The 1,133,263-nt window shown below is 41.1% G+C and overlaps 1 protein-coding gene across 3 annotated transcripts; it reads right to left on the reverse strand.

Moving 5' to 3' along the window:
• Nucleotides 1–249,117: 249,117 nt before the first annotated feature.
• Nucleotides 249,118–918,463, reverse strand: KHDRBS2 (KH RNA binding domain containing, signal transduction associated 2). 3 transcript variants are annotated; one of them, XR_003999511.1, is made up of 13 exons: nt 918,129–918,463; nt 788,461–788,588; nt 673,485–673,601; nt 600,260–600,406; nt 513,332–513,459; nt 506,775–506,970; nt 348,028–348,110; nt 327,956–328,014; nt 301,784–301,957; nt 299,803–299,854; nt 273,500–273,604; nt 254,286–254,428; nt 249,118–250,712 (listed from the first exon to the last, which is right to left on the reverse strand). XR_003999511.1 is itself a non-coding variant. In XM_030555661.1 (9 exons), the coding sequence occupies exons 1-9, from the start codon at nt 918,217–918,219 to the stop codon at nt 301,860–301,862; spliced, it is 1,047 nt and encodes a 348-aa protein (XP_030411521.1). In that variant the 5' UTR covers nt 918,220–918,463; the 3' UTR covers nt 301,065–301,859. The 3 variants fall into 3 exon arrangements, 1 of the variants encoding a protein (XP_030411521.1); XR_003999512.1 differs by lacking the exon at nt 600,260–600,406; XM_030555661.1 differs by lacking the exons at nt 249,118–250,712; nt 254,286–254,428; nt 273,500–273,604; nt 299,803–299,854 and having other exon boundaries at nt 301,065–301,957.
• Nucleotides 918,464–1,133,263: the final 214,800 nt, after the last annotated feature.

Below are 1,133,263 nucleotides of genomic sequence, written 5' to 3' on the forward strand. Positions count from 1 at the left end.
TTTCCATATTTTTATGCAAGCTGATGGCACCTAGTTAACTGCACTGTCAGTGTGACAGTATGGAAGCTGAATGCCACCTCCCATCACTTGGGAAGATAAATTACAATAACATTTGACACTTTCTATACAGACACCTCTAATGGCTGCCCTGTAAACATCTCATTATACTGTGGTGGGTAAGGAATAAAGTAATCTCTTTGTCTTGAGATAGTGGAGCTTTCCCTCCTCTAGCTCAGCCTGCTGGGAATTCTAGAAACAAGGTGGCTGAGGTCATATCTTTTATAATCTCACCCACTTTGTCTCTCTAATATCTAGAGACCAACACAGCTACAACAACACTGCAAACAAAGTCTTGTAACTCTAATCACTCCTGTTCTTCTAGCCTCATGATAGCAAAACTTTTCCTATTAAATAGCTAACATTCGCCAAGTTTCAACAAAATGGTGTCTGCCTCCTTCTCATACCAGAGGATAAACCCCTCTTATTTGATTAGGAAATAATGTGACACCTCAACTACCATTGTGTGATAACTATTGGTAAGCATTGACTTTTCAGTGGTGCTCACTGTAAAGAAATTGGCATATATTGCTCATTTATTCAATGAAGTTTGTGGTGTTTTCTTCAGTTGCCAAGGAAACACTGCAATGTGATAGTTAGTATACGTGAGAAATGAAGCTCTAGTACAAACACAAATGTTAACAGTAACAGATACACATATTTTACATTGGTAGTGAGAAAGTAGCCATCTTACATCCCACCCCCTGTGTTCAATGGATGACTTCAGAGGGCCAGATTATGCCACCCATATACTGATTTCAGTGGCACTGCTCACAGAGTAAGGCACTACTCAATGTTACTTAAGGGTGACAGAACTGACCATAAAATCATTTAGCTTATGAAACTATTAATTAATTTTACATCTTTAAGGGAGCTATTCTCTATTCAAGAGAGGGTGAATTTTGAATTATCTTTGGGATTTATTTACATTTAGTATTCAAATAAAACAGCATGTTTGCAATGATCTGTTTATTTTTTTAAAATACCATGGGAGCACCAATCTACAATCTGGCAGACAAAACAACCAATTTAATATAAGCAGAATACTGTGAATAAAGGGGAGGAGAAATTAATACAGCATTTTAGCAGCTTCTAAAATGAAATTAAATAAAATTTTAAGGAGCTGGTAGCTAATTGTAATGGAATGCTAAACAATTATCCTGTTCATCCACTAGGTGGAACTATGTATAAAATACCTTATTTAAATAAACTTCAGCCATAGCTGGCAGAATATTAAAGGATCTTAAGATGAATACTTTTAGTGTAGGAGCAACCTCTGTAGCCAGTCCATATCTTGTACTGAAGAACATGACATGGTGTGAACAGTGGGATTAAGAACAGACACAGAAGGAAAACAGCAACAAAAGTTGCAGACAGAAGGAACAAAGCAACAAAGGTTGCAGAATCTTGACATGCCACTCTTCAATGCCCCAGAGAACTTTAGCTTTGACAAACCTTCAGAATAGACAGACTGGAAACAATATTTTGCAAGATTTCTTATTTCTACGAAGCTGTACAAAAAAATTGTAGACATGCCAGTAGAGTCTTTAATTTAAAATGTGGGGAAGAAAGCAGAGCATATATTTTAATCCTTTGACTTTACTGAAGACAGTCACAAAGATGACTATAAAAGGGTTCTCGCTATGTTTGATGTATACTTTATACCTCAGATAAATGTGTTTTATGAAAAGGCATGTTTTTGCCAGAGAATTCAAGAACCAGTGCAAAATGTGAAATGTTTTATGACAGCTCTGCATACTTTGGCTGAAAACTATGATTTTTGGGGGGAATGCAAAATATGAAAATAACTAGCCTGTCTCTGATATTGGGTTAACAGATAAAAAACTCATAGCAACTACAATTGAAGGGTTAACTCTAGCCCCAGGCACAGGCACCAGCTTCCTCTGGGCCCCAGGGGTGCTCAACCCCCTGCTCTTTCCACAGAGTCGGTGCCTATGGCTACAGTATACACATAGTAAACTTGTCAGAATTAGTCAAAACCGAACAAAAGGCAGGAGCAACTTGAAAAACCAGAAATGAGTTTAGAAGCTGTGAACAGACACTTGAGTGTTCAAAAGTTATTACTATAAAACCCCAGAGGCAAGCGGAGAGAACTCCCAGGCTAGGAGGGACACATTCCAGATACATGCACAAGGTGTGGAAAATGTTATATCCCAAGAGATGATGCATGTCAAGCCAGAGGTGCACGGTATAATGATTGCATGAAATATGGGCTTTTTGCAGCTGTTTGCCTTACTAAAACAGTCAGGGAGTTGGCTCATATTATAGTCAATCAAGTCCCTGGTATCTATCACTTGTGATGGCATAGAGCCTATTTGGAGAGTGAAACTGAATATTCATGGCAAGACTATTGACTAGAATTGACTCAGGAGCTGATGTCATAGTCATCTCAGAAAGGATTTAGAGTAACCTTCAACTCCTCCCAGAGATGAAGTCACCTGATACAGTCCTGGAGGTATTCTGAACAGCATGGCCCAGTTCATCACAGAAACAGCATACAAAGGCAAAAGCTATGGAGTCAGAGTGCATGTGATCAAAGATTAACAATGTTTTCAGCGTGATGGGCCTTGTGAGAAAGGTGTAAGAATTTGATGGAGGATTTGATGATATTGGACTTTTGAAGACATCTACTACTACTACTACATCTACTACTAATCAATTTAAGAGACAATGCTGAATTATATAGTGTACAAACACCGCTATCAGAGAGAACTTGGAAGAGACTACCTACAGATTGATGCATCATTACCTGTTCATCATGGACTATTTTTCCAGGTATATGGAAATAATGTACTTGAAAGATATAACATGTTGCAGTGCTATTGCAAAACTGAAGTGCACTTTTGCTCACTTTGATATTCGAACACAACTAATGATGGACAACAGACCACAATTCACTGCAGCAGAATTTAAAGTAATTCCAAATTAAATGTAAGCAGAGTCAGGATGAGCGCTACCCTGACATCTGGTAGTGAATTGTAGAGAGTGCGGAAAGAATTTCAAGAATTTGCATTCACCCCCCCCCCCACTTAGCATAACCCCACAGCAGCTTGGGATGGTTATTTTAACAGCTCTGGGATCCCCAATTTCTTTGTTATTGGGGCAGGAGGAAAAAAAAGTTTGTCACCCTGATTGTGTGAATGTGGAGCTGTGGGACTGCTTTGTGACAGAAATGACTCAACCTCAGTTGGGTGGTACTTGCTAAATATGGGACATGGGTTCCAAAACCCCATGAATTGAGAGAGATTGGGGACTGGTGTGTGTACCTAATGGTATGGGCCCCTTTTGAGGGCCTGGAACACCAATTGCACATCCTCCTCTCTCCAATATTAAAGATCAGAGGGGTAGCCGTGTTAGTCTGGATCTGTAAAAGCAGCAAAGAATCCTGTGGCACCTTATAGACTAACAGACGTTTTGGAGCATGAGCTTTCGTGTCTGAATACCCGCTTTGTCAGATGCATGTCATGCTACGAGTAGAGCTAAATTTTGATTCTATTAGGAGTCCATCTAGAGACTGCTGAGCTGAATTCATGTTGGGCCAATGGTGCACTAGCATCAGGGCTCCCCTACTAAGAGCTAAAATCACTGAAAGAGCTGAATTGAGATCACGGAGTGCTGTGTTAACGAGTGGGGGAGCCTGAAGACCTATCGTTAAGCAGCTGGCAGAACAGAGCAGTTTGCAGCGTGTTGGAGCAGCCCATGGAACAGTGAGTGGAGTGAAGCAGTTTGCAGGGACAGCTGGAGGAGTGGCACAGCTGGTGTGGTGGAGCTGGTCGTGGTGAAGGCTGCAGCAGAACTCCACGGAGAGGTGGAGCAGTTGGCCCTGGCCCATGTAAGGTGCCCCTTAACACCCTGTGTGGACTTCCCCCCCATTTCCACCCAGACTGGAGGGGGGTAAAACTCTGCAGATAAACTCTTGAATTCTGGGGTGGCACTGACGAGAGACTTTTGGGTTGTTGGACTTTAGGGTGATTGGACTTAAGACCCTAAGGGGAAAAGGACATTGCCAAACGTACCTGGGGGTGGGTTTTTTTGTTGTCTGTGGTTTGTGTTATAATCCTGTTTGTGGTGTTTCTCCAATGGGATGCCACATTGGTTCCTTCCTTTATTAAAAAGATTTTGCTACACTCAGACTCCGTGCTTGTGAGAGGGGAAGTATTGCCTCCTAGAGGCGCCCGGGGGGGGTGTGATATATAAGTGTCCCAGGTCACTGGGTGGGGGCTCGAGCCGGTTATGTATGGTGTTATTGAAACGGAACCCCTGGATACTGAACCCGGCCCTTGTTGCTGTCAATTCAGAGGGGCAGAAGGGTTACAGAAATATGATTTTGCTCCTATTACTAGCAGCCCACATTACCCACAAGCAAATGGGGAGGCTGAGAGAGCTGAACAGCCAGCCAAGAAAATCCTACAGCAAGAAGATCCATTCCTTGTTCTTCTGAATTACAGATCAACACCAATAGGAGGTATTGGATACAGTTCAGCATAACTGTTGATCGGAAAACAACTCAGAACTACTGTTCCAACTTTGGAAAAAGAAACTAACTCTGAAGTGGCCAGGCATGAAGAAAATAGCCAACTTTGATAAAAGAATTATGAAAACTTTTACAACAGAGGTCACTATGGGTCTAGAACCTGGTGACCATGTTCATGTCAAATTGGATGGAGAAAAAGGAAGGACAATTCTAGCTGTTGTAAAGAAAAAGAATTCAGCGCCCAGAGCATATGTGATTGAGATGGACATTGGAGATTTCAACAGAAATCAGCAACATCTACAGTTTGTTCCTCAGAAAGAAAAATCAACAGAGCAAACTCTACAGGTGGCAGATGCAGAACAAGAAAAAGAAGTCTCATGGATTTCAAATGGTCAGCCAGTCATTGCAACTAGTGGACAGCCAGACAGAGGCATTGACTTTTTGGTTCCCCCGGGAGTACCCCCCACTCCACCCTAAGCCGTGTCCCAACTCCACCCCTTCCTCTATGGCCCCATCATGCCCCACCTCTTCCCATCCTATTCTGTCCCCCTTCCCCAAACATAGCCCGCCCTCACTCCCAGGGCCGGTGCAACCATTTAGGCAACTGCACTGGGATTTGGGGGTGCCATTTTCTTCGGCAACGACCGTGATGGCTGGATCTTCGGCCACCCTGGTCACTGCTGGCATTTAGGCAGCGAGAGCTGGGGCAGGGGACCGCGAGGAGGCTGCCTGCAGCAAGTTAGGGGGGTGGGGGGGCAGCATGCAGAGGAACTCCCCACCCCAGCTCACCCCTGCCCCGCCTCAGCTTAGGCACCGCAAGCCTGGGAGGTGGGAGAAGTGAAGCAGCCATGGCATGCTCGGGTGGAGGCGGAGCAGGGGTGAGCTGGGGCGGGGGGGGGTGCCTCAGGGCGGAGGGTGGGGGGTGGGAACTGCCACAAGGGGGGCGCCTCAGAGCTGAGGGGGGGAGCTGTCATGGGGGGGGTGCCTCAGGGTAGGGGCGCAGGTGGGGGGAGGGTGCAAGGTGGAAGTTTTGCCTACGGCGTGAAACATCCTTGCACCGGCCCTGCTCACTCCACCTCTTCCTGTCTTTGCTCCTCCCCCTCCTGTTCCTCCCGGCATCTCCTGCACGCTGCTGAACAGCTGAATGCCACCTGGCGGGAGGTGCTTGGGGGGAGGGGAAGGAGCTGATCAGTGGGGCTGCTAGTGGGGACTGAGCACTCATTATTTTTTTTTTGGAGCACCCATGGAGTCGGTGCCTGTGCAGCCAGAGGATCAAGTTGTTGGGCATCCAGATCATGTAACTAGAAAACCAGTTTGATTCAGAGGCACTCAACAAATGTACTGAACTTCAAAGACAATGTGATAATGTACGTATTATAAATGGTAGGAATGTAGAAATTAAAGGGGGAGATGTAATGGAATGCTAAACTGTAATTATACTTTTCAACCACTAGGTGGCACCTTATTTAAATGAACCTCAACCATACCTGGCAGTGTATGAAAATATCTTATGCGCTCATCAGAAGCAAGCTCTGTAGCCAGTCCATATCCGGTACAGAAGAACACGATACTAATAAAATTTAAATTACTCACCTGAAATTAATATTCTGTTAAGGGAAATAAAGTAATTTAAGAGACCAGATCATTTCTGATCATATTAATAGTGTGACATAGTCATGGACTGTTCCCTTATCTAATATAGTAACATTCTTTTACCACAGAACACATATGCCTTTTTAATTACTTATCTGTTTAAAAAAAACTACACTTTTAGTCCCAGTGGATGGTTAAAAATTTGTGATTTATGCTTTGCTTCATTAAAATTAGGTAAACATGACCTTGAAATAGTTCTTGCAGTCTCCTCAAATGCACTCGTGGAAAAAGATAGGAGTTAAACAACCGTGACCTGCTATGTGAATTCTCCAAAGTCTCCAGGAAGCTCATGAGAGGGAAATGAATTTTTTTTCCCCTCTGCAGCTACTACTGTCAGTTTTTAATTCTCTCGCTTTTATTTCATATGTAGCAATTTCAGTACTTGTGAACGCTAAAGGAAAAGAGATCAGGAAAAGAAGCAAAGTACATTATCAAGGCTCAAACCTCATTTCTCTTGTTAAAGAGAAAGATGAACATGGGAGAGTCTTTGAAAACTTCTGCATGATTACAATTATAAATTGTACCAACTGGCAAAATAAAAGCCCAAATGGTTCAGGATTGTTTGGCATATGACAGTCTATAAATCCATGCCCCTAGCAATTTGAATGACAGCAGGAAAAATAGCAGTGTTCCCATTGACAAGAGGAGTTTATATACCTGGAAGGATCCAGTATACGTAATTAGGCATTTTAAAATGCCATTAGTTGATGATGTGCTGCTCTCAGTCTCAAAGGTGCTTTTAAATATTAGCTCAGAGTAAACCAAAACTAAGCTCAATTAGATCATCACTTCAAATGCCAGCACAGCAAATGATATGTGAAAGTGCACATTATACACTTCCTAACTAAAAGAGTATCATCACTGCAACATATAAGGTAGTATGGAGAAATAACCTTTTCAAGATGCATAATGTATCATCTTTTTTTAAAATGAACACCACGATGTGGAGATTTATTTTGATGTCTATTTTTTTTCCTGTATCATTCTGAGCAAGGACTTTCCTTTTTAAAGAGGTTCTGAACGTGAAACAAAGTGTTGCACAATTTCCAGATGTCCTATCTGTTGGGTGAATGTGTACTGCCTGCATGCCCAATAGGTGATTTAATGCTTAATGAGTTATTGGGAATAACTAGGCTTGGCAGAATTTGATTTGTATTTTTCCTAATTTTGACAATCAATATGAATTTTTATTTGTGAGGATTTTTTCCCTATTTTTATCAACTTTTTGTGATTTTTAACTTTTTATTTTTACAGTTGCTAGAAATTAAGGCTGGCAGGAGGTTGGGGTTAGGGCTGTGTTGACAGTGGGGGCTGCCGGGGGCTCCCAGGACTGACAGTGAGGTTGCAGGGAGTTCTCTGCATGGCTCAGGGACCCAAGACACCCTTATGCAAAATGGAAGGGAAGCTACTGTCCTGGCCCAGCAGAGCAGAGATCCCCAGCTGCAAAGAGCTGCAAGGAGGTTGCGAGGAGGAGGACCAGCTGCAAAGAGCTGCAAAGAGCTGCTACACAGTTGCTGCCTAGGGATGGCTCCCACACTCATGGCTAATGAATGAATGGGATAGAGCCTGATGGTGGAGCCACAGAGGGCTGCCTGTGCTGCTGCAGGATGAGTGACACCTGATCCCTGAAAGTGCCAGGTATGGAGAAGGCTGTGGCCTTGGTGGGTGGGGCCGGTGCAACCCGTTAGGTGACCTAGGAGATCGCCTAGGGCGCTAACATTTTGGGGGCGGTCGCTGTCCCGGTTGTTGGCTGCCTCTGTCAGGGACGCCATTTCAGGAGCGGGACCTTCCACCACCTAGGGTGCCAAAAAAAGCTGGCGGCTTTGTCACTTTGTCACTTTTGTTAACTTTCTGGCAACATGAAAAAGCCATATACTTAAATCTGGTAGTCTTCTTAATGGCCTTTTATGATATTTGTTCTGTTCTGAACAAGACGGGGAAGGATAGTAGGTTTTTTTTTGTCCAAATACATTAGAAGCCTCATGGTGTTAAGTAATGACTCCTCAAGCACAGATGAATGAGGAAATCCAATTACTTTGAAACTCAAGGTGTGTAGAAAAAATGTTGTTTTTCCTTTTCTCACTAACAGATGCATCCATCCTACTCTGACAAAGACCCAGTTCTTCTTGATCCTCCCTAGGCTCACACTACAGGATATGCACACAGATGGAAGAATTAAGATTATATTAAAATTACTACTAGGACATAAATGTTGACCATGTCAAAAGAGTACTTGGGAAAGCATGTAAGAACTTAAATTGTCATATGCTTTTCTGATTCAGGAAAGCTCTTCCATGTACTTTTCTGAAGAGTGATGCTTTCCCAAACTGAGGCCATACATTGTACAGAGCAGGGACTGCTGTGACTTTGTATGCGTTTGTACAACTAACAGAATAGGACTCTGATATATATTGCAGTCCCCGTGTGCTACTTCAGTACATATATGTAGTAATATATAATAGCAGATGATCTGTGTTCTGTGTCATTTTGAGTGACGAGCTAAAATTCCATAGCATTCCATTCAGAATTTGGAACTATTAAAAGGCTTTCTGAATTCTAATTAATAGGTGTAGGAATAGGAGTTGTCTTGTTTAAAAAAAAAGATGCAGGCAGGAAAGATTCTATCATCTGAGCTTTGATAAAGTCAAACACTATAAAATAAAATACAGGTCAAAAGCAACCTAATTGAGGGTTAAGGAAGCCAGTCTTGAATGAGAAATATCTAGAAAATATGAATTCAGGACAGCCAAACTATTAGAGACAAAGTGCTCCAGATCCCCTGTAGGCAACATAATAATTTGCACATATACAGATGGGAAAACAAATTCAGAGAGGCTAAGGTCACCATTTAAAGTACAGCACCTAAATTCATATGTAGGCCCACAAATAAGTGGTTTAATTTTCAGAGTACATGCAGACTCCCATAATATCTCATGACTTCTATTCACACCTTAACCACAAATGCATCTTTCCTCCCCTTGAAGGACAGTGGGAATTTTACCTGTTTTAAGACTGCAGGATCAAACTCTACAAAAGGAGTCTTGGGACATAAAATTTCACTGAAATCTTTGAAATACTGCAGAAAATCCTTGCATACAGGGATCTTTCCAAATATCAGATCTATGATGGCCTATTACATTTCTAAACTGGAAATCTCTTGGTCCATTTATATGCTTAAATGGTTCATGATTTCCTTTTGGGAACTTGGAAAGATAATAAAAAAAGGATAGATAACCGATAATACTTAGTAATCCAGTAACAATCCTTTTTTTGGTATAATACTGAGTAAATACTATCGCTGCATTTAGCAGAGTCATCTGTTGCTGTTAAAAAGGTTGCGTGCCTTAGCTGGAAGGTGTTTTTCCCTTTTTGCTAACGAGCCAATAAATTGCCAGCTTTTAATGGATTTAGAGTGAAATTAGGCTTTTGAGCATGAACACCGTGAAGCCAGCCAAAGGGAAGGTCAGGCAACATGTTGATAAGGAAATAATCCTAAATCTCCTTTTTGCATTATTTCATTAGAAAAGGTTACTCTTGCAACAAGGTCAAATTTAAATTTGACTCACCATCTCCTCTCAGCATTAGGAAGTTCTGTTCTGATGTAGAGCAGCAGCTTCATAGCTCTGCCTCCTTCCAGTTATTGATTTCTAGCAGAGCTCCAAATGAGCATTGTCTCTGCCTGTACCTCTCAGATATGAAGCTTGCCATATTCATTTACACCTTTGTTACCAGTAGGCATGACTATCACAACAAGCTTGTCCTGGATTAAATGTGAAATCCACTCTGAAATTCTATCTTGGACAGCATGGCCTGTCTTGTGAGAGTGCATCATATCTATGCTTCTCTCTGTACCACTGGATTAAATTCCTAGTGAAGTTCAAATCACTGTCTACAAAGTCATGGCTCAAAGTCTCCACTGTGATGCAGCTGCTTTGCTCTGCAACCACGGTCCAAATAGCCATGGGAAGATCATCCCAGTGATGCAGGGGATCCTCCAGTGGCATAGCACTGGCTTGCCACTGACCATGAACTATAACATTGTGACAGGTTTCAGAGGGGTAGCCATGTTAGTCTGCATCAGTACAAACAACAAGGAGTCCTTGTGGCACCTTAGAAGACTAAAAAATTTATTTAGGAATAAGCTTTCGTGGGATATAACCCAACTCATCAGATGCATGGAGTGAAAAATACAATTAGCAGGTATAAATATACAGCACATGAAAAGATGGGAGTCGCCTTACCAGGTGTGTGGGGGGGGGAGGGGTGTCAGTGGCCCATTTCCAACAGTTGACAAGAAGATGTATCAACAGAGATAAAATTATTTTTTGTTGTGACCCAGCGACTCCCAGTCTTTATTCAGGCCTAATTCTAGTTCTGCAGTTTCTTGTTGAAGTCTGTTTTGAAAGATTTTTGCTGACAAATGGCGACTTTTCAATCTGTTATTGAGTTTCCAGGGAGATTGAAGTGCTCTCCTACTGGTTTTTTAATGTTACAATTCTAGATGTCTGATTTGTTTCCATTTATTCTTTTGCATAGAAACTGTCCAGTTTGGTCAATATACATGGCAGAGGGGCATTGCAGGCACGTGATGGCATATATCACATTGGTAGATGTGCAGGTGAATGAGCCCTTGATGGTGTGACTGATGTGGTTAGGTCCTATGATGGCGTCCCTTGAATATATATGTGGACAGAGTGGACAACGGGGTTTGTTGCAGGGGTTGGTTCCTGGGTTAGTGTTTCTGTTGTATGGTGTGTAGTTGCTGGTGAGTATTTGCTTCAGGTTGGGGGGCTGTCTGTAAGTGAGGACTGGCCTGTCTCCTAAGGTCTGTGAGAGCGAGGGATTGTCCTTCAGGATAGTTTGTAGAGCCTTGATGATGCGCTGGAGAGATTTTAGTTGGGGGCTGAACGTGATGGCTAGTGACGTTCTGTTACTTTCTTGTTGGGCCTGTCCTGTAGTAGGTGACTTCTGGGTACCCTTCTGGCTCTGTCAATCTGTTTCTTTACTTCCCCAGGTGAGTATTTTAGTTTTAAGAATGCCTGATAGAAATCTGGTAGGTGTTTGTCACTGTCTGAGGGATTGGAGCAAATGTGGTTGTATCTGAGGGCTTGGCTGTAGACAATGGATCGTGTGATGTGGTCTGGATGAAAGCTGGAGGCATGTAAGTAAGTATAGCGGTCAGTAGGTTTCTGATATAGTGCGATGTTTATGTGACCATCACTTATTTGTACTGTAGTGTCCAGGAAGTGGATCTCTTGTGTGGACTACATTGATGACATCTTCATAATCTGGACCCATGGGAAGGGATCTTGAGGAATTCCACCTGGATTTCAACAGTTTCCACCCTACCGTCAATCTCAGCCTGGACCAGTCCACACAAGAGATCCATGTCCTGGAAACCTAAAGGACTCCTTGTTGTTATAACATTGTGGGAACTTTGCTGACTGGCAGTTTCCTCTCTTTAAAGCTATGGGCTAAAGAAAGAGGTGGGAACTTTCTCCTTTATCTGGGAAGGTTAATCTCATTGATTTCAGACAGTTTTCGCAAGAGTAGGGATTCTGACTAATCCACGTGCTTTCTGAACTGGGTAACCACATTTTTCCTACTGTATCTAGCATTCCTCCTGTATTTTAGTAGACTGTTATCCTTCACTTGCTATTATAAAATGTTGTACAGTATTGTGCACTGTTCAACAGTACATAAGAACATAAGAATGGCCATACTGGCTGTAAGAATTGGCCATACAGTAGCCAATGCCAGGTGCCCCAGAGGGAATGAACAGAACAGGTAATCATCATGTGATCCATCCCCTGTTGCCATTCCCAGCTTCTGGAAAACTGAGGCTAGGGACACCATCTCTTCCCATTATGGCTGATAATGGGAAGCCACTGATGGACCTATCCTCCAGGAATTTAGTAGCTACTTTTCTTGGCAGAGCTGGCTGCTTTCTGTGGTGACTGAAATGATACCAGTGTGTAAATGGTATTTACATTTCGTAGGTGCTTTGGGATTCTTTGGAATGAAATGTTTTATGTAATGTAAGATATTATCTATGCACCAACTCCACAGACAAACTGACCACTTGAGGGATTTAGAACATCATCTAGAATGGAACTATAAACAAATGAGAAATATTTTCTAGATCAGATTTTGTTAGGAAAATTAATTGTTCACTACTCACTCAAGGTCAGATATGTAACAGAAGAGGTAGATAACTGTGTGAACACAGTTGTGAACCTAAAGATAGGAAAAAGTGGCAACCTATAAGTGGTAGGAGAGTGAAAGTGATGTCAGGCAGATGTCTACTGTAGACCACCCACAAGTAGTATTAAATGTCTTTTTTGTTTCAGTTTTCACCAAAAACGCTAGCAATGATTAGACAACTAACATAGTGAACATCAGTGTAAATTGGGTAGGATCTTAGACAATGTGGGAAGGATGAGTTAAGAACTACTTAGACAAGTCAGATATCTTCAGATTGGCACAGCCTGATGAAATTCAGCCTTAAGGAACTTAGAGAGACAAGGTGGATGAGGTAATATCTTTATTGGACCAACTTCTGTTGGTGAGAGAGACAAGCTTTCAAGCTTACACAGAGCTCTTCTTCAGGTCCATGTAAGCTCAAAAGTTTATCTGTCCCACTAACAGAAGTTGGTCCAATAAAAGATATTACTTACCCACCTTTTCTCACTAATATCCTGGGACGAACACAGCTACAACAAACACTGCATACTTAAGGAACTGGCTAAAGAGACCACTGAGCAATTAATGATTATCTTTGAGAACTTGTGGAGGATGGGGGTTCCCAAAGGACTAGAAAAGTGCAAATATAGTACCTAACTATAAAAAAGGGGAATAAGGACAACCCAGGGAATAATAGACCAGTCAGTCTAACTTCAGTACCCAGAAAGATAATGGAGCAAATAAACAAACAATCAATTTGTAAACACCTAGAATATAAGTTGATAAGTACCAGTTAACATTGAATAGATTGGTGAGCCATGATTTCCCTTTACAAAAGCCATGTTGACTCTTCCCCAATGTTGACTCTTCCTCATGTTCATCTATGTATCCGATACGTCTGTTCTTTGCTATAGTTTCAACCAATTTGCCTGGAACTGAAGTTAGGGTTACAGGTCTGTAATTGCCAGGTCACTGCTAGAGCCTTAAAAAAAACAAAAACAAAACTGCGGCATTATATTAGCTATCTTCTAGACATCTGTTACAGAGGCTGATTTTAGTAATAGGTTATATACAACAGTTAGTAGTTCTGCAGTTTCATATTTTAATTCTATCAGAACATCTGCTCCGGGTGACATATTACTGTTTACATGATCAATTTGCTTCTTTGTTGACACCTCAGTCTAGGATCGTTTTCAGATTCGTCACCTAAAAACAATGGCTCAGGTGTGGGAATCTCCCTCACATCCTCTGCAATGAAGATTGATACAAATAATTTCTTTAGCTTCACCACAATGGCTTTGTCTTCCTTAAGTGTTCTTTAATACCTCAATTGTCCAGTGGCCCCACTGGCTGTTTCATAAGCTTCCCGTATGTGATGTACTTAATTTTGTTTTTGTTGTTGTTGTTTTCATGTGTTTAGCTAGTTGTTCTTCAGTTTCTTTCTGGGCCTGCCTTATTATCCTTGCACACTTGACTTGCCAGAGCTGATGCTCCTATCTATTTTCCTCACTAGGATCTGACTTCCAATTTTGAAAGGAGGTCTTTTTGTCTTTAATGGACTCCATTACTCTGCTGTTAAGGCATGGCAGCATTTTTTTGGTCCTATAACTGTTTTTTTTTTTAACTTTCCTTTTCAGTCCCCATACAAATTCACACACATGCAAAATATAGAGGAAATATATTTCCTCTCTATGGGAGAGATGCTCTTGTCCATTCCAGATCCTGGACAGTGGGCAAAAGGGCCCAAGTGGTGGAATGGGGCTCCAAAAGCCATGAGTTTGGCTGGGGGGATAATTGGCTAGGGGTTGCTACTGAAGAAGGCAGTTGTAAGTCTGCCTTTTAAGGACCCCTTTGCAATCTCTGACTCCAGGGGCATGTCATTGCTGGGTCTGCAGCACCCAGAACTTCTGCAATGATTTCAGCCCATATCACGGCCTGGAGATTGTGTTGTAACTTAGACAGGCCTCCTGGGTTGCTTAAATTATGCTGGAGGCCTCAGAGCAGCACAGGATCAGGTAGGGTGACCAGATGTACTGATTTTATAGGGACAGTCCTGATTTTTGGGTCTTTTTCTTATATTGGCTCCTATTACCCTCCACCCCCATCCCGATTTTTCACACTTGCTGTCTGGTCACCCTAGGATCAGGCCACCTTAAATCCCCTTCCCCTGTGTCTGTTAGAAGCACAGTACGGAATTTCACCACTGATTCCACTTATAACTTTATAAAATCCTAGCAAATATAAAAGAACAAACAGATGATTTATATCTTTTTGTAAATGTTAACGTAATTATTTACCAGATCGGGGTTGTTTCAAGGTATTCTACTGGGTTTGTGCATGTTGATGATCATGCCAGTTAGATGTAAGTACTAATATAATACCTTTCACCATCGCACAGGAGAGTGCTGCACAGAGCAGAATTTGAACTTTAGCTTCTGACCTTTCACTGTCAGAGACTGACCTTTCAGTTTCACTAATCAAAATTCAATTTTTACTATATTTTGAGAGAAGATATTTTCCTTTTTCTCTCTCTGTTTATGAAAGTTTTGAAACAGAACCAGGAAATTGATTTGTTTTGGATCCAGCAAAAGATTAACTTCGCTGGCATTTCTAATTTTTTTTTATGAAGTACTAGTTGAAAACAAGATGCATGGATGGGGGGAGGGAAAAAACACAATTTTATTTTGTATTTTGGCAATTTGAAAACATATAGGTATAGGCCTGAACCAGAATCCTAGCCCCCAACACTTTTAAATTCTGTGTCAGCTGGGGTCCGGAGTCAGACATGAACACTTGCTCCTATTTCTATAAAGCTTTGAATCAGAACCAGAGTTCTGAACACACTTGAGTTTTGAGAAGTTCAACTCTGGGTTCAATGTTTGTCATCTGACCATTTAGAAGGGAATACGTGGCAATCCTAAGAGGCAATTTTTAAAATTATTACTCTTATGTACCAAATGCATCCCAGGGATCATTCCAGTGATTTCAGTGGAGTTATGCCAGGGATAATTTTGACCCATTTATTCCATTAAAAGATTTCAGATATTGATTCATAAAATGTCATTAGAAGCATTTCTTATTGTTTAGCTTCTGCCTTTGTGCTGAGAAGTCAGATCACATGTGCACAATAATCAAAGCTGAGTCACATGGTGGAAAAAAATTCAGTTAGGAAGAAACAGTCCCCTCTCCTTTTGTTTTCTTTTCTGTATAAAAGGATTTGCAGAGATTTTGCAGATGAAAGCTGAAATGTGAGACAGGAGCTGCTCCTTTGAGCTTCAACCTTGCTTTCAGCCAAAATCACTCAGCAGTTTTTGTTACATACAAAGGAGAAAAAAAGGTAACCATAGACAGTCATGGTAAATAGCACTAAATTTTGTTTCCCATTAAGGAATAGTAAATTCAATTAAACAGCACTGTGGAGAGACACTGTAAAGGGATGACTGGAGCTGTAACATGAAAAAAGAGGCCTTGATTGGTTGCACAGTTCTCACTGGCTTAATTGGATAGTCCATCATATGTTGCTATCAATTTTTGTTATTTATGGTGTGTTTCTTTTCTGTTGCAGTTTATGAGTCCTCACTGAAAATAAAGCATTGGCTGTCCCTTGTACATCTTTAGAGAAAATAAATTACTTGGATTTGGGGAATTTTATCAATTATCCTTATCCTCAGAAGTATTCAATACTGTAAAACAAAAATCTGTACATAATATTCTGTTTCCATTGTTCCCCAACAAGCCTCCATTGTAGTGGACCCATTACAATTTTACTGTAGTATGTCATCATGAAATCACTCTCAAACACTTGCAGCTTGAATTATTTTTGTTCATGCAAAGAGCCATACGCTCTACATTATTATAGCTGCTAGCTATTAAATTAGCTCAACATAGTTTAACTACAGTTTTCATAGATTCAATTATTAATGAATATTTCATTCTATAGACTGGTTACTTTGCATAATGGAACTGCTGGGAAGTTAATTACTTTGCAGTTTTTTACATTGCAAATGAAAGAAATTTCTTTTACAGCAAAATTCTCTTGCAGAGTCTGTGTGTCATTACACTGTAATACCAATAGTTTAGTTTGAGGAACAAGCAAAGCAGGTCACAGTTGTTTCTTATTGTTAGGAGAGCTGATAAAATATTCATAAAGCTAAATTCTGGAAGAGTGTGAAACCTGCAACATTTTAAATTCAGGCTGCATTCAGTTACTTTCTTGGTAGACTTTCACAGTCTTGGAAGTGGTGAGAATTTGTTTATGTTTATATTTTGACCCACCAAACTCCTAACATTTAGCTGACAATAAGTGCTTTCCAAAAATCAAGGTACTCCAGGCAGCACAAAGCTGAATGGGACTAGGTGATCTGGTCCCTGGAGCACTTCAACAGCTACAGTATGTGGTCAGCTGCTTTTTGTGAAACAATCAGTATGTGATATTATTTCAGATGTGTCTTTGTGGGATTAGGGTTGACTTTAAGTCTAGTCAAATATAAAACATATTTTGTGGCCATTAAAAATAACAAAGGTTTTGTTTTAGATTGTAAAGCAGAATGGTACATTAATAGTCCGCCAGTATTATTACAGGGCCTTGCTTCCCCTGCACAATAGCATGCTGGGTTATATAAACCCCACAGTGGGCAACGCAGGATTAATGAGCTAGCATGGGTTCAGATGGCCCCTCCATGCAGCACTTGTGAGAGATGTCAGACCAGGAGGGAAGAGCTTAAAAGGGGGAAAGCCAGCACAGTTGGTGGCAGACCAGAGAGGAGAGCAGGCCTTCAGGCTTCAGCACCTGGCGAGAGGGCTGACTGAAGGCCAAGAGCTCCTTGGATGACCACTACCAGGCAACTCCTCCCTGAAGGGAGAGTGGGGGCTGATGCTGATCTATCTTTTGAGCTGACTATTTCTCCATATTAGCCTGTGAGCCAATTGGAGGCCAGAGCTTAACAGGGAGTACTCTGAAGACAGAACTGTAACACACTCCTGGGACAATTCATTTATGTTTGTGTTTGTCAACAACCCCACAAGGTGTGGACTGCCTGGGGCTTAGCCAGAGGGCTGAGTTCTTATGACTGGGCTGTCCAGGTGTAACCACTGGACAGCAAAGAGCAGAGGCCCAGGCAAGTGCAGAAGCCCCGCCAAGGGCCTGGGGGGTAACACGAAGAAGGAACTCAATGACAATGTGGTGGAATATGTGGTCGTGATCTTCCACATCCGGAGAAGGGGAAGGCTGGAATGACCCAGGCTGTCAAACACTCTAGGCTGAAGGACATGGGTTGGTAAGATGGAGACAGGGTGGATCTGGAATGTCTTCTAAAATGGATGATCAAGAATCAGTTGCAGCTTCTGTAGCAGATGGCTGCTCAGCAGTAACAGCTGGTCCAGGATTTAGGGGGCCAACATTGGCCTTGATGCAGCCTCAGGGACACCAGGGACATTTCACCCAGAGGTGGTTTCACCACAGCTGTGGTGACTGTGGCCATGCCAGTGAGTCTCGCAAAAATGGATTCTGTGGATGACTTGGAGGATTTCTTTGTTATGCTTGAGAGAGTGGCAATGGCAGACTCATGGTCAGCTGAGCAGTGGGCCTTTTTGTTAGCACCTGACCTAATGGACTACCTTGATATCATGGAGAAGACTTTTTGTCAGTGATTCCTTGAGGAGAAATACCCCCAGGGAGCCTGGCCCTACACAGTGGCCCAGGAACTGAGGGACTTTTGTTTATGAAGGCTTAAGCCAGAGGCTCAGCCTGGAGTTCAGGTAGCTGAACTTGTCTTGGTGGAGCAGTTTGCCCAACTACTCCCCGATGGGGGTAGGGATGGTGTGCTCAAATGTGGGGCAGAGACCCTAGATGATGTATTCTGACTTATGGAGAACTATCTGGCTTCTGAAATGGCTTTGAAGACATTGTGTGAGAGGACAACATGTGGCAAAGGGGATCTCTTGAGTTGAAAGAGAACCTGCCTGGGAGGATCAGTGCCCTGATGGCCTGATTCCAGTCCCAGGGGCACCAGCTTCTACGGGTGACAGCAATCCATAGGTTCCTAGGCTGGTTCCCACTAGAAACCCCAGATGCCTTAGGTTCAGGCCTGGACAAAGGACTCTGGGCCCTGCAGTCTCCTTACCAGGAAAACCAGGGAGTAGGCCATACAGGGCAAGTCTACTTTGAACATTAGGCTCAGGGCCAGAGCCCACCCAGCATTTAGGCACAGTTTGCTTTTCATGTGTCACTCAGGACATCTGTATCTGGAATGCGTCAGTATGGAATGTAGTTATGGACAGGTGTTGACTGCAGAAAGCCAATCCCGTAAGATAACCCTGGCTAAACCAACTGTCTGCATATGGATAGATGGGACAGAGGTGACAGGCCTGGTGGATTCTGGGTGTGAGGAAATTATTTTCTTACAATGCTTTCCCTGGGACATTAAACCCTACCCAAGTGTGCAGATGCAATTGACTGTAGGGGAACACATGAGGTCTCTGGGTCTGACCTCAACTCTGGCCTACTTTGTTATAATGGCACCAGGTACTTGATGGAATTAAAATGGTCCAAAAGCCTCCAGAGGGCCTAACTTAGGAGTCCATGGGAGGTAGGGCTCAAACCCCTGGCCACTGGCAGGTGTGGATAAGGAGCTGGACTCTGGAAAGGGGGAGTCTGGCCAAGGCGAAGATCCCCCAGAAGTTCCACCTAATGATGAAATGATGCTGGCACTCTTTGAGGAAGCGGACATCTTAACTAGAGGGACCAACTTTGCAGAGCTCAGAGGGAGGATGAAACCCTGAGCTGGGTCTATGACCAGCTTTCAGTGGTCAATGGAGTGGTGATACATGCATATCAAACAAAACAGTATGCTTGATTTGAACTAAGGGCAGAGCAAACGTAGTGGCAGGCAAGAGACCGACAGACAGATGAAATTTGATCACCGCTGCTTATTATCTGGTCTCACTGTGTAGCAAAGGGGTGTGGTTTCCCTCAGAGATTAGACAGAACCAAGCAAGCCATGGCTGCCATGCCAGAAGCAGAGGGGCAGGACAGAAACAAGAAGTATAAAAGGTGGGCCATGTAGCTCAGTTGAACTGAAGCTCTGAGGGAGGCAGATGCTTACACCCTGCCAAGCCTGCTGGAGCCAGAGCCTGCTGAGGACTCATCCGAGCTACCAGACACACCCATCCTGAGGAGTGGTTGGGATTACTGCAGTGTACCAAGGGGAGATGGAAGACAACCCCGAGATCCAGGTACACCTGAGGGAAGGGGAGAAGTGGCCCAGGGACAGCTGACTATGGTCTGGCTGGGTTGATGCCTGAGTCCAGTTTAGCTGCTGACCCAGTGACAGACCACTCTGCCACTGCTAAGGCCCTGGGATGGGATGCACTGCAGTCTCGCCTGAGGTGCCAGCTTCCCCACCTTCAGCCAAGAGGCCTTTGTGAGTGTACCATCCACTTAGCTAGGACGCTAGACTGTGTTAGGCGCTCACCCCTTGCCAGAGCCCCCTAGACTTTGGTGGGGTGCCCATCATTGCCTGAGGGCTGGAGTCCCCAGGTAATTCACTGCTCTACACTGCCTGGCGGGTGGGGCCCTAGATGGTGCTTGATATCCCACCCTGTCTGAGGGCCTGGGTTCCCAGACTTCGCCTGGATCTACCTTGTCTGAGGGTATGCTTTAGATTGCTTGGTAACCTGCCCTGCTGGAGGCCTTGGCACCCTGAACCACTCACTACTTTACCCCACTGGAGGGATCAATCCCTGAAACTGTTAACTTCCCCCTTGTGTTACTGTTACTACAAGGACGTGACAGCAAAGAGGTGTGGCCTCCCTCAGAGATTGACAGTGAGGGAGGGCCACTCACGTCTACACACTAGCACAAAGTCATGTGATTGGCTCATGCTGTCCCCTCTGCAGGCCACCTTGGCCACGAGAAGACACCAGCTCAGATTCTGGACTGCTTCTACTAGCCTGGGATTTATTTCTACAACTCCTGTCATAAGTGCCAACTTGTTGGCCATAAAAGGGTGGCTAAAGCCCATCTATTCCCCCTTCCTTGGTGGGCATTCCATTTGACTGCTTCTTAATGCATCCCCTCTTTCCACAAGCCACCTGGGTCACTAAGAAATTTTTTCTCAGCCTCACCTGAATGGAACACAAACAGTTAGATGAAGTCAGGAGCTCTTTGTCTAGCATTGCTGGCCAACAGATCTGAATGGGAAGTTCTTTTGGGCTACGGTAGGAATGGAGATAGTGGGAATAGCGTAGTTACTCCCTCTTCTATATGCCAACTCACAGAGAAACTGCTGCTGACTGGCTTCAGAACAGATGGAGACAAAGTCAGCAGGGAGAAGAAACTGAGCAGTGGGTTGTGTTGAGTAATTAGCTTCTTGGCCATTGCTCTGACTGTGCTACCTCCTGATAACCCTTTCCCGTGGAGGACTTCCATCATTATCCATCATTGAATCTACAATCCCTTAGATCCCATGTGTCCCTTCTCACTCCAACAGCAGATCCATAGATCCTTGGATCCTGCATTAATTCATCTCTGAGAGTTGGGTAGTAGCTGTCTTACATGACATGCCCTAAGGGGAAATGGCCCTGATTTTCTTAGTGACTTGCTGCATAGATTAATCTGTTTCTGTATTTGTTTTCAAAGCTTAGCAGAAGTGGCTAGAGAGCAAAAGTTTGGAGGGGCAGCCAATTGCATGTAAAATAAGCAATATCATCATGATTCAGTTTTTCCATTTCCTCTTAGTATTGGATACACACAGTATAGCTGAACAGTCCTTGCATGAAGGTAGAGTGTGGATAGGGTGGAGATTTATTAACACTGTATCAACTAGCTATGGGAATAAAGGGAAACAAGAAGACTTTTTATCAATACATTAGAAGCAAGAGGAAGACCAAGGACAGGGTAGGCCCACTGCTCAGTGAGGAGAGAGAAACAGTAACAGGAAACTTGGAAATGGCAGAGATGCTTAACGACTTCTTTGTTTCGGTCTTCACTGAGAAGTTTGAAGGAATGTCTAATATAGTGAATGCTTATGGGAAGGGGGTAGGTTTAGAAGATAAAATGAAAAAAGAGCAAGTTAAAAATCACTTAGAAAAGTTAGATGCCTGCAAGTCACCAGGGCCTGATGAAATGCATCCTAGAATATTCAAGAAGTTAATAGAGGAGGTATTTGAGCCTCCAGCTATTATCTTTGGAAAGTCATGGGAGACGGGAGAGATTCCAGAAGACTGGAAAAGGGAAAATATAGTGCCCATCTATAAAAAGGGAAATAAAAACAACCCGGGAAACTACAGACCAGTTAGTTTAACTTCTGTGCCAGGGAAGATAATGGAGCAAGTAATTAAAGAAATCATCTGCAAACACTTGGAAGGTGGTAAGGTGATAGGGAATAGCCAGCATGGATTTGTAAAGAACAAATCATGTCAAACCAATCTGATAGCTTTCTTTGATAGGATAACGAGTCATGTGGATAAGGGAGAAGTGGTGTATGCGGTATACCTAGACTTTAGTAAGGCATTTGATACGGTCTCGCATGATATCCTTATCGATAAACTAGGCAAATACAATTTAGATGGGGCTACTATAAGGTGAGTGCATAACTGGCTGGATGACCGTACTCAGAGAGTAATTATTAATAGCTCCCAATCCTGCTGGAAAGGTATAACAAGTGGGGTTCCGCAGGGGTCTGTTTTGGGACCGGCTCTGTTCAATATCTTCATCAACGACTTAGATGTTGGCATAGAAAGTACGCTTATTAAGTTTGCAGACGATACCAAACTGGGAGGGATTGCAACTGCTTTGGAGGACAGGGTCAAAATTCAAAATGATCTGGACAAATTGGAGAAATGCTCTGAGGTAAACCGGATGAAATTCAATAAAGACAAATGCAAAGTGCTCCACTTAGGAAGGAACAATCAGTTTCACACATACAGAATGGGAAGAGACTGTCTAGGAAGGAGTATGGCAGAAAGAGATCTAGGAGTCATAGTGGACCACAAGCTAAATATGAGTCAACAGTGTGATACTGTTGCAAAAAAAGCAAAGGTGATTTTGGGATGCATTAACAGATGTGTTGTAAACAAGACACGAGAAGTCATTCTTCCGCTCTACTCTGTGCTGGTTAGGCCTCAACTGGAGTATTGTGTCCAGTTCTGGGCACCGCATTTCAAGAAAGATGTGGAGAAATTGGAGAGAGGCCAGAGAAGAGCAACAAGAATGATTAAAGGTCTTGAGAACATGACCTATGAAAGAAGGCTGAAAGAATTGGGTTTGTTTAGTTTGGAAAAGAGAAGACTGAGAGGGGATATGATAGCAGTTTTCAGGTATCTAAAAGGGTGTCATCAGGAGAAGGGAGAAAACTTGTTCACCTTAGCCTCTAATGATAGAACAAGAAGCAATGGGCTTAAACTGCAGCAAGGGAGATTTAGGTTGGACATTAGGAAAAAGTTCCTGTCAGGGTAGTTAAACACTGGAATAAATTGCCTAGGGAGGTTGTGGAATCTCCATCTCTGGAGATATTTAAGAGTAGGTTAGATAAATGTCTATCAGGGATGGTCTAGACAGTATTTGGTCCTGCCATGAGGGCAGGGGACTGGACTCGATGACCTCTCGAGGTCCCTTCCAGTCCTAGAGTCTATGAATCTATGAATAAACTTCAAAATGAAGCTGATACGAACTCATGTTTTCTAGATGATCATTCAATTTGCCTGATTCCTTATATTACAAACAGGGCAGCCAGTGGCATTTAATAAAAGTCCTGAAATGGAATAGCTTTTGAAAAATACTCAGATAATCCCTGCTGAGCTGCCCTTGGGCCTGCTCATCTGAGGTGATTATCAGTACTGAGTATCTGCCATTTCCACTGAGTGAATTAATTCTGGTACCCAAGCAAAACTGGTAGAATTTTTTCAGCTAAGAGATAAGATCAGCACCACAAATATGAAAGTCAAATATGTTCACTTCAACTTTCCTTCCATTTAAAAGACCTCTTCATTAATGACATGGAGACCTGAATATGTGTTTTATTTTAATGGGTAGCTTGCAAAAAAGAAAATAAGCTTAATGTCTTGAATTGAAAGGTGCATCCCAGTAAAACCAGAAATACCAGAGGCCAGATTCTCTATTGTATTACAGACCCTTTATGCCAGCAAAAGAGGCTGTACACCAAGAGGATATGGCCAGCAGAGAAGTCTCTCAGTATACAGAACATCCTGAGGGGTGTAGAGATGGAATAAAGGCTGTTCACCACTCACACCTTGCAGCTATTGGTGTAGGAGGTGTGATGCAGAGGCCCATTGGTGGTTCATTTGTCAGCAACTTATCAGGCTTGACATTCATTACGTCTCACACAGTGGTGTTGTGATATATATTTAAAAGGTGAAATGTGATATATTGTTTGAAACCTAACAACACACTCCTCATTAATATCACTGAGAAATGTTTGTAACTACGCTGTAGGTAAAATTGGTTGTTGTGGGTGATTGTAAAGAGACAAAGATGACAAAGAGGTTTCATCTGTATGAAGGGGAAAGATAATATGGCTGCCTTGTCCAGGAAAGGGAGCTCTGACCTGCTGCCTCCAGGCCCGCCAGTGGTTAACCTTCCTGCAGCTTTGTAAGCAGGAAGGTAAGAGCATCCCAGTGCCAGAGGGCAAGGGGCTTGCTGGTACCAGGTAAGGAGTTTCAGCTGGCCTGACCAATTCAGTGTACCCCAACTCACTATAATTATAATCTGTACTTAAGAGATATGTCACATGTCTTAGGAAAAAATAACTCACTGATCATTAATATTCTTGTCTGATGTATGTATACATTTTGTATTAACTATATATGGTTCTGTGATGAAATTATGACTAAAGTGTGTTTAAACCAGGTATGTCAGAGGGAGTTGGTAAACAGGTTTGCCCTAGGCAAAGGAATGTGTGTGTTTCTCTGACCAGTTTGGTTGTCTGGCAGAGACAATGAAGGGCCATTTACATATTAGGTAAACAAAGCCATCAAGCTAACAAGTAGGGGAGGAGGCAGCTTGACTACACCACAGCAGGGAAGATAGACTTTATCTGGACTATAAAGAGAGTGGGGTCTTACCCTCATGTGACAAGCAATTGAATGAATTGACTGTATACAGTATTACTGTATTTTAAAAGTATAAAATGTGAGGTGTTTTATTAAAACCTATGACACACTGATAATTAATATTGTGAATTATATGTATTAACACTACATAAGGAATTCATTAATATTATGCCTCACCACATGTGACCAAAAAATGGAAACTCCATTTACATTCAGATGAGCAGGCAGATGGGAAGACCACAGTAAGGGAAGAACAGCATCAGGTCATCCTGTTTCTTGAGACCAGGTCATTTAATTTTGATAGATATAAACAGAGATAGAAAGTCATTTTGACATCTGTCACTAGACTAATATAAGAGGCTGGAGCTCATGCAAGCAGAGAAGGATGGGTCTTTCAACCAAGGAGGGAACTGAGTATAGGTGAGAAACCAACATACATATAGATCTTTCACTTGTAAATCAAGGTAAGCCAACACCTTGTACTTCTGTGGAGGATCCGACTGAGGGAAAGTCAGCCATGGCTGGGAAGAGGGAAGATTGGTTAGAAAAAAGTCTTGAACAAAGCCTGCAACTATTAGATTAAGTTTTAGACTTTTAGAGGATTGTTTTCATTTTTATTTGCTTGTAATCATCTCTATTTTTATTTCTTTTACTTGGCATCAATTAACCTATGTCCTGTTGTTAATAAAGTTGTTTTAAATTTACTATAAATCAACTCAGTGCTGTGGTTGAAGGGAAGGGTATATTTACCCCAGTTAAATTACAGGCTGTAATGTGCTTTTGTCTCTGTATAGGAGCAAACAAACCTATTATTTCTCTGAGTGGTCCAGGAGAGGGCTGGACATTTCAGGGAACAGGGCATTGAGAAAACTTAGGACTAGGGCTGTGTTGGGGTCACCATGCAAGTAGTAACCCAGGCTGGTGGAAGCCAGGGTGCGGCTGTTGTGCTGGAGTCAAGAGTTGCTGATCCAGGGATGTACAGACATAAACACTCAGGGTGAGACCTGCTTGTCTGTTGGCTGCTGGCATCCAGGTTGTGAGCTACAGCTGCAAGGCATTTCAGGCACCTAGGGTTACAGAGTATGTGGTGTCACAACCTCTCACTGGTCTGAATTGCACCCCAGAACCTGAGAGAAGTCTATAAGAGGGCATGACTGGATCATCTTTAAGTTATGCTTTGGCTATTCCTGGCTGCCAATGGCCTCTTGTGGTTATAGGGATCAGGAATCAAGTTGCTGTCTGCAGCTGCTCTAGTTTATGCTGGAGTGTGACACAAGAACAGGGTGAAAACAATCTCCCCTCTAATCCTGTTTCTATGCTGTGCATAGCTCACCTGGAACAGAGAATCAAGCCAAAGGTGTTCCAAAGGTGAGAATAATGACAGAGTATAATGACAGGATTTAAATGTACTTAACCAACATTGCTCTTCATCATGAATCAAGCATCAATGTCAGTCCTAAATCAGAAATTATGTGCCTTCAGTCTAGACTATGAAGAGCTAATAGACCCTTCTAATGATCTCAGATAAATGCTTGGCTCAGACTGGGACAGAATCACAGATAAATGTCTTCAGTTGTGCACTCCATTATAACTTTTCCATTCATCTTTAACCTCTTGGTGCAGGCATCCATTGCTCACATTTGATTGCAGTGTGGAGTTTTGTGCTGATAAATCCTGTTTCCTGCTGTAAAGAAGTTAAATATAATTAGACAGTGGGGGCAGCCAACAACCCAAATCCATTTCAGATATTGGAACTTACACATCACTACTGGTAAACTTTTTTTATATAAAAGGTAGGAACAATTTCTTACATTTTTGAAAGTAGCTTATTATCAGCCTTTTACTGGTGAGCCTTAGTTCTATCTCACTAAATCCTTGTCTAATTATATCAAACATTTAAGTCTCCATTCTGAATTCTAAAAAGATAAACAATTATGAAAAAGAGATATGAAGAAAAATCAATTGAGAACATTTACTGATTACTCTTCACACCTCCTCCCTGTGTTCTGGTTGCATCCAGGGCCGGTGCTACCATTTAGGCAGCCTAGGCAATCGCCTAGGGCACCAAAATAATTGGTGGGCGCCGTTTTGCCAGAGGAGGCGGCAGGCGGCTCCGGTGGAGCTGCCGCAGTGGTGCCTGCAGAGGGTCCGATGCTCCGCAGCTCCATTGGAGCTGCTGCAGTCCTGCCTGCGGACGGTCGGCTGCTCGCACGGCTCCGGTGGGCCACCCACAGGCATGAGTGCGGCAGCTCAACCGGAGCCGCAGAGCACCAGACCCTCCGCAGGCACCACTGCGGCAGCTCCACTGGAGCCCTGGGACCAGCGCGTGGGGTGGCGAAATTGCCGTCCGCCTAGGGCGCTCAAACACCTAGCGCCGGTCCTGGTTGCATCACATGGAGACAGAGAAAGTACTGCTATGTTAGAGCAATGCCAATAAGATTTTCAAATTATTAATAAAGGCTTGCAATCTTTTCCATTGTTTTAAAATATGGATTCTATCAGCAGTTGGTCCCCATATACTGACAGATCTGTAATGATCTATTTTAGTGATTACAGCAGTAAGATTTTCACCAGACTGAGGCATGGGCAGCTTTAGTTATATGTAGTTACCATAACTTAAGTATCCCTCCCTGTGACGAAGTGGGGAATTTTCTTGCATTTTCCTTGTTTTTCCATTGGTTTGCATGCAGAGGGAGTAGGACTCAGTGTCCCTGGTTTAACGAGGTGATGGGAGAGGGAGTTTGTTATTACAGAGGACTGGAGAGGGAACTTGGGACCCCAGCTATTGGCCTGGAGGATGGATACCCCAGTGACTGGTGACCTGATGATCTGGACACCCAGCTCAGGAGTCGCAGCTGGTTCTGGCCAGAGGGAGAACAATGGGCTGTAAAAGACCCCATGACCTAATCAGCCGGTTCCAGCCAGAGAGGGCCAGAGGGCAGAAGAGAGGAGAGGAGTCCCAGGTGACCTGGTTTACAACCCTGTTTCCCTGGAGAGAAGACAATGGACAGAGGCAGAGATGGGGGCTGGTGATATCAAATGCCCAGCTGGGAAGCAGGAGGGCTCTGGGCTGGAGGGAGGGAGTAGGCAGAGCCCACCTGGATGCAGGGGTGACTGGGATGTGCTGTGTTGAGGGAGGCCAGGCCTGAGGCCCTGGGAGTTTCGTGTGCTGTGTTCAATGCTCAATAAACTCTCCTGTTTTACGCTGGCTGAGTGTCACTCCAGTCTAGAGAACAGGGTTGTATCATCCCCTTTGGGGGATGGAGGCCCTGGGGGTCCAGAGCGAGTGGACTCCCTGAGGGGGCCCATGGCGAGAGACAGGCATGCTAAGACTCAGAGAGGTGCGGCTTCAGGAGGTGGAGGGGCCTAACCCCAAGAGAGAGTGGACCCCTGAGAAGGGCTGTCTCACTGAAAGGGGCACCTCCCCATGGACTGCACGGGGCCAAGAGTGAGCACAATCTGTAGGTCCATGACACCCCCGCATATTTTTGGTCGATGCTCCAAATAGATAGAGCAGATCTCCAACTATCCTGAAACTTGTCAAATGGTCCCAGTTCTCAAAGTTTTGTCCTGCCTCCTGCAAGCCCAATTGAAGATTCCCAAAATGTTTCTGGCATTGTGTTTTGGCTGTAGGTGATAGCTCTGTTTGGGTGCCATTTTCTGTATTGGGTGCAGGTGGTAAATTATGTGCAGTTCTTCTACTCTCTCTTTTTCAGCATTTCATCTTACGTCTTTGCTGAAACATACACCAGAATTTTAGCTTTCCAGAACTTTTCAGAAAGCATTACGCAGAGTTAAATCCCAGGGCTAGTGTATGTAAAGCTTTGAATGAAGGTGTTAGGATATGTCTATGTGGGGAAGTTATTCTGGAATAAGGTAGGGCTTATTCTGCAATAACTAGTCTAGTCCGTTTCTCTGTGTAGACTATCCCTTAGTAACAGCTCCATGTGAGCCTCAAAATGAGAGTACCCCCCAGTAATTAGTAAGCAAACATTTAATACAAAACATTGTAAAAATAGGATGTGGAGTACTTATGAGTAACTTTTAAACATAAACTATTTGGAATTACACCTATCGGTGTTCTTTATTGAGACGTTTACCACTTTGCTGCTCTTAGATTACAATTACACTTGGAGCTGGGGGTGTGATTCCCAGATCACATAGATGGACCTGTATTAGCTATTACTGAGCTAGCATGCTAAAAACAGCAGTGTAACTGGGATAGCGTGGGTGAGGGCTTGGGCTAGCCATCGGAGTACAACCCAGCAGGTCTGGGCAGGTACACACTTGGGTGAGGTAGAGCCACTGTTTACGCTACCCCAGTTTCACTGCCATTTTTACCATGCTAGCTCTGCTTGAGCTAGTGCATGTATATCTACATGAGCTGGGAATCACACTTCCCAGCTCAAATGTAGATGCATCCTTACATATACATATATTTCAATGTAAGTTTTCAGCATAACATGGGCACTTCTACACTTTAGTAGGCACACATAAACACATTCCCCTCTGATGATCTTTCAGAGAGGGTTTCTCAATCTCAATAGTGTGTCCAGAGATGTAGTATATGTCACCTGAAGTCTTCAGAGCTCGAGAAGAACAACATCTTTTCAGTTTCTTCCCAAACTCTTCAGAACCTTGTCAGCAGACAAAAGTCTGAGGTTCCTGATAGCCAGCAGCATTCCTTGACTGATCTCAATTTCTGGTGAAAAAGGAAATCTGCAGACTGTGACCCAAAGTGGTACAGACATTGGGACCAGCATATAAAAAATCCATTCCCTGGTTCTCTCTTGGGTTTTGTCTCTCCCCCTCCCCCTCCCCCTCCCCTGCCTGCAAACTCAGTCAAGTCAGTTAATGATTTACAAAATCTCACCTCATTGAGCTCTGCCCCTTCTCTCTCTAACTGAGACAGAATCCCAATTTAAAGCACTTACTAGTAGTTAAATGTCGTTTCTAAAGGCTCTATAGCCTCTAAGGGTGATAAACCCTCCCATCCCAGCTCACCCTCTTGATCTATAAAACACATCACAGTGGGCCATACATTAGTTTAACTGAGGGCTTCCATGAGATATCACTTACCTGTGTCCAAAATGTACAGGTATTAGGATCTAGCTCTCACAGCAGGCACATCTCTTGGTCCTGTGTTGATCAGCTGCTGAGTCTACAGGGATACATTTAACTCCTGTATTTATAACCTCTTCCTCTCTGAGCTCTGATTGGCTCTGCTCTCAAATGGTGATTATGTGTGGGGCTGCAAATCTGCTTGCCCTTAATGGACATTTTCTATAGAACTTCAGAAACAGCTATTGAGCATGTCTAGTATTTGCCACACCCTACTTCTGGATGTGTCTGGGTCCTTCTAGCTGAGTTGGTCTGCCCTGCATTCTGCATGTCTGCAAATACTTAGATAATTCAAAGAAAAAACATATCTCATCCCCACTGCTTCTCTCCCTTTGTTTGACTTAAAACGCTCAAATGCTGCAGTATAAAGCACGTGGGTTATATCTTCACATTGTGACATTGCATCACAAATGGCTGGATCCTCAGCTCAACACACAGCCCATGCAGCTGGGCTAGGTAGTGGGCTGATCCACAGGGAGAAGGAACCTTCCTCCCACCAAGTCTGAGATAAGCTTTTGGAGTCTTCTTGGATGTCTCTTCAACTCAGTGGCTCCAGCATGGGGCTGTGTCTTTGTGCCACAGTTTAGACTAAAAGGAACATTGTACATACACCTTGAATACATACCTACAAGGGAGCTGAAAGCATGACTACATCCACAGATCAGGAGATCGCATCCTTGCTGGGCTGCGGGGCATTGTTAAGATTGTTAACTGGACCCCTCTCCTAGCTCTCAAGTGTGCAGGAGGGTAAGTTTCTCTGTTGCTGTGGAAGTGCCCTGAAAGATGCTTCTGTACCGGTGAACCCATGCAATATGCAACAGGATGTGTGGCATGTCCATGTAGAAAATGAAGAAAAATTCATCATGCCATTGAGATGGCTTAAGGTTCAGTGTGTTAACTGTTCATACAACTGAGTACAAGAAGGGTATAGAGACATTTTCACCCTAAAAAAATTGCAACATGAAATTGCTCCCTAAAGCAATCTTTGCTTTTTTGTTTTGTTTTTTAACTTTTGCAACACACTGGAATAACAGGAGAAAAAACTTGACTTCAGAGTAAAATTGTAGCAATAAATCTATCAAAGTTACCTAAGTTATTTTGAAGCTAATTATGACTGTGTGCAAAGCAAATGAAGTGAGAACTGAATTAATGACGACCAGCTACCTCCCACAAGCTAATGAGGCATGCTTTATACCAATAGCTCTTCAAATTGAAAAATTAAACTACACTGCAGCCAAAAAGAAAAAAAATAGTGCTAGAAGTTTGTTAAGAACATCATAGAAGCTAGGAGAATCTGATACTATAGGATTTGTACTACCTGGGATTTTAATGCCTCTGCATGGGATATCTGCTTTTCTTCAATACGCTTTTCTGAGAATTTGATTACCTTTCATTTTTTCTCCCTCCTTTGTTAAGTACTTTTAGTGCCACAAGGCTAAAGGAAAAAACAAAACCCTGTGGCTGATGGCTTGTTTTACGGAAGTCTTCCTTGGATATTTTCCCATTGAAGAGACAGCCTTGTATATGCTGCACATTTTCAAGTCTCAGGTACTGTGTCTGATTTTGTGCATTCAGACATTCAGCTTAGTTTGCAGCCGTTAATTCCATTCCTCCTAGTGTGACATGTAAGGGTTATTTTCAGCTGGCTCTCCGTTGTCCATTCCACATGCTCTCTTTCTCACTCCCCATTAACCTTTATTTTCCCCCTTTTGTAATCTTTTACTTTCATTTTCTCTGTCTGTTTCACTCTTTTACTTTCATAAATCAAAATCCCTGTCTTACAGTTAGTGAGCCTAGTTGGTTTTCCTTATCACTGTACATTCACTGCCATGTTTTCTCCTATATAAAAGCCCTCTTTGTGTCTTACTAAGGGGGTTACAAATTAAATTTTGCTTGTTTAATGGAAATATCACGTCTGTTTGTTAGGAATTTATAAATTAAGGGGATGTCATTTCATTATCTGTTGTTTAGCTCAAAAAGCTGTTTCTTCATAACATTGTATTAGCATTGCAAAATGTAATTTCAAAAGCGATACCAATATTACATAATCTCACTTTGGCATTGTCACAATTTAAACTTGGAATACTTCCTGGAAACATAATGTGTCAACAAGGAAGTGCACAGTAATGTTTTTTGGCCACATAGTGCCTAGAAAGATGCTTGAGCTGCCAAAATCCCTTCATTTTGTACATGTTTAGTAGCTAATGGAGATTTGCTTAGTAAAGACTTTCTTAGCAACAGGAATTTTATTCCACCTCTGGTAATCAACTACACAAATTATAACTCAAGGTCCAGTGATATTGGTTATTTTACCACTTTCATCCAATAGCTGCTGGAAATGAGGAAAAGCCAATGGGCAAAATACTCTTGTCAGCACCTTGTGTGGGCAAAGCCTCATTGGTGTGTTGATCTCTGCATATGGATAGGACAGTAGATCTCAGTTTGAATCCCTATCTATCAAGCAATAAGGACTGTGAAGGGGTGAGGATGGGGAGGAGAGGGATTTGAAGTTCTTCTCATCATAAAGATAGGGTCAATGAAAAACCAACAATTAGTTCTATGTCTGAGCCTAGATTTGGTATATGGTGCTGATATAATGCACTATGTTTTGGCTGCTGATGCAAACAGATCTCTTTTCTTAGTTTCCTCAGTTTCCCTCTACATTTGGGCTTTCACATGATGACTTCTCATTACAATAGACCTACAGCAAGGATGGTCGGAGACCCTCCTATAATTATGTCCCTCCCTCTCCTGCCATTATTTTATTTATTGGTGATATGAACAGCCATAGATATAATGGGTAGGTCTGGTTATGGCTTGGTTGAGGAACTGCCTATTACAGCAGAAAGCAAGATAGGCAAAGATAGTCTTGCAGGCTGGGGTGGATTGCTGCTGCCGTTAGTAGATATGAAGCATAGGCAACACTAGGCTTTGTGCCTGTGAAAGGCTGGATAGGGTTGCCTCTTCAGTTGCCTCTTTAACTGTAAATTGTTATATGTTTGTTAACATAATAGTAGCCAAGCATGCCAGTGTATCAGAAAGCAGTACTTGCAGCCAGGCTTCCCATGACACCTTGGGCATGTATGTGGTATACCTGTGCACCCTGAGCAGAATGTATGTGGACAGTTTAGAACTTTAATACAAATGTGATTTTGTACATTCCTTGTGATTCATTCCTCCAGATTCTGTTCAGTAGAGGTTCTGGACAGTTGTTTGCCTTGGCCTCTTAATATTAGTATTTATATGTATTAGGATACATATAACCATCCATCCCTCTAAGGGCTTTTTATCAATAGAAGTGGTTGTATATCAGGTATTCTGGAATGAATATCTTTTGTGCTTGAACAGGCATTCCACAAAGAAGGCTCCTGAAATAGGGGTGCATTGGGGTGAAACCTAAAGATATGTTTATTGGTTCAGATAAAGTAAGAATTGCCCCCTCCTGCCTTAGGCCTTCACTCAAAACTCTGTGTAAACCTGATTCAGATCTGAAATAGCTCAGTTAGTTTGTTTTACGTATTATTTTAATTGTTTCCATTCTCCTGCATGCCTGTGTCCACCATCAGCTATTCTTGTGATATTGGTCACCCAATCAAAACCACAAAGTGTTTACTTACATGGGAAAGCTTGGTCAGCATTTCACCTAGTTTTGCAGTTCCAACATTTTGGATACTCTGAATAAGCATCTAAATTGGCATCCAACGAAGTGGGTATTCACCCACGAAAGATCATGTTCCAATACGACTCTTAGTCTATAAGGTGCCACAGACTCTCTGCTGCTTCATCTAAATTTGGAACAGCTGATCTGAAATGAACAACCTTTTGGAATTATTTCACTGACAAATAATGCCTATTTTTGGCCTGACCGTGTTTCCTTTAGTGATCCACAAGTAAAAAACTATTTGGGTGAACGAGGACTTGAAGAAACATTTCTGCTTTGCAGGTGAGTTGAACCTTCATTTGTGTCACTTCTCCAGACACACAAACTGGATTAAAGTGGAGGATTTTGTTTATTTTACATTTCTTTTGATTTATATCAACAAAAGTTTTGCTCCAAACGTTTGATTTTTGTTGTAATTGTCACAATTTAGGCTCTCCCACCAAAGGAAAAAACAAACACTGAGTTGTAAATTACTTGGAATACATTGCTGACAGTTATGGGAATAGTTTAAGTACAAAAATAGTTACCTATGCAGTTCTTGTCTGTTTCAATTTTACCCTTTCAAAAACATTTTATGCCCTTAAAGAATTAAGGTCTTCTTGAGACATCAATGCAAAGATTTAATTCATCCATTAAAAGGTGTGCGAATGACTGTACTGTTTGTGTTCCAGATGTTTGTGAGAGATGAATGCTTGTAATTGAATCATGTCATTGCATGGGCCATGATTACATTACTTCTGCTGAATCCATGCATAATGACATTACTTTCAATATAGTGCACAACTAACATTTCTTTCATCCCCCCATTTCATCCCCTTTGGAATATTTCATACCAGGCTACAATGACATCTATTGTGAAGAAAAGGCTATAGCTGGCTAATCTCTCTGGCCTTTCTGACAGCAGCTTTGCTGGTTTTGCCTCTGACTCCAAAATAGGTCTGTATTAGCCTGGATGAAATAAAGTATATTTGTTTCTTTCCATGTTCAAGTTGTTCATGCTGTCAGTTTGAGAGATTTCTCTTTTGGTAACCTTAGCTCAGCAGAAAGACATTGACCTAATCTATTATCTCTAGTGCTGAGAAAATCAGTGTTGGATTAAGACAACATGATTGAGAGAAAAAGGAATGGCTATACACAAATGACTGTGAAATTAATTAAAGTGAGGCTGTATGTCCCTCCATAATAGTGATGGTTCTGGCTGTGCAATTTCTTACCAAATTCTTAAGACACAAATCCTACAGTATAAATGCACATGCAGAACTTCAAAATGAATTTAAAAGTCAGCATGACACTTTCAGATGCATGGCTTTTCATAAGAAAGAGCAAAACAGTTATTTTTAATAGTCAGTACAGAGTAGTCTTCAAATTATACCTGAATAATGTACATATTTACTTACTGTAAGAATGATCTTATTCTGCTTTCTCATCACTAATTGCAAAGCTATTGTATATGGGTGTACAACGTGTGTTTGTGTATATGTGTGTGCATGTATATATATAATATATATATTAATATATATATTAAAATTCAATTAGATCTTTCCTGAACTCTTCCCCTAGATGACAAATAGTTTGAAAATATTCTGTCACCGTGACGGATAAGTGTGATCCAACATATCCAGTCACTGGGATCTGTTTCATTTTCCCATCTGCTTTAAATGTCTTTTACAGTATTTCAAAAGTAGGGTCTTGTAAACACTGGAATTTCAGTTGCCAGTTTGACTTTGAATGTAGACAGGATTTATACTTTTTAAAAACTATTTTTGATCATCTAACTGATTGACAGTTGTCCCTCCTCCTCTAAGAAGGAAGATTTCCCTTATTTCTCTCCTCTTTGGGCATTTGGTCCTATACTTCTGCTCCAGGGAAAGAAGTAATAATGGGCTCAAGGATCGCTCTGAAAATATTTCAAGTGATTAGGGCTCTCCCTGCCCTCAGAAAGGCTGGGCTTGCTGTCTCTCAGTGAGCTTTGAGGTCTCTCAAAGAGTGAGCTGGAATTTGAAAATAGACATTCTAGAAGTCAGATGTCCTGGACCGACTTACCCAGATCAGGAGAGGCTATAGCTCTATCTGTTTCTATCACACACAGTTCATATGGGCCAAACAGCTGGCAACCCCTGAGAAGCCTTCTCTGAAGCTGACTGGCAGAGCGGGGAGGGGAATGAGAGAAGGACTAGTGCATGGAGCCCCTTACTGCACTTGGCATCTGCACAGTCTATGTTGTGTCTGAAGCCTAGGTGTGTTCCAAGAGCAGGAATAGAGGGAGGAGGAATTGGTTGAGCTCTGTTGTCTATTGTGGGCACTGAGCACTTAGGTGTGACATTTCATTATTGTCACTTTTCTGCCATCACTCCTGTCATGGAGAATGAGGGCGAGCAGCCAATTACCACTGGAACTATTTTTTCCAATCCTACCTTCCTCCATTTCTGCTCAGAGTAGGGGGTCCAAGGACACCTGCCCAGACTTCCTGTTGAGATGGTGACCTGTATCTTGCCCATTAAAGCTGACCTGTCTAACCCTGGCACCTCAGAGAGAGCAGCAGAGCTGAGGGGAAAAAACTCCCAAAGAGGCAGCTGTAACCTTTGGATACAGCTGATACTTAGATGGCCACGTTTTTGAGTCAAAGTGTTAGTCAGAAGTTTGAAATAGGGTTTATTGTGTTAATTTTGATGTAATAAGTGGGCCCAGAGAGTCAAAGGTATTAACATGACCTTGTTACTGCACACCATTAAACAGCTAATGACAGTTCAGGGATTTGAGTACAGAGACCTTGGCCTGCTTAGTTCCATGGCAAACATGTTAGAAAAGTCATGCCAGAATTTGGACGTTCATTGAGTAGGCTATACAGATGAAAAAGAATGCAAAACAAAACAGTTTGAAATGGAAACTGAGTGGTTGTACAAAAGTTTCTCTTTTGAGAGGACGGATATTGGTTAGAGTCTCTTGTTTTATCATACAGTCCTTAGTGGGGAAGAAAGGCTCAGCTCTTTTGTTGGATCTTTAACTCAGCTGTGAGTTTTATGGTTACTCTTGCTTTTGACAAAACCAACAGACACTAAAGGATGGGAGAGAGATGCGCTAGTAAAAGGTGGAGGAAATGTGGCTTTTTGTTGAAGTTTTCAGGACTTGAGGTGACTGGTTAGTTACAGACAGAAACTCTAGGTTGGTAGATTGACCTCAAGAACCCTTGCTCTGGAAGCTGGGCTTGTTTCACTCACATGGAATGTCATCTGGCTAGTCTTGGAAGGTCCATCTGTCTCACCAGAGCTGGGTGGTTGGTCTCTTTTCATTCTACTGGTGCCATGTGATGCAGTTGTTCTCTGATCAGATCGAAAAATGAGAAAGATAGAAGGAAGATAGCGGGGGATGGAAAGGAACACACAAGGAAAGGGAAGACAAGCAAGATCCCATATTTTATAAACCTGGGGTTCTTGCTGATTCAGTGATAATGGCCATATATCCTCACTAGTATTTTATGGTCTGGGAATCTCCAGTAATCCTCAAGTATTGTTTTCCTTAGATCTAAGGGCCTCAGCTTCAAAAGGCAGAAAGGCATCCACAGTACCTGTTTTAATATGGTGTAGATGGAAAATTTCTGAGAACTTCTTATTCCTCTGTCACATGTCAGAGCCCATTTCATAAGAATATTTCCAATCTAATGGGCAGAGAAGTCACATGTCTCTGTAGGCCATTTACAAGGAGGTCACATGGCCATTAATAAATAAATTCACCAAATTCTACAAATTGGCAATCCAATCACAATTTTTGGGAGAGATCTTTTCCATATTATAGTGCCCCAGTAAAGAGAAGATGAAGTGGCTGTGTATATGGTTTATCTCATCTTTGGATTCTTGTAGTTAAAAAACATTCCTGGAATTTTACTGTTGTGAAATGGCTTGTCATAAATCCAAGGATCTTTGCACAATGAAAGCTAGGAATATTTATCTGAACTTACCTGAATATTTCCTTTCTTGAAGTGACAAGGTCCACAGATGCAGTCCACCCTGGAAACTAAAGGATTATCAAGATTGAGAAAGAGATGAAAACTAAACATCCAAAACTTTGTGTTGATTTCATTTGGGGAAATTATCTTCATGTTCAGCAGTAGGAAAGACTGTTTATGTTTTTCAAAGTATAGTTAATACAATCTCTAAACTGTGAAAGTAGGATGGAATTATATTGGCTATGAAAGTTGTCTCTTCTTTCAGGAACTTCAGGGAGTGGGGAATTCCCCAGCTGCCAATGATTAAACGTTCTGGTTCTGTTCCCAAGGAGTAGTGCCCCCGTAACAGATCACTAGACCTTGTTATTTGAACAAAAAAAAATTCAGATGAGTTCATAGTGTTTCCCATGTTTACTTTGGTTGAACAGCGTTTAAAGTAATATTTATTCTTGCTTGTATTTTCACCTTAATATACCTGTAGTTCTCTAATTTTGGAAGGCCAGCTCCCTGAAGAAAGCTCAATATTGATAGCTATTGTAAAATTTATCTATATCTTGTGTCTCAAAAAAACCTCCTTCCAAGGTCCAGACTCACACTGGGGTAAATTTGGAGTTACCCCACTGAAATTGAGAGCAAAGTCTGAGTTCTATACTTTTATTTTGTTATTTGTTTACATTTATTGCAGCATTTTTAGACTTTTGATAACTGAACTGTCTCATTCCAAGGTCAATCACTTTAAAACTTTCACTTTCAAACTAGTTTGGGGCAGTGGCTCCAGGGGCTTGAAACACCTAGGTTCCAGAGTGGCGTCTGTCAATTTCTTGGTGCCTTTTTAATTTTTATTCACCCGGCAGCACTCTGGGTCTTCAGTGGCACTTTGGCGGTGGGCCCTCACTCGCTCCGGGTGTCTTCGACAGCACTGAAGGACCCACCAGCGAAATGCTGCCGAAGACCCGCGGAGCAAGTCAAGCTCCCGCCGCCATGGTGAGTAAAAGCACCGCCCCATCAGTAAAACCGTCGCAGAGGGTGGTGCCTTTTTTTTTTGATCGCTCCCCCTGTTCTCTTCACCTGGCTACACCACTGGGCAGAAGTTTGGATTCCCCTTCACTGCAGTCCTAGTCACCACGAGGGGTTGCTCACTGAGTCACAAGGATTCAGTAGTTGCATTGGTGGTTGGTGCCTTTTAGGGCTGCAATTTCTTTATTTATAAAAAAATATGTTAATTCAAGTAGTATATATCTGATTATATCTGTTTTCCAGCACTTGGTACATCACTTGTGTTCTTAGACCCCAGTCCTCTAAGCCATTACACATATACATAAGACGGAGGCGAGCCAGGTGCTCCTAGCCGTGAAGCTCACACTAGACTGCTTCCAACCAGTTTTTCCTAGCATGTGGTCTTCTCTTAAAGGCACAGCACATACTCCGCACTCTCCCGTCTCCAGCAAAAGCAACCCCAAACAATTTAACAATTTAATATATGCTAATTGTTTCTCTACAAATACCATGTAACCATAGCACCCCCCCTGTGGCCAGGATGGAGTCTGCTCTGGGCAAGAAAAGGCACTGGCAGGAATGAAAGAAATTTCCTTCCAGGTCAGGGGCACTGTTCCAAACTCCCTGCCCCAGAAAGCACACACACACACACACAAAATAGTACAACAAATATAGGAAAGGGAAATATGTATTTACAGAGAGTTGAATGGAGAAAAAGGGGGATAAGATAGGATGAGGGCTAGAACAGGATTACACCCAACACAAGGACCCACAGACCCCATGATACCACAATATAAAAAACAGAGACACTGAGCACTGCATCTACTCTCCAAATTCAGGAATCCCAGACAGAGTTCCAATCCGGCAGTGAGTTCTTGAGTGCTCCTGCTCGTCTTCAGCACCAGTACATTTTTCCCAACCAACCTCTCCAGTGCCCTCTTCTGCCACTCTCTGCAAACCCACATAGAGTGACAACCTCCCCTCTTGGCTAGCTACAACCTCCCTCCTTATTCCCAGTGTGAAGTCACAAGCCCCAGTAGCCACAGCCCCGTACAGCTCTGGGTGATGGCGATACTGGGTACAGCTCTGGTTTTCCTTTTCAGGACATTCCTTCCTGGCATGGTGCTCCTGCTGACTGCCATCATTGGACATCCCTGGTCATCTGCTTTGTCCCTCCTGGACTGTGGGCTGGTTCTCAGTTTCACTAGTGGAGAGCCTGTTCATTGTAGGCCCTCTTGTTGGGAGCTATGGACACACATGCCCTGTCACTTTCCTACCTCGATGACTCCTCCGCTGGAACAAGCATTTCCTCTGCCTTCGGATGAGGTTTTAAAGGGGCCATGAGCTCTAACTCCAAGAGTACAACCATAACATACTCACCTTTATTAGCCCAATGAGTCTTTCAGGGGCCCTGAACAGTCTATTAGATTTTTGAGTGATCACTTCAGTCCTTGCACAAGCTGAATCAGGAGACTGCTCTGCTTGCTGATCTGAAGGATCCTCAGAGGTATTCTCAGGGCTTTGTCAGTGAAGTATCTGCCTCTTTATCACCTTCTTCTTCAGGAAGATGTTTCAGATATCTCCTATTCCTCCAAAATGTATGTCTTTCAGGAATCTGTACTTTATCAGATCGTGAGGTGACCTCATGAGTCACTACTACCCTCTATTCCCAGCAAGTACTATCATGAATCCACATTGCAGCTCTAGGCATCAAAGGCTCTAACACACTGGACCCTCTGTCATAATACATATTTTGTTTACACATACGTTGCTTATACACATCTAAGTCAATATTGCCATTAGGGTTTACTACTATGTTAGGGAGTCTTGTTCTCAACTACCTGCAAAACAATACCTCTGTAGGTGACAGTCAGTGGTACATTGGTGCTGCTCTATATTCATAATAGCCAAATATGGACCTGTACCTGTGTCAGTGGCCTTTTTCAAAAAAGTCTTTTAACAATTTTCACACCATTATCTACAAAACCATTGGATTGAGGATATTTGGGACCTGAAGTTACATGATTAAAACCATACTCTCTAGCAATTTTTTTTAATTCATGTCCTTCAGACTGCAGACCATTATCAGACATGAGCTTTAGGAATTCCATGTCTGGAAAATATGGATTTCATTTGCCTTATTACATGTTTTGACATGGTGTATTCTAATAAAGCAACCTTTGGATAATAATAACAATCCCAAATCAAAGCAGTCTTTTTCTGCATATATAAATAAATCCACACCAACTTTAGACCATGCCCTTAACTGTTCATTGTTTATCAACATAAGCTCTTTTTCTGTTTAGTTTGGTATTTTTGACACGCTTCACACATTTTAACAGTTTTCTCTATCTCATTATTTATTCGTGGCCAATACAGTGTCTCTCTGGCTCTTCATTTATCTTTCTCCATGCCCAAGAATCCTTCATGTATTCTTGTGAGCATGTCGTCTTGTAACATCTCAGGCACTACTCTTCCGTTTTCTCTAAACAATACATCATCAATAAAAGATAGTTCTGTTTTTAACTGGAACTATGGACATGGTATATAATGTCCTGGCAACCTGGTATGAATAGCAGTAATTACCCTGAGTACAGTCTTATTAGCTGTAATCTCAGAAAATTCATCCACTTCCTTTTTGAGACAGGACAATTCTTTTTTATCAGGTTAGCATGCACTATGTCTTACTTCACCTCTGTTTCTATTACAGTTTTATCATATGCTCTGGACAACGTGTCCACCAGCACTAACTCTTTTCTTGGTTTATGTACTATTGTTAAATCATTCAACTGGAGCTGAAAAATAGTTGTTATATTCTGGGTGGAGTGTCAATTTGCCCCTTCTTTGCAATTGATATCAAGGGCTTATGGTCTGTTTCTGCAACAACCGGTCTTCCATAAATGAATATGTAATTTTTTACAACTACACACAAGAGCTAAAACTTCCTTTTCTAACTGGGAATAGTGGCATTCTATTTTTATAAAAGTCCTGGATGTATACACCACCGATTTCTGTAGCAATATTGCCCCTATACCTTTTTTGGAGGCATCAGTGGAAAATTTGGTCTGTCTCCTGCTGTCAAAATATATTAGGACAGGGACTTTCTGAATCAATTGTTTTAAGATACCAAACTCTTTGTCCAGGTTTGCATCACATGTCCATTGACTATTCTTTTATATGAATGCATAGTTTTGCAGTCAAATTAGGTATAAATTTACCAACAAAATTAATTATTGCTATGACCCTCGGTACTCCCTCCTTATTTTCTGGGTGTGGCAAATTTGCTATAGCTTGTGTTCTGCTAGGATCAATACATATCCCATGTTCAGTTAACTTGTCTCCTAAAGTGTTAATGTTTCTGAGTCTGAATTTACATTGTTATCCATTTCGCTTCAGGCCTATTTTTCTAGCCCACTTCAATGCTCTCTTTAACCTGTAATTATGTTCCTCTGTTGTGCTGCCCCAGTTGAGAATGTCATCTATATATATTTCTGTACCTTTGGTTCCCACAAATATTTGCTGCATAGGCCTACAAAAGACTTCTGGAGCAGATTTTAGACCAAACAGTAACCTGAAAAAGCAATACCTTCCATATGGTATAACAAAAGTACATAATTTGGAGCTCCTCTCGTCTAAGAGAATCTGCCAGAATCAAAGAAGGCATCTAAAGTAGTGAACTTTGCACAAGTCATATCCCCCCCAAGTGTCTTTGAAAGTGTGTTCCCCTTTGAGATATTTATTAAGCTCCTTAGGATATAGACATAATCTTAGTGTTCCATCCTTTTTTCCCCTACTCTTACTAATGAGTGCACCCATTCTGTAGGATCTTCTATTCTTCTGATTCATATCTGTTGTTACTAAACGATGTAAGTATTTCTATGGGTATGTATGATAGTTCAATTTGGTCTGTTAGTTCAATTTGATATCCAGTTGCTAGTTTTTGTAGGTCCTCAGAAACACCCTGATACTGTCCCTTTATGCCAGTGTCCCTTATCACCTCTACCGTATGCACACTGTGTTTTAGCCCAAGGGCTTGGCTTGTTTTTAAACCCATTAGGTGCTTTATTTCCTTTAACTATCACAAAATTTATCAGATCTATTCAATCTTTTATCTTCCCTTGTAGTACACATGTACTTCTAGTAGGAATGAGTTTTTCCCAACAAGCTTTCAGTGTAACCTGTTTGCTCACCATGATCCCAGGCTTTTTCCCCAACCTTTTAACACTAATATCAGAAACAACATTTATCTGTGTCCAATTCGTAGGATCTATGAGTCCCTTTAGTCTCTAAAGAAATTGTCCATTCATTTGTTCTTTCCTCTTCAGATACAGCTCATAGACCGGGGTGGGCAAACTTTTTGGCCTGAGAGCCACATCGGGGAATAGAAATTGTATGGTGGGCCATGAATACTCACAAGATTGGGGTTGAGGTGTGGGAGGGGATGTGGGCTCTGAGGTGGACCTGGGGATGAAGAGTTTGGGGTGTAGGAGAGTGCTCTGGGCTGGGACTGAGGGGTTTGGAGGGCAGAAGGGGGATCAGAGCTGGGGCAGGGGTCCGGGAAGCAGTGCAAGTTCTGGCTGGGGGTGCAGGCTCTGGGGTAGGGCTGGGGGTAAGAGATTGGGGGTGCAGGAGGATGCTCTGGGCTGGGATCAAGGGGTTTGAAGTACAAGAGAGAGATCAGGGATAGGGGAAGCAAAAGTGGATGGGAATCTGGAAGGCAGTGACCATGAGATGGTTGAGTTCAGGATCCTGACACAAGGAAGAAAGGAGAGTAGCAGAATATGGACCCTGGACTTCAGAAAAGCAGACTTTCCCTCCCTCAGGGAACTGATGGCCAGGATCCCCTGGGAAAATAACATGAGGGGGAAAGGAGTCCAGGAGAGCTGGCTGTATTTTAAAGAATCCTTATTGAGGTTGCAGGAAAAAAAAATCCCGATGTGTAGAAAGAATAGTAAATATGGCAGACAACAAGCTTGGTTTAAAAGTGAAATCCTTGCTGATCTTAAACGCAAAAAAGAAGCTTACAAGAAGTGGAAGATTGGACAAATGACCAGGGAGGAGTCTAAAATATTGTTCAGGTATGCAGGAGTGAAATCAGGAAGGACAAATCACACTTGGAGTTGCAGCTAGCAAGAGATGTTTAGAGTAACAAGAAGGGTTTCTTCAGGTATATTAGCAACAAGAAGAAGGTCAAGGAAAGTGTGAGCCCCTTATTGAATGAGGGAGGCAACCTAGTAACGGAGGATGTGGAAAAAAGCTAATGTACTCAATGACTTTTTTGCCTCTGTCTTCACGAACAAGGTCAGTTCCCAGACTGCTGCACTGGGCAGCGCAGTATGGGGAGAAGGTGACCAGCCTTTTGTGGAGAAAGAAGTGGTTCAGGACTATTTAGAAAAAGTGAACAAGCACAAGTCCATGGGGCCGGATGCGCTGCATCCGAGGGTGCTAAAGGAGTTGCTGGATGTGATTGCAGAGCCATTGGCCATTATCTTTGAAAACTCATGGTGAACGGGGGAGGTCTCGGGTGACTGGAAAAAGGCTACTGTAGTGCCCATCTTTAAAAAAGGGAAGGAGGAGGATCTGGGGAACTACAGGCCAGTCAGCCTCACGTCAGTCCCTGGAAAAATCATGGAGCAGGTCCTCAAGGAATCAATTCTGAAGCACTTAGAGGAGAGGAAAGTGATCAGGAACAGTCAGCATGGATTCACCAAGGGCAAGTCATGCCTGATTAAGCCAGTTGCCTTCTATGAGGAGATAACTGGCTCTGTGAATGAGGGGAAAGCAGTGGATGTGTTGTTCCTTGACTTTAGCAAAGCTTTTGATATGGTCTCCCACAGTATTCTTGCCAGCAAGCTAAAGAAGTATGCGCTGGATGAATGGACTATAAGGTGGATAGAAAGCTGGCTAGATCGTCGGGCTCAACGGGTAGTGATCAATGGCTCCATGTCTAATTGGCAGCCAGTTTTAAGCGGAGTGCCCCAAGGGTCAGTCCTGGGGCCAGTTTTGTTCAATATCTTCTTTAATGATAGGGAGGATGGTGTGGACTGCACTCTCAGCAAGTTTGCAGATGACACTAAACTGGGAGGAGAGTAGATATGCTAGAGGGTAGGGATAGGATACAGAGGGACCTAGACAAATTAGAGGATTGGGCCAAAAGAAACCTGATGAGGTTCAACAAGGACAAGTGCAGAGTCTTGCACTTAGGACAGAAGAATCCCATGCATTCCTACAGACTAGGGACCAAGTGGCTAGACAGCAGTTCTGCAGAAAAGGACCTAGAGGTTACAGTGGACGAGAAGCTGGATATGAGTCAACAGTGTGCCCTTGTTGCCAAGAAGGCTAACAGCATTTTGGGCTGTATAAGTAGGGGCATTGCCAGCAGATCGAGGGACATGATCATTCCCCTCGACATTGGTGAGGCCTCATCTGGAGTACTGTGTCCAGTTTTGGGCCCCACACTGCAAGAAGGATGTTGAAAAATTGGAAAAAGTCCAGCGGAGGGCAACAAAAATGATTAGGGGACTGGAGCACATGACTTATGAGGAGAGGCAGAGGGAACTAGGATTGTTTAGTCTGCAGAAGAGAAGAATGAGGGGGGATTTGATAGCTGCTTTCAACTACCTGAAAAGGGATTCCAAAGAGGATGCATCTAAACTGTTCTCAGTGGTACCTGATGACAGAACAAGGAGTAATGGTCTCAAGTTGCAGTGGGGGAGGTTTAGGTTGGATATTAGGAAAAACTTTTTCACTCAGAGAGTGGTGAAGCACTGGAATGGGTTACCTAGGAAGGTGGTGGAATCTCCTTCCTTAGATGTTTTTAAGGTCAGGCTTGACAAAGCTCTGGCTGGGATGATTTAGTTGGGAATTGGTCCTGCTTTGAGCAGGGGGTTGAACTAGATGACCTCCTGAGGTCCCTTCCAACCCTGATATTCTATGATTCTATGATCAGGTGAGGGCATGGGGAGAGACTCAGGGGGTGCAGGCTGCAAGTGGCGCTTACATCAGCTGGCTCCCAGAAGCAGTGGCATGTCCCTTCTCTGGCTTCTATGTGGACACATGATCAGGCAGCTCTGCATGCTGCCCCATTCGCTGGCACTGCCTCAGCAGCTGGCACTGGGCATTGTTGAGGTTTGTGTTTGTGTCCACATCTTGTGCAATCTTTGAAGTTGACCCTTGTGTTTTGCTTTTTTCATGCTTTTCCGAGTTTTTTGTTCTGTATCATCTTATTGCTTGCCAGTTATTTTTCTGTTTTGTCACTCTATCCAGAGTTGTAGTGTCCTATTTTCCTTCCATTATTTTTATTCTGTTCAGAATGATTTCTGCTGCCTGACACAGTCTTACTACTTTATCCAAAGTGAGATCTACATGTTCCAGTAGTCTTTTGTGAAGCTTTGGATCTCTGATTCCAATTACAATTCGATTCCTTATAACTGAATCTTTTAACTGTCTGTAGTTGCATGTTTGGCTGATCAGCTTCATCTCTGTTAGGAATTTTTCAAAGGACTCTCCTTCCTTTTGTCTTCTAAGGCAAAACTTACACTTTTCAAGTGTTTCACTCTTTTTCAGGTATGCAGTCCTGTTCAAATTTCTGCAAAACTGTGTCATAACTTGCTTTCTCTGCCTGACTTAGTTGTATGATCTTAATGACATCCACTGCCTCAGGTCCTGCAGTGCTTGCTATTTTCTGCTGGTTTTCTTTCTCACCAAAGCCTGCTGCTTGCATATATATGTCAAAACTCTGAATCTCTTCCAGGAGTCTCCTGCATTACCTGAGAGTTTCAAATCCTTGGGGCTTTTAGTTGCTCTACCTCCAAGATGACTCTCTTACTTCTTCAGCACAGTCCTCTTTTCTACCTCACTCTGGTAACATGTGTTGTCTTGTGGACTCATAAGAAGGAGGCACAATATGGGCTCTTAGAAATAAGGCTTTATCAGAATTAAAACACAGTTACATAAGACAAAGGAGAACCATTTGCTCCTAGCAGTGTATCTGGTGAAACTGTCACTAGACTGTTTCCAACTGGTTCTTCCTAGCATGTGGTAGTACATACTCCTAATCTTCTGCTACAATCACTAGGCATAACTGCCCATATTCCAGTCATATGACACTGGGATCTTCTAAATGTGACTATGACCCTGACTTAGAATCATAGAATCATAGAATATCAGGGTTGGAAGGGACCTCAGGAGGTCATCTAGTCCAATCCCCTGCTCAGAGCAGGACCAATCCCCAACTAAATCATCCCAGCCAGGGCTTTGTCAAGCCTGACCTTAAAAACCTCTAAGGACCTTAAAAACCATGCTGTATGGTCATGGGCAAGTCACTAACCTGTTTATGTCTCAGTTTCCCCACCTATAAAATGGGGATAGTAGTACTTACCTACCTCTCAGACTTGTTATGAGAATTCATTTGTTGAAGTTTTTAAAGCACTTAAAATATGTAAATTACAGCAAGTGCTAACCTTACATAATTGTTCTGGTGGGACAAGTGCAAATCTTGTATCTATGTATAATCTTACTTTTTCTTTTTAGGTAATTGTTCAGTACAATCCATTAGTGTAGATTTCTGTGTTATCCCACAGAGGTCAAGGGGACTTGGCATGTGTACAGGGGTCCATGCTTATGGATTTTGTTCTAGAAACAAGGGCTTATTTTCTATATTAGGAAATAAGGCCTTTATACTGCAACATAGTCTGCTATAACTATTTGTATAAATAAACAGGTTAAAATTTAGAATTTGTAGGGTTTGTTGAATAGATAAGTTAGCAGGTTTGTACAGATTTTCACTGGCATCTAGATACAAGTTGGACACTGCCAGTAAAAAAAAAATCATGCAATATGAAATTATTGGAAAATGTGATCTTTAAGGGTATGACTAGATGCAACTGGCTAACTGTAACAATTTAGCAAGGGAACACAGAGATGCCCTAGAGAAAGATGGAATTATGGTAGTTTAGGCCAAGACAAAAAAGAGCTAACTATATATTAATGAACTAACATCAGGAAAAGAGAAAATCTTTCTTTATGTGAAGGAAAGGTAACTAATTATTTATGTGACTTCAAAGGAGCCCTGGTATTAAAATTGCACCAGAGAAATGGAAAGAGAATATGGGCCAGACTCTCAGCTGGTGAAAAATACATAACTCAATCAACTTCAGAGGACCTACGTTGATATACACCAACTCAGGATCTTGCTCTGTTGCACTTACCAGCCACCGGATCTCACCAAGCAGAATTCAGTTTAGGACTCCATGGCTATTGAGTTAATATTGCCAGTTCATTTTTGTACCACATTACAGTGGATTGAAGGGCATATATGACAAGCTTCATTTCTACTTCAGGAGAGGCAAGGAGTCAATACCAGGAGGAATCTGTGGTAGAGATTGATACCAAGAAGGTGGAGCTAGGAAATGCAAAGGGAATCCCTCAGATGGGGTCATTTGTTTTCTGATTTGTCTTGTCTGTAAATTGAAGAGCTGTAATTTGATAAGGCTAGGGAGTCTTAGACCTACATATGTTTTTTGGTACAATTTTTTAAATTAATTTTCTCTCCATTTTCTAATAGAACATTAGTTTATTAAGACATTGCAGTCTACACCAAGAAGAGTGAAAGGCTCTTTCAGCCCTGAGTGAATGCAAAAGTGAATGTTTATGTCTAAGTCCAGTGCTGATTCTCAGCTCAATGAATGGACCATATTATTTGGTAATTGAGGCAGTGGCTGTGGCAGACCCAAAGCACTGGAAAAGTTTGAACACCACAAGGGAAAAAAGAGAAATTTGAGGGATCCTGTGACACCTCATGAGTGCCTCCTGTCAGCTGGGTCTGATGTTGCAGTCTCTTTTCCCCCACTCCTGACACCCCCAGTACATTGATGACCTCACTAGGTGGGTCTTCAGTGGCTTAGTCCTCTGGCTCAGTCACACAATTAATAAATGAATGCATGAACCCGTTCCGGGGTAACAAAGTTCAACAAATGGTTGGTGCTCTGCAGTCTTCAGCCTCATCTCTGGGCCTGTGTAAATTCCATTCCTTTCTCAGGCTTAGTAAAGAGTCTTACTCCTTTTTCAGGACTCAGGCCACTTCCCCACTAGTCCGGGTCCCACCCCAGGGACCCTGTAAACAGCTTCATTCCCTGGGCTGCTTCCCACTTAGTCCCATCACCTTCACCCAGTACCTTAGGGTTATAGTCCTTCAGTTTTCTGTGTCTTATTCCTGCTTGAGCAGGGTTTCTCCCAGGCCTCCTTGCCTGGAATGTTTCTCTGTTTTCCAGCCCTTCTTGACCCTTCTGATCCCAGCCCCCAGTTGATCTGCTCAACCCCTGCAGCATCTTTTACCTAAACCTGCCGTTTCCTTGCCATCCTTAGGCAGGCCCGAAGGGCCCACCTTAACTGCTTCTTTCCTGGGAGGACTTTGAGGCCTCTAGAAGGGGGCCTAAGGGGGCCTGGTATATCCCATCACAGAACCAAAGTGATGCTGAGCAAATTGATTTTTAAATTTGTATGATAAAAAGAGGGGAACGTGAGCAATGCAAAATTAGTGTTTTATACTATAGGATTAATGACATATTTGTGAAGTACAGCTATCATCTGACATCACAGGCACCGAGGAAGGGAATATAGTCTAAGAACCAGGAGTTCTGGCTCGGACACTAATGCATGGTGTTACTGTGGCTTAACCTCTATTTGCCTCTGTTTTCACATCTCAGGAATAAGGGTAATAATGTGTATCAACTGTTATCGTTGTAGTATATAAGCCAGTGGTGTGCAACCTGCAGCCTGTGGGCCACACATGGCCAGTCAGGGTAATCCACTGGTGGACTGCAGGACTGTTTTTCACTGGGAGCTGCGGGTGACTGTGTCTGCGGACAGGCAATGTAAACAAACTGTCTCGTGGCCTTCCATTGGATTACCCTGATGGGTTGCATGCGGCCCACAGGCCACCTGCAGGCCACAGGTTGCCCACCACTGATATAAGCACTTCTTTGAACATCTCAGATGAAAGATGGCTGCAGGATTCCCTTGTTGTCCCACTCTCTCAACAGCTTGTAGAGAGCTGCAGGTTGATTATTGCTGTCTCACTGGTGGCTCACTAGTCTCCACTCTGAATGTAACGGAAGTAGTGATAGTCCTTTGGGAAAGGGAGTTACGGTTTGGATGCAAAGAGGCATAAAGAAAGGAACCATGGGAGCACCCAAACCTATGAAGAAAGTTAGGTGTTCATGAGCAGTTATTTTGGAGCTGCCTTTTTGTTAATAAGGCCAGATCCAAGGAGGGGTGAATTTTTTTTGCAATATCTTTTATTTGGAGCTGGGTGGGGCCATAACTGGTGCTACTAGTCACAACCTGCAGCTTTTTGCTGTTCAAGTTCATGGTTTTATGGGAAGCAGGGGTGGGTGAATGTGTTGTACAGAGATATGTTGTGTTGATTTGAATGGATGATGAATGGAGTTGGATGTGTTGATTTGCGTGACAGGAGTTATGCTTGGGGGTAATTTATTGTGTGTGTATTGTGCTGGAAGTTTTGTACTGATTTGTGAGGTTGGCAAATGAAGGGTGTGTACTTCAGTGAGGGGGTCTATGTATTTGTCGTTATTCATAGATTCCAAGACCAGAAGGGATCATTGTGATCATCTAGGCTGACCTCCTGTAAAACACAGGACATAGAACTTCCCCAAAATAATGCCTACAGCATATCTTTTAGAAGAAACATCCAGTCTTGATTTTAAAATTGTCAATGATGGAGAATCTACCAAGATTCTTAGTAAGTTGTTCCAATTGTTAATTATTCTCAATGTTAAAAATACACCTCTATCTCGATATAAAGTGACCCGATATAACATGAATTCAGATATAATACGGTAAAGCAGTGCTCTGGGGGAAGAGGGGGGGTGAGGCTGCACATTCCAGTGGATCAAAGCAAGTTGGATATAACGTGGTTTCATCTATAATGTGGTAAGTTTTTTGGCTCCCAAGGACAGCATTATATCTAGGTAGAGGTGTATATGCTTTATTTACTGTCTGAATTGGCCTAGCTTCAACTTTCAGCCATTGGATCTTGTTATGCCTTTCTCTGCTAGACGGAAGAGCCTATTATTAAATATTTTTCTCCATGTAGGTACTTATAAATTGTAATCAAGTCATCCCTTAACTTTGTTTTTGTGAAGCTAACTAGATTGAGCTTCTTGAGTCTATCACTGTAAGGCATGTCATCTAATCATTCTCTTGTCTGAACCCTGTCCGATTTATCAACACCTTCTTGAACTGTGGATACCAGAATTGGACACAGTACATGGTCTCACCAGTACCAAATAAGAGGTAAAATAACCTCGCTACTCCTACTTGAGTAGAGTGTGCTATTTGTGTGTGCTGTTTCTGATGATGTGTGGATGGTTTTGAAGAATTGTGGCAGTTGGGTCAAGTAATCCATCATCTCTGCAGTCTCCCTCAGACAACCAATGATATAGTTGCATGCAAATAAGCTGTAGATTAAGAGTGTGACTGGTTGAGTTACCTCTGATATTATAATGGTATAGGATTCTTGGCATGGCAAAGATACATATCACGTGGGTGTCATTCAAATTGGCTGAGAATTTACAAATTAGATAGTAATGGACTGTCAATACCACTCATGACTGAACCTGGTGATATTCTGAACAAAAAGCTGGAAGTACTTCCATGGCTAAAAGTCCAGTTTTATTTTCATCTGGTACAGATTTGGTTTTATTGGGAACAATGGGCATTATATAGATAAACACAAAGGCAGGTAAAATGGTTTCACATTCTCTGCAGTTATAAAGCCTGCATCAGATTATCCAGCCACAAAGAATTGCTGTCATGTTTATGCTACAGCATATACTAATATTTGCCACAAAATTATCTTACCTTAGCAACAAACACTGGTATTGAAAGACAGTATAATTTTAGGGACTCAAAATGTAACAAAAATCATTGACAGTAATGAGGGCACAGAAGTAAAACAATTATTAACACTGGAACAATTTATTTTGTATCATTCTGAAGATTGTCTACCATAGTTTTCTGCATAGCAATGTCTCCATCTCAGCCCTGCATCATTTGAGAATGTACTTGACAGCTGGTGAACTGTTAATTTGCTAGGAACAATGAAAAACCATGTGACAAAAAACGAAAGTAGTTCAAGGATGATAGTCTCCAGTCTTGAATTATATCCAAAACTCAGGTTATTTTCTACCCTATTATTTTGAATGTGGCTGACTATAAACTGCTGTTTTTAAACATCAGTGAGCAACTATGAATGTATTTTATAAGAGTCTAAAGGTTAATTCAAACCTATCATCTGAGAGATGCTGTCAGTTTGTATCTAACACAAGATTATCTGGCAGCTTTCCCTAGTTTCTGTGCTTGTCAAATTATTCCCTCCACCTGCTAAACATTCCGTCAAATGCACATGCCCAAATGAATGAGGGCAAAAATCTTGTTTTATTAGTGAATCCTGGAGAGTTGTATCTTTTGTTATTCTTACCAGTAAAAGCCAAACCATAAAAGATTCCAAATTTGTCATCAGTTCAGATCCACAGTGTGGGATGGAACCTAGAAGCAGTGTGGCCCAGAGGACGGAGTGCTACCTGGGTTCTGTTGACCTATTGAGTGACCTTGGGCAAATCACTCCACCGCTCCATGCCTCAGTTTCCCCATTTGTAAAATGCTTTGAGATCTACTGATGCAAAGCACTAGATAAGAGCTATGAAAGTATTATTAAACTTAAAGATGTGGGGATAGGAGAGGGGAACTATCTGTTGGAATATTTTAGAGTTTTGGTCTTACTGAGCCCCTGTGCAAACAGGCATTGATTCCAAGAGCAATTGCAACACATTATGCCAGTTCTGGATTTTGCTGAGTTTGCTTCTGTAAAAGGGTGAAGGTTTCAGGATCTATTTTTTTCCCAGGTTGTTTAACCCACACGCAATTTCCCTGCTGGAACATAATTTTGCTGTAAATATCTGCAAGAGACTGGAGGTACACAGTAGTGGGTTCTCTCTGAGAGTCAAATTCATAGACTCAGAACAAGGCCCATATACTACTCAAATCCTACTTGAGCCCTTCAAATAGGGTGTAAGGCGATGAGCAGCCACTGTGTGTGCGTTCTGCACAGAAGTGAGTTTCACTTGAAGAACATAAGATAATGCTGCAGGTTTTTGAATAATGGTATTTTTACTGATGGTTATGTATTTATATTGCTGTCGTGTCTAGAGGCCTTAGTCAGGGATTGGAACCTCATTCCATATGGTGTTAGGCACCTGTCAAGGTCTTATTCCGACTTTGAACTTTAGCATCCAGAAAGTGGGGACCTGCATGTACCCCTTTAAACTTAATTCCTAGTTTAGATCTGATAACGCAGCCACCAACCAAAGTATAGTGTTTGGTATACTTTGTCCCCCAAAAACCTTCCCTGGGGAACCCAAGACCCAAATCCCTTGGGTCTTAAAACAAAGAGGAATAAACCATTCCCCCTCCTTCCTTTCCCCCCACCTAGCCCTGGTGAGTTTACTGTGATTCAAACTCCTTGAATCTTAAAACAGAAAGGAATTCACCTTCCCCCCTACTCCTTTCCCCCCACCAATCCCTGGTGAGTTCAGACCCAGTCCCCTTGGGTCTTACAGAAGGAAAAAATCAATCAGGTTCTTAAAAAAAAAAGCTTTTAATTAAAGAAAGAAAAAGTAAAAATTATCTCTGTAAAATCAAGATAGAAAATGTTTACATGGTCTCAGCTTTACATAGACCAGAGGAAATCCCTCCCCTCTAGCCTAAGTATAAGTTACAGCAAACAGAGGTAAAATATCCTTCCAGCAAAATACACATTTGCAAATAAAAAAACAAAACAAAAAGACTATTCCGCCTTCTAGCTATTACTTACTATGTTGAACATGAGAGACTGTTTCAGAAAGATTGGAGAAAACTGGTTGCACGTCTGGCTCCTCTTAATCCCAAGAGAGAACAAACAACAACCGAAAAAGCACGAAGAAAGACTTCCCTCCACCAAAATTTAAAAATATCTTGTCCCCCGATTGGTCCTTTGGTCAGGTGTCAGCCAGGTTCACTGAGCTTGTTAACCCTTTACAGGTAAAAGAGACATTAACCCTTAACTATCTGTTTATGACAGCACCATATACACACATACTGGAAAAAACAAAGTGTCTTCCCCAAAGAGTTTGTGATCTATTTACAATAGTTCAATGAGAGGGAGGATTGTCCAGTGGTTAAGACCCTAATGTGGGAGATCTGGATTGCATTCCATACTCCTCCACAGATGTGCTGTGTGCCCTTGGCCAAGTCACTTAGGGCAGTGTTTCTCAATGATCAATCTGTGGACTGGCACCGGTGCTTGAGACAGTTTAGGAAGGCAGCAAGCTAGTCCCTGGTATCAAAAAGGTTGAGAAATAGTAATTTTGGTTATGTCTGGAGGGCAGTCACTGGTTGCAGCTCAAGGCTCCATACCTGAGCTAGCTTTAATCTAGCTAGCTCAGGTCCTGGAACACTAAAACCACAGAAGTGTGAGTTAGCTCTACAAGTAATTACCCAGGGTTCCAAGTGGTTTGGTACAGCCTGTGATGAAGCTCCCACTGCTGCAGCTTCACTGATCCAGGACCTGAGCTAGCAAGATTAAAATTAGCCCTGGCATGTTGGTTCAAGCTGCAGTCACACCCAGTGACTGTAGTCTAGACATATCCTTAGTGTCACTAGGTAGGTCTACATTGCAATGAAAGACTTCATATTAGACTGCTGGGACTGTACTAGGGTGATTCTGGTTTATGGCAGTGGGACTTTTTTGGTAATAAATTAAGTCTGTAAACAGGGCTATTTATGTATTCTGAAGGCTGTAATGAGCTTATCTGAGGAATTGAGAACAACTTGCAGGGTTGCCTTGAGGCTACTAGGGGGTGCCAAGGAGGAGGCCACGTGTTTAGAAGTTTCTTGCACCTGACAGTCTTCTTAATAGAAGCTCTTCCATCAAGTTTCTGCCAAGAAAAACTCCCACATGAACAAATTCCCTTTATCCTAAGGCAAATGCTTACCATTTTCATGAATAGCCATGTTATAACCTTAGTCCCAGATTTGGACCTTAGCGTCCAAAATATGGGGGTTAGCATGAAAACCTCCAAGCTTAGTTACCAGCTTGGACCTGGTACTTGCTGCCACCACCCAAAAAATTAGAGTGTTTTGGGGCACTCTGGTCCCCCTGAAAAACCTTCCCTGGGGACCCCAAGACCCAAATCCCTTGAGTCTCACAACAAAGGGAAATAATCCTTTTTCCCTTCCCCCCTCCAGGTGCTCCTGGAGAGATACACAGACACAAGTTCTGTGAATCCAAACAGAGTGACTTGCCCTCTCCGTTTCCAGTCCTGGAAACAAAAGCACTTTCCTCTTCACCCAGAGGGAATGCAAAATTAGGCTAGCCAATTCAACACACACACAGATCTCTCCGATCTCTTCCTCCCACCAATTCCCTGGTGAGTACAGACTTAATTTCCCTGAAGTAAAGAAAAACTCCAACAGGTCTTAAAAGAAAGCTTTATATAAAAAAGAAGGAAAAAATACAAATGTTCTCTCTGTATTAAGGTGATACAATACAGGGCAATTGCTTAAAAGAATATTGAATAAACAGCCTTATTCAAAAAGAATACAAATCAAAGCACTCCAGCACTTATATTCATGCAAATACCAAAGAAAAGAAACCATATAACTTACTATCTGATCTCTTTGTCCTTACACTTAGAAACAGAAGATTAGAAAACAGAACTACTTCTCCAAAGCTCAGAGAAAGCAGGCAGCCAGAAAACAAAGAACTCAGACACACAATTCCCTCCACCCAAAGTTGAAAAAATCCGGTTTCCTGATTGGTTCTCTGGTCAGGTGTTTCAGGTGAAAGAGACATTAACCCTTAGCTATCTGTTTATGACAGGCCCCCCAAATTGCAGACAGTGGGGAAGCTCACTGGCGGCAATTTCCTTCTAGAACTTGAAAATAAACAGATTAATACAACACATGCACCTTTACATATACCCCTAAGTATATAACTAACAGACTTCTACATTTTAAGAACACTTTTTAACTACTGAATTCTGGGAAACTCTCACGGGAGAGTGCATCAGCAACTTTGTTAGAAGCTCCTGTGATGTGTTGAATTTCAAAATCAAAATCTTGGAGAGCTAAACTCCAACGAAGAAGTTTTTTGTTGTTCCCCTTGGCAGTATGAAGCCACTTTAGTGCAGCATGGTCAGTTTGTAGTTGGAACCGCCGTCCCCAAACATATGGGCGTAGCTTTTCCAGGGCGTACACAATGGCATAGCATTCCTTTTCACTGACTGACCAGTGACTTTCCCTCTCAGACAGTTTCTTGCTGAGAAACACGACAGGATGGAAGTTGTGATCTGTTGCTTCCTGCATGAGCACTGCTCCTATACCACGCTCAGATGCATCCGTGGTTACTAGGAATGGCTTGTCAAAGTCCGGGGCCCTGAGCACAGGGTCAGACATGAGCGTTGCCTTAAGTTGGGTAAAGGCCTTTTGACACTCATCAGTCCACTTAACTGCATTTGGCTGGGTCTTTTTGGTCCGGTCGGTCAGTGGGGCAGCGATTTGGCTGTAGTGTGGTACAAATCGCCTGTAGTATCCGGCCAAGCCTAAGAAGGATTGGACCTGTTTCTTTGACCTTGGGACAGGCCACTTTTGGATAGCATCCACCTTGGCCTGTAGGGGGTTTATGGTTCCTCGACCCACCTGGTGCCCCAGGTAAGTTACTCTGTTTTGGCCTATTTGACACTTTTTGGCCTTAACAGTTAGTCCTGCCTGCCTGATGCGCTCAAAGACCTTTTCCAGGTGTAGTAGGTGTTCGGGCCAGGAGTCTGAAAAAATGGCCACATCATCGAGGTAGGCAACTGCAAATTTTCCCAGTCCAGCTAATAGACCATCTACCAGCCTCTGGAAGGTGGCGGGTGCATTTCGAAGGCCGAAAGGAAGGACATTGAATTCATACACCCCCGCATGGGTGACGAATGCTGACCTCTCCTTGGCAGGTTCATCTAGCGGTACTTGCCAGTACCCCTTGGTTAAGTCTATTGTAGAGATGAACTGGGCACGTCCCAACTTTTCCAATAGCTCATCAGTGCGTGGCATTGGATAGTTGTCCGGACGAGTTACCGCATTTAGCTTACGGTAGTCCACGCAAAAGCGTATTTCCCCATCTGGTTTGGGTACCAGAACCACTGGAGATGCCCATGCACTGGTAGATGAGCAGATTATACCCATCTGTAGCATGTTCTGGATCTCCCGGTCTATAGCAGCTTGGGCATGAGACACTCGGTAGGGTGGGGTTCTGATTGGGTGAGCATTACCTGTATCAATGGAGTGGTATGCCCGTTCAGTCCGTCCTGGGGTGGCTGAGAACAATGGGGCGAAGCTAGTGCACAGCTCCTTAATTTGTTGCCGCTGCAGACGTTCCAGGGTGGTTGAGAGGTTCACCTCTTCCACGCCACCGTCTTTTTTCCCGTCATAGTAGACACCGTCAGGCCACTCAGCATCATCTCCCTGGACTGTAAACTGACAAACCTGTAAGTCTCTGGAATAGAAAGGCTTGAGAGAATTAACATGGTACACTTTAGGCTTTAGTGAGGAATTGGGAAATGCTATGAGGTAGTTTACAGCTCCCAGGCGCTCTTGGACCGTGAATGGCCCTTCCCATGATGCTTCCATCTTATGGGCCTGTTGCGCCTTCAAGACCATAACCTGGTCTCCTACCTTGAAGGAACGTTCTCTGGCATGTCTGTCATACCAGGCCTTTTGCTCTTCTTGAGCATCCTTTAGGTTTTCTTTAGCAAGGGCTAAAGAGTGTTGGAGGGTGCTTTGTAGGTTGCTTACAAAGTCCAGAATGTTAGTTCCTGGAGAAGGCGTAAACCCCTCCCATTGCTGCTTCACCAACTGTAATGGCCCCTTAACCTCGTGACCATACACAAGTTCAAATGGTGAAAACCCTAAACTGGGATGTGGTACAGCCCTGTAGGCAAACAGCAACTGCTGCAACACTAGGTCCCAATTATTGGAGAATTCGTTGATGAATTTTTGTATCATGGCCCCCAAAGTTCCATTGAACCTTTCCACCAGGCCATTGGTTTGATGGTGGTACGGGGTGGCAACCAAGTGATTCACCCCATGAGTTTCCCACAGTTTTTCCATGGTCCCTGCCAGGAAATTAGACCCTGAATCTGTAAGGATGTCGGAGGGCCAACCTACCCTGGCAAAGATGTCTGTTAGGGCCAGGCACACAGTGTTAGCCCTGGTGTTGCCTAGAGCTACTGCTTCTGGCCATCGGGTAGCAAAGTCCACGAAAGTCAGTACATACTGCTTTCCTCTGGGCGTCTTTTTTGGGAAAGGGCCCAGAATATCCACAGCTACTCGCTGAAATGGGACCTCAATTATGGGGAGTGGCTGGAGAGGAGCCTTGACCTGGTCTTGAGGCTTACCCACTCTTTGGCATACCTCACAAGACCGGACATACTTGGCAACATCCTTGCCCATCCCCTCCCAGTGGAAGGACTTCCCCAACCAGTCCTTGGTTCGGTTCACCCCAGCATGGCCACTGGGATGATCATGGGCTAAGCTTAAGAGCTTCCCCCGGTACTTAGTTGGAACCACCAACTGTTTTTGCGGCTGCCATTCTTCCCGGTGTCCACCAGAAAGAATTTCCTTGTATAAAAGTCCTTGGTCTATAACAAACCGGGATCGATTAGAAGAGCTGAGAGGCGGTTGGGTGCTCCGTGCCGCTGCCCACGCTTTCTGAAGGCTGTCATCTGCTTCCTGCTCAGTCTGGAACTGTTCCCTTGAGGCTGGGGTCACCAGTTCTTCCTCAGACTGTGGACTTGGGCTTGGTCCCTCTGGAAGCGATGTAGGTGATGGGGTTGTTTCCGTTGCTGGTGAACCGCTCTCCGCTGGTGCACCTGAGGGTATTTCAGGCTCTGGCTGAGCCTTTTGGGTATGGCTGTCTGTTGCTTCTGCCAGTTCTGGCTCGCTGGCGCCCTCTGGTGTTGAGTTTGAAGATGTGGTTGCACTTGCTGGTGCTGGTTGCTGTTCCAGTTCCGGGCCTGGGACTGGAGATGCTGTGGCTGTTTCAGTGATAGGCATGGAATCCGGGTCCACTACCTCTGTCTGGGTCTCTGGTAACACAGATGGGGCCTCTGTGGACGGCTCAGGAACAGGAATGGGTCTGGAAGCTTGCCTGGTTTGGCTACGGGTAACCATTCCCACTCTCTTGGCCCGCCTCACCTGGTTGGCCAAGTCTTCCCCCAGTAGCATGGGGATAGGATAATTGTCATAGACTGCAAAAGTCCACATTCCTGACCAGCCTTTGTACTGGACAGGCAGTTCAGCTGTAGGCAAGTCTACAGCTTGTGACATGAAGGGGTAAATTGTAACTTTGGCCTTTGGGTTGATGAATTTGGGGTCAACGAAGGATTGGTGGATAGCTGACACTTGTGCCCCCGTGTCTCTCCACGAAGTAACCGTCTTTCCGCCCACTCTCAAATTTTCCCTTCGCTCCAAGGGTATTTGAGAGGCATCCGGGCCTGGGGATCTTTGGTGTGATGGTGGTGTAATGAATTGCACTCGCATGGTGTTCTTGGGACAGTTGGCCTTGATATGTCTCGGTTCATTACACTTAAAGCATCTTCCATCTGATGGGTCACTGGGCCGAGGTGAGTTACTGGAGACTGGTGAGGTTGAAGGGTAGGGTATCTGTGGCTTTACTTGGGTGGTATGTGGGGTCTTTGGCTGTCCTCGGTTGTAGGGTTTATGGTCTGTGTGCCCCCTGTGGTAATCATTCCCCTTGACAGTAGCTTTCTTGCTTTCTGCCAGTTCCATCCATTTGGCTCCAATCTCCCCCGCCTCAGCGATATCTTTGGGTTTTCCATCTTGTATGTACCGTGTGATGTCTTCAGGAACACCATCCAAGAACTGCTCCATTTGTATGAGGAGGTTCAGTTCTTCCAAGGTTTGAATGTTGTTTCCTGTTAGTCAGGCCTCATAGTTTTTTGCAATGTAGTAGGCGTGTTTGGGAAATGACACCTCTGGTTTCCACTTTTGGGTTCTGAAGCGCCGACGGGCATGATCTGGGGTTATCCCCATCCTGTATCTGGCCTTGGTTTGAAAAAGTTTATAGTCATTCATTTGCTGCTTAGGCATTTCAGCTGCCACCTCTGCTAAAGGTCCACTGAGTTGTGGCCTTAATTCTACCATGTACTGGTCTTCGGGGATGCTGTACCCAAGACAGGCTCTTTCAAAATTTTCCAAGAAGGCCTCGGTGTCATCACCTGCCTTGTAGGTGGGAAATTTCCTGTGCTGTGGAGCAATAATGGGCGATGGGTTGTTAGGATTGGCTGGAGTCTGTTGCTTAGCCTTTTCTAATTCCATGGCCTGTTGGTGGGCTTCCCTCTGGAGTTCTATCTGTCTTCTGTGGGCTGCCTCTTCTTCTTCGTGCTTCCTTCTGTGGGCCAACTCTTCTTCTGCTTGTTTCCTTCGGTGGGCCAACTCTTCTTCTTCTAGTTTTCTTTTGTGTGCTGCCTCTTTGATTTGTTCTTCTCTTTCTTTCATCTCCATTTGTCGCCTGTGTTCAGTTTCTTTGAATTGCTCTTCTGCCTTAATTTTTGCCTTAGAAGTCATGATTCCTGTTTTCTTGTGTTGGGGTGCCCTCCAGTGTTTATCTTCTGAACTGCAGGTTCTCTGTTGCCTCCTGAAGTCTGCCTAGCAACAGTGCCTTTAGCTAATCTTCCATGTCAAGTAAACCTGAAAAACCACTTTATTTGCATTCATATAGTGCTGGTATGACTCTCAATGGGAGTGCTATTGTGTGACAAAAGACTGTTAATAGTCCTTAACGACTTCTGCTTAACATGCAAGCCACAAACTGCCAGAGAGAGCAGAAAAAAAAAATTTCTCTCTGGTTCCCTTTTAAAACCAAACTGTTTCTCTCTGCTAAAAAGCCCTTAGCAGAGAAAAGAAAAATATAATATTCCTACTGGCTTCTGGATTCTATCTATATCCCACCGCTGCCACCATGTTATAACCTTAGTCCCAGATTTGGACCTTAGCGTCCAAAATATGGGGGTTAGCATGAAAACCTCCAAGCTTAGTTACCAGCTTGGACCTGGTACTTGCTGCCACCACCCAAAAAATTAGAGTGTTTTGGGGCACTCTGGTCCCCCTGAAAAACCTTCCCTGGGGACCCCAAGACCCAAATCCCTTGAGTCTCACAACAAAGGGAAATAATCCTTTTTCCCTTCCCCCCTCCAGGTGCTCCTGGAGAGATACACAGACACAAGCTCTGTGAATCCAAACAGAGTGACTTGCCCTCTCCGTTTCCAATCCTGGAAACAAAAGCACTTTCCTCTTCACCCAGAGGGAATGCAAAATTAGGCTAGCCAATTCAACACACACACAGATCTCCCCGATCTCTTCCTCCCACCAATTCCCTGGTGAGTACAGACTTAATTTCCCTGAAGTAAAGAAAAACTCCAACAGGTCTTAAAAGAAAGCTTTATATAAAAAAGAAGGAAAAAATACAAATGTTCTCTCTGTATTAAGGTGATACAATACAGGGCAAATTGCTTAAAAGAATATTGAATAAACAGCCTTATTCAAAAAGAATACAAATCAAAGCACTCCAGCACTTATATTCATGCAAATACCAAAGAAAAGAAACCATATAACTTACTATCTGATCTCTTTGTCCTTACACTTAGAAACAGAAGATTAGAAAACAGAATTACTTCTCCAAAGCTCAGAGAAAGCAGGCAGCCAGAAAACAAAGAACTCAGACACACAATTCCCTCCACCCAAAGTTGAAAAAATCCGGTTTCCTGATTGGTTCTCTGGTCAGGTGTTTCAGGTGAAAGAGACATTAACCCTTAGCTATCTGTTTATGACAAGCCACTAATATGGAGGAAGAGAAAGACTCTTATCTTTATATAATTATTCTCATTTTCTTTCATCCTACAAAATTCTCTCCTTGGCCTCATTTTCAGATCAGCCTTCATTCCTGCATTGTAGTTATTTTCCAGTGCCATTCATATCAGCTTAATATTACCAGATATGCAGGTGAATCTGGTATTTAAATGTCTAGGGTTTCATCCAGGCTTTTGTTTATTAGAATGAATTTAGAATCCTTATTCCACGCTAACTTAAAGAGCATTAGAGAGGCAATTCTCAATAAGAGTGTTTTTATTCAGCTCCTGCCAGTAATCTTGCGACTCTCAAGTTTCTTATTCTAATTTGGCTCTCCTTCTCTTCTAAATGTTACTCTCTGCTTTATTTCCTTTAATCAGTTTTGCTGACGCAGATGGGATAGTTAGGGGAAATGATGTATGGCTGCTACATGCCTCTTTCTTACAGCTCAGTCTACTGCTTTGCTGTAGCATTCACCAGACCTCTAATGTCATTTCAAGACATTACAAGAGTCCCACCCAGGGCTATAGCATTTAGATGCTGAACTTTAAATTATATCACTAGCTCCTAGTCACCTTCAAAGAGAGTTTTGGTATATAAGTAAATACAGAGAAAGACACAATTATCTGATCTGATGAAGTGGGCTGTAGCCCACGAAAGCTTATGCTAAAATGAATTTGTTAGTCTCTAAGGTGCCACAAGTACTCCTGTTCTTTTTACAATTATATCAGCATTTTAAACATTCTTAGACACATTTTAAACAAAATCTATAAGTAGTTAAGCTGTCTGTAAGGACCCACGGAAACTCTTCTTGCTGCCTATATATTCAGATTCCTGGGATAAAAGTATAAATTATAACAAGAATACAACAGCTAAGCTTTCAGCAAAATATTTGTCCTTCTTGATTTCAGCATCTCACACATCCTGTGATCATCTTCAGAGACCATCTGCAACCTAAGATGAAGCAGATATGTATGTCATCTGAGTTCTTCCGTTGTCTATGTAGAATTGGAATTAGCACTTATTTTTTAGCACTTATTTCATTTTTAAATGCCTCTGCTTAAGCAGTAACAAATAAAAAGTCAGATCCTGAACCTTGCTATGATTGCTCTGCATTGCTTTGTGGCATAAAGCATCCATAATGCTATTTTAGATGGCTGGTGGAATATTCCCTTGCTGTGGAGGAAGCCTCACATAATATAGGGCTGCTGAAGATGGTGGTATACAAACCACTACTTGTATAAAGCACCGTGGGTATGGCCAAGTAAAAGGGGATGTGGTTGGGAAGAGCTATACTGTGGCAAATCCCAGCTGTTGGGACAACCTTTTAGGGTGACTGCAACTGTGTAAAAGTTCAAGCAAACCAGCTCTAACTTATTTTGGGAACCAGACCATTCCTTGACCAATATTAATATTGGGGGAGTGCATAAGTGGTTTAAATCCAATTTGTGGAGTCCCGCAGGATTCAGTTCTCTCTAAGGTACTATTCAACCCATGCAGCCACTAGGTCGACAGGTCAGATGCCATGGACTCAAGTGCCAGCAACATGTAGATAACACACAGCTCTATCTATCCTTCACCACATGCTACTACCATCAAGATGACCTGGTACTTGGATGAAAACAGCTCATGAAGGAAGAACAGCTGGTGGAACAAAATAGAAGTGATGCTGTGTAGCCCATAGGGCTCGCTTAGCTTTTATTATATTCAGTTGTAATGCAAGGAACCTGCAGGCCTGTATCCTGTATGATATGAACTTAAGCAAGTTAGCATAAGTTAGTATGAGTATAGTCAAGTATAGAAGGCCTGTAGCTTTGGCGCAGATAAATGGTCTGATGGTTCTGGGGAACTCAGATGAGCTTGCTCAATGGTAGGAATTGGAACTTAACAGTAAATGTAAACAGTAAAAGCAGGAACACTGCAAGAACATGGAAGTTAACTATAAATAGGCTTATCAATATAATAATAAGTAAGATAATAAGCTAAATGGCATTGATATGTATTATATGTTAACCTATAGAATAAATACACCTCAATATTATGTGAGTGAGGAAGTTAGATTTGGGCATGGAAGGTGGAGTATTAGCATGAGTATTCATTACAGTGCTCATGCCTTATAACAGAGCAAACCACCATGTGGAGTTAGCCCAGCTAAGCTATGCTTTCTCAATCATTTGACCCTTCAGCTCTACTATCAGTCATGGACATTGAGGAACCTGGACCATCAGACCCACTGGCATGCCAGAGGCAGGGCAGTCCTTTGTTTCTTACTACCAGGTCCTCAAGGAAGGGTGTTAGTATGCAAATCTAAGAGCTTATGCAAAGAATGACACCACAGGTATCCTCAATTCTGTATTATTCCTATCTTTTCATGTGGCTTGCAGCTTTTCTGGCTTTATTCATTATTTTAATGAAGATCTATAAGGCTTTATTTTGTCCTCAGTGTAAGTTTCCTTGTCATACCCCGAGGCTCCCGACAAGATATTGAAATAATTGGTTTTAATTCTGTGCAGCTGTGATGCTGTATGATTGAAATATAACCATTTATATCATTAATATTGCCACTGTTAGACAGTTGTAACAAATCTTTTACAAAGTATGTCATGTAAGATATCAATGGAAAAGTTACAATCTACTGAACATGATTATTCTGTTTGTATGCACGTATCATCTTTGTGTCCGAAGTTATGACTAATGTTTATGTACAGGTATTTCAAATGCATTTCTCCTGGGGTAACACCCACAAAGTAATTTACATTCAGATTAGCCAGTCCATTGTGAATGGACCATTCAAGTTGATGGCCCATTAAATTATACAATAGGCCACAGAAGAAGTTTGTCCCTGACTGGTGAGCCTTTCTGTTGATGCTTTAGCCAAAATATGGGTAATGGCTGCTCCTATGAGTCAGCAAAGCATGTATGTGATTTGCTCATGTGACTATAGACTCCATCTTGTGCCTGTAATTTTCCACCAAGACTGAAAGCAGTCTCTCCACATAGGAAAATGTATAAAAGACCCTGGACACATCTCCATTTTGCCTCTTTCCTGCTCTGATGTTTGGACTTTGGACTTACTCTAAAAGGAGCATTCCAACCAATGGACTGAGGACTTTCCAATATTTGGGAAGTTACCAGAGACTTTACAAGCCAGCAGTTTATTCCATCATAAGCTACAAACCTGATACAATAACTCTGCAATGAGTATATGATTTCCTTAACCACTATAACTCTCTCCTTATTCTTTTCTCTTATAAATAGATACTAGATATTAGATATTAAAGGATCAGCAACAGCATAATTGTTGGGTAAGATTTAAGTTACATATTGACCTGGCTACTGACTGATATCTTGAGATTAGAAGGACCCTTTGTTTGATTAAACTGGTTTTAAATAACCATTCATCATAAAGTCTAGTGTCTGGGTGATTGTAGCAATGTGGTACTCACCCCTGCAGCACCCCCCACGGGTCATCTCAGGGAATTATCTCTTCCAGTCTCCAGAGTGCCCTCTGCAGGCCAATGTTCCACTGCCTCTAGCCCCCATGTCCCTCCCAGACCCCACTGCCCTTTTATCTGGGGTACTGCCCCCAGGCAATACCCCCACACTCTACCTCTGGGTCACCCCTCTCTGGGGAACCCCCAACCCTCTAATCCCCACATTGCCTCAGTCTGGGCTACTGCCAGTCATCATCAAGCCCCTGCTCCCTGGGGCAGACTGCAGTGTAAAAGCTACTCATCACAGACAAGGGGGTTCAGACCTGCTCCCTCCCTCTGCCTCCCAATACTTCTGTGGGCCTAGGACCAGGCCCTGCAGCCTGGGGAGTTGTTCGCCTGGAGCTCCCCTGGCCTGTCCCCAGCCCTGCTTCACTCCAGTACCCTTTAGCACTCAGGCAGCTAGATACATCTCCCTCCTCAGCTAGAGGAAGACTCTACCAGCTCCTGGCTCTCTGGCCTTTTATAGGGCCAGCTGTGGCTGCTTCCCCAATCAGCCTATTAGCTGCTTTCCCTGCCACAGCCCTGTCGCAGGGCTGTTTTAAACCCTTCAGAGGAGGAGTGGGTGATCACCCTGCTACAGTGATGAAAAAAGGGTTAGGATGTCTAAGGAGACTGCAGTTTGGGCTTCTTGTTAACCAGTATGGTGAGACAGAAGTTGACTTTTGTTTCTTGCTTGATATATCTAATAATAGAATAACCACCAGTTTGGGGTGAGCATACCCTATTTCTCAGCAGTTTGTCCTGAATCTGGTATGCTCAGCTGTGACCCACTGACGTGAGGTGACAGCAGCCTGATTCTGGGACAAGAACCTTATCACAGTAAGATCAGTACAAATATTATTAACCTTTAAAAGGGTCAGGCAACAGCTGGTGGGCAATGGAAAGAATTTTGAAAAGTTTTCAGCCACAGTGCAGTCTTCTTTGTTGAAGGTACGCAGCCACAGCTGGCCAATTCAATGCTTAGCTTAAGAGTGTTCCTGGATTCCTCATTAATGCTAAACTTTCTTATATAGCAGCTTCCATACATAACATCTTTTGTCATCTCTGTTTGGCTAGGAGAATCCATCCCATCCTGGCAGATGATGACTGGCCTCAGTTATTCATGCTTTCATCACCTCTCTGCTGGACTACAATAATAAGATATATCTGGACATGAAACCTTCAATGCTTAGGAAACTCCAATTTCTACAGAAGCTGCAGACCATCTCTTCAGCAACAATGGCTATTCTGAGCACATCATACCTTCCCTCCACATCTGACACCTGTTTTATGTACTATATTGAATCAAGTTCAAAATCTCTGTCCTTGTCTTCAAGATATTCAGTAGCACGGGGCCAAGGCATTTAAAAGAATGACTAAAGCTCTGGATTGATGATTATCAGGACTGGGCTGTGGGCAGCATGTGTGTCCCAGTTATCATGTTGCAGTCAGGAGATGCATAGCAGTGTGGGGGCAGATACCAGGTAGTAGGGGTCAGGTATTAGGTTACAGACAGGAGGCAAGTAGCTGAGTCAGGAACGACAAAGATTCAGAAGTCAGAGTCTAGTGTCCACAGCAAGGCACAGTCTGGTGTGGAAGCAAGCAAATGTCTATGTCATTGCTGAGACATCTCCCCATGCTGGCCTGCTGCTTAACACAGCATCATGAGCCAATCAGTGGTCTGCAGGGGACCCCCATTCAGGTTCTGCTGGGTGATGCATTCTGCAGTGTCTAGTTTCACAGAGTCCTCCAGCAGAAACCCAGCCTAAATTTCCAATGGTGATGTGAGTGTGTTGTCAGCACAGAGTCCCAGGTTTTAGTCCCCCAGTCTCTTGCAATGAGGGTTGTTGACAGCATTGCTCCTCTGGCAAAATGGAGTCTTCTACAATAAGGGTAAAGTTTTTGTGTGCATGAGACAAAACTTTCTCAGGGGCTGGCCCAAGACTTTGAAATGAACTCCCTCAGAAACTACAGACCATCACAAATGTCACCACCTTCCATTGCAAGTACAAGGTGCTTTTCTTTCACCTTGTCTTCTCTAATATAAACATATAGCTGTGTGTTTGTGTATGTGTGTGTGATGGTACCTTGCAATATGTTATGACTGGTATGTTCTCCATAACACCCATAAGCATGACTGTGATTGGTTTTATCCCCCACTTCCAGTATGACATGACTTTGAAAGTTCTTTGTTTTAGCCATATTCTCAGTTACACATACCTGATTAAAAACCAATCATGTTTAAAAAAAGGACAGGTTGAATTGTTGAAGAATGTACTGTTGTCATAATTACCCTCACTTGTTCTTGTTCTTCTTCAAAGATCTATCCTGAAGCAAAACTACCAGGATTGCTTGGGATCCAGGCACTTGACAACCATCAACATTATTTCATGGAGTATGTTATTAAATCATTCAGTGAAACTTGTTCTTTGTCATCTTTCCTATTTTCATAGGTGTGCAAAAAGTGCTCAAGGTAAATATTAAAAAGCTTGTCATATGGTTCAAGAACAGGTTATCCTTGTCATAATATTTACTCTGCTAAAGTCAGTGTCTGGATGGAATAAACCTATTTCCTCTATTATATGAGTGTCCAGGCTGAGTGATGAGTAACTCACCTAGAATCACCTAGATGAATATTAATTTTGTTATACTACAGTCCTGGAGCATCACATCATTAAAAAAAAAAGGGGGGATCTTATGTGAAAACCACTCTGATAAAGAACATCAGAACTTTGTGAAGAGAGATCAGGAAGGGCTCTTCCAGTAAGTATGTAACACACACTAGAGTCTGTCATTCTTGTTACTGTACACCAGCAGTACAGATTGATCCTGCCAATCCATGTGTGCAGCAGGAAGTATAAAACTGTTGTACTCCAGCACAAGCATAAGCTGAGGCTAGATATAGGAGCAAGTATGATTAAGTGCTAGGAATTGTCCTCTATTCTGAAGGGTAGGTGGTAATTACTCTACCACTCATTTGCCTGCTTTCTTACTCTCAAGAGCACAGACTATACAGGGTGCGTGCCAGAGAATGGGGGTGACGGAGAAGAAATGGGCTTAATGATACTCATCATGTGAGCAAGCTGCTTGCCTCTGCCCCCCTCTTTTAGGCTTTACTCCTGTTACTAGGCAGAGATAATTTGGGATCCATGCAACAGCAATCGTATTAATACAGGATCAGATAATGCTGCACTTCTTGTCCTTCTCCTCACTTTTCACAGCACTCACATCTGTGTTGAGACAGCACTGAATCAATGCACTAGCGTGGTTCCGAGATTATCTGTCTCATCAGTGCCACAGCACTGAATCAATACCCTGATAAATTTCAGTTTGCATAGTATCTTAAACAGAGACCCTTATCATTTGTGATCATTAAAGTTCCCCAGAAAATATTTTCAAGAAACGTGATGTTAGACTTGTTTTGTGGTAGGATTCCAACTTCGGTAATTACATTCAGTCTGCTTAGGAATCCTTCTCTAGTTTCAAGTGGAGAAGTTTATTATTGTTTTCTGCTCTAAACTGTTTGTGCAATTGCTAGTGAAAATGGATGCCATGTTTCATCCCAGCAAGAAATGGATTTAGATGATGGATCCTTACATGGATTGAAAAGCTCTTTGACATCCTTCAAGATAAACATACCTGTATAAAGATGAAATTATCATTATTGATTTCCTGTTTATCTCAAGTATGTCAACAAATGAAGCAGATTTCTTGGAAGCATAATTTCTTACTCTTTAAACTTACTATAGTAGGTCTTAGTTCAGTAAGGTTTAAACATGTATATAGTCCCATTAACTTCAAAGTTACAAAGGTAACTTGAATTCTAGCCAAGTATATTGTGGGAAGTTATTCTATCTCCTTTCTCTGAAGCAGCGGTTTTCAAACTGGGATAAATGTACGCAGGGTGACCACCTGTGCCAAATTGGGTAGGACAGTCCTGAAATGCACAGTTCAAGTCCCAGTCCCGGGTTGAATGACTGAAGGACAGTATTTGTCCTGGATTACCTGAGGTGCTGCTCTGCATTTGCCTGAAGCTCGGGGCAGCTCAAGCCTTTTCCCACAGGGATGGTTGAGGTGGGCCTTAGATCCCTCTTGTTATGAGGTCCCACCACTGGTCCTCCTCTTCCCTCCTAAGGCCCTGCCCCCTGGCAAGCCAGAAGCTGCAGGAGGGCTGTGGTAAGAGCTACCTAGAGAGTCTTGGCCTCTGTGGGGAGCTCTGAACCCTCCACCTGCCCTGGGCAGCAACTGCCAGGGGTGAGGACCTCATAACTGGGGGCTACTCTTGGGCACCACGCCCAGAGCAGGTGGAAGGTCCTGGACTCCCCCAGTGACCTGGGATCCCTGGGTGACTCTTACCATGAGCTGGTTTTGGCTTCTGGCCTGACCAGGGGAAGAAGAGAGGCAGGGGCAGGGTCACAGAGAGGGTAGGGCTCCTGCCTGTGCCTTTTGAAAGGTGGTCATCCTACGTGTACATCTGGGGGGATATGAGCTCTCGTCAGAGGGAATGTGAAAAAAATCCTGTAATGGTGGGCAACATATTTTATTTGGTAAGACTTGGCAATGTAATCATGGGATCATTATATACCTATCTCAGAAGGAGCTATGCGGTAGACTAGATTATTTGGAAAGGGTTACACAGCCTAAAAAATTTGAAAACCACTGCTCTGTAGAATGGCCACGGCTAGAGATGGGAAACTGGGAGGGTGGGCCAGGGCTCTGAGGTGGCATCAATCATGCTCTCTCTCTCTCAAGTAGTCACTTCCCAGGATTATCTGGGTATTTCTTACTTAATCATTTCTCTGCCATGTGAGGGGCCTCAAGAACTGGTGCACTTTGGTCCTTCCTGTTCTCTGCCTGTGGCACATAATAGGGTAGTCTTCTGTGGGCTGTAATACTTTGGTCTCATTTCTGTTGTTAGGTTTAATGTGCAGGTGCACGGTGGTATTGGTGCCTGTGATATACAGGAGGTCAGAGTAGATATTTTGTCGTCACTTCTAGCCATATGCTCTATGCTTCTATGTGCTTAAGTACTTTTCAGAATTGGGACCACAGCGGAATTTGGACAATCATATTTCATGTATAAGGAGTGGTATCTTTAAATATTTACTTTATATAAAACTAATACAACTAATTATTGTAATTGATTATTAAATATTAGGTTAAATAAAAGGAGCTGGCCAGAATCCTCACCCAAAATGTGAACCAAAAGGACAACAAATATCTGGAGTTCAAAAAGTTTCTGATAATTTTCCTCCTATTAATTTTTCATTTTGAAAATGCCTGTGAATTTCCTGGTTATTGTCAGGATTGGAAGCAGAAATGCCACAGTGCTGTGAGAATGGCTAGTTTGAAGGAAAGATTTCAGATCCAGTTTGTCAGACACAAGAGGTTCAGGTAGTTTTTATCCAGTTTTGGATGTTACAATTTATGGATTTCCTCAACTTTAATTGTTAAGCTTAACATTTTACTTCTGAAATACAAACAAGGCCCCATTCCTGCAAATGGATCTGCAGAGATGTAAGGATTAGCTAACCAAGTCTACCTGAAGAATCAAAACATAATTCTAAACCTTGGCTGTTCTGGCACTGATACATAAACACACATTTCTAAACATTCAAATGGCTTGGTCTGGATAGATTGTACCGCTACAGTTAAGATTATTCTGTTAATATATTTTATTGATTACTAAATTTTACATGAATTTTATGGATTGGGAAATATTTTTGAACTGGGAACAGTTACCAGAATTGAGAAATAATTAACCTTAGCCCTGGAATTTGAAGTTCTGTGCTGGGATCAGCCTATTCTTAGCATAGCTTGTGCGAAAAACTTTCTCGTGCTCTATGCTTCATTATATGTACAATAATATATCAGCTGACCATTTTAAATATTGCTGTAGGTGAATTCACTACATCTTTGTAAGCTATCACAACTTTAAATTAGGCCTTAAAGACCTAATAGTGCTTATTACTTTAAATAAAGCTGATAGGATCAGGCTATTTCCAGTGTAATTTTATTTTAAGTGCATTTAGGCAGTTATCCACAGCTGACAAGGACAAACGAGCTCTGCTCATGGCACTCTTTCATCTGCATTGATCCATGCTAAAAAGACTAATATAACTTCTGTTGTGGATCTGAAAAACAATGAGCGAATTTAAGAAAAGTAGGTTAGCTGGGAACTGTAGTCATTGTTATTGTTTAAACTTTTTGTAAAAAAAAGCATCAGCAAGAAACAAACAAACAAATACTAAAATAACTAATGCTGTATCTGGTAGAATTACTATAATTTTCTGCACTAAGAGAGATTTTGTAGCACAGGGTTTTGAAATGCCAGTAGCCAGTTTGGAGGAGAGATAACAAGCAAACAACCCAAATTAATTTAACTTCCTTAGGTCTAGCAGGAAAAGGGAGAAACATTAGGAATAATTGATAGTGACGGGATGAGAAAGATAAAGAGATGGACTGGGAAGTATTTAATGACTCTTTGTGGTATTACATCTGTCATGCTTTTTGTGCTACATTAAAGTTTCATTATTTTCATATTTCTTGTTTTCATATTTTCCCATCCCCTTCTTTCTGCTAAATTTACCAAGTAATATAATGTGGATAATGTAGAGCTATTGCTGAAAATGTCATTGAATCAGTTATTGGAACTGAATAAAGCATCTCAGCCATGCATTCCCTTTCATAATACATTTTCAATTAGTGACTTAGGAATTGTATACAATATAGACTCACTTTCTTTTTTTTAAATCATCATGTAGAGAGCAGTGCATCCCAAGAAGAAATAGTGAACCTTTCTTTATACAACTATTAATAGCTTAGATCCATTTAATTTCATCAAAGAAAATGATTGCAGAAGTGAGTTTACTGAAGAGATCTATTCTTCTAAGGGCTTGTAGTCTTCAGGCTGTTAAAAAAATAGATTAATTTTGTTCTTCTGAGACAACTATAGTAAGCTTCTCCCTAGACATACATTGTAGGATTCAAGGCTCCAGCCTTCTGGTCTCCAAGTCATCTATTTGTATTTATTTGTATATTGGTGGTCTCTGGGGACCCAACCAGAGATCAGGAACCTGGTATCCTAGGCTCTGTACAAATCCATCACTAAAAGGCTATCTTTCCCCCAAAGATCTTATGATTTTCCATTTTTTTACTGCAGCCTAGCAGTACATATTCTATAATTTTGAGGTAGTAACTCTTGGGTCACTGGATCAGTGATATAAATGTACTGCTCACGCTCTCCTGGCTCCCTCTGCTTTCACGTAGAGTCAATTGAAAGATGTTCAAAGAAATCCCTCCTTGCTTTGTATCAGACATTGCAGCCTTTACTTACTATAGGGAGTGAAAAGACATGAGGACATTGGAGCTGTTGGGCCTTCTTCCCTTTCCCCCACCTTCTGAGTGGAAGAGAAATGATCCTAATCACAGAAACACCATAAACAAGTTTCTCATACTTCCCACAATCTATATTGCTTTTTCCCTGTTGCCACCAATTTTGTAACTGGAAAAGAGTAGGAAACAGTGAGCTCCTAGAGCTGGCAGGGTGAGAAAGCACACATCAGGTCATTTCTGGTTCAGTTTCATCCAGTTTTGCTTTTTGAGTGAGCTGCAGTCTACAACTGGTGAGTCCGAGCTTCATGGCTGTATAAGATTGTTTTTTTTGTTTTTTTTGTTTTTTTTTAATGAGCAAGGCTGTATTGGGCTCCTCACCTGGCAGATACGATCACCTCCCAATGCAAAGGCAAAGTGGCAATTTCCCTCAAATTAGATCTTAGATCCTTGCTCAAGAAACCCTCTCTTGATGTTGTCACACAGTCTTGCCAACTATTACAGTCTCCAAGTTAATTCAAAAAGGCAACTGAAAAAATTGGGACAAGGAGTCTTTGGTGCTCTCTGGAATCTTGTTTCTTTATTGTTTTCATTATGGATTTTGGCCTGGTGGTAGCACAGAGACTGCACTTGTTTCATTATTTTATTACCTTTTATGGGTGGCAGGTGTCTAGGCTGATTCTTTTAGCCTTGTCAGCAGCCTTCAATCCGGTTGGTCATTAGAGATTGGTGACCCATCTCTATACTGCAATAGTTGGGATTATGCTTTCATCACTCTGTTGCTTTCTGCTGAAGAAGTCCCAGGAGATGGTTTTAGACATTTGTTCATTCATTGAAAGAGCTCTCTAGTGAAGAGTATAGCAATGCTTCAGTCTGCCATTCTCCTGTTTAATGTGTAACTACATCCGAAGCCATCATTATGCTAATTACATTTAGCTCTTGGTATATATAGTCTGTCTGTGTTCCATTATCTGGCTGGGCTTGAGCTGTGGACGCAGAGCTGGCTCCAGGCACCAGCTTATCAAGCAGGTGGTTGGGGCGGCAACTCTGGAGCGGGGCGGCACTTTCAGGTATTCGGTGGCAATTCGGCAGAGGGTCTCTCACTCCCGCTGGGAGCGAAGGCCCCTTCGCTGAATTGCCGCAGATCGCGATTGCGGCTTTTTTTTTTTTTTTGGCTGCTTGGGGCGGCAAAACCTCTGGAGCCGGCCCTGTGTGGATGAGAGTCTGTTAGAACATAACAATGGCCATACTGGGTCAGAACAATGGTCCATCTAGCTCAGTATCCTGTCTCCAACAGTGGCCAGTATCACAGTTTCAGGAGGAGTGTATAGAACAAGGTTGACTGAAGTTATGTCCAGATGAGGCTTTGATGATACTGGTGGGTAGAAGGAAGCACCTGGGAATGGCTTTGCCTTTGGTATTGAGGGATTTTCCTACCCTTTTGATATTGAGTGTAAATTCCAGCTTGAGGAGATGTACCTGCACTAGCTCTGAGCAAGTTAGTGCACTAAAAATGGAATGTAGCCAAGGCAGCATGAGTGGCAGGAGGGTCTAGCTTCCCCGAGTATGTATATAATGTCTTGGAGGGTATGTACTCAGGGCAGCTACCTCTCATTGCTCATGTCACCATGGCTATTCCCTATTTTTAGTGTGTTAGCTTCATCAGAGCTAGCATGGATATATCTTCTTGAGCTGGAATGTACACTTCTAGCTTGAAGTGTAGACACACCCTTACACAGATAAGATTGGGGGTTTTCTCACCCACAGGCCTTAGATAAGGAGTATGAATTAATCCTCAACTTTGCTTATTCGCTAGTCTAATCTATTTTATATGGGTTTTTATACCATCTTCTTCATCACAATATCTGAGTGCCTTCAATGATGGTGTTGATTTTAAGCAACCTTTTCCTTCAGCTTTTAACCAGTAATTTGGGGAAATTTCCTCTTAGATGCTTATATTGCCACAGTTATCCATGTCTTTGCAATCATTTAAGTACAGCAAATTGTTCTATATGGGCCAATTCAAAGCAGCAGTTACTACAGAAAGTGGCTGTTCACTTCCTTGGCTGTGCTAGCTTTGTGGTGCATATTAATGCAATTCTCAGAAGTCATAGGTAAGTATACTAGAATTCATCTCTACTCTCTTACAGGGATTCAAAGATTTCTAAGGCCAGAAAATACCACTGTAATCTTCTAGTATGATCTTCAGGCATAACACAGGCAATTGAATTCATGTCTGTTTGAACTAGAACATATCTTTCAGAAAAAATGTTCAGTTTTGATTTTAAAACTGCCAGTGATGGAGAATCCATCACAAACCTTGGTAAATTAGTCCAAAGGTTAATTACTTCACTATTAAAATTTTGCACACTGAATTTGTCTAGCTTCAACTTCCAGCCATTTGATCTTGTTATACCCTTTTCTGCTAGATTGAAGGGCCCTCTATTATCAAATTTATGTTTCCCGTGTAGGTACTTATAGACTGATCAAGTCACCCTTCAACCTTCCCTTTGACAAGCTAAAGAGCTTGACCTCCTTGTGGTCAATTCATTCATTGTAAGGCAAGTTTTTTAAAATCCCTTAATCATTCTCATGGTTCTTCTCTGAATTCTCTTCAATTTATCAACATCCTTCTTGAAGTTTGCAGAATGGAACACAATATATTCCAGTAGCAGGTACCAATGCCAAATACAAAGGTAATATAAACTTACTATTTGATAATCCCCTGTTTACACATCTAAGGATTTCATTAAGGCTTTTTAGCATTGCACAAGAAGTTCATGTTTAACTGGATATCCACCATGACCACCAAGTCTTTTTCAGTCACTGCTTCCCAGTTCTTGATCCCTTATATAACACCTCTTTCCTTGTGTAGTTTCATGGCAATTGAGACCTTTTGATAACATTCCCTAAAATTGAACTCTGGAGGTTGTAGACAGGGTGTTATCAGTGAAGGATCCTTGGCTGTGGATCTCACATCTATTGGTTTGACAAAAATAATAAAATAAATAATAATTGGAAATATACCTATTTCCTAGAACTGGAAGGGACCTTGAAAGGTCATTGAGTCCAGCCCCCTGCCTTCAGTAGCAGGACCAATTACTGATTTTGCCCTAGATCCCTAAGTGGCCCCCTCAAGGATTGAACTCACAACCCTGAATTTAGCAGGCCAATGTGCTCAAACCACTGAGCTGTCCCTCCCAGGAGGGACAGGGCCTACATTTGTGGATCATCAGGCCACGATGTAAGGCTGACTTTCTCACTAAGGATTTTGCCTCAGGGGTAATTGAAAAGGATTTACTGAGGCTGTGCTATGGGCAAAGTGTTCTGGTTAACATTTCTCAGTACCTCAAGTTTCATTTTGTGTGTTGTAGATGTGCCCAGGGATTTAATGATGGGCACTCTTTCATAAAACATAAAATAAATAAGACATAGCTTTTATCTGAGGCAGCAGCTGATGAGACGCATGGATCCTTGTTACTGTTCATTATATTCTCCTCTTAGACTGTACACTTTTATGAGTAGCATTAGCCAAAGTGCACTCTGGGACTTTCAGTGCGTTGTAGCAATGTTCACATGGGCTGTTACTGCACAGCAAGCTAGTGTGCTGTAGATTCACACCCCTGTCTTGCCATGCAATAACTTCCATTGTAGATAAGCCGTTAGATTTTAAACTCCTTGGGCAACAGGTTATGTCTTTCTTGTATTTTTGTTCCACATCTATCACAACAGAATCCTGATCTTGGTTACGGCCTCTAGACACTACAGTAATACTATTCACAGTAAGAATTAATTATTGTATGCCTTCAGATGGGAAAGCAACTATTTGACTTGTAAAATTAACAACTTTATGTGTGAATTATTGTTACAGCAACATTTGAAGTTGAGCTGGAATGTGTGTAAAATACGTGTTAGAAAAATTAATGAAACTTAATACCCCACCAGCAACTCTATCAAAAATAACCCAGCCTTGCAGGAACCTGTCCTGATGAAGAAATGTTGTCAACTTAGGTGCTTTACAAGCCTCAGATCCTTCCCACAATGTACAGGCAATGCAAGCATGCTGAACATCACCAAAAACAAATGATCCTTTCATATTTATAAACGGATTTGAACTAGGAATTGTCTGTGATGAATGCAGGGCTTCTTTCTAAAAACTCTCTCCAGGTAAAGAGAAAGGGAGCAAGGGATGTTGTTAAAATGAGTTTCCGTACTTACTATCTTATATTTCAAATGCTTTAACTGTTTTCTTCTTTCTCTGTATCTTTAATAAAAGGTTAAAAGGTATTTAATGGTATTTGCCATGCTACTAAGCAGGCTGCGATTTCTGCATACAAAACCCTGAACCTTGTATAACACTGTTTAAACATTGTACAGTGACTGGGTCAAGTTAACATTTTTGACCCTTTGGGTCCCTATATTCCATCTAAGACATCTAATAAACAGGACCCAATGGGAGCCCCAGTGATGGAATAATAACTCTTAACAACTGGGAAGCCAAAGCAGACTGTATATGTGAATGCAACACATGGTTACAGCAAGAGACAAAAAGATGTGTGAACAAACTGTTTTTTGAATGCTGATGCTGAGAACACAGGAGTCTCTCTCTCACACACACACACATACACACTCAGACTGGGAGCCAAGATGGACTTGGAAGAGTGTGGCAACTTGGGGCCATGGCTCCTTCTAATATGGACTCTGACTTGAGTGAGGTTTACCATGCTAACCTAAGGACTTTCTCATGCTGTGACCAAGCAATGCCTTGTTTTGAAGAGGTTGTCCAGTATTACTGAAAATACTTACTGGAAGGTCAAGTCTCTCTCAGGAGTCTGAATTCAGTTGGAATTGCTTCACAGAGCCCTGGTGAGAAATAGGAGCGCTGTCTCAGTCTCAGAGTTGTGGGCTTGTGTGACTCACCACAGAAAAGGTGTGGACCTTTGGGGCTTGACACACTAATAGGGTTACTCCCAGGTGGGGTGCCACCTATGAGGACATCTTGACCATTTCATGCAAAGTAAGAAATAATAAATGAGGTGAGGCAGCATCTGTTGCCCCTGGGCATTATGGTGGGTTTGGAAGCTGCCACCTTCCCACTTTATCCTCCTCATCTCCACCAGGTTGTGGCCTCAGACATTGCCAGAAGGAGCCGCTCATCCCCCCTGTCATAAACAGATAGCTAAGGGTTAATGTCTCTTTCACCTAAAAAAAAAAGTAACCGGAAGCACCTGACCAGAGGACCAATCAGGAAACCAGACTTTTTCAGGTCTGGGTGGAGGGAAATTTGTGTCTGAGTCCTTTGTCTTGAAGCTATCTCTCTCGGCTATGGGAGGATTTCTGTTTCCTGCTTTCTAATCTTCTGTTTCCAAGTTGTAAGTACAATATAGTAAGAAGTAAGGTTTCTATTGTTTTTCTTTTTTGTATTTACATGTCTATAGTTGCTGGAGTGCTTTGAATTGTATTCTTTTTGAATAAGGCTGTTTATTCATATTTCTTTTAAGCAATTGACTCTGTATTTGTCATCTTAATACAGAGAGACCATTTTTATGTATTTTTCTTTCTTTTTATATAAAGCTTTCTTTTAAGTCCTGTTGGAGTTTTTCTTTAGTGGGGAACTCCAGGGAATTGAGTCTGCAGCTCACCAGGGAACTGCTGGGAGGAAGAAGTCAGGGGGAAATCTGTGTGTGTTAGATTTACTAGCCTGACTTTGCATTCCCTCTGGGTGAAGGGGGAAGTGCTTGTGTTTCCAGGACTGGAAATAGAGAGGGTGGACTCCCTCTGTTTAGATTCACAGAGTTTGCTTCTGTGTATCTCTCCAGGAACACCTGGAAGGGGGAAGGGAAAAGGTTTATTTCCCTTTGTTGTGAGACTCAAGGGATTTGGGTCTTGGGGTCCCCAGGGAAGGTTTTTGGGGGGACCAGAGTGCCCCAAAACACTCTAATTTTTTGGGTGGTGGCAGCTTTACCAGGTCCAAGCTGGTAACTAAGCTTGGAGGTTTTCATGCTAACCCCCATATTTTGGATGCTAAGGTCCAAATCTGGGACTAGGTTATGATATGAGTGGCAGTGGTGAGATAGATAGAATCCAGAAGCCAGTAGGAATATTATATTTTTCTTTTCTCTGCTAGGGGCTTTTAAGCAGAGAGAAACAGTTTGGTTTTTAAAGGGAACCAGAGAGAATTTTTTTTCTCTGCTCTCTCTTGCAGTTTCTGGCTTGCATATTAAGCAAGGAACCATTAAGAGACTATTAAGGGTCTTTTGTCAACAATAGCACTCCCATTAGGAGGCAAATACCAGCACTATACACATGCAAATAAAGTGGTTTTTCTGGTTTACTTTACATTGAAAAGATTAGCTAGAGGAAGAAAGGGAAAAAGGCACTGTTGCTAGACAGACCCCAGGAGGCAACAGAGAACCTGCAGTTCAGACAACAAGCACTGGAGGGCACCCCAACACAAGAAAACAGGAACCATGACTTCTAAGGCAAAAATAGGGGCCGAGGGACAAATAAAAGACGCAGACCACAAGCGAGATATGGAAAAAAAATACAGGAACTAGAAATAAAACAAAAAGAGATGGAGCTAAGAGAAAGAGAAAGAGAAAGAGAGGCGGCCCACAGAAGAGAACAAGAAGACAGGCAGCTTACAAAAGAGAGCAACAGCCAAAGATGCAGACCACCAGAAACAGCTGGAACTCCAGAGGGAAGCCCACCGGCAGGCCCTGGAATTAGAAAAGGCTAAACAAAACACAGCCAACCCTAACAACCCTGCACCAATGATTGTTCCACAGCACAGGAAATTTCCCACCTACAAGGCAGGTGATGACACCGAGGCCTTCTTGGAAAATTTTGAAAGAGCCTGTCTTGGGTACAGCATCCCTGAAGACCAGTACATGGTAGAATTTAGGCAACAGCTCAGTGGACCTTTAGCAGAGGTGGCAGCTGAAATGCCTAAGGAGAACATGAACGACTATAAACTTTTTCAAACTAAGGCCAGATACAGAATGGGGATAACCCTGGATCATGCCCGTCGGCATTTCAGAACCCAAAAGTGGAAACCAGATGTGTCATTGGGGAGGGAGGGAGGGAGGGATAGCTCAGTAGCTTGAGCATTGGCCTGTTAAACCCAGGGTTGTGAGTTCAATCCTTGAGAGGGCCATTTGGGGATTGGTCCTGCTTTGAGCAGGGGGTTGGACTAGATGATCTCTTGAGGTCCCTTCCAACCCTAATAATCTATGATTTCCCAAACACGCCTACTACGTTGGGAAAAATTATGAGGCCTGGATATCAGGACACAATGTTAAATCCTTGGAAGAACTGCACCTCCTCATACAAATGGAGCAGTTCTTGGATGGTGTTCTTGAGGACATAACACGGTACATACAAGATGGAAAACCCAAAAATCTCACCGAGGTGGGGGAGATTGGAGCCAGATAGATGGAAGTGGCAGAAAGCAAGAAAGCTACTGTCAAGGGGAACGAATACCCCAGAGGGCACACCGACCATAAGCCCTACAACCGAGGGCAGCCAAAAACCCCACCTACAACCCAAGTAAAGCCACAGACACACTATTCTTCCACCTCACCAGTCTCCAGTAACTCACCTCGACCCAGTGACCCATCAGATGGAAGATGCTTTAAGTGTAATGAACTGGGACATATCAAGGCCAACTGTCCAAAGAACGCCATCCGAGTGCAATTCATTACACCACTATCACCCAAAAGATCCCCAGGCCCAGATGCCTCTCAAATACCCTTGGAGCAAAGGGAAAATTTGAGAGTGGGCGGAAAGAAGGTTATTGCGTGGAGAGACACGGGGGCACAAGTGTCAGCTATCCACCAATCCTTCGTTGACCCCAAATTCATCAACCCAAAGGCCAAAGTTACAATTTACCCCTTCACGTCACAAGCTGTAGACTTGCCTACAGCTGAACTGCCTGTCCAGTACAAAGGCTGGTCAGGAATGTGGACTTTTGCAGTCTATGACAATTATCCTATCCCCATGCTACTGGGGGAAGACTTGGCCAACCAGGTGAAGCGGGCCAAGAGAGTGGGAATGGTTACACGTAGCCAAACCAGGCAAGCTTCCAGACCCATTCCTGTTCCTGAGCCATCCACAGACGCCCCGTCTGTGTTACCAGAGACCCAGACAGAGGTAGTGGACCCGGATTCCATGCCAACCACTGAAACAGCCACAGCGCCTCCAGTCCCAGGCCCGGAACTGGAACAGCAACCAACACCAGCAAGTGCAACCACATCTTCAAACTCAACGCCAGAGGGCGCCAGCGAGCCAGAACTGGCAGAAGCAACAGACAGCCATACCCAAAAGGCTCAGCCAGAGCCTGAAATACCCTCAGGTGCACCAGCGGAGAGCGGTTCACCAGCAACGGAAACAACCCATCACCTACATTGCTTCCAGAGGGACCAAGTCCAAGTCCACAGTCTGAGGAAGAACTGGTGACCCCAGCCTCAAGGGAACAGTTCCAGACTGAGCAGGAAGCAGATGACAGCCTTCAGAAAGCATGGGCGGCGGCACAGAGCACCCCACCGCCTCTCAGCTCTTCTAATCGATCCCGGTTTGTTATAGACCAAGGACTTTTATACAAGGAGATTCTTTCTGGGGGACACCGGGAAGAATGGCAGCCGCAAAAACAGTTGGTGGTTCCAACTAAGTACCGGGGGAAGCTCTTAAGCTTAGCCCATGATCATCCCAGTGGCCATGCTGGGGTGAACAGAACCAAGGACCGGTTAGGGAAGTCCTTCCACTGGGAGGGGACGGGCAAGGACGTTGCCAAGTATGTCCAGTCTTGTGAAGTATGCCAAAGAGTGGGAAAGCCTCAAGACCAGGTCAAGGCCCCTCTCCAGCCACTCCCCATAATTGAGGTCCCATTTCAGTGGGTAGCTGTGGATATTCTGGGTCCTTTCCCAAAAAAGATGCCCAGAGGAAAGCAGTACGTACTGACTTTCGTGGACTTTGCTACCCGATGGCCGGAAGCAGTAGCTCTAGGCAACACCAGGGCTAACACTGTGTGCCTGGCCCTAACAGACATTTTTGCCAGGGTACGTTGGCCCTCCGACATCCTTACTGATTCAGGATCTAATTTCCTGGCAAGGACCATGCAAAAACTGTGGGAAACGCATGGGGTGAACCACTTGGTTGCCACCCCGTACCACCAACAAACCAATGGCCTGGTGGAAAGGTTCAATGGAACTTTGGGGGCCATGATACGTAAATTCATCAACGAACACTCCAATAATTGGGACCTAGTGTTGCAGCAGTTGCTGTTTGCCTACAGGGCTGTACCACATCCCAGTTTAGGGTTTTCACCGTTTGAACTTGTGTATGGTCACGAGGTTAAGGGGCCATTACAGTTGGTGAAGCAGCAATGGGAGGGGTTTACGCCTTCTCCAGGAACTAACATTCTGGACTTTGTAAGCAACCTACAAAGCACCCTCCGACACTCTTTAGCCCTTGCTAAAGAAAACCTAAAGGATGCTCAGGAAGAGCAAAAGGCCTGGTATGACAGACATACCAGAGAACGTTCCTTCAAAGTAGGAGACCAGGTTATGGTCTTGAAGGCGCAAAAGGCCCATAAGATGGAAGCATCATGGGAAGGGCCATTCACGGTCCAAGAGCGCCTGAGAACTGTGAACTACCTCATAGCATTTCCCAATTCCTCACTAAAGCCCAGAGTGTACCATGTTAATTCTCTCAAGCCTTTCTATTCCAGAGACTTACAGGTTTGTCAGTTTACATTCCAGGGAGATGATGCTGAGTGGCCTGACGGTGTCTACTACGATGGGAAAAAAGACGGTGGCGTGGAAGAGGTGAACCTCTCAACCACCCTGGAGCGTCTGCAGCGGCAACAAATCAAGGAGCTGTGCACTAGCTTCGCCCCATTGTTCTCAGCCACCCCAGGATGGACTGAACGGGCATACCACTCCATTGACACAGGTAATGCTCACCAATTAGAACCCCACCCTACTGGGTGTCTCCTCATGCCCATGCTGCTATAGAACAGGAAATCCAGAACATGCTACAGATGGGTATAATCCGCTCATCTACCAGTGCATGGGCATCTCCAGTGGTTCTGGTACCCAAACCAGATGGAGAAATACGCTTTTGTGTGGACTACCGTAAGCTAAATGCGGTAACTCGTCCGGACAACTATCCAATGCCACGCACTGATGAGCTATTGGAGAAGTTGGGACGTGCCCAGTTCATCTCTACAATAGACTTAACCAAGGGGTACTGGCAAGTACCGCTAGATGAACCTGCCAAAGAGAGGTCTGCATTCATCACCCATGCTGGGGTGTATGAATTTAATGTCCTTCCTTTCGGCCTTCGAAATGCACCCGCCACCTTCCAGAGGCTGGTAGATGGTCTACTAGCAGGACTGGGAGAATATGCAGTTGCCTACCTTGATGATGTGGCCATTTTTTCAGACTCCTGGTTCGAACACCTACTACACCTGGAAAAGGTCCTTGAGCGCATCAGGCAGGCCGGACTAACTGTTAAGGCCAAAAAGTGTCAAATAGGCCAAAACAGAGTGACTTACCTGGGGCACCAGGTGGGTCGAGGAACCATAAACCCCCTACAGGCCAAGATGGATGCTATCCAAAAGTGGCCTGTCCCAAGGTCAAAGAAACAGGTCCAATCCTTCTTAGGATTGGCCGGATACTACAGGCGATTTGTACCACACTACAGCCAAATCGCTGCCCCACTGACCGACCTGACCAAAAAGACCCAGCCAAATGCAGTTAACTGGACTGATGAGTGTCAAAAGGCCTTTACCTGGCTTAAGGCAACGCTCATGTCTGACCCTGTACTCAGGGCCCCGGATTTTGACAAGCCATTCCTAGTAACCACAGATGCATCTGAGCGTGGTATAGGAGCAGTTCTCATGCAGGAAGCAACAGATCACAACTTCCATCCTGTCGTGTTTCTCAGCAAGAAACTGTCTGAGAGGGAACGTCACTGGTCAGTCAGTGAAAAGGAATGCTATGCCATTGTGTACGCCCTGGAAAAGCTACGCCCATATGTTTGGGGACGGCAGTTCCAGCTACAAACTGACCATGCTGCACTAAAGTGGCTTCATACTGCCAAGGGGAACAACAAGAAACTTCTTCGTTGGAGTTTAGCTCTCCAAGATTTTGATTTTGAAATTCAGCACATCTCAGGAGCTTCTAACAAAGTAGCGGATGCACTCTCCCATGAGAGTTTCCCAGAATCCAGTAGTTAAAAAGTGTTCTTAAACTGTAGAAGTTTGTTAGTTATATACTTAGTGGTATATGTAACGCTGCATGTGTTGTATTAATCTGTTTAGTTTAAAGTTCTAGGAGGAAATCGCCGCCAGTGAGCTTCCCCACTGTCTGCAATTTGGGGGGCGTGTCATAAACAAATAGCTAAGGGTTAATGTCTCTTTCACCTAAAAAAAAAAAAGTAACCTGAAGCACCTGACCAGAGGACCAATCAGGAAACCAGACTTTTTCAGGTCTGGGTGGAGGGAAGTTTGTGTCTGAGTCCTTTGTCTTGAATCTATCTCTCTTGGCTATGGGAGGATTTCTGTTTCCTGCTTTCTAATCTTCTGTTTCCAAGTTGTAAGTACAATATAGTAAGGCAGTAAGGTTTCTATTGTTTTTCTTTTTGTATTTACATGTCCATAGTTGCTGGAGTGCTTTGAATTGTATTCTTTTTGAATAAGGCTTTTTATTCATATTTCTTTTAAGCAATTGACCCTGTATTTGTCACCTTAATACAGAGAGACCATTTTTATGTATTTTTCTTTCTTTTTATATAAAGCTTTCTTTTAAGTCCTGTTGGAGTTTTTCTTTAGTGGGGAACTCCAGGGAATTGAGTCTGCAGCTCACCAGGGAACTGCTGGGAGGAAGGAGTCAGGGGGAAATCTGTGTGTGTTAGATTTACTAGCCTGACTTTGCATTCCCTCTGGGTGAAGGGGGAAGTGCTTGTGTTTCCAGGACTGGAAATAGAGAGGGTGGACTCCCTCTGTTTAGATTCACGGAGTTTGCTTCTGTGTATCTCTCTAGGAACACCTGGAGGGGGGAAGGGAAAAGGTTTATTTCCCTTTGTTGTGAGACTCAAGGGAGTTGGGTCTTGGGGTCCCCAGGGAAGGTTTTTGGGGGGACCAGAGTGCCCCAAAACACTCTAATTTTTTGGGTGGTGGCAGCTTTACCAGGTCCAAGCTGGTAACTAAGCTTGGAGGTTTTCATGCTAACCCCCATATTTTGGACGCTAAGGTCCAAATCTGAGACTAGGTTATGATACCCCCACACAGAGATCTGGCTGGGTGCCACGTAGGAAGAAGTTGCATGGCAGTTGCAAGACTGTCAAGCCAGAAATGGGGGAGGAGTTTTGGACAGAAAAGACCCCACAGCAACAGGTCTCCTCCCTCCTCCCACTCTGCAGCAGATTCCCTTCTCCTGCCCTCCTGAGGCATCAATGCTGCCCCAAGCTGGAAGTCCCCTGTCCCTTTTTCTCCGATGGCTCTGCTTACCTGGCTCTGGCAGTGGGCCTGTGAGCCTGGCCATTGTGCTATTGCTGCCAGCTTGTTGCTTCTCAAAGTGGCCTCAGGCAGGGGTGAGCTGGAGCCAGTTGGCAGTGGTTAGCAGGAACTGCTTGTTAAATTTAGAAGCGGTTTTAGAACCACTTGTTAACTGGCTTCTCTGCCAGGGAAGCTTTGATGGGCTCTGGCCGGGAAGCATGTAATTCCTCCTCCCAGACGCCAGGGGGCGCTGCGCTGCAGGAGCCATGTGGGCTGCCTCCTGGCCCTGTTGCTGCTGCTGCTCCTTGGACCTCTGGCCCTGGGGCTCCTGCTGCTGCCTGGTGGGTTTCCGGCTGCGTCCTGGTGCTCGGGCTGCTCCCAGCCACTGTCCCCGTGTGAGTACCTGCACTAACTGCCCACAGCCACCCCCTGCCCCCTGCCACACCCCCTGCCACCCCATACCTGCAGCCACAGCCCCTGCCCCCTGCCACAGGTGCTGGGGTGCCTCGGCAGAGCAGGAGTACAGAGGAGCCTGGCTTCCGCTGTGGCAGTTCAGCCCCCTCCTCTCCATCTATGTTGTTAGAGGCCTGGAAGGTCCCCAGTGGGGGCAGCAGAGCATGGAGAGCCTCATACAGCAGCAGTGGTGGTGGAATGATGTGGGCGACCCGGACAGACACACACATAGCAGAGCCGGTAAGGTGACCACAAGGGGCTGGCTCAGCGAGAGGGACATGAGAGTTCAGGGCTGGGGCCAGCAAGAGTGAAAAAGAGCCTCAAAAGATGCCTGCCCTGGGTGAGCACGAGCAACAAGCTGATTATGGAACTGACAAAAACTGGGAATTTTGATGTTTTGGGAAGATGTACAGATTTCCTGGGACAGCTGCCTCCAAAAAGGAATGATCCTGAAAAAGCTGTATAAAGGCCAAGGCATAGCACAGACCCTCTAACTCTGTGACACTGTCCATCCTGTCATAGTCCCAATTAAGGTACAGTCATGCTGTGTTCAGTCATTAGAGATACTAATACAGGCTTCTGGTTTCTCTCTCTTGAGACTAGCTAGGGCAATGGGTTTTTTTTTACTACATTTCAGTCTAGCCAATTAACGAACAATGAACAATGGATACGAGCATAATGATGTTAACAAATAGTGCTTTGGGCTGGGTTCGCAATAACAAACTTGTAAGGCTGGAAAAGGCTCCGTGAGCTGTGCTGTATGCATCCTGTCCTACTTCCAGCTTTAAGAAACTAGACTCTGGATATGCAAAATGAGTCAAGAGAATGGGGTTAAACTATGCAACAGATTTGAAGGCGAAATACAGGGTTTTTATAAACCTTGGTTTTGCAAACTTCTTTAAATCAAAGGACATTTCATTTGAAAATAAAACAATATTCAAACCAATGAGCCAGATGCAATGAAATATCCAGCTTTGCCTATGCGGATGGGAATTTTGGCCTTTCTTTGCTGTTCAAGCCTTTCAGTTCCCCTCTTCTCCCTCCCTTCTTCACTCAGCTGAAACAAGGGAAAGGGTGACTTAGAAAACAGCTTTAAAGGCAGAACATCTAGAGTGAGCTTCACCTGGATGATGCTTTTTGCTGTCTGTGCCCCATAATAAAATGTAAAAAGCCTCTTTTCTCTTGGTAATGATGAATCACTTTTTAGCCCGTCACAGTCTGCCATGTATCTCAATATTTAACCAGAAGAGGCTGTGGAACATGCAAAATGATACACAAATGCCTGTAAGAGAGAGAGGTCATAGAAAACACCCAGGCTTTTCAACTTTACTTCTGGTTTTTAAGGATCTTTCTGCTTTTCCTAAAAGTGGCTTTTATTTTTTGTCTACAACATGTGGCTATTGACCACTTTTACATTTTAGCTTTTTTTTCTTGACTCCATCATTAATGGACTATGTCACTTTACTATTAATCCTGTATGTATCATTATCCAAAATTTTTCTCTTCGTCATTACCTCAGTGCCACGCTCCAAATAAAGCACTGTTGATATGCTACAGTCCTGAAGTTTCACCTTACACTCTTTACTCACATGACTGGTCCAGCTCCTGAAGTCATGTTGAAAAGGTTGCAAGAGCGAGTCCATTCTTAAAATTCTGAATTTAAAATGTCCTACCTTGGGTGACTTAACCACTGAAGCTGCTATGGTGTGTGAATGTTTGTGTATCTGTGTGACAGTGGAGGTGGGAGTGTGTGTGAGAGAGATCCCTTCAGCAAGAGAGGGTGAATTTTAAAGCTCCAGATTGTACTCTATCTGATTGACACCATTTGAAATAAAAACTGGGTTGTAATATGGATACATTAACTTTTTTGGTTTTTACTAATCTTATGTAAATATGATAGGTGTGTTCATTTGATATTCCCAGATACTTGTGCCTGAGAATACCAGCATACTTGTTGAGATGTTGTACTGAGGACTGTTTCTTTTGGAAATCCCAATTTCTAGATGGTGTGTTTCTGAGAATAAGGGAAAGAAATAAAGTGTGATGTCTGTGATTTAGTGAAGGCGTGAGTATCAAAAACACCAGTGGTCAGTAGGGATATCTGTGTTGAGTATCTCTGATTTGTAACTTCAGGAATCCATATTTTCTTTTTGTGTGTGGCTTCTTTGATTTTATTCTTTTGTTTTGTGTGTGTGTATGTATACAGTTGGGTTTTTTTTAGGTGACACAGCTTGAGGCTTACAAGTGCAGAGAAATAAATTTGAAACACATTTTAATACAGTTGGCAATGGAGGAAAAAAAGTATGTTTCCTTAAATTCACATAAATATAAGTAATGTATAAATAGTTTGCTCATCCTTATTTAATTTCTCATAAAAAGTTAACCTGACACATTTCTGTCTCTATGGTTCACCTATGCTCTGGCTGAAGATTAAAATCTAGAAGGCTTTCAATACCCGCAATTCTCAAAGTGATTATAATTTCATTCTCACAGTAATCACTTTTTTAACCACTCCAGCCTATTTATAACAACTATAGATGGAAATAAAATGGATCTGAAGAACAGACATTCATTAGCAAATAAGTATATGGGGAGTGGAAAAGTCTGTCTGACTCACAAAGCAGAAATGGTATTTAGTATCCAAATCCCCTTCCAGATAAAATTAACAAAGGCCGCAGTGAAGTAAAGCCTGCTGGTTGCAAAATTGGAAATTGGTTTCCTGGGGCTCTTTGTAAACTCTTCATTACTTTACTCAATCATGGTTCATTAGCAAGTTAACAGACAGAAGACCAGTGCACGTTGGGGTATGTTTAGAGCCAGCCCTTTCATCACCTTGAACATCACTTAAAACCTGAATGTCACAGAAGATTAGACATGGTGTCAAACTGCATCTTCTTGTCAGGATGCAGCACGGATAGCTCACAGATCATAGCCACTTAACCTCTTGAAATTGTGAGGTGCTTTTTATTATGCATTTCAGGAGGTAACACAAAGTGACTCTGATGGAACAAACAAGCGATCTCAAAAGGCATCTGAGAAAGAAACAAGTTGAAGAAACCCAGTTACTAGATTAATCTAAAATGGATTTAATGTCTCCCATTAACTTAAACCTAATTTACTGGAAGAAAACATCCATAGGTGACATTAAAGCTGTTAACCATTAAGCTAAAAATAGTTGTTAGTCTGTCGGAATTGTTCACATCTCAGCTACAATATAATTTTAAATTACAGCCAAATACAATTATCCAGGTCCCAGTCCAACTATGTGAATCTCCCTTTCTTATGACCTTCCAGTGTGCCTGGCTTGCTGATTCCTGATTTTACTGAAAACCATTTGCTGTCGCCCAAGCAGTTCAAATATCTGAGATTTTGTTGTACACAGATATACTGAAGGAACAAGGTATTGTGTAGAGTAGATATTCAGGCATGTTCTTCATTTTGGAATTTTTATGACTTCTGAAAGGAAATGGTAAGTTGGATATTATTAGAGACAAATTGCTTGAAACTAGATATAGGCTATCGACTCCCCTTAATGTGAGAAACTTGTAACTTCCAGAGCTAACTGGGATAACTGATGGCCGAATATTCTTACTTTAGTTCCAGCACAAAGGATTCATATAATCACTGTGTGCACTACACATTACTGAAGCTTGGATCCGAACCATATCTTTAGTGGTGTGTAGATAGGAGCTCTATCAAGTGGACCTAAAGGTCCAAGCAGGAGTCAGAAGCTTCTCTTAACTGGAGGTTACTGTTTGTGTAGCTTCCATTTTCCTCTCCTTCTGGAATTGCACATTAGAACTGGGCCCTGCCTTGTTATCTGTTAAGTTTGCTGACTGATTTCCAGAGTTAGATCATGCAGTTTGTGGAGTCTCAAACTGGTGGCTGGGCTTGCTGTTGTGGTGTTTAGATTTTGCTTCTGATTATTAGAACTAAGAGCATTGGCTGTTGGGAGTCTGAAAGGACAGGAAACAGGAAGGAGGGGGAGGAGTTGAGGAGCCTGAGTGAGACTTACAGAGGGTGCAGCAGCATCTTGGTAAAGAGGTTTCCACTTTAAAAATAAAGTCCTGTTGAAGTTTGTTAGTACCTTGCCTGGTTGATACAACATTTTGGTGACGAGGATGGGATCTTCTGCCTCTGAACCCACCTATTTCTGCACCCTTTCCGCAAAGCCCAGGTGAGCTTCCAATTGCTTTTACTGCCTGGATCCATATGTTTGAGACTTACCTGCTTGCAATCGGTGCCCCAGAGATTTCTGAAGTAAGAAAGCATGCTCTGCTAATCCACTGCCTTGGAGCAGAAGGTCAGCGTATATTTTACACTTTTCCCCTTGCAGATAATAAATATGAGACTACACTCACTGCATTAAAGAACTTTTTTGTGCCAAAAGTGACTGTAGTAGCTAATCACTGCAGATTTTGCCAGCCTGAGTGGAAGCTGGGGGAGACTATAATGCAGTATATTGCTTCCCCAACGAGTCTGATTGTAACTTGTGACTTGGGAATATGGCAGATTAGATGATTAGAGACCAGCTCATTGAGAAAACAGCCATGCTTCGTGTAAGAGAACGCTTACTTCTAGAACCACAACTTACACTAGAAAAAGCACTAACCATTGCTACTCTGATTGAGTCAGCTACAGCTAAAGATAAAATAAGGAGCCAGGATACAGGAGGCACACTCTGGGCTGTGACTCCTTTGCAGAAAAGTTCACTATCGCTGCAGACAAACAATTGCAGGAGGAAAACTAATGAAAAGCCACTGAATCAGCAAATTCAAAATACAGTAAAAGCATGCTTTCACTGTGGATTCCCACAACACCTTGCAAACTACACAGGATGTCCAGCAAAAGTAGCTCAGTGCAAGCATTGCAAAAAGATTGGGCATTTTGCTAAAGTATGTCACAGTAGCCAGTTCAATCAACAGGTGCATGCAGTTACAGTACCAGATGTTGCTGTGCTGAGCGTGGACAAAACCACTACTGCACATATTCCAGAATAGATAAAGTGCACTGTTAACATTTCCTCCATACCCTCAGGCAAATCACACTCTATTCAGCTAATGTTGGACACTGGCTCAGCAGTATCTATACTACCTGATTCCATCTATTTGCATTACTTTAAAGATGTGTCTGTTACTGAACCCAAACTTCAGTTGGTGTGCTGTTTGAAAAACCATATTCCAATACATGGCTGCCTGCCAGCAATAATTACTTTTGGTGATTGCTGTGTAACTGCAGAGTTCTACATTGTCCACAAAGGCACTCCTATCCTTGGCAGAGATTTATTGGCTGCTTTAAATCTCAGGGTAGTTAATGGACGAATTGATTTTCTTCAGCAAAGCACTCTTGCAGTACACACACCAGTTTCAGCTGGGACTCAACACCAGGTTGAGGAGAAACTCGGCTGTGCTTATGGGTTTCTGTGTAAAGTTAAAATGCGGAATAATGTGATGCCTGTACAACAGAAATTATGGCGCTTGCCATTTTCAGTCAGAGAAGCTGTTTCAGAGGAACTTAGAAAACTTGTTCAAAAGGACATTATTGAAGAGATTAACTCCTTGGAATGGGTTTCACCTATAATAGTGACACAGAAGAAGGGTGGAGGCATTTGCTTTTGGGTGGACTTAAGGGAGACAAATAAAGCTATTGTGATTGACAGCCATCCTCTTCCTCACATAGAAGAAGTATTTGCAGAACTCCGTGGAGCAAAGATGTTTTCTACTCTTGATTTGCAAAGCGCATGAAGAAAGCAGAGACCTCACAGCATTTATTACACATGAGGGACTATTTCGCTTTAAACGTGTTCCATACGATCTCACATCAGCCGAAAGTGCCTTCCAAAAAATGAAGTCATTGATTCTGAAGAATCGACATGGAGTTCAGTGCTATTTGGATGATATTATCATGTTTGGAAATACTACTGAGGAGCATGACAATAACCTGCAGTCTGTACTAAACTGCATCAGCAAAGCAGGCCTCAAGCTCAATAAGTCCAAATGCAAAGTTAGACAAACTGAACTCTCCTTTCTGGGGCATACAATTTCACAGGCTGGACTAAAATGTGATCCAGATCATATCCTGGCAATTTCACATGCTCCTCCTCCAACAGATTTGTTCCTTCATGGGTCTTACCTCCTGGTATGCAAAATTCATTCCAAATTATGCTTCTATCATTGAACCGTTATGAGAATTACTACAGAGAAGTTCAAACTTAGTGTGGGCAACGGATGCACAAGCTTGTTTCGAAACAGTGAAAGACTCGATTGTACATAGTCCAGGACTTGCACTATTCAGTCCTGCATTGCCCACAATTGTAACTACCGATGCTTCTGATTATGGACTTGTGGCTGTCCTCACACATCTTCATGAGGACAACACAGAGAGGACTGTTGCATTTGCTTGAAGGGCACTGAGTAATGCTGAGAGAAAATATTCTACAGTCGAAAAAGAAGCACTTGCTTGTGTCTGGGCTACTGAAAAATGGAGAACTTACCTGTGGGGTCGCACATTCACAGACCACAGTCCTTTGATGACATTGCTCACCACAAAAGGACTGGGAAGAGCAGGATATCGTATTGCTAGATGGTCTGCAAGACTACTCTCTTTCAGTTATGAACTGGAATATAAGCCTGGAAACAAAAATGTGGTAGCTGATTGCCTTTCTCGCCTGTCTTTGACTTCACCAGATGGTCCACAAGAGGATGAGGATGTAGTTGTCATAAACAGATAGTTGAGGGTTAATGTCTCTTTCACCTGTAAAGGGTTAACAAACAGTGAACCTGGAACACCTGACCAGAGGACCAATCAGGAGACAAGATACTTTAAAATCTTGGTGGAGGGAAGTCTTTGTTTGTATGTTTTCTTTGTCCGTTGTTCTCTCTGGGTTCTGAGAGGGTACCTAGACGTACCTACAAGGCTCTCTAATTTTCTAGTTCAAATAATGAGTATAAGTACCAAAGGCGGTTTAGTCTTTTTGATTGTTTTCTTTATTTGCAAGTGTGTATTTTGCTGGAAGGATTTTAATGTGTATTTGTGCTGGGGGGAGGGCTCCTCTCTAGTGTCTATAAGCTAAAGACCCTGTAACATTTACCATCTAAATTACAGGGACAACTTTTACTTTTTTTTCTTTCTTTTATTAAAAGTTTTTCTTTTTAAGACCTGATTGATTTTTTCCTCCTTGTTAAGGCTCAAGGGAATTGAGTCTGTACTCACCAGGGAATTGGTGGGAGACAGGAAGAGAGAAGGGAGGGGGGAAAGGTGGAATCCCTTTGTTTTAGATTCACGGAGCTTGAATCTGGATTACTTCTTGGGGAGGGGGAAGATAGGAGGGGGCAAGGTGCATTCCTCTCTGTTTTAAGATTCAAGGAGTTTGAATCACAGTGATCTTCCAGGGTAACCCAGAGAGGGAAAACCTGGGAGAGGCAATGGTGAGGGAAAGGGTTTACTTTCCTTGTGTAAGATCCAGGGGGTCTGGGTCTTGGGGTCCTCTGAGAAGGTTTTGGGGGGACCAGAGTTTACCAGGCACTGCAAGTCCTGGTTGGTGGCAGCACTACAAGATCTAAGCTGGTAATTAAGCTTAGGGGGATTCATGCTGGTACCCCATCTTTTGGACGCTAAGGTTCAGAGTGGGGATTTATGCCATGATGCCATGACAGTAGTAGTTGCACTTATTACAAGCACTCTTATTAGAGTTACAAGAGAACAATTTCAAGCTGCTTGTTCAGCATGTCCAATTAAACAAAAACTTCAGGAATTTCTGACAAAGAGATGGCCCAGTAACCCTAAAAACCTTGATTCAGTTTTGCTGCCTTATTTTAGAGTTTGGGATGAACTTTCTTTGCTCAATGGCTATGTGCTACGAGGTACACACCGGCTACTTGTGCCAGAAGAATTATAGTCAAAAGTCATACACCTGGCACACGGTACTCATCAAGGAATTCTCAGAATCAAACAACGACTATGGGATCTGTATTGGTGGCCAGAGATGGACTCTCAAACTGAAGCACTCATAAAATCCTGTGTCGCTTGCCAAATGCATGATAAGACAGCAGTGACATGTACCCCCCCTACATTACAGCTTGTTCCTCTTCCTGAATCTGCATGGGGAAAAGTGGTGATTGACATTGTAGGACCCTTTGATAGTGCTCCAATTGACTGTTGTTATGCCATCACTTTAATAGACTATTTCAGTAAATGGCCTGAGGTGGCGTTTACATCACAAATCTCTTCTACTACAGTAATTAAGTTCCTCTCTTCAGCTTTTAGCAGGGAAGGTAACCCCAAAGAACTGTTTTCCGCTAATGGTAGTCAATTTACTTCCCTGGAGTTTGAAACCTTTGTAGCAGAGAGGAACATTTTACACAGAAGGTCATCCCTATATTACCCTCAAGCCAATGGGGAAATCAAATGGTTTAACAGAAGTTTGAAAGAGAGTTTGCAAATGGCTAAACTGGAAGGGCGATTGTGGATACTTTCACTACTGATTTCTTGCAAGCATACCAGGCTACATGACATGCCACAATGCAAAGGTCACCCGGAGAGTTACTGCATGGGAAACAGATGAATACTAAATTGAACATTGCTGGATTATTAAAGGCACAACCTGAGGCCCCAACCGAGGATGATGTGAGAAAAACAGTTGAACAGAACCAAGCAAAGTATAAGGCTTTCACAGACAAGCGGCAGGGTGCTAAGGAACCAAAGTTTGAGTGTGGTTCCTTTGTTAGAATACGAAAACCTGGAATTTTATGCAAATGGAACCATAAATTCACAGCTCTTCTTAAGTCATAGAGAAGAAGGGACCTTACACCTATCGACTTTCTGATGGGCGAGTATGGAATGCTTCTTATCTTTTACCTGCCTATGCACCAAGAGGAGATTATGCCAGCACCCAGTCTGCATTGGATGACTTCACTGTAGTATCAACACAACAAGACATTGCACTTGTCATAAACAGATAAGTAAGAGTTAATAGAACAGAAGTACTTCATATCCCTTTTGCCTGTAAAGGGTTAACAAGATCTGTGAGCCTGGCTGTCACCTGGCCAGAGGACCAATCAGGGGACAGGATACTTTCAAATCTTGAGGGAGGGAAGTTTTTGTTTGTGCTGTTAGTGTTTGGTTGTTGTTCACTCTGGGGGCTCAAAGGGACCGGACGTGCAACCAGGTTTCTCTCCAATCTCTCCAATAAAGGCTCTTATAAGTTTTTTAAATAGTGAGTACTGGATAGATAAGGCGAGCTAAGCTTATGTTTGTTTTCTTTATTTGCAAATATGTATTTGGCTGGGAGGAGTTTAAATGTGTATTTGGTTGGAAGGAGTTCAAATGTGTATTTGGCTGAAAGGATTTTAATTTGGTACTTGTATACTTAGGCTGGGAGGGTATTCCCAGTGTCTATAGCTGAAACACCCTGTGCCTATTTCATCTTAAATTTACAAAGATAATTTTTACCTTTGTTCTTTCTTTAATTAAAAGCTTTTCTTGTTTAAGAACGTGATTTTTTTTTTTAATTCTGGTGAGACCCCAGAGGACTGGGTCTGGATTCCCCAGGGACTGGGTGGGGAGAAAGGAGGGAAGGGGGAGAGAAAGGTTAATGTGTTAGGATTATTTTCTATCTCAGGGAGAGTCTGGGAGGGGGAGAGAGAAGGATGGGGGAAGGTGCATTTTCCTCTCTGTTTAAGATTAAAGGAGTTTGAATCACAGTGATCTTCCAGGGTAACCCAGGGAGGGGAAGCCTGGGAGAGGCAACGGTGAGGGAATGGGTTTACTTTCCTTTTGTTAAGATCCAGAGGGTCTGGGTCTTGGGGGTTCCCGGGCAAGGTTTTGGGGGGACCAGAGTGTACCAGGCACTGGAATTCCTGGTTGGTGGCAGCGCTACAAGTTCTAAGCTGGTAATTAAGATGCTAAGATTCAGAGTGGGGAATTATACCATGACAGCACTGGAACCCCGGCTTGAGAGATGGCCTGTCAGACCTAGACGACCATCTGTCTGGACTAGAGACTATGTTATGTAGTATCTACAGTGTTTTCAGTGTAATATTTCTGCCAATAGTATAGTGTCTTGTTTCCTATTTGTTCCTGTGTTAGAACAACAATGTTTATTTTTATTGGGAGAGTTTCTTAAGAGAGGAGGGAATATGGTGTTTAGATGTTGCTTCTGATTATTAGAACTGGAAGCACTGGCTGTTGGGAGTCTGAAAGGACAGGAAACAGGAAGGAGGGGGGAGGAGTTGAGGAGGCTGAGTGAGACTTACAGAGCGTGCAGCAGCATCTTGGTAAAGAGGTTTCCATTTTAAAAATAAAGTCCTGTTGAAGTTTGTTAGTACCTTGCCTGGTTGATACAACAGCTGTGTCTGCTTTCTGCTCATTACCATAAAGGGGACTTTAAGTGAGCTCCTGGTAAAGTGAACTTTTCTGAGTAAAGTGAACCTCCATGTAGGTATAGGAAGAGGCTTTGGATAATTAAGGCCTGGACCAGAACCATATCTGAGCTCTGAAAAGGTCTAGTCATGGCCTCGTCCTATTGTCCTTACATCTCCAGAATGAAGTGTTATTTATTTATTTATTTATTTATTTAGTTTTGCCTTTAAAAATGTTGTGCACAGCTCTGCATTTCCTGATTTAATCTGTGTCCAGAAACAGAAATTAAATACCACAGCAACTGAAGTACTATGATTTACAGGTCAAAGACATTAAGATAAATGTAGATAAGCATCCAAAACATTTGGATATTGATACAAACTGAACAGAACATCTGAATCATTCACTGTATAATGGTGGGACTAATTTTATTTCAGCTCAGTGATTCCTTGTGTATATTAGAGGATTAATATGTCTCTATAGCATCTCTCCAGAGGAGTCACAGACCACTTTGGTTTACTATACATGTTTCGTTTAGTTGTTTTAGATGCATGTTATAAAACCTCAGTAATATTTACCCTTTCTTGACAGTAGTGACAGAATTGTTGCCATCTTGGACAATTGCAAAAAAAAAAAAAGTACAAAGACAAATTTCTGACAGAGACACAATTCTAATGACCACATAATATATACATTACCTATTTACTAATACTCAAATACACACATATAGGCACACCCTAGGATAACTAGAAATTAAAAAAAAATCAACTAGACCTATAAACAACTCAATTAAACAAAGTTAACTACATAAAATAATTTCCAAACAATAAGGAAATGGAGGAAGAGTCCCACTTGATAAAGATAAAATTCACTATTGATAGTATCATTTTCTCTTCAGGAGTTTTCATTACTATTCAGTTGGAGAAGTTTGTTAGAGTGCTGTTGAAAAAGCTATCCTTCCAAACTGTATTGTAAGCATGTACTGTGATCAGTCCTTCACATAATCCCGACTGTTTCTATTAATTCACTCCCATAACCTTTGTAGTCCCTGAGCTCATGTTCACTTCTTCAGATAAAAGTTGAAATTCAATCATCTTTCTCTATTTTTAAAAAAAATATATGACAGAATCTTGTCTGTATTTCACCTCTGGCCAAAGCATCTCAATTCCTTACGTAATTTCTTTTCCTTCTTTTTCTTAGGTATATTGTGATCTTATCACTGCTAGTAAATGCACTGAACTTTTATGACCAACAGCGTACCATTTCTGGATGACAGTTAGTTGTTATCTCCCAAATTCAATAAAGTTTGTTGAAATGCAGTTACTGGTCTATGGTTCAGAAAAATCTGACCTTCCAGGTCTACCTGCTGCCTAAAGGAACAATATTCTCATACCATTGATCATATGATTTTGACATAATGAATTTCTCAGAGTACCTGTTTGCTTGTATATTTGCAGGTTTCTGGCCCTGATTTGATGGATTATGGCCTAATTTATTCTAAAGACAGCTAACCTGCTGAGGGTGGTGCTATTGTTATATAACATAATAAAACCAATTAATCACTCTCTAAATCATTATCAGAACATTAAGTTAACAAATTTGAAGTAAAGAAGGTTATAGTAATGCACCCCAGAAATTAGAAGAATGACGAGATAATTTCCAAATCATAGAATCATAGAATATCAGGGTTGGAAGGGACCTCAGGTGGTCATCTAGTCCAACCTCCCTGCTCAAAGCAGGACCAATTCCCAACTAAATCATCCCAGCAAGGGCTTTGTCAAGCCTGACCTTAAAAACCTCTAAGGAAGGAGATTCCACCACCTTCCTAGGTAACCCATTCCAGTGCTTCACCACTCTCTGAGTGAAAAAGTTTTTCCTAATATCCAACCTAAACCTCCCCTCATTGCAACTTGAAACCATTACTCCTTGTTCTGTCATCAGGTACCACTGAGAACAGTCTAGATCCATCCTTTTTGGAACCCCCTTTCACGTAGTTGAAAGCAGCTATCAAATCCCCCCTCATTCTTCTCTTCTGCAGACTAAACAATCCCAGTTCCCTCAGCCTCTCCTCATAAGTCATGTGCTCCAGCCCCCTAATCATTTTTGTTGCCCTCTGCTGGACTCTTTCCAATTTTTCAACATCTTTGTAGTATGGGTCCCAAAACTGGACACAGTACTCCAGATGAGAGCTTACCAATGTCAAATAGAGGGGAATGATCACATCCTTTGATCTGCTGGCAGTGCCCCTACTTATACAGCCCAAAATGTCGTTAGCCTTCTTGGCAACAAGGGCATACTGTTGACTCATATCCAGCTTCTCGTCCACTGTAACCTCTAAGTCCTTTTCTGCAGAACTGCTTCCTAGCCATTCAGTCCCTAATCTGTAACAGTGCATGGGATTCTTCCGTCCTAAGTGCAGGACTCTGCACTTGTCCTTGTTGAACCTCATCAGGTTTCTTTTGGCTCAGTCCTCTAATTTGTCTAGGTCCCTCTGTATCCTATTCCTACCCTCCAGCGTATCTACCACTCCTCCCAGTTTAGTGTCATCTGCAAATCGTTCAAAGAGATGTCATTTTGTTCTGTGGGAATCATCATATGGTTAAAAGCCCAGCAGAATGCTATGAAAATGCACTCCACAGTCTTGCCAAGTACAATAGCTATTATTTATAAGGTTCATTTTCAGCATGTTAAGTGAAGACTTAGATGTATGACTTCTATTATGATAAATGATTTTTATGTAGCTAAATCCCATGCAATATACTGAAAATGTACTTCTAGGCACATTTCAAATGTGAACACAAAAATTAGATTTTCAATGTGCAATTCAGAATATCATAGATTTTTGTCTCTTTCTCTTGAAATTTGATTCCTTCACTACCACTTATATTGATTCTGGTGGTACAGTACTACACTATTACTTTAAAAAATATGGCATCTGCAGCTAATTGTTAATTTTCCTAAATTAGGATGAAAACTCATCCACCAGGGAATCCACATTTAGAAGATGTTATTATATTGGAGTAGATGTAGTCATTTCTTTTAGTTTTTTCCCTTGAAACACTATGTGAGCATTTATCAGTGCCCCTCCTATCAACTTTAAAGGGAGTCAAACAATTATAATCCCATGTGCCATTTGAAAATATAATAGTTAAGCAGGAATCATGAAACCCATGGTACACTGTAATGACTACAACAGCTTGGTCTTCCAGAAGGAAGACTAAATTATCACTAAGAATTTAAAACTATATTTCATTGGTAAATATTGTTGATATTGTAATATGTCTGTCCCCATAAAATTCTACGCAGTGTAGTTGTAGCCATGTTGATCCCAGGATATTAGAGAGACAAGGTGAGTGAGGTAATATCTTTTATTCTGTTGGTGAAGAAGAGCTCTGTGTGGCTCAAAATTTTTTCTCTCTTGCCAACAGAAGTTGGTCCAATAAAAAATATTACCTCACCCAACTGGGGAGGCACAGGTAATAGGGTAAATTTCTGACAGTGTTGTACAGTACTGTACCTTACGTCAGTTGCAGTGATTCTCACATTCTGTTTCTTGAAGATATTGATGGGTCACGGAACCCTTTTATGTGAGCCCCAAAATTTACTAGCTGATAACCAAGCAATGGGGGATTGGAATGTTGCTAGGGGAGGTGACTCCCTGACAATGTGTGTATTGTGTCTCCCTGAATGGGCTGATCTGCAAAAAGGAGAACCGAATATGTTTTGCTACCCAAAGTTATTCCTACTGATGAAGTGGAAGCAGTCTGTGCTGTGAATTGAAAAGTTGTGGGTTCAATCTTTGCTAATTACTTTAGGGGTGTGTGGGGAGCGAGAGGGAAGGATATAGGTGCAAAATTTAGTGCAATGACACCTCTGGTGGTGGAATGATTTTACAATGCAAAACATTGTCCTTAGAAGTGAGTGTAGATGATATGTTAATATGTGTTTTACTGTTGCATTTTTTAGTGTTTGTAATTATTTAATGACAGTAGACTTTCAGGTTCAAAAAGTCAAAGCTTTATAACTGTTACAACACAAATTGATTTAAGGCTGTTAACTTTGTATATTTTGACAAACTCCAATAAGTTCTCAAGAAGAATTTTTCTTACTTTGCCTAGATGGAAATTTTGAGTTGTCACAGAGGAATTAACCTACTCTGGGAGACTGTTCCTATCTGCCAAAAAGGCAAACAGAATTGGGCAGAGTTTTGCAAATTGAGACACTGTGCTTTTCAAATTGCAGAATGCTACTTTTTACTCCTGAATTTTATAAAAGCAAATATAATTATTTTAAGGTCCCTATTTGCAGTTTCAATAATGAAACAATTTCTCAAAAATGTCCCTTTCCCAATTCTGTAGATGAGGCCACTGAACAGTATATATATAGATGACCTTGCTATACTTTAATACAGGAAATGTCAACACTATTTTTCAGAATCCAAAGAGATTTTCATTGCCTAGAATATCATATGTTATCAAGGAATGTGATCAGAATGCTCGTAAAATTTGGAAACAGAGAGGAAACAGCCAACCAATACCTCAAACATTGTACCACTGATGGTTATTTAGGGATTTAAAAGCCACATAGTTATAGGAATGAATTTATGTTAAAGCCACATAAAATGTTTGCCAAAAATTCTCTCCAAAAAAGAAACCACAATTTATGTATACAACAGGCAAAAGTTGGTTAGAAGAGTTTACGCACGTTTCTGAAGGCTGCCTCAGATTATTTCCATAATAGGATACTCTCATTGCTAATGCTATTGTTTGTTCATTGTTCACAAATACATGCTTGACCACAGATAAATGCACGTAGATGAGTGGAAAACATTAATTTTATTTTTGAATCACAATGCAGACTAAGTGCAGAGGCAATCCCTGCCTTGATCTAACAGGCAATTAATCTCAATAGTACACACCTTTATTCTGGAAGACTAAGGAGGGTGAAGTGGTGGGAATGCAGACTTTATTTAACAGAAGGTATCTCAGGGGCTTTATGCAATAACTCTTTTGATGAGGAAGGGAGTGGAAGAAGTTGAGGATATCTTGGTTACAGGCGTGTTCAGTAGGGGGAGGGATTATTCAATGGTAGCAGAGAATGGAAGGAATGGAAAGGGTTTTGGAGGAAAGACCAGGAATTTTAAGTTCTAAATTATATCTTCCTCTGCCTGGGTGTGCTATCGTGGAAAGGACACAATGAACTCCTGAGCTGTTCCTAGGCAGGCCCATGTCTCCGCATCCCAGTGCATTGCCATAGCAGTGGTGGGGAGACTGGCAGTTACATCTATTCCTTCCAAAGGCATAATGCTTCCTTGCACAAGTGCTTTGGTAATGTACCTCTTCTTCCCTCCCACCTTGACTCAGCCACAAGAGATACACAAAGGAGTCCTCTAGTGTTTGAGTTTAATTTTCTTTCTGTGGCTACTGGGGAACTTTTATGTGTGTGTGTGTGTGTGTGTGTGTGTGTGTGTGTGTGTGTGTGTGTGTGTGTGCGTGCACGCACGTGCTCGCAGGGTGGGCAGGTTATGAGAGGGTTTAAGGGCAGAAAAAGAAAGACAACTCCACTGCCCTCAGTTCTGATGCCACTGTAGTTCTTGGATGGCTGAAAAGAATTGCAGGAAAAAAACATGTTCAGCCCTCAATCACTGCTGAATGCATGAGAGATTGTGCAGTTAGAGTTGGAACTGGGAATCTAATAGCTAATCCTATGCACCCATTTGCATTTTTTTATTTCATATATATATACAGTTTCAGGTCCCACCTAGACATTGCACAGGCTCCATAGTTGGAAAGAGCCTGGTTTGACAGATGCTACAAAATTAACCAGTTACTTGAGGTTTACTGGGAAGGAAGTATGCTATTCACTCCATATATATTATTCCTAAATGAGTCTTGTGATTTGGTGACCCCTCTACCAATAAATATGATGATTGGTTGTAGCCACCACTTAGGGCAGTGATTTAACAGATACACTTACTTGTCACCATGAAAAAGAGCATGAGCTACTCTACAATGATGCCAGCTTCTAAAAACCTTGTTGGAAACTGGCTTATGGATCTGTGTCATGAGAACTTCTAATGCTACTATCAGACCACTGGAATAATGTCTGAGTATCCTATATGTTAAAGATAGCCTAGAATTCTGTTTTCTAACGTGAACTTTCTATAAAGAACTTTTTGTATAATTTAATATGGAGTTCTGTTTTATCAGCCCTGATTCTGAACAATTGGATATATTTTTGTTTTCCAGTGGACAGTCTGCACTGAAGTATGTAGTTTGTCTGGAATTAAGTGTGCAGTTGTCAATGGAAATAACCCAAATGATTTGTCTAAATGCCTACCTGCGATGCTACAATGCACCCCATTTGGTCTTGCACCTCATTGTAGGAATGATTATCTCCTACTGAGTACTTTAACCTGTGCCCAATTTCTTTTCTTTTATGGAGGAGAAGTTGTAAATACATCACGTATGTACAAAAAAGATATATGCTGAACCTAAGACACATGAAAAATGTTCTCAATGTCAATTTTTCTATGAGTAAACATCCAGCAATAAATCCATTTTCTCTCAGATAATTAGGGAAAACAAGCTTTCCTTGAATTTTGCAATCTAAACTGATTAGTCTATATTTATAATGATTAATATCAAGTTGACATTTGAAGGTTGGGTCCTTTGTTGAAGTATGTACTGAAAAGAATGTCTGATTTTTACAGGGGTTAGAATGCTTTCAATGCAATCAAAAACCTCTCCTGACTCTTCCTTAAGTGGATTTTATATCCTGACTAAGGGCATGGACAAATTGATAACGACATATGAACATTTTAAAAACTGAATTACATAGGCAAGTAGCTCCAGCTTTCTTGAGGGAAGAGTTAATTAGAAAACAATGTTTTGGACTGTATTAGAGTTATAAAAGAATTGCTATTTATAAATTATAAAGCAATAACAAGTATTGTACTGAATTGGTATCCAAATGTTGATAAGTGTTCTAATGTTTGTCAGTAGCAAAGGAAGAGAAAGAATTAAGAAACTTAATTTCTAAAAAATACTGTAGTTTGTATGTTAAGTGAAATCCTCTCTCTTGGTCTCAGCTGTCCAATAACACAAGAGACTATAAATATGAAGTGAGAAGCAAGAAGGTGCTGGACTGCTGAATATAACTTCAGACTCAATTATTATTCCTGCAGAACAGCTTCCTCCTGAGTATGAAATATCTATCCTCATGGTCACCATAATCAGTTGTTCTTTATGTCAATCATAATGCTAAAAAAGATCCCTGTCTGGACTTTTTGCTTTTTCTATTCAGAGAAATAGATTATCTTTCTGTTTAGATACTGGGAGCTCAGATGAAAATCAAGCTGAAAGAACAAAGGCTTTAACAATCTTATTCTCAGAATTGGATTTGCTGTCTAAAGGAGTTGAAAGGATGGCATTGCACCAATCAGATCCTGCTCTTGCCATTGTTAGCAATGGAAAGGCATTGAGGTGAAATCACCAGATAAAAGCATTCACAAAAATACTCAAGTTTCATCAGCTAACATTAAGAATGAGTTCACTGGGGACTATCATTAGGACCTGAAAGGAGATCAATTTATGACCAGATAAGAATAAATCTGAGTAGGAGTCATTTTAAAGAGCAATGAATATGTAATTACTAGACCTATGGGATAGTGAATGCTCAATAACTAGTAAAACTAGTGGGAACAAAGTCTGAAATTCAATGCCTGATTCAGTGAAGTCAGGAATCTAACTGAATCCTGAATAATTTACAAGGAAGAAGTTGCATTAGATGAACTCAGACTTGGATGGAACATTACTGCTGTCTGAAGTTAAGGAGTCATATATCCAGACATAAGCCAACAATAAGTCTATTTCTACAACCCACCCATTCGATCTGGAGGATAAAGCTGCAGGGTAGCCAAAACCTCTGATTATAATCATGTTTCAGTTATGTCAAGGCAATCAACACCTTTGTCAGTAGCAAAGTTATGATGAGACAGGGCTTTGCTGGCTACTAGACTGGCATACTATAAGAAGCAATTAGTAGTAGAATAATAGCTGGAGGTGGTAGACAAGACATATATTGATTAGACTTTTGCTGTTTCTGTTCCAGTGCCACAGCCGGAGATTTATATGTTTAACATCGTTTTTGGTCACTGTAATTCTAATGGAATATTGTCTCTTCAATGAAGCGGCTTCATTAGGAAGGTTTGAGCCTTGTTTTCAAACTAGTGGTGTTTAACTGTGAGTCTAGACTGGAACTCTGCTTGCCCCTGCTAAGACCAGGCAGCGCTAGTGGAGAGCCAGTAGTAGGGTTGTTTCTCATACTGGCTGTCACACACTTGAGGACTACAGAGCTGAGCCAATGGATTGGATATACTGGGAATCCTCCTAACAGCCAGGAATGATGGCAGAGGTGGGAGAGAGAACAGAAAACACCCTTCATTACTGTCCTCCCTACAACCAGGAGTAGGAGCAATGCATATTTTTAAAACTAGCCATAGCTGCTAATTTTTATTACCTTCTCTCAAGAGTCTGTTTCTTCTCTTCTATATTTTTTCTGACTTTTAAAAATTGCTGCTAATTTATGTGTAACTCTGCTTTCCAGACTCATCTGATTATTATTATAGTGTATAATATACAATATTATATGGTGTCCCGCAATTCTCTTTTTACCCTCAATTGTTTCTTTCCCTCTTTCCTTCACTGTTTTTCCAATTCATTATTTTACTTTAGCTCTTTTAATTTTTTTAAATCCTTTTTCATTTCTTTCCTTTCTTCTATTCTTCTGTGTGCTTTTTCCTACTGTGCAATTCCCATCTATTATTTTCCCCAAATGCTTTCTTTTCCCATCTCACAAACCCTCTATGTTCCATCTGTAGGGAACAGAGTGCGTAGGGAACATCTGCTCAGCAGACTCTCCTCCTGTGACAGGTACCCAGCAGCTGTTTAGGTGCTGGACTGAGCAGCAATCTCACTCACTGCAGTTTCCTGACAGACTATTGTGTCCGCTGTAGTTAGCCTCTGCACATCTTTTCTCAGCTCCCTGACTATTCCCATTCTGCTTCCTCCTAATTCAGGGCCTGTCTACACACACAACTTGCACTGGTAAAGGATTATCGGTAAAGTGCAATTGAAAAAAATATTTCATTTGGAATCAGGGAGTGGGAGAGAGACAGGTGTCTGACTGAGTAGGAAGGGAGCTGAGGAAGAGTCACAGTCATGGTCCTCTAAACCAGCAGTAGCTGGAGCTGGAGCTTCTTCTCCCTAGAAGCAGGGCCAGCTGTAGGTTTTTTGCCACCCAAAGTCCTAAGCTCTGAGAGCGTAACTGCCCAAGCAAAAAAAAAAAAAAAAAAAGGATGCACAGAATGCCACCCCTGGAATTGTGCTGCCCCAAGCACATGTTTGTTTTGCTGGTGCCTAGAGCCGGTCCTGCATAGAAGACAACATGTATCTGGGGGAGGAACCTTAGTGAGACACAAGGTGGAAAGCAGCCTTGGTGGAGTGAGGAGGGAAAAGGAGCTTTGAGGTTGGCAGGGGAGATTAGAACCTTGTAAGAAGCAGGAAATAATCTTGTTGGAAAGGGGAACCTGGAGGAAGAATATAGGCAACATGGTGTGGAGATGGGGGGAAAAAAGGTGGAATTGGGCAGCAGGGGCAGGGGGGGAATCTGGGAGAGTGCAACGTGGGGTTTGGGGCAGGGATGGGGGGACTTGTCTGCAACGGTTGCCAGCTCTCATAATAATGTTTTTCTTTCCTTAAAACCCCAGAGTCTGGATTCATGTGATTATCTGAAAAACCTCAACTGGAAAAAATGTTTAGCTTTGTGGTTGTACAGAAAAGCTGGGAAATGTGAACCGTGATAGCTCAACCACCAGAAACAAATAACTGCCTGCCAACATACATGTTATTTTATAAAATCTTATTTGGATTTTTATTCCAATGCCATGCTTTTTTATTGAACAATCAGGGTTGACAGTATTGCTACAAGTCCAGGGTGAGTTTAGGAGGCAGGAGTATAGCTTGGTGAAGGAGGAGAGCAGGTACCTTGGAGGGGGGAGAAAACCTGGGTGGAGCACCAGTGGGAGAACCTTTCGGACTGAGAAGGTAGGAGCAGGGAAGAGATAAGGATAGACCTATTTGGAAGAGGTATAGGGGGATTTGGGAACCTTGGAGAGACAGAGCAAGGAAGTGGGGGCTGGGGCTGTAGGAAAGGAGGAGAGAGAAGAAGGGTGAAGATGGTGAAGCAGGATGAATGGGAGGGGGTTTCTATGAGCGGCAGAGGGGAAGAAGGAGGATGTTGAGTTGGAGAGAGCTTTATAAATGGTGTCATGAGAGGTCAGAGTGAAGGGAGTTGTTATGAGTTTCAGTTTCTGAGACACCTTAGGTACAAAAATCTATTAGAAAAGACAAAGGTGAGCAGGGGCACCATGGAGGGGCAAATATTTAGGGAGAAATGATGGAAGACTTTCAGGGAAAGGAGGTGAAATTTGATTTCAGAGAGCAGGAAGAGAATCAGAGGTCTGGAGGAACAAGGGAAGAGAGAGAGCAAATCATACCCACTCCAACTTAATGCTCTGAAAGGCTGCATGGTGAAAATGTATATGGATATTCATATCATAAAAAAGCAACTAGACAAGGACTATGAGTACATATATCTTTGTGCAGTCATCCAACTTGCTTTATGTAGGTCTCCAGCTACATGGAGGCAGTATCAGCTCAATGATGAGATTTTACAAACATGTTTTTATAGTCAAAATCCTTTTGGGTGGAGTTCCAAGGAGAGAATGTGCAAGGATGCAGGGTGAAAAAAGTCTGGCCAGATAACATTGGGAATGTGTTAATTAATAATAATAAAAAGAAAAACAACTTGCGCCCAAAAGAACATGCACTTGAAAGCTCTGTTTTGTTCTCTTGTAGCTGGATAGAAATTGCTCAAACAGGCAAAGTTTAATGCAAATGTATATTTCCTCTCTGCCTTTTGGCTAAGATAAAGTCATTAGTTTAATATCAGATATCTCCCCTGTCAGAGGAATGTATCCTTCATTTGAAGGGGGACAGACTCGTCAGTATAATAAGATTTTCCGCTTTCTAGCTAAAATAATTCTCTCTTTATATTTCTATAAACTTTACTCCAGCAAATTCACCTAATTAAAAATAATCAACTTAGATTTGATATTATCAGTGGCTTTACATTTTTTAAGCTGAAATTCGACGTGGTTCCTTGTCATTGACTTACAGACCTGCATCAGTTTCATGCTCTCTGCCATTATCAGATATATAGGTAACAAACTATTCTATTCTGGGCTTTATAGCATACCCATCACTGTGGTATTTGGAATGCCTGTTCAAAAGATTCAGTCTACTGTAGTATAGAGCTGAAAACTGTGTGTGAATGTTTTAAATATTATTGTTTTCTGAAGTTGTGGTATCAATGTGTTGTGCATTCTGCATCTGTCTTGTGTTCTGGAACACCCTTGGCTAGTGCACTGGAGTTGAGAGTGCATTGGAGTTGAGAGTGTCGTGCAGTGCACTCATAAGGGAACATTTTGGGATAGCTCCTGGAGGCCAATAACGTTGAATTGCGTCCACAACACATTTAACCTGGGATTGCGATCTTGATTTAAGTGCTACTCCACTTGCCAAGGTGGATTACAGAAATTATCTTTGTCTTTTGTCTTTGGCAGTGGGCTCACATGAATACTGGGTAACCCTGTTGTTGGATGGCAAACCTATACGCATGGAACTGGACACCAGTGCAAAGACGTATACAGGAAAAGCTGTGCCCACGTTAGGCACTATTGATGTTAAGGTGGAGCTCAATGGACAGGCTGCTAAATTGCCACTGTTTGTGGTGAGAGGTAACTACCCAGCCTTAATGGGTAGGTCTTGGCTAGGGAAGATTCAGCTGAACTGGGCAGAAGTGCACCGGATGACTAAAGAAGAAACCAGTCTAACCCCTATACTAAGGAAACATGCTGCTGTTTTTGGAGAGGATTTGGGAAGTATGAAGGGAATCACTGTGACATTGAACATTAAACTTGACAGTCCACCAAAATATCTGAAAGCCCAAACTGTGCCATATGCCATCAGGCCAAAAGTTGAAGCAGACCTGGAGCGCCTGGTCACCAACGGAGTCTTAATACCAGTTACCCATAGCCCATGGGCCACTCCTATCGTTCCAATAGTGAAGAAAGATGGCTCTCTCCAGATTTGCAGTGATTTTAAAGTCACTGTCAACCCAGTGTTGTGTGCAGAGCAATACCCGCTTCCCCGCATCGATGACCTCTTCGCAGGCCTGGCTAGGGGACAAAAGTTCAGTAAGATTGATCTGAGTCAAGATATTTACAGATGCACATCTATGAAAAGTCCCAAGAGCTGTTGACTATTGTGACTTATAAGGGGCTTTATCGATACTGTCGCCTACCCTTCGGAATAACCTCTGCTCCTGCCCTGTTCCAGAGGGATATGGACAAGATCTTGTGTGGCTTGTCAGGAGTTCAGTGCTATCTGGATGATATCCTGGTCACTGAAAGGAATGAAGAGGATCACTTAAAGAATTTAGAGGCTACCCTACAAAGACTGGAAGAGTATGGCCTACGAGTTCGCAAAGACAAGTGTGAATTCTTCACGCCCTCTGTTGAATATTTGGGACACATCATTGATTCTGCAGGTCTTCATAAGGCCCCTGCAAAAGTTAAAGCTATTGTAGAGGCTCCCCCACCTCGAAATGTAAGCCAATTGTGCTCGTTTCTAGGACTACTGAGCTATTATGGAAAGTTCATCTCACAGGTAGCCACACTGCTAAAACCACTTCATGAGCTCCTTGGGCAGAACAAGGTCTGGAAGTGGACTGAAGCCTGTGATGTTGCATTTAACAAAGCTAAGGATCCATTGCTAAATTCTGAAGTTCTAATGCACTTGGATCCATCCTTACCCCTACAATTGGCCTGTGATGCCTCCTCTTTGCTGGTCAAACATCAAGATAGTGCCCAAAAGGAAATCTTCTACTTTTGAACAAGTAGAGAATACACCCATCACTGCTACTCAGATAAAGAAGGCAACTTGCTTTGACCCAGTATTGTCCCAAGTTATGGACCTGGTGATGCATGGAAAATCTCGACAAACCTCTCCGGTCTCACCCGACCTTGTTACCTACATGTCCAGGAGGACGGAGTTATCGGTCCAATCTGGTTGTTTGTTATGGGGGAGACGTGTCATTATTCCACCACCAGTGAGATCACAGATGTTAGAACAGCTACATTCTGGTCACTGTGGAATAGTGCGCATGAAGGAAATTGCACAAAGCTATTTTTGGTGGCCTGGATTGGAGAGTGCTATTGAAGAGAAGGCAAAAGCTTGTATGTCATGTCAGAGTGTGAGGAATGCACCCCAGTGGGCATCCCTACACCTATGGGACTGGCCTGAAAACCCATGGCAACGTATTCACATTGACTTCACTGGCCCCCTTGAAGGAAGCACGTTCTTGGTGACAGTAGATGCCCATTCTAAATGGCCAAAAGTCTCTATAATGCAGTCCACTACCGCAGAGAGTACTATCCAAAAACTACGGGGACTCTTTAGTCTTTTTGGGCTGCCAGAACAACTTGTGAGTGACAACGGACCGCAATTTGTCTCTCAGGAGTTTCAAAATTTTATGAAAGCAAATGGGATACACCACATCATGTCAGCACCATATCATCCATCCACCAACGGATTAGCTGAAAGATTTGGGCAGACAATGAAACACGCTTTGAAATCAGCAAGGGAACAACACTCCATTCAAAAGCGTCTGGATACCTTCTTACTTTCCTACAGAAACACACCTCATGCTACGACCCAGGCATCCCTGGCCTTTCTAATGATGGGACAACAGCTGTGCACTTGCTTTAATCTGCTGAAACCTTCTGAACCCTGACAAATTGTGCAACTTCAGCAGCAATATCAAGTCATCAGACGGGCACCCAGAGCAAAAGACTGAACTTTTAGCCCGGAACAGCCAGTTTTTCTCGGAATTATATTTCCAGAGCTAAATGGGTCCCTGCCACGATCATCACTCAAACAGGACCTGTTTCCTACACAGTCTGGACTGCAGAGAATCTTACCTGGCGGTGACATGTAGATCAGCTGTTGCCAGGTCATGCCAGTCCTCAGGACACATCTGCAGTTGAGTGGTCTGACTTCACCTCTTCTGGTGAGACACCGAATCATGAATCACCTGTTCCTGACTGTTCTCTTCCAGTACTGCCGGCGGCTGAGATACCACTTTGCCCAGCACGAGCTGATACCACCTCCTCACCTGTTCATGCTGCGGACCCTGAGCCCATGGTACTTTTGGGTGCAACAATGCCAGAAGTTCACCGTAATCCACCTAGAGACAGAAGGCCTCCTCATCGGCTGGATCTTTAGCTAGGGCGAACCCACAGTTATGGGGCAAAATAATCCCCAGGGTTTAGCCAGGGATGGAGGCAGTCTACCCTCCTTCTCTAGTCTAGCGTGTGTTTTATTTACGGAATGTTCTTATTGGGGGGGAGGAATATGTTGTGTATTTGGTTGTCATGGTTTTTGTTCCTATGGCAACTGAGTTAGATTATTAGGGGATAGTCCAGCCAGCTTCGGCCGGTTAGGTGAGCTCTGTGTCTGTAAATAAATGGTAGTTTTGTTAGCTGTCTGCTGTCTGGCCTCAAGTGATTTCTTCCTAAGCTGGCTGCCCCCAAGGATATAACACCGTTAGAGAAAGTAAGGGCAATAATAACAGCCTGCATTACATGGGAAGTCTTTTCATTTTGACTTTTTTAGGGGAGAATTGTCAGGAATCAGGGCCTGCAGCAGAGCCAGTCTGGAAGCAAGACCTGCAGCAGAGCCAGTGTCTGGGCAACCTAATGAGCACAGCTGGCCTAATGAGCACAGCTGCCTGATTGGCTGTGCTGCCTGATTGGTGGGAAGAATCGAAAGACTGGTTCTTAACACCACCAATAGCAATAATTTGTTAACTGGACTGGCCCGTCCCAGACTGGACTGGACTGGACTAGGGGGGAGGGGTGGCTGGACTGGAGGGAGTTGGAGGATTTTCTGACCCCAGATGAAATCACTCTGGAACTGAAAAAGAGTCTGTTAGAGAGGGAGAATGACTATCAAGTAGGAAAAAAAAGACAAGAGGAGAAGCAGATGATAATGATATCAGCAAAAAAACAAAGTTGAAGAAGAAAATAAATCAAAATGTTATAATTGTAAGATCCCTAGCCAAAGATATAAGATTAGGTGACAATAACCTTGTGAAAGTAGCTTGCTGGATTAAAAAAAGCATAGGGGATATTGTAAGAGCCAAGAGCATGTGAGATGGTGATCTTTTACTAGAATGTAAAAACAAAGAGTGAGCTGATAAACTGCTAAAAACTAAAATGTTAGGGAAAGTCAAAATAAGTTGCCAGCTTCCAAAGTATTTGACTGAAATGAGGAGGATAATGCATGGAGTGTCATTACAGCTGACCAATGATGAGATAACCAAAAGCAGAAGAGGAGATAAAGTATTCGTAAGTAAGTGACTAATTAGTAAATGAAGAGGAGAAAGCAAGAGATCAATAGTTGTACTGGTTATATTTAAGGGAAGGACTCTGCCTGAGAAAGTAACACAGGGCTTTAGATATTCAGAACTGAGCCATATATCCCCCCTCCCCTAAGGTGTTATAAGGGCCAGTGGCATGGACAAGTAGCAACCATTTGTAAAAGGAAATAAGTGGTATATGTGGGGAAGAGCATTCCTATGAAAATTGAAATGAAAACGAAAATTGACAGAGATCTAAAGTAGTAACTGCGATGGTAATCACAGTCCAGCATATAGAGGGTGTATTTTGTCAAGACAAGCTAAAGAGATACAAAAGACAAAAATGGTTAATTAACATATCTTATGAGGAAGCTGTAAGGAGACTCTCAAAGCATCAGAAGGAGAAGGAAGAGACAAGCACACACACACGGTTTTGTTCAATATCTTCATTAATGATCTGGAGGATGGCATGGATTGCACCTTCAGCAAGTTTGCAGATGACGCTAAACTGGGAAGAGTGGTAGATACGCTGAAGGGTAAGGATAGGATACAGAGGGACCTAGACAAATTAGAGGATTAGACCAAAAGAAAGCTGATAAGGTTCAACAAGGACATGTGCAGAGTCCTGCACTTAGGACAGAAGAATCCCATGGACTGCTACAGACTAGGGACCGAATGGCTAGGCAGCAGTTCTGGAGAAAAGGACCTAGGGGTTACAGTGGATGAGAAGCTGGATGTGAGTCAACAGTGTGCCCTTGTTGCTAAGAAGGCTTACGGCATTTTGGGCTGTATAAGTAGGAGCATTGCCAGCAGATCGAGGGAGGTGATCATTCCCCTCTATTTGGCATTGGTGAGGCCTCACCTGGAGTACTGTGTCCACACTACAAGAAGGATGTTGAAAAATTAGAAAGAGTCCAGCGGAGGGCAACAAAAATGATTAGGGGGCTGGAGCACATGACTTATAAGGAGAGGCTGAGGGAACTGGGATGATTTAGTCTGCAGAAGAGAAGAATGAGGGGGTATTTGATAGCTGCTTTCAACTATCTGAAAGGGGGTTCCAAAGAGGATGGATCTAGACTGTTCTCAATGGTAGCAGATGACAGAACAAGGAGTAATGATCTCAAGTTGCAGTGGGGGAGGTTTAGGTTGAATATTAGGAAAAGCTTTCTCAGTTGGAGGGTGGCGAAGTGCTGGAATGGATTACTAGGGGGTAGTAAACTCTCCTTCCTTAGATGCTTTTAAGGTCAGGCTTGACAAAGCTCTGGCTGGGATGATTTAGTTGGGGATTGGTCCTGCTTTGAGCAGGGGATTGGACTACATGTCCTCCTGAGGTCCCGTCCAACCCTGATATTCTATGAAAAAGGGAACTCCAGACACAGCCTTATTCTAGAAAGAATATGATAAACGCAGTGGAAGAAATAGGTGATGATGTGCTAGTAGTGAAAACAGGCTTACTGCATTTTATAGAATCATAGAATATTTCTGTGATAGAAATGATAAATTGTACATCACAAACTGGGGAAAAATCAGAAAAAAATGAAAATTATAGCAAGGACAGCAGAAAAATACTTGTAAGTTAGCAATCTGTCAGTGGACTCTATTGATGCAATTTTGAATGAGGTCAATGGTGAAATATGACTAGGATGGGGGGGGGGGGTCTTAATCTTTTGTTGGAATGTGCACAGTCTGATAGCACATGGTCAAGAACTGAAACAAAATCTCTTGGAAATGAAAGCTAAACCAGCTCTCATATGTATCCAGGAAATATGGTTGGTTGAAAAGCTTGCTTTCAAAATTCCAGGGTACATTGCCTTTAGGAAGAGGAGGAGGTGACTATACTTTCATACGGGAAAGATTAAACTACATAGCAGTAGAGAACAAAGAAGTAAGCCAATGCTGTTGTGATCCCAATGGAGAAGAGACGTATTTCTTTAAGGCTTTATAATATCTATAACCCATCTAGGAAATTAAAAGTTCAGTATTATAAGAAATAATGAAGAATACATCTATTATGTACTGTGGCCTAAATAGTCATAATAAATTTTAGGTAAGTAAAACAACTGATGAAAATGATGCATGCTTAGAAAAGTTCATTGATGAATAATCTACAGGTTTTAAATGATAGCTCCACACCTAGATTTAATGCAGCAGATGGTAGTTTTTCCTGCTTAGATGTTGGAATTATAATAGCAGATATTGCAAGTAAATGCAACTGGGAAATATATAAGGAAGAAGAAATAGGGAGTGATCATTTCCCTATGTTTCTTACTTTTTAAGGGCAAGGTAAGGGTTAGGGTTAGGGTTAAGTAGTTGAAAAGTACCCACCTGGCATTTTAAGAAAGGTAACGGAGAGCTTTTCACAAGTAAATTTAAAAATAATCATGTGTGAGAGATGACAGAGAATTTCATTGCTAATGCAATAAAGGGGTTAAAACAGCAGCTACTGTAACCATATGTAGGATATTGAAGTGACCCAAAACTAAAAACTCACTTCCATGGTGGAATGAGGAGTGCAAAATGGCAAAAAGAATTATAAATAAAAATCAAAGAAAGAGAGTTGGAGGAAGTAGTATGTGCTGATAAATAGAGCTTCCAAGGCATCAGAAATATACAGGCAAATTAGAAGAATGAATGGAATTCAGAGTCAGAATAGTCACTCCCAGGTGTTACTATGACTGGCAACATAAAAATTCTGATAATGAGACAACGTAAGTATTAGCAGAAAGTTTCTGACAGGTGAGTAATGATGAAACTGAAAGTGAAGTTTTCCACCAGATTAAAAGATAATTAATTGAAGAGAGTCTTTATCTATTATCTAGTTGAGGGAACATGTTAAGATATTATATTGAATGAATGGTTTTGTATGTTGGACCTGAGAAAACTATTGAAATCAGCAAGAATATATTCCCAGGTAAAGATAATGTATGTAACATAATGTTTAAATATCTCTCTGAAAGCAGTCTGAGGGTTCTCTTGGAATTATATAACACTACATGGGGAAAAGGAGTAATACCGGTAGGGTTGAAACATGCAGTAGTAATTCCAATACAAAAACCAGGCAAACTATCCTAAAAGTGGATGCCGATATACCAATTGCCTTTACATCCTGTATGGGTAAAATTATAGAGAGAATGGTGAAGGAAAGATTGGTTTCCTATTTGGAAAACAATGACATTATAGAAAAGGCATGGAGTGGTTTTAGGAGAGGAAGATATACGATTGATCTCATTGTTTAATTAGAAACTGAAATACAAAAAAGAATGAAGCATAAGAGTTTGATGATAGCTTTCTTTCTAGACACCAAAAAGACATATGAGACGCTATGAAGGGAAGGCTTGTTGTACAAAACAGATGCAGTAGGGATAAAGGGAAGAATGTACAAGATGGACTAGAGAATTTTTGAGTAAAAGGACCAGCCAAGTCAGAGTTGGGAAAGTTATATTGAGTATATAAAATATTAAAAATGATAACACTTCACTGTCCTGTATCACCTTATTTCATATTATGATAAATGATCTGCCAAAACAGATAAGTTCCACTCTATTCACAGATGCTTGTGATCTATGGGATAGTTGCAGAAATATTAAGGGGGCAGAAGAGAGAATCAACAAAGTATTATGAGAGACCTCTGACTGGGGAAGTGCATGGGATTTCAAGTTCTCCGTTGCTAAAACCACATGTTTGATCTTTACAAAAATGAAAGTTACAAAGGAATGTAAATTGTATCTGGGTGGAGAACAAATAGATATAGTTAATAGGTTTAAATTCTTAGGGGTAATATTTGATATTAAATTACTTTGGAAAGCTCATAAACAACAAACAACAAAAAACAACAAAGAGTCCTGGGGCACCTTATAGACTAGCAGAAGTATTGGCGTTTAGCAGGGTGGTTACCCTGCTCCTGCGCTAAAGGGCTTAAAGCAGCCCTGGGAGGGGGCTGTGGCTGGAGAAAGCAGCTCTAAAAGGCTAGGCTGATTGGGGGAAGTGGCTGCAGCTGGGGCTATGCCCCAAACAGACTCAGCTGGTCCTATAGAGTCTGGGAGCCAGGAGCTCAACAGTCTCCCTCTGCCTGTAAGAGGGAAGGGCCTGGCTGCAGGGAGCTAGAGACAGGGTACCTGAGTGAAGCAGGGCTGGGGAAAGGCTGAGGAGCTGGGGAGGCTTCAGCCTGGAAAGCCCCAGGCTGCGGCCTAGCACAAGGCCAACAGGTACTGGGGGTTGCAGAGGGCAGCCCGGGGTAGGCCAAGGCAGCAGGTCCAAACTCAACCTTTCCAGTGATGAGTAGGCTGATTCTGCAGTCTGCCCCAGGGATGGGGGCTAGACAATGACTGGCAGTAGCCGTATACTGAGGCAAGGTGGGAATAGTGGGTGGGGGTTCCCCAGGGAGGGGAGACCCTAAGACTGAGGGGATTACTGCTAGGGGCCAGCTCCCCAGATAAAGGGACACTGGGTCCTGGGAGGGACACGGAGGCTACAGGACAGGTGGATCACCTGCCAGCAGTGGGCGCTCCGGAGTTGGAATGAGCTAATTCCCTGAGAGACCAGCAGGAGGCGCCGCAGGGGTGAGTCTGCTCGTCTACATGGAGCTTAAGCTTTCATGGGTGAATACCTGAATGCATGCATCTAACAAAGTGGGTATTCATCCACGAAAGCTTATGCTCCAATACTTCTGTTAATCTATAAGGTGCCACAGGACTCGCTGTCACTTTTTACAGATCCAGACTAATGTGGCTACCCCTCTGATACATATAAACTCTGTTAAAGATAAATTTACTGCTTAAAAGTCTTGCTGTGATTAGTTGGGGAGCAGGTAAGAAAACATTGCTAATGGCATACAGAGTCTTAATCAGACCACTGATCGACTATGGCCGCCAAGTTTTTGGTCAACTTCAAAATAAGAACGGTAAACATCTAGACTTAATGCAAGCCAAGGCACTACAGATTGCGTGTGGTGCATTACAACACCTCTATGCATGCTACAGATAGCTTCAAGTAAAAATGCCGGGTACACTAATGAAACTACAGGCCCTAACTTTCTGGGCCAAACAAATACATGAGGATTGTTGGGAATTTAACAGATGAAATATAGCACACAGTGTTAGAACTCCACATGCTATTTGAGTTAAAGTATGGATTCAGGAGTTGAAACAGGAAGAGTTGGGATGGTATATTGCATACCAAATTTGGGAATTAATACATCTAAAAGAATATCTGATTATATAGCTGTCATGACAGCTGAACTAGTAGCAATAATGCTAGCATTAAATTGAATCTGGGATATATGCCCAGCAGCAGTGGTCATTTTTTTTATTCAATCTCAAGCCTTATAAAAAGGAGTGTTTCTGTGTGTAGATGTGATTTAATCAACAAAATTATATTTCTAAATAGCAAGAAAGTACAGATGGGGATACACACAGTATTAATTTGGATGTTAGTGTGTATTGGGATAATAGGGAATGAAATGGTGGACAAAACAGCTAGAAATGCTGCAAGAAATGAAAGGATTGACATAGAAATACCCTTTTACAAAAAGGAATTGAAAAGCCTAGTATAGAAAAATTTAAAAGGGAAATGGCAAAAAAAAAACCCTGGATTATTGAAAAAAAGATGAAGATTTTTTTGAATTGTGCCCTAGAGTTGAGAATAATTACATATTTCAGGGCATGGATAGGACTAATGAAGTGCTTTTTTTAGAGTACTAACTGGCCATTATGGCTTCAACAAAAATCTTTTTTGAATAAATAGATACCAAGATGGCCTATGTGTGCTCTGTAAGGTGGAAGAAATACTTGATCACCCTTTATGGGTATGTAAGGGCTGTGATAAAGAAAGGGCAAAGCTTTCTGAGGAATTCAAATGTTCTGAAATTAAAAAAAATACATTCTGTTATTTAGTAAAAACATCGAGGAAATGGAATATAATAAAAAGGCATTGTTACATTACCTGAAAGACACAGGGCACAGCAGGAGAATATGAGCCTTTAATTATTGAGGAAATATAGTTGATGTTGGCTATAATCTATTCAGTCAGGTCTGCTTGGCCATAGAGAGAGAGAGAGAAGAATTAAGTGGCTGCTTAAAGCTGTTGCCAACCGCTGTGTTAGTTCCTGTGCCTGTTTGTTCCTAGTCCTTCTCCTGCCTTGTCTCAGTCCTACTTCTTCGCTGGACCTAGTCTTGCCCTGCCTTGCCTTAGTCTAGCTAACCAGACTCTGACCCTCGGCTCCAATTCCGGACTTCTGACTTTGGCTCTGGCCTCTCACCCTGGCCACCGACTCCTGCTCTAATCACTGTGCATGACCACATGTTCCAGCCTCTAACAGGAATGAGGCTGGAGGCAGAACCAAAGTGGAAATATTATTTCTTCTTTGCATTGCAGCAGTGCCTAGGAACCTCAATCATGAATCAGGACTCCATTGTTCTAGGTGCTGTACAAACACAAAACAAAATTATAGCCCCTGTTCCAGATAGCTTTCAATGCTAGTATAAGAAAAGAGAAAGCAGGGAAAAGAGAGATGGAGGAGGACACGGAAACAATTATGCAAAATTCGTCACACCAGCTGCCTCACCCTTGGCAAATTTCTTGTAGGCATCATAGAAAAAATGAGTTTCAAGGAAGGATTTGAAGGAGGAAAATGAGGATGTTTTGTGGATGGGGAGCTTCTGTTATGTGTGAGGGGTATAGGAGAAAACACAAAGGTGCTTGTTAAAATATGTACAGGTGGGTGATGGAGGCTGATGTCACTGGCAGAGTGGAGGTTGGAGTAGACATCTCCATAGGACATGAGAGATGATGGGTAGGGTGGCGCTAGGTTGTAAAGGGTCTTGAAAGCAAAGACAAGTAGTTTGTATTTGATACAGTGAAGAAAAGGGAGTCAGGGGAAGGGTGCAAAGAAAGAGGCGACATGGTTAAAGAAATGCGCTAGAAAAGTGATCCTTGCAGAGCATTTTCAAATAAAAGCAAAAGAAAGGCAAAGTTATTCCCCCTCAGAAAAGGGTTGAACTATAAAAAGTGACTCAGCTGCAGAGCTGAAGGCATGTGGTGAAGAGTCTCCAGGGAGGAAGTCCTGGAGAAGACATGCCAAACCCATGAGAAAAAAACCACAGAAATTGGGCTTATTTTTGGCTTAATTGGCTTGTGAGTTGCTTGTTGGTTAGTTTTTGGCTTGTAGCTTGTTGTAGATTTTAGCTTTTTTTTTATCAGCTCCTGGCAAGCAGTGGGGAGGGGGACAAGCAGGGCAAGTGAGGGGAGAGAGTCAGGGGTGCACAGCAGGCCCACTACAGTCTCATGGAGGATATAGTCACATAGAGTGTTGGGGTTCTTAGGGACTGGCTTGTTTTGGCCTTTTTTTGAAATGGGATTAGCTTGATTTTTGGCTTATTGTGAAACTTGGGGTGCTTATTTAATGCGTGAAAGTTGGCAACTGTGTCCTGGAGGTACTGCTCCATATCAGAGCAAAGGACAATACCTGAGTGAGCCCAGGAGGGGCTAAGAACACTGTGAAGGCTAGCTCAGGAGGGGCAATAACCAGGGTACTGTGATCGCCCATGTTGGACTAGAACTTTGGTCAAGGGGGGCTGCATGTGGAGAACAATGGAGGGTACTGAGATAGGCCCTGGTGGACCCTGGTAGGGATCTGTTTTGTGTGTGTTTCACATATGGACTGTGTGTGTGACTTGGCTGGAGGGCTGAGTTGTTGGAAAACCCAACTGAGAAGTTAACTGCCAATAGGGGTCACTGCAAGCAGCAATGCAGAGGGAGTGCAGGTGCACACATATACCCGGCCAACAGAGGCATTCGTGAGAGGTGAGTCGGCCCCATCACACTCAGTCTTAACACTTTTAGTTCTCTCTGTCATTGTAAAGAGTCCTGGGAATACGGGAAGGTAATTGTACAGAAGCCATTGTGGCTATGTAGTTTTTTAAGAAAAAAATAGAAAAAGCATTTACCATTCTTGAACATGGAATATCACTTTGTGCAGAATTTTAAAATAATAAATCTATCAGATGCATGAGAGTAATTTTGTATATGCTCAAGCTCTTCCAATGTTGAAGAAAATAAAATAGTCAAATGAATATGGACCCAATATGGGACTTGTCAGCAAACGTAAATTAGACTTCAGCTAGTTCCACCATGAAAAAACATTATGTATATAGCTATACTCTACACTTAAGATTCAATTACTGAACACATTAATTTAGATCGGGGTCAGCAACCTTTCAGAAGTAGTGTTCCGAGTTTTCATTTATTCACTCTAATTTAAGGTTTCGTTTGCCAGTAATACATTTTAACCTTTTTAGAAAGTCTCTTTCTATAAGTCTGTAATAAATAACTAAACTATTGTTGTATGTAGAGTAAATAAAGTTTCAAAATGTTTAAGAAGCTTCATTTGAAATTAAATTAAAATGCAGAGGCCCCTGGACCAGTGGCCAGGACCCGGGCAGTGTGAGTGCCACTGAAAATCGGCTTGCGTGCCGCCTTTGGCACGCATGCCGTAGGTTGCCTACCCCTGATTTAGATTTTGATAAATAGCAGCATTATGATAATTACTTTCATGGGAGATCTGCAGAGATTTGGAACACATGGACCTGGTTGTGTAGATTTTATGATATTTAACATTTAGTGTGAGAGAAGTTTCTGTAACCTGTGTTTTCACTTCCTCTACTTGTTAGATCCAAATTTGATTATTGGGGTTTGTTTTACTTAAAACATCTGCATATTCATATTCAGCTCTTTAATCGTTATTTATTTTTAAAAATCAAAGGGCAAGTATAGAGCTATTTAATATACTAGAACACCAATTCAATGCTTTAGTTTCTTCTGTTTGAATGCACTGGACATCTGCTGTCTGGTACTAAGTGTTCATGTAGGGGATTCAAATATAGGACAAAACCACAGTGCATTTTCAGGTCTGTAACACCGGCAGTGTCAGCCATGGTTATGAGTGATTGTGAGGGCAACAGGTCACCAGGGAGGAGAGAAGAAGTAGAACATGAATAATTCCTCTATGGTAGAGGAATCGTATATGTCCAGTACAGTGGTCTAATGGAGTGTTCTTCTGGGGTTATTTTTTTTCATGCAGTGTAAGTTACACTTCTGTGTTACTCTGTATTTGCTAACAGGAGGTAGGTCAGTTTTTATGGCTCTATGGGGCAAAGGATAGTCTTGTGGCTAATGTACAGGAATAGGGGTCAGAAAATCTGAGTTCTGTTCCAAGCTATGGACAGAACTGCAGCGAGTTGTTATAGTGCCTGAACAGAAGAGCTCTGCATTCTGAGAGAGCATGAGTGGACAGAGATGCTGCCAATAATTGTTCTGTGTTTTAGGAACCCATCCTTGGAGGGTGGAAAGGAAGAGATACAGACAATAGGTGCTCAAGAGATGGATTCCCAGAAGCATGGTGCTTGCCTATATCTCTCCCTTTCTACTGTAGAAACAAGAGTCCCCATCTTCATCAACACAAAAGAGCTATTTAACACAATGTGTATCATAGGGCCTCCTACCTAGAGGCACAGGGAGGGCCCAAAGGTTTTTTCTAAGTCCTTCAAGTAGGAGGTGCTTGTCAGCAGCCTGAGAACTGAGACACTAACATAAACATTCATCTCTACAGGGAAGAAGTCAGATCATTAAGTAAATTTCTCTGTGTACTTTTGTGCTTAGCTTGTTATACAAATAATTGCTATTAACTAATAGGTTTATTCTTTCTAGTGAAAATCTAGTTTGGTAGTTGAATATTTTGGAGCCTGGAGTCTCTGCTAACTTGTATTAGAGCATCTATTAACTGCAAGGCTTTCAAGTCTGATGTCTGAGTACTTTAATTGTCACTGTAATTGATTTTACCTATGACTTGCCATGGTGATTGCTTTGTAATTTGCTGATAATTAATGGCTGTCCTCTGGTTATCTCTGCTTCGCTAGTCCTGAGGCAGAGATCAACCACCTGGTTTTTCTTGACTCTGACTTCTCCTATACGCCTTCAAAAACTATTTAGATCAAATTTACAAAGGGGTGAGGGGAAGAAAGACACTGCACATTCAACACATCCTTAACTCTTGAACTTGCAGAAGGACAGGGCTGGCCCTAGGATCCGCAAGGCCCTTTGTGAAGTCATATGTGTGGGGCCTCAGGCAGATTTCTGGACCCTGCTCGTCTAGAGAGGAGTTTTACTGCTGGCTGGGTAAATAAGCATCACATTTATACTTTCTCAATGGGGATTCACATTTCCCACATTACTTTTCTTGTTCTTTCACTGCCCTCAGATCTGCTTGTGTGGTATCTCCCCATGACTCCAGAAGGCCCTGGTGGACAGCTTAGCAGATTTAGGCTCTGTCTACACTACAGCTTATGTCAGCAGAACTTAAGTTGCTTAGGGGTATGAATGAACTACCCCCAGAGTGACATAAGTTAACCTGACATAAGCACAGGTGCAGCGCTATGTCTGCAGGAGAGCTTCTGCTTCCAGCATAGCTTCTGCTGCTTGCGGTGGTGGTTTTATTATGCCGACGGGAGAGCTCTCTCCCATCAGCATAGAGTGACTTCATCAGTTGTGCTGAAGCAGTGTAGCTGCCTTGATGCAGCTGTGCTGCTGCGGTGCTGTTTGTGTAGACATGCCCCCGAGTCTGTGCTCTAACTCTCTAAGCAGGAGTCAGTCCTCCCTGTGATAAGTGGTTTGTCCCCAGGCAGAAGGAGTCAGGTGCCTTTCACAGGCAGAAACTTTCTGTAATACACTCAGATTGGGGGAAGCACTTACAAACAGAGCTCTGCTACCTGTCCTGAGTGAGCCAAACTGGAATCATGGTAGGTGAGGGGGCTATCCACATCCATCTGAGCACACAGCTGTGCCTGTCTGTCTGGGGAAATGAGGACAGAGAAAATCAGAACACTTTTGAACCAGCCAGATGGCGAAGACTAGTTCCATCTCTACCTCTTATTTGCCCCAAGAGATGATCTTCTAGAGTGCGTTGCCTTCCAAGTGTGTGGCCCTTGTTAGCTACACACTCTACACTTGCCTAAGTCCTGGGTCAAAGTTAAGGAACACTGACAAATTTCTTCTTGTGTATAGAAAGGTGCAATCAAATTCTTAGAATTTAAAGACCTTAATTAAGGCTATGATCACGTTGAGGCACAGAGGTCTATTCAGTAATTTACTTTCAGAAATGGGAAGAGTTACGCAGTTGGCAAAAGATTTTGAGTGATGATCACTGTGACAGAGTGACTTCATCTCACGAGACTTTTTTCTTCTATCATATACTCATTATAACTGGTGTCTCTTGGTCTAAGATGACAGTCCAGTGAAGTCATTGCAGGTCTTCATCACCATCATGAATATTTATTAGTTTATAGTGTTATAATATAGATGCACTTCAAAGGAAAAGACTTGGATTACATATGAATAACAATTTAGGCAAAAGCATCTCTTGGAGATTCTGGTCCCACAGCCCAAGATTCTCGATGAGACAGTCTATTTCCAAGTGGCCCAGAAAGCAGGCCAGGTAAGAGGTAGGAGCCCTCATTTTTCCTGCTCCAGAGAACTATAAATACCCCAAGGGAGGAGCTAGCACTTCCTATGCTTCTGCAAGAAACTTACATGTGTCACCAGATGTCACAATTTCAGATTTTCTTCCTTCTCGCTGTAGTTCATTCTGGGGCTGGGGCAGAAGTGGTCTATAGCATCTTACTCTTTGTCCTATTTCCTTTCTGCAATTTCAAGTCAGGTAGAATGGGCAGTAGAGATGCCTGTGACTGCAGTTGTCAAAGAAGTAAATGACCTGAGAGAGACCCTATCCACTACAGAATGGAGTACTGGAATAGTTACCTAAAACTGGACTGGCTTAATCTAAATCAGAGCACTTGCCAGTTTTATTAAGATACAAATGATATACCATTGGAATGTTCATACAATAGTATGTGCAGTAGGTTTTCTTCCTGTCTTTCTTTTGGCAGAATGGACTGGATGCCTAATAGTAACTTAAACAGTAAGTGTGAATGGCTTCCAGCGTTCCACCACACTGAATATGTAATTGGATTTTGCACTTTGCAACTTGGCTTGTATGCTGTTCTTTCTCTCCCTCTTTTGCTCTCTCAAGCATAGAGAGGCATAGGCAAGCATAGTGCAGGTGCCTTTGGATTTATTTGGAAGCAATCCCAAGTGTTTTTTGTCAGCTTGGCATAGTGAGGCCTTGAAAATAAAATCCCATCAGAGTCAGACATTGAAAAAACAAGAAATCACCAGGAAAAATATTTATTATTCAGTTAAAGCCTTTGATCTGACTCATTCTAAATATGACCCCCACATTACGTTTTAGGCACTGACTAAACACAAATAAGAACACAGATGGGTTTTTATTCCTAAACTATTTGGGGGTAGGGGGAGAAGGAACAATTCTGTAGCACAAATATTTACCAAGTACAAACATCATTTACAACCTCCTCCCCCCCAAAAAGATAACAGAACTTTAAATATGTACTTCCACAATAATGTTTTGGTGTGTATTTTCCTGAGCAGCCTCTACTTAAAGCAAAATTCTAAATCAAAGAAATTTTGGCATAAGTAATCTATGCTTTCTGTGATGGTTTAGAAGCATATTCTGAACCACACAATTTATCTACCATGTGCAAAAGGTGGTGTGAAAGCCAGCATTTTGATAAACACAAGGCACTAGGGTGACCAGATAGCAAATGTGAAAAATTGGAACAGAGGGTAGGGGGTGATAGGAGCCTATATAAGAAAAAGACCCCAAAATTGAGTCATAGAGTAAAACACCACTTTGTGTAGGGAAGACTGGCAGAACTGGGCCTTAAACCAGATATAGAGCTTCTCTTATAATTGTCTGAGGTAGTCAAAAAATAGTGGAGGGGGGAAAAAAAGAACCACTAGACATAAATCGATCTAATTTTCAGTTCCTTTGCACTTTCATATCTAAGAGAACTTCAAAAAGTCTTTGAGGAAGTCCCTCACAGGAGGTTTTTAGAGTAATCCAATTCTAGTAGGATAGGAGGAAACGTTCTGTTGTGAATTAGAAATGAGATAAGAGAGCCAAGGTAAAGAAAAAGGAAGTAATTTACCTTATGGTAAATGGAGTCGTTCAATATGTGTCATCCCTATTTGGATTTCATGCCTGTGCCTCATGTACCTGAGTCCAATGAATTATTCCAAGCAGTGTCTATTGATACATGCTTATGCCTCTGCTTTCCTTGTGCTTCGTACCAAGGTTATAAGAGGTGAAACAGACTGCCTCTCCAGTTCCTCCTTTACCATGAATACAGTCGTGATCCAAAGCAGAGAGGAAGGAGGGTGGATAATGGAATACATATAGGAAGCGCACATCTCAAAGAACTCCAGTTACAACAAGGTAAGTAACTTTCCTTTTCTTCAAGTGCTGTTCCCTATGTGTATTCCATAGTAAGTGCCTGACAAGTGATACTGAGAGAGTAGGAGGATATGAGGAAGCAGGTATGATAACTGCTTATTGGAATGATTGCCCCAAAGGGTGTGCCAGTAGAGGAGTCCTCATGAATGGAACTCCATCTAGCTGCCCTGTAAATGTCAAACAAGGCTACCTTTTCAAGTGATGCCACTGTAGCCCCTTGTGGAGAACCCTTACCCTGTGCAGGGGAGGAACCTTTGCAAACTAGTAGGGTAGGATATAGCAGATATCCACCGAGAAGACACATCAGAACAAATCTAAGGTCAAGTTATTGCAATAAACAGTCTAGGTGACTTTCTGATCAGTTTCATTCTCTGCAGGTAGAATGATAATGCTCATTGCAGGTCATCTGTCCACTGGAACACAAACCCTCTCCCTGACTGAGTCTAAGGTTGCTCCTATAAATTCTGTATTCTGCAGGATAGACTTTTCCAAATTCACACCGACTTCTTTGGGATGATGGAAGCTGAAGCAGCAAAGAAGTTGATGCAAGGGCTTCTAGATGTGTCCTGCCAATGAGAAGTCAGTCATCTAAATACAGGAAGACAATGTAGCTGCTTCATCTGAACCATGCTGCTACGACTAGAAACACTTGGGAGAAGATCTTGGGTGGGGTTGCTAAGCCAAATGGAAGCACCTTTTGATAGTGGTCAAGATCCACCATAAACCTGAGGAATATTTTGTGGAAGGAGTGAATGTCTACATGAAAGTATGCATCTTTCATATCAAGAGCTGTGAACCATGTGTTCTTTTCCATGGATGATATTATCAAAACCTGTGTAACCGTATGAAATTTGTGACTAAAAACACCAAGTTGATACAGATCAAGAATGGATCTCCACCCTCCCTTCTTTTTGAGAACTAGGAAATACTTGAAATTTAACCTGACTGGTATTCTTTGTATTTACAGTTCTTGGTCTTTCGACTTCGGTAGTATTGCTGGTGATGATGACATTGGTGTGGAGTCTGATACTAATGGAGCTCTGCTCATTAGCCTTTTTATCATGGCCTGGGGACTTAGGACAAACTGTCTTTGGGAGCTGGATGCAAAGGCCTGTCTGACTTGGACGGGGTTGGATCCGTCCTCTTTAGAGTTGCAGCCATGTTAGTCTGTATCCGCAAAAAGAACAAGAGTACTTGCGGCACCTTAGAGACTAACAAATTTATTTCACCATAAACTATCCAAAGAAGTGAGCTGTAGCCCACAAAAGCTTATGCTGAAATAAATTTGTTAGTCTGTAAGGTGCCACAAGTACTCCTGTTCTTTTTGTCCTCTTTAGAGTGGACTTAGAGGGGGATCTCCTGTTGCGAGCACATTCTATGTCTGGGACCATGAACTTTTCCAATGAGAAATAAAATGTAGGTGCCTGACACCTAACTCCATACTTATGGCCTGATTTTTGTAGACATTGAGCATTCTTAGCTCCCATCTCAGTGCTAATCAAATATAAACTGGAGCACTTCATGGTAGTAACTTGTTTGCAAAGGGCTTGAAATGTGCTTTTATTGCCTGCTTGTGTTGCAGATGTTAGCAAAATTACCCAGGGTACAAATAGATACATTGGGCCTGATTTTCTTCTTGCTTACAATAGTGTAAATCAGAAATAGCTCTGATAAAGTCAATTGACTGGTGTAAAACTTTGGATTTACACTGTTATAAAACCTCTGAATGGAGAATCAGGACATTCAGTGAGTAAATTAGATTTTTTGAAAATTAATTCTACTAATCAAGTGTCCCCTTGTGAAATAAGAAAATTCTAGCACTGTCATAAACAGATAGCTAAGGGTTAATGTCTCTTTCACCTATAAAAGAGTTAACAAACAGTGACCTGAAACACCTGACCAGAGGACCAATCAGGAAACAAGACTTTTTCAAATCTGGGTGGAGGGAAGTTTTGGGTGTGAGTCCTTTGTTCTTGGTCTGTTCTCTTTCTGGGCTCTGAGAGTGACCACAGGAATCTCCAGGCTTTCTAATCTTCTGTTTCCAAGTTGTAAGTACAAGGATAGTAAGACAATAGGTTTATATTGTTTTTTTTTGGTATTTACATGTGTGTAGTTGCTGGAATGTTTTAAATTGTATTCTTTTTGGATAAGGCTGTTTATTCATTTTTTCTTTTAAGCAATTGACCCTGTATACTGTCACCTTGATACAGAGACCATTTTATGTCTTTTTCTTCCTTTTTATATAAAGCTTTCTTTTTAAGACCTGTGGATTTTTTTTTTTAGTGGGGGCTCAAGGGGATTGTGTCTGCAGCTCACCAGGGAATTGGTGGGAGGAAGAAGACAGGGGGGAAGAGAGAATCTCTTTGTTTTAGATTTACTAAGCCTGACTTTGCATACCCTCTGGGTGAGGGGAGAGAGAGATTGATCTCTCGGTACTTGTGTTTCAAGGACTTGAAGCAGGGAATATACTAGAGGTCCCAGGGCGGGGAAATCAGGGAGGAGGTAAAGAGGGGGAAGGGAAGTGGCTTATTTCCTTTTGTGGTGAGACTCAGGGCATCTGAGTCTTGGGGTTCCCCAGGGAAGGTTTTGGGGAGACCAGAGTGAGCCAGACACTGGAATTCTGGCTGGTGACAGCGATATCAGATCCAAGCTGGTAATTAAGTTTGGAGGTTTCATGCTAGCTTCTCATGTTCTGAACTCTAAGGTTCAGATCTGAGTAGGAAAGTTATAACAAGCACATATTAAAAACCATATGTTTTTGCTTGTATATTATCTACCCTGAGATCATTAGTATCTCAGAATATCAACATACATGGTAAATTTCAAGATTCTATTGGAAAACTAGGGGATATTTACTTTTCAAATGACAATCTTAAATTCTTAATAGATTAGCAGGAATTCAAGGCTGACTGATAATCCTTCAGGATGCTAAATTCTGTATGTGATGCTGGTTTGTATTTCTTTTTAAATAATCAAAACAAATTTTTGAAACTAAACTCAAATCCTTTTTAATACCATGATTTGGAGAGGTCAAAAGCCTTCGTTGGTAGAGGCAAGATAAATGTTTGATGAAAATATTTTATTTCTCTGCCCAGCACACCCAACTTCATCAGCTGTATCTTTAAGGGTAGAATTAGGTGAGGCTGCAATAAAGTCCAAGATTAAACTTTAACAAAATGATTTATTGGGCAAAAAGAGTCCGGGTGGATTAAATCTCTCAGTTAAATACCACCACAAAACTGTGCAATCTTTTTTGAATGTGGACTTGTATAGCTGGTTTCCAAATACCAGGAGTCTGCTTTTTAAAAATAGCTTGAGACATTTATGGTTTCAGCAGAATCAGACTCCTTTAAAAGCTGTTATATTTCTTTGTACATGTCTCCCATAAATAAGCTTATAAAATGAGCATGCAGCTATTCACTGTGATAAGAGCTTTTCTTGGTTTTATCACCTGAAAGCATCTTTAGGCCCAGAAATGTACTTGTTAAATTAGGATACCGACATTTTTAGATTGACCAACCCTAAGGCTTATGCTCCAGAAAATAGCTATTCAAGAATCAAATAAAAGATCAAAAACCTTCAGCAGTGGATCTCACATGTGTATATGAAATAAATATAAAAGTAAAAAAAGCGAATATTTATGTTGTAATTACTACTTTTTTTAAAAAATCTTTCAAAGGCAAGTGACTAATCCCAAAATGATGAGTTTATTTTAACATGGATAATTATTAAATTAGTCAACACAAATTCTGCTCAAGACCCAGCCCTAACTCTCCTTATTTACCATCCTGAAATGATTTTTCTTAAAGTTAAGAAAGTTTAGTCAAATAGTAAATGCAAGTGGCTTTTACTGTTTTAAAATTGAAATTTACCCTATTTTTAATTTTATATTGTGTTTTAATATTTAATAATAATGTTTGGTTTTCCCTTGGAGACTCACAAAGGCCTCTATTGTTCCTCCCATGCACTCACAAGGGGGTACTCTCATAGAAGAACTTGCTGAATTGGAGCCAAAAAAAAAAAGTTTTACTACTCTCCCTACATTACTGTCTTCCCCAACCCCCCAAGAATTATTACAGACTGTAGGGTAAGTTTGCTAATGATGTGGTTCTGGATGCACTGTGAGAAGCTGGACATACCAATACAGGGAAGAGCTGGATAAGTCTGAAGAAAATTGATTCAGTCATAGTGTTTTTCGGTGTATCTGAGAAACAGTTTTTTTTAACACCCAGCCAACCATAACTCATGTCCACTTTGATTATACTAGATGCACAGTGTCAGCCTGCACATTTTGGGGAGGGTTAGTAAGATGATTCTAACTAAAACTGCTGCCCAGCTACTGGTGCTAGGAAGGAGCAATTGTCCAAGTAATCTGGAGGCTCCACAAGTTTTTGTGGATGCTAGTGAATTGTAACAATTTTCAAACACTTAACCCCGTGGAAACAAAGATGGAAAGGTTAAATGATTTGAGCGTAGTCTCTTTTCTGATAGTAGCTCAAGCCTCCTTCCTGGGGTTTCTGACTTGTAATGGTTTTTCTCCTCCCCTCACATAGGTTGGAACCTGGTTTATTTTTTGTGACACTTGGTGCCTCCACTCCTCACTGTGTTCAAGGTACAAAGGGTATTGCCTCTTGGGAAAGAGAATAATGCTACCACTTCTGGCAGGAGTATAAAACCCAGTACACAAGAAACAAAGTACATCAACACAATCCTCATCAAAGAAATGACACACCCCAGTATAACAAAGTGGGACTTTATTGGGAGCAGGAAAATAGGATCCAGAGAAGGAAAGGGTGATTAACTAATAAGTACTAAAAAATACCAAATCAAATTCCCTACCTCCCAACACTCATTATCCCAACCTCCTGCTCCCTCCCTGGCACCTTCCCAGGCCAATGGTGCACAGAGGATGAGTCTGGAAATGCATGCTGCAGCACTGAGAATGCTGGCTGGCTTAAACAAGAGCAACAAAAGGTCCCCTGACATCTTCCCCCTTGTTTGGTGGAAGGTCCTCTCCTGTCTGGCTGGTTCAGAGTCCCATGGAAGACTAGGCTGGCTCTCAATAGATGGTGCTACATCTGATTTCTGCCATTCTGAGTGCTGATCGCTGCAGGCTTGGAACTACCTGGCCCATGCACTAGATTCCACAGCAATGCAAAGACTCCTTGTGTGAGGAGGAAGATTTCATCAGAGACTCCCTGAACTGTTCCACTTCCTTCCCAGTGAGTCCCAACTCAAAGCTCAAAACTGAAACTAGTCTCTTAGTCAGGCTGGCCCATTCCACTGAGGGACTCAGCACTCCCAGCTCATTACCAGTTCAGCAAACTGCTTGTCCATATCGACTCATGCAGAAGCCTCCCTATTGGGCTCAGCAGGAATTTCTAGTCTATTCTGCCCCCACCCCTGGCTCCAGGCATGCAGGTAAAATTGTATCAGAGGGCTCTGGTAGCCATTATTAGTATAGTCCAAAGGGTAGGACTTCCTAAAGTCCAGAGTTCCAGGAGCTGAACAGAAAGAGTTAATATCAGAGCTCATATCACAGTGGATTGGTGCCTTGATCTAAGTCCCATTTAATTAACTCAAGGACTCATAGACTCGGGGAGAAAGATTACTTGGTACAGAGGGCCAGATAATTCATTCCAGGCATAGGGGAGAAAATCGTGGTACTGGAAGAAAGACGAAAAAACAGTGTAAAGGGAAACAAAATTGAAAGCATGCAGGGCCCAACTGGGGTAACAATGGGGTATTGGAAGGCTATGAGAGCCAAGATTTGTGTTAATATTTGTTATTTATATAGCACCAACAAAGTGCTTGGGGCTTTTGTAGGCTGGGGCAGAGCTGTATAAAACTTTGATAATAAGAACAGGCATCTGAATTTGGTGCAGAAGGAGATATGAAGCCAGACCACATGAGATATAAATGGAATAGCTAGTTCAGAGCCAGGCAGAGAGATTTCCAGAGCTGGTGTTGGCATTATTAGTATAGACTGATTCTTGTGTAGCTTCTGTTTAAATCATTCAGCCCAGTTGCATACTTTGTGTTCTTCTTCGAGTGATTGCTCATATGCATTCCAGTTAGGTGTGTGCGCGCCGCGTGCACGTTTGTCGAAGAAACTTTTACCCTAGCAACACTCGGTGGGTCGGCTGGGCGCCCCCTGGAGTGGCGTCGTTATGGCGCCTAATATATACCCCGGCCGACCCGGCCACCCTTCAGTTCCTTCTTACCTCCCGTGTCGGTCGTTGGAACAGTGGAGTGCGGCTTTGCTGACCTCCACCTTCCCTAGCTACTTGTAGTCTCTTCTAGTTATATTCGTAGTATAGTTTACTGTTATTGTATATATATAGTTCATAGTTATAGTTGTTAATTAGTAAGTGTTGCGGGGTTCGGGGGTTAGCCCCTTCCCCGCACCCGGTGCCGGAGCTCATGCCTGGCTCACCGGGTTTCAAGCAGTGCTCGGCCTGTCATAGGCCGATGCCGACAGGAGATCCCCACGACTCCTGTTTGAAGTGCCTAGGGGAATCGCACTTATCGGCTAAGTGCCCAATTTGCAAGGCTTTTAAGCCAAGGACAAAAAAGGAGCGGGACATTAGATTGAAGCAGCTCCTGATGGAAGCGGCCCTGACACCATCGCCCTCGGCACCGAGCACGAGCCAGTCTGTGAGCAAAGGCCCCCCTATGGCACCGGGTGTCGCCGGTACGCCTAAGGATTCCCGGCATCGACCACCGCCGGCACCGAAATCGACCCCACGCCGCTCCCTCTCCCCAAGGTCGAAGACGGCGAAGGGTCAGACGACAACGCCAGTGTTGCAGCCACAGACTGCACCTAAGGCTGACCGCCTGGCACCGATAACTGCCAGGGCACAGCCAAAACCGGTGCCGTCGACTCCAGCTCCATGAGGGCAGTTGAGTCCGGCCCCCGACAGCTCCCCGGCATCGGCCGTGGTAGAGCTCACCTTACCATCGACTCCGGAGACTTTCTCCACGGCGAGGGACTTGATTGCCATCACTGAAGCGGCACCGCCCCTATCCCCGGCACGGCCGGTGCAGGTACTGCAGTCCCTGGGCAAGCCGACCCTAACCAGACTGCCGTCGATCAGCGTAGGGGACCGGCACTGATCAAGATCACGGTCCCACCGCCGCTCTGAGTCGAGACGTCGCTCCCAATCTCGACATCACTCTCGGTCTCGGCACCGATCCTCGCCACGGCACCGATCGGGCTCTCGGCACCAGTCGGGCTCTCGGCACCAGTCAGTCTCTCGATCACCAACACGCTACTTGCGGTACCGCTCCAGCTCCCGGCACCGTACCAAGCACCGTACCTCCCAGAGCAGATCAGGGTGTAGAGACTCAAGATCCCGGTCGACCTCCCGGCACCGGGCCGGTCGCAGGTCCCTGTCTCGCTCTCGGTACCGCTATGAGTACCGGCACCCGTCCCCACGATCAAGAGGTGCAAGATCGGTCGGGACTTCGGCTCCAGGTTTTTCTGCTCCACCTTGGCCATCCAGACACACATCCGCATCCTCCCAGGCGGACAGCTACTATGACCGGGACTGGGATACAGAGGTACCGGTGGGGGTGTTCCAGGACTCTCGGCTGCAGGACATGGGACCTCAGCAGTGGTCCTTCTTGACACCTTGGGCGTACCACCAAGCCCAGGGTGCTCCTCTGGTCTAGACCCGCTCTGCTGCCTCAGAACATCGGGCACCAGAGGCCACCATTCCCCCCCCCCCCCCCCGCGGTTGAGTCAGAAGAGCAAGTCACACATCTTCCGGACTCCCCGGGGCATCTGGAGCAGGAACCGTCCCAGGAGCAGGAGGCCGCCCAAGACCCCCTCATTCCCAGGGTATCTTCCTCTTCCTCACCGGATGAGGCTGTGGAAGGGACCTCATCATCAGGGCCCCCACCAATAGACCTCAGGGCCCATCAGGACCTCCTGCGCAGAGCGGCCCTCAACATCAACCTCCCAGTGGAGGAGGTCCCAGAAGTCGAGGACCCCGTGGTGAGCATCCTCACCGCTGATGCTTCCACCCGGGTCGCGCTGCCGTTCATCAAGACCATCCAGGCCACAGCCGACACCCTCTGACAGTCTCCAGGCTCCATTCCACCGACGGCAAAGGGAATTGAGAGAAAGTACATGGTACCCTCTCGGGGGTACAAGTACTTCTACGTCCATCCTCCTCCCTCCTCCTTAGTTGTCCAGTCGGTCAACGAAAGGAACAACATGGCAAGCAGGCACTGGCCCCGAAGTCTAAAGAGGCCAGACGAATGGATCTCCTGGGTCGTAAGGTGTACTCAGCGGGGGCCCTACAGCTCCGTGTGGCCAACCAACAGGCTCTACTGAGCCGATATAACTATAACACTTGGGCTGAAGTGGGTAGGTTCTCCGAGCTGCTACCCCCGGACTCACGCCAGGAGTTCAATGCGTTCCTGGAGGAGGGCAAGAAAGTGGCCAGGACCTCTCTCCAGGCCTCCCTGGATGCGGCCGACTCGGCAGCCAGAACCTTGGCCTCGAGGATTACCATGAGGCGCATCTCCTGGCTCCAGGTTTCTAATCTGCCTCCGGAACTACAGTACACCATCCAGGACTTACCCTTTGATGGCAAGGATTTGTTCTCGGAGAAGACTGATCCCAGGCTGCAGAGCCTGAAGTATAACAGAGTCATCGTGTGCTCGCTGGGGATGCATACCCCCGTAACCCAGCGTAGACCCTTCAGGCCCCAAACTCACCGCCCGTATTTTCCACCTCGCCAGAGGCAGGACCTCAATAGAAGGTACTGGCGGGGAGGCCACAGACGCCAGTCTGGTTCCTAAGGAGGCCAAAACCAGGGACCTTCTAAGGCACCACCGGGCCCCAAGGCCAACTTTTGAAGGTGCGCCCGGGGATGGCGTACCAGCCTCAGAACAGGATCCTCTCCCTCCCTTCTCCAACCGCCTCTCCCACTTCCTCCCGGCGTGGTCCCAATTAACATCAGACCTTTGGGTTCTGTGCACAGTGAAGCAGGGATACCACCTCCAATTTGCTTCATCACCGCCCTCCCATCCCCCATCCCAGTCCCTCTTCAGGGACCCCTCTCACGAGCAAGCCCTCCTACAGGAGGTCCAATCTCTCCTCGCTGCAGGAGCTATAGAGGAGGTACCTTTAGACGAGAGAGGAAAGGGGTTTTATTCCCAATATTTTCTGATCCCCAAATCCAAGGGAGGCCTCAGACCTATCCTAGACCTGCGCGGACTCAACAAATGGATGCTCAAGCTGAAGTTCCGCATGGTCTCCCTGGGAACGATTATCCCATCACTGGATCCTGGAGACTGGTATGCCGCCCTCGACATGAAGGATGCGTACTTCCATATTGCCATCTTTCCACCGCTCAGGAAGTACCTTCGCTTTATGGCCAACCACCAGCACTTCCAATTCACAGTCCTCCCCTTCGGCCTCTCAGCGGCCCCGAGGGTGTTTACGAAGTGCATGGCCGTTGTTGCCGCTCACCTGTGCCGGCAACAGATACATGTGTTCCTGTATCTGGACGACTGGCTCCTCAAGGGGTCCTCTCAGTCTCAGGTACGGCAACACGTCAATGTAGTTACGGACCTATTCTCCCGGTTGGGGCTACTCCTCAACACCGAGAAGTCCACCCTGGTCCCCACGCAGAGGCTGGACTTCATAGGGGCAACACTGGACTCCACTCAAGCTAGGGCCTACTTGCCTCAGCCCCGCTTCCAAGCGATCGTATCGATCATACAGAGCTTACAGGCCTCCCCAATCACCTCAGCTCACACCTGTCTTGGACTCCTGGGGCATATGGCCGCATGTACTTATGTGATAAAGTATGCCAGGCTCCGCATGAGACCCTTCCAAACGTGGCTCCATTCGGTCTTCCACCCGGGCAGGGACCCTATAGACGTCCTGGTGACAGTTCCCCCCAGCCCCCTCCACTCCCTCGATTGGTGGCTAACTCCTTCCCTTGTATGCGCAGGGATGCCGTTCCATCCACAGCTGCCATCGATGACCTTAACGACGGATGCGTCATCCCTCGGTTGGGTGGCCCACCTAGGTCACCTGCGTACCCAGGGCCTTTGGTCGTCCCAGGAGCTGACACTCCATATAAACGTCCGCGAGTTGAGGGCAGTCCGCCTTACCTGCCAGGTGTTTCAACAACGCCTGCACGGCCATTGTGTTTCGGTGTTCACGGACAACACAACGGCCATGTACTACATCAACAAGCAAGGAGAGACCCGCTCGTCTCTCCTGTGTCAGGAGGCCATTCGACTCTGGGACTTCTGTATAGCCCAGTCGATAGATCTAGTGGCGTCCTTCCTTCCAGGGGTCCGGAACGCTTTGGCGGATCGGCTCAGCCGGTCCTTTCTATATCACGAGTGGTCAATAAGACTGGACATCATCCATTCACTCTTCTGGAGGTGGGGATTTCCCCGCATAGACCTGTCCGCCTCCCGCTCGAACAGGAAGTGCCAGGAGTTCTGCTCTTTTCAGGGTCTCTCCCCGGGGTCGATCACGGACGCATTCCTCCTGTTGTGGAGGCACCACCTGTTGTATGCCTTCCCTCCGTTTCCCCTGGTTCACAAGGTCCTGTTGAAGCTCCGCAGGGACAAAGTGCATCTGATCCTGATCGCACCTGCGTGGCCCAGACAGCACTGGTTCACCACCCTGCTAGATCTGTCTGTAGACGCCCCAGTTCCCCTCCCTCTCCTCCCGGACCTGATCACACAGGACCACGGCAGGCTTCGTCACCCAGACCTGCGAGCTCTCCACCTCACGGCATGGCTCCTGCGTGGCTAAACGCAGCAGAGTTGAGCTGTTCCGCGCTGGTTCAGCATGTTCTCCTCAGCAGCAGGAAGCCTTCCACCCGCTTCACGTACTTGGCAAAGTGGAAACGCTTCTCTTGCTGGTGTGCAACTCAGGGCATTACTCCTTCAGATGCCTCGATCCCCACAGTCCTAGACTACCTCTGGTACCTTAAGCAGCAGGGCCTAGCGACATCCTCTCTAAAGGTGCACTTAGCGGCCATATCCACTTTCCAGCCAGGCGAGGGCGGCCACTCCGTGTTCTCCCACCCCTTGGTTTCTCGGTTCATTAAGGTCCTAGAGTGTCTCTATCCCTCCGTACATCACCCTGCCCCTACCTGAGATCTTAACTTGGTCCTAACCAGGCTCATGCTCCCGCCATTTGAGCCGCTAGCAACTTGCTTGCTCCTGTACCTATCTTGTAAAACAGTGTTCCTGGTGGCCATTACATCGGCCAGGCGCGTCTCCGAACTAAGAGCTCTCATGGTGGACCCCTCATACACTGTTTTCCATAAAGACAAGGTACAGCTGCGTCCTCATCCGGCGTTCCTCCCTAAGGTTGTGTCTGCCTTCCACACCAACCAGGGCATCTTCCTCCCAGTCTTCTTTCCAAAGCCCCACTCTTCTCAGCAGGAGCAGCAGCTACACTCCTTAGATGTACGCAGGGCACTCACCTTCTACATTGAGCATACAAAGCCATTCCGAAAGTCTCCCCAACTGTTTGTGGCAGTCGCGGAACGGATGAAAGGCCTGCCAGTCTCTTCCCAGAGGATCTCCTCCTGGGTGACTGCATGCATCCGCGCATGCTATGACCTAGCTCATGTCCCTTCGGGCCACCTTACGGCGCACTCTACTAGAGTTCAAGCGTCATCAACCGCCTTCCTGGCGCGCGTGCCTATCCAGGAGATTTGCCGTGCAGCGAACTGGTCATCGGTCCACACCTTCACCTCGCACTACGCGCTGGTCCAGCAATCTAGAGATGATGCAGCCTTTGGCGCAGCGGTTCTGCATACCGCCACATCTCACTCCGACCCCTCCGCCTAGGTAAGGCTTGGGAATTACCTAACTGGAATGCGTATGAGCAATCACTCGAAGAAGAAAAGACGGTTACTCACCTTTGTAACTGTTGTTCTTCGAGATGTGTTGCTCATATCCATTCCAAACCCACCCTCCTTCCCCACTGTCGGAGTAGCTGGCAAGAAGGAATTGAAGGGTGGCCGGGTCGGCCGGGGTATATATTAGGCGCCATAGCTGCACCACTCCAGGGGGTGCCCAGCCGACCCGCCAAGTGTTGCTATGGTAAAAGTTTCTCTGACAAACGTGCACGCGGCGTGCACACACCTAACTGGAATGGATATGAGCAACACATCTCGAAGAACAACAGTTACAAAGGTGAGTAACCGTCTTTTACTCTAGCACAGCAAAAGGGACTTAAAAATGCCCTGTGTGGACGCCTGAAAATTCTTCTGGTGTTAGGGAATTCCTGAGTTGTGTAATGCCAGTGTAGCTAGATTGACCCATCCTGTCCTGGCCCTGCATGGTATGGGGTGGGGGGTTGGAGGGAGGGGAGAGATGCCAGGGCATAAAAGACATTGTCTGGAGTGTGCTGCACTCTGGCAATCCTCACTGGTATAAAGATCCCTAAGGGGTATACAAGATGAACCTCTACTGCTCTGAATGTCAGGTGCGGATATCAGTAATCTGCCTAGGGAGGCTGGTCCATAGGGACCTGAGGAATGAGGCTGTGACACTGAGCCAGTGAGGGTTAAACAACCAGCAGGCTAAGTGACCCAAAATCAACCTTTGAGGACATACTAGAAAAGTATTGAAATAATAATCAGGGCCATTCCTTGTAGATAGTTATCAAGCCATATTAAATGGATGAGTGTTCTGTACTGTTAGAGAATTAAACATAAATACTAATTGTATTTGTCTGTGTTTACCTATATCTTGTTAGAAGATTAACAATGTGAGCTAATTAGTAGATGCTAATACAAGTACAGTAGTGCAATCTCTTTATTGTGAAAATGCAACTTACAAATGTACATTTTTTTGTTACATAACTGCACTCAAAAACAAAACAGTGTAAAACTTTAGAGCCTTCAAGTCCACTCAGTCCTACTTCTTGTTCAGCCAATCACTGAGACAAACAAGTTTGTTTGCATTTATAGGAGATAATACTGCACTCTTCTTCAGGGGTGGCCATGTATTTCATATTATAGCAGTCTCAGATGATGACCCAGCACATGTTTATGTTAAGAACACTTTCAGTGCAGATTTGACAAAACGCAAAGAAGGTACCAATGTGAGATTTCTAAAGATAGCTACAGTGCTCAACCCAAGGTTTAAGAATCTGAAGTGCCTTCCAAAATCTGAGAGAGAGGAGGTGTGGCGCATGCTTTCAGATGTCTTAAAAGAGAAACACTCCCATGTAGAAATTACAGAACCCAAAACAACAACCTTCTGCTGGAGACATCTGACTCATATAGTGAAAATGAACATGCATTGGTCCACACTGTTTTGGATTGTTATTGAGCAGAACCCGTCATCAGCATGGACACATGTCCCCTGGAGGAGTGGTTGAAGCATGAAAGGACATATGAATCTTTAGCGCATCTGGCACGTATATATCTTGGAACGCTGGCTATAACATTGCCATGAGAATGCCTGTTCTCACTTCCAGATAACACTGTAAACAATAAGCAGGCAGCATTATCTCCTGCAAATGTTAACATACTTGTTTGAGCGATTGGCTGAATAAGGAGTAGGACTGAATGGACTTGCAGGCTCTAAAGTTTTACATTGCTTTATTTTTGAATGCAGCTATTTTTTGTACACAATTCTACATTTGTAAGTTCAACTTTTGTGATAGAGATTGCACTACGTTACTTGTATTAGAAGAATTGAAAAATAAAAAATCTTTTTCTTTTACAGTGCAAATACTTGTAATCAAAAATAAATATAAAGTGAGCACTTTACACTTTGTATTCTGTGTAGTAATTGAAATCAATATATTTGAAAATGTAGAAAACATCCAAAAATTTAAATAAATGGTATTCTATTATGTTTAACAGTGCGATTAATCGAACAATTAATCACAATTAATTTTTTTAATCACATGATTAATCACGATTAATTTTTTAATCACTTGACAGCCCTAGTGATTACATTTGAGTAATTCATTATTCTACATATTTAGAAACCATTTTAGATGTAGAAACATATGCAGTGCCTTCTTATTCTTTTTTTAGCTGAGAGCTGCCAAAATGATTCAGCTAACCACGAAAACTATGAAAGGAAAAAAATCATTTTTTGTCATATGAAAAAAAGATTATTTACATAGTAAAATAAGAGGCTTTATAGACAGGGTCACCCATCAACTGGAGATAAAGGAAGGAAGGAAGGTTTAAGATGTGATTTAAATAGGAGCGGGGAAAATGAAATAGATGGGACAGAACAAACAAAAGCACAAGCCCTTTGTGAATTGTGGGGAGTGGACAGAAATGAATCAGACTGAAGTAATTGGGAGATTAGATGGATCTGAGGTGACTGGAGAGAACCATAGAAAATTCTGAAAATTAGCAGTAGGACAGCTTTGAATTGGACATTGAAATAGATCAAAAGCTGCTAAATAGTGGTGGGGAATGGAGATAAATAAAAAACATTTAGGCCTGGTCTACACTGAAAGTTATTCCAGTATAACTATTAGTTAGAAGTGTGATTATTTCTTTTTTTTTTTACTGATACTGTTAATCAATACAAGCCATAGTCTGGATGCAGTTATGCTAGTATAAAAGTGACTTCCTCATGGGGATAATTATATCAGAATAAAAGACCATTATAACTGTTTCCAGACTAGGGAGAATATCCCACTTTAACTGGAAGTACAACTTTCTAGTGTAGACAAAGCTTTAGACAAGGCAAATAATTATTTTGAAAGAGACTGTTGCATATATAAGTATAGTTACAGGATTTTATCAGTAAGAATTAGCAAACTAACAACATTTTAACTTGAGAACTTCCTTAACTAAGATCTCTCCCTTTCTCTGAAGGGCATCCATCATAATATATAAACACTAATGTTTGAGAGCATTTTGCAGACTAGCAGTTTGCAAACCATTGGTCTAATACAAAAAGCTTTGCCAGTTGTAGCAATGGAGGAAGTGCTTGTCATAAACAGATAGCTAAGGGTTAATGTTCTTTTACCTGGAAAGGAGTAACCTGAAACACCTGACCAGAGGACCAATCAGGAAACAAGACTTTTTCAAATCTGGGTGGAGGGAAGTTTGTGTGTGAGTCCTTTGTTTTTGGTCTTCTGCCTGTACTCTCTTGGCTATGGGAGGATTTTTCTGCCTCCTGTTTTTCTAATCTTCTGTTTCCCAGCTGTAAGTACAAAAGATAAGATAGTGATTTATATGGTTTTTATTTTGTATTTACATGTGTATAGTTGCTGGAATGTGTTAAATTGTATTCTTTGTGGATAAGGCTGTTTATTCATATTTCTTTTAAGCAATTGACCCTGTATTTGTCACCTTAATACAGAGAGACCATTTTTATGTATTTTTTCTTTCTTTTTATGTAAAGCTTTCTTTTTTAAGACCTGTTGGAGTTTTTCTTTAGTGGGGAACTCCAGGGAATTGATTCTGTGCTCACCAGGGAATTGGTGGAAGGAAGAAGTCAGGGGGAAATCTGTGTGTGTTAGATTTACTAGCCTGACTTTGCATTCCCTCTGGGTGAGGGGGGAAGAGAGATTAGCTCTCAGTACTTCTGTTTTCCAGGACTGGAAATAGGGAGGGTGGAATCCCTCTGTTTAGATTCACGAAGCTTGCTTCTGTATATCTCTCCAGAAACTCAGGGAGGGAACACCTGGAGGGGGGGAAGGGAAATGGTTTATTCCCCTTTGTTGTAAAACTCAAGGAATTTGGGTCTTGGGGTCCCCAGGGACGCTAAGGTCCAAATCTGGGAATAGGTTATGACAGTGCTATTGTAGACTGAAAGAACAGGAGTACTTGTGGTACCTTAGAGACTGACCATCACATTTTTAACACTCTTTGGCCTGCTCAAGTTTCAGTTGACATGTTAGTAAAAATGTCCATGCCATGTACACAATAGTGCTATCACCAGTCGTTCTGCAGCCGTGCTGGATCAATGGTGGGAGAAGGGCTGAAAAGTCCAGTGTAGACGAACTCTAGGAATATTTTTGTTAGGCTGTCAGCAGATTCTTTGGTGCTACTTAAAAATGCTGGAAGTAGAGCTCTTTTCCTGCAGCTCATAAATATCATATGTGACACACGTAAACAACAGATGAAGGAATTGTACTAATCCAGCTGCTTCTTAACACTGATTAGGTCTGTGAAACAATGACACAAACTCCTTCCTTCACAGACAGCTTCAGTTGGTACATTTTGAAAACTGAATTTGCCACCAAATGTAGATTGTGTTTATAATCAGTTTTTTGAACGCCATGCAAAATTGTTTCTGCAAATCAAAATTAACCAGGAAAAGAGACGTGTGACCTTTCACAAACAATAGCTTTCACAGTTCAATACATCCAACTATTGAACCCTCGCCTCCCCCATGTGTGGATTAAAGCACTTGTATTCTCTTGGGAGATAGTATTTATCACCTCTGATGGGCATCTACAATCACTCGGAAAGCAGCAGAGAGCACTCACAACAGGAATGATAATGAGGAGCTTTTGTAGCCTAACAAAAGCCAGTACCATGCAATTTACTCCAGTCGCGTACTGCTCATGGCTTTTGATGTCTGTAAACCACAGTAGACCTGCCTTTAATCTCTACACATGTAGCTTTAGCTGCACTTCTTAGAGGAACATAAATTGAAAGGGCAGAAATGCAATACGGGAAAAGAAAATTCAATCCATGGTTTACAGGGTCTCAGGAGTCCAGGGGTACTAAATAGATTATTTTACATGAAGAAACTGACCATGGAAGTGGAGATCCCATTAAGGGGAGTTTCAAGATAAGAATTACAACATGGGCATAAACTTGCTCTCTTAGCATGGTAAAGTGATACTGTCAAGACATTACAGAAGGAGACACAATCACTTTCAGTTATTGCATATGCCATCTACTATGTCAAAAACTTGAGTGCACAATCCACATATGACTATTCAAAATCTATTCAGAATCCTGACCACATTTCTGTTCAATCTTGTGGTAGCAAGTAGATTGGTCTTTAGTTTGTATGTGCAGAGCAAAGGGTTCCTTTCAGTACCAATGAGATTCAGCAGTCTAGTTATAGTATAACAGGAAAATGGGAAGTTAGCATCGGCTAGAGCTAAGCAAAAACTGGAATTTCTGTACCATGGGAATCTGATTTTTCAACTCTGATGGTTTTTTTGGCCTGAATCAGGACAAAAGATTGAAATATATAATTTTTTTTGCAGCATAAGAAATGATGACATTTTTCAGTTAAAATGATGAAACTGTTTGTTTTGTGTCAGTTCAACAAATTGAAATGAAACATTTTATTCATGAATGTGAAGATGTTTTGTTTTGATCAAAATGCCAAACCAAAATATTTCAGCATTTCAAAATCTAAATTTTACTTCAAAATTTCATTCTACAAAATATTTTAGTGTTTCCGCTTGTTGGCCTGATTTAGGTCAAAAACAATGTTGAAAAATCAGATATTTCAGCACTATGGAAATTCTAGTTTTCCCTCATGTCTAACTGCATTTCCTTATGGTGCTATATGGCCTTATGGGAGATGTAGTTTGGGTGTCTGATGTCTCCATTCTCCCCTAATAACTGGGTTGTCTGGCCAGACTACATCTCTCACGATGCACTTGCAGGCACAATGTACCAAGTGGCTGTGAAATACCCAGGGTACAATTTGGACTGATGAACAGTTGTCAGCTCTCTAACCTGGGGTGCCTTTTACACTGCTTTCCTGTGAGAGCTACCACTCCTGGTCTGCTCTCAGACAGCACCCAGTATGTAATAATATAACTCTCAGTTATATTGTGTGAGTGTTGCAGCCAGCCACTCTTTAATTGCACTACAGAGCAACACCAGCAAACTCCCAGTCCCAGACTTTCCCCAGAAATTTACATTCTGTACTGCCCAGCTCTCTTCTGGACAATGCAAGCTCATATACAGTCTGTCATTTTATTAACGAAAAATGATTTACACAAATCCTGTTATTCCAGATTGAATTTCCCAAACATTTCAGTTCTAACACACTGGTTTAGATAAAACAATACAACACGTTTATGAACTACAAAACGATAGGTTTTAAGTGAATATAAGTAATGAAGCATAAAAGTCAGAATTGGTTACAAAAAAACCAAAAGTAAAACACAACTATTGCGTAAGTTAACAAAGTAGAATTGTAGGATATGAATTCAAACAAGGTCTCTCTCACCACGTGTTTCAGCAGTCCTACTGGCTGAACTTTTTTCAGCCAGGTTCCAGCCATTTCCCAGTCACTGATGCTATGAATCAATGCAGCATCCTAGGGAAATGCTGCCTAATATTGAACTGACTTGAACCAAAACATTTTGGATGAGTTTAATAAACTGAAATGTTATGATTTGGGTCAATGTGACCCAAAATTAAATATTTCATTTTGGTTTTTCTGATAGAAAATTAAAAAATTCTGGCAAAACTGAGTTTTCCAGTGGAAAACTTTTGATTTTTGTGGAAACTGCATTTTCTGCTGAAAAATCCTTCTGATGGAAAATGCCTGACCACCTCCCTCACCCCAGAACTTGTGCTTTGGCTATTCTCAACAAGATGATATGAGGTCTAGGATCTATGCTAGTCGCCTGCAGTATGTGTTGCTTTTCTTGTTCTATCAACAACCATAAAAATAAAGACAACTTCTCAGTCCAAAATTAAAATATACTTATCTGAAAATTGGTAATTAACCCTGAAATGTTTAGAGGTCTGTGGTCCAGCTGAATATTTTCCCCATTCAGCTGAGTCAGAAACAATGAATGCCAACTTTTTGATACTATCCCCAAGTGATACTTGTTGCAAGTACATCACAGCAATAGGTTATGTTGTTCAGCTGATATTGTGATATCATTCATGGGAGTACTGGGACAGATACTTTTTTTCAGTAGAGGTATAAATCTGGAATAACTGAAATTAATAGAGTAAACTGATTTATGCAGCTGCGAGCAGAATTTAGCCCTGTGTCTTATAGAGCAATACTTGCAGCAATGATGTAAATGTATGGTAGTCTGCAGTAGTGCAAAGTGCCTATTGGGAGGGTAAATACAGTGAAAACTATTCTAAATAAACCTGTCAGAACATTTTAATGAATATTTTTTTCTTAAAAAGAAATAGAAATGCATTTTTTGGAAAATGTTCATGGCATTCTTCTCTGTTCTCTGAGCAGCTCTATTCTGTGCAATCACCCAAGAGACCAACAGTAAAATCATCTGTTAGCAGCGGCCTTTAGTACATAATTGAACAAAATTATAAGGGAAACTGGGCTTGTATATTAGAGATTGTTAGTGGTGGGGGTTTTACTTTTATGAAGGGTAGCTGAGGGCTCAGTGGACATTGCTTTCAAACTGGCTGTGCCAATTTACACCATCTGAGAATCTGACCTTATGCTTTTCCAATTTAGTGGATCTCATCTATCATGGTTTAGAACAAGATAACAAGCATTTTGACATACGTTGTTCTAAACTGTGTAAAATATCAGTTAATAGCTTTTCAGTTACCTGATACCTTTTCAGTCCAGATTGTGTGGATCACTCCAACTGTTGGTTTAGGATACATGGGTCTGATCCTTCCTTCACTCACACCACTGTAAATCAAGAGTAATTCCAGTGATGTACATGGTGGACAGATGCACGAGTGTAAAACTAGTGTAAATGAAGAGAGACTCAAGCCCTACCATTCTTCCTAGGAGGAAGGAAAAAAATTTCAGTAATAATCTTGATCTTTGTGACCACTGTATTATACATGGCTATTAACATACATTGTTTGGAAAGTTGTAGGATATATATTTTCCCTACTAAAATATCAGTCACACTCCAAATAGAAAGTTTAGGAGACACCTTGCTTTTATTCTATTTGCTTTGCATTCTATTCTGGATATTTCAGCGTGTCACTTTGGCAAATCAGCAGATTATTAAAAGAATAGTTAATTACATTGGCTGTTATACAGGTAATTCATTTTACTTCAAAACAGAATTGATTTTCAAAAGAGTTGTTGTTTGGAATCATATATTTTAATTTATTCAAATAGCATTGGTAGAGTGTTTGCATTAGAAAATTCCCAGATGTTATCTACCAATCAGATTTCAGAGTAGCTCATACTACAGTAAACGATTGTATAGTGTGGGTGTTTAGTTGCAAAGATGTAAATGCTTCTGGGGATTATTTATTTCCCTGGAGGAGAGGTTTGACTGCATTATTATGCTATCAGCAATATAGGTCTGAATGCTAAATTTGATATTTCTGTATTTTCAAGTAGCTGCAAATATCTGCATAATTTTTTCTTGCAACTGAAGACTCAGTAAGAGATTTTTAGTTAAAAAGCGTTACTTTAATGCTTCATTCTGGTCATCTTAATCTGAAGGAGAAACTACACTAGATTTATTCTTAAGAAAAATCCCCTTTAAAGAAATCTTTGTGTTTATTGATACTATTAATGTTTCTTATTGGTATACAGGACCAAAAAACAAACTAAAAAAAACCCCCAAACCACTCAGCTAAAAGGATGAAAATAATCAAAATAATATTGAAAACTATATTCAGAAAACATGAAATTCCATGGTGCAAAATGAAAAAGCTCTGATGGCTACATTTTGGCTACTCTTTTTTCAGATTGTTGAAAGGCCAAATCCTAAGAGGTGCCTAAAACCTGAAAATCAATGAGAGATGCAGCTGTTCCGTAGTATTCAGCAAGTCTTCAAACCAGAAATCTCACATGGTCTTTAAACCTGTTTTAAAACTCTTAGGCCAAACACTATCAGGAGTAGAACACCTGTTAGGTAGGTTGCATTAGGAGTTGCAGCTGCTCAGCATCTGACCGTCTTTGATTTAATGGAGAATATCATCTGTATTTTAAAAATGATTTTAACCCACTGTTCTCCTCAGTCATATTAATCCATTCTCCAGTAATGTAATCTTGGCATGAAAGAAAGGAGTGGGTATGAGGGGTCTGAGCTCCCTCGCCAGCTTTGTTAAATAACAAACTTTATTCCCAGAGCTGGGCTCATTCCTATTGACTAATACAATCAGTGATGCGGTCGGACCAACAAATAAGTAAACAAATGGAAAAACTTAAGGTTAATTTTTCAGTCTGCTGTTAGATGGACCTCTGTTTTCATAGTCACAAATCCATTGCCATTGCAATTTTACACCCGTGTGTATTTGAGTTCACAAATGAGGTCCATATCTAAAAAGTCCCTTTGTCAGAGCAGTACTAGAAACATTGCAATACACAAAGTTTTTGTCAAATGGAAAAAGGAAAATCAACTTTGTAAACTCATTCCATAGTCAAATTTCTAAGAGGGAATTACAAGCAATGATCCTGAGATGTAGTGAGCATGCATGCTCACTGTCGTTTCAGTGGGAAATGCAGATGCACAGCACATATAATGATTAAGATGAATGGAGAGTGTGCGTTATATATGTAGACTCCAAAAAACTGTGGGTCTGATTCTGCAAGTCTGAGCCTTGAAGGCCTATCTGTTTATGTTAGGTATTTCTATGACTTCCATCTATGTAGTATCTGAACATCTCATGATTTAAATTGCAGCGAGGGCGGTTTAGGTTGGACATTAGGAAAAACGTCCTGTCAGAGTGGTTAGGCACTGGAATAAATTGCCTAGGGAGGTGGTAGAATCTCCATCATTGGGGATTTTTAAGAGCAGGTTAGACAAACACCTGTCAGGGATTGTCTAGATAATACTTAGTCCTGTCTTGAGTGCAGGGGACTGGTCTAGATGACCTCTCAAGGTCCCTTCCAGTTCTATGATTCTATGATCTTTAATGTGTTTATTCTTTACAATGTTCCTGTTAAGTCAGAAAGTTCTATGTATTCTGATTTGATAGAGGAAAATGAGACACAGAGGATTAAGTGACTTGCTCAAGGTCATAAAGGAAGTCTGTGGAGGAGCAGGGACTTCTGAGGTTAATGGATACTTAAAGTGCTCCATTACTCACAAGAAGTGGTCAGCATATTTCAGGACTGGAAACTTTATTTTTTCTCCATATTTGATTGATCTCCAACTGATGATGTCATACCAAATATAGCACACTAATACATGGATATGACATCACCGAAAAGACCTCCAGCCAATCAAATCATTTTTCAGAAATCAGTGGCAAGCCAAATAAAGTCTCAAATTCCATTAATAAAGTAAACACAGTGAAGAAAGAGATGAGATATTGGTGATGTAGGCACTTATAACTAGGCTGCTGACTAGCATTCCTTTGATGATTGCCTGATTAGCACTAGTGTAATGCTGTGCAAGTAACTGAGTTTTCAGTACACTAGCAGAGTCAAGAAGTAAAAAAAAAATTTAATTTTGGGTCAACCCAAAAGGAATGTTTAGAAAAAAATTCAGTAAACTGAAAAGTAAAAAAAAAAAAATGTTTTGGATCAAACACACCACCAACAAATAAAGGTTTCATTTCAATTTTGAGCTTTTTAAAATACTTTTAAAAATGAAGGAAATTTCAGAAGAAAGGTTTTTTTAATAAAAAATCAAAGCATTTAATTTAGAATGTAGTTGTTTTTTTTTAAAATTCCTCCCAGCCAAATCATTTTGTCAAAATCTACACTCATTTGCAAAATGTTTGTGTTGCAAAAAAAAAAAAATTTTTTTTGCCTACAAAAGGTTTCTCAATAGTCTCTAATTGAGATTTTCCATGCAGTATTAGCATTTTCTTTGTGTGCTTAATGAAATTCCCAGTAGACAAGTCCACTTCATGCTTTCTGCATCTCTGGAAGAGTAGCATGCAACTAGTTTCCAACTAACCCATTCCCATCTGCTTGACATGGAATTTTTCATTGCAGCACCAGAACCTGTGTGCAGAGTTGCTCAGCCTGGTATATTGCTTTCAGTCAATGTTGATTTGAATCTGTATGTGTTGATGGAATGGTTTAGAATGGAATGGTTTATAATGCTTGGGTACAAAGCCTTACCTCTGTGTCAAAGAAGCAGGCACAAAATCTGAAGTTTTGGCTCATGGCAGGGAAATTACTTTTACGGATGAAACAATGAAACATTGATCAGTATGGATAGATCCTTTTTAGCGATTATGCCAATATTGTCGAATAAACTGGAATAATTTTCCTTTTTTTCCCCAGGGCAGTTTTGTCAGAGTTCTACAATGAAAACAAGAACTAATGCAAGGCAAAAGGATAAAAATCATGAAAGGGCAGGACTTTCACCTATGCCTATACAGGGGAGGTGGGGCTGCAGCATCATTATCCAGAGCAAACTGTGCTGAGCTGCTGCTCCCCACTGCAAGCATCTGGGCATGGAATGGATGGAGCCAAAGCTCCATCTCTGCTTCCCCTCTGTGCTGACAGCTGTGCTGGCTAGAGCTTTGGGGTGGGTTAATCTGCTACTGATATAGAAAAATTCCAAATTATTTGCTTCTAGAGCAAAGAGGGAAACCAAGGGAGGACTGTGTGCATCTGTATTACAATTCCTTCTCAGAACTACTCCAGGAGGGATGAAGCTATGCCCTGCCCCCTTACTTGAGGGAGATTGAAAAAATACAATCTAGTCCAAAGTGAAGAATAATTTTGGCTTGCAGAAGCTTTCTTGGAACTGCATTTGTTTCTGCTGTGTCTCCAACTCTAAGCCTTCCAGGACATTTCCGTAACAGCAATTTAAAGGAAAGTTTAAGAAACTGATTTTGTCAGGAGGGGACAGCAATTGGCAGGTGCATTGACATACTCTGCTCTGCGTGCTGACCTCTGCCTTGTGGTGCTCTGAGTTCTAATCTCAGTAGGAAATTTGAATTCATTATGAAATAGATTTCTCTTTCCAGAACTTGCTGCCATATGTCCTACTCAGTGATAAGGCTGACATTTACATTCAGGGAAAATAGATAAATCAAGTAGTTCTTCTGCTAATGCTCAAGGGAGGCACTTACAGCTTTCTTAAACTCAAACACTGACAGGTAGTATCCACAGGGATCATGAAGGTTTTCACATTTGCTCCCTCCAGAAGGTGTAATTGTAAAGCAAACCCGCTATGGAATTTTGAAAGGGTGTATCTATCAAAAGGGCAAAGGAAACTGCAGTAGCTGCTTTATTTTTCCCTTTGTCCTAATTGTTCATAAAACTATCCAGTGGCCAGGACTCCATGTGTCACTTTGCATTGTTGCTTATTCACATGTAGTGAAATTTTATTGTAAAAATCAGTATTCTGTTCTTGCTCTATTCTTAGCCTCAGAATCTGAATATCAAGTTGAATCAATGGAAAGTTGGAGAGAAATCATGCATGAATAGCCCAAGGTCTTCAATGTTCACTCAGTCCTACTGATGCTACCTATTATAACATTATATTAGATTCATGTAGAACCGCCAGGAAAAAATGGGGAGAATGAGTCACACACAATAGGTGCCTGGTAGTCTGTTAACTCAGATGCAATTGTTTAAACGCTAACAATAATTTCACTTAGTGTGTGGTACTTAATAAATGGATAGTCATTAAAACACTAAGTACATATTTTGGATATTTTAGAGTCACAGTGTTTGGTGTTAACTAGTACAATTAGCATCTTACTTTCATGAATTCTAAATTGGTCAACAAAATTATAGAGAAAAGAGTCATTACTGTGTCCATCATCCAACTGATGTTTATACATCATACTAGCTGATTTCGGAGAGAAAAACTTAAATGTCTAAGGAGGAGAATATATATACTATAATTGAAAGTTGTACCAAACATTTGGATACTTTCATCTTTTTATATTTATTAGAAATATGGCCAAATTATGCACTTACATGTATCAGTGCAAGTCTTTCACTTCATTCAGGTTGCATTGGTGTAAATGAGAGAAGATTTTGCCCAGGTTCTCTCTTCTTGTGTTCTATGATTCAATGCTTCTTCCTAAGGCACTTCTGGAAATTCTATTCATTATCTAAGTCCTATTTTCAAGAATGACTTTAGGCATGGAGGTCCAGATCCTCAAAGATATTTAGGCACCTAACTCTCATTGATTTCAATGGGGTTTGGTGCCTAAATACCTTTGAGGGTTAGAGTCTAAGTCTCATTGAAAGTCAATAGGACTGAGGCTTCTAAGTAGTGTAGGTGCTTTTGAAATTTTACTCAACGTGTTCATCAGATGCGTATACATGTCTTGGTGCTTATGTAAATGCTGCTTCTATATTACTCATTGGTAGATAAATTGAAGAGGAGTTCATACAGAGACCTTTGAAGTCATACTTTGTACATTTAGAGAGAGTGGACTAGAGAGATGGATAAAGAAAACTGAAAGGCAGCCAAGAGACCATAAGGAAACCCAGACTCAGGCTACAGGATATAGTCTGTGATACCAAAAAGCCACATCAAGAGAAGCCTTGGGGAAACAGTCCTCCAACACTCTCTCTCTTAGAGGGGATGGATGGGAGGCTTGCAGCTGCCTCTTGTTTCCTTGGTGAACCACTCAGCAGAGTTCCTGCTCTGCATGGTGACTGTGATGGGAGAGGAGCCACAAATCATGTTGAGTGGCTGGCTAGGAGAAGGTGAGGAGTCCTAGCTGGCCCAGAAGCACCAAATGAAAATGCTATGACACAATTAAAAAAAACATATGACACCCAGAGCATCAGAGGTACAGTCAAACTGCAGCATGTGAGGCTCCAAAGACTTTCCTTATCTTCAGAAGAGGGCCTAGGCGCCGACTCCATGCATGCTCCAGGGTTGGAGCACCCAAGGGGAAAAATTAGTGGGTGCTCTCCATCCACTGGCAACCAAGCTCCTCTCCCTCCCACCCCACCTCTTCCTCCCCCCAAGTGCACCACATCCCCACTTCTCCACCTACCTCCCAGCACTTGCCGCTGCCAAACAGCTGTAGCAAGTTCCGGGAGGTGGGGCCAGGACGGGGATTTGGGGAAGGAGTAGGAATAGGGACAGAGTTAGGGCAGGGATGGGAGGGGGAGGTGCAGCGGCAGGGCCTCGTGGAAGAGGTGGAGTTGGGGCAGGGCCAGGGGCAGAGGTGAGTCGAGCACCCACTGGCAGGAGCAGAAGTCAGGGCCTATGGAAGAGGGATGAGCTTATAGGGCCGTCACACATGCCACAAATCTCAGATTGTCCTTACAGCCTTTTACTGCCCTTTTTCCTAATGACATTGAGTCTGGCTTCTACAGCAGTACCACTGAAAGCACCTGCAGGGCTTGCATTCAGGCTCCAGGGACACCTGGCACACTCACCTGTTTTCAAAAACCTATGATGTACCATAAAATTCATTTGGATGCAAAATGAGTGGTGAGTAGCAATGACAATAAAATCAGTGCCATATTTATTTATATAAGACCTCTGACATAAGTCTATTTGCTTACTGCCAAGCATCTCATAGGTCAAGAGACTAGTTTTCAGACATGAGTGCTACATTGTCCCTTTTAAAGTTCCTAAAGTTGGGCAGTCATTGCCACATTTATGCAGTCAGAAGGCCATTAGACTTTGGGAGCCTAAATTGAGTACAAGAGTACTTAAATGATAATCTGAGCACCCAGATATGGAATTAGTGTTGACGGTACCCTGGCATGAAATTAGACCAACAGTGTTCCTATTATAAGGTGTGAATCCTATATAAAGCTAAAGCGGACTGACCAGAAAATGAAGCATGAGTGAATGTTTCTGAATGTAACAGCTCCTTATAAAAGAAAATAAGAATAGGCTGCATATTATGTAACAGGATGTGAATATATTTGTCAGAAGAAATGCTTCACAATCTGTACTTATAATGCAGTAATAAATGGGGAAAAATGTCCCTTAAACATAGTCATTACTTTCCCCTTCAGAGAGAACGGAAAGAAACCTGTTTGACATGCTTTGTGAAATGCTTTAATGCAGCAGCAGAACATGATTGTTGATAGGAGCTGGGGCCACAGGGAATTCCATAATGTATAAGCTGCATTCAATGAGATGAACAAAGGCATTCAGTTAGACAGATAAAACAGTAGTCATTTGAAACAGCATTGACCTGCTCTGATCAGGTTTGGAAATTTGCAATCAGAGCTTTACTCATTATCCAGCCAAGCTCCATAGCCACATGAGACGCTGTGTGAGCAGGGAGACTTCTTAGAAACATCCTCATCACTTTAGCTGTCTTGACTTCTTGCCAGTCCTCACTGTCTTCCTGTCTAGTCTTATAAAGGATTTCTTGCTGTTCCTTGACATCTCATACTCCTTCCAGTTTACTGTAATCTCTGAGAGGGCAAATTTGTTCTACAGACAAGGAAATGTTGAAAGCCAGCTGTGTCCACAATGTTTCCTTTCTCTCCCCCTTAAACCAAATTAATGACCTTAATGTTTATTTTCTATTTACAGAGTAACACTTCCCTTGGTTGCAGTGTTTCCACCTATCTAAGATACTTGTGAAGTTTAATCAGCACTTCAGTACAGATATTACAAGCTCTGCCCAATTAAAAATAGAGGCTATTAGCATTGAGCCTACTACATTGTTAAACTACTTCCTTGATTGTACACAAGTTATTTCCATGTTCAGTTGTAACAAAGGTGAAGGGAACATTTGATAAGCTTTGTGCACTCTGTAGAAGAATTCCAGCCTTCCAGTCTCATAGATTTTAGTGTGATGAAGGTGATATAAGGCCCCATACCTACAAACTTCCATGTGAATAATGATATGTATGTGAGTAACCCCCATCCCCCACACCCCGTTCATAGTTTGCCTGTGCATACAAAGGGTTCTATTAACACAGTACCAGTTTTACAGAGATTATAAAGAAGCTGTGAACAATCAGTAGAATTTGTTGAAATTATTTGTTTAAAATAAAGCTTTGTTAAAAGTTTATGAATGAAAAAGTATATCAAATATTTTTAAATATGGTTTTAGGAACAACTATGGACCGAAAGAACCAGAAATGACACTAACAGAAAGAGCATTAGAACAAGAAATCGATAGTTTGACATTCTGCTGCATCTTGTTTTTAACTACATAAGCCTAATGGTACACAGTATCTCAAGAAATCCCTTTTCTGATGCTACTTATGGAAATGGCTTTGTAGGTGACACCTTGCTAAAGTCTAAATTAAAATTGGATTATTATTATTAAATACAAGACAAGGCTGCAGATCAGGATACCCATATTATATTAGTATTTCACCTAATCAGCTAATAATTCTACCCATTCTCCCCACCACAAAAGTATATAACATGCTATTTGCTTAGTAGCAAAGTCTCTTAATCCAAGCCATTTAGCTCAAAAAATGCAAATGAGTTTTTAAAAATTTCATGTTATATGATTGGCAACAATACTTAAAGAAAATGATAATTCCAAAGTATTTCATATACTTCTGAATGGGATTTTTACTTTGTTAAAAAAACAAGCCTATGTGACTTAAAGAAAAAAGACTTTCTGCACAGTCCATGTATTTAAATGCTTTTCAACTGTACAATAAATGAGTAACATTTTGGAGTAAATATGAATGATTATGAATGTTCACTATTAAATTAGATTTTTGGAAACAAAACTTCACACAAATTTGATTAAATACGGACATATTCCCACTCAGATTTTTATTTAAGAATGTCATGACAACACTATTTAGAAACGGTCTGTGTGCCTTTAGCTTTAGACTCAGAGTTTTACATTCAAACAATTGTTTTCCTTGATCTGGAAACCCGTTCAGCCCAAAGCATAATTTTAAGCATGCTAGGGGCTGCTCTAAATTACACCAGCCAGAACAGCCACCATTTACGGGCATCTCCACTAGCCAGAGATTACTAGTGTGCAGTGCACTCTGGCCAGACCACTTCTGCTCCCAACCTGTCCTGGAAACCATCCCCCCACATACTGGAGAGAGGAGGAACAGGTGGCATAGAGATGTCTATACTACTTTTAATTCAAATGGGGATTCCTTTGCATGAGGGGTTCCCAAACTTGGTTCGTGGCTTGTGCAGGGTAAGTCCCCGGTGGGCCGTGAGACACTTTGTTTACCTGAGCATCCACAAGTATAGCTGCTTACAGCTCCCAGTGGCCACTGTTACCATTCCCGGCCACTGGGAGCTGCGAGCGGCCGTACTTGTGGACACAGGTAAGCAAAGCGTCTCGCGGCCTGCCAGGGGCTTATGCTGAACAAGCCGTGAACCAAGTTTGGGAACTGCTGCTCTACATCAATGGAATCCTGCTATCTCTATGTTTGGACTGCTCGAGTGATGCAAGAGGATGAAGCTGAGGGCTAGGATTTGGGTCAGTATTGTAATGCTTCATCCCCCTTCTAAGTGTGTAGGTGGGTGTGGCTCTCCCTCACTGTCAGTATCTGAGGAAGGCCATGCCCCTTTGCTGCAATGCTCCTGAAACAACAGTCTGAATAAAGGGGGAAATTAGTGGTCTCTGGCTCCAACTCTTAGGTAGGGTAGAGCTGCAAACAGTTCAGGGACCCAGGGCCTCGGCCAGGGTAGGGCACCAGTCTATTGGGCATCGGCAGGGGTTAGGCACCCAGCAAACAGTCATCCTGGCTCTGGTGGGGCCAGAGACAAATGCAAGCCTCTTGGCTTAAGAAGGGGGAGTACTGCCACCGCAGGGGTGAGGTGGCAGCAGTAGGGGGATGCAGCCCCACTTGACTCCATTGCATCCCAGCCCAAGGCCCTAACAGTGGCAGCGTGGACTGCCACTGGGTCAGTGGGGAATCCAGCTGCAACACACTGATTGTGTTTAAGTGACACTGCAACCAGACTACAGGCTGCTATCCCTGGGCTCCTTCCGCCCCTCCCCTCAGGGTGTCCTGAACCCCAGGGTCATCCTCCAACTCCCCGGCATATATTGCCAGTGGCAATCCCAGGAGTGCCTCTGCATTGAGTGTAACTGGTAGTCCTGGCACCTGGGAAGTGTCCTCAGGATAGCAGAAGTCTTCTACAAGTTCCAGCAGCAGGCTGGAAGTGTCTGCCTCCCTCAGTGGTTCCTGCCTAACTGAGCTGCAGGACCTGCCTCTTATACTTCCTGTTACTTCCTAGGCCTTCCAAGTTCTGCCCACCAGGGGGCATCTGGCTCACCCTTGCTGTTAGTCTCTGTGGAGGCCACACCCCATTGCTACACCCACCTTTACTTCCCCTTTGAAAATATCTTCTGACTCCAATACCAGTCTAGTGTCTGATGTCACAGGTATTGCCTTCGTCACAGGTATAAAGCTACAGAGATGTGGACCTCCCATTTCTGTTATTCTCTGTTAAGAGAATGGAGCTTTCCAGGTATTATGCTTCAGGATGTCTTAAGCAGAATTGTATAATGTGTAGGAGCAGCTGCAAGCCATTTCTGCTGACTCCATGAGTTGATTTATCCTAGGGACTTTTGAATAGCACATTGTGGGCCAAATATTTACAGGGATCTTGACCTGGCCTGTAAATTTGAGCCCCCAATTATTTTTCATGTGAGTATTTTTTCACAGTTGAAAGTGGGCATTTTCATATGCACGCAACACTGTATGTGAAAAGTGAGAAACTTAGTGCCCAACTATTGATTTGATACACAGAAATGTCAAGTTTTACACACGGAAAAACTCCTGAGCACAGAGACTGCCTTTGAAATCTGGCCCCCGTATGTCACCACAAGAGGCTTGTCTACGCAGTGCATTAGTTGACAATAGAGGAATATAAATTCTAGAGCACACTAGAGTGTTGTGCATTAACTGGCCTGTTTGAATTCTGTTGGCGTGCACTAAATGTTCTCTAGTGCTCGTTAGGGTAATACTGTTTGAAATGGGAGTGCATTAACACATATTGGGAGACTTTTATTGTGTTTCAGCAGGATCTACATAGACCAGTTAGTGCACAACAATCTAGTGTGTACTAGAACGTACACTTCTCTAGTGTGTAATAACGGATTGCGTAGACAAGCCCAAAGTGTATTACTCTCCTGTCATTATGCACGTGCAGTGCCACTGACATTCACAGAAGTTATACTGATGGTATCCCTCATAAAAAATTACAATATTTTTCTGTAAATGTTCAAAACACTGAAATAAACCATTTTTAGGTCATTATTTTCTAATATTATATTTTTTACGGGATGGACCCAAGAGTCTTCCCAGGAAAAATGGCATCTCCTTATAATTGGTTTATGTTCTTAAAATGTAGCAAAAGACATACAATATTACAAATCCTCTGTTTCAACATACCAATTTTAAGTTATTTTGTCCTTGTAAACAGATTGGCTCCATGTGATGTACAGTAGTTAACTGCTTTGTTTACAACTTTCATAGCAAGTCTCAGAGACTTTCTCTCTCTTCTTTGGTGTCTTAGAACATATGATATAGATTCAAAAATATATGCAATCTGTAGTACTCCTAATGTGTGTTTTATGATTCCTCTTTCAAAGATATCATAGCTAAGCCTGTTTAAAGTAAGCTGACACTTGGGATGTAGGTGATGTGATAAAGCAAGACAAATTGAACTACTTAGTATGTGCATTTCATGCTTATAAAATTTTTATTTATTAGGTGATACTTAAATGTACTATGCTTCTGAATACTGTAATATCAGTGTGTACTATAACACAGGGCAGTATATATGCTATACATATTTTATGTGTAATATTTTGTGCTGATAAGGCCTCAACTGAAGTTCTGTGTCCAGATCTGGGTGTCACATTTCAGGAAAGATGTGGACAAAGTGGAAAAATTCGAGAGGAAAACAACAAAATGATTAAAGATCTAGAAAGCATGACCTATGAGGAAAGATTGAAAAGACTGGGTTTGTTTAGTCTTGGGAAGAGACGACTGAGGGGGCACATGAAGATTGAGGAAGGTGAAAATTTGTTCTCACTAATCTCTGAGAATGGGACAAAAAACAATGGGCTTAAATTGCAGCAAGAAAGGTTTAAGTTGGACATGAGGAAGGGCTTCCTGTCAGGGTGGTTATGCCCTCAAACCAATTGCCTAGGGATGTTGTGGAATCTCTGTCAGTGGAGGTTTTTAAGGTTAGACAAACACCTGTCTGGAATGGTTTAGTTATTACTTAGTCCAGCCTTGAGTGTAGAGGACTGGACTAGATGACCTGCTGAGGTACTGTCCAGTCCTACATTTTTATGATTCTATGAGCTTGATGTTAGGTTCTATGGTCCGTGTTATGCAATGGATCAACTTGATGGTCACAATGGTCTTTTCTGGCCTTAAACTTTATATGGATTTATGAAAATCTATGAATCTGGTCATAGATTTTCCTCATAGAAAGACCTTTTTTTTCTGAAAATTTTTAAGTAAGATTGAAATTATGCTAGGGTAGATGGAGTTTACTCACTTAATTATGCATATGTGCACTTTTAATAAAATAATTCTGTAGCAATTTGGGGAGATTTGTTTAGTTGAGTAGTTGTCCTAACAGAACTAGTTTAAATGAAGTATGCTTATCAAATGTGTTAGCTAATGTAGTACTTAGCACATTATAAACACCACTTAATACATAGTCTAGATAAAGACAGTGGTATTTAAAACCATGACTCTAGTAGGTTTGACTGGGATCAGGTAAAACATATTAACACCACTAGCTTTGTCTTTGCTAGATGATAAATGGTGTTAAAAACATGTAATTAATGTGTGTCAACCAAGACATTTACTAAACACACCTTATTTTCCTAGTCTTAGGGCAGGTCTACACTTAAAAAGCTGCATCATTGCAGCTGTGCTGCTGTAGCTCTTAAGTAAAGATGCTCCCACGCCAACTGAAAAACTCCCGTTGATATAGTTAATCCACCTTCACGAGAGGTGGCAGGTATGCAGACAGAGAACTTCTGCCAATATAGCAGTGTCTACACCAGGGGTTGGGTCAATATAACTAGGTCACTGAGAGGTGTGGATTTTGCACACCTCTGAGATGTAGCCATACCAAAGTAAATTCCTATGTAGACCAGACCTTAGAGAGGCCAATGTATATTTGCCTAGTCACCTTAGGTGTACTCTACACACAATCAATAGTTTTTGTATTACTATAATTAAGTCCGTTACCGGTGTGATTTTTCTTTTTCTTTTTTTCTTTACTGATATGGCTGTACCAGTACAAGTCCTAGTATGGTCACAATTATTCTACTATAAAGTGCCTTATACCAGTACACCTCATTCTGCTTCTCATATGGGAATAGCTGTACCAGTATAAAGCCCCTTTATACTAATATAACTCTGGCAACAGAAGGGGGTAGTATACTGCTTTAACTACAATGGTGGTACAATTTTCTAGTGTAGGCTGCACTTTTTATAGGTCTAATTTTAATTACTGTTCCACCTATTAGAGCACATGATAGAGTAGTCTGTTGGTAAGCTTCTTCTCTAGCATATGTGCAATGTGCCTCGGGTGACATGCGACTAGGATTCATCACTGAATTTGGTCCACTGGTTGGATCATTAGCCTCCCGGGCCTGGGCTGAGTACTGATGGGGACTGCGACATGAACACTGATCCATGTCCCCTGTTGTTAAGCATAAAAGGCATTATTATAGGCACTTCAAGAGCAACAATAAACAGGACTTTTGTAAGGACCAAACTAATCTCTGATTTTGTGCATGTGTGGCTAGTTTCCAGTATGGTGCAAAATCCTTGGTGTTACAATACAAATGAAGCCTAATGATCTTGGAAACTTGCTGAACAAAAGAGTTATTCTACTCATGGCATTGCAGTTGTGTATATGGAGAGAAAGATACTTTGTGGAAATTTCTCATTAAGGCAGTGGAGAAGACCAGTACTCACAGAAGACCGTGTCCATTAAATTCCTACAAAACAAACAGTATGACTTCTCTGTATGTTTTTTCTGCAGAGAATCTGACTCACTTCAGAGGGATAATGGAAAAGTCCAAACTAACTGAACAAGTCTAGTAATAAAACTCAAAAGAAACAAAACAGACTCTCCCAGAGTTCTCCTCCTAGGTGCTTCTGCTGGGGTCTCAGACATTCCCCAGAGGCCTGCTAGCTAAAGTAAATAGGCAGAATTCTCGCAGCAATTCTGACTCCCTCCACAGTCCCCTCTGTTATGATGGAGGAGGCTGCTTGCATCCTTCCAGTATGCTTTGTTGCAGAAAACCACCAATTCCAGCTACCCCAGACTACATTTTCCATGATGCCTTCTGGCTGAAAGAAGAGTGGACATTTAACCAGCCTATCCTTTAAGCCTCTAGTGCCAAGCCTTGGGCATATTCAACCACCCAAATTTCTCTCCCATAGCACAGACTGTCAGCCCAGGGCCACTTGGTCTCTCTGTGGTTTAATTGTTTGTTCCAGAGACTTCCCGCTTCTCTCTTACAAGACCATAATTACAGGCATAATGAGACAGTCTGTAGCTCCCAGATTTAACAGCCATTTTATCCAAGGCACACATTACTCACTGTGGATACTGAGAATGAAAGTCAGTACACTAACCATGTTTTTCTGCAACTGATCTCTTGAATGAAGCACTCACAGGCTGACTAATATCCTTCTGTGATCTTAAGAAAACTCATGACCTTGAAGTCTAAGGAAGCAATCATTTTAACCACAATGTACAATGGGCAGCATTTTTTATTGGTCTAATTCCTTCTTTGGCTGTATAAAAAGTTCTGGATTTGCTGGATGAAAACATACTGGCACACTGTAATAAAGCAACACCTAAAAGTTCAATCATACATTTATTACATATTTATTAGATGCCCAACAATTATGAATGAGCTTGTGTAGCCACATTTCCATTTGGACAAAGCATTTTAAGGGCATGTTGCTTACCATGGTATTCAGTTACTATTTGATAGGGAACATAACCCGCTCCCCCCCGTCTTGTTAGATAAGCTTTGCCATTGTTTTATAGTTAGAGGAGCTTTGAAATTATTTTTACAGGCCCCTATATGCAGGCCTCAGGCTTTAACTAAACTAATTCTAAATAAGAACAATTTGTTTATCAGCATACTGAGCACTGGGGCATGAAGAAACTGGGGTGTGAAGAAACTAGGTATGAAGAAACGGAGTATGAAACGTTGACAAAAGAGGAACTGGGAGGAGGACAAGGGGTCCCTTGGATGCCAGCTCAGCTTTAGGCAAGTATAGTGTGGCAAATATTGCTTACTTAAGGTAACCGCAAGGAGGGGTTACAAAATGACCAGCGCAACAACTGCCAAAACACATGAAACATGTTGAAATAGCTTGCTGATTTGCAATATTTTATGCCAGATATGGTAAAATATTAATCTTAAATTGCAGTGTTAGCAGTATCACCCAAATATGGGTATGTTATGTGTGACGTTTTGCGGTTTTAACCTTTATAAGCATGGCAAAATTTGTAAAAAGCAGAGCAGCCTGCCTCTTGCGTGGGGTCTATGCTGTCTCTCCCTGCATATATGCTTGTATGAAATAAAGGTGCCTCGGGCTGTCTGATCTAAAATCAGCCATGTGGTCGATTTTCCACAACATATTGAATCCTCTTTATAAACAGACAAATGCATTAACAAATGTTGGTGAACATCTACCATGTGAAATTCTAGCTTTGTATTTGTGTTGTGCAGCAATATTTTCCACCCAAATGTGAACAATTAGGTTAATGGATAAGCAATATTATTAGAGTGATATTCAAGTGGAGAGTGTAATTTATAAAGTGTTTCTGTGCTAATATAGCCATTATTCATAAGAACATAAAGACGGCCATACTGGGTCAGACCAAAGATCCATCTAGTCCAGTAACCTGTCTTCCAAGAATGGCCAATGCCAGGTTCCCCAGAGGGAATGAACAGAACAGGTAATCAGCAAGTGATCCATCCCCTGTCGCCCATTCCCAGCTTCTGGCGAATAGAGGCTAGGGACACCATCCCTGCCCATCCTGGCTAATAGCCCTTGATGGACCTATCCTCCATGAATTTATCTAGTTATTTTTTGAACCCTGTTATAATCTTGACCTTCACAACATCCTCTGGCAAAGAGTTCCACTGGTTGACTTGTTGTATGAAAAAAAAATCCTTTTGTTTGTTTTAAATTTGCTGCCTATTAATTTCATTTCATTCACTATTCATCAACAGTACACAGTATTATCATGTTATCTTTGCCTTACAGAACAGAAATCTGTGTGTAAGTGTATTGTATGAACTGTATAATTTATTTTTCTCTTCTTTGTCAATCTAATTACAAATATGAAAACCTCAAAATAGAATTCTCTTGTAATACTTTCTTTCCAGATGAATAAGAAAACACAGCTGGAATCTATGACTGACACTATATTTATATCCTTGTGACACCTGTAACTGTGGTGTTCCTGTCACCAATAGGTCTTGTCCCAGAGTAGTACAAATAGCTGTCATGAGAGACACTATCTTTGTCCAAAGTATAAAGGCCTAGTTGAACCATGTTACTAAATGACTTCTAATAATAGTTAATTCCCTGTGGACTGCTGCCACAGCAAACTAATGAGAGACAGAGGAGATACACATCATCTGAAGAAAGAGAGCCATAAACACAGAGGTGAATTGAAACTAATTAATCTAGGATAAAAATTACTACTGTCTTTAACAGTGAAACGGAAAAAGGGCACAAGACTTTTCCAAAAAATACACAAGTAATAGAACATGGTCACAACTGACTAGTGTAACACAAATACATGACTAGAGCTGGAGAGAAATGTACAAGGAGGATGAGATAACTAACAATATCCACCTATTGCTATTCTTTTTCAAATCTTGTTTTACTTAGTCAGTTTATCTGTTTGCAGGTTATGGTCAAATGCCTTGAGACCAGCAAAAGAAAGGGTCATTCTTCATTTCTTATGGTAATAGTTACCAGAGGCTTTAATCTTTTTGATTTTTGCTGATAGAAGAAGACAGTTGGAAACTGAACAGTTAGGAAACAATAACAATATTAGACTCAACCAGACTGACACCCCAGAGATCATGTGACCATAAGTGATGCTGGTTTTTAAATCTTGTATGGTAGTGAGGGAGCTGTTGTACAGCTCACATGCAGATGTGTGAGTGTTCAGGGCAATTCCATACAAGTTTGTTAGTCACACGCAAGCCCTGCTGTGTGCTCTAGGGGAATACGTTTAGCAAGTGGACAGGTCCAGCACACATTTGAGGATCTGAATGCCAAGCCTCTCCATGAGATAAGTTCACGGAGGATAGGTCAACCAATGGCTATTAGGCAAAATGATCAGGGACACAGCCCCATGCTCTGGAGGTCTCTAAGCTTCTGACTGCCAGATGCTGGGACTGGATGACAGGGATGGATCCCTTGATAGTTTCCCTGTTCTATTCATTCCCTCTGAAAAGCATCTGGCATTGGCCATTGCTGGAAGATAGGATACTGGGCTAGATGGACCATTGCTCTGATCGAATATGGTCATTTTTATGTTATGTTGACTGTCCACTTGCTGCAATCCAAATGTGGGATGCAGTGCATGATACCGTCCTCAAAAAGTAGGCAGACAAGAAGCCTAAAGTTCTGTGCTGCAATTCAATTTCATGATTCTCTATTTGTAATGTGAACATTTTTTCAGCTATTAAAGTAAGAGGATACCTCTTTTTGTGACATTTCTGTGACTATAATGAGCATGGGACATTTCAGATTGTGCTGGCTGCTCAGCTGAGACTTTCAGAAATGTTCATAGCCCTCCCATGAGCCTTAGTGATCTGCTGCTTGGTTTGTCACAAAAGACTGCCAAGGTAGCCCTTTGTCTGGAGTACATTCCTCTTCTGCAACAATTCTCCTGAGTCCTGCTTAAGGGATATTAAGCATGGAGAAAGGGTTTTTCCACACCCATCTGTGCATTTTATCTGGCTATTGCTTTCAACCAGTTTGGGTTCTTACTGAGTGCTGTGAACCTGGAGCAGCGTACTGAGGTCACTTGAGCACATGTGACAGGTGGCTTCTTAAAGTCCCAGTGGCTAGGCTTGCTGCTGGAACTAGAGTCCAAGGCAGCCTGTCTACCCAGAAAGACAGCTGAATATTCAAACTTCTGTTACTAATCATCCTCAGCTTTGAAAATTCCAAAAGTTTCAAGATCATCAAATAATGAGTGTTTGAGCATCCTACTGTGCATTCCAGAACCCCCTTTGAAAATTCTTCTGCATGTATGCTGCTTTACATTGCGACTTTAAATAAAGCAATGGTAAAATAATTGCCAGCAAGTCACTATTTCTTTTGTAGTATAAGGTGCTTCCTAGCAACAGCTCAGGGTGACTATTATACATCTTTACTTGTGGCCTTGAGGAGTTAACCTTCATGGCATTTGGACAAGTAGTTTTACATACGGTTGTTATGCTGAAGTAATCCGACCATAGGGAGAGCTCCTGCTTTTCCATAGTCTTGGTTACTTCTATGATAGAACAAGATTTATGTAGGAAAATAATTCTGGGGCAAATCGTGAGGTCTTTAGTCAGTCTTTACTCAGGCAAATCTACCAGTGGTTTTAGATAGGGTTGCCAACTTTCTAATCAAACAAAACTGAACACCCTAACCCCTTCCCTGCCTCAAGGCCTTGCCTGCTACTTACTACATTCCCTGTCCCTCAGTCCTCGCTCTCCCCCATTCTCACTCACTTTCATTGGGCTGGGGCAAAGGGTGTGGATCTTCTGAGCACTGTAGTTATACTGATGTAAGTTTGTAGTGTAGATCTGGCCTGAGGCTCTTCTCTTCTTTCTACTCAGGCATTCTCCCACTGTTTCATTTCTCACACAATCTCCTGCTGAATTTGAGGCTCTCAACAATGTCATAATCCCTCAATCAGTCAAGACAAAATATTTTCAGGACGCCTTTCAAAGAAAACACTATAACTCAGCTGAGAGGGTCAAGCTCTACACCACTAACTGCAAAAACAGACTGTAAAATGAACACAAAAATAAGGAGCTTAGGGAGCAAAAATACAAGATACTACACACATAAATAAAAAAAAAGTCAAACACATTCCAAAGAAATACAATAGGGAGTTTGGCTTCTGCAGATATTTTTTTGGATTAGCCATCAGTCTTTTTAGCATGACGGTATCCGTGACATTTCTCTTCATCTGGCCAACCACAGGGTCTGGGCTTTCAATCAAACTGCATTTTAAGAAGTTGTGTTCATTCCATTTTCTTTATACTGAAGCTATAGAAGGACACGAAGGTAATAAAAGAGGAGCAAAAATACCAATTTAGAAGCAGCATGGGAAAGTGAGAAACGAGTTTAGGAGTGAATCTTGGATTGATTGATTCAGGTTTAGGAATATTGGACATGTGGAATTTCAAGCAGGGCCTCTGGGTGACAGTTGTGCCACTGGCAGTAAAGCGAATGCTGACTATAGTTATCTTGTGAAAGCAGAGTTTGTGGATGTCTATGTAGCCGTGTCATACCTGCTCACATCTCTGTTCCTGTATGCATTGGAGTACTTTGGTTTATGTGGGTGATTCACTACATTCTTGTGGGCCTTCCGTGATCACCTTGACTGAACCTATGCTGAGCATGGTGTAGGAACCATGGGGAAACAATGTTCCTATCCTGTTTGAGGCTGACAGGGGCCAATTTGCCCCTGTTCTCCAACTCAGGATAGCACAGCCCATTGGACAAGATAGATCTGAAGTTTTCATCATGCTTTGAAGTCTCTGACATTTCAGTGGGACTGATAACTTTCCCACTTATGCCAAGATAAAGAAATATGTAGCACCTGTTGTAGCAGCAACCAGCACAAGCCTAATTTCTGGTGACAATTCCACCTTAATGCAAATCCAGTGACCCACTCCCTATTATGCCATCTCCTCAAACATCTTTGGATTCCTTCCTCATGCTATACAGTGGGTGGTGCTATCACAAAGTTAATCCTCCTGTACTTCTTCTGGTATCATGGCTAGCCTAGTGGTGCATGACTACTATACAGCACATGCTTGGTTCACTGTCACTTGATCATTCTGCCCTTGTTCCTGGCCCCTGTCTGTCTCCTACCTTTCTTGTGTCTTGACAAAAGATGGTAACTCTTAATATAACGCATAGTAACTCATTATATTTATTTAATTTTCTTTCTTGATATAGGCATTAGATACAGTGCTCCTGTCAGACATTTCTAAGTTACCTGCAAAAAATTAGAGTTTTCAGTTGCCTAAGTAGCCCCTGGAATCATGGTTAAAGTTGTGCCCCCCTCAATATGAAATGGTGCCCCTGTGGGCAGGCATGGAATTTGTGTCTCGTCCCATGCATGGCCCTATTGTCCTAACTGGAGCTGCCCCCTACAATATAGAAGTGAAACTACACCTATGCAAACAAGTATCCTAGAGTTCAGGGAATATTATTTCTGTATAAGGTACAGGACACCCCAAAGGGGCCAAGAAGAGGTAGGGAGAAAGTAGGGCCTGGCTAGGTATGGAAATGTAAGAATGGACTGTTCCTCCCACATACAAGAACTCAGGGAGGAATGGTGCGGTGAACTACTGGTGGAAAACCACTTTCCAAATACAATCTAATTTTGATAGAATCAGCTAGTGAACCTTTCATAAAACTTAAACAAGACTTGGAAATAGATCTAAATCTGGAGAAGTCTGGTGAGAAATGGACTGAAGAGTGCAAGTATATTTTGAAGTATTAAGCAATGTTAAATATAGATTGCTATAGTAAAATACTCTCCACCATAAGTATCTAGTCCCCAGAGGGTTAACTTAGTTTAGTTAAGGTTATTTTTTTTTTGATTGTCCAAAATGTAAAAAAAAAACAAACCCAATATGACTCAATGTTTTGAACTTTTCCTAAACCTTGAATGTATTTGTCTCAAGTGATTCACACCACAAGTAGAATAGCTAATGTGAAAATTCCTTTATGTCCCAGTTTTTGTTCGCATAAATGAAAGTACCAGACTAGACAAATACAAAGGGACTTTTGTACAAATAACTTTATTAATTGCCAAAAAGCAAATAAACTCGAGAGTAGAATTCCCTGTACAAAAGCATTAGAAGTCTCAAAGGCATTTTTTCATTTGAAAAAGCAGCATGTAACTCCTGGAAACTATCAGAACTTTGACCGGACGTAGTTTCTTATCCAGTAGTGTGTTTATTGAGCACTGAGTAGATTCTGATCTGTAATATATGCTAAAATAATCCATTTTGTGATAGTCTATAATTCTACTTTCCTTCTGCTGTTTTTCCCTTGAGTTCTAGTTAAGCCTTCTTGGTGTCTCAGGAATAGTCATAGAATCAAAGACTTTAAGGTCAGAAGGGGCCATTATGATTGTCTAGTCTGACATCCTGCACAATGCAGGCCAAAGAATTGCACCCACCCACTCCTGTATAAAACCCCTAACCTAGGTCTGAGCCACTGAAGTCCACAAATCATAGTGCAGAGAATCCTCCAGCAACTGACCCATGCCCTATGCTGCAGAGGAAGGTGAAAACCCCCCAGGGCCTCTGCCAGTTTGCCCTGGAGGAAAATTCCTTCCCGACCCCAAATATGGCGATCAGCTAAACCCTGAGCATGTGGGAAAAACTCACCAGCCAGAAACTCAGGAAAGAATTATCTGTAATAACTCAGATCCCACCCCATCTGACATCCCATCACAGGCCATTGGGCATATTTACCACTAATAGTCAGAGACCAATTAATTGCCAAAATTAGGCTATCCCATCATACCACCCCCTCCATAAACTTATCAAGCTTAGTCTTGAAGCTAGATATGTCTTTTGCCCCCACAGCTCCCCTTGGAAGGCTGAACTTCACTCCTCTGATGGTTAGAAACCTTCGTCTAATTTCAAGTCTAAACTTCTTGATGGCCAGTTTATATCCATTTGTTCTTGTGTCCACATTGGTACTGAGCTTAAATAATTCCTCTCCCTCCCTGGTATTTATTCCTCCAATATATTTTTAGAGAACAATCATATCTCCCCTCAACCTTCTTTTGGTTAAGGTAAACGAGCCAAGCTCTTTGAGTCTCCTTTCACAAGGCAGGTTTTCTATTCCTTGGATCATCCTAGTAGCCCTTCTCTGTATCTGTTCCAGTTTGAATTCATCCTTCTTAAACATGGGAGACCAGAACTGCACACAGTATTTCAGATGAGGTCTCACCAGTGCCTTGTATAATGGTACTAACACCTCCTTATCTCTACTGGAAATACCTTGCCTGATGCATCCCAAGACCGCATTAGCTTTTTTCACCGCCATATCACATTGGCGGCTCATAGTCATCCTGTGATCAACCAATACTCCAACATCCTTCTCCTCCTCTGTTACTTCCAACTGATGCGTCCCCAGTTTATAACAAAAATTATTAATCCCTAAATGCTTGACCTTGCATTTTTCACTGTTAAATTTCATCCTATTACTATTACTCCAGTTTACAAGGTCATCCAGATCTTCCTGTGTGATATCCTGGTCCTTCTCTGTATTAGCAATACCTCCTAGCTTTGTGTATCCGCAAACTTTATTAGCATATTCCCACTTTTTGTGCCAAAGTCAGTAATAAAAAGATGAAATAAGATTGGTCCCAAAACCGATCCCTGAGGTATTCCACTAGTAACCACCCTCCAGCCTGACAGTTTGCCTTTCTGTACGACCCGTTGTAGTCTTCCATTTAACCAGTTCCTTATCCACCTTTCAATTTTCATATTGATCCCCATCTTTTCCAATTTAGCTAATGATTCCTCATGTGGAACCGTATCAAATGCCTTACTGAAATCGAGGTAAATTAGATCCACTGCATTTCCTTTGTCTAAAAATTCTGTTACCTTCACAAGGAAGGCGATCAGGTTGGTTTGGCATGATCTACCTTTTGTAAACCCATGTTATATTTTGTCCCAATTACCACTGACCTCAATGTCCTTAACTACCTTCTTCAAAATTTTTTCCAAGACCTTGCATGCTACAGATGTCAAACTAACAGGCTTGTAGTTACCCAGATCACCTTTCCCCCCCATTCTTAAAAATAGGAACTACATTAGTAATTCTCCAGTCATACGGTACAACCCCTGGGTTTACAGATTCACTAAAATTCTTGCTAATGGGCTTGCAATTTCATGTGCCGGTTCCTTTAATATTCTTGGATGACAATTATCTGGGCCCCCCGATTTAGTCCCATTAAGCTGTTTGAGTTTGGCTTCTACTTTGGATGTGGTAATATCTACCCTCATATCCTCATTCCCATTTGTCATCCTACCATTATCCCTAAGCTCCTCATTAGCCTCATTAAAGACTGAGGCAAAGTATTTGTTTAGATATTGGGCCATGCCTAGTTTATCCTTAACCTCCACTCCATCCTCAGTGTTTAGCTGACTCACTTCTTTCTTTGTTTTCTTCTTATTTATATGGCTATAGAACCTTTTACTATTGGTTTTAATTCCCTTTGCAAGGTCTCTACATGGCTTTTGGCCTTTCTCACTTTATCCCTACATGTTCTGACCTCAATAAGGTAGCTTTCCTTGCTGATCACTCCCATCTTCCACTCCTTGTATACTTTCTGCTTTTTCTTAATCACCTCTTTGAGATGCTTGGTAATCCATCTTGGTCTACAATTTCTGTCTATGAATTTTTTCCCCTTTCTTGGGATGCAGGCTTCTGATAGTTTCTGCAACTTTGACTTGAAGTAATTCCAGGCCTCCTCTGCCTTTAGATCCACAAATTCTTCAGTCCAATCCACTTCCCTAACAAATTTCCTTAATTTTTTAAAGTTAGCCCTTTTGAAATAAAAAACCCTAGTAACTGAAGTATTTTTGTTTATCCTTCCATTTAGTTTAAACCGAATTAGCTCATGATTGCTCAAACCAAGATTGTCCCCTACAACCATTTCTTCTATGAGGTCCTCAGTACTCACCAAAACCAAATCTAAAAAGGCATCCTCTCTTATTGGTTCAGCAACTACTTGGTGAAGGAATCCATCAGCTATCACATCCAGGAAAATCTGAGCCCTATTATTATTACTAGCACTTGTCCTCTAGTCTCTATCTGGGAAGTTAAAGTCTCCCATGATCACACAATTCCTGTTAGTATTTACTTCATTAAAAATATTAAAGAGGTCTCTATCCATATCCAATTCAGATCATGGTGGTCTATAGCACCCCCCAAACCCTATCCCAGGGGAAGATCTAGTACCTTTCTTCCCCAGTGTGATTTTTGCCCAGACAGACTCTGGCTTATCCATTCCATCACTTCTTATTTCTTTACCGTCTACCTCATCATTGCTATACAATGCTACTCCACCATCTTTGCCTTTATTTCTGTCTTTCCTAAACAGCACATACTCTTCAATACCTGTACTCCAACCATGACTACTATTCCACCATGTTTCTGTTATCCCTATAATATCTGGTTTCACTTCCTGCACCAGTAACTCTAGTTCCTCCATTTTGTTACCTAGGCTCCTTGCATTGGTGTACATCTTAATTTTTGCTGTTTGGCTTTGCTCACATTCTTTATCTGATTAGGCCCAGACATTCTACTGCCAGTGTCACCTATTAGACTGGTATCTACATTACCCTTCCTCCTTATGTCCATTCTCCAACCAATGGCTGTATTCTTTCTTACTTTGTTTTCTTCCCTCTCAATGTTAAAATCTGGCGTGGAGATTACCTGAACCTCTCCCAACCATCTCCCTCCAATTCCTAGTTTAAAGCTCTCTTAATCAATTGTTGCAGCCTCCATCCTAGAAGTCTATTTCCCTCCCTACTCAGGTGAAGTCCATCCCAAGAGAACGGTCCACTGCTGCCTCTATATCTGTCATAGGCTTCCCACCTAAATGCTGTAAATCCAGGAAACACAAACCAAACCACACCACCACCACCCACAGCAAAACAAACCCCCAATGAGCACCAAAACACTGCCAGAACACTGCACACTCCCTTCACTAGCCTCTCTGTTAGTCTGCCTGCCTCTTAGGGTATGTCTACAAGACGGGATTATTCCGATTTTATATAAACCGGTTTTGTAAAACAGATTGTATAAAGTCGAGTGCACGCGGCCACACTAAGCACAGTAATTCAGCTCTGTGTGTCCATGTACCGAGGCTAGCGTCGATTTCCGGAGCGTTGCACTGTGGGTAGCTATCTCGTAGCTATCCCATAGTTCCCACAATATCCCCTGCCCCTTGGAATTCTGGGTTGAGATCCCAGTGTCTGATGGGGCAAAAAACATTGTCGTTGGTGCTTCTGGGTTCAGCCTCACCCGTCCCTCCATGAAAGCAGCAGACAATCGTTTCACGCCTTTTTTCCTGGGTGAACTGTGCAAATGCCATAGCACAGCAAGCATGGACCCTGCTCAGATCAAGACCGCAATCGTGGACGTTGTAAACACCTCGTGCATTCTCGTGCAGTCTATGCTGAACCAGGACCTGCAAAGCCAGGTGAGGAGGAGGCAGCTACGGCAGCGCGGCAACGAGAGTGATGAGGACATGGACACAGAATTCTCTCTAACCGCTGGCCCCTGCACTTTGGAGAGCCTGCTGGTAATGGGGCAGGTTCTAGCTATTGAGCACCGATTTTGGGCCAGGGAAACAAGCACAGACTGGTGGAACCGCATAGTTTTGCAGGTTTGGGACAATTCCCAGTGGCTGCGAAACTTTCGCATGCGTAAGGGCACTTTCATGGAACTTTGTGACTTGCTTTCCCCTGCCCTGAAATGCCAGAATACTGAGAACAGCCCTCACAGTTGAAAAGCGAGTGGTGATAGCCCTGTGGAAGCTTGCAATGCCAGACAGCTACCGGTCAGTCGGAAATCAATTTGGAGTAGGCAAATCTACTGTGGGGGCTGCTGTGATGCAAGTAGCCAAAGCAATCATTAAGCTGCTGCTACGAAAGGTTGTGACTCTGGGAAACGTGCAGGTCATAATGGATGGCTTTGCTGCAATGGGATTCCCTAACTGTGGTGGGGCGATAGATGGAACCCATATCCCTATCTTGGCACCGGAGCACCAGGGCACCCAGTATGTAAACCGCAAGGGGTACTTTTCAATGGTGCTGCAAGCACTGGTGGATCACAAGGGACATTTCACCAACATCCACGTGGGATGGCCGGGAAGGGTTCATGACGCTTGCATCTTCAGGAACACTACTCTGTTTAAATGGCTGCAGCAAGGGAATTACTTCCCAGACCAGAAAATAACAGTTGGGGATGTTGAAATGCCTGTAGTTATCCTGGGGGACCCAGCCTACCCTTTGATGCCACGGCTTATGAAGCCATACACAGGCAGCCTGGACAGTAGTCAGGAGTTGTTCAGCTACAGGCTGAGCAAGTGCAGAATGGTGGTAGAATGTCCATTTGGCCACTTAAAGGTGCGCTGGCGCACATTACTGACTCGCTAAGACATCAGCCAAACCAATGTCCCCATTGTTATTGCTGCTTGCTGTGTGCACCACAGTCTCTGTGAGAGTAAGGGGGAGACCTTTATGGTGGGGTGGGAGGCTGAGGCAAATCACATGGCCGATGATTACGCGCAGCCAGACACCATTGCGATAAGAAGAGCACACCAGGAAGCGGTGAGCATCAGAGAAGCTTTGAAAATGAGTTTCATCACGGGCCAGGGTACGGTGTGACTGCTGTGTTTGTTTCCCCTTAATGAACCGCCCCCCTTGATTGACTCATTCCCTGCAAGCAACCCAGCCTCCCACTTCGATTACAGCTTGCTTAAGGAAATAAAGTCACTATCGTTTAAAAATCACGTATTCTTTATTAAGTCATTAAAAAAAGAGGGAGAGAACTGACAAGGTAGCTCGGGTGTGGTTTGGGAGGAGGATAGGAGGGAAGGAAAAGGACACTAAAAAAATTTCAAAGTAATTACAGCCTTTTGGTTGGGCTGTCAACGTGGGTGGGTGCACGAAGCCTTCCCCCATGCGTTCTTACACATCTGGGTGAGGAAGATATGGAACACAGGGGTTGTTACACAGGGGCTGCAGTACTCTGTGACTATGCTGCTGTTCCTGAAGCTCTACCAAATGTTGGAGGATGTCAGTTTGATCACGCAGCGGCCCCAGCCTTGCATCCCGCCATCGCTGATCTTCCTGCCTACACCTCTTCCTGCCGCCACCTCTCATCTCGAGCGTCTCTGCTCTCCTCACGTTGGTCCCTCCTGTCCTCGCGTTCACTGGCATCTTTTCTGTAATTTGATACCATGTCCTTCCACTCATTCAGATGAGTTCTTTCATTTCAGGTCACTTCCATGATTTCCGAGAACATTTCGTCTTGCTTCTTTTTTTTCCGCTGCCTTATCTGAGATAGCCTTCGGGATGGAGTAAGGAGGCTTGAAAAATTTGCAGCTGCATGAGGGAGGGAAAAAAGGGAGAGAAGTATTTAAAAAGATACATTTTTACAGAACAATGGTTATATTCTTTCACGCTGAACAACACTATTCACCTTCCATAGCACATGTGATTTCACTGCTGGGTCGCATTTTGCATCTTAATATTGAGCACCTGCGGCTCTGGTGTTAGAGATCTCACAGACGCAGGTCCGGGCAGCAGAATTCAGCTTGCATGGGTCCATAGTAAGCCATTGTCTTTCGGCTTCTGCAGCCTTCATATACACAGTGCCCTCCTTTCCCAAATACCAAGCAAATCCTGTTCAGTGCTGCTTCTTTCCTGTTAACATGCAGCAGCAGAAACCACGCCCCTATCCAATTCTCTGGGATGATCACTTTACACCTCCCCCACCGCATGGCTGGTATCATGGAAGATCACTACTAAACACCTCCCTTCCCCCCCTCACCGTGTGGCTGGTAGCAGGGAAGATTCCTGTTAGCCAAACGTGAAAAAACTCAGCACCATTCCCCTCCCGCCCTGCTTGGCTCCCTGCAGGGAAGGATTTCTTTTAAGCCACAGGCAAACAGCCCAGTAGGAATGGTCATCTCTGTCCCCTTATTTAAATTCCTGAATTTCAACCAGGTTACCACGAACGATATCAGTCTCCTGAGGATAACACAGCGAGATAAAGAACGGATGTTGCTTGAATGCCAGCAATCACCGGGACCATACACAGCTAGGCTTTGTCATGCAGTGATACCAGATTACTTGCTGCATGCATGGCGTGGTCAAGTGTCCTACCATGGAGGACGGAATAAAGCTGCCCTGCCCAGAAACCTCTGCAAAGGCTTTTGGAGTACCTCCAGGAGAGCTTCATGGAGATGTCCCTGGAGGATTTCTGCTTCATCCCCAGACATGTTAACAGACTTTTCCAATAACTGTACTGGCCGTGAATGCATCCCAAGTCCTCAGGGCAAATTAATCATTAAAAAAATGCTTGCTTTTAAACCAGGTTTTATATTTACAAAGGTACACTCACCAGAGGTTGCTTCCATGGCTTCATTGTCTGGGCTAGGGGCTTGGGAGGGCTGGGAGGGTAATTCTGTCAGGGTGAGAAAAAGCTCCTGGCTGTTAGGGAGAACGAAGTGCTGTGTGCTCTCTGCAGGCTTGTCCTCCTTATCTTCCCTGTCCACAGAATCCTCAGCCATGGCTGAGATTACCACCACCACCTCGGAATCCACGGACAGGAGGGGAACTGGTGGTGGACCCCCTAGAATTGCATGCAGCTCAGCGTAGAAGCGGCATGTTTTCAGCCCTGCCCCGGACCTTCCGTTTGCTTCTTTGGTTTTCTGGCAGGCTTGTCTGAGCTCCTTAACTTTCACACGGCACTGCACTGAGTCCCTGGTGTTTCCTTTCTCCATCATGGCCTTGGAAATTTTTTCAAATGTTTTTTCATTTCATCTTTTGGAATGGAGTTCTGTTAGCATGGAATCCTCTCCCCATATAGTGATCAGATCCAGTACCTCCTATGCAGTCCATGCTGGAGCTCTTTTTCGATTCTCAAGAGACTGCATTGTTACCTGTGCTGATGAGCTCTGCGTGGTCACCTGTGCTGGTGAGCTCTCCATGCTGGCCAAACAGGAAATGAAATTCAAAAGTTTGCGGGGCTTTTCCTGTCTACCTGGCCAGTGCATCTGAGTTCAGATTGCTTTCCAGAGTGGTCACAGTGGTGCACTTTGGGATACCGCCCGGAGGCCAATACCGTTGATTTGGGTCCACACTAAACCTAATCCGACATGGCAATACTGATTTCAGCGCTACTCCTCTCGTCGGGAAGGAGTACAGAAACCAGTTTAAAGAACCCTTTATATCAATATAAAGGGCCTCGTTGTGTGGACGGGTGCAGGGTTAAATCGGTTTAATGTTGCTAAATTCGGTTTAAACGCGTAGTGTAGACCAGGCCTGAGTCTTCCCCCCAAACTCCCCTTGCAAACTCTCACTCAAAGTCCCCTGTTTACAGCTCTGTTTACCGGCTTCTGTGCAGCTGCCTGACTGGCTGGCTACTTTTATAGGACCCCTAGTCAGAGAAGCACCGCCCACTAGTCGGGGCTCAGCTTCTCTCCCAGCACACTGCCCCTACCAGCCTCTCCTTCTCCAGCAGAAGTCCCACTCAAACTCCCCTGTCTGCAGCTCTGTTTGCTGGCTCCTGTGCCACTGCAGCTTTCTGTGTCACACTCCTGTTTCTCCATGAATTTCAATATGCATGTCCATAGTTCTCTTTGTTTTTACAGGTTGCAAAATCCTCCTTGAAGAAGATAAATTAGTTGATAGTAAAGTTAGTTAAATAAATAAATAAATAAAGGGGCGGTAGATGAACTTTTAATGAAACAATTCCTCTTTTTTTAAATAAAAGTCAAAATGTCAGTAAAAAACTTAATTGAAATTTCAAAACATTTCATGCTGTCTTATCTGACTTTTTTTAAAATATGAGCCCACCTATCGAATTGTGTTACTGGAGCAGCTAGTTTATTTGGCTACTTCACCAGAGCCATCTCCTGAGAAGATCTTTCAAAAGTAAAGAAGGAAGGAAACCGTTTTGTCAGTGCTCCTATTTTATTGCCATCATCACCAGCTAGATTGAAGCCGTACATTTTTCACAGAAAATAAATGCCCAACCGTTTCAAAGAACAGTCCTTAAATGGGCCATCTAGTCTTTTTTTGTGGCCACTAATGTGCCTTGAGAAATGTACATGCTGAACATGGAGAAGTCTTTTGTTGACTTTCTATTTTTATTTCCTCCATAAGTTGTCTGATTACATGAAACTCAGCTGCTTGCATAGCCGTGTTTAGCGTGCATGGAAATGAAACTTTTTCCTATCTTGAACAGACACTGATTGGTACAGATGGCTCATAGTATCAGTTTAGAAATTTAAGCCTGAGGTATTTGCTTCATGAGTTTCAAATACAGGTTTTCGATTCCACATAGGGCATGCACTAAGAGTGTCTTCGGCAAAGTACCTTCTTCAGGAAAATAAGGCCCTAGTCCTGCAACTGGCTGTGCTCACAAACCCATTGAAGTCCATGCAGTAGTGTGAAAATGTAGGGTTCTTTGTATGTAGAACCAGTTGCAGTCCAAGGGCTTTAATCTATATATTAAGGACCTGATGCAGCATTCTCTGCACACCTAAAATTTCAGGTGAAGTAAATGGGAGCTACATATACTGAGTTCTACTCATGAGTTTTATCATATATAGATGATAAAATTTCATTAACAATGTAAGAGGGACCAATTAAGGGATTACAGCTAGGGTTCAGACTTGATAATTTACAAGTAAAGCAGAAGCCTGACCAATTGCCGTACAAAATAGCTAAGTTATAAGTATGAACCAGACTCTGAAATCCTTGCTCATGATGAGTAGTAGTTCACTCACTGAGTAGTCCCACTGATTTCAGAAGGACTGCTTGTAGAGTAAGGCAGTACTCAGAATGAATAAGGGTTTCAGAATCTGACCCTATAGTCTACTCCACCTTCCATTTGTTAATTAGGAGCTATGTAGTCTATTATATGATTATGAAACCTGCCCTTTGTTGTTATTGGAGCTAGTTCTGGAAAAAATGGATGCTAGGAATTATTAGTGATGAACTATTTTTAAAACTATTTTCTGTTTTGCCAATTTTATTCAAAATGTGCCTGGAGTAAAGAGGAATTATTTTGAAAATGTTGAAAAAATCTGTAAGTAGATTACTACTGTCTCAAAAATGTATGTGGTCTCTTATACTTACAAGATATTGTGCAATCCAGAAAGTGCCATCAACTTCTACTTTCACATTTAAAAGGGTTCTTCCACCAATATTGTTCACCAGATCTGAAGTGTTAAAAATGTATGTCAATTAAAACAAACTCCAGTGGACTGTTGAAAAGTTAAAAGCCAAATAGAGTTTCTCATACAGGGTTTATGTGTTGCCACTGACTGTAACGCTCCAAGAGCTTTATATGTAGTGAAAATATTTTCCATAATCTCTGTAAATCTGATACCAAATACCTGATTTTACTTAAGCTAGTCTCTGAGGAGTAACAAAATCCTGGGGAAATTCTAAATAAACCTTGCAATTTTTAGTATGATCCAAAATATTTCACATGGCCAAAAAAGCAGAGCTAAACAAATTATCAAAGTCATAACAACATGAAAAATCAGCTGTTTGGATTCAAGACATAGGGCCAGATCAGCTCCAGGAAAACTCATGTGAGGAAGCTAAAGAGGGACAAGGTCTCCACAGGGTTCTCCTCAGGGAGATTTCTCCTCAAATCATTCCATGTGCCCCTCTGTAGAACAGGCTAGAGAACAAGCTTTCAACTCCCTAGTCCAGGAGATCAGCACATGGTCTCCATGCTGGCTTTGGGTCCAGTGATGCCATAGTGACAAGGAACTATGGAGGAGCCAGTTGTAGATGTTTTATGGGAATTTCTTCTAGCATATCCTTGAAATATTTCTCTCTCTTTCCCCACTTTATCTTCTATTTCACTTTTTCAGACAGCACATCATGTTTTCCTTGTTCAAGATCTTTTTTAAAATTCAGCCACTCACAGAAATGCCAGATCCCCAGCAATTTGCCATTCCTTTGGCACACTAGCCTTTCGTGCTTCATTGCTGACCACTTTCTCCTTTGTCAGTGTTGTAGCTATCTGACTCCATAACAGCTCCTTGACCTACTTCTTTCTATTATGTTGTGTAACCTACCCAATGCGTTTCATTCTCTTCCTTTCTCTCATGCCTTAATCACATAAATCTCTTTGTCTCCGTGTGGAAATGTCCTGTCTTTCACTCCCTCCTTCTCTCCCTTTAGCACTGAACTACCTTTATCTCTATCTCCATCATATTAATTATCTTCCTTTATACTTTATCCTTCAACTTTGTTCTCTGTCTCAGTCTCTTACTTTTTTCTTCCCCCATTACACCTATCCCTTTCACTCAATCTCTTTGTTTTACTAATATCATGTCATCTAACCTTTATTTCTCCTTACTGCAGCCCAGGTTTTTTTCCTCAGTACATTGTCCTTTTATTTTTTTGCTATCCCTCCCCCTCTGCATGCATTTTTGCACTGCCCTTTATCTGCCTTTTTCTGTCACATCATCCTGCTTCTACTTCCCCTTTCTCTCTGGAGTGTCATTTTGGTATAAAAGAAATTGTATCTCACATTATTTATTCCCTTCAATTTTTGGTAAATGGACCTTCTGTTATATATAGACACATTTACACACAGAATCCTTCAATTACCTTTAAATTGTCACTGTAATTTCAAGTGTACATGATGTTTATAGTAGTTGAATTCTCCTGTGGTTAATGCAGTATAAATCACTCACTCTTATTTATTCATACTCTATCATAAAGAGGTAGGTTTAGAATCTTCTATTTCTCATGTGTATTCTTTTAATGTTACAGTACCTGAATGTGTGTGGCTAGAGGCACACACAGATGTGTATGTTGCGGGGGCAGCTCCCTGAATGCTGGTACTGGAAGAGTGCTAGATTAGGGATACTAGTACAGGGTGAGGTACAGTTGGGGTCACTGCCCTTCTGCATAGGCTGGCAAACTGCAGCTGGCACAGAGGAAGTGTGTGCCATGCTTCCAAAAGGTAGTGTAGGAGCTACCTCTGAGCTCACTCGCCCACCGTACCTGGAGACGTTCTGCCTACCTTATGCTCTACAGACTAGGCACAATCATTGTCCCTAATTTTAGGGGAGTACAAGGGCTACACCCTTCTTGTGTCCCAGAGGGTACACATTTACTGAAAGAGAATGGGTAGTTGGTCAGGCTGTGGCCCTGCCCCTGACCCCCACTTCCATATCAGCTGCAAAGCAGGGCATGCGTAATGGAGTGGGAGAGCAGACTACAAGAGGGTAGTGCATTCTGCCCCCTTCTCTTTGTTTAGACTACTTGGAAAGGGATTGTGCATACAATCCATTGTATCTCTAGGTGATGCAGCTCTTAATCAATCCTAATCACAGGGGTTAAATGGCACAGTTTGGTCCCATGGAATTACATGGGAGTTGAGCCCGGGGGTTCAAGTTTCGTCTGAGTTGCCTTGATGTTTTAACAAAACAATCTGCATTGCAACGCACAAAAGACACACTGTGAATAGTGCAATCCCTTTCTGTTGGTATCTTAGACATTTTTGGCTCTTTACTTGGAGTTCTATAAAAATGTGTGAATGGAGTTTTAGGAAATGTTACACCATATGTAGTGGATTTGTAGCCAGCCTAACAGCTTGGATGAAAGCGCATTATGCTGCAATGTTAGAAAGAGTGTGGAGCAATTTCAGACTCTATTGCCTATGCCTTGCAATTCCATGAAGGTGATCCTCATAAGGTTTTATTCCCAGACACTTGCATTATGCAGTCATAGCTTCATTTTTACTTGATTTCTCCCTAATAGAGAAGAGGTAAGTTAGCTTGGATGTAAAATGCAAGATCGTTTGAAATAAATAAACTAGGGAAATGCAACCTAGATGGAGCTACTATAAGGCGGGTGCAAAACTGGTTGGAAAACCATTCCCAGAGAGTAGTTATCAGTGGTTCACAGTTATGCTGGAAGGGCATAATGAGTGGGATGCCACAGGGACCAGTTCTGAGTCTGGTTCTGTTCAATATCTTCATCAATGATTTAGATAATGGCATAGAGAGTACACTTATAAAGTTTGTAGATGATTCCAAGCTGGGAGGCATTGCAAGTGCATTGAAGTATAGTATTAAAATTCAAAATTATCTGGACAGACTGGAGAAATGGTCTGAAGTAAACAGGATGAACTTCAATAAGGACAAATGCAAAGTACTCCATTTAAGAAGGAACAATCACACATATACAAAATGGGAAATGATTGCCTAGGAAGAAGTACTGTGGAAAGGGATCTGGGGGTCACAGTGGACCCGAAGCTAAATGCGAGTCAACAGTGTAACATTGTTGCAAAAAAAAGCAAACATCATTCTGGGATGTATTAGTAGGAGTGTTGTAAACAAGACACAAGAAGTAATTCTTCCATTCTACTCCACACTGATTAGGCCTCAAATGGAGTATTGTGTCCAGTTCTGGGCACCACATTTCAGTTAAGATGTGACAAATTAGAGAAAGTCACGAGGAGAACAACAAAAATGATTAAAGGTCTAGAAAACATTGCCTATAAGAGAAAAAATGGGTTTGTTTAGTCTGGAAAAGAGAAGACAGAGGGGACATGATAACCATTTTCAAGTACATAAAAAGTTGCTACAAGGAGGAGGGAGAAGAATTATTCTTCTTAACTACTGAGGATAGGAGAAGAATCAATGGGCTTAAATTGCAGCAAGGAAGGTTTAGGTTGGACATTAGGAAAAACTTCTTACTGTCAGAGTAGTTAAGCACTGGAATAAATTGCCTCAAGAGGTTGTGAATTCTCCATCATTGGAGATTTTTAAGATTGGGTTAGACATGCTCCTGTCAGGAATGGTCTAAATAATACTTAGCCCTTCCATGAGTGCAGAGGACTGGACTAGATGACCTTACAAGATCCCTTCCAGTCCTATGATTCTATGTGACACCTAAATTGAGGTTTAATTGAATTAATTTTGTATTGTGGATTTGAAATAAGGAGGAAAGAATTGAGATATGTTCCTGATGCTATAAAGAAATGGCTAAATTCTGTACTGCATCTTCGGAGAGATGCAGATCAGAGAGTGTAGCCTAAGATGATGAGTGAGGGCAAAAGTGGCGTTACACCACCTTTGTGCCACCCAGATCCTCGGCTGTTGCAGGGAACAAAATTGCTCTAAGTATAAGTTGGCACAGTTGCTGCGGCTGCCCTAACTTACTGCAGACTTACCTTGGTGGCTATGGGCTGCTCTACAGTCCAGTATCATCATAGCACTGACAACTGCAATCTTCTCCTTTCGGCCACCACCTTTGGCATAACACCTGGGAGAGGACCTATCAAGAGAGTGCAGTACAGAGTGCTTAAATCATTAGCCCTATGCTTCTGTGTCTTGGGGAAATTCTCTCCAGGCCTTTTGTGGTTTTTTTGGCTTATATATGCTACTTGAATGGAAGCATATGGTAATGCAACAGACTAAACACTATATGGGAAATTATTCCATCCTAGAGTTCCTCACATTTGTGGCTGGTTATAGATCTCTATCTGTAATTATGGAAGCTTTGCTTTTACCACTATTTTTCCTTCCACAAAGACACATTCCCCCCCTAGTGTGGGGATCTGGCCTGGAGAATTGTTTTCTAAACCACATATCAGAAACACCCATTCCTGGTTCAACCTAGGGCTATATTTAAACCTTCTGTTAAGCCTTACTCTGGTTCCTTCCAGAATTTGTCAATTTAGATCGTATGCTCTTTAGGACAGGGATTTGCATGTTCTTTCTTTGTGTTAGGAAAATGCCTGGTGTGTTTGTACTAAAAAACAATACGACACCTCTAGTTTGTGGCATATGCCAGGCCTAAAACAGAGCTATAAAATGCTTTTCAGTTCAATGTCATGTGAGCCACACAGCCCACAATGTTGCCTACAACTCTTCCTCCCTAATTCACTTTTTGGGTAAGCAGTTATTTTCTTTTGTACTCTCATGTGTTGCTCTCACATATAGTTTGAAGAAAACTCTCATCTCTAAAATCTGATGCTTCAAAACTTGGTGAAAAAAGATATTTAATGCACAATAGGAATTTATTCCAGAGGAGAACATAGATTCCATTGTCATGTGTGCATATTTGTATTCAAGTTACCAAGTAGCAATTACACCAAGTTTGGTTTGCAGTTACACTAGGCTGGTGACACGATCTTGTGCTGAACTGTGAATGTATTTTTTATTGGAGGTGGGGTAATAGAATTCTAAATGGAGAAAAGCAGAGGTGGAAGAAGGTGGCAGGTGTAATTTAGCTAAATCTACTTTGTCTATACCCTCTTTGGTATCTGTTTGCTTGGAAGATATGAAAGAACCCCCTTGCAGATATGTTGCAGATGCTCAAAAGTCTGGAACTTTCAAAGCAAAATGAGACCATATAGGGTACATTTTAAAGGACCATATAAAAGTGCTACGTGCAATCACATAAAAGTGTTAAAACAGCAAAGAGTCCTGTGGCATCTTATAGACTAACAGACATATTGGAGCATGAGCTTTTGTCGGTGAATACCCACTCTGTTGGATGCATGCACCGATGAAGTGGGTATTCACCCACGAACGCTCATGCTCCAATACATCTGTTAGTCTACAAGGTGCCACAGGACTCTTTGCTGCTTTTACAGATCCAGTTTAACACGGCTACCCCTCTGATACATAAAAGTGTTAATGTACTCACATCCCCTTCTATAATCCCAGGATTTTTCATGTACATAGACTCATAGACTCTAGGACTGGAAGGAACCTCGAGAGGTCATCGAGTCCAGTCCCCTGCCCTCATGGCAGGACCAAATACTGTCTAGACCATCCCTGATAGACATTTATCTAACCTACTCTTAAATATTTCCAGTGATGGAGATTCCACAACTTCCCTAGGCAATCTATTCCAGTGTTTAACTACCCTGACAGTTAGGAACTTTTTCCTAATGTCCAACCTAAATCTCCCTTGCTGCAGTTTAAGCCCATTGCTTCTTGTTCTATCATTGGAGGCTAAGGTGAACAAGTTTTCTCCCTCCTCCTGATGACACCCTTTTAGATACCTGAAAACTGCTATTAGGTCCCCTCTCAGTCTTCTCTTTTCCAAACTAAACAAACCCAGTTCCTTCAGCCTTCCTTCATAGGTCATGTTCTCAAGACCTTTAATCATTCTTGTTGCTCTTCTCTGGACCCTCTCCAATTTCTCCACATCTTTCTTGAAATGCGGTGCCCAGAACTGGACACAATACTCCAGTTGAGGCCTAACCAGCGCAGAGTAAAGCGGAAGAATGACTTCTCATGTCTTGTTTACAACACACCTGTTAATGCATCCCAGAATCATGTTTGCTTTTTTTGCAACAGTATCACACTGTTCACTCATATTAAGCTTGTGGTCCACTATGACCCCTAGATCTCTTTCTGCCATACTCCTTCCTAGACAGTCTCTTCCCATTCTGTATGTGTGAAACTGATTGTTCCTTCCTAAGTGGAGCACTTTGCATTTATCTTTATTGAACTTCATCCTGTTTACCTCAGACCATTTCTCCAATTTGTCCAGATCATTTTGAATTTTGACCCTGTCCTCCAGAGCAGTTGCAATCCCTCCCAGTTTGGTATCATCCGCAAACTTAATAAGCGTACTTTCTATGCCAACATCTAAATCGTTGATGAAGATATTGAACAGAACCGGTCCCAAAACAGACCCCTGCGGAACCCCACTTGTTATACCTTTCCAGCAGGATTGGGAGCCATTAACAACTACTCTCTGAGTATGGTTATCCAGCCAGTTATGCACCCACCTTATAGTAGCCCCATCTAAATTGTACTTTCCTAGCTTATCTATAAGAATATCATGCGAAACTGTATCAAATGCCTTACTAAAGTCTAGGTATATCACATCCACCGCTTCTCCCTTATCCACAAGGCTCGTTATCCTATCAAAGAACGCTATCAGATTAGTTTGACATGATTTGTTCTTTACAAATCCATGCTGGCTATTCCCTATCACCTTACCACCTTCCAAGTGTTTGCAGATGATTTCTTTGATTACCTGCTCCATTATCTTCCCTGGCACAGAAGTTAAACTAACTGGTCTGTAGTTTCCTGGGTTGTTTTTATTTCCCTTTTTATAGATGGGCACTATATTTCCCCCCTTCCAGTCTTCTGGAATCTCCCCCGTCTCCCATGATTTCCCAAAGATAATAGCTAGAGGCTCAGATACCTCCTCTATTAACTCCGTGAGTATTCTAGGATGCATTTCATCAGGCCCTGGTGACTTGCAGGCATCTAACTTTTCTAAGTGATTTTTTACTTGCTCTTTCCTTATTTTCTCTTCTAAACCTACCCTCTTCCCGTAAGCATTCACTATACTAGACATTCCTTCAGACTTCTCAGTGAAGACCGAAACAAAGAAGTCATTAAGCATCTCTGCCATTTCCAAGTCTCCCGTTACTGTTACCCCCTCCTCACTGAGCAGTGGGCCTACCCTGTCCTTAGTCTTCCTCTTGCTTCTAATGTATTGATAAAAAGTCTTCTTGTTTCCCTTTATTCCCATAGCTAGTTTGAGTTCATTTTGTGCCTTTGCTTTTCTAATCTTGCCTCTGCATTCCTGTGTTATTTGCCTATATTCATCCTTCATGATCTGACCTAGTTTCCATTTTTATATGACGCCTTTTTATTTTGTAGGTCACGCAAGATCTCAAGGGTAAGCCAAGGTGGTCTTTTGCCACATTTTCTATCTTTCCTAACCATCGGAATAACTTGCTTTTGGGCCCTTAATAGCGTCCCTTTGAAAAACTGCCAACTTTCCTCAGTTGTTTTTCCCCTCAGTCTTAATTCCCATGGGACCTTGCCTATCAGCTCTCTGAGCTTACCAAAATCCGCCTTCCTGAAATCCATTGTCTCTATTCTGCTGTACTCCTTTCTACCCTTCCTTAGAATTGCAAATTCTATGATTTCATGATCACTTTCACCCAAGCTTCCTTCTACTTTTAAATTCTCAACAAGTTCCTCCCTATTGGTTAAAATCAAGTCTAGAACAGCTTCCCCCCTAGTAGCTTTTACAACTTTCTGAAATAAAAAGTTGTCTGCAATGCAGTCCAGGAACTTATTGGATAGTCTGTGCCCTGCGGTGTTATTTTCCCAACATATATCTGGATAGTTGAAGTCCCCCATCACCACCAAATCTTGGGCTTTGGATGATTTTGTTAGTTGTTTGAAAAAAGCCTCATCCACCTCTTCCGCCTGATACTACATGAGGTAGTATATGTTCATTTCTTTATTTTTATATGGTTTCATATTTTATTAGACTCATAAAACCTTCTATTTTCTGATTTCTACCCTTGACAATGTTTTTTATTCTTTTTAAAAGATATAATAAATAGAAACTCTGGACTACTTATATTAGCAATTTATGACAGATTCGATATGTAATGAGACTCAGAAATAGTCTTCAGTCTCTGAATCTCAAAAGACTTGATCACTTTATTTATAATACTACTACCTACTTTACCACCACAAACAGGAACAAATCCCAAGACCCTCACACAGTGTTTACTCAAGTTTTAGCCATTCCTTACTCAGACAAACTTGTACTGATTCGGCAGCATGAGTGCTATGTGATAATGGACTCAAACCCACCATCCAGTACCAGGCTCGCAGCATATTGTCTCTAGTGGCACAGGATCCAGGTCAGCATGCTACAGTGTATGTGATTATGAAACCTCAGAATTTGTAACCTGAAATATTCTTTGATTTAAAAGTCAGGAACATAGTTATGTAACATCTGAAATGGGTAACTCACAATATTGTGCCAACAGTGTCTATGAAGAGCTAAATACAAAGCAATCTACTGTATATTAAATATATTTAACCAAAATACATCTTACATTAGACAGTTGCAAGTTTGAATTATTTGCCCAATTGATCCGCAGAAAATGACAAAGCTCAGTAGTCTGAATATTTTCTTTTCTTTTTTTTTAAAAGGTGAGCAAAATTGAACTACAGCCCTTTAAATTAAAACTTTCAGGAGTCTGAGTTGCTTGTACATGTACAGCGGCTCCAAGGAGGATTGAAAGATCATAATCTGTCTGGAGAAACAATGATTTGTGTGGAATTTTTTGTTTGCTTGTTTTACCAATTCCTGATCTAATCATCATATAGGATTCATCCTGAGCCATTTTGTTGTCATAGCATGAAGCTATTTTTATGATTCTGCATTAATTCATGTTACTTTCTGCTTTCATTTGTTGACTCTGTGTCTTTGTCACAATAAGGAGGGTGAGACCATTCAATGAGAATATATCACATATGAAAATGTGGTGATAACCTATTGTGATAAAGCTTGCAGCAGGAACAGGAAAATGTCACTCAGTCCAGACCCATGAAGATCTCAGGGTTTCAAAACAAGCAAATACCTTTCCCTCTCTGCAACCACCCCTAGACCATTTATAGCTTTTCTTGTCAGTGACTGTAAGGATAGTGGGAAATAGTACAAAAATAGCCAATTCTTGTAACATTCTTAGGAGTATAATTTCATGCCCCTTTTTGGAAGCCTTGTTGCCCTATTCATACTCAATAAATGAAATTCATGTTCACCCTTTCAAACTTTCAATCTAATTCCAACATTTCTTGGCCCTTGCCAGTGAACTTGGAATTTTAAATGTATCATGTATAGCTTCTTTCATGCATGTTTTCCTAAAAGAAGCAGAATTTCCTGCTGCACTACTCTGTGAGGATAGGGACTACAGGTGCCACTTTCATTTTTCCAGGTGAGTGCTCCACGCCACTCCAGCCCTTTCCCCAAGGGCTCACCCTCATTCTGACTCTTCTCGCTCCTGCTCTGCCCCCTCCCTTGACCTCGCCATTCCTCATACCGCCTCGTCCCATCTCTGCTTCATCCCTCTCTCTAGCGCCTCTTGACCGCTGCTGAATGGCTGATCAGCTGGTGGCTGGTGGGTGCTGAGCACTCATTATTTTTTTTTCTGTGGGTGCTCCAGCCCCAGAGCACCCATGGAGTCGGTGCCTTTTGTTCAGTATTTGCTAGAATTCTGTGAGATTTTACAGGGTTTTTTCTAAACATATTCTTGTTTGGTTTGTTTAAAAGTAGTTGCTCCTGGAGTGATAGCAGTACTTGTTGTCTTTGTTACTGTGTTTGCATTCTTCCCACCTTGGTTTTGATAAACTATTATATTTCAAAAACCTCACCTGGGCTGTTCTATAGCATTCTAAAATGAGAAAATCCTGAAAGGGATATCAAGACTATGTTGCCTTTAGTGCCCAACATAGTTTTTGAGTTATTTTCTGTGTCTTCTCTACTAGCCTAGAGTGTTAAATGGATATTTGGTATAAGATGAAAAGTATAGACTAGACTGTGGCAAATATCCCTTGCATAGTTGCACAATTAGGAGGAGGGTCCATTGAGTCTGAGAGCCCTTGTACCCCAGATAGTCGCCATCTGTAGTGCCTGTGCTTCTCCTATCCTTTGTCTGTTGGAGCTTATAAATACCAATGTTATACAAATAATTGACAAGTGCTCTCCTGAAAACAAGCACTGCTTCCTGGTAGTGCTCCATTGTACTCCATTGGAGTACCTCTTACTCCAAAGCACTTGGACTCTAAGGCCCTAATTGAGGAAAGGTCTTAAGACAGTTCCCATTGCTTTCAGCTTAAGTAAGTGCTTCCAGAAGAAGGAATGCTTTTCCTGAATGGGGGTAGATAAACAGAGTAGCCACTGGATACAAAGTACAAGAAAAATAGTCCATGTCTTCTCAGTTCCTTTTTTCTGGTCCCAAGACAAGCAACATACAGAGAAATAGTAAAAATATAGACAACTTTGATATATCTTTGTAATATATAAATAATATAGTACAGTAACTCCTCACTTAACATTGTAGTTATGTTTCTGAAAAATGCAACTTTAAGTGAAACAATGCCAAACTAATCCAATTTCCCATAAGATGTAATGTAAATGGGGGGGTTAGGTTCCAGGGAAAATTTTTTCACCAGACAAAAAACTATATTACATATATTATTACAGTCTAAGTTTTAAACAAACAGTTTAATACTGTACCCAGCAATGATGATTGTGAAGCTTGTTTGAGGTGGTGAAGTTAGAGGGTGGAAGAGGGTGAGGTATTTCCCAGGGAACGCCTTGCTGCTAACTGATGAACTAGCATTCGGCTGAGCTGTCAAGGGATAACACATTTTTGTTAATGTAGCCTTAGACTCTACAAGGCAGCACAAGTGGAGGGAGGGGAGACAGCATGGCAGACAAAGACAAAGACACACACCGTGGGTGTGTGGGGGAGAGAGAGAGAGATGCACGTTGCCCCTTTAAGTATGCTGATGCCACGCTCTAAGTACATAAAAAATACTTGAAAAAGATCAGGAAGTTGAGACAGCAGCTGCATCCAGCTCTCTCCATCCTGAGCCCTGTTGTGTCTCTCCCCTGCTCTATATGGAGAAGGGGTAAGTCGGAGGGGGCAGGAGTAGGGGGGAGGGGGACACCCTGACATTAGCCTCCCTCTTCCCCCTTCCCCTGCACAGCAAGCAGGAGGCTCCTGGGAGCAGCTCCAAGCAGAGGGCAGGACCAGCACATGACAGTAGGGGGAGGGACAGCTGAACTGCCGGCAATTGCTAGCCTGCTGAGCAGCTACTGCACAGGGAACTTAGGGGAGTGGGGAGCTGATAGGGGGACTGCCAATCCACCGTGGTTCCAAGCCCCCACCAGCTAGCTGCAATGGGCCGCTCTTCCTGCAAGCAGTGAACAAAGCAGGCGGCTGCCAAACAACCTTATAAGGGAGCATTGCACAACTTTAAACGAGCATGTTCTCTAATTGATCAGCCACGTAACAATGAAACAACGTTAACTGGGACAACTTTAAGTGAGGAGCTACTGTATTTTTGCCACTGACTTCAAAAGGGCCAGGATTCACCCACTGTATATACAATAAATACCTTTTATTTGGAGCTGATATAGTGATTGATGATCTAATGAACAACGCTTAACCTGTGATTGACAAATAACTTCTTCCAAAAAGTCATAAACATTTCTAAAAACAGAAAACAGTTTTTTAAAGTCACACAGAGATTTTGAATCCATCATATTTCTGTGTTGTTTGCAGGCAGTTTCCTTACCAACAACTGGAAGCCATTTTCTATTCAGAAAAAAAAAAGTTTAGTTTTTTCGAATAATATTTAATTTCCTTATCTAATTGTTTTGGCATAAACAAAATGCAGAGGCTTTTGCTTTCTAAAAAACTCCTAACAATTTCAGTTTTACATCAATTTTAGTAGCTTTGAAAGGAAATAATGCATCTGCAGATGGTGCTGAATTGCATGAAATTAATTACTACATTGCAAGTTCTCAGTAATTAATTCCACTGAGGCCTGTAAAATCCATTGCAAGTTGAATTACATGGCTTTTAGTCTTTTCTTTTCTCCATGAAAATTGCTTTATCATATTTTAAGCAAGTTAAAGTGACAAGGAAAATATTCAAAGGTCATCCTGGAAAATGCATTAGGTTTCTTTGTCGTGCCCATGGGATAAAGAAATCAAGCTCTTATTATGGTGAGTTATTGCAGTGACCACAGACTTCTCAATTTTGTTCTGAAAAATCATTATCTGCTGTTGAGGTAGTGAGAGAGTTAAGGCTGGAAGAGGCAGAGTTCTTTCTTCGTACAGGTTATAATATATTAACTGCAATGCTGTTGTCTTTTTGTTTAATCAGTCTTTTGTCTCATGGGTGTGCATTACCTTTCTTATGTTCTTCACATTTAGCCTTCTCACTATCATCCCTGTTCTTGACTGATGAGTCCAAACTAAGCAACTGGATTTGTAAAGCCCGTGTTTGGGTGAATTATGGATATGGCATGAGAAATGGGGGAAAAATGAGAGTTGCATTGGGAAGATGCTGTTAGGCATATGTACTGTTAAAAAAGTACTTTGGGCCAAATTCTGTTACTAAGATCAGGGACCTTAAACCAGCTCTAACGGGTTGATGCAGAATTGCCCAGTGCAGGGGAATTTGGAGAGTTGGCTTTAAGCCAGCTAACTCTCAGCATAGAAGGCATGTTGGGTCTGACAGGAAAGGGGATTTCTAGGAGTGGAATGTAATGGAGAACAGAGGGGATGAGGCCAGAACATGATCCCTGGCTGGTGAAATGGGCAGGTTTTAATAATTTGCATGAAGGGCCCCAAAGGGAATATAGGCAGCTTCAAGCTACCTTTGCCTTCCCATTTCTGAGCTGACTATGATCTCAGTGCACCTGGAAATTGTACCCACTAAGTGACCAATGACTTTACAACATCTAAGCTAAAGACAATTATAGAATGATACATTCATTATTGTGGTCACCATATATTTTGGCTGCATGGCCTGAACCTAGTGAGCCACATTCTGCTCTGATTTGCATTCCTTGCAACATGCAGGTTGCTGCTGGGGCTGCGGAAGAAAAGGGATAATTTGGTTTATCTTGTTCATTGTGTATTGAATCTGTATATTATTGTTTTCACATCTATTGAAAAATCGCATATTTCTAATGTCTTTACAAATATCAAAATATTGTACTCATGCCAACTGTGTATAAAGTAGACAATACTGAATGTAGGAACAGTGTGGCACTCTTATTCACAAGTACATAATGTTAAGGGCAGTGAAACAAATCTTTTCACGGTAGTTGGATAAGTTTGGAGACTGTACAGTGTGTAGTTTTATAGCAAACTTGCTCATCCTGGGCCACATCCTGAAGACTTGATGTATTTTCTCGCAACCGTTACTTTGGATAATCTCTCAGGAAGTCATGAGACTTAAACTCAGTTTCTGCTGAAGAAAAATCCAATCACTTCAAGTGTCAGAGGGGTAGCTGTGTTAGTCTGGATCTGTAAAAGCAGCAAAGAATCCTGTGGCACCTTATAGACTAACATACGTTTTGGAGCATGAGCTTTTGTGGGTGAATACCCACTTCATCAGATGCCAATCACTTCAGTGAGACTTCTGGCTGAGTAGAGAGAGACTAAGGATTGTGCATGGATCCTGTGGTGTGATGTGTGGAAAAATAATGCAGTAGCCCTAACTGAAGACCTGCTTCGTGGTCATGCCTTTGAGTGCCATCAAGATAATTGCCAGGTTCTCTTAACAGCTGCAACTTATTGTGATTTGAAAAAGTAAAACATCTGTCTATTTCAAAAGACTATCAAAATGGTTGGTACTGTTTAGATGTCAAGAACTGAAATAAGTTGTACATTTGTAACTGTGAAAGTAATTAACCATTAGGGTAGTTCATGAAGGAGTAAATTCTCTAGCAATTGGAGTCTTTCAATGAAACCTGGGTGTTTTTCTAAAATATATGCTCTAGTTCCACCACAAGTTATTGAGCTAGGTGCAGGAATGAGTAGGTGACATTCTCTAGCCTGTGGTATGCAGGAGTTCAGATTAGACCAGTTGACCCCAAACTATGGAGTGGCCCCCTTCAGGGGTCACAGAGGAAAAATGTGGGGAGGGGAGGAGGCTGGCAGAACCCAGGCCAGCCCCTACAGAGGGCAGGTAGGGAGCACCACCCAGACCTGCTCTGACCCCAGCTCCACTCTGGCCCTGCCCTAGCCCTAACCACAGCCCTACTCCCTGCCACTGCCCCTGACCATGGTGCCTGTGGGGGAGTGGACCAGGTAAGAGGAGTAAGGGTGGGCATTGACAAAGTTTGGGGACCACTGAATTAGATGAACACAATGGTCCCTTCTAGTCTTAAAATGCAAGAATTTATGGAAATAAATGGCTGATGCCTTTAATGTTATAAATCAGAGATTTGCAAATATACAAATGAAAGTGAGGCCTGAAGAACTGCTGGACACATCACGACCAATCATATTGAAACTAAAGATGGGTGAATTGATTTAGCTAAAATAAGAACCAATCCAAAATGTTATGCAAAGTTTTAGATTTGCAAAAGTTCTGAAACCTTTATTTTTAAAATGTATTTTTCATTTTTGTGACAATTCTGCTCTTCATGCTTCTGGATAGAATGAGGATTGCTGTAATTCTGTGGAAAAGGCTAGTTGTAGCTGAGCTTGAAATAAGATGCAATCAGGGAGCTCCCAAACATCATATAAAAATGCTTCCAAAATAAGGGCAATCAGTTTCTAGCATAAAGATTAGATTATGCATTGGAGGCACAGAACATCATTGGGGATGATGAAGAACCTCTGTAAATGAAAGAGGTTGCCCAATCCCTCCCAGAGCTATAAAGAGAGCAAAGGACATGAGCTGGACCATCCCTTAGGACGGTGCAGCAGGGTCTCCTCCCAGAGGCCACTGCCAGCCCACTCTGAAGAGGATGTGGGCCCATGTCCCTACCCCTTCCTTAGCCCCTTCTCTTTATTTAAAGTACAAAGCACCCCTGGGGGGGGCTAGGAGGGAGCAGCTCCAAATTGGGAGAGGGGGCACAGATGGCATGCAAGAATATAGACTGTGACTGGGGCCACAAAGGGGAGAAAAATCCCCCTCCCCCAGCACCTGCACAAAGGTCAGTCACAATCCACCTCTCATTCTGTAACCTCAGGAAGTTAGAATAGTTTGGGTTAAACAAGGATCTGGTCACAATATGCACCACATTCTGCAGTCCATATGCAAGACCTGTTGAAGTCAGTGGGAGCTTTGGTTGTATAAGGATGACTAGGCAGGCTGTATGTTTGGATTAAGTTCTATACAAACTTTCTGGTACTTATTTGGACCAAACCCATCCTTTGAGCCTTTTGAGATTCACCCCCCCCCCAATTAAAATAGGAGATTTGTGTAGGGTGTGATAAAAATAAAATAAGGACACTGACAAAAACCTATTGCTAATTGAGCAATGCTGTTTACAGCACATTTGTTAGGTGCTTATTGTGCTGTTTAATGATGGAATTTCCTGTAAATCAGAACATTTGAGATCAATATGTGGCAAAAGAATGGATGGCATTATTGGAAAACCACTAGCCTAAACAATTGTCCTCTTTAACAGCTTTATTTGAATCCAAGACCTCATCTCAGCCCACGCTCCTTTTCATATTTATACAAATCAGCTGGTACTGGGTCCTAGTCTTCCAGGTGGCACTTCTGGTGTGCGCAGTAGATGAGAAGTAATAAAAGAAGGATCCAGAGACTTCTGTCTTCATATGCTGTCTGCAGTACTGCACTTAAGCATGTTACAATGAAGTCTCCCTGCTCACTATTACAGGTTGATACCTTAAGTCCAGCATTCTGACAGAACAGTATAGATGGAAAGTAACTAGAAGAAGAAGAGAACAGCATTTTTTGTGCCTCAGGCACCCAAGATATGTGACTCACTGGCCTTTCTACTTTTGCAGAGGTAGGCTATATGTGCTTTTTTTTACCCTTTCATACCAGACAGCCACTGGATAAATGCCAAGGAAAGCATGATCTGGTTTCTAATCAGTGGACAGGCTAGTTCATGAACTCGGTCAGCCAAACAGAGAAAGCAATTTTTACTTCTATATTCCCAGAGTTGTGCTTATGACAACAGACAGTATATTGATTCAAGTCTGAGATTTTCTCTGTACATCAAGTACATATACTGCTTGATTCACATTTAGCCTTTGTTGATGGAATTAGAAAGTAAATAGTGATGTGGTTAATGTAGATTAGAATCATTTTATAAGCCTCACCTAGTGTTTTAATAATCTATCATGGAATACAGTTTAGATAGTTGGAGGTCATAGGAGCTTTCAGCTCTGAATTCTCAACCTAGCTGATATAGGGTGAGTTTTCTCATAAAATACAGAGGCAAGTGCATTGGGGTTTCTTTACACTAAGCACATATACTTTGAAAATATTCTTTCTGAGCATCATGCAGCATTGTGAAAATGTTCTGTTGTTTCCACATATACTATATGTACATTTTCAAGTGTTTAAAGGGTTAAATCAAGATTTCCCAGTTAATTATTAAAATATTCTTAACAATAAATATAAATTGCAAGGAATTTTTTGGAAGGTCTGGCAAGCTTTCTGAGTCAGTGAGTCAGATTAGTTACACCTTGGAAGAAAGAAGGGTCTAGTACAGGGATTGGCAACCTTTGTCATGAGGCCCAACAAGGAAATCCGCTGATGGGCTGGGACAGTTTGTTTTCCTGCAGGTTCGGCCGATTGCAGCTCCCACTGGCTCTGGTTTGCTGCTCCAGGCCAATGGGGGCTGCGGGAAGAGTGGTCAGCACATCCTTCAGCCTATGCCACTTCCTGCAGCCCCCATTGGCCTGGAGTGGCGAACCACAGCCAGTGGGAGCTGCGATCACCGAACCTGCAGATGCTCATAGACTCATAGACTCTAGGACTGGAAGGGACCTCGAGAGGTCATCGAGTCCAGTCCCCTGCCCTCATGGCAGGACCAAATACTGTCTAGACCATCCCTAATAGACATTTATCTAACCTACTCTTAAATATCTCCAGAGATGGAGATTCCACAACTTCTCTAGGCAAGTAAACAATCCGTCCCTGCCTGCCAACAGATTTCTCTGATGGGCTGTGTGCCAAAGGTTGCTGATCTCTGGTCTCGTAGTTAAAGTACAGGATAGACAGTTAAGAGATCTGAGTTTTATTTGTGGGTCTGCTGTTTCTTGCTGTATGACCTTGGGCCAGTCATTTAACCTTCCTGTGCTTCAGTTTTCCCATTTGTAAAATGTTTACAGTGGTATTTACCTTGCAGGCTTATTTGACTTAATTAATTCATGTTTGAAGAGTGCTTTGAGATCCACAGATGAAAGCTGTGATAGTATTTTGCACTGCTGTCTGCTGTTATCTATCTAATCTGTTTTAGCAGAATCACAAAGATGCAAGAGAGAGATGGATGCAGATACATGTCTGTGTAACAACCACTCTGCTCTCTTGGGAGCAAGTTGACATTCTTTCCTGAGAGGACTGATCTGCTCATAGATTAGATAATCAAACACAGATACACATTATGCTGGCAAGGTGTTTTAAAGGAGAACCTTGACTAAAAATAAAGATACATCTTGGTCAGCCAGCAAACATCAGGCTGGCATGTGGAGGGACTGATAAAATTGAGGATTAAAAGTAATAGCATTTTTTAGATTAGTAAGAGGGAAAATACAATGGGGCACATTCTGATCTTAGTTCCACTGGTGTAATTGCACTGAGAACAAGATTGTTAGCACAGAAGGACCTTTAGCTTTCACAAATAGATTATTTGATTTACACCACTGGACCTGAGATCAGACCCCTGCCATTACAGAGCAGCCACTTGGATTGTGTCCTTGAAAGACTGTTAAAGCTTTCCATAATGGTGCAATGATAAGGCCACAGCTATTCTTTTCCCTACAGTTATAGTTTTCTGTGGGTGAAAGCTGGCAGTATAGACAAACACCCAAACCAAACATTTTAAAATATGCTCATAAAACCACCTTCATCCATTTCCTTACATCATCCTATTTCTGTAGTATTCCTAATGTAGCTGTCATAGTGAGAGAGGCTGAAATTCTCCGATGCTTCAGTGTGTGTTCTATTGTGCCAATCACTGTGGTATCTGAGCCTGTCTAAAATAAAAATAACGAGATCCTTAGTCCCTGATGTGGACAAACTGTTTTCTGTGTTTTCTTCATATCACGCTGAGCTGAAGAGTTATTTCTTTCTAAAGAGAAGCTTCAGTGCACATGTGGCAATTCCTATTTGCTCCCAAGGTGTTTGGTTCTGTATTCTTTTTGAGGAACATCTCCCACTGAAGCCAGTGGACGTTTTGCCTGAGTAAACACCGTAGGAGCAGAGCCAAAGTTGTTAATGCAGGCCTGGAGCTGTCCTGACTTCAAGGTGCTTCAATAGCATGGTGATGCTATTCTGTCTTTGCTCTCTACAAAACATTAAGAATGTGAAGAAACTACACATAGATTCAGGTGAGTTCCAAGTAACCATGTTTACTAACAATATAAGGACATACAAGGCCATGAAGCATATATACATCACTGCTCCATTAGGGTCCGATGGCTTCTGCAAAAGAAGACAGGAAGGACCAATAGAAGGCTCCCAAACTATTTAAAAGGATATTACTGAATTCCTATACACAACAGGAGCCAAAATAAGAATGTAAAAAAAAAAATACAGGCCAGTTGTATCATGCCCTTATTGCACAGCAGTGAAACGTGCTTTAGGTTGGAAGCCAAGGGCCCTGTGCTAATCTTCTGACTGTTTGAACATATAGAGTATCACACACGTATCTGCACACAGTTGTTTACTCTTTATGTTATAGTAGTGTTTAGAGGCCTGATTCCTAGTGTGCAATACAGCCTAGGTCTACATCAATAGTTGGATGTTTAATGTGCCTAGTGCTCTCCATTTCAGCTCCTGAAATAATCTTACAGGGTGCAATCAAGACCTGAACCCTGCTCAGAGGAGCAAGTTGTGTGTCACCATGCTGGTGCAGGGGGGGTAAGTGAGAAGTTTCCCTGCTGCCTCCCCCTACTTGTAAGCTTGTGCAAGGGATGCACCCAAAAGCAGTGTCAGCTCTCTCTATGCTCTGGGAAGTGCAGGGATTGTGTGAGCTTCTCATAGAGTTGCTACTACAGGGGCTGTTTTTAGAGAAGACCATTTGTCCATGTCTCCACCCTCAACTTGCCCAGGCTCCATATGTCATGTCACATGCCAAATATTGGATCTGTGCAAGTCAAATATTCCTAGTGTCCTTATGACGGCCCAACATTCTAACGGATGACATCTTTTTGGCTTTCAATTGGCAATAGTCTGTGTTGGGGAATGGCTTTGAGATGACTGGATAGGAGCTTTGAAGAGGAGTGTGTGGGAGAGGAAATCTATTAGTTCTGCTTTCCCAGAGGTAGGTACTGTTGGGAGAGGGACAGATACCTCTTATTGGGAAGACTGGACCCAAAGCGTGAGAAGAAAGAGAGCGTGGGGATAATGGGAGACACAGTGATCTGAGAGGGGACACAGTGCAGGGGGGATGACAGAGCACATGGACAACAGGGGGCCAAAGAACAGTGGGAGAGAACACATGGAATGCTACATGTACGAGTGCATGAACTGGCCTCGCCACGCACACACACATGGAGATGCATAACCATGTAGACACCAGTGTTGCCATTAAGTACTGATAAAAAAGATGTAAGTGTAAGTAGTAAGTACACCATTACAGGACTGCTTATATAAGCAAAACGATAACTATGTTGTAGAAATATTACTTATGTACTTATAAGTAAAAGAGCAAGTGGAAGTACGGTACTTTCAACTCCCTTTTCTTTGCAGTTGTTTAGTCAATATATGGACAACTAACTAAACAATATCCATAAGCATATAGGGGAAGAGAAAGAAAAAGAGCAACAATGGCATTATATTCATATACACACTTAACCATAAAAACCTCTTATAAATATAAATAAATTTATACATTTCATTTCCATTATATATATGTATAACAATATTACGTACAGACAGCATATCATTCCCTGAGATGGGCATTTATTTTAATAACAGCATCATCTTCACCATATCGTCCTGAAGATTGTTCCCTCTTGGTAGAGGCTCCCAGCTGCTGCTGGGCTCGGGAGTGAGCCTCTCCAGGGCTGTTTGCAGTGACCAATCAGAAGTGAAGGGGATGGGGGGTCACCTTCCTCCCTTAATAGGGCAACAGCAGGGCCAAGAGAAAAAAAATCCTTGGTAGCCAGAACTGAGGGTTTGAAGCTCCCAAGGTAGGACAGTGGGTTCTGGGGCCAGCCAAAACCTGGGATGGACGGGAGAGATGTGGTTGTTTCAAAAAAACTATTTTGAAAAAGTACTTTCAGATGAAAAGCAATACATATACTTTAAGTATCTTTAAAATATACTTAAATATAAGTAAAAAGTACATAATATTTATAAGACTTAAGTAACAGTATGTAGAGTGATTTAAAATGCTTGTATACTAGTATAAATGTACTTATGTAAATGGGAACATTGGCAGACACCAGTGATATAATTGAGCTCCTTGTCCCCCACACTTTTTCAATTAAAAAAATAATAAAGAAGAGAACCTACACTTTGTTCATCTATAGCCTCATCCCCACCTCTGCTCTCTCAGCTGTGGAGTGGCACTGGTGCACCAAGAGGAGCAATCTGATTTCCATTTACTTAACGGATCAGGGCCTCTTTGTGCAAGAAACAGCATCAATGATAAATGTACCTCTTCTCCAAGACACATTTCTCCTGCAGTCTGTCCAGTGCTAATACTGGGGCATGTGGCTCCACATCATCCCATATACTGATTTATCTCTTAAAAACCACAATCTAGCTCTCCCTATAAGAAAAGAAATGCAACTATTTAATGAGGAGAAATTACTACTTTTCCTCTTGTTCCAAACACTTAGAAGCAACTTAAAGTAAATCTGCCACTTCACAGGAGGTCAGTGTAAAGAAGGCAGGAATGATATACTAAGTGCATGTTTGCATTACAAAGTCAGTTTCTTTTCTAATCATTGACACATGCTTACGATAAAAACATATTATTCTAAGTATAGGAAAAACTCTGGGGAATGCAGATATCATTGTGGTAGCTGTGGAAATTGTTGACTTTTCCTTGGTAACTACTAGAGCTGAGCTGGAAATGGTTTTCCATCCATGAGTATTTTTGAGATTTTGAAAAATTTTCCCAACTCAAATCAGGACAAAGAGTCCAAATCTTGAAAAAAATTACACATTGAAAATGCCCCCTGAAAAAATAAATCAAATTGGGGGAAGAAAACATTTTCTTTTGATAATTTTGAAATGGTTTATTTTGATTTTGATCTTTCTAATTTTTAACTATTGTTTTTTACTATAAATTAACTTACATTTCTCAGTGAAAAATCATTTTGTCTTGAAAATTGGAAATTTTTCATTCAGAAAATGTCAAATCTCACTTTTTCATCAATTTAAAAACTTTTTTCCCCAGTTTTTCTTTGGAAATTTGCTGATACCAACCCTTTCCTGGGAACTATTGCAGTTTCAATGAACTGGCATTTTGTGATGGAAAAAAAAAAAAGGTTTCCTCTAAAATTTTCCTATCAGCTCTAGTCACTACTGTAGCTAATAGTTTAATAATATTTGAATGGTGCCATTTTCAAATTGGCACTGGTCATCCTCAATTATATTAGGTAATTACTTAAATCCTGTCTCACATACAGCAGTAGCCTTCTTTATACAATGTCTAACAAATCAAAACAAATCACCCTCAATCAGTTTTAATCCCCTTCCACTAATTGATAAGAGGCTTCCACTAAATCATAACTTTGTACAAACATAGCTGTCATTCTGTGGCTCTGGCTGTTGGAGGGAATAATAGATATAAACTTCAGGACCACACACCCAACCTGGCACACAGTTGGTGCAAGGGTGATGATGTTAGCGATGGCATTTTAGGTTTGGCTTCCCCAAGCGTGAGAAGGCATAGAGCCAGCTCCTACCTCACTGTCCCTTCACTCCTCAGCACAGGGCAGGCTTATCAAAGATGGGAGGTGTGTTTTTGGATGTGAAGGGCATTTTGAACATGTGGGGAGGAGGGAAGCAGATATGATCCAAGCCTGCTGTGCGCATGTTATATTCACTTGGCAGATGGAGCTGTTGGGACTGTTTCTGGCTGACACATCTCAGAGCAGCCCTCTGGATGTTCTAATTTTCACCCAGGACCAGGGCCATGCACAGAATTAGGGAAACCTAGCTAGTCCCTGACAGACTTCCATAAGAATAGCCATACAGGGTCAGATCAATGGTTCAGCCAGCCAAATAGCTTATATTTTGACAGTGGCCAATGCCAGATGCTTCAAAGGGAATAAATCTCTGCTGTAACCTGCAAAACTGGGAAGCTGGAGAGAATATGGTCCAGAATGTTCAGCCAACATCTTTCCCTGTATCTGGGGCTAGATTTAAAGGTTTGTATTTGTTCTGCATTAAAAAAAAAGTATCTTGAGTCATTTTCAAGGTGCCTGCACAGATAATGCCACAAAACAGTCTTAGGTATTACATCTGGGAATCAGGAGCAGCTGAATATCAGAAAGGGGATTCCCCTGTGTGCAAACATCACTAACAAAAGATGGGCATGTCCCTCTCAAAGAAGGGAAAAGATAATTGTTGTCATGTTCACTGGATATTTCCTCTCCAATCTCCCACCATCACTTCCACCAGATCTAGATTGAGTTTCAGTCTGTTTGTTCCTCTCAAAGTCTTTTTTTTGTCCTGAAAGTAAATACATGGCTTCACTGTGGTTTGAGGATAGGGTGACACAGGGATGAGTCTCTTCAGTATATTTTTGACACTGCAATTCAGTACCTCTCATCTCTTCCCATCCCCATCCATCATCCTTGCATATATGTGAACAGAAGGAATGTTAGATGAGAACTTACCAGAACCGTTTCAACAGAGGACAACTGTTCAAAATCACGGTCTGCAAGTTCTCTGAGAGAAAATGACAATTTGACCATTTTAGAGTGATTTTTTTTGTCCATCCCGCCAAGTTCTGCAGATGCAGTAATTCAACAATACTCCAGTATTACTCCAGCCGTAACTCCACCGTACCATCATTATGCATGCAGTGATTTAGAAATCAGCCCCTGTGGCCATGTTTGACATTCAGTGGCTGAACTATGGCACTCACTTTCATTACTCACAGCAGGTTGTTTTGGAAATATGTCCTATCAAGCTGTAAATTATATTACCGCTGTTTTAAATATATGAAACAACAATGCAGGAAGTTTTCAATTAAAATAAGTTATATTCTCTTTAGATAAATTAAAATATGAATGAGTTTCATTGCATCACAGTCTTTGATTGACTGAAAGATTAAAATGGAAAAACACTATTATATAGTATATGGAACAACTGTATGATTCAGAGTCCATATGCAACTGTCACTTTGACAGATGCATTTCCCCAGCCTATTTTAATGATAATTTCATTGTGAAAGTAAAGATCCCAGATTTAGCCCCTTGTGAGTTATCCAGTTCCTCTGGTGTGACTTATGGGTTTTGTTTTTTGCAAGACGGAATTTTGAGCAATGTTCCCTGTGTGCACAGTTCTGGGATCCTAGTCTTAAAACTTGTGATGGAGATTTTGGCCAACATTTTCTCAAGTCTCTTTTATCAGCTTGCCAATTTATGCTCAATAGCCCCTGACATTTCCATTTACCATAATGATTATAAATATGTCTGCTAGATGTGTATGCAGAGCATTCTTTGCTCACAAACTTTATTGACAAAACTCTCCCAGAAACAAGAAGTGTATCTCATCAGGCTATCCCTGCAAGTTAAATTTAAAGTGAAATAAATGCATAAATAACTAAATAAAAATAAACTGCCCATGTTTCCAGAGTTGTTGCTTTTCACAGGGTTCTGAGATTCTACTTGCTCTTTTGCTTCTCATTTCCTTCCTTCCAGGAATAAGTGTTGGCACAATCAAATTCCTCAAAGACGTGACCAAAGGCCTCCAGTCACTGATGCTAGTCAATTGTGCCAGGCAGCTAAACAGACAATCTGAACACATGATGGTCACTGAGGGCTTGTCTACACTAGCACTTTACAGTGCTTCAACTTTCTCGCTCAGAAACAGTTCCCTGAGCTCAGCAAGTTTCAATGCTATAAAGCACCAGTGTAGACAGTGCACCAGCACTGGGAGGTGGAGATGGCTCTTTCCCAGCGCTCTGCTGCAACTGCACAAGCTACATTAAAGCCCTGTACTTGTAATTCACTGGTATTTCATTCACTCATGTCTAGTGTATCTTGCTTCACTATCAATCTCTAATTCAGTCTGCTGTTTGGAAATAGCATTACTCTATATAATAGTATGTTTCTTCACAGGGTCCCCTATCATAGCTCATGACTTGTTTCAAATGAGTAAGTCTGGGGAAAACTGAGAAATCTAACTGTGCATGATGAACTGGAAGGACGTCATAAAACCCATGAATTTGGAAGCAAGCTATGGCATTCTCCAACACAACAGAATTAGGGCACAAGAGTTAACATTCTTCTGCAAAAGAAGGGTCTAAAGAACAGTTGGTCAATGTGACATCAAAGGAACGCTTTGCTGGAAATAAGGGAGGGGACAACCAAGAAAGGGAGTTAGTTATGACTTTCAGGCAGAAGATGATATCAGCAGAAAATCAGAATCAGAATGATTTACTGGTAGTCAATGGGGAAGAGGGAATGAGAAAGGGTTTTACACATTTAACAAGGGGCAAAGAAACACTAATATGCTCCTTAATACACCCAGGAGGGAGATGAAATCAGTGAGCTATAAATTGTCTTTTTAATGTGGGTCTTTAACAAGAAAAATAAAGAAAGGGGCATAATTACAGCTGAACAGTACCTGTAGGGTTTAGGTTGTATGGGTTACGTGACCAGACATGAATTTGAGTCTTCCAATGGAATCCCACCATCCTGCACTTAGCCTCCTACTCCTGCTGCCTGAACACTCCATACTTCATTTTGGTTGTCTCCTGGCAGCCTAACTACATACTAGATGGGATGCCCCATAGCCCCTAGTACTGTATATCATTGGTACTAGCTACTGTGAAAAAATATATACTCCTGCTTTTGAGTAAGAGCCTTTTCCAGTAATAGTGTGGGTATTTTCCCCACTTATGCAGTTCTAGAAGCTGGAAGCAAGTCAGGCAGCTTCCTCCTGTGAAAGTCTCTCAGAGACTTGAGGAGCTATTGTCCCTAAGGCATGTAAATATGACAATGATGGGCACCAATATAAGAACCTAGACAGACAGACACAGAAGAAGATGCTCCAGAAGGTGGGAAGAGCTGCCATTTGATGAACTGTGAGTATGGGGCAACTCAGCTGCAGGAGGTAGCTGAAAGGAGAATCAGGCCCGATTTGTCCTCCGAGACATGCAAGATAACGTTGGAGGTTGCTGCTAGCTTGGCTTCTCTTCAGGATGCTTTGATTATCTCTTTCTATAGGGGAGTCAGACTTCATAAGGTTTTACCAACTAGTGGAATGGACCTTTCCCAGTGCAAAAATGGTGCAATTTCTCCCTTTTGTTGTGCCTCTGCATTAGCAGGACCAGCGATACTATTACCATGATGTCAGCTATGTCGGAAATGCCTGATCCTGCAAGATGGTGAGTGCCCTGAATTCCCATTGAGAAGTAAAGATGCTCAACATCTCACTAAGCCTTAAGGGCATGATTTTCTAAACTATTCATGTGCCTACTAGAGTGGGATTTTCAAAAGTACCTAGGTTTCAAACTCCTATTGAAATCAGTGGGAGCTAGGTGCCTAAATACCTTTGAGGACCTGGGCCTAGATTCCTATGTAAATCCCAGTAGTTATTTATATGCATCATTAGGAATCTAAATACATTTTTAAAATCTGCCCTTAGTACCTTGTGCAATCTGGCATACAACAGAGCATTTCACTGATCTGCCATCATAAGGAGAGGTATAGGTGGCTAAAACTATATCAAGTGAAATACATAGCTTTTCAAACAAAGCACCTGTGACAGATATATTAAGAGGCAATAAAGTCCACAGAACTTACTTATCCTGCATGGGGTGTGAGTAGAATAGTGATCGCATTAGAATATTTGAGGCTCCTTGTGAACTTATTTTTGAGGTCTTCAGCCACCTAATCTCGCTTCCATCAATCTCTTTTCTTAAATCTTTCCCATACTTTCACTATAGCAGAGAAGCTTGTGTATGGGGTGTGTCTCCTCTCTTTCTTGGCCCCAGTAGTACAGGAAACTGTCCACTGTTCTTCACCCTGCTAGCTCAGCAGATTCTACAATAAATTCATCTGTCAAGGGCTTTAAATAAGTCAACTCCATATCCACACACTGTTACTTTCACAGGTTTCAAAAGAGCACATTGGTAAGGAATAATTTTGATGAGGAGTATTAAATCAAGGAAGGTGAATTGAACTGACTTAACATTCATTCAAGGATACCTGCTCCTGACTCTTTATTACAAATGTACTGAAAAGTCAATATAACATTCTTTCTGGGTTGTTTTTATTTGTTTTACACAGAATGCCTGCTGACCTAAAATAGTTGCCTTTTCCATTGTAATAAAATAATGTGCATTTTTTCATTAGGACCTGCTTTTCTTATTTGTTTTACTGTTTTCTAGAGGATAGATTCCCAACGGTCTCTGAATGCAGAGGTAAATGAATCTTAACAAAGGCCACAGGCAAAATGCCTGTGGCACTCATTTTAATACCAACTTTCTGCAGCACTGCACAGTGTGTTTAATGATCCTTGAAAATTTCACTATTCTGTCTAATTAGCGTCTCTCCTGGGAGGAAGTGGTGGCACTGGGGAAAAATTGTACATCTTGTAGATCTTGTACATCTTTGGTTGTACCATTGATTAAGCAAGTCATTGCAGTAACAGAAAACAGGACTGACAGGAAAAAAGATTTTTTTTCTTAAAGAATGGAAGGTCAATTGATATTAAATTTGTTTCCACTAACCTTCTTTCCCCCTTCCCCCATTTTACTAACAAGTTGCAATGTTGTTCTCACAATTAATAGAAAGGATTCCTTTCTTTAACTAACAGAGGCTGGTTCTCCCCTAGAGTGATAATATTTTCCTTTAAAAAAAAATAAAAAGCTTATCACCATGTCCGTGTATTTCATGACTCTGTAGTTGCCATGAAAATCTAGGCAATTGTGCTTTTGAGAATGAATGTTACCATGCTATCTGCAATACAGCATTTATTGTACTTAGTAGGAGAAATTGCACAGATGTATCCTTGTAACTGTTACTGTTACCCAGGGTTCTTTCAACCCAAAGCTCTTGGTAACTTTTACTCTGTGCGAGGTGGTGTCGGGAAATAAATCAGGGGAGGCATGTCCGTCCAACCAATAGATGGCTGACACAAACAGGACAATGCAAGAGTGCTTTCACTTAAAGCTAAACTTTACTTAGTCCGCAACAAGATTAGTAAAACACCCCCAAAGCTTGATAATTACCAAAGCTGAGTGTGGCTCTCGAGTGACACAGCGGCAGGCTTCCGGTGACCAAATCTTCTGTCTGCCGGTGGGGACCGCAAAGTGTATCCAGAGGACAAGTCCAAAAACAGTCCAACTATCTCAAACCTTTTCCACTTATTATACATCAGTAATAGACTGACATGTCCCTTAGAGAAAACTTGTAAAGTAAGCAGTTTCAATGGTCAAGCAAGAGGCTCCTTCTGATTATTGATTAACTAGATGTGGGTTTTTCCAGAGTTTGCAGCCTTGAGACCCCAATAGACATTCCTGGGGTATAGCCTGCTCTTTTAAAATGCATGTATCAGCAACTTCAACACAATTCTTATCAGGAAGGACATGGAGTCAAGCTGCCCTTTCGGTGGCACCCCAAAATTCCCCCCCCCCCCCGCTTGGTCAAGCTGAGACTGCTGAATGGCCAATTTACAGCTTGCTGGCTAGGCTTCCTTTAACAATAAGCCATAGTGGTTTCAGGCACTTTACTGGTTTGCCAAAGTCTCTCTGTACATTACCAGGCTTATGTTGGGGCAATTCCACACTGTTGAAGTCAAGGGTAGTTTTCTCATTGATTTTAATGGGAGTAGGTGCAGGTCCTTTAGGAGGGAAGTAGTTTTACTGATAACCACTTGAGGATGCAGTACTTTGCTGCTAGCATATAAGCAGTTATTGAAGTAGATTGAAACAGGATAGGAAGTTCTTTCTGAACAAGCCCAGGAGGAAGGAGGGGAGCTGCCGGGGAGAACTGCTTACCTAAGCCAGGGAGAGGAACTGCCCACTGTTTCTAGCAGAGGAGGAGGAGGAGCTGTGCTCCTCTCCCCATTCATCTAGCCTGGGGATCGGAAGCCTTTGGCATGCAGCCTGCTCCAGGCCAATGGGGACATAGGTGAACCATGGCCAGTGGGAGTTGCGATCGGCTGAACCTGCAGACGTGACAGATAAACAGACCGGTCCGGCCCACAAAGGTGCTTACCCTGGCAGGTCGCGTGCCAAAGATTGCCGATCCCTGATCTAGCCCTTTCGTTCAAGGGAATACATTATAACACTCTTTGTACTATTCCTTTCTAATCTCAAAGCCTAATTTCTGCATACTGATAAATATTACACATTAGGCTTGCCTGCATTTTTGCAAAAATTATCATCTCAATTTGCTTTTGGAAGGTGAGTGGACACCATATGCCTGGAAGGAGCATCCTAGTCAAAGCAATGATGTTCCATCTCTTCTGTTGCATTCTGTGAAATCGTCGTGTGGAATTTTATCTTTCAAATGACATTCAGATATCTGCAGCCAGGCTTTCTGGAACAATTTGTATAGTGATGGTGCTAATAGCCACTGAACCAAACTGTAAATCCTGTATATGATGGAAACCACTTCAAGCCAGAGGGTTCCAGCATCTATGTCTGCAGCAAATGTTTCTGTTTTCTAGAAATGCAAAATAATGGAGTGGAAGAGGCAATGAACCACGTGGTTTGAAGAACATAATGTTTCTTACAAATCATAACAACACATTCTCATTCATGCAAACTTTTAAGCCAATCCAATTTTTCTTGCATTTGGAACACTATTGGTTCCTTCCAAAATACCTACAGCAGCTAGAAAAATTCTCTTTTTATGTTCTGATTTCCATTTTGAAATATCTTTCTTAGGAGAAGACTGTTTATGAAGCTGGTGGAAGAAACTCAGTAGTATTATCATCTGGTTATCCAAGTCTAGTAGCAGCAGCAGCATTATGAGGCCTGTTCCCATCCATTCCACTATTGCCACTAAACAAATGGTCTGTCTAGAATCAAAGTCACCAGGGTTTCTTAGGGAAAGAGAATCAATTGATCACACTATATTGCTCTTGGAACTCAATCAGAAATGGACAATTTGCTTCTGATTATGCAGAACAATAGGCAATGAAACTGTAACTGTAGGCAATGAAATGCATAAGTTTCAACTAACTCATGGTAGACAGTAGACTGGACCAAGGCAATACTCCCTGATGAGATTTGTTTTTGAAAAAATGGAGAGAAAACTGACTGTTAATCTAGAAGCTCCTTTTCAACATCAAAGTAAATCAGACTGGAAACAACGAGTACATTTTTAACAGTGAGAATAATTAACCATTGGAATAACTTATGAAGAGATGTGGTGGATTCTGCATCATTAACAATTTTTAAATCCTGGGATAATTTTCTAAAAGATATGACCTTTGCGGAAGTTCTCTGGCCTTTGTTACACAGGAGATCAGACTAGATGATCAGGCTGTTTCCCTCTGGCCTTGGATCCTCTGAATCTATTGTTGCAATATACTGATTAGATATCAGGTTGTATCAATTATTCCTTAAACCAGTCTGAGGTAGTGAAATACTAATGATGCATAGGAAACAAAGACTGACAATGACCTCAAGCTAAAATTAGATAGTACTAGATCCAGAAAGACTTCAGTCTCCTTTGCATACTGAGTAAATAACACTGTATACTTAACACCATATAACAGCTGAAGAAAATACTCATGTATACCCTTGTGAATAAATGCTGTACACTAACTACTTGTGGACCTGCCAATCCACACTACACCATAATGCACAGTATATCTAATACTTGTGTTTAACATTCTTGCACCACATACCACTAAAGAGGCTCAGATGAAATTGCTTTTGTTGGTGCACTTGCAGAAGACCCAATGAACTCCAGTGGAAATTCCAGTCCCCTCTGCCATGGCATTCATAGCGTAAAGGCCCAGCTTTATGTTTATCTGTGCATATTCTTATGAAGAATACTTCTTCAACATGTAGCTGTGTCCTTATCTGGCAATGCTGTTCCCTAGATTCATCTAGTTTAGAAGTAATTAACATAACCCAAGATTATATAATTGGATTCTTATTTTAAAAGTCATTATCATTGTAAATAGCAATGTCAGCATGGGCCATGGGGAGTCAGTAAGCTCAGTTTGGCTTGTTGGCAGCTGTAGCGTTACAGCTGGGAAACAGAAGAAACCAGCCATGGGAGAAGTAGTTCCCTCCTTAGGTCTGAGGAGGAGCGTTTCCCAATTCACTGCACCTATACACATTCCAGGACATGTCCTAAGGAAGAAAGCTCAACTACTGCACATCTGCAGGCCTTGAGGGAGAGGACAGAACAAAATCTGAAAGAAAGAAATCAAGGGGTGGGGGTTCCTGTCATACTGTGGGCCCAGGGAGGACAACAGAAGGGAAGAACCCACAAATGTTTGGGTTCTCTTCACTATCCGTTACCCTTGGGATCAAGAGGAAATAATCACCTCTGAATTTTACAAGGCTCATTGGGGCAAACCTTGAACTTTATCAGGCTTGCTAGCCCTGGTGAGTTTGTGCTGACGTATCCAATGCTGACTAGCCTGTTTGGAGTTGCAAGGATTGTGTAGAACCAATTCTGGGTCATTGGTGGCCAAGGATCCAGTGTGGTCCTTTAGGGATCCAGGAGTTTATGTAGGTTTGTTTGGCGCTGGGGACCCTACTTAGACTGAGGGTATCATTAAGTCTGTGTAGTTCCTCAATGAGCCTCCCTCCCTAAGGCTTGTTTTGAGACTGGGGAAGCTACATAGGAGAGTATTCTGTGCTCAGGCTGACTAGGAACTGTAGCTTTTGTAGCTCCCCAAAAAGCCTCTCAAACCTTCCAAGTGGACGTATCAGGAAGACAAAGGAGTAAGGATGGGAGCACTGATGGGGCAGAGTTAAGGTAGTTTTGTTCTGGTTACATTAACTGCGAACTACCAAACTTGGAAACATTACAATTTCTTGTAAGGCTCAAACTTCTGACTTTGTAAGGTGATTTTTTTATATCTAGAATTTTTGGGCAAGGACTTTTACCCTTCAGTTATTGGTATATTCTTTCACCATTAAATACAGCTAGATGAAGCTTTTTGTCTGGGATATCAAACACTATGCCTAAAAATTCCATAACTGCTTGTGTAATTTGTCTGTTTACTTACTTATAAAACATAGATAAACAGTAAAGAAATAAAAGTTAAATACAAGTTAGGGCTTAAGCCCATAGCAAAGCACATTTGGTTTATGCATGGACTTTAATGATGGTTTGCCTATTACAGTTGAGGTAACTTGGCTACTTAAGTATTTTCAGCAGTTTTAAACTATAATATCTGGTTGTCCAAGAGAACAACACAAAGTCACATGTGATAATCTGAAACAGGGAAAAATGCAGTAATTGTTAAACTACCTCAGACAGACTTAATGATACATCTGCTGTTTCACTGGGAACACTTTTGTTACTGACAAAGGACACAATTGAGAGACTTAGGAACTCATGTCTAACTGACAGCAGTTGTGAGATTTTTTCAATGAGATCTCAGGAACACAGATTTAAATAGAATCTCCCAGCTCTTAAATTAAGGAAATTATCACTTGTTATTTCCTATCTTTGATAGTGCTGTAATTGTAATTCAATGACTCAAATGTTATTTTAGCCAGTTTTATTTTAAGCTATATCTTACTAATAACACTTATGTTATACCTTGTACGAACGAAGTTAATTACTCTAAAAGCCTGATTGAGGCCATGGCTACACTAGAGAGTTGCAGTGCTGGTGAGGGGGTTACAGCGCTGCAACTTAGGATGTGGCCACACTTGCAAAGCACGGCCAGCTCTGCAACTCCCTGGTTGCAGCGCTGGCTGTACACTCGGTCGAGCCTCGGGTGTAGCGATTCCAGTGCTGGTGGTCCAGCGCTGGTCAGCAAGTGTGGACCCCACCAGCACTTTTATTGACCTCTGGGGTATAAGGAGGTATCCCAGCATACCCTTTAAGTCTCTCTAGTAATCCTGCATACTCCACTGCCCTGGGCTCAACTGACCCCACCTTAAAATGCCCTGGGAATTTTAAAAATCCCCTTTCTGTTTGCTCAGCCAGGTGTGGAGTGCAATCAATCAATCAATCAGCGACCATGCCTCCACGCCCCAGACGAGCCACAGCATGGAACAGTTCCAAGCTGCAGGACCTCATCAGTGTTTGGGGTGAGGAAGCTGTGCAAGCACAGCTGCGCTCCAGCCAGAGCAGATATCACAGTCCTTGCTGATAAGGGGCCATGAACAGGACGCGTTGCAGTGCAGGGTAAAAATTAAGGAGCTGCGCAGTGCTTACTGCAAAGCCCGTGAGGGAAATCGCCACTCAGGAGCTGCCCCCCATGACCTGCCATTTTTACAAAGAGCTGGATGCCATACTTGGGTGTGACCCCACTGCCAATCCTAGGAGCACGATGGAGAGTTCAGAGCAGGGAGAAGTGGGGGAGGGTGTAGAGGAAGTCGAGAGTCAGGCTACTGGGGTGGAGGGAGACACCCTGGAGTCCCAGGAGGCATGCAGCCAGGAGCTCTTCTCAAGCCAGGAGGAGGCTAGCCAGTTGCAGCTGCGGGAAGTTGCTGGTGAAGAAGAAGCAGAGGAGCATGCTCGGGGTAAGCAGATTTTATGTTTAGGGAGAGGAGGGTTTGGGTTATGGCTGCCTGCATGCATGCCTAAACGTGGAATAGCCCATTGATTTGCTCTATCACGTCTCTGTAATCGGCCTCTGTAATCTCTTGAAAAGTTGCAGCCAGAGCATGGGCAATGTGCTTTCGCAATTTTATAGGGAGAGCCACCGTGGTCCTTGTCCCGGTCAGGCTAACTCATCTGATCCACTGTGCAGCGAGGGGTGGGGGTACCATGGCTGCACACAGGCAAGCTGCATAGGGGCCAGGGTGGAATCCACATTGCTGTAGAAGACCCTCCCTCAATTTCCAGGTAACACGCAGCAGTGATATATCTGGCAGTAGGAAACCCTGTTGAGAATTTAGGGATACTTCAGTGCAGGGCGCCAGGTTCGCGGTCCCTCCCCCCCCCCCCCCGCCAGCAGGTCGCGAGCACCGCATTGCGTTCCGGTCTCCCCACCCCCTTCCAGCAGGCAGTCAGCACCGCGGTGCGTTCTGGTCTCCCCCCCCCCGCTTCCAGCAGGCAGTCAGCACCGCGGTGCATTCTGGTCTCCCCACCCCCTTCCAGCAGGCAGCCAGCACCGCGGTATGTTCCGGTCTCCCCACCCCCTTCCAGCAGGTAGCCACAGACCGCCCCCCCCCCCGCCAGCAGCTCGACAGCTTCATGTTCCCTACTGTCCCCTGTGCAGGCCACCAGCTACCTCCTCTACCCAGTGCAGATAAACCCCAGTGAGCCATCAGTCAGTTCCCCCTCCCAGGTGAAGTCGGGGCAGAAACACTCACCCCATTGCTCGCCATGCCTTCGCTTCCCTGGCCTCTCTGTGTTTTGTTAGGTATGTATTACATGTTTCTATCTATGTTTTTTTTAGTGACCTTGACTAATGCAGCTGGATCACTGGCCTCACGTCGCTTGCAGAACTTGAGAAAAAATCCGCGAAAATCAAAAGAAGAATTGATCAAAGCAGTTATGAATCACTACAACAGAGAAAGTAGGAAGACGCAGGAATGGAGAGAGAAAATGTATGAGTGGAGGCAAACACAAAGCAGGAGAAAGGAGTTGGCTACCAAAAAAAGCTCAAAGCACATGATAAGCCTCCTGGCTCGCCAAACTGACTCTTTCGAGTCTCTCGTAGCCATGCAGGCAGATCTGTACCCTGGTAACCCACAACCCTCCCAAAGCTCTCTTTCTTGTTCCCCAGTATTTGCACAAAACACCTTTCTCCAGCAGCCAGTTTCTTATTACCCCCAGCTGCCCCCAACACCTGTACGATCACCTACCAGCCCTGATAACTACAATCCTTGCCCTGTGCACTCCACCCCCATTACTCTGCAGCATAGTAATCCTGAAGTGCAGCAGACATTGAATAGCAATCCAAACAGGACATATTCAAACCTCTGAATGTACAGTCCACCACCCTAACCCCTCTGGCCTTTTATGTACTGTACTTTGAATAAAGGATTTTATGGCTTTTACAATAGTTTTTATTATTGCAGAAAGTGGTAAATACTGTACCCCAAGGTACAAAGGAGCACAGCAAAGGCACCAAACATTACTATTAGCTCTCAGCATCAAATTGCTCCCTTAAGGCATCCCTAATCCTTGAAGCCCTTTCCTGGGCCTCTCTAGTAGCCCTGCTCTCTGGCTGCAAATTCATCCTCTAGGCGTCGAACCTCGGAGGTCCATTCCTCACTGAATCTTTCACCCTTCCCTTCACAAATATTATGGAGGGTACAGCACGCGGATATAACAGTGGAGATGCTGCTTTTCCCCAAATCTAGCTTCCCATAAAGACACCTCCAGCGGGCTTTCAAACGGCCAAAAGCACACTCCACAGTCATTCTGCACCGGCTCAGCCTTGCTCCTGTCAAGCTTCCCTGTATACGGTTTCATGAGCCAAGGCATTAAGGGGTAAGTGGCATCTCCAAGGATCACAGTGGGCATTTTGACGTCCCCTACTGTGATCTTGCGGTCTGGGAAAAAAGTCCCGGCTCTCAGCTTCCTGAACAGGGCACTGTTCCGAAAGATGTGTGCATCATGCACCTTTCCGGGCCATCCTGAGTAAATGTCAGTGAAATGCCCACGGTGATCCACAAGCGCTTGCAGAACCACGGAGAAATACCCCTTGCGATTAATGTACTCTGATGCCAGGTGGGGTGGTGACAGAATAGGAATATGCGTCCCATCTATTGCCCCTCCACAGTTAGGGAAACCCATTTGTGCAAAGCCATCCACAATGTCCTGCACGTTCCCCAGAGTCACAGTTCTTCTTAGCAGGGTGCGATTAATGGCTGTGCAAACTTGCATCAGCACCATTCCAACAGTGGACTTTCCCACTCCAAACTGGTTCACCACCGATTGGTAGCTGTCTGGAGTTGCCAGCTTCCAGATTGCAATAGCCACCCGCTTCTCCACTGGCAGGGCAGCTCTCAATCTCGTGTCCCTGCGCCGCAGGGTAGGGGCGAGCTCAGCACACAGTCCCATGAAAGTGGCTTTTCTCATCCGAAAGTTCTGCAGCCACCACTCATCATCCCAGGCTTACAGGACGATGTGATCCCACCACTCATTGCTGGTTTCCCGAGCCCAAAGGCGCCGTTCCACGGTGCTGAGCACGTCTGTTACTGCCACAAGCAATTGAGTGTCTTGAGCGTCAGATGTTTCAATATCATCGTCTGACTCCTCACTGTCACTTTGCAGCTGAAGGAATAGCTCCACTGCCATGCGTGATGTGCTGGCAACATTCATCAGCAAGGTCCTCAGCAGCTCAGGCTCCATTCGTAACAGAAATCTCAGAAATCGCGCTGCAGACTCACAATGCTGCCAAACTGCTCAGAATGTGTAGCAAAGCACCACGGGGCACTGGAACAGGAAGCGGAAAGACCCGCACACTTCCTTCCCCTTCCCACAAGCCACAGTGCCAAAATGGGACGAGGTGCTCTGTGGGATAGCTGCCCACAATGCACCACTCCCAACAGTGCTGCAAGTGCTGCAAATGTGGCCACACTGCAGCGCTGGTAGCTGTCAGTGTGGCCACACTGCAGCGCTGGCCCTACACAGCTGTACGAACACAGCTGTAACTACCAGCGCTGCAGAACTGTAAGTGTAGCCATGGCCTCAGTTCTTATTGGGAGTGTTGTCACTAAAGAGGATTTGATACTCAGGGTGAAATTCGGGCAGAACTCCCATTGACTCAAAGAGGGCCAAGATTTCACCCCGACAACATAGCCAGTTTTCTCTGATCCAGGAAGGATTTAGGATTTTGTTCTTTTAAGGAATATTTACAGTATACGGCGGGCCCTATTCACTTGTAAACAATGCATAATTTCATTTTAGAAAGGGGTTACCAGGAGACCTAAATGATCTAACAGGTTAAACCCAAATTCCTATTCACATTCAGATCCACATATGTTACATTTCAGGATTATCTTTATTGTCTGCTGTAATGTAAGTCTCCATGCTGCCTTCTAGGATATGTTCCCTTTCTGAGTATGCAAACAACATTATCCTGTTTGTCAGAAGAATGAAGTAAACTCGATTAGATTTGTTCTCCATCTGGGAGCCGGAAATTAAGTCTGAAAATGATTTAAATCTCTAGCCTGGGAAGGGACTCTTGCCACTCTGAGTTCAATAGTTCAATCTGACAGAGCCCTCTGTCAGATTTCTAATGCATAATGTTAGGTGAAAGGGATGAAAATGAGGTAGACACTTTAGATTAGATTAGTTGAATTCCTGTACTGAGCTCATCTCTTGTCTTTTTACAGTTCTATCAGACAGAATGATGGGCTGGCTAAACTAGAAGGGCTGGAGTGGAGCTGGGGCAAATGCGTAGTCTACCTTCCTTCCACTACTCTGCTCTGCATAGGGGTGGAGACACTCAAAGTCTGTGTGCACCTGGAGTTCAAGGGCTTTTGTAAGATAGCACTATAGGTGCCATTAGCCTCTTTTGGTGCTAGCAAGGCTGGAGGTGTCAGGAACTATGGGCCTGAATTCCCTCAGTTGAGCCTGAGGCTTGCCAACTCAACCCTATCATAAACCTAGTCCCAGATTTGGACCTTAGCGTCCAAAATATGGGGGCTAGCATGAAAACCTCCAAGTTTAGTTACCAGCTTGGACCTGGTAAAGCTGCCACCACCCAAAAATTAGAGTGTTTTGGGGCACTCTGGTCCCCCCAAAAACCTTCCCTGGGGACCCCAAGGGATCCTGAGCCTTTTGGGTATAGCTGTCTGTTGTTTCTGTCAGTTCTGGCTCGCTGGCGCCCTCTGGCGTTGAGTTTTAAGATGTGGTTGCACTTGCTGGTGCTGGTTGCTGTTCTAGTTCTGGGCCTGGGACTGGAGGTGCTGTGGCGGTTTCAGTGATTAGCATGGTATCCGAGTCCACTACCTCTGTCTGGGTCTCTGGTAACACAGATGGGGTGTCTGTGGACGGCTCAGGAACAGGAATGGGTCTGGAAGCTTGCCTGGTTTGGCTACGTGTAACCATTCCCACTCTCTTGGCCCACTTCACCTGGTTGGCCAAGTCTTCCCCCAGTAGCATGGGGATAGGATAATTGTCACAGACTGCAAAAGTCCACATTCCTGACCAGCCTTTGTACTGGACAGGCAGTTCAGCTGTAGGCAAGTCTACAGCTTGTGACATGAAGGGGTAAATTGTAACTTTGGCCTTTGGGTTGATGAATTTGGGGTCAATGAAGGATTGGTGGATAGCTGACACTTGTGCCCCCGTGTCTCTCCACGCAGTAACCTTCTTTCCGCCCACTCTCAAATTTTCCCTTCGCTCCAAGGGTATTTGAGAGGCATCTGGGCCTGGGGATCTTTTGTGTGATGGTGGTGTAATGAACTGCACTCGGATGGCGTTCTTTGGACAGTTGGCCTTGATATGTCCCAGTTCATTACACTTAAAGCATCTTCCATCTGATGGGTCACTGGGCCGAGGTGAGTTACTGGAGACTGGTGAGGTGGAAGAATAGGGCGTCTGTGGCTTGACTTGGGTTGTATGTGGGGTCTTTGGCTGTCCTCGGTTGTAGGGTTTATGGTCGGTGTGCCCCCTGGGGTATTCGTTCCCCTTGACCATAGCTTTCTTGCGTTCTGCCACTTCCATCCATCTGGCTCCAATCTCCCCTGCCTCAGCGAGATTTTTGGGTTTTCCATCTTGTATGTACCATGTTATGTCCTCAGGAACACCATCCAAGAACTGCTCCATTTGTACGAGGAGGTGCAGTTCTTCCAAGGATTTAACATTGTGTCCTGATATCCAGGCCTCATAATTTTTCCCAGCGTAGTAGGCGTGTTTGGGAAATGACACATCTGGTTTCCACTTTGGGGTTCTGAAACGCCGACGAGCATGATCCGGGGTTATCCCCATTCTGTATCTGGCCTTGGTTTGAAAACGTTTATAGTCGTTCATGTTCTCCTTAGGCATTTCAGCTGCCACCTCTGCTAAAGGTCCACTGAGCTGTGGCCTCAATTCAACCATGTACTGGTCTTCAGGGATGCCGTACCCAAGACAGGTTCTTTCAAAATTTTCCAAGAAGGCCTCGGTGTCATCACCTGCCTTGTAGGTGGGAAATTTCCTGTGATGTGGAACCATAATTGGCGAAGGATTGTTAGGATTGGCTGGCGCATGCAGCCCAGCTTGCGCTAAGTCCAGTTCATGTTTTCTCTGTTTTTCCTTCTCTTCACTTTCTTTTTGTTGTTTTTCCATTTCTCGGCGGTGGGCCATGTCTTCTTCTTGTTTCCTTCTGTGGGCCACCTCTTCTTCTTCTAGTTTTCTTTTGTGGGCTGCCTCTTTGGCTGCTTGTTCTCTTTTGTAGGCTGCCAGTTTGATGCTTTCTTCCTTTTCTTTCAGCTCCACCTCTTTTTGTCTTTTTTCCAGTTGTCGCCTGTGTTCAGCTTCTTTGATTTGTTCTTCGGCCTCCATTTTTGTATTGGAAGGCATGGTTCCTGTTTTCTTGTGTTGGGGTGCCCTCCGGTGTTTATTGTCTGAACTGCAGGCTCTGTTGCCTCCTGGGGTCTGCCTAGCAACAGTGCCTTTTTCCCTTTCTTCCTCTAGCTAATGTTTTCAATGTAAAGTAAACCAGAAAAACCACTTTATTTGCATGTATATAGTGCTGGTATTTGCCTCCTAATGGGAGTGCTATTGTGTCACAAAAGACTCTTTTGTCACAGCTTAATGGTTCCTTGCTTAATATGCAAGCCAGAAACTTGCCATAGAGAGCAGAAAAAAAAATTCTCTCTGGTTCCCTTTTAAAACCAAACTGTTTCTCTCTGCTAAAAAGCCCCTAGCAGAGAAAAGAAAAATATAATATTCCTACTGGCTTCTGGATTCTATCTTTCCCATAAACGCTGCCACCATGTCACAACCTAGTCCCAGATTTGGACCTTAGCGTCCAAAATATGGGGGCTAGCATGAAAACCTCCAAGCTTAGTTACCAGCTTGGACCTGGTAAAGCTGCCACCACCCAAAAATTAGAGTGTTTTGGGGCACTCTGGTCCCCCCAAAAACCTTCCCTGGGGACCCCAAGACCCAAATCCCTTGAGTCTCACAACAAAGGGAAATAAACCTTTTCCCTTCCCCCCTCCAGGTGTTCCTGGAGAGATACACAGTAGCAAACTCCGTGAATCTAAACAGAGGGAGTCCACCCTCTCTATTTTCAGTCCTGGAAACACAAGCACTTCCCTCTTCACCCAGAGGGAATGCAAAGTCAGGCTAGTAAATCTAACACACACAGATTTCCCCCTGACTTCTTCCTCCCACCAATTCCCTGGTGAGCACAGACTCAATTCCCTGGAGTCCCCCACTAAAGAAAAACTCCAACAGGTCTTAAACAGAAAGCTTTATATAAAAAGAAAGAAAAAGTACATAAAATGGTCTCTCTGTATCAAGGTGACAAATACAGGGTCATTTGCTTAAAAGAATATTGAATAAACAGCCTTATTCAAAAAGAATACAATTCAAAGCACTCCAGCAACTATAGACATGTAAATACATGATCTCTGTACTCACAACTTGGAAACAGAAGATTAGAGAGCAGGAAATAGAAATCACTCCTCATAGCTGAGAGAAAAGCAGGCAGACAGACAAAGACTCAGACACAAACTTCCCTCCACCCAGAGTTGAAAAAAAATCCTGTTTCCTGATTGGTCCTCTGGTCAGGTTGATTGGTCCTCTGGTCAGGTGCTTCAGGTGAAAGAGACATTAACCTTTAGCTATCTGTTTATGACAAACCCTCAGGCCAGTTAATTAACCCAGCTGATCTGCGACAGAACCTGATTGGCTGACCCACTGGACTGACTGCAAGGAGCCTCGGTATGCATTTATATTCAGTAGCAGCACCAGGTGGCTGGCTACTAAACCTTATGTCCCCAGCTGTAATCAGGTCTGTAACTATTGCTGCTGTAGGCAGCCTTGGTCCTATCCAGTTCTAGTCTGCTCCAGCCCTCTGCCTGTGTTTGGTGCCTTACTCTGTCTCTGAACCGTGACTCTGACTCCCAATTCCTGACTCTGGCTCTGGCCCTTGTCTCTGATGCCTGGTTCCCTTTCCTGACTTTACCCACTAGAACAGGCTCCAGCTCTAACCACTTGGTCCAACTGCTCACACCCTGGCCCCTGACAGCAGGACATTATTTCATCCCACCCTTCACCATCAGATCTGAATCAGCATGAGAAAACGGGAGTGCATGTGTGATGCTAGCAGATCAGATGCCAACTCTTGCCAAGGCTTTCCGACTCAGTCAAGCAGTGACAGATTAATCGCTGGAAACTCGTCTGTTTCACCTGTGTGTTAGTATGGTTAAGATGGTTATTAGAATTGTAAAAATGTGTTTAGACTTTTATGAAATGCTTGTAAGTTGCTGCATGCACTAACTCAGTGTTTCTCAAACTTTTTTATTGGTGACTCCTTTCACACAGCAAACCTAGGAGTGTGACCCCCTTTATGAATTAAAAACACTTTTTTTTAATTTAACACTATTATAAATGCTGGAGGCAAAGTGGGATTTGGGGGTGGAGGCTGACAGCTTGCAAGCCCCCATGTAATAACTCTGTGACCCTCTGAGAGGGTCACAACCCACAGTTTGAGAACCCCTGCACTAACTTATAATATCACCACATGCTATACGGTAATATTTAATTTGTTTGCTTTGTAATTGTAAAAAATGTTTGTTCTGAAACTGTGAATCTAGTGAAGAAGGATTGTCTTCTGCCCATCAAGAAGGCCAATTAAAACTAAATGGGCTATCCTGGGACATCATAATACAAAGACTTTGTTAATTGCCCCCTCATACCCATGAAGAGGCTACATACAAAAGGACTCCTCCCATCCACTTGAATTATGAAAGAAGGAAATAAAAACAACTGACAAGAACATTTTGGATATTTCTATTTGGACTCTCACAGGGCTGGAGCTATGAAACAGAAGCAGAAATTCCCAGAGTCAACATGGGTTAGCACTAAAAGACATTCAGAACTGACAGATTATTACAAATCTGTCACCTTTTAAAATCATAGACTGTAACTCATTTGTGTATATATGTTTGCCTGCTTTAATCTTGTAATAACTGTCTCATTTCTTTTCTTAGTTAACAAATCCGTAGATAGTTTATTATAGGATTGAGTGCAAGCATTGTCTTTGGTGTGAGATCTAAGGTACAGATTTGACCTGGGATAAGTGACCAGTCTCTTGAGATTGGGAGCACCCTGAATATTTTGTGATCTTTGATGTATAGCAACCATCTATCACTAATTCCATCTTGTCTGTGTGGCATCCCCAAAGGGACTGTCTGTGACTCCATGGTAAGACTGTTATAGTGCTTTAAGAGTTTACACTTGTCACTGGGTAGGTGCAATCTAATTCAGAACACAACAAGTTTGGGTCTGTGCTAGGGTTGCCAACTGTCTAATCGCACAAACCGAAACACCATTACCCCCCAAGGCCCCACCCCCACTCACTCCTGCCTCCTCCCTCCCTCCCTTCATCACTTGCGCTCCCCATCCTCACTCACACCAAGCTGGGGCAGGGGACTGGGGTGTGGGAGGGGGTGCAGGCTATGGGCTTGGGGGTTGGTGATGAGAGGTTTGGAGTGTGGAAGGGGGCTCTGGACTGAGCCTGGGGCAGGAGGTTGGGGTGCACGAGGGGGTGCAGGCTCTGGGAGGGAGTTTGGATGTGGGGTGTGGGCTCTGGGCTGGGGCAAGGAATTGGGGTGCAGGAGGTGTTGCATGTTTTGGGCTGGGGGGTGAAGCAGAGGGGTTCAGAGTGTGAGAGGGGGCTCTGGGCTGAACCTGGGGTAGAGGGTTGGGGTCCGGGGTGGGTGCAGGCTCTGGGAGGGAGTTTGAGTGCAGGTGTGGGCTCAGGGCTGGGGCAGGGGTTGGGGTGCATTTAGAGGGTGGGTGGTGCTTACGTCAGGCAGCTCCCAAAAGTGACCGTCACATCCCTCCAGCAGTGGCTCTTGGCAGAGGGCCAGGCGTCTCTGTGAGCTGCCTCTGCCTGCTGGCACCACCCCCGCAGCTCCCACTGGCCGCAGTTCCTAGCCAATGGGAGCTGCAGAGCTGGTGCTGGGTGTGAGGGCAGCACACAGGGGCCACAGGATGTGCTGGCTGCTTCTGGGAGCAGCCCAGGGCCAGGGCAGGCAGGGAGCCTGTCTTATCTCCACTGCGCTGCTGGACTTTTAGCACCTAAAATCTCCTGGTTTGATGTCAGTAGCCTCTGGGAGATAGGGCGTGATCCCAGGAGCATCCCAGCGAAACAAGGAGGGCAAGTCTAGTCTCTGCCCTGCTTCCTGACAGTCTGCTCTGAGGTTGGCACTCTCTGTTGTGAGTCACTCCAGACAGCGTGACAGCATGCTATTGCATGCTCTATGTGCATGCTCTATGTCTGTATTAGAATGCGTCATCAACTGGAATTCATTTTCTGTGAGAAATCAGAAAATTACCAAAAAAAAATTGTCCCAAAAGGGAATGTAAAAATGGTACATCCCCATTGAATGGAAATGCCAAAGTTTTGTTTTAAAAAGTTGACACAACATTTTGTTTTGACCTTTTGAAAACATTTACAAAGTTCCCAATGATGCCCAGAACCTCAGCAACCTGCCAAGCAGGGAGCCTGGGCTCCCAGAGATTGTGGGCTTTCAAGAAGCTGAGACCTTGGAAGCCCTTGGAGGTCAGGTTGCCAAAGAGCTGTGAGCTTAAGCTACCAAAACATTCAGGATCTTGCCTCCCCAGGAGCCTGCCAGAGCTGCCATAGAGCTGAGCAGGAAAGCTGGCAGGAAACATAAAAATGACCATAGTGAGTCAGACCAAAGGTCCGTCTGGCCCAATATCCTGTCTTCCGACCGTGGCCACTGCCAGGTGCCCCTGAAGGAGTGAACAGGTAATCATTAAGTGATCCATCCCCTGGTGCTCATTCCCAGCTTCTGGCAAATAAAGGCTAGGGACACCATCCCTGCCCATCCTGGCTAATTTCTGTTGGAATTGTGTTGAAGTGGCCATGTTCCCACAGAACCTTTCAATTTTGACATATCAATCTTTTGACCAGATCTAGTCTGTATATGTGGAAATAGATGAGGTGCCGGTAAATAGTGCTCAAGAAGATATAGCATAATTCCTGGGATTTTCAGGACCAGTAAAACTTGTAATTGTGTATGACAAATGGATTCCTTTGCGCAGTCTTTTACCACAGCTTTTAACATGGTGTCAGAAGTAAACCATTTTTACTATAGCAATTTTTCATTTTGGCTGACCATATGTACTGTGTCACTTCAATAATGGCCACGAACTGGCTTTACTCAGTGTGGTATTCAGTATAGCCACTCAGACTGCTATGCTTTCTTTGTCCAGTCTTATAATTTATCCATGAAGTCCCGAAGAAGCTCTAGTTTTCACATATATCTCCATGTATTTGCATTTCTTAGCATTTATAGCTAATAAAGGCAAGATGTAACTAAAATCTTAGATGCTTTATAAAACTATTTTATGCGTAAAAAATGTAATATATGAGAGAGATTTTCAACATCAGAGAAAACTAAAACAAACTATAGACCATTATGCAACCAGGCTGTACCAGTTAACATCATCATGCAATATGGCGCACTTACTAACTTGTTAGAGATCACCTAGTTTTAGACACCAAAGATGATGAAGTCAGCTGTAGAGGGAAAGATACAGAACACATTAAACATCAGTGACAGCAAGCCAAATACTACTGTCACAGAGGTAATAAAAAGCTCCATAAACCCCAGATAGGAGAACCAGTAACAGTACAACCAGCATCTAACAAGACAGACAAAACAGGGATAGCAGGGACATGTAGGCACAGAGAAGAACTAAACTCAGACATGAGACATTTAAGGACAACTCTGCCATCAGTTTCTAAGAGCAGCAAAGAAGCAATTGTCCTCAAGGGATGATCCAGTTGAAGGCCTCCCATGTGGCTGTAGATGCAGGGAGATGAGTCGTGACTGTGAGGGGGATTTCACCAAGTGGTGACCCTCAGGAGTCTGTAAAATCAATGTCAGAAAATTGACTGGCACTGATATCTCCTGAGACCAAAATGGAGTAGGAGGAAGAGACTCAAAGTGGAACCACATGAAGTGGAAGAGCTGTGAAGTTACCTGGTCATTTGAAGGACTGTGTAGTTAATTGAAATTATTCTGTTTCCATGATGAGAGATGTTACAAGAATGCTTTACCTCTGCATAGATGTAAATAGTTATTAAATAATGTGCCAGTACATAGTGCTCAAGACTAAGTAGTATAATTCCTGGGCTCTCTAGGAACACTGAAACAGCTAGCTGGACACAGAAAATCACTTTTTTCTGTGCCACTTTGAACACTTTTCACCCCATAAGGACATCTTTTCTGGAGTAATTGCTCACCACAGTCACAATGACAATGGATTTGATCTGATTCACACCAGGTGAGAATCTCTCCTTACATGGCTAATATTATTATGCAACGCAAATTATGCTGTAAATCAGGGATGGCTCACAAACACTTTAAAGGGTAGGATTGACATACAGTATCAACTTGGAGAAATGAAGCTGAAATAATTAAAATGAGGTTCAGAGAGGAGACTGAATAAATAATGATGCCCCTGACCGGGTCATCTGAGGAGAGCTCACTGGATACGCAGTAGTTTGAAAGAGAAGGATCTTGAATTATAGTCGATTTTAAATATGCAAAAAATGCATGAAAAATAGACCGGGTTGGACACACAGGAGTATTACAGGTATAAGGACTCTAAGATGTAAGGTCCTGCTCTTGCAAAGAGAACTACATAGGCACTGGGATCCCCTGGCACTCTTCTAATTGCATGATCAGAGCCTGAGTGAGATCTTTTTTCTCCTCCAATGGGTTAGGTCCCTATTTAGGTGCAGTGACATGGTGATGGTTCATTCCACATCACCATGTCACCAATGTGAAATCACTGTTTTGTAAAACAGGATATAAGGTAAAAGACTGAGGGAACATCTACACTGCAATAAGACCTCCCGTGTCAGTGAATCTCAGAGGCTGGGTCAACTGACTCAGGCTCTTGGGGCTCACACTAAATAGCAGTGTAGATGGTCCTGCTAGGGCTGCAATTCTGGGCTCTGAGACCCTCCCCACATCATTTAGGGATAAGAAAATCCCTCTTGTCTCGATACAGCACGATGGACCAGATGACTAGTTAGATGCTCCTTTCAATCTAAGTGATTCCTTGTTCTCTGCTAACAGAGAACTTCCTTTCTCCAACATTTCTCTTTAACGACAGAAGTTTCATTTTGAAATGAAAACCTCTTTGTTCAAGTTAGTTCAAATCATGTATTCAACAATATCTTTCATTAATCCCTCTCACACCTTCAATCTGTCCTTTTTATTTTCATTCCTAATCACTTGAGGCACCTATTAAATATTTACTTTCCACAGTGAATTTTGAATAAAACAAAACTACTTCAGATAATGTCATGTTAAGTTAAGGTAACTAACAATATTTTCTAAATTTGTGGGCTGAACTTTAATATCCACAAGATCCTATAGATCTTCTGAGACTGTCTGGTAATAGAGATGGGCCAGAACCAAAACCTTGATATGAAAATACCTGAACTTTGAGGAAATTTAGATCTAAAACCAAAATTTCTTTTTGCTTGTATCTCTAGTTAACTCTAGATTTTATGCAGCATCAAAATTATGTTTATGGCATTAAGGTAATTCTGTTATTATCAATTGTGGATTTTTTTTTAAACTGATCGACTTGATTTTGTTATCTTCTGCTAGAGTTATTGATTGTTTGATTTAGAAATCTAAGTTTTTGAAAAAAACATTGTATATACCAGAATCTTTTTGCTAAATTAGGAATGATTTAAGACTTTGCAACAATAAATTATTTAAAGTGCTCTGGGAGAATTGCACTGAAGGGCATTATAGTGATTGACTTCATCATTTTATCAATCAAAGGACTGACAGGAAGAAGGTTGTTGGAGAAAGGCATTTGAAGATGATGTCATCAGTATTACAACAGTTAAAAGATGCAATGGCAGTATCTTACTGACCTTCTGCACTGAAAACACCGGGGACTGATTTGCTTGTTTCAACAGGCTAAGGTAGAGGGGAAAGTTTGTGTGTGTGTGCTCAATGATTAAGTGAATATTCACATGCCACACAAGCACACCAATGATTAAGTGAACACAGAGAGAGAGCACAAATGACTTGGAGAATCAAGAAGAGACTTTTATGCTCAAGAGGAAATTTAAGACTCTGCCCTGAAGTTTGGACTGCAAGAGTGTGAACAGCAGTGCACACCAAATGGATGCTGTTCATATCATATGAATGCTGCAGGGGTGAAAAAAAGGTTCCTGGATTGCATGAATGTAGTCATCTTCAACTACCTTAATGAAAACTAAGAACCTTTGTGTTTGCCTGTGAAATCCACATGGAGGGTGAGGGCGGGGAAGGGAGGAAGATACAGCACAGCATGGTGGTACACACTGCTATTCTTTTGTAGCCCAAACTGCAGGGCAATGTAGACGTGTCCTGAGTTTCAGAAGTCAAGAATAAAAACACTTTTTTCTACTCTCTGGGACATGTGCTCTCAAGATTAGTCTCAATATTATTTTGCAAATAATATATTTTAAAAAATGTGAATTAAAATCTATCTCAGCTCTTTTGCTGGTCCCCCACTATTACCATAGTGTTTGAGCACTCCACAAGACTTCTGTGGATAGAAAAGTACTAGTATCCCCATTTTACAGATGGGGAACTGAGGCACTACGTGACTTGCCCACAGCCACAAAGGAAGTGTGGTAAAGCAGGAAATTGAACTCCTGTGTTTCAACGCCTAGGCTAGTGCCCGACATACTGGACCAGCCTTTCTCTCTTATTCATATCTTCTGAAGGGGAATCCATAGCAGCTCTGCAACCATACCTTTGAGCTGTGATGCACAGGGCGTTCAAATATGGTAGTGCTGATGATGACTGTGTTCTGTCCCTTCATACTGACTAATGCAATTGATGGGCTTTTCCACCAGGCCTACATTTCATGAGGTCTCACATCAAGTAAGAGGTTACAGTGTGTAGGAGTGCAGGTGATTTGGAGGGACTATTGAGTAATAAACATGAGAATGCTTCAACAATCAACCTCAGCCTGATCTCTTTAAACCCAGAAATGTTCCCATAAATCTAAGGTGCCTGGTACTTTCCTTCAAATACCGAACACCAGAAATCACTCATCGCACAGTTATTTCTTGCTTTATTTCATTAGCCCCTTCCTCACTTTGCCTGCGTATGGTTTACATGATCATTACTGTGCTGCATATTTATTGCTTATTAATTGTTTTTAAATCTTTATATTTTATTTTGCACATTTAAAAATAAAATATATTTTGCAATGGACAAATCCCATCATTTTAGATTTTCTAGCTCCATGAATTGCTTCTGATGCAGGAAGCATGGGTTATACACAGAATGCCTAGGTTATACAGAAGCAGTGATGCTCTTGTACCACTAATAGGAATGTGGATGTGAGTTACACATTTTCACATTTAAAAATTTAATATCCAAGCAGAGAAGCAGAAGGGCAAAAGATTTGGAAGCACAAACCATATAAATTGTGTTGTTTTTTCCAGAGGAAATATGGAGGATAATCAAAATCTTCAGTTCACATCAGGAAAAAGAGAAAATGGATGATTCCCCACCCCCCCATTCATGTGACTTGTATAGGATACTGCTATATTGCTACTTCACAGAAAGCAGATCTACATGCTTATGTGTGTGCACACAAACTCACAGAGGAATGGCACTGAATATGTTGGCTTTTGCTTAAAAGAAGGAATTTTAACCAAATGTACAGACTGGGAGGAGGGGAAAATATTAAAGACATGCTAGGGGAATAATCACTTTACAGCTGACTTGAGTCTTGAATATTTACTAGCAGCTCCCTTTGGGTCACTTGTTTACCAAGCCTGTTGAATTTATATGCCCTGACAGGGCATGGCTGAAAGAGCTGTATGCAGAACATCAAATATGGCTGGAATATTTGCAACGGGGATTGTCAAACTTCATCCCATTAAAGAGGCATCTTCCTTAACAGAGATGACTTTGAGGTACCTTTTCTGATGAAATTATGTAGCACAGATATTTCAAAAGATAGACACAGGAGGATAAAAGAGACTTAACATATTGATGGAAAGGTTGACCCTTGCTCTCCAGATCACATAGGGGTTTGTTTCTGAACCAATTTCACTAAGCAGGGCTGCCATACTGACACCCTGTCAGACCTCTTGCCATATTCTGTCATTTTTCCTATTAATTTAGGCACAATAATAAAAAAGCAGCCTGTTGGCTTTGAGGAGTATTTCAAAAGTAGTTTTGTGTCCGTCATAATATAACTGACTGCTAAGGGAAGGCAATATTTTACATGACTTCTTTTCCACGTAGATTTCCAAAACACCCAATACAAATGATTCCATTTGTTCTATTTCACGATTAATTGTACATGCAATCATTTGTGGTTACACTTGATTTGAACTGAACTGAGACATGTAATATCTTTGTTGTCTCAAAAGATATACATAGACAGTTTCTCAAAACTACTCAGCACCCACTGGACAATGGGAGCTGCTCATACTTAGCACTTTAGGTATCTGGCTCTGGGACCCAGTCCTGCAAGATGCTGACTGCCTCTCATGAGGGTATAATATTTAATAGTGCCTAAATCTCAGATCCTTAAAGGTATGTAGTGCATCTAAATACTGCTGAAGATCTGGGACTAAGCAACTTAGGAGCCTAAATCTCATTGACTTTCAATGTGATCTAAGAGCCTCAGTTACTTCGTGCTTTTGAAAATTTTCCCTGAGTGCCCTCAATACACTGGGAGTTGAGTACTTCTCTGGTTTGAGCTCTTCAGTGCTACAGCAGCACAGTAAGGTGACTAAAGAAAGAGTGTTATCAGCATCAGTATTTATGATTGGTTAACACTCTTCATACCACCAATGGATTGATTGTGCCTGGACTTCCCAGGTATATGAGGGCATAAGGGGAAGTAAGAACCTCCATGCAGAGTGTGGGTTACTTCAGTCTCAGCAGGCACTGAGCAATCACTGCTCCCCTGCGCTGGAGCAGGTGGTCAGGGAGTGAATGGAATTGTGGCTCTGGCCACAAAATGCCAGCTGGCAGAATTGAGGGGAAGTTACTGAAGCAACTTATTGCCCACTAGAAAAAGTGTGTGTCCGTGGGGGAGGGAAATCAGGAAGGGAATTGGTTTCATTAGCCATAGTTCTTTCCCTGGGATACTCCTGCTGCAACACAGCTACGCATTATTCATTACTATAGCCTGTTTCCTTGTGGCAAAGTCCAGATCCAGAATGAGTTATTCCATTCAAGAGGATAGCTGATGTACAAATATACTATTTGAGCAGTAGACTTTGATTCTGACTCGGGACCTGCACAGGGGCATAAGGGGCAGTAAGAACCCCTCTATGGGGTACACACACCTTTACTTCAGATGTACAAGGCTTAATAGGGAGTGTGCACCTGCTTGCTCTCCCTTGAAGAGGGTGGGTAGGGATGGTCACGGAATGGGAGTGAGGAGTGTAATAGTTGGCAACTGGTTTAGATCAGCAATAAATTATTACTCTCCTAGAGCAAGGAGGGGAACAGGGAGGGAGTTGTAGCTCCTCGGGGCACAATTCTTTCCCTGGCGTGCTCCTGGAATAATACAGAAGTGTGCCTCCATTTGCTATGAGCTTGTGATACAGGAAACAGCTACATGTTGAGCTAAGTGTACTGGCTAACACACTAAACAGAGAAGTGTAGCTGCAAGTGATCAGTCAGGCTAGCCATTCAAGTATGTACCTGGGGTCCTGGACAGGATCACACTCAGCTGGGTAGACACTTCTGCCACTTGCACAGTCACAGCGATACTTATATTTTTAGCACTCTCGCAAAAGCAGAGCTAGTGTAGGTATGTCTACCAGAGCTGGAAATTACACATCTAGCTTGAAGTGCAGACATACCCACAGTCTAGCCCAAGGTGGGTACGGTGGCAGAATCAGGCCCTAAGTAAAGTACATTACAGTATGTAATTTTACTAAGGAATAACAGATATTGATTGACAAAATATTGCTTGTTCCCCCTGTTTTCATATAGCCCTTCCAAGGCATGTATGATTTTTTTAATGCATTCTTTAACGAAAGTGCCCTGTCATTCAAGATTTGTATGCTTTTGCTGCCAATTCAGCCAGCCCTTCAACTGAAATGAATGACAAATGCCCTATTATAACACACAATTTTTCAAGGTTCTAAAAACTCCTGGTGCAATAATGAGATTTTAGAGACCCTTTATTTTTATGACACTTTTTAAAAAACTAAATCTGACTCAAAAAGTAATGCTGTCAGCATACTGGGAAGCAGCAGACATGGTCCCAGTCTTAGAGAAAGACTGCACTCACAAATAGGAAATAATGCATTGTCTCACTGTGTACTTGGAAGTCTGCACATTTCACTTCTGATTCACCAAGATAGCTCAGTATCCAAGGATCTGATACACTAGGATTCAGGCTGGTCTAACCTTACTATACTAGAAATACATATGCACAGGAGAAAAAAAGATGGACCATGAAAAGATTGCAAGCATTGTTAAAAATGATCCGTAACAAAGAATAGTTATCCAGTGCTGATACGACATGAAAGTCTTGTGGTATTAGCATTTTTCCATCATGCTTTATTTATGTCACATCACATTTAAATTCTACTAAGCATAGTAAGTAAAGTAGTTTATATCCAATATGAATTCAGACTGACACATTTAAAGGATCAAGCTGGAAAAGAAAATCACCCTGAGATACAGTACGTTAGCTATATGGAGTGCTGTGCACTTCTCTGATTATCCTGACAATTGAATGTCACTATTGCTCTGCTCACATATGGCTGAGAATGCATCTGTGTGACAATAAAATTGTAATGCTTCCAGAAGGCACTTTGGAAATAACTGTTTAGATCATTCTGTGTTGTTGTAGCTATGTTGGTCCCAGCATATGAGAGAGACAAGGTAGGTAAGATAATTTCTTTTATTGGACTAACTTTGGTTGGTAAAAGAGTCAAGCTTTCAAGCTCCACAGAGTGACCTGAAGAAGAGTTCTGTGGAGCTTGCAAACTTTTCTCTTTCACCACCAAAGTTAGTCCAATAAAAGATATTACTTCACTCACATTGTCTCTCTAGATAGTTCAATATATTTTTAACTTAAACTGCTCCACTCACACTCCTATATTATGTTTTTACAAGGGTCCAAATATAAACAGAGGAGAAAAAAGAAGGAATAGAAGACAAAAGTGTATGGATTACTTCATGCACTAGTGTAGAGATGCAAACAGGAAATGGTATGCTTTTTATCCTTAATGCTTGAACAGGGTTTCACAATTTCAGGGATAGATGTGTGAAAGGTATATGCTATTTCAGATTCTCCACATGGTAATGTACATTAATGGCAACAAAATGTCTGATCTTGGCTTCAATGAAAACTCAAAGACATCACTGTTACTGAGGAGCAGGAACAAAATCTTAGTGTTATCTGTTATTAAGTATAATTATTGTTGTTTTATTATATTATTATTATTATTATTATTATTATTATTATTTGTATTACTCTAGTGCATAGGGGCCGTAGTCAAGGCTCAAGACCCCATTGTGCTTGTTGTTGTACAAACATAGAACACAAAGACAGTCCCGATGTGATGTGGTTATTAGGCCCTTTGAGGCCCCTGCTGTAGACCTCACAATCCTATCACACCCTGCCACAGGAAAGAGCAGTAGAGGTGGGTCCTCCAGGATGTCTAGAGATGCTGCAGAGAAGCAGCCAAACAGAGCCCAGCAGGCTCATATAAAAGGAGCTGCTGGACAAAGCAGACCAGTTGCTGGTTGGAGGGGCAAGGATGGTACTCCTGGCTGATGACTGGGACTCAAGCAAGACTTCAGCCCTGACATAAGCATGATTCTGAAGCTAGAAGAGCTGGAGCTAATGAGGGAAGTGACCCAGGGAAATGCAGAAGCAAGTAGTTAAAGGGAAACAGCTGCCACAGGTCCCCTGCCACAGGTGGAAAGGTCTAAGCCCAGAGGAGGGAGCTTAACCAAGCCCAGAGAAGGGGGGAGAAGGCTCTGAAGAGGTTTAATTGAATGTGGTAATGCTAGAAGGGGATTGAATTGACCTAATGACTCAGCTGAAGAGCTGGGGTCAGGAAGATTCACTACAGACATAAAGAGTCACCAGGGAGAGCAGGTACCATTGGAAGCTAGTCCTGGAAGGGCTGAGGTTAATCAGGTTACTGTGGTAGGCCCTGTGAGACTGACTGAGAATCAAGCCTGCAAACAGGGCTACAAACTGAAAAGTTACAGGGGGCACCATGAAAGGCCCTGTTGGACCTGTACCCCAGGGTCTATTTTGTTTGTACATCTGCAAACTGTGCGTGTGACTCAGTCAGAGGACCAAGTCACTGAAAACCTGCTCAAGAAGTTTATTTATTTACAGGGGTCACCACAAGGAGAGAAAAGCTGAGAGCAGAGGTGCAGGTGCAGACACACCAGGCCAGCGGGGGACTTATGTCAGGTCATACCATGCCTCAAAGAGCTTGCAATCCAAGCACAAGACAAGAGACAACAGATGGATGCAGACAGATTGATGGGAGTACAAATAATGAGTATGGCTGGCTGGAAAAGAGCATTTCCATTTAACAAAAAATCTTGAGATTTTGGAATTTGTTTTTGTCATAAACAGATAGCTAAGGGTTAATGTTCTTTTACCTGTAAAGGGGTAACACCAGTAACCTGAAACACCTGACCAGAGGACCAATCAGGAAACAAGACTTTTTCAAATCTGGGTGGAGGGAAGTTTGTGTGTGAGTTCTTTGTTCTTTGTCTTGTCTGACCCTCTCGGCTCTGAGAGTGATCTTTCTGTCTCTTGGCTTTCTAATCTTCTGTTTCCAAGTTGTAAGTACAATGATAGTAAGACAATAGGTTTATATTGTTTTTCTTTTGTATTTATATGTGTGTAGTTGCTGGAATGTTTAAATTGTATTCTTTTTGGATAAGGCTGGTTATTCATTTTTTTCTTTTAAGCAAATGACCCTGTATTTGTCACCTTAATACAGAGAGACCATTTTTATGTCCTTTTCTTTCTTTGTATATAAAGCTTTCTTTTTAAGACCTGTTGGAGTTTTTCTTTAGTGGGGACTCCAGGGAATTGAGTCTGCAGCTCACCAGGGAATTGGTGGGAGGAAGAAGTCAGGGGGAAAATCTCTTTGTGTTAGATTTACTAAGGCTGACTTTGCATACCCTCTGGGTGAGGGGGTAAGAGAGATTAGCTCTCTTGGTACTTGTGTTTCCAGGACTGGAAACAGGGAGGATGGAATCCCTCTGTTTAGATTCACGGAGCTTGCTTCTGTATATCTCTCCAGGAACCCAGGGAGGGAACACCTGGAGGGGAGGAGGGGAAAGGGAAATAGTTTATTCCCTTTTGTTGTGAGACTCAAAGAATCTGAGTCTTGGGGTCCCCCAGGGAAGGTTTTGGGGAGACCACAGTAAGCTAGGCATTGTATAAATCCCTGGCTGGTGGCAGCTTTACCAGGTCCAAGCTGGTAACTAAGCTTGGAGGTTTTCATACTAACACCCATATTTTGGACGCTAAGGTCCAAATCTGGGAAAAAATGTTATGAGAGTTTTCATTCCAATGAAGAATGAAAATGAGAACTGTCAATATTTTTTTCACAAAAAATGAGAGAGGCCCATTCCAGAATAGGCAAAAGCCTGGTGATTTAGGTACTCACTGGGGATGTGTTCTAACCCCTGCTTTGAATCAGACAGAACAGGGACTTGAAGCTGTATCCAGCCCAGATGTGTACCCTGACACATGGCTGCTGTAGGGAGTCTCACTGAGAAACCTGTTGAATCTGACAAGCTCTAACAATGACAGTATCAGTCAGCATGATAGACGGGGGTCTATGATACAATACTTTAGTTGTCATATATTGTATTTACTTGCATAGAGTTAGATATTGCACAATGTGATCTAACTCCCCTAAAATATAAAGGGGAAGGGTCTGCATAGTTAAGTGGATTTGGTAATGAGCTATAGGATCTGTCACTGAACTTTGGTTTATAAACAGAGGGAGTTGTAAGTAGTCAATTTATTTTACCATCTGGTTGCTTGCTGCCCTACATTAAATAAATAGATGGTCTCAGTGCAATTCATAATGGACAGATATCTACATCTCAAAAACCACCATCAGAAGTGGTACCCTGATAGATGGTTTTTGCTCAGATCCCCAGTATTAAATAAGCAAAGAACCTGAACTACCCTTTCACCACTGTGATGATCCTTCAAGGTCAGGCTGAAGCACATTATCACGACAGGGAGGGGCAGCTTGTGTTATCTCTTGCCCTTAGGGTAGCTGGTTGGAGGACTTCATTCTCTAAGACCAGCACCCCAGCACAAATACTAAATTCACTTAATTACTCCACCACACACACGTGCCACCCCATCTCTCTCTCTCTCTCTCTTTCACAGACACACCCCTAAAATAATATCACAGCTGCTACCATTACAACCAGAAGTGTGCTACTCTGGTCAAGATTTAGCTCTTACCAAAAAACAGAATTGCATAATATTTTACCAACTACAGCAGCAGCAGTAGAAGACAGGCAGAAAATATGTAATGGTTATGGTTTCTACAATATGATCATTGTAGATGCAAAACCATTCTGGATTATATATACCGACTACAGAGGCAAACTCCTGTATGATCTTTAGAGAAAACAAGGCAGGGACTTGCTCATTGCTGAACCATGAGGCTTGAATGCGATGCTTGTTTTCTCTCTCATTCTAGAATGTCATGCTTGTTTTCTCTCTCATTCTAAATCTCAGAAGTAAAGGAAACTCCCCAATTTATTACTGAAGTTTACAAGTGTTTGTTTAAATAAAAAAGTGATACTTCATAAACATGTGCTGAGGTTTCCCAAGTTAATTGAGGTTCTGTTGATTACAGAATATGTGCTGGCTTTGGGGATAAAGCACATCATGTGCTGTCTACACAGCTATTTATCACTCAAATACAATCTCAAAAGATTAGAGTTCTTTGGAGCAACAAATCACATTTTTAAAAGTGTGCTTATGTTATAGGAATAATCTGCTTTTCAAGGAGTCTTAAATATAAAATGATGTATAACAGAGTGGATCTGACTGGCTTAGTACTTACGTCTGCAAATATTATTGTGGATTGGATTTTTTTTTAATACGTTTCTTTTATATATCCTCTTCCTTAAGCTGTGTCAGTAGCTATTTACAGTTTATTTTCAAGGGGTTATTAGATGACCTATTGAGGTAAAACTTGGCAAAGCTAATTCTCAATCTAAATTAAAAAAAATCAGTTCAGTATTTTAATGTAGAAAAAAACAACAAAGGTTCATCAATTTCGGATACTTTTTAAATTTAAACTACAGGACAAAATTTTCAAAATAGGTGCCTAAATTTAGACATTCAAGTCCACTTAAGTGGTCAGATTTTCAAAGCTGCTGAGCATGCAGTACATCCAATAATTTATGTGGGAGTTGTGGTAGTTCAGGAATCATAATATTGGTGAGGAAACTACTACACAATGAATGTGATTTTTTCATAAACGTGTTGCAGAGCCAGGAATAGAAACCAGATGTCCTGGCTCCCAGTCCTGTGCATTATCACTAGGGAAAGTAAGAAGGTGTAAATAATTCCATGATATCAAGGGGTGGTTGTAAACATTTTAAACTGTTTTTGATGAAAAATTAATTTTTCAATTAAACAACATTTTTCATGAAAAGCATTTGTTTATTCCAGGAAAAACTTTCTTTTTTCTTACTCTTTCAACCAAAAATAAATAAATAAATAAATAAATAAAATAAAATTAAATAAAAAAATCTTAAAAACCAAAATATATTGATTTGGATATGCTGCCGTGTTGTCTCATGGGAACTATAGTTCAGTTGCCTCATGCCACCATTCTCTTTATGATTGGGGCTCTCCAGGCAGACAGACAATATCCCATGATGCATTGTGGCTGTGGAACGCCTACTATGCACCACCTCCTCTTCCCAAGCAACTGTGGCTCGGGGAGGTGGTCTATAGTAGAGAATTGGAGCGTGAGGCACCAGAGCAGCATGCTGGAATCAAAATATTTCAAATTTTGATTTTTCATCAAACATTTATTTAAATGTATGTGTATATATAAACTAAACCAAAGCATGGCTGTTTTAAAGCACATACCATTCAAGTTCTGAACGGGAAGACACTAGTTCATTTTTTTTCCAATGGGAAAATAACTTCAAATCAATATGTATCACACAAGGTGTGAGGTATACTGCATGGAGTCTCTCAAAGACTCCATTCTGTATTGTGTATGGTGCATTACCTGTCCTAGACACAGTGTGATTAAGTTGGATTGCTATAACTGTGACAATCCTGTCTTTTGTATATTTGTCAAACCCCTAAAATTACTGGATTGTATTTTCTTTTGTAGTTTAAATAACAGGTCTCGGAACATAGTAGAGAATTCCTGATGATTTTTTAATTGCGTGCTATTCCAAACCAGGAAAAGTCACGGTTTTATGGAGAATCATTGGAAGACAGCAGAAGACCTTAAAAAGCAGGTTCCCTTTCAATCAGAGTGAGGTATCTTCTAAAAGGAAATGCTTAAGCTATGATCACTCATATTTTAAATTCATCTGGATCAAACAAACTCCAAGATGCTGTATGGAACAATCCTGTACTATCAGAATGCAAAAAGTGAATGAACTGGTGTTTTTCCATTTTAAAATCTTTGAAGCTTTGATTTCTATGTAACATCTGCGGAAGTCAAAATGAACCATAGAACTATGCACGTCTGAGTTCACATGCAGAGATATGAGAGCAATCAGCTGGGTAAAAATCCAATCTGTGACAGACATTATGAAAAAAATAACTATAAAACCCCAGAGTATTAGTAAGGAAAGTAGCAGTAATTCTATATCACAAGGGTGTTGGAGCGCATCAAGGCTTTCTGTTCTCTTTGGTGGTTGGTGCATATACAGAAAACATCTAGAGAGTGGCATTGTGATGCATGCTTTTTGCAGATAATGTTCTGCTCATGAGGGAAAGCAAAGAGGAAGTGGAGGAAGATTTACAGACAGTGGTGCACACCTGAAAGAAATGCATGAAAATCAGCAATGAAACTGTGTATATGGTCTGTAGATTCAATGATACCTTGCAGGACCACCAGACTGGAGATCTGGGAAGGAGGGCAACTACTACAAAAGGTGCAAATACCTACATAGGATAGTACAAGATAATTGCAAACTCAATGATGAACTTATAAGCAGAACAGGAAAGACATCACAGGAGAATACCATCTTACTGATCTTTCTTTTCAGATTGACAGGCAATTAGGCCTATACTTTTGTATGGCTCCAAAAGCTGGGCATTGACGAAGAGTCAGGAGTCGATCTCGAAGACAGTAGAAATACAAATGTTAAGACTGATGCTTAGAATTACGAGGATGGATGATGTTCAGAATGAATTAATTAGGGGAAATGTGAAGATGATACCTGTTATAGAAAAGCTTAGATGATTTGGGTATGTGAAAAAAGGTTGAAAGAATATAAAGGAAACAAGGTGTTACCCCCCACTTCTAAAATCAATTGAACGGTTGGAAGACTCAAAACTAGATGGGTGGATGTTATACAAAGGATTTGATTAATTGTGAAGTTTACAAGGAACTACTTCAAGACCAGTTGGAATGGAGAAGGACTTGTAGAGCCAACCCAAAGCTAGAAGATGGAGACAGGGGTGATGTGAAGATAAATATGTTAAAGATTGCAAGGCACTCGTATACTCCAATAATGGGGGCTGTGTAAGTATTAAAAATAGAACATCACAAGCAGATGATACAGTGGAATGAAGAGCAGTGGACAATTAATGTGTCAGGGACTGACAGCTAACAAGATAGAGAAACAAATTGGAGACCTGTGTAGAAAATACTTATGTTTGCACTGCAATATGGATGCTTGTTTACATGAGGCTGAAGTCTTTGTGTGAGGGAAATCCTGGTCCCTCACACAAAACCAGAACAGACCTATGCATGAGGGACTAACATGAGTTATGGGGTGGAGTTCTTCCCTTGAGCCAGAGCTAGGGGATGGTGAGTAGCACAGCAGGTTCACTGTTGCTACAACCTATGGCATCCAGGACTCTCCGTATCCAGGGCCACATACAAGTCAAAAATCTATTCACCTCATAGACTCATAGACTCCAGGACTGGAAGGGACCTCGAGAGGTCATCGAGTCCAGTCCCCTGCCCTCATGGCAGGACCAAATACTGTCTAGATCATCCCCAATAGACATTTATCTAACCTACTCTTAAATATCTCCAGAGATGGAGATTCCACAACTTCCCTAGGCAATCTATTCCAGTGTTTAACTACCCTGACAGTTGGGAACTTTTTCCTAATGTCCAACCTAAATCTCCCTTGCTGCAATTTAAGCCCATTGCTTCTTGTTCTATCATTGGAGGCTAAGGTGAACAAGTTTTCTCCCTCCTCCTGATGACACCCTTTAAGATACCTGAAAACTGCTATCATGTCCCCTCTCAGTCTTCTCTTTTCCAAACTAAACAAACCCAATTCCTTCAGCCTTCCTTCATAGGTCATGTTCTCAAGACCTTTAATCATTCTTGTTGCTATTCTATGGACCCTCTCCAATTTCTCCACATCTTTCTTGAAATGCGGTGCCCAAAACTGGACACAATACTCTAGTTGAGGCCTAACCAGCTCAGAGTAAAGCGGAAGAATGACTTCTCGTGTCTTGTTTACAACATACCTGTTAATGCATCCCAGAATCATGTTTGCTTTTTTTGCAACAGTATCACACTGTTGACTCATATTAAGCTTGTGGTCTACTATGACCCCTAGATCTCTTTCTTCTATACTCCTTCCTATGGAGTCTCTTCCCATTTTGTATGTGTGAAACTGATTGTTCCTTCCTAGGTGGAGCACTTTGCATTTATCTTTATTGAATTTCATCCCGTTTACCTCAGACCTTTTCTCCAATTTGTCCAGATCATTTTGAATTTTGACCCTGTCCTCCAAAGCAGTTGCAATCCCTCCCAGTTTGGTATCGTCTGCAAACTTAATAAGCGTACTTTCTATGCCAACATCTAAATCGTTGATGAAGATATTGAACAGAACCGGTCCCAAAACAGACCCCTGCGGAACCCCACTTGTTATACCTTTCCAGCAGGATTGGGAGCCATTAACAACTACTCTCTGAGTACGGTTATCCAGCCAGTTATGCACCCACCTTATAGTAGCCCCATCTAAATTGTACTTTCCTAGTTTATCTATAATAATATCATGCGAGACTGTATCAAATGCCTTACTAAAGTCTAGGTATATCACATCCACCGCTTCTCCCTTATCCACAAGGCTCGTTATCCTATCAAAGAACGCTATCAGATTAGTTTGACATGATTTGTTCTTTACAAATCCATGCTGGCTATTCCCTATCACCTTACCACCTTCCAAGTGTTTGCAGATGATTTCTTTGATTACCTGCTCCATTATCTTCCCTGGCACAGAAGTTAAACTAACTGGTCTGTAGTTTCCTGGGTTGTTTTTATTTCCCTTTTTATAGATGGGCACTATATTTGCCCCCTTCCAGTCTTCTGGAATCTCCCCCGTCTCCCATGATTTCCCAAAGATAATAGCTAGAGGCTCAGATACCTCTTCTATTAACTCCTTGAGTATTCTAGGATGCATTTCATCAGGCCCTGGTGACTTGCAGGCATCTAACTTTTCTAAGTGATTTTTTACTTGCTCTTTTCTTATTTTCTCTTCTAAACCTACCCTCTTCTCATAAGCATTCACTATACTAGACATTCCTTCAGACTTCTCAGTGAAGACTGAAACAAAGAAGTCATTAAGCATCTCTGCCATTTCCAAGTCTCCCGTTACTGTTTCCCCCTCCTCATTGAGCAGTGGACCTACCCTGTCCTTGGTCTTCCTCTTGCTTCTAATGTATTGATAAAAAGTCTTCTTGTTTCCCTTTATTCCCATAGCTAGTTTGAGTTCATTTTGTGCTTTTGCTTTTCTAATCTTGCCTCTGCATTCCTGTGTTATTTGCCTATATTCATCCTTTGTGATCTGACCTAGTTTCCATTTTCTATATGACGCCTTTTTATTTTGTAGGTCACGCAAGATCTCAAGGGTAAGCCAAGGTGGTCTTTTGCCACATTTTCTATCTTTTCTAACTATCGGAATAACTTGCTTTTGGGCCCTTAATAGTGTCCCTTTGAAAAACTGCCAACTTTCCTCAGTTGTTTTTCCCCTCAGTCTTAATTCCCATGGGACCTTACCTATCAGCTCTCTGAGCTTACCAAAATCCGCCTTCCTGAAATCCATTGTGTCTATTCTGCTGTACTCCCTTCTACCCTTCCTTAGAATTGCAAATTATATGATTTCATGATCACTTTCACCCAAGCTTCCTTCTACTTTCAAATTCTCAACAAGTTCCTCCCTATTTGTTAAAATCAAGTCTAGAACAGCTTCCCCCCTAGTAGCTTTTTCAACTTTCTGAAATAAAAAGTTGTCTGCAATGCAGTCCAGGAACTTATTGGATAGTCTGTGCCCTGCGGTGTTATTTTCCCAACATATATCTGGATAGTTGAAGTCCCCCATCACCACCAAATCTTGGGCTTTGGATGATTTTGTTAGTTGTTTGAAAAAAGCCTCATCCACTTCTTCCACCTGATTAGGTGGTCTGTAGTAGACTCCCAGCACGACGTCACCTGTGTTTTTTACCCCTTTTAGCCTAACCCAGAGACTCTCCACACTTCCGTCTCCTATGTCCATCTCCACCTCAGTCCAAGTGTGTACATTTTTAATATATGAGGCAACACCTCCTCCCTTTTTCCCCTGTCTATCCTTCCTGAGCAAACTATATCCATCCACACCAACATTCCAGTCGTGTGTATTATCCCACCAAGTTTCAGTAATGCCAATAATGTCATAGTTGTATTTATTTATTAGCACTTCCAGTTCTTCCTGCTTATTACCCATACTTCTTGCATTTGTATATAGGCATCTAAGATACTGGTTTGATCTTGCCTCCCAGCTTTGCCCTGAACCTCCTTCCTCTCTGCCATTATAGCCCGTGCTCCCTCCTGTTTCCAACCCATCTCCCAGGTCTTGTTCCCCACTTACCTGTGAGCTTTGCTCATCTGTCCCTGTCGAACCTAGTTTAAAGCCCTCCTTACTAGGTTAGCCAGTCTGTGCACCAATAAGGCCTTTCCCCTCTTTGAAAGGTGAACACCATCTGTTCCTAGCAGTCCTTCCTCGAATAGCATCCCGTGGTCGAGGAAGCCAAAGCCCTCCTGGTGACACCATCTTCGCACCCAGGCATTCACCTCCAGATTCACCTCCGGGCATCTGTCTCTGCCCGGACCCCTACCTTCAATGGAAGAATCGAAGAGAATACCACCTGCGCTCCAAACTCCTTAACCCGTACTCCCAGGGCCCTCTAGTCATTCTTGATCTGCTCAGTGTCACACCTCGCAGTATCATTTGTGCCCACATGGATGAGTAGCATGGGGTAGTAGTCAGAAGGCCGGATAATCCTCGACAATGCCTCTGTAACATCTCGGATACGGGCCCCTGGCGGGCAGCATACCTCCCGGGGTGAACGGTCAGGGCGACAGATGGGTGTCTCCGTCCCCCTCAGCAGAGAGTCTCCAACCACCACTACCCTACGTTTCTTATCAGTGGTGGCAGCAGACCTCCCAGCCTTAGGGGTACGAGGCTTCATCTCCTTAACTGTTGGGGGTGATTCCTTCTCTCCTGTATCAAGAAGAGCATAACGGTTATATTTTACCACAGCAGGAGGGTTCACAGCAGCGGTGGAGCACTGCCTGCTGCTAGAAGTAACCAGCTGGCTGTGTCCACCCTGAGCCTCCTCCTCCACTGGTGTGTCAGATACACCAGTGGAGGAGGAGATGCCTCAGGGTGTGTCGGTAGTCCTGTCAACTGGGACAGCACTGTCAGCTGTCTCCACATGGATACTGTCCAGGAATTGCTCATGGATATGGATGTTCCTCAGCCTAGCCACCTCCTCTTGTAACTCTCCCACCTGCTGCCTGAGAGACTCCACCAGTAGGCACCTTTCACATTGGATGCCACCCCCAGCCTGGATATCAGTAAGTGGAAATTACAAATTACAGTCTTTGCAAGCCCACACCAGAATCTGGGTAAAAGCATCCATGCTTTGGTGCTCTGTCTGGCTACAGGCGCAGGTGGAGGAGACAGAAGCAGTGCTGGCACAGGTGTTGCGGGTCCTCCTCACCATTGTAAGCCTCCCTCTGTCAAACTCTCTCACATTCCCATCTACAGCTACCTGTCCGCTCTGCTCTGCTGTAAACAGAAAGGTTTTGGATGTGGCTCAGTTTATAGGTTCAGGGGACCAATGGGTCACAGATGAGACCGACAGGGGACCCCCCTCCCTTCCTACTCCCCTTCCAAACTCCCTTGCAAAACTCCCTATTAGCAGCTCCTGGTCGCTTGTGCGCAGCTTTATAAAGCCCTGGCCTGAGTGAATGCCCCGCCCACTGGTTAAGGCTCAGCCAATTACCAGAGGCTTCTAGCTTTCAAACCTTCCTAGTAGCTCCACCTCCAACTGCCAGCTACAGTACACGGTCCTTCAAACAAACAAACCAAACAGACTGACAAACACAAGCTCAGCACACAGCAAGTAACCCCCAAACACAAACACTGCAGACAGTCACCCCACAGATGCTGTATGTGCTCCTCCTTCACCTCAATACCATTATTCATGGAGTGGGCTGCTATGCTGTCTTGTCTGGTTTCTCAACATGCAGGGAGATGCGGTACCCCTTTGTATGGTTCCTTCAACATTCTTGGTGGTTGCAGTGAATTATGGATCATCCATCTTCCAGAGGGAAACATTCCTTCCCCTTCTCCCGCATCACCCTGACAGAGTGGTGCAGTGAAGAGCATGGTTATACTGTGGAAGGGTATCTGGAACAATTTCTTGCTGCTTTTTACTAAGGTAGAATGCAGCAGCTATCGGAATAAATAATGACATTAGGCAAGTTAGACTCCAGGTTTTAGAAAAATAAATTCCATTTCAAATAATACTTTACTGTCTGTGTTGCTTGACATCTCTAGCATCTTTCACTGAGATGCTTTAGTCAGAAGAGGATTACATAAATCATGTGGTAAGTGGCTTGCTATTTAATACTTAAAAAGGAATTGTTTTGTTTAATGTTCAAGATCACCAGATTGTCTTAGTGACTTTTCTTTTGTTAATATAATGAAAGCAAATTTAGCCATTTTTTTGGAGTGTTGTAATAGAATTTTACCGATCCATGAAAAATCAAACTTTGGAGAATACGGATTCTGCTGGACACAGCATTAGTCATGTATTTTACCTGGATTCACCGCTAAGATTAAAAAAAATTGTAATTCTATTTGATACCACAGGGGTCAGCAACCTGTGGCATGCATGCCAAAGGCAGCACGTGGGCTGATTTTTAGTGGCACGCTGCTGCCAGCTGGGGTCCTGGCCACTGGCCCCACTCAGCCCGCTGCTGGCCTGGATTATGGAACCCCAGACCAGCAGCGGGATGAGCCGCTCAGCCTGCTGCTGGTCTGGGGTTTCAGCTGCCGGCTCCTTGCCAGCCGGGGTCCCAGTTGCTGGCCCCACTCAGCCCTACCGCCGGCCTGGATGGATGGAACCCAGGCCGGCAGCAGTCTGAGTAGGGCCAGTGGCCGGAACCCCAGCTGGCAGGGGCCAGCGGATGGAACCCCAGACTGGCAGCAGGATGAGCAGCTCATCCCACTGCTGGTCTGGCAAGTGAAACTTTTTACTGGAACACGAAACCTTAAATTAATGAAGACTTGGCACACTACTTCTTAAAGGTTGCCAACCACTGTGATACCACAAGGTGCTGGTTAGAATGCCACTGAGGAATGTGTGCAGAGGCCTGTTGAATTGTGTCGGGTGTGATGGTCTGGGGTTCACTCAGCCACCACCTCCAATCCCAACAGCAAAATCCAATGTTTATGTTGAAAAATGAAAACACTTAGGCCAGGTCTATATTACCATGTATGTCAGCAAAACTATATTGCCCAGGGAAAAAAGCACACACACCTCTGAGCGACATATATTTTGCTGGTATATGTGGTAGTGTTCACAATGCTGTGTTGGCAAGAGAACTTCTTCCAATGACATACAGCTACCACTGCTCGTTGGGGGTGGTTTAATTATGTCAATGGGACAGCCTTCTCCTGTGGGAATAGAACAGCTGTGCCACTGTAACCTCTCTAGTGTAGATAGAGTCTTAGATCATGGTCTCAATAAAATGTTAATGGTGAATTCTTGAAACCAGTGACCAGCCCGCATGTGAAAACCTAAAGAAATGCCACAAAAAAAATGGGACCTTTAAATGTTTGGGATTAAGAGCAGAAGGAAAATATCTGTGCTATGAAAGCCAAGAGCAGATAACAGACCTTAATAAAGCCCTTTTCTGCTTGAGTGCCAAATTGAAAAGGAACTTTTCTGCTTGAGTGCCAGATTGAAAAGGGGCTGGAAGTGCAGCATGCCCTGTCAGGGGCCCTCCGTTCTGTAGTGCTGTAGTGCACCCCACCCTCTCATTTTATTATGAGGAGCAAGAAATGAAGATTCAGAATGAAAATTTCAGAAATGGCTAAGTCTCATTGATTGTCAGTGGGCTTTAGGCTCCTAAGTCAGTTATGCACTTTAGAAAATATTGCCTTAATTGAAAGTAAAATACATAATAATTAGGTAAATATGATTAGTGAAGTGTCCCGATTCTGTGATCCTTCGCGCAAAACGGTGTAGAACATTTTAATGTATTATTCGGTAAGTGTGTCTGGCTCAAAAGTTGATGGTGGTCACAAAGCCCTTACCTTACTGTTACAATAGCTAACAGTGACGTATAGTCTGTAGCTTCCATGAAGTTCTGTTTGGTTTACTCCCATTGCAAACAGCCACCGAAAATACATTTTAGTTGTTTATTTACCACTCATAAACGAAGAAAAAATAGTTAAAGCATTTGAAATTTAAAAAGTAAAACTTCATGTTAACAGTTCCTTTATTTCTTTTAGCCTACAAAGTCTGTTAAATTCTTTCCAGACGGCCCTTTAGAGGGTATTTTCAATGGTATTGAGAATGCCTTTGTTGGGAGGAATAAGAGAGCCATTTCAGGTGGTAGCTCTTCAGTCTGATTCTGTTTCATAAGATGTACACACAGGAAGAAAGACCAGCAACTGACAGAAACCTCACTTCTCTCGCTGATGCTTTCTCATTTGCAGTCTAGCTGCTAAAAAAAGTCACAGGTGCAGCACATGGGACATGCCCTTATTAGCGCTTCTAAGCCCAGGCAAACCTTTACTAAAATCAAACTAACTCATTGCTCTTAGCTTGCTTTTCCTAGCAGTGTTGCAAGTTTAGATTTGTTATAGCTGTCTCTAAGCTGGATGACTTCTTCTTTTAGACAGAAGGCCAATAAATAAATAAATAAAAGACTGGGAAGAGGTAAACAAGGAGGGGAGGGGAGGAAATAAAAACTCTAGGCAGGAGACTAGAGTAGACACCTCCACTTCACATCTCAGATATTGTTCAGTTCAGATTCAGCCAACTCAAGAGATATAGTGATGTCATGTGGCTTCCTCTGCTCATCTGATCAGGTGAAGACATCTTTAAGAGCCACCCCTAGGAGCTATACCCCACAATGCTGCTGCAGCCAGTGAGGGTTCTGTCACTCATTTCAAAGGGAGCAAAACTCATCCTTCATACTATTATATCTCTCTGTCTCTTTCAGTTCTACTTAACAAGAAGTCTCTTTTAGTTAAAGGTTAGAAGAAATTGGTCAGTGTATATTTCTCTCTCACACACACAGTCTCTGTCTCTCAATTAGACTAGAGAGAAAACATTTAACAATCTCCCATGCTCCTCTCTCCCCACCACCCCTCCCCCCATTAGGCTAACAGTTCTTTTTCCAGGATGGCTTGGGGAACACAGTATATCACCTGTTGCTTTTTATTAACACTGAAGATAGAAAAAGAGTATAGGCTGGTCTCAATTTACATGTACGGTGTAAATTTAAAAAAAATCAGTTCAAGCCATTGGGGTTACATTGGTATAAAAGCGATGGAAGTGGCTCAGAATCTAGCCCCATGTATTTTTCAAGCCTTTGAAATTGTACATGTAATCTCACAATCTCTAATGAGAGGTGAGCTTCAGATATAATACTGGAAGAACATAATCATCAGACTCATTAGAATTTTTTCAGCCCTTTATGATTTATAGTTGCCCTTTCAACACTCTTTTCTGTCTTTTTTTAAACTTACATTTCTCATTTTCTTATATACAAACATCATCATGTTCTTCAAGTTCAGAAGTTTTGGCTTTCAACACAGAGAAGCAGAACTTCCCTGGTTTTCTCAAGTCTACATTTCATTCCAAATGTAGAAATAACAAGCATCAGTAACCTCTCTGTGCTCTAGCTGCTGAGGATAATTGCACTCAAATTTAACACCTATTTTAGTTCCTTTTATTATTTTTTTTAAATCCTAAAGTCAGACCTGGTTGATCCGTGTTGCATTTATCTGTAGGTCTAGATATCTTTAAAAGTTAGGTGATAATTTGAATACGAGCAGTCTAGATTTCTGTATTCCAAAGGAAAATTAATTTTAAACACTGATTTGGACTATCTGAGGTTGTATAGAAATGGGAAAATGGGTAAAATATGTTAGCTAATTTAACTAAAGTAGAAACAGGTAAAACAGTTACTGCCTAAAAGTCTATTAGTAGTAAGCATATGGCACTTAGTTAGGTGAGTTTAAGTTCACCTAACTAAGAAACCAGCAATTTCATATATTGTAACAATACAGTCCTTTGAACTTTCATGTTGTGTCCATCAAAGGATTTTAAAGCAGTAGGAAATCATTCTCACAATGAATCTGAGTTAGACAAATTATATGGCATTATATGTTAAAGAAAGCAGAGTCAAATAAAGTAAAAAATCTGACACGTAACAAACTGTACCATCGAATTTCTATGGCTAGAATTTCTATGCTTGATTAAAGAGTATAGTAGTAGGGATATACTGCTCACCTGACCAGGATGGTGACAGTGGTTGTGAAATGCTAAGGGAGGTTAGAGAGGCTACAAAAGTAGAAAATCAGTGGGTGATTTAAACTACCCTACACTGACTGGGTAAATGTAATCCCAGGTTGTGATACAGAGACAGAATTTCTAGACACCATTAATAACTTGGAGCAGCTAATCCTGGAACCCACAAGGCGAGAGACAATTCCTGATTTAGTCCTAAGTGGCAAAGAGGACCTGGTCCAAGAGTTAACTACAGCTGAACCGTAGGGTAATATGATCGTAATGTAATTAAATTTAACATCCTTGGGGGTGGAGGGGGATAATAACAAAAAAAAAACCATGACAGTAACATTTAACTTTAAAAGGGGGAAATATAAAAAAATGATGATACTTGTTAGCAATTAAAAGGAGCTGCACAAGGGTCAAATGCCTGAAAGTAGCACAGGGATTATTTAAAAACATCAGACCAAACGTACATGGCAACTGAGAAAAGACAATAAGAGGATCAAAACATGCCATATGGCTAAATAGCAGAGTAATGGAGGCCACTAGAGGCAAAAAGGTATTTTTTAAAAATTGCGAGTCAAATCCCAATGAGAATAATATGAAGGTGCATAAACTCCGGCAGGTTGAGTGTAAAAAGCCAGGCCAAGAAATAATTTGAGAACTAACAGTTAGAATTTTTTTAAGTACAGCAGAAACAAACGGGCAGTGGGACAAGCAAGGTGGAGAAGCAAGGTGTCAAGGAACATTCCAGGAAGACAAGGCCACTACAGAAAAGTGAAATGAATTCTTTGCATCCATCATCATTGCAGCGGATGTGAGGGAGATATCCACTTCACAGCTACCCTGGTGCGCGAGAGAAATCTGAAGTACTGTCCCATGTTGATGTGTCTATAGAAGAGGTTTTAGAACAAATCAATGAACAGTAATAAGTCACCAGGACCAGGTGGAATTCACCCAAGAAGGAACTTAGATATGAAACTGAAGAGATACTAGTTGTAGTATACAATCTATCACTGACACACACTTCTGTACCAAGCAACTGGAAGGTAGCTAATATAACTAACTTCAGCAGTGGGCAAACTGGTAGAAATTATAGTAAACAACAGAGTTATCAGCTCCATAGATAAACATAGTTTGTTGGGGGAAGTGTCAACACAGCTTTTGTAAAGGGAAATCATGCCTCACCAATCTATGGACAAAGCTGATGCAGTGGCTTACAGTGTACTTGGACTTTCAGAAAACCTTTGACAAGGCCCTTCGCCAAAGGCTCTTAAGGAACCTAAGTAGTCATGGGTTTCCAGGAAAGGTTCGCTCATGGTTAAAAGACAGGAAACAATGGGTTAGGGATAAATGGTCAGTTTTCACAATGGAGAGAGAATGAAACAGCAGGGTCAACATATTCATGAATGAGCTGGAAAAGGACATGAGAGGTGAAGTACCAAAGTTTGCAGATAATACAAAAATTATTCAAGGTAGTTAAGAACAAAGCTGACTGTGAAGTGTTACAGAGGACTCTCACAAAACTGAGTGATGGGGCAACAAAATGAGAGATGAAGTTCAACCTTGATAAATACAAAATAATGCACACTGGAAAAAAATAATCCTGACTGCACATATAGAATGATGGGTTTTAAATTAGCTGTTACCCTTCATGAAAGAGATCTTGGCATCAGCATGGCTAGGGCTCTGAAAATTTAAGCAGCATAAAAAAGGATAAGAGAATGTAAGGAATGCTTAAGAAAGGGCTAGAAAATACGGAAAATATAATGCCTCTATAAAAAGCCATGGTCTGCCCACTCCATGAATACTGTGTGCAGTTCTGGTAATATAGGGGAACTGGTAAAGATTCGGACAGGGACAACAGAAATCAAAGGTATGGCACGGCTTCCATATGAGGACAGACTATAAAGCTTAGGACTGGTCAGTTTAGAAAAGAGATGACTAGGATGGACATGAGAGAGGGCTATCAAATCATGAATGGGGTGGAAAAGGTAATAAGTGTGATTTACCCTTTTCTACAATACAAAAACTGGATGTGTAAGGATGTCACCTGGTGAAATTAATAGGCAGCAGATTTAATACAGATGGGAGGAAGTATTTATTCACACAATGCACAGTTAAACTGTGGACCTTATTGCTATAGGATGTTATAATGGCCAAAAGTATAACTGCGTTTTAAAAAAAGAACTAGTTAAATTCATGGTAGATAGGTCCAGCAGTAGCTATTAGCTACGGTTATCAGGGATGCAACCCCATGCAGAGGGCAACCCTAACACTCTGACTGCCAGAAGCCAGGAGAAGGCGAGCGGGTGGATCACGCCACCTGCCATGTGCCATAACCTCGCCCCTGAAACTCTGGTACTGGCTACTATTAGTGCCAGGATACTGGGCTAGATACATTGGTCTGTTCCAGTATGGCAGTTTGTAAACTTTTGCTTGCTAAAAGCCACTCACCAAGCCACATCAGGAGGCAAGTTGAGGCAAGAACTTGACTTCACTTTTCTAACCACTAGAAAACATCCACTCTATTGACAAATAGGCCTTGTTTACACTTGCAATGGCATGTAGGGCATGTGCCACAGGGAAAAGCAGGCTGCGTTCACACTCACTGTGATGTATAGTGACGTATCAGTGAAAGACTCCAGCAGCGGGACAGTACAATACTAAAAATAGCAGTGTAGATGCAAGAGACACTGCTTGGGTGTATAGCGCGCGTGTATGGTCTAAGATTCTGGCATGGCTGTACTCGGCTCACCTTAGCAGTGCCTTACCATCTACACTGCTAGTTGAACCCATGTTAGCTGGGCAGGTAGTGTCTGTACTCTACATGACAGCATAAGTGCAGACATATCTACAGTTTGAAAAAAAAAAGAGCAACGCATAGATAATAACTCTGTAGAGAATTGGTTTAAAATGGAGTTTTTCCTTGCCTGCACAAGAAGTTGCCGTTTACCCCCATTACCATCTTACACAAAATGTTGTTTAAAGAAATCCTCTCTTTTAATAGCTAAACCTGTCTTGTGCTCATGTTCTTCAGGAACAAATGAATGACAGCAACTATATAGCATTGTGGATTTTATTTATATCTTGTGCTTGCACAGTTTCAGTTGTGTTATGGTTTAAATCTACAAGACATGTCTATCTAATCTGAATTTATTAGTGTGCAGAATAGTGATGTGGAGGGTACGATGTAGCTCACTGTAGTGCTCATGAAAGGTGATAGATTGTTAGACCAGGAGAGGGAAATCTTCTATGCAGATATAACATGGACAGTCACAGTGTGAACTGTCTTACATCAGACCTGTCAAATCCACAGGTTGGACTATGTCTTTTCAGACCTAGTTGTGAAAGAAGACCCCTCTTATTGGCTGTATTCCATAATATCCAGCCTCCTGGGGAAGGCAGCCAATCAGAGCTGCTGTATTGTGGTTAGGGCCAGTGTAGTTCCTCAGCATGTGCACCAGGCCATTCTCATTCCCCCTTCTGCCCCCCTGCCAGTGTAGAGCTGGGAGCTGAGTCTGCAACTCCAGCTGTTGGTCTCCCATTCCAGGCTTTGTCTGGGGACGTGGGAAGAAAACCTTCAGGCCAAAGAGACTTGAAAGAGGGTAAGGATATGAATGGAGATAGTACCCCTCCATCTCATCTGCTGGCAGAGGAACTAATAACCTCCTCCTATTTCCACAGATCAGAGTGAGAGGAATTGGTGACGGTCTTGGGCTTTTTTCCAGGCATCCCAATGAGAGCAGTGGGAGAGGCTAGCATGCACTCTGCACAACGTTGCCCACACCAAGGGAGAGGAGCTGGCAGCCCTACACTGTCACCATGTCTTCTAATTCACCCATCATTCATTTATGCAAAGTTAAATCTACTGGCTTTTTGTTGACCAGTGTTGGCAGGTAAGCTATAGTGTCCCAAGAAGGTGCCTAAACTGTCATGTGACATACAAGGCAAGTAAAAAGACAGTGGGTCCAATCCTATACCAGTTGAAATATATTGCTGAACTGCCACTCAGTGAGAAGGATTGGGCCAGATTCTCTCTCTTCAGTGGAGCTTGCAATTCAGTCTCCATGCTCATTCAGTCACTGGCCTCTCTGCTGAGAATATCAACAAATGTGCCAGTTAGTACCAGTCGGGGTGGCGATTTCTGTGACATTGACACCTATCCACTGTGAACTGGACTGTGACCACCACTGTATTTTCCATAGGATGCTGAACAGCTGTCAGGTGGTAGTAATGGTGAAAGATATATTAACTGCTGTGTGCACACTGGTAAATCAGACAGAATATACTGTCTCTAAAAATGCCTTCCATGTCAAATTATGTTTACCTCTCTTTAATAATGCAACTGCTTTCCTTTCATGGCTCGTTAGTGTATTTTCCGGTTTATAGTTTATTTATACATAAAATACTAATGGGTTGTGTGAGACAAAAATACAAAACAAATGCACATACATCCAAAGCTAGATTTTGAGCTGTCAGCACTATTCCCTGGAGATACTTGCATTTGTTTTTTATTTTTGTTATATACACATTGTGGGAGCACCCACTTTGTCAGGCTTCAGCTATGTGCCCCTATGGTCTGTTGAACCTACAAAATATGCCATGAACCCAACTGCACATGCAAATCCACATTTGTGCACACAAACAGAGCCGGCACTACCATTTAGGCAGCCAAGGCAATCGCCTAGGGTGCCAGAATAAATGGTGGGGGCCCTTTTTCCGGAGGGGGCGGCAGGCAGCTTCGGTGGAGCTGCCACAGTGGTGCCTGCGGATGGTCGGCTGCTCGCGCGGCTCCGTTGGACCTCCCGCAGGCATGACTGCGGCAGCTCCACCGGAGCCGCGGAGCACCGGACCCTCTGCAGGCACCACTGCGGCAGCTCCACCGGAGCTGCGGGACCAGCGCACGGGGCGGCGAAATTGCCGTCTGCCTAGGGCGCTCAAACCCCTAGCGCCGGTCCTGCACACAAAGGAGTACATTTTCAGTGAGGCCCAATATGCAGCCTCCACTTGTCTGAGTTTGAAAAACAGTCTATTGTAAATTGGGCCATTTATTTCAAGAATCCATTAAAAAGAAACCCTCCTTGTTCTTAAACAGCTCAATGGGTTTGCTCCATCATGGACCTTATCCTTTTCTGCTCCTTTACCAAACACCTTCCACTCACATATCACTTTCCTCTTTCTTCTCCTCTACCTCAATCTTGTTCCTATTTTAACAATAGACTCTTCCTCACCCCTCATCTCTTTTCATTTATGTATAAGTAAGCAGTTCTGCTCATAGGAAATCATGTGATCCTGTTCCTCCTGAGGTCCCTTCCAACCCTGATAGTCTATGATTCTATGATTTGCATCTCTGGTGTACATGTGACTATTCTGAGTGTTTTCAAAACATAAATTACCCTTTATAACTTCTAATTTGCATGTGGTAATTAAACAATGATGCCTCTGGTAGTCATAGTATTTCCTAGGAATGTCCTGTGCTAATCATAGCGAACTTTGGGTAATGTTACAAATGACAACAGTAACAACCTAATCACAAAGGCAAAACTGAAAAGAGTATAACCACCACCAAAAAGTTACTTGATGTTCCATTCTGGTTTCATTACAAATATGGCAGTCTACTGTGTGACTATACAAATACATAGTTTTTAAAATGCACAGTATGAAAAATGTAAGCACAGTGTCCTATCAAATGCTGAAATTCTTCATCTAATCAAAGGTATTAATGTTGTTTTGTCTATATCTAGGAAAAAAGGTATACAACAGGGACCAGCCACCTTTGGCACGTGGCCCGCTAGGCCTGCGCCGCTTCCTGCAGCCCCCATTGGCCTGGGATGGTGAACTGCGGCCAGTGAGAGCTGCAATTGGCCGAACCTGTGGATGTGGCAGATAAACAAACTGGTCCAGCCCAGCCTGGCCCACCAGGATGGTTACTCTGGCGAGCTGTGTGCCAAAGGTTGCCGATCCCTGGTATACATTGAAATCTATGATGATTTCTTAGCAGGATGTTTGTATGCAATTAGATATATTAATATAAATTTCAAATGCAAGGAGGATGTTAATGGATTTGTGTTATAAAGATTTAATAACTTCACAAACAAGGTGTCACACCATTTACTGTTTCGTATTGTCTGTATACCTGCATCCTCATATTAACAGTAGGCGCATTATTACAGAGGAGAGTTCAGTACAGCAATTTTAGTTTCATAACTAACAAATCATGTTAAGTTACAAAGAACCAGACATAATACATTAAACTGCAGTTTACGGAATTTTTCTAGACACTAAGAAAACATTAATTTCTATAGATACTTATGAAATGAACAACCATTAAGGATTTTTTATGTGTAGTTTTGCAAAATCTTTGAAGTTTCAAAATATGTTGCAGATTGTGAGTACATTGAAAAACTATTCTACCTTGTAGCTGAAAACAAAAGATGACATATGCATCTGCAGTCTCTAGTGGAAAAGGAAATCAAAAAGGAAAACTAAAAAAAACAAACACTTTTTGTACTCAAGGCCTGGAAAAAATTTTTGGATCAAGTCACCTGATCTCCCCCCTTCCTTATCACTGAACTATGGCAGGGCAATCAAAGAGGACAAAGTAATGTGCATGACTAGGGTGAAGGTCAAGTACCAGAGAGCGGTTGTTCACTTAAAACCAAAACATGGGAAACCAAAAATCTTCTGGTGCTGTCATGTCCAAGCCACCAAAGCTAAATAGCTTTCCTCAGCAAGATGCTGACTTGAAAGTATCATGAAGATGGAATTTCTTCAGGCTTATTTCTCTGGAAAATACATATATGAACATCACTTTGTCTTCTCTTAATTTCTACCTGACAGATCTTGAGCAGGATCCACCCATACCAATAGCACTAACAATATTTAAAAGCTGGTTATGGTTTGAAAGAATTTAATGTTTCTGCGTAACAGATTTTAACATTGCTAACACCTAAACTGTAATTCTACACATTGTATCAAAGTCCTCAAATATCAAGCTGGATAAGCAGAGGGGTTTTTAGCTAGTAAACAAGAGCTCTGCTTTTCACGTGTCTACCTTTAATTTTAATTACATCATTTGCTCAATAATTAGAAATAGTCTTGGTCACAGGAACCTTAAAGGTATGTTTAGGTGTTGAAAAATGTAACATTTCTCTTATAGCTTAGCTTTTGTTTCCTCAGACCTGAAGTCCTAGAGGAAGAGTCTTCACGTGTGTAATGACTAAACTCGACAGATCAGATCATGACAGTTTCAGATGTTTAGTAGTTTGTTACTAAGCTACTGGATACATTGTAAATTCCTTTGCCTTAAAATGTCTCCATAACTTGAGAAAGGAACTAATGTAAAACAGAGATGCAGTGCATCAGCTAAAATGGGCATGTGTGATTTCAGAAGGCAAATGTTGAATTCTAAAAGATATCCACTGTATATAGTTATAGATACTGATGAAATGCATAATATAGGTTTGAACTCTTTGGTATAGTTTAGGTCTTTGACATATAAGTAGGATCCACACTTGGAAGATTACAACAGGAAGAGATTTATTTCACAGCCTTGTTATAATCTTTGTCACAAGAAAGAAATAAAGTTGTTCCATTTTCAGCTCTTGATTAAAATCTTTTTCATTGGAAAATAGTGCCATGGTATTACAGTCTTATATTCTTGGGATAATAAGGATGTAATGTCCCATTTTGACCTTTCAAAATGCTGTGTTTTGATTTGCTTGTCATTACATTTCTGCCAACTTTCCAGTCTTATTAGCCTGTGAAAAGAGAATGGAATGAGAAGCAGTTAAGATACAGAATACTGGGGAAGATCAAAGTAGTACAACACACTTGTGTAGTTCAAAGCACATAGCATACATTAATATTTTTGTTATTTTAACATTATTGCATCAGAACCTAACAAGAATGGTACCTATTTAACTTATCATCATGACAATTCAGAGACTGTAATCTGCATATTTTCAGAGCTTTTTTCTGCCTGAAGGTGTAGCTATTGCAATCTGAAAGGCTACATATTTCCAGTGTCTTTAGAAATATTTTAGAAAAGGAGGAATTAAAGCATTATATCACAATCCTCAAAATAGATATTTCAATAAAAGTTATAGTGTATATGACTGAGGGTCAGATTCTATCAGCCTTACAAAATTTCATAGATTCTTAGACCGGTCTACATTAGAAAATTAGGTCTGTTTAACTACATCAATCAAGGGTGTGAAATATCCACACCTGAGTGCCATTGTCAAGCCAGAGTAAGTCCCCAGATAGATAGTGCTAGGTCAACAGAAGACCTATCTACCGCCTCTCGGGGAGGTAGATTACTTATGCTGATGGTAGAATCCCTTCCATCCGTGTAGGTAATGTCTACACAGAAGTGCTACAGCAGCCCAGCTGCAGTGGCCCAGCTGAGCTGCTGTTGCATTTTAAGTGTAGACAAATCCTTAGATTCATAGATTTTAGACCAGAAGTGACCATTAATTATCATCAGTCTGACTTCCTGCATAACATAAACAGAAGACTTCTTGATAATTTCTGCATCAAGCCCATAACTTGTATTTGAGCTATGGCACCTCTTTTAGATACACTAAACAGACTGAGCTTCTTTAGTTTCTCCTGATAAGGCATGTTTTCCATGTAGCTCTTTCCTGAAGCCCCTCCAATTTTTCTACATCCTGTTTGAATTGTGGGCACGAGAACTGGAGATTGTATTCAGTAATGGTCTTACTACTGCCATATATGGAATACCATCGCCCTATTCCTACTCAATATTCCCCTGCTTATACTTCCAAGAATTACATTTATCCTCTTAGCTAAAGCATTGCACTTGGACCACATGTTCAATTTGTTATCTACCATGATCTCTCAGTCCTTTTCAGAGTCACTGGTTTCTAGGATACCATTGAAGAAAGTGGGACTACTCACTAAGAAAGATACTACTCAACATGAATAAAGTGGCAGAATGTGGCACTTTTATAATGCTTTCACCTCACCTGACACTTTCTTAGTATAAATAAAAATGTCAGCATTCTTCCCAATGTCAGTGTGATACCAATTAAAGTTACACCGTGATAAAAACTTTTATGAGGACAATATTATCTACTTTAGATAAACAGCTTGTAACTTTCAATATGTCTTGCTTGTTTGCCTTAGCTGCTTTGTCTTGCAATCTATGAATATGTGTACGTTTCCTAACAGATGGGAAAACTAAACACTTTAAGTTGAAGTGCTCATCCTTTTTATTGAATTGCAAGCATAGTAGCAAAATATGCTTTCAAGTACTCGCTGACCTACAGAACCCACCATCTCTGGGACTGACAATATACAATTAAATGTCAATTCAATAACGCAATGCCCAGTTCAGCAATGGTCCTCTTGTGAGCAAAAGCTACATCAGTGTCAATTTTAAGGATGATTGCTAAGAGCTTGTGGTGACTATTGGGCCAATTTGTTGTGGAGCTCTTAGTTTACAATTGTTTTGAAAGGTTACATTCACCAGCACAATGAAAAATGAACACTGAAAACAAAGCAGCATGAAATATCTAATGTGTGAGTTATTAACATTCATGCATTACTTCACGTTACAGAGTTGTTTGAATACTTCCTACCTTTGGAAAATGTAGTTTGAGTGTCAAAATGTCCATTTAAAAATTCTCATGATTTGTACTTATTGATGGAAATATATTTTTACTGATTCTGCAGCAACAAAGATAACAGGCCAGCAGTCGACATTCCAAGACCCAGCGTTAACACTTTCTCTCATATATGATAAATGTCTATCAGGGATGGTCTAGACAGTATTTGGTCCTGCCATGAGGGCAGGGGACTGGACTCGATGACCTCTCGAGGCCCTTCCAGTCCTAGAATCTATGAATGACTTACTACCATTCACAGTTTTGTAGGTCAGTAAGGCTTAATTCACAAAAGGAGTAAGGTACCTAACTGTAACTTTTGGCATCTAAATCAGGTCCCACTGGGGATTTACAAAACCCTTGTTCAGTTTCTGCAGAACACTGTATGCACATAAACTTACTCAGCAATGATTTTGGGGGGGGTAAAAGTTCCCTTGGCACCTGTGTTTCTATCTTTGGGCATGCACACTGCAGCCCCATGCCTGATGCCCAGATGCCTGTGCCCCAGATAGATGCATGAACAAGGGGAAATCGGAATTCTTCTGCCTAACTCACCTACATGGCCCAATCCAGTAACTATGCTCACACTTTGCCTTCCAGACTGGCCCCTCCCATAGGTGAACTTACACAATATGGCCAGAGCAGGAGTTAGGGTACTCACCTGGGATGTGGACAACACCCCCAGTCCACCAGTGGGGGAAGAAGGGATTTTGATCTGGGCTAAGCCACTGCACATGAGAATACTCTAACTTTTCAGCTAAGAGATTTTTCTGATGTGGAGCGTCCTCAATCTCGCCTGTTGAAGCAGCAGGAGAGACTGAGAAGCCCCAGTTCTGATTATCCATAACCCAATGATTAGAGCACTCACCTGAGGGATGACAGATTCCAATTAAAATCTTTTCTCTGAGGTGACTTGAACTGGAGGTCTCCCAGGTCGCAAGTGAGTATCCTAACCACTGGATTAAAAATTATGAGGGAGCCCCCAATCTCTGCCAAAATGGAATAGGCACCTAATGCCAAGAGTGGGTCTGCAGCTGAAACTCCTGAACAGAGGGAGGCTCCTATTTCCAAGAGAGGGAAGGGCTTAGTACACACATCTCAGCTCAGCATCTCCAATTGGTTAGCTTAACTGATGTACCACCTAGAATTCTGGGTTCCATTCTGAGGCACCTATCTCCCTCCATTCCATATAAGGAGCCCTGGTGAATAACAGTGATTTTCCAAGTGCCTAAAAGTTAGGTATGGCAATATTGAATGTCACAACACCTAAGTATCTTTGCGAACCTAGCTTAAAGTGTTTTAAAAGCATACAGTAAGAATCTTTTTAATTACCTCTTATCAAACCTAGAGGTACAACAGGAAGCAGTATATTGATATAACACCATCTACAAAACAGCTGTGGACAATGAAAGAGGCAATTAATTTATTTCATGTGATTTGCATCATATCCACAAGTAGCAAAGGATGGACACAAGAATACAGTAATAGGCAAGAACTCTTGGATTCATCTTTAGACAAAGGATTAGGATCATAATGAAAATCAGTGACTACAAGTTTTATGCAGAGTCCCTCTCAGATACATTCTCCTCTAGATGTACACATGTAGCTCCCGCTCCTAATGTAGCTTCAACCCTAATGCTATGTCTTCGGTGGTGGGAAGTCTAAGCACTCTACAGACATGATCTAAAGTAACCTCAGTCTTACCTCATTTTGCTCTTCAGACTGAATAGTGAAACTCTCCTGGCGCAACCAGCACTGTCTATATAGATTCCTTGTATGAAAAAAATCCAGCTGATTTCTTTCTTCTCTTTTCACCTTGATCAACTGGAATCCTCCTTATGTGTCTCCTATAAGGAGATAAAGTGGAAAAGATTGAAACTATGAAGCCATATGTCTGCACTGCTATTTTTGCCCATCTACATAACTAATTTGCACAGACTTAAAGATCACAAGTGTTTTGTTCTGAGCTACCATAAAAACCAGCCAGTCACATAATGGAGCCATATGGCTCTTCTTCTGATCGGAATGAGATTGCTGTCACTTAGTACAACTTCAAAGTGCTATATGGGGAGTTGCGTGCACAAATTCTATTAACAACTGGGCAAATCATTTTGCCTAATTTCAAACCCACTCAAACTTCAGAATTATTAGTTTTATGTTCTATTTAGCAGGGACTAAAACAAATATATACACACTGATTCAAAAAAGAAAGATGAGGCAGAATAAAATCTAATACAAAATAATATGAACAGTATATGAACACTAGTTACCTGGCACTCATTAATGCCAGTTTACCTTTTTGGACGTGATAGTCTGCCCCTAAAACATAGTACAAGTTTCCTGTGAGCTAAAAAAACAATTTTCTTCTATGTTCCTTGAAAAAGAACATGGATTTAAATGACTAGAAAAAAGTTATTAATTTTGATTAGTTTTGTGAATATCAAAATATTTTGATCAATTCACAAAATCCCAAACTGCACTCAATTTGTACATTTCAACATATCAACAACAGTTGTGAGGCCAACGATGCTGAGTTAAATGTTGAAACAGGAAGGGTAGTATACATACAATACTGAGCATGTAAAACCTATTTTCTATTTAGATCCTCTCTCTACACACACACACACACACACACACACACACACACACACAAATCCCCTTCCCTTGAAATATTTTAAATGAGTCTGGCAAAGCATTTGAGAATATGCAATATAGGGAATGATTCTACATTGCAAGGGACTAAAACAGGTCTTTCCCATATCAGCTTTTTCTGATTGGATGATAAATGTCAAGGAGGTTTCTCCAGAAGTGATTGTTCTAAATACCGCTTAATGCTTGTCATCAAATAAATTATTTTTCACTAGTCACTGAAGTCTAGTGGATAGTTTTATTCCATGCAAATTTCCTTTTTATTTTTGTTTTGTTTTGGGTAAGCAATAAAGTAGAACAATCCCAGAGAGAGAGAGAGAGAGAACGAGAGAGAGCCTTTCAATCCCTGCAGGATATTGCTTAACCTACTTACATCCATCAAAGTAGTCTCTATGTATTTTCAAACAGATGAAATTGTACAACAATGACTAGGTAAACTTGGATGACTTTAAATATCTGAAGTAGATTAATTAATCTAATCATACTCTTTACTCTGTGTCTCTTTCCTTTCATAGATGCAGTCTTCATTTAATAATCACAATTTGCAATAAGTAAAAAGGAAAGCAGCCAATCCCTAAAAGACTTCTAAAGTTTATCTTAACAACAACAGTGGCCAGGATTATCCATTGCTTAGATTTCAAAAGAATAGAAAGTCCTATGGAAAAAAGCAAGCACTATTATTATACCATATACAACCAAATACAGGTTTGTGAACAGTCTTTGCTCTTGCATCTACAGACACATGACTATGAAGCCTAATTCAGTTGTTATTCTGTGACAACCTCTATTCCATTGTTTATTTTCACTTACCCCACTCACCACTTACATTAACGGAGCTCTTGCCATTCAGACTGCAAGACTCTTGGAACATGCTTAAGAAATCTGTCTTCATCTTAATGAGAGAATGGGGTCTTACATAATTTATGGAATGTCAGTCAGCAAGGTTGATGGCTGAACATATTGAGGTATTTGTTGCTGAGATCTACTTCTTCTATGTAAAATAAATATACAAAATAGTTGACTGGGTTGAATACTCATTTCTTATTAAAAAAATCCAGGCAGAACATCAGAGTCCAGACACCCCAAGTGGAGAAAAAGATGTCTAAACCCCAAAGCATAAGCAACTGAATCGGCTGTATACAATGTTATTGTGTATAAGTATGTCAATAAGGTCTTTAATGGAAACTTGTAATGGTCTGAACTTGAGGTCATTAGGAGATCTGGATTCATGTTATAGTTAGGAATATATGTATATCTGTAGAACAGGGATCGGCAACCTTTGGCAAGCAACTCATCAGGGAAATCCTCTGACTGGCCAGGATGGTTTGTTTCCTGCAGCATCCACAGGTTCAGCCGAACGCAGCTCCCACTGGCTGCGGTTTGCCGTTTCAGGCCAATGGGGGCTGCCGAAAGTGGCATGGGCCGAGGGATGTGCTGGCCGCAGCTTCCCGCAGCCCCCATTGGCCTGGAATGGTGAAATGCAACCAGTGGGAGCTGCGATCAGCTGAACCTGTGGATGCTGCAGGTAAACAAATCGTCCCAGCCCAACAGTGGATTTCCCTGATGGGCCCCATGCCAAAGGTTGCTGATCCCTGGTGTAGAACATTGTAATTGTAACTAGGATGCAACTGCAGCATCACCTCACAATAGGGGGTGAAGTAATCAGGCAAGGAGAGACACCACTCCAGCTGGTTGTTTACACAAAATTAATTGCAAGCACCTAACATTGTAAAATCTAGGGAAAGACAATGCTGCACAATTAAAGTTAAAGGAAAGATATTGAAACTGAAAAAAAAATCCCAGTCTTGGGAAAACTAAGGAAGGAGGGAGTTTCCCGTGCTTTGTGTAATCACGAATAACCATAGTCTGAGAGAGAGGGAAAAAGCACCTCTAACGTCTGTTAAATGGGAAAAGGTGAAGTGAAGGTTGTCCTGAAATTGAGGGCCAGCATTTAAGAAGGGTGCTGTCTGTGAAACAATGGATCCCCTCTAGGACACAGGACATGCTGGGAAACTATGCAGAGACAATAGGTAATTTGTAGTAGATAAGGAAATTTAGCTAATATGGAAATGTAAAGCCTTAGATTGCATCTTTGTGTTTATTTTCTGTGTAACTTGTATGTGTTTGGTTTTCCTTACTATTTCATCTGTGAATCTATAATTTTCCTATTAAATAAACTTTGTCTCTGTTGTGCAAACTGTGTGAAGTGTGTGTCACTAGGAAAACTGATAATTGGGGGCAAGTTTACTCCTTGAAGAGTGACAAACCAGAGGGGAAAAGTTCAAGTGGCTGGTAGTTAAGAACTCAGGGAGATGAATCTGGGGGGACTTGGACCAGAAGGGCTAGTGGGGTGAACCTGCAAGGAGTAACCTGGTGTATGGAAGCCAGGGTTGAGACCTTTAAGCTTGTAAGTTGGCTACAGCTGTCAGAGCCATAGCAGCATAGTCATGGGCGGTGGGTGAACCACGGGCTCAGGGAGACTAGCCCAGCCAGACCCCTTCCAACTGAGGCCCTGCAACTCCTGCTCCCCTTACCCCTCGAAGCCCAGAGCTTCCCCCCCCGACTCCCTCCCTGCCAAACAGTCACCAGCCCTCTCGGCCCTGGGTCTCCTGAGCACCTCCAACCCCATAGTGGTGGTGCACAGTTCCCCCCTCCCCCAACCCTGGAGCACTGGGTAGTGTGGCCCCATCATCATAAGCCCTCCCAGTGCTAGGCAGCCCTAGCTGCCCCAGCCTCAGCCAGATTCCCTTCTTAGAAGAGGAGCAGCCTGCTTGGGCTAGGGCCAACTAGCAGCAGGAGGAAGCCTGGGGCATTGGGGCCATACGGGGCTGTTTGGGGAGGCACTGCCTTCCCCAGTCTATTACATGCGCCACCCAGGAGCATAGCATTAATGTACCCAAAGTTACAGTGACAGAATCCCTGACTGGTCTGGTTGATACCAAAACATTACAGAGTGGCCTGCTAGAACCTCCAGGAAGGGAAGAAACTTGTCTCTAGCACTCATCAGGGTTGGGGATGAGGGTGGAGAGTTAAAATCAGGAGCTCTTTCCTCCTGCCTGTTCTTAGCTATGTTTTTAACATATTCCTTCCTGCTTATGAAACTGAAGCCCATGGTAACCATGCTCTGCACCGAAAGGCAAATGATGAACTCCAGTGTAAGGGAGAGAGTAACTCCTGTTGCTGTGCAGCTAAGCTGCAGAGACTGGATGGTCCATGGAAATGGGAGTACTAAAGCATGGGTTTCGATAGGCTCACTTACAGTCGCTTTCCTCCTCACCTGAACAACACACCACAACCTTGTGGCTATATTCTGGAAGACAGGATCATTAGTGACATTTTCTAAATTCTGAAATCACTTGCCCTAGGACTTCAATAGTTTCTCTGTCTGTATCATGTCATTTTGTTAAATCTTAATATGCCACATCCAATTAATAAGGACTATATTAATCAGTGATGGACACAACCAACCTGTGTCTAGGACCACAGAGGCTGGAGTCAGGTAATTATGCAAGAATTTCTGCTTTCATTAAAAACCAAAAAGGGTAAGCCCTCACGATGGTGATAAAAAGCTTGAAAACATGGAGGTAAGGTAACTCATGCAGTGAAGTCTGTCTGCATCTGCAGAAAGCCTGAAACAATAGCTCAGAGACAGACAAACTACCCCATGGAGCTAAATGAGGTGTTAACCCCAAGATATGCTGCTAATGGGAGCCCTGTCAATTCTGCCCTAGGAAATGAACAAGGATTCTGTATGTGAGGAGGAAAAAAGAGCTGCAGGCCTTGCTTACACACAGGCAGAAAAATCCTCTCTGCTAAGTCAATGATGGGGCCGTCTCTGCTTCTCCAGAATGAGGGAAGCAGGGATCCCTGCTCAACACTGATGCTCTTCAGGGGATGGGGAATCCTGCTACTATCATTTGAAATGCAGATGAGCCTTTGGCCCTAGGGCAGGGCCACAGTGGCAGAGCCATGAGGGATCCTTTGTTGTGATGCCTGTTGAGCCCTGGCTTGCCTTAATTTGGCCCTGATAACTATGCAAAGACATAACGGGCTTTATTTTCAGAAATGCTGAAATACTTGCAGTCAAGGGCAGTTGTGGAAGCTGACCAACTCTGAAAATCAGAACCTAAATATATGAAAAAAAATAATTTCAACTTATATCACAGTATTTATTTAATGATCTTTGCTAAGATAAAGACTTCATCTCTAAAACGCATTGAAAAGGAAAACTTTGTCATGCAAAAATGTATTCCGTTTCCCATTTGCCACAACACAATTCAATGTGTAGTGATGGTATATATATATATACACTGCCAACTACTTTTACATCATTTTCAGAGATACATTTTAAGAAGTTGAGCGTTTTTTATTTCTTCATGCAATGGGGACAAAGTAACTCACCATGACAAAAATCAGGCCTCACATGAAATATTTGGAAGTGTAATCATACAATTGAGGGTCAAAATGTACTATATTAGAAACTATAAATACAAAAGCAGTGAACCAAGTCTGTTCTAGCCTCAAGGTTTGATTCATGATGAAATATGTTTTGTTATTATTTCCTAACATCTTATAGGTTTGAATAAAGGTACACAAAAAAACTCCCTGAATTTCTCCGGAATGATAACAGTGTATGGATTACTTCAAATTATAAACATCAAAAACCATAACCACTGGAAATAGCTTTTTTCAGTGTTGAAAGCACCACATACATGCTGAACAGATGAAATTTACACAGCTCATTATTTAACAATAGCAATAGCCATTTTGCTTTATTGCTGGGTTAAGCGGATGTCACATAAAATTGCACTGAATTTTGAAAACGGAAAGTGGTGACTTTTAATGCTAGAATAGAAGGTATTTTTCATGCTGTATAGGATTTCAGATTTCTTGGCCAGGAACAGAAGAGAAAAGGGCCAAAAATATATAGATTTTTGCACAGGCCAAATGTAATCAGTGTTATAATTTGGGAACAATGTGGCTGTCCTAGAGACTTAACATTCCCCTCATCTTGGTAGGTGTACTCCACTGAATAACAGGAGTAACATAAAGGACTCTTCCTTTCAATGGCATAGCAAGAATAGTTCCAGGACTCTATTTGTGCTTATGAATTGACGGAAGATGGAAATTAAAGTGTGAACAGGGTTTATGAACACAATTAGCACATCAGTGTTCAGGTTTGCACTGCTTGATTTTTATTTTTTTTAATTTTCAATTTTTTTTTAATTTTGAAACTTGATTTTTAGGGTTAATTTGCTGCACGTGGACAAATCCACCTCTTGCTTATACCCATGCAACCCAACAGAAACCTATGTTTTGTCCTGGGCACATTCACTGTATTAGAATAGCATGTAAGCAGCTTATAGCACCAGAATGCATGGACTGATAGATTTATACTACATAACTAGTGTATGGTATCATGTCTAACAGCAGCTGTGAGTTTGGAGGACAGTAATTTCAGGTCTCTGGGAAAAAAAGATATGACAAAGTACTAAAGCCTGTTTGTCATAGTATGTGAGTAGTCCCATTGACTTTACTGAGACTACTCACAGTTATACATGTGCTTAAGCACTTGACTGGATCAGGGCAAGATATATATATTAAAAAGAAAAACCCTTTTCTTTATGGAAAATACCGCAATACTTCTTAATTTTTGCTAATTAATGATTTTTCGGTTCTCATCTGCATCATTACTGCATGCTATTTGATAGCTATTCACATGCAACTATTCCCAAAAATACTATGCCTGGTAGTTTGCAGATTCAGGACCCTAGAGCCTGATCTCAAACCCTTTGAAGTCCATAGGAATCTTTCCATTGACTTCAATGAGCTCTGGATCAGGCTCTGGGGTCCTGAATCTGCAAACTACCAGGCATAGTACTGACTCTTGCAAATAGCAGCATTGACTTTCAGTACAGTATAAAGAACATGAGCCCTGCAAATAATGTCAAAACTGAGAAAATATGAACATAACAAGGCCATATGGGCTCAGATCAATGGTCCATCAATATTCTCTGTTTTTAAGTTTAACACAATGGAATTTTAGAGACTAATTTTACAATGCTTGCTGCTGCGAGCATTCCCATTGAAGCAGTAGTCAGGTGAGGAAAGGTCTGCCTAATTTTTTAAAAACGCACTTTATTTTATCATTCACATACATGAACTTTCAAAACAAGTTTAAGCAAATCTTATCATAATCTGTATTTGTTACCTTTAAGGACCCTGTTGTGTTTCGTCAGCCTCTTATTATCTGTGATTTTTAGTTTGTTCAAATTCCAAGAACGGTAACCATATATTATAAAATGTACTTGATCCTGGTACAAGGCTCCTTACCATATTTTTTTCAAAGGATTTCTCATACTTCATTTCTTCATGCCATTATTATGTCGGGGTCGGGAACCTGTCCTTTTCCAAAGACAAGCTTCCACTCTTGGGGTTTGCATAACTGAGCTTTTATTGAACACTGTGCCACCCATAAACACTATCAGAAAGACTCATTGAAGTGGCAGAAATTGTAGAGAAGAAGGTTCTTGTACCAGCAGTTCTGACTATAAAGGAATAGTCAGGGCTAGCCCTAGGTGTTTTGCTGCCCAGGGCAGAAAATAGTTTTGGTGCTCATGCCCCACCCCCCAAAATCTCCACAAATGGCTGACCAAAAAGACACAACAAAACACAACCGAGTGGCTGAGAGATGTGCCCTATGTCCACGACAATGATTTGGCATCCCCCAGAAATTGGTGACCAGGGCGACTCTTGCCTCTGGGAACAGTAAGGCTGCCAGTATTAGTTGAGGCAGTAGAGATGTTGATATGCTATCTAGAAAATATTAGTCCCTTGCAGTAAATTGAACATTGACATTTCTTTCTGCATTTTTAAAACATTTCTTGTTGTCACTGTTTCGAAACAGAGGGGGTGTGTTGTCTGCAGGCCTCTTGACCAATTCAATCTTCCTGGGAAGACTCAACAAAAATAATACTGACCAAAATTTTGTAGTGGTGAAGTAGTGTAATTTTTTTTTGTAGTGCTCCCAGAAGGAAAAGTACTCTTCAGTACAGGATGGTGCCGTAATGATATTCGTAATACAGCTGGTCAGACAAGTTGTAGAAGGACTAGAAAAACTAGTTGACAGGGGCATATTATATACATCGCCTTGAGTTCACCTGTGGCATTCTGCATCACTGACAGCAGGGTTTTCAAGGTCTCATTTTACAATGATTGCTCTTTCTCTGACATTTGAATGGAGCAAGATTCAACCTCAAGTCAGCTCTTGTTCTGTTCACAAGACTTTCTGAAGCTCATCAGAGAGAATTCACCACTCTATCTGGTAGTTTTGTGTGGCCACCTTTAACAAATCTGCATGTACAAGCAAGTACTGACAGGGGCCTCTTAAGTCCTACAGTTATTCCTCTCAGTATAGGGAACTCTGAGCCATCTGAGCTACCATGTGAGATAACTGTTAGTAAATACTGACAATTCAATGACATCCACTGAGACTTAAGGATAAATTGATCCTTTTTGTTTCAATACATTGTTTAAATCAGTTCATTTTTTATTTGGATGAGTTCCCTTGTTTATGACATGTATCATGTTGAATCTTCACTGACTTCAGTGAGGATCCTTGAAGACTTCAATGAATATGTATGGACGTATACTACTGCTGCATTCTGAGCACGCAACCCTATCTTAACATGTGTTCTCCTCTCTGTGCATCTGCACCTTATGAAATGGTGCCCGATCTTCTATAGAGGGAATCATTCACTCCAGCACTGTCACACTAGAGTTGGGTGATACATGATTACATTCTGCCCAAAAGTTTGGGGTTCCAGATCGATGGGAATGCTGCAAACGTAAGCAATGTTTTAAAACATAAATCATTTCTGTGGCAGAGAGGGACAAAAACTGTGGAAAAGACCAAGAGCATAGGAACAAAGGATGTGATATACCATTTATCCGGCTAGTCCAGGATCCTCTCTCTCAAATGGTCATTATCTGATGCTTTCAAGGAAGTTGAAAACTCCCATAATGTTCCCAGCCAATTGTGCAGTGCTGTGTGGGGAAGTGGGATAACCATGTGAAGGAGGAAGGATTGCTTCCTGATCTCTGTGGGTAATCAACACCTGACTTGAAAAGTGAACTTTGCATGGTACCGAGTCGTTAAACATTCAGCTAGTGGTTAAACAGCCAGTCATCTATGAAACAATTTGCTGTCCTCTGTCCTTACTGAAATAGGCAACTGTGCAGTACAATGGTAGCTGAAACTCTGTTTTGACAAATAGTGAATAATGTACATTGATAGGATTAATAATCATGTACAATACTGGGTTCTAAATTCACTGTAACCTCTCATGGCAAGTACTTAAGGGGGATCATTGTGAATACCAATGGAAACATCTGCTCGATGCACAACAGAGGTTCAAGACACAAACATAATATTAAGTAAATATAATTAGATAGTATTATAATATTTTCTATTTTATTGATCAATGGTCTGCCCTCAGCTTGTTAGCAGTATCTGTAAAAAACTTCCACTGACCTCTAAGGAAGCAGTTATATCATTGCTGAGAGCTTTGAAAAGCCTACTCCTCATCTCAAAACATACATAGCAAAAGCAGAAGGTAGTCTGTGACAGGCAACAAAAAACATAAATATAATAGAATCTCACTGTCTGGGACACCCTATCATGTACTCTGGGGAATTATAGAATTAATCATAGCCCACTACCTTGACAGTTCTTGTACTCAAGGCATGAAGCTGTACTCCATTCAAGGAGTGTTAATCCTCCCACCACTACCTTTGGATGGGCTTGTTATGTTAGTTTTGTACATTAACCCTTCATGATTGCAGTACTGAGGTATGTTTTACATTTCTCATCTGCATAAGGGGCTACTATGGGTAACCAGTTTGTTCTCTGTTGGTTTTCTGAAGAAAGATTTGGATATTCTACCAGCGCCTTGGTTGTTTTTAACTTCTCCAACTAGGCCATGTTCAGAGGCCCTAGCACCTGATTCTCCCTAGGCGTACATAATATAAAGTGGAAGCATATTTTAAATTGGCACCCAGTGCCTTTATGACTTGTCTGCAAGTAGTATTCATTAAGAATAGCCTTATCTGTCACTGCCACTGCCACTTGTCTGCCTTTACTTCTTCTCTTGAAGTGCCTTCCAATCTTAGGATTTGGAAAACTCTTTGACATCTGCAGAGTCTTTAAATAGATATGCAAGTTCTGCTATTCCAGGGTGATGCATGTTGTTTACTTGTCCATCCTTATTTCCTGATTAGGTCCTGATATTGGCATTCTCAGGAACAATAGGAAAATGTCACTATTTCACTGTCATGCTCTGGTCTGATCTAGCATCAATAGAGGTTCCTGATTTGACAGCATTTTCTCCTGGGTGATTCCTATCTCAATACAATGTTAAGGCTGACTCACGACTGCTAGTTTTTGCAAGAGGTTCATCTGGTCTTAAAGGCTATGAGTCTGCCCAGGTTTCAACTCATCAAATATTCCAGGGTTTTCACTGTGTGATAACTATTACTCCTACAGCTTCTATCTGAGGGATTATGTGAGAGTGGCTGCCACAGCATCTGGGAAAGTCAAAGCCAGCTTCCAAATACTGAGCTGAAGTTGCTGCCTCCTGTATTGCTTCCCTCTAGCACTGCAGCTTTCCATTAATCCTTGATCCCCTCCCCTGCTAGTCATTGCTCACTTGGAACTGGCAGTAAGCTTTGAAGGATAGAACCACAAGGAATGTAGGTGGTGCAGATAAGCTGCCCAAAGACTGTATAACTGAGAGTCCCAAGTGAGGCATGAGCAGACATTGTGTGGTAAAGAATGAGTGTTCAGTGGGTGAAAGGAAAGATGCACGGAAAATGGAAAAGGCCCTTCTAAGATGGAGGAAAGGTGACAATTTTAATTGTGGGGGGCCCATCCACATAAATTTAAACTCTTCTGTGAAGAAATACCAAATGCAGTGCCCATTTCTCACTGGCCAGCTCCCACACTCTGGCCATCATCCCCAGAAAAAAGTATAATTTCACAAGCCTCCCTTTATGAAATGTTGGTGTCTTGAGCTTTTTGAACATGACTGATGGAGCTCAAAGACTTTCAGAGGACACGTAATACTTCAAGAAGTTTATGCAGGTAGATGGTTTCTAGAAGCAGTAATGGAGTCCTTTTCTTCCTCTGTTTTCAAATGGTCCCATTGGTTTATCAGCACTGCCCACGTTCCTCTCTGGTCTTTATGTGTACAATTTTTTCACAGATGCAGTGTCAGCGCATAGTACAGTTCAAAACACAGATTCAGCACACAATGGAGAAGGGCCTGCTAAAGATGATGGACAAGAGAGGGACAGGAACCTCAGAAGGAAAGGGACAAAAGAGTGAAGGGGACTGCTGGAGGGGCAGGCACCCTCTCAAGAAGGGGATGGACTCAGCTGAACTGGGAAGTAGAAAGGAAGAGCTGATGAAGATGGACGCCTCTTGACAGTGAGCCACAAATGGAACAGTGGGGAAGGTATACATGACACTTTTCTAATGGGTGAGGCGAGAGAGGCTTCAGGATTGGGAGGTTGCTTGCCAGTATGGATGGAGCAGCATCACCACTGTCAAGCTGTTTGATTGCATCATGGCACTAATAGAGTGCCTCTGTACACTGCTGCTCCTGTCACCACCAGCAAGGAGCCTGATATTCATGCAACCATTCCCTCCTACCCTCCCTCAGATGTCACTGAAAGATTCCTCCAGGCATTTCCATTGGTGCTTCTCATGCTCTCATTATTTATCCACTTTGGTAACATCTTACAGCTCCTGAGCACATCCTTCTCCTGATTCACTCAAAGAAGCATCTCAAGGCTACTGAATTTCTCTCAGCCTATTAACAGCTACTGACAAAGGTGCAGTTTTCACAGCTCATTGTAATACTCTCCTATTCACAGCTTCAGCATAATTAAAATTTTCTATCTGTAAGTGGGGGAATTGATCCCGCCATTGTGGGGAACTTCTTGACTTCTATATTACCCCGGTGGAATCGGATAGCAAAAGGATCTGAGTCCTCGCTCCAAAACCCTTTACCCAGATGCCTGCCTGACTTCAAAGACTCCTCTTCCACTTTCCAATCCAGCAGACTCCTTGTAACCCTGATAAGGCTGGGTCCAGGATTCCTCTTAACCGCCCATCTCAGCATGGGTTGATCAGGACAGAGGCTAGAGTGTCCCCACTCCGGGGTACACTTTCCTCATACACTTTCCTCCCTGGTCATTTCCCTGAACCAGTGATCTCTACATTGAGTTTAAATCAAACTTAATTTATTAAACAGCAATGATAATGACATAACGGAAAAATGGAAAAGGTTAAAAGATCCAGGAACCCTGCCTTAAGGACACACGGACACCATATACAATAGTCTCTGGAACTTAAGAAACCTTCACAGTCTATTCCTCACACCTCCCTGGCTTCCCTCCCAGGCCCTGGCTATGCTGTAGTGATACCATGGGTAAGACCCCTGTTCTGGTCCTGGCAACATGTCCCCAGGCTCTAGGTGACAGGACCCTTCTCCCTAGTATCAGCCCCCTCCCCCACTGGGTTTACACCCCCACCCTGAGTCTAGCCTTCAAAGGCCCTGTCTGTCGATGTTTCCCCCTCACTCTACCCAGCTGCTCACTGTACTCAGTTCCAGTATTACTTGCAGCATGGCAGGTTTCCACTATGCCAGCTCTGGTTCCATGGCTCCCCACTGTATCTCAGCCCTGGCTCACCGTTGGTGTGGTTGGTTTCTGCTGCTCTGGCTCCGCGCTTCTGCTCTGGCTCTCCCTTATTTGGCCTTGGCAGCCACAGCTCACATGGATGACAGTGCCTGGGCGCTTGACTCTCTCATTGGCCTGCCTACCCAGTCCATCTGTCTGATTTGGAGTGCTGGCCTCTCTCCACTGGCCCTGGAGATTGCCAGTCTCAGGACCCTGACTCCTCTTTAGCCCTTCCTCTTTCTTCTGATATTGGGAGGGTGGCAACCAAAAAACCCACTAAGTTTTATTAAATGGCCAACAGCCCCTTACACATCATTCAGACCTGTTATATGTTGGACTTTACCTAAACATTAGACAGATGGGGCTGTATGTACCTGAAAGTATCAGCAGTTCTCCAGGCTGCAGAGACTGCCTATGCAGGAGCCTGGCCTATCCAGGAGAACAGCCAACCACCATTATAAGGTCAAAGAGGAAAAGCAAAAGCTCCACAGCAGGGATTTGCATAACATCCTGGAGAGAGAGGACAGCTCACATTTTAATGCCCCTTATACATCACAATACTCTTCTCAAGGTTCTGTTCTCTGCTTCTATCTGGGACAGTAGAGACACAGCCCAAAGGTAGATATAACTCTCCTGCATGGTGAGGAGGATGCTGGATAATTTCATAGGAGTCAGGACTGAAGAGTATACATGAAAGGGAAAGCCTGGCCTCACCTTGGCATTCTAGTGCGGCTGTGTCTACTGACACTGAGAATTCCTTAGTTGGTTTGAGATCTCTCTCACTGAAGGATTCTGACAGGGAACCCCATGCAAGGAAGTGTCCCCTCTTCCTAACCTGGTTACTAATATTTGTAGAGAGAAGGTGTGGATAGAAATTGTGTCTGCATAGACCTTCTGCATATCCCTGATGGATTCTGTTGTTTCTGAGCTGTAAGACAGAGATAAATTCTTTAGCCTTTGAGGCCTTTTCAAATTACACAGATAATGATAGGGAAGAACCCACCCTGATAGTGTTCCCTGAGGTTGGTATACAACAGAACCTTCATCTTGCCATCAAGTGTATAATATATCTGTACTGTATTGCCTATTTCATATGAGATAGCACAGACCATGGAGGATAGGTCCATCAACGACTATTAGCTAGGATGGGAAGTGATGGTGTCGCTAGCTTCTGTTTGCCAGAAGCTGGGAATGGGCGACAGGGGGTGGATCACTTGATGATTACCGGTTCTGTTCATTCCCTCTGAAGCACCTGACATTGACCACTGTTGGAAGACAGGATACTGGGCTAGATGGACCTTTGGTCTGACCCAGTATGGCCATTCTTATTTTCTTATGATTTATATTCTATATGAAATGGTCAGTACAACACAAAATAATAATAAATACTAATATGTAAGAATTAGGGGATGTGGGGATCATGCTCAGCATGTCTCCTGATGTTATTCTCAACTGGCAGCTGGGCTGGAGGAGTTAGTATTGGTGTCATGCTTTTGCAAGTAGTATCCACTAATAACATGATGTAGCCCCTTCAGTTGTGTAGCTGAAGTTTCTGCAGGCCATGGAGTTTCTGTAGGTCATCAGCCATGAAGGCTCTTATAATCTAAGAAAAGCCCTTTTGGATGTAATAGTGATTTTTTACTGTAAAATTCTCCTGCTAAAACACTTAAATTGCAGCTATATTTAGAAAAGGGGTTTATTTAAAAATTCATCATCTTATTCAAAAGTTCATATTTGATTTTTTAAATATTAGTGAGATCCACAGTGGATTTTGGGGAGCATTCTGCCCTTTGTTCTTCCTCAAGTGAATCAGAATTGAATTAAACTCACTCTCTCTTAGTTGTATTGCTTTGTGTTCCTGATAGAGTAATGTTACCCGAAATTGGGCCAGATAGTAAGCTCAGGGAGGACTAATGACCCACCAGAGTTTGGCAGAAAGCAGCATGCTTATTATACTGATAGCTAAGCTCAAAAGAAGGCGGCGAGGGGAGGGGGTGTCACACTCACACTCACATACTCATGCTCCAAGGACAGGCATGGCATTGGAGATGTCAGGATCCTTCAAGGTAAATCTCCCACAGCACAGTGATGGATGGTGCGATGCAGGTAAGTCTTCCTGAGGCACAATGGAATGCAATGCGGTGAACTGCTGACCAGGTGGTCTGGGCAAAGGGCCTTCACGGGAGGTACAATCTTGTGAATGCCCTCCTGAGCACATTGCCCCTTCCCCCTTTAAGGATCCGCTCCTCATGGCCTGTGACTAGAGATGACTTGACTGCGTCTGGTTGGTCACAGTCCACATCGGGCAGTATCCATGCATTGGGTGTGTGATCGCTGCCTAATCAGAGTGTCATGACCTGCAACTAGAGATGACTTGGCTACGTCTGGTTGGTCACAGTCCACATAGGGCAGTGTTCACGCTGGGTGTGTGATCGCTGCTAATCAGAGTGCCAGACACCTTGTCTACCTGGAAGCTCTTCTGAACTTCCAGCTGCTCAAGCAGCCCATTCATCCCACAGGCATTCCAGGAGGGAGGGGGAGGAGAAAAGTCACTTCACAGGTATTCAAAGAGGGAGAGGAGACAAAAGGGGTGGAGGGAGGTACCACAGACCTTTTGCGCATACAGGTTATACATGGCATACAGATCACTGCTGTTCCTACAACACTCCACCCCTTGCACTACTCAGCCATCACAGCCAAGAGACAGCAAGCTGGATTCTATTTTGGCTGACCTGGGGAAAAGCAAAGGGCAGAATATTCCTGGAAGATCATTGTAGAGCTCACTATGCAGATGTATGGATTTGGATGCTATGGGCTAGGTTCCACCTCTCAGACTATATCTACACTATAGCAGCACAGCTGAAGCATTGCAATTGTGCTGCTGTACCACTGTGGTTAACACATTCTACAGCAAGGGTTTTCTGTTGCTGTTCGTATTCCACCCCCAGTGAGGCAGTAGCTAGGTGAACATAAGAATTCATCTGTTGACCTAGTGGGGTTTAGGTCAGTTTAGCTATATCTCAGGAGAGTGAACTTTGTCATAACTAGATTGACCTAAGTATTAGGTGTAGACCAGGTGAGAGACACAACTCATACTAAGGGTTGGGGAGTAGCTGTCATCCCAGTAGCATCGCAGGGAAAGAATTGTGATTCCTTCCTTGTTTCGTGGGTAGTACTTTGCTGCTGGCTTATAGCAGCAGCAAATTATTATTCTCCACCATCCAGCTGTGGTTCAGTGCTGTTGGCCATTCCCTTACTTAATCTTCCCACTTGCGTCACAGGAGAAGCAAGCAGGAGTGCAGCACCCAGTAACCCCTCCATGCCCCTATACAACAAGGTCTAGGTAAACTGGTAGGGGTGCAAGGATTTGGTTCCTTTTCTCCCTTTTAGGGCATATCTTTGCTAGAAGCACTACGGCACAGCTATACTTCTGTGGAGCTCTAGATGTTCACTACAGAGACAGAAACAGTTCTTCTGTCACTCTAGTAAATCTACCTTTCCAAGAGGCAGTAGCTAGGTCGATGGAAGAATTCTTCCATCGACCTAGCAGTGTCTACAATGGGGCTTAGGTTAGCTTAATTACTTCGCATAGGGCATGAATTTTTTCACAGCCCTGAGTGATGTAGGTAAACTGACCTAACTGTGTAGTTCTGATCAAGTACTAGACTACATGCCTGTGCAGAGGAGTAAGTCATAATCCATTCCTGGGGGTACTATGTAAAACCCTAATACACAGAGATACATAGATCATCAATAGAAGTGTCAACTCCATACTAGTTGCACATCCAAATTCTGCCATCAGAGGACCCGTGCAATTTACTGAAGAGGTGTAATCAAGGGCATAGGTGTAACTGAGGGCAAAATATGAAGGGGATGGGACTGCACAAGTGTAAGGGAAAGTATTTGCTGGCCTGCAGAAGCATCAGTATTGGTGTTGAGACATAAGCCACAAAGAACAGTTTGATTTTCAGATTTCAGGTAGAAGTTACAGGGCTGGCAATTAGAAAACCAGCTTTTCATTTCTAAATGGATTAAAACTGATTTGGAGACTCTGAGAGAAAATAAACCTGATGCCTTTTTTAGAGTCACTTTTCACAGTAGAACTGTACTCAAATAGAACATATTGCTACTTTATAACACCACCATGTGGGAGAAATCATTGTATATCTTAGTAGTTTTGTATATTAAGAAGTCCTTGAATATACAAAAACAGGAATATTTATCCTTAATTATTATGATGGGAAGAGAAGGTTTTTTGTTTATTTGTTTTGTTGCTTTGAACATCAAGTGACCTACGAAGCTTGGATAAATGCCACTGTTCATTCACTAGAAGGCTTATAAACATCTGTGTTTGCTTCTGTAGGAGCGATAACTGCCTGGAGATAACAAATCTGATGATTATTTCAGACATAGAGGACAAACAATACTCAAGATGATGCCTCTTAAGTGCCTGGCACACATTTACAAAAGATGCAAAAGTTACCAGGCTGTATCATATTCACTGTATAACCACAACGTAAATTCCACTGGAAGAACACAGAGAATGGGGAGCAACTGAGAAAAACGGGGGAATAATTTCCTTTCTGAATCAGATTAAGTCCACTGTATCGCGGTGCGAAGCATGAAGCCTTGTTAAATGGCATGTGACTATTTTATAGAGTTTCCCCTCCCTCTTTCTCATGTGTATATTTAGAAATATTTACCTCTGTGGTTAGCAGTAAAATCATCCAGCAGTGCACAATCTTATTCATTTATCTAGTCGGTTCATTAAAAAGTCAGATAATTATAGGGGGCATAGATTTGTCTTGCATCATTGCCATCAACATTTAGGGAAGGTATAGTGTGGTGTCCATAGAATGGAAAATACACTCATGAAATATTGTATCCATTCACTGAAGATTAATAACAATAAAATCAGTTTAGTCTCCATGTTTTAATTAATGCAGCATAATGTTAGGTTTTACTGCACAAGTTATTTTGAAATGCTTGTACATGAATATATATTTTAGTACATTTAGTCCTTCATCTGATATTCACTGATCTCCAGCATCTGCATGTTCTGATACCAAAAAGAAAAAAAAATACCGTTATTTCCTCAGCTGAGTCATTTTCAGGATGTTTCGAGGATGTCTAATAGATAGAGACATTACTTAATTATATGAATATGAATCTCTGAGACTTATCTCCTACTTCGAGTGACAACAAAAACTGCTCAAGTGTCTCTTATACTAAAAAGATTTCAAATCAAGTATTTTAAACAGAGTAAGATTAATACCAAACTGTACATAGAGCTACCACATTAGTATAGTATAATATTGGTGAATAACAACAGTAACATACATAAAAGGAAGAAATTACATTTATGGTGCTGTGTATTGTCTTAAAGACAGTGCCACTTTATCAAATCTTATCACAACTTATTCACAATGCTACAAGATGACATTAATATATTCGAAAACTCAGGTTGGAACTATCTGCTTTTTTAGCTGATGACAAATCACATACGACGTGTGGGAGAATACCCTGAGACAGATTTTCATGCTAAAATTTTCTGCAATTTAGCAACTTATTTATAAAATAAGATGACAATTGTTTACAAAACAACAACATAGATTGAGTCCATTTGTGCAATGCCAAATCAGTGTCTATAGTCTGCATGAATATTTAACAGAGGTGACATATATGTCCAGTTAGTCTAGTAATATAGTGCCTGTTTCTGTTGCCCTAACTCAGTTTGGACTGAATTCTCTGCTGATTTAAATTGGTGCTGTTCCATTGACATTAATTCTATAGTGCCAATTTATATCAGTAGGGAATTTGGCCCATTGAGCAGTATTTTAGTCCACTGGAAGTCTCATCAAATTTAATGTATGAGTAAGAAGTTGACAAGATTGGGTGAACAGTAAAATTCATATGTTTAATGCCTATTATTTATATAAGGGAAAGAATGATCTCACCCCATATAAACTGCAGACCTGAGGCATACTGTAAGTGTCATGTTATACAATGAACAGCTCTTTTATTCAATCATATTCCATCATTGTTTAGAGCAAGTGTGCTATTGTGTTTATTTGGTTATAAATTAGAAGACACAGTCACACAAGAACTAGGGTTCTGGCAACCCAGCACACTGCCAAGATGAGTATAGGCACTCTGGTCATGGAGTGGGAAAATGCAACTATGCAAGTGACTTGACATCTCCTAAAAGCAAGATGTTGATTTGATACCGCACAGGCTATAAACAATGGCTCTTAACTTGAGGTTTCAGTAAATACATATGTATGACAGCAGCCTTCCTTTAAAACCAGTCAATCACTAACATTCCTGGTGAACTATGACATTTCTTAGGAGTTGCTTCCTCAATTATTAATGTATCCGCTGCTAATTTTATCATGCAGAGTAGGAATTTGTCCCATCACTAAATATATGCCAAGTTTAGAAGAAATATAGAAGTTGTCAGCACATGAGAGTCAACACATTATTGCTATACCTCAGCCATTTATAACAAAACTAAAATGAGCACTCACTTGTTTGGCATTAATTTAATGTCCCACTTAGTTCCTATCAGATGCAAATAGCTGCTTCATCTGTTTAAGCATTTCTGTTCGTGCACATAATGAAGTGCTCTGTACCTGTCAAGTAAGCAGAATTCATAACTTAAATAAGAAATGGATGAGGAAATTCAGTGTCCTTGTTAAAAAATATTAAGCCTCCAAAGGAACAGTGTCAGATTTATTCCAGCCATTGGTTTCCTTTTATGAGGTTTACCTACCCACCACCTCCCCTCTGCCCCGCACAGAGCTTTCCAAAACATGGCATGCCAAAGACATTGCTGAAAAGGATATCAATTCAATGCATGGCTAAGTTAACAACAGTGTAGTTGTCAAACATACTCAAAACAAAATAAATTAACCAGCCAGCCTCCTGTATTTAAGTGTTTTTTATATTCTGTGTTTTAGAAAAACAGTTTAATTTTAAACAGTATTCTAGTTATGATCAGCCTCTCTTGAGGAAGTTTTTTATGAGAATGAATGGAGATAATGACTACCATTAGTCTTTGCCATTAGCATAAAATATGAGGAACTCTACAAAATTTATAACAGGCTATGACATGACAGTATAAATATGACTTTCTAACACTTGCATATGCTTTTGACTACAGCTGATTGCTATTTGGTGAAGTTAAAACTAGTAATAGTATATTTGATAGCATGTTCATCATTGGGTCTAATTGTTTCCACCACAGGATGTGAAGCTTTATGTCCTCTATCAACCAAGAACAAACAGTCATACTGCTTAATGGCTGTTCAATTAATGTTTATGGTGCTACTTTTATACTCTGAGTTATCTGACAAATAAACTCCAAGAAGCAATTTAAGAACTTCTGAAGCTTAATGGGACCCCAACCACTATTAAATATTACTACAAATTCCTATACAATCCCACACTTGCAGATGTGAAATGGGAGACATTTATCAGCATTAGACATCTTCTCAAGGACAGCAGGATTAATTGTGATAGGGAAAGGAAATCAGAACTGTAGAGACAGAAGGTCTGTGTAACTAGTTTGGTTAGCTTGAAATTGCTGATCGGACCTGGGCTAAAATAGAGAAGACCTGGTCAGATAAAAGTCAGCCTCAGTTCATCACATTGCAGAGGCTAATCCTCTAATGCTGATTTGCCCTCTATAATCTGGATGCTCTCCACCTATTCAGAACTCTGCCTCCTTTGTACAAGAAGCTGGATTGATTAAAAAGAAAAGAATAGTTCAATGACGGGTTTCCCTCTGCTGCTTTAGTGCATATTAATTCATCTCCCTCCCTTTTGTACAAAGCCTGTAGAGAGCAGTGTAAAATTACCGTAAATATGTTTTCACTGGAGAGCTGCCATTGTTCTAAATTATGAAAGTAAATATTACTGCTCTATACAATTAACAGCACAAGCCAGAAATCATATTCATTCAGCGCTTCCCATTTTAATTCAGGCTCCCTGATCTCTGGCTTCTAATGATGTATTACAAGCCCGTACTTCTCTGACACCTAGGTAATTAATCATTAATATTTCTCAGTCCCCCACAGTAGCTGGACACAATTAGACAAGAAAGAACAGATTTGAAGGGTGGTGAAAATTTCTTTTCAGAAATCACACATATTTTCACACCATAAACATTGCTCAACATCCACTGCTGCAAATGTATTTTAATAGAACTGCTGTTACTGTGGCTCCCCTCCTAACCTCCCAGTAGTTTTAATAGAGCAACATGAGGTTCATAAACAGGGAAAATGCAAGTTTAAAGGCTGTCAAGCCTTCTTGACAACTTCCCACCAGGAACGCAGCTGAGAAATGACAAACTTATCACCTGACTAGCTGATGTTTAAAGCTCACTGCTTTTTATTAAGAAGCAATAAGCCTTCCAGTCTGGAGTTCATTTTCCATTTCATAAGCACCTCTTCACCAAAAATTATGCAGTTGATCTGATTAGTTTAACACTACAGTTTTACTATTTGTAATAAATAAAGGCAGCTTTTATGGTGTTATTGCACATTAAGAAATATTTTAGAAAGGTGACAGACTTGTTTTTATTTCTCATGTATTATTGCTTGACACTTTTAAAAAACAATACTGATATATTTTAACAATGTTGCTTGTATTTTACTTGCACAGTTGTTATGTGTAACTATATATGTATTAATATTCTGGTTCATCTCTGCTCTGGTGTGAGGACTAAGCAGTAAGCAATAGATCCACTTAAGGGTACAATGTTGTGACTCTGACAGGTGGGTTGACCTCATTGCTAGGAAGAAAGTCCATGGTAAGCTTAGTAGCCAAGTTCTTTAATGGAAAACCCCTGTAAATTGTATCATGTGGACTTTGTGAAGGATTCTTTCAACGACTTGCCCTGTAAAAGTGCAGCCACCCCAAGGGGCTGCAAGAAGCACTGCATTACTATTTCAATACCATCTGACTTTGCAAGAGCAAATTCAAATACTCAGGGAAGCCCGATGCACTTTATCTCTTGACATTCTCTCAGTTTTGTGTCTTCTTATTTAAAATATAGCCTCCATTGATCTGCATTGCAGGCTTTAGTGGCAAAAAGACATTTCATGTCTTTGGGCCACAATTTTCTTTGATTGGACAGTTTAGAGATAGTTGAGAGGAATTGCACTTAATCAGAAATAAATTTTGGGTGGTGTCAGACTGCTTATAAAAGTGATGCACTCTCTCTATAAAGGTTAACAATCGCATAGGGCGAACATGCACATTCAGGACTCTGACCTGAATGAGAGTGGAGTGCACAGTCCAAAGGCCAAATATGATCTTTACTACACTTATATGAATACCTTAAACCTCTTTTATAAGCAGGAGTGTCTGCCCATCCAAATCTACATGATGTTACTGAGCTGCATACGCTCTGGAGTCCATCCCCCTTCGAGCGGCCCTCCTCTGGACAGGCGGATGGTAAGAAGTTTCAGAGTCTCGAGTTGAGGAGGTTGTGCCTTCTGGAGCATCCCTTTCTGGAACAGCGGAGATACCTGGGTAGAGCCCTACCAAATTAATGGCTGTGAAAAACACGTCATGGACTGTGAAATCTGGTGCACCATCAGAGGCTCCTACCCTGCATAGGGTTCCAGCTGCTAATCATGTCTGGGAATTGGGAGGGATGAGACTCTCTCTTCCCCTGCAGGTGCTGCTCCTGGGTTGGGTCAGACCCACCTCTGGGATCTCCTCCAGGTGCAGGAAGCTCCACGGCTTCAGCTGTTAACTCCCCACAGGGGGAGGCTGCAGCTCCAGCTATCAGCCCCCACTCAGGTAGAAGACTACTGCTGCACTGCTGCTGATGGTGGCACTGGCTTTAGAGCTGGGCACCCGGCTAGAGGCCTTCCTCTCCAGCTTCCCGGCTCTGAAGGCAGCACCTCTGCCAGCAGCTGGGCAGAGTTAAGAGTGGCAATCCCACGTCTCCGCTACCCCACAATAGTCTTGCACCTCTCTCATTCTGACCATTTTTTGGGTCGGGACCCCCATAGTTATACCACCATGAAATTTCAGATGTTTTTGCTAATTTAAAAAAAAAATCCTGGCAGTAAAATTGACCAAAATAGACCGTGAATTTGGTAGGGCCCTATACATTGGGAATTCTGTGTAATGACTAATGTGAAAATATTTCTCTCATTGTTTTACATCCATCTATCTGTCTGCTTCCATGGCCACCATAATCTTGTACGTGACAGCAGAAGCACATACCAGTAGATTTAGAGAAATCAAGAAAGTTCATTTTAGCTGTAATTAAAAATATTAATGGAATATTTTAGGTACTTCAATATATCTTAGGTACTGGCCCCCACTACCACAGCTTCTGAGTGCCTCACAATCTTTAATAGATTTTTCCTCTCAACAGGAAATATAACAGGTAGGGAAATATAATTACATGGGAGAGGAATTTCAAAAATAGGTGCCTGAATTTAGGCTCTCAGGCACCTAAATAAATGGCCAGATTTTCAAAAGTGCTGAGGACCCAGTTGAACTCAGTAGAAGCTGCTGGTTGCTGAGCACTTTTGAAAATCAAGCCACTTATTTAAATGCCTATATATGACCTAGGAATCTAACTTCAGACACCAGATTTTGGAAAATTTTGGATACACTCAACAAAAAGAACTGTATCAGAGGAAGGGGGAGACAAACACCAATATGATTGTGGCATATAAACAAACGTGCATATGGAAAACTTTTATAATTCCAGTATAATTTTTGAGTGGTATAGATGAAGGTCATAGATGGTAAGTTCTTCAGGCTAGTGACTGCATCTTCCTATGTATTTCTACAGCACCTAACACATGTAATGGTCCTAGTCACGGTCAACAGTAATAGTGATAGTAATTTCACTAAAATAGTGATAGTAATTTCTACCATTTCATTTGTTTATCTATACTTTGCAAAGTAGAGACATGCTGTGCTATGGCAGTGAGCCTTAAAAACTGCCAACTGTTTTAGGTAACTAGGTGCTAGCATGTGCATGTATAATCTGTCTTTTGTATGGGGTGGAGTACAGTTTCTGTTATAATTCCACCCCTATACCCACTTTGCTCCTGAATGGTTAGTAATTTGTCCTCTACGTTGGCTGTGGGTGATGACAACTACACACCCCTCTATTTCCAATCTTTAACAACTGGCTCCAGGAGTGGAACGCAAGGCATGCAACACCTGATTACCCCAACATGCCTGGATCCAAGGTCTGGGGTGAACACAAGAGCCTCCATTTTAGGTCTTAGTCCCCTATCTGCTTCTGCACAGCAGCATAGGCTGGACAATGACCTGGGCCCTAAATAAATATCTGCAGTTAATTAACCTCAGTATTTGCAATAATCATTACAGTTCCTCCAGTAAGAGTAAAGCACTCATCTCCTTGCAGACTGGAATCCTACATTTCTGACCTAGTAAAGAACTCTAAACATGTATATGTTTAGATTTTATCAGGCAGATTATTTTTAATTTCACTATTTTCAAGCAACATAATTTGAAATTCTATTAACTGAAAATTCTAGTTACAAACGGTCCAGTGACTGAGGTGCTGAACACTCAATTTCCAGCACTTTACAACCAAATTTTATTTATTTTGCCACCACAGCTTTTAGGAAATATGTACTAAAACAACAAGAAAAATGTGCTTTTGCAACTTCAGAAAATAATGCCAGGTCTGCCTTGAAGCAGTAGTAAATTGTCCCGCTGTGTGGCAGTGCTTAGCAACATTATCTAATGATGGCAGAAAATCACAGAGAAACTAGCTCTGGGTTAGAAAAAGTTTTCTGGAAAGCTGATTAGAAAGAAATGTTTATATTGGCAAGTTCTGTATTGTAACATACTGTACATGTTTTAACTAAGTACTATGGGGCTAGATCCTGGAAACCTCACCCCATAGAACAGTACATTGCCTTTTTAGAGAACTTGGTATGTTCATATCACTGTACATACATTGACTCACAATGCACCCCTGAGTTAGGTAGGTCAGTAGTATCATCCCAATTTTACTGATGGACAAATGAAAACAGAAAGACAAAATGACATGTGCAAAGACACATAGCCAGTTGGAGAGGCAGAATTAAAACTCATGGCCTCCTGACTCCCAGCCACATGCTGATTTCCCCAAATGATAATGCATCACAAGACTAGTCCAACTGAACTGAAAGAGACCACTTGCAACAATAAAGAGTACCTATGTGAGCAAAAATTGCAGGTTTGGGCTATTTCTCTCTGTTCTAGGTTTGGCTGAACACCATAGCAAAAATTAAGGGCTAGATTATGATACCCTTACACACATTTAGTATTTTATCTGATAGAACGTGCCATTGATTTCAGTGGTCCCGCTTATGGTGTAAATATTCACTGTAAGTAAGGGTATCGCATCCTAGCTTGTAAAATGTTTATAATGGGCCTAATCTTAGCCCAAAGTATGCCTGTAGCAGAAAGCCTAGAGGAGCTAGGTGGGCTGCTTGTGCTTTGTGATCATTCAGCTCCTACATGGCTGCTCAGTTCTACCCCAGTGATGGAGTCAGGAATGACTCAGCCCTGCGAATTGCCATAGAAGGCAAGTGGGGTGCTGGGGATTACAATTTGGGGGGGGGGGAGAGAAAGAGAGAAGAGCATTTTTGAGTCCTGGGTAAAGACAGGAAATACAGAGGTAAATGAATGTAAAAATAACTTTCTTCAGGATGTCATACCTGAGATGACTTCATAGGGCCAAACACTGCCCTTGTATAGGCCACTTGACTCTGAATGTAGAATTTGGCCCAAATGTTGAGAAAACTAAAGGCCAGAACATTGTCCCTCAACTGCAGAGAACAAACCCAGAAACACAGTGACAACACAGTGTTTACACTGTACGTGAGAGCCAAGACACAGAAAGCCCATGGAGAGAGACTCTACACAGTCCTGTATCCTAGGAATGGAGCGCCATGTCAATTTTCTATGCATGGACACAAGGGAAAGATCTGTGGTTAGACTAGGGGAGTGGAGAGGGTATGGACAACAATTTCATGTACAGGAGCACATAAGGGTATTTGTGCTTGTCATAAACAGATAGCTAAGGGTTAATGTCTCTTTCACCTGGAGCACCTGACCAGAGGACCAATCAGGAAACCGGATTTTTTCAACTCTGGGTGGAGGGAAGTTTGTGTCTGAGTCTTTGTTTTCTGGCTGCCTGCTTTCTCTGAGCTTTGGAGAAGTAGTTCTGTTTTCTAATCTTCTGTTTCTAAGGCCACGTCCAGACTAGGAATTAAAATTGATTTTAGATACGCAACTTCAGCTACGAGAATAACGTAGCTGAAGTCGAATTTCTAAAATCGAGGTACTCACCAGTCTGGACGGCGCTGCATCGATGTCCGCGGCTCTCCGTGTCGATTCCGGAACTCCGTTCGGATTGATGGAGTTCCGGAATCGATGTAAGCGCGCTCGGGGATCGATACACCGCGTCCAGACTAGACGCGATATATCGATCCCCGAGCAATCGATTTTAACCCGCCGATGCCGCGGGTTAGTCTGGACGAGGGCTCAGTGTAAGGACAAAGAGATCAGATAGTAAGTTATATGGTTTCTTTTCTTTGGTATTTGCATGAATATAAGTGCTGGAGTGCTTTGATTTGTATTCTTTTTGAATAAGGCTGTTTATTCAATATTCTTTTAAGCAATCGACCCTGTGTTGTGTCACCTTAATACAGAGAGACCATTTGTATGTATTTTTTCTTTCTTTTTATATAAAGCTTTCTTTTAAGACCTGTTGGAGTTTTTTTTTACTTCAGGGAAATTGAGTCTGTACTCACCAGGGAATTGGTGGGAGGAAGAAATCAGGGGAAATCTGTGTGCGTTGGATTTGCTAGCCTGATTTTGCATTCCCTCTGGGGAATAGGAAATTCCTTTTTGTTTCCAGGACTGGGAACGGAGAGGGGGAGTCACTCTGTTTGGATTCACAGAGCTTGTGTCTGTGTATCTCTCCAGGAGCACCTGGAGGGGGGAAGGGAAAAAGGATTATTTCCCTTTGTTGTGAGACTCAAGGGATTTGGGTCTTGGGGTCCCCAGGGAAGGTTTTTCAGGGGGACCAGAGTGCCCCAAAACACTCTAATTTTTTGGGTGGTGGCAGCAAGTACCAGGTCCAAGCTGGTAACTAAGCTTGGAGGTTTTCATGCTAACCCCCATATTTTGGATGCTAAGGTCCAAATCTGGGACTAAGGTTATAACATGGTGTAGCAGCGGTTGGGAGATAGACAGAATCCAGAAGCCAGTAGGAATATTATATTTTTCTTTTCTCTGCTAAGGGCTTTTTAGCAGAGAGAAAAAGTTTGGTTTTAAAAGGGAACCAGAGAGAATTTTTTTTCTGCTCTCTCTGGCAGTTTGTAGCTTGCATCTTAAGCAAGAAATCATTAAGGTACTATTAAGAGTCTTTTGTCACACAATAGCACTCCCATTGAGAGTCATTACCAGCACTATATAAATGCAAATAAAGTGGTTTTTCAGGTTTACTTAACATTGAAGATTAGCTAAAGGCACTGTTGCTAGGCAGACTTCAGGAGGCAACAGAGAGCCTGCAGTTCAGAAGATAAACACCGGAGGGCACCCCAACACAAGAAAACAAGAACCATGTCTACCAAGACAAAAATGGAGGCTGAAGAATCCAATCAGAGAAGCTGAACACAGGCGACAGCTGGAAATAAAACAAAAAGACATGGAGATGAAAGAAAGAGAAGAACAAATCAAAGAGGCAGCACACAAAAGAAAACTAGAAGAAGAAGAGGTGGCCTACCGAAGGAAACAAGCAGAAGAAGAGTTGGCCCCACCGCCGAGACATGGAAAAACACCAAAAAGAAATGGAAGAGAAGGAAAAACAGAGAAAACATGAACTGGAGTTGGCAAAAGCTGGGCTGCATGTGCCAGCCAACCCTAACAACCCGGCGCCAATTATTGCTCCACAGCACAGGAAATTTCCGACCTACAAGGCAGGTGATGACACCGAGGCCTTCTTGGAAAATTTTGAAAGAGCCTGTCTTGGGTACAACATCCCCGAACACCAGTACATGGTAGAATTAAGGCCACAGCTCAGTGGACCTTTAGCAGAGGTGGCAGCTGAAATGCCTAAGCAGCAAATGAATGACTATAAACTTTTTCAAACCAAGGCCAGATACAGAATGGGGATAACCCCAGATCATGCCCGTCGGCGCTTCAGAACCCAAAAGTGGAAACCAGAGGTGTCATTTCCCAAACACGCCTACTACATTGCAAAAAACTATGAGGCCTGGATAACAGGAAACAACGTTCAAACCTTGGAAGAACTGCACCTCCTCATACAAATGGAGCAGTTCTTGGATGGTGTTCCTGAAGACATCACACGGTACATACAAGATGGAAAACCCAAAGATCTCGCTGAGGCGGGGGAGATTGGAGCCAAATGGATGGAACTGGCAGAAAGCAAGAAAGCTACTGTCAAGGGGAACGATTACCCCAGGGGGCACACAGACCATAAACCCTACAACCGAGGACAGCCAAAGACCCCACATACAACCCAAGTAAAGCCACAGACGCCCTACTCTTCCACCTCACCAGTCTCCAGTAACGCACCTCGGCCCAGTGACCCATCAGATGGAAGATGCTTTAAGTGTAATGAACTGGGACATATCAAGGCCAACTGTCCAAAGAACACCATGCGAGTGCAATTCATTACACCACCATCACACCAAAGATCCCCAGGCCCGGATGCCTCTCAAATACCCTTGGAGCGAAGGGAAAATTTGAGAGTGGGCAGAAAGAAGGTTACTGCGTGGAGAGACAGGGGGGCACAAATGTCAGCTATCCACCAATCCTTCGTTGACCCCAAATTCATCAACCCAAAGGCCAAAGTTACAATTTACCCCTTCATGTCACAAGCTGTAGACTTGCCTACAGCTCAACTGCCTGTCCAGTACAAAGGCTGGTCAGGAATGTGGACTTTTGCAGTCTATGACAATTATCCTATCCCCATGCTCCTGGGGGAAGACTTGGCCAACCAGGTGAGGCGGGCCAAGAAAGTGGGAATGGTTACCCGTAGCCAAACCAGGCAAGCTTCCAGACCCATTCCTGTTCCTGAGCCGTCCACAGAGGCCCCGTCTGTGTTACCAGAGACCCAGACAGAGGTAGTGGACCCGGATTCCATGCCTACCACTGAAACAGCCACAGCATCTCCAGTCCCAGGCCCGGAACTGGAACAGCAACCAGCACCAGCGATTGCAACCCCATCTTCAAACTCAACGCCAGTGGGCGCCAGCGAGCCACAACTGGCAGAAGCAACAGACAGCCATACCCAAAAGGCTCAGCCAGAGCCTGAAATACCCTCAGGTGCACCAGCGGAGAGCGGTTCACCAGCAACGGAAACAACCCCATCACCTACATCGCTTCCAAAGGGACCAAGCCCAAGTCCACAGTCTGAGGAAGAACTGGTGACCCCAGCCTCAAGGGAACAGTTCCAGACTGAGCAGGAAGCAGATGACAGCCTTCAGAAAGCTTGGGCGGCGGCACGGAGCACCCCACCGCCTCTCAGCTCTTCTAATCGATCCCGGTTTGTTATAGACCAAGGACTTTTATACAAGGAAATTCTTTCTGGTGGACACCGGGAAGAATGGCAGCCGCAAAAACAGTTGGTGGTTCCAACTAAGTACCGGGGGAAGCTCTTAAGCTTAGCCCATGATCATCCCAGTGGCCATGCTGGGGTGAACAGAACCAAGGACCGGTTGGGGAAGTCCTTCCACTGGGAGGGGATGGGCAAGGATGTTGCCAAGTATGTCCGGTCTTGTGAGGTATGCCAAAGAGTGGGTAAGCCTCAAGACCAGGTCAAGGCCCCTCTCCAGCCACTCCCCATAATTGAGGTCCCATTTCAGCGAGTAGCTGTGGATATTCTGGGCCCTTTCCCAAAAAAGACGCCCAGAGGAAAGCAGTATGTACTGACTTTCGTGGACTTTGCTACCCGATGGCCAGAAGCAGTAGCTCTAGGCAACACCAGGGCTAACACTGTGTGTCTGGCCCTAACAGACATCTTTGCCAGGGTAGGTTGGCCCTCCGACATCCTTACAGATTCAGGGTCTAATTTCCTGGCAGGGACCATGGAAAAACTGTGGGAAACTCATGGGGTGAATCACTTGGTTGCCACCCCATACCACCATCAAACCAATGGCCTGGTGGAAAGGTTCAATGGAACTTTGGGGGCCATGATACGAAAATTCATCAACGAATTCTCCAATAATTGGGACCTAGTGTTGCAGCAGTTGCTGTTTGCCTACAGGGCTGTACCACATCCCAGTTTAGGGTTTTCACCATTTGAACTTGTGTATGGTCACGAGGTTAAGGGGCCATTACAGTTGGTGAAGCAGCGTAAAGACAGGAAATACAGAGGTAAATGAATGTAAAAATAACTTTCTTCAGGATGTCATACCTGAGATGACTTCATAGGGCCAAACACTGCCCTTGTATAGGCCACTTGACTCTGAATGTAGAATTTGGCCCAAATGTTGAGAAAACTAAAGGCCAGATCATTGTCCCTCAACTGCAGAGAACAAACCCAGAAACACAGTGACAACACAGTGTTTACACTGTACGTGAGAGCCAAGACACAGAAAGCCCATGGAGAGAGACTCTACACAGTCCTGTATCCTAGGAATGGAGCGCCATGTCAATTTTCTATGCATGGACACAAGGGAAAGATCTGTGGTTAGACTAGGGGAGTGGAGAGGGTATGGACAACAATTTCATGTACAGGAGCACATAAGGGTATTTGTGCTACTTCCATCTTTGTCCAACAACAGAAGCTGAAGAGTTGCTACATGCTAGTTGCTGTCAGTTGAAGTTGAAAATGCTGTTCTTTGGCTCCACATGCAATTCCCTGAGTGCACAGTCTGTTTCCTCTGAGGGTTTGGTCCTAAATGATTACAAATTCAAGTCTCAGTATGCCTTCCAGCCCTACCTTTTAACGATTCTATGAAAACCTTAGCACCTACATATTTATACCACATATGATGGTAGATATGCATATTACATAGAAAAGATCTACAAGCTGAAAGGTCAAATGCTGGGAAGTTAGGAAATACTAGATTTAAGGTTGCCAGGACAACTTTGAGTGTATCCCCTTGTGTGTATGCATTATGATACACTCTTTAGTTACAGGATCACTTATTTTTTCCACAAGATCCAACTCATCCAAATACCTGAATGATTTAGAGGTTCAATATTGCTTTTTGTCCCCATCATTCAATGTGTGACTCCAAGTCTTATTTATTGTATTCCATGTAAACCCTGTACAGATTATGGCATAGGCACCAGTGTCCACTTTTCCCAAGGGTTGTTCAACCCCCTCTAAGCCCCATGCCCTGCCCCCACTCCACCCCTTCCCCTAAGGCCCCACCTCTGCCTTGCCCTTTCCCACCCCCCCACTGTCTTCTCCACCTCTTTCTGCCCCCTCTCCTGAATGCACCCCATCCCCACTCCTCCCCCTCCCTCCCAGCACGAGCGGGAGGTGCTTGGAGGGAGGTGGAAGAGTTGAGAGGCAGGGCCACTGGGGGGCAGAATGGAGCTTGGCTGCTGGTGCGTGCTAAGTACCAGCGAATATTTTTCCTTGGGTACTCCAGCCCTGAAGCACCCATGGAGTCAGTGCCTATGGAATATGAAATTATTCACCTCCTCTTGTGTTTTTCTATAGTCCATTGCTGTAGTAGCAGACCTCTCAGATGTTAATAAATATATTTTCACGATACCCTGGTGAAGTAAGAAGTTGTTTTTTGTTTTTTTGTTTTTACAGATGAGGAACTGGAGTATTCTTTTTACTTCTTTATCCTCCTGCACCATCAGGTGGACTGGGCACCAGTTTGTTATTTATTTTGGTCTCGTGCTGGCCTGTTCAGGCTTCTGTGTGTCATATTAGCGGATCCAACCTCTTTCTCTATTGTTCTACATAACATTTGTCTAGGGTGCCCTTTTCTTCTCTTTGCAAATGGCATCCATGTTATCATGTGGCATGGAAGTCATGTTGGTAGCATCCTTAATGTGTGTCCTAAATATGCCATTTGTCATCTTCTTATCATATTTGATACTGTAGATTGGGTTGCTCTATTTAGAATTTTTGATGCTGCAAAAATCTTTTTCTAGTGATCTCTGAAGATCTTCTGCAGGCATTTACTTTGGAATAAACTGATCTTCTTATCATTTTCTGCTGTAGATTTCCATGACTCTGCTCCATAAAGGACAGAAGTGATGCTGGTGCGGAAAATTTGTATTTTTGTGGCTGTGCCAGTCATGCTACTTTTCCAAATCTTATCAATTTTAAATTTGTTTGCTGCTTTTGGTATCCGTTGCTTGACATCTAACATGCTGTCATCACCATTGCACATCTCACTCCCTAGATAAATAAAATGACTTACTTATTCTTGTGTTTCCTCATCCACTCTAATGGTTACTTTTGCGACAGTGATAGACATATTTTTTTTCCCCTTGTGGATGAACAAATTAGCTTTATTTTGCTGTATCTGCCAAAAGGTGGGTCTTTTCTTTCATTAAGTGATATATTGAACAAGATGATGTCATCAGGAAAAACAAAGTCATCCAATTATGCTTTATCGTGTAACCATAAAATTCCGCTGTTGTCTTCTGTGATTACTCTCCTCATGACATACTTGATGACCTGTGCAAACAATAGTGGGGACATAATACATCTTTGCCTTACTCTAATTTTCATTGCAAATCATTGGCTAATGTCATAATCTCTGACTGCACATTTGGTATTACATACAGATTCTTGGTGATTCTAACTATTTTTGCTGATATTACATAGTATGCCATAATTTTCCAAAGACTGTCTCTGTGTATGCTGTCAAAAGACTTCTTATGAGATTACAATCAACATTTGCAAAATTCTCCACTAATTTTGGATATCTCAGAGTGATATCCTTCAATGGGGGCTTGGTTTTTGAGTACTCCAGCATTTTGAATAGCACCTGGTGTATTCAAAACACTGTATAGATGCAATGTAATTAATTTTCACCACACTTCTATGAGTGGTGAGTATTATTATCTCCATGGACTGCAGAAACTGAAAGATAAATAACTTGCCCAAGACCACACAATGAGTCAATGGTACTGCCAGGATTAAAACTTTTCAAGTCCCAAGCCTGTGGTCGTTGCTCCAGACCACACTGCCTTACTTCCAAAGGTGCTGATCGTTCACAGCTCACACTTCAGATGCAGAAGTGAGTGCTCAAAAATTCTGAAAATCAGGCCACAAGTGTTTCAAGTTGGACCCGCAGCAAATGACCACACAATTAGTGGCCCCACATGAACATTTTGGTTTAAATGTCTCATCCAGCATCACTTCAAAGCTTATGATAGAGACAGGACTAGAACTCAGTTCTCTTTTGGGGGAATACAACTGTATGAATCATAAGACTATCCTTTTTCTTCCTGCAGTTCCTTGATTTATCCTCTACACACCTTCCAAATTCCGTAACAAATGAGGTAAGGAACCACAGACTACAACCTAATTACTACACAACTCTGTCTCATTCCCTGTGCACTAGCCATCCCGTGCACTGAATGATATAGTGGTTCTGTGGAAAAATGGTAAGTGATCATGTAATTAAAGTCTGTATCAAAATGAATATGTACAAGAGAGCAAAATTAGGGTTACACAAACAATTTTAATTTTGGTATTTCCTGATTTTGGGTGTCTGACTTTGCAACCTCAGTAATATTCTTTTAGCATCACATTTTAATGTAATTTCTCAGGTTTAAAAAAACAGCACAGTCTATTATGTGATATTTTAATACCTTCCCCTCCATCCACAATCAGGCAAGATTTTAGGCCTTTAACACTGCACACAGACCTCTACTGTTTGAGATAAAGGATTAAGTGTAATAGCTAGCAGTAGGAGTAGGCAATTAGCTTCTGTGGAATACCCAGTTGTGCAGGATGCATCACACTGAAACAGTGAGTTACGTAACCACGAGTATCCTCAGTTTATAGACAAGACAGCTCAATACTTACATTTAGCAGATTTATTCTGAAGACGGTATGGTTAAGTGGTTGAGTTAAAGATTGGGTTGTAGTCTCAACTTGTGTAACCTTTCAGTACGATGTGATACCTTTCATAAGGGTTGCAAAGGGCTCACTCTTATTTATATCAGTCAGTACAAGTAGTGAGACGTGAACTCATGGTCTCCTGCATCCTAACCTAGTGCTCCCTTCCATAGGTCAAATGGAATTTTTATTGATGTGTGTGGTGTTCACAAGTTGAGGAGGGTGGCAAAGAAGGAAGCAGACGCAAAGAAGATGTCTGGACAGTATTGATGACATATTGAGGCATTTTAGAAGCGAACTACTAATGGTAATGGTGAGTTTTGACAGCCAATAATTTCCCCAAACCTGAACAGAGTTTCATGAAAAATGTGAAGGTCACATCTATGACACCAGGGGCATCACCCTGAAAAACTGAAAGTTTCTGCTGCAAACCAGAGAGGTGTTAAAGATTTGCTTATAAAAGTGGTTGGAAAACTTTATAATGGATTGTGTTAGGCAAACTAAATATAAATATCACACACACAAAACTAAGTTACAAGAACATTATGAAGATTGCAAAGTCAAGCATTCACAAGTTAGGATATGTCACAATTAAGGTTGCCCATGCAACCTTAATTTTTTAACCTATATTTTTTTAAATTATGTGATTCCAGACTATTTTTTCCATAGGACCCTTGCCTCATTCAATGCACAAGATGGACAGTTACTTAGCAGCTATTCAATGTTTTGTTTTATTCTTATTGTTTAGTGTGTGGCAGTAGGCTTTATTTACTGCATACTATTCAAACCCCACTCTGAAGACATAATTATTATTGTCCTTTTCTATGAAGCTCACTCACAAGAGGATCTGAGTGCTTCACAACCATTAATTAATTTATCTTTACGAAACTCCTCAGAGGTGAGGGGTTGGTGGTAGCCTCGTTTTGCAGATGAGGAGCTGAGGAAGAGAGAAATTGAGGTTAAATATCCACTAATTTTGGGTTCTCAATCTGAGACAACTGTTTTTCAGACTATTTAGCATTATAGAACACTTTGTATAATATGTACAGCACTTTACACAGCTCCTGCTGACTTCAGTTGCCATTGTGAATGCTCAGCATTTCTGCACATCAGGATCTCAAGTTAGGCATCCAGAAAATGAGGAACATACTATTAGTGACTGCCAGTGAAAAGTGTGATTTAAGTGACTTGGTTAGCACCACACAGGAACTCGGTAGTAGAAGCAAGGATAGACTTCAGTTTGTCAGGGCAGCAGTCAACCGCCTTAACTGGGGACAGTCCTTTCTCTTCCTGCAACCCCTTGCCTTCTTCACTACATCTGCTTTCATCCCCTAGAAAACTGCCCAAATTTGAGCGCTATAAGTCTTTGAAAAATTTCAGTTCGCAATCAGTGAATGCTTTGATTTTAACATCTAAAATTTCTGAAGATTCCAACTTCTGCAACTAACTTTTGAGTGCTTGACTTTGCAACCTTAATAACGTGCTTTTGAACAGTTTTTGGGTGTATGATTTTCTAGATGTTTTAAAAAGCCAACTGAAAAAACAGAAAGTCTTTCACTTGGCATAATGTTGACACCTATATGGGTCATCAGCAGGGTTGGAACCTTTAGATCCATAGCACAGACCTTTGCCACTTGAGTTAATGGAGTAACTGATAACAGTAGTAGGTTGTCAGCTCTATGTGCACCAGCCATTATCAGACTGGCTTCACAGATATTTGCTGACAGCAGAAGAATGGTGAGTCTTGGGTTCCATTCCATGATCTAAAGGAGAGTGTTCTCTAGTGGGCACAGACTCCACCTGTTTTCCTCGAGCTTGACCCTTTCTGTCCCATCCCTTCCAAAGTGTCTTGGGCCCAGTCTTATGTCTTCTCATCCCTGGGTCCTTTTTGCCAGTCTCATTATCCTTGCTGACCCAGTCCAAGTCTCCACTCCTCAGGCTTCACATCCCAGCTCCATCCTGCCCAGCCAGTTTCAGTCCCTTCCTTTTCCCTAACTCTTTAACTCCAATCTCACTGCCCAGCCAATCCCAGGTCACATGTGTGGCTCCTTATGTGCGTTGCCTATGATGGACCCCCCCCTTTGAAAATATTCCAGGCTGTGATGACCCCCCCCCAAAGTGATGACCCCTGGCATACCATGCCACCCTTACTTCTGGCTGCTTCTGGGAGCAGTGGCAGCTCTACCTTCAGAGTTGGGTGCCTGGCCAGCAGCTGCTGCTGCTCAGCTCTGAAGACAGTGCTAGGGTGACCAGATTTCCTGACTGTATAGGGACAGTCCTGATATTTGCGGCTTTTGTCTTACATAGGCGCCTATCATCCCCTACCTCTTGTCCTGATTTTTCACACTTGCTGTCTGATCACCCTAGGCAGTGCAGAAGTAAGGGTGGCAATACTGTGATCCCACTATTACAGCCTGGTGACCCCCTTTTGGGTCAGGACTCCCAGTTTGAGAAACCCTGCGATAGAGCATTTTTCTTGCTTGTTTACAGCTTTACATCATGCACTCTAACACAGACATAAAAGATGTGTTACGTTCAAAATGCCACACAGAATAAGCAATAAGCTATCCATTTAAAACACTATTACCATACTCTGTCTAGGTCTCTATTTTATCAGCACTTCATTTGAATGAGAATATTCTTAATTATCTTTTGTACCTGCTGTAGGTATACAAAGGAATATGATCTTTTGGGAAGCACAACAAAGACAGGTCTGCATGTGACAGACCTTTCAACTGGATTTGACTGATAGCAGTACAAAATTGTTAGGAGAAATATAATGAATTACTGGTTGGGCATTCAATACAAAATAGTAAGTGAATCCAGTGAACTCTGATACAAAATGTTTTGTCTTTACATTTTGACCTGTTTACTCTGCAGAAATAAAGAAATACTAAGAAATACTAAGAAAACCAAAACGCATAGCTCAGCTGTTTTGCTTTCAAAGTCTCTGATTGCTGTTGAGATACAACGTGAAATCCCTGAAATGTAAAGCAGAGTAACAAATATAGCTGCTGTTCTCCAGTAAATAAGCCATCTATCATCAGCTAGCACATTCAGAACAGCATGCCAGATATGATACAGTCAAGTAAACTCATAGTTGTAGGTTGTCTCCATTATTTGTCCTTAATAATAACAAAATGTACTTTGATTAAGGTAGGAGTACTGTATAATGGTAATAGAATAATATATATAGCACTAATTTCAAAATAAAATTTGCTCTCATCAAGACATTAAAACACTTTGGAGATTTTATTTGCATCATTGTCAATTTAAATATTCTAAAAGAAATCAAAACATTCTGACAGTGCCTATACAGCATCTTGGCAAACACTTCATGAATAAACAAGACTTTGTTTGTTTAATTACCTTTTGCAGAGTCTTTACCTTCATTTTTTCATGTTAATACATCAATACCTGCCTCATCCAAAGATAGCTTGAGTCTGAAATTGACCTTTGTTCTATAAACATGAGTGCTGATTTACAGATTGAAATATGAAAGCCTGAAATTTCTTTCATGCTTATTTAATCTTAAGAATGTTGGTTTTCTTTGATACAATCAAATTGATATTCAAAAGGTGATTCAGTTGTTCCAGAAAAGAAAGCATTTATGTTTTTTGGTAAGTACTGAGTATACCCATTTACTAATATTTATATAATCAAAATGATCCTTTAAATAGTGATATATTCTAAATGGAGGTTAAAATAATTATTGTTTCTCAATTTTAAATTCACATAGTCTCTTTATATTTCAGACCTTTGTTCCACCACATAGATGTTTTTAATAGATTTAGGGTAATACAAGACACATATTTCCTTGCTTTGGAAACTTTTAATAAAATTATAGTAAATCAGTTAGGCAGATAGTGATCATCGAAGGTTTAGAAAAAATTAATAAAATTGTAACTATATCACTATGGATATCCTCAGTTCATCTATGCATTCCTGCCTTTATCAACCAGTTACTCTACAGAGTAGGTCTTCATTACAAAATATAAATACATTAAGAAACCAAACTATGCAAAGTACTACTAATCATTATTGTAATTTCTTCTGGACAGAAGCCCTGACTTGTTTAATTTCTTTTGTGGTGCCAAGCAAAACATTGGCATTTAACATACAGGGCCAGATCAACCTATAGAAGAAAATGGAAAGACTTCCATTGATTTCAAGAGGCTTTGGATCAGTTCCAAATGGTTCTAAGAATGAAATGAGATAATAGATCAGTGAATGGTAGTTTTGGTGCCTATCTGTAAAGCCCAAACTGGTCTGAGATAGTTACCTGAGCAACTTTTCTAAATCCGTGGCCCAAACTATTAAGATTGGCTGGGATGCTCTTGCTCACTGTTCTTAGTTTCTAATTTCCTATGGCAAATTGCAGGGCAGTCTCAGATTTTCAATGAGCAGAGCAAACTTCAGAACACAATGTCCATCTCATCTTTCTATTTAGCATTCAGGTGATTGTCTTCGGGTTTTATTTTGGTTTGGCTTGTTACAGGGGGCTGAGATGTTCTTTGTCTACTGTTGCTGGTGACAGTTTTGATAATGTGGATCTTTATTTTATGACAGCTTTTATGGCATATGTAATTTATATGTTTCTAATTTTTGTAATAAGTGTACCTAGTTGCTATGGCACTAGGCACTAAAACAAATTAATAAACAAAGTGCCCTATTCCAAAAACAAATATTTGCACATCAAGAAACTTCAGATTTATGTTTTGATATCATGAAAAAGATACTACTAAAAATTACTGACCTGCCACCCACCATCTTATTACCCACCATAAAATGAATTTACCAAACCCTATCTCAGAATTTGTCCAAATCATTTCAACCTATTCCAATCTGGAACCCACAATTGTATCTCTACATCCTCTTTAAAGAGATCAGGTGACATGTATGAAAAAGTCATATAGACCTTACTATCCTTTTATAGAATTATTGAACAACAGAGAATTCTATTGTAGGGATATAATTCTCTGTTCCTTCCATGGAATGGTTTAAAAGAACTATAGAAAGAATATAATTATCTATTAAACTCTATAGGGTGGTTAAACTTCTATAGAACTCTGATGCCTTTATCCTTCTTACACTTTTTATGGGATTTTTCCAGAACAGTAGTGATGCTGGCAGGCAGTGCACTGCACAAAAAGCCTAACCCTGGAATCCGTGTTTATATTTCACATAATTGTGACTTTACTGACACACACATTTTTTCTTCCACAGCACAATCCAGATGGAAATACTTTCCAGAACTTCTGTGCCCTTTTGATTTTGTAGTAGTAGAATTTTATGTTTGTATTTTGGATAATTTAGAATAAAGGATATAATAATGTAGCATGTATTAAATGTATTGATGTATGATTTGACCATATCCTGCAGCCACCCTTTCTGAACAGCAAAAAGGAATGGCCCAAGGGGCCATTTGTAAAAATGCATCAGACAGGCAGCCTGTGTCTGAACTGATGTTAAGGCAGGAACAGACCAGAACAGTCCTTATGGCTGATTATGTTCACCTTTTGTGTTAGGATAAGTTTTCATTACAGTAGGACCTGTGGGGTGGGCCGTCGCAACGTGTGGCTCATGAGACACCTAATGGTCTCGGACACTATTCGATGGTCTAGAGACATTTACATAGAGCACGTCACTGGCCACCGCCAATACCAAGAGTGAGCCGGCGTGACTGTGCACCCACAAGGGGGAAAAGACCTGTAAACCTCCTGTGTTGGACTTTATCCTGTGAGCCCTGAACCCACCGAACTGAACTGAACTCCACCATGTGAGGGTCATCCTATCCCCATTACCCGGCCTGCTTATTTATACCAATGACTGTCTGTAACTTTCTGTATGAGTGATGTACCCTCACTGCTTGCTGACTGTATCTTGATCTCACCCACTGTATACCCCCCACATTGGGTACATTGCAGACTGTATATGTTATGTGCTGTCCAATACCAAAATACTAGCATCCCCCTATACTCTGTATGTTACCCCTGATGACCAATAACTGACATTTCAAACTCTCTGTATCATCAATTTTTAAACATTTTCTAATAAACTTTTAAATTTGCTACAAGGCCTGGTTTCTTATCTGCATGGCAAAGTTGTGTAAGGTTCTTTTGTAATCCCTTTAGTAACTATATAACTGTAATCTTGGCTGAAATTCTCTGTTAAATTGTTTGGTGTGAGTAAAGAATGTGTGGATAGTTAAGGATGAGTGTGAAAGCCATCACAAAAGTCCAGATGGTCAAGAAGAAGTAAGAGACTTGAAAAGACAGCAGGAAATGATCAGAAAACATCCACTGTATCTGATGCTAAACGAGTTAGCAGCATTGACAACCTCAGAGGTACGGCAAACACCCATGAAGGTAAGACAACAAATAAGAGATAACGGCAGAAAACCCCAAGATTAACACCATTAAGAACTAACGATTACAGAATAACATTGTAAAATTCATACACTAAAGTGGGAATTTATAATCATAAAGCTGGGGTGTTCTGCCATAGAACTCTGGATTCAATTCTACAAAGCCTCGGAGCATCAGATTGCAACCGACAGAACCCAGCTCTTCACCCATGCCCAGTCTAACCGGCCATTAGATTGACTCAAACTACGACAGACTGGTAACTATAAGGCCATCTGCAGGACATGTGTGTGTATGTGAGAGAGAGATTGAGTGCATACGCTGTTATATTTTCAATAAACGTGGCATATTGCCTTTTCCCCTGAAAAGATCCCATGTGCCTTTTATAAGCATAACATTTTACATCCCTTTTACATTTTACATTCCCTTTTCAGATCTCAACAAAACGTTTTCTCTACCGTGCTTTTACCTCTAAATTTTAGTCTCATACCCTGCCTTTATTTTTTAACTTTGCAATTGTATTTATCAGGTCTTCCAAGCCTTTTGAATACTGTCTATTAGCAAGAACATGCAAAAGAAAATGATTCCATTATTGTACATCATTGGTCCCTAGAAGCAAACTTCACTCACATGGCCCAAATTAATTTTTTCCATTGAATAAAACAAAACACTTCTTTAATTGTTCTTAACCTTAACATTTATTTGGACTATAATTCTGAAAGTTAGTTAATGTGCTTATGCTAAAATATCAAGTGTAATTGATCTTCAATTATGGTAACTAAGTCGCTGTATTAAATCCCAGATCCTCAGCCCCGTGCCCAGCCTAGGTACTGGCTGGCTGGGCTTCGGGTTGCTGGATGGCTTTTGGAAGGGAAGGAATCTTTCGGCTCATGTTGCCAAGTCACTATGTAGTAGCTACTGCAGCTTCAAGGCAGCAACAGTCACTACGACTCTGACATGGCCTCTCTGCAGACAGAAAATTTGTACAGTAGCAAATTCACAAGTCCAATCCTACTTCAGATGCTATGGAGCACAGTGGGGCATGAACCTGCTGTGTTGACCCCTGGTCCTATGATCTTCAACTTGATGGATACAAACTTGTCGCATTGCCAGGACACACATTGCATTGGGTTGAGGGTGGGGGTTATTTGTACTCAAGAGATAAGGTGAAGTGGTTTGGGCAAGATGTGTGGGTGGACTTGGTATGAGGAGTTCATTTTATATGCAAGCCGCTCATTTTTGCTAGTTTCAACATTGCTGTACTAGCTTATATTCAAGTATATGGGGTAATTGTCACCACATTATGGAAAGAATGTGATACAAACAGTGAGAAATATCTGATAGTGTAAATGAAAGACCTGCTGATAGCATTATGGGTATACTGTAATATTGTTTTCAATGAAGCCTGGGAGCCCTCAGAAACTAGCAGGAGGCACTGAGGTTCTTGAAGGTTCAAGCCCTATATACCATATTTCCTGAGTTTCTGAATATATTAATATGAAGATCTAAAATCTTTTCATTCTATTTCAGAATATAATGATACAAGATGAGCTCTGATGGAAAAGCTATTATAACATGAGCTTTGCTGATTTTCCACATTAAAACTGTTGTTATTCTAGGGACATGGACCAATTTATCCCTTCAGCTACAACAGCACAAGTCTGCAGAACCCAGGATCTTGAATGCTCAGCCACAGAAATTTCATCAAAAAGGAGGGCACAGGAATGTAACTTTCCTGCAACCTTTACTCTTCCAAAAACCTGTAGATGGTGGTGCAACCCTGAAAGTGGGGAGGTCCTGCCTTGGCAAGCCAGAAGATACTCTGATTCATCCCAGAGAGCTTTTGCTGGCAGTGATCAGATTGTGCCCTGGACTGATTTTTAAAGCTACCTCCCACCTTTGGAATAATGCACCCTTCAAGGTCATCTGCTTCTGAAAGAATAAGGCGTGCAGACTGCATCAGAACATGTGAATCTCCCACTGTAGTCTTTAAAATTCTGCGTGTAACACTTCTAGTAATCACAGTTTTGCACCAACCCCACTGAACATGTTGAAAGCAATTAATACTTCGAATACATCTTGCTTATGTTTACATTACAATGGTCTACCCAAGGAGTCCCTAATTAGAGTGACCAGACAGTCTCAATATTTGGAGGTTTTTCTTAAATAGGTTCCTATTACCTCCCACCCTCTATCCTGATTTTTCACACTTGCTGTCTAGTCACCCTATCCCTAATCGACACAACAAAGGTTTTTAACCAGGAAAACATGTACTGGCTACTGAAAATCATGAAAGAAGAGGATATTTTTTACAAAGAAACCACTCTACATTAAAAGAGAACACTATTAAAAAACAATATTCAACTTTATTTCATTTTGGGAATATTTTTGCATAATTTGTAAAATAACAGTCTAGAATGACAAGGCATTTTTACTTTAACTAGTCAGAATAAAAATGTTTCATCTTTTAAAGATGAAACAATTTTGCACAATAACTCAACTTTGACAAATAGCCTTCTAATGATTTTAATGAAAATTCCAATTTTCAGCTCTTGCTTCTCTTCCTGTGTATTAAACATGCTTAGTTTAGATAAGCAAAATTAGCTTTTTTGATATTATGAAGAAAACTAATCAGGGTTTGAATCCTACTAACTAAAACTTGCCTATTTGCTGACAAGCACTTCACAATCGATAAAACTGAACAGCAAAGCATCTACATATTTTGTGATGATGGCTGTTGATTTCAGAGCTGTAGAATCATGGCTGACCCTAATGTACACTGGGTGTTTAATATGGAATGCAGAGTAGCTTGTCACATAAGCTTTCAAGATGGATGACAATTAGACTGAACATAGCCCCATGTAGTGGTTTCATAAATTAGTTATAGGATGGATTCCTTATTAAAAAGATAAAGTTTGCTGGCTGTAAAACACATTGGCAATGTAAGAAATAGTCTGTGAAAATGATGAGTAAGAATGGTATGTAAACCTGTGATCTCAAGGTACTTTTTCATATTTTCTTTTAAAGAAATAAACAACTATTTGCAAAAATATTTACACACACTGACTTATGCTATTTCCTTCCAAATAATACACTGATTTTTTTTAAGCAAGTAGAATATTTTACAACAGATCGTTGTCCTAAGGGCTTGATTCTGCAACTCTTTTACTCAACACAAATAATGATTGCAAAACTGGCCCCTCAGACAGTAGTTTAGATGACACTATGCTCGTGTCATACTCAGGGCCAGTTCCAGGGTTTTTGCCACCCCAAGCAGCAAAAAAAAAAAAAAGCTGCGATTATGAACTGCAGCTCTACCGCCACCGCTTCAGTCTTCGGTGGCAATTCAGTGGCTGGTCCTTTGCTCCGAGAGGGACCCGCTGCCGAATTGCTGCCAAAGACCGGGACGTGTCACCCCTCACTGTTGACCAGGACGTGCCCCTCACTGTTGGCCGCCCCAAACAGCTGCTTGCTGGGCTGGTGTCTGGAGCCAGCCCTGACTATACTGTATGTATTGGGCCACATACTCAAAGGAGCTACTCCAGTATGCCCCATATAAGGATCTGACCCATTGCTGAGAAATTTAATTTACGCTATTTGGGCCTGAATCTATACACAGTTTATACACAGTCATTAAGGCCTGATCTACACAGTTTTTGTATCGGTATAATTATTTTGGTGAGGAGTTTGATTTTTTTACCATAATAGTTATGTGGTACACACACAGTATACATGCAGTTGTACCATATAAAGATGCTTTATACCAGGGGTAGGCAACCTACAGCATGCATACCACAGGCAGCACGCAAGCTGATTTTCAGTGGCACCCACACTGTCCAGGTCCTGGCCACTGACCCGAGAGGCTCTGCATTTTAATTTAATATTAAATGACACTTCTTAAACATTTTAAAAACCTTATTTACTTTACATACAATAGTTTAGTTATATATTATAGACTTGTAGAAACAGACCTAAAAAAAATTAAAATGTATTATTGGCAGGCAAAACCTTAGAGTGTATGAATGAAGACTCGGCACACCATTTCTGAATGGTTACTGACCCCTGCTTTATACCAATATAGCTAATTCCCCTTCTGGTAGGAGAATAAACTAAACTGGAATAAGCACCTTTATACCAGTCTATCTCCCTACACACCAAGGGGTTTGTAGTGCTTTAACTATAAAAGATAATTACAGCAATACAACTTTTGTATATAGAAATGCCCTAAGGTTGTGTTACCACCACTCTGACACCAATAAAGAGGCCTTAAAATGGATGTAACTCTATTTCATGCCAACTTCTAAAGGTAAATAAGTGTATCTAAGAATGAGGCACTTTATTTATTATTATAGGAAACAATCCATGTGATGTATAATCTGGTAAAAAAAAGGCCAAATTTTGATTGATTTACTTGCCTAAATATTGAATATACTGAATACATTGAAATCAATGAGACAACTCATGTGGTTTAAAGTGAGACGGATTTAGCCCTAAGTGCGGAGCCATTTTACAAACAAGTTTAAACAAAAGTTTACCACTATTACACATATTATGTTCAAAGGTGTTTGATGGGCACCTATTTTTTCTGTATTTTGTGTGTGATGAGGTTGAAAGTATCGGGTAGTCTGACAAAATCAGACCTAATGCAGAATTTATCTGATGTCTCCAACACAGAGATATTTTTCTTTAAGTGTAAACACTAAACAAAAATCTGAAACCCATCTAACAATATTACTGAAAGTACTTATTTGCCTTTAAAAACATATTGAGCAGAAAAGACAGAGAAAACCAGGCATAACAGAGAAATTGATGAATGACATTTCAAGTTACTAACATCAGCCATTATAAAGCATGACACTTAAATAACTCCTAAGTAAAAGAACTAATAAACAAACTTCATATTTTTCTGCGCACTTCTTACTTTATCCTAGAGGATAACTTTGCATATTTTGAAAAGCAATTTATAAGCCAGGACCGTATCTTTTCACACGGTAGTGCAGACCAGATGACTTGTTTACTTCCAAAATTTACATATGTTTTTCATAAAGATGAGCTCCTATCTTTAAAAGAATAAATCACAAAGTGTATCATGATTATTTTAAAAACATTAGGTTATGGAAATGTCTTTTGCAGATAACCCATAAGCTGCCACTCATTTTTCCAGCAATCAAATAATTCTCTCATCATACAGAAAGCATCACACAAAACAACAGCAACTTCCTTGGTTGAAATTATACCATCACCAGCCTTTTATTTAAGTGAACACAGTTAGAAAGAGTTATTTATGTTAAGCCTTTAAAATGTTAATGAAAAGAAATACAGAAAAATACGCAAAATTATTGTCACAGAGTAAGAGACTCAATTAAAAACAATCAGGTCTGGCATAGCTTACCTGAACACTTCTCAGTACATCTGCAGCTTAGCTGTCCATTGCCTGTGTGTCCCTGAAACAGCGAGACAGAACAAACTCAATGTAATCAATAAGTAACCTACTGAATCCACTTTAACAACATTTCAGATTCAAATGACAGGACATATGTTTCACAAACTATTCAAAAAGTTAGCATGCAACTCCAGCTGCAAGAGATTTTGTTCACAAACCGAACAGCAAAAGGCCTGTCTTTGTTCTCATCAAAAAAGTAAACCAATCACATTGACAAAAAGCCACCGTAAACAAAAAAACTGTATTTAACGGATTAACAGTTTTGGAATCCCTACCATCAAGTCTTCAGGTTTTTTTTCATCAAAATTTAGGTTATATATTTGTTGTTAGCAAGAGTTGCATTACTATTATTGTTAATTTTAGTTCTGTTTATTACCTTCAGGGTTATGTCTTGTAAAATAATTTTGTTGCCACTAGTTAATGTTAATTAGTTGTTTTAATAGCCTATATGCCTATTTGTTATGGTTTGGTAGGTTTACTTTTTTAACTATCAGTAACTTAATAACTGAGAATATTTAACATTACTCTTGCATACTCAAAATTACAGAGTTACTATTAGTGTTACCTGTTTAACGTTTAGTCATCCTTTGAGTCCTGCGACATATTTCCTTAATAATCATCAGCCATCAAGTCTGATAGTCTCAAAAGAAATATCAGCCCTCTAAACTGCCTTCAAGGGCGGTGATATTTAGCACTGAAAATTACAAATAAAGTTTTTGAAGTTGAATAGCAATAACTGGGCAGTGACACTGATGATTTGTTTGTCAAGACAGATTGTTATATACTATGCAAATGCAGTCAACGCACTCCTCTGAGTGAAAACAAGTATGTGAATCTATGCAATGCTCACATGTTGAATGGGATATTTAATGTGCGGGGAAACTCAAAGGTTGAAGAACTAGCATTTAGACAGTCTAATAGTGGTAAGTGGTAATCTTACCTCTTTAAACTCCATTACACTCTCACGAGAGACATGCTAATACAAACAAGTCAATCAGAGTTTGTGTTTAGCAAGATCAAGCTTAGAGGATAGTTTAAAATCCATTTATTGTTCTAAAGCAATTTTTTCCATTAACATGTTATACATTAGTGTTTACTAACCATGATTCATGTAACAGTTTAGTTTGTTAACTTTTAAATTATTTAACAACCATAAGTTATTAATACAACTTTTAAAGTCTTACACAAAATTCTTAAAACAAGCTTGGGTTCATTTTTGTAGTTTTTATATATAAAACATTTTAGGCATCTCTTGAAAAAGAAATAAAGCAGGCATTTAAAGCTAGAAAACAAGTAATTCCAAATTTAGTTTGTTACAAAAGGTTTCAGCTTTATTGACAAATTATGGCAAACATATTTGACAAAATTATGGTTTCCTATTTAGAGAAGCTTACACATGGAACTTTATGTGATTTTTTTTTAACAAATACAGGTTAAAACACTGAACAAATTCAGTTAGCTACATACATAAAGTAGCTGCTTGTTTTCAACCCCATTAAAACAGCATTTAAAATTAAATTTACAAACTTAATATCGAACATCTTAATCTAACTAACATATATTAAAAAAGACAGGTTAAAACATCTTATCTATATCTTGATTACTGTTTGGTTCAAAATAAAAAAATCATATTACAGTCTTCTAGCAACCCTAAACAAAACTCAACCTTAGCTAGTATGTAGAGAGACTCAAGATCTGTAACAGCATCATGCTTTCTTTTTTCTTAAGTTACACACAACAATGAACAACAATCAAGAGAACATCATCCTTCAAATGGTTTATAGACAATGCTTGCCAAAGTTATTTTTTTAAGTCCGTGTTATAAAATAATACTAATGTTAATGTCACTCCAATGTTATAGGAAATACAAGTAGTACACAGGGTAATCATGAGCAGTAATCCCTAGGATAGAAAAGAAATGGACTATTACTTGTCTTGTTGCTGTTTATGTGGAGACCACAGGCTATTAATTGTCTTTGAGTTGAGGTCACAGATGAGGAGGACCTTCAATATCTACCATAGGGGTGTTCCCTGTAACCCCCTCGGGCTGACCTTGGAGGTGGTGCCTTTAGGCTGGAACGGGTTGTGGCCCATTCTTCTTGTGCTAAAAACAGAAGAAGAGAACATTTTTTGTAAAAGACTAAATCTGAAAGTGCAAAAAGATATCAGTGACAGTGATTGTCAAAGATCCAAAGGATCCTGGTTGTGTGTTTAGCAAACACAAACTGACGGTGGCTTTATCATCCATTGCTTAGTCCTTCCTAAAATCTTAAGAAGGTTTGACTGTCTGCTTACAGAATTTGCAGTAAAGATTAGCATATCTCATTCCTTCACTTTCAGCAGAGTGTGAATATCCAGTTTACTGGTAATGCAGTCAGCTTTGGAAAAAACACAGCATTAGTGTACCAGTTCAGAACGTATTCTATACAGAGCTTCTAACATCCCAAGCTAAAGCACCAAAGGGAATAATATTTTATGCCGCTGCTATGTTAACAAGATTAGGAGTTGAATCATAATTGAAATACATTTGATTTTCCACTTCCATTTTGGACCGAAAAGAGGGAAATGAAATAACGGAAGGAACAATATCCGGAAATGAGGCAAGTGCATTAAGTGAAGAAGTATTACTGTGGGTGGCAGCATTCCCATCAACTTCTGAATGAATTTTGTTTTCATGACAGAAGCACTCAGAAAGAACTAAGTTAATATGCTTAATGCTGGCAGACTGGTATGTGGATTGTGTTGGTCTATTATTATAAATCAGATGTGTACGGAAGTTAGCTCTCCTAAGGCAGCAGATATGAAAATGAGAGCACAAGAGGATAGAAAGGAGGTGTGTTCCAATGATTAAAGAACTAACCTAGGACTCAAAACCAGGAGCTCTAATCCCAAATCTCACACTCAGCAATTCAGCTAAGTTAAATGCTGGCACCTCCATGTGGTGGATGTCAAGAGCAGGTACTGCATAGGGCATGGGTATGGTAAAACGGACTGGCAAATGATTTCAAGGTGGCATTCTTTAAAGGAGTGGAGAAATGGGGTTCAGGGCTCCCTTGACTGGTCAACCCTCCTCCAGTATACCTTCCCCTTAGCCCACAAACAGGGGGAAGTAGTGAGGTCTAAGCAGCGGATTGCCTGGGACCTCAATGGGAAAGGAGGAGGGCTGACAGAACCCTTGACTATATGGAAATGATGACGGAATTACCTGAACTGTAAAATTTTGTCTGCCGAGTATTCCCAGATATTTAAGGATGAGGTTGTGGCCTTCCACATCCTTAAAACCACATCCAGTGCCTCCTATATTTCTTCCGATACAGCTGGTCAAAAGAGGGCTTTTTGCTGGCACAGCGTTAGGTATAAATACCCACCTTGCTCTTTCCGTTACCTGTGGCAGAGGGGATAAGTCTTCCCTCCAACCGAGTTTGGCTGAACTGCTTCCTGCCTCTTCCTTGAAGCAAATTCCCTCTCTGGGGAGGAAGGGGTCTTAAAGGGAGTAACAACCCCTTTTCTTCTAATCTGCTGGCCATGCCACCGTTGCAATTCCCCTTTTCTGTCAAGCTGGACAAAGGGTTCCACCAGCTCTAAAACCTTAACATTTACAACACTGTGCTATCTGAGATACAAAAGTTGTGGTTTGTAAGGAAATATAGCAGTATCCTGGAAACCACAGGGTGGCTAATGTAGATTTTTTTACTTATGATCATTGTGCTGATATTACATATACATTGTGAAGATTAATATTTGTACTATTATAAGTGCTAGGAATTCTTGTGTTTGTTTAGGGGGGAAATTTGATTTTTTAACTTGAATAAGAAAAAGGACACCTGGAAAGAAAAGGCTGGGAAGAAGTTTGAAAGGAGAGTTTACAGTGGTTGAAAGGAAGCCAAAGGAAAAGATGGGTTGAGATAACCAAGAAAAAGCTTTGAGAGCACAATAAAAAGCAGGGGGAAATGGTAAATTGAAAAGAGTGGTGAAGTCTGGTATAGTTGTCTTAAAATTATTAATTGAGTGGTAACTCAAAATATATGCCCTTTACCCTAGCCTAAAGTGAGAGTACCTTTCTCCACTTACAAGACGGGCAATGTAATGGTACAAATTGGACTATTCAATTTCATAAATTTTGACAGGGACCTGAAAATTATTTAATCTGCTTAGATTTAAAATTTAACTACTTCCATCTTTACAAATGTACATGCTTTATTTTTCATGTATTCAGTATTATGCAAAATGCGTCTCCCTAAGAAGGCAGCCATTTAAAATGGATTTCCCTGGTCAAGACTGACAGTGCACAAACTAATAGGATGATTCCCTGATTCTTCAGTTGACCTGTCCTGTTAGGTGGATTGGAGACATGTAGAGCACTGCCGAGTTCTCCAGACTCAGTGTGGCAGGTGATGCTCACCTTCCCAGGATATAAGTGAGGTGTGAATGGCCCCTTTAGGCACATATATCTAGTGTGTGGTGCTGAGCAATACTAAGAGGGGGACCCTAGCGCCAGCAAAGCCTGGAGGGAAGGTGTGGGCTGGTGTTTCCTTTATTTTGTTAACTTGTTAAAAAAAATAACACCAAGAAGGGGGTGAGTTGTGAAGCAACACACATTTGTTAGCTGTTTTGTATCAGGGTGGAACAATATGTACATAATTGTACTCTGTTGTGTAATATTCTAATTTAATTCCTAACAAGCTCAGTGGATCCATTCTTAAACTTTGTGGGACCCAAAAGGCAGCGGTGAGGGGAATCTAACAATTTCTTTTTTACTCTCTTTCCTCCACTTCTAGAAGGGGGAGATCGGGATATGAGATGTCAAGTCAGTGCCTGGCCACAGGACTCACCAAACATGAGTTGGCATGTATTCTTTGTGCCTTAAGCCTGCCCTGAGCATTAAAGAATATGTAGTCATTTTGTTTCTTTTTTTTTAAAAATCACCAAAACATGAGACTAAAACTTTCTATAGAAAGGAAGATACATACATACATTCTATAGAAAGGAAGATAACATTATAAAGGAAGATTAAAAAATCAAGAGGATATTAATAATAATTTTCCGGAAAGATAGCCATATTGCCTGAAATTTAGCCTGCTGTTTGATTTATGGAATGATACTCTGAATTAAATGTAAAGTAAAACTTTAAAATCTTCACTTCCATTTAGAAATGTCACAACTTTTCTTTTTTTAAACCAGGTTGGTTAGAGCGGAAGGGAAAGCACCTTCTAGAACAGTTGGAGAGTTGAGGTAATGGTCCCATACTTCAACTGGCTTCAGGGGCTGTGGACACTTGCTGAAGCTGTCTCCTCCATTCTTTCCTTTGATAGTTTACTTATGCATTTTATTTACGAAGAAGATAAAGTGACAAAGAATCGAGTGAAACTAACATGTACAGAGAGTTCCATTCTGCCCTATGTCTTAAAAAATCCTGCATCAATTAAAAAAAATTTGGGAAAAGTAGTTGTGTCTTTGCCTGCTCCCAGGCCAGCAACATTTATACTGTAAAACGCTCTTTTTCTTTGAAAAATCTTTTTTGCACATCTGGTGAGTCCAAGGTACAAATAGGTGCTTTCAGCAGATATGCTCAGTGTGTCAACCATACATAAAACCATATATAGGATAAGCTCGAGTGTGATTATGTCTACTTTTCACAGCACAGTACCTCCTTCTGTCTGCTGAATCCATAATATGCTTTCTATTCATTTCTTTACATTGCATAACATAGAGTGGCACAGTAATCAGAGTGAGGGAGGAGCGAGAAATAAGTAATTTTGAACTGAAACTCTGTGGTATAAAAGGCTTAGTCAACATGTGTATGATGTGTGTGTTCATGTTGCTAAACTGTGACTTGGCCACCACTCCTACACAGGTGAATAAGGGCCTATTTTACATCTCTAGATCCTTGGGCATGGGAGTGCAAGACAAGAGGGATGGTACATGCCCACTTACTCCGTAGTCAATGGGAAGGGGCTGAATCTTGGCTTCATCCTCCTAATGAATTGGACAGAGTTGTGAGTATTGTAATTTACTGCTGATTAGAGCTCTGCAGGAACCAAAAGGACCATTTTGTAGGAAATTCTGCAATTTTGAAATATGTTTTCATTTTGAACTGTAACAAAAACATGGAATTTTGAAACTGCCTGGAAATGAATCAAAATATTTTGTTCCAATAAAATTGAAACACTTTGTTCCAGTTTCAATTTGAATATAAAACACAATAAAATTCTAAAATACCATTTAGAACCCAAAATTAAAACATTCCATTCTGGTAAAGTCAAACCAAAACATTTTATGGAATGCTTCATTTCAATTTGCTTTTGAAAATTGAATTTTATTGAAATTGACGAATTGATGTGGAAAGTTTTGATTTTGATGAGACAGCATTTTCCGACAGAATAACATTCAACCAACTCTACTGTTGGGCAGGCCAGCAGCACATTACAACCCTACTGGTAAAAGGAGAAAGCAGAGAAGGAATTGTGCCTCAAAGGGGTGTGTATGAATCAAAATGCCTCCTGGGACTACTCCTTGGTTGGTGCTTGAAGTCACAGTCTAGTTAGCATGATTTTAAAATGTGTCTGAAACCAACAGAGCTACTTGCATGATTTGGCCCCACATTGTCCCACTTTGTATGTGGATGAGAGCAGTATCAAGACCTACAAGTTCATTCTGCCTGAAAACTATATCAGCTATAGAAAATTAGGAAAGTCTAAAAAGAAAAGTGTCATACAAAGTTTCTTTTTTAACAAGAACACATATGGGATGACATTATAAAAGGGAAGAATGATAATTATTTCTGTTAAGTGTTTGATATTTTCAGTATTAACAAGTCAACATATTAACTGCTTTTTCATGTAAAGTAAAATGCAACTGTCTGAAGAGGGCAACTCCACTGAAGTCAAGTGGATTGTCCCACTTTCACCAGGGATGATTTTGGCCCTGCGATAATAGAATGTAGATGTGGAAAAATCTAATAGATCTTCAACTTCACTCCTCTGCAAGGGCGGCTTACAGCCCTTTGGATAAGGAAATCTATTCCTGTTTTAAAGATCACCTTGTATAAAAAAAGATCAGCTTTAGGAAATGTACACGATCTAATACTCATGTAAATGAACTACTACATATCTTCTAGACTATAAATTGTCCTAACTTCTGTTTTAAAAAGAAAAACAATTCCTGAAGTTCAGAAAAGAATGCTTTGTAGTCATCTGTCTTTGAAGTTTGACATGCAGAGCCTATTGTTGCGATCACTTGCTTTCTTTTTAAAATTCCAAAAATATAAAAATGATATTTCATAAAATATTCCACTCAAAACATATGTGACAACTATTGTTGTGCTTTTATTTTGCTAGGGACCACAAGCATTTCTGAAACATGAATCCAGTCTCTCATAAAAAGTCAGGTTACTCATCATTTTCACAGCTCATTAATCGGAACATCTAATCATGGCAGAGATACTGCAATCACAAAGGTAAATTATATTTCAAAGTACCCAGAAGGAGCAATAATATGTAAAACTCTTTAGCTTGTCCTAACTAAGCGATCATGTTTTTATTTTTAAAACATCATTGATGTATGTGGTTAGTAAGTGAATAATTGGATAGCTCTAGAGTAAATATGTAGGCAACACAATTTGTAATGAAAATACAAACACAAAAGGTATGGAAACAAAAGTGAAGATATAAAAGATGCCTTCTTATGAAAAAGAAATAAAAAAAATACAGTACTAACGTATATCACATAGTCTACTATTCTTTCAGAAGGAATGGCTTAGACTTCTGTTGCACTTCCCATCCCTTCCTCCCCCTGAAATGTTCAGAAAGTTCTTTTGTGGATTATCAAGGTTTTTATGGTCGCACAAAACCAAAGTTTACTGTGGAAAGCTATCACCTGGAAGCCCGAGGAAGTGGCAGACAATATGATATAAACCTAAATCCTCAGGTCTCTTACACCCGGATGGGAATAGTTTCCCATATACTGAATTTTAAAGTACAGACTCTACAGTTTGTTTGATTATACCCTTTGAAAATGGTATTTTGCTCTAAATGTGCTGCAGCTTCAATTACCCTTTGCTGAAGTGTGAGTGCATTTCCAGGGAACCCATGGGGAGATGTAAGATTTAGATGAAAAAAAGGAGAAGCAATTTATTTATATAAATAAAAATGACTAAAATAACAACAGGCACAGTAAGTGCTCAACACAAAGACAAAATAATAACATTCGCCCACATCAGGCTCTCTCCAATACCCTCATATAGAAGAGAAATCTACAGTCCTTCAGCCAGAGTTCACATAGTATAAATATGACATTGCATCACTCAGCTTATTTTTACTGGCAAACATTGTTCCTAGAGTAATGCTCTGCTGCTTTCTGTACCCACATCTGATTTTGGGAAAAGAGGAAGTCCTAATTTGCAGCCTGTGGCTCCCTGCTCCATCCCAGGTCACATCTTCTCACGGCAATCAAGAGTTAGTTCTTTGCCTTCTACCTCCTTAAGGGAATATAGCTGATTTTTACCAGCCCACATGGAGGGGGAAGTCATCCTCATCCTAAAATACAGGAGGAGCTCAGCTAGGGCCTATATATCTTTAAAAAGTATGATGCCCATTTTTCTTGCCCAAAATAATGAAATGCGCTGAGCGCATCTTAGTTGTACCCTATTGACAGCAATACCCAGTAGCAAGCTCAGAGTTGTATGTGTTAAGAGAGCATGTCCTTGGGAAAAAGTAGCTAGCAACTGCTCTTGGTATGCCACCAGAGGCTTCCCAGTTGGACCGATATTATCAGATTGTAGCCATTCCTGATGCTACAGACAACATTTCTATGCAAATCACACAAGGGATCTGGAAGTAGAAGCCTAAACCTTCACCTTGGAAATCACTTGAGCTCCAGTAGCTGTTAGTAGTTTCTTTCTTGTGGAAAGAGGCAGACATTAGGGGGCAACATTACACACATTTTCTGATCCACATTATGCCCATACATTTCAAAATGACATTCTCAGCCACTAGTAGAGCTTCAGCAGCAATACCAACAGCCATCTTGGAGACAAACAAAGGAATGAACCTCTCAGTTTAACTCTGGACCTGAAAACCTAGAGGGGGAGAAGAACAGGCAAACCATCTAATCAATAGTCTTGCCGGTGCAGCACTGTTCTCTGTTGTATATTGTAAGGTCTGTGAGGCAAGGACTGTCATTTTCCAAATAGTTGTGCAGCACGCAGCATAATGGAGCTCCTCTCTGGTTGGCCTCTGTGCGCTATTATAATAAAAATGAAATAAATTTACCAGTGTTTTGTGCATTGGGAGATTATTTTGCAGGTGCCTACATCTGAGGATCAGAAAGAGTTTCCCAATGTGCAGCCTAAATTTTCCCTTTGTTAATTTCATCCATAACTCCAAGCTTTACCATTTTTTACTTTCCACAGGACTACTCACACTAGAAAGGAGTATGTGTGGTAATATCCCTAAGATGGAACCAAAACAGACTCCTATTTATTTATATATTTTCACCATCGGTGAGAACCACCCTAAGTGATTTGTTCCTCTATATCAGAGGTGGGCAACCTGTGGCCCGCAGGCCACATGCTGCCTGTTGGGTAATCTGCTGTCGGGCTGCAAGACAGCTTGTTTACACTGACTGTTCACAGGCATGGCTGCTCGCAGTTCCCACGGGCCATGGCTGACTGTTCTCTGTTCGCCGTTCTCTCTTTCACTGTCTCGCGACCTGCCAGTGGATTATCCTGACGGGCCGCATGCGGACCCCGGGCCACAGGTTGCCCACCACTGCTCTATATGAACATGTGTCCTTCCCCTCCATACCTCATTCTAGGGTTTTTTTTCCTCTCTCCCCTCTTTCAGTCCAATCCAAATGCCTTTCTTTTTTCTGTCCTTCAGAGACACAACAGGTAAATCCCACTGCAGGGAGAGCAGCACCTTTTCTCTCAATCAAGTTAATCCACCTAACACCCCATGAGATATGATTTATCTCCAGTTTACAGATGGGGAATAGGAAACAGAGAGGTGCTATGCCTTGCTGTAAATCAAACAGTGAGTTAGGAGGAGATTTAGCATTAAAACTCACTCATTCCTGACTCCTGTTTCTGAGCTCATTTCACTAGACGATAGTTCCTCTTGCAGTGTTTCCCAAGTGTTGTACTAAATGCTGAATACATTTTAATATCACACCTACATGAGCACTAAATGTGTTTCAGCATCAGAGTTAATGCAATGAGGTTTCTTTATCATAGGTCACTGTGATTGTCTCATTTAATGGCTAGCAAATCAAGAGCTTTGTGTTTGTCACTGTCATAAATGGATAGTTAAGAGTTAATAGAACAGAAGTACTTCATATCTCTTTTGCTTGTAAAGGGTTAACAAGATCAGTGAGCCTGCCTGTCACCTGACCAGAGGACCAATCAGGGGACAGGATACTTTCAAATCTTGAGAGAGGGAAGTTTTTGTGTGTGCTGTTAGGATTTGGTTGTTCTCTCTGGGTTCTGAGAGTGACAGTCTCTTATATGTCCAGAATAGTAAGTACTAGGTAGATAAAGCGAGTTAGGCTTATGTTTGTTTTCTTTATTTGCAAATGTGTATTTGGCTGGAAGGAGTTCAAATTTATATTTTGCTGAAAGGATTTTAATTTGTACTTGTATACTTAGGCTGGGAGGGTATTCTCAGTGTCTATAGCTGAAAGACCCTGTACCTATTCCATTTTAAATTTACAAAGATAATTTTTACTGTTTTTCTCTCTTTAATTAAAAGTTTCTTGTTTAAGAACTTGATTGTTTTTTTATTCTGGTGTGAGACCCAGGGGACTGGGTCTGGATCCACCAGGGAATTGGTGGGGAGCAAGGAGGGAAAGGGGAGAGAGAGGCTAATTTCTCTCTGTGTTAGGATTACTGTCTCTCTCAGGGAGAGTCTGGGAGGGGGAGAGAGAAGGAGGAGGGAAGGTGGATTTTCCTCTCTGTTTAAGATTCAAGGAGTTTGAATCACAGTGATCTTTCAGGGTAACTCAGGGAGGGGAAGCCTGGGAGAGGCAACGGTGGGGGAAAGGGTTTACTTTCCTTGTGTTAAGATCCAGAGGGTCTGGGTCTTGGGGTTCTCCGGGCAAGGTGTTGGAGGGACCAGAGTGTACCAGGCACTGGAATTCCTGGTTGGTGGCAGCGCTACAGGTTCTAAGCTGGTAATTAAGCTTAGAGGAATTCATGCTGGTATCCCATCTTTTGGACGCTAAGGTTCAGAGTGAGGAATTATACCATGACAGTCACCTAGGAAGGCAATAGGCATAAGAACTTGTGTCAGTAAAATAGATTGTGATCAGCAATCTGAGGATGTGAAACACACACACAATTATGACAGAGCAATGAGACAAAGGTACTAGCTCAGTCTCAAATGAATCAAACCTAATCTAATTTCTGTGATCTAATTTCAGTGCCTGCTCCAAGAAACTGGCAACCAGCCAAAGGTGGAAACACCAGTTAGTCAACAAGCAAGTGTGCAGTGGTCTTTCATGTGGGTCAGTGGCAAAATAACAAACACGGCATGTTCTGTATGAAAAGCACAGCATACTGTGCAGGTCACCTATAAAGGAAAGAGGGCACAAAATAGATCAGTTATCTTCTATCTACACTAAGCTTCATACAGCATTTCAGTTAGGCTGAGTCCATAGTATTTCACCAGTTGCATAATGTAAGTTTTGCCTTTCTTTCCCTCTTGGTTTGCACTCAGCCCTATGCTCAATGTCCTACATTTCCATGACATTCCTTCTGGCCAAGAAACCACTGCTCTCAAATTAGATAGGGGCCTCTTCCTTTCAGCTCGGGTCTCTGCAGTACTAACACTTTTCATTTTATTTTACTGTAGTTTTTCTTTTAAATCCACGTAAAAGGAAGTTATTAACAACCGAGGTTCACACTACAGTTACATCTATGTTTTGAGGAGTGTGAAACTGCTCTGTTCAAGGTACTATAGAGCAATTCTATATCATGGAGCAATTCCCATCCACCCTCCTTTATGACAGTAAGTGATTTTAAAGCAACAAAATATTTCTGAGTGTTAAGAAAAACAAGCTGACCCACCATGTTGCCATTTTTCAAGGTCCCACAAGGAACCTCAAATTTAAATTATTGATTTCACTATCAAAAATAAAAATAATGCCTGTGAAATGCCAGAAAAATCTGCATATTTCCATGTACTAGTAGCTTGAAATATTTGAGCAATTTTGGTAAAATATTCTACTTTGATTACATTGATTCATCCAGACCCAGGAAGGGGCAAAGATTTTCTTCTGATGGGCTCCACACCAAGCATTGTTGTTTTCTGTACATGATACTACATCACTTCCTGCACAGAACTGCACAGCTTCCTGAACCCCAGCAGACAGATTCTGTAACTGACAACAGCCTGGCGTTAGGTAGCTCAGGTAGGGATTGTGCCTCAAAAGACACAGTGTGCTGGGGGAGAATGCACAATGTCTCTCTGAATGGTGCAGCCAACTCTGTGGACCCTAACTAGCTCTGCTGGCCATGGCATTGCCATGGTCTCTCACCCACCATGTCTCATTTAGGGTAGATCAGGCACTAAGGCATCAGTTCCTACATTTCCTGGGGAATAGGAATTGTGATTGTTCCTGTATTGGCATGGTTGGATGCATTTGAGGGAAATGCTTTTGCATTCCTGCCAACTCTGTGCATTTGCACAAGGGCCAGAGTGCACCTAACCCCACTGTGGAGATCCCCTGAACAGGGCTGGCTCCAGGCACCAGCTGACCAAGCATGTGCTTGGGGCGGCACCTTGGGGTGGGGAGGTGCTCGTTTTGGTTTTTTTTGGTTCAGCAGGGCAGGGCTGAAGGGTTGGTTTTTTTTGTGTTTCCGCCGGGCAGTGCTCGCAGGGAGGAGCATGTTTCAGCGGCACAGTGCTTGGGGGCGTGGGGGCGAGAGCTTGGGCGGCGGCTTCAGGCAGTGTGGCGCTCAGGGAAGCGGGGGTTTGGGTGGCGCAGCACTCGGGGGCTTGGGCGGCGCGGCACTGTGGGGACTTCAGCAGTGTGGCGCTCGGGGGGGGCGGGGGTTTGGGTGATGTGGCGCTCGGGGATGGCGGCTTCGGGCAGTGCGGCACTGGGGTGGGGGTTCGCAGCGCTCCCAGGGGTGTGTGTCTTATGGCGGGGCAGTGCTCTCTTTTTTTGCTTGGGGCAGCAAAAAAGTTAGAGCCGGCCCTGATTTTGAATGGATCATTCTGATTCATAAAGGTCAGTTTTTATTATTACAATTGCATGGTAGTACAACTGAAAATGAGACCCTTTTTGTGATTTCCTTACTGTAATAAAAAGGCATTTTCTAACAACAATAATGGTTTTATCTAATTAATTTTGTGTTCAGATTTATTAAAAAAAGAATGCTAAAAATAATACTTTATGGAACAGGGAGCTCAGAAGCAGAATACTGAAATGACTTATTTCTCCCACAGCTTTCACATACTCACCTGCCTAGCTGCATCCCTGATCTGTTCTCTTTTTAATATCTTCTTTTCTATGGGAGCCCAGAAATGCTGCTACTTCTGGGAAGGAACAAGTTGCAGTTACCACTACAGAACATGAAAGCTGGATCTGAAGCCAGATCTACTGGAATCGAGGGTTTTGATTCCAGCCCTTTCACATGTGTTCTGGTACATAGTAAATTCCAAAGTGAGGGGTAATTTGACTTGAAGGCCATATAGCACTCAGCAGAGAGGCTAGCATGATCTCCATGACAGAATCACAAAGATAGGTGTCTGAAAAGGTAATGTGAGACAGGGGAGGCAGAAAACTTGGGGACATGTTTTGAGGATCACAAGGAGAGATATGCTATTGAAGGACAGTGTGGAAGTATATACTGGAGGGGGTGAATAGAAAACTTACAGAGTTGAGGTTATGGAACAGAAGAATAGAGCTAGTCAGAGATGTTGCAGTGGGAGGGAAGGGACAGGAGAAGAGAAGAGTGAGCCTGAAATCTTTCTACAGTACAGATAAACTATGGAGAGGTATCTAAACTTCTGAGTGCTCATGTGATCCTTACACATGGGTGCTCTAAATTTTTTGAGGTTTGCACATCAACAAACTGCCTAAAAACAGAGAGAGTTTGCATGGCAAGATATTATTACTTTCCAAATGTATCACTTGTCACTTGTGATAAAGATGGAGGTGTCAGTTGTAACGCTACAGTTAAGGTTGCTTAGAGATTTGCAGCTAAAACAGAATTTTCATTTGCTACCCTGCAGTGAATTTTCCAATGTTAACACCCGTACAAAGGAGATTATAACTGAATTTGTGATAAACGTTTCATGCAGTGTGGAGGAAGAATCCGCCCATTCAGAATATTTAAAGTCCATCATTTTTTAAATCTAATGTTTCTTTCAGTCTCTAGAACATAACAAGTGTGATACTGTAAATGAACTGAGGCTGAGGCACACAAGGTTACCAAACTGCTTCCATTGTTTGATGCTGCTCCCTCTGTATCCTGTGCCCAGCCTTCCCTTTGCACGGACATACTAATCCTCATGGTCTGTCTGCCTCCTTGGTTACCTAGCTACAGCCTGCTAGCCCCCATCCTTAACTACCTCTGTGCCTTGCCTTCTTCATGGCTCACCACTCCAGCCTTCCTGAGACAAGTTAAGCTACAGCAGTGTGAATCCTAGTCTGATGGACCTGGTAAGATTTGTTGGACCAGGCCTCCCACCTGGTGGATTGAAGGAGAATTGGTCTGGATAGCAGAGTAACAAGATTCATTTTTCAGGTGACTTTGCCTGGAAGCCTTCCCTATTCCCTGCCCGGGTGAAGAGCTGGGAAAGGCTGAGAGATTAGAGAAACAGGGGAAGCCTTCTGGGCAATATTTCCTGACAAGGGAAGCTTGTCGCTAAGCTACAAGGGCATCTTCTCCATTTGAGGAACCTCAAGGTTCACCAGAGGACAGCCTTGCTCCAACACATCGTAAAAGTTCAATCAAAGACGAACTTCTGCTGCTACAGGTTTGGATGTCCAAGGGAGGCTGGGGCAGAGGGAAGAGCATAGATAAAAGGAAACACAGAAAAAGGATAAGGGTCTGGCAAGAGCTATAGCCAGAGAACCAAAAAGGCAGGCAGGGGAGCATGGCTAGGGACACGCACAGGCTGAAGAGCTGAACAGTGGGGCCAGACTATTAGCAGGGAGTCCTGGGCAGCCCTTGTTCCCCCTGGTTGCTGGCAACTCCTGCCCATCCTGATTCCATAACTTCCTGCACCATTGCCCAGCCTTTCTCCTCAGTCCCACCACTCAAGTCAGTTCCTCCCTCCTTGTCCCCAAATCTCCATCCTGTTCTAATTTTCAGCTGCGATAATATCAATGCCACTAAAAGTCAGTTTTTAAAAGTTGAATGGAGGAAAGGAGACAGAGAGCATAAATGGAAGACATTGATAGGTCCAGGAGAAAGGGGCATGGAAGAGGGGTTGCAGAAGACAGAGGGAATGGAGACCACAAAGGCAACAAAAGAATGGGATGGGAGCTTGAGGGGTTTGGAAAGGGTCAAAGGAGGAAGCATAGAGGAGAATGCAGGATTTAAGGGATAAGGCTGTGGGCTACAGAAGATGAACAGGATTTCAGAATTGGGGGAGAGGGCACATGCTACAGGGATAAGAGGGAAATACATTTCATTTTACTGATTTATGAAAAAAAATAAGGAAATTCCCCAACATACGACTTTCTTAACTGAGAATTGAGGTTGCTGAAGGAATTTCTTATTAATAAAATTTCTAAAAATCACCAGATGAGATCATCTTAATAGCCACACCTCTCAACTCACATACATTACCAACCACACATCCCAATATACAACAAGATTCTTCACCCCTACACAATCCCCTTTGCACTTCATGTCTATAATAGGTCATTACTACCTAGAGGAAAATCTGAGGTGAAGTGAGAATTAAGGTTGTGTATCTGATTGTGTGTGGTTTTCAGAAACTGAATATGCATACTGTGGGTAGCACGATAGAAATGTAAGAGAGTCTGCTATCATGCGGAGGAGTCTGAGTGTATTTTGGCATGTGTATTGCATGTGTATTGCATTGGATGTGACTATTAATGTTATCTTAACTTGTGATTTTCTTGATTTTTAGTGATTACATTGATAGGAAATGCATTTGATCAATTATATGAATGAGTTAATGATGTTTTCCTGTGGGAATGTGTATGAATTCATGAGCAGAGCCCTTTAAATTAAACTGGATACTTCTTTCAGTTTGCTGTAAATTTAGTGTGAATCAATATTTGGACCCCACTATTAATGGGAAACTCAAGTTAATTGTCATTATTGCTAGCTGCCAGCATCCTTGGTTTGTGATCAATTGACAATTAAGTATTAGTATTTCAGTACTGTTAGTGAAAATTCACATTGCCTCTTACCCATTATGTTCACTGGTTTTTGAATAAACTTCCTGTATCTACTAGAGACATTGTTTCATTTATATATCAGCTCAGACACATGGTTAGGGATGATTTTGTGGTGAGTTGCAAGTATACTAGGCAGGAGAGGTATATTTTAGATCTATTGTTTCATTGCATGACTTATATTCAGAAATTTGATTTTAGTCTTGCTGGACAGTACACCTGAAAATAAGCCTTAGGTTCTTTAAATTAACCCTTATTATTTTGTGACTCAGGCTCCTATTATTAGCTGCTAAAATGCAATCCTCAAATGTATCTATGTGTCTAAGTACCTCTGAGGATCTCAGGCTAAGTATGTACTCCCATAGCAAAGGGAAAATTATTTAAATAAAATTGTTGTTTTTATTTTGCTAAATAGTACCAAAGCAAGCTTAGATGCATAGGACTTGCCATAGTAAATCAGGTATGTGGTCCATCTAGTCCAGTATCCAGAAGGTTCAGGGTCTTAGATATTTGTTGTAAGTCTTTACTACTGTACATATTGGAGGTGCTTTTCACTCAACATTTCAAAACTTTGTAATGGAATTTTCCAGCATCCGCAAACGCAAATGGTCAACAATAAAAGAAACATGTATTAACTGCATCTAATTTGCATATAGAGATGTTATTTTCTAATTAAAATTACAATTCTATTCATTGCTAATTACCAGCAATAATGGAGACATGAGCTGGTAATTTATTTAACTTCTCAATATTGCTGGCACAGTTTTCTATACTGTTTTATTCTTCCAGGGTCAATTTCTGCAAGACAGGTGGCCAGGAACAGATAAAATTGAGCTCTGGTGTTTAGACAGTTAAAAAGTATATGATAGTAATTAAGATCATGGTTTAATTTGATTGCATGTAGTACTATTGTAGCCATGTTGATCCCAGGATATTAGAATGACATAGCAGGTGAGATAATATCTTGTACTGGACAAATTTCTGCTAATGAGAGAGACAAGCTTTTGAGCTTACACAGAGCTCCAAATACCCCAAGAAAACCTGCTTCAATACAGAAATAAAACTCATTCTGACTAAACACCCCTAGATGTTCCCTCTCACCCCACATTTGAACCCATATGGGGCATCATGAAACAACTACAGCTCATACTCAATGCGGTCTCATCCTGAAAGAAATCTTTCCTGAACCCCATCTTCTGGCCTTCCAACAGCCCTCCAGTCTCTCCAACTTCATCATCAGAAGCAAGATCCCCACAGACCAGGACACACCAACTCAAAGCAGCCCCAGACTCTGCCAGAACAGATGCAAACGTTGCAGACACATCTCCACTGCTACAATGACGAACACCCCCACAACACACCTTTCAAGCTCCGAGGGTTCTGTACATGCCTATAACAACATGTGGTGTACCTCGTAGTAGGAAACATTATTCATCACCATTTTTGACAATCCTAGTCAAACCACCCAAACCAAGAAATATTTTTGTCAAAATCAAAGTTTTTCTGTGGATAATTTGCAAACAGAGAAAACAGTGAAATACATCAAATAAATTAGTCTCTGCAAATACTTTGCCCAATTCCAATATGGAACAGTGAAAACACTGAGAAAAGGCTGGATTTGGGTGATGTTATATGCATCGAGCCGCCAGTTTTTATCCATAAGTGATAGAACTTTCTTTGTTGCATTAAAACTGCTTTAGTAACTATACAGATGCTGTTACATAACTATGGTTTATTAAAACATAAAATTAGATTAGTTTGTCATATATAACTTGTAAAGGTTTCAGACCTTTATAAATAGGAGGAAATCTGTCATTAACAATGTGACACATCTGTTAAACTAAACTAAAATGTGTTGAGCTGAGATTTAATTGTAGCATCTTGTTACCATAGTTTAATTACAATAATCATAATTTTCCTACAGTATGCTACAATGATAAGACAAGCCATTAGCTGTGTTATTGTGAGATAAGTATGGACACAACAGCATGGGAGTGATTTTCTCTTCACCTTTATTTCCAGAAGAAATAAGCTTTCTCTTAATGTGAGCTGGTACAATGTGATATGTTCAGTGACACTGTTGTCATGCCTGAAATAGTGCAGATGTGTTATCACTATATACACCATCGTACTAGAGGGATATTTTTTCTTAGTTTCGCAAAATATACATTTCCTAGAATGACGCCAGTAAAATACTTGGTGTGAAATACTACGTATGATAAGAATAGTTGGCATGATTAACTTATTCTTCTACTGTCATATAAAAATGATGTCTAATTCAGGAATAATAGGAGAAACAGAACGAGCCTCTATATATAAAAAATATTTTTTTCTTGTGATACATATTTTTATGCTGTACTAGCATAATATACGTAAGTGCAAGTGGTTTTGGATATACACGAAGTTCAAAGACTATGACAGGTTTAAACACAGAACTTTCCAAAGAATTATAACTTAATTAAAACAGGGATTTCACAAAATGACACTAACTTTAATGTCATCCTCGCAGAAGGCATCATATCTGAATTTAAAATGCTCTCACATTTCTTACAGAGTTTAAAAATCATAACCGTAGAAGATATCATAAATCTCATCTGGAAGGCATATTTGCACTGGAGACAGTTAAGGTGACGCCACGAATGAAAAGATTTGAGGGAAAGCTGGAGAAAATCAAGGAAATTTTCATTAGAGTATACTGCATAATGGGTTTTATAATACAGAGGAGAAAAGATATTATGGTGATTGGTAGAGTATAAAATCCTGAACAGAGTAGAAACGAATAGAGGAAAGTAACTTTTGTTTGCTACCTCTACTATACATATGCAACATAAATCTAGAAAAAATGCTATATTGAACTTGAGGGAGAGACATAGAAACAGCCATAGTGGAGTGGACTCAAGGTCTATCTAATCTGATATCCTCTCTCTGCCAGGGGCTATTACCATAAGCTTCAGAGGAAGGTAGAGAAAAGTTGGATAACTTGACCCGTACATTAGGTCTCATCCTGGTCTCTAATATTTAAAGATTGGTTTAAGCCTGAGGCATGCAGTTTAGTATCCATTTGAAAACATTTATCATTAAATAATTCTGGATAGTCTTGATTTCCATATCAATGTTCGATCACATTTTGAATCTTGCCAAGTCCTTGGCCTCAATGACTTCCTATGACAATGAGTCCCCCACACTCTACTTACATGCAGTTGAAAAAATATTTCTTCTTACTGTTTTTTAATTTTCTACCTTTAAGTCCAATTGAATTTCTCATGTTATGAACCAGAGAAAACAGAAGTTGCTGACCTACCTTCTCTAAATCATTCATTATTTTGTGTTCTTTTATCATGGCCCCTCTTATTCATCCCCTTTCCAAACACAGCTTAATGGTCTGCACAGGAGATTGGGAGCCAGGAAATCCTGCATTTTCATCCTAACTCTAATACTGACATAGTCTGTCATCTTACACATGTCACTTAACCTCTCTTTCTCAGTTTCTAGACAGCCATCAAGGGAGTTCAAGAAACAGAGCACCCAGGAGTCTTAAGGCTTGTCTATATAACAAATTAGTGCGTGGCAAGGTGGGGGCCTGGAGATCTCCAGCATGCAGCACACTAAATGGCTGTGCAGACTCTGCTGCTGTGCACTAAAAGTTCACTGGTGCACTTTCTGTACAGCTGTTTCAAAGATCAGTATGTAAAAGGTCATTAGAGAATCTTTAGCACACAGCCGTAGGGGGGCCACGTGGACAGCAAGTGTGCCGCATGCTGAAGCTCTGTAGATTTATGCCCCAGCTTGCTGCACACTAACTTGTCCTATAGACATGCCCTGAGTGGGAATTAGGTACTGAACACTAAATCTATTAGCAGAAGTGGCGGTTAATTAACAGTCTATAGCATATTCAAAAATATTGACCTGCAAGTGTATAGGAAATTGCAAACGGGGAGTTCTTGTGATATCAGGGTTTCTTAACCATAGTATGCTCCAGATAAAGAAATCCCATAGAAAGAAGCAAAAACTGATACAAAGAATGGCTTTTCAATGTGCAAATTTCCCCCCAGAGCAGAGGGCTTGCACAAGAGTAAACAGCCCACATATTTTCAAGGTAGGGTGCATGGCCATGGCACGACCCTCTCTACTGGGCTGAACATCACCATGTAAGAACAAAGCACTATAAATTAAGATTTAATTGTGATCCTATACTGGCTTGTGTAAGTGTAGGCAGAGGCTGGCTGGCATACAAGGCCTGTTTTAAGTATGCTCAGTTAACCAGGAGAGTCCCAAGAACTCAAAATCAAATGAAAATGTTTTCTACGGCTGTTTGCCATTCCAAAGATAATAAATTATTTAAGTGATGTTCAGTTTGTAAACTAGACAATATTCTAAAGATTGAGGGCAAGATACTAGTGAAAATCAGCACAGCTCTATTGACTCCAAGAGAGCTACGCTGAATTACATCAACTGAGTATCTTGCTTTTAGTCACTGTCGAAGTTACAGCAATGAAGGGAACGGTCCCTGTGATCCAACTACTTGCATTATCATATCTGCAATTTTCTAAAAAAATTATCACTTTAGTTCACTTGATTTCCTGCCTTCGAACACTAAACGAAGATAGACTGGAAAAACACAGTGGCAAAACCCTCAGCAACACAAGCTAATTGAATTTCAGGATCAATGAATGGCAATATCTGCATTATTGTTGGACTTGACTACGATTATTAGAACAAACTCATCATCTTTACAAAACAAATGCTAACAAATGCTAACAATTGATATATTTTTTCAAAATTTACAAAATATTTGTCTCTGTGCCGTGAAACATGAGGTCAGTATGATTTCTATGTGGCTTCATTTTACTTTGATAATGCAATAGATTAATCAATTGTGGGCTTTATTTTCACACTGGGATAGTAATCACTCAAGCATTTCAATGCAAATGGGAATGCTCATGTTCTCTAACGGAGTTGAAGTGAGATATCCAAAGAGCCTGATTTAAGGTACAGAATTCCTATTTTTCTTTATCCCATACATACTTTCTTTTCACCTCATATTTCAGATCTACATATTCATTTTTTACTCTTCCTCATTCAGCCCAAGTTGTCTACTTTACTTCAAATAAAGAATGAACATGTAATTAACTGTTCCTGTATCCTGCAAGTGCGGATTTGGTATATAAACAATGAGTTTGCATGGGAATAGAATATTGCTGTCCATTTTAGCTGTCAGCCATACAAACATTTGGTTACACAGTGTTGCCTCTACAGAACTTTGCTTAGCCAAACTAATCACTTTAAAGCTCTCTTAATGAATTATTGGCTGGGTAATCTTTACAAAAATAGACAATCAAATCATCTTGGCAGTATTCTGGAACTTTGATGTCTTACATCCAAAAGAATTATATCAAGCATTTACATTCCCATTGTTTAATTAAAAATGGAATAATCCAAAAATTAAACAACCAATTCTTTACGCGTGAACACTTAAAGCTAAATTGCAGTGGAAACAAAGCGGGATTATATGGCAACTTGAGCAAATGTGCACACACAAAAATACAAATATCCTGAATAATGTTATTGTAATGAATACCTAAGTAGTTTTCATTTACTCTAATGTGTTCCTATGCCAAGAAAGCGTGAGCCCAAGTGACAAAGATGTTAAGGACTAGGTAGCGAGCAGCTCTGTGCAGATGTGTAGCAGCATGGATGGGGCAGCAACACACTTCTCCCTTACTCCCCAGTACTCCCACAAAGAGGGCAATCACCATTATAATGTCCTGTTTCTTTCCAGATTCCTGTCCACGACTGTCAAACAATTGAAGATTAAACTACCCCCAGAGAATGCACCCCAGTTTTCTGATGAGTCCAGCTAGAGGGACAGGATTCTGTGCTATAAATCAGTGCTTATGGAGTTTGGACATGGTCAGTAAGGTTTACAGGTATAGGATGTACCTCCATATCATGTCTCAGTGCTTTGATTGATTTAAGTGGCTACCCTTTAGGGCAAAATAACAAGAATCGCAAAGGGAGAGAAAGTAGGAGCACAGGCTGCAGTAGTGGCTTTTCCCAGTACATTATGACTATCTCTGCTATAGTTATTCTGATTATGCTACTTCATTTTAAGCCATACATTTTACTTTACTCTGCTTATAATAAAACAAGTCATTAATTTCATGTTTTTGCCAGACACCTTCCTGAAGGGCAACAGCACTAGAGGGGAAAATGCAAAATTATGTAAATGGTAAACAATGGGTACACATGGAAATAGCATTTACTCATAAATTAATCCGCTTGCATGAAGTTCATTATAAAATATGAGCATCTGTATAAAGTTAAAAAAACACTGTCACCCTGGCTTATGCTCCCAAATCTAGGATTCAATCCTGCAAGTGCTGAGCACCTCCAGCTGGGTGGAAGTTATGGCAGTTAATGGGAGGTGAAAGCACTCAGCATCTTGTGAAATGCATTCAGTAATTTGAGGGACTGATCCCTTAGTTCCCCCCAAATCTTTGATTGTTAGTCTTATGGAAAGGCCCAATATATTTAAGTCAAAGGATTTCATCAGCATCAACTCCACAGTCAATCCAAAGAGAGGAAGGGAAGCTCCCGAGAGAGAGAGAGTGAGAGAGTGAGAGAGAGAGACCGGGGCCAAGAGAGAGAGTGAGAGAGAGAGAGAGAGAGAGAGACTAACAGCGGGAAAAGTTCTTCTTACATCACCTTTGGAATTCAATGGGATAATATATCCTTGCTATCACTTTATAGAGGATGGTAAAAAAAACCCCAACAACCTAAACTAAGGCTATCATCATCTATTCAAGTCTATAGTTTAAAGTGATTTCTGTAAAACCTGATTGTTCTATTCCTGTTCAGATCCACAGGACTTTTCCACGCAGGCACATACTCTTTTCTATTTCAGTAGTTTGCTTAAACATGCTCCCTTAATGCTTGCAACCCAAACAGGGAGTGCTGAATAAATTGAAAGAAGGAGCAACGTCCAGCCTCCACCATAGGCTCTTCTAGAGGGCATAGGAGAACCTATATTAGCCTACTCCAGGAGGATGAAAAGGGTCCTGCTGCCCAGGAGCTCAACTAGAAAGTTAAGAATTCAATGCTGAGAGCTCTTATCGGGGTGACAAAGTGGTGCTGTAACGTTTTTAAAGCACTTTGAAAATCTAGAGTCCCTATACTACATATAAGAGCCTTATATTACATATAAGTGCAATATAGTAATATTGTTATTATTTGCTGGAATTTACACAGTGAGACTGAAGAATGAGAGGATTCTCATTGTGAGGCTCAACAGCCATCCCCTGGAAAATTGACTAGAAAATGAGATTGTAAAATGCTATGTGGGAGGAAGTATAGCGTGGAGGAAAGGTATAGAGGCTGAGAGGTAAAACTTAAGAAATCAAGGAATCACATGGCAAGGATGGGTAATCCAGGGGAAAAGACGTCTTCATGATGTTTACAAGGGATGACAAGGAAAGTGGGATGGGCTGTGAAGGGGCAAGGAAATGGAGATTTTTCTAGGGGTTTTGAAGGAAGAAAAGGAATTAGGCATTACGGCTGCTGATCACGATTTGTCTATGTGGTGGTCTTAATCATGGTAGTGGTGAAATTTAGTGTTACAGAAGAGTGGGCTAGAGGGTTAGTGGCGAATGAAATAGATATATTTTTGGAGGCACAAGAAGACATGAAGCTATTACTAGTTACTGAGCTGGGGTGAGAGAGAAATAGTCTTGACTTGTGTGAGGTGTTGGAAATACAGGGGAGGCTGAATTCACACAGTATTGGGGATTAGGAAGTTTCATGGCAGATTACACAAACAGGAGTACAGAATTGAGCTTTACTGGACAATGAAGGGTAGAAGTTATGTAAGGATAGAATGGAGCCTGACTGCTTGTGGATGGTGTGGGAAGTGTTTGAAATAACTGGGTGAGGAGAAGAGCTATAGTCTGTTCACCAGAGAACAATAATAAAAAAGATAAATGCAGAATACACATACGTTGAGATTAACAGTCATTTTAAATCTTTGTTTCTTTAGGAAGAAGAAAAAAGTGTGCACACATAAGCTAACAGAGTGGTGCGTGAGCAATATTATGAACATGCTAGTGCATGTGAACCAGCAGGATATAGATTAAAATGCTCTCCATTTTTAGGGGAAAAAAGTTGAAAAATGATTTCTCTGTTTTAAGTTTCTAGCATGTTGTTAGCGAAACAGGTATAATAAGTAAAAGAGACTGGAGCAGGATTAGGAGCAGGGCAGCAGTGAGAGCAAGACTGGAGCAGGGCTAGGAACAGGGCTGGAGCAAGAGCAAGACTGGAGCAGGGCTAGGAACAGGGCTGGAGCAAGAGCAAGGCTGCAGCAGGGCTAGGAACAGGGCTGGAGCAAGAGCAAGGCTGGAGCAGGGCTAGGAACAGGGCTGGAGCAGGCTAAGGCATGAGGAGTCTATTGCCATCATTTGGCAGGAGAGAGTTCCAAGTCCTGGAGTGACATTGAGCACACTGAACAGCTGTTCCTCCTGTGACGCTTATATACCTGGTCTGGGAGTCAAACAACTTGCTCTTGGTTTGGGGGTTAGCTGGAGTCTAGCACAAGAGTGACTCATAATCTCACAAAAGTGATCTTATACGAGCAAGTTATAAACCTTAACTAATTAGCCTTTTCGACACCTTGTATAGCAAAACAAGTACACTTCTACCCCGATATAATGCTGTCCTCGGGAGCCAAAAAATCTTACCGCATTATAGGTGAAACTGCATTACATCAAACTTGCTTTGAACCGCCGGAGTACGCAGTCCCCCCCTCCCGCCCTGGAGCACTGTTTTACCACGTTATATCCGAATTCGTGTTATATCGGGTCACGTTATATCGGGGTGTACTATCATCCTCATTTTACAGACCAAGGAATGGCAGTAGAGTGGTGTAAATCACTTGCCCAAATCTACAGAAAGAGTCAGTTTCAGGAACAGGTTAAGAACTCAGGAGTAGCTGGCTCTCAAACCTGGGCTCACATCATGTTTCAATCTTTTAGCAGAGTGGTACCCAAACTTTTCCTGTTGTGCCCCCACACCACTCCATTACTGCACATTTGGCTCAGCAGGGGAGCTAGGGCTGAATGTGGAGTTGGGGGCAAAACTGGGGAGTGAGGAGGAGCTTGGACTAGAGGCAGAGCTGGCCTGGAGACAGAGAGGGATTGAGGGCAGAGCTGGGCTGGGAGCAAAGCAGGGAGTGGAGTGGGGCTGGGGATGGGGCTAGGGCCAGAGCTGGGCTGAGGGAGAAGCAGGAGGCAGAGCAGAGCTGTAGCTGGGGCTGTAGCTGGGCTAGGGGCAGAGGGGCTGAGTGGCACTTCCTCCCTGCCCACCCTGAGGGCTAGCCTGGCTACACACCCTCCCGAACATTCCTCTTGCCCCCCATAGTTAGGCGACCACTGCTTTTGCAGCATTTTTGGAAGAGATTATATTCTGTTTTACTCAAGATAACAGCAAATAAATACACAAAAGAAACAAAACCAAGGGTAACTGAAGCGCACACATACATATGAATACACTAATATTATTATTTGTTTAGCACTGAAAATGTACTTGACTGCACATTGTATAAAGCACATGTATCACGAATACTGATTACATACAAAAAATAAGTTATTTCTGATTATGCAATGCAATTATTTTGACAATGTCCCTTAAGAAACCATGATTTCAGTACAAATACAAAGGAAACTGCAACTTTGCATTGCCCTGAAATTTGCTTCACAGCTGCACGAATAAAATTATCATTCACTTGGAATTTTCATTTCCAGCATCATTCTCTTGTCTTGTTGTGTGTTTTGGAAAACACCAAACACATTATGACAGTTAATAACTAATAATACATCAAATGTTATACTTTGAACATATTGGGACACACCCTCAATTGGTGAGAATCAGCATGGCTCTGTTGACTTAATTCAAATTATGCTGATAGACACCGTCTGAAATCAGGCTCAGATCTTCCAACTGATTGTAAAAAACTACTACAAAACATTCAAGAGAAATAGAAGGAATGGATTTCAATGCACCATCTAAAGTAATATTTTAATGCCTGATTCTGGACCAGGAACACAGCCCAAGTAAATGGGCCATGCACTGTGGAGTTCAGTGGGCAAGGTGGGAATGAATCCTTCTTCTCGGTCACAATGCTGCAGCAAAGCTGCTGTGGCACTGCTACTGTAGTCTGAGAGGGGATGCAGCAAGCCCTGTGGCTGTCCCCTATCCATCTCTCTGGGGAGTGTCATAAATATAAAGAAAAGGGTAGCATAAAATCCCTCCTTGGCAGCTGTACTGAATCACTTTACCTGTAAGGGGTTAAGTAGCTCAAATCACTTAGTTGGCACCTGACCAGATGGACCAATGAGGAAAGAAGATACTGTCAAATCGGGGGGAGGGGGGATTTGTTTGTGGCTCTCTTTCTTTGTTCCCTCTCTGGACTGAGGGAGAGACCAAGCAGGTACAACATCTCCTGAAAACATACCTGGAATGATACATCTAAAATTACAGAAATTGTAAGTAAGGCAAGGAAATGCATTAGGTTATCTGTTGTTTTGGCTTGTGAATTTTCCTGTGCTACAAAGTGTAGTTTTATTCTTGTTTTTGTAACTGTAAAGCTGAGCCCGGTGGGGAATCCTCTGTGTTTTAAATCTTTTTATTACCCGGTAGAGTTACCTTCCTTCCTGATTTTGCAGATGTGATTCTTTTACCTTTTTCTTTATAATAAAGTTCTTCTTTTAAGAGCCTGATTGATTCTAGTGTCCTCAAGCAAAAGGGTCTGATCCATACTCACACTGCTAACCGACTAGTTGGTACATTATTCTCAGCCTCCCCAGGAAAAAGGGGGCGTATTTTGGAGGGGATAAGGATTCCAAGTGACCCTCCCCTGAATTTTTGTGTAAATCATTTTGTGGTGGCAGTAATAGTGTCCAAGGACAAGGAAAGGAATTTGTGCCTTGCGGAAGTTTTTAACCTAAGCTGGTAGAATATAAACTTAGGGGGTCTTTCATGAGGGTCCTCACATCTGTACCCCAGAGTTCAGGGTGTGGAAGGGAACCTTGACAGGGAGCTTTTCTCATGGAGCCATCAGAACTACCATTAACTTTCCAGGTGCACTGGGGAAGAGGGAACCCTTTTGGAGCAAAGCTGTCCTTTCTCCGCATATCCTCTTCCCCCATGCAGTGGAACCAGTTCCAGCGTGTTCAGGCATTCCATGATTGTGAACTTTGGAGCAAGATTTGATCCATAGAAAATTAAAAATTACATGGCATTTTGCAGTAAACTATTTTAGAACTCTGGATTTTAATTGGAGTTGTTGGTACTATCATTCCAAGAATAAAAAAATCTTTTTGACTACGTTATACTTGTTGCTTGAGATAATGGATATGACAGCAGAAGAGACAACAGTATTGTTGTCACATCAATAAGAGTGACAACTGACACTGTGAAATATAATCAGCATGCTCCCTGTTGCTGTTAAAACTGATCTATGTGATTAATTGCCTTTGAAATTTTGATCAAAATTGATCTGTCCGATTTTCTGGCCCTAGTTCCGTAAGTCAAATCTCACCCTAGAATAACACAAATCAATTTAGTCTGGGCTTCTGTAGAAGCAGAGCAAAAAAGAAGGTAGAAGTAATTTTGGAGCTGTCAGTGACTGATTGGTTTTTTGATTTCACACTTTTACTAAAGATAGAGCAGGCCTTACCGTAGCTGTCATAAGCATCTTCACTTGTTCCATGACCATAATCATAATATTCAGGCACACTGAAATAGATTCAGACAGCAAGAAATGTTACTATAATCAGAAGGAATCAACACAAAAGCTTAGATAGTAAATAAAAGTTAAAATGTTATTACCTTTATTTGTAAACATAACACAGTCAAATGACACTAGAATCAGTGCAAACACATGATATTTTTTATTTTCATGTATTATCTACTAATTTAAAAATAAGATCATTCCAAAAATGTGTAAACATAGGAATTATTTTTCAAAGATGTAGCAGAAGGTTAGGGATAGAAATTCAATTCACAAGAACAAGGTGCAGTCTTATAAAATCCTGCCCTAGGGTTTCCCTGTGGTTACAAGTTCATCAGAGCTTCATCTCAGAACAAGTACACAGTCTTCTAAGACCTCAGTTGGCCTTGTCCTTTTAATCCTTCCCTAAAGATTGAGGCCCTCCATTAACCAGGAGTCTTGTTTGTTTGCTAGATCAAAAATGGAGCCTTCGGTTAGAATAAACTCCAGATTTTTAATAAAAAGTCTTTTCTTTGTTCCCTGGAAAATCCAGTTTGAACTAGTATATGCATGTCTCTCCAAGGCTAATAACTGAGGAAGTTTATTAGCACCCCTCCTCTTTAATAAAGAAGTACGTATAATGCCACAACACCACATACACAACTGCATGTTTAATACACTGTACCTAAAAGGTGTTAACTTAATTCAGTAATGCTTAACTTAACTCAGTAAAGCTTATCTTAATTCTGTAAGGTTTGTTCAGGATATTACAAGATATTGTCAGTTTGTTGCAGCCTTTTGTACTGAACCTTAAGATGCTTGCATTTACTGAGGACTTTGGCAGTTTGTTCCACTTTTCAATTACACTTCCTCCAAGGTTGGCCTGCCTACATTCCTCACAAAGTGAAGGCCTGATTATCCACAGCCTTATGGGTTTCTATGACTTTCTGTGACCTCCGTGAATTTTGCAGCCCTGGGACCCTAGGACCACCCCAGCAGCTGGGGAGGACCCGGGGCCAGTTGCACTGGCCACTGCTCTGGCATTCCCAGGCAACTGATCCCTGGTGCTGCCCTGGAGCAGTGGTCTGGGACCAGCGGTAGTGGCAGTGGGGCCCCGGGCCGCCCCCTGCCCAGAGCATCAGTGGTGGCCGGCTCTGGGATGTCCCCCGCCTGGATCAGCAGTGGCGGCAACAAGGCCCTGGGTCATCTCCTGCCTGGACCTGTGGTGGCAGTGGGAGGGGCCCGGACTGCCCTTGCCTCAGCAGGCTGCTCACCCTCCAGCAGTAGTGACCCCAGGCCACTTCCCTCCCAGCAGAAGTGTTGCCCCGCGCTACCCTCCCCAGCAGCAGTGTTCAGGAGCATACCCCTCCCAGCAGGTAAGATTTAATCACAGGTATTTTTAGACTTTTTGTTTACTGCCTGTGACCTGTCCATGACTGTTACCAAAAATACCCATAACTAAAACGTAGCCTTAATGTTAGGCAGTGATTTGTACCAGTCCAAAGCAAGTGTAAAATGTTAATAAATGAATAGTAGATTTTTTCCCCTTGTTTGCACAGATGTAAATGAATATACAAAGTGCAAGGAAGTGGAAAATCAGAGCTAGTTTCAAAACTACTGCTTGCCAGTTATTTGTTTGTTGGTCAACAGTGATCATGTATGGTCATAACAATAGGTTATCAAAAAATGAAGAGGCCATTTTAGATTATTGTTGCATGCTGCTAATTAATGATCTGCAGTTATTGTCTTTAATGGGCACCAGCATATCTGTGAAGCAAAGGTGGTGAGCAATGTTAACATGGAGATTGAATTAGTCACATTTTAGCTTTACTATTATTATTATTTATAATTTGTTTTCCAGTAACACCCTGCGTGCCCCAAACTCAGGACCAAATTCCCAGTTTGTTAGGCACTGCACACATAAAATAATAAAAGGCAGCCAGGCACTACCAAGGAAAGCTTACAATTTATCTATATTACTGAATTGTATTTCCCCCACCCTCGGCGAAATAAATAAAAAATATAATATGTTTCCTGTTAATTTTTTGGTATGTTTGTGTTTTATTTGACCTTTTTCATTAAAGGCTCCACCTGACGGTCTTTCACAAAGATACCAAAATCTCCATGGTCACCTCAACATTGCATTATTACTTTGGCTATTTTCCAGGAGATTTAAAAAAAAAATTGGTTAACATTTGAAGCAGAGACATATTTAACACTGCAGAAAAAAAAATCTTATAAATATAATAGAGTTGGGCAAATAATTTGTAACAATTATTTGCTTAGACACAATTTTACCATTGCTGTAGACAAAAATCGGATTTTGAATTTCTTGAATGCAATTCTTATTCATAATTCTTCCTGGAATAAATCCTAAGAAAAAATCATGTACTATAGCTCTCTTGAGAACATTCATTGCAAGCATTTGATATTTGACATTGAAGCTGTTTCGAATAAACATGTTTTTTCCCTGATTGGCTAGGTAAAATTTTTTATAATCAGCTTTCCAATGCAAATACTAATGATTTTTTTAAAATTAAAAGTACATTTTCCATAAATATTCTGTAATATTTCCTAAAAAGTCACTGTTTCAGCAAGCAGTTTTTCAAGTGCTCAAATACCGCATTGACATGGCCATATAAGTACTTGGGGCTGATGCTAAATATTCTAGAGCTGACCAGGCACAATATATCTAATATTCTATTGAACATACTAGCCATGCTGTATGTTTCTAGTGATTTCATTGGAAAGTTAAATGGAAACATGAGAGCATAACGAGTGCAATAAAGCAGGGGGTTAAATAATCAGTCTTATCATATTCAGACTTCCTACAGGTTAGACCTAAAATATGCTCAAAACAGAGAGCTGACATGTCAGATATGACAAATAGTATGAAAAAGCACATGCAATGTGATTTAAACAGCATAATTTTGACCTATTGACTGCATTTCTGGGGAAGAGGATGGGAATGCTGATGGAGTAGCAGAGTTAGGAAAAAACAAAACAAACAAAACCAAAAGCATCACCTCTTGCAATCTCCAGCCAATTGAAATAAATCACTTCCCCCCAATTCATTGTATAAAGCAAGTGACTCTAATCCATACACTTTGGAAATTTTGTTACAAGGCAGACCACGTTGATGCAAATTACTTAGGTATTGGAAGCATAAATAGAGTTAGCTAGAAAGGCTTGTATATAATAAAATGGGCTGATATTGCTGACACATATGGAAAAGGTGAGCTGATGTTGCCTGAATCCATGTGGACTGAATAACCTATTGTTATACATGATTTGGAACTTTCCTTGCTTTCTTGGGTAAGTCCATTTCTAGAACAACACGTTGCCTGACCTGGGACCAGTCTCCTGATGTGCTCCACTTACTTTTTCTTCTCCCCTTGTTTCTAATTGTCTCCATAAGATTGTAAGTATGCACAATGTAAGACTGCAAGTATGAACAGTACAGGAAACCACTCTACTGTATTTATCTTATTCTTATACTTATGTATCTTGATTCTTCTATTATTTCAATTATATTTGTTTGAATTAACAAAAGTTTATGAAGTTGGTGTGTGTGCTTCACCAGTTTTATCATCTTGATTAACTCCAACTAGTCACCTGAGGAATGACCTTGTATTTGTGACAAGTGAATGTTGCATCCCAATACAAAAAATTGTAATTCTAATACTTGATCAGGCTACAACATACATTTGTAAAAAGTCATTCTCTAGTAACAATATTGAGAAAACCTGGACTGTAAAAAACTGGCTTTATATACTGAGGGCTTTTAAAAGACATTATCATACTACAGATAAATATAATTCAACCATATTATGTTGATCGGTAGCAGATCTCAGTAAATAATCAGCAAATGAATTCAGCATAAACAAAACTTGGTTATTTAATTTTAGAGTTCTGTGACATCCCATAATTTGGAAACTACAGTGCTCATGAGTTCTAGAAACACCACATTTTCTTGGTGGTGTTAATTGGAAACAACACACCATTATCTGTGATTAGCATTCATTACTCTTCAAGCAACACAAGGTGTAATTTTCTTAAGTACATGCACCTACCTGAAAGCAGGAAGTAATCATATCTGTTTTAGAAAATATATTAACTCATTACCAATCTTTCACATCAAACTCCTACATTTGTAAACACTGCACAGTATTTTAGCCACAGGCAGGGGCGGTTCTCGACATTTTGCCACCCCAAGCATGGCAGCACGCCGCGGGGGGAGCTCTGCCGGTTACCAGTCCCGCGGCTCCGGTGGACCTCCCGCAGGCGTGCCTGCGGAGGTCCGCTGGTCTCGCGGCTCCACTGAAGCCGTGGGACCAGCGGACCCTCCACAGGCAAGCTACTGAAGGCAGCCTGCCTGCCGTCCTCCCGGCAACCAGCAGAGCGCTCTCCACGGCATGCCGCCCTAAGCACGCGCTTGGCGTGCTGGGGCCTGGAGCCACCCGTGGCCACAGGTCTTCCAGATCACAAGGGGCTTGATTTTCCAACCCTTAGATGTTAACTTCAATGGTCCTACTTGTGAGAGAAATAGAAAATATGGGGATACAGACCTTCATTAAGATTTCATTATTTTTAATTTCTTAAATGGGTTCTCATCTTAGGAGGTTTTAAAGTAATTTTTCTCTATCAAGATGAAAATTTTCAAAGATAAGCTTTTTGGCGTATGGCCTAGTTCCTAAATATAAAAATGCCTAAATTGTCTTGTTTGTAAGAAGTATGTTGACATCTGATTATAAGATGTTCACATTTATTTTTAATTTTCTGATGGATGACTATTGAGGGTCTGGCTGTCACAAAATCTTTTCAAGCAGTTATCTTTATAGGGTCAAACTTTCTTTACAATGATGACATAATGTCACCTCAGGACCTTTTCAATAAAGTGAAGCTGTGTCACCTTCCTCAAAACTGGCCTCATGTTCTGTATTTTTGATATTTTCAGGGATCATAAACTTAGTCTCTGTGGTATGCAAACACTGATATTTTTTAAGCTTCTGAGTTAAGTTGGCCTTTTCCAAGTAAATTTGAGCTAAAGATGATTTAATCCTAACCTGATTGAATCAAATTGCATGGCTCCAAGGTAGTCCTCACATTTGATTTGTCTGAAGGCCTAAACTGCTAAATGAAAGTTATCCAACTTCAGCATATCAGAGTGTTCTATTAAGGCCTGCACTATAATATCTTTGCTGGAAGTGGGAAAGGAAAGGGTTAGCCACAACTCAAGAACTGAAATCTAAGGAGGAAGCTTTTAATTGGCTCTGAGGTTGTGGTTCAGACATTAAATAATAATCTTGTTTCAATAACAATACATTAAACTAGTTCCAAGTTACTGTTTTGATTGACTTGGGTGATCTTTAGTTGGGATTCATAACCAAACAGACAGATACCTCTTTAGATCCCTTTTTAACATTTAATAACAGGGTTGATTATTTGTTGTATTAATCTGATGTTTTAACTAAACTGGTAATTTAATTTCAATCCAGCACTTAGACTAATTTGTTGCTTTGACTCTTTTGCTCTTAATTTGATGGCTGTATTGTTTTAGTTTCTCGTGAATCCATACTCTATTGCTAATATGGGTCAGCCACTCCAAGACGGAATTTACGACATGCTCGATCAGCTAAGCAGCATGGCCATTGTTTAGCTTACAGGCTGCACTTCGTACCTCCTCCACAGTGACATCCTCTCCATTGTAGGGAAGTGTGGTCACTGGACTCTTTGCATCCTCCTGGTGCTGCAGTTAAAAAGGTCCTGAAAGTGTTATTTCCATCTTCTCGGACATCCTGCCTTGTTCAGCATGCTACCACTTTCTAGTGCTTTGTGGGTTCACTCATCATTCTCATATCAAGTCCATGCATGTATGTTTTTCCTTTGAAACCAGAGTCAGAAACATAGAGTCTGGTTGCAGCACAAAGCTCGAGCAGTTGCTCACCATTATTGTTTGTGGTCGCATCCATAAAAAATGCCCAAAACTTTCCAGCCAAGCTGTTTGAGCATCCCAGTGTGGCAGTGGCATTGGATAACAACAATAATGTCATGAGTGGATACTCTGCTGATGATGTCATACATGGCTTGTGCATATTGTTCCTTGTTCTCCTTGTTGGTAAGATTAATCAGTGCATAAGCATGATGATGATGATGATGATGTTGCCATGTCTAATGAGAAAGTCCTGCCACCACAATACATCTGAAGATGGGAGTGAAGCTTTTGAGGGCTTTACAAGCATTCCTTGACAAGGCAAAGGCAACATCACCAAGGCAAATGTGGCCACTGCCCTCACCATTAGGGCCTGACCATAGGATAATGATGGCCAATAATTACTGGCTCATCCCTGACACTTCAATGGGTCTTGCAGAGTCCTACTATGAAATGTTGTATTGCTTCTATCCAAATGACAAAGTGGTAGGAGACCCAGTGGTTTTCAGGGTATGTTCCAAACAGATAAGCCACCTTGGATCAGCAATGTTATAGGAGTGTTTCTGAAATCTGGGCTATCACAGAGGTGCAGATGCACCGGATGGATGCTTTCAACATGAAACAGCAACAATCTATTGAAGGCATATGGTAGTTTCATCATGTTACGAACAAGGATGTCAGGCGTCAGACCAACCAGCCTCCAATATCTTCTGAAGTGACTCAACAGCAGCTCAGGTGGCTTGACTATCCCGCTCTCTATGGTGGAGTCCATACCACTCCCCCAGGTTTATGTCTTCAACCCAACAAAATCTGGATGGAGAAGACCTCACAGACAGCCTAGCACATGCTGGAAGGATGTCATAGCTTTTTACCTTGCCTGCTCCAGGCTTACTATAGAGCAAGCCACAACATTGGCAGGAGACTGGACTATCTGGGAATGGGTGATAAGAAATATGCACTTTATGCTCCACAAGAAGGAGAATTAATGATGAATGAATGAATGAATGATTGATTTAGTCCAAATTTAGTTTAAGAATATTAATGATAACTTAGCTTTCGTGACATACTTTCTTGATTTTATTTTTGTTTTTTTAATAGTTTTAATAAAGGCGCTGAAGTTCAGAGCCTGTTTTAGAATTTCTTCACTTCCTCTCTCAGAAATAACAAAGTAAATCTCCCCTTGCTTATCATTTTGATTAAATTATCTTAGGTATAGTTTCAGTGGAATATGGTATTCTTCAGTTCCAGTTTGCAATCAGTATGTGGGTACCTTTCATGGATGGATGAAGTCTAGATATAGACTGAGTTCAGGCCAATGAGAGACATGTCACAGGCATATACTTTTAAAAGTTTTCCATGTGTAATTTAAATACTTAATTGTGAATTCATAAAACTTACATTTAAACTTTAAAGTAAATAGTAAAATGTAAGAGTGACCATGGGTAATCTTTAACACCCATATGGCACAGTGTTTTAACCTAGAAAATGAAAGGTAGCTGAGTGCATTTCAAAGTAATTCTTCAACATTCTGCTGAGAATATAAAAACATAATATGACTTTTGTTCTGGAGACATAACATGGGGCAGAAACGTGGTGTAAAATGACATGGTTCCAATGACTTCAACTGAGCTACACCGACTACATGAGTTGAGGATCTGGTCCATACTGTACAATAGTACTTTCACTTGCCTAGCACCTTCCATCAGGGGACTTCAAAATGTTTTACAAAGGTGGGTAAGGGAAAAATACATAATAAGTCTGTTTCTCTGAAGATATTGCCAAATTCTTGCTTCTGGTTTTCATGCCACTTGTGTGGGAGAGTTATGCAGAAAACTCTCCCAGCTCTTAAGGTTTTTGAACTAATGAAGCACTTGTAGGCTAACTTGAGGGTACTATCCTACTGAGCTTGTTCCAACATCAGATAACCTAGTGGCCCAGAACAATCTATTCATATCCTTTGCAACCATGATCAGGGAAGGAGCTATCCAATGGCTCCAATTCAAGCAGCTTCAGCTTCTAATGCTGCTGTCTCTATTAGGGATTGGGTATCATTAGGGGTATGTGTACATTTCAGTTGCGGGGGACAATTTCCAGCTCAAGTAGATGTATCCATGCTAGATTTGATTGAGCTGGCCTGCTAAAGATATCAGTGTAGCTATGGCTGCACAGGTGGTGGCATGGGCCTACTGTTCTAGTACGTATCCACGGGGTTAGATAGGATTGTATTTGGGCAGCTAGCCCATGTATCTGTGGCCCCACTACTATTTTTAGCATTCTAGCTTGATCAAAGCTAGTGCAAGTATGCCTAGCTGAGCAGTAAATTACTTTCCTGACTGCAGTGTAGATGTACCATGTCTGTTAATGTCCCCTGACTTCCAGTGAGTGTCTCTTTTGATTTCCTAAACCCAAAATGCTTAATTTCTTAATTTCTGCATGTCTCTTAAAACTATTAGTATTTGTTTCTGGTCTTTCCATGGGTTGTTTCATTTACAGAGATAACACAGCATCAATTTTATGTTTGCCAGCCTCCGACACAATCAAAGAAGAAAAGGAAGAGTCCCTGGCCCACAACAGTTAACTAACACTGAGACACACTTGGATTCTTCCTGCTTCCTGGTATGGCTAGGTAAGAACCTTTGGTATAACTGCATTGGCATCTCCTATGGCTCATTGCCACCATTCCAGTACCATCAAGAGGTTTGGTATATCAGTGCTTCCAGCTAGTCAGGAAAGAGGGTTAAATCTCAGTGGCTTTTGAGGCTTTACCCTCTTATCGAGGCTCAGTGTAATGACTCATTGAATGTATCAGCAGCTTAGCACCTGGGAATCCCAAAGATTTGCACATTGACAAAAAGAAACAAACCCTCAACATGACATGTTTAGTGCTGGTAGAACATTTGCTGTATGGAAATGCTCCTTAAACCCCTTCACATTCAGAGTAAAGATGCTCACCAAATTGTTTGGTGTCTGTAGTCTCCCATTTGCTCCCTAAGACTTGAATCATCAGCACTGATGTTTGTTATTACACTGTCTATTATGACATCCCTTGAACTATTTACTCTCCATTGGCAAGACTTGAAGTTCCTTTATAATTCTACTTTTATATAAATATCATTATGTAGGACTTTCATCTTCACCCACCAACCTCAGCTCAGCGTTGGTGCTAAATATGATTTTGGGATAAAAATGAAGAGGTGATAAAATTTGAATTTACCTTTTGGAGTCTCGTTTCTCCAGTGTCCACTTTCTTTTCTGGGACAGCTGACCCTCTTTTACATTTAGTGAGGGAGAAAAGAGATTTTTTTGTATATCTACATAATAAGAAGTATGAAAATGATAATGATTTCTCCCCCCCCCAAAAAAAAACAAAAATATGTGCTTTCCACAAGTTTTGAGAATGAGCAACTTCTCATGAAGATATATTTTTTAAAAATGTTTGCTTTAGACTTTTGGGGGGGAGGTTGTTGTTTCTTTCTCCTTTCCCTCCTTTTCTCTTTTTCATTTTTCCATTTTACCACTGAAAAGAGTGAAAAAAGGTAAAACAAAGAAGTAAGGAGAGAAGGAAAAAATTGAAAGCCAATAAACTAAATTAATTTTCAATTTTTTTTGCAAAATAATATTTGAAAGTATTTTTGTGAAAACTTCAATAAAAAGTTTTCATCTGAAAATTTCAAAAGTGATCTGAGAGAACATGCTGGGGGCATTGATGTACATTAATTAGAGCATGCTTAGTGGGGCAGAAATCTTGAGTCAGCTTACAGGTGCATAAGAATATCAAAAATCTTAAAATATAGGAGAATTTCCAATAGGACTCAGGCTGGAAGCATGAGATTCAGGAGTGATTCTTGATTTAAAGTATCATCAGAGTAGGATTATTGCTAGAGCAGAAGGAATAATTTACTTGACAAATCTAACCTCTTTTTCTGTTCCTGGAGTATCTCCCCTGGATTATTTCTTTGAATATAGTTGTTATTCAAATGTATTTTATTATTATTTGTTTTGAAGTTCCAACCAAAGGCTCCAGTCAGGATCAGGGCCCCAAGGTGCTAGGAAATGTACTATGTTTTTATACTATAAATTAATTGCAAATGTTTCAGTCTGAACAGTGAGTGAAGTATTGAGTATTAATAATTTGAAGTGTGCTGCTTAATTGTGAGTGTTCCAATTAATCACTTAGCTCCAATCCTGCAAACTTGCTTAAAGTTAAACATGTGAGTAGTCTCAATATAACAAAATGTCAATGAATTATTCACATGTTTAAAGGTAAGCATGTGCTTATGTGTTTGCTGGACGTGGGCCATCATATCATTCTGTTCACTGACTGGATGAGTGTACATGAATCTAATGTTTGGTATCTAATACAACTTTGTTCCTAACTACTCCCAGAAAATGAACACAAAATGACCATGGACTAAGAACATACAAAAAAAAATCAAGCAAATATCTGTGGAAATTTTTTTTGTCATTCATCTAGCTCTTGTTATTACTCTATTTTATAGAATGGAAAACAGAGGATCTGATTCTGAGAACTTCAGTTTTGATAGTGTTCACAAATATAACAAGGAGAAATAAATTCTCTCCACTGTAGAAATCAGTGGATAAAATTCTACACCTGTAGTATGTCTGAAGAGTACGCAAGATAATCACAGTGGTCCATTCTGGCCCTCAAATCTACTAAACTCTGATCTTACGCTAACATAAATCAGTGGACTTAATGGAATTAACCAGTGTACAAGTGGATGAGCTATAGAATTAGGTCCCAAGGTAACACAATGAATCAGTGGCATAGTCTGGAACAGAAACCTGTCTCTCATTTATATGCTTTGACCACTGACACACTAAATACTGCTGCATCTCCCAAATATGCTCTCTCTCACATGCACACACACAAAACATGAGAGAAAATTATCATCAAGTTCTCTGGAGTTTTGTAGAAAATGATGGATTCTAAAGACACAATTTACCAGACAAATGGTCCATGATCCCTATTCAATGATACAGACAAAAGAGAGAGAGAGAGAGAGAGTTTCTAGAACTGTGCAATCTACTCCAGAAATGTTATTCGTGGGACATCAGACATAAGAGTGGAGATCTATGAAGAAAAAACTCTTCCAAGAATTTTAGAGGATACAAGTGATTTAGAAGACAAACTTTTCTCTACTTCAGAGCAACTCAATTTGATTCAGTTTTGCTCATTGAATCAAATAAATGAGAAGTGGCATTTGAAAATAGTTTCTGATGATGAATGCTGTAAATGGATTGCAGTGAAGATACATAAAATGTCATCTTTTAGGCTTGCTGCTGTGATTGATTTCAATGGTTTGAAAATAAAATGCAGGGAAATCTTTATTTATGAACAGGTGGATATAAGCACAAAACCAAAATGAAATACAGCATAGTATAAATACAATGCAGGCTGGTTAAAATGGGGAGAGAGTACAAGAGAGAAAAATTATACAGTATATATATTTTACCAAGAACCATGCAGCCACTCTCCCAGCTGTTGCCTGGTAGAGCTAGCTATATATTTTCTTATATTGTAATATTCAGAGATGGTGAGACAAAAGTGATAGGCATATCTATGCGTCTGTAGGGGATATAAGAAAGAAGGACTCTGTTGCAGAAATTAGAACCAGAACTAATACCTTTACTCATGGGTACCTTAATTTAAAACTAGTATGAAAGAGTACTTTATACTATGCAGCTAGTCACACTGAAAACACTGGGGCTAATTACAGAGTAAGGCACTATTCCACATAAGTAAGGGTATCAGATTTTGGCATTATGGATTTATTTCTATACACCTATCTATACCTATCTATCAGTTTACTGCTGAATGTAATCAGGACATATACATCTGAATGCAATTTACTGAGGATCTACAGTATGCACGGGAGCGTTAGCACATGCAAATAATACTGAAAGTGTTTTGACAACAACTCTGTATCTTTGTCTTTTATGTCTTTTGAAAATATTTGTTCATCAATAATTTGGTAGGAAATTAAATCAGTTTGTGCTCTATTTCATTTCTATACTTAGCATGTCTTCTGCTTTAAGAATAAAGAACTTGTACAGAAACAAAACCAAGCCCAAGTTTTTCTTTTGTGGTCATTGTGTCCAGTACAGGTAAAACTGCTGGTTAATTGTATTAAATGAAGGGAGATTTCTCTCCTTAAGTGGGAGGGAGGATCCAGTGATGGAGTTTCTCAGTTCTGCTGTGTGGAGGTTGCCCTCAGAGTATTGCATCGGAGGATTGGAGAGGAAAAGGAAGAAGATATTTGGTCATGGAGCGGAAAAGGATGTTTGGCCAAGGGAGTAAACATCTGATCACACCTGAAGAGGACACTGCAACACCAGAACACATAGCAGCCTGCCAGGCTTCCCGCACAAGATCATGTAAGTAGGTAAACAGGGAGTCAGGCGATGGTTTTCTGTTAAAATATCAGGGCCAGGGGAATGGATTAGTGATGAGCTATGAGAAGACTTCCCCTCTATAGTAGACATAATTAAAAAGTCAAAATTTGCCAATAGCTACCTCCCAATGATACTTGTACTGTACTTTTCATAGAGAAATACTGAGATATCTCAGCTACTACTGTGTCCTGTGGTCTGCACTGGCTCCAAATCCATTTTTAGGTGTTGAAATTGTAAATTTTTGGGAGCAGGGATGGTCTTTTTGTTCTACATGTACAGCACCTAGCACAGTGGGGTCCTGATCCATGACTAGGGTTCCTAGCCATTGTGGTAACACGGTTGTAATCACCTACAAATACATGGGTGGCCTGTGACCTGGGTATTTATCACATAGATTTTCTCTACTGTTGTGGAAGTTGCAATCAGCTGAATAGTCTTGGTGCTGCTCCATGGGATTCAGCTCCTGAGGAAGAACAGGAGGGGATTCTGACTGGGGCACTCTTGCTTCTGACATTCATTCCCTCTTGCAGTCTGCCAGAGCCTTGGCTTAGTGATGTGATGCAAGACACATTTTTTCACTCTGTCCTTTTTGTCATTTTGGAGTACCTACTTCGTCCATGAACATGGATGCCAGAGGCAAGACTGACAACAGTTTTCATATTAATTTTTGTAATATGCACTCAGACATTACAATGAAGGTCACAGGATATTGTTTATAACTAAAAATAAAGCAATACTGATGAGTGTATTTCTTTAAGAAGCTGCTGTGTCGCTAGAACATAGTCTAAGTCCCCTGTGATGTGGCAGTTGCTATGTTTCTTCCTGTTTTTTATGATTAGTAGAATAAGTGGACATGTGTAATTGTGTCTTTGTTCTCTAGACTCTCTGTTAAGTATTTTGTTTCTAATTTGGTTTGTATTTTTAGCTAATTCTGCTTCATTGCTATATACATGAGAAGAGAGCTATAAGAAAAAGTTAATTTTATGCAGTATTGTGTAAAATTATAATCTGAAGGATATGCACACATTTCGCTGCCTGTATTAAAATATCTGAAAGAATAAGAGTTGATATCATTTCTATTATAAACTGTCCTGAAGGTACAGATTTGGATCACTTAATATGATTTGATCACAATACGCAAAATGTATGCAAACCAGCTGCTCGGTCCATTAATGATACATTCAAGAACATTCATTCTTCTAGTGCTGGAAATATCAGATTCACTTGTAAATGTTCCTAATCAGGAGCAAGGAGAGCAGGGTGTGAAAAACCAGCCTGGTACACTAGCTCTACACTCACTGGGAAGATGTAACTAGTTTCTAGCCACTTCAAACTGTTGGAGCAGGCCGAAGAATCTGATCCAGTATTTTTTTTAATTTAATATTTCTTTAAAATTTCTTTGAAAACTACTCCAGCAAAAACAGATATTGGGCCAGATTCTTCTCCCACTTATACCAGTGTTAATTGGGGTAATTCCTCAAAAGCCAATGGGGCTGAGTGGTCCAAAAAGGTGGAAAGCAGCTGGATTTGTCCAGCAGAGAACTCTTTGGTGTGTGGTAGCTCTCAACAGGTGCACAGGTAGTACAGCTGACTCGTGTGATGCCCCCTCCGCTCAGCTGTGGTGCACGGTCATGGCCATAGTGACCCTTCAAGCCTTCCTTACTAAAAATTAGTAACTAACTGCAGGATTATAGAATCATACACCTCTGCCCCGATATAACGCTGTCCTCAGGAGCCAAAAAATCTTACTGCATTATAGGTGAAACCATGTTATATCGAACTTGCTTTGATTCGCCGGAGTGCACAACCCCGCCCCTGGAGTACTGCTTTATCGTGTTATATCCGAATTCGTGTTATATTGGGTTGTGTTATAGCGGGCTAGACGTGTATTTGTATCTAGTGCCCAATTTTTCCATGGAGGGTTATAATTAATCTGTATCTATGCTACCAGCATATGAAGCCACATTCTGCAGTTCTCATATGAATAGCAACACTGAAGTCAAGGCTGGAGGACTGGGACTAGAATGTAAGGCAACCCCCCCCCCAAAAAAAAAAAACCAGTGAAGATCCGATTCTACATAATTTAAATCAATGAAAGTTTTGCCATGACTTCACTTCAGCAAGTTTGCGCCCTATATGTATAGACTACAGAGTAAGAGACAGATTTCTGTTCTAATGGGTACATCTAAAAATGCTCTTTTGGGGTGACCACATGCAATACATATGGATAGGTGGCATGAACATAATTACATGAAAAGAATAACTAGGAAAAATTCCCCCCTCAAATTCAATAATGTTGTAAATTTAATCTGTGTGGCTGGATGCAGTCTTTAGATTTACAATAGGCCTGAGTAATTAAATGAATGTCAGTCAGTTTTGCAAAAGCAGCAAAGAATCCTGTGGCACCTTATAGACTAACAGATGTCTGTTAGTCTATAAGGTGCCACAGGATTCTTTGCTGCTTTTACAGATCCAGACTAACACGGCTACCCCTCTGATACTAGTCAGTTTTGCAGAAACTATTGCTGCTTGAATGAATAGTGCAAGCTATTAATATAGTTATTAATATTGTATTATTATAACATTAGTGTGGAACTAGAAGACACTTGCATCTTCATGGCCGTATACTTAATGCCACTGCAGGAGAACAGTCATGGATATATAATTGCTGAAAACACATCAATTTCTGCGTTATATTTTTGTTATGAGTATTGCTCTACAGAAGCCCAATGTGACTAGTCACATGAGACTACTGATAATTAAACTGCTGATATTAGGCAGAATTCAGTTAGATGAAAACTACAGCTGTCAATCTGAAGTTCTCTGATACTATACTTTTCATAGATACATTCATATAAGCAATAATCCTACTGGAATTTATGTAGGTTATCAGGTCTCTCGAAAAGTTTACAATTAATTTCAGGTACTTTCTGATCATTATTCTTCAAGGTATGGATTAATTTTTGCCACCCTTACATTGAGCAGTGGCTCACACTGCTAGTGGTTCCACTGAAGTCAGTGGGACTGTATGTGGCATACAGGGAACTTCGATTCCTGACACCTTTAGCTCTTCAGGGCAGCCTCTTGGCTTACAATTTTTCAAGTGGTGGCCGTGAGAGGTAAGGATGGCTATATGTGGCCATATATTACATACAAACCAGAAACAAACAAACATTTTATTTATTGCTTAGGCACATAATATGTATTATGAATCCTTTGCTTCTAGTTCACATTTGTGAAAAATATCTGCTAAACCTATGTTAGTAAATATTAGTTTGGTTAACATAGTTATTTTGATTCCTTTTAAAGTCTTCTTTTTGATACAAAACATCTCTAGCATTTGTAGCTTGAATATAATGTGTTTTTTTCTCATTAGTTTAATGGACATGTTTAATTGCTTAGGACTATGATATACAAAGGAACTACAAGTTAATGTCGTGACATAGAAAATTATCTCAGCATAGTGATTTCTAACTAATTATTATTTCCAAACCAAAGACCATTTCTCCTGTGACAATGAGCTATTGTAGCTAGAGATGGACTTTTCAAAAAAGTTGGAGTACATTTGAGAAGAGGGAGTGTCGGGCCCAGGGGCTCCTCTAGGCACCAGCAAAGCAAGCACCTGCTTGGGGCAGCCCATTTGCAGGGGCGCATGGGAGCTAAGAACTAACAGGGGGCTCTGGGAGCTGTAGTTCCTTGGTTAGCTCTCTGCCTATAGAGCCAGCCCTGGGGCAGGGAAAGAACTACATTTCCCAGCATTCCCTTGGCCACCACCAACTGGAAAGGAAGGAGGGGGACCTCACGCGGCAGCGTGCTGTGAAAGGTAGGGATACCATATTTTAACATTCAAAAAACAGGACAGTCCACGGGGAAGGAAGCCCCATCCAGCCACCATCCACTCCTTCCAACTGCCCCCCACTGAAACCCCAACCTATCCAACCCCCCCGCTCCCTGTCCCCGATCACCCCCTCCCGGGACCCCTGCCCCTAACTGCCCCCCAGGACCCCATCCCCTATCTAGGTGCTGCTGCTCCTTATCCCCTGATTGCCCCCTCCCAAGACCCCTGCCTCTAACTGCCCCCCGGGACCCCGCCCCCTATGTAAGCCTCCCTTCTCCTTCTGATCACCCCCTCCCGGGACCCCTGCCCCTAACTGCCCCTTGGGACCACACTCCCTATCTAAGCCTCCCTTCTCCTTGTCCCCAGCTGACCCCTCCTGAAACCCCTCCCCTAACTTCCCCCCTAGGACCCCACCCACTACCTGTCCCCTGACAAACCCCTGGGACTCCCATGCCTATCCAACCACTGCCTGTTCCCTGACTGCCCCCCCTGAACCCCTGACCCATCTAACCCCCCTGCTCCTGTCCCTTCACTGCCCCCGCCCGGAACCTGTTACCCCTTCTCCAACCCTCCAGCCCCCTTACCGTGCCACTAAGACCAGCATATCTGGCTCTGCGCAGCGCCAGACACGCTGCTGCATACATGCTGCCATGCTCCCCCGCAGAGCCCACAGCCCCCTCCCCCGCCATCCTGCACCTGCCTTCTAGATTTGAACACCTCAATATTCAGGAGTGCTCAAGCTCAGTTTGGGCAGCTGTTACTTCATTTCTCCCAAATCAAATATACTGATCCATTGTAACCTGCTGTAGAAAAAGTAGGATAAAATTGAGCAAGAAATGCTTCCTAGTGGTTATTAGGACTGGAATTGCTATTTTCAACAGCCATTGCCTTTTGTTTGTTTGTTTGTTTAAAAGGAAGACAGTGATATTGCACTGGCAAATTCCCCATAGAAAGAAAGAGTGGAACAAAAGAATAACAAAGGCATTTCAACTTTTCCTCATGTATGGAAGACAGTCTGATAATATGCATCCAGATATCCTCCAATCACACAAGCTGAAAATTGTTACACTTTACTGCAGCTCTGTAACCATATGGGAACCAATCCTGTCTGTGTTTTGTGCACATCCAAAGTTCCTGCTGAATGACCTGCCCTGGGAGCAAGTTACCAGTGACCCAGGGCTGCGGTAGAAGGAGGGTGCAGGTGGTGATGGGGGAGAGCCCAGGGCCGGGGAGGCAGGGAGGTCGGGGGAGGGCACTAGTGGGGGGAAAGAGGGAAGCCCAGTGCTGGGGCGGGGAAGAGCCCAGGGCTGGGGCAGCAGGGGGGTGTGGGGGGGAGCCCAGGGCTGGGACAGGGACAGCCAAAATTTTTTTTGCTTGTGGCGGCAAAAAACCTAGAGCCCACTGACAGCAATTCCAGGCCCCTGGGCTGTCCTTAGAGGGGTGTGGGGCCTGGGGCGGAAGTAAGGAATCCATCACTTCCGGGACCAACCATGCTGGCTACCTGTGACAGCCCGCGGGGCACTCCAGAGGTCTAAGAGCCCTGTGGCTCACCCGGGCGATTTAAAAGGGCCTGGGGGCCTTGGAAATTTGCCCCCCCCAACATGTTGGTGAGCCTAAGGGGTGTATTTGCCTATGAACATGCAGCAACTAATATACCACTACTTCTGAAGTGTGGCTAACATGAAAGGGTAAACATTCACATGTTACAAAGCCCTTTAACATCTTCACTGGTTCTACAACAAATACTTAACAAAGGCATCACCTTCTTATTCATCTCAATTACCACTACAGCAGTTCTAGAGCTGAAGATGGTTCTGATGGGCATCTTTATCAGTGAAGTACTCAGCAGTGAACATGTTAATTTTAGGACCTGCAGTCTCTGAAGTGCATAACTCTCTACAGGAAAATTTGTTTTTTTGGTTGTTTGCTGGGAATCCCACTAATTCAGTAAGCGATTTTATCTTTCTCTTTTTACACCTTCATTTGTCATTCTGTAATCTGACCTCTTTCCTTCACTGCCACTGATGGTGTCCTCTGAATGGCCCTTTCAAGAATAGTTTTTTGACATGCAGTTTAAGAGAAAATAAGATGACAAGCAATATTCACAGAATATGCCTGACACCATATAGAGGATTAGGAATGTATCTGCAATTAAATAGTAAATGGTTGCCCTTTATTAGCTACATTAGTAATGAAAGATGATTTCACCACTAGCCCATGAAGATTATTGTCATTAGCCCCACAGAGTAAAGACATAACCAGCATTTTCAAACTTGGGTGCCTTCATTGTCCTTTATGCTAAAGCAATGGTCCCCAAACTGTGGAGCGTGCCCCCCTAGAGGGGCATGGAGTAGTGTTCTGGGGGGTGAGGTAGGGCCTGGACCAGTCCCCACAGGGGGTGGAGAGGGAGCGCCACGCAGTCCCGCTCCGGCCCCTGCTCCCAGCCACGGCCCCTGCTCCCAGCTACAGCTCCTAGCCACGGCTCCAACTCCAGGTGTGGCCCCACCCTCAGCCCCCGGCTCCTGGTCTGGCCATGGCTTGAGCCCCAGCCCTCACCCCGCAAGAGCTGCAGCCTTGTTCATGGCTCTGGTTCCTAACCACAGCTTGGGTATTAGCCCACAACAAAGCTTATGCTCAAATACATTTGTTAGTTTCTAAGGTGCCACAAGTACTCCTGTTCTTTTTGCGGATACAGACTAACACGGCTGCTACTCTGAAACCTGTCATTAATTGGGTAACTGATTCACTAGGAGGTAGTCTGATGTGAATTACAATTACTGAAATAACTGACGGACTGGTGTGTGGTTTGTTTTTTTTCCCCTTCCTTCAACTGGAGAATGGTTCAATAAAGTAACAGTGGCTGGTTTTACCACTATAAATCATCCCTAGCTATCAAAATAGAGCCTTTTATTAAAGGACCACCAATGCTCAGTGTGTTTCCAGATCACAGAACAGTTGTTTAAAGCTAAATAATCTTTTTGAATAAACTTCTCAATCAAATTTGGATTAGGTTCATCTTTCCTGGACAATGGAAGCTGTGGGAAGTGGTGGCCCAGCCCATGCCATTTCCTGCAGCTCCCATTGGTGGGGAATGGCAAACTGCAGCCACTGAGAGCTGTGTGGCCGTACCTGAGGACACTCAGGTAAACAAAGCGTCTCACACCCTGCCAGGGGCTTACCCTGAACAAGCTGCAAATCAAGTTTGGGAACACCTGGGACAGAGGAGCAGAAGAGACCTGCTGGGTCACTGAGTCTAGTTCCCTGCTATCACAACCAACTGCATCATATAATCCTGTTAATAAATTTATCAAACTGTCTTAAAAATAGATAGGTTGTTTGCCCCCAAACCTGAGGTTACAGATATAAAGTCCTGCAGTTCTCTTTGTTAGTATATGTTGACTAATCACAAGTGTTTACCACCATCATTGCTATTTATTACTTGTTTCTGGTAGAGCTCATGATGTGCTATGAACTGTATGAACAGGAAGGAAAGTATGATATCTGGCTTGAAGACTTTACAATCTAGAAAGAAAACCTCAGAGAGATGCGAGGTAGAGGAAAGGGATAATCACTTGGATTTGTTTTTAAAAATAGGCTAAAATTTGAAAGGATTCTAGAGATGTATTTTTTTCTGCATTCTTTCCTTAATTCTGGTAATCTTGTATGTTAACTCTGGTAGCCTTTTTTGATTACACTTGATTAAAAGTATTTCAGAAAATTATTCAGATGTTTTGAAGAAATGTTTGCTGTCAGAAAGTAAAATTTGAAATTCACATTATACAAAATGCATAGGAGAACAAAGGCTAGGTCTAGTAGTTCATTTGAAAAAAACAATTTATAATTATGATTGCTTACCTCTGTGTTTGGGTGGCATAACTGTTGTCATATGCTTCGTAGCTTGGGTCATCATATTCACCCCCATATCCATCATCATATCCCTGTGGGAAAAATAATACACCCTATTTAGTAATTGATAAATAAGGAAGTATATTAGGCTGCAAAAATTATGTATTAATATATAGATGGTATATTTGCATACAGGATTGTTTTCATTATTATGCAGTCTATTAGACCAGAATTATACACCTAAACGTGCTAGCAATAAGCACATATGATGAAAGAGTAAAGAAATAAATTATTAATTTGAGAACTTAGTTTATCCATTGATATAACATAGTGCACTGTTGAAGGAACAGCTTCTCAACCAGGTTCATTTTGAACAATGACGGATGCTAATGAAGACAATTGTTTTCTTAGGAATTCGATATTACAAAAGTTTTTGTAATTATTTCTGGGTGAATAATAACCACTGAAATGAACAAATAGTGAAAAAATATATTGATCTTAAAACACTGTTAAGAATGTTGTTATTGAGTATAAAACCATAGCATTTGGTCCTTTTTAAAAAAAAATGTGTCTAGGTCTGGGAAAGAAGCCACGATAATGATCATTCTAAATAACCTTTACAACAAACACCTTTAGCTTTATTGAACATTCCAGGCTTTTTCAGTGTTGACAATATGATTTTCTATTACAAGTTCAATTACCAAGTATGTTCAGTGAAGAAAGAAAGAAAGAAAGAAAGAAAGAAAGAAAGAAAGAAAGAAAGAAAGAAAGAAAGAAAGAAAGAAAGAAAAAGATAGGTTACTTAGTAATAACAGTGGACATTCACCCTTATGGGAAGCATCCACAAGAGCTATTGGGCTTCAGAAACCTTCCAGAAAAACAGTGCATCCTGGGACTGCACAAGCTTCACCCCCACAAAGCATCAAATGTTCAGAACCAAGGTTCTAATAGGCTGTGTGGTCCCCGAACATTTCAGTTCCTTCTGCTAAAGCTTAGAATCCTATAAGAGCAGAATTCCAAAGGAAAGAGAGGAAGATGGACAGGTATTGTGACTATATGGAAGTAACACTTTCAAACAACTACATTTACTAGGAATTGACTGTATATTCTTTTTCTTATGTGGGATTCTAGCTATCAGTACAACACCTTGACTCCAGGAATGTGGGCTGATGAGTTGTAATTAATTTAGAACTGCACTCTCAAATTGATTGTCAGATGTAGATATCAAGTAAAGAGAGGGCGAGCCCTGATGGAGGTGTATATAGAGCACTAGATAGTAACCATGCAGATTTCCATAATGGCAACTTTATTGGGGATAAACCATCTAAGACACCTTAGTTTTAGTAGAATGAGCCCTAAAACCTTCCAGTATGAGTAGGCTAGCCAAAGTGTTATGTGTTTCAGTATGTATAATTCATTTTGAATGGCTCTGTATGGAAATAGTATTTCATTTACTTTGATCTCTAATAGAGACAAAAAGTTTTGGTGACTTCCTAAATATCTTAGTATTATTCAAATAAAAAGAGAACTCTGCACTTCAAGTGCAAGACACACTTTTTTTGACCTGCCTTTTCTAATATAAATGCAGAGCAACATGTATATTTAAATGCCCCCTTCAAAAAATATATATATACATGAAAACCGATCAAAACAAAACATGACATTGCACCCACAATTCTCCCTTTGAGAAGAGGATGAGAGAAAGAATGAACCACATGTGACAGACATTAGTCACATTGCTTAATGCATTACTGAAGACTGAAATGTAGGGATCGGTCCTGGCTGGCAAGCCACCAGAAACCACCCCCTGCAAACCCCATCTTGCCACAGAATGCAGACTCCGCACTATCATAGATTAGATAAGTACAGCACGCTCTGCCTACATGCAAGCGGGTGAGGGGAAAAGGGGAAGAAAGAGTCCTCCACCAATGCGAAACAAGTAAACAAGGCTGTAAGTTATGCATGACACTGTAACTGAAAGAATAAAAAAGGCTGCCACGCCTGACAACGAGGCGCCTTCCTGAGCAAACAAGCTGTCTGTGTCTGGTTCCTTCCCGCACTGAAATACTACAGTGATGAGGGCAGTATAAGAACCTATATAAAATAGAATAGATAAAGGAAAGCATGGCAGTGCACTTGCCCACTGTATTAGAGGAAAGGTAAGGGAACAAATTATCTTACACTAATGCCTCAGGTGGATCAATGCTCAGCACCAGTAGAACAAAGAACAGTTATTAATACTTGACACTTCTGTAAGTACAAGTTACAGATTTGAACAGTCTCCCTAAAGGCTCAGAGTATATCAATATGGTGCAGGTTGTTCAAATAGAACTGAAAAATAAAATGTGTAAAGCTCAAACAATTCAAAAATATTATATCTGGTTCAAGATTCTCTCTTTAACTCATGCTATTTTTTGGAAGTGAATTCTCACTTATTACCACATGTGTAACACATTATAAGCACCATTTCAAATAATTAAGTATAATGTAATAATTATAAGCCTGCATTATTAGGGCAATAGAGTAAATGACTCAGCGGATTTCCAAAGCCCATTGAAGTCAGCAGAAAGATTCCCTTTGATTTTGTAGCAACCTGCATGTATCTTGGAGGCAGGAACACAGGTTGCAGGAGAGAACAGATTGAAGAAAGCACCAGAAAGCCAGTGTAGATGTACCTTGTTGGGATGTTAGCTACACTTGCAACATCTCTGTAAATAAAGTTCTCTTAATAAAGAGCTAGTTTAGTTTTACAAGCATGGAGTCCTTTCATGTGATTACCCACTACATGGTACATGAAACGAATTTCAGTGGAATTTGGATCAGATACTTAATTTGTTTTATCTAGAATATATATAAATCTATTGATTTCAGAAAAAAACCTTTCACACTTGTGTTACCTATATAAGGTCTCACAAACTACTTTAATTGATGTGTGTGATTGTCAGGTGGAATACTTCCCATTCAAGGAGACACTGAGCCAGATCAGGGGTAGGTCAATTTATACTATCTGAACATTTATCCTCTGGTATAATCACAAAGTATTAAAACATCTGTATGATATCTATAAACTGATAGTGTCAAACTGCATGGCTTCTGTAAAGCAAAAAAGTCATTCCCTAAACCAGTAGAATTTTTTGAAAATGTTAATGAAATTGCAGATAAGGAGGACCCAAGAGACATAGTTTTCTTAGAATTCCAAAACGCTTTTGATTAGGTTTGATTTTCAAGGATCTCCATGGGACTAGTTCTGGTTGCCTGAGAAACCATCCCTCCCCCACCCTCCATGATCAGGCTCTCGTATTCCACTGGAAAGATGATGCTATCATATGGTAGGGGTAGGTTTGTGACTGTGGGAAAAATAACTTTCACATGAACTGGACCACAGCTAAGGAACTGACAGAACCAGCAGGAATAAACATGACCACAAACTTCACCATATTCAGAGCCAACTATAGTAGCCACCTCTTCGCCCCGGCTTCCCTACAATAGTACCCTCATTCTCACAGATTCACTCATTAAGTCTAAGCTTGTTTTTTGGAGACAGGGAAGAGAGAACATTTTCATTTGTTAAAATACTAGGATGTGCTCTGACACTACAGTGATCAGGAATATATAGACTCATATGGATACGTATGCAAAGATGAGAACAGAAATACACTTCTGGGATTGTATTGGGACTAGCAATTTTATTTGTAGTAATTAATGACTTTGAAGAGGAAGTGGATCATGAGTCGATATAATTCAGAGATTTAAATAAAAATTTGCTGCATTTAGTGAATTCTAAGGAGGATGAGAAAATGCAGATGAATCAAAAGAATCAGAGTAATAACAACATTTTACTTACCAAACCTTTCCCCATCTCTAAACACACACACAAATGTCTTTGAAGATTCTCAGTACAACACATGAATATAGTAACTGGGAATAATCAAACTTAACAACTAAGTATAGTGGATCTATACCCATAAGTACTTTAAAAACAGTAAAGATAATAAGTATACAATATGGATACACATAAAAATGGGAAGACCATGTAAGAATTGCAAAATCAGAGTAATAACTTGTGGCCTTCATATCACCTTTAAAGAATATTTCTAAGAGTTGGAGTCCCTGGCACTTAGATAACCATAAGTACGGGCTACCACCCAAAGACATATTGTCCTATTAACAGAATCTTCATTGTACTAGGTTTTCGTTGATCCACCATACTACTGAGAAGAGTATGTCCAAATATTGGGAGAAAACAAAACCTCAATAAGGGCTAAAATTGAAATTGCAAACTGGTGTACCAGAATGTAGTTTGCTATAAAACGTGTACTGAACTCAAATATAAAAAAGGGGGAGATGAATGACGAGACATCTTTGGAAGAATGTAAGAACTTTCAATACATTTTGGAGTCAACACTCTGGCAAAGGAAGCTGTTGTCATTCATGAGTAAGAAGAGGTTTGCATGCTGTTTTTAAAAGAACAGTATGTGAAGGGTATGGAAAGACAGTTTAGAAAACTTGAACTCTTAGTAAGACATGCTTCCGGATTAAAAAAGAATCAGCTATTTTTGCTGTATCTTACAGCATTTTAAGCACTTTTAACAAGTCCCTTCCTACTACTTTCATTTCCAGTCTAAAATTTCAATCTCTCTTTTTAAAATGTAAACTCCTGCTATGAATTTCTTTGCACTTTTATAATCTTTGAGTTGTGTGTGTGAGTGTGCACAATCTATCACACACAATTTTTGGTGATTTTTTTTCTAGCTGTGGCAACCAAAACAGTACATAGGTTAAACTGTACCACTAGTCTATAATACTACTACTACTACTAATAACAACAATATATGCAATCTTTAATATTTGCTGTTGGTTTAATCTCCAGTTACATATATTTTAACCACTAGCTTTTTTAATTGCTGCTATACATGGGCAGGCCTCTTCCCAGTTATATCCATGGCTCTCATAAGTCTTTCCTTCAGAGAGTCCTACAAGTTCAGAGCCTCAACTACTGTATAGGGTGAATTAAGAATGTGCTTGCCGATGCACATTATTTTGAATTTAGCCAAGGTATATTTAATCTGCCTTAATTCTACAATCAGTAATGTAGCATAGAGTGCTACAAGCAACGTTTGATTTAAATGTACTTTTGGATTTTCTAGAGCAATCAGCTAAGTTCTTTCATAGTATCTTAAGCACATTTATGAACTGTGACATGGGCAATCTTTTAATATTAATGCCCCATTTTCAGTGTTTGGAAGTGTCATAAACAGATAGCTAAGGGTTAATGTCTCTTTCACCTGAAGCACCTGACCAGAGGACCAATCAGAAAACCGGATTTTTTTCAACTTTGGGTGGAGGGAATTTTGTGTCTGAGTCTTTGTCTGTCTGCCTGCTTTCTCTGAGCTTTGGAGAAGTAATTTCTGCTTTCTAATCTTCTGTTTCTAAGTGTAAGGACAAAGAGATCAGATAGTAAGTTATATGGTTTCTTTTCTTTGGTATTTGCATGAATATAAGTGCTGGAGTGCTTTGATTTGTATTCTTTTTGAATAAGGCTGTTTATTCATATTTCTTTTAAGCAATTGACCCTGTATGTGTCACCTTAATACAGAGAGACCATTTGTATGTATTTTTTCTTTCTTTTTTATATAAAGCTTTCTTTTTAAGACCTGTTGGAGTTTTCTTTTCTGGGAAATTTCAGGGAAATTGAGTCTGTACTAACCAGGGAATTGATGGGAGGAAGAAATCGGGGGAGATCTGTGTGTGTTGGATTTGCTAGCCTGATTTTGCATTCCCTCTGGGTGAAGAGGAAAGTGCTTTTGTTTCCAGGACTGGGAACGGAGAGGGGGAGTCACTCTGTTTGGATTCACAGAGCTTGTGTCTGTGTATCTCTCCAGGAGCACCTGGAGGGGGGAAGGGAAAAAGGATTATTTCCCTTTGTTGTGAGACTCAAGGGATTTGGGTCTTGGGGTCCCCAGGGAAGGTTTTCCAGGGGGACCAGAGTGCCCCAAAACACTCTAATTTTTTGGGTGGTGGCAGCAAGTACCAGGTCCAAGCTGGTAACTAAGCTTGGAGGTTTTCATGCTAACCCTCATATTTTGGACGCTCAGGTCCAAATCTGGGACTAACGTTATGACAGGAAGGTAAAAAGACGAGTTCCTAGAAGCCAAATAAGTGTCATTTTTCGAGGCCCAGGACTCCCTTCCCTCTCATGTTATTCTCCCAGGTGATTCTGCCCATCAGGACTGTTGGGTGGATCCATTCTCTCCTGGCTAAACATTCCAAGAATATGGTATGGGGCGCTTGTTTATATTCCTTTAGGGGTACTCTCCAGTGGAAATTTCACTTGCTAGATTATTACAAAGCTTTAGTTAAGGCTGAAGTGGTTAATTTTTCAGTATCAGAGGGTAGCCGTGTTAGTCTGGATCTGTAAAAGCAGCAAAGAATCCTGTGGCACCTTATAGACTAACAGACGTTTTGGAGCATGAGCTTTCGTGGGTGAATACCCACTTCCTCAGATGCATGCATCTGAGGAAGTGGGTATTCACCCACGAAAGCTCATGCTCCAAAACGTCTGTTAGTCTATAAGGTGCCACAGGATTCTTTGCTAATTTTTCAGTGATTGTTACTACAGTGAAGAGCTGTCCTGCAATTCTGTAACATCAACAATAAATTGCTAAACCCAGATAGATCAGTTGTCAGTCTTTTAAAATCCTCAGAAGACATTTGTAAGGATTTTTCTATCTACGGTATGAATAATCTGTCTACTCCATGGACAGATTTTGTGTCAGCTCAATCTGTTGATCATACAGTTCCTGTTATGGAAACATCAGATGCCCAACAACTTCACTATCTACCATTTTTGGAGGCGGATATATAAGATATGATAGGGATTAAAACCAACAACGTACATTAGAGATAGTCCTCATTTTGCTGTTGAAGGAATGCTTGCTAGCTGTAGTTATTTCCATTCACAGAAAAAGTAAATCTGTTGTTTTATTTAAATGCCAGTTTTTTGCTGTTGCATCACCAAAGCTACTTGGTACCAGTATCATGTTATTCGGTAGCAGTGTAGAGCCATACCAGATACCAGTAAAAACAATCTCTCTTCCAAGGATCTTGCATCCTAAAAGTTAGACACAGATAACATGAGATGGGGAAATGTAGAGGGAAGATAATTTTGAATATTTTCTTCCTCTGACTTTCTTTATTGCATCCTCTTAATAATGTTGAGGCAGATAAAATGCAATACATAGGCTGTGTGTAAGGCCTTGAGGACATGGATGAGATGTTTAAATTTGATCCTATGGGAAATGTATCACTGATGGACAGGATTTGAAAAGTGAAATGGTCTGGTGAGGGGGTGAAGAATATAATTCTACCAGCAAGTTAAGTGTCAGCAAGCTATCCTCCTACGAATAGTGAAAAAAAAAACAAATCTAGTACCAACTTTTGTTTCAAACGTTCATCTAGTTTTTATGCTCTTTTTTTAATCAAGTGGAAGAAGACGTGCTCAAAATGTGATTGACAGCATCATGCACACTTGTTTTGTGTTTAACTGAAAACTTTCAATCAAGTTTTCAGAATCTTTGTAGAATGGAGCCTACATTACTGAAAGTACATAAGTCTAACTCCAGTTATTGATATTCTCTATCATTCTTAAGTGTTGTTAGACCACTCAATACTGTTTAAGTCAATGATCACTGACATTCTTGAGCATTTCTCCTTTATGTTATCTGCTTTGGGCAGAATCTTATATCTGTAATTATATTGAAATATCAGCATTATTGCTGTTGATATGCAAATCATATCCAGCTATGAATTACTTGACTGAGATACTAAGATGTTCCTTACTGTTCATATACCTGCTTATACAACATACCAACATTCCTTATGTAAAATCTAATCTCTTAAATCTTAAGACTGATTTTTTTTCTTTTGAAGGAGGTTTCAAAGCACTTTTTAGAATAAGATGTTGCAAAAAGAGAGGTTTCTTGCTTTACTACTGTTCTGGAATCAGCAGATATGTAGTATCTTTCGTGTTATTTTCAAATACATGCAATAGGAGCAGTTTATTGAAACAACATATGTATAACAGATGAAACCATATAAAAACTGTGTTTTATCCAGAACCATGTTATGAGAGGTTCAATTTGAAAATCTACCAAGAAAACACATGCAAATGCAAGGGTTTCTTCTGTCAAAGCTGCAAATGAATTTAGTGTTCTTGAACATGAGGAGCTAACGGCATTGGCTTGATCTAGGTACTGTGTGTGCTGGTGATGTGCAGTCTATCACACCCAGTTCAGCCAGCTTCCATACTTCAGCCCTTCCAGCTCTAGGTCACAGTTGAGCAGAAATTATCAAGCATGCTGAATTATGGCAAAATGTATGGCTGTATTTGCAAAGTGAAAAATGGAGACTATCATGAGATGATTAAACATTTTCACTCAGAACATAAACTGGATATTAGCCCTGATTCAGCCAAATACTTAAGTAGGTGAATAACTTTAAACATGTAAGTTGTTCCATTGAAGCCCACTGGACTACTCAAATTTTTAAAATTACTCATGGTGCCCAGCTACCTGGCTGAACCATAAGGCAGATATCTGAAGATGAAAGATTTGTGCACTAACACAGTGCTATTGCCATTAAATTCTAGTTATTATTTTCCTAAGCTTTCATTTTTTATCTTGAAATGTCTCCAAAACATCTCCAAAGTAAGGCCCCCATCTTAACTCATGTGAGGTCCCACTGAAATGAGTTGAGCTATGCATGGGTGCAGGACTCTGCCCAGGTGGATCCAACTGCAGGATTTGGAATGAAGAGGTATTTTCAAACCCTGTGTAAGGAAATCAGACCTAATGAGGTCCAAGAGATTTTCTTAACAAGTTCCAAAATAGTAAACAAATATTCCTATTATATATGGCTCATATAGTAGTTGTTTGTTAAGTTATTTGACATAAATCATATTTTATAGTAACTACCAATGTAGTGCTTAAGCAGTAATCCAACTAGTATTTTCTTCCAAGACACTGGTTCAGTATATAGCACATTGTTGTTTGCTGCTAATCACAGATGAGTAAAGCGGAACCACAAAATTCTAAATTGCGCTATCTACTGTACAAGAATAAAGAAGAAAGCATGCATATATTACATCCCAATGGACACAGACAATAGATTATTAGAAAATAGTTTCTAGTATGATATTCTCTGCTTCTGTACTCAAGCAATAGATCCAGTGTAGAAATTTATTCTTAATTTCAAAAGCTGTGTGAAAGGATTTAACGTAACAAAAAAAGATTATTTTCATTCTTTTAGAAGAATAACTGCTTAAAAGTCAGATCTAATTAAAAATAAACTATTTGTAATTATGATTGTAATGGAGTGACAAGCAAAATAGTAAAAATAATGAAATTTTATTTATTGAAAGTCATGATAGATAGCCTTGAAATTGATATTATTGCCTATAATTGTTTTATTTAGAGCATACAATCACAAATATTAGAGATGGAAGAGAATTAGATTGCATATTCCAATCCTTTGCAAGGGTAAGGTTGTTTCTTCCAGCCTATTTTCCAGGACTTTGTTTAATCTAGTTTTAAATATTTCAAGCAGTAGGGATTCTACCATTTCACTATTCAACAGCCTAATAGATCTTGCTGTCAGGCTACCTTTCTTAATTTCACCCTCTACTGCTAAATATGTCCCTTTGTGTCACCCTCAGGCCTTTACTTCCTTGATGTTTACACCTTTCCAATACTTATTATTTATTCATTAAGATTTACAAAAATATTAAAATGAGGCACCTATTCAAAACCCTTGGACCCTGGGCACAAACAAAAATATTAAGAAGCAGCTAACCTCATAACAGCCAAAAAAATTCAACCCTCTACAGAAGTCTCATTTCAAACTCCTCACTTCTACACAGACTGAACCCGGTCAAATCCCTCCCTTTTCATCAGGGTGAGTAAACAGATGAACCTAGCATCATGCTCTGAAGGTTATTAACTACAAGCTATTTTGGACTGAGTTGGGGAAACGCTACTCCCAGACCCTTAAATCAAGGGAGGTCCAGCACAAGTGCTTCCACTGAAGTATGGCACAAGGAAGGATGACGATTTAAAGTGTCTTTTAGAGCTTTATTGGTCACAACCAACACATTAAACTCCACCTGGAAAGCACCAGGAAGCCTGTACAGATCACAGATGTTTCACATGATGTTGGCAAGATACTCTGCTTACAAAGTGAACCACTGAAGTCTGCATAAGATTTAATTTTTGAATGTCTTTAAGGTACTGCCTTAAGGTGACAAAATTATGGCTCACGGCAGCCAGTTCAGCATTCAGAAAAAACCATCAGAATCTTGTAACTGGGAGTGGAGGTCCGAAATTTTCATGATCCTATAGCAGCAGTAGAGGATCCTTCATAACCCCCCAGAGGTAGTCAATAGGCGGACCGCGGGCCAAATCTGGATGGCCTGACACTTTTGAATGGACCCAATATCTTTTTATTTACTTATCATCAACATCATTGGGTTTTTTTATTATTATTTTCTTCTCTGGAGTCTGGGTCTTGACTATACCTTGACCAAGACATTTGGACCTTGACAAAAAATAATTGACTACCCCTTCCCCAGATTGTGACAAGCCACAAATGGGAGATGCAAACATTCAATTAAAGGTGGAGAAATCATCCTTGCCGTATCTTCCCTTTGCTTTCACAGCTGACCAGCATCACCTCGGTTTTATTTAGATTTAGCTTCAGCCCCAGCTAGCTCTTATCTATTCCCCAAAATCTACCAGACACTGGACCAGGTGTTCAGCTGCATTAGCTGAGTTAATTGCAATGGAAGTATGGAATTTTGTGAAAATACTGTGGGCCATGCTTCCATATTAACTCTCCTAATGCCCTCTAATGAGCAGGAAGGGGGGGGAGATGAAATTTTTCAGACTACCATTGGAGAGTACCCATAAGGGAATATAAACAAGTGCCCCATACCACATTCTTGGAATGTTTAGCCAGAAGAGAATGGACCCATCCAACAGGCCTGATGGGCAGGATCCGCTGGGAGAATAACATGAGGGGGAAAGGAGTCCAGGAGAGCTGACTGTATTTTAAAGAATCCTTATTGAGGTTGCAGGAACAAACCATCCCGACTTATAGAAAGAATAGTAAATATGGCAGGTGACCAGCGTGGCTTAACAGTGATCTTGCTGATCTTAAACACAATAAAGAAACTTACAAGAAGTGGAAGATTGGACAAATGACCAGGGAGGAGCATAAAAATATTGCTTAGGCATGCAGGAGTGAAATCAGGAAGGCCAAATCACACTTGGAGTTGCAGCTAGCAAGAGATGTTAAGAGTAACAAGAAGGGTTTCTTCAGGCATGTTAGCAACAAGAAGATGGTCAAGGAAAGTGTAGGCCCCTTACTGAATGAGGGAGGCAACCTAGTGACAGAGGATGTGGAAAAAGCTGATGTTCTCAATGCTGTTTTTGCTTCTGTCTTCATGAACAAGGTCAGTTCCCAGACTGCTGCACCGGGCAGCACAGCATGGGGAGGAAGTGACCAGCCCTCTGTGGAGAAAGAAATGGTTCAGGACTATTTAGAAAATCTGGACAAGCACAAGTCCATGGGGCCAGATGTGCTGCATCCGACGGTGCTAAAGGAGTTGGTGGATGTGATCGCAGAGCCATTGGCCATTATCTTTGAAAACTCATGGCAATTGGGGGAGGTCCCGGATGACTGGAAAAAAGGCTAATGTAGTGCCCATCTTTAAAAAAGGGAAGGAGGAGGAGCCGGGGGACTACATCCTCACATCAGTCCCTGGAAAAATCATGGAGCAGGTCCTCAAGAAATCAATTCTGAAACACTTAGAGGAGAGGAAAGTGATCAGGAACAGTCAGCATGGATTCACCCAGGGCAAGTCATGCCTGACTAACCTAACTGCCTTCTATGACAAGATAACTAGCTCTGTGGATGAAGGGAAAGGAGTGGACATGTTATTCCTTGACTTTAGCAAAGCTTTTGATACGGTCTCCCACAGTATTCTTGCTGGCAAGTTAAAGAAATATGGACTGGATGAATGGACTATAAGGTGGATAGAAAGCTGGCTAGATCGTCGGGCTCAACAGGTAGTGATCAATGGCTCCATGTCTAGTTGGCAGCCGGTATCAAGCAGAGTGCCCCAACAGTCAGTCCTGGTGCCGGTTTTATTCAATGTTTTCCTTAATGATCTGGAGGATGGTGTGGACTGCATCCTCAGCAAGTTTGACACTAGGCTGGGAGGAGGGGTAGAGATGCTAGAGGGTAGGGATAGGATACAGAGGGACCTAGACAAATTAGAGGATTGGGTCAAAAGAAATCTGATGAGGTTCAAAAAGGACAAGTGAAGAGTCCTGCACTTAGGATGGAAGAATCCCATGCACTGCTACAGATTAGGGACCGAATGGCTAGGCAGTAGTTCTGCAAAAAAGGACGAAGGGGTTACAGTGGACGAAAAACTGGATATGAGTCGACAATGTGCCCTTGTTGCCAAGAAGGCTAACTTCATTTTGAGACAGTCAAGAGGCAGGGGTGAAAATAAAATACAGGTCTTACCGGTACAGTACCACTCTGGCCCCTTCTCCTCCCCCACCTCCCAGAAGGGGCAGGGCTTCAGACGGAAGGGGAGGGGCCAGGGTGGAATTAAGATAGCATTGATAAAATGTGGAAGAGGAAATAGATGCTTGTCAGTAATTAACCAGATTGTCCGGGTCAAGGGCTACTTACATAAGTTGCCAATAATACACAGCAGCTTTTTGTAGATATTTATTATGTCACATATTGTACAAGAACATAGAGGAGTTAAATATAGAGAGCTGAGGAGTTTTTTCAGACTAATAGCTTATTTGTTGAAAAATGCAGTTTATTTGATCCAGAACTGTTCATGATATATATATACAGAGAGAGAGAGAGAGAGAGAGAGAACTGTATTTGAATATAACAAATCTAAGCACAGCTCTGCCTATCACAGTAATCATACAGCTGATTTATTTGAAAGCACGGCTTCCACTGTAGAAAATTAATCAAATTCTTATAATAAACAAGTTTCTGACTTTCCTGCATTGTATGTAGTAGATTAATATATGTTTTGAACACCTTCATAACTTACTCTAATCGCAAAGCTTTTATCCTCGTAGCTTACTCGTACAGTATGCGTACAGAAGGTTTTAAGGCTGTTGTTAATGACAATGGATTCGACAAAGGATGGAAGCCAGAAAGTGATGTTCATCACAATTCAAATCTCTGGTAAGACATTCTTTCAAGCTCTTCTTTTTAACAATCATATTAGATAAACTGTGTCAAATGCGACAGCCTGACTACTGTCTAAATGGAAATGATGTTCAAAAAGATTGTTCTTCAGCGATGGATGCTGAAGCACAATTTAGACTGCGGCGATCATTCTTTTACTGATGCACTTGCAATGTCTTGTTTTTATTTGAATGAGTTTTGCTGTCATTCCTCAGACCTCACTAATCCCAGAACTCTTTTAGCTGTATACTTGATATTGAAAATGATTTTATGTGATTTCAGTCTTCAACAGTTTAATTTGTGAAGCATGCATGGTAAGTCAATCCCCATTAATTGTTCAAGGGAAAAACATGCACACGCACACCCATGAGCAGAAACTTGTAACATCATAAATTCCTAGACAAAACACATTTCTGTTGTCTCTCTTAGCTAGTTGGAAAAATATTCTTTCATAAGAAGTCTTCTACTCTATCATCCAGGATGTACCTCCTGGTACTTTCGGTTATTATTTTTCTTTGTATGCGATGAAAGATTTTTAACTTTAGCCTTTGGTTATTTTCTGTTGATACAATTTTCAGCCCTTCCTTTGTACAAGGGGCTATTTTTACACAAGGCAGCAATATGTTTCAGCTAAATCCACTTAAGAAAAGAAAACAAAGCTAATGGAGCTGAAAGAACAAAAGTGGTTTGCTAATGATTATTTTTTTCTAAACCCTATTTCAACATTTTACATTTGTTTACTTTACATTACCATTGCTGGTTACTATTTGTTTAGCTCCAACAATGTGCTTAGCACTGTATGAGACATAAAAATATAACTAGTGCCTACCCTTCAGACCTGGCCTCCAAAGCCCTCCAAGACAAGCACAAAGAAGATACTATGTATGATTTGGGGTGATGTGTATGTGAAGGGGGCACATTGAACTTGGAAATGGTTCCTGATTTTGATTGTATTTTTTGAACTTGGAAATGGTTCCTGATTTTGATTGTATTTTTTGTGTTTTATATTATTGAAGATCGCCTCATCCAGGGGGCAGAAAAGAATGGCTTCAGCTTTGGTCACACCCCCCGCAACCGTGAATGAAATTAACAAGGATGCCAGAAATAGCCCCAAATCCCGTGGTTCAGACCACAGAGTGAACAGCTAAGTTTAAACTGTTCCTATGCAGGCAGCAGGCTACCTGGGGAGGCTTCTCCCTCAGCCAGTCTCCCTGCTCTCTGCTACAAGCTAGAGGGGAGCCCCTGCAGCCCCTGCTGAGTGCAGGGGTTGGGGGAAAGGCAACCTGGCTGGAGGAGGAGGAGGAGGAGGAGGGAGGACAAAGAGAAAAATGTGACAGTGAGTTTTCAGTTTTTGAGGCTTATTCCAATAGCAAAATTTTATTACAGTCAGTACTGGTAGTAGTAATAGTAGCTTTATTTTCTATATCTAAGTCATGCAATGGGAGGGATACATGAAGTGTGTAGGAGAGGTGGGTTGCTTGTGTTTGGACTGTACAGGTAAGGAATGTAACTTACTTCCACCCTGGCCCCTCCCTTTCCGTCTGAAGCTCTGCCCCTTCCGGGGGGTGGGAAGGAGAAGGGGCCAGAGTGGTACCCGTACCGGTAAGACCTGTATTTTATTTTCACCCCTGCATCTTGACTGTCTCGATTTGAAGGGAGGAACTAAAGATGACCCCCTGGTTGCAAGCTTGAGTGGCAGAGGTTAAGGACACCACTAGAATTTTTAAAGGTTCCAAAGTGAACACTTTTAAAAGAGGTAGTTCTTTATTGCCAACTTCTTAGAAATAGCAACCAATGAATTTTACATGAGACTCAGAGATACTGGCAGCTTACAGTAGAATCAAACTCTTAGAGAGACTCAGTGGGAGTCTTTCTATTTATTTCAGCAGGTATCAGATCAGTCCTAAAATCTGAATACTGCATTTTTTTGTAAATTCCATGCCAAAAATGATAAAGAGGCAGAAGGAAACTTGCATATGAAAATGTATTGGCTGTCTCCAACAACCAGGCTACTTACTGGGATGTGAGCTGAAAGGCAATTGATGGTTTCATTCGTTCCAACCAAAGCAGCCTTGAGGCTAGTGATTCTGTTTTAAAATTTTATGTAAGTTTAAGAGAAACTGAATCCTACTGGGCTCATGATATCATTTGTCACCATTCAGCTCCTATCAAGCTGAGTCTATTGTCCTACAAAGGGGCTGTTGTATCTTTATTTGCAAAATCTTGATCTGTTAATGCATCCAAGAAGGGAAAGGAAGAATGTTTAATTGTGATGAAATGAGTTTTGTATGTTTTCCTTTCCCATTAAAGATGGCAGGGTTAAGATTCCATCTATAGTTCCCAGATTTCTAGATTCACTTCCTTACCCAGAAACTAACTATCAAGGAAGATTTTTAACATGTTGCATGCATACTGAGCTGCATGTATACCATCAACATGTCTAAAGAAAAGATTCTGTACTCCCTGGACTATCATAGCAGCGGGAGGCTGCGCTCCTCTCCCCACCACCCTTTAATGTCCTGCCTGGACTATTGTAGCAGCCAGAGGCTGCCTCCCCCTCATTTTATCTCACTAAAAAGTCAGTGTTTCTTATTACTGCATTCTTTATTACTTCATCACACAAATGGGGGGACACTGCCACGGTAGCCCAGGAGGGTTGGGGGAGGAGGGAAGCAATGGGGGGGCTGTTGCAGGGGCACCCCCTAGAATGGCATGCTGCTCATCATTTCTGCAGGATCTCTGGGGCTCTGACATGGAGTGGCTGTGCTCTCTGGTTCTCTAGTACACTTGCCCCATATTTTAGGCAGGACTATTTTTAGACAAAACATAAAGAAGGGAATGACCCGGGGAGTCATTCCCATTTTTGTCCATGCACCCCCAGCCGACCTCAGCAAGGCCAGCCAGGAGCACCCATGACAGCAGCAGATGGTACAAAAGGATTGATAACCGTCATCGCCAATTTCCAATTGCAAACGGTGCAAAATGACTGATAACCATCATCTCATCGCCAATGTACAATGGCAGAGGGTGCAATAGGGATGGTAACCATCTCTGCTACCTTGCAAAGGCAAATGAATGCTGCTGTGTAGCACTGCAGTACCACCTCTGTCAGGAGCATCCAGTACACATACGGTGACAGTGACAAAAGGCAAAACGGGCTCCATGGTTGCCAAGCTATGGCATCTGCCAGGGCAATCCAGGGGAAAAAGGGTGCGAAATGATTGTGTGCCGTTGCTTTCATGGAGGAAGGATTGAGTGACAACATTTACCCAGAATCACCCACAACCCGCAACAACATGCATTGGGATCTCAACCCAGAATTCTAATGGGCGGGGGAGACTGCAGGAACTATGGGATAGCTACCCACAGTGCAATGCTCCAGAAATTGACGTTAGCCTTGGTACATGGACGACACCACCGAATTAATGTGCTTAGTGTGGCTGCGTGCACTCAACTTTATACAATCTGTTTTAAAAAAACGGTTTCTGTAAAATCGGAATAATCCCGTAGTGTAGACATACCCTGAGAACACTGAGCTCCATCCTTTTTGGAACTCCCCTTCAGGTAATTGAAGGCTGCTCTCAAATCCCCCCTCACTCTTCTCTTCTGCAGACTAAACAAGACCAGTTCCCTCAGCCTCTCCTCGTAAGTTATGTGTCTCCTGCTCTGTTTTATATGTATTCTGCCATATATTTCATGTTATAGCAGTCTCCGATGATGTTCCAGCACATGTAGTTCATGTTAAGAACACTTTCACTGCAGATTTGACAAAACACAAAGAAGGTACCAATGTGAGATTTCTAAAGATAGCTACAGCACTCGACTCAAGGTTTAAGAATCTGAGGTGCCTTCTAAAATCTGAGAGGGATGAGGTATGTGGAACATGCTTTCAGAAGTCTTAAAAGAGCAACACTCTGATGTGAAAACTACAGAACCTGAACAACCAAAAGAAAATCAACCTTCTGCTGGTTGCATCTGACTCAGATGATGAAAGTGAACATGCATCAGTCTGCACTGCTTTGGATTGTTATCAAGCAGAACCCTTCATTAGCATGGACATGTCCTCTAGAATGGTGTTTGAAGCATGAAGGGACATATGAATCTTTAATGGATCTGACAGATAAACATATTGCGATGCCAACTACAACAGTGCCATGTGAACACATGTTCTTGCTTTCCAGTCACATTGTAAATAAGAAGACAGCAGCATTATGCCCTGTAAAAGTAAAAAAACTTGTTTGTCTGAATGACTGACTGAACAAGAAGTAGGACTGAGAGGACATGCAGGCTCTAAAGTTTTGTACTGTTTTATTATTTAATGCAGTTATTTTTTGTACATAATTCTACATTTGTAAGTTCAACTTTCATGATAAAGAGATTGTACTACAGTACTTGTATTAGGTGAATTGAAAAATACTATTTATTTTGTTTTTATAGCACTAATATTTGTAATAAAAAATATAAAGTGAGCACTGTACACTTTGTGTTCTGTGTTATATTTGAAATCAATATATTTGAAAATGTAGAAAACACTCAAAAATATTTAAATAAATGGTATTTTATTATTAACAGTGTAATTAATTGTGATTAATTTTTTTAATCGCTTGACAGCCCTCATGATAACTGGAAGTCTGAGCTCATTTGCTCATGTTTATTAGGAGTTTGCAAACATTGTAACAAGGGCAAGTATCATGGGAAAGGACAAGGGGGCTTGAGAAAAGACTTTAGAGGGAATAGTTTGTAGGATAGGCTCGAAAGAAATTATTATTAACTAAGATAACATCTGTTGGAACAAAAGAAGAAAAGATTTCTCTGAAAAAGAACATCTGGAAATAAAATACAATTTAAAATGCATACTTTGGGAAGTCAAAGAGCTTTCCATCCTCTGTTCATATTTTTATACATATACTGGGCCTTATGCCAGATCCAGACTTAGTAATAAGTGCAGGACTGATCTGCTAGTACTTTTTATTTTAGTTAACTACAATAATCTGACAAGACACAGTAGTGGTTTCTGATATTTCCTGAAGCACAGCCATACACCTGAATAAAAAAAGAAGTTGGAAACACTCTGGTCTCATACCATAACAAGGAAGTGGGAGTTATTAAGCTTTCTGCCCTTTTGGTAGATTGCTGTTTTTATGTTGTCTTAGTTTTCTGATAAAACCTAAACCCCTAAATATCTTTGCAATTGAAAGGATTAAAATCACAATGCCTGAGACTGTAAGAGCAAAAGAGGAAGAGGCAACTTTATATGTCCTGGATGGGGTTTCCCTCAGTGTTTTAGAAGTTTAAGATAGTTTTTATTTTAATATTTTATAAAATGTTCCCTCAGATGTTGCAGTATAATGTTGTCTCCCTTCAGCTGTTTCTTTCCAACATAAAAGGCTCCTGAAGAACAAAGCCATATTATTACAAGCTCTTAGAGATCTGCAAAATTGATCATATATAATAATTAGCAAGAAGTTGCCTCAGCTTTGCAATAGAATTTTAGAGGCATTCAAATTAAAGTATTTTATACTTCTGTTATTAATTACTGAAAATGGCTATACTTTAACATGTCATAAAGGATCTCCTGCCTGGAAAAAAGCTGTTCAAGCCAAAAGAATGGAAGTTAAATGCTTAAGCACACAGTATTTGTATGAAGGGTTCATTCACCTTTCCAACTTTTCCTCTATTGTTTTGCTAAATCTGAGTGTGGAATTGTTTTAAGTTAAAGAGACAACAGTCTTTCTCCACCATCCATTATTTTGCTTTCAACTTTTATTTTTTCTCTTCTCTGTCTGATATTGTTCTTTGCTCATGGACTGGTATTCATAAAGCAAACAATGCCACATTGGAAAGTAACAAGAGATTTTTCTCTTTTAAAAATATCGTTTCCATCACCCTCAAACCAGATGCTATATATTCATTTGTTCCTGATGTGACAGAGTTAGGCCAGATGGCTAGGGGACAGTAGTGAAAGGTAGATACATTAGCCCCACATTAAGCAGGTCCCTTTTCCCTGGGTAAAATAACAGGGAGTATTCCAGAACAATCAGGAACCTGTTAGAACCAATTAAGGCAAGCGGGCTAATTAGGACACCTGGAACCAATTAAGAAGCTATTAGAACCAATTAAGGCAGGTAGGCTAATCAGGGCACCTAGTTAAAAAGAAAACCTCCCATCAGTTAGGGAGAGAAACATAAGGAGCTGGGAGTGAGAGGACTTGTTGCTGGAGGACTGAGGAATACAAATGGCATCAGGAAGAAGGTCCTGTGGTGAGGACAAAGAAGGTGCTGGGGAGGGTCATGGGGAAGTGGCCCAGGGAGTTGTAGTTGTCACACAGCTGTTACAGTAGACATTGTTGATAACTGCAATCTGCAGGGCCCTGGGCTGGAATCCAGAGTAGAGGGCAGGCCCGAGTTCCCCTCATTCCCCCAACTCCCTATTTGACACAAGAGGAGTTGGCCTGTGTCATAAACAGATAGCTAAGGATTAACGTCTCTTTTACCTGGAAAGAAGTAATCTGAACCACCTGACCAGAGGACCAATCAGGAAACAGGATTTTTTTCAACTGTGGGTGGAGGGAATTGTGTGTCTGAGTTCTTTGTCTGTCTGCCTGTATGCTCTCTCGGATGAGGAATGATTTCTATTTTCTGCTTTTTAATCTTTTGTTTCCCAGTTGTAAGTACAAAAAGATCAGATAGGATTTATATGTTTTTTTTTAATTTACATGAATATAGTTGCTGGAGTGTTTTAAATTGTATTCTGTTTGAATAAGGCTGTTTATTCAATATTCTTTTAAGCAATTGACCCTGTATTTGTCACCTTAATACAGAGAGACCATTTTTATGTATTTTTTTTTCTTTTTATATAAAGCTTTTTTTTTAAAGACCTGTTGGAGTTTTTCTTTAGTGGGAAATTCCAGGGAATTGAGTCTGTACTCACCAGGGAATTGGTGGGAGGAAAAAGTCAGAGGGAACTCTGTGTGTGTTAGATTTACTAACTTGATTTTGCATTCCCTTTGGGTGAAGAGGGAGGTAATTCTGTTCTCCAGGACTGGGAACGGGGAGGGTGGAGTCCCTCTGCTTAGATTCACGGAGGTTGCTTCTGTGTATCTCTCCAGGAGCACCTGGAGGGGGGAAGGGAAAAGATTTCTTTCCCTTTGTTGTGAGACTCAAGGGTTTGGGTCTTGGGGTCCCCAGGGAAGGTTTTCGGGGGGACCAGAGTGCCCCAAAACACTCTAATTTTTGGGTGGTGGCAGCAGTACCAGGTCCAAGCTGGTAACTAAGCTTGGAGGTTTTCATGCTAACCCCCATATTTTGGACGCTAAGGTCCAAATCTGGGACTAGGTTATGACATGGTGGCAGAGGTGGGATAGATAGAATCCAGAAGCCAGTAGGACTATTATATTTTTCTTTTCTCTGCTAGGGGCTTTTTAGCAGAGAGAAACAGTTGGTTTAAAAAGGGAACCAGAGAGAATTTTTTTTTCTGCTCTCTCTGGCAGTTTTTGGCTTGCATATTAAGCAAGGAACCATTAAGCTGTGACAAACAGGTCTTTTGTGACAATAGCACTCCCATTGAGAGTCATTACCAGCACTATATACATGCAAATAAAGTGGTTTTTCTGGTTTACTTTACATTGAAAACAATTAGCTAGGAAGAAAGGGAAAAAGGCACTGTTGCTAGGCAGACCCCAGGAGGCAACAGAGCCTGCAGTTCAGAAGATAAACACCAGAGGGGACCCCAACACAAGAAAATGGAACCATGCCTACCAAGGGAAAAACTGAGGCCGAAAAACAATTCAAAAAAGCTAAACACAGGCGACAACTGAAAATAAAACAAAAAGAGATGGAACTAACAGAAAAAAAAAAGGCAGCCCACCAAAGAGAACAAGCAGCCAGAGAGGCAGCCTACAAAAGAGAACAAGAAGACAGAGAGGCAGCCTATAAAAGAGAGCAAGCAGCCAAAGATGCAGACCACCAAAAACAGCTGGAACTCCAGAGGGAAGCCCACCGACAGGCCATGGAATTAAAAAAGGCTAAGCAAAACACAGCCAACCCTAACAACCCTGCGCCAATGATTGTTCCACAGCACAGGAAATTTCCCACCTACAAGGCAGGTGATGACACCGAGGCCTTCTTGGAAAATTTTGAAAGAGCCTGTCTTGGGTACAGCATCCCTGAAGACCAGTACATGGTAGAATTAAGGCCACAGCTCAGTGGACCTTTAGCAGAGGTGGCAGCTGAAATGCCTAAGCAGAACATGAACGACTATAAACTTTTTCAAACCAAGGCCAGATACAGAATGGGGATAACCCCAGATCATGCCCGTCGGCGTTTCAGAACCCAAAAGTGGAAACCAGATGAGTCATTTCCCAAACACGCCTACTACGTTGGGAAAAATTATGAGGCCTGAATATCAGGACACAATGTTAAAACCTTGGAAGAACTGCACCTCCTCATACAAATGAAGCAGTTCTTGAATGGTGTTCCTAAAGACATAACACGGTACATACAAGATGGAAAACCCAAAAATCTCGCTGAGGTGGGGGAGATTGGAGCCAGATGGATGGAAGTGGCAGAAAGCAAGAAAGCTACTGTCAAGGGGAACAAATACCCCAAGGGGCACACCGACCATAAACCCTACAACCGAGGACAGCCAAAGACCCCACATACAACCCAAGTAAAGCCACAGAACGCCCTATTCTTCCACCTAACCAGTCTCCAGTAACTCACCTCGGCCCAGTGACCCATCAGATGGAAGATGCTTTAAGTGTAATGAACTGGGACATATCAGGGCCAACTGTCCAAAGAAAGCCATCCAAGTGCAGTTCATTACACCACCATCACCCAAAAAATTCCCAGGCCCAGATGCCTCTCAAATACCCTTGGAGCGAAGGGAAGATTTGAGAGTGGGCGGAAAGAAGGTTACTGCGTGGAGAGACACGGGGGCACAAGTGTCAGCTATCCACCAATCCTTCGTAGACCCCAAATTCATCAACCCAAAGGCCAAAGTGACAATTTACCCCTTCATGTCACAAGCTGTAGACTTGCCTACAGCTGAACTGCCTGTCCAGTACAAAGGCTGGTCAGGAATGTGGACTTTTGCAGTCTATGACAATTATCCTATCCCCATGCTACTGGGGGAAGACTTGGCCAACCAGGTGAAGCGGGTCAAGAGAGTGGGAATGGTTACACGTAGCCAAACCAGGCAAGCTTCCAGACCCATTCCTGTTCCTGAGCCGTCCACAGGCGCCCCGTCTGTGTTACCAGAGACCCAGACAGAAGTAATGGACCCGGATTCCATGCCAAACACTGAAACAGCCACAGCACCTCCAGTCCCAGGCCCAGAACTGGAACAGCAACCAGCACCAGCAATTGCAACCACATCTTCAAACTCAACGCCAGAGGGCACCAACGAGCCAGAACTGGCAGAAGCAACAGACAGCCATACCCAAAAGGCTCAGCCAGAGCCTGAAAAAACCTCAGGTGCACCAGCAACGGAAACAACCCCATCACCTACATCGCTTCCAGAGGGACCAAGCCCAAATCCACAGTCTGAGGAAGAACTGGTGACCCCAGCCTCAAGGGAACAGTTCCAGACTGAGCAGGAAGCAGATGACAGCCTTCAGAAAGCTTGGGCGGCGGCACGGAGCACCCCACCGCCTCTCAGCTCTTCTAATCGATCCCGGTTTGTTATAGACTGGGGACTTTTATACAAGGAATTTCTTTCTGGTGGACACCGGGAAGAATGGCAGCCGCAAAAACAGTTGGTGGTTCCAACTAAGTACCGGGGGAAGCTCTTAAGCTTAGCCCATGATCATCCCAGTGGCCATGCTGGGGTGAACAGAACCAAGGACCGGTTGGGGAAGTCCTTCCACTGGGAGGGGATGGGCAAGGACGTTGCCAAGTATGTCCGGTCTTGTGAGGTATGCCAAAGAGTGGGAAAACACCAAGACCAGGTCAAGGCCCCTCTCCAGCCACTCCCCATAATTGAGGTCCCATTTCAGCTAGTAGCTGTGGATATTCTGGGTCCTTTCCCACAAAAGACACCCAGAGGAAAGCAGTACGTACTGACTTTCGTGGACTTTGCTACCCGATGGCCAGAAGCAGTAGCTCTAGGCAACACCAGGGCTAACACTGTGTGCCTGGCCCTAACAGACATTTTTGCCAGAGTAGGTTGGCCCTCCAACATCCTTACTGATTCAGGATCTAATTTCCTGGCAGGGACTATGCAAAAACTGTGGGAAACTCATGAGGTGAATCACTTGGTTGCCAGCCCGTACCACCATCAAACCAATGGCCTGGTGGAAAGGTTTAATGGAACTTTGGGGGCCATGATACGTAAATTCGTCAACGAATTCTCCAATAATTGGGACCTAGTGTTGCAGCAGTTGCTGTTTGCCTACAGGGCTGTACCACATCCCAGTTTAGGGTTTTCACCGTTTGAACTTGTGTATGGTCACGAGGTTAAGGGGCCGTTACAGTTGGTGAAGCAGCAATGGGAGGGGTTTACGCCTTCTCTAGGAACTAACATTCTGAACTTTGTAAGCAACCTACAAAACACCCTCCAACACTCCTTAGCCCTTGCTAGAGAAAACCTAAAGGATGCTCAGGAAAAGCAAAAGGCCTGGTATGACAGACATGCCAAAGAATGTTCCTTCAAGGTCGGAGACCAGGTTATGGTCTTGAAGGCGCAACAGGCCCATAAGATGGAAGCATCATGGAAAGGGCCATTCACGGTCCAAGAGCGCCTGGGAACTGTGAACTACCTCATAGCATTTCCCAATTCCTCACTAAAGACCAGAGTATACCATGTTAATTCTCTCAAGCCTTTCTATTCCAGAGACTTACAGGTTTGTCAGTTTTCAGTCCAGGGAGATGATGCTGATTGGCCTGACGGTGTCTACTACGACGGGAAAAAAGACGGTGTCGTGGAAGAGGTGAACCTCTCAACCACCCTGGAACATCTGCAGTGGCGACAAATCTAGGAGCTGTGCACTAGCTTCGCCCCATTGTTCTCAGCCACCCCAGGATGGACTGAACGGGCATACCACTCCATTGACACAGGTAAAGCTCACCCCATTAGAACCCCACCCTACCAGGTGTCTCCTCATGCCCAAGCTGCTATAGAACGGGAGATCCAGAACATGCTACAGATGGGTATAATCCGCACATCTACCAGTGCATGGGCATCTCCAGTGGTTCTAGTACCCAAACCAGATGGGGAACTACGCTTTTGCGTGGACTACCGTAAGCTAAATGCGGTAACTCGTCCAGACAACTATCCAATGCCACGCACCGATGAGCTATTGGAGAAGTTGGGACGTGCCCAGTTCATCTCTACAATAGACTTAACCAAGGGGTACTGGCAAGTACCGCTAGATGAACCTGCCAAGGAGAGGTCAGCATTCATCACCCATGTGGGGGTGTATGAATTCAATGTCCTTCCTTTCGGCCTTCGAAATGCACCCGCCACCTTCCAGAGGCTGGTAGATGGTCTACTAGCAGGACTGGGAGAATTTGCAGTTGCCTACCTCGATGATGTGGCCATTTTTTTGGACTCCTGGCCCGAACACCTACTACACCTGGAAAAGGTCTTTGAGCGCATCAGGCAGGCCGGACTAACTGTTAAGGCCAAAAAGTGTCAAATAGACCAAAACAGAGTAACTTACCTGGGGCACCAGGTGGGTCGAGGAACCATAAACCCCCTACAGGCCAAAGTGGATGCTATCCAAAAGTGGCCTGTCCCAAGGTCCAAGAAGCAGGTCCAATCCTTCTTAGGCTTGGCCGGGTACTACAGGCGATTTGTACCACACTACAGCCAAATCGCTGCCCCACTGACCGACCTGACCAAAAAGACCCAGCCAAATGCAGTTAAGTGGACTGATGAGTGTCAAAAGGCCTTTACCCAACTTAAGGCAACGCTCATGTCTGACCCTGTGCTCAGGGCCCCGGACTTTGACAAGCCATTCCTAGTAACCACAGATGCATCTGAGCATGGTATAGGAGCAGTGCTTGTGCAGGAAGCAACAGATCACAACTTCCATCCTGTCGTGTTTCTCAGCAAGAAACTGTCTGAGAGGAAAAGTCACTGGTCAGTCAGTGAAAAGGAATGCTACGCCATTGTGTACGCCCTGAAAAAGCTACGCCCATATGTTTGGGGACGGCGGTTCCAGCTACAAACTGACCATGCTGCACTAAAGTGGCTTCATACTGCCAAGGGGAACAACAAGAAACTTCTTCGTTGGAGTTTAGCTCTCCAAAATTTTGATTTTAATATTCAGCACATCTCAGGAGCTTCTAACAAAGTAGCTGATGCACTCTCCCATGAGAGTTTCCCAGAATTCAGTAGTTAAAAAGTCTTCTTAAAATGTAGAAGTCTGTTAGTTATATACTTAGTGGTATATGTAAAGGTGCATGTGTTGTATTAATCTGTTTATTTTCAAAGTTCTAGAAGGAAATCGCCGCCAGTGAGCTTCCCCACTGTCTGCAATTTGGGGGGCGTGTCATAAACAGATAGCTAAGGGTTAACATCTCTTTCACCTGGAAAGAAGTAATCTGAACCACCTGACCAGAGGACCAATCAGGAAACAGGATTTTTTTCAACTGTGCGTGGAGGGAATTGTGTGTCTGAGTTCTTTGTCTGTCTGCCTGTATGCTCTCTCAGATGAGGAGTGATTTCTATTTCCTGCTTTCTAATCTTCTGTTTCCCAGTTGTAAGTACAAAAAGATCAGATAGGATTTATGTTTTTTTTTATTTACATGAATATAGTTGCTGGAGTGTTTTAAATTGTATTCTGTTTGAATAAAGCTGTTTATTCAATATTCTTTTAAGCAATTGACCCTGTATTTGTCACCTTAATACAGAGAGACCATTTTTATGTATTTTTTTTTCTTTTTATATAAAGCTTTCTTTTTAAGACGTGTTGGAGTTTTTCTTTAGTGGGAAATTCCAGGGAATTGAGTCTGTACTCACCAGGGAATTGGTGGGAGGAAAAAGTCAGAGGGAACTCTGTGTGTGTTAGATTTACTAGCTTGATTTTGCATTCCCTCTGGGTGAAGAGGGAGGTAATTCTGTTCTCCAGGACTGGGAACGGGGAGGGTGGAGTCCCTCTGCTTAGATTCACAGAGGTTGCTTCTGTGTATCTCTCCAGGAGCACCTGGAGGGGGGAAGGGAAAAGATTTCTTTCCCTTTGTTGTGAGACTCAAGGGTTTGGGTCTTGGGGTCCCCAGGGAAGGTTTTCGGGGGGACCAGAGTGCCCCAAAACACTCTAATTTTTGGGTGGTGGCAGCAGTACCAGGTCCAAGCTGGTAACTAAGCTTGGAGGTTTTCATGCTAACCCCCATATTTTGGTCGCTAAGGTCCAAATCTGGGACTAGGTTATGACAGCCTGTAATGTGAGTCATATCAGAGGGGAAGGTCTCTGGCCTGTCCCCGACTCACTAGGTGGAACAACAGAGACTGCAGGGATTGTTCTCCTTCCTTTCCCCCATGCTGGCCAGTGATGAGGTTAGCTGCATGAATGGCAGGTTTGAGTCAGTGGCAAAAGTGGCCAAACTGCTGTGAGCCTCTGTGGCAAGCAAATCCACCAGAAAGTACAGGACCCACCAAGGTACACGAGGAATTTTGTCACAGTGAGTATATTTTCCCCATTTTCAGAAATTACTACTGATTTTGTCCTTTTGATCTCTTTGAGGGTTGTTCTATCCTTACTAGTATGTCAGAGAGCTGGATGTATGAAAAGAGAGAGCAGTTTTCTACACGGCTCATATCTCTCTCTCCTGGATTATTCATACCATGAAATGAACATACCAGTGATATCATAATCTCTATATTTTTGTAATGTTAAAAGGAAACAACAAATAATGACATATTGGGCCCAATCCTGCTCCCACTGAAATCAATGGCAAACTAAGGAATTGTAGAATCGTTGGAGTGGAAGGGACCTTGAGAGGTCATCTAGTGTGGTCCCCTGCACTTGTGGCAGGACTATTATCAAGACCAGTGGTGAGTAACCTGCATCCTGTGGTCCACATGCGGCCCATCAGGGTAATCTGCTGGAGGGTCATGAGACAGTTTGTTTACACTGACTGTTCGCAGGCATGGCTGCCCACAGCTCCCAGTAGCTGCAGTTCACCATTCTCGGCCAATAGGAGTTGCGGGAAGCAGTGTGGGACACAAGGATGTGCTGGCCACCACTTCCATTAGCTGGGAACACCAAACCATGGCCACTGTGTGCTATGGGCAGCCATGCCTGCGAACGGTCAATGTAAACAAACTGTCCTGTGGCCCTCCAGTGGATTACCCTGATGGGCCGCAGGTTGCCCACCACTGATCTAGATCATCCCTGACAGGAGTTTGTCTAAACTGCTTGTAAAAATCTCTAATGATGGAAATTCCACAACCTCAGACCATTTCTGTAGTTTGTTCAGATTGGCACTATATTTACCCTTTTCCAGCCCTCTGGATTTTCTCCTATTTTCCATGAGTTTTCAATGATAATCACTAATGACTCAGATATCTCCTCAGTCAGCTCCTTGAGTATTCTAGGATGTATTTCATCAGGCCCCACTGACCTGAAGAAATCTATCTTGTCTAAGTAATTTTCCCTATTTTAGCCTCTGATCTAACTTCATTTTCACTACCATTCACTAGACATTCAATTGCTACTAACAGTTTTTGGTGAAAACTGAAACACAAAAGTCATTTAACACTTTTGCCACTTCCATATTTTCTGTTACTGTTCCCTGCCCCCCCCCACTTGAATAAAAGGCTTACCCGGTCCTTGGTCTTCTTCTTGATTCCAATGTATTTGAGGTATTTTCTTGTTACTCTTTATGTTTCTTGCTAGTTTACTCTCATTTGTGCCTTGGTCTCTCTAATTTTGTCCTTACACTTGTGTTATTTCATTTGTTTATATCATCCTTTGTAATTTGGCCTAGTTTCCACTTTTTGTAGATCTGTTTTTTGAGTTTCAGATTATTGAAGATCTTTTGGTTAAGCCAGGGTGGTCTCTTGCCATACTTCCCATCTTTCCTACGCAGTGTGAAGTGCTCTTGTGCCCTTAATAAAATCTCTTTGAAAAACTGCCAACTCTCTAACTGTTTTACCACTTAGATTGCATCCCATGGGGTCTTACCTCCCAACTCTCTGAGTTTGCTGGTCTGTCTTTATTGTGCTGTTCTCCCTCCTAGCATTCCTTAGAATCATGAACTCTACCATTTCATGATCACTTTCACCCAAGCTGCCTTCCACTTTCAAATTCTCAACCAATTCATCACTATTTGCAAAATCAAATCAAGAATAGCCTCTCCCATAGTAGATTTCTTCACTTTCTGAAATAAAAAAAAGTCTCCAATACATTCTAAGAATTTGTTGGATTATCTGTGCTCTGCTGTGTTATTTTCCCAACAGATGTCTGGGTAGTTGAACTCCTCCATCACCACCAAGTTCTTTGGATGATTTTGACTTAATTGACTTCAATGGAAGTAGAATTTGGCTTATAAGATTAACAAGATGAGTAAGAAATACACAGAGGAAAAAAGATTTCTCTGTTGATCTGGGGAACTGCAAATGTAGAAATGCATTCTGAAAAAGAACAAGAAACAATTTCCCCGTTTAAAAATTTAATTGATTTTAGCTATGATAATATAACAACATCTTCCAACTGAGGATTTCAAACGTGTTTTACAAACATTAAAGAGTTAAGCTTTTTAACAAACCCATGAAATAGAAATATATCATTATCCCCAACATACAGATGGATAAAATGAAACAGAGGTTAAATAATGTGCTTAAAATCATACAGGAGGTCTGTGTCAGAGCAGGGAATGAAACTCAGAGCTTCTTTGATCACAATACCAGCATCTGCTCTAAATGTTATTTGGGCTAGTTCTTGCTTTCATTAGCATCACTGGCAGTTTAGCTATTGATTTTAACAGGAGGAGTAGGCCTTTTGTGAATGTTTGACGAAGCACACAATTCTATCATTAGGAAATCCTTCAATGATCCATGACTAGGAACTAGAGAATCGTGATTTTTTTTATAAATGTTTTTAAGTATCCTAGAACTTAAAAAAAAATAGTTCCAGTGTTTTGCAATGCAAGTTCTACATTTGTTCAGAATATACTTTAACCACGTGGGGGAGGGGCTAAAAAGAGTGTGTTTTCAATCATATTAGCTTAGTCAAGTTAACATAATGTGACTGAAAAGCCCTGACAAGGCTCCCTCGTAACCTACAACATGCCCAGCTATCACACCATCAAATGTGTTAGCCTTTGCATTAACAGGGTTGCACATTCAGCTGTGTTAAGCTACCTTGATTGAGCTGGCACAGCTGAAACACATCCCCTTCTTGCCTGTCAGGACATACCCTTTTTGGATTCCATAAATGTCTAGCTTTTCTTGTCTCCCCTTGAAACCCACACATAATTTGCACTGACACTCATCGGCATTACACATTTCTAATGAGAGAGGATAGACTTCTAAATAAGATTGCAAGAAGATAGAGAAAGTAGATACACTTCATGATGCTTTTGCTGTCTATCAATCTGTCTCTGAGACCTGAGTGAACACTTCACAATGAATAATTTATGAGAAAGATTTAGTCTCTTTTCGCTTCTTGAATATTTGTGGGGAGACTGCAATGTTCACTATATGAAAACAGTTGCAACATTTTTAAAATTATTTCAGCCATATGGATTGATTATGAACAGTTCTCTAAGAGTCTTCAGTATTCACTATTTCATCTGTATTATTTAATTGTAATTAGTCAGACAAGTCACACGTTCTATGCTGGATGAGTGAACATGTAAAGACATATATGCAAATATTCCTGTCCAAAATACAATTCATTTTCTTTGAGTATGTATCCCAGTTAGAGCTGGCTGGAAAATGCAATTTTTTACCCCCAAATTTTTTGTTAAAAAATAAATCCTCTTTCAAAAAAAGTTTATTCCCCAAATTTCAGGTTTCCAGTGCAAGTATCCAAAATGAAACAAAATGACAATCACCATTTCATGTCAAGAAAAGTATTTTAAAATTAAAATGATGGTTTCACTTCAATTTAAACTGTCATTTCATTTTGGTTTTTGGATTTTTTTTCATTTTTTCTGGATTAAGGGGCTGCTTTCCCCTCCACCTTTTTAAACCTTGAAAATAGCAAAAGAGTATAAAAGCAGAGTTTCCCCACTTTCAAAACACTTCCAGTCTTTTTCAGTGAAAAATCGAAGTCAAAATAACAAAGGGAAAGTGAGGACAAAACCACAAAAATCCCCAAGCCTTAAATGAAAAACTGAAATTTTTGGTTTTCAAAAACTGAATCAAAATGGCATTTTATGATAAGACAGAACATTTTCATTTAGTTTAGATATGGTGTTTCAAAATGAAAATTTTCATTTAGAATTTTCCAGTCAGAATATAGGAGAAGTTTAATCAAAATCAATTTTCAGTTTAAAATTATGACAGGAAAATTTTGGCCATCTTTAATGCTGGTCAAAAATAACTTCTCATGAGCTATCATAAAACTAATTCAAGGAATGCAGATTACTTTTAAAATTGGAACAAGGAAAAGCTTTTGAAGTATTCTCAGAACTTCACTTACTACTACCCATGGAATCTCTCATTTCTAAAATCAAAGGCAATATGAATCAAATATTGTAGGGGGGAGGGATAGCTCAGTGGTTTGAGCATTGGCCTACCAAACCCAGGGTTGTGAGTTTAATTCTTGAGGAGGCCACTTAGGGATCTGGGGGGAAAAAATCAGTACTTGGTCCTGCTAGTGAAGGCAGGGGGCTGAACTCAATGATCTTTCAAGATCCCTTCCAGTTCTAGGAGACAGGTATATCTCCAATTAATTATTATTATTAAGAGCTGTTGTGTCTCTCTCTGTAATGAGAGACAATGAAATTACATTCAAAAGAATCAAGACTGGTTCGGTAACCTAAGTACATTCAGGATGCAATGTGAATTCAATTCAGTTCAGTTCAACTATGTAAAACAGTGGATATGGTAACCCAGAAAAGAAAGTAGAGATTATAAATGGGGAAGTTATTTAACACATAGATTAGAAAAAGAGGGTCTAAAGAAATTTCCTAAAATGTCTATTTTAAATTACACAGGATAACAAATCCATGTTACTTTACAACAAATATCACTTTTAAGCACTTGCCATCAAAATATTATCTGCTTGGCTGCTTATAGCTCTCATTGGAAAAAAGAATACTAGTCCAACCACAGAGGACTGTGTGAAAGTAGAATGAATTATATTGTGAAAATAGAAAGGATTAAAGAAATGCTGTCTGTACCTTTAAGACAAACTGTTGGAATGCTGCAATCCAGGTGTCAGGAATACAGACATTAACATAGAACAGTTGCACCGTTTGAGGGCAATTGGTGAAGTATTAGCCTTAAATCGATAACAGTTAGTAAGGAAATAGGATATGCATGCTGTGCCCCAGGTGAAAATTTTCCTGTTTTGCTTTCTTTGTCCCTTTGTCTAATTCCTGCTCTTTTATCTGTATAAATAAGACTGTTTGGGCCTTGCATGGCCGCTCACATATTCTGAATGTTATTGGCAGAGCGCTGTGCTAATAAAACAGAGTGGTCTGACAAATTGTGAGTCCTGATTCTAACTTTGACAATTTGGAGGTTCCACCGAGATGGCAACCGTCTTCACTGGGGCTGTGTGATTCCTGACTGTTTTTGTAGGATGACTGTGGCAGCCGGCACCTGGGCATTTGGCCCAAGCGGTCCTCCACTAGAGCGGAAAGGCGCACAGCCACAGTGAGGTCTACGCCATCGAACCTGTTGGTTCCCACTCTGTTCTGGTAGGGATCCCGGGATCTGACATCAGGAATCTGGTCAGGTAATTATTTCTGTGTTTTGTCCGGACTGAGGACTGTCCTGTCTCTGTGTCTATCTGTCCTCTTGTGGAGTGTTTGAGTCTGGGTGCTGTCTCTGTCTGGGGATCGGCCGACCAAGGGGTTCCTATCCCCGCGGTCTGAGTGAGTGAAATCTGCACAATTGCAGCCGCACCACACCTTGGGTAAAACCCTTAGTGTGAAAGCAAGGGCAATTGAGGCAGTAGCCTGTGGGCTCCTTTTGTGTGTTGCAGCAGGCATCGCTCTGACGAACCTGAATTTCCTTCTTGTGTGATTGATGTGTGAAAGTCCTCCTGTACTGGTAACCAGACGTCTAAGTCGGGACAGTTCCCTAAATGAACGCCGGCTCATTTTATGTATTTAGGATGGGTCCAGACTCCTGTAAAAAGGGTCAAGACTCCTGTAAATTTCTGGGAAAATGGTCTAGGCTAACTCAGGAGGATCCCAAAACTCAGTGGCCACTGTTAAAATCTTGGAACAAAGACTGAGTGGACGTCTTAAAGGACAAACTCGGCCAACCTAAAACTAAATTGGCTAAAGGAGAGGTTAATTGTTTCATGCAGTGGTGGGAAGAGGCAAATCATAGGTGGACAAAATCAAAACTGGCCTCTCTCACTTATTCAAATAATAAGTTAAAAGCTTTATTAAAAGCCTCCTCTCCCACCACTAGACCGAGCGCTCCCCTTTACCCCGTTCTCCAAACCCCGGATCGATCCAAACCCCTTCATACTCCCATCTCATTGTAAAAAGGACAAACAGTCCCTTGTTCTGTTCCCCTTTGTTGTCTGCCTCAGAAACTGATTCTTTATAGTGTCCCACTACCAATTCAGCAAGGCTGGGGGCGGGGGGGGCTCCTCAACTAGCCCCCACCCTTTCTGGGCCCTTTCCTTGAACATTTCTTTCAAAATTGTGAAATGACCACAATATCATTCACAAACGGTTCATTGAAAAATGCAGGATCGGGCCCAGACAAGCAGGCAAGCAACAGAAAAGAAACAGGTTGAAAGCCCTAAGGGAATAGTGTCAGAAGTAAAAAAAAGTAGTAAGCGCAGGCATGAACCCCTGGAACAATACTTAAAAGGGTGAAATCTAAGGTGATAAAGGTGTCATTTTGGAACATAAACAAGTGATTTAAGAAAAGAGAGTGAAAAGTTAACTATAGAGGCTGGAGAGAATTAAGCAGTTAAACTTTGTGGAAAATGTTAAAAAGGACCATGTTAAAGAGAGAGAATTCTTGGTTTCTTTGCAGACATTCTGAAGGGAAAATGGGCCCTTTTCCAGAAGAGTGCCTGTAAATAATCCATATATATATACAGCTATGTAAAAACAAAACAGTGTAAAGGAATGTTAAGGAAAAGAAAATGTGTATGTATCTATGTCTGTGAAAATATGTAAAGTTCTAAGAATCTAAACCAGCACATCTGGTTTGTAAAACTACTGTTTTGTAGGTGTAAGATAAATTGATTTTGTTTTTGTTTTTAATGCCACTAAAAATTCATTTGACTCTTTAATTCAAAGTTGCAAAACTGACAGACCTTTTTACAAGACACAGGTAATTAGTGTTGTTTGGCTTTGGGATTTAGCATTTAACCCTTAAGGGGTAACTTGATTCTTTACAAAAATTAAAATGTTTTTAAATAAAGACCAAGTCATGGCTGCAATAGGGCAGTTAAAATCAGGAGAATAGGTAAAGATTCTGGAGTCTGTTTGTTTGTTTTGTTTTTTTTGTAACAATAGCAGATAAGAGTTGTAGTGAAAGAATAAGAAATTAACAGTGACCCTCTGAAGCAACAGCAGAGGTGAGGTGCACAAAACAAAAAGAAGCAATGTTAAAAACACTGAGCCTTAAAATGACTATGTGTAATCAGACTGTCACTTTAATAAAAGTACATGAAAACTCTGAAAAAAACAAAACAAAGTTATACCTTATGTAAAAATTAATATGGCTAATGTTTTTGAAAAGTTATAGTATAGAAATAATGTGCATTTTCCGTAGGACATGTGCAGCGTATATTGTAAAAAAGGGATGTAAAAAAAAATGCAAATGAAACATGCTGCTGAATTAAAATCCTATTAGGGCTCCAAAAAGAGCCGCAATAGGCTGTGTTTTCTTTTTCAGATCCCTGTGTGTTAAAACAGAGTCTCTGAGCTCTGCTGATGGCTTTGAATCCAAAAGCCTAGCCTGTGTTGATGCAAATTACCTAACTGATGAACAAAGGTGAAAACTGCCAGCACAAACGAAGCTGCAAATAAAGAACATACCTGGTCAGCAAACAAACTGCCTACATAAAAGGCATGGTATAACAAGATACCTTTAATAAATTTGATGCTAATGTTACTGTTAATATTAAACATTAAAATAACTTTAATGTTAGTGAGTACCCCTGTAACAACTTGTAGTGTGTATGATTTTTGGAAAAATCCTTTAAAGTAATATGGTAATGATGCTTCTCAGCTATTACCTGTGAATAAACTTAAAGCTTAACACAGCAGGGAAAACATTGTTCTGCTATATAAGAGGCAAAACTTGAGGTACACCACCTCATGAATTTAATAACTAAACAGTGAAATAATTTTTGCATAACCCTTAAAATGTAGAAGCCATTAAAACCTGGCCTGCCTATTAAAAAAAAAAAACACACACAGGAAAATATGGGGGTAATTCCTCTGTTTTGCCTGCAGTCAGGAAGGGTATTTGTAAAAGAATGGAATCTTTAAGCAATAATCAATGCCACCCCAAAAGGGGCAGAAAAATGTTCTTTTTGTCTTTCAGATAATCCAAAGTACTGTATAATGGACTATGCGTATGTGTTAATTCTTGGGGAAAAGTGTTTAAAAAGTGTTAGCAACTTACCAGAAGACAAATGTAAATGTACTGTAAGTACTGTGTTTGCCAATAATCACATTTACTATTTGCCACAACAACAACAACAAAAGAGTCTCCGCTTACTGTAAGCACTGATTTAGCTGAGTTCTCTATCAACCTTGGCATTAAATGGCAAACAGTTACCAATCATCTGTTAAAAGGTAAAAAGGTAACATGGCTCCTAAAAAAAATAAAAACAAAAATGTGGAAAACTGAACTATTCATATTATACACGCAAATGGGGACATGTTAAAAATTGCCACTGCATAAAAGCATAACAGCTTACCATTGGTATAACATTTTCTGGATGGTCTCCCACAACTACTGGCATACTAATATTACTACCCTAATTGTTTTTGGTTTTACATTGTATGTGTTTAATTGAAATGTTTAAAATGTGCTGGTGGATAAAACAAATGTATGTAAAGCTAAAGCCACAGGCCCAAATCACCTCCCAGTATTTTCTATTACGTGGACTAAATAAGAAGTGACACTGGCGATTAATAATCTTAGTGTCAAAAGGGGGATATGTAGGAGCAGGATTTTATAATGTCCCATAAGAATTACAGTGTCCCATAAGAATTACAGTATAATTTGATTTCATCCTGCTAGCCATCTTTTTTAAATACCAGAAAGAAATGACCCCTGGGACTATAGGATTCTGTTTTCCCATATGCATTACAAATTGGGCCCTCTCTAACTCTTTGTTTTAAGATTTAGGTAGTAAGAGACAGGATTCTCTATTGTGTCTGTGTTAAGTAAATTAGAGAAACATTGAAGGCCTGGGTCTCAATGTAAATTGTCCTAGTTATCAATTGTAAAACTTAGCAAGGTTTAATTTGCAATGTTTTTTTTGTTCAATATAAAATACTACTGTTTGTATTCTCAAATCTATTTGTGTGAATGAGGAATGTATGCATCAGGAAAAGATAAGGTGTGAAGGCCATTGTTACAGCCAGAGTCAAGGGACGGCTGTTAAACTGTCTGGCATCTCAGAGTGGATACATGCTTCGCAGTGTAAGAATGCACAGACCCCAGTGAACCAACCACCACCTCAGGACCACGCAGAGTCAATTTTTTTGACTCCAGAAGAAGACGTAGAGGAACAGCCTGCAATACCTTACAATCTACGCTCTCGTAAGGGTTGCCAGAAGCAGATGACTACATAAAGCAAGGCCCAAGAAGAAGCAGTAGTGAGCCGAGCGCCTGCTGTCTGGTGGACATAAAACTGTGAGTGCAGTTCCCTCAGTTGAGGTTGTCAGAACCAGAAGGGCCTTGCCTCCAACATGCAGCTCTGGTAGCGCCTGTTCTTCGGCTGCTGGTATCTTAAGGTCTGGGGTGCACACAATGACAATTCTTTTATCCAGCAGCAAGTGTGGATAGCTCAGACCCTTATTATTTCTAAATGCTGGGTCTGCAGCCACATCCCAGCCCACTCTCAAACTGGTGTTCCTGTCCTGGCTATCCCACTCAATTACCCAGACCTCACTGGAGGACCTTGTCTGTTTAACACAATATGGAACAGTAATGACACCTGGGAAGAGGCTATTGGAAGTTCCTTTACCCCACTTGGGGGAGCAATACACCAGGCAAAAAGGCTCCTAAGTAGTTAAATAATGGCAAATAAAACCAGAGAAAGTTTAAGAGCCCTGGCCAAGGAAACAGAGGCGATCGGACAGGTGGCCCTCCAGAACCGTCAGGCATTGGACATAGTGCTCGCGACCAAAGGAGGGACCTGTGCTCTCACTGGAAAACAATGTTGTATGTTTATACAATACCAATAAGGTAATAGATCGCTATAGCCACTTAGAACAAATCGCATATCTTCCTCATGAAGAGCTGAGTTCTTTATGGAAGTGGCTAAGTAACCTGTTCAATTTCTCTGGCATAGGAAACTGGTTGTTTCAGGGAGCCCTAACTATCCTGTTTGAAATCTTAGTGATTTTTGTATGCTTTCAGTTAATCTGTTGTATCCAGAATTGTGTCACCCAGATGGCTGCCCCAAAACAGAGTGCTAATATAATGATTTTGAATATCGCTGATGAACTAAGAGATAAGGAATGGTTAATTTGTGGAACTCAGTAAGGGTTGGTCATGGCGTACGCCTGACCAAAAGGAGGGATTGTGAAAGTAGAATGAATTATATTGTGAAAATAGAAAGGATTAAAGAAATGCTGTCTGTACCTTTAAGACAAACTGTTGGAATGCTGCAGTCCAGGTGTCAGGAATACAGACATTAACATAGAACAATTGCACCGTTTGAGGGCAATTGGTGAAGTATTAGCCTTAAATCGATAACAGTTAGTAAGGAAATAGGATATGCATGCTGTGCCCCAGGTGAAAATTTTCCTGTTTTGCTTTCTTTGTCCCTTTGTCTAATTCCCGCTCTTTTATCTGTATAAATAAGACTGTTTGGGCCTTGCATGGCCGCTCACATATTCTGAATGTTATTGGCAGAGCGCTGTGCTAATAAAACAGAGTGGTCTGACAAATTGTGAGTCCTGATTCTAACTTTGACAACTGTTTAAAAAAAATAGGAGCCAATTACAAACCCAGCAAAATAGACAGAGGACAAAGACATTGTGTTGCCTTTTTATTCAATAATCAAAACACATTCACTTGCAAGAAAACCCAGACACGTCCAATTTTTGTTGAATATTAACATTTGATAGACATGCCTATATATTAAATGAGTGCAATCAGAGATTTCATTCAATTTAATAAAATTGCTAAAACCAACATGTCATAGGTAGTGTAATGATGGTCACTCTGTAATATTACACCCTGTTAAATAGAGAGATCTGATGATTCTGTATAATGTCTTTTTAATCAAACACTCACTATTGTAATGATTATTTTGTTTCTGACATTTGCCTGGCAAAGATTTGTAAACTGTGTTCATACTTCCTAAATAAATAAATCATAAACAGATAAAAAGTATCAGCACTTGCACCTTCCACAATGTGGTACCTTAGATATGCCAGTGTTTCATTGTGAGTCAGATATCTCAGAGACTGTGGTATGGGGTTTGTTATTGTTTTTAAAAGTTGAGTTTTTAGTGGGAATCCATATGGGAGAGTTCACATAACAATATGTATGGTAATGGTAATAACTGTAAGTACTGATCCAAAGCCCACTGAAGTAATGGAAAAGTCTCCCACTGAGTTAAATGGGTTTTGGATCAGGCCCATCGTGGCTTCTGACTTTACCTGTTAATGTCTGTAAGTATTTTGAATTCCCACAACATACCTGGGAAGTAACAATCTGATCCAAATATTTTAAAACTATATGTGATTTTTTCAACACTAAGGAATAGAAGGTATTTAAGTGACATCTGCAGTCAGTTGGAATTGATATAGCAGAGACAGATTAGTTCAATTTATTTATTTCTCAGGATTTTAGGAAATGTGTATATATATATTTTGTTAGGAACAATCCAATGTTCAATCTCTTTTGTCTTTGACATTATGTAAAATGAAAACGTCTTTGACAGTACATAGCATGGAACCAACAAAAACTGTTAAATCCAATATAAGCTTTGTCTCTTTGACGAATATAGGGGACTAGAATCCTCTCAAAACTCAAGGATTATATGCACATAATCCTTATCAGTGTTAATGTTATCCCAACTAAATCTCTGAAGATCAAGAGGAAAATATATCCCTGAGTTCAGAAATGCTTCATTTTTCAAAATTACCTAGGTTGGTAAGTGGGATTTCCTTCAAAACCAACAATGTTAAAAATAATGCAGTCAGCTTGTTCAGTATCATAGATGCTAAACAGATCTATTTCACTGAGTTGAACCTTTATAGATAAGGAACTGACTGGGTCACAGAATCTGTTAGGGGGAAGAGTTTTTCCTCTTTGAAAGATCCCAGAAAGTGGCGATGAGTAACTGCTCCTTTTCTAAAGATACCTCAGCTACTGAGTTCCACAAGATTCAGTTTTGTCTTTTGTGCAAGTTTCATGCAAGGTCACTATCAGATATTATCCATATGATAATATTACCCAGCTTTCTCCTTCTCTGATTCTGTGATCTCCCTGTTATTCTTAGGAAATAGGGACTTCTGTGAAAAGCAGCTGGCTAAAGATCAGTCTCAGCAAGAGAGAGGATGATGACTAGCAGAAGGAAGCACTTTGAGGAACTGTCAGAAGCTGTGACTTTACCCTTCAGGGCATCCACACTCACATTGTCAAGCTAGTCAAAAATCTCAGTCCTGTTGGACTCATCTTTGCTTCTGGAATTTCAGAAAGAAGTTTTAACCAAAAATGCTCACTCCCCGTTTTTGCTGGCTAAAAGTGAATCCTCTCAGTTTGGATGAGGATTTACCTACAGTAAACAATGTGTTTCTCTCCTCCAAGTTAGATTACTGCAGCATGTTTTTAAATAGCTTTGTACTTGCTGGCAACAAAGAAGTTGCTGCTTTTGTCTAGCCTGTTTTCCAATTGGGTATGATGGGATGAACTAAGACAAGAAACTCCCTGTTGGAGGCCTCAGGGTCCTGCCACACCCATCCCAGCTAAGGAGCAGTAGAGAGGTCCTCCATGCAGGCGAGAGTAGCTGAAGGGGAAGCAGCCAATCAGGGCCCAGGGGAGTCCTATAAAAAGGAGCTACAGAGCCAGAGACAGGGCAGTTGTTGCTTGGAGCTGGAGAAGAAAAGACTGCATGCCTGCCTGGCTGAGAGAACTACAGCACAACATACAACTAAGTGGATGCAGAGACCAAGAGAGCGAGAGGCTCCTGGCTGGCTGTTAGGACTGAGCCAAAGACTGTTTGCTAGCAGGGACCAGGGGAGCAATGAAGGAGCTCCTGGCTCGCTGCTGACCCTGAGTAGGGACTGAGCTGGGGAGAGTCACAGGAATATAGTGTCTCCAGGGAGGAAGACCAGGATACAGCCCCATACAAGGGCTGGAACAGGTTTAAAGACACTGGATGCACCCAACCAGAGGGGGTGCTTGCAAGAAGTGGGTACCAACCCCATTACACTAGGGCAAACTTATGAGAACACTTCTTACTAACTTAACTGCCAGTTATGTTAAAGACATAATTCAAGATCCTTATCCTTATCTTCAAGGCTTAAAAAAGGGGATGCCTGGCTATGACTAAGACCTCTTTTCATATGGAAGAACTGCTGTCACACCACTGGCAGAGGAGGATACGGCTCTGTCATTGGGAGGACACTGGTTGCTGGTTACTTCTGGCAGCAGGCAGTGTTCCATCCCTACTCGCAACTGACCGTAGTGATGAAGAGCCATTACGCTACCCTGGCAACAAGGGTGAGGAATCACCCACAAAGGTGGAGAAGAAACTCTGTACTTCCAAGACTGTGAGAATTGTGGCCACCCCTACAGGAAGAAATGTAGGGTGTGATGTTTGGTGACTCCTTTCTGAGGGCGATGGAGGCACCCATAGTCAGCCTGACATGGCATCCCATGGAGTGGTGCTGCCTGCCAGGGCCCATATCTGAGATATTATGCAGGGATTGTCAAGCATCATCCAGCCCTCTGACTACGACCCTATGCTACTCATCCATGTGGGCACTAATGATACTATGAGGCATGACCCTGAATAGATGAAAAGTGACTACAGGACTCTGAGAGTAAGGGTGAAGGAGTTGGGGCACAGGTGGTGTTCTCTTCAATCTTTCTGGTCAATGGTATGGGCCCAGGCAGAGACAGATGTATCCTGGAAGTAGATGCCTGGTTGCCAGGAGGGTTTTGGCTTCATTGACCATACAATGCTGTTCTGAAAAGAAGGACTACTAAGCAGAGATGGGGTCCACCTATCAAGGAAGGGGAAGAGTATCTTTGGATACAGACTGGCTAATTTAGTGAGGAGGGCTTTAAACTAAGTTCAACGGGGGCAGAGATAAAAACCCATAGGTAAGTGAAAAACCTGGAAACCTGGGAGAAGGGTCAGAATTTGGGGGAGCATGGGCCATTATAGCAGGGACAAGAGAGAGATGAGGGGAAATCAAATCTATATCTTAGATGTCTATATACTAGTGCAAAAAGTATGGGGAATAAACAGAAAAAACTAGAAATGCTAGTGAATAAACAAAATTATGACATAGTTGGTGTGAAGGGTTTGGTCACAGAGACCCCCTTGGGACTGTCACCTGATGTGCTGAAGCTATCGCTGCCAGCTTGGACCTCCAGGATCCTGACTTGTTGAGGCAGACATGCTAGCCTCCTGCAACACAGACCCTGGTCTGGTCCATGTCCCCAAAGCTGCAGACTTTAACTAAAAACCGCTCACTACGTTACTTGCCTCCAGCATCTAGACACCCAACTCCCAGTGGGATCCAAACCCCAAATAAATCTGTTTTACTTTGTATAAAGCTTATACAGGGTAAATTCATAAATTGTCTGTCCTCTGTAACACTGATAGAGAGCTGTGCACAGCTGTTTGCTCCCCCAGGTATTAATCACTTATTCTGGGTTTACTAATAAACACAAGAGATTTTATTAAGTATAAAAGTAGGATTTAAGTGGTTTCAAGTAATAACTGACAGAACAGAGTAAGTCACCAAGCAAAATAAAGCAAAAACAGGCAAGTCTAAGCCTAATACGTTAAGAAACTGATTATAGATAATATCTCACCCTCAGAGATGTTCCAATAAGCTTCTTTCACAGACTAGACTCCTTCCTAGTCTGGGCCCAATCCTTTACCCTGGTACAGTCTTTGTTAGTTCCAGCAGACATCTTAGGTGGAAAGCAGGGGTGTTCCCATGACTGGCTGCCCTCTTTGTTCTGTTTCACCCCCTTCTATAGCTTTGGCACAAGGCAGGACTCTTTTGTCTCTCTGGGTCCCCATCCTTTCTTTTAAATGGAAAAGCACCAGGTTTAAGATGGATTCCTGTATCAGGTGATATGTTCACATGTCTTGGGAGACCCCAGCCTTCATTCTTCCTGTGCTGGCTCACATGAACACAGGAAGGCTTGCTGGTAAATAAACAATTTACAATCAATTGTCCTAATTAATGGGAGCCATCAAGATTCTAAGCCACCATTAATTGCCCACACTTTGCATAGTTACAATAGGACCTCAGAGTTCTACTTCATATTTCTACCTTCAGATACAAGGATGGTACATACATACGAACAGTATGAATATATTCAGTAGGTCATAAGCTTTGTTATGATAGCTTACAAGAGATATAAAGCATATCCCAGTTACATCATATTCACACTCATAAGCATATTTCCATAAAACATTATGGAGTGCAACATCACAGTTGGTATCACAGAGACTGGGTGGGATTATACCCATGACTGGATTATTGCCATTGAAGTGTACAGCTTGCTCAGGAAGGACAGGCAGGGAAAAAAGGGAGGAGGTGTTGCCTTGTATATCAAAGATGTATACACTTGGTCTAGAGGTTGAGATGGAAATAGGAGACAGGCTTGTTGAAAAACTAGGGGTAAGGATAAAAGGGGTAAAAAAACAAAGATGATATCACGGTAGGAGTATACTACAGATGACCAAACCAGGAAGAAGAGGTGGATGAGGCTTATTTAAAACAACTAATGAAATAATCAAAAGCACAGGAATTGGTGGTGATGGGGGACTACTCAGTGTGACAGACCCAGACCAGTAGGGTATAGGAGTCTGGTAGAGGGAAAATATATTGGTCACTGGATGAGTAGTTTTCTGTTCCCTGAGTGACCAGAGCAGGGGCTGCACTAGAGTAATCAGGAACCTGCTAGAAACAAGACAAGCAGGATAATTAAGACACCTGGATCCAATTAAGAAACTGCTAGAATCAATTAGGACAGGCTAGCTAATCAGGACCTCACTTCAGTTTGTGGTGTGCATGCGAGGAGCTGTAGTCCACAAAGCCCTGGGCTGGAACCCGGAGTAAAGGGTGGGCCTGGGTTCGTCCCAAACCGCCCACTCCTGATCAGACACAGGAGGAATTGACCTGGACTGTGGTTTCTACCAGAGGGGAAGGTCTCTGGGCTGTTTCCCAACCCACATGGTGAATCTGTGAAGTGAGCAAATCCGCCAATAAGCACAGGACCCACCAAGGTAGAGGAGGAACTTTGTCACATCAAACATCTGTTTGGAAAATAATACAGCAGAGCACAGGTTCTCTAACAAGTTTATGGAATGTTTTGAAGACAATATTTTCCCTAGAAGGTGCAGAAAGCTGCTAGGGGAGAGACTGTTCTAGATTGATTTTGACAAATAGGGACAAACTGGTTGAGAATTTGAAAGTGGAAGGTAACTTGGGCCGCAGTGATAATGAGATGATACAGTTCATGATTCTAAGGAATGGTAGGAGGGAAAACAGTACACTAAAAATAATGGATTTCAAGAAGACAGAGGTTAACAGACTCAGGGAGCTGGTAGGTAAGATCCCATGGGAAGCAAGTCTAAGTGGAAAAACAATTCAAGAGAGTTGGCAGTTTGTCAAAGGGAACAAGAGCAAACTATCCCACCGTGTAGGGAAGATAGGGAGTATGGCAAGTGACTTAACAGATCTTCAATGATCTGAAACTCAAAAAAGAGTCGGACAAAAAGTGGAAACTAGGTCAAATTACAAAGGATGAATATAAAAACAAAAAAAACATGGCGGAGACAAAATTAGAAAGTCCAAAAGACAAAATGAGATTAAACTAGCTGGAGCCATAAAGGGTAACAAGAAAACATCTACAAATGCATTTAAGCAAGAGGAAGACCAAGGACAAGGTAGGTGTGTTTCTTAATGAGAGGGGAAAAACAATAACAGAAAACATGGAAATGGCAGAAGTGCTAAACAAATTTTTTGTTTCAGTTTTCACCAAAAAGCTGAGTAGTGACTGCCATCTAACAGAATGAATGCCAGTGAAAATGAGGTAGGAAAATAGGGAAAGAACAAGTTAAAAATTATTAGGCAAGCTAGATGTCTTCAACTTGGCAGGGCCTGATGAAATACATCCTAGAATATTCAAGGAACTGACTGAAGAGATATCTGAACCATCAGTGAGTATTTTTGAAAAGTCATGGGAGATAGGAGAGATTCCAGAAGACTGGAAAAGTGCAAATATAGTGCCAATATACCAGGGAATTACAGACCTATCAGTGTAATTTCAGTACCTGGAAAGATAATGGAGCAAATAATCAAGCAATCAATCTGAAAAATCTAGAGATAATGAGGTGATAAGTAATAGTCAGCATGGATTTGTCAAGAAGAATTTTGTAAGAACAACCAACCCAATAGCTTTCTTTGATAGGGTAAATAAATAAAGATATCTTGTCTCCTAGAACTGGAAAGGACCTTGAGTCCAGCCTCCTGCCTTCACTAGCAGTACCAAGTACTGATTTTGCCCCAGATGCCTAAGTAGACCCCTTAAGGATTGAACTTACAACCCTGGGTTTAGCAAGCTAATACTCAAATCACTGAGCTATCCCTCCACCCAAGTCTTATACAGGGTAAATTCATAAATTGTCTGTCCTCTGTAACACTGATAGAGAGCTGTGCACAGCTGTTTGCTCCCCCAGGTATTAATCACTTATTCTGGGTTTACTAATAAACAAAAGAGATTTTATTAAGTATAAAAGTAGGATTTAAGTGGTTTCAAGTAATAACTGACAGAACAGAGTAAGTCACCAAGCAAAATAAAGCAAAAACAGGCAAGTCTAAGCCTCAAGTACATAACTAGTTGGAAAATGATTCCCAGAGACTAGCTATCAGTGGTTCATAGCTGGAAGGGCATACTGAGTGGGGTCCCACAGGGATCAGTCCTGGGCCCTCTTTTCTTCAATATCTTCATAAATGATTTAGATAATGGCAGAGAGAGTGCACTTATAAAGTTTGCAAATGATGCCAAGCAGGGAAGAGCTGCAGATGCTTTGGATGATAGGATTAATATTCAAAATGATCTGGACAAAGTGGAGAAATGGTCTGAAGTAAACAGGATGAAATTCAATAAGGACAAATGCAAAGTACTCCCTTTAGGTTGGAACAATCAATTGCACACATACAAAATGGGAAATGACTACCTAAGAAAGTACTGTGGAAAAGGATCTGAGGACTATAGTGGATCACAAGCTAAATATCAGTCAACATTGTAACTCCATTGCAAAAAAAAAAAAAAGTGAACATAATTCTGGGATGTATTAGCAGAGTGTTGTAAGCAAAACATGAGACGTAATTCGTCTGTTTTACTCCACACTGATTAGGCCTCAACTGGAGTATTGCTTCCAGTTCTGGGTGCCACATTTCAGGAAACATGTGGACAAACTAGAGAAAGTCCAAAGAGCAACAAAAATTATTAAAGGTCTAGAAAACATGACCTATGAAGAAAGACTGAAAAAAAACTGGGTTTGTTTAGTCTGGAGAAGAGAAGACTGAGGGGCAACATAATTACAGTTTTCAACTCCAGAAAAGGTTATTACAAGGATAAGGGAAAAAATGTCTTCTTGTTAACCTCTGAAGATAGGACAAGAAGCAATGGGCATCAAGGGTACTTTAAGATGGACTTCCTAATCGTCAGGGTAGTTAAGCACTGGAATAAATAGTTTAGAGAGATTGTGGAATGTTCATCATTGGAGAATTTTAAAAGCAGGTTAGACAAACATCTGGGATGGTCTAGATATGACTTAGTCCTGCAATGAGTGCAGGGGACTGGACTCGAGAGATCCAAAGCCAATTCCAGCAATCCATCTCCAGCATGCACCTCAGTGGAGCCAAGGACAAGGCATCCATTGCAGATGGCCATTAAGATGTGGAATTTGCTTCTTTTGGATATCAGGCTGATCTCAGATTTTGCCACCTTCAGGGAACATTGCAAGACCTCACTTTGGTCATGAGCCCTTTACATTATAATCAATAAACAATAAATGAATACTTTTACTAATTGTAAAGAAATCTGCTGTTTACAGAATTTTCTTCAGAATAATAATTTAAAATACATCTTTATAGTCAATATATAAAAATATACTTACACTATATGTACACTAAATATATGTATATTTATAGCAAGAAGGCATGGATGTAGAAAACAGATGTTTGATTCTGTATAATAAAGATTAGAACAAACAAACATATATTCAGATTGAACTGCCATTGCTACAATGAGGGTTTCAACAGAAACACCAAGCAATCAATTAGTCAAGCAACTGATACAGTGAAATATGTGTGTGTGTGTAGGGGGAGGGGGAAGTATACCAATGTCACTGTTAGGAGAACCAAGACAATGGTCCTGCTACTATCTTCCTTATAGAAGTACAACTCCCGTTCTAATTATAAGGGCTGTCAAAATCAGTCTCAATGCGTTAATTATGTGGGTTAGTAGGTCATTAAATCTGATTTCTTTTTGATATATTTTCTATCAATTTAGATTTCTTCCCCTTCTCAAATCTTTGTATTTGGTGCTAAGGTGGTCTTTGAGGCATTTGTTCTCAATTATTAATCTGGGAGATGGTACACTCCTTAGTGACTGAAGAAGCTGTGTATGCAATCTGCAATCTGGTACTTTCCATTTTAGGTGCACATTCAAATTAGGATTTTCCACATGGGGCATGATGCCAAAGGTGTCATAAATTAACTCCAATTTCTTGCTGTAAAATTTAGAAAGGGAATCTGAAATAACAGAGTCTGGAGGAAAGGAATTCTTTGGAATCCAGCAGTTCAGGTTTGCCAAGTCATGGTATGAAAAATGTATCTGAGATGAAAATATTGGAATCTATAAACTGCAAGGAAAATAATAATGGAGATGCAAATGAAAAATGAAATAGAGAATGCCAAGAAAAATTGGAAAAACAACAAAGGACCAGTGCCTGATAATTATGGTCTCATTTGGAAAAAAACACAGTGATATTGTAAAGTTCTATGACAGTAAAAGCATCCAAGAGATTGGTGTGAAGCAGAAAAGGAGTGCATTATATAAGGTATCTATGTTTCTGGTGATATAAATCTAAAAAAAATATGTTCTTAAATTTAGACAGAAGCATAGCAACCACATATGGCTGGTATTCTTTCAGAATCCCTATCCTATTATGTAAAAGCCAAAGTGCTGATAATATCTTGTAGCTGCCAGATGAACTGTATACATTTATATTTTGATGCCAACTGTCATTTTCTGTCACACCCACAGTCAGCATGTAGTGAAAATGTTTACTAGAACATGTTTTTGTAGCAGTGCATCTTGCAGAAATGTAATAAAATACAAGGAAGAGCCTTTGGAACACCAAATTTGGAGACATCAATTAATTCATCAGTAGCATAGGTGTGTGACCAATGACCACAAGCATTTCAGTGACCGAGGAAGACTTGTTTAGGGTGATACTAGGGATTATAATAACTAAGAATAGTTGGATAAAATTCAATTAAGGTTAATTTAAGGTTAAATATTAAGGGAAACTTCTTAATAGTGAAATTTATTATACAGCAGAATGATTTTTCCAAAGGAAGTGTGGAGAAATCACAGTGTTGGGATATTTAGTGCCCTACTGAACAAAGAGGAAACAATTATGCACAAGAAGAAGGATTGCCATAATAAGCTTTTCTATGACTACTGTGATATTAAGATTCATTTAGTTAAGACATCCTAACAAAAACACTCTCAGTTTTTTTTTAAGTCTAGTCAGACTTTTTTAAACTGCTCCATCACGATGCACTAGCCTAATGGTGCAATATATCTTTTTGTCATGCTAGTTTATCTATATTAGTTTATGTGACAGAGAATATGCTGGCATTTAACTTTCTAAGGATTTTTTTAACACGTTGGAAGGTATGGGTGTTTCAAAATAGACCCTGGATATAAGTGGGTACTTTAGTATGTCGCATTATGCTTAATCTCTCCATGGTTTGTCTTTTCTTGTTATGAAAATAATCATTTTGCTGATATACATAGTTTAAATCAGCACTCCAGGAAGGCAACTGGACACTAGGCAGTTTGTGTATGATATATTTTACTTATGTTACTTTGAATGCTTTTGTACAATTACCTTCATATCTTTTACAAAGATCATTCAGTCTTGCTCTCTTCCCATATGCCTCATCAAAAGTGGAGAATGAAGATGGAAAATATTGCAAGAGAAGATATTAACATTCTGCTGATTGTGCTCTGACAGAAGATGGTGATGGGCAGGGCAGTGGTCTCACCCATACTCACCCTCTGTAATCTCAGGAAATGTTTTATTGGGGATATAGTCACCTGATTTTAACAGATGATCACCATTCATTTGATTCAGAGGAAAGCAAAATAATAAAAAAAAACCTACACCCCAAAATTCCTTCTAATATACTCTGGGGGGAAAAATCCTTTCCGATAACAAATTTGGCTGTCATTTTCACCCTGCACATGGAAACAAATATCAACATAATCTTCTAATACTATTTTTATACTAAAGTACCCATGACTTGCCATTTTCTATTGAATGTGAGTTATGTGTATTCAAGCTACTGGAGGGAACCTCCACATATGGACCTCCCCTCTTCTGTGATGGCCAAACATAAAACAATGAACAAAAAGTAAGGAAAGAAGGACTCTGAAATGAAGCAAAATTTTTTGTTGCCAGAAAACAGGAAAAAAAGACCACATAACTTAATTACTGACAACAAAATCTTCAATTGCAGAAAATAATAAATTAAGCCATAAAATGAGTACAAACATCTGCAAATAGCCTATATTAAAATTGGCCTACATTTTCAATCCATTCGAAGTTATCTTAAGTATTTTCATACTACAGGAGAAGAAATTACTTGCTCCATTGGAATCAGCAAAGACATATTTCCTGACTTCAGGTACAACATATAAGCTAGCAGGTACACTTATGAGAAAAGTAGTTCCAATTTTAATCAATTTCTTTGTAAAATGGCAAAATCTTTGTCTGCAGTCTTGTTTCCTTTACATTGTATAAAACTTAAGAATTCTAGAACTCAAAAAGAAGACCTTTAATAAGCTTTAAAGACAGACAGATAATGCTTAATTTAAGAAAGAACAGTCTGATTCTTGGCAACCAGAAATTGCATAGCACAGTCTAATCACAAATCTATCTAATTTGTACTTTCCTTTACATTACCATTTCTTTAAAATTATTACCAATATTGGTTATGCTCTGCTTAGAATGTTAAAAAGGACAGCAACTTACAAATCTGACTCCTGACTCAAAATGTTACCTACTACTGGTACAAGTAACAAATTATTATAATTGAAGAAGATTACAGAAATCCCTCCCCCCAAGTTTATTTACTTGTACATCTGGCAGATGTTTGTGTAATGCCAGTCTCATGCTTTGCCTGTGTAGTCAGCTTACCCATTTGGTTATGTGGATTTTTGACACTGCAAAACAGGAGAAAGCGATTTTTAAAAAAATCATGAAAAATTGTGACTGTAAAGGCACAAAAAATGGCAAGTGGACTGAGGGCCAAGTGTAGTTCCTGAAGCTGATTTTCAGATTATATCTGGAAACGCTAGATGTCAAGTTTATTGTGTCCCTTTATCAGAGATAGAGGAATTCTAGTTTGTAACTTTTAGACCAGTGGTTCCCAAACTTGTTCTGCCACTTGTGCAGGGAAAGCCCCTGGCGGGCCAGGCCAGTTTGTGTACCTGCCACATCTGCAGGTTCAGCCAGTCGTGGCTCCCAGCAGCTCCCATTGGCCTGGAGCAGTGAACTGTGGACACTGGGAGCAGTGATTGGCTGAATCTGCGGACGCAGCGGTACGCAGCGGCCTGCCAGGGGCTTTCTCTGAACAAGTGGCGGAACAAGTTTGGGAACCACTGTTTTAGACAATGTAATAAATTGTTAACATACCATATGTCCCATTAACAACCTTTAATCACTCCACTGAAGTCCAAAAAAGTCGTTGCTTGGTTTAAAAGGAGTCAAGTATTTACTACTTTTGAAACACAAAAAATGTCCTTTACTACTATTTCTTCTTCCCATCATCTAGGGTCAAGTAATCGTGCTAGCATTCACCATCTTCCTCTGTCTGAGTTGGCACTAAGTGCCACGTTTACATCTTCTTTGAGGCAATTCATTCATCACTTTCCTGCCTTCTTCTCTTCTTTACCACCCTTTCCTGCCATGCTATCTTCATCAGGTCTTCTTGATTCATCCTCTATATGTGTCTGAACCAGCAAAGTCATGTTTCCTGGAATTTGTCAGCCTCATCATTGACTTTGAGTTCCATTCTAATGCTTTTATTTTAAAATCTGACTCTTTGTATAGCTTTCTTTATAGTTTGAAGACATCTAATCTCAAACACCTGTGGATGATGAACCCACCATCTCTTTATCATCCATACTTCAGCACCATACAGCATTATGGCAAGGCCATTTATCCTATATATCTGGGCTTTCAGTCTCAGTGGCGCACACTTATCATACATGACATCTGAGCTATTATTCCATACACTTTCACACACCAAAGTCAGATTTGTATCTCACATTCAAGCTTGCTGATTTATACAACCTAGCTAACAAGTTACCTGAACTTGTCAGTGTGGTTCAATTAATTCCATTAATTTCTATATCCGGTTCCCCGTGGCACCTCTACTGACCCACGTGACCTCAGTCTTAGTCATGTTTATTTTCATGCCATGCCTGATTAGCTGGTCATACCACTGGTTTACTGTTTCCTCTAGGCTTTCTTTTGAAAATGCCCTTATTGGTATGTGATACGCATATAGCAGCTTCTTGCCTTTTCCCACTGAGATCTTCTTGCTGACATAACGCATCAATATGATAAGCAGCAAGCAGACTTAGGGTTAACACACAGGGGCTTGTTATTCTCAAACATGTTTGGATCACAATTTTAGGTGATCTACATATTTCCTCAGCACTGGTGTGAGCATCATTCTGCCCACTTCATCATATGCATTTTTTTAGGTTTATAAAAGCCAAGAAGCTATTCTTTTGGTAGTCTAGCCACTTCTCTATCACTTGCAGGTGAACAAGCTCCAGTGGGTGTGTCTGATGTGGTTAAGTCCTATGATAGTGTACGTTGAATAGATATGTGGACAGAGTAGATTTGGCGACAATTTATACCTTCAAGTCAGCAGGACTGCTATGGGTGCCCGCATGGCCCCTCAGTATGCCAACATTTTTATGACTGACTTAGAACAATGCTTCCTCAGTTCTCATCCCCTTATGCCCCTACTCTACTTGCACCACATTGATGACAGCTTCATCATATGGACCCATGGGAAGGAGGCCATTTAGGAATTCCACCAAGATTTCAACGATTTCCACCCTTCCATCAACCTCAGCCTAGACCAGTCCACACAAGAGGTGCACTTCCTAGACACTACAGTGCTAATAAGCAATGGCCACATAAACACCGTACTATACCAGAAACCTACTGACCGCTATATTTACCTGTATGCCTCCAGCTTTCATCCAGACCATATCACACGATCCACTGTTTACAGCCAAACTCTAAGATACAACCACATTTGCTCAAATCCCTCAGACAGAGATAAACACCTACAGGATCTCTATCAAGTTTTCTTAAAACTACAATACCCACCGGGTGAAGTGAAGAAACAGATTAACAGAGCCAGAAGGATACCAAGAAGTCACCTACTACAAGACCGGCCCAACAAAGAAAGTAACAGAACACCACTAGCTGTCACCTACAACCCCCAACTAAAACCTCTCCAGTGCATCACCAGGGATCTACAACCTATCCTGAACGATGATCCCTCACTCTCACAGATCTTGGGAGACAGACCAGTCCTCACTTACAGACAGCACCCCAATCTGAAGCAAATACTCACCAGCAACTACACACAACACAACAAAAACACCAACCCAGGAACCAAACCCTGCTACAAACTCTGGTGCCAACTCTGTCCACTTATCTATTCAAGGGACACCATCATATGACCTAACCACATCAGGCACACCATCCAGGGCTTGTTCACTTGCACCTCTACCAATGTGATATATGCCATCATGTGCCAGCAATGCCCCTCTGCCATGTACATTAGCCAAACTGGACAGTCTCTATGCAAAAGAATAAATGGACACAAATCTGACTTCAGGAATCATAACATTAAAAAACCTCTCTGGTCACTCAATAACAGACCTAAAAGTGGCAATTCTTCAACAAAAAAACCTTCAAAAACAGACTCCAACATGAAGCAGCAGAACTGGAATTAATTTGCAAACTGGATACCATCAGATTAGATCTGAATAAAGACTGGGAGTGGTTAGGTCATTACAAAACCTAAACTTAATTTCCCCAATATTAATTTATCCCTACTGTTACTCACACCTTGTTGTCAATTGTCTGTAATGGGCCACTCTCTTATCACTTCAAAAGTTATTTTTCCTCCCTTGGTATCCTGCTGTTAATTGAGTTATCTCATTAGACTGACCTCACACTTGGTAAAGCAACCCCCATTCTTTCATGTATTTATACCTGCTCCTGTATTTTTCACTTCATGCATCTGATGAAGTGAGTTCTAGCCCACGAAAGCTTATGCCCAAATAAATTCATTAGTCTCTAAGGTGCCACAAGGACTCCTGTTGTTTTTGCGATATAGACTGTCAAACATGGCAGCTGGGGTTCCTGTCCTTTCCTAAAACCAAACTGTTCTTGTTCAAAGAGAAATCCCATCATTTGCCTAATCCTAGCATCCAAGATGTGCTCTAGTATCTTCATCCCATGTGTTAGTAACTGTACCCCTCAGTTGTTCCACTACTTAAGGGAAAACAGAAAAAGGTATAAAATAAATGCAAAGAAGCAAAGCAAGCTGCCAAGTGGGAAGTGAAGAAGACCAAAGAGTGCACTAGATGATCTGTAGTGTCAAGGCTGATTCCCTGCTCTGGCACTTCAAGTGCAGAAGGTGGGGGCCTGCAAGGATTCTAAAAATTAATACCGGCCACTTCAGGCTTGTATTAAACTCCCAAGGTTACAGCTTTTCTCTGACTGTGGATTGGTAGATGCTGCCACCACCCAAGTGCAGAACCCCTTTGAGAGACCAGGAAGGCTCACTTGGGAATTCCTTCCTTTGGGGTACCCTCAAGCACTTTCACACACTCCCTCTGGGGAAGAGATAAGAAAGGGGGGAAAAATCAGGTGTTGCCACTAGCTAATTAAACAACATGTGCACAAACTTCTTAAGACTCAAAAATCCAATTCTGTTCTTAAAAAAGGTAAAGTTTATTAATAAAATTAAAAAGAAATAAAGTACATATGGGAACTTTGGCTATTGCTAGATTTTAAAAAGAGGATTAAGCACCAAGAATAGCTTTTTGAGGTCCAGTTTCAAGGTTACAAGCAAAACAAATGTACCTGGGGTTAGCACAGAGGAATCCACAAGCCATAAAGAAATGAAAAAGAGATAAACCTAATCACATCTTCCTAGATATTTCCTGATCTACTTACATATCTGCGGTTTCAAAAGACTAGTTTCTAGGTATGATACTGGTGGGTTTTCATACCTGGTCTAAGCTTCTTACAACATAATTACTCTGTCCTGTCCCTTGTCTCTGGGAGAACAACCACAGACAGACAAAAGGGGAGTCGTTTTCAATTTTAAATTTTCAGGTGTCCACTCACTTCCTTTTACCTATGCATAGCAGTGAGACTTTTTAACCCTTTACAGGTAGAGCAATAGAAAACAGCTACTAAGAGGGATTTTATAGCTACTGGCTGGCTGGGTGTCCATAAAAGGGAGCTCCTTCCCCTCTTCATTTATCACAAAACTGAACTTCCAAACTACCCACTGCTGATTGGGAAAAAGATCTATAGCATGAAAAAATGAGATGCAAAGGGAAGAAGGATGATATTGCAACATTATTTGTAGATGGTGACCAGGAAAGACTGCCAGTAACACGTGAACAAGTGAAGGAGAGGTGGAAACAGTACGCTGAAAGTCTCTTAAATGAGATAAACACCTTTTAGTGGAGTTGTCCACATGTGAGCCTAATGTGGTGTCTGAGTCTGAAATAATGAAGGAATAGGTGAAAAAATGCCATCCAGAAAATGAAGAACAGTAAGGCAGTGGGACCTGATGAAGCGACAGCAGACCTAGTGAAAGTTTGAGTGAGAGAGGCATAAAATAGATGAGCACCATATTTAAAACTGTATGGCAAGATAAGAGAATTCCCAAAGATTGGTGCAGGAACTCGTTTCCTGTTTTTTCCAGATCAGCTGACCTGCACTAGAATAACTGTGTTCTAGATAGACAATTTGCTTTTGGGCTCTGAGTCCATCCAAGCAGATAAATTAAATAAGAACCTAAACTAATTATAAAATAATGTATTGCAGATTTTTTTTAAAAAATTCAGTTCACTTCTGAATTTCACTTTGGAACCTAAGCAGATTGTAGAACATCACCACAGGTCCTTGGCACACAGGAATACTAGCGTTTAACTCAGCCCCATATTTGCATAAATCCACCAGATGACAAACAATTGAGAAGGGAAAAATTAAAAAAATCCTAGGCTAATGTACAGAAAATATGTTGTCTGTTTAAGCTCTTGCACTTCACCATCAGCAGCTTATGAAGTATGGATTTCTAAAGTGCTGTGTAACCCTGTTGAATTATGCAAGTAAGCATCATAATGGTGTTTTGTGTTGCCTCTCTACCTACAACAAAGGGGTCACAGTTGCCTCCTGTGACTGTGCCTTAACTGTGGCATAACAAGTTATTCTGTATTTTCTGTTCTAAAGTTGTGTGTCAGCTGGCTAGTGCAATGGAATTTTTTTGTCCCAATCCAAGCACCTCTGGTTGGTCAAATGTGCCAAAAGATGCATGTAAAGGAGTCCCCTGAGATGTTTCTCCCAGATGATGGAAGAACCCGACCAAACCCAGTTACTTGATACATGGGGACACTGCCCCTTGAAGGCCTTCTTAAGTCTCTCCCTGGGAACTCACTGCAATCCCAGTAGGGACAGGATGAAGATCTCCTGGATGGGAATAACACCTGTGGCTCCAGGAGTCACTCCCACAGTCTCCTGCTCTTCCTTTTCCTCCCCCCACTGACTCCAGTTGCCTTTCTTTAAAAGGTCTCCTGCCTATCATACATGATGGACAAGGCTGGATGGGTGGGGCTAGCTCTGCCCCCATGGCTTTTCTGGCACCTTCCTTATTGATGTGGGGTCTATACATCCCATCACAATACATTATTAAAAGTGAAAATAAGATATCAATTTTGGGCCCTCCATGGATTCATGTATAATATGCATTTGTAGCTGCCTAAACACATACTAATACCAGACAGGTATGCTGAAAAAATGTTTGCACCAACAGCAAAATCAGCAAATTTTTGAACATTTTGCCAGTTTCAGTTTGGGTGCATGTCATAAACAGATAAGAAAAGTTAATAGCACAGAAGTACTTCATATCTCTTTGACTGTAAAGGGTTAACAAGTTCAGTAAGCCTGGCTGTCATCTGACCAGAGGACCAATCAGAGGACAGGATACTTTCAAATCTTGAGGGAGGGAAGTTTTTGTGCTGTGCTGTTAGTTTTGGTTGTTGTTCACTCTGGGGGCTCAGAGGGATCAGACGTGTAACCAGGTTTCTCTCCAATCTCTCCAATACAGGCTCTTATAAGTTCAGACTAGTGAGTACTAGGTAGATAAAGCGAGTTAGGTTTATGTTTGTTTTCTTTATTTGCAAATGTGTATTTGGCTGAAAGAAGTTCAAATTGGTATTTTGCTTAAAAGATTTTAATTTGTACTTGTATACTTAGGCTGGGAGGGTGTTTCCAGTGTCTATAGCTGAAAGACTCTGTACCTATTCCATTTTTTTTAAATTTACAAAGATAATTTTTACTGTTTCTCTCTCTTTAATTAAAAGTTTTTCTTGTTCAAGAACCTGATTGTTTTTGTATTCTGGTGTGAGACCCCAGGGGACGGGGTCTGGATTCACCAGGGAATTGGTGGGGAGAAAGGAGGGAAGAGGGAGAGAGAGGCTGATTTCTCTCTGTGCCAGGATTACTTTGTCTCAGGAAGAGTCTGGGAGGGGGAAAGAGAAGGAGGGAGGAAGGTGAATTTTCCTCTCTGTTTCAGGATTCAAGGAGTTTGAATCACAGTGATCTTCCAGGGTAACCCAGGGAGGGGAAGGCTGGGAGAGGCAACGGTGAAGGAAAGGATTTACTTTCCTTGTGTTAAGATCCAGAGGGACTGGGTCTTGGGGGTCCCCGGGCAAGGTTTTGGGGGGACCAGAGTGTACCAGGCACTGGAATTCCTGGTTGGTGGCAGCGCTACGGGTACTAAGCTGGTAATTGAGCTTAGAAGAATTCATGCTGGTACCCCATCTTTTGAACGCTAAGGTTCAGAGTGGGGAATTGTACCATGACAGTGCAATACTCTTTTTCATCTGCAATCCCCTTTTCTACCTCCCAGGAAAAAAAAACAAAACAACCTGTATGAATTGTGGGGCTTCTATGCCTCCCGGGACTGACCCCAAATGAAATGATATAAATCTTCTCTGAGGGGCTAAAGATGCCCTGGTGGGACAGATCCTTAATAGGTGTAAGTTATCTCCATTGACTTCATGGAGTTACAATGATTTACACCAGATGAAGACCTGGCCCTGTACCCTTTTTGTCTCCACCCTTGCGCCTCTCCATAGTGAGCCAGTGGAATGCTGCATGTTGCCCTCTCATCTGGTGGTCTGTCTGGAAAAGAACTGCATCTGTTACAGACAGTCCTGACTGCTGTCAGTAGCCAGTGCTGTAGAATTTGACTTTGGTGTTGCAGCAGAGCTGATTGAAACTCAGAATCTTCATTCTATAGGAAATTCTGACATTTTGAGAACATTTTCATTCCATTTCAGAAAGAAAACTAGAAATTTTGAAATTTCTGTGGAATGGAAACTTTGAAAACTTCCATGTGGGAAAAATCAAACGGTTGCAGTTCAATTTTACCAAAGTGAATCAAGCAGTTGGCTCCCCTACCCCCTAGGGACTCTCTGCACTGCCCCAGATTATGGGGCATGCCTGTAGAGTTGGGAGCAGCCTGGTATGTCCCACAGAGTCAGCTCCCTACTCTGAGAGTCTGAGCTCCAGCTAGGAGCAAGGAGCTCAGAAGCAATGAAAGCTGTGTGTCAAGCTGAGACTCTCAGGGCTTCCAGGGTGCCTGGCTCCCAGCTGGAAACCCTGAGAATCCTGGCTTCAAAATCCAAGAAGTCCACATGGTGAGGCTGTGGAGTCTGGATGGCCACGCTTCCTAGCAGCCCACCAGGTGCACTGACAGGAAATCAGATAGGTGTCCAATGCAACTCTGCCTGACAGACTGCTTTCCATCGGAATCTTGAGTTTTGTGGGAAGTTGGTCAACCTGGAACATTCCATGTAACATTTTGGGTTTGATGAATCAGCGTTTTCTGATAAACCCTTGTTTTGTAAGAAACAAAGTGCTACACCCCTTTTTCAAACACAACAAAGTCACTGAAGGAAGGCACTTCAGCCTTAACTCTGAATTTTCTCTTTATTGTCATTTAAAGCTAGAACACCCTAAGTTTATTCTATGTTAATGGTATCTTTGTGCATATGAATACTATTCAGCAAAGACCCCGATATTTCCTTAAAGCATAAGAAAACTATACATGTGCATGTTTGTTTGTATGTAGCTGATGTCTAATTGTAAGATATTTATGTAGTATGTCAAAAATAATCCTATCTTGTTTCTGCAACTGCATCTTGCATATTTTATGCAAATTTAATGTCCTCTTGTTCTCAAAGATAGACAGCCTGAGATCTAATTATGTCAAATGCTCTTGTAAAATAAAATCAGGCCATGTCTACATCTAAAATTTTGCAGCGCTGGTTGTTACAGCTGTATTAGTACAGCTGTATAGGGCCAGCGCTGCAGAGTGGCCACACTTACAGCAACCAGCGCTGCAAGTGGTGTTAGATGTGGCCACACTGCAGCGCTGTTGGGCGGCTTCAAGGGGGGTTCCGGGACCGAGAGAGCAAACCGGGAAAGGAAACCAGCTTCGCCGCGGTTTGCTCTCTCGGTCCCGGAGCCAGCCAGCAAACCGCAGGGAAGGAGACCTGCTTGCTCGGGGTTCCGGGACCGAGAGAGCAAACCGGGAACGCCGCGGTTTGCTCTCTCGGTCCCGGAGCCAGCCAGCAAACCGCGGGGAAGGAGACCTGCTTGCTCGGGGTTCCGGGACCGAGAGAGCAAACCGGGAACGCCGCGGTTTGCTCTCTCGGTCCCGGAGCCAGCCAGCAAACCGCGGGGAAGGAGACCTGCTTGCTCGGGGTTCCGGGACCGAGAGAGCAAACCGGGAACGCCGCGGTTTGCTCTCTCGGTCCCGGAGCCAGCCAGCAAACCGCGGGGAAGGAGACCTGCTTGCTCGGGGTTCCGGGACCGAGAGAGCAAACCGGGAACGCCGCGGTTTGCTCTCTCGGTCCCGGAGCCAGCCAGCAAACCGCGGGGAAGGAGACCTGCTTGCTCGGGGTTCCGGGACCGAGAGAGCAAACCGGGAACGCCGCGGTTTGCTCTCTCGGTCCCGGAGCCAGCCAGCAAACCGCGGGGAAGGAGACCTGCTTGCTCGGGGTTCCGGGACCGAGAGAGCAAACCGCGGCGAAGCTGGTTTCCTTTCCCGGTTTGCTCTCTCGGTCCCGGAACCCCGAGCAAGCAGGTCTCCTTCCCTGCGGTTTGCTGGCTGGCTCCGGGACCGAGAGAGCAAACCGCGGCGTTCCCGGTTTGCTCTCTCGGTCCCGGAACCCCGAGCAAGCAGGTCTCCTTCCCCGCGGTTTGCTGGCTGGCTCCGGGACCGAGAGAGCAAACCGCGGCGTTCCCGGTTTGCTCTCTCGGTCCCGGAACCCCGAGCAAGCAGGTCTCCTTCCCCGCGGTTTGCTGGCTGGCTCCGGGACCGAGAGAGCAAACCGCGGCGTTCCCGGTTTGCTCTCTCGGTCCCGGAACCCCGAGCAAGCAGGTCTCCTTCCCTGCGGTTTGCTGGCTGGCTCCGGGACCGAGAGAGCAAACCGGGAAAGGAAACCAGCTTGATTACCAGAGGCTTCCTCCTTCCACGGAGGTCAAGAAAAGCGCTGGTGAGTGTCTACATTGCATTACCAGCGCTGGATCACCAGCGCTGGATCCTCTACACCCGAGACAAAACGGGAGTACGGCCAGCGCTGCAAACAGGGAGTTGCAGCGCTGGTGATGCCCTGCAGATGTGGACACTCTCAAAGTTGCAGCGCTGTAACTCCCTCACCAGCGCTGCAACTTTCTGATGTAGACAAGCCCTCAGACAATTTTACAATCTGTCTACCAACAAAAGTTTCTTCCTCACTCTAATGTGCTCTTTCTGGTGGAGGGAATTTTCAGTTACACCTCTACCCCAAAATAACACCACCTAATATAACATGAATTTGGATATAACGTGGTAAAACTGTACTCCGGGGGCAGGGCGGAGAGCGGAGCTGTGCGCTCTGGTGGATCAAATCAAGTTCAATATAACGCAGTTTCATCTATAACGTGGTAAGATTTTTTGGCTCCCGAGGGCAGTGTTATATCGAGGTAGAGATGTACAACAAGCTTTCTGCAACCAAAGTCACCAAATTATGTTCTGAACAAATATACCCAAAGGTATCTGACTCTGCAACAAGTGCCAGGGTAAGGGAAGCTGAATATGTGTACTCCCATAGCAGACTCCAAATATCAATATTTCTGAGAAAAGCAAGGAAGTATTTAAAGATAAAAGAAATTAGTCCTGGCAGAAAAATGGCAACTGAGAAATTTACACTCTTGAGTTTGAAAATGGGCATTGTGATTAGTCAGAAAAAGGGCCCGATCTAGCAAAGTACTGACTTCTTCCCACAAGGAGTCCTGATAAAGTCAGTAGGAGTTGTTGGCATTCTGTGCCTTGCAGGACTGAGCCTGAAAATGATCAGTGTCTCCTGGAGAGAAGTTTGCATTATATCCAATTGTTGTAAAATAGAAAAAGCAGTTCCTGTCGCTTAATGCTTTGTCCCATGGGTTTAAGATAAGGGAAACTGCCTGATGGGATTCGTTAAAAGAAGATCTTAGAGGTTTTGATTAGAAAACTGCTACTTCTAAGGGGGTAGTGAAATCTTCCTGTTATATCTGCATACAGGTGCAGGCCTGTAGTGCTACTGCCCAATAATAACATTTAAGTTCTGCTTACCTTTGCATATAAAGGCCAAAAAATGTGCTAGTAGATTCCCAGGAAAAGTGGGAAGGTGGTAGCAAACAGGGAGCAGGCCCTTGTCTCTGTCTCTCTGGGCTCCCAACAGCCCTGATGGTGGATCCTCTGGGAGGAGGGACAGAAAAAGAAAGCAAGGCCCTGTCTGCCTCTCTGAGCTCCCAGCAGCCCAAGAGGTGGATTCTCTAGGAGTAGGAAGGCAGAAGGAGGAAGCAGGTCCTTGTCTCTATCTCTCTGGCCTCCCAGCAGTCTGATTCATGTAGCGGCTTTTGATGCTTAAATTACATTAAAAGTTAATGAGAGAAAAACACCGCATTAGTGTATTTCCCATTGATCGCAAGTCAGCTTTTGTGTCTTTGACAAATGTTTTTTTGTTTCTTTCTTTAAAATAAAAAAACTCTACAGATTGTTGTCAAACAATCAATATTTTCTCTAATTCTGGGAATGAGTCAACACAAAAATAGACGAACTCTACAGGGAAATTAGTAATACAGAGATGGTTGAAACTTACAAAGCTGAAATAGGATAAAGGAAAAGCTGCTACATCCTCTTTGTCTAAGAGCCTTGAGGCTTTCTTTATAGGGATTTCTTTATAAGATTAAATACCTATTATCACTGTAAATGTGCCAAAACAAGGGAGCAAAAGTTTCTAGATGAGAGAAGTAGACGAAACAATAAAGCAGAGGAAATGTATGGAAATCATCTTCCAATGGATCTGCCACTAACACCCCTCTTATCCTCCCACTGCCCTCCACATATGGTAGGAAACTAGGTATACTGTACAGAGAAAGGTGTTATATACTATTGTGTTCGCTCAAACAAAATCTCGCCTTCTCCTGAAATATCATGCTCATCTATTCAAGCAAGCAGCATTAATCAGCATTGTGAGAATACAGAAGAATTGCTCTTAAAACTCCTCAGCCAGTTCTAGTCATTAAACAGTAGAGTTTTTGTCAGTGTTTAAAGGTTATTTCAAATCTAACATGCTCACAGCTCTTCTAATTAGCCTGCTCAGCTATAGTACAGCTGTGCGGGGGGCAGGGAGGGGGGCATTGGTATCCCTGCTCGAATCCATCAATGATCTCATTTTTTGAGGGATTCATGAAAAGCTAAATATCAGGTATTTTCAACCCTATTTTTTGTACCCATGGGAGTCCATGTTTCCCATATTTCTTCCCATCTTTTTACTAATATTGGAGTTGTTCTTAACAACCAAGCTTGATATCATTTGATAAGTCAGCTCTGTCCTTGCCAGTGAAGCAAAACTGAACTGAAAGCTAAAACCATACCACCTGTGGCTACAACCTTCTCGGAAACAATAAACTAAAAATGGTCAGGGCAGATCAATACACATATCAATACATCAATATATGTCCCTCTTAGGGAAAAATCCATGCACTGCAGAAATGCATGTTGATGATTCATTAGGTAAAGCTGAACTAAATGGAGCCAGTGTCCAATATCAAAGTGTTAGAGAGACTAGTTTTTTGATGAAATGACTACTGAGGTCCTGACCACTAACTTTGCTTTGTCTCCACACTGACATCTTTACCACCATCTAAGCTCATGTCTTTCTTCAGAATGAAATTTATTATGATCTCTTACTACAGGACTTGAGATAATTCATCTTTTCAAAAGGTTTGTAGTCTTCTTCTGAAGGCGACACCCAGCACTCCTATCTTCCCTTGCTTGTGTACACATGCACAATAACACGTCAACATATTTAGGCAAGAGTACATTGCTTTACTGGAATGCAGCAATAACATATGTGTGTAACATCCTGGAATCAGTGTACTTGTTAAGCTCTATTTTTATCCATCACAGCCAATCTGCACCACGATTAATTGACTTTTTATTTCACTAGGTGATGTTTTACAGATTTTCTGTGATTATTTTGATTATGTAATGTAATGTTCCATGACATTAAAAATCAATACATACAATCATACAATTCCCCTATGAAAGCAAGCAACACTAAAACTTATAAAATCACAAAAGGAAGATTACTGAAGTGGAAATACCCATGAAAGGCCACACATTAGACAGATTTTTTTGCATAAAAAAAGATGGATAAAGAATTTTTTTTCACTGAGTGTAAATATATTTGTGACATCATGGGACATTGCACACAAATGTAAAATATTTGATTTCTTGTTAGTCTTGAATACATTTCTATTATGCTTATGATTAAGGCAGCTCAGCTGAGCTTTCTACTTCTAGAAGGGAACATAAAAATTATGTGCATTTAAACCTACATCCGGTGGGCATGATCCTACTATATGACAAACAGAGCATAGCAGTAGCAGTAAGCTGGTTACATGCCACTTCTGTTGAATAGTCTGGCAATACAGTTGTAATTTCACATGATACCCTGCAAGAAACAGGGCTTTGGATCTATCTTTACACACCCACCATGACCTGTGTTTACGTTGAACATAAAGGTCCATCTAGCCCAGTATCTGTCTACTGACAGTGGCCAATGCCAGGTGCCCTAGAGGGAGTGAACCTAACAGGCAATGATCAAGTGATCACTCTCCTGCCATCCATCTCCATTCTCTGACAAACAAAGGCTAGAGAGACCATTCTGTACCCGTCCTGACTAATAGCCATTTATGGACTTTACCACCATGAATTTATCCAGTTGTCTTTTAAACACTGTTATAGTCCTAGCCTTCACAACCTCCTCAGGTAAGGAGTTCCACAAGTTGACTGTGCGCTGCGTGAAGAAGAACTTCCTTTTTTTTGTTTTAAACCTGCTGCCTTTTAATTTCATTTGGTGACCCCTAGTTCTTGTATTATGGGAGTAAGTAAATAACTTTTCCTTATCCACTTTCTCTACATCACTCATGATTTTATATACCTCTATCATATCTCCCCTTAGTCTCCTCTTTTCCAAGCTGAAGAGTCCTAGCCTCTTTAGTATCAGAGGGTTAGCCGTGTTAGTCTGGATCTGTAAAAGCAGCAAAGAATCCTGTGGCACCTTATAGACTAACAGACGTTTTGGAGCATGAGCTTTCATGGGTGAATACCCACTTCGTCAGATGCATGTATGCATGCATGCATCTGATGAAGTGGGTATTCACCCATGAAAGCTCATGCTCCAAAACGTCTGTTAGTTTATAAGGTGTCACAGGATTCTTTGCTGCTAGCCTCTTTAATCTTTCCTCATATGAGACCCTTTCCAAACCCCTAATCATTTTAGTTGCCCTTTTCTGAACCTTTTCTAGTGCTAGAATATCTTTTTTAAGGTGAGGAGACCACATCTGTACATAGTATTCAAGATGTGGGTGTACCATGGATTTATATAAGGGCAATAATATATTCTCAGTCTTATTCTCTATCCCCTTTTTAATGATTCCTAACATCCTGTTTGCTTTTTTGACTACCTCTGCACACAGCGTGGACATCTTCAGAGAACTATCCATGATGACTCCAAGATCTTTTTCCTGACTCGTTGTAGCTAAATTAGCCCCCATCGTATTGTATGTATAGTTGGGGTTATTTTTTCCAATGTGCATTACTTTACATTTATCCACATTAAATTTCATTTGCCGTTTTGTTGCCCAATCACTTAGTTTTGTGAGATCTTTTTGAAGTTTTTCACAATCTGCTTTGGTCTTAACTATCTTGAGTAGTTTAGTATCATCTGCAAACTTTGCTACCTCACTGTTTACCCCTTTCTCCAGATCATTTATGAATAAATTGAATAGGATTGGTCCTAGGACTGACCCTTGGGGAACACCACTAGTTACCCCTCTCCATTCTGAGAATTCACCATTAATTCCTACCCTTTGTTCCCTGTCTTTTAACCAGTTCTCAATCCATGAAAAGACCTTCCCTTTTATCCCATGACAACTTAATTTACATAAGAGCCTTTGGTGAGGGACCTGTCAAAGGCTTTTTGGAAATCTAAGTACACTATGTCCACTGGATCCCCCTTGTCCACGTTTGTTGACCCCTTCAAAGAACTCTAATAGATTAGTAAGACATGATTTCCCTTTACAGAAACCACCCTGACTATTGCTCAACAGTTTATGTTTTTCTATGTGTCTGACAATTTTATTCTTAACTATTGTTTCGACTAATTTGCCTGGTACTGACGTTAGACTTATCATTCTGTAATTGCCGGGATCACCTCTAGAGCCCTTTTTAAATATTGGCGTTACATTAGCTAACTTCCAGTCATTGGGTACCAAAGCCGATTTAAAGGACAGGTTACAAACCTTAGTTAATAGTTCCGGAACTTCACATTTGAGTTCTTTCAAAACTCTTGGGTGAATGCCATCGGGTCCCGGTGACTTGTTAAGGTTGAGTTTATCAATTAATTCCAAAACCTCCTCTAGTGACACTTCAATCTGTGATAGTTCCTCAGATTTGTCACCTACAAAAGCCAGCTCAGGTTTGGGAATCTCCCTAACATCCTCAGCCATGAACACTGAAGCAAAGAATCCATTTAGTTTCTCTGCAATGACTTTGTCGTCTTTAAGCACTCCTTTTGTATTTCGATTGAAATACAGTTTAGCAGGCTTCCTGCTTCTGATGTACTTAAAAAACATTTTGCTATTACATTTGGAGCTTTTGGCTAGCCGTTCTTCAAACTCCTCTTTGGCTTTTCTTATTACACTCTTGCACTTAATTTGGCAGTGTTTATGCTCCTTTCTATTTGCCTCACTAGGATTTGACTTCCACTTTTTAAAGGAAGTCTTTTCATCTCTCACTGCTTCTTTTACATGGTTGTAAAGCCACGGTGGCTCTTCTTTAGTTCGTTTCCTATGTTTCTTAATTTGAGGTATATATTGAAGTTGGGCCTCTATTATGGTATCTTTAAAAAGCGCCCATGCAGCTTGCAGGGATTTCACTTTAGTCACTGTACCTTTTAACTTTTGTTTAACTAACCTCTTCATTTTTGTATAGTTCCTCCTTTAGAAATTAAATACCACAGTGTTGGGCTGTTGAGATGTTCTTCCCACCACAGGGATGTGAAATGTTATATATTATGGTCACTATTTGCAAGTGATCCTGCTATAGTTACCTCTTGAACGAGCTCCTGTGCTCCACTCAGGATTAAATCTAGAGTTGCCTCTCCCCCTGTGGGTTCCCGTACCAGTTGCTCCATGAAGCAGTCATTTAAAGTATTGAGAAATTTTATCTCTGCATTTCGTCCTGAAGTGAAATGTTCCCAGTCAATATGGGGATAATTGAAATCCCCCACTATTATTGGGTTCTTAATTTTGATAGCATCTCTAATTTCCCTAAGCATTTCATCATCACTATTACTGTCCTGGTCAGGCGGTCAATAATAGATCCCTAATGTTATATTTTTATTGGAGTATGATATTTCTATCCATAGAGATTCTATGGAACATGTGGATTCGCTTAAGATTTTTACTTCATTTGAATCTACATTTTCTTTCACATATAGTGCCACTGCTCCCCCTGCATGATCTGTTCTGTCCTTCCGATATATTTTGTATCTCGGAATGGTTGTGTCCTATTGATTGCTCTCAGTCCACCAGGTTTCTGTGATGCCTATTATATCAATATCCTCCTTTATCACAAGGCATTCTAGTTCACCCATCTTATTATTTACAAGAACAGTAAAAGGAGGAAAGGGTGCATACTAGCAGAGAACCCTCGACGCAGCACATATACACACCTCCCAACACAAAGTTGAAGTTAGCATTTGGAATATTAATTTAAAGCATGCTTGTACACTACCTCATCATATATTATTATTTATTTTTTGAAGCCATGAACCATCTCATCATTAGAGCTGGTCAGAGAAACTTTTGATGGAACTATATTCTATTGGAATATGCAATTCTGTCAAAATCTAAATGCTCTGCAAAATCTAGTTGATCCCTGAAAATTCATTTCAGAAAAAGATTGGGAAAAAATCTAACACCGTAGAAATGACTTGTTATGACATTTTTGGAATAAAACCTTTTGACTTTTTGTTTCAGGATGACTTTTTATTTGGAAATGTTCTTTATTTTGTATTGTTAGATAGACTATAATATAAAACAACATAAGAAAGTAAAAACTGAAACAAAATAAAATAAAGTTTGTCAAAAACCATGTTTCAGCAACCTGAAACAATTATATACTGGAATTTTCCTTTGTGGAGAACCTTGAAATTGTTTGGGTTTTGTTCTGATTCAGAACAAAGCCACAATTTGAAATCTCAAAATCCTTTGTGAAATGGAACTTCTGTGCTCTGCACAGCTCTATTCATCACCTTGCATCACGTCTCTCAAATCACAGCAGCACAGGTACAAGCAAATCTGGGAATCAAGGCTAGTGAAGTCCCTATAGGCTTTTAAATAAAAGTGGTTCTATCGATTGGGGCCACACAGAGAAATCTGGAGGTCTCCATCAGCATCTTCAATCCTCCCGCAACCAGACTGCGAACATATATTTCAGTTTTTAATATGAATGACTACTATGTTAACTCCTTAGCATTCTTCAGGAGGAGATAATTCCCAGCTGCTGTTAGTAAACCTTAAAAAGACTGTCTGTAGTAGGAAGACTCCCAAAGCTCTAATTATAAGCAGGAGAATGCTCTAATTTTTAAAGAATGATTTATTTATCTAATTTTTATTCAATTTTTATTAGCAGAATAATTTCTGCATTTAATGCTTGAGCTGTTGCAAGAAGTTCAATGTAAGTATTTGATATTTAAATTTCAAGCTGTTTTGCCTGTATTCCCTAACTCTGTGAGTAACTTTTAAAAAAATAAGTACAGTTACAAATTCCAAATTCATTTTCAGTGACCACTCTCCAATATTTCCATTAAAATTTACTGTTGTTTTTTGTTTGTTTTTTGACTATTCCTGCTAGTAAACTGCTAGTAAACTTGCTGGAGTCTTTGAAGGAAATAAGAACAAAATGGGGCTAAGCACTGTTGAAAGGAATTTGTTTAAAAAGTTTAAACATTCATGACATTTTTTGTAGTGTGTCCCAGCTCTAAATGCAATTCTGTTGATTTACTACCAATAAAAGTTCCAAGCTGAAAGTTCTTTTGTCTGTTTCTCTGCTTTGCTGCGTTGGCATAAAACTTGTATAACACAACAGAGCATCAGGCCCAGAAAGTGGTTTGCAATATGATCAGAACCCTAAGACATAATACTCTTCTGTGCGCTATGTACAGAAAGCTGGAGTGCAGAACACTTGCTGTATGTTTGATGGATTGCATCATACAGAATATTACCATTCCTATTTAGTGGCTGTGTGTCAAGGCCAAGAAATTTTACATCTGCTCAATAATAGCATCTGCAAAACACAGACCAGTGGAATTGTTCTGAGCACCAGGAATTCTAATCGTTCTGGCTCAGCATGTTTCAGGTGTTCCTCAATGCATGAAAATATAACTTATTTCTAAGATAAAAATTTACAAATTCAGACCAAAAAAACCTATTACAACAGCTCTATGGAAATATTATTGAGGCAGAAAGGAGAAATATTGCTTGGTTTTCACCTAATTTTGCTTATTTAGGTTTTGGGTGTCCTTGGGGAGTTGTGATCAGTCACTTGTGGAAAGAACCTACTTCATTACCGAGTCCAGTCAGCAGAGAGACCTTGCTTCAGTTATTGGAGAGGGCTGTCAATGCCTGTCTCTGGAAAGGCAAGCTAGAAGTCATGCTTAAGTAGTAGTTAGGTCTTTGTTCTGCAAACTATACTTGTCTATTAACAACTGTATCAATCCCAACCGTGTTACAAACCTCCTATTTTTGCCAAAGGTGTTAATGGGACTGCTCCAGCCCGGTTAGATTCAACAGATTTATTTGACATCTATGAATCTAGGTTCAGGTGTTAACATGGTAGTTGGAAAGGAGAATGGGCTGTCAGTGTCCAACAATCTCCTTCCAGTGATGGACAAGGGTAAAGTGTCTGTTTTTTCCTATTTGACCAGTAGCTTTCAGTAGCTCTGACTGATAAATTGTCTGTGGGCTCATTGTTGTGGAATGGCTGGAATGACAACTCAGCGGCTTTTCTCCTCCTCTCCAAAAGGCTGCACAGGATAGTGCTTGTGTACTCGCTCCTACTTTCGGAAGTTCCTTGCACGTCTGGACTCCCCTTCTGTTCAGTACGTATCTGAAGCCACTAGAAAAGATTGCAAGACTTCAAGACAGCACTGACCAGAAACAAAGGAGTCTGTGAGGATTCTGCCATTTAAGAATGTCAGTTTTATCTTTAGCTTCTGTATGGCGCTTAAATATCACGGTGATAGTCACTTTAAAAATACCACAGATAGATGATGTTATCAATGTGCTGATGATACTCAGCTCTATCTTTTTTAAATTGGCTCCCAATTCTATAGTCTCAACATGTCTCTAAGCGTCTCACAAAGACAGGGATCCAGCTGAGAATAAACTGGTTGATGAGCCAGAAATGGTGCTTAATGGTAAGGGGAGGGAATTAGAGGAATGGTGGGTGCAGTGTCTGAACTATACACATGCCCCTTACTGAAATGCAGCCTCAAACTTTCTTTCCCCAGGGATTCTCAAACAACAACAGAGGTCAAAAGTGCCTGTTATCATCTATGGATCACCAAGAGAATTCTGTTGTTCCTGTGTGGATCATGCAGTAGTCATATGTGTCTCTGTCATCTCCCTGCCCGATTACTACTCTGCTTAGAACTACCCATAAGAACCATGCAGAAGCCCCCCATTTCCTCAGTTTTTCAGGGCAACTTGAACACTTAACATCTGTTCTCAGGTTCCTGTATTAGTTTCCACTTTCCAGTTCACATATTGGCTAATGACTCCTGAATGATCTGTGACCTACGTATTTAATAGGAATTCTATATGAATAACATGCTAATACCCTCTATGCTGTCAAGATGGGTAAGACTGTCTGGGAGACTCTTGCTGTAGCTTTCTATGTTTTAGCAGTTTAAGGCAACAAAGCAGAGCTTCCTCAGCTGACAGCCCTCATCTTTTGAATTCACTCCACTTGGCAGCCCAAGTCTAGTGGCCTTTAAGGACACTATATAAGACTCACTTTTTTTTGTTTACCATTTGAGTAACTGATAGATTTTGTTTTCACAATTTGTTCCTATCATTTTGCATTTTGACCTCTGCAACTGGAATGAGTAGCTGTCTTGGCAACTGGGACTGAAGAAATAAATAAAATAAATAAAGTTCAGGTGAGTATAATATACTTCATAGTGCTGTGACCTCAGTTTTTTCCCTTTAATTTTTTTTTTTACTTCCATTTCTCTCCTCTTCCCTTGATCTTCCTGTTTCCTGCCACTCTTCTGCTACCGGCCTCTTCCTTTTACAAGTTTTGGTACCAAGAAGTTAAGTTTAGATTCTAATGTTATCATGACTGGGCTTGGTACCAAATTCTTCAGGCATACATGGCCACTAATTGACTTTGATGAGAGCCACCTATTGGCACCTCAGGGCAGGATTTAGTTCTTAGGAATACGGGGAGAATTCATACTTTAATCTTAACTCACAAAAATCAGATCTGGGTTCCACAGAAATTGTAGCAAGTCTACTTGACAGAATTAGGTTTTTTTCCTATTATTACAGCAGCTCTAGGATGCTGCATGATTCCAAATCAATGCTAAATATCCCATAACAGGCATCTCATCAACTCAGCAGGTGTCCTATTCAAAGAGACTTTTGTCTGCTATAATGTAGTTTTTCACTGATTCTTTTTTTTTCCTACAAACCTGAGGCAAAAAATGATATTGTACAAATAATACTGGTAGATGGAGGGAAACAGCAAGTGGAAAACTTAATTTAGAACTGAAAATATATATATGCATAGTGCTGCATCTGAATTTTGGGATGAAAATTTAACTATTAGAATATAGGTCATCTATAAGGTATAAGCAAAACAGCCCCCAACATGCAATACTATACATTCTTTTCCATGCAGAGGGAAAATCTTTTCTCTCAGATCTCTATGATTGAACTCAGATCTGATAGTCTGCTTTCCCTCAATATGCAGAATTCCCACTGATATCAATGGGAGTTCTGCCAACTAGGGGAGCAGAATATCAGAGATGAGATTCACCATGACCTAATTTAAGAATTTATCCAGTACTAATAAATGACTGGATGCAGGAGATGTAGGAAAGTGTGTGTGTGTGTGTGTACACATATACACACAAGTCTAGGGGGACATATGTTCATTGCGTGCAGAGCTCTTAGAAGCTCTAGAAAATGGGAGTATATATAGTCGGTAGACTGAATAAGTTGCATTTGTTTATAATTTAATATATATTCAGCAGCTTTTCCCAATAATTCAGTAATCTTAAATTTCAGAAAGTATTTTAAATTAGAAATTAACAAGACAAATTATTTAGGTCTAAATCCTGGCTCTAGGTTATGTGATGGTTAAGGATACGGTATCTCCTTACTACCACATTATCCAGCTACACAGTGATCTGATCAATCTGCATTGTGGAACTAGGAGCTGCAGGATGCTGTATGCACGCCCTGGTTGGCAGAGGAAGGTAAATGGAAGACAAGAAAAACATCTTATGTAATGAGTTACTTGACTCCAAGCTGCCCTGTGTAAATTCTGGGTTCAGTCTCCACTTACTCAGGGCAGGCCTTAAGGAATGGTGCCCTGGGCAAATTTTCTTTTGCACCCTTTAAGTACTGCTCCCAAGCAGTAGGTGGCCACTCAGCAAGCAGAGCAGCAGCAGGCGGAGTGGTGGTGGCGCAGGTATCATATTGATTGGAGGGTGGAGAGGGGACACGTGTGAGTGCCTGTCTCCCACCCCATAGCTAACTTTATCCCCTTCCCCCATCTCCCTGGTGGGCATGGCCCTTCTGCAGCCTCTTGACCAAGGACCTCCTCCCCCCTGACCATGGTATGTCACCCACCTGCAAGGCCAGCCCTTTACTTAATAATAGTCTCAGTTAATGTGCCACTGAAATCCTACTTAAGTTCTATTTTGAGGGCTTAAGTGGGACTTCAGTGGTGCATAAACTTTCTGCTGGTCCTCCGCACATGAGTGAATTTCATCCGTAGTTCAGGAAGTGAATGAACAGCTAAGTAGTGGAATTACTTTAAAGGGCCTCATAAGAAGTATGTGGAATACATGTAAACTTGTTTGTTCAGGCAACCATGCACTTTCTTGATTCATCTCTTAAACAAGCCATAAATGTTTACCTTCTTAAATATTTCCTCAAATTCATTTCTTTAACCTACTATGAAACGTTGCTGCTGTCTTCTCTGAACTCCATCCAATTTATCAGTACGTTTCTTGTAATATGGTGTCCAGCAACTGGCTTAATATTTGAAGGTGTAGCCTACTTCTTCCCTATTTTGTTACATGATGGTGCATGCAGTTCAAAACTGCAATAGCCTATTTTACTGCCATATCACATTACAAATGCTAATTTGCAGCCCACTATTTCCTGTTGGTCTCTTTTGGCGTCAGTGCATTTCAGGCTAGTCCTTCCCATACTATATGTCTTTTCACACCACGGATTACATATGTTTAAGACCTTTTTCCCAGATCAGGCCAACTTGCATTTTTCCAAGCTCCATTTCCTTTTAGTATTTTCTGACAAAGTTTATGTTCTCTCTAGGCCTTACATGCTATTTCTATGCTATCCCACTTTAATATCACTAGCAAATCTATGGCCAGATACTGCCATTACATTCAGTGGGTACAAGATTGAATCCTAAATTAACATGTTGTTTACTCTGTCTTCTGAATCACTGAGCACGTTAACGCTAATAAAGATGTTAAATATGAGCAGTAGAGTAGATTGAAATCTTTTGAGCTCTTTGCTGCTGAAAAATTGTTTTTTAAAATGATATTTTGTGTAACTATTTTCTTTCCTATTTTTGTACATAAAAATAAAATAAAGATTTAATACCTGACATTGAACCACCAGTTAGTTTCAGTTTTTCTTAAATATCTAATAATTTTTCACGCTATTTATGCAGCTAGCAGGGGTCCCACTTCCTGTAATTTATTAGTGTGTCTTCCAGCATAGAGAATTACTTAAAAATATAGTAAAATTGAGTAGAATGGAGACCTACCATCAGAAACAGGAAGCCCTAGTACAGTACACATTAATATATTAGAAAATTCCTAGCAGTCAAACTCAATATCAATACTGTAGCAGAGTCAGTTTAATTACTGTGAAACCGCATCACAACTCTAAGTTACAGAAACATTACTGATCAAGAGCAAGTGCAATTTTTCTTTATGACATAATACATTTGCTGTCAAACATAGCACTAAATATTGGCAAAGAAATAATTTTGCAGGTGAAATATTTGTAATATGTCCTCATTAACTGTAAGTAGCAGCAAAATGGTCAAACCAAGAACATATTCATATAATTAAATCAATCATTTAATTATAGATCATTTTGTTTTGACCATTTTTCATTAAATCTATAGCTAGTAATTAATATTATTATAATAAATAGGTTTCTAAGACTCAATCATTTTCACATTATGGGCCAAATTTTCAAAAAGGCAATTTTTTTCATGTGGCTGCAAGCATATATGTAATGCAGACACAGCGATGATAATTTCCAGAGGGACAAATGCAGATGTCAAATATTTGCAAAAAAGCCAACTGTGGAAGTCAATAAATGCAGGGAGAGTTACAATTGTGAGGGGCCAGCGAAATGGGAGTGGCTGTAATATGTTTTGCATGAACATATGCCCTAATGTTTTCATTCACTTTCATTCTGCACAACTGAAGGTGAAGAATGCACACTAAATAGATGGTGCATGGAGATAGAATTAGGGAAAGGAAGTTAAAATCTCAGGAAGTTCCCCACTGTCCTATGGGTGAAAATAATTTACTTCTGTCCCAAAAACGTCTCCCTCTCATTGCTAACAAGAGGGAGATAGTCAGAAAAAAGTGCCAGATACTGAGTTAACAAGGATAGAAAACAATCAAATGTCAGTTACCCCCTGAAATAATTTAAGTAATCCAAATTCGATTCTATGAACTTGCAAAACCTTATCATAGCACACTGCTCATGGAAGCTGCAATTCACCCCTCTGATTTGTAAAGTCAAAATGGCTGAGAACTTAATTGAACAGTAACCTAGCGATGACTGAACCTGATACTCGGAACAGCTTGTAGCTGTTTTTATCCCTTCACACAGACTCAACAGACATTCTAGGCTTCAAAGTGACACACAGGGACAACCCTGGAATCTTATTATATAGATAATAACAATTATAATGTACCACAATCCTTTAAATGAAAACACTATTAGTACAAGATCCTTAAAGGACCCCCAGCATTCCCTCAACAACGAAAATAGCAGTTGACATCTATGAAATGGTATTAGCTGCAGGATCAATTTGGATTCTGTTTGGTAAATCAACTGACAGTTTCAGTTATTGCAGCTAACAGATATCCCTTACCCAACTGAGAGAACTGCAGGCCTTTGGGCTTACACTAGGAAAATACCCACAGTTTAATTAATGCTCTCCCATTTACCTCTCTGATATATCACTTGTTTCTTTTCAGCACAGAAAAATCAAGTATTGTACCTGCAAGTTTGCATATCAGTTGGTAGACGGGGTACAGGGGGGGCAGTGCAAAGCATGCTCTGATTTGCATTGTTGATTAATGAAGGAGCTAAGGGCTTATTCAGTTTCAGTTGGTGATGATGCATTCTTTACAGATTTAGGCAATTTGGGTACATTATCTAATTCCTTCATTATCTTCCTCTGTCAGAACTCAGATAGTACTCAGGAGAGTGGTCTCTGATCTAAACACCACTGCAGTGTGCAAACAAATATTTGGTAAATCCACTTATATTCCTGGCACTGGAACAATCAGGGATTTGTCAGCAAATAGCACTGCTATGTTGATTGGGAGCAGGACAGTGTGGTTATAGTTAGTAGCTATTAGTGTAATTACTCCTAATCCAACAAAGCACCTTAATCTACCCTTCTCTGATAGGCAGCAAAAGCACAGTGGCTTCTTAAAAGACCATTATCTGTGTATCATATAGTACGTCAGAGCCTTGACCCTTGAAGTATCAGATGGCTGTTACTCCCTTGTTTGGCTGATGTAAATAGAGAGCCCGTGCGGGAGGTTATTAGATTATCTGGCCAGATGAGAGGGCAGACAGTGAGCAATCATTCCATATCCAACCAGTGATGATTATGAGGTATTTACACACCACAACACGCATCTGAGCAATGATGTGGCATGGAAGATCAGGATAATGTCCCTCAACAGATCACCCATATTGCAGAAAGATTCTGACTGAGAAGCAAGAAGGTGCTCAGAGTTAAGGCATTGAAGGACACAGCCCTGCCTTTTTGACGGAGACAGGTTTATTTTAGACATGCCATTTCAGGGATTGCAGAGTCATTAGCTCACATTTCAGATTTGGGAATGCATGGAGCTGAAATTGGGCACTGTGGTATATATGCCAAAGACATTACAACTTGTCACTTGTGACATACCAGGGTGCAATCCAGACCAGTGCGGGGCTGTATCATCCCCGCTCTGCAATCCTGGTTGCCTTGCAATACCATGCTGGTAGTAGCTCTTACGTGGACCACTCACAAACAGCCTTCCAGCATGCAAGTCATACCCTGAGTGTCTATGTGTAACTGCAGCCTGCCCGTCACACCTGGGTTACACTCTTGCTCTCACCAGCCTGGGTTATACTACAGGGTGACCCCAATACAGTAACTTCTCACTTAAAGTCGTCCCGGTTAACGTTGTTTTGTTGTTACATTGCTGATCAATTAGAGAACATGCTCGTTTAAAGTTGTGCAATGCTCCCTTCTAATGTCATTTGGCAGCCATCTGCTTTGTCCACTGCTTGCAGGAAGAGCAGCCCGTTGCAGCTAGCTGGTGGGGGCTTGTAACCAGGGTGGACCAGCAACCCCCCTATCAGCTCCCCACTCCCCTAAGTTCCCTGTGCTGCAGCCCCCAGCAGGCTATCAATTGGCAGTTCAGCTGTCCCTCCCCCCACTGCCATGGGCTGCTCCTGCCCTCTGCCTTGGAGCTGCTCTCAGAGACTCCTGCTTGCTGTGCAGGGGGAGAAGGGGAGGGCTAATGTCAGGGTATCCCCCTCCCCCTTGCTCCTGCATCCTGCTTACCTCTTCTTCTCCATATAGAGCAGGGAGGGGACATGAATTGAGACAGACAGAGAGACCTTGGGGCAGCAGCTGCTGTCTCAACTTCCTGATCCACTTAAAAAGACAATGCACTTAAGAGTGGGTCAGTTTACCTAAAGTGACAGTGTGCATCTCTCTCTCTCTCCCATACACAAGGTGTGTGTGTGTCTTTGTCTGCTATGCTGTCTCCCCTCCCTCCTGTTCGTGCTGCCTTAATGAGAGGCTACATGAACAAGGTGTTAACCTTGTGGGCTCAGATGAGTGCTAGTTCATCATTTAGCAGCAAGGCATCCCCTGGGAAATATCCCTCCCTATTCCACCCTCTAACTTCACCACCTCAGCCAAGCTTCACAATCATCATAGCTGTGAACAGTATTAAATTCTTTGTTTAAAACATATATGTGTATATCTATATAATACACAGATTTTGTCTGGTGAAAAAAAAATTTCCCTGGAACCTAACCCCCCCATTTACATTAATTCTTATGGGGAAATTGGATTCGCTTAACATCGTTTCACTTAAAGTCTCATTTTTCAGGAATATGACTACAACATTAAGTGAGGAGTTACTGTATGCTCCCAGTCCTGGACTCCCCCCCCCCCAAAATGTATGTCCTGTACAGGCCCATCACTCTCCCTGGACAGTCCAAACATATTAAGTCCGGTATCCCTGTAAGGGATAACACAATTGGTTACCTTAAATAGAGTTACCCAGACACTTTTAACTTAAACACACTGGATTAGATAAAACAATAAAACAAGTTTATGAACTACAGATAGAAATTTTAAGTGAGTATAGGCAATATGGCATAAGAGTCAGAAATGGTTACAAGAACAATAAAGGTAAAATAGTTTCTACTGCCTAATTTACACTATATTAGATTTAAAATAAAGTTTCTCGCTACATGCTTCCAGTGGCTTTCCTGACCAAACTCTTCAGGTCAGGAATCCACCCTGAGTCCAGTGGCTGCTTGTTTTGTCTTCTCAGTGCAAAGAGTGAGATGAACAGGGAGAGGGAGGAGGGGTGTCTGCCCCTCCTTTTTATAGTTTCAGTCCGTCTTTGAAAAGCATTTCCAGCTGAGAACCCCAAGAGACAGGGTGTCAGGTGGAGGAAGGGGATGTCATAATGTTTCTTTGCTAAGATGCAGATCTCCAATTATAAACAATATACACACAATATACATTTAGATTAATGTTAACACACTTTTATTTAACAACTTAAGGAAACATGGTATAACAGACTGAGACTGAATGTCACAACTAATTTAATCAGCAGGGAGCAATTCAATAAATCAATTAACAAATACATTGTACAGTAGTAAATGAAACTTATCTAACTTGCATTAAAAGAGCTACCATTTACTACAACCCTGAGTGTATACTCCTCTGGATTTCAGAATTCTAAACAATTTCTTGCATGGACATGCTTGACGATCTTATAGCTGGAGACAACACTCTGTTGGTTCAATGAATCAGTCCAGCCATGGCAAAAAGGAGCAGAAAATTCTAATCTGAGATCACTCCAAGCTGCACAACCCCTCTGAAGACTGGAGTTGTTTTAACCAAATGTCAGCAACCCTGGGTATGGTCTGATGAAAAGACCATTGTGTCTCTTCTCAGACTCGGACAACCCCTTAAAGTCTCTTCGCTGTTCCCCTTCCCTTATAAGTACTTTCCCAAACAAGGGTGGTGGTTATTCAAAGTGCCTTCATTGCAGGCCCAACTCAGTCAGCTCTAGACATAGCAACACTCTCTGCCCTGTCTCCAGTGAAGCCACCAACCACCTCTGAGGCTCCCTACTTTATCAAAGCCCAGCAGGCTCTCAGCAGCAGCTTCTGGCTTCCTAGCAGCAGTTTAGCAGCAGCTCCTAGTATAGACAGAGCTCCACCAAAAACAATCTCAGTTCCTCTCCAAAATGGAACACATCACATGCTTTCCCTGTACCCCTGGAGAGAGAAAGTCTCTCTCTTTTCCAAGGCATCACAGGAATTGTAGTCTCCAAGGCTGGATTGCAGCACTCAGGATCTTCCCCACTGGAACACTCCCAATTAAGTTCAGAGGCCCCTTTAGGAAAGGGTGCCTACAACTGGTTTAACCACTCCCCAGACTTATCTGGGAAACACGGTTCAGTCATGATTTCAGCTTATGTCATAACTTGACACAATGTTGCTACATGCATTTTATCACAATATTACTGATCAACAAGTCATGAGTTTTCATATGATACCTTAGAAGACATGCCTTGTTCAATGATTATTACAATAGTGCGTTGGAGAGTGAATACAGGGGTGCACTCTGTCACAGCGCTATCACAGCTTTTCTCAAAATCCTTGAGGAGATCCTCAAGGAGACATCACTCATATCCTTGATAAACTAACCAGTGGCTCAGTATGGACTGGAGGGATGCACAGGAGGAATCCTAACTAGACAGCCCAGGCGATGCCAAAACTAATTATTGCTTTGTCACAAGAGGAGAGGATTGGGGGATGTTAGTGCTATTAGCCAAGCACAGGGAAAGAAGAGAGGGAAATTAAAATGATTGCTTTTTGTTTTCTTTTATTTGGAATGTGTTAGGCCCTGAGTGGCTTTGCCAGACATTTTATTCCTTGCTCAGCTAGCTTTTTGGCGTTATATTTTGGAATGTGTTATTAATAGTTGGAATGACTGTTGGTGCTGCTTTTACCTGAAATATTTTGATTCTGCTACTGCAGCTTTATATTAATTTTGAGGTCTACACAGCAGCGAATTACTTTTTACCACTGTGGCAGACACACTATAATGTCCTTTCAAATACAAACATTAATTGTGACAGCTATTTGGGGTTCTTTTACTGCCCCTCTTTTTCTTCCTTATGAGCCAGAATTTAGAAGCTGTCAAATTCAAAGGTTTAGCACTACTCACACTTCAGCAATTGTGCTTAACTAGTTATTCCTGGTATTTCTAGCATGCAAACCTGAGGCATTAAAGTAATCTGGAAAGTGCCTTTCAGAATCATGATCACTGCAATCCTCTGGGTCTCATCTCCATCTCCAGCCTTTCCTCTCTCCCGCAGGTGAGATGTAACCTCTCTCTCATGGCTATGTTGAATGAAATACAACCAGCTAGAATTACGTCACACACTTTGTGTGTGTGTGGAGGTGTAAAGTAGTGTGCCTCCAGGTATCTAATTTCTAGATGCCAAAAAATTATTTCTATGATGGCATCTTGAATTCAGATATCCGGAGGCCACACTACTTTAAAACCTCCCCCCACCCAAGTATGGGTCATATTCTAGCAGGTTGTATTTCATTCAGCATAGGTGTGAGAGATAGGTTACATCCCCCTGCAGAGAGGGGAAGGAAGGCTGGCTATACTCTTTGAGATAGTGTAGAGGTTTGGAACAAGAGTTTTCTGCTATAACTTTAAGAGGTAAACACTTAAATGAATAGTCAACATAGAAATAATTTTCTATGGCAACACTGAGGTACAGTATATTATTATCAATAATAGTTAAACTTAAAGTTCCTGCTTTCCCAGTGACTGGCTACCATTCACCTTGTTAATCTCAAATTCCACTGCAAAGCCAGATTTCCTAAGAGCATAAGAGTCATGTCAGGTGCTTGGATACTGTTCCAAGACAACCAGGAGCTGTTTTGCATCACAGATGACTGATGCATTGGGGGGAAAGGACCCCTTCTGTGCCCCGATGGCTGCCTCATTTCCTGATGGAACTCTGAGAAGAAACATGATAGTATCTAGGACTCTGCTATGTTAGAGAATTCTCATGATTTGCTGTTAATCCCAGACAGTCCTTTAAGCAGGCAGAGATGGCTGACTGACTGATAGCTGTGGTCTTTCCAAAGGTTTTCTGAAAAGATCTTGCTGCCAGGAGCCTAATGGTGGTGTCACATAAATCATCAAAGGTACAGCATAACAGTCCCATGTCTGACTCTCCAGAGGTCATGTAATTCCTCAGAGACTCAGCATCATTTGTGTATCATATCTGTACATTTAAATACTTGACTACTGACCTATACATCCTATTCTGGAGCTATGGCTGGGCTCTGTGCCATCCAGAATCCATGGGTTGCCTCCATCCTGGTTCATCTTTCTCTCATCCTGAATTTGGCCTAAATGTGCACAGGAATCATATTGCTGATAAATGAACTCGTCAAAATCATGCTGCAAAGTGAAAATCTGGTTTGCGGCTGCTCTTTGATAAACTGCTGGGGCAATGATATATATATATATATATATATATATAGCAGCTGGTGTGAGTTGCTCCCATTGGGGCTGATTCAAAACCCAGAGAAGTCAATGGGAACTTTTTCTGTTGATTTGAGTGGGCTTTGGGATCAGGGGCCTTGAGTGTACACATAAAGGACAATACTGGCACAAATTCTTGGAGCTCCAGTTACCAATTGCACCTAATTTCCTTTGAAATTTAATTGCAGCTACATTGCCTTCACTGCTGCTCTTATCCCTTCTGCCAGATGCAATTTTGAGTGCTTTCATTTCACTCTAGCAACTTCTGAAGGCACTTCTTTTACAAATGAGTTGTTGCTACTATAAGTACTTTAAACCTTTCATAATATATGCCAGGCCCCAATTTGATGGCTCAATGCTTTCAAGATATGGCTGTATATTTTACATCTCTTCCGGGCAAAAATTATAAATATCTAGGGCCAAATTTTGAAATGTTTCCTCCATTCGTTCTTAATGCATATACAGCACCTGCACAATGCTGTGGAAATTATTATAAACATGGAACAAATGTGTGCAATATCTTAACATCATCTACATATCATAACATACTGGGAGGGTGACCATGTATAAATAAAACTAGCCCCCTTTACTACTGACATCTGTTTATGACTGAACATTTTCTCAATAATTCACAATGATTCTTTCAGTTAGCCTTTGGAGGTAAAAAGAAAGACTGAGTAAAGAGCAAATACCAAGTCATTTTCTAAGTGAGCCTCTTATTGCTACCTTCATGGAGATAAGAAGTCAAAAAGCACTAATACCTGACAAATGTTTTGCAGTCCTTTCATGTAGGCAGCCATAAAGCAGGCATAATAAATCAATAGAACAAATTGTCAGGCCAGTAATGTGGCTTGTGTTGTGCTGATTCTCATTAAATGCAGTAGCAATTGAAGAAAAGCTATTATGGAATCCAGCATTCTTAATGAGATGTGCTACCACAATTAGTTTGCTGCCCAGGTGTATACTCTGACATTTAGTTAGCCAAAAGCTAGAATAAGTTTTCATGTGACAGAATTTAACAAAACAAATCTCACAAGGTGAGGACACTACTAAGCCATGACAACAATCTTAAAATATTTGCTGTGTTTTTAAGATAAAAATGACCTTCAAAATACAGCTTTGTTTTGGACATGTCTAGGGCTAATCAACAACAAAATCCAAACCCAATGTTTTATTGATACTTAAACTAATGCATTTTGATAAATCCTTTCATAATCCCTTGCAAACCAATGTCAAGTTCAAGTGGTATGCTGAGCAAATGTCAGTTTCTAAAAATTGGCTGACAAAATTTGATGAAGCTTATCAGACATACCACACTCAAGAATCTCTTATGACACACATCATCTCCTCAATCATTTAAAGGTTGGGAGTAAATATAACAGGCTATCAGCATCCCATAATTTGTCTTAGAATGACATGTAATAGAAAAAGGGTGACTGAGTCACGCACTGCACATTTGGCAATTTTTCCTCTGTAATGCACGTATCCAAGAATATTTTCGTGAAATCATATGAAAGAAAACATTTAATTGTGGTAATGTTATTATTCATAGCCTGATGAAGATTTACTCTGGAAGTGTATAAAATCATAGAATATCAGGGTTGGAAGGGACCTCAGGAGGTCATCTAGTCCAACCACCTGCTCAAAGCAAGACCAATCCCCAACTAAATCATCCCAGCCAGGGCTTTGTCAAGCCTGACCTTAAAAAACTCCAAGGAAGGAGATTCCACCACCTCCATAGGTAACCCATTCCATTGTCCTAGTGAAAAAGTTTTTTCCTAATATCCAACCTAAACCTCCCCACTTCAACTTGAGAACATTACTCCTTATTCTGTCATCTGCTATCACTGACAACAGTCCGGCTGAAACTAAAACTCTAACAAAGGAAAACTTCCCTCCTTCCTTTTGAAACATCTTGTTCCCCCATTGGTTCCTCTGGTCAGGTGTTAGCTAGGCTAGATGAACTTCTTAACCCTTTACAGGTAAAAGAGGCATTAACCCTTAACTATCTGTTTATGACAACATTACTACAGGCAAGCTTTGAATCATGGGATATCACCGCGCACATGTTTTAGAAGCACCTTGAACCCTGCTGGTAAAATTATCTGTCTGTAGATCTCACTAAAATCACATAAAATGATAAATATCCCTGCTACCTTAAATAACAGAAGTGGAGACCTCCCTAAACTATTTGCTCTACTGATAAGTAATGACTCTCAAAATATATTTAGAAACAATGAAAGATAGGGTTACACATCCGTGGTAGTTTTGGTGGACAACAACTAGGACATAATACCTATGAAACAAAGTCACTGGTCTCTAGAAACAAATTGGAGATTAATTCAATGAAGCAAAAATCAAGAGATTCATAAATTCAACTGTACATACAAAGGTGACCATTTGGCCATAGTTTCAATAAAGGACCATCTGGGATTACCACATTTTTCCATTATACGGAGAATAGGATGTATTTGTGATCACTGTGACAGATATGGCAATTTCCTGCCATATCCTTGGGAGACCTAATTGAATTAAATTCAAATACCAGTAGGGAATCCATTGTATTAAATGCAAAGTCTATGTATTACTATGGGCCAGGATTGTATGTAACCTCTGTAAAGGGGAAATATGATGTGAGGCCTGGGAGTTCAAAGGGCTGTACTGTAAATGTGCCAGACAAGAATGGACATTTGGGACAATGCGGTGAAGTGGATTTCCTGGGGAAAATCCATGGAGAGGTTAACACAAATTCCTCATCTCCAGTTATGCAAAAATCCAGCTGTTGAAGCTATGCCCTGAGGAGCGTGTCATTGTTTGCTGATTACGGGTTCTCAGAAATTGGAAACCAAAGGCCTGAGCTGTTTAAAGAAATAGCTGAAGTCCCCAGACAGAGTTCTGCTTCTCAATCTTAAACAGTTATGAATTTGTAAACATGGGGAAAACCCAGCTATGGGCTTTAAAGGACTGACATTTACCAGAGTCTGAGGCTAGAGTTGGGGTGATATCTGGTAAGCATTTTACCATGTGTGTAGGTTATTTTATTGTTTTTAATATATTTTCTCTATATTGCTTCCACCTTAGGAACAAATTTGCTTGCTTAGAAAGAACTATTGGCAATACACGGGAGAGAAAGTACTGACAGTGGCCTTTTAGGCAGTCTGGCTTGCTGGGGATACCACAGTGTAGGTAGAGAACTGTGGAGTCTTAAAGATCCCCCTTAGAAGAGAGTGAGATAAAAATCTCTGCCCAAGACAGATGAAGGCTGGGAGCCAGAAGTCTAGAGTGGGTGTATTTAAGAGACACAGGGAGAATACAGGTGCAGTTGCCTGAAACTGTGACAATCACAAAGGGTAGAACTGGAATTAAAGAAAATGCAATGTAATTTTTCACTTTTCCAAGCTGCACCCACAAACAAGCTCCACTTGAGGTGCCATTCAAAACAGATGTACCTGTGTTCAAATATTTTAATGCATATTCTGAATGAGCTTCACTGGGCTTGGCTCTCTACCTGTGTGGCTTAGATTAGGCTCTGTTGAACACCTCTGGGTGCAACCTTGATGCCCTTTTGGCTCTCTGGAATCAGCTCCTATGGTAGGAATTAGATGCCTCAGAGATCTGTTCCCCTCACCCCATTTTTTTGGATGACTTCACAGGTCATATTGGTGGGGAAAGGAATGGTTGTATTCTTCCAAGTGACATCCATTTGTGATGCCACAATGAGATGCCACTAACTGTAAATTTATGCAGATCTCCATAGTACAATTGTCCCTCTTCTTTCTCATGTATTTTGATCAGCAGTGAAATAGTTAATAATGCTGACATTTAAATTATCATTGACCACTTGAATCAAACCCCCACTAAGAAAAATAAGAGTAGTTCATACTTCTGAGAATTACATTTCAGGCTATCTGCAAACTGAGACAGGCAGCACTACATCCATTTACACTCAGTTCACATTTTCAAGGTTTTCTTTGCAACCATAAGGCATACAGACTTATTTTTAAAATAAAAGTTGAGATTCTGGAATACAGGAGTAAAATCTCAAAACTGTGCTCACTATGGGCTGTTCTTCACTACGGCGAGATTAACTCTGCTGCAATCGATGCAGCAGGGGTTGATTTAGTGGGTCTAGTGAAGTCATGCTAAATTGACAGCAGAGCGCTCTCTGTGCGACCCTGGTACTCCCAGCTCTCCAAGAAGAGTAAGGGAAGTCGACCGGAAAGCATCTCCCATTGACGCAGCACAGTGAAGACACCGGAGTAAGTCAACCTAAGCTACGTTGACTCCAGCTACATTATTCATGTACCTGGTGTAGCATAACTTAGGTCGACTTACCCCGTAGTGAAGACAAGCCCTAAGTCACCATAAGCAGGCCCACATTAAACCATGGAATTGACTATTTGGTAACATTTGGAAAATATCAACTTTTTAATGGCTTTCTACAGTATACCATTGCTGCATAAATCAATCTTGTTCTATTTAGGAAGTCTTTTGAATAGATATTAGCTGATTCATCCAAAATTTTGAGTCTATTACAGCTGAATATTGGTTCAATGCAGTCATATTTGATTTTATGCATCTGTGTTTTTATTGTTCATCTAAGTATCCATACAAATAATTATTTCTATGAACAGCTTATGAAGGTATTTCATAACAGTAATGAGACAATTTTCTTTGGCAGATAACAATTAGCTTGAGAATATGACTTTTCCCAAAACATAGTGAGAACTGAAAACCAAATGAATCATTATTTTGCCATGAGAATTTAATGTTAGAGTCTTGGAAAGTAAGTGGAACTTGAAGTATTGCTTATTCTTAACAGTTTTCAAAAAGATTTACAAAATGTAAACTCCATGTTCAGATATCTTCTAAACCATGCGTCAAATTCATCTCTGAGGTAACTCAATTTGCTTCCATGAAATTACCAGAAGGATGAATTCCCACTGTTTATTCTGGGTCTCTTTTGTTTTATTTAAAAAACAAACAAAATATTAAAAACTACTGAAGATGATGCCTTTCAGCATTAAAAATAAACAATAACAACAAAACACTAGCTGTTCCAGAGAAGTAGTAAGTAGCATGGAAGTCATTCCTGATGATTCTTTGTTACCTGTATAAAAATTCTTATCAACTTTCTTTGTTTTCTGATTTGTAATTTACTATGTCAAACATCACATTAAGCACATTACACAATCAGCTTGTAAAAATATTGCAGGAACCTGGACAGAATTTTTAAAGCTGAAGGAAAGCTCTAAATAAAACCTTTGCCTTACTTCATAAATAAAAGAAAATAAATTGGAACTGAACAGAGAAATAGTAATTCTTTTAGAAGAGTTCAGATAATAGGTGATGAGCAGCACAGAAATGCTTACAACTAATTATAATATTTAAATATATTTGGGTTGGAGATATTTTTTCATCTTACAAAACTTCCTCTTTCATACAGAAAAATAAGCTGTTGGGGGCAATTATCAGCTATTAGCTATTATTTGTCAGCAAAAAGACCAAGTCAAGGCTGTGGTTTTGTATGCAAAGCCCTGAAATCTCACCCCACTAACCTTTACATGGATTTACAACTCAGTGGTGCATAATAAGTACAGCCTCCACTTAATGAAGCTAGATCTTTATATTTTTAACACTCCTTTGGAAAACCAATTAACTCTGGCTCTATTGAACAACCTGAACAGGAAATAAATCAAGTGTTAAATCATTGGTGAAAAGCCAGACTTCCTGTAATTAGAGTACTGATGTGCCCAGGGCTGATTATGTGGTGCTCAGTATTATAGACTGACAACGTCTACTGTCCAAAGCAGTATTTGTTATGTTCCCCTTGTTACTCAGGTTAAAATCCATCAAAAATCCTATTTATCTTTTGATTTTTTTTGTTCACTTCTTGGTGATTTAGAAGAAGTACAATATCAGTTTTTAATCTGAAAAACTGAAGTAGCTCCTTGGTTTTGAATTATATTCAATCTAAACATTTTACTGGATACATTGTTAGGTGGGATTCATTGTAAATTTCCTCAAGAAACATTAACAGGTTCATTAATCATCAATGCAGTGTTTTCAAAAAAATTGGCATAATGTATTATGTCAGATGTTACAATGTGTTTGTTATAACGGATTGCTATTACATATTGCAATTATGCAAGTTTTTTCCACCCTTGGGACTCAAATTCAGCTAGAATGTTGTTCTTCAGTTTATCACACTATAAAATGCACATACTGTAATAGTACCATAATACCTACTACATAGGGTCATTGTATGGCCTTGTGATTGTAAAACACTTTGAGATCCTCAAACAGAAAATGTCACCATCTAATAACTACCCTCTTGATCTTCTGACCTGTGTTCTCTAGCTGAAGGACAGCTCAGTCTTCTAGTGTATGATTTTGAAAGATTAGCTATATGTTAGTCAATTATGATGAATGTTTTTTACCCTATAAATCTCTCAGGGATGTAGGGGAGAGATCATAACTGGAAGCAGCTGAGGCAACACTCCACATGCCCTGTCTCTTTCCCTTTCTCTCTCACTTTGCCTCCCTGCTTTGCTTTCAGAGTATGGGGTTGCTTCTTCTCTCTTCCTCTTCCACTTCCTTCCTTCCTCATGGACATGGATGGGAAGGGGGACTCTCACATGCTGCAACTGGAGCCCTGGCCTAGGCTCCAGGACCTTGCCCACCCATGCTGCCATGGGAGAGTAGTGCTGGGGTTGGTGTTTGACTCCCATATGCTGATGGTGGAAGGTGGTGGTGGGGTTGATATAGTTTGCTGCCTAGGCAGGGTGGCCAGTGTGGACTCCCTATTTCAGCCCCACCCTGCCCACCTTTAATCTAATTGCTAGATCTCTGGTGATACTGGGTGCTATGCTGATTGTCAGTTTGGGAATCTGGAAGGGATTTCTCCCCATATGAAAAAATTGGCAAACTTCCAAGTCAAGGTTTCTTGGCAGGCTTGAGGGTGTAGCGGAAGCTTCACATTTAATCTCAGATTTATGTAGAGCAGGGTGATTGGTGCGCAGTTGAGATCTGCACTGAAGCAATCCTGTCAGATAGCTGGGGGAGGTTTACCTCAGGTAGGTAAGTTTTAAATAAAGCTGCAGCCTCTGCATTTAACCATACTATGGTATCTGCCTCTTACTGCTTCTGTGACCACACCAGGGTTTCTTGGTATACATATGTTTCAACTTTAACACTAGCTGGAAACCTTAACTGGAGGGAATAAAGCTTTTTGTGTTAATACATTCCCAGTCAGAGGCCACGGGACCCAGAAGCTGTGTTCTAGAGAACAGTACAAATTTAAATTTTTCTCGTAATGATGATATAATACCTGCACTGAATATTTCAAATATTAGAGCTAAAAGTTGGAGTGAATTAAATTTCATAAGAGCCAGCTGAACTATTCATTATGGATGATATTCATTACATATGCAGCGTCCAATCTTGCAGACATGGCTGGGCATAGAGCTAAGTGGAAGAAATAAACTGCTGTCTATACACAGTAGTGGGAACTACGCTTGGTAGTAAGTGTTTATATATTATATATATCTTTAGCCCCTGACCATTAATCCTACACTATGGGTTGAAATTTGGGATTTTTAGGAACTGCTATGATGTGTTCACAACCTCCAAGGATTTCCTCACACTGGTCTCCAACCAATTAAACTGGCATTATGGCTGGTCTATATCGCTGAAGGAAGATTAAAGGAAACCATGACCCAGGGCACATCATGATATGGGGCATCTCATAGCTCTGTCCTTGTGTCTTACCCTCACTGAGAGAGGTAGTAGCAGAATGGTCTCCCTCTCTTCCCTGAGGCAGGAGCAGTGGCACAGGGAACCCTTCTCCTCTCATTCCATCCTGAGGAGTGGCAGCAGAGCCCTCTCAGGAACAGCAAGGACAGATGTAGGGGACCCCTTCCCCTTTCAGAGAGAGGCAGGAATAGAAGCAGAAAGGCCCTTTCCATGCTCACCCCAGTGGAAAGGGGAATCTGCTTGGGTGTGCGGGTAAGGCTCTCTACACTCTTATTCTGTCACAAACACAGTTCTCTGCTGGAGAACAGAGGGTCTCAACATTAACATTTCAGTGACAGTCCTGGAGCAGGTTACATTGCTCAGAGCCATTGTTTCAGGCTCTGCGTAGACACAGGCAAATACCACTGCATCACTTAAGCTTGGGTTTCTGTTCTCAAGCTTTTCTTTGCAATCATGAGCAGTGGCAGATTAGGGGTTTGTGGGGTCCTGGGCCAGAGCAAGTGGTGACCCCACCCAATCCCTTCAACCGGCAGCCCACACAGTGCTCCTGCCATGGGCTTACCCTGCTCCACCCACCCAGCACTCCTGCCAGGCAGCAAGGGAAGTCCCCAAACCCTGACCCCACTCCGCGGCAGGTGGAGTGGGTCAGGGTGTGGGGATGCCCATTTTTCCAGGCCCCCCACCACTGGCTGAGGCCCTTGGGCATGGGGCCTGTTGGCCCAGTGGCTAATCCACCACTGATCATGAGGGCTAGAAACTTAATTTTTCTTACTATGCTGGTATGATTCAGAACAGCCATGGAGTAGCTCTAACTTATGCTGGCTGAAGATCAGTAAAGCAGAGCTTCTCCCTGCTCCCACCCTGTTGTTTTGAGGGTGAGATGTTGTAAAAAGATTTTTTTTTAAACTATGATTAACACTTTTTTTCCTATCCCCCTACCTAAAAGCATCTTATCAGAACAACCCCAGATCTGCTTTGAAAATAAAACCTTTCTGGCCACAGACCACACATATAATGAGAATCTGAAAACCTTTTTATTTGATCTTTGCAAAGTAGCGGACCAAATCATGCTTTCAATGGAAAACATGCCTTAAATGCTATCTGTAGTTATTATTACTTACACATATTTATATAGCCCAGCGACTTGGCCTTGTGCATTAAAGGGGTTAAAAAAAAAGACATGATCCCTGCCCTAAAGAATTTACAATCAAATTTACTTAGTTAAATATGGAAAAATCAGATAACACACAAAAGTAATAGTACATAAGAACCAGGACCGGCGCTAGGGTTTTGAGCGCCCTAGGCGGACGGCAATTTCGCTGCCCCGCGGGCTGGTCCCGCGGCTCCGGTGGAGCTGCCGCAGTGGTGCCTGTGGGAGGTCCACCGGAGCTGCGTGAGCAGCCGATCATCCGCAAGCACGACTGCGGCAGCTCCACGGGAGCTGCCTGCTGCCCCCTCCGGACACCCTGGACTGCCAGCTGCCGCGGCGGCGCCCTGACCCAGGGTCAGTGTGCCTCCGCGGCAGCCAGCAGCCCGCGGTTTCCCTGGGCCAGGGGACTCCCGCCCCTGGGCTGCTGTCTGCCGGGGCGGCGCCCTGACCCAGGGGACACCCTGGACTGCCGGCTGCCGTGGCGGCGCGCTGACCCAGGGGACACCCTGCGCTGCCGGCTGCCGCCGGCAGCTCAGACTCGCTCTCTGTCCCAGCAGCAGCGGCTGCTCAACCATTTAAAAAGAAATTTGGGAGCGCTTTTTGGCACCCTCAAATCTCGGCGCCCTAGGCAACTGCCTAGTCCGCCTAAATGGTTGCACCGGCCCTGATAAGAACATAGGCATTGTCACACTGGATCAGCCCCAAGGTCAATCCAGTCCATCATGCTGTCTCTGACAGTGGCTAGTACCAAATGCTTCAGAGTAAGGTATAAAAACCCTGCAGCAGACAGCTGTGGAATGATTTGCCCCTCAAATTAGGTCTCATCTTGCTCTCCAACAGTTAGAGACCGACTAAGTCCTGGAGCATGAGTTTCACTGTTACAGGGCTTCTTGCTACTCTGTCTCCTTCCATGTGTCCTCTAGTGCATTCCCTCAGGTTTAGGCTTCATGCCCTTCTTTGTCCTGAGGAGGGATTTTACAATTCTCAGACTCTCAGCCCAGGATCTGGGTACAACACCGTATCTATACCATTGGCTTATTGCCCAGCAGGTCTGACTGAACACCTGCATTTCTGTCCTATGAGAGCTTGTTACCAGTGTAGATAGTGACAAACAGCCTTCTTAAAACAAGTAGGTTTATTGGCCATATGCAACAAAGCATTAGAGAAAATTATTTTAAAACAGAAAAAGCCTGCATGCATGTTTAGACTTATCTGATCTTATTCTTTACTAAAAACAAATTTAGAAAAAGTCTACAATTGTAGCACTGTAGTCAGAAAAGTAACAGAATATATTAGGACCCAGGTCCCACTACTCCTCATTTCACCCTGAGAGAAATAAGCTATGTCGGCCAAGTTCAGTTTGGCTGATATAACCATGTCTACACTGGAAGCTTTTGTTGGTACTCTTATGTTGGCCAGGGATCCCGCTTCACATCCCTGACCCACTTAGCTATACCAGCAAACGTTTATAGAGTAGATCTGGCCCAAGATAGGCTTTTCTCTTGAGTTACCGAACAGAACAGACCCAGTTTATTTTCTTTTACCAAGCCCTGGAGTTCTTGGGGCCCAGGCTGGGATCAGTTTATCTTCCAGAGACAGTTTGCTAGTCTCTTCCCCCTTTGCAGGGAAACGTCCCTTTCTATGTATACCTGAGACTAATTTCCATACTCCTTAAATGCCTGTACAGGTCGTAGGTGTAAAGTCTTCTTTTTTCCACAGCCCGGTTATTCCCAATTGACCAGCCAATCCATCTAAGATGATGCCCCTGTGATAGTTGCTCCATTGGCTAGCAATCTAATTTTTCATCAATCCCAAACCTAGAAGGGACCACTGTGACTAGTCTGATCTCTGGTATAACATGGGCCACAGAACTTTTCTAAAATAGTTCATAGAGTCTATCTTTTAGGAAAAAAACCTATCCAATCTTGATATAAAAATTGTCAGTGATGGAGAATCCACCGTGACTCTTGGTAAGTTTTTCCAAAGATCAGTCATCTCACTCTGAATGTATCTAGTTTCAATGTCCAGCCATTGGATCTTGTTATACCTTTCTCTGCTAGACTGAATAGGCCATTATTAAATATTTGTTCTTCATATAGATACTTACAAACTATAAACAAGTCACGTGATAACTTTCTATTTGTTAAGATTGAGCTTCTTGAGTCTACCATTATAATGCACGTTGTCCGATCCTTTAATAATTCTTTTGGCTCTTCTCTGAGCCCTCTCCAATTTACCAATATCCTCCTTGAATTGTAGACACAAGAACTGGATACAGTACTCCAGCAGCCGTTGTGCCAGTACCAAAAACAGAGATAAAATAACCTCTCAACTCCCAGGATAGAGTCCCTGATCATGTAAGTATGGCTTATATTCTTAGTTCACATTTACATTTAGTCTTATTAAAATGTGTATTGTTTGCTTGTGTCCAGCTTACCAAACAAGCCAGATAGCTCTGTACCAGTAACCTGTCCTCTTCATTATTTACCATTGCTACAATTATTTTGTCATATGCAAACTTTATTAGTCATATTCTTTTGTTTTCTTCCAGCTCATTAATAAAAATTTTAAATAGCATAGGGCCAAGGATGGGACCCCACTAGAAACACACCTGCTTGATGATGATTCCCTGTTCACAATTCTATTTTGAGACCTATCAGTTAGCCAGCTTTTAATCCGTTTAATGTGTGCTATGTTAATATTATATCTTTATATTTTTTAATCTAGGTGCCACGTGGTACCAACTCAAATGCCTTACAGAAGTGTAAGCATATTACATCAATACTATTACTGTTATCAACCAAACTTGTTATCTCATAAAACAAAAAGATAACAAGTGAGGTTGATAAGATCTATTTTCCATGGACCCATGTTTATTTGCATTAATTATATCACCCTCTTTTAATTCTTTATCCATCAACTCCCATATCAGCTGCTCCATTATTTTGCCCAAGATTGATGTCAGGCCTATCATTACATGGGTCATCCTATAAATATTGGCATTAAATTAGCTTTCTTACAGTCTTCTGGAAGTTCCCTCTTATTGAAAGATTTATTGAAAATCAACATTACTGGCCCAGCGAGCTCATTGCCATGCTCTTGGATGCAAGTTATGCGTACCTGATCATTTCAAAATGTCTAACTTCAGTAGCTGCTGTTTCACATTCTCTTGAGATTCTAGTGGAGTGGAAAGGTATTACCATATGCTATGACTACATCATCTGTTTTTGCCACAAGTACAGAACAGAAATATTTATTGAACACTTCTGCCTTTTCTGCATTATTATTGATCATTTTACTTCTTTCATTTAGTAATGGACCAATCTGTTGTTAGGATTCTTTTTTTGTTCCTAATATATTTTACTGCAAAGTATTTTTGGGGTCACCTAGTTAACAGCTCCCTGTCTGGAGCAGGATTTTTCTTTACATTAATACCTCAATTGTTGTAGCCAATCATCCTTTATAATCCTCTATATGATGTATCTCATTTATTTTCCTACATATCTATTGCCTAAAAGCCCTTGCTCATAGGAAATATTACCTGTTGTTAAGCCTACATTTCGCCTGCTTTAATTTTTTTTACATAATATTCTCATTACAATGTCATTCTCTTGTTTAAGGAAGAAATTCATGCTCTAATTCAAGTTGTGCTATATACTTCAAATTTCAGAAGAGATCAGATATTTCAAACATGGATTTGAATTTTTAGAATGATAAAAATAAGTATTAAATACATAAACTCTTCTTTTATCATCATTTCTTCCAGTTTTTCTCATCCCTTCACATTTTTCTTATCTCATGTTTCCATCCCTATCTCCTCACTTCCCTAAATTCATTAACATGACCCCAAGAAGATCTCTTCATCTCTTTTTTCCCCTTTTGTCATTCTGTAGGGATTGTGGTGGTTTTAAGTTTATTTTGTTAATAATGTTGCGGGGTTTTTTTTATCTTTTTACCCCAGTCTCTTTGCTCTCTTGCAACATAAAAATAAAAAGTGTAAGGTAAAGTAAGTAGAACCCAGTAATGGACACTAGAGCTGTGTCTGAACCATAAATGAATATCCAAACACCCCCAAGTTTGGGGGAGACTTCAGATCTAGCTCCAAACCTTGTGAATCAGACTCCCTTTACTTAACAATTTTGGGAGGACCATTCTCTAAGTGTGTCATCAGATATACCTCCTGCAGTTGTACACAACCAAATGTTTTCATACATCTGGCCTCTTTCTACCACCTATGCTCTAATGATTTCTCAGAATGTGGATCCTTCATGAGCAGTCATTTCTTCTTGCACCTTGCTCACATTCCTAGGATGTACTTTCTGAGGGAAGGCTCCTCTAGGATGGTCTGGAGATGGCCTTTTATAGAATTCAGTGTTAAAACAAAATTTTCATTTTTGAAAGAGAGGCCATTTTCTACTAAAAAAAAAGTTTTAATGGGGATTTTCTTAGCCATCCCCAAAAACTTGAATAAGGTGCCAAAATTGGGCCTAATGTAAATTTACAAGATGGAAACTAGAGGCTTTTTTATTGTTTATTAAAACTAACTTCCTCTGCTAGTATACTAAATATGGAATAGATTAATCATTTTCTGCATCACATGTTATGAGTAATATATTTTTTGCTACATGGATTTAATTAATTCATCTTAGCAATATACCGTACATATAAATTGGATTTAGTGAGTTAATCCTATTAATAAATATTCCATCCGCTTGAGCAGTATCCTAGTCCCTGAATCCCTTCACTATCTCCTGCATAGTTCCACATGGAGTCAAAATGCCTAATCTCACTTTTTACTCTAGACAGCTGTGCTTCTACTTTAATCCCTTCATGTCCCATTGCTATGAACCTCACAACTGATGCTCTGGCCACCCTTAACAACTTGCTGCTTGCCTTGCCTCTTCCTCCACACTTACGCCTTATTTGTTATTGTTCTTTACACTTGGAATTATGTTCATTTTCAAGTGGCCTCATTTCTAGGTCTCCTTTAAATCACTCCTAAAAAAACATTTCCACCTAGATTTTTACCTTTGACCTTTGCTTCTGTATAGTCTATTCCTCACCTCTTACCCTACTTCAGTCTCCATTGAGCACATGATCAGAATTTGTAAGATTCAATCATCATGATATTACCTAACTGGTATTAGCTTTATTTTTTAAATCCTCACACCTCCTTTCCCTGCCTTGGGGGAGTGATTAAACTAAAGGCTGGGAGAAAGCCAATAGAAGCTGAGGACCACATAGCAAGAACAGATACAGCTTTTAAAGATGTTGGTAATACAATAATATTTGTTTCAGAGTAGCAGCTGTGTTAGTCTGTATCAGCAAAAAGAACAGGAGTACTTGTGACACCTTAGAGACTAACAAATTTAACAAAGCTTATGCTCAAATAAATTTGTTAATAGTATTTGTGTATCTAACAACAGGTAGGATGCAAATTGCAACTGTACTAGAAGAGACACAGGAGAAGAACACAGTGGTATAGTTTGTAAAATCAACAGGGTGTCAGGTAAAGGAATTAAATATAAAGAGGCATCTAGTTGAGAATAAAAACTATAAATGTATATATGCAAATGCACAAAACTTAAAAATAGGGGAATCAGAAAGCTTTCAGTGGACATGGATCTTAATATAATAGAAATTACAGAAACATGATAGAATGACAAAAAATGGATACTGTAGTATCAAGTTACAAAATATGTATGAAAGAGAGAGTAGACCAAAAATTGAAAAGCAGTAGCTCTGTGTATTAGGAATTCCATACTATCTATCATGAAAAAAAATCTGAGTGGAGAGGTGCACAGAATTTATAAGGATACAAATCTCAAAACGTAATAATGTAAACAATAGTAGGACTATAATACCTGCCTCCTGATCAAGAAAAAGAAATTGAATGTGCAACACTGAGAGATCAGACACAAAATCTAACAAAATAATAATAATGTGGGTCTTCAACTACCACATATAAATTAATCTAATGGCACAAACAGCATAGGAGAAAATTTAGAGAGAATTTCTTGACATTTCAAGTGATTACATATTGGGACAGCAAGTTTTAGAGTGGTCTTGACTTAATTTTAAATTACACACACACTAATTCAAGATGTGACAATAGCTGAACTCCTAAGTAATAATGGCCACAACATAATTAGTTTCAACATCCCAGGGGCAAATAAGGTTCCAAAAAGTATCAGAGTTTCACAAAACTTTAAAAAGGGAGATTTCAATAAAATGAGAAATGTAATAAAAAAAGCCCTAAAGTTAAAAGTTAAGGACATAAAATCTTCAGAGGTGGCATGGATGCTACTAAAGAAAACAATGTGAGTGGATGTGCACCACTCAACAATCAGGAAGGTAAGACGTAAACCAATATGGTTATCAGAAGCAAGAAGTCTGCGAAAGAATCCCTGGATTCAGGTATAAAAAGGAACAATTAAGGAAGAAAAGAACACTTTTGAGAAGCTAAATGACTTCTTTATATCAGTATTTATCATCAAGAATATTGGAGATACCAACCCCAGACCTATTCTTTTTTAGTAAAAAGATGAGGTACTTTCTGACACTGAGGTATGAGAAGAAGAGGTGATGGAACACACTGATAATTTAAAAAGTAATAAAAACACTGACTCCAGACAGTACATCCAAATGTTCTGAAAGATCTTAAGTATGGAGTTATTGAGCGATTGATAAAAAATATGCAGTTTCTCATTAAAATACATCTACTGCTCCAGATGATTGGAGGATAGAAAATGTTATATGTACAACTCTAAAAATAATCCAAGGAATTATAGGCAGTAAATCTTACATCTCTGCCTGGTAAATTGATTGAAATAATAATAAAAACAGAATAACAAAGCACCTGAAAGATCATGATATGAAAGATTCTAATCAGTATGGTTCATGCAAGCTAAAATTATGTCTCACTAATTGCTTAAGAATTCTTTGAACATGTCAATAAAGCTGTGGATGAAAGAGAGCCAGCTGACCAATTTAGATTTCCAAAAGGCCTTTCATAAAATATCAAGATTAGAAGGTATCTCTAGAGATCATCTAATCCAATCCCCTGCTCAAAGCAGGACCCATCCCCAAACAGATTTTTGCCCCACATCTCTAAATAGCTCCCTCCAGGATTCAACTCACAACGCTGACCAATGCTCAAACCACTGAGTTATCCTTCCCTTTGACAAAGTTCTACACAAAAGGCTACAAAAGTAGCTAAGTAGTCATGAGCTAGGCAAAATATTGTTATGGTTCAAAAACTGGCTGAAGGAAGAAAACAAAGAGTAGTATTAAATGATCAATTTTCATCATGGCAAAAGGTTAACAGCATAATGCCACAAGAGTGCATACTAGGTCCTGTGTTGCTTAATATAATTATTAATGATCTAGAAAGACAGGGGGGTGATGGGGTGGTGGTGAGTAGTGAGGTAGCAAAATCTGTTTATGACATGAGGTTATGTAGATTAGTGAATACCAGAATGGACTGTAAAGAAGTCAAGAGAGAAATAAGCAAAGTAAGGCTTCAGCTGCCTAAAACATAGGTCAACTTAGCTACATTGTTCAGGGCTGTGAAAATTTTCATACCCTGTGTGGATATTGTTGGTTGACCTAACCCCCATAGAAGATATAGCTAAGTCAATGGAAGAATTCTTCTGATGACCTGGCTACCACCTCTTTGAGGGAGTAGGTTTACTACAGTGATAGAAAAAAACTCTGTCAATGTAGTGTCTACTCTACACTACATTGCTACAGCACTGTAGCTGCATCAGTACCATTGGAGTGCTTGCAGTGTAGAAATACCTTAAGTGGATGGCCAACATGGTGGCAAATTAAATTCAGTGTCGATAAATGCAAAGTAGTGTACACTGGAGAAAAAAAATTATACTCATACACATTTCCAGTTTCTAAATAAACTGTAGCAACTCCAAAAAGTGACCTGGATATCACTGTAGACAGCTTAGTGAAAACCCCAGTTTGATGTGCAACGGCAGTCAAAAAAAGCAAAGATGATGGTAGAATGGATAATATTATAATCCTTTATATAAATAAATGGTGCAGCCTCATCTGGTATACTTCGTGCAGTGCTGGTCACTCCATCTCAAAAATGATATTGCAGAACCAGAGGGGGTTCATAGAATGGCAACAAAGAATAATCAAGGGCACAGAAAAATTCTAATATGAAGTGAGATTGAAAAGACTGGGCTTGTTTACTTTGGAAAAGAGACAAATATGACGGAACTTGATGAAAGTATAAAATTAAAGAATCGTCTAGAGAACAGAGATTGAGAACTTCTCAAGAGTGACAAGAACCAGGTGACAATCAATGAAATTAAAATGTGGGAAAGTCAAAACCTATGAAAGAAAATACTTTTTTGCACAACATGTAATTAAACAATGGAATCTATTGCCACAGGACGGAATTGAGGCCAAGAATTTAACAAGATTCACAAAGGGATTGGAAATGTATATGAATAACAGGATTATCACAAGTTCTCATAATTAATGGTAAAAAAAATGTTGTGGAAAGGTTATTAAACCTCACTGATAAAGATGCAGAGGTGCCTGCTGGTCAATGTGGATCTATACCCCAAACTATTTTATGTCTAGGACTTCTGAGGCGGTGTATTGGAATGCCAGAATGAGAAAGCAGTTTCATCACACTCTCCCCTCATAGTCAAGAGTCTGAGATTGCAAGCTATTAAAGCTGAATGATTACCTGGAATTGTTTAAGAACACTTTACTAGATGACCCAAAAGCCACAACTGAGAAAGGCAGCCATACTGATTTAAAAAAAATAACCAGGTTTAGATGGGGAAGTGAAAGCTGCTATAAAAATAAATAAATAAATAAATAAATAACAAATGGAAGAAAGGGGAACTGGATAGTTATCAGACAAGGTGTGTTTGTGTGCATGGGAGGATTGAACCATGGACTCCCACATGCTTGGGGAGTTTTCTAATCATTGAGTTGAAGGTTATAATGGAGACCACTCCTGGACTTTTTTTGTATAGAGTTAGGTGAGCTTTACGAATTGTGAGATAGACAGGGCAATGCTTATCTTCACCTGGTTTGAGGAGCACTCTGGGGTTTAGGGCACCTACATTGAAGCATTATGTGCAGGCGCAGTGGCAGAAACTTAGGCAGCTAGGGGATTTTTACAGCAAAAATGTAGGTACTTCTAGAGTTAGATGGAAGCTGAGCAGGGGTTTTGAGACTCTCATTTCAGAATTAGGGGCTTAAATCGTTTTGTGGATCTAGGCCTTGGAATTTGGCTCTCAGTCTTAACTTGGAGTGTCATTTCCTTTATGGGTTTTAAGCTAGTTTTTTTTTAATGAAGAGTTCTTTTCCCTTTCTGTGTATTATTACAGTAATACATAAAATGTTTAAAATGTAATTACTGAATTTCTGACAGACCTTTTCTCAGCAGTGACAGCAGGATGTGCACCATTTGCAGTACTCTATTCAGCAGAGTCTTGACTTCTCAGTGTGAACGCTATTGACCCAACAGTCCATAAAAATGCTCTTGAAGAAATAATTGTTTATCATGTAATAATTTCATGTAATGATTGCCTATCATGGAGTTTTGAAAAGAACATTTCATATTGAGTAGAGCTGGTCAATTTTTTTCAAATACAAAACATGTCCATGAAAGTGTGGCCATTCTGAAAGAAACAAATGATTCACAAAAGCATGTTGCTTTTTGAAATGTTTCGCTTTTTAAAAAGCTGTGATAGAAATTTTAAAATGAAATAATTTGGCTTAGAACCTTCCAAAACTTCTAGAAAAGGTTTTTATAACTTTCACTGTGCACCTATACATTATGCATCCAAAACATTATCGTGGTAGTAATTTTATTAGTTAAATGGTTTTCAACATTGTCTCTGTGAAACGTACATTAAGAGCAAACATGGTATAAAAATTAAAGTTAAGCATCCTGATAAGCAGCCTGGAAAAGGAATACTATCTTTTCGTAAATAAACCCATTTTCCAATTCTCCTTATCCTAAACTTCATAATTAACATTTATCATGAGGCAGAAGTGTAACTCAAATGGAAACAAGCCCATTTTTATTAATCAGCAAAATGACTTCACAAAGAGAAACTGCTGAGCTTCAGTTCATCTGCAAATTTGACACCATCAGCTCAGGATTAAACAAAGACTGTGAATGGCTTGCCAACTACAAAACCAGTTTCTCCTCCCTTGGTTTTCACACCTCAACTGCTAGAAGAGGGCCTCATCCTCCCTGATTGAACTGACCTCGTTATCTCCACCCTGCTTCTTGCTTCCATATATATATATATATATACACCTGCCCCTGGAAATTTCCACTACATGCATCTGACGAAGTGGGTATTCACCCATGAAAGCTCATGCTCCAAAACTTCTGTTAGTCTATAAGGTGCCACAGGACTCTTTGCGGCTTTTACAGATCCAGACTAACATGGCTACCCCTCTGATACTTGACACCAGGCAAGGCACTGCATTTAGCCATATGGAGTGGAAATCCATCAACCTCATGAAGAAACTTGCACAAATACAGACAGACATCATCTTCCTTTCCAAATGCAAACGGATGGACATCATACCAAATGGAATAAAGGTAAAAAATCCACTGCTATCTACATACTACACAGACCACAGTGAGAGATCATGCCATACTCTATCAAAGAAACTGAGGAATCACCTGATCAGCATCCTATACAGCAAACAGGAAAACATCAAGAAAGAGCTCTCCAACCCGGAGACTATCATAAATAACCAAACTTCCATAAAAACAGACTTCACTAAAATAAGATAGGAGATCTACATTACTCACTTCACCTCTCTACAAAGGAAAAAGGACTGTACGCTGTCTAAACTCCTACTTGCCACATGGGGCCACAGCCGTGGTACCTCTAACCCACCTAGCAATATCGTCAATCTATCCAACCACACACTCAGCCCAGAAGAAAAGTCTGTCCTATCTCGGGGACTCTCCTTCTGCCCTGCCACCCCCACAAACATGATACAGTTCTGCTGCGATCTGGAAGCCTACTTTCGCCATCTCCGACTCAAAGAAATACTTTCAGGATAACACTGAACAGCCCACTGATACACAGTTACCCTCCTACCAACAGCACAAGAAGAAAAACTCCACATGGACTCCTCCTGAGGATCATAATGACAGTCTGGACCTATACATAGAATGCTTCCACCGACGTGCACAGGCAGAAATTGTGGAAAAACAACATCACTTGCCTCATAACCTAAGTCATGCAGAATGCAATGCCATCCACAGCCTCAGAAACACCCTGACATTATAATCAAAGAGGCTGATAAAGGAGATGCTGTTGTCATCATAAACAGGTCTGACTAACAAAAGGAGGCCACCAGACAACTCTCCAATACCAAATTCTACAGGCCACTTCCCTCAGATCCCACCGAGGAATACACTAAGAAAATGCACCATCTACTCAGGACACTTCCTACACCAACACTAGAACAAATCAACATACCCTTAAAGCCCCAACCAGGGTTATTCTATCTACTACTCAAGATCCACAAACCTGGAAATCCTGGACACTCCATCATCTTGGGCATTGGCACTCTCACTGAAGGACTGTCTGGATATGTGGACTCTCTACTCAGACCCTATGCCACCAGCACTCCCAGCTATCTCCATGATACCACTGATTTCCTGAGAAAACTACAATGCATTGGTGACCTTCCAGAAAACACCATCCTAGCCACCATGGATGTAGAGGCTCTCTACACAAACATCCCACACACAGATGGAATACACGCTGTCAGAAACAGTATCCCTGATGATGCCACAGCACAACTGATTGCTGAGCTCTGTGCCTTTATCCTCACACACAACTATTTCAAATTTGATGACAATATATATCTCCAGATCAGTGGCGCCACTATGGGCACCCGCATGGCCCCACAATATGCCAATATTTTTATGGCTGACCTGGAACAATGCTTCCTCAGCTCTTGTCCACTCACGCCCCTTCTCTACCTATGCTACACTGATGACATCTTCATCATCTGGACCCATGGGAAGGAGACTCTGGAAAAATTCCACCACGATTTCAACAGCTTCCACCCCACCATCAACCTCAGCCTGGACCAATCTACACAGGAGGTCCACTTCTTTGACACCACGGTGCAAATAAGTGATGGTCACATTAACATCACCCTATACCGAAAACCTACCGACTGCTATGCCTACCTTCATGCCTCCAGCTTCCATCCTGGGCACACCACACGATCCATTGTCTACAGCCAAGCACTGAGGTACAACCACATCTGCTCTAACCCCTCAGACAGAGACCAACACCTACAAAATCTCCACCAAGCATTCTCAAAACTACAATACCCGCATGAGGAAATAAGGAAACAGATCAACAGAGCCAGACGTGTACCCAGAAGCCTCCTACTGCAAGACAAACCCAAGAAAGAAACCAACAGGACTCCACTGGCCATCACATACAGTCCCCAGCTAATACCCCTCCAACACATCATCAGGGATCTACAACGCATCCTGGACAATGATCCCACACTTTCACAGGCCTTGGGTGGCAGGCCAGTCCTCGCCCACAGACAACCTGCCGACCTGAAGCATATTCTCACCAGTAACTGCACACTGCACCATAGTAACTCTAGCTCAGGAACCAATCCATGCAACAAACCTCGATGCCAACTCTGCCCACATATCTATACCAGCGACACCATCACAGGACCTAACCAGATCTGCCACACCATCATCAGTTCATTCACCTGCACGTCCACCAATGTAATATATGCCATCATATGCAAGCAATGCCTCTCTGCTATGTGCATCGGCCAAACTGGACAGTCTCTACGGAAAAGGATAAATGGACACAAATCAGATATTAGGAATGGCTATATACAAAAACCTGTAGGGGAACACTTCAACCTCCCTGGCCACACAATAGCAGATCTTAAGGTGGCCATCCTGCAGCAAAAAAACTTCAGGACCAGACTTCAAAGAGAAACTGCTGAGCTTCAGTTCATCTGTAAATTTGACACCATCAGCTCAGGATTAAACAAAGATTGTGAATGGCTTGCCAACTACAAAACCAGTTTCTCCTCCCTTGGTTTTCACACCTCAACTGCTAGAAGAGGGCCTCATCCTCCCTGATTGAACTAACCTCGTTATCTCCACCCTGCTTCTTGCTTCCATATGTATACCTGCCCCTGGAAATTTCCACTACATGCATCCGATGAAGTGAGTATTCACCTACGAAAGCTCATGCTCCAAAACTTCTGTTAGTCTATAAGGTGCCACAGGACTCTTTGCTGACTTCACAAAGACATTTGTAAAAATGTAGCTAATAAGACTATACTTCACATAGAAATGTGCATATGAAAGATAATCATTCATGATTACAACTAATTTCTGTATTGTATTTTCATGCATTGTATTCAGTATAGAAAATTGTAGAAGTTAGAAATGAACAGTTAGATAATTTTGTTTATCATATGCAAGTATGGCACAACATGTGAAGTAATCTAATTTTATAATGTTTACCATAACATTTCAGAAGCACAACCCTAATCTTTCTAAACTGAGTGGCAGTACTGATAATACAATTAGGAATAACCAATAATTACATTAAGCCAATTTATTAGCAGGTTGTGCACCATAGATCATATTTGCATTTCCAGGGAAATGTAGTAAAAAAGAGAACAATATTAAATATGCAAATCATTCAAAATACTTCTATGTAAAATGTACACTTTGATCCCAATTTCAATGCTGATACATAGAAATGATTTCTACTGATTTTAGCGATAGGTTTGCCTGCATGATAACTACAATATAAGGCTCCTAAAGTGACAGTAGAGGGATCTAAGGTCTAAACTACATGCATCATACAGTTATGTTGAGTTTGTGTATTAGTATCAATCACAAGAGATCTTTTAGAATCTGTTGTGAAGAGTATTTCACAAATTGGCTTTTGTATGACATATTTTAGGGTCAACAGGACCCTTGCTTAAAAAAAAAAAAAGAAAATTAAATAAGATTAAATCCTGTTACATAAACCTGCTTGCTTTATAATACTTTAGTAAGAAGGGGTAAATAAGATTTATGCTAATCCATAGTTTTATATCAATAATCCCATTTTTACAGTGCTTTATTACTTAGGCTTTACTTTGAACTTGTACAGTCTTTTCAACATTTTACTGAGTTTGTTAGACCTTTATGTAACAAAATAGCAAGGAAGATTGCTTGGATTAGGCATCTTTCAAGATCTATAAAACTACAATTTGTATGGTCTTTACTTGACACCAGAATGAGTGATCACTATTTGACAAAAACATGACAATTTGTTAGCACTGCTAGCTGGCCTGAGTGACACTTTTCCATTATCCATATTCTTCATCCTGGAGTCTTTTGTAAGTGTTAGCTTCTGATTAAATTCTAAAATGGGCAATTCCTGCAATCTCTACTTTTTAATATATTAGAAATAGGTTTGAAGATGTTACTTCATCATTGAATTTTGGAAGACTATTTTTAATACTATATGTTCAATTTTTATCATATAATCCCTTATTCAGAAATCTTTCTGTCTAATGACATGCACATCAATCAATTACATGCTAATTTGCCTGACATTTGGTCAGAAGGCAACATACCACCCAAATACAAATTCAACTAGACCCCAGCACATACTCTGCTTTCATTAATCATTCAAGGTTCTTGGACAAGACAGCTATTAAGAATACAAAAAGCCGCTACAAGGACAAACACAGCACCAGGTATCTTAGTATGGAAATTGCACTATATTCCTGCTAGAAAATATTGTGTTTTGCTTTTGAAAACTCTGATAATCTCAGCAAACACCCTTCCTTATGCAACCGAATGCACCATTGACCTAATTTCCAGGAGAATTGTATACATTTTTTTAAGTCAGGGAGGTGGTGGGGGGAAGAGGGAAAATGATCCTACCTCAGGTATGCAAGAAGTAATTCTCTTCCCTGTACCTAACCCAGATAAAGTGTACATGTATACATACACCCCCCATCCCCCACGGACTTTTTTTACCTCAGTATTTCTTGTTTATCCACAGCAGTTCATGCACACAGTAAGCTACTGAACCTGCCACACAATGTAACATTACCACACTTGTTTTGAAGACGGAAGGTCTGATTCTGATCACAATCAAAAACAACTTGCTTGAAGTCAATGAAGTTGCATTGGTGTATAACCAGTGTATGTGAAATTCCATTGACTTCCATGGAGTTACTTCTGATTCTCACTGGTGTAAGTCTGAAATTAGAATCAGGCATAGATTCTCATCTCTACAACTGTCCCAGTCCCTGCTCTTCAAAAGGCATAAAAATCCTAAAGCTGCCTCCACACTAATGTCTTTGCACTTGCTTTCAACATGATCTCAAGATGTTTCTTCACCCTGTAATCATAAACTAGGCCTTGCTGTCTGTCATCCTGAAACCTTGACAACCTTTTGATGCAGAATACTACCAATCTCAGAAACTAAATAGCACTGAGGCAGTACTTGCAGCGGTAAACTCCGAGGAAAATTTAGATGTGATGAAGAAAATGATGATGATGATTCAAGGACTGGGATATTTTAAGTCAAAAGTGAAGCAATGTCCCAAAATAGCAGTAGGGAGCATTGCACTGCTACTGGTCCCTTGTGTTAGACAGACTTTGGGGCCCTGATTTGTAAAAGTATTTAGGTGCCTAAAGATGCTGATAGGCACCTAAGTCCCACTAGGCACCTATCTGCATCTTCAGACCTTTACAAATCTGGTGTTTCATCACTAAAAAGCTCATGCATTTTCTGCAAATCTAGGGTTGTTAATCCTGGTGTCTGAATAAAATCAGAGCTATGTTATAAATTACCTAAATATCACGTAAATAAATTCCCCTTCAGTTTCAACTAGGTGTGGCAAGTGTTTGTAAAATGTGGACTGTATTTTAACAGAGACCTTGTCTGATACAATGCTTCCCAATATCAGTGTGACAACAACAGCCAGAGCTGTCCCTAAGGTACAGTGAATCAGGGTGACTGCCCTGGGCCCCACACTTTGGGGGGGGCTGCGTGCTTCATGAGGTGGGCGGGGAGATGAGGGGGGAGGCGGACAGATGGAGGTGGGCAAGGAAGAGCCCTCTTTCCCCCATCGCCTCCTGCCCATAGGCGGGCCCTGCCCATCAGCGCCTCCCCCTCCCTCCCAGTGCCTACCGCAAATCAGCTGTTTCACGGTGTCTGGAGGTGCTGGGGGGAAGGGGAGAGGAGCAAGGGCATAGCATGCTTGGGGAGGGGGAAGAACAAGGTGGGGAAGAGGTGGTGTAGGGGTGGGAAGAGGCAGGGCGGGGGCACGGTGGAGGTGGGACGAGGCGGAGTGGGGGCAGGACCTGAGCAAAGCTTCGGGGGAGCACATAGGCAGTAGATAGAAACTCAATGCCTATGTCCTGGGCCCCGGACCCTCTTAGGGATGGCCCTGACTACAGAAATTGCTTACATGAGGAAGTAATACTAGAAAAGCATATATTCTTAGTCTTTGACTTCCAGAAACTGGGACTAGACAACAGGGGATGGATCACTCAGCAATTGCCATTTTCTGTTCATTCTGAGGTATCTGGCACTGGCCACTATCAGAAGACAGGATACTGGGATAGATGGACCATTGGTCTCACCCAATATGGCCATTCTTATGTTCCTTTAATTCAATCTAGCAGCTAGAAATGAGACAGAGGAATCATCACTATTTGACCAGTCATCTCTTCATGGACCATCAGAAAATGTTGCATGGACCACATACTAAGAAACCCGGGACTATGGCATTTCTTTTGACGTCCTACCCTAACCTAAAATACTAATGCTGCTCTGTCAGGAAACAGGTGCCTGTTCTAGAGAACTAGTACAGAGACCTTGCTCACTCAGGATCCTTATGGATCTATAGGTTTTGGGAGCAGAACTGCATTCTACTTAAATATTAATTCAACCCCCACATTCTCCATGGAATGATTTGGGAATAACTCTAGAACTGGGGCCTCATATTGTTCTGCCTTCCCTGTCCCGACCCCACTTAATTTTTACTTGGTCCTTACCCAAAAACATCCCTGGGATTTCACCCGAATAAGGGTCCAATATTAGCTGCCTCCCTTTCATTTTTACATATTAAGATATCAGCAGAATTTAAGTTATAGAACCATGAGTCACAAAGTTGGGAATAAACACAGGATCCTACAATGATAATGTCATAGGGCCAGATTCTGACATCCTTACTCACAATGAGTAAGTAAATTCCAGGAGAGTAATCAGTTACCTATGTTCCTTACCCAATACCTAACACCTTACTAATATCAATGATTACGCCTATGAGCTCCGATGGGGTCACTCATGGAGTAAAATTTGATGCAAGGATGTCAGCATCTGGACCATAATCATGAAGTTACCGATAGTTAAAAAACAAACAAACAAACCTTGTGATTTTACTATGTGAAATTTTACTACCATTGCAGAATTTCTGTCTTTGTTTACTACACAAAATACGTTTCCTATGTTAATTTTTCAGTTAATGATAACTGTAGGTAGAATGCTTTTCTTCCTGACTTTAAGAAAATAATTCTATACTTTGATTTCAATCCAAAATTTAATGATTCTACTGTAAAACATAAAGGGAGATTAGCAATGAAGGAGAAAACCTTTTTCATAACAATTATTTACAGTGCTAATAAATGTACAATTATTAAATCAATCAATTAGATTCTGGTGGTCCAAATCAGGAACTTATATTACTAACCATAAATAAGATAGATATTGCAGAGGCACAAATTATATTCTTCCACTTATCCTCTTAATTGGGATATGCAACTTGGCTTCATGCCACTTGCGTTTATCTTTGACTAGCAATTCCAGACTACAGTTGGCTCCTTTTGTGTTTGTTTTGTTAAGGGAAATATGCACGCTAAGAATAACTGCCTTAGCACTAGCTGTCTTCTATTTACAGTGGTGCTGTCTTCGTCTATAACCTTCCAGGTTCTCTTAATGAAAAGGCTACTACCATCATGACAGAATGCAACAAATGGTAACATCCAGGTATTAATACAAACTGTTCCACTATATTAGTGCTTCACCTAAAAACTAAAACCCATGAGATGGTGCAGATTTAAAAGATATTACTTTTCCATGTATAGAGTGCTAAGAACGTAAATGATGTTTTACAGAATACATAAAAAGGAGGTCCTTACATCTATGTCAGACAAATAGGATATATGTGACAACAGTGAAAAAGCAAGGAGTGGACAGACTGCTAGTGAGGAGCTTAATAAAGGAAGGCAGGTTTCATGAAATAAATTTTAAAAAGAGATTTGAAATAAGGAAGGTTGGGCATTTGGTAAAAATCTTTAAATTAATCCAAGGTAATTGTGGATAATAGACTTCCCCAAAAGACAATCCTTTTCTAGTTTTGTTTTGTTTTGTTTTTTAAAGTGGCAGTCCAAATATATTTCAATATTTAATACTGATCTGTTTTTCTCACCACTAGGGATTTCTACAAGAGATGCCCAACTACAACTAATCAAATTGTGAATGGGGCTCTGTTGTCCACAGAAAATAATGATGCAAATGCACTTTCCAGTTGTCTACAATACTTAAAACAGATATTCAGTGCATCTCTACTTATTAGTAAATTGAACTACATTCTTTAGTATGTAAATAATATTAAAATTAATATGCATATACAGCATGTACTTAGAACTCCTTTTAACCATTAATAAATACATCATATGATGAGATGTTTACTTAAAAACACAGAGCCAACTTCTCATAAAATTTTAATTTTTTAATATCCACATGGAAGTTTATTTCCCCCCTACCGATTTTGTGGTTTTGATTTTTTAAACATTTCGTTTATTATTCTAGTATTTATAAAGAAGTTGAAATGAACATTTTTTTCTTTTTAATACCACTAGCACCAACAACACAGAAAGAACACTCAAAATAAGAGGTCTGTGGAAAAACGCACCTGAAGGTGGGTGGAATGTTTACCAAACTTTTGGAGCCATGAAAAGCTCAAGGCTTTTGAGGTTCATGGAGGATCAATTTCTGTCTGAGTGTAAGGGGTGCACTGTGTGACAGCCTAATCACCCAGTACTCTAAAGCTTATGGGTAATTTGTATGTACCTGTACAATACTTTGGAATTATTTTAATAGTTTTAATGAGCATTAATTGTTTTTATCACTGACCCATAGTTGTGAAAATGAAAAGCACAAAAATGTGAACGTTTTCCTCATTTGTGTAGTTTATATATAAACATAGTCCCCTCCTGTCTTACAGTAGCTTACAGTGAATACAGATCCTGTGCTATGCCAAGTATCCTTTACACCACTCCATCAGCACAGGAGGATTTAAAGCTACCATAAAGAGGCAGTTGGGGAATCTTACATAGGGTGTTACCCATGTGTTGTGAAGCATGAATCTGGATGAAGAAAATAAAATCTTCAAATGGTCTCTGATCTATTGTCTTACAGAGGTGTCTGGAGTAAAATTTAAGCAGAATTTAAGAATCAGTCATGCCATGTCAGTAAACCAAAATGTTGTATCTGTTTGAAAAATACATGCAATTCTTTAAAAAAATCATTGTTATTTTTTTTTCTAATCAAAAGATCACTAGGGGATCCGAGAGGAACCCTAAGCAAAAACAATGTATATTCACATGATGGAGGGAAAAAAAGTCAAATTTAGGCTTTAAAGTGAAAAATATTTTAGGCTAGTGTCAGGGACGGGTTGGCTACCCGTAGATAAGCAGGTATGACCCTCCCAACTCAAGGATGTTCTGATATCTATAAGGAAAATCCAGCAGATCTGATGGGAGAAGGGAATCCTGCATTCTCATGGCATTGTAGATGCGCCAGGAAATTTCAACTTCCTTCAACTGGGAAAGGCCTGAATTGCAACTTGGGTCTTTCCCAGTATGCCAGACTAATTTCCTTCTTTGACCAGGTCACTAGCCTAGAGGGTAGGGGGAAGCACTAAATATGGTACAACTTGATTTTAGTAAGGCTTTTGACACAGCCTCATAACATTCTGATAAGCACACTAGGGAAATGTTGTCTAAATTAAATTATTATAAGGTGGCTACACAACTGGTTCAAAGACCATACTCAAAGAGTAGTTATTGATTGTTTGCTGTCTAAGTGGGAGGGTGTATCTACTGAATGCCCCAGAGGTCAGTCCTGGGACTCAATATTTTCATGAATGACTTGGATAATGAAGTTAGAAGTGTGCTTATAACATCTGTGGATGACATCGAGCTGGGAGGGGTTGCAAGCACTTTGGAGGATAGAATTAAAATTCAGAAGGACCTTGACAAATTAGAGAACTGGTCTGAATTCAACAAGGTGAAATTCAATAAAGATAAGTGCACAGGACTTCACTTAGAAAGGAAAAATCAAATGCACAACTACAAAATGGGAGATAACTGAATAAGTGATAGTGCTGTGGAAAAAGATCTGGAGGTTATAGTTGTTCACAAATTGAATATGAGTCAACGATGGGAGTCAGCTGCAAAAAAAGTGAATATTATTCTGGGGTATATTAACAGCAATATTGAATGTAAGGCATGGGAAATAATTATCCCACTCTACTCGGCACAGGTGAAGCCGCAGTTGGACTAGCGTGTCCAGTTCTGGGCACCCAACACTTTAGGAAAGATGTGGGCAAATTGGAACGAATCTAGAGGAGAGCAACAAAAATGATAAAAGGTTTAGAAAGCCTGACCTATCAAGAAAGGTTAAAAAAACTGGCCATGTTTAGTCTTGAGAAAATAAGAGAGAGTGGAATGTGAAAAGGCTGTTATAAAGAGGACTGTGATCATGTGTTCTCCATGTCTAATGAAAGTAGGACAAGAAGTAATGGGCTCAGTCGCCAGCAGTCGAGATTAAGGTTAGACATTAGGGGAAAAAAATGCAAACTACAAGCACAGTTATGCTCTGGAATAGGCTGCCAAGGAAGGTTGTGGAATCTCCATCATTGGAGGTTTCTTAAAACTGGTTGGACAAACATCTATCAGGGATGGTCTAAATTGACTTGGTCCTGCAACGGTGCAGGGGCCTGGATTTGGTGACTTCTCGAGGTCCCTTTGAGCCCCACATTTCTATGATCTTATCCTTGGATTCTGCATCTCTCAGGAATCATGCTGTCATGGCTTCTCTGCCTTTGCCCAGACCCATTTCCCCTCGTGCTCCCCACAATAAATTAATGGCATGACATACGCAGCCACCTAAATTAATGCTTTCAGTATCAGATTTCAGTTATGAAAGAAAATCTCAGTAGGTTTGGAAGGGATTAATGCTTGTTAGAACATAACACTCTGGTCATGCCCTCTCACCTTCTGGTCATTATTTACACACTTTTGTCTGGGTACAGGGCTTTTGGAAAAGCCTGAGGAAGGGAAAAGATGCCCATGTGGCTGAACTCTCTTCCTCTGACAAAACTTGGGCCAAAAGAAAATGTTGATGCTTGATTTTCTGCGTAATCAAATCACTTTATAGTCAAATCCTTTTCATGAATCTCGGGTTTCCCATTTGCTAAATTAGGATAATAGCACTCATTTACCTTCCTCACTTACTTAAATCAATTACAGTTGTAACGTGCTTGGAAAATATAAAACACTATAAAACTGCAGGTTTATTTCCAGCTCACAGGTGGGATGGAAGGATTAACTAGTTAATATCTGTAGAGTACTTAGAAAATGTTAATGTGCTTCCTGGGATTGGCTACAGTTCTGTTTAAGGAAGTTCTACAGTGCTAGAATGCCACTGATTTCAATGGAGTTATTCCTAATTTATATCCATGTAAGTAAGCTCATAATCAGGCTTTACATGTAGTAATTTATTACATTTTCTTTGTGTTTTACATCAGATTCAGTCATAATGAATAATATCTGTGATACAACTGGTTGAAAGTGATGTTTATAGGTAATTCTCAACAGATTTGCACTGAATTATATCCATGAACCAACGGAACACAGGATTATAATCTATACAACACAGTTAATGGGTAATGGGGCAAAAGGCAATGGAGTGAGAGGATACACATGACTGCAAACAGTGCTGTAACTGTCCAAATCGCACTGAGATTTACAGATTTTGTTCTGAGTATCTTTAAATTAACTATGATAGACACAGGCAAACAGTCAATGTATTGATATTTATATATTCACAGCTAAACTCTGTGAATATATAAATATCAATACATTGACTGTTTGCCTGTGTCTATACTCTTGATTAGATTTGTAACTGGTATTATTTGATCAGTGTCTTTTTGCATGGGTTCTTATTTTTTACATAGTTAAACACAGTGACTCTTTATCTTGTAAAGCAAACTAATATAAAATAGTGATTTAGTTTCATTACCGACAACATCTCAGAGCATATTTCTCAAGACACTACTATATCACACTGCACATTACCTCAGTTGACAGCTTTGGGGTTGTATTTTATTAAAATGTTAAAATATCAGCAATTTCTCTTTTAACCATAAAATACATTGTATATATGGTCAAAAAGTGGTCTCTGTAGAAAATGTATTAATTCTGGGGGAAAAACACAATTTAACAGTTCTTTGATAGCACTCTTCTCCCAGCTGTGGCCTTATATTAAAAATCTAATAAAATCCAAAGTTTAAAGCTCTTTACTTCAGGGCTTAAGGACAATGTGGTCTGTCCAGCCTAAAACAGATTCTGTGGCTACTTGCCTGTAGAAGCTCAACAGTTTTCCTGGACTATGCAGTGACTATTTCTTTGTCTCAAGGGGCAGGCTACATGTCAATTTCTGTATTCTTACATTCTAAGGCCAGGGGAGACCACTGTTAAAATCTAGTTTGACCTCTTGTATAACACAAGCCATTGAACTTACCAAAAATAATTCCTGTTTGAACTAGAGCATATATTTTAGAAATACATCTAAAAATGATTTTAAAATTGCCAGTGGAGAATTCACCATATGTCTCAGTAAGTTGTTTCAATAGTTAATTATCCTCACTGTTAAAAATTTGTGATTTATTTCCAGTTTGGCTGTGTTTATCTTCAGCTTCCAACCATAGGATCTTGTTGTACCTTTGTCTGCTGGATTGAAGAGTCATTATCCAATATCTGTTCCCTATGTAATTACTTACAGACTGCAGTCAAGAAACCCTTTAACCTTCTTTTTGTTAAGCTACATAAATTGAGCACTTTGAGTCTAGCACTGTAAGGCATGTTTTCTAATCCTTTAATCATTCTTGTGGCTCTTCTCTGAATCCCTTCCAATTTATCCTTCTTCAGTTGTGGACACCAGAACTAGACATAGTATTGCAGTAGTGCAGGAATCGTCAACCTAAGCACCCTGGCGGGCCGGGCTGGTTTGTTTACTTGCTTCGTCCACAGGTTCAGCTGATCGTTGCTCCCACTGCCTGTGGTTTGCCGCTCCAGGCCAATGAGGGCAGCAGGAAGCAGTGGCCAGCACATCCCTCTTCCTGTGCTGCTTCCCGCAGCCCCCATTGGCCTGGAGCTGCAAACCGTGGCCAGTGGGAGCCACAATCGGCTGAACCTGCGGATGCAGTAGGTAAACAAACTGGCCTGGCCCCCCAGGGTGCTTACTCTGGTGGGCCAGGGGCCAAAGGTTGCTGATGCTTGCAGTAGTGGTTGCACTAATGCCAAATACAGACACAAAATAACCTCTCTATACCTGTGATGAACTGGGGCAATATCTGTTCAACTTTTGAATTCTGATGGATAATGTGAAGCTGTATAACGAAAAACTGCTGGATTATGAGTGCCTATTTGTATGTAGATCCATCATTGTTGACAGACCTGCAGCAGACAGGGACAATGGGAAACATTTAGAGTTGAGGATGGTACTTAAACCTCACAACAGGTTATGCTAAAAAAACAACCCCACGCCCCCCCCAAAACAAACACCCTCCCCCCCTGAAAAAACAAACAAACATCTGTGGCCTTAGAAAAAAACAGTTTAACCGATTCCTGTGAAGTGGGGGAGGGAAGGTAGGAGCCATGGAAAGTTATGAGAGAAAGAAAACAAAAGAGGCCAGATGACCAGGAGGGTGTTTAAAATAAAGAAACATATAGGAACAGGGGCTAGAAAGGAAGAATATGTGCAGGGCAGAGAGACCAAGGTCAAATAAGCTGGATAAGGAGCTCCATGAGGGAAAGAGACCAGCCCACATTCAAAAGTCTGCATGAGGAGGAGACACCATATCTGCTTGCCTTCCTGGACAATGATGATCCCTAAGGGAAAAGATGTCAAAGGGAAAAATGAGGCAGAAAGGGACATACATGTAATGTTTACTGTTTTATAGGATCCGTACTCTCCTGTTAACATTCTGCAATTGCCCAAGTAATTCCATCTTTAGGCTCAACTTTCTTTCATACCATTTCTACCTTGATAAGCAGGTGACTTCAGTGGAGTTAACTCCAGATTTACAATGGTGATAGCAGAATCAGGGCCATGTACTCCAGTCAACCCAGAAGCAATTGATTTGATGGAGAAAAAACTCCCAATCAAAACCATTAATCCACCATCACATCAGTATTCTTAAAATTCCTTTTTTAGTCACATTGCTCTCTGATAGTGACTCAGGTCACTATATGTACTCAGCTGAGGTCACCAGTACAGATTGGCTTAGTGCTCCTATGAACTGTTAATAAAAGTAGTCTATGCAAAATAAGCTAGTGTTAGCATTACCCTTTCCTCCCTTTCCACAACCCCATTTGTTTGTGTGGGTAGTCTTTAAATTTATAAACACTTTGGGGCAGATTGTCTTTTATGGTGTACATGTATGTCTATATACAGCTGAGTATTATAAATCTCCAGAGAGACTGGGGCCCTTAGATACTACTTTAGTACAATTAAATTAATAATGAAACTTTATGACAGTTTGGCTCATGCTAACAATTGTGGTGAATGCCAGATTGATGTCAGCCACCAAAGAAAATGTAAAATGGCTGTGTGATACAAGCTGGAGACGCCCTGATTATTAATTTGGTTACAAAGTTGTGAACCCTAGAGAAAGAGGTGCATCAGATTCCCTCCAACTTGCTACTCCATATAACCAATTGTAATGGTGGAAATGGAGTTTCTTCACTTTGGTCATAGAGCCCTGAGTGGCTTCCCCTATAAATTGGTGGGAATATGGGGTTCCACATCACATCTGGCAAATCTCCACCTATGTGAACATCCCACTCCCTGGCATGTAGGTTTTTTCTTTCTTTTCCAGACTCTCTTCAATGGATTTTTCTGTTGTGTGAACTCTTAAGACCAAGGCCAAGTTTTAACACAGTTTTTGGAACATGGTGTTAAACATGGTTTGTCTTCGTCTACCCTTCTAGCTCACTCATGTTCACTCATGTTCAGTGGCACCAGTTGATAACACTCATTGTTAGCAATGGGTCATTTCTCTAGTGTACATCAGGCCATAGTGACAAGCAGACATTTAGAAATGACTCATTGTTACAATAATAGAGAAGTTCTCTGGTAAGTTCTTCAAGGTAGAGTCTGTTGTATATTTATACAGGATAAAGTTTTCAGAAGGGCCTAAGGTATTTCGGCGCCAAAATCCAATTCTCAAGGGCACCTAAGTCACTTAGGAGATGTAATACTATCAGCTTTCCTAAGTGAAGCGGGCCACAGCGATGCGCTGGCCACCACTTCCCGCAGCTTCCATTGGCCGAGAATGGCAAACAGCGGCCACTGGGAGCTGCGGGCAGCCATACCTGTGGATGGTTAATGTAAACATTGTCCCACAGCCTGCCAGAGGATTACTCTGATGGGCTGCATGCAGCCCGTGGGCCACACGTTGCCCACCACTGGCCTATTGAAATAGAGCTGGGGCCTCTAGCCAGGACCACAAAAATAATAAATAATAGTGGTGATATCACAGCTTTAATATGCTTATATTGGGATTCAAGATTTTAGTTATCAAGATATATAAATTAAGGTTTTCGTCTCATACTTGCTAAACTGATTTTCGTCATAATCCTGACACTTGTTACTGCTTGACTGCGTTTCTTGAATTCAATATTTTTTTAAAATAAAAAGATCTGATATTGCTGTGTGATTAGAATCAATGAGTAGTGTCTGCTTTTAGTTTTCAAGGTTGGGATTATTTCAAAATGACAAGTAAATGCAGTACTCAGTTTCCAATGCAGTTACATTTTCCCAGTTACGTCATGAATCATTTAAACCATTAGCAATGAAATGTAGACTTAGTATAGTGGCATTTATTCTAAAACATGCTCATTTGGAGCAGTAATTGTCCTGCTACCAGGGCACAACCCTGTATAACATCCCTTTAACAGTTTTTTTATGAAAATGGAACTTTAATTTTTCCAGTAGCTACAAAGTGCAATGCATGAGTACCTTTCCTCATTTGTTTTTCATCATGTATGACTACCCAGAGGCAATCATTAGCTAATTTGCTGATTTATGGTTGCAGTTTATGAGTGTTAAACAATACTGAACCATTGCAGTTTTCTTCTCAGCTCTATGACTGAGGAAGAATGCCTGTCCTTTGTATTCTTAGCTATGTAAAGAAAATGTATCTCATCTTGTGTGTTCTTAGTGTCTATGACATCTGAAATTGCTTTCTTATTACTTTCCTGTTCAATTTAACCTAAAGCATTGTTCACCTTGCTACCTTCTCCCAAAGCTGCTACAAGCTATTCTGCCACCTATTACTAAACAAGGTCAACATGCAATAAATACTACTTATGCAGTGTCCCAGTAATACACGTGCTGAAAAACGAATTGGTTACTGCTGGTTTAGTAATAGGACCCAGGATCCTAGCTGTGTGAGGCATGTTTTCAGTATACAATAAAGCACACAAATCCAGGGCCATCCTTAGGCATAGGCAACATAGGCAGCTGCGTAGGGCACCTGAAAATTTGGAGCACCACTGGGTCTTAGTGTCCACCCTCTTGTTTTCCTATCCCTGTTTTGACCCTTCCTGCAGGCTCCCACAGATGGCTGCTCTAGCCTGGTGAGTCTTCCTTGGGAGGGAATCTAGTAGTTAAAAGTGAAAAAACCTCCAGCCTGCCAGACCTATTAGCACAACATTGAAACTGTTAAAAAGACATTCAAGGGGTAATAAAGCCATTTAACAGGCATTTGCCAACCCCAAGGTATATACTGACAGGTTTCAGAATGGTAGTCCTGTTTGTCTGTATCAGCAAAAACAAGGACAAGTCCTTGTGTCACCTCAATGACTAACAAATTATTTGGGCATAAGCTTTTGTGGACTAGAACCCATTTCATCAGATGTCCACGAAAGCTTATGCCCAAATAAATTTTTATACTGTAAGTTTCTGACTTTACTGACAAAAACAGTTGTGCATTAATGTAATATTTACACAGAACGTGTCAGTCTACAGGACCTTAGTTTAAAATTTGCTTTAAAAATATTTCATTAGTGAGCTGGTGAAAATTATAAAATCACATTTCTAAAAAATGCTTGCATAGAGTTTTAGATGCACAATCATCTTTAGCCTTAAATGTGTGGATCTTCACACATAGTTTTTTAAATAAATCCTTCAAAAGACCTCCCTTATCTAAAATACACATTTTAATTACTATAGTTAAAAAAAAAAGTGCTTCCAAGTCTTCCTGTCCTTTCTGTCCATCCCTTCACCACCTCTCCCCCCACTCTCCACTGAAGAGAGCCCTTAAAGGGACAACAGTCCTTCCCTTCCAGATAGCTGGACAAAGAGTTCCCTTTCTTTACTTCTGACTATCCGACAAACTAGTTTTAAAGGAACCCTCCAGCAAAATCAGTACCTTAGTAAGACAAAATCCTTGTTATACCTAAAATCTTTGGAAACATATTTTTTTAAAGTTGGTGAAATTTCATAACCATGTCTCTTGTTATAGAGATCACACAAAGTAAATTACTGTTCCCTTTTTCTAAAAGCAATGAACATTGTTATGAACACACTAAACCTCTCTGATTAATTTAAAAGAATGTCTTTGTTTCAGTGAGTTAAATATGTAATAATCTGGAATGCTGGCTTAAGATTTGAGTACATTTAAAATATAAATTCAACTTAGAAATACTGATGAAGAAAATGTAAAACAGAGAACAGCTGCATCATGTATTCCATTATATGTAATGTTGTATTCAGCAGGACAGCTGACTCACCCTTACTATGAAGTTTTTGCAAATAAATCTCTGACAAACTTCAGGGCATATCAAAAAACCTGTGACTGACATTTTTTATTCCCAAATTTTAGTGCTTTTAATTAGGTACTTTCTTCATGTCCATTCTGCATGAGGGAGAGTGCATGGAAGTCTCTGTGGGGAACTGTGACTCTCCGCCACCATGAGGCAGGCTGGGCATCTCATTATCCTTTGCTGTCAAGTCCCTCCTCCCCCTCCCCCACCAGGCTGTGAGCTTGGGCTGCCATCCGGCATAAGGGCACCAGTTTAATAATACTGCCTAGGGCCCCATAAATCCTAAGAACGGCCCTGCACAAATCCATATTCAAAATCTGTTTAAAAAAATGAGAGTCTGCATATTATCTTTGCTTATTTTCCCTGAACAGTAGCTCTGGAAATCATGGGTGATTCAGAGATAAACCTGTTAAATATGTTATTTATTTACTTAAACTTTTATATTATACCAATGTAAAACATCAAAAATAATAATTTCAGCTTAGGTTTCCAAACAGAGCCACATTAACCTTTTCAGTTAAGATAGTTTTTTCTACTTTGGTGATTTTGGATAAATTTTCGGAGTCTGGATTTAAAATTTTGGGACATTCCTGAATATGACCCTATGTATTCAAATACAGTAGAAGAGAAGAGCCAAAAACTGAATTTCTCTGTAATTTCACTAATTTTAATGTGCTTCTTTACACTAAGCATAATTTAGTTTAGCTATGGCTCTTTTAAAATCTTTCTTAGCCATTTTCACCCAGATCTTGATTATCCAGTGGGTATAAGATACATAACATACAAATTGATAACTGTTTGATTAAGCTAACTCATGATCCATTATTAATCTTGCAGAATTTCAGTATGTTTATTCATAGAATTTAAAATTAGGTAGTTTGTAATTAAAATTAATCATAGCACAGTGCAGTGTAGATTTCTCTGATTCAAACACTTTTCTTTACTTTCTTGAACCAGCTCCCTATTCAAATGTTCACTACAAAATTACTCCACAGAAAAAATATTTTTGTTTGAATCTAGAATGCTAACAGAAACATTAGTAATCTTTAGCTCAGTGATTATCAAGCTATATCACACTGTCACAGAAATCTTCATTTTAAAAAATCTGGCAGTGGATGGATGTACTGCAGTTTTTACGTGAATCTAAAGGAAATAACTTTATATTGGTGACCAAGAGAAAAGCTACTGGTTTCAAGGTTTCTGGTACAACTTACAGCACCATTATAATGTTAGAAAAGGACAATTGTTCAGTTTAGCCCTGCAATCAATAAGAAATTAAAACCCTAATTATTCTGATAGAGTATTTGACCATTTCTATGGCATTCATGCGAGCTAATAGTCTGCTGTCTTCTCCTGGGAAAATTTCAGTTTATAGGTGACTTGAATATGTCTTTTGTCATCCTTATTCTTTTTGGCCTCAAGCCTGCACAGGAATCTGTGCTGCCTGATCCTTATGTTAACATAGAGTCTTTTTAAGATTGGAACTCTGTATGTTGGGGGGCGGGGGGAGGGAAGGGAGGTTATGTTTGGCAGACTTCAACATAGTAATTCCTAAGTCAGCAGATATAGGGCTTTCTGTTACCACAGCTGGAATTCTAGCTGATTCTTTCTGGTGTCCACATAGAAATAGGTACTATTCAAGAAATCAATCAGAGATGACATGACTAAAAAGGCTATACTTGTGTACAATATATTTAATTTTAGAGTAAACAAAGTGAAAACTCATCTGGAGTTTTCATTTATTATTTAAAACATAAATATATTAGACAATAGACACTGTAGCTTCATTTGTTGCTTTTTTTGTATTCACAGCAAAAACTTGTATAATGGCAATCAGATGACTAAACCATAAATTGAGACTATTCAAAATACTTCCTTGTACATAAAACAATATACTCTATATGCCTTATGCCTACTTCACCTTTATCTCTCCAAAATTGTTGTTTTGGTATAAACTTTGTCTCTGACGTAGTAGGAGAGTGTTTCCCAAACTTGGGATGCCGCTTGTGCAGGGAAAGCCCCTGGTGGGTTGGGCCGGTTTGTTTACCTGCCGCGGCTGCAGGTCCGGCCGACTGTGGCTCCCACTGGCCACGGTTCACTGCTCCATGCCAATGGGAGCTGCTGGAAGCGGCGGCCAGTACATCCCTCGACCCATGCCACTTCCAGCAGCTCCCATTGGCCTGGAGCAGCGAACTGCGGCCAATGGGATCCGCAATCGGCCAGACCTGTGGACGCGGCAAGTAAACAAACTGGCCCGGCCAGCCAAGGGCTTTCTCTGCACAAGCGATGTCCCAAGTTTGGCAAACACTGCCTCAGAGGATTGTCCAGAAAATTGGTGTCATTTTAAATAAAGGTGGACTTCATCCTAACAAAAGGGCAACATGCAACAAGAAAAACTTCCCAAACTTTCTGTGCTATACTGCTGTATATTAAAATTATTGGGTCATGTAACCAAAGGTATGCACCAAAGCCACATCTGTAATACCACAAATGTGCATCTGCTATGCACACACACAGGCATATTGCATGAAAAAAAAGTGAACTGCAGAAACACAATTTGCATATATAGAAACCTTTGTGTAATGTGTTCTGTATGCTCATACAGACATACAGTTTTAGTTACTGTCAAATACTATGATAAGTTATACAGAACTGTATTGCTCATTAAACTGGGCTCATCTGAACAACATATGTTTTAATAGAGCCAAATGCTAGATAATACATCAAGGAGAAAAAGAATGTAGGATGGCAGACTGTGTCCTGAGAAGCAGTGGCTCTGAAAAGGCCTTAAGGGTCACTGTGGAAAACCAATGGAACATGATATGCCTGTGTGATGCTGTGGCTAGGGAAGATTAAGTGATCCTTGAATGACTAAGCAGATAAGAATATTGAGTAGGAGAAGGGAAGTATGATAGCATTATGACTGTCAATGGCATTAGTGAGACCATTACTGCAATACTATGTCCAGTTCTGGTGCCCACTTCAAAAAGGATGTTGAAAAATGGCCTGTAATATACAGGTCAGGCAAGATGATCATAATGGTCCCTTCTGGACTTAACATTTATGAATTTTAACAAAGGAAAATGCATTATCCTTTGTTTCATGTCACTGAAAGACTCTTTGGTCTGATCATTTTTTTTAAACTTCATCATAAATTAGATATTTCGATATCTGTGTGCCTCTGTATCATGTAATGGGGAGTACTGCCCATCTGGGTCTATGGAGGCCACTGGGTGATTGTGCCTTGGAGATCAGTGATTCCAACTCAAAACTCTGTTTCTCTGTATCATGTGATGGATTGTTATGGTGCTTAGCTGCATGTAAACCATACTCCAACTTTAAACTGAGAGTGCATATGTGGACCCAAGACCCAGCTACTCAGGGTTATTACGGACCTTTGATGGATAGTGCATATCATACTAACTACTTTTGAAAAACAGAATAAAATGATCTGCAGGCTAAAAATATGACAAGCTTCCTAAAGTTCTGACTTTCAAAGCCTTCAGGATCTGAAACACTGTGGTATGCTTAGTATGTTGACTTGTATGCTAAGACATTCAAAATCCTCTATCAATTCACACCTGTTTCATAGCTTTGATGGTGTGTAAGCCATGTAAACTATGACGCTTTTAGCAAGGGTTGCTTTCTCCATCTTTTGTGCATTTACAAATACCTAGTATACAATTTAGGAACTGGAGTTGAAAAACTAAATGCTAAGATAAATTGATTGCAAATGCAATTTAAATTTTGTCTGGAAATTCTGTAGTTAACGTACAGAATATAAGGAAAGAATACAAATGTCGTGGCAAAGGGGGAAAAAACAGCCTGTAAATCTAGCCTATCATTGAGATAAGACACAGAAGTATAGTAAATAATTTGAATCAATCAAACTTAGAAATGTTCACTTAAATGACTTTAACTTAATATATGCTGAAAGTCTGAATTTAGATTCATTTTTGCATACCGCTGAAAAACGACAGCTTTTTCTGACAAGAAAATGTATTTAATTTAATGATAACTCATGTGGGATGACATCACATCTAGGAAGAAGAGATTTATTTTGAGGTTTTTAAATCTCACTGTAAAATGTGCCTAAAAGTTTTTCTAAACAAATGCATTAGCTGTAGTCATATAAAAAGAAAACAATCAACATACTTAGGGAAAACACTATTTGATATCTTTCTATAGAAAGAACTCTTAATACAAATTACTGCCTAAGTCCTGTGCCACTGAACTCAGTGGTTTTTTTCACAATTTTCACACACACGGTATTTTCAACAGTTCTTCAAAATATAAACTATTGTTGAAAATGTTTTCTGTTGAAAGCAAATGGAAAATTCGCTAAGGGATGTACATACTCAATAAAAAATGGATATCTAACACAAATGCATCCTACTGTCCGTACAAGTAAATATTAAAGAAAATCACCGAGTATTCCATGAAATTTAACAAATCTTACCCAAAAGAAAGAACAACAGCAAAATATTTTGATTCATGGAATTTTAACCATGAAAGCATCTTATATATCAACCAATATTTCATTCGATCCACAACTAAGGTTCATACTTAATATTAAAAATATTTATCATATGTTAAAGTTATCCTAAAAATGAGTTCATATACCATTGCTTTGGATGACACACTTGGTCACTTAAAAGTAGGACGGCCACCCCAAACTCATGCTGATGAATCCTATATTCCATACCATTATGTTCAGGGATGGAGAAATTGCTGGACTAGATAGATCAAAAGTCTGTTAGCTTCTTCTCTGAAAGTGGAAAGAACCAGATGATTTAGAGGAAGATGCAGAAAACCCAGTGTGATTAATTATAAAAGTAAGGCGTGGTACAGAGAAGGTAAATCAGGTGCTCAATCCTTGTAAGAAAAGAAAATGCAATGAAATTGATTTTTAAAGGATTTTTTTTCACATAACCAATAGCTTGCTAGCAAAAAAGAAAAAAAAATGGAATAGTTATGGATAACATGAACATCCACAGTTACATTAGATAGAAAAGATTTATAAATGATATGCACCCTTATTTGGTGGGAGCACAAACCAACTTAAGTAGCCTCCCCGTCCAGTTTAAACATTTTAATTCTCTCAGTTTTGACTACAGAGTCTTTTGGACTAGCTTCTTAATTAAAGACAAAAATATACTTTTCCAAAATTTAGCATCACAGTGATAGTTTTTCAATGATTTTTCTCTTATAGAATGCAGAACATTTTTCTATTGCGGTGACTATTAATAGCAGAGCTGAAATATTTTGTCATTAAAAAAATTACCTTTTCTCAAAAAATTAGTGACTTTGGGCCAGATTTATAAAGCTATTCAGGTACATAAAAATCAGGTGCTTAGTGGGACTGACAAAAGTGCCTATAGGGGTTAAGCTCCTAAATCCCATTGTGAAGTCAATGGGAGTAAAGTGATTAACCTGCTCAGCAGTACTACTACCCCATCTCTACAGCCTAATCTGTCCTTCATGTATAGTTTCTTTTTCAGAAAATGCAGTATGCCAGTGGTTTTTGTTATGCATCGTGTTTCAGTAAGAACTATTCCGAGTTCCTCTTCCGTTGCTGTGCATGCTAGTTCACCTATTTTTGCTTTAAAGCTTTTTCACATTGGTCTTTTTTATTATTATTGAGCATGTCCCCATTCTTACTTAACCCTTTTATGTCGCATCCCTGTAACTTTTCTGAAATCCACAATTCTGACCTCATCCTGTTTCTATTTAGGTCCCATGCTTTCCCAGTCAATATCTTTGTGTTACCGACCTCCCTATCAAATGTTTCCTTCAAAATCTGTCACCTTTCCCTGACATTTAAATAAAATTTAAACTGTAAATAATTGCCTTAAACATTGTCAAATTTTCATGGTAGTCATAGGTTGAACCCACCACTTCTCTATAGGCTCTCCCTTCTCTAGAAAGTTTCCCAATGCATATAAAGGTTTCTCCCCCCCAAATAAATCTAAATTTAGTTTCCAGAACCTCACTCCTATAGATTTCTATGCAACTGGTATCAATATGTCAATATGGCGTAGGAATATGGCAGCAGCAGCAGCCTGTGCAGGGAATAATGTGGCTGTTGAGTTCCTTTTCTCTTCCTCTCCTCTGACTACACCTCCAGGTACTTGGAAGAGATGAAGGCTGGCACTACAAGCTGAACAGCAGACATAAGCTACAATATTTTGAGGCTCCACACTGCTCTTATCTGAAAACAGCCTACGCATCCTATACTCCTGGGGCGGGGGGCGAAAGGGAGGCGGGAGGAGGAGAGGAATCAGCCCAGTGCAAATGGCCTATAGAAGTCCCTGGTTGCTGCATTAGCCCCCTTGTTAAGAGTTTCACAGGGACCAAATAGCACTTAGGGTCCTGTATAGACCCTTTGCACTGGTGTGGATTTTACCCCTTACATATTTTGTGACTGCAAATGTTAGGGCTGTTCACATTTCCCTTGTTCTGAATGCTTTATTAGATTGTCTATTAAGTTTATAATAATATCAAAAATAGCAAACCATAACATACTGTAAATAATGTATAACTACATTCGAGATTCAGATTTTTTTGGTGTGGTCAAATTTATATAATTTACAGTATAGCACTGAAATGTGTATCTTCTGATTTAGCATCATAATTGATCACAACAAACTGCAGGGGAGCTGCCCATCCCTGCCTCCAGAACTACAGCTACTCCTTTAAATGTGTTGCTAGTTGCTGGTTTGTATTAATGACTGAAAATGAGTAGACATTAATAGGAAACAAATATTTTATAAATAAATAATGCTGCAGTGACAAAATCAAAATGGCAACTACAGGAAATTGTTATGCAGCTGAAAGATTAGAGTAAATATGACTGTCAACTGTCCAAAAATGTTTAAAGAGATTTTTTGTGTTTATTACTGCTAAAATTAGTAACTGTCTCAGGAGAAGAGAGAGCATTTTGCACTCTTTCTGAACATTTTCAGACACTTGCCAAATCAGGTTAGTTTCATCATTCAGATTCCCTGGTTGTGTTTTTGTGTCAGCATTGCTCCCTAGCTGACACTGGAGCTGCCTGAATAGTACAGATGTATCATTTCTTTAAAAACAAATAATTGTCTTAAATCCTTTGAGTTTCTGTGAGTTGCCTCCCATGCCATAGAGCCAAAAGCGAAACTTATGCATTGGTCAGAAGAACAAGGCAAAAAAATATTTTATTTCACAATTGCCAGAGTTGGAGAGGAGAGGATGCTATTCTTAATAAATGGAAAAACAAGTATGCACACAAGCTTATTAAACTCCATGATAAAGCAGTAATAACCATCCATGATTATACTACATATAATATAATTTCTTCAGGATTATAAGCCAAACAAATGTGGTGAATTTGAATCACATGCTACAATAAACAGATTCATTATTTGCTTCCTATAGTATCCTTAAGTATTTGACTGAACTTTTTTATTGAACCTTTTAATCTCAACAGTTTAACATTTTCCTAGACAATGACAAATGGGCATTTTATTCAAGCTAATAACACAATGTTAGCATTTCTCAAAATGCTGTATTGCATTACAAAGGCTATTAAAAGACTACAGGAAATGTTCCCACTTTTGTGAAATTCTGTTCTAGAACTGGACTGGCAGACAAATCTGTAACTATTTCATTTTCAAGTAATCTGCTTTTATAGATTGCTGGTCAAATTTTGCCCTCAGTCAGACCTGTGTAACCTGCCGAACTTGGGTCAGAGTTTGCCCATGTTTCAGGACATTTTTAAATACTAAATATCCTGTATTCTGTCCTGCTGTGAGATTTTGAACTTGTCAAAGAACAATTTTCAGATTTTGGTCTATTTTTTTAATGCTGTTAAAGCAAAGATTAAGGAGAAGGAAATGGGCAGCTGCATGATGTACTTGTTCATATAAGACCTGATCCCACACAGTATAGTGTGCCCTAACTTGCATTGAGTTCAAGTACACATCACCATATTGGGGCATACACTTCATATACTTCAGAATATAAAATGGAGGTATCTTCAATATCTCAATATCTCATTAATGATTGGAGGATGGCGTGGACTGCACCCTCAGCAAGTTTGCAGATGACACTAAACTGGGAGGAATGGTAGATACACTGGAGGGTAGGGATAGGATACAGAGGCACCTAGACAAATTAGAGGACTGGGCCAAAAGAAACCTGATGAGGTTCAATAAGGACAAGTGCAGAGTCCTGCACTTAGGACAGAAGAATCCCATGCACTGCTACAGACTAGAGACTGAGTGGTTAGGCAGCAGTTCTGCAGAAAAGGACATAGGGGGTTAAGTGGGCGAGAAGTTGGATATGAGTCAACAGTGTGCCCTTGTTGCCAAGAAGACTAACAGCATTTGGGACTGTATAAGTAGGACCATTGCCAGCAGATCAAGGCATGTGATCATTCCTCTCTATTCGGCGTTGGTGAGGACTCATGTGAAGTAGTTTTGGGCTCTACACTACAAGAAGGATGTGGAAAAACTGGAAAGAGTCCAGTGGAGGGCAACAAAAATTATTCGGGGGCTGGAGCACATGACTTATGAGAAGAGGCTGAGGGAACTGGGATTGTTTAGTCTGCAGAAGAGAAGAATGAGGGGGGATTTCATAGCTTCTTTCAACTACCTGAAAGAGGGTTCTAAAGAGGATGGATCTACACTGTTCTCAGTGGTAGCAGATGACAGAACAAGGAGTAATGTTCTCAAGTTGCAGTGGGGATGTTTAGGTTGGATATTAGGAAAAAAAATTTCACTAGGAGGGTGGTGAAGCACTGGAATGGGTTACCTAGGGAGGTGATGGAATCTCCTTCCTTAGTGGTTTTTAAGGTCAGGCTTTATGTCATAAATAGATAAGTAAGAGTTAATAGAACAAAAGTGCTTCATATCTCTTTTGCCTGGAAAGGGTTAACAAGAACAGTGAGCCTGGCTGTCACCTGACCAGAGGACCAATCAGAGGACAGGATACTTTCAAATCTTGAGGGAGGGAAGTTTGTGTGTGTGCTGTTAGTTTTTGGTTGTTGTTCACACTGGGGGCTCAGAAGGATCAGATGTGCAACCAGGTTTCTCTCCAATCTCTCCGATACAGGCTCTTATAAGGTCAGAACAGTGAGTACTAGGTAGATAAAGCGAGTTAGGCTTATGGTTGTTTTCTTTATTTGCAAATGTGTATTTGGCTGGCAGGAGTTCAAATGTGTATTTGGCTGAAAGGAGTTCAAATTGGTATTTTGCTGAAAAGATTTTAATTTGTACTTGAATACTTAGGCTGGGAGGATATTCCCAGTGTCTATAGCTAAAACACCCTGTACCTATTCCATTTTAAATTTACAAAGATAATTTTTACTGTTTTTTCTTTCTTTAATTAAAAGTTTCTTGTTTAAGAACCTGATTGTTTTTTATTCTGGTGTGAGACCCCAGGGGACGGGGTCTGGATTCACCAGGGAATTGGTGGGGAGAAAGGAGGGAAGTGGGGGAGAGAGAGGTTAATTTCTCTCTGTGTTAGGATTACTTTCTCTCTCTGGGAGAGTCTGGGAGGGGGAAAGAGAAGGAGGGGGGAAGGTGGATTTTCCTCTCTGTTTAAGATTCAAGGAGTTTGAATCACAGTGATCTTCCAGGGTAACCCAGGGAGGGGAAGCCTGGGAGGGGCAACGGTGGGGGAAAGGGTTTACTTTCCTTGTGGTAAGATCCAGATGGACTGGGTCTTGGGGGTCCCCGGGCAAGGTTTTGGGGGGACCAGAGTGTACCAGGCACTGGAATTCCTGGTTGGTGGCAGCGCTACAGGTTCTAAGCTGGTAATTAAGCTTAGAGGAATTCATGCTGGTACCCCATCTTTTGGACGCTAAGGTTCAGAGTGGGGAATTATACCATGACATGGTGGTTGCGGTGGGATAGATAGATAGATAAATAGATGAGATAGAATCCAAAAGCCAGTGAGGTTTTTATTTCTCTTCTGCTAGCTATCTGCAGGCAGACTGAGAGGTTTGGGTTTAAAAGCAAAAGTCAGTAGGATTTTTTCTTTCTCTTTCCTTGCTAGCTGTGTGTAAGGCAGGCTAGAGGAGATTGTGTTAAAAGCAAAGGTCTGCAGGTTTTTTGGTCTCTCCCTTCTGAGTACACTGAAGGCAGAGGCATTAGGGTTTAACAAGGATCTCTGTTAAACAAAGGGACTCCAGTTGTGAGTCACCATACACCAGCAAAACACATTTGCAAATGAGTGGTTTTTTTTTCTTTCTAACTCTGTTGGGAATAGCTAGGTATAAGAAGTTAAAAAAAGACTCTGTTGCTAAGCAACCCTAAGGAGGCAACAGAGAAGCAGCATTTCAGGCAGTAAACAGCAGAGAGCGCCCCAACACAAGAAAGCAGAAACCATGACTACCAAAGACATCCTGAAACAGGAACGAGCAAAACTGGAGGCAGAAGAACAAATCAAAGACGCAGACCACAGGCGAGACATGGAAAGGAAACAACAAGAAATAGAAATAAAACAAAAAGAAATGGAGCTGAGAGAAAAAGAAAAAGAGGCTGCCCACAGGAGAGAGCTGGAGATAAAAGAAAGAGAGAGGGAAGAGAGGGAAAGAGAAAGAGAGGTTGCCCACAGGAGAGAGCTGGAGATAAAAGACAGAGAGAGGGAAGAGAAGGAACGAGAGATAAAGCATGAACTGGAATTAGTGCAGGCTAGGCAGCATGTTCCAGTCAACCCTAACAACCCTTCTCCAGTTATTGTTCCACATCCCAAGAAATTTCCCACCTACAAGGGAGGTGATGACACTAAGGCCTTCTAAGAAAATTTTGAAAGGACCTGCCATGGGTACAGCATCTCTGAAGATCAGTACATGATAGAGCTGAGGCCACTGCTCAGTGGACCCCTGGCAGAGGTGGCGGCTGAAATGCCTAAGGAGAACATGAACGATTATAAACTTTTTCAAACCAAGGCCAGAATCAGAATGGGGCTAACACCTGAGCATACCCGTCGGAGGTTCAGTGCCCTAAGGTGGAAACCAGATGTGTCATTCACCCAACACGGCTACCACATTGGAAAGAATTATAATGCCTGGATATCAGGAGCCAATGTTAAATCTCTGGACGACATGCACCGCCTAATACAATTGGAGCAGTTCTTAGAGGGTGTTCCTGAAGAAATAGAAAGGTACATCCTAGATGGGAAGCCCAAAACTGTAACTGAGGCTGGGGAGATTGGAGCCAGATGGGTGGAAGTGGCAGAAAAGAAAAGAGCTACTATCAAGGGAAGCGAATATCACAGGGGTCACACTGACAATAAACCCTATAGCCGAGGGCAACCCAAGACCCCACCTGCAACCCCAGGAAAGCCGCGACTCCCTATTCTCTCACCTCACCAATCTCCAGTAACCCACCTCGGCCCAGTGACCAGTCAGCTCGGCGATGCTTCAAGTGTAATGAACAGGGACATATAAAGGCCAACTGCCCCAAGAACCCCAACCGAGTGCACTTCATTATATCTCCATCACTCCAAAGATCCCCAGGCCCAGATGCCTCTCAAATACCCTCGGAGCGAAGGGAAATTTTGAGAGTGGGCGGAAAGAAGGTTGTCGCGTGGAGAGACACGGGGGCACAAGTGCCAGCTATCCACCAATCCTTAGTGGACCCCAAATTCATCAACCCAAAGGCCCATGTGACAATTTACCCCTTCATGTCACAAGCGGTAAACTTGCCTACAGCTAAACTGCCTGTCCAGTACAAAGGCTGGTCAGGAATGTGGACTTTCGCAGTCTATGACAATTATCCCATCTCCATGCTACTGGGAGAAGACTTGGCCAACCAGGTAAAGTGGGCCAAGAGGGTGAGAGTGGTTACACGCAGCCAAGCCAGACAAGCCTCCAGACCCATCCCTGTTCCTGAACCGTCCACAGGGGCCCCATCTGTGTTAGCAGAGACCTAGAGAGAGGTAGTGGACCCGGATTCCCTGCCAACGACTGGAACAGCCACAGTATCTCCAGTCCCAGACCCGGACCTGGAAACGCAACCAGCACCAGAACCATTGCCAGCACTGACGCCAGCACTTGCAAATGCATCTTCAACCCCAACGCCAGAGAGCGCCAGCGAGCCTGAACTGGCAGAAGGAGCAGACAACTATACCCAAGAGGCTCAGCCAGAGCCTGAAATACCACCTGGTGCACCAGCGGAGAGTGGTTCACCAGCCACAAAAACAACTCCAGCACCCACATCGCTTCCCGAGGGACTAAGCCCGAGTCCACAGTCTAAGGAGGAACTGGTGTCTCCAGCCTCAAGGGAACAGTTCCAGACTGAGCAGGAAGCAGATGACAACCTTCAGAAAGCTTCGGCGGCGGCACGGAGCATCCCACTGCCTCTCAGCTCTTCTAACCGATCCCGGTTTGTTATAGAACAAGGGCTTTTATATAAGGAGACTCTTTCTGGTGGACACCGGGAAGACTGGCATCCACAAAAACAGTTGGTGGTTCCAACTAGGTACCGGGGGAAGCTCTTAAGCTTAGCCCATGATCATCCCAGTGGCCATGCAGGTGTGAACAGAACCAAAGACAGGCTGGGGAAGTCCTTCCATTGGGAGGGGATGGGCAAGGATGTTGCCAAGTATGTCCAGTCTTGTAAGGTGTGCCAAAAGGTGGGAAAGCCCCAAGACCAGGTCAAGGCCCCTCTCCAGCCACTCCCCATAATTGAGGTCCCATTTCAGAGAGTAGCTGTGGATATTCTGGGTCCTTTCCCAAAAAAGACCCGCAGAGGAAAGCAGTACATAGTGACTTTCGTGGACTTTGCTACCTGATGGCCAGAAGCAGTAGCTGTAGGCAAACTAGGGCTAAAACTGTGTGCCAGGCCCTAATAGACATTTTTGCCAGGGTAGGTTGGCCCTCCGATATCCTTATGGATTCAGGGACAAATTTCCTGGCAGGGACCATGAAAGAACTGTGGGAAGCTCATGGGGTGAATCACTTTGTTGCCAGCCCGTACCACCATCAAACCAATGGCCTGGTGGAAAGGTTTAATGCAACTTTGGGGGCCATGATATGTAAATTCGTGAATGAATACTCCAGTGACTGGGACCTAGTGTTGCAGCAGTTGCTTTTTGCCTACAGGGCTGTACCACATCCCAGATTAGGGTTTTCACCATTTGAGCTGGTGTATGGCCACGAGGTTAAAGGGCCATTACAGTTGGTGAAGCAGCAATGGGAGGGGTTTACACCCTCTCCAGGAACTAACATTCTGGATTTTGTAAGCAACCTACAAAACACCCTCCGACCCTCTTTAGCCCTTGCTAAAGAAAACCAAAAGGATGCTCAAAAAGAGCAGAAGGCCTGGTATGATAGACATACGAGAGAGCGTTTCTTCAAGGTAGGAGACCAGGTTATGGTCTTGAAGGTGCAACAGGCCCATAAAATGGAAGCATCATGGGAAGGGCCATTCACGGTCCAAGAGCGCCTGGGAGCTGTTAACTACCTCATAGCATTTCCCAATTCCCCCCTAAAGCCCAGAGTGTACCACATTAATTCTCTCAAGCCCTTTTATTCCAGAGACTTACAGGTTTGTCAGTTTACAGCCCAGGGAGGAAATGATGCTGAGTGGCCTGACGGTGTCTATGATAAAGGGAAAAGTAACGGTGGTGTGGGAGAGGTGACCCTCTCCACAACCCAGAAACGTCTGCAGCGGCAACAAATCAAGAAGTTGATGCACTCTCCCGTGAAAGTTTCCCAGAATCAACTGGTTAAAAATTGTCCTTGCAATGTAAAGAATTTTGTAGTTGTACATAATTAGTAGCATATGTAAGGGTGCATGTGTTTGTTTATCTGTTTATTTTAGAGTTCTAGGGAGAAATCACTTCCAGTGTGGTTCCACACTGTCAGCGATTTGGGGGGCGTGTCATGAATAGATAAGTAAGAGTTAATAGAACAAAAGTGCTTCATATCTCTTTTGCCTGGAAAGGGTTAACAAGAACAGTGAGCCTGGCTGTCACCTGACCAGAGGACCAATCAGAGGACAGGATACTTTCAAATCTTGAGGGAGGGAAGTTTGTGTGTATGCTGTTAGCTTTTGGTTGTTGTTCACACTGGGGGCTCAGAAGGATCAGATGTGCAACCAGGTTTCTCTCCAATCTCTCCGATACAGGCTCTTATAAGGTCAGAACAGTGAGTACTAGGTAGATAAAGCGAGTTAGGCTTATGGTTGTTTTCTTTATTTGCAAATGCGTATTTGGCTGGCAGGAGTTCAAATGTGTATTTGGCTGAAAGGAGTTCAAATTGGTATTTTGCTGAAAAGATTTTAATTTGTACTTGAATACTTAGGCTGGGAGGGTATTCCCAATGTCTATAGCTAAAACACCCTGTACCTATTCCATTTTAAATTTACAAAGATAATTTTTACTGTTTTTTCTTACTTTAATTAAAAGTTTCTTGTTTAAGAACCTGATTGTTTTTTATTCTGGTGTGAGACCCCAGGGGACGGGGTCTGGATTCACCAGGGAATTGGTGGGGAGAAAGGAGGGAAGGGGGAGAGAAAGGTTAATTTCTCTCTGTGTTAGGATTACTTTCTCTCTCTGGGAGAGTCTGGGAGGGGGAAAGAGAAGGAGGGGGGAAGGTGGATTTTCCTCTCTGTTTAAGATTCAAGGAGTTTGAATCACAGTGATCTTCCAGGGTAACCCAGGGAGGGGAAGCCTGGAAGAGGCAACAGTGTGGGAAAGGGTTTGCTTTCCTTGTGGTAAGATCCAGACAGACTGGGTCTTGGGGGTCCCCGGGCAAGGTTTTGGGGGGACCAGAGTGTACTGGAATTCCTGGTTGGTGGCAGTGCTACAGGTTCTAAGATGGTAATTAAGCTTAGAGGAATTCATGCTGGTACCCCATCTTTTGGACACTAAGGTTCAGAATGGGGAATTATACCATGACACCTTCCTTAGTGGTTTTTAAGGTCAGGCTTTACAAAGCCCCAGTTGGGATTATTTAGTTGGGGATTGGTACTGCTTTGAGCAGGGGGTTGGACAAGTTGACCTTCTATGATTCTATATACAGAATGAGAGATTGCACTAGAGATCACCAATTATGCTGATGACATCTAAAAACTTATTTTTGCAAACAAAGTGACCAGTGGGTTTTGTTGGGAAAGGACAGTGCTGTCTTCAAAGGTATAAAAAAAGAGGAACTGAAGGCACGTATCTTTTTAGTGTAGTCAGAATGATGAATATATCTCCCTTAGAGCCTAATGCTGTGGTATGCTGACTGCATCCAGCTCCCATTGAAATCACAGGGAGTTGATTGTTGTCAATACTTTCTAGGATTAGGCCCATTCTTTCTGTTCACTTCTATCTTGCTCTTGTTTCTCTCTCCCCCACCATTATCTTATTTCTTCTCTCTTTGCACCATTATTCTTCCACATTCTCTCATGTGCTGTCACGCACCTTCACCCTTGGTAGAGCTTGCCGTCTGACTGGACATTCCCCAGGCTATTGTGTTTGAAGCCCTTCAATCCAACTCTCTGGTCCTTGGGAACTACCCATGAGACTTCTCTGTAACTTAAGTCCAGCCCTGCTTAGAACTCCAGTGCATAGCACTCTGAGGTTACAGTTTAATTCTTCAGAATTAAATGTAATTCTTCCTGTGTGATTCTGTAAGTTCCATGAGTTTATATGTTCCTCTACCAACACCTGGTTTATTTGTTCTGCTGCTAGGGATTTTCCACTCCATCTCCTTGCAGAGAAATTGGAGGGACTAACTTCTCCCAACTTCAGCCGACCCATTTTATACTAGGTGTTCACTGATTAGGTGACCATCTAAGGTTTAATTACCAAATATTGTTCCTGGTCTGGCAGAGATGTGCTACTGCCCCTGCTAGCAACTGGTGGATTTCACATCCACATGTAAGCATTCCCTGATACAACAATATCACAATAACAATTTTGTAACATCAACCAGAATTGATAAGTTATATACAGACAAATTCCCCGTATCATCACACATGGCTGTCAAATTATATCCCTGCCCTGCAATTGCACTTCTCCTTGAATTTCTCCACATCTGTGCGGCTCCCCTCTTCCTTTACTTTTGCCCATTTGCTTCCTCCTCTCTCATAGCAATCCCTCTCAAAATATCTGTCAACCTTCTCCTTCCCTTGCACACTTTCATCTTCTCCTACATTCTTTGTTCCCCTAATGCTATTTCTTTCCTCCACCCCCAATAGTACCAAGTTATAACTATTTCTAAATCTGACTGACCACATGAGAACAATTCTGTTGTGAGAAGAAAGATGTCCCAGTGCCTGTCCTGATATATATTCTTTTAATTTGCTTTTAGGTGTCAGAAAACAGCACCATCTGTAATTTTGTATTGATTCTTTCCATTTTTCTTCCCAAAACATACTGATTATCAATGACTGCATAATTTCTAGGGATGCAAAAACTCTGGGTTCTGAATTTTTATTGTAAATTTTCTCTCTGTACATTTGACATCTACAGCTTTAGTAATAACTAAACATTTACCTCAGAAAAATCAATATTGTCTCAAAAAGCTGAAACAGTATGATTTTCCAACATGTCATCACCTGTAAGGACTCCATTCTGCCCTCCTGTAGATAGTCTAATGTACAGCATGTGTAGTTTTTCAGATTGATAACACTGCAGAAGTAGTTTAGGTGGTTGAACAGGATATGCATCACAGGTCTGTATAGAATGCCAAAGTATATTTGGGAACAAGGGTTACTCATACAGAAGACCTTTATTCTTTGTCTTCAGCACATAAAGACTTCAGAACTCAGATAGGAGTTAATCCATCTTTTATCTCTTATTATAGGGACCCATTTAGGGACTGGTTTTGCTATTGACTGCAATATGAGTAGGATAAGGCATTTGGCAGTGATGCTGATATCTATGAATTGATCATCTTAACATACTAAATGTTTTCAGACAAAATAGGAGTCAGCGGAAGACACCCCAGAGACTAGAACCTAGCAGTTTTAAAATCTGTTGCTTAATATTTTGGGGATCATTTTAATCTTTTCACCCACTTTCATTTGATCTCCACATTAACATATATCTTCCAGAAACTGACAGTTTAAAACCATCTAAAAATGAATCTGTTGTACATATTAAAGATAAAATTACTTCGCTATTAGGATGCTACTGTTTAATTAGCTTAATTCTATGTATGTTCCGATATATATATGGTCTTGTGGTCAAGACACTGGGGTGGGGCACAAGAATTCTGAGTTCAATTCTACAAACTTTCTGTGTCACCTGACATAAGACACTCATCCTCTCTAGTCTCTGTTCTACATCTGTAAAATGGGAATAATTAAACTGGTCAGGGCAGGAACTGTCTCTGTCCATCAGTGGCAGATTAGTTCAGGGGACCCAGCCAATTGGAGGGTCCTGGAAAAATGGGCACTCCCCCAGCAGAAATCTGCCACAGGGCAGTGGAAGCCACCGGACCCCGACCCCACTCCCCAACAGAAGCAGCTGGTGGGGCAGGGTAAGCCCCTGTGCCCCGACCCTAATCCCCGGCAGGGGCGGCATGGGAAGTCCGAGCACCTGGATTGGCTGAGCCCTGGGACTGAAGGAACTCTGGTTCCCTGCTGTGGCCACAGGGTTGCGGGAGCTTTCATTCCCTACTGTGGCCCCAGAGCCCTGGTGTCGGGGGACAGAGCTTCTCTGGTCTTTGGGCCACAATGAAGGCACAGAAAGGAGTCAATGGGTTGGGGGGCTGCAGTAGGGGGGTTGCAATCAGGCAGAATTGTGGATGGAACAGGGCCAGGCAGAAGATACAGAACAGGGGAGGGACCACAGGCGGAAAGGGGTGGAGAGCAGGCCCCCACTTGCTCTGGCCCAGAGCCCTACAAAACCTTAATCCTCCTCTGTTGACCATGTATTTGCAACGCATCTCGTTTCTCAGCTGGATCCTCAAGAAAATAACAAAATACAAATAATAACATCATCCTGCCCATCTGTGTGGTACCAGAATGCCTGATGAATACATGAAAATGGAAGGTGTGCAAACAGGATAATAAGGTTAGATATATGTGCTTTTGTTGGATAATTTATGTCTCCAGAACTTTCCTACATCCAAAATTCTACTTCAGTATAAATGACTTGCATAAATCTATAGGAATAATCTGGTGTTAAATCAGGGGTAACTCATTTCACTATAGATGGCTCTTTTTTATAAGAGAGCTTCACCATATCAGAGCATTACAGAACCTCCAAAAAGTTTGGTTCAAGTTTGGGTTTCAGAGCAAATGAAGGTTCAGAGAAAAAGGAAAAGAACTGATATGCCCATCCTTACTGCAGACCAAAGATATGTCAAAAATATGTACATAAAATGCCTTTGGGCCTATTAAAGCCTATTGTTTCTTGAAGAAGTCACTCTCTGAAATGCCATGTATTATTTGAATTTAATTAATGCCAGAAAACCTCATTTAAACTTCAGATGAAACTATGTATATACTGCCTTCATGAGGCTCATAGCCTCTTGGCTCCCTTTGTATTGACTACACTGATAAACAAAAACAAACCATTGTGGCAAGGCACCTTCTCAGTCTCCCCAGCCTCCACTGCTTTTAGCCCTGGTGAGACAGGCTTGGGTAATATGGTCCCTCTTGGGGCACAGCGGAAGTCTGTTCCTTCTCTCCTTCAGTCCTTTTTAGCTTATTTTTCTCCCCTGTGGGAGGGAATACTGCCTCTCCTCCTGGTGAGGCTCGCTGTCTGACTGCTCCTAACCTCCTAGCAGCAGACTCCTTCTCTCTTTTCTCTCCCCTCTCCTTTCTCCCCCACCCCGAGGGTTTAAAAAGGTCTCCGGCAGCCCTTAGTTGGAATCAGCTGATCCTAATTAACCTCAGGTAGCTCCCACTCAGCTGATTCTAATTGATATTTTGGTAACCCCTTCTCAGCTGAACCTGATTGACCTGTAGTTATCCCCCAGTTGATAGGGTAAAGGGCCTTTTAACCCTCTGAGATGGATTTCTATCCCTCCCTTGCAGCTGTCTGTCCTGCGTTTATCACACCATATACAAAACACATATGAAATGGCATTGATCTTTCATTTGCTCTTTGTTGCATCCCATCCTCAATCACCAGCCTCTATGTTGTCCATTTAGAATATACTTTTTCAGGGTACAGATCTTGTCTTCAAATGTGTCTGTAAAACACCTAGTACACACTAGGTTCTACATAAATAACATATTATAACATTATTATAGCTCCTAGGGGGTTTCACAGGTGGGCAACAGAAAGGAAGATGAAAGTTCTGTTAGATTGTTTGGTATTTTTTTCTCTTTCAGTTTAAATTCCTTGCAAGCAGTTTCTGTAGTCTCTCCTACGTATTATGCTGAAAAGAGACTCTCTCCTATGTGTTAGGCTGAAAAGAGCAGAAGTATCTTTCTCATTCTACACTCATTCAGTGTCAAAGATGCCTTCAAACCACAACCTATGTACATTGCACTGGGATTCATAAGCAACTCCTGTATCTGAAAGACATCATCTCTCAAAGCTTAGATATAATGCACCAAGACTAAATGAGCTGCAAAAGTCACTAACTCTAATTAGGATGACAGGTGAAAAATTCTAAGGGAGGATGGATGAGGTGAAACAAAAGGTCAGTGAGATGGAGAATGTAGTATCCTAGCATGACAAAATTCTTCTTATTAACAACAAATGGCTTTTCAGTATAGTCAACAAGACTGAACATAAATCCAGGTCAAGTATCTCAAGATCATCAGCACTCCAGAGAGGGCAGCAAGTTGGGTGAATCAGCAGCATAAATACAGTGAGTGAGTTCTGGATTTAATGGGTGTTTAGAGAACCAAAGCTTACACTTTTATTTTTACTGCCAGAAAGTTTTAGTGAATGAATAGTCCTGTGGCAGTAGTGACTCTTCTCTCCAGCGTAGTTTCGTATTTGAAACCTGGCTTTAATTATGCCAAACATGCTTCTTTGATTTCTCTTGTGCATTTTCTCTATATGGATCATAAATACATGCTGATCATTATCCATATTTGGGGTCATTTACCCAACAAGAAAAGTCTGTGCACTTAGTCTAAATACACTGTAAAACATAAATCAACAGGGTTTTCTTAGATAGCCTTCAGAATAAGCACTAGTATGCAGAAGTACTTGAGTGACTGTAGAAAGATTTGAGGAAATTTTTTAGTAGAGAGAACTGGATATGCATTTATTGCACACACAACTGGTTATATATCTTATTACCTATTTGGCAATGAAATAATAGACTAAAATATTCAGTGACAATGACCTATTAGATTATCTAGTTCAATGAGATATTTTTCCTATTGTAAAATTATTTGTGATTTTGCTCAGGAGTACTACACTAAAGCTGAATATTATATGTTACAACTTGCCCCCGGTCCCACCCCAGATGAACTCTGAGTCTGTTGGGCGTGGACTCAGTCAGTAGATCCCTCATGCTTCTAGGCCCCCTGGATCTGGGTAGCGGTTAGTCACTTTTCCTAGCTCTGGGTCTCTCAGGCACATTGCCAGATACAAACATCACATCTCCTTCTTCTTGGGCAGTTGGACTCCATAGTCGAGCTGCATTAGATTCCAAAACCAGTATCTCAGTCCTCCCAAGTTCCTCATGTATGCTTCCTGGGAGTTTCACCTTGCTGAGGGCACTCTGACCTTCTTAATTAAGTCCTTTGGGGCAATGTGCCAGGCAAACAAAGAATACAGGCTTAACAAGGAAATTTTTAACCACAGCCCTTTACTCTTTAACAGCACTAGAACAATACAGATCTTTGAAAAATAAAAGGCAGTCCTGAATGGACATCCCTTCCAGACTCTTTAGCTGGGTCTCCTTGCATGTGGGGATGCTTGCCCTTCTTTTGCAGAGAGTCTCGTCCCCACCTTAAATACAGTGTCTGACTCTCTTTTCCCCTGTATCCAGACTGAAAAATTCCAGTCCCTTCCCCCCCAGTCCAGCTTCCATATAGAGATGGGTTGGTCAGGGATTGAGAGACATTCGTTTATGGCCATGGACTATTCTATACCAGCTTTTCAGACACATGTTTCAATTACGTGTCAAGCCCCACTACAAAATGTATTGCAACCTCCATTGTGATGTAGAATATATAGCAGGAAGGTTACAATACAAAGTGGAGCCCTTGAAAAGAAACGGTGTTCAGAAAACAAAATGGAGATCACAATTTGACACTGACATACCCTCAATAGGTCACAGTATATAATACAAACAGATCAACAGTTTAATAAAAAAGTAGTTAATTCACAATATAGTTCACTGAAAGACTAATGAAAAGTCTGCTCTTATTTCTAGATTATTAACCTCTATCAATTTTAATAGCACCCACTATTATTTTAAAAGACAAGAGTTACTCTACAAAGAGAATAACCTAGTTGAATATGGAACGTGCTAGAGGACAGTGGCACTCTACTCACAGTCGGAGTCGTCAAGAACCTGGTGACTTATTACTATTGTACTCTATGCCTCAAACATTGACACACTGGCCCACAAGCAGCCCCTTCCTTCCCATCTCCCATATTGATCTCCTTGGTTTTGTGACACTCTGCACCACATGAAGCGCAGAAACTCAAGTGCTATTACCAGAAAACAAAGGTTGAAACAGACAAATTGAAACTCAAAGAATTTCCCCAAAGCTATGCTAAGCCTGTATTATAGGCAAAGAGAAGTTTCCTCTGAGCCTCCACAGAAGACGCCAAATCCCCCCCGAAGGAGTTATCCCATGGTGGTAAACTGCTTCATTAACCATGATTGCCCAATTCATAGCAAATCACTGCACCACAGTCTATGAATACCTACCATCCTATCTAACTGCAAAGTCTTCTAAAACTTCATGGATCTGTTCCACTTATACTTGCCAACAAACTATCCGGCCTGCATCCTTGGAATTAAGTACATTTCATTCCCAAGAAATACTGGACACTATGAAGGATATTCAATCCAAGACTTGTGAATCTGACTGCTGCCTTTCCTGGCAGATGAAAGAGTCATGAACAATTAGTGCCACTCGTTACTGAAATAACCAATGCCTTATTCACTGAAGGAATATTTACTTCCTTCTTCAAAGACATAATAATTCAAATAGCACTGAAGAAACCTACCTTGGATATATTAGTTCTAGACAAATACCACCCAATATCAAATCTTCAGTACCTGAGCAAGCTTACAGATAGCCTAGTCAGTGGCCAACTACAGTCTCATCTAACCAAAACAAATACACTAGACTCAGTTCAATCTCTGTCATCTCTCAGCTGGACTACAACAAAGCAATATACTTGGGCACTAATTCATCAAATCTTAGAAAACTCCAACTAGTGTGGAACATGCCTCCTCAGCAACACAGGCCATTGTGAGCACACCAAATCTGTCCTTTCCTCTCTAGACTGGCTTCAAGGTCTGGTCCTTATTTTCAAGGTACTCAGTGGTCTAAAAGATCACCTGAAGTTCTCAGGTGAGAACCATAGTAACAACTTCATTTCTTAGGCACAGTGGAACTTTCTATCGTAAGAGTAAAGCTTGTCTGTGCAGAAGACAACTGGGAGCCAGTCCCAGATTGTGGAATAAGCTGCCACAGGAAACCATCACAAACCTCACCACATGCTACCTAAATCGAAAGTGCACTTCTTCATCCTTTCTTTCTCTAATATGAACATACAGAAGTTCATAGGAATTAAGAATAAAACCTATAAAAACAAAACACCACACAGCCCATACAACTTTTCCTCTGGGGAAAAGGTACCAGAAAGAATGAACCACATGTGACAGATGTTAGGCTAATTGTTTAAAGTATTACAGGAAGGAGCTCAGATACTACGGGGATGATGGCATTATAAGAACCTCTGTACAGCAGAATAGAGATAAGATAGGTTGTTACTTAGATTGTAAACTCTTTAGGATGGGGGAGTCTTTTTGTTTTGTGTTTGTACAGCACCTAGCACAATGGGATCCTGGTTCATAACTAGGGTTCCTAGGTGCTATGGTAATAAATAATAATAGTTCACAGTGTAATCACTAAAGAGTAAGAAAGTTCTTTTGGTCTTCCCTAGGTAAATGATGATTTGGGCAGGATGTTGAAAAGTGCCTAAGTGATTTAGGAGCACAGTCCCATTTACTTTCAGTGTGGTCTACCTTCAAAGAGCTCCTATATATTACACAGAAACAGGTTAATTCTTACAATATATTGAATTATTACTTATACACACAAAACATGACTTGTGAAATCACATCATCTTATTACTGAGCCAAGAAATTATTGTCACATCTGGACATGATCATCATTGTAAGGCTGAGTCAGTTAGCTATATAGGTTCACTTTATAACTTCTAGAATTGATAGAATATTATATCATTAAATTAATGCAGCCAATGCTTCTGCATAAGTAAAGCACAAGGACAACTCATATGGCATGCTTTGAAATAATCTCTACATTCACGTTCTAATCAACAAGTCTCTTGCCTGAAAGATGTATGATGTGATTTCCCCTTCTTCTCCCCGTAATGAATATAACTCCTGAGTGTTTGAACCGTTCAAGCTGGTTACACAAGTCTTGGTGTTGTACATTTATTTACAATTGAACCTCTTCAAGGACTGTAAAGGATGAACAGTTGTAATCTTATGAGTCAGTTTGTACTTTGGCTTGCTTTAGAGGTATTTCTCTTGTTAATTTAAACTCCTAGAAACATTATATCAGTTAGTATAGATCAATTACAGCTGCATTGCATTAATATATAGACAATAAAATATTTCTCACTAGCAGATTTCAGTTGTCTAGTTTGTCTCACTGGAAGGACACTTGCCCACGCTAACAGGCTCACTGAAGGTAATAGGACCAAACTTGCAAGTTAAGGAAGCATCTGGATCCTGGGGGGAACTCTCTCTGGGAGAGGTTGAAAAATTAGTGTGAAGTTTAAATCTTATGTTCTGAAGACATTTTGGGTACATCTATACAGAAATTAAACACCCGCAACTGGCCCAAGTCAGCCGACTTGGGCTCACAGGGCTTGGGCTGTGCGGCTGTAAAATTGCTGTGTAGATGGTTGGGCTCAGGTTTGGGCCTGAGAGTTGGGATTCTGTGAGGGGGGAGGGTCCCAGAGCCCAGGCTCCAGCTGTGACAGATTTTTGTTACCAATCTACCTAGGGCGTCAGGTGATCAGGCTGAGGCCGCAGGATTGTTAGGGGAGGAGATGAAGGAGCACACCAAGGGTCTAAGTTTTAAAGCTTTATTAATAAAATGACAGTGGTGAATGCGGGGGCTCCCCATGTCACTCAACGGAAGGAAGAAAGCATAAGTGCCCATTCCCTAATCCACTTTCATACTCACACACGCAAAACCCAAGGCTGGCCAAGCCTGGGTGTAACATAAGAAGAAGAGGGGGAAGGTGGACAAGAGTTCTGTCCTGTGCACAGGTGGTCTAGGGTCTGCTGTGAATCTCCAAGTTGCTTTAGCTCCCAGGAGGGTTTTAAGTCCTGAGGTCTCCTTGGGGTATCTCATTCACAGACCTCTGTCCCCCATGCTCTTTGTACCAGTCCAAACTGGTCTTCCGTGGCTTCCTCAGCTTTCCCAAAACACACCGGCTTCAGGGATTCAAAAATGGTTTGGGATACTGTCATAAACAGATGGTTAAGGGTTAATGTTTCTTTTACCTGTAAAGGGTTAAGAAGCTCAGTAAACCTGGTTGACACCTGACCAAAGGACCAATAGGGGGACAAGATACTTTCAAATCTTGGTGGAGGGAAGTCTTTGTTTGTGCTTTTTATTTGGTTTGTTGTTCGCTCTTGGGGCTAAGAGGGACCAGACGTATACACAAGCTTTCCCAATCTTTCTGAATCAGTCTTTCAGGTTTCAAAATTGTAAGTAATAGCCAGACAAGGCGGATTAGTCTTATGTTTGTTTTCTTAACTTGTAAATGTGTCTTTTTGCTGGAAGGATTTTTACCTCCGTTTGCTGTAACTTTGAATTTAAGGCTGGTGGGGGGTTGCTCTGGTCTATATGAATCTGAGTACTCTGTAAAGCATTTTCCATCCTGATTTTACAGAGATAATTTTTACCTTTTCTTTCTTTAATTAAAAGCTTTCTTTTTAAGAACCTGATTGATTTTTCCTTGTTTTAAAATCCAAGGGATTGAGTCTGAACTCACCAGGGATTGGTTGGGGGAATGGAGGGGGGATGATTAATTCCTCCTTGTTTTAAGATCCAAGGAGTTTGGATCGGTGTGAAGCCTCTCAAGGCAACCCAGGGAGGGGAAAGTCTGGGTGAAAAAGGAGGGGGATGATTAATTTCTCCTTGTTTTAAGACCCAACGGGTTTGGGTCTGGGTTCCCCAGGGAAGGTTTTGGGGAACAGAAAGTGTGCCAGACACTAAATTATGGCTGGTGGCAGCGTACCAGATTTAAGCTAGTAATTAAGCTTAAAAGTGTTCATGCAGGTTCCCACTTTTTGTACCCTAAAGTTCAAAGTGGGGGAAAAAACCTTGACAGATGCGAAAACGGTTGTTTTACCCCTTGCTGGCCTTCACTGTCTCCCTAGTTTTCACAGCCCCTGCAGGTCTGTTCAGCTGAAGCCTCCTTTCTCATGGATGGTCGGGGTTGGAATCCAGGCCCCCTTCTGTCCTGGCAGGCAGCTGAGAGTCAGTTGTGTGCTGTGGCCTTAGGCTGGCGTCAGTGTCTTACCTCTGCTAGATCTAGCTGGAGCGTCGAATTAACCCATTCCTGTCTCCCTCTTCCTCCCCCTTCGACCTCTCACAACCTGCAAAGGAATATTTCACTCCACACTCACACCTTTAACCCTTCCCAAAACGTCTTGCAATGCCTGCAACAGTGTTAGCACATACAATACCGATCTGCCTCCCTAGGGGACCCCCTGAGGGAGGGGGCCATTGGGTTGTGACACTGACTGAGCCAAAACATCTGCACAGCAATTTTTAGCCTCACAGCTCAAGCCCCACAAGCCTGACTCAACTGAACAGGGCTAGCTATAACCATGCTGCAGATCTTTTATTCCAGTGTAGATATACCCTCTGTGCACAGAACAAGCTGCTGCACATTGGCCCCCTAGGTCTCTATCATATATTTGGAAAGGGCACTATTATGTGGTACCTATCTCACATAGGAATAGAAGGGGTTAATCATGCCCTGCCCCAGAAGGAGCAATGGCCAAGCAGGTCAGAAAGGCAGCATGAAGCACAGCCAATCAGGGAGGAGTTGCAGGAAGCAACCAATTCAGGCCCGGCAGGCTCAGATAAAAGGGAGCTGAGGGTAGAGTAGGGGCAGTTGCTGCTGACAGACCTTAGAGGGCTGAGAGAACTAATCACCTTGAACAGAGAAGCTGGTAGCAGGGATCAGGGGAGTGAGAGGGAGTTCCTGGCTGGCAGTTCGGACTGAGCAGCTGAGTACTTTGAGGTAAGGGTGAAGAAGGTGCTAGGGTCATGAGGAAGTGGCCAGGAGAAATATAGAAGCATTGAAGGAGATTACAGAGGAGCAGCAGGAGGCTGCTATTTAAAGGATCCCTGGGCTGAGGCCTGGAGTAGTGGATGGGCCTCGGTCCCCCCACTTGCCACAGGGGAAGTGGCTCCTCCCCACCCAAGACATAGATAATGATCTAGCCAGAGGGCTGAGGTGCAAAGAGGGCACTGTGGTTCTTGGAGCTGAGAGAGGAGCCATAGGCAGAAGCAAAGACAGAGTGCTGGTTTGCAGACCGTGGACATGGGCATAGCAATATCTAAGAGGAAATCTCAATCAATGGTTCTCCTGAATCTTTCATAAATACATACAATCTGTTCTATTCACTTTTTGTTTTTCACTGAGGGCTTGGAATCTGCCCCACCATTCCCAGCTGCCAAAGGATTTTGAGTCTTTTGTAGGAAGGACTCAGAGACTACATTATGTTTTGGGTTGTGTTGTGAGAGGCCCAACTAAAGGGCATCTCTGGAGCCCAGCCTTGACCCAGCCCAGCAGAGTAATTTTCTTTGAAAATGTAATTTGCTTACCTAGAAGTATAGCTGTTCACACTCAGGTCTCCTCCTCATTTTTCAAAGTGCTGCTCTAGCTCTACAATGCTGTGTTCATGGATTTTCACCTCATTAAATTGCTTGTACCTCTAAATCCCTGCTCAGAAGATGAAATATAGACATGAGCAACATACCAACTGTAAACACATAATGTGTCAAATACCTAGGTCTATACCTCTATAGTATTTCTGTATCTGAGCATACAGCTCTACAGGGATAATGAATGGTAGGCAATTTATACATTGTCTGATCTCATGTGTCCTATGAGATTTCAGCAGTTTTAAAATATTTTTCTAAATTTTATTTGTCTCTTCTATGCTTTCTTTCCTTACCCAATGTTTTTGATTATTGAAGCTAATGCATTTGATGTTATTTGCTAATGCATTTGATGTTATCTTGAAAATCCTTTTTGAGTACTTTCTACTCCATGCATCTGATGAAGTGAGTTTAGCCCCTGCTTTAGCTCCCTCTCACTCCCCTGATCCCTGTTAGTCTCTAAGATGCCACAAGGACTCTTTGTTGTTTTTGCTAATACAGACTAACACGGCTAACACTCTGAAACCTTTTTGAGTATGAAAATCATGAAGAAGTCATGTAATTCTGTGCTTGTATCAGGCATCCTAAAATATAGTAAGCATAATAGAGAAGACACTTGGAGTTTAGAAATTTTTGTTAACAAAGATATCCACAATTTTTTCATTCTAATTTTTTAAGGACAAATAAGTCAGTATTATACAAGAAGAAAAGAAAAATTCCTGCAGCAACGCTTTCAGTTGAACATGAAGTTTAACCAGAAATTTTAGTAAATCAAGACCATTCTCCAAAAAACAAAATGATTATATGTCAGAATGCATCATTTTGAAGAGAGGGAAAATACTTGGCCAAGAATTAAAGCTATGCTCCTGCCAAAGATAATTTTCTAGATTCTAACTACACCCACTTAACATCTAATTGATTTAATATAAAGCATTCATCCACTCTCACAGTGGTAACAAGGATACATTGTGTGAAAGAACATGATGTTATCAAATACACACAGGACCTTCCCCCGCTAGAGGAAGGAGTTAAGGAACATATCAACAAAGTTGGGAAGTTATTACACACAATGACTCATTTTAGTCTTTGTTAGTTACTTTTACTCCACAGAATTTACTTTAAGCAGTTTCTGGGATAGTGTTAAGTAATCTGACTGCTTATCTCTGATGCCAGAATATATATGAGTTACGATCAAAGAATGAATTTTGATAATTAGAAAATGGAGGCTTCAGTTCCTTAGAAAAACAGCAGCTTGATCCCTTTAAAATCTATTTCTTTCCAAGCAGTATTTTGTCTCAATCCCTCTGATCAGAAATAATTATCATGGTACTTGGGAATTTTTATGAGCTTTCCTCCTAAGAATGTGGTATGCTTTTCCAAGTAGATAGAATCTTCTTTTATATCTAGATTTAGAATGTTTGTCACAACATTTTCTATTAAAACAGGGGTAAAATTTGGAGGAAAAAATCCCTATGTAACTTTGGAACACAAGGCTATGCCTATCTATATTGCCCAACAGTTTTGAGCACAGGAGTATACATAGCAGTGAACATCAAAGTGCTGAACTTTAACTCCCATGTGTGGATGCTGCAGGTGCAGACCAAAAAGGTTCCAAGTTCACATTAATGTAGTCTTGTTTGAAGAGGAATACATTAACACGAACTAGGAACCTTTTAATTTTTGCTCACAGCATCCACACGCAGGAGTTACAGTCCAGCACTTTGGTGCACACTGCTATTCACACCCACATAGCCCGAAATGAAGTAAATATGTTCTACGTCCTATGTTCAATACTGACTTGGGCACTTAGGAGCCTAAATTCCACTGAGATTCAGTGAGACATAGGCTCCTACGTGCCCAAGTCACTTTTGTGCCCGGTGTGGACTCTGAGGTTGCAAATTAAAATGTTCCTAGTGTGCATTAATGTAAATCTCTTCAAACAAGACTACATTAATATGAACTAGGAACCTTTCAGTTTGTGACTGGAATGTCCACACAGGATTTACAGCACAGCATTTTAATGTACACTGCTATTCACACCCCCATAGTTTGAACTCATGGGCAGTGTAGACACAGCCTTAAACTCCTAAATTACATAGGTTTCCCTCCCAAAAAATTACCTCTATTTTTATAGAAAGTTTTGTGACAAAAAATCATATTTAGATGTACAAAGATCCTAAGGTCTATGTCCAGTATTGACTCGGGGAATTAGGACCCTATGTCTCACTGAAAGTCAACGGAATTTGGTGTTCTAAGTCCCCAAGCCACTTTTAAAATGGGATTTAGGAGCCTAAGTTACTTAGGTGCTTTTGAAAATTTTATTCTAGGTCTGGATCACTTTTCCTCTGGAGAATAGAATACTTACTTTGTGGATTTCAGTTGACTTGCTATATATTCCAACTGATAGCCTAGAACTATGCTGTCGTTTATTAGTAAAGATTTTGATGATGCATTTGTTTTACATCCACAATGTAAACTGGATCTCCTGGATTAGCTCCTTCAAATCAGTCTGACATTATCTGTCTGTTTCCTACAAATGGCTCACTGTGACTGGATCCAGATCTTTAGGAATCATGTAATGACTGATTATGTTTTACTTATGGTGGGATTTGTGTTGCTTTTGTAATCCATTTTATTGATTACATTCATTGTATGAAATATATGAAAATTGAATACTTTTTATGTTTAAGATCTACATTAACAAGATTTTACATAAAATGCTGTTTCTGAGGGATGATTTTAGCCACACTCATAGCTTACTATTTGTAAACATGCTTTAGATAGAAAGGAAATAATTAATTTGAACTTTATTCACAAGACACACACCAATTATTTGTAATGGCAATTTAAAATCCTTGACATTTGGCCAATTTGTCCCTGATATGGCTCCATTTAAGTGAATGTGAAGTGAGATGAATATAGACCACCATGTTTCTTTGAACACATATGCCTAAATATTTGAAGATACGTAAATGCATTTAGCCATACATTTCTTATTAACTACAGCAGAGAATCATGTGGGTAACATTTACTATTATTTATATTACAGTACAATCCAAAACAGAGATACATACAAAGGGTGCAGGGGGATGTATATAACAAAAAAGCAAAATATTGCATGCTGGCTGTTTGTTCTGTTTTGTATTAAATACTAATTAATGGTTTTATAACAAGTATGAGGGATGGTTGGGAGTGTGTGTGTTGGACTGTGAGATTTGTGTTGATTTGTGTGGGTGTGAATAAGACAAGTATGCTGTGGTGAGGATTATTGTGTATTTGGGGTTACTGGTGTGCTGGTTGTATTGATTTGTGTGTGGGTTGTTCTTGGGGAGTTTGTATTGAATTATATGGGTGTTGAATCAACCTTTGAAGAACTGTGACAGCTGGGCCAAGTAATTTGCCATCTGTGCAGATGCCCTGATATTACTGAGTCATTACGTCCAATGAAATTTTTGCATGCAAATAATCTGTAGATTGAAGGTGGTGATTGGTTTCATTACTTCTGATATTACCATGATCTAAGACAACTGGCATAGTTAAATACATATCTTACTGTTTTATTGTGCATGTTCATATAAATATATTGTGTGCATGTACACACACACACACACGATCCCTTATTGACTCCTTTTTCCAGTTGGCTAATTTCTTATAGGCAGCACAGCAGAAATGATTCCAAATGGGGAAACGGTAGTGGTTTTACAAACCAGCTCTGAGAAGGTGTTACTTATGCAGTAGGTGGCATAGAAGAAAGTGCAAAAGACTGTTGAGCAGAAATAGATTAACTGTGAAATGGTTGCAGTCTGTAATCCTCCCTCCCCCAGATTGGTAGATTAAGATGCAGCATCTGGTTTTCAGAAATGCTTTGTTTCAATTATTTTTTCACCATAAATAATCTGAGGCTGTGATTTGGTGGGGCGGTAACCTGCATTGAAGCCTGGGCCCCTTTAGTCTCCCATACTTTGTCTAGACCACACCATAATAATTTCAAGTGGGCATCCCTTTTGCCTTACATTAGGACTTCTGATTTCAAAGAACCTAGATACATTTTAACTATATACAGGATGTAAAGTATTGGGTTACTATCATTATTATCTTCCTAAGGTCTAGCTTTCTGATAAGCTACCAGTGGCTGTCTTCTAATAAGATTGGCAGACTCTGCCAAATTACATCTGTATTATTATGTGATTAGTTGTAAGTAATCTTATTACATGTACTCAGAAATATTGTTTTTCAGACTACCATATTAATATTCCATTTTAGAGTCTTTATTTTCTAGTTTTCTCTAGTCACTACACTAAATCAAAACAACATTATATAAACTTTTATAGACACTTAAGACTTTGCAGATATACTGGGGTCTGCAAATAATTTTAACCCATCTACATATGCAATTAACAAAAATGCATCATTTTGAGAATGTTTTATATTGAGTATATATTATCATCATACATGTGGGCAGCAGATTTGACCAGATGTGAATTAATTTCAACACACTGTAACACAATTGGTACAAAAGAGAAGATGACTTTGATTTCTAAATATTTTCCTTTCCTTTAAATCCTTCATTCTCCCATCACAGCCACAGTCCTACATTATCTAGCATTTGAGTGGGCAGCTGCACCCTCACAGAGTCCCACTGAAGTCAGTGGGGCTTTATGTATATGTAGCAATCCAACTGTGTCCACACAGCGCAGGACTGGGGTCTAACCATTTATTTTCAATATATGCAGTTGACTTATATGATCTAAAATATATTTGTCTCTTTTACAGAGACATAAACTTAGTCTTCAGAAGTATAAAACCTATTCTTAGAGGTGTTCAGTGATGTTTCCAAAAATACAAGGAAGAAAACTAGGCACAGTCACATTAAGATGAAGACCATAAGGAGCAAATTAAATAAAAGTTTAAAATAATTTTTTTTTTAAGAAAAAACAGAGTCATCCATTAAGTAAGTTTCTTAGTTACTTAAAATGCTATTACAATTCTGATTTATAAATGTCTACATAAGTGAACAAATGTATATATTTACCAAAAATAATGGTCCCATATTTGATCTCTAAGAAAAATGTCTTCAGTATACAGTATAAAGTTTGGAACTCTCAAGTAGAAGAGGATGTATGTGTGTGAACACTTTCATTCAGAATTAAAGTGGCTTTAATTCAGTTTAGTTTAATTTACTTCCAAAGTAAATTAAGATAAACCAAATTAAATCCACTTTAATTATGAATTACAGTATCCCCACAGAGATTTAATGCAGTTTAATTAATCCACTTCAAATTCACACCTTTAGTTAATTCAGATTAATTTTACTGGATGTTCCTGTGTAGGCAAGTCCTAAAACACAAGGATCAGAGACTAGAAAGTTGAGAGGAGTGATAATTTGATATGGAACCTTTCACTTCAAGGCACCTGTGTCACCTATGGTCATATTATTAACATTTGACAGCCATTTGGTGAGAATTAGCTGATTTCCTAATGGACAAATGTTCTCATCACAGACCCTTATTGGCCATTCTAGAAGAGTTCAAAGACTGAATGAATACAAAGATTAAAGATTGTCACTGAAGAACATTATTGGGAAAATAGGTCCAATGCTATGACGGATGAATGTCCTCATTTCTTATTTATTTCAGTGTTCAGTACCTTTCAGGATTGGACCCAGACATTAGTAATAATGAAATGAAATTATTTTTGCTGAACCTCTTCTGGGGGATATAGAGAAAACTGTTTTCCAGGGAGGTCAGTATGGCACTATTCATCTGACTATATTCACTTACAAAAGTAACAGAATTATCATCAAAATGTTATGTATTTTAAATATTAGTCATGTCTCAGTAATAGCAGCCATAGTGATAGTAGAATCTACTGAAATACTGGCCAACTATCTTCTCATCAGGTGAAAGAAATTCTGTGTGGAGAAAGAATATTTTTCCTCTTCAATCTTCCGTTTTATTGCCTCAGAGCCATTACCCTGAATCCTCCTCTTTTACTGATTACTCATGTCGCTAAGAGGCCTTCAGGTCAAATCTGAGGTGCTAAGTTTTATAACAAGATCAATTTTCACAACATTTTTACTGCAATTCTAAAAGATACACTAAATCTGAAGCCCTTGTAACATAGAACAGCTCAAATTATTTCAGAAATGAACATACTGGAGAACCATATGAAACTAGTTATCTGGCATTGGATTTATAACATTTCCCGGAATGACACATATACTTTAATACAAGCAACAAAGATTGATAGAACTATCGAAGTTAAAGATTTAAAAGACCACATCATCCAGTCCTTCTCCCTCCAAATGCAGGATTGTTCGCTCCTGAACATTTTCTAGTGGTTTACTGTCTAGTTTTAAAAGCCCCAAGTGATGGGACATCTACCATTCTCTTTCAGAGTTATCATTATATTTATCCTAAATGCTCAGTCTTAATTTCATCCCATTGCTCCTGTCTAAAATATACAATACTAGTGCTACTCTATACGAGTGAGTAAAGTTAGATAGTGCCAGCAAAAGTAGGTAGCTTTCTAAAGTGTTAGTAACATGGGATACATGCACAAATATTAGGAGCTGAGCTCATTAATCATTTAGCAAGATTCTCACCCTTCACAGGGCCTCTGTCAACTACCATTTAATGGTTCCATTTGAAAAACAGATTTTTTTGTTAGTATCACCTACAGCTATGCTGAGTTTAACAGTGTGCTGAATCACAGGCCTATCTTTCAATTAAAAAGGCAGGTGGGGCTTGAAATTAAAATAATCTGTTTCAATCCATCAAACCTAATCACAGGAGAATGGCAGGGCAGTTTAACCATTTAAGTTTAAAGAACAACAAGAATCTTAGTTCCCTCTATACCTGAGCATATGGGACATGCATAATCGAGATTATCTAACCTAGTTTAATCAAGCAGCTGTTCTTTCTCTCTATTTGTAAAGGACCAAGCACTTTCAGAAATCCTCAGAAAATGACAACATGCATCAATATCATTGGTACAAGGATGATACACAGAAAATATAAATAACTGCCCAAAAGCTGAAAAGGAGAGCCAATAAAGTTGTCTGGATGAAACCTTTTATTCCTTTAAAGACATTTTGTCTCCAACACTTTACATTTCTACTTTTTTCCATACGGACACAGACAGACACTATAGCCCTGAACCTGCAAGCATACCCCTGTGCCCATATAATACCTCATTAACTTCAGTGGGGCTCCAGCAGGCATAAAGGTCTTCCCAAATGGATTAGCTGGCAGGATCAGAGCATACATATGACATAGATAAGACAGACAGGTGCGCATACATCTCTGTCAATATATATGGATGTATTCTGAAATCTCGACCCACATAAACATTGTTATATATGTGTGTGTTTGGGGGAGAGGTGGTGTGTGTATGTGAAAATTCAGACAATATTAGATTTTTCAGCTTGTTTTGTACGCCAGAAAATTTTTAGCACACTGTTAGCACAGACAATGGGATTTCTGCAACCACAGTAGTAACACACTATACCCATCTTTCTAAGTGCAAGGCTATCTTTTAAATGCAACTGAAACCCACAGCTGTAAATGAATTACATATACTCAGGGAGAAAAGTGACTACAGAAAAAATGCTATACTTACCAGGCCTTTTATTGGAACAAATATTCTTTCCTCTCTTTTGATTAGCCTGAGTGATCATTATGTTCATTTTTAGAGGCAATTGGCTAAAAGGCCTGTCAGCACTTTCTTTCATCAAACAATGAAGTAAATGTGCATTCTGTAACAACTTTGCCTTCAATATATACTGGTAATTGGTTAAAATGGGGTTTGTTCCATAAGAAGCTTTTCCAAAGTTGCTAGATGACAACAAATCATGAACAAAACTCAGTGCCAAAGATATATGATCCATAAATGATAAAAACCTTCTGTAAAAGGAAACAACCTTTTATGTTTAAAACATCCAGTTCTTAGATTTCTATATACCTACAATACTCTTTTGAACAGTCCATAAATGCTCTAATTCAATAGGATTCCTGAATTATAATTTATGTTGTATAGTGTAGTATTAATCTGCAGTAAATATTATTCATAAGTAAACAACGCATAGAGCAGTAATACCCCATTAACTATATGTGTAAGGAAGAACTGTGTGTGCTTATGTAATCAGCAGTGTGGTTGTATTATATACTAGAACCTCACTTAAACTGCAATTTAATGTACTTCAAACCTGCCCTGAACATGGATATTTGATTTGCAGTTCACTGAAGCACACACCAATAAGATTCTGTTGATGTGGTGGTATCAGGATTGGTGTGAGTGATGTCAAGCTTTAGTGATGGGTCTAGTTGCTTCCCTGGCTCTCTATAATAACCTGGGGGTGCCTAACTGTCTGGTGATGCTGGTACCCACTAGTCTGTGAGTATCCATAGTCTGCAAGCATCAGCAATCTACACTGGGTTTCCTTCATTATTGCAGATTAATGAGGTTTGACTGTGTGTGTGTCTGTGTCCTTTTTGGTCTCATTAACCTGGATAACCCTTAAATTCTTATAGTCCAAAATTATGTTAACATTTTTAGTGCCTCTGCATGATCTAGAACCAAATGAAAAATTTCAAAATGTTATAAGAAACATTATTTGTGATATTTTTTCATCCATACTGAAATCATGTACAAATGGAACTCTCCAAAGAAAGCCTGTTCACAATAGCCTTAAAATTTTATTTCTTGAACAAAGTTCAGATAAAGTTTGAAATGAACATCCTCATTTCTGGACCATCCAAGCTTTTGCAAGTAACCCTATCACAAAAAGCAGAAAACTGGCTTGAGATAAAGCCGTGATAGTGTTTTGCCAATTAGTAGCCAAAAAATAGTTTTGTATACAGACTACTTACTATCTGGCAAATTGCTAAGTGATCAGTTGTTTGACAACTAATGGATATTGGAAAACTATTTTTGTTCATAACACCCTTATTAGCTAGTTGGATTGTGTTTGATCAACAAATGGTATATTATGTTATGTAGATGTACAGTATGTGTGTTTTTATACAGGACTAAGTGAAGGCCAAATATTCTATTCAGAGCTGCCCTTCATATAGATCTATATACAAGAATATGAATATTTATTACGCTATTGCTGTATTAACATTATTACCCCTTTAAGGCTGTATCAGCATTTTTTTTTAAATTATGCCAGGCAGGGGAAAAAATGAAATCCTTGAGCTAGAAATTTGGCATCTAATGTCTCAGTCAGGAAGGGTATTCATTCATTTATGGGTGGAAATAGTTAGGATTTCACTTTCAAAAATATTTTGAGTTCTTGTAGCAGGGATGTAGACATAAGACTATTATATAATTTTGTGATTGAAGTTTTGCTTATGAACTACAAATAATAATTAGTCTCAAATGAGAAGTTCACTGAACAAGGTCTATTTTAAAAAGGATGCTAAGGCTGTGACTATTTCATGAATGTGAAGATTCAGGAGTCTGTACTCAAATTAACTGATACCTTATTCCATGAGCAGTCCCATGGGCTTGTATTGTTTGCATATAGACTTGCTTGTTAGCCTGGGACAGAATTTGGGGTTTGACTTTTGATACTCTACTATCCTTACTATGCGTGAACAAAGATCAAAGACAGAGTGTATTACATCTGCACACAAGCAGACGGGGTGAAATGAGATAAGAAATAGAGTTAAAGCGTTACTGGGTATGGTAGGAGTATAATATACAAGCATACATTGGAAGGCTGCCTGACTCCTCTCTCAAACCCAGGTCAAGCAACCAGGTAGGAGGGGCAAGGAGGGATAGAGAGGAAGGTATATGGAACACAAAATGCCAAAGAAAACTCTGGCCTTGGCCAGAACACATCATCACTCCTTACTCCTCCCCACAAAAGAGGAGGTACCAAGCCCCCAGACTCACGACCCTCCAAAACAGAATACGACCATAAGTTGTAAGTGACCAGGGACATGCACTGTAGGTATACTTGGGTGCACTAAGAAAGAGGCGGGTATAGAGAACGGGAACACTGGGAAAAGACTCTGCAGTGTCAGAGCTACGGCTTGTTTGGAACTAACCCCAATAAACATCACATTGCCTGCACTTTGGGCTTCTGGTCTTCTGCTTTCTGTTTGCATGAGAAGAACCACAGGAGGGGTTAGGAAAGCTTCTAACAGTCATTATTCTGTGTGTTAAGAAAATTGGAATCTCAGCCCAAACCAGGACATTACACAGTTCAGCATGAAACCTTTCATACTGCAGGTACTTAGACATTGATGGCTCACTGCTGACCTGAACATTTCCTTTTTTTCTTAATTCTATTTTTATGTGTGTGTTTGTTTGTTTGAAGTGAATCTATCTGTTACATCTGTCAGCCAAATTCTTCTTTCGGTTACACTGGTGTGAGTATAACTAATAAAAGAATTTAGCTTGATCTCTTTACCTCCATGAAACTATCATTCATAATATTCTTCTGAAGTCCAACACATAGTCTTCCTGATAATATAATAATCACACCATTTATGGCTATTACAGTAAAAATACAATTTGATTTTTCAAGTCACAGCAGATATGAGTCGAACATAGCTTAGCTCTTTAAGTGCTTTGAGAATAATAGCTAATCAATCATATTTAATCAATATGGTAGTCAGCCATGCAGATTCCCTTGTCTAAAATTTCAGTTTATGCAGGTAATCTTTGGTCTCAGTAAATTTATCATCATTTTTAACAGCCAGATTGGACACAGAAACAAATGGACTATGAAAGTGATAGTATACAATTTTAAAATAAATTCATATTTGTATATAATTGTGTTCAATCTTTTTCATTCTTTTAAATGTATTTGAATTGAAAAATATTTCTCCTCAACTGACCCCACTTCCCATCAAAATCCATTGGGAATGTTGCAATTTACTTCAAAAGTAGGCAAGATCAGGCATCAATATCTCCATTTAATGCATCAGTTAAGGCACTGAGTTGGATACAAATATTTAATGAAGTAAAGGTCTTTATACTCAGTTTCTATCCACACCCTAGCTTGCGTCATATACAATGATTTCAAAGCCATAAAGGCTTTAGCTTAAATATTAAGCAAAAGCCTCCACAAGCACAGTTTGGGAATCATAGTCACATAAGAATATTAGCTGCTCTTTAAAAATAATGTTAAAAGATGACAATGTGTCCCCTATTGTTAGGCTATTCATTGCTTGTGCTGCTAGTGAATAAACAGTAGTATATTTGTTCCAGTTTGTTTGAAAACTATTGAAATACATAATTAACCATTAAAACCTGGAGTAAATAGTTGAATGTGACATTTGCTTTCTTTCATTTTAAATAGCTTGAAATGTGCATCACAGTGGAAGAACAGCATGACATTAAAAGCACAATCAATCTCATTCTCTGTGGTTCTTTATAGGGACTTTCTGAAAAGCATTGTTTTGCACTCATTCCAAAAGTTAAACAAAAAATCTTTTGTAGTGATCAAGAGATATGTTTACTTAGTTCTAAAGATAAAAGGAAAGAAAAAATATTGCCACCAACTAGGTGATCATGCTAAAGAAAAAATTGCTTTCAACCATTTGTTGGGTGTGTGGAAAGAGCCTTACACGAGACATATTTATTGTTTGGACAAGAGAACATTTTACAGGGGAGTCTGATGTGCTACCATCTGATCTTTAATTAGAGTGGAAACTTGGCAGAGTAAATTAATTTTGTGCTTTCATTTCAGCTGAAATGCTGCATTAAGGACGTGATCCAAAATACACCGAAGTTAGTGGAAAGATTTCCACTGGTTTCGATGGACACTGGATCCGGTCCAACATATTGCAGACTCCTCCCTGTTTAGTCCAAGAGTGGAAATTCAAATCAAACTTGGATATACTAAGATAAATTTAAACCATGGATTTATTCAGCTTTGAAACTGAAATTGGCCAATGCTGCTAGCTTTTTTTGGGGTTGGGGGGGAGATGGGAGAGTGATGAAGCAGATCTAATCTCATTCTAGATTTCAGTCAGAAATTGATCATAGCTCTTCACAAAACAAAAGGAAGAACAACCATCATCTGCTGAGTGAAGGACAACTAATACCACGGCTCCTATATGACTTCTGAGTCAGGGGAGGAAAAAGACAGCTCCACAGTCAAAGGCCTTTCACAATGTGACCTGAAGCCAACTATGAGTAGCTTCCAAAAGTCTCACCTTAGTTTTTAAATATTGTAAGATTATTAATTTTACCACTATATTTCAGGCAGATGATAAAAACTGAAGGTTCAACCAAGCAATCTTAACTGACTTAATGAAAAAATGACAGGAATGCAATCCTCTCTCACAAGCTTCATCAGTAAAGGTGATGCTGAACAAAGAGCTCATTTTTATTTGTCATCTCCTACAGGGTCACACTAAGAGAAATGTTGTAAGAGGTTGGGACAGAGTGCTGGGCAACAGCAGCTGATCTGGTACTCTGATCACAGCAACTTAAATTAATTGCCCCAAGCATACCTGAACATGGGAAAAATGACAAAATGACAGATTGAAGATGGGAGATGGACCTCTGTCAGGATAATGCTGCGTTCTATGGCAAAGTACCATAGCTAGATGACTTCTTGACACAATGATAGCAATCTGTCCTCACCTCTAGCCCCCTCCCACCTTGGGTGTTCAGGTATAAGATGGCCATCATATTGTCCGATGTGGCCAGGATTGTCTGACTGCAAATGTCCAGAAGAAAGGCAACACATACCTTGTGTACAACCCTGAGTTCTAGAACAGTGGTTTTCAAAACCCTCTGCATTATAGACCCTAAGACTTGCTCTGTGAGATTGCTTATATTGGCCACCCACTGAAGGTGGAAGCCTCTGTGATAATGGTCCTTGAGGGTGAATTGAGACTGTGTGGGTCTCTTTTTCCATACACTGCTTTGGTCCTTCCACCAGTCCAGTGACTGGAAGACTGCCAGAAGGAGACGCGCCATCTTATCCAGATGGTGTTTGCCTGGGCAGTAGACCAACAACAGCCAGGCCTGAAGAGCTGCAAGTGGAGCCTTGCCTGTAGGCTGATGAACTTGCACGCTGCCATAAGACCCAGTGTCATGAGTCAGAATCGCACTTGCATCAGAGGGCATGGCTATCTGTCATAGCCAACAATGACATCATGGCATCTCCTGTGTTCTTGTGGCTGTATAGTCTGATCTGCGAGGAGAAAGGTCATGAACAGATGTCACATAGGCTACACTGTCACTTCACCATTTGCTCATTGTCACAGGACTTTCTTAATGATGCATGAATGCCTGTGTGTGAAGATTTTTAAATGTGAAGACCATTGCTCAGATGCAGTCTGACACTCCCAGTTGCTGCAGTTGAAGACCAGTGGCAAAAAAGTTTGCAACAATTGGCAACTTCATTAGCTGCAGTGGATAGCCTTTGACGTCTGCTGTGCCTTGCAAGCCTTACATATTTCACGGTTTGTTGTTGCGGTGTCTTTCCTGCCCTTCAATCTAGACTTAGTATGCTGCGGAAAGACATTTCCCGTCACAACTTCTAACTGGTTTAGCCCACCAGTCAAAGTGGTGTCCAGAGGTGTGGCTGTTGACACAAATAAGCAGCTACTTGGAGCCAGAGCTGAGAGCTGGATGGAAAGGGAGGACCAGTGACAGTACTACTCAAAGAGTGCAATTGTTCTGACTTGGTACTACTTCTCTTTGTAGACACTATATGCTGTCCTTCATATCCTAGCCAGAATGCACAAGAAGAAGATGGACATATGCACTGCCCTATTAGATACTGCAGACTAGAAAATTCTCCAATGTGTATACTGGATGTTCTCTCACCAACTGGAATACATATATGTACTGGCACACAAAGAACTGATCCTCATGTCTCACTTGTAATCAGTATCATAGTCTTCCACCTTGACTGAAGGGGCTGTGGCTTATCTGGATTCTAAAAATGAATGAGATACTGGTAAACTGTTTTGACACTGAGTATCTTTTACCACATTTCCATCCTGTGATTTCAGAGATTTTCTAATTTCTAAATTGTATATAAACTATTTTCTCATTGATTCACCTACTGATAATTCTATATTATGACTACTGGATGGGGAGGGAATGTTAATATTACATTTTTAATTACTGTAGTTTTAAAAAGTCAGACATTATATTTGATAATACTTTCCCTCTATTTGAATGTTTGTTGTTATGGTGATAGCTTCAGGAGGTAACATTAACAAGGATCATTTGAAAGACCTTATGTTTCCAACATAATTATTTTCAATACCTTATTAAATATGTATTATGGCCTTAGTTTTCCTGATGATTGTTTGAATTTGCATTTGTCCTCCTTGTACCCATGACACTCTTAATTTTGCATACAAATAAAGAAAACAATAAACTATAACATGAAAGAACAGTAATCCAAAGCATAAAAAGTATACACAAAAAATTGCTATTTTTCCACAAAGGCACAGCCTTCTATTTTTTAAGAACTAACCTACAATAAGTATTGTCTTTTATATGCTTTTTGGAATAAATATATTGCTCTTTTGTTAGGCACGTACCTTTCTTGTGTTATTTCAAAAGCCCACTTTGAAAGTTTAGGATACCTTTTTTTAGATTTATAAAAACTAGACCAAATATGTTTTCAACTGGATTTCTTTTTTATATTTCTGGAAATCAGCATACATATATAGAGTGCTTTATGCATGCTATAACAATCACCACACATTTTAAAAAACACCTTTTGTCAAGAATTCCTAAGTGTTTTATATACGTAACATCCTATAAGGAGGTAGAAGCAGCTCAACTAGACAAGTGAATGCATCTTTCTCATAGCACAAATTAAATGCTCAGACAAAACTGAATAACAGTCTTCACAACACATGAGCCCAGTCTTTTAGAAAATATTGATGAAATAACTTTGTGTGCTTTTCCCCATCTCCATTCATTTATATTAAACTTTTGCAAGGACATACGCACATGAAAATATAAAGATAATTGGGATAACTCAGTCTATTCCTACCCACAGCTAATACTTGTAAAATTAAAAGATATCATCAAATGATTCCAGTCACTTAAATCACAGTTTTTCATGCACAGTGTATAACTACCAGTGAAGGGTATGTGGCACAGCATAGGCATTTATTGGACTACCTAGTGTCCTCAAATACAGAGGTACCTGCAAGTTGCCAAAGCAGTTTGGCTCATATCAATTATCAAAACATATAGTTACTTACATATTCTTCATAGGCCTCATGAGCTGGAGGAGGGGGTGGTCTGTAGCCTGGGACTGCTGGAGTTCCCCTTGCTCGAGGGGTCGGAACGCCCCTAGCTATAGGAGGAACTGGGAGTGCTCCACGTGTCACTGGTGTCCCTCTAGGTGTTTGGGCACCTCGCCCAGGTTGGGGAGGAGGAAGCGCACCCCCACGTCCTCTAAGAGAAACAAAGATATGTACTTGAGGTGAGGGCATAATTATTATCCACTTTTAAAAGCTCTTATTCTCTTATCACAGTTTAACATATCACAAGGTTTTAGCAGCACCTGAGACTTACACTGCTAAGAGTTTTTAGGATACATCTGAAAATGGCTCAAAAAGGAATATGTCAGTAGTTTTCATGAAAAGGTAATAGGTTGCACAGACCTAGGAACTTTTGAACCTGATTCTCTTCTTGAGTACCCTGGTGCAAATCAGAAGTAATTTCATTCCATACAGTGGAGTTGCAGTGATGTAAAATAGTGTGAGGGAAGAATGAGGTCATTCACTTGCAGATCTCAAAGGACTTTACAGTGGTGGACCATAATTATGATGCTCATCTTACTGCTGAGAAACTTGGCAAACAGAGGCTTAAGCCACATTGGGTATGTATTGGGTATCAATACATTAGAAGCAAGAGGAAGACCAAGGACAGGGTAGGCCCACTGCTCAGTGAGGAGGGGGAAACAGTAACGGGAGACTTGGAAATGGCAGAGATGCTTAATGACTTCTTTGTTTCGGTCTTCACTGAGAAGTCTGAAGGAATGTCTAATATAGTGAATGCTTACGGGAAGAGGGTAGGTTTAGAAGAGAAAATAAAAAAAGAGCAAGTAAAAAATCACTTAGAAAAGTTAGATGCCTGCAAGTCACCAGGGCCTGATGAAATGCATCCTAGAATACTCAAGGAGTTAATAGAAGAGGTATCTGAGCCTCTAGCTATTATCTTTGGGAAATCATGGGAGACGGGGGAGATTCCAGAAGACTGGAAGGGGGCTAATATAGTGCCCATCTATAAAAAGGGAAATAAAAACAACCCAGGAAACTACAGACCAGTTAGTTTAACTTCTGTGCCAGGGAAGATAATGGAGCAGGTAATTAAAGAAATCATCTGCAAACACTTGGAAGGTGGTAAGGTGATAGGGAATAGCCAGCATGGATTTGTAAAGAACAAATCGTGTCAAAGTAATCTGATAGCATTCTTTGATAGGATAACGAGCCTTGTGGATAAGGGAGAAGCAGTGGATATAATATACCTAGACTTTAGTAAGGCATTTGATACGGTCTCGCATGATATTCTTATAGATAAACTAAGAAAGTACAATTTAGATGGGGCTACTATAAGGTGGGTGCATAACTGGCTGGATAACCGTACTCAGAGAGTAGTTGTTAATGGCTCCCAATCCTGCTGGAAAGGTATAACAAGTGGGGTTCCGCAGGGGTCTGTTTTGGGACCGGTTCTGTTCAATATCTTCATCAACGATTTAGATGTTGGCATAGAAAGTACGCTTATTAAGTTTGCGGACGATACCAAACTGGGAGGGATTGCAACTGCTTTGGAGGATAGGGTCAAAATTCAAAATGATCTGGACAAATTGGAGAAATGCTCTGAGGTAAACAGGATGAAATTCAATAAAGATAAATGCAAAGTGCTCCACTTAGGAAGGAACAATCAGTTTCACACATACAGAATGGGAAGAGACTGTCTAGGAAGGAGTATGGCAGAAAGAGATCTAGGGGTCATAGTAGACCACAAGCTTAATATGAGTCAACAGTGTGATACTGTTGCAAAAAAAGCAAACGTGATTCTGGGATGCATTAACAGCTGTGTTGTAAACAAGACACGAGAAGTCATTCTTCCGCTTTACTCTGCGCTGGTCAGGCCTCAGCTGGAGTATTGTGTCCAGTTCTGGGCATCGCATTTCAAGAAAGATGTGGAGAAATTGGAGAGGGTCCAGAGAAGAGGAACAAGAATGATTAAAGGTCTTGAGAACATGACCTATGAAGGAAGGCTGAAGGAATTGGGTTTGTTTAGTTTGGAAAAGAGAAGACTGAGAGGAGACATGATAGCAGTTTTCAGGTATCTAAAAGGGTGTCATCAGGAGGAGGGAGAAAACTTGTTCACCTTAGCCTCCAATGATAGAACAAGAAGCAATGGGCTTAAACTGCAGCAAGGGAGATTTAGGTTGGACATTAGGAAAAAGTTTCTAACTGTTAGGGTAGTTAAACACTGGAATAGATTGCCTAGGGAAGTTGTGGAATCTCCATCTCTGGAGATATTTAAGAGTAGGTTAGATAAATATCTATTAGGGATGGTCTAGACAATATTTGGTCCTGCCATGAGGGCAGGGGACTGGACTCGATGACCTCTCGAGGTCCCTTCCAGTCCTAGAGTCTATGAATCTATGAATCTATGTCTACATTTCAGTGTAAGCCTACAGTTAGAGATACTCAAGTCAGTCGTCCCTGGGTTAGGGACCCCAGAGCTTGAGCATCTACACTGGATGCCAACCCTAGGGTTAACAATTTTCTAACCTGGGCCCAAACCCAGGGCTCCAGTGTCCACACTGCAGCATGCATACCTGAATCTAACCAACCGTATCCCCGACTTCCTAGTGCCCTCCTGAAATGTGGCTGCTCTAGTCATGTGCTTGTGGTGGAGTGTGGGAAACCTCGACTCTCCATCAAACTTGCCTTCTCTGTCTTCTCCTCTCTAGATTAAACAAACACAATTTTTTCAAACTTCTCTCACACGTCGCTTCTCTCACAGGTCATGACCTTCAGTCATTTTTGTTGCTCTTCTCTGGACTTTCTTCCAGTTTGTCCACGTTACCTGAAATGTGGCACCCAGAACTGGACACAATAACTTAGTTGAGGCCCTCTCAGCGTGGAGTAGAGTAGAAGATTTATGTCTTGTGTCTTGCTTATAACACTCCTAATGCATCCCAGAATGTGTTTGTAGGGTGACCAGATGTCCTGATTTTTGGGTCTTTTTTTTATATAAGCTCCTATTACCTCCCACCCCCGTCCCAATTTTTCATGCTTGCTGTCTGATCACCCTAGGTGATTGCTTTTTTTGCAATGGTGTTACACTGTTGACTCATATTTAGCCGGTGATCCAGCATGACCCCCAGATCTCTTTCTGCAGTACTCCTTCCTAGGCAGTCATTTCCCATTTTGTACATGTGTTACTGATTGCTCCATCCTAAGTGGAGCACTCTGCATTTGTCCTTATTGAATTTCATCCTTTTTACTTCAGACCATTTCTCTAGAAAGCTATTAGTTTGGTTTGACACAATTTGTTCTTGATCTTCTTATACTGTTAATTAATGCATTCAACAATGAAAAGCTCTTTGCAAATGCTAAGTATCATTATTATAATAGTTAGGACTACACTTGAAAAATAATGGGGGGTAGGTGCTCAGAACCTCTAAAAATTATGCCATTACTATTTAGGTGTCTGCAGGCCTGACCCAGCTCCAATGACCTCAATGGAGGCTTTTCCACTGACTTCAGTGGGGGATGATATTGAGCCCTAAATATGGATTTACGTGTCTAACTCTAGACATATACATTTGAAAATTTTGTCTTTAATCCCTGTGTAACTGTAGACAAAGAATGTGTGATCCTAAAAGTCTACATCTCATGTGAGCTTGTTTTTCTACAAGTTGCTGCTACTGTTACTATAGACTCTGAATAGGTGTGACCTTTATGCAATGATTTTACATTTTCCAGTCCACTATGCTTTGCCAAATAACTTGAAGACCAGCTATTTCATTTGCAACATTTTTAGAGTTATTTGTTGAAGAAACTACCTTACAAAATACAAGAGCCATGTGTAGGATGTAAATTTGTTAAACGAAGTCATGGGGCGTATCCCTGAAGTCAACAGAATGACACTAATTCGTAGCAGTTGAGGATCTGGCCCCACATTTCAAATTTACCATTTGTGTATTTTAGTTTCTATTGCTGAAGGGATATTGCCCAAAATATTATAATGTTTTTCATGTTTTTATTTTAATTCATTATTTTCAATATTTTCTTCATAGTTTGAAAATGATTAAGCCATCCATGACGAATGGGCCGGAATTCTGGCCAAGGAGGAAAAGCGGAATAGAGAAGAACAATTACATAAGACCGTTTAAATGAGATCTTCATGGAAAAGCTGTGGGAGCATCATGGTTGAGTCATGTGAGATGATGAGACATGGGATATGTTGGTCAGAGTACAAAATCTAGTAATCATGGATGACTACTTTGAGGAAGACCAGAAAAAAGGTGGTTTGAGACACTGAAGGAGGATATGAACAAGGTCACTGTCGGAAGGATGCTGGGCTAAATGGACCATTGCCATTCTTATCTCCTTATGGTTGTATGCTTGGAAGACAAAGAACACAAGCTGCCAACACCGACAAACAGGACATGGTGAAGGCAAAAAAGAAGATGTTTGAAAATGTTCTTACCCTTTCTGTTAGAGTCCTTTTTGATTTATCAGACATTGATTTCTCCCCCTCCATATTTTATAAAGTAAAAGCCAATATGGGTTTGCTTTATTTCCACAGTCAACTTGTGGAACTCCTTATCTGAGGAGGTTGTGAAGGCTAGGACTATAACAGCATTTAAAAGAGAACTGGATAAATTCATGGAGGTTAAGTCCATTCATGGCTATTAGCCACGATGGGTAAGGAATGGTGTCCCTAGACTCTGTTTGTTTGTCAGAGGGTGGAAATGGATGGCCAGGAGAGAGATAATTTGATCATTACCTGTTAGGTTCACTCCCTCTGGGGCACCTGGCATTGGCCACTGTCAGTAGACAGGATACTGGGCTAGATGGACTTTAGTCTGACCCAGTATGGCTGTCCTTATGTTCTTATGTTATGTACTTCCTTGTTTGTGAATCAACAGAATCAATTATGTCAGCACTGCCCTGAGAATGGGGTTTGGTAGTTAACTTTTGGTTTCCTTTGTGTGACTTTGCAATAACACTGTAAAAAGTCTTGCATAGATAGTAACTATTGTATTTCTGAAAAATTATTGACAGGATGGTCGGCTTTTAAGTTATATTTAAAGCCTGGAAAAATACCCCTCACCAGATTGCAATAGTGGGGAAAGGTGAATTTTGCAAGTTAAACTATTTAACAATATCCTCTAAAATAACTGAAAATTCATGTCCGTTCCACCATCTCTTAGTCAAATCAAAGGAATACTATGACAAGCAAGATCTTAATATGCTGATTCCACGTTTTTGGCAGGGGCAAAAATCTGCAGAAAAAATGATGGTGTTGGTTCCATATAATACAGGACAGAGAAGGGATATTGGAACAGTCCAGGAAGAGGTCTGCTCTAATGTTACAGTATCCCAACTACAGTAATATTAGCTGGAGGAGGCAGAGCTTAACAAATACAATGCATTGAGAAAAAAATCAATATTATTTAGTATTTTATCATGTTTAAGATTGTGCTAAGTGCCTCACAATATGGATAATTAAATGTGATCCCTCCCCTTAATGAACTAAAGGGAGAGTAACAAACAGTATGGGGACCTTTGGAGAACAAAGGACATAGACAACATGAATCAAATTAATGGGATAATGAAGATTAGTCCACAACATGGTGGATGACGGAGGTTGAAGTTTCTTTGCTTGCTTGCTTGTTTTTTAATTAAAAACAGACCTATATTAAGCTCCATTCAGAAATGAATTTATGTAGGCACAGGGTCAACCTGGGTTAAATTATTGCCTAAGATGGCTAATTTCCTGTGGTCTTAACAGTGGAAGTGAGTCTTAAGAAGCAATACAAGTTAAAACATATAGTGAGCAAAGTCAGTGCGATACATAGTTACAGTGAAAATATGAAAATATCATAATCAGGTAATACTTGTGCAAGCCAGTGTTTAGGACACACATTCTAACTACTCCAATTAGAACTGATACTATATACAATAAATAATATGTTATTTGTTGAATAATGTTATCCTTTATCGAATTAACAATGTCTGTAGGACAGAATGCATTCATTTTGTCCATTAGTGAATTTGCAGTGATAATGGCTCAGACCTTCCAATCTAGATATACAGCTCACACTGCAGTGTGTGTGTGTGTGTGTGTGTATGCGCGCGTGCAAAGAGAGTCTTTCAGTTTCCTCAGTCTGGGGCAGGCTGCATACTCTAATAAGGCTGCTCTGAGTTACACCTGCTATCAAGTACCCCAAGATGATTATCTGTTAGTTGGGACTCAATAGGACTTAAGTTAGCTCCTGCCATGCTGCCTGTAATGGTGAAATTGACTCTGTCATTGGAGAAATCCCTTACCTTGGATGATTTTTCCACAGCCATATACACTGGCACAGCAAGACTCTGGCAGCACTATGGTCCTAACATCTGTGAATTGTGAGTCATAGACTTGGGACTGAAACAACCATGTACCAGTGTTGAGGAGAAACTTATTTTGGCTTATTGACCATGTTAATAATCAGATTATAAAGATCATATGTGTTTCAACAGGCTATGCTTTCAAAGTCTGGCTGCATAAGAGAACAAAGTACCTTGATGGAGCTGCAGGTGTTACCCGGATTCCTCTTCCACGAATGCCCCGTCCACGTGCTGAATCTTCAGAACCATTCAAGTACGACAATTCTCTCAACTGCTCCTGACGGATTTCATCATTGTAGTCCTGAAAGACAGAAGACAGAACTGTCTGAGGTTTTGGTGTCTAGATTTGGCCTTCCTGTCAAACCATCCTAAACCCAAACATACACCTTTGCACATGCAAATCACTTTTGTTGCAGTTTTCTTGCACTACCACATGAAATGATAGAAATTCTATGTGCAGCAACTACTTGTCCCTGATTTGTGTATATATATGGGGACTGTGCATGTAGTGTCTAATACTTGGGAGCATGGATGTAAATGTGTTCACAAGGTTACTTACACATTACTTATCACGGTTTGTAAATCTGTCTTTTGAGAGCTACTGCATATGAAGGATAAAGTGTAAAAAGGTGGTCACATACAATGGTGCTGATCTCAAATAGTGCAATGGCATAAAAAATCTAGTAATATACATCATTTCTGGGGTATTTCTTAATTGCTTATTTTTAAAAATCCCTGTCTTCTACTATCTATTCCAAAACACAGATTCCATTTTGACATTATTCCCTGGCAAATTAAATTGGATTAACCTGACTGGATAATTTAATCATTCCTACCAGTGGATCTGGTAGTCTTAAGTTGAACCTCCACGTCCATATATCTTTACTTAATTTTTCTCCTGAGTAAAAACAGACTTTATGTTACTCCATATATCTTCTTAGCAGGAGAGCCAAATTGAGCTCTCTTTAGAGCTCAGGAATGGCACTGCTAAGTATCAGGTATCTCATGATACAAGGAAGACCCACTTAGCTGAGATCTTAGAGAACGAACTCCACAGCATTCCTAGCTTTTTCTGGATCAGTAAGCAGATCAAATGAATTTAAATTTTTACTGATACAGTATTATATAACATGTCCATCATAGACATTTTATATTTAGTCCACAGTTTTTATTTTCTTAGTCTCAAGCAGAATTCCTTTTTTCTCTAATCCCCTTGCTTTTGTAGCTAACTCTTGTGCCTGCTGCTAAGGGTATAAAACTCTAATGCAGTTGCTGGCTTTCTGACAATAGAGTGTGCAACGGTTAATTAGTATTTCAAACCAGAAAAGATGATTGCATTTCAACCCTCCAGTTTTTCCATCCTTGAGGAAGCAACTGATCTGACGAACAACAGCATTGACTGATATGAGGATCAGAAAACACAGCCTGGAGTGCACCACAAGTGACACTTCTTTTTAGCAGAGTTTTTAAAAAAAATCCTAGTAGTCATTTGTGTACATAATTAGTACTCCCTTCACTGACTGAGCTTCACAAGACAGCCATTAGACACATGGAACCAGGACTCCGCTCCTTCCCTACCCTTCCGCACACTAGCCTTGCCAACCGTCCAAGGAAGGAGTAAGCCATCCTGTAGCCCCCTCTCTAATCCTGAGAGTTTGGACCCAAGATCTAGGTAGTCTGCTTAGGGACATAAGGGGGATTCTTACTTCCTTGTATGAGATTGTACCCCAGAACACAATCTAACACTAAATTTCCAGTGAGTGGTGCTATAAAAAAACATATTAATGGAATTCTAACTTTAAAGGAAAACACCCTTTTACTATTATTATTAAAATTAAACCCAAATAATAGTTGACAGGTCACACCAAGCCCCAAATCTTATTGTACAGTGTCCCTTCATTATGTCATTAGTGGTATTGCACCAAAGCATTCTGGTAGATCAGCCTGTTGTGTAATAGATGATAGGAAAACTACACATAGCATCCAACAGGTAACATTTACAGATATAAACAGACATCGTCCACTGTCCATTGAGTAATGTTATGCTAACCACTTGTGATGACACTTGATTTCAACATTAAGATATCAAACTAGAGAATCTGGTTTGCTCCTGAATTCCCAGAGAAATGCTGAGGCGTCTCAAACACAAACATAAATTAACCTTATCCAAAACGAAAGGCAAGTTAGGATGGAAGGGATGCAAAAGATAGTGAGGAAGGGAGGCTGACACATTCTGGGATCCTGCTTACAAGTATCTCTCTCCAGAGATATAGCTGTGCAGAAAGAAAACTCCTCAACTCAACTGGTATCAAAACGTGTAGCTAATGTATTTGGAAGGATATCCTGAAAGAGAGTGATTTTAAAAGTTATAAATTCTACAGAGATCATTTATCATACGTGCCCTTTACAAAGCCTAATAAAAATGTAATCTTCTAAACCTGAAGTCTGAGATTTTGCACTGTGATGCTTACTTCAACTAGGAATTTAGCACTGAATTAATCTTTCATAACTACTACATGAGTCTAGCAAGCAATAGAGTATCTGCTGAATATTTAATTGTAGCTGAGCTCAGTGCCTAGCATTTGAGGAAAAATTAGGCTGCTGGTGCTTCAGATACACCTAATATCAAGTGAATATACATGAGTGAACACAAGATATTGCGCGTAAGATATACCTGTACCAAACAAAGAAAAATGAGGTACTTACATACTTTATATAGCATTTTAGAAAACCCTCATCCCCACATTAAAATTGACTCCTGAGTGATAGGTGCTTTGTCCAGTACTAGTCTTTTATTCACTAATTATGAATCCTCATTTCTGATAATCTAATTTAATCTATACCGTCTCCTGATAGATCCATGTTGTTTATATCCTTAAAATATTACTGATATCCAGTCAGTCTGCCTTGCTAAAAATAATAGTAAGAGTACCATCTGCTTTATGCTAGATATGATGGACATTTTCTTAAACACTAGACTCCTGAATACTTAGGCTTCTACACAGATACCTTGATTTTCAAAAGGTGCTGAAAATCCCAGCACATTCAAAAGAACTCAGTATTTCTGTAAATCGGGCCACATAATTGTCTATATATGGATTATTAGGCAAAATATATGAATTTTTGATCACTGACTTTAGCAATCACTTACTCATGAAGTGTATGAACACAGTTGTTTAAAACTATCAAAATAATTTATTTGATAATCACATCACAGCTAAGGATGTGCGAACCCATTTAAATTAAATAAGAACCAACCAAACCATGTACCTGAAACTCAACACAAACCTTTTGCAGACTTTTTAGATCTTGAAACATACACACTGAGAGATTCCTCGAACCTCTCTTTCATTCATTTTGCACCTAATAAGATACTATTACTCACATTCACTACACAGTTAAGCTGGCCATTCATGCATGTGCAGTCCAGCCTACCTTTCACTATAAATATTGGTAAAACTAGACTAACACTCAGAGCTCTTGATTCTGCAAACACCTATCTACTAGTACCTAGCAGCCATGTCACTTGACCTCTCTTAGCCTTAGACTATATTTTAAAAAGTGTCTGAGAAATAATGCTTTGTACAGAGCTATTTCATCTTGAGATCTCAAAGAGCTTTACAAAAGTAAGAATCAGTAGCCTCATTTTACAGCTGGCCTAAGTATGGCAGTTTTAAACAATTTGTAAGAGAAGTATCATAATCTTGTGTATTAGGTATAAGGGGAGCAAAATCACACAGTCAGACTTAAATGTGAAGAGGCTGTCACTTCTCCACAATAAATCAAACACCTGCAGAGGCAGGAATAGAAATCTGGGCTTACATCTCCAAAATCATAGACCTCTATTGTACAAGCCAATAAAAAAACCCTCTCAGCGACAAAATATTTGTTTGCAGCTTTATACAGCCAATAGAGAGCAACATGTTTACATACACATTTACTGCCCAATTCTGTTATTCCATTTTTATGCTCAGCAGAGAAATAGGAGAAAAAGGGAAAGATAGATTTTCACTCTCTGTATTCCTAGGGTATGACTGGGGCCTGCCAGCTTCCAGAATAACAGCTTCAGGATACCCAATGGATTTCCATTCAACTGTCTGAGTGTCTTAACCATTCAGTAGCTGAGGGAAGAGGGAACCAGCAAGCTCTTGCCAATAGGTGCAGCCTGCATGTATGTGGCCTACATCTTCTAGATGGCCACAACAGCAAAGCAGGGGGTCACAAAGGCACCATATGTAGTCATTAGCAGCATCTGATCACTGCACATCTGAAGTCATTGAGCTTTACGTAAAGATGGTGTAGAAGGTAAAACCAGGGGGTTGTCACAAGATAGGCATTGGCTATTTTTGAAACTTGTTCTTGACATTAATTAGGCCAGCCAGTGGAGATTTTCAGGTTCCTCAGTGCAGAGGTTCTCAATCAGGGATACATGTACACAGAGGTCTTCCAGAGTGCACATCAATTCATCTAGATATTCGTCTAGTTTTACAACAGGCTGCGTAAAAATTTCTACTGAAGTCAGTACAATCTGAAATTTCATAGGGACAATTACTTGTTTATGCTGCTCTATATACTATATACTGAAATGTAAGTACAATATTTATAATCCAATTGACTTATTTTATAATTCTATGGTAAAAATTAGAAAGTAAGCAATATTTCAGTAATAGAATGCTGTGACACTTTTGTAATTTTTTTTGTCTGATTTTGTAAGCAAGTAGTTTTTAAGTGAGATGAAACTTGGGGCATGCAATACAAATTAGACTCCCGAAAGGGGTACAGTCATCTGGAAAGGTTGAGAATCACTGGGGGAATAGTCTAAACAGGGAGTCTTGAGCAAAGATGATGGCTCAGTGGATTAAACACATCTTTAAACAGAGATAGATGTGGCATGTCTTGCTTTAGGGAGAAAATTCTTCAGATAATAACTTACAAATTAGCTGACAGGAGCACTGTATCTAATTCCTATATAAAGGAAAGAAAAATAAATAAATATTAGACTCACTCAGCTCTAATACTAACATGTTCTGACATCTGTTGTCAAATTACTTAATGGATGCTGGTTAGGTTTAAAATTTTAATGTATATTCTTACTTTGTGATTAACTCTGTGGAGAGAGAGAGAGACCCTGTTCTATCCCAGCTCTGGGAGGGAAGTGGGATCTAGTTTGTTACAGTGGGGGCAGATACATTTGGGTTATATATAAGAACACCAGAATGGCCATACTGGGTAAGACCAATGGTCCATCTAGCCCAGTATCCTGTCCTCCAGCAGTGTGGCCAGTGCCAGGGGCTTCAGTGGGAATGAACAGAACAGGTAATCATCGAGTGATCCATCCCATCATCTACTCTCAGCTTCTGGCAATCAGAGGCTAGGGACACCCAGAGCCTGGTGTTGCATTCCTACCAATCCTGGCTAAAAGCCATTGGACCTATCTTCCATGAACTTATCTAGTTCTTTTTTTAACCCTGTTATAATTTTGGCCTTCACAACATCCCCTGGCAAATAATTTCACAGGTTGACTGTGAAGGAAAACTTTCTTTTGTTTTGAATCTGCTGCCTATTAATTTCATTGGGTTACCCTAGTTCTTGTGTTATGTGAAGGATTAAATAACATTTCCTTTTTCAATTTTTCCACAACATTCATGATTTTATATACCTCGATCATATCCTCCTTTAGTCATCTGTTTTCCAAGCTGAAAAGTCCCAGTTTTTTAATCTCTCCTCATACGGAAGCTGTTCCATACCCCTAATCATTTCTGTTGCCCTTCTCTGTATCTTTCCTAAATCCAATATAGATTTTTTGAGATGGGGTGCCCAGATCTGCATGCAGTATTCAATATGTCGGTGTACCATGGATTTATACAGAGGCAAGTTTGCTGATCAGGTTGTTTCTTGTCTTTATTTTTAGTGAGATTTTAGTAAGTAATATTTAGTAATAAATATTATGCCACTTTACAATAATGGGCCATCTTCATGTCAGCATCAGGACTTCTTCTACATGAGTGAAATCTTGCTCCTGTCGTGTCAAACAGATGTCTGTGTAATTAAAACTCCTTACCGTAGTGTAGAGAAGGCCACTTGTAAAGAGGTTGAACATTTTCAGTGCTAGCACTGAGACCTCAGGCAGACCATTGTTCTTGGACTTCCAGGTGCTGCTTATTTGGAAGACAAAATCAAACAAACAAAATATGGAACTGATGGCTTTTGAGCAATAGCTCCTACCAAAGTGGATTGTCATGGCTGTGGATCAATAACAGTTTGTATAGTAGACCAGTTTGTGTTATATGCAGCAGTAAAATTTAGGATTTCTGCATCTATCTCTGGCTAGTCTGGAAGCCATTCTTGATGTAGATGGTGAGTGTCAGAACTTATCACAGATACTATGGTATGATCTAAAACCTGCTTGTTCTACTCTCAGGATATCATCAATTCAGTATATCAATTCTACTTGTCCCACCATCTTTGGGTAAATCTCTTTCACTTCAGATGTGCAGTGAACAGATGTCATGGGCAATTCTTTGAAGGATAAGCCTTTCAATTAATCTGTACATGCAGCTTCACTAAGAATATTCCCATAACTCCAGCTGTGGCCTTGGGGCCTCCTGTAGATAAGAGCTACAAAATTTGGAATGCTGAATAGCTGCCACCTCATGTATCCTTTATTTGTCACATGAAAGCACTGTTCTGTTTAATTAACTGCAATGACGACTTAGAATTGGTGGTGAAGATACATTTATTTTACTTTGATTGCATTTTCTTATTTTCCATAGTGCATTAGTGCCCCAAGTGCCCCAGCTTTTTTAGTACATGTTAACATTTTAAAGGTACACCATTGACAAACTAGCAATGTTAAATTCAACCCCATCTTCACCTAGAGCATGAGATTAATGGACTTTTCCTGTTGTAAAGAATAAATGATTTGACAGAACAGGATTTCATTGTCATACAGCAAACGGAAAGAAATCACAGCAGAAAATGTAATAAAGGCTTTATAAGAATGAATCACCTTTATACTTCATTTTTCCACATACAAATTTGCATGTGTTTCTTTGCAATAGAGATCAATTACATCATTTGGAATCAACACAGCTGAAATTGTGCAATATAACTTTACACTCCATGTCTTTAATAATAATTGAAAGCTCAAGATATAATATCTGATACCTCTGTGGTTGAGATATCTCATTCAGCCAAAAAATTAATACAAAGTTCACCAGAACTGTGGGAGCTGGTTTTAGCCCAAGTTGCATGGTAGTGGTAGCATATGCTCTTAACACACACAGAGAGGCTCAAAGTAAGCTGTTCTGATGTCCCTAGATAAGACTCATGCTCTCTGAAGGCATATTTAATGTGTATGCCTGGTCTTTTGGTTACCTACACTCATGTCCATCTATTAGGGTGGCATTATGCCCATTCCCAGATCGGTCCAACTATTTTGCTAGAACATAGGTGCCAGGTAATGATGGATTTAGATGGACAGCCTGCAGAGCACCATAAATGATGATTCTTCTGCCAAATGTCCTCTTCTCTGACTGTCATATCACCTTAGTGCCATATGTCTCTGTACAGTTGACCATATATGTCAGCACTTATGTAAAAAACAGTTGCTGTACATACAGACAAATACTTCAACAAATAGTCAAAATCATGAATATAAGCCAGGGTCCAAGCCGAGGGATGTGCTGGCTGCGGCTTCCCACCACTCCGATTGGCTTGAGATGGTGAATTGCGGCCAGTGGGAGCCGTGGTTGGCTGAACCTGCCGACATGGCAGGTGAACAAACTGGCCGGGCCCAGCAGGGTGCTTACCCTGCTGAGCTGCGGGCTAGAGGTTGCCAACCCCTGATATAAGCCATCTGAGCTCAGGACAAAAACTATGCATTTCAACAACTAGATGAAAGGGGGCATAACCATGGTCCTACCAAAATCACAGTCCATTTTTTGTAAATGTTATTTTAAATAGCATTTTAAAAAATATTGAATTTCAAGCTTTCAGATATTTATATTTTATATTTCACAGTGTTGTAACAAAATATGAATATGTATTTAAAAGCAACAAAATATAAACATGTAAATTCAATCATGACCCCCTCCCCAAAAGTGACAATCTCCCCATACCTCCAGCTATCCAGTTCTGAAGGCAGTGCAGAAGTAAGGGTGGCAATACCACAACCACCCTACAATAGCCTTGTGACCCCCTTTTGGGTCAGGAACCCCAGTTTGAGAAATGCTGCTCTAGGGTAAAAGTACACAAAACACCAGATTTCATGAGAGAGACCAGATTTCAGTGATGTGTTTTTCACGGCCATGAATTTGATAGGGCCCTAGGCATAACCCACACTAATAAATATTGTGCCACTTCACACACAACAGAAACAAAAAATAGTTAGTGTCTACCTGATAACTGTCTGTCTATAAATAAGCTTGTGTGGGATAACATTAAAGATCAAAAACACATAAAACAGACTATACACTTCTCAGTCTCCATCAGAACGTATTTTGACCAACATGAGTTTGTGCCGATAAATGCCTGTCATAAACAGATAGTTAAGGGCTAATGTCTCTTTTACCTGTAAAGGGTTAAGAAGCTCAGTGAACCTGGCTGACACCTGACCAGAGGACCAATAGGGGGACAAGATACTTTCAAATCTTGGTGGAGGGAAGTCTTTGTTTGTGTTTTTTCTTTTGTTCATTGTTTGCTCTTGGGGCTAAGAGCGACAAGACATACACCCAGGCTTTCCCAATCTTTCTGAATCAGTCTTTCATGTCTCAAAATAGTAAGTAATAGCCAGGCAAGGCGGATTAGTCTTATGTTTGTTTTCTTAACTTGTAAATGTGTCTTTTTGCTGGAAGGATTTTTACCTCTGTTTGCTGTAACTTTAAATCTCAGGCTGTGGGGGCGGGGGGCATCCCTCTAGCCTTTATGAATCTGAGTCCCCTGTAAAGCATTTTCCATCTTGATTTTACGGAGATAATTTTTACCTTTTCTTTCTTTAATTAAAAGCTTTTTTTTTAAGAACCTGATTGATTTTTCCTTGTTCTAGAATCCAAGGGATTGAATCTAAACTCACCAGGGATTGGTGGGGGAAAAGGAGGGGGGATGGTTAATTCCTCTTTGTTTTAAGATCCAAGGAGTTTGGATCTGTGTAAGCCTCTCAAGGCAACCCAGGGAGGGGAGAGTCTGGGGGGAAAAGGAAGGGGATGGTTAATTTCTCCTTGTTTTAAGACTCAAAGGGTTTGGGTCTTGGGTTCCTCAGGGAAAGTTTTGGGGGAACAGAAAGTGTGCCAGACACTACTTCTGGCTGGTGGCAGCGTACCAGGCCTAAGCTGATAATTAGGCTTAGGAGTGTTCATGCAGGTCCCCACTTATTGAACTCTAAAGTTCAAAGTGAGGAAAAAACCTTGACATGGTGAGCAGCTTTGGGATTTCTAGGAACCAAAAGCCAGTAGGATATTTTTTTCTCTCCTTTCTAGCTGCTTGGAAAGCAGCCTGAGGGCAGAGGTATTACGTTTTTTTAACAAGGGTCTTTGTTAAGAGGAGGCTTCAAGCTGTGAGCCAGCAGACAGCCAGCAAAAGGCATTTAGAAGTGAATTGTTTTCTTTCTTTCTACCTCTCGGGTATGGTTAGTTAGAAAATCTCTGTTAACCAAGCAGCCTGAGCTGCAGAGGGGTGCGGGCAGCACAAGAAAGCAGAAAAATGAGTGCTAAGAAAGCAGTTAAACAGGAAATGGCTAGGCTGGATGCAGAAGAAAAAGCCAAAGAGGCTGCCCACAGGAGAGCTATAGAGATGAAAGAAAAAGAGCTGGAGATGAAACAAAAAGAGGTGGAGATGAAACAAAAAGAGACAGAGATAAAAGAAAAAGAGATGGAAGAGAGGGAAAGAGAGAAAGCATGAACTGAACTTAGCACAGGCTTAGCAGGATGGACCAGCCAATCCTAACAACCCTTCTCCAGGTACTGTTTCCCATCCCAGAAAATTCTCCACCTACAAGGCAGGTGATGTCACTGAGGCCTTCTTAGAAAATTTTGAAAGGACCTGCCATGGGTACAACATCTTTACAGACCAGTACAAGATAGAGTTGAGGCCACAGCTCAGTGGACCCTTAGCAGAGGTGGTGGCTGAAATGCCTAAGGAACACATGAATGATTATGAACTTTTTCAAACCAAGGCCAGAATCAGAATGAGGCTAACTAACACCTGAGCATGCCCGTTGGTGATTCAGAGCTCTAAGGTGGAATGTGTCATTTACTCGACACACCTACCACACTGGAAAGAATTGGAATGCCTGGATATCAGGAGTAAATGTTAAATCTCTGGAAGAGCTGCCATTCCTAATGCAAATGGAGCAGTTCTTAGAGGGTGTTCCTGAGAAAATAGAAAGGTACATCCAGATGGGAAGCCCAAAACTGTAACCGAGGAGGGGGAGATTGGAGCCAGATGGGTGGAAGTAGCAGAAAAGAAAAAAGCTACTAGCAAGGGGAGCGAATATCACAGGGGGCAAACTGAAAATAAACCCTATCACCGAGGGGAACCCAAGACCCCACCTACAACCCAAGGAAAGCCCCAGACACCCTATTATCTCACCTCACCAGTCTCCGGCAACCCACCTCGGCCCAGTGACCAGTCAGCTGGGCGATGTTTTAAATGTAATGAACTGGGACACATAAAGGCCAACTGCCCCAAGAACCCCAACCGAGTGCAGTTCATTACACCATCATCACACCAAAGATCCCCAGGCCCAGATGCCTCTCAAATACCCTCGGAGCAAAGGGAAACTTAGAGAGTGGGCGGAAAGAAGGTTATTGCATGGAAAGACATGGGGGCACAAGTTTCAGCTATCCACCAATCCTTAGTGGACCCCAAATTCATCAACTCAGAGGCCCAAGTGACAATTTACCCATTCATGTCAAAATTTGTAAACTTGCCTACAGCTGAACTGCCTGTCCAGTACAAGGGCTGGTCAGGAATGTGGACTTTTGCAGTCTATGATAATTATCCCATCCCCATGCTACGGGGGGAAGATTTGGCCAACTAGGTGAAGCGGGCCAAGAGAGTGGGAATGATTACATGCAGCCAAGCCAGGCAAGCTTCCACATCCATCCCTGTTCCTGAGCCGTCCACAAGGGCCCCGTCTGTGTTACCAGAGACCCAGACAGAGGTGGTGGACCTGGATACCCTGCCAACGACTGCAACAGCCACAGTGCATCCAGTCCCAGACCCGAAACTGGAAAAGCAACCAGCACCAGAACCGTTGCCAGCACTTTTGCCAGCGCTTGCAAACCCATCTACCACTCCAACGCCAGAGGGCACCAGCGGGCCTGAACTGGCAGAAGCAGCAGACAACCCTACCCAAGAGGCTCAGCCAGAGCCTGAAATATCACATAGTGCACCAGCGGAGAGCGGTTCACCATCAACGAAAACAACTCCATCGCCTACATCACTTCCAGAGGGACTAAGCCCAAGTCCACAGTCTAAGGAGGAACTGGTGTCTCCAGCCTCAAGGGAACAGTTCCAGACTGAGCAGGAAGCAGATGACAGCATTCAGAAAGCTTGGGCGGCGGCACGGAGTACCCCACCGCCTCTCAGCTCTTCTAACCGATCCCGGTTTGTTGTAGAACAAGGACTTTTATACAAGGAGACTCTTTCTGGTGGACACCAGGAAGACTGGCATCCTCAGAAACAGTTGGTGGTTCCAACTAAGTACCGGGGAAAGCTCTTAAGCTTAGCCCATGATCATCCCAGTGGCCATTCTAGGGTGAACAGAACCAAAGACAGGTTGGGGAAGTCCTTCCACTGGGAGGGGATGGGCAAGGAAGTTGCTAATTATGTCCGGTCTTGTGAGGTGTGCCAAAGAGTGGGAAAGCCCCAAGAGCAGGTCAAAGCCTCTCTCCAGCCACTCCCCATAATTGAGGTCCCATTTCAGAGAGTAGCTGTGGATATTCTGGGTCCTTTTCCAAAAAAGACCCCCAGAGGAAAGCAGTACATACTAACTTTCGTGGACTTTGCTACCCGATGGCCGGAAGCAGTAGCTCTAAGCAACACCAGGGCTAAAACTGTGTGCCAGGCCTTAACAGACATTTTTGCCAGGGTAGGTTGGCCCTCTGACATCCTTACAGATTCAGGAACTAATTTTCTGGCAGGGACCATGAAAGATCTGTGGGAAGCTCACGGGGTGAATCACTTGGTTGCCACCCCTTACTACCATCAAACCAATGGCCTGGTGGAGAGGTTTAAGCGAACTTTGGGGGCCATGATACGTAAATTCGTAAATGAACACTCCAATGATTGGGACCTAGCATTGCAGCAATTGCTTTTTGCGTACAGGGCTGTACCACATCCCAGTTTAGGGTTTTCACCATTCAAACTTGTGTATGGCCATGAGGTTAAGGGGCCATTACAGTTGGTGAAGCAGCAATGGGAGGGGTTTATGCCTTCTCCAGGAACTAACATTTTAGACTTTGTAAGCAACCTACCAAGCACCCTCCGACACTCTTTAGCCCTTGCTAAAAAAAACCTAAATGATGCTCAGGAATAGCAAAAGTCCTGGTACGATAAACATACCAGAGAGTGTTCCTTCAAAGTAGGAGACCAGGTTATGGTCTTGAAGGCGCAACAAGCCCATAAGATGGAAGCGGTCCAAGAGTGCCTGGGAGTTGTTAACTATCTCATAGCAATTCCCACCTCAATCCTAAAGCCTAAAGTGTACCATGTTAATTCTCTCAAGCCATTTTATTCTAGAGACTTAAAGGTTTGTCAGTTTACAGCCCAGGGAGGAGATGATGCTGAGTGGCCTGAAGGGGTCTACTACGAAGGAAAAAGTGACGGTGGCGTGGAAGAGGTGAGCCTCTCCACAACCTTGGAACGTCTCCAGCGGCAACAGGTCAAGAAGCTGTGCACTAGCTTTACCCCATTGTTCTCAGCCACCCCAGGACGGACTGAATGGGCATACCACTCCATTGACACACGTAATGCTCACTCAGTTAGAACCCCACCCTACCGGGTGTCTCCTCATGCCCAAGCTGCTATAGAATGGGAAATCAAAAACATGCTACAAATGGGCATAATCCGCCCCTCTAACAGTGCATGGGCATCTCCAGTGGTTCTAGTTCCCAAACCAGATGGGGAAATACGCTTTTGCGTGGACTACCGTAAGCTAAATGCTGTAACTCGTCCCAACAACTATCCAATGCCACACACCGATGAGCTATTGGAGAAATTGGGACGTGCCCAGTTCATCTCTACAATAGACTTAACCAAGGGGTACGGGCAAGTACCGCTAGATGAACCCACCAAAGAAAGGTCAGCCTTCATCACCCATGCAGGGGTGTATGAATTTAATGTGCTTCCTTTCGGGCTGCGACATGCACCCGCCACCTTCCAAAGACTTGTAGATGGTCTCCTAGCAGGATTGGGATAATATGCAGCTGCCTACCTCGATGATGTGGCCATTTTTTCTGATTCATGGGCAGAACCCTAGAACACCTGGAAAAAGTCTTTGAGCGCATCAGGCAGGCAGGACTAACTGTTAAGGCTAAAAAGTGTCAAATAGGCCAAAACAGAGTGACTTACCTTGGACACCAGGTGGGTCAAGGAACAAACCCCCTACAGGCCAAGGTGGATGCTATCCAAAACTGGCCTGTTCCAAAGTCAAAGAAACAAGTCCAATCCTTCTTAGGCTTGGCCGGTATTACAGGCGATTTGTACCACACTACAGCCAAATCGCTGCCCCATTAATAGACCTGACCAAAAAGACCCAGCCGAATGCAATTGAGTGGACTAATGAGTGTCAAAAGGCCTTTATCCAGCTTAAGGCAACACTCATGTCTGACCCTGTGCTAAGGGCCCCAGATTTTGACAAACCATTCCTAGTAACCACCGATGCATCTAAGCATGGTGTAGGAGCAGTTTTAATGCAGGAAGGATCGGATCAAGAATTCCATCCTGTCGTGTTTCTCAGCAAGAAACTGTCTGAGAGGGAAAGTCACTGGTCCATCAGTGAAAAAGAATGCTACGCCATTGTGTATGCCCTGGAAAAGCTATGCCCATACGTTTGGGGACAGCGGTTCCAGCTACAAACCGACCATGCTGCACTAAAGTAGCTTCATACTGCCAAGGGAAACAACAAAAAAACTGCTTCAATGGAGTTTAGCTCTCCAAGAGTTTGATTTTGAAATTCAACACATTTCAGGAGCTTCTAACAAGGTAGCTGATGCACTCTCCTGTGAAAGTTTCCCAGAATCAACTAGTTAAAAATTGTCCTTGAAATGTGAAAAGTCTTGTAGTTTTACATAATCAGTAGTATATGTAAAGGTGCATGTGTTTTATTAACCTGTTTATTCTAAAGATTTAGGAAGAAATCACCACCAGTGTGGTTCCACACTGTCTTGAGATTTTGGGGGGGTGTCATAAATAGATAGTTAAGGGTTAATGTCTCCTTTACCTGTAAAGAGTTAAGAAGCTCAGTGAACCTGGCTGACATCTGACCAGAGGACCAATAGGGGGACAAGATACTTTCTAATCTTGGTGGAAGGAAGTCTTTGTTTGTGCTTTTTGTTTTGTTCATTGTTCGCTCTTGGGGTTAAGAGGGACCAGATGTACACCTAGGCTTTCCCAATCTTTCTGAATCAGTCTTTCATGTCTCAAAATAGTAAGTAATAGCAAGGCAAGGCGGATTAGTCTTATGTTTGTTTTCTTAACTTGTAAATGTGTCTTTTTGCTTGAAGGATTTTTACTTCTGTTTGCTGTAATTTTAAATCTCAGGCTGGTGGGGGCGGTCCCTCTAGTCAATATGAATCTGAGTACCCTGTAAAGCATTTTCCATCCTGATTTTACAGAGATAATTTTTACCTTTTCTTTCTTTAATTAAAAGCTTTCTTTTTAAGAACCTGATTGATTTTTCCTAGTTTTAGAATCCAAGGGATTGAATCTAAACTCACCAGGGATTGGTGGGGGGAAATGAGGGGGGATGTTTAATTCCTACTTGTTTTAAGATCCAAGGAGTTTGGATCACTGTGCAGCCTCTCAAGGCAACCCAGGGAGGGGAAAGTCTGGGGGGAAAAGGAGGAGGGATGGTTAATTCCTCTTTGTTTTAAGATCCAAGGAGTTTGGATCTGTGTAAGCCTCTCAAGGCAACCCAGGGAGGGGAGAGTCTAGGGGGAAAAGGAGGGGGATGGTTAATTTTTCCCTGTTTTAAGACCCAAGGGGTTTGGGTCTTGGGTTCCCCAGGGAAAGTTTTAGGGGAACAGAAAGTGTGCCAGACACTACTTCTGGCTGGTGGCAGCGTTCCAGACCTAAGCTAATAATTAAGCTTAGGTGTGTTCATGCAGGTCCCCACTTATTGAACTCTAAAGTTCAAAGTGGGGAAAAAACCTTGACAATGCCTATCAGCAGTATGCAACCAGATACAAGCCAGAGTCATGTATGCTTCATTTTGACAGCTGGGAGATTTGTCAGGTTGCCACAGACTGCAATAATTCTAGTGTAGATGCCGTTTTTCTCTTTAAGCATGCACAATTAAATATGCCCGGCATTGTCCGCACAGGACACCATACTTTACAAGCACTAAGGAAGGGAGAGGTGACATCTTGCTTCTCGGCAGTGAGTATGAAGTTGCCAATGTTTTGAATGCAAGTTCTGTGTGGGTATTTAAATGAAATTTGGTCCAGCAATATGAGATTAGTCATTGCTACAACAGAGCTAAAGGAGCCTCAAGGAGTATTGATATTCAAAATGATCCATTTTTATACTAAATAATTCATTTAAATATCTGCTCAGAAGATTATTACAGTCAGAAAGGTTTTGCTAATGTCCAACCTAAGCCTCTCGTGCTGCAGTTAAAGCCCATTGCTTCTTGTCCTATCCTCAGAGGTTAAGGAGAACAATTTTTCACCCTCCTTCTTGTAACAACCTTTTATATACTTGAAAACTGTTATCATGTCCCTCCTCCATCTTCTCTTCTCCAGACCAAACAAACCCAAGTTTTACAATCTTTCCTCATAGGTCATGTTTTCTAGTTCTTTAATCATTTTTGTTGCTCTCCTCTGGACTTACTCCAATTTGTCCACACCTTTCCTAAAATGTGGCACACAGAATGGACACAATACTCCAGCTGAGATCTTATAAGTGTGAAGTAGAATGGAAGAATTACTTCTTGTGTCTTACAGATCTCCTGCTGATACTTCCCAGAATGATGTTAGCTTTTTTTGCAAGTGTTTCACTGTAGACTTATATTTAGCTTGTGATCCATGAGAACCCCCAGATCCTTTTACTATTTTGTATGTGAGCAATTGATTGTTCCTTCCTAAATAGAATACTTTGCATTTGTCCTTATTGTTTTTCATCTTATTTATTTCAGAAAATTCCTCCAGTTTGTCCAGATCATTTTGAATTTTAATCTTATCCTCTAAAGCACTTGCAATCCCTCCCAACTCAGTATTGTCCACAAACTTTATAAGTGTTCTGTCTATATGCTGTTATCTAAATCACCGACAAAGATATTGAACCAAACTGGACCCAGAACTGATCCCTGTGGGACTCCAATCAATATGCACTTCCAGCTTGACTGTGAACTACTGATAACTACTCTCTGGGAACAGTTTTCCAACTAGCTATGCACCCACCTTATAGTAGCTCCTTTTAGGCTATATTCCCCCAGTTTGCTTATGAGAAGGTCATGCAAGACGATATTAAAAGCCTTACTAAAGTCAAAATATACCACATCTACCGCTTCCCCACTATCCACAAAGTTTGTTACTCTGTCAAAGAAAGCTATTAGGTTGATCTGACATGATTTGTTCTTGACAAATGCATGTTGACTCTTACTTATCACCTTATCATCATCTATTTGGTTGCAAATTGATTGCTATTCCTCTTTTTATAGAGTGACACTATATTTGCCCTCTTCCTTTCCTCTGGAATCTCTCCTGCCTTCCATGAGTTTTCAAAGAAAATTGCCAATGGCTGAGACATCTCCTCCATGAGGTCCTTGAGTATTCTAGGATATATTTGATTAAACCATGCTGACCTGAAGACCTCTAACTTGGCTAAGTATTTTTTAACTTCCTCATTCCAGTTTTAGCCTCAGATACTACCTCATTTTCATTGCATTCACTATGTTAGATGTCTGATCGCTACTAACTTTTTTGGTGAAAACTGAAATAAAAAAGTAATTTAGCACTTCCACCATTTCCACATTTTTGGTTATTGTCTTTCACCCCTCATTGAGTAATGGGCTTGCTCTGGCCTTGGTCTTCCTCTTGCTTCTACTGTATTTGTACAATGTTTTCAGGTTTCCTTTTGTGTCTCTTGCTAGTTTAATCCCATATTACATTTGAAAACCTTTCAACAATCTAGCTAAAATTTCAGAGATTCAGCTGTGGCTGGGAGAAAGCAGCAAGTAGGCTGATTTAGCCTTTTATAGGCAGCAGCTGGGCCGCACTCCAATCAGGCCACACCTGGCCCTATAAAAGGCCAGTGAGCCAGGAGCTGGCAGAGACTCCCTCTAGCTTTGAGACAGAGGGACCTGGCAGCAGGGAGCTGAGAGAAGGTACGTGGAGTGGAGTGGAGTGGAGTGGAGTGGAGTGGAGTGGAGTGGAGTGGAGTGGAGCGGAGCGGAGCACACCTGGGGTAAGGCCCAGGGAGCTGGGGAGCTCTGGCCTGGAAACCCCCCAGGCTGTGGTCTAGTGGAAGGCCAATTAGGTATTGGGGCTGCAGAGGGCAGCCCATGGGTAGGCAGAGGCAGCTGGTCGAAAATCCCCTTTCCTATGATGAGTGGCTTTTACACTGCAGTCTGCTCCAGTGAGCAGGGGCTAGATGGTGATTGGGAGTAGACTCTGACTGAGGCAGGGTGGGGATAGAGGGTTCCCCTGGGTGGGGAGACCCTGAGACTGCAGGGGTATTGCCAAGGGCAGCACCCCAAAGACAAAGGGCACTGGGTCCTGGGAGGGACACGGGGGCCAGCGGCAGCAGGACACCGGAATACAGAGGGTGCTCCGGAGGCTGGATGAGCTAATTCCCTGAGAGACATCAGGAGGCGCCGCAGCAGTGCGTCCCGCATTGCAACAGCCCTCTCCACTTACCCACAAGCCCAAAGACACACATTGCCTTAGAGCTGCCTTCTGAAGCTTTGATACAGTGGTCTTCAGCTCCTCCTGCTGATGGTTATATTGTGCCATCTAAGTCAGCCAGCCTCACCAGTCATATAGCTGGTTCTGGATTAACCATTAGGAACAAAAGGCCCATGCCTAGGTCTGCCAGCTGTGGGATCATGTAAGGACATCAATGATATTAACACAGAGTATGGAGCAGACTGTTTGCATCTATTCCTAAAGGGGAGACCATCTATTCCTAAAGGAGTTTTCAAGGAGCCCCCCCCATGCACACCAGGTGCTCAGATATCCATACCTGGAGATAAGAGGCCCTATTATTCATCTTCCTGTGGCCACTGAGTGGGCCCAAGATGCGTCTGTGCTACAGATGGCTAGGGAAGGGTGTGCCCTTCAGATGGCTGATGAGAAGGGAGGTCCCAGATGCTGCAACTACTGTTAGATTAATAGACTTTGAGGCGGAAGTGGTCATCTAGTCTGACCTCCTGTACAACAGAGGCCCCAGAACCTTACTCATTAATTCCTGCATCAAGCCTGTAACCTCTTGTTGAACTACAGTGCATGTTTCAAAATGACATCCAGTTTCGTTTTAAAGACTACAAGTAATGAAAAAAAATCATATCAATGGTAATCTATTCCAATGGCTAATTGTCAAATATGTACCTTATTTCTAGTCTGAATTTTCCTAACTTCAGCTTACAGAGATAAGAGATAAAATGAAAGAGACAATGAAAATAGGAAGAGGAGGAGAGAGAAATTCATAAATGTTGGGCCAGGAATGATCATTGTGATTTCCTCGTATGGCCTCCTGCATAATACACCACTAAATTTCACTCAGTAATTTCTGCCTTGATCCGAACAACTTGTGACTGAAACTGAAAGATCTCTGAGAGTGGAGACCTTAAAGATTTAGCCCATGGAAAATACAGGGGTAAGCAAGGAAACTGGGACACCAAAACAAAGGATGTAAATTGAGCAGAGCTGTAGCTAGAGGAGCAGTGAGGTAATGACAGAACCTCATAGCTTAAAAATAAGCTAGATTGTCTGAGGGTTGGGGGTTCCCCTGGGTGGGAAGACCCTGAGACTGAGGGGGTATTGCCAAGGGCAGCACTGCAAAGACAAGGGGCACTGGGTCCTGGGAGGGACATGGGGGCCAGTGGCAGCGGGACACCAGCATACAGAGGGTGCTCCAGAGGCTGGATGAGCTAATTCCCTGAGAGATTAGCAAGTCAGCTGACTGTACAAGTGTTTGTGATTTGTTTCCAGAGCATCTTATTCCATTTTTTTTTAACATCAGTGCAGACCAGCTGGCTTCCACCAACTCTTTCTTGTTGAAATCCTACTCTCCATCTTCATTTTTGACTCCTCCCACAGAAGTCCATTTCTTTATACACATGCTTCCAACAGACACACTTCTGTGAAGTCTTTTCATAACCCAATTATGACACGAACTGAATTATTTTAAGTATGTAAAATCATAAATCTCAAACCCAACAGCAGACATGGAACAAGAGTAACTGATATACATCACCTATGCACCTTCTTTTCTTTATTGTGTATTATTCTCCTTTCTTTTAATGGGACTTAAGTGCCTAATTCACTTTGGCACCTTTGTAAATCCCACTAGGCATCTAATTGCATCTTTAAGTGCTTAAATACCTTTTAAAATATGGTCCTAAGTCACTTAAGTGCTTTTGAAAATTTTACCCCTAGTATCTTGTCTGCCAATTTTACTGCAGTGTTTTTTACTGTACTCTGAGCTGCTATTTCCAGCGCATTTTCCACAGTAATTCTATATCCCTTCTTTGTTCAGTACGCTTTCTCTCTCTCTTACATATATACTCTAAATTAATTAAGTAGAGGTGCAGAGTTTACAGAAGAGAGGGAAATAACCAATCAGCAATTGAGGATGAGTAAGAAAAAGCAGTGTCAACAAACAGAAATATTGGTTCTGGCTGATGCAGCAAAGATTTGGACTGAAGTAAACAATTTAATAAGAGAAGTGATTTTTGCATATTGAAATACACTACCCATACTGTATGAGAAGTCAAAGATTTATTTTCCCTCCCCACAGATAGAGCCTGTTAGAAAGGCCAATGAAACAATTCAGATTATTTCAGCTATCTACATGCTGACTGAGAAAATTAAGGAAGGAAGCTGTGATAGGCTGTACTAACACCATACTTATTTAGTGCAGGAAGGAGTTAATAGTCTCTCTTTGGAAAGGATTGAGACCATCCCATCTATACAAAACCTGTCAGTAATATCAAACCCAGAGGTAGGTTTCTCCAGGAGGGCATAGAAAAGGATAAAGCGATCTTCTGACATGGACTGCCTTGATGGAGGGTTTTAACTTTGAGGCAGAAAGGACCTGGTGATGGACTGAGATGCTAAACCCAGGGAGAAAGCTTAGACTGGATTTATGTTTTCTTATTGTCTTTTCCAACAAGCAAATGAACAAACTCCATGCAGGAAGTCTGAGTTACTTTTACACGGGGTATATGTTTTAGAGCAGTCTCCTGTGCACAGAAGTAGGGCAGGGTTGAATTCTTGCACTGTATATTAACAGACAGCCAAGTCAAAGGCTATTCTGGATCATTTAGACAGTAAGCTTCTTGCACAAGGGCTACCTTGTAGAGCGCCGAATCTATTACAAACACAATTGTAACAGACCACAGTGAAAGATTATGCCACACTCTGTCAAAAAAACTGAGGAACCACCTGATCAGCATCCTATACAGCAAACAGGAAAACATCAAAAAAGAGCTCTCTAACCTGGAGACTCTCATTAATAACCAAACTTCCACACAAACGGACTTCACTAGAATAAGACAGGAGATCTACATTACTCACTTCACCTCTCTACAAAGGAAAAAGAACTGTAAGCTGTCTAAACTCCTACCTGCCACATGGGGCCACAATCATGGTACCCCTAACCCACCCAGCAATATTGTCAATCTATCCAACGGCACACTCAGCCCAGAAGAAAAGTCTGTCCTATCTCGGGGACTCTCTTTCTGTCCTGCCACCCCCACCACCATGATACAGTTCTGTGGCGATCTGGAAGCCTACTTTCACCGTCTCCGACTCAAAGAATACTTCCAGGACAACACCGAACAGTGCACTGATACACAGGTGCCCTCCCACCAACAGCACAAGAAGAAGAACTGCACATGGACTCCTCCTGAGGGTCGAAATGACAGTCTGGACCTATACATTGAATGCTTCCGCCGGCGTGCACAGGCAGAAATCGTGGAACAACAACATCGCTTGCCTCACAACCTAAGTCGTGCAGAACGCAATGCCATCCACAGCCTCAGAAACCACCCTGACATTATCATCAAAGAGCCTGATAAAGTAGGTGCCGTTGTCATCATGAACAGGTCTGACTACCAAAAGGAAGCCGCCAGACAACTCTCCAATACCAAATTCTACAGGCCACTTCCCTCAGATCCCACTGAGGAATACACTAAGAAACTACAGCATCTATTCAGGACACTCCCTACACTAACACCAGAAGAAATCAGCATACCCCTAGAGCCCCGACCAGGGTTATTCTATCTACTACCCAAGATCCACAAACCCAGAAATCCTGGACGCCCCATCTCCTCGGGCATTGGCACTCTCACTGAAGGACTGTCTGGATATATGGACTCTCTACTCAGATCCTATGCCACCAGCACTCCCAGCTATCTCCATGACACCACTGATTTCCTGAGGAAACTACAATGTATTGGTCACCTCCCAGAAAACACCATCCTAGCCACCATGGATGTAGAGGCTCTCTACACAAACATCCCATACACAGATGGAATACAAGCTGTCAGGAACACTATCCCTGATGCCACAGCACAACTGGCTGCTGAGCTCTGTGCCTTTATACTCACATACAACTATTTCAAATTTGATGACAATATATATCTCCAGATCAGTGGCACTGCTATGGGCACCCGCATGGCCCCACAATATGCCAATATCTTTATGGCCGACCTGGAACAACGCTTCCTCAACTCTCGTGCACTCACGCCCCTTCTCTACCTACGCTACATTGATGACATCTTCATCATCTGGACCCATGGGAAGGAGACTCTGGAAAAATTCCACCACGATTTCAACAGCTTCCTCCCCACCATCAGCCTCAGCCTGGACCAATCTACACAGGAGATCCACTTTCTTGACACCACGGTGCAAATAAGTGATGGTTACATTAACACCACCCTATATCGAAAACCTACCGACCGCTATGCCTACCTTCGTGCCTCCAGCTTCCATCCCGGACACATCACATGATCCATTGTCTACAGCCAAGCACTGAGGTACAACCGCATCTGCTCTAACCCCTCAGACAGAGACCAACACCTACAAAATCTCCACCAAACATTCTCAAAACTACAATACCCACATGAGGAAATAAGGAAACAGATCAACAGAGCCAGATGTGTACCCAGAAGCCTCCTACTGCAAGACAAACCCAAGAAAGAAACCAACAGGTCTCCACTGGCCATCACATACAGCCCCCAGCTAAAACCCCTCCAACGCATCATCAAGGATCTACAACCCATCCTGGACAATGATCCCACACTTTCACAGGCCTTGGGTGGCAGGCCAGTCCTTGCCCACAGACAACCTGCCAACCTGAAACATATTCTCACCAGTAACTGCACACCGCACCATAATAACTCTAGCTCAGGAACCAAGCCATGCAACAAACCTCGATGCCAACTCTGCCCACATATCTACACCAGCGACACCACCACAGGACCTAACCAGATCAGCCACACCATCACTGGTTCATTCACCTGCACATCCACCAATGTAATATACGCCATCATATGCCAGCAATGCCCCTCTGCTATGTACATCGGCCAAACTGGACAGTCTCTACGGAAAAGGATAAATGGACACAAATCAGACATTAGGAATGGCAATATACAAAAACCTGTAGGAGAGCACTTCAACCTCCCTGGCCACACTATAGCAGACCTTAAGGTGGCCATCCTGCAGCAAAAAAACTTCAGGACCAGACTTCAAAGAGAAACTGCTGAGCTTCAGTTCATCTGCAAATTTGACACCATCAGCTCAGGATTGAACAAAGACTGTGAATGGCTTGCCAACTACAGAACCAGTTTCTCCTCTCTTGGTTTTCACACCTCAACTGCTAGAACAGGGCCTCATCCTCCCTGATTGAACTGACCTCGTTATCTCTAGCTTGCTTGCTAGCATATATATACCTGCCCCTGGATATTTCCACTACATGCATCTGGGAAGTGGGTATTCACCCACGAAAGCTCATGCTCTAAAACGTCTGGTAGTCTATAAGGTGCCACAGGATTCTTTGCTGCTTTTACAGATCCAGACTAACACGGCTACCCCTCTGATACTTGACAATTGTAATAGTTATACTAATGGTGATAATAATCATATATAGTGAAATTCAGAAATAATCCAGGTTTGATCAATAAAACCAAAGTTGGAGACCATCTTAGATGTAATGATCATCTAATCAGGTACAAAATGCTGTCTCTATAAAGGGCAATAGGGGTGTGACAAACAGATAGTTAAGGGTTAATGTCTCTTTTACCTGTAAAAGGTTAACAAGCTCAGTGAACCTGGCTGACACCAGACCAGAGGACCAATCGGGAGACAAGATACTTTCAAATCTTGGTGGAGGGAAGTCTTTGTTTTGTGCTGTTTGTTCTGTTCTTTGTTCTCTCTTGGGATTAATAGAAGCCAGACATGCAACCAGATTTCTCCAATCTTACTGAATCAGTCTCTCAGGTTCAAGATAGTAAGTAATAGATAGAAAGCGAATCAGATTTATGTTTGTTTTCTTTATTTGCAAATGTGTATTTTGCTGGAAGGATATTTCACCTCTGTTTGCTGTAACTTATACTTAGGCTGGGAGGGGGAGTCCCTCTGGTCTAAGTAAAGCTGAGACCCTGTAAACATTTTCCATCTTGATTTTACAGAGATAATTTTTACTTTTTTTCCCTTTCTTTAATTAAAAGCTTTTCTTTTTAAGAACCTGATTGATTTTGTCCTTGTGTAAGACCCAAGGTGACTGGGTCTGAACTCACCAGGGATTGGTGGGGGAAAAAAGGAGGTGGGGAAGAATCTCAGCCCAGCACCAGTTCCTGGTTCCCAGGGAGCAACTATCTGAAGAATTCACTCTAATCAGAGACCAAGGCAGAGGGCATAGTTCCTTGACACAGAACAGTAACCGAAACTAACAGCAACAGAGTCACATTTTCCCAAAGGTCAAAACATATTTGCATGCTAAGAAAGAGGACTTGGAAGACTACGTGTAATAATGCCAGTTGGTGACACCTGCCAGAAGAATACACACGTAATCTATACTGAAAAAGTTAGAAGTATTTAAAAGCAGTTGGGTCAACTACACTCAGAATTAATTCCAATAAAATAAAAAATGCAACAAACCAATGTAGTTCTATAGAAAAGTATGTGGAAGTATAAGCAAGTTATTTTATGTCCTAAGATTCTATATTCAAGGAATTTGCTGTGGAACCCAGTCCTTTGCAGCAATTTTTACTCCATAATATCTAAACTTCCAATTATGGTGGTGAAGATAACTTTGAAAATATGAACTATGATTACACTGATACAGTGATAACTCTCTGAGTCTGCAGATAGACAAACAACAGCTTTGGAAGGTGGAAAACGCTCCCATTTATTTCAATTGGGTCTTATGCTAAAACCTAAAAATACAGGGTAGGTGAGGTAATATTTGTATTGAACCATCTTCTGTTAGTGAAGAGACAAGCTTTCAGCTATGCTGCAAGACCCTAAAGATGACAATTTAAATGTCATCATGCTTAATTATTTCACTGCTGATCATTTTGTCACAAAAAGTCAGCTAACATGCTTATCTCAAAATCCTAAATTTGTCTCAGGAACTCCCATGTACAAAAAGCCCCAACTGCCATATCCTTCAGCTTCTCCCTGATAATTTTCATAGAAAAGATATGAATGGTTAAAAAAATCTGCAAGATGCAAAAAACTGAAAATGTAGGGACTTACTAAAATATGCTTGAAAATACTCTGCAGCTGTGAGACTCTCAGATTAATCATTTACCATCAGCTGTAAATTTGTTGCTATTTACTTTCAAGAACTGTTTATTCTGGTACAATGTGAAAGCATTATAAATAAGAGGCCCTGCTAACCTTCTCTATCATGTTTCCTCTTTCATTTTTCTCTTCCACTCTGAATGTTTATTTATTTGGTTTAAAATAAAGTAGCATAAATGAATGTGTTGTGTAGGTTTTAGGCACTTCTTGCCATTAATAATTTTTTTTTGAAAGTTATTATAAAACAGAACCCCAGCACATTCCCTGCCTATCATCAACATATCAACTAACCATCAGCAAAACATATTACAGATCAAAATCTCTCAAACCTCTTATGGTACCACAAAACCCTACTCAGTTGCTTCAGTTTCTCCAAATACCTGCTCAGATTGACTTTACAAGATGTCTTTGAGGTAAAAAATTCAAAGGATTTAACATCAAAAGGCAAAAGTGAAGTAAACTTCTAAATTGAGAAGCTCTTCTACAGACTCTCTAATAGAGGACCAGTTCAAGCACCCCTGCTGATCCCTAGAGTGGTGTTATAGCTTGGGGAGAGGGGTAGACTCTCAGGTATCAAGCAATTAAGAGCTTTATGGGTCAACACCAAAATTCCAGAAACCAAAAAGCATCCTGTTCTGAGTCTGGAACATTTAAGTTACATGTTTGTATTCAGAAACTCCCTTAATACGTGAACCACAGCATTCTGTACTAGATTGAGCTTCCAATTTAACTTAAGGCAGGGTTGCCCAACCTATGGCCCGCATGCCATATACGGCCCACGAGAGCATTTCACAAGGTCTGCGGTCAGTTTAAACACAATATACTAACAGCTGATTGATTAGCATTTTGTCATGTTTACATCATTTTAGTTTACACAAGTGTGTAAATAGGTTGTTTCTATGTACAGTACTGTCTATCTAAATACACATGAAACAAGCTGAACTTCAAATATAAATCAATACAGGTGACTTTAAATCTTATTACAATATGTAGAATCTTTTTGGTGCACACAAGATTGTGCTTAGGTTTATGTGGCCCTCTTGTGTAATAAGGTTATGCCCCACGGTCTTAAGGTATAACTCCAGATATGGTACCTGGGACAATACTGCAGTCTACAGGTTGACAGAAGCATGGTTCACACTAGCAAGGTTTGCTTCCTTGAGGAACAACTGCAGACTCTTGGAAAAATGCAGATTGAAACATGTAGCCCTAGTCACTGCTGACTCTCTAGTTTATTCAGGACGTTTCTTACTCAGGAGCGTACATTTTCCTTTAAATTCATACTTGTCTCCTCAGACCTCCAGTTTATTTTCTTAAGAAGGGTGTTAATTATCCATAGCCTGGTATTTTTATACACACAGTATGATAGAATATAAACAAAAGTGAAAAAAAAAATCATGATGATGATTTCAGTATTGAACATTGAAGTTTCTATTTTAAAACAGGTTTCCCCAAAGTAAAAGGAATACAAATATCACTCAGTACTTTGCAATAGTTTCTGAGCAACATGCTTTAGGAGTTATATACATATGCTAGCAACTGTAAGGACCAGCTCTTAGAAAGGAGAAGAAGGATGGTCCATTGGTTAGAGTGCTAGCCTGGGCATTCATGGAAACCTGATCCTCCACAGATTTCCCGTGTCGTCTTGGGCAAGTCCCTTAGCATTCTCTGTACCTTGACTCCCCATCTGTAAAATGAGAATAATAGGTCTTCCCTACCTCACAGGGGGTTTGAGAGGATAAATACATTGGAGATTGTGGAGCACTCAGAAGCTATGGTAAGTGGAACCATATAAGTACTTAAGATAGAAAATCTGAAGGTCACAATTCTACTTACAAAATATATATTAAACAAGAACACACATTACACGTGGAAGGTTTTACTACTATGGATAGAGCACAAGTATCAGTAATTTATAACTCTGCCTGGTTACTCAGCTATTGTAATAGATACATTTCAACAGATTAATTTTTGAGACAGATGATTACTTGGCACATACAAAAATGAATTTTATTGTTCTTTTTTCTGGCAGCAAAGCAGACAAAGCTTATGTAACTCCACAAAAAAGTAAAAATAATAGCTCTGTTTCTGGGACACAGATTTATTTCCTGTTCCCTTCTGCACTGATTGTAATTAGTTTCAAATCACTTGGCAGCTTGTATATTATAAAAGAAAATCCCCTCTCTCTTGTAAATGTTCACTGTAATTAAAAAACAAATATATCTGCTTAAAAGGAAGGTACACTTAGGTATTCTTAGTATACACAGTTCACATCAATACGCAATTATGTAAATTATTATTATGAACAAAACTTATGAACAAAATTAGTGCTACTCTGGCCACTGCTTCCCTTCTTCAAATCCATAAAATTATTAGAAAAGAAAGAATGCTCAGAATGTAGTAAACAAACCAACAATAAGACTTAGAAATTAGATTGTTCGTTCCTTTTCTAGTTTTGAGACGCAAGGAATTTTAGGATGTGAGTACTCAGGACTCCTCCATGCATAAACTTGGGTACGTGCTTAAGGACACAGCTGAACTGTGGCCCCAGTAACAATTCTGTACTAGAGTGCCTATCAACATTTGCAACTAGCCCTTTCATAACTTCTCAGAGAACCGATCCATTGAGTTCAACAGTTTTCCCTGAATAAGAAATTCAGGACTGCACTGATGATTAAGTGCCAATGAATGATGATGATGATGATGATGAAGATGAGTGATCACTCGTTACCAAGTATGATCCTCTTTCATGGGAGTTATGGGTCCTCAGGTGGCTAATAAAGCCAATCCTTGAACCACAAGTCCTACTACAAAGAGGGCAGATGTTTTCAGGCTCAGTAGGAGGCTGTTGACCATGACTGGAGACCAGTCTCTCCCTCCTCCTGCGCCTCTTGTCCTTGTCGGCTTGTCGGCAAGCAAGTTCAAAATGCAGGGGACCATCATGTAGGACTTCACTCCATTTTAAGCGATCCTGGACAAGTGTCTCCCAGGTATTAATGTCAATATTACATTTTTTCAGGTTGTCCTTCAGCAAGTCCTTATAATGCTTCCATTCCACCCACATTGCAGTACCCTTCTTTCAGCTGAGAGAACAGGACCTGTTTTGGGAGGTGATGGTCTGGCATCTGGACAACATGACCAATCTGGAGGAACTGCTGACAAATAATCATTACCTCGATATTAGTGGTCTTTGCCTCTTCCAGAACACTAATATTGGTGTACCTGTCTTCCCATTTGATCTTCACATCTTATGAAGGCAGTGTTGATGGTGCCTCTCAAGGACTTTCAAGTGGTGTCTATAGGTTGTCCAAGTTTCAGACCCATACAACGGTGTTGGGAGAATAAAGGCTTGATAAACAAGAAGTTTGGTGTCTGTTCGAATGTCGTGATCTTCAAAGACCCTGTGACATAAACGAGAAAAAGCTACACTGGCACCGATCAGACAATGTTGAATTTCTGCATTGATATCTGCCTTGGATGAAAGATGACTTCCAAACTAGAGGAAATGATCGACATTCTCCAGTGCCATTCCATTGATTTTGATAGATGGGGCATGTAATACCTCATTTAGGGAGGGCTGATAGAGCACTTTAATCTTGATATTAAGAGTTAGACCAAGACATGTGTAAGCATCTGCAAATACATTCAAGATAGTTTGAAGATCTTTCTCAAAGTGGGCAAAGATTATGTTGTCATCAACATACTGAAGTTCCACAATAGATGTTGTGGAAATCTTAATCTTGGCTTTCAGCCTGCTAAGCCTGAAAAGCTTTCCATCCATTCTATAAGTGATTTCAATGCCAGCTGTAAACTTCTCAGCAATTTGGTAAAGAATGACAGCAATAAAAACTGCAAATGTGGTTGGTGCGAGGATACAGCCCTGTTTGATTCCTGTTTGTACTCTGAAAGGTTCACTCTGGGAGCCAGTGCTGTTCAGAACAGTCACTTTCATGTTATAATGAAGCAATTTTAGGACATTGATGTATTTAATAGGACATCCAATCTTTAAAAGTACGGTCACGGCAATTCAGTGAGTCAAAGGCTTTAGTTAAATCAATAAAAGCCATGTACAGTGATCAGTTTTGCTCCCGACACTTTTCTTGCAGCTGCAGTGCTTGGAAGATCATATCCGCAGTTCCACGACACGGTTGGAAACCACTCTGTGACTCTGGTAAAATTTCTTCTGATGGGCAACAGGTGGGTTGCAAGGATCTGCACCATAACTTTGCCTGCAGTGTCTAGGAGGGCGATACCATGATAATTTCCACAATCCACTTTATCCCCTTTCTTGAAGAGGATGACAATCAAGGCATCCCTCATTTCACTGGGTATCTCCTCCTTTATCCAGATCTGAAGGATAAGCAGGTAAAGCTGCAACATTAGCTCTGGTCCACTCTTTTTGAAGATTTCAGCAGGGATCCCATCTAGACCTGCTGCCTTATTGTTCTTCATCTGCATGGTGGCATTGTGCACCTCATACAAATTGGGAGGGTCTCCAAGCTTGTCCCTAAATGGTGGTTGAGGGATTTGCTCAAACACTTCATCTACAACCACAGAATTACAGTTAAGGAGATCTTCAAAATGTTCTTTCCAGTGAGAATTGATGGCTTCGTTGTCCTTCAAAAGTGTAGTTCCATCCTTAGAGTGAAAAGGATTTCATACCATGACAAACTGGCCCATAAACAGCCTTGTTGGCACTAAAGAAAGCACATGTATTGTGGATATCCACGAGATGTTGGAGTTCTTGCACTTACTCAGTCCACCATTTGTTCTTACGTTCTCTGGTTTTATGTTGTACTTCCGCCCTCGCCTTGGCATGGGCTTCTTTCTTTATATTACAATGTATGTCATTCTGTCAAGCATGAAATGCCATTCCCCTCTCATTGATGAGCTGCTCAATTTCAGCATCATTCTCGTCAAACCAGTCCTGATGTTCTCTGGTGTGGTAGCCTATGGTTTCCTCAAGGGCATTGAGGATTACTGCTTTTAACTGGCTCCAATGTTCCTCAATTTCTTCTGGAAACTCTGATGGGAGCTTTTCTTCTAAGACTGCTTGGAAGTGGTCACGCTTAATAGGGTCCTTCAAATCTTGAACCTTCAGTTTGTGTCTGACCTGCTTCTTTTGCAGCCTCCATTTGGGAGCGATCTTAATTTTCATTGTGGATCGAATAAGACGATGATCAGTCCAACAGTCATGAGCACATGTCATTGCTCTTGTGAGAAGTACGTCACTACGATTTCAGGTAGGGACTATGATGTAGTCAAGGAGATGTCAGTGCTTTGACACTGGGTGTTTCCAAGATGTTTCGAACTTTCTTTTGTTGGAAAAGGGTGTTTGTAATAATAAGTTCATGTTCAGCGCACTTTGTCAGGAGCAGAATTCCATTTGAATTATTTTGCCAACTCCTTCTTTCCCGATTGTTCCTTTCCACAGGGCTGAGTCTCGTCCAACACATGCATTCAAATCCTCCAGAAGGATGATCTTGTCTGCTGTAGGGGTATCCAACAAAATGGCTTCCAACTGAGAATAAAAATATTCCTTTACATTCTTGTTGGCATGCAGTGTTAATACACAGGCACTCACAATAGTTGCCTGTTGATTTTTGGTGAGCCTCAGTTGGAGTGTGTCAGGAGGCGCCCTGGCTCACCGCCACACCTGAGAGAGACGAGCCAGAGCAGGTGCCTCAGTGAGGAGCCACCGCCGCCTGTCCCCGCCCCCGGAAGTCAAGGGGCGGGACAGGAAGTATAAAGGCTCGGCCCAAGCACTCAGTTGGTGGCCAGCTGCCGGAGAGGACAGACGCTGGTGCCCGAGCTCCCGCCGGGCCCAGCCTACCCTGTGCTCACTACCTAGAGGAGCGCTGGCCTGACCTGCCTCACGCTCGTTATCCAGAGGAGCGTTGGCCTAACCTGCCCCATGCTCACTACCTGGAGGAACGCTGGCTGGACTTTCATACCCGGTACCCAGAGGAACGTCGGCCTGACCTGCCTTGTGCCCGGTACCCCGAGGAGCGGCCTGAGCTTCCCTACGACCGGTATCCCAAGGAGCTGCCTGAGCCTCCCTACGACCGGTACCCGGAGGAGCCCATGGTCTGGGACCCTCCAGACGACGCTGGCGAGAGACAGGTACCCAGAGAGGGGGTGGTCGGAAGTGGCCCGGGTGTAGCCGACCTTGGTGTGGCTCCTGAAGAACCTGAACCCATGTCAGTGTGTTGGGGCCAGGATCCCCACTGACAGCAGCGTGCCTTTACCGCTGTTAGGGCCCCGGGCTGGAACGCAGTAGAGTGGGAGGGCCTGCATTCCCCCTGCCACCCCCCTAAGGGTGGCAGACTCCCCCTCTCCCTGGCCTGAGGAGGCCTTCTGTGTAGACTTCTGGATTACTGTGTTTGCTCGGCCTGCTGAAGGCCTGAGCCTGAACTGCTACTGCCCCGCCCTGCCCAAGGGCCTGGGCTGATACTGTGTTTGTTCAGCCCCTGCCTGAGAGTCTGAGCTTGAACTGCTTACTGCCCCGCCCTGCCCCAGGGCTTGGGCTTATGTACTTTGTGCTTACCCGACCCCAGCTGGAGGGCTGGGACTCTGCCTTGTTTGCAGACCCTTTATTCCCTCAACGCTTGCAGAGGGGTTAGGCCTAACAGACTGCTGTGTGTGTAAGGAGGCACTCTGGCTCCCCGCCGCGCCTGAGAGGGACAAGCACCGACACCACCGGCTTACAGAGTGTCATAAACTGCTCATGGATTCCAACTGATACCTCAGAGAGGCATCTTATGAGTTTGTTCTTTATAGCAAAGCCCACTCCATTCAATCTGGGTTCATCTATAGATAGTCCCTTCCAGAAGTAGGTGTATCCTCCTTTCTTCTCCCTCGCCTGTCCTTCATCAGGTCTTCTAATTTCGGACAAAGCAGCAATATTGATGTTAAACCAACTCAATTCACGAGCAACAATGGCTGTATGTTGCTCTGGTCGGTCGCTGTTTGAGTTGTCCATTGGGGTATGTACGTTCAAAGGTCCAAAGTTGAAATGGTTCTTACATTTTTGACCACTGAGGTGGTGATCCTTCTGGATGCGGCTATCCAGCCAGGAGAAACAGAGGCAAGACTATTTTTAGGGTACCTTTTCTAACCCCCTTCCCATGTGGGGTGAGCAGAGTGGATCCTAAAAAGGACAGCTCAGTCATGGGTGCAGCTGCCGAGATGCTCGACCTGCCTTAATCTTCGAGCAAGACGACTGTATCACACACCCACCATCTGCGTGTTGGTCTGTGACTAGGAACTTCCAGATTTCACTGCCCGGTTCCCATTGTCACTCGCCGATCGCCACTGGACTTTTGATTTGTGCAAATGTTATTTTTCCAAAAAATGGAAGATGCCTGTGTGGGACTTCTTTTAAAGTGAGGAGACTGGTGCAGAACAGTCACCACACTACCCTTGACAGATAGAGGACTTGAAACCAATGGTATGGACACCGTGATAATTGGAAATCCTCTATTTGCTGCAGCCTTCAGCCACCTTTACAGCCGTTGTAACATTACACAATAGTTTCACCTCCATTGTGCAGTTATCATCCGTCTGCTGTGCTGTTAGGAATTTCTTGGATCACGATTTGTCTGGAACCTCTGCCATGGATGACCCTAAGGGAGTACATGACTCCAAGCAGCATCGCTCTCGAGGTTACTGAGACACGCAAGCCTCTCCACCACTACAAAGTAGTGATCCATGGAGAGGCCAATGAATTATAGCTTGGTATACCAATATTTATACTGTAGCTGACTCCAAATACTACCTCTTCATATTTAAGTCAAAAATGATAGCTAGTGCTATTTGGTCTCTGTTCTTCAGTCATATACATTTTCTAAAAAATTATTAGTGACTAGTTCTTCTTATGGGGTGACTCCATTGCTGGAGGTCTGCAACCATGGTAGCCCATTCTAAATGATCCTCTACTATTCTCTTTGTGGATGAACAGCCCTTTTGATCCATCCAGAATACCACATCATCCATCCAATATCATCTTTTTCTGCCTTATGTTCTTCTGCCATCAACTCTCCCTTCCAGTACCCATAAACATGCATCACGTACTGAACCTCTTAAAATGTACCCTGCACATCAAATTTTTCTTTTAATAAAATCTCTAATTAGTGTTTGATGAATTCCAATAATCTTTATTTTTTCATTGGTTACACAGTCTAGCTATGTTTTCAAATTTTTTCTATAACACAATAATTTGAAGGACTGAACTTTCTTTATTGGCAATTGTCCATGTTTCACAGCTGTAATTTAACAGAGACCAAAAGTAAGTTTCTAAGAGGTCCTCAGATTTTTGTCCCTTCTCATCAGATGTTTAACCTTCCAGAATATCTCTTTTGCTCTTGATATTCTGGCGCTGATTCTGCATCTGATCTTCCATCTTGTATAACAATGCTTCCTAAAGAACACTAATTTCCCACTTGCTGTAAGGCTGTATCATTCACTGGAATCTGGTATGTTTTCCTAGGATCCTTACATACCAGCATAATTACTATCTTATCCACATTCAACTCTAGAACATATTTTTTCCATATACATATATAATCTCCACTAACTTCATGAGACCTTCTTCTGCATCAGCTAACAGCACAGTGTCATCTCCATATCTAATATTATTCATCCATTTTCCATTCATTTTAATATCTCTGTTTTTTCCATTAATTTAACCAAACACTCACTATAAATGTTGAATAAAGTTGGTGACATTGTACAACCTTGTCTCACTCCTCTCTGGATCTCTATTAGATTTTACTTTTCATATCCCATAATAATTACCTTCTGATTCCAGTATAATTGTTTTATTCCTCTGAGTTTGTATTCATCAATCCCTACAGAACATAATAAGTTGAGCAATTTGTAGTGGTAGATTCTGTCAAAGGCTTTCTTGGAGTCACTAAAACACTGTTTTCTCCATTTCAGCTGATCTTTCTAATATGAGCTTCAAGTTCATAATAGAATTTATAATGCCCTTTCCACATTAGAAGCAGTATTGTTGTTCACTTATTTCCTTATCAGTCTTCACTTCTAATCATTCTTGAACAATTTGCAAAGGTATCTTAGAGGCATGTGATAAAATGTTGATTGTTCTGCAATCTTTACTGTCCATAGTGTTAGCGGTGGGGTTGGGGGAGAGATTTGTATACACAGCGAGGTCAAAAAGTCTTCCAACAATTCTCCTACCTCAAATATATTCTTTATTACCTCTGGCAGAGCTTTCAAGCCTTCATCCACTATGCTTAACTGTTCTGCCAGTATTCCCTCATAACCAGTGTTTTTCCATTTGGAAGTCTTTTTATTACTGACATGATTTTCTTCATCCGTTATTGGTAGGCTTTCTTGATTGATCTCTAGTTGAGGTTTTTCAAGGCTATAACCACCATATAGATCCTTGATGTATTCTTGTCAGTTATCATTATTGTCTTTAGGTCCATCATATATTGTCTATTTTTGTCCTTAATGCTGGAATTAGTCACCTTTCCTCTGTAAGGCTCTTATTTTTTTGATATATCTGACTTTGTTTTTTCTCTTTTCCAACTCAGTTTCTTTGCATTTCTCATTCAGCCATTCAGACTTTAGTAATGTGCATTCATTCTTTATCATTTTATTTTGTCTTTAGTGTTCCTTTTTTTTTCTGTTGACAAACTTTCCTTCTTTCATCCATCAGAGCAATGACTTCATCTGTTGTTTATGGGGTTTTTTTTAAGCGATTAACTTCTTTTCCACATGTTTATCTGCAGGTTCTTTGATGGAAACTTTCAGATATTCTCAAATCACTTAGTCTTTGTTTTAATAAATGATTCGCAACACTTCTTCCTGGTAATGACTTGGTCTTCTAGATACTACAATTTTATTCTAACCTTCTATAAAGCCTGATCATGAAACTCCTAAATGTCAATGTGAAGTATATAGTAACCACTTAAAACTTTATGATTTCCAGGAATAATGTATTTTAGCCTTATTGTATAAAATGTTCAATATTAGAAACACAAATGTGACAAATCCTTAATTATTACAACTAGTAAATAACTCTAATTTATCCAATGTTTAGCCTGTTCATTTCTTGAACCAGGCGAGTCAGTATTGTTGAAGACTATTTCCATTTCTCCAATTAATTCAAATAATTTACCTCTAAATTTAATTTAAAAAATAGATGCTGATTTCGCTAACTCTTCATCTCTAGCCTTTAAAGGCAAAGTTTGGTATTGCTCAGCTCTTCAAATCTTGAAATGTATATTTCACAATCATCATAACAGAAAATTTAATTACACACCAAGACGCAAGAGTACTGTTCTTAGCTCTCCTACACAAATGAAAAGTTCTTTAAGTAGAATTTGACAGATTAAGTTGTTTGCCTTTTCCATTTTTTAAATTCAATTATTTTAATGGCAATAAAGAGTGATGTTGTCTATAGACCATATTATACACCAAAATCAGGATAGCTATATGTTATCAACATTACATTGTGCATTTAAATTCCATTTACAGAGCAAAGCTAAAAAGGATTTATTATTTATAATAAAGATTTTAGCAAAGATGAATGATAGAGAGATATGAGATGAAAATTTGTTGAAGGATTCATTGCACCTGTAAGGTGCTCAGCGCTGTCAATTTCTATTGGCATCAACAAATCTTACCTACAATACCTATCAGCAAACGTATATTATTTCACTGATGTACAAGCCTCAGAGCTAGAACACTTAAAGAGAGAGAACATTCTGCTGCAACTCTTTTCCAGGGGAAAAGCCAGACTAATTTATTGGAATTACAATGTTTCTTACCCAGAGTTTTGCATACTGTGTTTTGTTGCTTTATTTGGAATTTCTTTATGGTCTCATTGTATGAATGGCAGTAGAGCGTTACTGTAACTATACTCATGAAAGGACATTGCACTACACAAGATACGCCCTGGAATCAGTGGGTCAACACAGAGTTTACAGGTAGTGGACTCTGTGGGATTCAAGTTGAACAAGAGATAAGGGCTATGTCCCAGAGAAGAAAGATTCTGTTCAAGGATCCTGTTTTCCTCTCAGTTCTCCAGATGGAAATTCTAAACCCTGTGTGAAGTGATTTTGTGGGGCTGGACTGAGCCAGGAGGGGACTGGCAGTGACAGAGCTGACTTCACAGCAAGGACAGACCAAACCAGCAACTGCATAGCTGAAGTCATAGAATTGGATCAGGTAGCTGCATATAATAATGGGACTTGGAGGTTTAGACCTCTCTGGACTAGAGCAGACAGGTGTAAAAAAACCACTCCCTGATTCTCCAAACTACCAATGTAACTAGATCTAAGTTTTAGGTGAGTGAGGATTGTTGTGTGGCTAAGTTTTGAACCTCAAAACACTGAATTAATACTTGGATTATTACCATTTAACATACTCCCAATACTGCTTGGGTTTTGCTCATTTTCTTGTGTGCATGCACATCTGTAGTTACCTCTTTTGACTGGAGAGGTTAGCCAATATTTGGCATTTCGCAGGCTGTTTCCATTAGAAGCAGAAACTGATGATGAGTCGGGTATTTCTTTGATGCAATCTTGTTTTATTTACACAGAATGTACATACATTCCTATTTCACTGAACACAGTAGGAATCAAACAGCAGGAGATAGTTAATCTGCTCATAGTTCCAAGTGTTTATGAGGCCAAAAGCTCATTTTCTCCTTGCTTTATTGAACGGCAACACTACAAGTGTTTCTGTGGCTGTCTCCAGGGCTTCCTTGCTGCGTTCTGTGTGTGCTTTTGTAGTAGTTCTTCTGCTTCTCTTTCACACAGCTCTATCAGACAATATCCAGCCCCTTACATTCTCATTCACACCCCAGAGAAAAATCTTCAGAATGCAGGGTCAGCTCCTACTTCAGTCTTTCACTTGGCCTGTCTTTTAGGCAGTAGTTCCGATTGTTCAGCTATCTATCCCATAAAGGATCTTAATTGTTTAACCTGGATTAAAAACAGAAGTTATGACCACCAGTTTCAACTAGGTTGCACCCTAAGCCCAGCATAACAATACTTTGTATTGTGTTTCTTTTGTTTGATTTTTTTCCATTGAACCACAAATAAAAAGCTACTATGGGGCTCCATGCTCCCAAGGACTCCTCAGTGCTTGTGAGTGGAGAACAACAACCTAGAAAGGTGACCAGGAAGGTTATATTTTAATTTCCCAGAAATAGGAATAAGGCTTTGGGTGGGAGAGTAAGTCATCTTCTTATTTATTTTTTTAAAAGGACCTCTAGACAGACTGAACCCAGACCTTGTTCTTGCTACTGGTTACAGGTGCAAATCCTAATTTTGCAGCTTGGATCAGCTCTACTCATTACTGTGTTCCAGAAAAAGAGCAAATATATGTAATGAGGCAGACTACTTGACTCAAGGGACAATGTTCCAGCGAGTCATTGCAGCTTCACAGATATTTATGGTACAATTACCAATGCAGTCATTTGTTAATGGATAGAAGTTGACTTGAAATCACATTAGTATGCTCTTGCTTCAAAAAAAACAGCCAGAATTTATGCTAAAATCTTATTTAAACTAATGAATGATATCACTACAATTGAAACCCATTTCCTGCAGTGTTAAAGGAAACCTGAAGTTTTATAACATTAAAAACAAATTTTGGGCCATACGGATAATGAATATAAAAGCCTGAAATTGAAATGATTCATCCATTGTGATAAATTAAGCACTGCCAAAATATGGGATGAAGTCAATTGATCCATACAACAGGATCTATGCAACTATCATCATACTCTCCTGCATACGTAAATTAATTCTTAACAACACCATCACATCCACCTCCTTAAACTTAAATTTAATCTTTATAGTACTCATGCTTCTTTCTGATTTATTATTTTCTTGCCATGAAAAGTTACATTTCAGGGTCAGACAGTAAAACTCACTACACTAAGGATAGTTTGGTTTTTGACTCTGTCCTGATATTTAATAGAAAAGACAACACATACTTACAGCCATATTTCCAAAGTAAGTACAGCAGATGTGCCTCCATAAGTGTGTGGCCACAAAAATCTGAACACACACACACAAAAACATTTGCAGGGAAGTTTGCACTTATAAGACTGGCAATTTTTTGTGCATCTCTGAATGAAATTACTCTTTTTATATCGGCAAATGCACACTTTTCAGTATGCCTATTATTCCCCGTTTTGAAAATCTGTTTTATTTCTAATCTTTTCTCTACATGCTATACCGTTTTCTTTGCAATAGTTTCTAATGTAAATAAATGAAAAGTGATTTTTTTTTTCAGTTACAAGTTTATACAAATACACACCCAGGCACACTTAAAGTAAAGAATTTTGATTTATTTTAATGTGCTTTCTGGTTAGCTAAACTGCATGAAAGGAGAGCCATGCAAAGCTATTTATGCAGTTCAAATGCAGGTACAAAATTGGTAGGTACATATCAAAAAGCAAAGAAGTCGGTTAGTATGTTGTTCTGAACAAAACACTTTTTCTCTGAATATTGTAAAAAAAAAATCACATCAATAAAAAACCTTGGGGCTCAGGGGAGAAAGGCAGATTGGAAGGCAGAGACTCAGGGTCCGTAGTCTCAACAGCCATCCTGGAAAGCTTTTGACAATTTCACTTGGAGAAAGTGAAACTGACAAGAGCCTATCAGACAGCAGGGGAACTGCCATTTTGATTCTCCTCTTGGGGAAAAATCAAAATTTTCTGGCAAAATGGAAATTTTCCCAGAGAAAACTTCAGTTTGTGAAAAGGACTTTTTGTCAGAAAACCATTCTGACAATAAAATTTCAAACATTGTAAATATTTTCAATACGTAATATGTTCTGTCAGAAGTTCTCTATACAAAATTCAACAGGTAACTTGCTATCTAAGTATAAAGTTAACAAAGCAGATCCCATAGGCTAGTACAATACCAGAAACATGAAGCCTGTTTAGAAGTCTAATGATATAATCTGGTTTTCATAGTAACCAACAAAAATCATTAGGAAAAGGCTCTCTTTTTTTCATAAAGGAGGATAGTTGCCTTTGTCTTGAATTACTGATAACTAATATGCTAACTTAACTGCTCTATGTGCGAAACTGCTGCTTTGTCACATTATAATTCCCCCTCTCTGGATAGTGTATAGCTCCATGATTTGAATCGCTTGCTATTTAACAAGGAGTGCTGATGTGGAAAATTCAATATATTACTCTGGCGGAAACTATGGTAGAGTCATCACCACTGATATTGAAAGCTGCCTTCTAAAACAGATGTTAGATAATGAATTTCCTGGATTAGGATAAAGTACTGGAACACTTACTGAAAGTTAACATACTAGACTCAAAACTAGCAGAAAGACATTTCTCTATTTAAGACACCAGTGAGACTAAAGCAGGCTTTTAAAACCAAGGATGAAGATTTAAATCATCAGACAATACCAGCATTTCACAATGTAATGCAAATAAAAGCCTGATCTAAAAATATAACTAATATACTCCACGTTCACCTGCCATAGACCAGTAAGATATAACTTTTGGCCAGTTTTACTTTACAAAAACTAATTGGTTTGGAGAGGTTCTGGACTAGTGGGCAGAGCCATGGATTCTATTCTCAGCTCTGCCACTAGCCTGCTGGGTGACCTGGGGCAAATTACTTCACCCCTCTGTCCCTCAGTTTCCCCAGCTGTAAAATGGGGATAATAATGCTGTCCTCCTTTGTCAAGTACTGTGAGATCTACTTATGAAGCCACTTAGGTTAGTTAGCAAGAAAACATTTCTAACCAGTATATTATTTTATTTCTCAAACATATTAGCACATAGAGAATGGAGTTCCGTTTTCGCAATGGTTTCTTTTGCCTTTAACTACAAGGAAACAAGAAGTTATGTAAACAGAAAAAATGTATCTATGGTAACAATCAATCCAACTTGAAGTATTTCAATGCCTACTATGATGAATACTTTATTTTTATTTACAGGTTTCAGAGTAACAGCCGTGTTAGTCTGTATCTGCAAAAAGAACAAGACTACTTGTGGCACCTTAGAGACTAACACATTTATTTGAGCATAAGCTTTCGTGGGCTGCAGCCCATTTCATCAGATGCATGCAGTGGAAAATACATTAGGAAAATATATATATACAGAGAGAACATGAAACAATGTGTGTTACAATACATGCTATAGGGAGAGTGATCAGTTAAGGTGAGCTATTATCAGCAGGAGAGAAAAAGAACTGTTTGTAGTGGTAATGAAAATGGCCCATTTCCAGCAATAGACAAGATGTGAGGAACTGTAGGGGATGAGGGGGAATAAGCATGGGGAAACAGTTTTTCTTTGTGTAATGGCCCATCCACTCTCAGTCTTTATTCAAGCCTAATTTAATGGTGTCCAATTTGCAAATTAATTCCAATTCAGCAGTCTCGCATTGGAGTCTGTTTTTGAAGTTTTTTTGTTGTAATATTGCAACTTTTAGGTTCGTAATCGAATGGCCAGGGAGATTGAACTGGTTTTTGAATGTCATAATTATTGATGTATGATTTGTGTCCATTTATTCTTTTACATAGAGACTGTCCAGTTTGGCCAATGTACATGGCAGAGGGGCATTGCTCGCACATGATGGCGTATATCAATGTTATTTACAGTAAGGCTCATTAACAATTGGAACAGCTCAACAAGTGTTGTGGTGGATTCCCCATCCCTTACAGGATGTAATATTCTCGTAAAATATATGTCCTAGGAATTATTTTAATGGAAGTTCTATGGGCTGTGTAATACAGGAGGTCAGATTAGATGATCATGGTTGTACCTTCTGGCTTTAGAATCTGAATGAATTTGTTTCTGTTCCTAATGGCTGGAGTCTCTGGCTGGCTCCTCTGTGCAGTTGTTCCCACTTCTCTCACATGCCTTCTTCCCAGTTCTTCCACTCCTTCTCCCTCTACATTCTATGCTTGTATGTTCGATTCATTCCTGGGGGTTCAACTGTCACTTTCCTGTCCATGATTCCAAAATTCATCTGACATTCTCCATTCTCACATCTCCGCCTATCACTATTTCTTCATGGGTTTCCTACTGCCACCAAGTGGACCAGATCCTCAGTTGATGTAAATCAATATAATTCCATGACTTCAGTGGAGCAAAACCTATGTAATACCAGTTGAGATCTGGTTAAATATGTCCAAATCTGAATGTACTGTCTTTATTCCTCTCCCTCCATTTTCTATCCGTGACAACAACAATATGTTTTCTATCACTCAGGCTTGCAGTCTTGGTATCATCTTTGAATTCTTTATTATTTAAGTATCTATTATTAATGTATTATTATGTACTGAGCATCTATTAAATGCCTCTGAGAAACAACTATAGTTAGCTCCCTGACCAGAAGAACATACTATCTAAAACTGACATGACACAAATGAGTGTCATATACAGACAAATGAAGGGGACAAAATGGGTATACAACAGTGACTGTGATAAGCTCCTATGGTTATTCAGGCCACTATCATCTGGACTCCCCTATTACTCTTTAAATATTTCCTCCCTCTCACTTCTTGTAGTCATGATGGCCAACATGTTGCACTGAGAGCTCATGTTCAGCTGATTATTCATGATGACTTCCAAGCTTTTTTCACAGTTACTGCTTGCCAGGATAGAATTTCCTGTCCTGTAAGCATGGCTTGAATTCTTTGTTCCTAGATTTATAACTTTACATTTGGCCATATTAAAACACATATGGGTTTGCTTTGTGTCTAATTTACCAAGCAATCCAATCACCCTCTGCAAGTGAACTGTCCTCTTCATTATTTACCACTCCACAAATCTTTATCTCATCTGCAGAATTTATCAGTGATGATTTTACAGTTTCTTCCAGGTCATTGATAAAAATGTTAAAAACTGTTGGGCCAAAACTGATCCCTCTGGACCCCACTGGGCACACATACACTCAATGATGATCCCCTGTTTACAATTATATTTTGAGACAGATCAGTAGGCCAGTTTTTAATCCATTTAATGTGTGCCATGCAAATTGTATAGTATGTGGTATCAAGTCAAAACATCTTACAGAAGATCAATTATATTACAAGCAGCTATTGGTTGGAAAGGGTAAAATGGAGCCCTGCTGGGGCCACCCCTCCCCTAGAACTCTTCTGGACCAGACCAACACAGGGGAGTTTCCTCCACATTCTGAGAGTGCTAGGTCCCAGGTGATACCTCCCCTCCCACTGCCATATGGCCATGGGGGAAAACTGCAGAGAGGAGTCAGTGAGAGACTCCTGCCAGTGAGAGCAGGGACAGTAACAATCAAACAGGGACTTTCACCTTTTAATTAGACTTTCTTTGCCTTGTTCTGATTGGCTGTTTGCTCCAACTCTCCCTGTTCCCCATCCTCACAGTTTCATCCCAAAAGGTTCACTCAACACCTGCCCCTGTATTATTTCCTCCCCTGATTTGTCCTTCTCCCCTCCCCTCTTTGGCTTATCCCATCCATGGAAAAACTAACATGACATTTGGTCACATCATATTGTTCACTGTGATTGGGTGTTAGATCCCTTCCCCCACCCTGTGTCTATCTTGCTTAATTAAAATGTCAGCTCTTCAGAGGAAGAACCATCTACTACTCTGTGTTTGTGTACTACCCAGCACAATGGGGCCCCATTCTTGATTGGCTGTTAGGCATTACCATAATAAACACAATTAACAACACAGCTAGCACATATCCCTAGGGGATGGGGATATGGACAGGACAGAAGACAAAGAATTTAACACAAAATGTTAATGCTATTATCCTAGAGAACTGAAGGAAAAATTATAAACCCAATACTTTTATATTACATTTATATTAAAGATCAAACTATTCAATTCAGTGGGCTCTAAATATAATCTTCATAGCATCTATATGTTTCATTACAATTAAATTCTAAGGAAATTTCGATAAGGGAGCTTTAGACTGTGAGAAATCTTACTAGAATAACTTAGGCTAACCTGGAGGATATACTATAAGGAGTAACCCCACATTGTCAGAGAGATGGATTATATGACCTACTGTAAAAGGTCTTATTCACTTTTAGCTTCTAATAAATGTCTTGCTTCCTAGAATATTACAGTCCTACGTAAATCAGGTTAATATTTTTAGTACTTAGTAGTACATTAACAGTCTTTTTTTTTAACATAGTAAAAATTACTGGTTTACTCTGTGATATTATGGTCAGGGCTACTGTTGTACAAAATCCCGTCTCTCTAACATGACTTGATTGCTCATTCATCCAATCTTTTAAATGTGTTAACCTGACAGGACAGGTACTTTAAGGCTTTCAAAGGCAGAATTACCAAACTTCAGTACAGTGTAAATTACTGAACACTTTTATGTAATGTACATATCTACTGGGCACTGGCCATAAAGTGACCTTGGCAGAGCTAGTTACAGTCATGTTTAAAATGCACAATTTAACCTGAAGCAAACAAAAAGGTAGTTATCACATCAGCTTCTGCACAAGTAATCACTCTCTTTCTTGAGTTTTTGGCACCTAGTCAGTAAAGTTCACAAAAGCATCACAAAGGTTCTATAATTACAGTTATTACAGTTCAAATAGGTTAGCTACAGTGATGCAAAAACATTAGCTCTACAACCACTCATGTTGTTCAATTGCCAAAATAGCTTACCATAAAGATTCCATATTATCCCGTAGATGTCCCAGTGAGAATACTACAGTGGGTGGCATGTTACAGGAAAAAATATATTTATTTGTATTGTAATGATAAGATTGTACAGTATATCCTAGGATGCTACGACATTGTTTGTTGCCCAGTTTATCTTTTAAAAAAGCCTCAGGAATTTAACACAATTTCGGGGGGTTATTTGCTTTACTCCATGGGTCCTACTGGAATATTCAGAGTAATATAAAAGATGTTGAGATGATATTTGCCTTGAATGGTATTGTATAGCACAGACCTAACAGTCATCTACATCAAAGATTCCACTGTTTCTAATGCAGAGCCTCCTCATACAGCATAAGACTTGAGGAGGCCTATTGTTTTGACAAAATTAGTAGTGTATTTAAAACAAGAGGGCAATGAATACAGAAAAACTACATGATTCACCAGTAGTTAGAGTACATTGAGGTACTAGTAGTGTAAGTAGAAACTGAGCTAAATCCTTGTCTCATTTTGTACCTGTGCAACCTTTGTGACCTCAATGCATTCACACAGTGTATAAGAATTTATACAGATTATTTTTGTTTTTGATGATTGGACTTGCAGTGAGTCTTGTACCACTTGCACTCTAGTCTCCTTTTTTCACATTTTACCTGGCAGGTCATTGGCAACCAAAGTGATCTCTGGGGCCAGAAAGCATTTGTGTGTGCATGCATTCAGGTGTACATGCACAATATTTTGAGTCTAATCATGACTATAGCTGGTCAAAACATTTTGAATTTTTAAATTTTTGAGTAAAGGGACACACCATTCACAATATTTTTTGTGAAAAAAAATGTGTCCTTTTATTGACCATCTACAAAAAAGTACCCGTGCTGCTTAATGAGTTCATCTATAGATTGGGTTGATGGGCATGTTCTGATGTCAATACACATGCTTAATACATGTTTATTTGAATCCTCTCTGAATTTGTGTTGCTAAGGAATTTTATAACTTAAAAAACCACACTCTTCTTCTGGTAGTTCATTAGAATGCTTGCTTTGAAATGTATTGAAATTATCAAATGTGTGCATTACATTAAATAGCAAAATTCTTGTTATTTAACTTGTCACTGACCTTAAAGATGTTCAATTGTAATTGCTGTCATCTCTCTTCCTCCTTATTACCAATGTTTGGCAAAGAGAAATGTGTAAATGCAAAATCAAAAAAACGAAACCAAATTAAAAAAAAATAAACACCTATGCCCATTTTAGTCTGGGGCTAAATATCCATGAACTTTAACATGAATAGAATCAAGCCGAAAATGGCCAATTTATTTTCCAGAATTTCCTCAAATGCTTCCTTAGTCTAGTGCTGTGACAAAGCCAGATAATGTACCAACTCATTTCAAAAGAAAGACTATGCTGCTACAGTTGCTGATCCTCTGAAATTGTTTGTTTTTTTGTCCAGTGACACTGATGTCCTTCAGTATGTACAATATCTTAAAGAGCAAGCTATTTATTAAATACTCATCTCAGCAAAGTGCTTGTAAAGGTCCGATGTTCTTTTTCTTTTCCACAGAACCCATCATTTCTATTAACAAAGAGAAGAAAGCATATGACCCAGGCATGGTGCAATGACAAAAACAACTTGCTGATGTTGCTTTTAAAGACACAGCTGTTACGGCCCCTGTGACTACTTAGAGGACAGAAGAACAGTCCAGCATGTTGCACTCTTAAAAGCTTTAACAAAATTAAGAGCTCCTGATCTTGAAGTTCTTTGTCAGTCAAAATACTGCTGTTCTCAAGCCTAGGTGGGTGGGTTGGCTTGAGAGCCTGAGCTCCAGACCATGCCACAACATCCACACTGCCATTTTTAGTGTGCTAGCTCAAGCCTCACTAGTGCACATCTGTCTTCTCAGGCTGAGAGGTTCACTCCTAGCTGCAGTGTAGACATAGCCTAAGGGAATTTGTGTGTTTTTATGCATAGTGAGATCAAAGAGAGTTCTGTCCCTGTAGAGGAATGCTGGATCCAGCTAAATCAGTGATCCTCAGACTGAGGTTCATGAGCTGCAAGTTGCTCTTTAATGTGTCTTCTGCAGCAATTTGCAGCACATAATATTAAAATACTGTCTGATTTAATTAACAACCAATCAGGATGATTTTACTATGTCATTAACCAATTAAGTTATCAACTTGCACTGAGTTATTAATTTATTATTATATACAGTACTACAGTAAATAAAACAATGAATTCACACTACTGTGGCTCTTTCGGGTAATGTTGATTGCTAATTTGGCTCCTGAATCACAGGTCTCAGTATCACTGGGCTAAATTATACTGTCACTTACACCAATGCATATGCAGAATAATGACATTAGTCAGAGTTACTTTGGATTTGCAGTGGTGTAAGTCCGAGGGAAATTTGGTCCTTTTTCTGAAGGAGGGGGGAAGAGCAAAGCTTAAGCCTTAACAATAATGAATCAAAACTCAAAGATCTAATTAAAATATAGAGTGAAGAGAAAACCCTTTAAGTTCAACAAGACTTAAGAAGAGTATACGAACAGTAGAAAAAGCAAAGAGAGAAGAAACAGATGGTGTTCAAAATATCACAAGTGAATAAGCAAGACATAAGGTAGAAGTTGCCACAAAATCAAAAACTGTCAAATAAGTACCAAGAATAACAAAGATATACTCTGGCAGACTCAGACTCCACAGGCATCTTAGAGTGCCACCAGGCATATTACCAAGAAACACACTTTGTTAGGATGTCATTGTTTTATAATGACTCCAACAACACCTGCCAAGCTATCTGTACTCTCTCCAGCAGCTATTTCTTGTCACCGCCATCATCTGTCTTTAGGTTTTGTGGGGTCCTGTATGAAATCAGATCTGCAGGCCCACAAGATGTCCATGCTGCACACATCTTGGGGTCAGGGAGGAGAGTATTTCATAGCCAGTTGTAGTAGGGATATATAACTGCTGAATTTTCATCTGATTGCAGATGAGAGCAGAGAATAGTGGAGGTTCAATACCCCCATGTAGTCACTGCCACTGCACATCACAATTCAATACAAATAGAATTCTAGCATCTAACATCTAACAAACTACCGATGGGAAAAAAACCGGTCTACCTTGAGGTTTTTTGGTCACTTTTCTCCTTGCCCATTTCTCTAGGCATGCTGGGCCTTTTCCTTTAAATCTTGGCTTGTTTTTTTGCAGATTCCATGTGCTCCCATACAGTAATTTTCCATGAAAACTATGTGTTCATTTATGTATATAAAGCTTTTCATCACTCTGGCTATAGGACATCGTATTTCTGGATTGATCCCTCCTATCTTTTCCCCCACTTTTTTATTTTTACTCATATAAAATGTGTGGTCCCTGCCTCTCATCCAGTATTACTTTTTACATTATTTAACTCTTCATTCTTACTTTCCTCTCTTCCTTTTGTTCAACCTCTCTCATTTGTTAAACCTCTTCCTCATCTTCCTTCCAATCCTTTGTCTCTCAGTCTCACACATTCCCTTTTTCTTCACACATCTTCTCCTCATTCCCCCATTCACTTTTCTCCACTCTGTTATTCCCTGGTTATCTCTTCTCCATGTCATTCCTTTCCTTCTGGTCTATCTCCATTCCCTCATCCTTCCTTTCATTCTAATTCACCTGCACCTTGGTCTAATACCTCCCTTCTACTCCATCTCTTCCTGAGTTCAATCCCTCATCACTGTTGCCTCCTCTTTCCAAGCTCCATTGGTTCCTCTGCAGACCAGGGGAGGAGATTGGGAAAAGGAGCATTAAAATTCCTCTCCTGCTCACAGCACCCAGGGCCAGCTTATCAAGCAGGTGCTTGGGGCGGCAACTCTGGAGTGGAGCGGCACTTTCAGGTATTCAGCGGCAATTCGGCGGAGGGTCTCTCACTCCCACTCTGAGCAAAGGATCTCCCACTGAATTGCCACAGATGGCAGTTTTTTTTTTTTTTTTGGGGCTGCTTGGGGAGGCAAAACCCCTGGATCCGGCCGTGACAGCACCCATGGCAGGGCAGAAAGCTTTGAAGGAAAGCATCCCAGGGTCTGGATATTTTAAGGGTAGTCAGTGGAAACTGGTCCTAGGTGAGCCATGAGACCAAGTAAAGCAATGCGCATGACTGGGCCAAACTTAGCAGCCCTTCATTCAACAATTCATACTTAGATTCATAGAGTTTAAGGCCAGAAGGGACCACCAGATCATCTTTCTGTCCTTCTGTATAACACAGGCCACACTCACCACCCAATACCTGCACACTAAACCCAGCAAAAAAAATTAGACCAAGATATTATAGCCCAGGGGGACCAGACAATTATGTGCTGCAGTTAGAGAATAAGAGGGACTGAGGTGCATCAGTGCTCGAGGCCCCTGCAACGTCATGGAAATGATTGCGTGAGATATACCCATTAATCCTGACTAGTGACCTGCACCCACATGCTGCAAAGGAAGATGACAAAAACAAACAAACAAACAAACAAAAACAACAGGTCACTGCCAATCTAATTTGGGGGTAAATTCCTTCCTGACCCCACATATAGCGACCAGTTAAACCCTGAGCATGTGATTAATATTATTTTAATCACCAGCTACAGTATTTTGTCTAGTATTTTTTACAGCGTCACTTATCCCCTCCTCCACTTTGCAAATACTACAGTCATCTCTTTTCTTTCAGTGTCTTCAGAATACTGTATTGTAACAGGATAATGTATTTAGTTTCTGCCCAGCGCTTTCTTCTGTTCACTAACCAACAACTGTTTTCCCCATACACTGGATAAATGACCTGCCAATATTCCACATGTAGCGAATTCTATGCCTTTGAGTTACAAATACATTTTAAGAAGTCTGTTCTGCTTAATATAGCCATGCATTTGTCATTCTTCATAGTTCTTACTCTTTTCTTACATTTTTTGCCCAGGTTGACTTGTTTCATCATCACTATCATCATTTGCAGAGCTATGTGGAAATAGGATCTTCTTATTAAAGTCTGCTGATACATAGAATTAGTTGCATCAAGGATACATTGTTTGATTAAGTTCATACCCTGAGTCAATGGCAGAGCTTGTGTTAGAACTCACAAATTCCTATCCTAACGCCTACTCCTGTGCTCAGGCCACAATATCATCTCCCCAATACAAGTAAATAGCTTGATTTTTTCCATTATTATTAGATAGCTAATTACACTTTGATAGCATGCACCATGGGCTCTGCAATCTGGACTCACAAAGGAAGACATAGTCCCTGCCCCCAAAAGCTCACAATCTATGAATGAAAAGGAAGGGAGAGGGCTAAAACATACAGAAAGAAAAAATCAATGATCAAATATATTACATTATTTATTATAAATACCAAGTAATTCTAAATGGAATTGATATTAATATAATCCAAAACAAAATGACAATTTTTCAATTTTTACTCATGTTGCATAAGACTACATCCCGAAAGAGTTGGAGCAGATTAAGAACACTCGAATGGATTAGTTCATGATTTGTCCTTGAATAATATGGAATCAAAGTTATCCCTGGGTAATTTCAGTGAAAACAATGGAGTTACTGTAAGTGTGAATCTGATTCATAGTGTAAAGATATGCTCCAGGATTTAATCCACAGTGGTTTTGATGTTGTCTATTTACATCTCCTAGTCCGCAGCAAAGAATATTTCTAAATGCTTCTCAGTTTCGCCCTTCTTTATTCAACCTTTAAAAATATAGATTTTATAGCTCTAATAAGGTAGCATCTGAATCCATTTGAAAAGTAAATATTGCTATCTTGGATTTCTGCTTCTTTGATGATTCATAGAAGCTAAGGCCAGAAAGGACCATTGTGATTGTCTAACCTAAACTCCAGTATAACACAGGCCTTAAACTTCCACAAAGTAATTTCTTTGGAACTAGAGCATATCTTTAAAACTAAAACAAAAAAATCCAGTCTTTATTTTAAAATTGTCAGTGATGGAGAATCTACCATAATCCTTGGTAAATTGTTCCAATGATTAATTACCCTCACTTTTAAAAAAATGTACACCTCATTTCCAGTCTGAATTTTTGTAGCTTCAACTTGCAGCCACTGGATTGTGTTATATCTTTGTCTTTTGATTGAAGAGCCCACTATCAAATATTTGTTCTCCATGTAGGAACTTACAGACTCTGGTCAAGTAAGCCATCCATTATAACCTAGTCTTAGTTAAGATAAATAGATTAAGATCCTTGAGTCGGTAGCTATAAGGTATCCTTTAATCATTTTTGTGGCTCTTCTCTGAACCCTCTCTAGTTCATCTACATCCTTCCTGATTTGTGGATACCAGAAATGGAAACTGTATTTGGCACTGGTTGGACTACTGATGAAATGCTAAGTACAATAACCTCTTTACTCCTACTTGAGATTGCTGAGTTTATGTATTCAAGGATCACATCAGCCCTTTTGGCCTCACCATTACACTGAGAGCTCATATTTATCTAATTATACACCAGAACTCCCAAATCTTTTTCAAAAGTCACTTTTTTCCAGGATAGTCTTAGATGTCATCATATAAGACTTCCACACTAGGGTTTTGTAGTTTTATGCCATCAAATGCAAGTAATGTAGAGAACATTCCCTAGATGGGGGTATTTTTTTGTTTTTTTGTTTTTTGTTTTTTTTGGTAAATACACACTCTGGAGTATCTAGGGCCCCACACATCATATTCATTGTCACATGCCTCAGACTGGTGACAGAACATCAGACATTTTCTTTTAAGAATGGAAGCTTCTCTAACACCAGCTCATTAAAGTACAGAGATGTCAATACATTTTTCTTCAGAAAATGACCATCTTCTTTCCCATAGTTTTGTGGAAGCAACCCTTCCCAGAAGGTATGAAAAATTGTAAAATGGATACTCAGTGGGTAGTATCCAAACACCCCACCTTAGAGATGCCTCTAAACCAGTGGTGGGCAACCTGTGGCCCATGGCCCACACGTGGCCCATCAGGATAATCTGCTGGTGGGCTGCCAGACAGTTTGTTTCCAGGTGCACAGCCACCTGCAGCTCTCAGTGGCTGTGGTTTGCTGTTCTTGGCCAATGGGAGCTGCGGGAAGCGGCGTGGACCTCAGGGACATGCTGGCCATTGCTTCCCACAGCTCCCATTGGCCAGGAACAGCAAATCGCAGCCACTGGGAGCTGCAGGTAGCTGTGAAACTGTGAACAAACTGTCTGGTGGCCCGCCAAAGGATTACCCTGATGGGCTATGTGCAGCCCACAGGCTGCAGTTTGCCCACCACTTCTCTAAACTCAGAGGGGAGGTAGCTGGGACAGTTATAAACTTGTATTCAAGAAAAGCACAATTTCAAGGTACGTAATTTTCCCATCTTTAAAGACATACCATAAACACAGGATCCTGACTATTGGAGGGATGCCTCAATAAAATACAGATAAGAAGTGAAGTCAGTGGCAAAGTCCAAAAATGACTGCACATCACAGATTTTGGTTTTTACATAACCATATAGGTTTCAAGATTCGGTTACACCAACAGAATAAGATTCCAGCTGGTGGGAGAATTTGGGTCTCTTCCATTGTGAAACAATAACTCCTGTATTACAACTATGGTAAGGGTCTCCTTCTAGAATTTTAAAGAAGTTATAATACCACGTAAAATATGCAGAAAGAATACAAATTGTCTCACCAATGTCAGGGACTACACAGACTTGATTATAACTAGAAAAAGAAAAAAAAAAACCTCGGCCTTCTATAGAACTGTTAACCAGTTTTTTAAAATATATTTCTCCTTATAGGTAACATCACATAATACGAAGAGATGCATTCAGATAGTTATGAAAACAGTTACTTTGATAGTTGTCTAATTAACAGAAATCAGACTGTTGGGTGGATTCCAGATAATCCCAGGTTTTAAAAGTTTGACTATCATTTCCATGGAAAGATGTGAAGCAGCTCTAACAAGTCTAGCTCGAGTGGTGTGGGGCCATGTAGTCAGATTGAGTAGCTTATTTAAACATGAGTTCAGTAAGTGTAAGGAAGGAATCTATGACCCTTGGCGTATCAGCAGGAAAAAATTAGCAACAGATAGTTTCAGTTAGGAAAACCTGATGCTTGCTTTTCACAAACACTGAAATGTGACTTTTTGTGCAAAACCCCTGAAATCACCAGAGATCAGTGGCTCAAAGGAAACATTCAAAGCATCATGACAAACATACAGGCCCCTGGGGCATGGAGGAAGTTCATCTCTCTCAAACACAGCAGGAATCTGACAACAAGAGGTTGTGGGGCCAGTCAACCACCTGCAGCTATTTCATATTGAAAAATGCTGCCAAATGAATGCAGATGGGATTTGTTTTAAAACCAGACACAAAAATGAGAAAAGAAGGAAGACTAGCAGTGAAGGGCCAGGCTCCAATAGCTCCAAGAGATGCTTGCTTACTTATTTTTTAGGTGTAAAGGTAAAAATTTCAAAAAAATACCTATGTGACTTAGAAGTTTAAGTTTCATTTTGATGAAAGCCAGGATGACCTGAGAACATTGTAACTGAGACACTAACACTCAAGAAATCTGCCCATCATGTAACTAGAGAATGGGATGTTGATTAGAAAGGAATGCAGGACCATAGATCTAAGTGATTATTCATGACCAGATAATTCAGCCTGGTGAGGTTGTACATGATTTCCCAATGGGATCCGTAGGGGACTGCAGGGAGCATGTCTTTTTGTGATCAAGTCTGAAACACAGAATCCTAGTGGATGGAAAAGGCAACTTTCACTAATGCAATTTTCTCTTCCTTGCTAATAAAGAAATGATATGAATGACCTCCTGAATCAACACCTCTGATTTGGATACAAGAATTGTGAAGGTCGTTAGATTCTGGATTTCCTGAACAATTGTTGAGTTGTTTGAGGAGACATCAAGTGCTCCTGACTCCTAAGTGCTCCAGGCTTCACTCGTTTAAGTAAACAAAACTGGAAGGATGGGGAGATCCCATCTGAGTCAATACAGGACTGTTCTGGGTCAGAGAACTCTGTGGCTATCTGTCACCATCATATAATGTGAGCTGCTATGTAATGATTATTTCAACTGGGAATTCAGAATCTACCGATATTGTCTCATGGAGACAAGCACGAGCATTGATGGTCACCAGGGGTCACTATTCCAATTCAGGGTTCAAAAATTGACATCTGATGATTGTCAAATTCTTTTTGGCGGTTTGGTTGTGTCCCAGAACCCTTCACAAGGTGTGCAGAATCAGATTAGCCATGGCAAACAAGGCTCCTATGTTTTCCAGTCCTCGGGTTGGAGATCAGCTGGAATCTAAGCAGTTTAGTTTGAATCCTAGTGATTCCACTACTTGGCCAGTTTCTAAAATTTGTTTTTAGACACCTGTTACAGCAGTATCCTTCATTAACTGAACACTCAGACAAGGGAACAAGCTTACATCCAGACTATGTAAACAGGCCACAACTTTTTACCATGCGTCTGATGAAGTGATTATTCACCCATGAAAGCTTATGCTCCAATATTTCTGTTAGTCTATAAGGTGCCACAGGACTCTTTGTCACTTTTTAAAAATCCAGACTAACATGGATACCCCTCTGATACTTAAGTTCTTACCAAATGACTGGTGAGAACCAGCAGTGCTGATACCAGCTCATAGAGCAAAGCATTAAGGGTATGTTTACACTAGAACTGGAGATGTAATTTCCAGCTTGATGAGATATACCCATGTTAATTCTGATCAATGTACCGCACTAAAAACAGAAGTGTAGCAGTAGTGGTGCAGACAGTGATCAGGGCTAACTGTCCATAATCATGTCTAGGGTTCCAGATGGGATCACACTCTGGTCAGCTAGTCCATTCTGCTGCTTGTACTGCCACAGCTACACTTCTCATTTTATCATGTTATGCTAATCAGAGTTAGTATGGGTATGCCTCTTCAAACTGGAAATTACACTGCCCAGGTCCATACCTGAAGTTGACAGAGCTGATTCTTTAAGACTAAACTAAGATATTTCTGGAGGTAGGAGAAAAAAGTTGGAAGTGGCAAGCATTCCCAACTTAGTAGGAATTAAATCAGGTAGCAGAATATCTTCTCATAATATAGCTCTAAGGGGCAGGAGAGGACAATCACACTGGTGACAGGAAATCATTCTCACCTTTTTAAAGACTGGACAACTATTACTGGGAGTAGTTTCTCCCTAATCAAACCATGAAAAGTGGAAACAAGTTGCTGAAAACAGTAACGTCTTCCAGGCACACAGGAAACTCCCTATGTGGAGTGAGTTCTCAAAGACAATGACTTTCATTCCATTCAAGCTGGTCAGAAGAGTGCAGAGGTGCAGAGTGCAGAGGTGGCCAAACACTTCTGCGGATCAGTGCTATCGTTCTAGAAACCCAACACAACTGTCAGCAGTGCATCAATGCAGGTCTTGTATGTGTGCAAGTGTTCGATGGCATTGGTCTATTGATATTTACCTTATAGGAGCCCCAGAACCACCCACATCTGGTGAATCAGCACTTATTACACATCAGTGCACTTATACTGAGTCTCCAAAGGTGACAGTACCAGCTGCCACTGGCCAATCATCAATGAAGCTTCTGAGCTCCTCAAAACAGCTGCAAATGATGCTTCAGCACTGAGCCTGTTTAACACCAGCCATAGTAAATAAACTGACGCCAAACTTCATTGTCACTAGCCATCTTTGATGTATTGTCAGAGATAGAGGCAATAGCTCATGAGTCTCTCTTGTGCTGAAGTATCAAATGGAACTGACTCTATGTGATGCAATGCCATCTTAGTAATGAGTCTCTCTTGTGCTGAAGTATCAAATGGAACTGACTCTATGTGATGCAATGCCATCTTAGTAATGCAGACAAATCTGTAGTAGTTTTATATTTGTAAATCTCTGATAATGCGTGTCCAAAATTAGTGTTGAGAACAAGACACCAGGTTATTTTTATGATTGTTGTTCCTAATAATATTATCCATACTTTTTGTGCAATTAAAGGATATGTTGGAGGATAAAATGAGGTAGGCAAGAAGGTTCCTCGACTTCATCCTTCTTTAGTGGTTACTACTGCTTAATCTCTGACAGAAATACCTTTTATCCTTAGCTCAAAAATACATTGAAGAGAATATGCTGATGGCTTCAGAATGTACTAATTACATCAAGTGGCATGGATTTACAGAAAATCTTTCTGAGGATATTATATTCTCAGGATCTTCCACAAGGGACTGCATCTATTTGCATATTAAATATTTCAAACATTGCATGAAATAAAACTACCTGTTAAGGCATTAAGCATATTTTATTTTCAGTGAGTCAATGTAGTGGACCCTGGAGGGGTGAGAGCAACGTTCTGCTGGTGACTAGTGGCAAAAGAGACCGCAGAATGCAAATGTGCACTCTGGTGAAAGAAATTAAACTAACTGCAACCAGTTAGGTACATATAGAATGAAATTCAGTTAGTGTAATTTATATTTTCCTCCTGCCTTCTCAAAGCGCACTATATCAAGCATTGCCAATCCCAAACTTCAAAAATCACAAGTGAGATCAAAAAGAATCATGGCCTTGTTTTAAATATCATGAGATGTAATTATATTTTAATTGTGCCTTTATCCACCTGTCTTCCGATGTTGTCCCCTTTTGGGGAAGCTCAATTTGCATGTGATCATTTCATTCTGAGGCCCATCATCATCATAGTAATAGAAAAGAGTAGCAAGGCAGAAGACAGTAGCAATGCAGTCTAACACTATTTCTAATCAGGTTACCAGGTAGGCCATTACTGTATGCCATCTGACTGTTTTTCTCATAAAACTCTGAACATACAGATTTATATACAAGCCAACCACAGGTTAACCAGGTCTGATGTTAGTTAATAAAACCTGTAAAAACTCTCTGCGCCAGATTTCTTTTGGCATGAACATGGAGAAAAAAATTACACCGTGTAATCTGTGCAAAGCTGCATAGCTTTGTAAACTATTTCTGAAAATGCAATATGGCGTTTATGACAGCCATCTGTTGAGATCTCTTTCTTTCCTGCCCAAATGAAATTAAAATTTGGTAGACATTATTTCTACATGGAAATTATAAACATTAATATGATTGTTTAGGTTGCATAGGCTTTTATAATGTAATATCTCAGTTTCTTTATAAAATTATAAAGTAAGTGTTAAACATAAGAAATCTGCCTTTGTATTATCTAACATTCTTGAAAAATCAAGGAAAGAGCTCTAGTCAAAATTTTAAAAGTTCATTGTCTAAAATTTGGCACAAACATCTGGTGCTCATCATGGCAATAGGTGTGATAAGATCCTGGACAGTTTGAAACTGAATGGTCTGTCGATCAGAGGTGTTGATCATTTCTGGGTGCCCCAAATTCAAAATTTGGCCAGAAGCATATGGGGCATACACATCTTTTTCATATTTGTGGGGGGTAGGGTGGTGGTAAAAGTGAGTATTAAGAAAAATGAGATGAAAGTAAACAAAAGACAATTCAGTCCAGATAGAACATTTTCTAAACAGTCTAATGACTACGGAAATCAAAGATTGGAAAAAGGCAAATATACTGCCCATCTTTGAAAAAGGGAAGGAGGAGGATCCAGGGAACTACAGACTGGTCAGCCTCACCTCAGTCCCTGGAAAAATCATGGAACAGGTCCTCAAGGAAACCATTTTGAAGCATTTGGAGGAGATAAGTAGTAGTAGTTCACTAAACGTTCCACAGTTTGGATGCCTTCTCCACATTAGCATGTTGGACTGTCCTTCATCTTCCATTTATGTAGGAGGTAATGACAATTCCCATTTAAGGTTCTGATGAAGATGAGTGTAAAAGGGTCTTGAAGGTGAAGACAAGTAGTTTATGTTTGATATGAGAGAGGAGAGGAGGCCAATGGATTGGTGTAAAGAGGGCGACATGGCCAAAGCAATGGACTAGAAAAATAATTTTTCAGCAGCATTCAGAATGGTTATCAGAAGGTCAAGATTACATTCGTGAAGGGTAAAGTAAAAGATGCTGAAGCAATCAAAATGTGAGATTGAGAGCTCAAATGGGAGTTTTAGCTCAAGACTTTTGCAAGAGTACTTTCAGTTGAATGTAAGGATCAGAAGCCATATTGGAGAGGGTCTAGGATGGCAACGCTACCTCTACCATGTTTGCTAGAAAGATATTTAATGACGGATGCAAAAAACATTTGAAATCTATTGTGAATATCTTCAACAGTTTGTTTTAACTGTTAAGTAGTTGGGAAATAGATTTAATCCACTACTTTCTGATACGATTCAGAAACAGTATCTAGACTAACATCTTGCCCTTTTGGAAACAATGTCAGCTATATTGTCATTGGACTAATTTCCAAGCTTTGGAGGGCTGAAGTTTTACCATTGTGTAAGTTATTACTCTCTAAAGATAACTGGAATACTTTGGTCCATTTTCCCAAAGATTTTCTTCAGACCACATTAATTACAAGTTTAGTTAAGTAGGTCTTAATAGCCAACATCTTCTATGACAGTCTTCTAAACCCACATGTGGAGACTATTAAAAAGGTGTTCCACTGAAGAATTTTGCAAGAAATAAAAGAACATATACCATTACTTTACTTAAATTGTACGCATTTTTGTACGTTTAGACATTTGTGAAAACTTTGGAGCCTCCCCTTTTAAATGACTGCAAGACTTATAAGTTCTCAGAAATTGCTCCATGACTTTCTATTTATGTACCTCTCACAATGTTGTTGGTAGCTGTCAGAACATTTCTGTGAGAAATTGAATCATAGTAATTAATTATAGGAATGAGCTATAAGGGTACCTAGTCTGCTCTGTCAGTGAAGGGTTGTTTCCTACAGTTTATTCACCAATAATTTTTTAGTCAAACATTAAATGATGGATGACATGTCTTTAACCATTTAATAGAATCATATAAGATTAGAGTTGGAAGAGGCCTCAGGAGGTCATCTAGTCCAATTCCCTGCTCAAAGCAGGACCAAGCCCAACTAAATCATCCCAGCCTGGCCTTTGTCAAGCCAGGCCTTAAAAAACTCTAAGGATGGAGATTCCACATTTCTAGGTAACCCATTCCAGTGCTTCACCACCCTCCTAGTGAAACAGTTTTTCTTAATATCCAACCTAGACCTCCCCCACTGCAACTTGAGACCATTGCTCCTTGTTCTGTCATCTGCCACCACTGCAAACAGCTGAACTCCATAGCAGTTGAAGGCTGCTATCAAATCCCCTTCACTCTTCTCTTTTCCAGACTAAAAAAAACAGTTCCCTCAGCCTCTCCTCCTAAGTCATGTGCCCCAGCCACCGATCATTTTTGTTGCCCTCCACGGGACTCTCTCCAATTTTTCCACATCCTTTTCGTAGTGGGACGCCGAAAACTGGATGCAATACTCCAGATGTGACCTCGCCGGTGCCGAATAGAGGGAACTAATCACTTCCCTCAATCTGTTGGCAATGCTCCTACTAATGCAGCCCAATATGCTGTTAGCCTTCTTGGCAACAAGGGCACACTACTGATTCATATCCAGTTTCTCGTTCACTGTAATCCCCAGGTCCTTTTCTGCAGATATGCTGCTTAGCCAATCAGTCCCCAGCCTGTAGCTGTGCCTGGGATTCTTCCTTCCGAAGTGCAGGACTCTGCACTTGTCCTTGTTGAACCTCATCAGATTTCTTTGGCCCAAGCCTCTAATTTGTCTAGGTCACTCTGGACCCTATCCCTACCCTCCAATGTATCTATCTCTCCCTCCAGTTTAGTGTCATCCACAAACTTGCTGAGGGTGCAATCCATCCCATCATCCAGATCATTAATGAAGATGTTAAACAAAACTGGGCCCAGGACCTTGGGGGACTCTGCTTCATACCAGCTGCCAACTAAACATCAAGCCTTTGACCACTACCCATATCCATTGAGCCCGACAATCTAGCCAGCTTTCTATCCACCTTATAGCCCATTAATCCAATCCATACTTTTTTAACTTCCTGGCAAGAATACTGTGGGAGATCGTATCAAAAGCTTTGCTAAAGTCAAGATATATCAAGTTCACTGCTTTCTCCATATCCACAGAGCCACATATCTCACCATAGAAGGCAATCTGGTTGGTCAGGCATGACTTGCCCTGGGTGAATCTATGTTGACGGCTCCTGATTGCCTTCCTCTCCTCCAAGTGTTTCAAAATGGTTTCCTTGAGGACCTGCTCCATGATTTTTCAGGGACTGAGGTGAGACTGACTGGTCTGTAGTTCCCTGGGTTCTCCTTCCCCTTTTTAAAGATGGGCACTATATTTACCTTTTTCCAATCATCCGGAACCTTTCCTGATTGCCACGAGTTTTCAAAAATAATGGCCAATGGCTCTACAATCACAACAGCCAATTTCCTCAGCACCCTCTGATGCCTTAGATCTGGATCCATGGACTTGTGCATATCCAACTTTTCTAAATAGTCCTTAACCTGTTCTTTCACCACTGAGGGCTGCCTTCCACTGCTGTCAGCAAATAGCAGAGCAAAATGAATGCCTCCCCACACAAAGGATGATAACCTATTACTGCTATCAGTTACTCCATGAGCTCAAGTGGCAGAAGACCATGTGGTGGATCTAAAGGTTCCAACCCTATTAATGAACTATGTGAGAGTAAGTATGGTTCCACGTGATAGAATTTCTAATATTTCAGTCTGCATTTTTCAAAATTTAGGAAATTGAATACAAAAAAAAATCTACTCTGAAAGAATGTTAATGTGGCAAGTAAAGCACTCACAAAAGTCAGAATTAAGATGCCCATGCAGCCTTAATTTGGCTGCTTTGTGTAAATGTACAGTGACACACTAACTACATGATCATGTATTACTCTTTTCACAAGATACCTGCCTAATTTAGTGCAGATGATGGATGGTGCTCAGGAAATGAATCAGAGCTGTGTAGTTAAAGAGTCTATTGTCTGTAGGCTCTCTACGTCATTTGTTGCTGAAGTTGGAAATGTATTGTGAATGAGGCAGGGGATTCCAGGAAGAGAAAGAACAGTCTTGTAGTTTAGGCAGCTGAATGCCAACCTAGAGAACTGGATTATATCCCTGCTCTATCACTGAGTCCCCGTGTAATACTGTGCAAAATCACCTAAGCAAAACTTTTAAATAGTGGCCACTAACTGTATGCAGCTCATTTGCTGGGTTCTCAACTTGGGACATCTAGGATTTGATTTGCAGAAGTGCTGAGTACTCATAATTGCACACTGAAGTCAATAGGAGCTGTGCTCTGAATAAACAAAGTGCTATAAATGGTCAGTTCTCTGAAGAATAAGGATACAGGTAAAACTGGGCCCTCAAAATTAGTTGACACTTTTGACCTTAATCTCTGGTCTCAGTTCCTATTCAATGCAGTGGAGAAAATGCTATGTAAACTCAAATGGAGCTGCAAAGATTAATTAATTAATGTTTATATGCTTCAGCGATGAAACCCTTATAGGAAAGCGCATGAGTAAATTAATCATTCTGTACTCAGAGAAGTGTCTGAATGATATGTATTAAATAAGGGTCAGGGCCACACATTGAACAATGAGGATAAAATATTCTTGGGGTCTGTAAGTTTCAGCATCCTCCCAGCACTGCCTTATGTACTGACTGGAATCTCTGCAGCATTGCATGTTTCAGTCTTGCCCCATGTCCCTGTGCCAGAGCTTAGAGCTAGGCTCTTGGAAGGCAGTCTACATCTGTCTTCCACAGTGCTTGTGCTGAGACAATTCAACTCCAGCTGTAAATGGGGCTTTGATGGCTCCTCCACTGATGCTTCCATGTGGTATATAGGGGCCAGAGTGGGGAGAAGGGAGTATCTCTTTGGCTGCTTGTGAGTGATTGTCATCGTTTGGAATCATGGCAAATAAATCCTTGTTGAAAACTGAATGGTTTTACACCTTGACTATTTATGATCACTCAAAATAATAATGCTTAAAACTGAAAAAAATATAGTAACAATAATTTTTAATGCTGCTTTAAATGAATTATTACATCATAGACTACTGCCAGGTCCCAGTACTCCACCTCTGCTCTTCCTACAAATGATTTTTCTAATTGTCTCTTGTAAAGGCACACAGATCTATTTCACAGTCCAGCACTGACAGAGGGAGTGGAGATTACCTTAGGGTCTTTCCCATCTCTAATCCCATGAAGTTTTAGTTTGTGTTTGTTTTCATGCTGAACAATTTTTTATCAGTCATATTAGTAAAATAAAACAACAATCTAATTTAATCCAAATCAGGAACAACTCTAGGTTTCTTCCAGGCTCTCCCTGGATGCTTGAACTCCAGTAACATGCTTTCATAACTTCCCATTTGGGCTATTATATTTTATCCTTCAAAGGGATTTTCTGCTATTTCCCTCAAGTGTTTGCAAATATCACAGAACTTGGCAGGTAGAACACTCATAGGAGCCAGATCTCTGAACACATCTTCCAGTGATGTTCTCCAGCTTCCAGGAAAGCAGTGAAGAAAGCCAATTCATATGAAATATGTCTGAAAAAGTAGCACCTCCTTATACAATATATCTGCTAACAATGGCACACATTTTCAATTGCTCTCTCTACAGCAAGTCACACATGCATCTGTTTGAAAGGGTAACTTTTTCCTTGTGTGCAAAGGTATTTGTATACCTAATTGCAATGTTGAAATACCTATTTACATGCACAAAAACTAAAAATCTACAAGTAAAGAGATGTATGTGCAATTTGTGTAAATTATTTTTGAAAATTTGGCTCCAGTTGTTTATTGTTTCATATCTTCTCATACTTCGAACACCAGTTGTTACAATCATTAATGCTCCCAAACAAACATAGCTATGGGAGAATTAATTAAATTCTGTTTTGCCTCATGAATCACTAACAAAATGGTCAGCCGAGTTCTAAATGCAGAATCTATATTGCTGGGGATGGTGCAAGATGTACAAATGCAGCTTGATTTTCTGTTCCACTTAGATTTTGCAGTACTGGCAGTTTAAAAAAATGCTTTTGTCTTGTAAATGGAACAAGTTTGATATGTTGAGAGGGAATAAATATGGAACTGATTTATTATTTATAGTGGAGAGTCAAATAACGTAATAAAAATAAGTATCAACCAGAGACCCTAACCCAATCAGGCCTAAATTGTGCTAGGTCCTCTAAAAACACACAAGGGCCTGAACCAAAGTCCACTAAAGTTAAGGGAAATCTTCTTGTTAATCTCGGGGGCACTGGCACCAGTTCTTTAGTAAAAGACATTATTTGATCTCAAAAGCTTAAGACTAAGGGCCAGATTCTGCCACCCTTTCTAACATTGAGTATTATAGTATCTTACTCTGTGACTAGTCCCAGTGATATCAGTGGAACTATTTGTGGAGTAAAGTACTTCTTAGCATTAGTAAAAGTAACAGAATCTAGCCCTTATAGTGCATTTATAAAACCTTTCTCCCTCTTATTTGCTAGTGCTAATCAGAATATTTCAATGCAATTACATTTCAATGAAAAACAAACGTTATAGTTTTCCCTTCCATTTAGTGATTAGTTCTATTTGCAACATATCCTTTACCTATAAGGATACCTGCATTCTGAATATGAAGTACCTTTACTGATTCCCAAGGTCAAGACTGCAACAGTGCAAAAGTACCAGTTCTCACTTCATGAGTATTTGTATGCGATAAGTTAGGTTTCTGTGAGTAGTCACCAAACTGACTGAGCACAAAACTTTATCATTTCCTCTGTGAATACAGGATTTATTGAGACTTAATAAAATTCTAACCACCAGGCAAAATCATGAATTTGTCTTTGTAAAGTTTGCAACTGTTGCAAAGAAGAGTTTGCAGCTTCTCAATGAAAACTGCTGTATACTACAATATGGTATATTTTCTCTACAGTTTCCTTTGCTTTTTGTATGAAAAATGTAACATGAAAATGAAAAAAGTTAATTTTCATCATCAATGTAAAGTTTTAGCATAAATCCAGACAGGACAAAAGTTGAAGCAAAATCTTTTATCTGCTTATTAGGATACTGCTTACACAAAGATTGTCACTTGCAATTTCTGTCTAAACCAACCAACACATACGCAATAAAAACTCGTTAATAAGACTTTGCTGGTTCTTCACAGAGGTTTGTCCCTGCCATTTTGGATTTTAATATGTATCAAGGTCAGTGGAACTGGAGCCAAAGGACCAATATTCCATAGAGTGTTTGCTGTTGATGGGACACAAATGGAACAGGGAATTGCAGGGAGTTAGGCTGGAAGCAATGCAGCCACATGGACTGAGAAGGCCAAAGAGTTTAATAGTTTTGCTTGATCAACTTAAATTGCATTCAGCCTTACACTTTGTGTAATTAACTTGAAACTAAGTAAAACTTCAAAGGTGTGAAACCATATAAACCAAAAACCAATTAAAGAGTTTAATCAAGACCTGTATAAACTGAAACCAGCAAGGTTTATGCAGATCTAAAATTATCTTACAGTACTAAAGGATTCTCCATATACATTTTTTAAAACATTGCCTTGCCCAGTGAACTCCAAGTGAATCTGACACAGAAGTCACAGAATAAGAGACATAAAACCAAATTTCATTCTAACAGAGGAATTTTTCAACAGGGAAACACGTTCAATCTTTTTCATTTCCCAGCTGGTTGGAGATAATTATAATGTTATCAGAAGCTTTGTATGATACAATCTATTGTTAATGTTTTAATACCTCCCTCAGTAAAAATTATGAAAGCAATCATGCCAATGACATTCTCCTTCCTCTTCCACAACTGTTTTTTAATCTGATTAAAAGCCTAAATATAGATACATAAGCCACCCAGAAAAGATAGAATAAACTATTATTTTTTCCTGCTTCTGTTATCTTTCCTGCTTCTGTTACGGTTGAGCATTGTTGTCTACCAGATTTACATAATAGCCATCCCTTTGCTAAGTTTTAAAAGTGTAACATTTTAAGATTGACAGGCCAAATCTTGATTCTAGGAGTAAAGGAATGTGCAGGCCTTTTTTTCCTGCAAATCAGGTCTCATCAGGCTGGCCTGACTGATCTTGAATGTCTCCTAGAGCTTGGATTTGTCAACCATTGCATGCTAAAAGGCCCATTTTTCACAGTTTCACAGAGTTTAGGGACAGAAGGGATCATTAGTTCATTTCATCTGACCTCCTGTATTTCACAGGCCATCCAGTTTCACCCAGGTACCTCTGCATTCAGCCGAAAGACTTTAGTTGGACTAAAGAATTTCAGTCCTCATGAGACTTAACTATTGTGTGCCATGGAAAGAGACCAGGAAAAAGTCCAATGTGCAAGGCCCCTGCAATACTAGGAAATTGATTAGGTGAAATATGACCAGGCGATCCGTGCATACGAAGATACAGTCCTTGATGATCTTCCTTAGAGGAAAATCCCTGCCTGATCGCAGTTGGAAATGTCACAAGCATGGGTTGTATATAGTGAATGAGTTTGGACAGGCTAGGATATGGTTTATGCTGAACGAGCTGTCTGTGGCCTAGTCTTTGCTTGACATGTTGCCTTGTTAATTTGTCCTTATGTGAGCTTGCTTAATAATGTTTATAGCCGTTGTGTAGGATAAAGGTGATGTTCTGAACATAGCGTATATCCAAGTTGGATGATACTACATAGATAAGAGCAAGTTATCAGTACAACAGACATTCAAAATGCACTGCGAAAAAGAGAGTAAGGAAAAACAGGAAATCCGCTAACAATGAGTAAGTGGTAGGTGGCCTGGTCGGCATGTGTGATCAATGGTAATAAACCAATCAGAAGATAGATAACTACATTGAAATAGCGTGGACAGCAAAAGTTATATAAAAGAGAAGCTTGTGCATGCATATTGTCGAAGTTGTACAAGACACAATGCTTAAAGTTGATTGGAGGAAAGTTATGGTTATATAATTGGATGAGTATATATATGCCACAGTGGAAGAGGTTAGTTGGATCACCATAGAAGAAATCCATCATGACCATTATATTTTTGTATATCTGCCATTGCTTTAACGGTAATTGTAATCTCAAGGTATGCTTTTGGTTCAAATAAAGGTCTGAATTAATAAATCTGAGTGTCTCATCTCTGAGTGTGATAGTTTTCCCCCCAACATCCCAAATCTGGGGATAAGTTTGGCCTTGAGCTTGTGAGCAAGATACATCAGCCAAGCATCTAAGAAAGAAAATTCTCTGTACCACCTCAGAGCACTGTTCCACTCCATCTGGTATCCCATCTCTAGCTGTGGCCAATCTTTGATGCTTCAGAGGAAGGTGGAGATAAACTCAAAATACATCTAACCAACTGGGCATTTGGGGGGAAAGTCCTTCCTGCCCCCTGCCGGCCCCAGATGTTATAGGGATAATAGAAACATAGTGGAATAGTGGTCATGACTGGAGCACAGCTCTTCTTCAGAGCTCTGTGTAAATTCCAAAGCTTGTCTCTCTCACCAACAGAAGTTGGTCTAGTCAAAGATATTACCTCACCAACCTTGTCTCTCTAACATCCTGGGACCAACATGATTACAGCAATACTGCATACATGTGGAGTTGTCATTTAGTGTTGTTTTGAATGTTGCCTTCACATTTGAAAGAGTGCCTGGAACACAGGATAGGCTCTCAATCTGAACTGAAATGAACGCCTCATCCCCTCCCCCCAGATTATTCCTCCTTGCAACCAGTACCTTAGTTTTCCCTAACAGAGTGACCACAGAAGCTGGGGAGGGCCTTTCCCCTCCACTCTCTGACATCGTTTTGTGGTTGCACAAGACTATCAGAGGTGTAATCTCAGCTCTGCAGTTACTTCCAAGGGATTTTCTCCTCAAGATTTTATTCAAGGACCAATGACTGAGTATCAATCTTGCTTGTGAAGCATCAGCCAGCTCTAAACATGAAGCTCTCCATTCTCAGGATTTGATCAGATATGACTGGTACTGTAAGTACTTTGAGATCATCTAATGAAAAGCACTATAAAAGGGCAATTAGGGCAATCAGGAGTAATACACAGTGAATGCTATACTATACTGCTGTATCACACATCTCTTCACCTCTGGCTATTTTCCCCAGACAACAATTTTTATTTTCTTGTGTTCTTTATGTGATGTGAACCATTAGGGTCAAACAGCACTAGACATCACAGCTGCCTGTTCATTCACAGGCTTCAGATAGGGAAACATCTCAGTAGTGCTTTGTCAATAAGCTAAATCATGCCTTCCTAAATCAGCCCAATGATGGAGGGCAATCTCTGTACTGAATATGTTCCAATTGTATTTCACTTAACACTGTAGAACAGGAGCCAGATTTTCAAAGGTATTAGGTGCGTGCAACTGCATAGCTCAACTGAAATCAAGACACTACAATGATTTACATCAACTGCAGCTTTAGCCTTGTCTTTGCATTACATTTGAAAAACCTTTAACTTTCAATCTGCAAAACAGGTAGAATGGAAACTCTTTAATGCAAATAATCTACTAATGATAACTCTTGGCAAATCCTGCTTGAGTTACTAATGTGAATGATCCAACTGTTCAGTGTAAGTACTCATTTAAAAAAAACAAGCCAAAATGTGGTCCATTTATTTGCTGAGACCAGTAAACAGATGAAACCAAGTCCTCTGAAAGGTATTTAAACAAAAAACAAAACAAACAAATCTTATGAAAATAGTTTTCTCTGTTAATGCAAATAATACCAGTGCACTTCACTTAATTACGACAAGGTTAATTAGAAAATTTGGTTAATTGGGATGTGTCCTAGGGAGCAGAATTAAACCAAATGAGATTTAACTGGCAAAGGACAATGGTTAATTGGAATGATAATTCCACTTAATTGGTATGCCCACACACAAGCAGCTAAAGTGGTCAATGATGCGCTGACGCTAATATGTCCTTTTCTCTCCTCAAAAACGTTGTGTCAGTGTGAGTTCAGTAAACAAAACTGCTTTAATTCCACATCTTGGCATTAAGCAATATTTAAAAGTTAACTGTCTTCAAATTGCCATCATCATATGACTTTTAAAAAACTAGGTGATGCTGGATTTTTCTAACCCAGTATATTTCATCTAGTAGTGAGATAATATTACCATTAGTCTCCTGTTAGTGGCAGAACTGTTTTACTTTTAATTCTTTACTGAGTCATCAGATTTGATGCTAATAAAGGAAAGAAATCTGATAAGCTCTGAGAACCAGTTCTAGTACAAAATTCCCTTAATGGAAATCTTTACTTGGGATGATAAAAATCCCAAAAGGAATCCTAATTTAGAAAAAGTATTGAGGCATATCTACAGAAAAAAAGATTAAGTATTATTATTATTATTATTGTCTTGTTACTCCCTAATTGATACTTCATCGAAACAAAAAATGCAGGCAATCAAGTATTGACAAGCCAATCAAGCTATTGTAAGAGGTCTATATATTCCTGTCATGTGTGTAATACCACTTCTAATGAAAAGAGGTATAAAGAGAAATAACAAACCAGTTACCAATTGTTTCCCAATTTAATAGGATGACATATGCATTTACTGAACTAAGGAAAAAGAACTGAATTGCGTTCAACAACATGTTGTCCAAAATAATTCCTTTAAATTTGAATAAAATTAATATTATGGCAGAGGGGCCCAAGCAGGTGCTCAGCTAACACTAAAGTCAACAGACCAGCTACTGATTCCTTTATTCATACTGAATAATTACTCCATCAGTAGTCTTACTCATAACTTGGGTGCTATTCATCACGAGTAAGGATATCAGATGGAGGATCAAAGTATCAAAGTTAAACGGCTGGAACCCCAGATCAGCAGCTAAGGTGAGTGGAGCTGGCGGCTGGCAGGGCTGAGCAGGGCAGAAGGCCCGGACCCTATCTGGTAAGGAGCCTGTACTGGAACTCCAACTGGAAGAAAGGTGAGTGGGACTGCGGCAGGAACCCCAGCTGGCAAAGGGCCAGCAGCCGGAACCCCAAAGTGGTGGCGGGTTGAGCAGGTCAGCCCGCCCAGCTCTGGGGTTTTGGCGGTGGCCTGAGCGTCTCCACCAGCCCCTGCTCTGGGGTTTCAGCTGCCGGCTCCTGCCAGCCGGTGTCTCAGCCCATTGCCAGCCTGGGGTTCCTTCACCCAGGCCAGCAGCGGGTGCTGAGTGGGACCGGTGGTGGGACCCCAGCTGGCAAGGGGCCAGCAGTGGGAACCCCAGAGTGGCATTCAGCCCCCCCTGCTCCTTCCATCTGGGGTCTCAGCCCACTGCCAGCCTGGAGGAAGGAACCCCAGGCCAGCAGCAGGTGCTGAGTGGGACCAGCAGTGGGACCGCGGCTGGCAAGGGTCCAGCAGAGGGAATCCCAGAGCGGCAGCAGGCTGAGCAGGTCAGCCCGTTGCCACTCTGGGGTTTCGGCTTCCAGCTCCTGTCAGCTGGGCTTACAGTCCACTGCCAGCCTGGGGTTCCTTCCCCCAGGCCAGCATCAGGTGCTGAGTGGGACCGGTGGTGGGACCCTGGCTGGCAGGAGTTGGCGGCAGAAACCCCAGAGCACCGGTAGGCTGACTGGGTCAGCCCAGTGCTGCTCTGGGGTTTCAGCTGCCGGCTCCTGCCAGCTCGGCTCACAGCCCACTGCCAGCCTGGGGTTCCTTCACCAAGGCCAGCAGCGGGTGCTGAGTGGGACCGCTGGCAAGACCCCAACTGGCAAGGGGCCAGCAGCAGGATCCCCAGAGTGGTGGCAGGCTGAGTGGCTCAGCCTGCTCCCTGTGCCATCAAAAATCAGCTTGCGTGCCACCTTTGGCATGTGCGCCATAGGTTGCTGACCCCTGACTTATAATCACTTAAAATCTATCTTTCTGTAGTTAATAAATCTGTTTTATATTTTTTACCTAAAATAGCATGTTGCTTGAAGTGCCCAGTGAATAAAAACTGATGAATGTCCTCTCCACACTGCAGGAGGAATGGACTACACTTAGGCTTCTGCTCAGGGCAGGATAGTACAGCTCTGCAGTCCTAGCCTGAGGATCTGTGGGGAGCTGGCTGGAAGATCTCTATTGTTGGTTCATAGATGGCTGGCAAAAGCATTCATGTAACTCATCTGGGTGTGTCCCTTCCCGTGGATGGCTGTCTGGGTTCAGGACCTGGAGAGGTTTGCAGCTTGTCACAGAATCGCAGTGTGAGAGTGAGCCCAGGTTGGTAAAATAGGGCTCAGCAGTACCCCAGTTGAAGGTTGCATCCCAGGGAATCTGTCACAATGGGGTACAGAAGATAAGGACCTTCCACAGAAGCTGATTTATTAGGAGAAAAAGCTGTTGCTGCAGAGCAAACTTCTATGGATTTCTATTTTGAGGCATTAATTTGTTCTCCCTTGCTCATCTGTCCTATTAGTAGTGTTACAAAGTTAGCTCTGAGAACAAAAACTATTAACCCTTTTTAAAAGTGGGTTAAATAAGTTAAATGTAGACTTTGTTGAAAGCTAATAATTTTGTGGCAAATAAACTCAGACACATTTCCTGACCTCCATCAATCATTGAATATTTACATAAATGAACAGATTTCACTTGCTCCACCCCAGCCATAGTTAACTATGATTTGAATTTTTAGCTTGTATTGACACTGGTGGGCAGAGCAGCTGCCACTAAATCCCTATCAATTTATTTCTGATAAAAGTATTTTATGACTTCACAGACAAAATCTTCTCTAAAATAATATTGACCTGACTGCAGTTAACTTTGATAAAGAAAAAAAAAAGTACCATTTATCTCCTTTTTCCCCCCTTAGTTATTTGATCTTTTTGCCAGGGCAGGACTACACTCAGGGCTTAAATTCACAGTCTCCTGTGAGGCTAAATAACCCTGAGCCTCAGGGCTCCAGGCAATACTCAGAGAATTTAAGCCCTGACAACACTTCAAATGCTGCAGCAGCCTAGCAGCACCGGAGACACCACTACACCAACAGAAGAGCTTCTTCCATGGGCATTGTTAATCCACCTCTGCAAGATCGTAGCTTTGTTAATAGGAAAAGCCCTCCCATTGATACAGGGCTGTCTGCACCGGGGGTTAGGTCTGTATAACTGCGTCACTCACAGGTGTGGCTTTTTCAACCCCTTGAGTGATGCAGTTATACCGATGTTTATAGCGTAGACCTGGCGAGGGAGACAAATAACAGTTAAGCCCAATTTCCTACTGCAGTAAAGTTTCAGCCTTATGCTACATTTAACTGTTTATTGTATTACTGACCATCATGGAGCTTTTATTTTGCATATACTAGATGTACTTACCTCCCAAGAAATATTTTCCCCACATATATAGAAAGGCAAATACAAACTGGATATCAAACAGTAATCGGAGTCCTGTTACTGACTTTGTTCTTAGATTTTGAAATTCATTTTCCTAGTTTAAAGAGTAAAGACATTTGTTACTGCACCTGATTTAAATGCTATCTAAACAGCAAATTTACACAACTCTAAGTATATAGAACTTTAAAATCTGCACAACCTTTGCTCAGCGTGTTGCTATCGTTTTCTCAGTTTTACTGGAGTTCTGTTCATATCCCTGGTATTTTCCTTTCACTCTTCCCTCAGTGACATCTGTATTTTTTTTCACTCTGTTATGCCTTATAGATGGTTTAGTCCCCTTACATATTTCTTTGTTTCCTTCTTTTGGCTTTATTACTTCTCAGCCTCTCTAGCCAATAGAAGTTTCTCAGAGTAGACATTGTGCAGAAATCCAGTGAAATCTCATTCAGATACAAGGGTTTGCCCACCTGGATCTGAGTGCAGGATTCATGCCATAAGAAGCATAGTGCGAGGAATAATTATTTTATACTATTGTATACAGCCAAAGATTCTTAATAGTTTGTAAATACTTATGGCTATTTCTCAGTTCCATCAATGGGGCACAGTAGGTTTCTTGGAAATAAAAAAGGGCATTACTCCATAAGCAGAGGGCCAGCAAAAGGCTTATACACTAGTGAAGTCCCACTTAAGCCATATTTTGAGGACTTCAATGGGACAAAGGGGTGCACAGGCATTGATCTGGCCCTTTGCACCAGAATACATTTTTTCAATAATTCAATATTGTTTTTTGTTCCACCAAGTGATATACCACATATTGTTGTATGATCTAAAATTAATAATGTAATGAGCTCTAAGAAGACTGAAAAAAAGGAGGGTAGAAATTTGCAGCTTTTCCTAGTTACATTTCCTTATTTAAAAAACACTGTTAAACTTCTGTTGGTTCAAACTGCAGTTATAGATTTGCTATATATTGATTTAACCTATTTTTGTTTTTAAAAGGACCAAATCTATTTTTAAGCATTGCTAGTTTAATGTCCATTTTCAAGGTTTGTTTAGTTTGTACATTAAAACTGAGCTTATACCACTATATTCTACGTGATGGAACTGGAACAGCTTGGCTATGTTTAATAGACCACATGCTATAACACAGGGCCCAGGAGTTTCTCTTGTAGCTCAAGTAATGGAGGCCTATCTTTTTGGAAAAGCATGATTTCAGTTCTATTTCTGCTGTTGCTATGAATATCTGATAGTGAGACAAATGTGAACTCCTAAGTAACTGTGAAGTCATCAAAATATAATGTATGTTGCTGCTAAAAGCTCCATTGCAAATCAAGAAAAATGGGTAAAACCAGGTTATTTCTCCTGTAAACTTATATTGCATGATGGAAACAAATAATCTTTCTGTATGTTAATGCCAAAGAATCATTCCATAGAGACAAATATCCTGACAACTTCTAGGATAGTTTAAAATAGTTACATATGGGAGAGTCTCTAACTTCAGTATTGTTATTATACCTTATAATTTGATCTTCTAGGCAGATCTTCATCATATTAACATTATCAACAATAAAGGCTCTCCTTTTATCACTTCCCGCACTTACGCTGGTATGGCTAGCTATTAGTGGGGAGGTACAGTTTTAGTTACATGTAATTTCTTCCTGTAGGCAAGTCTATTATTCAAATAGATTTTAGTTTCTGTAGGTTCCTCTTCCTCCCAGAATCTACTTAACAGGTGGCAACTCATTCACTGAAGCCAAATATCCATTAGAAATTACAGTAGAATCTCCCTGGAAAAAGCAGTGTACTATGCATTCATGCACTGTGACATTTAAGTTGTTAAGTTATCTGATATTGCTCCAGAAGTTAACGTATCCAGAAACATTCATGTTTTTATCAGGTTGACAGTAAACTGGCTAAGACTGAGAACACAGCTATATAAATTTAAGAATGACCTAACTAGAGCCAAGGTTTACACAAAGAAATGCAATCTATTAACTGGTCACGGATGGTTAATAGATTTTGCACATATATACATAATAAGTCTGAGTAAGAAACAATGAAAATGATGCAGAACATGCACTGTAAAAGCAATTTTCTTATCAACAATTTTTTTACCATATATATCCATTGCGTATAATAGCTCCACAACATATTTTCAAATAAGTCAATGAGCAAAGGGAAACAATATGTACATATGCAAAAACATGTGTGCATCAACTCACACAATATAGACCACATTAGCATTGATATTCAGCACAGATAGTTGAAATGAGCAGAAACCTTCAGCAAAAAGCTATTGGTGAGAAATGACTGGGCTCTCAAAGCCCACACTCAGAGTGCTGGTCTCAGGAAGAGGCTATATGCATCCACAGCTCAGAGAACATACTGAGACACACATCTCCAAACAAGATTACTGCTCTAGAAGGAAGGCAACATCAGTATGTTATACGTCCATCTTTCCCCAGGTATATGTCCAGTTATGGAATCAACCCATAATGGACACTGGGCACTCTAGAGTTGTCCCAGCCATTTCAAGGCCCAGACATTTTAATGGATAGTAACAAGTGAAGAGAGAGAAAGAGACACATGTGGGTGGAGGGAAAAGCCTTAAGGAAATCTCTCATGGCTTTTGTGTCCATAGAAAGTGTTGTTAATTTAATTTTGAAATCTCAAAAAACCCAAGGCAACTTTCATACCATTAATTAATAAGATTTCAGTATGCAAATTAATAATGAGTCACAATTTACATTGTACCTTTCAACCAAAAAGCTCTCAAAATGTTTCTCAGACTGATTCTCAGACTATGGATAGGATTCATTTAATCCACTACAGGAAGCAAGACATCTCTTGGTTAAATTTGAACTAACAATTAATCAGTAAAGCCAGTTTAAATTTAAGCAGCCTGACCTCCAGCACTCAAGGCTCACAGAGTCGGGAAACAGGTATTCTATACTAGTTAATGTCTATCACCTGTTTCCAGTAGGTTCAGTGTGTTATAAAGCTACATTTTTACAAGTATCATGTTAGTCACAGTAGCCTAGAAAACAAAATAATTGTCTTTGTTTGCTCACTACTTATGGTAGCAGACAGAAAAGTTACACAATATGTTTTCATTAGTAACAGTCACACTGAGGCTGTTTTCTGCTGTGTTACTGGGCTTCAACATGGGGAAAAATATATAGCCTCATATTTGAGATCCTTAGCTTGCCTAGCTGCCTTAGATACCTGCTCTGTCTTTAATCAGATAAGGTCACAATCAATGAGCTGCTCAATTCTTCCTTGTTGACAGCCTCGTGTATACAGCTACAGCAGCAATTTTCTATACTGATACAGTTTGCTATAATTAGCCAATTTTGGGATACATAAAAAAATTCAATGCTATTGGATCTGGTATTCTTTCCCAGAAAGAACACCCAACATTCTGATAATTTTAGGCTTCATTTGAATCTCCAAAATCTCTGACCAGCTATTATTTATCTAATTTGCTTAGCTCAGTCACTTTTTTCTAGTATTTTATATTCTCTCCTCCTTTATCTCAAACTGATTCATGAATTCCATCCAGATTAATTACCTTGAAATCCATTGCTTCCAATCTACTTTCCACCCCATTCAAGGAATACTATAAATAGTTCATTTTGCCTGTGGGGACATAAGTAACTGAATGGATCCTGTTCTCTGATGAAGAATACAAAGATGAGGTAGGTCAGAAAGAGTTTGTTGTGTATATCAGCACTCTTACAAGGCAGAGATCTGCAACTTTCAAAAGTTACATCTTGTGTTATTTTCTAACCAAAGTATATGTGTTGTCCATAAGGATTTCTATACTCTGATATCTACAAAAATTCACGGTGGGCTTACTCATCATTTGAAAATGCCTAGGGATGAAGCTCATTGCGAGGACCACCAACAGCTAGGATACAAAATGACACAGTGACTTAAATGACTAAGCATAGATTGAACTTTCTTAGACACTTGTCTTTCCCCTTGCCTCTTAGCATTGTAACAATCCTCAGTAGAACCACAAATATTTCCCATATACTACAATGTTTAATGCAAATGGCAAGGCGCATAAAACTCCTTCAAATTTAGCAAGTGTCTCTGCTTTCACTTTGGGCACAGCCAACAAAAGCTCAGCTACTAGATCCCCTCCTTCCTTCCCTATACCCAAATATTACTAAACAAATGCTAAAGAAAACTATGTTGTGCTAATCTTTCCCTTTCTTAACATTATGATAGTGGCATAAATACCAGTTTTGGAAGAGATCTTTCATTTTTTTCTTCTGATTGCAAGAAAAGGTGATGTACCAGAAGGACAGTATGAGGATCGTGGGAGTATGTTTAAATGTGTGATTTCAAAATGAAACCTGAGCTCTGGCTACCTTCATGTGCATAAGGACATTACATTGGCAGAAAAAAATATAAAAGCACAAGAAATATTATTTTGGGCCTGATCCAACACAATTGATTTAAATGGAAGTCAAATCAGGTCCTTTATACTAAAGGGACATAAAGGCCTCTGTTGTGCCTCTTAATTTGTAGACAGAGTGAAGGGGAGCAATGGTGCCTTTAAGCCATCTTTGTACTCTCCCATTTCTGGGTTTCAGTGTGGGGGTTGGAGCAGCCCTCATAATAATTTAGACAGCTCTAGGAGCAGGGTCTGTCCAGGTCATAGCATCCTCCCCAGACTTCCCCACAGGTGGCAGTGAAGCCTGGAATCTACACAGCACTTCATGCTGCAACCCCACCCATAATACACCCCTTCTACCCTCCAATCACATCCCCTACTGAAGGATTTGGTGAGGAGATCTCAGAATACAGCCTTACAGCTGTCTGCCTCATTTCCTACATTTATGGAATCCTGGTCCCTTCACCCTGGGGTGACGACCTGGTCCCATTAAAGTCAATGGGAGTTTTAACATTGACTTCAATTGGGCTAAGAATTCACCCTGGGGCTTTCTTAGGGACTCTTTATGTTGCTCCAGCCCTGTTACCCAGCATACAAGGTCTGAAGAGGGGGCAAGGATGTCATTCATGTTATATAGAGGATCTGAATACAGCCTTTTGCTATGATCCAATGATGCCTCGATTTCAGAGGCATGGTAGAAAAGAGAATCCATTCAACTGTTTCTTTTTTAATCTGGACATGATTCAGAGACATTTTCCATTTGACACACGAAGTAACTCTTTTTTTTTTAAATTGATGTTGGTATATAACAGCCTGTGCCATCGAATAACATAAGCCTCGGTGTTCTAGTAGAAATAAGATGTCTGACCATGGGAAGAGATGAGCTCCTTGGGATGACTGATTAGCCAGGTGAAAACAAAGATCTCTTTAAACAAACTGTAACATATCCATAGTGATTGAGACACAGATGGACTTAGTTAAGCCAGGCTCTCATGTAGGCAGACAGCAGCATGACGGGGACTCATACAGTTTAATAATGTGCATCATAGCAACACATTCAAAATACTGTATCAAAGCAGTCTGTCAAGCTTCCCATAGTACAAAACAATTTTCATAGGTTTATATTGACACCATTTTTTAAGTAAACCTGGCTTCAATTGTATCTCAGCACACAAGCTGTCACCTGGGATCCAGTTTTGCTCTATGGAATGGCATAAAGTTATTAACTGCATTTCAAAACAAGGTATCTAGAGGAGTGTAGATGATCCAACACGCTAGTGCTCTCTGTCTCTCATGTGTATACAGGGTGTAAACTTCAATAATTTAAAAAAAAGAACCAATTTAAGACATAGCACAAATCTCAAGTAAGATCAGATTAAAAACACTTTTTTTCTAAGCATGGTTCCTTTCACTGATCTTAACACATCATTTTGAGGATAATGGTTGGGCAGAGACCAACCTCAAGAATTTACCTCAAGAATTTATAAAGCTCTTAGGTCTGTCACCAAAATCTCAGGACTTTAGATGATGCCATGACAGCAGTGGTATGGATATGATATCCACAAGTTTTGCAACCATTAAAATGCTGAAATAGCATTAAGGTGCAAGAGAGATGGGTCTTGTCCAGGCATGCCAAAAGAAAACAGTCCACACTGTTGTCTGTACTATCTTACAGAGAGGATATATATGATGTAAGACACCAAACATTTAATGTTTCAATTATTTTTCAAGTTGCAGAGAGAGAAAGAGAGAGAAACTGGGATGGAGTGATGGGGGTGGTAATAGTATTGGAGTCATTCAAGAGGGAAATCTGAAGCTTTTTACTTTCCCAGCTGTGGCAGAAACTAGCAGAGAGTTCAAGATCCAGCTAAGACCTCCAGTGAAAGGTGCAGTCCCCACTTTTCTCCCAGTGTATGAATTGTCTTCCATCTTTTTTTTTTACTACCTACCTGTGACCTTAAAAGCCCCTCACTTGAATCTGTGATTCTCTGTTCTTTGTTAATAAACTTATTCTCTTCTTATTTGAAATTCATCTCAGTGCCATGATAGTAAGTAGCATGCACCTTCTTGATTCAATCAAGTAAGCTACTGTGCACATATTGCCTCTTTGGAGTCACCACACTTGGTGATTAGTCTGAGTGTTCAGTGACAGGGGGTGGACACTGGGACGTTTGGGAACGGAGGTACACCAAGTGTTAATCTGCAAGGCACAGTAAGGGCTGGCAGAGTCCTGAGTGGTTTGTCTAGGGTGACTAACAGACTCAGGGGGTGGGGGGCACAGGGAGCTGTCACCTGGTTTAGCAACAGTAGGTCTCTCCCCTACTAAATGTGGGGGGACTCTGATCTCTTGTTTTGGAAGTTGCCCTCTCACAATCAGTTTATTTCCTGGCCCGCTGCTACATTTGTTCCTACTCTTTCTATATAGTATTTCCTTCCCAGTCATTTGTTTTCTTCAGTTACCCTCTCCTCTCAAATGTGGGTTGATTCCCCTACCATTCCTCTGTGTTGTCTTCCCACACCTCTCTTTAGCAACCTGTTCCCTTCTTCATTTATCACTATAATTCTATCCCCTCATTCCTCTCATTTCTATCTTCCCACACCAAGTTATATGGTTTTAATTCTCTTCCTTCCTTTGTCACATGGGTCTCCACCCATGGCCAAATCATGAGTCAAAGATATCATCAGCTTCCAGCTCTCCCCCAGGCCAAGAGTGGTAGTGACAAAGTGTTCTCTACAGTGTTTCTTGCTATTTCTATAGAAGAAGGAAGCATTATACAGACCAAGAAACCTGCTCTTCTCCAGCCACCAGACACAGGGTAAAGAGTTCCCTCTTGACACCTCTTGTATCACTCACTTTTGTCCCAGGACTTTATTTGTGAAATGAAAGTGGACTTCAGGTGCACATGTGTGCTAGTGCAAATTCTCCACCATGAGAACAGTCAAACCCAAGTACTGTGCTTATTTATCTAAAACTCCTGGGCAACTGTGTCATGGTGGTTTGAACTATATCACAAATCTGAGAAATAGGCAGACCGTCTACATAGTGTCAGATTCTTAGATTTTAAAACCAAAAGGGACCATTAGATCATCTAGTCTAACTTGCATACTAAATTTCATGTAGACTGTCTATTTCTTACCTATTCTTATTGAATATTATTCTTACCTATTCTTATTGAATATTACCTACCTCTATTGTTAGAAACAAAGGTATTTCATCTACATCAGAAGCCTTCTAGACTTCTGCCGTTTACATACAAATTGTTGTACATTTACCCTCATGAACATGAAACCTACCCTCTGGTAAGGGATATAAACAGATTCCAAATGTGTTCCCCGCCCTCCCCTTACACTACCCAGTTCCGTTCCACCACTGTGAAAATGTCCCTGTTTTCACAGGTTTGTGGCAATGAACTACTGAATTTCAGTTTTATTCCTTTTTAGAGAACCTCCCCTCCATTTTACTTAAATGTGTTATATTATATGACACCTTATACATATGTAACATCCCATGTGAGGCCCTCAAAGCACTGTAGAACTGTTAATATGCACAAGTATCAGAGGGGTAGCCGTGTTACTCTGGATCTGTAAAAGCAGCAATGGACTCTTTGCTATTAATATATACAGTTTAGTTTAAACCAAAATTCAGTATCTGAACTACTCCCATTTTGGTGGTGGTGGTGGAGGGGTGGTTTGAATGGTAAAGACAGATCTAAATTTTACTGATATATTTTATATTTATGATGGGCAGAACCAATATCTCAGATTCAAACGTCCACAGCTGTTGAGGCCTTTGGAATTCAGATCCAAATTGTGCTTGAATGTATCTCTATGACTGAATTAAGCTTCACAACACCCTTCCAGGGGAAGAAAGCATTGCTGTTTCCATTTTACTGAGGAAAACTGTAGCCTGGTATATACTGAAACCCTAAATTGGCATAGCCATATCTCTCAGGGATGTGAAAAATTCACAGCCCTAGGACACATAGCTATGTCAACCTAACCCCTGGTGTAAGCAGTGCTAAGTTGATGGAAGAATTCTGTCAACCTTGCCACTGCCTCTCAGGGAGGTAGATTAACCACAGCTATGGGAAAACCTCTCCCATCATGGTAGTGAGTGCCCACAAGGAAGTGCTACAATGATGCAAGTGTACTCAGATGAACCTGGGATCATTTTCTCCTTGTAGGCAGGAGGAAACACTAGATAAAAAAGTTATTTTTAAATATTGCCAACCCCTCACAATTTCATCTTAGGTCTCAAACTGTTTGGTGTTTTTCTTAAAGCCACAACTCCAGGAGCCACGTGATAAATGAAAGTTAAAATTCTCTTATAAAGAAAGTTTCCAGCTCTCATCATCTTGGAGAAAAAAATTGAAAGTGTGACCCCCAAAGGGGTCAAAAATTAGAAGTAAGATAAAACCAAAAATATATTGTTTTTAAAGGTTTCATTTGATTTTTTCCATCAATCTTATGATTCAGGTTCCAAAAAAAGTTTTAACTGAGTCTGTAAAATCAGAATTGCTAGCCCCAAGCAAACACTGGCTGCACAGAGATATGGTTTTGGTTAACTCTTCAATGAGAAGGAAAGGTGAAGAAACCCTTCAGAATTCTTAGGGCCAAATTCAGAGATGACATAAATGGCAGTGAAGTTAAGTTGTATGTATGTAAGTGTAACTTACCTGGTGAAGGGCAAGGCTGTAGAAGTAGAAGCAAACGCAAGAGGTTGTACTAGACATCTTCAGGCCCCTCAGTGTGTGATTTATACCCATTTATGGATGGATACCTTATTCCACCATTTATGTCAACCCAAATTTGGCTATTAGCTTAAAACTGAATGCATGTTTTCACCAGGCACCTAAAAGCCCAGTTATATACCAGTCACATTTCAATACTGAGGTACTTGTCCCTGTCACTGATCTGGTCAAGCTCCCCTGCTAGAAATCCACCAGACTACTGTGAGGGATCTAAACACTGAATTTCACATGCCCTTAGATTGTTGGGGCAGAGCAGTTCCTGGCTCTAGGTGCAGCCCTCATGTCTGACACACTTTTGGCAGTGGGTACCCCTGCGGTCCAGTTATCCAGGCCCTGAAACAAGGTGCCATCTCCCCCAACCTCTCCAGCGGCTCTTAAGCATTCCCCAGAATCCCTACAAAGCTGAAAGTTTGGTTTACAATTTACTTCTTTAGGGATATATGATCGCAGAAGCCAATAGACACAGGCTGAGCAAAAGGCTTTTAAGTCAACTCTTCTATACTTAATAGACCATTTAGAAACACAACAGATCATTCTGAACACAATGCCCCTCACACTAACTCATCCTTCCTTTGGGAGACCTTGGAACAAGAGGAGTTGCCTCTGCCCCACCAGGCTCTAGAAGCAGCTTCCCTCAGCATGAGCTGGTGAAAATGCCCTTCCCCCTACACCCAAAAGCCCACCAGTGTAGAGCTGCTCCTGCCCTGTTATAACCTTCCAATCTCCTCTCTCATATGACCTCCTGATTAGCCTCAACAGATGAGCTCAGACCCCTTTCAGGTGATTTCATTGCCAGGTGAACTCTCCCCTGATAAGCCAATCCACCTGGGTAGGAATCAACCTATTGTTTAGTGCCATTCCATTTTAATTAAGAACATTTAAGTTAACAATCCATTATTGTTAGTCCTAGTTCATGCTGTATCCCAAAGGATTACAGTCCAATATGCAGGTAAAAGGACAGAGAAGGTAGACAAACCCCACATTCAAAAATGGAGTTTGCAGTCTGACAGATACACATAAAGAGCCCCCAACATCAAAGAGTTAATAAGGTGTACATAGACAGATATTTCAAATTGTCACATTTCCACAACTGATCATGGCTCATCTGACCTCTCCTGTTTTCATTATATCTATATCTTATCACAGAGTGTACAAATCAATATATAATGGAACATATTCTCCCCTCAATAATTGCACAGAGGACTTGTGGAGGCAGGTGGGAGTCCTGTGCAAGAACAGAGAGAACATGGTCCTGTGAGATCAACTGTAAAATAAGCCTTATCTACCTGTTATTCAAGGTTTGAATAGGGCCAGACCAGGACACCCAAATGAGAGTTTGCAGAGCCATATGCTGGCCTCAATTCATCGTAAAAAAATGTAATATCTGGTCCTTGAATCAGGTCCATAGTTTTAAAACCTTGTCAATCAGTAAACCAGTGAAGGTTGCAAACCTTTACGGTACAATGATTCGTTTAAAATTCCTATTGGATGGAGTCCCAAAACACCACCTGTTTCTTGGCTTCAACAGGAACTAGCTTTTGCAATATCCAGTATCAATACTCATTTTCTGTCTTCCAATGTGGTGTGAAATCTTGGCTAGCCAAAGTTTTAATACTATAATTGGACAAGATTGAAGATGAAAATAAAGTGCCATTAAAGAAAAAAAACACACTTGTTTGTTAATTTTGAATCAGGTAGTATATAGATAATTTTAATGCTCTCTCTATTATCCCCACATACAATCTGTATTGTTTTGCTTTCTCTATTTTTTTCTGCACATATGTAATTCTGAAGTCTTATTAAAAGCTTATGATAAATTACCAAAACATCTTTCCACGTTACTGATGCAAACAATCAATCATTGTGAGCACAATATTCCACTTAAATTTAAAGTAAAAAATATGCCATAAGTAAGATGAAAGCTCATTTGTATCCTTTATCAGGTCACTGAGTCACTATAAATAAATGGGTAAGGTTCTTCTTTAAATCCTGTAATGGAATAGTAGCTATTTGGTGCTACAATTAATTATATTTTATAAACACAGTATCATTTGATTAAAGATTAAATAAAAGATACACAGTAAACATGGAACAAAGAGGAAATTATCTAGTGCAAGCTTTCTGAGCACATAGGTTGTAACTAACCAGTTAATAAGTGCTTTGTTGGTTATTATAAATCTGAAAGGAAGCAGAGACAGGATAAAACTAATAACCAAGTGAGAAAGTGCAATCGTTACTTGTTGGTATGATTATTGCTACTGTAAACCAAGTTCCAAAACTTCTGACAAATCTGTTTTTAAATATCTCCTCTAATACAGCTTTTAGTAGTGCTCAGAAATGCATCACATTTTTTATAAACAAATAAGTGCAGCACATAATGTTAAGCAGTGCAGAATCCGAATATTAAAGACAGCTTTTCACCAAAGTTTTATGTTATCCTGACCACACAACTCTACCACTCTCTTTGTTCTCCTAGGACAGAGATACTTTGCATGGAGGTAGAACATAGGATGGGTGGTTGAAATAGAGGTGTGTAAATCATCACTATAATTTAAGATTAAGATGGTAGTTACTTTTCAAAGTGGTATATACAAGAAAAATAAGCTAGTTAAATAAGCTTTGCAGTAGATTCTCTACTGCTTATTTGTATTGTTTCAACAAGACCACTCACAGAGTATGATACTAGTCACCATGAACTGGGGCTGCAGAATCTGGCCCAATAGTTAAGTAAGTATTAATATTTCCCTTCTGCACAGTAAATTTCTCTCTCTCAGCCCCCTCCCCCCCACACCCTCTCATTATGTTAAACAAACATTAAGATTGCAAAGACAAGCACTGAAATTAGAAATGCCAGAATTCCGGTTGCTTGTGCATTATGATACTGTTTCTAATTACAAGATTGCATACTAGTTTTTCCACTGTACACCTGGTTCATCGGCTAGGTCTATACTATGAGCTAGAGATGTGATTCCCAGCTCAGGCACATATTGCTGTGCTACTTGATGACAGCATGAGTTTGAATAGTGTGGCCACAGTAGCATGGGCAGCAGAAGGAGTACCACAATTTAGCCATGCTGAATACATACTCATGGGGTTCAGGCAGGTTTGTACTCAGCACAGGCCACTGACTGTGCTAATTGCAGCTATGCTACTATTTATAGTCTCACTAGCCATAATGGAGCTAGCATAAATCCATATACGTGAGCTGGAAATCACACCCCTTGCTCTTTGTGTAGGTGTCATAAACAGATAAGAAAAGTTAATAGCAAGAAGTACTTTATATCTCTTTGACTGTAAAGGGTTAACAAGTTCAGTAATCCTGGCTGTCACCTGACCAGAGGACCAATCAGAGGACAGGATACTTTCAAATCTTGAGAGAGGGAAGTTTTTGTGCTGTGCTGTTAGTGTTTGGTTGTTGTTCACTCTGGGGGCTCAGAGGGATCAGATGTGCAACCAGGTTTCTCTCCAATCTCTCCAATACAGGCTCTTATAAGTTCAGACTAGTGAGTACTAGGTAGATAAAGCGAGTTAGGCTTATGGTTGTTTTCTTTATTTGCAAATGTGTATTTGGTTGGAAGAAGTTCAAACGTATATTTGGCTGAAAGGAGTTCAAATTGGTATTTTGCTGAAAAGATTTTAATTTGTACTTGTATACTTAGGCTGGGAGAGTATTCCCAGTGTCTATAGCTGAAAGACCCTGTACCTATTCCATTTTTTTTTAAATTTAGAAATATATTTTTTACTGTTTTTCTTTCTTTAATTAAAAGCTTTTCTTGTTTAAGAACCTAATTGTTTTTTTATTCTGGTGAGACCCCAGGGGACTGGGTCTGGATTCACCAGGGAATTGGTGGGCAGAAAGGAGGGAAGAGGGAGAGAGAGGCTGATTTCTCTCTGTGCCAGGATTACTGTCTCTCTCAGGGAAAATCTGGGAGGGGAAGAGAGAAGGAGGGGGGAAGGTGCATTTTCCTCTCTGTTTTAGATTCAAGGAGTTTGAATCTCAGTGATCTTCCAGGGTAACCCAGGGAGGGGAAGCCTGGGAGAGGCAACGGTGTTAAGATCCAGAGGGTCTGGGTCTTGGGGGTCCCCGGGCAAGGTTTTGTGGGGACCAGAGTGTACCAGGCACTGGAATTCCTGGTTGGTGGCAGCGCTACAGGTTCTAAGCTGGTAATTAAGCTTAGAGGAATTCATGCTGGTACCCCATCTTTTGGACGCTAAGGTTCAGAGTGGGGAATTGTACCATGACAGTAGGCCTAGCCTTTCAATGCACAGAATAGACATGTCTGAGGGATGAATCAGGATTGTGTGGTAGAGGAGGCTATTGTCTATAGGACCCCTGCATAATTGGTTGCAGATGTTGGAAGGTGTGTAATGAATGAGGTAAGAGACTGTAGAATGAGAAAGGACAGTTTCATGGATAAAGGCATTTCAGTGATGCCCTGGAGCCTTGTTCTCAGAAATGGCTGGCTTGCTTTGGTTAAAATTACAAACAAGCAAACATACAAAATCAGCCTCAGACACCCAGCATGGAAATATTCATTCAAAATGGTTTTAGTTTCGCAAAATTATAAGCAACTGAAAATAAAGTCTTGCAATAAAAGTTTCAAGCAACCTTAATAGTAGGCAGTGCTATCAGCCCCACCTAAATCACAAACTCCTCCAAACCAGGGATTATTTTAACTATAAAAATTCATGCTCTGAAGTTTGGCACATCTACATAATTTAGCTGCAGCTAAATTGTCATTTCAAGGTACACTGTCAATTTTTTGTTGCTGCATTGATTTGCTCTGCAATATTTTATCATGACCCAATTGCCAACAGGCAAATTTGTTGAAACTATAGTAAAGACCAGAATTATCAGACACAGATGAACACGGTATCTTGGGGAAGAGTCAACATGTCTTTTGCAAAGGGAAATCATGCCTCACCAATCTATTAAAATTCTTTGAGAGCGTCAACAAGTGTGTGGACAAGGGTGATCCAGTAGATATAGCACTCAGACAGACTGACAAGATCCTAAACCAAAAGCCCTTAAGCAAAAGTAAGCAGTGATGGGTATGAGGGAACATCTTCTCATGGATTTGTGTCCTATCTTTTAACTAGTTACTAAGTGTAGGAATAAATGTTCAGTTTTCAAAATGGAGAAGTAAATAGCAAGGTTCCCCCATCAATCTGTACTGTACCGCTGTTCAACATCTTCATAACATTGTCTCGAAACATGGGTAAACAGTGAGCTGGCAAAATGGGCAGATTATACAAAGTTACTCAAGATAGTTAAGACCAAAACTGACTGAAGAGCAGGGTCGGCTGCAGGCACCAGTCAGCAATCAGGTGCTTGGGGCAGCCAAGGGGAAAGGGCGGCATGTCGGGCTCTTCTATGGCAATTCAGTGGCGGATCCCTCGTTCCCATTTGGAGGGAAGGACCTGCCGCCGAATTGCTGCAGAAGAAGAAAACAGCGGGGTGGAGCTGCTGCTGATTGCGATCGCTTTCCCCTCCCCCCCACCGGGGCTTGGGGCGGCAAAAACCCTGGAGCCGGCCCTGCTGAAGAATTATACAGGAATCTCATTAAACTGGGTGACTGTGCAATAAAATGGCAGACAAAATTCAATGTTGATAACTGCAAAGTAATGCACATTGGAGAACACAATCCCAACTATACATACAAAATGATGGGGTCTAAATTAGCTGTTACCACTCAAGAAAGATATTGAAGTCACTGTGCATAGTTCTCTGAACATATGCTGCCAATGTGCAGAGGCAGTCAAAAAAGCTAATGGAATATTAGGAACCATTAGGAAAGGGATAAGTAATAAGACAGAAAATATAAAGGTACTATGTAAATCCATCGTACACCCATAGCTTGAATATTGCATGCAGTACTGGTCATCCCATCTCAAAAAAAGATGCATTAGTCTTGGAAAAGACACAGAGAAAGGCAACAAACGTGATTAAGGGTATGGAACAGCTTCCATATGAGATGAGATTAAAAAGACTGGAACTGTTCAGTTTAGAAAAGAGAGATGACTAGGGGGAGATATGATATAGGTCTATAAAACCATGAGTGGTGTCAAGTGCTGTTTACCCCTTCACATAAACACAAGAACCAAGGGTCACGCAATGAAGTTGATAGGCAACAGGTTTAAAATTAACACTTCTTCACACAACATACAGTCAACCTGTGGAACTCATTGCCAGGGGATGTTGTAAAGGCCAAAAGTACAACTGTGTTAAAAAAAATAGATAAGTTTATGGAAGGCAGGTCCATTAATGTCTATTATCCAAGATGGTCAGGGACACAACCCCATGCTTTGAGTCTCCCTTAACTGCTGACTACCAGAAAATGGAACTGGACAACAGGGGATGGATCAAACAATGATTGCTCTGGTCTGTTCACTCCATCTGAAGCAACTAGAGCTAGCCACTGTCAGAAGACAGGATACTAGTATAGATGGACCATTGGTCTGACCCAGTATGGCCATACTTATATTCTTATTCTGTCCCCTTTATTGCATGATCAGTCTGGAAACAAAATTTATGTTAGTAAACTGTTTTCAATTCTCATTAATTTCCTCCAGTATAAAAACATTTAAAAGATCATTTAACTTCATCATTCATATTTCCAAACTGGAAATACAGTAGTGGGATGAAAAGTGACAACTTAATGGCCTGTTTCAAACATGGTATATTTTGTTGTCACACTTAGCATGAATTTTGAGTATTTAATGCAAAATATCTCACAGTTTGCGTGTAGCCATTTTCAAGTTATTCATTTTAAAAAAAACCCACCATGTTCAATGGTTGTAAAATATAAGGTTTTAAATACTGTATCCAAAAAAGAACAATTTAAAACAAAACAAACAAACAAAAAAGGAATCAAGAAAAGAAAGCCTCTAAATGATTAGCCTATGCTATAATCAATTTGAGTATTTGAATGTTTGTTTGTTTTTTACTTTGATGTGTATTATATGGGTACAAACTATAGTAAATGCATTGTTGCATTCTTGTTGGATGACAAACCTTTTAATTAGAAGACATTTTTATTGCTTTTTTTGTTTATTGCAAAATTTGAATCAACTCTTATTCTGTATTCATTGCATTCAACAGTATCTATGTCCTCAGATCAGACTAGACAAAACCACAGCTTTTTTTGGTATGCAGCTCATGCCACAACACTGTTGCAAAGTCATCATTAATGCAGATTATATATAAAGTAAAACCTTGAATATCAAAATATCATGGGGTACAGTGTATAAATTTGAACAACTGAAATTTCAAATAGTTGAAGGAATTTGCAAAGAAATTTATAGGCAAAAAGGAACATAATTCTGGTTCAGATTGCAAGGATTTGTTTAGCTGAAGTAGTTCTGTATAATACAAATATAAATGAGTTTCCTCCATCCCTTATTTCTCCCACTACATAATATTCTAGGAGTTTCAGGTCCCTGTTTCAAAAAGCACTTAAACACATACTGAAGTGCTTTCCTGAATAGGGATGTTTTTTTTAAATTCAAGCCTGAGTCAGGATTAGTCTTCTGAACTGCAGTAATATTGGAGCTGATTAGAATTATTAGTGTAAACTCTGCCGAATAAGATGTTATTATTGTATTTTTAGTTTTGCATGTAAATTCAGAATCTTTTATAGAAAATATTTATGTAAAATGTAGCACATGCAAACAGTGGCAGTACAAATATACAGTAATCAAGGATCTTAGAAGCATATTTCTACATTGATGTCCGTGACTTATGATCATAAAAAAATCCCATGCAGAAGATACTTAAGGAACAATTAATGGATGTTGGGCATAAGATGAATCTTCTGCAGATCAAATTGTTTCGTGAACCAGGCAGGATTTTAAAGAATGAGTGAGTTCAATGTAGCAGAACTAGAGACAATTAGAAAAAAAAATGTTATGAGCCACTTACTGGAACAAGGAATTTTTTAATCTCTTCCAAGGCATGACTCATACGTGAATAAGCTTCCCCAGGTGGAGCAAACACTTCAATTAGAACATGAAGCTCATCGCTCAAGTGTGAATATTTGGCTTCCCCACTTTTCCTTAGTTCTTCTTCCTGTGAAAAAGGTTATTTTTAGAAATAAGACTCTATTCATTTTGCATTGATTTAGCATTTACAGCTAATGTGACAGAAGGGCATAATCTAAGCAGACTTTCAAACCCTTTGAGAAATAAAAATCTGGTATGAGCCACTTGAAGATTTAAAAATCACTTGAGTGTTTGAGTGATAAAAGCAGCATAATTATCATCTACAACAGATTGTAATCAGTACAGAGAAAAATGCTAAATACTTCAGAAATATTGAAATATCATTAACTCTAACGCAGAAACTGCATTAGGGAGACAGACAAGCTGTGTGAATCTTCACTGCAGAAAGGCTTTTCAGCCACACATATTTTTACTATGGCCCAGAATATTTTAAGATATAGAGTTTTGAGTAATTTACTGAGTTCTCATCAAAACAGTGCTATAACTTTTCTGAAAATTCCATGGTATCATTTAGGAAAAGGATGTTTCAGTTGTTAAAGCTCTAGATTTGATGTCAGGAGATTAGGGTTTTGTTCCCAGCTCTCCCATAGACATCCTGTGTAACCCTCTGGACAAGTTGCTTAACCTGTCTATGCCTCATTTTCTCCATCTGTAACATGGGGATAGTAATTCTTTCCTACATCAGAGCAGTGTCATGAGGCATAATTCAGTAGTGTTTGCGAAGTGCTTTGAGGTGCTTAGCTAGAGAGTGTAATACAAGAGCAGATATCTCTACAATACGCTATATATAATTCACTGAAAAGATGCAAATTATTGGAAAATTTGTCGTAAGGTTACGGCTTATTATGACAACATAATGGACAACATTGCCACCACTATACATAATGCACTCTAAACAAATCTACTGATAAGAAATATTACAGGTGGGAAAGCAGGGACTCAGAAGAAAGGAAATTAAGATTTAAGGTTGAAAGCTTAACTTTTAAATATATTTTTTGACAAAATCGTACCTACCTCTGTGCTAGACAATTATATCCCCTTTTATGGATGGGGAAATAATGATAGAAAGAAAAGTTAAGTAATTTCCCCAAAGTCACACATTAAGTCATGGTAGCACATGGGCTAAAGAAAGTGTGTTTCACTTGATTTAAAATGTTAATATTGACATGTATATTTTAGAAATCACACTGCAAAACTTTTGTCTTTGAAGCCTGAGCATAGATCTGCAAGTTCAGTTCATGAAAATTAATATCATCTCAGTAGTATTTAGTAAAGCAGGGGTTCTCAAACGTTTGTACTGGTGATTCCTTTCACACAGCAAGCCCCTGAGTGCAATCCCCCCCTCTTACCAATTAAAAACATCTTTTTATGTATTTAATACCATTATAAATGCTGGAGGCAAAGCGGGGTTTGGGATGGAGGTTGACAGCTTGCGACCCCCATGTAATAGCCTCATGACCCCGTGAGGGGTCCTGACCCCCAGTTTGAGAACCCCTGTAGTAGAGGGAGTTTGTTCAATCACTGTTGAAGAAATAAAAACAAAATCACGTCATCAAGCATTGCTCTCATACTGGTGTTTTGGTAGGTGAAGATTATATAGCATATTTTAATTTTTAAGGTGAAGCTCTTCTTTATTTGCATATTAAAAGTGAACAAAGTTTTACAGAAAGATATGTGAGAGTCCATTATGTGATAGAAATTCTCTTATACTAGATCAGAATTTTAGTGTCAATGACATTACAGCTTTACCACTTAGATCCCATGAAAAAATAGTCAAGGAGAGTATATGAGACAGTCTGTTACGAGATGTTATAACGAATTTCACCTATTGGAATAATTAGATATGAAGACTTTCAACAGAATTAGATTTTGCTATAACAAAACATGATGAAACAATGCAGTAATTGTTGCAAATGTCAGTCCTATTTCTCTTTGATTCACAACAAAGAGAAACACAAAAATTAAGTTCTCGGACTCTTTTAGGGAAAGTTACCAACACTCTTTGAAGTTTTATAAATGAACTTGATTATTTTTTAATGAAGTAAAGGGAAAAAATGTGTTGGATCACTAAGTTTATGATAGCTTTGCACAGGTAAAAAACAAAATGGACTAATATATTAATAATGATTTACTGTTGCATACCTTGTTTAGCAAGTTTAATATGTGTTGCAGTGCAGTAACATTATGTGCTGAGACAAATGAAACAATGTGATAAACTAAAAAGAAAAAACTATTTGAACTCTTTATTTCAGACTCCTTCCCATAAATTCAAAACTCACTGCCAGGCTGAGAGCCTCCTCCCAGCAGCAGCCTTTTCTCAATAGTGAATTCTCAGGAACAGCAGGGAGAAGATAGTGCTGTGCATCTCCTCCAGTGGTATCATCATCAATATTTCTTGCAGAGGCACGCAGTTTCCTGGGCTAGGGGAGATGGAAAGTGGCTGAATTTTCAAATGCACATCCAATCCCACATCAGGGATGGATAGCAGAAGATTATACTTCTTTGGCCATGAGGAGAAATAAAAGGAGAGGAAGACATACAGCTCAGGGCAAAACATGGCAGATTAGGAAATCACAACTTCTGCAAGCACAATGGCAATCTTGCTTCCAAATTCATTGCTCAAGACTAAGTGATTCAGGATTTAGCATATCCATACATATAACCATATAGGAGGGACACAAGAGATGTCAAGAACAGCAGCATCACAAAGCCCAGCTGGGACAGAGATTGTTGAATATTTTTTGCTAGGTCTGTCTAATCATGTATGAACTTAAAAGATCTAGAGTATGTACTTAGCTTCAAAATGTGTTCAAAATGAATCACACTAAACAATGTTCCATTATTAATAGCAAATTTTGATGGGAGGTACTTTTTTCTCCCCATAGTCACCCTAATATATAGCTGTCAGGTTTGACTCCCCACTTTCATAGTGTCTGCTTTTCTGAATATTGCACATGCGGTAGTGCAAAGAGGCAACTAGACACATATTTGGTAGATTACACTGAAGGCCTAGGGACTCTGACCTGGGCAAAATATTTCTGGACACTTTGTAATGTTTTCTTTCTGCTTGAAGTTTATAACTTCATCAAGAACTATGCCAAGAGACGCTAACTACCTTAAGACTCACATTATATGGCAATGGGATCAGTACTTTAAATGTATAAACATGCAGCAGTTACAAGCTCTGCATGCTATTTTGGCAAAGTTTGTAACTTCTGTGAGGTCTCAGATATGATTCTGCTTCTGCTGGATATGATCTTATAATCACAGATGATGATACTCACACACACTTTGATGCTTCATGGAAGTCACGCTCATACAGCATAGGCCTCAAAACTGATGCAATACACTGAAGTGTTCACCAAGTCTCACTAAAGACAAGAAAAATCCATTTTCCCAATGTTTAGTTCAACAAGCATGAAAATTAATACTACTTTTCTTACTTTTAAATAGAGTAAGGAAATTTCTAGCCCAAAAATTCATTAAGATTATAGATTTTAAGGCTGTAAGGAACCACTAAGGTAATTTTGTCTGAAAGCCTTCATGATATAGACCATAGTATTTCACCCAGGAATTACTGTAGTGGAGGGAATTATTCTTCCCTATTTAAATGTATGCTATTGAGCACAATAAACTGTAGTTCAGTCACAAATTATCTTTTGAAAAGGTGTCCAACGTCAATTTAAAGACTTCAAGTGACAATGACTATCATTTCCCTTGGTAAGCTCTTGCAATGATTAATTACTTTCACTGCTAGGAATTTGCACCTTATTTCCTATTTGAATCTTTCTGGCTTCAATTTATGGTGCTGCAGAAGCCACTCCATAGTTAAGGTTAAAAACATTATCTAATTAATGAGTTGCAAAGTGCTTTGAAGATGAAAAGGACTACACAATTACTTCAGTAAGTAATGTTAACTAAGCTGAATACCAATCCTAGTCCAACTTTCTTTCTTTTCTTAAAAAAAGCCTCTTTCTGCCTGAAGTTTGTCATGTGGAGACAAATAATATTCAGGGGGATTAATCTGAGGTTTATTGAGAAAGTCAGCTAACTTTTTTTAAAGAGTTATATCAAAAATGGTGTAGCTAGAAACTTCAGTTCTGGAAGAAACGTAGAGCATAGGAGTAGTGTGATATGGTTGAGTATGTGCCATAGGGCTTATATGCACCATGGAAATTTCAACATTTTGGAGTTTCATCAAGTCCCAAAGGAATTTATAAGTTTCTCCATCAGCTTTGTGGAACTCGTAAGTATTATGGAATTCACAGGTATCACCACCATTTTATACATGAGGAAACTCATACCAAAAGGTGGATTGACTTCTCAAATTTTTAAGAACCTACTGTACACACAGGACAGAGAAGAGCATAATGAACTATGAAAATATGCTAAGGAATTCAACAAACTGAGACTCTGATAAAATACTTAGAGACTTATAATGGTGGAGACCGAGTCAAGGTTTTTTGTTAAATCTTAACTCTTTTTCTGTGAAATATATGTAATAAAATTCTGAGACGTGTGTGCCACAATTATAATCCCAAATACATGCTTATGCATCTGCTTTTTATAAATAAGGGGGGCTCATTTATGTGACTACTGATTCATGTGGGGGATCCAACTTTGGCCTTGGATTTTTTTTGTTTTGTTGGATTTTTATAAAATGTATTCAGTTACAAAAGTCAAATGACTTTACAAACAAAGTTAAATTAAAAATCCTCACCACGAACAATATTGTATGCACACACACACATACACCCCTTTCCATGGGTGGTATAGAAAGGAAGTGGGCTTCCTGGACACAGATCGCTGAGAACACCCGGCTATCAGCTCCTTGATATTTAAGACTGGAGAACATTAGCTCAGGTACCCCAGATAACACCAATTACCATGTTATTGTGCAGGAACTGAGAGCAAGGCAATCTCTCAGACGTGCTTTTGTGCCTTAGTTTTTTAAGTCACCTGGGTACCTTCCTCCTTAACTCTTGTTCACAAATGGAAAGATCCATTTTCTACACAGTATTCATCAAGGAATTAAAATAAATACATATTTCTTATTTATACATATATCTTTATGGGGTTTGGATGAATGCATAGTTGAGCCCACATTTCACATTGGGGAAGGCTTCTGTTAAAAAATAAAACAAAACAAAAAACCTCTTCCTGACTACATATCAGTGATGTCCAAGTTTTCAGTCTGAAGTCTAACTATGTTATTTCCAAAAGGTCAGAGGGCCACAATCAATACTTAGGGGCAGATTCTGTGGCACCTTCCATTCCCTTCATGTGAAGGCAGTACAGATATCTCTTATACATCTATCCCTGTGGCCTGCGGCACAGGGGTCATGTCAGGGTAAAACTGGTTGAAAGTGTTCAAAATAGGAAAATGTGTGATGAAAAAATGTTCACAAAAATTGCTGAAACATTTTCCCCTTTTAAAACCAGGTCCAGTCAGGGATGGGAGGGAGGGAGAGCAGCTGATGTGTGCTGCACTTGCCAGCTGACATATGAGCTCATGCAGGCCAGACAATTGGTGCAAGTTAATGCAGCCTAGGCTAAATTAGGCTGAAGTAGGGAATCAGGGAGCCATAACTAGGGTGACCGTATTTCCCTAAACTGAAAACAGGACATGCAGGGCTGGCCTGAGCCACCTGGTGTCGCTGCTCATCCTGCACAAACATTTCTCCCCATCTCACAATTGAGCCAGGTTGCAGAGATGGGCTGGGCGGGTAGGAGGGAAAGAAGAGGAATGGGAATGGGCTGTGATCTGGGCCGCAAAATAGGGTGAGTACATTGGGGCTCGGAGCAAGGTGGTGAAGCTATTGACTATAAGCCAGCTAGTGGGGCATGCCAGAATAGCAAAGGGGCAGAAAGGAGGCTCCAGGTAGCAGGAGGGACCAAGTTGACTGCAAATAACAGCCCTGGGGAGATGGTGGTCTGCATTGCGGCCTTCCCCTATTTCAGATTTTAGTATCAGGAGGGGGCAACTCCTGGCCAGTGAGGGGAGAGGGAAAAGGAGCGAGCAATGGGGGAACATGCGTGGTCACTCTTGGCCGGTGGAACAAAACTTAGGGAGGGGGCAGATGCCTCCCCACCACCTCATAAATGGCACCCCTACTGGGATGTGGCAGAAGCGGACGAGTAGAGCCAGACAGGTTGGAGTGGAGTAAGACTGGAGAGCACTCCAGGTTCTGGACCCAAGGATGGTGGGTGGGGAGGACATGAGGCCAGGGTGGAGGCTCTGGGGCCTACTCGGGGTGGGAGGAAGCATGCTAGGCTTGCTACCCCAACACCAGCGGATTCTGTAGGACCCAGTCAGGCACTTACCAGCCAGGTGGCCCAGTAGGCCCGTGGCCCATGAGTCACGGCTCCATGGCCTGGCTGGAGAAGAGTTTGAATTAGGGCCTTAACTCCCCTGCCCTGTGATTGGAGTGTCACACGCTCACTCTGTAGCCCATCGCTCCCTATAGGAAAAATAACATGTGGCAAGGGAAGAGACATTCCAGACATTAAAAATCATGGATCTACTAATTTTGCATGTGAAATCATCTCACATTTCATTGGTGCAAATGAGGCCCAAAATACCAAAAAAAAAGGAGGAAAAAAAAAAGAAAAAAAGACAAACTTCCCATAACCCCATTACTGAATGTATCTTGGTTCATTTGGTCTACAATGAAGGCAAAGTGATTTCAAGACAATACAGAATGCAAGGTCCAGAGTTAATTGGTATCTCCACATTCACATCATTCACCAGCCCAAAACAGAAACAAACAAAAATCTATGAAAAGCTATGAAAGGACTAATTTAAGAAATTAAATTACTAAATATATGTATATGTATATGTCCCTGCCTGCAGGTATATGGGATCTTGGGGAGCAATTACCACACAGGTGGGGTGCCAATTAATTTCTTTATTAAAGGAAAAAGGAAGTGGTGGGAATTTAACAATGAAATACAATGGGATGGGGCGTATAGGATGTTTACAATAGACGATGGGGGGGTTCTTATTGAACAGTGTAGGGAGTTCTAACAGTGGGGTACAGTAAGTGGGGTTCAGCACAATGGGATACAGTACAGTCAATAAGCGTATCAAAAAGAAATGCAAAATAAAATGGTAGCTTCTATATAAAATGGTCAACAGTCTTAGACAGAATGTATTAAGTGGTTAGTGGCCTTATACACAATGTAACACAAAGGTATCAATGCAAATACAAAGTATATCAGAAAAGTGGAAGCAACCAATGGGGTGTTATAATTACAAGTAAAATCTGAATATAAGTGAATTTATGCAATGTAACGGTATAAAAGAAAAGTAATGACTTAATTTGTGAGGCCAGGATAGCAGATAATCTGTCAAGGAACAGGAGGGGGGAGGGGAGTGAATGATTAGTGGCAACTGATGAGAGGAGAGTGCGGCTGGAAGCAGCGAGAGACTCTGAAGCCCTGCAGGGTAAGGACAAGGGAGCAGTGTGATGGTGATCTTCGGTAGGGGAGGGGCAGCAGAGAATGGCTAGAGAGAGGTTTAAGCAAAAAGCGGACACCAAAAACAAAGGAAAAAAAAGCAGCAAAGGGTTTGGGAAGTTTCACAGGGGGAGAAGCAGCAAGGGGTTTGGGAAGTTCGGAGGGTGATGCAGACGCGGGGGGGGGGAAGCAGCAAGGAGTTGGGAAGTTCGGAGGGTGATGCAGATGCGGGGGAAAAGCAGCAAAGGGTTATAACAGGGAGACACGGAGGAGCACACAGAGGGGGAGATTGGAGCGGGAGAAAAACAGATACGGGAAAGTTCAGGGAGAGATTGGGACAGCGGGGAGACGAATTTAAGCAGCAAAAACCTTATCTGTCTTAACCAACGACTAGGCAAAACAACAAATATCACAATTCTAAGCAAAACTATAACAAGCAACTATACGGAGCAACAAAACAGTAAACTATAACAAGGCAGTTGAAACTTACAAGCTCTACAATCTTAACAAACTATGACTTATTAAACTAAAAAAACCAAAACCTATGGTGCACCTTATGCTATGCGGAAGTCATAGAGGGCAGAGTGGTATGTGCCCAGGATACGGCTCCCAAGGAAGCCAAGGGATGGTGGCTGAAGCCAAGGGATACAACTGAAAGCAGGGAGCCCCGAGGCAAAGCCCACAGGAGCAGAGCTTAGCAGCGGCACAAACTTATTTTTAGCAGCAAAGCGCCATGGAGTTGAAGAGAGGTTTTAAGACAGAGACCAAGGTTTAGCTTGAGTCTGTGTGCTGGGGAAACAGAGCCAGCAGCTAAAGTAATAAAATAAAAGTAGGGAAAGTTTCACAGAGGGATTTTTACCAGTCCCCAAGGAAGCAGCAAAGGCAGAAGGAGCAGCAACATCAGAAGAGGCAAAGAGGGCTCGGTACAGTCTCAATAATCAGGAGATCTCTCAGGTAGCAATTTGTTCTTCGTGGGGGGGTTTTTTCAAAAAACGGGGGTACGCTCAAAAAATAAAACGAGAGCGGAGAAAGGACCCCCCCAAAACCCCTGGCTGATCAGACCAGGCAGCAATGCAGGAACCTTTCTGATGTTTGTTTCAAAAATGTCTGTTTTTAAAGGCAAACTCAGGCAGTTTCCCGCCAGTAATCCTGATAGGTTCCCTCTGTCACAGGGGAGGAGGCACAGGGAAAAACCAGGCATGTAAGCACAGAAACATGTCTGGGCAGAGTCCTGTGCAATAGGTGACTCAAAAGCACATGAGGCCTATGACTCATGCCCAGGATCTTAAAAACACAATAGGTCTTGCAGCTCTGGACGTTGCCTGCCCTACACCGAGCCCAGGTTCAACGAGGTGATAACAGGACTAACCCTTTGAACAGGGCAGTGGTCCCATTTAGCACACAGCACAAGTGGCCATCCCTTTGAGAAGGGCAATGGCTCTTGTTAAACAACTCAAGGGGCCCTCCCTTTGAGAAGGGCAGTGGCCCTGGTAAGCAATTTAACAGCCAGGGAAAGGCGGCCACAGGAGGAGAACAAAAACAAAATGGAGTATGGGGACAGCTGTAAGAAACAAAATGGAACAGACAGTATATACACATATATATACACTTAAGTGTCCTTCTTTGGAAAGTTAAGGGTCCTAGATTAGAGAGTTAAAAACAGCGTTTCTCAAAATGGGTCCACCGCTTGTATAGGGAAAGCCCCTGGCGGGCCGGGCCGGTTTGTGTACCTGCCGCGTCCGCAGGTCCAGCTGATCGCGGCTCCCACTGGCCACGGTTCACCGCTGTGGGCCAATGGGGGCTGCTGGTAGTGGCGCGGGCCAAAGGACATACTGACTGCCGCTTCCAGCAGCTCTCATTGGCCTGCAGCGACGAACTGCACCCAGTGGGAGCTGCGATCGGCCAAACCTACGGACGTGGCAGGTAAACAAACCGGCCTAGCCCACTAGGGGCTTTCCCTACACAAGCTGCGGCCTCAGTTTGAGAAACACTGACATATTGTTTAAACAGTCAATATAAATATATTAAAATATGGTTTAAATGCAGTAAGTATAAATTGTGAAGAAGTGTTGTGCTTGTACTACCATACCTTCAAATGTAGTAATTATAGCAATTATAGTGGTAAAAAATGGAATATATTATTTTTCCAAACACACTGAAATATGTCTAAACACAAAATAGAAAGACTGACGGAGACTTCAAGTGTTTAAGTTTCTATGAAAATTTGTCAGAAAAACAATGGATGAGGTAGCTTAATTAAAGCAAATTTCTGGAAGAATAGGCATTTTCCTCGCAGAACAAATATTCCAATCACACAACTTGTAATACATTTCTAAGAAGAGTTTGATCCATAGCATCATTCAAGCATTACCACATCTATTACTATGCAACCTAATTTCAAACTTGCATTAAATGCATCCATCTCTCTCCAGCTATATTTACTTATATCAAGAATAGACAAGTTCTCGTCTTTAACAAACTTGTTAATAGTTTTTTTTTCAGATGTTTAAAAGCTACTCTCCTGCTCAGAGTCAGCTCCAGGTTTTTTGCCACCACAAGCAAAGAAAAAAAAAAAGCAAGCCAGACTGCCACCCCTTCAAAAGTGCCACTCCCAAAAGGCTGGAATGCTGCCCCTTGAAAAGGGCCACCACAAGCACATGCTTGGAATGCTGGTGCCTAGAGCTGGCCCTGTTCCTGCTCGATTAGGACCACAAATGGTCCCATAGAAGGCTAGAAGTTACTGCTAATAAGCTAGATAACAGTCCTAAAGCAATTAATGAAATTGCCAATTATTTATGATCAGAATTCATCTTGAAAATCAGTAGTAATAAACAGACAGCATTCTACATTAGACATATTAGGAAATGCTGTAGATTAAAAAAAAAGAATCTTTTATTGTTGTCAAACATAATTGTGATAGCTCTTGGGTACTCAGGACTGAGTCATCGTGTTACCTCCTGCTTCCAGCATGAAGAAGACTTACATGTGCTTAACTGGGTGACAGCTCCCTGACACCACCAGCCTGTTAGATACCCATGTACTCTCCTGTAGGCTATGTGTGCCCTTACTTTGCCTTTCAGGTTAACAGTAGGTGTACCCCAGATCTCAAACCCCTTTGAAGTGTTCCCCTACAGCGTTCAGCCTCTTATCCACTGAACAGTCACAGAAATACCAAGTCTGGTGTCCCAAAGGAACAGAGAATACATCCATCCCAGTGCAATCATACAAGTTGGTTTCTTGCTTAATACCACAACACAGATATCTTTAGAGGGAAAACAGGAATAAGTCTATTATAAAAGATTCAAGACTCAAGAAATAATGAGTAAAGATAATTGAAACAAAAAAGGTAACATATAAAACAAAGTCATAATACTCTTTCCACAAACTACATTTTACAGGTTAACCTCTTGTCTAAAGAAGTTTTATTTCACCAAGGCTGGTTCAGATTCTTTTCATACACGTAAACACACTGCCTGTTTACTTCCTAGGTGCAAGATGACAGGACATCTTAGTTCCCCAAATATAGTCCAGCAAGCCTTTGAAGTTCCCCAAATATAGTCCAGTAAGCCTTTGAAGATTTTTGAAAGATAAGGTTCTCTGCCCCTGCTGTGTGCATTTCATTGTTGGCTTCATATCTGTTGACTTCATATGTAAATGTGTTAGCTTACAGAGAGCCAGATACAGGTGTCTTTTGTCTGACAGGAAACCTGTGTCACAGCAGAGGTTGAGAAACAGAATCCAAGAGCATATTTTCAGTATTTTATCTATATCTATCTATGTATATGTACACCTCTACCCTGATATAATGTGATCTAATACAACACAAATTCAGATATAACGTGGTAAAGCAGCGCTCAGGGGGAAGGAGGGGAGCTGCGCACTCTGGTGGATCAAAGCAAGTTTGATATAATGCGGATTCACTTATAACACAGTGAGATTTTTTGGCTCCTGAGGACAGTGTTATATCGGGGTAGAGGTGTATATGTATACACACAAACACATGCATAAGTCCTTACATAGTAGCTATACATATATTTTCCAACAATGTTAATGAGCAGTGTTACCTTGGCTTTCATTTAAGACCTCACTTAAGATTCACTGATGTACCAGAATGTACATGCCAGAATCAGGATATTCTTCAACCCTCTTGCCAGTTGGCACTGAGAGGTTTGTTGGTCAAATAACTATCATTTGTCTTCTTTAAGAATCAGTATATACTGCCCAAAAACAATAGGCCTGAATTACTTGAAATACAAAACAGCTTTTGCAAAATGCATATGTCAAAGTAATGACAACACACAATTTACAATGTTTGGCATTTAAAACATCCAAAGAAAAATGTAAATAGACCTTATCAATATTCCAATATCCATAATTCCTCTCTATGAACTCCAGAAGGAATTGTGAACATGCAACACTCAGGTTTTACTATATTCCCATATCCAGAAATTGTATGAGATTCAGAGCTGGCTCTAGGTTTTTTGCTGCTGCAAGCAAAAAAAATTTGGCTGCCCCCACCCCAGCCCTGGGCTCCCCCCTGCAGCCCCAGTCCTGGGCTCTCCCCCCCAACCTGCACTCCTTGCTGCCCCAGCTCTGGGCCTCCCTCCACCCGCACTCCTCTGCTGCCCCAGCCCTGGGCTCTCCCCCCCAATCTGCACCCTCCTTCCGGCCCAGCCCTGGGTCACTGGTAACTTGCTCCCAGGGTGGGTCGCAGGAATTTTGGATGTGCACATAACACAGACAGGATTGGTTCCCATATGGTTACAGAGCTGCAATAAAGTGGAACAATTTTCAGCTTGTGTGACTGGAGGATATCTGGATGCATATTATAAGACTGTCCTCCAAAAATGAGGAAAAGTTGAGGTGCCTTTATTATTCTTTTGTTCCACTCTTTGTTTCTATGGGGAATTTGCCAGTGCAATATCACTGTCTTCCTTTTAAACAAACACAACTTAAAAAAAAAAAAAAAAAAAAGGCAATGGCTGTTGAAAATAGCAATTCCCAGCAAAAACCACTGGGAAGCACTTCTTGCTCATTTTTATCCTATGGTTTCTATAGCAAATTACAGTGGATCAGTATATTTGATCTGGGAGAAATGAAGTAACAGCAACCCAAATTGAGCTTAAGCACTCCTGAATTTTGAGGTGTTCAAATATGGAAGGCAGGTGCTAGATTCCCTTTCTGAATATTAGCTAAATCTGGAAAGGAAAAGTCAATTTCTGCTTCCATGGTTCAGAAGTGGAAATCCTCCTACATGCCTGGTACTGTATCTAAAACTGCCCAGGTCCAGTAGAGCCTCCCCTCCCTTACTTTTCATTTTAAATTCTAGTGGGATCCACATACCTCCCTTGCTAGGTTTCAGATAGAGAGGTCCATTTAGTCCACCCAATTCCTTCTTTGGGGGTTGCAAGGTGAGGTTACATCAGTATCCCTAATCCAGGCTGCGGATATCTTCTGAAGGGGATATCTGGGCCAAAGTCTTCTACTTCTTGAGCACACTTGTCCCCCATTCACAGTGCCACCCCTCTCTGCCAGCGAGCTCTCCATTCACAGAAAGCTACAGCTGAAGTTTCAGCTACCATACTCCCTCCCCCTCCCTTTCCTGTTGATAGCGGCCAAGGAATGCTGGGAAAAGTAGTTCTCTCCCTGTTCCAGGGCTGGCTCAATAAGTAGGGAGCTAACCAAGGAACTACAGCTCCCAGGGCCCTCTGTTGGTTCTCAGCTCCCCGGCTGGATCCCTGCCAGCTGCTGCCCCTGCAAATGGGCTGCTCCAAGCACCTGCTTGCTTTGCTGGTGCTTAGAACCGCCCCTGATGAGATTAGCAATGGGCATCGTGACTAGAAGTATGTTGACTTACCTGAAAGAAAACATTTTGAAACTCTCATTCACAGGTCTGAATGAATGCCCTTTGTGAACTTTTTGTTGCCAAAAGGTGAGATATGTTCCAAGGTGTAATGTACAGCAGTCCCATATTTTAAAAAGGGCAGACCTGTGGCATTAAACCACAGTCATGCATTGCAAATAGTGTGGAACCTGCACCACTTCTGAGGGAATTGCAGAAGGAACAGTTCCTGTCCAGGCTTCCCTATGCACAAGGGCAAATGCATAAGCAGCATGATCCCTGCTCCAATTGGGTGGATTATGCTTCCAGAGCCCAATTCAGCAAGTTGATTAAGTTCATGCTTAACTACAGACTTAGCAGCTTGAGGTTCTGATTCAGGAAAGCAATTATCCACATGCTTAAATCGCATTTTATGGAGAAAGATTTAAACATACTCTTAAAATCAAGTGCCTGCTCAGCCACCTCGCCTTTTTAAGGATACTCTCCTGAATAAGGGCCTAACGCCCAAATCAAAGGGATTTAGGTGTTGCAACATTAAACTTTACAGCACCTAACTTATAGGTGCCCAGCCACTCAGTGGAATCTATAAAATCTGAGTTAGGCACCTGTGCTCACTATACAAAGCCTAGAGTGAGAAAGGCATCTGAGCATGCTAGGCGGGGAGCCACATAAACCAGCCAATAGCAGATGCCAAGGAAAGTGTTCTCTAAGGCCTGCCCCTCTCAGAGTTAGGCATATAACTCTGGATTGGAAGAAGGCACCTCTACTTTGGATACATAACTGTGAACCCAGTCCTGGAGTCATGTGCCTGAGCTATTTCTTGCAAGAATGGCAACAGTTAACACTCAACTCCTCAATGGTCAATGAGGGAGACCTCCATTACAATCTTTAGCCCAGTGGTTAGGGAACTCACCTAGGATAAGGGGGACCCCAGCTTGATTCCTTCCTCTGGTTGATAAAGATATGGGATTTGAACAGGGGTTTCTGTCTCTCAAGTGCAAAAGTTTTTCCTAACATCCAACCTAAACTTCCCCCACTGCAACTTGAGACCATTACTCCTTGTTCTGACATCAGGTACCAGTGAGAACGGTCTAGATCCATTCTCTTTGGAACCCCCTTTCAGGTAGTTGAAAGCAGCTATCAAATCCCCCTCCCATTCTTCTCTTCTGCAGACTAAACAATCCCAGTTCACTCAGCCTCTTCTCATAAGTCATGTGCTCCAGCCCCCTAATCATTTTTGTTCCCCTCCACTGGACTTTTTCCAATTTTTCCACATCCTTCTTGTAGTGTGGGGCACAAAACTGGACACAATACTCCAGACGAGGCTTCACCAATGTCGAATAGAGGGGAATGATCACGTCCCTCGATCTGTTGGCAATGCCCCTACATATACAGCCCAAAATGCCGTGAGCCTTCTTGTCAACAAGGGCACATTGTTGACTCATATCCAGCTTTTCATCCACTGTAACCCCTAAGTCCTTTTCTGCAGAACTGCTGCCTAACCATTCGGTCCCTAGTCTGTAACAGTGAATGGGATTCTCCCCTTCTAAGTGCAGGACTCTGCACTTGTCCTTGTTGAACCTCATCAGGTTTCTTTTGGCCCAATCCTCTAATTTATCTAGGTCCCTCTGTATCCTGTCCCTACCCTCCAGCGTATCTACCACTCCTCCCAGTTTAGTGTCATCTGCAAACTTGCTGAGAGTGCAGACCACGCCATCCTCCAGATCATTAATGAAGATATTGAACAAAACTGGTCCCAGGACCGACCCTTAAGGCACCCTGCTTGAAAGCAGCTGCCAACTAGACATGGCGCCATTGATCACTACCTGCTGAGCCCGATGATCTAGCCAGCTTTCTATCCACCTTATAGTCCATTCATCCAGCCCATACTTCTTTAACTTGCTGGCAAGAATACTGTGGGAGACTGTATCAAAATCTTTGCTAAAGTCAAGGAATAACACATCCACTGCTTTCTCCTCACCCACAGACCCAGTTATCTCCTCATAGAAGGTAATTAGGTTAGTCAGGCATGACTTGCCCTTGGTGAATCCATGCTGACTGTTCCTGATCACTTTCCTCTCCTCTAAGTGCTTCAGAATTGATTCCTTGAGGAATCATTCAACACCAAACATCTTGTATTCATTGAGAAGAGGCTGAATTTTGATATTAGAAGACTCTCTTTAAAGGAAGAGATTGTTGCTCTGAAGCAACATCAACAAAACAGACACCTCTCCTAATTTGTCTCACTTGCTGGTTAATTATAACTATTTAAGCATTAAAATAAAAATAGTTGACCATTTGAAACAGTCAGTATTTTCAGCTCAGGAAACTGGAAAGTTTGAAGCAATCCATTCAAAAAACTGAATCCAGAGAACCACATTACTCTACATAAAGTGCATCCAGCTTGCTGGAGACCCAGTGGTGTAAACCTATAGGAACATCTAGCACTACAGAATGTTTTTTTCGCTAAAGAAACCTTTGATATTGTTATAAGTTGAGTTAAATCTTGTTGAACTTGGTGGGTGTAACTGCCATCCTTCATTTAAGAGAGAGGTGGGCAAACTACAGCCTGTGGGCCACATCTGCCTGCAGGACCATACTGCCTAGCCTCTGAGCTCCTGGCCAGGGAGGCTACCCCCAGCCCCTCCTCTGCTGTTCCCCATCCCCCACAGCCATGCTGCTGCATGGGCAGCACTCTGGGCGGCATGGCTGGCTGCAGCTGGGCAGAGTAGCTGACAGACATGCCACTCTGAGCGGCACGGTAAGGGGGCTGGGGCCGGGTGGTTGGATAAGGGGCAGGGGATCCCTGTGGGCAGTCGGGGACAGGGAGCAGGGGGAGGTTGGATGGGGCAGAGGTTCGGGAAGCAGTCAGGGGATAAGAAATGGGGGGGTGGATAGGTGTGGGAGTCCTGGGGGGCCTGTCAGGGGACAAGGGTGTGGATAGGGGTTGGGGCAGTCCAGGGACAGGGAGCAGGGGGTGTTAGATAGGGGGTGGGATCCTAGGGGTGTGGTTATGGTCGGGGGGGGTCTCGGGAAGGGGTGGTCAGGGGACAAGGAATGGGGGGTTTGTATGGGTTTGGGGTTCTGAGGGGGGCAGTCAGGGGGTGGGAAGTGGGAGGGGGTTGGATAGGGAGCAGGAGCCAGGCTGTTTGGGGAGGCAGAGCCTTTCCTACCTGGCCCTCCATACGGTTTTGCAAACCCAATGTGGCCCTCAAGCCAAAAACTTTGCCCACCCCGATTTAAGATAACAGATACAGTTTAGCTAATTTATGAAATAATAATGGCTCCAAATCAAAACAAAGGTAATTTGGGGGCTTCTCTGATATTGTTTTGGGGAAGCGGGGGTGTAGGTCTGAGGAGGCATGTTGGGAGAAGCACATAAACAGAAGGAAGCTACACACACAGCCCTAGCCAAGCATGATGTGGTACTGGCTGAAAGAGGCTTGGAGGTTGTGAGCAGAGAAACTGTCTCCTATTGTTTCATTTCTCTTGTGTTCAGCAGGACTTTGTACATTCCTTGTAAATAAAAAAGATTGCACAAAGGTCCCTGACTCCATAATCAATTTCTCCTGCTGACTGGAACAACCTATAAGACCTCAATTTTTGGCTAGCTGCTCAGATCAAAAGGGGTAACAGTATTTTCAGTTATCTGCTAATTCATTACTAGTACTTTTATTACAGAACAGCAGTCATAATATAACCACATAAAGTTAAAGCAGCTATCTTTCAAATATAGAGTTCATTTCCAATATTCTTGCCTGCTATGCTACACATTTGTTTAAAGGTACTTTTACTGATTAATATTCAGATAAGCTGTATGTAGCATCTATAAGTGGCTCATCTAGCAAGAAGTGCAACACTTCATCCACTTTGCTCATTATATTCCTGGATCAGTGTGGAGGCAATGCATGAAAAAATTTCTCGAAAGGCTTATGTTTCCAATCATCAGCTCAGGAATCACATCGGCTGCAAAATATGGAGAGACCCAAGGAAGAAATATAGCCTATGCCTGTGTTTGCTGCTTTATATCCTTCTGTGCCAGTGGTTCTTCTGTCCTTCACGTGTGACTGAACAACAACATTGTTGTGTTTCTGATGAGCCATGTGAAAGTTGCAAGGCCTTCAATCAAGGATCCAGGACTGGAACAAGATGCAAAGCCTGGAACTGATCATCCTGTTTAACTCAATTACTTTGCAACTGATCCATCCTTCTGTGATCAGATTCCCTCCATCCTGCCTTGTAGCCACAGAATGAGGAGGCTTTGTCTGTGCCAGCAGGAGAAAGAACACACTTGCCCCATTAAGAATTGCCCACGCCTACCCTCTTGGGGGCACTCAGCCTCCTCATGGGCTTGAGAAGGGGCAGTTTGTCTGTGGCTGTTTGGTTGGACAGAAGTGGGCAATGTAAGTCTGTTTGCTCCCACACATCCAAAGGGAGGGGTTATAAATCCTTTCCTCTGCCCTAGGGCACCTTCTGCATGGGGAAAATACCTTCCCCCTTTCCCCACCTTGGTATTAGAGTAGGACTAGGTCTTTTGGGCTTTGCTGTAGACATCCTTATAGTCCCTTTGGGGGCTAGAAGAGAATTTTTTCCTCATGGGCTGTTTTTTTCACTTTCCTCTCAGCACCCAGGGACACAGTGAGTAGGTTAGATTGTAAATTTAATTGTCACAACTTAGCAGGTGCCTAGTACATTCAACAAGGGGTCTGGTTCCATCGGAAACCTGAATGGGAAGCAGATCAGGAGAAGGCATCCCCTAAAGAAGCTGGGAAATGGAATGGAGGCTCTTAATGAAAAGTACAGTAAGGATCCAGTGCCTTTCCCGCAGCCCATTAATCTTCAGGTGACGGGAGGGTAATGGGATCCCTACAACATATCTGAGACCATGTTCATGAGGAAAAGGACTGACAGTAGTCCTCCACTAGGTGGAACAGATTGCAAAGGAAGGATGACCTACACTGGACATTGTCAAATAGCTCCCAAATGTGCTATTTAAAGTTGCAGCCTAGTTAAACCACATTCCTGATGTCTTGCCTTCCTACAGCGTCAAAGCCAAGGCTTTCATGTCTTTGCGAATGCTGATTCATTTACATGTAACTGATCAAAATATCAGCTCTTAAACTTGGATTGACCCAAGCCTTCAGCAGCTGTCAGTATTCATTACCTGATTCAGTAAACAAATAATGGTGATACACTATCTCCTCACTACTAGAATACAGGAAATAGTGACAAATTGAAGTACTGCAAAGAAATCTCATATTATCTCCTAAATATGTGAAGGAAAATGTTATTTTAAATAGTTAGAGATGAGTCAAATTCCTCAAATAGCTACTGATGGAGGAACTCATCTTGTAAACAGTTCCTCCTTCTGGGATGTAGGGGAAGAGTTTTACTATCTCACAAACATATTTTATGAGCAATAGTCATACACATTTTTCCATTCAGCTAGGTTCTGCATACTATTTATGAAGAGTGCAATACCACTTACCAGTGGAAAGGTGTGAATTTTGTTTAAGTCCCTTCCCAGAAAATCTAACTGCCTACTTTTATGCTTATTTACTGAATAAATTCAGATATCAGTGCCAGTTCTTGGATGTATCTTCATAAGTTGTCAGTATGCAGTATGGATTTATCAGACAAATATGTTGTAAAATGAGTTTAAGTTCTGTGTAATTTTATGTCTGACTTCCAGTTACCAAATGTGAATAAAAGTATTTGGAAAAAAAACCAGATTTGTCAAAGATCTCAGATAAAAGTGGTAGCTCACTTTCTTATGAGGGACAAATTTTGCAATGTGTTCATATTTACAGATCATAGTGAACTGAGTCTGAAGGCAAATTCTGTAATATGATTATGAAATTTCTAATGAGTGATGACTATACCAATTATATCAATTCACTAGAAAGCCCATTCTCAGTGTGACATTCTGTACCTTGGGGGAGCATCTTGTAATCTCCATATTCCTGTTTTATATATAATTGTGATATCGCATATAAAGCAAGCCGTGTGAGGTATCGGGGAAAGGTTATGAGCTGCTGAAAGTCACTGTTCTATCTAAATATGTATATCATTAATGGATATGAAGTAATGAGACTTGTGTTGTATGGTTGTCACTAAAATATGCCATGGATTTGGGAAGCGTCCAGATACTAGATCTCCAGAGACAATGAGAAAGGAGGTAAACAATGCCCAGGTGGGTGCTGAACAGACATTACCAGGCATTGTCCAGCAGAGGAGTTACAGTTCAATGATTCACTTACAGGAGAAACATGGGACTATTGCTTTACCTTGTGACTCTTCAATGCCCACCAGACATGCCTGGACTTCTGTTCTCCAAGCACATGGAATTAAGGGTATAAAACAGTGTACAGGGGCCCCATGAGGGGCCTTTCTCCCTCCCCCACCTATGCTGCAACTAGCAACAAGGACATTCAGAAGACTGAAAACTTGAACAGAGGATACTGGCCTAGGTTTCAAGGGTGAAACTTGTGTACTATGAATGGCAATATCCCGTGGGGTGAGGAAAACTGATTAATCTAGATGTTACCCAGTCTAATAGGGTTGAGAGTTGCTTGTTACTAGCAAAGCACACTGAGAGACAGCCCAGGCTGGAGAGTTTAAGGAGGCACAGTAGTCCCACAGACCCAGGCTGCTCCCAGGGGATCCCATCACACTTGGGACTCATTGGCAAACTGTTCCCAGAAAGTAGTTATCAGTGGTTCACAGTCATGACAGAAGGGCATATGAAGTCGGGCCCTTCAGGGATCAGTTCTGGGTCTGGGTCTGTTCAATATTTCCATCAATGATTTAAATAATGGCATAAAGAGTACACTTATAAGAGACACCACGGTAGGAAGGTTGCAAGTGCTTTGAGGGTAGGATTATAGTACAAAAAGATCTGGACAAACTGGAGAAATGGTCTGAAGTAAATAAGATGAAATTCAATAAGGACAAATGCAAAGTACTCCATGTAGGAAGGAACAACCAATTGCACAAATACAAAATGGGAAATGACTGCCTAGGAAGGAGTACTGCGGAAAGGGATCTGGAGGTAATAGTGGACCACAAATTAAATGTGAATCAACAGGGTAACACTGTTGCAAAAAAAGCGAACATCATTCTGGGATGTGTTAGCAGGAGTGTTGTAAGCAAAACACAAAAAGTAAGTATTCTGCTCTACTCAGGGCGGCCCAGATGGGGGGGGGGCAAGTGGGGCAATTTGCCTCAGCCCCTGGGCCCCTCAGGGGCCCCGCAAGTCCTAGCCTGGTGGTGGTCTGGGTCTTCAGCGGCGGGGGGGCCTTCAGCGCTGCCAAAGACGCAGAGCAACTGAAGGGTCCTCCCGCCGCCAAAATGCCACCAAAGAACCGGACCGCTGCCAGGTGAGTACAAGCGCCGCAGCTCCCCCGCTTTGCCCCAGGCTCCCCGAATCCTCTGGGCGGCCCTGGCTCTATTCTGCGCTGATTAGGCCTCAGCTGGAGTATTATGTCCAGTTCTGGGCACCACATTTCAGGAAAGATGTGAACCAGTTGGAGAAAGTCCAGAGAAAAGCAACAAAAATCATTAAAGTTCTAGAAAACATGACTTATGAGAGAAGATTGAAAAAAAACTGGGTTTGTTTAGTTATGGAAAAGAGAAGACTGAGAGGGAACATGATAACAGTTATCAAGTATGTAAAAGGTTGTTTCAGGGAGGATGGGGAAAAGTTGTGCTTCTTAACCACTGACGCTAGATCAAGAAGAAATAGGCTTAAATTGCAGCAAGGGAGGTTTAGGTTGGGCATTAGGAAAAACTTCCTGACTGTCAGGGTAGTTAAGCACAGGAATAAATTGCCTAGGGAGGTTGTGAAATCTCCGTCATTATTTAACTTGGTCTTAAAAATTTCCAACCACTTGTCAGGGATGGTCTAGATAACACCTAGCCCTGACATGAATGCAGGGGACTGGACTAGATGATGTCTCGAGGTCCCTTCCAGTCCTATGATTCTATGTCCAAGGACCAGATGTTATGGATAATTCATGTAAATATGCATACTTCTATTTTCTTATGTGAATGAAGCCTGATGATTGGGTTTTTGGCAAGATGCACAAAATCCCAACATGTACCGAGAACTACTCCACTTCTGACTTTGTCGGACCCACTCGCCATTTGGTCCAACAATGGAAGCAGGGAGAATTCACAGCAAAGAATGTACTGAGTAGCAGTGTGCAAATAACTACTACAGGAAACATGAAAGCTAGGGATTTTCCTTTGAGAAAAAGCCATTATTAGGCCTTTTTCATGGTCTGTTGTGTTCATGCTGCCGGTCAGTACATTCATGCTGGTTGCAGGTCACTTTTCTTCTGAAGGCTCCTTAATAGGAAGGAATCAAAGTTAGATTGGGGGAAGTGAAGAGGAGTCATGCCTGGAAAACACCAAAATCCTTCATCTGATTGGTTCTTTATGTTACCTCTCAGCTCCAGAGGAAAGGAAGAAACCCATTGGCTGGACTGTAGCCAGTCAGTCACACAAAATTTTAAATTATGACATTAAAATAATTTGATCAGTTCAAAACATGGAACAGTATTTTCCCAGAATGGATAAGTATCAGCAATCTTCAAAAAATCAGCTCATTTTACTGCACTAAGAATTAATATTCAATTTATACTTAAGAGTTATCATCCAAATCATCCTTGGCAATTAAGAGCACTTTTCCAATTCCCTTTATGCTCCTAGATATATGCAAAAAGACATAACCTTGTGCACAGACTCTGAGAATTGCAAAACTTTCTTTATACAGTAGCCAAATCTCATACAATCATAAAATATGCAGATTATGTCAGTTAAAGTGAAGGCCTTGTAATGTTACCCTCAGTCTGTCACAAATGTTTCTTCCATTGAAATGATTTTCCCAGTAAGCGTTCTGACCTGCCTCCAGCTGAAAAGGAAATGATGTATTTGTTTTCTAAATGGTTAGTACATTAATACCTGTGGTATCCCTTGTTGATTACTTTCAGGACCAGTACAAATGAACATAAAACAAAACTGAATGGCAGCCCTTTCTATGTTAAATTTTCTATATTGCTTAGGACCACAAAGCAAGAAGATTTTTTGTTTCTTTTCTTGTCCAGAAATCCTGAAATGTATTAATTGATATTAAGTACTGAGTCCCCCATCTCCCCCGCCAAACAAACAAACAAGCAAACAAACCCTAAATCAGTTAGGATCCTAAGTTCCATTGAGATTGCAGGCATGCTAAAATGACTCAGGAGGACCTTTTTGAAATTTTTATCCCAAATCTTTAAATCCTTCCCTATAAGAGCATGGCACCCACATTTCACTTGCATCCCTTCTGGGTGAGTGCATCTACAGTCTAAAGCAGGGTCGGCAACCTTTCAGAAGTGCTGTGCTGAGTCTTCATTTATTCACTCGAATGTAAGGATTTGCGTGCCAGTAATAATTTAAACGTTTTTAGAAGGTCTCTTTCTATAAGTCTATAATATATAACTAAACTATTGTTGTATGTAAAGTAAATAAAGGTTTTAAAAATGTTTAAGAAGCTTCATTTAAAATTAAATTAAAATACAGAGCCCCCGGACGGATGGTCAAGACCCAGGTAGTGTGAGCGCTGCTGAAAATCAGCTCGTGTGCCGCCTTCGGCACCCATGCCATAGGTTGCCTACCCCTGGTCTAAACAATCCTGGCTCTGGTCTCAGGTCATACTCCATTGGCTTCCACTTGGAAGCAATTGTTTCACACTCTTTGGGTCCTTCTGGCCCCAGCTCTCCAGCTGGGCCACTAAGTAAATCAAATCTCCTTCTGGGAGTTTATGGTTGTCCAGTTGTAGGCCACTTCCCCAGTGGCCTATGGGAGAACCGAGCCCTGGGACCCTAAGAATAGCAGCCAAGCACCACAGTCTGCTTTCAGTTCCCTGGACCACTTCCCCATAGCCCCAGCCTTCATCAAAGCCTCACCCTCAACTTAGGGCTCATTAATGTTCAAACCCAGCAACCAGTCAGGAGTTCTTCCTCACCCCTGCTGTCAGTGGTACTGCAGTTCCCTTTAGTTTGCCAGGAGCACCACCTGCACTTCTCTAGTTTCTGCAAGGACCTGACAGTGGGCTGTGCTACAGCTCCTTTTATACTAGCCTGCAACCCTCTCAGTGGCTAGCCCAAGGGTCGCTAATCTTCGGCTCACGGCCATCAGGATAATCCACTGGCACACCGTGAGACATTTTGTTTATATTGACCGTCCACAGGCACGGTCCCCCACAGCTTCCAGTGACCACAGTTCACTGTTCCTGGGCAATGGGAGCGGCGGGAAGTGGCAGTCAGCATGTCCCTGCCTTCCATGACACTTACTGCAGCTTCCATTGGCTGGGAATGGTGAACCGCAGCCACTGGGAGCTGTGGGGGGCTGTGCCTGCAAACGGGCAATGTAAACAAAATGTCTCGTGGCCCGTAAGTGGATTTTCCTGACCATCTGTGTGCCGAAGGTTGCCGACCCCGGGCCTACCCTCTTGCAGTCTCCCCTCCTGATTGGCTGCTTTCTGTGCAGTCTCTCTAGGCAGTTTGATGGAATTAGCTCCACTGCTTCTCTCTTGGGACAGATGTGGGAGGACCCTGACACTTCCAGCAGAGGGCATCTGGGCTTAGTCCACCCAATCACACTCACATTCTATGTATGCAAGGAATTAAGGGTTCAAGCCTTTAGTAGACACAATTACACCATTAATGAATAAGACAAAAGGAACATACATGTGTAATACCAAAATTTAAAACTAAAAGGATAATATATTGTGAGCCTGAGATGCACACCACGGACGAATGAGCAGTCCCAGTGACTTTAAGGGAGTAAGGGTTGGCATGATCATGCCCATTGAAATTATACAGACATGCTTAGTTGCTAAAAAAATACATACAGATTTTGCTATCCATCAAAATAATGAAACAAATAATTCAATGTTTCATACTTCTCACTCATTTTGACCTCAGTCAGCTACCTCTATGTTTTGGCATGCATTTGACATTCCTCATGCTGCAACCATTTGTGTTTGGTTGTTTTCAAATCCAAAACTGAACTGAGGTTTGCCTATTTGCTAGACAGGATACAATAACTGCATGAAGTAAAAATGACCAAGTGATTTTTCCAGGTGAGATAATGATTGTATATATCATTTAATAAACACATTACCTACAAGAATAAGAACTGGTTGTGTAATGCTTTTAAAACCTAATACAACTGGAACATTTTTATTCAGAAATCCGAACAGTGAGAAAAAATTGGAACCATTGGAGCCATGCTTGGCAAATCAAAAGACTGCCTAAACACCATTTCTGAAATTGTATAAAGGATTATAGCTATTATTTTAATCATTATGAATAAAGGCAATAGCACTGGCATGAATCTGATACATAGTATATATCAGTTTTGTCCTTCAAATACTTATTTGTGTTAACTGCTTTTATCTCAGCAATCTTCATGGAAATTGAACTATTTTATGAGATGTTACACTGTTGGTGCCACAGTCAGGAGACAATGAGAAGAAAAACTAAGCAATCAGACATACTGTTGAGATGGTGCTATTACCAGTTTAAGTTATGCTTTTCTGCCATGCAAAGCAACCTCAACTTTTATTACACTCAGAAGCAGTTAGTGATTTCAAAGCCAATGTTGGATGAAAGGTTCTTATATGATTTAAGAGGGATATGTCTAAACTATCAGCGACTCTACATCTCCTTACACTTGATTTTTACACAAGTTACAGATATCATAGCAAAGATCAAAAATACACTACAGAGATGATTTGATGTTGCTATGTAAAAATCCGTCCCCTTAGTTAAAGTTCCCAGTAACCTGTGGTATCATCTACATCCTATTACTAGGAGAAGATAGAAAAAAATAAAACAGAACAATATCCTCTCTCTCTTTTTTTTTCATAAGATGTGCAGTATAAGCAACACATTTGGTGTAAAGTTCTTTTCAATACTAGATTTTAGTTAGCTGTTCATGCCATTATTATGTTTCATTTCACAATAGCCCCCTGAATCTGATTCTGCCATAGGGCTTGCTATACTACAAAAACTTCCTGGCAAAAGTCCTGCTGTTATAGAGTTGCCAACAGCTATTTCAGGAGAGTACATTCACATTTGGCTGCCTTTGCTAATGCCATGCACCATAAGAATAGCTATATTGGATAACAGCAATGGACCATCTTACCCTGTATCCTGTCTGACAGTGGCCAGTGACAGATACTTCAATGGAAATGAACAACAGAACAGGGCAATAATTGTCTAGTTTCAAATTCTGGAAGTGAGAGGTTTCAGGACACCAAGAGTATGAGGTTGCATTTGCCAGAGACTGAGTCATGGGCAGTCTTGCCTAATGGTTGAGCAACAGCCTTGCCTACTAGTTAGAGCTGAATCCAGGCAGGATGGTGTCCTGGAGCAAAGGCAAAGGTCAGAGCCCGAAGTCATAGTCAAAAGCCAAAGACAAAGGGTTAGCCAGAGTCACACTCAGGAGGTATAGCAAAGGGTCAGAGCTGAGAGTCATAAGACAGGACAGGTGATGGGCAGGGGCAAGCTAGGGCTGGAGACAGGAACAGGATCAAAAACAGCTGCAGGCAAGGAGCACACTGAACAGTCAGCAGACTGCTGCTGTTGCTGCTACTGAGCTTACATATCAGCCTATTGACTCCTGCAGCCAATCAGGTGGTGCAGTCAATCAAACAGGGTCTTCTATCAGGGTCAGCAGCACTCATTGTGTTCCAGGAACCTGGCTTTGCAGCAAGCTGGCCCCTGACAGGTTCCTGACATTCTGTTGGCTTTTTTGCCTGCCTCTGCACATTGAGCAGATATTTTCAGAGAACTATCCACAACGATCTCTTTCTTGAGTGGTAACGGCTAATTTAGACCCCATCCTTTTGCAAGGATAGTTGGGATTATGTTCTCCAATGTGAATTACTTGCACTCACCAACATTGAATTTCATCTGCCATTTTGTTGCCCAGCCACCCAGTTTTGTGAGATCTTTTTGAAACTCTTTGCAGTCAGCTTTGGACTTAACAATCATTATTTTTATATTGTCTGCAAACTTTGTCACCTCACATTTTACTCTTTTTCTTCCAGATTATTTATGAATATGTTGAACAACACTGATCTCAGTACAGATCCTTGGGGGACCCCACTATTTACCAGTTTCCATTATGAAACCTGACCATTTATTCCTACACTTTGTTTCCTACCTTTTATACAGCTACTGAACTATGAGAAGACCTTCCATCTTATCCACTGACTACTTAGTTTTCTTAAGAGCCTTTGGTGAAGGACTTTCTCAAAGACCTTCTGAAAACCCAAGTATGCCATATCAACTGATCATCCTTGTCCACCTGCTTAATGATCCCTTCAAAAAATTCTAATAGACAGATTAGGCACGAATTCCCTTGAAAAAAGCCATGTTGACACTTCCTTGACACATCATGTTCATCTACAGGTCTGATAATTCTGTTTTTTTACTATTGTTTCAACCAATTTGCCTGGTACTGAAGTTAGGTTTACCAACCTGTAATTCCCAGGGTTGCCTCTGGACTCATTTTTAAAAATTGGCATTACATTAGCAATCCTCCAGTTAATTGGTACAGAGGCTGCTTTAAGTGATAGGTTGCATACCACAGTTAGTATTTCTGTAATTTCATATTTAAATTCCTTTAGAACCCTTGGTACTTATTACTGTTTAATTTATCAATTTGTTCCAAAATCTCCTCTGTTGACACCCCAATCTGGGACAGTTCTCAGATTTCTTACCTAAAAAGAACGGCTCAGGTTTGGGAATCTCCATGACATTCTCTGCAGTGAAGACAGATGCACAGAATTAATTTAACTTCTCTGCAATGGCCTTATTTTCTTTGAGTGCTCCTTTAGCACCTTGAATGCCCAGTGGCCCCACTGACTGTCTGGCACGCTTTCTGTTTCTGATGTACTTGAAAAAAAATGCTGTTAGTTTTTTGTGCCTTTTGCTAGTTGCTCTTCAAGTTCTTGCTCCTTTTTCAACAGTGTCTCTAGCAGAAGCATGTTCCGCAGGGCAGGAGGGGCAGGGCGAGGCCCAATACTGTTCTTTAACCTCTTTGGGGCCAATGTGGGGTTTGTATAACCCATCACAGGGGATAGTTGAAAACCCACATTATTATTAGTTTTTTTCTGTTTTTATAGCCTCTGTAATCTCCCTGAGCATTTCACAGTCACTGCCACCCTCCCGGTCAGGTGGTTGGTAGTATATGCCTACTACTACACTCTTAATATTCAAGCATGGCCTTTCTATCCATTGAAATTCTATGGTACAGATAAATTCATTGAAGATTTTTACTATATTTGACTCTATGCTTTCTTTCACATATAGTGCCATTCCCCCACCAGCACAACCTTCTCAGTCATTCCTATATATTTTGTACCCTGATATTACTGTGTCCTATTGATTATCATAATTCCACCGAGATTCTGTGATGCCTCTTATATCAATATCCTTATTTAATATGAGGCACTCAAGTTCACTCATCTGAGTATTTAGACTTCTGGCATTTTTTATATATAAGCACCTATAAAATTTATCAGTATTTAGTTTTGTGCCTTCCAGTGATGCAATTGAATGGGACTCTTCTTCGTTTGACTGTTTTTCTTCAGTTCCTACCTGTACTTTATCAACTTCTATCCTCTCCTCTTCACTAGATTATTAAGTATCCCCATTAATTATTCCTCCCCTAGGGGATATGTCTGTCTGAACCAGGTGCTCCTCCACACCTGTCAGCTTTCCCTCCATCCTTAGTTTAAAAACTCCTCTACAACCTCTTTAATTTTACATGTCAGCAATCTGGTTCCGTTTTGATTTAGGTATAGCCCATCCTTCCTGAATAGGCTCCTCTTTTTCCGAAAGGTTTCCCAGTTCCTAATGAACCTAAATGCCTCTTGCCAACACCACTGTCTCATCAACACATTGTGACTCTGTAGTTTTGACTGGCTAACTGGCCCTGCGCATGGAGCAAGAAGCATTTCAGAGAATATTATTATAGAGGTCCTGGACTTTAATCTGTGTTACCTACCAGCCTATATTTGGTCTACAGGTCCTCTCTCCTACCTATCCCTATGGTACAGGTATCTACATGTGACATGATCAGTGCCTCCTCTCTAGCACTGCACATAAATCTATCTAGATATCTTGAGAGGTGCACAACCTTTGCACCTGGCAGGCAATTCACCATCAGTTCATTCCATCATCACAAATCCAACTTCCTATATTTCTAATAATTGAATCCCCCATTACTGTTCCCTGTCTCTTCCTAATATCTGGGAGAGAGAACACTCTGACATCATCTGGAAGGAGTGTTCCAACTATGGGATCATTTTCCTCTGCTACACTTTTATGTACTTCCCCATGATTTTCATCCTTTTTAACAGCCTGGAGGCTGTCAGACTAGGGGTGGGAATACTCTACTGTGTCCCTGAAAGTCTCCTCTATGTGCCACTTTGTCTCCCTTAGCTCCTCCAGTTCAGCCACTCTGGTCTCAGAATCCCATACCTTGTCTCTGAGGGCCAGGAGCTGAATGCACACATATGCCACCTGCCAACATGGCAGGTAATTGTACATGCTGCATTCAATGCATTCAGTGGATAGTCCCCAGACTGCTTCTGATTTTCTGCTTGCAACATTTTCACTTTTGCAGAGGTTTTTGTTTGTTGTTTTGTTTGGTTACTGGCCAAAGTTCAGAATATGTTTGTTAGGTTGATCTGCTTCTCACACTCCCTCACAAACCTCTCATTTGCTGCTCTTCGGTTGTTTAGTAGCTGGTTTCTTAAACTCTTGTTCTCCCTGAGTTAGCCCTGCCCCTTGTCAAGAGATCCAAAAAAGTATTATGGATCAAAGGATAGCAGACTAGAGCATCTCAGCCTACCCAGCTGATTGGCTCAGCATACAGCCCCCAAAACAAATGTCAAGCAAGCAGGAACATGGCAAGCAAGGAAGCACAGAACAAACAAACTAACAGACAACAAACTCACCCGAAGGGTCATGTAGTCACTCATCCTTCACCTGGAGAACTCCCTCATAAAACTCCCTGTGTGCTGCTTCTGTTTGGTTGCATCCTCACAGTGCCATGCTGTAGCAGCAAAAGAAGTGTGGGACTATGGGAGGCGCCTCCCATGCCACCATCCAGTGCAGTACCTCATGGGAAAATTTTGCAGTGCTGTGGGATACCAGCACACCTCTTGGGGAACTTTGGGAGTTTGGGGTCAAGTTCTAACAGTTTCCTCTGTTCCATCCCACAACGTACTCTTTTTTGTGCTGCCTTTTAAAATTCCCACTGTTCCCTCTGGTCCCTAATATCAGCTACTTTTCTTCAGTTTCTTGGCTCAGCTCACTGTCAGAAGCATGGATGCTGAATAGTTCAGTGCAGTTCTCATCTGTTTCAGAGACAGAATGCCTGATTCTTTTGTATCTACAGAACTACGACAGCTACCACAGCAACAGGGAAACTAAGAATACGGCAGATGGGTGGATGATGCAGACTGTGCATGAAACTGGCCAGATGCTGCAGGTATTCTATAAGCAGCTGCACACTGTCGAGTAGCAGTTCTGGGCCCATGAAATGAGCCTCAAGTGGTGAGTTCACATTGTGGTGTGAACCTGGGATGACCCAGCAGTTGATTCAGAATTTTTGGATGTGGAAACCTACATTCCTGGTCCTGTGTGCTGAGCTTACCCCATCCCTCCAATGATATGGATACCAAAATACATCTAAACAATTGTGCATTAGGGGAAAAATTCCCTCCTGCTCCATTGTCTTAATGCAGAAGTGCAAGTATTAGGAGCGTATTACGGGCAATGCAGGCAATCCTGTCCTCCCCATGGAACAGAAAGGAAGGGATTCATAGATTCACAGACTACCAGGAAGGAGGAACTACCATGCAGACCAATCCACACACCCCCGCCAAGCACTGGAATTTCTCCTGGATTAACGCATGTGTTTTAGGAAGATATTTAACTTTGTTTCAAAGTCTCCAAGTGAATCCACCACCACCCCGGGAAGCTGTTACCCTCACTGCTGGGAGACTGCATCTTGTTTCAAGGTTGAATTTTTTTCACTTCAACTACCAGCCACTAGATCTTGTTACGCCTTTGTCAGAACAGGTGAAAAACTCCTTTTCCTCTGCTTCCCCATCAAATCTCCTTTTCCAGGTGTAAGGCCCTATACACAGAAATCAAGTCACCTCTCAGCCTTCTCTTCCATAAGCTGATTGAATTGCTTATGCCTCACATCATAAACCTTGTTTTCTAGCCCATGGATCATTTGTGAACTCTCTCCAGTATTTTCACATCCTTTTAGGAGCATAGACACCAGAACTGGACATAATATTCCAGTAATCATTTTACAAATATAGGCTTATGTTGTTACATGTTTCAGTGAGAGGAAGTATTTTTTTTCCATTTTCAATGTGGTAAGTTACCTTTGGGTTTTTTTTTAAATTTAATTTTACTTTTTTCATGCAGAAAATATGTATTTTGAATGCATGAAAGATATGTGCAACAATGTGTGTTTGGGAATGCTTTTGGATTCTCTCCTGTTTCTTTCTGTTGGTTTTGCTTAGTACTGCCAGTGCATGATCTTAAAATAAACTGGCTACTTTAAAACAGAATTCCTTTGTTCCCCACCTACATGTGTTTGGCTGCCGTTTTGAGGGAAGAGGTGAAGTTTCAGGAGTCATAGAGAAATCTTCTTTAAAAAGGGGCATGCAGTAATGGGGATGTAAATTACCCCTACTTGAGTCCCTTTCCCCTTCCTTGGTGAGTTCTCTCTCTGGGTTCAGATGGGGCTCAAAGAGATCTGGGCTGAATCATCCATGTCCCCTTCCTTAATGAGCTCCTCATTAGTGTGCAGTACTGGGGCACCTTTTTCCAGACACCGTGAGGTATCCACTGTCACTGGCAGATGGTGTTGGGATCCCCACTCAGAATATCATAGCTGCAGCTATTATGTGGAGCTCTCTGGTGGACAGCATCACATTTTTTTTTGTTGCCCATCTTTGCCTCTTAGTAAAACTGCTACAGTTCTCTTCATTTTGTTCAGCAATGGAACTCATCCCTGTTACACCCCAGCATCTGCACCTCATTTGAAATGTCCACATAAACATCTTTATTCCTGTTGGAAATTCACAGCCTGACTGGAGAAGCATAAACACTTTTTCTAATATCATTTGATTTGATTTCCCTCAAAGGGCTAGTGGGTGGCATGAATGCTGGTGAGGTAACCCTCGAGCATTGGAGACTGTGCTGCAATGATCTCAGCCCTGGTTTGATTTCTATATGTCTGCAAAAATACATTGCCAGAATGTGCCAATTAAACAAAAAATCTGTTTTTTCCAAAAGGGCTGCATCTCAAAAACCCCTTGCTCAAACAGTCTCAAATTGGGGTCACTGACCAATCACTGTACCTCCATAAGGTGCAAGGCCTCCTATTATCACAGCTTACATGGTGGAGGAATTGTAACTAAGTTCCCCCCAATAAAGAATGCTCCTCCAGAAGCTGGCTCACACAGGGATTGTAGGGAAAGCGGGGTCAAACCCATAGATGGGTAGGGGCCCACCAGACTCTGGAACAGAAACAGGAGGGTAGGGTACATGGTTTAGACGCCCCCAGGGGACAGAGATCCCTCTCATGGGGGGCTAGGGAGAGGAGCTCAAACCCTGTCCCCCATCCAGAAAGGAAAGCCTCCAAGGATCTGGTTGACAAGAGATGGGCAGGGATGCCCAGATCCTGGCGTGTGCGCGTGCACACACACACATGCACAGAGAGAGAGAGAGAAGGGAGTGGGGCTTGGACACCCGCAAAAAGGCAAGGACCCCTTATCCCAGCTCACATGAGAGGGGATGAGAAGAGAGGCTCATACCCCACCCCAGAAAGGCAAACTCCCTCAGAACTGGTTCCCATAGAGGGGCCAGGTGGGGTCATCAGACCTGCATAAATAGGCAGGGGCCCTCAGATCCTGGAACACACACTGTGGGACAGTGAGTGGGGCTCACATACTCCTGGGGTATTTTCAAATAACACTTTAAGTTGATTTCCCCAAAAGGGCTGGTGGGTGCTATTCATTCTGTTGGTGAAACCCTCAAGCATTGGAGATCCTGGTGCAATGACCTGAGCCGTGGTTTGATCTCTATCTGTGAGCAAAAAAAAAAAGTCCCCCCGCCCCCGAGGACTGTATCTTGGTAGCCCCTTGCTCAAATACCCCAAATTTGAATTACGGAGTGTACTCCATGCTCCCATGAGGCACATCAAATTTTAAGGCAATCCAATTAACTGTGTAGATTGTACAACACTTTGAAAAGCTGAGTTTCAAGCAGTAAGTGGGCTGCTATTCTATCACAGTGCCAAAAGATATAACTAACAGCTTCCCTGTGTTTTACTGAAAGTACCCTCTATGTGCTCACCAGCTTCAGGTTTTTTAATCAAGCATATATAGATAAGATAGGAATTAACTCCCCCGCTCATCACTCTTTTCCATGTAATAGGCAAAATATCTCTGAAAAGGCACCTGTAAAAGAAGTCTGAAGCAGGGGCATGGGAGGTGTAAAATTGCAAGCACAATTTTAGAGCCTGCCTATGGAAGTTTGTCAGGTCTGACTTTTGATAATGTATAGTAAAATCAGAGCCTCAGGACTGAAGTCTGGAAAAAATGTATAATGCTTTATTAGGGATATCAAATTCATATTTTTGTGACTTAGAACTAATGAGGCTCAGCACAGAACAGTTTTCTCTTTACAATTAATCTTTTCAGCTTTTATTCTTGATTTTGGGATATTGGTCTATACTGTGTTGAACAGCACACTTATACCTTATTATTAATTTTCATGATCCATGGTAGTTTTTACTGCCACAAACTCTAAAGGCTAGATTCATAAAGGCACTTTGGCATGGCAACACTGAGGTACCTCTGGCTGCTTGATATTCTCAGCTGCAAACACTCTCAAAGTTAAGCACTGGCACTATTTTGTCAGGAAACAGGGGAGAGGAAGGCAGAGGCGGAGGGGAGTAGAGTGGAGGGAAGGGGACATATATTGTTGGTAAGTAACTTTAATATTTTAAAAACAATGAGGAGTCTGGTGGAACCTTAAAGACTAACAGATTTATTTGAGCATAAGCTTTTGTGGGTAAAAGACCCCACTTCTTCAAATGCATGGAGTGAAAATTACAGATGCAGGCATAAATATCGAGCTTTTTCATGAAGCTGATGGATTTCCACTTCATACGGCTAAATTCAGTGCCTTGCATGGTGCTAAGTATCAGAGGGGTAGCCGTATTAGTCTGTATCCACAAAAAAAAAAAAGGCACTGAATTTAGCGCATGAAGTGGAAATTCACCAGCTTCATGAAAAAACTCAATATTTATGCCTGCATCTGTAATTTTCACTCCATGCATCTGAAGAAGTGTTTTTGTTTTTGTTTTTTAAACTAAAAGAGCTTATGCCCAAATAAATCTGTAAGTCTTTAAGGTGCCAATGGACTTCTCATTGCTTTTATGGATACAGACTGACACAGCTACCCCTCTGACATTTAATATGTTATTAACATGTACACTCCTTAAACTTTCACTGAAAGCCAGTGCTGCCAATTCATATATTTTATTTGCCTTTTCTCCTCCAAAATCAGGAAAGTTTCTTTTTTTAAAAAGTATTTACCGTATAACTTACTGTCCACTGAAAAAGAAAATATAGATGAATGATATTACCATAATTTTATTAAAATGAACAAACGGAAAAAAAGCAGAGACCAAAACTCTATCATGGTGCTATAATTCATGCCTAAGGTATCTATAGTATAGTACATGTGTTAAGTATCTTTTCTTGCTCTTAATTATGCATATTGCAGTTTCTTGTATGCAATTTTTGTACCCAACTTTCCTTCAATTAAGTAAATCACATTTTTTTTAGTTTCACTACATTGATGACTATCAGAAGCTAGACTTTCTGTCCCCAATTTGGCAAAATACTTTAAACGTGCTTAATTGTAAGAAAATTCATAAGTTGCATTGACTTCAGTGGGACTTGAGAACATGCTTAGGGGAACTTTGCTGAACTGTGCCAAGTCTTTTGCTTTTTTTTTGGTTTTCAAATGTTTATCCTGAGTTGCCATATCTATCAGGGTAAAGTTTATGGTTTGCCTCAATTAAAGCAAAACAAACATTTAAATTAGCAGATTACAGATGACATATTAGTTTGAGTTTTATATGCTATCTACATGAATATAAAACTCAATTAATATGCATTACAAGGTATAGTGTATTGGTGTGTAATAGTATAGGTGAGTTTACTAATTATGGGCATAGCTCTTTTCAGGGCTGGCTCCAGTGTATTTGCTGCCTCAAGCAGCCAAAAAAATAAAATAAAAAAAGCAGCAATTGGTGGTACTTCGGTGGTGGCTCTACCGCCGCCACTTCATTCTTTGGTGGCAATTCGGCGGCAGGTCCTTCCCTCCAAGAGGGACTGAGAGACCCGCTGACGAATTGCCGCCCAAGAGCTGTACATGCCGCCCCTTTCCGTTAGCTGCCCCAGGCACCTGCTTGCTGCACTGGTGCCTGGAGCCGGCCCTGGCTCTTTCTCATGTTAGTGGTCTTTCCTCATATGTACAGTCCCACAAAACTCACTCAATACCAACACATTCCCTAAAGATAACAGGAACACACTGACCTATCCTAAAGATAAGCTCAGGATGACAGTGTAATGGATAGAGAGATACAAGGTGATGGGTGGTAACCGGCTACATCAGAGTGTGTCAACTAACTGTGTCAGAGGGGAAGTACGTAACTTGTTCGTATTGATATATAAAATGGAGCCTCAAAGGGAGTGTCTCTGTCTACCCTAAGGAGGAAGGGAAAGTCCCGCCTTCACTGAACTGGTCCATTGTTACGGACATACATGTATTAGGGTCTGGTAGAACCTGCAGGACACTAGTACCATGCTTCGTTGACAATAAACCTGGCCTGGTGCCTCTGTACCTTAACAGATCTTATGGTCATTGGGTGGTTTGCTTGAGGTCTACAGTGCCAACTATCTGCACAGAGCTGGGACAGCACACAAGGGGAACATACACACACAGCCAAACATTTAACCACACCATCTATGTGAGGAGGAGGGACTTCGAACACCCTGCTCTCACTTGCATCTTCCAGTGGCTAGTTTAGGTGGCTCCCTGCCCAGTATCCTGACTTTTGTGGATTACAGACTTAGGCATTTATTTTTCTCCATTCATTGTATGGAGAGCTAGGCATCTAACTCAGGCTTTGTGGGTTGCATTGTTGTTCCTGTGATTTTCTAGGTGTTTAATAGAAGTTAGGTGTTGCAGAACTGAGCATCATAGTGCCTAAGTCCCTTGGAGGATCCAGACCTTAGCAACAGATCATGGCTTTAGGCACAGCCCTGAACAATGGGTGGTTTATAAGCTGTTCCACTGCTGGAGTAGTCCCAAGGAATCCTGTAGCTTGGAGACGCCTTTTGAGGCACAATTCCTTCCCCTACTTCTCTTCTTTCACTTTGCTCCAGGGAGAAAATAATTTAATGCTGTCCTATTCCAGTTGCTTTGACAGTCCCTGTCTGACTCAGCTGTGCTAGCCAGCATGTTGGAGAAGTAGAACCTCCCCCCTCAAGGTCGAAGTAAGCAGATGCACAGCACCCGTTGTTTCCAGGTAGGCCCTGCAGGGGTATCAGGACAGTTCCTACTCCCCTGCATGAGCATTGTAGTCCAAATCACAATATAATTTTAACTCTTTTCCCTTAGTTTTCCCATATCAATCTCATCACAGCATAAGGATAATGTTTTACAGTCGGAGTATGAGGAAAAATGTTAATATCTATGTACACTTGAAAGAAGAACAGTACTTAAGTATTATGTGAGAAAACAAAGTTCCCTTTACAGTCGCCATTTCTAGGCTTCTAACATAGTTTAGGGAATGCTTGTACTTGTACTGTTACTGGTTTTGTAACAACATCAAGAAATTATAAACAAAGGAAAGGTCTATGGATCACTTAAATTGGATCAAATTTTTTTCTTCAAGCCTGCACTACCACAGGCAGATCTAATTGGCCTTTTATACTTTCAAAAGTATACACCAAATTTTATAACAAGGGGTTGCTTCAACTTAGAATCGAAGAACAATGACTATCTGACTCTCTAGAACAATAGCAACCTGGAAACTGTCCAGGGAAAATATTACATTTTAGTTGAGAGTGACACTTTCAACATCCATCTCCACTCTCCCTTGTGAATATGGTTAATGAATTGAATGTCAACATATGAAAACCAAGATCCGAAAGCCTGTAGTCTAATATGTCTGAATTCTCAGTGGAGTTAGCCTAGCTAAACCAACATACCTAATGAGAAGAGGCAGCAAGAAATCTGGAATGGTGGCTAGAAGACTTTGAACTGGAATAACTGATCCAATGGTTAATAATTTTTATATGCCACAGACTGGTAGGAAAGGAAAACATGAATGTTTTCTTTTTTAATTTTCAAAGTTAAATACTTGTTAAAATTAGTGGAAATATTAAAACAAGAATTAGCAATTCTCGATCCACCTAAACATTACTTAGAGTAGATTGTGAGTTTACATGTCACTGTACAAAATGATAATGTACTGAACAATTAACAGTTTCATTGCATCAAGGCATAAATTGGTACAATACACAATAAAACGAATATACTGATATACAATGTTGCAAAACTTTTTTAATGCAACTGTATCCTGTCTCAACAACATCTGCCAATGCCATTCTTATAAAATAATTTTAATCTTAATCATAGAGATTGCTTTTTTCATTTATTTTTATAATGTGAAAGAAAAAGGCCACATAAATGGAAGTATTAATTATTTATTATTTTATTTGTATTATGGTAATATATGAATTTGTTATCAGGATCCATTGTGCTGTACAAACACAAGTCCAGATCCTGCAAAAGCTTATTCTAATGATTAACTTTCGTTGTGTGAGGAGTACTTTTGAATTCAGGGACACTACTCATGTGCAAAGTAAAATCTACCTGTAAACTTTTGCAGGATCAAGGGTATACATAAAAAAGAGCTTATGCAAAAACAACCAAATAAACAAACCATAACACACATTTTATACTTCTTCACTACCTTGTTATCAGAAAACTCAGAAGAAGTACCAAATCATAGAAGAAAGAGAATCAAGCCAGACAATAGAGCATGAACCACAACCTTAACTCTGCTTTCACCCTTTTCCCCACAGCCCATTCCCACGTGATTTTTCCCCATCACTAGTGATTGTGGATGTTTGGGGTAATGTTATTATTGGGACAGGATAGGTACATAAAGGATTGTGTGCAGAAGGGTAGTTAAAGGTGCTGATGTAAGGCTGACATCCCTAGGAGAGGGAAAAGGTTGCATTATGTGGTCTTTGATATATGCTTGCTGTGGTAATGGCATGGTGGTGCTTGTGGAGGAGATGTGGGGAGGAGCAGAGGATATGCACTGATTTTATTTCCTTGCCTTTGTCTAAGGTATGTTGTATGTGTGTGTAGCCACCTTCACAACAAAATTTCTGTTTTAACACATTGTTGGGGGTAGCATTAGTGGGCTGCAAGTGCATCTGTTTGGAAGGAGCACAGCTGCTGGCAGAGAACATTTCATTTAACACACAGAGAAAACCCTCATGTAACAGCAGGTGCACATTAGCCCTTCTGTATTGCAGAATAAAATCTGGCAGAAGAATATAGGTCCTGAGGTAGAATATTTTATGTTTAACTGGTTCCCTTCAAGCAATGAAGCTTTCATGTGCCCAGTCCCCAGGAATCAAGTTTATGTGCAAAACACATAAACTTTCAGTTATAATGTTAAAAATGGTTTTAAATGGTGGCTAAATCCAACCTTAAAAAAAAAAAGCTGTTGCATGAGATCTATTTAGAACCCACCTCTCTACCAAGTTTTGTGCAGACATATAATGTTTTAAAAGAGCTGTTAATTAAAAATGAAAGTAGGACTACCAAGGGAAAATTTCAACCAGAGCCTAAATCCAAATCCAATGATTTCCTATTATAAATGTACAAAGAGAAACCAAAAAAAAACTACAATGAAAATTCAAAAAGTGCCTGAACAAACTATGTGAAATCTAATCTAATTGGCCACTTAGTTTTAGAGGAAACTCCCTCATGAATGAATGCCTCATTGTAAACTCTTTTAAGATCAAATACCTAACTATAGATGAAATTGCTACCTGGTTCCACCATAATCAGTATTCCATAGTTACCCATCAAAAGAACAAATCCCCAAAATAAAGACAAAGCAGTATTTATATTGTAGAGTTCTTCCCTTGTTATATAGTGCAGCCTTTTATTTTATTTAAAGCTAATTTTGTAATGTGGTATTATACCAAGCACGTAGAAAGTCTATACAGACCTATGCATACGTTACAAATATGGTTATACTTACAGCCTTAACAACAGTATTAAGGTCTGATGCATTCCTTATGGCTTGGTTATTAGTAGAGGGATGGTTTCTGTTGGAGTTTTCCATAGGGAGCTTAATTTTCCTGCTTTGGGCATCCTTTTATATACAGTGATTTTGTTTAGACCTACATTCTGTACATGTGCACGAAAGTGTTGACCATTTCTTTCTTATTGATTTGTGTTTCCTAGAAACATAAGGGACCCTAAATTCTATAGGCTGTATAGGTTCTTATTAACATGGATGTACCAACTTTATCTAGTGGTTAAGACACATGTTGGAAATAATATTTGCTGTTGCAGCATTTTATAATTTCAAAGTTTATCTTGCCGTTAGACTTTTGCAATATTACTAGCTAGTATCTCTTTTTCCATAATTTTAGGGCATTGGTTTATTTTTTGGTCATTGACTTATGTTATTATTTCTTGTCTTCAAGGCTTAAAATAGCTAAGCTAAAATTTTGCAGGTCTTAGCCTACAGGTTCTTGCATTTTAGCTTGTCTTACTTATGTCTAGTACTTGATTATTCTTTCTACCTACTGATAAGTCTTATACTTTTATAATCCTACAGTTTAACTTGAACATACAATGTTGATATATAATATAACATGTTAGTTAACTGTAACAGCACACAATAAATGAACAATAAATTAACATCATTGGTTCAGTTTTCTGTCCTGGAATTATAGATGGTTATGGTATTCGCAGACATTGAGACATTCTCTACAATGAGGCTTGTAGCAACCCATGTCCTTGTGACTCAGTAAGTGTCAGTTTTCAGGCCAACAGGAAATTGGGGAACAATTTGAAATGATCTAATTGGTAAATTAAGCCCTTTCTCTGTTATGAACAGTCTTTAAACACTGAGGTTTTTACAAATATGTTTGCTTTTTGCAGTTTCTTGATTAATGTTTTCTTCCTAAGAAGGAAGACAAGATAGATAAAGAGAAGGAGAAAAAATGTATTATTTGTCCTCATTTTGCAAATTTCAGACTATGCATTAACTTCAAACTTTTCATCCAAAGTATTAACTGTTCATAATTTGGAAACTGAGCTACATGACTGGTACCCATGTAACATGATTTTGTATCAGGATGACCCAAGCTTTATCTCTTCATATACAGAATAAGTAAGTCACTGGGGCTTTGATTCTTTGAATAAGCAGGGATAGGGCATTTTCCTTTCTTACTTTTACAAGGCAAGCCATTAATATTGCCATTGCCATATTATTTTTCAAAAATATTTGATGCTCATATACTAGAATACAGTGTCTCATTCCTAAGACTTTACATGGGCATCCTTATAAGCTATAGGGCCCCAGCATTGCACTGGTAGATGGAAAAAAATAAGAAGTATTCAAAAACGGTGTTATTGCTTTCCATTCCCCTGTCAACAGATGGGTATGAAGTTAAGAGTTTGTTAATATTGTCACATAACACTAGAGCAATGTTCAGGATTACTTTCTAGGATTCAAAGGAAGTGATGTTAGGAAGGAACTTTTCCAGGTTTAACAAAGGCATTATCATATCAAATTTGTCCCAAAATCGAAACTGTTCAAAATAAACTTTCACAGAAGATAAGATCAATAGAAAAAGTTACCATGAGTATTAAAAAAATCCATTGAAACTTCTTTGAAAAAATAATAAACCTTCTCCATACTGTTTCCAATCTAACATTATGCTAATTCATGAGAGCCTGAAAGTAAAACTGCCTGAAGACTAACCACAAACAAAACTGAAACTGACTTGTCTAATCTCTCTAAAATTTGAGAGCAAATAAGGAATACATTAGATTCTACCGTGTTTAATGTATATTCAACCTGACAGTGAACCTTTAAGTACAAATTCCAGTTGATGAAAAGAGTCCAAATAAGAACAGAAACAAAAAAACCCAACCCAAAACAAACAAACCAAAACCAAAAACAACAACAAAACTTTTTAGCAACCCATTCTACAGGTTCCTCAAGAGTAATAGGATCAGCATCACTATAAATACAATATATTAACTAAATTTTCCTCAAAAATGAAGGAGCTATAGACACAATATTTTTTGATTGAACCTTGGTTTACTGTCTCTTCCAATCAAATTTCGATTCCCATGCTTCTCACAGATTGATCAGCACTGAAGTTGACATCCATATAGTGCATAAAAAGATCTTGCATGACCTCACATTAGGGGGAAAAAAAAACAGGTTCAAACCACAGGACATGATTAATCTTGTTAGAAAGAAACTCTGGATCCTCAAATTAACATATAAAAACTTATCTCTGCACTGAAAATTAATAAAAAGTCACAATTCTGAATACTTTTGTTATTAATCTAATAAATTCATTATAAGTTCCATTGTGTAATAACTTTCTCAGGTATGATTAATAAATACATATATGCAAGTGGAGTTCCCAGCCAGCTTAGAAAGAAGTACACCTCTACCTTGCTATAACGTGGTCGTGGGGAGCCAAAAATCCCTATCGTGGTATAGCTGAAACCCCGTTATAATGGGGTAGGGACGGCAGAGCTCCAGCGATGATTTAAAGAGCTCCAGGCTCCAGCCACTGCAGGGACTCCAGGCCCTTTAAATCACCGACGAGCCCTGCTGCTGCAGCCCCGGGGTATCAGCGGCAGGGCTCTAGCGGTGATTTAAAGGGCCCAGGGCTCCCCGCAGCAGCCGGAGCCCCGAACTCTTTAAAGCGCTGCTGGAGCCCCGCTGCTACTGCACTAATCGTGCTGTTAAACAATAGGATACCATTTATTTAAATATATTTGGATGTTTTCTACATTTTCAAATGTATTGATTTCTATTACAATGCAGAATACAAAGTGTACAGTGCTCACTTCATGTTTATTTTTATTACAAATATTTGCACTGTACAAAACCAAAGAAATAATGTTTTTCAATTCACCTAATACGAGTATTATAATGCAATCTCTTTATCATGAATGTTGAACTTACAAATGTAGAATTATGTACAACCCCCCCGCATTCAAAAATAAAACAATGTAAAACTTTAGAGTCTACAAGTCCCCTCAGTCCTATTTCTTAGTCAGACAATCACTTAGACAAACAATTTGCAGGAGACAATGCTGCCCGTTACTGATTGTGTTGCTCTTTTAAAACTTCTGAAAGTATGTTCCACACCTCATTCCTTTCAGATTTTGGAAGGCACTTTAGATTCTTAAACCTTGGGTTAAGTGATGTAGCTATCTTTAGAAATCTTACATTGGTACTTTCTTTGTGTTTTGTATAAAATCTGCTATGAAAGTGTTCTTAAAATAAACGTGTGCTGGGTCATCATCTGAGACTGCTATAGCATAAAATATATGGCAGAATGCGAGTAAAATAGAGCAGGAGACATACAATTCTCCTCCACAGAGTTCAGTCAGAAATTTAATTAATACATTATTTTTTTAATAAGCATCACCAGCATGGAAGCATGTCTTCTGGAATGGTGGCCGAAGTATGAAGGGGCATATGAATGTTTAGCATATCTGGCACATAAATACCTTGCAACACCAACTACAAAAGTGCCACGTGAATGCCTGTTCTCAGTTTCAGGTGACATTGTAAATAAGAAACAGGAAGAAGTATCTTCCATAAATGTAAACAAACTTGTTTGTCTTAGAGACTGGTTGATCAAGGAGCAGGACTGAGTGGACTCGTAGGCTCTAAAGATTTACTCTTTTTTTTTGTTTTTGAGTGCAGTTATGTAACCAAAAAAAAATCTACATTTTTAAGTTACCTTTCCATGATAAACAGATTTCACTACAGTACTTGTATGAGGTGATTTGAAAAATACTATTTCTTTTCTTTATCATTTTTACAGTGCAAATATTTTAATAAAAATAATAATAGTGAGCATTTTACACTTCGTATTCTGTGATGTAATATAAATCAATATATTTGAAAATGTAAAAAAATCCAAAAATATCAATTAAAATTTATTAAATATTCTATTGTTTAACAGTGTGATTAATCAGATTAATTTTTGAGTTAATCGCGTGAGTTAACTGCGATGAATCGACAGCCCTATAAAATATGCATATTAAAAATATAAGTATTTTCTAAGCACTTGGAAAAGTCCAGCACATTCACCAATGAGAAGCCCTTAATAACATAAATCTTTTCTTAAGCTGCCTAAAAGGGATTTGATCAGTCAATGTGGAAGAAAAAAGGAAACAATAAATTAAGCTGCATAAACAATAATTCTCAATGTCACCAATAGGTGATACTTGCGATTTTTACAACAATTTATGTTATCTGTGTTGTAAAAAACAGTTTCTCTCTTACAAAAAATCTTGACACTGAAAATATATAAACTTTCTTTAATAACTGTGAAGTTAGTCCTTTTCCTAATTAGCTATAAAAAACTACAAAATGAAAGCATGTAACCTAAAAAATAATAATGAAATGTGTGTATGTGGTTTGGCTAGACAAACCATTTCTATTTCAGCAATAATTAGGGGGAAAAAAAAACAGGTTCAAATCAAAGGACATGATTAATCTTGTTAGAAAGAAACTCTGGATTCTCAAATTAACATATAAAAACATATCTCTGCACATGCAGCTCCTTTCTGCAGATTATTATATGCCTGGGTTCATTGTGAGCACCTAAAACAAAAGAAAAACTGTCTTCAGTACTCTCAAAAGGGAGAGACTAGTATTTTTTTAAGTAAAATAAAAGTAAATTTATCTTAACCCTAGCATGACATTACTGACATCCATGTGACAAAAAAGCACCAATAATCTACAACAAATAGCCCCAGACTTTTGGTCCATAGATATTCCATTAGCTATTACATTTAAGTAGAGCTGTGGGAATAATTCGTAAGGAGTAATTAATTCACTGAGGTTAGGTTTTTTTTCTGCTCCCGGGATATCTTGGAGTAGATTGTGATTTCTTTGTTATTATTCATATTTGTTAGATTAATATAACAGCCTAAACCTGTGGGGGAGGCACAAGTCTCCTTTCCAGAGAAGTTGGTGTGAGCAGAGGTTAGGAATGAGCTGAAACCATAAAAGAGGTGGAGGGTCCTGGGGATTAAGCAGTGAGATGTGAAGACCCCACACATTGTTACTTTAAGGACCTAGGATCAGGAGCTCTACAGTGTGCGGAGGGGGCAGGGTTTCCTTCTCTCTTAGCCAATCAGGCGGAGGTCTCAGATGAAGAGAAGTAGATATGCTGCCTTCCCTAGCAAAACAGGGTGTGTGATGACAGAAGAAGGAAGCCAGAACTGGTAGGCTAGGTATCTGCTGGGCAGAATAAAGGCTCTGTGGTCAGCAAGAGCATTGGAGATAAATACGAACTATGGGGTTGCTATGATGGACCTTGTGTTCGGAAGACTGAGGACTATCTTGAATTACTTTGGGCTACTACTTCAAGAAAGGGCTGATGATTCTCCTGAGGAAAAGCTACATATACAGCACTCCTGAGAAACCCTGAAGAGAATGGGCAGATGGAGGGTGGTGAAGAAGTACCTCTGGCCACAAAAGAGAGCCAGGCAAATGGTGTCCCTGCTATAATTAATATCATTGCATGTTTTATTTTGTGGATTGATGGTGAATAGGTGACATTTGAGCAGTATTGCTCAAAATCATAACACACATTCTAGAGCTTACACTTAATTAACAAGATACTCTCATGTCTTTGTAGACTATTGCTCAGTGGAGTGAGAATCCAGGTGCAGCTGGTTGGTGCTGTCATAAACAGATAGTTAAGGGTTAATGTCTCTCTTACCTGTAAAGGGTTAACAAACAGGGACCCCAAACACCTGACCAAAGGACCAATCAGAAGACAAGATAGTTTAAAATCTCGTGGGAGGGAAGCCTTTGTTTGTGGGTTTTGGGTTTGGCTTTGTTCTCTCTGAGTCCTGGATGGGGCTAGAGGTGTAACCAGGTTTCTGCCAATCTCCCTGCTACAGTCTCTTATCTGTTCAGAATTGTAAGTGGAAAAGCGGTCATAGTCTTTTAATTTGTTTTCTTTTTCATTTGCATATGTGTACTTGCTGGAAGTAGCTTAAATTGTGTTTCTGCTGGAGAAAGTTTCTTTCTATTGTTTATAAGTTGAAAGACCCTGTAACTTTTTACCATCTAAAGTGCAGAGATAAACCTGTTACTTTTTTCTTTCTTTTTTTATTAAAAGCTTTGCTTCAAGACCCGTTTGAGTGTTTTCTCCTAGTTAAGGCTCAAAAAAGCTTAAGTCTGTATTGCCTCAGGGAGGGAATGGTAAAGTTCCTCTTTGTGTTAGATTCACGGAGTTGAATCAGGTGATCTCCTAGTGTTCCCAGGGCGGGAAGGAGCTGGGGAGGAAGGAGGGAGGGGGAAGGAAATGGTTTATTCCCCTTTGTTGTGAGACTCAGGGAATATGGGTCTTGGGACCCCCAGGGAAGGTTTTTGGGGGAGACTAGAGTCGATCAGGCGCTCTACTCTAAGTCCTGATTGGTGGCAGCCTATCAGATCTAAGCTGGTAATTAAGCTTAGAGGAATTCATGCTAATACCCATATTTTGGACGCTAAGGTCCAGAATTGGGAATTATATTATGACAGGGGCTTGATGGGGTGGGGATCCGGGTGCATGTGGCTCATCGGGGTAGTTCAGGTGTGGGGCAAGTGGGACTCCTTGGGGTGGGGGATTCTGAGTGCAGGGGGGTGAGGTTTGGTGGGATGGTCTGAGTATGAGGGGGTCTGCATGCAAGGGATTGGGTGGATGGGGGAGCAGCTCCCTGTACAGGGATCCTTCCTCCTCCAGCGGAGGAGTGATGGATGCAGCAAGTGGGTGAGGGGAGTTTGCAGAGCTTCCTGCAGCTGGGGGAGAAATCTTGGGATGGGGCTGATCCATCCCTGGATGCCATGCAGGGGAAAAGGAAGTCCTGTCCTCCCCAGCCAAGCTGGGACTAGCAGCTGAGCCTGGCTCAGGGTAGGAGCCACCAGCCAGGTCTTCCCTAATCCTGCCCCACAGTGATCTACCTCTCTGTTGGCTGCCCTGCTGGGGAGGGTCACATAACCATTCTCGTAGTTTTCTTTTGCATCCCTGTCAGAAAGTCATTTTTCTGTGGGAAAGCAAAGAAATCTGCAGGGGACATAAGTTATACACATGCATAGAGGCGAAGAATTCTGCAAGGAATAATTAACCACTGGAACAATTTATTCTCCATCACTCACAATTTTAAAATCAAGATTGGATATCTTTCTAAAATAATTATTTTGGGGGAAGTTCATTGGCCTATGCTATATGGAAGGTCAGACCACATGATCAGAATGGTCTCTTCTGGCCTGAGCATTTATTGATCTAGTTGTGATTGGCCACATGGTATTGTTACTGTTCCCTAAATGGATGAGCACATGCTCGTGGGGAAACTTTAAAGTGGGTGTCTGTGAATACTGCTGGATGTGACTTAAATTTGTATTCTGTAAATATTTTTGCTAGTACAAGTTGATTGCTCAAATATTACTGGCAAGCTAACACAGAAGGGGCATGATACAGCATGAAAACTCATTTATTTTTTGCCTCTTCCCTATTAACTTTTGAGATATTCAGTGCTATCCTCACCCTCCACCTCCTATGCAGCTCCCTAAAGCCTTACCCTCCTCCAAGGAAGACTTGAGTCAGAAAATCTGTAAGGCAAACCTCAGTGTTTCCTTACCCCTATGTCCTGCTGCTACTAATCTTACTATAGCAAGGTGTGGTGTGCTCCCAAATGATTATTTTTTACAAAAGAGAATATATGAGATGCATGTATGTACAATTTTAAAACAGGTGTCACTTTTAAAAGATTATAATTCATTTCTATTTTTATAATATTTAAATAGGTTGTGTATGTTATTTTATGGGCCTGTGAATGCACCAATCCTCAGATTCTATGTTTCTCTTCTGTTACTTTGCAATGGCCAGGTGATTTAAAGTCATGACTCCCAAAGTGTGTGTGGGGGAACATGAATATGAGAAAATCTAAATGGTAAAACAAGTGGAGTATTTATGTAAATAGTGAAATGATCTTATGTAGTCGGACTACACTCTAGCTGATAGGTGTGCATAAGCACAGTCAAGAAAATGCATGGACAGAGAGGAAAGCATGGAGTAGATATCTTTTGCCCCAAATTTGTCTCTGCTTAAAATTTGCGGGGAGGTTGCTCAGCAAGCTCTCGATAAGAGCAATTTTAGAGCACAGAAGAATAGGGCCAAGAGTGCATGGCCAGAATACATGTGCATCATCATACTCATACTATAATACCCAACAGACTATTCATGTGTACAACATTTTTGGGGACTTTTATGTGATGTGCCAGAATTTGGTTCACACTCTTAATGTATATCTTAGTTAAGAGAGAACCACAGAGACTGGAATCTTCAATGGCTAATCAAATTGTAGATTTCATTTAAACCAGGGAGATTCAAAGCACATTCACTGGAACACTAAAACTGTTCCCTCTATTCATTTTGGGGCGGTGGGGGGAAAGGATGTAGTCATTTTTTTATTTCATTTTAAAAAATGATTTATATAGTTTAGATTATAGTAAAAATCTTCACCAGTGACTTAACCTGACAACTCCCTCATGCTACTGTGATTCTGCGTTTGATTCCTTTTAGGGCACGAATGTCATTGTGGGATTGTAGAATCATGTAAATATGTAAAAGGTCTTTGTGCCAGAGCTGCTAAATCCTATCATCATGACTTATTGTGGTAGCCTCTTGGTGCATTATGATGGTTTTATGTAATCTTGATGTCTGAAGGAGGATTTCTTAAGGCCTTGACACTTTGGTTAATTAAGAGCGACTATGATATGGAGTGTAACATAATTACAGGATATCTTGGCATGATGCTTTTTCACAAACAACAAAGAAGTCCAAGACTTATCCATGCAAATTAACTTCTCTCTCCATCTCTTTTGAGACGGAGGGAGAGACATTGCTATGAATGGGTACACATGTAAAGGATCTGGCGTAACAGTATACAGACTATATCTATTCCTATTCTGTTTCCTTAGCTGGATTGCATGTATGAATGTGTGTACTTTCCTACCCAGACTTAAAGAGGAGAATTGTTCAGAAGTAAAGCAGGTGAGTTTTTTTTTCTTTTGAATATTTGTTTTTTATTATTATTACTATTTTGAGTTTTCAAGAAAATTGAATGTTTTGTACTCAGAACTGAGTAGATGGTGCTGTGCCTGAATGCTTCTATGATTGCTGGCTATTTTTTTCCCCATGATTAAAGTTGGGAAAAATATTCATGTAATGAAATTGTTATTTTAAAACAAAAATGTAAAATCTGCCAAAGGAGGCTGATGGTTTGCTGTCCAAATGACAGGGCTGGGAGCAGGAAGTCATGAATCCTTTTCTTACCTTTGTCAGAGATTGGCCATAATATATGTAGCATTTTTAAAGCACTTAACCAATATTATTTTGTAATGAATGTGATGCAAAGAGACATTAGCTGTCCCAAATCACTAAGTACGTTAATATTAGAATTTGAATCTAGAGCTGCTGCTGGTTCCCAATGCCCACTCCTTTACCCCACTATTGCCCCACAGGCAAGTTGCTTAATGTTTCTGAACCTCAGTTTTCTATTCCATGAAATGAGGCTAATACATATGGCTGAGGACATCTCAAATGCTATATATATTCAGATTGTATGTATAATAAAAATCATTGTCTCCCATCCTACCTATAAGAACATTGAGGCTTCAGGCACTTAAGGGACTTACCTGGAGTCAGCGTTGCCCAGCAGAATAGGTACGGGTGGAATCAGAAGATATGGCTTCTCACACTGCTTCTGGAGCTACTTTGCTGTATTGTTTTGGTAGTCACAAACTCTATGTGCTTAATGCAGCAAACCACATGACTTCTGATCATTTGCAGCACCATCCTCTTCTTCTCTAGCATTTTCAACATTTACCAATGTGATGGTTTTTATGGAATGTTATAATCTTTCTTTAAAAGCCCTGATTGTTCATGAGTCTTTTCACAAATATTAGTGCAAGTATAGCAATTGAGAAGCAATGCCCTCTTGACCAAACCAGATAACACAACTTTGTATCTCTATATTTTAAACATGAAATGCTTGAAGGAATCATTATGTCCCAATATGCAACATAGTTTTAAATGGCACTATTTCAACTTTAACTACAAGCTGTGTGAATTAAATTGGGCTGTCTCTTCTTGCACAACCTTTGACAGACAGCTTATCCTGTGATTGTGACAAGGAGTTCACAGAAGAATGACTCAAGTGACTGCTACGAACCCTGAATAACTGCTGTTTCAGCTTTAATTGACATGGCACTTAATTTTATTGGGTCTTGCTAACAAGACTACCATGGGCATGCAAAAATTGTTTCTGAACACTGACTGTATGATCTATATTGCCCATTTTATCAGTCTTATTCTAGAAATGAACCCTGACAGCTTATAAGAACATGGCACAATGCTTTATTTTTTAACGAACTAGGCTGCTAGCACCAAGTGATTAGAGAACAGCAAAGGGGTTTCAGTCTCAACCATATCATTTGATATCATATCAATTGACAGCCACCACGTATGCTGTAGACACACAAGAGCTCCTAACTGAATACCACTGAATATTTGGCAAGATGTTTTCCCATGCTCAAAAAGCTGGTAAACAACATGTTATGAAAAGCAAAACAAAAACAAAACAAAAAAATCAACAGACTGAAAAGACTGGGAACACTACAGAATGGGATATTCAAGCCACACCGATGAAAGGACATGCAACACAGTCAATATAAACTGTAAACTCTGCAAGGAACTACAGTGGTAATTAAAAGGTCATAGCATAAGTTAAGGCTGTATCAACTCCAGGTTACTTTGATTTCCGAGCCTCTTCTGAAGCAGGAAACAACAGGCTTGCAGAGACTGAAATATGTCCAGCAAGTCTATTGAGATAAAGAAATACATGTTTCTCTATTACAAAATATTATGATGGTGAGCAATGAAAAATAGAACTTGTATTGCAGTCTAAGCATCCTCACTGCCGACTGATTGCTTTATCCACACCAAAACCACAGGCATGTGCAATCATGACAGTTGAAAAGCACCCAGATTACAGAAGCTCATTTATCCATATCAGTCTATACCAGTGGATTGCTGCATTTTCCCAAACATATATAGCAAAACCAAGTTGCCAGACTTAGCTGAGGTGGCCAAAAAGTTAGTTTGGTCACTAGACACCACAAATACTGGTTTAGAAGTAGGAAAAAAGAGTCTGAAGCAAAACCTTTAATGAGAATTCATCTGGACTTTGGGAAGTTTGGATTCAGTTCCAAACATTATGGCTCAAATCAGTCTGTAGACAGCACATGTTTCTACTACCCATGTTATGGAACACAGCCAGAAACAGGAGCTGGCAATACATTAGAAGAAGAAATTCAAATTTCCATTATTTTCTAACATAGTTTATATATTGAAAATATGTCAATGATAGCACTGTACCTTTTGTTAATCAGGCAGATTTGCTCATTGTTTATTTTATTATTGCTAGATCTGCTGTCAGTAACAATGCTACTTTATAAAGTTGTCTTTATGTCACCATTATTTTATTAAGAGGATGATTATATATTTGCTAAAGAACAATTTCTGTTTCATAATTTATATGAAAATCCATAAGAATGTAAACTATTCTTCATAGACTTATCCTGAATATCTTACACTACCCTACAATCTCTATATTCTACAGAAAAGTGTCCGTCTCAATTTGTTTTTCAGCGTTGTCCCACATTGTTCAAAATTCCTTGGCACTGTCATTGTTCAGAAAGACATATCAAACATCTCCTGATATCTGTGTGAAGCCTAAGCTATTGAGAGTACAGTGTTTAAATTATGTTTGCCTGAACTGATATTCTGCCAGCAACATTCAGGTGAAGCAGCCTAAAAATAACACAGCTCTATATTGTACTTTAAATATGATATTCAAGCTCATACTGCTTTGGAGGAACAGAGAACTAAAAGAAAGGGACATAAAGCAATTAGGAATATGAGCAGAAAATAATAATGAGTATCACTAGGTACTGTAGTTCTCTTCTGTACATGAACTTAAATATTAAGTACAGTTAAGCAATTTGCTTACTACATTTTTTAGATGAACTGTCTGAAAATTATAATTATGAAACAGTTTTTACAACCTATCATTTATTAATCATTTTGGTGACTCATTTCCTTGTAAAACACTTTCTCATAGCTAGCTACCATAAGTTGCAATTGAATGATTTTTCCTCCTATTTAATTCTCCCTCTTTTTTCCTTATGAAAAAAGCTTACACTTTTGTATACGTAGTGACTCTGACTTGGGCTGTCAAAATACAGCCCAAGGCAAACACCTGTATGTCATGCCAGTATATTCATGAATAAATTAGGCAAGATATTAAGAGGATAAAAAGTAACACTGGAAATCTTGATGATAACAACCACAAAACTTAAGCAAAATTGGAAATTGTTCCCATTCACCCAGTCTGAGTAAATGGAAGCACCTCCCATCACTTGCTCTTCACTTTCAGCACTGTCTTGTGGCAAAGGCTCAGGACAATGATAATGGGGTTTGGAGTAAGAGGTATTCAGGTCTGCTACCACAGACTCTGACCCTTAGCCACTGGAGAACAGGCTCATAGTGTTGGCAATATAAGGGTTGTGGTATGGAAAGAGGAAGCTTCCAAAAAATGTGAGAAACTGCACTGACTTCCTTTTATAATATAATAGGGCTTACCAGGGGGATGAGAATAAAGAATAGAAACAAAAATGAAATGCAAATTCAAACAATATAAATAATCCAAGAACCAAATTAATGACAGCAACAGATCAGATATACCTTAATAAAATAAACTCTAGCTCCAAGGAGGAATGCTGGGGGAATTCCTGTCTGAAAGAGGGAGATACTGATTGCTCTAAGGCAGAGGTGGGCAAACTATGGTCTACTGGCCATATCCAGCCCACGGGACCATCCTGCCCAGCCCCTGAGCTCCCAGCCAGGGAGGCTAACTCCTGGCTCCTCCCCGCTGTACCCCCTTCCCCACAGCCACAGCGCACCACACCACCAGCGCTCTGGCCAGACAGCAAATGTGAAAAATTGGGACAGGGGTGGGTGGTAATAGGAGCCTATATAAGAAAAAGACCCAAAAATCAGGACTGTCCCTATAAAATCGGAGCATCTGGTCACCCTAGGCCGCCTGCTACTCCTGCCGGGCAGTGCGGGTGGTGTGGCTGGCTCTGGCCGGGCAGCAGGGCTGCAAGTTCTGCTGCTCTGAGCAGCATGGTAAGGGGGGGGCTGGGGGACATTCAGGGGACAGGGCACAGGGGGCAGTTGGATGGGGCGGAGGTTCTGGGGGGGTGGTCAGAGGATGGAAAATGGGGGGGTTGGATAGGCGTGGTAATCCCAGTGGGGGGCTGTCAGAGGATGGGAGTGTGAGTGGAGGCGGGACTGTCAGGAGACAGGGAGCATGGGGAGAGTGGATAGGGGGTGTGGTCCCAGGGGGCAGTTAGGGATGGAGGTGTGGATAGGGGTCAGGGCAGTCAAGGGACAGGGAGCCGGCAGGTTGGATAGGCATGGGAGACCTGAGGGTGGCCTGTCTAGGGGCAGGGGTGTGGATAGGGGTCAGGGCAATCAGGGGACAGGGAACAGGAGGGGTCCTGGGGGGCAGTTAGGAGCGGGGATTCCCAGGAGGGGGGGGTCAGGAGACAAGGGGCAGGGAGGGTTGGATGGGTCAGGGGTTCTGAGTGGGGCAGTCAGGGGGTGGGAAGCAGGAGGGGACAGATGGGGGCAGGGGCCAGGCTGTTTGGGGAGGCACAGCCTTCCCTACCTGGCCCTCCATACAGTTCCGTAATACCAATGTGGCCCTCAGGCCAAAAAGTTTGCCCACCTCTGCTCTAAGGCAAGAGACAAAGCAACTGTTCAAAATCCACCCCTGATGCTCCCAGGGAGCCTGGAAGCAGTTTCAAGAAAGCACCTGAGTAACTGGCTAAGAAGAAGACGTGAGAAAGCAAAAATTCAAGGTGGCTGTGATGGGATGTTCACCCTACACCAGTCTCAGAAGGGTAAATGAGCCGGAGATGGGGGCCAATTAACTTGATGGGCCACACCAGAATGGAACTGGGCTGGATAAGTAACCACTGATTGGGAATAGAGCCCAGCTAAGCAGGAAATGGTGGGGCTATGATAAAGTGAGGAAGTTGGCAGGGGAAGGAGGGACTGTGGTGTGGAGGTCTTACACTCATTTTCTAGCTATAGAGCAGAAAAGGAGGAAACCAGAGGAAGAATAGAAGCCCTGGTGTCCTGAGCTGGCATGAAGGGCATACCCAGAAAAGGGTGGAGAAAGAGCCTCATAGACGTGAAGTAGAAGCAGCCTAGGGCAACACTATCTAGTTTGGGGACTGTGCAGACCTTATTTGCTGGTTCTGGGGTCCCTCAGTCAACACCTGGGGTAATGGGTGGGCATGGGTTCCCTTGCCAACCACTGGGGAAGTGGCACAGACCAGATAGGAGAGAAGACTGCCTAGGATGGTCATCCAGTAGGACTTTGATACACAGGAAGGGAAGGATTATAGTGACCTGGCCAGAGGGCCAAGTCACAGTGAGACAGAGAGGTGTCAAGGCGTATGAATGAGTGGCAGAAGGGGGTGTCAGACATGAGTGTAGCTATTCCCCTGCGCAGCCAGAAGGAGGTACCCCTAAGTGGTGACCATACCCCATGACAGTGTGGGTGCAGGTGTCTGCAGGCTAGTGAAGACACTGACAAGCAGGGTAAAGATAGAAGCAGCCCAGGAAAGTTGCAAGGAGATTGAGGCTGGGACAGCAGACCCAGGGAGACAGAAGGGGCTCAGGCATGCACAATGGAAATATTATGGGGGCTGAACTATGTCTGCCCCCCACCCTCCTCAACCTCTGCTGATGTTCAAGCTCCCCCTGTGCCACTGACACCTTGGCACACACACCTATCCTCAAACCTCAGGCCCATGTTCAGGGGCAAACCTTAGAGAAACAAACAGAGGAATCTCCAGCAGGAGCAGAGAAGTTATTTTACCTCTGTATTTGGCACTGGTGCGACCACAGCTGGAATACTGGGTCCAGTTCTGTTGCCCATAATTCAAGAAGGATGTGGATAAATTGGTGAAGGCTCAGGGAAGAGCCACAAGAATGATTAAAGGAATAGAAAACCTGCCTTTTAGTCATGGGGAATGGGTGACCCGTTGGCTCGGGGAGGCTAGCCCCTGACCAGCCCCACCTCTCCCTCCCTCCTTCTCCAGACAGAGTCCAGAGCCTGATCCCCACCCCGTGGCCACCAGCCCTGCCACCGAGTGCTGGGTGGATGCTGTGTGGCACCTCCAGCCTCCCCTCAAGCACAGGGCAGGCATCCCCATTGCTGGCAGCTCCCCCTCCCCTGCTGTGCGGTGTGGACCCAGTGCATGCCCTCCCCACTACTGGGTAGCTCCAGCCACCCCAAGTCCTGTCCACAGCCTGGCTGTGGCCAGCCTAGACCTAGCCCCAGCCCTGGCCGCAGCATGCTTCTCTGAAGAGGAGCAGCCAGCCTACCCGGTCTGGGGCGAAGGGGGAAAGGCAATCAGGAGGGGACCTTCCAGGTGGAGTGTGGGCAGGGCCACTCTGAGCTGTTTGGGGAGGCACAGCTTCTTACAGCCTAGGATATGCACCTCCCATGCTTATTGTGAGCATGGAGCTCAATCTATTTCACTTAACAAAAGGAAGGGGGGAGGTCTGATTTGATTATAGTTTGTAGAACCTACATGGAGAACAAGTATTTGATAAGGTGCTCTTCAGTACAGTAGAGAAAGGTAGAACAAGATCCAATGGCTGGAAGTTGAAAATAGACAAATTCAGACTACAAAAAAGGCATACATTTTTAACAGTGAAAACAACTGACCCGTAGAATAACTTATCAAGGGTTGTGATGTATTCTCCATCACTGGTAATTTTAAAATCAACATTGGATGTTTTCTAAATGATACGCTCTAGGAGTTATTTTGGGGAAGTTTTATGGCCTGTCATATGCAGGATGTCAGACTAGATGATCACAATGGTCTCTTCTGGCCTTAGGAATCTATAAAGGTGAGCTTCTCCCACCTCTGGACTGAAGAAAAATCATCAGCTGCTTAAAAGAGGGCCCCAGGGGTGGAACCCAGAGGAGAGGGTAGACCTAGGTTTCCCTACCTCTTCCCACATCAAGAGGGGAAGTACAGGTGTCTAGAGTGAAAAAGGCCAAGAGCTATGTGTTCCAGACAGCGGCCAAGGGCCAGCTTGGTGGCCACTATACTTTGTGTTCTTTTATTTTGGACTTTTCTGTTAACCCTGGAAAGGGAAAGGAATTGACTAAGATGTGATCTGTCTGGAGGCCACAGAAAAACCAAACCATTGTGGAATCAGGATGAACAAGGGGGCAGTAGAGTGACAGAACCCCACATCCCAACATAAGGGGCACTCTGGTGGAAGCTGCACATCATAACAAGCATAGTAACTTCTCATTAAGGCCAAAATTCAGTGAGGCACAATTTTAAAGTTAAGGAAATGCATGAAGTTGCTTTGTGAGCTTAGGGTCTAGGTCTGGGGGAAAATTAAAAGCCTTAAACTGAAACAATCTCAACCAGTTAAATAGGATTGTTTCTAGTAGGTTTTTTTTGGTGAGTAGGGGAGGAATAGTGTGAAGAGGAGGGGAGTAAGTAGATTGGCACCAGACAAGGAAAAAAAACAACTTAAAGGCAAAACCAACTATGCCCCTGGGAACTGGGATTACATGGACATCAGCTGTACAGTCACTCTAGGATAGTATTTCTCAAATGCGGCCACTGTGGCTGCATGTGGCCATCAGGGGCTTTTCTTGCAGCCACAGCCTCCTGGCCTGTGACTGGGGGGGAAGGCAGCGCCCCCTCCCTGGTGTTCCTGGATGCACCACCTTCGTGTTGGTTGCTAGAGCCACCAGGAGGGGTCACCTGGGGCACAACACTGGAGAAGCAGGCAACCGGTGAGTTCCCCACCTTCCCAGGGGCAGCGGGGCTCAGGCATTTGGGTGGAAGGGTGGCAGGCTCTGGCTGCGGGGCTTTGGGTTCCAGATCTTGGCTCTGGCTACGCAGTGGCAGGTCCCAGGCTTCAGCCATGTGGCTTCGGGCTCCGTCCCCCAGATGCAATGCTTCAGGCTCCAGCCTCCTGCTGCTTCCCCTGGCCCCAGCTGCCTCCCCTGGACCTCCCCCACACCATCTATGGCTAAATTTGTCCCCAGGCTTGCCAGGGCTGAGTAAGTCAACTGTGAAAAGTGATACCTGTATGTTTGTTAACATCACTTTTCACAACAGACTTACTAGTGAGCAATAAATAAATTAAATGATTTGAATGTGTATATGTGAATATTTCTTTTCTTTTCCTATAGTTCATTAAGTATTTTAGGGAAAAGTGTATGGGTGCAAACAACAAGAGTTGGTGGCTGCACACTGAGGTCACCAAATAATTTGTCCTGAGAGCCCCTGCTCCAGAAAGATAGAATGCTTTAAGACCGAGGTATTTAATAGACAATGCACTGCCCCACGGTAGGATGTGTTTGGCATGGAGCTTTGACCTTCTTGCTCACATGCATCTTTTCCAAACTGTAATAAAAGCAGTGGATTTACACCTGCTGAGGAACTAGCCTTATCTGTGGATAAAATATGCCAATAAAAAGAAGGTTTAGGAAAAAACCTGATAAAAGTAGAATAAAAAATAAAAATGGGCCCAAGTTTCAACACTTGGCACTAGAAGTACGTTTTGTTAAAGGTCGGGATGTTGAAGTCCAGAGCTTTGACCAGCAATTTATGAATAACAGGGCCAGCCACAACATTCCACTTGATCTGAGCTTCACAAAAATGTTGACTTTAGAGTACTTCTAATATGTAGCTTTTGTAAAGCACTTTGTAGGTATTAACTAATTAATGCTCACAACACCCTCCAAGGTAGTAGGTAAGTATTCTTATAATCATTTTAACAATGGGGAATCCAAGGGCCAGGGAAATGAAGTCACTTTCCCAAAGCCATAAGCAGGGGTGGCTCTAGGCATTTTGCCGCCCCAAGCATGGCAAGCAGGCTGCCTTCAGCGGCTTGCCTGTGGAGGGTCCGTTGGACCCACGGCTTTGGCGGACCTCCCACAGGGACGCCTGCGGGAGGTCCATCGAAGCCGCGGGACCAGCGGACCCTCCACAGGCATGCCACCGAAGGCAGTCTGCCTGCCGCCCTCATGGTGACCAGCAGAGCGCCCCCAGTGGCTTGCTGCCCCAAGCATGTGCTTGGCGTGCTGGGGCCTGGAGCCACCCCTGGCCATAAGGGAAGTCACCAGCTGGACCAGGCCTAGAACTTGGGTTCCTACTGACTTCTATTTCCGAGTTCATACTAGATCTAGGGATTCAATTCAAGCCTATCTCCAGTAAAAATATTTGAAAAGAAAAAAAAACTTATTTTCAAATATTGTCTTATCAGTGAAAAAATATATTGCTTTTTCTTTTCTTTTCTGCTACAGTCATTCAAAAGAATGACTGTCCAGAGCTGCACTTTTCTAACTACTTTCTAGAAAATAAAATTAAAGCTCATCCTCCAATTTCCTTGAAAAGATTCTCATGTCACAATATATGTAAAATTAATATTTCTCTTCTTCAGGGAAGATGCAAGGAAGTTAATTTTTTTCTAGTAATGTATGACTACAAGCAGAAGTAACAGACTGTGCACATTTTTTTTTAAAACTCTTATTGAGAAACCACAAATTACTGCAGATTGCACCATAACTGTGCCAAGATGAAGTTATAGCTATAAGTTCTATTGATTCTGGTTAGATATATGAAGAAGGGATACTACAGTACCACAGTAATCAATCAGAAAAATAATGTAGAGGCTAATCAATGTCCCTAAATAAGAGAACATTAATCCCCGATGGAGATATTACAAAAGCAATAATACCTACCTTAGCTACCTAAATTCCACTCACCAGCTTCTCCTATTATGTTTATCAAGGAATCAGATTTCAGAGGGCTCCAAAGAGCTGTTGTTTCAAGTCTGATTTTTTTCATTATTCTATTTAATTGTATGCACTGTAAGTTAATTTAATGTAATGCTGTCTCTATTGTGGCAGTGCAAAATTTCTTGTAACAGTAACCCATTAAAGAATATTAAAAGTATTTATCATGGTCCTCAGGAGTACAGATAACATTATGCATGGAAAACTTGGATTTAACATAATTGCTGCAAATAATTCAAAACAGTCGTTTCTGTGTTTATCTATATGTAAAACAGCAAGAACAATTATCGTAAAACAAAACCCAGCAAGATCAAAACTAGTCTTTATGGAGCCCCGTGCAGATAAATAAAATATTTTGGAATATAAATTACTTGTCTGCAGAAGTACAGATGGGAAAAGCCATCAGTAAGAAAGATCTACAGTCCCCAAAACTGCTCTAAGTCATCAAGTTCAGATACCCATGCTTTCTCTGTCTCTCAGTTTTCTCTCTCTCTCTCTCTCTCTGATACTGTTTCAGGCTTTTTAAAAAAAAATGTAACAGAACTTATGACCTGCTCCAAACTCACATTGATTAGGCCCTTAAGGCTTGATCCTGCTCCTGTTCAACTCAGTGGGAAAAGTCACCAGTGGATTGAATAGAGATAAGAATGTAATGCTGGTAGGAGATAACAGATTGACCATGATAGACATTAAAGCCAATGATACTATGCTAGTTTACACCAGCTGAGACTCTGGCCCATCAATTCAAAGTGGTCTGAAATTTTAAAGAGTTTAGCACAGATCTGGATTTCAAAGTTCAAAATCAAGAGAGTGTGAATCGAGCATTTTAATTCACCCCATAGTGGAGCAAACTAGAGAAAAGTTGGATCTGGTTTATGCAGGGGCTCATCTCCAATTTAGAACATATATTTCACTGTATATCAGATACATGGTGCTTTATTTATATATCTGGTGCTGTCAAACAAGGTTTACAACATACAACAGACAACCAGTGAAAATACATGACTGTAAACATAGCCACGTATTTCATGAAGCTCTTTTCAGGCCAATGTCTTACTGAGATGGAATTGTTACGAATAGGCAAAACAAAAAATAAAGAGTATTTTACTCTCTAGGGAACAACTATCACTTCTTTTCTCAAAAGAACATCCTGACACTTCTTTAACCTCCTTTTGCCATGCAAAATGCCTTCTCTGATGCTCCTTTAGAAACACTGTCTTTATAAGCACACACTACTCTTTGAACCTAGTAAAGTCATGTTAATAAAGAGCTGCATCACACATATGCAAGTTGTTGGTTGACCAAATATGTTTCCCATTAATTACCCCTTTTTAAGAAGTCTAGACTCTTATGGAACAGATTTCTACTGAAGCATGAATTCCTAACTCTTATTCACTGGGCCAGGGATATATAACATTATTGAATTTTATTATCTGAATGTGACTGACCTGAGCTTTATCAAATATTGGCCCATCTGCACTCAGTACCACTATAATAACAAGAAAGGGAATGGTGGAGGGGACACAAAGGGTTTTAATAGCAGAGAAAGAAATATGTGCACTGAGGGGAAAGAAAAAAAAGAAAATAAGATAGAGCAGTAAGGTACTCATGCCCTATTGTGATAGACTGAAGGAGTTCAATCTATTTAGCTGAACAAAGAGAAAGTTAAGGGGTACCTTGATTAAAGGCTAGAACTAGCTACAAGAGCAAGAAATATTTAATAATGGGATCTTCAGTCTAACAGAAAAAAGGCATAACATGATCCAATGGCTGGATATTGAAGCTAGACAAATTCAGACTGGAAATAAGACGTACATTTTTAATAATGAGAGTAATTAATCATTGGAACAATTTACCAAGAGTCATAGTTGATTTTCCACCATTCACAATTTTTAAATCAAGATTGAATGTTTTTTTCTAAAAGCTACATTCTAGGAATCATTTTGTGGAAGTTCTATGGCCTGTGTTATATCGGAGGTCAGATTAGATGATCACAATGGTCCCTTCCGGCCTTAGAATCTATGCATTCTGGTTCTCACATTGGACACTCTGCAGAAAACCATAAAAGGCCAATCTTGAGGTCTTTCATCAGTTTTTACTTGGAACAGAAAAAAACCCTAAAGAACCACTTTGAGACTTGGCCCCATGGAAGTAGTTTAATTTATCAGTATAAAAACAAAAAAACAAGTAGCCAGCCTTTTTTGGAAACAGCAATATGAGTCTCACAACTATATTGACAGAACTGTGAAATATGAGAGTCTGTTCTAACATCAGATGTGAGGGAGGAGATGAAGACTTTTAATATCACCACTGTGTTGCACCAATAATAAAATAGGGATCTTTCAGCATCTGTTCAACGTCTGATATAATTCTTTGAAGAGTGTCCTCATAGAACAATGTAATTTTCTAAAGTACCAGCACTAGAGTATGTAATTCTTCAGAGAAGGTTCATTTGCCCTCTTTGTTATTCAGTTTTGAAAATGCCACCATTAATAAAATGGAAATATTATATTACTACATGAATCAATTTAGCAGAAAATATTTAAAGTGGCGCAGATGGCTTATTCCCTATGACACATCTAGTATCTATCCCTGCTCTCTCTCTCTTTCTCTGATATCTCTGTTGTGGAGTTCCTCCTCTCTGACTATCACTTTGTATCTTTCAGCACCACCCATCAGTCCACCTCCACCTTCTATCACTCAGACTTTCTGTGACTTCCAGTCCATCAGTGCTTGAACTTCTGCACCTAAACCAGACTGGCCTCCTTGTGTCCAAGATAATTGTCTCAACATGTGTTTCTGACATCTCAACATAGCTAAAATAGAGTTCTTAATCTCTTCTCCTCTCCCCCCCAAGTACTCCTTGCTACCTCCTTTCTTGATCACTGTGGACAACATCACCATTCTTGCCTGTTACTCAGGCCCTAAATCTGGGCATCATCTTCGACTCAGGTCTCTCTCTAGAACACCACATCCAGTCTGTTTAAATCTTGCTGATTTTTTCTGCATGACATCTCTAAGATATGGTCTTTCTATCCATTCACACACTCTCATCTACACTCTCATCTCACATTTTGATTACTGCACCATCTTTATTTCTGGCCTTGACAAAGGAAACCTAGCCCTGCTCACATCTATTCAGAATGCTGCTGCAATGATCATTTTCCTAGCTGTTGCTTTGATCACGTCATCCCTCTCTTTGCATCTCTCCGCTGCCCTCCTTCTCTAACACACAGATAAGCTGCTTATCTTCATTTTCTAGGCCCTTCATTAACTAGCCCCATCCTATCATCTCTCATTTGCTTATTGAGATGTTGACTCTCACCTCTGATTGGGCCTATGATGCCAGCCTCAATAGCCTACTTATTAAATTTTCTCCCATGCTGTCCCTCCAGATAGGGAAGAGCTCCTTGTAAACATCTACAAAATGAACTCAGCATCCTCCTTCAAAACCCTCCTCAAAACTTGTTTGCCATGATACTTACAAAACACTTCATATGGTTAGAATGCTGGTATGCTCATACCACTGCCTATTGTGCTTGCCAATAAAGTTTATTTGTTTTCTTTTAGTCCTCTGTCTGTTAGTATCCATCTATTAGCTCTTGTCTTGTACTTAGACTGTAAATTCTTTGGGGCAGGAACTGTCTTTTTGTTCTGTATTTGTACAGCACCTAGCACAATATAGCCCTGGTCCATGACGAGGACTCCTAGACACTGTGGTAATACAGATAATAAATACTAATGATAATACCTTACTATCTCAGAATTAATAGGCAAACATCTACATTCTTCTTCTGAACTTCATCCTCCCACACAGTAAAATATTGTGGGTGGAATTTTGTGTCCACTGAAGTCAACATTAATCATAAGCAACCATAAGAATGGCTCTACTGCATCAGACCAGTGGTCCATCTAGAACAGCATTCTGTCTTCTGACAGTGGCCGATTCCACGTGCTTCAAAGGCAGGGAACAGAACAAGGCAATTATCAAGTGATCATCCCCAGTCCTTGCATTTGGCAGTCAGGGGCTTAGAGACACCCAGAGCATGGGGCTGCATCCCTGACCATCTTGGCAAAAAATCACTATCCTTCATGAACTTATCTAAATCTTTTTTGAACCAGTTATAATTTTGGATTCACAACATCCTCTGGCAAAGAGTTCCATGGACTGACTGCATTGTGTGAAGAAGTACTTTGTTTTATTTGTTTTGAACCTGCTGCCTATTTATTTCATTGGATGACCCCTGGTTCCTGTGTTATGTGCAAAGCTGCCACTGAGCACAGTGGGACCAAGCTTCAGCTCCTATGCCTCTGAGAGCTTCTATTATAAAAAATTCCCTTACTAATCAAAGGAGGTGACTAATAACTAAACAAACTTCACATTTCAAAAAAAGCTACAAACATTCAAGGTTCTTAAAAGTATGTATGAAGCATACATGTATGAAACAGCTCTTACTATTATCACTTTTCTTGGAACTTATGAAAAGTAGGGCCAGGCTTTATGAAAGAAAGGATAATGTCCACTTTTTCTCAGTTTTCAAATTTCAGCAGATAATTCATTTGCATTATCTTATTGGCATATGTACTGGTTTTCTATGAAGATGACCATTTGATAATTAATGCTAGATCTCTTTGTAAAACAAACCAACCCATCTAAAATTCCATATGCATTGCTATCATGCATCTGTAAATTAAAGCATTAAATTGGCCAGATTTCCTCCCCTGCCGCGCCTCCTCCCCCCAAATATAGCCTCTGTGAACTGGTCTACCAGCACAAAGGAGCCATAAGGCTCTTGGATTTGCTCAGTTGAAGATTTCCCTGTCATGACAAGTCCTCGACTAGCATAAAACCAGCACAGACACCTCCTCCACTTCCTTTGCACTGAGAAGCATAGGGAAATATTGGGGCTATAGCTGGAGGGGTGGGGAGAAGGAAGCATGGGCAGTGGTCTGCTTTGCTTTCGCAATTCCCAGTTGGTTTGCTGATTCCTACGGGCAATGCCCAATCTACATAATTTGCAATAGCCGGTTAGCAACTCTAAATGAGGCCAGGGACTGGGCCAATGGAAAATAAGACCCAACATTACGAAGCAATAAACAGTTCTTTTGCAGTTCTACCTTAATTCCCCTTCAGAAGCAACACTGGATATTGGGTGCAGCTGGGAATCTTAGTGAGTATGTGAAAAATCCATGTGTTTAACATGGAGTTTAAACATGTACATTGTGATATTTGTTGCAAAAGTGAAAGTGTGGAAAACATCAGAAACACGAATGATTCCATAGGCAAAGTTTCACACTCATAAATAGAAAACAGTTCTGAAAATTTGACTGAAGAGGTTCAAATGGCTGTAAGATCATTAGTTTTTACATATGAAGTGTAACCTTTGAAACATTCTTTTAACATTTAAAATGAATGATCATTCAGATGGTGCTTAACCCAAAGTTAGAATAGGAGCTAGAAAGATTGACACAGAGCAAAAGAGCAACAAGTTTGGTTGTCTAGAGGAGAAAAAATGGAAGTGTCATTTTGTCTATGGAACGTGTTTTGTTTCCTTGGCAGATAACATTTGAGAATGGGGGTGGTGCTAGTAGTCCTTCTTCATCTAATTGAAATGAGAACAAATCACTGGAGTTTCATTTGGTGGTTGTTGTATGAGATCCTAAATTTTGGTGGATAGGGGCAATTGATTTTTTTTGTGGTTTGGAGGCCCTCACAGAAGTGACCCAGAACTTGTGGCCATATTTAAGCAGGTAAGAATGTGCTTAATTGGGTTGGGACATTACTGTTCAATCAACTCATAGTTAGAAGACATAGAAAGGGTCTAATCCTGCTCTTGAAGCTGTCATAGGTTTCACCCCCACTCTGGACTTTAGAGTACAGATATGAGGACCTGCATGTGAACCCTTAAGCTGAATGACCAGCCTAGATCTGGTTTTGCTGCCACCAGTCCCAAGTACTAACTCCCTTCCATGGGTAGTCTTGAGAGACTTCTTCACCAATTTCCTGGTGAACACCGATCCAACAGCTTGGATCCCCCCTCTTTTCCCCCACTGATTCCTGGTGAGTCCAGATCCAATCCCCTTGGATCTTAACGCAAGGAAAAATCAATCATGTTCTTAAAAATAAGACTTTTAATTAAAGAAAAGAAAGGTAAAAGAAAAAAACCTCTGGGAGTGATTAGCATACCTGCTACTCTCACAGACAACAGATTCAAAATACAGAGGATGTTCCCCTGGGCAAAAACTTAGTACACAAAAGAATCCCCAATTTGATAATTCTTCTAATTGTACAAAGACAAAGTCACAAAAGAAAATAAACATAAAGCTATTTATTCTTTTCTAAAATGTACTTCTCTGGTAAGAGGCTGGTTCCTTGATCTTTTCCACTCCAACCAAAACTGAAACTGACCAAGACAAAGAGAACTTCCCTCCTTCCTTCTGAAACATCCTGTCCCCCCATTGGTTCCTCTAGTCAGGTGTCGGCTAGGTGAACTTGTTAACCCTTTACAGGTAAAAGAGGCATTAACCCTTATCTATCTGTTTATGACAGAAGTTAAGATTTCTCTTGGGATACAATGACTGCAAACTCAAAGACAGCATGTCTATTGAGGTAATAATAGGCAAGTCAATATTACCTTTACATATGCCATAGAAATCAAATCTGTAGGGAAAACTAACAGAAAATTTGAAAAGGTGAACAAAATTTAGTGTTCCAAAATTACCTATTCAAGCCTCTGGATGTGAGCCAGTTCTCTAAATCCAGTAATTCACACAGTTTTCATTTCTCTTAGTAACTTTACAATTGAAGATGATGGAGAATTTATTTCAGTGGAGCAAAAATGTCTTACTTGAGGGAAAAAATATTTCAGGGATAATTGAACATATTCCAGATCACATCTCCAAGAGGGTTAAAAATAAAGGGGTGGTAGTCTGTGTTTTTAAATATCCCAACTTATATTTACAAATAAAAGAGTAGAAACATTCTCATGGGAATGACTGAACCTCTCATTTATGTATAAATTTTAAGTAACCCCAGTGAAGTGAATGAAGTTAAACAGGTTTAAAACTGGTATGAGAAGAGAATCTGGCCCAATGTATCTGATACACCACTACCTCGCACTTTGTGTTGTCACTTACAGTTGTTCAAAGAGGGTGTAAAATGCTACTGTTCTGATTTGGTAGTTACACACCCATTTCACACTCATCTTGCAGTCGTGTAAATGACTACAGAAAGTGCAAAGCAGTGGAGAATCGGGGCCATTTTAACCATATAGTTTCTGCCTCAACTCATGCCAGCATGCCCAGTCTGGATCTAATTTTTCAATAAAACCTGGGAATAGGACATATTATTATACTCAGATCATCATCTTCTTTGGATTGCACTTATAGGCTTTCTTCTCTCCTGTTGGGCAGGGCAACTCTTTTATGTGGTCTTCCCAGAAAACTGGTGGGGTTCCAGAATACTCAGAGAATTTACTGCTCAGGCATTACGGCGCTCTGCTTATGGTCTAGTGTAAAGATATAATCATCTGCTGTCCCAAAGAAAGAGAAAGGATGGTTTTTTGGTTAAGGCACTGGGTGGAGACACAACAGTCCTGAGTCCTGTTCCCAAATCCTCCACAGATTTCCTGTGTGTTAGTCAATTTATCTCTTTGGATTCAATCTTAATCCAGCAAAGCACTTAAGTATGTGCATAGCTTTAAGCACATGCTTGAGATTTTTGCTGGATTAGGACCAGAACCTCTTGTAGAAAATAGCCCTCTAAGGCTCAGAGGCCCATCTATAAAATTGGGATAATCATACATTTGTACTTCAGGAGTTTTGTGAGCTAAACACATACTATGGTGATTAGCACTATACTAAAACCAGTGCAGGTAAACATGGCATATGGAAAACACACAATAGAAGTGGCAAGGAAGAAAGATGGAGCATCGATGGTGGAACAGTCACTCACTTTGAACAGTTGTATTACAGGAGTCAAGAAAAAAAAAAGGCCTTTCTGTTTGACATGGAAAGGTTAAAACAAGTTAGCCTTGAGAGAGGGGACCTGATAATATTGAGAACATAACATAAGAATGGCCCTACTGGGTCAGACCATCTAGCTCAGTATCCTGTCTTCCAATAGTGGCCAGTGCCAGGTGCCCCAGAAGGAATGAACAGAACGGGTAATCATCAAGTGATCCGTCCCCTGTTGCTCATTCCCAGCTTCTGGCAAACAGAGGCTAGGAACACTATTCCTTGCCATCCTGGCTAATAGCCATTGATGGACTTATCCTCTATGAATTTATCTAGTTCTTTTTTGAACCCTGTTATGGTCTTGACCTTCACAACATCCTCTGGCAAGGAGTTCCACAGGTTGACTATGCATTGTGTGAAGAAATACAAATATGATAAGGGCTGTTTATAAAGAGGACGGTGATCAATTGTTCTCCATGTCCACTGAAGGTAGACCAAGAAGTAATGGACTTAATCTGCAGCAGATTTAGGTTAGATATTAGGAAAAATCTTTCTAACTATAAGGGTAGATAAGCTTTCACATAGGCATCCAAGCAAGGTTGTAGAATCCCCATATATGGAGGTTTTAAAGAACAGGTTGGATAAACACCTGTCAGGGATGGTCTAGGTTTAGTTGGTCCTGCCTGAGGATGGGGGCCTGGGCTAGATAACCTCTCAATGCCCTAGCCAGCTCTACATTTCTGTAATGCTATGTTCAATCTGATAGCTTGGTGCCTAGCAGCTGCACTGCCACTCTATTGCTTTGCTAGTGGTTCTTCTGTGTGTGCAGGGTCATCTCTATCCTTGGTTGAGTGGGAAGTATTTGATTCATTAGGTGCAATGAAATATTTTTACTCAGTTTGCCTCTTCTCTAATGAAAAGCCCCCATTTGTAGTACATTATTTAAACAGTACCTGAAACTTGAATAGGAAAGCAATTAAAAGTTAATTCAGTAACTGACAAAGACTTCACAGATGGAAAAGTAGCTTCCATGCTGAAATTCTATGCTGCACTGACTGCGTATTCTCCAGTTTAAGGAAATAGTACCGTGGAGGGGGAGAGCACCTTCCAAACAGCTTGAAGAAAAAATACATGAATATTTAAATAGTGGGTGAAATGAATTAAAAAAAATTGTACAAAATACAAATTAGAGCCAACAGAGTTTGTCTAAATAAAAAATAATTTATATTGAGGGAGCAATTAACCCAATGATATCCAGAGGATTTAATTCAAGTACTGTAATCATCATTTAAATTTTAAACTAATACCTATGAATGAGAGCTCACTGGCCTGTGTGACAAGTTCTGTTATATCTAAGTAATTACAGATTTACTTCCAAATCCTGTCCTTCTTAAGTAAAAATCATGGTTTAAGTGAAAGATTTTGGAATACCTGTGAATGCTACTAAGGCGCTGGGAGCTGTTTTGTAATTTAAATGTTCTGCCTTCTGTATTTTGGCTATTTATTTATTTAGATTTAAAATTCTTCACCAAAGAATGCCTACCCAGAGCCCTGAACACTGTTGACATATATTTAAACACACAGTAAAAGAGACTATGGTTGTAAAATAACTTTGTCCTTCTGCTCTGTGGCCCATGAAAACCTGCCACCAAATGTATGTGGGTGCTGGGTGGTGTTGGTGGCCTGTGATATACAGGAGGTCAGAACAGATAATCTGGCAATCCCTTCTCGCTTTAAACTCTATGACCATATTTATACTCACTCTTTCTTCCTTGCCCCTATACTTTTTCTATTTTCACTTTGCCTTGTTGATCCCTTTTGTTGTTAACCTGGGATCATGGCCTCCCCTGACCAATCATGTGTATCACTATAAATAGTATTATCCAAAGTACGGTAAAGACCATGCTTCCCAAGGATAATCTCACACATTCCCATGAAAGCTCATCCCAGACAACATTCATTAAAAATAAAAGATATTTTGATGTGGCCAAATATCATGTAACTTGGGTACTGGACTGTGCTTATTATCGTGAGCTTATTTGTACTCCTCTTTTCATTATCATTATTTATTTGTTAAGCACCAATGATGTGCTCACGAATAGACACAAATAAATGCAGTCGTTACTCCAGGGAGCTTCCAATTTCAAGTATACTCATCATCATATATAAAATTAAAGGTTATGTTATAAAACACTCTGTGAACGTTCTAATGTTAGCATGGACATTTTAGTGTTGTGTTGGCCCTAAAGAAACTGTCCAGCTACAGAACTAGTGCTGTCTCCATAGCATATCAGATAGGAAACCTGACTGAGGAAATGTTAGATTTTGGCGGAGTTGGCTCCCAACCACCTTTTCAATCATCTTACCCAAGAAGGGAGAGATGGAAGATGGGATGGTCATCAAACAATTTTTACCAAATGATTGTCTCTTGAATACTGGCCAGACTATCACGTGCTTAAGCATGGTTTGCTACTTGTCCTCCCTGAGAGGAATGTAGACAACATTGGTCAGTATTGGATCAAGGAAGACCCTATAGCTTCCTATGCCATCCATTCACATCTGGTATCATTCATATCCATTCTATTCTCTCACACATGCTGTTCTGAAACAGTTAAACAATATGAAGAATACTTATTATTATTATTATTAAAGGCTGTTACTCTATACATGAAAATTAAACCAGGGAAACATGGAAGGGTCAGTCCAGCCCAAAGATTGCACTCTGTTTCTCTTCTCCTTCCCTTCTGCAACACCCTGTGACGAGGGAAGGGATTCCCTCACTAGACTAACCCAAAAAATAAATGACCTGGCAGTGGCCAAAGGTCCCCCTGATTCCTCTGGAGGGAACCTGTCCTCTCTTCACATAGAATAGTTATTCCAGCCCACAGGGGACACATCTTCAATTTGGTAGAAAGGACTGGACTAGCACAGGGATTGCAGTGTGTAGAAAAGAGAGTCCTCACTTATTGAACACATGAAATTAACTTTATTTCCATGTACAAGTGTATGCTTAATGGCACATAATTGCTTGCTTAACATGTATTCTTTGCAGATTTAGCTCCTAAAAATAATATTTCAAGCAATTATTAACTTGGATATGATTGTAAATCATGCACAAACTTTATGTGGATTGATGTCCCTCAGCTGATTCTACTCATAATCAATTTCCTCTTATCTACTGGTTTTTGTTTTCTTTCACAATTATCTTCTATGAATTGGAAGAAGGGGGGAAAAAAGAATAAAAAGATGGGCAATTTAGTATGACTATGTTTAATCTCATCACTATCAGTTCTAATGAATAAATTTGCATGTGTATAATACTATACCACTACAGGAGTAACAAGCTATAATAGCATCATATGAGTCAGCAAAATAATGAGAGTTCTCAGGATGGACAGCCTGTTATTTCAACCTGTCATAAGATCTCATTGGAAACTGGCTGTTCTCTTACGATTGACACAATTCACACTGATCAGTGCTGCATCTTCTGCAGTCAATTCAAAAATATACTCTGTTATTTAGATACTAAACATTTTGAAATTCAGTGATTTAGAGCAGAGTCAACATTAAAGCTAGAGTTCTGGGTAACCAGTCTAAGAGAAAAGTGCGTAACAAGACAACCTTACCCCCTGTGCTTCCAATTGTAATTGCAACTTCTTGTGTTAACTGGAGCTATTTTAGTCCAAAACTATGCTATTCTGTCCCCTTAGGCTGCATCTATCACAGAAAATTGAACGGTTGCTAATTAAACCAGTGGTATCAATTTAATCACAAAAGTGCACGGTATCCACTCTTGCTATGCTGACTGGGTAAAGAACTGTTGCCCATTAATGCTCTGCTATACTGTTGCCATAGCATTGCCCTCTGGGTGCTTATCCCACAGTTTCCAGCACAACTTCCTGTGGCAGGTGCATAATTTCTATGGTACACAGTGTACATTTGAAGCTGCTCACCTTCTTTGTTTTGAGGTTGTCTTATTGCCTACTTTAAGTGGATTTGTCCTGCATGAGGAGTCACACATACATTGTGTGAGGCAGGGGATACTCTTCGAGGCAGTGTGCCCAGTTGAGGCACAATGCTTTCTGATGCACTGGGGTTGCGTATGGCCACAGCAATACTCTATTACAGGGGTCGGCAGCCTTTCAGAAGTGGTGTGCCAAGTCTTCAGTTATTCACTCTAATTTAAGGTTTCACGTGCCAGTAATACATTTTAATGTTTTTTAGAAGGTCTCTTTCTATAAGTCTATAATATATAACTAAACTACGGTTATATGTAAAGTAAATAAGGCTTTTAAAATGTTTAAGAAGCTTCATTTAAAATTAAATTAAAATGCAGAGCCCCCCAGACTGGTGGCCAGGACCCGGGCACTGTGAGTGCCACTGAAAATCAGCTCGTGTGCTTCCTTCAGCACCCGCGCCATAGGTTGCCTACCCCCTACTCTATTACATAGTGCAGTATTTGTGCACAAACACCTCTAAGGACAGAACAACACCCACAGGCTGATGAAGAAGCAGGATTTCTCCCTTTCCAGTTTTTGCTATGTTAGGTGATCGCGTGGATGCCAAAGGTTTCTGTGGCACGAGAAGACCACCGATGACAAACACAGACAGAACATCCAGCCAAAGCTTCTTAAGAACCTAGCTAGAGATTGATCTAGGTGGTGCTCAATCTGCAAGGAAGCTACATCCCTCTGGGATTTGCAACACTGATGATGATGGCCCCTCCCAGTCCCATTTACTATAGATAGCACCACTCTGGGCACTAGCCTTGTTATAGTTCTTGTGCTCTCTGAGTTCATGGGCTGTAACTGTACAAAAGGGCTGGGGTAGAAAGGAAGAGCCTTCTTACTCAGGGCCAGGCATACTATGGTCCTTTGTTTGTAGCCTATGTTCATAATCAATTTCCAAATGTTATTCCCATCCTTCTTTGTATGTTTTCCTGCTTCTTATTCATTACTTCATTTGCATAAATCTCCCCATGGTCAAATCCTCCATTTCTTATTCCTCCTCCATGTGAAATACATAAATTCTCTGAAAACTCCATCATTTCAATATTTGTTTGTCATAGACACTTATCAATTTGGACAGGGCAAATCAGCAGATAAATCCTCTTTAAAATATATGCTTAAGAACTTCAGAGCAGGTACATTTTTCATCTTTTCCAACAGTCATATCTCAAAAAATTGTGTTCCCAGTTCTCTGATTCAGTCCACCTGCAGCCAGCACAGGACTGGAGAAGATGAGGACAAAGGTGGCTTTATTCTAGCCAGCTGCTCTACCCTATGCACAGCTGCCCACACACCCAATGGACTATTCTAACAGCCAGGGATCAGGCAACAGTGGTGGTACCCAGGCTGTGCTGTCTACTGTTAGGGACTGAGAGAGAGAGAGAGAGAGAGAGAGAGAGAGAGAGAGGTCGCATAGGAGCTGTTTGGAGATTCCCCTAGCCTGGGGAATACTTGGGGAGTTTTTTAAGCCTTGACCTTGGCAACTATATCCAGAATGGTGCAAAAAGCCAGAACCGAATCTAATGATAAATATTTAAGCTCAGTGAAAGTTCCATGTTTTACTGTATAAAGGAGATCAGTGGGTGTTTTCCTACAAGAAAGCTTGTTTGAAAATGGTAATTCCCCTCCCTTCCTTTTCTGTATAGCAAGGCTTAGGCTATTGTTTCTGTTCATAATAAAGTCCTCCCCCCCCACCAATATTTTCCAGGATCTGTCCCTGACACATCCTGTCTGAGAGAACTACTTTGGCTATACATTCAAAATTAGTTGTCGCCAATTTCCTCTCATTGGATCCTGGTAACTATGATTCATGTGTTTCAGGTATTTTTTTTTTATCTTTCATTCTAATTACTTGGGGATTTTGTTTTCTTTTCGGTCATTATGGCAAGGTTAAACAGACAGTCACTTATGATGACCTGTCTTACTAGAATTTTTTCATCACTGCCATACTTTGAAACAACATATCATACATCAGTCTCATGGAACTGAGTTTTCATGACGTCCATTCTCAATTCCAGAATACTGATTCTGTCTTGTTTTCCAAGGAGGAAGGGCACCCTGAATTCTGATTTTGCTGCAGTGCTCAGCAGCTCATAGAATCCAGCCCTTTGTGTTCTCTAATGCAGTAAGTAGTAATGTCTAGTATATCTTGGATTGTCAGATCAGATTCATGAGACATGATAGGTGAGGAGGCTGGTCTAAGAATCAGACCATTTAGTCTGCCTGTTTATGTCCAACACTTCCTGATGTAACAGGCCTTTCACTCGCCCCTGTTCAGGTCATTCCTGCTCTTGGCAATAATAATCTGAATGAGTAGCTGGGCAAGGAGCTGGCACACACAATATAAATGTACATTATTGCCACTTCAGCAGCATATGCATTTACTGATCTGGAGAGCAATATTTTTACAGTACCAGAAGCAGGTTCAAAGATTATAAAATATTCTACTTGTTAATAACTGAAAATAAACTCTTGGATGTAATCAAGCCATAAAAAAAATAAAGCCGTAAAAATGAGATTGTCAAGTATATAATTAAAGTCCTTCTGTGACCAATATCTTAAAGAAATCTGTGGCAAATTGAAATACATTTTATGTGGGAAATTTGGCTTTAAATTCTAGGGATAATATTATTCATATCAATAGCATCGTATTGGATGGTTCATCTCTTTGTTTGTTCATTTGTTTAATGTTGCCAATGGTCTGATAATACCAATGTGACCGGCGATGGAAAAAAATGAGTCACCAAAACCAAATAATATCACTCATAAAAATAGTAGAATGCTGGTTAGTTTTTATTTTATCCTGGTCCTGCCATTTTAACTGCTGAAACAAATAGCACTGGTGACAGAGAGAGCCACTAAAAGATATGTCAATGTAAAATATAGATCAGTGGAATGAACAGATACTATTTGCTTGTTGAAGCAAGATCAGACTGTATGATGATAAGGTACACTACAGTATAAAGTCACATTCTTTCATTCAGAGTTAAAGAAAGTTGCTTTAGTTTTATAAACAGTCATCTTACAGAGGAGTGACACGACCAAGTGGACATTCCAAAAGCAAGGATGAAACGTGCCATATGGTGTGTTCCTTTCAGTGCTATTTAATTTTTTTCTTCAAGGCTGTTGAAACTCTTTGTTTCAAATATGTCTTATCTAATAAATATTCAAAGGAGAAAAGTGCAACATCCCCAGACAAATATTAAATAGCATGGAGGACAAGAATAAAACTACACAAAGCACATTTACACATGTACAAATTATAGCAGTAAGCTTCACAAACAAACCATTGCTGGAAGAAGATAGACATGAGAATAGTTTTTTACTACAATTTAATTAGTAATTTTTTCATGTAAATTAACCTTTTAAGAAGCGTGCACTATATATAATTTATGTACACTTAACATTAAGATCAGAATTCATGTACAATACCTTAGCTTTATCCCTCATGGAACCTTTGCCCAGGATAGACATTTTTGCACCTGTCTCCTCTTGTAACCTCTTCAAGGAGTTTCCTCTTGGTCCAAGCAATTTCCCAACAAAATTGAACTAGAAAGTGAATAAAATATCTGTTTTTAGATAAAGATGAACTAAAGAGATGGTGTTCAGAAAGTGCAATAAATATTGGTAAGCAAGTTACTGGAGAAGAAAAGGATAACATATTGGCTTCAGTAAACATATGTTCCTAAAAGGATAATTTTTCTTTCTTTTAAAAAATACAATTTAGTTCTAGGAATTAAGTCTTGAGTATAAACAGGCTGTGTCAGGGCTGCACATGGAGGGGGGGAAGTGGGGCAATTTGCCCCAGGCCGCGGGCCCCCCAAGCACCCTCCACAAGAGTTTTTCGGGAACCTTGGAGCGGGGTCCTTCACTTGCTCTGGGGGCCCTGGAAAACTCTCATGGGGCCCGGGCCCCTGGAGCTTCTTCCACGCCGGGTTTTTGGCGGCAGGGGGTCCCCGCTGCAGGTCTTCGGAGTGGCCCGGAGTGGAAGGACCCCCCGCTGCCGAATTACCGCCGAAGCGGGGCCCCCCACCACCGAAGACCCCAGGCCCCTTGAATCCTCTGGGCGGCCCTGGGCTGTGTACCAAGGAGATTCATGGGGTCTGTGGGAGGACTTAAGTATCCTCCTCTCTACGCCTAAAGGCATCAGAGGTATTCATGATTCCTGTATTCCTCCTGTGTCTATGTTTGTAGGTGAGAACAACCAGAGGCTCATTGTAATCATGGATACACTGGTCTCACTTCTATTGCTCCCCTTCCTCATCTCCCAGTCTCCACAGCTGTTTGGGCACAGGGGAGCCTGTGGATCTCTTCTCTCCTGCAAGTTGGTGATGTGGACTTGAGCCTGCTCATTCCATACATTAGAACTGCACCTGCTGAATCTGCAGTTCTCTGGTTTTGCCCTGTTTGGGGTGCTCACTAAGGAGACAAAACTGGTCCTAGAAACACAGTAATGTATGTGTGGGCAACTTCTTGAAGTTAGCGTACAGTACCCTGTGTATAACTTTTCCTTAACACATGTTTTTGTGTTAAATTCAGTGGGCAAATGGCAGAATGCCTCAGTCAGTGGCATGTTAATAGCTGGTTGTAAGTTGGTCAACAAAAATATGCAAATGACAAGGCAGCCTGACTTGTATCACTCTGGTATTCTTCCATAGAGCAAAAGGAATTTATAGTAATTCCACTTAAAGAATGAGGTGGTAGAACAGGCAGTGTTGAAAGGAATATGGGAAATACATCATGACAAAAGGAAAGAGCAACTTAGCATATGCTGAGGTGGTTCAAATGACCCCCAGATGACTAACAAGGCGATGTAAACACCTCACCATATGATGTATCCTCAAGATCTCCAAGCACAACAGAATTTAGCCTCACAAAATACCTAGGACTTGGGGAGTATTTTTGTCTCTATTTTACACAAGAGAAAAATTATGCACAGATTAAGTGGCTTGCTCTACAGCACAAACTGTCTGTAGCCAACCCAAGTATAGAACCCAGGTAGCCTGACTCTCACTATTTTACTTTAACTATAGATCACAGGTAGTTCCTCTAAATATCCACGTGCTGGACACAAAAGAGGTACTTGTGTAAATCACACACTATAGATGAATTTATTAAAAAATATAAAAGGGCAGTGTTTCCCCTTAATACATAATCACCAGCATCACAGCCAAATTAAACACTTACGGACAAACTCTGTTGTCAGCTAAATCTGTGTAGCTGATTTGATTTCAGTAGGGTTTACAGGTTTTACTGGAAGTAGAGTTTGGCCCCTAACATTAGTCACAAGAAACACATACATTGAATTTCCCCACAAAGAGAGCTCAGAGAACTGACAGAAAAGCTACACCTTTCATTTGTTTTGAAAGTCCATTCACTAGTCTCAGGCCCTCTGATTGTAATGTATTATGGGACACAGAGGTACAATCCCGAAGTAATGTGTCAATGTGCCTGGAATGTGCCAATACCAGGTTTCGTAAAGTAACACTACACTGCACTGCCAGCAAACCATATCACTTAGCAAACCTGATAAATTGTGTCTCTTCTCAAGAGTTTGTTCAACAGTTCAGCGGTGCTCAAGCTGGTACTCTCATGGGATATGGAAGAGAAGACTGGTACTCTTAAAGAGGGACCTCAGCTATGGAACTCACTCTTCTGATTAGTCTGAAACAGCCCTAATTGGTTGTTGACCTTTAGAGTATACTGAAAAGTCCAACTATTTGGGCAGGTGTCCGGGGAGGTCTGAGGCTCTGGTGGGAATGTGGGTTTTTTGGGGGTGTTCAGATAAGGAAATTTCAGTTTTAGGGACTGGCTTTCTTTGTGAAGATTGTTGGCTTGCTGTCATTTGTGCCTTTGAGTTCCTTTTATATTTCTTTATGAAGGGGCCCTAGGGCCTGGGTTAGGTTTTCTTTTATTATGTTTCATGGTGAAATGAATAAAAATAAAACAAATATTGGTGACATAAGGAAGAAGGAATAGTAAGGACTCAGTTTCAAACCTAACACTGAAGTTTCTAGATATCGTTGAACAATATTTATCCATTAGACTATATCAACTCCATTTCTGTGTATATATGCATTCAGGAAATATACAGGTTTGTATTGTGGCTTTCCAAGACACAGCCCCTGCTTGTGCTGTGTGCGAAGTCAAAGCACACAAGCTCAAGTCCCTGTAGCTATCCTATCTGACAAGCACAATGGCAGGCAGGATGGCTATGATGGTGTAACAATGGGCACTCAGAAGAGGTTCTTATACAGCCTTTGTGAGCACAGCATGAATTTCTGCTTTGCTTGCTGCATCTCACAAGCAGTGCAGAAAGATAAGGTGTGACTATGCACTATTTCTCCCCTTTCAGGGTGTCTACTGGTGCTCAGGGAATTCAGTATGTGGTATAATGGCTGCACAAGTAGGGGAAGGGCACCCATGCAGGTCAGCCAAAATTTGGCCCTCTTTGTTGTCTGAATAGAAAGGAACTGTTGAGAAAGCCTATAGATGCTGACCATTTATATTTATACATATTATAAATTATCTAATAATTACCTGGAAATGTTATAGCATAAGGGACTGATCCTGCAGAGATGAGTTGTAGGCTGCATAAAATATGTACATAGTGGATTTTAAAGACTGGCATTACACTGCAAATAAATATTAGGACATGTTTAATTCCATCGACTATATGGTACCACATAGGTAGACTTAATCCATGTCTTAGACACTCTCTTGAAACACGCATTATACAGTAAGCAACGTTTACAGTTAAATAACTTAATTGTTTTAAATGTGTGTTCCTTTGCCCCAAATTCTCAAATAGCCAAAGTACCATACCAGAAATTCTATTACACTGTTTTCAGTTTTTTGCGGCAATCCAAAAAGCTAACAGAATATTAGCTACCATTGAAAATGAATAGATAATACGACAGAAAATCTCATAATACCTCTATATAAAGCCATTGTCTGCCTACACTTTAAATACTGTGTGCAGTTTTGGTTACTCCATTTCAGAAAAGATATACACCTCTACCCTGATATAACGCTGTCCTTGGTAGCCAAAAAATCTTACCACATTATAGATGAAACCGCATTATATCAAACTTGGGTTGATCCGCCAGAGCACACAGCTCCACCTCCCCGGAGCGCTGATGGGAGTGGATGACAGGGAATGGATCATGCAATAATAACCCTGTTCTGTTCATTACTCTGAAGCACCTGGCATTGGTCACTGTCAGAAAGCAGGATACTGGGCTAGATGGACCATTGAACTGATCCAGTATGGTTATTCTTATATTCTTATTTTGTTATGAGAATACCATGCTGTGACATGTAGCAGCTTTTCTGGCCCAACTCTGGCCATTGTGACGGGATAATCATAGTAGGTAATTAAGAAGTGTATTACCTCTTGATAGGCATGCATGTCTCCTGCTGGCATAAAAAGTAGTTTTTCAAACATATAAGGTCAAATCCTATTCATCCCCCAATACTCTGCAGCCATGTAAAGTCCAATATATTGCGCAGCCAGTGGAGCAGGATGCAGGAAGCCTGCACAGGAGGGGGAATACCTCCACCACACAAACACACCTCATAATGGAGCTAAACTCTGCAGGTGTCTGTTTTAGACAGGGAACATATGGAGATGGGGAAAGGGAGGGACAGTAAATAGTGAATCCATGCCAACAGGAAGTTCTGGAGAACTTGTATACCAGCAGAGGTATGAGGCTTCTGCCATAGGCTACTGTGCTCCTGAGACTACATCAACTACCTTACAAGTCCTCTGAGAACAAGAATGCAACCTCCCATAGCGCCCTCCTGCATGAGATCTCTTCATTTGGGCTTTGAACAGCGGCCAGGCTTTAGCCCATGAAAAGGAAAATAGACTCCAACTATTGGAGGGCCAAATTTATACCTGGTGTAATATATTAAGTCAGCTGAATTACATCAGAGATAAATTAGGTACAAGCAACCAAAACAAGAGTCATTAAAGCTGCAGTATCTCTAAAAGATTTACTTATGGCAAACATTTTATTATGCATTTTTTATCTTCAGAAATGCTCAGAAGCTCATATTTACAGTGTACTTGAAGAGGATGGTGCAATAATTGCCTGGTTATTTATTAGCTCGCATCAAGCACCTAAATCTACAGTAAAATTTTTTGGCATAACTCCATGAAACAGATGGTCAGTGACTCTAGACAAACATCTTCCAGAGTACAAGTCCATACGGATATAACATACTATTCCCTCAGCTTTTATTTTAGCTATTTTCTGTCAGAATTTGGTAACAACTTGTGCCATTTAAATAAATGAATATAGATAAGTCTTAGCATTAAAATAAATTTTCAGGTTACAAATAATTGTGTTTAGTCTCTGATGTATCTTTATTTAGGTAAATTTAATCAAGGTACATTCAAATACCTATTTCTCTAACTCCAGCAGTTCTCAAACTTCATTGCACCTGACTCCCTTCTGACAACTATAATTACTACACAACCCGAGGAGCTGGGGTCAGGGTGGGGACAAAGCCTGAAGCCACCTGACCCCTGCCACACTGGGTGAGGTACCAAAGCCAAAACTTGAGCCCCACCACCTTGAGCAGAGGAGTCAAAGCCCAAGGGCTTCAGCCCTGGAAGGGGGCCTGTAAGCTGAGCCCCACTGCCCAGGTCTGAAGCCTGAGCCCTACCACCCAGGACTTTAGTCCTTGGGCTTCAGCTTTGACCCTGGGTGGTGGGGCTTGGGCTTGGACTTTGGCCCCGGGCCCGATCAAGTCTAACACCAGCCCTAGTGACCCCATTAAAACCCAGTCCCAACCCACTTTGGGGTCCCAACCCACAGTTTGAAAACCCCTGCTCTAACCTAAATATTAGCAGCTATGAGTCTGCATGTTGGGGTCCAGATTCAGCCATTCTTATTCGCATTGTGTAACTACTTGTTGAATACTGTGATTAAAATCCACAAGACTCCATACAGCATGTTTATAAAATGAGAAATTGGCTTATCTGCCCGTGTAATTGGAGGGAGGGATGGGGATTCTGATTTTTCTATCAAGGATGTTTTATACATGCTTTTTCTTGTAATGTTTCTGTACATTATTAAACTGTTGTCATGTTTGACCACAGAGATGGCTTTATTTCAGTGGTGGGGGAAATGAAATAATGCTTCCAGGAGTTGTCCAACATGCAGTGTGTTGTGGCTCTTAGCCCCCACGTTTGGCCAGCTCAGCCTGCCAGTGCAGGAGGCTAGGAGGCAGGGACGAACGGCTCAGCTTCCTTTTTACCCATTTCAGTACAGAGTCTGCAGTTGTGGATGGCCTCTACACATGGACGCAGAAGGGCAGAAGTCTCTTGTACAACCTTGTATATCCATGCAAATAACAGCTATATCTGGGATTTATCATCACAATCCCATTTTTCACTTTCAGAAACTATTTTGGAATGAAATTTGCCAGGCTTGCTCTCTGTCTCTAGGTTTCTTTTTATTAGTATTGGAGTAAAAAATAGCTGAAGTTTGACATTTGATCCAATATGCTTGATTTCATAATCACATTTTATTTTAGATACATATATGGACGGTACTGTATCTAACTTTGCTGGAAACACTGTATTATTTGAGAAATAGTATATGATAATTTAATTAAAGACTATTAAAGTGCAATTTTTTGCATTTAATTATTATTAATAATTATACTTGCAACAGAACTTATGCAGAAATCTGCATGTTCAGAGCGCTGTACAAACATTTTTATTTAATTATTCAGGTCATGTACATAACGCAAAGCATTATTTTAATTTGACTGACATATGCAAACTCATTAATATAGTTCTATGCTACCAGCTTGGAGGAACCTTACAAAAACATTTTATTTAGAACCAATTCTACTTACAATTTGTATAATGCATTTTCTGTATAGTTCCTGACACTTTTGTATTACTGAGGACATATGAATGAAACTTTGATCTTGTTTCTTTAGATTTCAGTTTCCTGTACTACTTCAACAATTGCAATTAACAAAATCTATCATTTTCACAATTTTTCATGATGCATCGACTGCCCTTTAATTAAAAACTCTTCAGTAAGGCCTTAGCATTTCTTTTGAGGCTCTGTGCATCCTGAACTCACATACTTTCCCTAGCATCTCGCAGGATTAAGCCCTGAACATCAAAACACTTAACCATACAGTGAAATTCTACTGGGTTACAAATTCTGACTGGTGCTGAGCACTTGCAACTCCCACAGAATTCAAATAGGACTTTTGCCTGAGTAAGGGCACAAGATTTGACCAGCAAAGTCAAATTCCAGAAATTTCCACTACATGCACCCGACGAACTGGGTATTCACCCACGAGAGCTCATGATCCAATATGTCTGTTAGTCTATAAGGTCCCACAGCACTCTTTGCTTTTTTTACAGAATAAAAGGGAGCAGCTCAGCTCAGTCAGCCCTGACCAGGAAGCAGAGTGGACATGCATTGCAGGCTTCTGCCCAGGGTAGCTCTATGTTTTTTGCTGCCAACAAGCACGGCTGTCAGGTGGCCTTCGGCGGCACATGGATCTCCCGCAAGCATGCCACCAAAGGCTGCCTGACTGCCGCCTTTTACAGCAACCGGCACGCGGCTCCCTGCAGCTTGCTGCCCCAGGCACACGCTTGCTGTGCTGGTGCCTGGAGCTGCCCCTGCTCCTGCCTGGGAGCTGTTGGAGCCCCACACCATGGAGGCCAGGCCTGCTGAGACCCAGGCAAATACCTTACTGTCCGTGGAAGCCCATAATGAGAAGGAGTTGTTGTGAATTTCACCTGTCGACTATCTCAGGGAACAGAGGACCTGTGGGCTATGGAGCAGGAAGACAGACGTTGATCCAGTTGTGGTACTGGGAACAGAGGTAGCATGTTTCAAAAGTATCCCTGCTGACTCAGTGGCAGATAGGCTCACCACTGCTAGGGCCACGGGTTAGAACCAAGTGGATTAGGGAGTGCCCTGGTCTCTCTATCTCAGCCACCACTCCTGGATGGTGTCCCCCCCCCTTTGGCCACTAGGCCATACTGCCATGCGCTCAAGGGTGGTCCTACTAACTCTGGCTGCTAGAGCATACTGCCCTGACAGAAGAGCGATCCTCCTGACTTTAGCCATTGTGTCATACTGTCCTGAGCTACAGGGCCTCAGAACAAAGGTAGGCTACTAGGCCATACGTCATTGCGCAAGAAAGGCAGTCCTACTGGCTCTGGATGCTAGGTCGTACTGCCCTGCTTGGAAGAGCCATCCTATTGACACTGGCCATTAGGTCATGCTGCCCTGAATCTAAGGACAGCCTCTCTGACCATTAGTTCATACCATCCTGGTGAGAAGAGTGGTTATTTGGACTTGGCCATAGGATGATAACACCCCCAATGACTAATGTGGTATACCTGCCCTGCAACATTTTTTTAATTTGGCAAATTGATTGCTTAAAATTATGCCCTAATTGCCATTTGGATTAATTTCCAAATTGGATTACCAAAGCAGAAATTATTTTTTTACCCCATTTGAGTGCAAAAGGATTTAAAAAACAGGGTGGGTTGCAGTTTGTTGGCTGGTGGCATGCCTTCTAGAAATGATATAACTGTGCTTTAGTTAAGCCTGTGATGAGGCAGATTAAACAATGATTCTAGGTCAATATTTGGAAGGAAGAACAAAGCATATTGTACGTGACAAATGAGTGAGAGAATGTGAGATGGAGCCAAAATGGCTAGATACTCTATAGAATGAGATGAAAACATTGTGCAGGAAAGAAGACTTGCCATATAAACATCAATAATAGCCAGAAAGTGAAGAAAAAGGGCTGCTGCTCTAATAATGTGCAATGATGCCATAGCATTTTTCACTTGCAACTCTTTCTTTCAAAGAACAGGATTTGGCTCTCATTGTATTATAGGATTATAGAGTTTATCTATAGAATGACATTACTGAATGCCTCAACTACATTTAATAACAATCCTATTTTTAACTTAATATTTACTTCATTTTGAGAACACTGCATTCAGCAGTTTTATGTACAGAAAGCAACCCAGTAACAGAGTGTGAAGGGGTCCTGCCTGCACTGGAAGGACAATACATTAAAGGTGTAATTTTTAGAGCTAATGAGAGCTCACAGTTCCCTTTGGTTTAAACAGAACTTGTATGTGTTCAGCCAAAAAAATATATATAAAAAATTATAACTTAGAATTGTTTCCATAAACAAGAGACCAGTCATGAGGTATATTCTCTCACTGTAGGGAGGCTGTGAGGGATGAAACATGTTCCATCCAAGAATGATTGGTTTTGTCCTTAGGATAAAAGTAATTAAATTGGCCAGTCACTCAGTAGGGGAGGAAAGACTCGGGTAATAACAGCTGGAATCTCCTAGAAAACAAGAAAGATTTTTTCATACTCCTAACCAACATGGCTATGCTGGGAAAACTTTAAGTGTGGCCCAGGCTTGAATGGCTCCATACTCAGGATAAATGATTAATAGCTCGTAGCTCAAAATGTTCTTCACCAGTTTTCCTCATACTTGCAAGGGGGAAAATAACCTCGGAAGATAATATTCTACAACGGGGTCGGCAACCTTTCAGAAGTGGTGTGCTGAGTTTTCATTTATTCACTCTAATTTAAGGTTTCGCGTGCCAGTAATACATTTTAATGTTTTTAGAAGGTCTCTTTCTATAAGTCTATAATATATAACTAAACTATCGTTGTATGTAAAGTAAACAAGGTTTTTAAAACGTTTAAGAAGTTTCATTTAAAATTAAATTAAAATGCAGAGACTCTTGGACTGGTGGTCAGGACCCGGGCAGTGTGAGTGCCACTGAAAATCAGCTCGTGTGCCGCCTTTGGCACACATGCCATAGGTTGCCTATCCCTGTTCTACAATGAATCCATTGCTATAAACAAGCACACAAACATTCTTAGCAGTTATAGTAAACTATTTCTCCTGAATAGCCCATTATATGCAAAATATTGCAGTGTGCTCTACCTTCTAAATCTTCAACCCAATTGTGTAAGTATACATTTAGACGTATGCTAGCGAGGCTAAAGCTAGCATGCTAAAAACAGCAACGTGCATGCTCTGGCTCTGGCTGGAGCTCAGGCTCTCAAGCCTATTGCTCTCAAGCCTTGCATTTGTCCATCTACAGATTTTGTGGCCATTGCAACAAATGTTAAAAGAAACTGCCTTTTAAAAAAATGTTAAAGGGATTGGAAAAATTTATCTCTTTTTAACGAAATTGGGGAGCACAGTGAGAGCTCACTCTGAAGCAGCCAATATGCTTTGCAAGCTCATCAGAATGTTTCTGATAGTTTACTTTCAATAAAAAGTGTCTTGATTTTTAACCAAGTAGATTAAATTACAGCAGAATGACCAAAACAAGACAGAATACTCTGTTATGTCCAAGATGAAAAAACAAGGTATTTTTGACATGTATAAGTATTTAGCAATTTTAGCACTTTAAAAATATATGGGTATATAATAAATGACCCTGCATTGAGGTGAGAATATACAATGCTCTAACTTTCAACAAAATTGCATTCAGTAACACTGATTTACACTGTCAAAATTCCCCACGACTATTCCATGTTAAATGTATTTCTATATTCTTCTATTTAATCTCCTTCCAAAAAATCACCATCAGAACCATCATATATTTTCATCATTAAAGTCAGATGAAAAATTTCCTTGTTAAAGTAGATTATTTTACTTAAATATCGCACAACATAAATCTCTTTAATCTTCATTTGAAGCATCTGGATTCACAGATATTTGCTTCAGATAATAACTTTAATCTTCTTCACGTCTTTTCTTACAAAACATGCCATCCCATACTTTGCCAATATTTATGCTTATGTCAGGGAACTGGTATATGCAAGTATACTTTCCACTTGACTTGTTAAATCGTTGTAGATGCAGAGTTTGAATCCTGCCCATTCCTATTCTTACATTTATGCCTATTTCAAGTTTAGAAAAATTTTCAGATTAAAAGAAGCATAACCTGCTCTTTAGTCTGATTGTATCCCTTTGGCAAATCTAAGACAGATAAATTTCACAGACTCAAGTGAATCATGTGCCAGGTTATGCAAACTCCTCTTTTAGTCCATACTCATTGTGACGGATCTCAGGAAAGCCATGGCAGTGAGTTACCTTGTTACTCCCTACATGTAGCAAGATGGAGTCTTGTCTATGTGGCTGGACATCAGCTCCCTAACACCATCAGCCTTTCAGCCAATCAAGCACTCAGCTCTGGGCTATGTTCTTTCTTTGCTTTGCAGGTTATTAATAGGTGTGCTCCAGCCCCCAAGTCCCCTTGAAGCATTCACCTGTGATATGAAGACACTGACTACTTACAGGAATCCCAGATCCTCTGCTCCCAAAGGAACAATGCACCACAGTATACCAGTTTTACCTTAAATCACCACTCTTCTATAAACACAAAGTGCTTGTGAGCACTTATAATGAATCATAAGAAGGTTTGTTATAAGAAAGGATAGCGATTACACTAGAAACAAGAGAGGTGATGGAAACAGATGGTTACAATACAAAATGAGCTCATAAAATCAGAATTAGGGACTATACTTATTAATAGTTACCTTTCCTATCTAATAAAGTAGATTTCCCCACTCAAAGTTCAGTCTTTTGCAGAGCTGATTGGCTTCTCAGGAGCCAGGAGCCAATCTTTCATGAAACACCCCTGCTCAACAAGATGTCTCTTCAGTGAATGGATGCAGAGGGTCTTTCTCTACTCTGTGATATGATGAATAAGATTTTTGTCTTCATTCCCAGATAGGGCAATCCCCTATCTCTTATAATGTAACATTATGTATCCTCCAAGTTGTTTTGATGTTTATAGGTTATCTTTGATGGTTTTCCATTGACTCTTCAAGGGTAAACAGTGAGGTGGCAAAATTTGCAGCTGATACAAAACTACTCAAGATAGTTAAGTCCGAGGCAGACTGCGAAGAGCTACAAAAGGATCACACAAAACTGGGTGATAGGGCAACAAAATGGCAGATGAAATGTAATGTTGATAAATGCAAAGTAATGCACATTGGAAAACATAATCCTAACTATACATATACAACAATGGGGTCTAAATTAGCTGTTACCACTCAAGAAAGGGATCTTGGAGTCATTGTGGATAGTTTTCTGAAATCATCCCCTCAATGTGCAGTGGCAGTCAAAAAAGCAAACAGAATGTTGGGAATCATCAAGAAAGGGATAGATGATAAGACAGAAACTATCATATTGCCTCTATATAAATCCATTGTATGCCCACACCTTGAATACTACGTACAGATGCGGTCGCCCATCTCAAAAAAGATATATTGGAATTAGAAAAGGACCACCGAAAAAGGGCTTCCATATGAGGAGAGATTAATAAGACTGGGACTTTTCAGCCTGGAAAAGAGGTGAATAAGGGGGAATATGATAGAGATCTATAAAATCATGAGTGGTATAGAGAAAGTAAATAAGGAAGTGTTTTTATTCCTTCTCATAATACAAGAACAAGAGGTCACCAAATGAAATTAATAGGTAGCAGGTTTAAAACCAACACAAGGAAGTATTTTTCACACAGCACACTGTCAACCTCTGGAACTCCTTGCCAGAAGGTGTTGTGAAGGCCAATACTATAACAGGGTTCAAAAGGGAGCTAGCTATTTTCATGGAGGCTAGGTCCATCAATGGCTATTAGCCAGGATGGGCAGAAATGGTGTCCCTAGCCTCTGTTTGCAAGAAGCTGGGATTGGGTGACAGGGCATGGATCACTTGATAACCTTTCTGTTCATTCCAGTTGGGGCACCTGCTGTTGGCCACTGTCAGAGGACAGGATACTGGGCTTGATGGGCCTTTGGACTGACCCAGTATGGCCGTTCTTATGTTTTCTGTGTTGTTGTAGCGATGGACAGTTGAGTAATACATTACATAATTGGCTAGCCTGGGAGGAGTGTCAACCACCTCTACTTGAATGGACCATCACCAAGATATATGATTCTCTGGTGACTCACTTTCATTCCAAGACCATAAGGCATAGTTTTCAATACAGTTGCATTAGTTCTAAAATATTACCTGTACACTCATCTTGCAGAGATGATGAGTATCAAGAAGCTACAAGCTTTCAGTACATGCTATCCTTCCTGGATCAACACTATGACACTGGTATAGTAGGTGTACTGGGTCAAGTCAAGGCAGGAGTTCTTGTAAAGAACAGTGAACACTTTCACCATTGGCCCCAGGGGGTCTCTGTGTCACACTCAAAGTTTCAGCTATGAGGAACAACATTATCTGACACACTAAATTTCTAAGGGACAAAGTGGCAATAAATACTCTGGTATATTATCCCACCATAGATGTTTCAAGACAAAATAAACCAAATATATCATACATATCAACATGTAACTTTAAATATTATATAACTTTTACATTGATCATCTGTAAATTAGTGATAAGCAAATTCCAAGAGAGTCAGGCATACTATTTATCTGCAAAGTCTAATGAATCTAGAACATTAATACAATCTGAAAACATTGTAACACTGCAGTGTAAATGCCATTATATTATGACTCCAGCTCAGTAAAACCTATATTCCATAAATCAAGAGAAAATAGCAGAAGACCTACTTAATGGCAAAAGTAGTGCCAAATAATGAAGAATCCTCTGCTGCAGGATCCCAAGCTGACGAGTAAGCAATGTCACCACAGAATTACTGAAGAAGCCCATCACTGGAGTAGAGAGGAGAGTATTAGTTCTATAAAAATGCAAGAATGATCATACCGGGTCAAACTAATGGTCCACCTAGCTCAATATCCTGTTTTTCAATGGTGGCCAGTGACAGATGCTTCAGAGAGAATGAACAGAAAAACATTCACTGGCAATGAGTTTCATAGGTTGACTGTGCTGTATGAAGAGGTACTTCCTTGTGTTCTTTTACACTAACTCACTATTAATTTCATTGGGAGACCCTTGGTTCTTCTGCTATGTGAAGGAGTAAATAACACTTCCTTATTCATTTTCCGTACACTATTCATGATTTAATACACCTCAATCATATTCCCCCGCACCCTTAGTTCTCTCTTTTCCAACCTGAACAATCCCAGTCTTTTTACTTATCTTCATATGGAAGCTGTTCCATATCCCATATCATTTTTGTTGCTCTTTTCTTTACTTTTTCCAATTCTAATATATCTTTTTTGAAATGGGATGAACAGAAATGCATGCAGTATTCAACGTGTGGGCGTACCAGAGATTCATACAGTGGCATTATGATATTTAGTCCCTCATTATCTATCCCTTTCCTACTGTTCCTATCATTTTCTTAGCTTTTTTGATTGCCACTGCAGATTGAGCAAATGTTTTCAGAGAATTATCCACAATGATTCCAAGAGCTCTTTCTTGAGTAGTAACAGCTGATTTAGACCCCAACACTTTGTATGTACAGTTGGGATTATGTTTTCTAATGTGCATTATTTTGCATTTATCAACACTGAATTTCATCTGCTATTTTGATGTCTGGTCACCCAGTTTGTGAGATCCCTTCATAACTCTTTGCAGTCAGGATTTGGTCTTAACTATCTTGAGTAAATTTGAATTGACTGGACACATTGACACCTCATTGTTTACCCCCTTTCCCAGACCACTTAAGAATATGTTAAATAATGCTGTCTCAGTACTGATCCTTGGGGGATCCTACTATTTACCTCTCTCCACAGTGAAAATTAACCATTTATTTCTACCCTTTGTTTCCTATCTTTTAACCAGTTACTGATCCATGAGAGGATCTTCACTCTTATCCCATGACTGCTTAATTTGCTTCAGAGACTGTAATGAGGGGCCTTGTCAAAAGCATTCTGAAAACCCAAGTATCAGGGGGTAGCCGTGTTAGTCTGTAGCCACAAAAACAACAAGGGTTCCAGTGGCACCTTAAAGACTAACAGATTTATTTGGGCATAAGCTTTCGTAAGTAAAAAACCTCGCTTCTTCAGATGCTTATGCCCAAATAAATCTGAAAACCCAAGTGTCACATTCTGTTGACACCCTCAAAAAAGTCTAATAGATGGGTGAGCCATGATTTCCCTTTACAAAAGCCATGTTGACTCTTCTCCAATGTAATCTGTTCATCTAGGTGTCTGATAAGTCTGATCTTTATTATAATTGCAACCAATTTGCCTAGTACTGAAGTTAGGCTTACTAGCCTATAATTGCCAGGATTGCTTCTGGAGCCTTTTTACAAAATTGGTGCCATATTATCTATCCTCTAGTCATCTAGTGGAGAGGCTGATTTAAATAATAGGTTAAATACTACAGTGTGACATTGCACCCCATAATGCTTTATGGGAATAAGCTTATGAATGTATACATGACACAATTGGAATATGTTTTATGCTTCATATGCCACGTAACATATCTCTGTAAAGGTTATGTTCTCCTGAATATATTCATCCTATTTGTATGCATGTCTCATTTTTGTATTTGAAGTTATGAATATTGGCTGTCTACTCGTTTAAGTTGCCTTAGTAAAGCATTTAGTCAGCTTGAGAAAGGAATGTGCAAATTAAGTGCCCAGTCAAGAAACACTTAACTGGCAATGGATCTTGGAAGACTCCAATCCTGATAAGAAGTCTTCCTGGAGACATTCAAGATAGCATATGGGCAGTGGCTGCTGCCTGTAAAAACAGAGTCATGCATGGACATGTGACTTGCCCATGTGACTCCAAAACTCCATCTCAGAGCCGGATTTTGCATAGGAGAGTGGAGGGAGCTGGCTCAAGATATAGCCTCTTCACCCCCAAAGGATACCTGAAAGAAACTGGAACAAAGAACAGTGACCACGGGGGTGTGAGTGATTGCTGGACCCAAACTAGGAGGAGTCTAGTCTGTAAAAGAAACATACTGGAACATCTCTGAGGGTGAGATTTCATCTGTAATCACTTTCTTACTGTATTAGGTTAGACTTGCATGTTTTATATTATTTTGCTTGGTAATTCACTTTGTTCTGTTTGTTATTACTTGGAACCACTTAAATCCTACTTTTTATATTTAATAAAGTCACTTTTTACTTATTAATTCACCGAGAATATGTATTAATACCTGGGGGGGGACAAACAGCTGTGCATATCTCTCTATCAATATTACAGAGGGTGAACAATTGATGAGTTTACCCTGTATAAGCTTTATATGGGGTAAAACAGATTTATTTGGGGTTTGGACCCCATTGAATGTTGGAGACAGGAACACTTCTTAAGCTGTTTTCAGTTAAGCCTGCAGTGTTTAAGGGACATGGTTCAGACCTGGGTCTGTGTTTGCAGCAAGCAAGCATGTCTGGCTCAAATAAGGCAAAGTTCTGGAGTCCCAAACTGGCAGGGAAAACAGGTTAGAAGTAGTTTCAGCACAGCTGTTGTCAGTTCCCAAGGGGTTTTCTGTGATCCAACCCATCACACACAATTCTGCAATTTCATATTTGAGTTCCTTCAGAGCTCTTACGTGAATACTATCTGGTTCTGGTGACCTATTACTGTTTAATTTATCAATTTGTTCCCAAACCTCTTCTATTGACATCTCAATCTGGAGCAGTTCCCCAGAGTTGTCACATAAAAAGAATGATTCAGGTGTGGGGATCTCCCTCACATCCTCTGCAGTGAAGACCAATGCAAAGAATTCATTTAGCTTCTCTACAACAGCCTTGTCTTCCTTGGGTGTTTTTTTTAACCCCTTGATCATCCACTGGCCTCACTGATTGTTTGGTAGGCTTCCACCTTCTGATGGACTTTAAATATTTTTTCTGTTAGTTTTTGTGTCCTTAAGTAATTGCTCTTCAAATTCTGTTTTGCCCTGCCTCATTACACTTTTACACTTGACGTGCCAGAGTTTATGCTCCTTTCTAGTTTCCTTGGTAGGGTTTGACTTCCCCTTTCTAAAGATGTATTTTTGTCTCCCATTGCCTCTTTTACTCAGCTGTTTCACCATGGTGGGATTTTTCAGTCCCCTTACGTCTTTTTTTTTTTTAATTTGGCATGTACATTTAGTTTGAGCCTCTATTATAGTGTTGTTGGTTTTTTTTAAATCCATGCAGCTTTCAGGCATTTCACTCTTGTAACTGTTCCTTTTAATTTCCCTTTATCTAAAGTCCTCATTGTTATATAGTTCTCTTTTTAGACATTAAATGTTACTGTGGTAGTTTTCTCTGGTAATTTTGCCCCTACAAGGATGTTAAATTTAATTACATTATGGTTGACATGACTGAGTGGTTCAGCTATAGTTACCACTTGGACCAGATCCTGCGCACACTTAGGAATAAATCAAGTTCTCTTCCCTTGTGGGTTCCAGGACTAGCTGCTCCAGGAAGCACTCGTTAATGGTGTCTAGACATTTTATCTCTGCATCCCATGCTGAGGTGACATGTATCCAGTCAACATGGAGATAGTTGAAATCCCCCATTATTATTGGGTTTTCTCTTTTTGCAGCCTTTTTAATCTCCCTGAGCATTTCACAAATCACTGTCACCATCCTGGTCAGGTAGTCAGTAGTATATTCCTACTGCTATACTCTTCTTATTCTGGCATGGAATTTCTATCTATAGGGATTCCATGGTACAGTTTGGTTCATTTAAGATTTTTACTGTATTTAACTCTATTCTTTCTTTCACATATAGACTCATAGACTCATAGACTCTAGGACTGGAAGGGACCTCGAGAGGTCATCGAGTCCAGTCCCCTGCCCTCATGGCAGGACCAAATACTGTCTAGACCATCCCTAATAGATATTTATCTAACCTACTCTTAAATATCTCCAGAGATGGAGATTCCACAACTTCCCTAGGCAATCTATTCCAGTGTTTAACTACCCTGATAGTTAGGAAATTTTTCCTAATGTCCAACCTAAATCTCCCTTGCTGCAGTTTAAGCCCATTGCTTCTTGTTCTATCACTGGAGGCTAAGGTGAACAAGTTTCCTCCCTCCTCCTGATGACACCCTTTTAGATACCTGAAAACTGCTATCATGTCCCCCTCAGTCTTCTCTTTTCCAAATTAAACAAACCCAATTCCTTCAGCCTTCCTTCATAGGTCATGTTCTCAAGACCTTTAATCATTCTTGTTCCTCTTCTCTGGACCCTCTCCAATTTCTCCACATCTTTCTTGAAATGTGGTGCCCAGAACTGGACACAATGCTCCAGTTGAGGCCTAACCAGTGCAGAGTAAAGCGGAAGAATGACTTCTCGTGTCTTGTTTACAACACACCTGTTAATGCATCCCAGAATCACGTTTGCTTTTTTTGCAACAGTATCACACTGTTGACTCATATTAAGCTTGTGGTCTACTATGACCCCTAGATCTCTTTCTGCCATACTCCTTCCTAGACAGTCTCTTCCCATTCTGTATGTGTGAAACTGATTGTTCCTTCCTAAGTGGAGCACTTTGCATGTATCTTTATTGAACTTCATCCTGTTTACCTCAGACCATTTCTCCAATTTGTCCAGATCATTTTGAATTTTGACCCTGTCCTCCAAAGCAGTTGCAATCCATCCCAGTTTGGTATCGTCCGCAAACTTAATAAGCTTACTTTCTATGCCAATATCTAAATCGTTGATGAAGATATTGAACAGAGCCGGTCCCAAAACAGACCCCTGCAGAACCCCACTTGTTATACCTTTCCAGCAGGATTTCGAGCCATTAATAACTACTCTCTGAGTATGGTTATCCAGCTAGTTATGCACCCACCTTATAGTAGCCCCATCTAAATTGTACTTTCCTAGTTTATCTATAAGAATATCATGCAAGACCGTATCAAATGCCTTACTAAAGTCTAGGTATATCACATCCACCGCTTCTCCCTTATCCACAAGGCTCGTTATCCTATCAAAGAATGCTATCAGATTAGTTTGACACGATTTGTTCTTTACAAATCCATGCTGGCTATTCCCTATCATCTTACCACCTTCCAAGTGTTTGCAGATGATTTAATTACCTGCTCCATTATCTTCCCTGGCACAGAAGTTAAACTAACTGGTCTGTAGTTTCCTGGGTTGTTTTTATTTCCCTTTTTATAGATGGGCACTATATTTGCCCCCTTCCAGTCTTCTGAAATCTCCCCCGTCTCCCATGATTTCCCAAAGATAATAGCTAGAGGCTCAGATACCTCCTCTATTAACTCCTTGAGTATTCTAGGATGCATTTCATCAGGCCCTGGTGACTTGCAGGCATCTAACTTTTCTAAGTGATAGTGCCACTCTCCCACCAGCACAGGCTACTCTGTCATTTCTATATGTTCTGTGACATGGTATTACCTTGTTCCATTCATTATCATTGTTTCACCAAGCGGGAAGCAGCCTGCTAGCTTATGTTTTAAGGACGGGCTACTGAAGTGCAGGGATTTTTTGTTTGGCATTGTGACATAATGATGATGTGTCACAAACAGCATCATGTTGTGATATAAAATTCTCATAGTATGATACAGCTTCATGATATTGCGATGTTATAGTCTGATGAGTATATTTGCAATATTTTTATTTAGATTGGCAGTTCAAACAGAGTTGGTTTGACAAAGTACTTCCCTCTACTCACCTAAAACCCAACCCTCTGGTCATCATGCTTACTGAAATCAAGAATGTTTGAAAAAGCATTTAATTTTACAACATCCAGTGGTGTGTAGTATGATTATCAATGAGATGCAACTCATGTTACAGCCAGTAATTATGTGTCATAGTCAAACAGACAGCATGTCACACTTCACTTTGAGTTATGACATAAAATGCTACAGCCGTTTCATTTTAGGCATAAACAATTTCCATTCTGATGCTTTTTCTCAGGCATAGTGGTCTGAAAGAGATACAATGAAAAATATTTCAGGAATGTGTTTAGATTATATTCAGAGATTCAAATATGAATCTTTGAAGACATGATATGTTTTGGTTTTAGGGGATGAGTTCATAAAAGATTAGACTTCCCATATGCGCACCTTTTCCCATCTCTGACAGTAATTGCATGAGACTTTTTTTTATTTAAATCCAGATGATCATATCTGAAAGATGGATGTAATCATATTTACTGTGTATAGGCAGTGGAGGAAGTTAATGGGTATTGTTTATTTCACCATGCATATAGAATACAATGAACAAATGTTTCCCTCACATGCTTCTTTTAGCCAGTAGGATAAATAAATTGGTTGGCTAATACTATCCCACTCTTGGTCAAACCATGACCCATTTTGCAGATCATTATGTAGACATGCTAAGGTAGTTGTTCTAACACATTTTTGGCGTGCAATGCTCTTACAGACCTATTGTTCTGCACTCAGGCACTATTCAACTTACAAACAAACATTATTCTATTTTGGTGGTACAAACAAGAGTATCTGAGCTCAAAATTGGGTCATTCCAATTTCTTCTTGGTTTGCTCATTAGAAATCCAAAGTTAAAAAATATTTATGCGTATCTGATAAAAATTATCTAAAAAGTTATCAAGTTACTACTTTTATTTTTCTTTATAAATATGATTTCCAAGAATAGTTATTGAGGTAAACTCACCAGCCTCCAAGTTCCTTACATTCCTGCCCAGCATATACAATCCATAACTGAATTGAAATAAATGATTCATTACCAAAATGGCTCTTTTTTTAGCTAGTAATACTATTTCCCATGTATCATTATTACTTTCCCATTAAGAAGCATTATGTGTATTCAGGACAAAACCCATTCAACATAACTGGGTGTAGGGGTTGGAAGGTGGCCTAAGTTTTTGCATTTTTATCTATTTAATATACATCTTGTTATTTACCTTATTATTATAAGCTTCTGAGACATAATCATAAGCCTACAGCTTCACCTAGCTGGAAAATTTCTTAGTGATAATTTTTCTGGAAGGTTGCTACACTGTGATGAATAACTGATTATTACCAATACAAAAGCGGACTAATTTGTTCTTACATAATATAACAGGAGAGGGGAAAAATGAACAGTTGCAACAAAAAGATAATAACTGGTTCAAAATTGTTTATAGCAGGGGATTTACAACAGGTATGCAAGAAAAATGGCAAGAAAGTGTGTTAAATGACATAATTACTCTTAATTTGCATAATCTTAGCCCACTGTGTACCCTAATGTTCTGGAAGAATATATGCCATTAAAGAAGAAAAATGCATTTAATGCACTCTGTGTTTCTACTTCTGTTCAAGTAAAAGGTTTTTAAGTGCTCTGATGCAAAATGCCAAATGACATACTTCAGGGACAATCAATATTTTTTTCATTTGCTACTAAACGGGAACATGCTTGTGTGTCATTGTTGGTAGATTTGCACGTAGATAAATAAGTCTCTTGTATTTTAAAATGATCTCTATCTCAGAAACCTTTACTGTAATGTCCTATTTTTCTATAAGCAGAACACAGTCCCAGTTGACCTGCAAACTAAAGGTAATCAATGTGCCAGTGTCTCCTAGCAAAATTTAGTACAGCATATCTGAAAACAAATACTGTAAATCAAGGTCTAAGCAGCAACGACAGTTTATTATGAACCATAAATATCTGTCTACTGTACATAAAATGGTTCCTTGTAACTCAAATGTCTCTGTAGTGCTGGAAAAATGTAAGCCAGAAAAGGAAAGCCTTAAGGTAAAATCTGTTGAGTTATTTTCTCTTAAAAGTAGGGTCCACTGTATCAGCTTTTTCATCTTATGCTGTATCATTAACAATTTTAGCACAATGAGGCAATTACTCTGAGCACCCACTTGTTTTTAAAATGAGCATGGTCAGCTAATCAGATCAGTTTCCTTTTAGTTATAACTGAAAATCTAATCCCAGTATGTAAGAAAAAAATCACTCCTGGACCAGCTGTTATGTAGAAGATCCAAGTTCCAATCGAAGACAACATTTTTTCACTTACCAGGACTGTAGTGTCTCAAAGTTTCTGTAAATAAATAACTTTTGTGGTTTTGTTTTTCAGAATTGGAAATCCGTATCTACATTAAAGGGAGCATCCTGCACCGATTTCTATACCAGATTTAACCAACATATGACATGCAAAATACAGGCCAATGTTGGAGACCCAGGAAACCAAGGAGAGCTCCCACAGAATTTGAAGATTTCCTGGTGACCCTAATCCAGATCCAAGCAGTATCATGTGGGTCTCTGGGAACAGAACTGAAGAGACAATTGGCAGGTATCCCCTTTTTACATGCTTGTCTAAAGATGAGAAAAGGAAGCTACAGCTCATCAATAAGTCAAGAAACTGAACCTTTTCAGAGTAGGCTATATAGGTTGGATTCTCAGCTGCAGCTGAACAGAGCCTGAAGATGAGGAGGTTGAGGGTGGGGTGCACATTAGGAAGCCACTGCCAGTTCTCTGATCCTGTGTCACCTGGTCATGGCATGAGGAGGAGCTTTGTATTATGCCACTAGTGTAAAGTTTTCAAATTATATTACCCCAGTGGAGTATGAGCTGCACCCTGCCACACTCCTAGCACACACCATGTACTCTGGAACAGGATGTAGGGTTGAGGCAGAAATCTCCATGAAGTTCTTTGGCAGAGATTTCTCTACAATTGTTCTGCCAGAAGAATGGGATTTGATCCTTGTAAAATGGTTTAGGGACCAGCCCCAAACTCTGCAGATACCCCATGTATATGCTCCATCACCTGGCACTGAATAGCTAACTTTAATTTTACAAATAAATGTGAAGCCAAATAAAACTCTTAGTTATGCTAGCATCAATTCAGTGTAACTCTGTCAATTTCGGTGCAGTTATTCAAGAGTCACAACAGTATAAGTGAGACCTGAATTTACCTCATATTTTTAAAATACCAGGACTTAAAACACATTTCACCCTATAATTAATAATTTGAATTCTGAGAAAGGATTATTATATGTGATTCTTCCAGGTTTCTGGGATGAGCACTATAGGCACAATTTTCTTTTAAAGGAAACATACAATGAATTGGGGGGAGAGGAAGGAAGGAAGAGGCAAATACAAAAAAATAATATAAGCAAAATTCCAGTATAGGCAATGGTAACCATTTCTAAAATCAAATGTAATGTTAATTACAGTATATTGTTCCCCTCTCCAAATGCTGATTGTCAAAATCAATGCTCCTTTTGTGCACAAATTATATCAGCCTTAGGAGAGACAGGCAAAGTTTTTAATTGCAGCTTCCAACTGTAAAGGCTTGAAAGAAGTAGCAAAGCTAGAGCAAGATGCAAGGACATCCCTGAAGAGCTCTCGCCTTTCCAGGATCCCCGAACTGCGAGAACTCCCTGGGCTCCTGATACAGTTTTCCATTGAACTACAAACAGATGGTAACCAAGCAGATGTGCCTAGCACTTGAACTAAAATGAACCAAATGATGTTTTGAAAAACAAACAAAACAATCAAATAAATAGAGCAAAGAGGAAGAGGAGGTACAAATAAAGTAAGGCAGAAAGCAAGCAAAGATAAAGAATCAAAATAGAAAAATATAATTTAAATACTAAAAATATTAAAATAGCATATTGCATAAGGACAGCATGGGGAATACAGACCCTTTAATAAGTCCAGAATATTTTTGGTTTGTAAAGTTACCAATTTTTGCTTGAATATATGCAAACACAAGTCAAATCAACCTTTACAGCAATGTTACTAGGAAGCTACAAAGTACAAGAGTAACTAAAATTTCTTAACAGTGAGGCCTATTAGATTGGAAAGAGCCATTTAGGACCATTCAATATTAAACTGGACAAAATGGTAGTGAATGCATTGCCGGGAACATCTTGCAATGGCAGGGGGTAAGTCAGAAAACCTAATAGGTCTTTTACACCTGCAAAGAGTTTCAAAATGTGTGACTCAACTCCCCGCCTTCAAGCAAGTGGTGCAGCATCGCCTTCACCCTCACAATGAACTATATGGAATATCTGAGCTGGCACAAGGGATATCACCTTTTTTGCCATCATAAGCCAGCAGCAAATTAATATCCTCCTCTTCTGTGTTTCATAGAGCAAGTAAAAAGCTGTATGCTACCAATACATAGGTCTTGTTGTGACTGTTGGTTTCTTAACAGAGATGGTTGGAAAATGGAAAACATGTTGGCAAATTTTAGTACTATATGGCAACTTTCAAGAATTTCTGATCAGCCCTATTCCTAAGGGGTCTCATTGATCTCTATTGGATTCCTGAAATTATCTCGGTTCTAGAAGTCAGCTGCTGAAGCCTAGTCAATGGTACACAAAGATGCTCACCTGGGGAACTTCTTGGTTTTTACAGACCAGATATCCACACACTCTTTGGTTGCTTTTGAAATCCAAGAACGAGATGTGCATATGGTCTGTGATTTTACTTAGTTTCATTTTGATAAGATTGATTGTGATTGTCTGAAAGCTCTATGAGGAATTTGCATTAATAGGCAAAACATAATTCTAAAATATATTTGATATGTAAAGAAGAGATTTCCCTTTCTTCTCTTTCCCCATAATTCCTACAGAGGATCAGTTAATGCTCTACACTTTATAAAAGAGAGAAAAAGGATTTTTGCCAATCCTTAAGCACTTTCACAAAACTGTAAAATGGGAGGGAAACTGTTTTAAATAAAGATATTCGAAATAATTTGGATGGAGAAGGAAATAATTTAGACTTCCTCTTCCCCTCCCCCCCATCCTTCCTCCCAAATCAATGCCTCCAACATGATATCAAAAACAAATAAAGCCAGCAGGTGCCACAGCTTGGAACAACCCGAGAAATTAAATTGCAATAAATCACTAAACCCAGAGGGTATTTCATCCAAGTTCACTCCTTCTGAACTGATGAATGACTGCTAACAAAAATATATAATTTGTTTTTTAAAAACAGCTACTATACCAGAAGAATGCAAAATAAAATACACAAGCTAAGGTAAATCCCAGAAATTACATGGACTAGTAAATGTTAACTCTATGAAGTTTGAGAAAATTGTTGAATAGCATTACACAGTAACTGGATGATATATGATAGGAACAAACCAACATGATTTTGTGAAGGAAAATCATGACTTTTTAAACTCCGTTGGATTAAATGAAAGAGTCAAGGAAACGGGATAATTAACTTAATCTTTTTCAATGTGCTTGGCAAAACCTCTCTCAAGAGGCTATTAAGGAAACTTAGTAACCACAGGATGTGAAGTAAAATTTCCCATCATTGACTGAAAAGAGGTCAAGAAATGAACGGTCAGAATTCAGCATGCAGAAAATTCAGCACCGAGGTGTTCAATAGCTAGACAAGCTTCCGTTACTCTGCATTCTTACACATAAAATCTTTGCACACTCTTATTAAGAAGGGAGGGAAGAAATGTGCACTGGTAGTGCACAATGCATCCTTCCAAAACATGGCACCTCTTTCACTGTGGCCTTGATTTCAAAGGGACCACAAGAGGTATTTTGGATGAGTAGGTCAGGATGCCTCTGGGGACTCCCATAGCTATGAGGACCTTCTGCTAATGCGGGCTCAGCCTTAAAAACACAATATAATGTTTAACTGGGAAGATGGAGTGAACAGTGAGGATGCAAAAAACATGCGTTTATACAAAATTATTTAGTTAATCAAGATTATGGACAATTTTGACAGGCTATAGACCTAACACAAGTGAGTAATACAATGGCAAATGGAATCCAGCATAGACAACTGCAAGATACCCCACAGCACAAGGAATAATATAAATGACTTATATACAATGATGACTCTAAAGGCTTGATTCTGCATTGTGCTGAGCCTTCTGAGAAGTACTTAACATCCCTTAACTCCTACTCAACACTAAAGCTAGAGCCACTTATAGTACCTCTCAGGAAGTGTTCATTATTTTGCAATATTGAGCCCTAACATAGCTGTAGCATGTCAGAGAGAAAACATTATCTTTTGACAGAAACCAAGCATGGAAAATTTCAAATCTAACTGTGAATGTTTTGCAAAGTTATGAGAATTTGCAGTCAAAACTATTTTGCAACTTAACTATAGCAGGCATTACTTTTCCAACCATAATATTAGCCAGGAATTGTAACTGCTATTATACATTCACCATATCATCTTATTCTAAAAAAAACCTGCAGTATCACATATTTTACTGAAAGATAGGCATGTCTGCTATTAGCAATTGCAGTTTTAGCTGCACTGTTAATGGTAGTATTTTAAATTAACATCATCACAGGGATGGAGACAGTACAATAAAAGCATACATATTGTGAGACTTTCCTTACAATATTAGTGTAGTTTTTAAGAATGAAATTTTATTTTAGTAAACAGTCTTAATGGAGCAGTGTGTAGTTTAGAACTATGATATTTTAAGCTTATCAGAATGTGGCTTGTCTATTTCAAATAGAGCATATGTATTAAATACCTTATTAAATTTAATCTATTACAGAAACATAATTTTAATGACAAATGGAATTATTATAAATGTTTGCCTTTCCTTTCTAATAAAGGTAGGTGGTCACTATATTTGAAAAAAAAACTTTCACTCCACCTATAGTAATGAAGGTAGAGAAAAGAAGACCTACAACTAAACAGCAAGCCATGTACAGCACCCAGACAAACAGCTAATGGTTAGGAAATCAAGTAATCTGTTAACAAGTAGTACATCCCTGTTGCTTATTAATTCTGCTCTTTCCAGTTGTACTGGAGACTAGGGTTAAATTCCCATTTCCAATCCCTAATCCAAAAAGAATTAATACTGCTAGGAAGCCAATGTGCTCAGTGATCTCTCAGCCAATTAAAGAGAAGCATTAACAGCTTCTGAAGGATATTTTCATCTTGATTTTCACAGATAAATGATTAGAGAGTTCACAAGACAGCCTCAGTAGTAACAGGTGTAAAATGGAGGCAGAAAAGAGTTTTTCTGGTATGTCAGATGAAGTCAAAGGAATCTCACAGGGAAAGAAGTTAATAAATTACAGTTAATAAATTACAGTGAAGGCTTGTCAGCTGCTAAACAAGTGGCATTATGAAAAAAAAAAACCTACTAGTATGATCCTCCTTCAAGGTGCTGAGTGCCCTAAAGTCCAACTGAAGACAATTTATATTGTAGGAACTCAATATTTTTAACAGCATTGGGCTTTTAGTCTGCAACTGTCCCTGGTCACTTCCCCAAATAGCTTACAATCTAAGTATAAGACAAGAGACAAGAGGTACCAGGTGGATACAGACACACAGACTGGAGAGTACAAGGAAACAATCAGATAACATTGGTCAGTATGAGAGAAGATGGTCTCAACACACTAGCAGCCTAATCTTTGTCAAGTATTTTGTAGGCATCATGACAAAGGAGAGTTTTATGGAGGGATTTGAAAGAACACAATGAATTAGTTGATGGGGAGTTACTCCCAAGCATGAAAGGCAGCATAAGAGATAGCCCAAAGGTCTTTGTTTGAAAATGTAACCAGTGGGTGATGGAGGCTGACATCCTGGGCCCATCAGAGGTGGGAGTCAACTTTCTGTACTTAGTGAAAGATAAGTAGGATGAGGATAGGTCATGAAGGGTCTTAAAATTCAAAATAAGTGTTTTATGTTAATACAGCTGTCAGAGGGTTGGATTGTTAGTAGCTCTGCACAACTGCTCAAGAAGATGAAAGAGTAGAAGAAACCTGCACTGTCAATTGTGTCAATATACAAAGGTTGGCAACAGGAAAGGTTAGCATCTATATTTCCGCTTGTCCTCTTGCAGGTTGTGGGGAGGGTAAGAGTGAGGACAGGTGAGGAGTGGATTAAAAAGGTAGCAGCAGAGCCATTCTCTCTAGTGGTTCCTGAGGCATGGTGCCTACCTCAGGCTTAATTGTGGGTAAAGCACATTCCTTTGTGTGCAGTTTCTTAATTCCTTCATTTACATGTATCTAACACTATATAAACTGTCCATTCAATTTTTCTACCTGCCTTTTGTCTTTTTCTAGCTGCTCTCAAGAACAACTGTAACATCAGCAAAATAGAAGTCAGAGATGACCTGAGTACAAAATAGCTATTGAATGGAATTGAAAGTACACATTTCATCCAGTGTTTTCTTAGCATAGTATATCACTATTATGAAAGGTACAAGATGGAAATAAAATGCCTTATATCATGTAATGTAATAAAACTATTCATAACTTAGAGGTAAATAGCTGTTCGGATGAACCTTGTTTTAAGTCTTGCTGTTTACGACATTAAAAAAATAAGTAAAGGGAAAATGAAAATGTTGTTACATGAGAATGACAGTGCTGTAAATTGTACAAACCCTTTGGAAACATTAACAATTTTTTGTAGTGGATAATCAGCTTTATTATTTAGATAAATTGAGACTAGATGATAAGTCTCGTTTATTTTAATACTGGTAAAACTAGTCAGTCTTATTGTATTTGCATGTGTAACCCACACACCTTCTGGGTGTGGTGTTCTGTCCCATCCAGTGGCACCGAGACCACTTAAAGAGAGAGATAAAATGAGTGTGCTCTATAGCCTTATCTAACAACCAGCTGGCTTTTAGCTTATGCGGTGGAGGTTCATACATTTAGCTTCAGAGGCCCCAGGTTCAATCCTGCCAGCCAACAAGACATAGAATTCATATCTGACAGATGACTTACATTTCAGATGAATATTGTCCGGACTTATTTATACCTAGTATATGAATTCTCCTATTTGATATGTCTTAAAGTGAATGGTTCTAAAATCAAAATCAAAAGTTGTAGTTTATTCTCTGCATCTTGGATCATAAATTAATGTTTTTGATTGTTACATAATGATGGTTCCTATAAGATTTGACACAACACAATCAAAAATAAAAATAAATAAAATAATAAAAAAATAAACTTTTTGAAGAACATTTGTAACATCCTTCTCACAAACCTTGTGTAGATTTAATTTAATTTTCTGGAGAAACTGCTGATTTTTGAAAATGGACTTAAAACCCAATTTCTCATTGGCAACTCCCCAAAAAGGGGACATGTGGGCTTTGTTCCCTCTAATTTTTCTCACACATGTCTGGAATGAAATTTGTTATGTGCACCAATATAGAGGCGACGTGTGACACATCACTTTCATATTGGTGCACATAACAAAATTCATGTGGTGGGGGTGGGGCTGAGGGGTTTGGCGTCTGGGAGGGGGCTCCAGGCTGGGACAGAGGTTTAGGGTGGAGGGTCAGAGCTCCAGCTGGGTGTGCAGGCTCTGGGGTGGGGCTGGAAATGAAGGGTTTGGGATGCAGGCTGCCCTGGTGCTATAGAAGGGAGAGAGGATTCCCCCTAGCTCTCTCTCCCCGCAGCAGCACCTGGGCTGGAGGGAGAAAGGTGCCTCTCCCCACTGCAGCAGCTCTGGTGCTGGGATGGCAGAATAGGTGCCCCTTCCCAGCCATGGCAGGTCCGGGCCAGGGCTGGGTTTATGCTGGGATATGGGCGCCTCTCCCCTGTCCGTGGCAGGTCTGGGGCTGGGTTGGGGGCAGGGTGCCCTGCCCCCATCCACGGCAGGTCCCGACCGAGTGGGTTCCCTGAGCACCTACACGGCTTAATAGGCTGCTGCATGGCTACGTGACTTTACAGGGAACTTAGCATGTGGGTGCGAGGACGAGGAGAAATTGAGCATAGTTGAAGAGCATTATAATCTGGAAATCCTCAGGTGTCACGTGCAGGGCCGGTGCAAGGAAGTTTCACACCCTAGGCAAAACTTCCACCTTGCACCCCCCACCCAGCTAACCCCGCCCCCCCACGGCAGCTAACTCAGCCCTCCACCCGGGGAGCCCCCACCCCCGCAGCAGCTGCCCCCCCCCCACCATGACAGCTAACCCCTCTCCACCCTGTTCCCCCACGGCAACTAACCCCGCCCGGGGAGATTCCCCCTGTCCCCCCACGGCAGCTAACCCCACCCGGGGAGACTCTCCCCCATCCCCCCATGGCAGCTAACCCTACCTAGGGAGACCTGACCTCCCCTGACACGGCAGCTAACCCTGCCTGGGGAGACCTGACCTCCTCCGCCACGGCAGCTAACCCTGCCTGGGGAGACCTGACCTCCCCCATCCCCCACTACAGCAGCTAACCCTGCCTGGGGAGACCTGACCTCCCCGCCCCGCCAAAACAGCTAACCCTGCCTGGGGAGACCTGACCTCTCCCGCCACAGCAGCTAACCCTGCCTGGGGAGACCTGACCTCCCCCTCGCCCGCCACGGCAGTTAACCCTGCCTGGGGAGACTCCCCTTCGCCACGGCAGCTAACCCTGCCTGGGTTTTCCCCATCCAGTTCACCTCGGCTTCGCCTCCTCCACTGAGCACGCTGGCGCTGCTCTAATTCTCCTCCCCGCCCAGGCGTGCGGCGCTGATTGGAGGAGACTTAGAGCTGGGCTTTGTGCTCAGCGGAGGAGGCAGAGTGGAGGTAAGCTGGGGCGGGGAGCTGTTCCCCTGTGCGCCTCACTCCCACCCCCCCCGTTACTGTGGGCAGCCCTCCCCGCGCGGCCCCCACCCAGCTCACCTCCACTCCACCTCCTTGCCTGAGGGGACTTTTAGGTGCCCCGAATCACTAGGCACCCTAGGCGGCTGCCTTGTTTGCCTAAATGGTTGCACCGGCCCTGGTCACGTGGGCTCTGTGAGGTTGTTACCAGGTATTTTAGATTAGCCTTTAGGATGCTCCAAAGCTTACTGTGGCCAGGGCTGATGTAGAAACAAGTCCAGGAACAGGGAACTGCAACTGAATGATTTGAACCTTCCCATCCCCCACCTGTGGCCAGCAGAACTGGTACGGCTGAGAATCTGTCCCACTGTTTCTAAAATGAATAGTTTAAAAAAAAATAAAATATTCAGTTACGGGGGGAAATTGTGAGCCTGAACAAGTTTTGTGGACACCTCCCACCACAAAAAAATTAGAGGGATTTGCTAAACCATCTCCTCCAGGAGATTCAGTCATTTTTAGGTTAGATCATTAAAAATTCTATTCCCCATCAGCACCTATACACATAACATATTACAAAAAGTCTGAATGATCACTTCTCTTTTTGTTTGTTCCCTGGTATTGATTCATTTTGAGAACCATGGAAAGAGGATCAGAGAAGAATTTAAAGTACTTCAAACTCCCTCTTTATTATATTTCTTCCTTTACTGTAACAATCATTTTCTCTTAATACCAAGAGTTGTCTCATTCAGTAATGAAGTTCCAGTGTATTTTATTACATTTTAAAATCAGCTAAAGAGCTACTGTCATAAACAGATAGCTAAGGGTTAATGTCTCTTTCACCTGAAGCACCTGACCAGAGGACCAATCAGGAAATAGGATTTTTTCAACTCTGGGTGGAGGGTTTTTTGTGTGTGAGTTTTTTGTTCTGGGTTTTCTGTCTGCCTCTCTCTCAGCTATGAGGAGTGATTTCTAATTCCTGCTCTCTAATCTTCTGTTTCCAAGTTATGAGTACAGAGATCATAAAAACAATAAGGGTTATTGTTTTTTTCTTTTGTATTTACATGTCTATAGTTGCTGGAGTGCTTTGAATTGTATTCTTTTTAAATAAGGCTGTTTATTCATATTTCTTTTAAGCAATTGACCCTGTATTTGTCACCTTAATACAGAGAGATCATTTGTATGTATTTTTCTTTCTTTTATATATAAAGCTTTCTTTTAAGACCTGTTGGAGTTTTTCTTTAGTGAGGAACTCCAGGGAATTGAGTCTGCAGCTCACCAGGGAATTGGTGGGAGGAAGAAGTCAGGGGGGAAATCTGTGTGTGTTAGATTTACTAGCCTGACTTTGCATTCCCTCTGCGTGAAGAGGGAAGTGCTTTTTGTTCCAGGACTGGAATTAGAGAGGGTGGACTCCCTCTGCTTAGATTCACGGAGGTTGCTTCTGTGTATCTCTCCAGGAGCACCTGGAGGGGGGGGGAAGGGAAAGGTTTATTTCCCTGTGTTGTAAGACTCGAGGGATTTGGGTCTTGGGGTCCCCAGGGAAGGTTTTTGGGGGGGACCAGAGTGCCCCAAAACACTCTGATTTTTTGGGTGGTGGCAGCAGTACCAGGTCCAAGCTGGTAACTAAGCTTGGAGGTTTTCATGCTAACCCCCATATTTTGGACGCTAAGGTCCAAATCTGGGACTAAGTTATGACAGCTACATGTGCGTAATCAGTGATATAAAAATGGAAGGGATACCAGATAACTATAAAAAAGTGTTTGATGGCTTCAGATGCCATTACTGTTCCATGTGATCTGCTAGAGCCTAAACTTTTGAATTTCCTAGCTCCCTCAGGTCAATAACAGTTGCCAGCTCCTAGTGAAAGTTGAAGGTAGTCAGTAACTTGTGTGAGGTGTTCAGCATCTTACTTACATTTATTTAAGAATGCTCAGGACACAGATACTAGAGCTTTCTATAACAGAGATTTATTAAAGGGATATCCAGGAAAAAAACCCACCACCACCACCGGTATATGATGTTCCTGTCCACTAAGGGACAATTCAGGGAGTAAAGTACTACACAACACAAGGGTGGCCTTTAAGACATTCTGCAGACTTCATGACCAATTCAGAGTCATGGCGTTGGTGCATGATCCTCTATTTGTAAGACTAAGGACAAGTTATCACAATCATAAAAGAGGCAGGAGATTCTCTGTTTCTGAGCTTGATGCACACACAATGTGGGAGGGTAAATGTATCTCCTAGACAACCGTGTGCCCCCATATTCTGTCCCTGGTTGGTACATGTCTTGCCCTCAGCAAAATTCAGAACTGCCTTACAGCTGGGTCTAAATGTGCCATTTGTACCGGTTCGCCCTAGGGGTCATTACATTAGCTAAGAATAGCACAAGCATCTGCTTTAGCTATGCCTCCACCTTTTCCTGAGGCACTCGTTATGTAAATATTAATTTTTGTTAGTTGATATCACATTCCTGTGAGGCAAAGTTTAGTTCAAAAATAGGGTATTTCATCCATAAAACACTGCAATTTAGTGAAATATGCTACTAGTTCAACTCAAATCTTGAAGACCACGATTTCAGAAAGTATATATTTTGTTTTTTCTGAGATGGTAGATTACATTTTTTCTTAATTAATCCAATCCCAGTGTTCACACTTTGCTCTTAATTAAGGCTGCCTAATTGCTAGCTTGTTTGTTCTTTCAAGGAAGCTCATAATAATAAGGTATATTCTCGAGAATAAAAAAAAAAGTAGTTTATAATTCACCAGATTTTTTTCCTCATAAACAGCAGACACAAATGTTCTTTCAGGGTTAGTTCAAGTACCTCTCTATTTTTAAAATTTGATGGCTGGTTATTCATATTTATTAGAGGTGAATATTGGTATTGCAACTCATGTAGGAAATGAGACAAACTAAACCAAAATGAGCTCATAAAAAGACCCCAAAATAAATAAAATATTCACTAGATTCTGCATGTTTATTCTACAGAAGGGAGAATAATCTAGCGCTTTGTCCCTCTGGAAAATTTTCATTGAAATAATGAATATCTTACAACACTAGCTAATATGGTCTTAGTTTTTAACTACGTGTATTTATGGTGGTCAATCCAATAAACTGCCTGTCTTCTACTATTTAATAATCAGCTTAAATAATTTTACAAAATGCATTTGTTCTTTTTGTCTCTCCCTCCCTGATGTTTAGGCTCCAGTCTGCTAGTACACACACCTATGTTAGTATGGATTTCTCAGTGGAGTCTGTGATGATGTATCCTGATGCAGAATTTTGGCCTTAAGTGGGGGAAAACAATTTGTGTAATAAAATAAACATTGTATTTTAGGCCGCCTTCAAGCAATACAAATATTTCATGAGTGGGATCTTGCATGCTGTATTTTTATTTGCAATAAAAGCAAACAAAAATTAACAGGGCATTTCTATCATTTCTGTTTTGTGTTAAAGAAATGGAATCACAATTTTAAACCGTATTTAGCTTCACTCATCAGTGAAGCACTTCACTAAGGTTCATAGCCTCATCTATGGAAATATTAATTATATTAGGCCATAAGCTACTTTAAGCCATTGCTCTCACCTTCTCTCTCTACAATCCAATGTTATTCTATTTATAGCCTTTCCTCTCAGAAACGCACTCTGGACTGCTCTACTCCTTTTTACAGAGTATTTTTCAGTAGGACGCATAGTTCGTTACCTATCAAAATGTCTTTTTGTTCCTTGATGCAATTGGTATCGGTAGGGTCTAATAAGCCTATGTCTTCAAACTCTGCTCAGCAATGTCAACAGACAATGATTACTTCTGCTGCCATCTCAGAAGAACTAAAAGTATTTAGTGTACCATTAGATGAAACTAGATGATCACATTGGTCCCTTCTGACCCTAGAATCTATGAATCTATAACTAGCTTTAACTATCGAAGGTCATGTAAAATATTTTGGATTTTTTTGTTACTATAACACATTGAGACATAACCATATGAAAATTAATTCAGTGCTATAATTAATCTGTATTTACAACTATATGATTAATTCTTTAAAAATAAAGTTAAGTACACTATACTGTAAAGTGGACTACTGCAGCCTCCTTTTAACTGCTTTTTGCTGACCTAAAGAGCAGTCTAGATATTTACTGAATGATTACCATGGTGTCCATATTAAAATAATCATATATCCCGTTGCTGTAAAATCCTGAAACAAAGCTTGTTGTTCTTAGCACCTCTTCAGATAATACCATGTTTCAGGTTTTATGGGAGAACGATTTTATAGTTTCCTATAAACTCAATCTTTTTGGAAAAAAAAATTTGTTTATTCATTCACAGAAATCAAGTAAAGGAGTAGAACTGTGTCCATGCAGTGTGAGCAGGTTTTCAGTTTAATTACAGTGACACTATAGAACTGTTGAGGCAGTTTTGACATTTCCATTATAAACTCTTATTTCTGGTTATAGTCAAATGGAATTTGTCTCAGCCAATAAGTTCACAAAGATACTGTACAGTTATTGATGTATAACTAGTTTTTCCTCCATGTATGCAAAAATTGCTGCACTAATTGGCTGAGAAGATCTAATCTGCATACTCTCTTATACAACTTTATCAATAACTATTGTGTGCAAATCCCTTAACTATGACTGGTTAACAGCCATTATTAGCCAATCTTAGCAGAATAATTTACACAACCACTGTATGGTTATTTCTCAAGGAATGTGGAGCGAATATGTAAATCGTTTTGCAGAGGCTGCTCTACTCTGGTCAGATCTGTTCACAGTTGTACAGAGTGCCTGCTTTGTGCACACTACAGAGTTTCACATGAGAGAATAGAATACACAGAAAGCAAACAAACTGGGCTGTAAAATCACTAAAGGACAATCTGCTGTTAATCAGAAACCAAATGAATGAGAGCCGCTGCTTTCCTCTTACCTATTCAACCTGTCAGCCATGGTCACTCCTCCCCACTCCCCAGCACTTTTCCATACTTTTAGAGTTGAGGAAGGCACTTGGGCCAAAAAGAGGATTCCATATTGTGTTTGATACTGGACTTCAAGCAAAATGGGAGTCCTCTTATTCTCCTAATTCAGTTGCCCTACTGAGTAGTAAGAAGACATGAAGGAGGGCACCTGAGGCACGGTTTGTAACTACCTATGCAGCTCATAACTTACTATATAAAAAAATGAGGAAATTTGCAAACCTCTGCCTACAAGCAAGGCAACTAGATTGGACCCTGGGTGTGAAGATCAGATGGGGCATGGAGATTATGAGTGAGAAAAAATTCTTCCTTGGAGGTCAGAAAGTAGTAGAATAACTGTTCCACAGCAATTACTAAATCCCTAAGGCTGCAGTAGCTCCAACACATCCTGCATCGCCAAGCAGAAAGACAAGGACAGGTGGGTGAGCTGTTATAGATGCAGTCAGACGGCCCTTCTTTCTTCCCCTGTTCTGTCCCTATTGAACGATAAGGATAAAAATAAATATTGAGTAACTAACCATTGGGTGATCATCCTTCACCCTGTGCACTGAATAAGAGACCCTGTAGAAAAAGTGTGTGACCACATAATTAAAGACTGTCTTCAGATGGCAAAATTAAGGTTGCACAGGCAACTTCAAGATTGGCTTTCAGGCTAGATTCATAATGGGACTTAGGTGCTAACTGCCTCTTTAGGAGTCTTTATCCAATATTAAGACACCACTGACGTTCACAAAACTACCAGCTGTTCCTAACCCAGTAGTTGCCCTAAATTTCTATAGGCAGCTAAGTTTCTGCCAATGGGCATTCATAAAACTGGCTAAGTCTTTACAGCACCTCACAGCTGGTGAGCTGTTTGGAGCCCTAGCTCATTCCTAAGCCTCAGCTGGATTCTCAAACTAGACATTTACTGACTTCTTGCCTGATCCAGTAGGCATGCTCTGAGCACATGTACCCTGCACAAAGGATGGCTGGGGACAAGCAGATTGGAAATTTTCGGGGGCTGGCTGGCATGCCTGTATGTCCTGGAATGACCAAGCCCAGTGACTAGGCACTCATTCAGAATGTGGGAGACCCAGATTTGAATCCTCACTCTGCTTGATTTGGAGCAGAGATTTTTACCCAGGTCTCTCCTATACCAGATTAGTGCTCTAGGTTGGGTCTCTCTCAAATCTCTCCTGTTCAAGCTCTTCCATTTTGTGTAAATAACAATAAATATATTGAATGGAGCAGGAGCTTGAATCTGACTCCCCCACATCTCAAGTGAGTACCTGGACTGTAGAGCCAATTTCTCTCTTTCTGGCCTAATTAATCCAAATCAGGTAGAGGGATATGAAAACAGGTCTGACTCAGGCTGACACCATCTTCCTCCCTCACATGAGTTACCAGGATAACTGAGACCTCTAGAGTCATAGATTCTAAGGCCAGAAGGAATCACTGTGATCATCTAGTCTGACCTCCAGCATGGCCATAGGACCTCCCCAAAATAATTCCTGTTTGAACTAGATCATAGCTTTTAGAAAAATATCCAATCTTAATTTAAAAATTGCCATGGATGTAGAATCTACCACAACCTTTGGTCAATTATTCCAAAGTTAAATTACCCTCCCTTATTTCCACTCTGAATTTCTTTAACTTCAACTTCCAGCAATTGGCTCTTGTTATACTTTGGTCTGCTAACTTGAAGAGCCCATTATCAATTATTTATTCTCATGTAGATACTCGTAGACTGTAATCAATTCACCCCTTAACCTTCTCTTTGTTAAACTTAAATGGATTGAGCTCCTTGAGTCTATCTGTGTAGGAAAGATAGGAAGTATGGTAAGAAACCACTGTAGCTTGACCAGGAGATCTTTAATGATCTGAAATTCAAAAAAAAACCTTCAAAAAGTGGAAACTAGGTCAAATTACAAATAACACAAGCATGTAGAGACAAAATAAAGGCCAAAGCAGAAAATGAGATTCAACTAGCTGGGGGGTGGAGGGAGCAGAAGATGTGGTTTATCTTGACTTTGGTAAGGATTTTGATACTGTTACGCACAGCCATGTCATAAATGAACTAGGGAAATACAACTAGGGAGCTACCATAAGGTGGGTGCATAGCTGGTTGTAAAACCATTCAAAAGTAGTTCACAGTCAAGCTGGAAGGACATATCAAGTGGAATTCTGCAGGGATCAGTTCGGTGTCCGGTTCTGTTCAGTATCTTCATCAGTTACTTAGATAATGGCATAGAGAGTACACTTATAAAGTTTGCAGACAATATAAAGCTGGGATCAGTTGCAAATGCTTTGGGGGATAGTATTAAAATTCAAAATGATCTGGACAAACTGAAGAAATGGTCTGAAATAAATAGGATGAAATTCAATAAGAACAAATGCAAAGTATTCAATGTAGGATGGAACAATCAGTTGCACACATACAAAATGGAAGGAATACGGCAGAAAGGGATCTTGGGGTTATAGTGAATCACAAGCTAAATATGAGTTAACAGTGTAACATAATTCTGGGATGTAACTGCTGGAGTGTTGTAAACAAGACAAGAGAAGTAATTCTTCTGCTCTACTCCACACTGATTCGGCCTCAACTGGTGTGCTGTCTCCAGTTCTGGGAGCCGTATGTCAGGAAGAATGTGGACAAATTGGAGAAAGTCCAGAAAAGGGCAACACAAATGATTAAAAGTCTAGAAAACATGACTTACAAACATGAAGATTGAAAAAAATGGGTTTGCTTAGTCTGGAGAGTACAAAAATGTTGTTACAAGGAGGAGGGTGACAAATTGTCCTCCTTAACTTCTGAGGATAGGACAAGAAGCAATGGGCTTAAATTGCAGCAAGTGCAGTTTAGGCTGGACATTAGGAAAAACTTCCTGTCAAGGTAGTTAAGCACTGGAATAAGTTGCCTAGGGAGGTTATGGAATCTCCCTCATTGGGTATTTTTGAGAGCAGGTTTGACAAACACCTGTCAGGTATGGTCTAGATAATACTTAGTCCTACCATGAGTTCAGGGTACAGGAATAGATGATCTCTTAAGGTCCCTTCCAGTCCTACGATTCTATGATTCTATCACTATAAGGCATAATTTCCAATGCTTTAATCATTCTGTCCAATTTATCAACATCCTTTTTGAAGTGTGAACATCAGAAATGGATACAATATTCCAGTAGTTTCACACCAGTGACATATACAGAGGTAAAACTTTCCTCCTTCTACCTAAGATTCCCGTTTATACATCCAATGATCATAAGAACATAAGAACGGCCGTACCGGGTCAGACCAAAGGTCCATCTAGCCCAGTATCTGTCTATTGACAGTGGCCAATGCCAAGTGCCCCAGAGGGACTGAACCTAACAGGCAATGATCAAGTGATCTCTCTCCTGCCAGCTATCTCCATCCTCTGACAAACAGAGGCTAGGGACACCATTCTTTACCCTTCCTGGCTAATAGCCATTTATGGACTTAACCACCATGAATGTATCCAGTTCTCTTTTAAACACTGTTATAGTCCTAGACTTCACAACCTCCTCAGGTAAGAAGTTCCATAAGTTGACTGTGCGCTGCGTGAAGAAGAACTTCCTTTTATTTGTTTGAAACCTGCTGCCTATTAATTTCATTTGGTGACCCCTAGTTCTTGTATTATGGGAATAAGTAAATAACTTTTCCTTATCCACTTTCTCCACATCAATCATGATATTATATACCTCTCTCATATCCCCCCTTAGTCTCCTCTTTTCCAAGCTGAAGAGTCCTAGCCTCTTTAATCTTTCTTCACATTAGTCCTTTTGGCCACAGTGTTGCACTGGGAGCTCATATGCAGCTGATTATGTACAATGACCCTCAAGCCTTTTTCTGATCCACTCCACAGACCTCCACCATTAGAGCTAATAGTGTAACAGCAGTAGCAAACTGTTATAATATATGTGTTCCAGCAACCTGAGGGGCATAGAGACACATATATTGCCAGTGGGTTTGACAGCTCTTTGCTAGACAGCCAAGAAATATCTGGGTTCTAGAAAGCTGAGTTTTGTAGTGGTTTGATTATAAACCCTTCTGCAGGTGGAATATGCAGAGAATAAAGCTGAGCTAAGTCAGATACATGAAATACAATTCAGAAACATAATACATTTTTCATTCTAACCTTTAAATAACAATAGCAGTCTTATGTCAAGGACAGAGTTAACAATCAAACTATAAAACACACAGAAAATAGTCATCTCCTGTATACCTTCCCATTCTCCCTCTGTTTCAGCTAAAAGCATACAGCTATTTACAAGCATGATTCAGGGAGTGCTACACCGCGTGACCACAGACCCTTTACAAAAGCAACGGACTCAACTAGTGCTGCCGAAAGAGTACAGAGCCCTGGCCATGAGGGCCCTGCATGATGACTTAGGACATTTAGGGATGGAGAGGACCCTGGAAGTTATTCGTAGTAGGTTCTATTCGCCCTGGATGGCTGAAGATGTTCACAGGAAATGTGAGACCTGCGCTCGATATGTTCAAAGGAAAACTCTGCCCATGAGGGCTGCATATCTGAAGAACATCACCAGCAACAAACCTCCGGAGCTGGTATGCACTGATTTCTTGTCTTTAGAAGTAGACAAGAGGAATATTGGGAACATTCTAGTAGTGACTGACCATTATATGCGATATGCGCAGGCATATCCCACACTTGCTCTAAGGGCCACCACTGTCACTCGAGTACTCTGGGAAAAACATTTCTCAGTTTATGGATTCCCAGCCCGGATACACTCGGATCAGTGGGGGGACTTTGAGAGTCACCTTCTGAAGGAGGTGCTGAGGATAGCAGGGATTAAAAAGTCTAGAACAATGCCTTATCACCAGCAAGGTGATCCTCAGCCAGAGAGGTTCAACCAAACCCTATTAGATATGTTAGAGACTTTGCGGCCAGAGCAGAAGGCAACCTAGAGCCAACATGTTGCATTTCTAGTGCACGCCTACAATGCCACAAAGAACGATGCTACGGGAGTCACCCCATATCTCTTGATGTTTGGGCAAGAACCAAGATTACCCATAGACCTGTGCTTTGGTTTATCAGAGGATGGAGATAGCTATGAAACTCATCAGCAATATGTATCCCGACTAAGAGAAAAGCTGCAGGATGCTTATCACTTAGCTACATCTGCGGCTCGGAAGAACACAGACAGCAACAAGCATCAATATGATGCTAGGGTACGTCTGCAAGAGCTCCAGCTGGGGAACAGAGTCCTGCTGCGAAATTTGGGTATTGCTGGCAAATACAAGATAGCTGACAGATGGAAGGCAATACCTTACTTGGTGATGGAAAAGCTAGGAGACCTGCCAGTCTACAAGATCAAACCTGAAGAGGGTTCAGGGCAGACAAAGGCAGCACATAGAAACCTTTTGCTCCCTGTGGGGGAATTGGTAGGCACCCCTTATGAGATGGGCCACAACAGGGCAACCGGGCAGAATGAAGGCGCTGGACCAAAGCCGCCTTCCAATGTGGACAGCCAGTCCCCTGCAGCTAACCTATGCAGCACATTCAAGAGTGAGTCTGGGGAGGAAGACACAACTATGGTGTATCCTGGGATGGAGACAAGATTTCAGTCTCAATCAGCTGAATCAAAAGACAGCTCCTTCTCTTCCGCCCTAAACCCCATGGCAGAAATATTTAGGCCCATTGCTGACACCCCTGAGCCACTGGTGGGACCCCCATGTGATGACACACACAAGTTATTGGACAGTGGAGACATACAGGTGGAGGATGTCCTGGGCACCTTCGACCTTCCACTGTTAGAACTAGAAATGCAGGGGCCTATGCCAGTAGCCAAGAGGACCTCAAAGGAAACCTCTCCATCCGTCGCTCAAGAGGATGTCCCCCCTACCACGGCAACAGAGATTCTCAATAGGCAAGACAGGGTAATAAGACCAGTAAAACAGTTAACTTATGATGCACCTGGGGTGACTAGTGAGGAGCCAATACATTTAGCACACAATACATTTAGCTGTGGAAGCTAAAATGGGCTATCTGAGGCCCTTTGGAGGGGACCAGTGAGTTGGTATAGTGGGAAGTGTGATTTGTTGGGAAGACAAATTCTTGGCTGGAGGGAGGATGTAAGCAGAGTCAGGATGAGCTTTACCCTGACATCTGGTGGTGAATTATAGCGAGTGTGGAAAAGAACTTAGAGGGCTGATCTTGGTTGTATAGGCACACCCACTCCGCCTAGCATGAGTCCATGGCAGCCCAAAATGGTCACTTTGACAGCTGTGGGATCCCCAATTTCTCGGTTATTGGGGTAGGAGGAATAAAATGTTGATACTCTGATTATGTGAATGAAGGACTATGAGACTGTTTTATGACAGAGGGTCTCAGCATGAACTAAGTAGTACTCACTAGACAAGGGACATGGGTTCCAAAACCCAGTGAATTGAGAGAGGTTGGGGACAGGTGTGTGTATATGATGGTATGGGCCCCTTTTAAGGGCCTGACACACCAATTGCTTCTCTTTGTCCACTGTTGAATAGCAAAGCTAATTTTGATTCCATTAGGAGTCTAGCTAGAGACTGCTGAGCTGAATTCACTTTGGGCCAGTGGTGCACCAGCACTGGAGCTCCCCTACTATGAGCTGAAATTGCTTAAAGAGCTAAAATTACTGAGCTGAGATCACTAAGTGCTGTGTTAACTAGTGGGGGAGCCTGAAGATATATTGCTAAGCGGCTGGCAGAGCAGTTTGCAGGATGGTTGGAGCAGCGAGCGCAGCACAGCTGAGCAGTTTGCGGGGACAGCTGGAGTGGAGACAGCTGGTTGAGTAGAGCAGCTGGTGGAGCAGAACAGTTGTGGGACTGTTGGAGCGGCCCACGGAACAGCAAGTGGAGCAGAGCGGAGCAGTTTGCGAGGACGGCTGGAGGAGCGGAGCAGCTGGTGGAGCAGAGCTGTTCATGGTGAAGGCTGCAGCAGACCTCCACAGAGAGGCAGGGCAGTCGGCCTTGGCCCACGTAAGGTGCCCCTTAACACCCCATGTGCCCCCCCCATTCCACCCAGGCTCGGGGGGTAAAAAACTCTGCAGATGAACTTTTGCACTCTGGGGCAGAACTGACCAGGGACACAGACTTTTGGGTTGATGGACTTTGGGGTGATTGGACTTAAGACCCTAAGGGAAAAGGACATTGCCAAACTTACTTGGAGGTGGGTCTTTTGCTCACGGTTTGTGTTATGAATTCTGTTTGTGGTGTTTTCCCAATGTAATGCTGCATCATTTCCCTTCTTTATTAAAAGGATTTTGCTACACTAGGACTCCATGCTTGCTAGAGGGAAAGTATTGCCTCCTAGAGGTGCCCGGGGGGGTGGTATGTAATTGTCCCAGGTCATGGGGTGGGGGCTTGAGCCGGTTTTGCATCATATTATTGAAATGGAACCCCTGGATGTTGAACCCAGCCTTTGCTGCTGTCAACTCAGAGGGACAGAAGGGTTACAAACATGACATGATATAATGATATCTTTAAGGAAAACAAAAGGGAATTAAACACTTAAAATATGTTTAAATTAGTATTCAAGTTGAGGCAAAATCCCACAGAACATATTTGTGATTAAAATTACCTTTTATATATTCTCATCATGCCTGTGCTTATTATTTTGCAGAGGATCTCCTTGAACTGAACAATATTAAATGCTACTAGGAAGACACTTATCAACATGACTTATATGCTGTATTTTGCTGCATTTATGTAGTATTAAAACTATAATCTCTTTATAATCTCTTTATAAAGCCTCACACAAGCGACCAGGGAGCTTGTGAACAGAGGCTGCTAACAGGGAGTTTTGCAAGGGAGTTCTCCAGGTGAAGGAAGAGCAAATACAGCATCTGTGGGGTGACTGTCTGTAGTGCGTGTGTGTTTGTGTTTGGGGGTTACTTGCTGTGTGCTGAGCTTGTGTTCGTCAGTCTGGTTGTTTGTCTGGTTGTTTGAAGGACCATGTGCTGTGGCTGGCAGTTGGAGGCCGTGAGCTTCAAAGGAAGGTTTGAAAGCTCGAAGCCTCTGGTAATTGGCTGAGCCTTAATCAGTGGGCGGGGCATTAACTCAGGCCAGGGCTTTATAAAGCCGCGCACAAGTGACCAGGAAGCTTGTGAACAGGGGCTGTTAACAGGGAGTTTTGCAAGGGAGTTAGGAAGGGGAGTGGGAAGGGAGGGAGGGTCCCTTGTCGGTCCTACCTGTTCTCCTGTAGTCCCCTTAAAACCTATAATCCAAACCATATTCCAAAACACCTTTCTTTAAACCACTCTTTCATTAACTAGGAGACAATGCAGGCAGAAGGCCAGCAGCAGAGTGGGGGCTATCCAGTTTATTGCGCTGAGTGTAGCATGTGTGATTACCTGCCCTGTGGGCAGGTGGCGTATGTGTGCAGTCGATGCAAGGAGCTCCTGGCCCTCAGAGACCACGTACGGGCTTTGGAGGCCAGGGTGGCGCAACTGGAGGAGCTAAGAGAAGCAGAGAGGTATGTTGATGAGGTTTTCTGTAGAAATTCTCTGTAGAATTGTCCCACCTCTGCTCAGACAGCCTCTGCGCTGTAAACCTTCCCATAGTTGGGACCTCCTTCCAGATGGTGCTGGGGTTGCCTCTCGCACTGAGGTTACCTCTCCAGGGGAGGGAACTCCAGTTGCAGGAAAAGGCAGGTGTTAGTAATGGGAGATTCGGTCATTAGAAATATACATAGCTGGGTTTGTGATGACCGGGACAACCGTATAGTGACTTGCCTGCCTGGTGCGAAGGTTGCGGATCTCTCGAGGCATCTAGACAGACTTATGTGTAGTGCTAGGGAGGAGCCAGTGGTCGTGGTACACGTAGATACCAATGACATAGGGAAGGGTAGGAGAGATGTCCTGGAAGCCAAATTTAGGCTGCTAGGGAAGAGACTGAAATCCAGGACCTCTATGGTGGCATTCTCAGAAATGCTCCCAGTTCCACACGCAGGGCCAGGTAGGCAGGCAGAGCTTCAGAGTCTCAATGCGTGGATGAGATGATGGTGTAGAGAGGAGGGGTTTACGTTCATTAGGAACTGGGGAAACTTTGGGGATAGGGGGAGCCCATATAGGAGAGATGGGCTCCACCTAAACCAAAGTGGAACCAGACTGCTGGCACTAAACATTAAAAATGTTGTAGAGCAGTTTTTAAACTAGGAGATGAGGGAAAGCCGACGGCTGCAGAGGAGCATGTGGATCGGACACAGACTTCTCTTAGGGGAGAGTCTGATGACAGGGAATCTCCAGGTTATAATCAGGAACAGAGGACGGAAGAGGATAATGTAAGGACCGGATCAGATGATAAACAGTCACATAAAAAAGAATCCGGCACATCAGAAAAGGGCAGACAAATAAACAGGGGCAAGTTTTTTAAATGCTTGTACACAAATGCTAGAATTCTAAATAATAAGATGGGTGAACTAGACTAGTGCCTTGTGATAAAGGAGGATATTGATATAATAGGCATCACAGAAACCTGGTGGACTGAGAGCAATCAATGGGACACAATCATTCCAGGGTACAAAATATATAGGAAGGACAGAACAGGTTGTGCAGAGGGAGGAGTGGCACTATATGTGACAGAAAATGTAGATTCAAATGAAATAAAAATCTTAAGCGAATCCACATGTTCCATAGAATCGCTATGGATAGAAATTTCATGCTCGAATAAAAATATTACATTAGGGATCTATTATCGACCACCTGACCAGGACAGTAATAGTGATAATGAAATGCTTAGGGAAATTAGAGATGCTATCAAAATTAAGAACCCAATAATAGTGGAGGATTTCAATTATCCCCATATTGACTGGGAACATTTCACTTCAGGACGAAATGCAGAGATAAAATTTCTTGACATTTTAAATGACTGCTTTATGGAGCAGCTGGTACGGGAACCCACAAGGGGAGAGGCAACTCTAGATTTAATCCTGAGTGGAGCGCAGGAGCTGGTCCAAGCGGTAACTATAGCAGGACTGCTTGGAAATAGTGACCATAATACAATAGCATTCAACATCCCTGTGGGGGGAAGAACACCTCAACAGCCCAACACTGTGGAATTTAATTTCAAAAGAGGGAACTATACAAAAATGAGGGGGTTAGTTAAACAAAAGTTAAAAGGTACAGTGACAAAAGTGAAATCCCTGCAAGTTGCATGGGCCCTTTTTAAAGACATCATAATAGAGGCCCAACTTCAATGTATACCCCAAATTAAGAAACACAGTAAAACAACTAAAAAAGAGCCACTACGACTTAACAACAATGTAAAAGAAGCAGTGAGAGATAAAAAGACTTCCTTTAAAAAGTGGAAGTCAAATCCTAGTGAGGCAAATAGAAAGGAGCACAAACACTGCCAGTTTAAGTGCAAGAGTGTAGTAAGAAAAGCCAAAGAGGAGTTTGAAGAACGGCTAGCCAAAAACTCCAAAGGTAATAACAAAATGTTTTTAAAGTACATCAGAAGCAGGAAGCCTGCTAAACAATCAGTGGGGCCCTTTGACGATCGAAATACAAAAGGAGCACTTAAAGACGATTAAGTCATTGCAGAGAAACTAAATGGATTCTTTGCTTCAGTCTTCATGGCTGAGGATGTTAGGGAGATTCCCAAACCTGAGCCCGCTTTTGTGGGGGACAAATCTGAGGAACTGTCACAGATTGAAGTGTCACTAGAGGAGGTTTTGGAATTAATTGATAAACTCAACATTAACAAGTCACTGGGACCAGATGGCATTCACCCAAGAGTTCTGAAAGAACTCAAATGTGAAGTTGCGGAACTATTAACTAAGGTTTGTAACCTGTCCTTAAAATCGGCTTTGGTACCCAGTGACTGGAAGTTAGCTAATGTAATGCCAATATTTAAAAAGGGCTCTAGAGGTGATCCCGGCAATTACAGAACGGTAAGTCTAACGTCAGTACCGGGCAAATTAGTCGAAACAATAGTTAAGAATAAAATTGTCAAACACATAGAAAAACATAAACTGTTGAGCAATAGTCAACATGGTTTCTGTAAAGGGAAATCGTGTCTTACTAATCTATTAGAGTTCTTTGAAGGCGTCAACAAACATGTGGACAAAGGGGATCCAGTGGACACAGTGTACTTAGATTTCCAGAAAGCCTTTGACAAGGTCCCTCACCAAAGGCTCTTACGTAAATTAAGCTGTCATGGGATAAAAGGGAAGGTCCTTTCATGGATTGATAAATGGCTAAAATACAGGGAACAAAGGGTAGGAATTAATGGTAAATTCTCAGAATGGAGCGGGGTAACTAGCGGTGTTCCCCAAGGGTCAGTCCTAGGACCAATCCTATTCAATTTATTCATAAATGATCTGGAGAAAGGGGTAAACAGTGAGGTGGCAAAGTTTGCCGATGATACTAAACTATTCAAGATAGTTAAGATCAAAGCAGATTGTGAAGAATTCAATAAGATCTCACAAAACTAAGTGATTGGGCAACAAAATGGCAAATGAAATTTAATGTGGATAAATGGAAAGTAATGCACATTGGAAAAAATAACCCCAACTATACATACAGTATGATGGGGGCTAATTTAGCTACAACGAGTCAGGAAAAAGATCTTGGAGTCATCGTGGATAGTTCTCTGAAGATGCGCAGAGGTGGTCAAAAAAGCAAACAGGATGTTAGGAATCATTAAAAAGGGGATAGAGAATAAGACTGAGAATATATTATTGCCTTTATATAAATCCATGGTATGCCCACATCTCGAATACTGTGTACAGATGTGGTCTCCTCACCTCAAAAAAGATATTCTAGCTCTAGAAAAAGTTCAGAAAAGGGCAACTAAAATGATTAGGGGTTTGGAGAGGGTCCCATATGAGGAAAGATTAAAGAGGCTAGGTCTCTTCAGCTTGGAAAAGAGAAGACTAAGGGGGGATATGATAGAGGTATATAAAATCGTGAGTGATGTGGAGAAAGTGGATAAGGAAAAGTTATTTACTTACTCCCATAACACAAGAACTAGGGGTCACCAAATGAAATTAATAGGTAGCAGGTTTTAAACAAATAAAAGGAAGTTCTTCACACAGCACACAGTCAACTTGTGGAACTCCTTACCTGAGGAGGTTGTGAAGGCTGGGACTATAACAATGTTTAAAAGGGAACTGGATAAATTCACGGTGGCAAAGTCCATAAATGGCTAGTAGCCAGGAAGGGTAAAGAATGGTGCCCCTAGCCTCTGTTCATCAGAGGATGAAGATGGATGGCAGGAGAGAGATCACTTGATCATTGCCTGTTAGCTTCACTCCCTCTGAGGCACCTGTCATTGGCCACTGTCGGTAGACAGGTACTGGGCTAGATGGACCTTTGGTGTGACCCGGTACAGCTGTTCTTATGTTCTTATAAAAAGAATTCCAAGGTACATATGATTACTCATTTATTTTTGTTTAACAACATGCAGAAACTGCAACAAATAAAGAGCAACTGAATTATTAGCACTCAGGGACAAAAAGACTACCTACATCAGTGTATTACACAGAAAATAAAGGGTGTTATAATGACAGGTGAAGTACCTTGACCCAATCGCATTATGCTGATACTCAAAAAGCTGTTGATTGCCCAGCCTCTGCCAGTGGTAATACTGTACACTTGTATGTATGGGGATCATTTTGGATGAGAGGAAAACCAATATTTATAATCCCAGAAAACTAATTACTTGTATAGCAGGTCACTACAGTTACAATGGCAATAGCTTTATGCAACTAGAGTACTGAAAGATAATTTAACATAAGAGACTAGATGGGAAGTCTATCCTATAATTTTAATTAATACTTTCAAAAGAAATAATCTTTAAACAAAATACATGGAATAATTATAATTTATCATTTGTTTGTGCCTTTATATATTACAGTAAAACATTTCATTTCTAACTTTCAACACTGCTTGGCTTATTCTAGTTTCATAACTGACAGTTAAGTATTTTGATATAGATTCTTAGTGATAAACAACCAAGACAGGAAACAGAATTTGTATATGACCTCTTCATACACAGAGAGCTATTTAGTTTAGTATCTTCATTTGAAAATCTTCAGTATAATAATTAAACTGCAAAACCTATAAGTGCCCCCAAACTAACAGCCTTAAGTGCCTCTCTTGAGTTGATTTCTAAACATGAAAAAAAATTGAACGAAACCAGATGAATAGGCCAAATTAATAAGCAAGAAATTCACCCTTATCATTCTCATATCCTGATTGCAATAGTAGAATATTTTGTTTTGGATCTACTTAGCCATAAAAGAATACACACTTTTGATAGGAGTGAATGACAGAGACACTAATGTAGGCATTTTGAGATTAAAGAAACAGAAAAAATAACTTCCGGGTCCACAGGGCTGAGGATTTCATTTTGAAGCGGGAACTCACAGGGTACACTTCAGATCAATACATTTTTTTGGTAACCACACACTAAATGTCCTACGTACCCAGCATCTCTTTCCATCAAGCTAAGGGAGAATAATGGGCTAGCACAAGGCCTAAGTTGGGCTGAAGTGGGATTTATGTGGATCATAAGCACTGTGTCAGCCCTCAACTCAGGGGTCTGAGTGCTTAATCTACCCTGAACTGCTTCTCTTGGAGGGAAGCAATGAAAGCATTGTAAGAACTCTGGAAACCTATTCTTTTCTGAAAAATAGTATGGGAAGTCCCTTGGATTTAGTGTGCAATGAGACAATTTCAGTGTAAACTGGCTTTAATGAAGGTGTCCTTTCTGGGATGGCATAACACTTAGGAACATATTTCCAGGTATCTACAGTTGGTGATTGGAGCCTAATCATGAAATATAGAGTTTAACATGTAAATTGGGCCAGCATTCAGCTTTTCAATGGGAGAACATTATGATCTAGAGCAGGGGTGGGCAAATTTTTTGGCCCGAAGGCCACATCAGCATTATGAAACTGTATGGAGGGCCGGTTAGGAAAGGCTGTGCCTCCCCAAATTGCCTGACCCCCACCCGCTATCCACCCCCTCCCTCTTTCCACTCTTTGCCCCCCTCAGAACCTCCTACCCATCCAACCCCCTCTGCTCCTTGTCCCCTGACCACCCCCTCCCGGGACCCCCCGCCCCTAACTGCCCCCTGGGACACCACCCCCTATCTAACCCCCTCTGCTCCCTGTCCCCTGACTTCCCCGATCCCATCCACACCCCCGACCCTTCACAGCCCCCCTGGGATTCCCACGCCTATCCAACCCCCCGTTCCCCCTCCGCTGATTGCCCCCCTCAGAACCTCTGCCCCATCAACTGCCCCCTGTCCCCTGACTGTCCCCCCGGACCCTGACCCCCCTCACCATGCTGCTCAGAGCAGCCTGAGCTTGCAGCCCCGCTGCCCGTTCAGAGCCAGACCCACCGCCCGCACTGCCCAGCAGGAGCATCAGGCCAGAGTGCTGTCGGTGCAGTGCGCTGCAGCTGCAGAGGAGGAGGGACAGTGGGGGAGGGGCCAGGGGCTAGCCTTCTTGGCCGGGAGCTCAGGGGGAGGGCAGGACGGTCCCGCCAGCTGGATGGGGCTGTAGTTTGTCCACCTCTGATCTTGAAAATTTTCAAGAGTCTTTCAAATCTCTGTGGGCACCCAGAGGCTAAAGTAATACTTCAGTAAGGGCATGTCTACACTTACCCGCAGATCAGCACTACTGCAATCAATGTCGATTTAGTGGGTCTGGTGAAGACATGCTAAATTTATTGGAGAGCACTCTCCCATCAATTTGTGTACTCCACCTCTCTAAAAAGCATAAGAGAAGTTGATGGGAGACGCTTTGCAATTGACAGAGCGCAGCGTAGCTACCGCAATAAGTGCATCTACTACTTCAACTTCAGTTACGTTATTCACTTAACTGAAATTGCATAACTTAGATCAATTTACTGCGGTAGTGTAGACCAGCCCTATATCTCAGTTTGGGACCTTACTAGAGGTGTCTACTACTGCCAGGAATCTCAGACTGTACTCATAGGTTCAGAGTGCCCAACAGATGCCAAAACCAAGGATACAGCACTGCTGTTCACAGACTAACAACAAAGCAAGAGTTGAAAAGTTAACTAGGATACAATATATAACACAACGTTTCCCAACCAGTCGGGTACTACACTAGCTTAACAAATTGAACTCCCTGGGCAAGCCAGCAGTGTCCAATGTCTGGTGTATGCTTCAACCTGAAATGGATCCTGGGTTCTTCAAAGGCTATTCTTGGGGGAAATGAGCTTCTGCAGCGCATCATGGTCCTACCCAGAGGTTCATTATTAAAGACCTGCTCCATTACTAAAGACTGCATTAAGCTGAAAAACTCCCAATGATTACAAAGGCAGAAAGACTGAGCCCGGAGATAAAGAATAGTAGCCTCATGTGCTATTCCCAAAATTCTGACATACCCAGTACTCATAAACATATTAGAGTTTGGGGATGATTGATCAAGTACTTAGCACTTGTTAGCTAATGATTAGATAAAACTTGGGAGGGAAACTAGCTTTCTTATTTTCATAAAGACCCTGTAACATTCATAGAATCCTAGTTCAAATGGCAATCTATTTCCACATATGAGAGTCAACACCAACTGAGACATCAGAATACAGAGGGCTGCAAACCCCACTTTTTGGGGGAAATGTCACTGATGAACATTCAGCGGGTTTTGTCTCAGTCTGCTAGCAGACGGACTATCCCAACTGTCTGAACTGCTGTAGTAAAACAATAAGATAATAAAACCTGGTTTTGATGGTAATAATCCTAAAATCATTGCCATAACAATGAGATTTTTCGTTTAGTTTAATCTAGTAACACACGCAATCTATTTGCTTCTTCAAAGCTAGTTTCATAACTGCAGGAGGAACTCTAGAGCAGATGTGATAATGGTAGGTTTCCAATGGGTTCTTATAGTATTGAATTTAATTCCGGTGCAAGGAGGTTAATTCAATACACATATTACATGTGTCGTTTTGTGTATAAGATGCTTGGTTTTATTATTGATATTGGACAGTCCACTGTACTTAATTTCCACTGGGTTAGAACTGCAGCATTCTGTCTGCAGCAGAAAATAAGCTGCTTCTAAAACTCTGTGAAGTCTTCCTGGTGGAGTGAGCTCCAGGAGCAGGAAAAACATACTGCTGCTAAACTCAGGCCTCCTTGTGACTGAATATGAGAGAGACTGGGAATGAATTGAAACCTCAGGGTCTGATATACTGAAAGTTGCAGTGTTATTGGTTGAGCTACGAGGACTTTTCCTTCCTGGTAGACTGCCCTGAATCTGAGAACAGTGTCCACACAGACTGGGAATGTGCATGCTAACTTCAAAAACATCAGTGAAAGAGGCATCTTTTAGTGAGCTGAGATACACAGTATAACCAAAGGCAGAATTAGAAGGCTGTAGTGAGGGTATTTCACAGTTTAAACAATATTGCAAAAATGCTACAATGTCAGTTATTCTATCCATTATATAAACAATGAACAAGTTCAAGGGCAAGATGATAGGCAAGTCAAGGTAGAAAAAGTGATTTGGACTGCCCCATCACACAACTAATCACTGACTGAGCTAATTGCTGATAAATGTAAATATAATAGGTTCTTCTGATAAGACTCATTGCCTCAAGGTTAGAGGTTCAGTGTGGTCAGATATTTTTACACTTAACCAACCTTTCCTGCAGTGTTGAGTTTTAGGGTAGCGTATCATTTCCTGGAATATTGACAGAAGGTCCTTGGGGAACTGAAAGGAAATGTAAATGAAGAATAGTGTTGTCCTGCATTTACCACAGTAAATATCTTTGTTCAAAGAAAAAGACAGCTAGTAGTAGAAGTAATACCAGTTTGCTTGTGCCAGTTACACTAGATTTATTGTTGAAGAATAGTTCAAATACATGTGAAAGTCATCCCTCTAATATTGTGCAGGCCGGTGCAACCTTGGATTAGGGACCGCTTGCAATGAATGCCAGCTGCACAAACAAAAGCAGTACAAAAGAAGTGGTATTACTGGAAACCTGACTATTCACCTATTAAGGAATTGGTGTACCTCGATCATTGCGTGGATACCTCTGCTTTTCACTCCTTTACCCACTGAACATTTCAGGATAGAGAAAGCTTGTTTTATATAAATTTGATAGTTACATTATATCATTGTTCTCCCTAAATAATGTGAAAAATCAGTTTTACATCAGGTCTTATAAAGAAGCCTAATTGTAAATGTTTAAGGCTCACCTGTAGTACTCCTTTATAAGCAGTCTGTTTTATATATTTTCTCTTCATCAGTTGCAGTGCTAACAGCAGGTAGCAAAAAATTGACAGGATGAAGAATGCACTCACTAACAGGGAATTTACATATCCCTAGCTCATGCATCATCACAGCTTACACAAGTTTTAATGACTCTTCTGAACTGACAAGATGATGATTCTCCCACTCTTTGGGACTAATCAGAACCAGTAAAATGCTTCAGTGACCAAAATTGGAGTGAAACTTGCATAAGTGGTTATCTTGCCTTAAAGACAAATGAGGATAGTGGGGGTTCATTTAGTTTCTCTCAATTACAATATCCACTGAAATAGAAATCCCTCTCACAGAACTTAAGGCAGACATGTGGAATTCAAATGGAATAGGAAAAAAAGTGGAAATAATCTAAGTGAAAAAGATACTGGAAATGTATACACTCCAAGTATTGCATAGAACTCTCCTTTGGCTGCTGTGTTTGTTATCCTTTAACAAATATACATGATGAAATTTCCCAAGGAACACCAGCCTGTCTACACACTGCCTACAAATGAATAATTAGTGAATAAATCAAAATGATCTTGTGCCAGGTTCAAAATTAAACAAAGAGAGTCTATTACTGCTACAGTAAATATTTCTAAACCAAAGCATCAGATTATCACTGAAGGTTAAAGATGGAAGATTATATTTTTTTTGCAAAATAAAATACTATTTTTTTTTGTGATTTCATCAAGAAAGGAACACAAAATAGGTTAAACTAACAGATCTCTAGAAAGACAACACCTCATATGGTTTTGAAGGTCAGTGGCTGCCCAGTAGACTAATCTATCCAGAATAATAATCCAGAACAAACAAACAAATGAAAAAGCCTTTCTTCCTTCATCAGGCCTAATATAAATAAATAAAAAGATCCATGAATCAGGAGTTGTGGATCTGTTCAGAGGATGGGAAATTCATGTAAATGAGCTCCTCTCTACTCATATAATATATCTCCATAGCCAAATCTTCCCCTTCCCTCTGGAACAGCTCAGCTTAGAAAAGGCAAAGCTCCAAAGCTGTGGAGCCTCAGTGGGCCAGCGAAATGGGCTGGTGACTTTTTGGTTGATGACAGCCCTGGGGGACCATATATACTCAATCCATTCAGGCACATTGGTGTGAGTTGCAGGTGTGGCTGAAGAGTGGCATATGGTCCTTATTATGTCCACTCAAACTGTAGTAACGAATCTTTTTGTAGTTATAAGTTTTTAAAATGTCACCTTTTAAAAGCGTGAATATATGCAGCTTGTATATAAATCCATGATTTGATAGAATTAAGATGTACATATAATTGTCCTAATATCTCCCCACAAATTACCTCCTGCTCAAGTAGCATAATATTTTCCCCTCCCAAGAACTATAATAAATTTAGGAATAAACAAACAATATACAAATCTTATAAATGAGCTCCAAGGCTTTTTTTCCCCTGCACTATTCCTTATATACAAGCAAACAGAAGTTGATTCTTTGTCCTTAGAGAGTGTAGTATTTCTAACAAACAACACAGACTTTATCATCATGGAGTCATGTAGGAAAAAAACAGTAAATCCACACTGATTAAGTAGTGGAAAAATAAATTAGAGTGAGCAACTATAGGAATCCTTCCTTCAAGAGCATGTTTTTGTTTCCCAGCATAGAGGTCTAGTTCTCTCTTCCTTTGTATGCCAAACTCATATAAACACTGATAGCAATTATGTACCATATGGAGAGCAGAATAAACCTCTCTATACACAACATAAGAAGAAACAGCAACAGAATATTCTTCTGCAACCTGACATTTTTAATTATTTTTGGATACTATAAGAATATTAGAGAGAGATTCACAGAAACACAAACACAATGTGTGTGCATGGCTATCTATGTGACTGTAAAATTAAAGATAAACAGTAACAAAAAGTAGGGAAGTGCAAAAGATAAATGACCACCACAATATTAATTCATTCATCCTGTATATCATCTTGGGGGATAGGTAGAGGAGTTGGTTTCTTGGGCAGTGTCTTTTTGTATGTGTCTGGAATATAACAATACAAATAATGACCATTATGCAACATATGTTAAAAGATATTACATATAAAATAGGAAGAAAATAGTTAATACCTTCTTGTAGGCTTGTATGCCTACAAGTCCAGGAGGCATGTGATCTTTTGCATTTCAACACTTTTGTGATATTAACTGTGCAACTAGAAAATTACATTAATATGGTCTTTGATCCCAAGAAATCTTATGTAATGAGACTACTCACATTCATAAAGTTAAGAACAGGCATAAGTCTTCTTAGGATAGGAGCCATGTTAGTTAATTTCCAAGGTTTTGTGTGAATGAATGAATGAATGAATGGTCACTCTGGAAAGCACAAGTATGTTCCCTCGTAGCTCCTGTCTAGGGCCTCTATGAAGTATGCATTATTTTAACTGTATCATTAGTATCGATGCCAGTGGTGGGCAACCTGCGGCCCATCAGAGTAATCCACTGGCAGCCAGACAGTTTGTTTACCTTTACACTGCTGCCCGCAGCTCCCGGTGGCTGCAGTTTGCCATTCCTAGCCAATGGGAGCTGCGGGCAGCCGTGCAAATGTAAAAAAAACCGGTCTGTTGGCCCACCATGTGTAGCTCATGGGTCACAGGTTGCCCACCACTGATATATATATATATACACACACTTTAGGTAATATATATTTAAATAGGGCACTGGGTCATTGTTTACAAGAAATGTACCGATGCCTGAAGAGGTCAGTCTGGGATGACTTCTCCACTTGGGTAAAAGAATCATGAGGCTTTTGTGCCCTCTTCTGATGCACCTTGGAGAAAGGACAAAGAGATAGCTGGAAATCTGGAGAAGAAAATACCAGTTTCCAAGCACAGAAAGTGATTGGATGAAAACCGGCCTACAGATAAATACAGATAAAATAAAATGGCAACCATAACAACAGCACTCACTACTAGCTAGAGCTACAATTTAATTATAGTATCAGAGGGATAGCCATGTTAATCTGGATCTGTAAAAGCAGCAAAGAGTCCTGTGGCACCTTATAGATGAACAGACGTATAGGAGCATGAGCTTTCGTGGGTGAATACCCACTTCATCGGATGCATCTGACGAAGTGAGTATTCACCTACGAAAGCTCATGCTCCTGTATGTCTGTTTGTTTATAAGGTGCCACAGGACTCTTTGTTATTTAATTATATCCACCCTAATCATTCATTTGGCTGGAAGACTGCAAAATGCCAGCCTTTTAAGGGTTAAATTTACTAAATTATGTTCATATTTTTAAAAAAACTAAACTTTAATAAAAAGCAATCTCTCAAACAAAATGATATTTTAACAGTGAATAATTTCACATTTATACAATTTACTTTGGACCTGAATAAAAGGTACAGTTTTGAATAATTCAGTGGTGACAGATATTTATGTGAAGAAATGGGCAAGAGTTCTGAGAAATTAGAGGAGAAAAAAACTATAACAACACAGGCCTTAATCTTGCCAAGTTCATGAGTGTGGGGAGACCACTGCACTAGCACAGAGCCCCACCGATATGCGTGGGATTGGCTCTGGGAAGGTGCAGGGGTCCACTACATATATGAGTTTGAAGGACTGAGGCCAAAGAGAGCAGCCCACTGAAAATGCAGGATATATTTCCCCAACAGAGAATGTATCAAATATGAATGTAATAAAAAAACACTTGAACTTAGCTGAATAAGAAATAGAGATGTATGTTGTATGAGTACTAGTGTATATACTGTATATAAACCTACAGAGATATGTTATACAAATAAATGTCTTGAGCCATCAACATGTTACATGAACAGATCTGTGAACCCATATGCAAAAAGCTGCAAGATAGGGCCTAGATATAACAACTTAGTTACGTGCAAAATCTCCCTCCCTTTAAAATATATTCTTGAAAAATAAAAATGAGGACCCAGATTCTTCGACATGTGTTGAGGAAAACATGTGCAAGTGAGAAAAGTGGAACTAGAAAGGCTGGAAGTAGATTACACCTGAATCATGGTTAGGTCCAGCATGAGTATCTGAATGTACATACATTCATGGAAGGCATGGATTCCAAAGATCCATACCACATGGACACGAATCCATACTATTCACAGATCAAAGAAATAAGTATAATGGCAAAATAGGGCACATAAGCAAATGCAAACTGGTCTAGCTGAAAACCCTCACATCTGACACTAAAGAGGGGAATAAGAATGTGCTATGGGCAGCCAACCAATAGAAAGAGAGAATGTATACATGACACAGTAAAGGCTATTCAGTATATACAAAAAGGATGAAGACAACAAGCAATGGCAACTAGCAATGAGCTAAGAAGGTGAAATTTCCTGGTGTGCAAAAGAAAAGACGCCTCTGACTTTAGTAGAACTGTCATGGTATAAACCCCCACTCTGAACCTTAGCGTCCAAAAGATGGGGTACCAGCATGAATTCCTCTAAGCTCAATTACCAGCTTAGTACTTGTAGCGCTGCCACCAACCAGGAATTCCAGTGCCTGGTACACTCTGGTCCCCCCAAAACCTTGCCCGGGGACCCCCAAGACCCAGTCCCTCTGGATCTTAACACAAGGAAAGTAAATTCTTTCCCTCACCGTTGCCTCTCCCAGGCTTCCCCTCCCTGGGTTACCCTGGAAGATCACTGTGATTCAAACTCCTTGAATCTTAAAACAGACAGGAAAATTCACCTTCCCCCCTCCTTCTCGCTCCCCCTCCCAGACTCTCCCTGAGAGAGAAAGTAATCCTAACACAGAGAGAAAATTAACCTCTCTCTCCGCCTTCCCTCCTTTCTCCCCACCAATTCCCTGGTGGATCCAGACCCAGTCCCCTGGGGTCTCACCAGAATAAAAAAACAATCAGGTTCTTAAACAAGAAAAGCTTCTAATTAAAGAAAGAAAAAACAGTAAAAATTATCTTTGTAAATTTAAGATGGAATATGTTACAGGGTCTTTCAGCTATAGACACTGGGAATACCCTCCCAGCCTAAGTATACAAGTACAAATTAAAATCCTTTCAGCCAAATACAAATTTGAACTCCTCCCAGCCAAATACACATTTGAACTCCTCCCAGCCAAATACACATTTGCAAATAAAGAAAACAAACATAAGCCTAACTCGCCTTATCACCTAGTACTTACTATTTTGAATCTATAAGAACCTGTATTAGGGAGATTAGAGAGAAACCTGATTGTACGTCTGGTCACCCTCAGAACCCAGAGAGAACAACAACCAAACACTAACAGCACACACAAAGCCTTCCCTCCCTCAAGATTTGAAAGTATCCTGTCCCCTGATTGGTCCTCTGGTCAGGTGACAGCCAGGCTCACTGTTCTTGTTAACCCTTTACAGGCAAAAGAGACATAAAGTACTTCTGTTCTATTAACTCTTAACTATCCCTTTATGACAAGAGCTTTGCCAATTAACACCACCTGAGGATCTGGCCCTCATATATAAGGTGCAGGTTTAAAAGTAGAGGGACAATTTCCAAAGTCATTTAGGTGCCTAAAGATACAGATAAGTGCCTAGTGGCAGAGTACCAAGTTACACATCTAATTTGATTTTCAGATCTGCCTGAGTGAGATGTCTATTCTACTCTGTTGGCTTTAGAAATCCCACTAGGCACCTATCTCAATCTTTAGGTGCCTTAATACCTTTAAAAATCTGGCTCATAGATGACATTGACACCTAATGAGGACAACAATAACATTATAAAAGACAGAATAAACTTGTGTGTGAGGACCTTGGCAACAGGACGGACAGGCAAGAAATTGCTAAACCTGCTCCTGTTAATGCTCATTTACTCTGTATGCAAGTGAAGTATAAAGCAGTACACCTCTGTGTGTGTTTTGAAGGCTTGAGTATGTAACAAACCAGCTCAGCTTACAATGGGTGCCCAAAAGAAAACTCCTAATGTGTCTCTCAATATGAATAATAAATTCTAGCTTATGGCCCTCATTTTTATTGTAATTCATTACTTTGTTTTTAAAGAATACAATGGCCCTGTTTAACAATGGCCATCTGAAGATGTGCAGATGCCACTGTTTCCATGGAGATGCGGAGGTGTTACTGCATGATATGCAATATGCTGAGGCCACTTCCTCTTTGTGAAAAGAGATGAGAGTTTATGCCAGCCCCCATCTCAGTTGTTCATCTGGCTGTGGTGGGGGTGGAGAGGCAGCAGTCAGTGATTTTTCCAGATTCTAATTCCAAACTGTGTTGACTAAGAGGTAATAGGAAAAACACAGATTGTGCAAAATCATGATACAAATCTTAGCAAGATGCAGGAAGAGTATAGATAAGGACTATGATGAAGAAAGTGGTATAAGCACTCCTGTACTATGGGCAGTAGCTCAAGAGTCACAATTTATCTATCCATTTCTTTCTAAATCTTTTGAATATATTTCAAGGTTTAAGTGTTTTCAGTTCTTCATGTTAAAAGCTGCCATACTGCCATGCATATTGATTGCTGCAGTTTGTAGTGTACAGTGGGTGTAAAGCTGGGGCTGTTTCCATAACCCATGGCTTACTAAGTCTTCCTTATAGTTAGTTTAAAATAATGACCATGGAAACAGCAAAAGCTTTTGATATTTGCATATCTTCTCATCTAGAAAGTTTAAAGCACTGTTTTTATAGGCTGCAGCTTTAAAGAAGGCCATGTTACAAATCTGAGAGAAAAGGAAAAGACACCGACATGCTTGGGTGCTTTAAGGACCCAGAAAAAGAACATGCAGTGGAATTAAAGTATAACCACTGTTCTTCTTCAGAGCACAACAACACTGGCATTAATTTTACAGGGGACACCTTGAGGGCAGATGGAGAGCTTCAGTCCATCAACTATATCAATTTGACTGCAGCAGCAATTTCCCCACCCTGTTACCCTAAACAGGTGGAAGTTTAGACCTTCTAAACTTTTTTTACCCATAATTTTAATCCAGTCAATATTAGTTTATGCTGCTTCTTTCATCTTGTCCTGGATATAGGATTCCGTATCACTTATTGAAAGCAAGAGTTTTCCAGAAGACCTAACCCAGCACATGAGGTTGCTAGATTGATAGGGTCAGGTGGCTTTTAAAAATACAAGTTAATCATTGATCAACTGTAGTATTAGAAAAAAAAGAGTGGTTCACTTTCAAATTGCCCTTTTTGGCAAATACTTTGTATACTGCCAAAAACATCAGTCAACCAACTAACCACCACAAAAACTTACAGAAGAACAGGATAACCAAGTAAATGGAACCGCATTCTTCTAAGGCTACATCTACACTGTGAACTGGGGTTCTAATTCACAGCTCTCACAGATGTACTCAAACCTGTTATCTTCGATCTCACACACTAAAAATAGAAATGTAGCCACAGTGACATGGGCAGCTGCAGCAGCAGCACAAGCTCGCCATCTTGAATATATACCCGCAAGATTCAGGCAAGTTTATACTCAGGACAACTACCTCATGCAGCCACGGCTGCTGCCCATTCTACCACTGCTGCAACACTATTTTTAGCATGCTAGCTTGATGAGAGCTTGCATCAATACATCTAAGCAAGCTGGGAATCACCATTCTCCAGCTTGTAGTGTAGGTGCAGCCTAAGCAGTCTATCCCTATTCAGTAAAACACATGTACAAGTGTCTAATTTTAATATGATTAAGTACATAGTTAAATGCTTTGCTGATGGGCTTAAACATGGGATGGATTTAAGCATGTGCTTAAATACTTTTGCTGAACTAGATTCTTAAGGCCTGATCTAAAGCCCATTGAAATCAATGAGAGTGTTTTTTAAACAAGCACAGTGCAGTTCATGAGGCTGCATGTACTTAATTAAGCCACTTTTCTGAACCCCTTATCTTGGGTAGGCTGTGTAGCGAATTAGTCAACATAGGTAAGTTAGAGAACCTTGAGGGTTCTTCTAACTTGCTCCAGTTGCCAATGGAGCTCTGAGGTTTATAATGAGCTAAGGATAAGCACAATGTAGGGATAGCCTTGCCCTGCCTTCTATGCCCCACTGTGGGTAGCTCTGGTAGCATTAAAGGCACTTTGAGCTGGAAGCATAGTGCAAAGGGGCCATAGCATGCACAGGATCTGTGACCATAATTTTAAAATACATTTTATAATTGATCCCAAACTTCCCAGGATTTTTTTCCCCAGAGCTGAGATGTGCCTTGTGAAATTTCAGGGGCTCACTGTTTTTGAGGGAAAATGATACGGGGTGGGGAAGGAGGGAAATTAGGTTTAACTATAGAGCTGCTGCATAGTTAACTGTCAGGATATGAATTAATCCTGTCTGCCTGGAAGAAAGGGAAAGAAGATATGAAGAGTTAGGTTAGATGTCCAGAGATTCCAGATTATATATGTATATGTACATAAGCCTGCAAAAATAAGAGTTGTGTGGAGTGCAGAGTCTAGTTATGAGATAACAATACAAAGCACAATTAATATAACTAACATTGGAAGAGGAGGAAGAGGAAAAGGAGAACCACTACCATTTGATTTAACTTTTGAGACCAACACCATTTTATAATAATAAAAGTAAAGCAGGTATGCTATAGTAAGACACACATGGGACTTAGCTTTTAAAAGCGAAGCCCACTGAACACTTAGAGCTTTAAAAAGTGACCCTTCATTTTCTCTGATGTTCATTTGCAAAATCTTTACCTAATATATTCTCATTCATAATATTTCATTCGCTTCCCAGGGATTTTATTATGCTTGTGGTTTCTAATCCATTGTTTTTTGTGATAAAGTCATTTTCCCATTAGGAAATGGACTAAAACTATCAAATCATTTCGCATGGGCCACTGAACAGCTGCCAGGTGATAATGACTTTCAGTTGCCTTTTTGCTATGTTCGTTTTCAAATCTGTGACCTGGAAGTGAAAGGCTCTGTAGTCCCCTTTAAAACATTTAGTCTCTGCCATACTTGAACATTTCAATAATCAAATACCCTTAATACTGTACTATCAACTAAGTGAAAATAAACCCCTTCACATGAAATGCAGGCAGCTATATATGCCAAATTACTACTAACTGTTTCTTTTGGCATAAATAACACAATATTGTAAGTGAATTGTTGATAACTGGTTTACTGTATTAAAGTATAATGAAAAAAAGACTGTTTCTATGTCCTTGCCACATAAACCTTGCATTCGTTGTGTTTTGTAAATCAAATGAAGGATTATGAACAGTGCTGGCCAGCAAATGTTAAAGAGCTGTTTAGTTTGGTTTGTTTATATACTACACTGTGGATTGTATTTGCATATACACTAACAACCTGACCTTTACCACCCAATGTAAAAAGATTAATATAAAATTAGAAACAATTATTTGAAGTTTGTACACAAGGTGACTACATACAACACAGTGCATTATTGCTTTGACTTATTTGTACTGTGTAATTACTATGCTGTACCTCAAAACATTAACAGGAGACAACTTATTCTCTTACAAGAATGATAAACACAATGTATTTGACTCTATCACCCATGATTAATAGGGTCTTTTTTATTCATGAAGTTAGATGTCAGACTTGACTGAAAAATGTGTATCATCTTAAATGTATTTATTCCAAGGCTTGGTAAAATTGCTCTACATTGCTACAGATGGATATAATAACAACCACATTTCACTGTTTTATGGATTAAAACAGAATGTATGTCAAATAATGACCTTAAACTTTCTGTGTTGGAAATTTCATTTAAAAATTGCCAAACAAAGTGGCTCCCAGAATAATCCATTATAAATGATTCATGTGAAATCTCCTATAGTTTCCAAACCATAATCCTGAAAATATAAATCCTTGAAGCTTTAAAATTATAAATGTTGGCATTCCTGTGCTCCAGGCTAACATCTTAGGTCCCGCCCATAGGAAGTGACTCCTGGGACTGCATACTGCTGCTGCTGTATGATGCTTTTCTGCTTTCTGGGTATACTTTCTCTCCTATTTTCTCCTCCTATTTACATTTGGTTTATTTGAAGGCCTGTAAAATGCTTCTTTTTAAGACATACTGTATTTCTGTCTCTTGTGTGATAATTGTTAGGAAATTTATATTAATGCTGACTTAATATGGCTTTTAGAGACATGTTCCTCTTCTGAAATTTCTAAAATATTTGTCTAGGTCAGTGAGTGATTCTTTACATTGATTTTGCCCTAAGGAGGCACTTAGGTCATTTTGTTTAAAATATATCTTCCAAAAGCAGAGACCACTTTTGAAAATGTTGGCCTTAATGTCTTCATAAAAGAACCAAGACAAGAATAAGTAGGGAGCACTGTTATAAAAATGCTCAACTGAGAAACTTCTCACAAAACCAAAGGGACAGTTAACAAGCACAAACAGATTATGAATTGATTGACAATTTCTGACTCAATCTCTGATTGCATTTGTCATAAACAGATGGTTAAGGGTTAATGTCTCTTTTACCTGTAAAGGGTTAAGAAGCTCAGTAAACCTGGCTGACACCTGACCAGAGGGCCAATAGGGGGACAAGATACTTTCAAATCTTGGTGGAGTGAAGTCTTTGTTTGTGCTTTTTGTTTTGTTCGTTGTTCGCTCTCGGGACTGAGAGGGATGGGACATCATTCCAGGCTCTCCAAATCTTTCTGAATCAGTCTCTCATGTTTCAAAATTGTAAGTAATAGCCAGGCAAGGCGGATTAGTCTTATGTTTGTTTTCTCAACTTGTAAATGCTTCTTTTTGCTGGAAGGATTTTTACCCCTGTTTGCTGTAACTTTAAATCGAAGGCTAGGGCGGGGGGGGGGGGTCCCCTCTGGTCTATACGAATCTAAGTACCCTGTAAAGCATTTTCCATCCTGATTTTACAGAGATAATTTTTACCTTTTTTTTCTTTAATTAAAAGCTTTCTTTTTAAGAACCTGATTGATTTTTCCTTGTTTTAAGATCCAAGGGATTGGGTCTGAACTCACCAGGGATTGGTGGGGGGAAAGGAGGGGGGATGGTTAATTCCTCCTTGTTTTAAGATCCAAGGAGTTTGGATCTGCGTGAAGCCTCTCAAGGCAACCCAGGGAGGGGAAAGTCTAGGGGGAAAAGGAGGGGGATGGTTAATTTCTCCTTGTTTTAAGATCCAAGGGCTTGGATCTGGGTTCCCCAGGGAAGGTTTTGGGGGAACAGAAAGTGTGCCAGACACTAAATTCTGGCTGGTGGCAGCGTACCAGACCTAAGCTAGTAATTTAGCTTAGAAGTGTTCATGCAGGTCCCCACTTTTTGTACTCTAAAGTTCAAAGTGGGGGGGAAAAAACCTTGACAGCATTCAAAGCTAATAGACTGCCTGATGAATCCATAGCTTTATCTAAATCTACTTCTGCTGTGAACCAAAAGTATTGTCTGAACCAGGGGCCATGAAAACAATGGAGATCAGTGAGCATAAAACCAGAGTAATGCAGTGGTGAATCAGGTCCCATGTATTTCTGCCATACAGAGCCTGCACGGAAGGGTTGATATTTCTGAATGAAAACTAGACCCAATGTCTGCTAAACTGTCACAATGAGACAGCAGTGATTTTATTATGAAAGAGATGGGGTTGAGAGTCATTTCAGAAACTGACATACAACACATCAAAGTGCTTCTGGCTGTTTTAATCAATGATAATTACATTTTTGCATAGAAAACTGAAAATGTTAAAAAATCATGCCAAAAGTTCTGTCTGGATACTGAACATACCTTCAACTTCTGAAGGAGGAGACCTTTCAATTGAATTGTTTGTTAGACTTGCTGAATTATTTTGCTTTCTTTTCAAATATCAAAGATTTTCAAATTCCCAGCAATGGTTCTACAATTTGTTTATTATTAAGCTAAATCTTTGTCCTGGCACAGTGATTACTGTATTTGCTTCTTCCTGTAGTCAAGAAAGAATCATGCAATGTGTGGCAGAATAAACAGACACACAGCTTGTGTTATATTAGAGAACATATATTTCAACATACTTCAAGATATGCTCTTGCTATTTAGATCTGCTGCAGTTCTCTGTGCAAAACTGAAGTTATCTATAGATCAAAATCTGCACGAATACTGTGACTGGGGTGATTGGAAAATATTTTAATGTTCTCTGACTTACCAAAAGTAAGCCTATTCTGATGATGGTTCTGAAACAGAAATATCAGAAGACTTAGCACTAGATTTTGGAAAACAGAGCTTGTTATCAATTAAGGTCCCTATTCAGTATGTCACTTTAGCGCCCTCGTGGCCAAGATGGAGTCTGCTCTGCAAGCAGCTCTGGCAAAGAAAAGGAATGTGCAGGAATGCAACAAGGAAACCCCCTTCCACCGCAGGGGACACCTGTTCCAAACTCCCAGAGTGAACACATACACACCAGAATAATACAATGAATATAGGAAAGGGAAATATTTATTCACAGAGGGATGAATGGAGAAGAACCACAGAGCAGAAGATAGGAGGAGCAGTAAAACAGGTTTACATTCAACACAAGGTCCCACAGGCTCAGTCAGTGTACACAATCTGAAAGGGCAGACACTGAGCAATGCATCTGCACTCAGAGTTCAGGAGTCATGGGCAAAGTTCCAGTCTGGGCATCAGTCTTGGGTGCTTCTGGTTATCTTTAGCAACAGTAAACTTTCCCCAGTAAACCTCTCTGGTACCCTCTTCTACTGCACTCTTTGCAATGCCATACAGAGCGACCACCTCCCCACTTAACTAGCTAACAACCTCCCTCCTTATTCCCAGTGCAAAGTTATAAGCCCTAGTACTCACAGCCCCATGCAGCTCTGGGCAACTGTGATACTGCATCCAGCTCTACTTTGTCCATCTCCGCTGATTTCTCCCTGGCACAGTGCTCCTCCTGGTTCCTGTCCTGGGGCATCCCCAATCCCAGGCTTTGGGCATGTCAAACCTTTAGTCCCAGATTTGGACCTTAGTGTCCAAAATATGGGGGTTAGCATGAAAACCTCCAAGCTTAGCTACCAGCTTGGACCTGGTACTTGCTGCCACCACCCAAAAAATTAGAGTGTTTTGGGGCACTCTGGTCCCCCTGGAAAACCTTCCCTGGGGACCCCAAGACCCAAATCCCTTGAGTCTCACAACAAAGGGAAATAATCCTTTTTCCCTTCCCCCCTCCAGGTGCTCCTGGAGAGACACACAGATACAAGCTCTGGGAATCCAAACAGAGTGACTCCCTCCCCTCTGTTTCCAGTCCTGGAAACAAAAGCACTTTCCTCTTCACCCAGAGGGAATGCAAAATCAGGCTAGCAAATCCAACACACACAGATCTCCCCCTGATTTCTTCCTCCCACCAATTCCCTGGTGAGTACAGACTCAATTTCCCTGAAATTTCCCAGAAAAGAAAACTCCAACAGGTCTCAAAAAGAAAGCTTTATATAAAAAGAAAGAAAATATATACAAATGGTCTCTTTGTATTAAGGTGACAAAATACAGGGTTAATTGCTTAAAAGAATATTGAATAAACAGCCTTATTCAAAAAGAATACAAATTAAAGCACTCCAGCACTTATATTCATGCAAATACCAAAGAAAAGAAACCATATAACTTACTATCTGATCTCTTTGTCTTTACACTTAGAAACAGAAGATTAGAAAGCAGAAACTACTTCTCCAAAGCTCAGAGAAAGCAGGCAGACAGAAAACAAAGACCTCAGACACAAAATTCCCTCCACCCAAAGTTGAAAAAATCCGGTTTCCTGATTGGTCCTCTGGTCAGGTGCTTCAGGTGAAAGAGACATTAGCCCTTAGCTATCTGTTTATGACAGGGCAGGTTCTCCACTGCTTCTTTCACTCTGTGTGGGCCTGCTTGCTGTAGCCTCTCTCTTCTGGAGCTCTCCCTATCTCCACACTCCCAGCCCCCAAACAGCACTTCCTCTTCATGGGACAATCAGCACTTCCTTGCTCACCCTCAGGGAAAAGTTTTAAAGGGACCATGTTCTCTAAACCCCAAGGTAGTTACATGTAAAGACTTATACACATGCTAAACTTTATGCAATGTGTATAGTGCCACTGGCATCAGTGATACTACTCACAGCATGTAAACTTAAGCATGCGTGCATGTCTTTTGCAGGTGTAGGGTCTAACTTTTCAGCATAGCTTTTAGGCCATTTTTATATGTGAACTATTAATTTTAAATGATCATCTATAGTCCTGTCCTTTTCTCTTTTCCCACAAGATTTAGTGATCTTATTTTGGTGAAAACTCAGATTTTACTACGATAAATTATTTTCTCAGTGATTTGATTTTTGTCTTCATATCATGACACAAAGGTATTTTTCATCTGAAAATGATATATTTTAAAAATGGGTATTGTCACTATTTCTCTATATAATCTAAATGTAATATTTGATAACTGAAGATAATGTCATTTTTCTTTAGGTTAATTATACTGAGTAAATATCAATACAAATACAAATAAATAGTGTCAGATCTAGTAATCTGCCATAAAATCAGTAGGGTGCATTTTGGCCCTAACACATGGATGCAGTACCTTACTATGCTCCATAGCAACAGAATCCTAAAACAGATATTTCAGGAAAAGCTGTCCCTTCTCCCACTACCCACAGAGCATTCACAGAGCTGCTAAGTAGCAGCCAAACTCTGTTCCCTTGCAGGATTTATAGTTCATGGCTCTGTTTTTAGGACTTTGAAGATAATGTTAGAGAGGAACTGCACGTGTGTTATGATGAGATGGATTTGAGAGAACTCTCAAAAGTAGCTGGCAGCCAGGAGCAGGACATAACCTTTCAGGGTAAAAATTCTCTGCCTGGGAGGTTTGGACCCGAGAGAAGCAAAATGGCCCAACAGTGACAAACGTGTGTTGCTTTTGTGAAGTTGCATGAGTCATTTGGAATTTTTAAATATCTTTTCTTGCAACTGCTTATTTGTGAACAAAATCTTGTTACCACATAGCATTCAAAATGCCAGTTGATTAGACACGAGACATTCCAGATATGGAATAGCATACAGTATGAAATAAAGTTATTAACTTGACATCAGGGAGAAACAATGGGCTCTACGGGAATATCTAATCTAGAATTCTGTTATACCTGATTTTCAATTGTATGAGAGTTTTGCTTTTATGAGAACCTTTGGGGTATTAAACAATTTCAAACCAACTACAATGACAGTTTAATTATGATAAAAATGATGAAAATCTGCAGATATATATACGCAGGAGGTAGAGCTGTTTTGGCTCTGTTCTCTTTAACATTTTGCATGCAAAGTTTTTTGAGATACATTGAACTATTTGGCCTCAGTTAAGCAAATCCCTTACCTAGATGCTTAAATGCTTTACTGATTAGAGATGGGATTACTCATGTGCTTAATTTAAATACATGTTTAAGAGCTTTGCTCTGTTGAGGCCTTATTGTATCATGGGTTTGATTCTGCTCCCAGTGAAATCAATGGGGAAAAAAAACTCATTGACTCCAATAAGAGCAGGACTGGGCCTGATGATATTTCATATTCCCATCATAGAATTGTATTGTTCTGCACTGAAACTGAGAAACAGCAAATACATTGAACTGTTGTGTTTCTTCTTCCAAGTTGTTTGTTTTAAGCTGTTCTTGTAAATTCTTCTCTATGTTTTATGTTTTAGTGAACAGGAGCAGCAAACAGGGGAGTTTTGGTAGAGAGTTCTCCAAGTGAAGGAGGAGAGATTATGTGATCCTTGGGGTAAGTTTGTCTTTTAGTTTGTTTGTTCTGTGCTTGCCATGTTCTTGCTTGACGATTAAAGCATTGTCTGTCTGGGGATCTCTGTGCTAAACCAAGTGGCCTGGCAGGCCAGTGAGAGACTACTATTGAGGCTCTAGCCTCTTTGATTGCTAACTCCTATAGGGTCCCTTGACAAGGGGTTGGGGCTAACTCGGTGAGAACAGGAGTTTAAAAAGCCAGCTCCTAAGCTCACAGAGGACAGCAAACAAGAGAGTTTTGTGAGGGAGTTTACAGAGGAAGTGTGAGAGGCAGATGCACCTAACAAACATGCTCTAAACTTTGGCCAATAACACCCATAAAAAAACAAATCAAACCAAACCAAACCAAACAACCTGCAAAAGTAAAAACAATACAGATAGAAGTCCATCAGCAGAGAGGAGGCTATACAGTTTATTTCATTGAATACATCATGTAAGATTACCTGCCTGTGGGCAGGTGGCATATGCGTGCATGTGGGTACAAACGGCTTGTGGGCCACAGAGATACAGTCTGAGCTTTTGAGGCCAGAGTGGCTGAACTGGAGGAGAAAAGGGAGACACAGAGGTACACAGAGGAGAATTTCAGGGTCACAACAGATTAGTAGAGCAACCCCATACCTATTCTGACAGCCTCTGTGCTATTAAGGAGAATGAAAGTCTTGGGGAAGGAGAGTATCAAGCTGGAGTGAAGGGATATAATCCCCAAATTAGAACCCTGCTTCCAGATGATGTCATGGTATCCTCTCATACTGAGGATACCTCTCCTGGGGACAAAACCTCAGTTATTAGGAAGAGACAGGTAATAGTAATGGAAGAGTCCATTATTAGAAATATGGTTAGTTGTGTTTGTGGTGACTGGGATAACCTCATGGTGAACTGCCAGATAGGTGCAAAGATTATGGATGTCATGAGACATCTAGACAGCCTTATGTGCAGTGCTGGGGAAGAGCCAGTGGCCGTGGTACATGCAGGTACCAGTGACATAGGGAAAGACAGGAGAGAGGTCCTGGTGACCAAGTTTAGCTGCTAGGTAAAAGATTAAAACCTCCATGGTAGTATTATCTGAAATACTTCCACTTCAATGTGTGAGGCCAGAAAGACAGGCAGTACTGTAGTGTCTCAATGTGTGGATGAGGCAATGGTGTAGGAAGGTGGTTTTAGGCTTATTAGGAATTGGGGAACCTTTTGGGAAAGGAAGAGCCTATACAATAAGGATAGGCTCTGCTTAAACCAAAATGGAACTAGATTACTGCCATGTAAAATTAAAAGGGTTGTAGAGGATTTTTTAAACTAAGAGCTGGTGGAAAGCAAACAGGTGCGAAGGAGCACATGGTTTGGGCAGAGACATCCCTTAGGGATTTATTAAAGGGGTATCTCTATATCGTAGTAAACAGGAGAGGAAAGAAGTTGGTGAAGTATAAGTAGTATAACTAGGGGGTCACCAAATGAAATTAATACACAGCAGCTTTAAAAGAAACAAAATTAATTATTTTTTCACACAACGCACAGTCAAGCTGTGGAACACCTTGTCAGAGGATGCTGTGAAGGCCAAGACTATAACAGGATCTGTTTGCCAGAAGTTGGGAATGGGAGACAGGGGATGCATCACTTGATGATTACCTGTTCTGTTCATTTTGGGGCACCTGGCATTGGCAACTATAAGAAGACAGGATACTGTCTAGATAGACCTTTGGTCTGACCCAGTATGTATGTTCTTAAGTTCTTATGCTAATGAGGAACAGTCAAACATAAATCAGCCCCACTGAAATATAACATGAAGATAAGGAACTGATTACTGACAAAATGTAAAAGCCCTTATATACAGATGCTAGAAGTTTGAATAATAAGATGAGTGAACTAATGTCCCTGGTATTGAATGAGGATATGGATGTAATATGCATTGCAAAAACTTGGTGGAATAAGGGTTATCAATGGGTATGATAATATCAGGGTACAAAATAAGTAGGAATGACAGAGTTGATCATGCTGGTGTGGGGATGTCACTATATGTGAAAAAAAATCAGAGTCAAATATAATAAGTCTTAAATGTATCAAACTCTACCAGGGAATCCCTATGAATAGAAATTTCATGCTTGAACAAAAAGAGTATAGCAGCAGGAGTATACTACCGACCACCTGACAGTTGGCAGGGGATGTTGTGAAGGATAAAAATTTAACTGGTTTCAAAAAAGAATTAGATGAGTTCACAGAGGATAGGTCCATAAATGGTTATGAGCCAAGATGATGAGGGACACAACCCCTTGGCCTGAGTGTCCCTACACCTCCAACTACCAGATGCTGGGAGTGGATGGTGGTTTGAATCACTGAAAATTGACCTGTTCTGTTCATTCCCTTTGAAGCATCTGGCACTGGACACTGTGAGAGATAGGATACTGATCTAGATGGACCATTGATCTGACCCAGCATGGCCATTCTAGACAGCAGGGTTCTGTCTTTCCAGTACAAAATCAAAAGAAGTGTTTCATGTAGCAGAGCACACAGCATATTAGAGGCAACCGCTGGGTAAAAAAAAGTGCACCTAAACAAAAGAGTAAATGGGAGTAAAGAACCTCTTGGCATAGGCCACCTGCATCACTGAAATCAATGTGGATAGAAGAATAGCTGTCGATGAGCTGTCACTCCCCTGGGGAAAGCCTTGACTCCAATCCTCAATGCACAAGTGTCACCACAGAGAGGGAAGTAGCTCATGTCAGCAAAAGAGCTAGTACAGCTTACTTTACCTCTGCAGCAAGAGGGAAGCAGGAAGGAGATTGTAACTTTCAGAGTTTCAATCTGGTTCGGGCACTGCCCCTTTGTCTGGAGGGATTGGAGAGTTACAATCAAGCCCTTTATGTTTCAAAATGATTTTATAATGAACAATGCTTCATGTAAAATATACATGTCCTTTTGGAATAACATCTTTACTACAGAAGAGCCTAATATGATATAGTTTGTAATTTGAATTCTTGATGGATGCAAGGCAGTAATAGATGTCATTAAAGAGCTTCCACTTTTCTCCTGCTAAGTTCTATGTGTGCAACCTTTGGAGCCCTGAATAATTCTGTGTATTTAAGATGGTGTTGGGGATCATTCAGTGATCTGCAGATCTTTTTTCTATGGGTATTTGGAGAACAGGACCTGATCCTATGTGTATCCTGTAAATTGCTGAGTACTCTCAACTGCCAATAATTTAAACTCAGGGAAGTTGCGGAGTTTTGGCATCTTGCAGGAATTGGGCCTTGGGATTTCAACTGTCACCACTTCAGACTGCCTTACAGTGAGACTTAACGAGATCAATCTATTTAGTTTATCAAGCTGAAATTTCAACTGTGACTTGATTAGGGTGAGTGAGCACCTTCATGAGGAGAAAATACTGGATGCTAAAGGGATTTAATCTAGTGGGGAAAAGTATAACAGAACAAGTGGCTGGAAGTCAAAACATAACAAATTCAACTTAGACATAAGGGGGATGGGGAAAATTAGCAGTGAGGATGAATAACCATTGGAACAAACTGCCAAAATAAGTAGTGGGCTCTCCAGTTCTTCTTGTCTTCAGATCAAGACTAGATGCCTTTTTGGAAAATATGCTTTACTCAAACACAAATTGTTAGGCTCAATACATGGATAACTGGGCAAAATTTGGGGTGTACGGGGTGACTTTGGCAAACCAGTAAAGTGCTTGAAACCAGTATGGCTTATTGTTAAAGGCAGCCTAGTCAGCAAGCTGTAAATTGGCCATTCAGCAATCTCAACTTGACCAAGGCAAGAGGGGAGGGAGTTTTGGCTGCCACAGAAAGGGCAGCTTAACCCGCCATCCTTCCTGATAAGAATTGTGTTGAAGTAGCTGATACATTTTAGAAGAGCAGGATGTGCCCCAGGAATGTCTATTGGGGTCTCAAGGCTGCAGGCTCTGGAAAAACCCACACCTGGTTAATCAATAATCAGAAGGAACTTCTTGCTTGATCATTGAAATGCTTACTTAACAAGGTTTCTTTAAGGGACATGTCATTCTATTACTAATGTATAAATAAGGGGAAAAAGCTTGAGATAGTGGGACTCATTTGGGGACTCTTCAGGACTAGTCTCTCCCTCTAGATGGATCTTGTGTTTCCCACCAGCAGATAGGCTGCCACTGTGCCATTCGAGAGCCATACTCAGCTTTAGTAATTATCAAGGGCTGGGGGTGTTTTACTAATCTTGTTGCGGACGTGTGTAAGTGCTTGAGACTAAGTAACAGTTTAGCTTTAAGTGAAAACACTCTCATGTTGTCCTGTTTGTGCCAGCCATCTATCAGTTGGACGGCTGTGTCTCCCCTGATTTATTTCCTGACACCACCTCGCACAGAGTAAAAGTTACCAAGAGCTTTGAGTTGCAAGGACCCCGGGTAACAAGAGTAGATGATCCAGTGCTCTCTTTTGACCTTAGAATCTATTAATCCAACCCTGCATATGTTGAAGTTTTCAATGCATCATAGTATGAAGAAGAGGTAGGAGGGAGTGAAGAAGGGAAGTCATGAATAAGGCTAAGATTTTGTCATTTATATTTTTAATGAAAGTCATGAATAAGTCACGGGCAATAAAGAAAAATTCACCGAAGCCTGTGACCTGTCCCTGATTTTACTAAAAATATCCATAATAAAATGGGAAGGGACTGGGCAGCCACAGGGTGGCTAGGAGTTCTGGGCCCCCCACCACCAGTGGCGGGGAGCTGCGGAGTAACCCCCTTGCCTGCAGCAGCTGGGAGCTGCAGGCTACCTCTACCATCGTGGCTGAGAGCTTGGGGACCCACTGCCTCAAGCAGCAGGGGTATTTACAGCTAACCTGCTACTGTGGGAGGAGAGGGGACCCTGAAGCTCCCAGCTGCCAGGGCTGAAGTCATGGAGATCTTTGGAAATCATGAATTCTGTGACTTCCGCAACCTCCATGACAAAACTGTAGCCTTAGTCCTGCAAACTCCAACTTCACAGTCTCTACATCTAGTCCACCATCTCAAAACTCTACTGTTTCAATGTAAGGTAACTGAGAAGACGCCAGCTGCTCTTACTAGGTCTCGTGTTGTTTTCAGTAAAGAAAAAAACAAACAAATGAAACAAAAAAAAACAAACCCTTGTTTCAAGTGCCCAGTAATAAAGATGCATATTAGTTTGGCAAAAATAAGAATAAACTCAAAAATTGAAATGAATATTGCCATTTTAAATATTTGTTCAACTCTTTGACAAATTGTCTCATTTTTACAACTCTCTGCCCTCCAATCAGAAGTGAAAGGGCCAAAACACAGCAGGAGAGGCTATTCTCAGAGTACCTCCAGCTTGAAGTATGAGAACTCTCTTTAGGGCATGGCTTCTTGAATGTTTTCCAGCCTAATTTTGCAGACAGAAAGGCTGAATACTTCAGATAAGATTCTAGTATGCATTTTGATGTTATACTAACAATATATATTTGCTATTACTACTACCTACATATTTTTTATCAGTTTTGTTTTGGATGAACTAGAAAGGAAATAACAGGAACAGAACAGAGAGGAACAGAGCATCATGAAAACAAAGTGTAAGATAATCAAAATTGTTTCAAAATGATCTTTTTAAAATGCATATTTTGTTTTGCAAGCAAAGCATATTAGTGTATACTGTAGCTTACAAATTACTCTAATACATTTTGATAATTAGGGTACAAAGGAATACCAGAGTTTCATTACAAATGTTTTATTATTGTTAGAATGATTTTGAAATTAAAATATGTGTTAATAATATTTCATTGTGTTATCTCTTCATTGGTATTATATTTTTAATTTAACCATTGAGATGTCACTTGCCTTTGATAAACAGATACAGTTACCTCATTGTTTGCAGTAATCCCTAAGAATGTCCTACAGTAGGAACACACCAAATATTGTGGCTATCTTATACATTTGTCTGCAGCAAAATTGGCAAGTTTTAAGTACAAACACTGTAATAAGGATGCAAATCAATTATTGTAGTTACATGCTGATTGAGACTGTGTACAGTCTGGGAGTGTGGGAGTCTAAGACATGACAGACTGCTCAGCTGCTTCATGAAAAAGCAGAGAATTTCTATAGTGCTAATCAGTTGAGGGCCCTATCCTAAAGCTCATGAGAATTGTTGATTTCATTGAATACTGGATCAGGGAAGATGATATAAAGGCAAGTCATTTGAAAGAAATCCATCTCAAGCTGGGGATAGTGTATAAACTTCTGCTCTTTTTTAGAAGGAAGTTTCTCACCTATAAAGATAAATAATATTCTTTGAGATATGTATTCCATTTAAATTTTTCACAGTGGGTGAGTGCACGTCCTGTGAGCATGCATTGGAAAATTTTCTAGTCAGCAGCACCTGCTGGAGTGGTGTACATGCCCTTCCTTTTCGTGTGCACGTCGCCAGGGCATAAAAGCTCCACCACAGCTTTACCACCATAACAGCCCGTGACATCAGGACTCCAAAGCAGCAGGGAAGATTGGTGGGTAGTGGAATACATATACTGACTACACATTTCAAAGATCATCCATTATTGTACATAGTAACCTCTTTTTTCTTCTTTGAGTAATAGTCTGTGTACATATTACACAGCTGGTAACTCCCAAGCAGTAGTCCCCACTCACGGCAGGTACAAAGAGTCTGTGTAAATATGAATTTTAACCCAGATCATCCAAATTTTGTATCACTGGCCACCTGTATCTGGCCACTTGCACTAACATGTAATGCTTTGTGAATGTGTGTGTGCACGGACAACCAGGTTGCTGCTCTGCAAATATCCTGGATTGGCAGGTTCACTACAGAAGCCAACGAGGTAGGCTGGGCCTTGGTGGAGGGGGCATGTACTCTGCTGGGGGGTTGCCTGTCCAATAGCCTGTAACATGACCTGATGATTTTGCTAATGTCCAGAGGTAAGGCAAAGAGCCATAGTTGCAAAGGTGGCATCTATCAGTTTTCAAAGGACCAGATTAAGGTCCTATGCTGGGGCCATATCTTTGATCAAAGGTAAAATCTGAAGAGGTCTGCCAGGAACCTCATTGTCATGGAGTAGGAGAAGATCAAGGATTGGCCATTTGGTGGGTGGATCATAGAAATGGCTGCCAGGTGAACCCAAAGTAAGCTCAGTGAGAGACTGGAGTGCTTCTGGTGCAGTAGGTACTCCAGGACCCCCTGAATTCCTAAATGTATGGAGGAAATCCAGTGCTGTTGTGCCATTTTGGAAACCTAGAGACATAGTGGATTTTTTCCTGCTACTAATAAGAATGTGCTGAACATTTCATAAGCAGATCAACTCTACTTGTGTCATCCAGCAAGCATCCACACCAGCAGGTGGGGAGAATTCAAGCTTAAGTGTAGCAGCAATCCCCCATTACAGACTAGAATGTCAAGGATCCAGGGTAGAGAGATTGGCAGTACTAGAGAGAGGTCATGGAGATTCCTGAACCATGTTTGCCTTGGCCATACCTGGCTTTCTCCTGCTTGATTTTTCACAGCATCTTGGGCAGCAAAAAGGATGGATGAAATGCACAGAATAGTCCAACCATCCCTCAAAGGAGAAGGTATTTAAGAGAGCCAGGACTGTGGTCCATCTGTGAACAGAAGTTACATATGTTGGACATATGTTGTTCATTGCTGTCATGAAAGTTCTGTGTGGAAGATGTCCTGAAGGATTTTCATGTGAAGCAACTACTCATGATTGTCACAGAAGTGCCTGCTCAGGCCATCTGTCTTCACATGGTTCACCCCAGGGAGATGGACCACTGACAAGGTAATGTTGTGCCTTATAGCAAAATTGCAGAGCTGGATGACGTCCAGGCACAACACCTGCAACCTATCCCTCTGCATCTGTGTTTAGGTAGAAAACTGCTGATATAGTGTCTGTGAATATCCATAAGGAAGGTTACATATGTCCAGTATATGGCCCTGAGTTCTAGAATACTGATGTGTAAAGCCCTGTCTATAATGGATCACATGCCCTGAGCTGTGAGATCACCCATGTGAGGCCATTATCCAAACATGGAAGGCCGATGATCATGGTTTTTGAGAGCAAACTGGGACTGTATGGGACCCCTTTGCAAACATTGCCCAGGTCCTTCCAGTAGTCATGTGCCATCTATTTTCCCATTTGGACATCGGTGTCAGTGATGCTGAAGTCAATCATGGGGGTTTTGCCATCTCCACTAACTCCCTGTTGATTGGGATCACTAAGCATCCTAGAATATCAAGGAGTTTGTGCGGCATGTCCCACACTTCCTCAGTAGGTATCTCTAAGGCTGCTGCTACTCATCTCATGAGGTCTTGAAATATCTTCTAGTCCTCAGAAATGGCAGAAGAATGATCTGGAGCTATGGCATTATCTGTAAATAATGAGATTGTGGCCAGTGCTATCTGGAGCTCACCCTGTATCAGCTGCATCTGGGCAGCCCACTCCTGGCACAGACAGCTCCAAACACTGGCATGGAGGTGACTGTCTGCGCCACAACTGTTGTGGAGAGGCTAATCCCTGATAGTAGTGGGGCTCTCAGGGGACCCACATATTCCACATACTGTGACCACGTGGTGTTTCATCCCAATACCAGGTTGGGTCAGTTCCGCACTCCACCATTGGCCATGGGTATGAGATTCTTATCCCTTTGGTTGAGATCAATGCCAACAAGTCCTGAAATTAGGCCAGAGATGCCTGAGGACTTTCTTGCAAGTCAGAAGATGAGAGGGAACAGTCCTTTGGGAAGGGTGGTACTCACCCTCTGGGTGTAAGGGGAACCTGGCCAGATGGTGTTAACAAAAAAGTAGCCAAGTCCAGGGACTTGGATGGCATCAGGAGTGAAAGCAGCTCCCTTAGGAGTAGGGGTGTTGTGGCCCAGGGTGGAGGAGCACCTGCAGATCAATTCAGAGGTGATTATGCTGGAGTCCGTGCAAGATTCAAAAGCATGGCCAGTACTGGAGTTAGGCTTTTGCTCAGTACCATTCTAGCCATCAATCTCTCCAGTTGCCATGGTACCAAGGATGCTAAAAAGGCCATGGAGAAGTATGGCAACTCCTCTAATATGGCCGGATCCACTCGGACGATGCCGAGTCCACTCGGTTGGTATTGGCTCCGGTGCTCAGGGAACTTTTCCCACATTTTGAGGCAATATCTAACAGTCCAGTAGTCTTATGTGGCTTCAAAGTTTGATCTGGAGAGGGTAATTTTTGCCTCTTCTCCTTCGTAGTCTTGCACACTAACTCTGATCTGTCTCTGTGCTTCCTGGATGAGGAAGCTGCTAGCCCAAAGGACCCTTCAGACATGGTCAATGTTGAAGCTGGGGCAGATTTCAATAGCATCTGGTCTTCCAAGGATCCAGAGACTGGCCTCATTGCCTGCTCCATAATTAAGGCCCTCAGGAGTGACTATCTTGAGCGCTGGGTCCGCTGTGAGAAGGACCTGCAGATTTTGCAATACTCTAGGACATAGCCTTCACTGAGACAGAAGACTGGACTGTAATATGAGCGCATAAAACACAATAAGCCATGCTGTAAACAGCTACTAGAGAACTGCCTAACAAGGAAGTTCCACCATTTATTATGATCCCTGCTGCAACACATCCTGGTCATCTCTGGTAAGTGTGGAGGTCCAGAAACTCATTACTTCATATCTCCCATTATTTATACATTTTATAAAGGATTAAACCTTAAATCATAAACCAATGTATGTACAGAAAAGAATTCAAAATTATACTTCAGATTCCTTAAAACTATTGACACTGTCTCCTTATCAATTGCATTTAAATAATCCTGTGCAATATTCTAAAGATAAGGTTTTTGAGGTTCTCTGATCAGTTTCCATACCATGTTCTCACTTCTGCTGAGCCTGTGTGTGGAGATAGATTGAAGCCAGTTCCTCCAGCAAAGTCCTTTCAGAGTCTGCATTAGATAGGATCTGGAGTTTCTGCCAAGTTCCAAACAGTGCCAGTTGTCTGGGAGTGTTTGAGCCAAACTTTGCTCTCTAGTCTCAGTTCAGGTAGTGCTTTTGTTCTGTGCTGAACTTTGAAGTTTTGTTGTTGCCAAATTTTTATTTCACTATCCTGTTCATGAAATTCCTTCTAGTCAGACATCTTAAATTTAAGCTGTATCGGTGCCACAGGTAAAGACATTCTTAGTTGTCTTCCTATCAGACGTTCTCCTGGTGATAGTCCAGATGAAAGTGGTGTTGACTAATATACCAGGAGTGCCTTATATGGGTCCACTGATTTTTACATAAATCTTTTTAAAGCGTGCGCTGCTTGTCCACCTTTCCATTACTCTGGTGTTAACATGGACTATTAGAATGATATTCAGAATCAAAGTCCTTTGCTAATGCTAGTAATTTTTCAGAGTTAAACTGAGGCCCATTATCAGTTCTTAGCATTTATGAAACTTCATGTCTTGCAAGTATTGACTTTAGTTTCTGGATGTGTTGTGCCGATGAAGTCTGTGTAGATATAGCCAATTCAATATATCTGGAGAACTAACTGACTTGGTGTTCTTCATGGAGTTTGGAGAATATCTCTTTCTGAAGTAGCACAGGAATGAGAATGCACTATCATTTCAGAAGCAGGCCATCAGTGATGTGAAGATCATTTTGGGCCTGACAATATGGTAGTAGGTCTTTTGGACATTGACTCCTTTGACCCAACCTCTTTGGCAGAGTTGAGTCAATTTCTGCCAGTCTGATCTTTCAGCTGTTCATCTCTACTTTGCTGAAGTTGGCTGGCACATGCTGGAGTTGCTGCCAGAACAAGAAAACATCTCATGTGTCCATTGTTCAGAGGCATGATTGCTAATATTGAAAGGCAGTTCTTAAAACTCAGCGATCTGTGGTGATCAGCCATGGCAGCCAGTACTGCAAGTGACTTAGAGGGGAGAACTCTTTTCCCCCAGAGTGCCCAACAGGCCTAATTAACTAGCTAAACTGAACTGCTAACTAATAATTGCTTAATTGGAGGTAAATTCTGAAGAGAGTTGCCCCAAGAAATAAAGAAAAAACTAGGTGAGGCTCTATGCTTTATACTCTTGCAAAGTGCATGAGTAAAGGACAGGCATATCGTGCTGCCCTACTAGATACTGCTGACTAGAAAATTCTCTGATGTGTGCACATTGGATCTGCATCCACCAACTGTGGAATATGAGTATTGACTTGCACTCAGAGAAGATACTCTGGGCTCTATCAGCATCAGTTTTCTGGGATGAATAATAAATCAATAGTGAAAATGCAAAAATGCAATAATACAATATTATGTATGTAGCTTCCTTAAATCTTATACAAATCTAGAAAGAAAGCTGCACTTTTAGGACTGTCCCTTGAGAAGGTGCACAAGTGTAGTGGTAGCAGAGTCCCTCTGCTCCTATAAGGCTACAGAGCTAGTGGTGTGATTCGCAGCTCAAAGAGAGAGATTTGCACTAGCTATCATCGAGCTAGCATCCTAAAAATAGCAGTGTAGCCATAGTAGCACAGGCAGCAGTGCGTGGTGGCATGGGTTAGCTGCTCTGCATACAAACCCACCTAGAATCCATGGGTACTTACTCAGGGCAGCTAGCCCATGCTGCCACTCACCACTGCCCATGCTAACATGGCTGAATTCTATTTTTAATGTACTAACTTAACAAGAATTAGTGCAAGTATATCTCCTCAAGCTGGGAATCATACCACTATCTCTGGTCATGAGCTCCAAGTGTAGACATAGCCTAAAAGGAGAGAGTAAGGCTATGATCAATAGTGCCAGTACCTTCAGGAAATCCAGCAGAGCCTCAGAAGTTTTTCCCTTCATTGTATTGTGCTTTTAATCAAGTCCTATTTATCTAAGGCATTTATATGGATTCCACTGTAGTATTTGAGCACCTCCCTGGTGTATCAAGCAGGCAAGGTAGTAACAAGCTTCAACAGGACTTTATTTTTACAGTGGAAACCTCTTTACCAAGCTGCTGCTACACACTCGGTAACTCTCACTCAGCTTCGTCAACTCCTCCCCCTTCCTTCCCGTTTCCTGTCCTTTCAGGCTCCCAATAGCCAGTGCTCCCAGTTCTAATAATTATGAACACATCTGAACACCACACTCCCAGTCTTTAATGTATGCTCAGAACACCCCAATAAAGTAAGGAAGTGCTATTAAGTGCTTTTAGAGATGGTGTACTAAAGAATGAAGAAACTAAGGTCCAGATCCTTAAAGGTCTTTAAGCACTTATCTCTAATTGATATGGGGAGTTTGACATCTAAATACCTTTGAGGTTTGGGGCCCAAGTGTTTTTCCCAAAGTCACAAAAAAAAACCAACAGTCTGTAGAACAGGGAATTGAACCCAAGTCTCCTAACTCCTTTATTAGAACCATACTTACTCTCTAGCCAGTGAGAGGAATATTCTATTTAGGTATATGTTCTGCCCTTGCACACCAGGAAGCTCCAGGAAGCACCACTTCACTTAAAGCACAATCCCTTCTATACCATCATGACTGCCCCCCTCATACTTAGTCAGAGCTGTGCCTTTATGGCATAAATGAGTCTTTAGTCTCTAAAATAACTAAACTATATGGCATATACTGATTTTATCAGGTGTCACATTAGACTTGTGATGCAAGTTCTTCATCCCTTCTTGCTTTGTGTTCACTGCTGTTTTAATGATTATAGATTATAATTGTCTTGGTATACATACATACAGTCCTATTTTCTGACTACACACCACATTTTACACAGTCTCTGTCGGTAGTGAAGGAATGTGTGCAGAGGGGAATCTGTTATTCTCTCATTACCCTTTGCTAAACTGGACAAGTGTTAATAGCCAGTAGGTTTTCAGAATTTTTTTAAGTTTTCAGAGTGCTATACTGATCGATCATTTTGTTCAGTGATAAATTCAAAGTCAAACTGATATCACTGAAATAACTTTAGAATCTCCTCCTTCCCCTCAACAGAGCTCCAATTAATGCATCCCCAATAATCCTATTTATGATAGTAAGCCTCACATACACACTTCATGTTATTAGTAGTCAAATGAGAAAATGAATAAATAGGTATTTTGAAGTTGCAGTACTCATAATACAAGCAGTAACATGAAAATGTCATATTATTTAAACATATTCTTGTTACCTCTTTGCAGGGAATATGTGCTATGAAAGGTGATTTGTTTGGAGTTTCTCTCTTGCCTGCTGTAGCGTGAAAGTAACCAAGCCTCTGTCAATGAAATATTTACCAAAAGTAAGGTTCACACTATTTACTGACAAATTCTGCTTCAGGAGAGTGTTACTTTAATTTTACAATAATTAAATGCCTGATGCGAAGCCCATTCAAGTCAGTGGGAGATTTTTTTCCAATGGGACTTTGGATCAGTCCCTAAAAGAATGAATATTCAAAAGAGGTAGGGGAACTAAAAAATAGTTTGGTTATTTGAAATGGTCAAAATGTTACAAAAATAGCTTTATCATTATTATTATTATTAAGTCTGTGTTTCTATGCTATGTTTAGTTATGTTTTATCTTTATCAGTCACTTCTATTGGAGTATAAATTAAATTTCCTTTGGTTGGGATAGATTTGGTTGTGCTTGTCATTTGTCCATAATCTTATTGTTGAAAAAAATCAATAATGATATTTATCTAAAAGGTGCTCATGTTCTTGAAATAGTGTAGGTCCATTTGGAAGACTTTCAAATGTTACTGATGTGGGAATTTCTGCTGAAACATAGACTTCTGACGTTAGTCTCCATCAAGGAATAAATTGATACATATCTTTGAAATATTTTATAAAATACTATAAAATGAAATATAGCAACTTGACAACACTTTCCAATCATTATGTTTCTTTCTTGATTATGAATATTGTAAAGAAGCCAGAGACACAGTGTGTAATGAACTGTAAAAATGATATTACAAATTCAATAAACTGTGGGCTTATTGATTAATAAAAGATACCACATCATACCTATGTTTCTAATAATTTATACTGTCATTGTCCAAAAGAAAATATATCCTTCAGAGATCTATAAGTCTGTGGACTCATCCTCAAAAAGGAAGTAACAAAGAAGCCCCACCACCTATCTAATTTAAAACTGGACTATCCAGAGCTCTGAATACATAACATAGGTAATAACTGAGAACTGGCAGGGGATGGATAAGTTGACATTAATTGGTCTTTCTATGCCAAATTCCACAGCCCTTTACTAAGCAAAATTTGTACTGAAGCCAGTGGGAGTTTATTTTGCTTCCAAAATGATTGCAGTAGTTTTTCACTCATCTGTAAGCCTCAGTGAGGAAGAGCAATATACCAATATACGCATATGTGGGAGATCCTCCACCTATGAACCTTCTCCTTACTGTACAGCGAGGCAGTGAAGTAATCACCCATCTCTTCAGCTGAATTCCTTCCCTAATTCCTACATTCTGGTTCCTGCAAACAAGGGAAGATCCAGATACATCCTCCTCCTTGGCAGACCGCAGACAATGCGTGAAAAAGTGAATGCAACATGCAATACTAGGTCACATTAAGTTTTCCGTGGAGCCCCCATGGACTGTAGAATGCCCCCTAAAGGGAAGTCCAGGTAGGAACAGGGAGGAAAGCCAAGGCAAATGGTTCTAGTGATGCTGGAATGGTGAAAGTGTAGCAGAGAGCCCAGAGTCAGTGCACCAGCACAGAGCCAGCATGCATATGGTACTGTTTGCAGAAAATCTGTAGATTCTGTGAGCCAAACTCTCTATTCCACATTGGGGCACAATGATCAAGAAAGAAGTTACCTCAGAGGATTTGGGGAGAAGGTTAAGAGTTCTGTTTTAGCCATGTCGATCCTGGGCTGGCAGCTAGACATCTATGAGGAGATGTCAGAGAAACAGACTGAGATTTTTTGGGGGGCTGAAGGAGACAGGTTTGGTGTAGAGATAATCTGTGAATCAGCCACATAGAGGTGGTGGTTGAATTTGTTTGTGGGTTAGACTACCCAGTGATAAGGTGTAGAAGGAGAAGAAAAGAGAACCAAGTTCAGATACTTGTGGATACTCGAGCTTCCTTGAGGGAATACTATCAGAGAAATGCCATGAGAGAAAACTCAGAGTTTTCCTATTCTCCATGTCCCATCCTGCAGGTATTTTCATTGGAGGAGGAGATCTCCTCCTATGATTCTATGATCTCTTGTAAAAATAATTATCTTTAGAAGGAATGCTGGAAAAAAATATTTGAAAAATAAAAGCAGTGTTTTCCACTTTACCTCCACCTTCAGTAATCTCTTCTCTCTAACAATATTATGAAAAACGTGACGGTAAGTGCTCTGGAAGTCATCTTGCCTTTTTATGCTAGTATGATTCTTGCAATCTCAAAAAAAACCATGGCACATGTACTTATGCCTGAAAGAAATAAACCATCTCCTCTTGTAGAAGCTAAAAGAATACTAAAACACAATCTGTACTAGCTCTAACTTAATTATACTGACACCCTCCATGCCTCTAGAATTCTGTTTCTGTCAGCATTTACATTATGAGCCTCTAATTTCAGAGTTTTATAACTCTATTCTACATAGTTTGGCTATTTTTATGGGAGAGCACAACATAGTAGTTAATGGTTTCATTTGCTATTTTTTTCTAAAAATGGCTTGACTTTTAGTTTGAAATTTTGTAGCTCACTCTGTTATGTGTTCTAGTCTTTTGTGGGGCTTAGGAACAAAGTCAAAAGTTATCATAGGGTATGTCTAGGCAAGGATAAAAGACTCACGTCATGACTGTGACTGGCCTGAGTCAGCTGACTTGGGCTTGCAAGGCTTGGGTTACAGGGCTAAAAATTGCTGTCTAGACTTTAGGCTTGGTCTGGAGCCCAAGCCCAAAGGTCTACACAGGAATTTTTCAGCCTCAAGCCATGATGGCCCAAGTCAGCTTTTATCCTTGTGTAGACATCCTTATAGGAATCTATGATGAGATAGAACCATAAAGGTATGTCTACACTTCATACTAAGACCAGATTCTTATTGAGGTCTGAGCACAAACCGCCTCCTCCTTCCATCAGACATAAATTGATCTGACTCAAAATAGCAAGCACTTTGACAGGGTGCCACCTGATGCACTGGGGTACCACTGAGCCTGCCCATTCCACCAACCTAGGCTCCCTCTTCCTATCCTGTTGTGCAAGGCCCTCAAGCCTACTCTAGTACACTCATAAGTATGGTCACATTCAGCTGGAAAGGCACCCAGACACTGAGATCAGCTCTGTGCAGGAAGATTCAGCTTGGAATTGCCCAGCACTCAAGTGCACACCTTGTTTGGGGTACCAACTCAAAATTATATTGTCTTGCACTGGATAGAGATCTATACAGCGTAAGCTCAGGAAATTCGCTCCCTCCCTCAATGTGGAGGAAGATATGCACAGCTTTTTGCCCTCTCCTCCCAGTTATGAATTCACAAACTGGTTTTGGAATAAACAAAAAAGCAAGTTTATTAACTACAAAAGGTAGATTGTAAGTGATTATAAGGGATAGCAAACAGATCAAAGCAGATTACTGAGCAAATAAAATAAATACACAAACTAAAACAGCGGTCCCCAATCTTTTCGTCTGGCGGGCGCCAGACGAAGGACTGTGGCAGCGGTCAAGCAGCCGCCGAAAGGCCGCGTTGGGGATCGCTGCACTAAAAAAAATACAAATGGCTACAAATAGTGATTTCTCACCCTAAATGTTGTTTTAAGCAGATTTCAGAATTTCTTTGTGGACCGACAGCTCTTGATTGCAGCTTAAAACTCCAAGTATATCCTTCATGGGCCAAACACCATTCCCGGCCCGGATTCAGTACTTTCCCTGCCCCCCTTCCCTTTTGTCTTTGTTTCTTAGATGTCTCCAGCAGTCATCTTTGGGTGGGGATTCAGTGAAGAATGAACCAAGATTAACTCAGTCCCCAGCCTTAAATATGATTTGCATATGGTGGGAATCCTTTGTTTTCCAATTTGACCCCCACCCCCTCTTAATGGAAAAACACTAGAAGTACAAGATGTCCAGTACCTGGTGACATGATCACCTGACCTGCAGCATCCCAGTAAACTTCTCAGGAAGGAGGGAGATTAGCATCTTCAAAGACCTATCGTTCCCCCTAAAGGCCCATCCAGGCTGTTTGCATTCTGTCTGGTGGGTGTTCCCAAGGTGAAAACACAGTTGTAATTGTTACATCATCAATATTTCTAATGTCAGATACAGAAATGATACATACAAATTGGATAATTATATTCAGTAAATCATAACCTTCCCAGTGATGTCTCACATGACCCATCTTAAAGAAAATACATCTTAGTTATGCCATATTCATATCATAAGCATATTTTGATGAAGAATATGGGGCATAACTGGATGTGTCAGAGCCTGTGACCTGCTGTGACTTGGTTACAACTCCTGTGTGGACACTGCTCAAGCTGCAGACCTGAGTCAGAAGATCTGTATAATGCAGTAGCATACCTGTGAGATCTGGGTTCAGCAATTACAAGACATGGACACTCAAGTGAGGGCTTGGAAACACCAAGTTCACATGCCTGGGTCCCACAGACCTAGATTTACAATGCAGTATAGACATACCCCTCCTCCCTGGGTTTCAGAGCCTGATAAGGAATGTTTACAAGGCTATATCTACTGCTGTAGTGTGAGACTTGTGAGCCCAAGTCTGTAGACCTTGGCTCTGAGACTCACAGCTGTGGATGTTTTTTTTTTTTGCAGTGTAGACAAGAGTCCAAAATGTGATTTATGTGCTTCAATTCTAAGACTGTATGTTAGACGAATAAAAGGGGATGTGAGGATTCTCACATACTAAATACCCTCACTCACCAGAGGGAGACAGCCATTAGGCCAGAAGTAGAAGTGCTATTTAATAATCTGTAGTAACCACTTCCAAGAGGTCTACACGTGTCCTGAGTAGCAATGAAAAATTGTTGCATATTTGGGTTATAGGATTTGCCTGTGTGAATGCACTGATCTAGCAGGAGAGATCCGAGGAAAGCAACACTGACTTCCCAGAAAAGAAAATCTAGGTAGACACTTGAAAGGCAATGGGGTAAGCTGCTGGTTTCAACAATCCCCTCTCTAGCCTGTTGTAAACCCTGTTTTGCCGGAGCTGGAAGTTATCAAATCAAAGGGCTATCAACAGTTAAAAAGTATCTTGGTTTTTATGAAGGGGGATGATTTGCCAAGGATGTCCCAGGGAGCATCAGTGAGCTCTGACAAGGAGTCAAGGTGACACAGAGGGTAGCTCTGAGAAAGTCTCTAGGGAGCTATTCCTGCCAGGGCCCCCATGTGGAAGATGACTACATGGCTAGTAAGCAGACATGAATATACACTGTTTTATTATTTTTAAGATATGTTTTCTCTTAAAAGCTTTTGTTCTAAGTAAATGATACATTGTTTTAAGGAGGCTGTTTGGTCACTGACAACCACCGTCATTGCCCCAATGGGAACACAACTTCAGGACCTGAGCCTAAGTCACAGATGCTGAGGTGATGACTACACTGGTCTACAATTTTTGAGAAGTCATCTGCTTCAAAGATAAAATGTGATATTTATTATGTATGTTGATGTACTGAATTCAAATATGACAATTAAAACAACTGAATGGCTACTGTTTCTAAGATATTTAAGTGTTTACATTTTGTGTCTATGTATATTGTGTAGATAGTAGAGTTTTAATCATAAATTGTAAACCTAGGTCTTTTCATGTGTTTATGGTTGCTTTACATGATAATATTTCACCTGTCCAGTTTACGTAACACTTTAAAAATCAGCAAAAGGGTTATATAAATAAAATTTATGAAACAAAAGGCAAAAAACTATTATGTACAAAGTTTAGTCCTATTCAGTGTCTACTCGGCGCTTCTTGGCTTGTCTCTTGTAATCATTAAATGGAACATCTCTTGTCACTGTCCAGCAATAGTCTGCAAGCATTGATTGGCTCTATTTGCCCTGATAGCCTGCCTGGAGATTCCACTGCTGTAGTCTGGAGCCCAACAGCTCTGCTTTACTCTTGGTTAGTTCCAAATCCCTGACAAGGTCATTTAGTTCACCTTGTGTTAGGAGATGTGGTTCAGAGGAGGAGGATGGGAGAAAATGTGGGTCCTGTGACATTGATGGTTCAGGACCAGAAGTTTCATCCTCTTCCTCGTCTGACTCATTCAAGTAAGAATGATTCTGATGCATCAGGAACCGGCACTCCTTCTCTGTGGGGTACTGGGCGTATAGCTGATGGAATGTTTGGATAGTGCACAGTCCACTTTTTCTTCTTTGACACACCTTTCCCAACTGGAGGCACCATGCAGAAGTAACAATTGCTGGTATGATCTGTTGGCTCTCTCCAAATCATTGGCACTGCAAAAGGCATAGATTTCCTTTTCCTGTTCAATCACTGGCCAAGATTTGTTGCACAAGTGTTGCAGCATGTAGGGGGCCCACCTCTTGTCCTGATCTTCAATTTTGCAGCCAAAAGAAGGTGATAGGCTCTCTTAACCATAGTAGTTATACTGCATTTTTGTGATACAAAAGTCACTTCACCACAAACATAGCAGAAGTTATCTGCACTGTTCACACAAGTACGAGGCATCTCTGCTCACTTTGGCTAAACGGAAATGTGTCCCTTTGCAAAATCAAACATGACAAATAGAGAGCATGACACTGTATGATTTCTAGAGCTGATATAGGGCAATTTGTTCAGCAGAGTGATGTAAGCTTCCTTATGATTGCATCATCCATGACTTCTAGGAATAAGATGATGAAATTCATATCATGTATGACGCAATACCAGCTTCAGATTGCATCATTCATTGTTTTGCCTCAAAAGCAAGTACTGTCCAAACCCAGTCATGATTTATTCATAGATCCAGTCAAAGATGTATTTTAGTCATTTCTGCTTTAAATTGAGATCCCTTCTCTTTATAACTCACTTATCCTCCGCCATTCCCAAGTCAATCATATCTTGAAAACTAGAGCCAATCAACAATTTTAAGCATCATTTTTGTTCTCAGTGACCCAGAATTAGTAAAGTTGGACTACATTTATTTCAGAAGCATTTTGGCTGTAGAGCAGTGCTATTAGTACCACGTGTAGCTAATTAGATCATTTTATCATCCATTTATCATTGTGTTATTTGGTGTTATGGTCAATTCATATGCCATTTAAGTTGTAGGATTACAGAAGTATAAGACTGACAAGTATTTAGGAGTAATGAGTGTATATTCGGTATATAAGTAAAGCATGGCTGGAGTGCAAGGCCTAGAGGCGGAGGTCTGTAAGGTTTTAGCTTAGCTGTAATAGGCCACTGCTGGTCAGATGTCAGCTTTCTGTTTCTTAGTTTTTTTGAATGGTGAGAGACCCACCTCTTATGGGCACCTCCTTCTCGGTTGATGATTTCTTCTTTAGTGACTCAGCCCTCTGGTTGAGTCATACATGCTGTCTGTAGGTGGAATAGAAATAACAACCCCCTTCCAGGGTATACCTTCCATCAAGGCTTCCTCCCTGGAGACACTAGCCACTATACCAGTCCAAAACGGCCCATTGTGGTATCCTCCATTGGTGTGTCCTTTTCAGCAACCCTGCTCCTTGGCTCAGTCTTTAACCACATCAACAGGGGCCATTGCAGTACCCTCACTTGATCTGGCTGGGCTCAGACATTGCTCAGTCCCCTTCTGCCACCCAGGATCTCATTCTTAGCTCCCTAGGTCTTTGGCAGCCCTCCCTGCTCTCAGACCTACCAACACTGAGCTGTCCATGGTTTCGCTGCTCTTCCAGCCAGCAAGGAACCTGGTTCTCTCTTCCAGCTCCAGGCAGCAATTGACTTCTCTGTCTCTGCTGCTTCTTTTTATAATATGCTTATTCTGCAGCCACTCCAGGCCACCTAGAGGACTTCTCTCTTTTCTGGGACAGGATGAGGCAGGGCCAGAAGGCCTCCAGCAGGGGGCCTCTGGATCTAGTCCACCTGGTCACAAGGCCATAGGTTTAAGAACACTTGACATGAATGGGTGATCTAGGAATAACTCCATGCCAGTGAGGTCATAAGATTACTGTAAAAGATGTACTAATAAGTGATGTTACAAAAAACTAGATTGCAATAGACCTCAACATAGTGTAAGATCAGGAGACACCCAATTGTAATAGCATGACTGTCCTGGCCTGACCACAGGTTGTGTGTTCTGCATAGATGCTCATGAGAATAAGAGGAACCAGAAACAACCTATGAAAAATGGGGCACCCCAGTATTCATGTGGTATGGAAGTACAAATAAGGAAAAGAGGTTTGAAACCCACATGTTTATTCATAAGGTGTTTTGTATGGTCAGAAAAACAATATAAGAGGTTTCCTGGTTTGGTAAAAGTTGGAAGACCCCAGGGGACAACCCCATGGAGAACCCCAACAGGAACCATCCCTCTATCAATTGTCTGTCGCGAGATCCACCAGACCAAAGAATATCTTTGAGGATGACCACAGTCTTAGTCAATGCATTTGTTTTATAGATTTACATATGCATTGGTAATTGTAACTTTACATATTGATTTAATGACACTTGTAGTACAAACTTGTAGTATGCAGTTGGCCTTCATGCATTCCTGGAGTCTCCAAATCTGAGAAAAGAACCAAAAGGTGATTTTCACTGTTGAATTTGAAACTGTAGCAACAGGAGCTGAACACATGGAAGTTAATACAAAATTACTAAATTAAATTAAATTAAAAAAAAGGCTATACTGGGGACTGCAGACAAGGCCTGGTCAGAATGAGAGAATTGCATGATTTCACCTGGAGCCCAGTGATGGCTTGATGTCTGAGACCTGGAAGGACATGTATTCATTGAGACCAGCAGGGGTCAGGGGTGCAGTTCACTCAGTAACTGTTACAATCCATTAAGATAGCTAGCCCCATAACTATGACAGGACCAGAGATTTATTAGGGATTAAGACGAAACCTTAACAGAGAAGGACAGATATGGCATAATCTGTGGGATTTCTTGCCCCTTTTTCTGAAGCACCTGGTACTGCCCAGTGTAGGAGACAGGATACTGGACTAGATGGCTCATGTGTAGGACCAGGCATAAAAATTCCTGTTCCTATTACTCTACTTTTCTCCACACTAACTATCTGTTGTTATCCAGTGACCTCTTGTGTTGTACTCATTGCATGTGGATCAGAGACCATATACCACCCATCCTCCAAACCATTACAGGCCAGACAGCTAGGTTGCTTTGACCATCCAACCTTTAAGCACGGCAACCCCCTAAGATCACACTATGCAAGATTGGTGAAGTGCGGTATACATTTCCTGCTTGAACAAGAGGTCTGAAATGATTTTTATTCTACAGGCAGAATAAACCCAGCAACTTTCTCTACTCTTCTGCTAGCCAAAGAAAACAAACTGCATCTACAAACTACAGAGATATGAACATAAGCAGCTCTGTATTACTTACTTCATGAATCATTTCCCTGATATCATTCCGGTTTGGGTCAATTTTGGGATAGCACCATTAGAAATAAGTAAAAATCTTTTACCTCTCCACATTCTCTTCAGCTGGCTTGATACGTGCTGATATTAAGAGGCATATTGGGCTTGTCTCTAATACAGTTGTGCCAGAAAGCAGAGTTAAGTCTGACCTCACCCCTTGTGTGATCATATTTGGGATATTTGGGTACATAGGGAGAGCAGGTGCTGCATCCCCAGTACTCCTCAGGAGAAGGTGGTTGAGGAAGAAATGAAGCCTTGGTTCTGCCCCCTTAGTAGAGGGTGAGTCCTCTCTGGGGCTTCTTCTGGTGCACCACAGCTATGCTCTGCCCTCTCAACAAGACATTGAAAAAAGTCTGTTGTCCTGAACCAAATTTGTGTAATTTCCAGGATGCAGATGTTTGTCTCAACTCTCCTTTTTCTTTTAACATTCTAGCAAAAAAATCTCTAACAACATAAATGTATGGGTACAGCTAAAGAGCCAGAGAAGCTGGCAGAGTAATATAAATCCTATAGTTGCTCCATTATAAAAAAAATTCTCTATCTAAAATAATAGCTAAAGAAAGGTTTAATTCTCTTCTTGAGTTCACATAATTGAAAATGCAATATATTTCAAAGCACTGTACATGGAAGCCTATGATTAGTAAGCAAATGGTGTATGGTCATGCCATTTATGCCATTCTGTACATACCATTTCCTATCTTAGAGTAATTCTTAGAAAGTATTATTTGTCTTGATGCCATTTCATAAGTACCTAGATAATAGGGCCACCAACTAACTAATCTATAGCCTGGAATCTATTTCTTGTCATATATTTAATCAGTTTTTAAATCTGTTTTGTTGGAACACCCCTGAGACCTCACGTCCAGTAAAAGATATCAAGAAACCAGCTTTATGTTTTTTCTATGCAATTGGTAATCTTAATAATCCATAGATATATTAGATCTAATTAAATAGCTAGTGTTGAATTGGAAAATTTAGTTCAAATTCTGCTCTTAATTTATAGCATCTCCCCTTCTTCTTGCATCCTAATGCCCAGAATTTGGCTTTACAATAATTCTAGAATGGACCCAATCTCCTACTTCCCTGCTCCTAAGTGATCAAATTGTTTATTTTATCTTGCTCTTATTTTAACCTTCACTTTGTCTGTCTCCTGGACTATCAAATCCCCAACCTATTGCTGACATCCATATTCTCTGCTCTCTCATCAAATCCTACTACTACTTTGGCTCTTCCACAACATGCTCAGTAGAAATTATATTGTAGATCAAGGGCAGTATATGACCCCTTGTTTCTGTTCCACTATAAAGGAAGTATTTTGTTACTTATTTTCTCCTTTTTTAGGAGAGAAAACCTATTTACAATAGGCATGATGATGGCTTAAAGCTGAATTAGATTATAAAACTTTAAAGACTGGAATGGAAGAGACCTTATGGAAAGAAAACCAGATTTTTCAGTCTTTCATACTGTTATTCAAAATGAAAGCATTTATGTGTATGCAGCCTGGCCCAGATTCTCATCACATTCACAGCAGTATAATGTCACCAAACACACTGATTTACTCCAGTGTAACAAAGGAGACCTTCTCAGACTAAACAGACAGCTGGTTTCCACGTTATACAATATAATCTATTCATACTATCCCTCTTCAAAGGGGTTTGGGAAGATACTAAAAGGCCTGAAGCTTTGAAGATCCACTCCTTAGAAGCACTGAACATTCTCAGCTCCTGTCAGCATCTACCTCCTCCAATCAGGCCCTTAATGAGAAGGGACACTGATCAAAACTGTTTTGTAGTTTTCAAATATTACCCTTGTGTTAATGAACAACAAACATTTTAACTAAATTTATTTTGGTCTTTATGGTTTCAGGGTTACATAGAATGTATCTGTTAATTTCAAATGCAATACTGTGCAGTTAAAGAAGGAGCCCTTCCTCATCTCCTCTGGACGCATCCATATGTGGAAATCCCTCTGTCAGGTGTTATGTAACTAGGGAGGATTTGGGGCCCCGCTCTTTCTTATAGGGTATATTTTTGACTAGAGGAATGGAAACTTTGTTTTTCAACTCATGGCATTCCTCCACATGCTTCTGCCAGGGAACAAGCTTTCCCCCTACCCACACATGCCTACAGAGGAAGACGGAGATCAAAAAGTTTAATAGGTAGAACATCTGAGGACCTACTAGAGGCAGTGGCTTCCACACTGCTGCTTACCCCATCCCTTCCTCAGCTCTTCTAGGAAATGTGCTGCCAGAATAATATCCCAAATCTGCCAACCTCTGGAAACCCCCTCCTTGATATGAGGAGGGAACCATCACAAGTTACTGCAGACTTTGGCCCCTCTTACACCCATATCTGCATTTAGCAGAGTATGGCTACCCCTCAGACCTGCTGCTTGCCACCTGAGTTGTTGGGAAGTATGCTGCAGAGCTCTCTTCCCTATTGTTCTCATCTCCTCCAGTTGGATGCACAAAGACTAGTGATTTGGATCCTATTTTTGTTAGGGAACATTGTTAAATTTAATATGACTAAATTAATGAAACTCTAGCAATTATATTGATAAAATACAGCATATTACTTTGGAAATAAGCCTCAGTGACTATTGCTGTCCCGTAGCTAAAAGAAATGAAATCACATATCAATGGAAAGTTACATCAGTGCTTTTAGGGAATATTTACATCATCTAATGGAATATGGACATAGAATCACAGAAATGTAGGGGCTATAAACAGGCAACACTCACCCCCACAGCGCCTCCTGCTGGTTGTCCTGGGAATTAGCACAACTTCCTGCTCAGAGTACCCTCTGCAGGCCAGTGATCTGCCTTTGAGCTACTGGCCCCGTGTCCCTCCCTGGACCCCAGTGCCCCTTTTATGTGGGGTTCTGCCCCCTGGCAGTAACCCCTTCCTCAGGGTTTCCCCTCCCTGGGAACCCCCCCAACCCCACTTTGCCTCAGTGTCTTGGCAACTGCCCAGTCATTAGCTAGCCCCACACCCTGGGGCAGACTGCAGTATTAACCTCTCATCATTGGCAAAGGGGGTTGGACCTGCTGCCTTGGCCTAACCCTGGGTTGCACCCTGCAACACCCAGTACCTTTTAGCCTTCTGCTAGGCTGCAGCCTGGGGCTTTCCAGGCAGGAGCTCCTCTGCCTTTCCCCAGCCCTGCTTTATCCTAGGTACCTTATTTGATTCCCTGCAGCCAGGCCCTTCACTCTCTGAACACAGAGAGAGGCTGTCGAGGCTTGGCTTCCCTGGCCTTCTTATTAGGCCCTGTCAATCAGTTTGGGGCGTGGCCCCCAGCTGCAGCCACTTCTCCAATCAGCCCAGCCAAAAAGGGCTGCTTTCTCCAGCCCCAGCCCCTTTCCCGGGCTGTTTTTAACCCCTTCAGGGCAGGAGCAGAGATCCACTCTGCTACAGGTCAAAAGGAATCACAAGAAATCTAGTCCATCCCCACACACTAAGGCTGCATTAAGTATACCTGGATCTCTTCTGACAGGTGTATATCTAACCTGTTCTTAAAAATGTCCAACAATGCTGGTTCCACAACCTCCCTAGCTAACCTGATCCAATGCTTAACTATTTTGATAGATATTTATTTTTCTAATATCTAATGTAAATCCTCCTTGCTACAGATGTCACTAGTTATTTACTGTCCTGCCCTCAGTGGACACTGAGAAAAAAATGATCATTGCCCACTTTATCACATCCTTTTACATTCCTTTTTAAACCAAACAGTATGAATAATTGACTCCTGGGAGTGCCAATAAAATGGTAGATGGGAAAGGGGAAACAATGGAATAGTGGTGCTACACCTTAGCAATGCAAGTTTGTTAAAAGCAAGATAATGGGAAATGATTTTTTCAATACATTTTAATAAAATCATAAAAACAAACTGTATTAAAAAGCCCTGAAGTTTATATTTACAGAACATAAACAGTAGTGCAAAATCCATCCAAAGCTCAAACCTAGGAAAGAATCTCATTTGTTTGGTATTTGTTTAACATTAGAAAAACAAATTAGCACGGAAAAAATTGCTGAGGTTTGACAGACACTAAACTTGATGCTCCCTTAGCATGCAGCAGCGGAGACAACAGCAGAAAGAGAGGCTTGACATAAAGGAAGGAAGATATCAGCGCATAAAAAATGCCCCTCCATTGTTCCCAAGCCTGCAAAGCCCTCTGCACTAGAACCATGCGGGTGAGGCTGTAAAGAGATTGTGTGGAGATAAACAGTGAAGGAAGCCTGAGGAGCAGCTGCTCTACACAGCATATTCCTCTTAAAGAAGAGATTAAAATTCATGGCAAATTGAAATGAATGTTTAATGCGGTTCAGATCAATTCCAGCCATCATTGACTCACCCCTCAGACTTCCTCCTGCCTCCATTTCTCTCTCTGCACAGGATTTTGCTTATTTCTTTCAAGAGAAAATTGACAAAATACAAAATGCAACATGAGTTGCTTCCTCCCCTTGGTTCCCCTGCCCTGTTTTGACTTTCCATCTTTCCCCTGGTCACAGATACAGAAGTTTCTCATCTGTTATCCTTCTCTAGCGTCTCCATTTGCCCCAGTGACCTCATCCCCTCACACCTGGTGATCTCTCTTGCACTCACAGTGATCCCCTCCTCTTACTCATCTCCTTAACTTCTCACTCACTTCTGCCAAAAATGGATGAGTCTCTCCCATTTAAAAAAAACAAACAAACCTTGACCCCACTTGCCTGTCTATCTGTCTACCCATCTTCCTTCTTCCTTTCATTTCTAAGGTTATTGAATGCACTATTTACAATTGCCTGCAGTTCCTCTCCTCCAATTCCATCCTAGTTCTTCTCCATAATGGCTTCTGCCCCTTCCACTCTACTGGAACTGTTTTTGCCAAAGTCTCTAATGACTTCTTCATAGCCAAATCTCAGAATCATACTGCATCCTCATCCTCCTTGACCTGTTAGCTGCCTTCCACACAGTCAACCATGCTCCTCTTAAAATCTTGTCCTCCCTTGGCTTCTGCAATTCTGCCCTCTCTTGATTCTCCTCCTGCCTCTCTAATTGCTCCTTCAGCTTTTCCTTTGGAGGATGCTCCCACTCTTCCCTCCAGCATTCTATAGGGGTTCCACAAGTATCTGAACTTGGTTCTCTTTTCTTCTCCCTCTATACCTCATCATTGGGTAATCTAACCCACAAACAAATTCAACCACCATCTCTATGTGGCTGATTCACAGATCTACCTCTACTCCAGACCTGTCTCCTTCTGGCCAAACAAAAATCTCAGTCTGAATCTCTGACATCTCCTCATAGATGTCTAGCTGCCAGCCCAGGATCTACATGGCTGAAACAGAATTATTAACCTTCTCTGCAAACCCTCTGAGGTAACTTCTTTCTTGATCACTGTGGACTACACCACCATCCAGCCCATAACCTGGGTGTCATCCTCATTATGGACTTCTCTCTAAGTCTTCACATACCGAGTATGCCTAAGTCTTGCAAATTCTTTCTGCATGACATTGCTAAGATATGGCCATTTCTATTCATCCACACAGCTAAAACTCTCATGCAGTCTCTCATTATCTTACATTTTGATTACCACAAACACTTTTTCTCTGCCCTTGATAAATGCAGTCTTGTGATATTCATTCAAAATGCCACTGCAAAGATAATTTTCCTAGCCTTGGTTGCTTTGACCACATCAGATCTCTCTCTGCACCTCTTTAATGGCTCCTCTTTATTGTATCAAACACAAGCTACTTTGTCTTCACCTGCAAGGTCCTGCCCAACCTATCCCTACCCTACATCAATCATCTTTCATTCAGTATGGAAGAAGCTCCATGTAAACCTCTGCAAAACTAATTCATCCTTCTCCTTCCAACACCTTCTTAAAAATCTAATTTGCTCTGAGGCCTACAAAAAAACTTGAGTTTGATTAGACTGCTGGTGCACTGAGAGAGACCACTGCTTATCATCTCATTCTTTCCTTGAATTCCTCCATCTCTTGGTATCCATCTGTGGTCTCTGGTCTTATACTTTGATTGTAAAGTCTTTGGGGCTGGGACTGTCCTTATTCTGTGTACAGCACCTACCACAATGGGGTTGGGTCATTATTGGGATTCCTAAGGACTACTATAATACAAATGATAAAGAACAGCAACAACAGTATGGCATGAACTCAGAGTTGAAAGGAATGCTCAGCTGACTCTCGCTAGTTTTCTCTCACAAGAGAAAGAAGGTCTCTAGGAGCAATATAAGGATTTCTCAGTGTTCTTAGAGAATTAGAATATGATTTTCTTCACAGATCCTCTCTCTCTGGGATGTGACATCTTTGTCATTGCCCCATGTGCAAAGCCTCAAAACCTTCCCCCTTATGAAGCACAAGTTTAGATTGAAAATGTCATCATGCACAGAGTGACCTGACTGCTAAGCCTTCTTCTTACAAATTATACACTGAAAGGAGAACATTTAGGCCTATGTCTTTAATTTGTCCTTTCTACTTAGATACTTTTGAAGTCTCAAATTAAGGTGAGATGTGATGTGTTCTGTTATGTCATGTGTTGCAATAATTAGGACTAATAGAATGAGATCAATATAGAGCCTCAGCTAGTGTGTTAACGTTTTACTTGATGACTGACTTTCAGAATTTATAATAATCCTCTGCCAAAGCTGGATACAAAAATTAACACAGATGACTATTTTGTAGTCAGTTTCAGACTCATACAACAGAATAACAGATTTTGTTCTGCGATGTCAAAGGAGGAAAAAGACCTTTTACTTTGACAAAATGTTAATATGGTTGTGGCAAGTACAATATCCAGATTGCAGTCAGGCTGACTGAGTCAGGAACTGATTAGCTCTTGCAGATTCTGAATTAGTAGTATATGTGACCAGTCTAGACTAGAACAGCACAGGAATAAGAAAAAATCTGACCAATTATAAGTTGCAGTAACAGTTCAAGTGCATATTTTGATTTTGCTTACAATGAGTCTAGGATTAAAAGACACTGGAACAAATTTTCTGCTTAATTACACTCTGAGCAAGCCAATTGACTTCTTCAGGCTATGAGCTAAGTACACAAATATTCATTGCCTCATGAAATCAATTGCAGTGCACAATATAACCCACAATGTTGGAACATTTAGCCCTACCCCTCCACACCATTTAATTTGATATTTTTCCTGAACATTTAATTCTTAAATCATACTTCCAAACACAGATAGTCCTGCACCACATCCTTACTTTAACATGTTTTATATGGATTACAAATAAACCTTAATGATTTAGGAAAATATGCCACATTTACCTGCCTTGCTTTACAATTACTAAGATCTGGGCATTAAATATAAATTATAAAATGGCTACTAAAAATTCTAGATCCCCATAAGCTGATGGGATATCTGTTCCATATAGTTCCTCATAATGAGGCATAGAATATAACCACATAACTTCATGGGAAGATTAATATAATGTTCTTTAGTATTCTGCTAATCCCCCAGATATGAGGCTTGGATGTTGTAGAGGAAAACTTATTCCATTATGAAATAATTGGAATAAAACTTTTTTATTATTGTCTGAAGCTTCTCTGCCATTTCAAACTTCCCAATTAGAATACATTATTATTAATGGAAGTTATACATGCAACTCCCCCACATTTAAAAGAAAGAACAGATCTCTTATTCTATATGTTGGCAGTGTTTCCAATGGAAAAGCCCACTTCAACTGTATTACACCTCCTTCAATAAATATTTTGCTTTATATCTTTATGCAAAACATTCTCACATTTCATCAAAAAGTAAGGGTAAAGGTGAAAAATGCTTGTCAAGGTTTTCCTATATTTGGAAGCCTGTTCTTCATTTCCAAACAAAATTTTGGTCCTGTATTGTGAGTTTCTGTGCATGACAGTGTGCATTAGAATATATAAAGATCATTATTATGATAACACAGTCAAACTTGCATTCACATTATTGGACTGAGATAAAATGAAGGATTACATTTATAAAGCATTGCAGAAACTTTAACTGTGGATCTCTGATGAAATTGTATCTATAAAACCAAGTGCAATATTTTAAAATGTACCTTGAAATGTTTTGCTTATGAGGAACAGAAATGCAGGGGGGGTTGCAACAAAGGTAGCTGAATTAAACAGAAGTATCAAAAAGATCCACTATTTCCCTGATAATTTCATTTTCATTAGGGAAATAGCAATTTTTTGATACTGCTGTTTTAAAATATAACTTGGCTGTAATTCATACAGGAAACCTGATAATAGCTAGAATTATGCATAGCCTATTATATTGCTATCCACTCTCTCCCATGTAACCCTCTTATTTGTGTCATTCACCAATCATGTTTTTTTCCAGAGCAGAGGCTTTTATTTATTATATCTTTTTATAGCACCTAGCAATAGGGCCTAACTTAGTTTGGACCTTTGGGTGCTGATGCAACATAAATGTTAAATGACAGTAATTGTTCTTAAAGTGTGTCTTGAAATGTTGTGGACAATACTGAATTCATAAAAGGAGAAAGTTAATGTAAATCAAAGGTCTGTAATTTAGCTCCCCAGTTTGTAATTGTAAGGAGGATGAGTGCAAAGGACATGATATAAAAGTTGGAGGTGGAAGGATATTCCAGAAGAAAAGAAATCTATACTATTGTAAAAAGAATTTTTACATGATTTTGTTGTCAGGAAAAAAAATCGCTAATTATGGGCCTGCTTTTGTGCTACTGGCTTTATTTGTTTGTCTTTTTAATTATGCTGTTGAAGATTTATATAGCCCTGGATAGTAAAATGAAACAAAGGGAATCAAAGATCTAAAAGTTCATCTGGAAGACACTGTCATTCTTTGCAATAAGGAACAATTTGATGAAAGTGTGTACCTAAAAGGACCCTGCAAAGAGTAAAATACTTTAGTATCCCATAGAAGTTGGCTAGTACAATTGGAGTTGATTTTAACAGAAATGCTGTTAAAAATGTTAAAACCAACTTGGCCAAATTAAATTCTCCAGGCACTGAGCAAAATTCCCTCAGTCTGCAGCTGATCATGGAAATGAAGGAGCTACAGTGGTTGTTCCATGCCAGCCATTTGATAATCTTGGGTTTTAACATTTAGACTCCTGATGGTGCACTACCACTTTTAGAGCTACCATTAATGTCAGTGGTAAAAGATGAGGTCCTAACAGAGCTGATAAGAAAATAAAATAAATTAAAAAATAATAATAATATACTTACTTTAATTGTAAAATTAAATTTCATTTCTATTTTTAGTGAAATAATACATTCTTCTGCATTTTCTGACCAGCTTAGATTTTTTTAAAGTTGGCAGATTTCTGGATTCTCTGCTTGTGTTTTCTCTGCATCGTGAATTCTTTTCCCACTGGTTATTTCAGTAACCAGATATCTCCTTTTAAAGTATTTCCCCATTAATCAGGGTGTCCATGTAACTTTAAAGAGCAAAATCAAGTGTGATTACACAGAAGAGAGGGAAATGTTATAAGGCAACATCCTTCCTATTATTTAACTCAACTGTCTCCCCTTCTTCCCTTCCCCTCCAAATTCTTCCTGAGAGCTTGTGTATTAAATATTACGTCCTTCTGGGATAGAATTCCAATGCTTTTTGGTACCGCCAATCTCAAGCATTCAATAATCATGAGTCCAGCCCCTCCAATCATGAGCTTTTAAAAATACCATATGCATCTTCTCAATTGTCCAATGACATAATAGCCTTTAGGGGTCATATTATCAGGCTTTTCCTTGCAATCGTGGGGGGCATTTTTTTAAAATAAAAGCTGAAATTCTCATGTCATCACAAGAATTCAGGATTTGGGGCTTTAAGAGAAGTATCAGCTATTGCAAAACTCATGATAACATTGAAAGAGTTGGCAACACTGCTATTTCTAATATTTATGCTGTGACTTGTGCCAATGGTTCTGGGTAAATATTAAATTTGATGGAGGGGCTATTTCCTCACTGATAAAGAAACTTGGTATCACCTATCATCAGTTTGTGAATCTAAACTAAAACTAAACTAAAAATGAGACCTGTGTGAAAGAATTGCCAGCTCAGTGATTTCTGCTACCTATCAAAAGCTGGTAGAGTGCAAACTTTTTGGGTGTATGATAAAGAAACTTTTAATTAATTAAGTCAGTACCCTCTTTATAATGCAGCACAATGGAACCAAATACATCATTGCCCCCTTTTTCATTTTGGGCTACTCTTCTAAAAAATTCCATCTGCTTAACTAGATAAGAGCTATTCTTCTGATCCACATTGCTGATAACTTAGTTTCCAATATTTTGCCAAGTATGTAGTCTTCACATCTTAAAAAGTAAAAGTTGAAGTCCCCAATCTATAATTAGCCTTTTAGCTTCTGTTTCTTTTATAACGAATATCAACCTTCATCCACTCCCCAGGAACTTTTCCTTGCTTGAGTGATATATCAAACTCTCCTGCTTCCATACATGTCAACAAGGGCCTCTCTTCATTTCTGGTTACAGCAATACTGCCAGTTCATACTCTGTTTTCTCTGCAGTTCTAATATCCTTTCACACCAACCAATCACTGCCTATTGTTCCCTCCACTCACTTGCTTAAAAAGGGCCCCAAACACACAAATCACCTGGAGATGCTTAACATAGCAAGAGTTGCTGTGAAAGCTGGACAGATAGCTGTCAGGCTCCCAGTGGAGTAACATAAAAGGAAGAGAATGCTAAGAAAATAAAATCACCATTTTCTCTAGCGGAGTTGTGCTTCTGTGACAGAACAAGGGCAGGAAACCCAAGCTTTCAGAATAAATTCTGTGGCTTTGGTGAGTGACCACGAAAGTTATTTACATGAAGGTATATGTTTATGAAATCTGAGAAGATACAAACATTATTCAATACAGTAAAAATTTTTTAGAATAAATGTAATATTAAAGACCTTAAATTATTTATACTTAGCGTATATTATTCCTTAGGTTTTTCATGCATTTTATAAATTACTGCTTACACAAAGCACAAACAATGAACAAATCCAGTTTTCACACAATGGTGAAAACCTAGCTTTATTGAAATCAAAGGAAAAACTTGCACCCACTTGAATGGGGCCAGGGCTTCCTACAAATTGAACAATCTTGCAGTTGATATTGTGCACTATACATGCCCAAATTTTCAAACTTTTTATAATACAAAGGGACAAATTTACAAAGCAAGGCTTAAATGCTATACTTTTTATATGTATATGCTATAAATGCTATACTTTTTATATGCTATAGCAAAATGAGAATAGGAATTGACATAACAAATTAACTGCTACTAAATGAAAAACATCTACATTATGGACAGAGCACATTTATGTGACATGCTTCATTTAATGAAGTGGATGCAACAATATACCAATTAGAAAAATTGCACACTAGGATGAACTTAATGTTATTTCAAAAGGAAGTTTGTCTTCCTTCAAAATAAAGCATAAAAAATAAGGAGCGATTATGGATGGGCAAATGGATTTTTGATGTATTTGAAGAAAATGCATACATATGGAAGTTAGGGAAAAACATTCTTAGGTCTCATGGAATCCAGAGCCGGTGCAAGGATGTTTCGCACCCTAGGCAAAACTTCCACCTTGCACTCCCGCCTGCGCCCCCGCTCTGAGGCGCCCTCCCCCTGCCCACAGCAGCTCCCCGCCTCCAGCCTGAGGCGCCCCCTTGCAGCAGCTCCTCATCCCCCACACTCCACCTCGAGGTACCCCTCCGCCCCACCTCACTCCTGCTCCACGCACGAGCATGAGCACCCTGAGCACGCCGTTGCTCCTTCACTTTTCCCGCCTCCCAGGCTTGCGGTGCCTAAGGTGATTGGCGCCGCAAGCCTGGGAGGCGGGAGAGGTGAAGAACCCATGGCGTGCTCCGGGAGGAGGTGGGGCACGGGTGAACTCGGCGGGGAGTTCCCTTGCGTGCCGCCCCCCCCACCTGCTGCAGGCGGCCCTCCCCACGCTCCCCTGCCCCAGCTCCCTCCACCTAAATGCCGGCGGCGACTGGGGCAGCTGAAGATCCGGCTGCCGTGGTCGCTGCTGAAGAAAATGGCGTCCCCCCAAATCCCAGCACCCTAGGTGACCGCCTAGGTCACCTAAATGGTTGCACCGGCCCTGATGGAATCACAGCCTTTAAGGTCTCACCAGTGCCTTGTGTAACAGTACTAGCACCTCCTTATCTCTACTGGAAATACCTTGTCTGATGCATCCCAAAACTGCATTAGCTTTTTTCATAGCCATATTATATTGGTGGCTCATAGTCATCCTGTGATCAACCAATACTCCGAGGTCCTTCTCCTCCTCTGTTACTTCCAACTTATGCCTCCCCAGCTTATAACAATAGTTCTTGTTATTAATCCCTAAATGCATGACCTTGCACTTTTCACTATTAAATTTCATCCTATTTATATTTTCTCCAGTTTAAGGTCATCCAGATCTTCCTGTATGATATCTCAGTCCTTCTCAGTATTGGCAATAACTCCTAGCTTTGTGTCATCTGCAAATTTTATTAGCACATTCCCACTTTTTGTGCCAATGTCAGTAATAAAAAGATTAAATAAGATTGGTCCCAAAACTGATCACTGAGAAACTCCACTAGTAACCTTCCTCCAGCTGACAATTCACCTTTCAGTATATGACTCACTGTAGTCTCCCCTTTAACCAGTTCCTTATCCAACCTTCAATTTTCATATTGTCTGCATCTTTTCCAATTTTACTAATAATTCCCCATGTGGAACCATATCGAACGCCTTACTGAAATTGAGGTAAATGAGATCCACTGCATTTCCTTTGTCTAAAAATATCTGTTATCTTCTCAAAGAAGGAGATCAGATTGGTTTGGCATGATCTACCTTTTGTAAAACCATGTTGTATTTTGTCCCAATTACCATTGACCTCACTGTCCTTGACTAATTTTTCCTTCAAATTTTTTTTCCAAAACCTTGCATACTACAGATGTCAAACTGATAGCCTGTAGTTGCCCAGATCACATTTTTTCCCTTTCTTAAAGATAGGAACTATGTTGCAATTCTCCAGTCATACGGTACAACCCCTGAGTTTACTTATTCATTAAAAATTCTTGCTAATGAGCTTTAATATTCTTGGATGAAGATTATCTGGGTCCTCTGATTGCATCCCATTAAGCTGTTCGAGTTTAGCTTCTACCTCAGATGTGGTAATAGCTACCTCCATATCCTCATTCCTATTTGTCATCCTACCATTATTGCTAAGCGCTTAATTAATGACTGAGGCAAAGTATTTGTTTAGATATTGGGTCATGCCTAGATAATCCTTAACCTCCACTCCATCCTCAGTGTTTAGTGGTCCCATTTCTTTCTTTGTTTTCTTCTTATCTATATGGCTATAGAACCTTTTACTATTGGTTTTAATTCCATCTCTACTCTAATCCCTTGTTCTCCTCACACATATGCACATATCGCCATAGGGATAAAGTCTGTAATAAAATGTGGTCTACGCTACAAAACAGTTTGAGAACTTGTGCGGTACTCACCCCTATGGCACCTCCTGCTGGTCATCTCAGGGAATTAGCTCTCCAGCCCTCAGAGCACCCTCTGCAAGCCAGCGTCCAACTGCCGCTGGCCCCTGTGTTCCTCCCAGGACCCAGGTGCCCCTTTAGCTGGGGGCTGCCCCCTAGCAAAACCCTCACCAGTCTCTATGGGTCTCCCCTCTCTGGGAAACCCCCAACCCTCTAATCCCCACCTTGCTTTAGTCTGGGCTACTGCCAGTCATCACTGAGCCCCCACTCCTTGGGGCAGACTGCAGTGTAAAAGCCACTCATCATAGGCAAGGGGGTTCAGACCTGCTGCCTTCTTCTGCCTCCCAGTAACTCTATAGGCCTTGGACCAGGCCCTGCAGCCTGGGGAATTGCCAGCCTGGAGCTCCCCTGCTCCTCTGGCTCTCCCCAGCCCTGCTTCACTCCCAGTACCCTTTCTGCAGGCAGCCAGGCCCAGCTCTCTCCCAGCCTGGAGAGAGACTTCTCTAACAGCCTTTTTATACAGGCCAGGTGTAGCCTGACTGGAGCGTGGCCCAGCTGCAGACGCTTCCCCAGTCAGCCATCCCCAGACACAGCCCTCAAGAAGGGAAACACTATTACTTGGTGTCATAAACAGATAAGAAAAGTTAATAGCACAGAAGTACTTCATATCTCTTTGCCGGAAAGGGTTAACAAGAACAGTGAGCCTGGCTGTCACCTGACCAGAGGACCAACCAGAGGACAGGATACTTTCAAATCTTGAGGGAGGGAAGTTTTTGTGCTGTGCTGTTAGAATTTGGTTGTTGTTCACTCTGGGGGCTCAGAGGGGCCAGACGTGCAACTAGGTTTCTATCCAATCTCTCCACTACAGGCTCTTATAAGTTCAGACTAGTGACTACTAGATAGACAAAGCGAGTTAAGCTTATGTTTGTTTTCTTTATTTGCAAATGTGCATTTGGCTGAAAGGAGTTTAATTGTGTATTTGGCTGAAAGGAGTTCAAATTTGTATTTTACTGAAAGGATTTTAATTTGTACTTGTATACTTAGGCTGGGGGGGTGTTCCCAGTGTCTATAGCTGAAAGACCCTGTACTTATTCCATTTTAAATTTACAAAGATAATTTTTACTGTTTTTTCTTTCTTTAATTAAAAGCTTTTCTTGTTTAAGAACCTAATTGTTTTTTTATTCTGGTGAGACCCCAGGGGACTGGGTCTGGATTCACCAGGGAATTGGTGGGGAGAAAGGAGGGAAGAGGGGGAGAGAGAGAGAGAGAGGCTGATTTCTCTCCATGCCAGGATTACTTTCTCTCAGGAAGAGTCTGGGTGGGGGAAAGAGAAGGAGGGAGGAAGGTGAATTGTCCTCTCTGTTTTGTGATTCAAGGAGTTTGAATCACACAGTGATCTTCCAGAGTAACCCAGGGAGGGGAAGCCTGGGAGAGGCAATGGTGAGAGAAAGGGTTTACTTTCCTTGTGTTGAGATCCAGAGAGTCTGGGTCTTGGGGGTCCCCGGGCAAGGTTTTGGGGGGACCAGAGTGTACCAGGCACTGGAATTCCTGGTTGGTGGCAGCGCTATAGGTTCTAAGCTGGGATTGAGCTTAGAGGAATTCATGCTGGTACCCCATCTTTTGGACGCTAAGGTTCAGAGTGGGGATTATACCATGACACTTGGCAAGAAAGATTATAGTCTGTGCACTTTATCTGAAATGGTTAAAAAAGTGTTCCATATAAGTCAACTGGGTATATCAATAGTATAGGGCTGCAATCATTTCTGTGATTTGAAGACAGGTATGAAGGCCTTGTTATGGGACTTTGGGATAATCTCCCCTTAGCCATTAAAAAAAAATACTTGCATTGTGTGCAATGTGCTGACCTCCATAAGAGGTAAAATGTGCCATTCAGAAATATTTTTATGAGCCCCAGGAATAAGATATCTCTGGAAAGGAATGACTGAAGTACTCATAGATAGAAAGTGAATGAGTCAGAGAGAACACTTGCTTCATTACAGCCAGGAATTGCCTGAGAGGTCTCAGGGGCATTGCCAAAATTCCTGCCTCATTTTGAGCCCTCTTGTAGTTTATAACATTTTAAACTAAAAACCAGTCCCCCATAAGAGGTATATCTGATTTGCAGAACAAAACTGGACTTCCGGAAAGTGAACAGATCATCTATAGTTCTTCCTACTCTAATAGTGGAGGCACCTGAAGCAGGGCCATACTTAAAAATGGCCAAAAATCCGTGGATGAACCAAGTTATATGTTGATTTCAAAACCGCCCTCTCTCTCTATCTATAGCATACTGTTTATACAAAGTTCTATGTTAACTCCAGCCTATACCTAGGGTCCAGGTATTACCTCAGTAAGTGAAGGCATATCTTGAAGGGGAAAGTGAGTGATGATACAAGAGACCACTGCACACAAAAGTTAGATAACAATCAATATTTAACTATAAAATCCAGAGGAAACTAACTAGCAACCAAATGAATAGCATGTTATTCACCTACAGTATCCAGAGTAGGTAGGCAGCTAGCAACCCTCGTAGAACATACATGCTCAAAATAGCCATCTCTAAACCAGAAACTTTCTGAGGTACAAGGAAGCTGCCAATAAAATATAAGGACTTAGATAAGAAAGTCACAAGTTTAACAGTTGTCTGTTTTCCCCTCCATTTTCCCACGACTCCTGGCTGTCCCTCTACTATTGCCATGCCACTTTTTTTCTTTTCTCGATCTTATCTATTGTTTTAAATTATTATTTTATGTTGTTTTCTTGCCTCTCTTTTCTTTTTCTTTGGAAAGAAATGTGTTTTCCTCTTATTCTTCATTGTCTCCTGCAATTACATTCCTTTCGGTTGCCCAACATCCCTCTTTCCTATATATACATATTCCAAGGCTACGTCTATACAGCAATTAAACACATACAGTTGATTCAGGCTCAGGGAGCTCAGGCTGCAAGGTTTTGAAACTGAGGTGTAGATGTTTGTGGTCTGGCTGGAATTATCCTAATATAGACTACAGCTGGACTTAGGCTCTTTACAACTCAAACTCACATAATACGTAATTTCATAGAATCATAGAATATCAGGGTTGGAAGGGACCATTCCTCCCTTACACATCAGCTCCAAGTTTGTCCCACTGAGTCAAACTAAGGCTTGGCCTAAACTAGCAATTTATTTTGGTATAACTACATTGCTCAGGAGTGTGGATTTTCTGTGTTCCTGAGCAATGCAGTTAAACCAACCTTAATCCCAGTGTCAATGCTAGGTTAACAGGAGAGCTTATCCCATTGACATAGCTACCATCTCTCGGGGAGATGGAGTACCTACACCAATTGGAGAAGCCCTCCCATTGGCATAGGTAGCATCTTCATTAAAGTGCTACATTGGCGCAGCTTAATCAGTGCAACTGCAGGACTGCAGCCTTTGAAGTGTAGACAAGCCCTAAAAGTCTAAGGAAGTTGTGAGTTATACTAACTTCCATGCCTGTGGACTAGAAGAAAGGAGTGGTGCAGAAAAAGCAGCTAACAGGAGGGCATAAGAACATGTAAATTAAAGACTTCTGTTTAAACTTAGCCAGGAAACAGTTGTGAGAAGGTGTAAGTTAGGGCTTCTCTATATAGGGATTGAAATAATCAAACTGGGTGTAATTCACACCTTCAGTTATTTTGGTGAAAGTCTGTGTGTTGTTATTTTAATTTTAGAATAAAAATGTTCTATTTCAGTGTGCTGTGAGTAACACATAAATAGAACACTTTTGTTCTGAAATGAGAGCATCAACAAATACAGACTTGCAATAAATAAACTGATGTTCTGAATTAAACCAATTTCGTTATTTTGGTTTTAAGTCCTTACAGTAAATTAGATTCCCTTACATATCAGATCAATGAGTGCAAGATACTACCCAACACATCCCTTCTGATTTAGACCAACACTCTTTATCAGTAGAGGCATTTTGACATCTTCTCCTTGGAAAGACTTAAAGAGTTAAATCTTTCAAGAACGTAATGTTACTTGAAATATCATATAAAATCTTTGTAAACATACCTCTTTGCATTTTGACACATTTTTTTAAATTGCAGAGTTAAACAAAGTTGCAAGTTCAAAACCCAGTACTATCACCTTAGTATTTCAGCTCGTTTGTCTAAGTTGGAAACTTTAAGCTCAAGGATCCTGTTCTTATGCTTCCTTGCTTAAAGGAAAATAGGTTTTTGCCTTTACCTGATATAATAATATTAGATAGTCATCACTAATCATGATCTCTGATTTTTTTTCTGCTGTCTCCAAGCAGCAACTTTAGGAATCTAATGACAGACACATGAGTGTAGATAAATTTAAAACACTCATTCTGCAACTTGAAGAGCTGTTTAGATACCAGAAACGTGCTATGTGTTCAGGTTAATTTTAATCAGGTCTAGCCATCTGCTTCTGAAACTGACTTTAGCTAGTCTATTCCTGTTATACTCTGGATAGTGATGCTCAATCTGTGTATCTAAAGCTGGATTGTAGCACTTTATGATCCAACACACAGTATAAAATTCAATGGTGCAGAAGCTGTGACAGGGGCAAATTCCATCCAAAAAGCTTATTTGTTGATTGGCAGCCCTAATTAAATATCTGAGGAATCTTTAGGCAAACATGCAATGTATTTTCTTCTCCTAATCTGGTCAGGTGTTTTGATCCAAAGTTTTGTGCTCCTGGGCACACCCAGAAGACATGTATAGCTCTCCTCCTTCTTTTCAGATCCCCTCCAACAGAGCTCATTAGGAATTTTAATTTTGTAATAGTTTATCAGTGATTGCTGATCACTAAAACAATGTTCTTGTATAATACAGCACACCGAAGAAAGAGGTCTATCCGGCCAAATAATATACCATTTGGTTTACATTTTTGTATGGCATATCTTTCTCCTGTCTTTCCAGAAAGGTAGGTTTCACTCTAATGAAGGGCTCCTATTGACATGATCTGATAAATGCACGAAATTATGCCCTTGTTGCCCAATTTACACATTGTATGTTTTCTAGAATAACATAGTGTTGGATTCTCTGATGAGTTAACATATTATCTAAGCAGTAGAGACATTTATGAAAGGTAATCCTGGGCTGCCAAACTTAGCTCTGGTTTGATGATAACTCAATAATTTATTCTTACATGTTTAATCTATTTAATGAATCCTTGATTCTTCCCAAATCTTGAAATTTCCTGGCTTCTGCTGTGGATTACATTCTAAATTCTTGCTAAGCAATCAATTCTAATGTTTTAGTTTGTAGACTGAGCTCTAGTTTGGGTGTCAGGAAGAAATATCCATCAATCTCCATGTACAGCACTATAGAACTGGCTAGCAATGATTTGCAAGATTTTCACTTTCCCCAAATGTAATTGATGATGGTTACCACCAATGAAAGGGCACTGGATCAAACTGACCAATAATCTGATCCACAATGGCAAATCCTATGTTTCTAGAAAGAAGATAACAGATAGAAGCAAAATACATGAAGATTTGAGAACTATACATTTGGAAGACAATGTTGGCAGGAAATCAATAACAGAAATTTTCGGAGTCTATGTTATATTAATGAAAAAAATTCCTTACCTACAGTACAGATAATTTGTTTGACTGCTCAAAACATCCAGAAATATTTTATAACTTACATTTCTCATTAACATATCAAGCTAATTAAAGCAAATGAAGGTTAATTTAATCATACACAGGTACTGTATTTGAATAGATTATTGCATTTATCTATTAAATAGTTTGTCTTTCATTCGTCTATCCTCGTTAAACAGTATTCTGAATAATTAGAATATCAGAAATAGCTTTTATAAAGATACAGTATTACTGTATTCTTATTAAGAATTTCAGGTCACCTACAGCGTTTATAGAAAATGTTACAAATCTAGGCAAAGTACCTCAGGCTATGAAGCAAGAAAGTAATTCTTTATATCACTGTGTGCGTTTCTAAGGTCTTTACCATTTGGATGATTACATTATCTCAGTTTTATATCCACTATTCAGGAAGTAAATGTCATCTTGAATCACTGAATCTCAATTTTTTACACCTTTCATTTTGGTTGATAGGTTTTTTACCCATTGTAATTTATTGCTATTACTGATCAAAGTATAAAACTAAAAAGCAGAGTGTAATCAAGGCTAATGGTGAACCAAATACCATGTGATAATAAATTAGCAAGAAAAAATGCTTTAGAGACAAATTGAGAGGTTTACCATTTCAGGTTGAACACTGTTACAACAACTGTTTATGTAAAATACAAGGCTATACAAAGAGAATCACATTCTCTTCTTTTATATAAAAATACAACAACATGTCTTGGCTCTTTATTATACAGAACTATGAAGAGGCATTTTCAGCTTAAGAACCTACACATCTTGGTAATGTATATTTGTGGGCTAATGATAATTTTCATTTATCATAACATATAATGCAGAAGAGATCAAACTACTAAATTAGAAGCAGCTGTGGCCAAAGCTGAGTGAATTTTGCAGGAAGGCATGTATATTGTTAGTCAATACCCATAGTTATCCAACAACTGTTCCATTAAATTAGTATAACAAACGAAGAAGCTGCAGCTCGTTTGAGCTGACTTTTCACAATTACTGGGCTTGCCTTTATGCTTGTGGAAGTAGAGCAAGCACTGACAGGGATTTGAAGGGGATTTCAATGCAAACAGTCCCCTCTGTGAGCAAGAGTCAGGCTAGCTGTAACCCTAATAATGTGAAACTTGCAGAAGCAAGGATTGTGTGAGGCGACTGGGAAAGAGCTGTGTGAGAAGTTGTTTTGACCTAGTGTTAAGATAAAAATGGAATGCAGACTATAGCAGAAATTGTTAAGAAAAATAAGATATCAAGAAGGAATATGTATACACAATATGCAGCTGTTGCTCATTATTGTCTGTAAAAAAGGTATAAATGTTGGCTTTAACTGTTTATCTTTAAAGATACCTGCCTAGGTGGGGAAACCCTGTGTCCTAGTGCACTCTCTCCCTCCATGCAGTTGCTAGAGATAATAAAGTATCTGACTTGTTGCACTCAACCAGAGAGTGAAAACTCTGTTTTTCTCCAACATGTTCTTGCTTTGAAATTATATTCTGTTGTTAATGTGACCATTAAGTTTATACAACGACAAGGACAAATACTGCAGCTTTATTAAGAAGAAACTCCTATGACAAATCAATGAAACTTTTGCCTGATTAAGGACCTGATCCAAATATAAAGACTTCCTTGTGATAAAGGAGGATATTGATATAATAGGCATCACAGAAACCTGGTGGACTGAGAGCAATCAATGGGACACAATCATTCCAGGGTACAAAATATATCGGAAGGACAGAACAGGTCGTGCAGGGGGAGGAGTGGCACTATATGTGAAAGAAAATGTAGATTCAAATGAAGTAAAAATCTTAAGTGAATCCACATGTTCCATAGAATCGCTATGGATAGAAATTTCGTGCTCGAATAAAAATATAACATTAGGGATCTATTATCGACCACCTGATCAGGACAGTAATAGTGATAATGAAATGCTAAGGGAAATTAGAAAGGCTATCAAAATTAAGAACCCAATAATAGTGGGGGATTTCAATTATCCCCATATTGACTGGGAACATTTCACTTTTGGACGAAATGCAGAGATGAAATTTCTCGATACTTTAAATGACTGCTTTATGGAGCAGCTGGTATGGGAACCCACAAGGGGAGAGGCAACTCTAGATTTAATCCTGAGTGGAGCACAGCAGTTGGTCCAAGAGGTAACTATAGCAGGACCGCTTGGAAATAGTGACCATAATACAACAACATTCAACATCCCTGTGGGGGGAAGAACACCTCAGCAGCCCAACACTGTGGCATTTAATTTCAAAAGGGGGAACTATGCAAAAATGAGGGGGTTAGTTAAACAAAAGTTAAAAGGTACAATGACTAAAGTGAAATCCCTGCAAGTTGCATGGGTGCTTCTTAAAGACACCATAATAGAGGCCCAACTTCAAAGTATACCCCAAATTAAGAAACACAGTAAAAGAACTAAAAAAGAGCCATCGTGGCTTAACAACCATGTAAAAGAAGCAGTGAGAGATAAAAAGACTTCCTTTAAAAAGTGGAAGTCAAATCCTAGTGAGGCAAATAGAAAGGAGCACAAACACTGCCAGTTTAAGTGCAAGAGTGTAATAAGAAAAGCCAAAGAGGAGTTTGAAGAACAGCTAGCCAAAAACTCCAAAGGTAGTAACAAAATGTTTTTAAGTACATCAGAAGCAGGAAGCCTGCTAAACACCCAGTGGGGCCCTTTGATGATCAAAACACAAAAGGTGAGCTTAAAGACGATAAAGTCATTGCAGAGAAACTAAATGGATTCTTTGCTTCAGTCTTCATGGCTGAGGATGTTAGGGAGATTCCCAAACCTGAACTGGCTTTTGTAGGTGACAAATCTGAGGAACTGTCACAGATTGAAGTGTCACTAGAGGAGGTTTTGGAATTAATTGATAAACTCAACATTAACAAGTCACCGGGACCAGATGGCATTCACCCAAGAGTTCTGAAAGAACTCAAATATGAAGTTGCGGAACCATTAACTAAGGTTTGTAACCTGTCCTTAAAATCGGCTTCGGTACCCAATGACTGGAAGTTAGCTAATGTAACACCAATATTTAAAAAGGGCTCTAGAGGTGATCCCAGCAATGACAGACCGGTAAGTCTGTCATAAACGGAGAGTTAAGAGTTAATAAAACAGAAGTATTTCATGTTTTTTTTGTCTGTAAAGGGTTAACAAGATCAGTGAGCCTGGCTGCCACCTGACCAGAGGACCAATCAGGGGACAGGATAATTTCAAATCTTGAGGGAGGGAAGTTTTTGTGTGTGCTGTTCGAATTTGGTTGTTGTTCACACTGGGGGCTCAGAGGGACAAGATGTGCAACCACGTTTATCTCCAATCTCTTTGATACAGTCTCTTATATGTCCAGAATAGTGAGTACTAGGTAGATAAAGCAAGTTAGGCTTATGTTTGTTTTCTTTATTTGCAAATGTGTATTTGGCTGGAAGGAGTTCAAATTTGTATTTTGCTGAAAGGATTTTAATTTGTACTTGTATACTTAGGCTGGGAGGGTATTCCCAGTGTCTATAGCTGAAAGACCCTGTAACATATTTCATCTTAAATTTACAAAGATAATTTTTACTGTTTTTTTCTTTCTTTAATTAAAAGCTTTTCTTGTCTAAGAACCTGATTGTTTTTTTTATTCTGGTGTGAGATCCCAGGGGACTGGGTCTGGATCCACCAGGGAATTGGTGGGGAGAAAGGAGGGAAGGGGGAGAGAAAGAGAGAAAATTAACCTATGTTAGGATTACTTTTTCTCTCAGGGAGAATCTGAGAGGGGGAGAGAGAAGGAGGGGGGAAGGTGGATTTTCCTCTCTGTTTTAAGATTCAGGTAACCCAGGGAGGGGAAGCCTGGGAGAGGCAATGGTGGAGGAAAGGGTTTACTTTCCTTGTGTTAAGATCCAGAGGGTCTGGGTCTTGGGGGTCCCCAGGCAAGGTTTTGGGGGGACCAGAGTGTACCAGGCACTATAATTCCTGGTTGGTGGCAGCGCTACAGGTTCTAAGCTAGTAATTAAGTTTAGAGGAATTCATGCTGGTACCCCATCTTTTGGACGCTAAGGTTCAGAGTGGGGATTTATGCCATGACAACACCTAACATCGGTACCGGGCAAATTAGTTGAAACAATAGTTAAGAATAAAATTGTCAGACACATAGAAAAACATAAACTGTTGAGCAACAGTCAACATGGTTTCTGTAAAGGGAAATCGTGTCTTACTAATCTATTAGAGTTCTTTGAAGGGGTCAACAAACATGTGGACAAGGGGGATCCAGTGGACATAGTGTACTTAGATTTCCAGAAAGCCTTTGACAAGGTCCCTCACCAAAGGCTCTTACGTAAATTAAGCTGTCATGGGATAAAAGGGAAGGTCCTTTCATGGACTGATAAATGGCTAAAATTCAGGGAACAAAGGGTAGGAATTAATGGTAAATTCTCAGAATGGAGAGGGTTAACTAGTGGTGTTCCCCAAGGGTCAGTCCTAGGACCAATCCTATTCAATTTATTCATAAATGATCTGGAGAAAGGGTAAACAGTGTGGTGGCAAAGTTTGCCGATGATACTAAACTACTCAAGATAGTTAAGACCAAAGCAGATTGTGAAGAACTTCAAAAAGATCTCACAAAACTAAGTGATTGGGCAACAAAATGGCAAATGAAATTTAATGTGGATAAATGTAAAGTAATGCACATTGGAAAAAATAACCCCAACTATACATACAATATGATGGGGGCTAATTTAGCTACAACGAGTCAGGAAAAAGATCTTGGCATCATCGTGGATAGTTCTCTGAAGATGTCCACGCAGTGTGCAGAGGTGGTCAAAAAAGCAAACAAGATGTTAGGAATCATTAAAAAGGGGATAGAGAATAAGACTGAGAATATATTAATGCCTTTATATAAACCCATGGTATGCCCACATCTCGAATATTGTGTACAGATGTGGTCTCCTCACCTTAAAAAAGATATTCTAGCACTAGAAAAGGTTCAGAAAAGGGCAACTAAAATTATTAAGGGTTTGGAGAGGGTCCCATATGAAGAAAGATTAAAGAGGCTAGGCCTCTTCAGCTTGGAAAAGAGGAGACTAAGGGGGGATATGATAGAGGTATATAAAATCATGAGTGATGTAGAGAGAGTGGATAAGAAAAAGTTATTTACTTATTCCCATAATACAAGAACTAGGGGTCACCAAATGAAATTAATAAGTATCAGGTTTAAAACAAATAAAAGGAAGTTATTCTTCACACAGCACACAGTCAATTTGTGGAACTCCTTACCTGAGGAGGTTATGAAGGCTGGGACTATAACAATGTTTAAAAGGGAGCTGGATAAATTCATGGTGGCTAAGTCCATAAATGGCTATTAGCCAGGAAGGGTAAAGAATGGTGTCCCTAGCCTTTGTTCATCAGAGGATGAAGATGGATGGCTGGAGAGAGATCACTCGATCATTGCCTGTTAGCTTCACTCCCTCTGAGGCACCGGTCATTGGCCACTGTCGGTAGACAGATACTGGGCTAGATGGACCTTTGGTCTGACCCAGAATGGCCGTTCTTATGTTCTTATGTTCATCGACTTCAATGGTTTTTGAATAAGGCCGCAAGTTACAGTTTGGACCAGACTCTCTAATTACAGCAAAATCCAAGAATGAAACTATCATCCTGACTTTTAAATATCCTGAAGCCCTGCATAGTGTTTCTAAAGTCAAAAAACAAAATAATTAAGCATATGATTGTTCCACTTGTCTGCTGTGAAACACTAACAGTATATTAAATTATAGTTACAGTACCTTGGGATACTGTTTGACAGGGATCAGTACTCTTTCTGACAGCTTTATGTTTTTGTTGCTGATGACATCAAGGTATTTCTTTTCTTCATCTTCCTTTTTCCCATCAGAACCCTGAAATTTTTCAATTTCTGAAAAATTTAACAAAAAGAAAGCAATCAGTGAGATGATATTTGTCGTCCTCAGAAATTCTGCTAGACTTAATATGACTTTTTCTTCTATTTATAAAAATATGATGTAAGTGGACAAAAAAACAACCAGTTTTAAATTTTGAGTTGTCTAGTGTTACTTAAGTCAATTTACAACTGCTTATTTTTTTGTCCAATTACATCCTACTTTATAATCCTGCATCATTAATTCCAGTGAAACTAGGATTTGATACAAAGAGTGTTTTTTAGGGAGGAAAGTTTAAAGCACTCAGCATTGTTTAATTCTGCTCCTACTGGTGTTAATGATAGAACCCTGCTGATTTCAATACGGGGAAGAAATAGACCAATGCTGAACATTTTTGAAAACCTCCTCTTTAAACCTTTACCAAAGATTCCATTTAGTTAACCAAATCTGAGAAGAGAAACACTTTGGCTATGCTTGATGGACCTCTGTAAATGAGACCTGCCACAGTCAGTAAGATTCGGCTTGTAATTGTTTAGCTTACAGTGAAAGCATTCAAGAGTGAAAGAATCATCTTGTCATTACTCTACTGACATTTTCCACGCAAGTGTGATTTTCATAGAGGTCATAAATGAAGTTCAGGTCACTTTTCCAAATGAGATCTCTTTCTTGTGTGTGTGTGCACACGCACACATCTGTTTGTATTTTTTTAAAGTGGCTACTGTTAAAACGAACAGTTTTAATCTGCTGATTATGCAATAATAAAATATCCTGTTGATGTTTTAATTTAGATCTCAAAAAATTGGGATTAATGAGCTACTTATTGTACTGTAGTTAGTAGTCAGCAGTTCAGGATCAACAATTCTTTTCACTAAAAAAGCTTCTTAAACTACTTTTAAGTAGGTATTAACTAATTTGCCCCCTTTATTTACTTGATACGTAAAATTAAATCAAGTGACAAAATCAACTGTTACACTACACAATACCTTCTTTGAACTAAGATCAGGGCTGTTAGGTGACATAGTTCAGTACACGTGGGAATAATGATACTTAAAAGCACTTAACAGTCTCACAAAATCACCCTAAAAATGTATTTGAATTCACTTAGTTATGAACAATGTCACATACATTGACAACTGGTAGTAACACTGTCAGCAAAGACTAATGATAAACAGCAACACATCACTTTGAGGCGATGAGTCTAGTGAAAGAGCTTAGTGATATCAGAGGGCATGATTACAAATTCAATATTTCTAGCAATATCATTATTTCTAGTTATTAAGTGTAGTGCCCAGGTTATTATAGCTGCTTTCCAAACAAACATTCCAGAAGGGGCATTCCTTAGGTGCTTGCAATCACAAAGCAGAGGCAGATAACCAGAGATGAGTGGAAGGGGAACAATAATTAACAATGTATATGCAATTACTCAGACACACCTCTGTCCTGGTGCTTACAAAGCTATCACCATCTTCAGTATCTGTGGATAAATGTTGATCTTTTAACATTGACTACTCTAGATTCAGCCTTACCTAAACTCTTCATTATAGATCAGCACTTAAATGTCACAGTGATAGGCATACACAGACATAGAATGGATCTCAAATAGGGAGCAAACGGTGAGTAATTTAATTTTTCAGATGATACTAAATTTGAAAGAGCGACACAAATATTATTCAGGACAAGTAAATGATTAATCAATACTAAAAGAAATAAAATGATTTCCAAAAATGAGTTCCAATTTGGAAAAATGCAGCCTAACATACTTGGGGAAACAAATGTGATACACAATATTCAATGGGAGGGAGAATTCAGGAAAGCAGCATGGCTGAAACAATATGAGTGATAGTGGACAGTTAACTAGGCATGAGTTTACAAAGCAATGTATGGCAGCAAAAATAGCCACTGCATTCTACAGTGGGTTGGTAAATAGGTATTCTCATACATAGTTCTAATGCAGTCATACAGAGAATAGTCAATTTGTGGATTTTCATTATCAGAACAATGGACAAACTCCTGAGGAGGTTGAGAAAACATATAGCTTGTTTGGAAGTTGATTAAGATTACCAAACAGCAAGAAGGGAGAGATATTATTTAGAGTGGTGCACAGAATCATAAACAGGAGTAATGGGATCAAATTAAGAAAGGGACTATTTAGACCGCAAACCTGGAGATGCTTCCTGGCAGGGAGAACGATTAGACTGTGAAATATTTCTAAGGAAAGTGGGGAAAGGCCTCTCACTATGGATATACAAATGAGACTGGGCAAAGCAAATGTAAATGTACAACATGGGTAATTTTGAACCAGCAGGGGAGATGGACTGAAATGTCTAATCCATCTCTAAAAATCAATGAATCTATAGTTTATAGGGGCACTTTTAGTCTTCATAGTACTTTTATAGATCCCAATTTAGGAAGGCACTTAAGCATGTACTTAACTTTAATTTTGACTTTAATGGGACTTAAGCACAAGCTAAGGGCTGTCTTGAATAGCGATGATTTCCTGAACTGAGGCTTTAACATTAAGTTATTCTCACAATATCCCTGTGTGGTAATTAAAGGAAAATAATTATTTCATAAACAGTAAAATGTAGCCTTTGGCAAGTCACATGGGGCTATATTTTTCAATCCAAGTGTTAAATTTAGGCACTCAAACAAGCTACATCAGGGATCGGCAACCTTTGGCATGCAGCCCACCAGGGTAAGGACCCTGGTGGGCCAGGCCAGTTTGTTTACCTGCCACGTCCGCAGGTTCATCCAATCATGGCTCCCACATCCCTCGGCCCGCTCTGCTTCCTGCAGCCCCCATTGGTCTGGAGTGGCGAATCGCAGTCAGTAGGAGCTGCGATCAGCCAAACTTGTGGACGCAGCAGGTAAACAAACCAGCCCAGCCCACCAGGGTCCTTACCGTGGTGGGCTGCATGCCAAAGATGCCGATCCCTGAGCTACATGATTTTCAGAGGAGATGAACATTGATAAGTCCCATTAACCCTGTTTCCTCTGAAATCTCCTCGCTATAATCATAGCAAGTAGTCTCTCTTTTAGAATATGTTTTTTTTTTAAATTGCTGCACCCATTTCTTCACCACATAAGTATGAACATTCAGATACTGAGAAACATTTCTCACCCTCTATGAATTGCAAAATGTTTTTGAAAATAATCAGTTTAACTGAACAAGTTTATTTTGTCCCCTACTGCTGGCAGTGGACATTTTACTCAGTGGTTGTATAGTTAAACCAATTGCAATCTTGCTGAAATATAGGTTAACCGGTTAGATTTATTTAATTGGACCAACATTAAACATTATTAAAGTACAGATACTGACTGTTAAACCAGTGCAAGAGTAGATACACCATTTATTGAACTGTGTTGCCTACCACTACTGCAAAAATGATATCATTTTACATCATAATTGTTGCTACCAACAATAGGATCAATAATACCAATTTTCATCAAAAAACTTCCCAAAAATCTGATCTCTCTGACAGTACACCAGTGAAAATCATAAGTGACTCTAGCAATTTAAATCATAGGATCATAGAACATTAGGGTTGGAAGATACCTCAGGAGGTCTTCTAGTCCAATCCCCTGCTCAAAACAGGACCAATACCAACTAAATCATCCCAGCCAGCTCTTTGTCAAGCCAGGACTTAAGAAAATCTAAGAATGGAGATTCCACCATAGACTCATAGACTCATAGGTCAGAAGACCATCTTCCTAGGTAACCCATTCCAGTGCTTCACCACCCTCCTAGTGAAATAGTGTTTCCTAATATCCAACCTAGACCTCCCCCACTGCAACTTGAGACCCTTTCTTCTTGTTCTGTCATCTGCCACCAGTGAGAACAGCCTAACTCCATCCTCTTTGGAACCCCACTTTGGGTAGTTGAAGGCTGCTATCAAATCCCCCCTCACTCTTCTCTTCTGCAGACTAAATAACCCCAGTTCCCTCAGCCTTTCCTCATAAGTCATGTGCTCCAGCCCCCTAATCATTTTTGTTGCCCTCCGCTGGACTTTCTTTGTCTGCATTCATTCTGTAGTGGGGGGACCAAAACTGGACACAATACTCCAGGTGTGGCCTCATCAATGCCGAATAGAGGGGAATAATCACTTCCCTCGATCTGCTGGCAATGGTCCTACTAATACAGCCCAATATGCCACTGGCCTTCTTGGCAACAAAGGCACTGCTGACTCATATCCAGCTTCTCATCCATTGTAATCCCCAGGTCCTTCTGCAGAACTGCTGCTTAACTAGTCGGTCCACAGCCTGAAGCGGTGCCTGGGATTCTTCCTTCCTAAGTGCAGGACTTTGCACTTGTCCTTGTTGAACCTCATCAGATTTCTTTTGTCCCAATCCTCCAATTTGTCTAGGTTACTCTGGACCCTATCTCTTCCCTCCAATGTATCTACCTCTCCCCCCCAGTTTAGTGTCATCTGCAAACTTGCTGAGGGTGCAATTAATTCCTCCAGATAATTAATAAAGATGTTGAACAAAACCAGCCCCAGGACCGACACCTGGTGCACTCTGCTTGATATCGTCTGCCAAATGGACGTCAAGCCGTTGTTCACTACCCATTGTTCACTACCCATTGAGCCCAACAATCTAGCCAGTTTTCTATCCACCTTATGGCCCATTCATCCAATCCATACTTTTTTAATTTGCTGGCAAGAATACCGTGGGAGACTGTACCAGAAGCTTTGCTAAAGTCAAGATATATCACATCCACTGCTTTCCCTATATCCACAGAGCCACTTATCTCATCATAGAAGGCAATCAGGTTGGTCAGACATGACTTGCACATGGTGAATATATGTTGACTATTCCTGATCACCTTCATCTCCTCCAAGTGCTTCAGAACGAATTCCTTGAGGACCTGCTCCATGATTTTGCTGGGGACTGAAGTGATGCTGACCAGTCTGTAGTTCCCTGGGTTCTCTGTCTTCCCTTTTTTTAAATATGGGCACTATGTTTGTCTTTTTCCAATTGTCTGGGACCTTTCCCAATTGCCACAAATTTTCAAAGATAATGGCCAATGGCTCTGCAATCACATCAGCCAACTCCCTCAGCACCCTTGGATGTGTTAGATCTGGACCCATGGACTTGTGTATGTCCAGCTTTTCTAAATAGTCCTTAAGCTGTTCTTTCACCACTGAGGGCTGCTCACCTCCTCCCTATACTGTATTGCCCAGTGCAGCAGTCTGGGAGATGGCCTTGCCTGTGAAGACCAAGGCAAAAAAAGCATTGAGTACTTCAGCTTTTTCCACATCATCTGTCACGATATTGCTTTCACCATTCAGTAAGGGTCCCACACTTTCCCTGACCTTCTTCCTGTTGCTAACATACCTGTAGAAACCCTTCTTGTTACCCTTCACATCCCTTGCAACTCTAGTTGTGCGTTGGTCTTTCTGATTACATCCCTGCATGATCAAGCAATATTTTTATACTCCTCCCTAGTCATCTGTCCAAATTTCCACTTCTTGTAAGCTTCCTTTTTGAGTGTAAGCTCATTGAAGATTTCACTGTTAAGCCAAGCTGGTTGCCTGCCATATTTGTTATTCTTTCTGCACTTTGGGATGGTTTGTTCCTGCACCCTCGATAAGGTTTCTTTAAAATACAGCCAGCTCTCCTGGACTCCTGGCACCCTCATATTAAGTTCCCAGGAGTCATCAGTCCAGATTTACAGAGATAAAGGTGAATGAAAAATTTGACCTTGATTTTCTGATACACTTCCTGCCCACGGACATGGTTGAAAAATTCTTGTCATAATTAGAACCTTCATAATACACCAAATTAGCAAAAATTAGCTATTTCCTTGATCGCTTATAATGTATCTTTGCTTTATTGCACTGGTCAACATCAGGGTGAAATCCTGGTTCTACTGAGGCTAATGGCAAAACTCACATTCACTTCAGTGGAACCTGGATTTCAACCCCAGGTCTGTAAAAAGTACAAAATTTAAAATATAAGATAACAGTTATAGATATGGCTTTCCTTTTTCCATTGGGCTGGTATTCAGTGAATCCTGACATATTTTGGTTTACAGTATATGGCTTTTGCACAGAAAACCATACACACCATTTGGTATAGAAGGGACTTTTTCTGTTCACTGTATTTCAGTAGTGTGGAAATTTGAACAATTACTTAAAAAAGAAATTTTCTCTCCACACTCACATCCTTATCTTAGGGATTTATCAGAATATCTTGTGAAATACCACAGATCTTTCTCCTTCCATCACACCTTCAAAGGGCCCACTTCATGATCCACCCACTGACAGGCATGAGCTCCCACTGTTGCTTATAATGCTTTTCCTTGGACAAGCCACAGAGCTCAGAGGGATGCACTTACACTCTGCCCCATCATTACAGGGCTGATCATGCTGCTGTTTCAGTGATTAGGTTTGGGTCCTGAATTCTTCATGGCAGGCAAGTCCCTGATACTAAACCTTGGGCCTGGCTCCTTCCCTTATAGTGAAATTTAGCCATGAACAGATGGCCAGCATAAAGCCTATGTACCACTTATGGCTTAATTAGGATTTAGATGACGCATAGGTCCTTAGACACGATCAAAAAACTGCTGCTGTCAATGGAGAGACCCCCACTGATTTCAACTGGCTTTGGATCAGACCTTTTATGAGCAACTGCTTGACACTGGAGGGCTACTAAAATGTCCAAAGAGTTCTGGAATTAGAATAAGAAAGGGGAAGATGTGCCAATTCTCAGAGTAAATACAAACATTCATGATGAAACTAGGATATAATGTAAACATGGGGGAAGTGAGCAGGACAAACATATGCTCACTTACTTTAAAAAAAAAACAAACTCCCTCCATAATGCACATTCCCTATCTAACCCCATCAACGACAGAAAACCCACCCTCAGTGCAACATACATTATGAAAATACACTCAATAACTTTAGTTTTTAAAACAGTATTTATTTTATTTTTTATCAATACAACCATTAGATGTTTTGTTTTTGCTAAATGCCAGAGACACTATGGGATTTCAGAAGAGTTAAGAAGGCAAGTCAATGAGCATCAACATTGATCCAACAAGAAGAAAAACAAGAAATCCAGTGGCATGTTTTCACCAACACTGATCCTACAAGAAAGGGGAAAAAAGGAAAGAAAGCAGCTCTTAAGAAAAACTTCACACGTTTTCCACCCACTTTTCCTCCAAGTTAACTGAATTAAAGCAAGAAGACAGATAGCCATTTAATTACCTCCTACAGTACCTGTCAATCCTCAAGCACACTTCATTCTTGCCTTTCATCAGCAACACATATAGTTCTCTTACACTTTCCTTCTGTACACATTCATCTTCTCTCTTAATTGGAAGAGAGCACTCACATCACAGTCACACCAGGGGTCATGGTTTAAATAATTTCTCTTTGGGAAAAAATGTCTTCTAAAATGTAAGGGATTTCTCTAACCCAGCAACTCTTCTTTGGTTTTGACCTGACCCCAGGTGTGACTGTGGTGTGTGTGCTCTTTTCCAATTAAGAGAGATAAGATGAATGTGTATTATATTGTACAGAAGGAAAGTGTAAGAGAACTATATATATCTATATATGTAAGGTTATACATATATTACATATTATAATGTATATATGAGAAAGCATGAAGATATAATATTCTATAGTGCTCCAGTGTCCCCTATGAATTTCACAGGGGAGGAAATTACCTTCATCCTTTATCTGCCTGATCTATTACAGGGTGGGGAAAAAACACACCAGAAAGAGAGAGTGGCTCTTATTCTTTATAAACTATCTGATTTACTTTTACAATGCCAATAAAATTATGTTAATTATAGTTCACTTCACTGTCCTTGACATCTGTTACAAAACTTGTGTCATGAATATAGTTCTTCTATTAAAATTAGGCATCTCATAGTAAAAACATCCCCTTGCTATATGTAGAGTCATGTCAAAACTCATCAAAAAATAATGTTCTTCTTGTCAGCCTGTCCAACCTACCATAAAATGGAATCTACAAACACCTCCTTAATCTGTCACCATTTGCTTCCCATTTAGAGGAATTATGCCAGCACTTACCTAGCTTCTTCTTGGGGATCTAGCTTTTCAGTTTATTATATGGCATTGCAAGTGGTCACATTTCTTCATTAAAAAAACACAATTTGCTCAATGAGACTATTTTCAAGAATGGTCTATTTCCAACTGGGAGAAATTTTCATTTCATCTGTGAATTATATCCCCTAGCTCTTGCATGTACCTAGTAATACAAATAACAATGTGTATCTAGTGTTAGGAGACATATGTTTGGTGCTCTACATACATAACTTCTAGGTGTGTGGAAGTGTTTGGGTGAAAGTATTTGAATGAGAAGAGAGTGAATGCATGATACTGTTTATAAGTACTTTTGTGTAATGACTTTGCCATATCACTGAAGATTCTATTTTATTAATGATGCTATTATTACTATTTTATATATAGCACCATCAGTGTGCATAGTACATAAAGGTGGATTTCCTGCCCCAAAGTCTTACAGTTTGAATTGTAAATGTAGCTCCAAATAATTCTGTGGGTTGAAAGCAAACACTAAACAGCTCCAATAGCAACAACTGGGTAAATGAAAGTAAACTGATTCCCTGGAATCCCTGAATAGGGAACCTATCAAGAGAGAAAAAAGGACCAACCGGACCCCAAATGATGGACTAACCCAAATAATCAAATCTGGACAGCCAGTGGGAGCTAGAAGGAGTTACTAGGCCATGACAACCAGCTACAGTCCCAGGAAAATCTGTCAATGGCTGGATCGACCAACCCAAGAGTGATGTGCAGCTACTACCCACACCCTGCCACAAGCTGGAATCATGAGATAAAGAGAGAGTGAACGAGAGAGAGAGCGCCTGACTGTGAGTCCGAGCAATGAGAGCAAAGAGGAAAGCAGGAAAGGAGATGAAACTCTTTGACCAGAGAGATACAACTGAATTGGAAGTCTGACTACCAGTCTTACCTGCTAGGCCTTATACAAGTGGTCAGGGCAGAGGACCAGGGTTTGAGCAACTCCAGGATCTGCTTCATTCCAAAGGGAAGGATGACACCAAAACAGCTAATGATATTTGCGCTACACTCTTCATGCATGAGGGGGTTCCCAGGTGAGAAAAGACCTGGTCTATGGGATTCAAAATTAAACAGTATTCCCAGACAGGTAAAATCTCACACATATTTGAAGGAGGTATGTCAATGCCATAATCAACTCAAATGACACTTTGGAACAAGGGTACAGTATTGTGGGGGAGAGGGGTGATGAATAGGTATGAAGAGCTGTAAAGTGCTTGAATCAATATATATTCTTAGTGCATGTACAGTAATTAAAACCAATAACTGTTTACAAATTGGCTCAAAGTCTATAGAAGAATCCAACTCTGTCCTCTTAAAGGGAAACAAAAAAACAAAAACCCAACAACAACAAAGTACTTGACACTAATCTGTCAGGAAGAAGGCCTTAAAACTAAGCCTGTCAATTAATCACAGTTAACTCATGATTAATTTAAAAAAATTAATCGCAAGTTAAAAATTAATCACAATTAATCTCACTTTAAATCACAATGTTAAATAATAAAATACCAACTGCAATTTATGAAATATTTGTGGATGTTTTTCTACATTTTCAAATATACTGATTTCAATTACAACACAATGCAAGGGGTACAGTGCTCACTTTATATTATTATTTTTATTACAATTATTTGCACTGTAAAAATGAAAAACAAAGAAATAGTATTTTTCAATTCACCTCATACAAATACCGAAGCGCAATTTCTTTATTGTGAAAGTGCAACTTACAAATGTAGATTTTTTTTGCTATGTAACTGCATCCAGCACGTTTTTTTCATTTTAAGAACACTTTCACTTCAGATCTGACAAAAGAAAGTACGAATGTGAGATTTCTAAAGATAACTACAGCATTCAACCCAAGGTTTCAGAATCTGAAGTGCCTTCCAAAATCTGAGTGGGACGAAGTGTGGAGCATGCTTTCAGAAGTCTTAAAAGAGCAACAGTTCAATGAGGAAACTATAGAATTGAACCACTAAAACAGAAAATCAACCTTCTGCTGGTGGCATCAGATGATGAAAATGATGAATATGCGTTGGTCTGCACTGCTTTGGATGGTTATCGAGCAGAACCTGTTATCAGCATAGACCTGTTCTCTAGAATGGTAGTTGAAGCATGAAGAGACATATGAATCTTTAGTGCATCTGTTTGGGGAGATTTGGGCAAACCAGTAAAGTGCCTGAAACCACTATGGCTTATTGCTAAAAGCAGCCAAGTCAGCAGGCCGTGCAGCAGCCTCAGCTTGACCAAGGCAAGAGGGGAGGGGGTTTTCGGTGCCACAGAAAGGGCAGCTTGACCCCGCATCCTTACTAATAACGATTGTGTAGAAGTTGGTGATACATGCATTTTAGAAGAGCAGGATGTGCCCTCCGGAATTAGGAACTCAAGGCTGCAAACTCTGGGGAAAACCCACACCTTGTTAATCAGTAATCAGAAGGAAACCTCTTGCTTCACCATTGAAACTACTTGCTTAACAAGTTTTCTTTAAGGGACATGTCATTGTGTTACTAATGTTTAAAATAAGGGGGGGAAATTTTGAGGGCATGGGACTCTTTGGGATTGGTCTCTCCCGCTGGATGCATCTTGTGTTCCCCACTGGCAGACGAGCTGCCGCTGTGCCACTCGAGAGCCATACTCAGCTTTGGAATTTATTGAGAGTTGGGGGTGTTTTACTAACTTGTTGTGGATGTGTGTAAGTGCTGGAGACTAAGTGAAGTTTAGCTTTAAGTGAAAGCACTCTTGTGTTGCCCTGTTTGTACCAGCCATCTATCGGTTGGACAGCCGTGTCTCCCCTGATTTATTTCCTGACACCACCTTGCATGGAGTAAAAGTTACCAAGAGCTTTGGGTTGAAAGAACCCCAGGTAACACATCTGGCACATAAATATCTTGCAACGCCGGCTACAACAGTGCCATGTGAATGCCTGATCTCACTTTCAGGTGATACAGTAACTCTTCATTTAAAGTCGTCAAGGTTAACATTGTTTTGTTGTTATGTTGCTGATCAATTAGGGAACATGCTCATTTAAAGTTGGGCAATGCTCCCTTATAATGTTGTTTGGCAGCCACCTGCTTTGTTCATTGCTTGCAGGAAGAGCAGGAGCTAGCTGGTGGGGGCTTGGAACCAGGGTGGAGCAGTAGCCCAGCTCTCAGCTCCCCGCTCCTCTAAGTTCCCTGTGCAACAGCTGGCCAGCAGTCTACCATTTCCGACAGTTCAGCTGTCCCTCGCCACACTGCCTGGCTGAACAAGAAGTAGGATGGAGTGGAGTTGTAGACTCTAAAGTTTTACATTATTTTATTTTTGAATGCAGTTATTTTTTGTACATAATTCTACATTGTAAGTTCAACTTTCACAATAAAGAGATTGCAGTACATTATTAGGTAAATTGAGAAATACTATTTCTTTGTTTACTGCTGTGCAAATATTTGTAATAAACATAATATAAACTGAGCACTGTACATTTTGTATTCTGAGTGGTAGTTGAAATAAATATATGGTATTCTGTTAATCTTTAACAGTGCAAGTAATCATGCAATTAATCGCAATTATTTTTTTTAATCGCTTGACAGCCCTACTTAATAGAAAGGTAGGCCTTTCAGGATATTCAGTAAGTTGATAAATCTGGGATCTTAAATGTGGGGAAGTAAGATCCAGAGTAAAGGGCTCATGAATGAAAAAACTTTGCCAACAACCTCCTCCACTTTAAATCATTGGGCTACTAGCTTGAGCAACTCCACAGGTTTCAACTATCACAGTATAACCTGAAGATAGATTAATTTCTCATGCAACAAAGTCCTAAGCCATATTGAATCTTTAGAGGTGAAAAGCAATACCTGGAGTTACACCCAGAAATGAGCTGGAAACCTGTCATAAACAGATAGTAGGAGTTAATAGAACAGAAGTACTTTATATCTCTTTTGCCTGTAAAGGGTTAACAAGAACAGTGAGCCTGGCTGTCACCTGACCAGACGACCAATCAGGGGACAGGATACTTTCAAACCTTGAGGGAGGGAAGTTTTTGTGTGTGCTGTTAGTTTTTGATTGTTGTTCACTCTGGGGACTCAGGGGGACCAGACGTGCAACCAGGTTTCTCTCCAATCTCCCTGATACAGGTTCTTATAGATTCAAAATAGTAAGTACTAGGTGATAAGGCGAGTTAGGCTTATGTTTGTTTTCTTTATTTGCAAATGTGTATTTGGCTGGGAGGAGTTCAAATGTGTATTTGGCTGGAAGGAGTTCAAATTTGTATTTTACTGAAAGGATTTTAATTTGTACTCGTATACTTAGGCTGGGAGGGTATCCACAGTGTCTATAGCTGAAAGACCCTGTAACATATTCCATCTTAAATTTACAAAGATAATTTTTACTGTTTTTTCTTCTTTAATTAAAAGCTTTTCTTGTTTAAGAACCTGATTGTTTTTTTATTCTGGTGAGACCCCAGGGGATGGGGTCTGGATCCACCAGGGAATTGGTGGGAGAAAGGAGGGAAGGCGGAGAGAAAGGTTAATTTCTCTCTGTGTTAGGATTACTTTCTCTCTCAGGAAAAGTCTGGGAGGGGGAGAGAGAAGGAGGGGGAAGGTGAATTTTCCTCTCTATTTTAAGATTCAAGGAGTTTGAATCACAGTAATCTTCCAGGGTAACCCAGGGAGGGGAAGCCTGGGAGAGGCAACGGTGAGGGAAAAGATTTACTTTCCTTGTGTTAAGATCCAGAGGGACTGGGTCTTGGGGGTCCCCGGGCAAGGTTTTGGGGGTTCCAGAGTGTACCAGGCACTGGAATTCCTGGTTGGTGGCAGCGCTACAAGTACTAAGCTGGTAATTGAGCTTAGAGGAATTCATGCTGGTACCCCATCTTTTGGACGCTAAGGTTCAGAGTGGGAAATTATACCATGACAAAACCAGTGCAAACCGTGAAGCAGAGGTTTTGTGTGCTCTCTGCAAACGGACTCCCTCAAGCAGCTGTTCCACTGCATTCTACACTAGATGCAGTTTCACAGTAGTAATCTTCAAGAGTAACTCCACAGAGAGTACATCACAACAATCCAATCTAGAGTAGACAAAAGGTATGCATAATTCTGGTTCAGTGCCATCAGAACTGAAAGATCACAGAGTCCAAGAAAACACAGATTAAATTTGCCACATAGCTCTTAAAGAGATGATACACAAAAAGACTTCACTAAAGACTGAAATTGAAGGACTCTGATTAAAAAAAAATAGTAAGTGCCTATGGCAACTATTTGTGAAGAAACTATCTCATTTGTGCAAAATCAGAGAATTCATAATGCTTATAATCCATTGAAATATATACAAACATCCAAGTTATTCTCTCATATTTTTTTAGAGGTAGATTTTAAAAAGAACTCTGCATCCAAAAGCTCCCATGTGAAAATACATGAGTGCTAAATTCTGGTGGGGTTTTCTGTTTGTGTGTTTTCTGAAGTCTGGTGCATCCTGTCAATCTTTTACACCAGGGGTCAGCAACCTTTCAGAAGTGGTGTGCCGAATCTTCATTTATTCACTCTAATTTAAGGTTTCACGTGCCAGTAATACATTTAAACATTTTTAGAAGGTCTCTTTTTATGTCTATAATATATAGCTAAACTATTGTTGTATGTAAAGTAAATAAGGCTTTTAAAATGTTTAAGAAGTTTCATTTAAAATTAAATTAAAATGCAGAGCCCCCCGGACCGGTGGCCAGGACCCAGGCAGTGTGAGTGCCATTGAAAACCAGCTCGTGTGCTGCCTTCGGTACCCATGCCATAGGTTGCCTACCCCTGTTTTACATTGTAATCTCTTAACACCAGAGACTGATTTTATCTTTTTATCTTGCACAGTGCAGAGTACATTGGCCCAGCTTCTGCAACTGATTCTATGCAACTAGTCCCATGTGCCAATGTACTATCTCACTGATCAGTGGAGCTCTGTGGAGGCACAGGGGTCTGCTCACGCAGATTCAACTGCAAAACTGGGGGCACTGTCAGCAATAATATTATAATGATAAATAAATATTAAAAATAATAATTAATACTGCATAAGGACATTTCCACATATCCATAGTGATTATTATTAAAACATGCAGACTATTCCAAATAATTCCAGAATCCTCCATTTCATACAATTTTTTTAATTCATCAATGTTCTAATATGTTAAATAATTATAAATGAGTCATTCCTCACTGCATGTTGCTTTCTCAAGCATACAAGGATACACAGTGTACAATAAAAAGGAACACGATGTAACATCATTTTTGTATCTGTAGAGAAATTTAGAATACGCACTTATTCACAGAGGTAGAAAAGTTGTAAACAATTCCAACATTCCAGTTCCAAGACAAGAACTAACATTTGCTTGATATTATAAGACTAGAATGTATAAAATCTATTATAAAATACACAATAGTAAACCTGAAAAAACAAACCAAATAGCTTTCTATTTGACACAGAATTAGAAAATAATCAGAAAAGCCAAATGAGTCAGTGTAAGAAAAGTGTTCCTTAGGGTTACAATTTAACAGCATATTGTAGGGAGCAATATTTGACAGTAACTTCAGAAGAAAAAGACTAACGGATGGACTTTGCCAGACTCACACTGAGTAGTGATTTACACTGCAAGTGGCTCTACTGATTAAACATGTCTAAGGGCGGTGTAATCTGGCCCTTAGCTTGTCAGTAAAAAATATATACGACCTTTCAAGTTCAAAACAGAGCCTGCCGCACAAGAGTCACATTTGTGTAATCTATCCTCATCCTAGACCATAAACCTGTAAGGACCATGGAAAATCCTGGATTTCACTCCAGCTGCACAAAAAGGATGCAAATAGGGAAAAATACAGGTTGTGTTTAATTGCTTGGTTACTGGATATACTTATTGTCATGAGAACTACATATTAGCTGATCCTTTCACTCTGAAAAAAACTAAAAATTTATTCTGAGTCATATAGGATAGAGGCAAATGTCCCTCACAAGATTGTCCTTAAAACCAATTAGCCTCCTAATGGAAACAAAATCTGTTCTTTAGGAAACAGCAAAAATGAAACTCTGGCTAGAATCTCTGAATAAATAGTGTATGGTTCACTCGAGGAATTGCAAACTTCATTCAATTACTACCCATAGCAATATCGCATAACCATAAGGACAATGTTTTTACCATTGTTTGGAAATCAAACAAAATTCAATATATTATTTAAAGAGGTACAAATTCAAGATAATTAAACTTAAATTAAATTAAAATATAATTAAAATAAAAAGAAAGCAGCAACAAAAATAGGGATGATACAAATACCCCGAAAGACATTTGGATTCCAGATTCAGAAAATGCTAGAAAGGCTTGTTAAGGAAGCAAAGAAGCTCTATCAGAGGAAGAAAATAAGAGAAAGCAGGGGATAAATCACTTCATTCCTCAGCATAATTAATCAGAATTGGACATGCATCAACATGTTAATATTTTAATTTTTACCAAAAAAAATAATTCTAATAAGAATTGAATGCCACAGTGTAAACATCAATAGATTCCCTTGGTGTTGGGACCAAGAAGCTATATTACCTTCAAATAATAATACTACTGGAGCTGTGAGTCTGTCAATTCATAGTTAGATCAGTGGTAGATTAAATAGAATCTGGAGATAATAATAATAGTTTTGAATAGCTATTGAGGGTTGCAAGTAGAAAGGTCTATTCTTTCTACATTTAAGAATATTAGCACCAGCTCAGAGAACATGATTCCTGGGAATAAATTTGCCAATAAGTTTCACAATAAAATACTCTATGCAATAATAGGTCTATACTAAATATGACCACATGAAATATGGGCAGTTTATGATTAACCTAGCCAGCCAAATGATAAGTGAAAGCCATTGATGGGGCCTTTGTCTCCTAGTTAAGAATGAGAATGGTTATTTGATGCCAGCACTAGAATGTGAAATGTATAGAAAAGATTTGGAATTGATGGCAAGTGGGAGTGGTGACCCAGTAAAATACAGCATCTTGATTTAGTCGAGGATTCAAAGTAATGCTAGCTAAAAGATATTAAAAATCTTAATTGCCTTTGGGAGAATATTGCTATTAAAAAGTCAAGAAGTTATACCATACATTAAATATGCCTGTCATGAAATTCTTCCAAAGGAAGAAAGAAAGCCACAGGAAAAATTTTGGAGACTGACATTCTTGTAAAGTGTCTTTGAAGTCATATGTATCCTTCACTGGGGAGACAGTCTGCATGGACCACAATGAAGGCTTGATGTCACAACTGTTGTAGAGTGCTGTTTGCTAGCCAGGTGGACTTTAATGAACAAACCCCCTAGAGCATCTTAGAAAGCCTTATGAATATGCTGCCAGTTAGATGAAAGGCAAGTTTGAAAGCTGCTAATATTTATTATATTTGATTCAGTGTTTCTTTTATCTGATAAGGAAATCAGTCAGCGAAAAGTGAGTTGTCGGACATAGAGATTTACTGATTGAGTCCAGAACAAAAAGAAAGGAAAACCACACAAAAACTGTAAACCATTTTAAAGTGCATTTCTTTTGTGGAACAGTCTCCCCAGCTTTCTCTAGCCTTGGAGAACTTTGATTTTGATGATTGAGAGAAAAGAGTTAATTATCAACTGGGATTTCTCTAACATCCACCACCCTAAGGTCTATCCAGCAAGGCACTTAAACACAAGTTTAAGTGCTTGGCTGGACTAGGCTGTAGTGAAAATACTAATGATGCATATATTATACTTTATGATTTATAAGATCTACTTTACAGGACATAATACTTTCTATTCTGTTTAGTTTTATCTGGATTTTGGTATGTTTGGTATACTTCTGGCACAAAGGGATTTCCAGAAAAAAGTTCTGGAGGATGTTTTGCATCTGCACATATAAAGAAATAGAAATACCTGTACAGGGCTTGCAAAATTTACTAGACCTCTCCTTGCCAGAGGCATACACCTATTAGCCATTTCAATGGTAGGTATGAAAGATCATGGATTGAGAGGGTGACACCAATAAAGCCCATAGGTAGTGCCCTGGTGAGATGCCCAGTACTTTTCCCAGATTCTGGAAAGTGGAGGAGAGTTCTGAGATTCTTAACAGGGTGCTCTCTCTAGATTCTGCTAGGGAGCTGCCTCTTTTGGCATCTGACTCGTATGTGCCACAGTTCAAGGAAGTCCCCAGTCTATTGTCCAGCAAGGGCACCCACTGTCAGGCTTCTGGCTCCCCAAACATTGCCTTTCTGGGGTGGACACCTGTGTCTCTCTCTGTCTTGATAGGCTGACCAGTTCCCTTCCTTCACTATGTCATTCCCAGCAAAAAAGGCAGTCTGCCTAAGCAGACCTGCTTCACTTCTCTCGTCAGATATGGTATACCATGTAATTGCTACAGTCATAAGTTACCACACAGCTCCTAATAAGCAAGTCTATTTTATTCTTAAGGTAAAAGCAATACAGAGAAAACATTAACGAAATACAAGAATCTACATAAATGTTCATAGTACGCTTATCAGAGATCACCCTAACAACAGCATGGGCTCACGTAGGTGATTAATCCTTCAAACTCCATAAAGGGGTCTCTTCTGTGGTCACAAGTCCATAACAGCCTCAGCTCAGAATAAGCCTACATGAAAATTTAGTGGACCATCCTCAATATAGTTCAGAGGTCTTTGAACTGGAGTTTCCAGAGCAAGTAATCATTTTCTCTGCCCGCAACATAGCTTTAAAAGGCTGGCTTCATAGGTGAGAATTTGCATTTCCTTCCTCCTGAGTACTTCCTAGAAACTCACTTTCCATTCATTGTCCTAAACAGTTTCTGAAGTTTTTAATGCTTCCTAGAGTTTCCAGTCTTCATCCTAAAGAAGTTCCATTCAATCCCACATTAGCACATAAACATTTGCATTTTTTATACATTCTGCTCCTAAAATAGTTAAACTTAATCCAATAAAGTTTCTCCAGGATACAGCAGGAAATTGCCATCTGCATGGAGTGGCAGACTTGGCATGGCGATTTGCCTGCCAGGTGTGATAGTTGTGAATCTCTCAAGACATCTAGACAGGCTTATGTGTAGTGCTGGGCAGAAACTGGTGGTCGTGGTACACGCAGATGCCAATAACATAGAGAAGGATAGGAGAGGCCAAATTTAGGCTGCTAGATAAGAGATTGAAGTCTAGGACCTCCATGGTAGAATTCTCTGAAATGCTTCCAGTTCCACCTGCAGGTCCAGATAGACAGGCAGAACTGCAGGATCTCAATGTGTGGATGAGATGTTGGTGTAGGAAGGAGGGGTTTGGATTTATTAGGGACTGGGGAACCTTTTGGGAAAGGGAGAGTCTGCACAGGAAGGATGAGATCTTTTTAAACCAAAATGGAACTGGATTGCTGGCACATAAAATCTAAAAGGTCATAGAGCAGTTTTTAAACTAAGGGCTGGGGGAAAACTGGCAGGTGCGGAAGAGCACGTGGTTCAGACAGAGACATCCGTTAGGGGAGGATCTATTAATGGAGAGTCTCTATATCCTACTAAAGAGGAGAGGATGGAAGATGATAAAATACAGGTAGGATCTGATGAGAAAAAGTCAAATGAAAAAGGTCCCATTCAATTCATTCTTGACACCTTAAATGACTGTTTCTTGGAGCAGCCAGTCCTGGAACCCAAAACACAATTCTTGATTTAGTTCTAAGTGGAGCATTGGATCTGGTCCAAGATGAGCCACTTGGTAATAGTGACCATAACATAATAAAATTGAACATCCGGAGGGGGAGAGGGGGACCATAGCAGCCCACCACAGTAGCATTTAATTTCAGAAAGGGGAACTACACAAAAATGAGTGCGTTAGTTAAACAGAAATTAAAAGGCACAGTGCCAAAAGTGAAATCCTTGCAAGCTGAATGGAAACTTTTTAAAGACACCATAATAGAGGCTCAACTTAAACGTATATGTCAAATTAAAAAAAAAACACGGTTAGAGGACCAGAGAAGTGATACCATGGCTAAGCAACAAAGTAAAGGAAGCAGTTTGAGGCAAAAAGGCATCCTTTAAAAAGAGGCGGTCAAAAAAGCTAACAGACTGTTGGAAAATCATTAGGAAAGTGATAGATAATAAGACAAAAAATATCATACTGCCTCTGTATAAGTCCATGATGCATCCATATCTTGAATACTGCATGCAGATCTTGTCACCCCATCTAAAAAGAGATATATTGGAATTTGAAAAAATACAGAAAAGGGCAATAAAAATGATTAGGGGTACGAAACAGCTTCCTTATTAGGATAGATTAATAATATTGGAACTTTTCAGCTTGGAAAAGAGAGGACTAATGGAGATATAATAGAGGTCTATAAAATCATGACTGGTGTGGAGACAATAAATAAGGAAGTGTTATTTACTCCTTCTCATAACACAGGAACTAGCGGTCACCAAAAGAAATTAATAGGCAGCAGGTTTAAAACAAACAAAAGGAAGAATTTCTTCATACAATGCAGAGTCAAACTGTGGAACTCCTTGCCAGAGAATATTGTGAAAGCCAACGCTATAACAACGTTAAAAAAAGAACTAGATAAGTTCATGGAGGATAGGTCCATCAGTGGCTATTAGCTAGGATGGGCAGAGATATGAAACCATGCTCAGAAGTTCCCCGGACTCTGTTTGCCAGATAGGGTGACCAAACATCAAATGTGAAAAATCGGGACAGGGGGTGGGGAGTAATAGGAGCCTATATAAGAAAAAGACCCAAATCAGGACTGTCCCTATAAAATTGGGACATCTGGTCACCCTATTGCCAGATACTGTGTATGGATGACAGGAGATGGATCACTTGATGATTATCTGTTCTGTTCATTCCCTCCGAAGCCCCTGGCATTGGTGACTGTCGGAAGACAGGATATTGGCTACATAGACCATTGATGTGACCTGGTATGGCCGTTCTTATGTACTAAAGCCTATAGAGATTATGCTTACTTATGTTTATATAGAAATGTCTTGAAATGTAAGAAGGTCCAAAAATCTATTTCCTAAAAATAGGCTTGACAAATCTTATTGAATTAAGTTTGAGTATTTTAGGAACCTGATGTATTAAAAATGCAAGTTTATGTACGATTGTAGTACTGTGAAGCAAAGAGAGACTGTCATAAACAGATAATTAAGGGTTAATGTCTCTTTTACCTGTAAAGGGTTAAGAAGCTCAGTAAACCTGGCTGACACCTGACCAGAGGACCAATAGAGGAACAAGATACTTTCAAATCTTGGTGGAGGGAAGTCTTTGTTTGTGCTTTTTGTTTTGGGGGTTGTTCGCTCTCAGGACTGAGAGGGACGGGACATCATTCCAGGCTTTCCAAATCTTTCTGAATCAGTCTTTCATGTTTCAAAATTGTGAGTAATAGCCAGGCAAGGTGGATTAGTCTTATGTTTGTTTTCTCAACTTGTGAATGTTTCTTTTTGCTGGAAGGATTTTTACCTCTGTTTGCTGTAACTTTGAATCTAAGGCTCTCCGGTCTATATGAATCTGAGTACCCTGTAAAGTATTTTCCATCCTGATTTTACAGAGATAATTTTTACCTTTTCTTTCTTTAATTAAAAGCTTTCTTTTTAAGAATCTGATTGATTTTCCTTGTTTTAAGATCCAAGGGGATTGGGTCTGAACTCACCAGGGATTGGTGGGGGGAAAAAAGGGGGATGGTTGATTCCTCCTTGTTTTAAGATCCAAGGAGTTTAAATCTGTGTTCACCAGGGAATTAGTGAAGCCTCTCAAGGTAACCCAGGGAGGGGAAAGTCTGGAGGGGGGACAGGGAGTGTGCCAGACACTGAATTTCTGGCTGGAGGCAGTGTACTAGATCTAAGCTAGTAATTAAGCTTAGAAGTGTTCATGCAGGTCCCCACATTTGCACTCTAAAGTTCAAAGTAGGGAAAGACACCTTGACGGAGACCATTCAGAAGGAAGTTGGAGATAAATTAGGGCATAAACACAAATCATGTTGGAAACATATTTTGGTCCTAACTGGTTTTTACAAGTGTTTTAGATATAATTTTAATATTTTGATAGTTATTGGTATGGTATTTACAAGGATGCTAATTAATGTTTAATGTTAAATAGCCAATGAGAACATAGAAATATGTAATAATGCTAAAAAGGTGTATTTAATGTTAATTAATTAAGGGTATTATTATAATTGATTATAATAATTTAGATTAGGTGCTAAATTTAGATTAGGTGTTCCCATCCACCATCAAGTCACTGCTGAAGAATAGATTATACCAATTCTCCTCATTTAGGGACTGATCATCCCTAAATGCATCATTTCACTTGGTGTATCAGTATAAATGCAGCCTATGCAGTCTATAGTTTGCTTAACTAACTATTTTATATTAAGTAAAGTTTTTAATTTTTTTTTCATTTATTATGTCAGTCACAGCCCTCCATTAAATTAAATGATCTATGACTGTTCTGGAGGATCAAATTTAGTTTGGTTTTATTCCTTTTTTTTAAATTACTAATTGGGAACACAAATTTAAGGTTACAGTACCCTAATAATATGTGAATCCTTGCAGTCCCCTTGCAGCTGCTCACTGTTTCCCATGCCTAAAACCTTTTGGCTGATTCAAAGATGTCTGCTATTCTACTCCTTAGGGACCAACAGAGTGGGTGGAGATGGACTTTGATGCTGTTATCCAGCCTTTTTTATGGTCCTTCTTCATTATGAATACTTCTTTGTCTCCCTCTACTACTCACAGCTTTGCTTAGAAGTTACAGAATGAAAATGACATCAGAAATTGAAGCTATGCATGTTACTGAAGCCTAAGATGAGATGCTGAGGTTCAGAATGATTATGAATTCTTGCGTGGATTGCAGATTCTTTGGTTTTCTAGTTAGCCGGCATATAAGAAAGTTACAGGTTTCTGACCAAAAATCCATCCTCAAAGTCTATGAGTGGAGTCTACAAATACATAAAATGTGGTCTCTCAAGTTCTTTTCAGTTCCTCGGCTCAAAATGTATTTCATATGTGAAAAAGTAATTGCAAGGTGCAAGTCAGTAGGAAAGTGCTGATAGCTCGCATCCCATCCATACCAGCAAACAACTGTGGGGAATCACTGGGAGTTGAGGACATCCAGAACTTCTCAGGATTAGGAGCTTTGCTTCTAACATGTTTCCTAACACTTATGTAATTTCAGTGCTGAGCAACATAGGAACAGGAATTTACTATGTAGTTTGTAAACTATTTATCATGACCGGGGAATAATCTTCAAAAGAGGAAGAAAAGCAAAAAGTATAGTATCAGTATGTAACTCAGCTCTGAAGAAATCATTCTGTTATAGATTATCTTCCGTTAACAGTGTGGTTTAATCCAACTACAGCCTTTTCTTCAGTATCCCATTCCATTCCCCATACCGCATTGAGGCCCTCCAAGCTGCCAAGTAAAAACCGTTCTCGTAAATTTTTAATGGTGGATGGTTTAAGAGTTCTCAGAGAAAGTTTCTGATTAAGTGGTAATTCAAGTAGCTAACATTAATGTAAGTTTGTCTCACATTAAAGTAAATTTCTACCAGTCCACAGATAAGTGGAAGAATAAGACTGACATAATATTCCAATAAATTGCATGAACAAATTATCTTTTAAGTTAACAAAGTGCAATAAACAATAATTCAGTTTGAAGAAGCAACATTATGATAACCATAGTCCTACAATATTACTTTGTATAATTCCATGAGAAGATTTCCTCTGAAGTCACCTGATAAACAATCATTGTTTATTCACACTAAAGAACTATCCTTATTGAAATGCTGCTTCCAGGTGCATTTGAAGTTGTTCTAATTTATTTTCAAGAATCTCAGATATCTAATCACGTTTTTCATACTTTTCATAGTTAAGAATCAATTCCACCGAACTGAAAAAGGTGAAATGTTATTAATTCAAGCCAACAGCCAAAATTGTGCCAATATCTTTCAAAGAATTTACATTGTTTATTGCATTCAAGGTATCCCATCTCCTCTCATTGTCTCATTGAATAAGTTCTTGCAAACTAGTAAGACGGTGATTTATTATTTAGTAAGCATTCTAAGCAGCCTTGATTCCTCAGCATTAATCACTCCACTCGTTATTAATACATATATCACCAACATTCACATTAGGCTTTACTATGGTAAAATTCAGGTCTCACAGTTTGAAGAGGGTCACTGAATAAGTACACATTTCTAGGAATTCATTATTCATCCAAAAGACTACACGATTTTTCATTGTAAAGAAAGACTATTACCGTGTTTATAGGAGGATTTATAGTTTTTATTTGTTTTAATTTACCCAGTTTTAAAAACATTTAAATACTACTTAGAATGTGAGAACTCAGATAATTCCCTCTGGGTAAATTAAACTTTTAATTTAAGGAGTAAATAAACATTTTACATTAGAAGGACCTTAAAGTCTTAATCTATAAACTCCACTGAACACCACAGAAAAACCCCAGTCCTAATGAGTTCCAGGGAGGACTCTTGCAGTATCGGATCCATGGTGCACATTCAGAGCTCACTTAGCTTCCTGTTCTGCTTGCCAAATGGCATGAAAACTTCAATAAAACAAGATATTTTGTTTAACTGGCTACCTATGTCCAGGTTTGTTTGGAGTTTTTTGGGTTTTTTTTTCTTTTTTGAACATTTCAGAGTAGCAGCCGTGTTAATCTGTATCCACAAAAAGAACAGGAGTACTTGTAGCACCTTAGAGACTTACAAATTTATTTGAGTATAAGCTTTCATGGGCTACAGCCCACTTCATCAGATGCATAGAATGGAACATACAGTAAGAAGATATATATACACGAGAGAACATGAAAAGAGAAAACTCTAAGAGGCTAATTAATTAAGATGAGCTATTATCAGCAGAAGAAAAAAAACTTTTGTAGGACCCATTTTCCCCATGTTAAGTATCCTCCCACCTTCTTGTCAACTGTTTGGAATGGGCCATCTTGATTATCACTATAAAAGTTTTTTTTTCTCCTGCTGATAATAGCTCATCTTAATTAATTAGCCTCTTAGAGCTGATATGGCAACTTCCACTTTTTCATGTTCTCTGTATGTATATATGTATATACCTTCTTACTATATGTTCCATTCTATGCATCTGATGAAGTGGGCTGTAGTCTCTAAGGTGCCACAAGTCCCCCCCCTTTCTTTTTTTTTGGAATGTGTGATCAATATGAACATTTCTGTAAGAAAATGATGGAACTCAGATTTTTCCTTGACATGCATGCACCCTTTCATCTCTTGTTACTAGCACGTTCATTATAAGCACCCATATTGACACATAACACTAGATCACCAAAATATAAAAAGATTTTGTTTTTGTTTGTTTGTTTGCTTAAAAGGTAATTCAACCATCATTTTGCTTGTTTTCTCGCTTGCTTGCCTATTAAGGATATTCAATAATTAACAAAATCTAATAAAATGGATGACTATGGATTCTTATACACAATCTATTATATACAATAGCAGTAAAGCACTTTGGCACCCAAGTCTCACTGAAAGTCAGGATCCCAAAGCAAAGGTATTTAGGTGCCGAACTCCGATTAATTTCAATGGAAGTTAGGCAATACATTTAGAAGTCTAGTCTTAAGCACCTAAGTAAATTTTAAGGATGGGACTTAATCTCCTAAATCACTTAAGTACTTTAAAATTTTTTATCCTATATCTGTCTAAGGCAGGGGTGGGCAAATTTTTGGCCTGAGGGCCACACTGGGGAATAGAAATTGTATGATGGGCATGAATGTTCACAAAATTGGGGGTTGGATGTGGGAGGGGGTGAGGGCTCTGGCTGGGACTGCAGGCTCTGGAGTGGGGCTGGGGATGAGGATTTTAGGGTGTAGGAGGGTGCTCTGGGCTGGGATTGAGAGGTTTAGAGAGTGGGAAGGGGATCAGGGCTGGGACAGGAGGTATAGATCCCCAGCGGCACTTATCTCAAGTGGCTCCCAGAAGCAGTGGCATGTCCCTTCTCTGGTTCCTACCTGGAGGTGCAGCTAGGTAGCTCTGCATGCTGCCCTGTCAGCAGACACTGCCCCTGCAGCTCCCATTGGAGCACCTGGGAGCCGGAGCAGGGCCATGCCACAGCTTCCAGGAGCTGCATGGAACGGCCAGTACTCCAGCTGGAGGGCTGAAGCAGCCCCCAAGACAGCGTCCCGGATGGAGTGCAAGAGCAGGGCCAAGTCACATGGTGCAGTCCCCAACCCAGCACCCCAGCCAGCGCGCCGGGGGGGCCATGCCACATGGTGCAGCTCCTGACCCAGCGCCCCGCCTGAGTGCCGGAGTAGGGCAGGCCCCATACCTCGCTCCCCAGTGGGAGCTCGTGGACCAGCTGAAAATGGCTTGTGGGCCGACTGCTGCCCATGGGCAGTAGTTTGCTCATCCCAGGTCTAACGGTATGTCTACACTACAGTAAATGACCCGTGGCTGGCCCAGGTTAGCTGACTTGTGATGCATCACTATCAAATTGCAGTGTAGATGTTCAGGCTGGGGTTGACATCCAGCCTGAGACCCGTCTACACTACAACTGTATAGCCCAGAGCCCCAGAGCATGAGCAAGTCAGCTGATCTGGGCTCTGAGACTCAGTGCCATGGTTTTTTTAATCACAGTGTAGACCCTTCATAGCAGAAAGAGTCATAGGGCTAAATAATAAGTGTGAAAACTTGATTCGCAAATATTCTTGAATTACTTTGGGACTGAACAAAAACTGATTAAAGACATCTGATTTTCACTATGGTGATGACAGAGTAATTTGAAGCTTTTCCTTCATAAAATGATTAGTTTTGTGAAATCTCTAGAATAACATTAAAGGATAAAAACAATATTTTTAGACGGAAACAACTAGAAAAATGCAATGGCCACACATGACGGATTGATTGTCCTTTACTCCTTAATTCTGTCATAAGCCACCTTGTCATAAACAGACAGTAAAGGGTTAAAAAGTTCACCTAGCCTAGCTGACATCTGACCAGAAGAACCAATGGATGGACAAGATGTTTCAAGAGGAAAGAGAAGTTTTTCCTTTGTTCTGTTCATTAAGTTGTGTGTGGGAGTGAAAAGATCAAGGAATCATGCAGGGTAGTGAGTATTAGAGGAGGAATAAATTAGCTTACGTTTATTTCCTTTTGTGACTTTGTCTTTTTGCATTAGAGGGATAATCAAATTGGGTTATCTTTTATGTAACTAAGATTTTGCCCAGGGGAACATCCTCTGTGTTTTGAATCTGTTGTCTGTGAGAGTAGCTTGTATGCTAATCTCTCAGAGGTATTTCTTTTACACCTTTTCCTTAATTAAAAGTCTTATTTTTAAGAACCTGATTGATTTTTTCCTTGTTCTAAGATCCAAGGAGTTTGGATTGGTGTTCACCAGGAAATTGGTGGAAAAGTCTCTCAAGGTTATCCAGGGAAAGGTTACAGTACTTGGGAGGGAGAGATTTTGGGGGGGAAGACAGAATTTCCCAAATAACTCATAAACAGCTGTTTTAAACGATTTAGGTGGTGGCAGCAACCAGACCTAAGCTCGTAATTAAGCTTAGAGGTTCTCATACAGGTCCCCACATCTGTACCCTAAAGTTCAGAGTGGGGGTGAAACCTATGACACACCTCCACTCTCTCATGCCTTGCCACTTTTGAGAGCACTGTCTTCTCTTTCATTCAAGCTCAGAAGTTGAGAGTTATTTTTGATTCCTTCCTCTCCCTCACGTCTCATGTCTAGGCTGTGCCCATATTTTGCCATTTGTTTCTCCATAACATTTTTAAGATCTGACCATTCATTAATTTCATTCCCATTATTGAAAAGTAACTCTATAGATATGGCATTGTGGAGATACATTTATTTTCCCTCAGTTTATTTTAAAAATTGTCTCAGGTTACGAGAAAACATTTTCTTAACTTCCATCTCTAGAAACTCAGCCTGGACTCAGAGAATCTAACATTCCAATCCCCTCTCAACCTTCCCACCCCACTTTTCTCAGATATATCACCAGTAATAAGAGTTGTGTAGGGTAAACTACACCGTTATTGACATCTGTGTAGTCTCATTGCCCTCAAACATCTTGCACAAATGTTTACTGAGTGCCAATCAGTTACAATTCTGTTGATGATATACAAGTAGTAGTAGTACCCACCTCACTATTTCCTCTCACTCTGCAAGGGTAACAGGAGTAAAAAGAAATAGAAACATACTTTTGTCACTATAGTAAACAGAATACACATTGGGCTAAATTAAAAGGTCTAAGGCCAAGGCTCCCTATATAATGAATGGGGAGAGAGAGAAATGCCAATAGAAATGAGTGTGTCCTAAGCCTCATCCCTCTCACAGAATTCAGCACCTAAGTCCATGCTGCATGGAGAGACCTATCTGTGCTAGCAATCCATTGCTGGGGACCCCTCTGCTAGAATCATGCATTTTAGACACCTAAACTGTTTCTTGTGATAATTAATTAAGCTCCTGGTCCCGGCTAACTCCATGCAAACAGTTGGAGGTGGAGGGCTTAGCCTTGTGCTTAGATCAGTTATCCAAGATACAGGAAATCCCACTTCAATTCCCCCCTCTACCCGATAGGATTTGAATAGGGGTTGCCCAGCTTTCATGTGAGTGCACTGGACTATAGGATATTCTTATGAGGGTTACCCTGTCTCACATGTTGAAAAATTAGATATTAATTGGGCCAGAGAAATACTGAGATTCACTCTATGATCCAGTGGTTAAGGTACTCATTTGAGCCCTGCCAGCAAGATAGGAGAAGGCGTTCTAATCTTCTCCTATTGTGAGTCTTAGACAGGAGATATGGATCTGGACAGCTACAGTAAGGCAGAAATGCATTTACCTAGCTGCAAAAACATAAGCACTGAAGAAACTATTATTGTGGAAATGTAGGCGGAGTGAATTTAGGCAGTTACAGAGTTAGGGGGCAACCATACAAGGGTTTTGTGGAACCCAGGGTCACCGGTACTAAACACTGGGACACAGGTACTAAAAGCTTCGGTTTACATACCTTAATCCCTTTGTGGATGTGGGGCTAAGTGAATTTAAAGAATATAAGTAACTCAAGCTTTCTTTTGATCCTTTATCATGTAAATTAAACCATTTGAGACCTTTACAGCGAAATTCTGCTCTTAGTTACGTGGGTATGAATTCAGAGTAATTTCAAAAATTAATAACAAATATTACTTGAAACAGGTAGTTCCACAAGCACAGTATCTTGTTTTTTATTCCTCTTATACAGGGGCAGGCAAACTTTTTGGTCTGACGGCCACATCGGGTTTCTGAAATTGTATGGAGGGCCGGTTAGGGGAGGCTGTGCCTCCCCAAACAGCCAGGCATGGCCCGGTCCTCACCCCCATCTGATCCCCTTGCATCTCGCCCCCTGACAGCCCCACATGGGAATCCTGTCCCATCCAACCCCCCCGTTCCCTGTCCCCTGACGGCCCCCACAGGACCTCTGCCCCATCCACCCCTCCTTGTCCCCTGACCACCCCCAGACCTCACCAGCCGACTGCCCCACGCCGTCCCATCCAACTTCTCCTCTCATTCGCCCCCAGAGCCCCTGCCCCTGACTGCCCCCCTTCGCCCCTCCAACTCCCCCCCATTCCTGACTGCCCCCCGGGACCTCTGTCCCCCTGTTCCCCGCACACTGACCACCCCGACCTCTATTCACACCCCTTCCTCCGTCCACCACCCTGAACTCCCCTGCCCTCTGTCCAACCCCCACTCCCTGCCCGCTCCCTGCCCCCTTATCGTGCTGCCTGGAGCACTGGTGGCTGGCAGCACAGCTCAGAGTACCAGGACAGGCAGCCGTGCTGACTGGCTGGAGCCAGCCATGCCACCGCACAGCACAGAATACCAGGTCAGGCCGCGGCTCTGCAGCTGCAGTGCCCGGCAAGACCTCAGAGCCCCGCGTTGCCGCCCAGAGCATTGCACCAGCAGCACAGTGAGCTGAGGTTGCGGGGGAGTGGGAACAACAGAGAAGGGGCTAGGGACTAGCCTCCCGGGTCAGGAGCTTACGGGCCAGGCACGAGGGTCATGCGAGCCACGTAGTTTGCCCACCTCTGCTTTTATATATGTTGAGTAATACTCAGCGTCTTCATCTCCTATTCAATTATGGGGAAAAAGGGCACTCCATATACCACATGAGATGCTCTGCATCTGGCCAGATCAGGGCCTTCAGTATTATCTGCCATGTTCATACACAAATAATTCCAAAAACTCAATCTATACTAGACACCTACGAACAAAAAATGCAAGGGAAGTTCAAAAGTGGAGCCCTGAGTTTTGATTGGAAACAAAGCATTCTCAGGATAAAAACTCTCTGACCAGAGTTAAGATGGAAGATGACACTGAAATGCTGAACAAGTACATTATAAGTGGGAGTACTTGTATTCACAAGGAGAAATAGTTTTACCTCCCTGTGCTAGCACAAGAGTAGTGCGATTTCACTACTCCAATCTAATGATGAGCAGAAGTAAATCTCTAGAGCAGTGGTACACCAGCTTATAATGGAGACCTATATGTATATTCTTCATAGGCCTATGTTATCTTGCAGTTGAGCACCTTACATTAGGAATATTTGTTTTTATTACAGAGGTCAGTCCACTTAATTAAAATGTATTCAGGGTAAAGAGACTGTCCCATTTAGCTAAAAACCCTGATTCAATTCCTTCTACTGATGGGTTACAGGAATCCATTTTAAAACAGTGACAATCATTTAAAACACAGAAAATTATTTAATACAAACAAAAAAAATATATTTCATATATATATGAACTAAGGAGAAAGATCACAAGAATGCTTTCTTATCAGTTTTACTACTGCACATTTGCACATAAACTGGCCACACAGAACTGGAACACACCATACTCAGCCATAAAAACATTTTTTGATTTTTTTTCACCCCACCAGGATTCAACAATTAAGTAGAGAGTTGAATTGTTGATTTTAAATGTAAGAAGGAACTATTGCCTTACATAGAATTTTCAAGCTAAGGAAAATATCATTATATTTTATGAAGGTCCATTAACACTCGGAACTTCACCTGTAACTTTTGCACCAGCCTACTTCCCCACTTTCACACCTCATCATTTTAAGTAACCTGACCATTTCTGCTAAATAATGAGACTGAAAATAAATCTTCCTTGTTTCCAGCATCCCAGCTGAAGCAGCAGTATGATATATAAGGTTGCCCAGATTTGAGAAATGCCCTTTTTGAAAACAAACATCCCAATTAACCGTGCCCTGATGAAATGGCTTATACTGTAACGGCTTATATGTCATGAAATATTTAATAGACAAGAAAATGTATAACCCACAATGAAAAAGTTGAAACAAATTGATCAGACTGCATGCATTTTATTTCTTAAACTAACTGCCTTTCATCTGTTTACACATCTGTCTCTGCAAATCTTAGCAGCCGGTCAAAAAGAACATCTGTCAATCTGTTTCTAAGAATGTTCAGAGCAGAACGGGAACTTGGGCAAACCTATATTGATTCAAGCACACTGAAGAATTTGTCAGATGTGTAGATTAGCAAGGAAATAGCCTCTTGGGCTTAGAGAATGCCAAGGACTCATTCTTAAAGAAGAAGAAGAAAATTTCCAGGAGAGTTCTGTGTTGCAAGTCAATTGGTTCTAGTTCTGCTTATGCTCCAGTCAACAAAATAACCTTAATCTGATGCTAGACTAAGAAAAAAGTCCTTGTTATTTTAGGAATATTTCTTTCAACTAATTATATGCTTTTTGCCTAAAATACCCTAGTAAAATTTAATAAATAAACTGACATTTTAGAAATGCAAATAAAAATTACATTACTTTTCTCAAGTCTTTTGGTGTGGCCTGAATGTACTCATATCACCAACAGTTGGCAGAATGTGCAGATTCATCTTTTAATTTCTATAGGATTAAAAAAATAGAAGTCCAAACTGTTGTTTTGCTGGGAAATAGCCAGCAATCTCAGTCCTGGAGAAGTTGGATTTTCATTCACCCCTGTGAGAGTTAGTCCCTACAGACTGCCCATCTGGATGACTGAGGCCAATACTAATGTCCATTCTAGTTTCAGTTACTTTAAAGGAGGCTCCTGATAGGAGTAAAGCTTTGCTAACGCAGCACCACAAGTGGAAAGTGAGAATAGGGCTGTAAGTGAAAAATAGCTAATTAAAAGAACAATGCATTAGTGAAAAGAAAGGATGTGTACTTTGCAAGAGGAATGCAATCTTCTGTGTATTTTATTTTCTTCTGTCTTGTAACAGTCCTCCAATAGTTTAAATGTTCCTTCTTCTTTGGCAGTGAAGGCTGTTTTTCATTTGTTCATTTTTTTTTAACATTAGCATAGAAAGGAAAGTGAAGCACCTTTGCAGCCAGCAAGTTATCTACAGGTGATGTGAATTTGGGCTATTACACACACACACACACACACACACACACACACACACACACACACACACACACACACACAGAGGACAAACTTAGAATGGACCAGGTTTATGAGGAATTTAATTAAGTTGTTTGTTAAGATGTACATTACTTTGCACCAGCGTGCATTGAATTTCACCTGCCACTGTATTGTCCAGTCAGTTTTCTTAGGGTTATACTGAGCCTTTACACATAGATGAGCTATGCTGGGAGAAGGTCTGTGAAGGAATGAAACTCAGAGTGTCACAGTTCCTCCCCTGCTCTTGACAGGGGTAGAGCAGTTTGCTATAGTCCTTTACCAGGTGTAACATACTCCCCTTGCTCTGGCTGAGATCCACTGACCAGCGAGTTAGGGTACTGAAAACTCCTCGCTGTCTCCTCCCACTACCTTCCCCTTCCTCTTGAGCCCAAGATACTGGGAAGCTGAACAAAATGGAAACAGAAGGGGCCCCTACATGTTCAGGTTGAAGCCAGCCACTATCTAGCCCATAAGTTCCTCTCCGTCTTCTCGAGTCAACAAATCTAAGCACTTATGTCTCATCTCCAAATTTTGCCACCTTTCTTGTCCCCCAACAGTAATGAACACATCGGAGACCACCAGACCTGACACACAACCTTAGGGATGCATTAACCAACTCTCACGAGAATTGATGTTTTATTCCCACTCTTTGTTCTCTTTCTTAGCCAGTTTCTAATTGACAGATCTTTGCCTTTCAACTCATGCCTATGTAATTTCCTTACCAGCTTCTTGTGAAGGACTTTATTATAGTCATTATAGGTGAAAGCCCAAATACAGAAGGGAAAATCTGACAGTCTATCCATCTGTCTTATTTAACATTCTTTTATGGATTCTGACAAATAATCCTAATATACTGGAGAAAAATTGTAGGCGAAGCTGAGGAGAAAAATTTCTACAGGACACAAGTTGGTCTGGCATATACTGCAAAGAAGAAATTAATGTTGGATGAGCCATCTGTAGCAGTTCAAAAAAAATGGGAGACATAAAGATCAGGCTTTTCTAAGAGAGACACTGCAAGGTAGCTGCCAAGTGGAGAACAAAACAGAAAGGACCTATCACACTTTGCACTGATGATGGATGACAGGGAAGGTTCTAAAAACAATGCGATGTACCTACAGGCCATATTTTGAAAACCACTGCTGTAAATATTACACAGGTGTTCCAAGAGGTATAAGTCATTAGAATCAAGCCTTGTCAGAGAAACTTTAGGGATATATCACCAGTTCAAATTTTAAATAGATCCCAATTCAAAACACATTTTAAAACAAACAATAAAAAGAATTGTCCATAGTGTGGATTCATTTTAGTGTTTGAAAAAAATATATTTTCTTTGAGATCATGTGTCTAGCTGCCAGTGCAATAGAAAGATAATCTGTGATCCAAGGTATAGAGCACTGGTTCATAGAAAGGGTCCCTTGAAGGCAGTGTAGCAGTGGGTGCTGGAATTCTTCGATCACTGGTATTTGGAGCACCATTTTCTAGTATAAGTAAAATATATAAATAACTGAACAGAAAGATATCAGACTTATTCTTTTTGTATTGTGTTCTCTATCTTTTTCCTTAGAAAATGATGTGGCTAATGTGAGCACTACAATGATTGAGCACTCAATTGCTACATGCCTCAAAAAACATGATATGCACACTACAAACCAGCACCCTTATTTCAGCCATCACACTATAGCACACGAAGAAAAGAGGATCAGATTGATTGCTTCGATATGAATATAATGTCCAGTGTGTCCATTATGTCCAGTCTAAGAATGCCTCAATCATTTATTCATTTAATTGAATCTCTTGGCATAATACAAAATAGGCTGTATGTGCAATGCATGCAGGTTATCTGCCAAGTAACAGAAATTGCACAGATATTTCTTTATGATGCATACTGTATTTTGGGTATTGTCTTCCATGAATCCTTTGTCTCTTGAACTGCATAGAAAGTATTTAATAAAGGCAATTTCTAAGCGTCTGAAAAGAAATGCTGCAGCACAGACTACTGCTTTTATTAATAGATCAACAGTCTGAGGAGGCTGCAATGATGAGTTGCTAAAAATGCTTAAATGACACGCTCAAACATCAGCAATGCAGAATGGTTTAAACAAATGACACTGTAATGGAGGAGGAAGCATTCACTGGGAGAAGTATATAGTGATATGACAAAAGTTCTTACATCAAATACATGCCATGTGGACTTTTATTATAACACCCATTGTGTAAGTCCTAAATTAGAGAGTAATATAAAATGGTTTACTGCTGGCTGAGCATTAGATATATTCTAAAACTACCTTGTTTATGGAAAAACCAATTTAGTCTTTATAAATGGTGCTTGATGGACAGCACTTGAAACTGAAGTTTTTTGTCCACTGAACAACTACTGTACAAACATCAGCAATGCAAATTTTCCCATGCTGTCCCTACCAATGTGCCAATTCAACATGGACTTAATAGGCTCATTTCCATGATAAAATATTAGTCATTCTCCATGCTCATTTAGGGCTAGATTCTACCAAACTTATTAAGGATGAGAAGTACTATACCTTAATCCGCCAGTGTGAAATTAATGGGGCTACTCAAAGAGCAATGGATTACTTGACTTGAATAAAGATGGATGAAATCTGGCTCTTGTTTCTTGATTTCTCTTCAGAGAAAGATTCCAACAGTAGCAATGATATTTGGACTATGCATATGTATCCACTAAGATTTGTTACTACTCTTATCAATTACAAGAAAACTAAATATTTCTTTTGAGTTAATTCTTAATTTTGCTTAGTATAATAAAATAGATTGATGTGACAAAAGTTCCATTTTGTTATGTGATATATATGGGTCTTTCAATTACCTGTGATCTTACACATTCATTTGGAATCCTCCTTTGTTTGCCACCTAAGATTGTTTGCCGTGGATCCGACAACTGGAGTTTAGCCAGGAATAAAGGCGTATTAGCATACTATGTAAGATCTGGGTGTGGCATCATATGCTTATCAGAGGCAGGAGTTGACATATCAATAGTGACTGAGAAATGATAGGTAGATGGGCAATTTAGGGATATGTCGGGAAGGGCCTAAAAAGTGAAGACAAGCCTCTTAGGTTTGATCCAATAGAGAAAGGCAGACAGTGGAAGGATCCAAAGAGAGGGGTAGCATTGTCAAAGTGATGGGCTAGTAAAATGATCTTTGCAGCAGCATTCTGAGTGGATATGAGTAGGGCAAGATTGTATTTGTCAAGGAGAAGAGAGAAGGATGTTGCTGTAATCAAGACGAGATTATGAGAATCTGAATAGGAGTTTTAGCTGTCTGAGTGGAAAAGATCTGTCTTAAAGCTCTCCCTTGTGCACCTCTACTAGGGGAGGGGAAATTTGGGCCATTGTTCACTCCTGATTCACTAGGGATCAAGGCAGTGACCCTATACATGCATCTAGGCCTGATACAAAATCCATTAAAATTAATGGGAGGTTCTCCATTGAATTCAATGCACACTAGATCAGGCCCGGTACCATTACCAACTGATAGACATTAATCTTGCACTGCAATACTCATTACCAGTGAAAGTCACACATTCCATTCAGAATTATGCTGCAAACCATTTTTCTCCCATCTTTGAATTGAAGTCTGAAATATGGATGGCTACAAAACACACCTTCTGACAGTAATATTTTAAATAACCAAGTTGAATCAGGTAATGCAGTTATTCAGTTTTGTTTATGTTTCACACATATTTTATTTCAAATTTTGTTTCCCTTCTTTTAGCAGATTTGTATATCCTCTGTACCTTAACATAATGCAATATGAACTCACACAGGAAAATGGCAACAGACAAAAAACACGCTATCACCTGTGGGTGAACACTTTTCCCAAAGTGATCGTTCTATATCTGACTTATCAGACCTTGTCCTCAAGGGAAACCTGCACAACACTTTCAAAAGATAAGCCTGAGAGCTTAAATTCATAATTCTGCTAGACACTAAAAATCACAGCCTGAACAGAGGCACTGGATTTATAGTTTATTACAACAAACTGTAACTCACTAACCCTCCCCACCTTTGTCCTATGAAGGCAGAGGTGTTAATGAGCTACTCTACCTTGAATGGTCCCTTAGAATATGTGCTATGTACTTACCCTAAACAATCTGTTCCATCTTTCATTTAGTTGCAATGCTGGAAGTACCTTTTCCAGATCTGAAGAAGAGATCTGTGTGGCTCGAAAGCTTGTCTCTCTCACCAACGGAAGTTGGTAAATAAAAGATATTACCTCACCCACCTTGTTTCTTTAATATGGTTATGGCAGACAAGGAGAGGAAGTAAGATTTTTAAAAAACACCCGATTTCGTCAATCTGACAAAATACTGTGCTAAAGGTAACTCTGAACCATGATTAACAATGAGGTACAGGTTTCAGAGTAGCAGCTGTGTTAGTCTGTATCCGCAAAAAGAACAGGAGTACTTGTGGCATCTTAGAGACTAACAAATTCCTCAACTTTGAAAGCATGATATATTGAAAACTATGTTGTATATCATGGATGTGTATAATAAGAATGTACATGCAGGGAACAAGCAGAGAAAGAGGCAGACCAACACCCAATATGTCTTCAGCATACACTACCTGCTGTGAATGTTTTGGGGGATTTTAAACATAAAAAGGTCACCAGGGCTCAGTGGAATGTCTGACTTTGTGAATAATAGCAAATGTTCTTGAACAGATCATGAATGTTCTGATACGTTTTTACCATTTCATCAGAGAAGTCCATGCCCTAGGGTCACTGCCAAATATTTGCATTTTTGCTCCAAGACTGTTGATGAATATGAATTAGTTCTTTTTCTCACTGAGTACAAATGGCTATGAATTCATATTGAACAACAGCAGAAAAATGAATGATAAGTGTTCATATTAAACTTGAATGGAATTTAAAGAATAGAGCAGGTTCAAATGGAAAATAAGCTCTTGGGCTAGTAGCAGCAGAGAAATCTTTGCCTGATAGTAAATTATCTATTGACATTAGCAGTGCTTTATTTTTAAATGTAAATGAGCCACTTGAAGGAAGCATAAGTGTACATTTTAATAGTTATTTTAATCATGAGCATTGAGAGATAAATAAATAAAGACAATGCCATGACCGCTATAGCTGTCGGACTTACAAACTCAGCAATGAATTATTCTGGCCTAGGTTTGTCATCATCAAGTTTGGGAAAAAACATTGAGAAGTCATAGTAAAGGGAGGAAGAAGGAAAAAACCTCACAACAGATGCTAGTCCCATCACAAAATTACACTTCTAGAAGGCACTCAGATACCACAGTGATGGGAGCCAAATAATAATCTGTATAGAATAAGATGGTAATCATATCACAACTAAGTAATGAAAATTCAACAAAAGTAATATCTGAGGCGGGGGGTTTCTTAATAACCTACCAAACTTCTGAATATATTTTAGATTCAACTTAGCTTCACATTTTACCCTATGCTCTACCTAGGTGTATGTCTACATTTGAGCTAAGGGGGTGTCTCCCAGCTCGAGAAGACATACACACACTAGCTCTAATCAAGGTAGCACACTAAAAGCAGAACGTAGCTGCAGCAGTTTGAGTGGCAGTATGGGCTAGCTGCTCCAAAAAAGTGCCTAGGGTCTCTGATGGGCACAGGACCGGCTCTAGGCACCAGCGTTCCAAGCATGTGCTTGGGGCGGCCCTTTCAAAGGGGTGCACTCTGCCCCCCACCTTTTTTTTTTTTGCTTGGGGCGGCAAAAAGTCGGGAGCTGGCCCTGACCAGAGCCCTGCCGCTGGAGAGCCAGAGCATAGTCCCCTGGAGCCGAGCCTGGGCTGCAGTGGCGAGAGGAGCTCCCGGAGTGTGTGAGGAGCTGGGGAGGGAGGGAAGCTGGGCCCAGGATGCAGGGAGGGAGGAGGGGTCCTGCTGCCGCCACCACTGCTGCTCTGAGTCTCCCCAGGGCGGCACAGCATTTCCCTGCCCGAGTGGGCTGTGCAGGATGCCACCGAGCTGGGCAGGGGGCACGGATCCCGGCTCGTGTGCTGATGGGGCGAGTGGCTGGGCAGCCCGAGCTGCCAAGGAGCCGCCACCGCCCCCTCCTGCCCCCGGACCCAGCCTGTTGTGCACCTCCCCCGCCTCAACTCCGCGCTGCTTGCCCCAGGCCCCCATAGTGCAAGGGGTGGGGAGAGGAAAAGCCCGGCTCCGAGTGGGGCAGCAGGGGATACTGCCCTGCTGGGGGGACACCCACGGCTCAGGCACCTGAGGGTCAGTGTCTGTCCTCTCAGCTCTGCCTGCACGGGGCTGGGGAAGCAGCTGTCAGCACCTGCCCCTCTCAGCCCTTGCACCCCCCATCCCACTCGCAGCCTCTTCACTTGTACCTCCCCCCATCGCTCCTTCACCGCACCTCTTCCCCTTGTACTCTCCCTTCACCCGCATCTCTCCCCTTGTACCCCCCAGCTGTCTCCTCCCGCACTTCCCCTTCCCTAGCACCTCTTCTCCCGCAACCCTCCTGATACCCCCTCTCCTTCTCCACCCTCCTCTGCAAGTACATCACACCGTCTTCTCTACCAGTGTAGAGCCCCCAAGCACCCACATACCTGTTCCTCTGCCTGAACCCTCTTTACTAGATCCCCATCCCTTTCCGGGTGCAAGGTTTGAGGGTCAGTCCCTATGCCTTCCATGTGCATTTGGAACATTAAAGATGGGGTTGCGGGGGATTGGGAGGGGGCGAGATTTATACTAAAGAGAAATAAAAATAGGAGAAATGGTTTGAGTCCCCATTGCAAGTGTAAATGGCGATTGCTGTGGTGAATGAGGAGGTCACGTTTGTGGGGGGAGAGCCCAGGGCTGGGTTGGCAGGGGGCACAGGTGGGGGAGGGCACAGGTGGGGAGGGGAGAGCCCAGGGCTGGGATGGGGGGCAGCCAAATTTTTTTTTGCTTGGGGCAGCAAAAAACCTAGAGCCAGTCCTGGCTGTGGCTATATTCTATTTTTAGCCTGCTAGCTTGATGAGAGCTAGTGTGAGTATGTCTCCTCCAGCTGAGAATTACACCTCCAACTCCAAGTTTAGACATACGTTATGTCCTGGTGGTTTCTTATTTTCCCTCCAAAACTTTTTAAAAACCGGTCTGTAGAAATGGTATTAACTTTCTCCCAGATCTTCTTTTTGTTTGTCCCCTCTTGCACTGCACAGATAGCAGTTATGCAACATGAGATGGATTCTCACAGTATGAATCTTCCACACTGTTGTTCATTGATTTCAAATTCCATGGCCAAATCCTGCATCAGATTCTGGCAAGCCCCTACATGGGTGCAGAAATGAATAGAAAATGCAAGGAGAGTTCCTCCTGCTTGCACTCCTGCACAGGAGCTGATTAGAATCATGATAGGGAACATATCCTCTATTTTTTCTACATCTTCAGGCACTAAATACCTAAAGGGAAGGGACCTTCACCTTCTACCCTAGCTTGGCAATGAGTCAAAAATATAATGTAACCTTTTCAAGAGTGATGCAGCAAGCATCTATGTGCAGTGTCTGAGACTCCCTAGGAGAAATTTCATTGAGTCAGCGAGAATTCTTCCAGAGAACTCCAGGTGCTGCATGACCTTGTGCATCCCTTCCAGCACTGCTAACAGTACACAGCACACGACCTAGCCCTTACATGTGTGAGTCCCACTGAAAACTATGAATAGGATTGCACAGGTGTAGTAACTGAAGGCAGATTGGGTTGCACAGAGATAAACTAAGGCAAAGTTTATCACTGCAATTGGAAATTAAGGAAACAGAACTGTTAACTGGTTGAACTTTTTTTAGGGAAATGTGGTATTATTTATTTTTCACTACTAAGTGCACTAATTTACCTTTATGCTTTATCAGTTAAGATGGTGCTAGCTTTCAGTGATGCTCGTTGAAGTCAGCACAATTGCTATCCTATACATCTCTCCAAAGAATATAGCACTTTTTCATACGGATCTGTTTCTTTGTGGGAAAAAATACCATCAGCTAATGTTTACCATTTTAATTAAGTTAATTTTCTACAACTAATACTTCGCCTATTAATTTGAAGTTCACAATAGGTTATGAAAATGTCTTTGTTATGTACCTTCAGCTGAAAACAAGAAATGTATATTGATATGCAAAAGGGACAATTAAGAAAAGTAACCATTTTTTGAGCTACCAGTTTGGAATTCTCATCACTCACTGATCTTCAAGCTAACCAACTCTTCTTAAGGTACTGCTATAAAAGCGTAAAATTCTGTCCTCTGGTGCACATGTGCTGATTCCTGTTCAAATCAACTGGAACTGAAAACACCGGTTTCAAGATAGCATTTGGCACAGGATGTCTAGTGCTTATTGCAACTATGTTGCAAGAAAAAGCACTCTGATCAGTAGTCAGTAATATTTACATGAAAAACTAGTTTTTTGGATCATATTCTCCCACTTCAGGCTACAAGTAATTCCCATATTAGCCAATGAAAGCCAGTCACATCCTTCCGTAGAAGAATTGGGCCTTTTATTAGGACAAGTTCACAGACATTCATAACCTGCTAGTTATATTAGTTGTACCAGCTGCATCTGCTTTAGTGAAGATTGCAGAAGGTTTCATTCTAATACCCTCTTTTCACATGCTGAAACTGTATAGAAAATCAGCTTTTAGGGCTGAACTTTTCCATGTTTGTTCCTTTCTGAAGACAAAATATGCTGGAAAGACTGACAAAACCTCCTCACCTATTACAGGAGTTAGAAGAACAATGCTTTTTCTCCACTAGGAAAAAGAAATGCCTCACTACAGTTTGTATAATGATAACTCAAAAAGAGCTGAACTTTGTACATTCACATTTAGATTATAAATGTAGACAGGCCATAATGCATTATGGAGAATAGAAAATATGGCTTTATAGTTAAGTCATTTTGAGTTTGAAAATGCAGGATGCAACATGGGCAAAAGAAATATTTAACTGCTCACTTAAAGACTGATGTACTGCACAGGTGGTTAACTATACAGCTATTTGGTTACAGGAATTTACAAGCTCAACCGCTACAGCATGTGTAACTTCTGGATGCATAACAACTTCAGAGCAAGAGATGGATCTTGCAAAGTCAGCAAGTCACTTATCTCTTGACTAAGGGGCTTTACAGGAACATTTTGGCTCATTAGCGCCATAGCACGTGACTTTAAAAAGCTCTGTAGGTGAGGCCAGCAGAACTGTAAACTGAAAAAGCTAAATAACTTGATCTTTCTTTTCTTTCCCTTAAAAAGTAAAGGAAATAAAATGCAAAAGCATCAGCCACACCATACATATCTAATATTTTTAATATCTCTTTTCTTGTTAAAGTTTAACTTTGACTTACTGGGCAAAATCCTCAGCTAAAGATAATCCTCACTGGGCAAAATCTTCAGCTAAAATCCTCCTCTAACCCCATTGATTTAAATGGGCCTACATTGATTTACACCAGCTAAAGATGTGGATTATGATTTGTTATTTTATTAACATATATAATAAAATATCTGGCCTTCAGAGACGCACAGAGGGAGTTTCCCTGACTTTGAATGCTTGACATCAAAACCCTAATGCTCTGTTGATGATTGTTCATAGCAAAATAAAAGCAGCTTTCTTTTGAATAAGCACATAATGAAATTTCAAAAGTGGATGAATTGTTCATGAACATTATGCGCAAATTTCATTTGAGATTAAAGATATTTGTGCTATTTTTATAAACTTTTAACTCCTATTCTTTTAAATGTACATTTTAGGATAATTATAATAGAACATCCATTCCCATCAATGAAATGTGAGGATGCAGCCAGATAAAAGTATTTCCTCTGAGTACATTCAGGAAATGAATTTATCCCATGCAATCAGCTTCATTTATGCATTCGGTTGATCTAAACAAATATTATACCGAATTCGGTTTTCTCAGTGTGAATATGTTAAATAAACTTTGATGGATGTATATGGACATACAAGTGCTTTTATTGTTAACCACATTTTCTAAAGTCAAATTCATCTTTAAAGGAGTTAAGTCAATTATTGCCCTTGTAGTAGCCTTGTTACATACTAAGGCAGTTGCAATAAACAGGACTCTTCCATTGAATAAGCCTCAATTTCCAGAGTTACCAGCTGACAACATAACTAGTCCTAAGGGCAGTACTGTGATGATGTTACTGGTACTGACACATCCATTCAATACATGTGCCATATCACTTGAATTTATCTACAATGACCGCAAAATCTGGATGCTGCTATTTTTTCAGTATTGATTCTGTCACCACATAGACTATTTTTAAAGTCGTTGGCAGTCTTTCTCTTTCAAAAAGGAAAAATAATTTGAATCTGTCTTTTTTAAGATACCTTTAAGCAATGGACTAACTATTAAACTGATCAACAATTACATTCACCATTTTTATCTGTAGTTTGCTTTCAGGCAAAAACAGATAAAGAAAACAAAAAACAGAAAGGGCTGAGCTCCTCAAATATCTGCTGCCAGAATATTGGAGCCAGATTCTGGCACATGCGAGTCCATTTGCAGCAGGTGTAAATTGTCTGAGGATTTCCTCTTCATGAAGGGATCTCAGTTGGCATATTGTTATACCTCCCCTCTGACCCCCTCTAGGCATGGAGGCAGGAGGACATTGGACCAAAGAGGGGTGTTTAGTGGCAACACTGAAATATACTGAGCTTAGGTGATTTTGGGGGGATAGCTCAGTGGTTTGAGCCTTGGCCTGCTAAACTCAAGATTATGAGTTCAATCCTTAAGGGGGCCATTTAGGGAACTGAGACAAAAATCTGTCTGGGGAATTGGTCCTGCTTTGAGCAGGGGGTTGGATGAGATGACCTCCTGAGGTCCCTTCCAACTCTGATATTCTATGATACTTGGAAGTGTAATAGACTCCAAAGGTTGGTTCAAGTTGGAACCTGCCTTCAGGATGCTCTAACTTATACAGGAGGCTGCTTTAGCTCTTGGCCATTTTCTAGGCTCATTGGGGTAGCTAAGTGGTTTAGGTACCATGTGATCTTACTGTTAGGTCTTCCTGTGAATCTAGACATTAATAAAATGAATTAAAATTTTAAAGACCTTGTATTTAATACAAATCTATTTGGTTCATATGAAAAAGTTTCTTTAAGAAAGAAAAACCTGGTGTCAAAGTATTAGCAAGAAATGTCAAATCAGTGACTTAAAGCCCACTTCATCTTAGTTTATAAATTATGTATATTTTGCAAGTATCTCAACTGTACTGTCTGCAAAATAATATGAAACAGAAATCATTAATGAAGTGTCTGTGCCAACTTCATAACTTAGAATCTTCAACTTTGATCGCTTCTTAATTTTCTTCTCAGTTCTGAATATCAGATCAAGGAACTTCAGTGAAAGTAATTTAGCTACTGTATGTTTTTCTCTTTCTAAATGGCAGCAGGTCTATGTTTTATTAAAAATGCATTTACTCGTGTTTATTAGTGATAAGGCTGAAATAAATTACATTGCTATTTTAATGTACCTCTGAGCCACTAATCTGTCTTGATTGCCTTCTGATGAATTCTTTACAGTATAATGTTATAAATATTTCTTACAAACATTAATATGCCACTTTTTCATAATGAATAAATGCATTGTTGAATAGATTAATATGTTTTGAAATCTCTTTCCTCTCAAATATGACCAATTGCTAAATCATAGACCAAGGGTACTAAATCTTGGGTATGTTATACATCTGAGGTCATCCTATCCTTATTTTTCCAGACAAAGAATGATACCATTAAGAAACAGAAAGTAATATTTGCTTTTAACTTATTTCAAGTACCATCATGTAAAAATACATACAAATTAAATATACATATGGACAAAAATCTCTTTTTATTTATTCAATTGCAGGTCCCACTGACATGAAGAGAACTGAGGACACAATGTAGTCCCCACAATATAGGATTTTAAAACAATCTTTTAATGTCAAAGTAACATGAAGGGAACCAACAACTATAACATCATTAATAGTGTAATGCAAATAATGATCATCAAGAAAAAAAGGGAGGAACAAACAATAAATAAATTAAATTAAATGCAGACAACCCCACAATCAAAACAATGATTGATTTATAAGAATGGTAAATATACTAAAACATAATGAAAATTAGTAGAAGTTAGTCCCACACGTTTCCAGCAGTTTCCAGTAATTTAACGGTAACAAAAATGGCAAGAATTTTATAATTATCCCCAAAACAAGCATACAAAATTTAGAATTTCACAATGAATGCTAATCTAAGATATAGAAATGCAATGTTAGGGCACTCATACAACCTTGCCTCTCTGTCCTGTAATGATATGATGCAATAGCTATTATGATTTAATGATTAAGGCATTTTAGGATTTGTCATCCCAGATTGCATTTATTTTTGAAGACATTTGTTTTCATACTTCTTCTAATAGTGTCACTACAAGATAAATGTAACTCTGTCTATGAAACCCTGAAGGCACACTAAACAGTGGGGGGAGGCAAGGAATGGGGCGGGGAGAAGGCAGGGGATAAGAAGAGTGAGATCAGTGCTGTTTTAATGGTATAGGCTTGAGATGCTTGGGAAAGGAGTTATGTGAGAGGGTCAGGATGAATGAATAGAAATGGATTGAGGTGAGAGGAAAGAGGGTTATGTGCTAAAGGTTCCTGTGCTGGAGAGACTGGGTCTGTTCATGGGTCTGTGTTGGACAGCCCAATTTCTCTGGACAAAGCATCAGTGCTTGAAAGCTCACCGTACCACTGAAAGAGCAAAGCTGGCGAGCTGAGGCAGGAGCACAAGGGGAAGCCCTTAAAAAGCACAGAGACATCAACATTCTGGGATTGGTCTTCTACCCTCCAGACCCTTTGCACAGCACTAATCTTCATAACCTGGTCCCTTCTATGGACCTAGCTTTCCCCACAACTATAGTCTTCTCTCCTCGACTCCTATCACATTACCACTTCGTCTTCTTACCCTCTGCTCACATCCCCCACCACCATATGGAGATATACATATCTTATAGAACTGGAAGGGACCTTGAAAAGTCATCCAATCCCTGAGAGATTTTTGCCCCAGATCCCTAAATGGCCCCTCAAGGAGTAAACTCACAACCCTGGGTTTAGCAGGCCAACACTCAAACCACTGAGTTATCTGTCCCACCCCAACTTTCCTGACACCAGAAAGCAGCAAAGTGGGGAAATCAGGAAAGTGGCTATGTGTGAGGAGGGCATACAAGTTAGTGGGGATGTGAGAATGTCAAAGGAGACTAATCTTCTATGATTCTAATAATTGGCTGAGTTACATTTGATGTTACAATGGTGCTAGTGAAGAATGACTTGGGCTGTTAACCTGGGCCTGTCTATATTCTGTAGAATAATAACAGTCACATACAACAATTGTTAACAATTTAGGCTAATAATTTCTTCATTGGTTGCCTATACATGAGATTTCAATTAGTTTTAACCATACACAGTGTTTGAAGAGTCTGTTTTATTCCATTATTAAGATCTTTTAGGGGGAGGACGATGGCTCCAACTCCAGTGCTAAATTTCCAAATGTCTCAATTTAAAATTAATTTTAGATTGGAAACCAATCAGCTGCTTTACTTCATATTCTTAGACAATGCATTCAGTGTTCAAAGAGCAAATGCGGCAACTGGAGAGGACAATGGTACCCTTAATGGTACCAAGACAAGTTACAAAGAAAATAAACATAAACCTATTTATCCCTTTCTAAAACTTACTACTCTGATAAGAGGCTAGTTCCTTGATCTTTTTCACTCCGGCTGAAACTGAAACTCTAAACAAAGGAAAACTTCCCTCTTTCCTTTTCAAACATCTTGTTCCCCCATTGGTTCCTCTGGTCAGGTGTCAGCTAGGCTAGGTGAACTTCTTAACCCTTTACAGGTAAAAGAGGCATTAACCCTTAACTATCTGTTTATGACAATACTGATTCAAAAAATCAACATGCAGCTCTCAAAAATATTAAAAACAGTAAGGCACTGATTCAAACAGAGCCAATGATCCATTGTAATAAGAGTAAAAGCAAAACTATGATTGTGGTTGATGCTTACACTTAAATGTGCTGCATTGTAGAAAATGAATTAATATAAAAATGGTAACAACTTTGTCTAATGCTATGTAAGCTTAACAGAAAACTGTCAAAATGCACAGTGCCATCTGAGGACCAGATATGTCCGGAGGAATCAGCTTTGCTAGTTATTTGTTGCTGTGGGTAAACTGTATGCAGTAAATTTCCCCTCCAAAGCTTCTCACACAGACCCAAAATATATTCCATGCCCCCCTGCCTCTCCTCAGTTTGAGAAATTTGGGCTAAGACACTCTAAAGACATGATCCATTAGCGGATCTCCCAAATGTCTGTGCATTTTTCTTTACAGTCAACCTGGGCAGTGGAAATCTTGCAATCAGTGCTAATGCAAGCTGTGCCAAACTGGCTCTTGCATGGTTTTCTGTATGCTCATTGTTCATGTGCATGCATGTGTTTGTGCAGTGCTCTTTGTTCCAGCTCCAATGTCAGAATTTTGTCAATTAATCTCCAGTCTGAATTTAGCTATGACTAATTGTATCATTTATGTTTGTATTGGAAGATCAGAGTCATAACAGGATGATTGCTTCAATATTCCCCTCTCCTCCTCCCCCAAAAAATAATTTATCATCATTTGAATTATAGTAGTGCCTAGAGGCCCCATCAGATATCGAGAGACCATTGCACTAGGCCAGTGGTGGGCAACCTATGGCCCACGGGCCCGTCAGGGTGTTTCCCTGGTGGGCAACCAGTTTGTTTACATTTGCACGGCTGCCCGCAGCTCCCACTGGCCAGGAACAGTGAACCACGGCCACTGGGAGCTGCGGGCAGCCATGCAAATGTAAACAAATTGTCTGGCGGCCTGCCAGCGGATTACCCTGATGAGCCGCATGTGGCCTATGGGCCGCTGGTTGCCCACCACTGCACTAGGCATATTACTTCCTATATAAACAACAGTTCCTTCCTCAGTGGACTTACACTCTAATTGAGCAATACAGATAAAGTGTAGGGAAAGAACATATCTCCATTTTACAAGTGGAGAACTCAGAGAGAAAGAAAGAGATTAAATGGCTTTCCTTAGGTCACAGAGGAAGTCTGTGGCAGAGCCAGGAACAAAATCCAGCTCACTGGAATTTCAGTACAGTGCTTTAACCACAAAAGTACACAAAGACGAAGAATCATGTGCTTGATTTACTGTCAAGATATATTTACTGTCACCAGGAGGTCCAGATATGAAAAGGCATGTGTTCAATGAGATGAAGTATTTTACGAAATGTGCCAAGTAAGGCAAGAAATGGAAAGGAATGTAATATAACTGTTTTTTCAGTGGTCATTGGATATGCCACCTTCACTGCTATCACAAGCAGTGGAGTGGCATAGATGAAGAAGGGCAGAAACACTGATATAGAATGTGTGTGTGTGTGTGCGCGCGCGCACGCATGTGTGTAAATTCTTATATATTTCTTTGGTGCTTTAAAATGGCCAATTTCACAAAGATGAAAACAATAATGAGCCAAATCAGCTGGGAAGAAGGATTTAATTTAAGTCTGACAATGTGAATGATAGATGGGAATTGTTTAAGAGCATTTTACCATATATCTAAAAAGACACCATCGCACAACAGAGGAAGAAGGCTATATGGATGAAAAACCTGACCAGGTTTAGTGGGAAAGTGAAGGCAGTAAATATTTTTATTTACATATATAACAAATGGAAGAAAGGAGAGGTTGATAGGAATCAATATAAATCATAAGCTAGGCCTTGTGAAAAATTGATAAGGAAAGCAAAGGGTCATAAGGAGAAATCTATAACTAGCAGAGTTAAGGACAATATGGAGGTTTTGAAGTATATTAGGGACAAAAATAACTAACAGTGGTATTGTTCCTTTACTAGATAGAAATGGTAGAATTATCAATAATACTACAGAAAAGGCAGAATTGTTCAATAAATATTTCTGTTCTGTATTTGGGAAAAACAGATGATGTGGTCATATCATATGATAACAATCTTTTCATTCCACTAATATCTCAGAAGGAAAACAGCAGCTACTAAACTTAGATATTTTTAAAATTAGCAGGTCTGGATAACTTGCATTTAGGAGTTTTCAAAGAGCTGGCAAAGGAGCTTGCTGGACCATTTATGCTGATTTCCAATAAGTCCTGGGACATTGGTGAAGTTCCAGAAGACAGAAAGAAAGCTAACATTGTGTCAATATTTACAAAGGGTAAATGTGAGGATTCATGTAATTATAAGCCTGCCAGTCTGATATCGATCCTGGGAAGATAATGGAGCAGTTGATACTGAATTTGATTAACTCTTTATGAAAGAACGGAAATATAATTAATGCAAATCATTAGACCTGAGACTATGGAAAATATATCTTGCCAACCTAACCTGAGGTTTTTTTTTTTAGGTTACAGTTTGGCTGATAAAGATAATAGTGTTGACGTAGTATACTTTGACCTGATATTGCATGACATTTTTTATTCAAATTAATATGACACATAGTAAATAAATTAAATGCTGGGTACCTGAGAGGTTTCAAACTGCAACTGTAAATGGGGCATCATGTAATGGATATGTTTCTAGTGGGCTCCTGCTGTGATCGGTTCTTGACCTCACGCTATTTAACATTTTTATCAGTGAACTGGAAGCAACCATAGAATCATCACTGATATAGTTTGCAGACGACACAAAAATTGAGTAGTGGAGATGGTCAGACTAGATGATCATAATGTTCCCTTCTGACCTTAAAGTCTATGAGTCTATGACAGGTCACTGATACAGAGATAATACTGGAGCAAATCTACAGCCCATTTTGCCTCCAGGCCTTCCTTTAATGACAGAGTAGGCTCAGTGGTTTGAGTATTAGCCTACTAAACCCAGAGTTGTGAGTTCAGTCCTTGAGGGGGCCACTTAGGGATCTGGAGCAAAAATCAGTACTTGGTCCTGCTTGTGAAGGCAGGGAGCTGGACTCCACGACCTTTCAAGGTCCCTTCCAGTTCTGGGGGACGGGTATATTTAAAAAAAAATCTCAGTACAAACCCACAGTAGCAGCTAGCAAGTCCCAAAAACTCCAGACCTGTTCTTGATGAAAGTGTGTGGGGTTGCCTAGGGGGCCTGAACTTTATCTATAAGGGGCCAGATCTGCCCTTTTCCCAAAATGTATCCCAGCTAGGTGGTTTCTTCTTTCCCGATTTTACATTTGGCAGGGTTCGCTGTTAGTCCAGCCTGCCATAGGGACTGGAGCATGGCCGCAACTTGTGCCAGATGTTCTTCCCAGTTTGGGCTGTAGATGACTACATCACTAAATAGTCTGTGGCTTGTAAGTTCTGTGGCTGCAAAACCTGATCCAGAAGGCATTGGAATGTCATGAGGACTCCACAGAGCCCAAAGGGCATAGTTCAAGACTGGTAGAGGCTGAATGGAGTTGCAAAGCCATTTTTTTCTTACGTGGGTGGGATTTGTCAATACCCCTTCATTAAGTCTAATGTGGTGATATACTGAGCCTCGCCCAGCCTATCTAGCAGTTCATCCACACAGGGGTAGGTATAAAATTTGGAGATTGCATTGACTTCCTCAAGTTAATGCAAAACCAGACAGTGCCATCTGGCTTTGAGACTAATATTACAGGGCTTTTCAACTCGTTGTAGGATTCCTCAGTGACCTCAAGCTCCAACATGGTCTGGACTTCCTATTTTACAGCCTAACATACTTTCTTGGGAAGTTGTCAGGGGTTCTACCAGATGAGCTGTCCAGGTTCGGTCTGGATGTGATGGTGCATGAGATGGGTCCTTCCTGGTTGGGAGGAGAACACTGTTGAGAAGGCTCTCATGTGGCTCCTCACCAGGTCCCTTAGTTGTTCCATCACCTGTATAGCATCTGGGGACAGGGTCTCAGCCACTTGTGATCCTAGTTCTGGTTCAGGGGGATATGGGAAGATGAATAGGCTCTCGTTCTTTCCATGCCTTCAGCAGGTTGATGTGATAGATATGGATGGGCTTCCATTTGTTGGGCTCTCTAATCTCATAGTTGACTGGGCCTATTTGATGCACAATTTCATAGGGCCACTGCCACTTGGTGAGTAGTTTAAATTCTGTACTCGGGAGTAGAAGGAGTACCTGATTGCTTAACCTAAAAGTGCGTGCCTGTGCCCCCTTGTTATAGGAGCGTTCCTGAGTCTACTGGATGGTAAGGAGGTTTTCTTGAGCCAAAGTTCCCACAGTCTCAAGTCTCTTCCTGAGTCTCACCACATATTGTAGGACATTCTCAGTTCTAGAAGTTTGTCATTCCCACATCTGGACCACATCAAGGATTCCCCAGGGTCATCTCCCATATAAGATCTCAAACTAGGAGAAGCCAGTAGAGGATTGTCGGACTTCCTGGATGGCAAACAGGAGGAGTGAGGCAGTCAGTTGATCCCAATGACACACACGTCCTCTGGCATAGACTTTTTAGTTTTCTTCCATGTCTGGCACCAACTAAGATGTTTCCCTGTCTTTTAATTCCTCCACCAAATGGAGCATTTGCTGCAGATGTGGCGGGGCAGGGCTAGCTGGGCCCCAAATTAATCCTTTAATCCCTTGTTGCACAGTGTGAGGTTTGTACACCCTGTCATAGTGCCTTTAAACAAAGAAACAAAACCTCAAACACAAGCACTTAGTTAGAAGGCAAGTCTCTGAGGTGGCTAGCACTGAAGAGTAGCTCCTTCTCCATACCAGTCTTACCCAAATCTGCTCCTGAAAAGAAGCAGATATGCCTTCTTAACTAGCCTGCTGGCTGTCACATGGTCAGTGTTTCCTCCTGACCCTTCTAGGCCTCTGGAAGACTGTCTCACAGTAGCCCACTCTGAGTGGTTTACCTTTAACAGAAGGTGTCAAGGTGCCAATGCCTCCAGCAGGGGACAAAGAAGGCATGTTAAGCTGTCACAGCCACATTCTACAAAATGTTGCAACTCCATCACATCTTGCTGTGTGGTGATCAAATTTAGTATAAGACTGTACTCACCTGGCTCATTTTAGAGTTTTTAAAGGATGCTTTTAAATTCATTTTCCTGTGCAGCATATTTGAATTTGTTCATGCTAAAATTAACTGAACTTTCAGTATGCTGGTTGGAACAAAATGTGTACTGTTTCCTTTGTTTGAAAATATGGGAGAAGGATTATATACATCACAAATTACCAATTTGTTTTATGGAATTAAAGTTCTCCCAAAGGTGTCTCAAATCCACATAATTTTCTTGATTGACAGTGATTGCAATGGGACATTTTCATTAGCAGATATGTGCATGACAGTATGTGTATCCAGCCATTTGGTTAATGACTTCACATCCAAGGAGTATGCATCAGTTATCCCACCAAAAGAGTGGAATAATGTTTCACCTGAGCTAGCCTTTAATTAGTGCAGGCTTTGGAGAATAGAATCACAGGTTCCTATGCTCACCTTTGTACATGAGGGAACATGGGTCAGGCAGGGGATCAAGGGTGTGGATTCAAGTGGAACTGGGGAGGAAGTATCACATGAAAAGGAAACATTATTATTTGGTAGCATCCTCACAAAGGTGAAACTACGTGCATCCTCTCTAAAAAAACACATGAATTCAAGTCCAGATGACTGGAGTGGAAGATTTAGTCAAACTGAGAGGTGCTGGATGATGACTAATTTCTAGTTTTCTGCTAGACTCAGTATTGACATGACGTAAAAATCAGATGCCTTGCTGCAGAATGTGGGGTTAGTGGGCCTTTAACCCTTCCTTCTGCCACCTGGGAGAGGATAGGTGCCCCCCCTTCTAGCCATAGGAAAGCAGTTGTACACCACTGAGTATAGAATGGGCAAAGGGGATGGTAAACACTGACTCAAAGGGAGGGTGTGTGAGGCAATAGGTGGGATAAGAAAGGAATCACTCATTCAGTGGAGCAAGGACAGAATGGATTGGAATATATCAGTGCAAGGGAGGGGGAAGGTTCAAGGTACTTAGAAGGGAAGCAGATAGGAAGAAGCAGGAAGAGCTGCATATTCAGTGGATGAGAATGCAGAAACTGGTGGATGGGAAGGTCCCAGTCACTCAGTATTGGGAAGCCAGGCAGCTCCATTTATACAAAATAGTCATAAATCATGCAGACTGTTTACTTATGAGAGAAAAATATTTAACAAATAATTTCTTAATATACATATGATTTCAAAAAATAAACACCAGAAAACTACAAAGAAGAAAATGTTAATTGGTTTAAAATGTGTAATAACAGCATTGTTTTAATCAACTATTTCAGAAACCAATCAAGAAATCCAACACCCCTACCATCCGCCTTCAAACAAGTCTGATCTCATCTTAGCAACAGGAAAACAATGTAATTATAGGTGGATTTAAAGACATACAGCTACTTTGTTTAGCTCCAAATGTGATTTGTTTTAAAGTTGTGATAAATTATGTTATATGTAGATGTCATGGTATAATTCCCCACACTGAACCTTAGCGTCCAAAAGATGGGGTACCAGCATGAATTCCTCTAAGCTCAATTACCAGCTTAGTACTTGTAGCGCTGCCACCAACCAGGAATTTCAGTGCCTAGTACACTCTGGTCCCCCCAAAACCTTGCCCGGGGACCCCCAAGACCCACACCCTCTGGATCTTAACACAAGGAAAGTAAACCCTTTCCCTCACCATTGCCTCTCCCAGACTTCCCCTCCCTGGGTTACCCTGGAAGATCACTGTGATTCAAACTCCGTGAATCTTAAATCAGAGAGGAAAATTCACCTTCCCCCATCCTTCTCTCTCCCTCTCCCAGACTCTCCCTGAGAAAGTAATCCTAACAGAGACAGAAAATTAACCTCTCTTTCCCCCTTCCCTCCTTTCTCCCCACCAATTCCCTGGTGAATCCAGACCCCGTCCCCTGGGATCTCACACCAGAATAAAAAAAACAATCATAGACTCATAGACTCTAGGACTGGAAGGGACCTCGAGAGGTCATCGAGTCCAGTCCCCTGCCCTCATGGCAGGACCAAATACTGTCTAGACCATCCCTAATAGACATTTATCTAACCTACTCTTAAATATCTCCAGAGATGGAGATTCCACAACTTCCCTAGGCAATCTATTCCAGTGTTTAACTACCCTGACAGTTAGGAACTTTTTCCTAATGTCCAACCTAAATCTCCCTTGCTGCAGTTTAAGCCCATTGCTTCTTGTTCTATCATTGGAGGCTAAGGTGAATACGTTTTCTCCCTCCTCCTGATGACACCCTTTTAGATACCTGAAAACTGCTATCATGTCCCCTCTCAGTCTTCTCTTTTCCAAACTAAACAAACCCAATTCCTTCAGCCTTCCTTCATAGGTCATGTTCTCAAGACCTTTAATCATTCTTGTTGCTCTTCTCTGGACCCTCTCCAATTTCTCCACATCTTTCTTGAAATGCAGTGCCCAGAACTGGACACAATACTCCAGTTGAGGCCTAACCAGCGCAGCGTAAAGCGGAAGAATGACTTCTCGTGTCTTGTTTACAACACACCTGTTAATGCATCCCAGAATCATGTTTGCTTTTTTTGCAACAGTATCACACTGTTGACTCATATTAAGCTTGTGGTCCACTATGACACCTAGATCTCTTTCTGCCATACTCCTTCCTAGACAGTCTCTTCCCATTCTGTATGTGTGAAACAGATTGTTCCTTCCTAGGTGGAGCACTTTGCATTTATCTTTATTGAACTTCATCCTGTTTACCTCAGACCATTTCTCCAATTTGTCCAGATCATTTTGAATTTTGACCCTGTCCTCCAAAGCAGTTGCAATCCCTCCCAGTTTGGTATCGTCCGCAAACTTAATAAGCGTACTTTCTATGCCAACATCTAAATCGTTGGTGAAGATATTGAACAGAGCCGGTCCCAAAACAGACCCCTGCGGAACCCCACTTGTTATACCTTTCCAGCATGATTGGGAGCCATTAATAACTATTCTCTGAGTACGGTTATCCAGCCAGTTATGCACCCACCTTATAGTAGCCCCATCTAAATTGTATTTGCCTAGTTTATAAATAAGGATATCATGCGAGACCGTATCAAATGCCTTACTAAAGTCTAGGTATATCACATCCACTGCTTCTCCCTTATCCACAAGGCTCGTTATCCGTTATCCTATCAAAGAACGCTATCAGATTAGTTTGACACGATTTGTTCTTTACAAATCCATGCTGGCTATTCCTTATCACCTTACCACCTTCCAAGTGTTTGCAGATGATTTCTTTGATTACCTGCTCCATTATCTTCCCTGGCACAGAAGTTAAACTAACTGGTCTGTAGTTTCCTGGGTTGTTTTTATTTCCCTTTTTATAGATGGGCACTATATTTGCCCCTTTCCAGTCTTCTGGAATCTCCCCCGTCTCCCATGATTTCCCAAAGATAATAGCTAGAGGCTCAGATACCTCTTCTATTAACTCCTTGAGTATTCTAGGATGCATTTCATCAGGCCCTGGTGACTTGCAGGCATCTAACTTTTCTAAGTGATTTTTTACTTGCTCTTTCCTTATTTTCTCTTCTAAACCTACCCTCTTCCCGTAAGCATTCACTATACTAGACATTCCTTCAGACTTCTCAGTGAAGACTGAAACAAAGAAGTCATTAAGCATCTCTGCCATTTCCAAGTCTCCCGTTACTGTTTCCCCCTGCTCATTGAGCAGTGGGCCTACCCTGTCCTTAGTCTTCCTCTTGCTTCTAATGTATTGATAAAAAGTTTTCTTGTTTCCCTTTATTCCCATAGCTAGTTTGAGTTCATTCTGTGCCTTTGCTTTTCTAATCTTGCCTCTGCACTCCTGTGTTATTTGCCTATATTCATCCTTCGTGATCTGACCTAGTTTCCATTTTTTATGACGCCTTTTTATTTTGTAGGTCACGCAAGATCTCAAGGGTAAGCCAAGGTGGTCTTTTGCCACATTTTCTATCTTTCCTAACCATCGGAATAACTTGCTTTTGGACCCTTAATAGTGTCCCTTTGAAAAACTGCCAACTTCCTCAGTTGTTTTTCCCCTCAGTCTTAATTCCCATGGGACCTTACCTATCAGCTCTCTGAGCTTACCAAAATCCGCCTTCCTGAAATCCATTGTCTCAATTCTGCTGTACTCCCTTCTACCCTTCCTTAGAATTCAAATTCTATGATTTCATGATCACTTTCACCAGAACTTTCAGGTTCTTAAACAAGAAAAGCTTTTAATTAAAGAAAGAAAAAAACAGTAAAAATTATCTTTGTAAATTTAAGATGGAATATGTTACATAGTCTTTCAGCTATAGACACTGGGAATACCCTCCCAGCCTAAGTATACAAGTACAAAGTAAAAATCCTTTCAGCAAAATACAAATTTGAACTCCTTCCAGCCAAATACACATTTGCAAATAAAGAAAACAAACATAACCCTAACTCGCCTTATCTACCTAGTACTCGCTATTCTGGACATATAAGAGACTGTATCAAAGAGATTGAAGAGAAACCTGGTTGCACGTCTGGTCACTCTCAGAACCCAGAGAGAACAACAACCAAAATCTAACAGCATACACAAAAGCTTCCCTCCCTCAAGATTTGAAAGTATCCTGTCCCTTGATTGGTCCTCTGGTCAAGTGACAGCCAGGCTCACTGATCTTGTTAACCCTTTACAGGCAAAAGAGATATGCAGTACTTCTGTTCTATTAACTCTTACTTATCTGTTTATGACAGTAGATTTCTCTGAATGCTAAATATGTCCATCATTCATCAATGATCTTGAGTAATAAATCAAGTTTTAAGCATAAGAGTAATCCCATCAAGGGAGTTCCATTATATAATTTGATGCTATTAGACATTTTAAAAAAGCCAAAGATTATGTAAGACACACTCAAGTATATTATGCTGTTCTTTTGTCTTGCACACAATCTACTGGTTTTGCAGCAGCAACAGATAACTAATGAGTATTGTTCCCAGAGATATGCCAACATCATGGATTAATGATAATTGTGTACACATAAGAAATTACATTTATAAAAATTTTAATTTCAAACTCCATTAGGATATGCATGGAAAAGGCTCATGCTTCCAAATTGGAAAAACCTAAAAGCTGGTAAATATTTCAGGCTTCTAAAAGTGTATTAGTAAAGCATAAACACATGTTTGTAACTGTAAAATACATACTACAATATGTACAAAGTGGGTGAGGTAACATCTACTGGACCAACCTCTCTTGGTGAGAGAGAAGTTTTCCAGCTACCCAGACCACTTCTTCAGGTCAGCCCAGCTCTGTGTAGTTTGAAAGTTTCTCTCTCTCACCAAGAGAAGTTTGTCCAGTAAAAAATATTACCTGACCCACCTTTTTTCTCTAATATCCTAGAACTGACATGGCTACAACAACAATGTATACTATAGTGTGTCCATTTAAAGTGAAGGAATGATTTTGAGACCCAGATAGTATCAAGTAAGCCCTTTGTGCATTTCTTCCCAAAATGGAAAGTGAGTAAATAAAATTAACTACCCAATTTCATATCCGATGGAGGACACATCCACAGTATTACCAAAATTGTGTTCTAAAGCTTAGAAAACTGCCAAAGCAAATGTGATTCTTGGAAAAGAGCAATGGAGTTGTACAATGAATAATTATTATTTTTTACTAACTTATGCTGTTTATGTTTTCAGCCACCTTAAATTTTATGATGATCAAGAGATGCTCTTAAATTTCTTCAGAAATATCTCCATGAGTTCCAGAGTCCGAACAAATAGTAAGTGGGGAAAAGGTCAGCCCTGTTTGGCACTTCGTATCAAAGAGAGAAGAAAAGCAAAGACTGGCATTTACTATAAGCCTGGATAAGAGGCACTGACATATCAGACAGATTAGAAAACAAATTCCCAGACCAAAATAGTATTAAAACCTTAAAAAAATTATCATGCCTTTTTCCAGTTTGAAAGTCTTTTCAGTTTTTGAGTGTTGCAACAGTATACAAATGAAAGATCCCAGTTATTAAGCTCATTATGTCTTTCATGAAATTACATAGGGAGGCTATGTTAACCAATTTTCAAAGACGTTTTCTTGAAAATTAAAGTATTTGAGTTTTTGCCTTGAGCTCCCAGTTCATATCCCCCAAAATGTGCATTTAATATTGTAATCAGTGTAATTACCTTTGACACTTGCATGAAAACTATATGTATAAAAGCAGCTTGGAAACCTTGTAACAATCTGATTCCTGAAATCACATTCCAAAATCACATAGTTCTTCATCAAAGAAATTACTAAGATGTGACAAGTATAGCATTATATCATCACTACAACATCAAATAGCAAAAAGTGATGAACTATGAAGAAATATTATTTCTTCACAAAAATATTTTAATCAGCCAAAACTAATTAACATAATAGCAATCATGAAAAATGTATTAAAGTCCAATGTGACTGATAGCTTTAAATAGTGTGAGTCTAGTGAATTGTAGAGTATAGTTAATCTACTTGTTTTCCTTAGAAAGCAAAAATGTTCTAAAAATGACATTTGCTCATTTTCCCTTATACAGTATGTGGAAGAACTGAAAACATCACTCCATATTACTCCATTTGGTTGTACTGCATAAATTCAGACGTAGCACAGATAAATGCTTCAGGCTTTGATAATGTTGTGACTAAGGCCTAGGATGCAGCTTTGCCACAGGCTTTGTAAGTATTAGCAGCTTTTCTGATTACTACTCTATTATGAGTGCAAAAGTAAAACTAGCATAAAGTGATGCCCAGAAGTCACCATTTCTGAAGCTGTACACCCTGGAGAAGATGGTGACCTGTGCTCTCGGAAGAGAATAAGCTGCCCATTAAGTGCAAATTGCTAAAAGCCACAGTGAGCTACATACTTACACTTTGCAGTTAAGCACTGAGAGTTCAAGAACTGGTGTTAATTAATTCATGACAGTTACTAAGCCAAGAATATGGCAAAACATATTAATTTCTAGTTGTCACTGGGTAAATTGGCCTATATGTATGTTATAATAATATTTCTACAGTCATTGTTTTCAAAACAATTAGAGATTCATATAGAATATGCTATGAAATGTATTCTTAGAAAAAAAGCCAAAACAGTAAGTCCTTTCTAAGACTCCTGAATGCTAATCAAGCAGGAACTTTTTCTCTAGGCATTTTTCTTTAAAATAAACTAGGTGAAACACAGAACAAGGAGTAAAAAAATCTTGCTCAGGTACAGCCAAAAAATAAAATCCATAAAATTCCAGAAACAATCTATTTCTCACTGTCTCTCAAAACTATCAGACAGAACACCAGAGCAGATTTATTCTGTAAGAAACAAAAAATCTTAAACTTATTCCATGTAATGACAATACAAAAATTTATGCGACTTCTGTCCCTGTAACAATTAAACCCCTACACACTATCCCCAGAGATGCGTGTCATGAGTAGTTTTGAAGTTTTGACAAATATATCCAACTCAACACAACACAACACACACACACAAACTGGTATAAAACTGTAACTTACCACTTGAAATAACCCATATAAGCAAATAGAAAGCTACTGCTAGCTGTTCTTGCCCATCAGACCCTGATTTGGGGACGTGCAAATTAGCAAGAATTGTATTGAGTTTCATTTTTTCACCCACAGAGAAAGCCTTTTATTTCTATACTAAATTACATCATTTCCAGCAACAAACTCAGGAACAAATTCTGCCATTTGAAGATTTGTATTCTTCACTTGCAAAGTGCACTGGTTCACTGTTCATCACCAGAAAAAAACAAATTACACCTCTGATTTTTGCAGATGTATGTTTTGTATTCCAACCATATATGATCTACGTTTAACCCATACATGCCCATCTGTCCACTCCAGTATGGACTTCCCTGGGATTTCTTTAATGAAGGAGGCCATTGGCATAATTGATCAGTGTGATCTGAGGAATAAACAATAGTGGCCAAACAGTTTAATATATGTTTAAATCTGCATCATTAAGATCACGATATCTATCTCTACATATAGTATATCTATATCTTAGCAATAATACAACAATTTGCACTGGGATTGCAGTACTTCATAGCATGTCTCTCAGTACCATAAATGTCATGATAAATGTCAGCCTTGACCACAACCAAAACCTCAGCAATACAGCACTTTTGGTCCTTCTGACATATCACAAAATACTCCAATTTCTTCTCACATTTTGCAAGAGCATATGTCATTCTCTTCCATTCTCTCATGTATAATATTCAGCAACAATGGAGTAAAATGACTATTTTCATTATCAGTAGAAATATTCAATTTGTTCACAGGTGTTAAAAATATAGTACATATATCTCACTCCATTCATTGATTTCTGGATCCCAAAACCTCCAGGGATTGCCAAACATCTGTATGATAATCCCAAGTATTAGATCTATTATTTAGTTAAAATGTCTAAAACCTAGCTGGGGCGGCTCTAGACATTTCGCCACGCCAAGCACTGCAGCATGCCATGGGGGATGCTCTGCCGGTCGCCAGGAGGGTGGCAGGCGGTTCCAGTGGACCTCCCACAGGCGCGCCTGCGCAGGGTCCGCTGGTCCCGCGGTCCGCTGGTCCTGTAGCTTTGGTGGACCTCCCACAGGCACGCCCCTGAAACCTACACAGCTTCCTGCTGGACTCAGATCTGAGGAGACTCAAGAGTGTAAAGTTATTCTGTACAAAAAAGCCCCTAGCCAGTCAAAAACACAAAAACAACAAAAATGGCTTTCAGTGCCAGCCAAGTCCCCCGGAGTGTGCGGATGACTGCACAGAAGACTGATCTATCCAAGAGAATGGGAAAAAAAATCATTGGAGCTCCACAGTCATTCAGGAATAGGGGATCTTCATGTAAATCACCACCGTTACACTACTCTATAGCTTAAGTGGACCTCACACAGTCAGGCTGTGATGAGCCCATGCAACTCTTTTGTATTGAAAAATATAACTTTTCATTAGGAGGAGTGGAGGAGTGAATGGAATGGGGCAGCTGACTTCTGACATCAGTGGAATGAGGAGGAAGGCAAGAGAGGGATAACTTCTCCAGCATAAAAGTGCGAGTTCCTCCCATTGCAGGGTGGACCAATGTGCACTGACCATTATTAATCATAAATAATCTGCAGCCTGATGTGGCTCTCCTTAACTGAATTCTATAACAGAGCTGTCAACCAGTGAAACTTTCTGTTAGGGCCAAGTGGCATTTTTAGATTTTCTTACTGTAAACCCCCTGAACACATGACATTTTATAAATTTTGGAGATGCAGTGTAGATATGACAGACAAGTGTGACTTTATAATATAATCTTCTAAAAACTGCAATTCTCAAGGAATAAAATGCAAGACCAAAACCTGAACAACAAAATAAATAAAATGCTCTAATTTAACTGTGTAGGCAATTCTTTTGAAGCAGTAAATCTATGAAAAGGGGCAGAAAAGGCCATATACAAATATCAAGTGTTTGGGACTGCAGGTTCTTACTGTAGCTGCCCTCCTAAAATGGAAGCCTCAAGATTATGCAGCACTAAATTTAGATGCCATAGTCCTGTGTGAACTATAGCAACAGCATACTGTGATGTACCTCCAGAATGCTAGTTCTTTCAATGCCTAAATTTCAAGTGCATTAGAAAAAGGAACTGAAACTGCCAAGAGCGAAAATTTCAGCATTTATGTTTCTGTTCATATTACGCTACTTCTACGTTCTGTAATGGACAAAGTTTATGTTTTGTAGAATGAATGTGTGATAAATATGAAGTTAAATATATAGATGATAGTATGTATTGTCTCTATAAAACAAGGCACAACAAGACAGGGAGTAGAGTTCGCTTTGTACATTTCCTGTGTAGTATAAAAGGCTAATCCTCCTTCCAGTGGAACCTATGACAACTAGTTATTTCTTTAAACTCCTATTAACTTTTCTGATGAAGGATCAGCCCTTAATATTTCTTCCAAAGCAGTGGCTCTTAAAAAAAGAGTAGATGGAGAAAAAAAAGTTAATCTCATGCTGCAACTTGGAAGATTAGCCTCTTCCCTTCTCCTCATAAAACTCTGAAAAATTATATCTTTCACATGATCAATCTTTGCAATGATCAACCTTCACAGTGTAAAGTATCAGAGGGGTAGCTGTGTTAGTCTGGATCTGTAAAAATCAACGAAGAGTCCTGTGGCACCTTATAGACTAACAGATGTATTGGAGCATAAGCTTTCGTGGGTGAATACCCACTTCGTCAGATGCATTTTGCTCTTCACAGTGTAATTTGTTCTGGAGTAGGATGCTTGCATTTTGTTTGCTTAAAAAAAACCCTGATTGCTCTGAGGCATTTCCTCTTGGCAGTAATAGGATTTAGAAGAGATTTAATTAAAGCATGTAACATTGCTTTGAGTGACAGTTCATAGATAAAGTATCAGAGGGTAGCCGTGTTAGTCTGGATCTGTAAAAGCAGCAAAGAATCCTGTGGCACCTTATAGACTAACAGACGTTTTGGAGCATGAGCTTTCGTGGGTGAATACCCACTTCCTCAGATGCATGAGGAAGTGGGTATTCACCCACGAAAGCTCATGCTCCAAAACGTCTGTTAGTCTATAAGGTGCCACCGGATTCTTTGCTGCTTTCATAGATAAAGTAAATCTGAGCTACTATTTCAGTCTACCAGTGGTATGACAAGGAAGCCTAAATGAAAACTAAAGAAAAGTTACTATATATTTAAAGATGTACTTGGAAATGCTACATTACACAGAGATTGATATACCTATTGACTACTCACTAGCAAAGGATGTTGCTTAGAGGTACAGGGAAGCAGGCCCCATTGCTTGGAACAGTGAACCGCGGCCAACGGCAAATGCGATCGGCCAAAACTGTGGACACTGCAGGTAAATAACCTGGCCTGACCCAGCAGTGGATTTCCCTGATGGGCCGCATGCCTAAGGTTGCCTATCCCTGATCTAGGGAGTGTGGTTTAGTGGTTAGAGCATAGGACTTGGAATCAGGGGATCTGGATTCTTCTCTCAGCATTATCAGTAACTGGCTGTATGGGCAACTCATTCAAGTGTTCATTTTCCTCTTGATTAAAGTGGGGAAAAAACCACTTACCACAGATTGTTGTTATTTGATGTATTATGTAAAGAACTTTGCAATCCTTAGGGCAATGTGCTATATAGAAAGCTGTAAACATACAGTGATGGCTATTAAAACATTTACATTTATGAACTGTTGTATTTTAGATATTGAAATGTTTTTCCTTTTGTAACTACAGGAAGAAGCCTGCAATATCTCGCATTCCACAGTGTGGTATGTTTTAGACAGTGTTGATTTTGTAATGGCAACCATGTATTAATTATTACTACTACTGCATGTTGGTGCCAGGGAGTAGTGTCCTGAATGATAATAGAATATGATGCTAGACTGAGAGGCAGCAGAATTACCCAGTTCTGAGTTATAGAAGCCTGCCCTCACCTTCTGGACCTGTTGTTGACACCAGGCGCAAAGGAGAGAGAAACAGCCTTATGTAATCTGATTTGCATGGTAACAATAGCCTTGTAAATCTGCAGATTTTCAGTGTCAACATAAGCAGCAGAGTTGGGAGATATCTTAGGCCACTTCCTATAGATATTTTCATTGTGATATTCCTGTGGTTCAAAGAATATGTGAATGCAAAATCCACTGTGGATGAGAAACAGATGTAATCCTACCAATTTTGGCTGTCTCTCCACTATCCCAAACAAACAGTGTAAAATCTAACCCAATGGCACTACTGTTCTCTTAGTACCTTTTCCAGACCTGAAGAGGAGCTTGAATGCTTGTGTCTCTCACTAACAAAAGTTGGTCCAGTAAAAGATACTACCTTACACACCTTGTCTCTCTAATGTGTGTAGAATGTTGAAATTTGACTTTAATCTCAATATGCATTTTTAATTAAAAAAATAATTAGGTCTGGCTATGAATTTCAATAAGGCTTATCCAAAGCTACTTATACTTTTATTAAAATTTTATATTACTATATTAAAATGCTGTAAGACCTCCCTGTTAAGCTTTTAAAATTAAAAAGTAAAAAGGTCAGTGAGTCTGTGTGCTATAGTTTCTTGAGGGGACAGAATTAATAAAAAGATATTTTTTTAAAATCTTAGCTAGTAAACATTGAAAATAGCAGTACCTGAGAGCTGATGGAGAGCTAATTAGTCACTGCAAGGAGCTGCAGTCAGATACAAAATATACACAGGCCTGATGCCCTGACACTGCATTCAAATGCATCACAGCTATGCAACACAATATCACATTTTAGTTCAGTGACACAAATTCCAGACCCTGCCACTATGATGGTTCTATGTCTCTCTACAACTCCATTTGACACATCTACTTTCTACCCTCCTGGCTACTTCAAAGAAGGGGGCGGGATGATGTTCTCATCTCTGAGAGTTTCCCTTCCTTGCCGGCTTTCCAGATGGACACAGATCTTTGCTGCTCTAGTGCATTAACTATTGTATTATTTTATGGTGGGTGCTTCGCAGAAAACAATGAAAAACAGTGTTCCCCCCACAAGGAGATTAAATTCTAAATTTCAGACATAACACAATATGGGATGGTAAAACACAGTATTGAGGAGCTGAGGTTGGAGGGATAAGGCTTACGGCAACACAATAACCGCACATCTATGCACAATATATGCGCATCTTGCTAGCTGAGTAATTGCGTTGGTTTTGTTTATTTTATTAAAGAGAAATAAAATGGTGAATATTAACAACTCACTTATTGTGGGAACTGTGAAAGAATGGTGTTTTCAAGAAGTACTAAAGGCACCACTCAGCAAGTGGCTTAAAGCATGCCTACAACTGTAAGCATGCAAGCAGTACCCTTGGGAGTGGAACTACTCCCAAGTTTTAAGTCAGACACATGCTTCAGTAACTTGCTGAACTGGGGCCTAAGTGGTAAAGAAAAGTGGTATCAGGGGAAAGTATCAAATACGGAGAGGATGAGATCAGACCGACAACCTAGGAAGATCATGGGGCAGATTCTTTGCCACGCTCCACTTCCTCTGTGATGCTCCTTCTCTCACTCCTACTATATTTCATACATGGATAACCTCTCACTTTATGTCCATCTGTAGTCAGCTCACCTTTAGCTTGGGCTCGAGCCAGAGTATTTTTGAGTCTTGCCCCTCCCTAGAGGAGCTCCCACTCCCGGGCAATCTTATTGTTCCCAGTAGGAGTTCAGGTAATGTCTCGAGTCTTTTCAAAGCCCTGTTTATAGTCCCCTTGTCTCTATCCGTGTCGGCATTCTCCAGGACCTACCACAGGTCACTGGCTAGAAGAAGCCCTCCAGAGCCTTCACTCATACTGAAAGAAGTGCTGTGTGTCTGCCTCAACCAGGAGCTGGGGGTTTGGTGGGGGGAAGGTGAAGAAAAAGGATAGTAACTGCCTCAGACTGAGCTCTCCTTGTTACTGGAACTCAATAGCAGTTTTTGGCATACTACCTGTTCCTGGGAAAACTCACCCCCTTCTCTGTGACCATCATACCATCTCTCCATTCCCTCTGGTCAGATCCTTTCGTCAAACACACTTCTTCCACAAAATTTTCCTACTCTAGTTTTAGCAAAAGTATCTCCAAAATTTTCTCCATACCTTGTCCCATATTGGATTTGATCTCTTTAAATTGTAAAACACTTCAGGAAAAGGTCAGTGCCTCACAAAACTTTAAATCAGACACAATGTGCTATGGAAATAATTAATTAATTACACAAATCATAGTGCCCCTCTCTTCTGTCGTACAACTGACCATTTTATATAGTCTAATCAGGCAGTCTTAAGGTTCAAGCCAACACTGCAGCTGAATTATTGGGTCCAAGGCTTTTGTTCTAGCATTAATGCTATTGCAACCATGAACCAGGGATAGAATTTTTCATTTGGACTGTGAACATATAATTGTGCAAAATGGTACAGAGAATCAGTAGCTAAAGGCAGGTCATTGCTGTGACTTGTTTTCATATAGCAACAAAATCTTTTAAACAGCCACCTAGAAGGTGGTAAGGCAGGGCAGTTTTAGAAAAAGAACAGGTACCTTCTCCCACACTTTTGCACAACCTGCAGTTATAATGGCTTGAGCTAGGGATGACATTTTCACATTTATTTTTAAACACACTGATATCATTCAATATCTTCACATACATAGGGAGCAGCATGGGGTTCATGCTATAATGATATGCCAGAATTCTCTATGGACTTTTCATACCTCTTTTCATGGTCATGGAAATTTTGCTAATATATTATTGCAACCAACCAACCACTATTTTATTACTTATTTATGTGCAAGAAATTTCTGAGTATGTTGAAAAACGAGCAATTCTCTGTGCTGAAGGTCTGTCTAAGTACCATTGATGACAGAAAACAAGAGTTTAAGAGTCACTGCTCTGTTGATGATCAGGATTGACTGGTAAAGTTGTATTTATGAATGGAGCTGAGCTGATGTCATATTCTCACAAAAGCACACCCTGAACCAAACCACAGGCTTACATTTTCATTTTTCCATGTGGAATTACAAAATATGGGATAACTCTAAAGTTTCAACCAATGTTGAGGTAGAGTACAAGGAGAATTGGTTCAACTTTTTCTTAAACAGAGCAATTTAATAGCTCCTATCTCCGCAGATTATTATTATATTACCACTTAGTGAAATTATAACTGTTTTTAAAAGAACAGCTGATAGTATGAACTAGGTGAATACAGACAGATTACTTCATGTCTATGGAGCAGTGTAGAAAAAAGCAAAGTTAATCTTCAGGTTCAGAAATTTTAATCTCAATTGTTCTAATTGCAAAACCAGGCATCATAGTGTATCATTTTGATCTTTATGATGAGAAAGATGCTTCTTGTGCTTTTGTGTTAAAAAAGTTTGTAACTAAATTGTTTCATAGTAATTTTGCTTATTTGTGAGCCACATATATCTTTTAAATAGAGATTTTTGTCATAAAACTTGAAATTTTATGTTAGACACTCCCAATAAAAAAAACTGAAAAGCAGACATAAATAGTACTTTATTATAAAACATATTACAGAAATGTATATGGGACAATTCCCCAATTGGTCAATGGAGTGATGCCAATTTACACCATGTGGAGATATAGCCATATGTATGGTTTTATATTCGTGGCAGGTAAGTATTATATTTTGAATAAAATAGACACCGTGTAAAATTCTTAAATATGAAAATGGCACTACATTTTCAAATATTTTATTTTGTGAAACATGCATTATTTCTTCAAGTAGATTTTTAGAGAAATAAGGCTTTAAAAAACCTGGTAACCAAATTGATTAATTCAGTCTCAGATGCAAAATAAGATTCAGAAGTAAATTGTCTGTATAAACAGCAGAGGATATAAAAACACTAGGTGAAAGAAAATGAACAGCTGAGAGCAGATTGAATACACTGCTGGAATACTGAACAGTACCAGCACACCCCTAATGTTACCAATTTCAGTCTAGCCAGTTGCAAAGAGTTTTACAATATGAATCTTTGCTGGCAAGGAGATGACCAAATATTATTTATCTTACTTCAATTATGCTATTAATGTATATATTCTACGTAGCTCCTAGTAGGCCCCATTGTAATAGATGCCCTACAGACACATAGTAAGAGAATTACTATTCTGAAGAGCTTACACTCTAAATAGACAAGACAGAAAGATGCATCATGCATCCAACAAAGTGGGTATTCACGCACAAAAGCTCATGCTCCAATACATCTGTTAGTCTATAAGATGCCACAGGACTCTTTGCAGATGGGGAATTGAGACACAAAAGGTGTTTAAGTCCCAGTTTTAGGTTGTAGGGGGATGCACAAATCTCCTGCTGAAACCCTGTAGGCACCTAAACTCACTCAGCACCTAAGTTTTTGCAGTAGAAGTTCTGTAGCCACCTATGTTTCTGCCTCTGAGTATGCATTCTGCCACCTCCTTGCACATAGTAGTTAGTGGCTGCTCACAGATTCCTGTCTCCAATTAACTCTTTACTGAGTTGTCAATAACTGAGAGGAAGTTCACAGTCATTTTTATCAGTGGATGTCTCCGTGTTGATGTGAGGATCACTGATATTTTAATTTCAAGTGAAATATATTGGAGTGAGACTGTCTCTTTCACAAGATACCGATTTGATTTCCGTGCAAATATTTGAGGATATCTCCTCCAGGGAGTATCCATAATTCAGATGATCCTCTTGATCACTAAAGTTATTTTCAGACTTTAACACTGGTAGGCCTGTGTGTGCGTGCAGATATGTTCACTCAGCAACCCAGAATTTCCACATCTGTAGAGTCTATGAAGCAGCAGTTACTAGACCCAACAGTAGTAGTAACTTTTTCTTAAGATATGGCCTTCATTTTCACAAACTTCAGCATAATACGATAATTATTAGTGAGCCATATATTACTCTTTAGGTCAAACCATACCTATCTTTTGAATAAATGTTGTATCAATGTGAATGTCTTGGAGAGGCTGTGAAAATCTCTCTGGAGCCTTCGAGTATGTGGGAAAACCACAATTCTGCATTGTAACCAAGTCACATCTGTGCAGTGCTTCTTATCATATATCCAAGTTTGTCGTTGCTGACTCTTGCTGCCCCAAAAGCCAATCATAAACAAGGGAATTTAATGCATTACTTTTAGATGAAAATTTTAATGAATTACACTGCCACCAAATAATCCCTATTGACTGGTATATAGTTCTCAGTGTTATCATCCATGTCTCTCTATATTATGGTAGCAAGAATCAAGAGTAATCACATTAGAGAGCCTTCTCCTCTCAATTAATCTTCCTCATAGACATGAGCAGCAGACACAAGGTGTCAAATACCTTACTGGCATAATACTATTGACTTTAATGATCAATTACCTGGCACTGGCCTCAATGCCTATGTCCTAAAAATTAATTTAGACAAGGTGCAGAAGAGTTACAAAAAAAAGTTTGGTCTTAAGTCTAGCAACATACTAAAAACAAAATATATACAAAAAAATGCAGGGTGGTTATGAAAACAAGAGTGACCTATATACACACTATAAGCAAAGAAAAACACTTTGTTTATACAGGTAAAATAGATCAAAACAACTTACATTACCCAAACAATTACTAGACCTTATCTAAATGCACTTGTATATCACTCCTTATCAGCAGTCTCTCACAGCAATATAGGTTATTCTGGAGAGCTCTTTCAGTTGTCTGTTCAGATTCTTTGGGGAACTTTGGTATTTTTTTTAAAGACTTTCAGGTACTCTTAAGGAGCAAAAGACTTTATTTATGGCTTCAGCTTCTTAGCTCTTCAAGATATCCCAGGTTTTTTCTATCTATTCCCTTTGCAACAAAGAATCAAAGATCTGTTTGTATAGCAACCTGCATGAAACTTGGAAGGAGGACCAGAAAGAAAGAATTTGGAGGTGGTAGCAGGAACTTAGCGTAAATAAACATAGCTAGAATGTTATCTGCAGTTGCAGGATCTCTTTAACTAGTCCTCTTATTAAAGAGCCAGTTTATTTTTACAGGCATGGAGTCCTCTCAAGTTACTACTCAGAATGAAATACATGAAACATGGTGGTTGTGGTCAGGCTAGTGAAACTCATAGCAAAGAAGAGTGTGTGTGATTGACAGGAAGCAAAGTAGCACCAAGAAACAGAGCAAACAGAACAGACAGCATGTAGGGATTCGGACCACAAGGAATGCTGGATTTCTATACAGATAAGTAGACTGATTTTTAGATAGATAGATAGATAGATAGATAGATAGATAGATAGATAGATAGATAGATAGATAGATAGATAGATAGATAGATAGATAGATAGATAGATAAAACCACCTTGAACAAGCATGGAAGCAAGAATTGAGTCTGTATTCCCTCCATGGCCAGCTGTGTAAAGATGAGAAAATGATGGTAAAGATTTTCATTATTTCACTGGGGAAAAAAGGGTGAGAAATGAGACAGATACAACATACATGGTTATCGTGAATAATCCCTAAAATATTGGAACAGCAGATCCAGGTGTTTGATGAGTACTGTGACCCCAGACAGAATGAGACTGTAGAGCGATATTGTTTTTTTTTCCCCTGAAACCAAGAAGCAGAAAAGGGAATAGATACTTACTTTCCAGAGCTGAGAACTGGCAAACACATTTCATTCTGGAGACATTAAAGATGCCTGTATTAAAGACAGGATTCCAGTTTATAGGAGAGGTTGCTGAAAGAAACAGATCGAACCGTAAAGAAAGACCTCCAAACAGCAAGGACGGATGACCTGTCTAGGAAATGGATCAAAACAATGACAATTGTTACTGCAGAGTAAGTGCACAGGCTCAAGCCAAAGGAATCCAGGATCAGGACAGTAACAGACTGGCTAAGAATGCAGGCATCATGATCCAGCATATATACAGGAGAAAGCAACACAAAAGGCAGAAAGAAAAATGCCCAGCCTTTGGCCAACTGTGTAAGAGTGGGAAACAGAACCACTGTATGTCCCAATGCTGCAGCTACCCCAGGGAATTAAAAAATCAGTAGTGTATGCAGAGATTCAGGATGTGGAGACTTTGAAATGAGGAGAAAAAAATACGCAGCATGACCTTAGCAGATCCAAAAGGAGTCCCAGCCATTCTACTATCATATTTGCAACTATGGTATTAGATCAAAAAACAATTCAATTCCAGATGGATTGTGGACCCAGCTGTAATATAATCCCAGCAACACTGTTAAGCAGCCATATTAGACTGGAGAAATGTGTCCACGTGCTGATACTATACAATATTACAAGACCAGTAGAGAAATGAAGGCTCTCAATAAGAAACCCATTAAACAAGAGATGTTTATAATTTGAGGTTATAGTATCTTATACAAAGGAGTACCACTCACTGCTGGGGAGCAGGGCAGTGCAAGCCATGGATTTGATTGCAGTGGAACCACAGAATATTTTCAACATGAGAGATGGAGAACAGTCACGGTCGTCCCTGCCTAGCATTCTAAGAGACTATAAGGACATGTTTCAAGGAAATGGACACTGAGAGACAAAACTGAAGTTGGAAATAGAACCCCAACAGCAGCCCATGAAACAGAGTTCCCATCAGCTCTGGTGGGGATACTGAAGAAGGAACTGGCAATCCTACAAAGAGGCATCCTTACACCCATTGAAAATAGCACAGAATGGATCAGCAGCCAAGTACTGGTGAAAAACCTTCAGGTAAACTGAGGATCTCCTAAAAACACTGAACAGAGCACTCCATGATGCAGTGTGGGAATGGACAGAGAGCTAAAAACAGGCATTTGAAAGAGAAAGAAAAGGCACCAGGTCTAAAGTACCACAGCCGGGCAGAACAGCTAGTGCTACAATGTGAGGAGGTCTACAAGTGACACTGATGCAGCCAGCAGTCCATAGCATTTATTAAAACTTGCCACCCTCTTATGTGACTCCTTCTCTCACTTCCCTCTGGACCTCTATATAGGAAGACACTGAGGTAATATTATGTGTAACTGTTATACTCCCTGCCCCCCATTCTTCTTGCACCTTATCTTAACTCTTTGCCAAATCACAGAGTTCTGTTTTTTAAGGATATTTCTCAAAGCATTCTTCAGAGCTAGACCTCAGGGCTATTGTATGTAAAATCTTGATAAATGGATGTTAACAATTTCCCAGTCAATTTCATAGAGAGAATTCCATACACTTTTTTAATATAACAAAGATTTAAGGCCCACAGAAAACACAGTGTAAATAGTAGAAAACATTGAAAACAGTATTTGAAATACTACAAATATCAATTAAACAAAAGTTATTAAACAGTTAATGTACTGGTGTTCCTTATACCCCACTTTGTTGCTATTACATTTATTCAAATACAAGGTTTCAACATAACATCTACAACTCTATATTTTAGAGCACACAAATTAAAACGTATTGCCCTCTGATCTTCTCTCAGAGATGAGTTCTCAGTATTTATGGTGTGATTATAATGTCACCTGGACTTTTCAGAGCATGGTGAAAATGGCAGCATCTCAGTCTTTCAAACACTTCAGAACCTTGTCAGCAAACAAACAGTCTGAGGATCTCCACAGGTAGCAGCTTAATAGATGACCCTGTCTTAGTTACTAGTGAAACAGAAGTCTGTAGTCTGTATCCAAAGTGGTAAGTGTGTTGGGATCAGCATTTGAATATCTGCTCCCTGGGTCTTTACAAGGCTTTCATTCCTCTCCCCATAAATTCAGCTAAATCAGTTAAGCATGAACAAACCCTCATCTCCCTCAGCTCTGCTCCATTCTCTCTTTAACTGAGGCAGAATCTCAATTTAAAGAAGTTAGCTGATAGCTAAAGGTAAATTCCATAAGCTCTGTAGTCCTTGCAAGTAACAATTGCTCTCCCCTCTCTCCATCCAGCTCTCCCTCTTTAGGTCCACCAAACACACTGAGGTGGGCTAAACATTATCCTAATGGAAGGCTTCCCAAGTAAGTAAAGCTAGAATGGCACTGACCTGTATTCAGAGTGGTAAAGGGATTGGGAACCAGCCATCACAACAAACACACTTCCTGGTCCTGCATAATTCAGCCCTTCAGCCAACAGGGCTGTCTTTAACTCCTATATTTATAATCGTTCCCATGTCCTCTGATTGGCTTAGCTCTCAGAGGGTGACTAGGGATAACTCATAGGGGGGGTTGCCCACAATGACCACTGCCTATACAGCTTCATAAACAGCTACTGAACATGTCTAGTAATGCCACATCTCATTTCTGGCCATTCTAGCTGAGCTGCCCCGCTCTGCACTCTGCATGTGTGCAAATACACAGAGTATCCAACTAAAATCCATCTCTCCTCCCCCCGGCACTCTGCCTTTCTTTGGGAGAAACAAAGTCAAATGCTGCCATATAATGCATATAGGTTACATCTACATGAACTTTAAAACTTTGTGTTCTTACTCTAAACTCCCTCCAGAGGTCTACCTTGTTAGACTTCATCTCTCATCACAGCCCCTTCCCTCTCCACTCCCCTAATGCCAGCCTTTTGCCCCATTCATTTCTTTCTCCCACTTCAGTCTCTGCACTTTTTTGAGGCTGCCACTTACATGGAATGCTCTCTCCAAACTGCCACATCCTATCTTTATTTAAATTTTTCCTAAAATCTCATTTCTTCTCTGTTGCTCATAGGAAGGAGCAATTAAAATTGTAAAACCCCTTTTTTTAAAAATAATAAACCACAGAACACCTCTCCTTCCCGCTCCACCCCCATTCCCAACCTATTGTTTCTCCTCTGGGTTTTCTAGTTCATCTGGTCTTCTCTGTGTCTATTCTTTAGCTTGCAAGATCCTCACGGCAGGGGCAGTATTCATTCTCTGTCTTGGATTTATACAACAATAACAGGGACTGGTGATGGCTACATTACTCTTCAGCAGCTTCTGCAGACCTACCTACAGAACAGCACTGTCAGTGGCCTCAGAGGACTGTGCACATAACATCTTCATATTATAACTAGATCTGAGTTGAGACCAGCTGTGTGGTGGGTCACTGGGAACACATGCTGGGGTGATGAATTTCCATCAGTGCTATGTGCAAAAAACAGACACAAGAAGTCCTCTCAACTTTTCCCCCAAGATATTTAAAACCTAAATTCCATTTCAAGATATAAAAATTAATCTTTGTGCCTCAATCTTTCAAATTTTGGTAGTACCTAGTGGCAGAGGAAGTGCAGACTCAGAACTTTAGGTCCTATCTTTCAAAAAGCTAGATACTTAAATATGGATTCAGGTACCTTAATTAGATGTCCAGAGTTTGGCATCCACAAATTCAGACTTTAGAGGTCAATTCTGAAAATTTACACAAGTATAAGCAGCAAAGAATCCTGTGGCATGACATGCATCTGAGGAAGTGGGTATTCACCCATGAAAGCTCATGCTCCAAAACGTCTGTTAGTCTATAAGGTGCCACAGGATTCTTTGCTGCTTTTACAGATCCAGACTAACACGGCTACCCTCTGATACTTGACACAAGTATAAGGAATACCTATGCATGTAGGCCTTTTGTTGGTTTTAACCTTCTTTGTACCTTTGAGGAATGAATAAATAATGTTTTGCTTCAAGATGCTGTTTTCTGGCTTTAGGCCCCCTAGCTTGAAAACTTTTATTTTAAGTGACATGACCAGGGTCACACAGCAAGCCCATGGTAAAGCCAGGATTTATAATTCAGGAGTTTCTGGCTCCCAGTCCTGACTGACTTTAGTAGAAATCATGCTGCCTGTTAAGCATCTATTCATCTGAATAGATGTTCTATTGAAAACCACTCCTGGAATTCATACTATGTAAATGCTAAGAATTTTTTTTTTGTTAAAACATATCAGAACTGACTAGGCTACAGTGGATATCTACAGACATTGGGCTAGAGAATCATTCCATTGGTTCCACTAGCTTAGAACCTAGTCTGTGGCCTCCAGGTGTCAGAAGATGGAGGGCACAGCAGCACAAACTGCCCACAGCCCCCTCTCTGCTACAGGTCCTGAAGCATCTCAATGTAGCACACAGAGAGACTGGGGAAAGACAGTGAAATGTCAAGACCAGGGTGGCCATGAGATGAACTTAAGTAACGTGGCCAAAGCCACTGATCAGCAGCAGAGCTGGAAATAAAAAAATCAAGGTGTCCCATTCCCTTCTTTTGACTAGTATATAGACATCCAAGGCCTGATTCTCCATTGTCCTACACTGTGTGTTGACATTTATACATGTCAAATTAGTGTAAAATGCTACTTTTCTGATTTGGTATCATTTTATGTCCACTTTGCAAGGTTAAAAAGAATACACAAGGTGCAGGGCAATGGTGAATCAAGTGTCCTTCCTCTAATCCTGGGGTCTCAAACTCCTGGCCCGTGGGCCATCTGTGGCCCAAGAAACTCTGCACTGCGGCCCACAGATTATGGATGCAGGCAGATGCTGCTGGCAATGTCTGCTCTAGGCTCCACCCCATAGCTCCCATTGGCTGGGGAGAGGGACAGAGATATCATCATTAGATGCTGGGCAAAGTCAGCCACGGAGACAGCATCATTTTTTCCACAATGAATATAAACAAGTCAAAATACCGAACACAACTATCTGATGCACACCTTACTGCAATCCTGAAGGTTGCAACTGCTCAGTCACGGAAGCCAAACATCAACAAACTGACAGAACTGAAGCATTGCCAGGTGTCTGGCAAACACTAAAAACTGTCTGGCAGGCCAAGAATTGTATGAAGTTGTATGACAGCTTTATTATTTCTAAGAAATTCAAAATAAAAAATACAATATAAACATTTTCTTTTCTGAACACCATCTTCAGTGACATAATTGGCCCACTGGGAGGATTTTAGGACTGGCCCTGGCCCTATGGCAAGTTGAGTTTGAGACCCCCGTTCTACTCTCGTAATATTTATTTATTGCTATGTATTCAGCCCATTAAAAAAAAAAACAAGACTGAGTATTTGATTCAATGCCCTGTAGAAGCAATTAGTGCCCTGGGTTGACTATAGACTTTCATTTCATAGGTTTTAAATACACTCTGATTTGATTTTACAAATATTCCCTTGATTTTGTGTTAGGTAGAAGGTAAAGAGGTGGACTCATTAATTTTCCAGAGTACCTCATGTAGATAATTAAGAAGTTATGTGTAGTATTTTTAAGTATCATATGCCCCTCAGATTGTTTGATATTAACCTGCTTAAATTGGAAGAGACTATTAAGGGCAAATCCAATAAGAAATGAAATAATGGCAAAGATAAGACATCCTCAGGTACACATCTCCAAAACATGTTAGATAACAATGGCTGAGCCATCAATGGAAAAAAAATACCTGTTTGGATCCATCCAGCGTAGAATGGTTCATTTTTTCAAAGTCTAAGGCTTGGATCCAAGGGGATCTAAAACATCAAAGACCCTAGAGAACGAAAAGGGGTTGGGTGAGGTAGGAAGGCCTACCCAGTGCTTGGAGTGCAAAGCTAACAGGCTGGCAAACACACTGGAAAGAGATAGAAACTGCAGCAGGATCAGTCTGCTTTCTTCCTGCCAGATATGGAGTTAGTTGAGCTGAAGGAATTTACAAAGGTATAAGGAATATGCATGCGTGTAGGCCTTTTGCTGGTTTTACTGTTTGCTTTACATGCTTTTTACCTTTGAGGAATGAATAAATAATGTTTTACTTCAAGATGCTGTTTCAGGCTCACTAAAATCATATGCTGTCAGAGGCTCCTGATGGGAAATTTTTACAGGTACCCAATCTCAGTTTGGCTTTTGTCCTTAACATGGTTGGGAACCAAGAGAGCTGCAGTCCAGAGATCCAGTCAGTGAGTGGCTGTCCCACACGGTTGCACCCCGAATGAAAGCTAGCTTGGCCACCTAAAGGGTGCACTTGAGAGGGACTAAAAGAGGTCCAAGGTGCAGTTCATCTGGCAGCTGTTATATCTCAATTGAGCACATCCATACTCTTCTCCTCTCCAAGATAAATAATTCTTGTTTTTGCAAATTTTCATTATATGTCAGTCCTGCCATAGTTATCTATGAAAATCTTCAATATACTGTTATAGTGACTAACTGTGCACATAGTAGTTCCAGTAAAGTTATCCCATTTCTTGTTATGTAATATTTGGCATATAAAAATGTTGACTATTTTAGCCAATCAACATTATTAATTATTATTAATATTTCTTTTGTGGTAGCACTTAGAAGCCTAGATTAGATTAAGTCCTCTTTGTGGTAGATATTGTATCATAGATAGGCATAGTAAGTGGCAGACCCTGCTCAAAGGAACTTAACCATCAATATATATTTATTTGTCCAAATTAAATATATGCTGTCATTGTGCAGCCCATTTCTCCACAATGTGTTTCAGTCTGTCTGGCGTTTCTCACAATCTGTACATCTTTTAATAGTTACAACTGACAGAATCAAAAAGTTTGCCAAAGTATTGCCAACTTCCTCGTCAGAATCCTTATTGTTAAATAACTCTGGCCCCAGTGCTGGCCCTTTCCACTATGAGAAGCAGACATGCACTGTGACTGTTTCCTATCAATGTAACCCATAACTATACTTTGTCCCTTACTCTTTGGTTATTCATTTTTTTTGTAGTCTAGTATGAGGAAGCCTATCAAAAGCTTTATGAAAATCCAAGTACATTATATTCAGCTTGTCATCTTTATCTACTTTTATTAACTTTTTTCAAAGAACTCTGGCAGGCTGAAGAGGCACAATTTGCTGCTTTGACCCTATTAGATTATATTTATCCAAGTACTCTACTATTCTACCCTTAATTAAAGTTTCAATCAATTTCCCAGAAATGGTAGCGAAGCACCCTAGTCTGTAATTCCTAGGATTTCCTTTGGCTTCTTTTGTTAGAGAGCCACCACATTAGTGACTTTGTAGTCTTTTGGAACAATTGCTTCCTTTAAAAATACAGTATACTTTGCACTAGTATTTCTGCCATTTCATACATTATTTTGTTCAGATTGATTTATATTTGTCACAGGGCATGACTCCTTTCCTGTCTTCCCCTCACAGAAACAGCATAGAGTCCTGTGGTCGTACCTTTGCTGTATCCTTTTAAGTTCCCTCCACCATTTCTGCAACAATCTAGTTACAGAACCAACAGTGCTTTTTGTCCCTCTCCCTAAGACCTGAGGGGAACAGAGGTCTCCCTTCCTTGAGGCCTCCATGTAACTAAGTTCAACTAGTCCCCTCTCTCCCTTGGCCCTTCCTTCCTGCCTCTTTATCAGCCTTGGGCCAATAGGCTTCTTATCCCAGCCAGCTAGCCAGCCTGGTTGTCTAATTACACCTGTCAGCCTTCTCAAGGGGAACTAATTAACATCTGAGTGATCAGAGTGTAGCCTCACCTGTTCACAGCCACGCACTCTTTCAAATATTCCCATAATACTCTAAAGGTACATGGGGGGTGGGGATTCACAAGAGGGAATCAGGTTCCATAATGCCCACCCTAACTTTGCAAGCTTAACTTTTAGGTGCCCTACTGCCTAGTGGATTTCACAACCCTGAGTTAGATACCTAAGAATGGGTTCATAAAAGCCAGCACGCTGTGCAGGCAGCCACCTAAGATAGCCAATAAGAAATGCTGAGTGGTGTGGCCTAACCCCCATCCCTCAAAGGGATTTAGGCACCTAAGTTTTGGCCACAGAGAGGCACCTATCTTCATTTAGGATTCACAGGTTCACATCCTGGAATTAGGCACCTACACCAGTCAGTTTCATCCCCTTCCTGCTCACAGGATCACAGAGCCTCGGTTCTAGCCTGAACCCAAATGTCTACACTGCAATTAAAAAGTCCCATAGCCTGAGCCCCTTAAGCCCAAGTCAACTGACATGGGCCAGCCATGCATGTTTAATGGCAGTGTACACAAAACCTTAGGGATTTTAGGTGCCTATAGGTTTAGGCTGCAGCTGTGCAGGGATTTGTGAATGTCAGGAGTGCATAAATTCTATGCAGTGAAAAGAAATATAGTCTAGAAGAGGATCTTGATAAATGAACAGATGTGTTGGAGAGACATGGGCTCAGAATAAGCGGAGGAGAAACTGAGTATATGCTATGTAATATCAATGATGTGAATACTGAAGACTTATCCTTGAAATTAAATAGGCAAACAATATAAAAAATGCAGTTTCAAGTATCTGAATTCCAGAATCCAGGAAAATGGAGGACTAAATTAGAGCTAGAATAATAAATGTTTAGCTCAAATGGAGAGAGATAAGTAGTGTAGTATGTCACAGGAAGATACCACTAAGATTAAAAGGGAAAGTCTGTAAAATAATTGTCTGTCTATTTTTAATATATGAACTGAGTATTGGACAACAAAGAAGACACATGAACAATTGATCTGTTCCACAGAAATGTAAATGTTGAGATGGATGAGTGGTATAAGCAAGGAAGACCATATACTCAAAGTAACAGACAAACAAAAGGAATCAGAGAGTGTGGGCTCAGATAGTTGGTCATGTAAAATGCAGTTCAGAAAACTATACGGATAAGAGTCCAACAGATCAAGACTGCAGGAAAAAGACAGAGGGGCTGTCCCTAGAAGAAATGGTCAGGTGTCATAAAGGAAGATATGTTTATGCCAAACCAGCCTGATTTTCTTCTTCGATAGGATAATTGATTTGGTGGGTAGAGGGAATGGGGTTGGCATAATATACCTGGACTTCAGCAAGGCTTTTGACACATGACATTCCGATAAGTAAGCTGGAGAAATGCAGGCTTGACAGAACTACCATTAAACGGATACATAATTGGTTAAACAACCACAAGCAAAGAATAACTATTAATGGAATGATGTAAGATTGGCGGGAGGTCTCAAGTGAAGTTCCACAGGGATTTGTTTGGGATCAAGTGTTGCTGAACATCTTTATTAAAGACCTGGATGTGGGTATATAGAGCATACTTATCAAGTTTGCAGATGACATAAAGCTAGAGAGTGACACCAATACTTTGAAAGACAGAGGCAAAATTCAGAGGGATCTTGGTACACTGAAGAAATGGGCTATAGAGAACAAAATGAAATTAAACAAAGACAAATGTAAGGTCCTACATTAAGGGAAGAAAAAACAAATGAACAAATACGGAATGGCGGAAAACTGGCTTGGTAGCAGCACTGCTGAGAAGGATCTGGGAGTTGTGGTGGATCACAGCTTCAACATGAGTCAACAATGGATGTCACAAAAAAAGCAAATGCAATTTTAGGTTGCATCAATAGAGACATAGCATGCAAATCATGAGAGGTGATAGTACCACACTACTCAGTGCTGGTAAGGCCTCACCTGGAGTACTGGTCTGATTTTAGTCACCATTGTATAGAAAGGATGTAAAGAAACTGGAAAGGATTCAGTGGTGACTGACAAAGATGATCAGAGGGATGGAATACAAGCCATATGAGCAAAGGCTGAACAAACTGGGTATATTTAGTTTGGAAAAGAGGAAATTAAGGGGGGACATGATAGTAATCTTCAGATTCTTGAAAGACTGCCACATAAAAAATGGAGAAAAGTTGATCTCTTTTGCCACAGAGGGCAGGACAAAAGGCAAAGGGTTCAAACTACAGCATAGCAGATCTACATTAAATCTCAAGAAAAACTTCCTAACTATAAGAATAGTAGGACAATGGAACAGACTGCCTATGAAGGTTGTGGAAGCTTCTTCACAGGAGGTTTTTAAAAGGAGGCTGGATAGCCATCTCTCTTGGATGGTTTAGACCAGTGCTCCCCAACCTTTCAGTGTGGCAGGCGCTAAATGACTAGCCACCGAAGAGTGCGACCGCCGGACAACCAGCCGCCGAAATGCTGCCGAGAAGTGAAAATACCAAGAATCATCGCCGCTGAAAGGCCACCGAGAAGCAGCGTCATCAAGAGGCATCACCACCAAAATGCTGCCGAGAAGCAGCGGCATTTCGGCGGCTGCTTGTCTGGCAGCCATGCTCCTCGGCGGCGGGGCACTCCCTTGTCATAGGTGGGCACACATAGATGCCTGTCAGGTGCTATGGTGCCCTCAGGCACCATGTTGGGGACCACTGGTTTAGACACAAGAACTCCTGCATCTTTTCAGAGGGATAGAGTAGATGACCTCGTGGTCCCTTCTAACCCTCTGTTTCCATGACTCTGTGTTAGCATGTGCTGTGATAGAGGACTTGACGCTGAACAGAACATTTTAGAGGGAAGGGATTCATAGAGTGGTCCCCATTTGATAGGATCAATACAAGGAAGAAGAAGAATAGCGCCAAAATATTGGACTAAGATGTCTAAAGTGTCAGTGAGGTACCTATATTCCCCTTGTGAATCCCACCCACAGTTCTTTACAAATACAGAAAAGACAAGGTCCCTGGCTTGTGAAATTTATTATCTAATTCATATATATAATTAGAGGAATACTATCCAGTTCTAATTTGGTTTATATTTTATTTAATCTGATGTTTGTAGGTGTATATGATATGGACATCCATCAAACATCAAAGAAATACATTTTTGAAATGGTATACTGGTTTGGGGATGAAACTTCTACTTTGGCATCACGGAAAGCATGGTGGTACTAAAAACCCAACTACTCATACATATAAATACACCACCAAAATCTTTTTCCAAAATAGGAAATAACTGTCATTTTAAAGATTTGTGAAGCATTTTAAATTTAATAATACACTTAAAATGTGCCTTTGTTATAATTTGTGAACATGCAATGTTTCGTGTGAAACTTTTCATGTCAGTAAAATGTGTAGTCAAAGCAAGGTGCAAAATTTTTTTACACTAATATTTAAGGCAAGTTTTAGTGGTACAGTTCAAATATTGATAACCATGGAATTGATTACATGTTGGAAAACACATGGCTGATATTTTTTCTGGGTCTCTGGCTAAGCATAAATATTTTGGCTTGTTTTGTCACAAGGGGTCTCTGATGCTCACCGGCAAGTGGTGGTGTTTGGAGGTGAAGGGGAAGAGACAGAGAATGTGTTGGAGGTAGGTCTACTGACTCCACTGACAATCATCATGGAGCTTGGCCTGGTCTAGCAACAATCTCTGAAAACATCAGGGGGGAAATGAGCTGCAATCCACCAAAGGCACTTGAGGAAGTAACAAGCCAACAGTCAAACCTTTAAGAAAACAACACAGATAGTGTGAGGGTTGGGGACGGATTGTGTGGGGATAGAAAACTGCAGCACCTTTATAGTTATGTAATATTTTGGATGCTTATCAGAACTCAATTCCACATTTTGGGGGGTTCCTGTAACTATCTTTAGGCATACTGGGCAGAAGCTATGCCAATTTACACCATCTTCTCCACTGTATTTAGGAGGGCTAGTATAATTTACATACTTATTGATTGTTTGACTATGATACCATTTGCCTGGCCTTTTTTTTTTTCTTACTTTGCTTTGTTTTTTTTCCCCTTCTTTTAGTTCCTATGTAGTCCCAGAACTAGGGCGCAAATTATTTAAACTGGAAAAGGAAATTATTTCACTTTGGGATTAACAATTAAGCAGAGAAAAAACTGCTTCTGGAGTTACCACAAATGTCTGTGTGAAATCTATACACCGGTAGCCCTCTAGTGTGTTTGGTTCAATGTACAGCTGAACGTATGGATAAGATCCTTTGGTAACATATTTACAGCTAGGAAGGAATCCTGGAGGGTGACTGGGGCAAAAGATCTATTTAACTCTTTTCTTATCACCCAAGTTTTTATCATATTATGGCTTATGATATCTACTCCTGTAACTGATTAATCATAAATGCTTTGAGTTTTTTTGGTTCATAGTGAGGAACAAAGAAACAAGTTGTGTCCACTCCTGCTGTTTTTTTGTAGTTGCACATCATACCTTTTCTATGTAAACACTGATCTTGGGACCATATTACAACTTGTCTGCTCATACATTATGGTGATCTCTCTGCATTTTGTCTGTCTTTTCTAAATTCAGTCATATAGACTTCTATACTATTGTTAAATGCAAAGCTTGGACTTGTTATTGTTATCTTCACTTGTTGACTGGAGGATCTGCATGGGATGAGACAATTCATCTCAACAACAAACATGTAGATCAGTGACCTCATCACTGGTTTCTGTATATAAATGTGAGCATTTACTGTGTCAACTTTAGAAGAGACAACTTGGACAGGGAGCATGGGGTAAATAGCTTCATCAGAACAATAGATTTCTCTCTTTCAGCCTCACTGTAAAATAAATAAATAAATGAGAACTAACTATTATACCACATCTTCTTGAAATTTTATGCTCACATTTCAAGCAACTGTAGCATTTCACAGAAAAATACAAATGTCAAGTATGCAAAATCACCTGAAACAAAGCAAATTAAACTGCTTTAAACACATTTTGTTGGATTGTTTTTTGCGACTTCTCATTTTACAATTTTAAAAAAAAACAAGTTTCAAGATAACTGAGTGACTGTGCCTTAAAGAATACAATTATCAGTAAAATAAACATTTCTTAATGTGCTCTTGTATGCAACGATGAGATCACTGGGACTACTCACTATGTATGGTAGCAAGGTTTGATTGATTAGCATTTCCTTTGCTACTTTTTATATTCTTAGTGCAACAAACCAAGCCACACTTTGAGTATTAAGCTGATGTTTAGCTAAGAAGGACTATCCAAAACTCGGAGTAGCAGAAACTAAGAGCCTGAAGCTAATGGAGGTTTTTCCACTGATGTACCTGGGCTTTGAATCAGGCCCTAAGTAACTTAAATATCCAATTAGTTAATTTAGTAGGGTTTTATTGTTTCTTTTTGTTTTAATGTAATACTAGGGCAGTGATTGGCAACCTTTGGCACATGGCCCATCAGGGAAATCCGCTTGTGGGCCAGGATGGTTTGTTTACCTGCAGCATCCACAGGTTCAGCTGATCACAGCTCCCACTGGCCGTGGTTCACTGTTCCAGGCTAATGGGGGCTGCAGGAAGCAGCACGGGCCAGCCCATCCCTTGGCCCACGCCGCTTCTCGCAGCCCCCATTGGCCTGAAATGGTGTACCGCAGCCAGTGGGAGCTGCAATCAGCTGAACCTGCGGATGCTTCAGGTAAACAAACTCTCCTGGCCTGCCAGTTGATTTCCCTGATGGACCACGTGCCAAAGGTTCTGATCCCTGTACTAAGGTGTAATTCTGTTACACCAAGGGGAAGCATTTTATATGCTGTACATCAGAATATACTTTTTAGCTATTACATCTAATGCCCTGATTCTACAATCAAATCCAAGCGCACAGACCCCTGTATTCATGTTGAAACCCATCAGCAGGGATCTACTCACTGTGGTGTTTAGATGTGCTTGTAATTATTAGAACTGGGAGCACTGGCTGTTGGGAGTCTGAAAGGACAGGAAACAGGAAGGAGGGGGGAGGAGTTGAGGCGGCTGAGGGAGAGTTACAGAGGGTGCAGCAGCAGCTTGGTATAGAGGTTTCCACTGTAAAAATAAAGTCCTGTTGAAGTTGTTAGTAACTTGCCTGGTTGATACAACACCCACACAGATCTGATTGCAGGAGTTCTGAAAATTTGCATGAATTTTATGAACACGTCTTACTATGTGAAGTTATATTTTGGATTTCTTTTAATGTTGTTATATGAGGAAGAGGAGATTTTATGTCTTATTATGACCAGAATAAGAATAAAATGCAGTTAAATGCTTAAACTCTTGTCCTGCAACCCTAACTCATACTGGCTTCATGCTAGTAGGACCATTGAGCCTTCTTGCAAAATTAGCCTTCTCTTACCCACTAAGCACTAGAATACCATGGGCACACAGATTGTATCTGGGCTCTTCAAACAACTCAATCTATCTTTATGGTCAATAATACAGACACACACAGTTAAAGCTAGAATTACAGAACTTCACACAGTACCAAAATTAAGCTTCTCAGCCTATTTACATTTAAATTACATAATTTACCTTCACTTGGATCAAACATACAAGCTAATCTGTTTAAAATGTATGATTTTATAACATACAGTACACATTTTTAATGTAACTTACATTTTCAAATCTCCAAACACCATTGAACAACATTCAACTTTTGTAATAATATATACATTTATATATGTATAATAATAATGTACATCTCCATTGAGTATATGATACACAAGTTATTTGACACTGGCTTGGTACTAAAATGCACTCTCAATGCAATGGACTCTCTGACTAGATGTTACCAGGCATGTTTGTTCTATTGAACCTGTTAGTATAAGCTATTTTTTAACTATTGATAAAATTAATGGATCAGTTTAACTAAAAGTGGAGTAATAGGATTGAACTGAGTACAAAACACTAAGAAAACAGAAATTATACAGTGCATGTATAGACTCAGTGATCCACTTACTTTGGCTAAAATAAGAACTCTATCAAGAATATACACAGGGTTAACGATTAAATTAAGTGTACCTACAGCTATCAAAACTTTTTAAAAGAATAACAGGCTTTTTAAGTTATGTTTTATTTAAATGGAACCCAAAAAGTTACAAAAAAGTGCAGTTTTTATTAAGATTTTTTTTTAAGTGCCATACTTTTAAAACCATATTTCCATATTGTTTCCTTGCAATTTCATCTTCTAATTATAGTTTTCCATTACCTGGAAGCCTTAATGCTGATTTTTTCTATGGCAGCTTTAGCCATTTAAAGACTGCAGATCAAACAAATCTTTAGCACTGTAGGTTGTAATACAGTAGAACAGACATTTTGACTGTTGTTCAAATGCAATTATCTTCTCAACTGCTATGAATTTGGGCTTATGGTTGGTATGCTTTGAAAGCTCAGGTTCATGAGCCCATATTTATTGGTGTCACAGAGATAATTGCATTTGATTTTCTTTCCTTTGCCAACTGCAAGCAGTTCCAGTAGCAATTTTATGATCTGACCTAAATATATAAATGATTAGCAAAATGTGACTTGGTGAGTGGCAGTTTAATCACTGCCTGCAGCCCATCATGCCTTAAAAGATATAATACATTTTTCAAATGAAGCTCTAGAGATGAAATGCTGGCCTCTTTCCTGCAAGGAAAGAACTCCAACATACAGGAGTAGAGATATTGTTGGGGGGAAAAATACATACTGAATATGAAGGACACTTATGCCAAGCAGGAACAGGCACCCAGCTGGCAAATGTGATCATTTCTAGAGATTAGTACAGCTCCAAGCTGTATTAATTTTAATGTGAAGCTATTTTTAAACATTCACATTGGGTTAATATTTAGCCTTGCTATATCTTGAGAAAGAGCTAGTGGTGCAGAGATATACTTAAACAACATAGCTCTTGTCAGCAGGCAGCTACAGTATTAGCTCTTTCCATCCCACTCTATTTTCAGGAGGATAGATAGATAGATAGATAGATAGATAGATAGATAGATAGATAGATAGATAGATAGATAGATAGATAGATAGATAGATAGAAAGAAGGGCTGTCGATAGTGGCATTTAACTCATGCGATTAACTCAAAAAATTAATTGCAATTAAAACAGTGAATTGTGATTAATCACAGTTTTAATTACACTGTTCAAAAATAGAATACCAATTGAAATTTATTAAATATTTTTGAATGTTCTTCTACATTTTTAAATATATTGATTTCATTTACAACACAGTATACAAAGTTGACAGTGCTCATTTTATATTATTATTTTTATTATAAATATTTGCACTTTAAAATGGCAAACAAAAGAAATAGTATTTTTCAATTCACCTCATACAAGTACTGTAGTGTAATCTCTTTATCGCGTAAGTACAACTTACAAATGCTGCTTTTAACTTACATCAGGGATCGGCAACCTTTGGCATGCAGCCTGTCAGGGAAATTCTCTGGCAGGCTGGGATGGTTTGTTTACCATAGGTTCAGCTGATCACAGCTCCCACTGGCTTCGGTTCACTGTTCCAGGCCAATGAAGGATGCACGAAGTGGTGCGAGCCAAGGGATGTGCTGGCCACTGCTTCCCGCAGCCCCCATTGGCCTGGAATGGCGAACTGTGGCCAGTGGGAGCTGCGATCAGCCGAACCTGCAGATGCTGCAGGTAAACAAACCGCCCTGGACCGCCAGGAGATTTCCCTGATGGGCCGCGTGCCTAAGGCTGCTAATCCCTGTGTTACATAACTGCACTCAAAAACAAAATAATGTAAAAGTTTAAAGCCTACAAGTCCACTCAGTCCTACTTCTTGTTCAGGCAATTGCTAAGACAAATAAGTTTATTTACATGTACAGGAGATAATGCTGGCCGCTTCTTATTTGCTATGTCACCTGAAAGTGACAACAGATGTTTGCATGGCACTTTTGTAGCCAGCATTGCAAGGTATTTACATGCCAGTTATGCTAAACATTCATATACCCCTTCATGCTTCAGCCATCATTCCAGAGGACATGCTTCCATGCTAATGATGCTTGTTAAACAAATAATGCATTAATTAAATTTGTGACTGAACTCCATGGAGGAGAATTGTATGTCCCCTGTTCTGCTTTACCCGCATTTCAAATTATAGCAGTCTCGGAAGATGACCCAGCACATGTTCATTTTAAGAACGTTTTCACTGCAGATTTAACAAAACACAAAGAAAGTACCAATGTGAGATTTCTAAAGATAGCTACATCACTTGATCCAAGATTTAAGAATCTGAAGTGCCCTCCAAAATCTGAGAGCGACGAGGTGTAGAGCATGCTTTCAGAAGTGCTTAAAAAGCAGCACTCTGATGCGGAAACTACAGAACCCGAACCACCAAAAAAGAAAATCAATCTTTCTGCTGGTGGCATTTAACTCAGATAATGAAAATGAACATGTTTCAGTCCGTACTGCTTTGGATGGTTATCGAGCAGAACCCGTTATCAGCATAGACAAATGTCCACTAGAACAGTGGTTGAAGCATGAAGAGACATATGAATCTTTAGTACATCTGGCACATAAATATCTTGCAACACTGGCTACAACAGTGTCATGTGAATGCCTGTTCTCACTTTCTGGTGATATTGTAAACAAGAAGCAGGAAGCATTATCTACTGCAAATGTAAACAAACTTGTTTGTTTCAGCAATTAGCTGAACAAGAAATAGAACTGAGTGGACTTGTAGGCTCTAAAGTAGTTTTACATTGTTTTATTATTGAATGCAGGTTTTTTTGTACATAATTCTACATTTATAAGTTCAAATTTCATGATAAAGAGATTGTACTATAGTACTTATATGAGATGAATTGAAAAATACTGTTTCTTTTGTTTTTTACAGTGCAAATATTTGTAATGAAATGAAATATAAAGTGAGCACTATAAACTTTGTATTCTGTTTTGTAATTGAAATCAACATATTTGAAAATGCAGAAAATATCCAAAATTATTTAAGTAAATAGTATTCTATTATTGCTTAACAGTGCAATTAATCATGTGACTAATCATGATTAATTTTATTAATCACGTGATTTATTGCAATTTTTATATCTCTTGACAGTCTAGATAGATAGATAGACAGATAGAGGCACAGAATTTGAGGATTTTGTGCTTTGACTAAAATTGTGTTAACTGTCTCAGGGTGATATATATTTCAACCACATTAGAGACTGAATAATCTGACTCTATGTAAGCAAAGTGCAGGAAAGTTGAGGAAGCAGAATCCACAACACAGGGCAAAAAAATGAAGGCTGTTGTGTATACCTCCCGTGCTATAGCTGCTGTTTCAATCTATGGACTGGAATAACAACCACAGTCCTTTGGTGTTGGGACCCTTGGATCTGTGTAAGTCTGGACACTCTGAACTTTCCCTTTCTGCGTGGGGTCAACATAAAGATCCTCTCAGTGGCACATAGGGGGTGCACTAATAGCCTATATCAGGGGTCGGCAACCTCTGGCATGCGGCTAGGTAGGGTAAGCACCTTGGCGGGCCGGGCAAGCACCTTGGCAGGCCAGGCCAATTTGTTTACCTGCTGCATTGGCAGATTCGGCCGACTGCGGCTCCCATTGGCTGCGGTTCACTGTCCCAGGCCAGTGGAGGTGGCGGGAAGCCACGGCCAGCACATCCCTCACCTATGCCGCTTCCTGCTGCCCCCATTGGCCTGGGACAGTGAACCGCGGCCAGTGGGAACTGAGGTCCGCCAAACCTGCTGATGCAGCAGGTAAACAAACTTGCCTGGCCCACCAGGGTGCTTACCCTGGCGAGCAACGAGCCAGAGGTTGCCGACCTCTGGCCTATATAATCCCTCTAACAGGTCTTAAACAGTGCCAAAGTCTTAGAACTGGCTTCATCTACCCCATATGGGATTGTCACCCTCAGTGAGGTTCAGAAGGAGGCCTGAAGTTCTACTAGTACTTGTTCCACAAGACATTGGCTTAGAATGGTTTATAGCATTTCTTCCCTTCAAGTGTGCCCTCCTGATTTACGTCTTGAGTAATTCATTAAGGAGTTCTAAACCTGAAAAAAAACCACTAAAGCCAAAACTATATTTAACAAAGCAAATTTGTTTAACAACCACTGAAAGAATGTAGTACCATGTTTAAGCTCTGATTTAATAAAAAAAAATAAAAGTACAGGGAAGACAGCATGAACAGTTTGTTCAGGTGTAAGATATTTTAAATGATTTTCTAGTACAGATTTCTAACATAATTATTTCCAATTACAAATAAAAAACTTACATTAATAGAGTTTAACAATAGCTTCACAATTTCTAATGACTAATCTATTGCTGCCAATCCTACACTTCTGGGAAGGAAAAATCAAAGCTAACAGTTAAGGTTCAAAAAAGTTATGAGACATGCACTAGTTAGTTATAAAGGACAAATTCCTACTTTGAGCTCTTTGAAGAGAAGTTTGAAGTCTATTTTAATGCAGCTGAGTTCCAGTTCCAGATATGGTTGAACGAGTTTCAATAATAACAACTCCTAATGCCAGTATATAGGCTGATTCTCAGACATCCAACATTTCTGCATAAACACTATCTACTATTTCCTGCAGCTGATGGATGAAAGAAAGAAAGAAAGAAAGAAAGAAAGAAAGAAAGAAAGAAAGAAAGAAAGAAAGAAAGAGAAATGATTTCAAAAAGACTATAATAGTGTATTATGACCACTGTGTCCCATTGTGTTCTGCATATCCATTTGTCAAGGTTCCATCCTCACTCTGAACTTTAGGGTACAAATGTGGGACCCTGCATGGACACTTCTAGGCTTAATTACCAGCTTAGATCTGGTCTGGCTGCCACCATTCACAAGCACTCCCTTCCTTGGGTAGCCTTGAGAAACTTCACCAATTTCCTGGTGAACACAGATCCAAACCCCTTGGATCTTAAAACAAGGAGAAATTAACCATCCCCCCTCCTTTCTCCAACCAACTCCTGGTGGATCCAGATCCAATCCCCTTGGATCTAAAAACAAGGAAAAAATCAATCAGGTATGAAGAAAAAGGCTTTTAATTAAAGAAAAGAAAGGTAAAAGAAAACCCTCTGGGAGAGATTAGCATACCAGCTACTCTCACAGACAACAGATTCCAAACACAGAGGATGTTCCCCTGGGCAAAAACTTAGTTACACAAAAAATACCCAACTACCCAGTTTTTGATAAATCCCTTAATGGTGCCAAGACAAGTTACAAAGAAAATAAACATAAACCTATTTATCCCTTTCTAAAACTTACTACTCTGATAAGAGGCTGGTTCCTTGAGCTTTTTCACTCTGGCTGAAACTGAGACTCTAAACAAAGGAAAACTTCCCTCCTTTCTTTTGAAACATCTTGTTCCCCCATTGGTTCCTCTGATCAGGTGTCAGCTAGACTAGGTGAACTTCTTAACCCTTTACAGGTAAAAGAGGCATTAACCCTTAACTATCTGTTTATGACACCATTGGTGGCCCTTTTGCAAATAAGCTGGCCCTAAACCTTTACTTTCCTTCAATTACAAAAGGCTGATGTCTTACATATCTTTCTCTTCCTGTTTATTCTTCTTCCCTCATCGCAGTTTCAGTTCTTTGAAACTGGCACTCCAGTGCCTACCAGAAATCATGAAGCAACAGAACACTGAAGCCCTGATAAAACAGATAAAACAGATAAAACAGTCTACATACAGCATGGTAGACAGCAGCTACATTCTGATATAAACAAAGATGCTGAAAATTATTTTTACAAATAGAAAACAAATACTGCAAGTTTAATATTCCAGAATTAAACTGATTGAATTATGGAAAAGAACTTGCTACACTTGTAATTTTTTTCTGCAAACTATAATTATGCTAGGGTGGCAAAGGAAAATGTTTATATTTATCTTACTTAGGAAATAAAAGATTTAGATAAAGTCAGTGGTAGTTGAGGGCACTCAGCACTTCACAAAATCAAGAATGGAATCCTGGCACCGTCGAATTCAATAGCAAATCTTCCCAGGTCTTTAGAGGAAAATATTATTTTGTGTGATATAAAAAAAGAATAAGATCCAAAAACAAGAGGGCACTAACTGAAATTAAGAACAGACCAGCTGTTAAAGGAATTCAGGAGAAACTTTATAGCACACGGATTAATTAGCATGTAGAACATACCAAAGTCACCAGTGGAAACTGCAACTGAACATATTAAAAAAGAGTTACTGAAGAAAACACGTTATAGTCTAGATATATGGGTGCAAGGACTAAACTGTGGGTTACAGAATTATAGAAATTATACCAACAGACACACACACACACTATCCCGCTTGCCATACTCATGCAAACAGCTCCATTAAGTCCCAGGGGACGACTCACAAATACAGAGAGCAAGATTTTGCTTCTAGTCTTTTCCCACACCAACGCAACATTATTCCCTACAGTTTTATCTATTCTTGATGTAAAAGCTTCAAGTGCTGGAGCTTCCCCACATCCCATGGGATGCTATACCATAATCTGATAACTTTTGCTGACAGGATTTTTTTCATGATATTCACCTGCATTTCTTCCATTCTTAATGTTATCCCGTTATTTCTAGTTACACCCATATGTCATCCCCAAAATTAACCTTCTCTTAACACACTTTGATTGCTATATGCTCCACTGATTGTCATGTAGTGAAAAAGCAGCAAATTACTATCTATCTATCTATCTATCTATCTATCTATCTATCTATCTATCTATCTATCTATCTATCTATCTATCTATCTATCTTTAAATTGCAAACAAATACTCAAAGTTTTGAAAATGTAAACACTTTCAAACAGGTCAACTAACCACCCTCAACAGGGGTTGACTGGACTCATCACTATCCTAGGTCCTTTAATTGGACTAGGCCCCTTAATTGTTCTTTATTATATGATGATCTCATCCAGACTCCTAATTATTCCTTCTTGTCATATCATATTGCATATTTTTATCTAATCTGTTGGTCTCTATTGGCTCTCCATTGCAACAGTTGTGCTTTCCAGACTTTTCCTTTTAATACCGGTCCAAAGCCTATGGAAGCCTTTTTGCTGACCTGAGTGTATTTTGGATCTCTCTCTTTGAGTATCTAGATCATTATTATTTTCACCAGGATGTATTGGCTGAGACACAATGGGCCAAATTCTCCTCAGCTCTAGCAGTGTCTATCAAAAGTAATTATTTTGAAATCCATCTGTAATAAGGAAATATGTCTCAATTTGTCATTTGCTGTCCATATTTCTAATATCCCCCTGACCCTTAAAGATGCCAGTTATTTCACCGAGTGTCAAAATATCTTCCAAGTTAGCATTATCAGGAAATGTTACTAATATTCTCTTTCTAGATCATTCATAATAATGTTATACAAGACAGAACCAAACACTGATTCCTGAAAATCATATGACCTTCTTCTGTCCTGAGATTATACTCTTCAAAATGATTTAATATTTTAGCTATTTTATATAAATTACTCAAGACAAAATAATGTATCATGTAAATCTTTTACAACTCACTGCCTTGAAAGAATCTTTTACAAGGTTTTTGAAACGTGCCTTTTGTTCCATCCTCCTCTAAATATTCTACTGCCTCAGATGCTACTATAGATATATAAATACCAGTCAGACTGGTTTTCCCATTCTGGCATTTCATCTATGCATATGAAAAACTGTCTCTTCAAATCAATTCCAGTACCATATATAATGAACACTAGGGATTTATTTATTTAGATATTTATATATTTGATGAATCTGTACAGATTTTATAGAACACATTTTTAAACTTTAGTCCTGTCTTACAACCAATACTAGAAAGTGCTCATTGGTTTATCAGAAGGACATCTGTATAACTTACAGCCCTGTACACAAAATGTAAAAAAGGACCTGGTAACCATCCCATAATAACCTGAAAGACTGTCAACAGGAATGCTTTATGTCTTCTTTGAAACAAAAATAGAAAATTCAGAGGAACTGCATTTATTTTATGAAAAGAAATGGTTTTAATATGATCCTACCATCCAGGCTATGCAGTACACCACCATAAAGAAATCATGGCATTGTTTCAAATTACTAAAACGATCAATCATTTAGTCAAGGTCTTGCAGAAGGGCCATTGAGGAAACCATTTTTCCCCATGGTAGTCCTTAATTATTTTTTATTAACTGTGGCATACTGTTCTGGCACTTGAGGCATGGAATTGAATGGGAAGGAAACACACTCTTATCATTTATGATAAGAAATAGAAGCCAGCCTACAGGTGCTATTTTGTCGTCTAGTAGAGTTTCTTAGAAACATTTCGTGAAATACAAAATAATTTTATGTCATGTTAGGAACAGATGTAATCAGATATGGGTTATAAAGTTGAAATACATTATTAATTCTATACAATCGTCATCAGAAACATAGATTTTAAGATTTTGAACTGATATGTAATTATTTAATTTTGGTCTGATCATTACTATTCATTTGATCTTTTCTCTTTAAATAATAACATTTAAAATTTAAAAATAAACCTTAACATAACATTTTTCAGGTGCACACTAATTCATCATTTCTTTTTCCTTACACTTTTGTAAATCAAACTAATTACTCCCTAACCTCTCCTGTATAATACTATCCCTAGGATGTTGATTTTTAGGTGTTATTTGTACAAACACAGACGGATGATGGGTGTCATTTAGAAGTCTGATCCAATTTCCATTGAAGTCAGTGGGATCTAAATCAGGCCTTCTACTCTGCCCACCAGCTGACCTCCAAGCACAGAGCTGCTTGTTGGTGTCATAACATTTCTTTCCAGATCTGGACCTTAGCATCCAAAATATGGGTGTTAGCATGAAAACCTTCAAGCTTAATTACCAGCTTAGATCTGATATCGCTGCCACCTGCCAGGAATTATACAGTGCCTAGCTCACTGTGGTCTCCCCAAAACCTTCCCTGGGGGACCCCCAGACTCAGAGGCCTTGAGTCTTACAACAAAGGGAAATAACCCCCACCCCTTGTTTCCTTGTTACTTCCTCCCAGGTTCCCCTCCCTGGACGACCCTAGGAGATTCCCTGCCTCAAGTTCTTGAAACACAAATACTGAGAGATCAAATCTCCCTCTCCCCTCACCTACAGGGTATGCAAAGTCAGGCTTAGTAAATCTAACACAAAGAGAGTTTCCCCCAACTTCTTCCTCCCACCAATTCCCTGGTGAGCTGCAGACTCAATTCCCTGGAGTCCCCACTAAAGAAAAACTCCAACAAGTCTTAAAAAGAAAGCTTTATATAAAAAGAAAGAAAAAGGACATAAAATGGTCTCTGTATTAAGGTCACAATATACAGGGTCAATTGCTTAAAAGAAAAACGAATAAACAGCCTTATCCAAAAAGAATACACTCCAGCAACTACACACATGTAAATACAAAAAAAAAACAATATAAACCTATTGTCTTACTATTCTTGTACTTACAACTTGGAAACAGAAGATTAGAAAGCATGGAGATTCCTGTGGTCACTCTCAGAGCCGAGAAAAAGAACAGACCAAGAACAAAGGACTCACACCCAAAACTTCCCTCTACCCAGATTTGAAAAAGTCTTGTTTCCTGATTGGTCCTCTGGTCAGGTGTTTGGTTCCCTGTGTTAACCCTTTACAGGTAAAAGAACATTAACCCTTAGCTATCTGTTTATGACACGCCCCCCAAATTGCAGACAGTGAGGAACCTCACTGGCGGCGATTTCCTCCTAGAACTTTAAAATAAACAGATTAATACAACACATGCACCTTTACATATACCACTAAGTATATAACTAACAGACTTTTACATTTTTAGAACACTTTTTGCTTCCTGCATGGCAACTGCTTCTATACCACGCTCAGATGCTTTCGTGGTTACTAGGAATGGCTTGTCAAAGTCCGGGAGCACAGTGTCAGACATGAGTGTCGCCTTAGGTTGGGTAAAGGCCTTTTGACACTTATCAGTCCACTTAACTGCATTTGGCTGGGTCTTTTTGGTCAGGTCAGTCAGTGGGGCAGCGATTTGGCTGTAGTGTGGTACAAATCACCTGTAGTACCCGGCCAAGCCTAAGAAGGATTGGACCTGTTTTTTTGACTTTGGGACAGGCCACTTTTGGATAGCATCCACCTTGGCCTGTAGGGGGTTTATGGTTCCTCGACCCACCTGGTGTCCCAGGTAAGTTACTCTGTTTTGGCCTATTTGACACTTTTTGGCCTTAACAGTTAGTCTGGCCTGCCTGATGCACTCAAAGACCTTTTCCAGGTGTTCTAGGTGTTTGGGCCAGGAATTAGAAAAAATGACCACATCATCGAGGTAGGCAATTGCATATTCGCCCAGTCCTGCTAGTAGACCATCTACCAGCCTCTGGAAGGTGGCGGGTGCATCTTGAAGCCCGAAAGGAAGGATATTAAATTCATACACCCCCGCATGGGTGACAAATGCTGACCTTTCCTTGGCAGGTTCATCTAGCGGTACTTGCCAGTATCCCTTGGTTAAGTCTATTGTAGAGATGAACTGAGCACGTCCCAACTTTTTCAATAGCTCATAAGTGCGTGGCATTGGATAGTTGTCCGGACGAATTACCACATTTAGCTTACGGTAGTCCACGCAAAAGCGTATTTCCCCATCTGGTTTGGGTACCAGAACCACTGGAGATGCCCATGCACTGGTAGATGAGCGGATTATACCCATCTGTAGCATGTTCTGGATCTCCTGTTCTATAGCAGCATGGGCATGAGGAGACACTCGGTAGGGTGGTGTTCTAATTGGGTGAGCATTACCTGTGTCAATGGAGTGGTATGCCCGTTCAGTCCGTCCTGGGGTGGCTGTGAACAATGGGGCGAAGCTAGTGCACAGCTCCTTGATTTGTTGCCGCTGCAGACATTCCAGGGTGGTTGAGAGGTTCACCTCTTCCAGGCCACCGTCTTTTTTCCCTTCGTAGTAGACACCTTCAGGCCACTTAGCATCATCTTCCTGGACTGTAAACTGACAAACCTGTAAGTCTCTGGAATAGAAAGGCTTGAGAGAATTAACATGGTACACTCTGGGCTTTAGTGAGGAATTGGGAAATGCTATGAGGTAGTTCACAGTTCCCAGGTGCTCTTGGACTGTGAACGGCCCTTCCCATGATGCTTCCATCTTATGGGCCTGTTGCGCCTTCAAGACCATAACCTGGTCTCCTACCTTGAAGGAACGCTCTCTGGTATGTTTGTCATACCAGGCCTTTTGCTCTTCCTGAGCATTCTTTAGGTTTTCTTTAGCAAGGGCTAAAGAGTGTCGGAGGGTGCTTTGTAGGTTGCTTACAAAGTCCAGAATGTTAGTTCCTGGAGAAGGCGTAAACTCCTCCCATTGCTGCTTCACCAACTGTAATGGCCCCTTAACCTCGTGGCCATACACAAGTTCAAATGGTGAAAACCCTAAACTGGGATGTGGTACAGCCCTGTAGGCAAACAGCAACTGCTGCAACACTAGGTCCCAATTATTGGAGTGTTCGTTGACTAATTTACGTATCATGGCCCCCAAAGTTCCATTAAACCTTTCCACCACGCCATTGGTTTGATGGTGGTACGGGGTGGCAACCAAGTGGTTCACCCCATGAGTTTCCCCCAGTTTTTGCATGGTCCCTGCCAGGAAATTAGATCCAGAATCTGTAAGGATGTCGGAGGGCCAACCTACCCTGGCAAAAATGTCTGTTAGGGCCTGACACACAGCGTTAGCCCTGGTGTTGCCTAGAGCTACTGCATCCGGCCATTGGGTAGCAAAGTCCACGAAAGTCAATACATACTGCTTTCCTCTGAGCGTCTTTTTTGGGAAAGGACCCAGAATATCCACAGCTACTCGCTGAAATGGGACTTCAATTATGGGGAGTGGCTGGAGAGGGGCCTTGACCTGGTCTTGGTGTTTTCCCACTCTTTGGCATACCTCACAAGACCGGACATACTTGGCAATGTCCTTGCCCATCCCCTCCCAGTGGAAGGACTTCCCCACCCAGTCCTTGGTTCTGTTCACCCCAGCATGGCCACTGGGATGATCATGGGATAAGCTTAAGAGCTTTTCCCTGTATTTAGTTGGAACCACCAACTGTTTTTGTGGATGCGTCTTCCTGGTGTCCACCAGAAAGAGTCTCCTTGTATAAAAGTCCTTGTTCTACAACAAACCGGGATCAATTAGAAGAGCTGAGAGGCGGTGGGGTGCTCCGTGCCGCCGCCCAAGCTTTCTGAAGGTTGTCATCTGCTTCCTGCTCAATCTGGAACTGTTTCCTTGAGGCTGGGGACACCAGTTCTTCCTCAGACTGGGGACTTGGGCTTGGTCCCTCTGGAAGCGATGTAGGTGATGGGGTTGTTTCTGTTGCTGGTGAACCGCTCTCCGCTGGTGCACCTGAGGGTATTTCAGGCTCTGGCTGAGCCTTTTGGATATGGCTGTCTGTTGCTTCTGCCAGTTCTGGCTCGCTGGCGCCCTCTGGCATTGAGTTTGAAGATGTGGTTGCAATTGCTGGTGCTGGTTGCTGTTTCAGTTCCGGGCCTGGGACTGGAGGTGCTGTGGCTGTTTCAGTGGTTGGCATGGAATCCGAGTCCATTACCTCTGTCTGGATCTCTGGTAACACAGATGGGGTGTCTGTGGGTGGCTCAGGAACAGGAGTGGGTCTGGAAGGTTGCCTGGTTTGGCTGCGTGTAACCATTCCCACTCTCTTGGCCCGCTTCACCTGGTTGACCAAGTCTTCCCCCAGTAGCATGGGGATGGAATAATTGTCATAGACTGCAAAAGTCCACATTCCTGACCAGCCTTTGTACTGGACAGGCAGTTTAGCTGTAGGCAAGTCTACAGCTTGTGACATGAAGGGGTAAATTGTCACTTGGTCCTTTGGGTTGATGAATTTGGGGTCGACGAAGCATTGGTGGATAGCTGACACTTGTGCCCCCGTGTCTTCTTTCCGCCCACTCTCAAATTTTCCCTTCGCTTCAAGGGTATTTGAGCATCTGGGCCTGGGGATCTTTGGTGTGATGGTGGTGTAACGACTTGCACTCGGTTTTGGTTCTTTGGGCAGTTGGCCTTTATATGTCCAAGTTCATTACACTTAAAGCATCTTCCAGCTGACTGGTCACTGGGTCGAGGTGAGTTACTGGAGACTGGTGAGGTGGAAAAATAGGGTGTCTGTGGCTTTCCTTGGGTTGTAGGTGGGGTCTTTGGCTGCCCTCAGTTGTATGGTTTATTGTCAGTGTGCCCTCTGGGGTATTCGTTCCCCTTGACAGTAGCTTTCTTGCTTTCTGCCACTTCCATCCATTTGGCTCCAATCTCCCCCGCCTTGGTGAGATTTTTGGGTTTTCCATCTTGTATGTACCGTGTTATGTCCTCAGGAACACCATCAAAGAACTGCTCCATTTGTATGAGGAGGTGCAGTTCGTCCAAGGATTTAACATTGTTTCCTGATATCTAGGCCTCATAATTTTTCCCAGCGTAGTAGGCATGTCTGGGAAATGACACATCTGGTTTCCACTTTTGGGTTCTGAAACGCCGACGGGCATGATCCGGGGTTATCCCCATTCTGAATCTGGCCTTGGTTTGAAACAGTTTATAATCATTCATTTTCTCCTTAGGCATTTCAGCTGCCACCTCTGCTAAAAGTCCACTAAGCTGTGGCCTCAATTCTACCATGTACTGGTCTTCAGAGATGCTTCAGAGATGCTGTACCCAAGACAGGCTCTTTCAAAATTTTTTAAGAAGGCCTCAGTGTCATCACCTGCCTTGTAGGTGGGAAATTTCCTGTGCTGTACAACAATCATTGGCGCAGGGCTGTTAGGATTGGCTGTGTTTTGTTGCTTAGTCTTTTCTAATTCCATGGCCTGTCGGTGGGTCTCCCTCTGGAGTTCTATCTGTCTTCTGTAGGCTGCCTCTTCTTCTTCTTGTTTCCTTCTGTGGGCTGCCTTTTCTTCTTCTTGTTTCCTTCCGTGGGCCACCTCTTCTTCTTGTTGTTTTCTTTTGTGGGCTGCCTCTTCCTTGGCTAGTTCTGCATTAATTAGTTCCATCTGTTTCCCTCATGGTTCCTGCTTTCTTGTGCTGAGGCGCCCTCTGGTGTTTACTGCCTGAAATGCAGGTTCTCTGTTGCCTCCTGGGGTCTGCCTAGCAACAGTGCCTTTTGTTTTCCTCTAGCTAATCTTTTAAATGTAAAGTAAACCAGAAAAACCACTTTATTTGCATGTGTATTGTGCTGGGTACTTGACTCTCAATCAGAGTGCTATTGTCTAACAAAAGACCCTTTGTCAATCCTTAATGGTTCCTTGCTTAATATGAAGCCAAAAACTGCAAGAGAGAGCAGAAAAAAAATTTTCTCTGGCTCTGTTTAAAACCACCCTTTCTCTCTGCATAAAAGCCCTAGCAGAGAAAAATAAAATAATATTCCTACTGGCTTCTGGATTCTTGTCTATCGCACCGCTGCCACCATGTCATAACATTTCTTCCCAGATCTGGACCTTAGCATCCAAAATATGGGTGTTAGCATGAAAACTTTCAAGCTTAATTACCAGCTTAGATCTGATATCGCTGTCACCAGCCAGGAATTATACAGTGCCTAGCTCACTGTGGTCTCCCCAAAACCTTCCCTGGGGGACCCCCAGACTCAGAGGCCTTGAGTCTTACAACAAAGGGAAATAACCCCCTCCCCTTGTTTCCTTGTTACTTCCTCCCAGGTTCCCCTCCCTGGACAACCCTAGGAGATTCCCTGCCTCAAGTCCTTGAAACACAAATACTGAGAGATCAAATCTCCCTCTCCCCTCACCCACAGGGTATGCAAAGTCAGGCTTAGTAAATCTAACACAAAAAGAGTTTCCCCCAACTTCTTCCTCCCACCAATTCCCTGGTGAGCTGCAGACTCAATTCCCTGGAGTCCCCACTAAAGAAAAAACTCCAACAGGTCTTAAAAAGAAAGCTTTATATAAAAAGAAAGAAAAAGGACATAAAATGGTCTCTGTATTAAGGTGACAATACACAGGGCCAATTGCTTAAAAGAAAAATGAATAAACAGCCTTATCCAAAAAGAATACACTCCAGCAACTACACACATGTAAATACAAAAAAAAAACAATATAAACCTATTGTCTAACTATCCTTGTACTTACAACTTGGAAACAGAAGATTAGAAAGCCTGGAGATTCCTGTGGTCACTCTCAGAGCCGAGAAAAAGAACAGACCAAGAACAAAGGACTCACACCCAAAACTTCCCTCCACCCAGATTTGAAAAAGTCTTGTTTCCTGATTGGTCCTCTGGTCAGGTGTTTGGTTCCCTGTGTTAACCCTTTACAGGTAAAAGAATATTAACCCCTAGCTATCTGTTTATGACAGTTGGCTCCATAGATCTTCTGCTTTATTTGCAGCAACTGGTCCATCTTTCAGTTATCCATTCACTATTGTTTCATTGAGTGAAGCAGGGACTGGCAATAGTGGGAGGTTAATAGAGATCGAAAGAGGGTCAGAAAGAGAAGGAAGATTCTGACGCAGGTGAGGATTTGCATAGGACAGGATAGCCAAGCTTTATTCCTCCCCAGCGACCATAAACAATCCCTGTTCCCCTGATGACTTCCTCAGATCCCTGAAACTGGCTATTCTTGAAGTCTCTGAGATAAGGATGTTCATAGCTCAGAAAACAATATTGCTTTTGTACTCTTTAGTAAAGGATTTTATTTTACTGCATCACAAATCACCAACATGGCTCAGTCTTTCTTATTCTTATCACAAAATGTGTGTGTGTGCTTTCAATATATCTCATGAAAGACATGTTATAACCTTATTCCCAGATCTGGACCTTAGCGTCCAAAATATGGGGGTTAGCATGAAAACCTCCAAGCTTAGTTACCAGCTTGGACCTGGTACCTGCTGCCACCACCCAAAAAATTAGAGTGTTTTGGGGCACTCTGGTCCCCCTGAAAAACCTTCCCTGGGGACCCCAAGACCCAAATCCCTTGAGTCTCACAACAAAGGGAAATAATCCTGTTTCCCTTCCCCCCTCCAGGTGCTCCTGGAGAGATACACAGACACAAGCTCTGTGAAACTACACAGAGTGATTCTCCCTCTCCGTTCCCCAGTCCTGGGAACAAAAAGGACTTTCCTATTCCCCAGAGGGAATGCAAAATCAGGCTAGCCAATTCAACACACACAGACCTCCCCTGATTTCTTCCTCCCACCAATTCCCTGGTGAGTACAGACTCAATTTCCCTGAAGTAAAGAAAAACTCCAACAGGTCTTAAAAGAAAGCTTTATATAAAAAAGAAAGAAAAAATACAAATGTTCTCTCTGTATTAAGATGATACAACACAGGGTCAATTGCTTAAAAGAATATTGAATAAACAGCCTTATTCAAAAAGAATACAAATCAAAGCACTCCAGCACTTATATTCATGTAAATACCAAAGAAAAGAAACCATAGAACTTACTATCTGATCTCTTTGTCCTTACACTTAGAAACAGAAGACTAGAAAATAGAACTACTTCTCCAAAGCTCAGAGGAAGCAGGCAGACAGAAACAAAAGACTCAGACACACAATTCCCTCCACCCAAAGTTGAAAAAATCCGGTTTCCTGATTGGTTCTCTGGTCAGGTGTTTCAGGTGAAAGAGATATTAACCCTTAGCTATCTGTTTATGACAGTGCTTTCAATATATCTCATGAAAGACTCCTCATTTCACTATTGTGCAGTAGAAGCCTAGGAGAAAGCTTAATGTCAAACATAATAACAAAAGAAGATCCCAAGAGAGAAGTTAATGTTTCCAAACACTAATATGGACCCTATTCCCACAGTTCTCTGCATGCTCTGTAAATCCATCCAAAGTTCCAGTTAGAGGCACAATACTGTTGCTACGATCTTGCTCCTAACTTCAGTGTCAACAAGGCATTTTCTAATAAAACAACATCGTCTCTTAGAGAACAACCTTAGAAAAATCAGCAATACTATTGAATGTCACAGAGAAAATACCCCCCATTTCATCTTTTTCCACTGAAAGAGTGAGAAGAAATAAGATATGAGAGTCTCAAAAGGGTGTTACACATAAAATCCCTGTGTTATAAAATATACATAAGAACATAAGAACATAAGAATGGGCACACTTGGTCAGACCAGTGGTCCGTCTAACCTAGTATCATGTCTTCTGATGTGGCCAAAGTCAGATGCTATAGCAAGTGGTCAGAAAAGACAATCTGGCCTTAAACTCTATGACATATGCTGTCATGCACATTTAGGAAAAAGTGGATCTCGTTTCCTCTTTGCTTCTATGCATATTTTGGCTGCAGTAGGTGGTTCTGACTAATGACATACTCATATACAGTATATAGGTTTGCAATGTTGGGATAAGTTTAGAATTTAAATATGTTATCTATAGATATTCTCCTTGTAGTCTTTGGAGCAGGTGAAGGATGATTTAAGGAGGAAAGGAGCTGATTTTACATTGATAACATCATAAGTCTGCTGGGGTAAACTGGAAAGTATGAAATCCTTCATATCCTATGAAATTTGAATACAAACCCAGAACACCAAATAAAAAGATACTAGGAAATCTAGTGAGCACTGGAGTTTTTGCCAGAATAAAAACTCATCTCTATGCTCTGTTGTTCCCTAATGTATATTTACTAGTATTTTGTCAAGTCTAGTTTTAAATATACCAAGTCATAGTGTTGCCACCACTTTCCTGAGAGACTATTCCAAAGAGATAGAGTCTAACAAACATACCAGTTCTCTTACTCAAGGTAACCTATACCACTGAATTGCAAAATGATCTTAGAATTTTGATCTTAAAAGGATTCAATGCCAGAATGAACCCAGACAATTAAAAACCCTATGGTAGGTTTGATAATAGCAAAGTTGTTTTTAAATTCATCTGTTCCAACTGCTTTAATTTAAAATGTCTTTCTCTCAATTATATACATAGAATTCAGAAAGGCAGGTGTTTTCTTGAGCATTTTTTGTTTGATTCAGTTTTAAGTAGCTTTTTTAACTTTGGCTTGCACACAATGATGTCCTGATAGTGTGATTTTAAAAATATCATAAAGTACTGTTTAAATCGGAATGATTTAATAGCAACTTAAGTCACTAGACTTTCAACTTTTACTTTCCTTTTTCACTGACCCAAGAATTGGCAAACGTAATTAAAGTAGCCTACAGCATCTTTGCACTTCATCATCCCCTGAGTAACCTATTTCTGTTATAGAAGTTTGTGGTTCAGCACACTCTAGGGAGGAATTTGAATCCTCCAATTTTGAAAACTTTCATAGTGCAAGGGTATATATTTGAATGGCTTCTTTCTTTTTATGACATCTACAAATTGTGTCCTTCAGAAGGAAAGCTAGGTTTAGTAGAAGCAGAGGTGTGGCAGGTTTCTCCCTCATCACACCAGTAGTTTATACAGTAGTTGAATTTCTCTTCTGTGAATGGTTGAAAACAAAAGCAGAGAAGAAGCTCTGAGAAGATCTTTATCCTATACGTAAAGTCCATATATACTTAGAGTCTCACAGAACCCTTCTTTTTATAGGACTTCTGTAGTGAGTCAGTTTAACAGCCAGCTGGCCTAGTGATCCACAGTTGTCTCCAGTCTACTCATCCTGGAGGGGGCCCTGCTGGGTCACATACAACAGGTCTCTGTCCTCTCATGTGTCCCTCCTTCTCTTTGGAGTTCTCTCATGACAGAAGGGAATTGGACCTATACCCTCTCACTCCAAGGGGTCCCAACCCAGGGCCCCAAAGGGTTGTTGCAGTATTCAGACCACTCAGCGGTTCATCCCAAGTTACACTTCCCATCCAGATCATTTCCTTCCGGGCTGTGGCTCCTCTCTTTGCGGTATGGTAACAGTGTTAGCAGTATCAACATAATCTGCCAAGGGCACAACATCTCCTCCTTCAGGGACTCTCTTGGGTTGCCAACTCCAAAAGAGGAAGAGTATGGATTGCTGCTTCCAGCCTTTCTAATGCTGTAGTCACTCTTCCATCAGCCTCTCTTTCCTGTAATGCCTTCTACCCTGCCCTGGCCTACCAGTGATCCTTTGAAGTGTCCCTCCACCTGAAGCATGCCCCAAAGCTGCTGATAGACAGGGCCTCCAGGCAGGGGTTGCTCAAGGCACCAGCCCACCAAGCGCATGTCTGGGGCTGCAAGCTGCGGGGGGCAGCCTGTCAGTCACCATGAGGGTGGCAGTCAGGCTGCCTTCAGTGGCATGCCTGCAGGAGGTCTGTTGGTCCCGGCGGCAATTCGGCAGTGGGTACGCCGAAGGCACAAGACTGGCAGACCTCCCACAGGCATGCCGCCGAATCTGCGTTACCAGCAGACTTCTTGCAGGCATGCCGCCAAAAGCCGCCTGACTTCCATGCTTGGGGCGGCAAAATATATAGAACCGCCCCTGCCTCCAGGGCCTAGTACTGCCCCATGTCCTGCTCTGATTTAGTGTGGGGTCTGTAAACCCCATCACAACTCCAAAGATTGTAACTGCTCTACACCCTGTGCAAGATATTGAAGTCCATGTAGATGCAAGTCATGGCAAAATGTGTCCCAGTGTCTCTTGAAAGGTTTCTGAACAATAACAGACTACATAAGTGAAAGACAACTACTTTTCCCCCATTCCTTTCCCCTCTCCCATGTTCACAGACCTATCAATCAGGGAAGTATACTCCCCAGGGAAGGGTCAAATTTCAGAGTAAACCAGAAAATACGGGATCCCTTGCCAAACTTGGTAAAGATTAAAGGAGTTGTTACACATCAAAAATGAGCCTTTAGATACACGATTCTCACAACATGGAGTGCAAGACTCAGATTCAGATTTACATAGGTGCAAAGGGTTGGGGAAAACATACAAGCGGCCCCTTAAAAACCCCAGCCTTTCTGGAGCCCATGTAAGGGCCAGCCATAAACACAGGTCCTGTGCACAGAAGAGGGTACAGATTGTGTCCTCCTCCCCTTCTAGTGGTGTCTTCTATTTATCCTGAAGCATCTTTGCAGACACAGGAAACAGCACAGTATCACCATTCATTCTTGTCCATGGCTTGTTGCTCTAATAAGTCCAGCCTGATCATGTCCTGAATACAATGTCCACCCATCTAGCTGGTGGTCAGCCTCTAGGTAGGACTGACTTTGGTGTGTTAGGATTATTTTCTTTAGCATCCTATTATTTGTTTGTCTTCTGGAGCATCCTGGTGGGATTCCTCAAAGGCCTCCTTCCCATGGGTCCTGATCAGGAAGATGTCATCAATGTAGCGCAAGTAGAGTAGGGACACGAGCTGAAGTTTGCCATGACATTATTGGGGATACTGTTTCTGTTGGCTGAACTTTGTGACCTTGTCCTCACCCAAAACTATTTCAGATTTGGGGGCAATTTACACCTTCAAATCAGCGGCACTACTATAGGTACCTGCATGGTCCCACAGTATGCCAAAATTTTTAAGACTGACTTAGAACAACGCTTCCTCAGCTCTTGTCCCCTAGCGCCCTTACTTTACTTGCACTACATTGATGACATCTTCCTCATCGAGACCCATGGGAAGGAGGCCCTTGAGGAATTCCACCTGGATTTCAACAATTTCCACCCCACCATCAACCTCAGCCTGGACCAGTCCACACAAGAGATCCACTTCCTGGACACTACAGTGCAAATAAGGATGGTCACATAAACACCACCCTATACCAGAAACCTACTGACAGCTGTACTTACCTACATGTCTCCAGCTTCCATCCAGGACACATCACACAATCATTTGTCTACAGCCAAGCTCTAAGATACAACCACATTTGCTCCAATCCCTCAGAGACAAACACCTACAGGATCTCTATCAAGTGTTCTTAAAACTACAATACCCACCTGGTGAAGTGAAGAAACAGATTGACAGAGCCAGAAGGGTACCCAGAAGTCACTTACCACAGGACAGGCCCAACAAAGAAAGTAACAGAACGTAACTAGCACTCACCTACAGCCCCCAACTAAAACCTCTCCAGGGCATCATAAACAATGAACAACTAGAAACCAGTGGTGTGTAATCAAATTGCCATAGGAAGGATTCCTACTTCCAACAATAAGCTATGTATAACTGTGATCTGGTGTTACATGGCAACAGAAGCAGCAGAAGAGAAAGAGAACAGCTGGATAGCATTGTATATGAGATTCCTAATCATGATATAATTCTGATAATGGGAGATATGGATGCAAAGGTTGGTAGTGGAGATGGTAAGAAAATGATCAAGGTTGGACCATATGGCATTGGGACAGCAAATGATTATGAGGAAAGGTTAAGAACTTGCTCTGAGATGCACAGTCTAATTACTGGCGATACTTGGTTTTCTCACAAAGACCTGTACAGGTGACTTGAACTCAACAATGGCCAAACCAAAAATCAGACTTACTATCAGCAAAAGGCATAAAAGGTCACTGCTGGATGTACAGAAATACTGAGTGTGGTGGTGATCATGAACTATTAACAGGAAAGATAAAGATAAAGTCGAGGAAAAAAAAGATGTGTGCAACTGGAGTCAAATTTGATCTTCATATGTCTAGTGGTGTAATAATTTCCAAATGGAAAAAAGAGTAAATAGAGGGCAGGGATATGTTCCCCAAACCTGTCATAGAATAGAACAACCCTACATGATTAACTATGCTCTTTCTGCAGACACATATAGCTATCAACTTGAACCTAATGTATAAAATTGCTTGGGCATAGGATAAGAATCGTCCTTTAAAGTAATTTTTAAATCTTTGTTGCTCAACCACAAGCATTCATCTATTCTACCTACTAGTATATATCTAGGATGATAGTAAAGCTCCACAAAACAACTGGAAGATATTCCTTTATCAGTGTATCCAACTAGATACAAAAAGTCCTGCTTCTTCTCCTGTTTTCAGATTTCTCTCCCTAAAACATATTATAACACCTATGCAGTTAGGAAGTCAGCAGTCAAGTTTACCAAACAAGGCACTCAGAGCTAGATCCACAAAAGAACTTAAGTACCTAAGCCCAACATGTTGATTCAACTGACTATCTCAAAACCCTTACTCAGCTGCTGCATAGCCCAGGAGGCCCTTAAAATTCATACATGCCTGAGTTTGTGCCAGCAAGCATGTACATAGCTGACTCAGTTTAGGTGCCCGGCTCACATCTAAATTCCAGCAGGATCTTCAAACTAGGCACTGCCCAGCCTATCTGACCTTCAGGGTCTGATCCAATAGATTTCTCAGAGTGCACCTAGAGGCACATAAAACAGTTGGGATGGGAAAAGAGAGGCAGCAGCCCCCTCCCCCATTATAATGTGTATCTCCGTGGTAAGGTAGGCCTGTGATGTGGAAGAGCTGGGTTCACCTTTTCCCTAAGTGGGACAAGAGATTTGAACTTGGGCTGCCTACATCTCAAGTGAATGTGCTAACTTCTGGGCTATGGGATATTTTGATGGCAACAGGAGAGAGGGGGGTTCTCTCTCAATCTCTCCTATTGAAGTGGCTCTACTGGGTATAAGTATTTAAATATGCATTGAGCTAAATCAAAAATGAGAATGACACTACAGTCCAAGGTTGGAAATGCAGGGTCAAATCCCTGCTTCACATTAGCCAAATAGAGAAATAACTGGTGTCTCCTACATCCTGGGTGAGTGCTCTAACCAATGAGATAAGGATTAACAAGGAGGCATCCCCTGTGTATTTCTTGGGGAGGTGGCAGAACAAGCGCTTAGGTGCATAACTCTAGGAGAGGATTCATAGCTAAGAATCCCAAGCAGAGAAAGGCACCTCCCCCCACCCTAGACCTTTGGGTGTAACTCCCTGAGAAGGGTGTATCCGCACCCCTCTCCTCAGCATTTTCTACTGGTTAGCTTAGGCAAATGTCCTCTCAGTGTACTGGCTTTTGTGGATGCCATTCTTTGGTGCCTAACTCTCCTGTTGCAGAGTATAGTGAGCCCGCCCCACAACACTCCTTGCACCTAGAACCGTGCAGGAGAGACCCACACACACTCTGGGGACACTAGGTTCAGGTGGTGCTTTCCCTCCTCCTGCCATATGGCCTTGGGGGAGAACTTCAGAGATCCACCAGCCAAAGACTCCAGAGATAGGACGAGTAGCAGCAGAGACCTTTGGACATTCCAGTCAAAGCTGCTGCATGTTCTCTGATTTTCTATACCCCGTGTGGTTGCCTGTTTGCTCCAATTCTTGCCTTCCCTCACAATCTCTTCACTCCACACCTACCACCTTACTCTCTCCTCCTCTGCCCTGCCCCCCGACCTCTTTCCCTTTCATTTAGCTGGCATAATTAAATAGTGGTGTATGCCACCACCATTGTTCACTCTACTTGTGTGTTATACCCACTTTTCTTGCTCTGTCTGCCTTGTCTTATTAGATAGTATTGTCTCATCGTGTCTTTGTATTCCTGCATCTGTCTGTAACCATCTCTTGTCTCTTGTCATATACTTAGATTGTAAACTTTTTGAGGCAGGAGCTGTCTTTTTTGTTCTGTGGTTGTACAGCACCTAGTACCATGGGATCCTGGGCCATGACTGGAGCTCCTAGGTAAAACATAATATAAATTATAAGTAATAATTAATAAATAACTCAGAGCTGTGGATTCCACTGGGTGGCAACATGCCTAAAAGTTAGGCATTGCAACACCTAAGTTCCTTTTTGGATCTACCCCTCAGATTACTTCAGTAATTTACATTTCTAGCCTCCAACCACACCTAATATTGGTTATTTATCACCAATGCACTGGCATGGTCTCACAGAAATCCTCATGGGAGAAATTCAGTAACCATCTTCGAGGATAAATACTTGAATCAAGATAAGGCCTCCACCTGGACAATACCGTGATGAGCCCCTGAACCAGCTAATGTTTTTTTCAATGTGCCTTAGGTTACAAAACTTCAACAATTCAATATAAGGGCATTTTTTAGTATTCAGAGGTCAGGGACTTGTTATGAAATTCACACTGCTCAGTATTCAGATGAAGGATTAACTGACAGAATGTTTTTTTTTATCAGAAAGATCAAGGGGTGCACTGGGGAAATATGCAAGCAAAGAAAGTTCCCTGCATGTATTTAGATAGTTCTCTCTCTATAAATGAACCTGTTCCAATGAAAGAAAGAAGTGGAAGTTACATGAAGAAATTTGGTAAGTTTTTGCTTAGGATGTTAGCCAAGTAATTCTATTCTTTTTTTGACTAATAAATAAAATGTGATGCAAAATATTTGTGCTGCTAGGCAAACCATAGAAGTAGTGGATGATTTCATCTATCTAGGTAATAAGCTGTCATCAAATGGGCTCAGCCAGCAAGACATCCTAAGGAGAATTGGTTTAGCAGCCTCAGCCATGAAGCACCTGCATAGGATCTGGAGTGAAAAGAAGGTGAAATAATATACAAAAGTATGAATGTATCAAGCCTGTGTACTTCCTATCCTCTTATACAGACCAGAAACATGGATAATGCTTAATCAAGACAGAAGGTGGATAAAAGCATTTCACATGGGTTTCCAGAAGCAATTTTTGGGCTGGTTTCAGGATGGTTTGAGTTTATCAGTAATAATGATGTTTTATTGAGAACTAGCCTCAAGAGGATTTAAGTCTTCATTGTTCACCACCAGCCCACCTCAGAAATAAAGTCCCTACACATTGAGCCCTGAAGATCAGATTTGAGATCAAAAGGGGACTGGCAGTGGCCATATGGTCTTCTACAATTAACCTGGCTGCACCAAATCAGTAATAACCCTGTGGAGCTTTTAGACACCTGGAATAAAGCCATACAATGTGGCCATGGACATTCAGCACTACAGAGACTTGTTTAAGAGTATTGTTGTTGTTGGTAACCTTCATTCACAGGGAGGATACAGAGAGATCTGGATTGCTTGGTAAGAAATAAGTCTTTTAATACAGCTAAATGTAAATGTATACATCTAGGATCAAAGAACATAGGTCATTTTTACAGAATGGGAGACTCTATCCTAGGAAGCAGTGATTCTGAAAAACATCTGGGGGCCATGATGATTAATTACCTGCAAAACTAATGCATCTGTGATCTCATCAGTTCTAAGTAGGACCAGGGCTAGTTATCCAGAGAAAATCTAGGATAATATAGGAAGTTGTGTTGGTGACTCAGTGGATGAGTTCCCATGAGTCACTACTGAACTAATAAAGAAAATGCTGCTGAAAAATTTCACCATTTGGATGTAAGATCCCACATAACCCCACTGGTAGCCATTCAAATTCTCAAGGCTCTTCAATATCAGCTTTAGCATGCTGGCTAGAGTGTAGTTGCTGGTAATAGTCTGATCACTTAACTTCCCCTTACCATTTCAATTGTATGTTTAGCATTCTTCATTTCCTGTCCTAAGATGCTGTGTAGCATTGTGCGCTGCTAAACAAAAGCTCTATGATGTATAATATGTGTGTACAAGCATTTATGGAGCTTTTTAGATTAGAACTTTGATATAAATATCAAAACTTATTTGGAAGTTAAACATTCTGAAAAGGAGTTCACAGTGGACTCTGGCAAGTATTTTTAAATATGAAAGATGAGAGTTAATGTTTGTCTCCCCCTGCTGACAGACCCTAAGAATCTAGGCTAGCATAAAACACTTCCCAGAAATTAAATCATCGAGTTAGGAATGTATCTTTGGTGAAAACTGAAGAAAGCATGTCACCTTCCCACAAATAGCAGACAGAAGAACCCTGGGGAAAATGCATCAGTCATTTCCTCTCTTCATATAGTGTGTTTTCTTTTTGAATTCCCTTCCTTAGAATTTAAGCATCTGGAGACAAACCATGCTATAACGCAGTTCAAACAAAACATTGGAGTAATACATTTAACCTTTAAAAATAAAAGATGAGGGAAATATTGCAAAGTTAAATTTAATAATATATAGCGCATCTTCAGTGCAATCAATATTATTCAAATAGCTGTATATAGTACCATCATGTTTCCCCTTGTGATTAGCTTTGGGTCCATAGCATTATTGTTAGTTTTTTCTTTCTGTCACTTTCACTGTGGAATTACTATAGTTTAACCATAAGCCTGACTCTCTTTCTGCAATTCCCAGATTCAATATTTGACTATCAACCAAAGATCATTAAAATCTACAAAATATTGCATACTCCATTTCCTTCATTCTTTTCTCCTGCTTTCTAGTGATATTTGTTATCAAAAGATTTCCTGCTTTTGCATAAAAACCGCTATATAAGGGCATAAAATAAAAGGAATGACAGCAGTGAGATGGACAGTAGAGTGTGAGGTATAAGTAAGCAGCCTTCCTTGCAGTTCTGAACTCAATACCAAATCCTGCCCATATATATGTGCCGATGGAGAGCTTGACACATCAGAACTGGTGCAAATAGAAGGAAGTAGGGTTTGTGTGATCTTATGTAGGGGGATGACTGTTCCTATTCTACTAATGTCCAGGTACATACCAGCACACAAGATTTTTGGGAAGATGAGGAAAAAGGAAAAAATCCTTCACTATGTTAATTCATTGGCTACCTTCCATCATGGAGAGGAAGGATGGTAGTTAAGGTACTAGAGTGGGACTCACAAGATCTAGATTCAGTTCTCAGCTCTGCCACAAACTCCCTCTGTGACTGTGGGCAAATTTAATTTAAATTCCCTGTGCTTCAGTTCTCCATTGCAAATATTTTGTGGGCAGGAACTGTCTTACTTTGTATGTGTACTGTATGTGTCTGTGTCAAACATGGTACTGCTATTTTGGGGAGGGAGGTGGAAAATTATACAAGCAAAATTTCTGTAAATTTCCATCTTTACAGCAGCTACAGAATATTCTTAGCTCAAAACAATGAGTAATTCAAAGAGAAAATCTGTAGACTAATTCTGTTTCAACAAAACAAATTAAAATAGTGGTATTAAATATGAACATGGAACCAGACTTCATCATTTATCTACAGTTCTCTGTTTTAAAAATAATGTGGAGCTAAATTCTGATTTGCTTGTACGAGAGTAAGTAAGCTCAGAATCAGGTCCATCATCTTTTCAAGAATTAGAAAAGGAGCTGTATGGAGACTTATTGGCACAGTGATTTACGGCACAACAGCTATTCAGCCGTGGAAATGTTCTTCCCCCCTCATCTAAGTCACCTGTCTTGTTCCAATATAGGTACTATACATAAACTACTGTGGAAATGCAGTTGAGTGAATTCAGACAGTTAAGTCCTGGTGGATACAGGGTAACTTGTTTAATTTTCTCTGGAAGCTTGTGTGAACTTACTGGAAACATTAAGCTATTTGCCATTATCTACCACAAAATCTTCAAGTCTTTCTCAACTCTGTCTTCTTTTCCTGATTTTGCAGCATCTGGAATTTATCATTGTTTTCTCTTTATCCTTACTGTCCTATTCAATTCTGTCTCATTCAGTTTTGACCAATCTTAGAATTATGTTAGGGCCTACAGATCTTGCAGTTTATGAAAAGGATCTGCCACCTATAAAAAGAAAAATTCTGCCTAAAATGTCAATGTAGTCATAGCCCCCACATCTCCAGCAGCTGGAGGACACTTCCCTGATACTACTGAATCAGCCTGGAATACATGTTGTCTTATTATGCTGGTTGTGCTCACAGTCTCCACTCTTATGCTCTGCCCATAGCCCATGATTAAAATGATCATGGGAAGAGAAAATGTAGAAGTGTCCTTCCAGGACTTATTCATCAGACTCAATGGTGAGCCTAACCAGCCTTCTGTGCTACTCTCCTACTTCAATAAGACTGCCTTTTGTTATGGGATTTTTCACTCTAAGAAATAAAGCTACAAATATATAGTAATTAGGGGGAAGGTATAACACTAACCCTGCAGGAGGGCCGGCTCCAGGCACCAGCAAAGGAAGCAGGTGCTTGAGGCGGTCAATACAACAGGGTGGTACTCCATCTGGTATAGGGGTGAGATCTCTGGGTCTTCGACAGGAATTTGGCGGCGGGTCCCTCAGTTCCTTTCTTCCTCTTTGAGTTGCCGCTGAAGTGCTGCTGAAGAGGAAGAGAGGGAGTGAAGGACCTGCTGCCGAACTGCCACTGAAAAAATGAAGTGGCGCGATTGAGCTGCTGCCAATGGGCTTTTTTTTTTCTGCTTGGGGCAGAGAACCGGCCCCGCCCTGCATTCCCCATATAGCCAAATTTTCAATGAAGTCAGTGGAAGCTGTGTCCACAAGGAATACAGGGTTGACTCTTATATGTCCAGCTTTTACACCAGGCAACAGCCTTTGAAAAGTCAGCTTATATGGTATGATGTTTGGACAAATATTGTGCCAAGTTAGATCCAAAGAAAATGGTCGCCTTCCCCTGCTTAATTCTAGCAGCTTACAGTAATTCATCCTCTTTTTTTAGTCAATAACAGTTCAATCTAACTCATTAAAGTCAATGAGAGTCCTTCCAGGGACTGTAATGGAAGCTGGATCAGACTTTAAGATTCAAGACCTCAACCTTATTCTCTAACTTTGATAAATATATTATAACTAGCTGAAGCAATCTCAGAACCGTTAGCAATTATCTTTAACAACATATGGAGGACAAACAGGTGGTACAGAACTGGAGAAGGGCAATCATAGTGAAACATAGAGGATCCAGGAAATTATATGCTAGTCATCCTAACCCCAATACCTGGAACAACTTATTAAACAATGAATATGTTAGAATTTAGAGGCTAATAGGGTTATAAGGGTTATAAGGAATAGCCAGCATGGATTTGTCAAGAACAAATCATGCCAAACCAACCTAATTTCCTTCTTATGCAGGGTTATTGATACAGTGGATGGAGGGTGTGGAAACCAGTAGACACAATACATCAAGGATCAGCAACCTTTGGCATGCAGCCTGCCAGGATAAGCACCCTGGCAGGTCGGGCCTGTTTGTTTACCTGCCGCATTCGCATGTTCGGCTAATCGCGCCTCCCACTGGCCACAGTTTGCCGCTCTAGGCCAATGGGGGCAGCGGGAAGCTGCGGCCAGCATATCCCTCAGTCTGCGCCACTTCCAGCAGCCCCCATTGGCCTGGATTGGCAAACCATGGCAAGTGGGAGCCGCGATCGCAGGTAAACAAACAGGCCCAGCCTGCCAGGGTGCTTACCCTGGCAGGCCACGTGCCAAAGGTTGCTGATCCCTGCAATACATCATGATTTTAGTAAGGCTTTTGACATGGTCCCACATGACATTCTCATAAACAAACTAGGTAAATGTGTTCTAGATCAGTGGTTCCCAAAGCCAGTACGCCACTTGTTCAGGGAAAGTGGTGAAAACCACTGGTCTAGATGCAATTACTATAAGGTGGATGCAACTGGTTCAAAGATCATACTAAAAAAGAAGCTATCAATGGTTCACTATCAAACTAGGAGGGTTTATCTGGTAGAATTCTGCAGAATTGAGTCCTCAGTCCAGTACTATTCAATATTCTCATTAACGACTTGGATAACGGAGTGGAGAGTATGCTTATAAAATCTGCAGATAAGAAACTGGTAGGGGTTGCAAGCACTTTGGAAGATAGGATTAGAATTCAAAGCAAAGTGGACAAATTGGAGAATTGCTCTGAAATCAACAATATGAAAATCAATAAAGATAATTGAAAAGTACTCCTCTTAGGAAGGAAAAATCAAATGCATTATTATAAAATTGTATAAACTATACCACTGGCTAGGTGATAGTATGGCTGAAAAGAATCTGGGGTTATAGTGGATCACAAATTGAATATGAGTCAACAATGTGATTCATGTGAACAAGGTTAATATCACGCTGAGATTTATTATCAGGATAATTGTACGTAAGACACAGGTAATTGTCCCACTGTACTCAGCACTGGAGAGAACTCAGCTAGACTACTCTGTCCAGTTCTGGGTACCACATATTAGGAAAGACGTGGACAAACTGGAAACAGTCCAGAGGAGAGCAACAAAAGTGATACAAAATTCAGAAATCCTGATCTCTGAGGAAACAGTAATAAAACTGGGCATGTTAAGTCCTGAGAAAAGAAGGCTGAGGAGGACATGATAACAGTCTTCAAATACATTAAGGGCTGTTGTAAAGAGGACTGTGACTAATTGTTCTCAATGTCCACTAAATATAGGAAAAGAAGTAATAGACTTAATCTGCAGCAATAGAGATTTAGTTTAGATATTAGGAAATACTTTCTAATGATAAGAGTAGTTAAGATCTGGAATAGACTTCTAAGGCAGGTTATGGAACCTACATCACTGGAGATTTTTAAGAACAGCTTTGACAAACAACTGTCAGGGTGGTCCTGCCTCGGTGCAGGGGGCTGGATTTGATGATTGCTCAAGGTGCCTTCCAGACCTACATTTCTGTGATTTTATGATCAATATATACCTTTATCTATCAATATTCAGGTTGATTCTCCTGTCGTGCCTTTTACTGTACACTAGTATGAATGGTAAAGTATCTTCAAACCGGCCAAAAAATCCCTGAAATAAATAAATGGTGACCTTGCTTTAAAATGTTTTACAATATTCTTAATCACTGTATTTATTATATAAAATAAATGAGAAAACTAATCTTTATTCTAATTTTAAATGCTCCATTTAGCAGGCTCAATTCAGTTATATCAATATTTTACTATGCATGTCACTAATGAGATTCAAGATCTGATAGTGAATCAAACCAGTCTTATCCCCTCAGAATTCTCAGTTGAGAGACATTTTGTTACCTCTTTTTAGTTCATTTCCCTTTACAGTTTGAGCTGAACTTTTGGCAAATATGCAGCTTAGAAACTAATACAATTTGTGGATAACATAGAAATTATTTTTAAAAATATATATGAAAATTCGCTATATATTAAATGTACCATATTGAATACTGGAGACTGTAATTTACTGTTTATACATAAAACATACAACAGCTGAACATGCTTTCCAAGATGTTCTCAATGTATCTGATTCCTTTTCTGGAATGACCCTTATACCATAGATGAGATAGAATACTTGATTTTTCAATCTCAATCACTCCTTGAGCTCTCTGACACTGCCAGAAAGGTACTGCCAATTGTGATGGTACTTTGAGCATTTTAGTTAGAATGATAACAACTCTCTAATTCAGAGGTCAGATCAAAATGTTTATAAGTTTTTCTTTAACCAAGAGGTACAATGTTCAAAGACCTGGTCAGACCAAATCTTATGGACCTAGGAAGTGCCAAGTTCACGGAGTACTTATGAAGGGTCAGATTTGATGGAGTGCATACGCAACACCATACTGTATAACCAAGCCAATGAATCAGGCCTTTGGAATGGATCCATTTATATTAGGGTGACCAGACTGCAAATGTGAAAAATCAGGACTGAGGTGGGGGGTAATAGCAGCCTATATAAGAAAAAGATCCACAAAACGGGACTGTCCCTATACAATCAAGACATCTGGTTGCCCTAATTTATATTCTATTTTAATATGGTATCAGCTCTGTTATCTAAAATCATCTAGTCCCACATTAGGGATATGAGTATGGACAAAAAGTATAGTCTGCAGTGATGACAACCTTTTCCATAGTGTACACTATGCCTTATTAGAGAGATTGTCTTGAGGATCTCCAACCTTCCCATTTGCCATTGAACAGACCTCCTGTAAACACAGAGCACATGTAGCAAATACAAAAACTGTTTAAATGGAAAACATAATACACTCCTACCGGATATAACACGACTCGATATAATATGAATTCAGTAAAGCAGTGCTCCAGGGGGGCGGGGCTGTGCACTTCGGTGGATCAAAGCAAGTTCGATATAACGCGGTTTCACTTATAACACAGTAAGATTTTTTGGCTCCAGAGGACAGCATTATATTGGGTTAGAGGTGTAATTGGAAAGTATTTAGGATTGTGTACTGTCTTTAATGCAATAAGTGTTATGCTGTTTTTGGAAAAAGGAAATCACAACATCATTTCTATCTTCATTTGTCTCCCTTTCACAAAAGGTCTGTTCCTACCTCCCACACTACTCCTCTACGCACTCTTTCCAGTCACCTGGTTCCATTGTCCCCTTGGAATACACTGTGCAGTCACCTGGTCTTCTTCTACAACTGACTTGTTCCTGTCTCTGCAGCTCTCCATGACATTCCTCTCCTGCTGTAGCTGGCAGGTCCATTTACATTAGTTGTTCCAGTCCACAAGAACCATTCCTTTCCCCTTTCTCGTCCTTTACAGCAAAAACAACTAGGCTAGCTCCTTCTCTTCATTTTTAGCTGTTTCCACAGGCAGCCCCCTCTTTGCAAAAACAACCCAGGGCATCTATAAATGCAGCTGAAGAAAATGAAGAGCTCAAACATTCCATGGATCATAAATGGTCCACAAACCAGTTTAGGAACCACTGAGCTCTACAATTGTTAAACTCTATTCTAAGCTGGTGATTTAAATACTTCTAACCACCTAAGATGAATTTAATAATGTCCACGGCAAATGAATTACATATCTGTAATTCAAATCTACTAATAACGAAAACTCAATTGTTCACATAAACCTTGCCTGTATGCAAGCATAATAAATTTCTCCTGCTTGCTTTTCAAAAATCAAATAATATAAAAATCAATAAATAATAAATAATAATTATTAATAAAATAATATTAAATGTTATTGTTATTGAAAAGTAGATACAACAACAACGTTCTTGGCAATATGCTATTCATAAAATATAATGAATGTTTTCCCCAACAAGTTTAGTTTAGACCTTTAGAAGATGAGACACACTGGGAAGTCCAGAAGTGAGGATAAAACTCACTACTTGAAGCCTTTTATAGGAAAAGCATATTTTTAAGGACTTGAGAAAACTGGGATGGCATTTCAGAAAGAGAGAGCAGCATGGAAAAGTGCATTTGAGATAGGAAAGGGAGGATAAAGCTGACAAGGCATCAAGACTTGCATACTTGTTGGAACAGAAGAGTTGAAGAGAACTTAGTGAGAGGAAAGGTCTGTGTTCAAGAGGAGAGTAGTTAAGAGTTTTGAAGGAGAGGACAAGAAGTATAAAATGTGATACAGTGCTTAAGGGGGAGTGTAGTGGATCAGTCTGATAGCCAGCTGCCTGTCAGTGGCTTCACAGCTCTTTCTGGCCTGATCATTCTAGACAGAGCTCTGGCCAAATCACATGTGGCAAGCCTCAATTCCTCCTGAGTCTCTCTTCCACACCCCTTTGGGTTCTATCATGGTAGAGGTACAGAGAAGCAAGGTAGGGAGACTCAGGCCTTCCCACTCCATCACATCCCAACAGAGGACCCTGGAAAGGTATCACACTAACCAGACTTCTTGTGGGTCCACCCCAAGTTATACTCTCCCCTAGGTCACTTCCTACTGGGCTGTGGCTCCTCTGTTTGGGGTGTGGTCACAGGCTAAGGAGTACCCACTTTTTCAGTAGGACAATGTCTGATTCTTTGCAGTCTTTTGTGAGTTTCCAACTCCCAAAGATATGTCGGGGTAGGGGACTCTGTATCACTGCTTCCAGAGTAGCTTAGGAATGATACTGTCATTCTCCTCACAGCTTCAGACATCAGCCACACTTCCTGGCTCAATCTGTAGCTCCTTCCCTTGGGGTTCCAGGGTCCATTTAAACTTCCCTTCCACCAGGAGCATACCCTGCAGCTGCTGAGGGGTGAGGTCTCCCTAGCCCAGTACTGTAAACCCATCATAGGGAGTCAGTGAAAGAAGGGAGTGATATGGTCTGATTAGGAAGATGATTTTGGCAGCTTTGTTCTGAACAAGCTGGAGGAGGGCAGTATAGAAGAAAGAAGTTGGAGGAACAAAGAGGAAATGATGATCAGAGCCTAGACAAGTATTCTGATCTCTGTTATGAAGATTATTGATATAAATAAATAAAAGAGGCCCTTCCCACGTCACTTTGTTCATAATACTGATATAGTCTCATGCAAAATTGAAAGGGTTCATAAAGAGAAAAAAGAAGCAATCTCAAACTGTGTAACTAAAAGCTACAATGAAGATTAAAGAATTCTAATTTACACATTAAAGGAATTTAAATAAAAAGCGAATCAGTGTTTCAGTAATAGCTTTTAAAATATAATACCCAAATATAGTGACTGTCACCGGTCTAACCATAATATTTCAAAAGGTTTATAACTTCTGTTACAAGGGAGAGATTACTGTGGCAGATTTGTACAGCTTTGGCAGCATCTTTATGGCTGGAAGTTTGTGTGTGTGTGTGTGTGTGTAATTACTGTTTAATTATAAGTATATAATTTTATTATACAGATACCTATAACATGTCCCCTAACCCACAGCCAAATACACTAACATCGAAGTCATAATTGTTCATGGAATGGTTGCGGGACTTTAAAACAGGACTTTGAACTTTCTTTCCTTATTTTATATTAAAACAAATGCAGTTCATTTGAAACGCTTAGCAGCTGCTTTTATCTATTCATTTTAATTAATCAAAACTTAATTGTAAGCTTTCAGACCTCCCTATTAAACTTTCACATTAAAATAATGGAAAGGTTGAAAATTTCTGGCTTTCATCAGTTTCCTGAGGTGGGGGTGATGGAATCTATTACACCTCTTAAATTGGGATTTGTCTAATTCCCTGCACTTCTTATTCAATTCTCCCTTAGCTTTCTCTCCACCTCCTTCTTTGAGTCATTATCTCCATCTTCTTTTTTATATTAATTCCTCCTCTCTCACCCTTGCATTCTCCTTCACTTTTTATCTCCTTTCTCCTTTGTTTTTCTGTTCCTTTCTCCACCCACCTCCCTTTTAAAGATATTTGTTACTAGTACCTAGTAAAATATCTTCCAAATAACTAAAGACTGTGAGAAATAGGGAGAGGAATAGATCAAGAAGAAGGAAGAAACCATGGAGCATTGCTACCAGTTTACAATTAATTTCCATCTCCAGCTCTAGATTTTGTTGGGTTTGATATAGCTGCAGAATCGCATTAAACTCGTTTTCCTGGGTGTATTTCAAACTCATTCCTCTCTGCTTTTTCTCTAATTAGATTTCTCTTTCCTCTCTTACTGCAGGAACTTTCTACTTGAGTTAACAGCACAAATGGTTAACTGTAGAAATGTGCTATCTCATAACTTGGGTAAGAATGAAAAAACAGCCAGAACCTCACTCTTCTGCTGTCACTGTTTTTTTGCTCCAGACACATTATTTCAGATGACTCATACTTTTTAAGCACCAACAGTGTTTTCAACTGTGCCATAGATGGTTTGTAGAGCCACAGATTGATATGGGGTATACACACTACCATGCCATGGTCTACTTGGCAATTTAATTCTTCTGGAAGGGGAACTAGGGACTCAAAGTATAGCCTGAATGCCTCTTTGTTCCCTTTCCTTGTTGACATTGTAACCTTCAGTGCGCTTTGTTCTTTTCCCCTAGATCACTAACTTATTCTTCACAGGCTGTTTCTGCAAATTGCTCCAAAATCTAGATTTATACAAGCTGACAGAAGTAGGCAAAAAAACCCCAAACACTAATATTAACAATAATTCAGAAGAAAAAGCACCACAAAACAAAACTGAATTAAAAAAATGCAAAACACAGGTCACTTTGCACTAGTAACAGCCTATCTGAACACCAATCAAAACATTGCAGTAAAAATCAGAGTGGGGAAGAGAAGGGGGAAAAAATCTGACCACAGAAGGACAAGAATAATTGTCAAGAGCCTTTGAACACAAAAAGGTACGTGAGCATCTGCACACACATTGCATGCATATGTCTAAATCCAGACACAAACCATCAGGAGGATATGCCTTCCCATTTTAAAAATGTGTTTTAATAACCCCTAATAATTTAAATACCAACATTGGGGAGATAACTGCATACACTTTTGGGGAGCCTAAATTGCTTAGCAGTTCTTTTGTGCAGTACATATATCAGAAAAATAAATATTATGTATCCAACATTATGCTTCTCTTTCATGCTGAAAAGTGTAGGAAGATTGAGATGGAGGAAATTATCTTGTTAAAATTATCCTTACCTTTATCATAGTTTATTTAGCACCCATAATGTCAAAAGGGAATTCAGAAAGGCAAGTCACTGAAAACAGTTTGGTACTGCTATTTGGTACTGGTATTTCACTACAGGAACCCAGCCACACTGGGTCAGACCAATGGTCCTTCTAGCCCAATATCCTGTCTTCCAACAGTGGCCAATGCCAAATGCTTCAGAGGTAATGAACAGAACAGGGCAATTATCACGTGACCCATCCCCTGTGGTCCACTCCCAGCATCTGGCTGTCAGGGGTATAGGGACATCCAGAGCATGCAGTTGCATACCTGATCGTCTTGGCTAATAGCCATTGGTTGCTATGGAGAAAGTCCACAGAAGAGCAACAAAAATGATTAAATATCTAGAAAACATGACTTCTAAGGGAAGATTGAAAAATTTGGTTTGTTTAGTCTGGACAAGAGAAGACTGAGGGGGGGACATAACAGTTTCAAGTACATTAAAGATTTTTACAGGGAGGAGGGAGAAAAATTGTTCTCTTTAACCTCCAAGGATAGGACAAAAGGCAGTGGGCTTAAATTGCAGCAAGGGCAGTTTAGGTTGGACATTAGGAAAAACTTCTTAACTGCCAGGGTAGTTAAACCCTGGAATAAATTGCCTAGAGACATTGTGGAATTTCCATCATTGGAGAATTTTTAAGACCAGGTTAGACAAACACCTGTCAGGGACGGTCTAGGAAATACCTAGTAGTGCACTGAATGCAGGAGACTGGACTAGAAGACCTCTCAAGGTCCCTTCCAGTCTTATGGGTCTATGATTTAAAGGACATGGTAATATCTAGGATTATTTTGTCTGGAACTTATGGTAGAAGTGTTAAAGGGGATTTGACCAAGGTGTTTAGTATTATGAAGGATCCAGTCCAGTCCCCTCCCTGTACTATGCAGTTCAAACTTTATCTCAAACTCCCAGTTTGTCTAGCCAGACCACAATGCCCCATGATATATGCAGCCTCCTAAGGAATGCATTGTAGAATCAGTTCTGCTCCCTGGTGGCTACACTATATTCCTCACCCTTAGGCCAAATATTTTATATTATATACACTTTAGTAAGTCCCCTCCCATTCCTTTCCCTTCTTTCAAAAAAGTATTTCCTTTTCATATCTCTACAAAATGAATGAGTAGATGAAGGGAGTTAGGGGCTAGGCGAAGCACTAAACACTTCCCCCTATTATTGCCATTAACTGAGGGAGAGGGAATGAGCTTTGAAATTGAATACAATTAAAAATCACTCACTTTGTGTGGACAACTTAGCCTTCCTCTGGACCGCAGTTGGGATAATTTCATTTCATTTCAATATAATGGCTGTTATATTTTTTAAAAATAGGATTGTACCCAGTCAGTGTGCTCAGCCTAAGGTGCCGCTGCTAGGAGCACAAATTGTATATACTGTGTTTGCATTTTACTAAAGATTAGTCATGAAATTATCCAACATTTCTACATTTATGCATTATAACAGGGATCCGCAACCTTTGGCATGCAGCATGCCGGGTAAGCACCCTGACAGGCCAGGCCAGTTTGTTAACTGCCGCATCCACAGGTTAAGCTGATCGCGGCTTCCACTGGCCGCGGTTCGCTGCTTCAGGTCAATGGGGGCTGCAGAAAATGGTGTGGGCCGAGGAAGGCAACTTCAGAGGCAGCTTCACTTGTGTCATTCTTTAATGGTTTTAGTTTATTTAGTACTCCCTAAAGTGATGTATGTTCAGGACTCTCCTTGCATTATACAGCGAAAGACAAAGATACTTTCTGAAATTGTTAAACTTCTAAGTATATAATGTTTGGTAATGTTCATCCTGTTTTGAATAGCTAAGTAGTCCAACTGATATGTACTATTAAAAAAACCCATGCTACAGTATAAAAGTACTTCCATTTTCCTTGTTTATTATTCTAACCATTATATTTAATTTTCTCAGCCAATAGCATAGCATAGCATATTTGCACAGCAACTGTCATAAACAAATAGTTAAGGGTTAATGTCTCTTTTACCTGTAAAGGGTTAAGAAGCTCAGTGAACCTGGCTGACACCTGACCAGAGGACCAACAGGGGGACAAGATACTTTCAAATCTTGGTGGAGGAAAGTCTTTGTTTGTGCTTTTTGTGTTGTTTGTTGTTCGCTCTTGGGGCTAAGAGGGACCAGACGTACACTCAGGCTTTCCCAATCTTTCTGAATCAGTCTTTCAGGTTTCAAAATTGTAAGTAATAGCCAGGCAAGTATGTTTGTTTTCTTAACTTGTAAATGTGGCTTTTTGATGGAAAGATTTTTACCTCTGTTTGCTGTAACTTTGAATCTAAGACTGGAGGGGTGGGTCCCTCTAGTCTATATGAATCTGAGTACCCTGTAAAGCATTTTCCATCCTGATTTTACAGAGATAATTTTTTACCTTTTCTTTCTTTAATTAAAAGCTTTCTTTTTAAGAACCTGATTGATTTTTCCTTGTTTTAAAATCCAAAGGATTGAGTCTGAACTCACCATGGAGTGGTGGGGGGAAACGAGGGGGAATGGTTAATTTCTCCTTGTTTTAAGATCCAAGAAGTTTGGATCGGTGTGAAGCCTCTCAAGGCAACCCAGAGAGGGGAAAGTCTGGTGGGAAAAGGAGGGTGATGGTTAATTTCTCCTTGTTTTAAGACCCAAAGGGTTTCGGTCTTGGTTCCCCAGGGAAGGTTTTGGGGGAACAGAAAATGTGCCAGACACTAAATTCTGGCTGGTGGCAGCGTACCAGATTTAAGCTAGTAATTAAGCTTAAAAGTGTTCATGCAGGTCCCCACTTTTTGTACCCTAAAGTTCAAAGTAGGGGGAAAACCTTGACAGCAATTGATTCATAACACATTAAAGGCTATGAAGGAAAAACTCCCACTGACTTCAATGGGCTGTGGATCAGGCCCATAATGTCTAGCACATTACTAAACTTTAGAAATAATACATAATAATAGTATTTAACTTACACTACCTCTACTTGTTTCTTTTCATTTAATACAAATAAAAATGTAGATCAATCTTAGGCAAAATGAGCTTAGGCAAAATGTTAAAGACTGCCCTAAAATCATTGTTTGCAATGAACACAAAACTTTTAAAATGCTAAGGAGAACTTTCATGCTTTCTTAAGTCAATCTTCTAATTATTTACTCTGTTTCCAGGGACAACAAAATAAATGTTGATTAATAGAATCTTCCTTCTCTGTCAACTCAGATATCCTCTCCCCTGATGTAAACATCAGCAAAACACACACACAAAAACAAACAAAAAAACCACACAAAACACAAAAAAGAGCACAATAGTAGAAAAAGTGACTGTAGATTATATTAATGTATGAGTTTGATTTAACATTTATATTGAACTTATTTTAAGTTAAAACTATATTTAGACAATGTGAACTAATGAACTCTCATTGCTGCTAAGACTGCAGATATCGTTTGACTAATAGCTTATTATATACTACAAAATAAAAATTACAGAAGTGTCTGAGGCCTAACTAAAGTAAATCACAGAATTAACCAATAATCTTTCACAACTTTGATAAAGATATGCTCTTCATGTCATTAGACATTGCAAGGGAAAGTAATTTGCATGCAGTGACCTTATTATTGCCCCAAGATTCATATTAGAAATATATATTAATGATCCAAAACCACCTTGTTATATAAAAAGCAAATTAATTTCCAGGGGCCTAAAAATAAAATACTGTTAGTTGTACAGTAGACCCAGTACATTAATCTGGTAGGAGGCAAAATGCAAATATACTGAGCCAATAATTGTGATGCTAGCTACAGCAATTACTGCAGGTTTGTGTCAATGATAGCAGTAGGGCTCAAAGGATCTGGAGGCTGTATGACTTCATAACTGTTGAATTAATGGCCCTGGTCCTCCAAAGAGCTTGATGAGAGTGAGCCTATATGGAGCCCAATTTATTTGAATGGGGCTCTGGGCAAGCTCAAGGTCTTCCCCCATGGAACAATTTGCAGGCATGGGCCTAAGTCAAGACTTATATGGAGGTCGATGTAACCCAGGAACCTCTTTGTGCCAACTGGCTGAGGGCACAGGAGGCACAGAGTTTTACAACTCTTATTGTGTATTGTGTGTCTCACAATCTAAGGCTATTTGCATATGGAGTTACTAGCTAAAAAGATGGCAAAAAAAACAACAGATCATGAAATCTATGGGAAGAAACACACAGCGGGAGGGTGTATGGTTTATCAATAAAGATCAAAGGATTGTGCTGATATATCTGGGGTTTCAAAGAGACACACAAGATTGTGCACTTAGGGGACAAGCTGACAGCATCTTTGTCTCATGAAAAATTGTTGTATCCCCACTGGCTTCAGGGCATCATTTGAAAACCTGAGGCTAACTGTATTGTCATGAAATATAGGACTATCATTCTATATATTATATAGAAATTTCTATGGGGGGCAGGTATTTTTGTTTTGACTGGGTTTTCTTGCCTTGGGTCTTTGTACTCTATGTGCTAGAGGTGAGCATGCAAGTGTATTTTACATCACATCTTGCAAGACATTTTCACAATCACACATGCATAGTCCATGCAATATTTGATTTCTCTGCAGGCAATTGTTAGTTGTCTATACAATGATGGTGTAACCAGGCCCGGCTCTAGCCACCAGTGCTCCAAGCATGTGCTTGGGGCTGCACTTTCCAAGGTGCTCACTCCGCCCCCCACCTCTTTTTTTTTTTTTGCTTGGTGAGGCAAAAAGACAGGAGCCAGCCCTGGCCAGAGCCCTGCCACTGGAGAGACAGAGCATCATTCCCTGGAGCCGAGCCTGGGCTGTGGCAGCGAGAGGGGCTCCCAGAGTGTGTGAGGAGCCAGGGAAGGAGGGAAGCAGGGCCCGGGATGCAGGAAGGGAGAAGGGGTCCTGCTGCCGCCACTGCTGATGCTCTGAGTCTCCCCAGGGCGATGCAGCATTTCCCTGACCGAGTGGGCGGCGCAGGGGGTGCAGATCCTGGCTTGTGCGCTGATGGGGCCAGTGGCTGGGCAGCCCGAGTGGCCAAGGAGCTGCGGCCTCCCGCTCCTGCCTCCAGACCCAGCCCTCCACGCACCTCCCCCATCTCAGCCCCATGCTGCTGGCCCCGTGCCCCCACAGCGCCAGGGGTGGGAAGAGGCAGAGCCCGGCTCCGAGTGGGGCAGCGGGGGATATTGCCCCGCCAGGGAACCCCCACAGCTCAGGCACCTGGGGGTCAGTGTCTATCCTCTCAGCTCTGCCTGCACGGGGCTGGGGAAGCAGCTGTCAGCACCTGCCCCTCTCAGCCTTTGCACCCTCCGTCCCACTCGCAACCTCTTCACTTGCACCTCCCCCCATCGCTCCTTCACCGCACCCCTTCCCCTTCTACTCTCTTCACCCGCATCTCTCCCCTTGTACCCTCTCCAATCTGTCTCCTTCCACACCTCCCCTTCCCCAGCACCTCTTCTCCCACAACCCTCCTGATACCCCCTCTCCTCCTCCACCCTCCTCCGTGAGTACATCACACCCTGCTTCTCTGCCAGTGTAGAGCACCCGAGCACCCCCATACCCACTCCTCTGCCTGAACCCTCTTTACTAGATCCTCATCCCTTTCCAGGTACAAGGGTTGAGGGTTAGTCCCTATGCCTTCCATGTGCATTTGGAGCACTAAAGATGGGGTTGCGGGGGACAGGGGGGGTGAGATTTATACTAAAGTGAAATAAAAATAGGAGGAACAGTTTGATCCCCACTGCAAGTGTAAATGGGGATTGCTGGGGTGAACGAGGAGGTCACGTTTGGGGCAGGGGGAGCCCAGGGCTGAGGTGGAGAGCAGCAAAAAACCTAGAGCCAGCCCTGAGTCTAACTGAATCTCCACTTGCTGACACTCTCTTACTAAAAATAATGATAATACTGTTGTAAGACAGAAGTTTTTAAAAAAGCAAAAGATGATTTAGTAGCTTGTAGGTTGCTATAGGTCACCTACATTTACACATCATGAATCACACAAACATGTTTTCATACATATTCATAGATATTTTAATCATTTTCATGTTTGTTTACACTCATGCAAAAAGGTTTTTTTTAAAAAACCACATAAATCACATCATGTGCTCACCTAGACTCTGTGCAGCACCTGTCACAATGCTACTGGCAGACAAACAAATATTTTATATGGAAGGTATAGGGTACAGCTCAAAAAGTTTTCTTACTGTTTTATTGATACATAAGATATTACTTGTTTAAAACAAATATTAACTATTCCTATACTAATGGGGAATATTACTAGAAGCAGTAGTATCTTATTTATCACTAAAAAAAAGTCCAACTACAACCAATTTACAGTGCAATCTGTTAATATGAGCCATCAAAGAGCTTGTTGTTATTCTGACTTTTATAATAGGTGGCTGCATAATCAAGTATAATTAATAAAGAGAAACTCTCTCTCAGGGACTTGGATTTTACTGGCTGATAGACCAGGGTAAGCAGCCACAATTAACAGGGTTTCACTGTATTTAAAACTGATTGGATGATATTATTTTAATAATTTGAATTTGGGGTAAATATACTGAATAAACTATTACAGACCTGAATATTCATATTTTACAAGTTTTTCTAATAAAACATTTGTGAATAGTTCCCCCATCTCTAATGATGTGATCATGATTCATAGATTCCAAGGCCAGAATGGACAACTGTGATTATCTAGTTTGACCTCCTGTATCACACGGGGCATAGAACTACCCCTAAATAACTATTAGAGCATACATTTTACACAAACATCTAATCTTGATTTAAAAGTTGAAAGTCCACTATGACCCTTGAAAAATTGTTTTGATAGTTAATATTCTCACTGTTGAAAATTTTCACCTGGTTTTCAATCTGAATTTGTCTAGCTTCAATTTCCAGCCATTGAAATGTGTTATACCCTTCTCTGCTAGAGTGAAGAGACCACTATTAATTTTTTGTTCTCCTTGTACATATGGCTATTTACTCTCACTTAAAAATGTATGTCTTATTTCCAGTCTGATATAGGGGTCATAGTTACAGGAGCAGGCTAATGATACTGAGGAGGGACTGTGTTGTGGTGAAAGCACTGGACTTGGCATTAGGATACCTCGGTTCTATTCTAGACTGTGCTACGTATATCCTGGGTAATTTTGGGCAAGTCACTTAATTGCTTTGTGCCACAGCTCCAAAATTGAGATAATACTTCCTTTGTCTGTTAAGAATGTAAGTTCTTTAATGCAGGTATTGTCTCTTATTACTTTTAGCGCAGTGCCTATCACAATGGTTGGGGTTCCAGAAGTATAATAATAGTGCTCTGTACTTTTTTTGGGTGCTGATTGCTCTCCATCTTTGCTAAGTTAAATGGAGTTTGAGTATGTTTAGTACTGACACTATCTAGTCCCCAGACTTTAACTCCATATGCATGACCCCTTCTCTACCTATGGAAAAAGGCATTAAGGGGAAAATATATAGTCACATTTTAAATAAGTTATACACAATGAAAAAGATTTCTAAAGAACTTTATACAAGTTGTTGAAGAAACAAAATGATCTTTATAATGCAATAAGGTGCCCTAAATTGAAATTGTATTTATGGAGTGTTTATCTCCTGTATGCCTTTCTAAGGATTCCACAGAAGATTATCTACTCTCACATCCAGGTGTTAGCAAGAGACATAAAAAAATCACAGCACATTCAAGTCGGGGTGAATGCAATAGGCTCTCAATTCTGAAGAAAAAAAAGAGAGAACATTACAGTACTGTGCATTTAATTGAAATCAATTGCCAATCAAGAGGCACGATAAACAGTACTTAAAAAGAGTAGCTGGCTGCTATGAAGATTTTCATATTTTTTTTTTCATACAGTCAAAATCTGGAATCTGAGGCCATGGTTTCAATATAGACATCCCACAGAAACTCAGTGGTGTAGGAATCCTTTTACAGTTATCCAGTTTTGTTCTATCTGTGAGGCATCCAGATGCATTTATGTCTATTGTATATACTTCCCTTCTAAAGGAAAAATCTCTGGCACTGTTATTTATAACCAGTAGTAACAAGTACATTTGTTCCTACTGCTTTAACTAGTTGCTCTCATACTTTAATTAAACTGTTTCAGTAGTCATTTTATGTAAAAATCTAAAATGGATCTCTAGAAAACTTGACAGATAGTGTTTTGAAGGTTAATATCAGGTGTGAATCCTATATTAGCATTATCTACAGCTTCCAGAGACAACTTACCATTGTCTTTTTAAATATTCAGGTACACTCAGTCCAGTTACACTCAAAAAGAAACCAGTAAAGTATTAATTTACTCAATCTCAAAAGTTGTCTGAAATGCAACTTTTGCATAAACTGCAAATCCAGAAATGACACTTTTTTTAAATTTTGACTATACTTTCCACATATTCAATTATTTATTTCATGTGTTCTCTCTCAAATGCACTCTTTCAGTAGATACTTCCCCCTGCTGGGAAAAGATCAAATTGCAGGGTGCAAGAAATATGCCCCTTTGAGCAATAAAGAATTTAGGTTCATCATCTGCAAATTAGTATACCAGCTGTAAAAACTATTGTGATTATCTCTGCAACAGCAAGATAGGTATTATAAGTATATTAAATGTGTGTCATTGTTGATGCTGGACTTCCCATTATCAGAGAGAAGCTCTCTGAAAATCTAGATTCAGTAACTTTATTCTCAGTCAATAAACCATGTATTTAAGAAAGATAATATGAAGGCTGCTGACCTAAGAATTGTTTTAAGTGCTAGCACAAAAAGTTGTAAATGCTTATGAATTTGCTTAAAGGCATATGGAATTTTGGAAAATTATTCACTTTCCTAGATTTTAGGGTAGTTTACATTTGTGATGTAATATTTTTATGAGCTCATCACAGATTTCTTTGTTTTAGTTTCATTTCAGATTTGGATACAGACTCTTGATTTATGATTCATTGTCACTACTTCTCTTTTACATTTGTATCCAATCTAGACAATCTTCTAAAGAATCAACAACATACACAGGAAAAAGCAACAGAAAGCATGAGGAGAGTTTAACTGATGGTACTACTTCTGCAGTTGAAGGGCTGTACAATACGACCTGTAGTCAATAAGTAACAACATAGCGTAGTAAGAAAGATAAAGTTTGTAAAGTCTTCCTAATTAAGTAATTTGGCTGTCTCCAAAATTCACAAAATGTAGTTATATCACAAGCACAGATGATATAATGAAGACCAATTTGTGTCAAGACAATTCTTTAGATCACAGTACAAACCTAAGATAAATGTATCAAGTCCTTATTGAAATGATGTCATGAAATTGATATGCCATATCCAGTGAATATACAAAACAGAAAAGTCAACTGACAAAATGCTGCATTATAGATATAGTAGTGGATTTAGCTGTTATCATATAAACCGAAACATGATACTTAAACATGAAAAACAAGATGTAAAGAGTTTAATGAGAACCTTGCATCTGTCTTTGTGTAAATAAAATCAGGAACCATATAAAAGCCCTATTAAAGAACCTACCTAATAGCAATACTTCATTTGCTCAATGAAATAAATCATTTTAATGACAAATCATGAAAAGACAGGCATTTCCAGTACTGAAAAATAAAATATACATCTTTATTATATACAAATATAATTCTCAAAGCTGATATTTGCTAAATTAATGTTATAAGTTACTCCATACAATGGCTAGCAGGAGCTATTCATGAATAAGCTTGGAAAACTATTGCTAATAGACCCAGAGGACAATATGCATCTCTCTATATAATAAATGTTCTCTGCCTTACTACAACAAACGTATAAAACACAATCCATACTTTGCAAAGCAACTGATCGTTGATTATTTCCATGCACAGTAGACACAAAAGAGAGGGAATAAGATCTTCCATAGTGTTTCATCGTCAGCGATGTAATTCTGATTTCCTTTCTAGTGTTCAATATTTCTACAGAAACCTGTGAGCTTAAACAGCAACCCTGCACTAGAGAAAGGCTTCGGAAATACAGACTATATAGTTCCTATACACACATTCTCTCACTAGCAATGTGCTGATCACAATTTACTTTGCCCTCTCCTCTCCCCCCCCATCTTTCCCACTTCAGAAGTGAGCACTTTCTTGCTCATGCCACTGCCTGCGATGGCTAAGCCGATTAGTCATTCCTCATCCCGATAGCAAGTCTCAAGAATCTTTGCTGGTATCTCTCCCATCTGAGAGGTTTGGTCCCTCCAAAAGAAAGGGGAGGGGTGTGTCATCTGCCTGCCTGCTCTAGGGCGCGGAATGCCTTGGCTGAGTCCAAGGCAAGGCGCAGGATTCCGGTTGTTTGTCCATGGCAGCACTCGTCCCCTGGCTAACACACCAAGGCAGCGTGAAAGAGGCAAGCCACACGCCAGGAGGAGCGAAGTCTTACCTTCAGCCAGGAGGCGCATTGCATGAACAAAGGACGGGTCCAGGCTGTCCTTCTCTGCCATCAGCTCGGGCAGATATTTCTCCTGCTCCATAGTATCGCTGCTGCTGCTCTTCACTTGGGACCGTCCGCCCGCCCTAGGTGCTGCTCGGATGCAGTGGCGCGGCGGCTTGGCCGGCTGCTTATTGTTGCCTAATTCCCTCCCCCGCTCTGGGCACCTGGGGTCTCTCGGCTCCGCCGGCACGGAGCTGGCCTGAACTCCAGCGGGGGTGCCCTGCCCTGCGCTGCCCCTCACAGCCACCGCTCGCTCCGTGCGTGCCTCTGCCCCTTCCACTGAGCTACAGCCTGGTCCCCGCGGCCTTAACTAGAGAGGCGGGAAGAAGGGGCCCCCCACCTCCCCACCCCGCTCATTGGTGGCTGCGCGCTGGAGGGCGGAGACCCGCAAGGCGGCGGTGCGTTGCTGCTGGCTCCAGTCCCTGCTGCCTGGGCGGCGGGCTGGGGACGCCGGCTGCGCTCGCTGGCCGAGGTGCTGAAGCAGCGGGGAGGACGGAGCAGCCTGGGCCAGGCGCTGGGGCAGCAGCACCCAGAACCCGGGGGGACGGCGGGGCAGGGCCGGGGAGCGAGCGAGGCTTTCCGCGGCTCCCTCATACCCGCAGCGCGGCAGAGGACGATTCCCGGTTGTCCCACTGAAGCCCTGTGTCGCCCCTTCCCTCCGCGGGGACTCGGGTGGTGGGTGGCCAAGCGGGGGGCGGCGAGAGGATTTACACCCGCAAAAGCGCTCCCTGCCCCTGCCCTTTAGTCCCGCCGGGGCGCGGGGAGATGCGCGGGGAGATGCGCGGAGTCACAGGACGGACGGGGAAGTTTGAATCCAGCAGCCCTCTTCTCCCGGGAACTTTTCGCGGGTGCCAAGGGGCTGCTTCAGCGGGCCCAGCTGGGCTTAGCCTTGAGCAGGGAAGGGGGAGGGCGCAGCGCCCTCACCGAGGGAAGAGAAGGCGGCTCGGGTAGCTGTCGCCTGGGCGAGATCAACTTCCCTGAGACTGCGAGCTGCTGCTTAAACAGGGCAAAAACCGCGGCGTCTTGTGAGCGCAGCGGGAGGGACAACGCTCCGGAGATACCCCGCGGCGCGCAGGGAAAGGGAAAGCCGACGCTTGCCTGCGAGCGGCCCCGAAAGCTCCCGCCTCCCAGGCTTAAAGCTGCTCTGCGAGTAAAGTAGCTGCAGCAAGAGTACATAAAACGGAACGTATTTATGTCAAGTCCAGCTCGAAAGACACCAGTGACTGGAGTTTATAGCCAGTCACCACCTCCAAAAATATTACTCGTAAAATCAAAACATGTGAACGCCTGGACAAAGCTTCCCGGGGCAATTTGAACGTAAATTGGAAGAAATGACATTTTCTCAACACTCCTGTGTCGCCTTTTGCTCAGTTTCTAGGTGTAGCTCTCTCTACTTTTGACTTAAAATATTCTAATTATATCAGTCAAATGACAAAACACCCTAGATGCACTAAGCCTGTTGTGGAGTGACAGAAAGAGGAAGCAAATGTAAAAGTATGGACTGTACATCTATTAGCATATCCCAACGGGTCCTGTAGCAGAGCAGCCGTGATCACTATGACCGAGAAACTTGAGCTACGGCGACATCTATACCGGAAGACAGATGCAAACGGCGGTTCCACACTTTCCCTGCTATGTGTTCACAGTTGAGGGATTACACCTGTTTACAAGAATATATTCAAAATGTCTGGCCCAGCGGAACCTCCACAGGCAAGCCACCAAAGGCAGCCTGCCTGCCACCCTCATGGTGACTGGCAGAGCGCTCCCAGTGGCTTGTTGCCCCAAGCACACGCTTGGCGTGTTGGGGCCTGGAGCCGTCCCTGTCTATATCTATGGCCTTCCTGCTCACAAAGTGGTCATGCCCCCGCCGAAGGCTGACACGGCACAGAGGGCATGTGACACAGTGATCTGGCTTGGGCAAGATTGCTAGTGAGGCATGATACTTTTGCCATGAAGCAAACACAGCAATTCTTCCCTGGCCTCTGCCACTGAATGCGTCTATGCATTACGGTGTGCCCTATCAGTGCAGGGGACCGCATGAGCTCAGAAAACGTGTCATCACGAGTGTGTTTTTTCGCCTTCTAATCCGCAGTAACCTAAGGGATGGAGATGATAGGGGGAGCGTAGAAACATTCTAGGGGAACTGCATGGTCACCTCTGGCCATGCTGGCCAAACAGGAAATGAAATTCAAAAGTTCCTGGGGCTTTTCCTGTGTACCTGGCTAGTGCATCTGAGTTAAAAGTGCTGTCCAAAGCGGTCACAATGGAGCAGTCTGGGGTAGCTCCTGGAGACCAATACCATCGAATTGCTTCCACACTACACCAACTTCGTCAATGTCGATTTCAGCGCTAATCCCCTCATTGGGGAGGAGTAGAAAAATCAATTTTAAGAGCCCTTTAAGTCAACAAAAATGGCTTTGTTGTGTGAACAGGTGCAGGTGCAGGGTTAAATTGATCTAACACTGCTAAAACTCAAAGTGTAGACTGGGGCTTAGAATGTCAAACAGTATGTATAGCCACTGGCGTGACAACCACCCGGACGACGTCTCAACGTTCACCTTCGCCCGGGTGGAGGCCCATCGGTCGCGCCACTCCCGGCTGGACCACATTTACCTGTCGCGATTCCACCTTTCACAGGCCCACTCCTCCAGCGTTTGGCTGGCCCCCTTTTCAGATCATCACCTTGCCACCGTGACGGCCTCTTTCTGCGTGGAGAGGCTGGGCCAGCCTATTGGCACATTAATAATAGTTCGCTGGAGGATGCGGGCTTCGTGGCGTCCTTCCGGGAGTTCTGGCTGTCCTGGCTAGGGCAGAGGCACGCCTTTCCCGCGGCACGGCGGTGGTGGGATCTGGGGAAAGTGCGCACCTGGCTTTTCTGCCGTGACTACACCAGGGGTGCCAGCCGATGGAGGGATGCAGCGATAGGGCAGTTGGAACAGGAGGTCTTGGAGCTGGAGAGGTGTCTGGCCGCCAGACCCGAGGAGCCATCCCTCTGCGGAGCATGCCGGGAGAAGCGGGAGGAGTTCCGGGCCTTCGAAGACCATCGGGCCGGGGTGCCTTTGTTCAATCTTGCATCTGCCTCCTTCGGGAGATGGATTGTGGCTCCCACTTCTTCTATGCCCTGGAGTAAAGGAAGGGGGCCAAGAAGCACGTTACCTGCCTCCTGGCGGAGGATGGCACCCCCATCATGGATCCGGTGGAGATGTGTGAGAGGGCCAGGGCCTTCTATGCGACTCTTTTCTCCCCAGATACAACCGATCCTAACGCTTGCAGAGTGCTCTGGGACGGTCTCCCGACGGTCAACACGGGCGACCAGGACCTGCTACAGCTGCCTCTCACTCTGGCCGAGTTCTCGGAAGCCCTCCGTTGCATGCCCTCCAGTAAAACTCCGGGCATGGACGGGCTGACCGTGGAGTTCTACCACGTGTTCTGGGATGTCCTCGGCCCAGACGTGGTCACCGTCTGGGCTGAGTCTTTGCAGGGCGGGGTCCTCCCTCTCTCATGCAGGCGAGCCATGCTGGCCTTATTGCCAAAGAGGGGGGACCTCCGCGACTTACGGAATTGGCATCCCATCTCGCTCCTCAGCACGGACTACAAAATCATTGCGAAGGCCATCTTGATGCAGCTAGGACCCCTGCTGGTGGACGTGATCCACCCAGACCAGACCTACACCATCCTGGGCCGCATGATCTTTGATAACCTGTATCTGGTCCTGGACCTTCTGGAATTAGGGTGTAGGGATGGTCTGTCATTCGCCCTCTTGTCCCTGGATCAGGAGATGGCGTTCGACAGGGTGGACCATGGGTATCTCCTGAGCACTCTGAGTGTTTGGCTTCGCATCCCAGTTTGTGGGTTTTCTCCAGGTGCTGTACGCTTCTGCGGAGTGTCTGGTCAGGCTCAACTGGACCCTGACAGAGCCGGTCAGCTTCAGGCGAGGAGTGTGGCAGGTGTGTCCCCTCTCCGGTCAGCTGTATGCTCTGGCGATTGAGCCCTTCCTCTGTCTCCTCCATCGAAGGCTGATGGGGTTTGTGCTTCGAGAGCCAGAGCTACGGTTGGTCCTGTCGGCGTACGCCGACGATGTGCTCCTCGTGGTCCAGGACCCGGGCGACTTGGTGCAGGTGGAGGCTTGCCAGGCCATCTACTCGGCGGCCTCCTCTGCCCGAGTCAACTGGGTCAAGAGCTCTGGCCCGGTGGTCGGGAATGGGTGGCAGGCGAGCTCCCTCCCACCCGCGCTTCAGGCAATCCACTGGAGTGCGGGTCCACTGCTCTATCTCGGCATTTACCTTTCTGCCACGCATCCGTCTCCATCAGAGAACTGGCACGGTTTAGAAGGCAGGATGACGGAGCAGCTCCGGAAATGGACGGGACTACTCCGGTGCCTCTCCCTTTGAGGGAGGGCGCTGGTGCTCAATCAACTAGTCTTGTTCATGCTCTGGTACCGGCTCAACACCCTGGTCCCAGCTCTGGGTTTCCTGGCCAACCTCCGAACGACAATTCTGGAATTCTTTTAGCCAGAGATGCCCTGGCCAAGGGGGGCAGGGCCTGAAGTGCCTACACACTCAGTTCCATGTCTTCCGCCTCCAGGCCCTGCAGAGGCTCCTGTATGGTGCAGGTAGTCCGGCGTGGAGCGTATTGGTGCACGCCTTCCTCCGCTGCTTCCGAGGGCTCCGATATGATCGGCAGCTCTTTTACCTCCATCAGAGAGGTCTTCTGCGAGATCTCTCTGGGCTGCCGGTCTTCTACCAAGACCTCCTCCAGACCTGGAAGCTCATTTCAACAACCAGGTCCATGGTGGCCACCGTGGGGGCTGATCTCCTCGCGGAGCCCCTGCTACACAACCTCCAGCTTCGTGTGCAGGTGCTGGAGTCCCCTGCGGTGCACCAGAGGCTGGTCTTGGGAGGAGTCACCAGGCTTGGAGACCTCCTGGACTACAACAGGGAGACTGGCTGGATCCCCTGACACTCGCTTAGCACATGGGGCTCTCCAAACCTTGTACTCCCCGGCACGTACTTCAGGAGGTGAAGGCCGCTTTACTGCCTGCTGCTTGGGCCTACCTCGACCAGGTTCTGTGAGAGGGCACACCCCACCCACCCTCTACCCCAGGCCCCGTGGACATTTTTATCGGGCCCCTGCCACGTGGACCCAATCAGCCCCCTCACCCTTTCACTGTGAGCCGGCTGCACAATTTGCAGCCGGTTCTGTTCCAGGCCGCACCAAGGAACATCTGTACACACTCGTGCTCCACACTCTTTACTACCTCACCCTCGCGTCCCGCCCCGATACCAAATGGCGGGACCTCCTGCCACCTCTCGAGAGTGAGAAGCCCCAGTGGGCCAGCTTGTACTCTGTCCTGGTCCCGAGGCCTGCCGGGATGTCAGTTGGCGGCTCCTTCATGGGGCCATGAGCACGGCCGTGTACTTGGCGTGGTTTACCCCATCCCCAACACCTGCCCTTTTTGTGGCATGAGAGAGACCCTGGCACACATTTATTTAGAGTGCGCCAGATTGCAGCCCCGTTCCGGCTCCTCGTGAATCTCTTCTTGCATTTTTGGTTGCACTTTTCCCCTCACTGTTTATCTATGCACTCCCCATCCATGGCCCCACAAAGTCATGGGATCTCCTTATCAACCTCCTCTTGGCCCTGGCCAAACTAGCCATCTACAAAACCAGGGAGAGGAGGTTGGCCGATGGGATTTCCTGTGACCCTGAGGCCTATTTCTGCTCCTCCATCCGTTCACACATCCGGGCAGAGTTCCTCTGGGCAGCGTCCACTGGGTCCCTTGATGCCTTAGAGGAGCAGTGGGCGTTGTCTGGGGTTCTCTGCTTGGTGTCCCCATCAGGTTCCCTTCATTTAGCCCTATGACCTCACTCCCGATCCTGTTTTTTCATTAGTTGTCCCACGGAATTATTTGGTACCACAGACCTGTGGATCCTCCCCTTAGGCTGGGGGGAGGTCCTTTAGAAGCGGGTGGGCTTTGCCCGCCCACCTCCTGGATACCAATAGGATCACTCTTCTGTAGCCATCTGGCCTGACCCTGTCACAATATATATGCATGTTTAACGAACCTGCGCAGTAGGAAGAAGTGTATTCATTAAACACTTGTGTCCATGAAGGGAGTACAGAATAGGTATATATACCTCAGTGTGGCCAGGGGTAAGATGTTCTACAGTCTCCTTTTCAAAAGTGACTTAAGACCATAAGAGCTTAAGTCACATTAATTTTCAATGATACATAAACTGCTAAGTCACTTAGAGGCTTCTGAAAATTGTATTTTAAATCTCATTTTAAAAAAACATTTCATGAAAGTCTGTCAGACATGAAATACAGATTTCAGATGACAATTTAATCATGAGGTGTGACTGCTTTGCTAGTTTGGAGCTTGGATGTTCGCTATATCCACTAAAAATAAGAAAAATATTTTATATTTATTTGATTTGATGTTTCAGCTTAAGCAAAGTGTTTGTGTTTTATTTTTTAATAAGTCTATAATAAAGGAGAGATCACAATAGACCAGCTCTGATAGAAGGAGAGGCTCTAAAAGATCAACAACAATAGTTTAAAACTTTGAACACAGTGCATGGATTTACTATCCCCTTACACTCTTGTATTGATAAGAGAGTATGTTAAACCACCATCCTTACTGACGAAAGGTTTATGATTACCTATAAGTGGCAAAAATGTAAAAAAAAATCTAATTAAATCATAAAAAGTGTTCATTTGCCCTCATGGGTCTTTTTTGGGAGGGAGGTAGGGGGTTAGTATTAAAATTATACATTCTTCTTTGATATGTAAAAAAAGGGTTTCCTACTTGCAGTTTAATGTAAAGAAACTGTATAAAAGGGGAATCATTTGAACAATCGCAGATAGAGATAAATGTTATCCACTTATTCTTAGGAAGTAGCATTATTGCAAAGTAAAACTGTGATGACACTGATTGATCCTTGTCACCTCTACCCCGTACTCAGTTTCCCCTCTGGGCCCCAATTCTTGAACTCAAAGGGCAGTGTAGGTGTGTATATGTCTGCATGTCTCCAAGGCTTCTGGTTAATTATAATTTTTAAAATATGTAAAGTCCTAGAATTCCACTAATAATATCTAGCAGCATTAGCTACCTAATTAGATTGTCATTAGAAAAAAAAAGAAGTTTTTAATCGATGGCCTCCATTTCTAGGTGTCAAATTTTAGGGCCAAAATGTACACTCACTTATGTATCTGAGAAAACATACAGGCCTAGGTATGCAGACAAGTTATTTGCTTGAGTAGTCACATTAAAGCCATTGGATCGTGGCATACCTTTCTCTACTAGACTGAAGAGCCCATTATTAAATATTTGTTCTCCATGTAGGTACTTATAGACTGACCAAGTCACCCCTTAACCTTCTCTTTAAAATAAGCAGATTGATCTTGATTAGTCTGTCATTATAAGGCATGTTTTCTAATCCTTTAATCATTCTTGTGACACTTCTCTGAACCCTCCCCAATTTATCAACATATCTCTTGAATTGTGGGCAGCAGAACTGGACACAGTACTCCATCAGTAGTCACACTAGTGCCAAATACAGAGATAAAATAACTTCTCTGCTCATATTCAAAATTCCCCTATTTATGCATCCCAGGATTGCATTAACTCTTTTGGCCACAGTGTTGCACTGGGAGCTCATATTCACCAGATTACCCATCATAACTAGGACCCTACCAAATTCATGGTCCATTTTGGTCAATTTCACAGTCATAGGATTTTTAAAATAATAATTTTCATGATTTTAGCCATTTAAATCTGAAATTTCATGATATTGTAATTGTACTGGTCCTGACCCCAAAAGGAGTTGTAGAGGATCACACAATTATTTTAGGGGGGTTACGGTACTGCTACCCTTACTTCTGCACTGTTGATGGTGGCAGCTCTGCCTTCAGAGTTGGGCAGCTGAGGAGCGGTGGCTGCTGGCCAGAAGCCCAGCTCTGAAGGCAGAACCACCACCAGTAGCAGCACAGAGGTAAGGGTGGCATGGTATGCTATTGCCACCCTTACTTCTGTGTCACTGCTCATGGAATGCTGCCTTCAGAGCTGGGTGCCCAGACAACAACTGCCACACTCCAGTCTCCCAGCTCTGAAGGCAGAGCAGAAGTAAGGGTGGCAATACCATGACCCCCCTGCAACTCCCTTTTGGGTCAGGATCCCCAATTTGAGAAATTCTGGTCTCTCCTGGGAAATCTGTATAGTATAAGGTAAAAACACACCAAAGACCAGATTGCCTGGGGGAGGCCAGATTTCACACTCTGTGACATGTTTTTCATAGCTGTGAATTTTGTAGGTGAATCATGACCCCTATATTTTTTTCAGAATCAATGTCTCCCAGGGTAGAACCTCCTATCCTGTAAGCATGGCCTCCATTTTTTGTTCCTAGATTTGAGATCAAGGAGGAGTGGGGCAGCAATAAAGGTGGGAGCAAGGTGCCTTGCTGATCACCCCCCTTCTTCTACTTGATTCTTCATTAGTGGCTTGTATGATTTCTCCAGTCTTGGAGCTGCTCTCTTTGGTTTTCTAGGGCCCAATTCAAAGCCCATTAAACTCAATGGAAAGACACCAATTGATTTCAGTGGATTCTGGATCTACTCCTTACTATCTTAAACAGTGAAAAATCAGAGATATAGAACAGCCTCATTAAAAAGTGTATCATTATTTGGTACTTTTCTGATTCTTACCTCATCAGCTAATGCCATATTCCCTGCTGTCACCAGGCACCTTGGTCACTACCCTGACAGCTTCCACACAGCCTTCACTCCTCAGCCTAGGCTCACCTTCTGAGCCTGCCCCATTTGCTGTTCCTCCATTTTATATCCTCCCAATTGCCCCATTAGCCCAGCAATCTCCACCCAATTAGCCCAGTAATCCCCAGAAGAAGTTGATTAATTATCTTCACTTAAGCCTGCACTCTTCACAATGCCCCAAGATCAGTGACTAGAGTGCTACTTGTAGTGCCCTGGCCCACTTGCAATATTCCTTATGTGCCCACAACTCCAGTGGAATTTTGATGGGAGTTCCAGGTGTGTACTGGAATGCAGGATCATGGTGTTAATTTATGTGATCTATGTCACAAGTTCCCACTATACTAAAAACATGCATCAAATGAAATTATCTACAGTGCAAGTCTATTTAACATTTATAGTGCTTAATATGCTGAAATGAAGAAATAACTGAATGGATGACCCATCATAGGCACAACTAATGGAAATACAACTTCACTGCAAGGCACGTAAAGCAACAATCCATAACATAAATGAAACCAAATGAGTTTTGATTTTTTAAATCCCAAAGCCAAATAGTAAGTCTCCAATAAAAGGTAGAAAATCCTTAAATGAAATTAATTAGACCACAAGCTAGGAAGGCTAAAAACACAGTGAAAAATTAAAAAATAACAGTCCAGAATGCCTATTCTCTCTTTCTCTCCTCCATCACACTGATGATGCCACCATTGGTAGCTTGTAGAGAACACAATCTAATTTTTGACACAATTCTCTCCATTTCCCATCACAAACAGCTGGTCACCAAACCCTACCCCTTGCTTGTTCATTCTCAAAGTCGCATTTTCATTCTAATCTCTGCCATCTCTGTTAAACTATTACAACCTTGTTCTTGCTGACCTTTATTCCCACGTAATCCCCTGCAAACTGCCAAATTGCTGCTATAGGAATCTTAATTCTATATCTTTTGACTATATCACACTCTCCACCTTTACCTCCACTGGCTTCTTCTAGATTCCTACATCAATTTCATTCTTTTCATCTTTACCTCCAAGGTTCTGTACTATTCTTTTCCAGCCCACATCTCTGCTCTTATCTCTTTCCATTTTTCCTCTCACTCACTTCACACATTATGTCCAATGATTGCTTTTATATCTTTTTTCTACTTTTTTCCAGGTGCTCCTTACATTTGCAACACCCATTCCATCTCAATGTGAAAACCACTATCATAAACAGAGAGTTAAGGGTTAATGTCTCTTTTACCTGTAAAGGGTTAAGAAGCTCAGTGAACCTGGCTGACACCTAACCAGAGGACCAATGGGGGGACAAGATACTTTCAAATCTTGGTGGAGGAAAGTCTTTGTTTGTGCTCTTTGTTTTGTTTGTTGTTCGCTCTTGGGACTAAGAGGGACCAGACGTGCATCCAGGCTCTTCAAATCTTTCTAAATCAGTCTCTCATGTTTCAAACTTGTAAGTAATCAGCCAGGCAAGGTGTGTTAGTCTTATGTTTGTTTTCTCAACTTGTAAACGATTCTTTTCCTGGAAGGATTTTTACCTCTGTTTGCTGTAACTTTGAATCTAAGGCTAGAGGGGATTTCCTCTGGGCTATATGAATCTGAGTACCCTGTAAAGTATTTTCCATCCTGATTTTACAGAGATGATTTTTACCTTTTCTTTCTTTAATTAAAAGCTTTCTTTTTTAAGAACTGGATTGATTTTTCCTTGGTTTAAGATCCAAGGGGATTGGATCTGGACTCACCAGGGATTGGTGGGGGAAAGGAGGGGGGATGGTTAAATTCTTCTTGTTTTAAGATCCAAGGGGACTAGAACTGATTGGATCTGGACTCACCAGGGATTGGTGGGGGGAAAGGAGGGGGATGGTAAATTTCTCTTTGTTTTAAGGTCCAAGGGGTTTGGACCTGTGTTCACGAGGGAATTGGTGAAGTCCCTCAAGGCAATCCAGGGAGGTGAAAGTTTTGGGGGGACAGAAAGTGCCCCAGATACTGAAATTCTGGGTGGTGGCAGTGTTACCAGATCTAAGCTAGTAATTAAGCTTAGAAGTGTTCATGCAGGTCCCCACATTTGTACTCTAAAGGTCAAAGTGGGGAAAAAACCTTGACAACCACCCTCTCTGTTTAAATTCCTCTTCAACACTAAAATCTTTCATAAATAATGACCTTCAAAATCCCAATTAAATCCTATTATCTAAGAACTTGAACTCCTCTGATTAACAAGCTTGTACTCCTCTGTTATGAGCACAGTGTCATGGTAACATTTTTTGGATACCTGATGCTTTATGTGCCTATCTACTGTTTATTTTTAAACTGTAAACTGCTCAGGGCAGGTATATAAAATGGCTTTTTAGTAAGCAGATCTGTTTCCTATGTGTATTCATATCTGTTTACTGACAAAGTTGTGGGAGGTTTTTTTGGTGTGTGCAGGTTTCTTTGATTTTTGCCTATTTAATTCCTGCTATTAATTGAGAAACATCATAGCTCTGGAAGATAGAGCTTGATTCTTTTCTGGCAGGCATGTTTGTGTTGTGTAGGCCACTTAGTGAGCACTTCCTCATGGGGAGGGGTAACTTTGCAGGCACCCTGTCCCATTACACTCCTCTTGCAGGCCCCTTAAGAACTCCCCACTGTCTTTCTTGCAGCTAACAGCATGCCCATCCATAGCTGGTTTAACAAAAGAAAAGGTTCAAACAATCCTCAGAGTCCCCAAAATAAAGTCCGTTACACAACAGTCAACTCTAATTCTTCTGCCACAAAGTTCTTCCTCTGTCCCAATCTGCTTCACAGAAAGCCACCAGTTACAATCCTTTCTGGCTGACCTTCTGGCCCTAATTTTCTTCTCCTGACAGCCACACTCTGCAGCTTCCTGCTGCTCTTTGTAAAGGAATCCTCTGATCCACCCCAGTTTTGCCTCTTAAGTGAAACAGTGTTGCCTAGGCTCAGTCCTTCTGCCTATAAGCGGCAAGCCATCCTGGTAAAGTCTGAAATGAAATGTGTAGCTTAAGTACACCTCTAAAGTTAATAGCATAGAAAGATAAGAATTATGGGCAGGAAATAGTGGTAATAATCAAGTTGGTTAGATAGAGGATAATGGAACTGGGATGGGGGGGAGTGAGCATTCTGTACAAGGAAGAAGTCTGGAAAGAGTAATATTTCCTAATTATTTTCTTTTACCCAGGAATCTACTAGCACTATTCCAAGGTAAATAAGCCTCATCCCTAAATGAAGGATGCAAAAAGCATCCAAACAGCAAGACAGAAGTCAAGTCACAATAGTAGAATTTCAGTTATCTGAGTCCCAGCCCTCTGCCCCCACCACTCTCTTCTTGTCTTTGATTCCCATCTGTCAGCTCATCAGCAACTAAGGGGCATGAAGTCTTTCCACCACTTTCCTTCTATCTCGTACCAGCTTCATGGCTTTGTTTATCTTCAATACTTTTTGTTCTGTCATTCTCTGTTCTTCCTTTGTTTCTAGTTCCTTGCACTCTGGAATATATCCCTATATACGGTATTCTTTTCAGACCCATTCTTGACAGGTGTCCAAACTATTGCAGTCATCTTTCTTGTTATTTCTCGCGTAAGCTGTTTTATCTCTTCGTTTTTTATTTTCTGCAGTCTTGAAACTCTCAGCATTCCCCTCTGCCAGTTCATTTCTGCTGCCAAAATCTTTTGTTCATCATCTTTGCTCATACGCCAGCATTCTGACCCATAGAGCAGTAGTGTCATGACAGTCGTCTCATATACACTGATTTTTCTTTTTAGCAAAATGTCTTGTGCTTTCCAGATGTTGCAGAGTTTTCTGGATGCAGTAGCTGCTAGTCTGATTCTTCTTTGTCTGTCATCTTAACAATTCCCATTCTTCTATACTAGTCGTCCAAAGTACATTTTCCACTTGTTCAAGTTCTTTCTCTCAGAGTTGGATCTTTACCTCTTTTTCCTGTCTTCTCATTGCCATAATTTTTGTCTTCTCCATGCTGATCTTCAATTTTAAATTTTTGCTGTCCTGGTCTACCTTGTCACTTACTCTTTGTCAATCCCCCTTGGTCAATAACATCCGTAAATCTAAGGTTATGCATTATCTTACCAGATAACTTGACTCCTCCCATTTAATCTATCAGTACTACAGCACTTATTGCTTCAAGTACCACAGGGAACAAATCTGGGGATAGTGTGCAACTTTATCTCATAGCTACAGTCATCCTGAATCATTCCATCAGCTTCTTGTTTACTCTCATCACTCTCAACTTCTTGTAAATGTTTTTCAGGCATGCCATACATTTGTATAACTTGCCATAACCCTTTCTGCCAAAAGTATCAAAAGCCTGCATGAAGTCTATAATGGTGTTGTAACAGGTTCACTTGTGCTCTATGCACTTCTGTTATGTCTGTCTTCTCAAAAAATAACTGATCTATTGTACTTCATCCTGGTCTAAATTCAGCCTGTTCCTCTGCAAGCATCACTTCTGCATACCTCTTCATTCTCCTGTGCTACAATATCTTAGTGAATGCTTTTCCTGGCACATTCAATAAGCTGATTCTTCTCTAGTTCTTGGGCTCAGTCTTATCTCCCTTTTTGTAGGTTGGTACTATTATCACTTTCCTCCATTTGCTTGGCAGTTCTTCTTGTTTGTGAATCTTATTAAATAGCGTATGCATTACCTTTACTGTGTGTTGCTCTCGTGCTTGCAGCAGCTCTGTTATTATGGTGTCAGTTCCCAGGGACTTTCTTTTTCAAGCTTTCTGTTCAGATCTTTACTATTCCTTCTAAAAATTCTGGCATCTGTTCTCCCTCATTTTCCAAGACTATTTCATCTACTGTGTACAGCTCTTTAGAATCTACTGTATTGTATTGCACATTATTGGGGGGAAAAGTGTGACTTCTCCTCCTAGGGAGTTGTAATTTAGTAAAATATGGACTGTCCTTACAATGGAAAGCTTTCACAGCAAGTATGTACATGAGAGATGTGCCAAAAAGAGGATAGGTAATTAGAAATTTGTTCACACTTTTTAGCATACTCAAATGGAGGAAGGCTTGCCAACCAGCAAGCCAGAATCTTTAGACATATTCTTTGAATACTAATCTGATTCTGAATAAGTAATAAGTAATGTATGATGCAATACGTTAATTTTTAATCTAACTTTGCCTTGACAAAGTTAAAAAAAAACAACCTTTCAATTGCTTGTTCATCCTCAATTATTTATTCAAACTTGCCTTTCATCACTACCATCTTCAACTCCTATTCTCGTATCTTGAGATACAACCTTTGTGTTACACTTCTCTTCACATATTCTTTTGTTTCTTTACATTATTTGCTTATTCAATTGTTCCTGTCTTTCTTCATTTTTTGTTTATAGCTCTGTCATGGTATAATTCCCCACTCTGAATCTTAGCGTCCAAAAGATGGGGTACCAGCATGAATTCCTCTAAGCTCAATTACCAGCTTAGTACTTGTAGCGCTGCCACCAACCAGGAATTCCAGTGCCTGGTATACTCTGGTCCCCCTAAGACCTTGCCCGGGGAACCCCAAGACCCAGACCCTCTGGATTTTACCACAAGGAAGGTAAACCCTTTCTCCCACCATTGCCTCTCCCCGGCTTCCCCTCCCTGGGTTACTCTGAAAGATCACTGTGATTCAAACTCCTTGAATCTTAAACAGAGAGGAAAATGCACCTTCCCCCTCCTTCTCGCTCCCCCTCCCAGACTTTTCCTGAGAGAGACAGTAATCCTAACACGGAGAGAAATTAGCCTCTCTCTCTCCCTTCCCTCCTTTCTCCCCACCAATTCCCTGGTGAATCCAGACCCCGTCCCCTGGGATCTCACACCAGAATTAAAAAAAACCAATCAGGTTCTTAAACAAGAAAAGCTTTTAATTTAAAGAAAGAAAAACCGTAAAAATTATCTTTGTAAATTTAAGATGGAATATGTTACAGGGTCTTTCAGTTATAGACACTGGGAATACCCTCCCAGCCTAAGTATACAAGTACAAATTAAAATCCTTTCAGCAAAATACAAATTTGAACTCCTTCCAGCCAAATACACATTTGCAAATAAAGAAAACAAACATAAGCCTAACTCGCCTTATCTACTTAGGACTCGCTATTCTGGACATATAAGAGACTGTATCAAAGAGATTGGAGAGAAACCTGGTTGCATGTCTGGTCACTCTCAGAACCCAGAGAGAACAACAATGAAAAACTAACAGCACACACCAAAACTTCCCTCCCTCAAGATTTGAAAGTATCATGTCCCCTGATTGGTCCTCTGGTCGGGTGACAGCCAGGCTCACTGATTTTGTTAACCCTTTACAGGCAAAAGAGATATAAAGTACTTCTGTTCTATTAACTTCTACTATCCGTTTATGACAAGCTCTCTGTACTCAGCTCTTATATGTATATCCTTCCTTTTATTTTCCTTCAGTTTCCTGTACTCATCACTCAAGTGCAGCATTTCATACATTATTCACCTCGGTTTCTTCATTTTGGCCTTGTAGCCATACATTTGTTAGCTGCTCTTGTAGTCCCAATATTTACACTGTTCCATATCTCTTCACTGTTAATTTCTTCTTTCACCAGAGACCTGATGTTTGTCTGCATGGCTTTTTTGTATTCTTTCCTGATATCCAGCTCTTTCAATTTGCCCATCTCATAGATCTTAGTCCTTGGCACTTTTTTGATTGCTTTCAGGCTCAATCTCATTGATACCTGCACTAACTTGTGATCCAGTTGTGATGAGTTGAATCACTGAAACCCCCTTGGGAGCCACCACCTGATGTGTCAAGACTATTTCTGCTCTTGCTCTACCTGCCAGCTTGGGCCTCCAGCACCCTATCTTGTTGAGACAGACACACCCGTCTGCTCCAACACAGACCCAGGGTCTGAATATTTTGTCCCAAAGCTGCAGATGCAACTGAAAGCAGCTCACAGAAGTGTTCTGGTCTTTAACACTTAGATGCCCAACACCCAATGTGGTCTATACCCAAATAAATCCATTTTACCCTGTATAAAGCTTATACAGGGTAAACTCATAAATTTTTTGACCTCTGTAACACTGATAGAGTGATATGCACAGCTATTTGCCTCCCAGATATTAACACATACTTTGGGTTAATTAATAAGCAAAAAGTGATTTTATTGAATACAGAAAGTAGGATTTAAGTGGTTCCAAGTAGTAACAGACAGAACAAAGTGAATTACTGAGTAAAATAAAATAAAACACGCCAGTCTATGTCTAATCCAATTGAATACAGATAAAATCCTCACCAGTTCCAGAATGCTTCCTTTTACAGACTAATCTCCTTTTAGTCTGGGTCCAGCAAACGCTCACACCCCTTGCAGTTACTGTCCTTTGTTCCAGTTTCTTTCAAGTATCTTTGGGGTGGAGAAGCTCTCTCTTTAGCCAAATGAAGACAAAATGAAGGGGTTTCCCCTGGGCTTAAATAGACTTTCTCTTGTGGGTGGAGACCCCTTCCTCTCTTCTATGCATAATCCAGCTACAAAATGGAGTTTTGGAGTCACCTGGGCAAGTCACATGTCCATGCATGACTGAGTTCCTTACCAGCCAATCCATGTTCCTGGGAAAGCCCAGATGTGGCTTGGTGTTTTCAAGTTTATTGCTGGCTTAAGTGTTTCTTGATTGGGCACTTTCTGGGAATAGTCTTTTCTCTGGAAGCTAACCAACAGCTTCACTACAGCCTACTTAGAATCAAACAAGTATGCAGCCGATATTTATAACTTTGAATACAAAAATGATACATGCATACAAATAGGATTAATAGATTCAGTAGATCATGACCTTTACCGAGATATGTTACATGGCATATATAGCATAAAACACATTTTAGTTATGTTTTATATATATACATTCATAAGCATATTTCCATAAAGCCTTATGGGTGGCACCGTCACATCAATATCACCACAAATGATCTGCATGACACCACACTTGATTTCCATTTGCAGCTCACAAGTAAAAAGTTTGTCATTGTCTGTTACAGCTATTCCCCTATTCCATTTTGTTTCTCACAGCTGTCCCCATACTCCATTTTGTTTTTGTTCTCCTCCTGTGGCCGCCCTTCCTTGGCTGTTAAGTTGTTTACCAGGGCCACTGCCCTTCTCAAAGGGAGGGCCCCTTAAGTTGTTTACCAAGAGCCATTGCCCTTCTCAAAGGGATGACCACTTGTGCTGCATGCTAAATGGGACCACTGCCCTGTTCAAAGGGTTAGTCCTGTTATCACCTCGTTGAACCTGGGCTCGGTGTAGGGCAGGCAATGTCCAGGGCTGCAAGACCTATTGTGGTTTTAAGATCCTGGGCATGAGTCATAGGCTTCATGTGCTTTTGAGTCACCTATTGCACAGGAATCTGCCCGGACATGTTTCTGTGCTTAACCTGCAGTTCTTCCCTGTGCCTCCTCCCCTGTGACAGAGGAAGCCTATCAGGATTACTGGCAGGAACTGCCTGAGTTTGCCTTTAAAAACAGACATTTTTGAAACAAACATCAGAAAGGTTTCTGCATTGCTGCCTGGTCTGATCAGCCAGGGGTTTTGGGGGGTCCTTTCTCTGCTCTCGTTTTATTTTTGAGCATACCCCTGGTTTTTTAAACCCCCCCCCGAAGAATGAATTGCTACCTGAGAGATCTCCTGATTATTGAGACTGTACCGAGCCCTCCTTGCTTCTTCTGATGTTGCTGCTGCTTCTGCCTTTGTTGCTGCCTTGGGGACTTGTAAGAATCCCTCTGTGAAACTTTCCCTACTTTTATTTTATTATTTTAGCTGCTGGCTCTGTTTCCCCAGCACACAGACTCAAGCTAAACCTTGGTCTGTTTCTTAAAACCTCTCTTAAACTCCGCTGCGCTTTGCCGCTAAAAATAAGTTTGTGCTGCTGCTAAGCTCTGCTCCTGTGGGCTTTGCCTCAGGGCTCCCTGCTTTCAGCTGTATCCATTGCTGTAGCCACCATCCCTTGGCTTCCTTGGGAGCTGGATCCTGGGCACATACCACTCTGCCCTCTGTAACTTCCCCATAGCATAAGGTGCACTATAGGTTTTGGTTTTTTTAGTTTAATAAGTCATAGTTTGTTAAGATTGTAGAGCTTGTAAGTTCACCTGCCTTGTTATAGTTTACTGTTTTGTTGCTCCGTATAGTTGCTTGTTATAGTTTTGCTTAGAATTGTGATATTTGTTGTTTTGCCTAGTTGTTGGTTAAGATAGATAAAGTTTTTGCTGCTTAAATTCATCTCCCCGCTGTCCCGATCTCTCCCCGAACTTTCCCGTGTCTGTTTTTCCCCTGCTCCAGTCTCCCCCTCTGTGTACTTCTCCATGTCTATAGAGAAGGTTTTTGCTGCTTGAATTCGTGTCTGTTTTTCCCCCGCTCCAATCTCCCCCTCTGTGTGCTTCTCCATGTCTCCCTGTTATAACCCTTTGCTGCTTTTTCCCTCGCATCTGCATCCCTCGCATCTGAACTTCCCAACTCCTTGCTGCTTCCCCTCCCGTGTCTGCATCACCCTCCGAACTCCCCAAACCCCTTGCTGCTTCTCCGCTTGTGAAACTTCCCAAACCCTTTGCCGCTTTTTTTCTTTTGTTTTTGGTGTCCGCTTGTTGCTTAAACCTCTCTCTAGCCCTTCTCCGCTGCCCCTCCCCTACCGAAGATCACCATCACACTGCTCCCTTGTCCTTACCCTGCAGGGCTTCAGAGTCTCTCGCTGCTTCCAGCCGCACTCTCCTCTCATCAGTTGCCACTAATCATTCACTCCCCTCCCCCCTCCTGTTCCTTGACCCAGCACAAATTAAGTCATTAATTTTCTTTTATACCGTTACATTGCACATATTGTATTATTGCACTGTGATTCACATTTTACTTGTAATTATAACACCCCATTGGTTGCTTCCACTTTTCTGATATACTTTGTATTTGCATTGATACCATTGTGTTACATTGTGTATAAGGCCACTAACCACTTAATACATTCTATCTAAGATTGTTGACCATTTTATATAGAAGCTACCATTTTATTTTGCATTTCTTTTTGATACGCTTATTGACTGTACTGTATCCCATTGTGCTGAACCCCACTTACGGTACCCCACTGTTAGAACTCCCTACACTGTTCAATAAGAAGAACCCCCCCATCATTGTCTATTGTAAACACCCTATACACCCCATCCCATCGTATTTCATTGTTAAATTCCCACCACTTCCTTTTTCCTTTAATAAAGAAATTAATTGGCACCCCACTTGTGTGGTAATTGCTCCCCAAGATCCCATATACCTGCAGGCAGGGACAGTCATGTTTTCATTTGCCCATCAGGTGATATCCATCTTCACTTCCTCTGTGTCTTTCTTTGCTGAATTAGCATGGGCATCATCAGCAGGTTGTTGCTTAGTCTATTACATTTCTGCTTTTCTGCTCTTTCATTTTCTTCACTCAGTCCAAATCTGTGTAGTACTCCAGCCCAGGAATTCTAGTCTGATCCTACTTTTGCATTAAAATCTCTCTTCACCAATAACACATCTTCTCTTAAAACTTCCTATGTCATTTTTTGTAGCTTATAAATGTCATCAGTTTCTTCCTCGGTCACTGCTTATTGTAACTAGACTGGATTTGATTCTGAATCTTTACTTCAGCATATGAGGAGATACTGAGTTAAATATCATAAATCATGGATTGCCTTTGGCTTTAGAACCAGTGCAATTCTGTCCTGGTACCCACCATCTTCTCTTCCTGATATCAGTATCCTAAGTTTGTTCTGGTAGAATTCTCATTTGCCTTCCCATTGGCATCATTACTGCAGGTACTCCAGCCTGTTCAAATAAAGGTCTTAGCCTTCGAGTTTGTCACATAACTGTTTTCTGTGTGTTTGTTTTGATCATGTATATTTTGCACCCACCTCAGTTTGAGCAGCAGATATGGCCCTTTTTATCCTGCTTACTTTTCTTTCTCTTCCCAGTCTTCCTTTGGTCTTTATTTGGACCTTTATAGTCCAATATTTGCCAAGTGTTGGACCATGACTCCTTGGCTTTGTGTATTATAACCTGTCTGCAGCACTGCTCTAAGCTATCCACCTGCCTGCTCCAGCACCATTTTGGCCAATGTTATGTTTTGAAAGTTATCTTGCCAGCTTCACTATAGGAAAGTCTGTGCACTTGGATAGCCAGATGTGCCCTAAGGCTGACAGCTTTTGCTGCTAGCTACCCTCACTAGGTTTACCTTGCCAACCAAGGCAAGATCCATGCAGTTACTTGGAGCCACTGCCCAGACCACTACACCACACTATTTGGCTAATGTTGAAAGAGAGCTACCAGTTATTATGGATTGCAAGTTAGACATGGGGTTTACAGTGGAATCTGACAGGAAAGAGGCCAATATAATTTGTAGCTATATAAGATCTTTTACATGGAGCAGAGGAAATAGTTCCTCCTACTGAAGTATGATGTAATTGCATATGGAAAGCTGCATTCCATTTCAGGCACTACAATACAGCGAGAAACAGGTGTTCAAAAACAGACACTGAAAATTTTTTATGAGAAAAAACAGAGTTCAGTATGTACAGTTTGAAAAAGCAGTACGAAAGTGGGATACAAGTCTACAAGTATATATAGAATGTAACACATCGGGGAAAGAGATGAATTATTTAGCTGGTACGAGGGATAGAACTAGAAATAGTAAAATGAAATTACACATGGGAAAATGTAGACTAAATATCAGGAAATATCCTTACCAAAGCATTATTTATTAATAAATAATCATAATAATGGGGCACTGACCTGGGACTTGAGAGAGCCAGCCTCAGTTGCCTGTTCTGCCACATACTTCTTGTGTGACATTGAGCAAGTCACTTAACGTACATGTACACAGAAGCTGGGAAGTGTAATTCAGTTGAATACCTGTGCTTGCTCTGCTTGGGCTAGCATACTGAAATTGGCAATGTAGCCACAGCTGCATGAGCGGTAACTTCAGCTAGCCAGCCATGTACAGGCCCACTTGAGCCTCTGGTTACATACTCAAGCAACTAACCTATGCCACTGTGGCCACATTGCTATTTTTAGGTGCTAGCTTGAGCAGAACTATTGCATGTACATCTGTCCAATCTGGGAATTACACTTCTCAGCTGCTGTATAGATGTTGCTTTTATTTCCCTGTGACTCAGTTCCCCACCTTCTCTACTTCACAGGCGTGTTGTGAAGCTAACTATATTAAAGACTGTGAGGTGCTCAGATACTATGGTAATAGGGGCCATAGAAATACCTAAGATTGACCATGTTTAATACAGTAATACATGGGACCAATCAAGAATGGGGTCCCATAGTGGTAGGCATTGTACAGACTTTTAAAATAAAAGAAAACAGTCTCTAACCTGAAGAGATTCCATTTAGATCAGAGGTCCCCAAAGTGTGGTGGCCGCCTGTCAAGTATAATTCCCAAATCTGGACCTTAGCGTCCAAAATATGGGTACTAGCATGAATTCCCCTAAGCTTAATTACCGGCTTAAATCTGATAGCGCTGCCACCAATCAGGAATTTTAGGGCCTGATACCCTCTGGTCCCTCCAAACCTTCCCAGGGGACCCCAAGACTCAGATTCCTTGAGTCTCACCACAAAGGGAAATAACCCACTTCCCTTCTCCCTCTTCCCCTCCAGGTGTTCCCTCCCTGGGTTCCTGGAGAGAGATACAGAATCAAGCTCCGTGAATCTAAACAAAGGGATTCTACCATCCCTGCTTCAAGTCCTTGAAACACAAGTACCGAGAGATCTAACCTCTCTTTCCCCCTCACCTAGAGGGTATGCAAAGTCAGGCTTAGTAAATCTAACACAAAGAGATTTTCTCCCTCCCTTCGTTTCCTAGCCTTATCCAGTGAAAAACACTCAAAAAGGTCTTAAAAAGAAAGCTTTATATAAAAAGAAAGAAAAAGGACATAAAATGGTCTCTGTATTAAGGTGACAATATACAGGGTCAATTGCTTAAAGGAAAAAAATGAATAAACAGCCTTATCAAAAAAGAATACAATTTAACACATTCCAGCAACTACACACATGTAAACACAAAAAAAAACAATATAAACCTATTGTCTTACTATCCTTGTACTTACAACTTGGAAACAGAAGCTTAGAAAGCCTGGAGATAGAAAAATCACTCTCAGAGCCGAGAGGGTCACCGAACCAAGACAAAGAACAAAGAACTCACACCCAAAACTTCCCTCCACCCAGATTTGAAAAAGTCTTGTTTCCTGATTGGTCCTCTGGTCAGGTGTTTGGTTCCCTGTGTTAACCCTTTACAGGTAAAAGAACATTAACCCTTAGCTATCTGTTTATGACACCACCTGCTAGGAGGATGTGGAGAAATGACTGGGGGGGTTCGGCGGTCCCAGGCCAGCCCTCACAGGGGGTGGGGAAGGAGCACCACCTGGCCCTTACCTGTCTGCACCTGCATTCCTGGCTTCCGGCCCTGTTCCTAACCCCACGCCTCCCCAGCCTCAGCGCGGCTCTGCTCCTGGCCCTATGCCAGCCCTCAGCCTTGGCCACTAGCTGCGGGTCGATTCCTGGCCTGGGGCCAAGGCGGGGGGCAGGTACAGGGCCAGAAGTGGATTTACACCTGGCCATGGGCCTGGCTGTCAGCCCCCGCCACAGCCCGACTGCAGCTTTGCTCCCACCCTCAGCCTCGGCAGTGGATAATAAATAATTGACAGTTCCCTTTTGAAACCGAGTTGGTATTTGTGTTATAAACTGTGACAGGGTTTAATATCTTGGCTCATCCTATTTTTAAACACATGTTTCTGAAATTTATTATACCTGGATACAATTGTTTAAAAGACTAAAAATTTTTGCATTATCATTTGATTTTTAAAAGAGAAAAGAAAAAGCTATACTACATTTCAGTTCCTTTTTTGCTTAAGCTATAGGTAAAATCATATTGATTAAAGAAGCGTATGAATTACAGACATTTAACCTGCAATCTGTTTAAAAAAAAAATCACATTTTTAAAAACATAAAACATGCTTAATTTATTTAAACTGACAGGCTTAAAATTCATTGCTCTATTTTTGCACTTTATTCAGTAAACGATGAAAAGAGGGGTCAGTTTTACTTTTGTTTATATTCAGGTACTTGTTTTTCTTCTTTGAGTGCTGTCCCTTTGGGTGCTCCACTTTAGGGGTTCGTGTGCCCCTGCGCTCACAGTCGGAGACTTTTAGTAGTAGTGCCCGCTTGGGTCACACATGCATGGTCCCTGCTTTGTGCAGCTGCAGGCAGTTAACAGATTCTGTGCTACCAATCCCCACTTAGATCTTCCTCTACTGCCCTTGGCTATGAGTCGGAGCAATCAGCAGTGCCTCTCGCTACTTTGTAGTTAATTAGTTACAGTCAAAAGAACAAGGAGTACTTGTGGCACCTTAGAGACTAACAAATTTATTTGGGCATGAGCTTTTGTGGGCTAAAACCCTTGTTACTTAGTTTCCTTATTAGCTGCTACTTATCTTGTTTCCCTTTTCTTTTCTCCTTGCTTTAAAAAACAAAAACAAACAAACAGAATCAAGGCCAGGAACTTCAGAAACACAGCCGTTTTGAGGGTGAAAGCCGTCCCCCACCCTCCCAACAGGAATGCCTGGTTTCCTGGGCCCTCAGAGCCTTGCCTCCAGGCTTGACGTGCCTGTCCCTAATAGCCACAGTCAGTGTGTTTGCAGCCTGTATATTAGTGCCTCTGAACTCAGGCCCTAACAAAGTGTTGTATTGCCTCAGGCTCACAGAAAGGCAGGGAGTGGAGCAGTCTCTTGGACCTGCGTTTGGGCATGAGGCTCGGGACCCCACCGCCCTCACTTCGCTAGCCTTGGCTTTGGACAGGAATGCTTTGTCCAACACTACATCGGAGTGCCACACCGGACAACACTCAGGGAAGCACCTGGGTCCCCACCGCAGGGGAAAAAAACAAACCCACAGCCCTCCCACGGATAATAATAGCACCGGCTGTGATGTCAGCACTGGGAGCTTGGGTAGCTGAGAGCTTCAGCACCCCTGCAGACAGAGACTTCGGGGAATGGCTTTGGTGCAGGCTTTGAGGGGAGGTTGGAGCCCTGTGCCTCCATGCCACAATCTACAGCCGCTCCGTCGGCAGGCATCCAGTGCCGGCACCCCCTGTGCTCTCAGCACTGGGAGCTGAAGTGGTGGAAAACCAGAGCACTGCTGGAAAAGACTTGATCAGTTTTGGCAATAAGGCTTACTCTTTGGCTACCTCTTACCTCTGCATAGCCAACTATGTGACATTACTAACAAAATACAACTATACAAACTACAAAAAATGCCCAAATTGATTAATTTTATTGCCAAGGACTCATAGACTCTAGGACTGGAAGGTACCTCGAGAGGTCATTAAGTCAGTCCCCTGCCCTCATGGCAGGACCAAATACTGTCTAGACCATCCCTAATAGACATTTATCTAACCTACTCTTAAATATCTCCAGAGATGGAGATTCCACAACTTCCCTAGGCAATCTATTTCAGTGTATAACTACCCTGACAGTTAGGAACTTTTTCCTAATGTCCAGCCTAAATCTCCCTTGCTGCAGTTTAAGCCCATTGCTTCTTGTTCTATCATTGGAGGCTAAGGTGAACAAGTTTTCTCCCTCCTCCTGATGACACCCTTTTAGATACCTGAAAACTGCTATCATGTCCCCTCTCAGTCTTCTCTTTTCCAAACTAAACAAACCCAATTCCTTCAGCCTTCCTTCATAGGTCATGTTCTCAAGACCTTTAATCATTCTTGTTGCTCTTCTCTGGACCCTCTCCAGTTTCTCCACATCTTTCTTGAAATGTGGTGCCCAGAACTGGACACAATACTCCAGTTGAGGCCTAACCAGCGCAGAGTAAAGCAGAAGAATGACTTCTCGTGTCTTGTTTACAACACACCTGTTAATGCATCCCAGAATCACATTTGCTTTTTTTGCAACAGTATCACACTGTTGACTCATATTAACCTTGTGGTCCACTATGACCCCTAGATCTCTTTCTGCCATACTCCTTCCTAGACAGTCTCTTCCCATTCTGTATGTGTGAAACTGATTGTACCTTCCTAAGTGGAGCACTTTGCATTTATCTTTATTGAACTTCATCCTGTTTACCTCAGACCATTTCTCCAATTTGTCCAGATCATTTTGAATTTTGACCCTGTCCTCCAAAGCAGTTGCAATCCCTCCCAGTTTGGTATCGTCCGCAAACTTAATAAGCTTACTTTCTATGCCAACATCTAAATCATTGATGAAGATATTGAACAGAGCCGGTCCCAAAACAGACCCCTGTGGAACCCCACTTGTTATACCTTTCCAGCAGGATTGGGAGCCATTAATAACTACTCTCTGAGTACGGTTATCCAGCCAGTTACGCACCCACCTTATAGTAGCCCCATCTAAATTGTACTTTCCTAGTTTGTCTATAAGAATATCATGCGAGACCGTATCAAATGCCTTACTAAAGTCTAGGTATATCACATCCACCGCTTCTCCCTTATCCACAAGGCTCGTTATCCTATCAAAGAATGCTATCAGATTAGTTTGACACGATTTGTTCTTTACAAATCCATGCTGGCTATTCCCTATCACCTTACCACCTTCCAAGTGTTTGCAGATGATTTCTTTAACATGGGAGAACAATTCACAGCACTTGATTCTAAGGACAGGGCAGCAACATCTATGTTGACAGTGGTTGTAATGAGAAGGGCCTCCTGACTCTATCTTTCTGTCTTCTCTGAAGAAGTGCAATCCACAGTGGAAGACGTGCCAGGGCAAATTATATGTCAAAAAGGCAGATGACTGATTTCACTCACTCACGGACTCATGAGCAACTCTCTGATCCTTGGGAACCTACAACCCCAAATCGAAGAGGAAACAGAGGAATTAATATACATCCCAATGATATCACTGGCCACTGTGTTTAAACACTAACAGTGGTGATTTGATTCACAGGGTCACAGACACAGGTCATGAGGGGACAACAATCTACTTCTCAAGTTGCTGCATCCTAACCATCAACTTCCCCTAACAAGAACTCCAGTGGATGGAGAACAATTCTTGACCTCCGATAATTCAACAAGTTTGTCAGAAACATGATTCAAAATGGTCACACTATACACTACAAGCGACTTCCTATTAAATGCGTCAACCCAGCAGACAGCACTGCAAGCCACTGAAGAGGTGGTAATCCATCTCACCCACTGTTCCAGTACTTCACAAATCTGGGCTTCCTAATAAATACTGACCAGCCCACTCTAACAACAGTGCAAGAGCTGGACTTCATTGGGGCCCACCTCACCTCTATCGAGGGTATAGCCTCACTACTGAGACAATGTTCTTTCACTCTCACCAGCCTCATACACCCTTCGTGAAATAACCACAGGTATCTGCCAGGACTTCCCCCAATTTCTTGACCACATGGCAGCCACAATATTTGCTGTCAAACACACCAGATTAAACATACGTTGCCTACAAGGAAGGCTATGTATCAACTTTGTTCCACACAGGCACGATATAAACAAGCACCCCATGATATCGGGAAAAATAAAGGACTCCCTTCTCTGGTGGGGAAAATTGACCAATATATGCATGGGGCACCCTTCATTCAGACCACAAATGCCTCACTCCTGGGATGTGGCACACACCTGCACCCACATCTATATAGGGCCTCTGGTCCCCTGCGGGATCTCTTTGACATATAAACCTATTGGAACTTCAAGCTGTCCGCAATGCCCAGTTCCTGCCACTCATCAAGGACAAGCCTATTTGAAGTCTTAGCTTGTATGTATTATATGTACAAACAAGGGGGAGCACACTCACAGTACCTCTGTGTGCACGCCATAAACCCTGATGATGGTGCATCAGACACAAAACCACACCACCACAGCAGATACACTCAGCAGACAAATTTCTCAAGATTGCGAAGGGAATGCGACAACACAGTACTCCTGCATGTATTTCAACACTGGGGTTTCCCCACAGTAGATCTTTTATTAACTGCACAAAATACCAAACACTCTCATTTTTGTTCCGGTGCAGGTCTCGATGCACAGTCATTAGGCGATGCATTTCTGCTTGAGTGGAATGCTCCCCTTCTCTATATCTTCCCTCTTATTCCTCTCTTGAATTGAGTGATTCACAAAATCAGGCTGGATGTGCCACAGTAATTCTATTATCAAGGTCTCGCCAAACCATTGTATCCTTACCCCCTCAGCATGACCGTGCATACATGAATCACACTCCCACTTCTGTCTCACCCACTGTTCCAGGACTCAGGCCATGTCCTGAATCCACAGAAACTCCATCTCAGATCATGGCTCCTCCATGGTTCACAGAACCTGAGCTGACCTGTTCAGATGTGGTACAAAATATAGTTACACAGTTGAACAGAAATGAACTGTCATTCGTACACTCTGAAGGGGAGACGAGTTAAGGCCTGGTGCCAACTAAAATGGATGACTTCCATGTCCCAGGAACATTACCTTCTACACTGCGTTACCTATTAGAGCTCAAATGGTCTGACCTATCCATGAGCTCAATAAAAGTCCTTCTACCTACCATCACAACATTCCACCTCAAGGTGGATTGCCATTCTGTCTTTACTCATCTACTGGCCCAATGTTCCTTTGAGGACTCAATAATGCCTACCCTGAACTACATGAGCCTACTACATCATGGGACCTGAACCTGGTCATCTGGATCATCACCTCTTCCCCATTTGAACCCAGGATAACATAATCACTGCTACACCATTCTATGAAAATAGCATTTCTTGTGGCAATGACATCTGTCAGACGTATGGGAGCACTTTGGGCTTTCATGGCAGAACCTCCATACATGGTCTTCTTTGAAGATAAAGCCTCCCTCAGAGCACACTCCTAAACCCCACACAGATAGAATACATTACACGTTTCATAATCTTGATGTTCAGAGGGCATTGGCTTCTTACATAGACAGGACTAAACCATCCCATAAATCACTCAGACTGTTTCTATCCATCACTGAATGCTCCAAAGGGAGCACCATCTCTAAACAAAGACTTTTCATGTAGATCTATAATTGCACAAAACTCTGCAATCATCACTGTGACTGCCAATCCCTCATGGGGATTCACTCATATCCCATTAGAGTCTTATCAGCCTCCACGGCTTCCCCGCACAATATACCTATCACAGACATTTGTAGAGTTGCTGCGTGGGCCTCAGCCCATACCTTTAAACAGCACTATGCCTTAGATCAACAGGCAACATCTGACACCTCCTTCGGATGCTCTCTACTATCGGAGGTCACGACTTCAACTCCGAAGCCCCTCCTTCCATTGGAGGGCACTGCTCTGAAGTAACCTAAAGTGGACCACCCACAGGGACAGCACTCGAAGAAGAAGAGGAGGTTACTCACCTTGTGCAGTAACTGAGGTTCTTCGAGATGTGTGTCCCTGTGGATGCTCCACTACCCTCCCTCTTCCCCTCTACTTCGGAGTTTCCTTATTAGTCTTTGCAGTAGAGAAGGAACAGAGTGGGGTTGGTCACACAGCATTGGTTAACTGCCTGAAGCAGCACGAGGCAGGGACCACTCATGTTGCGACCCAACCGGGCACTGCTACTAAAAGTCTCCGACTACGAGTGCAGCGGCACACAAACACCTAACGTGGACCACCCACAGGGACACACATCTCGAAGAACCTCAGTTACTACACAAGATGAGTAACCTTCTCTTATGCCCTAGTGTAACCCACACACCTCCTGGGTGTGCTGTTCTGTCCCATCTAGTGGCACCCGGACCACTGACAGAGAGAGAGAGAGAGAGAGATGAGTTTGCCCTACAGTCTTATCTAAGAGCCACATGGCTTTTAGTTCATGCTGTAGAGGCACTAAGCTCCAGAGGTCCCAGGGTCAGTGATGACCCGGGTCTGTCGGTGTTACACTAGCATAATGCTTGCATTGTTAACATTGCAAAGGAATGTTCAAATGCAAATAAAAATTGAAAGTAAAGAAAACAGACAAAATGGATGCTTGTCCACCATGGCTAATATAAGCCAGTCAGGGAATACCTAGGCCAGCAACTGATAGATATCAGATGCTTCCCTCAGAGAACGTGAGCTCCACACAATCTTGAATTACTCTATAGTTTGAAATCATGGTTAAAAAAAATTTTACTCACAATCTGACACCTTCCTTTCCTGGGTAAGAGCTTTGAGGTGGTGGCGGCTAGCCATGGCTTAGACTTCTTCCAATATGGCTTCTTACCTGGATTTGACATAGTAACAGTGCTAGTTTCACAGATGGCACTCCTCAGACCTATGGACAGATTCATAATAGTGATGTTAGCCTTAGTGGCAACCTTGTCTTCCATTGCTCAGGAAACGCTGCTGAATCAGCTGTGGGAACTAGAACATAAGGATGAAGTTTCATTAAAATAAATTTGTTCCTTTATAAATCTCAGATTGCAGAGGATTATGATGAACATTTGCTCCCCTTTCAAAAGGATCCATATTTCCCAAAAAATGTGAGGGAGGGAATAGTTGGTAGAACTAGCAAAAAATGCGACTTCACCCTGTACTGAGGTAGTATTGCCTTCTGATTGCCATGTGGTACAAGGTCCTAATGGAATCTTCCTTTGGTACCCAGTTAGCAGTAGTGTCCGCAAATCTCTCTCTTCACTTTTGACTGGCCAGTTTACTCAAGTAGTTCCTCTCAGATATAAAGCTACTCATAATGATCCATACTTTTGTCACCCTAGAACTGAACAACTATTGTGCAATACCTTGGTTCGACCTAGAAAACTACCCACAAACTTCACATGGTTTAACATGCAGCAGTCTACCTACTAAGTGGAATAGACTGACAGTAGCATATTGTGCCAATACTCTGTGCTTATAATTGCTACTACTCGCAATCCTGGCTTCAGTTCAAGATCCTGATCCTTATCTTCAAAGCCCTAAATGGGTAGGGCCTAGCTATCTGACAAACTGATTTATCAGAAGCCAACTAGCTCAGTATTCTCTGGAAAGGACTCTTACCTATGAAATTTGCTACCACCAGAAGTTAGGGTGAACCCAATCTTTCATCCTTCAGATTAAAAGTAGTGTCATATCTTTCAGTGAGCATTTACCTCCCTCCCTGCTAAATGTTCTCAGCAATTTGTTTCTGGAGAACTCTTTAATATTCAGTGGTACCTAGACACTGTATTATGGTGATAGGCCTCTTAGAGATGTGCATAACAAACCAAGATGGTTGGAAAATTTCAAAGAAAATCATGTTTCAAAGAAAGACAAATGAAAGTTTCAGAAAGTTTATGAAAAATATTTTTTCCACTTTCTGACCAACCTCAACGATAAATAAAGCAATAAAGACATTTTAAAACTCAGCCAATGCTGTTAAATCTGCTCATAATACTGAAGTTTATTTGCTGGAGAAAAAGAGATTGCATTAGCATTTTTAAACTCCCAAAATATTGATTGCAGCAGTGTGTTACATTCAAGATAATCACTTTCACCTAGTGAGAGTGAGATTTTTAGCACCTGTCTCTCAGAAATATAACTTTCCATGATTATCAAGTTTTAGTCACCTATTTTATCTAAAACAACCATCTAAAAGTAAAACCAGAGGTTCTATTTTAAGATTAGATTAATTCCAGTTGAATATCTATTTCAGGGTTTTTTATTACATAGCAAACAACCAATTTTGCAAAGTGAATTGTGAAGCTGTACTGGATTCCTGTCTGGGCTATGCAGAATTTTTTGCTGAATGGCCTGACATAAAAAGTCTACAGTTGTTTTTTAGTTATTGCTAAGAATACCTGTCCTGCATGAGTCTGTAATTTCTATCTGATGTCACATTCCCATATAACTCTCACAATGATATTTGCAATATTTTTCACTAAGGAGCTCGGGTGATAGAGTTTTCCATTTTGGCTGGATGTAAGAGGATGTCCCAACAGAGATATAGTGGGGGTGGGATCAATTCAGTTGCCTCTTCCATGCAGTTCATAATTAGGTTTTCATCTTTGATCTGGCAGCAACACAAACAAGATTTTTTTAATAAGCTGACAGCACTGTGAATTAAGTCATCTAGTGGCTTTTCATTTGTATCACAGCAAATAGATTTCTTTTATTCGGAGAGGTATGTTGAATTACAGCTTCAACAACTGCATGGAGTTAGTGGATGTTGAGCCATTCTTTTTCTGGTTAGGGAGTTAAGTGCAATATCTTACTGTTGTTTATAGGAAATAATTCTACAGTGCTATGAGCTCCATGATTACAGAGTTTGAGCAGGGGGTAGGGTGGAAATTTAGGGTGAGATTTTGACACTGTTGCTTATGTTGAAAAGTATTTTACACAATGAGTTGTCCCACTAAGGTCAACTGCTTGTAGAGTAGTGATATCACAATATGGCCTTAGTTTTACAGAATTCAGATTTAATGGGGAATTTTTGTGGATGTCAAATAGAAAAACCATTGCAGAATTACAAATTACAAAATATTTCTAATTAGTATTTGTATAATTTAGTACACATTTATAATAGAATCATAGATATATAAGGCTGGAAGGGACCTTGGGAGATCATCTAGTCCAGCGCCCTGTGCTAAGGTGGAACCAAATAAATCTAGACCATCCCTGACAGGTGTTTGTCCAACCTGTGCTTAAAAACCTCCAATGATGGGGATTCCACAGCATCCCTTGGAAACCTATTTTAGTGCTTAATTATCCTTATAGTCAGAAGGGCTTTTTTTCTAATATTTAAAACCAGTGGTTCTCAACCAGGGGTACACATACCCTTGGAAGTATAGAGGTCTTCCAAGGGGTACAACAACTCATCTAGATATTTGCCTAGTTTTACAACAGACTACATAAAAAGCACTAGTGAAGTCAGTACAAACTAAAATTTCATACAATGACTTGTTTATACTGCTTTGTATACTATACACTGAAATGTATGTATAATATTTATATTCCAATTGATTTATTTTATAATTATATGGTAAAATGAGCAATTTTTCAACTAGTTTTGTACCTACCCTATAGTAATTTCATATAGACAACATTTCCCTAGTTTGCTTACAAAAATGTAATGTGGGACTATGTCAAAAGCCTTACTAAAATCAAGATATATCATATCTACAGCCTGTCCTCTATCCTCTATGCCAGTGACCCTGTCAAGTTGGTTTGGCATGATTTGTTCTTGTCAAATCCATGTTGGCTATTACAGTTACTCCTCACTTAACATAGTTATGTTCCTGAAAATGCTACTTTAAGAGAAATGATGTCAAGCGAATCCAATTTCCCCATAAGATTTAATTTAAATGTGGGGGTTAGGTTCCATGGAAACGTTTTTCAACAGACAAAAGACTATATATATACACACACAGAGTATAAGTTTTAAACAAACAATTTAATACTGTACAGAACAATGATGATTGTGAAGCTTGGTTGAGGTGGTAAAGTCAGAGGTTGGGATATTTCCCAGGGAATGCCTTGCTGCTAAATAATGAACTAGAACAGCTGAGCCCTCCAGGGTTAACATATTGTTGTTAATGTAGCCTCCCACTTTACAAGGCAGCACAAATGGAGGGAGGGGAGACAGCATGGCAGACACAGACAGAGACACACACCCTGTGTGTGTGAGAGAGAGATGCAAATTGCCCCTTTAAGTACACAGGCTTCCTCCATCCTAAGCCTTGTCGTGTTCCCCCCTGCTCTATGAAGAGCATGTTCTCTACTTGATCAGCAATATAATAATGAAACAACATTAACCGGGATGACTTTAAGAGAGGAGTTACTGTACTAACCTTATTATCCTCTAAGTCAGGGGTGGCCAACCTGTGGCTCTGGAGCCACACGTGGTTGTTCAGAAGTTAATATGTGGCTCCTTGTATAGGCACTAACTCCGGGGCTGGATCTATAGGCGCCAACTTTCCAATGTGCCAGGGAGTGTTCACTGCTCAACCCTTGGCTCTGCCACAAGTCCTTCCCCTACTCCATCCCTTCCTGCCCCCTCCCCTGAGCCTGCAGTGCCCTTGCTCCTCCCCCTCCACTTTCCCCCCAGAGCTTCCTACACACCACAAAACAGCTGATCGGAAGGTGTGGGGAGGGAAGGGAAGGTGCTGATCGGCGGGGCTGCTGGTAGGTGGGAGGTGGTTGGAAAGGGGTCGGAGAACTGATGGGGGGCAGCTTATGTATTACTGTGGCTCTTTGGCAATGTACATTGGTAAATTCTGGCTCCTTCTCAGGCTTAGGTTGGCCACCCCTGCTCTAGGTGTTTACAAACTGATTATTTAATAATTTGTTCAAGTATCATTCCAGGTATCAAATTAGGCTGACTGGTCTATAATTCCCCAGATCCTCTTTGTTCCCTTTTCTTAAAAATAGTAATATGTTTGCCTTTCTCCAGTCCTTTAGGACCTCATCTATCCTCCATGAGTTCTCAAAGATGAATGTTAATGGTTCAGAGATGACTTCATCTAGTTCCGCAAGTACAGGGATGAATTTTGTCAGGACCTGCCAGCTTGAATATATCTAGCTCATCTAAATATTTTTTAAACCTGTTCTTTCTGTATTTTGGGTTGTGTTTCTTTCCCCTTGTTAATATTAATTGTGGTAAGTATCTAGTCACAATTTACCTTTTTAATGAAGACTGAAGCAAAACAGGGATTATATATGTTGACTGAGAACTCAACAATTAATTCTTGTGAGAAGTCTACAGTGCAATGATATTTTCCAGACTACACTATCATCTACTTAATTGTAATTAAAAGTTTATAATTTCATTTGCTTTTCAGACATACAAAAATACTAGGCTGATGGATTTTAACACAACCTGATATAATGCAGGTTCGCATATAACACAGTAAAGCTCTGACATGCTGCTCTGAGCACCGTGTTAAGGGTGTCAGACCAGTCCGGGGCTGAAGGGTTTGATAAGGGGCAGAGGATCTTGGGGGAGGTCAGAGACTTCCCCCTCCCAGGGTCTGGGGGACAGGAGCTCTGGGAGGGCACTTTTGGGAACCCCGCAGTCCCAGAGTGGCCCGGGGGATTAGCAGGGGACTGGAAGCAGCCTGCTTTGCTTCCCTCATCCCGGCCCCAGCTGTGTCGCTTGGGGGAGGGAGCTTGGGGGAAGGGATCCCCCCCACACTCACCAGCAGTGGTGGAAGCGGAGCAGCCCAGCCCCAGCCCGCTCCACTCCACCAGCTCCCAGCCACAGCATTCCACTTCTCACTGCGGGTGAGTGTGGGGAGCATCCTTTCCCCAACCTCCCTGAACTCACTGGCGGCAGGAAGCAGAGCAGCCCAGCCCCAGCCAACTCCGCTCCACCAGCTCCCAGCCATGGCACTCTGCTTCCTGCCACAGGTGAATGCAAGACCTTTCCCCAGTCACCCCCCCCCAGCTGGGGCCGAGGCAAGGAAACGAAGCAGGCTGGGACCACATTGCTCCGCTTCCCGCCACAGGTGTGTGCAGGGGGGCATCCTTTCCACCAACCTCCCCACACTCACCGACGGTGGGAAGCAGAGCGCCACGGCTGGCAGCTGGCAGAGTGGAGAGGACTAGGGCTGTGCTGCTCTGCTTCCCACTTCTGACAGTAAGTGCCTGTCAGGGGTTGGGGGGGCATGGATAAGGGTTGGGGCAGTCAGGAGACAGGGAGGTTGGAGGGAATGATATCCTGGGGGTGATTAGGGAGGGGAGTCTCTGGAGGGGATGGTCAGGGAACAAGGAATGGAGGGTGCAAAGCAAGTTTGATATAACGCGGTCTCACCTATAACACCATGAGATTTTTTGTCTCCCGAGGACCTTGTTATATTGGGGTAGAGGTGTATATAACTTTAACTGATTACATAAGTCACAGTTAGAAAGCTATACCTAGAGTAGAAAAAAACAGAGAGAGAGAGAGTTGGGTTCTCACCACTCTGTGACGCTTGAATGGACAGGGTTCCCAGGTGGTGGTGGTAGCTGAGGGTCTGGAGTGCTGGAGACAGGCAGAGCTTCCAGCATGATCAGTCAGGAGAAGATGAAGTCCCAAAGGAACTGATGCAGATTTTGGATCCAGGCATCAGAAGACTTACTTGAGCATGGGTAGAGGTTTTTTGTAGGGAAACAACAATGGTTCAAGGGAGAACAGCCAGATTTGGTTATGGGTAAAGTGAGAGTTCCAGGGAGTATACCAAAGTTGTTTTGTTCCGGCTAGCCAATAGGAACTGATCATTCCTTCCTTTGAGGGAGCTCACAATGCAATTAGGCAGCTTCTGTATTTTGGATACCAATAAAGGATTTGTTACTAGAATTGGTCTGATAACTACTGAGCTGGGTGTGTGCAGGTGTGGGTTCATTAACAGCTGGAGCAGAGATCCCCCATCATGCAGTGCTTCCCTGCTTTTCTGATCCCAGAGTACAGTGTGGTTCTTGCCTTGGAATCTTAGTTCTCCATTCTGTATGCTAATGGAGATGCCTCCTTGTCCCATCTTTGATGCAAATGAGGCTAGGGGAACTGCCTTAATTCTGTCACCCTTGTCCAGAGAGTATTAGGGGCGTCTTCCACTGTCTTTTCATTGCATTTTGTAAGTCTTTCTTCTGACTGGTTTTGCTTCAAGCAGAGGCTGGGGGAGGGGGTGTCCTTCGTGAGTCAGACAGGCTTGATACTGCACCCTGGTTCCCCAAGAGTACAGAGCTGATAAGTAACACTCCCTGTCCACTGGGTCCCAGCCCAAGGCCCTGTTGGTGATGGGAGTGGTCATCACCCAGTCAGCAGGGAATTCTACCGCAACACGCTGATCTGCTTGGGTGGTAGATACCACTCCCTTTGCCTCTCTGGGCCACTTCCTAATGCATCTCCTGAGGTAGCAGTCCATACAACATAGGGGTCTCCAGGTTCCCTGGAGGGGGTAACTCCCTGGGAGTCCAACTCCTGCATGTCTGCTGGAGACAGCAGTTCACCACTCTGGTCCCCAGATTCTCTGGTTCCCACAGTCTGTGGCTGAAGCAGCTCCTGGCCCGGAGCCTCCACCAAGTGTCTTCTCCCCATGGTGGTCAGCCTAGAATGAGGTGGGCTTCTCCCTTTCATACTGAGGCAGCACTTGGAGCATGCCCAGCACAGCCTGAGAGGTAGGATTTCCACCACTCATCTTGTCCAGTGTGGGGTATGCACTGGCCATCACACATGGTCACAAACTCTTGTATACAGGAAGAAGGTAAGCAAGCCCAGTGTTGTGCGTAACCCTAGAACTACCTCACCCTTCACACCATAAATTAATTAAATTTGGTTTAAAAATGAACATCTGCAGAATCTTAAACATAAAAATGGTCATACTTGGTCAGATCAATGGTCCATCAAGCTCGGTATCCTGTCTTTGACAGTGGCCAATGTCAGATATTTCAGAGGGCATGAACAGAGCACTGCCATTATTGCATGATCCATCCCATATCATGCAGTCCCAGCACTCAGAGGTTTAGGGATACCTGGAGCATGGGGTTGCATCACTGATCATCTTGTCTAATAGCCATTGATGGACCTATCCTCCATCAACTTATCTAATTCTTTGTGATCCCACTTTTGGTCTTCACAGCATCTCCTAGCAATGAGTTTCACAAATTGACTATGCATTGTGTGAAGTATTTCCTTATGTTTATTTTAACTCCTATTGCTGCATATTAATTTAATTGGGAGACCCTTAGTTCTTGTGTGATGCGAAGAGGTAAATAACACTTTCCTATTCACTTTCTCCACACCATTCATGATTTTATAGATCTCTGACAGATCTCCTTCCAGTCATCTTTTGCAAGCTGAACAGTCTCAGTCTTTTGAATATCTTCCTCATGTTGAAGCTGTTCCATACTCCTAATCATTTTTTTTGTCCTTCTCTGTACATTTCCCTGTTTCTAATATATTTTCTTTCAAGATGGGGGTAACCAGAACCGAACATATGAATTTCTATAGTGGCAATATGTTATTTACAGTTTTATTATCTATCCTTTTCCTTCTGGTTCCTATCATTATGTTAGTTTTTTTGACTGCCACTGCACATAAGAACATAAGAATGGCCATACTGGGTCAGACCAAAGGTCCATTTAGCCCAGTATCCTGTCTTCTGACAGTGGCCAGGTGCCCCAGAGGGAACAGGTAATTATCAAGTGATCCATCCCATGTCGCCCATTCCCTGCTTCTGGCAAACAGAAGCTAGGGACACCATCTCTGTCCATCCAGGCTAATAGCCATTAGTGGACCTATCCTCCATGAACTTAGCTAGTTCTTTTTTGAACCCTGATATAGTCTTGGTCTTCACAACATCCTCTGGCAAGGAGTTCCACAGGTTGACTGTGCGTTGTGTGAAAAAACTTATTTTGTTTGTTTTAAACCTGCTGCCTGTTAATTTCATTTGTTGACCCCTAGTTCTTGTGTTATGAGAAGGAGTAAATGAAACTTCCTTATTTACTTTCTACACACCAGTCATGATTTTATAGACATCTGTCATATCCCCCCTTAGTCGTCTCTTTTCCAAGCTGAATAGTCCCAGTCTTATTAATCTCTTCCCATATGGCAGCTATTCCATACCCCACATCGAGCAGAGGTTTTCAGAGAACTATCCACCATGACTCCAAGATCCTTTTCTTGAGTCATAACAGCTAATTAGACACCATCATTTTGTATGTATAGTTGGGATTATATTTTCCAATGTGCATAAATTTGCTTTCATAAACATTGAATTTTATGTGCTGTTTTTTTGTTCGATCACCCAATTTTCTGACATCCCTTTGTACCTCTTTGCAGTTTGTTTTGACCTTAACTATTTTGAATCCTCTGCAAACTTTGCTACCTCATGGTTTACCCTCTTTTCAAGATCATTTATGAATATGTTGAAAAGCACTGGTCCAACTACAAATCCCTGGGGGTCCTCACTATACCTCTCTCCATTCTGAAAACTGACCATTTATTCCTATCCTTTGTTTCCTCTGTTTTAACCACCTACCAATCCATGAGAGGACCTTCCTTCTTATCCTATGATAACTTAGTTTGCTTAAGAGCCTTTGGTGAGATACTTCTGTCAAAGGATTTCTGAAAGTCCAAGTACACTATAACCACTGGATCACTCTTGTCCACGTTTGCTGACTCCCACAAAGAATTGTAATAGATTGGTGAAGCATGATTTTCCTTTACGAAAGCTATGTTGACTTTTTCCCAACAAACTGTGTTCATCTATGTGTCTTATAATTTTGTTTTTTACTGTTATTTCAATCAATTTGCCCTCTACTGAAGTTAGGCTTACCAGTCTAATTCCCAGGATCGCTTCTGGAGCCTTCTTTAAAATTGGCATGACATTAGCTATAACCCAGTCATCTGGTACAGAAGCTGATTTTAGTGATCAGGTACACACCACAAATAGTAGTTCTGCAATTTCATATTTGAGTTCTTTCAGCACTCTTGAATGAATGCCATCTGGACCTGGTGACTTATTGTTGTTTAATTTATCAATTTGTTTCAAAACCTCCTCTACTGACATCTGAATCTGGGACAGTTCCTCAGATTTGTCACTTAAAAAGAATGGCTCGGATGTGTGAATCTCCCTCATGTCCTCTGCAATAAAAACTGATGCAAAGAATTCATTTAACATCTCCGCAATGGCCTTATCATCCTTTAGTGCTCCTTTAGCACCTTGATCATCCAGTGGCCCCACTTATTGTTTGGCAAGTTCCTACTTCTGATGTACTTGAAATATTTTTTGCTGTGAATATGTGTGTCTTTTGCTAGTTCCTCTTCAAATTCTTTTCTGGCCTTCCTAATTGCGCCTTTATATTTGACTTGCCAGAGTTTATGCTCCTTTCTATTCTTCAATAGGATTTGACTTTCAGTTTTTAAAACAAGTCTTTTTGCTTCTAACTGCTTCTTTTACTCTGTTGTTTAGCCCTGCTTATGGTTTTTTTTTGGACCTGCTTCTTTTTTTATTTTGGGCTATACAGAAAAATCTGAGCTTCTAGTATGATGTTGTAAGAAGTTTCTATGCAGCTTGCAGGCATTTGACTCTTATAACTGTTCCTTTTAATTTCCATTTAACTAACCTCATTTTTGTGCAGTTCCCCTTCTTGAAGTTAAATGCTACTGGAGTAATTTTCTTTGGTATTTTTGTCCCCAGAAGGATGCTAAATTTAATTACGTTATGGTTGCTATTACCAAGTGGTTCAGCTATATTCACATCTTGGACCAGCTCCTGTGCTCCACTTAGAACTAAATCAAGAATTTTCTCTCCCTTTGTGGGTTTCAGGACTACCTGCCCCAAGAAGCCGTCATTAATGGTGTCTAGAAATTGTATCTGTCTCCCATCCTGAGGTGACATGTACCCAGTCAATATGGAGATAGTTGAACTCCCCCACTATATTATTGAGTTTTCTATTTTTATATACTTTCTTATCTCCTGGAGCATTTCATGCTGGTCAGGTGGTTGGTAATATATTCCTACTGCCATACTCTTATTATTCAAGCATTTCTCCCCATAGAGATTCTATGGTACACTTTCATTCTTTTAAGAGTTTTTACTAGATTGGACTCTATGCTTTCTTTCACATATAGAGAAACTTCCTCTTCCCACTCCCCCAACCCCAACCCCCAGCAAGGCCTACTTTGTCATTCCTATATATTTTGTACCCCGGTATTACCATGTCCCACTAATTAGCATAGTTCCACCAAGTTTCTGTGATGGTTATAATATCTTCATTTAATATCAGGCACTCAAGTTTACCCATCCTGTTATTTAGACTTCTAGCATTTGTGTACAAACACTTATAAAATTTGTCAATATTTGTCTGCCTGCATGTGATGTAATTTATTTGTCTGTTTCTCTTCAGTTCCCACCTGTACTTTATCAACTTCTATCCTCTCCTCTTTACTAGGATATAGAAAATCCCTATTAATTGATCTTCCCCATATTAAGGATCCACAGACATTGCTTTTGCTTCTTTGTGCCATTCTTTGATGCTTAAGATACAGAAAGACACATGAGAATCATATCATAAATATTGAAACTTATTGAGTACTATATTATCATTGCTTTGGTGGAAGTTGCAGGTGCTCTGCAGTTCTTAGAATGTTCTTGAAATTCAACCATTCACAAAGCGCATGAGCTTTTCTTTTTGAGGCTGGAGAAAAAAGTCAGAGAAGTTGTTTCAAATAACATTTTTAATAGTTTATCAGTACTTACCTGGCTAGTCCTAGCATAGTTTGCTGATATCCCATTGATCTTTGTATGTATTTATTTATTCAGAAGACATCTATGGATGAAGCACAGTTAGCTGTGAAGGGCCATGAGAACATTTCCTATACATTTAAGTAATCTTACCACTTTTTCTTGTACAGGCCTTCATCAGGTTGGCTTTAATAAGGCCAAACCCAGTCCTGATTGACAGAAACTGGACTGGCAAAAAAATGAAACATCTGGCCCAGAGGGTAAACAGAACAGTGGCCTCACCTGGACTACTATTGATCTAGTCCCACTGAGGTCAAAATTTGGGAGCTTTCAAATATTCAAGCAATTTGCATATATTAAATTTGCTCCAAATATGTTGTGACCTGAAATAATTTCCACATTTTAAGCTTGTATGTCCTCTAATCTTTAATAACAAGAAGCATAAGTTTACATCACCTTGGCCCCTTGTAAACTGAAGTCCACCTGTGGAGCATATGTGGCAAATTAGTAGTGCTTAGCACTATGACTTCTCACTTGTTTGTATTTTTGAAGGGTGTCCACTAATGCAATGTATCTGTGTTTCCATTATTCACCTCCCCTTTTTTTGAACAGTTACTATAAATAGTTTAAAAATAATTTGCTGCTCAAAGCAAGAATATCATACATTTCTTTCTTTTTAAAAATTAGTTACAGAATGAGCAGTTTTGCTAGACTAATTTTCATAAAGTCACTGATTTTAAGGACATAAGGAATCATTATATCATCTAATCTGACTTCCTATGTAACACAGGTCAAAGAATTTCATCCAGTCACCCTATACCAGAGATCGGCAACCTTTGGCACGTAGCCCGCCAAGATAAGCACCCTGGTGGACCGGGACAGTTTGATTACCTGCCGCGTCTGCAGGTTCGGCCAATTGCAATTCCCACTGGCCGTGGTTTGCCGCTCCAAGCCAATGGGAACTACAGGAAGAGGCGGCCAGCACATCCCTTGGCCCATGCCACTTCCCGCAGTCCCCATTGGCCTGGGACAGTGAACCATGACCAGTGAAAGCTGCAATTGGCTGAACCTTCAGATGTGGTAGGTAAACAAACCAGCCTGGCCTGCCAGGGTGTTAACCATGACTGGCTGCATGCCAAAGGTTGCCAGTCCCTGCCCTATACTGAGCCCAGTAACTAGTGCTTGACTGAAGCATATCCACCAGAAAGGCACCCAGTCTTGAACGGAAGACATCAGGAGGTTGCAAATCCACTACTTCTCTTCATAACATAATGTACCAATTTTCATTCTTTTCATAGTACACAGAGGTCAACTTTACTAAAACACCACACAAATTATTGATACAATCAGCTTCTGCAGGAATGGAGGCCAGATCCTCAACTGGTGTAGATAAGCATAGCCCCATGGATTTAACACCACCTGAGAATCTGGCCTAGAATATCATTAGTCACAAAGTTGTGTAGGGAAGATATTGCCATCTGTCTTGGATTATACTGGATTTATATTTATATTTAATTTAGATGATAACATTTGCTGTCCTGAAGGGTGTCATTTTATAAAATGTTACTAATCAAAATCTTATAAGCCTTATGAAGTTTTCTCTCCCCCTTTGAGGTACTTGGAATACCAAACAAAATAATAAAACCTACCCTCTTAAAACAGAAATTTAACAAGCTGAGAGGGTCTCATTGGGCTAAAAGTGATGGTGGGAGGGATGGATGAGATACATACATCAAAAAAAAGTTAGGTTAGAAGTGAAACTGACCTTTTTTGGGGAAAAAATCCTTTTCCCATGGCCTCTTTTTTGAAAAAAGCAGGAAGCAGTGAGATAAGATAAGGAACAAAAGGAAGTTTCCTAAGTGTCAATACATCAGAGACTTAATCCCATTTTAATCAAAGATTGGGACCCTACAAAGGTGTGTAGTAAAGTTTGGTTCCATTTACTGAGTGCTTGTCTGGAAATATAAAAGTGAAGAAATCTTCTACTTATTGTCAAAAGGTTTTATCACGATTTCTGTGGGCTTGAAGACTCATACTGCCTGAGACAAATTTTAGCATTTCCAGTCAGTCTTCCCTCTTTGTATAATGTAAGTCTTGATACTGCACATTGCTAAATTTTGTTCACATGAGTAGTTTAACTGGAAGTGAAGACTTATACTAACAAAGTAAAGTTGTGCTCAAGTCTTTGTAGGATTGCAGCCTGGTTTTGCTTCTACATATATTTGAAACATTATGTTCACCTGTGCAACCGTTACTCATGCTGGTGGGGGCCTAGTAGGGCTGAAGCATATCCCGGTGGGAAGGAAGGATGGATGAGATACATACATGCTGGTGAGTTCTTCCTTATGTGAGTAGTTATGTAACACTGACAGACCCTGGTTGTCGGTGGGCACGATCGAACCTGGATCTCAGTGCATAAACCTCTACCGCATGAGCTAAAAGCCAACTGGCTGTTAGCTAAGGCTGTAGAGGAGACTCGTTTAATTCTCTCTCTCTAAGTGGTCTTGGTACCACTAGATGGGACAGAACACCACACCCAGAAAGTGTGTGTGTTACAGTTACATTGACTTCAATGGAACTAATCATATGAGTAAGGGTCACATGGCCATTTCCTTAATATTTAGATTCAATTGTCACACACTTTAGTCCTACCATAACTAAAACATCATCTGTTCACAGCCTCCATTAAGTGAGAATATGAAGAGGAGTTTCCACTGCAGAGAAAGCAAAAATTAAGTTCTTAGTTGGTCATTACCAGATCCACAATCTTCCTTCAACCTCACCTGATACCTTTGGATCTCACTATCATCCAAAATAACTTGCAATGGCAGAAGAATCACAGTACAGGGAGAAGGTCAAGTGATTTGATTCATGTACATTCCCTCCTTGAAATTTAGAGTTTCATTGGGTACAGATGCACAGGAAAAGACCATAGATTGTGGATGTCTGAAAACCAATCATTTAACAGGAAAACTACAAGTAATTATTTTCCTTCTTTTTCTACTTTACTTGAAAATAATTTAAAATACTTCTGTTAATTCTGATTGTGTTTCCCATGAGAAAAAACTCAATTTTATTTACTTCTCTATTTCACTTTCTTTTCTTTCACCCACAAAAAGGTAATACATATTCACTTGCTTGGTCAGTTAATAATCAGATTGTTTAAAAGAACCCCTTGCTAGATGTCTGCGTAATTAAAAATGTATCCCTTGATAATGTTGTGCTCTAGTTCAGTAATTAACTTATTCCTAAAAAGATTGTCACCTATCACGTTCTAAGTTAAAGTATAATTTGTGTTTAGCTATAAATGTAATTTAAGTGGTGATTTTTTTTTACTTAATGATTGTTAATCACAATCTTGATCTCTAATGTGGAAATCATGTTCCTGGGACTACTCGTATGAGTAAGAATGGACGGAGTAATTAGGTGGAAGTTATACTCCAATAGAATTAGTGGAACTTTGAGTCAGTTGGACTATTCTGCACTCTGGTTCTTTTAGTATTAAATAAAAGGAACTCATCCATATGTTAAATAAGAAGGTCAATAAACTTTATAAGAGCAGCAAAGAATCCTGCAGCACCTTATAGACTAACAGACATTTTGGAGCATGAGCTTTCATGGGTGAATACCCACTTCGTCAGATGCATGTAGTGGAAATTTCCAGGGTCAGGTATATATATGCAAGCAAGCTAGAGATAACGAGGTTAGTTCAATCAAGGAGGATGAGGCGCTCTTCTAGCAGTTGAGGTGTGAAAACCAAGGGAGGAGAAACTGGTTTTGTAGTTGGCAAGCCATTCACAATCTTTGTTTAATCCTGAGCTGATGGTGTCAAATTTGCAGATGAACTGAAGCTCAGCAGTTTCTCTTTGAAGTTTGGTCCTGAAGTTTTTTTGCTGCAGGATGGTCACCTTAAGGTCTGCTATAGTGTGGCCAAGGAGGTTGAAGTGTCCTCCTACAGGTTTTTGTATATTGCCATTCTTAATATCTGATTTGTGTCCATTAATCCTTTTCCTTAGAGACTGTCCAGTTTGGCCGATGTACATAGCAGAGGGGTATTGCTGGCATATGATGGCATATATTACATTGGTGGACGTGCAGGTGAATGAACCGGTGATGGTGTGACTGATCTGGTTAGGTCCTGTGATGGTGTCACTGGTGTAGATATGTGGGCAGAGTTGGCATCGAGGTTTGTTGCATGGCTTGGTTCCTGAGCTAGAGTTACTATGGTGCAGTGTGCAGTTACTGGTGAGAATATGTTTCAGGTTGGCAGGCTGTCTGTGGGCAAGGACTAGCCTGCCACCCAAGGCCTGTGAAAGTGTGGGATCATTGTCCAGGATGGGTTGTAGATCCCTGATGATGCGTTGGAGGAGTTTTAGCTGGGGACTGTATGTGATGGCCAGTGGAGTCCTGTTGGTTTCTTTCTTGGGTTTGTCTTGCAGTAGGAGGCTTCTGGGTACATGTCTGGCTCTGTGGATCTGTTTCCTTATTTCCTCGTGTGGGTATTGTAGTTTTGAGAATGCTTGGTGGAGATTTTGTAGGTGTTGGTCTCTGTTTGAGGGGTTACAGGAGATGCGGTTATACCTCAGTCCTTGGCTGTAGACAATGGATCGTGTGATGTGCCTGGGATGGAAGCTGGAGGCATGAAGGTAGGCATAGCAGTCGGTAGGTTTTCGGTATAGGGTGGTGTTAATGTGACCATCACTTATTTGCACCGTGGTGTCTAGGAAGTTTACCTCCCATTTAGATTGGTCCAGGCTGAGGTTGATTGTGGGGTGGAAGCTGTTGAAATAGTGGTGGAATTTTTCCATAGTCTCCTTCCCACGGGTCCAGATGATGAAGATGTCATAAATGTAGCATAGGTAGAGAAGGGGCATGTGCAGACGAGAGCCGAGGAAGCGTTGTTCCAGGTCGTCCATAAAAATGTTGGCATATTGTGGGGCCATGCGGGTGCCCATAGCGGCGCCACTGATCTGGAGATATATATTGTCATCAAATTTGAAATAATTTTGTGTGAGGAAAAAGGCACAGAGCTCAGCAGCCAGTTGTGCTGTGGCATCATCAGGGATACTGTTCCTGACAGCTTGTATTCCATCTGTGTGTGGGATGTTTGTGTAGAGAGCCTCTACATCCATGGTGGCTAGGATGGTGTTTTCTGGGAGGTCACCAATGCATTGTAGTTTCCTCAGGAATACGAGCTGTCAGGAACAGTATCCCTGATGATGTCACAGCACAACTGGCTGCTGAGCTCTATGCCTTTATCCTCACACACAACTATTTCAAATTTTATGACAGTATATATCTCCAGATCAGTAGCACCGCTATGGGCACCAGCATGGCCCCACAATATGCCAATATTTTTATGGACGACCTGGAACAGCGCAACATAAACTTTATGTATTTTAACCCTTCCCCGAAACATATAGAGTGAAATCCTAGCCCTCCTGAAGTCAATGGGAGTCAAGATTTTACCCATAATATTGTGTGTCTAAGATACTGTGGAGAAAGTGGGAGTTTATTATTTTTACATCAGGTGAACTTCAATTTGCTTATTTGCTATAATCCTTCCTGCCTGCAAGGAGTTAAATCAAAGGTGACTGTTACAAAGAAAGGAAACAGGAAATGAAACAATGACAGAGATAAGGTACAGTCCAGGGGATAGCAAGGGTCCTTGGGGAAATCACCAGGAAGCTATTAATTGGGAAATAACCCCTGCCTGGCTCCAGCTATGTTAGCAAGGTTCAATTCTTCCCAGACCTGAACCTGGGATCAAAGCAGATACTAAAACCTTAAAGATGAAGGCCCAAGGAAGGAGTGGGGTTGAGTGTGAGCAGCAGTCCAGGGTGAAGATGCTGACAGGACATATTATAGGAGGAAGAGAATACAGCAGGACTGTCTGCTTCTCAAAGCCTAGAGATGTGGGTAAGTGGGTTGAATGGAATTTACCAAACCTTGTAAGAAAATACACAAACGGGTCTTTATTGTTTTTCTCCTTGACTCAGATTGCTATGTATCTTTGGGAGAATTAATTAATAAATTAATTAAATGTTTTGTTTTGATTCACATTAATTAGAGGCTGTCAGTGCAAAACACAATTGGGGCCCTATCATGTTGCCATGATTGGGAAATAGAGGCGCTGCCACTCAAAGCTGTAATTCCAGAGAGGTTGAAATATGTGGTTTTTCCCTTGAGATTGATGGAGGAAGCTAGGATTGTCATCTAAGGGGTCTCAAAAGAGACACGAAGGGGTCTAAACCACAGCTTGCCCTATGACTGCATCATCCATTCAAACAAATAGAATATTAACGCTGGCAGATATACTTGGCAAATTGGGAAACACACACTTGCAAGGCAGAAATGGCCAGATTTTCAATTTTGCCAAAGTGCATGCACACTTGAATTCTGTTACATGTACATATCCTCTGAATTGCAAAAGCTTATTTGTACGTGTGTATGATAATTATGCCATGTGCTCATTGGAATTTGCATGCCACAAGACATTTGAAAAATCAGACCTAATGTTACTTAGACTGTCTTTCTGTGGGTTGTTAATGTCCCACCCCATTTATCTAATGATTCTTCCCCTTTTCATTTCATTCTACTCGAAGGGCAGTCCCTCTGTTCTTATGGAATCTTTCAAGCAAGAAGCTCCAGCACTGTCTTTTGTAGTGGCCCATTTATGCAAGGTGTTGAGTGATTCCTGAAAGGTAATGAGCACCCTCAACTCCTATTAATTTCAATCCTCAATGGGAGTTGAAGGTGCTGAACATCTCATAGGAATGGAACCTGGCAGAAAGGGACTGTGTGACAGGGGATTGCCTCACTCCTATCTCTTTTCTAGCCACAAACTGCATAGAGACCTTTTTTTTGGCCAAACGCCTTATGCAATTTATTTACTGTGTTCCCCCCCAAGCACACACATAACCTTTGTAAATGTGTGCAGCTCAATATATACACAACAGCATACACTCCTTAGTTCATTCAGCCAAGATATCTTCCCTCTGAGAGAGCTCCCCAGGCTCTGACTCTCAATAGCATACAAATCTCTCTCCTTCCCCTGAGCAGTTCCTTCCTGTGCCTTTCTATTTTCTGGGCTAATGGGTTCTGTCTCCTGCCCATCCCCAATCTATCAATTAGGCACAGCTTTGCACCACAAATTTACTCTGGGTGATTTAATTAGTAATCCAGTGATCAGAGTATTGGTACAACTACTGTTTTCAAGCACTTTGTCACAGATTGCATCGCCTGCTCCTTTCTCCCCTTTGGCAAAGTTCATTACTAGCTTCAACCTGAGACATCAATTCTACGAAATTGACAGTGTTATCTCACTGTAGAAGTATGACTGGCACACTAATAAACCTGGATTTTCACTACTCTGACATCTTATTCGTCAAAGGAAGCACAACAGTTATAACAATTGGTGAAGTATTCCACAGTTATATGTTCTGTCTCTTCAAGAAGTAAGGCCCATACAAATAATGTATACTGTAATAAAGAATGAACCCTACTTTGTTTAGTACAAATATTTCATATATGAAGAGCTTGTCCCCTCAATTTAATTATTAGTTAATCCTTCTAATGCCTATGTGCTTTTAATTCTTTTCATATTAGCAGTATTTTTCTGCAGTTAGGAAGCCAACAGATTCCAAAGTGGTAAAGATTTTATTCTTCTAAAGACGAAACCTTGTATCTTCAAGGGGTGGGGAGAGACTATTTTAGAAGCAAATCTAAACATTTGGGATATACAGAAGACCCATCAAAAGAAGTACAAAAGAATAGACTTAGTGGGCTTTGAATGTGTTGTTACAGAAGAAAAAGTTCAGAGCTATTGGTCCTGAACATTCTTATTTGTTTTTTATTTAGGATTATGTATGCCTATAGATCAACTATGTTGCCTCGGATCAAAGCCAACAGTTTCCAGAAGAGGAGAGATCTATATTGATATAGATGAGCAAAGAGAACCATCATTTGTTTGTCTTTGAGAAGCCCTGTTACACCGATCAGAAGTAATTGTTCTAACTCACTGCTTATATAGATTGAATATTGTCTCCAGACTCCTAAATTACTTTTAGTACTATAGGTGGATTATCATAGCTACGAAATACTGGGGTTTTAGTTCTCTAAACCCATACAGTACACGCAACACATTAGTCTTCCTCTCAGTGCAATGCAAAACCTTAATTATGACCTCATATGTCTTTCACAAACACATAGTATGCCACATACACAACCTTTTTTGCATACTTCAATATTTACTAGTGTTCCTGAGGTTAAACAACCATAAGGTTAACATTCGGGTTATACAGTGAGGGAGATTAGGGTGTTGTATGTAATGTTTCTCCTTACGAGTAGGAGGCAGAAGGGAGTTTCTTATAGAAGTGTGTCACTGTGTGTAGAAACATGTTATGTAGGTGTTTGGTATGGCTAAGAAGTGTCCCAGGTATTTAAAGTTCTCCACTACTTTATGCGAGTGTCATCAATGGAGATACTCGGGACAGAAGCATTTGATCCAGCTGCAGGTTGATGAAGAACTTCTGTCTTTCCGAGGCTGATAGTCCGAAGAGTTGCGAGGCCTCAGCAAACTTGTTGACAATGTGCTGAAGATCATTTTCAGCGTGAGCCATGAGGGCACAGTCGTCGGCACAGAGTGCCTCAAGAAGGAATTTCTGCACTGTCTTAGTCTTTGCATTCAGGTGACGGAGGTCAAAAAGTGAAACATCGTGCTGGTATTTCAAGTATATATCTCAGTCCAGATCTTTCATTGCATGGTTAAGGATGCATGCAAAAAACAGGTTAAATAGGACAGGAGCGAGAACACATCCTTGTTTCACGCCATTGGTGATGTTGAAAGGGGCTGATGTGGCTCCATCAGACAATACTTCGCCTGTCATGCTGTCATGAAAAAGGCATATAATCTGGACAAATTTTCTTGGGCAACCAAGTCGTGTTAGAATGGTCCAAAAGACTTCCCTGTTGACGGTATCAAATGCCTTTGTCAGATCTATGAAGACAGAACACAGGTGCATATTCTGTTCAATGCACTTCTCTTGTATTTGTCTGACAGCAAACACCATGTCGACTGTGCTCCGGCCAGGTCGGAAACCACATTGACTTTCAGGTAGATTTGCCTCAGAAATACTGGCTATTAGGCGGTTCAAGATGATGCAGGCGATGATCTTCCCACCAACGGAGAGGAGGGATATGCCTCTATAGTTTCCACATTCTGCTTTGCTGCCTTTGTTCTTGAAAAGAGAGACAATAGTAGCATTGCGGAGGTCCTGTGGTATGTTTTCATCCTCCCAGATGCTGCTGATCACGCTGTGGAATGCTGCTAGTGCTTCTGACCTGCTGCTTTGTATATCTCTCCTGGTATCCCATCTTTTCCAGGAGCTTTTCCTGAACTCATCTGGCTAACAGTTTTCTTAATCTCATCTATAGTGGGCGGAAAGTCAAGCAGGTTGTTGTGGAATTTCATTGAGGACATTATTATTCATGGTTGATGGTCTATTGAGAAGGTTGCTAAAGTGTTCTCACCATCTTTCCTTGATGCCTTCTTTATCTTTAATCAGCGTTGTGTTGTCTGATGAGAGACACTAATTACTAAGAATATAATAACAACATTAAGGAATCACTGTACCATAACATTTTATTTGAATGCCTGGTTAACTGCAGATACAATAAAATACTCTGCATCTAACTGTTAAATATTCTCACAGTAATCATTCAAAAGCATACAACAGAACTATCTATTAGTGCTGGAATCTAGCCACTATTTGTAGCAGAATGAATACAAATCAATAGTTTTGTTGTATGCTTTGACTAACCAAGATTGATTAGAACATGGTGACAGTCTGTCTAGGCAACACAAATGGAAAGCTTGTCTTTAATTGGTGACAGGATACTTTTCAGAGTCTTTTCCTTTGCAGGGTCAATCAAATACATTCCCTTATTGAGTTTAGTTATGTCATGCATGCTTCTGATGTATCATTTTAACCTGACAATGTTTTCCTACTTATTTATATTTTTTCACCACAAGTGGTATTCACAAAATCCATAAATACATTTTACCATATTCATGTAATGTATTAATTATGTACTAAACTTATATGTATGTATATATGCACACACACACACTCTCTTGAAATAAAAATGTACTCTCCTCAACTTTAGTCAGCTGATAATACCAAAACTGAATTGGTCCATGTGGAATGCACAAATTCAGAGAATATCTTCAGAAACCTTGGGATTGAAACCGTGTGACTTTAAGATAGCCACAGTAAAAACAGCAGCAAAAGCTCTTTTAACACAGTGTATCCAATGACCCATGCAAATACTTTCAAGAACTTTTCTTTAGATGAGAGAGACTACATTATTCAGATTAGCTCCAGTCCTCAGTTATTCTGCCCTTTTTGAGTTGTGTAATTGCATTTAGGTACTGTATCACCAAGTCAGGACTAAATTGACACTTGTGGACTTTGTTAGACTTGCACTGTTCTTCCAAAGATAAAGAAAAAACTCTTTCTAGGAATCTTCTGGGTCAGCAAAACATTAGTTTCTCTGCATGGAGCACACTATAAATCACTTTAGAAAAAATGGATAAGATTAACTGCAGCAATTCTAAAGTGTGTAATGAATGTAAAATTGAAATAGACGACTTTGGGGACATAGCACAGAAATATAAAAAAAACCCAGAAATTCTGGCTTCATGTATCATCTGATTTGCAGGAACAATTAGAAGTCTCTGACCCCACGCAAACAAGAGGTTTACCAATTTAGTGCCAGTTTTTCAGCAAGTGATCATGCAGGCTGTGATTTTATGCCTCCTTAGAGGCTCTAATTCAGCAATGTACTTAAGCACTTGCTTAATATACATGAGTAATCTCATTGACTTCAAAACCCAAGGGCTTCTGAGAAAATGTGATATTCTAGTGTATGAACAAAAACATGAACTTCGATCCCTAAACAGATGTCCACTTTTTTCACTCCTAACTGGAGTCAGTGGAGTATGTGTTTTTTTGAAAGACAAAAAGTCAGACAAGGATCAAAGGAAGTAAAATGTTACTGGATTTTGTAGCTCTGAGAATAATTAAAAACAGGAAAGTTATTTTAGTTGCTTATATTTTATTCTCCAAATTACTATAAAATTTCAAATATTGGTATTATTTGTTGTACATTTCTTTAAATAACTGTTCATAATAGTTAAACTTGGCCAAATGCTTTTCTCAATCTCACTCATCCAGAGTGACTTCACTGAAAAAATGACCAAATCTGAGAGTAGACTTTGTCCTATTATAATTATTTTAGTAACATAAGTGTATCTGGGGCTGTACAGTGGGAAAGCTGTACAAAAAATTAACAGGTTCTTGCCATAAGGAACACACAAAAGACCCGATTCTGTAACGAGCTCCATGTGAACAGAACCCTTAATCCCTGAAGGAATGTGGACTAAGTAGTATAAGTGAAAACAGTACAGTAAAACGCAAAACAGAACATACACAATGCCCCACACCCTTCAAATCTCCCACAGGCAATGCACCCACTGACTTCAGCATGAATTTGGACTGAGTACAAATGGAAGGAATTAATCCCGAGTAGGGTGTGTATGAGGAGATGATGAGGTTGATCTAAAAAGTGCACACTATATTGATAAATGAAGATCTCAAGAAGGAAGTGACAAAGGATAAGAAAGGCATTTACTGTATTCACTAAATTGAACAATGCATGGAAATCAAAGATTCACAGTGTCAGAATAAAACTGAAATTTTCAATTCAAACAATCTCAGTGCTAAAATATGGCTGCAAGAGCTGAAGATCTAGCAAAAAGTTAGACAGAAAACTATTTTAGAAGATGTCTAAAGTGCCTATGAAAGATCTATTGGTTGGAAATATTTCCTCACCAACAAAGAGATCCAAGAAATCACCAACTAGCAACTCATCTGCAATAGACTCAGAAGAATGTGCTGAACTTATGTAGGGCACGTACTCTATATGCCAGCACACAGAATCCCGTATGCACTTTCAAGTGGAAGTCAGCTAATGTGAGGAAATGAGAGTGTCTAGAAGAAACCGTATGAAGAACCATCAGTAAGGAGTGCAGAATAGTCAATCTCAACACAGTATCAGAGGGGTAGCCATGTTAGTCTGGATCTGTAAAAGCAGCAAAGAATCCTGTGGCACCTCATAGACTAACAGACGTTTTGGAGCATGAGCTTTCGTGGGTGAATACCCACTTTGTCAGATGCATGTAGTGGAAAATGAGGTTAGTTCTGTTTGCATTTGGAAAGGAAGATGCAAGTTTCTTCATGAAGTTGATGGATTTCCACTACAAGCATCTGACGAAGTGGGTATTCACCCACGAAAGCTCATGCTCCAAAACGTCTGTTAGTCTATAAGGTGCCATAGGATTCTTTGCTGCTTTTACAGATCCAGACTAACACAGGTACCCCTCTGATACTTGATACCATGCAAGGCACTGCATTTAGCTGTATGGAATGGAAATCTATCAACCTCATGAAGAAACTTGCGTCTTCCTTTCCAAAGGCAAACGGAACTAACCTCATTTTCCACTACATGCATCTGATGAAGTGGGTATTCACCCACGAAAGCTCATGCTCCAAAACGTCTGTTAGTCTATAAGCTGCCACAGAATTCTTTGTTGCTTTTACAATCTCAACACAGCAGATGGAAGCAAATGACAGAGAGGACTGGAAGAGACTAATTTTTATGCCGTGTGCCAACACTAGCATGGGATGGATGTAAAAAAGATTCATGTTCATGATGGGCAAGTCTTGTTTATTATATTACATAACTTTCAATTACTGTAATTTGTTAAGGTTGCAAAATCAAGTTATAACATTTCAGAATTAAGATTGCCTGTGAAACCTTATAACTGGTTTAGTACCCTGGTCACACATGGGTGGATTTTCATAGGAGTAGCTCCTGAAGTCAAGGCTACCCATGTCAAATTCCAAGTCCATGCTCCAAAGTGTGGAAGTGCTAGATCTTTAAGAGAAATGATTGTAAGAATTTATTAGCATTGGCAAGACAATGACTGAACTGCTTTTCCTGAAATTTTCAGAAAATTCAGCTTGAAGCAGACACCCAGCATGAATAATTTGAGCCCAAACTGTTTGTTTGGTAAAGTTCCAAGCAACTGAAAATGGGGTTTTATAATGAAACCTATTAAGCAACCTTAACTATTGGCATTGAGGCCACCTCTGCCTATAATGTCACAAGAGGAGTCTGATTTAAGAAGATATTTCTTGACGTTTAGCTTTTACATTATAGTGGGACAGTGTCACTAATATAGTTACATTTGAGACTAGCTTCCTGTTCAACAGCCAATTGTATAAAGTAATCTAAAATCCAGATGCTTACTAAGATTATCTTGAAATTTGATTTAATTCATGGGGATCTGCAATACGGTTAGTTGTGTAAATTTGAAGTTGTTTGAGTTAGGGATACCTGAGATATGGCAACCCTAAAAAATAAGAACAGTAAAATGTTACTGTTCTTACATTTTTTTGCACACACCTGGGACTCAAATTATGGGTCTGAACTTTGACAAGTTGATATCGCCTGCTCAGGATTGATTTCAGTTAGTATCCAGCACCCAGGCCCCCTTTAGGCAAGCGATATCACAAAAGTTACACTGGGTAAAAGTCTGTGTCAGCTTTCGGTGAATGTGTATTAGCTGCTCTTCTGCAAGGGCTCCTTTCGGAAATTTTGCCCTGAAAGCAAAGCTTCTGGTTTAAGAACCAATACTTCTAAAATCTAAAATTCACATGCTAACTCCAATTTTACTTAAGAAATATTGTCAAGGAAAATGATGTTAATTAAGTAGAGGGAAGGTGAAAGATTCTAGTAAGCAGCAGCATTAGTGTAATGTAATCATGCCGCATATCTCTCACTCATTTCCTGAGAATATAATGAATATAATCAAGGAAAAGCAAAGAGTCACAATTCTCATCATTGTTACCATGCTCCAATAGGGTGCTGAACATTCATCAGAGAGAACATTTTTCTAAGGACTGGCTTAAGGTCGACATTAACTAACATAGAGCCAGGATAGTGTTGTCAGTCAAAACAGTAACATGTTTATTATGAAGAATTAATACAAAACATATTTCAACTTTCTACAATAGTTTATCCAGTTTACACTACTCAAGGGTTCACATCTATCATAAGAATGGCCATACCAGTTCAGACCAAAGGTCCATTTAGCCCAGTATCCTGTCTTTGACACTAAGCAGTGCCAGATGTTTCAGAGTGAATGAACAGAGCACTGCCATTATCGAGTGATCCGTCCCCTGCCATCTAGTCCCAACTTCTCGAAGTCTGAAATTTAGGAACACCTGGAACATGGGGTTGCATCCCTGGCCATCTTGATTAATGGCCACTGATGGACCTATACTCCATGAACTTATCTAATTTTTTGAACCCAGTCACACTTTTGGCTTTCACAACATCCACTGGCAAGGAGTTCCACAGGTTGACTGTGCATTGTGTGAAGTACTTCCTTATGTTTATTTTAAACCAGCTGTCTATTAATTTCATTGGGTAACCCTTAGTTCTTGTGTGACATGAAGGGGTAAATAACAACACTTCCCTATTTCTTTCCTCCACAATATTTATGATTATATACACCTCTATCATGTCCCCTCCCAATCATCTCTTTTCTAAGCTGAACAGTCCCAGTCTTTTGTATTGCTTCCTCACACGAAAGCTGTTCCATGCCTCTAATCATTTTTGTTGCAATTCTCCAATTTTTGTTCTTTTTCCAGTTCTAATATATCTTTTTTTGAGATGGGATGACCAGGACTGCACACAATATTTAAAGTGTGAGTGTACCATGTGTTAATACAGTAGTATTATGTTATTTACAGTCTTATCTACCCATTTCCTAATGGTTCCTAACATTTTGTTAGCTTTTTTAACTGCTCTTGTGGATGTTTTCAGCGAACTAGCCACAATGACTCCAACATCTCTTTCTTGAGTGGTAACAACTAATTTAGACCCCATCATTTTGTACGTATAGTTGGGATTATATTTTCTAATGTGCATTACTTTGCATTTATCAACACTGAATTTCATCTGCCATTTTGTTGCCCACTTACCCAGTAGTGAGAGAGCATTTTGTAACTCTTTGCAACTCTGTTTTGGATTTAACTATCTTGCATAACTTCATATTATCTGCAAATTTTACCTCACTGTTCACTACCTTTTCCAGATAATTTATTAATATGTTCAACAGCACTGGTCCCAGGACAGATCCTAGGGGCACCCTATTATTTATCTCCCTTCATTCTGAAAACTGACCATTTATTCCTATCCTTTGTCTATCTTTTAACTCATTACCGATCCATGAGAGGACCTTCTCTCTTATTCAATGACTACTTACCTGTCACTCCACAAAGTGCTTCCTTAGAAAAAGAGATCAGAAGGAAATATCACACTAGTCAAATTAATCACATGACCTTTTGCTAAAGTGTCTTAACACCTCAAATTATATTCCCATAAAAAATAACCCCACTATAAACATTTAAAAGTTATTCTCTAACACAAAAGACAGAATTTGTCAACCTTTTTACCTTTGTTAAATAAGAATCATGGGGCAACTGTGACTGTAATGATGCTACCATCCTAGCAAAATGATGCCGTGCCACATTAGGGCCAGCAGTCAAGTTAGTGGGGCAAGTTGGAGCAGTTTGGTCAAAGGGTTTGTCTGACACAGGCCTTCCAATGAAGAGATATTTTAGTAGTCAACTGGCACAGGGAGATTGTCTTGAAACTGGTATGCCAAAAGAGAGGCTAGGGTAGAGTTTGTGTTGTAAATTTGGGGTCATTTATTTAAGGACTTTCTGATCTTGGTCTCTTGCCCCCATTACAAGCAACTTTTAATTTTCAAAATGCTTTAAAATTAATGTGAGATCCTCTTGAATACTAGTATGCCACAACAGGTGCATGGGAATATTTCTTGATGGTAATTTGGAGTCAGATAGCCAAAGGATTCCACAGATACAGGCCCCAAACAAGGAGCTGATTTTAATATTCAATTTGCTCTAAAAACTCACCTGGATAGTGAGATTGTCTTGAAAATTAGTATTCCACAATGAGCTGAGGTAAACTTTGCAAAATGAGGAGAAAAATACTCAGAGAGGAATGGATCAATTCACTCTCCTCACAGCTATTGTGTCTGGCTATATTAATCATCTTAATGGGATATTTGAGTCTTCGGAAACCCTACCTTTGAGATGAATGGGTCATTTCAAGTCTCTGCTTCAAACACTTCGTTACTGCAAAGCTTCGTCCCTCTCCCCTAGCTGCGAAAGTAGAGTACAGAGTCTGGAGCTCCCCTTCATTTCTTGGTTTTCAGAGGTTTAATTAGAGGTCCACCCAATGTTCTGGAAAGGTGCCAGGCAACCTTAACTTTGCATCAATGAAGTGTTTCGGGCAGGGAATAGTTAATGGAGCAGAATTGTCTCTGTGAAGTTTTAGGATCTGTTAATTAAAAAGAACACAGACATCTTTTTATGTAAATACTTTCTATATCAAGAGAGGAGTGCTATATTTTTATAAAACATTATAAGTATTTATTTGCCTTGGGACATAACAGTACTTTGCTGGGTTTTTAACTTACCACAAATGTTTCACTACACAATGCAGTGAAACAACAGTCATCTCAGCCAATTCTGTTAATGTATAATTTGGAGAAAATAGATGATTATAAGGAAATGAAGAATGGAAAAAAACAGGTATAACTCACACGATCAAGCTAAGAGTGATGATTCAGGAATGGAAAATTTTATAGCTGACAAGCATGTTATTCTAGCCTCTGAGCAGGAACTGTGACTTGTACCCATAAGATTTAAATTGATTTTACTCATCTCATCATAAATTAACCAGCATCCTCTCTGAACTATCACCAATAACTGAGAATGATATTTTGGGGTGGAAGTATCAGAGAATGACCAAAGTGCTTGAGGTAAAATTCTCTGGTCATACACTGACAACAACTGCCTCCGCATTATGTACATAATATAAAGGAAGAATTCTGTAAAGACTTGCTAGCTGTGATAGAGTAGGGGTATAGTAAACACTATGTGTATTGAAACCCTCGTGGTTCATAAAAAACCTAAGAAGGTATTGGCATGCCTTTGATTCTTTTTGATTATTTTAAATTTAACATAACAAGTGAGATCCTCAACTGATGCAAGTCCATTAATGTCAGTACTGTGTTCTGCTGAATTGGAGCCCTGATGAGAAAATAATCCAGTCCTGGAATGCAAATTGTCTCTGACTTTTCAGAAGACTAGACAATACCATTTCAATCTATGGTATCTCTGCTGAGACTGAGGGAATGTCTACACTACAGGATTACTCAGATTTTACAGAATTCGATTTTTGGCAACAGATTGTATAAAGTCAAGTGCACGCAGCCACACTAAACACATTAATTCGGCGGTATGCATCCATAGTACCAAAGCTAGTGTCGACTTCTGGAGTGTTGCACTGTGGGTAGATATCCCATAGTTCCCGCAGTCTCCCCCAACCATTGGAATTCTGGATTAAGATCCCAGTGCCTGATGGGGCAAAAAACATTGTCATGGGTGATTCTGGGTATGTGTCATCAGGCCCCTCCCCCTCCCTCCCTCCATCCCTCCGTGAAAGCTATGGCAGATAACTGTTTTGCGCTTTTTTTCCTGGGATACCTTTGCAGACACCATACCACAGCAAGCATGGAGCCTGCACAGCTGACCATCACTGTAGGTCTCCTGGGTGCTGGCAAATGTGGAACTGCATTGCTGCACAGCAGCAGCTCATTGCCTTTTGGCAGCAGATGGCGCATTAGGACTGAAAGCCATCATCATCATACAGAGATGGGAGTGATTCAGCCAGGTCATAACCCATTTTCTGCCGAGTACTCAAGAGATGTTGAGGGCTAGCCGTCATAATGCAGCATCTTGTGGCGAGCAGCCAGGAGATGAGGATTGCTTGCAGTCTTAATACAGCATCTTCTGCTAAGCACCCAGTAGATGATGATGGCTAGTAGTCATACTGCACCATCTACTGCCAGCCTATGATGTAAAAGATAGATGGAGTGGATCAAAACAAGAAATAGACCAGATATGTTTTGTATTCATTTGCTTCTCCCCTCCCTCCATGAAATCAACAGCCTGCTAAACCCAGGCTTTTGAGTTCAATCCTTGAGGGGGCCATTCTGTGCGACAGCTGTTTGTTTCTCCTTGATGCAATGACCCGCCTTTGTGGATTTTAATTCCCTGTAAGCCATGTTGTCAGTCGCTCATACCTCCGTCAGAGCAATGGCAGACAATCGTTTTGCACCTTTTTCAGTGCAGACATCATACCACGGGAAGCACGGAGCCTGCTCAGCTCAACGCAGCAGTTATGAACATTGTAAACACCTCGCGCATTATTGTGAAGTTTATGCTGAACCAGAACTTGGAAAACCAGGTAAGGAGGAGGCGATGGCAGCGCAGCGACAAGAGTGATGAGGACATGGACACAGAATTCTGTCAAGGTTTTTTCCCCCACTTTGAACTGTAGAGTAAAAATGTGGGGGACCTGCATGGACCCTTCTAAGCTTAATTCCTAGCATAGATCTGGTAACGCTGCCACTAGCCAAAAATATAGTGTTTGGCACACTTCTGTTCCCCCAAAACCGTCCCTGGGGAACCCAAGAACCAAACCCCTTGGGTCTTAAAACAAGGAGAAATTAACCTTCCTCCTCTCCTTTCCCCCCTACTAATCCCTGGTGAGTTCAGACTCAATCCCTTGGATTTTAAAACAAGGAAAAAATCAATCAGGTTCTTAAAAAAAGAAAGCTTTTAATTAAAGAAAGAAAAAGTAAAAATTATCTCTGTAAAATCAAGATGGAAAATGCTTTACAGGGTATTCAGATTCATATAGACTAGAGGGACCTCCTCCCCCCCAGCCTTAGATTCAAAGTTACAGCAAACAGAGGTAAAAATCCTTCCAGCAAAAGGAAAAGCATTCACAAGTTGAAAGAAAACAAACATAAGACTAATCCGCCTTGCCTGGCTATACTTACAATTTTGAAATATGAAAGACTGATTCAGAAAGATTTGGAGAGTCTGGTTGTACGTCTCGTCCCTCTCTGTCCCAAGAGCGAACAAGAACACAAACAAAGACTTCCCTCCACCAAAATTTGAAAGTATCTTGTCCCCCCATTGGTCCTCTGGTCAGGTGTCAGCCAGAGCTTCTTAATCCTTACAGGTAAAAAAGACATTAACCCTTAACCATCTGTTTATGACACTCTCAAACTGCAGGCCCTGGCGCTTTGGAGATCATGGTGTTAATGGGGCAGGTTCACGCCATGGAACACCGATTCTGGGCCTGGGAAACAAGCACAGAGTTGTGGGACCGCATAGTGTTGCAGGTCTGGGACGATTCCCAGTGGCTGTGAAACTTTCGCATGCATAAGGGCACTTTCATGGAATATTGTGACTTGCTTTCCTCTGCCCTGAAGCGCCAGAATACCAAGATGAGAGCAGCACTCACAGTTCACAAGCGAGTGGTGATAGCCCTGTGGAAGATTGCAATGCCAGACAGCTACCAGTCAGTCGGGAATCAATTTGGAGTAGGCAAATCTACCCTAGGGGCTGCTGTGATGCAAACAGCCAAAGCAATCACTGAGCTACTGCTACCAAAGGTAGTGACTCTGGGAAACGTGCAGGTCATAGTGGATGGCTTTGCTGCAATGGGATTCCCTAACTGTGGTGGGGCAACAGATGGAACCCATATCCCTATCTTGGCATCGGACCACCAAGGCAGCCGGTACATAAACCGCAAGGGGTACTTTTCAATGGTGCTGCAAACACTGGTGGTTCACAAGGGACATTTCACCGACATCAACGTGGGATGTCCAGGAAGGGTTCATGACACTTGTGTCTTCAGGAACACTAGTCTGTTTAGACGGCTGCAGCAAGGGATTTGCTTCCCAGACCAGAAAATAACTTTTGGGGATGTTGACATGCCTATAGTATCAGAAGGGTAGCTGTGTTAGTCTGGATCTGTAAAAGCAGCAAAGAGTTCTGTGGCACCTTATAGACTAACAAACGTATTGGAACATGAGCTTTCATCGGTGAATACCCACTTCATTGGATGTCTATAGTTTTCCTTGGGGACCCAGCCTACCCCTTAATGCCATGGCTCATGAGCCATACACAGGCAGCCTGGAAAGTAGTCAGGAGCTGTTCAGCTATAGGCTGAACAAGTGCAGAATGGTGGTGGAATGTGTATCTGGACTTTTAAAGGGTCGCGGGCGCACTTTACTGACTAGCTCAGACCTCAGTCAAACCAGTATCCCCATTGTTATTGCTGCTTGTTGTGTGCTCCACAATCTCTGTGAGGTAAGAGGGAAGAGAGGTTAAACAGGGGCTGCAGTGGCACTCTGTGATCCTGCTGCTGCTCCTGAAGCTCCAGCAGATGCCAGAGCATATGTCCGTTTGATCCCGCAATAGCCCTAGCATTGCATCCTGCCTCTCTCATCTTCCTGCCACCACCTTTCATCTCGAGTGTCCCTCCTGTCCTCACGTTCGTCCCTCCTGTCCTCATGTTCATTTGCCGCTTTCCTGTACTGTGATACTGTGTCCTTTCACTCATTCAGATGAGCTCTTTCATTGCAAGTAGACTGCAAGATCTCAGTGAACATTTCATCTCGCATATGTTTTTTTCACCGCCTTATCTGAGATAGCTTCAAATTTTTCAAGCCTCCCTCCTCCCAAAGGCTGTGGGAAGGGAAAAAAGGGAGAGAAGTATTTAAAAAGATACATTTTACAGAACAATGGTTATACTCTTTCAGGGTGAACAACACTATTCACATTACATAGCATATGTGATTTTGGTACAAGGTCGCATTTTACATCTTAATACTGAGTGCCTGCGGCTTTGGTGTTAGAGATCACAGATGCAGGGTCGGCAACAGAATTCAGCTTGCATGCGGCCGTGGTAAGCCATTGTCTTTCAGCTTCTTCAACCTTCATAAAAACAGCACCCTCCTTTCCCATACCAAGCAAAGCCCACTGAGTGCTGCAGTTTTTGTGTTAATGTGCAGCAGCAGAAACCAAAACTACCCCCTACCATCCAATTCTCTGGGATGATCGCTTTACTCCTCCCCCCACCATATGGCTGGTATCAGGGAAGATCCCTGCTAGCCAAATGCGAACAGCTCAGCGCCAATGCCCCCCACTGCTTGGCTAACTGCGGGGAGGATTTCTTTTCAGGCCCAGGCAAACAGCCCAGTAGGAATGGCCAGTTCTCAATGTCCCGTTAATTAAATTCCCGTATTTCAACCAGGTTACCATGAACAATATCACTCTCCTGAGGATAACACAGCGAGATAAAGAAAGGATGTTACTTGAATGACAGCAAACACCAGGGCCATATGATGCCATGCAATGATACCAGATTACTTGCTACTAGCATGGTGTGGTAAAGTGTCCTACCATGGAGGACAGAATAAGGCTGGCCTCCCCAGAAACCTTCTGCAAAGGCTTTTGGAGTACCTCCAGGAAAGCTTCATGGAGATGTCCCTGGAGGATTTTCGCAGACATCCCCAGACTTATTGGCCTGGTCTACACTATGCGTTTAAACCGATTTTAGTAGTGTTAAACCAATTTAACCCTGAACCTGTCCACACAACGAGGCCCTTTATATTGATATAAAGGGCTCTTAAAACCAGTTTCTGTACTCCTCCCCGACGAGAGGAGTGGCACTGAAATCGTTATTACCATATCGGATTAGGGTTAGTGTGGCCGCAAATCAATGGTATTGGCCTCTGTGCACCACTGTGACCGCTCTGGAAAGCAATCTGAACTTGGATGCACTGGCCAGGTAGACAGGAAAAGCCCCGCGAACTTTTGAATTTAATTTCCTGTTTGCCCAGCAAGGAGCTCTGATCAACATGGGTGGTGATGCAATCCTAAATCCAAAAAGAGCTCCAGCATGGACCGTATGGGAGATACTGGATCTGATCGCTGTATGGGGAGACAAATCTGTTCTATCAGAGCTCTGCTACAGAAGAGGAAATGCCAAAGCATTTGAAAAAAATCTCCAGGCTATGATACAGAGTCCACAGCACAGTGCTGTGTGACAAGCGTAACGGAAAGCCAAAGAATCAAATGGACACTCATGGAGAAAGGGGGGGGGGGGGACTGAGAACGCCAGCTATCCCACAGTCCCCACAGTCTCCGAAAAGCATTTGCATTCTTGGCTGACCTCCCAATGCCTGTAGGGTCAAACACATTGTCCGGGATGGTTCAGGGTACATATCGTCAATTTACCCCCCCGCCCATGAAAGAAAAGGGAAAAAAATCGTTTCTTGACTTTTTTCAATGTCACCGTATGTCTACTGCATGCTGCTGGTAGACGTGGTGCCACGGCACTGAACAACAGCATCCTCACCCCTCCCTTCCCCGGTGGCAGACGGTACGGTGCAGAAGGACTGGTAACTGTCCTTGTCATCATCCCATGAGTGCTCCTGGCTGGCCTCAGGCAAGGTCGGCTAGGGGTGCCTGGGTAAAAATAGGAATGACTCCCAGTTATTCCTGGCAGATGGTACAGAATGGCTGGTAACCGTCCTCATCATAGCAACTGGGGGCTGAGCTCCATCAGCACCCCCCTTTCATGTCTAAAGAAAAGAGTCTGCACTGCCCGGACTATCATAGCAGTGGGATGCTGGGCTCCTCTCCCCCTCCACCATTTAATGTCCTGCCTGGACTATCATAGCAGCTGGAGGCTGCCTCCCACTCATTTTATCTCACTAAAAAGTCAGTGTTTCTTATCCCTGCATTCTTTATTACTTCATCACACAAATGGGGGGAGCCTGCAACGGTAGCCCAGGAGGGTTGGGGGAGGAAGGAAACAACGGGTGGGGTTGTTGCAGGGGCAACCCCCATGAATGGCATGCAGCTCATCATTTCTGCGGGATCTGACACGGAGCAGCTGTGCTCTCTGGTACACTGGCTCTCTAGTACACTTGCCCCATATTCTAGGCAGGACTGACTCTATTTTTAGATACAACATAAAGGAGGGAATGACCTGGGGTGTCACTCCCATTTTTGTCTTTGTGCCCCCAGCCGAAATGAGCGAAGGTCAGCCAGGAGCACCCATGGCAGCAGCAGATGGTACAGAATGACTGATAACCGTCATCTCATCGCCAATTTACAATGGCATGGCAGACGGTACAGAACGACTGGTAACCATCTCGGCTACCTTGCAAAGGCAAATGAATGCTGCTGTGTAGCACTGCAGTACCGCCTCTGTCGGTGGCATCCAGGACACATACGGTGACAGTGACAAAAGGCAAAACGGTCTCCATGGTTTACATGCTATGGTGTCTGCCAGGGCAATCCAGGGAAAAAGGATGCGAAATGATTGTCTGCCGTTGCTTTCACAGAGGAAGGAATGAGTGATGACATTTACCCAGAATCACCCGTGACACTGTTTTTGCACCATCATGCATTGGGATCTCAACCCAGAATTCCAATGGGCAGGGGAGACTGCGGGAACTATGGGATAGCTACGGGATAGCTTCCCACAGTGCAACGCTCCAGAAATCGATGTTAGCCTCGGTACATGGACGCACACCACCGAATTAATTGTGCTTTGTGTGTCCGCGTGCACTTGACTTTATACAATCTGTTTTACAAAACCCGTTTATGTAAAATCGGAATAATCCTGTAGAGTAGACATACCCATTAACAGACTTTTCCAGTAGTTGTACTGGCCGCAAATGCATCCCAAGTCCTCAGGGAAAATTAATCATTAAAAAACGTTTGCTTTTAAACCATGTTTTATATTTACAAAGGTACAGTCACCAGAGGTCCCTTCCCCGGCTTCATGTTCTGGGATACCACCTTGGGAGGGTTAGGAGGCTATTTCAGTCAGGCTGAGGAAAAGATCCTGGCTGTTGGGGAGAACGGTGTGCTGTGTGCTCTCCACAAGCTCGTCCTCCTCCTCATCTTCCCCATCTGCAAAATCCTCAGCCATGGCTGAGAGTACCCCCTCCTTGGAATCCACGGTCAGGGGTGGTGGGCCCCCCTAGAATTGCATGCAGCTCAATGTAGAAGTGGCATGTCTGTGGCTTTGCCCTGGAGCATCCGTTTGCTTCTTTAGCTTTCTGGTGCGCTTGTCTGAGCTTCTTAACTTTCATGCTGCACTGTAGTGAGTCCCTGTTGTGTCCTCCCTCCATCATGCCCTTGGAGATTTTTTCAAATGTTTTGGCATTTTGTCTTTTGGAACGTAGTTCTGCTAGCACGGAATCCTCTCCCCATATAGTGATCAGATCCAGTACCTCCCATACTGTCCATGCTGGAGCTCTTTTTCGATTCTTGGACTGCATGGTTACCTGTGCTGATGAGCTCTGCATGGCTACCTGTGCTGATTAGCGCTATACGCTGGGCAAACAGGAAATGAAATTCAAAAGTTCGCGGGGCTTTTCTTGTCTACCCGGCCAGTGCATCCGAGATCAGATTGCTGTCCAGAGCAGTCACAATGGTCCACTGTGGGATAGCTCCCGGAGGCCAATACCATCGAATTGCATCCACACTAACCCTAATTCAAACCGGCAATGTCAATTTCAGCGCTACTCCCCTTGTCAGGGAGAAGTACAGAAATCGATTTCAAGAGTCCTTTCTGCTGAAGTAAATGGCTTCATTATGTGGACGGCTGCAGGGTTAATTCGATTTAATGCAGCTACATTGGACCTAAACTCATAGTGTAGACCAGGCCTAACAATCAAAGATATCAATGTTGGTGGTTAACGTGTGTCCACTTAGAAGACGCAGACTGTAGCAGGGCCTTGCCTGATTCAGGCTCTCACTTTCCTCTTCACCACCAGTGAATCTCTATATTCCTCCCCTTTAGGGAGTTTGGTTCATTAACATCTTCCCTGCTTCTCTCCTAGCTGACTCACAGCTTTGGTACAGGGTTCTTAGTCATGTCTCAGATGAGACTTTCCTTTTAATAGTCTCCTACTCCTCTCTCCTTCCTCAATGCTTATGTTCCCCAGGCCCTTTCCCTGGGAACCACAGAGCATCTCTGTATGGAGCTGCTCACACACCCTTCTGCTTCTACAAATCTCTTCCTTGAATAAACTCATGCAGCATGCATACCCCTCAGCAGACCACATTCTTCCATCATGTAACCCCTGGACTAGTAAAGAACCTACTTACGGGTGAAGTAAATCTAGGACCTCAAAGAGTCATCTCACCTTGTGACACAGCTCTTTCCCCAGAGCCTTACCCATCTGAAGGCAGGTTCTCTCTCATTCCATGCACCTGTGGAGACAGCATAAATCTGTCACAGATGAAAATGAGCCCCAATCCCATTAAAAAGCCAGTGCACCCCGTAATAGAGACCATCAGCTCATGTAACTTCCATAAGATGTTAATGGCTCTGGAAAATAATACTGATAACACAGATATTTAATATACAGAAAGTATTACAAATACTTAACCTAATTTATGAAGTTTCAGTAGACAGAAAACTATATCAGCAGTGTTTGTGCAAATGTTGCAGATTATATGTATAAAACCAGTAGGTGAAACTGGAAATTTGATATACATGATATAGTGCAACAGAAAAGGGAAAAATACTAGGTTCTATTTCATAGTTTTTTAAGGAAAGTCTACTATTTTGTTGTTTAATAAGAAATTCTGATCTAGTATAAAAGAGAACCATTGTCCATTAATAAGATGAAATGTACTCTACTGTATGTTTTCCAATTACTTTGATTTAAATATTTATAGAACTAGATTCTACATTTACCTTCATGAACTAGATGTAAATTATCAGCCATCATTTAGCCAGAAAAATGTATCTTTAAGATGGATTTTTATAAAGCACGAGGAACTTGAAATCAAACGTTCAGATTTTTTTCTTAAAGTGTCCTATTTTATTTTGAGGTACTTCTAATGTCATTCATCATTATAAAGAAATTAATGAGGATTTTGGAGGGAGAACAAAATGGTTAATATCACCGTGTTATTGTAAATAGATCTGGAAAAAAAGAAGGAAAATATTTTTTTACCAAAACAAGAACCATGAGGGTCACAAACAGGTCTCACGGAGTTGAGACCACATTACCCCATCCCATACTGCTATGCTGAATGGGAACTAGATCTCATAGCTGGGCTGGAAGTTCAAGGGGCTTTGGTGTTGACAAGGGAGCAGTATAGAGAAGGCTGAAAACCACTGTCCTAAAGAATAGAAATTCAGACCAACACTGTAGCTATATTACTATGCCACTTAAAGATTACAAATTGATTAACACATTAAGTCAGAAGGGACCATTATGGTCGTCTAGTCTGATCTCTTGCATAAAATTTCATCCAGTAGTTAGAACCCCTTGAACTCAACTTGCACAGCAATGAGTGTTGCCAACAGAAGTACAATCCTGTCTATGTGACCTGGTTCAGTCATTAAGGATGAGACATGATGGTGGTTGAAGTGTTACAGGAAAGTGATGGCTTTGCACTTCTTTTTGATTTACAAAATTCTACGTGAACTTACACGAGAGGTAATGTACATTTTTCCTTCTTTTTTAATAACTATCAGAAAATAAAACCACAGGATACTGGATGTCCCAGATGATTGGCAGTGCAATATTTTGCCTCCTGCTCACTAGTTAGCAACTTGGACCAGATTCAATCTTCTTAGAGATGTTTTTCAGCCTATATGAAATGAATTTGCTGTTAATCAGTTTACTTTAAAATGTACAGATATCCACACTAGAGAACAATACAATGGCATTAATTGGTATCTTAGAGCAGTGCTTCTCAAAGCCGGTCCACCGCTTATTCAGGAAAAGCTCCTGGCCATCTGGGATGGTTTGTTTACCTGCCGTGTCTGCAGGTTCAACCAATTGCAGCTCTCATTGGCCGTGGTTTGCCGTCCTAGGCCAGTGGGGGCTGAGGGAAGGGCGGCCAGCACATCCCTCGGCCTGCACCACTTCCCGCAGCCCCCATTGGCCTGGAGCGGTGAACCGCGGCCAGTGGGAGCTGCGATTGGCTGAACCTGCAGAAGCAGCAGATAAACAAACCAGCCCAGGCCACCAGGGGCTTTCCCTGAACAAGCGGCGGCCCGACTTTGAGAAGCACTGGCTTATATGACTTTCACAGTAGAGTGGTATAGGATTCAGGAACAGATTTTTAAAGGTGTTTAGGCACCTAAGGATGCAGCTAAGTGACTAGTGGGATTTCAAAAACAACTTTGGAAAAATCTCACAAGGTGCACATCTGCATCCTTAGGTGCCTAGATATCTTAAAAAAAAAATCCGTTCCTAAATGACCAACGAAATTGACCACTACTGCTTATCCTTGCAGCTAGTTGCATCATTTCATGGCTGGCACACACTGATGGCACAGTGGAAGACACCTTACAGCTTTCTATGGTTTATGACTAGACACTTTAGATGCCAAGCCTGTTAAAGCTAACTCTTTCACATGCATTTAATTTACATGAAAAATATATAAAGGATAAAATCCATGAACAGTTGTGTTGATAGATATTTGGCTGCATGGGTGTATGTTTGCTCTGTATGCAGCCCCAGCTCTGCACAGATGGTGGAGACAGCAGACTTTGATCAAACTGCCCAATAAATTCACAGACTTGGTTTTCAGCCATGGAACTTGGTCAGGTTTATTGCTGACAAAGCACGGTGCTAATGTCCTGGCTCAATGGTTACAGGAAGACTAACACATGTATCCTTGTGACAATGAACTGGCTCAATGAATGGCAGGACTTTCCCTTCTCCCCTCGGCCATACAAAGACATTCCCTCTGAGATACATCTTTATACACATATAGAAACAAGTTATGTGTTGCCCCCTGGATGTGATGTGGCTAGTTACTGCCCTCTGATGTACCTATTACCACTGTCTCCTGGAATCATCACTGATCTCCCAGTGACTGTTGAAAGCAGTTCAGGAGATTTTAATAGGATATTTTAAGAAAATGACATTATGTCATGGTGGGGGGAAAAATCTCCCGGAATAGCTTCAGTCACAGTTGGCAACTCTGGCAACCCTAAGACGTAACTAACCACCATCCATTATCTTGTACCTGTTGGTTCAATCACAACATCTCTATCCATCATGTTGTTATCCGTGCCTTATCTTTAAGATGGGTCAGCATGCTCTTGTTATCTTTTGGGGAAAGTGTTGGTAGTAAGATGTTCTCGTACCACGCCTCTGGAATGTCTTTGCGTGTATAGTCTGTGCCTAGCACTTCTTAGGAATGCGTGTTTTTGCAATATCAGTCCTATTCTTGCCAGATTCTGTGAGCAGGCCCTGCCTAGCTCACAGCCTGGCTTTGATTTATATAAGCAAAGCTTTGACCACTACTTTAGCACAGGCCTCATACCAGGCTTCTGATACAAGGGCTTATGTTTCAGGCCCTCTTCCTACAAGTTGTACACCTAGACCATTAGGTCAGCTTAAATATTTTAATAGTTTTTTTTTTAATTTGCCTGTTTGTACTTGAGGGACATCAATATTTACCTAGATATCTATTGATAATTCTTCAAACATGTACAAGCAAATTAAAAAATATCTAGTAAAGATTTTAAGCTGAACTAATGGTATTGAGGCAGCAGTGAAGACAGGGATGTGAATAGATAAGTATCCTTGGCCTTCTCTTATTTGTTTATTTATTTATTTATTTTGGCTCCCAACAACGAAGTCCAAGTGCCATGAAAAACTTGGAAGACTAGAGGCAAACGTCACTGCATGACTACCACCTACTGACAAATCCATGGAGTAGCATTAGCCACAAGTAACAGATCCTTTATGAGAACAACTATAAAATGACTGAGTATAGCTATCTAGAAAGTAGAAGGAGAAGACGGGAGGGAAAAAAGGCAAAGCACTCAGATAAAGTAATTGGGATGCAACCATAAAAATTGTGTGGAAAAAACCCCAAATCTTTGCAATTTTGAAATTCAGTTATGGTATTTATAAAGACTTAAAAGCTGCTTATTAAAGTTCACATTCTTTGCTAAGTGATTTATGTTCATTTCTTAGGAGAAAAGCTTTAGAAATTGCTGCAGCTTTGGGAATGTAAATCAAATCTCCCTGTGATCTGAGTGCTTGCTTCTTAGAGATAACAATATAACTTGCTCTATGCTGAATTGTGTACAATAATAGAGTAAGTAGGTACAGGAAATGGCATCTTAAGTATTTGTGAACTTAGTGGGTATTTCCCAATATGCCATTCATTTGATAAGTCATTCGGTGTGGAAGTGGGGCTGAATGACAACCCTGCAGCATTAAAGCACTGTAGAGGTTTATCTGTGTTCAGAGAGATCACAGATTATGTAAAATGCTGTGTATGAAATATAAGACAATGTAACATACACAAAAAAGAGTTTCTAGGTGATAAATGAAACCTATAATGATGGGGTTTTTTGTCAGCAGTGACAGAAACATTCTTTTGATAACAAGTATCTGCCTACCTGTTTTGTGGTTTGAGAGCACAAGTAGGACAATAAGAAAGGAGACTGTTAGATTTCTTATCAGAAGACCTGCTTGCGACAATGAAGATTCCAATGATTCATTAACATAGTGGAACAGCTTCAACAGGAGATAAAATAAGCTAGTGGTTAGGACACTCACCTGAGAGGTAGGAGACCCCATGTTCAGTTCTTTCTCTCCCTCAGGCAGAGGGAGGGCTTGAACAAAGGAAGGTGTCTAATATCCTGGGTGAGTAGGTGAGTAGCTTAACCACTACTAAAAGTTAAGAGGGAGCTTCCCCGCCCCCCCCCCCCCGCCATGTAGGCACCTAACTCCGAGAGAGGGTGTGCAGCTGAAAATTTAAGCAGATTCTGGGCTTCAGGGATGTACCAAACTACTTAAGAGGGGCAGGTCTTAGGACAAATCATCTCCTGGATATAGCCCATTGGCTAGCTTAGGTGATGCACCCCCTACTGTGCTGGTTTTTGTGTATTCCATTTTGAGGTACCTATGTCACTCCATTCAGTGTATGGGGAGCTTAGGCACTTAATTCAGGCTTTGTGAGGCCCAGTGTTTTCTGAGTGCATGAAAGTTAGGCGTGGCAATGCTCAGCATCACCATGCTTAAGTTCCTATGTGACTCTAGCTCTTTTTTTCATTAGCACAGCACATTACACTCAGATGAATTCAACTGAATGCCTTCCAGTTTTCTCAAAAGATTATTTCTAAATGTAATTGTTTTATACAAAAGGGTGAACACTGATATGTTACCATGGTTTTGACTGTTGCAAATCAATATGAATATACTATTACAATTCAAGCAGAAATATAGATAGCAGTCATATTATACTCCCAGGTGGGTCACAAAACCCAGGATTAATCTGTACCTTGGAAGATTAACTTCATAGTGAGCTGCCTGCTCTGAATTAGTATATGAATCAAATAATTACCGTCTTCTCCAAATTCAGTATAATATATACGAAACCCAGTCACATGAAACTTTTGAAGTTAGTTGTTAGCAGAATGGAAAAGGAAATGAGAAACATTCTATTCTTTTAATACCAAACAGAAAAGTATATCTGGTTTTAGTATTGAACCAAATACATGTAAAAACATTTGATTTCCTGAAAGCTTCTTTAGTTGTGAGAGACTGGACTTGATCTGCCTGCCTGCTCATTTTAATCCCCCACCCCCAGGAGTTTTGCATTTACAGAGCTCTTTTACAGGCCTGCTCAAATAGACTGACATTAAGGCTTTCTCTCCACTATCCACCTTTTAGCAAAACAGCTATGCCACTACAGCCGTGCCATTGAAAGGTGTGCAGTATAGCTGCTGTTTGTCAGCGGAAGAGAGCGCTCCTGCCGACAAAGCACTGTTCATACTGGCATTTTTTGTTGGTAACACTTTTGTCATTTGGGGTGGTGTTTTTTTAACATCCTTGAATGACAAAAGTTTGCCAATGAAGTTCCAGTATAGACAAAGCCTAACACTTTGTTTACACTTTAAATGCTACAGCAGAACAGCTCCAGCTGTGTCACTGTAGTGCTTCAGCATAGAAAGTACTTACGTGACGGGAGGGGTTCTCCCATTGGCATATGCTCTCCACCTCCCCAAGAGGTGTACGCAAGGTTGATAGAAGAATTATTTTATCGACCGAGCGTGGCTATGCTGGGGTTAGGTCGGCTTCACCATGTTGCTCAGGGGTGTGAAAAAGTTAGGTCTACCCAACTATGTTGCTCAGGGGTGTGAAAAATTCACACCCCTGAGCAACATAGTTGGGTAGACCTAACTTTTTAATGTTTGCCAGGCCTTTGATTCCATTTGGTGAGCTAACAAGGAAGTTTTGTTACTTGCAATAATGTTTATATCTTTTGTGGACCAATCATCTATCAGAGACCAACAGCATACGTAAGGCTGGTCTACATTACAAAGGTTGGTCAAGCAAATGACCTCACTCAGGGTGTGAACAATTCATTCCCCTGAGAGAGACATAGCTAAGCCGGCCTAAACCTCAGTGTACACACTGCTAGGCTGACAGAAGAATTCTTCAGTTGACTTAGTACAGCTTCTGAGAGAAGTGGATTTACTACAGCAATAGAAGAACCCCTGCAGCTGTGCCACTGTAGTGTTTCTGATGTAGACTTACCCTAAGACCAGGGATCGGCAACCTTTGGCACGCAGCTTGCCAGGGTAAGCACCTTGGCAGGCTGGGCCGGTTTGTTCACCTGCTGCATCCACAGGTTAGGACAATCACGGCTCCCACTGGCTGCAGTTCGCTATTCCAGGCCAATGGGGGCAGCGGGAAGTGGTGGCCAGCACATCCCTTGCCAGGGTGCTTACCCTCGCAGGCCACATGCCAAAGGTTGCTGATCCCTGCCTTAGACATTAGACAGCAAATAACACTCATGTGCAGATGATCAAAGCTGCCTCTCAAACATGAAGAAAAATCTCTGTTAACAATCCTTAGAGCAGGGGTCAGCAACCTTTCAGAAGCGGTGTGCCGAGTCTTCATTTATTCACTCTAATTTAAGGTTTCACATCCCGGTAATACATTTTAATGTTTTTCAGAAGGTCTCTCTCTATAAGTCTATATATTATATAACTAAACTAGTGTTGTATTGTAAAATAAACAGGGTTTTCAAAATGTTTAAGAAGCTTCATTTAAAATGAAATTAAAATGTTGATCTTACGCTGCCGGCCCGCTCAGCCCGCTGCTGGTCTGGGGTTCTGTTCGCCTAGGCCGGCAGCAGGCTGAGCGGGGCCTACGGCCGGGACTCCGGCTGGCAAGGGTCCATCAGCCAGAACCCAGATCAGCAGCGGGATGTGCAGGGCTAGCAGCCAGGACCCAGAGGGCTGGGGCAGAGGGCTGGAGTCAGGGCTGGGTATGTGAGGGGGTGTAGGTGTCTGAGCAGAGGGGGCGCCGGGTATGGGTGGGGGTGCCAGAGTCAGGGCTAGGGTTGCGGGTGGAGGGGGGGGGATGAAGGAGTCAAGCAGAGGGCTGGGTATGTATGAGGAAGGAACAGGGCTCAGGGCAGGGGCCTGGGGGGGGCAGGGCTCAGGGCAGAGGGCATGGTGTGTGTGGGGGGGGGGTCATGGGAGAGTGCTGGGTGACTGCCCCCCTAATAACTGTCAACCCCGCTACTCCTTCTCCCCTGACTACTCCCTCCTGGGACCCCACCCCCTATCTAAGCCTCCCTGTTCCTTGTCCCCAGACTGGACTCTACCTCCTACCTGTCCTCTGACTGCCCCGACCCTTATCTACACCGCTGTCCCCAGCCAGACCCCCAGGACTCCCATGCCCCCATCCAACCACTCCCTGCCCCCTGACAGGACCCCCAGAACTCTTGACACATCCAACCCCCCCAACTCCCTGCCTGCCCCAAGCCCTTTCCACACCCCTGCCTCCTGACAGGACCCCCAGAATCCCAACTCATCCAACCCCCCAGCTCCTTGTCCCCAACCACCCCTCCAGAGACCTCCCCACCCTAACTGCCTCCCCAGGACCCTCCTTGCTCCCTGTCCCCTGACTGCCCTGACCCCTATCCACCCCCTGCCCCCTCACAAACCCCAGGACTCCCATGCCCCATCCAACCCCCCCAGCTCTAACCCCTCCCATCCAACCCACCCTGCTCCCTGTCCCCTAACTGCCCCCACCCCTTATCCAACCCCCCCCAGCCTTGGGCCCCTTACCATGAGGCTCCACACAGAGCCAGACACGCTGTTCCGCGGGAGCACATAGCCCCGCCCCTCCAATTGAGCGGGGAGCGTGTCTGCCTCCAAACGCTGCCCTCGGGAGCGCGCAGCCCCAACTCCCAGAGCGCTGCACGCGGCGGCAGGGCTGCAGGGAGGGGGTAGGAGCCGGCAGCTTGCTGCGTTCGGCCCGGCGCTAGGTCGCGGGAGCGCGGACCCCGCGGTTTGCCGTGCCGGGAGAGTGGGGCTATTTGCCCATCCTGTGCGCACGGCTATGCTTCTGCTCCCTGCCCCCGCGGGGGGAGCGGAGGGCAGAGGAGAGCGCGGGCTGGGCTGGGCAGGATTTTTAGTGGCACGCTGGAGTCCTGGCAGGCTCCAGCGTACCGTTAAAAATTGGCTCGCGTGCCGTCTTTGGCACGCTTGCCATAGGTTGCCGACCCCTGGTCTAGAAAAATGTTAGGTGGGACCTACAATTTTAAGCTGAGACCATTTAAACTTCCAAACATTTCTGCTTTGTTTAACTCCTTGTATGATTTATTCATGTGAGGATTTGCAATAGAATGAATAAACTTTTAGATTTGCTGCATTTGAAGTATTTCTTAGTTAGTTGCTACTTTTGAAGTGTTCACAGAGAGAGTACTCATTTTAAGCATGTTATATTAAGCAATTGTAAGATGTCTGTATTTTATATTATAGACCAAACACTTTTTATCTTCAAGAGATTTTCATATAGAATAATAATGTTAGAATATCGTATTATTGTATTTGTTGGAGCTATTATAGATCCTAATTTGCACCTTTCATGTTCCTTTTAATGTTTTATTTATGCTGAAATGTCAACCATATAACTAAAAAATGGTCCAGGAGGAATATGAGACAGCTTCTTTACTTTGGAATATGAACAAAAATATATTAGGATACTCATCTACACAACGATATTTTTTAAAGTAAAAGAACAACAACATTCTTTACTGAAGTCTCCACATTAACAATCATTTCTGAGACTATTTAAAATGTTTCAAACAATAAGTGATTGATTTTTCACTTGAAATAATCAGAATTGGGAAAATTAGTAAATTTTGGATTGTAGAAGAATTGCATGAGAACATGAGAGCTAAGAAGATTTTCAGAGGCACAAATGACATTTAAGCAGTAACTTTCAATTGGATTTGGGTAGCTAACTGCCAATTGTGCCTTTGAAAGTCTCCCCATGGAGAGTTATTTATGTTGCATTAGAAGTGTGCTAGATACTTATCAGAAAACTTTATTGTATTTCTAAGACTACCTTCATGGCCAAACTGACTCCCATGATTGTGTTTCCATGATGGATTCAGATCAAGATTTCTGTAGCGCTAGTGCTCTTACCTATTTGTAGCACATTTGAGCTTTGAGATCAGAGCCCATTATGCACCATACAAGAGACTGTCCTTCCCCTGAGATTGCACTTCAACTAGAAAAGACAAAAAGAGAGTAGAGAGGAAAAGGCATAGAAAATACAAGCACAGGAATCACTGCAATGGGTGGCAAATATCATGTCAGTCACACAATATTTTTGTTATGATGTGTTTTGTGTTATTTTAAATTTTGAGTGCTTTGTTGGATTAAGTAAATGGAAGTGAAGGAGCGCTGAAGGTTGGGAGACAAGGCGGATAAGCAAGGAGAGAAAAGGAGGAAGGAGTGGAGTATGGAGGGCAGGTGGAAAGAGGGTGAAATAATTCTCTTATGAAGTGATAGGTGTGGGTTGAAGTAAATCACCAATCAGGATGAGGGAGAGTTTGTCCAGAAGAACAACTGAGAGAAGAGTCTGAAAACATTTTAAATCCCATTTTTAAATCCCATGGACTACACAGAACTTCGTGAATACACAGCATGCAGCCCCAGGCTCTTTAACTGTAATTCAGAGCACCGTCAAAGTTAGCCATAGAACAGATTAAAACTCTGATCCTGTACACGGCTGGACTTTAATGGGACTTCACACAAGGGCAGGGGCCCATTACATGGAGTATTTTACAGGATTGGGGCTTTATAGATTATCATGTCCATTTGCCATCAGCTCAGAATTGTTCTTTACACTATGTCTTCAAGTGTTTACCAATCTAGTATTGGAGAAGATTAGCAAAAGACTAAAGACAGATGAAAAATATGGCAAGCCGTGAAAAGGAATAGCAATCATTCCCTTGAATATTATTAAAGGCAGATTTCACAACTGGAATGTTAATTTCTGACATTCCAACTAAATTTGCCTTTTCTTAGTTTAATCCTATTACTCCTAGTTATGGTCCAATTTAATTAACAATTCCTTTCTGACACAGTATTTACCACCTTCAAACACTAAAGGTTTAAGGCCTGTTTTTCAGAGTTCCTGGAAATTGCACTTCTCACAAACTTCTGCTAGATTTGAGGGTGTTCTACACCTTTGGGAAAAAAATCAGGCTCTTGTTTTCCTCATTTGTGACCAGTAATCTGGCACAGTGGCTACTCAAAATCCATAACATTTTGAGTAAGCAAGCGCTTTAGCATTAATCATAATTTATCCAAGCTACTGATACACTTATTTAGGGTCTGAGGTTTTTATGTTCTCTATGTACATCAATTTTTGTTGGTCTTTGAATTTCTGCCACTCGGTGTACACCTTCCTGGTATTTCAATGCCCAACATTGAATGCAATATTCTACATGATGTTCTACCAGAAAAGTAAAGAGAGAGAATATCACTTTCTTGTTCTAGAGTGGGATGCCATGAATATACCCCACAAAACAGAGCTGATGGCCATTCATTTTTTTCTCCTAAAAGTTTCAATGTAATTGTTAGAAGCAGAAAAACAGTTTCAAGTCTGTAAGTTAAATAATCTTATTTTTTGATCCTGTAATTTCTTAGACTGGTATCAGACTTACTTAAAAAACAAAAACATGGAACTTTACAAGATAATTTCATACTGTGATATTACACTACTTTGCTTGGGCTATGTCTGCAAACTACATGTCTAACTACTATAAGAACCTGATACAAAAGAATGCATAATTAACCTTTGCTCTTTTAATATCATGCTATATTTTGACAGCCAACAGTAAAACCTCAGCATGAACAACTTCTGTTTCCACTGAAATCAACAGACAGAAATCGTAAATAATTGTTACATGCCCTACTGATGGTGCCAATTAGCTAGCATCATAGAGAAACTGTTGTAAACAAGTATAGAGCATTTCAGCAGGAATTCAGAGGTCTGAATTACAAGCAAGATATGCAATCCTGAATGTGCTAGCAAGATAAGTTTTCTCTTGCTTCTTTTCCACTGTCTGCAGAATATGTAATACTTAGAGGCCAAGTCATTAGACTACCATATATTTGCAGCCTTCTGAGCTCCACAAACCTTAGCAGGTGGCAAATATTGCCAGTCCCACCCCAGCAAGGGGGAAAGATCTTTGAAATATAGAAGGTAAAACAGAAAACTCCATGAAACTAAGATATATACAGCCAAGAGAAAGGGGGTCAGTGCTTGGAGATAAGAAATTCTCCCCTTGGCAAAGGGCAGGTACAAGGCCAAATAGACTATAGGGTATGGCTACACTTGCAGATGTAAAGTGCTTTGAGTTAAACCAGACTTCGGAGAGTGCAGTAAGGAAAGTGCTGCAATCTGTCTACACTGACAGCTTCAAGCACACTGGTGTGGCCACATTTGCAACACTTGCAGTGGCATTGGAAGCGGTGCATTATGAGCAGCTATCCCAGCATGCAAGTGACTGCAACATGCTTTTAAAATAGGGGTGTGGAGTGTGACAAGGAGCATGTTGTGTGTATGTGGGGGGAGAGAGAATCAGTTTTGGGGGGGCTGAGAGCATGTCAGCATGCTGTCTTGTAAGTTCAGACAGCAGCAGACCTCCCTTCCCCCTCCCACCTCTCTCTCGCTCACACACAACATTGCACAGAAATGGTTGCTTTGTCTCAGAGCAGATAAGCATGCCGGATGTCATAAATGGAACTTCAAAAGGGCATATCCGCATTCCTGCAGTGATTCAAAAACAATGACAAGAATGGCCACTTGACTTATGGAGATTATGGGACATTTCCAGAGCTCAGTAATGCAACACCTCGGTCACGCTGATGCCCGGACGTTGTAGCCAAGACGCAGCAAACGTTATTCCACTCGCCGAGGTGGAGTACCAGGAGTGCTTTAGCCATGGAGTCAGAGTGCTCTACATGCCGTGCCAGTGTGGACGGGTAGTGAGCTAGGGTGCCCGGGGCTGCTTTAATGCGCTCTAACTCACAACTGTAGCGAAGCCTTATGTAAGCCTCACTTAAACCTTCTAAACAGGACTTACGTGAGAAATACGTGGTACCTCAGCCTTATGCTGAAAGTCTGCCCAAGGCAAATTTCACCCATAAATGAGCTCTCCAAATCTTGTGTTCCACAGTACAAGAGAGGAAGGACAGATCGGTAGTTAAGGAACTAGCTTAGGACCTGGCAGACCTTGGTTCAACTTTCTGCTCTACCATACACTTCCTGCATGATCTTGGGCAGGTCACTTAGGGATCTACTACAGGACTTAGGCATTGCAATGCTGAATGTCATGGCACCTACCTTTTAGATGCCTAAAAAAAAAAAAATCAAGGAACAACACAACAATCCACAAAGCCAAGTTAGGCACCTAGGCTCTCCATACAATGAATGGGGAGCAAGAGGTCCCATGGAACACGACCCACATAAGCCAGCATGCTAGACAGGGAGCTGCTTAAACTGGCCAATAGGAGATGCCAAGGAAACAGGCATGTGCAAAGACACACACACCCCGCTGCCCAATGACTATTTAAGTATTTATCCACAGTCATTGGGCTATAAAAACTGTGATCCTGTAGTCCAGGGTTTAGGACACCTACCTCTCAGGTGGTCCAGATCCCTGCTCCAATCACTCTTCTGTTGAAGCTGACCCACTAGATAAATAATGAGAGAGACTGAGGCAGCCCTATAAAATATCCCATAGCTCCATGTCCAGAGTGCTGTCCTGAGAGGCAGGATTTAAGCAGGTAGGGAAGGAAAGGGAAATTGAACCCAGATCTCTCATAGCCCAGGTGAGTGCTCCAGCCACTGGGAGCTGTAAGATAAGACAGCACCACTTCCTCCTGACAGATTTTTAATATGACTCAATCCAGTAGGCCACCTCTGAGAATGCCTACCAGATCAGGCCCCACATACCACTTAGGCAGCTGAACATCTAGCTTTGCCTCAGTTTGTGAAGTGCATTGGGGCATACCTGGGAGATAGGTGTCCAGACACCTACAGAGAGCAGCAGAATATGAGCACAGAGGCAGAAACATAGGTGCAAAGGGAACTTTTATCCAAAAAAATAGGTGCTCAATGAGTTTAGGCATCTAGCTTCAGCTTCCAGCCATTGGATCTTGTCATGCCTTTGTTTGCTAGATTGACAAGCTGATCACATATTTGTTCCCCATGCAAGTGCTTATAAACTCTGATCAAGTTGCCCATTAACCTACCCTGTGTTAAGATAACTAGACTGAGCTCCTGGAATGGAGATAATAATATTTCCCTACTTCACAAGGCTGTTGTGGGGATAAATACATTGAAAATGGTGAGGTGGTCAGACATACGGTCCCCTCATGATAGTAAGTACCTAAAATAAACAGCTTTTTATTCTTCATAATCCTCTCTTTCCTCATGTGCATTCCTTTCTGCCTAGTGCCCTCAGCCACAGAAATGGAGTAGCTCCCTCTGCAGCCTGAGGAAGGGAAAAACATGGCACTATCTCAGCTTAGCATGAGCAACACCACATACTTAATATTTTTCCTTGGCAGTAATGAATGCTCAGGGTGATACCCTCCCATTGTCATTGTGTTGTTTGAAAGGAATGGCCATTCTTCCCCAAAATGCCATTATGTAGGGAGCCCTTTTCCATTGTTAGAGTCCATGGGCCAAGCTGGGGGGGACTTTCTCTACTTCAATAATAATTGTGTATTATGGAGGTAGGGGTTGCATGAGCACTGTTTGCTGCTTATTTACTGGAACCCAATACTAGTGGAACTTAAGCTTTATTACAAGTCACTGTTTCTAGTGCCCCCCTCACAGCATGGAATGGCTCTGCAGCAGCCCTGCCTCAGTTTCCCCTTCTTAGGTCTCCTTAAAACCTCCAGAGTCCAAGGTAACAAGAATGAGATTCACCCCTTCTGGGGTAATCTTTCACACAAATTTCAGTGTCCATTTAGGCCACAAAACCTCTCTCTTGAAGAGGGGAACTCCACAGCCCTGTTTCCAGGGCTTACTTTCCAGGCTTTTCCCCTTGGGGAGTCCAAGTACATCATAAGGCAAAATGGTCCTCCACCCCTCCTTGGCTTCATTCTACTTATATAAAATTTTTCTTACTCTTTACCAGAGAACTAACCATTCTCTAACCATCAGGGCTTTTCTTGGACTCTAATCTCTCGTCTACCTTGGAAGGACCCTCCCAGCCCTACTTAGTGAGAGTCCTTTTCTTTCTTGCTATCTCCAAGTCTTCTACAGGACTCTGTTTTCACTCTGCAGCTTTTTTCCCCAGGTCTCTTCAGCTAAATAAGGTAGCGGCCTGATTGATGGTCATGTGATTCACGCTTCCCACCTGAGAAGGCAAGCTAATTGGGTCAAAAGTGGGGATGAGCCCATAGCCCCTTGAAACTCCTTAAAAATTCTTTTTCAGTCAGAGAAGGAGTCCACATGGGCACTATGACATGGAATAACTAAAAGAAGCACTTAACCAAGCTCCATAAACCTCTTACTCCCTTACATCACAAAGTTTTATTTGTTTTTCTATCATTTACATATTTTTAATGGAAACAAACTTCCCTCCTTTAGTGACAGCAAACTTTTGTGGTCAAGATAAAGACCCCCATAAAAAGTTTTTGATAAGTGAAATTCAGGCAAACATAATGATAATTTATTGCTATTCAAGGGGGACCACAATAATATGGAAGTATATTAGCCTCACTAGTACATTTTGACTTTATTAATAGAAATGCAAAGTGACTTTTATTAAAAATGACCTTATTGATTACTATTTAATATCAATTATGAATTATTCATTAATAAATTCATTATTAATATTTTATTTATTAAACACTTCTATTAATAAATGACTTTATAATAGAAATGCAAAGTACTCCACTTAGGAAGGAACAATCAGTTGCACACATCCAAAATGGGAAATGACTGCCTAGGAAGGAATAGTGCGGAAAGGGATCTGCATGTCATGGTGGATCACAAGCTAAATATCAGTCAACAATGTAACACTGTTGCAAAAAAAGCAAACATCATTCTGAGATGTATTATCAGGAGCATTGTAAGCAAGATACGAGAAGCAATTCTTCCGCTCTACTCTGCGCTAATTAGGCCTCAACTGGAGTATTATGTCCAGTTCTGGGTACCACATTTCAGGAAAGATGTGGACCAATTGGAGAAAGTCCAGAGAAGAGGAACAAAAATGATTAAAGGTCTAGAAAACATGACTGATGAGGGAAGATTGAAAAAATTGGGTTTGTTTAGTCTGGAGAAGAGAAAACGGAGAGGGCACATGATAACAGTTTTCAAGTACATAAAAGCTTGTTACAAGGAGGAAGGAGAAATATTGTTCTTCCTAACCTCTGAGGATAGGACAAGGAGCAAGGGGCTTAAATTGTAGCAAGGGCGATTTAGGTTGGACATTAAGAAAAACTTAGTTATTTCCTAATTTTGTAGTTAATTTTCCACCTTGGAAATACATAGAGATTTACATATAGATTTACAGCTAAACATATCTGATCAGACCAATATTTTCAAACTTGGCTGCCTAAGTAAATGGCCTAATTTTCACCCATAACCACAGCAACCATTGACATCAACAGGAGTTGTGGCTGATTAAGCACCAAGGGGGGAGGGAGGAAAGACCATCAAGGTACTGATTTTGGAGCCAAAATAGAGATTTAATTCTGAATTTTAAGGCCCTAAGTATTTGGTGTAACCAACAAAACAACCACCAGCCTGGGGAGGTGACTTCATGATCAACTGTTATCGTCAGACAGAGTATGAAAATGCTGCTGCCTCTGCAGGTAGTAGCTGAACCTCTCATTTCTATTCACTAGGTCAGCAGAGCTTATCAAACCCATTCTCCTTTGGAGCAAAGAGCTTCTTAGCATGCCTTGAAATGGAAAAAGACCACATACCCAACAACAGAACAGAAAATACTTCAGTTATTTTACTTGCAATATATATTTTATTTTAGGTCCCAGAATCACAAAGATCTTAACCACATGCATAAAACTAAGCATTAAGAAGATGATTAAATGCTCTGTTGACTTGAGGCCTGGAACGCTAATTGCCTTTCATAGGCAGGAAGCTGAAAAGGCAACTTAGGAATATGCTGGCATCATGCCTGTTCCAATTTTCATCACTATTGTCAAAAAACTTCATAGATTCCAAGGCCAGAAGAAACCATTGTGCTCATCTAGAGTAACCTTCTTTATAACACAGGCCACAGAACTTCCCTAAAGTAATTCCTACAGCATAGCTTTTTCAAAAACATCAAAGGTTGCTTTGAAATGGCCAATAAAGGAGAATCCACCACAACCCTTGGTAGATTGTTCCAATGGCTAATGACTCTCACTGTCAAAATTTATGCCTTATTTCCAGGCTGAATTTGTCTAGCTTAAACTTCCAGCCACTGGATATTGTTACACCTTTCTCTGCTAAATTGAAGAACCCCTTGTTAAATACTTGTTCCCTGTGTAGGTACTTATAGACTGTAATCAAGACACCCTTTCCCCTTTTCTTTGTTAAGCTACAAAGATAGAACTCCTATCACAGTAAGGCATGTTTTTAATCTTTCACTCATTCTTGTGGGCTCCAGTTTATTAACATCCTTCTTGAATTGTGGACACCAGATTTGGACACAGGATTCCAGCAGCGGTCGCACCAATGCCAAATAGAGAGGTGATATAACCTCTCTGCTCTTACTCGAGATTCCCAGTGAATATAAACCCAGGATATCATGTACTCTTTTGGCCACAGAATCACACTGGGAACTCAGTGTTCTACTGATTATCCAACACAACCACCCAAATCTTTTTCCAGGACAGAGTTCCCATTCCCCAATTGCCCACATTCTTTGTTCCTAGGAGTATACAATTACTTTTAGCTATATTAAAATACATACTGTTTGCCTGATCCCAGTATACCAAGCAATCCAGATTGTTCTGTGTCAGTGACCTGTCCTTTTAATTATTTACCACTCCCCCATTTTTGTGTCATCTGCAACTTATCAGTGATGATTTTAGATTTTATTCTGGTCATTGATAGAAGTGTTAAGTAGCATAGGGCCAAGAACTGATCCCTGTGAGACCCTACTGGAAACTCAATGATGATTCTCCATTTATAGTTACATTTTGAGGCCTGCCAGTTAGCCAGTTTTTAATCCATTTAATTTTTGTCAAGTTAATTTTATATCATTCTAGGTTTTTTTAATCCAAACATCATGTGGAACCAAATCAAAAAGTTTACAGAAGTTTAAGTATATTTCATCAACACAATTATCTTTAGACTTTTTTTATAAGATTATAAGTCTGGTTGATAAAGTTAGTTTGATAGGATGCATTTTCCATAAACCCATGTTTATTTGCATTAAAATTACCCTCCTTTAATTCTTTATTAATAAATCCTGCATCATCCACTCAATTATCTTGCCTGGGATTTATGACAGGACTATAATTACCTGGATTATCCAGATTAGCCTTTTTTTAAAAACTTGGTACAACATTAACTTTCTCCCAGTCTTCTGAAACTTCTGCAGTGCTCAAGATTTATTGAAAATCAACATAAATGATCCAATGACCTTCTAAGACAGATCTTTTAAAACTCTTGGATACAAGTTATCTGGACATGCCGATATAAGCATCTGCATATTTACTCCAGTATTTGAAATGCAATTTTGATTTCACTCTCATATAGGGACCCAAGTCTTCAATCTGCCCTCCCCTAGGCTGGTATAAGTCTGGAGTAACTCAGCTGAAGCTAATGGAGATAAACAGATGCAAAACTGGTTTAAGTGAAAATATAATTAGACTTTCAGGATCTACAATGAGCGTGAGGATCACTGGATATATAGGTGCTTGAATATTATGGAGACTGGCGCAAACAAACAGATTACAATTAGTTCAGGAATGAAATCATGGGAAATCAGCAGAGGGTATTGAACCAGTTAAGAATTAGTTCAGGCCTGTTAGTACAGAAGAAAGCACTAATAGGAGCAGAGTGATACAATATGAGATAGGGACTGGATGGCAGCCGGAAAAGGTTAGGATTGGATCAGAGTTTGGTTCAGGAAACCTTGATTCAATCTTGTTCCTTTCCAAACAGGAAATCCACATTTAAGACAGCACAACTACGACACTTTGTTGGCCGGTTTACAATCATGTTTTCATTTGCAAACTTTTTAAAAAACAAAAAGTTAAGATTGAAGGAAACTCATCTGAGTTCTACTAAACTTCTCAGAAAATCTCTGCCCTAAACTCTTGGCCTAGGTATTCAAATTAAATCTCATTAAAGACAATAGGAAAACTGAAGAAAAAGAAAAGGCTCTCTCTCACAAGAGGCTATTCTAACACTTGCAAGTTTGAGGGTTTAGATTGTCTTCTAATGGTGTCCTAATTATTCCATTCAGCATTTATTTATATATTTTAAAAAATTATGAACTTATTTCCTCCTCATTTGGGGCATCTGTGTACAGTGTAACAAAAATGCATACAAATCTGCCTCCTTCAGAATGCATAAATAAAATAGCTCACTGCCAACCATCCACATCAGTCAAATACTTATGAACAAGAGACTGAATCTTTCCCAAGCTGAGCTGGTTTCAATGGGAGCCAATTCAAGATCAAATCAATTATTTTTGTACAAGATGTTAACAGGTTAGATGCTGGTCAATGCTCTAATAGGCCTTCTCTGTAATTACTGTATCACAGCTATAGATGTTTGACAGAATCCTGGCTCTTGTTCCTTCCACAGTTTAGAACAAAAACAAAATATGAACCTGCATTGTATAAGTTAATCATCACACTTACATCTTTAGGACCACTCAAGACTGAACCATATTAGTTTAAAAACACACTCCTTTTAGGCCCAATATATTCGCCTGATACAAATTACTCAACGCTTTTGATATCCCAAGATGACTGTGTTGCATGTATCTCACCAGCACAAGAGGTGAAGCATAAACTCTGCCAAACCGAAGGCATTGCTGGCATTATTCATTGATGAATGATGCCATTTTTCAAAGGCAAATATAGTTTTGTATTCACCACCAATGCTTAGCTGTTCACTTTGGTCTTAGGAACTGACCACTTCTTTGTTCAGAGAATATAGGAGTATCTGCACATACAGATATTCTTCTATTATTATTATTATTTGTATAAGGAAACAATAAGACATTATTGGTCCGCATGACAGGCAGTGGTATCAGCACACCAGTAGTATAACTATTATGTTTTTGTAGGCATCATGGCAAGGAAAGTTTTAAGAGGGACTGGAGGTGTATAATGTGGTAGCTTGTGACTGTTTACAGGGAGGTCCTCCCCAAACATGAGGTGTAGCTTGGGCAAAAGCATTAAGGGTGTTTGTTTGAAACTTAACAAGAGTGAAGGAGGCTGGCATCACAATTGTAGGCAGCAGATAACATTCCAACAGTGAAGAGAGGTACAGTAGGGATTGGTCATTAAGTACCTTGAAAGTGAAGACAAGCAGTTTATGTTTTATGTATTGGGAAGGGGAAGACAGTGGAGATATGCAAAAAGAGTGGAGACATGGTCAAGCAGTGGGCTACAAAAATTATCTTCTCAGCAGAATTCTGAATGAGTATGAGCAGAACATGAGTTATTTGATGAGGGCAGTGAGAAGGATGTGCAGTAATTGAGACGCAAGATGAGGAGACTGCGGACAGAGTGTTAGCTGTATAGGAATGGCTATGTCTTAGAAATGTTAGTAGAAAGAATCTTGCAATTTCTAATATAGCCTGGATGTGAAACCTAGAGAGAAATGTCCATGCTGAAGATTATACCCAGCTTACAGGCCTGAGTGACAGGCAGGATGGTGGCGTTGTCCATCGTGATTGAGGGAGGAGTGGGGAGGGCTTGTGGGAAAGATAAAGAGTTGTCTTTTAGCCAGGTTGAGCTTGAGCTGATGGCTATACATCCATGAGATGTCAGAGAGATTGGCTGAGATTTTACTTTGGACAGTTCTGGAATAGAGAGGCTGATCTGTGACTCATCAGCACCAAGGTGGTAGTTGAATTTGAACATGATTTTCAGTTCCCTTCTCCCACCCCCACCCGGGAAAAAAACTAAACAAATAGAATTCTGGTTCCACAAGTCCCATTTAAATTTTGAATCTTTCTAACATCTGCCAATTTTCATTTGGATGTCTTCTTACAACTCCAGTTATCTCAAAAATCAAAATTGGCTCTTGGTATTTCTTTTTTCCTCAAGGCACCTTCTCAGTTCACGCAACAGTTTTCCCCCTTGCACTTCCTTCTACAACTAGCCTGCTCTTGTGACTACAGCAAAATTCTCCCCTGTGTAGAGAGCCACTACAAGGTCAGTGCACCACTTCAGTCCTATTTTGAGAGCTTAAGTAGGTCATAGGCTTCAAATTGGCGCTCTGCACAGGGGAGAATTTCACCCTTCCTGAGGAAGTTGTTCTTTCTCCCATTTTGTGTACGGTAACAAATGTCCTACATAGTGTGTACTACATAGTGTGTTACTCTTTAGTTTGCCAAATGCATATAATCAGAAGCCTGCTCACACACACAGCATTTAGAAATAACAAACCTGGGCTAGCTTCTGTTTTTTTTTCAGGGGGCTGAGAATTTCAAATTCCAAAAGCTTCCAAATGCACAGAAGAAAATAAAGTTTTGAATAAAGACATTTTAAAGGCATCTGATTCCAAACATATATCAAACTACAATCTCAATTGCTGATGGAGGAGGACTTTTTATGCCCAAGCCCTAGTCTTTTCAGCCCTCCCTCACTTTATACACCAATCTTCTTTAACTATAAAAAGGTACAACACAGATCAAAACTAATCCCAATTCTAGCAACAGATACAGTCCAAAAGATAAGCTTGCCCCACTCCAGTGACACAGGCATAGCACATTCACTTGAAATGTTTAACTGATGACAAATAGACTTCTCTGAATGCTGCTCCATTCTGCAGGACAGTAGATTGTCCAGGCACTTAAAGTTATAGCTAGGCAAAGTCATATATTTTCATAATATGACATTTCACAAAAGTAAATATTATTCATGAGTGGTGGAACCCACAGTCCCTTATCCAGCTATCAGAATAAAAATTCAGTGAGGTCCTGGCTTAAGTTTTGAAAAAAGACATGAGATTCTACTGTGAACATTCTTGCTGCTTCTATCCATGCCCCCTCCAACCCCTTCTAGCTTCGTAGTCATGTAGCTCTGATTCTCAGGTTGCCTAAAGTGGGTTTGCCAGTAGAGGTGTGCTTAGAGTGTCTAGGATGGAGGTGTTCAGCAATATGAAATACAATTTCAATCAGCCACAACACCCAAAAATGTATTCAGTGCAGCAGTAGGTGAGCTGGTCCTCATTTAATCCTCACTCTGCAAGAAAATCCACAGACCTGGACCCTTATATCTACATGATATCCCATTGACTCAGAGTGACTGTGTGTGCATGTGATATCCACCTGTGCACATTCCATGACAAGATCAGGGCCTTTGATTGTTCTCTGGGATGTAAAGTGATTTGTCTGTCAATAATATTTTTTTAATGCCCAGAAATACGAAACTGTTGAAAATCCAAACTCACCAGTGGCCAAATTGTAACAATAAATATTTATGAGCCACTTGTTACGGTGACATTGAAGTAGACAATGCGTTTATATACACCTACATGAGGGCAGAATTTGGCATTCTGGTTTACTTTATGTGCCAAGATTTTCTCTCAGGTTTCCATAGATTAATTCCAGATGGGTGATTAGGTAAAACCTGTATTAATCCATGTGTTTGAGATAGATCTATGGAATTTCTGAAACTTTCCAAGAGTGGGCTTTGATTTTGGCATACAGACTCAGCTTCGTAAAAGAGGCAAGGGTTGAAAAAGATTGGAAGGTTGATAAAAGACTTATCAATTTGATTAGAAATTCCTGGCATATAAAAGTCTTTAGAGGATATATTAAAGATCAAATACTTTAAAACTAGATTCTTCATTAACTTTACAACACAGTTTGACACTGCTGATGTGGGATACAGGAGTGTGAAATAGAAAGGAATTTAATAGCAGGCCAAGGTGAAAGGCAAGAGAATTATAGCCTTCCCCTACTTAAACTGAAATTGCTATTTCTTCCTTTTTGACTCTTTCCTTTTTTCCTGGCTGTACAGAAAGCATGTGTATGTGTGAGACTATTCTTGTTTCAGTTTTCTTTTGCTATTCCTCTTTTCTGTCCATCTTGCTGCTAGTCATAGCTACAGTGACCTCAGCCCTCCTCCTCTTCCAGGGGTTTACAGGGATTTCTTAGCTTACTCTTGAGATGGTGAGTCTATGATTCTGTGATTCTATATTAAGAAATGCAATGATCATGAAAAGACTGTTTGTCCCAACCAGGGCCGGCTCCAGGGGTTTTGCTGCCCCAAGCAGAGGGGAAAAAAAAAAAGCCATGATCGCGATTGCGATCTGCGGCAATTCAGCGGGAGGTTCTTCGCTCCGAAAGGGAGTGATGGACCCTCCGCCAAATTGCCCCTGAATACTTGAAAGTGCCGCCCTGCTCCAGAGTTGCCACCCCATGCATCTGCTTGATAAGCTGGTGCCTGGAGACAGCCCTGGTCCCAATGGCCTTTCCTTTTGTAGTGCTGTAACTGACAGAATCGCTGGAGCAAGCTTGGAGCAGTTACCTTTTCCTCTTTACCATGGTAATGATTCCTGTCTGACAAGGCTTCCTTCAGTCTCTTTTCCACTCCCCTCAGTAACATTCTGGCCTTGTCTTAAGTTAGCTTGAGAATGATTTTTTTAAATAGCTCCTTTACAGTCACTCAAACCCAACAGACTAGGGACAGGAACATCTTTGCCATACTTGCCTTACAACCCATTTCTGACTCAGCCTGCCCTTTGCTCTGTAGTGAGTAATGGGACAGAGCCAGTGCAAGAGATGTGTTTCCTCTATGGGAATGAGGAAGCATAGTATCACACCCTGGCTTCTCCACAGCATGTGTTAGGTCTTGACACAGGATCACTAACCAGTTCTGCTCCTCCCTACTGCTAATGAGATGGGAGCCAGAGTCAGACTCTCTGCTCTCAGAACGACACCCCTAAAGCTGCTTTGAAGTTAGAACGAACTCTGTGTCCAGTTCCAGCTGAGAACCAGCTATGTGCTTTAAAAAGGGAAGAGGAACAAACACTGGGAAGGAAAATACATCATAAGTTATCCTGTCCCAAGTGTTAGCCACTGTTGCATGTGGGGCCATAGGGTGACTGGGACTACCTCTGGGATCCTGGATATCACCTCCTCTGGCTCAGCACATTGCACAGCCACATCATATTATGGATCTGTTCCCCCTAAACTACACACCTGGAAATCTGCCTTTTTGAGCCAAATCCTGCCCCACAGAAGTCATTGGAACCTTTATCACTGCCTTCAGGGGGAGCAAGATTGGGCCCTTAATGCAGATTTTCAGGTGTGCAGACTGAATTGGTCAGGTTCTACAGTGTAGTTTTATTTTTATTCATTCAGAAATGGATGCTGGGCTTACAGCCATGGCATCTAAGTACCTTACATTTAATTTCAAAACAAGGAACATATTACCTGAGTCATCTCTGAGTGGCGACTCAGTATTGCTGCCCCATTATTTGCACACACTCTCCCGTGCCTCGATGGCAGCTAACTAATAAAACACTCCCCATAAATTATTGATAGCTTTACCAATAGAGTTATAGATAGAGAGCACACAGAGACTAAAAAATGCTTACTTCATAATCTTTCTCAGCACACTGGGGTGATGATGTATTTGTCCTTCCTCTAATTCACTGTGCAGTTTCCAGGCATCCCAGTAAATGAAGTGACCAGATTTTTTTTTCCTGCACTCACACTGATTTCAGGTATTAGCTGGCTTAATAGATACACAGCTGCCATAAACTATTTACATATATATAGTCTGCAGGAAATCAACTCTCTATGTAAAATGTATGGCTGCTTATCTACAGCGGATAAAATGACTGCAAAGGTACAGAAGCTCAACTTGAGTGGATACCTGCAGCACTCTAGTGGCCATTCTTCATAAATGCAGTGCCAGAAGTTAGAGATGATAGTGGACAGTAAAGAGATTAAAATATTTGCTGGAATAAATTTAATCAGTGTGCACATAGTCTGAGATTGTTCATTTTCAGATACTTCACCCATCGTTGTGGTCATTCAATTTTTTTTTAATTTAGCAGCATTCTTGCTCTACATTACAATACAAATAAAGTAGTTTTGGAGCTGAATGCATTTTATTTTGTGATTATTTATCTCTTGATGCACTAGTTCACCAGTTCAGGACAACTTAATTACTGTGAGCTTTACATAATTCTCATTTCCTTTAGTGAAATGACTGTATGAGGTGAATCACAGGCAATAAAAATTGGAGAAGACCTAATAGGTAATCTAGTCAATTCTTTTACCAAGGTAGGTGGTTCTTTTCTACAATATATTTTCTAGCATTTTGTAATGTCTACTTTTAAGTGTCTAAAGTAATGGAGCTTCCATCCCTCCCTCTGGGAGACTATTACAAAATCTAATAGCTACAAAAGCATTCTGGATTTTTGTATTACTATTCAGCCTAATTTTTCTTTGTTTAATATCATTCAATTTATAACTGACATCACAAAATTCCCCTAACATAAAAGCACTAAAGTACTTTTATACAAGGAAATGTGTCTGCAAAGGTGACATTGTAACATTTCACATTACTTTTTTTTTCCATCTACTTTGTCTTAATGCACATGTCACAAGAGTTCTGAGGAACCAAATTCAAGGAATCACAGAATGTCAGGGTTAGAAGGGATCTCAGGAAGTATCTAGTCCAACCTGCTGCTCAAAGCAGAAGCAATCCCCAGACAGATTTTCACCCCACCTGGCCTCCTAAAGGATAGAACTCACAACCCTAGGTTTAGCATGCCAATGCTCAAACCACTGAGCTATTGCTCCTCCAGGGAGTATAAATATAACTGCTGTTAGATTATTGGCTGATCCTCCATCATTTGGGTCATATTTCCATGTGTTATACAGGTAGAAGATATCTAAAGGAAGGAAAAATACCCCTTTCCACAGCTAAATGCATGCCTTGATTTTGAACTGGAAAATACATTCAAATGCCAAAGGAATGGATGTGGTACAAGAACCTGGACAGAATCAAATGAGAAGACAAGACACAAATTCATCCTGCTCTTCAATGGTAGGAAAATGCCCAAACCATGGGTCATATACCCAAAACCATTTCCAGCACCCCAGAGCTGCAACCTATGCACTAAAGATCCTGTTAATTATAGGATTTATGATGTGGTTTGGAAAGAGAAGCTGATCTCTGAAGATTAGGTTCAGTATCACAGAACTGATCTGCAGTTCAGTGGGGAGCCAGCATGGGTCGTAGAATACTGTTGTGATATGATCTCATCTGTTATAGGAGAAAAGTTGCTGCATATTGGCCAAGCTGCCATTACCACATGACCTTCACAAAATTCCTCAGTTTGAATAAATGCAGCAGTCATGTCTGAAGAGGACAGACATACACTATTATGGGAAGGTTTGTGCCCAGAAGGGACAGCCTCCTCACTGTGAAAATTTTTGGTGGGGAGCATGGAATCACTTCTGGTCACTACTGCTATTTGATTACCAGTAGTAGAGAGGAGTCAAGTAAGACTCTGAGACTGCTCACCATTTTAACAACCCAAAGTCAGGTGCCTTCCAAGGAATAAGTGCTTCTCTATTCCCTCTACCAGGGTCACCTCAAGCTTTCCTGCATTTAGCCTGAGCCAGCTGTTTTTTCATCCCAGTGTTTATTCCTTTCAGATACCTTAACAGCTGGATGACAGTACATCCTGATCCTGAAGAAAATAAATGTATACAGTACTTTTGTCATCAGCAGGGCTGGTGCTTCCACTAGGCGACCCTAGGCAGTTGCCTAGGGTGGCAAGGTTTGGGGAGTGACATTTTGCTGCCTTTGGCAGAAATTCGGCAGTGGAGGGTCCTGCTGCTCCGGGTCTTCGGTGGAAATTTGGCAGTGGGTCCTTCACTCGCTCCGGTACCCGCCGCCAAAGAGCCCCAAAGACGCAGAGCAGAAGGATCCCTGCCGCCAAATGCTCAGAGCAGGAGTGCTGCCGCCTAGGGCAGCAAACACCGTGGCGCCACTCCTGGTCATCAGCATATTAATGGCATTTAAACCAATAGCATCTCACAATTTCCCCATATTGTCTGACACAGACGTTGAATAGGAGAGGGAGATGGGACTGAGATCTGTGAGACTCTGCATAAGGGTTCTTTCACATGCCAGCTGGCTCTTAAGGGATCAGTCTGTGACTGATCAGCTACCCTTCCCTCAATTGGTCCTGATCAGCTGTAGATCAGGTGGCTCAACTTGGGCTATGTCTGCACTAAGGGGTAAGGGTGTGATTCCCCTGATCATTGAGCTAGCATGAGTATAAATAGAGGAGCGGCTACGGTAGCGGTAGCAGCAGCAGAGGCATGGCTGAGCTGGTTTCCGGTGGGTCTGTACTCTCCCCAGCTCAGCGTGCCTCTGCTGCTGCTACAATTGCCCTGCTATTTGTACTCACAGTAGCTCAATAAGAGCTAGCGCACATATGCATAATTGAGCAGGAGGAAAAAAATCACACACCTAGCTCAGTGTGTAGACATAGCCTTGGTTATCAGACCCTGCTGGGGAAGACCTAGAGGATTTTCACAAAGAGCTGAGTATGTCAAATGGCGAGGGAGCCAGGAAGGACTGTTGTTTCTCTCTGGGAAGCAGACAGGCTACTCTCAGGTTGAGCTGGAAGCCTGAATGGAGACAGGAAACTTGATGAGCTGTAGCCTGAATGAGGGGAGGCATGTGCCAGCCCCTGGACGGTGGGATTGTTGGGGGCACAGGAGCCTTGGATGATGTGCGAGAAAGAGTACATCAGTCGAGGTATGCCTGTGAGGTAGAGCTGGCCTGTGGAGCCTGGCTAGGCTGAAGGTTTGTTTTCTGTATATGTTACAGCAGGACTTTGGCAAAGGACTCCATAGCTCTGGAAGAGGCTGGACTCTATAGAGTGATCTGGCTGGAGAATCAGGGCACTCCAGTCGCTGGAGAAGGCTGAAGGATAGTGGGGAGAAATGAGTCAAAAAGGAGCTGTAGTGCCGCATCTAGCCATGGAGCAGGGAGGGGGGGAGGGTGTTAAGGTGGTGCCCTTTGCTACATGCTGTCAGAGAGGAGCAAATCCTCTGGGATTTGCCTAAATCAAATATGAAGATAAACCAATTTAGCTCCATTGACCCCTGCCAAGCCACATAGATGGGTCGGCATTTCAGTCTTTTGGGTGACTCTGTTGAAGGCAGCTCATAGAACAGGTGGTATTAGCATGGATGTTTGTCCATTGCCTTGGACTATAAGGAAATCTCACAGTAGAGCACTCTGCCACATTAATGTCTGAACTCTAGGAGAGAGTGAGTCACAGGTCCTCAAGGGTATTTAGGTGCCTAAATCCCACTGAAATCAACTCCCAGATATTCTAGGAAACTGGTGGAGGATTGGCTACTACCCTGTCCATACCTTTACTCAAGAATGGTAACTAATGTCTTTCTTTGATACTGGCACTCCATCGCCAGCAATGATTAACAATCTCTGATAGTGATGTAACTAGGGCCAATAGTAATGAAGATCAATTCCCATTGGGGGATATTAAAAATGTAACTTTAGCTATTTAGAGCAGAGCCACTCTAAAGGAAACAAGTACTTAATGATTTCTTCTTTGCATTGCTGCTTCTGTGCAGCCATATCAGCATCACAGGGCCCAGCAGCAGGAGAGAGGCGTGAGCACCAGAGTTTGAGACCAGGACAAAGGCAATTTGCCAAAGAGATACAGATAGGGAAGGGAAGGGAACCAGAACTGAGGAGCAGGAGAGAAAGCAAGATGACAAGCATGAGCTGGGAGTGGTCTAGGTTGAAAGCAGGACTCTTAGTGAGATAAGCAAAAGATTCTTCCCAGCTCCTACCTGTGTTACATGAAGTGGCATCATTATTACAGCAGCTCTGTGGGAGTGAGGGGGAACAGAGGGATAATAATAATAAAAAAAAAAACCAGAAACAGGTAGCTAAAATTGTGCATTTAAGAACTTAATCTATAGAGGTTAAATATTAGAGGATCAGAACCTGATCTGGTGTAGATCACTATAGCCCCTTTGGCTTCAATGGATGTACACCACTTCACAGCAGCTGAGGATCTAGTTCAGATAGTTTTATATAGGGATTGTTTTTCATAAGCACTATGCACCTGTGTGAACTTTGCTGTCTAATAATGAACCATTTAATTAAAAATTAAACCTTTTAGAAAGTGGAACAGCATAGTCCCAGGTGCATCTTCATCAGTCAATATACTGAGGTGAGCATCCTATAGAATGCCAGGCCAAAAAGGACCATCAGATCATATCATCTGACCTCCTGAAAGTCACAGGGCACCAACACCAGCCAGCACCTACACATTAAACCCAGTGTCATAACTGATCAACGGACACAGTTATGGTACAGTACATATACTTATACTACAGGTGTATAAAATATGCCAATTAGGGTGTGCTAATGTCAGATAAAAAGATGCAACAAATGGGTCTGTATACCAAAGCATCCCCTCCCACTCCACCCTCCTGCCCCCTCAAAAAAATCTCACTTTCCTCCTCACTCCTGCAATCCATGGATAACACTAAAAAGATTGTTATAATCAGTGTCTGGAAAATCCATACACCTAGGTCCATTACTGCCACTTTAGGAGCAGCCAAGGTGGGAAAGAAGAACAGAGGCAGTTTTCATCTTTTTTCAGTGTTTCGACTTTTCAGCAGTCAGAGAGAGCATGTTTGTTGGCACTTCACAGCCAAATGCCTAGTAGCTGTGAAGCCTAGAGTTGAGAGACTAGGTAGCAATAACATTCCCCTTATAGTACCACAGAAGGTGGCAGAAACCCTCCCCAAAAGGCAGTAGCTTGGGAAAAGAGAAGTGAAATGTCCAGGCATTTTGTAACCTTATGACAGACTTTTGTCCTAAACAAACAAACCCACCCTTAAATGACAACAGTAAAAAAGTGTCCTCCTCCCAGGCACCCTCTCATGGCTTCAGGGCAACCCTGCAAGTGGGTCCTCACTTCAGTTTCCCTCTTGATAATCTGAGCAGGGGTGGGACCTCGGGGCACAGCCATGGTTCAGGCACTGGTGGCCCCCCATACTTGTAGGGAGCTTCATTCAGCACTCCAAAGGCAACATGCCGGTGTGCCATTCATCTTTCCAAAATCCCTGTGGTTTAAACTTTACACATTTGCCCCCAGCATGGCCATCCTTTTTGGAGGGATGCTTAGCCTCCCCCAGGCTCTTATGTGTGCCACCCATGCTTCTGGTGTGCAACCCCACTCTTCCTAGCAGGAGCTCCCACAGTCTTTCTGGTGGGAGCATCCCTCAAGGGTGCAACTCTCCAGCAAGGAGACAACAGCACATAAGCCCTTCTGTCAGCTGTTTCTGGGCCTTGGTGCTGGCTCTTCATCTTAGCACCAGTAGGTACCTCCCACTGCTGCCTCACTCTTTGGCTTGGGGCTGCCAGCCAGAAAACCCCTCTTTCCTGCTCTCTTAACTTCAACCTTCTGCCAGGAACCATCCTCTAGCTCTGATAACTGTCATCTCCTGCCTGACCTTATATAACCCCCCAGGTGCTGCCCCACCCTCTTTATTGGGGGAACTGGGAACACCTGGATTGGAACAGGAGAGCTGAGCCCAGATCCATTTAATGGGCCAGCTACCCTGTTACAATAACTTCTGGCAAAGAAATATAAGTGCTCCTCTCCTTAAAATGATGAGCCACAAATGAAAGAACAAACAAATACAAAGCCAGAAGAAATAAACTCAATATCTGACAGATTGTCACTTACATGAAACCAAGCTGCTGAAGCAACTGACAGCAGCTGCCGAGGCAAACCCAGGACAAATGTAAATAAGTTACATTTTCTTCAGACATTCTTGTCATTCCTCTTTCCAAAATCCCTATGGTATAGACTTTATACATAAAGGCAGGTAGCAGAATACTAGCTATATCCATACCCATATTTCATCCCACTCTAATAGCAACTCACTAATTCTGAAATATGTTTTGTCTCTCGGGTTATATCTTATCTCATGTATTTTTGCTCTGTAGACTCAGGAGGTGTTAATCTTTTGTGCCATAGTACCTACAACAAAGCAATGACCCTTTATTATTAATGTTTGCTGAATTTGTTTATATACTTTTGTACAACCCCACCTGCCAGCTCAACAGATACCAGGCCTGTGGCAGGAATTAAGGGCCATCGCACAACTATGCCCCAAACTATAATCCTTCTTACCAAAAAGATTTTCTTGCATGCTATGAAGCCTTTTTTGTGGATTATCCACCTGCTGCCTGGAGATAGAGCAAGTCTCCATTTCTGCTGGGCTGTCTCATGCATGGCACATGATAGATTGCCAGTCACATTGTTTAATGAATTGTTCAGTCTCAGTTCTCTGGACAGATCCACAATTTCTCAATATTTCCCCCCAGTGCTGCAGAAGATTCTAATGAAAGTAATGGATGACATACCTAGAAGTTTTTGGCAAATATTTCCCCTCAGACATTCATATAATCGAATTATAGAAATGTAGGGCTGGAAGGGACCTCAGGAAGCCCAAAGTCTGACTGGTGTTTGTCCAAACTGTTCTTAACAACCTCTAATGATGGGAATTCCACAACTTCCTTTGGAAGCCTATTTTAGAGTTTAACTATCATTGTCATTAGAAATATTTTTCTAATATCTAATACCTAAATCTCTATCTCTGCAGACTAAGCCCATTACTCACTGTCCTTCCTTCAGTGGACATGGAGAGCAATTCATCACTGTTATCTTTATGACAGTCATCACCATATTTGAAATCTGTTATCAGGTCCCCCTCCACCTGTTTTCTTTTCTTAAGACTATACATGACCAGATTTTTTTAACCTTTTCTTAAAGATCAGGTTTTCTAAACCTTATATCATTTTTGTTGCTTTCCTCTGGACCCTCTCCAAATTATCCACATTTTTTCAGAAGTGTGGGGCCCAGAATTGGGCTTGGTACTCCAGCTGAGGCCTTAGAAATGCTGAGTATAGTGGGACAATTACCTCCTATGTCTTACATACAACACACCTGTTAACATACCACAGAATATTAGCCTTTTTTGTAACTGCACATTGTTGACTCATATTCAATTTGTGATCCACTGTGACCCCAGATTCTTTTTAAAATACTACCACCTAACCACCTAACCAGTAAGTCCCCATTTTGTAGTTGTGCATTTGATGTCTCCTTCCTAAATAAAGTACTTATCTTTATTTAATTTCATCTTGTTGAACTCAGACCAATTTGTCAAGGTTGTTTTGAATTATAAACTTGTCCACCAAATTGCTTGCAACCCCTCCCAGCTTGCTGTCATCTGCAAATTGTATAAGCATACTCTCCACTCCATTATGCAAGTCATTAATGAAAATATTGACTAGTACTGGACCAGGAACTCACTCCTGCAGAACCCTACTAGATAAATCCTCCCAGTTACACAGTGAACCATTTATAAATACTCTTTGAGTACAGTCTTTGAAACAGTTGTGCATCCACATTATAGTAATTTTATCTAGACCACATTTCCTTACTTTGCTTATGACAATGTCATGTGGAACTATGTGCAAAGTCTTACTAAAATCCAGACATATAATCTCTACTGCTTCACCCTATCCACTAGGACACTAACCCCTTAATTACTCTAGGGTGAATTTCATCAGGTCTAGCCAACTTGAATAGATCTAACTTATCTAAATATTTCTTAACCTGTTCTTTCCCTATTTTGGCTTGCATTCCTTCCCTGTTGTTAATAGTAATTGTGTTGAGTATCAGGTCACCATTATCCTTTTTAGTGAAAACTGACCCATAATAGTCATTAACAACTTGGCTTTCTTGATGCCATCAATTATTAGCTCTCCTTTCCCTGCTTAGTAAAAGACCTATGCTTTTCTTCATCTTTCTTTTGTTCCAAATGTATATAAGGAACTTATGTGCTTGTGGTATTCTTTTGCACTCCTCCTCAGAAATTTGTCCATGTTTCCACATTTTGTATTTCATTTTATAGGTGATTAAAGAGTGCCAGATTGGCCTCTTACTATTCTTCCTATCTTTCCTTTGCATCATGATAGTTTTCAGCTGCAGGGCCACTGAGAGGATTCAGGGGGCTTGGGGTCTTCGGTGGCAGGGGACCCCCACCGTCGAATTACCGCCGAAGACCCGGAACTTCAGTGGCGAGTCCTGGGGCAGAAGGATCCCCCGCTGTGGGTCTTCAGGGCACTTCGGTGGTGGGTCTCAGAGTGGAAGGACCCCCCGCCGCTGAATTGCTGCTGACAACCCAGAGCAGAAGAAGCTCTGGGGGCCCGGGCACCACAAGAGTTTTCCGGGGCCCCCAGAGCGAGTGAAGGACCCTGCTCCGGGGACCCCCAAGAACTCTCGTGGGTGCCCCTCTGGAGCCTAGGGCAAATTGCCCCTCTTGCCCCCCCCCCCCGGCTGCCCTGTTCAGTTGTGCCTTTAATATTGTCTTCTTTAGAAACTACCATCTCCCCTGAACCCCTTTTTTCCCTTGATTTTCTTCCCATGGGACCTACCAGTTCTTTTAGTTTGTTGAAGTCTGTTTTTTTGATGTTCATTGTCCTTATTCTACTGTTCTTAATTCTTCCTTTCTTTAAAATAATTAAATATATGATTTCACGGTCACTTTTGCCCAAATTGCCTTCCACCATCAGATTCTCTACCAATTCCGCCCTGTTGGTTAGAATTAAGTCTAAAGTGGTTGAACCCATAAAATGGCTGTTCTTCCACTTTCTGAAACAAAATGTCCTCAACACAATCCAAGAAAATATTGGAAAAATTGTGTTTTTCCATATTACTTTTCAAACAGATGTCTGGCTAAGTTCTCCTTTGCTACCAGGTCTTGTGTATTGGATATTTCTGTTATTTGTCCTAATGCCTCATCATGTAGTAGCAGATGTGATGTAAGCAAGACATGAGAAGTAATTCTCCACACTCATTAGGCCTCAACTGGAGTATTGTGTCCAGTTCTACATGCCAAATTTCAGGAAAGATGTGGATGAATTGGAGAAAGTGCAGAGAAGAGCAACAATAGTGATTAAAGGTCTAGAAAACACGACATATGAGGGAAGATTGAAAAAAATTGGGTTTGCTTAGTCTGGAGAAGAGAAGAGAAGACTGAGGGAGAACATGATAACAGTTTTCAAGTACATAAAAGGTTATTACAAGGAGAAGAGAGAAAAATTGTTCTCTTCAAGCTCTGAGGATAGGAAAAGAAGCAATGGGCTTAAATTGAAGCAAGGGCAGTTTAGGTTTATTACTCCTGCCCCAATAACAAGGAGACTGGGAATCTCACACCAGCCAAAAGTGACAATTTGGGCAAGCAATCTCATCCTGCTGAGCACTGAGGCAGGGTGGGTGTGCCCATGCAAACGAGATCAGCTCCTGAAGTTATTTTCCACAGCTCATCACTAGATTTCAGGGAATAGCTCATTCAGACTCTGCTTACACTATTCTTTTGGTGAAAAGAGAAGAACTTAGCCAACATGGGCTGGAGTTGTTGTTATTGCTGTTGTGAAAGTCCGCTCACATCTCCCAAGAAAACAAACACTCAAAAGGGAGAGAAAAAGAAAAGCAAAGATAGAAAATGTAGCTTATGTTGACTCTAGTGTTGACTTCCATTTGCAATCTCACTGCTGGAAAAACACAAGCCCAGTTTATCAGCAACTCTGAGACCTGGCCAGCTTGTACCAGCATACAGGATATTTAGGGCACTGATTTTAGCTTTCTCTCTGGTCACAGACTCACTGCAGTGTTACAAAATATAAAGTATCTGCTAACTGAGAGTAACTCTTATTAAGCAGAAAGCAAAAGGAGAGAGAGAGGGAAAAATAAGTTAGGGAAAGAAAAGGTCACACAGGTGAAGGGGAGGAGACAAAGTCTCACATATCAAGTGGATTCCGGGATTTAGCTAGAGCTGGTGGAGGTGCTGGCATCATCTGGGATCTTCTCTCTGGCCTGATTTGGTGAAGACCTCTGTGGATTAGGACAAAGAAGCTTGAAGGTCCTAGGAGATGGTGAGAATGATAGCCATGATGATAAATCATACTGCAACGATTGTTGGCAGACATCAGCTGCTTCTGGTAATTTTTCCCAAAAGTTTTCTTTTAAAGAACCCCAAAAGAGAATGTTGAGAAGAAGAGTCCATCCTCTCATTATTTTATCTACCAATAGGCCTAATTTCTGAAACATCAAGTTTGGTTTATCAATTTCTGGTCCTGTACTTCTCTTGTTTGCCAGTCATAATCTTAACGCAGTCCTTGAGTAATATCCGTAAAACCCTTTTTATATTAATTTGGTCTTTGTCTCCTCCTTTTTGCAACCTTCCCCACCAACATTTGTAATGTTGGTTTTTGAGACATTTTATGAAGTTTCACACACTTTTCATGGTTGTGTTCACAATTAGGGTAAATTTGCAGGACCAATTATCTTAACCGGGCCAGATTTTTAAAGGTATTTACCCAGTGAGATTTTCAAAAGTGTCTATGTGCCTAACTCCCATTGATTTCAGGTGGGCTTTTGAAGACTTCATTGGGCACATGTCTGCATCTTAGGTGCCTAAATACATGTAAACATCTGGCATTACACCTTTACTTACTCATTTATCACAAAATGGAAGCGATTTTGTTGATGTGTTCTTAAGAATACATTTCTAATTAAAGTGTCAAAATGAGATATATCCATGTTACCACAGATTCTAATAGGAAATGAAGGGCCCTTTAGCCAAAACCTTCTTTAGTTAAGTGACCTTTGTGCGACAAGCAGACACTTTTGTTTCTGTGTATAAAAATGAACATATTAAACCACCTGCAATAATCTTGCTGTCAGTAATGTGTAGGTTTCAAAGTGTCTCATGGGAATCTCATTTTTTTCTGTGTTTCTGACAGAGACCATGATTGCTACTTTTTTCCCAAAACAAAAATTTTAGACCATTAAAAAAAGACCCTCTTGATGTAACTTACTATAACAAAGTATATGTTGTCTGACCTTGACTAATGGAACTGTAGAAATGTATCATATCCATGGAGTGGGAATACAGTATATAACAGAAATACTTAAATCATCACTATTTCTTTTTCGCCCTCTATATCAATTTTCCAAATAGCCATCCACTTTATAGCATAGTAGAGATGAGCAAATGACTAAGTGGTATAAATCTGAACTAAGAAGGAGAATGATTTGTTATTTCAGATTACTTGTAAAATGATGAAATGTAATAATATCCCCTTCTAAAATTAAAATTTTATGTTAAGGAGGAAAGTATTTTATCCTGGATACTTTCATTCCTCTCTCTCTCTCTCTCTCTATCTGTTAATGACATATCTCAGATTATTCTGTCACTTTTGTGCATACAAATATGAAAGTTATTTACATTACATTTTGTTCAGTGTCTATGTACTTCTAACTTTAAATGTCAGTTCCATAGATGGGGCCCTATCCTGCAGTCTTTCTGGGACCTGCCTTGCAGAAGTTCCTACGACTATGCAGAGAGATTGCAGGATCTGGACCATAATTTGTAGTTTTATCATGCTTGTGAACTCTGCAGACTTTATAAACAACAGTATACAAATGTTAACCATATCATGACTCATGTCATATTGCAAACAAGAGGTTTGTCTAAAAATACAAGCTTGGAATCTAGTGGAAAAAATGTGATATTACCAAACATTTGGAAAAATATTTTTTTTTTAAAAAAGAGAGATCAGATGAACACCAAAAGTTGGTATACGTCTTTGTATTTTCAGAAATTACCTTGCTGATATCTAGCTACATGCAAACAGAAGTGATATCTATAAATACTTAGCTAATTGTAGGGTGGTATTCATCTAAAAAAAACAGGGCAACTATAGTAAAGACATCTGCCATTTAAGAGACCAGAGATATTTTAATGTCAAATACCTACCTCATCACTATTATTTACCTATCAGAGAAAATTCAAGTATTTAAACTTTTCAGAGAAAGTATATATTCCTGCTAAAAAGAAAAAAAGATGTTAATATGTTTAAATTAGGAATAGGAATTACCAATCTGGAGCAAACCAGTGGATTCTCTTAGGGATGTAAAGGATTCTTTGTCACTTTAAATCAAGGCTGGATATCTTTCTCAAAGATACGCAATAGCTCAGCCAGAAGCTATGGACTTGATGCCTTGGTGAAATTATATGGCCTGTATATGGTAATGATCACTTGTGAATTTATACTTGATGAATCTTCAACAATTACCAGACTATACCACTGAATGCAGCTGGCAATCTGCTTCTGATGTTTGGTAGTATTTATAATTTGCCTTAGTTAGTCTGAATGTAGTTGCTGTTTATACAATTATCTAATCTGTTTGGAATCTTAAGATTTTTCCCTCAAAAAGTTTCTGTGCCAGTGAGTTCCACATGTCTCATTTATGTTCCATGGAGTATTTCCTTTCATCTGTTTTACATTTGATTCTTTTGGGCTATGTGCAGAACTCTCTCACACATAAGAACATAAAAATGACTTCTCCCCTCAAGCCATCTGCACAATAACTTTAATGGAACTACTTGTATAAGGGCTCACCAATACAAGTAGGGATTCTGTAGTTAATTAAATTAAAGTGCCTATTTTCTTTTGTATTATGAAGAATAGATTAATACATTCCAAGGGACCACTGAGCTCATCTAGTCTGACTTCCACAGCTAGAGAACTTCCCCAAAATAATTCCTTTCAAACTAGAACTTAAAAATAAAACAAAATAAACACCCAGTCTTGATTTAAAGCTTGCTGTGATGGAGAATCCACCACAACCCTTGTAAATTGTCCTAGTAGTTAATTACCTTCACTGTTATACCTTATTTCCAGTCTGAATTTGTCTAGCTTCAACTTCCAGCCATTGGATCTTATTACACCTGTGTCTGCTAGACTGAAGAGCCCATTATCAAATATTTGTTTCCTATGTAGGTATTTATAGACTGTGATCAAGTCATTCCCTTATTCTTCTCTAAATAGATTGAGTTCCTTGAACCCATCACTATAAGACATGTTCTCCAGTCCTTTCATTAATCTTGTGGTTCTTCTCTCAACCCTTTCCAGTTTATCAATATCCTTCTTGAAGTGTTGACACCAGTAAATAAGAAGGATAACAGAAATGCCTGACAGCTCTCTGCGTTATTTTATATGCTGTACAACTATATCTCCCTTATACTTGCATTAAATCATTATGGTACATCAACATCCAGCTTATAAAGTCTCAGTATTTCAATATGATTCAGTATTTTCCATAGGCCAACAAACCTTACAATTTATATTCTGTTGTAACTGGGCCATATGACAGCCCCATGCAAAAGATGAATGTGAAAGTTCAAAGCAGACAGATCCTACAGCTCTAAACTTGTTCTTAATGTTATGCATGCAAATAATCCCATTTTCCTTCAGTGCAGACTACTCACGTGCTTAAAGGTAAGCATGTGCTTAAGCACTTTGCTGGATCAGTAACTAATATAATATAGTTAATATAAAAGGGATAATATTTTTTTCTTCTTGTCTAATTTACGCTTCTAGTCTTGTCTTTGCTGTTTTGCAAATGTCCTCCCATAATGCAGAATGACATTTTTGCATATGTTCATGTTTGTATCTTGATATAAAACTGTATCTTGCAAATTTTATTAGGGTAGAACCTCTACATCAAACTTTATTATGTTTTAATTACTCCGGTTTCCTTTAGATATTGATATCTCTATAAACATTTATCGTGAGATAAAAACAAAATGGTGCGTCATACTCCCTATGTCCTATTATAAAAACAAAGGAAATATGACAACTTAATTTTTATGCCATTTTTAGGAGGAATTCTGAAGATTTAAATGATGGCAACATTTTCAAATACAGAACCCTACTTAAGTATCTTCAGGAGCTTTTGATCATTTATTTCATATTAGTTGAGAGAAAAAGAGTACTATCGGATGTCTTCTGAATATGTAAATCACCTAGCATTAATTAGCTCCAGCAGCTATATATTCTAAGTTTAAGTGTTAGAGCTGAGCTAAGGCAATAAGAGCAAATCAGATCTCAGTAATTTACATTTTTATAGTTCTTCCTAAAAAAAATCTAGGATTGACTTTTACTGCCCAGAGAGAGCATAAGCTAGTATATAAAAATGGACTTATTATACTTGATTTAGACTTTGCTTTTAAACATGACCCCTCTCTTAACTATTTAAAAAACTACAGAATATTCTACAGCCATGAATGGTAACATTTTTCCCTGACAAGGAAATGAGGGAATACTCTTAATGTTATGGGGTTCACATTCTGTTCAGGAGAAAGTAAGAAAATAGGCAATGGGAAGCAGGGGAAGAAGTGAATTGGGCAGCTGTCATAAAAGGAAAAAAAAGTATAATTTTTCAAGGAGCAGAAGGCTGCAGCTTCTAGTTAAAAATTAGTTATAATTACTGTATATGCAGCATTCCACTTGTGTGGGAATAGCTAACTTCTATGCCTAACAGTTAGCATAGGTTTTGGGCCCCAGGAGAAAAAGCTTCACAAACTCAAACTAGTATTGAAAACCTTATAGACAGAGAGATTTCCAAAACACAAGCTCCATGCATTTTGTTCAACACTAGAGTGCTGAGATCAGCATACTCGAATCTCAGGGTAGACTTTAGCTCAGGGATAATCTCAGGGTAGACTTTAACTCATTGCTAATTGTAGAATTAGGTCTCCATCCTGCATCATCTCCTCCTTCTCTTCCCCCATTCCCAATGAAATGAGCAGATGTTTTCGAGTCCCAGCAACTGCATTAGTCCATTAATGGACTGAGGCTATGAGGTAAACGCTATCCTTGGAAGCTCTTGTGTAACTCCCACTGGAGTCCATGGAAAGTGCATGTCTGTACCTGAGGTTAGAATAGGCTCCAAGATATATGTATATCTATATATCTATATCTATATCTTCAAACTCTTGCAAAACAACAAAACAAAACAAGTCCTAGTCTGTTATTATTTACCCTATATGTATCTCAGACTTTTCCATAATGCAAATGATTTTCAGAGGCTTGTGTGTGGTTTTGACGGAGTTTAACTGAAAATGTGAACATTTCTAACTTTCCAAAAATATTGCACATCAGAGAATTAGGTAGATATAAGTGATATACACAGCTCAGAAAATACAAGGAAGGAAAGCATCAGGATAGCAAGCTCCTCAAATTCTCCTCTTCCAAAAAAACCCCCAAAACCCTAACCCTTCCCCCAACACATGAGTTTCCATACAAATAGGTATGAAATTTAGATCTGCTTCTGAACAGCTCTATCTTAATAAACATAAAGCTTTTGGGCCAAATTCTACTTCAGATATGCGCTGACTTCAGTGGGAATTTCATGTGCTTAAATCTGATAGCAAAATATGTTTTATTTTATTTTATTTTAATTTAACATTTCACACAGGAAATCTTTGATAACAGAACAAACTAATTTGTTTTCCTACATATTCCATAGCAGCAGAGTGTATAGAGAAACAAAGTATTAACAAACATATGTACAGAGTTTGAGAACATCGGATTCATCTAGTCTGTCCCCTGTATACCACAGGCCACCAAAAACCATGCAGCATCTGCACACTAAACCCAGCTGCTGAAATTAAATCACAATATTGTAGGCCACAAGTGACAAATTATTATATGCCGCAGGTAGAGAATGGGAGGGGACCCAAGGTGCACCGATGCCCAGGCTCCCTGCAGTGGCAGGGAATTAATTAATTAAATGAGCTATACCCAGATGATCCTGCTAGTGAGCCACACTCCATGCCTGCAGAGGAAGGGTCAAAAAAAACCAAACTCACTGCCAATCTAACGGGGGGTAATTCCTTTTCAATCCACATATGGCAATTGCTTAGACCCTGAGCATGCCAGCAAGAACCAGCTGGCCAGGCACCTGAGAGAGAGAATCCATCCAATGTCCCATCTCCATCTGTGGCCGTCTCTCATGCTTCAGAGGAAGGAGCCAACAACAAAACAAATCAAAACCCAGTATACATTGGGAGAAGTGGGGAGAGGAATCCCTTCAAGACCATTCACTGTAGACGTACATAGTGATGTTACATTTCTAAATCTGCAGAGGACTTTCACTATATTCTTATTAAACTAATTACCTGATTTCAGATTATCCAGGTGTACAGCTTTTAGAATGCAAGTCCCATAGCATCTGTACATATGGGATTCTCAAGCACTCTGAATGTATATCCTCATGATATTGCAATTACCCTAATGTCCATAGTCATCTTGTTCTGTAACTGAGTTACCCTGTATACCCATAACCATTCTATCATGGTTACTATCCACTTATACCAGTAAACAAGTAATATTAACCACATTTTCAATAACAATATAATATTTTTAAATTACTGTATGTTCCTATTATTACAGTAGTCAAATAGTATACTCTGTTTTCTCATCATTGTTATTCATATGCAAAAATATTCCCACACAGGTACATAGACCACACATTGGAAGCATGGAATAAAATGCAGTACTTACACACTTATACACAAACAATACAGAATTAATTACACCCTGTCAAATATACCCTTACACTGCCACCTGATAGAAAGAGTCAGGGGTTCAAAGACTACAAGATGGTACAAATGTCCCACTCATTTCAGTGGGCGATTCATGAATTATTGCTCCTGCTCCATTGCCATGCTGCTTTTTAATATATTTGGCACTATGGTTTGTCATAGTAAATGTCATGAAAAGCATTGTCTGATCAAAGGGACGTGGTAATGAGTACAGAGAGGCAAAGTCTGAGTTAATAATAAAAAATGTCAGAAATCAAAAGATCACATGATCTAAAAATATTATTTAGTTCTGCAACAAAAGTGTTATAAATGTTTTAAACCAGCTTAACAAGTTAGTTGAATTCATTTATTTCTGCTAACCAATGGCCAGATCCAAAACCCATTGAAGTCTTTCTATTGACTTCAGTGGACTTTGGATTAGGCCTCTGATGTCCTGCCAATTTAGCACTGAAGTAATGGGAGCCCAGGAAGGAGGGCACCAGAGAACAGCTGTTGCCTCTTCTTTAGAGCTGCTTCCTTGCTTCAGAAACTGCAAAGACTGTGGCAGCTGCAGTACTGCAAAGACACTTCATAAATCAGCTACATAAACTCTGTGACTTTCCTCCCAAAATACCAAGCAATGCCAGAATATGTGATTCCCACCCCCCCATCACACATCACTATCCAAACCAATTATTAGAGTTCTTGCTCTCAGGCAGCCAAGGTTTAACTTGATGTGTTTCAAGGTTTGCACTGAAACTAGTGAAACTGTTAGTAATTTCACTGGGAAACTGGAGAGCTTCAAGACTTCAAAAAGTGGGCAAAAATCTTTGTCCTATGACTGCAGAGGTGCTCTTTGCCCACTCCAGTATAAGTGTTCTACAACATGGTGCGAGCCCCTTATACGTAACAAGCTATCTCACTTTGCATTTAGCTGACACACTCTGGTTACCTTCTCCGGACTCAAAGAGCTCTGTGAAGCTTAGAAGCTTATCCCTTCCACCAGCAGAAGTTGGTCCAGTAAAAAACATTACCTCATCTATCTTGTCTTACTCATATCCTAGGACCAACATGGGTACAACAACATTGCAAACAACTAAACTAGATAAGGCATTCTCAACTTATCACAGAGTGAATAACGTTACATCTTGCAGCAGTGATGTTTTCTCTGGCCACATAGATTGACCAATCAGCTTCCCTTGCTAATTAGATACTAACCCCTTGCCATGTAAAGAATTCTCTGTTATGAAACACCTTCAGCAGGGCTAGCTTTCATATCCAGACATGCCTCCCTTAATCCAGAGCCTCTACCTTACATTCCAAACCAGTTTTCTCCAGACACCTTACATTTGGACTTGCTGCTTTCTCTAAGAGATGGTCCATTAAGGACACAAATACTCTTAATGAAGATTAATAGCTAGCTTTCAGATGCTTAACTACCATGCTCAGAGATTGCATTTCACAGGCCAGTCTGCACATATCTGCCCCAGCCAGTTTCTGTATCATCCTTTCAAATAGGCAGATCACCCATAACCTATCCTGCTTCCTGGGTCACAGAATTCCATTGCCTGAAGTCACAGGCAACTCCAATCTATAAATCCATCCTTAAACTTATCAGGCTCCATTGTAAAACTAGTTAGGAGTAGTGGGAAGCATAAAAACCTAACTGGAAGGCTGTTCCACAACCTCACTCCACTGACAGTTAGAAACCTTTTTCTAATTTCCAGTCTAACTTTATTCATGGCCAGGTGATACCTGTTTGTGCTTGTACCAACATTGTCTTTAGCTTAATAAGCTCTTCTTCCTCTCAGGTGTAGCGCATGTGTTGTTTTTATAGAAAGCAATCATATCACCCTCTTAGATTTCATTTTATTAGGCTAAGCAAGCCAAGCTCTTTTAATCTTCTCCAGTAAGATAGGATTTCCATTCCTCTGATCATCCACTAGGCCTGGACTCTACCTGTTCACTTAATTTCTCCAACCAAGTAATTTTAACTTTCCCGTGTTGTGGTTTTAGCTTTTCTGCATGAACTGAAATAGACAGATTGTGATAGGTTTCCCCTTTTGTTTAATTCTGGCCCAAACAAAAGTACCAGACATCTTGGGAGAGCTTACTCTTGGACATTTGCAGGCTCTAGAGATTTGGATTAGCTTTGAATAAGCCTACACACTTTGGGGGTGCTTATGCAGCCCTCAAACATTGTAAGATACGTCCATTATAAACTGTAACACATACTTCAAAGCAGGGAGACATGCCATATACAGAACACAACTCTGATCCACTTATTATTCCATTAACTACTTAATTCACAATAATTATACACTTTCATGATCAGGCACATAATTCATTTATACATAAACATTGCAGCACCAAATTGCTTTGACACAGCTTCTTGTCCAACAGACCAGATCTGAAAGGTATTAAATCCCAAACTAATGCAATGTCAAGGTTGTATAGTTAAGCACTGAAAAGTCATGAAATGTGAATGTCAGAGTTGAACATACAATCTTAACTTTGCCCTTTTCCACGTATTACATTGTGATAGGCTTTAGTTGTGTGATCACAGGTTATCATAATGCATTTGAAAAAAGATATTTACTCAACCTTAATTTTGGATTGCCATACTGTTGGGTGCTTATCTGTGCAAGTTTAATGTAGTGTTGCATTTTCATTTATTTTCTCCTTTAGAAAATAAAAGGAAAAGCCCAGAAAAAGAAAACTAACCAATTCAGCAAAGAGCTACTTTTGCTATAACTTAGTGGTACCATGTGGCTAAAAAGCAACAAAAATATGTTACTCTTTTAGGCAATGACAAGGCAGAAAAGGGACATAGGAAGAAAGGCCTGGGACAACAAGGAGTTGAAAGAGCAGGAACTGGGGAGATGAAGAAGGAAGGGAACACCTTGTAGTGTATCTCCCTGCATCCAGGAGAAATCTCCAGGCCTGGTCTTCTTCAGAACTCTCCTGCTGATGACCCTCCATTGGCTTAATGTATGCAAAAAGCAGTAATCACGGGTGTTAACCACCTCCCGCAATTTCTGGATGTCATCAGTATGATAGTAAACCAACCAAAAAATGCCTTCTGGTAAAACTGGTTCCTTTGATTGTACATATTGCTCCCAAGCTTCAGCTTCAGGCAATATACAAACATCTCAGCAATATTTTTCCCTTCAGGTAATATCTTACTTCTATTGCCCTCTGAACCAATCAATGTATATAATATATATCTGATATACATGCAGTATACGCTGAAGGAACACCATCCACTTGACATCTAGTCAATTAAAAAGTTTATTAGTTTCATGGACTTTACCAGCTCCAAGTCTCTCTGACAATATTTGTGGTTTTACAGTCACATTTTCCTGGTTATTTAAATGGTTATTTAAATGGCTTTACGAAATATCACCATACTCAAGATAAATATGGTTATGTTTTTACTATTGCTGTTTGCTGTCACTCTTCCACAAAGAGGTAACTGAACAAAGTCCTAACCTTGCAAACTCTTATACACATTTTTCACTTTATCCATTGAGTTCAGTGAGACTATTCGCTTATATAAAGTTCAGCACATAGACAACCGCTTCCAGAATAGGAATCTACAGGAGCGCCACCAGCTTTTTTGCTGCCATAGGCAGCGGAAGTTTCTGCCCCCGAAATGCCGCCCCCAACAGACATGGCAGAAGGTCCCACCGCCGTAGTCGCAGCCCCCCAAATGTTAGTGCCCTAGGCGACCGCCTAGGTCACCTAATGGGTTGTGCCAGCCAGCCCTGGGAATCTATGGCCCTCACACTGACAAGTACTGCCTGCAGATGGACCTTTGTATTCATTCAGAATCCCAGTTAAATCAATACAACTCTACACAGGAAAAAAGTCTTGCTGCAGGCATCACTCTGCAGAACTGGGGGAGATGATTTCACAGGAGAAACACTACCGCAAAACTGACTATATACAATTTGCACTTAAATGCATATAGTAAGGCTAAGTCTACACTTGGAGCTGGGTGTGTGATTCCCAGCCGAGGCAGATATACTTGTGCTAGTTCTCTTCAAGCTACTGTGCTAAAAACAGTAGTGTAGTCACAGTAGCATAGGCAGCAGTGAGCTGCAGCACACACTAGCTGTGCTGAGTACATACCCACAGGGTCCAGGTGTGTTTGTACTCAGGGCAGCTAGCCGGTACTGCTGCTCACACTGCCTGTGCTACTGCAGCTACATTACAATTTTTGGGACACTAGCTCCGTGACAGCTAGTGCAGGTATAGCTACTTGAGCTGAGAATCGCTTCCCCAGCACCACGTGTAGACATAGGCTTATTCCTCTCCGGTTATTTAAGCTATCAGGCTGATCAATATTGTCTCTGTTTCCTTGTACTCTCCCCATCTGTCTCTTGTCTTATACTTAAGACTGTAAGCTCCTTGGAGCAGGGACTTTTAGTTCTGTGTTTGTACAGTGCCCTGGGGTCCTGGTCCTTATGATAATACAACAAGATGTTTTTTGCCTCTAGTTTGTCTGTATTGCTAACTCCCATGATTTATCTTGAGTATGGTGATATTCGGTGTTTTTCGTAAAGCATTGTTTGCTGGAGGCATGTAGATTAGGTCAGCTTTGATTTAAAACAAAAATAAGTTTCTAGGAAAAAAGCTTGAAAGCATGAACACTGAGGTTCAAAAATCAGAAGGCAAATAAAAACCACTCCTTTATTATTATTCGTTTAAACTTGCTGACTTTTAAAGCTAATTTCATGATGGAGGAGGGGCTGACATACTCATGGGGTTGGCAATACTCATATGCTTGCATGCTTGTGAGATCTGCTCCTAATATATTTAACGATAAAAACAGGAATAGGAGTTGTTATATTTGGGAATGTAGCCAAGTTGCATTTCCTACCTTCTCTAGTTTTTATTGTGCACACTTCATATATTGCATGAATAATCTGTTTTTCTAAATTAAAAAAGTCAGGACTAGATTGCATAGGTGTGAATTTCCTAGGGCACAGATATTTGTTTGATTGTGCATTTTTAAGTCCTGCAGTGCCTCTGTGAACTGTGCATTTTTTTTTTTTTTTGCTATTGTATTGATAGATGGGCACTTAGAGCTAGGCTCAGAAAGGAACGCAGGTGCCTACAAAATCACTAGGATTCACAAAGACTGCATTAGGTGCTCAGGCTTCCTATGCAATCAATGGAGGAAGACAGATGCCTAAGGCTAGATCTACACTTACGGCAGCACATTGTATGTCCAGCCAGCATGAGTATAAATAGCAGAATGTGAGGCATTGCTTAGGCAAGTAGCATACAGACATACCAGAAACTTAGGTCATATACCTATTGTGATGTTGCACTCTATATGATTTTATAAATATATGCTAATGAGTGAATATCATGTACCTGGAATATGCTTCATGCAAAAGTCTCTTGTAAGGTATCAATTCAAAGCTTATAATCTACTGAGTGTGATCATCCTATTTGTATAAATATATCACTCTTGAATCTGAAACTAGAAATATGAAATATAACTCTGAGGGCCTATTGTAATTATGCAAAGCGTGGGCCATTAATGATGGTTTGGAATCTTGATGGCTCCCATCAACCAGGACAATTGACTGTGGATGGCTTTGTTTGCAGGCAAGCCTTCCTGTGAGTGAGGCTGGGAGGAATGAAGGCTTGGAGTCTTACGGTGACATGTGATCATGTCACCTGAACTGGAATCCATCTTTAACCTGGTGTCTTTCCCTTAAGATAGAGGGACAAAGGATTCCCGCCTTATACAAAAGATATATAAACTGGTGGAACAGAAGAAAGGGGAGAGCCATCAGGAAGAATCCCCTAGCTACCACCTGATCTGGAACAAGAGCTGTACCAGGGGAAAGAATTGTGCCCAGGCCTGGAAGGTGTCCAGTCTGAGGGAAAAACTCTCTAAAGGTGAGATTATCTGTATTCAGTTTGACTAGACATAGATTTGTGTGTTTTATTTTATTTTGCTTGGTGATTTACTTTGTTTTGTCTGTTACTACATGGAACCACTTAAATCCTACTTTCTGTACTTAATAAAATCACTTTTCAACTTATTAATTAACTCAAATATGTGTTAATATCTGGGTGGGCAAACAGCTGTGCATCTCTCTCTATCAATGTTATAGAGAGCAAAGAATTTATGAGTTTACCCTGTATAAGCTTTACACAGGGTAAAACAGATTTATTTGGGGTTTAGGCCCCACTGGGAGTTGGGCATCTGAGTGTTAAAGATAATTTCACTTCTGTAAGGTGCTTTCAGTCAAGCCTACAGCTGTTAGGAGACATGGTTCAGACCTGGGGCTGGGTTTGCGGCAGGCTAGGAAATCTGGCTCAAACTAGGCAGGGCACTGAAGTCCTAAGTTGACAGGGCAGGAAAATGGGCAGGAGTAGTCTTGGCACATCAGGTGGCAGCTCCCAAGGGGGGTTCTGTGATTCAACCTGTCACACCCTGCGCTGCTCTTTAAATACCCATGCAGTGCCTCCTATATCTACACTGCTATTTTTAGCAGTATAATGTCCTTCTGCCAGACCCTTTCCACGCTGCTTTCACTGAGGCATATAGCTACACACTACAGTGAGTGTGGATGGAGCCTGTTTTTCACTGTGGTGTGTAGCTACATGTCCCCTACATGCTGCCACAAGTGTAGACAAGGCCTAAGAGTGGGATTCGTAAAAGCCAGCCTGCTAGGCAGCTCTCTGTCTAACATAGCCAATGGAAGATGCCAAGGCAAGGGGTATGTCCTGTGTCCCACCCCGCTCAGCGAGTTCAGTTACCAAGCCCAGGCTGGAGGTAGGTGTCCCCCCTCTCCTTGAGATTCTTAAGTGTGATTTACACTACATAGTTAGGTCAATGGAAGGCAGCTTATAGTGACCTAACTATGGGAGTGTCTACACTTAAATTTCACTCCCCCGATGTAGCTGCTCCTCTACACCAAGTTAATAACTCCACCTTCATGAGCAGCAAAGCCTCTCTCTCTGAGTTAGGTACCTGCACTGTTCAGGTGAGGGGAGGAGGTGCTTCCTCAAAACTTTTAGCGCAGTGGTTAGGCTACTGGGATGTGGGAGATCCCCAATTTGAGTTTCCCTTTCACCTTGGGGTCGGGGAGAGAGGAGATGGAATCTGAACAGGGATCAGCCACCTATCACCTGTGTGCTCAAACCACTGAATTAGGGAATATTGTGAGCTGGGGCTTGTTCAATCTCTCCTGTTAAAGCTGTTTTACTTTGGATAAATAAGGAAAGAATAATTGGAGCAGGAGGCCTGAACCCAGAGTCTCTCATCTCAGTGTGCTAACCATCAGGCTACTGAATCAGTCTCCTGCCTGTATGGTCACTCTCTCCCTGACCCAGGAACTGTTTCATTTTCCTACATCCCAGGTGAGTACCTGGGCTAAAATTTATGAGAGAGCTTCTGCTGCTTCTCCTAGTAAGCTCACATGCCGAGCCCAGTCAGAGGTGCTTAGTGGCTCTGCCCCACTGAGTTAGGTGGATAATTACCTATCTTCCTCCCATTTGTGCATTGCACTGGGGCTTAGGTAACTGGAGGGCAGCAGTGTGCATGCTCTGAAGCAGAAACATGTCTAGGGAGCTTTTTCTACAAAACCTTAGGAACCGAGTGAGTTTAGGTGCCTACAGGGTTCAGCGGCAGCTGAGTGGGGGTTTTATGAATACTTGTGGAGCCCGATTCTAGGATTTAGGTTCTAAATGGTAGTTAGGCAACTTAATCCCTTTGTGACTCTAGCCGTTAGGCATTGCAGTGACTCACTTTAAAGCTTCCTGTCACCCAGTGGAATCCTGAGCCCCAAGTTAGCAAGAAGGGATGGTGGTAATAGTAGTACAACAAACACTACACTCTTTTATACTCAAATAGTTACCTGAAATGTGGAAGACAGGTTCAAATCCCTCCCTGCCTGATTTGGAGCAGGCACTTAAACAAAGATTTCTGACTGCACATGTGAGTGCCCTGACCACTGGGCTAGACAGTCATTATCCCTCTCTTACTAAATGAATATTTAATTATTTACACAAAGTAAAACAACTTCAGTAGGAGACACTGAGACACTCACATGAGACTATCCAATGACTTGCTATAATTTGGGTACCAGGGAGGTGGAACACCTAGGTTCAAGTCCCTGCCCTGAATCAGGCAGAGTGATAATTTGAACCTGAATATCATAGAAATGTAGGGCTAGAAGAGACCTTGAGAGTCCATTCTCCCCCTCCCCATGCAATTATAATTAGTATAAATAGACCAGTCCAGTCCTGACAGCTGTTTGTCAAAACTGTTCTTAAAAACCTCCAATGATGAGAATTCCACAGCATCCCTTGGAAACCTAATTTAGTACTAAACTATCCCTACAGTTAGAAAGTTTTTCTTAAATTCTAACCTAAATCTCTCTTGCAGCAGGTTAAGCCCATACTTCTTGTCCTGCCTTCAGTGGACATGGAGAACAATTGATCACAGTCCTCTTTATAACAGCCCTGACATATTTCAAGACTTATCAGGTCCTCCCTCAGTAGTCATTTCTCAAGACTGAACATGCCCAGTCTTTTAACCTTTCCTATTAATATCATATTTTCTAAAATTTTTATCATTTTTGTTGCTTTCTACTTGACTCTCTCTAATTTGACCACATCTTTCCTAAACTGGGGTGCCCAAAACTAGACATAATACTGAGGCCTCACCTGTACCAAGGCAGAGCAGAACAATTACCTCCTGTGCCTTGCATTCAACACTTCTGTTGATATATTCCAGAATATGAAACTTTCTAGCAACTGCTTAACCGAGGGTACTATTGTGATTCACTATAACCCCTAAATATTGTTCAGCAGTGCTACTGCTTAACTAATTAGTCCCTATTTTGTAGATATACATTTGATTTTTCCTTCCTAAGTGGAGTACTTTGTACTTTTCTTTATTGACTTTTCATCTCTATTGAAATTATTTCAAACCAATTCTCCAATTTGTCAAGATCATTTGGAATTCCAATCCTAGCCTCCAAAGTGCTTAGAATACCTCCCAGTTTGGTGTCATCTGAAAATTTCATAAACATATTCTCCATTCCATTATTCAAGTCACTAGATATGCACTAGCAGTTAGATAGTGAACCATTCACAACGACTCTTTGAGTAAGGTCTTTTAACCAGTAGAGTAGCTTTATCTAGACCACATTTTTCTAGTCTGTTTACACAGAATAGGAGCTGTGCATTTTACTGGACCTGACTAAATGAATCCTCTATAGTGTTACAATAATTGATGCCTTGGTATTTAACATCTAGTGAGTTTCTTAAAAAATGAAGTTTGAAAGTAGGAGAGAAATGTGTGGATTTTAACAGGGTCAGTTTTTAGTGAGCAGTATCTCAGTGGAATTGTGGTGAATTACAGACTTCTGCTAAGGTTTAATTATTGATTCAAATATCTTCTGCACACTTAAAAGTAAGACATGGGGAAGTCAAATAGATGCAGGTTTTGTTTTGTTATTCATTTATTGCCATAGGTCAGTGGTTCTCAAACTGTGGGGCATGACCCCTAGAGGGGTGCAGAAGAATGTTTGGGGGGAGTGCATGGCAGGGCTGGGGCCAGCTCCCTGCTTGCCCTACTTGCCCCCAAACCAGCTCCGCTTCCAATCCCATTCATCTCCCAGTCTTGCTCCACATCAGACCCAGCTCTGCCCTCTCAGTCCCTCTCTGACCCCCACCACTGTTCCACTTTGCCTTCTGACCCTTGTCCAGCTAGGTTCTGCCCTCATTCCTGCTCTACATCTAGCCACAGCTCCTGCCCCATCTAGGGTTATCTACTTTCAAATTGCACAAAATGGAACACCCCTGCCCTCTCCTTCTCTGAGGTCCCACCCCCTGCTTGCTCCATCCTCCCTCCATTGCTCACTCTGCCCCACCCACACTCACTTTCACCAGGCTGGGGCAGGGAGTTGGGGTATGGGAGATGGGTGAGGGCTCCAGCTGGGTTGCGGGCTCTGGGGCGAGGCCATGGATGAGGGGTTTTCAGTGACGGAGAGGGCTCTGGACTGTGGTAGGGTGTGGGCTCTGGGGTGTGGGGTTTGGAGTGCAAGAGAGGGCTCAGGACTAGGGCATGGGTTGGAGAGTAGGGGGATTGCAAGGTGCAGGCTCCAGGCAGGAGTTTGGGTGCAGGAAGGGACTCCGGGCTAGGGTAGGGGGTTAGGGTGTGGGTGGGGTTGCAGGGTCCCTGCAGCATTTTCTACAGCACACAGGAAGCGGCTGCCAGGTCCCTGTGGCCTCTAGGTGCAGGGGCAACCAGTCTGTCTCTGCATGCTGCCCTCACACCTGCAGATGCTGCCCCCACAGCTCCCATTGGTCACAGCTCCCGACCAATGGGAGCTGCTTAGTTGGCACTCAGGGCACGGGCAGCATGTGGAGCCTCCCTGGCCACCCATGCACCTAGGGGCTGCAGGGACCTGCCGGCTGCTCCCAGGAGATTCATGGAGCCAGGGCAGGCAGGGAGCCTGCCTTAGTCCCGAGCCCCCAATGTGCTGCTGACCAGACTTTTAACAGCCCTGTCAGCGGTCTCGGCCGGAGCCGCCAAGATCCCTTTTTGACTGAGCATTCTGGTCAAAAACCAGATGCCTGGCAACACTACCTGTGATATTATGCCTCATAGTCTTCATAGAAAAATTGTTATGATATGAATATGGCATAACTATGATATTTTATGCAAGATGGATCATGTGAGGTATCATTGGAAAGGTTATGTTTTACTGAATGTGGTTATCCAATTTGTATGCATGTATCACTTTTTGTATCTGAAGTTAGAAATATTGACTATGTAAAAATTACAACTGTGTTTTCACCTGGAGAACACCTACCAGACAGTATGTAAACAGCATGGATGGGCCATTAGGAAGGACAATAGGACTTTGAAGATACTAATCTCCCTCCTTCCTGAGAAGTCTCCTGGGATGCTGCTTTAACACTGCAGGGTAATGTGATCATGTCACCATCTTGAAATGCTGGTACTTTTCCACGGGAAGGGGTTGGGGATCAAACTGGGAAACAAAGGATTCCTGCCATATGCAAAACCTATATAGGACTAGGAAGTGAGTTAATCTTGGCTCTCCTCCACTGCCTCCCTACCCAAGAAGGAAGACTGCTGAAAACAACTGAAGAAACAAAGGAACTATGCTGGAGGAGGCAGGGGCTGAGCCCAGGCAAGAAAAGTCAGCCTGTGAAGGGGATACCTGGAGATTTAATCTGCAAGTGGTGCAATTTACCTTCAAGTAACTTTGCAGCCTGCATAAAACAACATTTAGGGTGAGAAATTGCTATTTGTAGCCAATTTCTTTAATGTATTAAGCCTAATTTGTGTGTTTTGTTTTATTTGCTCAGTAATCTGCTTTGTTCTGTTTGCTATCCCTTATAATCACTTAAAATTTACCTTTTGTAGTTGATACACTTATTTTTTGTTTATTTTAAAACCTAGATTGTGCAATTCATAATTGGGGGATGCAAAAAACTGTGGATGTCTTACTCCACATTGAGAGAGAAGGGAAATTTCATGAGCTTTTGCTGTATAGATCTCTATCCAATGCAAGACAATATAATTTTAGGTTTACACTTCAGAGGGTGTGTGTAGCAGAGTGCTGAGCAATTCCCTGAGCTGAGTCTTCCCACACAGAGGCTGCAATCAGCTTTGTGTGATTCTACAGCTGGGGGCATCCCTACCTCTGTGTGCAGCAGGACAGAGTGAGGGAGCCCAGGCTGGTGGAAAGGACTGGCTAAGTGGGACCCCAGCACATCAGGTTGCACCCTGGAAGGGGGGTCCAACCTGCCACAACCCCTATCTCTGGTTCCACCCCCAGCTCCTTCTTCAGTCCAAGCTCCACTGCTGAGGAAGCCTTGGCTGTGCAGTAATGGGGGAGAGGGGCGGTGCAGACAGATTCATTTACTAGGATGAGCATGGGGCACAACTGAAAAAGTTTGAGCACTACTGCCATTGGTAATAAGCCACATTTCTAATTTGTACTGCAGGAAAGATTTCTCAACCTGTTAAAATGATTGTACTGTTAGAATTGCTTGACATGTTGTTTTCAGCTTTCTTTCTTTAAAGGGAAGCTTTAAAGCACATTATTTAACTACAACATGTTTCATATCACTGCATTTGTCAATCACAGTTTAATTGGTATGCATGAAGTAATTATACCTCTTGTCACAATGGGTATTGTGCAGCTCCCTTATGAAACCCTGCAATTAAACTTGGTGGATTTTTAAAAGAAGTTTTCAAGTGTACATCTTGTTTAAATGGCAGGGCTTTCAGTCCAGCTGTAGTTTTGAAATGAATATGAGCAGAGAATGCACACAATGTCCTTGCAATAGTCTTCATTCAGTACTAGCTGTCTGGGAAAGGGTATTCTTAATATAAAAATATTAATATAATGAATAACCCCCTGAGTTTGTTCTCTGCTGCTGCACTATACCTGCTGTGCAGGTCAGGATAGGAAAGGATCACAGTACTTATCATTCTTTTACTATTTTTCTTTCGCCTTCCTAAAATTGTGCAAGCATTGTTACTGTTCAGATAATAAGTAAAATTGAAACCCTCACTGCATATTGGGCTAAACTGATAGCGGGCTATTAGACATGTTCTGGTAGTTTTCATCTGTTCCACTGACACCATAGCTGAGAAGCAAGCTGCATACTTCCTTTAAAACACTTTGTTTCAATAAAACAGCTCTGCTAATGGATGAATGTGAAAGTCAGGGCTAGCTCTGATAATCTATTCTGTTTTGAAGCTTTGCCTCCTTTATATAGTACATGGGAGAACAAATTTAGCTGTTAATTGCAATAATAAGATTGTACATGGTGTACATATTGTACAAGATAACTATCAGATCTCACAGATTTTTCTCTGACTAGCTATGCTCATTAAATAATGGGGTGATTGTCTCAACACTTTAGATCAGTGGTGGGAAACCTGCAGCCCCTCAGGGTAATCCATTAGTGGACCACGAGACAGTGTTTACATTGACCATCTGCAGGCATGGCACCTGCAGCTTCCAGTGGCCACAGTTCACCATTCCTGGTCAATGGGAGCTGCGGGAAGTGGCCCGGGCCACAGAGATGTGCTGGCCGCCGCTTCTCACAGCTCCCATTAGCCGTGAATGGCGAACCACGGCCACTGGAAGTGCGGGCAACCATGCCTGTGGACGGTCAGTGTAAACACTGTCTCGTGGCCCGCCAGCAGATTACCCTGAGGGGCTGCATGTGGCCTGTGGCCTGCAGGTTGCCCACCACTGACCTAGAGGATAATAGGGTTATAAGGAATAGCCAGCCTGGATTTGTCAAGAACAAATCATGACAAACCAACTAAATTCCTGCTTTGACAGGGTTATTTGACTAGTGGATAGCAGGGAAAGTTGTAGATGTGATATATCTTGATTTTAGTCAGTTTTTTGACATAGTCCTCCATTACTTTTCATAAGCAAACTAAGGAAACGTGTTCTAGAAGAAATTATTATAAAGCAGGTGCACAACTGGTTGAAAAAATATGCTCATTAGTCATTCAGTAGTTCACTGTCAAACTAGGAGAGCATATTTTGTGGGGTCCTTCTGGGGTGTGATCTAGGTCTGGTACTATTCAGTAATTTCATTAATGATTTGGATAATCGTATGGGGAGTATATTTGTACAATAGTCAGATGACACCAAGCAGAGTATCTAATTTAGGCTAGATATTAGGAAAATCTTTATAACCACGAGGATAGTTAAACTCTGGAATAGGTTTCCAAGGGAGGTTGTGAAATCTCCATCATTGGAGGTTTTTAAGAACCGGTTGGAGAAACACTTGTCTGGAATGGTCTAGGTATATTTTATCCTGCCTCAGTGTCAGGAGCCAGACCTCATGGCTCCTTGATATCTTTTCCAACCTTACATTTCTGTGATTGGGTGATTGCACACTAACATTAATTTCAACATCACATGTTGCTAATGCATTTGTTCATGGGCAACTGTGTGTTAGTGAAGCCATTGGTATAAAAAGAGAGTGACCTCATCTCCCACACTGCCAATAGAACACTTCCAAAACTTTTAAAGAAATGTTAGCAAATGTTGTTTTGATATCAGTGAACCTCTTTGCCAGTTTCACAGTGTTTTAAGCTTTAGTGCAATTACTTCATTCCATTTCAGCTATACATTAGTTATATTATCACCAGAAGGTGGGATAAGCTGCATATTCGTGAATTGAGATTGATGATTAAGATCCATTTTCATGCAACACAGGCCACATGTTCCAGTTGAAACAATGAAACTAAATTATTCCACTGCATCTAATAGTCATAGGCATAGCAAGTGCACCGCAGATGCTAAGGCTGATAGCAGTCTGTACTCTGGCTTGACATGGCTATCAACTAATATAGTATATGCCTGATGTGTAGAATACAGAACACTGGTATGAAATCATATTTCCCACTTTGGTGACCAGTTTGTCTAAATATCCTAAAGGGAAAATATAAATTAAGATCCAACACAGCTTGCTCTGACAAAAAAACCTGATGTTTATAGGATATATTTCTCTTAAAAATACCTTGCAAGTCAATTTGAACAGCTAGTGTTACTACAAAATTCTGAGGACTATGGTTGCTATGGTGATTTGCTGTTAGCTGGAAGCAGGAACTTTCAGCACTGGTTATATTCCTACATCATACCTGTCAAGGGGCTGCCAGGCCAGCACGTTCGGTGTGATACTCTGCTATTTTTTACTGTGAACCACAATTTTCAGGTAGTGCAGTGCTAGCAGTACTGTCATCATTTATTGTGTTATGCTTTCTCTCTCTCACTGACTCCTATAATCCGACTAAAAATATGTATTTAAGAATAAAGGTTACAGCCATCCAAATCTTTGTGGATTTTTTGTTGGTATCTTGCAAATCTTTTTTTTTCTGGTCAACATTCAAGTTCCTCTTTAAAAGGTATTTTACAAAAACCTGTGGTTGTATCTGCTACTGTATGACACTGAATGTACCTAGTAATATATATAACTAATTATACATAAAAAAAAATAGACAACTCCCATTATTGTTGATTGAAATTGTGCCTCTAATCCACACAGACAGCATGGAAAAACATTTCCTAGATACAATACACAAACTATAGACACTGTCCTGCAAACACAATTCTGGGCACAGCTTATTTTTGTGATTATTCCCATTGATTTAGGTGGAAGTGCTCATAAAAAATAGTTTCTATGCTTAGTAATAAATGCCTGCAGTCCTTGCCTTAGTATTTTACATAGAAAACGTGAGAACCACACTTTGTAGACCAGTGTTAAATGAACTGAAGACAGAAAGTGGATGAGCAAGTGAAGAGACAATAAAACTGGAAGAATTAAAAGCTCTAATCATGCACCTATTAAAGTCAATGGAGATTTTGTCATCAACTTCAACGGGTGCAAGATCAGGCACAATATGGGGGCTGAGAGAAGGGGAACCTGCAGACAATGATGGTTCTTACATTTGAACTTTACATCAAATACAGCTGTCTAATTGTGTCTTATTTTCCAAAGTAAATTACCAGTAAAAAACACAGTAAATATCTGGGAAACTTAACAGTGTTTTGAGCAAAAACAGTGATCCGACTCTTTGTGAGAATTATAGAATTGCTTCTGTTATGAATAGTCGTATTCTAAAGTCAAAGGGGAGTTTGTGGGAGTAAGGATTTCTAGACTTGTCAAAGATGATAAATTCGATACTATCATATCAAACGTCTTAGCAATGAGTCACGAGCAAGTAACTCCAGATTTGACACCCCACCATCAACTAAGGGTTTTAAAAGCCAGATAATTTCAGGATTCTGTGCAAAAATCATCCAATTTGATACCATTTCCATCTTGTCAACAAGTGCTTTATTTCCTGATACCTAGAAGGCATTCTTTGGAGATGAGTCGGAGTGCATGTTTAACCCATCACAATGACTAAATTTATGCAAACATATGTATATAGTGAAAGTGCCTCAAATTTCTATACAGAAGAGAATATCCACTCTCTCATGTACACTTGCAACTTACATTGGTACCATTCACAATAATACCTGAAAACAAAAAAACACATTAAAAACCTCAATCCTACCATGTTATATCTTGCACCTGAATGCCTCAATCCCAGAGCTACTCTTCTTAGTCAATTTGTTGGTATTATTGGGAGTACAAGCATGGATCAAGTCCCCACACTGGGCCAGTAATCACTGTATCATTGTTTAAAGTTTCAAGCGGTCCCACTCAATAGCTATTGTCTGTCTAACAGCCATCCATCCAGGTCTGTTGCTCAAGGAAGCTGCATGAGGTGTCACTTCCCCACTCACTGTTTTGTCTGCAGCTAGTACTTGTGTGATTCAGGAGTGCACTTTCCAGCAACTGTTCCATCTCTTTCCCAGCTGAAATTGCTCAGCAGCACTCCTGCTAGTCAGCTATCGCAATGCAGAGGGGTAGGAGAATATGATGTAGAAAAAGATTAGTTCTCACTGCAATGAGAAACATGCCTGGGAACAAGAAACACTCCATTCATTCTTCCTAGGCCTAGGGAGTTTCCAGTAGCACAAGATAAGTCCCCTTCTAGACTGCAGCCACCAGGAAGAAGGGAGCTACAAGAAACCCCTACCCCAGACAAGTCTCCAGCTAAGCTGGGAATGTAGAAAGAAGGGGGAAGCATGAGCAAGTTACAAGAGGAACAGATAACTGGAGAGGAAGAGCACAAATTAAGTCAGTAGGCACTGGAGGTGGTCAGAACATCTGTGTCCTGAGGTAACCTCCCATTATTATATTTCTACAGCATGCAAGGGAGCGGGGAGAGCAACCCATCATATACGTCCAATCTCAGGTCCTGATTTCAAATCAACAGTCTGGGTTCTCTCTACAGACTCTCCAGCCTTTGTGAGTCTACTGCCTCCACCTCCGTACTGAGTGAAATGGATTTTCCTTCTGCCCCAGACAAGGAAAGAGAAAGCCATAAACAAGTTGAAAAACAGATTTTTGGACCCTTTTTTCATTTAGGGGGAATTGAAAGTCCCTTAAACTGTCCAATAAAAAAGACGGTTACTCACCTTTGTAACTGTTGTTCTTCGAGATGTGTTGCTCATATCCATTCCAGTTAGGTGTGCACGCCGCGCGTGCACATTCGTCGGAAAACTTTTACCCTAGCAACTCAGTGGGCCGGCAGGTCGCCCCCTGGAGTGGCGCCGCCATGAGGCTCCATATATACCCCTGCCGGCCCACCCGCTCCTCAGTTCCTTCTTGCTGGCTACTCCGACAGTGGGGAAGGAGGGTGGGTGTGGAATGGATATGAGCAACACATCTCGAAGAACAACAGTTACAAAGGTGAGTAACCGTCTTTCTTCTTCGAGTGATTGCTCATATCCATTCCAGTTAGGTGAATCCCAAGCCGTACATAGGCGGTGGGGTCGGAGTGAAATGTGGCAGAATGAAAACTGCTGAGCCAGAGGCTACAGCATCTCTTGACTGTTGAACCAGGGCATACTGCGAAGCAAAGGTATGGACCGAGGACCAATGGAGCTGCGCGACAGATCTCGTGGGTAGGAACACGAGCCAGCAAGGCGGCAGATGAAGCCTGAGCCCTGGTAGAATGCGCAGTGATGTGGCTTGGGGAAACATGAGCCAAATCATAACAAGTGTGGATGTCCGCCATCACCCAAGATGAGATCCTCTGAGAGGAAAACAAGCAAGCCCTCCCTTTGGCCCGCTACCGTGACAGAGCTGGGGCACCTTACGAAATGGTTCTGTCAGCACAATATAAATGCGAGCACTCCACAGATGTCCAAGGAGTGCAATGGCTGTGCTGTGGGTAACATGAAAGGCCGAAACCACCTTAGGGAGGAAAGCCGGGTGCGGTCATAACTGCACCTTGTCTTTGTGAAACCTAGTGTACAGTGGAACCTCCGTAAGAGCTCTGAGCTCAGAGACCCGTCTGGCCGATGTAACAGCTACGAGGAAAGTTGTCGTCCAAGACAGGTATAGCAGAGGGCCAGTCGTGAACGGCTCGACTGGGGGAGACATAAGTCTGGTTAAAACTAGGTTGAGGTCCCAGGTTGGGGCTGGGCGGCGCACCCGAGGGTGCAAGCGCTCCACGCCCTTGAGGGACCTCGAACCCATAGAGCGTGAGAACACAGAACGTCCACCTTAGCCTGGCTGGAAGGTAGAGATGGCTGCTGAGTGTATCCTCAGCGATGATACCACCAGATCCTGCCGCTGAAGGCCAGAGGCAGGCCAAATAGAGGGGATCGAGACCTCAGCAGGAGCAAGATCGAGCGTATTGCAGCTGTAGAAGAAACGCTTCCACCTGGCCCGGTACGTTGACCAGGTGGAAGGCTGCCTGCCACCCCGGCTCAGTTACGTAGCGGCCACACCGTGAGGCGAAGAGGCTGGAGGTCCGAGTGACGAAGCCTGTCATTGCCCTGAGTGATGAGGTCTGGGTGGGTGGAAGGGTAATTGGGTCTGTTATTGACAGGCCGAGCACGTGGTATATCAGTGCTGCCTGGACCACTCTGGGGTGATCATGATGATACGCGCTCTGCCCCTGCGAAGTTGAGCAGGACCTAATGAACCAGTGGGAACAGTGGGAAGGCATAATGGAGTTGGCCTTTCCACGGCATCGGAATTGTGTCCAAGGATCGATCCCGAGGCAGAGACCTTGGAAGGAGCAGAACATCTGGCCTTTTCTGCTCTCGCGGTGAGCGACAGGTCTATGTGAGGAAACATCTCCACTTCTGGAAAGCAGAACGCCTCACATGGGGCAGAGTGATCACTCGTAAGACCGGAAAGACCTGCTGAGTCAAAGCCCCAAGACGTTCCGAACGCCTGGGAGAAGGACGTCACCAGCGCACATCGAGGTGGGCCATGCAAAAAGAATCCGGAGATGGATGGCCTCCTGACAAAAGGGGGGGAGGACTATGTCCCTCCTGGATACCTACGAAGCACATGGCCGTTTGTGTTGGCTGTAAACACCGAGATCCAACGGCCTCGCAGCTGCCGCTGGAACCCCTGGCACGCCAGGCGGACTACTCTCATTTTTGGGGCATTGATGTGGAATGCCAGCTCCCGAGAAGACCAAAGGCCTTAAGCTCGGAGGTGACCATGAGCACTTGAGCAGAGAGATGATGCGTCCGTTGTCAGGGGCAGTGAGGGCTGGGGCGGATGAAACCGCATCCCTGCCCACACCAGGGAGGGAGTTAGCCACCACTCTAGGGAGCTTAAGGTGCTCGAGGGAACGGTGACTACCATGACCATTGGCTCCCTGTCCGGGTGGTACACCGAGGTGAGCCGGACGTGGAGAGGACGGAGGCGGAGCGTGGCGTGTTTGGCTACAAACTTGCGGGCAACCATGGACCCAGGAGACTGAGACAAGTACGAGTCGAGGTCGTTGGGAAAGCCTATGCAGACCTCAGATGATTGGTGCCATCGCCCTAAAACTGCAGTTGTGATAAGCAGGCTCCGGCTAGGTAGGAGACCAGGATAGCCCCTAGGAAGTCCAACCTCTGCGTGGGAACCAGAGTGGATTGCTCTATAGGAATCATCAGGCCTTGACCTGTGAATAAGACCGTGACGATGCCCACGCGCTGAGTGGTTTGTGTCTCAGAGTCTCCTCGGATAAGCGAATCGTCCAGTATGGAAAAACGCATATCCGACATCAGCGAAGGTAGGCGGCGACTATGGCCGTAAACCAGAAGTACTGACAGTTGGCTAGAAAGCGGAGGTATCTCCCTGTGCGGAGGGAAGATGGCGTTGTGAAAGTACGCGTCCTTCATATCCAGGCGGCATAGTAGCCCCCAGGAGGCAAGGATGGAATAATGGTTCACAGGGATACCGTGCGGCACGTCAACCTTATCCTAAACCGGTTGAGTCCGTGCAGGACCAGAAAGGTCTGAGACCTGCGTTCGAGTGGGGGGACTAGGGCATTACGGGAGTAAACCCCTTGCCCCTTTCGTCCGCTGAAGGGGGACAGGGCTGGAGCAAATTGGAGGTGGTACCTATGGTCCATCGTGCGCAGGACCCAGCGATCTGAAATTAACTGGGCCACGCCAGGAGGAAAGCGGGACTGGGATCCCGGCCTGTGACTGGGACACTGCACTCAGGCGCACTTTGGAAGGTTCGTCTTTGGTCCCAGTGGTACACTGCGAGGGACCTTGACCTTGGCTCTTTAGGGGTCCTGACGTTCGTCTGCGACCACCTTGGCCTCGCTGTTTGCCAAAGTCCTGTCTCTGGCTAGGCACAGAGTATGGCGGCTGGGGACAGAAGGCCTGCGTTTGGTCGCTGGCATATGCATGCTGAGAGAGCGCATTAGGACCCTATTGCCCATCAGGCTTTGCAGCCTGGGGCTGTCTTTGCCGCGAAGAGGCCTTTACCAACAAAGGGTAAATCCTGAATGGCATACTGCAGCTCCTGCCGGAGGTTTGAAACCTGAAGCCATGAAATGCACCTCATGGTGACACCAAAAGCCAGAGTACTGGCTGCAGAGTCTGCTGCGTCCAACAAGGCCTGGAGGGACGCTCTGGGTACCTTCTTTCCCCCATCCTCCAAGACGGCAGCGAACTCCTGGCGGGAGTTTTGAGGGAGAAACTCCATAAACTAAACTACCTTCACCCAGGTGCTATAATTATCGCAGCTAAGCAAGGCTTGTTGCTTTGCTACCCAGAGCTGCAGGGCCTCTGCAGAGTACACCTGGCGGCCAAGCAGGTTCATTTGCCAAGCCTCTTTCGGTTTCGGGGCTGGCGCCCGCTGGCCATCATGTCAGAATCATAGTCCTGAGCATAAAATCTGCGCATGTGGAATGACACGGATGCGTGTCCGGATGGCCATGGAGGTACTAAAGAAGGCACAGGTAGAGTCTCTGATTCTATCGGACCCTTGCCCAACTCGGCACCGGGGACCGGCACCGGGAGGCGTACCGGTACCTGGAACAAGATCCAGACCTGCAACCGGAACGGTTGCCGGGAGGTCGACCGAGATCTCGAGGCTTGGGGAGAGGCTACAGGAGTCAAGGTACCTGCCGCGGGGCCGGGAGTCGGAACGGTTGCCGATAGCGGTGTCGGCGAACGGGATACCGACCGGTGCAGCGAGTGCGACCAGTACCGATGAGGAAAACAGCACCGGGCTGCAAGTGGTGTCGGACGTGCCGACAGGACCTGGGAGTGTCTGCGGGACCGTGATCATGAACGGTGCCGCTCTGCTGTGCTGACAGAGGATGGTCACATGAAGAGACTGCATTACTCGCACCGCGGTGCCGGGGTCAGGCAGCATCGACTCTGTCATGGCATGAGATCCCTCGCCATTGATAACGTCTCCGGCGTGGAGGGAACAGCAGGCTCAACCACAGTGCATACTGGGGAGCTGTCAGGCACCGGATTCGACGGCCCTCGTGGGACCGGGATCGACTGGTACGAGGTCATCAGAGCTTCGGTAGGTGTCGGTGCCGGGCGATCCGAGTTAGATGAGCTGTCTGGCTGCGGTGCCGTCGGCACGGAAGCAGCAGGAGCAATAAGCTCAACCACGGCGGCTGCCGGGGAGCCGTCAGGCACCGTGATTCGATAGCCTTGTGGGACTGGAATCGACGGTGCCGACGTTGTCGGTGCCTCAGAGGCGTCGGTGGGCCGGGCAATTCGACTTAGACGAGCCCTCTGGCTGCGGTTGCCGTTGGCACGGAAGCAGCAGGAGTGGTAGCTCAACCACGGCGCGTGCCGGGGAGCCGTCAGGCACCGGATTCTACGGCCCTTGTGGGACCGGGATCGACGGTGCCGACGTCGTCGGTGCCGTAGCAGATGTCGGTGCCAGGCGAACCGACTTAGACGAGCTCTCTGGCTGCGTGGTACCGCTGCCACGGAAGCAGCAGGAGCAGTAGCTCAACACGGCGCGTGCCGGGGAGCCGTCAGGCACCGGATTCTACGGCCCTTGTGGGACCGGGATCGATGGTGCCGACGTCGTCGGTGCCGTAGCAGATGTCGGTGCCGGGCGAACCGACTTAGATGAGCTCTGGCTGCGGTGCAGTTGGCACGGAAGCAGCAGGAGCAGTAAGCTCTACCACGGCGCGTGCGGGGAGCTGTCAGGCACCGGATTCAGTGGCCCTGGGGGACTGGAATCGACGGTGCTGATGTCATCGGTGCCTCTGCAGGTGTCGGTGCCGGGCAATCCAACTTAGACGAGCTCTCTGGCTGCGATGCAGGTGGCACGGAAGCAGCAGGAGCAGGGGGCTCAACCACGGCACGTGCCGGGGAGCCGTCAGGCACCAGCAGGAATCGTAGGCTCTCTTGACCTCGGAAGAAGGGAGCGGTGCCGAGTCGACTTCGGTGCCGGCGACGGCCGGTGCCGAAGGCCTTGGTAGTACGGCGGGGTCCGGTGCCGAGGAGGCGCTTCTGCCAGCCGCTTGATCATCGCTCAGCGCCCAAGGTGGAGGGGTAAGTGAAAGTCCCGCTCCTTTTTGATCTTGGCTTAAAAGCCTTGCAAATGGGGCACTTAGCTGTCAAGTGTGATTCCCTGAGGCACTTCAAACAGGAGTCGTGTGGATCTCCCTTCGGCATCGGCTTCTGGCAGGCCGAGCCCATTTTAAAACTCGGTGAGCCGTGCATGGGCTCCGGGCACCGGGTTCATGGAAGGGGCTACTTCCTGAACCCCGCTAACTAAACTATGTTAGCAAAGAAAAAAACGTATAACTATACAAATTATATATAAAAGGATTATACTGCATAAACTATATACGAGAACTACGAGTAGCTAGGGAAGTGGAGGGTCAGCTAAGCCGCGCTCCACTGTTCCAACGACCGACACGGGCGGTAAGAAGGAACTGAGGAGCGGGTGGGCCGGCAGGGGTATATATGGAGCCTCATGGCGGCGCCACTCCAGGGGGCGACCTGCCGGCCCACTGAGTTGCTAGGGTAAAAGTTTTCCGACGAATGTGCACACGCGGAGCGCACACCTAACTGGAATGGATATGAGCAATCACCTCGAGAAGAAGCACAGTTTCTAAGTCAAGTAGGCTTACAGTAAGGGGAAAAGTACTCCCTTGATGAAGTCTTCTCCATTCTAGCACTGCTCAGCCACCCCAGCCCCTCACTATGGGCTTGTTCTTCCCATCTTCTGTGCTCCAGGAAAGGCTCCAATTATTCCTTCCTTTCTAATTTAGCCATTGCCTATCCAATCTGGAGTGCCAAGGTTTTCTGACTACGTCACTCTCCTACATCCACAGGACACAGAATGCTAGTAGACCTCATAACACTCTGAAAGTCAGGTCCTTTATCAGTAGCGGAAGCAGGAGGGTATCAAAATCAAGTAATATAAGATAAATGCCTGGTGGACTGAATAGCTTCAGTTTTCAGAAGTATCACCCATGGCTTGAAAAAAATGCATTTGCCTGTGACCAGCAGGAAGCTTTCTGTGACCTGTGGGTGTCTTAGGCAGCAACAGAGTGAAACTACAAAGTTTTTGGATGGTTTTATCAGGGTAAGATTTAGCCTCATTGTCTATTGCACCCATGAAGCTGATTAGAATCTTGTAAGTTGTACTGAGCTTCTTATTCATTGCCTGAGGTGCTGAAAACCACCACATAAAGTTTAAGAGCCTGAACAAATCCACCACAATCAAGTTTCTTGTTTCAAGAATGCAACAATTTGGAACACCGCTATGTTTAAATAGATAAGAAACCTTTTTCATTGGAAGTAGTAGTTCCTGGCAAGAGAGAAATCCACTCTCTCATGTACACTTGCAACTTACATTGGTACCATTCACAATAATACCTGAAAACAAAAGACAAACTATTGACTTTCAAAGAAACACCAAACAAAATTGGGATTTCACACATAATCAGTTGCAAGTATGTAGCTGTTTATCTTCATTTATTAAAGACAGGATCATTAATACAGGGTCAAGAAGACCTTATTGCCTCTTGCATAAAAATATTATTGTCTATAATATATTTTCGAAGTCCTACTTGTAGCAGAAAACACAGAGCATGCAGGAGTCATGCAATCTTAGAATCTTAATTTAAACATCACTATCCCTAAGCAAGAGTTCACTAATATTCTCTAATATCTGACCCAATCATTTTCCACAACATGTTTTTTTATTTCATTATTTAAAATAGCATTTAAAATCTTATGATTTCTAGAGCTAAACTGAAGAACTCCATCACAGTACTTAGGCAGGTTATATCTTTGAATGTAGTTTGATTCATAAACAATTTGGTCTCAAGAAAATAGTGAAAATTGATGTGAATTAAAGCTATATTTTACAATTAAGTTTGTAGCCTTTCCAAGCAGCAATGGGAACTATTTAAGAATTATTGGATATTCTTATGGCAATTATGGTTAGATCAATAAGGGGATGCTGAAAAGACTTCTGTCTACTAAATAATGTCTGACCTAATGCCCTGAGCTAAGTTGTATGTTTGAAACTGCACTGAAAGAAAGAGTACTAGAAAAAAAATTCAGTCAATAGTTCTAACTAACTCTTAGCTTAGGAATGAATCCAATCTTAGCCATCCCTCATAATTGCTGTCATATGCTCACAGAAAAGAAAATGTACAAATGTACAACTTCTAACAGAAAATGTATCAGTAGCAGGTTTTATGTTTTACTGTATGAACTTCATCCAATTGTATTTCACTACTGGATTTGACATTTCTTCTTTGCTTGGTTAGTTTAAAAAAAATCACAGTAAGAAGTCAAAACTCAGAAAAAAGCAAGAAAGAAGATATTTAAGATTAATAAGTGATCTTAATACTCTAATGATATTCGCACGCACACCATCAACAATGCCTATCTTATAACAGGAACTTGGAAAATACGTACCCAATCAGAATGCCATAATAAATCTTTTCAAGAGCATTTTTTCCTCTCCCTTTAGTTTGGTTCTTTCTTTTCATCCTTTCTTCATAATCTGGTAACCCTGTCATTACATAGTCAGTTTAAATTTGCATGTAATCTTCTTGGGGATGTGACCATGGTCTAGATCCTTCAAGGTCAATGAAATCAATGAGAGTTAGGTGCTAAATACCTCTGAGGATCTGGGCCCTTGTTTGTAAAGTGCCATCCATGCATCTGGAACAATACATTAAAAATATCCCACCTCTCAGGCCTAAACCTAAAAGGGATTTAGGATTTGAACAGGGATTTCTCACCTCTCAGGAGAGTGCCTTAACCATGCCTTTCTCCCTCAGGGAGAAGGGGAAATTGGACCCAGGTTTTGCAGGCAAGTGTTGTAACCACTGTGCAAAAGTTCTAGGGGAAAGTACCACCACCTCTTCTAGCTGTATTTTTTTTTATGGGACCCGATTCAATAGGCATGCTCTGAGCACACCTACCAGAAGGGTCCTGAAGCCAAGATAGGCAGGGGAATGTCTATCCACCCCTGCCTTGTGGATCACTCTGAAGCTTGGCCATGTAATTCAAAAGTTTAAATGAGAATGGATCTTTCTGTGTTATTACATTATACCTGAGGGGAAAGAGAGACTGTGATAAAGGGAGGGGAAGTTCTGAACTTAGAACTGAGGCCAGAATCCTGAAATTATTACACAGGTAAAACGCCATCTGACTTTGACAATTTTGGTCTCAAGAAAATAGTGAAAATTGATGTGAATTAAGCTATATTTTATAATGAAGTTTGTAGCCTTCCAAGTGGCAATGGGAACTATTTAAGAATTATTGGATATTCTAATTGACATTATGGTTAGACCAATAAGGGGATGCTGAAAAGACTTCTCTCCATTAAATGAGTGTCTGACGGAATGCCCTGAGCTACGTCTTATGTTTGAAATGACACTGAAAGAAAGAGTAAAGCATATAGGATTTACAGCCTAGCAAATAAGATATGTCAGCTGGACGTTGTGGGAATGGCAGTAATTCAAATATTACATTTCTACCTCTATTTTAGGATTATAAATTCGCTTTATGATTTTTCCATATAAATAAATGATTCTGTTAGCCCAATTTAGAATCCAACTAGCACAAATGTCACTGAGTTACTGTAATGTGTGGCCCATTATTTCTAAATTAGGCATCATGCAATTACCTTGAAGTTTAGCATTTGGGCAAATTGGATATGGTGGTCTCATGGTATTGGCTGAATGAACCATATTCTAAAGCCAATAGTTTGCTGCTTATGGGCTATGTGGCCTTGCCAGTAGGATTAACAATAAATTGATAAATAAATATGCCTTAAAATAAGAATTTATAAAACTAGAGTAGCATTATATAAACGCTCCCCAACTTACGCAAGCATTCCATTCAGAACGCTTGCATAACTTGAATTTTGCGTTAAGTTGGAAACATATACCCGACAATTATGGAGAAAAAAACCCAACTTCCTATTTGTAGCTTACAGAACTTTTTCCATAAGTGTGAATTGCGTAAGTCGGGTTTGCATAACCTGGGGGGCATCTATATTAGTTTATTTAGTCAGTATAGTAACTCTCACTCTCCTCATAAGCATCTCTTAAGTTTTTCCCTCACCTATGCAAAACAACTTTTGAAAACTAATAGATTTCTCTCTAATTAAGGTACACTTAATTTTATACTAAACTAAGACACAACATTTAAGTATGCAATTCTTCCAGAGTGAAAGCAGGCAATATTCACACACAGGATTTTCAGAGGAGTTTGGTAGATGCATGCAGATGTTTATGCACCGAAGGATCAGAATATGCAAATAGTTAATGGTTGTGGAAGTAAACTGGTATCACTAATTTTTAGAATTGCGGGGAGCATGATTAGGTCCAGCTTGGGTCATACATGCTCAGTGTGATATTGGCAGCTGCATGCTGAGAATGGGCGAGATCCTCAACCACTCAAAATCCTCTCTGCACAGCTGGTGTAGCACAAAGGGGAATTAGTAGCATTAACTCAGTAGCGAGGATTACCTTTGCTTAAGACGACTCAACTTTCTCCCTCCTCTCCCAACCCTCAACACAGGGGATGTTTCAAGGGAGGCAAAAGGAGAGGACAAGGATGGAGCATCAGGATTCTTGGGAATCTGGTCAGCAGAGTGTCTCCTGGACCACTAACAGATTCCAGGAACAAGGATGAGCCTGGTGGCATAAAGCCATTCCTCTTCTGGTATTCTGAGCTCTCTATGGTGTATCAGGGAATCTGGCCCCATGTCTCCAATTAGCATCTAAGCCTCTAAATCACCACATATCTGTGCCGGAGTGGCTATGAAACCCCACTATACCCCCTTACATTGGGAGAATAAGCCATTTTTTGGGGAGGTGAGATGTGTGAAAGGAGGAGTTAGGAGTCACCTCAAGGAATCTTTGGCACACAGGGACTGAGCTGAGAAGAATGAGCAGTGATGCTGCAGTTAGTCCATCTGAGGCAGATTAAAAAGAGGAAGACTTGACCTTAATCAGAGCATCAGATATCCAGACACGGATGGTCATGGAAAGGTGATGATGTTCCAGAGGCACAAGCTAAAATTAGAAAGTCAGTGAGTGATCCAACGACAGGATACGGACTAGACGGACCTTTGGTTTGACCCAGTATGGCCTTCTTTTGTTCAATGAGGAGATGAGGAGAGCCAGATTTATAAGACACATGTTCTACTAGTTGTTGTGAAATAACCCTAGCTCTAAGAACCCTAGCCGCCACGGCTGGGAATTCCAGCTGACTGTCTGTTTTTGATGATGTCTTCAGTAGTCTCCTTTATTCATTTGCTTGTATCAATTCTTTGTTGCAGTTATCAGGGAAAAAGCCAGAACAACAACAGTTTGCCCAGGGACAGACAAAGGCAATATGCCACTGTTCCCACTTGTGCTGACTATTGTGGTACACACCTACACTGAGGCCAGATAGGCTACAAAATTACCAAAATGCTACAAAAACAGAGAACATTGTTACCCCTTAAGCAGCCCTTCTGTTTGCACTGTCAAGCAGTGACCCAATACCCCAAATGCTGTCAGGCTCTGGCACTCAGGATTGACAGAGCTTTTTAGGGTGATGACATGCATGGAGCATGGCTTCTGAGTAAGTGTTGTCATGGGCATCTCACTCCTAATCACACACATTTGTAATAGGAATCCAAGATTACCCTTCCCACTGACAGAAATCAGGGGATTCCCTGTTGTGTCTGTCCTGACTGTATTTAAACTGTAAGCTCTTCAGGGCAGGGACTGTATGCTACTCTATGTTTGTATAGTGCTGGAGTAATGAGGCTCCATTCTTGGTTGGCCCTTTAGGCACCTCTGTATAAACATGATTAATAATAAATTCATACTAAGGAAAAATTGCAACAAGATATTCAGGATCACCAAGACTCTTGCTTAGAGAGTTTGGGCATCTTCAAGTTGTATTTTGAATGTCTAATAAAATTCTAATAATAAGATAATAGAATCTTAAGCTAACAATAAGGTGAGGATATTAATAATAAGGATCTTAAATAATAAGATTCTTATCAGGATACACACCACATTATGGAATACTGGATTTACCTTTAAGCGGAGACAAATGCAAATTACTTCCATGCATAGGAGAGAGGGAAGGTGCAGGGCAAGGGTGGGGAGCGGGGGAAAGCTCCAGATTGTCAGGCTGCAATTGCTGAGTTGACCAAAACAGAGAAGATGGCTCCCTTGCTGCTACTGGGTATGCTGCAGAGAGTCTTTTACCATAATATTTCAGAGCTGGAATGGTTAAAAAAAGTTAAATAATTTTTCCCCAAAAAAGGAGGAAGTGCCTTTATTTCCTTGAATATAAAAGTGAATAATGTAATCCACTCAAAGTTTTTTTTTAAAGTCAAATTTTAGGTATCAAGAAAAAGCAATGCTCAAAACACTAAGTTTTGGTAAGCTGTAACTAGAAATGGAGGGTCAGACTGGAAACACTTATGCAACCTTAATTATAGTGGTTACTGCTGCTCCTTGTAGAATTAATATTTTTCCATCAAGTAAACCTTACAGAGAAAGTAAAGAGGATTTTTTCTTCCCTGTAATAAATGTTCACATGCAATGGTCACTGCACATTCCATATGCGGTTTTTGACTTGCTACTCACTGTGTTACTTTCAGTTCAAGCCTTTTAAACTCATCTATTTATCCAGGCTTATGATGACACTGTAGTACTTAGGAGAAGCTGGATGATAATTCAGATCCTTATTCCTCTACCATTTATAGCTGCTCACTTTATATGCTATATTTCTTGGCAAATCTCATCAAATTTATACTGATTGATTATAATCCAAGTAGAGTGGTTTACAAAAGAAGAAAAAGTAAGAGAAAAGGTTAAAAAAATTAGGAAAGAGGAATTAAAAAAACAAAAACAAATGAATATCCACAAAGTGAACCATAATTTCTGAGGTACTCTCATTTTAATGGACTAATTAGCCAAATTGAACTGAATGACAAACTCAGTCTAATAGAAGCATGCTGAGGACAATTGTTTTTAATTTCTGTCTGCATTTGGACTATAGTCCTTAGTACCAAAATAAACCTACTTTGTTTTCTTAGGTCTATGAAGAGATATGTGCATGCTTCGAGCTATACAAATAAAGAATAAATAACAGTAATAGATGTTGCTAGATGGGGATATTATAGCCTCTTACTAATAATCTCTGACGCAGCTGGCAACCTTATCTGAAGAAGTCTGTCAGTTGCATAAGAATGTGGCTGCACTCATGGGGAGTAAAGTGAAGTAGAATTTAAAAACAAACAGCAAAGACGTACCACTATGATTCTTAAGAGGTACAGCACCCTCACCTTAATTTGTTCTCCAGTGTGTTGGACCCTGCTTTTGATCTGAAGGCCCCAAGCTCTTCCAGTCACGCTAGTTAGGTGCTTAAAAATGTTATGCATGAACAACTGCCATATTATATATTTGCATGGACACACACACTGAATACCAAAATATTTTCCACAGTTAAGAGCACTGCAAAGATAAGCAGTTCACAAAGATACTGATTACACCTATCATATACAATCACCAAATGCACTTCAACATCATATGACTCACTTCAAAATGCTCTTTCAAGCACTACATTTCTCCTTGAGCAGAACATATCACTTCCCAGTACAACTTAGGTGGGTTTTTCTACTCAAAATCTAAACAAGTTCCTGAAATGACCCAGTTCAATAATCTAAGCAAGTGACTGAACTAACCTGTAAAAACAGGCCAGAAAATCAGAGGTACAATCTAGCTAAGGCCAGTGTCCTCTCACCTATTACTTCTGTTCTGTGCCCTCCTCGAAAGGTCTCAAGTCTGTACTGAACACATCTTGGATTGCAGTACTGTTGTAAAAGCAACAGATGAAGGAAGCAACAATAGATAGCAGTTTTTGGAGAATACAAGGTGTGTTTCAATGAGATATGAGCAAATGCAACTTATCTGTAACTGAGACACGGAACAATGCAAAAGCAGAAATGCAATAGGGTTCAAAATGGATTTGCAATAACTTACATTTTCTGATTTTAATTCCCTTCCTACCCCCCAAAGCTAGCAAAGACTTCTTTCAATAAGGTTTGGAAAGTTATCGGAGAGGTTTGGCCATTTTTGTTATTGGATAGCAGAAAAAAATGTCATTGTGCTGAAAAAGTGTGTTTTCAAACAACTGATAAAATGTCCTCAAATTGCTAAAGAAATAAGAAAAAGAAAACAAACAACCCCCCCCCACACCAAATAAAACAAAAAACTTCTGGGTGGAGATCATGTTTCAGTCCCATATAAGATTTTTTCAGAAAGTTCTGATCATATAAAATGGTGTTATAATGAAAGCCCCAACATAACCTTAACTATAATGAATAATTTCAAGTGACATATATTTAAAATAGGAACTTCTGCAAAATACACAATGCATTGCTGAGTGGGATATTTTTTAAAAATTGCAGAACTAATTATTCTTTCCCAATAATACCACTTAGCATTTCTACAGCACCTTCTAACTAGGAATCTGAGAACACTTCACAAGTATTATAGAATATAATCAATAGGCAAGGAATCATTGCCTTTCCTGAGCTGAATAGAAACAAGTTAATGTACAGTAAAGTACATGCATTCATCTGTCCATATATAAGTGGCAAGATGCATCTGTTCATTCTATAAGCAGTCGTGACCAAGGGTTTTAAAACAATGCATCTCCCTTGATAGAAAAGACAGTGTGCTGTGCATTTTTTATGAGTTCCGGGAAACCCTCACACTCAAGAAATTAGCAAGCTATAAAAGAAGTGTTTTCTTCCTCTTTTTGCTGCTCTTTTAAATGTTTCTACAACAGTTGCTTGTAAGTTCACCAGGGAACTCTGCCTATGCACTACCCTACCCACCACAACACTGCTGAATGTGGCAAAGGAACATTGGAGATTATGATACTCAATGGGGTAGATACCTTATTTATGACTTACTATCCGTATTGCTTGAATAGTCCCTCTTCCTTCCGTATAGTACGCTGCTTAAGGCCTATTAGCTGTGCAGATATTTCTGCCAAGCGAGGGCAAAGTTATTTTGTCAAGTGACTTCTAAGAACCGATGTTCTTTGTGTACTCTCCTTCCATCTACTGACACTCACAAACAGCAGATTAGTTTTCTTCTGTTCTGTTCCTGGAGAGAGAGAAAAAATCCCTATCATGCTGCTGGTGTTATTTCCAGATTCCTCAACAATGGTACAGTTAGTCCTGCTTCACCCTCTCCTCCACTCCAGTCCAATTCACAGTCTTTTGCATTGCTAATCACCAAGGTAGCATTCCAAACACCATCAAGTAATACAAAAAGCTGAATTTGAACTGTAACTCCCTTCCTAGTCCCCCAGTGTGGTGAGCTATTTGAACTTGCGTAGAGCACTGTCAAGGCTAATTCCCCACTCTGGGACTTAGAATGCAGAAGGTGGGGGCCTGCAAGGATTCTAAAAATCAATCCTGGCCACTCCAGGCTAGTATTAAACTCCCAAGGTTACAGCTTCTCTCTGAGCTTGCATTGGTAGATGCTGCCACCACCCAAGTGCAGAACCTCTTTGAGAGCCCAGGTAGGCGCACTTGGGAATTCTTTCCCGGGGGGTACCCTCAAGCCCTTTCCCCGGAGCAGGCGAGGAGATGAGCTGAGAAAGAAAAAGGAAATCAGCTATTTCCACCAGCTAATTAAACAACATATGAGGAAACCTCTTAAGACACAAAAATCCAAATCTGTTCTTAAGAAGGGTAAATTTCATTTAAAAAAAAAGAAAGAAAATACATCTGGGAACTCAAGCTATTGCTAGATTTTAAAAGAGCAACTACAAGGATTAAGCACCAAGGTCCATCTTAAAGGTTACAAGCAAAACAAAAGCACCTGGGGTTAGCACAGAGGAATCCACAAGCCATAAAGTAATAAAAGATAGAAACCTAATTGTGTCTTCCTAGACATTTCCTGATCTACTTACATATCTGGGGTTGTAAATGAGTAGGTTCTAGGTATGATACTAATGATTTTTCATACCTGGCCCAAGCTGCTGCTCTGTCCGCCTTTCCCTGGGAGAACAACCACAGACAGACAAAAACTGTTCTCTAGACAGTGTGTATCAATTTTGTTTTATATGTAACCCTTCTGTTTCATTATCCTTACTCCATCAACCTCATGAAATCCATCAACCTCATGAAGAAACTTGCACAAATACAGACAGATATCATCTTCCTTTCCAAATGCAAACGGATGGACATCATACCAAATGGACTAAAGGTAAAAAATCCACTGCTATCTACATACTACACGGACCACAGTGAGAGATTATGTCATACTCTATCAAAAAAACTGAGGAACCACCTGATCAGCGTCCTATACAGCAAACAGGAAAACATCAAAAAAGAGCTCTCCAACCTGGAGACTCTCATTAATAACCAAACTTCTATACAAACGGACTTCACTAGAATAAGACAGGAGATCTACATTACTCACTTCACCTCTCTTCAAAGGAAAAAGGACTGTAAGCTGTCTAAACTCCTACCTGCCACATGGGGCCACAACAGTGGTACCTCTAACCCACCCAGCAATATCGTCAATCTATCCAACTACACACTCAGCCCAGAAGAAAAGTCTGTCCTATCTCGGGGACTCTCTTTCTGCCCTGCCACCCCCACCAACATGATACAGTTCTGTGGCGATCTGGAAGCCTACTTTCGCCGTCTCCGACTCAAAGAATACTTCCAGGACAACACTGAACAGTGCACTGATACATGGTGCCCTCCCACCAACAGCACAAGAAAAAGAACTCCACATGGACTCCTCCTGAGGGTCGAAATGACAGCCTGGACCTATACATTGAATGCTTCCGCCGGCGTGCACAGGCAGAAATCGTGGAACAACAACATCGCTTGCCTCACAACCTAAGCCGTGCAGAACGCAATGCCATCCACAGCCTCAGAAACCACCCTGACATTATCATCAAAGAGGCTGATAAAGGAGGTGCTGTTGTCATCATGAACAGGTCTGACTATCAAAAGGAGGCAGCCAGACAACTCTCCAATACCAAATTCTACAGGCCACTTCCCTCAGATCCCACTGAGGAATACACTAAGAAACTACAGCATCTACTCAGGACACTGCCTACACTAACAACAGAAGAAATCAACATACCCCTAGAGCCCCGACCAGGGTTATTCTATCTACTACCCAAGATCCACAAACCCGGAAATCCTGGACGCCCCATCATCTCGGGCATTGGCACTCTCACTGAAGGACTGTCTGGATATATGGACTCTCTACTCAGACCCTATGCCACCAGCACTCCCAGCTATCTCCGCGACACCACTGATTTCCTGAGGAAACTACAATGCATTGGTGACCTCCCAGAAAACACCATCCTAGCCACCATGGATGTAGAGGCTCTCTACACAAACATCCCACACACAGATGGAATACAAGCTGTCAGGAACACCATCCCTGATGATGCCACAGCACAATTGGCTGCTGAGCTCTGTGCCTTTATACTTACACACAACTATTTCAAATTTGATGACAATATATATCTCCAGATCAGTGGCACTGCTATGGGCACCCGCATGGCCCCACAATATGCCAATATCTTCATGGCCGACCTGAACAACGCTTCCTCAGCTCTCGTCCACTCACACCCCTTCTCTATCTACGCTACATTGATGACATCTTATCATCTGGACCATGGGAAGGAGACTCTGGAAAAATTCCACCATGATTTCAACAGCTTCCACCCACCATCAACCTCAGCCTGGACCAATCTACACGGAGGTCCACTTTCTTGACACCACGGTGCAAATAAGTGATGGTCACATTAACACCACCCTATATCGAAAACCCACCGACCGCTATGCCTACCTTCATGCCTCCAGCTTCCATCCCGGGCACATCACACGATCCATTGTCTACAGCCAAGCACTGAGGGTACAACCGCATCTGCTCTAACCCCTCAGACAGAGACCAACACCTACAAAATCTCCACCAAGCATTCTCAAAACTACAATACCCGCATGAGGAAATAAGGAAACAGATCAACAGAGCCAGACTTGTACCCAGAAGCCTCCTACTGCAAGACAAACCCAAGAGAGAAACCAACAGGACTCCACTGGCCATCACATACAGCCCCCAGCTAAAACCCCTCCAACGCATCATCAAGGATCTACAACCCATCCTGGACAATGATCCCACACTTTCACAGGCCTTGGGTGGCAGGCCAATCCTTGCCCACAACCTGCCAACCTGAAACATATTCTCACCAGTAACTGCACACCACACCATAATAACTCTAGCTCAGGAACCAATCCATGCAACAAACCTCGATGCCAACTCTGCCCACATATCTACACCAGCGACACCATCACAGGACCTAACCAGATCAGCCACACCATCACTGGTTCATTCACCTGCACATCCACCAATGTATATACGCCATCATATGCCAGCAATGCCCCTCTGCTATGTACATCGGCCAAAGTGGACAGTCTCTACGGAAAAGGATAAATGGACACAAATCAGACATTAGGAATGGCAATATACAAAAACCTGTAGGAGAGCACTTCAGCCTCCCTGGCACACTATAGCAGACCTTAAGGTGGCCATCCTGCAGCAAAAAAACTTCAGGACCAGACTTCAAAGAGAAACTGCTGAGCTTCAGTTCATCTGCAAATTTGACACCATCAGCTCAGGATGAACAAAGACTGTGAATGGCTTGCCATTACAGAACCAGTTTCTCCTCTCTTGGTTTTCACACCTCAACTGCTAGAACAGGGCCTCATCTTCCCTGATTGAACTGACCTCGTTATCTCTAGCTTGCTTGCTAGCACACATATATATACCTGCCCCTGGATATTTCCATTACATGCATCTGAGGAAGTGGGTATTCACCCACGAAAGCTCATGCTCCAAAACGTCTGTTAGTCTATAAGGTGCCACAGGATTCTTTGCTGCTTATCCTTACTCTATCTCTTGAATCTTGATCTTTGTTAATAAACTTATGATTTTCTTCACTATAAATATATCTTGTTTTTGTGATATTGTACAAGGAGCTGATCCTAAACTGAAGCATTCAAGTTGGTGTGGACACTGTTCTCTTGGAGACAGCATACCTGACATTACTGTAAGTATTCAGTAGATAAGGAGCTGAACATTACAGGGGGAAACGCTTCAAAGCCTGAGGGACTGGGGTGCAAATATTGTTAACCTGCAAGTCAAAGTAAGGGCTCACATCACCCAGAGGAGATTTTTTGAGTGGCTAACTAACTGGAGGAATCAGGGAACTGATACCTAGTTAAGCAGTAGCAAGTCTGTCTCTCTCTGGAGTCAGGGAAGTAATGATGTGACTCTCAGTCTGGTGTACCCCCAAAATTGTCACATGTACACCTGGCACCAGGGAACTTGCCATGTAAAAAGAGGTTGCAGGAATGTTATACTAATCTATAGTTTTGGAATCTGACAGCTTATAGATTCATAGATTCATAGACTCTAGGAATGGAAAGGACCTCGAGAGGTCCTGCTGCCCTCATGGCAGGACCAAATACTGTCTAGACCATCCCTGATAGACATTTATCTAACCTACTCTTAAATATCTCCAGAGATGGAGATTCCACCACCTCTCTAGACAGTTTATTTCAATGTTTAACCACCCTGACAGTTAGGAACTTTTTCCTAACGTCCAACCTAAATCTCCCTTGCAGCACTTTAAGCCCATTGCCTCTTGTTCTATCCTTAGAGGCAAAGATGAACAAGTTTTCTCTCACCTCCTTATAACACCCTTTCAGATACCTGAAAACTGCTATCATGTCCTCTCTCAGTCTTCTCTTTTCCAAACTAAACAAACCCAATTCTTTCAGCCTTCCTTCATAGGTCATGTTCTCTAGACCTTTAATCATTCTTGTTGTTCTTCTCTGGACCCGCTCCAATTTCTCCACATCTTTCTTGAAATGCAGTGCCCAGAACTGGACACAATACTCCAGCTGAGGCCTAACCCAGCGCAGAGTAGAGCGGAAGAATGACTTCTTGTGTCTTGCTCACAACACACCTGTTAATGCATCCCAGAATCATGTTTGCTTTTTTTGCAACAGCATCACACTGTTGACTCATATTTAGCTTGTGGTCCACTATAACCCCTAGATCTCTTTCTGCCGTACTCCTTCACAGACAGTTTCTTCCCATTCTGTATGTGTGAAACTGATTGTTCCTTTGTAAGTGGAGCACTTTGCATTTGTCTTTATTAAACTTCATCCTCAGAGCATTTCTCCAATTTGTCCAGATCATTTTGAATTTTGACCCTATCCTCCAAAGCAGTTGCAATCCCTCCTAGTTTGGGATCATCTGCAAGCTTAATAAATGTACTTTCTATGCCAATATCTAAGTCATTGATGAAGATATTGAACAGAGCCGGTCCCAAAACAGAGCTTGGTTGCCTTTCTTGTCCCTTGGGTCCCATGGGATGTGACTTAACTTCGCTAAATATTGTTACTAATCAGGTAAAGTACACAGTATCTATGCATTGTGCTGGAGCAAATCTAACCCCTTTTTGATAATCAAAGGCACACAGCTGCAAAAACACTGGCAATAGACATAGCTCTCAAGCTGTCTCCAAAGCCTACAATAAGTGAAATATTTGACAAAGAAGAATATGTGCTGGCAAAGTTGCTCGAGCCGCATTTTAAGGGGAAAATTGAAATCATGCTTCTATAAACTTCAGATATTAATCACTGCAGGGGTGCTACTATATACAAAGTCTTTGAGAAACCATTCTCTCCCCCCCAGGAGTCTTCTGGCTCAGAATCTGAGCAGGTTCTTGAAATGACCCAGTTTGAAAATGGCCTGAAGGCAAAAGCAGGAAAAACTGGTTAAAAAAATAAAAATAAAATAAAAAAGTTGGTCCTTCATGTATAAAACCAGAAGTAAATCATACAGGCATATTTGAAGTATCTATTCAAAATGATCGGTTGACCACTACAGTATCAGTACTAAAGTCATCTATATTTATAATGTACTCCAAACACATGACAACAATATATAGATAGAACCAGGGAGTCTTTAGTCTATAAGGAAAGCACAGAACCACTATGGCTATCTTTAGGAGGAGGGAGTGTGATCTACTAGTTAAAGTACTGGACTAGGAATCAGAATACTTGTATGATTTGTTCCTCTACAGCTAATTTAAGTAATTTGTCTAATCTCCGCATTTCAGTTTCCTCATCTGTAAAATGTGGATAATGAAGTGTTGTGAGGCTTAATGTTTGTTTAACATTTTGAGATCCTTGGATGACAGGGGCTATTTAAGAGCAAAACAATATTTCATACTTGTCATGTTTCTGTGTCAATGACTCATCACTGGGAATTCATGCCAAATTTATTTGCAATGCTGCCAGGAGCATCCTATGGATTTTTTTTTAAGTATACAGATAGGTCAAAGAAAATCTTTTCTTAGATTGTAGCTTTTATCTCCAATACTACAGATTCATCCTGCAGGGCATGGAACACTCTGGCCCTGATCCAGCCAGCAACTTAAGTAGGTATTTAACTTTGACTTCAGTGGGAATATATATGTGCTTAAAGTTGAGTATCTGCCTAAGTGCTTTGAGAGATGAAGACCAGAATGCTCAGCATCTTGCAAGATTGAGCCATACATATCACTCAGGTCTCCTCAAAAACAATCTCTCTAGAGGTATTATGTGCTGGCATGTTCCTTATTCCAAGCCCATCTTTAACTTCTTTCAGATTGTCATGAAGAATGATGAATATAATGAGCAAGTTTTTTCACTAGTCTACCCAGAACTGGGCTCAAAACAACAACTCACTTCAAATGGCTTGTCAAATGGCCATTAGCATTACCAAATGTCAACCACTAATGACCTGGGTAGGAGGTGAGCCAGGCACCAGTAACTGAAAGGTTGTTGGCTTATTACTATCTTCATGAGACATCCACACTATAGCAAATTACGTATGGATTTTTTTTTAAGTACAGAGACTTAATAATGAATAAAAGTAACAAATAATAGTCAGTTTTCTTATTCATGTGAAATTGAAATGAACAGGAAGACCGTTGCTCATTACACAGCTTTTCAACTGCTATAAACATATTTAAATCAAAACCATTTTTAAAAAACCAATCAAGGATATTAACTTTCAATGAGGGCTGCCAATGCCACCTTTTTAAACTATAGATGTCTTTACTGTAGCCTTGACTTTAAATGAAATATTTTAAATTTGAATATTACTTTTACAAACAAAAACCAAAAAAAACCAGTTATTCATCTCTAACAGCCAAAGAGATTTTGATCACACTAAAAGAAATTATTTTTTTTACTAAGAAATGGAATAAAAAGTGTCTTCAGACTGAACATCCCTATTATATACTATGATGGGAGAGGTAAAAGAGCATCCTTAAAAAGGTCAGGGAAGAAAGGATCCAAGTGACTGAAAGCAAAACAGTATTTAATTTTTCTTAAAGTGCAGCAGCCAAGTAAGACCATGTGTCTAGATCAATTGCATGGCATGATTTACATAGTTGTACACTTTTCCATTGAAAGTCATGAAGAGGGTGGCATTCCCACCCTGCTCCAAATAAAGCACACACATTTAGTTAGACCAATCCATAATGCCTTTGCAAAGTGTGATACACAGCAGAGTCACAATTTCTTCCCTGATCCCCACTTGCTTAAGTGTGAAGTAAGTTATTGAAGCACTGAGAAGGGTGACATTTGCTTCCATCTGGTGCCAGCTGAGCTCACTAGCCAGCATGTTGGGCACATCCAAGACAAAGTTCCACACATTCTTTGTTCTTTTCACCCCATTCCCCACCAGCAGCATGAAGCTGGGCGGGGGGGGGGAGGAGGAGGAGGAGGAGTATGTAACAGTCTGTATCCCTATGTCACTGCTTTTCCAAGACTACAATACATTTTATATAAACTTTGCCATCTGAAAACTCTTACTGAAAACTTTACTGACCTTTATTGTCCTGGTAAAATTTGTATGGCAACATTGTATGTAAAGTTATGAGTCTACTGTAAGATGTTACTAAGACATATTACAAATTTGGGGAAGCAGCCACAAACTAATTCCTCAGGGACAAAAGGCAAACTGATGCCTCAGCCGGATGTCAATGAAATCAAATGGACCAAGGAAAAGAGGTGTGAGCGAGAAATGTACATCTTGGCCAAAGAAACAGCTGGAGGTTCCCATCCCCACAGACTTTCCGTCTCCTGTACCCCAGCTGGAGATGATTCTCAGGCCTTGTCTCCAGTGGCAAGTTACTGAGCAGTAAAGCAACTTTCTGTGGTATAACTCCCAAGGTGTACACACTGCCAAGCCACTTAGTGCACAGAAACTCCTCAGTTGCAGAGCTGCAAAAAAAAACCACCTCAACAGGAGTCATAAGCATTACAGCGCAGAGGGTCCAGCACTGTATTGGCAATGTAAACACATTACAGCACAGAAAGCAATCAATTGGCCTCGTAAGTTTCCAATAATCGCTCAAGTGGCTGCTCTGCTCATTGTTTTGAACTTGGCTGCCCTGGAGACATGCGCCCCTCCCCTTTCAAAGCTCCATTTCTGACAGCCCTTGTGTGCTGTGCTGATCTACTCAGGGACACAAGCAAACCATTTCTGTGGAATGCTCGTGCTGTTGAACACAGAGGCAGGGGTGTGTGTGTGTGTGTGTGTCTGTGTGTCTGTGTGTGTGTGTGAGAGAGAGAGATTGCTGTGCAGAGAGCTGGAAAGGGAGGTGGGGGCTGATGTTGGCATTTCCCCCTCCCCCTCCTCAGGACTGGTTGCTTCCTGCTGCTGTCTGAACTTAAAAGACAGCATGCTGACACACTTTGTCCCCCCAAAACAAACTGTCTCTCCTCCTCCCTCTATACACACACACACACTCCCTGTCACACACTCTGCCACCCCCCCCTACACACTTCAGTTGAAAAGCAGCTGGCAATGTAGTAGGATGCCCATGGAACAATGGGATTGGGAAACCTGCATCATGTGATGCTGAGCCTGTCCCATGATGCATTGCAAACCCTTCCCAAAGCACCCTGCAGTCAGTTGCATAGTGGGATAGCTACCACAATGCACTGCTCGCTTTGCCATTGCAAGAATTGCTAATGTGGATGTGCTCCACCATCACAAGGAGCACAGGGTGGACACATAACATCAGTTTAATTCCAGGATTTTAATAAAAAATGGTATGACCTGTTGTGCAGAAACTTGCCAGTGTAGACATACCTTAGAGAAGAAAAAGTATAAGAATGGAGAACAGATGCTCCAAGATATCTCTCCCTTCATCTCTATTCATGGCATTGACAACACTTGAAGGACAAAGGATGCATCTTTGGACTGGGGAGGGATCTTGGCAGAAAGGAATTCAGCCAGTAAGACTACTAGCACATGTGGAGAGAGACTTTTGCTTTGAATTCACTTAGCTTGTTAAGTTAAGTGTTGGTTATGTTATACCTTGTATTTCGTTGTAACCAATTCTGACTTTTATCCTTCATTACTTGTAATCACTTGAAATCTCTCTTTCTGTACTTAATAAACTTGTTTTATTCTTTCATCTAGACCAGTGGACTTGGATTGAAGTGTTTGGGAAGCTCCATTTGAGATAACAGGATTTGTGCATATAATTTTCTATTAATAAAATCATTGACTTTATATGAGCTTGGGTTGCACAGGAGAGGGTTGGGCAGTACAAGATGCATTTCTGGGGGAAAGTCTTTAACTGGGAATTTGCTGGTGTTTCTCTGCAGTGTAATGCAAGAGTGGCTGGCCATAGCACTCATACAGTATAACTGGGAATGATTTACATGCTGGAGGCTGTGTGTGAGAAGACCAGCAGTGGTAGCTCTCACAGCAAAGCAGTGTAGAGAATTGAGGGGATACAGCTGTTCAACAGGTCAGATCATACCCTAGGTAATGTCACAGAGTGCCAAGCATGTAGCGCCTGCTCTCCCTCCCACACCATGATCTGGGATGCAGGGAGCCTTAAGTCCTATTCTTGCAAAGTACTTAATTAGGTGTTCCATTTTAGGTATGTATAGGTATATGTGGGTTCTGCCTCAGCACAGAAGGATGGACTAGATGATTTCTCAAGGCCCCTTCCCGCCCTCTATTTCTGTGATTCTTTATAAATTATCCATTTACTCCAATGGCCTTACTGATTGAGCGTTAAGCCCTTGTTTCAGTGCTTTGCTGTAACAGATCCCTAATGTATCCACACAGGGGCCTGGGGTGGGGTCTTATTCCCTGTTACACAACTCCATTAGGGCCAATGGTAATCTAGGCAATCAGATAAGGCCATACTTATCCGTTCCTGGGCTTTGGCTATATCAGTAACTCAAACAGAAGATAATCTTCAGTTTAAGCTTTCTCCCCAAATCGTGCTGTTTGTAGAGGTTTGACTTCCTTTGGCTACCCAAAGTTCTCTCTGAGCAGACGATCAAACCCACCATTTATATAGTGATGTTAACAGGCCACACTTGCCACAATGAGTATACAGAACTTACTCAACAGCCTTATGCAGGGCACTAATTCCTGCTAACAGGATAGGTCAACAAAAAAGCGCTGCAAAGGGCCATATAGCCTACTCCTGCATAACAACCAGTTGCTATAAAACTGTAGAGGGATTCAGGGCACTGCACAGGGTTGCTTCATAACTGATCATGTTTGAAATGCAAACGGATAAGAAACATTGAAAGAGTTACTTGAGTAGTCAAACGTATCATTGCAGATCATCATCCAGATAAATTTGTTCATTAAAGACCAGCCCCTAGATAGTGAGCATGACTCTACTATTCAGATAAATCTGTATTTAGGCAGTCCATTAAAAAATGCATTAGCAATTTTAAATGCATCATTAGGCATTATTTTATTGCTTTTACCTATGTATCAGAAAACTCAATAAGTAGCAAAGAAAAATGTTAAGAACTATGATTATACATTTTTATATTTACAATTTATGTGTACTGATCTAGTTATTTTAAACCAACAAATTAATTATATAATAATGTTATCAACAGCATTAGGTAATAGATTTTGTTGTTCATGTAAATAAAGAAATGGTATGAATTCTGCCTTGTCTGGTATGTGCAAATCCTCCTGTCTTGGACCTGATCCTGGCTGTTTTTGCAACCATATCTCATTAGAAAATAGGAGTATATTTGCTGTCCAATGTCACCCATTGCTATTCATCACTCTTCTATGATCATTCCCCAGGTTTTTTCCTCCTATTAATATATGCATTGTGCATTTTTTCTTCTGAAATTTAGGAAGTTGTATTTCAATATGGAGCCTGTATTTATTATTGTTTCTATGGACCAAATTCTCTGCTGGAGTAACTACACTGGCTTTGATAGAATTACATCAGAAAAGAATGTGATTCCTTGTTTCTAATTTCACTAGGTTTCTTTGTCTTAACTAAAATTTACTTTTATAATTCATACAGGATAGGAGGTGGAAAATGAGTGACTTTAAACAGAAGTAAGTTTCATGAAACCATTCTAGTAAAGAAATGCAAGAAAGAATGGTTTTATAATTTTTATAGGAATTTAAAAAAACCTACTGAAAATTATGCTCTTATTATATGAATAATGGATTTTTGCTTTTGGAAGCACTAGACAAAATTTAACAGTTTGGACACAACTTCAAAATATTAAATTATTCCAGCCCTAGCCAAATGAAATCTTGAATTCCCTTATCTTCATAAGCACAAAAAGAAAGGAGTGCAAGGCTATTTTTGACTGTTTTCTGGCAATAAACTAATATGATATCCATAATGTGAACACAATCAATACTCTACAAATATCAAAAGAACAGTGATTCAGAATATTAGCATGCCAGGGAGTAGAGCTTTACATTCTCACACCCATTTACCACCTTGAATTATAAGATTTATTTTGACCCTTTTTGTGTCCCTCACAAAATCATGACTTTACAGTAAGTTATGTTCTTGAAAAATCACAGTTATGGGTTGCTGCTTAACTTGTCAAAACAACTCAAGCCAAATGAAGCCTAAACATGGTGACATATTGGCCTGCTCCATCACATTATAAGTCTGTACATAACAGGCTGATGAAACTACAAGACGATAACTGAGGGCAGAGTGTTGAGCTATCCTCAATGCAGTCTTGAGCAAACTTGACTGGCCATGACCCATGTTCTCCACTGATGCAGAGGCAACATACTTAGCATCAGGCCTCACATCACTTGAGCAACTCCAGCCCTGAGTTTTCACAGATTTTGAAGGGAAGTGTTGCCCATTTGGCCAAACAGAAAGCCAAAGTTCAGGGCCTTGTAGGCTGGTACCTGTTTGGATAAGGAATTGTTGACACTGAATTGGTGGTATATTCTTGATGTAATCTTGTTTGTTTTGTTTTAAAAAAATGCACTAAAAGTCCTGTTTTCTTGAGCAGCAGTAGGAATGGACAGCACACAGGAAGTTTCCTTGCTCAGAAACCCCAACTGAGCCCTTCCAGCCAAGGACAGGATGCCTCCATTTCTTTCCAGGGTCAACAAAAGGACTTTTTGTGGCTTCCTCCCACAAACTGTCACAGTGTGGAACCAACTACTAGCCTCTGCATTTGAAACCTCTAGAGAAACACAATAACTCTGGAAAAACAATGAGGAGTCCTTTTGGCACCTTAGAGACTAACAAATTTATTTGGGCATAAACTTTTGTGGGATATAACCCACCTCTCTGAAACTTTAACTCTGGGACATACGTTCTCCTGAACAGCATGGGCCATTAGCATCCCTCTACAATAACCCTTTAACAATCCTCTGGTAACAATCCAAGGCCAACAACCTTTTAATAAGTGGCTATCAGCCCCTTTGACAACAGTAAAAAGGCTGTCCTACCTGGTCAGAACCATTTTCTCTGTTATAGATACACAGTGCTACCAGATCCCAGTGCAAATAGTATTCACATAGAGCCAGGTTGCAGATCCCTTATTTACACTGGTGAGCACTTATCCACATAGTCCTATGGGAAATCAGTGGGATTGCTTGCACTCTACCCCCAAATCTTATAACCATGGCATATGTAACTGCTGTACTTTGTACATTGTAGCAAATTATTCATTTTAATCATTCAGTTGTGTTATTGTTGCAGTTAACTCATATGTTATTTCATATGTAATCAATGCATGATGAATAGGTAAGTAGGATGGAATTATAAGAGTATTAAGGATATAAGTAAGGTGAAGCTGTAAAGCAAGGCCTACAAGCTGAGGCCTGTAAGATTTTAGGTTAACCACACTAGGCTGAAGGCTTAAGGAGATTTGACATCAGTGAGTTTCCTAAAACTGACCCTATGCCAATAAGACCACAAGATTACTGTAAAAGATGTGCCAATAGGTGATGTTATGGAAAAAAAAAAAAGATGTCAATAGAGCACAAAACACCTGACTGTAACATCACAGAAGGTTCTGTTCTGACTACAGGGTTAACCCTGGAAGCAGATTGACATAAATGTTAATAAGATCCTAATAAGGAAAAGGGGAACTAAGAGAACATGAACAATCTGTAGAAAGTGAGCCACCCCCAAAATATATGGGGTGTGGAAATACAAATTAGGAAAAAGATGTTGGAATCTTTATACATGTGTATAATGTGTTAGATGTGGTCACAAAAATTTACAAGAGAGTTTCTCTGACTGGGTAAAAATGGAAAGAACTCAGCAAGAACCACCCCTCTATTGACGATTACCCATTGAGAGAACTACCAGACTCAATAATATCTTTGGGGAAGTGAGTATGAATACAGTATTGGCTATTGCTTGGGCTCTGTCAGCAAGGGAGATTTGTAGGTGAGTGTAATGTAGAACTTTAATATAAAATAGACTGTTTACTTGTAACTGTGTTTATGATCACTGAATTATTTTTTCATGTACTCCTAAGAGTCTGAGAGAATCATAAAAGGTAACTTTCACTATATTGATTTGGAAATTGTAGCAGCAGGAGCTGAACCCATTGTAAATTCACACAGAAACATTAATTCAATTCAAATAAAGACAAGGCTAAAAAATGCATCTCAAAACAGAGATATTTGGGCCATCAGCTATTTGCACTTTGACTGTGACAGACAACACATTCTTTCTACACTTCATATTCATTGATGTACCCACATCTTAACAAAAAAAGCATTTGTGAATCAGAATAGTCACATTAAAGAGACAATAATAAAACTACTAAGAAGTGTCCTTTCAATAAAGTCTGGCACAACATTTTCAATTGTGTCCCTGTGAGCTAATTTCATGTATAAAAACGTCCTATTATTCATCCAAAATGAAGATATAAACGTAGGCCTCACACAGTTTGTTTCCTTTAAAATATACAAATGAAAGTACAAGCATTGCTTATCCTTACCACTGCTTTACAGCTCCCCACTTTTCCCAGTCAGATTCCACTGAAGAGTGCATATAAATATTTAAAAAGCATAGTTACACAGCAAGGATGCAAAATTGCTGAAAAGCAGGAGTGCTGAAGAAGATTTCCAAAGTAATTGTCTTCCCAATATGGAGTGGAATTTTAGAAAAATAAATTTTTAATGTATCATGCTCAGCATTTTCAAACAATTGTGCCTTGAATGATAGCACTGCACATAAAGTAAAATTGTTAATGCTGCAGGGAGATAAAATATAAAAAAAAAGACAAAAATAGGTACAGCCTCTGATGGCAGAAAATGCAACCACCTTTTAGAGAGGCCACTATCACAGACTAAATAGATGACTGTTGTGTAGTACAAAAACCTAAAGGCCCTAGTGGGACTGTTGGTGGAATATAATACTTTTCCATGCAGGTAAGATTGGCAGAATGAAGCCTTAAATAATTTGGGCCCAGATCCTACAGTTCACATGAAAGGAAAATTCACATTGAATTCTGATAGAATAAAAACTGCAGGATTGGATCCCTATAATCTGTAGAAATGTAAACAAAATGTATTTCTTTGATCTATCCTAAGACTAGATGCATGCATGCTACATGGGTGGTGCATAGATATGTTGCCAGAGGGGTAAAGGAAGGACCAGGAGGCATTGAGCTTCAGAATTGAGTGGACAGATTGGGGGTTGTGACACCACTTTATGTGGTACAACATATTTCCCTGCACAGCTTCATGAACATGCAACCCAGCTCAGTTGTCTGGCATGTGATACTTACCCTACCCCATCCAATAGTTATCAGAGGGAAACATCCAGAGTGCAGGTCTTACATTTGCTTGGGGAATCAGGGCCGCAGCTGTGGCCAGCCCTTATGCCCCACATAATGGGGGATCTCTTTACTTTCTCCTGTAGTGGTGCAAAGGCTAAGCATCATCAAGCTCCTAATGAGTAAGTGGCAAACACCACAGATTTAGACTTCTAAGAATTTTCTACAATGAATCCAAAATATGTATAAATGTGAATGATAAAGTTAGAAGACTGCTATTTACCTCTTCTGTGTCTGATGCTGGAGTAAAGGGCCTTAATCATGTCCCAAAATGACAGTACTGTAGTCTTGCTTGAAAAGAGCATATGTAGCTGAAAGAAGCACTATAATTGTAGTGCATTATATCCAGTGACAAAATGCTCCTGTTACAGATACCAGAAGTGATATCCATTGACTTCAGTGGAGCTGAGAATTCACCCCAGGATTTCTGACTGGGGAGTGATGTATATTCACACAAAACATACATTTACTCTTCTCTCAAAAGATGTAGTTATAACAACAAAATCCCTAAATAAATAAGTCATAGAACAAGGAATAGGATACTAAAGACAGAATCTTTATGTAATGTTCCCTCACTCTCTAGACTGATTACTTTTCTATTTACGACAAAGTGAAGCCCTGTCAAAAATATCTTGGTCAAGTCTGGAGCAAGTCCAAATCACAGACACCTCTTTGGAAAATTTGGGGGGAAGGGATTGTTTGTTTGTTTCCAATTCTGCTACTATAAAGACATCTTAGACTAGACAAAAAGACATCCTGCAATTAGGCAGATTTGAAAAGTTATAATCCAGTTTAACTGTATACAGTCCATTTCATGTGTGTATCCCAGAGTACAAGACAGGTCAACAGCAGGTCTGTACACAGATAGGAATTGCTTATCCTGAACAGAGCAATTTCAGTGCTGTGACTGTGTTAAAGTCTTGACTCTAATGCATGGTGAAACTCAGTTTAGTTTGCAACTGCTTTGAACAAGCTAAAAATTTGTTAGTACTTAAGTGAAAAACTCTTTCAGAGGCAAACAAGGCATTCCCAGCTTTGTTTAACAGACAGTTTTAAAACTGAGAAACAAATATCCACATTTAGGATTTATTCTGGGCTCTAACTTTCATGATTTGGAGAAAGCATTTTTTGTGATGGTCTGTAACTATTCTAGATGTACCAGATGCATAGGCACAGTATCCACATGCAACAAAGTGTATGATATTACACACACAGAAATGGAGAGTGCATTTTGGACAGTTTTTGAAAGTCTCATCAGTTGTCTTTTGTTTTTGTTTTTTTTTTAAAAGGAAAAACTGAAGCTGGGCCATTGTTACTTCTAATATTCTATCCTACATCTGTTAAAGATGTTATCTGAAGGGGGAAACTAAATGAATCAGCCCCAAGTAAGCATGTCTAGAATGTTCATTTGGTTTTACTAAAATTGGAGGACGGACAGACTATCACCAAAGCATGTTTTATTGGTCCATTGATACACATCTCTGCTGTTTGAAGCCACAAAAACTACTCAGTGCCTCCAAGATGTTCATTTGGAGAATGTACTATTAAGTCTTACTATAAAATGGAATTAGGAAGTAGGTAATCGGATTTGCTGTAATCACAGCTGTGTGATTGCTATACTGCCATCCCACAGGTATGACCTCATCATGACCCCAGCTGTCAGAATACTGACTTCGAAATTTTAAGATTCTTTGTCAGTGTATTTTCTACTTCCTGTAAAACAATACAGAATAATTCTATCATAGCAAAAATGTGTTCCAGGTATGCAGTATTGTTCTATAATTTGCACTTCCTGCATGGATGAAAACACTTTGTTTTTGGCCTTCTGCTTCATATTATACATGAGGTATATGAACAGAGGGCAGTAATTCAGGCCCTGAAGTGTCTTATTTCTGTAATACATGATTAGGTAGAAATAATGTAATGTCTTGCCAGTCTATTTTTTTAATCATTCTTTTGACAGAATGCAGAAACATTTTAACACTATGGGTAAAATGCTATTTTAGCTGTGGAACCTTCAGAATAATATGATACCTCCTGAGTCACTGTCCTGCCTTCCAGTAACTCATGGCAAAATGAGAATAAAATTTCAAGGACTTCAGTATAAGAAATGTTATGAAATTAACAATAGGATTGTAAATTTCACGATGATGTGACTTGATGGCATCAACACACTTACAAGAATCAATGAAAGCAGAGCAAGATTCAGTGCTGACTGCATCAAAAGCACCAACTTGCAAAGCACAGAAATTACTGACAAAGCCTAAACATGGCCCAGAGCTATTTCATAACTCTGGAAAAAAAGAAGTAGTGTGACAGTTCTAAAGTAAAACGAAGGTCCTAGGGGAGGTTTAAATTCATTGATTAAGACAGTTCTTTTTTAATTGCACTTGTTGACAAATTATAGGCACAGTATGTCAAAATAAAAGTGACAAATGACAAAAGATCCAAAAGGTACTAAACTTTGAAACTGAATCACCCCACTGATAACTGACTGATTTAGAAAGGGCAAAAGATCTAAAATCTTTCCCAAGATCCCAGTCATAAATGACACTCTTCTCCAAGATAAAAATCTCTATAGATCTATAATTGTAGACCTCTGCTCTAACACGCTCACACTCTTTATGCAGACAGAACTTCAACTGCTGTCAGCAAGGTTCACATGCATTTAACAGAATAATACCAGAGCTGAGATACATTCTAGATCGGAGAAGAATATTTCGCTCTTCTTGAAGTCTAAAAGAACCTTCCCTTCATTAATAAAATTCTCAACTTCTGGAGAGTAAAGGCAGGTGGTGAAGATATTTTTGGTAGTGAAGGAATAAGAAAGGAATAAAATGTTTTTATATAAAAGTAAATAATATACAATTTTTAAAAAATCATTTCTGTTGCCCTAAATTGCAGTAAAGATGTTGTGTTTAGGTGTTATACAATAGTGCATTCTATTGAGATTGAACACACTTATTTTCCACCTTGCATAGGACAGTTTGCAACAATATAGCAATCTGCCGCGTACTGATGTATTTGCCCACAAAAATCACTACTAGGTAGTAGAATACAAAGTGGCGCCATGCAGTTCTCTCTATGGGTAGTCACACATACTTCAATGATAGTGATAAATAATACAGCATAGCATTTAGTTAAGCTTTCCCCATGTATGCATTGCTACTGGAACAACAGCATAAAACAAGCATATTTTCTTTCTGCTTTTTAAACTGTATTAACAAGATGATTTTATAGAAAAGAAAAAGAAAAATGCCTAGGAAGGAAAGTAAGTACTAGTGTTTAGATTTTAATTTTTATTCTGTAATAAACCAGCAGGCTGCTAAACATTAATACATTGGGGTTTAATTAAGCAAAGCCAGAACTCTACATTTGATTTGTGGTGCATGACTGAGTTTCCTTGGTTTTGACTACTGCTGAGTGATTTAGGAGCCAAATTTCTAACATATCCTCTTTCTACTAACACTTTGATTGGGCAAACTCAACCAACTAGATGCAATATAATTTTCTCCAGTGTCCATTTGACACATTTCAAGAGAATAGTGGCAATGACACAGAAATGAAAACAGACTGATCACCATGAGGCTTGTATAAAACATTATGCAAAGTATCTCTCTAATCCAGTAACTAAGGGATTAGTTACCTCAGTATTTATCCATGTATTAGGATGGCATCCATGTAAGTTGCTGTGATCCTATTGGATAGAAATGTCTGGAACAACTTAAATTGGCACATTGTTGCTACTCATAGTCTATCCTACATCTGTTTGATCAGACTGGAGACAGAGTTGTGTAGAAGCCCAGCTTGAGAGAGCTGCAGGAAATACATGCTGCCTGCCAAGCATTGGACTGCTGCATGGCTCTCTCTGGATTTTTTCCCCTGTATGTTAAGTAAAAATTAAACATTCACTATGCACACTGGTGCTTCACAGTTCTGAAATACACAAGTTAACCGATCAAACAGAGAGGAAATGCATCTGTTCTTTGCTTAGGCGTTCTTATGATGATTTGCAATCAGAATTATCAATGTGCTTCTATCCATGATCTGTCGGTGGTTGAGACAGATAATCTGTCTTCTGCATTCTTACCACTTTCGCTTACTTCACACTCAGTGAAGCTTCTCAGGAGGATTAATTGTATTAGATTTTTGCTTGCCATTTCTCTATAATACAGATACATTACAGCATAGTTACAACGCCATTCTATTTTTTTATTTGTGTAATTACCATTAATCAAATAACTAGAAGCTTAATGTAATGCTTGAATTAGTAATTATTCCTTTAGTCTCATACTTAACACATGTATATATTTAGAATTCTGGTACATTAAATACATGGTAGTTATGTTGTAATTGCTCTGAAGTTACACTATTTGCTTCATGAATTATCACAGAATCTTACATTCATAGCTTTATCTGCATGGCCAAATTATCACGTTTAAAGTGAACCTTTATTCCCATATAATTATTAACTGATCTATGTACTTACATCTGCAGTGGGGGGAATGGAGTACCTTTATTGTTGTCATGTAGTTACTTGGAATTTTCAGATGAATAATTCAATTTTCTCTGTATTTACATGGATCTGGGTACATAGCCACCTATTTAAAGTAGTAACAAGCTCATATAGCTCCCTTGGAAGGTACAAGAAGGGTCCACTTCTGGGGATTGCAATTACAGTCTGTGTTTACAGGAAAAACAATACAGCTCCAGCAGAATTAGATATGTTTCTGTGTTAAGTAGAGAGGAAAAAAATAACTTCCAGAAATCTCCATTTCTTGTTGTCCAGGAAATACAGTGAGTGCACAGGAAAACAAGTCCATGTGCTCAGGAGTTAATATTGCTTAGAAATTAGCATCTTTTTGTGATGAAGAAACTTAAGTAAATGATTTCCAGATCAACAATTCCAATCATTTTGTGCCTCTCTCTTAAAGGGGTGGGAAATTCTTCATGCTTCAACTTTCATATAAAGTAGAGGAGAGATATTTAAACTCCATTTAGGCATGTAGAATCCATTACTGCTTTAACTGGCCTGTCACAGTCACCCACATTATAAAATAAAAATATTTATCAAATTAGTTTCTGTTAGGAAGACCTGAAGACCATTCTTTTAACACCAAGTAATGGACCCAAGGGCCAAGTTCTCTGTCTTCACAGTACTAAATCTTGTCTAGCTCCTACAACTGATGCTTCTTTTAAAGGATAGGAATATGCATCAGAAAGCCTGAAATCTTTTAAAACTAAACTGTGAAAGTGGTACTTTGTGCTGCTATTCAGCTCTGAAAACTTTCTAAACAGTGTCCTACTCCTTCCTACTTCCTATTCTATCCTTTAGCACGTCGGCAATGGGAAAACCTAGCCTAGCATTGTTAGAGCAGAGTCACTCAGAAGAGTAAGAGGCACTTCCATCATATGAGGAATGTTCAATACAAACAGAGGGCAAATATTCAAGGCTTAGATTTCTTTCCCTAAATAAAAATTTTAAAAAAAGGTTTTGTGAGGAAAAAGGGAGACTGTGGTGAGTAGAGGCACAGGCAGGCAGGCACAGTATCTGAGTGGGAAAAAAATGTTAAGTGAGAGCAGCACCCAATATGTGGATTAGACTACAAATACCCCGTGTCGCCATTACTTTTCAGTCAGGTAATATTTGTAATTTCTTAAACATGAAAGTTAAATAAACAAAATAGAACACACTGTTCTGAACATGAACTCTTAAAATTGGCTACATTTTGTATGTCATCGGGGGTATTTATGGGAATTGTGTTTTAAATATGTTCTCTTTATACAAAGTCTGGTTGTTACCTGTGATATGTTGTCCGTTGCCAATTTAAAAGGTTTGTTGGGTGTTTGGCATCTGTTTAATGTCAAAAACCTCCAGAAGAAGGTCAACTACCATCTTTGTCTTAGTCCCTTGAAGACTCAGAAAACAGTGTTAGCATTTTTACTTCTAGTTTTTCAAAAACTAGCACTATGACAGATTTATCAAAGGAGACACTTTCATCAAACATGAACAGCAGAAATTGATTGCATTTTCATTTCAGATGCAATATGCATCATGGTGTAGCAGCAGCTGTGGTGAGAACAGTGGATATCCTTCCAATCTGTTCCTTGTTAAGCTTGCTGTTACTGTAGACTGTTGTATTAAATGAGAAATAAAAATCCCTTTCTCTATTTAGTCTCTGTAAACAATGCTTACTTTGTATTGGTGACTCATTGTGGTAACTTCAGAGGGAAACATTTTGAGGAGCTTGACAGGTAGCTGAAATAACCACTGGTTAAAGTCAGAGCCTCACAGTGTCAAGGTGCAAGCAGCCTTAAGATCATGCTAAACACTTCACAACATGTGGAGCTTTTATATAGAATGCCACATTGCAAGCACTGAATTCTACCACAATGGCTGGCCAAGAGACTGCATCCTTCCCTCTTTGATGAGTATCTTCCCACAAAGTCTCATCCATGCCTTCACTAATGCTAGATTAGACTACTGCAACTCTATACAGGGGTCAATCTGAGCGCTATGTAGAAACTATAACTCATTCTGCACATAGTGGTTATTCTCTTAAGCAACAAAGACAGCTCACTCCACTGGCTTCTTTTTCACTTCTGGACCGATTTAAAATTCTTGGTACTAAACTAGAGGACCTTGTCTATGAGATGGCTGGGTCCTAATATTCAGATTCAGTGGCATGATATGCAGCCCTCAATGTAGTTGATCTTCTGAAAGGCTGTTCAACTAGAAAAGATCCAGGTTCAGACTCTCAGGCGCTAGGGATAAGTCATCCTCCAATAACACCACTGACCTGACTAACATTTGACAAGGATGATAAGAGACACTAAAATGAGAAGAGGAAAAAGAAAGTAGGAAAGAAAAGCAAGGACAGCTGGAATGGGGAGAAGATGGAGAGATAAGATCAAATGATGTACTTAATGTTAATAAACTGACCTGTTTGGTGTCTAGACACTAAAGTTACGGATGCATTTCAAACACATTTAATAGGTTGAAAGGAGAAGCCAAATTCATCAGGTGCTCATTGACTCAAGAAAAACAGACTCTTGGCTCCAATGAGGAGTGATATGTAGAGTGATATGTAAGAGATTATTAATGAAGTACTCTGTATTTCAGATAACAAAGCTTAAGCAGAACAGTTTGACCCAATAAGTACTTGTTCACAGCACATCTTTCTTCTTATCTAGGTGCTTATATAACCCAAATCACTGCACTACAGTATTTCAATGCGTATGTCCAGTTGTGTGTGTTAAACAGGAAACAGTTTAACTAAGATTTGGCATTATTTACTTCCCAGATGTTAATGAATGCTTAGTGGGAATTACTCTCCTTTCACTAGATAATGTTGGGTAGCATTCATTCACTCATTTTATTCATATACTTTCTATTTATAAGATGTTCATATTTCTAGCCTGCAGGCAGATTTCAAATAAGAGCATCATATGTTTTAATTGTATATTACTGACACAAGATTACTTGTATCAGAGCAAACTAATCATCCTTCTGCCAAGTCTGATATTTGACAATATTGATAACACAATTTAAGCATATCTGCTCCAACAAAGGAAGTCACTTAAGATCAAAGGATTTAAATAAACCATTTGCAATATGTTGTGGGAAACTTGAAGACAACCACAGTTGCTAGTATTCTTTTGCTAAACAATGTCAAAATTAGTGATAAACAAAACTAAGATTCTTGCTAGCATATTTTCACCCACATGCATCCAAATTTGAAATTAGAGAAATTCGCTATACAAACGACTACTAATTGCAACTTCAGAACAAATTAAAGCAGTTCTTAAGGTCTGGCCTACACTAGGAAATAACTATGTCGGTCAGGGAAGTGAAAAATCCCCCCCCTCCGAGCGGTTTAGTTAAGCTGACCTAAGCTTCAATGCAGATGGAACTACGTCAACCAAAGAATTCTTGTATTGACCTAGCTACCATCTCTCAGGGAGATGGAAAGGGAGAACCCCTCCTGTCACTGTAGGTAGTCTACGGTGAAGCGTTGCAGCAGCACAGCTGAAACCGTGCAGCTGTCTGCTCTAGCATTTTGAGTGTAGACAAGCCCTGAAGCTCTAGTATTTTAATAACAAATTGTTGGTTACTGCTGTGTAAAGACAGGCTGTCATCACTGCTGACTGTCACTACTGCAGTCCAAGGCATACACTACCTGTGGTCTGTTAGTAAACTAATATATACCCATTGATTGTCTGAATTTTGTGTTTATCCTATGAAGATTTGGGGGATCTATGGATATGGGATTCACTTCTTAGCCAAGGGATAACTTCAGTTTCCTTGTCATCTTCATAGATGCCAGGGTATTATGTCAAGGGCTATGCATGTATTATGAATGGACCTAGCAATATATGAAATATGATATTCTATTTCTTGTTCACATAAACCTTTATTTGCTTCAATAGTACAACCAATCAACAGAGCTCTGAAAATATTTTCCCTGAACCCTGAATGCTTCTGAAATGGGGATGGGTTCAAGTTTTGATACAAAACATAAATACAAGCCCAGGTCCATGAATGTTTGCAGATATGAGCCAATGCTTATCTTTCTATCTGCCCTCAGACTCTTGTTCTTACTAATCTCAGATACCTTATTAGAGAGCAGAGGCCTAATTCCTCCCACCACTTTTGTCCAGGGACTTCAATAGATGCTGGCTGGCAGCTCCACCCACCAGTGGCAAAGGATGAGAACAAAGCATCCAGGTAAGAGACACTGTCCCTCCTAATCCATAGAAAAATATTTCAAGGGAGGGTTGAGAAGAAGCAGAAATAACTTTGTCTCAATAAGATAGTGTAAGGCAGAAACACTCCCTCTACAGAGTTTTACTAGAGATATTATCCTACAATTTCTGCTGTTTTCCATACACAAAGAGCAACCACAGACTTTCAGTCTGGATGCTAATTTACATAAAAGGTAAAAAACAAAATAAAGATTAAAAAAAAGCTTTCCATTAAAGAGCACTGAAACTGTAAGCTCTCTAGGTCCCAGGCTTCCTTAAATACAGTTTCCCTTCCGAGAATTCCTTGTTAAGATCTATAGTTCCGCTCATTCCTGGAAACCACAACTTTCAGAATTCCACTGAGACTGGGCTAAATCCAGGAACAGGGTGTGCTGCACCTGCAGTCTTCCATAAAGGATGAGCGCACCCTTTCACATAATGTGAACCACCTTCTTTGTGCAAGTATATTATCTTGTACTACTATAGAGAATGTTACATTTACTCGTCTGATGTACGAAAGATGAACAAGTTACAGCTGCCTTAGGAACCGTTGCTTTGAGTTTCTTAATACCTATGCATTAAATATCATAATCATATTACTGCTTTTCCCTCTGCCTTTTTTCCTCCCATTTCATTTCTTGGGTTAAAATAAGAAGATAATTTAGGAATTATGATTGACCAAACATGCAGAAGAAAGTTGCATTTATGTGAATGTTATCACATGTATACTACAAATCACGCATTATTAATATTTATTATTTGTATAACAACCAAAATGAATGCACATGCGTTGACTTCACTGTGCGTAGCTACAGACATAAGTATGTGTAAATCTGGATATCTGTGCCCTGGCAAATCATTAGTTTTAGTTAAATTGGATGAGCTGTGTATGCATGTAACTATTTCTAAACCAAATGACAGCCAAACTTTGGTTTTTAAACTCATTTTGAATTATCCAAACATCATAATATAAATGTGAAAAAATTACTTTCTTATGAAGGACATCACTGTTTCCCCTCACATTCTTACAGCTCAGAAAAGAATCTTACTAAATGTTTGAAAAAAAAAAAAAGTCCTTCTTTGGCCTAGTAATAAACAAGAACCCAGAGATGACTCTCTGAAAAAAGTTATAAGTACCTGAAACTAGTGGCTTATAAGGAATGTGCTTGCTCAACCACAAATCCATAATTATGGGATCATTATAGTATGCAGCTATAACATACCCTTCTATATTGTTCATTATTTACTAGCAAGCATAAAAACAAGTTTCTCTTTGTTGTAGGGGAAACAAAGTTTTGCAGAAGGAACACATTACATTCATTGAAAGAGAGAGAGAGGAAAACTAAGGTTTTGATCCTGCAAACAGTAATGTGTCTGCTTAGCTATTAATGGAAGCCCCATTACAAGACTGCTCATGTGTAAAATTAAACATGGCTATAATTGTTTTGTAAGCCCAGAGCCTATGAGAATTTGAGGCTTAGAAGCCACTGAAGTCAGTGGAGTTGAGGATTTACAGCAACTGAGGAGCTGCCCTTGTGTCTGCTCTGCACTGAGGAAACTTAGCTATAATTTCCCACCAATTCTAGTACTTCCAGGTCAGATGAACCGGTGTAAAAAGTGGTGGGTGCCCCAGTATAGACAAGGATCCAGTAACTGGAACCATTTTCAACAGAGTTTTAGTTAAAGCTGCTATAAGGATAAGTTAAAAATAAGTCCAGCAGTAGGGCTTGTCTAAACTCAAAAGTTAATTCACATTAAGGTAGGGTATGTTTTTAAAGTGCAATAGACATTCCTGAATAAGTGCAGGTGTGAATAATTCCAGAATAAGTGTGTCCTCCCATGCAGTTATTCAGGAATAACTATGTCCGATTAGTTATTCCTAACTAATTCCATGTGTAGACATGCCATTAGCTATGTTGAATGTGTGTTAAAAATTTGGAGGATTTTTCCGTTATTTATAGATAGAAGGCATGATTCTTTGCTTCTTGCTTCTTGAGTAGTAATCTCTATCTGTGCAAACTAGATGACAAATGCCACCATTCTGATTTGCTAGTGTTCCACACCCATTTTTCACCTGGGGAAATTACTACAAAAGTCAGTGACAAATCCAGCTCTGAGATACTCAGAGTCCAGATACATAGCTTCACTACACTAAATAATCTGTTTTTATATATTGCTGAGAAACTGTTCAAGGAAACCTGACAACATTTCTACATCCATCTAAAACCTACTGATGGAAAAGGCCATGCTATGTCCTATAAATATGCCTCATTTAGTCTTTAGCTACCTCATGTTTTCTACTTTTGTCATTTTCCATAAGATTACATATGGAGACAGGAAAAATGGTTTAACCATCAGAAAATCTTGCAGAAAATATCAAGGTCATCTCCATTCTCCACAGAAATAAATCCCCTTTAAAGCAAGGGTTTTGAGCTATAGTGATATCATTGTTTCATGACACCATAAAAATTTATGGAAGTGGAGTTATATTTCAGAATCTCATTCTACAACTTTAACAACTGTTTAGAGTTTATAGATAATGCCACCAGTTTATTGGTGCCTGCAGCACGCTAATGTGGTCATCTTAGTTTGCTTGCTTTCAGTGCCTCCTCTTAGTTTAATTCTTATCCATTTTCAATATGCTATTGATTTAAAACGTATTAATAATAGATTTAGCTTTCTCTTTTTGGTTTATTTCTTATTAATAATCAGTTGTATATGAACAGAAGTGATCTGCTGAATTTCTGACAAAAGTAAGAATTTTAGTACCTGCAGGATTCTCTCCCTTAATTATTCACTTTAAATTTTATCATCAGATTATTTTTATTTTAAATTTATTTAGATAAAGGAACATAGTTACATAAAGATGTGCTGTTTTACTAATTGATCTGATGTTAATCAGTTATGTTAATCAGTATTTTAAAATTACCATATTCTATTCTAAAATCAAATATGATCTATTATTAAAATAGTAGTTTTAAATAACAATTTTCTGGGGTAACATACCAAGTAACCTTCTTATTCCTGAAAAGAATGATTCTATGTTTACCTACTGCTAGTTAAAAATATATCAGTCATTCATTATATAGATCGCATAGATCTGCGCATGCACACACACACACACGTAAACTACCATTTCATTTTAACAACATGATACATTAAAAATAATCTTTCCAGTCTGAAGCACTAAATATCAATGTGATTACTGAGCTATATGGTGTTTCCATTTCTTTTTATCTTGCGGGTGATTTTTTGTATCATTAATTATTTTACTGCTGACAGATTGTTGCAATATCTTAAAATGTGATTCCTTCCCTACTGAAAGTAATTCTTATAAAGCTCATGCCCACTGTGATCACAGTACTATTGATTTTAGTGATCACAGATGTCCCACAATCAAATCTGAAAGAGAGTCTACAGGAGCTTTATTTAATTATTGTTGTGGTAACATACTGATGATTAGATGGACTTGACAAAAACATTTAAAGGTTACAGACACACAATAATTGTAACTCCTAACTTAAGCCCCAATTCTTCAGGCTGTTGTTCACTGGTGTAAGGGTCTGCCTAGGTGTAGCAGTTTACAGGATTGGGACTTCCCAATATTTTTAGATTAAGTAATAGTAATACTTTGTACTTACACAGTGCCTTTTATATGAGGAGCGAAATATTACGTGGCCTCAACTACCCTATGAACTAGTACCACACTTCTTAGATAACAGTATGATACTGATCAAAATTTTTAAGGCCAATATTTTCAAAAGGGGCCACTAATTTTGAATGCTCTAATTTCTGAATGGCCAATATGAGATTCCTGGGGCCTGATTTTCAAAAGTGCTGAGTGCCATCAGTGCCAGTTAAAAAAAAACCAGACCATCCAAACACTCATCAGGTTAATTGTTTGTAATAAATCACAGCATAGCAAATTAAAATAGTAACAAGAACATAACTGAGAAGCAGGTTTTCTGCACTACAAATTTTCATTTGCCTCCCCCAGGACCTTAACTTAGAACCATCTTTTGTAGAATCTTTCCTGAAGCTCAGTATACCTGCAATGCTCTATTTCCTACGATTCCAGAGAACAGTAGGTGGAAAGCATGGAATAAACTGTTTTCTTACATCTTGCTGCCTATGACAGATTTTCCAGTGATATGATCATCTGCTAAACAAAACAAAAACACACCAGATAATGATTTCCATAAGAAACCAGATTATCAGAATAGTTACTAAGACTTAAGAATGTTACCAGTGGAGCTGGAACAAGAGTAGCAGAAACCTTAGATTTTAGAAATATGATTTATTTGTCCTCTGCTGTTCAAGTAACTTAATAAATGTTCAGTCCAACTGCATACATAAAGGTTCAAATCCTTTCTCACTTATATCAGTGCAACTGCGGTGACTTCACCCAGAGGCCCTGCTCCTGCAAACAATTATTAATCCTTCTGACATTCAGCTTTTCATCCTTTCTAAAAGAGAAATAAAACACTATCACCAGTGCTATGACACCTTCTCATGACATAGTTTCATGTTCTTTTAAAAAAAAAATGTTGAAATGCCAGTAATTCAATAGGACTTCTCATACACATAAAGTACCTCATATTATAGACAGTGCCAAAGATTCTCTGAAAAAGCTCAGCATCCAGGGCCAGCTCAAGGCAGCAGTGCAGCAAGCAGGTGCTTGGGGCGGCCAACGGACAGGGGCGGCACGTCCGGCTCCTTGGCAGCAATTTGGCTGCAGTTGCCGCCGAAGAATGAAGCGGCGGGATGGCAGAGCTGCTGCCGAAGTGCTGCCAATCGTGGCTTTTTTTTTTTTGCCATCACTTGGGACAGCAAAAATGTTGGAGCCAGCCCTGTTAGCAGACACTTTATTACTGAATTCACATTAACAACAATTGTCCTCCCCCACCTTGTCAGCATTGGATCAAGTCTACACAGTGAAAATGCCCAGACTTGGCTTCTCCAAGACGAGTGCTTGCCCACTAAACAATATGAAATATTCAGAGTATAAAAATGATTATTACACAAGCAACTGATAATTATCCCTCCCTCAGTTCTGAAAAGTGACTGTGTAAATGTAACATTGTGGGGTTCCAGGTTTATTATTTGCCAGAGAAGCAGTATTTGTAAACTGCACATTTAATAATCAGAGGGTTTTTCTTGCTGCCAGCCCTGCAAATACAACCTGGAATCTCAGAGTCAAGCTGGGTTCTTTGTTTCACCATTAGTAATAATTGTTCTGCAGTCAAATTATGCTCCCAGTACCATCTCTCTAACCCTATAGAAATCAATGAAATGGCAACTGACAATTTAGGTCTAGACAATAGAGTTACAATCAACCTAATGTAAGGGGAAGCAGGGTAGCTGCACTTCCTCAGGAGGAGACCAGAGAACAAATTGTGACTCATCGGATTACATTTCACCTGTTCACCCCATGCTCTTCACTTCTTTCCTCAAAGCAGTTTACTCCTAGCCAGCTACTCGAGTCATCAAACGAAGGAGAAGGGAGACAGGGCTCCATTATCCCCAGTCACCCCTCTTTACCCTCTCACTGGCCACAGCTTCACAATTGGGAGAATCCAGCAAGGAACCCCTGCTCTCCTCTCCATGGCCAGAGTCACAACCTAAGCAGCACCAGGCAGAGGGCTAAGGAGTTTTACTCTTCCACATTCTCCTGCATGGCCAAATAAGGGCTGTGACAATCTATCCTTTAGTAAACAGTTGCACTGATGCACAAGGGAGAATCGAACACAGCTCACTCTCTCTTTGTTGGGTTGGCTCCACAGTGTGAAATGGAGTAGAAAGCAGCATAAATATATGTCATTAAAATAAGCAGATAAGATGCCAAATACACACAGAAAATAGATCTATTGAGTAAGAAGGTGCCAGTTTTACAAAGTTACATTTCAGTTTGTGTAAGCTCACTTAAAGCACAATATTTTAAAGAAAAATGTCTCTCCCCTGTAAAATACATGGATTTGATTCATGGGAATGTTTGATTTTTTAAAAAATATGAAATCTTTTGCTACCTGATCCTTTTGTAGGAGCATGTTCTCCTTTCCTCCTCTGCCTGATTTAGCAGGACTGAAAATAATTAATTTCATGTATCTGGCAGTAACCCAAACATATATTTCAGAATTACAAGAGTTTCCAGGAGTTATATATTCCTTTGGCTTTTTAGCACTGTTGAATACACAGCTTTTTCCTTCCATCACAAAAGAGCTAAATATTTGGCTGAGACTAAACAAGATTAAATAATGACAGGATTATCTGACTTGAGGCAAACTGTAAATTATTTACACATTTGGTTACAAAACAAAGAAAAGTATTAAATTCAGAGCTAAAGAAATTGAGAAGAGAAAAGACTGTTCCAAGAGCATTAATATTAGTTCTTTGGGCCATTTACTGCCCTTAATCTGCAAACACTGCTGTCAAAGGAAATGGTACATGTACAAGGGCTCTATATGGCTGTTAAACAACTGTATATAGGTTGAGCCTGTGCAGTACTGTACATTGTAAGGCACTAAATGGATTAGAATAATCATATTGTGTGGACCGTTAGATTGGGAGGTTTGTTTTTTTGTTAAGGAATTCCTAGCTTTGGGTTATGGTCAATTTTTGTATCCCCTTCAGGTGTAATATATCTGAAATTAAGGTTACAAGGAGCTCATTCAGGTTTGGGAGGCCAGATCAAAGTTGATTTACACAATTTTAATATATAGCCCTTTATATTAATTTTAAAGCATTGTTCAAATGCTAATATTACCAAATATCAGAGGGGTAGCCATGTTAGTCTGGATCTGTAAAAGCAGCAAAAAGAGTCCTGTGGCACCTTATAGACTAACAGACGTATTGGAGCTTGAGCTTTCGTGGGTGAATACCCACTTCATTGGATGTATCCGATGAAGTGGGTATTCACCCACGAAAGCTTATGCTCCAATACGTCTGTTAGTCTATAAGGTGACACAGGACTCTTTGCTAATATTACCAAAGTGAATCCTAGCTGAACTCTGGAACATTGAATAATGGTTTCAATAAACAGAGTATAAAAACTCTCACTCCAATCCTTCAAACGCATAAGCACATGAGTAGCCTTATACATGTGACTAATCCCATTGAGTACACATACATAATGTTACTCATGAATTGGGTCCATATATGGTATTGTAGACCAATCTACTATGACAAAAGGAGCTATTTCACATTTAAAAAGTCTTTTTAGTCCTGTTAAATAAAGCAAATGCATATAAAATACTACAAAATTAATGGTAAATGCATTGTTACTCTTGGGTATACAGCTAAATATCATAGCTAACATTTATACCTAGAGACATACAATCCCACTGGACTTCCCTAGGTGCCAGCTCCATGGGTGCTCTGGGGCTGGAGCACCCTCGGGGAAAAATTAGTGGGTGCTCTGCACCCACCGGCAGCAAACTTCCCCCCACCCCACCTCCTCCCCCCATTGAGCACGCCGTGTCCCTGCTCCTTTGCCTACCTCCCAGTGCTTCCCACCACCAAACAGGACTTTCCAGGGGGGAAGGGGAGGAGCGGGGACGCGGAGTGCTCAGGGGAGGAGGTGAGGAAGGGGGTGGAGACTTTGGGGAAGGGGTGGAATGGTGGCGGGGTGAAGGCAGTGGAGGGGCAGGGCCAGGGGCTAGGATGGGTTCAAGCACCCACCAGGAACTGTGGAAGTCGGTGCCTATGCTGACTTCAGTGGGGATACATGGGTATCAATGAAGGCAGAGTTTGGCCCCATGATTCCCACTTCTTTTTAGGAATAGTGAGTAAAATTTTCACAAGCACCCAAGTGATATAGGAGCCTAAGTATCATTTTCAAAATAAGGCATTAGGTGCCTAAGTAATGAAACTTAAGAGCTAAGTGCTTGTCACTCTTGCAGATATGACCTAGGCCTTCAGTAGCAAAATCAATGGTAAAATTATCGAAATGGCATATCTATCATGACACCGACCCTCATACACTATACCCCTGCAATTTTAGAAATGGAAATGTCACCCACAGTGGAAAATATTCAACTTTACAATGGTGAACTGACAAAAAACATCCTTTTTGATCCACCCGGGGTGATAATACTATGTTAATAGATCATTAATTATGGGAGGTGAAGGGGATTAGAGCTTTACACTGCTGGAAGGATTATACTCTGTTGGGCTGCTTCACTCTAGTTAAATTGGAGAATTATCTGTGATGTGCTAAGGGCACATGGAGTTTATGACTAAGTGTGCTTTTTGGTATTTTTATAAATCCCAAACAAATAAATAGAAAACTAATGTATTATAAAATGGGATAGAAACAGGATAATGTATGAGATTTGATACCCAAAATGTCCTTCTGTTTTGGTAGTTTTATTTAGTACTGATTTTGGTTTTCAACTCCTCCATCATCTATTATTTACATGATTTTTATGAGAGTTGAAAGGAATATTTATTTAGAGAGGTGCAGGGTAGAAAGTTATTGATCACAGCAGACTCCTGAAGCAACTCTACTAGACACAGATTGTAATTACTGAATACTATACATTGGTTCTGGAATTAAGGGAACAACCAACCCAAGTACAGAACAAAAGGCTTGCAGTAACTAAATTGTTGCAATTCAGCTTCTGCATCACAGCATGGGTAAACTGCATTTCAGTACAGACTCTGTCCTCATTTCCACTCCTTCATAAATAGTATTTCAGGCAGAGGTCTTGCCAACTGCTGATTCTGTTTTTCTCCCAAACAGGTTTTATGTGTTTTCAAAGTATTAGACAAACAGTGCCATTAAATTACACTTTATTTAAGGAAAGCATACAATTAAGTATACGTCTGGAACCTAAATGCCTGTACTGCATAATTAAGTTTTTGTTGTGCATGAAAACAAACATTTGTGCTTCAAACTTTGCTACTAGTGAGAAAGAATAATATAATATGACATTGCAGTTTGCCATTTTTCTTTTATGTCCTGAAATGTTGGCTGAAACACTGGGTAGTGGGTTGCTAGTGTGAAACAGTACCATGAACTGGTAGTAGCCACTCCATATTTAAAGTTGATGCTATTTTTTCTTCATTACACTACTATATAAGCAACATATTTCATAACCCTACACAGATTAAGTATTCCAATTCTATTCATGAAAAAATATTCTATTTCAGCAACATTTCACACTGTGAGGTTTCCTAGTACACAGGTTTATTGACTTAATGCATCATTGGACTTTTGAAGTCTTCACTACAAATTTTAACCAAATATATAAATATGACAGTATTCATCGAGCCTTATATTTCTGCTATAGAACTAAACAAGGCAGCAACATTAAGAATGGGTGGGCAGAGTATATTGTGAAAGGGGAGAGTGAGTGATGAATGAGGTTACATCACTGAAGAATTGGCTAGATCACTTCCCTTTTTAAAAAAGTATATGGAGATATACCTATCTCATAGAACTGGAAAGGACCCTGGGAGGTCATTGAGTCCAGTCCCTGCCTTCACTAGCAGGACCAAGTACTGATTTTGCCCCAGATCTCTAAGTGGCCACTTCAAGGATTGAACTCACAATCCTGGGTTTAGCAAGCTGATGCTCAAACCACTGAGCTATCCCTCCTCACAAATAATTTCATTTTTGAAAAGACAAAAATTTTGTAAGAAGATCACTGTGTCAAGGTGTGACCAAGACTCCACTGAAACATATCACTTTCATAGTTGTGAACTTTTGAAACATTCCTACTTTAAATTATCTTGCCTGTGCAAGAGATCAACTGATTCATAATTTTGCTTTTAACAGAATCAAAACAAACATAAGATGGTCTAATATAAGCTAGCAAGATTACACTACGTTATATCCATATAAAAACAATGACCCTGCTGTCACTAAAGTTAAGTTCAAAATTTCTGCTGCATTGAATGGGAGCAGAATCAAGCCTTAGTTTTGTTTTCTACTTATTTAATTTGCTTTTTCTTCTATCACAATATGCTTTTCCTTAAATTTGTTGATAACCATCATTCTTATGTCACTTGCTTTATACACTCAGAATTTGTTTTGTGGGACAGGTCAACATTTTGAAATTTGTTTTTATTCTGAATCAGAATGAAAAGAAATATTTTCAAAATTTCCCACAAAATGAAATTTCAGAACAATTCCATTTTTGTTTTGAAAAAAAAAATCAAACTTTTGTTTCAAAACCAATTTTCATTTTGTATATTTTCATTTTACATTATTTTATGACATGTCAGTAGTCATGTCATATCACAGTCAATTCATGTATTATAATATGTTCTGATAGTACACTGAGGACTAGATTCACAAAGAAACTTGATTGTGGTGACACTGTAGAAAAGACACTAGGATTCACAATGGATAAATAATGTTAAAAAACAATTTCACAGGATCCTGGGACTCCCAACTTGCAGATGAGTGCACTAACCACCAGCTACAGAGTCCCAGTCCCTGAGAGGGGAAGAATTTAAGACACTCCAATATCTCCCATTGGCTAAATTGGGCAGGGAGCTACTTAGCATGATGGCTTATGTGAATCCCCTTCTGCAATGCTTAATCTCTATCTGTGGCAGGGAGATGACTCACCCATGCAGCACCTCCTGCTGGTTGTCCAGGAAATCAGCTCTCTTCCAGCTCTGGAGCACCCTCTGTCAGCTGGTGTCTCTCCTGCCACTGGCCCCATGTCCCTCCCAGACCCTGGTGCCATTTCCCGCCAGGCGTTCTTCTCATGGCAGTACCCCCTCTGTCTGGGACTCCCCTCCTCCAACCCCCTATCCTCACCTCTCCTCAGTGGCTACTGCCAGTCATCATCTAGCTCCTGTTCACTGGTGCAGATGGCAGTCTGTAAACCACTCATAATCGGCAAGGGGGGTTGAACTAGCTGCCTCTGCCTGTTCCTGGGCTGCCCCTCTGCAGCCCTAGTACCCTTTTGTGGGCCTTTTACTCAGCCTGCAGCTTTGCTAGGCTGGAGCTCTCCAGCTCCCTCTGCCCTTCTCCAGCACTACTCCACCCTAGGTACCCTTCCCAGCTCCCTGGCAGCCAGATCCTTCTCTCTCTGAAAGCTACAGAAAGAGTCTCTCTTTTCATCTTCTGGCCCACAGTCCTCTTATTAGGGCCAGCTGAGCCCCTATTGAGCTGACCACAGCTATGGCTATTTTCCCAATCAGCCTAGCTTTCCCCACTGCAGCCCTCTCCAGGGCTGCTTTATCCTCTTCAGGAAGGAGGGGGGTGACTACCCCACTACACTATCCTTTCACTGTATGTGGAGCCTGGGCCAGTGGTGGGCAACCTGCAATCTGTGAACTGCATGTGGCCTGTCAGGGAAATCCGCTGGCAGGCTGCCAGAAATTTTATTTACATTTGCACAGCCACTCGCAGCTCCCATTGGCTGCGGTTCGCTGTTACTGGCCAATGGCAGCTGTGGGAAGCAGCGGCCAGCAAGTCCCTGCAGCCCATGATGCTTCCCGCAGCTCCCATTGGCCGGACATGGCGAACCGCAGCCACTGGGAGCTGCAGGGGGCAGTGCAAACATAAACAAACTGTCTGGCGGCCCTCCAGCAGATTACCCTGATGGGCTGCATGCGGCCCATGGGCCGCTGGTTGCCCACCACTGGCCTAGGCACTGAATTCAGGCTTTGTGAATCCCACTGATTTCTAGGCTCCTAAAAATTAAGCATGATGACACTCAGAGCTTGTCTATACTACAAAATTAAGTCGACTTTATCTAATTCGACCTTGAGCCCCTGAATTAATGAAGTCAATTGTGCGTGGCCACACAATCTTCATTGTTTCAATCGAGTGTGTCCTCACTAGCAGCACCTGCATCGATGCACAAAGCAGTGCATTGTGGGTAGCTATCCCAAAGATCAACTTGCTGCAGTTTGTTTTGAGAAGTTTGTGCAATGCTTCATGGGACCAAAACATTGTTGCCGGGGAGAATGGGAACATTGCATTGGTATCCCATGATGCACCGTGCTCCCCTTGTCATATCAACGGCAAACAACCCAGAGGATTTCATGCCTTAAAACCGCTGCATGTACTCCATAACCCCAGAAGCATGGAGCCTGCTCAGTTGTGCTCTGTTGTTGTGAGCATCTCAAACACCTCACGCCTTCTGCAGTATTTCCAGAGCTGAAGTAAGGCTCGCCACGTGGAACATACCGATTTCCTGCAAGCAGCCCTGCTGCAAGCCATTGAAAAAAAACAATGTACAGTTGCTGCTGGCAGTCACAGAGCAGCTGTACTCTGTAGAGCATCATTTCTGGTTCTGTGAAACAACACTTACTGGTGGGACTGCATCATTTTGCAGATATGGGATGAGAAGCAGGGGCTGCAGAACTTTCGAATGTGGAAGGCCACCTTCTAGGAACTTTGTGCAGAGCTTTCCCCTACCCTGCAGTTCAGCAACACAAAAATGAGAGCTGCTCTGACAGTGGAGAAGCGAGTGGTGATTGCTATTTGGAAGCTTGCAATGCCAGACAGTTACCAGTCAGTGGGGAATCAATTTGGAGTAAGTAAATCAACCGTGGGAGTTGCTGTGCTCCAAGTTTGCAGGGCCATTAATTGACTTCTGCTATGAAGGGTAGTGAGTCTGGGAAATGTGCAGGACATAGTAGATGGTTTTGCCACGATGGGGTTCCCTAATTTCAGTGGGGCAATAGATGGCACGCATATTGCCATCTTGGCACCTGACCACCTTGCCAAAGAGTACATAAACCGACAGGGATACTTTTCAATGGTGTTGCAAGTGCTGGTAGATCACCCAGGGCATTTCACCAACATCAGTGTAGGATGGCCGAGAAAGGTTCATGACACACGCATCTTGAGAAACTCAGGTCTGTTCAAAAAGCTGAAATCTGGGACTTTCTTTCCAGATCACAAAATTAACATTGACAACATTGAGATGCCTGGGGGACCCAGCCTACCCCTTGCTCTCATGGCTCATGAAGCCATACACTGCCCATCTGGATAGCAGTAAGGAATGGTTCAACTATAGGCTCAGCAAGTGCAGAATGGTGGTTGAATGTACCTTTGGTCATTTGAAAGGATGCTGGAGAAGTCTACTAACAAGGTTGGACCTTAGTGAGAAGAATATCCCCACGGTTATAGCGGTCTGCTGTGTGCTCCATAATATCTATGAAAAAAGGGGGAAAATTTTCCGCAGGGGTTGACAGTTGAGACAGGTCACATGATAGCGATTTTTGAATAGCAAGACACCAGGGCAATAAGAAGAGCACAGCAAGGGGTGCTCCGTATTTGCAAGGCTTTGAAAAGCTGTTTCAATAATGAATCACCGTAATGTGAGCTGTTTGTCTGCACTGTGCTTTCCGAAACCTTCACCTGGCTTGTATACTGTCACTGTAAAACCAACCCTCCATCCAAGCTGTCATAACATTTTTCCCAGATCTGGACCTTAGCGTCCAAAATATGGGTGTTAGCATGAAAACCTCCAAGCATAGTTACCAGCTTGGACCTGGTAAAGCTGCCACCAGCCAGGGATTATACAGTGCCTAGCTCACTGTGGTCTCCCCAAAACCTTCCCTGGGGGACCCCAAGACTCAGATTCCTTGAGTCTCACAACAAAGGGGAATAAACCATTTCCCTTCCCCCTCCTCCCCTCCAGGTGTTCCCTCCCTGGGTTCCTGGAGAGATATACAGAAGCAAGCTCTGTGAATCTAAACAGAGGGACTCCACCCTCCCTGTTTCCAGTCCTGGAAAACACAAGTACCAAGAAAGCCAATCTCTCCCCCACCCCCCTTCACCCAGAGGGTATGCAAAGTCAGGCTTAGTAAATGTAACACAAAGAGATTTTCCCCCTGACTTCTTCCTCCCACCAATTCCCTGGTGAGCTGCAGACTCAATTCCCTGGAGTCCCCACTAAAGAAAAACTCCAACAGGTCTTAAAAAGAAAGCTTTATATAAAAAGAAAGAAAAGGACATAAAAATGGTCTCTCTGTATTAAGGTGACAAATACAGGGTCATTTGCTTAATAGAAAAAAATGAATAAACAGCCTTATCCAAAAAGAATACAATTTAACACATTCCAGCAACTACACACATGTAAATACAAAAGAAAACAATATAAACCTTATTGTCTTACTATCTTTGTACTTACAACTTGGAAACAGAAGATTAGAAAGCCAGGAGATAGAAAAATCACTCTCAGAGCTGAGAGGGTCAGACCCAAGACAAAGGACAAAGAACTCACATCCAAAACTTCCCTCCACCCAGATTTGAAAAAGTCTTGTTTCCTGATTGGTCCTCTGGTCAGGTGTTTCAGGTTACTGGTGTTACCCCTTTACAGGTGAAAGAGACATTAACCCTTAGCTATCTGTTTATGACACAAGCCCACTGCTTCTACTCAATAAAGAACATTTATTTCTCAAATCCATTTACTTTATTTAACAAACATAAGTAGAAAGGGAGAACAGAAAAAAAATATAACTTTGGGGAAAAGGGGTTGTAAAGTTGGAACAAGAGAAACATTTTCAGGTGTGTACTTTTAATCAGAACTTCCCCTAAGCCACCCTATGTGATATCAGTGTCCTGAGGGTAACAGAGGCAGAAAGGAAGGAGATGCTGCAAGTGTCTGGGTATATACCCGGTCCTTATGCTGCTATGCTGTGTACCACAATGATGCCAGCTGAATTAAATTCAGGAGTTGTGTGGGAAAGTGTCCTGCCATGGTGAAAGAAATAAGACTGCTCTGTCCAGAAACCTTTTGCAAAGGATTGCAGAGTACATCCATGAAGTTTCCTAGAGATATCCATGGAGGTTTCCCAGGCTATCCCAGTCCACATAATGTGACTTTTCCAGGGGCCACCCTCTGCATAGATGTAGTGACCTCTTGTAAGCAGAGAACTACAGCACCTCCCTTTTTTCTGCACAGTAAACATGCAATACCACCAAATGTGTGTGCCTGCTAAAGTTTAACTGGACTTTCATTGTAATTGTATACTCACCAGAGGTGCCTTCCCCAGCATCACGGTCAGTCACCGTGATGTCCTGCAAGCCACGGGATTCCTGGGTTAAAAATATTTCCTGGTTCTCGGGGAGAATGGATTCCACCACTCTCCTGTCTCCCATTCTCCTCCTCCTCTTCCTCATCTACCATATCCTCCTTCTTATTGTCCCAAGACTTACAAGCCTGTGAGGTGTCCATATTGCTTGTGGGGGTGCTGGTAGGATCACCCCCTGAGAATTGCATGCAACTTGTTGTAGAACCGGCATGTGTAGGGCTTCAGCACCAGAACGACTGTTTGCCTCCCTTGCTTTCTGGTATGCTTGGCTAAGTTATTTTATTTTCACATGGCACTGCTGCATGCCCCTCGTGTAGCCCTTCTCCCCTATTCCCTGAGAGATCTTTGCACAGACGTTAGTGTTTCCTTCTGCTGGATCGGAGCACAGACTCTTCTCCCCATACAGTGATGAGATCCACCACCTTCTGTGCAGCCCACACTGGAGCGCGTTTGGGGCATGTGTCATAAACAGATAGCTAAGGGTTAATGTCTCTTACACCTAGAAAGAAGATCCTGAAACACCTGACCAGAGAACCAATCAGGAAAACAGACTTTTTCAGATCTGGGTGGAGGGAAGTTTGTGTGTGAGTCCTTTGTTCTTGGTTCTTCTGCCTGTACTCTCTCGGCTATGAGGAGTGATTTTTTCTATTTCCTGCTTTCTAATCTTCTGTTTCCAAGTTGTGAGTACAAAGATGGTTTGTTGTTTTGTATTTACATGTCTATAGTTGCTGGAGTGCTTTGAATTGTATTCTTTTTGAATAAGGCTGTTTATTCAATATTCTTTTAAGCAAATGACCCTGTATTTGTCACCTTAATACAGAGAGACCATTTTTATGTATTTTTCTTTCTTTTTTATATAAAGCTTTCTTTTAAGACCTGTTGGAGTTTTTCTTTAGTGGGGGACTCAAGGGAATTGAGTCTGCAGCTCACCAGGGAACTGGTGAGAGGAAGAAGTCAGGGGGAAATCTGTTTATGACAGCATGTAGTCTCCATGATCAGCTGTGCTCAAGCTGGCACTCTCTCAATGTTGATCAAACAGGAAATAGGAAATCAGAAGTTCCGCAGGCTTTAGCAGGGGAGGGGCTGTTTCCTGTGTATCTGGCTGCAGTGCAGCAGAGTTGAGAATGATCTCCACAGTGGTCACAGATGAGCATTGTGGGACACCACCTGGAGACCAAGCAAGTCAAATTACATAATGCTGTGTCTGCACTACCTCTCAGTTGGCCCATGAAAATCGAACTAAACACTATGCCTCTCACAGAGGTGGATTACAGGAGTCGACATCAGAGAAGGCTTAGGTCAGTGTAAAGGACCTGGTAGCGTAGACACATACATCAACGTGTCGACTTAAGGCGACTTCCTTTGACCTAATTCTGTAGTGTAGACCAGGCCTAAATATCAGCATGCCTAAATTCCTTTATGAATCAAGCACTGCTATTATTACTAATGTGCCATGAAGTCATAAAAATGAATATTTTTATACACAATTTAATTTTTCCCCCAATTTTTCTTTTCATTTTGAAAGAAGTTCACAGGAAATTTGTCAAATGAATTCAATTTCATCAGAAATGCTTTTGATCAAATGACATTTTCCAATGGAAATATCCGTGGAAATTTTTGACTAGCTCTACTCTAAATATATATTAAATACTACAGAATAAACATTGGGAAGTTAGATGGGCTATTTATTCTAGTAACGTTAGATAGATATTTTCCACTTCTCCCTCCTATTAAATGGAAAGGATTTTCATATCACTTTCTTGAAATATATAAACAAAAGGTTTCTAAAAAGTGAAAGTACAAATTGCTATTGGCTACTTAGCCATTCTTACACTACCTGGATTGTGTTTTTGCAGTTGTTAACACTAACTGTAGCCCTTAATCAATTTCCAGGCCTGAATGCCGTTAAATAGCAGAATCTTTTCAATATTTGAAATACATACAGGGCAATGCCCATAAAATGATTAAACCCTGAAATTTCTTACCTTTTAATTGATTAGCAAGTTTACCAACTTTTAGATTGCTGTAAAATTAGGAGTAAAACATTAAAGACTCAAAGAGACATGCTGCGCAGAGGGACTTCTTAGCTGAGAGCAAGCCTTGCAGTGCTACCTTCCTGATTAAGATAACACTCAGTAGGGAATCTGTTTTGAACTCTTTATGCTGAAGAAATAGATGCCATGGGAACAGGAGCGGCGCCAGGGTTTCTGACGCCCTAGGCGGATGGCCATTTCGCCGCCCCCCGCGGGTCCGGAGGACTTACCGCAGTCCTGCCGGCGGACAGTCCACTGCTGGAAAGGCTCCGGTGGAGCTGCCACAGTGATGCCGGCGGGCGGTCCGCAGGTCTAAAGGCTCTGGTGGACCTGCTGCAGGCATGACTGCGGTAGGTCCGCCGGAGCCTTTAGACCAGCGCACTGTCCGCCAAAATGACTGCGGCAGCTCCACCGGAGCCTTTCCAGCAGCGGACCGTCCGCCAGCATGACTGCTGTAGGTCCACCAGACCCGCATGCCACCCCCCCGGCAAAATAGCGCCCCCCAAAAATTCTGGCGCCCTAGGCCATTGCCTAGGTCGCCTAAATGGTAGCGCTGGCCCTGCATGGGAAAGATTGGCTACATTCTACTAAACAAATGTGCAGCAAGTTTTAGAGTTAGAGACCAGTAAATAATCACAAGAAATAATTAAGGAGTATAGTGGGTCAAGATTTGAGGAAGTGTGAGAGGCAAAGAAAATAATTATGACAGCAGAAACTGCCAGGCCAGGAATTAATTTAAGGAGGGACTTAAGAGGTTTATTGGAAAGCATTTTTTCCCCCAGGAAACTGGGGAGGGGAGGGAAGAGGAGGGATGGGAAAGAGAGAAAAAAAATAGCTAAGGAATTTAACATAAGTATAAGATTTTGAAGTAACAAGAATATAATCATAGGCAGGGACAGAATCAACCAAAAATAGATGGGTCCAAAAATTCACAAGACAAAAAACTAAAACTAGCAGCAAAAGAAGGCTGATTAAAAAGAAAGAATATTTAGAAAAAAAGGCTAATACATCTGAAATAATAGTTTTGTGTACTCAGGAAAAACAGTATAAATAGTACTGTATAGGACAAAAGATTGTAAATGAAAGAAGTAGAGGAATTTACCTCTGTATATATTCATTATCTGAAGCTACATTTGTGCTTTATATATTATTCTATTATGTATACATGACACGTTTAATAACGATGATTATCTGTGAATTATAAAATGATTCTACCATATATTGCATGCAATTTTTCCACAAAATTCTCCTTGACTTCATGCATGAATTGAGAATAGGATATGTGACTACCAGATCAAAACTTTATTAGGTAGTTTAGTCACTAGAAACTTGGAAATACTTAGTGTGTAGAAGATCACCATGGTGGACATCATAGTGCCCTTCAAGAACAGGACCCCGACCTTCCACGGTGTCCGAGCTCGAAAGGTGGAGAAATATACCCCTCTGGCTAACACCTTGAGAGCTAAGGGTTACCAGGTTCGGACAGACACGCTGATCATTGGACCCCTGGGTGCATGCGACCCCAGTAACGAGCAAGTGTTGAGAGAATGCGGAATTGGTCAACACTACATTCGGCTGATGCAGCAACGCATGGTATCAGACACCATCAGGTAGTTGAGGAACATCAGCAATACCACAAGGGATGAGCTGGAGTGCTGATAAGAAGCATTCATGGATTGTATTTTCTAAATGGACAACCTACCTAATTCTCAAGTACTGAGGGACAATCTTCACTCATTGATATATTTTGCTTTCCACAACTAACTCTCTGTACAACTTTTCATGAGTGATTTACCCAAGTATTTGGATTCTAATATCTAAACTGTATTGTTAAATTTATTCACCTAAATTTGGGTTATTGCTGATTATGCATTATATGTATCTTACTTTTTAAACAAACTTTTGTATTTGTGGATATTCTAAGCACTCCACCTAGATGTACAGACACTCTTTTCTTAACCTGTGTACTATATAATTTTTTAATACTAGCTTTAATAAAAATTTTAAATCTCTTCCTTCTAGTGCCTAGATAATTGAGAAAATGCCATGGCTACTACTGCCCTGAGCTATCCCTTGCTGCAGTCTGAAGCAACTCATACCAAGACCTCACAATGAGAGTAGGCTTGGTCTAGCACAGGGCCGGCTCTAGCCATTTCGCCGCCTCAAGCACGGTGGCATGCTGTGGGGGGGGGCTCTGCCGCTCGCCGGTCCTGCGGCTCCGGTGGACCTCCCACAGGCGTACCTGCGGGAGGTCCACCAGAGCTGCCTGCCGCCCTCTCAGCAACCGGCAGAGCGACCACCGCGGCATGCCACCCCAAGCACGCACTCGGTGTGCTGGGGCCTGGAGCTGGCCCTGGTCTAGCAGCAGAAATTGTGGCCAGGGGAGTTTCTTTCCCAAATGATGCTGAATAGCCAGAAAGGCAGGTAGGCTCACTTCTTTGCAGGAGGTACCACTGGGTCTCTTTTCATCATCCTAACTGCCAAAAGATGGCACATGGGAAAAATAAACACTCTGCCTTCCCATAAAACCATTAGGAGGGAAGGGGTATAAACCCTAACAGCTCATTTCTTCCAAAAACCTTGCAATAGGAAGCAGTTATTTAGTGGTCTTGGAGACTGTTAAGGGAGTGTGTCCCATGGAAGTTGGTGAGATTTGCTAATTGCTTTTGCAACTTGCACAACTCCTCAGCTCCCAAGTGATTATAAAGAGGTACTGACTCAACTCCCATAGTTAAATTTGAGGTATTTCACACAGTTGTAGTCAAGATCTCTGTTTATACATATCACATACACACACACAAAATCCCACCCACACGTTAAAAGAGCATTATTAGGCTTCCAGTCAAGCACTCAAAAGTTGGAAAATGACAGATTTACAGCTACCTGTACAACCTTCATTCTGCCCACCTGTGCAACCATTCTGTGCACCAAATGATGCCTGAACCTGTGCAAAAAATATTGTTACACCATTAAAGACAGGATCATAAGGCATACACAGCAGGGGCCTGAATTAAGGTTGCACAGGCAACCTTAATTTTTGTGTTTCCTAACTTCTCAGTGCTCTGAGCGCTTTGCAACCTAAGTATTGTTCCTTTAATGTGTGTCTGTGTGTGTTGGGGGGTAATTTCCTAGGGTTTCTTGTTTGTTATTGCTGGTTTGTTTTTAAAAAACAAATTCTATTATGTGTAACCAACAGCTCCCCCATAAATCATCAGTGAGATCTGAATCATGAAACTTCAGCATTATATCACAGATTGCTGTCACCTGAGATACTGGACTAGCTGGCAGGGGCCACAATCAAAATGGGGAAGGCAGTTTCATAGAATCATAGAAGATTAGGGTTGGAAGAGACCTCAAGAGGTCATCTAGTCCAACTCCCTGCTCAAAGCAGGACCAACACCAACTAAATCATCCCAGCCAGGGCTTTGTCAAGCCAGGCCTTAAAAACCTCTAAGAATGGAGAATCCATCACCTTCCTAGGTAACCCATTGCAGTGCTTCACCACCCTCCTAGTAAAATAGTGTTTCCTAATATTCAGCCTAGATCTCCCTCAGTTTAACTTGAGACCATTGCTCCTTATTCTGTCATCTGCCACCACTGAGAACCCCCTTAGGTAGTTGAAGGCTGAGAGCAAATCCCAGCTGTGGCAAGCCCAGGACAAATGGCTACAAAGGGAGGGATAGTAAGTAGTCCCAGATGATTAAAAGGCCTCTCCCAATCCACTGAGGAGAGAGAACTATGGGGAAATAAGGTTCTGCTGGAAAAGGGGTTACCAGGGAACTAATTAAGTTCAGCTGGCTCCAACTGCTGGACACCTTTTTAAAACCTCCCTGGCATGGAAGCAGGAGGGGAGAGTGAGAGAAGCTGCCAGCAAGTGAGGTGCAATAAGGCTCTGAACCCTTCCACCAAGGAAGGTTGTGCTCTGTCCCCAGAGGGGGAGAAAACAAGTACAAGGGACTGACTGACTGACTGAGGGAAGTATTAGCCAGACCCTGTGCTACCTAAAAGGGTTTGCTTTGCCTAAGCCCGTGTCTCCAAGGCTAAAAAGGACTGAGCCTGCTGAGGAGAAGAAAGTACTTTGCCACACCACTCACTTTTCCCTTCTGCAGACTAAACAAACGTAGTTCCCTCAGCCTCTCCTCATAAGTCATGTGCCCCACCCCCCTTGACAGTTTAAAGCTGTCACTCCTCCACCCCCTTGCTCTTTTCTCTCCTATGTTCTTGAGAGCTGAAAGGCTAAAAGCAGTTCCCAATTCAGGGATATAAAATCAGCCTTCCCAATCAAAGCTGAGCAGTTGCAGTTTATCTTCTAGCTGTGCTTGGAAAGAGAAGGAGGGACTTTTTTTGATGCCCCCCCCTTCAGAAACAAACCCATCTGCGCCATTTAAAATGAGCCACATTGCAACTGGCCACAGAACTGGGAAATAAAATTTCCCAAGAAGCAGTCCATGTGCTGATGAGTTTGCATTCTGAGAACTGCCTGGATGGGACAGGGGAACCATCTGATTGGCAGGTCTTCCATAGGTGGCAAGTGGGGAAAGCAGCCAATCAAGCTAACGAGCAACACAGAAGTAGAGGGAGGAGCAGAGAAAGTTCACCATCTCAGAGATATTCTGCTCCCCCGCATGAGCAACAGGATTACTCTTCTGTTCCTCCCTCTCCCTTTCTGTAACACCCAGCTTGGGTAGGGGGAGCAGGGACTCTGCTACAGTTTCCCCAGGCCTGGAAAGGGAAGTGGTGGGGGAAGAGCCCTAGGAGCTGCAGGCAAAGCACAGGTGAAACTGGGGCAGTAGACCTAATTTGGGAGAAGAATTGATATGGAAGAATGAGAGGCCCTCCCCACTTTTTTTCAGACCACTTTAAGCACTACCTTCCCTAGCCTACCAGCTATGAGACCACCTGCCTTGACTGTGATTCCTGATGAAATCATGTATTTCATTCCCCAGGAACCCATTGCCTTCCTTCTCTCCAGCCAGACCTCAGCTATCTTCTCCTTCACTCCCCTCCAGCGGTTTCTAAGACCAGTCCCAAACTCAGTAATCTCTTTCTCCTCCTTCCCAACTTGACACACTCTCCAGGAGTACTCTCATCCTCAAAATACGTTCCCCTCTGGACTTCCAGGAGCCAGCAGTGTTAGATGGCTGCCTAGACTTAGAGCTCCTGCTCAGCCCCACTAAAATCCATCCACATTCACTATACTAAGACCATAGTTTCTATCTCTCGGTGTGTTATCCTGCTCTTCAACATCTTAGTACAGATGGAACCCGTTTTGGACACACATTGTGTTCCTACCCAGACTCTCCACATTCTATGAAGAAGTAGAGGCTCTCCATCAGTCTTGTGCAGGGTGCTGCTCAAGGAGGAGACCTTGATAGGCCTGGAGCAAGTCTATAAAATGCCAAAGCAGATACTAGAAAAGCAAATCCTGATTAAGAAAACAGAAGATATTACTGCAATTAAAGCCACAACTGCAGCACACCAGGTCAGTTTGCAGGAGCTATCTTCCAGGACTAGGGTGGCAGAAACTAGAATATCTACCTTACATGACAATGTGAGCTCTGTTAGGATCACTACAGACCAGCAATATAATCTGATCCAAAAGCTGCAAGATAAGATCAATGACCTGGAGGGCCCATCTAAATGAAATAATCTGGGAGTGGTCAGTTTCCTGAGGAAGTTGAAGAGGGTAGGCCAGTAGTTTTGTTCAAGATCCTCAGATAATGCCCAAGCCAAAGGTATTTATATTTAAATAACTAAAACATAATGTAAATGAATCTATCCTTTGACAAACCCACATCAAAACAAAACAAAACAAAAACAAAGAAACCTTAGGAGGAATGGGCATAAAATACTGATATTTCTCAAGTACAGTCAGGATGTACCTAGGGGGAAAAAAAGCCCTGTTCAAAATGGCAAGAAAGTTGCCCAAAGAGAATGGACTGACCTACTTTATAGCCTTCCTGGATATTTTTACAGTCAAGCAGGATGGCCAACCCCTTAGCTTTTGGAAACCTGGAGAAGCAGAAAATTACATCACATCTGCATCCAACAATTATGTTGTTGGGTTGTTCTCATGGAGGTAAAGGAATCTGAAGACGTACCACCCTCCATATCTACCATCTTGTTCAGTGAGTCTAGCTTGGTTCTCTCTCATCCTCCCCCTCTCATTTTTTTCTATTGAGATTCCATCTTGAGCTTGAGGACAGACATTAGAACTCATTTTAGTCTTCCCACTGCTGGGGGAGCCATATCAGGTTGGTAAGGTGCCCTAGGGATTTCCCTGTATCAGACAGAACTGCTGCTGAACGCACATGTTCGTGAGCTGACCTCATGTAAGCTTGCATGTCCGTGCACACAACATGACGCAGCTATAACCCCTGCTGTGAGCTTGCTGGGGATTCTGAAATTAAAGTCCATTTTTTCGAAATTACTTCCTCTCTCAATTTTTACTGTGTTTACTTTTTATTTTCCTGCTAAGTATTTAAAGCCAAATGGAATAATTAGACATTCACAGTCTCAAATCAACATACCACATCCTGCTGAGCAATAACCCAGACAAGTCTGGCTTCAGCGAAGCCAGTAACTATATTCTGTCCTCTCACATAAACAACCGGGAAAGGGTTGTGTGATTGATTTGTCTAACAAACTATATGAACTGGGGTTGGTCATCTCTCAATCCAGATCTCCTAAATCCCTTTCTAATAATGATTATGGGATTATTTTTGATTAATTTGTTTGCTGGAGAGCGAAGGTTTGCTGTCTGATTGCCTTACTTACAGTGACTATAATATATTTAGTTTGTTGTAGCTAGTAAATATCAGGTGACATACCAAGGAATCATGGCAATATTTCAATTCTTATGGGCCTTTAAACAGCCAGCTGGCACAGGGCCATATTGTCATGACCAGGACATGGGCAGTCTGACCTAGTGGTCAGAACAGGGGTCAGGCCAGGTCAGGTCAGATACCAGAAGGTCAGGGTCCATGGAAGGCCAGAGGGCAAAACTGAGAGTCTGGTGTCCAGAAGCATGAAGTGTAGAGTTACTGGTAGATCAGAGCCTGAGTCAGGCCAGAGGACAAACCAGATATCAGGAGACTGGCAAGGTCTGTTTAGCAAGTATCTCAAAGGATGCAGTCTTAAGCATTGTGAACCCAGTGACACAGACAACTTCCTGCCCTGCCCCTGTGCTAGGTTTAAATAGAAGTTATGAATGAATCAGAACCCCTAGCATTCCACCAATCCGCTCCCAGGACCGGGGTCCTCTATCAAGGTTCAGCTCCTATTCTGGTAATAGCTAGCAATCAGTGGGTGGCAGGTTGGCACTTACTAACTCTGAAGAGCCCTGTGGATCAGTGTCCAAAGCCTGGGGGATTTGACACGTATGCTGGGATTTTGGATCCACTTGTCTATAGGAGGCAGTGGAGCTGTTTTTTCTTGTTTTCCACCCCTCATATTTTTCTAGACTATCTACCAAAAAGATATCTGTCCTATAGGACTCTGACCACGGGTGCACAGTTGCATGTGTCTTTTAGCCCAGAAAACCTATTTAAAATATATGTTGGGATGTTCAACCGTCCTTCCTCTCCACCCCTATTTTTTATTCCGATCTTTTACAGATATTGTGGGTTGAGAATATTCATTTATTTTGCATTCAGCACAGGGCAGAGAGGTTGTAAACATTTTGGTGGCAGCTCTCTAACCTGATCTTTTGTCCCACTCTGACTCAAGAGTGTTTGCTTCCTCACTCTTGTCTTTTTTTATGGCCCCCTGTTCAATCTCCTCTCAACCTTTTTACCACTTAGAGTGGTAATAGATTAAGTGCTAACTCTTTATTAATTCCTCTACATGGCCATTAGCCTGGACTCTTCATCCTACCCATGTCCCTGGGTCTCAGCAGGCATAGCATTAGATTCTTGTTGGAATGTCTAGCCTGTGAGTGCCTGCAGTATGTCTGGGTGTTTTCTGGAACATAAAAGGAATCGATAAATCTGCAAAAATGGAAAAAAAATTGTATTGCCATTAAGCTGAAAGCTGATATAATATCCTACAGTAAAACCATCTCATTTAGTCTAAGGCTGGAAAGCTTAAAAAAAGGCAGGATTGGTGATGATTTTAGTAATTACTTGGCCAAGGCTAAGGGCATGTCAAGCCTGTTCAATAAAAAAACAAACACACAAATTCTGTCAACTGATAAAGACACAAAGGGAAGATTGCTAGTTCTTAAAGTTCATATAATCAATATATTACATACACTCTTGTAAACTTCTAGGCCCTCAGCAAAAATGAGTATTTACAATCAATCAATTATTTTCTAGATTAACTGACACATCCTTGGAAAATTTGACTATAGTGGGGGACTTCAACCAACTGTTAGAACTACTTTTAGATAGATCAAACAGGCCCAATGATCTCAATTGTCCATGAAGCAGATCAGTATGGGAGGTGTAGTAGGAAGCGAGCACACACATACAGGAGAAACTGAGTTTAAAGAACATGTGGTGGCTGTAGGACCCTACAGGTAGAGACTATAACTTTTTCTCACCCCTGCATTCTATATATCAAAAAAGAATTGATCCATGAATAACAGGTGGTTTGGTATTGAAATAAATGACTGGTATTGAAGCTCTCACCTTCTCAAAAACAAGGAACTACCAGATGGTGGAGATTAAATTCTTTGCTATAAGACACAGGCTAAGGGTCAGTATCCCAAGCTGAGTGGGGAGAAAGGCATACTGAAGTACTGAGGGAGAAATTCTCCAGAGACCAGTGTTGGGGAGAATAGCCTCAAGGCCGCTCTAACTTGTACTCTGCCCCATCCACGGGCCCCTGGGGAGCAGAGAATAGCCCCAGTGTAGTGCATTCTGGGATCCTGTGGGTAAATATGAATGGGTTATAAAAGCATTTCAGAAACTCAGGTTGGTAGAGTAAAAGGTTTGTGTGTAATGCGGTGTATATGAAAGAGGGCAGTCTTGGCTTGCATGGTCCACTTTAACTATTTCCTGGTTTTCAGAAGTCTGAGTTTTGTTCAATTCTGCGAAAGGGAGAATATACCACCAAGCAAACTTAACTCTGTCTGAATGCAGTTTTTTGCCATAGAATAAAAGCAGCGTAAAGAGAGCTGCAAAATTTGGCAGTGTATGAGACTACTTGCAAAATAATAAAATAACAACTAAAGTTAAGCACTTCTTCAGATACAGAAATACCTTGCTCTACATTAGAGACTAGGGCCTCAGATCATTTTTTCCCCTATCTTTAGAAACTCTGTCCTGGAAAATATATTCTAAATCCAAAGCACTTAGAATATTAAATTATTGAAATTTACATCAAGGGTCAAATATTTAAAGTCTACATAAATGGAATTTAAATCAATATTCATGCAGAAAATCACAGTCCACAACCTATAAACTAGAAAAAGAAAAACCCACATCAAAAAAACCCAAATCCAACCACGTTTCACTTCTATTTAAATTCAATTTAAAAGCTGCACAGTAGCTGAAAAATGTACAAAGAGACACTTGGTTTCACATTAACAGATTATTTGTTTATTGGAAGGAAAAAAGTTCTCTGCACTAATTAGCCAAACAAAGTGAGTGTCTTTTTCCATTTAATGTTAAGACAATGTAAAAGTCATACAGTTCTTTAATCCCTTCACAGTTGTTGCAACATCACTTCCTTTTTTCAACAGAATATCCATTTTAATAGCTGGAAGAGATGCTGCCCCAGAGAATTCTGCCTAATACACAGGACTACTTCAATAATCAGCTTTCAAGTATGAGTCTACCTTAACTTGACTTTGTAAAAATGATGTTGAAGGGTTTTAGATTCCTTATGTTCTTTTTTTCTACATCACACTTACTAAGTGCACATGTAAAAAGATGTTTCGTCTGTCTGCCAGCTCTGCAGCCTCACCCTGGTTTCTGAAAGTTGGGTTTCTCTATCTCCTGCAATAGAGACTCAGTAATCCAGTTTAGGCTATCAGACAAGACCTAATTTTCCTTTCACTAATTTTTTTCTTGACCAGTGTAACTCCACTGGTTTTAACTGGGTTTGGATGCTGATTTTGGTGCTGATTCATCAAGGTACCTTATGAGATGCATAAATTTAATCATAAAACAATGAATCAATTTACAAAGTTGAGTGTGTACTTAAGTGATTAACTGAATTGGGGCTGGAGTGCTCAGCACCTTGCAAGATCAATCCCAAACTGAATGGAGAATGAAAACCATTGTCTTCAGAATATGACTGTTGTACAAATACCCCTGGCAACACTGTACTGAATTTCTCAAAAGCTGCACAGGATACTGAACAGCCCATGGGTATAGCCCTTGTCGAAATAAAATTGCCCCTCAAAAGAGAAACCCAACAGGTCAAAGTCCAATATGTGCACCGGCAGGAGTTGGAAAGCAGACTTGATATCACATTTAGCCATGAGCACCCCAGGGCCACATGCCCTAACGATACGAACGGCTTAATCAATGGAGGAATAGTGTATGGAACAAAGTGCCAGGCCTATTCCATCATTAACAGAGCCACCTTGCGGGTATGACAGGTGATGAATTAATCGGTATGTCCCTGGTGTCTTCTTGGGGACCAACCCCAGGGGAGAAACTCTGAAATGTGCTATAGGCAATTGATTAAATGGCCCAGCTATCCTGCCCTCCTTAATTCTTGTGCAATCTTTTTTTTTTTGAACAATATGTCCCATCCCAGCTACTGACTTTACATTTTTTGACATCAAATGAATTCTGTTTCCCATAAAAGGAATCCGAAATCCTGCTGTAAACTCCTGCCACAAATATGCCCCATCTGCCATGTTAGAGAAATCCCCTAGGAGAACCCTTAACACATCCAGCCTAACTGGCATTGGGGCCTATGTCCATTGCACCACCCCCAGCTTGTCCCTCTCCCCAGCTTGTGCTCTGTGTCCCAGACCTTGTTCCACCTGTGCCAAACCTGCAGTTGAAGCTTGTGCCATCCCCATTCCTGTTTCCTCTCTGAGATCTTCCCTTTCTGCTCTGGCAAGAATGGGCTGAATGGGCCCCAAAACATGTCTCGCAAACATGCCTGTATCTACAGGGGTTGCAAAAACAACCACCATCATTAAATGCCCAGCAAATGCTATTACGTGCCTGGGGCCCCTCCCGAGCTTGTTGCAATATGAACAAACCCCGGCATCCTTGGTGTCATCCACTGCAACCACAATGTGTGATAAGATATATCCCACCTTATCCCAGTTTGCGTTGCTGCCCTTAATCGAAACTGCTCATCATAATTAAATCAGGACATGCCCCCAAACATATTGTGTGGCTGCCTAATTATATCCATATACTTAACCAAGGCAGGACTCCTCTCTGGGTAGGCCTGTACTATAACACCCACATAGATGAGGAAGGCAGTCTCTCAATTTTCTCATGTTCTAGGCACCCTTAGCCTCTATTCGCTATTTTGCTTGCCTTGCCCATGTTTGTTGTCTGTCACCTCCCTGTGCAATAGGGACAATATATCCATGTATTTGCCTATCAGGATTTTATATTTAGTTGTACTGAGAAGGTGAACTCCCATCGGGTCAGCCACCCCAGCAGAACCATACTCAGGCCTGAATGGAGGGAGTTCTGCAGAGCCTTGCTACCCTACAGACCTTTCGGGAATCTGTACTATGTCCCATGAAGTTACATGCCCTGATGGCCGATGAGTCCCCATGTACCCACAGGGTTCATTCCCAGCGTATGCTTTGCTACCCTTGCAGGGGGCCTTCTGCCAAAACTTGAGCCCATGTTGGGCCTCCCCTGTCACCCTGTGGAGACCCTACACACCTAGCTGCCTGAATCTGCTGTAGTAATTGCAAATTAGCTTGTAGTAGCTGTGTAATAACATCAGGGCCCACACTGAAGATGCCACCCCAGGTGGGTCTGCCCAGGCTTCTGGACCTCCCACTCCTGGGCCCAGAGTATTTACTACCCCGATCGGCTCACTCCTGTCCCCCTCAGGTGAACTCACTGAGTAACTGTTTGAACACTGTCCCTGAACCTCACTGTGGCCTATGCAACTGCCATGCCTTGCAGGGCTGGGAGGCCGTATACCACCTCTGCCACCGATACCCCCAACCTCTGTGTGGTTCAGATCTCACTCACTCCTGTGATGAGCATTACTGCCATTCCTTGTGTTCAGTGCAAGAGAATTTCCTGGTTCTAGGTGACCTTGTGCTCTTTGGAAGTACTGTAATGCTGTGTAGAAAACTTAGAACCAACTTTACTCACCATTTGCTGCACAGGTCTGCTGACTACTCCCATTAATCCACACCAATCACCCACCTGCATGTGTGGACGCTTCCCCTTGGTCATTTCCCTTCCTCAGTTCATGCAGCTGCCCTCAGTTATGGCCTGAGTTATTAAACACACCACCCAGGGCATTAGTAGCCCCCGTACTTGTGAGCACCCCCTGCCCCTGCTGCAATACTGTCTCCCTTGGGTCCCCTTCCAGCCCTTGGGCTCCACTGGGTAAAGGTATAGGCACCTGAGCAGCAAACTGCTCAGTGGTACATGAAACAGTTACATTCCTTGCCTTTGCCTCCCCCTCCCAGGGCACATTTATTGTTTCCCATGCTGAGATCCTGAAGCCAGGCTGTCTCCTGACTGCAGCAGCCAAGCTCTACTTGCTAAATCACCCCCTACTTGTAAATTTTCTCTGCCTGCCCTTTCCTGCCCTTGGAGCCAGGGGGAAACAGCCCCCTGTTTTCCTGAGTTCACCTTTGTGCCCCTGGAGCCAAGCTGCTTAATCCTGATTGCTGCTGAATTCGTGGAGCAAAGAGACTTGCCCCACCCAGGTTTTGTACCTTTATACACATTCCTGGGGGATGGGGGGGAGTGAGTCACTGCTGCAAAGCTGACCACTGAGCACCTTTTTTACAGTAGTTTCCGAACTTCTTCCCCCTCACCCCCACCAAAGCAGAGCTATCCTTCTTTGGGTAAGCCCAGACAAATTCCCCCCCCCTTTAATTGTGGTGCAGTCAATGTAGTTGAGGGTCTAATCTCACATGCAGAGCCACTACTTCTGTATGAGGTAGGGGATGGGAGGTGAAGGACTTGATGACTGTTGATTTAAATAGAAAAACTTTTCATTTTTAAAGCAGAATAGATTTGATATGTGAAGCAACACCACACTGTATATAGGACCCCCCACATGTCAATTTTGGAAAGTTACTGTGCAGGGTAGGATCACATTCGGTTTACATCCCCCAAGTGAAGTAACCTGAAGAAAATTTTCAACCCCCCTAAACATTCTGTCTGCAATTGTAATTGAAAACGAAGAGAACATTTTGATGTAAGAGTTTAACATATGTAGAATAATTCAGGCCTAATGACCACAGCTCTGTGAAAAGAAGAACGAATGAGAACATCTTACATTATCAGTCAGTTCAGTGAAAGTGTTAGAAACATACAACTCAAGAGTAATATTGGAAAATAAACTAGCAGTGGAATTGAATAAAAATAGGTGCTGAAGCATAAGATAATGTTTAGGGCTGAATTCTGCTCTCTTTTCTCAAGAAAAAATTGCATTGACTTCACTAGAATTATTTTGATTTTGAGTTGTCTGGCGCATGTGTGTGTTAAACCAACTTGAACAATAATGACTCTGTAAGAGAGCAGAGAGGGAAATTATACATTTAGAAAAGAAAAAGCCAATACATGCTCAGAAAAACACATCAGACAAACTGCCAATGGAGAGAAAATGATGTTGGCACCTGATAATCCTTAATTTTTTGAAAAAAAATTATCAGGTAGAAAGAGGCTAAAATGAACACAAAGTACCTCTGGTGGGGATTTTGAATAAAGTAGTAATTGGACAGAGTGAGAGAATGGAATGTCCATTACACAACAAGATAGTTCATTTAAGTGCTCTAAAATATAGGCCACAGGAAGAGAAACTGGGCACCAAAGCGGCTTAGTAATGGAGAGTGGAAAAAAAAGGGATCACAACCACGAATAGTGAACATATCAGATTCTGTAAAGTTCATATCACAACAGGTTTGGGGGCTTTACTCCAAATACACACACGCACACACACTCACGCACACACACACCAGACACACCAAAAACTCCTTCTCCCGCCCTCACCAAACAAAAAAAACAATAGAAAATTCAGTTGGAAAAAAGGCAGAATCTTTTGCTATATATGATTTGGTGAAACACTTCACATAAAATACCATTTTACAAGTATAGGACTTGACTGCACCACTTATATACAAATCATAGAAAAGGGAACTGCCTCTGGGAAGCCAGAAGGCCACTGGAGCTTTAAGTGCACAGAAGCTGAGAGCATGGCTACACTTGCAGATGTAAAGCTCTTTGAGTTAAACCAGCCTTCGTAGAGCACAGTACGGAAAGTGCTGCAGTCTGTCCACACTGACAACTGTGAGCGCACTGGCATAGCCAAATTAGCAGCTCTTGCAATGGCCACAGAGAGCAGTGCATTGTGTTAGCTACCCCAGTATGCAAGTGACTGCAACGTGCTTTTCAAATGAGGAGGTTGGGTGGAGTGTGACAAGGAGTGTGTTGTGTGTATGTGGGGGGAGAGAGAGTAGGTTTTGGGGGGCTGAAAGCATGTCAGCACGCTGTCTTGTAAGTTCAGACACCAACAGACCCTCCCTCACCCCCCACCCCGCCTCTCTCATTCACCCATAGCATTCCACAGTAATGGTTGCTTTGTTTTGGAGCAGATAAGCATGCCGACTGTCAGAAACGGAGCTTTCAAAGCGCATATCAGCATGCCTGCAGTGATTCCAAAACAACGACAAGAGTGGCCACTTGACTTAAGGGGTTTATGGGAGGTTTCTGGAGGCTGATCAGAGTGCACACTGATGCCCAGACATTTCAGCCAATGTGCACCAAGTGTTAATCTTCTCGCCAAGGTGGAGTACGAGAAGTACTCCAGCCCTGGAGTCAGAGTGCTCAACATGCCTTGCCAGTGTGGACAGGTAGTGAGCTAGGTTGCCCAGGGCTGCTTTAATGCTCTCTAACTTGCAAGTGTAGCCAAGCCCTGAGTGTCTGCCTGAGGTAGATAACATACTAATAAAGATGGTTTCATGATTTTTTTCTCGTAAATTTCAGTTTTCAATCATATATTTTATTTTGAATTAAAAATTTTGCTGCAGTGTTTGCAGGCTGGACAGTGGAGATCAGTGCTAGTGCATGAGACCCAGAATGAGGAACTGACTCATCTTCCTTGATCAACATGAGGGAAATGCTAAAAAGAAAGCAAAGTGCAATTCTGCTTTCACTGAGCCAGGGTGACTCCCAGTCAAGTCAGTAAGAGTAGCATTCTTTTCAGTGAGGGCAGAATGAGGCCCAATTTGGAAGTGTAAATTGGATTTTTTTTTTATTCTTTGATTTAATAAGCTAAGATATAACAGAAGACAGGAATTGAAAGAAGACTTGATTCTCCTTTACAGTAAAGCCTATGTACATCCACTTTAAGGCCCCTTAATACTGCCTGAGCTGTGAAAAGTGCTTGAGTGTAACAAGACAAACCCATGTTTTTTAACCAGACTATGCCCTCTTCACAGAACCCTGTGATGTGGATGGTCTCAAATATAGTTCTACTAAACAGTCCTTAGCTTCAGCTAGTTCAGTTATAGTGTGGACAGAGTTTTACAGAAAACCAAATAGTCCATTTCCCCAAGTTAATTCCACACTTCTCAACCTAATGTCAACAAGGTAATCGCTTCCAGAGGAGCTACTTCCAAACAGTGGCAGCTAAACCATGATTCATCGGCCTCTAACGAGCACATAAATGATGTGCGGTGTAACATAGTTGTGAAAACTAATCTTAAATTGAATTGTTACGCACAGAGCATAATATACTTGCACTTTTCTGTTTTTGTTAGTTTCTTTATCATTTAACAGTTAAACAAACAAGCACATTTTCCAGTGGCATTTTGCTTCTGTTTAAACAATCTGAAACAAAGTAATTGTAAAACACAAAGAATAAAGCATCAATATTATGATCCATGAGCAGATGGTATGTTAGCCTGACCTTGTTTATCACTGGACCACATCCTGTGTTTTATGTAATGACCGCAGCAGTCCCTGGCTACTTTCTTTGTGTCAGATTTCTCTCTCGTCTCCAATTTTAAGATAATAGAGGCATTTCTGACAGTTAACAGTTGGGCGATTTTGTATCCAAGTGCACAACTTTGCTTGAGATCTTTTTAAAATACTGTAGTGGCTGCTTCTAATAAGAGATTACACTGCTCTACAGCCAAAATGCTTCTGAAATAAATGTAGTCCAATTTTACTAATTCTGGGTCACTGAGAAAGAAAATGATGCTTAAAATTGTTGATTGGCTCTAGTTTTCAAGATATGCTATTGGGTCAGTATATACGACCCTTGACTTGGGAATGGCGGAGGAGAAGTGAGTTATAAAGGGAAGGGATCTCAATTTAAACCAGAAATGACTAAAATACATCTTTGACTGGATCTATGAATAAATCTATGACTGGGTTTGGACAGTACTTGCTTTTGAGGCAAAACAATGAATGATGCAATCTGAAGCTGGTATTGCGTCATACATGATATGAATTGCATCATGTTATTCCTAGAAGTCATGGATGATGCAATCATAACAAAGCTTATATCTCTCTGCTGAACAAATTGCCGTATATCAGCTCTAGAAATCATACAGTGTCGTGCTCTCTTATTTGTCAGTGCTTGATTTTGCAAAGGGACACATTTCTGTTTAGCTGAAGTGAGCAGAGATGCCTCGTACTTGTGTGAACAGTGCAGATAACTTCTGCTATGTTTGTGGTGAAGTGACTTTTGCATCACAAAAGCACAGTATAACCACTATGGTTAAGAAAGCCTATCACCTTTCTTTTGGCTGCAAAATTGGAGATCAGGACAAGAGGTGGGCCCCACACATATGCTGCAACACTTGTGCAACAAATCTTGGCCAGTGGTTGAACAGGAAAAGGAAATCTGTGCCTTTTGCAGTGCCAATGATTTGGAGAGAGCCAACAGATCATACCAGCAATTGTTACTTCTGCATGGTGCCTCCAGTTGGGACAGGTGTGTTAAAGAAGAAAAATGGACTGTGCACTATCCAAACATTCCATCAGCTATACGCCCAGTACCCCACGGAGAAGGACTGCCAGTTCCTGATGCATCAGAATCATTCTCACTTGAGTCAGATGAGGAAGAGGAAGAGGATGAAACTTCTGGTCCTGAACCATCAATGTCACAGGACCCACATTTTCTCCCATCCTCCTCCTCTGAACCACACCTCATAACACAAGGTGAACCTAATGACCTTGTCAGGGATTTGGAACTAGCCAAGGGTGAGGCAGAGCTGTTGGGCTCCAGACTACAGCAGTGGAATCTCCTGACAGGCTATCAGGGCAAATGGAGCCCATCAATGCTTGCAGACTATTGCTGGACAGTGACAAGAGATGCTCCATTTAATGAACACAAGAGACAAGCCAAGAAGCGCCGAGTAGACACTGAATAGGACTAAACTATGTACATAATAGTTTTTTGCCTTTTGTTTTATATAAATAAAATTTATGATGACCCTTTTGCTGATTTTTAAAGTGTTACATAAACAGGACAGGTGAAATATCATCATGTAAAGCAACCATAAACACATGAAAAGACCTAGGTTTATAATTTATGATTAAAACTCTACTATCTACACAATATACATAGACACAAAATGTAAACACTTAAATATCTTAGAAACAGTAGCCAATCAGTTGTTTTAATTGTCATATTTGAATTCAGCACATCAAAATACATAATAAATATCACATTTTATCTCTGAATCAGACGACTTCTCAAAAATTGTAGACCAGTGTTATCTGGTCTTCCATTTTACTTTCTAATCTACCTTTATTAAAAGTGTTAATGTTCATTTTGAACACTATGCAATTATTATTAAACAGAGCATGTGATTTGCTTAGCTCCTTGCATGCTAACAAAAATTTGTTAAAGCTGCCTGTGTCCATAAGAGCCTTATTTGAAACTTGATCTAGTGTAATGATCTATCATCAGAAAGTAAAAAGCATAGACCAAATGTTGCATCCTCATAAGTGTAACCTCATTGGTTCTGGACATAAAATATCGCAGGAGAGTTGGTTAGTATCTCATATTATGCCTTTTTAATTTCTAAGCATTTACACAATTTTTCCTCCCTTTCACACTCCTTATATGCTGCCCTCTTTCCAAATAAAGCAGTTATTAGGTCAACATATATTTAAAGAAACAGCAACATTATTTACTACATGTGCATTTTACTGAAAAATATCAATGATCAATTCACTTCCACTAGAAAGACTTTCATTTCAGCCTGTAGGTTACAACAGAATAAATGTTTCTATTGTTCTTTTCTGGGCTTTTTATACCGTCATTTGCTATTTGTTTATATATTATTTGGATAGGAGAACTTCAAGAATACTATTAATAGTTACCTTTAATAGTATATCCAGTAAAGAGGGAACACTTACCACACTTTGGAGGTTGGTCTTCTGAAAATCTTCCCATTTTTAAATCTATAGTTTGGATCATCCAGATGCTGCCCTTCAAAAAAGGAAAATACTTAAACCCCAAAGCTGGCAGATCTCAGCATGCTGTAAGGTCAGCAGATGTTCTATCAGATTATTTCCTTTATTTTGGCAAGACTTTGTACGTGAATATGGCTTCAGTTGAGGTTTACACATCTGCACTTGAGAATGCTGTTGTCGGTGTTCAGACAATAGCTAGTCTCATATTGGTGATAGATTTCAATTTTTTTATTTTTTTGGTACTAATTCAAAATGCCTTATTCGGGCTTGAAAACAGAGACCTATCTCCCTAGTAATTCTATTATATGAAAAACGCACTCATTTATGTTCTAACTAGAAGGAATATCTGTATTTCTGAAACACATTTTTGCTTGATGCTGAACGCCCTCCCCCAAAAAAGTCACAAAGTGTAACCCAAAATATAATTTTCCCAGGGATTATCTCAAACAAGATTTGACAAAAATGTCACATCATAAAGCTGGGCCAACAACACATAATGAGAAAGTTGTATATGGAAGCACAGTGGTTGGAACCTCCATACAGACAGTAAAGTTGTCAACATGTTTTGACCAACAGCATCCTCAATATAGAGGCCTCATCCTGCAATGTGCTAAGCATCTTCATCAGTCACTGACTTCATTCAACACATCACAGTAATAGGCACTAGATAACTATTCCTATGCAGGGAAGGCAGATGGTCAAACAACAGCTTCCCAGTAAGCAGAAATTACTGCTCTCTGCCATCCTCTAATGAGTTATGTATTATATTACAGACTTAATTATGTGATTACATACTATTTTTTGCATGGCACCCCTGCAGTCAAGATAGTAAAGTCCAAAGATGACTGTGAAGACTTACATAAGGATTTCAGAAATCTAGGTGGCTGCGTAACTAAATGGTAGATAAAATTCAATGTTGATAAATGCAAAGTAATGAACATTGGAAAAAATAATCACAATCTTGGAGTCTGTGGAATTCTCTGAAAACATCTGCTCAATGTGCAGCAGCAGTCCAAAAAGGTAGCAGAATTTTAGGAACCACTAGGAAAGGAATAGATAATAAAAACAGAAACTATCATAATGCTGTTAAGTAAATCCATGGTATGTCCAGACCTTGAAAACTGCATGCAGTTCTGGTTGCCCCATCTCAAAAAAGATTATATTAGAATTGGAAAAGGTAAAGAAAAGGGCAACAAAAAATGATTAGGGATATGAAACGGATTCCACATGAGGAAAGATTAAAAAGACAGGTGGTTTAGGTTGGACATTAAGAAAAACTTCCTATCATGGTGGTTGGAATAAATTGCCTAGGAAGGTTGTAGAATCTCCATCATTGGAGATTTTGAAGAGCAAGTTTGACAATCTCCTGTCCGAGATGGTCTAGATAATACTTAGTCCTGCTATGAGTGCAGGGGACTCTCAAGGTGATCTCTCAAGGTCCCTTCCAGTGCTACCATTTTATGATTCTATAAACAATTTCCATTTTCTTGTTTGCTCATTTGTGATGTTCAAGATCAATTAATGTAAATTTACCACTTTATTCACCCTGGAATTCTGCAGTTTCAAAGGATGAACAATTAATTTTAACATATACAGGATTGATCGTTATTTATGAGTTGATAATCTTATGAATTTTTTCAGAGAAAATGAATGAAGTTGGCCCTCAAATAATTTGAACAATATTGGAACAAGATTATGGAGCATCTGGTGCAGATGCAAGTGCTATATTTACATCTCATTGGTATCCAGTCTTTGCATGACAAAGATCCATACAGTGAAGAAACAGTTAATGTCCTTTTTTCCTTCCAGGTCTATTTGTTTGAGATAGTATAAAATCGTGAAAAACAGTATATCCATTCACTTTTGATCAATCACATCCCATATGGGATTCTTTCAGTGAAATTTAAATTTACACCAGTGCAGAATGTCTGCACAAAACAATACGCTTCACATATGCCTCTCTTAAAGCTAATGTTAAGGGCCTATGTGCTAGCCATTTGCACTGCAATCAATTTCACTCCAAATGTATACAATATAGCAGATGCTAAAATAATGTTGTCTTCAGTGGAAATACAACAATTTAGATCAGCTAAGAATCTGGCCCATGAATCTGGAGATGCACAATCAGTGGATCCTAATTTACATGTAAATCCTGCAGTTATTGGCTTAGAAGCATAACTAATGGCAATTTCTGAGGATGATCTCCACGGCAAAACATCGAGCCTGTAATATCTGCATATGCCCATGAATATTTTCATGCTGACAAACAGAACTTATATAACTGTGCATCATCTGAGTTTCAGTATTCTACCTATTCAAATGGAGATATATCAGTAAATGATTCACTTTAATCAACTCTTGTCTTGACAAAAGTATAGCATGTACTGAAATTTTATGTATCGATCTTCTTGAAGGAAATACTCTATGTATTTTTCAAAACATTAGGAAAGGGATGTAGTGATACTTTTAAAGTCACTGTATTGTAATGTGATCCCAACCTAGTCTGGTGCAGTAGATATTAGGATGGCGAATACACTGTAGGAGCAGTGCCAAAAAAATAACATGAACTCTAACTGTGTGCCTTAGAGTTTCAGAAAGATAATATTTAGCAGCAATGCAGATTTGTTTTACACTTTGCGTTTTTTGTATACTCATGACATCTGAGTAATGTATAGTCTTTGGTAATCATTACTAATGTTCTGCTAGGATGTATTCTTGCTTAGTTTACATAGAGAAAATATTAATGGGGCAAATATTTTGGATCTCTGCTCTTTTGTGGTCTGTAGAAGTGAGTGTTGGGATGTTACTATGATTTCATGAAGGTGATGGTTCCCTACTACGCCTGTGATAATATTTATGACTATGATGGTTTTGTTAACCAGTCCAGTCGTTTGTAAAAACAGCTCATCTGTGTGAAGAGGTTACATGAAGGGTTTATTATACTGAACGGCAAAATGTGGATTATTCAGACTTTAAGGGAAACATATAAATTTGAATGAAACTATATTTTTAAAAAAAGACAGGTTTATTTTTTGCTCTGCTTTATAATATGTCAGTATAGAGATTTACCAATTATCACAGCATATGCTCAGCTATATTTTATAATAAATGAACAATCAAGAATTCTACTATAAATTATTTTCTAATTATTTTACAATGCAAGTATTTGAACGAGGATTTTATTAGCATAATTCACCTATAGAGCTGCACAGCAAATTCCACTGTAAGAGCACATATTTTCTTTACTGACAATTGTACAATTTTGTGTGTATAAATTCAATATTTGATTTGCCACAGACTCAGAATGGACAAATCTGGAGGCAGAGTAGACTCACTTTTAAACTCAAATGCAAGAAAAGGTCATTCAGAACAAAATACTTAGAGGGCATCCCTTTAATCTGTTAATCTAGAGACAAAACTAAACTTGGTATCCTACTAACCTATAAAATTTCCAGACACCAAAGGCTTCACAAATGAGCTGAGACACACAGTCCTACAATGTGATGAAATTCACAAGATTCGTCGACTTCTGAGATTTCAACATCAGAGATTATTTTTCTTGTACAATAGCCCAAAATTTTCTATCTGAAGTCTCTACCTTAGTTTTCTCACAGGTGACAACCCAAACAAACAGCCAGACAAACTCTAGAGTGGCTATACCCTGGATATTTAGGCTGGATGTGTACAAAAGGGACCAGATTCTGTACTGTGCCTTGGAGGGAATACAACACATGACATGGGGGCAAAGATGGGGAGGACCTTTTGTAAAATACCATGCACCAGTTTGTGTTATCCAAGTGTGATATATTCAAGAAGCAAATCTTCTAACCTGCACGCGCGCGCGCACGCACACACACACACACACACACACACACACACACACACACACACCCCTCTCTTTCATTAGGAAAGTTTCAGAAACTTATTCCACATCTTAATACTTGATGCAGTACATTTTGAAGTTTGCAACTGAAAGCAGAAACAGAGGGAGGCACCAGAGAAGCTCGTGGAGCACCAGGCACAGAGGTTTTTGCATGTATTTGGTGAGCACAATATTAGCTTGACTAGCTTAAGGGAGAAAATAAGCCCAAAATGGATATGTTGCAATCTCCATTCAGTCTGCATTTGTCAAACAATGTTGCAGACAACTAGAAAAAAAATTAGATAGAGATTTGAATTGTATTTGGCAAACAGGAGCAGAGGAGAAAAATGAAATCATCAGTCTTTTTGCATGTGTTGGGAGGAAGCACTGGATATTTATAACAACTGTAAGTTTGAAGAAGGTGAAAGCATGAAGTTAAGTAAAATACTGACTAAATTTGAGGAACATTGCATGTGAAAAAGGAATGAAACCTTTGAAAGACAAATTTTAACATGCATGAAAAAAAACTGATAATACCATAGAACAATGTCACAGAATTAAGGGAACTCAGTAAAACCTGTGACTTTGGTCAGCTGACAGTCTCTCATTTGTGGCATTAAAGACAATGTGTTAAGAGAGAGACTGCTCCGTGAAGGGGACCTAACTTTAGAAAAAGCTCTCCAAATGTGCAGGGCAGCAGAAACTGAAAGCACAAGCCAGAGAGCTAAATCCACCAGATGGTATTATCCATCTACTAAATGCAAAAGAATATAGCCAGATTAGGTCAAATCGAAGAGTGGAACCAATTGCCATGAAAACCACTATTTGAGGAAAGACTGGGTACAGACAGTCATATGGAAGGTGTGGATTACAGCATGGCATCAAACAGTGTGATGCCTTTGGGAAACTCTGTTATCAATGTGGGAAAAATAATCATTTTGTAAAATGCTGCAGATCCCAAGTGTATTCACTTAAAGACAATCTGGTTGAGGAGTTTTTCATAGATGTACTGGGATCTAGTAAGCCCGATGACAGGGACTGGATCCTACCTATGACAGTGAATGGAAAAATTATTCCACTGAAAGTGGACAGAGGAATATTCTGTCTGAACAAGATTATGAGAGATTGAAATATGACCAAAATTGGGATATAAAAAAACCGAAGTAACTGGTTATTCTGGGATAAATATGCCTGTGAAGGTATATTGCCAGCATCAACCATAAAAACACCATGTACGGTCTCCCATTCATTGCAGTGCCAAAGGATGGTGACACCAATTTAAGTCTGGCTGCATGTGAAAACTCAATCTAATAAAATGTGTGTGCTCTCGTTACAAGATCATACTGAACCTGGCTATGAGGCACTCTTTCAGGAATATCATGACCTATTTCAAGTGTTGGGTTGCTTGCAAGGTGAACATATAACCTGGATAAACAAGCAGGTCCCTCTACATGGTTATCCATCCATGTAGAAAAGTGCCATCTGCACTCAGTGATAAACTCAAGACTGAACTTGCAAGGATGAAAACAATGCAAATACAAAAAAAATCAGGAGCCAACAAAATGGGTAGGCGCCCTGGTCATTGTGGAGAAAAGTAATGGCCAGCTATGCATATACCTAGATACTAGAGACCTCAACAAGGCTGTAAAAAAAGAACATTTCAAACTATCAACCAGAGAAGAGATTATGGCTCCGTTTGCATCTGCTGAAGATTTCAGTAAATTGGGTGCATCCTTGAGGTTTTGACAGCTAAAATTAACTGAAGAAAGCTCAAAGCTGTGCGCATTTAATACCCTATCTGGAAGATATACATTCTTATACTTACCCTTCATCATAGGTTTATCATGAGAAGTGTATCACAAAACTATACCTATTATCTATGAACATATTAATGGTTTTGACACCTCAGTGGATCACTCCATCATCTGGGGCTAAATGAAAGAGGAGAATAATTGTAGACTTCAGGAAGTCCTGGATGCAACTAGAGCTAAACTAAATAGGAGAAATGTTTTTAGGGGTTACAAAACTGACTTTTGTTGGGGACATTATTTCCAACGAAGGTGTAAAACTAATAAGAGGAAGTTTTGAAATGATGCCACATCACCATCAAAGAAAGATGTTCAATGGTTCCTGGGAATGGTTAATTATCCTGGAAAATGCATACTAATCTATCTACCAAAACAGTATTTTTCAGAACTCCTAGAGAATAAAAATGAATGGTATTTGGGTGCAGAACAGGAGGAATCATGAGAAGGTTTAAAACAACAATTGATGCAAGAACTAGTGTTAAGTTCTATGTACCAAAAAGGCCTATTAAGTTTCAGCAGACTTCACAGTCTGGGTTAGGTGCAGCTATTTTACAGAGGATTGTTGGCAGCCACTGGCATATTGCATCCAAATCCACTGACTGAGGCAGATACCAACAGCTTGAGAAGAAGCTTTTAAGAATATTGCTTGCTTGTGAGAGATTCAGTCGGTATATTTATGGACAGATAATGGAAGTTGAAGTGGACCTCAAGCCCCTGATGGCGTTTTTTAGCAAACCGCTAAATGACTACACCTTAAGGATTCAAAAATGATGATAAAGTTGCAAAAATATGATTTGGTTGTGACCTACATACTCAGTAAATTCATGTTCACTGCTAATGCACTTTCCAGAGCAATGGCTTCCACGAAACCAGAGAAGACTTTAGAGACAAGGATGCAAGCCTATGTAGATCTGATTGTAAAGTCAATTCCCATAGCTAACAGGAAACTGCAACAAATAAGAGAGGAAATTGAGAAAGAAGAATCATTGGAAATCATTAAAGAAGTGGTAATTAAAGGGCGGCCTGAAGAAATAAGCAGTTGCTATCCAAGTATAAGAGCTATTGGAACGACGGACATGAACTTACTGTGATGGACTGATTTTCAAGTAAGATTGTGTCACGGAGTGTGAGGGAGTCAGGGCCCTGCAGCCCTCTTCCTGAGATTCACTGTGACTCTCAGCCAGCCAGTAAAACAGAAGGTTTATTAGATGACAGGACCACAGTCCCAAGCAGAGCATGTAGGCACAACCAGAACCCCTCAATCAAGTCCTTCTGGGGGGTTTAGGGAGCTTAGATGCTAACTTGGGGTTCCCTGCTTTGCACCACCCAGCCCAAGACTGAAAACAAAACCTCCTCCAGCCGCTCTCTTCCCCCTCCCCCCAGCTTCTCCTTTCCTTTGTTCAGTCTCCTGGCCAGAAGGTGTCACTTCTCCCAATCCCCTCCTGGCTCAGGTTACAGCTCAGGTAGCTTCCTTCAAGGGAAGTCCCCCATCCCCAATGTCACTCCCCTGCAACATTCCCAGGTCAAATCCACTCTGCTTCCTGCTCCGTCACAGGTGGTAATTCCAATGAGCCTCCAAAAAGAAATGCTACAGAAGATCCACAAGGGTCCTTTAGGAATTGAGAAGGGCAAACAATGAACACGAGAGGTGCTCATTGGCTGCAGATAAAAACTGTTTTTCATTCTTGAAATACAAGCCGTGCCAATAGGCAGAGCCACTGAGACCTCATCCAGTTCCACAAAGGCCTTATGACATTTACCTAACAATCAAAGGATTATTTAATAGTCACAGACTGCTCTTCTCTGTACTCAGAAATTTTCACACTGCACAGTACTAATAGTAAATCAGTGATAGCTGTCATGAAGGGAATCTTCTGCAATCACGGAATTCCAGATGAAGTCTTTAGCAATAATGAACTACAATTCTTCAGTGCAGATTTTAGGCAATTTGCCATAGATTGGGATTTTCATCATAAAACATCAAGTCCAAATTACCTCCAATCAAATGGATTTGTGGAAAGGTCTATATAGACAGTAAAGAACCTTATGAAAAAGACTTTTGTCAGTGGGGGTGATTTGGATAAACCTTTTCTGTTTACCTAAGTACACCGCTGGAGAATGGCTTTTCTGCAGCTCAGCTGGTAATAAGAAGAAGGATCTGATCTGATTTACCAATTACTGATGATCTGCTGAAATCTCCTAACAATGAAACCATATAGAAGATGAAAGAAAATCAGAAGTGGAAGCAGCAATATTATTTTGACAAAAGGGCCCATGATCTCCCATCTCTTAACCCAGGTGATATAGTGTGCCTGAGGAATTACACCTATAATACTTGGGGCCAAAGGGGTACCATTAAAGAACAGCTGCATCGAATGTCTTATGTAGTCCAGACAGACCAGGGGGGACACATTTTGATGTAACCAAAGAGATCTACAGGTAATCCCAGAAAGTTCCAATACATTGACAGTAAATGTGGCATTTCCCATCTGACTGATCCTTTATCATCAACCCACAAAGGAGAATGTCAAGGAACAAGAGAACAACTCAGATTAATGAATTCAATTTCTGAGAAGGAGATTGAACCTCCTGAAAGACTCATAGAGGCTTGGTAACCTGCCTGGAGAAAAAGTTTTGAGAAAAGTGGATGGCAAAGACTCACTCAAAAGTGATTTGCTGGTAACTGCTCTTCTCTAGGTAATTGACGCATTGTATTACATGGGCTGAGAATTTAATGTATGTGTAATAAGATAGTTGTTAGCTGTTTATATATATATATACACACACATACACACACAAATAATTTAATTTGTTTTTCTTTAAGGCAGAAGATGTAGAAATATGTGTTTGTGGAAGATTATAATTTATAGATGCTCTCTTATAAGAGACAGTATTATCAACATAGGAATTTGTAGAAGTGCCCTGGAGGTGGGGGTTGGGAACACCGCAAGGCTTTGTGCAGCAGTTCACCAGAGATGCTCTCCAGCTTGTTTTATTAAAACTTTATTCCTTCCTGTTATTTAATGAATCCCAAGATCATTGCAATTTTGATTTAAATCAATCCACCCTACATCATCTGTGAAGAACCAGCAGTGGAGAGGAGTAGAGCCTGCCATAAGGAGCAAGTGAGGATTTTGAGGTTGTTGGGAGATTAGGGTTCCCAGCCCACTAGTATTTTCTTGGAATCTCCATGAATTAAAGATTAATCTTTAATTAAAGACCATGGCATGTGATCAAACCTTCAGGAATACACTCAACCAAAACTGGCAACCTTATGGTGGATGTAACAATGAGAGGGTAAAGAACCAGCAGGAGCAGGTAGATGGGGCTCCTGATTTTCTCCTTCAATTTAGAACTCTGGGCAATTAAACCTATCCTGAAAATACTAAAAGTAAATAGCACTGCTATTGCTATTTTCATTTATTTATAGGAATTCTGACATTCTAAAAGTCTGCAGAGATTTGCTATTCCTGCAAGTAGGCAGTGTGCAGCATTTTTTTAAATAAGCAATGTTAATAATTAATGTCATGATAGCTCTTTGAGGTCTCTTAATTTGGGAGGTGAACAGCTCAGACAACTTCATTTTAATTGTCTGAGTTTTAGTTATACATTTACCAGGCTTTGATAGTAGTTCAGAAATACACAGATAAAGGTTAGCTTTGGATTTGGAAGTCTAAGATTAATATTTAGCTGTACTGCATTTTCCTCACATTTATTGTGCTCAGGAGTCTAATAAGGACCGTATAAGGTAGAGCTGTTTGTGTGAGTTGAAGGTAAGTGTGCTTTTTAAGGGTATTGCTATTTTGTATTATATAATCTGGAATGTGTCTCTTCCATAACATTAGCTCACTCCTGTTCCTCCAGCTTGTATATCAAAGTTATTTGGTGATTATATTTAAAGAAAAAAAACAAAAAGACATGGAGGAAATAATGTTAGCTTTCTCTTCTGCTGGGGACTCCTTGCCTGAGCTGGGTCCTGTGCCCTTTTAGCAGTGCTATCCTATGTAGAGCACCTTCCTGAGAGAATAGTTCAGGGGCTATATTCTTTTTGTGAGCTATACGATATCTGTCTGCCCTGCCAGCCTCACATGAGGTGGATTTCTAGTATCCCTAGTGGTAGCAGTCTTGTGTGTGCTTCTGTCTCTTCAAGGTTGGTCTGGAGGAGTGGCTCACACAGGGCTGTGCTAGGCTGGAAATGAGCAGGAAGCTGTTCTGAGCTGTAGCTAAGGCCTGTAGGTGCCTATTGTACTGCTCTTTCCTCATTGCTGCTGGTGGGCTCACCCATCACTTTCACATACACCACGTTTTGTCTGGGCCTCTTTCCCAGATCTGTAGCAGCCTTTCCCTTTCCTGGCTTTAGTTGGCTCACTGCCCACTGCTTCTTTCCTGCAGCTGTGGGACTGCTTATAGCTGAGCCTCTCCACTCAGTCACCCATAATTGTGTGCCCCTGAGCAGAGCCAGCAAGCAGGCAGCTTTCTCTAGGGCTTCTGCTACAGCAGTGCTATGCAACAACTGCCCCACCTGCTACTTGAGGGCTCTGGGTTCCTACTCCCAGGTAAGTCACAGAAGGCAGCTCTCCTCCGACCTACCTGGGATCAGCTTTTGGGAAGGTGTTATGATGTAGCCCTCATCTGCACTATTGACTGAGTTAACTGACCTGGGCCTTTCCCTTGTATTTCCTGTCTCCCCTCCCATGATGTTGTATGGAACTTCAGGTAATTCAAGTCAGGTCCATCTCTGCACAGTGATCAACATCATGTTGTAATGAACAGATTGTTCATAAGTGTATTGGGCTGAAGTTATTGATGTTGTGATGGTGCCCCGTTATACTGCATGCAGTCTTTCCTGAAAGCCTTACAATGCTGTTTAAGAGCCGGCATGAAAGAAACCATGCTTAAAGGTGTGTGAAAAGAGCAGAAGGTCTATCACTCTCCCCAGTCACTTCTGCTCTGCCAGCCCCTTGTCAAGTCTGCCCTCCCTTCACCTCAACTTCACCTCTGCTCCTTCTACGAATCCTAACATTCTACATCCACCTCTCCAGGCTTAGGGGGAGGGCATTGCAACAGCTTCACTTCCCCCTCTTGGACTGGTATTGCAGGGAAGGCTAGAAAAGCCGAGGATCCTCTTCTGTTGCTCACAGGAAGGGAGGAGAAAAACAGAGCTTCCCTAGGCCTTTCTACTCCCTCTTCTCCAGTGTGGGGAAACAGGATGGCTCCTCGTTTCTTCTCCACTCCGCTGGCTCAAGGGAACTCTGAACACTAAGAGTAGAGCTCTACTGTGCAGGAGATAAAACTTTCTCCAGGGGTGGTCCCAGACTGTGGAACTATGGTCATCACAAACCCCAGTGCTACTGGTTCCAACTCAAGTTCGAGGCACAGTTCTTTGACCTTACCTTCTCTCACACACAAACAGGTATTTAAAAAAAACAAAAAAAAAACAAAAAAAACCCCACAAAACAAAGTGCACATGCTCCACTTATCCTCTCCCCTATGGGGAGGAGAGAACAAAACACACAACACATGTTTAGTACCTGAAGGGAGAGAACTCTACGTGCTTCTTGCAGCAGCCCAGGAGGCTTTCACCCACTTGATCCAGAATATACGCAAGTGGAGAAAGCCACCAGTCAGAGCAGGTTTTTCCTCAGGCTATACTAAATGTGTGTCCCCCTCCACAAGCCAACTTACTGTTTGAAATTTTTTTTTTCTGGGTCTGTGACCTGGAAAGCTTTAAGCACTGACACTAGGAGAAAAGGTGTTGAGAGAACAAAAGTTTGCTGTAAGCACATGTGGGTACAAAGGTAAGTAACTGCACAACTTCATGATTAATGGTGAATTGTTTTTGGAGGATGGAGCAACGTACAAAGTCAGACTATGGTGAAAGAGGTAGCAGTTGTCATCGGTTGATGGACATCTGTGCTCTTTCCATATGCTGTCCCAGCCCTGTGAAGATAGTTGGTTCAACAGACCTCCATAGTACTCTGACCTCTTCTCACACCAAGGTGCAACCTGGAACTGGGGTACCGCTGAGCCCTGTCTCACCAGCCTGGGCTCCCTCTCACACTTTGCCTGACAAGCTGCAGACCACTCCCAGGTCTTACCCCAGAGCTGTACCATCTTGCCCTGGTCAGTATAAATGTATTATCCTGTCCACCCCTCCCTCTGTGTGGAGAGGACAATGTCCCAACCCCTGTGCTTGAGCAGATTCCTCACACACTTCAAGCAAACCACACTATTTTAAGTATCAGAGGGGTAGCCGTGTTAGTCTGGATCTGTAAAAGCAGCAAAGAATCCTGTGGCACCTTATAGACTAATAGATGTTTTGGAGCATGAGCTTTCGGGTGAATACCCACTTCCTCAGATGCATGTAGTGGAAATTTCCAGGGGCAGGTATATATATGCAAGCAAGCTAGAGATAATGAGGTTAGTTCAATCAGGGAGGATGAGGCCCTCTTCTAGCAGTTGAGGTGTGAAAACCAAGGGAGGAGAAACTGCTTTTGTAGTTGGCTAGCCATTCACAGTCTTTGTTTAATCCTGAGCTGATGGTGTCAAATTTGCAGATGAACTGAAGCTCAGCAGTTTCTCTTTGAAGTCTGGTCCTGAAATTTTTTGCTGCAGGATGGTCACCTTAAGGTCTGCTATAGTGTGGCCAGGGAGGTTGAAGTGTTCTCCTACAGTTTTTTGTATATTGCCATTCCTAATATCTGATCTGTGTCCATTTATCCTTTTCTGTAGCAACTGTCCAGTTTGGCCGATGTACATAGCAGAGGGGCATTGCTGGCATATGATGGTGTATATTACATTGGTGGACGTGCAGGTGAATGAACCGATGATGGTGTGGCTGATCTGGTTAGGTCCTGTGATGGTGTCACTGGTGTAGATATGTGGGCAGAATTGGCATCAAGGTTTGTTGCATGGATTGGTTCCTGAGCTAGAGTTATTATGGTGCGGTGTGCAGTTACTGGTGAGAATATGTTTCAGGTTGGCATGTTATCTGTGGGCGAGGACTGGCCTGCCACCCAAGGCCTGTGAAAGTGTGGGATCATTGTCCAGGATGGGTTGTAGATCCCTGATGATGCGTTGGAGGGGTATTAGCTGGGGACTGTATGTGATGGCCAGTGGAGTCCTGATGGTTTCTTTCTTGGGTTTGTCTTGCTGTAGGAGGCTTCTGGGTACACGTCTGGCTCTGTTGATCTGTTTCCTTATTTCCTCGTGCAGGTATTGTAGTTTTGAGAATGCTTGGTGGAGATTTTGTAGGTGTTGGTCTCTGTCTGAGGGGTTAGAGCAGATGCGGTTGTACCTCAGTCCTTGGCTGTACGCAATGGATCGTGTGCTGTGCCCAGGATGGAAGCTGGAGGCATGAAGGTAGGCATAGCGGTCGGTAGGTTTTCAGTATAGGGTGGTGTTAATGTGACCATCACTTATTTGCACCATGGTGTCTAGGAAGTGGACCTCCCGTGTAGATTGGTCCAGGCTGAGCTTGATGGTGAGGTGGAAGCTGTTGGGGTTTTCACACTTCAACTGCTAGAACAGGGCCTCATCCTCCCTGATTGAACTAATCTCATTATCTCTAGCTTGCTTGCATATATATATACCTGCCCCTGGAAATTTCCACTACATGCATCTGACGAAGTGGATATTCACCCACGAAAGCTCATGCTCCAAAATGTCTGTTAGTCTATAAGGTGCCACAGGATTCTTTACTGCTTTCACACTATTTTAGGTATAAATATAATGGAAGGATAGATTAAGTGATTATAAGTGATAGCAGACAAATAGTTACCTAAGAAATAAACAAAATTGCAATGTAAGTCTTATAAACTAGATAGGATTTGAATCAAGCAGTGTCTCACCCTGTTAGATAGTACAAACAGTCCATCAAGCTTCCATACATGGGCAAGGGTTCCTTCTTTCCTGCCTGTGACGCTCCCCGGTTCAGTCTTTGTTCCTAAGGTGTTTCCAGGTGTTGTGTTGTAGGGGAGTGAGGCCCTGTCATGCTGTCACTTCCCCCTTTCATATCTTCTTCCAACATATTGGAAAGATCTTTTGCTGTGACCCAAGTCAAATAGTCCCCATTGTGTAGTGCTATCTCTGAGAGGTTTCTGTTGTACCCAGTTCCTGGGGTAATCCTTGTGAGGGTATGTATCTCCTCAATTGGCTATCAACATTGTTTGGCCTTTTTATTGTTGTACCTGAAGGGCTGCTTGTGGGTGTTCCCAACCTCACAACATGTTTCAGTAGTACACGCATAGCAAAAATTTATAACTTCCTATACCATAATAGCACATACAACTTAACAGGATATAATGTTCAACATACAAAGACTTTAGAATGATACCTCACAAGGCATATGTTGTACAAAACATATCAATATCACCATAGTGAATATGGGATGCTGAGTGTGTCTTTAGGGCAAAGTGTCATAAGTACTACCTAGAAAGAAAGACCACAGGCACTGTTCAGTGACAAATGCTCTTGGCTAGATTTATTGCCCTCAAGGCACAGTCCCAATTCCCTGGATCTGTGGTTACACGTAGTCTAATACACGAGTCTCTAATGGCCAGGAGTGTCTTAGTTGATGAGGTACCCTGACTGAGACAAACAACTTACATACTACCGTATGTATTTCATGGCATCTGCTTGTTACCTCCCCTTGTATCTTGCTCCAGTTATCTTAGGCAAAATATCCCTATTCATCACTTCTGTCAAACCCTCTTATCTGGTGTTAAGTCAGGATGTACCTTTGTCAATCTTTTCAAGGGTGTTCAGACGCATACCCAGTATCTGTTACTACTTTGGCAAGCTTGTGTTCTAGGAACACTAGCAGTACCTTTGCCAACTTCATGTATCCGACAGTAAAACTTGTAAACATCTGCTTTAATGCATGGATGTAATATGATTCAAGCTTCAGATCTTATACCAGGCTCAGTGCTCCAGGATCTCCCTCTCTCTCCCCCCTTCAGGAGTATATAGAAGAATAGGATAGGTTAGAATAATCCATTTATGCAAGTGAGTGGGAAGATAGTGGTAGAACTGTAATAGATAGCCACACAAATTCTATTATGCCTTGTTATTTTTACATCAATTCAAAGGCCTATAGATGGAAACCTTGCTCAACCTCAAAATAAAGCAAAGTAATTTAAGCTGAGAAGTATTTTACAATGCAATGCAATGCAATTAACACAGACTGCTGTAAACTCTTTGCAACCTTGGGCCGTATATTTAAGCTCAATTTAAAGCCTACCAGTACTGTTTAAAAATACAAAAAAGCTTTAACATACCATCTGCAGTTATAAGAATCCCTTCACTACTAGCTGTACACCTGCTGCCATCATCAGTTGAGAACATATTTAACTTTTTTTAAAATCAGAAATAATAGTTTATCTACTGTCACTATAAATAACACCGACTATTACTACAATGTAAAGCAAGGTCAGAAAAAAAACCCACCTTCTTTCTTCTGTTTTTCCCCCTCCATTTTTTTGTTTGGGGAATTGGACTGTGCTTTGTGCTTACTTAGCTTGTACTCTTTCCTCTGCACATTCGGTTAGCACAGGAGTTCTCAGACTTCTGTACTGGTCACCCCTTTCACATAGCAAGCCTCTGAGTGTGACCCCCCCCTTATACATTAAAAACACTTTTTAATATATTTAGCACCATTATAAATGCTGGATGCAAAACAGGGTTTGGAGTGGAGGCTGGCAGCTCGTGACCCATCATGTAATAATCTCACGACCCCCTGAGGTGTCCCAACCCCCCAGTTTGAGAACCTCTGGGTTAGCAGCTGATCTACATGGGCAGGCACTTAAACCTAGTGTAGGTGAAGTAATTATTACTGTTATGACCTGCAAGATTGGGGTTTAGTCCGCTTTTCTCATTTTGTGTTTTTCTCACAGCAATGCGAGACCAAACATTTTAAAAACAGGAAATTGTAACTGTAAATTCACAAGTATTGGCAGGTGATCGATAACAAGTGTAACACCTGGGTAGAAGGGTGGACTCTAGATAATTAGCCATACCCAAATCTGATCATAACCCTGGTTCCAGGGCTCTGTTTATGATCCCAGAAAGAAACTGTAGAGACAACATAAAATAATCTCATCCTCAAACTAGATAAGAGATCGGCAACCTTTGGCACGCGGCAAGCCAGGGTAAGCCCCCTGGTGGGCTGGGCTGGTTTGTTTACCTGCCGCGACCGCAGATTCGGCCAATAGTGACTCCCACTGGCTGCGGTTTGCTGCTCCAGGCCAACGGGGGTGGCGGGAAGCAGCGGCCAGCACATCCCTTGGCCCATGCCACTTCCTGCAGCTCCCATTGGCCTGGAACATCGAACCGTGGCCAAAGGGAGCCATGATCGGCTGAACCTGTGGTCACAGCAGGTAAACAAACCAGCCTGGTCCACCAGGGGGCTTACTGTGTTTCATGACATCTGCTAGTTACCTGGAGGGCCGTGTGCCAAAGGTTACCGATCCCTGAACTAGATTGTGCCTCTCAGCCTTCAGTAGCTTCCTGGTCAGAATTTCTACCCACCCTAGGTATGTTCACTTCATAGTGCTCTGTTGTATTTCAAGGGGAATGTTCTCTATACCCCTAATTGATATAATCACCTGATTTTGCCTAGCTAGGTTAGTTGATTCCCAGCACCTGCCTGCTTGGGTCCTCTCCAGAACAGAGTTGGGTGCTCCCCAGTCCTCCTAGCCCTGTAAGGGGTAGACCCCACTATTACAACCTGCAGAAACTTTTAACGCATATTTTTCAACTAATTATATCTCATTCTATGCTGTCCTTTTAACATTCAGCTAGAATCAGTGGATTTCTAGGACAGCACAGCAAGTTCACTTTATTTTAAAGTGTTCAGAACTTTCGGTTGCTTTTGAAGCATTTTATATGCAAAGGTCTAGATTCACAAAGGTATTTAGGAGCTAAACTCTCATTGAAATCAATTGAAGATAGGCACCCAAATACCTTTGTGAATCTGCACCATAATGTTGTTGGATCTTATTTAATAATGAACAGAACAAATCACAGAAATAAAAATGCAGAAAACCCTGGTAAGTTATTGAGAACTACCAGACTTAAACTTGTTATATGTAGACTACCAAATCTTAGAGAGATGTCCTCTTATGGATCACTTCCTCACCCAGTCTGGTACCTAAAGCAAGCATACTTATATGTCTTCCTAGTGAAAACTATCTAGTGTTCAGTTAAATATTTGAGGAAAACTGGTTAAGGAATAAGTTTTGTGCTTGAAAATTACACAGTGGGTGAGTGAGGTGTTAAACAAACCAAGTGCAGAGTTAATGATATGCAGATAAATGAGGAGAGTTACAGGGAGAGGGACAGCAATGGGATGCAAGAGAAGGGGAAAGAGATGGAGAGGGGGAAAGGTCTGCAAAATGAATAACACTCTATACACACTGGTTTCCAATTTCTGCCTATGCAACTCTTGAGAGTGTGTTCTAGGCAAAACTGTTAGTGCTACCTACACTTAAGATTATCCAATACTTCATGTTATAAGCATCTGTTTTCAAATTCTGGTATCTTTGCCAAACTTCAACTGTTCAGGTTGAACTAAAGTGGTGTTGTTTCATTCTCAGACCATAATGTATCCTGTATGTTGTAGTGTATCAGAGGGGTAGCCGTGTTAGTCTGGATCTGTAAAAGCAGCAAAGAATCCTGTGGCACCTTATAGACTAACAGACGTTTTGGAGCATGAGCTTTTGTGGGTGAATACCCACTTCCTCAGATGCATGTAGTGGAAATATCCAGGGGCAGGTATCTCTAGCAAGCAAGCTAGAGATAATGAGGTCAGTTCAATCCGGGAGGCTGAGGTCCTGTTCTAGCAGTTGAGGTGTGAAAACCAAGAGAGGAGAAACTGGTTCTGTAGTTGGCAAGCCATTCACAGTCTTTGTTCAATCCTGAGCTGATGGTGTCAAATTTGCAGATGAACTGAAGCTCAGCAGTTTCTCTTTGAAGTCTGGTCCTGAAGTTTTTTTGCTGCAGGATGGCCACCTTAAGGTCTGCTATAGTGTGGCCAGGGAGGTTGAAGTGCTCTCCTACAGTTTTTTGTATATTGCCATTCCTAATGTCTGATTTGTGTCCATTTATCCTTTTCCGTAGAGACTGTCCACTTTGGCCGATGTACATAGCAGAGGGGCATTGCTGGTATATTACATTGGTGGATGTGCAGGTGAATGAACCAGTGATGGTGTGGCTGATCTGGTTAGGTCCTGTGATGGTGTCACTGGTGTAGATATGTGGGCAGAGTTGGCATCGAGGTTTGTTGCATGGATTGGTTCCTGAGCTAGAGTTATTATGGTGCGGTGTGCAGTTACTGGTGAAAATATGTTTCAGGTTGGCAGGTTGTCTGTGGGCAAGGACTGGCCTGCCACCCAAGGCCTGTGAAAGTGTGGGATCATTGTCCAGGATGGGTTGTAGATCCTTGATGATGCGTT

The sequence above is a fragment of the Gopherus evgoodei genome, chromosome 3, assembly GCF_007399415.2.
Source record: "Gopherus evgoodei ecotype Sinaloan lineage chromosome 3, rGopEvg1_v1.p, whole genome shotgun sequence".
Lineage (NCBI taxonomy): Eukaryota > Metazoa > Chordata > Testudines > Testudinidae > Gopherus > Gopherus evgoodei.

Excerpts from the sequence above, each read along its gene's own strand:
- KHDRBS2 (XM_030555661.1), bottom strand. The coding sequence starts at position 918,219 with ATGGAGCAGGAGAAATATCTGCCCGAGCTGATGGCAGAGAAGGACAGC. Across the intron at positions 788,589-918,128 it reads AATGCGCCTCCTGGCTGAAG|AAATTGAAAAATTTCAGGGT; the intron begins GTAAGACTTCGC and ends TAAATTTTTCAG. Across the intron at positions 301,958-327,955 it reads AGATGCTTATGACAGCTACG|CACAAGAAGAATGGGCCACA; the intron begins GTAAGGCCTGCT and ends TTCTGTTTTTAG.